The following is a 1,153,433-nucleotide window of genomic DNA, read 5'->3' on the forward strand; positions in this document are numbered from 1 at the left end:
AATTTCTCCCATTTTTTTCCCCTCGGCGTTCTTAAAAATCTGACTCTTTCTACCATCAAGAATGAGTTGAGAACTTGGTGTTTCAGTAGACAACAGTGTGTTAGGAGCTCCTGAGTTCTAACCATGAGTCCTTCTGTGACTTTGGGTGAGTCACAGCCTGTGCTCAGCTTTTCCAGCTGTAGCGTGGGGATAATACAGAGTCATTGTGGAGGCAAATTTGTATAAAAAGTATTTTAGATGCTAAATACTATTATCACTAATAATACCTTTTCCATGGAAAGTATGAGGACAACTGTGATATAGAAACTTTCTTTCAGCTGCGTAACTTGCACAGGCTGGAGAAGTAGTTTATCGCAACAGGAACAAAAGGCCTTGTAACCACAAGGCTCAGTTCCTCTAATTCTCTCTTCAGAGGCTTCTGGAAGCTTCTCCTTCATTTGAAGCTTGGGCAGAATGCAGCATCATGCATGCTCACTGGACTGAACAGCCCCGATCATGTTTCATCCTCCTTGATATTGAATTTAAGCTTACCCAGTACACATTTAAAGCTCTTACCATTGAGGCATCTGGCCCTACTGGAGACCTCCTCCTTCATGGACTTTGTGAAATGAATGGTTGTAATCTAGTTCCAAGCTGACAAGTTTCTGTATCATAAAAATTGCAGTCAGTGATCCCCTAGTTTGCAATCTCAGCAGAAAGGCCAAGCTTTCAATGGGCAACAGGTAGTGATCACTCCCAAGGGTTGTCTATTTACATTAAGGAAGCTCTCACTGTCACTGTCTGTGCTGTACATGTTCTGTGCCAAAACTGAGAACGTCAGTCTCAAAGGCCCACAGTCTGACTTTTCCTCAAACACAAAGTACATCCACAGACACGTCATTATTACTGGTGTCAAATCTACTTACAGAAGTTACATCTCCATGAGCATAAAATGAAAGTCCACAAATCTTGTGTTTTAATCTTCTACTTTGTTGATTTCAGACAACATCCTTTGAAACTATCAGCCCAATACACTGAGAACAGTAGTTCAAAACAAATACACGGATACCAGCTCAAGCTGCAAAGATGATATGCCTTGCAAGAAGAAGTACTTCTAAAGGCAAATAGCAATAAAATTAATCATTTAAATCTAAAGAGATGGTATTGTCTCTTTATAGTACCTGTATGCTACAGAAACAAATGTAGCATGATGTATACATGATGGTTACAACTACCTGTAACATTTTATTCTTCATAACATACCCATTTATAGCGTGGCAACATTATTATGAGTAAAATAATGAATTGTCTGGATAGTTTATCTAGGTTTTTTTATTAGTATTTTTAGCAGTGTGGTGAAAGAACATTAAAAAGGAGCAAACAGTTAATAATTCAAAGACCGACAGGTAAATGTTTGGTTTCAGAGTTTTGTAGCATACAGGTACTATAAAGAGACAATACCATCATTATGCAAGGCACTGCATTTAGCCGTATGGAATGGAAATCCATCAACCTCATGAAAAAACTCGTACAGATACAGACAGACATCATCTTCCTTTCCAAATGCAAGCAGATGGACATCATACCAAAAGGACTAAAGATAAAAAATCCATTACAATCTACATATCACACAGACTATGCTGAGAGACTGTGTCACACACTCTCAAAGAAACTACGAAACCACCTGATCAGCATCCTATACAGCAAACAGGGAAAGATTAAGAATGAGCTCTCAGAACTGGATACTCTCATAAGAAACCAACCTTCCACACAAACTTCCTCATGGATAGACTTTACAAAAACTAGACAAGCCATTTACAAGACAAACTTTGCCTCTCTACAAAGGAAAAAGGACACTAAACTATCTAAACTGCTACATGCCACAAGCAGCCACAACAGTAGTTCCCTTAACCCACCCAGCAATATTGTTAATCTTTCCAGCTATACTCTTAGCCCAGCAGAAGAGTCTGTCCTATCTCAGGGCCTCTCCTTTTGTCCCTCCAGACCCATGATTATTATACAGTTCTGCGGTGACCTAGAATCCTACTTTCGACGTCTCCGACTCAAAGAATATTTCCAACATACCTCTGAACAGCATACTAACCCACAGAATCCTCCCTACCAGCACTACAAAAAAAAGGATTCTGCATGGACTCCTCCGGACGGTCGAAACAACAGACTGGATTTCTACATAGATTGCTTCCATCGACGTGCAAAGGCTGAAATTGTGGAAAAGCAACATCACTTGCCACATAACCTCAGCCATGCTGACCACAACGCCATCTACAGCCTCAGAAACAACCCTGACATCATAATCAAAAAGGCTGACAAAGGAGGTGCTGTCGTCATCATGAATAAATTGGAATATGACCAGGAGGCTGCTAGACAGCTCTCTAACACCACATTCTACAGGCCATTATCCTCTGATCTCACTGAGGATTACCTAAAGAAACTACACCATCTGCTAAAAAAACTCCCTGACAAAGCACAGGAACAAATCCGTACAGACACATGCCTAGAACCCCGACCAGGGGTATTCTATTTGCTACCCAAGATCCATAAACCTGGATATCCTGGACGCCCCATCATCTCAGGCATTGGCACCCTAACATCAGACTTGTCTGGTTATGTAGACTCTCTCCTCAGACCCTACGCTACCAGCACTCCCAGCTATCTTCGAGACACCACTGACTTCCTGAGGAAACTACAATCCATCGGTGATCTTCCAGAAAACACCATCCTGGCCACTATGGACGTAGAAGCCCTCTACACCAATATTCCACACAAAGATGGACTACAAGCTATCAGGAACAGTATCCCTGATAATGTCACAGCTAACCTGGTGGCTGAACTTTGTGATTTTGTCCTCACCCACAACTATTTCACATTTGGGGACAATATATACCTTCAAGTCAGCGGCACTGCTATGGGTACCCGCATGGCCCCACAATATGCCAACATTTTTATGGCTGACTTAGAACAACGCTTCCTTAGCTCTCGTCCCCTAACGCCCCTACTCTACTTGCGCTACATTGATGACATCTTCATCATCTGGACCCATGGAAAAGAAGCCCTTGAGGAATTTCACCATGATTTCAATAATTTCCATCCCACCATCAACCTCAGCCTAGATCAATCCACACAAGCGGTCCATTTCCTGGACACTACTGTGCTAATAAACGATGGTCACATCAATACCACCCTATACCGGAAACCTACTGACCGCTACACTTACCTACATGCCTCCAGCTTCCATCCAGGACACACCACACGATCCATTGTCTACAGCCAAGCTCTAAGATATAACCGCATTTGCTCCAATCCCTCGGATAGAGACAAGCACCTACAAGATCTCTATCAAGCATTCTTAAAACTACAATTCCCACCTGCTGAAGTGAAAAAACAGATTGACAGAGCCAGACGAGTACCCAGAAGTCACCTCCTACAAGACAGGCCCAACAAAGAAAATAACAGAACACCACTAGCTGTCACCTTCAGCCCCCAACTAAAACCTCTCCAGCGCATCATCAGAGATCTACAACCTATCCTGAAAGATGATCCTTTACTCTCACAGATCTTGGGAGACAGACCTGTCCTCGCTTACAGACAACCCCCCAACCTAAAGCAAATACTCACCAGCAACCACACATCACTGAACAAAACCACTAACCCAGGAACCTATCCTTGTAACAAACCCCGATGCCAACTCTGTCCACATATCTATTCAAGTGACATCATCATAGGACCTAATCACATCAGCCATACCATCAGGGGCTCGTTCACCTGCACATCTACCAATGTGATATATGCCATCATGTGCCAGCAATGCCCCTCTGCCATGTACATTGGCCAAACCGGACAGTCTCTACGCAAAAGAATTAATGGACACAAATCTGACATCAGGAATCAAAATACTCAAAAACCAGTGGGAGAACACTTTAACCTGTCTGGTCATTCAGTGACAGACCTGCGGGTGGCTATATTACAACAGAAAAACTTCAAAAACAGACTCCAACGAGAGACTGCTGAGCTAGAACTGATATGCAAACTAGACACAATCAACTCCGGTTTGAATAAGGACTGGGAATGGCTGAGCCATTACAAACATTGACTCTATCTCCCCTTGTAAGTATTCTCACACTTATTGTCAAACTGTCTGTTTGGGCTAGCTTGATTATCACTTCAAAAGTTTTTTTTTTCTCTTAATTAATTGGCCTCTCAGAGTTGGTAAGACAACTCCCACCTGTTTATGCTCTCTGTATGTGTGTATATATATCTCCTCAATATATGTTCCATTCTATATGCATCCGAAGAAGTGGGCTGTAGTCCACGAAAGCTTATGCTCTAATAAATTTGTTAGTCTCTAAGGTGCCACAAGTACTCCTGTTCTTCTTTTTGAGGTAAATGTTTATAGACTGTAATATTGCTATATAATTCAGTAGCTCGGACTCATTTTAGAAGACCTAAATATGAGATGCATCTGACTCTGCTTTCATTTATGCCACTTTTACACTGATACTCCTGATGAACACTAGTCAGTAGAGAATCAGGTCCATTTGTTCTAGTCTCAACTGCAAGTTCTCTCTAGCAAAAAATTGTTTTGGGACTGCTGTCTACCAGGGAATTTAGTAGCAGCCTCCTTCCTGCAAGCTAGTAGCCTGTGTGAGTGCCTCAGAAAAGCCATAGGCCAATCTTGCAGTCCTTACCCAGACAAAATTGTCACTTCAGTCAATGGTATAAAGACTAAAGGATTGAGCCCATAATTTACTAACTAAATGCTCATGGAAAACCTAACACTATGACACATTGTTTAATTCATAACGTTGGTGGGTTATGGCTTGTGAATGTAATCAAGTAGCACCTGCTAAACCAGCTAAAAGCAGGCATAACATTTATACAAGTTTCCCTACCATACAAATGACATTGTTTATATAAATTTTTCTATTGGACATCATAGCTGAAAATATGAAACCAATAGCTAGCAAAAGTACAATAGCAAGCTCTAAATAACGGTTTCTGAAGATCCTAATTTGTTTGGGGACAGACTGTGGCCCCTTATGCCCCTACCCCAGGTATTCACTTGATGGCTAGAAGCACAGGAGGGGAAGCAGGCTCCACAGAGGCCACTATCTTCCCCCCATGCTCCCTTCTATAGATTGCCAGGATGGGAGTAGAATGAGCTAGAGACTTGTCTCCACCTCACCCCAACATGCCAGCCAGTGTATTTAAGCATAGATCCTATGCAGTTTACTACCTCCCCAGACCAGAGGGAGATTGTGAATGCGTCACCATCACCACCGTGTCTGAGATCAACAACACTAAAACAGGTACTTTATGGGCTCTCATTTTGACACAAGAAGTCACACTCTTCTTCCCAGGCTGCTCCAGGTGCAGTGCAACAACACATTGCCCCTTTCTTTGGGTTCTTGGCATATACAGGGCTCAGATATGGGTATCTTTTATGGGAAGGGACTATCAAATTCCTCCTACATAACGTTATATCACTATTTGTTTTTTAATATTGCCAACTGAATTGTTGAAATCATTTTAAAAAGTAATACTGGAAAACATTGCCACCTGGAAATGTGTAGAGCCAAATTCTCAGCTGGTGTAAATCAGCGTAGCTCCACTGAAATCAACAGAGCTATGACAATTTACAAGAGCTGAGGATCTAGCCCTTGTGTGCTTTCTGAATTCCCAAAGGCTTATAAAATTGTATTAAATTTGCATTTCATCCTGTTAACACACATGAAAACTAGATAGAATGGCAGAATGCAAGCCAGTTCCGTGGCATTTAGAAAAAAGTTTATTAATATTATGTCAGTTTGTTTCTAAAGTTTAAGTAGCAATAATAATTAAAGCACAAGGAAATCTTGCTGTTGAACAAAGGACACTCCATATTTTGGCTGCCTTTTCACGCTTTCCCCATTCTTCTAGCGAAAACTTAAGCCATGAAATTTCTTTTTTGTTAACGCAAAGACATGGTAATGTCAAGCATTCATGACCATAAGCATGGAAAATTGATGAAATTACAGTGTGTTCAGGGAAATAATATGGTGATGAGAGAAAGAATCTTTTCTTGTGTCAGCATCCTGGTGGCAGCTTTTTAAACAGGTGAACATTTTTCCCCCTCTGTGCAAAACATCTCTTGGTATGAATATGCCAAATAGATGCCTATCAAGAAAGGTCAAAAGGAAATAATCACCCAAATAATTAAGATATTTAGAAGCCATTTATTAAGTTCGTGTTTTTTTCATGTGTCCTGTCATTGAGTGGTATGATTGAGATATATCTTTAAACTTGACATATGATGAATATAACATTTTTTAAACCATTAATGTTCTTGGAACTGTGAAAATATAAAAGAAGATTCCATCTCTGCCCTCCATAAGTCAAAACTTCACCCTTATATATATATATACACACACATATACATACACACACACACATTTGTAAACTGTAATGTAGTAATATATGCATTTAGGCTGAAATTCACACCCATTCAGCAGGCCGGTTCAAGGTCTATGTGACATTTAGGATTCACCTAAGCACTAATTTTGAGGGTTATGTAGGCCTGCAGTTGTGCATAGGCCCTGTTTTGGCCTGCTGCACAGGGGTGAATTTCATCCATGTTTTGAACACCCTCCAGTGGTAGATCTAATGACTGTCCATTGTAGAACAAGAAATTGCCTAGAGTTCCCTATCCACAAGCCTTAATAGGAAACTAGATGTGTTTGTTGGCAGAGATGTAAAAAGATAATAAGACACATGGGATTGTCACCAGCACACTTTCATGTCGCTTTCTTTAAAAACAAAAACACTCCCATATGCACAATATAGCACACTGCCAGTGGATTTAGTTTAAAAAAATGTATTCAGTTGATAATTGCTAAATATCTCACAGAAGAGAGAGGGAGGGATTTGTATGAAGAACTAGAGGTTGCTTCATGCAGTAAAGACTTGATCCAAAGCCCACTGGATTTGTCCCATTGAAGGAAGGTTTTCCATGCAAAAGTGTGGTGTGCAACAAGATGAGAATACTAGAGGTTTCTGAGCAGCAGAGCCAGAAGGAGAAGGAGTTTTTAAAAACTACATTAATACAACACCAATTTTGGTTGGATGTATTCCTGGAGGTTTCATCTCATGACATCATCTTTAATTAAAGATTAATCTTTAATTTCTGGAGACTCCAGGATAATCCTGTAGGGTTTGTGCAAAAAATCCTGCAATCCCCACCATGACAAAACTCCCCTAGACTATAGTTTGCCTGGTATTGAGTAGTAAAAGACAATCTCTTCCCCAAAGAACTTACAATCTTGTGCAAAGAATAATGGTAACTTTTTTATGCTATAGGATCTGGAAATAAGACCTACCAAATTCATCTCATATAGGGTCCACCAAACATCAATCAAATGGGAATCGTTTTTACTCCCTGCTTAGCTGTGCAGGATTCACACTGTTCAGCCATAGGTGAAAGGTTCTATTGCTCCTTAGCAATTCCCTGAGACATCCGGTCCTCCAGAAGTGCCGTCAACAAAGACGCTTGCTTTCTGGAAAGAGGTGTTGATTACATTCAGTTCTCACCTTTGGGCAACCAGGGACTTCCATTCTGTGAACACAGGCAAAATTTCCTCCAGGTTACTCTCAGACTCACTCTCTGCAATAAAATGCCACATTTAAAGGGACAGCTCCCAGAAATCAATTATGGCTGTGAGATATGGACATTCAAACAATCAATAATAAATAAACAGCAATCCTTCAAGTTACAGTTTTATATAAGAATTCTGAAAATGTCATGGATAGACCATGTAACCAATGAAAAAGTATTGGAAATTATTGGAACTCAGTGAGCACTAGTCAGAGATCTTATAAAAAGAAAGATTCGATTTGCAGGGAACATTTTAAGAGGTTCAGCAGGTGATGCATGTTTATGGGCACTGGAAGGAAAAGCTGATGCAGAAGAACACAAAGCAGGAAAAGAAGATCTTGGATGGCTGATGTGGTATCCTGGGAGGATCAAAAGGACTATTAATCTATAAAGAGATTAACAGAGTATCATACAGAATGGGCTATCATGGTTGCAAACCTCCAGTAATGGAAATGCCACATAAGAAGGAGGACTGCCAAGCAAATATTTGCCTTTCAGTTTCAGTTTCCATCTGTTGTCTCATGCTTCTGTGGAAACTGCTTCCTATCAGTTCTCCAAACGGCTATTATATTCTTATTTAACATTTGTGTTGCAGTAGCACCTAAAACATCAGGTTGGACCTATTGTGCTAGGCACTGTACAAACATTCTTATTTCTTAGATTGCAAAGGTACCTTGGGACAGTAACTGCAACTTATGCAGTATACACCTCAAAAAATCATCTGTTGAATTAGCAGCAAATAGATAAAATACATTCTTTGTTTTAATTTTTCATAGAAGCAATTGCTGTAATTACCATGTGATATTACACTATCACAGTACTGGCAACCCAAGCATTCTAAAAATCATGAGGGAGGCTCCAAAATATCATGAGGCTGACTAAAAAATAATTCGTTTTTAAAAATAAGATATTTAAGTTGTTTTTATTTGCCTTCTAATTTCTAAGCTTTAAGGGTACACCTCAAGTCATATTGTCAAGCTTTTCTCTGCAATCATGAGGGCTAGAAACGTACTTCTTTTAAAAAATGAACATTAAACTTGTGTATTCACATGACACCAGGAGCTGGGTCTTTAAGAAAAACACACATATCATGAGACTTGGGATAAAATTGTGAGAGGTGGCAACGTCACACTTGCGAATGGGGCAGATGGTCTGGCCCATTGGGTCTGATTCTACACCAGCTTTACACTTGTGCAAAATGGGTGCATTCCCTTTAAAGAGCTACACAAGGTGCGAGACAGTGGAGACGTAGGCCAGATAGGAAGAATTTGATTTCTCCCTCCAAACATACAAGAAGCCAAACTAGATCTAGGCCAATAGTTCTTGCCAATGACAGTCATAATTTATGCTTTAGCCTGCCTCCTCCCTTTATAACATATTACAGGAGTTCTCAAACTGGGGGTTGGGACCCCTCAGGGGATCGTGAGATTATTATGTGGGGTGTCGCGAGCTGTCAGCTTCCACTCCAAGCCCCGCTTTGCCTCCAGCATTTATAATGGTGTTAAATATATTTAAAAGTATTTTTAATTCATAAGGGGGGGGTCGCACTCAGAGGCTTGCTATGTGAAAGGGGTCACCAGTACAAAAGTTTGAGACTCACTGACATATTGGCTTTGTGTGCAATCATGCTCATGTTGCCCTCTTGTGGCTGATCTATCAAAAGGATACAGGATGTACCACCAATTTAAGGAAGTCTCCTTCAGCTCAAGTGATTAAGAACTGTATTTTTTGGAACTAAAGGACCAGTGTTCTGGTTCTGAAACTGCTGATGTATGTGTGGTTTCTCTAGTAAGTTTATCTATTATCTGAAGAACATGGAGAGGACAGCTTCTATCAATATCTTTATTCACCTAACCTTTAAAGCCATAAGAGCATTAATAATTTAAAACCCCAAAGTATACACATTACCCCTTAAGCTCTCTAATCATGGGAGCTTACATTGTTTTAAACATCTTTGGGAGGATAACACATTTATTGTTATTACAGTAGCACCTAGAAGCCTCCACTGGGATTGAAGCTCCACTCTGCTGTTCATTATAAGGTCCCATACCTACACATAGTCAAGAGCAGTCGTTGCTCCACAAAGCTTACGCTCTAAATAGACAAAGCAAAGAAAGGGTGGGAGAGTGGAAGAAGCAATGGGCAGGAGAAAAAGTATTTAAAGTTTTAATCACAATTACGCAAAGATTATATGTATGAAATATTACACATATTTGTCAATAACCATGAATAAAAAATATACAACTCCTCCAAAAGATGATTAGTAATTTAAGGCACTGAGGGTTTGGTAAGGAACAAGATTTAAGGGGTTGTCAAGGGGTGAATTTGAGAAGCTGTGCATAGATGTGACTCAGCTGCCCCTCATTGCAAAGCCACATTTAACTCCATATCCCCATACCCTCTGGAGTCAGCTTTTTAAGATGAGAACTGTGGAACCATGAACCGAAGGTGTCAAAATAAATGTAGTAAGAAAATATATTTCATCCTCTCATCACTATATACAAATTGGTTGTTAACTAACTGCCTTTGTTAGATGAGGGTCAGGGAGCAGAATTCTTTTGACTTCCCAAACACAGACATCTATTGACTGTATTAAAGAGCAGCTCTGCTGAATCGTACTATGCATGAGGACGACTCTGACGTACATTCTATCTTACAGAGTAAAATGGCACATACATACATAAACCAATACAATACAGTGTGTCCCATATTTGCGGCCTGATCCAACACCCAATAACTCAATAGAAAAGCTACTATTGATTTTAATGGCAATTGGTTTGGGCCTAATGTCCTAAGCAGGTTGAGAAGTCTCATAGCTAGAGGATTCCTTGTGAACCCACCTTTAACCATTTTCTGGTATGCCTCGTGGGGATTTGGTATTTTCTAAGCGAGCCCATATCTCACCCACATTTTAATACACAGGCAGGGCTGACAAGAGGGGGAGGGGAAGCCAGTACAAATTACTGGGGCCCAGCCGTCCAGAAGGGGGCCTGGCTCCTCCTCCCTGCTCTTGTCGGCCCTGTTTAGCCAGTCCACCCTTGCTGGGGAGCCCAAAAAAATTCCAGGCGCCCGGCTTCCCCCTCCCTCTCGTCGGCCCTGTTTAGCCAGTCCGCTCTTGCTGGGAGCCCCGAAAAAAATCTTCACCGGGGCCCGAACCCGCTCTTGTAAACCTGACATTGTAAAATACTGTACATGAACACACTCAATATTTTGCTGTTTTATTCCCCTGCTATGTTTCAGTGGGAGGAATTAAGGGCTTCAGTGATATCAGACCCTAACCACCAAAATCCTAAACAATTATCAACCAGATCCTACTCTCAGCTATATCAGTATAAGCTCATAGAGTCAAATTTTTCTTTTATATACCAGTGAATGAAGTCAATGGAGTTACTCCATGTTTATCCTGGTGTAAATAAGAACAAAATCTGGCCTGTGGTTCTTTGTGGTGAGAGGAAGGATGGCCTATGGTAAAGCACTGATCTAGGACACAGGAGAGCTGGGTTCCATTCCTGGTTTTACCTGCATGACCTGGGACAAGTCACTTAGTCTCCCTGTGCCTCAGTCTTCCAGCTGTAAAATGGGGATAATTCCCTATCTTACAGGGATGTTGTGAGGGTGTACATTTTAATGTATGTGAAATATTCAGATACGACAATAATGAGTTCCACAGAACAGCCTATAAAAATCAATGAAATAAATGGAATTCCACTCACATAAGAAAGAGCAACAAGGAGTCTGGTGGCACCTTAAAGACTAACAGATTTATTTGGGCATAAGCTTTCGTGAGTAAAAACCTCACTTCTTCGGATGCATCCGAAGAAGTGAGGTTTTTACTCACGAAAGCTTATGCCCAAATAAATCTGTTAGTCTTTAAGGTGCCACCAGACTCCTTGTTGTTTTTGTAGATACAGACTAACACGGCTACCCCCTGATATAAGAAAGAGCGGAATTTGATGCCACATGTTTAACAAAAAAGACTTGTGGAATTTCATCTGAAGGGTTTTAGTTATTATTATTTAAAATTGCACAGGACAGTGACCTTGCATGTTAGTGTAACTCAGGAAGATGGGGGAAGTCCATAAGATTGTGGAATGATTGTTTAAAAAAACATTAGGCTCTGTGTTTGCCTCAGGGGTTAGTTATTATGGGGAAAGTAGTTTCTGATAATGTAATATTATTTTACTAAACAGAAAACTCCCCAATCCAGTCTTGTGACCCTGCGTATATTTTAAAAGACATTCTCCCTCCACGATCTCCCAAGCATCCATTCTTTAGCCTTTCCCCTGAGCACCTGTGTAAGGGGAGGAGAAAGATATGCTGGGATTAACACCTTGCTCACCAACAACCAGACAATGCTCCTGCACACTGTCACACCTACAAAGAGAAAATATCACTAAGAAAACTGAACTAAAACTGTGCACATGCTCATGTATATGAAGAACAAACATACATACACAGAACAAAGAGCGCCCTGAGATTATTGCTAAACCCAATACTGCAATTTATATCTATTAAACTACTAGGTAAAGAGCATTTATATTTTGCTTCCATCTATATGTAATACTGGGAAGAGAAAGGCAGGTTTGCTGGAACAGTTCCCTCTTCTAGAACCCCTTTTAACAGCTAAGCAGGCATAGCCCAATATTGTCCATAGGCTCCTATAAACACTACCTGTTTTGGAGAGGCCATCATCTTTCACAATTACGCTCACAAAAATGAACCAGCACAAATATAGCTAGAAGCCAGCTAACTAGAGAGAAGCTCCAATGCCTAAGAGGATTTGGTGTTTTCTGCAGGAGGGTAGAGGAAGGTTCAGAACCAGAACTGTGCAAACTCTTCCAAGTTTGTTTCAAAAGCAGTGAGAGAACTGGATCCCTCTGGTTTGCGGCCCTGACGTTCTAAAACATTAAATGCTTGAACAAACTCATGGTCCTTGTCAGGTCTGTTCCCCTTTACATGGGTTCACTGGAAATGGAAGTAGGATTGACCTCAGCTCTGATGCAACAACAGCACCCTGATCTCAGGGAAACAACTTTCCCCTTGTAATACTGAGCTATCATTATGTGAGTAAATGGGAGTTTTTCCCAGGAAAGGCTGAATAAAAGTTGAGTAAGGCTTTCAGGATTTGGCCTTCAAACAATTCAATATATTTTCATAGCATCCCTAATACAGTGGATCATCCAAAAACATCACAGAGATTGTCAATCAGTGGTTAGAGAGAAAATATGCATTTTAAGGGTAGGTTTAAAGGAAAGTAACCCTGGGACTAAGGTTCCAGATACACAAGTCAACAGAAGAAAGAAAACAACCCTAGACTGAGGAGATGTTGCTGGTCCAAGACGATAGTCCTACCATAAATAGTCATATAGACAAAGTAAGAGAAGCATGTTTTCCTTTTTTCCTCATTATGGGAAGAAAATGTTTAGTTGGGAGTGAGAATGTGTAGATCTTTAATATCATATATCATTGTTAGACCAGAATTGTTTTCTCCACTAGACACAAAACGTATGAAATTCTATATCACAAACTGAAACAGTCATTATCAAGGAAGCACTAGAGTAGTCAATGAAATGGTTAGCCTAGCTCTTAAACAACAGATTGTACTGAGTGAAACAAAATCCTGGTGTCAAGGTCTAAGAATGGACTTGGAAGGGAAGCTGGGAAGGGCGGAGGGGAGAGAGCGGGGAATGAATGGTGACAGGACCTTACACGGACCAAAGTGCGTGTTCTTTGCACAGCTTATTTTGATTTTGAATGAAAGCTGCCCTCAGAAACTGGTTTAAAATATGGTACAAACAACCCGCAAAATAGAGTAGTCTTACCCACACAACAGTATTTTAGCTGAACTTTGGGAAAGACAATTTGTCACAACAGCTGAATCAAGAGGCATCAGTAAGATTGATGTGACCTGTCGGTACCCACTGCAACCCAAATTGGAAATGAAGAACTCAGTCCTGCTTGCAGCATGTGTTTGGCGAAATGTAATACTAGCAATTTCACAGTGGTGAAGATGGACAATCTCCGATTCCTATCAGTTTATTTGAGTCAGTCCTTAGCTAAACAGTTCATGCCAATCTTGACAATGCTGTGCCAATATTTATAAAGGGTAAATGGAGTGAGTGATGGGTTCTCCTCCTCTCCGGGGTGCCACCTGATGTACTCAGGTCCCACTGAGCCCTCCCATTCCACCAGCCTGGGCTCCCTCACCCTGTCCTGCTGTGCCAGGCCCTCAAGCCTCCTCTAGAACACACACAGATAAGGACATACCCAGCTGTAAAGGCACACAGACACTGAGATCAGCCGTGTGGGAAGTCTCAGCTCGGGGATTGCCCAGCCCTCAAGTGCACACCCTCTCTGGAGTGTAAACCCAAAATTGTCTTGTCTTGCACTGCACAGATAACTGTATAGCGTAAGCTCATGAAATTCACTCCCTCCCTCAATGTGGAGAAAGATACACACAGCTTCCCCCCGTTATGAATTACATAAACTGATTATAGAATAAACAAAAAAGTTTATTAACTACAAAAGGTAGACTTTAAGTGATTATAAGAGATAGCAAACAAATCAAAGCAATTACTAGCAACTTAAACAATCACGCACACTAAGCTTAATACACTAAAGAAACGGGCTACAAATAGTAATTCCTCACCCTAAATGTTGTTCTAAGCAGGTTGCAGAATTTCTTTGTGGATATACAACTCTTGCTAGTAGCTTAAAACTCGAGGTATATCCTTCACAGGCCAGACACCATTCCCAGCCTGCATTCAGTACTCCCCCTCCCTTCCCCTTTGTCTTTGTTTCTTAGATGTTTCCAGTAGTCATCCTGGGTGGGAAATTCAGTGAAGAATGAACCTAGATTAACTCACTCCCCAGCCTTAAATAGGATTTGCATATGGCGGGAATCCTTTGTTTCCCAGTTTGATCCCCACCCCCTACTCGTGGAAAAATACTAGTAGTTCAAGATGGTGTTCAGAACCAGGTGACATGATCACATGACCTGCAGTGTCAAAGCAGCGACCCAGGAAACTTCTCAGGAAGGAGGGAACTTAGCATCTTCAAAGTCCTATTGTTCTCCCTAATGGCCCATCCAGGCTGATTGCATTGTGTCTGGTGGGTGTTCCAAAGGTCCAAACACAGTTGTAATTGTTACATAGTTCATAGTCCTAACTTTTGATACAATAAATGATACATGCATATAAATAGAATAATCCCATTCAGTAAATCATAACCTTTCCAATGATATCCCAAATGACCCATCTTGCACAAAACATATCTTAGTTATGCCATATTCATATGATAAGCATATCTCTCTGAAGAATATGGGGCATAGTGCCACAGCATGCCCCAGGTAATTATAAGTCTGTCAGTCTGACATCGATCCCGGGCAAGATAATGGAACAGCTGATACAGGACTCGATTAACAAAGAATTAAACAAGGGTAATGTAATTAATGCCAATCCACGTGGGTTTATGGAAAATAAATCCCGTCAGACTAATTTGATATAATTTTTTGAGGAGAGTACAAGTGTTGTTGATAAAGGTAATAGTGTTCATGTAGTAAACTTAGACTTCTGTAAAGTCTGACTTGGTGCTGAATGACATTTTGATTAAAAAACTACACCGATACAAAATTAACATGGCACACATTAAGTGGATTAAAAACTGGCTAACTGACAGATCTCAAAATTTAATTGTAAATGGGGAATCATCACTGAGCAGGTATGTTTCTACTGGGGTCTCTCAAGTACAGGTTCTTAGCTCTACACATTTATCAATGATCTGGAAGAAAACATAAAATCACTGATAAAAGTTTGAAGATGACAAAAAAATTCAGGGAATGGTAAATAATGAAGAGGACAATTCTGGTGCCCACAATTCAAAAAGGATGTTGATAAATTGGAGAAAGTTCAGAGAAGAGAATGATTAAAGGATTAGACAACATGCATTATGCTAATGACTTAAGGAGATCAATCGATTTAGCTTAACTAAGAGAAGGTTAATAAGTGACTTGATCACAGTCTATAAGTACCTACCTGGGGAACAAATATTTGATAATGGACTCTTCAGTCTAACAGACAAAGGTATAACATGATCCAATGACTGGAAGTTGAAGCTAGACAAATTCTGAATGGAAATAAGCCATAAGCTTTTAACAGTAAGGGCAATTTTAACCCTTGGGACAATTTACTGGGGGGTTGTGATGGATTCTTTATTATTGTCGTCAATTTTTAAATCAAGACTGGACCTTTTTCTAAGAGATATGCACTAGGAATTATTTTGGGGAAGATCTGTTTTATACAAGAGGTCAGATTAGATTATTACAATGGTCCCTTCTGAGCATGGAATTTGTGAATCTATGACATTACCCAATTCAAGCCTGTTTATTCAGATCATCATCAAATTCTATTTAAGGGAGTACTATCCAAACATCACAAAATCATTACCATCCCTGAATCTGCATTTGGAAGTTTCTGACCTGCCATCATAATTAATTAGAGGAATTTAACTCTGCATAAGGAGTTAAGAGGAAAGAGGGCTCTGCATAAATAGTATTTTGGGATTCCATATTTATCATTTGAACGATTTCATATCTAATGTGCCTTCTAACTTCTAGCCCTAGCCAGCCACATAAACTGAGCTTGGGCCTTGACAGCCAACTCGGTCCTTTTCATCTCATGTATCAACGTAAGTGGTTTTGCAGGTCAAATTTTTCCCTCATTGACACCGGTGCAGTCTCATTGGCTTCAGATTATGCCATCAATGAAACCTGTGCAAATTGGTTTGCTTCAGTGGGTTTGCACAGATGTAAATGAATGGACTATAGAGAACAATTCTGTTGATGCACAAAATAGTAGAACAAGAATCGTCAGCTCACTCTCTCTTAGCTATGTTGGCTCTGCAGAGCTAACAAGAGTAAGAAACAACAACACTTATTTTTGTTGCTAGAGCAGATAAAAGGGGGAAAAAAACAATACACTCAGGGAACATGCTCAAATCCCATTGATTCCATTTTACAGGAGCTGTGAGGTCTCAGCACCTCTGAAAATCAAGTCCAAATTCCCACTGGTGTTTCGGTGACTAATTCAATTGGGAAAACAACAAGGAGTCCTTGTGGCACCTTAGAGACTAACATGTCACAAGGACTCCTGGTTGTTTTTGCTGATACAGACTATCATGGCTACCACTCAAACTAATTCAATTGGGGCACACAAACCACAGAAAATAAGGCCCAAATCCTCAAAGGTACCAAAGGTATTTAGGCCCTGGGAATTAGGTGCCTAAATACTTTGAGGCTCTGGGCTTTAGGCCAACATTTTCAGATGTGATCAATTAATTTTCTGGGGTTTGTGATTTGTGTGCCTGTGACAATGTTGGGACTCACCACCGTGGCGCCTCCTACTGGTTGTCTCGGGGAATTGGTTCAATCCAGTAGAGCGCCCCCTTCTGGTGGTGTCCCATCTGTCGTCCTGCCTTTGGTTGGCGTGTGAACCCGCGTTGCTCCCGACACACGGTGTCCTCTTCTGGAACACTGCCCTCTGACAGTGTCCCTTTGTCCATTCACACCCCCTTCCGGGGGCTGGATGATCAACAGTCCTACACCTCCAAGTCCGATTCCTACAGCCCGGGATCTGGTGTAGTTTCTGCTGGCCGCTCCCTGCGGCCTATGGCTGGGTGTACTGCCAAGGGGAACAAGGGGTGGGGGGGGAACCCAGGGCTGCCCACTACTCTGAGTCCCGGTCCAGAGGCCCTCTAGCGACAGCCTTGCTGTCCTCCTTCTCCTTCCTCCTCTGTCTGTTCCTCTGGACCGCTTCCCCAATGGCCCTTCTTCCCGCTAGGCCCTTTCCTTCAAGGCCTGCCACCGGGCAGGCCATGGAGTAGGACCTTCTCCCGCTCTCCAAGGCTGGCCTGCACTGCACTGTCCGTGATGCTGGCCTCCCAGCTCTGGAGACAGACCTTCCCCTCTGAAGGCCTGGGACAGACTGACCGCTCTCTCCCTGAGCAGTCTTTTCTATGGCTGAGCTTGGCCCTGATTGGCTGTCCCCAATCTGGGCTCTGATTGGCTCGCAACAAGCCCTTCTCTTATTGACTGCCGGGATATGCAGGCACCCAGGCCTGCCGCAGCCCACACTCTCCAGGCGTGGGGCAGCCGCCCCACTACAGTGCCCCAACTGCATTAGGCACCTAAAAAACATTGGGAGTGAGAGACCTAAATTTTTTTGAGGAGCTGGACCTAAGTGACTATATCAGTATCACAGCAGAAGCCTGTGGAAGAGCTGGGAATTAAATTCAGATCTCCTAAGTTCCTGCTCCTGAGCTTTAACCACAGGACCACTCTCCCTCCTCTCATCACTTCTAAAATTCTGACGACCCACTAGAGCGGTGTGAAATTGGACCATTTTAATTTACAATGGATGGAACAAACTTCGTTGTTTTGAGGAAATTTTCTCTCTCACATGCACATGCCCCCCCTCCCCCTCGCCACACACACACACGCTTTTCTATGGACATTGAGTAAAACTCAGTTGAACCCACTTACATTTGCATGGCTTTGGCCCATGTTCACTCAAAATTAAACCCAATTTCACTGTATTTTTTTGAACCTGGTCCAAGAACTTGTAGCCTAATGTAAATGAAGGAAAGTTTTGCTGGTTTAAGATTTTCCTATGAAAATTTTGCACGTTTGTTCCAGGCCTTTAATTAGCTGATCTGCTATTCAGATTTTCTATTTCGACTCTGACCCCAACCTTTTCCCCTGATTTACAGGCTGAATATCAAATGAATTAGCAATATAAATATAGTCACATTTCACACTGCAACTGTGGCTACTGCTTTTCTCTTGCCCCCTTTGCCATACTCAGTCCTTAGCCTTACTTAGCACAAATGTTGGATCATAATTAACCTCAAGTTGCAACTTTCAGATCCACATTTTGAACCTTATAAAATTCAGGGCTGTCCGAGCTGGAGATTTGGTTGAGGCTTATCTTTAGTTAGAAGTAGTAACAGACAAAGCAGATAGCTGTCTGAAGTGACCTTAACCATGATCTGGTGTATTGGAGATACTAGTACCATTTCTTGTCCTGGGCTCCATGTGTAGGAGCAATGGAAGGAATGGGTGCGGGGGGGTTAGACCTGGTCTACACTTAAAAGTTATAGCAGCGTAGCTACATCAGTCAAGGGGGGGTGAGAAAAAAATACATCCCTGAGCACCATAGGTATGCTGGCCTAGCCCCCAGTATAGATGCAGTTATTTCAATTGAAGAATGCTTCTGTTGATGTAGCTACTCTCACTCAGGAAGGTGGTATTCCTTCATCAATGGAAAAACCTCTTCGGTCAGTGTAGGGGGCTTCCACACTACAGTGTTATGCCAGCAATTATACTGATTTAGCTATGCCAGTATAGTCTCCGTAGTGTAGGCATACCCTTAGTCTGTGTTAGGGTTCCTTTAAAAAAAAAAAACACCTCCAACTTTAACTGGTTCACTATGATTCTTCTCTCCCTCTTTTCCCAGTGTCCTTCCTCCTTTTCTTCACAGTCCTTCCTGTGTCTTTCTAATGTGCCAGTCAGTGATCACATGGCTGTCATTCAGCTGGAGACAACACAATTCAGGTAGCTTCACTGACCTTGGCTTATGTGTCCCAAAATTTACACTTACCACAAAAATAAAACAAGCAAATGTTATAGTTGTGTATTGCACAGTGTTGGCAAACCCCACCTTTTGTCAGTTTTGCAAACAAAGGCAAATATTCTTTACTTTTTGCATTTTTTTAAACTGACAAAGAGGTGGATTTTGCCAATATTGTGCAATATACAAATCTTTTCACATCACTCTAACTGACCAGCAGATTTGAGGCTTTTGCAATACTGCTTTTTGGCTTAAAAATCAAAGTCCCATCTGTTGTGTGTGCAATAAAGATCTCATAGGACTTTTGGTAAGAGTAGTGGTTTTCCCTACTTTGTTATCCTTGGTTACAATTTCCCCACGGTTGCGGACCGTGATGTGGGTGTGCTCCATCCTAGAGTAAGCTGCATTTCAGTGTTGTTATATGTATATATTTGAGGAAAGTGCTTTGGGATCAAAGGTGCTTTGCAAATTTTTAACTACATTAGCATTATTTTTATATAAATACTAAGAACTTTTCCAAATTGTATTTGTAAAATTTCCTTGAAATCTCGCACTTGTATGGGTTCTTTCAGCCCTAAACTTCCCAAACTCCTTTTTCAGAGACAAAATTGGTTTTATTACATAAGTGATGTAAAATATCTTCCCTGGTGCATTTAATTGAAATGGAATAGACAAATTCAACTTTTTGCCCTCTCTGACAGAAATCATTTCATTTTGACCACCTGATGGGCCCTTGGGGTTAATTAGAAAATCCCCATCAAGAGCTCAGAGGCCAATATCAGCTGTCAAAATCCCACATTCCCCCTCTTTCACCTCTTTCAAGTGCAAAACAACCTGTGTCTGAAGATGTGCCAGAGAATAAAAGGGCACACCACCACCACTGTGGGCTCTGACTTAGACCTATTCATGGCCTCGCTACTATGAATACAGCAAAATCTCAAATGAAAGTTTTAATCTCCCCACTGCATTCAGTCCAAAGAGAAAAGGGCTTCCCTTTTAACAATTTCCCCCTTAAATCTTTTGTGTTGCTATGCTCCTGAAAAAAGCAGAGATTTTGCTCTGACCCAGCAAGGGCTTTTTTGCCATAGAAAGCACGGCACCTAAACCCTTTGTGCTGAAATAAGAGTAAAGGTCTGCTCAGACCAAAAGTAACTAATGTGAAAGAGCTTTGGAGGGTCTAAATACAAACTGAACAAGATCAGAGTTAAAAACGCAGGCATCTGATCTCAGCAACTTTCCCTTTTTGCTCTCTGCTTCTGCCAACTGTCTCTGGAGGTGCCCACTAAATACTAAAGCGATGGGCACATTAGAAATGCTTAGAGTAATGCTAGAAGTTACAGATAGAAAGCATTCATTAGATCAAGTCCATATCCCTGCCAATACTTCACAGAGATCAAACAGCAGATATTTATCAGACATATATATGTAGATGCATGCTATTAAAATTGTTGCTGTGTTGCCTTTGCTACTAAGTATCTTTACTCTGGTATTTTCTGTACTTAGCAAAGGAACTTACTTAACTTAGCATAGGAAATTCTATACTACACAGACAAATGGTACATCCTGTGATCTCAGTAGTTAGGTGCATAGGCGTTTGTAAAGATGCTAATGAAGAAGGTAGGAACAGGCAGTTAGAGGGAGGGGTTTAGTATTAAAACATACACATCCACTACATGAATCTTTAGAAGTGCTGCTCAGTCTTTTTGATGGCTATTTCACTGAAAAACGCAGCTTCTCTCACAATCTCATTTAGAACAGCATGTCACTTTCCAAGTGCTCCCAACCCTCTGAAAGTACCATTCCAAGTCACCTTTTGTGCCCAGTCCCTCTTACTGATATGAAGGAGGCATGATTTTATGACTGAGAATGAGTCTTTCCCCTTGCCAGGATAGTGCTCTCCCCCCCTTCAAGTGATTATTGTTTTGTTTTTTTCCCTCAGAGCAGTAACACCTACATTGTCTGGGGAGAGACAGAGAGCATTCATACCCTTCAGAAAGCCATTCACTTAAAGGCAGCTGGAGAGGCTAAGTGTTCAGCTTGCCCTCTTCACTCTTGGATGAGTTTTGTGCAAAGCCAGGGCTTGGAGGCCTTTCCTTCACAGATCCAAGCAATTAATGAGAGAATGATGGAAAAAGGAAAGAAAAATGTTTCAGTGTTTTGTCTGCCTTCACAATGTGTCCATTTTTGTTTGTAATTAAATTATACCACTAAGTTCCCCCACGATAATGGGAAAACACCTATCTTTTGAGGATTTAAAAAAGGGCACAATGTTTATTTAAATTTAATATTTGTGTGAGCTTTATATTATATATGAAAGTGCTAGTAAGTTTTTGGAAGTAGCACCTACTATTAATCCAAAAGCAACTGGAATTAATACTGCTAGCAAGATGCTTAGTCAAACAAGACTTTATTAGCGTTTTAATTTAGTATTGCTCTAGTTCTGACAGGCCAGTCAATCGGTTCTTTTCAAAAGATGTTTTTGTAGAGTGGGCAGAGTTCAAAAGGTCCTAACGGAATGTTAACGACCTTTCTGCCCTAAGATTTGTGTGATACTGACCAGGATCAAATTCCAAAGAACCAGTGTGGCTGTTCACTTCTTAAAGTCTATGGAAAAAAAAAAGAGAAGAAGAGAGAGAGAGAGAGAGAGAGAGAGAGAGAGAGAGATGAACTAATCTCCCCCCCTCCCTCACAGCTTCACTCATCTTTCTGTCTCCTCTTCATTTTACTGGTTCTTTCTTGTGATACCATTAGACTATTCAGTATTGCATAAGCCACTTTTTATTAGCCAATTTTAATTTTATCTTCCTTTTTAGTTAACAGCATCATAGAGGAGTATGTATTTTATATTGTGGCATCAGTGTTGGATTACCAAAATTATTGATTTGCTAATGTTACTTTGTTTTTTAAAACTAACAAGCACACTGAAATTAATTTACTGAATACTGTCACCAACACTAACTTTAAGATAACACTGCATAACTGGTTTAGTGCTTTGTTTTAGAACAAGAGAAGGTGATTATGTTAGACACGGAGATACCTCCGTGATAAACCTGATAGAAATACTCTGATTAGATAAAATAGATGTTTGCACTAAATTATGATCATGCTCTAGTCATCTTCTGCTGGGGAGCAGGACATTTGCCTTTTGCTAGGAATAATCACTCTACATTAATTTTTCATGATTTAAGAAAATATAACCCAATGTTAGTTAACAGCAAAAATTGTAAGTTCTACAGTATATTAACTAAGGCCAAGGATTTTTATTTTTCCTTTTCGGAAAGTAAATGTTTACTGAGAAACTGTATCAGTGTTAAGCTCTAGTATTTTATTAGATTTATTACATTGATTTATTACAGACCATATTTTTGTCATGTGATTTTTTGTACAGTTATAACAATACAATATTTTATTATTTAACATTTAAATTTCAGTAGAGTCTAAAGGCCTCATCTGGGTCCTGGTGCTGTACAAACGTATAGTGAATGGCAGTTTCCGCCTCAAAGGTCTTAGAGTTTTAAAAATTGAGTGACCCAACTGCCAGTTAACTCAAGTTAGCTAACACATCTGTACATGGTAGACTGCATTTTCCACCAACATTTGTGGGGTGTCCAGACTACCTTGTACAAACAAGAAAGCTACTTCAAGTTAACTGGCAATCAATTAACCTGAGTTTGAAAAAGCCCTCTAGCGTATAGACAAATCCTTCAAGCCAAAGACATTTTGTGTATGGGGCAACCAGATTTTTATATGCTTTTCAATGTAAAGTGAGAAGGCTTAATCCCCCAAGCTCTAGTTCAAGCATAACAGCCCATATCCTCAAAGGTGTTTAGGCACCTAACTCACATTGAGTTCAATGGAAGTTAGAAGCCCAAATAACTTTGAAGATCTGGGCCAGGTGAATACTCCTACACTTCATCACACTGAAGTGACAGTATTATGTGCATGAGTAAGGATTACTGGACTGAATTCTAACACAATGGACCAAATTCTGTGCTGAAACATACCCTGTGAATACCAACTCTAGCCAAAGGAGATTCACAGGGTACATGTCAATGCAGCATTTGGCCATAAAATTTTAGTTATATGAGTAACTTTCACTTATGCAAGTAGTCCTATTGATTTCAGTGAGACTGCACAAATGCATAAGGATTTTGACATGAGAAGGCTTTAATGGATTAGGTATTCCAGTGCTTTGCTACACGGGGATGGACTTAAGCATGTGCTTAAAGTTAAGCACATGTTTAAGTCCTTGGCTGAATTATACCTGATCATTGTTTACACCAGTTAAGTTCTATCCTATTATCTACTCTTTTGTATTGTGTTATTTCATAAAATCATTTTTCAGTCATGGCTGAGTACATGTTATATTGTGATTTATTAGGGGTATTGGAATAGCAACTGAATTCTGCAATCAGAATCAGTGCTCCATTGTACTAGATGCTGTACAAACAGGCAGAAACCCTCCCAAATAACATTCATAGTGGGCCAGATTGTACTAGTAAAGTACAGGTTTGTGTTGGAGGCGTGTAGGGCAAATGCACCCACTACATTTGCCTTGATGGCCAGCCAAGTGTGGACAGGATCAACCTCCTCACTGCTCCCTGTGGAGTGGGTTTGTGCCCCAGAGGGCAGTAAGCAGAGACCAATCCCTGAGTTCAGGGAAGTGCAAGGGATATAATAGTGATTGTTTGACCCCTGCATGGGAAGTGCAAAGGAGGACAGGCTCTTTGTTTTCTCACCCCCAAACCTTTGTGCAACCTTTTTATTAGCATTTAATTTGGCAATATGATCGTATATCATATTTCCATCTTCTCTCTCTAGAATATCCTGAGATTATCAGTCAGCTAGAAAAAAGGAAAGGATATTCATTGGAATAGCTTCAATATACAATTATTTTTCAATATATTATTTTAAATAGAAAAAAATGTTTTGAAAGCTATGCAAGTATGTATTATGAATCCATTTGGCTCGGTCTCCTGTCCTACTTCAACCAGTTTCCTAGTCAAATAACATAGCTAAATTGTTAACTTAAAAAAAAAGACAAAACTGTAAAGTTTGTGCTTACTCTTTGGCCTTGGCTGGACTAGGACATAAAAGGTGCAAGGTTGGAACACATTAGTTAACACATTCTAACTAAGGTTTGAAAAAAGTCTAGCATCCCAAGGGCAGTTTCACATGTGCTAAAATGGTAAAATTAAAACCTAGTTAAAGGCTCCCACAATTCTCCCATTCTCATGACATTGCCACCTCCACCAGCTCCATCTAAATCCCAACCATCACCTGGGGACGTGGGATTTCATGGGTTCCCTCTGCCCGCCATGGGTCCTTTTCCTTCCCTACCTTATTTCTTCTTTCCTCTCTCTTGGCCCTGGTCTACACTATGAGTTTAGATAGACTTTAGTACCGTTAGATCGATTTAACCCTGCACCCGTCCACACGATGAAGCCATTTTTGTGGACTTAAAGGGCTCTTAAAATCGATTTCTGTACTCCTCCCTGACGAGGGGAGTAGCGCTGAAATCGACCCTGCTGGGTCGAATTTGGGGTAGTGTGGACGCAATTCGACGGTATTAGCCTCCGGGAGCTATCCCAGAGTGCTCCATTGTGACTGCTCTGGACAGCACTCTCAACTCAGATGCATTGGCCAGGTAGACGGGAAAAGCCCCGTGAACTTTTGAATTTCATTTCCTGTTTGGCCACCGTGGTGAGCTGATCAGCACAGGTGACCATGGAGTCCCAGAATCGCAAAAGAGCTCCAGCATGGACCGAACAGGAGGTACTGGATCTGATCGCTGTATGGGGAGATTGATCTGTGCTATCAGAACTCCGTTCTAAAAGATGAAATGATTAAGCGCAGCCAGACACCAGGGCGGTTAGAAGAGCAGAGCCGGGCACGCTGCACATCAGAGAAGCTTTGAAAACCAGTTTCATGACTGGCCAGGTTACGGTGTGAACATTCTGTTTCTTTCTCCTTGATGAAAACCTGCCCCCTTGGTTCACTCTACTTCCCTGTAAGCCAACTACCCTCCCCTCCCCTCTTTGATCTCCGCTTGCAGAGGCAATAAAGTCATTGTTTCAAATTCAAGCATTCTTTATTAATTCATCAACAAATGGGGGGATAACTGCCAAGGTAGCTTGGGAGGGGTAGGGAAGGAAGGAAGCACAGGGGTGGGGTAGTTGTAGGGCACCCCCTAGAATGGCATGCAGCTCATCATAGAAGTGGGATGTCTGGGGCTCTGACCCGGAGCGGCTGTTTGCCTCTCTGGTTCTTTAGTAGGCTTGCCGGATATTCCAGGCAGGACTGAATCTCCATTAGATGAAACTTAAAGAAGGGAATGACCTGGAGTCACTCCCATTTATGTCCAGGCGCCCCCGACCAACCTCACCGAGGCTGGCCAGGAGCACCCATGTCTGCCCAGTAGCCCCCAACCGACCTCATCTAGGCTAGCCAGGAGGAACCAGGAGACAGCAGCAGACGGTACAATACGGCTGCTAACTGTCTTTGCTAACTTGCAAAGGCGAGGAGCTGCTGCTGTGTGGCACTGCAGTATCGCGTCTGCCAGCAGCAGCCAGGAGACATACGGTGACAGTGAGCTGAGCAGGCTCCATGCTTGCCGTGGTATGTCTTCTGCACAGGTAACCCAGGAAAAAAGGTGAGAAATGATTTTTTGCCGTTGCTTTCATGGAGGGGGGGGCTGATGACATGTACCCAGAGCCACCCGCGACAATGTTTTTGCCCCATCAGGCATTGGGAGCTCAACCCAGAATTCCAATGGGCGGCGGAGACTGCGGGAACTGGGGATAGCTACCCATAGTGCAACACTCCAAAAGTCAACACTAGCCTCGGTACTGTGGACACACTCCACTGACTTAATGGTCTTAAGTGGGGACACACACAATCAACTGTATCAAATCTATTTCTAAAAAATCGACATATTACATCGACCTAATTTCATAGTGTAGACATACCCTTGCTATCCTTTTACCTTCTGTCTAATAAGAGTCCAGCTTAGCCACATGTCTACAATAGCACAAAAAGTGTATTTTAAAACTCATTAGTAACACATGTTAAAATCCTACTGTAGATGAGGTAGTTGTAGTTTTAACGCATGTTGATTTGAGGGTTTCGAGATAAACCCTTGAAGCAGTCTAGGCTTTACCTCACAGGCTAAAATTACAACTTGTCCTGTCTATACTGGGATTTTAACACATTAGCTAACATATGTTAAAACACACCTTTCTTTCTAGTGAGGATGTGTGTACACTAGAGCTTTTCACTCAAATTCATGGCTTGCCAAGGATTTTGCCTTCTCGGTTTAAAGGCACTAACAGTAACCCATTATAATTGCAGGTTTTGCCAGCTAGTTTGCACCTTTAGCGAATATGACGTAAGAAGCAACTCTGCTATGAGGATTAGAAGGTAAAGAGGTTCAAAAGAAGTGAACACCATTCTGTGCTATAGTTAGAAATGGTGATCCTCAGCTCTTATAGACCAGCTAACTGCATGGAACAAAGTGCCACCTGCTTATGTGGGACTCATCCCTGAATCCATAGCCCTAGCATCCACACATTAGGAAGCACTGCACCTAGCAGGGGCGGGGATTCCACAGGAACTTTATTACACCCTGAGGCTGTATTAACTCTACTGCAGAGCTCCCTCTGCACTGGCAATCTCCCTTCTTTAAAATGGGGCTTTGGAGGTGGCCAAAGGTTCAGGAAAGCTGAAAGGGCCCTGGAGCCAATTTAGAGAGCACAAGGCCTCTGAGCAGATAGCTCCATGCAGCTATCAGATCCAGAGTTCCAAGTGGATTTCAGGGGATTGCAGGGCGCGTGTAGACACCCCTCCTGCTTCTCTGCAAGGATGGGATGCCAGCTCCACCATACAGTGGAAGAACTTGGATGGACCTTTTTGAGGGGACCTTGCAATTTGCCTCAAGTCCTGTTCTCCTCTTATTATAACTGGGCCTACAAATTTACCATACTTGTGAGCTCCACTGTGCAAAGTGAGTGAAAGTTCATAAAATGTCACAATAACCTATAATTAAAAAAATGTTGAAGGGGAAAAACTGAATTAGTCAAAACAAAAAAAGTCTACCGCTATAATTTAAGGACTGTGTTGGGAATATGCCTGGTAAACAAGAGCAGTGAAAGACCAGAAATCAATTAATCAAAATGGATGTGTCGGAAATTAAGTCTAATTCAAAATAATTCCCCTTTTTGGGTCCTTAAAGAGAGAGTTTGATGGGGGAAAGCTGGCTATTGAAATGCTGGAGGACTGAAAGACAAGAGATGGGGAAGGAGACAGCTTCACCATCATGACTGTCACCTCCACTCTCTCCTGGGAACCCAGACCTACTTCTTCCTAATCCTGAGATGTGTCCTGACTGGACCAGGCCAGAAAGAAGAAGCCAGATGACACTGCCACCTCCACCAGCTCCAACTAAATCCCAAACACCACCTGTTTTGTGAGATTTCATGGGTCCCCGTCCCCCCCGATGTGTCCTTTTCCTTTTCTGTCTTTTATCTTCTGTTTCCTCTCACTCTCTTTTTTCCTTCTGGCTAATAAGAGTCTGGCTTAGCCAGCCAAGATTGTACATTTTGCAATGCTGCTATAAGCCTGTGACTAGAAAGAGGCAGATAAAAGTAATGTCCTAAACAGGCCAATGTTGGTACAAGTTTGCCAGCTATCGGAGCGGCTGATAAGACCATGTGCTGTGTTTTCTGCAGCAGTGAGGGTGCGAGTGAGAGTCAACACCCAAGACAGCAGCTGCATTTTGTGTCTTTTCTTTTCTCTCTTGTATGGTTTTGTTCAGTCTTTTAGGAAATGGGATTGGACTTTAACAACAGCAATGACAGCTCCAGCCCATTTCATCTAACGTCTTCTCTTTTTCCCAAATAAGACAGTTATTACCATCTAAGAGACTGTTAAACAAGGGGCTTTTTCCTTCTAAAAACTCTCCCCAGCTAAAGGGAAAGGGCATAAGGGACGCTGAAATGTTAATATTTTGTATTTAAAATACTTTAACTGCTTTCTCTTTTCTGCATCTTTAATAGGTTTCAAAGGATTTTTTTTAACCGTGCGTTTGCCATGGTACTAAGCAGGCTGAGGTCTCTGTACACCGAGCCCCAAACCTTGTTTAACCCTGTTTATTGATGGACAGTAAGTGGGTTGTGTTAATGCCTTTAGGCCCATACAGTCCATCTAAATTAATATAACATCTCTTATTCACCACCCAGATTTTCCTATGGAAGGGCAAAATCTGACCTAGAGTACGTTTTGTGCATTCCAAACACAGTACAATGAGTTTATTTATATATCCAGTTTGGGTTAGGAAAGACAGGAGAGAGCCAGAGAACCCTAACACCTTGTCTATCCTGGAGGGTTTGGCACCAGCATAGCTGCACCAATGCAAAGGCCTAGTGTAGGTGTGCTGCACTGGTGCAAACTACAACTGGCATCAGTGCCAATTCCTTTGCTTTGAAACTCAGTTGAATGATTGATAACACACCTCTACCTCGATATAACGCTGTCCTCGGGAGCCAAAAAATCTTACCGCATTATAGATGAAACTGCGTTATATCAAACTTGCTTTGATCCACCAGATCACTGTTTTACCACGTTGTATCTGAATTTGTGTTATATCAGGTCGCGTTATATCGGGGTAGAGGTGTACATGCTCATTGAAGTAAGCTGCACTGGTGAAGACACAGTTTACCAATGGTGCAGCTATGGTTGTGTGCGATGGAAAACAGAAAATAAGGTGATGAATTTGGAAAGCTTACTAACCACACAATAGCATGTTGTTTCTTGGATCACTAGATTGTCCCCTCAGCCATTCTTTCTGAAGGAAGGCAGGGAAAATGTGAGAACAACTGTGTCAGCTTTGTATCTTGGCCCCATCAGAGCCACACAAGACTGGGAAGAGAAGGCTATGGATCAGTCTCCATCCATGAGAAATAATGGGCTTAAATTGCAGAGATTTCGGTTAGACATTAGGAAAAACTTCCTGGCAAGCAGGGCCGGCTCCAGGCACCAGCCAACCAAGCACGTGCTTGGGGCGGCACCTTAGAAGGGGCGGCAAAGTTGCGGTGGCGGGGGGTGCTCATGGTGGGGGTTTTTTTGTTGTTGTTCGGCGGGGCGGCGCTCGAGGGGATTTTTTTTTTTGTTTCAGCTGGGCAGCGCGGGAGGTCTGGGGGTTTGGGCGGCCCGGCGCAGCGCTCGGGGGGTTGGGTGGTCCGGCCCGGCGCAGTGCTCGGGGGGTTGGGCAGTCCGGCCCAGCCCAGCGCAGCACCCCGGGGGTTTGGGCGGCCCGGCCCGGCGCTGTGGGGGGGCAGGGGGTTGGGCGGTCTGGCGCAGCGCTTGTGGGGTTGGGTGGTCCAGCCCGGCGCAGTGTTCGGGGTGTTGGCCAATCCGGCCCGGCCCAGCGCAGCGCCCCGAGGGTTTCGGCGGCCCGGCACGGCGCTGGGGATAGGGGGGTGTTACGGCGGGGCAGCGCTCTTCTTTTTTGCCTGGGGCGGCAAAAAAGTTAGAGCCGGCCCTGCTGGCAAGGTAGTTAAGCACTGGAATAAATTGCCTAGGGAGGTTGTGGTTTCATTGGAAGTTTTTAAGAACAGGATAGACAAACACCTGTCAGGGAGGATCTTGGTCCTGCTTCCATGCATGGGACTCGACTAGATGGCCTATCAAGGTCCCTCCCAGTCCTACATTTCTATGATTTGGAAAAGGCATGGAGAGGGGGTTACTGCAGTTTACAAGCAGTAACACTAATGATGCAAACAGGAGACGTTTTTATCCACTCAGAGCACTCATACTATATGTATCTTTGTGAACTCCAGCTTGAAATTACTGGCAAAATTCCCGTTTGGTGTGAATGAAGCAGAATGAGGCCCTTAAATTATGGGTTGTTTTTTTTTGTTTTTTTTTAACGTGTCTGTTTTTCTAGTTGCCACATTGTTAATGTTGAATGGTTCTTTTTCTAATTTGGACATTTTTGGTGCATGTGGAATATTTTACATCAAATTACATCAAGACAGTACAAACTCCAGCATCCTCCAAAAAGATTCTCTGCCAAAATGAAATACTTTCCAGGAAATTGTAAGCCTCTCATTTTGTCATTTGATACCATGGTGATGAGTACAATATAAAAATGATATATCTAAACACATAGTTTGACAGGCAGTGCTGGGGCACTTGCCTGTTTGTAAGATGGCTTATGTTTCCATGTGAACATTGCTGAGTGAGCAGGCACCCTGGCTTAGGAATGGTTTAATTTATACGCCCTGAGATTGAGGTCATATCGATATCATGCATGATCTCTATCAGCTTTACAGATTCCTTAACCTGAGAACGTTCAAGCTCATTGAGATCTATTCATACTTGGCAGATTGATATAGTAACTGACAATTCACTGCCATCCAAGTGTATCTGAGAGCACAAAGCTCACATAAATATTGTTGAGCATATCCCATTGTGGAATAGTTGGTTATTTACTTCTGCCATTCAACTTTCTACAGCTCTCTGTGGAAGATCATTTCTTTCAGTGTCATATATCTGACTTACCCAGCAGACATGGCAAGCTTCTTGTTCCCCTTTTACCAGTAATGAACTGCGCTGGAAATGTCAAACACAGATTTGTTCATCCCCAACCGACAAAAAAATGTGGAACCAAATAGAACATAAAAGAAGGGTTGATGGAGACCAGAGGCAGCCAGAGTGCAAACCCAGCTTTATAAATGGCATTGAAATAAATTGCAGCATAGTCAGTGAGGCTTCTGCATGTAAAAAAGAGTCCCAGGAAGGCATATGGAAGCCTACCTGATTCCTCTTCCTTTACTGCCTCAGAGAAAATGGGCTGCCTGCTTACCCAATCTAAGCCCTTCCTGAAGGTATCAGTGAATGAGCAGCTTATATGGAATGTAAATAGGATTTTCACGCAACTTTACTTCAAGGCCATTTTAGAATTGTCCAGCTGGCCTCCAGATTTGGGTTAACCACACTTCTCTTACTGTCATTCTCCATTGCTGGCAACTAGATGAACATCTGGGGCAGAAAAGTCACCAGAACCAAAAGGATTAGGGAGGTGAGGGCCAGTATGAAGAGTTACTCATCCCTCAAATCAAACCTGAGCCAAACATTTTTGAAAATTCAGAGTTTGCTTGAGGCACCCAAGTGACATCACTTCTTAATTATGGGGATCTTTTCCATGAAATCCATCTAGCCATGAGCCTCATTCAGAGGGCATCTGTGCACTTCCCCATACCTGCATCTGGCTGTTGGTTGCTTGCTTTTTGGCCTATTTTGCTGATGTGCCGATTAGAACAGACCTTATGATCTCCCAAAACTACTATTGTGCTGCCTTGCTACAGTCAGGAAAGGAAGTGCTTTCACACGTCTCACATTTGCTGGCCTTCGTCTGTCTGTGCAGCACAGATTTAGCTGAAGAAACCAGTTGGACTGGCTTTCCTTATAGTAACAATAAATATCAGGATAAACCTCAATTGCCTACCTTGCAATGGACTTCCAGAGTTAGGCTTAAAGTAAACAGACATTAAACAAACTTGCCACTTGAGCATCATTCATACACCAGTCCCTTACTAGCACTTACTATTTTGCTTCAAAGTATTACTACAATCTTGTGAGAGGTTGTGTGGAAGAGAAAGAGGCTTTTTCTTCTACCCTTCCCTTCTTTACCATGACGACATTAAAAGCAAAATATCAGATAACAGCTGATGAACACTGTAACAGAACCTAACCCTGAGGTTAACTCCAAGTAGTAAAACAGTGACTGATAGCTTCTTTAATTTTTATATAGCACAAAATGGAATCTGTGTTAGAAAATCAGATTGGTTGATGATTTGATCTTTGTTTACTGGTAAAGTGTAAAAGAAACAAAAGCATCCATTCAGACAGTGCTGGTTAAGAAAAATATTATAACAAGATTATTTTTTGTACATCAATGGTGCCTTCTGTATGAAGGCCTCAAAGCTCTTTTCAAACTTATTTAAGTCTCAGTACAGCCCCAGGGAGTTAATAAGTATATGAACATTATGACCGCATCTGATAGATGAGACAGCTGAGGGTCAGAGAAATGAAGCAACTTTTACATAAGTTCACTGAGCAAATCAGAGCCAGGAATAGAACCAGGAGTCCAGATGCCTTGTACTGTGTTTTGTCCACTAAGCAACACTTCTTTCTGCTGTGTTCTAGCAAAAAAGAACCAAAACCTTGTATTTGTACAGAAAAACTACTTGTGGCTAACACAAATAGGTCTGCTATCTAAGTCAATCAGACAAGCACTGAGCTCCTATTTCATGTGGCTCCAATCTCTATCAAACAAAACAACCACACCTACATCAATCATTTGGTGTAAAAGAGATGGAGTAATTTGACTATAATGTAGTCACAGAATTGAGGTCTTGTCTTCTGTTTGGAAAGCAGATGTCTTGGCTTTGCCTTGGTCTTGTTTATTCTTGATAAATACCAAAGCAAAGCAGCAGGGTCACTATTATCCTGTGACAACGTTCTGTTAATTAGGCATGTCATTTGCTTGTATGGCCTAACCTTCTGCAGGTCCCAAGCATTTCCCCCCTCCGCAAGAATTTAACTACACAAATATTGCAAATGTAGGTGGTTTGTGATCAGTACTCGGAACAGTTTGTTTTGTAGTTTCAAACATTGGGCTATCAACAGCCACCTTAAAAAAAAAAAACTGTTGGGCTGTCAATTGGGCATGAATGTAAAAGATACTACATCATTTTTCTATAAGAATAGGGGCTCTTGGCCAAGATTTTCCCTTCTCCAGCTGCTGCATGGTGATGTCATGATCCTCCCCGGAGCTGGCTGCATCCACAGGTGAAGCAGTGTGTATATTTTTGTACAGTGCTTTGGAAAAGGTGCTACCTCCAGGTAGCACCTTTAATTTTTGCATTAAAATTAATTGGGACAAAATCTGCTGTCAGTTACACACATGCAATCTCCCTGAAGTCAATTGTTATGAAAGTGGCCCATTAACTATGAAAGAGCAGAAGTTGGAAAGCAGGCACCAGGAGAAATAAGACTTCCTTCTGAGGAATAAGTCCTGTAGAACGAGATCCTCAACTACTGTACATTGGTAAAGTTTCACTGAAGACAACAGAGCTGTGCCTACCAACACCAGTAGAGGATCTGGCCCCCTCTTGCATACACAGGAAATACATGGAAGTACCCAGCAACAAATAGCGAGGTACAAGTCCCAGTGAAACTGGAGCTTAGAAACACTGAAATAGATGAGGAGGCAGAAAGCTCAACTTGGGGAAATATTACCTACAGGTGAATCTGCCAAGTGGGAAAAAAAAATGATTTTTGCCCTCTATGGGACAAAGAACGTCTGAAAGGTTCCTACAGTCTTTTTTTTTTAACCTTAAACATATCAGGAACATCACATTAGATCAGCTGTGGTATTGCTTGATGTCTCATTGGGAATCTCAGAGATGCCTATGCTTTCTCAGCCCTTAAATGATGGAAAGTGTTTGCAACAGCAACAACAACAAAGGTCAAAGAATTTTAAACAGTCTCTATAAAAATTACTTTCTCAGTCCATGGATGCTCTCTGCTGATGTAAAAGAGCCACAGAGCTGTCTGAAGTGCCCCCCGCAGGGAATTCCCACACACACCAATCTCCTTCAGTCCCACCACCTACCAGGGAAAGGGGAAACATGGCAGAGAGCCAGACTCCTCAATCCCTTCCGGCTTGATCACCTAATATGACTTCAATGCACAGTTAACTCAGATGTTCAGTGCCCCAGTGTTTGCAGCCACACTGCCATGCTCTACCAGAGTAACTGTGTCCCCTCTGGTGCTGCGCATCTTCATATGTGTTGCTAGAACTTCTGGGGGTATCTCCATGATTTTTTTATGCCGCTGCAAGTTGAGCTGCTCTCTGAGGCTTTCTCAGTGAATTGTGGGATAACTTGCCTATCCTTCTGAGCACATAAGGTGAATTGTGGAAAGTTACTGGAGGACTATCAGCATTCAAGTGATTGAACCTAAGTCATTATTGTAAAGCAGGTGGGTTACCAGCCAGAGTAATGCTTCACTGTTATGTCTTCACTACAGAGTTAACCTGGGCTCTTAAATTAAGTGTTTCCCTTAACCCCACTTGTGGCCACACAAAACCCTCTCATGCAAATTTGGTGGTGCTTTCAATCCTGGCCCATCCTGAGATGCAGGCTAGAGCAGTGATATTCAGACTGTGGGTCCTGAGCTCTTTGCAGCACATGATATTAAAACACTGTGTGATTTCATCATTAATCAATCTAAGTTATTAAACAATCAGGATACTTTTACTATGTTATTAACCAATTAAGATATCAATTTGCACTAAGTTATTAACTTATTTACTGTGAGAACAATATAGGCTCCTGAACCACAGAGATCTGAGTATCACAGGGCTTAAAGCCTGAGTGAGGCTTTCACTCAGACTGATAACCTACCTATTTACACTTGCATTCACCAGTGAAGTGCAGGCTAAATCCCATGGCAGTATAGCACCAGTAAAGATACAGTAACTTAGGTATGACTTTGCAGTGTGGCTGCTCACACCCTGACACCAGTCACACAGTCTAGCTCTATAGTGAGCACATACCCTGTGTGACTTATCCAAGTTCACACAAGATGTCTGTGGCTGAAAAGGGACTTGAGTCTGGGTATCCCAAGGCCCAGGTCTATGTTCTAACCACAAGACCGTCCATTTTCCCTCATCTTAGTGATGTACAAGGATTTCACAAACAAACTTCTGCCTATCTAGCGTGCCTCAATAGAGACGTGCTTGAGTCCACCCCCAAAATTTTTGAGGGAAGATCTGCATTTTGCTTTACTAGGGCCTCATCCTACTCCAACTGAAGTCACTAGCAAAATTCCCTTTGACTTCAGTGAGAACAGGATTTGGTTCTTAGTTTTCCAGAGGATATCTGGGTTGTCCCTAATGCTACCATTTCTTATGATTTTTATCTGATGGCTTTCATCTAAATGGATTCCAGTATACTTCATAAAATGTGCTAGGTGTACATATATGTATATTATTACTTTGCCCAACTGTGAAATGCAGCCACTTCTGGGGTAAAGCAGTAACTGCTTTAATAATGCACAGCTACACTATATAACACTTTAAGGCAGGAAGTGAAGAAGCACACTGTTTCCAATTAAAAATCACAGGGGGGATTTAGGTAGGGAGAATGTAATGTAAAGTTAACACCTTTACCCTTGTGAAATGTACCAGGGTTATTTTGGTTTCTTTTTGTTTAGTGATCTCCAGTGATAAAAATCATAGATTATCAGGGTTGGGAGGGACCTCAGGAGGTCATCCAGTCAAACCCCTTGCTCAAAGCCCAAAGGCCCAATAAGGGCCTCAGATTTATGTCTCATCTGAAAGATCAATGTGAGACTGGTGCTGCAGTTAGATTAGGACTTACATTTTCAGTCATCTTGACTTTGCTTGGCCATGTTTCATCTACATCCATTCTGGCCAGACAGGCTGTGAAAAAAAGCCCTCTCTCCTACAAGTTCCATTTCTCTATTGGAGGTGCTGCTACCCTCAGTGCACTTTCCAGTGTTTCTGGGAGATGCATGTGGCTAGCAGAGTCCTGCTCAGCAAGCAAGAGAAGACTGAGCATCCTCTTTTTCTTTATAACAAACTTCTCCATATAAATAAATGTGAATCATAATTAAGTTTGGCGCTCGCAGTTCATCATGTCACCAGAAAACCTAGATGGAATTCAATATTTATTCTGCATACTTGGGCATGCGTTATTCCTTAGACTGCATGTGAATTGAATGTTATAATAGCAACCATATCATACGCCACGTCCCTTACCATGAAAAGTAAAACTATTTAAACCAAATGCAGGCAAATAAATTTTTTTAAAAAGACAGATAGTACATAATGTTCCTTCAGGAAAGCATTAAACTCCTTATGTGAACAAATCCAACCCCCGAGTTTAGCACGTCAGGGTCTGGAAAAAAAATGGTTTCAGGAGCCCTATTGAGGTGCTTTTGCTTCCCTGACTTCTCACACACTGTTCTTTCAAATAAATTTAAAGCTTTTCTTGTCCAAATCCCTGCAAAAGTAACCACACTGCAGTGTTTCTACTATTATGCAAATAGATTAATCAGCCAATGCTCCAGTGAGAATTAATTTATATTTGAATCAAATGAGGCCTAGACTCTTTATAACTGAACCCCAGGCCAAGGCCTAGGCTAGGTAGCAACCTCATATTATTCATTTGACGAAATGTGAACTGACATAAATACCATGGCTAACTTTCAATCCGATTACTCCGTTACCTCACATCAATGCTCTCCCAGCCATCAGACTCTGGCGTCCCTCCTTTCACCAGCCCTGCTAACAACTGACAACTCCTCCCTGATAAACAAGCACCCACGCTGCCACCTCGTAGCCCCATCTTAACCCATCATCCCTGCTCAATGGGCCCTATTCGACAAGGTACTTTATTTTGTTTGTAGGAATCAAGAACTAAACAGTTCAAAAATACTGTTTTGCTGGGGCTGCAATTCAAAGCTGCCCTTTCAGAGCGACCGAGCACTTGAGTCATTAACAATAAATACCCCAAATATGTGAGTACGGATGTGTGTGTGTGTGTGTGTGTATATATCTGTATATAATTTATACACACACATATAATTTATATATATGTATATATCATATATAGAGAATTTAAAACAATCACCAAGGTCTATTTTCTTTTGTATGCTGATTAAAAAAAAAAAAAAGTAAAACAATGTTTTAGGCTACTATGACCAAAGGTCAATGTAAACTGAACCCACATTTTACACAGCACCCTCATACTAAACTCATGTTGACAACCACTAAATTCTTTCTATTGCACTTCACAGGAACTTGTTTTTTAAAAAGATCTCTTCTCCCCCCACCCCCTTTAAAACTGTAGGCATTTAAAAAGCTTGTCTAAACAATCCACCAGGTGTGAGGAAAGCTGTTTCTAAGCAGGCGGCTCTGTCAGGGAACCTACACTTTGTAATTAGATTAGCAGGAAAGAATTGAATAGCTCTGATCAAAACATTTTTCCCCTTCTATATTGTTTATTGTGCATAATTGATAACTAAGCTTCTCAAGTCATGGTTAAATTCTACTTAAAAATTTGAGTCCTGGGCACCGTGGAATGTAAATGAAGAAGGAAAATAAAACAAAGCTCCCATTACTTAGAAAGCTAGAATCACTTGGCTCTCATTTAGATAAGGCATTATTGGAAAATATGAATCATAACACAAGCTGTGTGATGTTATGGCAGCTCTTCAAGCTGGACCTGTTGGAAACATAAAAGAGTTACATATCTAGTGCTTATGTCTGCATTAAAATATACCTCACAATAGATTGGCACAGCACTTCTAAAACACAGTCCTTCCATTGTGACTAAGACCACCTGTAAGTATTATACAGTGTGTTAGAGATCAATGTAACCCAAGCTCCCCAATGTGCCTATTTCTCCCCATTTTTTCTGCTCCTGATATGGGAACCACTTCTGCTCTACATGAACGCAAACAAGGAGCTTAGAGTTGCTGAATGTTTCCATTGATTTTGGATCTGAGCACATACAGGAATGAGACACAAAAATTCCTAATTTAAAGTTTGGCTCATGGAATGCAGCATCTCTATTGCGGGGGGGAGGGTCTTTTGGAGGCAGCAGGTAAATATATATGCATGTTCAATACACATGCTGCTGAATTATGTGCTCTTTGGGGCAGTGACGGAGTCTTCTGCTGTGTGTGTGTGTGTGTGTGCGCGTGTGTGTGTGTGTGTGTGCGCGCACATGCACGGCTAATGCCTAGCACATTGTGAATGCTGCCAGAGTACAAGTGTATGATAACAAACAGTCTGCATAGTAGCAAAGGTGTGTTGTTTAGTGGCTGGAACAAAAGAATGGCTCTGCACTGATTCACTCTGACTTTGGACAAGTGGTTTGGGCCTGGTCTACACTACGACTTTAATTCGGATTTATCAGCTTTAATTCGAATTTACCCTGTAACCGTCCTCACAACGACACTATTTATTTCGATGTAAAGGGCCCTTTAAATCGATTTCTGTACTCCACCCCGACGAGCGGAGTAGCGCCAAAATCGATTTTAACATTTCGAATTAGGGATAGTGTGGCCGCAATTCGATGGTATTGGCCTCCGGGAGCTATCCCACAGTGCATCATTCTGACCGCTCTGGACAGCAATCTAAACTCGGATGCACTGGCCAGGTAGACAGGAAAAGCCCCGCGAACATTTGAATTTCATTTCCTGTTTGCCCAGCGTGGAGAGCACAGGTAACCACAGATAGCTCATCAGCACAGGTAACCATGCAGGCTGATAATCGAAAAAGAGCACCAGCATGGACCGTGAGGGAGGTACTGGATCTGATCGCTGTATGGGGAGAGGATTCAGTGCTTGCAGAACTTCGTTCTAAAAGACGAAATGCAAAAACTTTTGAAAAAATCTCCAAGGGCATGATGGAGAGAGGCCACAATAGGGACTCTGAGCAGTGCCGCGTGAAAGTCAAGGAGCTCAGACAAGCGTATCAAAAAACAAAGGAGGCAAACGGTCGCTCCGGGTCAGAGCCGCGGACATGCCGCTTCTACGCCGAGCTGCATGCAATTCTAGGGGGGGCTGCCACCACTACCCCACCTGTGATCGTGGATTCTGGGTCGGGGATAGTCTCATCAGCGACGCCTGAGGATTCTGCCGATGGGGGAGAGGAGGAGGAGGAGGATGAGGATGAGCTTGCAGAGAGCACACAGCACTCCGTTCTCCCCAACAGCCAGGATCTTTTTCTCACCCTGACTGAAGTACCCTCCCAAGCCTCCCAAGCCAGTACCCAAGACTCTGACCCCATGGAAGGGACCTCAGGTGAGTTTACCTTTTAAAATATAAAACTTGTTTTAAAAGCAAACGTTTTTTAATGATTACTTTGCCCTGAGGACTTGGGATGCATTCGCGGTCAGTTCAGCTACTGGAAAAGTCTGTTAACGTGTCTGGGGATGGAGCGGAAATCCTCCAGGGACATCTCCATGAAGCTCTCCTGGAGGTACTCCGAAAGCCTTGCCAGAAGGTTTCTGGGCAGTGCATCCTTATTCCCTCCTCCATGGTAGGACACTTGACCACGCCATGCTTGCAGCAAGTAATCTGGTATCATTGCCTGACAAAGCCTGGCAGCGTATGGTCCCGGTGTTTGCTGGCATTCAAGCAACATCCGTTCTTTATCTTGTTGTGTAATCCTCAGGAGAGTGATATCACTCCTGGTAACCTGGTTGAAATACGGGAACTTAATTAAGGGGACAGAGGTGGCCATTCCTACTGGGCTGTTTGCCTGTGGCGGAAAATAAATCCTTCCCTGCAGTTAGCCAAGCGCAGATGGGAAATTGGCCCTGAGTTTTTCGCGTTTGGCTAGCAGGGAACTTCCCTGTTACCAGCCACGCGGTGGGGGGAGGGATACCGTGATCATCCCAGAGAATTCATGGCGGGAGAGGGGCGGCGGGGGGGGTGGTTAGTTTGGTGCCTGCAGGGATCTTCCCTGATACCAGCCACGCGGTGGGGGGGAGGGGTACAGCGATCATCCCAGAGAATTCATGGCGAGAGGGGGGGTGGTTAGTTTGTTTTCTGCTGCTGCTGCTGAATGTTAACAGAAAAACCGCAGCACTCTACAGGCTATGCTTGGTATGTGGGAAAGGAGGGCGCAGAAGCTGTAAAACAATGGCTTACCATGGCCGCATGCAAGCCGAATTCTGTTGCCCAGACCTGTGATCTCTAGCAGCAAAGCCACAGGCACTCAGCATTAAGAGGCAAAATGCGACCTTGCACAGAAATCACATGTGCTATGTAATGTGAATAGTGTTGGTCACCATGAAAGAGTATAAGCATTGTTCTGCAAAATGTAGCTTTTTAAACAATTCTCTCTTTTTTCCCCTCCCTACAGCAGCTGCAAATTCCTCAAGCCTCCCTCCTCCATCCCGAAGGTTATCACAGATAAGGCGTCGTAAGAAGAGAACGCGAGACGAGATGTTTTCTGAAATTATGGAATCCAGCCGCAGTGACAGAGCTCATCTGAATGAGTGGAAGGAAACAGTTTCAAAGTATAGGAAAGAAGCCAGTGAACGTGAGGACAGGAGGGACCAACGTGAGGACATGAGGGACCAACGTGAGGCCAGGAGGGACCAACGTGAGGACAGGAGGGACCAACGTGAGGACAGGAGAGACGCTCGAGATGAGAGGTGGCGGCAGGAAGACCAGAGGAGCAAGGATGCAACGCTGGGGCTGCTGCGTGAGCAAACAGACATGCTCCGGCGTCTGGTGGAGCTTCAGGAACGGCTGCTGGAAAACAGACTGCCGCTTCAGCCCCTGTTCCACCCTCCCCCCTCCCCATGTTCCGTATCCTCCTCACCCAGACGTGTAAGAACACGGGGGGGGGAGGCTCCGTACACCTTCCCATTCCACCCCAGTAGACAGCCCAAGCAAAAGGCTGTCATTTTTTTAACCTTTTCTTTGTGGCTTTTTCCTTCCCAGCAATCCTCCTCCCAAATACCACCCGGGTTCCCTCCCTCTTTTTCTAATCTATTAATAAAGAATAAATGATTTTTAAATGATAGTGACTTTATTTGGTTTGAAAGAAAGCTGGGGGAAAGGGGAGGGTGGGTTCCTTACAGAAAATGAGTCAATAAAGGGGGCGGGTTTTCATGAAGGAGAAACAAACAGATATTTCACACTGTAGCCTGGCCAGTCATGAAACTGGTTTTTAAAGCTTCTCTGATGCACAGCGCTTCCTGGTGTGCTCTTCTAATCGCCCTGGTGTCTGGCTGCGCGTAATTATCAGCCAGGCGATTTGCCTCAGCCTCCCACCCCATCATAAAGGTCTCCCCCTTACTTTCACAGAGATTGTGGAGCACACAGCAAGCAGAAATAACAATGGGGAGATTTCTTTGGCTGAGGTCAGAGCGAGTCAATAATGATCGCCAGCGACCTTTTAAACGGCCAAATGCACATTCTACCACCATTCTGCACTTGCTTAGCCTGTAGTTAAACAGCTCCTGACTCCTGTCCAGGCTGCCTGTGTACGGCTTCATGAGCCATGGCATTAAGGGGTAGGCGGGGTCCCCAAGAATAACTATTGGCATTTCAACATCCCCAACAGTTATTTTCTGGTCCGGAAAGTAAGTCCCTTGCTGCAGCCCTTTAAACAGAGTAGTGTTCCTGAAAACGCGAGCGTCATGAACCCTTCCCGCCCAGCCCCCGTTGATGTTAGTGAAACGTCCCTTGTGATCCACAAGTGCTTGCAGCACCATTGAAAAGTACCCCTTCCGGTTTATGTACTCGGTGGCTTGGTGCTCCGGTGCCAAGATAGGGATATGGGTTCCGTCTATCGCCCCACCACAGTTAGGGAATCCCATTGCAGCAAAACCATCCACTATAGCCTGCACATTTCCCAGAGTCACTAACTTTCGTAGCAGCACCTGAGTGATTGCTTTGGCTACTTGCATCACAGCAGCCCCCACAGTAGATTTGCCCACTCCAAATTGATTCCTGACTGACCGGTAGCTGTCTGGCGTTGCAAGCTTCCACAGGGCTATCGCCACGCGCTTCTCAACTGTGAGGGCTGCTCTCATCTTGGTATTCTGGCGTTTCAGGGCAGGGGACAGCAAGTCACAAAGTTCCATGAAAGTGCCCTTACGCATGCGAAAGTTCCGCAGCCACTGGGAATCGTCCCAGACCTGCAACACTATGCGGTCCCACCAGTCTGTGCTTGTTTCCCTTGCCCAGAATCGGCGTTCCATGGATAGAATCTGCCCCATTAACAACATGATCTCCAAAGCACCGGGGCCTGTGGTTTCACAGAATTCTGTATCCGTGTCCGTGTCCATGTCCTCTTCATGCTTGTCGCTGCGCTGCCGCCGCCGCCGCCTCCTCGCCTCGTTTTTCTGGTCCTGGCTGAGCATAAACTCCACGAGAACGCGCGAGGTGTTTACAATGTTCATGACTGCTGTCTTGAGCTGAGCGGGCTCCATGCTTGCCGTGGTATGGAGTCTGCAGTGTTCACCCACCCAGGAAAAAAGGCGCGAAAATGGTTGTCTGCCGTCCGTTGCTTTCATGCAGGGAGGGAGGAGGGAGGGAGGAGGTGAGGCTGTACCCAGAACCACCTGCGACGATGTTTTTTGTCCCATCAGGCACTGGGACCTTAACCCACAATCCCAATGGGCGCGGGAGACTGCGGGAACTATGGGATAGCTATGGGATAGCTACCCACAGTGCAACGGTGCAGAAATCGATGCTAGCCCTGGTACTTGGACGCACACCACCGAATTAATGTGCTTAGTGTGGCCGCATACATTTCGACTTTATACAACCTGTTTTTCAAATCCGAATTATATAAATTCGGATTAATCCCGTAGTGTAGACATACCCTTAGTTTCCAAGCCTGCTGCCACTGAAATCAATGCCAAAACCTCTCATTAGCTTCAGTGGGGCAGGATTTGGCCCTTAACTGTAGCCCACATCATCCCCCAATAGAATCAGTGGAAGCCCTCCTTAAATTTCTACAGGAAAGGGGGCTGAGTTGCCAACACAAGAGTGTCCCCCTCACCCTGACTTATGACCTTTGCTGGTGCTAGGCCTGCCTGGAGCTTCTCAGGAGTCAGTGGGGCCAGGAGTAGTGGAAGTACCATTCTCCATAGCACCATCTCCTGCTCTGCACCTGCATTGTCTTCCACAAGTATCTCTAGGTGAGAGGTAATACATCTAGGAGCTGTATTATCTCACTCTGGATCCCTACCATGGCTGCTACTGAGCAGGGAAAACTCCCTACAAGGGGACCCTTGGTTTTCTTCCTTCACAGGTTTTTCCACAGGATGGAGCAATCTAGCTTTTAGCTTTCCCTCCCCTCCCCCCATAAATAGGATGTAATATTTTCATACCTCACACGGATGCTGTATAATCATTTTTTGGCCTGCAGAGGACATCCCACAGTTCCAAAAGTGACCACTCTGGCCAGCATCTCCACTGCTCTGACGCCAGGTAAAGGGACGTCTGCCCCTCCCTGTTTAAGCCCTGGGAAGTTTAAAACTCCGTTTCCTGTTGCGAGTGCTCATCTGCCCAGGTCACCATGGCTGCTCCACATAGCAAACGATCCCCCTGCTTGGAGCAATGCCGAGCTACTGGAGCTGATCAGTATTTCGGGAAAGCAGGCTGTGCAGTGCCGGCTGTGTTCCAGCTGTAGGAATTTCAACACCTACGAGCAGATTGCACACAGCTTGCAGGAGAAGGGGCATAACAGGGACACACTTCAGTGCAGAGTGAAGGTGAAGGAGTTGAGGAACGCATACCACGAGGCAAGGGAGGCAAACCATCAGTCTGGTGCTACACCCCAAAGCTGCCATTTTTACAGTGAGTTGGATGCAATCCTAAGTAGTGGCCCCACCTCCATTGCAAAGAGCCCAGTGGATACTTCTTCATGTCCGGAGGTAGTGGAAAGTGGCCCTAGCCAGGAGGAGGAGGTCATAGATGAAGAGGAGGAGGCTGAGGAAGCTGTGGAGCCCGTTGCTGTGTGCACTCAGGACCCCTTCTCCACTCTGGAGGTGGCTAGCCAGTGTGAGCGGCCACTGTCTGCTGAGGCAGAGGCAGGAGAGCAGAGCTCTGGTAAGTTGCTTTGCTTTGACAATGCATGAAGCAGGTTCAGGGCACAGAAAAGTACTAAGGTGGCTGTGTTTGTGTGCTGGGAGCCCTCCCCTCATGCTAGCCCTTTTCCGAATGGGTGTATGCAATAAACCCTCTAACCCTGCATTCCCTCACCATTGCTGGCTTCCTCTGCACCATGGATGCTTGACTTTTGTCACCAAGACAGTGATTTCTTACCACTGGTGTATTGCAATGTACACAGTGATTCCCTGTATGCATGTTTCACAGCAATGTGTTGCTTTTGTCTCCTCAGAAAAGACTGTGGAAGACCCACCCCCCACTATAGCAGACCGTCTGCGATGTATAAGAAAGCGGCCAAGATGCACTAGGACGGACATGTTCCTTGAGGTGATTCAGCACTCCCAAGCAGAGACGCATGATAAAAATAAATGGAGAGAAACCATGACAAAGTGGAAAGAGGGAGAGAACCAAGATCGAAAAGAAAATAATGCTTTCCATAGAGAAGCCACGGAGAGGCTAATCAACATTCTGGAGCGTCAGACAGAAACGTTGCATTCTCTCATTACACTGCAGAGTGACCTGATTCGTGCCCGCCCCTCATTGTAGCAAGTGCAGAATTCTTTCCCATGTACTCCCCAAACTCCCACTGCACATTCTTATAGGCTTGCTGCAAATGTTTTCATTCCTTGACAATCCACACTCACAGACAGCTTGTCAAATGACAACTGGAGTTATACACAGCTGTGAGGTATAGGGAGGTTTTGTCTGTTTTTAAAATAAAAGGACAAATTTTTCAAAAAGGTATACAGCCCCCCCACCCACACCTTGTTCCCCACCATCACTCTGGATTGATATATGTGCATGTGGTGTTTTCTCTGTTTTTAAAATAAAAGGACACATTTTTCAAAAAGAAGCAAGCTTTATTTATGTGTTCACATATCTGTACATGTCATCACAGCTACAAGTCAACTAGCACTTCATCTTCACTGAAATTACACACAGAACCGTCATGTAGCACAGCACATGCTGCTAACACTTCCTTTCCCAAACACAGCAGCAAAATTTAATGATTTTCATTTGCAAACTTTTCCCTCAAGGCATCCGGGATCCAAAGTGCCACATGTTGTGCCCCTCTAATAGCCCTGGTATCTGGCTGAAACTCAGCAGCCAGGTGTTCGGCCTCCACGCTCCACGTATGAATAAACCTTTCGTCCTTCCCCTCACAAATGTTATGTAAAGTACAGCACGCTGCAATAACCATTGGAATATTTTCCTCACTCATTTCCAGTCTACTGCACAAATATCTCCAGCACGCTTTCAAACGGCCAAATGCACATTCGAGAGCCATTCTGCACCTACTCAGCCTGTTGTTGAAATATTCCTTACTGACATCTAGGTTTTCAGTGTATGGCTTCATATGCCATGGCATCAATGGCTAAGCTGGGTCTCCCAGGATCACAGTGGGCATTTCCACTTCCCCAACGGTGATCCGCTGGTCTGGAAAGAAAGTCCCACTTGCAGCTTTCTGTACAGGCCAGTGTTTTTAAAGATACGTCCGTCATGCACCTTTCCAGACCATCCAGCATTAATATCAGTGAAACGCCCACGGTGATCCACCAGTGCCTGCAAAACCATGGAGAAGTACCCCTTACGGGGCAACAATAGGGATGTGCATACCATCTATCGCCCTACCACAGTTAGGGAAGCCCATTTCTGCAAAGCCATCCAAAATGTCACGCACATTACCAAGAGTCACGGTCTTGCGCAGTAAGACACGATTAATGGCCTTGCACACTTGAGTTACCACGGCACCAACGGTCGATTTCCCCACTCCAAACTGGTTCGCAACCGATCGATAGCTGTCTGGAGTCGCCAGCTTCCACAATGCGATTGCCACACGCGTCTCTACAGCGATTGCAGCTCTCAGTCTGGTGTCCTGGCGACGCAGGGCTGGGGAAAGCTCAGCACACAGTTCCATGAAGGTGGCTCTCTGCATCCAAAAGTTTTGAAGCCACTGGTCGTCATCCCAGACATGCATAACAATACGATCCCACCACTCTGAGCTAGTTTCCCTAGCCCAAAAATGCCATTCCACAGTGCACAGCTCCTCTGTTAATGCCAAAAGCAATCGCATGTTGCCTATTTCAATTTCAGGCAACTCATCAGGCATCTCTGTCTGCAGCTCTCTTTGCAAGTTTAAGAACAGCTGCACTGCCAAGCGTGATGTGCAAGTGACAGCTAGCAGAGTAGTGGACAGCAGTTTAGGATCCATTCCTGCTTGTAGATGTGGCGGGAAAGCAGCCAGACAGCGGAGGAGGGGGTTAAAAAAGCCGGGAAAGAAACAAGGAAGCAATGGGGATGCTGGGACATGAAGCAGTGCACCACGGGACACTGAGCAGGGACCCAAAATGCCTTCCGCTCACCCCCACCCTTCACAAGACCTATCGAGAGCGACACACTATAGGATAGCTGCCCTACAGCACTGCTCTCATTGGCCATGGAAGTGCTGCTAGTGTAAACACTCTATGACTCCTGAGGAATTGAGTGATACACAAACCAGTGCTTTAGGGTATGTCTACACTACGGGATTACTCCAAATTTACAGAATTTGATTTTTGGCAACTGATTGTATAAAGTCAAGTGCATGCGGCCACACTAAGCACATTAATTCGGCGGTGTGCGTCCATGTACTGAGGCTAGAGTCGACTTCCGGAGTGTTGCACTGTGGGTAGCTATCCCATAGTTCCCGCAGTCTCCCCCGCCCATTGGAATTCTGGGTTGAGATCCCAATGCCTGATGGGGCAAAAAACATTGTCGCTGGTGGTTCTGGATACAGCCTCACCCCTCCCTCCATGAAAGCAACGGCAGACAACCATTTCGCGCCTTTTTTCCTGGGTGAACACTGCAGACGCCATACCACGGTAAGCTTGGAGCCCGCTCAGCTCAAGACAGCAGTCATGAACATTGTAAACACCTCACGCATTATCGTGCAGTTTATGCTGAACTAGGACCTGAAAAACCAGGCGAGGAGAAGGCGGCGACGGCAGCGCGGCGATGAGAGTGATGAGGACATGGACACAGAATTCTCTCAAACTGCTGGCCCCAGCGGTTTGGAGATCATGCTGTTAATGGGGCAGGTTATAGCCGTGGAACGCCAATTCTGGGCCCAGGAAACAAGCACAGACTGGTGGGACCACATAGTGTTGCAGGTCTGGGATGATTCCCAGTGGCTGCGACACTTTTGCATGTGTAAGGGCACTTTCATGGAACTTTATGACTTGCTTTCCCCTGCCCTGAAGCGCCAGAATACCAAGATGAGTGCTGCCCTCACAGTTGAGAAGTGAGTGGCAATAGCCCTGTGGAAGTTTGCAGTGCCAGACAGCTACCAGTCAGTCAGGAATCAATTTGGAGTGGGCAAATCTATTGTGGGGGCTGCTGTGATGCAAGTAGCCAAAGCAATCACTGAGCTGCTGCTACCAAAGGTAGTGACTCTGGGAAATGTGCAGGTCATAGTGGATGGCTTTACTGCAATGGGATTCCTTAACTGTGCTGGGGCGATAGATGGAACCCATATCCCTATCTTGGCACCGGAGCACCAGGGCAGCCAGTACATAAACCTCAAGGGGTACTTTTCAATGGTGCTGCAAGCACAGGTGGCTCACAAGGGAAGTTTTACCAACATCAATGTGGGATGGCCGGGAAGGGTTCATGACGCTCACATCTTCAGGAACACTAATCTGTTTAAACGGCTGTAGCAAGGGATTTACTTCCCAGACCAGAAAATAACCGTTGGGGATGTTGAAATGCCTATCCTTGGGGACCCAGCTTACCCCTTAATTCCATGGCTCTTGAAGCCACACACAGGCAGCCTGGACAGTAGTCAGGAGCTGTTCAACTACAGGCTGAGCAAATGCAGAATGGTGGTAGAATGTGCATTTGGACGTTTAAAGGGTCGCTGGCGCACGTTACTGACTCGCTCAGACCTCAGCCAAACCAATATTCCCATTGTTATTGCTGCTTGCTGTGTGCTCCACAATCTCTGAGAGAGTAAGGGGGAGACCTTTATGGCGGGGTGGGAGGCTGAGGCAAATCGCCTGGCTGCTGATTACACGCAGCCAGACACCAGGGCGATTAGAAGAGCACACCAGGAAGCGCTGTGCATCAGAGAAGCTTTGAAAACCTGTTTCATGACTGGCCAGGCTACAGTGTGAAAGTTCTGTTTGTTTCTCCTTGATGAAAACCCGCCCCCTTGATTGACTCATTCTCTGTAAGCAACCCACCCTCCCCCTTCGATCACAGCTTGCGTTCAAAGGAAATAAAGTCACTATCATTTAAAAATCATGTATTCTTTATTAATTGATTATAAAAAGAGGGAGAGAACTGACAAGGTAGCCCGGGTGGGGTTTGGGAGGAGGATAGGAGGAAAGGAAAAGGCTACTAAAAAAAGTTCAAAATAATGACAGCCTTTTGCTTGGGCTGTCCACTGGGGTGGAGTGGGAGGGTGCATGGAGCCGCCTCCTCCCCTGCCCCCGCTTTCTTACATGTCTGGGTGAGGCAGCTATGGAACATGGTGAGGGGGGAGGGTGGTTATACAGGGGCTGCAGCGGCATTCTGTGATCCTGCTGCCATTCCTGAAGCTCCACCAGATGCCGGAACATGTCCGTTTGCTCACGCAGCAGCCCCAGCATTGCATCCTGCCTCCTCTGATCTTCCTGCCACCACCTCTCATCTCGAGCATCTGTCCTCTCCTCATGTTGGTCCCTCCTGTCCTCACGTTGGTCCCTCCTGTCCTCACGTTCACTGGCATCTTTCCTGTACTTTGATATCATGGCCTTCCACTCATTCAGATGAGCTCTTTCATTGCGGGTCGATTCCATGATTTCAGTGAAAATTTAGTCTCACGTCCATTTTTTTTGCCACCTTATCTGAGATAGCCTTCGGGACGGAGGAGGGAGGCTTGAAAAATTTGCAGCTGCGGGAGGGAGGGAAAAAAGGGAGAGAAGTATTTAAAAAGATACATTTAACAGAACAATGCTTATACTCTTTCACGGTGAACAACACTATTCAAATTACATAGCACGTGATTTCGGTACAAGGTCGCATTTTGCATCTTAATATTAAGTGCCTGCAGCTTTGGTGTTAGAGAGCACAGACACGGGGCTGTGCAACAGAATTCGGCTTGCATGCGGCCATGGTACCTGAGAGTACCCCCTCCTCAGAATCCACGGTCAGAGGTGGGGTAGTGGTGGCAGTCCCCTCCTAGAATTGCATGCAGCTCAGCATAGAAGCAGCATGTTGTGGCTCTGACATGGACCTCCTGTTTGCTTCTTTGGTTTTCTGGTAGGCTTGTCTGAGCTCCTTAACTTTCATGCGGCACTGTAGTGAGTCCCTATTGTGGCCTCTCTCCATCATGCCCTTGGAGATTTTTTTCAAATGTTTTGGCATTTCATCTTTTGGAATGTAGTTCTGCTAGCACGGAATCCTCTCCCCATATAGCGATCAGATCCAGTAACTCCTGTATGGTCCATGCTGGTGCTCTTTTTCGATTCTCAGACTGCATGGTTACCTGTGCTGATGAGCTCTGCATGGTCACCTGTGCTCTCCATACTGGGCAAACAGGAAATGAAATTGAAAAGTTCGTGGGGCTTTTCCTGTCTACCTGGCCAGATTGCTGTCCAGAGCAATCACAATAGTGCACTGTGGGATAGCTCCTGGAGGCCAATACTGTCGAATTGCGGCCACACTAACCCTAATTCGAAATGGCAATGTCGATTTTGGCGATACTCCCCTCGTCGGGGAGGAGTACAGAAATCGATTTTAAGAGCCCTTTATGTCGAAGTAAATGGCTTCGTTGTGTGGACGGGTGCAGCGGTAATTCGATTTAACGCTGCTAAATTCGACCTAAACTCATAGTGTAGACCAGGCCTTAGTTTCATTATCACCGGTGAAACTTACAACACAAAAACACTGCAAGTGTAGACATACCCCTAGTGTCTATCTTGCTTATGTCACATCCTGAAGATGCCAGAGCTTTTCTTATAACTGAGTTAAGGTGGCTAGTAGCTGCCAGTTACCCACGTGTATAAAGATAATTATGTTTGAGTTACCAACTTGAAACTGAACCATTGAACTTCGTATCAACTTATTCTGTTTCCTCATCTTAAATTGACGAGTGTAATGCCTCTAGCAGTGTAACCCTTGAACTCCAATTGATTTATTTTTCTCTTGGCTTATTAAGATACAAATAGAAGGGAGCTAAGAAGATTTCAGCATCTGAGAGGTAAAAAAGGTCAGTTTCTTGCAAGTGAAAAATTACTCTGCGGTTGAATTTCTTATTTTTCTCCCCTTGGAAGCCTTTGGTAGTTGCTGGGAAAGATGTAGTGGGTTAAAAGTGGTAATTGACTGTCTCCTGCCAATCAAGACTTTCATGAGATTCTTAATACTGTGCTTTTGGTGGGGAGAGGGTATGTTTTGAAGAAGATATCCCAATTCCCAGAACACCCGGTGCCACTCCACATTTATCCCAGCTGTACAATACCTCTGCTGAAATTAATGGTTGTACGCTGAGGATGATTTCATGCTAAACACTTCTCGGTGTGGAACAAAGCGGTGGTATCACTTGCTGGTTAAGAGCAGAGGATCTAACAAGCAGGTAAAGCCCGTTCATACATACCCTATGGGTACACTCTACCATCTGCACCCTGAAAGCCCCTAAATGAGAGCTGGTTTAACCACTGACTCACACAATGTATGTGTGTTTCCTACAGCTAAAGGAGCAAATAAAACCCCTCCTTTGGCTTCTCTTCAGCCACCTTCCTCATCACCAACTAGCCACAGCAGAATTACTTTCAGATGCCAAGGAAACCTTTCCTCTTTGGCTGAAGACAAGTGTTTCAAACAAATTAATGTTCTCAGCAATAGCTAGAGCTCTCTTCTGCAGAGCTCTGTGTTGCCCACACACACACACACCCCTACTGAATTTGCTAGTCCACTAACTAGCCATCCTTACTCGCCCTCTTCTGCTCACTGAGGTTTAAGTCCCAAAGAAGGGAAATACTGTCTGGTATTAGTTGTAAAGGTCAAAGTCAAGGCGTCTGGAAGGGCATGGTCTCACTTTTCTTTTTCCTTTGGCAAGATGGGGGATGGAGAGGCGTGGGAGGTGGGAAGCGAGGTCCTAGTTTTAACCCAGAGTGGGATTGTCTTTTTAAAAGTGGCTGTTTCTGCCCTCCTTCCCATTTGCCAGACTACACTTTCCATGTGCTCCTCCAGCAGCCCACAGGATTGAGATCAGCCTCTGGTCCCCTTACAGGAACCATCTAAAGGGGGTGAAGGGAGACAGAGACAATGAACAGACTTCATCCTATCATTCTCGGAACAAAAGTGGTCTATTTTCTAGACCGAAAGCAGTCTCTCCACCCCCGTCCCTTTACTACCGTCGGGTCAGTTGCTACCTCACCTTAGTCCACCTCTTTACCAAAGTCAATTAAGGACAGAATCAACAGCCCGGCTTTGAGGCCGGACGTGGCTTGAGGCTGGAATTGAACTGATGAAGGGGAGCAAGCGGGGCATCATCACTTCATATTTCTCACTTGATGACTGATCACATTTAGGAGTCCAAAGGAGGAGACACCCCAGGTTCAGGTGCCCTGGGTCGCTCACGGCCCCCTCAAATCCTGGTCATCTCAACCTTTGCACTAGCGCCAGAGTTGCTGCTTGCAAATAAATGCCTTAAACCAAGCTGAAAGTTCATTACCCTGAGTCCCCAGGGTCTTTGCAGAGGAACCGAGGGACACACTTATTCCCCAGTTCTGTGCCTCTGCAGTCATGACCAATACCCCCTCAATAATTCATCTGCAAAGGGACCTTTTTCTTTCGCGCTGTAATCTGGCGAGTGGGGACGAAATCCGTGGCTTTTAGGGACGAGACAGCCTGCTTGCTCAGGGAAAGTCCTGGTACAGTACTTTGCTGGCAAACCCTATCCCCCGTCCTAGAGATTGCAGCAGGCTACTGTGTGTCTGGAGAAGGGCTTTATAAGAAACTTGCCAGAAATGGGCTGTGGGTTTGTTTGGGGGAGTTTTACGGGGAAGGGGCGGGTGCGGGGAGCGGGGGAGGAATCCGATTTGTGAGAAAGGTTGGGGTCAAGTTTTTGTTTCTTGTTTGGTTTTAGAAACTCCCTTAGGAAGATAACATAAAATTTCACACACAAAAAATAAACCCAGCAACAAACCGCACCAAAACAAAAACAAAACAACAAAAAACAAAAAAAAAAGAGCGAGCATGAAGCTTTTTGCAGACCATCACTTCGCTCACTCTGATTTTATTCTATCCCTTTCGCCCACTCTTTGCGTGTATTGTCTATTTAGATTGTAAACTCTTGGGGCACAAACCCTGACTCTTGTAGAATGGCTAGCAAGTTTACAGCCTCCGGGATTACTGGAATACAAATAATAAGCAATTCCTAATTCCTGTGTCGTTTCAGCCGCAGATCTCACAATAAAATAAATGATAAAGCAATAATACGGCAAAGAGGAAAATCCCATACAGCAATTTGGAATCCTCCGAAATATTTCCCCTCTCTTTTATTGTTTTTTTTTTTAATAAATAAACAGAACGAAGGAGAAGAGAGTAGAAGACTGGAATACACTAGATTTAAAAAAAATCAAAGGGACAGGTGAGGAAAAGATAAACAGATGAAAACGACAAAATAATCAAAAGTTGAAAGAAAAGAAGCAAATTAAACAGGCTTGGAATGCATTAGTAAAGCGCAAGCAAGACACAAAGACAAAACTAAAGTTAATTACTTTTGACATGATCAGATCATATGGTTCCATTACAGATTGTGTGCACTCTGGGCTGGCTAGAATGAATGGTGGGGTAGAAGAAAGTAGCTCTCCCTTCTAGGTCTCTCTGCCAAGTCTGGGTTGTGCGCTCTATCCAAGATCCCCTCTTTCTTTACGCGGGAGGGGGGGGGGAGAAACACAGTTAACCACCTGTCAGGGCTGAGGACACAATAAGGCAGCCCCCAAAAGAGCTTTTCATGCATGCGTAATATATTTGTTCAGCTATTCACTTAATGAAGCTGATAAATGTGATGCAAAACAATAGTCAAGTTAATCTATTTAGTAAAATGTTTTGAGACTTTCAAGCGATGTTAAGGAGGGCAGTGTGTTCGGGGACATTTTCATTTCAATACGCTCCTCTCTCCCCTCTTGGGGGGGGGGGGGGTTTCAGGCAACCTATGTGAATATAATTTCTTATAAATGTGTCTTTAATGGGTTTAATTCACCCTTGCCAGCTGTTTTTTAGCTATTTTGTAAGAGCAAAACAAACGTGCCAGGCTTGGAAAGCTAATTAAAATTAGTTTCGGTCACTGGGGCCAAGCTATATTTCCTGCAAACCATCTGCTTGATTGGCACAATAGAAGGATTTTCAAGAAAAAGGGGGATCTAGAAAAGCTTTGAACGAACCAACAGTTACTGTTCCTTGTGTTGAATTCTAAAGGTGAACGCCTTAGGTGTCTTAATACAGCTTCGCACCAACAGCCTGCATTTAAGCTCTCAACGAGGTGGCTAAGCATCATTAAAGAGCTTGGAAACGCATTAAACTCGAGGGATAGAGCATCCACCTTCCCCTCCCCCAGGAAAAATAAAAGCCACGTATATCTTTACTCTATAGATTTTCAGAACAACAAGTCCAAGTGTCCATAGTATACAGAGCCCTTCCGCTCTCTGAATCAGCAACAGGGAGGCTCCAGCCAAACTGCTACCTGGCTCCCAGCTGCACTCGAGAGCGCTACAAAGAGCTCCAGGAGCTTGCAAAAAAGTGTTTAGCAAATAAAGACCAATAAATAGAATGGAGCAAACCGGTGACTACAAATCTGTCTCCTTTAATCGCTGCACATGTCAAATAGTGAATTAAAGTTGATGGTTTATAAAGACATTCCACGATCATTTTCCTTTGTGATAGTTTACAGCTGAATAGTACGTTAACGCGTTTGGGTTTGATTTGTTCTGCTTAATTAAAACAAATCAGAACTTTTCATTTGTTTATTATCTTGAAATTGCTCTGCAAGCCCAAGGCGGGTACAAGACACAATAACTGTGTGAGTGAGACACAGCCTCTGAAATACCGCTGAGCTCTCTATTTTCATAAAAAATACTTCCCCGCGATCCGTTCTGAAATTGATTCATGTTTCTGATTTGCAAGCTGGGCAGCTGTGCAAATATCTTGGCGGGCAATGCCAGTTGAGTAAAACGTTGCAGAGCTTTAAACAAAACCCTACCACATCTCTTTTACAGGGACCTACAAAAACAACCAATCGCTTATGAGGTGCTGTAGCATCAAATCCCCAGTCTCGGTCTTTAAAAGTTATTTCCTGCTTTTCGTTTCAGGCGTCGCATATCCTCCCTCCAAAATGATTGAGACCTTGTAAATATGACCGACACGGAGTGACATTGTACAAATGATACTGAACGGGAGGAGATGATCTAATTGACACAATCAGAATTCTGTATATTAGGTGAAGCAATCTGAGTGCCAATGCGAAGTTCTGGCTCTCTCGGACAAGTCCGCTCAGAATACCAGCAGCCTGGGAGTGTGACACACGCAGACTTCAAAAGTTTTTCTCCTCGATTTTTTTTTTAACTAAGAGGGGGCGACAAAGAACGCGAGTGACTTTTAAGAAATAAATTTGAAGATAACGACATTAAAATGAATGGCAGGAAGCACAAAACCACATGAGCATAGGTCAAACGGCATTAGTCACAGGTTTTATCTCCAGACATTAGAATTCCCTTCTCTTAAACGATCACTGCCTTTGAAAAGAAACTTCCAAAGGAGATCACTTAAAATAAGATCCTTTCGTCCGATTTCTTGGTTTCTTATGGTCTATCTTCCCTTTCAATAGATGTCTAGTCCCTTTTGCCTTGGTGCTTAAGGAATTCTTTATGAGTGTGCTAAGACATATCACAAGGAACTGGGTCCACGTGTGCCACAGCATGCGTTTGACCCAACCTTCCAGAAAATGTCAGCCCCTTTTTTAAAAACCAGAGAAATTAGCAGCAGTTGGTCTATAGTGAGGCAAAATGCCCCCGATGTATATGTAAAGAAAGGAGTAAATCATCTCAATGGAACATAATGACTGTAAAAACTATGTGTTCTCAGATCCGCCTGGGCTGCTCTTCTAGACACTCAAGTTCTGCTGGGAAATACCGCGTTTGGGGGTGGGAGTTGGGAAGAATTCATTATTTATTGTTTGCAACGTTCTATTCGATTGTTTTATTTGCTACTGTTCCACTTGCCTGAAAGTAACACCTTGAGAGCAGCCAGGCATACAGCATGGTCTCGCCCTATCCGTAGGGAAATGCTATGGTAAGAAAAGAAGTAAATGCAAAAAAACAGAGCAGGATATGGTACCGACAGACTAAGCCTCCCCACTGTGACTTGGAGTAGTGCATAAACTGTGCCAGCTTCCAAGTGCAGGTGTTTTGGAACTGGGCTTCATTTGATCTTAGTTAGTTCCTTCGTAGGTCTTGCTGGGGTTCTCTTTCTTCCTTCCTTCTGCAAAACGTTAACACTAATTTTAAAAATCGCAGAGTTCTTAAACTGATACCGAAGATCTTCTGAATCACCATATACTCTTACAAGCGATAGGTTGTTGGAGCCTTGGAATAGCGTTGGGGAAACTTGTCAGCATCATATAATTTCGATGGCCAGTTCCGTCCTCTCTAATAAATAACTGTTTGATTTGAATCAAGGGAGAGGTTTAACAGACTTTCTTTCTTCCCTAATGTGATATAAATCGCAGATGCACTTTTATTGAATGGTTAAAGCATCGACATGGAGATAATCAACACAAAACACCCGGACAAAAACCATCGAGAGAAATAAAGCTGGTTAATAAGATTTTTGAGAAAGCTTTGTGTTAAAAAGTAAAAAGAAAAAACAGCTGAAGGTGACAGTTAGTTCATGGTTAATAGGATAAAGGCTGCATGGCTGAGGCTGCACACTTCTGCTTGCAAAGGTTCCGCAACACCAAAGAACTGAATAGGGTGCTTTTAAAACATTTAACACATCTGTTATATTATTTAACAGAGAAATCAGGTAAAACCACTTTTCAATAGCCTCTTTCATCGACCTACCCCAACGAAAATTAACTACAATTTCATATATTTCCATATTTGCCATTAAAAGGGCTATCAGAAAATCACTTTTTAAACTATTCCCTTAAAATAGTACTTGTTCCCAGAGAAAAGTAGTGGGCTCTCTGTTTTGGGGGACATAATAAAATATACTTTCAGAGACTCAGATAAAAAAAGCCATTGAATATGCATTTGGGGGGATCTGAGAAGGATTCAAGCTATATTTTTAAAACTGCTGTTTACAAAAAATGGCACTTACTCAAAGAATACTTATGTTAGTAATATGGATCAAGACGTTGGAATGTTTCACTCGCCTTCACTTTCAAATAATATTTATTTCTACCATTTAAAAAAATAGATTAGATAAACCCTAACAGCCGACTTAAAATGTCAATTGTTTGTTGTGTTACTAAAAAGAGTTGTATTGGTCTTTTCTATTTTTAATGTTCATATTTCCTCATAGTTCCTTATGAACTAAAATAACTATTACATTTAAGTTTATTTGCAAACCTGTTGTTTGAACACATAAAATTACTTATTTGCTATCCAATCATCGGCCTAGTAACAAAACCAGATATAATCATTCAGATCGGTTTATATTATTCCAAATGATTGTAGGCTTGATTTTTTGGATAGAAAAGATTGTCTTACATACGTACAGTATACTTTCAAATTTCACTGCATACGATAGCACGGAAGACATTTTCAGAAAACAATCAGATCCAATATCAGGATCTTTTCATCAGCAGAGTTTAATTTTATGTTCACTAATTTGTATCTTCCATTATTCAAAAATGGTGCTTTTTTGACAGCCCGTAGATAAGTTTGTATGAATATTTATTGATTTATTTCCTAAACTCGGCAGGGGAGCAGCAAATAAATTTAGTGCTTTCTTTAAATAATTCTTTTTCTATGAGGCAAGATGTCATTTGAAACTTTTAAATAGGCATTTAATTAGCTTGTGTGTGTTGCTTCTGAACAAAACCCTGCTGGGAGCCTTTGGAGAAATGTATTCCAAAGAGGCGGTCAATATGCAAAATTGATGACTACACTTTCTTTGTTGCAAGGCCATTGTGCATTGCTTGTTTATGAAGTCTAATCCAATCATAAATTGCACCCCTGGACCAATCAGAAAGCCCAGAGCTCTCGATGAATGAAGCTCAAGTGGAGAACTTTGTTGAACCCCTTTGTTCGAGCTGTCACTTTTGAAAGAGCTTTAGCAGGGCTGACCACTATAAAACCCATCATCCAGGAGGAAGGGCAAAGAGAACCCTGCCAGACTTACTAGTTGGATCTTTACTAAAGAGGTTTGCAAAGCAGAAAAAAATACCAAGCCAGGTTCCTTGGACCCTGAAAAGTATTTGCTCAGCCTCTGCGATGATGTTCCCAAGTCTCATAGCTCCTCCGGCTGTGTACCCGAATCTCCTGCGGCCAACTCCTACTTTAACTTTGCCTCAGTCTCTGCAGTCAGCCTTTTCTAGCCATTCTAGCTTCTTGGTGGAAGATTTGATCAGGATCAGCAGGCCTGCCAGTTACCTGCCTCGGAACGGCCCTCCGCCTAGCATGTCCCCTCCAGCCTCCGGGACCAGCACAGCCAGGACAGACACTGTGACATCAGAGCTCGTCAGCTGCAACACCTCTAGCGCTAGGAGGGTCTGTTCCCCGCAGACTTCAGTCTCATCCAATAACGATTCCACTTTCCTGAAGTTTGGGGTCAACGCCATCCTCTCGTCCACTCCTAGAGCTGGTAAGCGACCAACTTTTAGCGCCTCAATTTAGTGTTTCAGGAGGACTAGCAGGAGCTTATTCCTGTGCAGTGTTTTCCAATCGGAAAACCATTAAGTACGTTAAGGGGGAGCGAGGGGTTCTTCCTATACATCACTGCCAATGTTGAAGAAATGATCATCATCTGAGTGTTTGAGGAAGGGGCGGGGGGAGGGAGGGAGAGACCTGCAATCGAGAATCAGAGACCTTCTGCAGAGCACTGGTTGAAGAGTAATGGGAGGCCCTGGCTCTCCGTTCGTTCTGCCGCATTGCCTCTTGAATCTTTGCAGAAATGATGAGGGTCCCTCTAAATTTCGGAGAGCAGAGCGGTTTGTTTGTTTGTCGGTTCTGATAAACGATGCCAAAGTGACTAATCTCTGCCTCGTTAGTATCAGTTCCCTGGCAAAAAGAAAACAAAACACTCCCAGGAAGGGGATTATTTTTTAAACTAGAACCAGGCAGATTAATTTGATCCGTCTGCATCTGCTTTAGGGAAGAAATGTTGTATTGAGCTGCTACTTTATCATCTCCACTGCTCTCTTCCTGCTACTGGTGGAATCCTATGGACGGTAAATATCTTTTTTTTTATTTGCTTTTATTTTTGCCAGAAACCTCCCCTGCGTTGCTTCCGAGTGTCCCTCCAAAGACATTCTCCTTTCCATACTTTGAAGGATCCTTCCAGCCTTTTATCAGATCTTCTTATTTCCCAGGTAGGTCTCAAGACCCCTCCGCCTTCCCTCTCCTGACTCCTATATCTCATCGCTCTCCTCCACTCCCACCCCCCTTAATTGTTCCGGGCATATCCCAGTCATATTTCTCCGTCCACCCTTGGGGGTTATGCTCTAGTTCAGAGGTTGGACGGAGAACAACATTCAAGAATCAGTCGCGCCAATTTGATGCCCTATTTAGCACAAGCAGTGACTGCTTGACATTTCGTACCAATTCCCCCCTGATCTACAAATTAGCCGGAATTGTCATGGTCCAAATTTGAGGCGGTTCCCTTCTCACAGAGAAGCTGCTGGCATCCTCTTCATGGCTGCGGTTTTCCCACAGAGTCAGTGCACTCTGCCGGTGATCCCCAACAAAAGTTTCAGCACCATGACCAATTTGGTCAGCTCCCTCTGGGCAGCCACACACAGACCTAGCGCTGACTTTACCATGCTGCTGATAGACATTTACCAGCCATGGGCTAATTTCCCATTAAGGGTCATTCAGTGTTCCAGTATTTTCACAAGACCACATGGAGCGTTCCCTTGTTTGGGTATTCGGTGTGGCAAAAAAGCCACATACATACCCCAAATCCCTGTCCATTAGAAAATTTACAAATACAATCTGGGCAGGTAAACAAAACAAATCAAGACTACGATGAAAAGTCCATTAACCTTTTCATTGCCTACTTTGTGTCTTCAGTGTCATATTATTACTAAGTATTATCCCCTTCTCCCAATAATAGTTACACTGAAATGCAAATCTTATCCCCATACAACCTGAGAGTATATTAATCATTTCGTTCTTGGGTCTCCAACTTCATATATTTATCTATATTAATTAATGGCTATTAAAATGTCATAAAATTTACACCGATTAAGAAAGATAAAAATCAAGAAGGCTCAGGGTATTGAGATCTGAGTCCTATAGTGTCAGGATTTGGGGCAACAATTAAAAAAAATCTAATTAGACAAACAAGCTATTAATATTTTTTTTTAAAAAGAGGAAGAAAATAATCCAAGCTCTTCCATTCATGCTCCTGATAATGGAATTTGCTTCTTTTCTCCAGCATGTGAATGGCCTAACAAAAACAACTTGAGCTTTATAAATAGCTTTTCATGTTCATTTAATGAAAATGATTTGGGGAAAGAGAAGACTGTGTCATCAGTATTCTCCCAAGGAGCTTGGCATGCAGTTGTGTTTAGTTTGAAAGTGTAAATCTCTTTTGTTCCAATAATATATGGCTTTAGCTGCTTGTCCTCAGTCTTTTTCTGTTAGTTCATTACTACACAATTACCATTCACGCTTCATTAGAATCTCTGTCTCTCTTCGGGATTTTTTTTAAGGCGAAACTGTGCCCTTTTTATCATACCAATACCATTGGGAACCAGTCAATGTGCTAATTAGCTGTTACTTTTCATGTCTTCGGATTGAATTCTTCAAGTTTTGTAAGGGGGGAGGGAAGATTAATATAAAAAAGATGAATACTGATTGATCAAAAACTGCATCTAAAGAGGACTTTTTTGTTCAAACCAGAAAAGTCCCTCATTTTCATCTCAAGAATAATAAAGTGTCTGAAATGATAAAAGCTTCTGAAAAAATCAAATACTTTGGAGAGAGAAAAAAGCTTTTTTATTATACCTCTATTTTAGTTGGTACGCCTAGCTTTGCCTTTTCAAGCTGCAAACCTTTGAAACACATAACAAAACAGCCCACTATTGATACATTTTACACGTTTCAGTTGATGTATCTAATCCTAGTTATTACTTGTTGAAAGGGACAGTTATTTAAGCGTAAAGTTCCTTTCATTGCTTCAGGTTTATAGGTGCTGGTCCATTCAGTGGGATGTGTGTACAGAGTGAAAGACGGGGGGGGGGGAGATGGCGAGAGAGAGTGAAAAAGAAAGAAAGAAAGAAAGAAAGAAAGAAAGAAAGAAAGAAAGAAAGAAAGAAAGAAAGAAAGAAAGAAAGAAAGAAAGAAAGAAAAAGCTGGAGAAAGTGCCAAGAAGTTAAAGGAAAGAAGGGGAGAGAAGCGGAGAAGTAGAAAGCGGGGGGAAAGCCTGTTTGCAGTTTCTTGGCTAGCTCAGCTTAGTCTCTGCTCTTGTCTCTTTCCCCAGCGTCCTCCTCGGTGGTGCCGATCCCCGGCACTTTCTCCTGGCCCCTGGCTGCTAGAGGGAAGCCCCGCAGAGGGATGCTTCGCAGAGCAGTCTTCTCGGACGTGCAACGCAAAGCTCTGGAGAAAATGTTTCAGAAGCAGAAGTACATCAGCAAACCAGACAGGAAAAAGCTGGCAGCCAAACTGGGGCTCAAAGACTCGCAGGTAACTAACAACCCCCGCGTGTGTGTGCATGGGGGGGGGGTGGCATTCATCCTGGGCGGGCTGGCATGGGAGCCCGAGGACCAGCCATGGGATCAGCATTACGCCATCCAAGGCGAGGGCCTTTCGCAGGCCACTGGCGGGGATGTCCGTCACTGGGCCATTGGGGCCAATCCTGCCAGCTGCTGGGCGCCACCTTAAGGGCACTTAGCACACTGCCCATCAGGATAAACAGCGTGTCCTTATGTACTCAGCAAATGCTGGTAGAGCCCCCAGAGACACACACGGGGGAGAAGAGATGTGGATTCCCTGGGTGGGGAGTTACAGCGTGTACACAACGAGGGATCGCCTCGCTTGCTGGGATGGGGTTTCCCTATCCTTCCTCCCCGTCTCACGTGTCACCGCTTCGCTACCTTTATCCTCTCACGCCTGGTGCACACCGATGGAGCCTGGACAAGAGCCTTACCCCAAAGATCTTACAATTTGGGATCCGATCTTGCCAGCTCCCGGGCGCTCTTCGCTCCCACAGACCTCAGTAGGGCTGGCTGGGACCCAGTGCCCTGCGGGGTGGTAATGCTTCCCGCCTCCAGCCTGCGCTCGGGCTAGCGCTGGACAGGGGAGAAGAGATCAAGGGCCAGGGCGGATGCAGTAACCTCTCGGGCTGGAGTGGGAGGAGGCGGCGACCTGGCAGGTGGAGCAGGGAGATCCGAAGGCTGTTCCAGATTGGGGAGGGGCGTTTCAAAGACCAGCAGAGAGCCCAGAGTGGGAGAAAGGGAGAGCACGCCAGGCATCGCTGTCAGGAGCCAGTAGAGCAGGGCTGCCCATCCACAGTCTGCTAGTGCCTACTGCGCGCTGGGCACCGACCACACCCTCCCCGAGGCCTCAGTGCCTGCCCCGGGGAGCTGACATGAATTGAGAGTCTATCAGACTCCCTCTGGGCCGAGGCAAGCTTTCAGCAGCGGCGCATTGAGGCGGTGGTAGTGGCAGCCAGGGGGGCTGTAAGTCACACGTGCCCAGCCGCGTACACTACAATTCTGTGTAACCGGAGCCCGGGGCTTTGTGAATCCCTTTCTATCTAGGTGAAGATCTGGTTCCAGAACAGAAGGATGAAGTGGAGGAACTCCAAAGAGAGAGAGCTTCTCTCCTCCGGGGGCTGCAGGGAACAAACCTTACCCACCAAGTTCAACCCTCACCCAGACCTCAGCGACGTAGGCAAGAAATGTTCAGAGGAGGAGGAGGAAGAGGAGGAAGTGTCCCCTCTGTGCCCAGCCAGCCCTCGGCACACCCTGACCTACCACCAGTCTCCAGAGCACCTGCACTTGAGGGACAGACTGGACTCCCAGATGCCCCCCTCTCCATCCCACTCCAGCAGCCCCAGCAAACCTTCAGACTTCTCAGACTCGGAGGAAGAGGATGATGAGGGGGAAGAGGAAGAGGAGGAGATCACAGTCTCTTAGATCTCCTGCCTGCCCCCACCACAACAGGAGACTTTGCAAAGATGTAACTTAATAAATAGAAGTATAGAAGTGCTATAAAATTGAAGAGGTGGTGTCCCTCCTGAATGTCTACATGGTTCTCACATGCAAGTTATTTATGGCATAGCCGGGTCTGCCTACACTTATACTCCTTTCCTTGTCTATTTGCTTTGCTTATGAGGCCTTGTATACATAGCATCCATTAGCCTCTCTCTTTGTATCTATGTTTAGCAACCAAACTTGTAGGATAGCTGCATTTTCCCCATGCAAGCCACAGACAAGATAATTGGAACACCCTGCTTTGGAAGGCATGCTTGGTATATAGCAAGGGGGAAGTAATTAAATGGAGTGGAGACTGTGGTTTGGAGACAAAATCATGGTAAATGCTGTAATCCTTTTATTAGATTTCAAGAGAACTCCCTGCTATTATTAAGTTATGGAAATGATGAAAGTTGTATGGTCTGATCCTGGAACCCTTGTTTACATGAGTAGTCCTTATACATGTGAGTAATCCCTGTGGAACTATTCATGGACCAGACCCTGCTCCTCTTAATCACATCCAGTAGCACCATACTCCATGTATGTCAGTAGGACACATTTGGAGTATGTGGTTACTTAATTGGGAGAACATAGACCCTCATAAGTAAGGACTAACTGGCATGAACAAGAGTTTCAAAACTGGGATCTATGTGTTTATATTTTAATTGGTGCAGCAATGCTATATATGAAGCACTCTCTAAACCACTTTTTGTCCACACATCTGATCAATTTCTACATTGCTTCTAGTATAGGTTTAATGTGGATGGAGGATAATGGATATGCCTCTTCGATTTTTGACTGAACTTTGCTGTCTTTGCACAGCTTTTATGAACTGTACACTATTTTGTACACTTACGCTGTATGGATGTTTTATACCAAGGTTATTGTGAATGAGTATAAAGATGGACTGATAAGATTTCTCTCTTGTTTTTTTAATGGTTTTTAAACTAAAAAAAGTAGCTGTTTAACTGTGTAACTTATAAAAAACACTTTTATTTTGTATTTTATGTGTACAGATTTTAAATATGTATATATAATAAATGGAATGAATGCCAAATAAAAAGTAGATTTCTGTGGTTGGTCATGTCAGTCTGTTTACAGGCCGCTGTAGGTTGTGTCTGGGAACAAAGGAATGTATGAACAACAACAGGAGAATATCAGGACTTTAATTTAAAACTGCTACATTTCAATTGTGTTACTAAATAGGTTTTTAAGGGTATGGGACTGTCCTGAAACCCTTATTCCTATGAGTAGCCCGTACTTTCACAAATAATCTCGCTAACTACAGTGCTATGCATGAGCAAGAGTTTGCATCTTCCTCAGTTATGATTCCGTTTTCCTCCAACTCCAACCCGCACCCAAACCAACATCAGAGGGCAAACCCTAGACCCCATAGGCCCAGTCCTACATGGTGCTGAGCAGCCTGAAGTCCTAGACTGGGTCCTATGTGGTCAGAATGTTTGCATGGGGAGGGAAGAATCAAAGAAAAAGGGAAACTCCGGGTACACAACAAGTTGTTACTCCAAATATGAGAACACCACATCAAGTCTGTGACCCTTTTAGTAACTCAGTTTGGAACAAGCAGACAATTTAGAAGCCCCATCCTGCCTACACAATTGCGTGGAGGGCTTACAAGACAATGTTACCAGGATCTCACTCCAAGCTAGTAATACCACACTATCCTCAGATCAGTAATGCCAGCAGAGTTGGGGTAGGGCCTGTGCCTTTTATATTTTATTTATAATTTTAACTGTTTCAACCTCATATTAGGGACTCAATGATGTTCCATTAAAGATGAGGACTAAGGTCTATGATAACCATTTACAAGTATTTAAAACACCAAGAGCACAATACTTCTTCCATTAAATCCAACAGCAAAACTCTCATTGACTCCAAAGGGAGCAGGATTGGGTTCTAAGAAAGGAGAATAATCTTTAGGATTTACAACTAGAAGTAATGCAATGAAATTAAGCAAAGGAACAATTAGGCTGAATATCAGGAATTATGGGGAAATCCCTGACAATTGTGGAATAATCTCTTCAAGGACATTACGGGAGCCCCATTGCTTGAGACATTTAAAATTGGAATGGGGATTATACTGCATGGAATAGTTCTGAACTGGCTGCAGGGATGGATTAGATGACCTAATAGGTCTTTTTCATCTCTAACTTCTATGATTCACTCACTGGGTAATTGTAAAGCTGATCTACAAAGAAAAAGGCATTGACAATTGCCAAAGCACTTATTTGGCGTTGAGTGAAGGTTCTTTATTGGTCTGTGCTTAAGTGCTAAAAACACAGTTACATCCCATACATTGTGCCCTTTTTATTCCAATATTATCATTTTGTCAACAACTAAATTTGGGTCAGGATTAATTGATGACCTGTCCACTGACAAGGAAAGACAAAGTCTCAGAGCATTTTCTCTCCTTAGTCTCATCCTTTGATATTTTATTTAAATTGATGTTTTGTGACCAAAACTCCACTTATGACATAAGATGACAATAATCATGGCCAAGAGTTTTAAGTAATTAGTGATTTTGGGTGTCCAACCAGAGATGCCTTACAGGAGCCTGATTTTCTTAAAGTGTTCCCATCCTCTGAAAATCAGTCCCCATGAAGGTGTCTAAAGCTGGGCAGCCAAAAATGGAGGCACCCAAAAACACTAATTACTTTTAAAACTCTTGACTCAAGGCCCCTCTGAACATGATGGTTGAAAATTAACAATTGTACATTAACAGGAGTTTTTGTCTCATTTGAGTGCAGTATAAGTTGGAGAGGATTTCTCCCTTTTTTGGGAGCAGCTGGAAGAGACAAATTAGTCCAGGGTTAGTATACAATATCCCCCTCCTCTTCTGCTCCCTCCCTATTATCTGTGGATACATTACATCACCTCCACTGAGCACAGTTGGACAGTTCAATTCATGTAACATAAAATGAGCTTTCGTCAAGATTTCATCATATAGCATTAATGACATTAATTTGGACAGAGTTTCAAAAAAACCCACACAAAATGCATAATTAACCTTTGGAACTGATTGCTACAAGATCATATTAAAGTCAAGAGCTCAGTAGGCTTCTAAAAAGGATTAGGGATGAAATTCTGGCCTTATTAAAGTCAATGGCAAACTCCCATGGACTTCAATGGGTATATGTATAATCAGACCATCTGCAGTTACTTTAGTTATCATATGAACATGTGTAAAAAAATAAGAGCTATAAACACTCATGGAGAAGCCAAACTGTAACTGACAGGGATTAAGAAAAGACTTGTTGTATGGGCAGATTATTCCATTATCGTGCATTAAGAGGTTTCTTGCACCACTTTCAAAGAAAGAATCCCAGGCTAGATGGACCATTAGTCTGATCCAGTTTGGCGATACCCACAATACCATGAAGGTGAAATACACCATGGTGCATTGGGCCAGCACATAAGATAACCAGATAACAAGTGTGAAAAATTGGGACAGGGGGTGGAGGTGAGGGTAATAGGTGCCTATTTAAGACAGAGCCCTGAATATTGGGACTGTCTCTATAAAATCAAGACATCTGGTCACCCTACCAGCACAGCACCTGTACAGTACTTCTGTCCTTGGCTTTCTGCAATGGGGTGAATTTCACCCAGATTCTTGTTTGCACAGACAAAGAGTGGGATTTTCAAAAGCACCTGACTTCAGAGCACAAGGCTCATTGAGTTTGCAGATTTCTGGATATTTTGTTTTGATGTTGCTCTGTACTCTTAAAAAAGTAAAAAAAGTAAAATGAACTTCAAATACAGATAGGGAGAGAAAGCAAAACTTAACACTCTTTCTACTGTCCCATCAGCCTATTCTTCTTCTTAGTTATTGTTGCTCAGCAGTATCTTACCACTAAACCAAGGCATTTTTCACTGCTTGAAATTAATTCAAACTTATAAGGTTTTGGTCTTTAAAAAGGTTAGACCAGCGGTGGGCAAACTTTTTGGCATGAGTGCTGCATCTGGGTATGGAAATTGTATGGCGGGCCATGTATGCCCAGTGGGGGAGAGGGGACTATGGGGTGTAGCATGGAGGAGGGCTCTATAAGGGATGTTACTGAGATGGGAGGGAGGGGGACTCATGGAGTGTGCCACAGGGTGGGGGCTCTACAGGGGCAGTACCAGGGACTTCTAAGTGTCTTGCTGGCAGTGACACCAAGGCAGTTGTACGAGGCACCGCCATGGCACCGTAGCTGGGATGGGTGCGGCCCCTGGGTGGTTTCAAGGCTCTCGAGGGTGGGGCCGTAGGAGACTGGAAGGGGATTGGGCATGCTGCTGCATGGGGGGGCGGGCGACTGCCACGTAGGGGTGGGGTTCCAATCCCAGAAACAGCACAGTGAAGTCACGCCTGTGCAGTGTGACTCTGCATGCCAGAAGATGGTGCTCATCAAGGGAATTGTGAGTCGGGGGCTGGGAAGTGCCAGGCGGGTGGAGTGGGGCAAGCTCCAAACCCCAATCCCCGGCAGGAGCTCGAGGGCCAGATAAAAACATCTGATGGGCCGGAAGCAGTCCACAGGCCATAGTTTGCCCACCCCTGGGTTAGACAGATATTAAGGGTGATTACAAACTAGCTGAACATTAATTCAGACTAAGGCCAGATGAATATTGCAGAAATTTTTCTGTGCATAGTTGCTTGCATTTTTAGATGAATTTCATAAGGATTTTAATAGGAATTGCTCATGGGGAGTGGACAACAATGCAGTTTCCTGGGGATGAGGGGAATGGTTTGATTTCCTCTTTCCCTATCCCAGCAGTCCTTGACAGAAATTAGCCATCCCACTTCACCCAGCTCCAATAATTGCCACTGTATCAGTCAAATAGGTGCATTGTTATAGTTTCTGCCAAACTATTTAGCAGTGAAGATGATACCATTAATACTTAAATGGGCATCAGACTTTTGGTAGCCTTTTGAGATTAATGGAAGTTTTGACATTGACCTCAGTGGAGCCGAGGTTTAACCTTTGCTTTGTAAGTCTCATCCAAATATATATGATATTGCACAAAGATATTATTATTCACTTGCTACTTTAACAGGAAGCTATGAAGGCAGATCAAAACTATGTAATATATTAACTATATTTTTTGTGAATAAATGTATAACCTGGATCTCTACTGCACTGCCATATAGTATATTGTTTTTAAAACCAACCCAACTCCTCTTGGTGTTAATCAGAAGTGCAGGTCATTTTTTCTGTCAGATTATACACAAAATGGGCAAATGATTTCACTCCACTGAGAATGTTCGTATGTAAAATTTCTCTTGCCTGTATTCTTTATTATTGTTCTTTGATCTTTTACCTCCTTTGTGCTAGAAGTGAGGCAACTCTCTGGTAACGACTCTATTGCATTCAAAAACCAAGGGGGAAACAGAAGAAACAATTACCTTTAATTAAAAGAAAACCACACCAGGGTACAGATCATATGTGAAAGTTCAATGTGTACCTAGTAGGAGAATTTGATTTTTTTTTTAAACAAGAAAAATGCATTCAAAAATTATTCCAAAGATGACTTTTTTGCTTGGATCAGGGTTTGCACTCTCTACTTAAATACCACCCCTTGGCATTGAGTCATGAATATTCATCTGAATCTGCTTTAAAAATGGACTTGAAAAAAATCAAACCAAATGCCAATGTATTGCAAAGAAAGAGTTCAGTCTAGATACTCAAAGAGTTAAATATCTTCACCTGAATGGGAGTTCAAGAGCTTTGAGGATTAATGTTCAAAGATGCTGATCCTATAGGACCTTAGTACCTCACTTAGCAAGACTGCTTCAGAAGACCAGGGATTATGACCCGGGATATACCACTACACCAAGTTCTCAGGCCTTGTAATTGAAAGCAAGGTCTCTTAATCTACCCTAAAATGATAAACATCCAATGTAACAAAATGTATTCATGAGGAGTCCGGACATGGAGAATGAAATAGCAGCCAAGAAGGCTGCCTGAAGAAGAGCTGTGTGTGGCTTGAAAGCTTTTCCCTCTCACTAAACAGAAGTTGGTCCAATAAAAGATATTACCTCACCCACCTTGTTTCACTTACTCTAGAGCAGTAGTTCTTAACCTTTACTGCAGCCTGTTGAAATAGGCCAGTTCTTTAAACCTAGATATAACTATAGAATGAAAGAGAGAATTATATATTTATTTTAATTTCGCAATTAAAATTTAATGCAGTAATCATTAAAAATGTATAATGTTAATAAATGCATATGTTTGATGAAACAAAGTAGTTATACTTACGTGCCTGTGCTTAATTTGTGTTTTCCATGATTTACCTTTTAAAAAAATCTGGCATGTCTCACACCCCCAGAAAGGGCATCTAACACCCCCAAGGGGGTGCATGCACCCCAGGTTAAGAACCACTGCTCTAGAGGTTATTCATATATGCAAGTAAAAGAATGGCATATTAGCATCAGTCTCTGAGCCAACACACTTAGCAGCAATTTTTGTTTGTTTCTAAAGATGAAGATGAAAATAGTAATCACCATAGCATGTCATTCATTTAGAAAGCTCTCTGTCCTTCTTTGTGACAGAAGAATGATTGTGAATGAAGCACAATCTAAGATGACTAGTAAAAGAGTAGATGACTCTTGGAAAAGTCACTTAATTTCTCTGTGCTTCAGTTTACGCATCTGCAAAATGTATCTAAAACTTACTTGCATTATCTCACAACAGTTTCAAAAGGTTTAACTAATATTTGTAAATGAATTTGAGATCTTTGTATTCCTTTGCATTTCTATAGAACCTTTCATCCAAAGATGCCATTTATTGAGAATCTTCCTATTCATTAAGTTTTTAACAACAACAAAAATTACAAAATATAAACTACTTGTCCTCATAAATGTAATTTCTATAAATGCTGTTTATTATGCTGGAACTGGTTGTGACAATATAGTTAGGTAGAAGTTTAACAGGAATTGTACACTTTTTATTTAATAAAAACGTAGTAAAAATGGCAAAAATGAAAGAGCATCTGAATTTTGACTAATATTTGAATTTTTCATGGTGGTTTGATGAAAAATGGGTCAATACAGAAAAAATAACATTTCCAAAATCATCACTTTCTGATATTTTTCACCAGATTGTCTCACCTTTTGTCAATGCTTTTGCAAGACAAGGAAACATGAAACATGCTGGGCTCTGGTCTTTGCTCCACACGTGCCAAGTAATTCAATATCAGTTACTTATAGGTAGTGTTTGTCTGTCTCAAAACTGGCCACTTTTTCTTCTTAACTAAAAAGAAATGTGGCAAGACAAATCCACTGTTTTCAGAAGTGATGATGTAATGTCTGCTGGGAAAACCTCTGGGAGAGAGGGGGTTTAAGAGAGATGTGTGTGTGCATGAAATAAGGGGGGAGGATGATAATTATGTAGCAATAGTATCTGAAACACCACAATCATTGGGGCTTAGAGATACAACCAACCAGTTCTGCTGGGGAGATGGTCCAGTTGATTCAAATCCACTAGTTAACCAAGCACATAACCCAATGAAGAAGCTTCCTGAATAATTTCCGAGACTGCAATTTGGGGAAATTTCCTCATGTCATTGTAGAGAAATACCTGGTCTGAACTTGGCTAGAATCACTGGCCTAAATTTTCAAACTTAGGTGCTTAATGCTAAAAGCCTAAATCTATCTTTTGGAATATAAATATTAGTGACCAGATTTTCAGAAGTGCTGACCACCCACAAACCTCAGTAAAATCAATGGAAGCAGCAGGTGTTCAGCAGCTGTGAAACTGTTGTTCTGTCTCAAACAGTGTTAAAATGAAAGAGAGGATTGTTGAGCATATCTCGAGAGCGTGTATCTTTCATTTCCACTAAGCAGCCTGCATTTTTCAGGGTACAAAATGGAAACTTGCCTATCGAGATCCTCATATGGAGAATTCAAAATGTCCATCTTTATCTGCTCTGCAGCTGTAATCAAGATGTAATCCCCATGTCTGGTTTTATTAGTAGGTCTCTCAGAAATACTATAGTGAAAAGTTGCTTCTCTGAACAATGATCACCCCAAAATGTGCTTGTCTGAAATGGGATGCTTTCTCCTGAATTATAATGAACACACCAAAAAGTTACCTCATTTAAATGAATTAATTCCAAAGAGAGGCAATGTGGTCCGTGGATTACCCACAATAGAAACATGAGGCTGGTAGAAGAAGTGAAAGGTTTGATTTCATTTGATTTTTTTTTTTTTTGCTAAGAAACATCTAGCTTTAAATATTGTACATTGACTTGTGCCAAAAGTAGAAGAAAGTCATTAGTCATGGATCCAGCCAATGTAATTAAGAATCCTGACTCCACTCCAAATCTGTATTTGCATTCACTAGTTCAAAATCCTAACTAGACAGAAGTGAAATAAGTAATAATTGATGGTCCCTGGAATTTGAAATCTAGATAAATCTAGATAAAGCTTATCAGGTAGGGTATACTGGTTATAGACTAAAAGACTTACAACATTTACTCTGACTGAACAACTTGATGCCTCCCTAAGAATTGATCCACTACAAAAAACTTTTCCTCTCCCCTTCATATGTAACTTTACTGATTCAGGTCACTGAGACTTCATTAGGAACTTCCATCAATTCTGAATTGAATCTTCTTAACATCTTCCTCATATGTTGCTGTGCCACCCATTCAATGCATCAAAGTGACCTTTCATCCTTCAGACTTTGAGCCTACAGTTTTAAAATGGCACTAGATCTTTCAGTTACCGTATCCCCCCTAAAGTAGATAGATGGAAGATTTTTTAGGAACCACTGGAACTCACTACATGTTCTACAAACTCACCTCTTTCCCTTACATGCATCTACTAAGGGCTTATCTAGGTCAGGGAAATTCACTTTGGTGTATGGCCCTAATGTAGACACACTGCCTTGATGCAAAACGAGGCCTACAATGATGTGACTTATCCAGTGCCATGGGTCTACTCTGGGGTTGCACCCACCTAACTCATCCCCTATAAAGGCTATCAAACATCCATTCAAATTTTAATTTCTACTGATCTGGATAGGATTCAAACCAGTGACCTGCAGATAACTGGTTCCATTGCTTACTACGGCTATGGTCACACTACAAGTGCTACAACTACAGAGCTGCAGCAGCAGAAAAGGGATGCAGTCATTCTCTGGGGCATCAGAGAGAAAAAGGAGGAAACCCAGGGGGAGTTTTAGAACCAAGATCTTTAGAACCAAGACATATACCCACCACCCTCAGGTGTCAGAGCCAACAGTCTAGACATGTAGTAAATGTTTGTAAAGGGAAAACGAGATGTGGTAAATGTGAAAGAGAGCATGCCTATGAAAATTGTATTGAAGGGGTGGAGTTCAAATGTCATAACTGCAATGGTAAATACAGTTCAGCATATGGAGGGTGTACAGTGACAAGCTAAGGAGATACAAAAGGCAAAAGTTGTTAATATATCTTATGCAGAAGATGCAAGGAGGCTGTCAAAATATCAAAAGGAGAAAATCAGCACAGGGAAAGGGGAACTGCAGACTTAGCCTTACTCTATTAAAAATATGATAAATACTGTGGAAGGAAAAGGCAATTATATACTAGTAGAGAAAAAGAAAGGTTTATTGCATTTATGACAGCAATGATAAATTGCATATTTCAAACAGTGAAAAAAACAGAAAAAAAATGAAAATTATAGCAAGCAGAAAAATAGTTGTATGTTAGCAATCTGTCAATAGACCATATTGAATGAGGTTAATAGTCAAATATGACTAGAATGGGTATATCAATCTCTTCTGGAATGTCCACAATCTGATAGCACATGGTTAAGATCTAAAAGAAAATATCCTGGAAATGAAAATTAAACCAGATAATATATGTATCAAGGAAACGTGGTTGATTAAAGAGCTTGCTTTTAAAATTTTTAAAAAGTGGTATACCACAAATCAGTGTTCTCAACCCAACCTTGTTTAATGTGATGAAAAATTTGTTTGGGGTGATCATAAGAGCTGCAGTAGATGTCACTCTATTCACAGATGATTGTGCTCTGTGGGTTAGGAGCAAAAATTTGAGGTGGCAGAAAAGAGAATCAACAAAGCATTACGAGACATGACTGGGGTGGGAAATGCATGGTGATTGAGGTTTTCCACTGCCAAAACCAAAGAACTGAAAAAAAAGTTACAAAGTAATGTAAACTGTATCTTTATGAGGAACAAATGGACATATTAAAAAGTTTCAAATTCCTAGGGGTAATACTTGATACTAAATTACTTTGGGAAGATCATAAACCATGTTAGAGATAAATATATAGGAAAGATTATCCTGTTTATGTCTTAGTGGGACTAATTGGGGGGTGAATAAGAAAATGCTAGTGGTGGTACACAGAGCCTTAATCAGACCAGTTGTTAACTGTGGCTGCCAAGTTTTTGGGTCGGCATCAAAATCAGAACTTAAAAAATTAGGTTTAATACAAGCCCAGGCACTATGAATTGCAGGCAGTGCCTGTATGTAAACTACAGATAGTTTCTGATTAAATGCCAGTTCCAATAGTTTCATTTGTAGTGTACCTAACTTTCTGGGCCAAAGTTAATGGGAACTATAAGGATGAACATACCAAACAAATACATGCAGATTGTTGGGAATTCGATAGGAGAACTATAGCACCCAATGTTAGAACTGTACATGCCATTTGAGTTAAAATGTGGCTGCAGAAGTAGAAACACAAGGAAAAGCAAAATGATGTCAAACTTTTAGTCATAGGAAAATTAATTATGAATGGAAAGTCACATGTTCAAACATGGATTTAGATTTATTTTATAAACTTTAGAGTAAAAAATAGACAGTGGGTATTAAAAATGAAGTGTGTCAGCACATAGATGAAAAGTGGAGGGTTTTTTGTTTTTATTTCCAAATATATACAGATGGGTCCAAAACAGAAAAATCAGGAAGAGTAGGGACAGCATATTATATACCAAAATTGGAATTAGTACATCTAAAAGAATATCCAATTGTGTAGCTATCATGACATCTGAACTAGTAGCAATTATGCTAGCATTAAATAGGATCTTGGATGTATGTTCAGCAATGGCTGTCATTTTTTTGGATTCAATCTCAGGCCATATGGCCATAAAAAGGGTGTCTTGGTATGTAGAAGTGATGTAATCAATGAAATTATATTTCTATTAACAGAGTTAATACTGCTAGGGATAAATGTAACAGTAGCTTGGACCCTAGCACATATTGGGATAACAGGGAACAAAATTGCAGACAAAGCAGCTGAAACCATTATAAGAAATGGAAAGATTGACATAGAAATACCCTTGAGTAAACAGAAATTCAAACGACTAATGCAGAAAAATTGGAGAGAAACGGAAAAAAAATTGGAATAATAAAAAAAAAAAAAGAGGAAGGAGACTTTGAATTTTGTCCTAGAGTTGAGGATAATGACACACTTAGGGGCAAGAAGAGGAAAAACCAAGTTATTTTGTTTAGCGTACTAACTGGCCGTTGTGGCTTAAACAAAAATCTTTTTCAAATAAATAGACAAAGATGAACTATGTGCACCTTGTGTGGTGAAAAACAACTGAGCACCTTTACGGGTATGTACAGACTTTGATAAAGAAGGGGGAAAGGTTTCTGAGGAATTCAAATGTCTTAAGGCAACAAAAGTTACATTATGTTATTCAGTAAAAATAGTGGGGGATATAGGGCAGTATTTAAAAAGTCTTGTTACTGTGCCTGAAGGACATAAAGCACTGAGTATTTAGAAAGTGTAGCTAGTGAAGACTATAGACTGTTTCACCATTTAAAAAGAAAAGAAAAGCGCTTTTGGGAATTGAAGGTCAGACATACACCTAGAGGTTATCAGACAGGGCAGAACCTCAACCTAGCAAGCTTTTTCTTCCCTTCTTGGTAATAGCAACTTCCTATGCCCCTGAGGAAAAGCCCAAAGTGACTGTAGCTGTTTTTTTCTCTTCTGAGTCTTCCCATTCCATTTAAGTTTGGAGAGATTTCAGGGTGAAAGGCAGTATACAACTGTAAGATGAGTCTCACTTGTAAAACTTTCTCCAGCAGGGCTACCATGCTGAAAGTCATTACAACTTATAAAATAATGAAAAATAAGGGGCTAATAATTTACACAGATCTTCAATGAATGAAGATCCTCAATGAAGATTTGTGTGTCACTCATGCCTTTTAACTATCTGCTTTAAGCATCGTTTTAATAGTGCTTTGGCACATGATATTCCAACACTGCATAGGAGGCCAACATGACATTATTGGATCATCACTCCAATTATAATCCTTAAACCTTAGATAGTGCTTTTCATCCCCAGATTTCAAGGTGCTTCAAAGAGAAAGGTATCATAATCCCCATTTTATAGAGGGGAAAACTGAGGCACGGGAAAAATGACCTGCTGAAGGTCACTCAAGTTAGTGGCTAAGCCAGAAATAGGACCAGACTCTTAATCGAGTGCCCTGTCCATTGGATTGTGTTGCCTCTATTGAGATAGAATGGCTGTATCTGTTGATTTCTCCCTTGTTATGAATTGCTACTATTGCTGTAATAGGAAATACTGTAACTGCTTATCTGACTGACCAAAATCAAGTCCTAACTAGCAGAGAATTGTAGAGGCTCTCTGTAAATAGAACAAATCGACTTGACAATGGGGTCACATGTGCCGTGGTCAAACAGGAGTAAGAGACAAAGCAGGAATTATCTCCACAAAGAGATTTAATCCTGGCATAGGCCTCCATCACTAGCATTTTATCTCTTTCTGATTCTAATGAATATTGATGAACCATCAATAGCTAAGAAAGAAAGAAATCCTCCTCAGCAGTTGTTGGTGTCTTCCCGGTTAACCTGTATCATTTACTTAGCGGTATGTGAACCCACCACTGGCAGCCATTCCAAATAAAGGCCCCTTGGAGGGGGAAGGATAATTAGAGACTGAAGGAAAGCGGTTTCACAAAATAACACCTTCAGCTGTACATCTCCATATCCCTTATGCTGAATCACGCACAAGAGTAGAGAACAGCCCTGAGGGGTTATTTACCCACAGTACACACAGCAGAAGCAATACTCATGCTTTCAATGCTAATGGCTATGCTAGGGTATGTCTAAACTGCAGATGGGAGTGTGCATCTCAGCCAGGACAGAGAGACATGCTCTAGTTCTCGTCAAACTAGCATGGCAAAAATAGCAATGTGGACATTGCAGCACGGGCAGCAGTATGGGCTAGCTGTCCGAGTACAAGCCTGCCCCATCCCCAGGGTCCAAACTCAGGTGGCTAACCCAAGCCATTGCTTGTGCTGCAACATCCACACTGCTATTTTTACTGTGCCAGCTCAAGCAGAGCAAGCGAGTGTCTGTCTACTCAGACTGGAAGGCAAGCTTCAAGCTCCAGTGTGTTATACCAATAGAATAAAAACCAGCAGGATCTTATTAAGAGGGATAAGGCAAAGATTCCACATTTATTGTAAATATAATGGTAAAGCAAAAAGATAAAAGTAAACAATGTTGTTTGACTACTTATTCCTTATACACACACACACACACACACACACATAGATATAGATATAGATTAATTCAAGTTCTGTATAGGTGTTATAGTTACCAGCCTAGAAGTTGCTCATGCCAAGTTACTGGCCAGGTATCTTGGTCATGAGGATGGAGCCGAGTCTGTGTCAGATGCACCTGATGCTCCTGGAGGTTGGCAGCAGAACCAGAGACTCAAAGTCATCAGTCTTTCCATTCTTATAGGATTTAATTCCTATGTTAGTCTATGGGAGCTGTTTCATTCTGCTGTTGCTGACTCAATCAGCAGATGGCACATTCCTGGTGGCTCCAAACTGTCCAAAGTTTGTGTTTCTCATCCTTCCAGGTGATGGGGTGAATCCCAGTTTACCCTCCGGGGGTTCTGGTCATCCACTTGACACATTCTTCGGCCGATGGACAGGGCCGGCTATAGCTTTTTTGCTGCCCCAAGCAGCAAAAAAAGCGCTGCCCCCCGAGGCCCCCTGCCGAGCGCCGCGCTGCCCCCGCTGAGCACCGCCGGAACCCCCCCCAGAGCGCCGCCCTCCCGCACCGCCCCCCTGCTGAGCGCCGCGCGCCGGAACCCCCCCCCCCAAGCGCCAAGCCCCGTGCTGCCCCCCCGCCAAGCTCCGCACCGCCGGAGCCCACCCCCGCCCCCCACCAAGCACTGCCGGAACCTCCCCCCGGAGCGCCGCCCCCACGCCGAGCGCCGGGCCCCCGGAGTCCGCCCCCGCCGCCGAGCGCCGTGCCGCTGGAGCGCCCCCCCCCGCAGAATGCCGTGCCGCGCTCCCCCCGCCGCCCCTTACCAGGTGCCGCCCCAAGCATGTGCTTGGGTGCCTGGAGCCGGCCCTGCCGATGGATACTCCCTTTCTAGGCTGGCACCTCCCTAACCATTAATGTACATCAAGCATTCATCAGCATACATTCCATATCTTAACCACATTTTAATTTGCTGTCTCCACCACTTTCGGGGTGTGTGCTAATTCATTTGAGACTCCCAGCCCTAAAATCACAGAGGGTGGGGGTCTGTTCCTAGGAGCCTAGTTGCTGTTACAATGAAGTGAAAGTCACTTAATGGCTTATAGCATTTGTTTACATTGTATCAATTACTTCAAGAACAAAGTCAATTAACTTGTTTGTAAGTTTTACATAGTAATAAAGTATCTTTCACAGGATAGATACAATCAATGGTTTTTACAGACAGTAGCTTACAAGTTTTAACAGAAGACCCAAGAGATTTTTGTACTTGGTGAAACTGTTGGATTTTAAAGTGTGGGGGACAAATTATGAGGGGGTCACTGTTACTTGGGGGAATCACTGTTAGAACCTTCTTTAATATCCCTACAAGTGTAGACATACCACCAGTAACAGGACTCAGCTTCACACTGGCCTGTGAAGCCTCATGGTTCTGCAGGACCGTGTCTAGTAAACTGGTTCTTTGGCTTTGTATAGTTTGAATAAAATAATCACTATCAGAGTATCAGTGGCAGACATCCTTGCTCAGCCTGTTAGTGTGGGAAAAGTGCCATTGTTATTAAAGTAATAAAGAACAGGAGACAGTAATGTAAAATGGGGAAGAGATGTTTGTCCCTACCTGATCCAGGCCTGCTATAGTCTAGGATTAGAATCACCTTGCAACCTGTGTCTAATCAAGTACACAATGTTCAGGGCAGGGCAAAATCCTCTCATCGGACAAAGTCACCCATCATGGCCTGTGACTCTCTGTGCACACACATATCAACAGGTATTTTGATTCTTTTTCTCCCTTTCCCTTGGATTTGGGTGTTAGAAATCTGGTGGTAACAAATAGCCCTTTCCTTTACTCTCTGCTTGCTATACTAGGACTACCACAGAGCTTTCCCCCCTTGCTATACCTGTGCCTCTCAAGGCCAACAGCAAAACACACTATGCAAAATGAATGTAGGTGATGGGACAATCCACATTCCAGTTGACTGTGGTAGACTAGCACCTTTTAGGAAACACATAACATGTCCCCACATGCTCCTTTAGCCTATAACACCTGGGATGAATCTTCCCATTAATTCTTTTGCATCACTAACAGCTGAGGATCATGTAAGTAAGTAATCACAAACTTCAGACAGGATAGAACGCCACACACACACACACACACACACACAAAACTGGACAAAGGCAGGGGGAAGACATGACCAAATTAGTATTGCCTAGCTCTACCACCTCCAAAAGAGAATCCCTCCCCCCATCACCCAAAAGATCATATCAATGTATATGAAACAGAGACTCACAGGATGGGCCTCAGCTCCAACTGGGCTTAAATAAAAGAACCCTTGGCCCCCATATAACAACACACATGTGGGGGAAAAAACATTGCCATTGGCATCACACACAGTTGTACATGACGCAGCACTGCATGACAGTCGTGCAGGACTCAGTAACCAGTAGCAGGGAACCATCACTATGCTAATTGTCTTAAATCAGATCAACCCTATAGCTATTACGGCCCCCTCACAGCTCCTTCAGAGGTCACAGATATAACTACAGTCACAAAATGTCATATTTAGGATGGGGAACTGTAATTTATATGTAGCTCCCTTAGACCTAGTGCTCAACGAAGAGTAACAGTCCGCCCTTGCCCTTGGGCTCCGTAGGGTGTGTTTACACAACTATTCTAGAATAATTATTCTGAGCCAGCTATTTTAGTACATTTCCAAGCATGCACAAGCCCTTCAAGGTGAGGAGTTTCAAGCGCCAATGTTTGTTTCTTCATGGTGAAAAGATACAAAAAGGCCCATCACTTACCTCAGACAAGAAGGAAATTCTGTGGCTGTACCAGAGCCTGATGCAAGCTGAGTTTGTGTTAGGGTATGGTGGTGCTGGGAATTCTGGTTAGACCTTCCCTTAGAAGAGAGGAAGGGCCTCTTGATTTGCTGTTTACATAGGGAGTGTCTGAGGCAGAGCTAGAGACATTAGCCATCCCATGATGCCCCTGGCCTGAAGCTTTCTAGTCCTGATGAGGAAATGTTAAAGTGCTGGTCCTTATAAATGCTTGGTTTTTTGCTACAGAGCTCAGAGTGCTAGTTACTGTCAATTCTGAGAGAGGAAGGGAGACAGTGGTTTCAGTGTCACACAATGTTTTGTTTTGATACCTAATGTCAATATTTGTATAAGCCTAAACACTGGCACGAAGCAATCCTTTGTCTAACACACTGGTGTAAACTAGGGCCCATGTTAAAACATTTAACCATTTGTCTAAGGAACACCACAGCTGGGATTGCTGTTATGTGTTAGTTATTCCGTATCAGCAGAAGGAATGGAGCTGACTTGAAACTCTTTGGGGGGGAGGTGTTGAACCTTCGGCAGCAGACTCCCTTTTCCCCCTTGCCATGAGGCAGGAGAGGAGAAGATCAGTCTGAAGGGGAGATATTTTTGTTAAATATTTCACTCTTGATCTTGTTACCAAAGTTAACGTGCACCACCATTGTTAGGCTTCAGAGTTAACATCCAGTCCACACAAATGAAGCAGCTCATACCTTTCTCAGAGCTATTATTTTGCGCTTTCTGTTGGCAGGCAGTATTACATCTGCTCACAGAAGGAGCTATTGACACTGACAGGGGCTGGAGTTGTACACATCTAAAATGAAACCATAAACTAATTGGAAGGGTGGAAAAAACAAAGCACTTTAAATCCTGGGAGATGAGATGGTTCCATTTCTGTGCCTGACTCAACCTTCATCTCATCCAGTGTTGGATGGTGGGTTTTAAAAGTTAAAAATAAAAGAAATCCCCTTTTGCGGGAAGGTCAAAATGACAGCCCCCTATCCAGATTCTATGGGGTATCAGGAATGTGGGGCCTTGCTGCTGTAAATCCCTCCTGTGAGCACAGGGGTGCTGGGAAGGATCATCTTATTGGCTACTGATCGATGGGTTACACTGACCCAGGGAAGTGGCTATTGCACTCCTGAACCCATTAGTTCTATAGGTCATGGAGTGTGGGCTACGCTGCCATGTGGATTGCTAGTGGTAGAGGGGAGTTTGAAAGTGCATCTGAGATGTGCAGGAGCTCTGCTGCTGGAGACTGCTTGGGGCTATGCTGAATTGGTTACCCTCCAGCCTCAGTGGTTTTGCCTCTGCAGATGAATAAACTGGAACTGGTGATTGCTCTTTGCGGGAATTTAAAGCTCATATGCTGCCTTTTTTCTGTGTACTGCACCTTTAATGTCTAATGTCTACACTGGCAAGTATCTGTGCAGTAAAGCAGATTTCTGCATTGTAACTCCCGAGGTGTGCACACTGCCAAGCCACTTAGTGCACAGAAACTGTGCAGTTGCAGCACTGTAAAAAAAACCCACCCTGATGAGAGGTGTACAGCTTTCTGCGCCGGGGCTACAGCGCTGCAGTGCCAGTGTAGATACCCTGGTTGATTACAGCTTTCTGATTGGCCTCCAGGAGGTGTCCCACAATGCCTCTTCTCGCCTCTCTGGTCATTGGTTTGAACTCTATTGCCCTGCCATCAGGTGACCAACCATTAGCCCCACCCCTTAAATTCCTTGGGAATTTTGAAAGTCCCCTTCCTGTTTGCTCAGTGACGCATGCAGTGGTCTCAGCACATCTTTCCAGGTGACCATGCCTGCTCCACGCATCAGGCGATCCCCCTGCTTGAAGCAATGCCGAGCTGCCGGACCTCATCAGCGTTTGGGGAGAGGAGGCTGTCCAGTCCCAGCTGTGCTCCAGCCATAGGAATTATGATACCTATGGACAGATTTCACGATGCATGACAGAAAAGGGCCATGACCAGGACACACTGCAGTGCAGGGTCAAAGTGAAGGAGCTGTGGCATGCCTACCACAAGGCATGGGAAGCAAACCGCTACTCCGGTGCTGCGCCCAAAAGCTGCCGGTTCTACAAAGAGTTGGACATGATGCTCAGTGGCGACCCCACATCCACTGTGAAGGCTCCTGTGGATACTTCAGTGGCTCACATGTCAGTCAAGAGTGGACCGACCCAGGAGGAGGAAATCTTGGATGAGGATGTGGAGGGGGAAAGGGACCCACAGGCAGAGGACGACTTGGAGGTCAGAGATGCATGCAGCCCGGAGATCTTCTCTACCCCTCAGGAGGCTAGCCAGTCACAGCTGACGGAGCTTGGCGAAGCGCAAACAGGAGAGGAGGCCCCTGGTAAGTGGCTTTGATTTTGGGAATCGCTGAAGCAAGTTGTTGGGGGCAGGAGGGTTGCAGAAAGCAGACTTGTGTCTGTATGATGTGTGTACCACCACATGCCTAGTCTGTGCGGTGGCACAGGGTGTTGACTGACTCCCTCACTTCATGGGAATCTACCTCAGAGATCTCCAGGAAACTCTCATGGAGATACTGGGCAACCCACTGCCACAGGTTCTTTGGCAGAGGTGCTTTGTTTCTTGTCCCATTAAGGGTAACTTTCCCGCACCACTCTGCTGTCACTGGGGGGTGGGGTGGGACCATTGCTGCACACAGGTGAGCCACATAAGGACCAGGCTGGAAGCTGCAGTCCTGGAGAAGACCCTCCCATGTTTCCCTGTTCACCCTCAGCAGCGAGATATCTTCCATAATGAACACAGCCTGTGGAAAATGTGAGGACAGTAATGATTATAAGGCCCCCCCAGCAGTGCTGGCTCTCCCCAAGAGCCAAGTGCCCAGTGTACAGTATGGTCCTGGAACACTGATTTTCCCTGTGGTTACTCACCATTCTGTGGGTCTTGTGGCTCATGTGTGCTTGCCTGGGGTCAGCCAGTTAGTGACAGGTATGTGAATAGTAGATGTTTTAAATCACTGAATCAGTGGTCTGTGTGTTGCAAACTATACTGCTTCTGTAAAATGTTGCATTTTGGCTTCACAGATATGACCTTGGGAGCCCAGCCTCCTTCTTTGTTATCGCTGCCTGAATGGCTGCGCAGAGTTAGAATGTGGCCATGAAGAACATGAGTGATGTCATGATGCATTCCGAAAAATAAGAATTGAAGGAGTGGCGGGACAGCGAGAAGAGGGACTGAAAGGAGAATGTGGCGCACCAGAATGAAGCCACAGAGCAGCTCTTAAACGCTATGGATCACTAAGCAGACACGCTCCAGGCGCTACTAGCACTGCAAACCAAGCAGCTCCACGCCCACCCTCCCCTGCAGCCGTTATCGCAAAACTCTTTCCCATGCGACCACCAGACACCGCCAACACACTCTTATCAACCTTCTGGCTTCCAGTCTGTACCCGTTGCATTCCACTCCTGCCCTGTCACAGTCCAGCCTTGCGGACTCCCAGTACCCACTGCACTCAACACCCGTCCCTCTGCAGTTTAGCCCTGCTGAAGTACAGTACCTGCTGCACCGTAATCCAAAGGAGAAGGTTGGATATGATACCTGGACATACACAAATCTTTAACCATCCCGGGATCCTAGCATTGGCCAGTTCCTGCTGCCGGCAATCTGGCAAGCATGAACTCTGCTCCTGTCCCACCCCCTCGCGGCTGTCCCCGGGAGAGATCCCTGAAAGCTGCCCCTCTCCCACCTCCACCGCGTGGCTGTAAACCGCCTGTTACAGTTCTGTAAAGGAACAGGCAAGCAGTCCCAATACTAACATTCCCCCAATTCAAAGCAGGTCACCATGAGCGACATCACTCTGATGAGGATTTCGGACACAGTCTCCTAGTGAAAAAGTTTTTCCTAATATCCAACCTAGACCTGCCCCACTGCAACTTGACACCATTACTCCTTGTTCTGTCATCAGGTACCACTGAGAACAGTCTAGATCCATCCTCTTTGGAAACCCCTTTCAGGTAGTTGAAAGCAGCTATCAAATCCCCCCTCATTCTTCTCTTCTGCAGACTAAACAATCCCAGTTCCCTCAGCCTCTCCTCATAAGTCATGTGCTCCAGCCCCCTAATCATTTTTGTTGCCCTCCGCTGGACCCTTTCCAATTTTTCCACATCCTTCTTGTAGCGTGGGACCCAAAACTGGACACAGTACTCCAGATGAGGCCTCACCAATGTCGAATAGAGGGGAATGATCACGTCCCTCGATCCGCTGGCAATGCCCCTACTTATACAGCCCCAAAATGCCATTAGCCTTCTTGGCAACAAGGGCACATTGCTGACTCATATCCAGCTTCTCATCCATTGTAACCCCCAGGTCCTTTTCTGCAGAACTGCTGCCTAACCACTTGGTCCCTAGTCTGTAACAGTGAATGGGATTCTTCCATCCTAAGTGCAGGACTCTGCAATTGTCCTTGTTAAACCTCAGCAGGTTTCTTTTGGCCCAATCCTCTAATTTATCTAGGTCCCTCTGTATCCTATCCCTATCCTTCAGCGTATCTACCACTCCTCCCAGTTTAGTGTCATCTGCAAACTTGCTGAGAGTGCAGTCCACACCATCCTCCAGATCATTAATGAAGATATTGAACAAAACCAGACCCAGGACCAACCCTTGGGGCACTCTGCTTGAAACCAGCTGTCAACTAGACATGGAGCCATTGATCACTACCCGTTGAGCCCGACAATCTAGCCAGCTTTCTTTCCACCTTATAGTCCATTCATCCAGCCCATACTTCTTTAACTTGCCGGCAAGAATACTGTGGGAGATCAATCAAAAGCTTTGCTAAAGTCAAGGAATAACACGTCCACTGCTTTCCCCTCATCTACAGACCCAGTTATCTCCTCATAGAAGGCAATTAGGTTAGTCAGGCATGATTTGCCCTTGGTGAATCCAGGCTGACTGTTCCGGATCACTTTCCTCTCCTCTAAGTGCTTCAGAATTGATTCCTTGAGGACCTGCTCCATGATTTTTCCAGGGACTGAGGTCAGGCTGACTGTCCTGTAGTTCCCCGGATCCTCCTTCTTCCCTTTTTTAAAGATGGGCACTACATTAGCCTTTTTCCAGTCATCCGGGACCTCCCCCGATCGCCATGATTTTGCAAAGATAATGGCCAATGGCTCTGCAATCACATCCGCCAACTCCTTTAGCACCCTCGGATGCAGAGCATCCGGCCCCATGGACTTGTGCTTGTCCAGTTTTTCTAAATAGTCCTGAACCACTTCTTTCTCCACAGATGGCAGGTCACCTCCTCCCCATACAGTGCTGCCCAGTCCAGCAGTCTGGGAGCTGACCTTGTTCGTGAAGAGAGGCAAAAAAAGCATTGAGTACATTAGCTTTTTTCCACATCCTCTGTCACTAGGTTGCCTCCCTCATTCAGTAAGGGGCGCACACTTTCCTTGACTTTCTTATTGTTGCTAACATACGTGAAGAAACCCTTCTTGTTACTCTTAACATCTCTTGCTAGCTGCAACTCCAAGTGTGATTTGGCCTTCCTGATTTCATTCCTGCATGACTGAGCAATATTTTTATACTCCTTCCTGGTCATTTGTCCAAGCTTCCACTTCTTGTAAGCTTCTTTTCTGCATTTAAGATCAGCAAGGATTTCACTGTTGAGCCAAGCTGGCCGCGTGCCATATTTACTATTCTTTCTACACATTGGGATGTTTTTTTCCTGCAACCTCAATAAGGATTCTTTAAAATACAGCCAGCTCTCCTGGACTCCATTCCACCTCATGTTATTCTCCCAGGGGATCCTGCCCATCAGTTCCCTGAGGGAGTCAAAGTCTGCTTTTCTGAAGTCCAGGGTCCATATTCTGCTGCTCTCCTTTCTTCCTTGTGTCAGGATCCTGAACTCGACCATCTCATGGTCACTGCCTCCCAGGTTCCCATCCACTTTTGTTTCCCATACTAATTCTTCCCGGTTTGTGAGCAGCAGGTCTAGAAGAGCTCTGCCCCAGTTGGTTCCTCCAGCACTTGCACCAGAAAATTGTCCCCTACACTTTCCAAAAACTTCCTGGATTGTCTGTGCACCGCTGTATTGCTCTCCCAGCAGATATCAGGGTGATTAAAGTCTCCCATGAGAAACAGGGCCCGCGATCTAGTAACTTCTGCTAGTTGCCGGAAGAAAGCCTCGTCCACCTCGTCCCCCTGGTCTGGTGGCCTATAGCAGACTCCAACCACGACATCACCCTTGTTGCTCACACTTCTAAACTTAATCCAGAGACTCTCAGGTTTTTCTGCAGTTTCATACCGGAGCTCTGAGCAGTTATACTCCTCTCTTACATACAATGCAACTCCCCCACCTTTTCTGCCCTGCCTGTCCTTCCTGAACAGTTTATATCCATCCGTGACAGTACTCCAGTCATGTGAGTTATCTCACCAAGTCTCTGTTATTCCAATCACATCACAGTTCCTTGACTGTGCCAGGACTTCCAGTTCTCCCTGCTTGTTTCCCAGGCTTCTTGCATTTGTGTATAGGCACTTAAGATAACTCGCTGATCATCCCACTTTCTCAGTCTGAGACAGGAGTCCTCCCCTCTTGCACTCTCCTGCTCGTGCTTCCTCCTGGTCTCCCATTTCCCCACTTACCTCAGCGCTTTGGTCTCCTTCCTCGGTGAACCTAGTTTAAAGCCCTCCTCACTAGGTTAGCCAGCCTGCTTGCGAAGATGCTCTTCCCTCTCTTCGTTAGATGGAGCCCGTCTCTGCCTAGCACTCCTCCTTCTTGGAACACCATCCCATGGTCGAAGAATCCCAGGCCTTCTTTCCAACACCACCTGCATAGCCATTCGTTGACTTCCACAATTCGACGGTCACTACCCCGGCCTTTTCCCTGCACAGAAAGGATGGACGAGAACACCACTTGCGCCTCAGAGTCCTTTATCCTTCTTCCCAGAGCCACGTAGTCTGCAGTGATCCGCTCAAGGTCATTCTTGGCAGTATCATTGGTGCCCACGTGGAGAAGCAGGAAGGGGTAACAATCCGAGGGCTTGATGAGTCTCGGCAGTCTCTCCGTCACATCGTGAATCCTAGCTCCTGGCAAGCAGCAGACCTCTTGGTTTTCCCGGTCGGAGCGGCAGATAGATGACTCAGTCCCCCTGAGGCGGGAGTCCCCGACCACCACCACCCACCTCCTTCTCTTAGGAGCGGTGGTCGTGGAACCCCCATCCCTAGGACAGTGCATCTCATGCCTTCCAATCAGTGGAGTCTCTTCTGCTCCCTTCCCGCAGATGTATCATCTACTTCACTCTCCGCATTAGTACCTGTGGAGAGAACATGAAAACGGTTGCTCACCTGTATCTCCATTGCTGGTACATGGACGCTCCTCTTTCTTCTTCTGGAGGACACATGCTGCCAAATTTCTTCACCCTCTGTCCCCTCTGCACAGCCTGCTCCAATTCTTCAGAACGTTGTGCCCGTAGAAGAATATCCTGATGTCTGTCCAAGAAATCTTCAATTTCTCTTATGCAATGCAGGGTTGATACTTGTTGCTCCAGACCTCAAACCTTCTTTTCCAATATGGAGACCAGCTTGCACTTTGTACAGACAAAGTCGCTTCTGTCCTGTGGAAGAAAGACAAACATGGCATAACCTGTGCAGGTTACAACAGCTGAACGCTCACCTTCCACAATTTCTTCCTTCCAAGAGCTTCAGGAAGTCAGGGGACCGACATTGCTTTACACCAGAGAGAGAATCTGGCCCAAAGTGTTTAGGAGAATATAAACACTTATAAAATCACAGTTAACCAGGTATAAAGGCTGAATTAACCATAAAGCTGTTGTAATGGATACTAGCACCTTGCATTTAATTAGTACAATGATCTCAGTAAAAAGAAGAACAGGAGTACTTGTGGCACCTTAGAGACTAACAAATTTATTAGAGCATAAGCTTTCGTGGACTACAGCCCACTTCTTCGGATGCATATAGAATGGAACATATATTGAGGAGATATATATACACACATACCGAGAGCATAAACAGGTGGGAGTTGTCTTACCAACTCTGAGAGGCCAATTAATTAAGAGAAAAAAAAACTTTTGAAGTGATAATCAAGCTAGCCCAGTACAGACAGTTTGACAATAAGTGTGAGAATACTTACAAGGGGAGATAGAGTCAATGTTTGTAATGGCTCAGCCATTCCCAGTCCTTATTCAAACCGGAGTTGATTGTGTCTAGTTTGCATATCAATTCTAGCTCAGCAGTCTCTCTTTGGAGTCTGTTTTTGAAGTTTTTCTATATATAGTGTATATATATCTCCTCAATATATGTTCCATTCTATATGCATCCGAAGAAGTGGGCTGTAGTCCACGAAAGCTTATGCTCTAATAAATTTGTTAGTCTCTAAGGTGCCACAAGTACTCCTGTTCTTCTTTTTGCAGATACAGACTAACACGGCTGTTACTCTAAAATGATCTCAGTGTGCTTTACAAATGATAGTCCTGACAACAGCATGTTGAGAGGTAGGTGGTAGTGTCCCCATTTTATAGGTGAGGCACAGAGCAATGAAGGGCGTAAAGTCACTTCCGCAGGTCAGAATTAATCAGTGGTAGAACTAAAATTCTTGACTCCCAAGTTCATGCACCCACAAAATATAAAATAATGGATACCTAATAGTTGCTATGGAGTTTGGCTTGTATTTCTTTGTTCTATCAAATTTTAATGAAAAAATATGCTCCTATAAATTGTTGCCAAAGCAAAACATTTTCTCCTTCACCAAACAGGAATAGTCAATTTGCACCATCTCTGCTTTGCATGTGAAACCATTTCATAATTCAGTGTCATTGGCAGATGTTAATGGCAATCTCAGAAATACATCCTCTTTTATAACTTTGTCTTGCTTACATTTGGAATTGAGTGCCTCAGGCAGAGATTTGGATTCATTGTTTTGTCTTTGCTGCCATCTGGTGGCAATGTTGTGGTAATTAACTGAAAGCACCCATCCCTCATACTGAACGAAAAAGGCATTATTTTGCAACAATGGTGGTTGTACCATTATTTGATTTCCCACCCACCTCTATGGCATGCAGGGCTCCTGGAATAGTATGCTTAGTACATGAAACAAAAAAAATAGCATTATTCTCACTGGTATTACAGTAGCTCCTACAAACCTGAACTAAGATTAGGGCCACATTATGCAAGGCACTGTACAGACACATGGGCTTGGTTTTAGGTACCTAAATACCTTTCAAGTTCTCAAACTAAGAGACAGTGCCTATCCCAAAGTGCTTATAAGCTAAGGCCCTTGTCCTGCAAAGAAGTATGTGTGTGGTAACCTTTACACACTCCAAGTAGTCCCATTCACCCCAGTGCATAAGTCTTTGCAGGATCAGAGTCCAAGTAGACAATACAATCAAAGGGAAGAAAGGAAGTAGTATTAGCCCCAATTTACAGACAGGGAACTGAGTGCAGAGAGATTGTGATTCTTCTATACTGGCAAAGATGTTGACGGGAAGGAGTGCAAGAGGGTTAATACTATATATTATACACATAGTATAAACATTAACACCATTAACTAAGGGTTATATGGGGAAAAAAGTGCTCAAATAGACATAACAATGGCAAGATTGCTGTCATATGAGCTAATTAATGTAACTTGGGCATTGGCTAAGGTCAGTGCTGGTAAATTCACTAAAGCCTGGTGTCTCCAGGAGGAGGTCTGAGTCAAGGGCCTTGTTTCACTTTCTGCTCCAAGGCCAGCCCTGCTCCACCTCTCTTTGCTGGGGCCACAGGCCAAAAGAGTTTCAATAACAGATACCAAGGTGTGAATGGTGTGAAGTCCTTGGGCCCAGGGCTGGCCTCAGCTACACAGGCACAACTGTCATTTATCTCAAAGTACTCTGGGCCTGACCCACCACTGTGTTACCCTGTGTAACACCAGTGTAAGTTCACTGAAGTCATGGAGCTGCAGTGGTTTATACCCCAACTGGAGAGTCAGAGCCATTGACCTCAATAGAAGCTACGCCTAACTGGCTAGTGCAAAACTGAGCCCTTTGTGTTAAAAACATTGAACATATGCCATTAAAGGCTCCATTTACAGAACTGCACCATGAGTACAATAAAACACACAGCACTGCATTAAGCATCAGACTGATGTCAATAATGCAATATGCTCAGTTAGCGGATGCATACATAAACACACAGGCTTCAGCTAATAAGCCACAGCTGTTAACACCACATGCACAAAAGCATGTTTGTCACACCAGCATGAAACAGTGGGGCTTTACTTATAGCAGTAAGAGGAACAGTGATGCCTGCTTTCACACCAGCCAGTCTGTTCCCCAGGCCTGTAGTTCTGTTGAACACACTTCAAAAACAACACACTTCATCTGAAAAAAAAAATTAGCCACTGTTGATTAACATCTCCTATCAGAAACATTTCTTTAGAATGTGTAATCTTAAAAAAGAATAGCCTCTGATGAGAGAAAGAGAGAGCTTCTCACTACCAATGCCAAAATTATCAGATGTGACTAGCAAATGTGTGTGTCTAACTTGAGACCCCGTTAAGGGCCCCGATCTTCTGAAAATGCTGAGCTCCCACCCTCTGAAAATCTGGCCCCTTTAAGAGATCTCATGATAGGTGCTCAAAATCATGAGTCACTTGTAAAAGGCTTGGCCAAGAATTGCAGGAGACCTATGTTTCATAGAACAGGTCAGGCTTTCAATACCCATTTAAAAAAAAAAGAGAGCATCTTCCTAATGCTGGGAAATGTATCTGTTCCTGCCCCTTCCCCCCTCCAATGACAGCCAGGGAGAACACTATCATTACGGTAAGAGCTCTGGTGGGTGAGCATGCACCTCCCCAGTGCAGTGTGTTTTCTGCAATCCCAGGTGCACTATCTGTGCTGTTCCTGCCTTGGTGGTTTCCTTCTTGACAGCAGGCAGGGTGTTCAAATATGCCAGAGACACAATGCCATAAAATGAAACTCAAGAGTGTGTGTGTGTGTGTGTGGGGGGGGGGTGCTAGCTGGGAGCTGAAAGCAGGGGAGTATCTTTGCCAGCAGCTTTGATTGGCATGGGACAAAAAGACCCTCAGAGAGCACTGCCACAGGCTTGTGAGACTGTCCGTCCAGAGTCCTTCCCTGAGCTTTTGTGTTCCAGTGATGCAGTGCAGCTCCCCCTGGAGCACCTTTAGCTCCCTTCCTCCTCATACCTGAAACAGCTTTGCTGAGAGGAGGAGGAGCTGGAACTGCAGGGGGAGGAGTTGAGCCTCTCTTCAGTGCAGTGCATTTGGCTGCCCTGCTTGGCTCCCTCTGATGGTGTGTGGGTTGGTGGGGGAAGGAAGGAGGCAGAGCGAGAGCTGAACTGGCTTCAGAAAGTAGTCTCCAGCCTGGCCAGCAAAGGGAAAGTATGGGCCTAGTGGCAGTAAGCTGCAACTGCTTCTTCCCTGCCCAATGGACCCACTGGGTGTATTGAGAGCTGATGCCTTAGTTCTCTTTTTTTGCTCCCCTCCAAGTAGAGGCTGAAAGTTGGGAGAGAAACACAGTGATACGCCCCCCATTGAAAGTTACGGGGCAGGAGGGATGTTTTCCTTCCACCCTTCATGCCCAGGTAAATAACACCCATGTAGAGAGGTAGATGTAGGAGTCAGAGGTGGTAATCAATGGTGGGTGAGGCTGTCTACAGAGAGTGAAGAGAATGGGACTAAGGTAGGAAACCTGGAAGCTACCAACAGGAAGGAGCTGGAGGAGAGAGGAAGTGTCGACTGTTGGAAGGAGGGAGACAGAGCAGCAATTAAAGAGAAAGTGGGCTGACAGGGGATGTTTTGAGGATGCTACATGTAGACCCAGCAAGGGTTCAAAAAAGAGTGGGGCCGAAGGTAAGAGTGAGAAAGAAAGAAGAGGTTCGTGGTGCTGAGCACTTTGGCCCCAATCCCTCAAAGCATTTTTGCAGGATTAGAGCCAGCGCGCTGAGCACCTTCCAGCACCAAGTCCCAAATTTGCATGTCCATAAATCAAAACAAAGTCTGCAGAACAGGAAAAACCAGCTGGCTAAAAAGAACCTTTTAGAAATAAAGTTGCTCCTGCCACAAACTGAAACGCTGTGTTACTGGCTGCTCAGTGCTAGATTATAGTTTGTACTCTGTTATACTATTAAGAGACAAGTGAGGGAAGGCCTGTAGCTGAGAAGTGAAAAGTGCAGGGAAATGACTAATGCCACAAAGATCTGACACTCAGCAAACCTTATTTCCATCCCCATTGTGCTCCAAGGGAGCAATGCTTACCAGCTAATACTTTCTTGTAATAGGCTGTAGTAATGCCCTGCAGCCAATACCTTTCCCTAGCTTACAACAAACAACAAAAAGCTGACAGGGCTTATTGTAGGTAGCTTTTCCTGTCTTGAGAGTCCCTTTAGAAAGCCAACAATAATGTTAATGAACCACTTTCTCTTCAGTGGGTGAAAATGCCCTTTTCAGGTAGACCTGGTGTACACAGGTGCAGATTATTAGCTATACATTGAATTACTTGTGACTCAGTGGGAATTTTCTGTAATATTTTTATGAAGCCTATGTGTGCCTCAGTTTCCTCCATGACAACCTGTGCAAAAGGGTTAAGTATGCTCTTGGGGAAATGAAGGAGACTTGAGGGGTGTGTGGGTATTGCCCAGCTGAGGCGGACTGACATAACAAACTGGCTGAGGTGAACCCATATCAGAGGAAATCTGAGAAGTCAATAGAAACCCCCCCATTGGCCAGGTTATTCACACCTAGCAATCAGGGACCAAGAAGAAGGTGCTTTCTCCCCACCTCTCAGCACAGAAGCAGAGCCTTAGCTTGAGCCCAAAGGTCTGGCCTCAGTTTTATACTGTTGGCTCAAATTATAGCAAAACTAGTACTCAGTGCTGGAACTGTATGGGAGAGATGAAGGCTCTGTCCTGGGGAAATGCTTTCTTAGTTTTGTGGATTCTTAATTTAGGGCCCTTTTCAAATGACCCACTCAGGAAAAAAGTCTTATAAGCCTTTTAGCTACTCCGTGTCTCAGTTTACTCATCTGAACAATGTGGAATTCACATTGGTGTCTGAATTTACACTGGGTTTTTGTCTGAATAAGGAGCCTTCTAAACAGTGCCCTAAAAAGAAGTCGATGGGACGGAGGAGAAAAGACACAGCCAAACTGGCAGCTGGCGTGCATTTGTGTGGGCGGGATCTGGTAAAACTGAGGCCAAGCCCCAGAGCAGGATACACCCTGGATGGCCCATGGGGGTTCTCCCTAAGGCCAGCATTGTGTGGCATCAGGATCAGAAATGGGTGAATAATGGATTTTTTTTTTTTTTTTGGTTTGCTGCCAATTCTGAAAATTCCAAAAAAAGTTTTGTTTCAGGTTGAGCTGAAACCAATTTTATTTTGATTTCCAGTGAATCAATACATTGAAAACATTCTGGGTTGTTTTGGCCAGACTCCACATTTTTTTTTATTGGATTTTGGGGTATTTTGACAAAAACAAAGCAGGAATGCAGTCACAAAATGGCAGGGAATTACTCCCTTAATCCCACTCGTTAGGGCACTCATGGGGATGTGGGAGACCCTGTTCAATTCTCCCCTCTGCTTGATGTGGGGAAGAGATTTGAACATATGTCTCCTACATTATAGAAGAGCCATTGCCACTAGGCTATGCGATAGTCTGCTACGGAGCTTTCCCAGGCCTGCTCTACACTAGAATGTTAAGTCGACTAGTTTTGCATGTGTCTGCGTCTAAACTTATCTGCTGCCAACGTAAGCACCACTTCATTGATGCAATTACAGCACATCCCCAAATGATACAAGCCAAAATTGTCCTACTTCCAGCATTGTAGTGTTAGTGTAGACAATGCATTACCTTTGTCAACCTTCCCAGGCATCCAGCAGCTAGCCCGCAACAGTGGTCACTCTGGTCACAATTTTTAACTTCACTATTTTGGGGTGGCACTGATAGTGGACACCTGACACACCGCCCCTCCCCATGCCTTAAAAAACACAGCATGATTTTGAAATGCCTTTTCCTGGTTGCCCACTTTGGTGAGCACATATATTAACCCACTTTTGTGCACTTCCATCCCTGCTGGCTCAGTGCGGACAGAGAGCTACACCTAATGTGCTCGTGCCTGGAGCAAAGGTCTGGAGCTCCTCGGCCTGGACAGGTGGGCGGGTGTGAGGAGGAGAGACGGACAAGCACAGCTAAGGAGCACCCAAAGGAATAGAGCCAGCTAAGTGCAGATTGTGCATGGGGATGGCCTGGGGCACAATAGGGGTGAGAATCAATGGCAAGTGAAAGTGAGGCAGATCATAAGGTGAGGAAGGGCAGTAACTAATCTGGGGCTGCCCAGCAGACCTGTTGCTTCTACAAGTGGGGTGGGCAAACCTTTAGGCCTGAGGGCCACACTGGGGAATAGAAATTGTATGGAGGGCCATGAATGCTCACAAAATTAGGGTTGGAGTGTGGGCTCTGGGGTGGGGCTGGGGATGAGGATTCTCGGGTGTAGGAGAGTGCGTTGAGCTAGGACCGAAGGGTTTGGAGGGCAGGAGTGGGATCAGGGCTGGGGCAGGGGTGCAGGTTCTGGCTGGGGGTGCGGGCACTGATGTCGGGTTGGTGATGAGTGGTTTGGGGTGCAGGAGGGTGCTCCGGTCTGGGCTCGAGGGGTTTAGAGAGCGGGAGGGGGAATCAGGGCTGGGGCGGGGGGGTTGGGGCATGGGTTCAAGGCTCAGGGATGTGGCCCTGACCCAGCAACCCTCCTTCCCCCCACCCCAGAACAGTGTCGAGACAAGTGGTGCAGACCCGACCCTGCGCCTGGGCCAGAGTGGGGCCGCACTACGTGGCTCAGCCCCTGACCCAGCGCTTGGTGCGGCTCAGGGGCCAGCTTAAAATGACCCATGGGCCATAGTTTGCCCACCCTTGTTCTACAATGACCTGCATGCCACACTTGGCAGGGACTCCACCAGCACCCTTGATGTGACTGGGGACACTTTGTGTGAGCTGGATGTGGAAACCCCTGCAGTGCACAGTAAGGAGTGGGGAGACATAAATCATAGGGCAAGCCAGGAGCTATTTCAAACTCTGCCAGAATCAAGCCAATTCCACCAGTTTCACACAGATGAGCCTGCTGACGAAGGAAAGGGTATGCAGGCAAGTGTATGGGTGCATTATTTCTTAGGAGCATGTTTGTTTCCCTTTTTAGTGCCCTGTGTCCCTTTTCCTGCCCTTCTTCCCTATTTAAAAATTGCCCCCCTCCCATCTGTACCAGTTAAGAGAATAAAGGCAGCAACTTTTGATTCTTCAATTTACTTTGTAAACCAGCTCTGGGCATACAATTCAACGCTTTGGAATGCATAGCAATCAACTACAACATGGGCAAAAATAAATTCAAACAGCTGAGTGTAGCAGTCCAAATTACACGGTCTACGTCAGCTCACTGCCCTGGGCTCCAACAGAAGTAGAAGAAAGAGGTAGAGGTGGCATTTGCTTTGCCTTCCTTTGGCTCGTTGGGTGGGGAGGCAGGGGACATAAATCTCCCTATGTGGTGTTTAGCTTCTTGACCACCCACAATGAGGCTTTCATGGAGATACTGTGCCATCCCCTCCTGAACGTTTCTAGGGATGGCACCATCATTTCTTTCCCCACCATGGGACCCATTCCCATACCACTCTTTGAAGGGTTTCGCTGGTACCAGTGCAGAAAGCAGGCTGGCAGCCCTAGGGTGGCTTCGGGATGCCAGTAGCAGCTGTGTTCTCTGGGCATTTGCCACCCTTAGACTTGAGATATCAGCCAAAACCACTGCTGGCTGTGAAAATATTGGCACCATGCACTGCACTTTCCCTGTACTCATACCCAGGGCTGCCCAGCATATAAAACTCCCATGCAATAGTCCTGACTCAGTGCATCTTGAGCTGCAGAGTGGTGCTGTAATGAGAGGCTAAAATGACAGCATTTTTTATTAAAGATCATGATGGGACTAATGTAAGGCAGGTTTGAGCCTTATCATCACTCCCTTTCTGTTGTGACTGTAAATCTAACACTAGCTGTTGCTCTGCTCAGCAGCCTCTGGCATGGTGGCCTTGAGCGGTGACCCCTTTGCATCTGCTGAATGCCTTACATGGACTAGATGAAGAAAGAAGCAGCCCAAGGAGGACATGTTCTGTGAGCTCCGCCAGTCTTCTACAGCTACTGACCACAAACACAGGGACTGGAGGTGCAGAAGGGTTAGAGCAGGGCGAAGGTCTAGGCATGGAGTGATTGGCTGCTGGAGAAGAGGCAAAGGGACAGCAAAGTGCATTATGGCTTTGCTCAGGCAACGAGCAAAAGGCCAAAGACCCTGTCCACAACAGCCTTCCCATTCCATGGAAAACTCCATGGTCACTGCTCCCTATACTCCCCAGCATAACAGGTGGCATCATGGCATGAATCCTACCACTCCACGCCAGGGGAGAACAAGAATGATGGTTACACCTACACCACTGACCTGTGATAGCTGCAGGCTCAGCCAGCTCGCACAGTGCACTAGTTTTTAAACATGGATGAACAGTTATAATGTGTTTTACTTTTTAATTTGTAAGCATGTATGTTTATTGTTGTAATTGGTTTGTGTAAGAATGGGGCACACTATTACAGTGCTGCTAAAAAAATTTGTAACTTGTTTATTTGCACGTTACCTTTGTTTCCTGTTTGTTTACAGACAAAGTTTTAGTTTTTGAAACTCAGTGTATATTCATTAGTTTGAACCAAGCAGCCAAGCCAAATTACAAAAGTCATATCAGGCCTCATCACCGACCCATATTTAAGGTCTATGCACATGAAGGCACACAAGTTCCCAGAAGTACTACACTACTCAAGCTTACAGTTAAAATGGTCTTTTAAGGCCTCCCTTACAGCTCCATGGTTGACTTTTCTAATAGCCTTTGTGTCTGACTGTTCAAAGTCAGCAGACAGCAGGCCCACCTCACCCCTCCACTCTGCTGGTAGCCTTTCCCCCTTCACCTCACAGGTATTCTGGAGTACACTACATGCAGCAATACTAATAGGAATGTTTGCCTTGTTGAGAGCCAAGTAGTAATTAAACATCACGGGTGAGCTCTGAGATTACCAATGGGACATTCATCAGGGATCTTGCACCTACTCAGCTGGGAATTGAATCTTTCCTGGGCTCTATCAGGATGGCCAGTACGGTTTCATGAGCTAGGGGAACAAAGTTCCTCCAGAATCACTATAATCATTTCAACATCACCAGTGTGAATGCCGTGGTCGGGGAAAGATGGGGTGGTGCCAGAGTAAGGATGTTTGCCCCATCTAGCCTCACCCCAGTTCAGGAACCTCATTGCTTCAAATCCAGCTACTACTTCCTGCAGAGCAGGATACACTTGATGGCCTTGCACACTTGGATGCCCATGGCCCCCACTGTGGATTTTTCCAATTCTGAACAGATTCCCCACTGGTCAATAGCAATGTACCTGTGCAAGATTCCATAGTATGCTCACCACTCGCTTTTACGCTGCCAATGCTGGTGTCTCTGCACTGGAGGGCTGGGGCGAGCTCGGCACACAGATGCAGGAATGTGGGCTTTTGCATCCAAAAGTTCTGCAACCAATGCTTGTCAACCCAAACCTGCATTACGATGCCACCCAACAATCTGCGCTCATTTCTCAGGCCCAGAAGCTCCTATTCACCATGTGGAGTTGCTGTGTGAAGACCAGCAACCACCTGAGACTTTTATTCACTGTGTCCATCATCCATTCATCATCCGCGAGAAGCTCATCTTCCTCCTTGCACACTTGATTGTAGTTGTACGTGCTGAAGTTTCAAAAAGTGGCATGTAGGAATTTTAAAAGTGGTGTGAAAATTATGGGACGGAAAAAGTGAGATTGTGGGATTTGATCCCTTTCCCAGCAATTTCTGGGTGACTTGCTGGTGTCCCTCAGTGCACTGTGAAAATGTCCCATGAAGCGTAGCGCTGGATGGTGATGTGAGGTACACTGGTATACCTACCGTATTTTCTATTGACACAACCAGCTGTGGTGAGGACATGCAGTGCTGACATAAGCACCCATGTGGCTGAGCAATATAAAAAAATTGGCAGCTCTAAGCTGAGTAACTTATGTTGACCAAACTATAACACAGACACAGCTTCAGTCTTTCCTGTTCAATTTTTTATAAATAAAATCAATGGAGCAGGGACTTGAACCCCTTACACCCTAGAGTGGCCTAACCACCATTCTATAGAGTTATTGTCTTGCTAGGTCCCTGGCACAGTGAATAGTCCTTGGGCCATGGTATAGTTCTCCTGGCAAATTTCCCCATGTAGACAAGCCCTTATGAAACTTGTCATGTTACTATACTCTGAGAAATGGACTAAAAACTTTATTTCCACTGCCTTGTTCTGTGGACACAGGGTCTTCAGTTTAGACGGCTGTCAAGCCAGCATTCTTTCACAAGCACTAAAAATAAATGTATTTTAAAGAACTAAAAAGCGCAAACACCAGTATACTAAACAGATACACTTGATCAACATGGCACAAAATTGCAGCAAAACCACAAATCTGAATAAATAAGTATCATTTTATTGAATCATGAATAATTTAAGACTGGTACAATCATCAGCTTTATTTTCCATGACACTGGGGGCGGAGGCCATGATCTCAAACAGACCATTTGCAAATTCCAATCCTAAATGACAACTGAAAATTAAATAGGGAGGGGAACAGATGGCAAACATCATACCGTACACAAAATACTCAATTCCTAGTTTTCTCTTTAAAAATGGCTAGAAAAAATTCATCAAAATGCAGCACTTTTAATCAAATATTTACATTTCTATGTTACAGTGAAAAAATGTACATCTTATAGAACATATTTCATAAACTGTTCCACTGGAAACAACTAGATCAAAACAGTAACCTTCCATTTAATATCCACAAAGACTTTTTTTTTTGTTTTTTGTTTTTCTTGAAAGAATTGCCACGTTTAGACAAGATTCAATACACATAATATCGAAGTTAAGCATCAACAATGAAATAGTTTTTTCTTCCAAAATGTACAAAAAAAAAAGCTAGCCAAACCCACCCTCAACTAAAACTGTCTCCATGTTTCAGTTATGGCCTGTACAATTCTTGGCAGTTCTGAAGGAAAAGAAATGGTTTAAGCTTCCAATTTATAACTCAACATAAATGTTGCATAGAATCTTGTTTGTTTTTTTTGTTTTTTAAAAAAACAAGCCAACTTTGTAGAAAAAAGGCAAAAAAATTGGAAGCATTTTGGACAAAGCCTTAAAATGAGAACAAATTCATTAAAAACAAAGTTTACTAAGCTATACTGAAATCAGGATGAAGATAAGAAATGTGCATAACAGATAACCCTGCTTCCCGAAGTTTCAGAAAGGACACTGAGTTTTGTGAAGATTAAAATGACTAACCTACTCAAAGTCGCCTCTTTTACAGTACCCCAAATTTTTGTCAATCAGAGAGGAGCAGATAGATAGAACCCCTTTCCTGCATCTGAACACAGGATTAAAAACAAACAATTATCTGACAATTTCAAATGTATTTGTAGGGTTCAGTTAAAAGTTTGCTGAGAAATGCTGTGATGTTAAGTTAGATTAGGCTCTATCCTGCAAACAGATCCACCCAGGCACAAGGATCTACTTGCATGGATTCAGTCTCAGGTTCAGGTATTCAGTTTCTACCCAGATTCACCGTAGTAGCAGGTAAAGTCAGTGCTAGGAAGCAGAATTGTCAGATTGCTGAGAAATGAATCACTCTAACTCATCAGCACGCGCTGCATATGATTCCATAGGAGTGTAGCCCATTTTACAGTAAGAAGATCTGGTTTAATAAGGTTGATTGAGTAACACTTTGCCTTCCATTTAAATGATATAATCTAAATTAGAGTTCAGCAAGGTTAAAGCAGTGACACCAGCTCAGGGGATTTTCCCCTCCCCATCATTAAAATATTTTACTTATTCTTTTACAATTTCTTTTTTTAAAAAGATCATCAAGACTTGAAAGCTGTAATGGGAGCCGATTCATGACCAGCTCTCATTGGATAAAGACAAAAAAGTAACTACAGTCAAATCACAGATAGTAGAAAGTCATAAGGGATAATAAAATTATCCATTCAAACTGAGTCACAGAAGCATGGACTTGTGTCTGTTACATTATTTTAAACCCAGAAGGATTAACAAGCTCTTAAAAAAAAGTGTCTGTAATAAGTTTTCTACCTGTACACTGAAAAAACAGCTATCGCTTTTTGTAGTTTAGCAGCGATAGCATTTTTCATCATAGAAAAGCTTTTTTTTTCTTGCATTGAATAAACAGTTATCCAATGATCTATTAGCTGCAGATTGATATGAACCTGAAAGGTTATCTCATTTCCCTCCTTTTGTTACCGTCACATTTAAACAAAATCTAATATTTCACACAAACAATATTCACAGCAATTTGTTATTATATTCCAAGAGATGACTTGTTTAGCCCTGTTTGTTTACTTACATAAAACCCCATAATATACAGCACTAATGTAATTAATACAATTAGTACAAAATAAGTAAGGCATCGCTTTAAAATTCAGCACCGAAATATAGCTGGAAAGGCTTGTACAGATCAATGTTGAGGACTGCGGCTCTTGCTGAGTTCAGCCTGAGACAGCTGATGTGTGGTGGCTTTATTGAAAGTATTTGCTCCCAAGGAAAGGAAAGTGCAATTCTTTGTGAGGTGTTCTTGCTCCCCAACAGAAGTACAAGCCTTAATACTGAAACTGTATTGTGTGCGTGTGGAGAGGAGGAGGAGAAACAGAGAATCAGGTTCACAGCTCAGCCATAACCCATGAGCAACTTTTAAACTTTAAAGAGATAGTACCCCCCTTTTTAAGACCTGGATAAGACAGCTTCGATGAACCGCCAAAATACTACTTTCTGCTATTTAAAAACCAAACAAGACTAAATGATGTTACCAGAGTAGCAGTGGCCTGCCTACAGAGCTGAGCTTTAATGAACCCCTTTTGCAGTTGTAATGGTCAGAGAGAGAAATCCCTGACAAAAAAAGTCTTAGAAAACAGCTATAAAATTCTAATACAAATGGTAAAAACTGAAGGCCTGACTATACCCTAATTGGGTGAAATTCACCCCCTATCCATAGGGCGAACAGAGAACCAATGCACCTATGAAGTTCCACTTAAGCTATGGCATTTAAATGGGGCATAGGCCCTTTGCAGAGGAGTGAATTTTGCTCACTTACACCAGTGTAAATCAGGAGTAGCTCTACTACAGTCAATGGAGTTTTACTGGTGTAAGTAAGAGGAGAATCAAGCCCTGAATATCAAAGGGGTACTTGGTCTTTAAAATTCTGTAGGATGGTTGGTTACACAGTGTTTGAAAAAAAACCTGATTTGTTTAGACTGTACATATATTTCTATTTATATATCTGTAAATCTCTATAAACACATGGTGAAATAGAGGAAAGCAAGCCAAGGTCTCAGACTGGCAAGGAGAGCAGCTTTTTTTTATTTTAATATTTATTTTAAATTTCCCTGTCTTGCAGCTTTGCCTTTTATGGACCATTATTATCAAGGCAAGCGACATATTATAGCACCAGAACTATCCGCAGCTGAGGTTAGTCTGCAAAACTGATTCGTAGAAATCCAGCCCTCACCCAAATGTGTTTGGTCAGAAGCAACATAGGCAATAAACATCCCTCCCCTCTCCTTCTGGACAGTACATGGCACAATGCTGTTTGTTTCATAGCTGTGAAGTGTTTTGTTTTTTTTAAATGTCTTCAGTATCTTAGGCATGAGGGCTTACAGTAACTAAACAGAACAAAACAAAGACATAGTGCAGTTCTTATAATTGTAAAAAGAAAAACAGTACAAAAGTTGTTTGGGTTACCTGCACCCACATTCAAGACTGACTCAAATAAAGTGTCTTGTTCTTGCAGCTCTAATACTGAGACATCTGCCCAGTCCAGTAACAAGTTATCTTCATTAGTTTGTGATAAAGATTCTTGTAAAGTAGGAGAGGGACAGTGGGAAACCGCCTGTTTTCTGTCTGCTGAAGATCACAACGTCGACTCCAAGGATGAGTCAAGGATGTCATCATGATGGCTGTTGCTGTTGGAGTCGCTGTCATAACTCTGGGGGCTCGAATAGTTGGCTGCCTCTTGCAGTCTCATTAGCATGTTCATCTAAGAAAGCGCGGAAAAGGGTTAAGGGTTATTCGTCTGCTGAGACGAAAGAATCTTAATACTATATAACAGTCATATTTGCACTCACATCACTCATGTGAAACCAGTGCAAGAGAGAGGGGAAAATTGGGATATTTCTTTCTGAGACTCTCAAACTGGATACCAAATGTAAAGCAATTCTCACAGCACTCCGTGAGATAGGCAGTTGTTATTACACCCCTCCTATGAGAGACTGAAACTGAAATGCAGAGCGGTTAAATGACTTGCTCTAGGTCACACACAGAGTCAGTGGAAGAGCTATAAAGATTCCACAGCTCCTTATTCCCAGCCACTTGCACTAACCAGTGTTAATATATATTAACTAGAATTCTGTATTTCTAGAAACAGGTCAGAAAAAGAGATCTATTAAATTACACAACAGATAATAACATCTCTGTGAATGTGTGCATAACATAGTGGAAATGTAAGGTGATTCTTCAATATACCCAACTTATTTTGGAGATGTACATGATTCCGAACAATAGTTTAAGAGTAACAAGCAATTATTGCAATAACTGTTTTCACCAGGAAGAAAGCTGCATGAACTAGTGTTACCATCAGGCTCATATTCAAATGTGCATTAGCAAGCAAATCCAAAGCTTAAACTATTGTATATATTGTGTACAATGTTTAAAATCTTGGTTTCCATACACTTGCATGCTACTTGCTGATTAATAAATTAGACACCAATTATGTAAGCCTGAACCAGAAAAATCGCTCAATATCATAGTGACACAGCTATCCTGTGATATTGGCCGGGCAGGTTAGGTCAAGAATTTTCACGACATTATACTAATGTGTTCTATTAAATCATGTATTTGCATACTTTATATATACACACACAAACACCAGAAATACGCAAAAGGCATCTAGTTTATTGTGCAAAGCTTTACACGAGGTGGACGAAGTTTCCTTCATATTCTTATAGTCATTTTAGCTACACTCTGACAACTAGGAGAACTGAGTATTCTCCTTCATTGTATCTGGCAGAATTACACCTGACACACTGGTCTCCTGTGGCAGTGCATTCCACAGGCTGACTGTACTCTGTGGCAAGAAATATTTCCTTGTAATTCTAAAACATTTAACACTCTTAGCTTGTCACTTACTCTTTCATTCCTATTTGTTTTTCCCCCTAGAAAGTACAGTATATCCTAATTAGCTCTGGAGCTTTCGATGAGAGAACTCACCAAAGGATCTCCTTCAGCGTCACTCGGGGGAACTTGTTTGCTAGTTGAACCTTCCCGTGGCATTGAGTACCCATCAAATCCAACATCTTCAGGCCGCAGTTGCAGCAACGGAGGCCACTCGTGGTGCTGTGGAGTGGCTGCCCAGGGATACGTGTCCATTACCCATTTGGCTGGATCCTCCCAGGGAGCTCTCCTTCCATACAACTAGAAAACAAGAGCAAATGCATCTCTTAACATAGGTCTGTAATATAATGGGAACTACTACTTTAGTCCATGCTTGTCTCATCAAAGTGAACTCTTGTGTCACGGTTCTCCCAGTGTGGAAAACACTCTGAATGAAAGGTTTCAGAGTAGCAGCCGTGTTAGTCTGTATCCGCAAAAAGAACAGGAGTACTTGTGGCACTTTAGAGACTAACAAATTTATTAGAGCATAAGCTTTCGTGGGCTACTGCCCACTTCAAGGCTGGTCAAACAGGGTGTGACTTTCATCCTTATTACTCTGACTGTGAAGTTCTAGCTATGTAATGGTAACTGACTCAGAGGAGGCTGAGCATTTCCTTTGAGACCACAAACCCTCTTAATCTGCCACCAACTGGGGAGAAAGAGAACCTGAGAACAAACAACATTGCTTCAGAAGTTGAGTGCACCACCTCTCTGTTCCTATTTCTTTTGGACTAAATAAACAAAATACAAGTCACTAGTGTACACATCCTGTCTGCAGTGGAATACCAAATATTTGCTTTCAAAGTCACCAAGAAGTTGCAGTAGGTTGCTAGAACATATAAGTGTAGCTGCTCGATGCTTTTAATCAGAAACTATGGGGATGAATGCCAAGGAAATACTTTTTGAAGTCATTGGACTTTTGGACTTTCTCTGTGCTCACACTAGTGAGAGTGCCAGCAGAATCTGGCTCCGTATGATCAGCCTCGAAACACACACACCTCCAGAAAGGTGTTTTGATTTGAACTTAATGGTCAGGAAAACACAGCCAGTGCTGCTGAGCTAGATCATTTGTTTTATTTTTAAATAAACGCTCTTTGATCTATTCAGATCACTTAGTTTTCATTAGATGAAAACTCACTATTGAGCCACATGGGTTGCCAAAGCAGACGCCAAATGAAAAGAGATCTTCAAGTTTTCACTTCTGCTATAGGGTGACTGCCCTTCAGGAACTGGATTTCAGTAGCTGCTCTTTGTTACTTGAGCTCAAAGGATTCAGACTCCCCTTTACGGTGTACAGTGATGAGTGAAGCAATAAGACACAGTAGGAGGTCATGGTTGTATTATGAGAACATCTGAATGCCTTTAATCCACGGGGTATAACTCAGTGCTAACCCTCACCCCAAATCCCTTTATTGACATTAAGAACACTTTTTATGATGAAGGCAAATGTGTTTCGACACACGGAAATGGTTGATGTTGGTATGTTAGAAAGCTGAAAAGCAACTGAGCTGTGAGATTCTCTCAGATTAATCCCAATGTTCTCATTTTAGATTATTCTCCAGACATCTGAACAAAGCCTCAACCCAAGAATGTTTACAATACAGAATGCAAAAGCCAGCCACAAAAAGGATATTTAGCCATGAACCCATCCTCCCTTACGCTCTTAGAAAGCTCAATTGAAGCCAAATTCCTGAAGTCCTGGCTCCTCACCCTCAGTCAGCATTCTGTCTCTCAGAATCTATCCCCACCCAACACTGAGTTTTTAGATGCATTTTTACAGAAAATAATTACAGTCTTGAACAGACTTCCTCACAACCAACCAAGACATAAATAAAATAAAATATCATTTTGAGATTAATTTGTTGATTTTCATATCATAGTCTGAAAAGTAGCAATGATTGACAACCCCATATATTAAGCACTAATAGGTGGAACTGGAGAGGAATAAATGAGGAAAGAGACAGAGAGATTAATACACCAGTTCCACACACTACCTTCAGTGCAGTTACTCCCAATTTATACTGGGATAAGTGAGGAGAAAAATCAAGACCACAGATTTTCCATTCATTTCTGGACAAACAGACTCTGACAATTTTGGAAACTAAAGATTTAAAAATATCTGAATGAGACAGCCACTTCATAACGGTCACGAAAGCTGTTCAGTGACTAAACAGCTCCTATAAAGAGGAAGTACTTTTCCTTTAGCAGAAGTGGTGGGGATAAAGGGATTTGCCAACTCTTTCAGAGCTCAAGAACAGCTCAGTTTCCTCCAACTTCCACTCATCTATCATTGAGGCTGCTATCCTTATTGGCCAAGCAGGGCTCGTCAGGGCAAACTCTGAAGCCTATCAGTGCTATTTCTTATATTGGCTATTACTGTCGATGGCACTGGGAGCAATAGACAACTACTCCCCTCCTAATCCAGCATGCTGTCTCCAGAACAATCCAAAAAGAATGGTCCCAACCAGTGGCCTCGTTAGAGAATCAAATCTAGTTCTCCTGGATGGTGATGGGGAGTGTCAGCACCAAATATGCACCAAGACAATAGTGTTTGAATGCTATTAGCTATGCGGAAGAAACAGCACGATTAAAATGATCTTCCAATGAAACAAATGTGCTACTGAGATTAATGTACTTAAAGGGAACATCATCATCTGAGAAATGTTTTCTCAAATTTTTGCTCATGTTTGTGATAGTGAATTAGATCAGGAAGATTAATAGCCAAAGGTCCAGTTCTGTTACTGATCCTGCAGACTGAAGACACATCACAAAAATGAAGTAAGGCACTACTCAGTCTGAGTAAGGGTGGCAGAATGGTGCCCTGAATACATACAGAAAGAAAAACTCCACGGCAACGTCATATAAGAGGAGACTTTGTTACAAAGATACATATATAGCAAACAGACTAATTCCTTCTTGGAAGATTCTGATCCCATCAAATTATATGAGCCAAGTGGCTTATTCCACTGGAGCCACCAAGGAGTTTAAAGTTTATGTGCAATGGTGGTGTATATAAATATAGATTTTTATATATATGGCAACAAAGTGCAGATTAAGAAATTATGCAATGATTAACTGCTTTAAATGTTAGCATTTATTCCATTCTGAAATTATGCCCAAGTGATCAAATGAGTTGGCACAGTTGTCCAGTAGGTGGGGCCAGACAGTCTTAAATCCATCTTTCCCTTCTCAAAAAGAAAATATTCTTCATAATCATTTAGTTAGGTTTCAATGTAAGTTGTGGTAAACTGGGTCTACTATTTAAATCTGTTTCCCCAACGTATGGAGCATTCATCACAGCTGCTAAGCTGCTAAGTGGTGGAGTGATTTGTAAACTCTACATAAGGCTCCTGGGTATTGAAAAAGACAAATGTTTCCATTAATTCCTGACTCCTGACTCCAAACCCCCTGCTCTAGCCAAAGATATGCTGGCTCCCATAAAAGGTAAAAGTGCCAGTACTATCCCAGCTTTCTAAAACTGTTGGAGAACCTGAATTTTTAATCAAATGCTAAGTGCAGGCAGTTCAATAACTCTGCTAAAATTTGAATTAATGAAGGTTTATTTACAGACCCCGGAGGCACTGCAAAGAAATTCAATCAATATTTCATCACCTGGACTGAGAAAAAAATAGACAAAGTGCCTGTGAGAACGATCCTAACACTCGTTCAATAAATCTCTCCCCATGCTGCTTAGTTTCTCTGCTGACAGATAGCTAAAGGTTGTGAGTTCATTGGCCATTGTAAACATACCGCAAATTCACATTTAGTTTTAAGAAGGAAAATTAGGGATAATACTGTAAATGGATGCTTTCAAGTATGGCATTTTTGATGTGGGGTAACATTTTCAAAAGAGCTTAAAAAACTTAAAAGCCTAAATTCCATTTTTAAAAATGGTTTAGGGCACTCAGAAGCCTAATTCTCGTTGAAACTCAAAAGGGATTTAGGCTCCTAATGCCTAAATCATTTTTGAAAATTTTACCCTAAATCTCAGGTAGCTTCTAGAGGAAAGTATTAATGTGGTTCTATTGCATCCAGTATCTCCTTGCTATTTAGACAGAAACCCTATTCAGGGTTCACATTTGACTTCCTCACCTGTAGTCCTTCTCTGACTGCCTCCAAAAGATATGGGATAATAGAGTAGTTCCACAAGTCAGTAAACCAGACCCTAGAACCATCCACGTCTATTGGACAAGAGAGAAAGAGTCGTGGACCTGGAAGGGGAAATTAAAGTCTCATCATTAACATGGTTTGCAGCAGTTAATTCAAAAGCAATATCAAACACCAACTCTAAGTTCTTTGGAGACTGTAACTTAAGTGGTGAGAAGAAATGTACAAATGTCAGCACCTGCTCTTTTTGAGATAATTTGAAAGTTCCTGAATTACCTCGATACTGTATTGCATTCAAGAAGGAACCAATTACAGAGTTCACAAACAGAATTTTAAAAACTCCTTTATGTCTACAATCTATTTATTATGAACCCTTGGTACAGTTTTGCTTGATAGCATGGTCAGTCTAAAAATGTGGCTTTTATAAATCATTTCCCCGCAATGGCTATTTAATTCCAGTGGAGTATGAGGAACTGGAATATATCCTCTCAGTAATGTCAGAGAATGCTTTGGTGCTAGAATGCGAATTCTCAGTTCTCACCAATAGTAACATCAGAGGAACTGTGAGCCTCCAAGAACTTGTTGAGATGCTGCCAGACCTTGGGAATCCAGTCAATGATTTTAACCAGTTCTGCATTTCTCATCCTACCACTGATTTCTGTTTCAATTAGTTTTCGTCTCAGGAAACGACCAAGAAAGCCCTTGACTGGCTCAGTGTGGTTAGCACATAGCACCCATCTAAAGCAGAAGAAGAGAAGTGTCAGAGATTTACCTGTTATTCTAGAGAGTAGTAAAATGACAGGTTAGGTCCTCAGTGGGTTTTGTTCATCCTATCTAGCTGATATTCTCTTTATATTCTCAGCTAAGCAGTAGAACCATAACCATCAGGTAATTTGGCAATTTACATACAGTACCTGAAATTGTGGTGTAGTTGAAGGTTAGGTGTTGAGGATGTGGCCTGGTTCATTGTGCCAATAATGTAAGGACTATGAGAAAACATTGAATAAATCAGTATTTGTAAACTCATTTCTAGGCAATAATTCAAACACATTTAATAAGTAACTTTCAAATTAAGACCTTTGCAACCTTAATATTCAGCTAGGTTTACTCCAGCCCCTAGTCTGCCAGTGCAGTTTATCTGCAGGTATAAATAATTACACTCACATTTTTGTGCCTGCAATGAATTGTGGGTGCAAAACTAACACCTCAAAATAGAGGCCGTCACTGAAACTGGGTTCTTAATATTCAAGGGTTATTGTGTGTGACGAATACAATTTACCCAAATACTTTACTACATTTTTATTACATAGATACACACACATATATAATTTTTTTAACAGTTCTATGCAACTAAACTCTGCTGACAGAATCAGTTCTAGCTGTCTCAGATCATAGTATCAAAAATAATCTGATACATGTTGTCTAGAATGTATTTTATTGACCGGGGTATAAGTCTGGCTATGTGGAAGGATCTGTTTTAGGGTTTGAAGTGTGGGTCTAATATCCCATTACCATTTATGGTACTTGCAGTTCAGAAGCCCATTGAAGATCTCTCCTAGGGAGCTAACATGATGCAAATTGTCCAGAATGATGACAAGAGGCATATCCACAGCATTATTTTCGCTATTACATTGGTCAGCAAGGTTGGACAAGTATTGACGCAGTTCCTGCAAAGTATATGTAGAAGAGAAAGCTGGTTTTCATCTTATTCCTTGGAAACCCAGTTAACAGAGAAAAACGATTTGCTATTTGACTGTTGGATTCAGTTCTAGAAATGCTCCTGATAAAGAATATAACATAGCCTGCTTTGCTTTAGTCACAAGAGGTCAGATTGTTCCAAGTGGAATAATCATATGACTTCTACTTTTAATTTTTGTTTTAATCCGAATACTTTCGGGTGTTACAGACTCAAAGATGTACCAGGAGTTCTGTTTGGGAAGCCTATTTGGGGATTCCCAGGGGCCGTCTGCCTTTTTGCTAAAGCAGCTTGCGCTACACTGTTCTGGCAACACTACACAGAGCGCTGAGATGTTTTAAGCACTTACTCATATCTCCGTATACTGGGTAAGCAGGTGAGAAAGTTACAGAAGGAGCAGTGCACCTCAGCTGCCCATGCTTGCCATGTTTGATCACATTCTTGCCATTGTGTTACTAACTACAGCACAGAGAATGAGCCCGGCCATGATGCTCATTTGCGGAGGCAGAAGTTAGATGGCTTGGACAATGCCATGAAAGAAGGATGAGTTCAGTGCCACCGCTGAACATTTGGGTGAGATTGCTCTCATCTTCTCTAAAGTGTGCATTAAACAGGATGGCCCAAATTATATCAGTTGCTAGTGACCACACTTTCCAGCACTTTGCTCCAAAGAACTCTCTATTCCACCTGAGGCCATCACATACATAGCTTGGCAGGACAGCATTGTTTTCTTACCTACAAACCTTACCAGAGATATACACAGAAAAATACTGCTGCTATTATTTGTAGGCACATAGCCACTCTAGCTTTTATGTTAATACAACGTAGAGGTGCATTATACTGTTACCTTTTTTTTTCTTCAAAGCACCCAATAGCTCTCTCAAAGGTTTTACATCACAGTAGCTTACTGATATTTACTTAAAATTTAACAGCTGAATTCCTCATTTCTGGCACATAGTAGCAGTGTTTCTATAAAGATACCTTCCATTTTCTCACCTTACTGGACTTATGATCCACATTGAAGGTTGCAATAACTCCATCAGCCAGCTCTCTGCCTTCTCTAAGTACCATAAACTCAGAAAGACGATTTGCTAGGTACGTTTTACCAGTGCCACTTGGCCCAGACAAGATAATCCGTCTATGTTCCATTAAGAGAGAGACATATCGCTGAAGTATAGGCTTTGGAATCAGTGACTCAAACACCAGACAGTCCAAACTGTTCTCACAGATACCTGCATTTAGAAAATCATCATCATTCAGGGGATCCATAACTTGCTAAAGTTGCTAAAAGTTTTGGGGTTTTTTTTAAAAAGGGTTTTTAAACTTTTCTCTGAGTAGCAAAAATATCAGTTCCCATTGAGAAAAATGTATGCATTTCCACTGCCAAGTTTAGACTAAATTAGAGCTAAAGGGTAAAAGAAAGCACTGATTTAAAATAGAAAATCTGATTGTGTGTGACCCTGTGGCCAGTTATACCAGGAAACAACCCAAAAGCTTCACTCAGAAGTTGCAGACTCCACCCACACCAATCATAAGCAGAACCTTCCCTACCCCAGATGAAGACTCCTTTCTACACTATAGCATTTCTCATGGTAGAGAAGAGTCATGAATCAGTTAGTTATATTGAATGCAAAGTGTCTTTACTGGGACCTCTCCTGGCTCTCTAGCTCCCAGACTAGCCAACACAGCCTACGCTTCCTAAGTCCTGCCCTGGACAAATGGTCATAGATATAATTTCTGGATAAACTATATGCCCATGAGCCATCATCATTCTTTAGATTTCCTCCACCATGGAGCAGTGAAAGTTTATTTTGTCTATCAAGAACTGCTGGGTATAGCCTGGCTTCCAGTTCTATTGTAGACAAATCTATTCACAGGCCATTTCATTGTCAAGTACAGTCACAGAAAGAGATACATTTACCCAGAATTTAGCCATTTATTTTTGCTCTGCAAAACAAACCTATCTATCATCAAGTCCCCCTGCCTTCACCAAACATCCAAACCATTTGAAATTAAACTCCTTCTGTGTATTATGATAGACACAGCTTCAGGCATAACAATTTCCATAGAAGAGCATTTGTGCAATGTCAGCAGTCACTTTAGGCAGAACTGGCTCAGGGCAAGCACACAAAGCTTAAAAATAAACTGAAGGAAGGGAATGTTAGCACATCAACGGCTGAGAGAATTGTTAGCACCTGACTGATTACTTACAAGATCAAACATTTGTATGCACAGCTCTATATCTGGAAGGTATAAATGAATTAGTGGCTTCCCACAAATTGATTAAAATAGAATTTTTAAAATAAAAATGTAAGTATATCATAAATGAGTCTACAAAGAACAAGTAAAGCTATTACAAGCTGAATATATAGCTTATTTAGTATGACAAGTTTTCAAGCAACATTTTCATTCAAATTGTACTGTGGGGCTTTTAGAAGAATGTCTTGGTTCTTGGATAAACCTGAATAAAATGAAATGTTTCAGTACTTTTGTGATTATGTTTTTCCTACTTTACAGCTAATATTAACACTAAGGGCTTGTCTATTCTGTGGGATGATATGCTTCACAGGCATGTGATTTCTCAAGTGCACTAATGTGTTGCATATTCATTGGCCCATGTAGACTCTGCTGGTGCACTTTAACAAAGTACTGTTTCAAACAGTACTATGTTCAAGCATACTTTGCACACCAGCACTAAATTACACAGGTGAGGCTGTGGTGGTAACTTAATGGTACTGCTGCTGTGTAGGGCCATGAAAGAGAAATTGATTCCATTCCTGGGTCCCTCTTTTTCATGACAGCAAGCCTGTTCAGTCCTTTATGTGGTAGGAAGAGAACATTTTCTGTTGCTTAACAGCACCTCTGGTTGATTAAATGAGCAGCACTGTCAGCCAATAAAGGGACTCCCATACGGTTCACCTCAGCTGGAAGGAAGTTGATTATGGCACAGATCTGAAGAGAGGGAGGGGACAGAATGAGTCACCAAAAGAAATATAGAAGATTCCCCCCCTCCCCCCCTCAGCCAATTAAAGAAAGAAGGAAGGAAAGAACAGACGCAGCAGAGTTCAAACCATGAATCCTAGGACCTTTTCTTGGTTCTACCTGTGACCTAATGAGGGGCCTTTACTGAAGTCGATGGGCCCTGGTGGAGAAAGGTGCTAATCAATAGGAGTAAGGGTATCAGAGTCTAGACCAAGGTGCATTCCGAATCCAGGATGAAATCTGCTGCAAGTGCAATTGTTATTACTACTATTACAGGACTAAGAAGATACAGTGATACTGAATTTGGGTACAGGCCCAATGTCCTAAAACTCTTCAGAGTCTAATGCTTAAATTAACAAATGTCACTGAAGAAGTAAGGTACAGGTGGGTTAAAGTGAGAGACAGGGAAAAAGAAATGTAATAAAACTTCTCCGATTCTCCGAGCTTCCTAAAACCATGGGCGTTATCAGATATAATTACTGAGATCTACAATGGATGGATCAAGTATAATTACCTTTGATAGTAACTGAGATGGTGTTGTTTTCGCCAACCAGATAGCCACAGGGCAGCAGTTCAGGAGTCTCGGCACTATTTGTGCGTTTGATTTCCCCAATGTTGTATCCCAAAACACTGTCTGAATTCAATCCTAGCTGACTCACTGGATCCACATGAATGATATATTCCTGGGGTGAAAAAATAAACTTCTAAAATCTACTTGCCCTGAAGGTTCTATGTCACAACACCACCACACAACACTTAGGTAGTGCTTTGCATTTTCAAAGTGCTATACAAACATTATCTAATTAGTCCTCACAGCATCCCTCTGAAGTAGGATGGTAACTGTTATCTCTACTTTACAAACAAGGAAGTTGAGGTAGAAAGAGGTTAATTGAATTGCCCAAAGTCACACAGCATGTCTGTCTGAGCCAAGATTAGAATTCAGTGCTCCCTGGCACCAAGCTTGCATTCAGACCAATATGCAAATCCAAGTCTCCATGGAGGGCCACAAGATATTGTAGTTAGATATACTGTTAACTATGAAAACATTTATTACTGAGTGGGAAGATTCAAATACACAGTAAATTGTCACTGTTTACCTTAAATAACCGTCTAACAACCCCATCCAGTACATCCCATTTTGTCTTGCCACTGACTCCAATGCAGCCAATGAGGAAGAGGCGGGGCCTGGAATCCTAATACATACAAACATATTAATTAAAATGAAAAGAAAGCTAATGATGTGAGACTGTCCAAAGTAAATGATTTGTTTAAAATCCTGGTTTGTCTCTACCACAGTTGGTCTCTACTTTATAACAACATAAGGTAAATTTTGAAAACCATACCAAAATCCTCCCTATTCTACTGAATAATCTTTGCAATGTTAAATGCACAATTAAAATAATGGTTATTAATATAAAAGGCACTTAAAATTCAATCCACCAGAAGTTTTAAATATCAGGAAGTAGAGCTTAGCAAGAAGAAGAAAATTATAGCCATTATAATCAGAAACTGAGCTTGTGGTACCATATTTATTTTCTCAATAACTTCCAGATCTAATATGCTCAATTTACAAGTAAAAAAAGTCTTCCCCTTCCCATTTCTGAAAACTCCACCAGGGATCTGAAAATCAAGTTAGATTCTTTGTATCTGTTGGCAATAAAGATTATACTATGAGAATTTAGCTGACAATTTTGTTCATGATTGTCTAAGGGAGAACAGAAAGAACAGAAATCAACTTGTTTTGCAACAACTGTATGGGATCTGCACTGCTAACAGAAGGAAAAATAGTTGTTGTCATTAAAAATAACAGATACGACTCCAAGATACATCAGTGTAATAAGATACCATTTTTATTTAAAAAGAAGAACAGGAGGACTTGTGGCACCTTAGAGACTAACAAATTTATTAGAGCATAAGCTTTCGTGGACTACAGCCCACTTCTTCGGATGCATATAGAATGGAACATATATACATATACATATATGTTCCATTCTATATGCATCCGAAGAAGTGGGCTGTAGTCCACGAAAGCTTATGCTCTAATAAATTTGTTAGTCTCTAAGGTGCCACAAGTCCTCCTGTTCTTCTTTTTGCGGATACAGACTAACACGGCTGCTACTCTGAAACCTTTCATTTTTATTTAATTACTTTTCTGATCATGAACACAGGTCTAGTCAAATAGAATTAAACAAATCATTTTTATAGTTAATTTGCTTATACATGGGTGCATCCTTGGTGAATTAATTTCCCCACAGAATTTATTCAAGTACATTTGGCATTTAATGGAAAGCAGATCTGTTGACTCAGTTGCATCTCCAATTATTTGATTTATCTTATGTCACCCTATTTAATACATGCATGTGTGAGTGACACAAACGATTGCTCAAATAGGTGTTTATTAAGGAACAGCTACTCAATGATTTGGTTTGATTGGTGCTCTGTAAATGCAATTTAGCAGATTTACACATGCACTACACGTTTATTAAGAGGACTGCAATGCACAAGACTTGAAACGTGTTTGTTGTTTAATCTGTTTAGAATTAACCAGGTGTGTTTGGAGGTCAGGGGATAGGGGTGTTTAAGCCTGGAACAGTTTCAAAATGTGACCCTGATTTAAATGTAGACAATTTGGGCTGGAATGACAAACTTTGGGTCTCCTCAGACTGGATCCATTAGTTTTGCTGTGAGGCAGGCCACTCTTCTTACTGCCTATCTCAACAGAATGATTTGAATGCTAAATTAGTATGAGAACTGGAGAACTGCTAAAAGAATTTTAAAATATTTGCAAAAAATAAATAAATGCAAAACAGCTTCCAAGCAGTAAAGAGAGGAGTTCAGGATCAAGCCCCGCCCAACCCACTTACATTTCAAAGCTGAGGAGAGGGTATAGAGGCCTAATATAGAACACAACTCACCTCCTTCCATTTAATTTCATCCTGAAAGTTAACAACTATTTTAACATGCCTGCCTCCTTCCTTCCGGGCACAGCCATCACCAGGGTCATCTAATAGCATGTCTGTGAATGGCAAACATCAGTCTCTTAGTTTTACAATGACAGCAATGAAGAGCATTACACCAATATTTTTGTTACACTGTGACAGAACACAACTTAGGCCTCACGTGCATAGAGGCATAACGTGAGAATATTGTTAGTGACATCCCTCCCAAATCTGCTTACGATTCTCAAAAAGGGAAAGTCACAGAATATTACCATCAGTTACCCCATATTTTCCTTCCTACAAAATATAATGTTCACAAATGAACGTTACACAATTAAATGTCTCTGAACATGATTCTGTGTAGCTGAGGTCATAATTGGAAAGCTAGGTTTTAGGGTGTAGCAGAATATGACAACGTTCTAATAGAAGGGTTTATCCCAGTGGCTGACACATATCCACACCAGAGCCATTAATAAACCTTATTCTTTTGTTTCTCATGGCTAACTAAAGTGAACATTCCAACTACAGGATAAAACTTGCCCATTGCCTTTCACAGTATGCTCACCGAGGCTGGTAGACTCTGTGAGGTTCAGGCTGTGCTGAGAGAGACCCATGGACTGTCTTGGCGAGGATGAAATGGAAACCTGAGACTGAGCCCTGCTACAGCTGCCATGGTTTTCAGACTTCAACCGGTCATTTTCTGCTTTTAACTTCTCAATCTCGCTCTTGAAAAGAAAAGTCAGCAGACAAGAGGCACATGTTACCTCAATTCATTTATGAGTGGCTGCAAGTATACATTTCAAGAAACTAACTAAAGTATCTAAAGAATAAACCCCAGATGTTTAATAAGATGCACTTTTCAAAATCCCTTTGAAAAACCTGTATACTAAGAAGTCTAAGGGGCATGCACTTTGTAGTGACCGTAGGCCAAGTGTACACACACGCACACATCAGGGGCTCCTTGTGTTCCTCCATTCCATCCCACAAGCTCCTTGTGTGCCATCCTCCTATCCCTGGGAGAAATATTCCTGGGATTCCCTGAAATCTCTCTCCCTGCCAGGGGTTATGTGCACCGCTCCACTTCCCCTCCTCTCCTTTCTGGGTTCCCCATTCTCTCTTTTCAAGGCAGAGGCTCAGCGTGTGTCCCAATTCCCCCTTACACCTGTACCATGGTTCTTCAATCTCCCCTTCCTGCCAGAGGTTCTTGTATCCCCTTTCGCTCTATTGACATTCTCCCACATGCTGGAGGCTTTGTGTGCATTCACCCCTCTACCATACCAGGATCCCACAGTCTCTCCCAGACCAGGGATTCTGTGTGTCTCCCATTTCCAATCTCCGATTTCAGGGTTCCCCAATCTCCCCTATACCGGGGCTGTGTGCCCTCCAGTTCTAGGAGTCCTCCCCCTACTCCTCCCTCCATTTCCAGGGGTCCCACATCCTCCTCACCATGTCAGGGTTGTGTACATGTTCCCATTTCCCCTTGTACCGACCATTTCTCCCTAGAGGTAACACCCTAGTTGGCCAAGCTTGCAAAGGCCTCATACTCAACTCAGAAATACTGTCCCTCATCTCCTCCTTTTGAATTTTCAATGTTCCCCCAAATCAACAGCATTCTGGCCACTGATGCCTAGAATATTCCCTGAAATGTCTGAATTGATTGGATGCAGCATTCAAACATTATTGTGTTACATACGGACTGAAAGAGAAATGCCGTTAAGTGTAAGGCTTTTGCAAGTTCATCTAATGAAAATCCTTTACATTCTGATAAAAGTTTCCCAAGGCACACTACACATCACTTCCCATTGACATGCAGTCACCCCTGGGTAGAGCATGGCAACTGGCTAAATGACCACTGGTGGTGGATTAAGTGATTTCTTTAAACAAGTAGCTTGTAAGATTGAAAGCGTAATACCAGAGGTGTGGGTTACCATGTCTACATTGGTGAGAAGAGCTGAGGGACCTTCAATGGCCATGAGGCCTCAGTGGACCTTGATTTTACACATCCTCTGAAATTATGTTGTGGTGGACTGTTCAGTCCTTAACAGATAAAAGCAAATTTTTTTTTTTTTTTGGTTTTTATTCCATTCCTACCTGCATCCTGTTCATGGCCTCCCGAAGCTGGTCTAGCTGGTGGGCAGAGCTAAGGGCCTCCAGACGAATATCAGTCAGCTTCATCTCTTTGTCTCTTAGCTCGTTGCGTAACTGCATGACTGTTTCAGCTTCACTGTCAGTACATTCAGAAATACTGGGAAAGGTTGTAAAACAGTCAGTTAACCAGAGAGTTTGGGAGCATTGCTTCCAAATGCTGTTTCAGAGTATTTCATTAATAAAGCAAAAACAATTTTCTCTGATTCAGCAAGATGTGCTTGATGGAGAAAAATCAGTTGCCGCTTACAGCACCAATGAGGACATAGATAAAGTTCTACATAGAAGTTTTTGCCCCACTTTCTCCTCAATTCTAAAATACTGATATAAAATTCCTGCAAAATTTTGCCCCATTGTCTCTCTGGTTATCTATGTCTGATTTGTTATTCCTTGAGATTTTCTCACCTAATTATCTGATATTAACATTAAAACGCCCTTTTCTCCAATTCTTGAATACTGATGAATATAAAATCCTTGCAAATTTTGCTAATTTTCTCTCTAATTATCATATACGGATATAAAATACACTCAAATTTTACCTTTTTATATGTGTCAACTATGGCTATAAAATCCCTCAACCTTTTCTACCTTCCTCTAATTTGTGACAATGGATCTCATATTCGTACCCTTTTCTTTTTAATCACTGAACACTGATATCAAATTTCAGTTTTTACCATTTCTCATGTAATTACCAAGTACTGATTTGAAAAAAATCCACTTAGGTTTGGAGGCGTTCCCCATATATTTTAAATGCTGCCCCCCCACTTCTTTTTTGGAGTGAACCTGTTGTCCTGAGTCATTCTCCACTGGAGGTACCGAGGGATTAAATTCCCTCCCCCAGCTTCCCCTGATCAGACCCATGGGCCCACCCAGCCCAGTATCTGCTGACCTTTATACTGATAAACTGGAGAGGGTTCACAAGAATGATTCAAGGATTAGAAAACATGCCTTATAGTGATAGACTCAAAAAGCTCAATCTATTTAGCTTAACAAAGAGGTTAACGGGGATGACTTGATTACAGTTTATAAGTATCTATACAGGAAACAAATATTTAATAATGGACCCTTCAGTCTAGCAGAGAAAGGTATAAACAACTAGGGTGACCAGACGTCCCGATTTTATCGGGACTGTCCCGATATTTCCTTCTTTGTCCCGAAGTTCGGTCGGGACACTGGACAAAAAAGCAATTTTGCCCTCCGCTCCGGCGCTCATGCCCCCCCCCCCGATTCTGCCCCCTCCTTCCCCCATTGGATCCCTCCATGGAGGGAGGAGGTTAGGAGGAGGGATGTGTGGAGGGGGGATGGAGGGAGGAGGGTCGGGCATCTACCAGGAGCGTGGGAGGGGAAGGGAAAGTTGCCGCGGCTGCCGGGGGCTAGCTGGGCATGGCCCGGGCTGCATGCAGGCAGCAGCCGGGGCTGGCTCTTGCCTGGGTGGGCAGCGCGGACCGGGGGCGTGGGCCGCTGGAGACACGCGGCAGAGAGGGGCTGCGGGGACGAGACTTGTCCCAGGCGGGGCGGCCAGCGGACAGGGGCGAGGGACCAGCCGGGGTCCCCATAACCCATAAACTTCCCCGCCGCTGCCAGGGAGCCCCGCGCCTCTCCTGCTCGGCTGTGCTCCAGTGGCTCGCCCTGCCGGGAAGGAGCCACTGGAGCGCAGCCGAGCGGGAGAGGCATGGGGCTCCCTGCCGGCGGCAGGACGCGCCACATGTGCCCACGGCGGGCTGGGGGGCGGGAGGCTCTGCGGGGCCGGGAAAAGCCCTGGCTCCCGCCCATTGCCCAGCCTGGAGCCCCGGGGAGCCCCTCGGGAGACCGGCCGCCGCTGTGGCTCGGCTGTGCCAGCCCCGGCTCCCTTCACGCCTGCGCCGCGCCGCCCCCGGGGTCCCCGGCTCACATGCACCGCCGCTGCCCCACGGCCAGCCCCGGGCTCGGGGGCTCCTGCAGCCACTTCCATGGGAGAGACAGCTTTGTGCCTGCCCGGTCCCGCTACAGGGCTCTGCCTCCTTGCACCCATCCAGCCTGTGCCCTGCCCGGGTCCCCACTGGAGCCATACACCCTCGCCCACCCGGACTTCTTTGTTTCCCAGCACTTCTTCTCAGTCCCCCCCCCCGATGCCCTCTTTATCCCCAGCCCCCTCTGCATCAGGGCCACCTTTTGCCCTGGGGTGGGCAGCGCGTGCGGCCGGCATGGCTGGGGCCTGCTAATGCCCCCTGCCCCTGCGAAACTGCTTTTTTTTTTTTTTTTTTTGCTCTGCCGCCATTTTTTTTTGCTCGGGCCCCCCGCGTCCCGATATTTCATCCCTGTGATCTGGTCACCCTATAAACAACCCAATGGCCGGAAGTGAAAGCTAGACAAATTCAGACTGAAAAAACATTTTTAGCAGTGAAAGTAATTAACCACTGGAACAATTTACCAAGTGTCATGGTGGATTCTGCATCACCGACAATTTTAAATTCAAGATAATTTTTTTTTTAAAGAGATGTGCTAGCAATTATTTTGGGCAAGTTCTATGGCCTGTGTTATACAGGAGGTCAGACTAGATGATCTAATGGTCCCTTCTGGTCTTGGGATCTATGACTCTATGAACCTATGACTCAAACATCAGAAACTGTCTCTACCAGCACAGGAATTATTCTTTGAGGGTAATAAGATTAGCACATGAAACTAAATTCTGGCCATTACCGATCCTTGGATAACATTAGTATTTATTTCAAAGTAGTCGTCATGCAGGAAATCTTTTAAATGCAAAAAATCCAAATAAATTAAGGAAGTACAGAGAGTAGCAGCAGTCACTTGGAGATTGATGAGTTTACAGAAAGATTTAAAGCTCAACAGGTGTGCACAGCTGGGCTTCCCTGAATGATTCTGGAGGGCTTCGGAACCCTACACCTATTCAGACATGATAAATTCCTGCTCGCTTTAAACCACTCACGCGTAAAAGTTTATTTTGATGGCATTTTTGTTGTTCTCCCCCAAGACACTGGGTGAACAGCCTTTCCGCACATACATTTTCTGGAAGATTGCCATGCTGCCTCTTCACTCTGCTAGCCCTTCTCTTTCACTCTGCCTGAGCCTTTTACTCAATGCAAAGCGATTAAGCAGATTGAAGCTGATGTTCAGGTGCACGAGTTTGTACATAGGAAGATCACCACCAGACCTGTATGCTTTCAGGGAGGTTTCAGTTTAAAATGTCTCTGCCTAAATTCCTAAGTAATGAGCAAAGGTTTCCCTCCCATCAGAAAACAAATAAACCAAAACATGTACACCTCACTCATACTGGTGCCCTCCCCACAGATGAAGTATTTGACCTTTTCTCAATTCATCTCTAGCCCATTGGCTCTCCAGATACTTGTCAAGACTAGCCATATTCACAGCGTATTTTGATTGACAGATATAATCAAAAAAAGATATGATAAATTTCAACATTAAAAGCTGGCTTTAAGCTTTGCCTATTCTATAGTATTATGGGCTGAGGTTGCTTGAAAGTGATGATGATGATGCAATTAAGAGGTAGAAGAACCGTGACCTTTAAATGTGGTGGGGGGGATTATTTCGTGCTAGCAACATCTTATTGCCATTGTTCTCTTGAATCATACCTCCTTACATGGAAACAAATGATGGGAAACTTCAAGTTTGGATACTATTCAAATGTATTTGATCTGAAATCAATCTGGAAGTCTCATGAGACAGGATCTTTTACAATATTTTCAATGCTTCCTGATTTCAGCTAGGTGGTATCTCTATTTCTACTGATCCAAATCAAAGTGAAGAAGTTAGTGATGCACTGTAATTATAAAACAGCTTTACAAGGTTCTCTCAGCACTTTATAAACATTAATTTATTCTCAAAACACCTCTCTGAAGGAGGGACCATTAACCTCATTTTACAAATTGTCAAACTGAAGCAGAGAGAGATTATGTGGTTTGCTCAAGGTCCTGTAGCGAGTCAAATGACAGAGTGGAGAATTGGGCTTTTGGCATAAATGTTTGAAACAATTCTTATCGTTACTTGAACTAGTTCAACCACTTTGAAATTAAACTCTTCTCTGAAGCTTATAGCAATGTGTGTTGTCTTTACTTAACAGAAAATATGAAATTCCAGATGCCAACCTGTGTTGGAACAGCTGATAGCACGAGGAGAAGTTTCAATTAGTTCTGCAGTCCAAGATCACTTTGGTTGCAATTACTTCCCTTACACGGTGAAAATATTGAATTGCTCTATAGAAGAGAGTTGATGTCTTTTGGCTTCATAGAGTATTATGGTTAAGATGCTGGATTGGGACTCAGGATATATGTTCCCAGCTCTGCCACAGACTTCCTGTGACTCCCCTGGCAAGTCATCTAATCTCTCTGTACTCCTGCTGTAAAATAGGGATAATACTACTACCACTTCCTTTCTTTCACCTTTGGTTTACCTTATCTACTTAGATTGTGAAATCTTCGGGGCAGACATTAGGTGAAATCCTGGCTTCAGAGAAGTCAGTGGGAAAACACTGAGTTCAGAATTTCACCCAGAACTGTGTGAATGTATGTGTATATATGTATGGCAAAATGGGGCTCCAATCTCATCTTGGGGTAATATCACTAAATAATATATGACACTCCTCATTCCATTAGCTCATCCAGTCCTATTTCTCTGTCAATGCAGGACTGCTTCTTACAGTACATTTCCTACTGTTGCATTTCCAAACCACTCATTTTAAGAAATTTTTAAAAATAAAAACGACACTTACAGAGAATTGGAATGAGAAGCTCTGAGCAACGGGGTAGAAACAGTTGAGCCATTGTGTGGTAGCTTTGGTGATGAAGGTAATGACGAATCAGTCATCTCCTCAATATCTGAATGAGAAGATGCTGACTTGGGGGATTTCTTTTTACCAAATGCTTGCTTGAAGGAGCTGCGTAACTGAAACAACAAAACCATAACAGTAGAGACATCATAAAGAATGCATCTAAGCAATAAATTAAGCCACAAAGTAAAAACTCTAGCATGCAAATCTTTCCAACAAAATGGCAACAAATACTTCACATTAATCTTAGCCATTTTATAAGATTAATAAGGGAATCTAGAATAAGCTCTTGAAAGGGCTAGATGTTGATGCCTCCTGTTTTTAGAGTGTCTCCCTCACAACAAATACTGAATTCCATTCAGCACAAGAAACTTTGTAACAATGTTATTGCAACTTGCAGTTATAAAGCAACATGGCTCAGACAAGGTTACTGATGCTGATAGGGTTAGTCATGTAAATGGATGGGTTAGCTTTGTATTTTATAGTTTAAAGTAGGTCTTCCTTACCTCATTGACCTGCCAGAGGAAGCGCAAGCAAAAGGGAAGGGGGAAGGAAAAAAGACAAGTTTTAACAGAGAAAGCCAGTGACGGGGAAAGCTTTGGATCTCAGACAAACATGACCAATAAACAACAAACACACCAGAAATAATTTTAAACAGGAATCAGAGTACATGGAACTATATTCTCTAAAAATTCGAACACATGGTCATTTCACATCACATGGGGGATGGCACACAGATCTGAATCTCGATACTGCCTAAATTTTATTTTCTCCTTGGCTAATAATCTCTTAACTGAGTTGGTGAGGCACCGGTATTATGTCTTCCTTCAAGGGATAAATATTTCATCAGATTAAAATATTCAGCTTCTCTACCTATCCGCAACTAGTAAGTCCTTTGAATGGGAATCCGATTTACAAAACAACTGAAAAATCAAGCATGATTATGGCTAAACTGGTGGGTCACTGAGATCTCAGTTCATTACAAAAGTGTAACTCACATGTTTTATAGGTGAATAAGATTTTTTTTAATTGCACTAAGTTTTCAGTGGCAATATGTCTCTGAAGTACCTTTATTTTAGCCTGAAGGTAATGTTTCACTATGTAATTAGACATTCTGAGTTTAGAAAAGCCCTCACAAATATTTGTGAAATAAGCATTCTACATTCACTGGGTGCAACTTATGTCCAGTTTATAAATAAAGAATTAATTTTATATCCATTCTTCATTCTGCTATAATGTGCTCCTTTGATGAAATCCAGACACTATTCCTCTGTTTACCACAACTTCACTAAGACCCTATATATTCATCTTTTACACTATAAATAAATGTCCCCTAACCCACACTAAGAGTAGTTGAATGACAAATGAGATATGTAGCTTGGTGCTAGGATGAAATCTTCTAGACCATGGAAACATAAAATAACTAATAAAGTAGGACTGAAAAGATATGATGAGGTATTGATCATGACTGAGGGATTACTGATCATATAGCGGATGTGAAAAAGACTCATTAACTGTTTACAAGGAGGAGAGAAATAAAGTCCACCTTGCCAGCACAGTGCCCCAACAAGTAACACACAAGACACCCTGTGAGGATTTGGAGAAGCCACTGTTTTCATTGAACCCAAGGTTTTGGACAATGGGGGGAGGGGAGAGAAAGTGTTATGATTAAAATATGGAAGTGAAACCATTGAGATAGAAAAGATACTTTAAAATGAGATTCTGTTCAAGTAAAATGTTGCAGTCTCATGGTACAAAGGGAGTTTCATACATAACCATAACAGGTATGATAATTTCAGAATAAACGTTCACAAGAGCAAACTATAACATTGTGTAGCAGCATATTTATAATTTCAGTGTGCTAAGGATCCAGGAACATTTACGTTGAGTGGGAAGGAGGGTGTGGACTGCTTTATTGACTACATTACGAGAACTAAGTATTTTAGTCCAAACAAAAACAAAGCTAATGTTACTACAGCAGCAATGGTCTAATTAAAAATGGAGTTTAATACTGTGTACCTTTCCTCCAGTGCATGGTACCTTGTATAGAACACATGATGAGCAAAGAAAGAGAAGTGGAAAGTGAAAGATGATTATTTTGAAACCTTTTGGAAGAAACTTCTATCACAAGAAAACTTGAAAAACTGATTTATTTGATTTAAAAATTTCATGGTAGCATTCAGAACACAGCCCAAGTTAAAATGGAATGAATGCACTCAGAAGAGGAAGGCAATATGAGCTAAGAGGCTTAATCTTCCTTCATTGTGAATTTGTTTCATTTAATGTATGTACTTGGAGTTTTCTCTAATGTTTTACACTAATAGACTAGACTATGTATGTCTCTTAGCCAGGACTAGTCTTTGAAAGATACAACAACTACAGGTTTTATGACTGGCTTTTTGGCTAGTGAAGATACCATTCTTTTCCATGCCGAGAGCCAGCACAAGCATAGGCATCACTTAAGATTCACGTATGTCTTCAAAATAGGGCTTAGGGTTGAGTTAAGTGGTGCATAGTCCTTGTGCTGACCTGATGCACAAGGGTGAATTTTAACCTGGATGTTCATAGGACAATTTTATATTCATTTCACACAATCTCCTGAAGTACACTCACCCAGTTCTTCCTCTTCTTTTTCTTTGAATCACTCTCGATGTTGCTTCCCACGCTGGAGTGACTAGTAGCACTGTTAATACTAGAGACACTATCTGAAGAGTGTTGCCTTCTGATTCGCAGGTCAGCAGGTTGGGCAGTCCCAGTACCTGAATGTTAACAGCAACATAGTCAAATTTACTGGAGACATTTCAGTATCTCCACTGGTCACTTATCCCGACAAAAATGTTTCAGGAATTAAGCGCATTTAGAATCACTTGCACAAAATGATGCATTGCATAGTTCACAGCAATATTCCTTGTTTCTCATGGTGCAATTAATATTTCACATATGAGCCTGCAAACCTTTCCTCATGCAAATAGTCCCAATTTAAGTCAGTGAGACAAGTAATGTGAGGGAAACTTTGCAGGATCAGGCCCTTGCTTTGCACTGGAAAAAAAAACATAAAAAAAAACAACAATCAGGTAATTACTTAGAGATTTCACAGTATCTGCAACTCTCAGAAGGGGGATTCTGTTCCTTTATTGTGCTGCTGTGCAGAGATGAGAATTATGAAATGCTTACAGTGAATTTGAGCCACATAGCAACTGCAGATAGCAAAGTTTTGTTAAACTGCTTATTAGACAGCACAGGAGAGTCTGATAACAGTTTATTTAAATAGAAGGGACCAATGAAAATCATAGGGCTCTACTGAGATACAAATGTATACATCTCCATGTTACATCGAATCAGGAGCAAATACAGTTGATGATATATACAAAGCCAGTCTCTGGCAAGGTAAATTGCATCAGATATTACCAAGAGGACTAATGTCTCAGGAGTGCTACACTGCTGTTAAAAGTAGAGTTTGTCTCTTTACCTTTGCAGGTGAGCTCAGGTGTGTTAATTACTCCATTAATGGCAGCTTGGGCAGCAGCATTCTGCTTTTTCAGGAGTTCAATGGTTCTCCTTAACTCATTCAGTTCTGAATCCTGAAATGAAAAAGAAACCAATGAGATGTCTATACATTTCGATTCCATGCAAGTATTCCCAGGCAGCCTCCTTTCAGTCTTGGTTTAGGTGCTTGGTGAATGGTCTGGGAGTGCATAAGAAATGTGCTGAGGCTTGGTGTATATTGTACGATTGACTGGAACTTGAAAGCATTACTTTCTAAGGGCTCAGATGGTGTCATTCCACAATGTGGAGAAATTATTGTGCATTAGAGTAGCACTAAAAATTGGTGACTGTACATAGCGCAGTAATTTCTAATAGTGTTTTTACTGGATATATGCATGTATGTGTTGGGAAGAAGATAAACTGTACAAAAAAGCAATAATTAGCGCTTCTTTTGTTCCAAGCAACTTACAGTCATTATCTAATCAGTCCTCACAACACCCCATGAGGTAAGCAAGCAATTTTACAGGTGCGGAAACCGAGGCAGAAAGGTTATGTGATTTGCCCAAAGCTACAAAGGAAGTCACAATGTCAGAAATGGAAATAGAACTTAGGAAAGATCCAAATTCCCATTCTTGTGCTGTGTCCCACCAATCACAAGCACAGTTTTATTTTAAAATACAAATAAAATGATTATCCTCTTTCAAAAGACCGTAAGAATGGCCATACTGGGTCAGACCAATGTCCATCTAGCCCAGTATCCTGTCTTTGGACAGTGGCCAGTTCCAGATGCTTCCAAGGAAATGAACAGAACAGGGCAACTTACCGAGTTTGTAAGACAGGTTTGATAAAAACATCGCTACTGTGAATTAATTTTTAAAAATCACTTGATCCTCCTCCCCATTGGGATGTGTACATCTACACATACGCATACTGAACAAATGTTTCTCAAACTTGCCTTTTGTTCTGCTGTCATAGTCAGACTCTGTAGTCTAATAGTCATGTTTCCAAGGCTCTGCTCAAACGCTGCCACAAGGTGAGCCTGAAAATTAAATGACAATGTAGAATGAATACTGTTCTCTCCCCCAAATAAAAGTATGTGTTTAAGTATTTAAGAAATGTTATATGGCATCTTCCAGTGTTTGTTAACTAGATACCACTTAGAGAAGTAGAGAGGTTAGAGTAGGCTTGGCAAAATAGGAACAACTCTTGCCAAAAACATTTACAAACAAAACTTCTAGCAGTGACTTATGTGTGGGAGTGTCAGCAATGCCAGAAGGTAACAGTTTTGAAAATCCTCGAGCTTTGAGGCATAAACCAACCTCTGATTATCGGAGGTTAGCAGGAACCCTTCCTGGGGTGCAGATTATCCCACAATTGCCAACTGCAGTGTTTCTTCCTCTGGAGCAGTTGATACTGGTCATTGCTGGAGACAGGATACTAAGCTAGAAGGATCATTAGTCTGATCTGGCATGGCAATACTTAGGTTTCCTAAAGACATATTGCTTATAGTAAAGATATTCTTTACAGTTCTCCCTGATTAATATTCTACAACAATTTTTCACTATGAGATCAGTGGACGGAACAGGAATCTCACAAACGTACAGATAGATCAGCAAATAATTGCAATCTGTTCTGGACTGGAGATTTTATTTATTCTGAAAAGAAAATACAATCCTCCATATAGAGGATAACAGAGTGAGAACTGTTCTAGAGAAACTAGGAATAAAATGCCTTTGAAAAACACTGAGCCTCATAATAGGTCCAGTCCATTTTATGTATTTTTCATAGTAGTTTAAAGTTGCCTGGATTTCATTCTAACTGGGCAACTTTTATTCTGCTGCTTTGTTCAGCTGGAAAGAACCATTAGACCCAGTGTTGGAAATGTGAGACAACATCATTTAATTTTTTTTGTAAAGAACATTTCAAGGACTAAATTTTGTCCTTTGAATATTAAGGAACAATACAAAAGCAGATTGCTACCACCACAATCTCTATATAGACTAATAGTTTTCAGTACCTTTGCACTTCCAAAGCACCTCTTACCAGAGAGCCTCAAAGCATTTTACAAACAGTAAGTTTACAAACAGGTAGTTAAGTATTACTATAGACATTTCTCAGATGAGGAAACCGAGGCATAAAGAGGTTAAATGGTTTGTTCCAAGCCACAAAGCAAGTTTGTGACAGAGTGGGGAAGAGAACCCAGAAACCTTGACCCCCACTATCCCATTAGATGACAACATCTTGCTTTATTCATGAATTCTTTTACAAAAAAGATATAAAGACTCCATGGTGGCCATGATATGGTGAATTATTTTTGTTTACGGGTGGAAAAGGGAGAGTGAAAGATTAAAATAGGAGGAATAGGAGGGGTGTGAATACATGCAGGGGGAAAGAATCTCCAGGGCTCTGTCAATGACATGGAGGTCCCCCCTATTATTTAAACAATAGAATTAAATAATAAAGAAGTGGCTATATAAAAACCATACATAACGGCAGTGATGGAACTCTAAAGGGCATACGATGATGCTCTGAAGATGTACACACCAATGTCGTCTCTATGAAATATCCCAAACAATATGTATGAATTCTATGTCAGGTAAAATCAGAAACAGTCGCATCTTCCCTTTACTGAATTGCCATTAAAAATCAGCTGGGAAATCAGCCAGTAGAATGATTAAAAAATACTCCACAAAACATTTTAAATACTTCAGTTTCAGGATTTTAAAATATGACCAAAATTTGCAGGTTTCACATATAGCAACAGTTTGCAAACATGATATAATTTGATTTTAGTACGGCTTTTGACATGATATTCTCGTAAGCAAACTAGGGAAAGGTGGTTTAGATTAAATTACTATAAAGAAAGAGAACGGGTTGACAAACCATATTCAAATATTCAAAGAGTTGTTATCAATGGTTTACTATCAAATTGGGAGGATGTATCTAGTAGGGTCCTGCAGGTATCTGTCCTGGGTCTGGTACAACTCAATATTTTCATTAGTGACTTGGATAATGCAGTGGAAGAGTCTGCATATAAAATGTGAAGATGACAGCAAGATGGGAGGGGTTGCTAGTACTTTAGAGCACAGGATTAGAATTCAAAATGACCATGAAAAATTGGAGAATTGGTCTGAAATAAATGAGATGAAATTCAATAAAGACAAGTTCAAAGTATCACACTTAGGAAGGTAAAATCAAATGTACAACTACACAATGGGGAATAACTGGCTAAGCAGAGTACTGCAGAAAAAGACTAATACCACTCTGAGGTATATTAACAGGAGGGTCATATGCAATACCCAGATGTGACAGTGTACCCTTGTGTTCATCCTTTTTACAAAACTATAATAGATTTGTATGAAGTATGCATTGCGAGGTATCATTTGAAAACTCAAATCTGCTGAACATTATTGCCCTGGTAAAATATGTGTGGCAACATTGTATGTAGAGTTATAAAATTCTACTCTATAAGACATGTTCCAAGTCTGCGGAAACAACTTCAAACCAGTTTCCCAGACACAAAAGACAAACTCATGTCTCAGCCAGGTCTCAACATAATCATATGGACTATCACCTGATTAAGCGATCATTCTTTGGTAGGAAGAAAGGTGTGAGCAAGAAATTTACATCTTGGCAATGGAACAGCTGGGGGTTCCCTTGTACACAGACTGGCTGTTGCCTGAACCCCAGCGGGAGATGATTCTCAAAGTGGAGGAAAAAGATATAAAAATGAGCAAACACCTCTCTCCCCTTATCTCTACTCACATCATCAACAACATTTGAAAGAGAATGAAAGCATGATTGAACTGGGGGAGGGGTCTTGACAGAGGAGGAATCCAGCCAGACTGCTATAAGCATATGGTGAGAGAAACCTTTTTGCTTTGAATTCACTTAGCTTGATAAATTAGATATTAGTTATTTCTTTGTAACTAATTCTGACTTTTATGCTTCATTGCTTGTAATCACTTAAAATCTATCTTTCTGTAGTTGTTAAACTTGTCTTATTGTTTTATCTATGCCAGTGTGTTGGGATTGAAATGTTTAGGAAGCTTCATTTGAGATAACAATTTTTGTGTATATCATTTTCTATTAATGAAGTGACGGACCTTATATAAGCTCGTATTGTCCAGGAAGGTACTGGGCAGTACAAAAAACACATTTCTAGGGAAAAGTCTGGGACTCGGAATTTGCTGGTGTCACTCTGCAATATAATTCAAGAGTGGTTAGCTCAGAGCACTCATATAACTCAGCTAGGAATCATTTACATGCTGGAGGGTGTGAGTGTGTGTGTAAAAAGCACCTTAAAGACTAACAGATGTATTGGAGCATAAGCTTTCAGGGGTGAATACCCACTTCGTCAGATGCGTGTGTGTGTGTGTGTGTGAGAGAGAGAGAGAGAGAGAGAGAGAGAGAGAGAGAGAGAGAGAGAGAGAGAGAGAAGGCCAGGAGTGGTTGTTCTCTCAGCAAAGCAGTGTAAAAGGCACCCCGGGTTGGAGAATTAAGGGGACACAGCTGTCCATTAATCCAGAATATACCTGGGAATGTCACATTGGGAGGTAATCGTCCCATGCTACTCAGCTCTGGTGAGACCTCAGCTAGAGTACTGTTTCTAGTTTTGGGCCCTACACTTTAAGAAAGATGTTGACAAACTGGTATGTGTCCAAAGGAGGGCAACAAAAATAAGATTGAGAAAACATGACATGGGGGGAGGGTTAAAAAAATTGGATATTTTTAGTCCTGAGAGAAGAAGACTGAGGGGGAACCTGATAATCTTCAAATATGTTAAAGGCTGTTATTAAGAGCAATGGTGAAGGTAGGACAAGAAATAATGAGCTTAAACGGCAGCAAGAGAGATTTACATTAGGTATTAGGAAAAACTTTCTAACTCTAAAACTAGTTAAATACTGGAATAGGCTTCCAAGGAAGGTAGCGGAATCCTCGTCAATGGAGGATTTTAAAAACAGGTTAGACAAATCCAGTCAGTGATGCGTTAGGTATACATGATCCTGCCTCAGCACAGGGTAGATGACCTGTCAAGGTCCCTTGCAGACCTACATTTCTATGATTCTATGCCACGTTTCTCATAAATATTAAGTGCACAGATACAACTGTGACAATAATATGCTTTTGAAGGGGGAAGGCAATGATTAAGTTTGCTGGCAAAAGCTAGTGACTGCACATATAGCTGCTGCTGGCTTCTGTTTGACCAGCCATTATCTTCAAAAATTGTTAAAATGTAGTTAGAGTATCAATTTCTAAGACAAAACTAAATTCCAAATGCATTTTTCACAGCTGCTTTTAAGTCAAGCTACAAAAGCGCTATCACACATTGATGTGTTAATCTTACCTTAAAAGAAATACTCACCAGAGAGAGAGTGAGAGCTTTTGTCAAATGAATTATTTATTAATCTATTTATAAACTAAAAGTGTAGGGGTTTAAAAAAAACTCTTATCCCAGATAGGCTTGTAGACACTCAGCAAAATAACAGGGCACTGTGGAATTTTACAAGCAAATAGTCTAAAGCAAAAGTCCATTACCAGGATTTTTCCATTTCTTACCAACCCTTCATTCTAACTATGTAGAATATTAAAATCAGAGCTGTACAGAGCTTAATATTTTAGATCTCTATTAATATTTTACTAGAAAATCTACAAAGTTAAATAAAAAACAATACACTGCTAAGTAACTAATTAACCAACTCACAGAAATGCTTAGAAACAAATATTAAACTTGAGTTGGATAATTATCCTTTCCTTAGATAGGATAGTCAATAATTCATCTGCAGTATTCATAATATAAGTGTCTTAAGAAAACAAGATTGAACCTTACTAGCCTGCAGCTTGATTTTGGTAACAGAGGCTGAGAATCTTTTCCTACTGCCGAATAGGGAGAATATTGCAAGTCAGTTTAGGTCCAACATGTCTTTTTTGCATAGAAGGATAATGGTTGAGGCCAGGCCAGTGTGAAGGAGTTGCCAATTTACTAGAGAATTGCAGAGCTCACATTTTGCATTCAGCTAAAGAGTTCTTCAGAAAAGTTTAAGGCTGATGGAGATGCCATCAAAAGGAGGGCCAGAAGAACCATTGACTAAATATCATTCCAGGAATTCCAGATGTTCAGACCAGTTTTTCTTCATGTTTTCCTATTTCCATGGAATGCAACATTATATTAAAAATATAGTTCAGGCTTGAAAATAAAATAACTGATGCTAATAGAAAATGATGCAACATCCTTCAAATTTCCTCATTTTCAGGTCTTCCATATGAAGTTCAACTGTTTTCCCCCTTCATTACTACTGACATCCACTATCACTTCAAAATGCGTATTTTCAGCTTCGAAAAGCAAGCAAGTAGAAGTGCAAAATCCTCCACTGTATAAATAAGGAATGAACTTTGAACTGTTTTCCTCAACTTTCCATTAGAGGTATTCATGTAGCTAAAATCATTTTACCACTAATGTTTAAAGTTGCTGTAAATTTGCCAAATTGACTTGGAAATGGTTGCTCTTCAATTAAATAATAATTCTGTAATATTCTCACTTTCTTGCACATCCACCAAGAAAACGAAAATATTGGAGCTCAGTTTGCCTTGAGATAAGAGAAGTGCTATGGTCCCTGAATTTAAATGGCTGCAGTGCAAATATGTGAATCTCCCTAAGGTTTTGTACTGAGAATATAGGGTTTGACAGTAGAGATAAGCCAGTATGAAGAGGACTGAACAGATACCAACATGTGGGCAATTGGAAGTTCTGTATTTCTGTAGAGTTTCTGCAGTTGTCTAGATGACACTTTTATAGACTCATAAATGCAAGTGCTGTTACAATGTATACAGAATACTCAGTGCACTATCAACACAGGAAATAATTATCTAGGATATTTTAAATGACTGGTGATCAGTGTGATAACCAACCGCCTCTAACAGCAAAGGAAATCCTGCTTCTCTAGAGTCATACATAATAATATTTGTCATTAGTACTCTGCAACATATTATAATGTTGACTGCAACATATTATAATACAATACTATATGCTGTATTGAGAAAAACACGAATTTTCTAAAGTTGTACAAGTCTAAACTATAGGGGCTGCGGGGGCGAGGAGGAGAAAAGTGCTAACAGTAAGTCTACAGCTGCTTTAAATTAGGAAAGGCATGAAGGTTATCAGCCATATATCTTCAACTTGTAAATTCAACATTCACTTCCTATCTACCCCAGTTTATTATGAAAGGAGGGTTTTGATCTCTTTGTCCAGATGATGTCTGGAATTGGCAGCTGTAACCACTGAAGACCTATTCTCTGAGAGGTACCTGTCCAGTCTCATTGCTTGAAGCTAAATAAAGAGAAATATTTCTGTTATACACTTCTACCTTGTCTTCACAATGGTACATAATCCACGTCGTTATAAATTGCAGGAGTTAGGTCTCACAGGATGGAGTTTCCATCTTAAATCAGTTTTAATTCTAACTTTGAACTGTGAGGGAGGCTTTTATTTTTAATAAATTGCCGTGTTTAGCCCAAGGAAAGCAAAATCCTCAAAATCTTAACACTTTGCTCATTGTCCATTTTTCAGGACCCATTTCCCTTAATAACCTGACATTTTCTTTTTAAATCTCTCCTTTCTTGCCATACCCTACCCTACCCTACTTCTATACTATATGTTATTTTTTGAGTTTATGATTAAAACTTCCCTGAAATTTGGTGGTGTTCAGATCTAAATTTTTTATTCAGGTCATTATAATGACAGGGGCCAGAGTAATGAAGTTTGGAATTTTAGACCTGTATCTGAATGGCCCCAAAATTCTGATTTGAGCCTTCCTCTGATCCTTTTCTTTAAAAAAACAAAACACCAGTGAGCAGTAGCAACAGAATACATGATCTATAAGACACTAAATATTCTCACAATCTGCAAAGAAAAAATAATCACATTTAATACATAGTCTCCGACCAGAAGAGAGAGATTGGAATAGTAAGAATTAACTTGATGAGACAGAAGAATCATTTCCCCAGTGCCATGCCAGAATACGCAGGCTGTGAATTTAAAGTGGATTAACAATTCCCAATATATTCCATCTGTGGATGTTCCTACTCTGGAATAAGAATGCTGTATTCCAAATTATCTTAATTTACCTAGATTAAGCTAATTTGGAATAAATCACTCTTATTCCAGAATAAGTGTATTCTCACAAAAAGTTAATCCTGAATATATCCCTGACAAACCGTTAATATACTTAATATTGAATACATACTTGCCCACCCTTTGCCACGACAACTGATGATAATCAAAATAAACTAATGATATTTTATTCTCAGATCAAAAATAATTACATACACTGAGCAAGTACAAATTGTGTGTGTATATATCTATATATATAGATAGATATTTTAAATCTGTCCACTCTCATCTATGTATATACAAAATGGTAAAACCTTTCATGTAGCCATTCCAGACTTGTACTTCATCAGCACATAGCTGATTTATCCCAAATAACTGTTCTCACACTCACAATGAAAACAAACATGAATAGTACAATAACATGAGGATATATGTGGCTGACATGCCCCTCAGACCCTATGAAAATAAACAGGGCTGAGACTGTGAGAAAAATGGCTGAAAATAAAACAAGTTAAATACCCACTACATGTGTTGGAAAACCAAAACGTTTATTTTAAAAACACTGGATTGAATAATTTCTTTTGGGTTATGGGGGGATGCTGTTCAGTAACAATGAGGAATATCATTTAAAATCTTTGAGAAAGTGAAAAAAATACGGTGAATGGGACTGCATGGATCAAGGGATAAGTAAACAGATACAGAGCCTTTCCATTTTCAGTTGCCCTTTTGAAACCATTTAAAGTGACCACAAGTTGTTACTATCTAGTAATTGTTCAGTGAGTAGGGTTGCCAACCCTCCAGGATTGTCCTGGAGTCTCCAGGAATTAAATGTTAATCTTTAATTAAAGATTATGTCATGTGATGAAACCTCCAGGAATATGTCCAACCCAAACTGGCAACCCTATCAGTGGGCTATAGGAAATAGGTTGGTGGGTCTTGGTTCACTTTTTAGTGAAAACGAGCCCTTTCCACAAAATTATCACCACAACAAACACCCGCGATGGTAGTCTCAGCAAAGTGGCCACAGGAAATAAAGTAACCTTTTGCAGAAAGGTGGTTCACCCCAGGTTCAGGCTGGGGCACACTGTCAGGACAGTCTGGGGAAGGCTGTACTGCCAGTGACTCAGCTGCACCTGTTTTGTGGATAAATAAGGGACTTCAGTACTCAGGGCTGTCAGGGCCTTAGCACATTACAGCAGTGCTGAATTCACTCTGGAGAAAATGAAATGGAAAAAAGAAAGTATAAATGTTGCTAATTTTACAAAAAGCAAATGGAGTGTCAACATGGAGGGCAATCTGTTCAGACAATGGCACCATAAGCACCAGGCAAAACTATTTTGAGACTAGAAGTTTCTGGAAAGAGCAGTTCCTCCTCCTTGAAGGAGGAATAACGGCAGGGATGCTGAATGGCCTCTTAATATAGACAAAGAAGGGAAGTAATTGCTGCCCTAGAGAGAACATTTCTTCTCTACAGTCTGAAGAGGTTACTCTTCCAAATCAGTAGGCAGAGCAGCCCCTTGAGTGCAAAATGGAGCCCAGCTTACATGAACAGTTGCATAATTTGTTGTAAGAAGCAGAAGTGGGAGTAATTCAAGAATAGTCTGTCAGCAAAAAAACAAACTTAAGAAAACTCTGTAAAAGAATTGGCCTACATTTAAGAAAGCAAAGCCCACTTTTCTGTAGACATTACATATTAAGATGAATTTAAAAAGATATTAGATACAAATGAGGTGGTTTGCATGAAATCATTTGATGTAGTCAGGTATTTTGCATCTGCAGGGCAAAGTTAACAACTTTCATTTTTGGGTTTGTTTTGTTTTTTGCTCCTGGAATGTGGCAAAGAACTAGATGTAGCCTTAATTTTCTTTCCTTAACCTATATGTTAACAATTCAGTTGGCTTCCCTTTTGTATTTTTCAAGTGTGTATGGCCAACACACTGATATACATTAGCTCTAGTTCTGATTTCCACTTTGTGAAGGATAGTATCACTCAGGTCAAACTCATTCTTCATGTTGATATATTTGCTATTACTACTCATTCAAGAGCTAATGGCCACGATTTCCGCTTTGGTAACTGAGTTCTCACATCTACCCATCCCATAATCCTAGAATGGTTTTTAAATGGTCACTATTCATTTTTGTCTTATTTACATTGGAATCACTTATTTCTCCAGTGAGCTTCTGGGTTTTTTTTAACCAGGATTTCAGCCACCTGTGATTACACAGTGTTGACTCAATGGGGATTAAAACCCCAATGTGTCCTTGGTTTTCAATCCTTTGTTCCAAACAGCATGCAAAGATAGTTATTTCATGGTAGTGAATATTCCTCAAGGCAAACAAGTGAAAACACAGCACACTCTGATTTGAATCAGATGCCTTATGCTTCGTAGACCCTGCCATAAACTGGTTCTCAGGGCCCCTTTTGTGAGTCAGTTTTGTCTACCCTTGCCATCAACCCACACTGTTGCATGGTTTGTATGCTATGGGAAAACATAATGCATTTAAATCAGGTTTCCCATTTTTCATGGGCACCCCCTGTAATTCTCATCTGTCTCTTATGACCCCTTTGACACCTATATGTGAATGAAAGACCCACTTTTATGATGAGAACTGAGTCTTCAAAGAATCTCTTTCAGCATTAACCAAACCTATGTACCTCCATGCTGTACATATACAAAAGGAATAGCCAAATCAGTATAACTGTATTTAATGTTTTTTTTTAAATAATCAGTTGAACACTAGAATAGACAGCTTTTTGTTTTCAGATTGACCCAAAATGGATATATTTATTTTTAACACAAATATGTGACCTGAATTGATTATTATAGACTAGTGATCTCTTTGCTAATTAGGAAAACTGGGATGGTGATTTGTGCACTACATAATTTATCTATCAGCCTCGATTTTTCTGAATTGTACTCACATTAGCAGTCAACTGAGTTGTTAGAGCTGACACCTTCTCCTGGGATGCATCCAACTCCCTTCGTAGCTTGCGAATCTAAATATTGTATTTAAAAGATTAGTTTATTGTACCGTAATCTACCGAATTAGAGGTGTAAGACACTCATGCAAAGTGTCTAGATTGAAAGTTTATGTTTACAAAACCCATATTGCTCCTTACCTCTGACTGGCATTTTTCTTCAGGCTGCAACAAAAAAAAATCAGGAAAAAACATATGAGGAACTTACAATAGTTCATTACTAGCATAGGTCAAATTTTTTTTACAAGTAAAACTCAAAATAGGAGTCCTTACTTATTACTTATTGATTCAGCATATATAGGTGTTTGCAGGCAACTTTATTCACATGAATAATTCCACTGAGTACCACCATGTTCACCATTAAAAACTTTGACATTATATCAATCTAAATCAATAATCTTAGTTCTGTATTTCTGAACATGTTTGGCTCTGTTTAGTTTGAAATTAAATTTACTAGCAGTAATCCTGATACTCTAAAACTTATATTCAGTGTTTAGAATAATATACTTTAAATACATCTTACATTTACATGCACCATTCATTGTGACCATAATTACTTTTGGAAGAGAAGGTGGAGGGCTTATTCACATAGTGAGCACTTACTTATGTAGTGTTCTTGTTTTCAATGGGATTAATTATATGAATAAATGTTCACCAATTTGAGTAGGGGCTCTACAATCTAGTCATTTTGAATTTTAATTTCATGTAATTGGATTACAGTCTAAGGTGATTTTTTTTTTAACCAAAGGTAACAGGTTCTCTGTTTTAGGGCCTGATCCTGCAACTCTTTCATGCAGTTAGTATCACTGACTTGAAAAGAACTACTTGCCTGAATAAAAATTGCAGGACCATGCCCTTAAAGATAACATTATTAAGTATAGCATTGTTTCAAATATGGATGCATGGTAGTTGTGTGGTTGTATCATACTTTCATACCAATTTGTAAGGTCATCCTCTATTAACACAATGCCCGGATTCCATTGTTGTCCATTGTTTTTAAAAGACCAGAGTGCCAGTTCAGATTTTCAGATATATTTTCCTTTAGTAAACCTTTAATGTTACATATTCTGAAGTAAGATGCTTTTGTGAAAGTATTAGAAGAGAATAATATAATACACTTTTTAAAAAACACTATAATTATATTATTTGTCCCACAATACCACTAAATCTTCTTGCAATGTCAGATTATTAAGAGACTATGCAATTAAGACTTTTAATACAAAAACTCTTGGCAAAATGAGAAGTAATGGCTCCTTTGCAATGATTAAATCCATTGCATTAAGACCTACTTAGAGAATTCTTAATTAGCAGATCACTAAACTATCAGACTGAAATGGCTTTATCTATTAAATGAACGTGGGTGGTGTTGGCACAAAAGACCAGGACTATCAATTATGGTCCTTTGTATCAAGACCTCCTTAGAACGGTTGTGGATCGCTGATTCAAGAGACTAACTCCTGCTTCTGGGTCATCAGGGTCTAACAGGCTAACATGAGTATTGTGATAAATATCCATTAACACCTTTTTGGGAACATAAAAAATACCTTACATAGGTAGCATACATTATTTATGTTTACATGCAAAGAGCCATCCTCTTTACATGGCAAAAACAATTAGCACACTTGGTCCAATCAATTAATTTGTTTTACTAAAAAAAGTTATACAACTGCAAAATAATATTTAATATTACGTTTCTCAGCAGGCTCCTGCTGAAGGTTTACATTGCACGATACTCACCGTTGAATAAATAGATGATGTACTGGACACCAAGGAGAGAGAGGATCCATGCACTAAAGGAAAGATAAAATAAACAAATTGCATATCTGTTTGCAATATAGTAAGCACATAATGGAATCATATACAGAGCATTCACTGCAGATTTTTCACCTACTGAGAGCAAATTTTCATAAGAATGTAAACAAAATTGCATCATCCATCATAAACTTTTTATTGTAAGACAAATCTTTGCAGAAGTATCCAGATGTAAGTTGAAATTGCTACAAGGGTAAGAGTTATATAAAATGTCTTCACACAGGAAAAAATAATTTGGCTCCTATACCTCAAATCATTTTTCATATAAAACAACAACATTAAATCCATTAGGCCTTCTGACTGAGTGACTTGAAGCCAGTGGGAGATTATCACCTGTATCTGAGGAGAGAATTTGACCCCAGGATGGCCTTACTAAAAAAAGAATTCCATTTCAAACAGGCATCAGTTATTCAGCACCTACAGAGATAACACATCTTAACATGCTGACTGAGAACATATGTGCACTGGCTGTTCGACTAAAGGTCTCACAGAAAGCTCAATTAGGCCCTTTGGAACCCCATGTAACAAACTCAACTTGGTTACATGGTTGTACTGTGGAATAATTAACCAAAGTCTATGGAGTAACCCCAGTATAAATCCAGAGTAGAATTTGATTCTAAGTAAAACCTACCAACCTACCAGTCTTTATCAACCCTTAAGAGTGAAATCCTGACCCCCCCTAAAAAAAACTCCCATTGACTTCAGTGGAGTCAGAATTTCACCATTAGGGATTGTGTGCGCCGCCTCAGTGACCTAGTGATGTTGTACTCTCCCACAGCAAAGCCTGTAGGCAGCCCAGGAAAGAATTGATTTTGTAAAGGTTTTCAGAGCCTGTTTCCTTCAAGAGGGAAGGGCTTTGGGGATGCAGAGATGGTAGGGGGCTGATACCAAAGGACCTTTGTGTGAACATAAACTCCATGCTACCTTATCCTCACAGTAGCAACATAATGTATCCTGAAAAATGAAATCTAACCATAGAAAATGCCTAGATTTTAATTGTAACCTCTTAAAAGATTAACATGCTTGCCTTTCAATAAATTGCAATACTAATAGTAAGTTTTTCTCTTCCAACCTGTATATTAAGTTCCACCACTTTTGGTCCAATATTAATCTTGTTATGGAAAAATATTTTGCATAGTTCAATCTATATGCATCAATTAGTTCTTATACTCCTAAAAATTTTACACTTATTGCATACTTGTCATAAATCTTCTGAATCATTGTTCTGAATGTTAATATGAAATAAAGTAAACACACTAACTAGTTGACACTGAAAGGTAGGTTTATGGAAAGGGGAGAAAAAAGAAAATCGTATTAGCCTATCTTTGATTTAACTGTTTAAGCTGAATCTCAAAATGCACCCAGAAGAAAAAAATCTTGTTTGAAATTCCTTCCATTAAAATATGCTATTCTTTTGCCTCCATCAATCCCTTTAGTTAAATTTCAGTCTTACACATGAGCTGGACAATATACTCGTGTCTACAGAAATCAGCAAAGTCCTTACTATCTGTTTGTCTTTCTCTTCTTGCATTTTATGAGCTTGATCCAAAACTCAGTGAAATCAATGGGAGTCTTTCCATTAATGGTAATGGACTTTTGATTCTGCCTTACATTCCTTTTCTCCTCCATTTTCAAAACTGATAGAACAAAATAACTTGACACTTAACAACATTCAATTTTAAATAATTTAATTGGTAGGATTATGGGTCTGATCCTATTCCTGTTTAAGTCAATGGAGCTTTTTTCCATTGATTTCAGTGTAAACGGTTTCCAGTCCATTAGCAGTGCCTTCACATGCTTGATTTACCTTCTTCAAAGCCATCACGGAATGACCCAGAACGGCTCATAGTTCTACTCTTCTCATCTAGTGACATTGAACTATTCCGGAAGCGTGTGTCACTGTAAGGATCATAAGGACCATCTGCATTGGAAAGGCTGTGCGTCCGTAGCATGGTTGGATTTGACAAGCTCATCTGGACCGCAGTAGTAGGGCTTGCTAAAAAGTAAGGAATATATTGTAGAACAGGAAATTCACATATCTATTTCTTGTGCAGCTACCAAAAAAAGATTGTTTTCTTATAATCATATATAAATTTCTGCCTGCATATCTTCTTGGCTTACTTTCCTTCCTACAATATAGTGGATTCATACAAGAGCTATATAAACTAAGTTAAAAATAAAAAGGTCAGCTTCGGCACAGTCTTTGAGTCTTTATGTTTACACTGGAAGCTCAGTCATGTCAATATCACCTCATAGGCAGGAACTAATTAATTCTAAACTCATTTGGAATAATTCTCTCTCCAACTGGAGTAAAGAGCCCAAACTAATTTAAATGATCTTTTGCAGTGGTTCTCTAAATGGGGTTGCCAGGGCTGGCTTAGACTTGCTGGGGCCCAAGGCTGAAGCCTGAGCCCTACTGCCCAGGGTTGAAGCCAAAGCCCTAGAGCTTCAACCCTGGGTGGCAGGACCAGGTTGCAGATCCCCTGCCTGGGGCTGAAGTGGTGGGGCTTGGGTCCCCTGACCCAGGGCAGTGGGGCTCAGGCAACCTCCGGCTTCGGACCCCCCTCCTGGGGTCATGAAATATTTTTTGTTGTCAGAAGAGGGTGCGGTGCAATGACGTTTAAGAACCCCGATCTTTTGCATACACAGCATAATTTGTGAAGTATTTGCTTCAAAGCTCTAAGAAAGACTGACATTTTCATATGGATATAAGAGTAGCTCCAAATTCAAAGAATTTTAGTTTCATAATAGTACTGCACTTCTCAATTGTTGTTTTCCAGAAAGGGATCTCAGTAAGTTACAACTGAGTGATGCACATACATACATGCATACAGAACACATAGATCAAGGGTTTTATACAAATATTACCCCTGCCTCAAATACCCCATGATGACCAATGTTGTTTAGAATATGTAAGTTCTACATCCAGGAACACCTTTTTTCTGGATTTTGTGTGTGTGCATGCGCTAAATTATGCCTGGTTTTTTTTATTATTATTCAATCACTTTGTGGAGAAAATTGATAACATCAGCCAAACTTGTCACCCAGAAGTCTGATGTTCCATTAGGTTTGTTACTATTCACTTGTTTCTCTGACTGAGAAACTGTTGGTTGGGAGTCAAGTTGAAGATTTGACTGCTGAGTCCTGTCTATTGATTTCATAATTTCATATCTGATATTATGTTCTCTTGGTATCTTGGGCTCATTTATCATCAGAGATATGGTTCCTATTTCTCTAACAAAAGGTCACTTTATTTTTTCTTTGAAAATAGCTATAATTATACCTGTGTCCAAAAGGGTTTGACCCTGCATGCCAGCACTTGCTACTGAAGTCAGTGGAAGTTTACTTCCATTGCAGGGCATCTCTTGAGCCCAAAATGTCCCGAGGATAAAACCCAAATCAATCACCTTTCTCTTCTATTGAGGATAAAGTTAACTATCACTTTGCTGGCTGAATTGCTGAAAAGCATCTCATAAACCACCACTGGGCTTGATTTGAAAACAATAATTTGCAGCTTTTATGGCTAGTGCACTAAACTAGGTGTATTCATTTTCACAATGCAGTTCCTGGAACCTTGAAGATTTATTTAAGAAAAAAATGATTTACAACATCATAATGAACTTCATTTCTGGTAGCTGCATTACTTACGAAATATGGTCATATAATTGATCTTCATGTAAATTCTAAAGTAGTTTAAAGCCCCAACATTTTAACTTTCTGAGCCTGCAAAGACTGTCATCTGGTTTGGCTTGACTAGTGATATAATTCCATGCTCCTGATGCAGCTTGTTTGCTGCTAACACTTTAGGAAGTTACCCCCTCTCTCTATTTATCTGGAATTTTGGTTTAGATGTTGATTTAACTAAAACTATTTTGGATTGGCTTATAGCTTGTTTCTTACAGTGCATTCAAATTGTTGCTAGGACATTTTTGTTTCAGCTCAAAATTGCACTGGAAATAAGTGACCACGCAAGTTTCTACAAATCACATAGTACACAAACTGTTCCATAAATACTAGGATGCAGATCGATCACATGCACAGGTTTAACTTTTTTTCATATTATTGCTTTATCTTTCTAGCATATAGATTTTTAAAAATTAATACAAAAATTAAAAACTTAACTATGGATGATCTGAGATACCACCTTTGTTTAGAGTACATTAAGTATATATATGTCACCTCGTAGGATTTATGTTTTTCACATCAAAATAAACTGCAAAGGTAACTAAGAAATATTTTAAACTGGTGCAGACGACAGATGTGTTTGTGATAACAGGATTTCTACAGACAACTGTCCATACAGCACACAGAAAGCTTAACTCACAAAATAAATGGATACTTACACAGAGAAATAAATGGTTTTAAATAGTGTCAGGCAAGAGTTCAAGCATATTGTATATCTCTCTTTAAAGACAATGAAAGTTTATAAATAATAATATATTTGTTTCTTATATAAAATATTTTGAAACCCCCCTGTTTCAGATGTTCCAACTTGTGTGCCTAAGTACTGATTTATGTATCTAAACTGGGCCCTAAATGAACAGGGAATTAGTGTGCAATTGCTTTTACGATGAAAGCAAGTCTATTACTGGATAGAATTTCAGGACTATGGGAACTTTAAATTACTTTGTTTCATATGCTAGTACATTTAATTAAAGCTAGCAGAATTTTATAGCTTCTTCTAAGCAACTTTAACATTTCTTCCATTTAAAAACGTGTTTATTTTAATCCAAGTTACCAAATGAAGGGATGGTAAACTTTCCAACTTAAAATTCCACTGGCTTGTCTGTGATTGTGATGGATAAAGCTTTGTCTGGTTTCATTATAAGCTTAGATGATCATGTTTTGTTAATATGCTTGGAGTTTAAAGATGAAGTAGATATGAGTACGTAGGAAAGTTTAGGTGCTTCCAAATTTAGTAGTAGTTTAGGCCTGTGAATAGCTTATGTAGGGCATTTGATTATACGCACAGCACCATTTTGAATAAGGTCAATTCAGATGTACCACTTTTGATCACACCACAGAACAGTGCTGACTGGTCAGCACCCAAAGGCCTATCTTATTACTTTCAAGATAAATACTTCCTGAATTGAAGCTAGATGGTAGCATGCTGTACCCAGAGCTAGGCAGGGCATTTGGGCCTGTGAGAAGAAAGGTACATTGTCTAATTCACTACTTTCAAAATAGATAACATGTGTAACTGGGGGCACTCACCTCTTAAGCACCTGCTGCTCCTGCTTCAGTGACTCAGCCCTTCAGCTGGCTCACAGTCAAAACGAAACCCTTCCAGGGTAGCAAAAAGTCCAACAAAACCTGTCTAGCTGCCCTCTTTGGTTCTGGGCAGCACCAGCTCTGGGCCCTTTAAATTCAGCCTTTCACCTGAGGTTCCCAATAAGCTTTGTCACCTTCTCGGGGTTTACACAATTTTAGTGGTGGTCGGTGGGGGAACCCAGACTGGCCCACTATTCTGGGTTCCAACCCAGGAACCTATAAACACAGCCACGTACCTGTTACTGCAATGCTGCGCTATTTTCCTGGGCCGCTTCCCACCTAGTTCCTTATCTTCACCCGATACCTCAGGGTTAAAGTTTTCACGTCCTCTCTTTCCCAGTTTAAGCAAATGTAGCCAGAACCACACACTGGTTTCCCTTGAGCTGCTTTGGCCAGAGAGGAGCATCCTTCCATGCCCCTCTGGTCCCACCCAGGAACTGATCGGCTAAGGCCCTGCAGCTCTTTTTATGTGAGTCTGCTGGGCTCTGACTTGCTGCTTCTGTGAGGCTTCTCTAGACAGCTTCACTGCTCCTTTCCTGAGGCAGGGTGAAGTAGGACTGCGGGGCCTACTGCAGGGAGCTGCAAAGGCCAGGTACACCCTGTCACATTATGTTACACTGATTATCATAACACTTAATTACTCACCAAGCTGGGAGAAATTAAATCTAGTTCCAGAGGGTGATGTTATACTGGAGCCAGATGAAAATGGAGAATTGACAGCAGTGTCCTGAAGGCCTCCTGCTGAATGTGAACGTAGCCATTCTTTTGCATCCTCTTGACTCCGAAGTTGGGATGAAGGGGTATACCTACAAAACCAGAAATTATTTCAAAACTTATCTTAAAATATACTGGAAAGAAATATTATTTGGGAAAACAATCTTCAGATAAAATTTAAGGACTAAGTGATATAAAAGATATATAATTCTGAATTAAGACTCTTGTCCCAACCCCAGCTCATTCCACTGGAGTTCAAAAAGTGCATCTTTTTACTATGGATTCTGCAATGGGTAAGTACAAGGGAAGGAGCCTTAAGATCTGATTTGGCAAACACATGTCAAGCACATAAGTCAGTATTTGCAGGATCAGCACCTTACTTTGGAATTTCTTTTCTTCTTTTAGTTTATACCACAATTTTATCATTATTTGAACATCTCAATTCATCTTTGAAGTACTTTAGCATGGCTCTTTGGCATACTATAATCAGATTCAGCTCAGTGGAGCCATTAAAAGGTAGGCCTTTAAACAAGGTGTATTGCAATGATTCATATTAGGGAGACATTAATACATAGGGTCCCTGGAAATATACCACATTTGTTCAAAATTCATAGTATTACATCATTATGAAGGAGACTATGTTTAACCTTCTAAAACTCCCAATGATATTAATCAGGGCAGGGTTTTCCCCCTGCTCTTATACCTGTGTGAGAAGTAACTAGTCCACTGTAGGTGCTACACAACTAATAACAATAAATAATAATAATAATAATAATAATAATAATAATGAGAGATGTGAAATGATACAGATGTCAGTTTGAAATACTGTAAGAGAAGTATTTGCTTATATATAGATAGTCATAAAATACGCCAAACAGGTACAGATGACAAATGACAAGATACTTTTAATGTTTTTTTAAAAGCTAAAATGACCAAACCTACATGAGGTCTAATAGCTTGTAAATAATAGCTATATTTGTTTTTACTCAAAGAGTATAACTTTTGTCCAAAAATAGCCCTAATGTTATTGCCCCTTTTATCTTAAAAATAGCACACAATTAAGCTCAATGGAATTTTACTTATGGGTTTCTGTATCTCTGCTAAGATATGTCATCTGGTCTTAGAAAGTACATATTTATGGGGAATTAATATCTTTATAAAGAGGTTTGGCTTCAAATTAAAAAACAATTAGTCAAACATAACCCATATTAATTTGGAGTTCTATTTAACATCTAATTTAGGCATAAAGGTGACCAGATTGCATTAAATATAGTAAAATATTGTTTGCCAATTAAGAACAACAATGAACCTTGTAAGAACTTGGCCAAGAGAGTTTTTTAAAAGTACATTATCTTCTTATGCCGTAGGCCTCAATCCTATAGTTATAGTCACTGATTTAGGACTACTCGCATCTTTAAAGTTATGCGCATGCATACATCTTTGTAGACTGGGGCCTTTAATAGTCAATTTTAACACCTATTTAAAATAAAAATAATACAAAATTAATACCTACCTCTTCAGCCCTCAAATGTTTCAATCTTAAAAGATAGCGTTTATTAACTAGATGCACATTTGACAGGCATAGAAACATTTTACGCAAAAATTTCATCATATGAAATGCTTTTAGCACCCAGCTCAATGTGATAAAGCCGACACAAAGAACAATGTGTTTATAGTGCAGAATAAAATGCAGCTGCAATTTGAAGCCATCGGTTCAGTGATCCTAAAAGCAGCATAAAGCAAGTCAAAGTTTAAATGTTTTAAACTGGCCAGATATTTTCCGTGAATTCTGTAACATCGACTTAAAGCATTTAATTTGTAGCCTTAAAGTAAATAATGTCACTAAAATTGCTTCCGTCTACTAAGGGAGAAAAAATGTTTCTCGGTGCTTTTTTTTCTAGATTTCAATACCCCCTACATATCAATGGTGTTTTAGAAACAGACATTTACCAAATGTTAGTCAGGTTGTATTTTTTTTTTATCAGCCCACAGATTGTCTCTCTAGAGATCCATTAAAAGTGTATTCTGAAGTGCAAACAATTTTAAAATGATTTTTTTTTCAATTTCATCCTAAGAAGTTCATTAAGTTGTTGTAAATCAATTTTTTCTTAAATAAATCTTCAGGGTTCCAGGAACTGTATTGTGAAAATGAATACACCTAGTTTAGTGCACTAGCCATAAAAGCTGCAAATTATTGCTTTCAAATCAAGCCCAATGATGGTTTATGAGACGCTTTTCAGCAATTCAGCCAGCAAAAGCCACAGTTCCTGCTCAAGCAGTGAAGCCACTAGATGAAGAAAAGAAACATGTTGGAAAAAGGCCTTCTTTGAGGACTTTAAAAAGAAAGAAAGAAAGAAAGAAAGAAAGAAAGAAAGAAAGAAAGAAAGAAAGAAAGAAAGAAAGAAAGAAAGAAAGAAAGAAAGAAAGATTGCTGCCACCCCCTGCAAAAGCAGAGACTACCACGAACAGCCACAACAGAAACACAAAGCAAAGCTCCAAAACCACAACAAAAGCTGTTATACTATGTGGAAACACCAATACCTGAATCCCTTCTTAGGCAAAGTGTTCCTATCAAGATGTGGGTCGCTGTAGAAAAGTTAAAAGAAAAGAACTTCAGAGAAGAACAAAAGGGGAGGATTAAAAATCAGGATGAGGAGAGAAGTATAAACATCTGCATCACATTTTCAGAGGAAAAAGTGATGCACCCTATCTAACATGCAACAACCAAAAAAAAAAAAAAAAAGCCTCCTAGGCATGTGTGGATTGTGTTATACATGCATTTGGTATCATGCTAATGAATTTCATCTGCTCACAATAGTGGCCTTGCTATTTCCCCTTTTCATACTGAACAAAAATGGCTCTTTAAAAAATAAAAGAACATGCTTTAAATGAATGCTTCAAAATATACATTTAAAGAGGCGTGCAGCCACCTACTTGTGAATACTGATAGTATCTCAAAGTCAAAAGATGCCCTCATACCATTTCCTTCTGCCTTCATCACAGAGCAAGTGCAATAATTTGCTATCACTTAGGTCATGTCAATATGAACAGCACTGCAGCGGCCCAGCAGTAGTGATACAGCTGCGCCACTGCAGCACATGTGGTGAAAACATTCTATGCAGACGGGAGAGGGCATAAAAAAACTAACTCTGCGAGCGGCAGAAGCTATGTCAGCGGAAGCAGCTCTTATGCCGGCGTAATTTACGTTGCTCAGGGGCGTGGTTTATATGTACCCCCGAGCGACATAAGTTATGTCAGCATAAGCTGTAGTGTAGACACAACCTTAGGGTACGTCTACACTTACCGGAGGGTCCAGCAGCAGGCAATCGATGTTCTGGGATCGATTTATCGCGTCCGGTTTAGACGCGATAAATCGATCCCGCATCGATCCCAGAAGTGCTCGCCGTCGACGCCGGTACTCCAGCTCAGTGAGAGGAGTATGCGGCATCGACGGGGGAGCCTCCCTGCCGCGTCTGGACCCGTGGTAAGTTCGGACTAAGGTACTTTGAATTCAGCTACGTTATTAATGTAGCTGAATTTGCGTACCTTAGTCCGAAGTGGGGGGTTAGTGGGGACCAGGCCTAAGTTGCAATGTAAATATAGTGGCAGCTTTTTCAAATGGGCCCAGAGTTTTCAGTGTTTCTGTATTTCAACTGAAATTCCATCTTCAGTGTGATATCAATCTATTAGTATTTGCAAAAATCAAATATTTAAAGAGTTGTGTTTTCACATAACTGGCAAATGAACAACTTGCTTTTCATTTTGTGAGGAGGGTTTGTTTTTAACTGAAATAAATATATCATGTTTAAATAAAATAATTTACTGTCAAGCCCTCTAGCTAATATCACTGTCAATTCCTAGATGTAGAAGTGGCAATATCATAGCGGATTGCAAAAGCAAGCTGGAACCATTAGCTTCATGTCCACTATCTCCCATCTTCCTGCATTCATTGTTACAAGAACAGACACACACAAAAGCCTGCAAGACACCTACGAACCAAACTGGAGTAAAGGACTTACAACACTGAGTGTACTGAACAACACTTGAACTTCATGACAAAGGTGAAAAGCCTGAAACGCAGTGAAGAAAGCTGCATGCCATAGGAATGCTGAAATGCTAGTGAGAGTTCATCATGGTAGATACAAATTGCAGGATTTTAAAATTGCCTTTGGCAAAGAAACAAACCAAACCAAACCAAACCAAACAACCCAACTAAAAACCCACAAACTACATCTGTCAACTATGCCGTATGCCATCCCCAGATTTAATTAAGTGGACTCTCACTGGCATGTCTATGTGTCACAATTTACATCTGAAAAACAAACACAACAGAGGTCTCAACTGAGCCCGTCTCTCACAAGACACTTTGCTTTATAAATGAGGGCAACAAAACCCAGAGCCTTTGTGCATTCTACTGCCTTGAGACAGCATTACCTGTCCTGTCTCCTGGGTAAAGTATTTCTGCAGAATTTGGGACTAGCACCAGGGGAAGAGAGAGGGCTAGAAGAACAAGTCCAATGAGACAGAAAACAAGAGAAGGAATATTAGCATGAAAAAAGGAGAGAAAGGGGAAGTAGTTAAAACAAAAAACTGTTAGAACATTTTTTTTAGTAGTTGTTTTCTGTTACAAAGATGCAACAAAGTTTTAGTAACAAAGTCATACAATAAGGTAAGGCTAAATTCCAAGGTTTCAAACTACACTGCCTTCTACAGACAGTGCACGCTTATTGTTTGCTCTGAAAGAAATTTTCTGTTCTACTTCGATTCATATACCAGACTAATCACCACAGTATCCAAGCACTTATTGTCCAGATCCTAATTGTGTGAAATATTATTAAAAAAAACTCATTAATTTTAATCAGAAATACTTGGCTTCTCAAGACAAGATTAAAATGCTGGTGGAGTGTATTGTGCACCACAACTAGATCAGCTGATACAGAAAGATAAGAAGATACGTGAAATTCAAATATGAGGTAGCATTGAGTAATTTAAAATGTCCCATAGCAGTGGCAATTGCAAATGAAAGACTCTTCTGAACCCATCCCCACGCTTAATGTAATTCAGAACTGAATTCCTTGCTTGAAATGGCCATTTTTTGTATGTTGTGGTAGTATCCTTCAATATTTACCTTGTAGGAATGGCAATCTGAATTGCAATCATGGAATGTTAGAGACTAACAAATTTATTAGAGCATAAGCTTTCGTGGACTACAGCCCACTTCTTCGGATGCATATAGAATGGAACATATATTGAGGAGATATATATACACACACATACAGAGAGCATAAACAGGTGGGAGTTGTCTTACCACCTCTGAGAGGCCAATTAATTAAGAGAAAAAAAACTTTTGAAGTGATAATCAAGCTAGCCCAGTACAGACAGACAGTTAGATAACAAGTGTGAGAATACTTACAAGGGGAGATAGATTCAATGTTTGTAATGGCTCAGCCATTCCCAGTCCTTATTCAAACCGGAGTTGATTGTGTCTAGTTTGCATATCAATTCTAGCTCAGCAGTTTCTCTTTGGAGTCTGTTTTTGAAGTTTTTCTGTTGTAATATAGCCACCCGAAGGTCTGTCACTGAATGACCAGACAGGTTAAAGTGTTCTCCCACTGGTTTTTGAGTATTTTGATTCCTGATGTCAGATTTGTGTCCATTAATTCTTTTGCGTAGAGACTGTCCGGTTTGGCCAATGTACACAAGCGGTCCATTTCCTGGACACAAATCTGACATCAGGAATCAAAATACTCAAAAACCAGTGGGAGAACACTTTAACCTGTCTGGTCATTCAGTGACAGACCTTCGGGTGGCTATATTACAACAGAAAAACTTCAAAAACAGACTCCAAAGAGAACCTGCTGAGCTAGAATTGATATGCAAACTAGACACAATCAACTCCGGTTTGAATAAGGACTGGGAATGGCTGAGCCATTACAAACATTGAATCTATCTCCCCTTGTAAGTATTCTCACACTTGTTATCTAACTGTCTGTCTGTACTGGGCTAGCTTGATTATCACTTCAAAAGTTTTTTTTCTCTTAATTAATTGGCCTCTCAGAGGTGGTAAGACAACTCCCACCTGTTTATGCTCTCTGTATGTGTGTGTATATATATCTCCTCAATATATGTTCCATTCTATATGCATCCGAAGAAGTGGGCTGTAGTCCACGAAAGCTTATGCTCTAATAAATTTGTTAGTCTCTAAGGTGCCACAAGTCCTCCTGTTCTTCTTTTTGCGGATACAGACTAACACGGCTGCTACTCTGAAACCTTTCATGGAATGTTAGTTACAGTTGTCACATCACTGATTTTTAAGATATGAGCATACAGTACATATTAATGGAGTCTAAATTTAAACCTACTCACCTTTCAGACAAAGTTGTCTTAACACTGTTGGTTCTGACAAAGGGAGTCAAAGAATCATCTTTAGAAGCTGCGATCAAGCCACTGGATGAGTTCTGGCTCACCCCACCTCCGCTGCTGAGAGAGATATCAATGGATTCACAGCTGGTGTGAAGACTGCTGACAGACTGATATCCAATGCCATCCTTGCTAACAGCGGAAGAGCTACTTGCGTTGGTACCCCAAGTTAAACTGTTGGAGGGAGCTGAATGGGCGGAACTGGGACTAGAGGCTAACGGAGACTGGTTCATATCTGTGTTTTTACTGTAAAGAGGACTGCTGCCCCCACTGCTCAGTATACCGCTGCCAGAAGGAGAATCAAGGTTACCCGGCTGGCTCAAGGTAGCATGAGGATTGGAGATCACCACTGAATTTTTCATATTGTCAGCTGTTGTGATGGGAACTTGCTTACTTGGTTTTCCACCAAAAAGTCTGTAAAAAAAGTTCAGAGAATGTAACAAAAACTTCATGAAATGGAATGTAAAATTACTAAGTACAAAAGATATTTTATACATATAATATTTGTCCTGAAAAGCTATCATTGGAAAATTACATATTCAATTATATGGAGACCCCAGATGTTACATCTATAGGAAATGATACAATGATAACTATGATAATAGACTGAAAACTGGTGCTTCAGAAAAATATTTTTTTGTTGCTAGCTAAATCGAAAAAAGAAAGAGAAAGATAGGCTTTGCCTTAAAGAAATGTCCTGCCTGTAAATGGTCTTTCTTAGATTCATATAGACAACCTTGAATTGATGGGTTTCCTTTTCCCTTCCTTGCCATTAATAAAACCCCGAGAAAATTATTATGCCAATTTCAGACACATCTTAACTTTTCCTTCTCTCAATCTTCAAATATAACTTTCACAGAACTAAAAAATATTAGCCATTTTATCTTCTGTTTCCTGAGGGAAATGGATTTTACCTGTGATAATACTGAACTGATTACTTTAAAGCATGGAATATTAGACTGGCTGTAGTTCAGATCTATAAATACAGATCACTCAAATCATATTTTGAAAGATAACATAGATCTCTGAGGAAAATAGTTTGACTTTTGTACTAATCACTGAGTGGACCATACAAAAAGTAAGTATCTGAAGAAATCTCCTACAAAAGCCAATGACACCTAGCAGGGAAAGTCTTACGATTTTCCGCTAAAAAACATTGCACTGTCTAAATCATGCAAATAGCCTTATCTTCATAAGAGCTATTGGGAGAAAGTTTCAAAAGCACCTAAGCTATTCAAGATATCCATTTTCAAAGGGCCGTAAGCACTTTGGAACCTAAGTCTCATTGAAAGTCAATGGCACTTAGACTCCTAAGTGCCTAAACCACTTTTGAAAATTGGACATATGCTCCTAAATCACTGAAGTGCTTTTGAAAATTTCACCTACTAGGAGCAGTGATTAGGACATTTCAGACAGCTCTCTCTAGAAACATAACAATATGCCATTTTCTATTATCCCTAAACAACTTCCTTAAGGGAGTCCTAGATTTCTTCTGCTTAGGACCAGATACGATCACTACATAGAGGTGATTTGACAGTGGAGATTCCTGCAATTTATATAGCAAGCCCTGCTTCTAGAATGTACTATGAGGGTGTTTAGCTTAATCTCGTCTTTGGTCTTAGTTTCCTGAGCGTACTTACAACAAGCATTTACTAGCTGCCATCAGACCAAGAAGGTGATGAACATCTTTGACTAATGGAGATTTCTGAGGCCAAACTAATGCTAACTTTTCTCGGAACTTGGAGTCAATACCTCAAAAGAAACTAATTATCCCCCAATGCATACTCAGAGACCAGACTGTAAAAGATTTCAGAGGGAGATAGGGATATTTTCATAGTGCTCTGTAGAAGAATGACAAATTCTTTCTTTAAAACAGATTGTCACCACCTAGAATATAGTCAATATGTCTATCCATACAAGATCATCCCAGTGGGGCTGGGAGTCAATGTCTCCTGGCATGCTGCTTCTCAAACCTAATTAAATGAGGCAATTAAATAAATAAGAAAGAGTCATGGAGCTGAACATCCAAGGAGGTTGGGGTCTGAAGAATGTACCTTTTGAATGCAGAACCAGCCCAACTCAGCAAGTTGGCAGTGTCAGAATAAAGGTTAACCTTGGAAGGAGAAATCCTACAGACAATAAGAATATTTTTGCTCCTCTCCTAGTTTTGATAAGAAACAGGCATAACTGAGCTGATTGTTGGGTTGTGTCCATAGGGATGCATCAGGAGAAGAGTGAACACTAAGGCTCACAAACAAGTGGCATAAAAACATGCATGGTCTTCTATGTAATATAAATTGTTTTCACATGACAGAAAGTGCTAGATGAGATATGCTGGAACAATTAAGACAGGGCTAGACTTTCATAAAATAATTGTAATTATGGAATTTTACTCTTCATAGAAGTGTAGAAAATATATTTGCTTTCAGATTTAAGGTTGATAGTATTTAACATATAGCAGTAGCAGTCTTTACTGCTGTCTTTTTATAGTTACAGATGCTTATTTTCTGTGTAAAATCAGCATGGAATATTAATTAAACACAAAGAGTACAACAAAATTCTCAATATTACACGACAGGGCTAGTGCCCAGCAATACACACACTGGGCAAATTCCACTAAAAACGATTTAGCTGTGCCAGGCATACATTTATGTACATAGTCTGGTGACAACTGAAGAATGAAATAGCTAACAAAGAAAATGAAGGTTTAGCTTAAACCTTGACCTCCTCCACAAAAAACTCTCCAAGACACCTGATATTCTCTCAGTGTCTATTCTAAAAAGTTGCATGTAGTTCAAATGTTATACCAATGAAGGATCTAGCAAAATGGTTTTCTGGTCATCAACAGAAATGTATGATTGAGTTTGATTATTAATATATTTGAGGCAAGCAATATGGACATTTTTCATTTATGATGTAATATCATAACAACAAACAATCTTTTAGTTTTTTTGTTTTAAAATAGTAATTGCTAGAAATTAAATTTTCAGCTAGACATAACTTTTCTAATGATGTCCAGAAATAGGAGAATCACTAAACTACCAGGTCATGCTGAATTATACTTGCACAGGCTTTTCAAAGATGGCCATTCACCTAAAAAGAAATGAAGTATTCCTTTTGTGCCTAGCTGGAACCCAAACTACCATTACAAGAGTTACGCTCAAGTTGGCAACTTGAATGGAACGTGACATCCTCACTTCATTTGAAGTAGGATAATGTCAGTGTAATTGTATGGAGATGAAATTATGATGTCAAGACAACAATGAAATCCAGAACACTGCAACTCAAAAGAGACTACGTTACTTACGATGTAAAATTAAAGTGGAAAATAATTTTAATGTATATATTTGCTACAGTCAAGACATTGATGCAAATGCTGCAGAAAAGCAAGGAAATTAACTCCCACTCACCCAAGTACTTGTGTTAAAAATAATGGGGAAGGGAGGAGAATATATACAGTCAGAAAGAGCTAGGAAATAGATCATTACATGTAAGAAGATTTTTGTAAAAAATAAGAAAATTCAATGCGGCTGACATAGTACCTTTAGTTAAGCTGCTCTGTACCTCCCTACTTGGGAACCTAAGGTAAAGAGTCTCACCACACAGGACAACGTTACATGCAACAGAGTGAGACACTGTATTGGGCCAAGTAAGTGAACAAATGTAAATATACTGGGTCAAATTATGTTCTCACACTAATGCAAATCTGGAGTAACTCCATTGACTTCCATGTGTAAATCTGGCTGAACTTTGGACAGTTTCCCTGTGTTGCTGCACGATGTGTAAGTACAATGGGGTGGAATCAATAGTTCTACAGGAGCCTGTAACCTTGTTGCTGTGGGTTTATATTACAGCCTTTATAATGTTTTCAAGTACTAACTTTATTCTGAATCAGCCACAACTGCGAGCATTTTGGGGAGGGTTTAACAATCAATTTCAAATGTTTAAATTTGCTGCTGTCTCGTAATGCAATAAATATTTACAATATTATTAGCGCCAGGGCTGGCTCCAGGGTTTTGGCCACCCCAAGCAGCCAAAAAAAAAAAAAGAAAAGCGGAGGCGGAGTGAGGGACCGTCCGCCAAATTGCCGCCGAATACCTGGACGTGACACCCCTCTCCGGAGCGGCCGCACCAAGCACCTGCTTGACAAGCTGGTGCCTGGAGCCGGCCCTGATTAGCACATGTATATACTAGCTGTGAAATTAAATTTCAGTACAAAGACCTCAACCTAGCACACGCATTAGTAAGTGCCCACAAAACTTAGCCAGTCCCTGGCCTAAACAGCCACAATTGTATAACTCCAGTTAATGTACTTCCACAATGAATAAATTTTGTGCCTACCTGCGCAAAGTGGGGGAGGCCACGTCAGGGTACTTGGCTCCTTGTTGGTGAGTGCTTTGAGCTCCACTAGAAGCAGTCTGTGATGCAGGGTTCACTTTAACAGAATTACATGAAGCCACACTTTCGTTGTCAGACGATATCCCTTTCTCTTTATCTGTTTGGTTGACTAGACCTGGCAGAGAGCTTCCGAGGGATACCTTAGCTGGCTCTCTCATTTTAGGGACAGGCAACCCAGCTGACTTGCTGCTTATGTTGGAGTCTATGCTACTGGTACTAGATCTATTACCAGCTCCACTTCTGCTACTGGATTTACTGGGTCTGGGTAAACTACGATACTGAAGATTAGTGCGGGCACTAAGTGCTAAGTAGCCATCGTCCTGGTTTTGTGAGCCATCAACACTAGTTTTCCGACCAGTGGACCGACCCATGAGTCCAGATGATTTGGGGATTTTGCCCAGTGTAGCTGATCTGCTGGTGATAGTCGCGCCACTGGCAGTAATCATAGTCATGCCGCCAGCTGACCCACTCGGTTTCTTAAATCCAAATGTATTTGTATTAGCAGCAGCTGTTCTAGAGTTACTTGTGGGAGGCTTTTTGGATTCATCACCACTGCTGCGTCCTGCATCTGATGGAGAACGTTTAACATGTCCAGCTTTAGGAGAAAGTCTACCTTTTTCTGATACCTTGGCATCATCAGTTTTCCCTAAAAAATAGAAAAAGAAGTCAAATGCTTAAATTGAAAATGCTAAGCAAATGGTAAGCATCAAAGCATCATGAAAAACAAAAGTATTCTAGCCACAGAAGTGTGGTTAAGAATTATGATCCAGTTTGTATTAAACTATAATGCACTACTGAGAGTTATATATGCAGACTTGCCAGGAGAGAGTATCTGGTGTGTTTACCTTGAGAATACAAAAAACAGTGAACAGATTGTTAAGTAAGAGTGACAGATAAATAAGAAGTGTTTTTCATTCATGACTACCATTGGTTGGATCCCTTTTTGTCAATAGTGAAGTGATATGATATGGCAACAATAAATAAGCTTTAGAAAAAATGTGTATATAACTGGTGAAGGCCACATTTTCAAACCAGACCTTGAAATTTCCATTCACAATAGGGTATACAACAAAGTGTGAGTGAAAGTGTAATTCATCTATTTGCATGCACAAATACTATTAATGCTCAAGCACAAATTTGCATGTGCTAAGAGCTCTGATGAAGTCCATCTGAAAATTGCTTTAATATAAATTAAGATGCAGTTGCTATTTTAGCAGTGAAAAAGCTTCTTTCACACAACTATCCTTAGCCACATGAAGTCTAGGTTCTGAGTTACTCTTAATCCAGGACTATGAAAATGGAGTTCCATTAATTACCATTACAAGAAACAAGAATATTGAACTGCAAACACTGTGTCCAACGAACAGTCTAATTTAAGGGACATTCAAAACAGGCAAACAATATTCAAAGCATTTTAGTATAAGTATCATTTAAAATTCACATACAGCCATAAAACAGAAACACAGAGATTTAGTATCTTGTATATATACACACACACACACACACACACACACACACACACACACAAAATCTACGAGTAAATATAGAATGAGTTGAAGTTCAGCTCCTGCCACAGGAAAGCAGTTAAGCACTTTATTTCTCCATTGTAAACTGTTGGCCTGCCTGTGTATTACATTTTTCCTCACCTGATCCAGGTGTCTTCAGTGAGCCTGAGGTAGTTGAAGGTTTAGTCCTCGGTGTAGTAATGCCAACCTGAGCTGACATGCCCCGCCTCCAGGAACCAGTCTGTGAAATGACAGTGTTCTTCCTACCAGAAGTGCTTTTATCAGATTCATCAGACACATCGGAAGGATTTCGCCTCCATTTAGATCCAGACTCCATCTTTATGCCACTATCTGATCCTCCATCAGATTTCTTGACTTCATCACTGGACCACAGGGAATTCCGCTCAACCTGCGAATGCTTTTCTGCATCAGTCTAAGGGAAACAATAAATCATAACAGAATCTCTACTGCAAATTCCTTTTTGAAATCCTTCCTTTTTTTAGGGTTCAAAATCTAGAACCACCAAGCTGATTTAAAAAAATCACTAATAATTTTTGATTACACTTAGACATTTTACTTTTGTTTGTTAAGCCTGCTTTTTGCCAGGCAAAAGCCAAGATAAATGAATTCTACTAACTGTGTTTGCTTTCTGATACACTGGGGAACAATCACTAAAAAGCCAAAACCAAAAACCACCAACTATCCAACACACACCAAACATCTGATTAATAAATAATAAGGAAAATACTCAGTTCATTGCCATTTACCTCCTCCTTGAATTTTATGTGAACCCTTTCAGTGCAATGCATAAAGATCATTTCAAACACGTGCAGCTAGGTTTTCTTTGTTCTTGCTGCTTTCCTACCTCTCGTCTGGCAATTTGATCTTAAGAGCACAATGAGGTCGCTTTTTGCATAGACTGAGAGATGTGGAATGCTGTTAGTTTTAATCTAACCCATTAAAAAGACACCCAAGATCTGGAGAGAAATAAAACCCCATTATACCACATTAAAATCCGACTTAAATCCCCAAAGCAAGTTAGTTCATAATTTGCACTGAAACTCCATCTCTTACTTTTTTATATTTTGCCAATCCTACTGCACATCCCATTTATAAAGTCAGATGCTTTATGGAGAATTCTGCACAACCACGCTCAAGGATGGAATAACCCCCTGAACAAACCATAGCCAAATTCCACACAACCCTATCAATATCCCATTATATTATCCTATATATTCCCAAACCCATTCTCCCTTTCCTTTCCTATTAAAAATGTTTATTAAAAGATACACCTATTAAAAATTCTTACTGAATTAGGTTTCCCCTGCCAAACTTATTTTGTGATAAACAATTGGAAGTCTGTAATATCACAACCAATTATAAAAGTTGACCACCACCCACATCTTGGAGAATGTGAACTCCAAGTGATAGCTAAGGTTATTCTCTAATCACAGCACCTTCATGGAAGCAACTGTCAATCCAAACTTGCTTGTGTCTCACTGAACTGAGTTGTGCAGAAGGAGGCTACCTAAGGCCTGTTTCTGCAACATGCTGAAAAGTGCTTTCATCCCACTGGCCCCAGGGGAGGTGAGGGTGGTGAGAACCTTGTATTAGGCTTTCAAGAACTTCAAAAGATCTGGTCTTAACTAACCAAGAGCTTTTTTAAAAAACACCCTCAGATACCTGGGTAATCAGCAAAATGGCAAAAGTAAATACAGAAAAAAGTGACTGACAATTTAATATGCTCTCTGCAAGATACTACATTTTATTTTGAAACCTCCCATCTCCCTGAATCTGTCTATAGTTTTATAATTTATTTTCTTTGATCACATCACATCCCTAATATTATATGAGTGAAGGGGATTTTTTGGTTTAATTTCTTTTGCCTTTTACTGTGATATTTAAAAGAGATCAAGAAAAAATAGCCTCTAAGTGTTCAGTATATGAAAGCCAACACCATAAACTGTAATGGTTTATTTCAGTTGTATGAAATAGTTGGGGCTATTTTATTTTTCTTGTTATTAGCTCATTAAATGATAAAACATAGTCCACTATTCAAAAAAAGTGGTCTCAGCATAATCCCCCAATTCTGAGAAACACGATATTGCTTTCTCCTTACACCCCTCTGATGGATACAAGATTTGGGGCTTAATGTTTGTGACTATAAACTTGTGAACAATATCAGCTTTGTCATAAAACAACAGAATCTGGCTACATCTCCCAGGTGTTCTTCACTACAATGTAGCTTCACTTAACTACTGCCTAAGTTTATCTACCTCTTACAAACAAAAAATGGAACCAATAAATCCAAGCCTATCATCACCATTCAGTCGTCTTCTTCCTGTGTATGCTACTCCCAGTCCATTGTCTAATCATCCTACAAACCCTCCAGAGTAGGACTTATGTCTACTTGTCACCGAAGTGCTTAACACACTTTTGGGTGCCTACTGACAAATGTTCCTTTACTTTACACTTCCCTAGTTTGCCTTTGGAAAACAAAAGAAAGATAGAATCTCACCACCAGAGAGTGCCTAAGAGCGAGTTCTCTGACAATGTAACATCTTTGTTCACTTCAACTTTATTTGATGCAATTATTGTACCACACCTTCCTTTATTTGATGCAACTATTGTACTAAGCATCACCTTCCCTGGTATTTGAAATTTTGCATGTCCACTCGTGAAACAAGTTGACCATAGCTGCTACGGTTTCATGCCAGACAATGAGAACAGAACAGAAACATGGCTGAGGCCCAGAACCCAAACACAAAGAAACTTGCCATTCCAACATTAGCTGAAACGCCACCCAGTTTGAGAGACCATTAAATTGGATGAACCTGGAAATCCTGAGACGGGGGTGCAGCTGTCTGCTGAAGGTCATCAGAAGGCGCACAGGACATAATAGGTGAACAAGGACTGACAACTGGCTGAGTCGGGAGCAACCTTAACCAGCTAATGAGACTCTTAGAACTTTATGACTACAATAGCAAACCCAGAGATTTGCTTGGTTTAAAAAGGTTCCATTACCTTCCTTTCCAAATAATGGGGTCTTGATTTTAGATAACTTGACTCATCTGATAATTTACTGCTGCTGTTACCTTTGTGAAGGAACTGCTTTTTCTTGTGAATTATTTTAGCATTTAATCTACTGCCAGCAAAACTTCCAAGCTATTTTATCTCATTCTCTCTCCCAATTCTTGTTGCAGTTTGAGTTCTTTTCAAATGTCTTCTAATTCTTACTTCCCATCAGAAGATGTGTATGATGGAATTTTAGGGGTTTTTTTGGTTGTTGTGGGAAGGAACAACCTCCATGAATTTTCTACATAGATTTAAACTTTTACCACATTTACAGTCAGTTTTTCAGAGGTGCTGAATTCTCACAGCTCCATTGGCTTCAGTTGAAGTTGTGGGTGCTCAGTACATCTAAATATCAGTTCCTTGGTCTTGTATTTAGCAGAATTAGATTTGTTTCTGTTTTGCCTTTCTTGTTTCTTTTGTTAAGATAATACTGTATATGTATTACTGATTACATCTACAGAGACTAACATGTGAGGGCCCTCCCCTTTTGATATGTTGTATTGTTGGTCTGGGCTCCCAGTTTCACATGCATGAGCTCCACAATCTCTCTTTAATTATCTGAAATCCAAACCCTGCACTCCCTTAAACAGATGTTGTAAGACCACAACTAAAAAGCTATGAACCTGTGACACGGGGACCAAAGCAGTAGGGACCCTTGAGAACGGATACACCACATCCCTGTGTGCTGTGAAGATCTCTGTGCCAGGTCTTTGCGGCTCACCACATAGAAGACGACAAATACGAATAGGCAAAGACCATAATACATGGGTCTAAGCAAAGAATACAAGAGAGGGAGGAGCGTGGTGGCCAATATATAACACTCCACTTTCATAAGCTGCGGCATTACTTCTGAGTCCACTCCCAAGCTAAGCAAGATTCCCACAGTCAAAGCCCATTAACTTGCTCTATGTTGGTGAGATTAGGATTTGGCTTTTAAGAGATGAAATAAAGTATTTTGTGAATAATAATTTGCAGTTAACAGCACCTTTCATTTAAGGACAGCAGAACACATCAGAAATTCTTTAAAGAATTTAAATATTTTTGTGAGATAGTCTCATAATTCTCTCACACAGGCATTATAAAATGGGTAAACTGAGCAATAGGTCACGGCAAGTAAATGGCAGAATTGCAAATATAACCCATTCATCCTGGTGTGACCCAAGAAGCCCTTAATGCCAAGAGGGAAGTGGGTTACAGGAACTCATTTTGGTTCACCAAAGAATGTCATGAGAGGTCTCAAATGAAAGCTGGTGTCACACTGATCATCAATATCACCACCAAAAGTATGTACAGATATACTGAAAATATGTTTTTAAGAGTCTGTACCAAGGTATAGCGACCATCTCTCTGTTGGGATGTATATTAAGCATTGTAAGCTAACACAGTGGAAACCCATTTACATACAAAGTCAAATGTTTATGAAGAGAGATGAAATCACCAGGAAAGAGCATGCAGGAAAAAACGAGCCATGGGAGGTTATCCTGTGTAAGAGTAAAGACGATGAATTTTGGGGGTATTTCTAGAAGACCCTGCACCTAGGGAAGTAAACGGACATCACATTTGCATTCATGAACACAGGCGCTTAGCCAGTGCCGTATTATTGCCTAGGCCAACAAGGCCTAGGCCGGCAAATTTGCAGGGGCGGAAGCTCCCCTCCGTGCCCCGCCCCCTTGCTCCAGCTCACCTCCGCCTCCTGTGCAAGCGTGCCGCCGTGTCCTATTTCTCTCCCCTCCCAGCGCTTGCGCTGCGAAACAGCTGTTTTGCGGGGCAGGGTGGGAGGGGGAACGCTGCGCGCGGGGGAAGAGGCGGGGCCGGGGGCAGGGATTTGGGGAAGGGATCCAATAGGGGAAGGGAGGGGGTGGAGTTGGGGTGGGGACTTTGGGGAGGGGGTTGGAATGGGGGCGGGAAAAGGGCGGGGTTGGGGCGGGACCAGGGCGGCAATTATTTCCTGGCCTAGGGGCGGCTAAATTATTAATCCGCCACTGCGCTTAGCCAACCTTGGTTGAAAACACCAAAGAGAACTTAGGGTGAGATAAACTTCTTTACTCAGTAACTTTACCTGTTACTTAAGTTTAGCCTCTAGAGAGCGTGTAATGAACTTGTTTAGATATAATCATTTCCAATATCCTTATTCACTATCTCCTGAATCTCTAGTATTTGATAATATTCTTGTTTTCAGTATAACTATATGTCAGTGCTCTAGTATTAAGCAAAGAGCTGGTCCTAAGTTGCATGTTCCTTTCGGAACAGCAGACCTGATATTTCTGTGAGTGTTCAGTAGATAAGGGACTGGACACTACAGGGAATGCTTGGAGATGGCTTGGGGATTTGTGTGTGCCATTCACTAATCTACAAAGAGGGAGCAAGGCCTGCAGAGGTCTAGAAGGTAGCACTTATGTTGCCAGAAGTGAGTGGCTTCAGGGAGTTGACTCACAGCAGGCACAGACCAGGCTGCCTGATGCTTAAGAACTGGTGCTGATGAGGTGCCTCACCACCGTGGGCATCCCGGGGGACCATCCCTCCGCCAATCACTAGATTGTACTACCTGTGCAAGTTTGGAACCCTATTGTTCTACCAAAAGCTTGCATTCCCTTGGATGCTAGAATGGTTGTGGGAGAAAGGGAAGTAAGTTTGGTGGTACTATTAGATTGTGATCTCTTAGAAATACTTCCTAGAATCTGACCCACTACAAGGCATGAGTCAAACTCAGTCACCTATTTCAGACTAATATTTAGTCACTTGCCTTTATTTTCCTCACTGTATTCTAATGTTCAGACACTTCTAATTTAACAATTCTGGGGAAAACTCACAGGTTGCCTGTGTAACTCCTTTTGTAACATGCTTGAAGAAGTACTTCAACGACTGTAACTCCTTTCTCCAATTTGGTGGAGGACTTGCATTAGCAATTTCAAACACACATGAAATCACTGACATAACCAGAGGCTAAATCTTTAATGTAGGCTCAAATATGAACCTCATGGCCAGGCAAAAAAGAGTCATACACTCTTGCAACACAGTACTTTAGGCAGTGCAACCCTTCACAGCAACCACATTTCTACATTAAAACAGCCATTAAAAAAAGATTCAGAACCCAGTCCAACCTGCCCCCTTCCCCCTTAAAAAAATTGTAACCATAGGGATCCCTTTGCAACGCCACATGTGATATCAAAATAAGACACCCTGTGTCCCATTTGTGATAACAGAAACACCTTGGCTTCATAAGCTGTTTTAGAAAGAACAAAAATGGGTTTTTCAGTCCTGCACTTTTCATGACAAAATTAGTATCAACATGAAAAGAAAACCACGTATGTTATTGCAACGTTTAGTGATGAACAATCTATTGTATGAAAATGAAATTACTGGACATCTGCTGCTGTATTTGGATATGTGGTTTCTGAGCACTAAGAGTTGTATGCATGATGCCTATGGATATGAAATTTACGGTCTACTGAAATACTGCCAAAAGTAAAAAGCCTGCAATAATGTGCAGCCCAGGAAGCTTAAGATAATACTATTCCTTAGCCAATGTGTGTTTACATTTCCGCTGAAAGTGTAATAATCTTTAAACTCTGGCATTCACTTAATTAAACTGTTCTTTAATAAATGGTACAGTATACTTTCTAGTGCGAAAGAAAAAATCACATCTGTTACTTATAATGTTGTATATACAGTGGGTCTATTAAAAAATTAACACTTAATTGTTAACACTGTGGTAGCAGAGATGTCACAAATTTCACATCCAGAGAAAGATGGTGGTATCTCCCATACACCACCAGGGTGGTAAGCACTAATGATAACCATTGTACTGGGATGTGTGCAGAGAGAATAATTACTAACTACCTATGGCCTGATTGACAAAGGTGCAGAACTCCTTCCATAGCTTGACCCTGGATGAAGTTGCTTAGGCTACTAGTGTTAATATTTTTCATTAAAATAAAGACTAAAAAGCACTTACAGTCCCATAGCACTTTACCAACTCTAAGCTTGTTCTCAATAGGTGCTGAGCACCTACAACCCTCAGTGAAATCAATGGGAGTTGTGGGTGCTCGCCTTTCTTAACATCAGCTCCATATACATATAGCATCACTTTTGGTGTGGAGGGCAGCAGCCAAACTAGCACTTAGCACAATTCAGAGCAGATGTGGGAAATAATGTATCTGCACCCTTTTAAGGCACAAACATATTACAATCGCTAAGCAAACTCCTCCTAAAGTGACCTTCTTATAAGCGAATATCAGAAATTCTTATTTGATCATTAGGTTTACACCAAGTACTTTCCAGAAAACATACTTGTTATGCACACATGGCACAATGTATTTTGACACAAGGGAGTATTAAGGGTACTGTTGAAAAGATATAAAGGAGTTAAAGAGAAAAGGAACACTGAAAGATCAGACTTGCCTTCCAAAGTAGCAAATCTGTAAAAAAAATAAATAAACTGGAAAGTAAAATATTTCGAGAATGTACAGAAAAAATGTACAGAAAAAAGTGATTAACTCTGCTCCCTTAATTTTTCTGGGTAGCAAGTCAGGGCCGGCTCCAGGCACCAGCCTACCAAGCATGTGCTTGGGGCGGCACCTGGAGGGGGGCGGCGCTCACCCGGGGAGAGCGGAGCCGCAGCGGGCTCGCCGCCCTCTTCCCGGCGCTCTGGCCGATCAGGGAGAGCGGGCCCACGGCCGGGCTCTCCGCCCTCCTCCTGGTGCTCCGGCCAGTCGGGGAGAGCGGGACCCCGGACGGGCTCGCCGCCCTCCCCTGCCACGCTCCCCACCAGGGGGCGGCGGGAGGGTTTTTTGCCTGGGGTGGCAAAAAAGCCAGAGCCGGCCCTGAGCAAGTAGCCCCACTGATTTCAGTGGGACCAGCTGTGCAGGTACTGCTCAACATCAGTAAAGGGGACGGAATTGAGCCCTTAAGGTTGAAAGTGCTGAGAGTAAAATATTAAACATTGATCAAAACAAATTCTGACAGCTGGAGTTTGTTATTTTATTTCTGGTCAGGTTTCCAACAATTTCAGCGTGAGTTGCTGAAAGGCTGTAAAGGAGCCAAATATCACAGTCTAGGGTTACTATTATAAGAAATATGCTGATGCATTTCATTCTTCATTTCAAGAAAACACTGAACTGTTGAAAGGATGAAGTAATAGACAGGCTCATTCACTTTAAGGGATTGTAGCTATTGCTTAGAGACAATAACTCCATCAATGCTGCTGTATGTCTCAAAGGAAACAGAAATTTTACCTGTGCATCTATGTTTTTACGGGAGGAGGCAGGTGTGTTGGCATAGGAGCTGATGGAGGAGCTGGTGTTAATGTCATCGGTGCTGAGGTTATCTATGGTGTCACTGATCCCACTGCTGACGGAGCTGCTGTCATCCCAGCTGCGGAAAGAAGCACATGCTTTATATCCAAGCAAGACAATACTATAGCTGTCGAGGAATCAAAAGACATACAAGTGATAAAACAGTCTCAAGATGAAAAATATTATTGATACAGATATATCCAAGTGCAACTTTTGACCGGTATAAGGCTTTACTTCTTGGAGACCTACTTTCTATTGGATATCATACTCAATACTATAGATCATCATTTTATGATCAACTATTCTGTATTAGCAATAACATCCTGCCACCAGGATACTGGCTTAGCCCCCAGTTTGTATAGCAAGACAAAGTTTAAACTAAACGTAAGGGGACTGTTGCCCCTTACTAACATTCAGTGGAGGTGTTTTGGTTGGCTAGTTCCCAGCACTAAAAGGGGAGGGGTCGATGGGAAATCAGGACCCTGAGGCTGACAGTCCCCAGGAACAATGGCGAGAGGCCAATGCTCCAGGTCAGCCTGATTGACAGGGCGGGCAGGCTAATCAGCATGACAGGAGGCCAAGGTGGGTGCCATCCTCCATGTGAGCTGGAATTGCCTGGGCCAGACTGAGTGGGGCCGAGCTAAGGAGAAAGCAGGGGCCCAAGCTGAGCAGGAGAGCAGAACCATGCCAGATCCAGAGGAGCCAGAGACGCAGCCACAGAGCCAGAGACACAGCCCAGGGAGAGCAGATCCGGTGCTGGGAGCAGAGCTGCAGCCACAGAGCCAAGTGTGGCGAGCAAGTGGGGCCAGCAAAGGGGGGACCTTGGGCAAAGGGCCCAGCACAGAAAGACACCTCCAGCCAAGGGCCCTTGCAGGCCAGACCGGGAGGGGGACCTTAACCGGACGGGGGGCTGACGCTGGGAAGAAGGGTCCCACCACTCAAAGCCCGGAGGTGTGTGGCCACCACCATTGCAAGTGTCCAATCCACAGCATACCTGCAGCACAGCCAGGGCCTGAGAAGGAAATCTGGGACCTACAAGGAACAGACTGCGAAGTGCTCTGATGTCCAGGGACACTGTTTGTGATGTTCCCTGCCACAGAGCGGGGTGATGTGTTTTCCTTTAACCTCTCCCATTTTTCCTTATTCTTTTCTTTAGATTAATTGTTAATTAAACAACTTGTATTTGCTTTAAATTGTATGGAATAATCAGTGGGTCAGAGAGGTGCCCAGTGCAGAGAGAGTACCCCGTAGTGGGGACACCCTAGCCCCTGTCCTAGGTGACCACAGCAGGGTTGGGGGTTGAGCCCCCCAGGAATCCTGGGCCAGCCTTGTTGGGGTTACAAGGACTCTGCCAGACAGGAGAGTGGGGCAGGGAGGCCTCTGGGTAAAGGGAGTGGGAGCGAGGACTCAGATCCTTTCGCTAGCCCACTTCACCGGGGTAGTGCAGAAGCCAGGAAAGTTCCCCACAATAGCGGGACCATTCCCCCACTTACATAAACATCACTCCCTACCTCCTCAGTCCCAGAGGAGAAGTGGTATGTTTAAGAAGATACTTCTTGACAGATGAAACAGGACTTTACTGACTCATCAGCATGGACAGGAACTTAAATTCAGTGGCAAAATTAATTTTTGAGCAAACTTCTGGACTCTGTCTTACTAATTGAACCTGGATAACAAACTATCATCTTCCATCACCAGCACCACCATCATCAGCACCTAGTTATATTGTGTGGTCGCCAAACAAGACAAAGGGACAGAAATTTATTTAGAAATAGCCAGCTGGTTGTAGTTTTTAAAGCTTTAATCAAAGAATGCATTTGTTGTTTAACTAATGCATAACCCTGCTAACCCTTACATTCATTCTCCTGCCAGCTAGGTAAGACAATATCTTATTATTTAGGACCAGCTTTTCCAGCACATGCTAGCTGCAGCTTTTCCCATCAAATATGAAAGACATAACTGGAAGTTTAGCACAAAAAATAACCACATATTTAAAGCAATTGGAAGGTCATAACAGACAAAAGAAAAAAAAATTCTAACATCAAGGCAGACACTCCACCCTTAATGTGCACTTAAAGTAAACTGCTCAAGTAAAGATTTACAAACTAGTATACAATGGCTTCTTTTCTAAGGATAATAAAACCCCATTTGAATAACTGTCCTACAGGCAACTCTCCAAAGATGCCTTTGGAGCCCTTGCAGCCTACTGGTAAATACACATTTCAGAAAAATGTATAAACAAATATTTCATGGACAAAGTGTTAGCTGTAAAGAAGCCCAAGTATCTATGGCAGTGCTTCTCCAGCGATATTAGAATACGGTCCGCAGATTTAGAGGAATCCAATCCCCTACTTTTCTTACAACATTTCCTGTCTGCTTTTATAGTCCTGTATTCCCTGAGACCAATAAGGGTCGCTGGACCATTGTTTAGAAATCACCGACAAACGGATACATAGGCTACGTAATGTAAATTTGTTTGTTTTTAATTGTATGATTATACATAAACCCAAAGACAAATGGGTTGTAGAGGTTAGAGTTGAGGAATGGGAGCCAGATTTTCCTGTATTATATTCTCAGGTCTGCCATGACATTCTGCATAACCTTTTGCAACCACTTCAATCATGTGCTTCACTTTCCCTATTTGCATTTACAAAGATACCTACTCTAATGTATTGCATGAAGTTTAAAATAAGTCTTTTTAAAGTGCTTTTTGCTCAGAGTATATAAAAGCAGCATTTAAAATTACAAGAAAAAAGATCTGCAAAATCAGGCTGGCTTGTCTACATGGGCACATTAAAAGTTTATCCAAATTAACTGAAGATATGCATTTAGAGTGAATTGGTTAAACCACAATACATCCCCGTGTGGCACCTCTCATTCGGCATTAAAGTGGCCTTACTTTTGGTTTAGTTTAATTGCTAAATTCACACTTCTTGTTAATTTAGATCAATTTTCCTGAGGGTCCCCATGCAGACAAGCCCTGAGTTTTGCAAACTCAACACATAATTTGAGAAGTGTGCAAGACCCTGAATCTTAAGTTCAAAAGGACAACAGAAGTTCACATATTTGGTGTAGGGTTACCATATTTAACCAATTAAAAAAGAGGACCCTCCACGGGGCCCTGGCCCCGCCCATTTCCCACCCCCAGCCAAGCCCAAACTCCACCCCTTCCCCGCCCCTTCCCCGCCCTAACTCCGCCCCCTCCTCCCTCCCACTCCCAGCCACGCGCAAAGGGCTGCCCGAGCGCTACTGGCTTCACGGTGTGCCGGGCAGCCCCCAGACCCTGGCCCCCGGCCGGCGCTTCCCCAGCGCAGCTGGAGCCCGGGAGCGGAAGCGCCCAGCCGAGAGCGCACGGTCTGGAGGCTGCCCGGCAAACCGTGAAGTCAGTAGCGCTTGGGCTTCGGGCAGCCCCTATGCCTCCAGACCCTGCGCCCCCGGCCAGGCACTTCCCCTCCCGGGCTCCCCCCGAACGGGGGTTTGATTGCCAAAAAGCCGGACATGTCCGGGAAAAAACAGACGTATGGTAACCCTAATTTGGTGTTACTATTGTTTAGAAGAAAAAGATTTTCCCCCCCTAGGGCTAGTTTAATTTGGTTATATTTTGAAAAAGAAGCACATAGTAAGAGAAAAACAAAGATATAAGCTTTTTTAAATTAAATCTAAGAATCCTTGGAATATAACTAAATAAGCAAAAAGACCCTACAACAACAGTTTTGTTGCAATTGCTGTTTCTAGTATTCCTTGTAACATACCACAGCCCATTATGTATGACCACACGGCATTCTCGAACTCCAATAGGCCCTGATTCAGCAAGACACTTAAGCATGTACTTAACATTAAGCACCTGAGTAGCCCTATTGACAGTTCCCTTGACTTCAATTAGCCTGTTTACATGCTTACAGTGAAGTATGTGATTGCTGAATTGGAGACATAATGCCTGTGAACAAAGTCAGAAACATGCATGTGACTGTACTAGTTGTTGTGGCTTTAAACAGAGACTGCAAAGTGTTTTAGTTTAAATATTTGATCTACCTTAAATTTGTTATACTCTGATGGAGAAGGTTAATACATTTAAATTTTATGTATTAAAAATATACTATTTCATTACCAAATAAAAAAAACACACAGAATTGCAACATATGTGGGGCCCAGAGCTAGAATATCTTGCATTTTGCCTGAATGCTAAATTACACTATTCTTGAAGCAATGCTGATGTCACCAGTAAATGATACTGATACACAAGCAAAACTGTTTTGACAGGATAAGATGGGACATAAGCTAAAATCAACCAGGTCAATTTCAGCTTTACTCCAAAGCATTCCAGAGTGGGGGGGAAATCAGTCTTTAACAAAAAGGGAAAGAATTAGATAGGCAGGAAAAAGAAACCTTGTGCTATTTAAAACAGAATTTAAAAAAAAGGCTATATTAGCAATTACTTCGCACCGTACTTTCAAGCAAGACAGATCCTTGACTTATATTAAAATAAACTGTTGTACTCTGCACTCTGTAGATAAGATCATCATGGAAGTAGTTTTATCTGTTACTTGGCTAAATCTTTAAAAAATAAAATCTGTACAACATACATCTCACTACAAACAGTAGGAGGATTAATTTGATCCAGTTAAAATACATGCATATTTTAACCTCTTTTTCTTCATTCCAGTGTATGTAAAGTTATTCGTCCAGTATTCTGAAGAAATAATAATATGGTGAGTAGTACACAGTACACTATATCCTATAATATACACAGGGTCATAAAAAATGTAGCGCTCTAAAAAATGTATAAATCGAATCACTGTGTACATCGCCCTGCAAAGGCAGGGTATAGTCTCCTCATAGAGGACCTAATCAGTTACCAAATTGATAAATGTCCATTTCACATTGTTTCTTTAAAAGATGCCCCAAAACCACATGAATTAGTTCACATTATTACCTTGCTTCCATGTCTTGATGGTTAAAGGCAAAAGAGAGGAAGCAGAAAGGGAACTCTAACAGCCCTCATAATTACAACATTCCTGGCTCTCTGAGCCATGATAACTTCTTTGTAATTTAGCTGGTGCAATTAATAATTTCTGATGTCAGCAAAAGTCAACTCAGCCATAACGCAAAGCTGGAGCCTTTGGGGTTTCCTTCATCCACTTGATCAATCAACTGAAACTCTACTTGGGTTACTCAAAATTACATAAATTCTTAGAAGTATATTTATTTCAACCTCTTGCCCCATGTGCATGGAAGTAGTACAACAACATTCTCAAAGGATATCAGCACAACTGAAAATATGTCAGATTGTAAATGGGGTCAAGGTATAGCCTGTGATTTCAGATATTGTAACATCTGAAGAGATAAGAGACATCCAAAGGGTGTAACAAGACCCTAGAGAGGCCTGGAGCTCTCAGAGCTCTCAGTCACAGTACCATCAAGTTTAAGGGACGACTAGATCATCTAGTCTGACCTCCTGTATATCACAGGCCACCAACACCACCCAACATACTTGTATTAATTAAGTCGGAGTAAATGGGCCAAAGATGTTAACATAACACCCATGCACTAAACCTAATAACTGAAATAAGAAAAAAAGCACTACAAATCACAGAAGACTAGATTAATATGTGCCACAGGCAGGGAATAGGAAGAACTGATTTGCACCAGTGCTCAAGTACCCTGTAATAGCAGGAAAATAATTAATGAGATATACCCAGATAATCCTGGCAAGTGATCCACACCCCACACGCTGCAGAGGAAGGCAAAATATGCCCACTGTCATTGCCAAACTGACCCGGGGGAAAATTCCTTCCCAACCCCATACATGGAGATCAGTTAGACTCTGAACCATTGAATCAATGGAAGTTTGGGTGCTAATTATCGGTCAGGATCAGGCCTACACCATGCACTGAGGAACAGACTCTATTATACCACTAATAATAATTTTTGGCCGATGTTATATTTGAATAGCATCTGTTTCCTGATGCTCTGAATTGAAAATAAAGTTTCACAATGAAAGCCGGGATATGTAAGAACCTGAATAGCCTAGTATCAACATATCAACTTCAATATTTTCATGTCTATTTCTGGAGTATGGGGGATGGCTCCTGTCAAGCATCCAACTGTCAGCCTAACTCTCTCATACCTTACCCTGTTCTACTGTGTGACTCACCATCTCATAGACAACAAGCTGATCAAAATAATGAATTAACTAAGGGTCCTTGGGTTTTCACCCCCACCCACCCAGTTACTGTTTCTCTGACCCACATACACTTCTCCTCCTATTCGAAAGCTGCCTTCATGCTCTCTGCTAGCACAGGAATACAATCTCTTCTATAGCAGCAGTTTCTCCTAAGAGGTGCTTTAGAGCAGTGGTTCTGAACCAGGGGTCCGAAGCTCCTGGGGTCTGTGAGCAGGTATCAGGGGGTCCGCCAAGCAGGGCCAGCATTAGACTCACTGGGGCCCAGGTCAGAAAGCCAAAGCCCCACCAAATGAGGCTGAACCCTGGGCCATGAGGAACTTAGCTTTGCGGGGGCCCCTGTGGTATGTGGCCCCAGGCAATTGCCCTGCTTTCTACTCCCTAACATCGGCCCTGGATTTTCTATGCAGAAAGCCAGTTGTTGTGGCAGAGGTGGGCTGTGGAGTTTTTATAGCGTGTTGGGGAGGGCCTCGGAAAGAAAAAAAGTTGACCAGTGGTTTTCAAACTTTTTTTCTGGCGACCTAGTTGAAGAAAATTGTTGATGCCCACGACCCCACGGAGCTGGGGATGAGGAGCTTGGGGTGTGGCCTGGCTGATTGCGCCACTCCCGAGGGGCCAGAGCAATTCCCTGCCCCGGGACCAGCCCTGGCTGCTCAGCCCAGCAGACACAGTCGCCTCCCAGCAGGGCTGGTGAGTGAGGCCAGGAGGCAGGGAGTGGGTCTCTGGAGGGCCTGGGGGAGTACTGCTGGACTGTGAGGGGATGGGGAAGATCTGTGTGGTGGGGCACCAGGGAATGGGGGGACTGTGGGCAGAGGGGTGTTGGGCAGGGGAGGTGTTGTGCAGGGTGCTGTGCATTTGTGGCAGGGTCGGGGGGGGGCGGGTGCTGAGCATAGTGGGTCCGGGGGCGGTGTCTCCGGCCATAGAGAATCGGGAGGGGGGGGGGGGTTCCGGTGTTGGGCGGGAGGAGGGGGAGAATGTGTGGTGCGGCATGGGCCCACCCCGAGGGGAAGGGGCATGCCGGCAGCACAGGGCTAGGCAGGCCATTGTGCGTTTTGCAACTGCTGTTTGTAAATAGTGCCCTTGCACTGGGCTGGGCGGAGCAGGGCCGCCTCTGCCATGCCATGCCCCTGGCTGACCCTCTAATCCAGGGACCGACCCCCCTGCACCATGCTCCATTGCCCCATGGGGGCCCACAAATATGTTTTGCGACAGGCCCACCAAAGGTTAATCCGGTCCTGCTTGTTGCTGTTGTGTGTGTGTTTTTTTAAAAAAAGAACAGGAGTACTTGTGGCACCTTAGAGACTAACAAATTTATTAGAGCATAAGCTTTCGTGGGCTACAGCCCACTTATCCGAAGAAGTGGGCTGTAGCCCACGAAAGCTTATGCTCTAATAAATTTGTTAGTCTCTAAGGTGCCACAAGTACTCCTGTTCTTTTTGCGGATACAGACTAACACGGCTGCTACTCTGAAACCTGTTTTTTTAAAACAATCTATCAGCATATTCCCATTTAATAATATTCTTGTCCATAGAGTTGCCTGCTTTTGTCTATTTGGAGGGTGCGTAAGTATCACCACACAATCCTCAGGACAGCCTATCACAGCAGTGATATCATTCATATTAGCATATATTAGCATATTCAATGCAAACTATCAATTAAATCATTACTAACTAGTGCCATTGTCGAAGTTTGAATTTTGCCCTTAAACTGATGTGTGTATTTTATAACTTCTCTCTGGAGCTACAAAATTACAATGAACAGCTCAAAAGGATCGTTTGTCAAAGAGGGGAAGCAGAGCCTTGGGGCATCTACAGCATTTCAACTGGAAACATGGCAATTACCCTTTTCCACCTAAAGCTTTAACTGTTTATTTGCTGATTGAGGAAGAAAAACTTCATAGTACAAAATTAAAAAACAAACACATAAAAACTTAAAAACTCATAAAATCTTCCAAGAAGAAAGTCTCACAATAAAGCTATACTTCAATTTCCATTGTTTCCTTTGGGATCCAGAATGATACTGACATGATTGTAACAGGAATTCAAGAAATCATATAGAATCACTTGCATGCTCCCCCGCCCCCCCCCAAATGTTATAATACTAAATGTCAAATAAATGTCTGCAAAAGAGTGGCTAAAGAGAGCATCTATTTGAAAGAGTAACTGTGAATTTAATGAAAATATTTCATATGCATATGAATCATCTACAATATTCTTCAGTAAGTCCCCTTTGTCACAATTCTATATGTTTACTTAAATTTTAAAATGAAACATTTCAGAGCCAACCAAATTTGGAGTTTAGAGGCACCAATGTTACATTTGAACAGCTCTGAAAAGTGATAATGCCAAAACATTTTAAAAAAGCAAACCATGAAGGATCTGACCATCATGTAGCAAGTTTCCAGCTGGTCTTGTTGAGACAGATCTAATCCTTTTAATGACATCCCATATCATGCTGCATTGTTAGACTTTCAGAAATCTTGCCAAAGCTGCTCAGACCATTTTAGTTTTTAGGGAATATTCAGTTTTTATTCAATAAAACATTCCGTTTCATTAAATTTTATTTTAACTAAGATATGATTTCAGGAATATTTTTGAAGATTATATTAGAAAAAGAATAGTAATCAGCAGACGATAATATTTAGTCTAGCAAAAGACATTTAAAAGATTTATAAAAGTTATAGGTGCCCTCTTCATATTTACTCTGCCCCCTTTCTTAGTCCCTAATCCAAATTTTTCTATCAGCAGTGACATAGTATTCTTTCCCCCTTTCCTGCTCTTTTAAAACAGGAACAAGACTAGCCACTGACAGACTTTCTGTGTGCACAATTAAGCGCACACCACCTAGGGGATTTTTATCCCATCTGAGCTTGTCCCATAGAATCTACCTTCAGAAACATTCTGAAGATCTCAGGAAAAAAAAAAACCCACCATGTCAGTTTCTATAGAAACTAGTAATCTCACATTGGAAAAGCAGAAATTTAAAGCGTGATATCATCATGCTTTACCTGATCGTATTTGGAGTCAAAGAATCATCAGCTAATCACTATATATAACCACTAAGCACTGCAGCCAGACTGCTGTATTAAGTTGCAAACATTTGACTGGTGGAACTTGTTTTTTGGCCATTGTTCAACACAATTGTTCCTGTGAAACTACACTGCCTCGAGGGGTTGCAGATAAATCAGTATGAGTTAGTGTGTCTGACCCAAATGTAGGATTAGCACTAACCCACAGCAAAGTGAAAGGAATCCTGTAAAACGTTTTTAGTCAGATATTAACTCTTGTTTGCTGGAGTTGCACTTCACTATTCATATTTTGTAGATCTTCTTATATAAGTACTTGCATAGTTCCCTTTACTGTAGTTTCTGAGTACCTATGAAGTGTATAAGTAAGGGACTAATCCTGAAATTAGTGCACAGGAAGGGGCCCCTGTGCCTCTGAGTCTGCCTGCATAGTCAATTGCAGGATCAGGGCCTAATTTAGCCACCAGTTGAATGCCTAGGCCTTGACCTGGATCTCACCCCATTTTCTTGCAGCTCCATTGACTCCCCTGGAGTTACTCCTGATTTACACTAGTGGAAGTTGGCAGGAGAATCAGAACTCTTGTACCATTGCTGAGATCAAGGTTAAGCTTTACTGTTAGTGATAATAATCCCTATAAAAATGTTGTACCATACTTTTGTTTTAGTAACAGATAAGTCCTTTGTTTCCCAAACAGTAAAAGCAACAAATCAAGGCTGGAAATCAATAGTACTTATTTACACCCCACCCAAACGCGCGCGCACACACACACACACGCACACACCAACCAAAGATATAAACTCTGATCCAGTGTACACTTTGTATAAATGGGTGGTGAAGTGAGAAGGCCCACAGAGCTGAAAGAGGTGGTTTTGAGGGCTGTAGTGGCCCCTGCAATTGTTGCGTTCCCTAAGCCACTGCACAAACTCTCTGCATTTTTCCCCTTTACAACTGATCTGTAGTATTTTTACTGTTTTCAGGCTCTTCCACATCCACAGAGAGAGTGCAGGATTTTCCTCATGGACATATATGGGAGTTCTGCATGTGGATCACAATTGGGATTTGCCTTTTCTTTTTTCATTAAATGTTCTCCTCCTCTCTCCAACTGGAGGAAATCAATAGTGTGAACACTCAGAGCTAAACATGCAGAGCACATCTACATTGACTGGAGCAGAGGGACTGGGCTAAGAAACATGCTCCGGGATGACTGATCAGAGCAATTTCCACAGTGTTGAGAATTACCTTGCAGAATTTCAGACTCTTTGGGTCTTTCTGTAGTTGCCCCTTGATTTTGCCCCTGCCAAAGATTTTACACTTCTCCTGATCCAAAAGCGGACACCTCCAGGATCACAGTACTAGGGCATTAGTTCAATAACGACTCAAAGAAGAGAGTGCTACCTATTGAAATACCAACAGCATTTCCTGACACAATGCCTTCTGAATTCCTAGATCTTCTTTGGAGGTCTCCCATCCAAGTACTAGCTCCGGACCTTATTTAGCTTGTGAGATCTTATAGGATCACATCAGAAGGAGATACAGTTGTGGAAATTCTGCTTCATAGATTAAGAAAAAATTGTACATTAGAGATCCACATTTCTGATACAATATAAAAATATTGTCCGTAATGCAAAGGCATTTGGAATAAGAGCTAGTGAGCTGGATTCTTATAGTTTTGATGTAAATCAACCATTAAAATGTGGGAGGAAAGGCGTGAACTACAGTAAAGAAACAAAAATATCCTGAAATGCAACAGGTATTCAGATTCCACGGTGATAACCTAGATGGATAGAATAGCCAGCATTAGAATAGCAAGCATAGTGGGGAAAGCTCTGACCATTATTATCCCACGCTGGTGTTTCTGCTCACACTCAAACAGGACAACCTATATGCACATGTGAGTGTCAAGTGCCATGAACTCACTGAGAAGGCCATCCCAAAAGATGGATGGACACTCCATACACTCACATAACTGAAACATACCTGTAAGTGGCATGGTAGAATGTGACCTCTTCTTTCCCTGTCATCCCGTTTTTCCTCTCCTGCCTTTATGCAGTATTGCAATGACAACATGGGGGGCATGGATCAGCATTCATGTTGCACTCCCTGTCAGTACCCAGACTGGGCCAGGGAAGCTAATGATCCAACCAATGGACCAAATTTGGTGATGAATCCTGGTCACATGCTACCTGAGTTACCTCTACCCCAATATAATGCGACCTGATAGAACATGAATTTAGATATAATGCGGTAAAGCAGCGCTCCGGGGGGGGGGGGGGGGTGCACACTCTGGTGGATCAAAGCAAGTTCGATATAACGCGGTTTCACCTATAACGCAGTAAGATTTTTTGGCTCCCGAGGACAGTGTTATATCGGGATAGAGGTGTAGTTGTGCATATGTTAAGAAGAATGACAGCATTATACAAAAGTTCTCCAATCTCTTCAGGTCTGCCCATTGCTATCCGCCTCAATCAGGATTCAGCACAGGAAACTGCAGAGAGAAAGCCAAGAACTGAAGTAACTGCCAGTCATTGAAGCTTTCCTTCATTATTTATAATGGACCATAAAAGTGCTTTATAAAATAATTAAGGTACAGCTCCTGCCCCAAACTGCATCCAATCAAACAGAGTTTTTTCACATTTGGAACATCTCTTACATCTTGTTTCATACAATACTGATGAAAGGCAGCTGAACACACACAGACACAAGGATAATGTACGCACACTTACACTGTGCTCCCACAGTAAAAAGAGGGCAGAGACTAAATTTGGTCTTGCTAAAACATTAGAATTTGCCAACATATGTTCTGAATAAAATCAAACTTGGCAATAAAAGTAGTTAATTTGATCACTGGGAGCAGGATTGACCCCAAAGAAGCCAAACCACTGAAGAAAGAATGACTTATCATGCCATGATTTAAAAGAACAAACACACACACACAATCAATCCATAGAATCCTTTTTACTACTTAATTATACAGACACATTGTGCTGAAGATGTCAGTATCAGCTCAGAAAGCAGTTGGTTTTCTGGGGGAATTGCAACATTTTAAGTAGCATCAATAAGTCTTAGGCTTGTTTCAAAGAAATTGCAAATGTAAAGGATCTTACTCCTTAACTCAGGCAAGTACTTCCATGGAAGCCAATGAAACTTTGCACATGAGTAAGAACTACATGCATGAAAAAAAGACTGCAGATCAAATCCTAAAATGTCAAAGAGCAGACCTCACTCACAATGGCGTGACAACAGCCCCAAAAGCTATTGTTACACAGTGCAGAGCGTGAGAACGCTCACTCTTGTAAAAGCAGGTTCTTAATTTTGCACAAAAAGCAAACTAACAGTGCAAGAATATTACAAAGCCCCTAACATAGCTTCCTGAGAGGGATGAAAGGTCTGTAATTCTAATGGGAAAGATACTGATTTCTAAACCAAGTTACTTATAATGAAATAATTTAAGAACAACTTCATGCTAACAGTTAGTCAATAGATATATTTGTAACTGGCTGAAGCATAGATGAAGTCAGTAGAAAAAAATATACTATCTGTCAATTCTTGCACATTAAATTCTCTATTTTATGAAAATATAACTAAAACAATAAAATCCTGATTTAATTTATTATTCTGCACTTAAAATGGAATACGGAGTGAAGTGAGAAAGAAGCAAAGTTCTAAGATTTACTGCATAATTCATCACATATTCTGCTTCCAATGTTGCTTCCGGTGTAAAAACTGACTATTTAAACAAAGCTCTTACACAGAGTTCGTGCTTTTGAAAGTATAGAAAACTTCCTACCTTGTAATATTCCTAGGCCAAAGCATTTCTCCACTTTTCTTCCCATGAAGAGTTCCAGAGAAAGGGCTTAGATTGATTTTACACGTTGATACCTTCATCAGGCTACCATTAAAAACTCTGCTAAAGAAACCAGCTTTTAATTTAAATATATTAAGAGATATTTTAAGAAGCAGAGCAAGGTTGTTTTTCAGCAGAGCACTCAACACTTAGCAGCTCTGAAAGACACTAAAAGTAAGAGCTAGCTAGAAGGTGATCATCAAACTCCCCTGGAAAGAAATCTGATCCCTCCACTGAATTAACCTCTGAAGTGCTGAAGGAGTGAGAGGTCAAGACTTTCTGCTGGTACTAGGTCATCTGTGAAAAGTTGTAATGTGGTGGCAGTGAAGCGGCCAGATTATGCAAACCTCTAGATCAGATATCATAAGGTACGGAGTAAAAGCCCAAGTGAGAATACCTGTAACTTTGTATTTTCTACTAGTTCAGCAGCATAGTTTGATCACAGCTGCAACCCCTTAATCTGAAAAACACATTTCCTAATCCATTTTGATTTAAACCATGATGAAAAATTAGAAACATTTTTCCTTTTTAACATTTTCACAGAAGACTCTCTGATAACACTGAATCAATACACTTGTTTGTTTACATTTATTGTATTTAAATGAGAATTTAGCAGTTTCAAAAGAGAATAATAGGCATTCCAATTATTTTACCATAACATATACAGAGCCTTAAATGGATAAAACATAAATCCATTTCTTAGTGACTCTTTCAATTTCACTGCTCTACAGCCAAAATGCATCTGAAATAAATGTAGTCCAACTTTACTAATTCTGGGTCACTGAGAAAGAAAATGATGCTTAAAATTGTTGATTGGCTCTAGTTTTCAAGATATGCTATTGGGTCAGTATATACGACCGTTGACTTGGGAATGGCGGAGGATAAGTGAGTTATAAAGGGAAGGGATCTCAATTTAAACCAGAAATGACTAAACTACATCTTTGACTGGATCTATGAATAAATCTATGACTGGGTTTGGACAGTACTTGCTTTTTAGGCAAAACAATGAATGATGCAATCTGAAGCTGGTATTGCATCATACATGATATGAATTGCATCATGTTATTCCTAGAAGTCATGGATGATGCAATCATAACGAAGCTTACATCACTCTGCCGAACAAATTGCCCTATATCAGCTCTAGAAATCATACAGTGTCATGCTCTCTTATTTGTCAGTGTTTGATTTTGCAAAGGGACACATTTCTGTTTAGCCAAAGTGAGCAGAGATGCCTCGTACTTGTGTGAACAGTGCAGATAACTTCTGCTATGTTTGTGATGAAGTGACTTTTGCATCACAAAAGCGCAGTATAACCACTATGGTTAAGAAAACCTATCACCTTTATTTTGGCTGCAAAATTGGAGATCAGGACAAGAGGTGGGCCCCACACATATGCTGCAACACTTGTGCAACAAATCTTCACCAGTGGTTGAACAGGAAAAGGAAATCTATGCCTTTTGCAGTGCCAATGATTTGGAGAGAGCCAAAAGATCATACCAGCAATTGTTACTTCTGCATGGTGCCTCCAGTTGGGAAAGGTGTGTCAAAGAAGAAAAAGTGGACTGTGCATTATCCAAAAATTCCATCAGCTATATGCCCAGTACCCCATGGAGAAGGACTGCCGGTTCCTGATGCACCAGAATCATTCTCACTTGAGTCAGACAAGGAAGAGGAAGAGGATGAAACTTCTGGTCCTGAACCATCAATGTCAGAGGACCCACATTTTCTCCCATCTTCCTCCTCTGAACCACACCTCATAACACAAGGTGAACTGAATGACCTTGTCAGGGATTTGGAACTACCCAAGAGTAAGGCAGAGCTGTTGGGCTCTAAATGGATTAGACTACAGCAGTGGAATCTCCTGGCAGGTGATGTTAGGGTTTCCATGTTCCGTGACCGTCAAAAGGATCTTGTCCCATCCTTCTTCACGGAAGGTGATCTTGTAGCCTGCAACAACATCGATGGTGTGATGGCAGCCCTCAACATCGTTCACGATCCAGATGAGTGGAGACTGTTCATTGATTCATCAAAGACGAAAGACTTAAAGCTGTTTTACTGCATAATGGCAATGTTTTCCCATCAATTCCAATTGGTCATGCAGTCCATATGAAGGAAACCTATGACAACATGAAACAACTTTTGAGGTGCATAAACTATGACCAACATCAGTGGCAGCTTTGTGGCGATTTGAAGGTTGTTGCTCTCTTGCTTGGTCTGCAGACTGGATACACAAAGTACTGCTGTTTTCTCTGCGAATGGGATAGTCGTGCAAGAGATTCCCACTACGTCAAGAAAGATTGGCCACTCCAACAGTCATTGGAGCCTGGGAGGAAAAGTGGTCAGCATCCACCACTTGTTGAATCAAGGAAAATTTTGTTACCACACTTACACATCAAGCTGGGTCTGATGAAGAACTTTGTCAAGGCCATTGACAAAACACAAGCAGCTTTCAAGTACCTCCGTGGAAAATTATCAAGGTTAAGTGAAGCTAAGATAAAGGAAGGTGTCTTTGTTGGTCCTCAGATTCGTGAACTTCTTCGAGATGATGCATTTGACCAAGCATTGCCTGGCAAGGAAAAGACGGCATGGAAAGCCTTCCAGTTAGTGGCAATAAATTTTCTCGGAAACAACAAGGCAGACAACTACAGGTTGTTGGTGGAAAACCTCCTCAAGGCATACAAAAGCCTTGGTTGCAACATGTCACTAAAGATACATTTTTTGCACTCTCATCTAGATTTTTTTCCACCAAACTGTGAAGCAGTGAGCGACGAGCACAGCGAGCGATTTCACCAGGACATTGCAACAATGGAGAAACGCTATCAGGGCAAATGGAGCCCATCAATGCTTGCAGATTATTGCTGGACAGTGACAAGAGATGCTCCATTTAATGAATACAACAGACAAGCCAAGTAGACACTGAATAGGACTAAACTATGACATAATAGTTTTTTGCCTTTTGTTTCATAATAAATTTTATTTATATAACCCTTTTGCTGATTTTTAAAAAGTGTTACATAAACAGGACAGGTGAAATATTATCATGTAAAGCAACCATAAACACATGAAAAGACCTAGGTTTACAATTTATGATTAAAACTCCACTATCTACACAATATACATAGACATAAAATGTAAAAACTTAAATATCTTAGAAACAGTAGCCAATCAGTTGTTTTAACTGTCATATTTGAATTCAGCACATCAAAATACATAATAAATAGCACATTTTATCTCTGAAGCAGACGACTTCTCAAAAATTGTAGACCAGTGTTTTCAATACAAAGCCTGTGGCATATGTGGCCTGAGGAATTATTATGGTACTGTGGCAAGGTATATAGATTTTGTCTGAGAAGGGTTTGAATTAACTAATTCATATTCATCACTGTAAAATAAGGAGTATATTACATCACTTCAAGTGAAACAGAAATGGCTAGTTATGTATACTGAATAGATGAAAAATTATTTTACAGTTAAGATTAAAAATAATTTTGAAGCCAACATGAAATAAATACAACTTGATAGAATTCTTCCAAAAAACTTTGCAATCTCTTATATGAAATCACTTTTGAAATTCTACTACGGGAAATGATGTTGTTATATTTATTATTTGTATTACACTAGATCCCAAAGGCCCCAGTCAAGATTGTGCTGGATGCTGTACAAACATAAACTGAAAGTCTGTGGGGCAGGAACTCTTATTTTAAAGGCCAGATTCCTGCAGTTGCATCTACGTGTGTAGAGCCTATGTGAAGTCTCAACGTGGATATGAGGCTCTACACAGATGGATCCAACCGTAGGATCAAGAAAACACCTATTCGTTCATGTAACTCAATACAGAGAGGAAGGAGAAAGACAAGAATGAGAATAATAGTAACACAAAGTTACATAGAACAGCTTGATCCAAAGCCCAATCAAGTAAGTGCAAAGATTCCCTTTGGCTGCACTGAGTGTTGGTTAGATCAGATCATAAGTGTTCCCAGTTTTTGTTGTTTTAAATAGCATTTATTAACATATGTCCATGGGAGTTATCTGTTCTGGATCTATGCAACATAGCAAGTTATGAGGAATGATTCATTTGGTAATTTTCCTAAGGGTAATCAATGCCTGTATAATTAATGTGGTTCAGGACATACAATATATAAAGTCCATTATGGTACAGCATATTTTCCAAGTAGTTCAAGCTCTAACCAGGAAAGAACACGACACATGTGAAGTGTATTCAGTTTCTGGGGAGAGAACTTCCCTTGAAAAATGGAGGGTCTGGGGGAAAATTATTGGTGGGGCTGGTAGCACTGCCTATTATTAAGGTTGCCTGACATTTCACATTAGAAGTTTCTGTTTTCAGTTGCTTATAACTTTGCCAAACTTTTAACTCTTTGGGCTGAAATTTTCTATGCTATATTTCTCCCTCAGATTGAATTTTTTGGGAAATTTCAGCAAAATGATGTAGTCATTTCAGAAAACAAGGCTAGGGGAAAAGACATTGTTTTGCCCATGTTAAAAAATGCTTGATACTGTGATGGAGGTGGACTGTGGCTGGGACTTGGAGGGATAAGACTGGAAATGTTTGGGCAAGGAGACTGGGACTGGATTAGGGTGACCAGACGTCCCAATTTTATCGGGACTGTCCCGATATTTCCTTGTTTGTCCCGCGTCCCGACCGACATGCGGTCGGGACACTGGACAAACAAGGAAATGCCCCGAGCCTAGAGCCCAGAAGTGCTCGCACCCCCCCCCGCCCCGACTCCGCCCCCTCCTCCCCCGATTGGCTCCCTCCCCGAATCCCCGCCTCTTCCCCGGGCTCACCATTCCCCCTCCCTCCACAAGTGCTGGAGGGAGGCCCGGGAGACTCAGGGGAAGCGTAACAGTAACAGTCCGGCCTGGCCGTAGGGCGAGGAGGGGGGCGGCCCGTGGGGCCAGGCGGCGGCTGCTCTCCCCCCCGGGCAGCGGGACTCGGGAGCAGCCGCTGCTGCAGCTCCCACTGCCGCAGGGGAGGAAGCGGCCATGGCGCTCCGCGGCTGCGGCGCCCCCGAACCCCCCGAGCCGGGGCCTGCTGCGGGGACCCAGCAGCGCGTACGCTGGGCCCAGCCCCTGGCTAGGCATGTCTGGGCTGCCCAGCTGGTGCTATCCCGCAGCAGCCCCGGGGCGGAGGCATCGGCAGCCCAGCCCCGTTCGTTCCCCTGCGGGACGGGGGGGCTGGGGCCTGCTGCCCCCACTCCGGGGCCGCCGCGGGATAGCACCAGCTGGGCAGCAGCCCTACCACCCAACTGAGTCCTGCCTGCAAGGGACCAGGCCAGACTCTTACTCACCCCGGCCCCGCGCTTCCCCTGAGTCTCCTGGGCCTCCCTCCAGCACTTGCGGAGGAAGTTTGTTTTGTTTTTTTTTTGCCCCCCCCCGCCACGCCCCCCCCCCGCGTTACCCCCCCCCCCCCCCCCGCATCCCGATATTTGTCACCCTAGACTGGATTAATAAGGAGACTGGGAAGCTGGGGTGAAGGCAAGCTAGGACTGGTTGGGTGAGGACACTGGGACTGGTAACTGATGGGGAGGGGAGCCTGGAAGTGGTTGGGCCAGGAGATTGGGGTTGGAGCTGGTGAGGGAAACACGAACAGACTGGGAGTAGGAATCAGTGGGCAGGGACAGGGAAATGGGGGCAGTGAGGCAGGAAAGAGATCTGACAAGGAGCTGATAGGCAGAGGGAGAACTGAGATCTGCTAGGCAAAAAGACTGGGACTATGAGCCAAGGAAGATTGAGATGGGATGAGGAACCTGAGCAGGGAGACTGGGACTAGGACCCGGGAGTCATAGAGTGAAGAGACAGAATGGATGAGAAACCAGGAGGGGGAAACTTGGACTGACTGAGCAAGTAGACTTGAGCTGGGGGCAACTAACTGTGAAAAAAATATTATGTGATTGAGCAATTAAATACTGAATCATAACACATAAAGGGGTGAATTAAGGTTGCAATCGCAATGATAAAGAGTCCTGTGGCACCTTATAGACTAACAGACGTATTGGAGCATAAGCTTTCGTGGGTGAATACCCGCTTCATCATTCCTTATAGACTAACAGACGTATTGGAGCATAAGCTTTCGTGGGTGAATACCCACTTCGTCAGATGAATGACGAAGTGGGTATTCACCCACGAAAGCTTATGCTCCAATACGTCTGTTAGTCTATAAGGTGCCACAGGACTCTGTCACTTTTTACAGATCCAGACTAACATGGCTACCCCTCTGATACTTAACCACAATGATGTTCTTTTAATATAGTTTTTGTGTTATATAAAAATGACATTTCCTATAGTTTACACTATTACTGCCCACCTTCTAGGGTGACCAGATGTCCCGATTTTGTAGGGACAGTCCCGATATTTGGGGCTCTCTCTTACATAGGCACCGATTACCCCTCACCCCCTGTCCCGATTGTTCACATTTGCCATCTGGTCACCCTACCACCTTCAAGCACACTGACTCCCAGCTTTACAGGAACAGACATACTCATTCATTTTTGCAAGACGATTTATTCATCAGGCTAAAAACTAGTGTTAGATTTCTAATCTATCTAGGTTAGATCTCAGTTATTCAGGTTACTGATGAGTGATTGTGTCATGGAAGCAAGATGGGCAGATTTTCACATGAAGGGGTCAGGGAGAGGCAATACTGTGCTGTATCCTTAGTTTCATCTCTAGAAAAACACCAGTCATTCATTTGAAAGTCAAAGAGAACAGAAGGAAAGAAGTCAGAAAAAGTCTACCATAGTGGAGTATTAACCCTTTTGAGACTAAATATTCTACAGCATATAAATATATATCTTTTTTGCATTATGACATCTTTTTGGTTGAAAGAGTTAAAATGCAAGTGTTCCTAAGATTCTAAAATACATGCTCTAGGAAATAAATTCTCCTGCCAAAACCTCCAAATAAGCGAGTCAAAGCCCAAACTTCCCTTTCTATTTTGGAGCCTATATTTTAGTGGGTACCATGTTACTATAGTAACACAGAAGACTGGTTATTTAGAGGATGGTGGATGTGACAATTTGCTATTTAGAACCAATATAAATAATCAAAGCAACTTGGAAAAGCATTTAACATAAACGTTTGTGTTTTAGCAAGAAAAGAGAGGCTGTTAATGTAATTCCTTTCTGCAGCTGGACCATTATCTGTATTAAACTAGATTAGTGATGAATAAAAGATAGGAGCACCACTCTTATGCTTTTTAATGTGTCTCCAACTTGGAGCACAGTCACCCACTCTTTCACTGCATATTTGTATAATGACAAGGCTAGAAGCCTCATTAGCTTATTGAGGATTACGTGGGAGAGATATTAAGGTAGTTACAGCATGCACTACTTTAAACAAAATATGCATTATCCATAACCCATAAAAAGAGAGTGAAAACACTGATGTGCTATTCATGCCCTACTCCTGCCTCCGATGATACCAATGGTAACAGTCTTTGATGAACAATTTGTGTGTCATCTATTAGTTTGATCATACAAAAGTTATTATGCTGGATAACCAAACTGAAATAGCTCATTTTTCTTTTATAAGCTATAATACAACAACATTCATTTCTAGTTACTTGCCTACATAGGAAAGCCCTATTGGATTTTATAGAAAATTAGAGCATTTCTTTAGGTTTTCAGATCCATCCCATACAATTTTGTATTAAATTTTATCCCGGTTACAGCATTTTACAGAGTAGATTTAAAAAAACCTATCTGTCTATTAAATTCAGTGGGCCTGATTCTCCACTCCGCAACACCAGTTTTACACCAACATGTCGTCACTGGAGCCACTCTGTCATAGAACTGGTATAACAGTGCAGAAAGAGTCCTTATACATTTTAAAAATAATTCCTATTGAATTTATATATAACACTTTGAAATTCTTTAGGACTTTTTTATTTAAATCAGAGTAGTAAAGGAAGGATTAGATTTCATTTTATTTTGAAAACCTATATACCAGGACTGAAATCAAACATGATTTTTCTAATAGTGATCAAAGCACTTAAAATGGGGATTTAGAACGGAAGTCCTGACACAACCTTTATCGGAGTGTTACAACTATATACTATGCTATGATGTATTCTTAGTGTAATTACCACAGGGAACAACAATGATGTAAGTCTGCAATTCAATATCCAGCCCTCATTTTAAAAAGTCTATGCTCAGGGGAAATAATGGGGTTCTGCATGACATATTCTAGTTCCTTTCAGTGTCAAATCAAATCTGAAACTTCAGCCTAGCAAATAGCAAAAAAAACCATAGCATCCAATCTGCTAATTCTCTAAATTCAAATAAAAACAAGATCATAGTCTTAAGGAATGATGCTATTCACCGTACCCAAAGCTACAGCCTCAGTCTTTATTTCCTTAACAATTCCTATTTTGTAACTATGAAGTGAGAGGGATTTTGCAGCATACGCCCATGGTACTGAAGATGCACAGAGGGACATTTCAAGACTGGTTTTACACTTAGTTATAATCATAGTTTAAAGTGTCAGGAAGTTTAGGAGATTAGCGTGTTATGGAAACAGTTTATGAAGGTGTTTTTGTTAGAATTTTCAAATAGCAATCTGGTGAGATAAGCTATGAGCAGCTTTACATTAAGCTCTGTTACAGTAGTTAAAGTTCAAGAGAGAAGTAAAGAGACCCCAGATATTAATTTACCTAAAGAGCAGCTGCTTAGAAAACACTGCAATGTGTCATACATACCTAGGGTAATAAAATCACAGAACGATAAGCCAAAGAGCAACCAGTTTCGGGGTACATTTTCCTCTTTATGTATGTGTGTAAATTCCATTAACATTAATTGGAGTTATGCCCATGCATTGAAAGGAGATAAAACAGTATGTGACTTAATACATGCATATAAAAAGTAAATCTTTGTTTTACGTCTCTTTTGAAAAGTGCCAGATTCTAAGACCACAATTATATGATCACATTCTATTCATGTGAGGTTAAAAATGCATAAGCCTATCCCATTTCAAACTCTGCCTTAGACAGCAATGTAATACTTGAACATTGATTTTTATTTTGTTATACCACTTCCCTCTACTTTTGTCTCCAATTATTCAAGTTGTACCACTTAGAGTAGGGTTTGAGGATTACAGTGGAAGTAAAAAGCATGGCGGGATCCCACACTGCATTTAATAGAGACTGTAAAGCAGGGGTCGGCAACCTTTCAGTCTTCATTTATTCACTCTAATTTAAGGTTTCGCGTGCCGGTAATACATTTTAGCGTTTTTAGAAGGTCTCTTTCTATAAGTCTATAATATATAACTGAACTATTGTTGTATGTAAAGTAAATAAGGTTTTTAAAATGTTGAAGAAGCTTCATTTAAAATTAAATTAAAATGCAGAGCCCCCCGGACTGGTGGCCAGGACCCGGGCAGTGTGAGTGCCACTGAAAATCAGCTCGCGTGCCGCCTTTGGCACGCGTGCCATAGGTTGCCTACCCCTGCTGTAAAGACACCATTGTTATGTAGTGTTGCTGTATGCCATTTAGTGTCTGCAGTGTAGTTTTAGCTGTGTCTGTTCCAGGATATTAGAGAGACAACGTGGGGGAGATAATATCTTTTGTTGGACCGACTCTCTTGGTGAAAGAGACAAGCTTTTGAGCTACACAGAGCTCTTCTTCAGGTCTGGGAAAGGTACTCCAAGAATCACAGCATCCTCTTCTTTGTCCTAGGACAAAAGTTTGTCTCACCAACAAAAGTCGGTTCAATAAAAGATACTACCTCACCCACCTTGTGTCTCTAATTTAGTGTCTGCAGTATTTCATCTCAGAAGAGGTGCATTTCAGAATTTGGTAAAGTGATCTCTTTTAATAATCCACATATCAATTTGTTAATTTTTTAAAAGGATGTTGACACTCCCTTCGGATGAGAGATGTTTTAAATATTTACAACACACAAAATATTCTGAGGAGTCTTGCATATACTCCTATTGCTTTTCTGTTCTTTCCCTCTGTTAATCTGGGAGCATTTAGAACAAAAATCAATTTTTAAAAGTAAAATAAAACAAATTATTAATAATTTTTCAGTGCTGTTACTGTGCTCGTATTTATTATACGAGAAAAATAAATGTAGCAAGGTTTCTGTACCTATTACAACTATCATTGATCAGATTAAAAATGGTACTTCTGCACTTATCAATAGGAAATAAATGATCAATTTAATTAATGTAATAAGCATATTTTAAATTTACTCTTTCCTAACCTCATTTACTATTTTAGAATGTGTGAAACTGAAACAAATTTCAAACAGGAAACTGAAATGGAAAATAAGACTGCCTGATCCTCTGCTCTTTACTGAAGTAAAGCAGGAGTCAAATCAGTGGAATCACACCACCAAAAAGTTGGTGTAAGTGATAGGAGAATCAGACCAGATATTTCTAATGAAATGCAGAGGTGCAGCAGAACCAGCATGGTTCCACTGTACAAGAATGGGGGAGAAGATATAGAGAGCACATTTCCTGTGGTCTCGCAGTGGCTGCCATGAGAGCTTCTTGCGTGTGTTCATGTAAAGGAGCTTGGGAGCCAGGTGGGGTACATCTAAGGCCTGGTCTATACTGCAGGGGGGATCGATCTAAGTTATGCAACTTCAGCTATGTGAATAACATAGCTAAAGTCAACGTACTTAGATCTACTCACCGCGGTGTCTTCACTGCGGTGAGTTGACTGCTGCCGCTCCCCCGTTGACTCCGCCTGCACCTCTCGTGCTGGTGGAGTACAGGAGTCGATGGGAGAGCACTCAGGGGTCGATTTATCATGTCTAGACTAGACGCGATATATCGACCTCTGCTGGATCGATCGCTGCCCGCCAATCTGGTGGGTAGTATAGCCATACCCTAAGCAATAATGATCCTCTGTTTCTTTCACACGCCACTGGATGGAAGGGGCACTACAGCCGCAGAACCTATTCAGGGTACAGGTTATAGATTGGTTCTACTTTCACTCTGTACCTTTGGGGGTAGGATTCTTCCTGCCTTGGCCCTGTAGAGTTCTCTGGCAACCAATCTATTGATTTAGGCTGAGTACTGGCTTGCTATGGGGATTTAATATAATTAAAGATTAACAAAATAATTTAGGGCTCTGTTCTGAATATTGGTAAACTTAAACATGCAGAAAATAAAAAAGAATCACTGATACATTCTAGTACGCTGGTGCACATATGACATGTAGGACAGGCCAGGCATGCCTTTAGGGAAAGATTTCAAATGTAGCAAGAAAGATTCAAAGCCTCCAACAATGTGATCTATTTCACAGTATGTCATGTAAGAACCACTCAAACTCTAAATCCCCTAGTCCTATTTTATCAGATTTCCTGGAGATGCTTCCACTTTTGATGCCCTAAAGCAGCAAACATATACCATTGTCAATGGTGCTATCCAACGCTTTCAAGCACGAAGCAGAGTATCTTCTCATAAAGGCATAATGAAAATCTATTGTAAATACTCAAAGACAGGATTTTTGGTGTGAAAGGGCTCTGAATGTTGGGATTTCTATAGCAAAGGAGTCCTGGAGTGAAACCTTGATCCTGTTTTAAGTCAAGACCAAAACTCCCATTGACTTCAAGGGACCAGGATTTCAGACAGACAAATCATGTATGTTTGGAATAAGATCAAGTGCTTTGACAAAGCCTTAGGGGGATACTGTAAGAGACATTCAGTCTCTAAATCCTGGGAATTTCCTTTTACTGACCAAACTGTTTGTTCAAGACAACAAATAACTCCAGCAATAGGACATATATACCTGATGGAAAAGAGAAGCCTGCTTGTGCAGAGTACATGGGAGAAATTGTTTAACGTCACTTTATCTTTGCTTAAAGATTGACCCTGCAATACTGCCGAGGTTGGTGTCACTTAAGTGCTGGGTACACATTCACCGATGCACTTTTCAAATGAACAAGGGTGGCAGAATCTGGCCTCATGTGTAAATGGTTACTTTCTGTAAGGAATGAGGAAAGGGGAAGGCAGGAAAGGTCTTATCCAAACTAAAGCAGTTGAGCAAACATGTAATTTTCACTTATTTCTGTAGTTTAACTTAAGTAAACCCCAGGTGACCACTGAATCCAATGATACTGCTTACATGAATCAAGGGAATAGGATTTGTCCTAAAGTCTTAAACATTGTCAAATGTCAAGCACCTGGAGGCAGGGACCTGGTCTGTTTATATCTACACAGCAAGACATTGTGTGTGTGTGTGTGTGCATGCAGGTGTATAATGTGTCTTGCATGTATATGGCATATAAATAAAAAATAATATTAAATGTCACCTAAATAAAACAATAAATAAGACGCCAACTTGTGAAAGACAAATTGTCCCTTAGCAAATAGAGTCTACATAAAAAGGCCAATTTTTTTTTACAATCCCTCAAATGTAAACAATCGATCCAAGAAAGGAGAAAAAGAATTAAATCAGTATCATTCACCTTGGTTTTTTAATACAGTTTTCTACTTTCCCTTTTCCAAATCATACAACTTAATTTGTCTTCCCAAAAGATACACTCATTTTTTTTACCAGTATCTCATAGCTGTAAAGAATATATCATTGTGAATGATAGATTTCAGTTTAAGCTTCGACTAAAGAGAAACATTCCATTCTTCTGGTTTAAGCTGCTGAACAGAACATTTTATTTCTCTAATGCTATGAGACATCCTTGTCTTCAGCAGCTTTTAAGATTTTAGCTTGATCCCCGAAATACAAAAGGGTTATAAAAACAGTGCAATTTGATGCGTTATTCTCTTATCAGCCGTCTGAAGAAAGAATTTGGGATGGATATGGTGGCTTATCTGCATATACGATTTATAAGTTTGTTTTCAGTTTCCAGGACTAGTAATATAATATATATATCAGTAAATGACAGAAGCTAAAAATACGAATAAGGTTATAAAAATTCAGAAGTCTAGTAGTGATGCTCTTCATTGCCAGGGAGGGGAAGATAAATTTGAATCCTTGTCTCTTGCTGCATAAACTGTTAGGAGCTTCAGGACAACGTCAAGAGGATGCATTCAGCCAATCTGACATACCTATCCTCTAGGGAATACTTAGGTGCTGCAGCTTTCAATACATAGCACTATCTGAGTCAGTGCTACACCAATGCCGTTTGAAGAGCACCGTGCTCCGAATATGCCATCTTTCACATGAGATACAAAAGGCCTTAACCATTAGAGGTCATTAAAAATGTCATGGCACTTTTTGTACGAGCAGAGGTGCTAACTACGTCCTGGTCAAATCCTAGCTCAGATATTGTCATAATTACAATCTGCCCATCTAAATTCCACCTGTCTTTTCAGTCAGACCCTTCTCTGCTTTTTATACTTGGGTAGCGTTCTTGTTAAAAAACTAATGCATTCCATCACAGAAGTAACCTCAGTTAATAAAGTATAAGTATTAAATCAAGCTAACATCAAATTAGACTGATATTTAATATTTTGGATTTTAACTGTTTAGCAAAGGGCTCAAGATCCCAGTGGAAATCCTCTGCATCAGGCAGTCTAGAAATCCCAAAACAAAAGTTTCCCCCCCAAAAAAATGTATTATGGTGAAAGAACAGACACACAAACTTTCATCCTTTAACACAATTGATCTCCTTATACAAATCCACAACCACATACATTTCAAAAACACATCTGTGTTCTGCAAATAAAATAAAGTGATCCATTTTACCTGCACAGGAGATGAACGAGCTGGAGTGTGCATCTGAGCCAAAAGCAGGTTTCTTGTTCAGATTATCTTGTAAAATCTTTTCATCGTGAGTTTTCGCATCCTTTCCCTTGTGAATTGTTTCTCTCTCTCACTGTTACCTGCCTGTCAAATCTACTCTCTTTCCATTTCCAAATTCTTGAGCAGAATATTAATGAAACTAAATCAAGATTTCAGATTCCTTTCTTTTTTTCACCCATACCATTTTCACTCATGTCTGGGCAAGAACAGCCCCGAGTTTCCTTTCAATCTACAATTTTCCACGATAAAAGGAATTTATTCAAAATCTGATATGTATTATCTGCCTACAAACACTGACTTTAACTGGTGAGTGCATTTTAACAAAAGCCTTTTCTAATTCTGCATTGTAATGTCTGACCTTCAGTAACTAACATGGAGTCTATGTTCCTGTCCTTTTGGAGTTATAAACTCTTAATGAAGCAATAAGAGAACTCTAAGCTCCCCAAATAAAGCTTAGAATTTAAAATAATATTTGAAAAGTGTGACTGATCAGACATATGCCATAAATGAAACTCCTTTATTATCCCATAAACATCTGGTGTAAATCGGCACTTCCACATATGAACTCCTGACTGTTACAAAGAGAACTAGTCTGTAATAATGCTCCCAGTCAAGGCCTTCAGATCATTTGAGAATATTAATGGCCCTTTCTCATCATAGTACTGCAGTGAAACCTTTTAGGTAGCTAACATATCAGCTTCAAGGAGTTTGACTGGAAGAAACCTCAGCCTGTAGAAGTATAATGATCAAAAGGCTAACATTTAAAACTTTTAATGGTCAGTAAGATGAAAACGTATCTTCCAGCACTTACTCATGACTATCCACGTAGGGGGCAAACTCACTCCCTTTCTCTGCAGGTGCAGATGGCCTCCAGGGGCAGAACTGGTTTTGTTTCATTCTGCAAAGGAGTTGGAGTGGGGGAGATTTTGCACTGATGTTGCACACCTCCTTTGCAGCATGGCATTTAGTTCTGTGGTGGCTTCCTGTACAGCATCACATGAGCTGGGTTCAAAGATCTACAGATATGTGAATCTTGCCAACTTCCCTCCCTTCACAGACAATAATTCACTAGGATCTGTGGGGTCTACTGCAGCCTGTGGATGCAATTGTGACCACCACTTCTTGGCCTGGGGGTGAGGAGTGAAGACACCTTCCCCAGGTTGTGCTACCCAGTACACAGTGGAGGACTGGGCAAATCCTGTTCACTCCTTTCAGTCATGGGTGAAGACTACCATACACACAGTGGACCAGTGCCATTCCACTGCAGAAGGGAGCAGGATTTGGGGAACTAAGGATCAGCAACAGGAACTGCAAAGTCTAATGGTGATGCGATTGGGCTGGCATAATAATGGTTTTCACTTCAGTTCCTACCCATGTATTGAGTGCTTAGCTACCATAGTGATGGGCACAATTTGAAAACCCATATACATCAAAATTGGGGTGTGTGGGCTGAAGCAAGGATAGATATTTTGCAGCTATTTGGATCATCCATGAGCTATTCCCTCCAGGCACTTCAATGAGGAAGAATAGCTCGAGATTGCATTTGTGGCTATGGAGTAGCTTCACTAGTGCTTCATAGCCTCAAAAGGGGAGACTGCCCACTTTCATTCTTCCTGAGGTTCTCCCCAGTACACAACCTCATTACAGTGGCTGTACACTTCCTCCTTAGCAATGATTAACAATCTGGACTTTTTTCCCCAGAAGAGAGCACTGTTTTAAAAAATGGAGATACCATCATGAAATCAACATGTTAAACAAACAACTCTTCAGTTATTTTATGGAGAACACATATTGCAAAGGTATGTGTAGACACAAAGGACAGTAATAGCCAAGGTAGCATCTGGCAAGCTATTGTATTTAACAACCTTATTTTCTCTGGTAACAGAATTACTTTGGGGATTCTGATTTTTTTTACAGAATTACTTACCCCAAATCTCTGTGCCCTGGAGGGCTATAATCGTTACCCGATACCTGAAAAGCTAAGCTGATAATGAGTTGTAAATTATATTCCTTCAGTTGCCTATAAAGTAAATATTTCCATTATATACCTTATGGACTATGTTAAATATTTAGTCTGGAGTGCCAGATGACAAATCTCAGATCTTTCCCCAAGATACTGTTTTTTTAAAATTCCTTATAATCATTCTTTCCTCTGTCTAATGAGCTGCAGAACTGAGGCTCAGAAAGCAGAGGTCAGTGGAGTCAAAATACTATCAGGATAACCTATACTCCCAAACGCTGATAAATATTTAGACACCCAAGCTGATGTGAAAGTCACCCACACTATGCTCAAACAGGGAAAGAACACTGGAGAGGAGATCTGTGTGCATGTTTCTGCTGATAACCTTTTCTTTTAAAATAATCAATTGCTTTCAAACCCCAATGTTGCAATTGCTTTACAAGTGAGGTTAGGCCAAGTTTTGCCCCAATATCTGCCCATACAGTAGTCACAAAAAGGGGTGCCGTTAATCCAGGAAGTTGTGCATCTCCAGAGATTGTTGATATACTACTTCTCTTCACACTAGCAGAGAAAACAGTGACTAAAGAAGGCAGAAAAGGAGATACGGCCTAAAGAGAAGTATGCAAGGTACATCTATAGCTAGCTCTGAGAAAAACGATACTCAACTTACAAATGAGACATTTTTTAAATTACCTGTCAAACCTACAAGCTCTACAAGGTGCAGGCAATGGGGACTCAAACCCTTACTGTCTAGTTAAAGTAAATGGGGTATAAGTGCTGTGTTTTGTTTTGATAAGGTCCTTCACGCTAGAGTGAATGTCATCCTTAAGAAGAGCAAGCTTAAAACAAAATGGCCATCAGTATGAATGGACAGACTTCATGTAGTCCCTTTTGTGATGTATACTGTATCTCACAATTCTTTGGTTTTATATCTATATAATGAAATTAATTAATTAATGGAGAACCAAAGCAGTTTTCAGGCAAGTAGGAAAACCAGGCCAGGCACTTTCAATCTATGGGCCAATTCCTAGATGGCTTACTCAGTGAAGTAAACGCTACTGCTTATGTGAGAAAGATGAGCAGGAATTGGCCTTCAATAAGATATGATAAAATGAGAAATGATAAAGTCCATAAGATGCAACAGAAGGCAGCGGGAGATAACAAAACAAGAAGAAAAGGAAGCTGCTCTTGGCAGACATCTATTACTAGGTATTAGATCAATTTATTATGTTTCAGATTCAGGCTTTCATGGCTGTTTTAACTATTTCTGGTTTTGTAGAATTCTTTAAATTGTTTTAGTTTCATTATAATCAGGTGCAACAGTGGAAGCAGTCAGTACCAAAGGTGAGATATGTCATGGTCTTGTTCTCTAAACTTTTGTGATGTACTTTTTTTTTTTTTTAAATCATCAATGAGCTCCTGTCTGAGAATGCCAGAATCCATACATTACCTGTGCTTTTACAAACTAAAAATATGCAATAATCCCTAATATCTGGCGCTGTTTTATAAATAAAAAAGCAAGAACATTAGGAAGGAGAAAAACTAGCAGCTATATTATTGGTTATGTGCACAGTCTAATTAATATACCTATAATCTGAAGGCAAACCACGTTACTGAACATACTGGCCATTAACATAACAAGTGCTTATTATTTACTGAGATGCAACTCAATCAGACATCCTGCAGAGGTCTAACCTCCTTTCCTTAAAAAGCTCCATCTCTTATTTCTTTTCCTACTCATTCTTTTCTTGATGATTAACTGCACAGAAACAGGGAGCCTCCCTTCAGTGCCTTGTTTAAAGTGAGAATCTTGTGTATTTAATTGCCCTCAGGCATCTGATCTGTTCAATGCACAGTGGAGTCACTCCCATGGTACAATATCCCACAACAGCATTGAACTGCAGACTGCTTAAAAGTAACTCATAGTAACGGATAGTACATGCACAATTGCCTAAATTATATTTCTCTCTTTACTTCCAAACTAATATAAAGTTACAAGCAGTTGAATTTCTTTTTTCTTTAACATAATACAATAACAATAATAATAATAATAAGAGCTCAGCTATGCAAGATCATAAACCCTTTTAAGTCCTGCTACCCTTTTCATCTAAGATTGAACCCCTGATAAATTTAACCATTTAATTACTCCAACAATGAATTGCTGCAGATAAATTCATTTTATTAACTAGTTTTGAACAAAGCTTTTTTATTGGCTCAGTTTTGTTAGCCATCTGCTTCCATAAATATCCCATATCACTGATTTCCTGGGTGATGTCTCATCCCCCCACTTCCCATTTTGCAGAAGATTGAGGTCCTGTCCGTTCTGCAAGATGCTTAAAGATTCTGTTACATTTTCATAAGAGTCGAGGTTTGCTCAGCTGTCTCTTATCCAATATTTCCCTCACCCCCATTGAGCTTTGGGCATGTTTGTTGTCTGTGGATATGTCTACACCGTTCACTCTAGAGATAGCTAGCTATAATGCAGTAGTGAAGAAATTGTTATATTATAGGCAAGGCTGGTAGCATTGTTATTAAGATTGACCAACACTACCCATTATAAGACCATGTCGTTAGTTACATATAAATTAGTCAAACTTTAACAGTTTGGCCTGAAATTTGCCATCCCAGATGTTTGCCTTAGGGGAGGGGAAGGGAAAGGAGGGAAATCAGACCCCAGAGTCTCAAGTTCAGCAAACAGAAAATGAGGAACACATAATTAGTGTCATCCTGTGAAAAGTCTGGACGAAGTGACTTGCCCAGCATCACACAGGAACTCTGTGGCAGAGGCAGGGATAGAATCCAATTCTCCAAAGCAGCATTCAACTTTCTTAACCATAAGACCCTCCTTTCTCTCCCTGCAATCCCCTGCCTTATTCACTATACATCTTCCAACTTCTGCAACAAATGAAGCAGGGGTCCAACAGACAATCTCCTTCACTACACAACCCTGATTCATCCCCTAAAGCAGGTCCATTCTGTGCAATGAATGAGGCAAGGGACCTGTGGAAAAGAATGCATGATCACATGATTAAAGACTGTATCATAATGCACACGTACAAGGGAGCCAAATTAAGGCTGTCTTGGGAGCCGAATTAAGGTTGACCTTAGTTCTGGCATCTCCTAACTTAGGAGTGCTCGACTTTGCAACCTTAGTGTTCTCTTAATGTAGTTTTTCTTGGATAATATGTATATAGGGCCAATTTCAGCCCTAAATGGGTATTTTTAAATAGGAGACTGGAAACTTTAGGAGCCTGTTTCCCAGTTACACTGAGGCCCCTTTACACTACTAGGACAACATAAAGGGGGCTTAATGTAATAATTTACCCCCACTTTAAGGTCCTCACACTGTCAAAGCCTTATGTCCCCTCTTGCCCTTCAAAGGAGTTTAGAAATAAAACCCCCAGAAAATGGAGGCCTAGGGTTGCCAGCCATCTGGTTTTTGACTGGAAGTCCGACTGTTAAAAGTCCGGTTGGCCGCCCGCAGTGGGGCAGGCAAGGTTAGGGTTGCCTGGCTCTGCATGGCTCCCGGGAAACTGCCGGCATCTCCCTCTGGCTCCTAGGCATAGGGGCAGCCACAGGGGCTCTCATTGACTGGAACTGTGGCCAATGGGAGCTGCGGGGGCGGTGCCTGCAGACAGTGGCAGCGCGCAGATCCACCTGGTCACGCCTCTGCCTAGGCACCAGAGGGAGATGTCACCACTTCTGGGAGCTGTCTGAGGTGAGTGCGGCCCAGATCCCATACACTCAACCCCCTCCCATGCCCCAATCCCGAGTCCCCTCACGCAGTCAAACTCCCTCCTGGAGCCTGTACCCCTTCTCACACCCCAATCACCTACCCCAGTTTACACTGAGTCCCCTCCTGCACTCTGAACCCCTCAGCCCCTGTCCAGAGCTTCCTCCTGCACCCCAAACCCCTCATCCCCAGCCCCACCCCCTTCTGCACCCCAACTTCCTGCCCCAGCCTGGAGTCCCCTCCCGCACTCCAAACCCCTCATCCCTGGCTCCACGCCAGAGCCTGCACCCCCTCTAGCACCCCAACCTCCTGCGCCAGGCCAGTGAAAATGAGTGAGTGAGCGACGGAGGGAGGGGGTATGGAATGGGCAGGCCTCAGAGAAGGCGTGGGGCAGGGGGTGGGGCAAGGGTGTTCAGTTTTCTGCAAATAGAAAGTTGGCAATGTAGAGATCCTGTATCTCCACAGTGCTTTCTCTTTTCTCTGCCCTGCCTGAGTAGTAGCAGAACACAGCCACACTACTGATACTAACTGCAATGGGCTAAGAAGTGAGGTTTCACGCTGTGGTTGGGGAACTGTCATAAATTAATGCTGACAAAGCCAAAATTAACTCAGTAAATCTCTGCAGGATTACAGTGGTCGGTCCATGTGTTGGAGAGTAAGCAAAAGTTCAGCCCTCTCCCCACTTTCTACCCATGGAGCCCCACCTTTGTGCTCAGTGGAAAAGGGGGAAGTGGTCTGAAATCCTTTTTGAGGATACAGACTAACACGGCTGCTACTCTGAAACCTGTCATTTAGAAGGAAAGGTGCTATATAAATGTTACTGCTTCAGAAATGAAACTGTTTCCTATGAAATTTAAAAACAATTTTCACAGACATTTCCATTGCTGTTAGGTCTTGTCAAGGGTATTATACAGCATACTGAGATCATTCCAGACACCAACACATGGGTGCAAGCTCTGATTTCTTGCAGCCTATTTTTAAACATCTTCTACATAAGATCACTAGACAGATGAATGTGTCAACAGATCTACGTTACTATAGTTGCAACTGATAGATAATATTTTACACTTCAACACTGCCAAGGGATTACACCAGCTATTGGAGAAATTCTGGCATGAGGTTAACTACAAAAGGACTACAAAATGATGTGCGTCATCTTCGGATCAATCAAAAATAATGGAAGATGGCTCCATATTAAATTATTTCAGGTAGTACCCATTTGTCTATTCCACTGGGTGTTTAATGGATAATTATCCATCTTGCATCGTACTCAAGAATTGTGCTCAGGACTAGCAAAATACTTTAACCTATCAAATAGAAAAGTAATGTGTTTTAATAATAGCTTCATATTAATATTAAATTCCCTGGGTTAGATCTGGAAAATATGTCCTAGATCATCCCGTCCACCTTCCTGTCAATGTGCAATTCTTCTGTAATGTTTTGCTCAGTTCAGATTTAAAAATTCCAAGGACTAGATCTGCCACCTCTCCCACTTTAAGAGACTATTTCACAGTTCATTACGTGTCAAGGAGTTTTTCCTTATGTTCAGTGTAAATGTTCCCTGTCTTAATCTGATTCCATTATTCCTATGTGAAACAACACTAAATTATGATGTGCTAGTATCCTTTAAATATCTGTCGACAGCTATGTCCTCTCTCCCACCTTCTCACCCATCCTTGCTTAGCCAAATAAGAAGTTATAAATTATGTTTGGCTCTCTTAATTTTTTCTTCCTCAGCAATCCTTCCTACCATGTGATCATTTCTGAAAATGCATACAATGCCACAAATGTTCTCTACTCTTTATAGCAGCAGGTCAATTTCCAGCATGAAGTGGTTCTCTATCCCAAAGGGCTAAAATCTATAGATCCAATCAGTGACTGATATTACTCCACAAGAGAACAACTTTTACAAAGTGGGGTATGACCATTAGATTCAAACATCTGTTTAACAGAAATGGTTTGAATAGCTTCATGAAAGTAGAGGCAGAGGGATCTTAGCAATTGCTAGTGGGGGCTAATGTTCAAATTAGGCTGCAGAGAAGACAGTGTGAGATGGAAGAAAAAAGGGACAGTGAAGCAGCCAGCTTGGGTAGAATGGAGGAAATAGCAGGTGACATGGGAGGGGATGAAAGAGTTGTTTTAAGCAACCAGGGAAGGGCCAGGGAGAGAGGATGGATGACACACAGTAAGATTCATGGGAAAGAAAAGTTTAGCAGCCTCATGTTGAACTGACTGTAAGCAATGTAGCATGGTAAAGAACAGAAATGGGGCGGGGAGTGGGAGAGAGAGAAAAATCAAGGAACAGTAAGCAGCCATTGCAGAAACTCAGCTAACAGAGCTCTGAGCCACAGAGAAGACATCTGAGGGTACACTGTCTAAATTTTGGGGCTATGGGCAAAACCCAACCCTCCTCCACAATAGTAAAGAATGCTGACTATTACAGTTTGCCACTAATCCCAAGGCACCACTATGTAACTAGTGATATTAAAAAAAAACAAAAAACAGCAAAACTTAGAGCTGGCACATTAGGTGTCATGAGATACCAGGTACGGATAAGCTACAAAACCAGCAATTGTATCCCTATTGTAGTCAGACAAGGAACAGTACGATGCTCACTCCTACTCCAATTTGAAGACAGGAGTGGTATCTGAACTTCACCCAGCATGAGGATGTTAATATCTATTGGTTTCGGATGCTTACTCATTTATGATTTTCCCTCCTCCTTTCCCTCTCCTTTTTCTATGTTTTCACCTCTGACTATTCCTGATCCCTCATTCCTTACACATCCAAAACAGCTTTTCAACTTCAGATGTGTGGGCACATGGAATGTAGTATCGAGTCTGCATTTTGTTCTCTCTGAAAATCAAAACACTTAACAAAAAACAAGTGAAACCCAGAACTGTTTACATACAAATCAGATAGCACCTACCAAGTATCAATAGTTTCAAACAAATGCAAAGCACAGCCAGGAATGTTACTATGAACATTCCTGGTTGCAAGTTTCATGACAAGAATAAATCATCTATGCTAGACCATGAATTGGGGGGGACAGGAGGAGATATCTATTTGAAAAATTCAAAGGAATATCTCATTTCCTCCAAAAACAAACTGATTAATTAGTTGATGCAAATTAAGAGTAACTCAAACTACAGAATAATTAGTGAAGATGCAATTTAAAGTTAAAATTAGATTAAGAAGATAAAAAATTACTTGAGGCAGATGAGAGCATGCAGCAGCACGGCAGTATCAGCTGAATTGAACCCGTGTCAGTTAAGGAGTGAAAAGTTAAGCAACTAAAATTCTTTAAACTCAGACCTGGGGCTTTGCTCAGATACTATTCAAAGGTTAGAGTTCCAGTGTCCAGTGTGACCCTCTGGCTACTTATTGACCATTCACATCCTGATATACTTGAGTGTGGCCTCCCACAATGAGAGAGTTCCCTGAAGCCCCCTTTGGGGTTTATACCCATTTTACAAAAATAAAACTCCATTTACTTCAAAGGAGTTATCCTCAAGTTACACAGCTGTAAGCTAAATCAGAATCAAGTGCTTTATTTTTTACTGAAAAACTGAATAGAATAAACTACTACTAATAAAAAATAAGTTACACTGTCTTACAGTAGCTGTCTTGACAGACAAAGATTTTCCAGTGTATTGTGTGTAATTGTCTAATGTAAACTTAGTATATATATATTTAAGCGATATACTTACAAATATCGGGTGGAATCTCAATGTGGTTGTAAAGAGTACCTAAACCCACAAGTTGTCTCAGCCTCAAGATCCTGTGGTTCAGGGCGGTAGGAGCAGGGGCAGAGGGGCTACTTGTTTTGTGGAGTCTGCACTCTTCTGTGGGCCCTTTTCAGCAGCTCAACTGCCAGAAGGGGGCCCCAAAGTTAGCTTAATTAGCCCCTGCAGAATGCTGAGTGGCTGAGGGCAGGATGGGATATCAGAATTGGGAACACTAGTGACCTGGGCTATGGAGCAATCCATTTGCAGCTATGGGCAGCAATCATAAATGCCAGGAGCTGCTCTAACTTAAACCAGGGGATCTCTTGGTTTGTACCCTCCCCTATATGGATCACACCTCCTTTGAGATATGGCACAGAATCGTGCCCAAGGTGCAGACCCATTCAAATGAGCCATTTATGATATGAAGTCTCCACCCCCAGAGCTCTGTAGTTCCATCTTCCCTCTTTTCCTCTTGCATAGCCTTCAGGAGTCACTCTGCAATGATGTAGCAGTAAGTGCCATTGAGTCAGACGGGGTGGGAGTGAGGAGAGGGAGTGAATCCTTTATGAAAATGCAGATACCAGGGTTGATTTGGTCAGTGGGACTCTTTCCTGATGGCCGCAAGAAGGAATCTTCACTTTGTCAGATCCCATCACCTCCCCGGATGGCAGCACTGTTAAGGTGTGTCAAGTCAGGGACACATGTTCTAGATTGTGTGGCCTATTCAGTTTTTCCTGACATTGCTCAGGCAGGAAGAACTCCATTTAGTTCCCTAGCAAAACAGGGAAACTCTCTCCTTTGAAGTCATTGTCCAGTAGACAAGCTGCCATATACAACATCTGAGAGAGGTGGTTGTTTATGAAATATGTAATCTTGTAAATATATTGACTTCATTGGTATATAACACTGCTCTACAGCCAAAATGCTTCTGAAATAAATGTAGTCAAACTTTACTAATTCTGGGTCACTGAGAATGAAAATGATGCTTAAAATTGTTAATTGGCTCTAGTTTTCAAGATATGCTATTGGGTCAGTATATACGACCCTTGACTTGGGAATGGCGGAGGATAAGTGAGTTATAAAGGGAAGGGATCTCAATTTAAACCAGAAATGACTAAAATACATCTTTGACTGGATCTATGAATAAATCTATGACTGGGTTTGGACAGTACTTGCTTTTTAGACAAAACAATGAATGATGCAATCTGAAGCTGGTATTGGTCATACATGATATGAATTGCATCATGTTATTCCTAGAAGTCATGGATGATGCAATCATAACGAAGCTTACATCACTCTGCTGAACAAATTGCCCTATATCAGCTCTAGAAATCATACAGTGTCGTGCTCTCTTATTTGTCAGTGTTTGATTTTGCAAAGGGACACGTTTCTGTTTAGCCAAAGTGAGCAGAGATGCCTCGTACTTGTGTGAACAGTGCAGATAACTTCTGCTATGTTTGTGGTGAAGTGACTTTTGCATCACAAAAGCGCAGCATAACCACTATGGTTAAGAAAGCCTATCACCTTTATTTTGGCTGCAAAATTGGAGATCAGGACAAGAGGTGGGCCCCACACATATGCTGCAACACTTGTGCAACAAATCTTCGCCAGTGGTTGAACAGGAAAAGGAAATCTATGCCTTTTGCAGTGCCAATGATTTGGAGAGAGCCAACAGATCATACCAGCCATTGTTACTTCTGCATGGTGCCTCCAGTTGGGAAAGGTGTGTCAAAGAAGAAAAAGTGGACTGTGAATTATTCAAACATTCCATCAGCTATACGCCCAGTACCCCACGGAGAAGGACTGTCGGTTCCTGATGCACCAGAATCCTTCTCACTTGAGTCAGACAAGGAAGAGGATGAAACTTCTGGTCCTGAACCATCAATGTCACAGGACCCACATTTTCTCCCATCCTCCTCCTCTGAACCACACCTCATAACACAAGGTGAACTGAATGACCTTGTCAGGGATTTGGAACTACCCAAGAGTAAGGCAGAGCTGTTGGGCTCCAGACCACAGCAGTGGAATCTCCTGGCAGGTGAGGTTAGGGTTTCCATGTTCCGTGACCGTCAAAAGGATCTTGTCCCATTCTTCTTCATGGAAGGTGATCTTGTAGCCTGCAACAACATTGATGGTGTGATGGCAGCCCTCAACATCGTTCATGATCCAGATGAGTGGAGACTGTTCACTGATTCATCGAAGACGAGTCTTACAGCTGTTTTACTGCATAATGGCAATGTTTTGCCATCAATTCCAGTTGGTCATGCAATCCATATGAAGGAAACCTATGACAACATGAAACAACTTTTGAGGTGCATAAACTATGACCAACATCAGTGACAGCTTTGTGGTGATTTGAAGGTTGTTGCTCTCTTGCTTGGTCTGTAGACTGGATACACAAAGTACTATCTGCGAATGGGATAGTCGTGCAGGAGATTCCCACTACATCAAGAAAGATTGGCCACTCCGACAGTCATTGGAGCCTGGGAGGAAAAATGTTCAGCATCCACGACTTGTTGAATCAAGGAAGATTTTGTTACCACACTTACACATCAAGCTGGGTCTGATGAAGAACTTTGTCAAGGCCATTGACAAAACTCAAGCAGCTTTCAAGTACCTCCGTGGAAAATTTCCAAGGTTAAGTGAAGCTAAGATAAAGGAAGGTGTCTTTGTCGGTCCTCAGATTCGTGAACTTCTTCGAGATGATGCATTTGACCAAGCATTGCCTGGCAAGGAAAAGACGGCATGGAAAGCCTTCCAGTTAGTGGCAATAAATTTTCTCGGAAACAACAAGGCAGACAACTACAGGTTGTTGGTGGAAAACCTCCTCAAGGCATACAAAAGCCTTGGTTGCAACATGTCACTAAAGATACATTTTTTGCACTCTCATCTAGATTTTTTTCCACCGAACTGCGGAGCAGTGAGCGACGAGCACGGCGAGCGATTTCACCAGGACATTGCAACAATGGAGAAACGCTATCAGGGCAAATGGAGCCCATCAATGCTTGCAGACTATTGCTGGACAGTGACAAGAGATGCTCCATTTAATGAATACAAGAGACAAGCCAAGAAGCGCCGAGTAGACACTGAACAGGACTAAACTATGTACATAATAGTTTTTTGCCTTTTGTTTCATAATAAATTTTATTTATATAACCCTTTTGCTGATTTTTAAAGTGTTACATAAACAGGACAGGTGAAATATTATCATGTAAAGCAACCATAAACACATGAAAAGACCTAGGTTTACAATTTATGATTAAAACTCTACTATCTACACAATATACATAGACCTAAAATGTAAAAACTTAAATAACAGTAGCCAATCAGTTGTTTTAACTGTCATATTTGAATTCAGCACATCAAAATACATAATAAATAGCACATTTTATCTCTGAAGCAGACGACTTCTCAAAAATTGTAGACCAGTGTAACCCTTATAGTTTCTTTTGGATATTTAGTGTCCTAATCACAAGGACAATTCTTATTCACTGAATTGAAGCAAGCAAGTTTTGGGGTAAATCTACTGAAAATTCAGCAAGTCTGCTGAAGACAACTCAAGATAAGGAGATAAAAGAGCCAAAAGAAGCACAGCAAGGAAGATGAGAGACAAGCTTATCATGGTTATGGACTGCCTGTTCTTTATATAACTGCCAAAGCAGTACAATTATTGCTGAAGTAAAGTCACTGTGTAAAATGCTAATCTCCTGGCTGTTAAGATGAAATTTGTTTATTAACAAATGACATGGAATCACATACCAACTGAAAAGATATCTGTGATATACAAGCAAATATAATTGTCATCCCACACTAGCGTTATATACAACTGTGAACAATTCCACTGAAAGGCCTAATGCACTGTCCAAGTGAGGTAAATTAGAAATCATAAAGGTACATTTTCCAAGTGCTGGATTGACTTTATGCCACGCCACTCCCATTGATTATCAACAGGAGACACATGGGTCATCATATCACAGTAAGTGAAATGAGCTGGCAGTCTTTATCCATTTTCTAATGGAAAGGTGTCCCCATTGCAAAAAAACCAACTAAATAGCTTTCTTGGTCACCTCAGCAGGGAAGCCAATCATTAAACAGGCATGGAAACGACATTATTTTCTCACCCCTAGACATTTTTCTAGGTCAGCAGTGGCACAGATTGGCAGAACAGTGTGGGAAAGCTTGCACCACTATCACCCAAGTTATACCTGACAATGGCTAACGACTTCAGTCTCCTGAGCCTTTCTTAAGCACTGAGGTTTTTTTTTTTTTTAATAAAAAGTCTTTTGCACTGAGTATCATCGAACTCCCAAAAATATAACACAGGCCATAGGAGTTGTGGTTGTGGTGTTCACCTTTTAAAAAAGGAGACATTTCAGACTGCACACAGAATGAAAAAGAACCTACCTTCAGCCCCAACTCTCTTTACATTTGCTTTACAGCCATATCAAAACCTTCAAGCTGGTCAAGTAGTACAAACATGTGAATCTGCTTTTGGAGTTTGAAAACTGTCATTAGTTTTATCTATCCAATCTCCAAATCCTAAACTCAGAGGTTACTAGAGTAGGTCAATCTTGAGACTATGTTGACATTGTTGCTATTAGACATGAAAAACTAAATAACAGGGTCTGCACTGTGTCAGCGAACATTGTACATTCTTTGGTTTGTCATGCAAAGCACAAAGTCCCTGATACAGTTTAAAATGGCCTTTGTATCAGCAAAACTTGTTTACTCGTGGAATACAAGCTTAATGCCCAAAGCATTTTTAAAAGAAATTGCACGTAACAGAGAATGCTAGTTCCAGGCAATGGCATTGGAAATACAAAATATCACTGGCTTCACATAGCCTCTGAATTGCATATACATCACTATATTTACATGCACACATATATGCTTACACACAAAGAAAAAACACTTTAGGAAAATTTAGGCCGATGTGTAGGAAAATAAGTTTAGTCATACTGGATCAGACTAGTGGTCAACATGGTTTTATAGTTGGAAGCAATACCCAATGCTTTGAAAAAGTCAGAAGTCCCTTCTAATGTACACAGGTAAGATCTGTCGTGTTTTACACCCACTTTCATAGGTGTAAAATGAAAACGCCAAGTATAAGGCAATGGAGAATCAGGCCCACAATGGCTATCTCTGGGGGTGGCCTAGACAGACCAGGAGTAAAGATAGGTATCATTCTCTGGGGTCCAGATCCATTCCATGTCTTTAGTATCTATCTCTGTGATGAAGCCAATTCAGGATGTGAGTTTTGAACTATGGAGACCAATCGAGCCTGGAAAGACTACACGAGGTGAGCTGCCAGCCCTGGAGCAGCTGGCAGGAGTGGCTTGTTAAACTGCTGGGTGGCAGTATGTAGCTCCGCAGTGGCAGAAGGTTCTTGAGAAAGGGGAGGAGTTGTTCTCTAGTAGCTTCTGTGCCCAGGAGACTCCTGAACCAGATACGGGTGAGGGAAGAAGAAGAACTTGATAATTATCTGCTTGTCTTGTTTGGATGAGGTCTATGCTTGTGCCCAGGACTTTAATCAGTATCTTTTTTTATTTGTTTTGTCATAGAATCATAGAATGGGAATCATTGTCCATTTGATCTAGGCACAAGGAAGCTGCCCTGTGTTTATTTTCTCATTTGGACCTATGGCCAAGGATGCCTGCCCTATGACTGTCCTATTTTCTTTGGACTGAGAGCAGAATGTCTTTTGATCTGTCAGGGCCTGTTACCCCAAAGCCCCCAGAACTGGCCTCTACACTTTTGCCCTCTGCTTTTATTTGTTGTTTAGTATAGTAATTGTATTATTTAGCCCTAAGAAGCATTTTTGGTTACAGCTTGTACAAAAGCTACTATACAAAATAAAGGTATATTGTATTGTTACTGCTGGAAATTTTAATTAGCTGCTCCTTGTTACAAAATCCCAAGGCCAAAAGCTTCAAAGAAACTTGTTTTTTTGTTGCTGTGGTATCTGATTTTTCAAGATAAACATGGTATCTTTCAAAGGCTGAGGGATGATTATCAACATGCACCAAAGTATATCTTACATCTTTGGAGTGGCGCTTCTTCTTGAGTTTACTGATAAAATCTAAGCAGACTATGCAGCTGAGTGGTAGATCTGGTGGGACTGAACATCTGAGTAATCCTTTGATTTTGCTATTAAGCAACTGTATATATATTTATATCATATGGTTTGCATGACTTAGTGCACAGATGTTGCACAGGTGTTAATATATATTTATGCTTTGATGGATTTGAAATCTACCAGATTTATGGCTTTTCCACTATTTTTTGTGAAATATATTTTACCTACTATATTTGATACCTGTCTGAAGGTATCCTGCTCCACATTGCTGTTCCACAACCACATGCACTTGCAATTTTTAAGGCTTTAGGCAGGTGAAGGGTTGGGGGTAGGAAAGTGAAATCCAGAAGGTAAATGACAGCATTTTAATGGCAACAACTGTAGCATCTTAACTCCTATGTTTGCTACAACTAGCTGGAAGAGCAACTGCACTTCTGTTGTGGGATGAAGGCTCTGGTTAACTCAGATCTCTCCAGTCTGACAAAAATTAGGAAATCCTGATGTGAACTACAAGACTTTGGATGCAATTTCACAATTTCAGATAAGAAAGGCACTGAAACAGCTGCCTCTGAGCATAAGGGATTAACATGTGAGCACATGGAGAAGCCATTGAAGGGGAGAGAGATTGTCACGAGTATTCTGGAGTTAAAAATATACTGAAATAGTTTTCTTACACATTAACCTTGAAAGCTGTTCTGTATCTGCTTGTGCACTCAGACTCTAAGCAATCAAGGCGCTGACAACCTAAAGGTTAAAATGTAACAAGTCATGCTTTAACATTTTAGGATAAAGCCTGTCTTAAATTCCAGACACGTTTTCAATGGGTTTTTTGCACTTCAGTAACAGACAGCAATATAATGCTGCCCTTCTTAAAGTAGCATAATTATATAAAACTGAATCCAAGATGAGAGGAGTATGACTGTTGTGGTGCATACCATTTTTGACGGGCTTTTTGGTTCACCATTGCTCTAGAAAGGATTCATCACCCTGTTTGCCAGGAACTACAGAGACACCTTACTGTAACAATAACTGTACTATTTCAGCTAATTATTGTATGCAGTGTAGCTGTAGCCAGGATATTACAGAGACAAGATGGATGAGGTAATATCTTTTATTGGAACAACTTCTGTTGGTGAGGAAGTCTAGTTTCTAGCCACACAGAGCTCTTTTGTGGCTCAAAAGCTTGTCTCTCTCACCAACAGAAGTTGTTCCAATAAAAGATATTACCTCACCCACCTTGTCTCTCTTATTTCAGCTAAGGAAGATACCACTACAGTTTCCACTAAAATGCTACTATTTACAAGTAATTAACTTTAGTATGGGACATGTGGTAGAATTGTGTTGATTGCAAATGGTAAATGGCAACATTTTCATGATGAACATCATAAAAAAAATAAGTCCATTCATCTTTTTATATTACTGCAGCATCTGTGATAGTATTCTTATCCTGCCAAAAGTGATCGCATTACTTGAGAGTATTACTTCCAAAATGATCACATCTACAACCTTTTTCTCAACTCTTTTGCAGTGCACTCCTAGTTCCCATGTCTACCCAGATAATATAACCACCTCTATCCCCCACTGAGCACTAACACAACTTACTACTAACCTTGTCATTTTAAAGCAACGTAATCCTGTTATACTTCACAACGTTAACTCACAACTAGTGATCCTATGCATCCTTCAACCTACAGTTTTTACACCATGAAAGTGTGGTCTATTGCTCAGAGTCAAAATATAGGAATGCAACCTACATTTAACTCTACCACTGGCTTGTACTATGACCTTAGGTAAGTCCCTTAACCGTTCTCTGTACTCCAGCTTTAAAACAGGGATAATATTATCCGCCTTTGTGAGCTGCATGAAGATGTTTGCATGAAAAGTGAAATAAGTCCAATGTATTACTGTTAATTATTATTGAAAGTCCCCATTTGTTATTACCATTTCTTTTGCACCTAACATTTGTTCAAGTTCCCTGCAAACATGAAATACAGATTTCTTCCCACTGCCTAAAAAGTAGCCATTCATCTCAGGTAAATTGCTGTAGATGCTGTCATTCTGAGAGTCAACTCTCTTCCAAAGGAATCGATCTTTGCTTTTTTGAAAGCCATTAAAATAAATATTTCATATTACTAATGAGTATTGCATTCTTTAAAGAGAAAAACATACAACACAACAGAATATGTATGTGTGATGTAAAAAAGAACCTCTTCCTACATTTGGCATAGACTCCCAGGCAAAGCATTAATATTTTTGTATTCTGTATAATCCTCTTTCAGGTTTATGGACCAATTTTTTTCTTCTGAAATTTGCTGTAGTTGTTTAAAGTCTTTGTACATAAAATGAATACAGACTTTAAAAGCAATTAATCTGCCCAGAATATTTTAATTAAATTAGAGGTAAACTGATATGTGAGAATTGCACAACACTGTCATATGAGGAAAATGAAGGATTTTCCAGTCAAGTCACAGGCTATTCAATAGTATAGTTTATAGCCAATTTAATAAAGGTCACAACCTACCATCAATTCACATGCAGTTCCATGGGATGAATGATGACAGGACATAGTGCCTTAGAGTCTAAACAGTACTAGGGCTACAGTAAGCTATTTGCTATCTATAACTTGCTGTCGGGGTCAGTGGGCTGACAATTATGTTATTTTCTTCCTCTGCACTCTTCAGTCATAGACATCTATTCCTTGGCTATGGCTGTCTGCTTTTCATTACTTGCTCTGTCCTCTGCCACTGTCTTTTGACATTGTCAAAAGGTCTCTAGTTTTTCATTCTGTTGTGTGCATCCATTAGCTCCGATCTTTATCTTGCAACAATTTTTATTAATCATTTGTGTTACCACAGCACCTAGGAGCCCTAGTTATAGACCATGGTCTATTGTGAAAGGAACTGTAAAAATCCACAACCAGTGACATCTACAGTTTTAATCACTGATACCTACAGGTGGTTGCAAGTTTGAAGTTTCTATTTCAGTTTTTACTATGGAGTTTGAGCAGATGGGGAAAAATCCCTAGGCTTAATTCCCCTCTTACACTGCTGTAAATTAGGATTAACTCCATGGAAGTAGATAATGTTACACTGGTGTAAGCGAGAGGAATTAAGATGGTATTAGTGAAACAAAAATAATGTTGCTGAGTTATACACATTTATCCAAAAGATTCCCTAGTGGTGACTGCATTAAAAATATTGGGTTTCTCTCCATTGACCAACTTTCATATTAACATCACTACATTTGTGTTTTATATTTCCCTGATTTTATTCTGCTCTGGTTCAGTTTCACTCTTAATTCCTGTATCTCACAGTGCATTGCCTCTCTTAGGTCCATACCCATGTCTATAATCATCATAAGATTAGTTGAGACTCTTGTCTATGCTGTGAAATGCTATTGGGTTGCAGGAAATAGTTACATCATGGCACACTCCTGTGACACAGTTAAACTCAATCTGCTCCCACAGTACCGCAGAAATGTACAGTTTCAATAATTGTGTTCCTGGACTGTGCTATAACCTTGGCCATTGCAAAGGTGAAGCATGATTTAAATCCTTTTAGCTGTTTTACTTTTCATATTAAAATATTCTAATTTTTTCAATCTCAAACTAAAGTAAAAAAATGAAATATTCCAACTTAATCATACTCAAAAGTAGTTTCATAAGCACTCATTCATTAAGGCTTAAAAACGACAGATGTACTGATATTTCCTTATCATATATTTAATAGTAGCTTTGAAGTTATTCTTGATAAAGTCATATTCACTAAAACAGTCTTCTGAGCTATTCGGGAAGATACAGTAATGTAGCTACATGTCAGTCTCAAATTATCTACACAGAAAGAAACAAGAAATGTTTGTACGCAGATATATTAAACTTTTTTCTCAACTCGGAGATCCATATTCTGCCCCTCTACTACGTGCACTCTAGTAATTGGGAGCTTTGAGCATGAATCTAATGTAGCTTTAGATAAAGCAGCCCTCTCTGACAATGTGAAACAAACTTAAGCAACCAGATGGTAAACACCAAACCATAAACATGGAAGAGATGAAACCATAGGTGGTTAATTTACAAACTTTAAAAAAAAACCACTCAATAAAAAGGCATTAAAAATGCTGTCTGTTACACACACACACACACACACACAAATTTTCTTCAAGTGAGTAAATAAACTCAGCTGTGTTGTGTGATGATTCCATTAACCTTGCAATCAAGCATTAAATTAAACTGCCTAATTCAGATTTCCTCTCCTGCTGCAGGGGGAAATGTACCTTGTGAGGGCTATGTTTTATGCTAATAGAGCTAATGTACAAAAGCTTCTCTACTAGCCATCTACAATTCATGAGATCACACTAGTAAGTAAAACAAGTAAGCAAATTGCAAAAACTCCTTTGGGAATTCTTTAACTAAATAACCATTTAGGTGTGATTTGCTATATTTTCACACTGGGTTTTCTCATGGTATTCAGTTTACAGCTATTTATGGTGAGCTAAATTTAATCTTCATACATATTTTCTAGGTAAACTACTTGAGCAGAACTGAACAATCGTTAACTCTGTTCATAGATGGAGTAGACTCTAACCCTTTGTTATATCATTTTATTAGATTACCCTTCATTAGAGTAAAAGTTCAGTTGAGAAATGAATTAAAATTTAGGATTTGTCTACACAAAACATTACTACATCACACATCAGGGCGTGAATCTATAGTGCTTTAGCTTGCCTCACAGTAACATCCCACGTGGTCACTGCTACAGCACGCTGAAAGTACAGTAATGTGCTTTGACAAACTCCCGTTTCAAACAGCAATATGTCAAAGTGCACTATGGACCTTCCAGTGTGCTGTGCAGTGTCCACATGGGACATTAATGAGCAGCAGGCTAGTGCACGGTCACATCCTGGTTGCCACGCAGCAAAGGCCCGTGTGACAAGCTCTTGGTTTTAATCTCATGTTTTAAATGCTCAATGACTGAATAGGAGCTATTTTCAAATCACAGACTCAAATTTTTCAAGTTATTTACGCGTTGCTGAGCTCAATGTTGAAACACGTAATTGATTTAGAAGCTTAATCTCATTTTTAGAAGGGATTTAGATATGTAGGATCCTAGCTCCCATCAACTGTCCATGGGATTCTGGCTCCTAAGTGCCTAAATCCCTTTTGATATTGAGATTTAGGCTCCTAGATATGTTAGACATTGCAATACTGAGCACAGCGATACCTAAATGCCTTTAAACTCTGGGCCTTAGCCTATAGCAGAATGCACCAAACTTCTGTTTAAGACAAATAGATAAATACAACTACTGTATTCTAATTAGAAAGGTTTTAACCAAACTATTAATAATAAAGCCACAGTATCTGGGACGAAGTGGAATCTATCTAGTGCTCATGATCCTGTTTTGCTCCTGAGTCAGCAACATGGACCCAGCCTTCAGTACTTGTATGGTTTCTTCTTCCAACTCGAGTTATAAGATTCATTTTCATAACCACCCTCCTTCTCTCTCCCATTCTCCTTAGTTTCTAATTATGAGGATGATGAAAGGTCTTTCACCAAATGTGTTCTTTGGTTTCTCTGTAACAAGTTGCTACTAGCAAGTAATTGCCTTTTCTTTTGCAATGTGACATGATTCCTCTAACTGGAATTTATTTAAAGCTGAAATAAAAAGCTCTTGTAAGAAATAAGAAAACCACACACAGGCAGGCTGGATTTCAGGCAAGTGACTTAGCACATAGAACTCAGGAAGATTTTCATACCAAATGAAAGTGTGACAGATGCTGTAAACATTAGAGGGGGAGGTAATCCAGATCTGATCTCCTCAAAAACCACACCTAGATTCTCCTATACTAGATTCTCCTTTACTCTATTATACCCTTATTAATCTAGTTGTCACCAACCAGAAGATCTCAACCACAGCAAATGAAGTCTATTACAAAATGTTCCAGGAAAGGTGAAAAAAACATTTGCTAACTTCAAAATCTGATTAAAAAGTGAAGCTCAAAATCTACTACTTAGGGGCACTTTATGGAAATGTAGAGGCCATGCATGGGCCCTTCTGCAAATGTTCTCAGTGCAAAGGCTAGGTTCAACCAATACATCAACTGCTTACGTTAAATTCATCAAGCACGATGGTTGGGAGGGGATAGGAAGTCCTAATCAAATCCGGTTACAAAGCAAAAGTACTCAGCTTTTTCTATTCATCACAACCCAGCTATGTACGTCACATATCTTCTGCAGAAGCTTCCTTTTGGATCAACCACCCTAAATTCTCTTCTCTCCAGTTAATCATGTTCCTTTTAATAACCTGAAAAAGCCCTCATACCAGTCTCTGGGCTTGATTCTCCTCATGGAAGTTAATGAAGTTACGTCAATGAAAGGGAGAAGAGAATTGTGCCTTTCTTTTTCAAGTCCAATGTATTAAAAGTAGAATTTTTAAAATATGCTTTTGTTCTTTCCAGCTCACAAAAACCCACTTGAGAAACCCACATTACAATCAGAGGACCATATTTTAAAGGATTTCTGCTGTGTCTGTGCCCTTTTCCTAACACATTAAGTGGTACACAGTATTAGAGTCCTTACAACCAGATAGTCAACTACTGATTCCACTACACAGCTGTTTACCTGAATTTCAACATGCATTAGCAGCTGCAAATTATGACACTGTAAAAAGGCACAATCTAAACATGCATTTGCTTGACACTAGCATACCTGTCAGCATCTCCTAGTCCCAGTGAGGTGTTACGCTGCAGTGTCTCCCGCACTGCAGCCATCCCATCTGGTAGCCGATTCAGTCTACGAGTGTACAGGCCCAAACCACCATCAGTCATGTACCTTTAAAAAACAAAACATGATATCAAATGTTCAGTAAAACAATTTGTAAGCACTTCCACACTTTTGGTGGTGTTCATATATCCATTTTATACCTAGTACTCAGAGACGGAGCAAGCTTTGCTCTCAGTTACTCCAGAGTCATTTTGCTGAGTTCTGGCCCTGAACTCAGTGCCCCCTCCCCCTTCTCTTTTTCACCCCCAGGCAAAATGAGACAAATATGAAGAAGGAGGAATACAATTTTCATTAAACACACACATGCATCATTCCTAAATGACTTGTGATTTCAGCTCTCTTCACTCATTCCCCAGCTATTTTGTGTTGTTTAAAACATTGGGGGTGAAATCCTGGAGACACTGAAGTTATTCACAAAACTCCCACTGATTTCAGTAGGATCGGGATTCCACCTAAGGTCCTATCTGCTGTACATTTATATTAAAGATCTCATAGCACTCTGTGTGAAAAAGGGGATTTGCACCACTGGCCAAAAGTGGCTGCTCTTCCACTTTTGTGCACTGTGCTGTCTGTCTGTAACTACCCTCCTCAACTGGAGAGGTGGCTACATTTCAGTGGTTTATTATTATTATTATTAAATATTTATGAATGACTGTGTGCACATATGGAGCTTTACAAATGAATAAGACAGGGGATGGGGGGATAGCTCAGTGGTTTGAGCATTGGCCTGCTAAACCCAGGGTTTGAGAGTTCAATCCTTGAGGGAGCCACCTAGGGATCTGGGGCAAAATCAGTACTTGGTCCTGCTAGTGAAGGCAGAGGGCTGGACTCAATGACCTTTCAGGGTCCCTTCCAGTTCTATGAGATAGGTATATCTCCATATATTATAACATCCTTGTCCTGAAGTGGGTCCAGTCCAATAAAACAAAACAGAGATCCATCTGAAATGTATTATGTTGGACCATTAAAGAACATGAAATAAGTCTGTATTTTGTGGACTTCTGCATGGCCAACAAGGCAAACAGAAATCCTTTTGCATCTAGTTTTGTCATAAGAATGACTATACTGGGTCAGACCAAAGGTCCATCTAGCCCAGTATCCTGTCTTCCAACAGTGGCCAATGCTAGGTTCCCCAGAGGGAATGAACAGAACATAGAAAGGATTTCAAGTGATCCATTCCCTGTTGTTTATTCCCAGCTTCTAGCAAACAGAGGCTAGGGACACCATCCCTGCTCATCCTGGCTAATAGCCATTGATGGACCTATTCTCCATGAATTTATCTAGTTGTTTTTTGAACCCTGTTATAGTCTTGGCCTTCACAACATCCTGTGGCAGAGTTCCACAGGTTGACTGTGCAATGTGTGAAGAAATACTTCCTTTTGTTTGTTTTAAACCTGCAGCCTATTAATTTCATTTGGTGATCCCTAGTTCTTGCGTTATAAGAAGGAGTAAATAATACTTCCTTATTTACTTTCTCCACCCTAGTCATGATGGGGGGGAAGGGGGCAGAAGCAATCCAATTTAGTTTTCATTTCCCAATTGTTTTCTAGATCACTGCAGAGAATCTAACATAGGAAACTTGCTGTGCAACTAGGAACAGGGTATGTATAGTACAAGTACTAAAAGCATCCCTTCTGCTTTATACTGGAGGTTTATAGGAACAGTCTAGAGATCCCTGATTCTGCGCAGGCATGAAAATACCAGCCTGACTTGTGATTTCATCCTAAAATGACAATCTGCTGTGGAAATGATGGCAGGGTGAGGATGAATCTCACCACCTCTTCTTTCAATAATCCAGCTATGGTCTTAATGGGATATGAGTGTTCTCACTGGAGTCAGCCCAGGACAGTATGAAGTCGAAGTAGGAAAAGAATACCTTCTCTTTTGGAACTCCTGCCCCCTGGAACAGCATTGCTGTTGACAGAACCCCCTAACTAATATGCCTTGTGTAGGTGCATTTTGTACACATACACCCTATACAGTTGTATATATATGCTGGTAAAGAATATAATCATATAGCAGGACAAATGAACAAAAACATCATATACTCTGTATTTGAATAGCATGAGAATATAAACCTTAAACATATTCACTGAGATTTTTATATACATGATCTCATTACTTTAATTGTGTTTTTTAACATTCTCAGCTATGCTATAATTGGGCAAAAAATTCATTTGTAAGTTATTGATCTGCAAAGCTAGTTTCTAGATAAACAATTCAAAGTATCTATATAGTTCTGGGGTGTAAAAGAACAACAGGACTTAAAACCTCAGGACATAGATACTCTGAATGTTTATCTAGAAACCAGCTTTACAGATCAATAACTTACAGAACAAATTTATTACCTCATTGTAACATAGTTAAAAGACATTTTCTGCCTTAAAAAAGGAGAGCATTTCTTCTTAATAGCTTTAAAAAAGTGACTGAATGGAGTTGCTGACTGTACGTGCAACACATCTTTATATAGGCAGTTTGAGAAATGAACAACTGAAACATCTCAGATGACACCTCATCCCAAATGTTCCGGTCTTTTAAAAAAATACCCTCAATATATTTTTCATTATTGATATTATGAATCATGATCTGAGACTTTTTAAAATTTAAGTCAAATATTTTTTAAACTTCTTACTGAATTAAATGAGTGTAACATTAATGCTCTAAAGCAAGTAAAGTATATCCTCAACAGACAAAAACTTTGTTAAAATATCTTGCATTTATTTAGTGCAAATAAATTGCAAATTGGTAAATTTAAAAAAATGCAATAATCTCATACCCAATCCTCTAAAAAAAATCCCCAACAATACCAAAACAACACTTTGCATGGCACATTACTACAAAGATTGAAGATAATACATAGATCAATTAATTTTCTTCTAGAACAACAACTAACTTATAAATAATGCATATACATTAAACATTCGAACTAGATTTTTTAAAACCGTTTGGAAAATAACATGCAAAGAAGTTCATAAAGTCCAAAGAAAACAGGATTTTTTGTTCTTGCTTTATATCTGTACGTATTTGTACAACTATTTAACAATACTATAATCAAATAAATATATGACAGCTACAGTGGTAGAGTTGATATCTTTGGCATGCAGTTCAACATACCTTAGTGACTCGTAAATTGAAATGCCTATATCCTCTCAATTCTTTTGTCACTCTTAAGGAAATAGTGGTACAACACCAAAATTATATCCAAACCCCTAGGATCTCTTTCTCTGTTTTAAAAGGACCAAAGCCAATTACTGATTTTTCTTACTGGGGCCTATTTTTGCTCACAAGAAGAAAGAACAGCCAATCTAGCCTTAAACTCATAATATATCCATGGATTAGAGGGAAAAAATCATGATGCAGACAGCACTGGCTCCATCTTTTCACTTTTGTATAATTTCTGTCACAATATCTCTGGTAACAAACCTAGCTGACTGTGCAGCCAGACTCAATTATTACAATTACATGAGACAGGAAGGTTAAAAAAAAATTAAAAACCCTGCACTACATGTGATTTAGCTATATAGGTCTGTACTGGGCCTTTTCAAGAACAACAGAAGAGTCCCTGTTGGGAGTTTTACAAAGAGGTTGCTAAGCTAGTAAATCTAGGGACAAGGCTATTCTCAGTTCTCCAGAGTCTACAGGGATAAGATACAATTCCTTTTCTCCAAATTTAATAAACAAGGAGGCTTAAAAGAATTATAACTGTTCCTCCGGAACTGCTAGAGCATAGCTTACATCAGGTCTTCCATTCTGTTTGTCAGAAACTCATAAAATCCTTAAAATGGAAGAGCAAATTTTATTCATAGCCAATCACAGAAGAAAAAAAAAAGATAGAAAAAAGTATACCACTCTAATTATGTAAGACCATATCATTAAATGTTCATACTACAGGCATGTTGCAAAAACTCACATCTGCATATGCAAATCAGCTAATTGCACTACTTGTTTGCACATGCAATGACCAATTTGCATCTCAAATGCAGAAACATTATTGTGATTGTACCTGTTACACACTTCGAAAATGTAGCTTTTAGGTCTGCGTTTGTCATCATCATCTGGCATATAACTAATCCTTTTAAATAAAATGAACTAATTTCCAAGATTTTTTTAAGCTAAAATAGATGTGATACTAGTTGAAAATTATGATATTGTGCATACACACTACATACACTAACTAATCTTAATATGCAGACTCTGGGTGAAATCCCGGTCAATGGAAAAACTCCTGTTGATTTCAATGAGGCCAGAAGTTCACCCTCTGTATATATGTGCAGCAATCAGATACAGTCAGATAATTCTGTACTTGTGCCATCTGGCACAAATAATAGCTTTTCATGGACAGACTTTCAGAAGCGCTGCGCATCCATAAACCCAATATAAGTCGATGGAGCTGCAGGTGCTCAACACCTTTGATAATGATGTGTGCAGGTTTTATTACTACTTTTTATTTTTTTTAAGGGAAACTAAAGTGTGGCGAAAAGAAAATATGTGAACTCTAATCTTATAACAGCTACAAATTATGTAGTCTCACCTCGCTCTATAAAAATAATGGCATAATGGGTTTGTTTTCTTAAATATTAGATAGACAGGAGTTTTATTTAACATTGTCAAATAAGTAGCACAGCTGGTAGAATTAAAAGTTTTACAGCTGGAATGCTATTATACATAAATTCTATTTAAGTATGTGGGTGCCCCTCCCCTAGTTAGGGAGAAATTTGGTTGGACTAAAAGGAGTGATGCCTTAACTCCAAACTGGGGCCAAATGGGGGAGCTGGAGAGGGCCCCATCTCCTATATTGTGCATGGAGGAATGGGGAAGTGGGTTTCTCTGTCTCCTATAGGTTGGCTGCGGGGGAGAGGAAACAGAGGAGCCAACTGGCTATAAGACCCCTTCCCCCCATATGTAAAGATATTAGGGAAATTAAGAAGGAAGGCAGGCCTACAGAAGTGTTCTTATGAAGCATAAATACCATTAAGAGCCTAACTCTGCAAACACTTACTACTGGCTGTAACTGCTTCCCATCATAATTTAGGGGCCAATCCTACACCTTATTATTAAGTACCTGTCTAGCTCTTTTAAGCATTTGTCATGCCTTCATTGGTTACTTACAACAGGTTGGACTGTACGTTGGGCTGTACAGATGAAAGGCTCTGAAACAAATTCACAACACTCTGTCCAAGGGAGTGGAATGAAGGCTCTCTCATACTCTTGCCTCAGCTGGGCAAGAAGAAACTGAATGCCTATGCTACCACTGACATTGATCTAGTCTTGTCCTGATACATCACAATTCACTACTTTTAAGCACCTGGTAATAGCAGCTCGGATTTGTGTCAGCCAGTGTCAAGGGGTTGTATTTAATAACATTATAATATATTGTGATATGAATATTTAGTGATGAGGAAGAGCATTAAGCCTCACCCACAGTGTTGACTAAGGGATCTAACAGATGTACCTCCGAAGCAGAAATGCAGGATGCTAGAATAGCCTAAGGAAGGATTTTCTCTCTCGCATGTATTTTGGTCTTCATGTTCCCCGTACAACTCCTGATAAGCAACTACATAAATATGTTCCTCTTCGATGCTGTGAAGGTTGACCTACCCTTTAGTTCAGTGCCATGGCTGCTGTTAGCGTGTTCCCAGTCATCACCTATTGGGTTCTTACACCTAAGATGATGTTCTTTCATCTTCAGCCAGCCTCAGACTAACCACAACTCATCCACAATACTCGCTGTGTCCATCAGCCCAGGGAAAGTTTCCTTACTCCCTTGTGATAGAGTGTCTCCAGTATGCTTGCACATAGTGCTTCTAATATTGTTTAATTTTTTTACTTGTCTTTACAAGACAATATATTAAATTGCCTTATTAGACTACTGCATCAGAAGTACCGTGCTAACACACTCAATGTCAAACACTCTTTAAATATCTAAATGAACAAAAGTTTAAATGACATAGTTCAGGAACTTTTCTGGCATTTCAGTAACAACAACCAGAGGCCCCCAAACACTGACTTTTTATGAAGATGTGTAAATTTTAGTTCCTCAGGAGAATTTAACAGCCAAGCTTTAACAAGGTTAACAACTAGACTGGACAATGAAGCACTGATAATAAGGAGCTTATCTGCCTTCTGTGGATTATCCCTCAGGACTCATCTCAGTATTTTTACTTTTTAACAACAAGGAAATACAATTAATTTTCCACACTTGTGCCTCTCGACTACACAGGTGTTGTTTACACAGGCATCCTTAATAGTGTATTAAAAGTACATGGCACAAATGGAAACAAAACAATACATGATACTTTCTAGGCAAAAGAAAAAAAGTGCCCTGCTCTCTTCTGTTTCAACTGTTTTTGAGTTCCCTTGGCAATTTAGATCTTTGAATTGCTCTCGTTTTGCCAACTACACCCCTGTAAGTGCCCCTGAAACTTTGTATGGTGTAGCGTATCCTTCCAAGTTCAATATTTTTAAGATGTTTCTGATGCCTAAGTGATTTTTCCCCCTTCCCTAAGTGCACATACAGAAAACAGAATCAAGTTATACCACAGATCAACCAAAGTCTTACTTAGCAGGCCAAGTCACTTGACTTTCGTATGCACTCTGTACTTGCCCATGTATACAGAGCACCAACAGCATGCTTATGGCTACACATCTGACAACTCTCATACTTATTCAACTTTGCTGCTAAATTTCAAAACAGATAGCCAGGAGCGCAGAATTCTCAAATTGTGAGTACAGTATATACAGCCTAAGGGATATTCTAGGCTTCAACATACAATCTGACATTCCAAGGACTTTTTTGCCTCAGTAATAAAATTAAATTCATCATCTCAAGTAAATCAAAGTCCAGACAGGATAGTGAATCCAAAAGATTGGTCATCTCAAGGTTTCCAATCAGGCAATACAAACATTTACTCTTCTAGGCTTCAGTTACAGTGTCATGGGTATTACTAATTGCTAAGTGTCAGTGCTGCAACAACCAGTCAATGTGGTTAGTTAGACAAGAACAAAGTACATTAAAGCTTTGATGTGTGTAAACAGCACATCTCTACTACTGCTCACAAAGTATGATAAATGTGATCAAAATATGCCTGTTGATAAAACCAGGAAATCGTCTTAAAATATGACTAAACTAAATATCATTATTGCTGCTCGACTGACTGAAGGACCACTGCTAACCAGAAACTTCTCAGTTTAGTATAATTTGGGTTTGCCTTTTTTGTTCTGACAATATTCTGGACCATAAGCTTGTCTCTCACTTTTTGCCAAATTCTTGTCACCCATCAATCTTGCCTGACCACCCATCATCCTGCCACTGCCAACCATCAGCTCAGCATTTTATCTTTCTAGCCGAAGGGTGGAACATGCACCCTGCCCACAAAGCCTGCCTTTAAATTAAAAAATAAAGAAATAAATAACCAGCCAAGCAAGGTCAGCTTGGGTTTTGTCTCTGGTTTAAATTCCAAGTTTTGATTCACATACATTTCAACAATTCAGCAAAGGCATTCAGGAATGTGCTCAGGTCCTGAGCTTTTTCAGTATGGTTCTGTTGTCACAAGGCCAAAATACTCAACATACAATCCAAATATTTCCTTTCAGGTTCTCATCAACTCATACCCAGTGTGCACTTCACTTTACATCTAATTAGATTGTGCAAAACAGATGGACTTTGGGTGTGTGTGTGGGGGGGGGGGGGGGGGAGGGGAGGAGGGAGACAAGCCCTAGTATAGAATAACCCCTCTGCCCCCAGCCATGCCTTGCATTCTCTGGAATAGCAATCATTGTTTGGGGTTGCGAAGAAGAAGATAGCCATCTAAGAGATAGGTGAGAAAGGCAATTTCTTTTAATAAAATCTCATGAGTAAATTTCACAGCTTAGTTTGAGAAACCAGGTAAATGCAATATACTTATATCAGTAGCAGTGGAAGCAGCAGCTCCCCCTGGAGGGCTCATTCTCCATGCCAATTTAATCTTGACCCTTTCCGCTGGGAAAGCCACTAACATGGGGAGATGGTTTCTGTGAAATGCATACTTCTCCAGGATACTTCTCCACTGGGACACATTTCTCATACGCCATGGAACAGCCGTCACATGGTAACAATTTTTGGTCACTTCAGCTGAGGACTAAGAATATTTCTGCTTGCCTGGTCTCCTGGGTCCACACTTTATTATAAAGTCCACAGCTGTGCTGGTGATATTCTACAGTAAAGAGATCTTTCCTTTGCTAGAAGAATGGGTATCAAGCACATCATCTCCTGTAAGAGATATGGTGCTTACTGTTGTACTAGATTAGATCTCAGATATGAGTGGTATGTTCTATATGCTTTATAGCCACAGTTGCTTATTTAAGGTCCAATCCTGCACAACCAAAGTTAGTGGGAGTTTTGATAATTGTCACACTAACAGTAGCACTGGGCCTTTACTAAAATGATTCCATTTGTCACTATTTCTGCAGGGCTCTCTTGGGGTCAGAGGATCTTAAAAAAAAATTTTTAAATGCACATGCTTGTCCTGGTTCAAAATCCTGGTTCCCATACTGGACATTAGGCAAACATTTCAGACACTGATACAGCCTCCCGTTGCCAATTCTGCTTTAGATTGTAAGCTGCGCAGGGAAGGAGTTTGCCCAGAATTCATCTTTGAAGCACTATTCAAACCTAAGCCACTATAATATAAAGGACAAGATTAAATACATTGACCCACTATCCAGCTCTCCCTTTTAATGGTATCAGGAAAAGCAACTACTTTTGAAGAAAAATATGTACGAAAAAAAAAATCAGGGCAGTGCTGTTTCTTCAAAAACAGGGAAAAGACAATTAGAAAGAAACAAGTAGTTGCATTTCAAATTGCATTAGTATCCAATTCTTCAATGCAAACAATCTAAACTGTAAATTATGGGGAGTTGTAATCCTCTGGTTTAGTGTATGTGATTGTATCGCCCTCTAGTGGCTGGTCCTACAGTTTACTCCTTTCTTACAGCTAAATGAGGTGTCCTTTAGCTCAAATGGTAAACCTATATTTTTGGTGCAGAAGGTCCTCAGTTCAATCCCTGCTCTGGTGTCTACATGTGTATGCAGACAGGGTTTTTTTTTTTACAGATTAAAAAAAAAGGGTAGGAAGGTAATTGCCTTTCATTTTCTTCTTGTACCAAGGAGCAGCCCACAATAGCAAATGTCATTTGATGTTATAGGTCTCAGTTGATGCAAGTGACCCAGAGGGCTGCCCCACCATGAATCACAATGGATCTCTTTTCTGTTCTTTTTGCCCATCCCGGTTTTTCCATTCTGCTGTTGCTTCATTCACATTTGCAGCTGATTATCACTTTCCACTTCCCTTCACCTTTTCAAAGCCTAAACACTACAGTGGATAGCCCTCTCAGTCCTTATAGGGTGCAGGAGAAGAAGGCCAGCTGTGGGGGAGCTGCAAGGGTGGGGTGAGCTGGATTTGGGAAGGTGATACAGGACACAGAAGTGTGAGAGGAAGGATTCCCCACTATTTACAATAGAGTGGATGATCTAAAAAATCTAAGAATCAGGGCTGTTATACACAGTCTAGAAAAAATGTACACAGTCCAGACAAAATATCACAATGAGATCCCAGCAGCCTCACCTCTTCCCTTCATTCTTCCACAACAGTGATGCGCCACCAAAATCCATACACAAAAATTCCACCTCAGTTGGTGATAAATGTGACACACCCTGGGTAAAATACTGTTCCTTATACATTCCACCCTGACCTTGGGAACAAAACAAACAACTATTCCATTCTCTCTCTCCTCCTTATATAAATCCATCAATACAACTCCTTCATTGACTGATGAGAATAATCATGGCATTTGTTGGAGGAGGGGGACTCCAGACTCTTCAACTCCCAACTGTGGCTAAGTAAGCAGGCATTGGCATGGAGAGCAGCTGTTCAGGGCTCCCATTCAGCACAGCAACACATTGGGTCTCTGTCTCTTATGGGCGCTGCTGGAGTAGCCTTCTGAGAATAGGAGCCTGGACATTAGATGATGTGCTCCCAGAAGTGCTGGTAGGAGACAGGAGAGGAGTTCCCCTGGCAGCCTCATTCAGGCAGCTGCCATGTCATAGCCACCTATGGCATGACAGGTGCCTGAGGCCTGGACTTCACTATAATTCTTCTGTCGACCTAGCTACTGCCTCTTGGGGAGGTGAATTACCTAAACAGATGGGAGAAACCCTCCCGTTGGCATAGATAGTGTCCACAGTGAAGCAGTACAGCTGCACTGCTGTAGCGTTTAAAGTGTAGAAATATCCTGCGTAAGTAGCAACCTGCTCAGTCCTAGCTGTAAAGAAGGCAAAGCAACCTTGTGGCATTCTTGGATAGGACTATGAACCCCCTCTCCGCTCCCCCCCCATGCCCTTCCAGAAGAATCATAGAATCATAGAATATTAGGGTTGGAAGGGACCTCAGGAGGTCATCTAGTCCAACCCCCTGCTCAAAGCAGGACCAATCCCCAGACAGATTTTTACCCCAGTTCCCTAAATGGCCCCCTCAAGAATTGAACTCACTACCCTGGGTTTAGCAGGCCAATGCTCAAACCACTGAGCTATCCCTCCCCCAGAGTAACCCATTCCCACCTGACAAATTTTGTGCAGCTCCATATGTGACTTTTCTTAATGCCGAGAACAAAGTAATTGATTTCCCCCTGCCCCCAGGAACCTGCTGGGCAGGTAGGAAACTATTTCCCAAACAGGTCAGAATCAAATGAGGCTTGGGGAAGGGAGTTGAAGGCCGTGGCTTATGGGCTTGCTAGCACAGCCAAAGGTCCTGGCAAAGCCATTGGGTATGGGCGAGTCTGAAAGAGGAATTGCTGAGGGGCTGGGGGTCCCTGGGAACGTTGGTGTGGGTGGGTGTTGGAGAAACCCGGAGACTCGGTTTTTATGGCATAGTGCCAATCTGAGGGTAACTGGGAAAGATCTGAGATATCCTCCCTCTTGCTCTCCCCACTCCTTCACTCTGACCAGGGACCAGAGAGAGAAGAAGCAGAAAGCCCATGTGGGCGTTGGAAGCCAGGTGCCACAGTTTTACCCAGTGGGCTTCTTCCCCCTCTCCCATAATAAGGGATTTTCTGGCTGTCACTGGCTAAGACATTCCTACTCCTGACTGTTGTGCAGTCATGTAACTCCAACTAAGTTATTTAAGGGCCTGGATCCTGCAAACATTTATGACTTGGTATAGTACTTCCTAAAATGTACTAAAATGTGTAGTCCCATTATTTTCTAAGGGTACATCTACACTACGAAAAAAAACCACCCAATACATCCCCACACTGAACCTTAGAGCCCAGGTCAATTGACTTGGGTCATGGGACTTGAGCTGCGGGGCTAATAATGGCAGTGCAGATATTTGGGCTTGGGCTGGAGCCTAGATTCTGAAACCCAGAAAGGAGGTCTCAGACCCCAGTCTGCAGCCCTAGCAGGAATATTTACACTGTCATTGTTATCCCCACAGCTCAAGTCCCATGAGACCAAGTCAAGCCTGTTTACATGCCGCAAGCCCAAGTCAATTGACCCAGGTTCTGAAACGCAGTGATGCAGGTTTTTCTTTGCAGTGTAGTCATATCTTAAGGATCTATTGTTGGTAAGCACTATGCCTTCAGGTCTCTGGGATGGAGCCCTAGAGTTGTAGAAAAAGCTCTATGATATCCAATTGTATTACATGTGAAGTAGTTAGTCATAACTTATTAAAAACTGTGTTGTTATTCACAAGAGACCCAGTTAATGTTGAGTGTGAAACATTAACTTTGACATTTGCTGACTTGCATGCTTAAATGGGTAATATTAACACTCAGAATAGCTTTTTTAATGTAATATTTTATTTTTCTTTTTAGGCATGGCTCTCAGGGCATGATTTACTTTATATTTGAATATTACCTTATTTTTGGTCTTTTCATTTTTACAACACAGGGATAGCCACAATTCCCTACATCCAAAGCTGGATATCACAACAGTTCTCTGAGGAGCCAGAAGTCAGAATTTCCTCATGCCATTTCATAAAGGTCACTGATAGCAGACTGAGTTGTTCTGAGTCTACTTAGAACTCCTGGGGCTAGCATAGGTAAAAATAAAGAAATCAAACAACTACCAACCCTCACAGTATTTACTGTGCTACAGTATTAAAAGGATCAAAATGTAAGAAGCCTGTTCCTACAAGACAGAAGAAAGTTCAAACAAATAGCACATTCAGAGAAAGAGAAAATATAACAAATTACATTCTAATGATTATTCATCATGGAGTATTGCAACCATATATGGTATCTGTAGTTTTCAACTTCATTCATTATTCATACTTAGATCAAGTCCTATCATGCATGCTAAACCATTTAATCTGCAGTGCCTAATGAAATGACCAAACCACTGAAATTAATTTGAATCAATCAAGGTACAGAGCATGGATATGAGAAAGGTTACAAAGTTTATCTTGTACTGAATGGGCCATAACATTGCAATTTGGCCCAGGCTTCAAAATTTGGGCCTTGATCCATATTTGTATTTTAAACACCCCAAAGATGAGGCGTGTTTGGATGCAGGATTTTGATGGCTAATACTCCATCTTCTTATCATCATTATTTATTAATTGTTGAGTGGCAGCAGTGGGCTCAGCTCTGTAAAAGATACAAAGAAAGACATGGTCCCATCCTTGAGTGGTTTCATAGTTTGCATAGATATGGCACAAACCAGAACCAAAATGTGTGGTGTGACCCAGAGGACAATTCCACCTTAGGGCCCCTGAAGTCAAAGGAAAGACTAATATTGATTTCAGGGGCATTTGGATTGGGCCTTTAGAGCACAGGCTTTTGGTTATTAAATTTACTGGAAGAGTGATGGCATTTTTGCTGCTGCCAATTCAACACTGATAGTTTTTTTCAGAAGAAGTGAATTTTAAGGCTTAGGGCTTGACATAGCACTGTCTATACCGAGGGCTAGGTCAGTATAACAGTGTTGCTCAGGGGTGTGGAAAATAGTAAGTAAGAAGTAACATGACATACATTTGTAATGTAGACCAGGGATTCAGGGAGTCAGTTTAACTAGCATGTACACATACTGAGATGTAGAAAGCAAAAGGTTCAGAATGGCAGAATGGATACACAACAAAAAGTTTGAATGTAGATCTTCTTAAATCATACAGTGCTGGAACAGGCTTCTCATGCTAAATGGCAGCACCTATGCTTCTAGTGCCATCAGAAACTGAAAATTACACAGCCACACAAACAGTGAAAAATACTGAGGAAAGAGAGACAACTTAACTTCAAATAATGTGCAAGTCAAATAGGTTCTTATTTTAATCTTCACCAGCTCACCTCTCCTTACTTCTCATTAGCGGCAATCTGTAGCAGCAATCATTTTTACGGAGAACAGGTAAGAAAGCAACCATTATTAGCAAGAACTTTGTTTCTTACTTCTTGTGAAATATATAAACCCTTCTTTTCCTTTTCCAATAAATGTGCTCACCTCGACCCTAATGAAGGACTGACAAGCCACGTGCAAATGGAAAATAACTTCAGAATCTAAGATGCCTTCCAGACAATAACTAGATAGGCAATGAGAGCATATTGCAATATCAATCAATAGAGGTGTCAGAGTCACATAAAAATCTTGTTCACGTTACTCAACACCTAAGCAAATCCATCCTCTCACTTCTCTAGTAAGGCACTCTTATCTGCTGTACTATAGCCACAGACTATTAAAATTCAGCTTGTGATAAAATTCAGCTTCAGTGATTGCTTTGGTCTATGTAGTTTATGTGGGTACATCTCTTCCAAGGATCCTGCACCAGATAGACAATCTGCCAGCTAAAATGCCATTCCCAATTCCCCATCTGTGGCCCTGTTTAATTCTGGTGACAGTAGGCCATGAGAAAGCCTGAATTCCCAAACTGCCCCAACCTGCTCTCCCTTTGAATCTCTCTCCACTTCAGCTCTACATCCTCACTTCACAATCCTTGTAGGAAGATCATTAGAAAGCACAAAGCCTCAAATAAGCAAAGAGGGATCACCTCCCAATATGTGTGTGCATGTGTACAACCACATAAATAAATTCATACATAAATATACAGAAGGAAAATGAGCATCCTAGCAAAAGGGAGATTAGAGTAAATTGCCCTTTCTTGACAAGTAAACCAAAATCAAGGGGAGGCTGGGGGTGTCACAACCAGGACTTGGGTGGTTAGAGTAGGAGTCAGAGTTAGGCCAAAGCTCAGAGCCAGAAGTTAAGTCAAGGATCAGGGCCAGAGTGAGAATCGGGAGTCGAGCCAAGGGTCAGAGCTGGAATTGGAGTCAGGAGTCAAGCCAAGGGTCAGAGCCGGAGACCAGGGCAGGGATCAGGAACAAGACAGGAAGGCAAGAAATGGCAACAGGTAGGGAATCAGGAATCAGGGACAAGTCAGGAAAGCAGAGCTCAGGAGTCAAGCAAGAAGGCAGGGTCCTATGTAGCAGCCAGATAGGAATTCACTCAGATGCACAGACAACTTCCTGTGTCGCCTTCTGGCTTAAATAGCGCAGCCGGACCAATTGGTAGGACCGGGCGCTTGTACAATCAGGATTCCCCTGGGCAGTGCCACATCGCTCACCAGTCACTAGCAAACTGCCAGATGGTGGTTGGGATGCCAAGACTGCTCGCGGACCTGGGTTCAAGACTTGTGGATCCTCACATCAGGTCACAAGCCCTTTTCAGTTAGCAGCACTCTTCAGATCTGGGGGAGGTTAAAAGTCTCCCTAAAACTACGGCTTTGGTTTTGAAGTAGATAGGTTACATGATTCCAAGCCCACCTAGGGGGAATGAATTATTTCACATCAAGGCCTGTAAAAGCCTGGAGCTATACAGCCAATAGGAGTTAATAAACCAGGGAGTGTGATACAGGATCTTGTTTGCTCGCTGCTCCAGGAAAATTCAAGTTATGCGCTGCTGCTTTGTTTGGTCAACTTTTTGGTTTCCAGAAGAAGTCAATTTCTCACCTGGATGGGTCAGCCTGCTACAGATCCAGCACCTGTGGTCTTCCTAGGTTAGCAAAGGTTTGGGAGACCACAGATGTTTTTCTGCTGGATCAGGCCATAAGGAATGGCACTCTTTCTAACCTTATGAAATCAATACTAATTTCTGCCAGAACCCTTCTTGAACAGAACTGGAAGGCAGGAAAAATGGAACTTCCCATGACCTGGTGCATTTAAAAGAAAACCTCAGGAACCAAGGGCTAAAATGATTTATTTTGGCTGTAACAAATATTTTGGCTTCCTTTCCTATCAGTTTGCCAATAAAAACACAGATCCAAGGTTTTTCAAACTACAGCATTGTAGCAATTTTGAAAATGACAAAGTGAAATGTATACCAACTAATAAAGGGCTATTCATGCTATAAATGCCTTTTTGTGCTGTTTTCTACATTCTGTAGCATAACTTAGGAAAATATTGGGCTCATTTGTCCTCCAGTTTATCTTAAAGCGCCATTGTGCAGCAAACCACATCAATGCTGTCTTTACAAGCAAGTTCTCTCACTTCTAGATCCTATATTACCCTTGTCCCACTGAGATACACTGCTATCCCATTTTCTGTTGTTGTGAATAACTCACATCAGGGAAGATGACTCATAACACTGAGGTTACAAAACAATCTTTTCTTACCAAAGACAGCAATCCAGCATTATTAGGTGTCAGTAGGGTTCACTGAAGGTAACACCCTCACCTTCAAGACAGAAGTTCAAGTCCCCCAGTTGGTACCGGGATAATATCCGGGGCTGTCATTTCAATGCAGTATTGGAGGATTGCCTCCCTTCTGATGAAACCTTCCCATGTGATTATATTCTGAAGAATGTCTCCAAAGTCAGGATTGTGTGGTACTGCATTGTCTCTGTGACTATGTGCATGCATTTATAAGTAAATATGGTAGGTTTTTGTCCCCCAACTGCTCAAACCTCAAACTCGATAAATTATCTCAAAGTGAATCTGGTCTTTCTGGCTCTGACATCACCAGTAATAAAGATTCTGTCATTGGAACTTAATTCACCATTAAAATAATGCTACGTGGGCCAGAAAAGAGTCCAGCTCACTTTCCCATACCTATATTGGTTCTGCAGTGCTCACATAAATGAAAACATTTTAGTCAGCGACGGCAGCAGACATGATTCACTACATTAAGGACACATATACGTTAGAAAGAAAAATGCCATTTATATACAGCCATGCTTCTGATCCTATGCTTGAAACTGAGGTCCTTTCTATCAGTCTTTGGTTGGCTGTCCAAGTAAAAGGCAATGATCCCAGAGTACTTTTGAAAAATTGTAGCAGATAAGAGTCCTGTCTCATATTCTGTCTCCCTCAATTAAATAGGCTCTAATATACAATACTACAGGTAAGCTCTTGCTGAGTACCTAATGGTTGCTCTACTGGCCTATGCAGTTATGCTACCACTGGTACTTATTATGTTGAGATACCTGAAATGAGAGAAATGTTTGGTAAAACCAAATTTTAATCTATTTTATTATTTCATGTGTATTGCATTGTGAGCTCCATTCTAGATTGTTATTCAATATTTTAAAGTGTTATATTTTTGAACTTCAGCAGGTTCACTGCTATATAGTGCAGGGTGACCAATTAGTACAAAGTAAAAAATGAAATGTGGAGATCTATACAGTCACTAGTGTCTCTGGAAATGTACATCCGGGACCTTAAACTCTTTTTTCTGTGCCTTTCATAATTACATCCTTGTTTGTAAGATGAACTTCTAGAATGTGAGGTATTGAAGCTGGAAATATCATCTTATGATTCTGCTGAGGACAATTTTCAGTTCAGATAAAGAAATGAACTTCCTGAGCAAAACATTAGATGGAGCCACACACAGTAGCCTTATACGCATGGTTCAGAACATACGACAGATCTCTGCAGACAGGCTTATTAATATTGTGAAAAAGGTGGTAAAGATAGAGAAAACTATAGTTCTACCAAGGTCATTCTTTTTCACTGGACAGGCCTACCCTCCTTTTCAGCAGGCATAATCTGAGAGAATAAATGTTTTTGCCTTAAACTTGTTACTGTCCACTCCTATCATAATCCATGACTGCTACAGATGAGATGTTCAGAGGGCCAGCACTAGACCCATACACCAATTAAATTCTCAAAATAGGGCCCAAGTGGGACTAAGGTGGTGAGTTGGTCTTCCCTCTATACCGGGGTATTTTACCATATGAGAACAAACTTCTCTCAGTTATATAGCTAAAACCAGCCCTTTCCTTCAAATTACATTCACTATCTAGAACCCACACAGATCTTGCACTACGTCTTTTATAATGACCACAGCAATAGTCAAAATCGTTTTCTTTCTCTTCCCGTCAATTTTACAAATCTGGTTTTGGGTGAAGGTCGTTTGTCTTGAAGAAAGAGTGATAACTTTTAGCACAATAAACATTGCAAAACAAAGGCATAAGCTGCTTTATTTTGTGTAAACATGGACGATCTTAGGAATGTGTGTCTTTGTACACTAGCAACTAGTAGTTCCTTATATAAAATAGAGAATTTACTACATCTCCTCCAAACAGCTTTCCCATTGGATTCTTTAGTATATGATCCCTAAAGGAAAAAAGAAAATATAAGCAAAACTTCCAAACTCTCTGGTAGAACAGAGTCAATTGGAGGTTTCCAGGGTCCTCTGTGGTTAAATTTGCTGAACCTTGTTTCATAATAATGGTTGCATATTGGCAAACAGCTGGATTCTAGCTTTCTGTTTCAGTAAGAGGCTCTAAATCTTCTGACAAAGCCATTGCTACTATAAACAATACTAAAATGTTAAAGATTAAAAAAAGGATGTAATGTTGCCAAAAAAAGAAAAAGACTAGTTATAAAAAAATTATCATTTTCAGATCAATGATTTTGAGTTTTGTAACATAAATCAAGTGCTGATGTATTTACATAAAAATGAGTTTCCCAGCCAAAGAAATGCTAAAATATTGACTTCGGATGCATCCGAAGAAGTGGGTATTCACCCACAAAAGCTCATGCTCCTATACATCTGTTAGTCTATAAGGTGCCACAGGACTCTTTGCTGCTGAAAACACACAGACTTTCTACTGCAAGTTCAGAGAAATCACTGGGACACGCAGCAAATACTTTCAGTTGCAATGTAAAAAATGCAACATTTTCACCATCTTGTGGGGACAATGAACATTGCAGCAAACATCTGACAACCACTGACCCTAATTCAGGAAAGCATTTAAGCACGTCCATGAGTATGTTCTTTTTCAGGAATACACTAAAACATGCCTTACTTTAATCATGTGATAAAATCCCACTGACTTCAAGAAGAATTAAGCATATGATTAAGTGATTTGCTGTATACAGATGCTTTCCTGAAAATGGCACCAGAGAGAAGAACCTATGTTACATACATACTTTTCAACATTTACTAGAAATATGTCTAATTCACTTAAAATACAAATCCTTTCTTTTTCTTCACCTGAAATTTTGATTACAACTCAACTATATAAAGATTAGACTAATTTTATATGTTTTTCCAAACTAAAATTTTTGAAAAAAGTTGGGATTTTACCCCCCACCATTTTCAAACACGTCTAACAATTTGAGGTTTCGTTTCTGTCTAGACCTTAGGTGCCAAAATTCCATGGAAAAGGCTCTTCCTATAAGAGTTCTAGGTCAGGCTGGTAGATTCAAGAGATTCAGCTATTCAGAACTAATCACAGAAACTTCTGATTTAAGTGTGAAAGGAAGAAAGAGACAACATGAGTAAGACTCTAGCCACCACTCATTCAAGTGTGGCTGGGAGCTTGTGCTCCAAATTCTCATTAACAATGGGCACAATCTCTTTGCTACCTTTAAGTAGCCATTTAAATTGACCCATTTAAAGCAACAGTATAAGACTGAAAAATGCACAGTTCCATTGTGCATGAAGATCCAAATGACTTTTACTTACCCACTCGTAATGTCATCAGTCCTTATATTCTTGCCCAGAACATCGCCATCGCTCATATAGCCAGTGGCATCCATGCTGATGGTTTCAAGATCTATCTCATCACCACCCTTCTCTGAGATGTCCATGTGACAAACGTTACTACCGCGGGATGCTAGCTGTCTCCTCAAAGGTGCTGAATACATATAACGCCCAGACTCAGCGTTGATGAAACGGCTGGCATTGGCTCTTGGAGGATACCCATTTCCCATTGATGGAGCATCACCTGCCTGAAGGCGGGGGCTGGACTGCCCAAGTCTCCACGATAAAGGCGTTGGTCTTCCAGTCAAGCTGAGAATACTGCGACCACTTATTTCAGTAGTGACATTGGTGTCAAACGTGGTCTCCAATGTGCTTAAAAAAAAACAATTGATTTAGTCTTCACTGACATGGTATAGAACCATTAGAGTTCAGGTGATGCCACTTCATACATCATAAAAGAATGTAACTTCCAAATAGTGGCAAAGGTATCAACTGCAGCTGACACACTTAACAGCATTTGCCTAAAACAAATCTCTTCATGTATTTTACACACCTTAACAACACTACTTTAAAAATAAAGGGTCTCCCTAGCCAGGCCATCAGTGTTGTGTTGGGGAAGGGAGTAGAAAGAAAGAGGGTTATTTATTTATTTGTTTATTCATTTTTGGCATGGATTCTTCCCAGTATCCAAGCACAACTTTTCCTCTTTCAGTCAAACCTAACCCATAATTGATGCTGTCACCATTCAATGCAGGAGGCTTAAGCTGATAAAAAGACCGCTTTACTTCCTAGCTGCATTCACAAAATACCCTATCAGTTTGGAGATGCTCAAGATAGCTAACAATCCTTCTGCCTCTCTCAATGAAGACTTAAAGGAAAAAATAGTTATATAAAAATTAGACTAATTTCATATGTTTTTCCAAACTTAAGAATTTTGTATCTATTTACACCAGGGGTCAGCAACCTCTGGCATGCGGCTCACCAGGGTAAGCACCTTGGCGCAGGCCGAGGGACGTGCTGGCCGTGGCTTCCCGCTGCCCCCATTGGCCTGGAGCGGCATACCGCGGCCAGTGGGAGCCGCGATCGGCCTAACCTGGCGACGCAGCAGGTAAACAAACTGGCCTGGCCCTCCAGAGTGCTTACCCTAGTGAGCCGCATGCCAGAGGTTGCCGACCCCTGATTTACACAGTACTTTGATTTTCAATTTCACCTCATGACCACTAAATACATTTTCTAAGGCTCAAATATACACTATATTCTTCATGCCTGTATAGACGAGTATATTGCTTCCCTTCAATGACAAATGCTAGTATAGGCTATTTTCTCCTCTTCAAGAGCTGCAGCTTCCCTCTCCCAAACCAAACCAACCAACCCTGATTTCCTTTCTGGCTGAATATACATACTGTTACTGGACTCTGGCTAAAATGGACTAAATGGGCTCAGGCTACTCGCAGCATGATAATTCCTGTGGAACCATGAGCAGGCTTAAGTATCCTGTGGCTACAGTAATTAAATCATAATGAGCTGTCACTTTAATCGAGACTTTAAAAGGAAAACAGATGCACTGGGAGTTCATCTGTGGAAGCACTGGCACAGGTTTAGCCAAAATACAAACCTTCATCTGCTGAGCTTATTTAGGGCTTCATCGTATGAAGGGTTCAGCATCATTAGTCAACTGAAATTGAGGAAGCTGAGCACCTCACAGGATCAGGCCCTTCATGCGGCCAAACATCATATTCTCCTAAGCCTCTTGTTGAGCACTTAAAACAACAGCTCATAGAATGTTCAAATGTAATCACAGCTTTTGCTTATCTTGAGCATATTTTAAATATTACTGGAGATTTCTAAATACTGCTTTACTAAAAAAATTGTACATTCGCATCACTAATAATATTATAAAGCTTTGTTTGTTCAAAGACCAGTTAGGAATTCAAGTTATGCACTTTATCAAGTAGGTCAAACACAGTTCACCTGCTTGTTTAAACAGCATATTATAGATCTGGGGAGGGAAATGCATTAAAGTCACTCATAAGTAAACCAAAGTAACATTTTAAATGGTAACCTTTGCACAATTCTATTCAACCACCACCTAATGCACTTAACAAGCATTGCTCTTTCTATGACTGTGTTTCTATATCCAACCGTCCTGTTCCCTGCACCACCACCGCTTACTCTTCATAAATCTTTATAAATACTAAACAAGGATCAGAATCTGTGCTTTCAATAAAAGAAAAAAGCACAGTAAATGCTTAGCCAACTTAATTTCCTCCATTGTCAGCGTTAATAATTTTTGCAAGGGCACAACCCAGCCAGAGTCGGGACAGGTACTATAAGAACACAGTTATTTCACTGTTCAATAAAGAAGCAATTCATGCCACTACCTGTGAGAGACCTGGGTTCCCCGTAAGCTGGACATGGTCTCCTCTAAGTTCTGTCGAAGATCAGCAATGTTCTTGACAGTTCGCAATCGTCGAGTTTCTGGATCCTCCCCTATGAAATAACAGACCTTTAGAAGGAAAGAACTAGCCCACATTAATTAGCAAGAGCCAAGACATGCACTATCATCTCTTCACGGCTCTGAGTCAAACACAAATCCCTGCCTTTACATTATTTAATATCCAATCCTACACTAAATATGATGTAGGATTTCATTCACTGCTGAAAGGAGCTTTCCATTGCCTTGGCCAGACTGAGGAATAGCGCTGCATTGTTAACTTCATTTCATGGGCTTTCTTAGAACCATAAAGTAATCAAATATTTTTGTATTGGACTTTACTCAAACCTCCCAGGTACACTTTCGCTTAATAGCCAGAATGGTTAGAGCATATGGCAGCCCACTCCATTCCCCATACTGGCATCAGGGCCGGCTCCAGGCACCAGCTTGGCAAGCAGGTGCTTGGGGCGGCCGCTCCGGAGAGGGGCGGCAGGTCCAGCTATTCGGCGGCAATTCGGCGGACGGTCCCTCACTCCCGCTCGGAGTGAAGGACCTTCCGCCGAATTGCCGCCGCAGATCGCGATTGCGACTTTTTTTTTTTTTTTTTTGGCTGCTTGGGGCGGCCAAAACCCTGGAGCCGGCCCTGACTGGCATGATGAACATGTACTTGATAAAGCCTGTTCTTTGCAAGGTTATAATCACAGTAGATATCCTTTTCTCATTTTAAATAAATCAAATTGATTATTAGAAAGCTGCTGTTTTGGGAACGAACTAAACCATGTCTATTAATTGCTCCACAGCTGAATGATGTACCAGGTATTCCAGCAAATGCAGTTGCCTGCCCAGCTTCATCCTGCTATTTCATTCATGTAAATGAGCTTTACAGAGCAGGTATGGTCACCAGAATGCATTATGATACAGAGAAAGTTTTGTTCTGTTTTTTTGGTAGGAACTCAAATTAATTTCCCTTGAAGGCTGTAACACATTCCGATCAGCATGATTCATGTTCCAGTAGCGAATTATTGTATAACAGTATAGAAACCTTCCAAATTAGACCAGCAATAGTCGAGAACACATTGATAGGTTACTTAAATCCTCAAGGCCATAACAACTAGTTTTTTTGCTTTGCATAAGGATTCTTTGCCATTTTTATTTCCCTAAAGAAATTCGTAAGGCATTCCCTAATATGGTCCATTTGAAACAGCATATTACCTGTTTTTGGACCAGAAAAGGAATCTACTTCCATTTTATAAAACCTCCTAGTGGCCTCTGTTGCTTACTTGTTCTCTGTAATTGATTAAAAACCACTTCACTGCTAGCTCAGCTATATTTTATCTACTTAAAAGCTCCTTGGGTGTTAAAAAGAAGTGACTTACGATTGTTAGTGATACCAAGGTGCTTGCTGTCAGCATGGAACATAACTGAACTAGAAAATCTCCACACAGGATGTAGAAGAAAAAAAAAACCCTGCTAACTAGCTAGGCCCACTTCACAGCAGGGAATGAGCTCATTCAAAAGGTTTACAGCTAAATAGCAAAATGCTTCATATCCGAAATTTAGCTATTTTTGATAATACTGTAGTCTTGATACTCTTGCATGTTCTTTAAGTGAAGCCTTCTTCCCTAAAAGCTCCCATGAAGTTGAACTAATCCACAAAATGGTTAGTTCAGATGAGAATCTACACATTAAAATTAAAATTTCTGATTTAAGTAAAGACTGAAAACAGTCTCCAAACAGTTGCTGCTTTTTAAGAAAGCTTCTCTCAACCCTTGAAGTAAATTTAGTGCTTGTGTAAGGTGCCAAATTGCTAGCCCTGGAGGATGAAGACCCCCAAGGCATCAGTGCAAATGTCCCATGATGCCCCATCAATGTGCCTCAGCTCTGACTTGTAGGTATCATTTCTAGGGAAAAGAAAGTAGTTTCATATTCATCCAGTCCTTGGCCTTTCTGAGATAGATAACAAGGGGCCAATTATCATCCATGTTAGTGATGTTTTTCCATGATGTGGACAGCTGTCTCTGGGATCCAGAGTGACACTAATAATGCATTTCACATAGGCCACCTAACCATCAGATAGTTATGGCTTCATCACTACTGACCTGACAAGATTGGAAATAGAAACCTAATAGAGCTCAATTCTCTCAGCCATAGAGTCTCTGGGATGTAAACATTTTTATACACTCATTAGTCTGCAAATTATTGCAACACTAAAGAACATTTAAAAATAATATTTCTAGGACTATGGCTGATAAAAGTGCTCTTTCCACAGATTATTTCTTCTGTAAATATGAAGGCAAGATCTAGATAAGCTATTAAGAGCACAAATAAGAGGCTTAGCTGAGGTAAAAGCTGTTAAAGTTGTTTGCTTGGAGACTCACAAAATTAAATTGTGATAATGTTTTTCAAAAGAGAAAGTCATATTCAGAGATCAGTTGTAAGCTCTTTAGAAGACATTATATTGACTTTCATTGAAAATATCCAATTAGACTACACTTAAGACATTAATCACCTTCTTTACAAGATTCTTCTCTTCATGGATATTCTGTATATAGTGTCTGTGAACTGTTTACTTCCATTTCTCCATATGCACATGTAACTCATTAGCAACAATGTTCATTGCATGCGTGAATGGACGAAACAAGAGACATTAAAGTCTGATTTATTTCTTAAAAGTGTCCTCTCTTTTGGGGTTGAGGAACTGTTTTGTTTGTTCTCCATTAATGCTCCTTGATTGAATACCACTATCTGTTGACTTTGGCTTTAAACAATTTCCTCTTTGGATCCACATTGTATGATATACAGATTGTGCTGCTGTTGTGTACTTTTGGATCTCAAACTAACATGCATATATAATAATAATACTTTGAACTTAAATAATATCTTCCATTAAGGGCTCTGAAAACCCTCTGTAAACTAGGTATTATTACCATTTTACAAATGGGTAAAATTAGATATATATTTCATTTTATCCATTTGTAAAATGGAAATAATATATATAGTTTGGGAGAATTGCCTAAGATAACACACTGATTAAGAGGCACTATTGAGAAAACTCAGGAAGCCCAATGTTTGTTCCCCCAATTCTAACCAACAATGCACTGCCTCCTCTATTTATGTATCACTGCAGGAATGTCCACAAGGACTGTAACCCTAATGCCATTTGTTTGTCTGCTTAATATTTCATGTATTTACATATAAATTATATATGCAGATATGTGCATATGGGCACTCCTGCTGCTCTCCTCTTCACCACTGACTCTTCCTCTTGGTTCTGCGGCCAGCATGCGTACATGCAGGTGTAACCGTGGCAAAGGCAGAATATATAATGAAATATGAAATTAATCCAATTGTGAAGCTTATAGCCACATGGCTTCCCAAGCAGAAGGATCAGTTCCAAAGCTCACATTAGTCTGGAGAATGCATAAACTAACTAGATAAAGAACTCTACAGTGATACCCCAATTATGAGACATGTTAAAGACATACTTCGTTTATAAACAAAAACACACAGTTCTCTAAAAACAGAAAGAGGGATGAAGGTTGGAGACACACCAAAGACTTACCAGCACAACTCACATTTGTACTGCAATGTTGTTGCTAAAAGTCACTTGGTGAACATGTATTGTTAATTATCAGCTATTCCTGGCAGTGGCAGGAATTTTAGAATACACACAACACAGGAAATTACTTTACAACCCAGAGCATCTTAATCCAAATCAATTTCAGCACACTTCTTATTCAATAGACACAGTAAGTTAAAATTAGTTTTATATTTCTCATTGCAGCAATGGGAGTGTCCCCATTAATTTAGTCATCAAATTGATGAATGCTGTAGAGAGCTACTCTCCTTTCTTGTACAGATGTAATGACTGATTTTATGATGAATGAGCAATTGTAAAAACTCCAAACTTTCAAAACAAGAAATAGCTTGTTAACCTATCATTTTAAATCTGGGAAATGCAAACATGAAGCTAAAGCACACTACTTCTCAAATTATTCAGACAGAATGTGACAATGTTGGGGTTTCCCCAAAGTTATAAACTAATGCAAAATGCCAAAGGAACTAGCTTTATCTAATCCACAATCTCTGAAGTCTGAAATATTAAAAAATGGAAACCATATCAGATACATAGTTCCTTAGGGGCTCTTGAGGAATATTTTAATCAAATCTGGCAAGATGTTGAATGTCTGCTGCAAGGTGCTAAAGCAAGATATTAACTACCCTCAATTCCCAAAGATTTCAATGCTCAGTATCTTGTAGAACTAAGCCCCTAGTGTCCAAAACTCTGATTTTTACCCAGTTTCTGAAGGACCAAATATTAGAACTCACCAAAAACAAGGCACTAGGAATAACCACATAAATTAAATTCCCCCTATTGAGGGGGAAACAAACTTCATTTAGCCCACTCTCGTTCATTATATACAATGCACAGAATTAGTTATCTAGACATCTTCCAGGACCTACCTGAAAGGTCTTCGAGACCAGGCTGTCCAGTTTTAGTGTAAAGAGCAGTATCCATGCTCACCCCTCCCGTGCCGGACTCAGCTGTTACATTCCCTTCATTGTCTGTCTGTGATCTTAAAGGCAACACAAATAGAGATATGCAGTCACTCACCACCAAAAATATATCAAGTGTAACATTGACAAAACTGCACCCGCCATCATCCACTGTGTCCTTTTCTCTAGAATACACTAGCAGACTGACTTTACATAATTCATTAGTCCCATGTTGAGCTATGTCCTAGAAACGGAAACAGGCACTGAACTGTAAAAAAAAAAATGAAATATTCATAGTCAAATTGTAGACTTCACAGACCCCCAGACACTAAGACATTTCAAATTTTCAGCAGCACACACTGGGCTGAAACCTTGATCTTCGTTAACAATGGAGTTTATATGTGACAGTTCTTCACACCTGTGCAGAATTCCCTTTGTTAACTAGCAATGTCACCAGTTCTTTTTTTAAAAGAAACAGCTAGGTAAAATAATAACAATTGACTGCAAGAAGAACTTTGGACATGGTATTATTCAGTGGAAGGTGTTTTTCTAAGAATCTGCTTTTCAATTATGTATTAGTATAAATCTGTGATCACTTCATTTTACTGGTTACACTATGTTTTGGATCTTAGGACCACAGCAGTTAGCAGTTAGAAGCTCAGCTTCCTTTAAGTGCACGAAAGAGTTCCTAGATAGGAGGATACAGAAGATATTTCACTGATACTACGCTTGATCTCAGCTAAAAGACCATGTGGAAACATACAGTAGGGTATAACAATTTCTCTGTTTGCAGTTTAAAAAAACCAGGAGGAGAAGTATATTTACAACTGATTATCTGCTTCTCAGCTCCTTGTGTAGGGGTTGTGGGCAGGGGAAGGGGATGGCAAGATTGGTCCCAGTGATTCCCAGATAGTGAACTGCCCCCTTAGAGCTATTGCCTACTGAGATAGTTTAGAGCAAATCTGAGGCTGCTCTTGTAACCTTTGAGGCTAGGTCTATACTACGGGGGGGAGGGGTGTTGATCTAAGATATGCTATTCGAGTAGCTGAAGTTGCGTATTTTAGGTCGACTTACCTGGCTGTGAGGATGGCGGCGAGTCGACCGCTGCCGCTCCCCTGCTGACTCCGCTTCCGCCTCTCTCTGCGGTGGAGTTCCGGAGTCGACAGCAGAGCGATCGGGGATCGATTTTATCGCGTCTACACTAGACGTGATAAATCGATCCCCGATAGATCGATTGCTACCCACCGATCCGGCGGGTAGTGAAGACATGCCCTCGATGTAGCAGTCTGTCCCCTTCTAGTGCTGGCTGGGCCATAGATACAGGTTGATGAGCCTAACATAGACTTGGACTAGGTCTACACTACCCGCCAGAATTGGCGGGTAGAAATCGATCTCTCGGGGATCGAATTATCGCGTCTCGTCGGGACGCGACAATCGATCCCCGAATCGACACATTTACTCCACCAGCGGAGGTAGGAGCTGTGGAGGTCGATTTTGCCGCCGCCCTCACAGAGAGTAAGTCGGCTCCGATACGTCAAATTCAGCTACGCTATTCGCGTATCTTAAATTGACCCCCCCCCTGTAGTGAAGACCTGCCCTTAGCTAATAGAGCTGGATCTTTGAATTCAGGCAGTAGAGGACCCATGCATTAACATCCTGATGTGCCAGATTCAAACCCTGCTGCTGCTGACATCCCACCCTAGGGGGCAGGACCCCAAAATCAAGAAGATACACTAGCTCCTTTGGGAGTCCCCTACAGCTGTGTCTAGCACATAATGGCTCTTTAGGGGAGAGACCATCATTTTGTTCTGCATCTGTACAGCTCCTAGCACAGTGAGGTCTGGGGCTCCTAGGCACTATGATAATACGAATAAACAACAATAGGCAGAGTTTAAAGTTTGGAACAAACTAATGCTACAAATTATATTCCTCAGGTCTTCCAAATAGGTGCACACTATTAGTGATTGGATCCCTTTTTATTAAGCATGGATTTACTTTTCCTCTTCATTTTTCAAAAAACCAAGATGATACATTTTGACCTTTCACTTTGACTTCTGGCTGGGCAAGTAAATATGATATTTTTTTCAAGTCTGCAGCAGTTTTTCTGGCAGAATTGTACAGTTTGTTTTGCATTCTTTTGAAAGGTCAAATAAATATTACCTTGAGACTACCAATCTGTTATTAGAGTTATAAAAATAGTATGGTTAGCAGCTCAGCTGCTTTCATGCTTCAGATAATACTAGTATTGAAAACACTGAATGGAGATCAGCTCCAAGTCAGTTACTACACTGGGTTTTATTTTGGCTTTTTCATCAGGACATTATAGTCATAAACAGACAACAATCCAATGCCTAACTCACCCTTGCATCTTCATGGGGGTAAGAAATGTAACAATTGAGATCTGATCATGAATACTGGGGGAGTATTTGAGAGGCCAGCTCAAAATGTTTTTTAATTTTATGTCCATTTTTTCAAAAGTGTGTGTGTGTGTATATGTACACATATGAGCACTACTTGTCCTTTTGGCTACTATGCAAATCAGTTTAACTTATGTTATGTCCCATGTTGGGGGACAGGCTCAAACACAGAGGTCTTTTCAATCTTTATCTACAGCATTATAATGCTAAGAAATGCACTGGCATTCTCCAGCTCAAAACAGAGAGCTGCACCTCTAATGGGTAGGTAAACAAACAGCAGGCTTGGTCCAGCTCGCCATCAGGCAAACATAAGATACTGCACTGGTGATGATTTGAAAATAGTGGGTTTTAGAGCAGGGTGAATCCAGAAATTTTAATATGTATTTTAATAGTGACACCAAGAAGAATGTAATATTAATATGTATCTTAATCAGGTTAATCATTCACAGGTGGCTCATTTTCATGCACTGGCACAGCAGGAAGTGTGCGCAGCTTTTTATAAATATCCTGTACAATGCAGAAAAACAGTATTGGCCTGATTATGTCCAGCAATGGGCAGGTGCCCAAGAGGAGGGGGCAGAAGGCACAAGGATCACACTTTATGTTCCATATGGGGGTCGAACATACTATCAATCTTTTTGCTTCCCTGAGGACAAGGATTGTTCCATGCACCTTTGCTACAGATCTGTGGAGGAGGCAGGGCTATGGCCCAGCTCCCCTGAGTCAACACCTACCAACAGAGTAAAACCCACTAATTGGGGAATGAATGCTTGACCCTAACCAAGGATCGAGCTGCAGCCATGCTCTTCCTTCAGTCCTAGGCCTCATCTCCACTAGTGACATTTTCTATACATATCTCAGCCTTAACACTGAGTTAGCTTCACCACTGTTAGCGACATCAGGAGCACTGATGTAGAGGGGCCACCAACTACTGCAACCATCTTTAACACTATGACATATAAAAGCCAGTCTGATCAACACAATATTAAAAATGACCAAATCAGCAGCTGGACTATCTACACTAGGGCGCCGAACAGGGCACACACTCCAATGGAACTGAACTGGTGTCTCCAACAGTGGGAAGTTTTGGACAGAGCTTTGCAGACATCATACCTGCCTAAGGCACAATGCCTACAGAAGCTCCCAGTGCTACACTGCAACTCCACTCAACCCACCACAGGCTAAGACTGCCACAGCTGAACCATATAAACATTACATCTAAAGCACACACACTGTATACATACTATTAATAAGCCAGTATTATAAAGTCAGCTTTAAGCGAACATAGTATCTGAGGCAGCAATAATTTACTTATTAACTGTTGGGAACAATAACTATCTCAGCTATGACTGTTGGTTTTTAACAGTAACTTGATCAATTATGTCACTTTTTTAAAAGAACTGTCAGCACCAATGCAACTGCTATACAATTTTTCTCCCCCTGCTTCCAAGTAACTATATCATAAATGGATAAAAATTTCAGGTTCAAAACACCCTACCTGTACATGAAAGGAGCTACTGTGGCAGTGTTCGGATGGTTGTATTGCTGTTGTGGATGAGGTAGCTGAACACTCACAGTATTGCTTCCGGTAGTCTGTGTGGTACTAACTGGCACATTGACAGCTTGGGTGCTGCTGCTACTGTTAAGAGCAGACACCCCTCCTATCCCTTTTCCTTCTGAGGAGGCTAAACTTGAAGTGGAACTGGAATTCCTGCTGTCTAGTTGGGTCTTCTGTTGAGAGAACCCTGAGCCAGGTTTTCCACTGCGGCTTCTCTCACCTTCCTTTGCAGAAGTTGGGGCACTTGAGGATTTCCCTGTGGTGTTTTTCATTCCTGGTTTTGGTATGCCACTGTGCGAAGGGGCAGAGGCCTCCTTCTTGGCACTATTCAGCTTTCCTCCTTTAGGGATAAAGCTTGCAATCTTGGAGGACTTTTTTGGCATCTCTGTTGTAGCTGGTGCTGTCTGTTCTTCTTTTGGCTCCTCTTTCATCTCCTGCTTCTCTGTTACGGATATCCTTTTTGCGATGTCTTTGCTTTTATCCTTTTCCTTCTCTTTCTGTTTCTCTTTCTCACTGCCCTTTGGGGAACTTTTCTTATTAGTCAGTGCCCGACTAAAAGTTCTTTGTGCAATGCCCTTCAGTGCAATTTTGGGGCTACTGGATGTTGGTCCTGGGTTGTTCATATTCCGATTTGCAGCATCTATCTCTTCACTTTCCTCAAAGCTGGGAAGTGCCTCTAGTCTTTCACAGCTAGTGTCCCGAGACCCTGAGCACTCAAGGGATGTTCCTCCTGCTTTGGAGCCTCCTTTGCTATTGAAGAGTTTTAATTTCTCAAGCATGGATTTTTGACCATTGGGAGTGGCTTTGACCATTTCTGAAGGTGGTTTTGGAGACTCTGGAATTGGCTGCTTTACAGATAACATGGAAGACGTGGCTGTGTGCTTCGCACTAAGGGACTTGCTGCGCCAGGGTTTAATGGCAGAGCTGGGCTGGGGTATGGCCGATGAGTTATTGCAACTAACAGCATTTGTACTGCTGCTGCTTTGAACTGAAGATGGTACATTTTCATTCATTCCTGTGGACTGGGAGGCTGTACTGTCTGCTGGCTCTGGGAAAAACAAACAAACAGTAGTACCTGGTATTAAAACAGCTCTGATTAATGCAATTCCTTTCCACCGTAAAAGGGCTGGTGCTTTAGACTACTACTACTAGGAGAGAAAGATTTCTCATTATTACAAACTACAGCAGTGTCACTAAACAAAGTAAGACTGCTACTTTATTGAGGGGAGGGGAAAAAATCAAAAAACTCTCACTATGGCAATTTACATGTATTCACAGTTTTACAAACACACCTAAATGAAGTTAAACATGCAAAAGCCAGATGTGTTTTAGAGAGTCCTGTAGATCTACACTGCATCTTCATTAGAAATGACATGTGCATTATTATCTGACCAAGGCTTTCCCTCTGCTTTTAAAAAAAATCCTTACTGTTCAAGTTCATTTCTTAGAAAAACCTCAAGTGTATTTAGAAAGAAAAACTGCATGGAGAAAAAGAAAAAAACAACAACACTGAAGTTATTTCCAGTTAATGGTGGTTTCAAATTCTGATATCCATTAAAAACAGAGGCAATCCCATTCTGCAAAAATAAAACCAATTGTACCCTTATTCATGGAGTGAACCTAAGTGATACATTTTTATCTAATAACTACATCCAGCTGCAAGAAGAGCTAATGTCAGTAACTGCAAACCCTTCTTCAGAGAGCATGAATCTCTTGTTTATTTAGTTTTTTTTTTAACGTTACTTGCTTTTCTTAAATAATAAATTCAGCACCTAAAGAGAGCTTGAAAATCACACTGGCTTACTCACCTATCAGTGGCCACTTCTCCTCTTCCGAAGTTTCTCTTTGCAAAGTTTCCCTTCTGGAGACGTTACTCTCTCAATTATCACAAATATGTTTTCTGTTAAACAGCTCATGTTTCCAATTAACTTTTGTCATCCCTAACTGTTCGGCTGCCCAGCAGCCTGCTGGGGATTAACGGCTTTTACCTATATTTCCCTGCCCTCTAGCAATAAAGTAAACTGAATATAGAGCTGCTTTTTTTAATTTAAAAATAAACAGCAGTTGAGAACGTACGTTTTCAGCAGCCGGAGCAGCACTGTGAATTCAGTTCTGTAAATCATGAACCGCTGCAACCACACAGGGGCTGTTTTACTTCACTTTCAGCTGCTCACTGAAGATATAGCTTTGTTAACCTCACTCGTATGATCCAAACCAGACCTCCCGAAGATTTAAAGCACATACATCTTTATGACTTAGTGTAGATCTGTGTTTTTAGGAGTGTTGGAGATCCCTTTATAATACACTCAGAGTCATTTCACATTGTTATGTACCAAATGGAATAACAGGAATTAATGGTAATTTTTTTAAAAGAGAAGTCATTACTTAAATGGGAAGATTTCCAGTGCTCTGTTATTAACTACCAACTACCAGAGTGGCTGGTCTTTCTAGCCCTTTCCTCTGGAAAGTTTTTCTCGGGTAGATGGAGAGAGGCAATGGTTACCTCAGTATACAGGGGCACCAAGGGCTTGATTCTGAACTCATTTACCACAGGTTTAACTAGAGCAACTCTATTGACTTCAATGCAGTTACTCCTGATTTACTCCAGTGTAGGAGCAGAATCAAGTCCCAAGTGTCCCACATCCTATTCTGCCAGGTGGTGCTTGAGTGCCACTCTCTCTGCCTGAGCTCAGCACTTCAACTCAATCATAAGGATTAGGGAGTGTGGAGCAAATGCACTGGATGGTATAGGAGTCACAGGGGGAGGGAAAAGAAGGATTCAGTGCCATCAACTCTGCCCCCAACTAGGAGGAAAAAGGGGATGAGAAAGACAGGAGCTGCTTGAAGAGCAGTCAGTGATATTGTCCCCTCCCAGTTTTCAAAATGCTGCAGCACCACTGCTTTTCACTCCAGGTTTCTGGCAGTAATTTGGTTCTCTTTGCTGCCACTTCCCCCATCCATAGCAAGGAGGAAGCAGGGTAAGAATTGTGCCTGAAACACAGTGCCTCTAAGGCTACATCTACACAACATACCACTGGCAGTGGTGCATAGCATACATGTAGCTACACTCCGCAATGAAAAGCATACCATGTCCACACTCGATGCGTAGCTACGCATGTCAGCGAAAAGCTGTCTGGGGGAAGCTTTAGCAGCTCCTTGGTGCCAGAGCCTTTCACTGCTGCCAGAGTTGCTCCAGCAGCAGAGAGCCTTTCCTGTAGCGGGTAAAGGCTCCAGCTGCAAGGAGGCAGCAGGACACTACAAATAGCAGTGTAGACAGGGAGACAGGACTTGGGCGAGTAGAGAGCCACATAGAGTAATGTATTCAGGTACATACACATACCCTTCATGTGTGTCTGTAATCTACTCACCTAAGCCATGCTTCACCATCTACACTATTTATACCCATACTAGGGCCCAGGGACAGATTAACCTTTTGTGGGCCCCCCATAGGGGTAATGGAGCATGACACGAGGGGGAAGGGGGTCGGTCTCCGGAGCAAAGGGCCAGCCAGGGGCAATGGGGCATGGCATGGGCAGCCCCGCTTTACCCAGCCCAGTGCGAGGGCACTATTTACAAACCGGCAGATACCAGACGCACAATGGCCCACCTTCCCCTATGCTGCCAGCACGCACCTTCCCCTCAGGGGTGGGCCCATGCCGTGTCCCACAGGCCCCCTGCCCAAGAACCAGAATAGCCCCCCCCAATTCCCTATGGCCAGAGGGCCCCCGCCCCCCCCAGACCAGGGGACTGGTGGGGTATCAGGGCATAGTGCAAGCAGAGCAGACTGGGGCCCCTTCTGAGCATGGGCCTGACTCCATGGTGCCACTGGCGCCATTGTAAACCCGGCACTGCTAGGGGGACCATATGTGTATGTACACTACACACTGCCGAAAGAAGGGTGCATTGTAGATGCGTCCTAAGGGTATGTCTACACTGCAATTAGACACCCATGGCTGGCCTGTCCCAGCTGCAGGGCCGGCTTTAGGCCAATTCAACCAATTCCCCTGAATCTGGCCCCGCCCCTAAGAGGGCCCCACGCCCAAGCCCCGGTACGGCATACCAGGAAGAGCTGGTATGCTGTACCCGGGTGGCCCGGCTTCCCCAGGGGGCAATTTAAAGGGCTCTTTAAATTGCCACCAGAGCCCCACTGCTGGGACCCTGGGTTAGGGATGCGGGGCTCTGGGGGCTATTTAAAAAGTCCAGGGCTCCCGTTGCTTCTACTGCCCCGGCCCTTTAAATAGCCGCTGGAGCCCCGCTGCTTCCCCAGGGCTCCTGAGGCTATTTAAAGGACCCGGGCGGTGGAAGCAGGGGAGCCCCGGGCCCTTTAAATAGCCCCCGAGCCCTGGACTGCTGCCCCGCAGTACCCCGCTGTACCCGCACCCTCTGCCCTCACCAGCCCCGCACGCCCTGCCCTGCCCGCAGCCAGCCCGTCTCCAGCCAGCCCCGCACCCCCTGCCCGCAGCCAGCCTGTCTCCAGCCAGCCCCGCACCCCCTGCCCACAGCCAGCCCCTGCCGCACACCCTGCCCTGTCTCCAGCTAACCCCTGCCACACCCCCCTGCAGACCTGCCCGAAGCCAGCCAGCCCCACACACCCCTGCACCCCCTGCCCTGCCCACACCAGCCCTGCACCCCCTCCTCTGTCTCCAGCCCTGCCAACCCCTGCCGCACCCCCCTGCGGCCCTGCCTGAAGCCAGCCAGCGCATCCCACACTTCCGTCTCCAGCCAGCCCGGCACCCCTGGCCCTGCCTGCAGCCAGACCCTACCTCCAGTCAGCCCCATGTCCAGTGGTGCCCTGCAGTTCCCAGGGCAGTAACCCTTCACACCTGCTTCAATGAGGGGGGCAGGGAGCAGCTGGGACCCACACATGTGCGCACACACACCCAGGCAGTGGTGGGGACCCACACATGTGAAATGGAGCTCATTTCTAGTTCAGGCCCATCTTTTTAAAAAAGAACTTTAGGTAGGGTTAACATACATCCGTATTTTCCCGGACATGTCAGGCTTTTTGGTTCTTAAATCGCCGCCCGGGAAGAATTTTTAAAATTTAAAAATTCCTCCTGGGAAAATACGGATGTATGGTAACCCTATTGGTACAATAAATACATACTGTGGCACATCCCTTAAATCAGAACTTTTTATAGGGAATCGGTTGCTAAGAAATGAAAGGGTTTTTTTTTTCCATTTTTTTTTTAAGTCATCCCTGCTGGGGCCCCACCGAAAATGTTCGAATTGGGCCCCGCACTTCCTAAAGCCGACCCTGCCCAGCTGACCTGGGTTCGGGCTAAAGGGCTGTTTAATTGCGGTGTAGATGTTCAGGCTGCGGCTGCAGCCTGAGCTCCGGGACCCCCTCCCCTCGCAGGATCCTTCAGCCCGGCTCCAGCCTGAGCTGGAACCTCTCCACCACAATTAAACAGCCCCCTAGCCCAAGCCCCGCAAGCCCAAGTCAACTGACATGGGCCAGCCATGCTCTTTTAAATGCAGTGTAGACATACCCTAAAGGTTACTCTTGCGGTGGTGTAGCTTCTGAACTATACCTTGCTGAGGGCTGTCCCTAAAGTAACAATCTAGTCCAATGGGACCATGGAGTAAGATGCAGCTCAGCATGTGTAAAGAACCTGGCTCTTTGAAAATATTGATGAAAAACACTCCAGCATTTTTTTTTCACAACTAAACCTGTGAACATTAGAAATTGTGTGTGTGTGTCTGGGGGGGCTGTTAAAAACTTATTTATGGCATAAAAGCTGCCATTTTTCTGTTATAAGGCAGAAAGTAAAAAGTTAGGGAAAGAACAAACTAATTCAGCATTCAAATAAAAGGGAAAGGTATTGGATTTAGACCACCAATTTTAGGTAAGTGTCAATAAATGATTTTTAAAGGTAGGTCAGTTAACTGTACATTTGTTTTAATATACTGTAGGTTTTAATCACTTTGTTAAGTGATTGCAAATGAGGATACTAAAAAATGGCATCTGAGAAATGGTCTGTCTCTAATCTATGTACATTTTCCCTGCTTCTTTAGCCAAGTACTGAGATTAGATTAGTCCACCAGACCATGTTTTATCTGACTCTTCTTGCAACCTTACCTCTGCACTCACCAATACTCTGGAGGAGTGGCCTTGTATAGTCAGGGACACGCCCCATTTAACAAAGGGAAAACTTTGTTACAGAAATTAAGTGACTTGGAAAAGGCTACAAAGGGAACAAGTATCTAGAGTAGCCGTGTTAGTCTGTATCCACAAAAACAACAGGGAGTCTGGTGGCACCTTAAAGACTAATGGATTTATTTGGGCATAAGCTTTCGTGGGTAAAAAACCCACTTCTTCAGATGCGTGGAGTGAAAATTACAGATGCAGGCATTATATAAAAACACATGAAGAGAAGGAAGTTACCTCACAAGTGGAGAACCAGTGTTGACAGGGCCAATTCGATCAGGATGGATGTCTACCCCCAATAATAGATGAGGAGGTGTCTATTCCAGGAGAGGCAAAACTGCTTTTGTAATGAGCGAGCCACTCTATTATTGGGAGTGGACTACATCCATCCTGATCGAATTGTGCCTGTCAACACTGGTTCTCCACTTGTGAGGTAACTCCCTTCTCTTCATATGTCACTATATAATGCCTGCATCTGTAATTTTCACTCCACGCATCTGAAGAAGTGGGTTTTTTACCCACAAAAGCTTATGCCCAAATACATCCACTAGTCTTTAAGGTGCCACCAGACTCCTTGTTGGTTTTACAAAGGGAAGTATCAGAGCTAGGGTTAGAACTCAGGAGTTCCTGGTTCCCAATTCCCCTCTTTCAATCTCTCTCTTTTCCTGTCTACTCAATCCCAACTCCCCCCCCCCTCCACCCCCCGCCAATCCCAACCTTCTCTCTCTCCCACACACATACAGTGGCCACTGGTCCCTCACCACACACACTTAAATGTGGGACCCAATTCTCCTCTTACTTATACACATGTAAAACTAGCGTAACTCCAGTAACTTTAGATGAGTTACTCCTGATTTATGCTGGTGTCAATGAAGTCAGAATTAGGTCGTTGTGAAACATTGGAGTATGGTACTAGATGGGGGGGGGGTGGAATAATCTATGAACCAGTATAATGCAATTATTAGTTTCTGTATCTAATACTTTCCAGGGAAAACCATTTGTTGTCCATGAATGTCTGACTTTGCATCTCTGCTTTTATTATAAGATGTGTAAAACCTCATGAAGCCAGATAGCCAAATTAAAACTGTTCTGTGGAGGGGCGGAAAATTGCTTCAATATAAGAAAATTCCAATCATCTAGGATTATCTGTTCCTTTGTTACAACCAGCTTGCCAAATGTTTTTATTCCTACTAAAACCAACCACTTATATTGGTAAAAGAATTGGGTTCTACTCCAAAAGCAGGGCCGGCTCCAGGCACCAGCTTGTCAAGCAGGTGCTTGGGGCGGCCGCTCTGGAGACGGGTGGCACATCCAGGTATTCGGCGGCAATTCGGCAGATGGTCCCTCACTCCACCTGGGAGCGAAGGACCTTCCGCCGAATTGCCGCCGCAGATCGTGATCGCAGCTTTTTTGTTTTTGTGGGGTTTTTTTTGTTTTGGCTGCTTGGGGCGGCCAAAACCCTGGAGCCGGCCCTGTCCAAAAGTGTGTATTAAAATGTTCTTTTTCCTAAAAAAAAAAAAAAAAAAAAAAAAAAAAAAAAAAAAAAAAAAAAAAAAAAAACAGAAATCCCAGCATAGAAGATATACTAGTATGAAGGGAAAGGTTCATTCAAAAGAGCATTGACCTGATGAAAAGCTGAGTGAGTTTTATGATAAGTTTATTAATTCCCTTGTGTTCCTTTGTGGTGGAGATGTTTTCTTTCCTCGGCAGCCTACATTAACTAAATTGACAACAAATGAAATGTGTTCAAAACCAAAAGACAGCCTAGGCTAAATAATCATTTCTCTCCTCATTTCAAAGACAAAATGTTGGCCTGAAGTCCATTTTATTCCCAATGTTTCTGTTAAAAAGATGTTGGTGGTCTAGTACCAATGCCAATATACACTGTAATATGGGTAAATCAGATTTCAGCTGCTCTTGTAAAACCTTAACTGCATCTGCAGACCTATCAATTTGTGATGAGAAAAGAAAATCTAGAGTCTTATGATTTAAATTACCCACTTAAATCTTTGAGAGCACATATTATAATAAGGGCTAGAGAAAATAGATGCTATTTCCTATGATTTGTCAAGCTAAGTCTAAACAAGTGCATTCTCATTTGTTTCAACTGAAAACCATCTGAAATGCAGTCACTAGAAGCAGCAAAAAGCAGCACTTACACAGATGATGTTCTCAACATTCTCAGTAAAAAGGTCAAGATCTTTACAGTATCTTTCCATTAAAGCATATAAAAGGTCCCTTGATTTCACAGCTATGGGGAACAAACAAAATGTTCTCATGAAAAGACAAATCCTTAGTCCAGTGCATAGCTTAAGTAACCAGGCTGCATTCTGTGTAATAGATGCAGAGAAGAGAGAAATCCACACTTGAAGTCCAGGTTAGGAAGTGGTAGAAGACCTGTTCTATGGCCATTATTCTAGTCTCACAACGGCAGAAGGCTGTTGTGTTGCTCCATTCCCAGGGTAGAGGAATGACTGGTGTATCTTGATTCCTCCCCTGTCCAGCCACCAAACCATCCTCTTTCCTGGCACTACTGAAGGAGTACAGCAAAGAAGGCTTCATACCAGATAGCCACCTTTGCCTCATTAGTAATTCATCATGCTTGGCAAACAATGTTTAGGGGTTATTGAGGCTTACATATTTCTATCAGGAGTCTACTGTAAAATTGGACTTTTTCCACAAGCTTAAATAATGAGCCCATGTACAGAAGAATCTGCTTAATGAGGTAGCTCTGCACATGGCCTTTGTCAAAATTAGCAAACTTTATGATTAACAAAAAAGGTACCATTTCAATAGTAATGCTGCTGCCTATGGAGCTGTAATGAGCATACTGCCTGACTGGGCAGGCCCTCTGGTATGGGAGGATGCACTATCTGCCGTGGAATAGTGACTGAGCCTATGCCAGCGGCAGGGGCAACCACATGAGGTGCACAATCATTTTTTTTTCTTTAAAAGCAGAGATTCCCAGAAAGGGAAATGCTCTGTGATCCCATAGTGAAGTGTACAACAAACATCTCATTTAACAGAAAAGAAATACACTTCACTGAACTGGATAGAATCGCTTGCTTCCACTTTTACTCATAGGATTTCTATCAAGATGTTTCCCCTTTAGAGGGGATTTAATTTTCTGTAATATGAAACAAAAGTCACATTTATTCCTTGAAATCTGGAGCATTATTTCCCCCCAACAGGAGGTAAGCTCTATATGGTAAACTTCAATTGCTGTTTTGGATACTCAGCACTTCTGAAAACCGGGTCCAAGATCTGTGGAAATGTCAGTCAGGAAACTTTCACATTTCTGCAAAGTCCTCTTTTGTTCACATTAAGCTGCAGTATTTGAAACAACAGTTCAGTTGTTTGTGGGTTTATTTCATTAAGACTCAGCAGTTTCTGAGAGTGGAGTGGGGGGGGAAAAAGCTGGAGCCCAGACAACACTTTTCGCTCATTGTCTTGACATAACTGACTAAGACACTTGAATTCCTTGTTGTTTTTGTTTAGTTACAGTAAAACTCAAAAGACTCTCCACATGACTGGCTAAGAACAAGGCCAGAGGGACCTCTATCGTCCGAATACAAGTTATGCCATTATGAAATAATGAGACAAGTGGACTGCCTTTCGAAACCAGTGAGTTTTTAATTTAAACCTAAACAAATACCACCCCTGTTCATTGTTCTTAAAGATTTCTCTCATTTGTAAAAATAAATCCCTGAAGGCTTGGGGTGACAGAGCCATCAAAAGGCATTAATGGGCTGCAGACAAGGGGCTGTAACTGCACCCCCTCACTTGGATGATATACGTAAGTTAATATTCAGTGTTCCAATCTGGGCACACTTTAACTACAGTCAGAACTCTGATATAGAAATGGCAAGCACTAGGAAAAATTTAGACTGATAATACTGAGCAGGCACTCAGACATCAAACCAGACAATATTTGTTACTGAATGACTTACTCTGCCAATCTGTAAAGTTGTGTAACATGCAACAGTAACAGTAAAGTAACATTGATAGGATTGCCAATTTTGGTTGGATGTATTTCTGGAAGTTTCATCACGTGCCATAATCTGTAATTAAAGATTAATCTTTAATTCCTAGAGACTCCAGAACAATTCTGGAGGGTTGACAACCCTAAATATTGGTACGCCTAGTCTCTCTCTCCTGTTCTCTGCCTGCGGAACACAAAGTATAGTCTCCTGAGATCAGACTAGATGATCTGATGGTCTCATGTGGCCTTAAACTCTCTCTAGATATGACATCAACACATTCTAAAAGACTGAATTTACATTTTGAGTGAGTCGATCTGAAATCTGTATCTGTACAAATACTTGGCTAATGTTTGTGTTCATACCAGTGCACACACACGAACACAAAATCTGTTAAACTTGGCTATCAAAATGGCCAATGCCCACAGGCGCGGTCTTTTCTGCTGCACCTGCTGTAGTTCTATGAGCAACTCCCTCTTATAGGCCAGGATTTCTTCCATCTCTGCTTTCTGACCAATGAGACTGCCTTTCCCGCTCTGACCTAGTTGGTTTATACAAGGTCTGGTAGCTGGAGTGGAGAAAAAAGTCTGCCAGCATAGAAGAGTTTCAGCATGGACGTCATTATGTACTTTCTAGTACTTCACCACATAAAGGTCCAGACGGTGCCTCAAAGCCACAGCCTGCGCTGGAGGGTAGGATGGGACATACTGTAAGCAACAGCCCTGAGGAGGAATTGTATTGAGTCAGCCAGATTTCCTGCTGGGGTGCGAATACAACAGTGGCAGATCTGCCACTCCAGGAGACAGTGCAGCATGCACTCTGCTCTACCCCTGCAACTTTATAAATTAATGTGAAGAAAGGGTGGGGCCATGGCTTTATTCTCCTTCTGGGGAGGTTATGATACTAGCACCAAGTATGCATTTTTCAGCTACACTATAGCTGGCCCCCACACAGGAACTGAATGTGGGGGAAGACAGTTATGCAGGCTCAACAAAGAGGCCGAAGACCGAATGGACCACGCAGACTGAACTACCCTCTTGCCTTAGAGATGTCCCTTCCAGGTGAGGGTAGAAAAACACTGGCATTTGTGCAGCATTGTTGGAAGCTAGTGTTGCTGCTGTGTCTGTCCTGTAGTTGAGTAGTGGACTTCAGTTTTTGTGGCTGCCCATCTGAATCAATTCACTCAGCAATAAATACATGCAAATTTATATTAAAAAAAAATAAAAACTGGAAATGTGTAATAATTGTTGCAGCAATGATCAAACAACCAGGAAATTCTGGGCCAGATCCTCAGCTGGTATAACTCATCATAGTTCCATTGTCATCAAGGTTCTCAAGTTTCGATTTAAGCTTCACTATTGGGTTTTGATTTTTTTTCCTGCTGAACTGTACAAATTAAGGACACCAATTAAGTTTCCTGGCTTTTGCCGGCTGTTTCAAAACGTTATTTAAATATAGTTTTATTTTGTTTTTAATATTCCTAAAGTTTATACCAACTATGGCAAAGTTTCTCAGTCTTGTATAAGTCTATTTCAGTTGTTATTGAAACTTCAGACTCTTTCTGTTTAGGTAAAAAGATCTGGGCATATTTTGAAATGCCAAATTTAGCCAGTTAAACTGTTGTAAGATTAAACACGGACATGATTTACTGCATACTTATATCTTGTCCCATAACTGTATTGTACTGCTGGATTTACTCTGCAATGTCTTTAAGCTACCCCATGGGGTACACAATGTAAACATACAGTCAAGATTAACTGAGATGGGCCAATTGTCCTCTAAAAATATGTTTAATGAATGAAAAATAAATAGTAGGATAGAGGCTAGTTAAAACTGTGCAATGTGGATTTATTAAAGTGCAACAAAAATCATAACACAAAATTAAAATTACACCAATAAATAAATAATTAAAATAAGAATTCACAATGAAACGTTGTAGAGTAAGATTCTAGGCTAACCAAGAAATTTGAAGCTTAACCGAGAATTAGAAATGTATATACACTGTAGTCAAAACTCCTTTCCAGGCTCCTTAAGATGCGTTTTAATGCTTCACCACTATTACATTAGATTTGCTCTAATGAGAAGCCTGAATGTAAGAAGTAGAATATAGAGATTTCCTAGTACACCATGTAAGATTTAACAGACAGAATTAAGAATGGTTTGAGGTGCATTTTCATTGCAAAAATACTGCTGCTTTGGCCATTTCTCCTGCTGCACCCAAAAGATAGAGACGCTCAGGTGAAGCTGCTGCCAGCTTGTCACCTACAGGTCACTACTTAACATTGTAAAGGCCCTTGTCAATTTCCATGTTACTTCTAGCTGCTGGAACTGAGCAGAGCAGCAAAACCATTGGCACCTGGTGAAACTGCTTGATGTCAAACTGCTTTCTGAAGTTTGGCAGGAGAATGCCAGGGACTAAATCAGGGCTTTTTAACAGATGAGGGGGTGCCATCTGTATAAATCAATGCCATTAGTATAGCACTAGTATAGGTATTTGCTGAGGCAACTAATCAGCCTTGGGAGATAACCTTATGACAGGATTCAGAGTGGTAGCCGTGTTAGTCTGTATCAGCAAAAAGAATGAGGAGTACTTGTGGTACCAAGTACTCCTCCTCCTCCTTATGACAGGAGTCAGTGAGAGCTCCTTACTGTTTTTAATCTGGGAATATATGCTGCAAAGTTGCAGTGATTTTATCAAAATCTTGCAACAAAGTTCTTACCATTTCCCGAGGAGAAATTTTACTCTTTGTGCAGACCAAAATGGCAGCACCACATGTGTCCTAGCCTGGTAGCAGATACAGAAGTGTACAGCAATTTGCTACATTTTGGGGGATCCATTATTGCTGTGAGACTCTTAAGTACATAAAGCTATTTCTAAACAACTGTCAAGCACTACTGAGTCAACTTTTACTAACCTCATCCAATCTATTCTGTTCCTTTTTGTAAAGGGAACGCAGGCTTATAAACAGAGACACAAGAATGTGAGCCATTGCTGCTATTAAAGATGCTGTGCACGTGGAAGGGTGATCCCATAGACACTAAGGAGTATGCGTCCCCAAGAGAAGCCTTGGTACTTCGCTGTTTGACTGTACTTAAAACCAGTGGAAATCAAACTACTAAATCTACCCTGACTACCCATGAAAAATACTATGAAATTTGTCCCTAAAATCACAGGAGTAAGTTGTATTTAAAAACGAACTCCTACAACATTCATTAGTAACTGTTTGTAACACACAAACCCATATGAGCCAAATCCTGTGGACCTTGTAATGCAGCCCTCACTCAGGCAAATTCAAAGTCAATGAGAGTTTTGCCTGAGGAATGACAAAGTAAAAACTGAGAGCTAGATCATGACCATTATCCATACAGGGGAATAATGGCTTTCCTTGTAACTCAGCTGCATAAGACCAACCTGGATCTTGGGTCAGGATACAGGGCGAAGGAAGGCAGGGGCTGTGGGAGTAGGATAGGGGGAGATGGATAGCAGATGAAGCCACACCCCCACTCCCATGCATTGGCTAGTGCAACTGGCTGGATGCAAGATGGAGAGAAAGTTGCAACTGGTAAAAGACTAACACAGCATGCCCCCTCTCCTCTGTGGAAAAGAGGCACTCTAGAGAAATTTTGATACAGAGGGGTGTTTCTGGGGCATAATTCCTTTCAATCTAGTCTTGGGTAATGGTCACAGAATATGGCCTATGCCTTTAAACAAATGCCAATAACTGCATGAACCCAAGCAAATTCTATGATATAAATGCAAAGGATCAACAAGTAACACCAGGAATAAATATGTTCTGAAGATTTTACACCTCTTTTAGATAAATTTAAAAAAAGCACAGGCTTCCCAGAAAAAATCTCCAGCATCAGACAAATAGATCATTCAAACCAGAACACATACACACACAAACATGTTTTCGATCAAGACAAGTCAGTCATATTGTACTGAGGATCAAATTGGACATAACGAACATTTATCAAATGCTTTCAACATAAATCATAGTATAGAAAATAGGTTAGGATTATAGTATTTCACCACTTCTGGTTTCAGTTAACACACACAGCACAACTGAAGAAAAATGCCAGTAATTTTGCATCTGTACCACTGAAATTATGGATTTGTCAAGATCAGTCACGTAAACTGCTTTGATCAGCAATTTGATTTGCAGAGGTAGGTCATCAGTCAGAAGTAACTTTAAAATCAAGTGTGAAAGAGTTACAAACAATTATTCTAAAATAGTTTTTTTTAAGAAAGAAGGTAGGAATTTTTTTGTTTTCTCTATGCACAATATATTGTTTATTTTAAAAAGCATTTTTGTATTAAACAGTATACCTGTAGCCTGAAATTTTTTGCATTAGAGCATTTTTTTAATTTTTAAACTATAATATCAGTTTCCAATATAAATGTAACCTCCACTGTTTAACCTGGGACACAACTTCTTTGTTAAGTTATTAACTACACGGAATTAAGCAGCACGCATTTGTGGATTGTGAGCACATGTGCTTTTGGCTGTACTCAGTCCAATACGTAAAAATAATGCAAATTGTTAATTGCCCTGCATTCAGCACCTCAAAAAAAAATTTAACACAGTGAAACTGCTAAAATTTGTGAAGTTCCAAGCATGGAGATATTCCCATTTTATTGCAGCTAAACATTTTCATTACAAAGCAAACTCAAAAGTATAGCCAATTTACAACTTAATTTTTAACCTCATGTACTTATGCTTTCCTTTTAAAATCTCTACCCACTATTGCAGTTGTTAGCATTAATTAGCACATGCAAAAGGGTGCTCCTTCAACCTCTGAACGTAAACATTAGATTCATATAAATTTTACAAAGACAGAAAAAGCTCAAAAACTTGTCAAAAATGTAAACAGCAAAGACTAATGAACATGGATGTTGGATTTGAGAAAAAATACTTTAACTTACTGCTATTTGTTGCATGAACCAAATGTTTCATTCTATAAAAGTTCTTTCCAGTTTTCTTCTTGCTCATGCTGTGTTGATTGATAACAAGGATGATCTTTTTTTCACCTCAAGATCCACTATTTAAATTTTCAGTCTCTAATGAACTGTTAATCTTTCTGATGTTCCCTAGGATAGAGAGACTTTCCTACTCCACCTCTCCCCCCACCCTCACTCCATTCCTCACAGAGTTGAACTGGATGCTACTGAATTTGGCACAGTTAAAAATCAATTTCAGTGATGATCTGGCAGTTTGTTAAAAAAGGGTCACTGACTTTTCAGGATCAATTAAAGTATATCAGAGTTCTCATTTAGAAATCACAGTAACATACTGTATGTAAGGGTCATTGGTTGAGATATCAGGCTTTTCAAATTCACATTTCTATATGAATTTAATAACATACCTATTTACAATAGTATGTTACGCTCATTGACTTAGCAGAAGAATATTTTGGGGATAGTGAATTGCAACAAATGTAAGTTAACTTGAACTACTTGTACAAACTAACTCTCCTAAAATTCATATTCTTGAAAATCTTCGACTATTCAGTACAGATGAGCCAAACAAGTTCATCAGGTTGGTAAATGCAATGATCCCAAAATGCAAACATCTGTTTAAGACCTATAAAATCAACCAACACTGGAATGATTTTTGTGACACAGAACAGGACATAGAATTTTAAGGGTGATTTTTTTTTTTTTTTTTTTTTAAAAGAAGAAGCTACATTGTGGTGCTGTGAATAGCTTCCCTTTGTTACACTAATTAGGAGATCAGAGTAACTGACAAACGATCCTGATGAGCCTCTAAAGAATTTGGTTTACTCAGGACAAAGGTAATGATAGTTTAAAGTAATGCAGAAAATATTTTAACAAAACAAAAACTCTAAAAATATATGTTCTGTATAGCATGCCACACTTAACGGACCAAATCCAGAGGTCCTGCTTTGATTTTAACTTTATCCAAACTCAGCCACACTACCACTATCAACTTCCTGGGAAATTATCAGAATTAGCAAAAAGAGTGAGCAGAACTTCCAGATTAGGCCTAAAGAGATTAATTTAGCAATATCTGCTTGTGATACATATTCTTTTTCTCTTCTTCTTTGTATGCTTGTTTCTTTAATATGGAACAGCCCTCAGCAACTTGGCAAGTTGATATTAAGAAAGATAAACTACATTTATTTAAACCTTTTTAAGCAGGAAAATAATAATCAATATATACAATTTTTTGGAAATGCTCTGAATGCTGGGCACATACAATACTGGTACATTCACCAACAGTGAAACTACAGTCTATAACCTGTATTTCATCTGATAACTACAGTCTATGACCTGTCATCTGTATGTCATCTGATAAAAAAGGCACAGGTGGGTTTGATTTTTTTTAAAGTCTGTCATATTATTTACGGTTTAATAGAGTTATATTCATTGATATAATGTAACCTCAACTATAAAGTTTAAAAGAAAACATTTTGGGGGGCGAGGGGCTGAATCCTTGAATAGGCTGACCATATATCCTATCTTCAGTAGCTCTGTCTTACTTTTTAGCCAGCTAGTGTACTTTTTTTTTTTTTTGCCTTGAGTCAAGTTGGCCAAATGTCACAAGATTTGAATCTGCCAGCCTAACTCTCTTATGCTGGGAAATTATGAGTGCTGCTACCCAGGCAGAAGAAAGAATCCTTCAGTGTCACAATCATAATCCTGAACAGAACGCTAATACATATAGGGAGAATAAATATGAGGACACACTTTTCACAACAGATTTTATTGCAATATTACTTGACTTACATGGTCAAGTCACATATACCACCGGGGGAAAATAGATATCTTGCTTTTTGGTTCTATTATTTATTATTATGAGTTTGCTGATTATGGAAAAAGTGCTTGAGGCAGTGCAGAACATGAAGTAGATAAGGTCCTTTCCACCATGAGCTTGCAATCTTAGGGTATGTCTTCACTACCCGCCGGATCACTACCCGGATCGGCGGGTAGTAATCGATCTATCGGAGATCGATTTATCGCATATCATCTAGACGTGATAAATCAATTCCCGAACACGCTCCCCGTCGACTCCAGAACTCCACGAGAGCGAGAGGCAGTAGTGCAGTTGACGGGGGAGCCGCGGCCGTCGATACCGCGCCATAAGGACCCAAGGTAAATCAATCTAAGATACTTAGACTTCAGCTACGCTATTCACATAGCTGAAGTTGCGTATCTTAGATTGATTCCCTCCCCCTCCCCCCACCCCCAGTGTAGACCAGCCCTTAGAAGACAAAGTATCTGGTGATTCTGCACTTGCTGATAAGGAGACCTTTGTGAATCCAAGTGTTTCTGTAAATATTTAACAAATATTTGATATTTATAATATGTGCAGCTATGGAAGAGGGCTTAGTCCTACATTTTCACAGCTTTTAAGGGCAGAAGAGACCATTATGATTATCTAGTGTGATCTCCTGCATAATACAAACCATAAAACCTTACCCAGTAATTTTTGCATCAAGCATCATTTGAACTATAGCATATCTTCTAGAAAGATACCCAGCCTTGATTTAGAGACCTGAATGAAGACCTCATTGTTAAAAATTTGCACCTTATTTCTATCTAAAATTTTCTAGTTTCCGCTTCCAAAACATTAGACATTGTTATGCCTTTTCTGATAGTTTAAATAGCCCTCTACTATCAAAAATCCCTTTACCACATAGGTATTTTAGATTGTGATCAAACCTCTTAACCTTCTCTTGGACAAATTACATAGTCTGAACTTCTTAAATCTCTCACTATAAAGGCACCTTTTCCAGACCATTAATCATTCTTATAGCTTTTTTCTGAAACCTTTTCCAATTTGTCAATCTCCCTCTCTCTCTCTCTCTCTCTTTTTTTTTTTAATTAGTATGGCTTCAAATTTAGAAATTTCTGTTGTTGAGACTACAGGCCATTTGGGTAAAAAAACAAAAAACAAAACACAAAAAATCCAGATTTGCCGTGCAAATCCCCCCCCCCCGCTTTTTGTCCCTACGTCATTATAATTTGGGGGCTACCTGGTAACTAAATTGTAGAAAACAAGAGCCTTTGGTACTTTGCCTGTTGCGGATGTCTAATTCAATTAAGCAGAATTATAGAAACACACTATTACAGTCATTCACTGGATTTATGGATTTCACACCCCCTGTATTCTCTGTCACACAATCTCTTGTTCTTAATAATAGAAGTATAAATAAAAATGTGTGTTTTCCATTTTGGAGGACCTTAGTTATTAAATCAAGAATGCATTTAGCCTCTGAAATTTGGCTCAATGGCAATACATCTCTGATCATTTACCTGTACCTGCTAATAATTAGGTATGTGCAAATAATGTGCTTGGCAAACAAACATACTATGGGAACTATCTGATTAGCAGACTGAAGGTCATTTTTCCTTAGTGTGTTTTTGCTAGATGACTATCAGGCCATTTTATACAACACAGACAAGGTTGATGCAATAGAGCAAAGAAAGCTGCATTTCTAAAGACCTAAAAATTGTAAAATGTCTTTTAAAATGTTCTATTATTCTCTTCATACTTTATCTTTTGTTTTCTTTTTTTAAGGGAGACACGGTTCAGAGGTTTTTAAAGTGTGGTAATTTCACATCTCTCAAAACCTATAGTTAAAAAGCAAAATTCTGATCCTCTTTACTGCAGAAGCAAAGGTGAATCTAGTCCCTTACTGCTGCAAATTCTCGCTCCACAGAAGTCTAATCTATCCTGAACACTCCTAGGTATGAAATCTCCCTCTCTCTCTCTCTGTGCGTCATCTACAGAGCAGCCAGATTTAGTCCGTTTCCTAAAAACTACTTTAGTTTATATAAATATATAGTAAATATGTGCCAAGAAACTGAGCATCTTTTTACAAAAATGTTTTTTTTCAAGTGATATACGCTGAATGGAAGCTTTGGAGATTAAAGTACTCTCTCCACAGAAGAGGTACAACACAAGCAGTAAGAGCAAGAGTTTTCCCCACAAATATGCCTTAGCAGTACTGGATTTACCATGGCACCACTGGTGCCAGGCCCATGCTCCAAAGGGGTCCAACCCCGGCCTGCTCTTCTCCACCCCCCGCCCACCGCTCTCTCCTGTGGGGGCAGCGGGCAGAAGCTTGGTTCTGACGGCTCCTGCTGCAGCGGGGCGGGCTCCGCCAGCAGCCAAGCTTCCCCCCCACCCCTCCGCCCAGTGGCGGATTAATGATTTCGCTGCCCCATGGCCCTGAAATAATTGCCGCCCCGCCCGCCCCTGGCCCCACCTCCACCCTTTCCCTGCCCCTATTCCAACCCCTTCCCCAAATCCCCGCCCCAATCCTGCCTCTACCCCAGCACACTGCGTTCCCCCTCCTCCCCCTCCCTCCCTGCCCCGCGAAACAGCTGTTTCGTGGCGCAAGCACTGGGAGGGAGGAGAGAGAAACAGGACATAGCAGCGCGCTCGCGGAGGCGGCGAGCTGGAGCAGGAGAGCTTCTCCATGGGTGCTCAAATTTGCCGCCCCTGCAAATTTGCCGCCCTAGGCCTAGGCAATAATACGCCGTTGCCCTCGCCTCTTCCCCCGAATGTGCCGCATTCCTGTCCCTCTCCCTCCCAGCACTTCCCCCGCCACCGAACAGCTGTTCGCCCACGTGAGGGAGGGGGAGGAGCAGAGCTGCAGCGCGCTCACCGCTTGGGGAAGGAGACGGAGAAGAGGCAGGGGCCTTGGGGAAGGGGGTGGAATCAGGGCATACCACCTCCAGCCCCCTGCCGTGAGTCGTTGGTGTGGGCTAGGAGCAACCCCCATGACCCCAGCCCTCTGCCATGACTCCTGCACACCCCCCCCCACACCCCTTCAGCACCCTGCCCTGACTTCTGCACCCCCCACACATACCCAGCCCCACCACACCCGATGCCCTGACTCCTGCACCCCCCTCACATCCCCACCCTGAGCACCAAATGGGAGGTCCTGCACACACACACACACCCACATTCCCACCTGCACCCTGAGCACCAAATGGGAGCTGCCCCAGGTAAGCGCTCCACACCCCAACCTCCTGCCCCACCCTGAGCTCCTGGCCAGAGCCTGCACCCCAACCCTCAGCCTGCTCCTGCACCCTAACTCCCTCTCAGACCCTGCACCCTCAACCCTGTGCTCAGTGTATCCCCACCCTCAGCTCAGTTCAGAGAGAGACGAAGAGAATGAGCTAGAACCAGGGAGAAGGTAAGTACCTGCTCTATGTGGGCAGGGGGGGATCTTGTTTATCCCCTCCTCAGCCCTGCTGCACTTGCAGTTTACCCCCAGCCTCTCCCTTGCTCCAGGGAGCAACCCTAGCTCCCGCCCCACTGTGCTGTGCTTTTGCCCTCGGCCCCTGCCTTGCTCCAGTCAGCAGGGACTAATCCTCACCCCATGCCCCACTGTGCTCTTGCCCCCTGGCTGCCTCGCTCCAGCTGGGGACCAATCCTTCCCCCCCAACCATGCCCTACTGTCAGGGTGGATAAAAATCAATGACTTCTTTTTAAAAAAATTAAAAAAATCTGATTTTTGAGGAAAAAACCTACCTAAAGATAGTTTTAATTAAGATACATCATATCTCATCATGGAATAGGAATTATAAATTCTAATTCTATAGTATGAGACAATATATTCTGGTAATGTTTAAGTAAAGTTTTGTAAATGAGTTCTAATAGTTCATGGATTAGGGACCCAATTTTATGAGGTTCCACGGGTTTCTGTATAGATTATTTAGGTTAATCTTTCTATCTACCCACTGGGACTCAGTGCTCAGTCTAGAAGATACCATCAGAGATACTTAGTTTTACAGTTCTCAAACTGTGGATTTGTGTCTCCAGAGGTAACATGCTTGTTAATAGCAAAAATGCTTTTAAATAAATAATATATAGAAGTGAGAAATAACAGACCTCAACTCTGTTGTCCCTCTGCAAATTTGTGTACACAGAGTCAATCCCTTACCTCTCTTTAAAAGTGAAAAGTTTCAAAAAGTTCAATGCATAGAAGATTGTTGGGGGCGGAATAGATCTGGACAAGGCGAAGAAGTCTGGAGATAAATGTGAGAAGCGAGGGACATATGCTTTTTTTGTTAAAATATTATGTTTGCTGTTGAAGAAAAAAAATCCAGAATACTTAACGTTGTTGTTTTAGTTAAATAACACAATTTAAATGTCTGTCTGGTGATGTTCTCCTCCTAATACAGCCTGGCAAGAAAATCCTCTAAATATTAATGATTAATCTGTTGAACTGGAGATAGTTCACCTCCCAGTGACTTCATAAATATCTACTTCAATTATCTTTGGTAAATGAAATAACCAAACAATCATTCATTTTCTGATATAGCTGTAAAACTCATCTGAAAAGTTTTCAAAATAAATAAAGTGTTTCAAAATGTATAGTGTGTACCTTCTAAAAATGAAATCTACATCTATCTCTGAATTATGAAGAATATGTATTAAGGATATAATCAAGAAGAACGCACTTTTATGTAGAAAACCATGATTAAATCGAGTCTTCCTGACTAGTGATTTAAATAATGATTAAATCAAATCCACCTTGCCCGCCGTTCTCTTGCCCCTGGACTCTTCATTCCCCAAGGGGGCCCCACAAATATGTTTGGTGCCGGGCCCACAAACAGTTAATCCGGCCCTGTTGCCTTAGTCACACCTGGGATAACTCCCACTTATGGAGCTGAAATGGTAGTTTAGTCACTGTAGTTATTCAGTCTTTGGGCCTCTTTCATGAGATTTCTACCAGGGGTGCCAGGATTAAGTGTAACAGAGGGTCCTGTGGCACCTTTAAGACTAACAGAAGTGTGACAGTGTTTGCAATTAAATGATTAATTCATTATGCTTTTAGAATACTTTGAAGATATGAAATAATAAGTATCATCATCATTTTCTGATTTGCACACCTGTCCACTAGGAACCGAACAGTAATTGAGTTTCCTTCTTTACAGTCTGAAAAATATAAATCTTTTTTGGCCTTGACAGTAGAGGGGTAAACTTCCTAGATTTTACTTTAACAGCATTTATTTTTTACTATCATTTTACCTTACATTTATATTGAAAGAAAATCTAGAGTACAGTTTTTTTCCCCATAGAGTTCTACTGCCCTCTGCAGGATTATTTTTTTAAAAAAGCAATATTTATAAAGAAAGCTGGAAAGGACTACCGGGCTCAAGCAATTAGGTACTGGGTCTTAAGCAATTTTTTTACATTCATAAATGATGCAGCAAGCCCAAAGGTGCTGGGGCTATGAAATGCCAAGCCTAGAGGCTCAGTCCTGGCAAGCACTGGCACAAATTAAGCATTGGGGTTAGTCCACTTACAGTATTACCTAGGACCCCATGGAAAATAGCTAGAACACAAAGACATTAGTGTTTACTACATCTTTACATTATGTTTAGTGCAATTTTCAGTTGTGGGGGGCAGGGGAACAGAGCAGTCACATACAGGATTGCTGTCATATGCTTTGAGGGCTTGATCCTGCAAGATTCAAAGCCCTCTTCTGAAGTGCTCAGTGTCCTTGAAGTGCAATGAAGAAAGTGGAAGAATGAGGACACTCAGCACCTAGTAAAAGTGCCCAGCATCTTGCAGGATTGAGCACCTGATGCATTGCTTTCAACATTCCAAATGCTGAATGGCTTTTTGAACCCCTAGGCTGTATGAAGGAGAGAACCTGACATAACAGGCCCATTACTCGATTCATATGTATTTGTAAATTTCAATAGCGTTTCTGCCCAGGGGCTAGTTCTGCTCCTCCAGTACAAAGGAGAAAGAAAATGTTTCTCCACTGCACATTGCATATGCAAATTAGATTTCAGATTAAGGTAATTGTTTATTTGTTTAGAGATTATGTCTGTGAAACAGCCACAGGGAACAGGACTATGAGGGATCTCCAAGATATCCACTCCCCAATGATTCACAGAGCAGGCATACGAATGCAAGACTCCTACATTTGTTTGGACTACTTAGAAGTGTCTTGGATAATTAAGATGAGTTCAGCAGTGACATTGTACAGCGGCAGATGTTATTTATGCTGTAGTTTACTCACAGTCTTACTTGTAAAAGGACATAAAAGTAAACCAGACAGGAGTATGTTTATATATACATGGACTAAATGACAATTGACAATTCAGATGTGAATTACAAGGCTTTAATTACATGAGGGGTTCTGGTGACATCAGAAATCACAAGCTTGAATAGTTCATCATTTCTTCAAAACCCCAAGTTGTAATTGGAGTCCTGTTCCTTTTTTTATTATTATTACAAGAGCCTTTAACAACCCTAAAAGAGTAATAATTTACATCAAACTGCACTGCCCAGAATGCTATTGCTATTATAAATGGCTAATCATCATGAAAATGAATGAAACATCTTAGCACAGAAGGTCATATTATCAAAGTGCTGCGGGGGGAAATTTGTGCATTGAATTTCCATTAATATGAATGGAGTTCTGAACATAAATCATCACATACAGACTGCAGAATTGGACCCCCCCCGCCAACTCCCTTCCAAGGCTTTTGATATGTATAATATGTACATACAGGGATAGGGGTAATAGGTGGGGAGGCTACAGTAAAGTTTTATTGCTGTAAATTTTGAGATGGTTCTAATAAAAACTTTGAAGGCCTGAACACCAGCCATCACACATTTTCTTATATTACAGATACTAAGGCCTATAATTTGCTTTATTCTGTTCCCTTCTTGTTTTCCTAGTCTCCTCCTGATTTTTCCCCATCTTTTACTTTAGTACATAAAGTTACTATGAAAAGAATGGATTTGTGTGGCTTAGTGACATCAGAGCTGTAGTACAGAGTCAACTAATTCAATAAAAACAACGAGGAGTCCGATGACACCTTAAAGACTAACAGATTTATTTGGGCATATGCTTTTGAGAGTAAAAAACCCACTTCTTCAGATGCATGGATCTGAAGAAGTGGGTTTTTTACTCACAAAAGCTTAAGCCCAAATAAATCTGTGAGTCTTTAAGGTGCCACCCGACTCCTCGTTGTTTTTGTGGATACAGACTAACACGGCTACCCCGCTGATAACTAATACAATGTACTGAAATGTGTTACCATGGTTTGTGAAGTATGGGAGATTACAAGCCTGATGATAGGAAGTTCTGATTCCACAATTCAGTAGGAGGTTAATAAAAGTTTCAGGTGCTCAACATGCTTGAAGTGATGCCTTTTATGACTCTGGCCAAATTTTCATTAGTAGCCACTCATTTTGGTTCCCTCCATTTTTGGATGTCCTACCCGAGACATGTTGGGTTCAATTTTCAAAAGTGCTGCGCATCCAAAAGTCCCAGCTGAAGTCAATAGGAGCCACAATAATCAAACGGAACAATGAATTATAAACAAAACCTCTAATTAAGTCTGCATTCTTTTAATTTCCTTTAAAAATGTAGGATTACTGTTTGCAAATATTAAATTGAATATTGTGGCTGCTGAAGAGGTTATATGGAAGGTCTGTCACTAGGGAAAAAATGAGTGCATCTCTTTTCTTTCTCATTTGTGTTTAACATGTTACACCAAATTGGCCAATCTTTGTACTGAACTGACCTATAAACTTCAGGAAGAGTCTGGCTTCACTTTTATATACTGTGAAGTACTGCCAAAGACTTAGCTTTCTTCTTGTGACAGCAGTGGTATTTGAAAATGAAGATTAAAAACGTAACTGTTGTTTCACACCCTATGGGACAGCTGGGTCACAAGGTATAACACCTATATTTAAGTCCTTATCACCGCCTTAGTTTCTTTTCTTGCAAGCTGTTCAGACTTTAAATGAAAGGAGACAGGAGCTAATGGATTATTTTTTATATGTTTTGCCAATGAAAGTCATATTCTCTTCCATGTCTTGCAAACTGTAGTTTATCAAGCCAAATGTTAAGAAGCAATCAGGGGCAATGTCAGGCTACACAATGGATAAATGAAGTGGAAATGATCACAGGCTAGTTCGTAGACCACAGCACAAGGTGTTGAGAAATTCTATTCCTGTTTTTGTCACAAATGTCTTGGGTTCACCTCTCTGCACTGCAGTTTTCTCACAGAAAAAGTAATGAGAATGACATTTACCTATTTTACAGAAGCTGTATGTGAATTATTTCATTAACGTCTGTAAAGGACAGAACAGGCTAGATTGTATCTTTAGACACAACCCTGAGCAAGGGGTGATACGTAAATTGCAACATCCCAAAATTAGCCCTGGTAGGCATTGTGCCTCCGAGATACCCTTCTGATGAACAGTTGCCTCCTTGTTCCTTCTTTGTTCCAAAGGAAGGATAGAAGTGATTTGCTCATGCTGGCTCAGTTGTACAGACAGTGCACTGTGTGTGTGGGTATGTGTATGGGACAGAAGCACACGGAGCCAAGGCTCTGATTATGCCCTACCCACTTTCTCCAGGATGGGAAGTAGCAGGTGCGCATTGACTGCTTCGTTTTGCATGTCCAGATTCAAGTCTGATCAACCTGCATAAGGATGCTGCAGAGTCCAAGTCACAATCTACTTCAGTGTTTGTAGAGATCCTCTGGTGAAATTAATGCAAGGAAGTCCTATGGTTTGTGTTATGTAGATGCATGTGTTATGCAAGAGGTCAGACAAGATGATCACAATGGTCCTGTCTGGCCCTATACTCTATGTAAGATTCTAACCAAGTACAAAGTACTGTCAATATTAATGGGGAAAACACACTGATGATATAGCCAGTCATTATATGTATTCCTTTGCTAAGGCTGGGTGGACAGACGATAGTGATATATGTGTAATTTAAGAATCTATCCTTTTTGTAACACAGTATAACAATATTGGATAAAGCCTTTCCCTAAGTCTTTAAAAAACCCATTTATATAATTTTATTGATTAATGGGATCTCTCCTCAAATGTAGGGTTATTTTTTTTCCTGTAGCCAGCTACTCCTCTATGCTCCATTTACTGTCCTTTTCATTTCAGATGTATTCTGCTTCAGTTAATTCATTTTCATCGCCACAAGACACAGACAATTGACTAACAAGACAATTTACATCTGGGGGGAAAAGACCATAGATTACTAAAAGGTACAATTTACAAACATACTTAATAATAAACAATATAAATGTATTACCCTGAGGCCTATTTATACCATCAAGTCATCACGTGTCCCAAAAGCCTGGGACCTCTTAAAGCACACTTCCCTTTCTCCCTTCCCCATTCCACAAACACGCAATGAAGTAGGGGGTGTATTATAAAATATTAGCAAGCCCTAATCTCCCACCCCTTATGTCCAAGAGAAATGTACCTGTTGTGCTCTTGAACTTGCCCAGTTTATTCATTATTTCAACAAAGGACAGTAGATAGAATAGCAGGTGTAGTTCAAGAGTTAAAACTTTATAAGCATTAGCTGAACTATAATTGTTAAATGACAAAAAGTGAATTGTTAGTCTAAAACTGAAAACCAAGAGTTCTTGCACTGTTGTCCAAAATATTACTTGTTACTATGATATATGATGATATATGCAGAGGTAATACAATTTATCTATCATACACCTTTATCATCAGTCACTTTTAGGTGTAGGGTGCTAGGAACACTTACTCCTCTTAACTTCCTTACCCCTTAAACAGATAATCTATCTAGTACAGTGGGATCTGCTTGGCATGAGATATTACAATGGATTGGAAGATAACTGACATTATTTCAGAACGACAGATAAATCCTGTTTTTCCAACCCCTATATACTGTATTAAATACTCAAATTCTTATCGAAACCAAAATTCTGTCATGAACCCCTGATTTTATTAAGACTTCAAATGTCTCCAGAACCACACTTGAGTTCAGTTTTACTATACTCTCCAATTGGGTCCACATGTGGAAAATATGAAACTATGAAACAAACTGGCTCCACCAAATTCTTGGATTAACTGCAGATAGTTATAAGATTACCAGACACGTTGCACTGTTCTGACATTAAAACAATTAAAACATCCTGATCCATACACTGTATATACAATTTTCTAGAAAGAAAATAGCCAAATGTTTGTAACTCAGATCGTCAGGGTTAATGTCACCACAGAAAAGACAGCTAAATCATTAAGTAATTTGCCCTCTAAAATACCTGAAAATTGATCTACCAAGATAAATTACTGTAAACTTTTTGACATATAAGCATTTTCTCTGGTAAATGCAAAGTCTTTTCTCATCTAGCTCCTGATATGAAGGTTCTGAGTGCCTCCTATACAGTGCTAAGCATACTCCCTTGATGCCATTGAGAGCTGAGATATGGGCCCTACTATAACTGCATTTGAGATAATATTGTTAAGATCAGTGAAGCTCGGCCAAAGGACTTGATGGTGGGTGGGAGTGGGGAAAAATACTATTTAATGAAAAGAAACAAGTCAGCATGAAGAACCACAGGCATGTTGGACCAGGGCTCTAGTCACCTCCTACCCAAAAGTATCACTAATGTCAATGGAAGTTATGCACACATAACCAAGAGGAGACTAGAACCCATGGGCGCAGGACTGCCATCTCCACTACAAGAGGGTAGAAATGTTTTGATAGTAAAATCATTCTGTTCTAAGTGTACTGGTGCAGTGACTTTATTAGGGACGCCAGTTTAGCTGTCCCGCTGAGCCACAGGCTTGATTGCATCAGACTAGAGTGACCTTGCAAATAAATCGCTCAATCCTCACAGGCTACATATGTCTTTAAAAGGCCATAGATGCAAATTCCATTATAGAGCTTTGAGATGCAAACTCAAGCTAATGAATACTGTCAAATTACTAACTTAGTGAGGGGACACAATTTCAGTAAATGTCATTCAACTGAGCATTGTCAGAGAGAGAACATTGAGCTTGGCATTTCTGAGGAGCCGCCACACATATAAGCAGTCTCTGCAACATCCATAAAGCTATCGTCTGTTCCATCTTAAAAATCTACACTAAATGATCCTTGAAATTAAATTTAAATCATGCACATTTGGCACCTTAGTTATAAAAGAGGTGAGGAAGCCAAATGGAGCTATTTATCACATGAACACACTAAGGAAGCCTCCACTGGCCATTTTCCATTCCTGTCACAGTACTCATCAAAAATACCTTACTTGCTGATTCGTTTTCTATTCCCCCTTGTCTGGGACTGATGCAGCCTTCCAAACAACAAAATGAAAAGGCATGTATCATAAGTGCCAGGGAAACAGTATTTATTGAACCTACTCTTTTTATGTGTGTGCTCAAGATGGCAGGTCACAAAACTACCTTTATTACAAGGGGATTTGCTTCAATTACATTGGAGCAGGAGTATACCTTTCTTGGGTAAAGCCAGCTATTTTTCAAATAGTAAATGTCATGCATTTACAACATTCAAGGTTTTAATTTATCTTCCCCTTGAAAGGCTCCTTCATGGTGCAGAGTGGGTCTTTCAGAGCCAGCAACACCAATGCCACTTAGATAGGGTTACCATATCTATTAAATAAAAAAAGAGGACCCTCCACAGGCCCTGGCCCCGCCCATTTCCCCACCCCATCCCCGCCCCAACTCCACCCCTTCCCCGCCCTAACTCCGCCCCCTCCTCCCTCCCAGCCACGGGGAAAGGGCTGCCCGAGCGTTACCGGCTTCACGGTTTGCCGGGCAGCCCCCAGACCCTGCGCCCCCGGCCGGCGCTTGCCCAGCGCAGCTGGAGCCCGGGAGGGGAAGCGCCCAGCAGGGGGTGCAGGGTCTGGAGGCTGCCCAGCAAACTGTGAAGCCAGTAGCGCTTGGGCTTCGGGCAGCCCCCGTGCCTCCGGACCCTGCGCCCCCAGCCGGGCACTTCCCCTCCCGGGCTCTGGCGGTGCAGGGTCCGGAGGTATGGGGGCTGCCCAAAGCCCATAGCGCTCGGCTCTTAAACAGAGCCGAAGAGTCAGGGAGGAGCAGAGCCGCCGCGGCTGGAGGCTCTGCTCCTCCCCCGACTCTTCGGCTCTGTTTAAGAGCCGAGCTGCCCCAGCGCTACCGGCTTCGGGCAGCCCCCGTGCCTCCGGACCCTGCGCCGCCGGAGCCCAGGAGGGGAAGTGCCCAGCCGGCGGCTGGGATCCGGAGGCAAGGGGGCTGCCTGAAGCCCATAGCGCTCGGGCAGCTCGGCTCTTAAACAGAGCCAAAGAGTCAGGGGAGGAGCAGAGCCGCCATTTTCCCGGACATGTTCGGCTTTTTGGCAATTCCCCCCGGACGGGGGTTTGAGTGCCGAAAAGCCGGACATGTCCGGGAAAAAGAGGACATATGGTAACCCTAACTTAGACCTGAATGCATGGTGAGAGCTCCTGCCCTAGAACTCAACTGCCACCCTAGCCTGAATGGTACTAGGGAGTATCAGCACAGTGAACAACTAAGGAGTTAAAAACAAAATTAAGGCTCTGTTTATAATGTACATGTTTTATTAACCTTTACATTTGGAATGTGGTTCGATTTTAACAGTTATGACATTGTATTCCATGCCAGTGCTACACTACTAATACTTTAGCAAGGGACTCTTACACAAATGTCCCCCAACCTTGATAGCTTGAGAAGGGTATGCATGTGTGTGCACAGTTACAAAGAGGAAGGGCAATTTGTTTTCTCAAAGAATGCTATCTCATAACCATAATCAAAAGAGAAAGGAGAGTCACTTGAGGTTTTATTCTCATTTACCCCATGACCCCTTTACACACTCAGAGCAGTGTAAAGAGGCCATAAAATGATGGCAAATTACATTTCTATTAACTTTAAGGCACTTTACAAGGCTAGAGCAGTAGACAGGGGCCTCAGTGTAAATTGGAATCGGGCCATTCAAAAGAAAACCAGTGGGGCAGATTCTGTGCAGTAGCTCCTGAGAAAGACAGAACCGAAGGTGTGGGTCTGGTGGACGGCAGGCAAAGGCAGCTTTATGCCATCTTTGTGTAGTCCATATGCTGCCTGCATTGGGACTGGAGCAGAGCCTAAAACATAGTAGTGCAGCCCTGGAGGTTTACCTGGGCTGCTATAGGTTGCTCTATACTACGAGCTTGCTCCCATCCCCATCTTCTCTGGAATGCCCAGTGTAACAGGGGGAGGAGCAGAACTGGGACCCTTATGTTGGCTCTATTCTTTTCGTGCAATTGGGAAATTCTCACCAACCCATATAGTCTCCCCATTTATGTTGCCAAAGCGAAGTATAGATTCAGAGTCGGGGGGGCAAGTATATGAAGTGAGTGTGAAAGGAAGGTTAATACTTCATTCCTTGTATTCCTTGTAGCTATACTGAATATCCCTTGCAGGGAACCCAGGGTATTATCCTAGGACACCAAGAAAATATATGGTTCTTGGTCCAATTCGGTTAATTCTAAAGGTAAAAATTTGTTCTTCAGAATTTATGAGTCCTAGGGAACCAGGGATATGTAATCTCTAGCAGAGCTGATTTAACAATATCCAAAGAGAGAATGGCTCAATGAGGGAAGGGTATCATCTAAATCTTCCCTTCAGAACCAAGAATGCTATCTCCAGGCCTCATGTCTCTGGGCTAGAAAAGGCAGACCTCTAGACCTGACCTTCGTTCATCCATCTGTTTTGTGAGCTCCTTGGGTGTCTCTTTCTTTTTATATATTATATATATATTGTGACAGACCCAGACCAGTGGGTTACAGGAGTCTGATAGAGGACAAATATACTGGTCACTGGATGAGTAGTTTTCTGTTCCCTGAGTGACCAGAGCAGGGGCTACACTAGAGTACTCAGGAACCTGCTAAAACCAGTTAAGGCAGGCAGGCTAATTAGGACACCTGGAGCCAATTAAGAAGAAGCTTCTAGAATCAATTAAGGCAGGCTAATCAGAGTACCTGGGTTTTAAAAAGGAGCTCACTTCAGTTTGTGGTGTGAGTGTGAGGAGCTGGGAGCAAGAGGCGCAAGGAACTGAGAGTGAGAGGGTGTGCTGCTGGAGGACTGAGGAGCACAAGCGTTATCAGACACTAGGAGGAAGGTTTTGTGGTGAGAATAAGAAAGGTGTTTGAAAGAGGCCATGGGGAAGTAGCCCAGGGAGTTGTAGCTGTCATGCAGCTGTTACAGGAGGCACTATAGATAGCTGCAGTCCAGAGGGCCCTGGGCTGGAACCTGGAGTAGCGGACAGGCCTGGGTTCCCCCCAAACCTCCCAATTGACCTGGACTGTGGGTTCTTCCAGAGGGGAAGGTCTCTGGGCTGTTCCCCAACCCACATGGTGAATCTCTGAGGCAAGAAAATCCGCCAATAAGCGCAGGACCCACAAAGATAGAGGAGGAACTTTATCACAATATATATATATATATACACACACACACACACGGCCTAGCACAATGGGGCCCAAATTTGATTGTGGCTTCTTGTGCTTTTTGCATTACAAATAAATTATGATAACAACAATAGTTAACTCATCAGCTAATAAAAAAGCTATGCAGAATAAGCTCACATATGGAGGACTCATTTGGAACAGTTCAACATTTTCCTTCTTCCACGATCAGAATTTAATAAATCATAAATGAATTATACGTCACAATGCCTTGTAGCTAAGGATTTCAACATCTATTAGGCAGTCTCTACCCTAAACAGCTTACAATCTAAATAGAAAAGACAGACACAGAGCAGGGGAAGGAGAAGAACACACAAGAAGCATGTACAGTGTGGTGGTGGCAAACATCATGTTAGTTCCATATTTTTTATTTTATTTTATTTTGGTGGGTTTAGTTAGGAGGGATAAGCTAAATGGGAAGAAAAGTGAACAGAAGGGACAGCGAAGGGGAGAGGCTAAGGGGACAGCTCGGGGAGAACAGGGCAAGAGTGTATGTGTGAAAGAAAGCTGAACTGAAGAAACTGAGGGAGGGAATGCATCCCTGTGAGGTAGTGAAGTATTATCATCCCCATTTTATGAATAGGGAAACTGAAACATAGGAAGATTAGAGAGACAAGGTGGGTGAGGTAATAGCTTTTATTGGACCAACACAGAGAGGTTAACAACCATATTCTGAAAAGCGGCCCTGAGTTTTGGATGCCCAACTTGAAATGCTGTGCAGAGTTGGCTCTAGGCTGTCTAAGGTAACAAAAGTCCAACTCCAGCTACTACATAAAATTGTCTATAAAAATCAGCAGAAGTTGGAGACAAATAGACTGGTACAAACTGGATTGTTTAAGTTAAAAAAAAACTGGTAAGGCATCTGCAAGGCTCCTGGTAAAGTCCAGGTTGTCATGACAACGAGATAAAAAATTTAGAAATGTGAGAAATGTTTATAGCTGAAAGTACCAAAATGTGTTTTGATTGGTTAATTTTAATATGATGAGGTTGCTACCACTTCTTGGGCACTGCTTATCATTGGGTCACCAATGGGAGCAGCGGGACACATGAACTGGAGGGAGCAAACTTTACAAGTATGGCTACCATCTCCTCCATCTCCTGGGACCTTTGTTGTCCTCATCCTGAAAGACACCTTAACCAGACCGAGCCAGAGAGTGCAAACCAAATGGCATTACCACCTCCACCAGCTGAGGCTAAATAATGAACAGAACCTGAAAATTGGGCTCCCTCCCTCATGTGTTATTCTCATTCCTCACCTTATTTCTTCTCCGTCCTATCTTTCTCTTGCTGCCTTCTGTATAATAAGAGTCTGACTAAGTCAGCCAAGACAACTCCACCTTAGCAAAACTGCTGTGAGCCTGGAACCAGAAAGGCAGCTAAAAGCAACATCATAAACAGCCTAATGCCAGGACTCAGAGCTGCTGATAAGTCCATGTGCTTGGCCTGTGTTTTTCCAGCAGCAAAGTTGCAAATGAAAATCAGCACCAAAGATCAGGAGCTGTATTTACTATCTTTCTTTTCTCTACCCTTTTGTGTGCGTTTTGTCTTAAAGTAAGCAGGATTGGACTCCAAGAAGAGCAGTAGCTCCAAACCATCTCAGCTAAACTTTGTTTTTCCTGCTCAAGAGGACATTTAATACCATCTAAAAGACTGTCAAACAGATTTCCCTATAAAAGAATTTATACAGCTAAAGGGAATAAGGAATACTATTAAAATGAAAGCCTCACTTAATACTTTACACTTCAAATGCTTTAACTGTTTGTTTTTCTTCTTCTGTGTCTTTAAGAAAAGGTTACAAAGATTTTTATTGGTGGTTGGTTCAATGTAAGCCAGCGATAAACTGATATGAAACTCTGGACCACATTTAACAGTTTAATGTTGTAACAGCAAACAAGACTTTTATTCCCTTGTTGGGCTTGAGACATCCCCTTATCATCACAAAGGCACCCCAAAATTGAGGCACCCAAAACAATTACCATTTAGAAAGTATGTCTTCTAATGACCAGCCCAAGGGCACAGAGAATCACTGGCACAGCTACAGATTGAAACTATGGTCCAAATTCTGCCCCTTCTGATTAATGGGGTCTAATTCCTATATAATGGTATGTCTACAGTATAGCAGAATAGCTATGGAGCTTCAGCTGTGCCACTGTATTGAAGATGCTTCCTACATAGATGGAAGGAGTTTTTCTGTCAATTTAATAATCCACCTATCCGAGAGGCAGTAGCTCGGTTGACAGAATTCTTCCATCAACCTAGCTGCATCTACAGTGGGGGTTAAGTCAACCAAACTATGTTGCATAGCTCTGAGCAATGTGGCTAGGTTCACCTAAGTTTTAGGTGTAGACCAAGCCTAAATGAGGTCAGAATTGTTGCCCATGAGTCCTTAGTCCAAGAGCTGTTAACTTGCTGTCTGCTCTTATTAGATGAACCTGAGCATGTAGGATCTTAGATGGCACAATTAGTAGCAGTAAGATGATGTCTTGATAGTATTGATATTGCAGTGGTCTGTAAGGAATTAGTTACAACATAGGAAATTGAGTTTTTTGTGACTGAACAATTGATAAATTATTTCAGTGAATGGAAAGAAAATAGTAAATCTAAAAATACCATAACTTCCCCCTCCCCAAGTTTATAAACATTCTAAATCAGTGAAGCTCATTCAGCTCCTTCTATAGGGAAATAGTTCGCGGGAGGAAGCAGAGCTGTAGATCGTATCAACATGAACCTCTGCTCTCCCTCTTGTAAAAGGCTGCAGGGATCGAGATGAAAATAAAACTGACACAGTGGGAAGATACACAGCAGGAAGACTAGTGAAGAACCAAATAGGAGAGGTGGAATTGCAGCAGCAGGAGAGGGGAAAAAAAATCAATACCTTCAAGAACAGGAAGGAACATATTTCTTTCCTACCTAAAACTAGTATTGATCTATAAAGCAAGAGCTGTATCATACAGTTGTTAAATAAAAAGGAACACTTATTTACAGTTCCTCAGTATGAGGAATATATTTAAATTCATGCTGAAACATAATGCCTGATGTGAATCACTACAGTCATATTTAGTACTAAACTGTTCTGTTATCTAGTTTAAGTTTAACACCACTGAGAGAGCCTCCTTGCATTATGTTTTTTCTCTATTATGTATACAGCAAGCTCAGAAGTAATACAATGGGATATCGAGCATGAGTGTTAAATGTTGGGATAGCTTAGAGATGCCTGTCAACAAGAAAAATAAAGGAGTGGTGGCTGGAATTATTTTGAAAGATAATTTATCCAGAAAAAAAAGATGACAAAGCACTGTAGGAGGCTAGGAACAATGAAGATGTACAGCAAAGTCAAAACATACTGCTAACAGAAATCCTCATCTATGCAGCATGCACTGAAGAATGCCTGATCCAGAGCTCACTCAAGTCAATATAAAGATTCCCATTGAATTCAATCAGTTTTATCTCAGGCCTGAAGACAAGTTTGCAAGCATGGAACCATAGAGGGCCATAGGAAAAAGAGCGGCACATCTCTAGCAGTGGGACTGTTTTAAAAGGAAAACAAACAAATTTTGGGGAGGGAAGGTCTCAAATGCAGGTACCTACGCTGACTCTTCCTAAACTTTTCCCCAGTCTTGTTTTAAAAATGCCTGTGCATACATGAGATTGCCACTTACTCATTCAAGTGTATTTCCTTCTGGCACATATTTTTTGTCACCTCTTTTTGTTAAATACCTATCAGCCACACCCCAGTGACTTTATCTATTTCCACTGAAGTTGACAGCAAAAGACCCTACCAACTTTAGTGGGAAAAGGATCTCAGACACAGTTTTTATTAAGTCCTTACTAGAAGAACTGCTGTTGGTTTCAGTGGAAGTGTGCTACAGAAGGATTGAGTGAAAGCTATGCACGGGCCCTAGGATCTGACCCTGTATTTGCAAAAGACCACATATCAGAGAGATGTTTCCATCTGTTCTGGAGCTCCAGTCGTACTCCATTTCCACTGAACAAAACCAAAGCAAAGCAGATCTGAGGAAGTACAAAAGATTCATGGCACCTACCTTTTTCATTGCTATTTGATGGAGGTGGTTGTGGATTAACAGGTTTGGATTTGTCGTAGTTGTTAAAGCTCTGGCTGCGCCGGTTGTTGGCACTGATAGACCCACGAGTTTTGGTTTCGCTGCCTGCAGCAGATACCCTCGTGGTGGGACCTGGAAGTCTGTTAAGAAAAATAAGAAAACAGGACAAAGTACTCATAAGAAAAACCACAACAATTTGGAAGAGGAAAAGACAACTGAAAACCATGCGTAATCCGAGAATAAAGGGAGCAAGGCAAGAGAATTTTGTGGGTTTTGTAAGGAATTTAACCAAGCCACCACAAAATATCCTGGATAAAAATATACATAACAGTGACTACAGTAGTAGTTTGAATTGCTTTACATCATGAAAACCCCTTGAACTGGATATTGTACTATTGTAAGATGCGATTTTCAGATTTAAAATATTCAGAACCCAGTTCTGACATCCTTATTTAAGTTGATTAGTACTGTACGTGGCAAGTAGTCTGGTTTCAATGGGACTACTAGAAGTACTACTCAATCTAAGTAAAGGTCGCAGAATCAGGTCCTCAATCATTTTTCTTCAGTGCTGTAGCCCTTGGTCTTATTCTCCTCTCCCTTATGCCAGTGTAAACAAGAAGCAACTCCAGTGAATTCAATGGATTTATGCTGCTGTAAAATTGGTGTCACAATTTGGCCCTATGTTCCTAAACTAGATTGCTGAAATTCATTCTACACAGGACTACAATCCAATTCAGAAACAGACAATGGGGCAAAATGTGGCTGTTGCTTAACAACTGGCATTTCTCTGTAGGGAGCACATTATATTTGTGCTCTTTGAACTGAACTGGCTACCAACTGATTTTCAATAGAAGGTTAATATTGTTTATTTTTGGATCTACAAAACCTTCTAAGGTTTGAGTTCTGGCTGCCTCGGAAACCACTACTCTCCCCATGTAGTAGCACAGCAATGGAATCAGCTGAGGAGCTTGAGGAACTGAGCAGCCCCCTGGGTTAAACTGTAGGATGCTGATAGTCATGTTTTGTCAATGAAGGGTCCTCATTGGAACGCATCTCCCTTTTGATCCAGCAGAGCCCAGGCTTGCAAGCTTTATCTGCTTTATCAGGCTTTTTCTGGGGAGAGGAAATTGGGGTTATAGAGTAGGATGATGACCAACTCCCAGTGAATTTGAATAAGATATGGGCTTCTCATTCCTTCAGATGAGGCACCCTTGAAAATCATAGTTTTAATATATGTACAGCACACTTTTATGAATCTAAATAAATGAAATACAACAAAATATGAAATAATGCCCTCAAAGTACATACCTGTAGAGAATTGTTGAGACTTTTGAGTACCTTGAAAAGTAGTGTGACATCTTCATTTTTGAGGCTAAAAGCCAGAATCTGCACACGTCATGTATGGTGGCAAGATTGAAAGACATGAGCTACTCAACCTTCATTGTTTTCAGCATAAGTAAAAAAAAAAAAATTGTCTATAAAATCACTGTGACCTAAATGAAGTGTACCACCAAAGAGCCTAATCCAGAAGCCCTTATTATCAGAGTGTAGTAAAACTTTACACAGGGAATACTGCCATGGGGGATGCAATGTGCAAAATCATTGTTACATCTATAGCACCATTAGCGCTGGAAAGTCGGGAGAGGGGCTTTAACACTGGTTTCAAAAATCAACCAACTCTTCAGAGATTAGTGAAAGGGAAATGAAAAAATAAAAAAGGGAAAAGCATAAATGTTAACACATGCATGCACATGCTTCCAAAGCTCAGAGGAGGACAAAATATATGGGCACCACTAAAAACAAAAATATTGTATTTATAAATTCACATTACCACAGCCTCTGGCACACAACATTATGGGTTTTGAGGTTTACTTTGTTGTATCCCAGACAACCGCCTTAAGTTCTCAACTGTATATGAAGAACCTCAGCCAGTTTCAACACTAAAGGATGCTAGAAAATTATATATGGAATTGATCAAAAACAAATTAAACTTAGAACACCCTGAAATACTTTATCTATTGAAAAGAAGGCTACAAATGAAGAGGCAGAAGGTGGTGGGGAGAAAAGATGGGAAACATGAACGCTTAGGGCTCTCGGTCCCATTTTTGATGTTTTCCTTGAAGTTGGCAGGGCAAGAGAGCTCATGCAGAGCCCATACTATTGAATAGATGTTGAATTCAGTCTTTTGCAGGCAGGAAGAGCCTTCAGGCCACATCACTTGACAGTCTGTTCTAAAGAAAGACTCCACTTTGTTACTTAGTATGTTTTAAGCCCCACAATAGAGCTACTGGACTATTTTAGAATTCGTTCCCTACTCTTTTTTTTTTTTTCTTCTGATAGGATTAGTGGATGAGAAAAAGTTATTCTTCCTAAACAGTCCTCAATAGTGCTGTAAAGATGTGGACCAAAATGGTTTGCTCAGAAAAGCCAGCAATGGTTTGCTCAGAAAAGTGAAGGGGACAGCCCAGACACACTGACCAGCAGGGGACAGCATAGGTTGTCAATTCAGTCATCATTGTAATTGCTAGTTATATAAATATGTATAAAATAGAAAATACATGTAAGAATAAAACACTTAGGAAGAAGATATATTGTTAAAGCACTTATCCTTCCATCAGATTCCTGATGTGTGTTTATCTGATTAATTTTGTTTTAAGCACATATCTTTTTACTTGCCCAGGACACTTTGGAAGTGTATGTAGCTACTTTGGCTAGGGCAACTCTACAGCTGTAAGCTCTGTAGCCATAACCTTGTAGGGAAAAATCTAGTTTCAGGATAGACCTGCTGGCTTCTTGTTAGCAGAGATCAGGTACAAAGTTAAGAGAACACTCTCGGTTATTTCTCTTCAGCCCCTTTAGCTAGCTAATATGTGACTGTAACCATGCCTGAGGGTGAACTTGATGCGTCTCAGGTGTCAAGTTAGTGTTAGGAGGGAAACAGAGTAGGGAGAATCAACAAGGCTTAAAAGGTTTCAGAGTAGCAGCCGTGTTAGTCTGTATCCGCAAAAAGAAGAACAGGAGTACTTGTGGCACCTTAGAGACTAACAAATTTATTAGAGCATAAGCTTTCGTGGACTACAGCCCACTTCGGATGCATTTGTTAGTCTCTAAGGTGCCACAAGTACTCCTGTTCTTCTTTTTAAGGCTTAAAAGGTGATTCAGAGTACGGGTTCTAGCACAAAGCATCTTTCTGATGCCTAGACCTTCCCTTCACCAAATAAAATACAAGATGTGGGGGAAGTGAATCCAAATTATAGGACAGGAGTAATGCGGTTACATTTCCACATTACAGAAAGGGATACAATTTACTGGTTAGTGCACAAGAGGAGTAAAAATGTCAAATAAACTACACTAGTTAATGCAGAACTACAGTGGAATTCCTAATTAAGTACATATGACAGCATAATAATATCAAGCGTAATACTAATCACAAGAAAATCCATGATTAATACCGAAGATATTAATAATGATTAGAGCAGACCTTTTAAGTGCTGCTGTGAGGTGCTCATAGGGGTTGGCATTCAAGTCAAGCTATGATTATGGCCAAAATGGACAGAAACACCTATTACTCATTTTCATGGAGATTAGCTGTTCTCTGCTATAGGCACTAGGGAGTCCAGGACCAGTGATGAGATATATATCTACTCTGTTGTTTTGTCTCATCTGACACACTTGACTAAGTTCCACTTTTTATTACCCAAGAGAAAACTAGTCCTGACATTAGTAATTTCAACAGTGTAGAAATGAAAAGAATAACTGGTTCAGAAATTGTGTGACTCTTCACTTTTCAAACCTTCCCTTTTCAAAATGAAAAGCTCACAAGAATGACCAAGGTCCATTATTTTCTTGCCAACATAGAATCATAAGACTGGAAGGGACCTGGAGAGGTCATCTAGTCCAGTCCCCTACACTCATGGCAGGACTAAGTATTATCTAGGCCATCCCTGACAGGTGTTTGTCTAACCTGTTCTTAAAAATCTCCAGTGATGGAGATTCCACAGCCTCCCTAGCAGGGCCAGCTCCAGCACCAGCTTACCAAGCAGGTGCTTGGGGCAGCCACACCGGAGAGGGGCGGCACATCCGGCTCTTCGGCAGCAATTCGGCAGTGGGTCCCTCACTCCTGCTCAGAGCGAAGGACCTCCCGCCGAAGATCACGATCGCGGCTTTTTGGGGAGAGGGGCTGCTTGGGGCGGCAAAAACCCTGGAGCCGGCCCTGCTCCCTAGGCAATTTATTCCAGAGCTCAACCACCCTGACAGTCAGGAAGTTTTTCCTAATGTCCAACCTAAACCTCCCTTGCTGCAATTTAAGCCCATTGCTTCTTGTCCCATCCTCAGAGGTTAAGAAAACAATTTTTCCCCTCCTCCTTGTAACAACCTTTTATGTACTTGAAAACTGTTATGTCCCCTCTCCGTCTTCTCTTTTCCAGACTAAACAAACCCAATTTTTTCAATCTTCCCTCATAGGTCATGTTTTCTAGACCTTCAATCATTTTTGTTGCTCTTCTCTGGACTCTCTCCAATTTGTCCACATCCTTCCTGAAATGTGGCACCCAGCACTGGACACAATACTCCAGTTGAGGCCTAATCAGCATGGAGTAGAGCGGAAGAATTACTTCTCGTATCTTGCTTACAACACCCCTGCTAATACATCCCAGAATTATGTTTGATCTTTTTGCAACAGCATTACACTGTTGACTCCGCAGCACTCCTTCCTAGGCAGTAATTTTCCATTTTGTATGTGTGCAACCGATTGTTCCTTCCTAAGTGGAGTACTTTGCATTTGTTCTTATTGAATTTCACCCTATTTACTTCAGACCATTCCTCCAGTTTGTCCAGATCATTTTGAATTTTAATCCTGTCCTCCAAATCATTTGCAAGCCCTCTCAGCTTGGTATCGTTCGCAAACTTATAAGTGTAGTCTCTATGCCATTATCTAAATCATTGATGGAGCTATTGAATAGAACCGGACCCAGAACCGATCCCTGTGGGACCTCACTCGTTATGTCCTTCCAGCATGATTGTGAACCTGAGTGACTCTACCCTCTCTCCTATTTAACAAAAGAAAAGTTGACCAAATATACACAGTATTAAAGAGAACACAAGGGGATGGTCTCTAATACTGCGTATATTTTAGCTATTCTAAAGCTTGGCTACAAATCATCAGACAAATAATGTAAAGATGAACCCTAAACATGCAGTTGGAAATCTTGCAAGGAGGGTTATCCATGCTTCACAGAAGAGGAAGAAGTGCTAACCTAGAAGTCTTTTTCTGACCGAGAGTGAATCGGATGATTTTGCTTTGAGATGAGTCCCTGGGTGATGCACTGTACGACAGGAAAGAAAAAGCGGAAGAAAAAGAGTGAGCAAAGAAGAAACATTCACAAAACACTACTGAGCTGAGCCAATGATTTTAGAACAGGGAGTTTTTCCCATATGTTTCACATGACAAAGAACTTCTCCCCCAGCATAACTCCTCAGACTTTATTCATTTTCTATAATGTGCATTAGGTTCAGATACAGAACTGAGGTGCAGCACTTGCCTAGACTGACCAGGTTTGTATGTTACTGCAAAGTCAAGTTTCATTATTCGTTTCTTTCTAACTTTTTATTATATACAATGGTCTGAAGAAACTGAATGAATTGGTAACATTAATGCATGCTACAGTTCATCACAACTCTCCCAATATACAAATCCTCAAGTTAGATGTTTGGTTTTGACTGATTTTTTTTAAATTACTTTGATTTTAATTCAATTCATAAAATACTTTGCAGGCACCAGACCAATGTTCAAGTGTTGGGAAAGGATCACTGAAACAAGTTCTTGTTGCTCAACTTCATTTTACAGTAATTATTCTGCACTGAAGCTTATGACGATTTCATATGGCTGTTAAGAAAAATGGCTATGTTCAATTACAGAAAAAAAAAATCCCTGCTTTGTTGAATAAAAAGAAAGCCAGTTTATGCTGAAAGGCCAAAAATGGAAGAAGCTTTGACAACTGTCCCACTTGGCCAGACTCATCTTAAGGATTTATACCTCTGGTGGTGTTTTTGGTATTTGGAAACTAGCCTTGCTGTAGCACTCAAATTTAAAATTACAAACTGATTTGCAGTGTTACACTGAAAACAAATCAGTGCCCATATATTTAGAACAGGAGATAAAAGAGGTGTACAAGTATGTCTTCAGTGGTGCTAAATCCTGCTCACTTTACTCCCGCCAGGAATCCCATTGCCCTCACAGGGGTATGTAGTCCAATAGACAGAAGTACACAGAATAGATACAGCATGGGCACTGTCTCCACTATTGTGCATGAAATCTAACTTGGAAGGACCATCTCTGAGTATCAGAGGATAGCTCAATCCTCACAGTACATTCAATGCCTGGTCTCTCTTCAGGGATTGCCAACAAGATGCCAGTTGTAATGTGAACATTTGTCTAATGACAACCAGAGTGAGACCATCAAACTCATTTCTTATAAGCCATGAAACAGCTATCAGATGGGTAATGACTTTTGGATAAACTTAGGCTGGATTTGAACCAACAGTAATGGTGAAGGTATTTCTTAATGGAGATTTCTTTCATTTTTAGCCGAACGCTTCAGCAAGGATCTTAAAATAAAAAAACTAAGACACAAATTACCACGCTTAGTGGAATCCCTGTAAAGATATATTTAATATAAAGTCCAGACTTAATCTTGTTAGTGTCCTCTAGGCCACCATCCTTGGTTTTGTGTAAATGACTGTGCTGTTGCCTGACAAGTACACCTAATTAAATGCTTTACTAGCATAAAGCAAAAAAAATAAAGCCACCACACTTTAATAAAAAAAATAATAATAATAAAAAAACCAAATCCTGCTTACTCATGTAGCAGGCATTTTAACCCTGTATAAATGAATATTGCTGCCACAGACAGAACTTAATTATTGCTTCTAGTTTGAATTCCAGGGGTGTGAAATTGATTGCTATGCAGCTTTCACCTTCTGATACGCTGAGATGCTAAATACCTTCTGTTCTAAGGAGAAACTACTATAGAGGCTGTTTTTGTTTCTGAAATGCTTTAAAACAGAAAAAATATATAGAAAACATCCCACCTTGACTGCATTTCTGGTTGTGCTTTTAATTGATGATGTGCAGCTTGCTGGGGCTGTTGGCACTGTGTTTGGGGCGAAGCCGGCATCTGTTGCTGTTGCACCCCGACCGGACACTGGGATGGAGGCCCTGGTTGCTGGGATACTGGTGGAGGTTGCTGAGATGGATGGTGCTGCGGATGTTGTTTCAGTGGCTGCTGCTGCTGCTGCTTATACCGAGACAAGCTGAAGAAAAGTCCTAGAATGGCCTTTAGATTCCCATTCCTGATTTCTGTAAGGCAATTTTTTAAAAGTCACTTGTCAACTACCAGTTTAGTTTTTTCTTACAGTACAATGGCTTATTTCAGCATTCACGCTGTTCCTAATACTGCCTGAATTTAATTCCTTTAGGATACGACAGACTCCCTGCAAAACTAATTGGTATCACAGTTGATTAACATTGGGCATCAACCACAAAGTAAATTAGTTATTTCTCCCCTACAGTGATTGCAGTGGATGTATTAGAAATGAAAGACATGTTGTGAGCTGGTGCATTTTAATAAAGAATTCCTTTAAGCCAAAATTAAGATGCAAAAATCAAATGCAATGTAGCAACATCATGCTGCAAATGATTTGCTGTAAGTTCTAGTCCTCAATGTGCATGATGGGGAGAAGCCACACAGTGATACAGAATTGCATTGTTTTCATTATATATGAAAACATATATTTCATTATATGTCAGTCTAATTTATTTCAATTATGAAAATCTAATATACTCAAATTAAGAAATAGAATTAGTGTGTATATTAGTGGCTATACTTAAACTAGATAATTACTAGTCTGGTCTTTTCACAAGGCAATAAGGACCTGGTATCCACAACATTTAAGTTTCTGATTGTCACATGTACTATCTTGCATATTATATCACACACACACACACTCTTAAAAGAACAAGGGTCCTGTGGGGGAAAAATAGTATGTGGTTATATACAGTAATGCATATGCACAAGGGGCTAAATTAAGGTTGCACAGACAACTTTAAAACTGGTATTTCCTAACTTTTGAGTGCTCCACTTTGCGGTCTTAAAGTGTTTTTAAATGAGGGGTTCAGAGTGCAGAAGGGGGCTCTGGGCTAGGGCAGGGGGATGGATTATAGTGGGGTGAGGGCTCTGGCTGGGGATGCAGGCTCTGGGGTGGGGCTGGGATGAGGGGCTTGGGGTGCAGGAGGGGGCTCCAGGCTGGGAGTGGGGCCAAAGGGTTCAGAATGTGTGTGTGGGGGGAGCGGGGGTTCCAGGCTGAGGCAGGGGGTTGGGGCATAGGAGCGGGTATGGGCTCTGGCCTGGCAGTGTGGGCTCTGGGATGGGTCCAGAAATGGGGGGTTCAGAGTGCGGGAGGGGGCTCTGTGGGCACAGGGGCCACACCTCACCCAAGCTGCAATTGCAGGGAAAGTCCTTCTTAGCCCAAGTGTAGACAGAATCTTGTGGAAATATAGCTGCTAAAATCTAAGAAGCCTCTACTGAGTATGTGCAAACAGCAATTTTTAAAGGCTTATAACTTGACCAAATTTGGACTGGTTTTCACAGGAACAGAAGACGACATACCTTACCAAATATCAAGTTCCTGTTTCACAGCATGGGGGCTCTAAAAGTTGCCAGAATTTTTTAACATCGATTCAACATTTTCCCCCCCTAACCCCTTGTTCTCAGATATAGCTGAACTGTTTTGGCAAAATATTTCAAAATAATTCAACCTGAGGCAGACGGACACTCAGGAAGGAAAAATTCAGCCCAAATGGTTAAAATTTAGCAAGTGATAAGCAACTGAAAACAGGACCTTATAATAGGAGATGTCAGGCGACCTTAATAATAAGTGGTGCTACCAACCCTACCTATAATGTATAATTTGATATATGTGAGTGCATGCCCATCTGCTGTGTTTATCAGAAGAGAAACCTGGTTTTAACATTGTCTTAGAAACACAGAAAATAAGAACCCACACAAAAATATACCCTTAAAACAATGAAAAGCAAAACAAGAAACAAAGAAAACCTCTTCTATACTTTGACAATATTTTCACATTGTCTGTAATCTGCCTAAGCAAAATGTATCTTCTAAACAGGATACAAGAAAAATTATACCCACAGACTTTGGACTCAATGCTGTTTCCACTGAAGTAAAAGAAAAAACTTCCATTAACTGCATAGGGAGCAGGTTATGGCCCTTTAAGAAGAAGCAAAATATTTCAAACAGGCCTTTTAGGAGTACTTCTGGTTCTCTTATCTCGAAAGATGGACTGAGGTAATTCACCTGGCAGTTTGCCACTGGACTTTGTACACAGAGAGTACTTCAGCCTCACTGTGTTTTGCCAGTGAGTACCATCTGAATTACTTCTAGTTCAAACTCTCCTTCTCTGTTTTGCGTCAGTTTAAACACGCATGCTGAGTTATGAGAGCATGAGCATGTAACCCAATCATTTTCATTTTGGCCACACACAAAAAAGAAGGGTTCTTTATTTATATTTTAAGTTTTAAACAAATATTGCCAGATGTTCTGGTTTCAGGGAAATGCAGGGTTTTAAAAAGAACCCTCCCAATCTGTTGATTGGACATTTCCATGCAGTGACGTCGTCTGCTGTTTGTTGCTCCTACTGCTTTGACTTCCAATTTTGAAAAGCTGCCCAAGCTACTCTCTTTCTTGATACAAAAGTATACAAGACTCAGTGGCAAGGCAACAGGGAAATCCACAGAAAACAAGGAAGTAAATTGATAGGATATGTATAATGTTAGTTTCTGGGACAATTAGAATGAAATGTCAGGACTATACTGCAGCTGTTAAAAGTTAAAAAGTTACTACATATGGAATCTAAAAGATTGAAGCCAAGAAGGAATGGAAGGAGAAAAAATACTGATTGAATAAAATGAACAGATTTACAATGATCAGAATAGGCTAGCCAGGTGGTTTAGCAGGAGCACTTTGTAGCACTAAACAATAGACCAGACTTCAGGTGCACAGATTGGTTCTGAACGCAAGGGCTGACAGAGAGTGGGCCTCCTGCAGAGGCAACACATGCAGCTCCTTGGGATGGGAGAGCGATGCTCACATCACTTTTAGGAAGCTTTCTCTGGCCAACACCAAGAGTCTTTGAAGGCAGCTACATCCCTTCTCAGCCGGAACAAGAAGTGAGGCTGAGATAGGCTATTAAAGAAAACAAAAGGGAACCCTGCCAAAAAAAGGGTCAATATAACTGCATATAATATAGGTCTGGATGACCAAACATTTCATGGGTAGACACTCTTCAGAGCCTATCCAGAAAGCCAGCTGCTACCACTTTCCTTTTAATGGTGCGGTGTGTGTTCTAGAAAAGATTAATCCCACCCAGGGAATAACATTAGAAAGTAGCCAAGAGTGATGTGGCATCCCTATATGCAGAAAGTCCTCTTGGATTAAGAGATTTAGCCATAGGGAAAGGAGGAAAATTGTTTAATTTACCAAGAAGAGGTGGGAAACAGCACTGACAGATTTCCAATAAATTCAAACCAACTCGGCAAAAACACAGACTCTGCTTAGGACTCTGTCAATGAAAGAGAGAGAAAAAATTGCTTGCAAAGTACAAGCTGCAGTTGAGCTGAAAATAATTTAGCTACAGGAGCATGAATTTCAGTACGGGGGAAAAAAATATAGACATGGCCAAAATTAGATAGTGGTTGTTCTGAAGACTAGTAAAATGTTTCCTTTGATCACTTTATGGCTTCACAATTTGCTCAGCTGATCTCTATCCAGCTAATCTATTAATGCACAGGTGGTGCAACTGCTATCTTCAAAGAAAGTATTAGTTCCTACTGCACATACACAGCATCTGTAATCTGCAAAACCTTGGCAATTAGAAACACTATTTGGAAAGTGGTGAGAATAAGTAGAGAGCTGGAATTCCAACAGGCCAGAAAGTGGGTCTGCATCAGTCCAGGGAACAGCAGGGGCATGCATACAAAGCTCAAACTGATGAGTAACTAGAAGGAAAATGGCAGTGGAAAGAGGAGACAAGAGCTCCTCCACATCTCCACAGAAACTTCCCCTTGTTAACAGCTGAGGTCTTAGTTTGTAAGCTCTTTGGTGCAGGGACTGTCTCTTTGTCCTATATTTGTACGTTCCTTCCACAACAGGGTCCTGGTCCATGGCTGGGGCTCCTAGGGTAATAGAAATAATAAAAGTGTGCATACATTGGAGCCCACTTATTTAAGTGTAGCTTTACTTTACTGAGGAGTACAAATTATACTTCCAGTCATAATGAACTTCCTCCTTATAGTAAAAGTGTAGAAAAAAAATGTAGAGGGGGCTTCAGTTTATATTTCCATTCTGAACTGATTATAAACTCCTACTTCCTCCTGGCTGAAAATTTGCAAAGGGAGTAAATACAATTATTTGCATTTGACCCACTGGATCTTAGCAACCTGTGCCCAACACTTTACTGGCTTGTTTGGTTATGGCATTGTTTAACCGGATTCAATGTTTTTATTTGTTTTTTATGAGATGCCTGCTTCCCGTCATGGTTAACATGCATCTCCCAGAGTAAGGTTTAAATTAAATGTTGCTTTCAAGCCCAAAAATTTCAATCTTCAATACATTCTTTTTAGTAGTAGTATACATGGAACAGTAAGACAGGTAATTTATTCCACTACTATTGTGGTAGCCATTAGTGGCATCCCCCTGGCTGCCATCAAGTTTGCACTGTTGTATCCTTTGGAGACTGACTTGTGCCACTGTGAAAGGTACCGTATATAAATACTGAATTAGTAGATGTCATGAGAATGGGATACCCTGGGCTCTGCTGAGAGTGGTTTGTGATCTGGTGGGAGAGCTTATGGACCTCTAAGGTTAGCAGAGTAAAGAATTTTACTCAAGACAGTTTTCTCATCACCTCAGCTGGTTTGTCTGGGATTTTGTAACACATTGACAAAGTTCCACGAGGTGAAACGTGCATGGGAATGTCTCTCTCTCATCTGGGTTGAAAACAGGAGTTTATTGTGCAGAAGCAGCCAGGTTCGCCTTTTCTGTTTTATCATCATATACTGACATGCAGGGCTTCTACTTTTAGAGGCTTTAGGCTGAATCCCACTCACTTCACTCAATTGAGTAGCCCCATTGATTACAAGGGCACTATTTGGGTGAAAATGGGAGACCCATTATCTTAAAGCTTCTCCTAAGAGGGGAAGACGACTTCTGTTCCCTATGTCTGAATCCAATTTAGGGCACTCGGTAGGAAAGTATTATTTACATTGAGCCAACTGTTCTCATATCATCAGAATACTACTGCATGTATTAATGGTCTGCTGCCCTACTTTCAGCACATTATCATTATCAAGATGAATAAAATTATTATTTTTTTAAACCCACAACATTTTAAAGTGGAAGTTAAATCCTTATGTATTGCAATGAGGGAGAGCCTCAGACAATAAGTCCTGGGTGCAAATGAAATGAAGGTGACTGGGAGGGAGAAAGGGGGCCTTTAAGATCTTTTCCGAATCTCAAAAGAGCATCTTTAGTTTGAAGCAGGAATTGCACTAGCTCTCTACTCCCTACAATATGGCATATTTGAATATGCTGTAGTAGGGCAAAGTGCATTTGGTGGACGTTGCAAATGTTGCTGGCCACTTATGCCTAGCACCTGGGTGATGCTATATCTTTATTAAATTATTTGAATGTACTTTACATTCAGAAAACCTATGTACACAACAGTTTCCCCATATATTTCATCCCCTGTGGATTATTTGGGGTATATTTTAATAACATCACTTATTTTCAATAGGAGATGGTTTGTTTCATTTAAGACTTGAAGCTACAGGGGTCACCATCCAACCACATCAAAAAAGAGTCTTAAGCTCACAGCCAGAGTCTAGTAAGATGTGAAGTGCTCTGAAAAGAAACTTCCGTGGAAAACCCTGAAACTGAAACAAATGACATTAAATATGACTTTATGCTTAGAGGAAGCAATTATTTCAGGTAATTATCACCCCACTGAAAATCCACTTGGGGGGGGAGGTGGGGGACAAATGTGGAACTAGTAGTTTGTGAATACCAAACTCACCACAACAATACTTCTAGTTAAACCACATTTATGTTAAAGATCTTCCTTCTAAACACTGGCTGTCCTCTTACACCCTTAGGCTGCAGGAAGGCATCTGTGTTTTGCAGATAATAATCTACTTCTCCTAAAGGGGAATTCTTTCTCACACACATTTAATTCAAAGTATGTGTCTCATATTATCAATGTACGTAACAACACAGTATAACCCCAAAAGGGAGGAATGCTAATGTCCCAATTGTTTAGAAATTAAAAGAAATGCATCTTGTTTCTAAACATTCTCACTCAGGTTCTGTTGGTAGCAGGACGCCGGGAATTTTGTAGTCACTGCTCGTCCATTGAGTACTGTACTTCAAGCATAAATATAATTAGTTAGTCTTTCACTAAGACCGTGAGACAGCTAGAAACCGAATACAATTATCCTTTTGGCATGAAGAGTTGGGAATCCCCCCAGTGCTATGCACACAAATGCTTACAGCCAGGAGATTTTGGTTGTTGGCAACCAGGCAGTCAAAGCCAAGAGAGAAAAGCTTTTCTATTCCAGCTGAGAGGGCCGGCAGCAATTCTCTTTAAGAATTGTCAATCACATGATCAGACAGGCTATCAAATTCACCTTGCTTTTTAGGCAGCAACATGAGCGGAGAGGGAGAAATCACAGCTTTAAGTACATAGGTAACTAAGTTATGCATACTCATGCAAAAACTTTGCAAAGTAACCAGCTCCCCAAACTCAAGCTTGCAAGGAAACTTATTTGAGAAGTTAAACCCAGAAAGTCGTCTCACCTGAACTTGCAAATCCGATTACTTGTTCTGGGAAATACTGAGGTAGGTGTAACCTAATACATTCAGAGTCCGACTTAATTGTTGCTTACTCTGGTTGTTGGCACCTGCTTGCTTTTTCAAACATACTTAAGTGAAAGTAAGGTGAAACCTGATGTACGACATGCTGGCACTACAGTCTGTGCAGTAGGTGGTTATTAATATAATGTGACTGGGGACGAATGGTTTTGATGGATGGACTGACAGCATCTAATTTTTTTATTTTTGTTTCGTTTTGTAACATTTGAATTTATTTCATTGTTACATGCACTTACAGAGGCAAATGTAAAAATTTACATACTACAGAAAAATAAAGAGAACAGCAAAACAGAAGTTTCTTTTAAAAAATGTAACTTGACACCTTTCAATAGACATCCAACAAAAAACAACAAAACATTTTGTTTCAGTACATAGCTACTAAAACTTTTGTTTAAGAAAACTGGATAAAGCATTTCTAGTTTCGTAAAGTGTCAAGTCATGAAGTGTTAATAGTCCAGTTTTCACTTTAAAATTAAACTTTGATTCTTTAGCAATGATGCAATTAATCATTAATATGGTAAAAAATATAGGCCCCGATCCTACACGCATTTACACATATGCATAACTTTATTTTTCAACCACAACGGGACTACTGCACTTGTAAAATTATGCATGTGAGCAAACGTTTGCATCACAGGACTACAGATGTATTTTTCTGTAGTTATTTAATTCTATACTTTTTTCACATGCTGCTATTTCAGAAACAGTCTGCTTTTGTCACAACCATAAATACACAGGCTTTGGTTTTTCAGTGTGTCATTTCTAGAACTCAGCTGCAAGGTTAGTTTGTTTGGTGTGTGTGTTTTGTTTTAAAAAGTGAATGAATCTAATTCCCTCCCATGGTTTATTTTTACAGTAAAAGAGTTAACAGAATTGAGTCCAGCATGTATTTTACGTACCTTTCACACAGTGGATGCGGAAAAGAGAGGAAAACACAACAGCACAAGTCTTATTAAATCTCCAGTGATCCTGGATGTATATATTTTTTTAAATGGAGGAAAAAAACCTAAATTGAATGTCCCTCATTACAAGATAAATTTTGGAATGACAGATTGACTCACCCTCTGCTGATAGACCCTGTATGTTTATTCCCTTGGCAGCCAAGAAACTCAGACATGCATCTATGTTTTCAATCTAAACAAGAAACAAGGAGACAAAAGAATACGGGTTGTAGTAAATGTTTACTTAATCTACAGTCACATTTTATTGCCTACAACCTTTGTATCACAGAAAAAGCCCCTTTGTTCATTGCAGTGGAAAAAGGGTTCTTAATATTGGAACCATAACAACATGAAAACTCCTAAGTTATTAGACAATCAACACTGTGTTGATTAGGGCTCCTCTTAGTTTGTATTTGTACGGAGCAAGTTATTTAATACTCTACCCACGCAGATCCAAGAAAGATGATCGTTGCATCTCAGTAGACGGCCAAATATAACATGCTAGGATTTTTGTCCTATGATAAACATGATACTGAAAATAAATATGGTGCCAAATTTGCCTGAGGAGAAGAGAGATTACCACTTGCTCTTAAGCAGACAGCTGGCAGAAATTTCCAGTCATGGAGGCAGTAAAATGTAAGAATGGTAACTAGAAACCTCAGTTGGAATCCAGAAAATGTTTACTCACAAAATTCCCTGGATGTTAGAAATTACATACTGAAACAGGCTGCAGTTAGTCACAGTGGACCAAATTTTGCCTCTTCAGGGGGTGCAGGGAGCTGGTGCAATTATGCTGAGTTGGAGGGGGCAGGATTTCAGTTGGCCTGACAGGGTATGCACATCCAGCTCTCTAGGGATCCCCGGCAAGTTGTTTGGGAGCCACTATTATTTGCTAGGGTTACCAATTTTGGTTGGACCTATTCCTGGAGGTTTCATCACATGACATAATCTATAATTAAAGATTAACCTTTGATTCACGGAGACTCGACAACCCTATTTTGCCTGTATTCACTACCCCTCAGTGGAGTGCTACAACTGCAAAAGTTACTTCACTAGATTGAAGTAGCCTCAGTGAAGCAGCCCCATATCCATCCCATGGCCTGAGGGAACAGGATTCATCCTTCTCTTCCTTCCATGGAAATCACCACCTTCCAGTCATATTACTGAAGTGGGGCACCAGGGAGAAAGTGTGCATCAGAACATTTGCAGAGTTGATATATGGTGCGATTTTCAAAGGTGCTGAGTTGTCCTGACTCCACTCTCATTACTCAAGGATGAAATTTACATTGACTGCAGTGGGAACAGAGTTATGCCAATGACCAGTGCTTTTGAAAATCTCACTGTGTGGGTATGTCTACACAGTAGCCGAGAAGCCACAGTTGGTCAATTTTCAGAAGGATCCCTTGCTCCCCAGGAATAAGGATCAACAGAATCCTTCTCAGAGCCCTGGAGGAGCCCTCATTTTTTCACCTTTGTCGTTCCTCTTTTTTATTTATTTATTTTTTGGAAGCCCCAAGCTGCAATGACCCATCCTCTCTTCATAAGGTGAGGCCTGATGTGGTTTGCCTGGGAGCTGATACATTGTTCTTTGTGTTACTAAAAGAAGAGAGAGACACATGTAATGTGCTCCCCTTCTTGGAAGCTCTGAGCAACATACCCTACCTATATGCAAAAGGTCAAGCTTGAGTAACTAAATTCTAATCCATCAGGGCTCCTTGCAGACCTCTGTATAAACAACCAAAGAAGTCACTGGGCATTCCATGCGCAGATAAGTTGTAGGATCAGACTCCCAAATATGTTTCCAGATCATAAAAGCCCTCTATTACTATTATGGTTATTATTAGGAGTACGGTAGCATGTGTGGGCCCAATTAAAGTGCTGTACAAACAGTAATAAGATAGTCCCTACCCCAGAAAGCTCACAACATAGGTTTACAATAAGATGCATAAGGCAGATGAAATGGACAAATAGGGGTGGGAAGACAAATCAGTAGTAAAATGAGAATGTTTCCTATCTAGCAATTGACAGGAATTACAGCAAAGACAAGTCATCCAGAGGGATCTGTAGAACCCTTTTACACACAGAAGACCTTGGAATAGAATACTGGGCTTTTTTCTTTTTTTTGCATTTGGCAAGCTGTGGAAAATCAGTAACAGAGACGGAACTGGACTCCTTCAATTTAGAGCCAGTACAAGAAATCAAGAGGCAATCAATAACCCAGTAAACAATAAAACAGTTAATAATATGTAGCACATCTAGGGCTATCCATGTTCAAAGCAAATTCCAAACATTAATTAATCCTTACAATACCCCAGGGAAGTATTATTACCTCCACTTTACAGGTAAGCAAAGTGAGACAGAGGCCTCTCTCTGCAATATTAACTACCCTTCCATGCCTGATACCACACAGTTATCCCTTCTTGCTCCTTTAGGAGCTGTGCAGGCAAGGATGGGTCAGAGAACAACATGGAGGTCCTGTTCTCTGGCACCTTCAGCTTCTGGTTGCCTGGGAAACTGCAGAAATGAAGCTCACAGATCCTAGGGACTCTGTGGGATTCCAAGACCTCACTCCCTCAATCTGGCCTATATCCCCTGTTCTTTCAGGTAACAAGGAAGACTACACTGTGAAGTTAGTGTCACAGAATTTCCAGTGTAGAGTTCCCCCTAACTGTAATTTTTTCCAATGACTTTTTTTTTTTAAATGATTTCCCTTAATCAGGACAACCACATAAGGCACAGTGAAGGCTTCACTAATTATCATCATTGTGATGTATGCCACATCTTACTAATCTTACTATGTGTTAATGGAAGAATAGATGCTCCATAGCTCTCCAACCTTAATGCCTGTAGTAGAGTGCAGTCCCAGATCAGGGCCCCGATGGCATGGTGCGGCACTGCATCAACCTGCCTCTTGGTCCCTCCTGGGTTTTCAATGACTCTCTTTGACTCCAACACAGTTCATTTGCTGAGGTGAGTTGACCCTCCAGCCTCAAAAGTCCACCCTTTCTGGGGTAATCAAAATCAAAAGGAAACGACTAATCTGCCATACCAGACCTGTGCCAGGCATGCAACAATCTTTGACCTCTCTTTTTCCAGCTCCAGAGCTCTGGTGAGTTCCTTCTTCCTCCTCTTAATAACAGTGGTGATTGCATCTTTTGCCTCGGTGGTAGCATAGCAGAAAACATATGCACCCCCTCTACCAAGGGTTCCCAGCCCTGTCAACCCTAAATAACAGGACTTTCTGACCCCCCACCCCCCACCCCGATAGCCCCAAGATGCCCTGCTTCTCCTTTCCAGAGACTCATTCTATACTTGCTGACTTTCTTCTGAGCTCAAACGCCTTCTCTTTTGGGACAAGGTGATCACAGCCCTCCTTCCTGGGACTGTGTTTTACTATGGCAGGCGTCACCCAACCCCCAGCTTCTCCTTGAAACTCAGTATCCACTGCCCTCTTTTCTGGGGCTGCGCTGTAATCCTCTTCTTCCCCTGGGACAGCCCTCCTTCTTCTAGCTAGGCTAGAGTCCTCACTGACCTCCCCAGTTCACCGTCACCAGGGATCTGGAACTGCTCCAGGGAGTCTCCTTCCAAGTCTCTCAAGACTCCAGGCTTCCCCCCCTCCCTCCCTGTGACTGAGCTCCACACAGTGCTTTTACCTGGTGAGCATTATACTCACTTGACAAACACCCATTCCCGGTTTAACTCCGGATGCTCCCTTGGAAGGAGTTGGAAAATACAACAGAGGCAAGCCCGAGTGCTGGCTAGGGGAAGGACTGACACCCCAGGACGACATTCCATCCCAGCGAGGAGGCAGGGAAAGGTATCACCCTTTGCTTGGGTCTATGGGACTATTTCCCGTTTTGAGTGGGGAAGGAGCACCCCTTAGGCTTACCCTCAGGCCTGCCCTGAAGACACAACCAAGGGAGCACCAAAGGGGGAAGGCAAACCCTACCTGAGTGGGACTGAGTACCCCAGGCCCACCATCACCAGAGGGGAGAAACACTAAGGCTGGCAAGAGAAAAGAGGTGCCTTGACACACAGTATAAACAATTCATGAATTTTGGCTATAAAAAGTATTAAAGACAAGACTCTGAAAATCTCAACAAACTAATATTAACACATTGTAAAAAAATAATTATTAAATGTTTATATATCATTTTTTCCCAATAAAATAGTTTGGGTTCACAATATTTGAGCATAGCATCAAAACATTGTAATAATGACAAAAGTACTGGATATTAAGGAAGATTTGTTCTGTATCTAAGGCTACATCTACACTAGAGAGCTTACAGAGGCACAGCTGTACCGATGCAGCTGCGCTGCTGTAAGATCTCTCATGTATCCATCCAATGCCAATGGGAGAGAACTTTCCTGTCAACATAAATAATCCACCCCTAATGAGCAGTGGTAGCTATGTTGGGCGGGAGAAGCTCTGCCACTGACATAGTGCTGCAGACACTAGTGCTTATGCCGGACTAATTTATTTCACTCTGGGGGGTGGAATATTCACATCCCTGAGCGACATAAGTTTTGCGAACATAAGTGGTAGAGTAGACATAGCCATAGAGGCAGAGCAAATACAGTCTTTTGTGGCAATTGTCATGGGATTTTTCTAAGAATACTAATGTAGCTAGGACTATGAACTCCATGCAAACTATCTATGCAAAACAGTTGTTGCTTCATGTATATATTACCTGCAGTAATGGACGTGCAATGGATTCTGAAGTGGCATGGGGAGGGATAGCTCAGTGGTTTGAGCATTGGCCTGCTAAACACAGGGTTGTGAGTTCAGTCTTTGAGGGGGCCACTTAGGGATCTGGGGCAAAATCAGTACTTGGTCCTGCTAGCGAAGGCAGGGGGCTGGACTCAATGACCTATCAAGGTCCCTTCCAGTTAATGGAGATGGGATATCTCCATTATTTTTATTCATTTATTTATTTTAATTTATGGTAACAAGACCACATAGGTGTAAAATGTCAAGGGTGGAACTAAATTTCCTGAGTAGATCACAACTGAGCACCAGCTTATACAGATAGAACTCTAATGACACTGCATTGCACTAACTCTCAGCATAGCATGCGTAGCTGTCCCCTTAAAATTATACTTTTTCAATGACCGCTTGTTGTTGAACTCGGAGAGACCCTTCTGGGCCAAGCCCATATATTGTTTAAGCCCTTAAAGCTGATGTGAGGTTGTTGATTTGCCAAAAGGGAGTGTGTATTTTCTTTTTCGCTGTGAGCCATGACTGGCTTTTGGCAGGCAGCTCTGATTTCTCAGTTGCTCTGCCTCCTGCCGCAGGCAACATCTAACACAGCAGAGGAAAAGGAGAAATTGGATGTTTCTGAAGCTGGGTAGGCATAGAGGGGAGGGACTGGTGGTAAATGGGAGTACAGTCATCCACTGCAATGATCGACATGTGATTTGAATTACTTGCTATTTGAAAAGAACAGCTACAGTCAGATCAAATGTCCAAAAAAAGAAAAAAGTGACCCCCCCCAATCACTCTCACTCCCCAAAGAAGCCATAAGTGTTGCTCTTTAGAACACTATACACAAATCCGTTTTTACGAGGAGATGTAGCATATTAAATGTCCATGGCATGGTCAGCTGTACAATACCAGTTCCACAACATGCAGGACACTTATTTGTTCTGACATTTCGTAAAGCTAAACACAAATTAAAGGACAGTTGATTCTAACCCTGAAAGGTCCTGCTCCTATATGGGAAGTCTTGATTCTAAAACTCCACTGGTAACAGGCAGTGTAATAAAGAAACTCAACAGTCATCAGATAACACATTGTCATAAAGAGTTATAAATAGGAACTTGGGAAAATGCAGGGAGCTCAGGCAAACTATACAGGGTTGGGGGTAGGGGGAGTAGGATGGAGAGCTGGGTTGGCAGTTCTACTTCCCCATATTTAATTAAGGTTTTTCTTTATAAAAACTGATTAATCCTTGTTGCTTAGTTGTTCCAATTGCTGCACATGGTAATTTACTTAACATGTGAACTCCTTTCTGCATGAAGTAATTTTACTTTAATTGCTCTAGTGATCATCTTTTCCCAAATTCAAGCTAAGCTTCTTCTGTCACTTGAGAGGGAAAATAAATATTCCTTGTCAGATTTCCCCTTTCTTCTAAATTAAGTGAGGAGAGAAATCTCTCTTTATTGACAATAATGTAAAAGCCAGAGATTCTGTTCAGAATAACTTTGGAGAATAACCCTGAACCACACATTCTGCTATTTGCACTGCAAAGCAGTTGGAAAGCCGGTTTAACCAGCTACCTGAGTACTCCCTATACTCAACGGACTCACTAGGTGATGTAGGGGGCATGACTGCATGAGAAGGGGAAGAGGTCGGAGAATCTTGTGTCCTATTGATCAGTAGCTACCAGAATGGACCCACGGGGCAGTGGACAGCCAGGAGCAACTTAGATCAGCCATCCAGCTGCTTTAGGCACTGGACAGGTGCCAAGCTCGGGGGGAGGGAGGGAGGCAAAACTGACACAAAGTTATCTCTGCACCACAGATGACTCTGACATGTCCCAGGATGTGGACTGTGGCCTTGTATGTTTGGCACTACCCTAATTTTGCATTTCCATACAATTTGTATTGTAAATATTTTTCCCGTCACAGTGGGAGCTAATTCACATATCACTCATTTTTGGGTCAGACTTGTAGAATTTCTTTTTCAGGGTCCTTATCCTCTGTACCATTTATCCTCCTAGTCTTAGGAGTCAATTCTAAATTGAAATCTTAATTTGTGAAGCCTGCTCTCGCAAAGAGGAACTAGCTGTGCATTTGAGGGGCTACCATCAGTCTCTCCTCCACAATATTAATAAGTATTACTATACAAATGTATAGCTCTTTTCATCCACTGATCTTACAGTGCTTTACACATGTAGGCAAGCATCATCCTCCCCCCCTGCTTTTTACAGAGACAGTAACTGAGCTACGGAGAACTTCCTTGAATTTCTGTATAAGGTACAGGAATAATAAGGTTTTCCGATTCCCATTTGTGCTCATACCACTACTGCTTTCCCAGGTATATGGCTCAGGACTATTCTTGTATGCTGAAAGGTACTTTAGAATAGCTCTGCACTTCTAACAAAGTATGAACACAATTATCCACAGAAGATTTTGTGCTTGTAACATAATGGCATGGAAACTCCACCCACAGCTTTGCCCAGTAAGAAGTAACAGGGTAATTTGTAAATTGTGCTGCCCTTGTGACATGCTGAGATATAGCACTTTTTCCCTAAATAAAGGTCAGTCTCAGGCTCTTACTATAGGTTTTCTCCCTCAGAAACTCTAGAAAATGTTTATATATCATAATGTAAGCCTCAATTTTGTACAGTGCTAGGAATTTGGCTTTTATGGAATGCCTCTCCACAAGAAATATTCTTTATTTCAAACTAAGTTATATTGCCTTCAATCTCACTTCAATCTCAGTATTTGGGACAGTAAAAAGTTTTCAATCTTGACTGTAAAACTTTCAACAGAAGAAAAATGAAGGTTAATTTCTGAAGCATTTTTAAAAAGCTCAGTGCCCTCTCCTGGTACACAATGACAGAACACAGAATGAAGACCCCAATCCGCACGCTGAACTATATCCGCAAACCTGTTTGTTCTGGTAAAAAACACTTCAAGGCCATGGTGTTATGCTTAACAGTTTACTTCATTACATAAAAAAGCAATTAAAAGACAAAACAAACAAAAAAGTTTCATTACACTGGCAATTCTTAAAATCCTGTCAGTTTCAGACAAAGTTACCTCCATATTTGCATTATTCCTTAAAAATTTTCCTATACACTGTATAGGAAATGGCAAGGAAAAACTGAAAATACGGCTTGCTCTCAAAGGATATAAATGATATAAATAATATTACCTTGCTCAAAATGCACCTCTTATCTGTATAAATACTAATATATGCTCATTTTTGCAACCTAATGTAAGGTTGCTATCAGTCCAAATTTAGACAGACCAATGAATATTTTGATGGGGATGTCCCAAAAACCTAAGTTTACAGGATGTTAACAGCAAACGAGCTTGGAGCTGATAGAACATTTTCACAGTGTAAAGCAGGATGATTGATGCCGGGTCTGTATTTAGAAGGTACAGAGCCTGAAGACACAAATCGTGTGCTGCTCACGTGGTTCTTATGTAAACCACAACATACATGGCTGGCACCAAATCCCCATCAATATTTGATTTTTTTCTTTCCACAAACATATCTGCAGCTGCCAAACAGCACTAGAAATGTATTCACTAAGAACCACGGAGAAAGCTCTGATTCATGATATCTAAGGCCTGGTCTACACTACGAGGGTATGTCTACACTACGAAATTAGGTCGAATTTATAGAAGCCGGTTTTATACAGTCGATTGTGTGTGTCCCCGCATAAAATGCTCTAAGTGCATTAAGTTGGCGAACCACGTCCACAGTACCGAGGCTAGCGTCGACTTCCGGAGCGTTGCACTGTGGGTAGCTATCCCACAGTTCCCGCAGTCTCCGCCACCCATTGGAATTCTGGGTTGGGATCCCAATGCCTGATGATGCAAAAACAGTGTCGCGGGGGGTTCTGGGTACATGTCGTCAGGCCCCTCCCCCTCCGTCAGAGCAACGGCAGACAATCGATTCGCACCTTTTTACCTGGGTTACCTGTGCAGACAACATATCATGGCAAGCACAGAGCCCGCTCAGCTCAGCTCATCGTCACCATATGTCATCTGGGTGCCGGCAGACGTGGTACTGCATTGCTACATAGCAGCAGCTAATTGCCTTTTGGCAGTAGACGGTGTATTACGACTGGTATCCATCGTCATCGTATTCCTCAGTGAGTTCGATCAGAGGCACCTGAACAGACATGTTTTGTCTCCTGGAGACTCAGTCTTGCCAGCAGTCCTATTGAACCGTCTTGACGATGATGGCTAGCAGTCGTAGTACAGCATCTTCTGCCAAGCACCCAGAAGATGCCGAGGGCTATCAGTCATGCTGCACCGTCTGCTGCTAGCTTAAGATGTAAAAAATAGATGGATCAGATTTGTTCTGTATTCATTTGCTTCCCCCTCCCTCCGTGAAATCAACGGCCTGCTAAACCCAGGGTTTTGAGTTCAATCTTTGGGGGGGCCATTCTGTGTGACAGTTGTTTGTGTTTCTCCCTGATGCACAGCCACCTTTGTTGATTTTAATTCCCTGTACCTGTAAGCCATGTCATCACTCGCCCCTCCTTCCCTCCATCACACAATAGTTTTGCGCCTTTTTTCAGCCCAGACGCCATAACACTGGGATCATGGAGCCCGCTCAGATCAACGCGGCAATTATGAGCACTATGAACACCACGCGCATTGTCCTGGAGTATATGCAGAGCCAGAACATGCCAAAGCAAAACCAGGCGAGGAGGAGATTGCAGCCATTGCAGCGCGGCGACAAGAGTGATGAGGAAATTGACATGGACATAGACCTCTCACAAAGTATAGGCCCCAGCAATGTGCAAATCATGGTGTTACGGGGCAGGTTCATGCCGTTGAACGCCGATTCTGGGCCCGGGAAACAAGCACAAACTGGTGGGACCGCATCGTGTTGCAGGTGTGGGACGATTCCCAGTGGCTGCAAAACTTTCGCATGCGTAAGGGCACTTTCATGGAACTTTGTGACTTGCTTTCCCCTGACCTGAAGCGCCAGAATACCAGGATGAGAGCAGCCCTCACAGTTGAGAAGCGAGTGGCAATAGCCCTGTGGAAGCTTGCAACACCAGACAGCTACCGGTCAGTCGGGAATCAATTTGGAGTGGGCAAATCTACTGTGGGGACTGCTGTGATCCAAGTTGCCAGGGCAATAAAAGACCTGCTGATATCAAGGGTAGTGACTCTGGTTATAGTGGATGGCTTTGCTGCAATGGGATTCCCAAACTGTGGAGGGGCGATAGACGGAACCCATATCCCTATCTTGTCACTGGAGCACCAAGCCACTGAGTACATAAACCGCAAGGGGTACTTTTCAATGTTGCTGCAAGCCCTGGTGGATCATAAGGGACGTTTCACTAACATCGACGTGGGATGGCCAGGAAAGGTACATGATGCTCACGTCTTCAGGAACTCTGGTCTGTTTCAAAAGCTGGAGGAAGGGACTTTCTTCCTGGACCAGAAAATAACCGGCATGTTGAAATGCCTATTGTTATCCTTGGGGACCCAGCCTACCCCTGGGTGAGGAGGCTATGGAACTTGGGGAGGAGGGCTGTTGGTTACACAAGGGCTGTAGTGGCGGTCTCTGCTCCTGCTGCCTTTCCTGCAGCTCAACCATACGCTGGAGCATATCAGTTTGATGCTCCAACAGCTGGAGCATCGACTCTTGCCTTCTGTCAGCAAGCTGATGCCACCTATCCTCTTCAGCCCGCCACCTCTCCTCTCGTTCATATTGTGCTTTTTTGCACTCTGACATTGACTGCCTCCATGCATTCTGCTGTGCTCTGTCAGCGTGGTAGGACATCTGGAGCTCCGAGAACATATCATCCCGAGTCCGCCGTTTTCTCCTTCTAATCTTCACTAGCCTCTGTGAAGGAGAAACATTTGCAGCTGGTGGTGGAGAAGGGACAGGTAGTTAAAAAAGACATTTTAGAGAATAATGGGTATGCTCTTTCACATTAAATTTTGCTGTTCACATTACACAGCACATGTGCTTTCGTTACAAGGTCGCATTTTTCCTCTTATATTGAGGGCCTGCCGGTTTGGTGTGAGAGATCACTCACACAGTGCCAGGCAACAGATTTCAGCTTGCAGGCAGCCATGGTAAGCCACAGTCTTTTGGCTTTTTTAACCTTCTTAACATGTGGGAATGGTTTCAAACAGTAGCGCCCTCATTTCCCATACCAAGCACCCATTGGGTTGGCCATTTAAAATGGGTTTGCAATGTAAAAGGAGGGGCTGCAGTTTCTGGGTTAACATGCAGCACAAACCCAACTACCCCCCCACACACACCCAATTCTCTGGGATGATCACTTCACCCCTCCCCCCTACCACGTGGCTAACAGCGGGGAACATTTCTGTTCAGCCGAGCAGGAACGGGCACCTCTGAATGTCCCCATAATAAAATCACCCCATTTCAACCAGGTGACCGTGAATGATATCACTCTCCTGAGGATAACAAAGAGAGATAAGGAATGGATGTTGTCTGCATGCCAGCAAACACCGGGACCATACGCTGCCATGCTTTGTTATGCAAGGATTCCAGACTACGTTCTACTGGCCTGGCGTGATAAAGTGTCCTACCATGGTGGACGGGATAAGGCAGCCCTCCCCAGAAACCTTTTGCATCAAGGAGAGCTTTCTGGAGATGTCCCTGGAGGATTTCCGCTCCATCCCCATACACGTTAACAGACTTTTCCAGTAGCTGTACTGGCCGTGAGTGCCAGGGCAAATTAATCATTAATCACGCTTGCTTTTAAACCATGTGTAATATTTACAAAGGTACACTCACCAGAGGTCCCTTGTGTGCCCTCAGGGTCTGGGAGCACGCCTTGGGTGAGTTCAGGGGTTACTGGTTCCAGATTCAGGGTGATAAACATATCCTGGCTGTTGGGGAAACCGGTTTCTCTGCTTCCTTGCTGTGAGCTATCTTCATCATCATCTTCCTCGTACCCCGAACCCGCTTCCCTGTTGCGTGATTCTCCATTGATGGAGTCAAAGCACACGGTTGGGGTAGTGGTGGCTGCACCCCCTAGCATGGCATGCAGCTTCACGTAGAAGCGGCATGTTTGCGGCTCTGCCCCGGACCTTCCGTTTGCCTCTCTGGCTTTGTGGTAGGCTTGCCTTAGCTCCTTAATTTTCACGCGGCACTGCTGTGCGTCCCTGTTATGGCCTCTATCCTTCATGGCCTTTGAGACTTTTTCTAATATTTTGTCATTTCGTTTACTGCTACGGAGTTCAGCTAGCACTGATTCATCTCCCCATATGGTGAGCAGATCCTGTACCTCCCGTTCTGTCCATGCTGGAGCTCTTTTGCGATCCTGGGACTCCATCATGGTTACCTGTGCTGATGAGCTCTGCGTGGTCACCTGTGCTCTCCACGCTGGGCAAACAGGAAATTAAATTCAAAAGTTCGCAGGGCTTTTCCTGTCTACCTGGTCAGTGCATCTGATTTGAGAGTGCTGTCCAGAGCGGTCACAATGAAGCACTGTGGGATAGCTCCTGGAGGCCAATAACGTCGAATTCCGAACACAATACCCCAAATCCGACCCGCAAAGGCCGATTTTAGCACTAATCCCCTCGTCGGAGGTGGAGTAAAGAAACCGGTTTAAAGGGCCCTTTAAGTCGAAAAAAGGGCTTCGTCGTGTGGACGTGTCCAGGCTTAATTCGATTTAACGCTGCTAAATTCAACCTAAACTCGTAGTGTAGACCAGGCTCGAGTTTAGGTTTCCATTCCCTTCAAAGGGCATTCTTTTATTCAGAATGGTTTGGGGCAACCCAAGCCAGGATGTCTTTTCTGTTTAAAATTTCTAAAATATGATTCTGTATGTGTGTGGGGGGGGGGGGGGGAAGAGTAAGGGTAGGGGGGGAAGTCCTTTTCTTTCATCTCTACATTCAGCTCTCAGAGGTCTCCAGCCCAAGCCTGAACGACTAGACCGGAATTAAACAGCCTTTTAGCGCAAGCCCTGCAAGCCTGATTAAACTGATGCGGGCCAGCTGTGGGAGTTTAACTGTAGTGTACACATATGCTAAAGGCCTAATCCTGCAACAAAAAGCTGATGAGTATCCTCAACATTGAGTAGGTCTGATCATGAGAAGTGCTACATACTCACAGCTTCAATGTTTGAGAAGTCATAGTAGTACACTAGGTTATTATGCTTATCCTTTGAACTCTTGACTCGGATAAAATGATAAGGATGATTTGTTAAACACAGACAACGTGCTCAACAAGTACAAGAACCGTATCAACAAAGTTCCTGCCCGGAGCTGGTCTCAACCTAGTACATAGTGGATGTTTGCTCATAACACAAACTTTGCACCAATGGCAGAGAGGCTCTGCTTAGGCGTGACTCAGGACAGGAATAGCGAGCTGGAGGTCAGTACTGAGATGCCATAACAAAGTTGCATGGCTCTAGCTAGTCCTATCAATGTCTCATTTTTGAGCATTAAATATTCAACCCCAAAATAGGAGAAATGTCTCAGGAAATACCCAAAGCATGAGAATCATCTGTTCTCAATCTCCATCAGACATTGCAGCAAAGCATGATTTCTAGCCAATCAGAGGAAAGTGGCCCTTTCTTAAACAAAGAATGGCTACTTCTCTCCAGTAATTGTGGTTCTTTGAGATGTGTAGTCCATATGTATTCCGCTTCTGGTGAGTATGTGTCCTGTGCAAATGAGATCAGATATTTTTTGGCTAGCTATGTCCATTGGATCCCCGCACCTTCCCACACAAGGGCATAAAGGGCAGAGTGGACCCAACCATCCCTCAATTTTTTTTTGCCAGTACTGAATCCTGTATCTATAGGACTTTGTAGAAGCAGAAAAAAGAACGGATTTTGGAATCCACATGGACAACACATCTTGAAGAACCATGGTTACTGTCAGATAAGTAACCATTCTTTCTTCTTCAAGTGATTGGCCTCATGGATCCCAGTTCTGGTGACTAGCAAGCAGTGACCTCATAGGTAGAAAGTGGATGATAGGAGCCCTATGTAAACAAGGACCGTAGGACAGCTGTAACAAAGTGGGCATCTGATCCTGAAGCCACAATTTAGTAGTAGTGCTGGGTGACAATATGGACTGATCCCTGTGAAGCTGTCCAGCAAATTTCTGAAAAAGGCATACTTCTTAAAATAGCCACAGAAACTGCCTGAACCATGTCAGGATGGTTGCTAACCTACATAGATAGATCTAACCTGGCTATTTCATAACAGGATCTAATACAGTTAGATACCCATTTAGACAACATTTGGGTGGAAGTAGCTTGAGCCTTAATCCTATCTGCAAAGGCTACAAACAGTCTGGAGGAGCTCCTGAGGGGTCTTGACCTGTCCAGCTAGTATGAAATAGCCCTGCCCACGTTAAAGGACTACAATTTGGCTTTCGTCTGGTTTGAGTGGTTTGGGGAACAAACTGGGAGATGAACCAAAAAATTTAAATGCAATTCAGAAACAAATCATAGACAGGAACTTGAGGTGCGGCCTAAGAGTCACATTATCTCTATGGAACTATGTGTTAGGGGAACCAGCCACAAGGGCTTGAATTCCCCAAACTGATATCATGGCTACTACAAAGCTTGTCTTCATAGGTAAAAAGAGCAGGTTGCAAGGTGCTCAAAGGAAAGTTCCATTAAGCCAGATAACACCGTGGAGGTCCCAGGAAGGGGGTGGCTCCCAGAATAAGGAAACACATGCATGAGAACTTTTAGGAATCTAGCAACTGTAGGATGGGAAAATATGATACAGCCCTGAATAGGAGGAGGATGTGCTGCTATTGCTGCTAAATGTATTCTTAGGGAGCTGATGGATAGTTCTTAATATTTTGGGGTTAGCAGATAGTTCAGAATAGCAGAAACAGGTGCTTCCAAGGGAGACAGGGGACGCTGTACTTCCCAAATAGAAAATCTCTTGCATTTTGCTGCACAACAGCACAAGACAGTCTAGCAGAGGCTTTGCCGCTATGCACCGAGATGTCTGGATATCAGCTGAACAACTTCTTTCGTGGCAGCTATCTAGCCTGCATCCAGACTGTCAGATGTAATGATACTGGATCCAGGTGTATGTGCGAACATCCATTTTACTAAACGATATACAGTAGACCAGGTAGTGTGAGCAGAGTTTGTGAGGAGGCAGGTTCACCTACTCTGAGTACCAGAACTGTCTGGGGCTGCCATGATCACTGCAACTGAATCTTGTCTGAGTTTCCTCAAGATTCTCAATATTAACAGGATTGGTGGGTAGGCCTACATGAGCCACGGAGCCCATGAGATGACAAAGGCATGTGACCGCGAACCTGGAATCAACCCCCCGGCCCTTGAGTGTTCCAGCAGAAAGACCCTGAAGTAGGCCTTCCTCACTTTCTGTGTTTTATTGGAGAAGGAACAACAATTGAACACATCAGGAATGTGCCCCTTTACCCAGACTAAAGAGGCACGTAAAGTGCCCATCATTCATCTGATAGCAGCCTTCAAGAAGGGCAAATTTTAAATCCTGGAGACTATTGTGACAACTGGTCTATAACTTTTGCCTGCTTGGAAATTAACCATGAAAATAGGTCACGCTATTTTAATAAAAGAATGTTATAAACAGGTGCAAGAAAACCAGACAGAGGCTGAATTAGTCCAAACAAAAAGGGCCTACTGACAGGGGTCAAAGACTATGTAGAGATTGGACTTAACGTTACCTATACCAAGTTTGGCCTTACAGAAACGGATTTAATTGAATAAAATAACAAGGGGATGAACTACGCCACCCATTCCCCTCTCCTGCCTTTTGGGGTCCTTAAAAGGAGATTTTGAAAAAAGCAGCATGGCTTTCCAGCTCAGCTTATCGCATCTCGTCTCAACGTCCTCGATCCCAAGCAGACACAGCAGACCAGACCGCAGGGTTTTCTTCCCGAGAGGACGGTCAGCAGGCCTTGCTCTTGTTTAAGGAACTTTATTTTCACCTGAGAGTCCTGAAAGTCATCATATCCTCATGACATCCAGTCCTCAGCCCATAAGTGGTGACACTCAATTGTCAGCACTGCAGAGGCACATAAGATCCTGTTCTGTCATCCTCCCCCCTTGTGTTACTTTCAGCGCCACTATTTTTCTTCCTCCTAACCCCTCTCCCACTCAACTTTTAAACAGATTCTGAAATCAACTGCACTACACGTATTACCACATCCAACCCTGCCTTGTCTGAGAAGAAAGGACCCAAATCAGATGATGTCCTTGACTGTAATGTGAGCCAAGCAACAGTACCGTGCCCGACTTGCAAGCCTAAAGTATCCATTCATTACTGACCAGCCATCCAGTGTTCCAAGAACATCAACAAAAGTCATATTTCCCCCACCAGTTCTATCACGTATTTCCTTCACCTTGTGCCTGTCTGTTAAAAACAGGAGACGTGAATGTACTTCAGACAGCAAGACAGAGTGAAATTAACCATTTCCTTTTCATCAAAGAAAAGTGTGTTAGTGAAAAAAAGAGAGTGACAGTTTGCCTCCAAAAGAAGAGAGATTTTAATAGGCTTTTATTAAGTTTGTTTTGCATAACTATTTTAGTTTCAATATAAATGCTTGTTTTGATTTCTTGTTCTTTCTTGCATTTGATCAATGAATGAATGCTTTTGGATGTATTCCAAGCAGCCATATAAGCCACGGTCTCTGTAGAAAAAAACCCACACATTTCTATCACTGTTTTCATGTTGAATAATGCAAGTGTTTATAATATCGGTCACTCTTCTGACCCTTCAGATCAATATAGCAGGACTCAGCCATAGCAGCTTGGGTCCCAGTATCAGGGATATCTTCAAATCTATTATAATAAGTTTTGCCTTTTTTTTTTTTTTTTTTTTTTGCACTACTGGGCATGATACAAACAATTAAAATGATACTAACTACACTAACTATAGAAACCACGAGTTAGAGACAGCTAACTAGCCTAACAAGAGATTGCACGGTGAGCCGAGTAAGGGGACACTGCATAGGTTCCATCATGCTGCCATGGATGGTAAGAAGGAACTGAGGGTCCATTGGGCTGGCTCTGCCCTTTATGTACTTAGGGGATGGTGAAGGGGGGCGCCAAGATTTCCGGGGCGCAGGTGTGGCCAAAAAGAATCTGTTCTATGGTGCCTGTGCATCAGAAAAAGAATACATAGGAACAATCACTATAAGAACCACCAACCTTTAAGTTACATATAAAAAAAAATTCAAACTGGAATTAAGAGGTTAGACGCCTGCAGAAGGCATGGAAATATGTGGTACTGGTTACTGGATGCTGTGTTTTTCATCCCCATCCAGGAACTCAAGTACTGAAGGATTCGATATCTCAATCTGTAACCTGAATGTGTAAAATTAATTCTGAAATCAATCAAACCCTGAAACAAAGAACTATAATAATCACATGAAACATTTAGAATATGGCTTTAGAATTCTTTCCTCTAAATAAAACATTTTCTGTCTGTATGTTGATTTGGGCCACTTTCTTTATATAAATAAATAGTTTATTTCATTTTCAAAATTAAAATAGCATGTATGGATTAATTTCAAACAAGGAAAGAACATCATGGGCCAAATCCTTAATTGGGATAAAATGATGTAGTTCCATCCATCTGCTGATCTAGCACCATGTTCTTCAATATTAATGGGCTAGATCAAGCATTTAGGCTCAAGCTAGTGTAGGGGATAGTTCATAGCTACCCACTCCAGCAACAGCTCTGGTAAGAATACACCTCTCTAAAGAACACAGCTCCTCTCTTCCATGGTGGCAAGAAAGAAGGAGTGACAGCCCATTACCAGACACAGCATAGCCTCGCCATCATGGCTGGCCAACATGTGTGTTTGGGAGTGGTAAGGAGGGTGGAGTCCATGGCTCCACCTACTCTGTGCCCACTTACTTGCTGGGGTGGCAGAAGAGCGAATGTTTTGGGTATACAGTCCCTGCTCTCCTTCCTGTGCCTGGACCCAGCAACCAGGTCCTACACACAGTCTCACTGGGGAGTGTTTCAGAGTGGTAGCTGTGTTAGTCTGTATCAGCAAAAACAATGAGGAGTCCTTGTGGCACCTTAGAGACTAACAAATTTATTTGGGCATAAGCTTCCATGGGCTAGAACCCACTTCATCAGACGCATGAAGTGAAAAATACAGGAGCAGGTATAAATACATGAAAGGATGGGGGTTGCTTTACCAAGTGTGAGGTAAGTCTAATGAGATAAATCAATTAACAGCAAGATACCAAGGGAGGAAAAATAACTTTTGAAGTGGTAAGAGAGTGGCCCATTACAGACAGTTGACAAGAAAGTGTGAGTAACAGTAGGGAGAAATTAGTATTGGGGAAATTAAGATCTTACTCCTCCTCACTCTTCACTATAGCTGCATAAGCCAGGACAAAGGCACAGTTTAGCCCAAAATAAGCAAGTTAGATTAGGGATTTATAAAAATAAATCCAGCCAAAAACCAGAGAATAAACTGTCCTGGACATACATCACAGCAGCTTTAGAGTAAGACTATTTAATTACTTAAAATAACCAAATTAAACATACTTACACAGAGACAGTGCATCAGCAGAAGCCTGAAATCAAAGATCTACAAACAGACACTCTAACAGAGGTGAAAGCTAATTTCTCTGGACTGGATAATCCTTTGTCAAAAGTATGACCTGCTTTGGATATTTGAGTGTGAAGAGCTTTGTACTAGGTATTCTATAAATAGAGACATATTCAAATAGAGACAGAAGCCTAGGTGGCAAAAGAAACAGTTGTATAAACAGCTTCAGCTACTAAATCACAAACCTGACACAGAATCTTTGTCACATTCTGGGTTAGTATGAAGAGTTTCATGACGTATCTCACTGCACATTTTTTTTTTATGGATAGAGAAAATAGGGTTTCTGTTCAGAAAATAAAGCCACTATGTGGAATTCAGAAAGCAGGACCTGAACTATGTAAACATGAGCAGGTATCTCTTGCTGTCAACGTATGCTTTAAACTTACATTACTCAGATCCATCCCATTTAGAAAATCTACAAAGATTTCCCCATAGCTGGGGCTCAGAAAGGGAATGAATTAATTAATCCTATAAGGGGAGATAAATTTATAGCTACAGTTTATTTCCTGTCTGATTAATTCCCTAACCCCTTGCTTTTAATCTTTTTTCCCTGCAAGGAAGCTTTAAAAAGGCCTTTACCATAAAGGTCAAGTGAAAATAATGTTGAGGACCAAAGACAAGTACTGTATCATTAAGGATCTGTCCTTAATTCACTCTGCACATTTCAGCCTGAGCACAATTTCCACTCTTGAGACCAAATTCAACCTTGGTGCAAGCAAGTGAAACCACACTGAACTGAATAGTGTCTGTTGTTCCTACAAGGGTCTCAGTAATGGGCAATTTTACATAACAGATGTGCTATAATATGTAGGCACAATAAGATGAGTGAAGGACGGCCTCATCTCTGATGTCCTTTCTGGTTTTCTGGTTTATGTCAAAATCCTAGTGTGATGAAGTGGGACTGGTTTTAATGTTTCCTCTGAATACTGTGTGGGTGCCTCAGTTTCTGACCAACCCTCTGTCGCCTAGCAACTAATGGCCAGGCCCTTCCCCCCTGCAAGGGGATGCTAAAAGTGTAGGAGAACAAAGAGGTCAGGTGACCTCCTGGCCCGGGAAAGGAACTCAGCAGAGAAGGAGAGGCTGGAGGGGGTTTCAGTTTGGAGCTGGCTGGGGACGTGGAGTGAGTGCAGACATGGGTGTCTGGCTCGCTGGGCCCCAGAATGGACCCAGCGGAGGGGTCCTGTTCGCTGTACCGACAAGCTCTGTTTTAGACCGTGTTCCTGTCATCTAATAAGCCTCTGTTTTACTGGCTGGCTAAGAGTCACATCTGACTGCGAAGTGGGGGTGCGTGCAGGACCTCTGGCTTCCCCAGGACCCCACCTGGGCAGAGTCGCTGTGGGAAGCGCACGGAGGGGCATATGCAGAATGCTCCAAGGTCAGACCCAGGAGGTGAAGACGTGTGAGCTTCTTGCCCTGAAGACAGTCTGCTCCAAGGGAGAGGAGGCCCCCCCCAAAGTCCTGACTGGTTTTGTGGGGAGCAGTTCCAGAGCATTGCCCGGGCACTCCGTGACACCTAGTATGACATTAAACCTTGAATTGTTACAATAAATTAATTTTCTCTTTTTTACTTTTCTGGTTGCATTAAGTAATCAATTTTTAAAATAAACTAAGCAGCCCCAGAATAAAATCATAGCCATCAAAATGTGAGTCACTTTTACTGGGGAAAAAAAAATCTCATCTACAGCACATCAAAGCTATCACTTACTAACATGAGTGTGACACATGTAAAGCACATATTTGCTTATTCCTGGGTGGAAGACCAGTCCAAAAAGATCCCCTTTCAATATATAGCAAGATGCAGAAGCTCATGCACACTGCAGCAATGCTTTTTTTCTTTTCTTTCTTTAAAGGACAAAAGGCAAGAGAAAGCATCCTGTGCCCTTTCCGACTGAGGACTGAGGGGGCTCTGTTCTTATTTAGGCCCCTACTGTGATCGAGTGAGACTGAGACTACCTTAAAAAAATGCAGTGTTAGACATTCCCATACTCAATATTTAGCCAAGTGTCTCAGCATGCAGTCAAGGAGTTAAGCCAGTGGCTGCCATAGTAAGTCTGGCATTGATCCGGGTAATGCTTTTTCCTTCAGACTAACATACAGCTGTGCTGAAAAATACCAGGCTAAAGCCAAAAGATGTCCATTTGTTACTATAGGAACACCAAACAGATGTAACATTTAAACACAAACTCTGGGTAACAAAGTCAAGGTAATAATAAGGCCTAACAAAAACCAAGACACAAAAGTTCCCTGCATCAGATTTCTCAGGATAACTTTAAAGAAGAATTATTTGAAAATACACATCTTTATTTAACCATCGAACTATGATTCCAAGAAATCCTGTGCCTGGAAGTTATGGAGAAAAAAATGTTTGTCATGCTTTTCATCTCTTCTGCACTGCTGTGTCTCTGAATTAACAGCACATTTCTAGGCAGCAGAACTCTGCATTGGGAAGGGGATGCTCTAGTGTCTAGACCCCCCCAAAGTGAGAGGTTCTTGGGAGGGGCCCCCCCAAAGATTTATTGCAACTAGTCACACTCATCTAGACAACAATGGCATAAAAGCGTTTGGAGGATCAGGCTCCAGTGACTGCTGATTATCCAAAAATAAAGACAGTGTGAGGGACAACTAGGCAGCTTTGTGGAATTTCTCTGTAGGGTGTTAGAGCTCGAGTGCAATTTCCACTCCTGAAACCAGATTCAACCTTGGTGCAACCAAGTGCAACTACTCTGAAGACAATGGAATTACACCAGGGCTGAATTTGGCTTTGAGTAACATGGGGCAGCATCCTCAGCTCAGCATCAGATAGGAAATGCCGAACAGCATTTAAAAGTGATCCCTGCAGTTAACTGACAAATTCCAAGGTGTGTCCTCTGCAATCTCCCTATGCTGGGTGGATAGTAACTGTAGTGCTAACGGTGAGAAACTGCAGAGGTGAAATTTTCAGGTCTCTAACTGTAACAAAAATGACTTTTAAGAGACAAATTGGAAGGCATGGCCCTAAAGTCTCTGTTTTTGATATCTATAAAGCTGCAATTAAATATCTGGTGGTTAGTGCAGAAGGCAGCTGCCCACTTAGTGATGTTACACACATAAGGTCAGATCCTCATCGGATGTAAATGGCTGCAGATCCAATTATTTCAATAATGTACATTTATATTCACCATACATACATCTGACATATGAATCATATTACACCTGTTCCAAGATTCCACTGGATTCCAATTTGTTTTGGGGTGCAAATGAAGATCAGTTCTTTTAATTGTTAAATTTCTTTATGGTTTGTGTCCTGGTGACAAACCCCATTTTGTTATTGATCCTGGCAGCTGAGGATCATTGACTCTTGAATTTACTTTCTCCCTTAAATTTACTGACCCTCAGGGCACTTTGTAAAGTATCTTTATTTTATTTCTTAGGGGAGAGGAAGGTTTCCCTTGTGACAAGGCATCCCTGCCTGGGGCACCCACGTGCAACAGGCCTCACCATGACAGGTATGCCTGCCTCCATTTCCCCTTTCTTCCTCCCATGAAAGGAACAGTCTTTCTCAATGTCCAGTTCAAAAGTCTGCCGGGGGAAAACGTATTTATTCTTGTACATGTCCAACAGCCCACAGCACCCTCATGATAAAACCATTCTCCCAAAATATAACAGGTTCACAAAAATTTTCACACCCACTCCTGGGATATCATTTCCAGCTCACCCACTGGAGAGTCATTAACCATCTGCCCCCTTACACTTTCTCCCCTTGTCCAAGGCCCCAGTATCCAGACCAGGCACCTGAGAGCTCCCAGTTTCACTTTTGTCCCCCATGACTTGTCTCCCAGAGCCCCAAGTCAGGTCTCCTGAGAGAGAATCCCTGCAGTGTTCCACTCAGCCAAGCCTCCCTGTCTGAGGCCTGGTCTACACTACAAAGTTAGGTCGACATATGCCACGTTAGGTCGAGTTAATAATGTAGGTGTCTACACTACCAAGTCCCTTCCGCCAACCTAAAGGGTTTGTAAAGTCGACTTCTGTACTCCACCTCCATGAGAGGCATAGCGCTTCGGTCGACATCCATGCGACGACAATGGGATAGCGTAAACACTGCACTGTGTAATTCAAATGAATTGGCCTCCAGGATGTGTCTCACAATTCTCCGCTGCGACTGCTCTGGACAGCACTTTCAACTCCACTGCACTTCAGCCAGATACACACGAAACAATCGCCCCGTTAAAGCCCCGGGAACTTTTGAATTTTCATTTCCTGTTTGATCAGCATGGAGAGCTCCTCAGCACAGCTGACAATGGATGCTCAAGGCTGCAAACATGCTCCAGCATGGAGCACACAGGAGATGGTGAATCTTATTGCTGGGAGGGGAGAAGAGTCTGTGCAGGCAGAGCTCCGAACCAGCAGAAGAAATGCTGACATCTATGCCAAAATCACACAGGGCATGGGGGAGAAGGGCTACACCAGGGGCACCCAGCAGTGCCGCATGAAAATAAAGGAGCTTCAGCAAGCATACCAGAAGACAAGGGAGGCGAACAGTCATTCTGGTTCTGCCCCACAGACATGCCGCTTCTATGAGGAGCTGCATGTGATTCTACGTGGCAACCCCACCACTACCCCCAAATGCTCTGTGGATACCTCCCAGGGTGACCTCGGGCAACAACAAGTAGAACACTGTTGTTGAGGAAGGGAGGAGGAGAATCCATTCTCCCCGACAGCATAACTATGTGGTCCCACCTCTCAGTGCTTATTTCTCGGGCCCAGAAGCTGCGCACCACCATGTCAAGGTGATGTGCAACTGTCACCAGCATCTGCATATTGCTCCGCTCCATGGCTTCCAGCATGTCTGCTTGCGTGGCATCATATTGTTCTGTGCGGTAGTTCCTGCTTCAGCTGAGCAAATACTGCAGGATAAGGCATGAGGTGTTTGCAATACTCACAACAACAGTGTACAGCTGAGCAGGGTCCATGCTTGCCATGCTATGACGTCTGTGCAGGTAACCCAGGCTTGGGAAAAAAGACGCGAAAAAGGCTTGATTTGTTTGACGTTCATTTCAGGGAGAGAGGAAGGGAGGTAAGTGCATCACGGGAAGTTAATACCATGTTCTCATAACCACCCGCACAAATGTTTTGGTCCTATGAGGCACTGCAAGCCCAATACAACATTCCACTCTGCTCCGTGCAGCACTCTGAGAGTCAATGCCAGCCCTGCTAGTGAGGATGCGCTCCGCCGACACAATGTGCATAGTGGGGACATGCAGAATCAACTTGCTTAAATCGGAGGCTCAATGTTGACTTAAATAAAATCAACCTAATTCTGTAGTGTAGACATACCCTGAGTGTCCTCTCAGCTCAGATAACATCCCTCACGGCCTGATCCTTTGTTCTGGGCTCAGCTTCCCACAGCCCTCCACTCAGGCTTACTGCAAGGGCCATCTCACACATTACTTACCAGTTCACTTCAAAAGTACAAATCAGACATCTCATCTACATGTAACGCTATATCGTTCAGAGCTGTTATGCTGCTGAATCACATCTGTGCTGCACTAAAACCAAGATGTTATCATTTTACAACAAACCTTTGTAGTCACCTCTATAGTTATGGGCTATTTTAACCAATTACCCACCCAAGTGAGGGTTTATACCTACTTTAATCTGTGAGAGTTCAGCCCCCAAGATCAACTACAGTAGAGAGAAGTTTTTAATAGAACGGAGACCACATAGTGCACAATAGAGTCTACACAGTGCTCTTTTTACAATCATTACTTTTAGTAGCCAACCAAACAATACACACACTGCAATCTGGTAAAGTGAGATCATTACAAAATTAATAATATTTGCATTACTCATACAAGGCCTTACAGAAACACCCGAAGTGTTAGTCCTCATCATCACCCTCACCATCACCACCACCAGTGGTCATCATCCTGGTATCTCCCACACACCCAGGCACACGAGCCACAACACATTTTATAATGTGTTATGCTGATGCCCATACATATCTCTGAAGGTTTTAACTCCTTTTCCTTATTTGAACTTCCATGCCCCTCTACTTTTGGAGTGCCCCATTTTTCATAGGCTAACTCATTAGTTCCCCTTATACTTATTAACATTTCCACCACCGTATCACCATATTAATAGGCAGTTACCTTAAGAAAGTCTCCAACATCTCACCTTGGCTACCAATGGTCATCTACTAATCTTTCTCTCAGATGTTATCCAAACTCAGCAATTATTTCAGAAAATCAGCATATCACAAACATAGACCCAAGCTAGGCAGGTTTATTATTAACTTGCTTATGTTAACTTATCCTAAGTCCGATGGTCTAATTTTGCTAAGCTAAATATTTTACAGGACTGAGTCTTGTACACCCTGTATTATAACATTAATTAATATTTATGTTTCACCTCTATATTCTAAATATACCTGATATCTTTTATCTTTGGCTACATCTTCCTTTTCCCTTTGCTGAAGCAGGTTTTCCTTTCAAGTTAAAGTCAACATATTGATAATATGGGCCTGATCATTACTCAATGAGTCATGCCAATGATGTTAATAAGAAGTATTGCAGGCTCTGGCCCATACTGGACTAAAAATAGACTAACTGCACAATCTCTAGCCAAATGAACAGTAACAGAAAGACTGAACTCCCTCTTTTTATCCATGCAACATGATAGGATATCTGCATCATAGATGATATTTCAGAGCATTACAGGCCAAAGTATGACAGGTGTTGTCATGATCTCTTTTTCATAGACAGATATACAAGAGTGGTCACCATTGAAATGATGAATTGACATATGACCACAGATACCTCATGGTTACCACAGCTATTTCCTATTCTAAGTATATGGGGAAATTGTGGTCTCTCTGCCCAGGCTACTTTGCTTCCTGTGTCTCCAATATCTCCTCTGGGATGTCCCTCTGCTTCCTCAGACTTAGCATGGATAAATCAAACCCTCTCATCGTTCTGTCTACAGATTCCCCTTCCTCGCTATTAACAGCTCCTCTCTCCTCCCACTCCTTCAAACTCATATGACACTGGGGTTGTCTTTGGTTATCCATGCTCTTGCCAAATATTGTCACTATACTACTTCCTCTTTAACATTTCTAACATCTGTCCCTTCCTGTCCATCCACACTGCCAAAATCTTGGCTCACACTCCCATTCTCTCTGATCTCAACCTCTGTAAACACCCCTTCTCAGGCCTCTCGGTCTCTTACTTTGTGCCTCTTTATTTTACCTGTTGGATAAATGATCTTCCTTTCCCACTTCTCTGACCATATCAGCCTCCTTCTTAAATCTCTTTAAAACTCCTCATCCTGATGTTGAAGGCACAGCACAGCTCTGTCCCAGCCTACATATTGACACCTTTTTTCTACCTACTTCCTACCCCGATGCTCCACTTATCTCCTCCTACTTCCACCTTCAGGCTTTTTATCATCTGCAACATCCTTATTCTCCCACTACATCAAACATCCTCTCCCATCTACCTTCAAATCCCTATTTTAAAAAAATCTCTTCCTTTACATAGCTCTCCACCACTGACCTCTATTCCTGTGCTATTATGCTTTTCTTTTCTCCGTCTTATTCTCCAGTTTAATACTCTCATCTTTCAAGCTTCAGACAAAATATACACTTTGCATGTTCTTTATGTCTTGTAACCATCATCTCCATCTTCACTCTTTCTTATGTGTTGTCATAATTTCCTATGTTTATGTAACAGAGGACCCCATCCACCAATCTGATCAGGGTGGGTGGATGCCTGTGCCCACATGGAGCCCCACAAGCCCTATGCACGGACTTCACTGAGGTTTGGGACTAGTGTTAGTGTCCACAGAGACCAGATAGCAGGATCAAGGCCTCAGCTATTCAGGGTAAGGAGCTTTATCTCTGTTTTCTCTTTAGTACCATGGATGGAAGGCCCTAGGTAAATATGAAACAGAAGAAGATAATTTCAGATATCGCTGTGTACTGAAGTTTACAAATGCTGATTTTTTTAAAAAATGGAGACCACTGTACATGAGATATGCTCACATATATAGAATAGAATCTGCATAATGACATCACTGTGTCACAGAAGAACTTCATTCTATCAGCAGTCATTAAAACCAGAACTGCTATTTATACATCAGAATTTACTGAAATACGCAGTGCCTTTCTTTCTACTTTACTCTAAAGGAAGTTTCACTATGTCTATATTTACAAGACTGTAAGCACCATTAAATACTCAGCATCTGTTCCCTAAGGAACCAGCATTAACTACAGTAACTTCCTATAAGTACAACAGATGGTACTATGGTATTGCAAACTCTGCAGAATGGCAGATATTGAGTCTTTAATATCAGCCGTTGGACAGTGAAAAAATAGATCAATATAAGATAAGAAAACAGTTGCCTAGCTTCTGTAATGCAATAATATTAAGAGAAGGACATCCCTTGCTGTGCTTCATTGGCCCATGTTTGTCTGCAATAGTTTTTTCTACAACATGCACACAAACAGGAAATGGATTTTTTTTCTTTTGTTCTTCAAGAATGAAGCTATTTTCTGACATGTCTCAATCTATGCAGAAAAACTACAATTGTAGGGATGGTCTCTGAATTTTTCTGGACCACTCTATACCGCTATATGCTTAGTTTACCATACATTGTCTTCATGTCAACTGGAACTAATCACTATCAATTATAGGCCTTTGTTGTTCTATTTAAACAAATATATATTACATAAATACATATGATCCAGAAAAATTAGTTCTTATATAGTGGACAGTTATGAAAAGGCATTTAATAGTATGTATAAAGTAGTACAGTTTCATAGTAAGCTGTGCTGTATTTCTATTTGAGAGGCAAAGATGTCATGTGCCTTTTCCATCTATTGAACTTTAACATCCAATTGTTAGAAGCTGTAATGTAGTTATACACAGCTGTGACTGAACAATTAGGTAAAAAACTAGGGCGAGACTGTGTGTCCTGGTGTGAGTGTGAGGGCTGGAAGGACACAAGGAATTTTCTCCACAAGGGCCAGGCATAATAACAGTCCCTGTGCTTTGGGGAGGGCAGGGACTGATCCCTTTTAGTGTCATCAGAGGTGGAAATTACCCAAATGGGATGAGTTGAGATGAAGCCATGGCCTCCCGCGATCAAGTGCATCAAGGGATGCAGACTGCACCATCCAAATTAACAGTGTCGATCTTAGAGAAAAGTTGTGCCCACTGACCCAATGCAAATGATTGCAAACATTACCCCCTCTGGTTTACATTGTATTATATTCTTAGAGCACAGACACTGATAAACATTGGCCTTTAGTGTTCAGTCATGGATAACCACGTGGATATGCACATCAGTGCATGGAACAGCCATGATGATCTTGTGTTTCCATTGGTAAAGAATCGGAGTGTCCAGCACTGACTACAGTGCTAAGCATCCTAAACTGAGTGGGATAGGGTAGACAGCCCTGCCCCAATCCATCCTTCTGCACACACCAGGAGTGCAGGGTCAGTACCTTGGAGCAGGAAGTGAAGGGAGAATACCCTCTTTTAGCATGTTACACAGCTCCTGCTCTAGCACACATGCTGACAGCCATTATGCCCAAACCTGGCTTCTGCAACAACCCTTGGTGTCGGCTCTGGCTGCAAACACCAGAAGAGATACTTTAGTTCTTAGAGAAAAAGTGAGTTAATCTAACTTTCAGTTACAATGTAATAGATATTTTTAATGTATTTTGATATTGCCTGTAGCTCATGAATGAAATTCAGTTCTTACAATACACTTGTAAAACATTAAATTACAGTGATCTTGAAAGTTTCCTCAATTATTTATAATCTAGACAGCTGCTGTGGCTACAGCAAGAATAGCAGCCAATCTCTACCAAGGAGTAAAAGTAGCAAAGATAAATCTGTAAAGATGTTTTTCTTTTTAAGGAGTGGTTCTCTGTGGATATAAAGAGGATAACCTCAAAGACGGGGGGAAATGGAATAGTAAAACACAAAATAGTTTCAGGCTCTGGGATGGAAAACTGCTGCCAAACCTTTAACCCTTCAACTGGTTCCATCATCAGATATATACAAACTGAACACACAGTGAAAAAATTTAAGAATTAAAACCACACATAAAATATGGTATAGAAGTTATACTAAAATAATCCTAAATTCAGTATCCAGCTGTAATTTGTACATATTTTAGATTTAATGTCATCACATGGATTCTGTAAAAAAATACTGAAGAACAAAGGCCTCTATTTAAAATATATTAAATAATTTCCTTCTTACGTACATTTTAAATAATCTTATTACTGCTAATATTCTCAAATATCTTGTCTAAATATTAATTGCACTAATAGCAAACATACTCTTCATGTACTGTATACTTTGAGTTCTCCTACTGTATCTTTTGGTGCTTGGTTTCACAGATTAAATACAAACCAGATAAGTATGAACGTTTTACAGATAAAAACTCATCACTGAATCAAAAAAGACAATGCACATTTTAAATTTTTCATTAGAACTTCCAAAGACACATTTGCAAATTCCTTTCTATTTTGGCATAACCATCGTTAATGTATGAAAAAATTCTGTCTTTTGGAAGGACCTAAAATATTGAGATGATCTTAATAGAGCCTAAGAGATCATAGTCTGTTAGCCTTAAAATTCTTCATTTTATTTGCAGCAACCTTGACAAAAAGCCAGTTGCACATCTATTTTCCTGCTTCTGCAAAAACTGTTATGAAATAAAAGCACAGTATTTACTTTTTGTATATTCTTATTTAAACAGACTATCACAAAAACATTAAAATATCACAGAAAGAAAAGTTATGTACCTTGTACTAATAGATTCAGATCCAATCCTTCTCCTTTTGACTTCAATAGGATGAGAAATGGATCATCAGTTCTACTAACAGTCCAGATTTCCCCTTCTATATTGGTGCAAGCATTTCACAATACTCAGTTAAATTAACTGTCACACTTTACTAGGAATCGAGTAACACACATATGCACTGCTGCTTTGCCACTTACCATTTGAGATCTGTTCTTTGGACAGCCATTGATGTCTTCAATCTTTTCATTCGCTGAAAAACAAATATAAAAGGTAATGCAAAAAGTGTAGTAAGGACACAAGTACCAGTTATTTCCAGAGCTCTTGTTGCTAGCTAAATCAAGTGGCCTAAGATTGTAGTTGTCCAATCAAAGCAAATGTGTGAAACATTGAGACCCATGCAGTGGCTGGATTTTTCTCATGGGTCATTCCTCCAGAGACAGCTGGAGCAAGGTCATCATCATTTCACAAGGAGACAACTGGGCTGACATTTCTTAAAGTGAGAGGTAACTCCTTATACAACCAAATGCTTAAAAACTGGATACTGCACTGCATCACTGGTGCGCGCGTGAGTGCACACACACAACATGTGTGCAGATGGATGTGCGCAGGGATCATTAATTTCATAAAGTGTATGCGTATATCATAGATTTGATGACTAGAAGGGACCACTGTGGTCATCTAATCTGATGTGATGACATCTACCTAATACAGACTTCCCTGAATTAACTGTTGCTTTAAGTTCAACAGCTGTGGCTGAATTAGAGTATATATTTTAGAAAAACATTTAATATTGATTTTAAATTTCCATTAATAGGGAATCCACCACAACACCTGGTATGTTGTTCCAGTGGTTAATTACCTTCACTGTTAAAAAATTACACCTTTCTTCTAGTCTGAAGTTGTCTAGCTTCATGTTCTAGCCATTGGATCTTGTTATACCTTTGCCTGCTTTACCTTTGCATCAAAATTCTATTCCCCACGTAGGTGCTGACTGTGATCAAGTCACCCCTTAACCTTCTCGTTGATAAACTATTAGATTGAGCTCCTGGCATCTACCACTATAAGGCACATTCTCCAACCCTTTAATCATTCTCATGGCACTTTTCTGACCCTCTCCAATTTAGGAATAGCCCTTTTGAAGTGTGGACACCAGAAATGGACACAGTATTCCTGTAGCAGTTCCACCAATGCCAAATACAAAGATAATATATATCCCCTTTGCTCCTATTCCATATTCTTCTTTTTATACATCCAAGGAGCACATTAGCTCTTTAGGCCTCTGTCACCCTGCAAGCTCATGTTCAGCTAATTATCCACCATGACCCCACCCCGCACAAGACTTTTTCAAAATCAGTGCTTCCCAGGATATAATCCCCCATCCTTTAAGTATCGCTGCATTCTTTTCTCCTAGATTTACATCTTTACTGTATTGAAATGCAAGTTGTTTCCTTGTGCCCAGTTTACTTAGTGATTCAGATCGCTATGTATCCGGGACCTCTCCTCTTTATTGACCACTCCCCCACTCTTTTGGTCATCTGCAAATTTTGTCAGTGATGATTTTATGATTTCTTCCAAGACAAGTGTTAAACAGCATAGGGCCAAGAATCAATCTGTGCCAAAATCCCACTTGATGATGATTCCCCATTTCTAATTATATTTTGAGACTTGTCAGTTTTTAATCCATTTAACATGTGCCATATGGATTTTGTATCTAGTTTCTTAATCAAAATGTTATGTGGTACCAAGTCAAATGCCTTACCAAAGTCTATTGTATCAACACTATTACCTTTATCAACCAAATTTATAATGTCACAAAAATGATATTGAGTTAGTTCAATGAGATCTATTTTCCATAAACCCAAGTTATTAGCATTAATTATATTACTCTTTTAAAATTCTTTAATAATAGAGTCCGGTATCAGCTGTTCCATTATTTTGTTTGGTATTGATGTCTGGCTGACAGGCCAATAATTACCCGGGTAATCCTGTTTATATTTTTGCAAATTTTGTACATTAGCATTCTCATGGTCCTCTGGAACTTCCCCAGTGTTCCAAGATTTATTGATAAAGTAATATAAGCAGTCCTCAGCCAGCTCTTTTAAAACTCTTGGATGCAAATTATTCAGATTCACAGATTTGATGATGTCTAACTTTAGTAGCTACAGTTTAATATCCTCCTGAATTACTGTTGGAATGGAAAGTATTTCATCATCATCTATCCATATATCAACTGTAGTGTTTTTGTTTTTTGGGGTGGCTGTTTTTTGTTTTTTGTTTTGTTTTGTTTTTTGTTTCCTCCAAACACAGAATGGAAATATTTACTGATGACTGTAGTAGGAAGAGAGCCTGAGACATAAGCCCTGTATCAGAGATCTGGTATGAGGCAGAGCCTGCTCACAGAATATGGCAAGAACAGGTCTTGTATTGCAGAAATACACATTCCTAAAAAAGTGCTTTTTTGTTTCCTCCAAACACAGAATGGAAATATTTACTGATGACTGTAGTAGGAAGAGAGCCTGAGACATAAGCCCTGTATCAGAGATCTGGTATGAGGCAGAGCCTGCTCACAGAATATGGCAAGAACAGGTCTTATATTGCAGAAATACACATTCCTAAAAAAGTGCTAAGCACAGAGTACTCACGCAAACACATCCTCATATCAAGTGGTACCAGAACATCCTGATATCAAGGATGGTACAAAAACATTCCCCAAGGATAACAGAAACACACTGACCCCCCCTAAAAGATAAGGTCAGGATGACAGTACGTAACTTGTTTATATCAGGGTATAAAAATGTATCTCAGAGGGAGTATCTTTGGCTAGCCTAGGGGGCAGTGGAAAGTCCCGCCATTGACTGAGCTGCATCCATTGTCATGGGTATACATGTCTCAATAGCTCATGGAATCTGCCAGGTGCTATTACCGTGCTTCCTCAACAATAAACCTGGCTGGATGCCTTCGTACCTTAATGGATCTTGTGATCATTGGGTGGTTCGCTCAAGGTCTGCTCTGCCAACTGTCTGTGTAGAGCTGGGACAGCACACAGGGAAAACATACACATGCAGCCAAACATCTGACCACAGTGACTTCAGCATTTTTGCATTATTATTGACAATTCTACCATTTGGACCAATACCATTGCTAGAACTCCTTTTGTTCCCAGTATGCTTAAAATACTCCTTCTTATTGTCCTTTACTCTGCTGGCCATTGACATCTTCTAGTGTCCTTTTGCTTCCCTTATCAATTTTCTATAATTTCTAGTTTCTAATTTATATTCATTGCTATCAATGCCCCTTTTTCCAATTTGTTATAGATTGTTGTGTTTTTAAAAATATTTTTATAGCTTTGTTCACTTCTCCTCTAAGCCAGGCAGGTTTTTTAACCAGTGTAGCTTTCTCCCAATTGTGACCCTGTGCTTTCTTTGGGCATCTAAGAAAACATTCTTAAATAGTTCTTAATTTTATTCACATGTTTCTGTTTAAATTCTCTCTCAGCTAATTTGTCTCATAATTCTCTTCTGCTTTGTAAATTTGGCACCTTTAAAGCATAGGGGTATATATTGCTGATTTGGTATCATGGACAGGTATCAATACATTATAAACTAGAAGAAAGAATTGGAGTTGGGGTCACATATCTTCTGTGAGGAAATCTTTGGGTTACAGAAAAAAAGAACTAGATTAGGCTCAGGGCTCTCCCATAAACAGGATTCTGTGTACTCTGTAGCAGAATGGGACCAAATGCACTACCAACCCCTAAACTCTGTGGCAGCAACTTCTATAATCCACAGCAACGTTAATGTATTCCATTCCATTCCCCTCTAGCCACAAGCACACACAACTGTAGAGCATAGCTGGAAATACTCACTGCCCCAAAATTTGTCAATGGTTATTTTCAAGGATAGTTTTTCCACCACCACCACCATTCTCTCCTGCTCCACTCCCTGGCCTCAACTCCCATAGCATGGTCCACACCACCCAGTGGTTCCAGGTGGCTAGGGATAGCAGATGGAAGAGAGAGCTGCTAGAAGAAATGGCAAAGGGTCATATTTGCAGCTTGCTCAGCAATAGTTGTAGTGGTCTTTGACTGCAGCCTGGCTGAACTTCAACCCCTATCTTTCTGTTTGCCTAGAGAACAGTTGAATATGGCTCTCTGCAGACTCATGCAGATGACACTGCATCACTTACACAATTCACAATTTTGAGTTTCTCTCTGCAACCATAAGAGCTTGAAACAATCAGATTCTGGAGCACAGTTCTCAGCAGGAAGTAAACTCCATTGCAAATTCTGCAACCTCAGAATCCGGACTACATGGGTCTTTCCCGTTAACCCTTATTTACTGCAGCCCCATCAAGCTTTGATTATCTTAATAGGCTCTTCCCTGCACAGAATGGATTTCTGTATCATTAGCCTGGCCTAAAATTATTCTAAAACCAACATTGTACACTATGGGGTAATAGCAGTACAGCTCCAAGGCTGGAGAGATATTTCACCATTTCCCCCATGGCACTTTACTCTGGTTTTATGTGAGTGAAATGAATTTCACCCTGAGATTTTTAAACGTTTCTAAACTTTTGCCACTTTTGATGTATACACTGAGGATGTCTGATGACTTCTCTCTTCCCCTTTATTAAGCTAGACATAGCAAAAGCAGCTTAACTCAGTGATAAAAGTAGTATGAACAGAAATAACCATTTTTTCATAGATAGAATCTGAATCAAAGGAGAGAGAAGGGAACCTAAAGGAAGGTTTGGTTTTATTTCTTCTGTGGCACGTGCATTATAATACTGTGAGACAGGTTATTAGAGTCAAAAGTATATGGAAACATGAGGGGGAAAGAGGGTCTCTACCACAACGTACTGTAAAGTGTTCTTTAAATCTCTTGGTCAGGCAGCTGCTGGTGTCCCAGATATAGATATGCATTCCCCACAAAAATAAAAATCCTCAACAAATGGCACTTGATACACTACATGAAAAGTTATAATAGGAATGATTCTAAACTGCCTTGGATAAGGACCATGCAGAGCAGAACATGGGTGGATATATAGAACTTTTTATACAAAAAGTAGCTCAACACACTGTACAATGAGTTAAGTTCTTTGTTACAAACAGCTTTGTTACAAACCTCAGCCACATCTTTGGACCTTACAATAATTTTTCCCGAGTAAAAGGATGTTGGCTAATACTGTTCATAAAGTGCTAAAACTTTTACTTGGACAGCTATCCAGACCCAAGCAGAAGAAATCTTTGCTTAATGGCTCATCCACAGGATAAATTGCGATTCTGGCATGTCCTGACTGTATATGAGTCCGGATGCAGATTTGGAACATAAACCCACAACCTTCTGGCCCAAAGGTGAGAGTAATAAAGGCTTTTCTACACATGAAAGTTATTCTGAAATAAAAGAGGTTGTGTATTTAAAGCGGACAACCATTCCAGATTAACTCCATGTTTGGACACTCTTATTCTGGAATAAGAGAGTTTTTTTCTAGTTTAATTTGACATACTTCCAGGTGAAAATTCCTGAATAGTCATTCCTAAATAATTCCAGGAACAGACAAGCCATTAGTAAGCAACAATGTTAACTGAGAGATCAGTAATGTGACAGAGGCAGCAGTTTGACAAAATAGGACATTACTGTCCATTATTTATGAAGATTACCAGGCTTGGAAAATTGTACTGCAATTGCGTTCAATCAAGAAAACTAAGACACTAGGAACTCTGTGCTATTAAATAAATGGCTTTCTAAAAGTAGACTGAGTGTCTGATGCTGCTCCCATTAAAGTCAATGACAAAGTTCCCATTGACTTCAATGGGAGCAGACCCCGAATACTTAGATCTCTATAGAAGATCGAGAGAGTGTACTACAAAATGTACAAAGTGAAAGTATATTATAGAAAATGCTGATACAAAGCCAACAAGGGTAAGTGACCCATCTTTGTAAGTGTAGAGCATACTTTTGTCAACTGAAGTGCTCCACTTACTGAGTATGGTAGTAGAAATCTGTCATCTTAACAGAGACTTTCAATCATGGAAACAAAAGAGATTTATAAGTAGTGCAGTGTAGTGCGAGGATATAACACAGAATCTTTCAAGCTAGCTACAGTTTAGCAAACAACTTAATCCTTTCCAGTACCCAAATTAAAGGACTTTAATTTCTGTTCCATCAGTCCCTACATTTGTAACTTTTGGAACATCATATTACATTCTTCTTAAAAAATGCTGGATTCGATAAACAGAAGAAATTGGCAGTCCCCCCAATACAGCCTCAGATGAAAATCCACAGGAAAACTCTCTCTTTTCCCCTTGGAACTTTTCCCAGGTATGTAGTGTTAAGAGTCTCTTGAAGCTCCTCCCCTGAATCATAATTACCCTGAAACACCTAAATTGATCCATTTTTAAATAGTTCAATGGTTGTTGTATCTAATTTTTTAAAAATGGTTGGCCAAGAGTTGAGGAGGAGAAAGCTCATTTTGGTTATGTTGGCAGCTCCACTGATCTCTCAGTAAAAACTTCAGTCAAAACAAAAGCCAAAAGTTTGATTGACAGTTCGGTTTTTTAAGTTCAGTGTCTCAGGTGTGACATTTGCCATTTAGATTTTATATCACTTTGTATTTGTGTGTGTACAGACATGCATTCAGTGTGTTGGTTTATTCACAATGTCAAAATCATCTGTGCCAATGTACATCTTAACTCTGTGCTCCCATACCAGTGTAACACCACAGTATATATTCCACCTTTCAGAGTACCAGTACCCTTAGTTGGCCAAGTGAAGAAAGGCTTAGCACGCTATGCAATGGCATTTCACTGTTTGTAAGTCCTGCCCCCTTAAGACACATTCCCTGACCCAAAAAGTTTACAATCTGACATCCAGGTTCTGCAAGCAGTAACACATGGGAGCAGTCCCATTGACTGCAGTGGGATTATGCATATACATGAAGTTACACAGATGTGTAAATCTTTGCAAGCTTTGAACCAAAATAACCTAGCATTTTGTCAATAAAGTTCCCCATTGACTTGAGAATATTATGACAAATTGTCACTGTACAACACACAAAATAATTCAAGTACAATATTGCTAGTAGTTAAATCTGAAGATTATATCTCTGTGCTCTTCGGTGTCAAATTTATCCCTACCAGGTTTCAAATATTTTTAGAATTGCCCATTGTTTCAAAATATGGATGCCAAGTTATAATAAAAAGTGAATGAAAGTTACCAAGTTATAAATTCCTAAATCAGATTTCTTTTCTTTCCAGAAATATACATCTGGTTTTGAGTGACAGGAATGTACACAGAACGAGGGAGTGCTGGACCTTGTAAACCTCGATAATAATTCACTCTGATGGCCCTGATGTGTGGTGACAGTTGACTGTCTCCAGGGTGTTCACCATGCAAAAAGATAATCTCACTAATAGGATGTTTCTTGGAATGTAGTGGGGACAACTTCTTGTTTCAGATGGTGGAGGAAGTAACTGGGGGGCAAATATTTTAGTCTTGATTCTGACTAATGGAGGGAGAGAAGGGAGAATTGGTAGTGAATCTGAAGGTTGAAGGCTATTTGGATGAAAGTGATCATGAAATGATAGATTTCACAACTCTAAGGAAAGGAAGGTGTGAGAGGAGCAGAAAAAGGATAGTAGACTTCAAAAAAGAAGATTTTAACCAACTGGGAGAACTGTAGGAAAAGGTGCCACAGGAAGAAAATCTACACCTGTTAAGGAGAGCTGATAGTTTGGCAAACTATCTCAATAAGAAGAATACACAGTTCAGATTTTATAAGGTCTTAAAAGGCACTTCTGCACTTTTCCCTTCCTTATGAAGTTTAACAAAGGCTTCAAATATTTGTTTAGGATTTGTTCTGCTTGTTTTTCCTTAGAAATATCAGACGTGTCAAGCTTGTTTTTTCTCTAATTTTGCTGGAGGATTCATTATAGATCATGAGCTTTCTGAGCCCTTACCCAAAAGGGCAGAGGTGTTATATCCTTAACAATGGCCGCTTCTCTCAGCTGTGCTATTTAGGCATTTGAGCTAAACTGATGTTAACAAAAAACTAAGAGTTTGAAGCAGAATAAAAATTACATCCCTTCTTAATTAATCAGGTTTAACTGCATGGCATCTCTGATGGCATAATCCTACCAGTTCTCTAATCATCTACAGGATCTCCTAGGGGAAAAAAGGGAAGACAAGGCCTGCATCTCTAATATTTAAAACAAAAAGGCAGAAAAGAGAATTCAGAAGAGAACAGAAAACCTTTCAAAAGCTCTTCTTCGTTCTTCATAAAAAGGCGCAAACATATTTCCCTTTGCAGATCACTGTTAGCACTGAAGTCTTGAATACAAAACTCATGCAGTGACCAAAAGGAATGTTCATAATCAACAAATTCACTTGAAAAGGTTTTGTTAACCTGGGATAATCTCTAAATACACCACCAATGCCCATGAAAGAACAGGGATGTCTCTATGTTACTGCTGCTTTCTCGTACCCTCCCGCTCCCGCCCCCCCCTCTCCCCCCCCCCACACACACACACACACCAGAGAGCACTGCATGCAGAAGGGGAAAAGAAATTACCATTCAGAAGCTTTCATAGTACAAATCCTTATTTATGAGGATAGGTCATGGTTTTATAGCTGCAGTTGAAGCTGTTTCCATGTGTGGAAGTTACCACTTCTAATGTGACAATGAGATGCAGCTTGCCTAAGGCCAGTGCATAAGGGATGCAAATGAATATTTCCCTTTCAGTGCCAATTTGGGGGATTAAAGTGGAATTTGTGTGTTTAAACATGGATTTTCTTTTGTTTGGAAAAAATTATGAAAAAGAAAATCCTTCACCTTAGGTATTAACCTTTCACAGCTGTGTCTTAAAATGCTAAATCCAAACACTAAAACAGCAATGAGAAAAAGCAGAAAAAATGCAAAGATGAATTAAATCAAACATTTTAGTAAACAATAATTCTTCTGAATATTTTTCACAGGACATATTTTTAAACATATGGGAGCATTCACAAGTAGGTGCACATGGAAATATGCATACAAGTATTTGACACAGTTAGGTACACTGTTTTTGGTAGTGTTCTTATATGCATGTTTCTACTCAAGGAATTTGTGCAGCAATGTTACATATATGTAACTGTATGTATGTAGGGATAGATTTTAAAAAAAGCACAAAAGGCAGCTAGGTGCCCAACTCCCATTGAAAGTCAACTGGAGATGGGTGTCTTCCTCCACTTTATGCCTCTGAAAATTTCCCCATTAAAATATTTGTGTTGGTATACACAGTTACATAGATATTGGATGGAGTTTTGTTATACACAGATACACAAGTAATTCATGTGAAATTTTTATACCCATGTAGTTACATGGATAGTTTTCGGAGTGCTATATTCAGACAGCAATGAATATGTTGTTTGTTCAGTATGTACGGGCCAGATCTTCATCTGGTAAAAATCAATTTAGCTCAGTTGGAGTCAATAGAAACTATGGCAATTTATGTCAGCTGAATATCTGACCCATACATTCATAAACTTAACTCAGGGCTCTAATTCTTTTGCACAGCATTTGTAACAGAAATAACTATACAAGCTTTGGTGTCTAGTTACTTCACTACAGTCTTCTTCATTTGCATCTCAAGTCTGTCAGTCTTGTTGTCAATAACAGTCATTCTAATTCCTATTAATGGGCTTCCTGATTCTGTCATTCTCCATAGCTCCATCCATGTGTTTTGTGATAACCTAAATACCAGATGGATGAGTCTCTAAAGGAAGTAATGAAGAACCTGGAACTGGGGGAATGTGGAGCCCTGCACAGGGCCCAACCTGAACCTTCAACTCCCATTGGCATCAGCCCCTTTAGCGCCTGGGGCCATCCTGACAACAAATGAGCTTCCTTATTTTAAAACAGATTGTTAAGGGTTTCTTTTCTTCCATATACTAATCATGTTCTTCCCTAATCCTAACTGCACACTGGAATTTTTCAGAAGTGGCAGATTTAATATAACACACCATTGTCTTGGTGAATTATTTCCAGACCAGTCTAAAAAAGGTAACAGGAACAAAGATAACAAAAAGATAACAAGCAAGGTCACAAGTCACCCAACAGAAAAAAAGCTCATCAGCTGCTTTTTCCCTTCAGCTGTCCTGGGTGATAATGCTGTGTCAGGAGATCTTATCAAGATCAAATATTTTTCCACAATCCCCGAACATAAAGCTTTATCAAACTAACTATCAAAGCCTGTGAGGCAGAATTATCATCTTAATTCCATATGGTTTCTATTTCTTTTTCCCATATTTATGTGAAAAAACAAGCTCTAGCTCTGACAAAATAGGTGTATACATGGCACAAAAAGAGAAACTCACTCACCTACAACCTGTATGATTTCAGCCAGTAAGACTCCATCAGTCACATCTTGCTGTAGGTCCTTGATCAATCGTTTGTGACCAGATTTTGCGAGATAGTGATTAGCCCAATCCGTGTAAATCTATTAGGAGGAAAAGAAATACATAAAAACTAAATTTTAGGTATTTGATCAAACTTAAAAATGAGAATCCCATCTCTTAGTCCATGCACAACCACCTCTCACATTTTCAGATCTTGGACAGAAGATCCCTGCTTGTGAGCTGTATGAAACAATTTAGCACCATTACAATTCAAGGTATTGTGCAGATCAAGTATTCTGCATACTATGGGGTATGGCTTTTTTCTATTGAGAAATCTAACATTAGAGCTCAGGAAAAAACTACAGCAGTGGTTCTCAAGCTTTTGTACTGGTGACCCCTTTTACATAACAAGCCTCTGAGTGCGACCCCCCTTATGAATTAAAAAAAAATTAAATAGATTTAATACCATTATAAATGCTGGAGGCAAAGCGGGGTTTGGGGGGGAAGCTGACAGCTCATGACCCCCTAGTTTGAGAACCCCTGAACTATAGCATGCTTCTAAACATGCTATGGCATGAATGGAGTATCAGACATGGAACTAAATGTTTTGCAGCACTGACAAGGTTATGGAATTGGTTTCTATTTTCAAACTCAGTATTTTGTGTTTTCCCTGTGCCATTCCTTTTCTGTTATTGAGAAACCTTAAAGACTCATTTCTAAGGAAAATTTCTATGGCGTGGTTTTCAGGATGAAGTTCCGTTTAAATGTTAACTAATAAGCTCTGATGCATGAGATCTAACTGCTCTAAAGTCCTAGTGCATGGGATCTACTATGTCCATTAGACTGATTTTAAATTCCCTTACAGATTTGTAATTACAGTTACTTCCTTTAAAATAAATCTCTATGTGAAATCCAAGCAAATATTAATCAAGCAATTAAACCACAAGATTTTAAATATATTTTTATTTATGGGCCACGTTTTACTCATCACAGACTATATTGCTTTTAACAATAGTAAATACAGTATTCAGGATACATAACTTATTTGTCAAACACATAACCTTTTCAGAGTGCATTATCAAAAAGAAGAAAAACCTATTAAGGAACTTCCATTGATGAGCCCAATATTGTTCCCTGTTCCCAGACAGGACAAAATTAAAGAGAAACGCACCGTCTATGATCTATCTCAACTCAAAACGAATAAAGCCAAAAAATCTAGACATCTGAACTTTGTCCTTTGTTTTTTTCTTTTTCAAGTCAACCTTAAATTCCAACTTTACTCTCAAGGGTATCCAGCCTATTAAAAGACACAGTCATCCTATTTCAGTGAATGTGTATAGTGTCAAACACGAAGGAGTTCCAATACTGCTAGTTTAACACATCCCTGCCTTACATATATTCTGAGAGAGATTTTATCTCCTGCTTTATTCCCTCAGCAGTAGTCAAAGAATTCAGCCCAATGCCTAGAGTTTTGTAAAGGAGGCCCATGATTCTTTTACAGTTCTTTGGAGCAGGAGAAGTCCAGACACTTGTCGAACCAACTCCTGTACCAGATGAGGAGTAGCCACCATCTTTCTCTTTTGAACCTGTTGATTTTGAAGTCCCTGAAAATGCTAGGATGAAACTTTGATATCTCAAAATGAACCCTGAGGACTCCTGGGTAAAGTAAATGAATTTATGAACTCACAAAGACTACAGTCAGGTAACATCTGAAAAAGTAAACCCAAGAGGACCAAAAACCGTGAGCCGAATCTTATATAAACTAGGACATGTGCCTGACCACCAAAACCAAATGACTCTCAGGGCATATCTACACTACCATATGTCGCAAAAATTTATGTTGCTCAGGGATCTGGAAAAAACACACCCAAGCGACATAAGTTTCACTGGCTGTGTGCACAACGCTATGTCAGCTGGAGAGCTTCTCCTTCCGACATAGCTACAGCGGCTATGAGCGGCTACACGAAAGATAGAGCGGCTACACGAAAGATAGAGCGGCTACACGAAAGATCTTACAGCAGCACAGCTGAATCGGTACAGCTGTACTGCAGTAAACTCACTAGTGTAAAACATGGCCTAAATGACAGTAATGCTAAACAATGGCAGAGCTTTTAGAGATTTGTGTGGAGCCAGAATCTCCTCACTTATGCCAGTTTTACACAAATATAAGTGAGAATCAGGACAATTACTTCCATATTTGGAGATTGGCAAGGTAGAAATGCTGATTTCTACCTTGCCTTTAAAACAAAGACTGTCTTTCATATAAATTTAAGGATGATCAAAGACACAAACAAACAGATAATATCAAGCTAGCAGATAGAGTACTCCATATACATAACTGCTAGACTCACGGCCAGGTAATCTGGGACATCTGTATTAATGTTGCACAGTTGGTTATCTATTTACGGTAGAATTCAATTTAATTTCAGAATCTTCATAAACAAACCCCACAGTTTACAATGTTCATCCCCACTATTAATTTGGTTCCTTCTTCCTGAAACACTGTAGTAATGATTGGCATTGGTAGCTCAGGAAGTATTCATTCACGGAGAGAGAACCGTACCAGCTGTTACTATACTAAATTAAAACAGGGTCAAAAGGGAACCAGACCTCTGTAAAGTCTGTTTGTTCTCATTCCAAACAAGGAAACATGAGAGACTCTTTAAAAAAAAGAAGAAAAAAGAGTCATGTTAAAAAATATCTGTAAAGGCCCCATTTCTATATTAAGATCAGTTCTTTCTTTAGAATAACAGCACTCAAACACTTTTTGGGACAGATTCTGGCCCTTACATGCTAATGCCAATGGTGTATGGGTTCGGGCCCCGTGACAATCACAAGTTCACTGAGTGCATGGAAATCAGGAAAATATCTCCAAATCATGATTTTTTTTCAAATTTCTTATAAAAAAGTAAAATGTGTATAATAAAGTATTTCATACAAAATAATCACCTTAGCAAACTGTACAGCTCAGCTGCTTCATACCTGTGTGCACTAGCCTCCTGCACGTGCAGCATAAGAGTGCTGTGTGCATGCAGAAGAAGAGAGTGCTGTGTGAACATGCAGCATAGAGTGCTGTTGATCCCTAAACACAATCTAGGTTGGAAACAGAATGCAATAGTGTTGCCAACTTTCTACTCGCACAAAACTGAACACCCTCGCCCTGACCCTGACCCTCCTCTGAAGCTCCGCCCCCGCTCTCTCCATCCCCACCCCTGTCGCTCGCTCGCTCATTTTCACCAGGCTGACTCAAGTAGTTGGGGTATGGAAGGGGGTGAGGGTTCCAGGATGGGGCCAGAAATGAGGCGTTCAGGGTGTGGGAGGTGGCTCCAGGCTGAGGCAGTGGGTTGGGATGCAGGAGGGGATGAAGGCTCTGGCTGGAGGTGCAGGCTCTGGGGGGTTTGGGGTGCAGGAGGTGGCTCTGGACTGGGGGGTGGAGTCGAGGGGTTCGGAGTATCGGAGGGGGCTCCGGGTTGAGGCGGGGGTGGGGTGCGAGGTGTGTGTGAAGGCTCTGGCGGGGAGGTGCGGGCTCTGGGGGTGAGGCTGGGGATGAGGGTTTGGGGTGTAGGAGGGAGCTCCAGGCTAGGGATGAGGGGTTCGGTGGGCAGTAGGGGGATCAGGGTGGTTGTGGCGTGGTGGAGGTAAGGCTCTGGGGTGCAGGAGGGGGTTTTGGGGTGGGAACAAGGGGCTCAGGGGTTGGGGCAGGAGTGCAGGCTCCGGGCAGCGCTTACCTTAAGAAGCTCCCGGAAGCAGTGGCATTTCCCCCCCGCTCCAGCTCCTACGCAGAGGTGTGGCCAAGTGGCTCTGCACGCTGCTCCGTCTGCAGGAGCTGCCACCGCAGCTCCCATTGGCCACAGTTCCCGGCCAATGGGAGCTTGGGTGGTGGTGCTTGCAGGCAAGAGCAGCGCACGCCACAGAGCCCCCTTCCCTCCCAGGAGGTGAACTTGCTGGCCACTTCCAGGGTGCAGCACAGAGCCAGGATAGACAGGCAGCCTGCCTTAGCCCCACAGACCGAGAGCCGCCAGAGGTAATCTCACATCCCAACTCCAGCCCTGAGCCCCGCACCCAAAACTGGAGTCCTCTCCTGCACCCCAAACCCATCATCCCTGGCCCCAGCCCAGAGCCTGCACCCCCAGCCTAGAGCCTGTACCCCACGCTGCACCCCAACCACCAGCCCTGAGCCCTCCCAAACCCAGAGCCCCCTCCTGCATCCCAGAGCCTGCACCCCCAGCCCTCACTCCCCCTGCACTCCAACCCTTGCCCCAGCCCAGGCCGCCTCCCACACCCTGAACCCCTCACCTCCTCCTACACCCCAACACCCTGCCTCAACCAGCAGCCCCCTCCCACATTCTGAATCCCTCAGCCTCACCCTGCAGCCCCCTCCTGCACCCCAAACCTCTCATCCCCAGCCCCACTCCAGAGCCTGCACCCCAGCCGGAACCCTCACCTCCTCTTGCACTCTGAACCCCCCCATTTCTGGTCCCACACTGGAGCCCGCACCTCCAATTAGAGCCCTCATTCCCTCCAACCCCATGCCCCCGCCCAGTGAAAGTGAGTGAGAGTGGGGGAGAGCAAGTCACCGAGGGAGAGGGAATTTAGTGAGCGGGGGGGGGTGTCTCGGGAAAGGGGCGGGGCTAGGGTGTTCAGTTTTGTGCGATTAGAAAGTTGGCAACCCTAAATCAGCTGAAACGTGAACAGTTACCTAAAGCTGCTGCATGGACAAGCAGCAGATTGTGTAGTTGGTGAAGCAGTCAGGTTACTCCTCTTTGGTCACTGACAAATTGACTGATGCCACAATCAGTATGTTTAACAGATTTTATTTGTTTAGAAAGACTTAAATGGTGACAATGCATCTGACTTGGAAATGAAAGCTGTCCTTCCTGATACAATTTACTTACAGGCTGTTAATTACAACACTACTGCACAGTGCACTATTGTAAAGTGTTTGAATACTTATGGGGGGGAGGGATAGCTCAGTGGTTTGAGCATTGGCCTGCTAAACCCAGGGTTGTGAGCTCAATCCTTGAGGGGGCCACTTGGGGATCTGGGGCAAAATCAGTACTTGGTCACCGCTAGTGAAGGCAGGGGGCTGGACTCAATGACCTTTCAAGGTCCCTTCCAGTTCTAGGAGATGGGATATCTCCATTAATTATTATTATTTATTATTATAATACCTTTAGGGTGGATATTGATAATATCAATGCATTTATTTTTTACCTCAAAAGCTTACAATCAAGTGTTTAAGAGATTACTGGCTAACAGTTCAGTTCACCTGCAGTTCTCACATAGTTTTGCTACTGACATCTGGAGGACCAACTGGTGAGGCAAACCCACAGCCAAACCAGGGACTGCTCACTCAATAGAATCTCCTCCAACAGAGCTGTGCAGAGTCACCAAATAAACCACTAACTTACTCTTCCCACAGAGCCTGCAGTGACTCACCTTCAAGCATAAGGCAGCCCCCTATCCAGGAGCAGAGGTTAGGTCAGATGACCCTCCAGCTCAGGTATTTCCTCAACCCTGCAGGGCTGCAGCTCAGTCTGTGCAACAGCACTATCCATCATGGAACCTTTCTGCTGCCTCACAGTATCAAATTCTCAAACCCCCAGCCTACTCTTGACCCTGTTCCTGCCCCGCCTTACCAGAGACTGTTCCAGTCTTGTCCTTGCCCTACCCTGTTACTGACCCGCTCCAGGTTGCCTCCACTTCCTGACCCTCTCTGGACCCTCGGACTCTGACCACGTGGCTTTGACCCCTGGTATGCATCTGGACTCTGGCTACAGTACTGACTTGGCTTGTCCTTGGGCTCTGACCACTCAGCTTTGACCTCTGCTCCAACCACTAGGCCTGACTACCAGGAGGCAACGCCTGACAATTTCCCAGACATTAACAAGCTAACAGCAACAGTCAAAACGTTTTTTTAAACATCGTGCAAGCTGAAAATAGCATTTTAAAGAGTATCACCAAATCATAGTCCAGGCGGTGGGATCAAATCTTTATGTGAAATTGCCCTCTTAGGTGAGATGGAGAAGCTGGTATGCTGCTATTGAATACCATGCATACTACATTACTTTTTACTCAAGTTTTGTGGAGGAGGAAAGGAAAATTACACCAAACACAGAAGCTGAAGGAGTTGAAACATCTGTTGGACAATTCAGAAATTTTACAGCTCAACTTAATCGCGAGGTATGACAAAGAGTTTGTTAATTTAATCAAATTGTTTGAAAGACATGAGATTCGTGTTCATCAAGCTTAAAATAAAAAACAAAGTTGACTTAATTAACATTTATCAAGCATATAAATGTGAGTAACACAGCAGGGATTCAAAACCAATCTATTAAAACTTTTATTGAAATTGCAGATAAGTTTTCAAACTATTATCTCTCTGATACGAGTGAAAGAAAACCCTGTTTCACTGAGCCAGCACTTTGGTTCCTTGAAGCGGTACAGTATTTGATCCCATTCAAGCATGTACATTAAACTTGGATGCCTTCCCATTGGATTCCATACCTTGTTTCAACAGGAGCTGGAAAACTGAATTAGAAGGCAACTGGTTTTGTGCAAAGGAATGCAGCAGTGACCTTTCACTAACTGCTTTACGAAAGTTTTCAGAACCATGCTTCCCCAACATTGTGAAACTGGCCAAGGGATATTTCTCTGTTGTCCCTGACTCTACGGATGCCAAGCGGCGTGTTTTGGCATATGGGCGATTCTTACTGCGCAGAGACAACCCATGAAAGAGGAACAAGTAAACCAACTAATGATACTTAAACTTTAATTAAAAACTATAAACAGAAAGAGATCAACATTTAGTGGACTACGTATGTTTGTGTTTACTAACGATTTTAGTTGTAAAACTGATTAAATTTAATTGTGAAATTAATTCTTTGCATATTCCTTGAAAATGATTTAGTTCTAAAATTAATTTCATGCATAGTCTATGAAACTGAATACTCATTTTACCCTATTGAGAATTTTCTTTTTAAAAAATTGTGATTTACACAGAGCCCTATGTATAGGGGCTCCCAGGAGAAAATTCCTATGTGCAGGAGGAGCTGCATAGGTCCAGCCCTATACTGCCCTCCCTCACAGCCTCTGGTGTAAGGGGGTATCGGGGGATGGAGGGGTGACCACCATATTGTTCATGTCTATGATTATGGGCTATGGAGCATCCCATTGACAGCAACAGGGAAGCTGCTGTAAGTTAGAGCTAGTATAATAGGATTCTCCCAGACCCCAGTGTAGGCAAAACGTGGTCATGTGCAAAAGGGGTTCATAGCCACCTTTACTTCCCCTCCTACTGGGTAATGGCTCTCAGGAGGTGAAGGGTAGAATCTACATATAGTGGATTGGATTCTCATCTTTTATCAGTGTAAATTACTGAAGTCACTAGAATTATATGGGTATAAAACCAGTGTAAAAATGAGAGCAGAATCAGGCCTACTAACTTCAGAAGTACCTTCAGAATCAAACAGCAGGTACAAGGGCTTATGTCTTCCTTCTCCATGAGAATCCAAAATCAACCCCCAAGCCTAACACTAAATGTTCCTTCTTTCCTGCCTTATGAATCCTGAAAAGAGAGTAAGGACAACCTAGACTCCCTGTTGCTGTTGCCAATCTGATGTCAATGCAGAAGGGTAAGGTGCAGCTATTTTGATTAGAACTGGCACTGCCTGAAGGGTAACTACCAGTCTCATTAAAAATATTTACACTTTAGTATTTTTCTCTTGGAATAAAACATCACTTGCTTATTTTTATTTTCAGGTGTCAAGTTCTGCAAAACAATGTTGATTGTGTTGACCATAACACTCATGAACTGAAATATATTTCATGGCTTTCCCTCATTTGTCCTCCACTTCCACCTTTACAAGTTACATTAAATGGGATGTGCATTTCCTATTAGGCCAGCGTTATTGTGAACTTTGAAAGAAAAACAGGTTGAAACATCTCAGTGAAAAACATCTGAGTGAAACAAATGCTGCCTACTGACTGTATGAGTGACACTGCTGTTGGGAAAAAAATAACCAAAAAAACAAAAACAACAAACCAGAAATTGTATTTCCTAGATGCCTACAGAGGAAAACATTTTAACAACAGTTGATGGGGTCTGTATTCGACACAGGCCCTGAGCAGGGTAATAGGGGTCAGAAGGTGCCAATTCACCTGGAAGGGAATTAAGGTTGGATAAGACCTAATGGCAGATGAAGCCCAACTGGGGAAGGAGCTGGGATAGGATTTTACTCCTTCTCATAACTCAAGAACTAGGGGTCACCAAATGAAATTAATAGGCAGCAGGTTTAAAACAAACATAAGGAAGTATTTTTTTCACACAACGCACAGTCCACCTGTGGAACTCCTTGCCAGAGGATGTTGTAAAGGCCAAGGCTATAACAGGGTTCAAAAAAGAACTAGATAAATTCATGGAGGATAGGTCCATCAATGGCTATTAGCCAGGACAGACAGGGATGGTGTCCCTAGCCTCTGTTTGCCAGAAGCTGGGAATGTGTGACAGGAGATGGATCACTTGATGATTACCTGTTCTGTTCATTCCCTCTGGGGCACCTGGCACTGGCCACTGTCAGAAGACAGGATACTGGGATAGATGGACCTTTGGTCTGACCCAGTATGGCCGTTCTTATGTTCTTATAAACCAGGAAGTGAGAGCCGGAAAAGGCTGCAGGAAGGAGGTCTGCAGTTACTCCTCAGAGAGAAAGGGAGTTGAATAGGGAAAAGGAGGAGATCCTGGGGAACAGTAAGTCACAGGCTCCTGCCCTGAACTGGGCAGTCTTGCAAGAGGCCGAGAAGGGTGAAGTAGCCATGGGGAGCAGAGGAATCTCTGGTGGTAATCCCAGAGATAGGCAAGGAGCTTGAGTTATGGGGTAGGAAGAAGCCCAGGGAAACAGCAACAGGGTCTGAGACTGAGCAGACCTAAATAACTAGCCATAGGGTCCCTGGGCTAGAACCCCAGAGTTCCCCTACCAGCCACTGGAAAAATGGCACAAGGACCTAGAGTCTTGGATCAGGAGACCATCTGAGACAGTGTCCAGACAGCTTTTCTGGTGGGCCTTGTTACCCAAGAAGGTGGGGACTGTACAGTGGCCTGGCTGGAGGCCCGAGTCACACACAGGGAGCATCCCAAGTCACAGAGAGAGGGGGGCCACAGTCCGTGCAATTTACAGAAGGGAGCATGAGACAGGGAAAGAACTAATACCCTGACCCAGCCACAATGAAGGACCCCTTCACAAACAAAAAGACATTTTTAAATGTGTAAGGACTTTAAAGAACTAAGATTGAGTCTACCATTAAATTCTACTGCTGCTGTGAAGTAAGAATTGCACAGCACAAAAATATACCTAGTTGTAAAGAATCAATTGAAATTTGCATTACAAACTAAGGAGACTATGGCTTGAAATGTATTAAATAAAGCATCCTTATATTATGAGTAAAATCCTAAACCTCAAGTTTGCACTGACCTCTTTTTAGTTTACAAAACACTGGAAGGTTTTAGCTAGAATTCCAGATATTTACACCTGGTACCTGTGTTAGTATTTTCTGCATTAACAATATAATCTTCATCTCAGCACCTCTGGGATTTGTATTTAAAAGAAAGACTAGTAGAGGTGGCAACAAATAATGTACCCTTTTTGATCTGTGTTCTGGACAGAGCTATTTCCATCCTGGTGGAAATTCCACATTTCTGGGAGGGAGAAAAAAAAAATCTGGCAGGGAGCCTGGGAGGTGAGATGGCAGGAAGCCAAGCATTTTTCTATCCAAAGTTCATCAAAATGGCCAAGTACCCACAGAACACTGAGAGTTCTATGGATCAGCATTTTCTGACCAGCTCTAATTCTGTGGTCTATTCTCCCCTGGATGTCTGCTGGGAGGGAGTGGGTGAGCATTGAAATGTGAGTGACGAGAGAATAGTATCTTTACCTGCTACTTCACGCTATGCACAAATCAGGAATGGAACATACATAGGCAACTCATTAGCTTATGCTTACTGCATCCCATGTTTTCATTGAACTTGGTGGGCCTGATTCACCATGCCAGTGTGTGAGAAAAATCAGAAAACTGAAAGAAAATGGAGGAGCAGGTTCTATTAATACCGTTTTCACATAGTTTCCACTTGCTGGTACAAGACACTGGCTAGTATAAATGCACAGTTGTGTCAAACACCACATGATGCTTTATCAACTCTGAAGACAATTCATTAAACATTCACCTGTAAAATCACATCATCATATGCAGTTAGGATCCCACATGTTCAACATTCCCTTCCAGTGATGGGCAAACCAGGGAAACACACCCAATACCATATGCATCAGTCAACAGAGCACTTTTCCTTAACCGGCCTTTCTACTTTCTTGTAATCTACATATTTGATTCATTTACTGTATGTTAAACTAGCTCATTCAGCAAGAGTATTCCAGAGAAAAGAAGGTGACAAGATATACAAGAGAGGAGAGGGAAACATTGCAGATTAGAAAGGATAAAACATTGTGTGAAAAGAATGGATATAAATACTCTTGCTTTGGGTTATAAACCAACCACCAAGTGATGGAAGTTATTGTTACGATGGAGTTGGATGAAACCTCGCTGATAGCCCCCCCTTCCTTCAGGATAAATTTAAGAAGCAATTAAGCTCCATTTTGGAGTAAAAAAGCTGAAACAACAAGCCCCATCACTCAAAACTCAGATCATTTGCAAGCCAGTCAGAAGCTGAGCTATGTGGGTGAATTTGGTTTCACTAGGGGGTTGAATACCCCTACTAGGTATTGTTTGGTGGAGGGGGGGGGGGGGGAAATGTTTGTGAGCAGAAGTAGCCAGACAGAGCAAGAAGCAGCCAGAAACAAAAAAGAGAAGACAGCAGGAAAGCCAAGGAGATGGAAGAGAAGTACTGCCAATGTGACCCTGAGGAAAAGCTTTTGGGCAAAGTACTGGTTGGAAACTGAGCCGGTGCTAGCCCATTGGGGGCCCTAAGCAGAAATACTTTGGTGCCTCCCCTCCCCCGATACTAAAACAGGCAAGTTCTTATAATCAAAAGAGAAGGGGGAGCACCTTGAACTGCTCTGTGCCCTAAGCAATTGCTTAGGCTGCTATACCTAGCACCAGTGCTGGTTGGAAAGGCAAGCTGGGAACTCTGAAATAAGGAAACTGCTTCCTGTTCGATTCCTACTGTGTTCATGAAAACATTTTGTGTACATGGGATTGCATCAAAGAAGTACCTGACTCCATCATTAATACCTCTTCCTAACATATATAATCTGCAAGACCCCAAATATTGTTTAGCTGCTCAGGTCAAAAGGGGAAATGTGATACCTATCCCTTATGGGCAGGTTATTCCCTAACTGTCCACTGAAGTTTCTTGTACCATTATCATAAATATCTGGTGCTTGCCACTGTCAGAGACATGATGCTGGACTAGATGGGCTATCAGTCTGATTTAGTATGAATATTCCTGTATAATCCCCCCCATCCATTCCTTACCCTCATATCTTTAAAAAAATCCTTAAAGACTTGCTCTTATAAACTTATTTTCCCTCTCACACTTAGTATGCCAATAAATCTTCACTACTATTCTGCTCCAAAAGAATCTCTGATACCTAAACTTCTTTACAAAACAACACTGCACAACAAAGCTGAATAACTATATAGCAAACAAAGCAAAGCAAACAGATTAAACAAAGCAATTCATGCAGATACATAATGCGAATGCATACCTGAATAGGTGAATAATCAGGAGATTAAAATAGGCACAGTGTAGAGAATTCACATGCATAACTGTATGAGAACACTGATACGCAACACAATGGAACCTGATTGTTAACATTCCCACTGTCTGGCATACACAGAATATTCTGTTCTGTTTTATTATTAAAAATGGAAAAATAATAGTACAAAATCAAACCTATGGTGTTTTTGGACCGTCATTTGAGATTCAGCAAAAACTAGACTGGACAAAGCATTAAATAATACTCGAACAGTAACAATCCTATATCAATAAATGGTTTAACAGGCCATTTTCATCTCTCCCCACTATGATTTTCATATCTTTAATCGCACCCCACAATGAGATACACAAAACTGGCCTCCTGTCATGTCATGTTTACATCACTTTGGGGCTTTCGTTTTTTCATGCCCGGGAGAGAAGCATATTATGCAAAAGAAGTAAACAACGGCTATTCTGTACACTGAAATCCATTTTTATGATTGCTGGTAGAATTACAAATAATGCTGCTTTACCCTTTATTTAAAATTTCATTTCAAAGAAATACAAACCATCAATAATGCATGCCAGTGGGGCAAGAATGCTTGGAAGGGGCATTTAAATGAGAGGGGTATTGGTTTAGTCAACCAGCTGAATTAATAAAGCTTCTTGTGAAAAATACAGATCTACTTTTTTTAAAAAAATCTAACTGAACCACCCATTTGCTACAACAAAAGGTATTCCATTATATGCAGACCTCCTGCAATTTTTTTTTTTTTTTATTTTATTTTTTTAACTGGAAGGAGTATAGAGTTCTGTGCTTTTTAGGACTCTTGTGAATGCAACACTACCAAGGTCATGGATCATTTTTAACAATTCCTCAATCTACATTCACTGCTTGCTCTCTTAACATACATTAGGTTCATTGAGTAAACCTCCCAGAGTACATTTAAAAGCTGCTTGTTGCCAGTCTTTGTACCCTATTATGCAAACATGATTCCTAATGCTTCTTTTCCTTTTCCCGTAAACAAGCAGAAAACCTGTACAATGGTTGCTAATTTTGAGATGCATGAAAAATATTTTAAACCACACAATGGTTTCAAACGTTCAAAAATAGTCAAATAATTGGGAAAAACAGCAATAAAAGAGCTAGGAATACACTGCTAAGAAAATGTACATAAACATATGCTCAGATTTGTAAGTGAATTAATTGTTCATATACATTTGTTAATTCAGTTGTTCTGGCATAAATGTTTGCAGAAAGCAAATTTGATGTGTGAATATTTGCAGTGGAACTACTTGCACACTCATTCAATTAGAAAACAGAAATGCCATATGACTCATCCATCCAGTTACAACTAATGAACAAAGCATAAAAGGCAAATATTAAATATCTGCAGAGATCTAGTCAGGAACACTATATAGAAGCTTTTTTTAATTGCAAACTAATTAACTTACTACTTCAAAACCAAATACATCTGAGAAAACCACAATCTGACCAGGGCTATTCAGCAAGGAATTAAAATGATAAAAAAGGTTAAATTAATCAGATAAGTGATTTGTTGTGAATTGTACATTCAATTCTAATCAGGCAATTAGTTTCCCTTTCAGTCCCCCCAATAAATCAAAAAGTAAGTTACTGGATAATGACCCACTGCTTTTTTATATAAATCAGCATGTTCTTGTAGTGTGCATACTATAAACAACATTGTGGACAGTTTCCTTATTTTATTCAAAAACATTCAGCAGTGAGCAAGCACTGCAGCCCGGGCATGCCTTTGTGCCTGAGATCAGTCAGGTGCAGCAACAGTTTAATCTCAGAACCTGCTCTTGCAGGGGGATGGATTCAGAGGCATAGTAGTTCCCTCCGCCCCACTAATCTCTTACTTCTATGATCCTAGGACTCCACTTATATGGAAACAAAGCAAAGACAACTGTGAATGGCATCTTTTCTTTTCTTTCAGTCCACTGGCTTTGAATTAGGGGTGTGTCAGATAAACATTGACTTTGGAAATATTGAACCTGTTGCAGTTCATAGCCAAAATACCATGCACAAGATGAACAAGGTTTTGAGAAATAACCTTCTAAAGTCAACAAATACATGACATTGTCTGTCAAGAGACAGGATCAAAGAATTAATAAGTAATTGTACTTTTTAAAATTGGAAGTTTTTCTTCTTCTTTTCTTTAATGAATTGTGTGGAAAATATGCCAGGAACTTCTAGGCTTCACAATGCTTTCCAAAATGACCGTTCTTGTGAAACTCTTTGACTATCATACCCATAAACACTAGTTTACTTCCTTTTGGCAAACCTGTAATAATTAATTGACTGTATGTCACTGTTTGACTGAACGTCTCCTTTGCTTTCTATGCAATATGGGGAAGATTATGTAAACTGCAAGTTCCCCAGCACCATAACAAACTTACCCCCATCATTTCATGATTTTCTCTCTTGTGTTTTATCACCCTAAGATAAACACATTCATAAGAACTTGCTCTAGCATTAGTTTAAACAAGCTGCAGAGAATCTCTACGGATAAAAAAGGACTCCTCAAAGAACAAGAAATCTTTATGTCTAGCTAGGAGACCTATTGGGCTGTTCTGTTTCATGAGGTCAGAAGATAACTTCATACATGTAGATACAAATGACACCTCTTTCTACCCTTGGAGAATGTGGGTATCACTTCTGAGGTGTTACTCAAAACACTTACACCATGTCCACATGTTGAATCCTGTCACAAGGTGGCTGGTCCTTTCAAGCAGTGTTGAGGCCAGGGATCAGGTGATAGTCTGAAGGTGACCTGGTCCTCAGAAAAATGGCCAGCAAGCAGTTTGGTGAGAAAGAGACCTACAGGCAGGTTTTTACCTTACCCTCGGTCAGGGGAGAGGACCTGGTTTATCTGTTTTCTTTGTGATGGATTGTTTTGGCTTTGATAAATGAACCCATCCCTGAAGAACGGGACTGAAATTCTGCTGCTATTGAGAGCTTTCTTTGGTGAACTGGCCAGTGAGTTGGCACACTGGTTGACAGTTCCACTAACTAGTAAAAATACATGTTTGTTTATAGGCCTTATCCTGGTAAAGATCTAGGAGAGAGAGAATTTCAAAAAACGGTATATTTTGAAAATAGCAGGATGGGCCTTCTCTATATTGCCATCACATTGATGCCATCTATAACTGCAGCATGTCATTCCTAGCCTGGCAAGAATCAAGTGCTTTGGAAGCAATATAATCAACTCTTGGGGAAAGGATTCACATTGCTCTCAGCTGATTCCTTCTGGATGCTACTTAGAACCGCAATGTTAAACTCCATAAAGAGATGTGTTTCACTTTTCTTGGGAGCCAGGAGGGCAGCAATGATGCATTGCCAGAGCAGTTGCACACATGTGGCATGGAGAGGAGCAAATGGGTCAGAAAATGGGTATATCCTGGAAGATGCAGTCTCACCTCTTTTAATGATGGAAGAACCAACAGTATGAGTTTGGTTTGGAATGTTTTGCTTAGATTTTCCACTTGGGACAGATACATTTGACGTGACCTTTTTTAGTTAGCTTTAAAACCACTTAATTTGAATACAATAGGCCAAAGCCAGTGTCCCACTTTCACTTTGTTGGAGTGCCCTTTGAGAAGCTGTCATCTATAACTCTACACCGATATCAGAATTCTCCCTTGTGCCAAAGGGCAGGGGCTGTTTGCACTACCAGTGGAAATGTTCCAATAAAGCAATCTGGAGGGTTACACTTTCCCACCACCACAAGCAGTCAAAAATAGGGAGCAGAAAGTTGCTTTGCCAAAGAGTCATTGGGACATTTATTCCATTTCATCAAATGGATCAGGGGATAGGCAGACAGGAAATAGTAAATGGGGGGAGAATTTCTACCCATGTATCTCCTCCTAGACCTTGGTACTATAGCATAGCATTTACAACAGATGTCTCCCTTAATTGAGACAATAGCCCAGAATAGGAAAATGGAGTTTTATTAACTAGCTACAGGTTCATAACTGCTTGCAGGTATTTTTAAAATGTGTGAATAATTAGGGCGATGGGATTTACATTTATTCTCTGACTTATTTATTGCAGAAGAAAAGGCTTTCCTCAGATCATTTTAACTTTCACTAACAATTTCTAGTTAAAATAAATGTTCAATTTCCTATTTGAACTTCTCCCACCCAGTCCTTGTCAGTTACTAACTAATCAGACATTTGCTGCCTCTGAATGTTTCCTTTGGAGAGATTACTATGAATCAAGCTCTCATGAGTATGACTCAAGGAGACACCACAGTAACAGCTGAACACTTTCTTTTTTTTTAAAGAGCAAATACCATAATTAGAATTGAGCAACGGGTTTTTCATTATTGGCTGACAGGGTTAGTCACACCAAACATCCCCACAAAAACATGCATTACAATGCCATGCCTATCTCACTGCTAAACAAACCATAAAGGGCTATTGAGATTCACAATATTCCTAAAATTAGACACAGTGTGTTGAGTTGATCCTCATGGGAATATTTGTATTTATTGTGTGTTATGTGTAAAGCAAAATCCCATCAAATGCTCATTGAATATGCTACATACACACGGGCACACATAGCCGTAGATTATGTATTTCTGACTCGGATAACATTAACAGCAGTCTCCCACCAAACCTCACTACGATACAGTAAAATGATCAAATCTTATGTTCAAAGAATTTTAACATTAAAAAGTCTAGGAATAAACATGTTAACTCCAAAGGTTTAGCCAAAAGAACCACCCCAAGAAAGTGTCATCTAGTTTCAAAGCATTTTAAAGACAAGGGCCAAAGTTATCAAGCGCTGGTGCTGTTTCGATGTAGCACAGGGCTAGATCCACAAAGGGGATTAACAGAATATGGGATGCACATTCCTGCCTATTAAAGAACTAGCCCTCTCTGGTCCTTTTTTGTGAAAGACATGTGGAAGGTAGGGTTTTAAGTGGAAATAAAATAAGGCATCACTGGGGTTTAGTACAAGTCCAGTGTAATTAGTGAGGTCTCACACTGCTGACAGAGGCAAGGAACAGGGGCAGATGGTGAGTGATTAAGTCAGCACAGATCCAGGGAGCCCCAAGTGGCTGCTTTTGCCAAAGGCTAGATCTATCTTGCTATTGTTCAGGAGAAGTTGGAAACCTCATGAACTGAAGATCTCAGTCACTCCAGGGACAGACCATCCTTACAGTATCCTGCTAGTAACTACTATGAAAAGGGAGGGAATCAGTAGTCTAACATGAGAAAAATAGCTGGAGCCTTCAAATAAGAGTAGATGACCAGTCCAACTCAGTGGGAGAGGAGACACCCCTTTTGCATATGGGAGGGATGGAAGGAAGTGAATGCGAGTTTTGGAAAATGTATTTCCACAATCCACTGAAAATATTGGTGTAATAGGTGCTGAAATAGCAAATAAAACACAAAATTTAACTATTCAAAAATTCATGACTTTCCAAACAACATCATGTAATGGGGTTAGCACTGTAGCAGACTAATGGCCTGATCCTGCATACTCACATGTACAGAAGTAATTTTACCTATTGAATTCAGTGGCACTAACTCATGTGATTTAACTTACTCACATGTGCAAGTGTTTCAGGTTCCAGATCATTAAAAATTAGGTTAAATATTCCAATGGGTGCTACATTCTATTAGGTATTCATGTGTGTCACATACATGCAGCATTCTTTGAAAGTTAGATGTACACTGGGTAATTTAAACAAACATCACCACAGCTATTTATTTATATCCCAACTGGGAGAGCCATTCTCATGCATGTGAGTCGCATTTGAACTCAGTGGGATGACACACAGTGCATACAAGTGAAGCATGTGTGTAAAATTTAGCATGTTTGCAGGCCTTTCCAGGATTGGAGCATTAGGCTGTCAACACTTCAGGGGAGGGACTGCTTTCATCTTTGTTTTGTACAGGCTCCCCTATTCATTAGTGACTGCTTCCATAGCGATGAATATTTAACTATACACAATATAATCAAGAGGTACAGGGGGAAAGAGACATTTTTTACTTCTACCCCGTATCACTAGCTTTCTGAATTCCTGTTATTGATAGAAACTGGCTATATACAGTAGCCTACATGTTACATCTACAAAGTGACATTGTCCGAAACAGCAGCCCACCTATTATGTGAAATGACACTAACAATTGCATTGGTATTTGCAAAACCCTGTTCTCAATACCTCCGCTTTATTCGTATTTTCCACATACAAATCCCTTTCAAGCTGTAGCCACATGTCACACCAAGGCAAGCAGGTGGCCCCTTTTCCTTATGCTCACTCTTACACAACATTACTAACCATGAATTGAAGTGAGACAACATTAAAGCATACAGGAATTCCCTTCTGCATTCAAAAGAAAAGGGGAACAGATTTAGATAGTTGCATTGATCAAAGTAACTTCTCCCTTGAAATCTTAGGATCTTCCTTGGCCACAAAGAAGAAACTGATCTGATGAACTTTCTGTCCACAAAATGTAATTGTCCTTAAAACAAGAACAGCAACAAGCTTACTGAAGAACTTTCAACTGTCTCGAACAAGCCATCAATAACATTATACCACAATGTTTTCTAATGCCACAACTTTCATATAGATATAAATGGGGCTTTAATCCCTAAAACCATACATGTTTAGCAAATAGATAAAGGGCCTATATAAAAAGTTTAAAATTCTTACTAAAAAACCCCAACAACCATATCATCACAGAAAACCTTAGGAAATCTCTAACAACAGAACAGAGGGAGAAAAGATTTCTGAAGCCCTTTACAGCACCATTGTCATTGACAAGGAGCCAAGATCTGCTTACTGTTTTATAATGATCACAGGAAAATTTACTTCTCCCACGAGCAGGGACACGAAAGTTCATATTGGTGTATTTCACATGAATGCAGAAATGCCACAATCCAACTTGTTCTTCCTTCTCAGGGGGGTCTACAGTTAAATGATGACATCCACTGGCATGTGAAGATTGGATGGTTAATTTTAGCTGAAGTCATGCACACACTGTGGTCAGATTTTCTTACACAGTTAATGTCTTACTACTGTGTTAGCAATTCCCGCCCCTGCTGCAGCTCTTCCACTCCCACTCCTCCCCAAATCCCAGCAAATTTGCTTCTCTTTGTCACCTCCTCTTCCTGTTCAATGTATCTCATCCTAAAGTTCAAACAGTGCATATATATTTGTGTTTACACTGGACACCTTCTTTAACGATCTCACATCTACAGCTTAACATAAGCTATTTGCAACCAAAGAGAAGACGTTTGGTTACTGAAAAATTTCCCTTTTGAGTTCAACCAAGCAGGCATAAAGAAAAGATTATTCGAAAGGGCATATGGGGTTGCATAACCATTACATAATTACAGAAAACTTTTACTAATGATAGATCCTCACCAAAATCCCTGATTAAATCCCCGCCCCCACCACCACCCTTTTCATAGAGTCATAGAATATCAGGGTTGGAAGGGACCTCAGGAGGTCATCTAGTCCAACCCCCTGCTCAAAGCAGGACCAATTCCCAACTAAATCATCCCAGCCAGGGCTTTGTCAAGCCGGGCCTTAAAAACCTCCAAGGAGGAGATTCCACCACCTCCCTAGGTAACGCATTCCAGTGCTTCACCACCCTCCTAGTGAAATAGTGTTTCCTAATATCCAACCTAGACCTCCCCCACTGCAACTTGAGACCATTGCTCGTTGTTCTGTCATCTGCCACCACTGAGAACAGCCGAGCTTCATCCTTTTTGGAACCCCGCTTCAGGTAGTTGAAAGCGGCTATCAAATCCCCCCTTATTCTTCTCTTCTGGAGACTAAACAATCCCAGTTCCCTCAGCCTCTCCTCATAAGTCATGTGCTCCAGACCCCTAATAATTTTTGTTGCTCTCCGCTGGAATCTTTCCAATATTTCCACATCCTTCTTGTAGTGTGGGGCCCAAAACTGGACACAGTACTCCAGATGAGGCCTCACCAATGTCAAATAAAAGGGAATGATCATGTTCCTCGATCTGCTGGCAATGCCCCTACTTATTCAGCCCAAAATGCCGTTAGCCTTCTTGGCCACAAGAGCACACTGTTGTCTCATATCTAGCTTCTCGTCCACTGTGACCCCTAGGTCCTTTTCTGCAGAACTGCTACCTAGCCATTCGGTCCCTAGTCTGTAGCAGTGCATAGGATTCTTCCATCCTAAGTGCAGGACTCTGCACTTGTCCTTGTTGAACCTCATCAGGATTTTTCTGGCCCAATCCTCTAATTTGTTTAGGTCCCTCTGTATCTGATCCCTACCCTCCAGCGTATCTACCACGCCTCCCAGTGTAGTGTCATCTGCAAACTTGCTGAGCGTGCAGTCCACACCATCCTCCAGATCATTAATAAAGATATTAAACAAAACTGGCCTTGGCGGCGAACAGCAGAGGCTAACAGAGGGAGTTTGCCTGGGATCTGTCCGAGAGGAGGTACGCTAAGTGCTGCATTAGGGGGGCTGTGTTGGTGAGTATCTGAGTGTCTGTTGCTGGGACAGTTTGTCAGTCTGACCATGTGCTTGATTGCTTGCTTGTTTGTTTGAAAAGTGTGAATTGGAGTGCTTTGTTCCAGGTGGGCCTTGAGTGGACCTGACTGGTATATAAGGGCAGTCAGCAGCGAACCAGCTGAGCAGCGAACAGCAGAGGCTAACAGAGGGAGTTTGCCTGGGGAGAGCTCTCTAAGGCTTTCATCTGCAGGTTTCTCTTAGTAGTTACTGCAACAGCTGAGGAAGCTCTTAAGAGGAAGGTGATATGGAAGGTGAGCGATCAGCTGTTGTAACCTGCACAGGTTGTGCCATGTTTGTCTTTCTTCCACAGGACAGAAGCGACTTTGTCTGTACAAAGTGCAAGCTGGTCTCCATATTGGAAGAGAAGGTTCGAGGTCTGGAGAAACAAGTATCGACTCTGCGTTGCATAAGGGAAAATGAAGATTTCCTGGACAGACGTCAGGAGATGCTTCTACGGCCACAATGTTCTGAAGATTCAGAACAGCGCAGCAGGGACAGAAGGATGGTGAAGAAGTTTGGCAGCATGTGACCTCCAGAAGGAGAAAGAGGAGCGTCCATGTACCAGCAATGGAGATACAGATGAGCAATCGTTTCCATGTTCTCTCTACAGGTACTAATGCGGAGAGTGGACTAGATGTCCCATCTGAAGGAAGGGAGCAGAAGGAGACTCCACCGATTGGAAGGCAAAAGATGCACTGTCCTAGAGATGAGGGTTCCACAACCACCACTCCCAAGAGGAGGAGGAGGAGGGTGGTGGTGGTCGGGGACTCCCTCCTCAGGGATATCTTTTGTGGATATTCACAGTCTGAATGCAGATCCAGATTCAAACTTTGCAAATGGTTTATAATAGGCCAAGTAAAAACCCAGATCTATCCACCCTAAACTGTTGGTGCATTCACATTCTAGATCTGGATCTGAGAGTTCATCTCTAGGGCAAGATAAATATTTAGGGCCAGACTGGGCTTGGCCCATGTGCAGATGCCTGAGGACTCTTCTGCTCTCCTTTCACACCAGGTGCCAGGTACATACAGCAGGAACTGCTCCCTCATAAGTACCCCTTAGAGATCCAGGTCTACCCTAATGGGGAGGGGTGGTGGCAATATTATGCCCCAATCCATGGTCAGCAGAACTTGTCAGATGCACAGAGGAGAACATACATAGAGTGACCAGATAACAAGTGTAAAAAAACGGGGGTGGGAGGTAGTAGGTGCCTATATAAGAAAAAGCCCCCAAAATCTGGACTGTCCCAATAAAATTGGGACATCTGGTCACCCTAAACATACAGTACCCTATGAAAGGATGTTTCAGTCTGTCAACTTTCCCTTTGTGCAAGATTGCAGCTGGAGACATCTGAGAAAGAGGCCTCTTTGAGCTCTGAACTGGGGTGGGGTAGTTTTGCAGTGTCCGTATCAAAGGCCTTCAATTTAAAGGTGCAATCTGTCCTTTCATATGCCTGTGCCTTCTGCTACTGACTTCAGATCACATTATTAAATATTTGTATTGCAGTAACTCAGAAGTCACATCTGGGGATTAGAGTCCAATTCTGCTAGGCACTGTACACACCACAGAAAAGAGTCTCTGTCCCTACAGTCTTAGCTGGAATAGCTCCCTGCTAGCTTTACCTGTCATGTGTGGTACAATATTTAGGTCATCTTTCAACAGATTCATTTAATCATTTAACACTTAATTAAGTTAAATTAATTAACAACTGGGCACTAAATTTTTGCTCTGGCTGAAATGCAGATCAGAGAAGTCCTATGATCCTCAGACTGGCTCTCATTCTCCATTAATGCCCTGATTGGGCCATATCTCGAGTATATATTTTAATTGCCCTCTTATAAACTGTTTTGCTTGAATTTTGTATTTTAAATAATGCTGCAGCAGTTGATGGGGGAGAGAACCAGGAACAGTTTCACCTCTGCTTCCCTTGCCAAGCCTAAGGACAGCAGCCTGACAGTTTAACTGTTTATTTTTCAAAAGAACACTTTTTCCAATATGAAATCTCAATGTCTCTTAACTGCTTCATGAAACAAAAATAACTTTGTAGCAACAGTGTCTCCAAAGCAACTCCCCCTTCCAGTACGGCCCACTCATAGCTAACGGTTTTTAAGTGAATAGAGATTTCTTGCACTTTGAAGAGGACCTATTGTACTGCAACTGTCAAAGAACTGAATTAGCTGCCTTACTCACATAGTGCTAGGTGCCATGCCTCTGCGGTGACTGGAGAACAACTTGACTAAGCAATGAGCAATAGTTCCAGTATTCCACTGATACATATCAGGATATGAGAGAGAGAGAGAGAGAGAGAGAGAGAGAGAGAGAGAGAGGGTGGAGGGGGTTTAGTGAGAGTTTCTGAAAAATAACCCTTTAAAGAGGACAGAGGAAAGATCAGCTTTACAAGTTAAAGTCAACTACAGGTGTTTTTTTAAATGTCTGGGGTCAAAATACTTGAGTTGGCAGGAAGTCAAAACATAATGAAACTTGTCATGGTCTGGTCACTGTCAGCACTTAAATCTCCTGACCATTTCTAAATCTGATGGCCTTCTGCTTCCTGCTTCAGAAACTCAGTAAGGAAAGCACCAGCGAATGTTACAGGCAGCGGGCACAATCATTTAATTGATCTTTCCCACCTATGGCACCTCATGCTTACAGATCCACATGATTTCAATGTTACTGTCATTGGGGGGGGACACCGAACCATAAAGACAAATAGGAGATGAGTGAGATCCTTCCCAAGTGATAGTGCTTCATTCTCTCCTTAAACCATAAAGACGAATTTAGATTTTTAATAGGTAAAGTTGCCCATTGGACTCAGGAGACCTAGGTTCTATTTCAGCTCTGCCGCTAGCCTGTTGGGTGACCTTAGCCAAGTCACTTCACCTCTTGGTGCCTCAGTTTCCCAATCTGTAAAATGGTGATAATGATACTTATCTCTTTTGAGATCTACTGATGAAGAGCTAGTGATATAAATAATAATACCTATGTTCTGCTTGTAAAACTAGGAGATATGCTCCCCATTACCATAGCATCCATTCTCCCAGTGCCCCTGTGAGATAAGTATTATTCCCATTTTACACATGGGAAACTGAGGCACAGATTAAATTACTTGAGCACAAGGTCACATGGGAAGTCTAAGGCAGGGCTGGGAACCAAACCTAGATTTTCTGAATTGCAGTGCTGGGCCTTAAGCACAAAGCCATTCTTCCTATCCCCTTCCCTTGCACTGCTGGTTTAAATTCTTAAAGGATTGTTCCAAGAATTTTACAAGAACATAAAGGAACAAAGGAAAAACTAACTCAAAATGCCGATTAATGTGTCCATGTCTCAGAGGTAAATTATCTCATTCCACTTCACCTCCCAGTGGTGCATAGAACGAGGGCAGCGTAACTAAGCTCATCCAAAATGTAATGACAGAACCAGTACACAAGCCTTTCATAATCACTACCATGAGGAATAGTGCAGGGGGGGAAAGGAAAATACTGCACGTTGACTATTTCTGGTAATTTCCTTGAGGAGGAGGAGGAATCTCTATGAATCCCCTCTCCAATACATTCCCGGCTTTTACACCCACCATTTTGGAGACCCAATCCACATACCTCTTCTGCCAAGAATGACAGGCTAGGAGTCCCTTCCGAGTCCAGAAATGATGCTCTTTAAACCAGAGGAGTGACAATGGTAGACCTATGTTTGCATTCACAATTCCAAACAACCAGCCAGAGAGTGTTCTTCAATTCCCTATCAACAGGATGTCTGATTCTTAAGCCAACAGACAATGAACACTGCCTCATCTCCCTCACTCTGTACACTGCATTTTGGCTCAGCCTTTGTACGGGAGGCCGTCGCCGGTGACCATACAGATGAGCAGAAAGGTCTCCACAGCTTGAGAAGGGATCAGGCAGGATGCAACCAAAAGGGAACTGTCATGGATAAAAAGCAAGTGGGGGCTATAGTCAGCTAACCCTCAATCTGGGCTTGGCCATAGTCTCTGAGTTTCTTGCCCCGGAAGTGCTCTGCAGGTCTCATCACAGGTCACTAGCTGGGAGCAGCTCTCCAGGGCCCCTGACTCACATCAGGTTTGTAGTGTCAGTCTGTCCCCAAACAAAACAACAGGGTTCTTACCCACGAAAGCTTATGCTCCCAATACTTCTGTTAGTCTTAAAGGTGCCACAGGACCCTCTGTCTCAGGCTGGGCTCCTCCTGGGCAAACTCTCCCTGCACCTCACATCCCACCACTGAGTTTCACCTTTTTAAACTCCCCTTCTCCAGGTAGCGAATGTTCTGCAGCTGTGTCTAACTGGCACTGCCTGAGTGCAGGAATGCCTGATTGCCAATCAGTGGGAGACAGGCATATCCCATCACACACACACCCCCACCTCTCAAAACCAGAAAGATTTCTTGCTCAAGCATTTCCCCAATCCCAATGTCTGGGGGGAGAGGGAGGATTTGCATTTGCTCTTTCCCTGCTCAGCTTTGCTCCTGGAAACTATAGAGCTGGAGTGTTATATACCAGCACAAAGCAACAGAGGGTCCTGTGGCACCTTTGAGACTAACCAGCACATAATCTCCTGGTTTTGAGTCTTCACAGAATGTGGCCACTGCAAGGGTCATGGTCTGTGACTAGGAAAAAGGGACTACAGTAGAACCTCAGAGTTACAAACACCTTGGGAATGGAGATTGTTCATAACTCTGAAATGTTCGCAACTCTGAATAAAACGCTACAGTTCTTTCAAACGTTTACAACTGAACATTGACTTAATACAGCTTTGAAACTTTACTATGCAGAAAAAAGGCTGCTTTCCCTTTATTTTTTAGTAGTTGACGTTTAACACAGTACTGTACTATATTTCCTTTTGGGGGGGGGGGGGTGTCTCTGCTGCTACCTGATTGTGTACTTCTGGTTCCAAATGAGGTGTGTGGTTGACTGGTCAGTTCATAACTCTGAGGTTCTACTGTATCCAGCAGGTTATACATGAGGGAGTCCACAACCCACTGGATAGCCAGAGCTTCCTTCTCAATAATAGAATGCGTCCTCTCCCTGGGAAACAACTTTCTGCTAAAATATAGGATTAGGTGCTCTTTGACCTCAAAGTCCTGGAAGAGCACCATTCTCAGGCCTATGTCAGAAGCGCCCATATAGAGAATTAACTGAGAGAAGTCCAGGTGGGTTAAGACAGGCACCTGGCCCAGCTGCACCTTTAGGGTATTAAAAGCTTCATTGCACTGGTTGTCCCATGAGACGTTTTTGGTGTCTGCCTTTTAGTAGATCAGTCTGAGGAGCTTAGATCAATGTGAAGTTGGGGATGAACCAGAGATAACAGTCTGCCAAACCTAAGAGCATCATATCTGTCTTCTCATCTGAGGTGTGGGGCAGGATCAAGGATTTTGATTAGGAACTATCATTAGTAAAAGCATCGGTTTCACAAGGCCTGCTCCTACCTGATACCCTAAATAAGTCATTTCAGTCATACCCAACTTACACTTGTCAGGGTTAGCTGTGAGGCCAGCCTCCTGTAGGGATCTCAATACCACTCTTAAGCAATATAAGTGGTCTTCCCACATATGGCGATAGACTGCAATGTCAAGGTGAGCCACAGCATATTGCTAGTGGGATCACACAATTCAATTAATAAGGCATTAGAATGCTGCTGTCATCCCTTGCAGGCCGAAAGGCATGGTTTTAAAATGGAAATGGTCAAAGGGGGTCGAAAATGTGGTCTTCTCCTGGAGGATGGAGACGGGGGCGGGGGGAAATCTGCCAATAGCCTTTAGTAAGGTCAAATGTGCTGAGATGTCACACCAGGCCCAATCACTCTAACAGCTCATCCGCCCTCGGCATTGGGTAAATGTCAAATTTTGTGATAGAACTATCATTAGTAAAAGCACCCTGTAGGCAGATGATGTATTGGGTCATACCCTCGAGCATGTTTGCATCTTACTCCTCCCAACCTTCAACACATCCAAGTTTCCCCTGGGCTGGCATCTGTAGAGCAGTTCAAAGGGTGGGAACCTTGGGGAGGCTTGGGGTAGTCCAGACTACCCGCCGTATCGGCAGGTAGCGATCGATTTATCGGGGATCGATATATCGCGTCTCGTTAAGACGTGATATATAAATCCCCGAACACGCTCCCCGTCGATTCCGGAACCACACCGGAGCGAGCGGCGGTAGCGGAGTCGACGGGGGAGCCGCGGCCGTCGATCCCGCGCTGTGTGGACCCCAGGTAAATCGATCTTAAGATACGCTATTCACGTAGCTGAAGTTGCGTATCTCAGATCCATCCCCCAGTGTAGACCAGCCCTTAGAGTACCTCTCACATGGAAACAGCAGCAGGAGTTGGTGCCAATGCCCAGGCTCAGTCCCAACAAACCACATCTCTTTCAATGGCTTGTTAAATCTTTCCACATGGCCGTCTGTTTGCGGATGGTACACTGATGGTCTCAGGGCCTTGATTTTGAGGACAGAGCATAGCTCATGCATTACCCAAGAGGTGAAGTTGGCTTGGATGTTTTTCTAAAACATATATACTAGGAATTTTTGGGAGGAAATTCTATGGCCTGTGTTATACAGGAGGTCAGACTAGATGATCATAATGGTCCCTTCTGGCCTTAGAATCTATAAATCGGATCTTAAATGTTTTGTTAATGAGATCTTTCTTATATGAAGTCCTAAAGATTGAAAATGCTATCAGCTATGTATCAATAGGTGGCAGCATTTCTACTCTATAATGCCATTTACTACATCATGGTATGCACTAGAAATTAGGCCGCAGCTAGATACTTTCTGCATATCTAATGTTCCCTGGGACTTGCCACTTTTTACATTAAAGAACAAGGTTGTCGCCATAAATCACTTCTGTTAGACAGTTAACAAAATCATATAGGTTAAAAAAAAACAAAAAATAAAGTGACAAATTAATTTCCACAAACATAATAAACCTAATCTAATCAGCTTGTGGTTGGCCATCTGTTGTAAATCTAACTGAATCTTCTATTGACTGATAACTTTCTAAATTAAATTGTCTATTGTGACACTGCTTTTAGCACAGTTTTGCTTCCTTTCACTTAGAGTTTTTGAATATGTTGTCTGGATAATGGTGTACTTGCTAAATATATTATGTGGTTAGGATACAATCAGTAAGTGTTAACACTGCACACTTGGCATGAGATCAGTAGAAAATGTACACAGAGGACAGTGAAGATGATTAGAAATACAGTGGGACATAGAAAATGTAAGAACTTGGATCATTACAAGGACTTTGAAATTATGAAGGGCATAGTGAAACAGATCAATTTTCCTTCCCACCATGGTCCATAGTGCAAAAACAGAGAGTCAATTAGGTTAAATGTATTTGTAAATTTAGGACAAATTAAAGGAAATACCACTTCACACATGGCACAGTTAGCCTCCATAATTAACCAGGGGCTGGATTTTGTAAAGAGATGGATAATTTATATTCTTAATTTATATTTGTAGATACAAAAGCTAAAATCTAGGTTATCAACTCTCAGTCTTCAGCATGAAGAATGAGTCTCTACTGGGTATAAGGAAAAATTCTGCCCTCCACTCTGTAATCTGTATAGTGCCTTATTGAAGAGGGGTTTTACTTTCCTCAGAAGCATCAGACTTTGGGCACCGCTGGAGGCAGAATATTAGACTCAGAGGTCCATTGGTCTAATCTAGTATGGAAAATCTTATGTTCTTAATTAGAAAGAGTTGCTAGAGTGACACTAGACTACGCTTTCATTGATCTGGTGATTAAAATTGATGATATTGGGGTTTAGCTCAAAAATCTGACACAGACCATCTATTGGCCTAAAAAAAGAAAAAAAAATCCATCCAAATAAAATTTTCTGCAAGTCATAGATTTGCAGAAACAATATCAATATGCTGATAAAGAGAATAAGTACAGCTAAAATCCCCAGAAGTGCTGGGGGCCCAAGAATGGCACACTGGGCCCTTGAGAGCTGCCACTGATGGCACTATAAGGGCCTTCTGCAAGCCTTTTGGACTTGAATGAAATTGACCCTAAGTGAGCAAGACCATTTTTGCATTCACAATTGGCTTGCTATTACGATTTCATTCATAAATATATATGGCATGGTCTGGAACAAAGGTCATGAGGAAAATCAGTTGTATTTTTTTCTCAGCGCATAGAATTTTACAAGTCCCATAAAAAAAACACACTATGCAAATTTTAAAACAATATGGTTAGTTAAGACCCGACTTAATATCTTAGTTCTGTATGATTTCTGCTATTGGATAGATTACTTTTAAGACACAGAATACTGCATCTAAAATCTATTTTTTTTACTCTTCTTCAGCTAACAGTGTATTTTATTCCACAGAAAACTAGCACACGTAATCTACAGAAAATGAGTCCCTTTAACTCCAGATCACGAGGCTCTTTAATGAGGAGGTCCCAACGTTAGTAAATCAGGATAGCATGCATTTGCAACAATTCTGTCTTAGAGTTTGTTTTTCTCCATATAGGACTTATGCAAGCACTACACAATTCTCCACAGGGACCCTCGTTTAGATACCAAATGGTAATATTCCATTCAATCATGTGCTTAATTATGCACACATGATGTAGGTGAAAGCACATGTGGACATGAAAATGAATGTGTACATGGGGAAACACGGAAATGGGAGCCCTGTCTTACTTGCAGAAACAATCAGGGCAATTTACCAGTAATCACTCAAAATGGCAAAGAGGAAGGACTGATTTGTGCATGTTGACGCAATGCTAAAGGACATCAGCTATTGTTTGAGCCTGGAGCAGGGATTGGAGGAGAGAGAGAAAGGCAGACCAAAGGGGATATTTCTAAGAAATCCCCTGAAAAGGAAATACAAAGTTCCACTTACAATTTAAAAGAATATACTGAGAGCAGTCATATACAGGATCAAATTATTCCCTGCTTGTACCATGCAACTCCATTGGTTTCAATTGGATATAAGAATTTGGCCCGGTCGTCATGATTTTGCTCTAATTTTTGTTCAAAAATTAGCTACAAAATTGCAGAACTTAGAGATGAAAAAGAGCTATCAGATCATCTAGTCTATTTCCCTACCAATGTAGGACTGTACCGTATCACATTATTCTCTCCAATGGTTTGTCCCGTGTAATCTTACCTGCTCAATTTAAAAGCTTTGGGAAAAGGCCAACAAGGAAAAGTTACTATAGACACTCTAGTAATATTATCAAGGCTCTAAATTGCTAGAGATTTTGAAGGAAAAGGAATAGGGGTGGGGGAAATGGCTGGTTTAGGGGTCGGTTTTTCAACTGGGAGCTAAGAGTGATACTGGGAACCTTAGTGGAATTGTATCGAAAAGATTCAATCAGAGGGAAATGGTAACAGAAGAGGACCTCTCATTTCTGTAAATGCTTGGGAAATTCTATTGTAGAACACACAGTTTTGCAGGGCTGTGTTTGAGCACTGAACACCAGTAGCTGGATGACCTCTCAGGGATTTGTTCCAATAAAGGTTTAATCTTTGCAGTCTCTTAATACCCTGAAAATTGATTGATGCTCCATTCTTAATTCAACAAACAATTTCCCCTGCCAAGGCAATGTGCTTCCTGCAGGTTATTCTAGGAGCTGTAGTTGTTGGATTCCGAAGAAGAGGAATAGTATTGTAGTAGGATACCTGTATATATACACAAGCATAATATTTTCAATAATGTGAAAAAGCGTGAGTTCCTACACTCCATTAAACACAACAAATATATTTGAATGTGTATAAGCAGGCATATGTGCTGTGGGGAACCACAGGGGAGGTTCAGGGAATCAGTAATCAGACTAAACTGTTGCCTTCTGATGGTCAGTTCAAGTCTAGCTCAGGTCAGCTAAGTCCAAAAACCTTGACTAACTATACCTTCTAGTCAGCAGCCTATACGGAATGAGTTGGGGGCCTTGCTTCCATCCTAGTGATGGGTCCAATTCACATTCATCACCATGACAATCACCACCACAACTGACACCACTGTTAGTTATCTCAGTAGAGAAGCCAAACAGCTAATTGGACATGGGACCTGTACTATTCCTCTTTTCTTCAGTAGTCATTTCTCCAGCATACCAATGAGATTCTTTGGGAATAAAAGGGGTTCGGAAAGCTGGCCAAACAGAGAGGGATTGGGGAGGGTGCTGGAGCAGAGAGGGAAAACAAATCAAAACACCTGGTATGTGGTCCAAAAAGTATTGCATCAATCTTCTTCCCAGCTTTCCTAAACAGGCTATGCTTCCATGATGACTATCTGAAAGTACCCGATCCCATTCTGCCTATGCTGTACCTGTTATTTACTTAAACTGAGGACTTCAGTTTCCAGCACTCAGATACCTCAGTGGGCACAATACAAGGACCTACAATGCCTAGCACAATGTGTTCTTGGTCCATGACTGGGGCTTCAAGGCCTGATAGTAATACAAATAAATAATAATAATAGCAATTAGTGTTCTCAATCCAGCAACTTTCATCTGTATTAAATATAAAATAGGAACTTCAGATTTAAACTCAGAGTCAGTCCTTCATCATGTGATTAATAATTGCAAGGTGTCTTTAAACAGAGGATGACTTCAGACTCAGGCCCACCCAATTTACCCTGACACTTTTAGAAATTACGAAGAGCGTCTTGGCCATTTCATATTAATGGGAGTTACATGCATGCATTAAGGAGAGCATATACCCCATTAGCGTTGCTGTAACACCTTGGCCAATGAAAATCAAGACGAAGAAAAAACTTCTCTCAATGAACTGCATGAGAGCTGTTCCAATTGTTAGCTGTTCTGCTCCGCAGGATAAATTTGTATGTAGAGCGTGAGCTGTGGAAAAAATAAATACTAATGGAAATTAGTTTCAGATCATCAACTGTAGCCACAGTATCAGGTAAGAAACTGAATGGTTCTTTTCAAAGAGAGACTGGAAGTAACTAGAGCACAATGCGAATCACTTCCAAATTTTAGTTTTTAAAGTAAGGAGTTGGGTAGGGTAGGATGGAAGCATCTGAACTCAACCTACTTTTATTGATTTTCTTTTATATGACAACATTTCAAAAAAGACTGCTGAGGGTTTTATTTTATAAATTACAACACAAAGACACTTGTGTGCCAGATTTTAGCCCATGGCAAACTTTTATGACCATGAAAAAAAACAGGCTTAATAATGGAAATGCTGCCACAACCCAAAGTCTTAAGAGCTCTGCCTCAATATCATCTCTGCTTGAAACCCAAAGCAGCAAAAGTGGCTTGTATAGTTTCTGCCCTACATGTGTTGAAACGATTTAGAAAAGGACCTGCTTTTGCAATTAAATACAGCAACTCTGGAAGCTACTGAAGTGTAACTGTAACGTTATTAGTCATAAATGAAGATGCAGGGCTGGTGCAACCACTAGGCAAACTAGACAGCCGCCTAGGGCACCAAGATTTGAGGGCGCCAAAAAGCGGGGCCCAAAATGTCTGGGATGCTCACCCGGTGCCGGCTAAACATGTAACCCTCTTCCTGCCGCTGTGCGAGGGGGCGCTGCGGCTTTGATCAGCTCCAGCCGGCTGGGAAGTGATGTAATTCCTCCTCCAGCCACCGGGGGCGCTGCACTGCTCTCTGCTGCTCTGGCTCTTCTCCAGGGCCCCCACCCCTGCTCAGCCCCGCCTGGCCCCACCCCCACTCCACTGAGCTCTGCAGCAGGGCCAGACCTGCACTCATCGGCGGCAGGAAGTACAGAGACCCGGCCCCAGCCGTGCCACCAGTGAGGGCTGGGGAGTGGTTCCCCCCTGAACTCCAATCCAGCCCCGCCCCCCCCTGGAGGCCTGGGGCACCACACACCCCCACCGGGGGGGGGCCTGCGTAGGGCCCCAGAATATTTAGGGACGGCCCTGGTACCCGCCACCCTGCCCGCAGCCAGCCCCTGCTGCACCCCCCAGCCCACAGAAAGCCCCGCACCCCCTGCCCTGCCTGCAGCCAGCCCCGCACCCCGTCTCCAGCCAGCCCTGCTGCACCCCCTGCCCTACCCGCAGCCAGCCCCGCACTTCCTGTCTCTAGCCAGCCCCTGCTGCACCCCCTGCCCTACCCGCAGCCAGCCCCGCACTTCCTGTCTCTAGCCAGCCCCTGCTGCACCCCCTGCCCTACACACAGCCAGCCCCGCACTTCCTTTCTCCAGCCAGCCCCTGCTGCACCCCCCGCCCTCCCCGCAGCCAGCCCCACACCGCCGCCCTGCCCACAGCCAGCCCTACATCCCCCATCTCCAGACAGCCCCTGCTGCACCCCTGCCCTGCCTGCAGCCAGCCCCGCACCCCGTCTCCAGCCAGCCCCAGCTGCACCCTGTGCTCTGCCCGCAGCCAGCCCCAACCCCCCTGCTCTGCCCGCAGCAGACCCACACCCCCATCTCCAGCCAGCCCCTGTTGCACCCCCGTGCCCGAAGCCAGCCAGCCCCACACCCTGTCAGGTTATTCATTTATTTTCATTAAATATGTAGACTAAATAATGAAATTAATAAATGTTCAAGCCAAATGTGTATTAATTCTAATGAACAATGCCACATTATGCAGTATTCATTTTTTAAAGTTTATAATAAGCGATGCTCGGGGGAGGGGGGGGCACAAGGTGGAAGTTTCGCCTAGGGCGCAAAATATCCTTGCACCGGCCCTGTGAAGATGAAAGAGTGACCTCCTCCTCACCTGCGGAAACTTTCCTATCCCCGAGAAGAAATGGGGAACTGTCTCGACATGATTTTCTTTCTGACCCTGAATTACAATGCACATAATAGAACTCCAGCTTCTAACTGTGACAAACTGTGCCATGCAAAACAATATCACCTGGAGGGCTCCTATTGTGTCAAAAGTGAGCATAAGCACATGCGTGCCTAAAAAAATAACCTTGGCAGTACATGGGAACAATCATAGTTCTGAAGAGGTTGTCACAAATGCTTTTAAGTTCCGGGGGAGGCGGGGGGGAAGAGTTTGTACAAGTACCACACTATGCTTTTTGTAGGGAAATCCTGCTCCCTATGCCTATTAATGTTCATAAAAGGAACCGTTCCTTTTACTACAGCACTATGGCTGAGAACAACCAAAGTATTGTTGCCCCAAAATCTTCAAATATAATGCATTAGTAATTTTCTTGGGTTTGGCTAAAGGAACCTTAAATGACGCTCATGTTCTAAATGAAATTAATACATAAATAGAGTGGTTGTGTATGGCACGGCTATTTCATGGTGTCTCCGAAGTAACACTTTATTTCAAACTCTTACACATGTGCCAGGTAGTACCATTTTAGTTACACTCCATTACAGTGTCCATACCTGTTTGGGGAAGTATACAGCTGAGCTCATCATCTAGTGGAAAATTCTATCATACTAAGGATCTTAAGTGCAAGCAAATGCAATGTCTAAATGTGATGGAGTAAGCTAAGGGCACTTATGCTCAGCCAAATATGTCATGTCTTGATTTTATTACCAGAGAGTGCCTTGAACAATTTGCTTGTGTAGAAAGTGAGTTAATCATTTTACATGATGCAAGGCACAATCAAATCCTGTTATAACATAGTTGGGGCACTATCATATTAGAACACAATACCTCCAACACACTAATTTTGGTTTTGTAAATGAATGCTTAAATGGTTGTTGTATTGCAGCCGATTTAACGGAGTTTTGCTGCTATGAAACAAACTCTTTAAGGTCTCCTGTTCTCCTAAAATCTGCAGTTGCTAATAGAAATTATACACACTTAAGAGCAGAAACAGTTGTGTTGTAAAAACAAGAGCATGTAGGACCCTGTGTTACTTTAACATAGTTATTTGTGTGTCCGTACAGATTACAGAATTGCAGCTGTGCTCATACATGAATCTGGAAGAACTGTCAAGGTCAGCTACTTAAACGATCCAATGTATGCTATTTAATAAGACTTCTGGCAATGCTGAAATTAGTATTAGTTTAATAACTGTTCTATTCTTTATTGAGTGGAGTAAATGCACTTGGAGGGGTAATAAAATTGAGGATCAAGTGGATCTTTTTCATTTCTAACTACCAGGACCTCATTATCTGCAACTTTACAAATAAAAACATGAAATCACATTTTAAGACAGATAAGGCCTACTGTGATAAGATGTTCACCCCACTCCAACCTATAAGGGGTTAATGAGGTTGAGGAAAGGCCAATTGACCTGATAGGCCACAGCTGAGGGGAATTAGCTGGCCTAAGTAACACCTGAATAATGATAGAACCCAGCTGGGAAGGAACAGTTGGGGCTAGGATAAAGCCAGGAAGCTGGCAGTAGAATGGGGTTGCAGTAAGGGAGCATGTAGCCACACTCTGGACAGTAGAAAAAGAAAGAAGGGAAACTTGGTGGAGAGGGTATAGGAAGGGGCTCAGGAAAAAAGACACCAAGGTTTAAGATGATGCAGACCTTGGCTGCTGCTAAGAGGGTCTCTAAGCTGAAACCTGGAGTAGAGAGCAGGCCCGGGTGTCCCTACTACCCCCTGTGGAGGTGGCACAGTTTGGGCCTGGAAGGAGCTAATGCTCAGAGCAGCTAGGAGGTGGTGCCCTAGTGGTGAGTGGACTCTGTGACACACATTTAGATATTTAGTCATGTAAAAATGCCCCAAAATTGGTCACCTGAAGGGATCAAACCCAGTACCCCTACTTTTAACAGCATAAGATTCTACAGTTGGAGTTATAAGGACATGGTCTCTTAGCTTGAAGGCAGGAGCAGACACATAAACCTCTTTATGTGGACTAGCCATTAGAAGGAGACAGCCACACTATTGGTTTGAGTTACACAATCCCCCTGGGCAAAGAAAAATTAGAGTAATATGAGCACCTTAGTTCTGTTCATATTAGATCAGTCTCATTGCAGTATCAATCAGTACTGGAGAGGCACAACATAACTGTAAGAAAGAATAATACTATTGCAAAATTGGCTAGCCTGAGGTACAGTTAGTAAAACTGAGTTGTCTTAGGTAAACATATCACTGATCAAAGATGGAATTATTTCAAAACCAGGCTGTCTTCAATGTTAAAATTATGATCAGAGAAAAAAAAAACTTATTGTGCAAAAATGGACAGAAAATAAAGTTTATCTTAGCGTGCACTAAGCTTTCATCTCTAATGTCATTAAATGGTTGGCTTACTCATTTTAATTGCAATAGTTTGGAATTCTGTTTCAAACAAGTTATTAATCATAGCAACCACAACTAGAGAAAATACAAAGGGAAGCTGCTAGTTTCTGCTCTTTGGGTCCAACTGAGGTGCAATCCTACAAGCTCCACTATGGCCAATTTCATTCAGATTTGGACCCAAAACAAAATCCAGAATCTAGATCCAGTTCAGATAAAAGCCTGCTACTCAGAATAGATGGGACAAACCCAAACATCCTGAAATTTGAGAAAGTTCAGATTTTGATTCCTACTAAGGAAAACAGGAAGGAGCATAAACTTGGCAAGTCTTAAGTGTAAAAATATAATTAGGCAGGCCAAAAAATTTTTTTTCAAGAGTAACTAGTCAAAGACTCAAACACACACAATAAAATTTTTTTTAAGTGTATCAGAAGCAGGAAGCTTGTCAAACAATCAGTGAGGCCACTGGACGATCGAGGTGCTAAAGGAGCACTCGAGGAAGATAAGGCCATTACAGAGAAGATAAATGAATTCTTTGCATCAGTCTTCACTGCAGAGGATATAAGGGAGAATCCCACACCAGAGCCATTCTTTTTTGGTGACAGATCTGAGGAACTCCCCCAGATTGAGGTGTCAATAGAAATTTTGGAACAAACTGATAAATTAAACAGTAATAAGTCCCCAGGACCAAATGGTATTCACCCAAGAGTTCTGAAGGAACTTAAATATGAAACTGCAGAACTACTAAATGTGGTATGCAACCTATCATATAAATCAGTTTCTGTACCAGATGACTGGAGGCTAGGTAATCTGACACAAATTTTTTTAAAAAGGCTCTAGAGGCAATTACAGGCCGGTAACCATAACTTCAGTACCAAGCAAATTGGTTGAAACTACAGTAATGGAACAGAATTATCAGACAAATAGATGAACATGATATTTGTTGGAGAAGAGTGGACATGGCTTTTGTAAAGGAAATCATGCTTCAGTAGAATTCTTTGAGGGGGTCAACAAACATGTGGACGAGGGTGATCCAGTAGATATAGCATACTTGAACTAGGCAGTCAAGGGATATAAAGGATGGTCCTCTCATGGATCAGTAATTGTTAAAAGACAGAAAACAAAGGGTAGGAATAAATGGACAGTTTTCAGAATGGAGAGAGGTATATAGTGGTGTCCCCCAGGGATCTGTACTGGGACCAGCACTGTTCAACATATTCATAAATGATCTGGAAAAAGTGGTCAACATTTACAGGTGATATAAAATTACTCAAGATAATAGTCATCTTTGGACTTAACTAAGAGTTGCAAAGGGGTCTCACAAAACTGTGTGAGACTGGCAGATGAAATTCAATATTGATAAATGCAAAGTAATGCCCATTGGAAAACATAATCCCAACTAGACATACAAAGTGATGGAGTCTAAATTAGCTTTTACCACTCAGGAGAGAGACCTTGGAGTCATCGTGGTTAGTTCTCTGAAAACATCTGCTCAATGTGCAGTAGCTGTCAAAAAAAGCTAACAGAACGTTAGGTACAATTAGAAAAGGGATCGATAACAAGACAGTAAATATCATAATGCCACCATTTAAATCCATGGTACGCCCATACCTTGAATAGTGTGTGCAGTTCTGGTCATCCCATCTCAAACAAGATAAATTAGAATCAGAAAAGGTACAGAGAAGGTCAACAAAAACGATTAAGGGTTTGAAACAACTTTCCATATGAGGAAAGATTAAAAAGACACTGACTTTTCAGCTTGGAAGAGAGATGACTAAGAGGGGATATAAAATTGTGACTGGTATGGAGAAAGTGAATAAGGAAGTGCTATTTACTCCTTCACATAAGGAAGTGCTATTTACTCCTTCCTTTTGGCCTTCACAACATCCCCGACAACGAGGGGTGACCCAATGAAATTAATAGGCAGCAGGTTTAAAACAAACAAAAATAAGTACTTCTTCACACAACACACAGTTAACCTGTGGAACTCATTGCCAGGGGATGTTGTGAAGGCCAAAAGAATAACAGGGTTCAAAAAAGAACTAGATAAGTTCATGGAGGATAGGTCCATCAATGGCTATTAGCCATGATGGTCAGGGATGCAACCGCATGCTCTGGCTGTCCTTAGCCTCTGACTGTCAGAAGCTGGGAGTGGACAACAGAGGATGGATCACTCAATGATTGCTTGCTCTGCTCATTTCCTCTGAAGCACATGGCATTTGCCTTTGCCAGGATACGGAGCTAGATGGACCATTGGTCTGACCCTTTATGGCCATTCTTATGGTGATTTTACAATCTCAAATTCAGAAGAGTTTGGATCACCTCATATAAAGTGATAAGTAGTTTAGGTATTGATCCAGAATTTTGGATCTGGCTTGACTGACCATATTTAATAATAATAAAAACAGTGGTTTAAAGGAGACTTTTATGAAGATGACAAAGGTTCCAATGGAAAGCCCCTAATTCTGCAATGCTTTTTCAACTTGATTAGTATTCAGTGGGCCTACTTGCATGAATCAGGACCATCTATGTGGCTTAGAGGTAAGTGATTTGGAGACAGAAATCCCCTCGGCTCTATTCCTCGTTCTCCTACTGACTCGCTGTGTGACCTTGAGCAAGTCACTGGAACCGAGACCTGCAGCGTGCTGAGTGCTCTCTGGAAAATTCTCTGCATCCTTAACAGAAATTAAAGGGGCTTAGTGCCTTCCAGGGCCACTCAGAACCTTTGGAATTAAGCCTTTAACCACTGCAGGCCAAACCATGATCAGTGGCATGTGCCTGCACAAGGGAGCAAGGAGGTATAAAGTCTTCTTTTGCAGGTCCCAGTGTGCGGGGAGGCTGTTATACTCACTCCCATGCATGTGGGCAAGGAGAGGGCTGAGCCTGGACTCCACCCTACCAATGCACACATAGGTGAGCTAGAAATAAGCTTTGATGGGTAAAGGTCAGGTAAATCTTATTGCCTTGGAATAAGGGAAATCCACAAACCAGTCTGTAATTCTCTGAGTCATAATCTGGTCCCTCTTCTACTTTTGGGGCAACAAAACTGTGCAGTGCCTCTCACTCATAGCTCATGGTAACTCCACAATTAAACCTTCTGTGTCTCATTTTACTCATGTATAAAGTTTGTATAACCAGTGCTTGCCTGTCTCACAAGGAGTCTATGAAGCTTAATACATTTATGTTTGTAAAATGCTTTGCAAACCTCTGATGAAAGATGCGAGATTATAATGAGTACAGTAATTTTCAGAATGAAACAGATTTTTACAAGGTGATATAATTTTATTCAGCACAGGTGCTTTGCTTCTGTATTGTTATATTGTTGAATTCTCTTACTTCAATATAATTACTAGTTAGAAAATAATCAAGTAAAGTACTCTGAACATTTTTAAACAGATAAATGATCTTTTCTGTGTAGGATTTTTAACACTTGAATCTACGTACACCAAGCAGGTGCCTTTAAATTTTATCTTTATAAACACGGATGTGATAATGCTCAAATAAAGAAAGAGGCTTGGGAATACTCCAGGGACACCTGCTTCTGTCTTTGGCAGCTGACGTTTTATTCTCCCAACTCTTTGCAGATGCTTGTCTCACAAAACAAACAAATGGAGGCTCAGATTATCAGAATCTGATATTGCTGTGAGCCCAGCCAAGACTGACAGACCTCATCAAAAGTGCTTATTGGCAAAAGGACCTGCCTCCTCCTTATGAGAGGATTAAACACAATTAGCATCAGTTGTGTCGAAGTCAATAAGACTGCTATCTTGAAAACAGTAAACCTGTAATTTTTACATTCATGAAAAATAACCCTCTTCTTCCTCTATTTAGCAAAGAATCCCTGAGCCCCCAAAATGTATTGCTCATTGCTTCTTGCTCATCTTGAGACTCACTTGCTTTCCTATCAGTCAATTCATTGGAGAGCACTTGCCAGCAAAAAAAGCTTGTCGAGCAAATGTCAGCAAACATTAAATTAACCAGTTTAAAATCGGCAGTGGACAGCTGGCACCCAATAGAACCCCACACATGGCCTCATTCACATCGCTCCTAAATGTAAGTAGTCAATCCCCACTAGCTCCACCTCCAAAATGAACCAATTTATTCTCTAAAGAAGCTTAAAGTGATGCCAAGGAAATATCTGCTGCTACTATTCAGTTTTAATGATATCAAAAGATTAGCTTCAAGAAGTGAAAGTCAGCTTAGTATTTAAAACTATTTTAAGGGCTACTTCAGAACGGCTTTTTTTTTTTTTTTTTTGCAATAGCAATTTAAGGTGCTATTTCTGCTGTTCATTTTGCAGTAGATTTATGTCAAGTTATTTTCCCTTCTACTGAAACGGACTGTAAATACATTTTCAGTACACACACATCTATACTGTGTGAGTGTGTACCTGCGTTCTAGAAATATATTCATTCTCTCTCTCTCTCTCTCACACACACACACACACACAGGCCCCCCTCCAGCTCCCACACACATCACTGGGATTGGATGAGGCCCCGTGAGGAAATAAGTGACACTTACAGCCCATGTCACAGCGTATTAGCCTCCATTATCCTCATTCTCAATCTCTCTGCAGTAGTTTGTTCACAGCATGAAAGAAAACAATTACATAGAAACACCTAAAACAGATCAGCTGGTATATCCAGTGTAGCAAGGAATGCCTCGCTCACTCATGCTGCCATTAAGCCAATGGGAGCATTGCAAGGGACGGGACTTCAATCGAAACAGGATTGGGTCCTGCACGTGGGGATTCCAAGGCATGAAAATACTGTAGTGCAGCAGATGCTTTTGAGAATGTAAAAAGTTCGATATCGGCTTTTCTCTACAGCTCACCACAGGCACTTCAGTGCAGTAGCTGTTAAGCAGTTAACTGCAGGTTATCTGGGGATGACTGAGGCAGAGGTGTGGGGGCAGGGCTCCAAGATACACACTAACTCTCTCCCAACAAAATAAAAAGAAAAGCAGGAAATGTCTTGACGAATCTTACGAAACAGGGTGTTGATGTGGCACTTTTAGAGAAAGCTGCATCTAAATAAGAGAGCACCATAAACTATGAAGGGTGGCAGATGTATCTACTCTTCCATAAGGTCTATTTTGAGAACAGCAGCTACTTTCAGCATCAAAATAGAATATACATGCTTAGGCATTGCACACTGTATGGGTCAAAGAAGTTAGTCATTGTGAACATGTGAAGGCTTTTAAATAACTAACCAGCCATTATTGGGCCAGTTTCATTATACAACTCTATTGACTTTTCCTGAATTATTCTTAATTTGCACTGGTAAGAGAGGCCAATGAGGCCCAATGTATTTCTATTAGGATTTGTTCATCAATGTTATCCATCCATCCAATAACATGCATCAGACATTCCATGACAGCTTTTTTATTTTCTCTCTTCACATTTTAGATCAAACCCTCAATTTGTGCTTTTATAGTTAAGTATCAGGGACCATAACTGACCACAACAGCTTCAGTGATATCTCCGGAGCAGTCATATTTCCATTAAAGGATTTTTATTAAAAACACAGGCCAACATTTTGGGAGGCAGCATGGTCAAGTGTAGAGAGAACTGGCCTTGGAGTGTGGAGATCTGAGGTCTATTCCCATCTCTGCCACTGATCTACTAGGCTTAGGTAAAACACTTCACTCCTCTGGGCCACTTTGGGACAGAGGCGGTCATTTACTACATGTTTGTACAACACCAAGCACAATGGGACTGTGATCTCAGCAAGGCCATTAGATGATAGATACTGTAATATAAATAACAACAAATTTCAAACGTTGGTGACTAAAGTTAGACTCCAAAATTCATACATAGGCACCTAATAAAAAAGTACCACAATGGCCTCTAGAGCTCCCACTGAAGTGCATTTAGAAACCTAAATTTAGGTACTGAGGTTTGAAAATTTTGACCATCAGCCTTCTCCAGCATTGACTCCAGTGAGAGTCCTTTCTTTAGCCTAGACTGTTTCTGAACGTTTTGGTCTATAAATAAGGATTTATTTTTCAAGATCCTGAAAAGAAAATGAAATGAAGTAATGGTGCCTATCAAATGCCAATTGTTCAAAATGTGCAACACAGGAGATGAAATTAACTCACCCCTTTATGACTATGTATTATATGGCAAATAGGCAGGGATTCTGCATACTACAACATGTGCAGAATGACAGGGTGCAGGAAGGATGGGGAAACCCATTGGTCAGTTTAAACCAGATCCTTTGTGTTATTTTAACATAGCTTTCTACAGTTGAAAAATACTACCGTAAATATGTACGTGATGCACAGCAGCTGCTTAGTTAGAAGTCTTTCCTTTTTCTGGTAGGACATGCACTTCCTCTATCAAAACCACTTTTCTCACCTTTGTACTAATTACTCTGAATGATTATTTACAAAAAGTTATTTAGTCATTACCCTTTGGTAATAAGATTAGGATCGTTCTAATAAACCGTAAAAATTGTATAGAGGGAGTTGTAGGTCTACAGTACATTTGTCATGTATTCTGAGTAAAAGAGTGTAGCATTACAGAAACAAAAGACATTACAGAAATGAACATGCCAGTATCCTCATCAGACAGGAGCTCTCAGCACTCCAAATATAACTGAAGCATAGGGGAAAATCTTAATGGGTAGACTCTCATCTTAATAATCATAACCACTACCAAGGGTTACATATCAGTAAATCTTTAGCATCTATATCTGCTGCCATTCAAACAGATTGAGAGTGATTACTGATTCATTAAATACCCAGCAGCACTATGCCAGTGCTCTCCACAATGTAGAATTCTTAACACACATGGTGACAGCTCTAATCAGGCAATTTACAAGAAAAACATGGTCTTTTTTCAACAATTTATGTAATTCTTTCCCACAGCCTCATCCTCCTAGGAAAACTTCTAGTTTGATTTATTTCTTCACCACCTCTCTCTGTACATTTACTTCCAATTGTACTTCCAAAAAGCACCTCCACAGATGTACATCTCATCATGTAATTGATATTTTTCTCAATAAGTAACTTTCTTCAATTCCCTTTCAAGCCTCTGTTCACCACCACACCCTATTTACAAAGTAGGATTAACTGAGGCTCATATATTGCATACTTAAATCTCAAATTATGCTAGATTACGGATTAGCCTGGGATTTTCAAAGGAACCTAAGAGAATTAGGTATCCAATTCCAATCAAAATTCAATGGGATCTGGGGAATTATCATAGATCCCTTTGAAAATCCAACTTTTAAGAATTCCCATTCAGTGTGACATTTACACTGAAAAATGGACAGATTCCTGTAATATCTTTGGTGCCTTTTATACCAAGACGGGCTTCTCTTGTTCAAATTGCATCTTCCAGATGTTCTCTCTAATTTGTGTGTCATGGCATCAAACCCTGGATCAAAAAAACCATGAACCATGGCCAAATATATACAAACGTAGCAGTCATCAGCTGTTCAGCCTCCAGCTGGAACTCAGGGCTCTGAAGCCCACCTCCCCTTCCCAGGATTCAGAACCTGAGCTCCAGCCTGAACCCACACATCAGCTGTTTTTAGCACTGTAGCACCAGCCCAAGTCTGTAGACCGGGGATCTGAGAATTGCTGTTAAAACACAGTGTAGACGTACCCAGTGAACTCTGAACCCTGGAACTTAAGCACAGAAATCACAGGCCTCGGAGTCAAAAGGAGAACTCCTTTACCTATGAGTAAGGAAAGGCTGTTATAATTGTTGAGGCCAGCCAATAGATGGAGACATGATCATATGCACTAACAAGTATATTACACAAACATCCCTGAACTTCAGACAAGTAGGGAACTGCATTTTGCTGGTGAAACTTATCTCTGTAGAGGGCTAGAACCAAAGCCGAATATAAATTCTCCACAGATTTGAAAGAGTTTGGCTTAGAATCCAAATTTTTCAGCTTAGGAATAGCTCTATAACTTCAGTTGTGGTCCAATTTCAATGTTGAGTAAATTATTAATTTTTGATATTAGGATATGATCCAAAAAAAATCTTATATGTCACTAATATAGAAGGGAAAAAGCTTTGAAAACAACAAAATTACTTTCCCTTTCCTTAATAAAAAGTACTAGCTAAGTCAGTTGGCAAAAATAGATCTATCAAGCCATAACTCTCCAAACTGCATAACCCCTTATCCTCCGAGTCAATTCTTCTGTTGCAATTTTAGAGTTAAGCACTTAAAATCTCTTCCAGAACTAAATGTTACTTCCAAATAAGCATATTTTCTTTGCGGTATGCTCCACATTAGCCCAGAAGGCACATTGAGATAAGAGAATTAAAGGGAAATATTTAATAGAAGGGGAAGTCTTGTGTAAACCAGAACAGATATCCTATACATAGTGATAAACCTTCTGACACTGTCTTCACAGGGAGAATTCTTAATTACCTCACAATTTCACATGAACACAACTGTAATTTTTTAAAACCAATATTCCATCCAACTTTACAGCTAGTGAAATTCTGCAGAACTGAGACTCCAGGCCAGGTTGTGTAACTTATGGCTTGTCTACACAAACACTTAGTTCATAGCATACTGAGGTGTAAATCTACCCTGCTGTAGCATGCTGTAAATTCCCTAGTGCACCTAGATCTATCTCCCACCCCCGAAAGGGAAGTAGATTAAAGTGCACTAGAGAATTTTAGTGCATAACACCAACGTCCACACAGACACTTAGCACACAGTAGGCTACTGCGGGGTAGATTTACACTTGAGCTTTACACATTTGTACAGACAGACACAATCTGGCTCGTATTGGGGGCGGTGCAGCACAAGCAGGAGGCTCCTCTCTACCAACCAGCAGGAAGGAATGTGGAAGTTGCACTGTCCCTTTGGCTGACGCAGCATTCTCCCCTCAAAAAGCCTGTCTAGCTCCAGTGTCAACGTGGAGGTGAGATGAAGGCAGGGTCCAGCTCCTCTCTGTACCTTCTGACCCTAGGAGGCGATTTGGACTCTCGGGGGAACTAGGAAGGGGCAAGTCTTGCACCTCTTTCAGTTCAGGGTCTTTTATTGCAGAGGGTGAGCAAGGACAGAAAGAAAGGTTCCTTGAGTCTTCCTCCCCCTGAACACCCATGCAGAGCCACACACAAACAGGCATGTCTTTGATTTTCATTGTTCTCCCAATCAGTATCCTTAAAGTAAAGGCCAGAGTCTGATCTCATTTTCACTAGTGTAAATCCAGATTAGACTGAAGTCAATAGAATTACTCTGCATTTACACTGGTGCTACTGAAATTAGAGTCTGGCCGTAGGTCTTTGACTAAAACTGCATCTCTTTCTATATGGAAATGAACTTTAAGCAAGGGCAAATACACTTCTGCATCATTTGCACAATGTGCTGCTAAGCATATTACCTACAATGCAAGAGGATTATGAGGGGAAAAAATTTCCATGCCCTGAATGAGAAGCACCTAGACAATTCCTGGGGTCACAGGATGACGGTACAGAGAACAGAGGTGAACAAAGCTAAATCCCCTCCCTTCAATTCTGCCTAGCCACACAAGAGTCTCACATAACCTTATCCAATTTGAGGGGAGCACTAAGAAGGAGGTACTCCTCACTTAGCTATAAGTGAAATACTTAGCTCAAAATAAACTATTTAAGGAGAAGTATGACCAGGGTGCAACTGTTTACATCTGATGGCTGTTAACAAAATAAAAGTAAAATGCCATTGTCTATAATGCTTTTGTCAAGAATCGCTGCTGCCACTAAAATACCTCTTTAAACAAATTTACATTAGCCCTTTGGTAAATATCAAACTTTTAACAGGGTCAGATCCAGGCTCTTTCGCTACTTACTTGCTGAAACGTAGCCACTTTTTTTACTTCATCAGTTGCTTGCAGACTCAAACAGATTAGACAACCAAAGCAGGAAAGGTTATCTGATGCTGGTTATATCCAATTACATTTGTCATTATTCTTTTACTGATGTAATGGTAAAGATTAACCTATAAAGGAGCAGGATCCTTCTCAGATTTCACAGTTGTATATGCATACACTACAAGGCTGGCCACTGCTCCAAAAACAGGATCATTAAACCTTGTATCAAGAGAAAGGATCACGTGTTATTTACAACCACCTTTAACAATCGGCATAAAAACAATACGTCATCTCTTGCTAATACACAAAGCACACAGCAGTGAAGGGAACAGATCCTTGTTTTGGTCACGTTAAAAAGAAGGAGTTGGCAAGAGGAATGTAGTCTGCTAATTTTTTTTCATTTAAAAATTCTGAAGTAGCAGGTTTTAGATTATATGTCAATTTTATTTTCCTATGTTGATTACAATACAGTAACAAAATCAGCATGATTTGAATGGTTCTTTCAGTGTTTAGTGGCTCAAGAACTGGGGAATCACCACTCTTTAACTAAGGTGGGCTATAATGCACAGCTAGGGATCAGCCCAGTGGTCTGGCATCTGCACAAATGGGCTACCATACTGAGTGAGAAACTCAAATTCAATCTTTTCTCTTGGACTGGCAGTACTCCAGAGAGTGAGCACATAGTCCACCAGGTAGAAAGATACCTCCTGTTGCTCTCTAGCTGCTCCTCTGGTTGTTTCAAGAATAGCACAGATGTGCTCTAGAGTCTAGAAGGACTGGGATGCACCCCCCATGGTCAGTTGGGGGACTGTTACCATGGCATGATGGCCTTAAAGGCAGGACCACCTTGCCAAAAATGGCAACATTTCTGAGAACACAATTAAGATTTAGCAATTTGCCTAGCAACGAAAGCAAGTCCTTGAGTCATGTAGCAAATCCTAGGGTTCAGGATGACAAGAAGATTTGAACAGATATTCTTCTCCAGATCACTGTCCTCTTTCTCCCCGCACACCACCACGGTTTTTGTTGGCCACATCAGAAGATTTCTAAAAGAAGTAAAACTAGGAATTTTTAAGATGCCCAGAAAAAAGTTTGGAACATCTAAGAAATCAATGTGCCTCTGCCTCATGCTTCTATGAGCTGGGAACCAATCCAAAAAAAAAAAACCCGCATTGAATCCATTTAAAAAAATCAAGATATTCAAAGTGAGTCTGGAGGACTTTGTGTCTGATCTTCATAAACACCTCCAAGTCTTTGTTCCCCTTACTTGTTTAACATTAAAAATAATGTATTTGCTTTGTGTGCTTGCCTTTCTGTGAAAGGCATCTGCTTGGATTCTTGTGTTAAATGAATAAACATGGTACCTAAAATTAAAGGTTGGCTATCAAAAAAGCTATGATTCAAACATGGCACTATGTGTGGTTTGTGTTATCTTCAACTAAATAATTATCTGTTGTCATATAGCATAAGTTTTTGAAAGTTCCAGAAACAACTGGACACTTGAAACACTCTAGTTCCTCAATAGATCAAAATAGATCAAACTATAAGGTTTTAGAAAAAAGTCCAAATTGCTCAAAAAAAATATGAGCTGTATAGTATTGATTGAACACAAAGTTACAGTAATTTATAATATACTGTAGAATATTGTATTCCAGGAATACACTGGTTAGGAATTATACTGTACCCTGTGGAAGGTGGAAAGTGCTAATCTGAGCATAACATGCTTCCACTTTCTCAAATAGAGTATTCTACTCAAGCTACTGTGGGATTTAAAGACATCTTCCTGTTACAGAAAGAAAGAAGGACATGGTCTCGATTTCATGCTACCTCGTTTTAGGGTATGTCTTCACTAACAACGTTAAAGCGCTGCCACGGGAGTGCTTTAATGTGGCTGTGTAGTCTCAGCACTGTAAAAAACCCACCCCCACGATGGGAGTAGCTCCCAGCACTGGTGCACTGTTTACACTGGCACTTTACAGCACTGAAACTTGCAGTGCTCAGAGGGGTCAGAGAAAGTTGCAGCACTGTAAAATGGCAGTGTAGACAAGACCTTACTAAATAAAGGTTTCTTTTGAAGGCTTTGGGACAGATCCTGGAGCTATATCAAGTTACATCAGCTGAGTTACATCACATGTGTCATCTCTCTCATATGCTGTGAGGTTATTGGTAGAGCTGGTTGAAATATTCCAAACAAAAACCTTTGCACTGAAAATTGGTCTTTTTTAGGAAAACAAATTTTTTTCACAAAAAAAGTACATTTTTGTTTAAATTTTTCATTTTCAGGACTTTTAAAAATCAAAAATGTTAATGAAAACATTACTGAAATAGTCTATCAACAACCTGGTTTCAATAATTTTTTAAATAACTACTTTGATAAACACTTCACAGTTTTTTAATATAAAAAATGGGCTTGTTTCAAAATTTTGATTTTTTTTGTGTGTGATTCTCTCTTTCCCCCCTTTTTTCAACTACCTCCAGTCATTGGAAGGAGAAGTGGCTGACTGATGGAGGATTACCAAGAAAACTTTTTTTTAATTCATCCCCATTTTAAAATCCTATTTCTAACACACCTTTGACATATTCCTAGCTGGTTTGCATTTGTCTTTGAAATGTTGTTTGGAGAGTACTGAAGGGCAAACTCTGCACTGACTTACATGCATGTGTTATAATAAGGTACTTAATTAACCCACAGAAAAACAAAGCTGGAAAATAAAATGTTATGTCAGTAGCATGACAATGTCTCTTTGCAGCTGTCTATAGCGTATTTTGCAGAACTTGTGTATACTCTCCTCTGTCTCTCTTTGTTTTTCTGTTACTAATTAAAACCTTAAGAATCCTTTTCTACTCCCAAAGAAATAGCAAGACAAATATTTAAATAAGATAATCAGAGATGCACCTTTATAAGCCCTACCAGCCCCCTTAAAACATCACAAAATTCTCTTTAAACCAAGTTATCTTTACCTGAGTAAGTAACAGATATGCACTCTCAGTGACATATTTCCTTTTGTTTTTTGACAAAAATAATAAGAGATTACACACATAAAGTAATCTTAAGCAGGTTGCTTATGTATTCTATAGTTGTATATAACAGGTCCTATACTACTAATAATAAAAATGTTTCAGGGGAGATTTTCAAAAGCACAGGGAGAAGTCAGGAACTCAATTACCACGGACTTTCAATGGGAGCTAGGTGCTTAATTGCCCTTTGAGCTCCTACAGCAATTTCCATCCAACGATCTATACAAACAATAATTGAATGAGCCTCACAACATCTTCTATTATTATTGCCCTTTTATGTGTGGGGACACTAATAGACACCTCAAGTGGATTTGCCCAATGTCGCACAGGAAGTCTGTGGCAGAACTGGGAATAGAATCCAGACCTCCTGATTCTCAGATCTTTGCTTTCAGTTTCAAGATGATCCTTCTTCTCGTGCTTACATATGCTTCGGTTATTTTACACTGGACCTTAGTATCACATCTGAACTACCACTGTAACCCTGTGCCACTTATTCTGAATACTAGGAAAGACAACACATTATTTCCCAAACACATTTTGATAATTATTTATTCTCTACACCACTACAGAAGTGCAACAAAACAAAATGTAAGGAAATCTGCCACAAGGACAATTATCAGCACTGGATATCGAACAGCTGAAAAGAAAGATTTGAAACAATATTTTTGTAGTAGCAGCAGCTTAAGGGAAGCCACCTGTCCAATCCTTTTGGTCTTGTCTCTCAACCCCCAAACAGCAGACCTATAGAAGTCTATGTTTCGTGGCAGTGTTGGATAAGGGGATTCTAGACATCAAGTGGGAAGCTTGGTATATTCATTTGCATGTCAATACCAAGAGCGCATTTCCAGTTCACAGCTAGCTGAGAGTCCTGGGAACAAACAGAAAGGTTTGGTCATGCTTGTGTGGGCACTGACTTCCACACTAGAAGCGCAGTTTGCATGGGAAAATGGTGGCTGAACTGCCTTATTTCTGCCATACCTTTATCTATATGACACACTATTAATACTCCCTCCACGCATATTCATGATCAATTGAAGCAGTAATTCCATTTCATATGAAAACATCCACACACACTGCTGGTTATCATTGAGATAAAAGGCTAGACCTTTTTTTTTTTTTTTTTTTTTTTTTTTTTTTACAAGGCATGGAAAGAAATTTAGTCTTTGTGCCTTTTTAAGTCTAGAATTTCACCTAAACATTTTTTCCTAAAAGGATTACTGTATCTGCATATATGTAAGCTGATAGCTGATGATTACATGTTCTTACGGCATTTCCAAAGAAACATGGCTTTTCTAGGCAGGCATTAAATTAATACTAGTTACTGCTTCAGACACTTACTGTTAGTATTTTCTTGAAATACAGTTTATTTTAATTACAAATTACAGTTAATTATTCATATGCAAGTAAACCTTGGAAAGACACTGCTGATGATAGTACCACACAGCACAACACAATCATTCCTCATACACTAAGTAGGCTTCAGATAATAAAGTATTGGCTCCAACCAAGAGGAAAAGAGAAAAAAGAACCACACCCCTGAACAATCTTTCCAACAGAAAGAAAATAAATTCAGCAAAGAGAAATTATGGGTGGGCTGATTTAAATCACAGCTATTAAAATCACTGATTTTAATAATTTAAAACAGCAAGCAGAAAACCTTGATTTAAATAATCAGTTAAAATCTTCTTTTGCTTTTTTACTTTTTAGTTATTTTCGTAAAGAAAAGTTGATTCTCATTGGTTGGTAACCAGTAAAATAATGTTGATTTCCAACTAAATTTAATTATTACACCAAATTTGGCACTTCTTTTGCTAACTAGACAGATAAATAAATATGTATAGAATAAAGTATAAGTCATCATATAGCTAACTTATATTTATTTAGATTCTTAATTTTCACATTTTATTTATGATGCATTTTTTATTTACGACATTTTTTACTTGTGATTTGTGTCAAGTTCTACTTGGATGGAAACAAATTTAATTACTGCACAAAAGAACATTTTATTTATTTATTATGATTAATTAAATAATGCTACCTTAAATTTGCTGGATATATAAGAAAAAAATGTATCAAAACATGTTTTGCTTTTAAAACTGATTTATTAAACAAAGGAAGTATTATCTGTAATTAGTTAATGCAGTTTTTGGTCACCATGTCATTCAAGGTTTTAGAATTAGTAGATCTGATCCACTTACATCTAGTTCTTATCATAGACTGGAAGAGGAAAACCCGCTTTCCTGCCTTTTTTTTTTCCCCCAACTCCTATTTCATTTCTTAACTATGAATGAACTAGTTATTAAACTGAACTAGCTGAATAAACTGAACAGAAGAAAATATTCTCTATGCAACTGCAGAAGAGCCTACTGCGGTCAAAACCTGGTTTAGCACTTCAGCAAATTGGTTCCAGATGCTTAGCCATTGACTTCCACAGTTCAGTGGCTTGAGTTTCTTTAAAAGTTAGCAACAAACATTTGCTGCTTAATATTTTTAAAATTAATTTAAATGATTTTAATGGATTATAGTAAGTTTAGGCCTTAACACAGATTGTCATAATTTCATTTTTTTTTTAATAAACCAGTATTTAATTTAAATGAAAAACAGATTTAAATAAAAAAAATTTTTTTTAAATCCATTGTTTTTAATTATTGATTTTTATCCACCTCAGTTGTGTCCTTCTCATTTTTTTATTATGTATAAAGAAGTTTGTTCCTTTCTAAAAATATTTATGTCTCGGTTAGGGTTGCCAGGTGTCCGATTTTTCACCAGAACACCTGGTCGAAAAGGGATCCTGGTGGCTCCAGTCAGCACTGTTGACCGGGCCGTTAAAAGTCTGTTGGTGGCGCAGCGAGGCTAAGGCAGGCTCCCTGACTGCCCTGGCTCTGCGCAGCTCCCGAAAGTGACCGGCATGTCCCTGCATCTCCGATCTAGGCACTGGTACGGTCAGGGCAGCGCCGTGCGCTGCCCCCCACCCCGAGCACCGCCTCTGCAGCTCCCATTGACCAGGAACCGTGGCTGCGCCTCCCACTAGGAACCGGATATGACAGACTCTTCCGGGAGCAGTGCGGAGCCAGAGCAGGCAGGGAGCCTGTGTAAGCCCCACTGAACCACCTGCAGTGAGTGCTGCCCAGCCAAAGCCTGCACCCCAACCCCCTGCTCCAGGTCAGAATCCTCTCCTGCACCAAATTCCCTCCTAGAGCCCAAACCTCCTGCCTCAGGTCAGAACCCCCTCCCGCATCCTAACCCCCTCCCAGAGCCTGCACCCCCCCCGCACCCCAACCCCCTAAGCCCCCTCCTGGAACCCACACCCTGTACCCCAGCCTGAACCCCTCATTTCTGACCCCACCCCAGAGCCCACACCCCCTCCTGCATCCCAACCTTCTGCCCCAGCCCAGTGAAAGTGAGAGGGTGGGGGAGAGCGAACGACGGAGGAAGGGTGCTGGAATGAGTGGGGGAGCAGGGTCTCGGGGAAGGGGGCAGGGCAAGAGTGATCAATTCTGTGTAATTAGAAATTGGCAACCCTAGTCCTAGTTATTTTTATATTAGAAATTCCGGTCTTATCTATCCTGTTTTTCCTGGAAGACCATATGGACAACTGGAAAACTAGTATAATTATGACATCACATAAGGCAAGGAAGTGAAACATGGTAGAGAAAGTGATTGTTATTCACATTGCTTATAACTCATTGGGCCTATCCTTCACTGCTTTGCACCTTGTGAAGTAGTCATCTCTCCTTGTGCATCACAGGACCACTTCTCAGTTATGATACAACTTCTCTGCACCACTCAATGGCACAAAGGGGTCTGAAAGCCAATGAATCTAGCCATCTGGAAGCAGCTCCTGCAAAGATAGAATCTGTGGGTGGCAAAGTACTGTTGTAATGGTTCCTTCGTCACCCCTTGCAGTCCTTGGGGTAACACAATAATCAGGGAAAACAGAGGAAGTTGTAATGCCACTGTCCTCCAGCTGTTCCTAGCTCCCTCCTGGAGCTGTAAGTAGATGGGTTTAAGAGCAGCCCCCAAACTGCTCTCATTTATGCTAGGTGCTGAAGGCACATTCGGGCCCCAAATCAAGCTGACACAACGGCAATGTTTTGGTCCCTCCCTCATAGTTAATGAGTTCAAGGTGGCAGTGTAGAATGCTGTTATGGTAGCAAACCAATGGAGAATGAATCCTGATCTTTCTTTTTTTCCTTTAATCTTAGAAATATAAGGAAGAACCATCCCCTCCTCACTTAAGAAACAACACAAACCAAAGCACCATCAGGCCTTATTTATACATCACAAATATGTTTCTTAAAAGGACATAAAGCCATTCTTTTCTTTGCAGGCCACCTTCAACTTGAGAGACACAGAGATGAATTACGCCAAAAATGTGGAATGCAAAAATGACATGCTGTACAAACACCTACACTTAAACTACTTAAAATAACTAGAGAATGGTGGTACACCATTACAAGAACAATGAGTTTTTTTCCCCATGTCCCCATCACTACCATTCCACTAGCCAATAAACCTACAACAAAATCAGTACTGAGTAAACTCATTGAGGATTCCTGCCAAGGACAAATAAATTATAAAATACTAAACCACGCAGTAAATCATCCAACTGCAAAACCTGCATATACACCAGGTATAACACAGTGGAGGATCCATTTCCATACACTTCCAGTTCTGTGCTCTGCCTAATACATTGTAAGAAAGGTGATAACAGCATATGGAACCCTGACAGGGCGGGAGAGGGGTAGGAAACAAGAAAGAATCCTCACAGTCCCCATAAAAACATGATAAACACAAGCAGTTAGGAACAGCTGTCATAAAAGCTGCAGTTTTACATGGAAATTTTAAAGCCACTCAGCAACATGTGAACAAAACAAGATCCATGAGCCAATCCATAAAAATGGGAGGACTAACCTTGCCAGGGTGATGCTGCTGGCAGCCAGATGATTGATAATTAGAAAGTGAGACTATTTGCATCCTCCACTCATGCTTCAGCTGGAGGGAGCCAAACCTGGGGCCAGGGGCGGCTCCAGGCACTAGCACACCAAGCGCGTGCCTGGAGCGGCAAGCCGCGGGGGGCTGCCTGCCGGTTGCCGTGGGGGGGGGGGGGCAGTCAGGATGCCTTCGGTGGCATGCCTGTGGGAAGTCCGCCGGTCCCGCAGTTTCGGCGGCAGTTCGGCGGCAGGTACGCCGAAGGCGCGGGACCAGTGGACCTCCTGCAAGCATGCTGCCGAATCCACCTTACCAGCGGACCTCCCGCAGGGATGCCGCCGAAGGCTGCCTGACTGCCATGCTTGGGGCGGCAAAATATATAGAGCCGCCCCTGCCTGGGGCTCAATTCTGTGAGGTGCTGAACACCCTCAGCTCTCAGTGAAGTCAAGGGGCATGGGTGGATTGGTGAACAGCTGAAATGTATATGCCAATCAATGTGACTGAGAACAAACACTCTCTGCTGTGTGGCACTCTTACTGTAATTAGCCTTTGAAAAGATTTGAGTAAAAAGAACCACTTTTTGATATAACGTAATAGTGAAGCTACTATTCATTTGAGAAATTGCTACACTATTGGTTTGTTTTCAGCGTTAATTCTTTCCTGTACCTTTTCTATTTCTGGCTCTGCCACTTATCAGCTGTCCAACCTTAGGCAAGTTACTTCACCTCTATTTCCTGCTTTGTCTGACTGATCCATTTGGAACTTCATCTGGCATCACTGAAATCATGGGACCTTTGCCGTTGGCTTCAGTGGGGGCAGGCCCTTCATTTGCGAGCTCTCACCGGGTGTATGTACAGCACCTAGTTCAACAGGACTCTGATTTCAGTCAAGGCCTCTAGCCACTACTGTGATACAAATAATAAACAATGAAAAATCATCATTTAGTTCTATTGGTTTTAAAGATATATTAAAATGTAATTATTATTAAGTAGGCTGTATAAAAAATTAACTTAATTATTGAAGTCCCATTACTGACTACGTATTTGCTTATTTTCAGTAGGATAACCAGAATTAGCTCATCCTGAAGAGTGCTCACCCTCTTTTTACACAATCCTCACTGAGATAAACAAAAAGCAAAGTGATAGGGAAAAGGAAAGAGAAAATAGTGACAGTCATATTATACAGGGTTTCCCTAGGTGCACCCTCTGCCACTGATAATGACAATAAAGATTTTAAAATATTCTGTCTATGGTTTCAACTAGGAATATTGCTGTGGGCTGTCAGATGTTGCTACAATCTACCCCAGCACTGCCAGCATTCCAGCAGCAAATTAAGGAATCACTATGTCTTTTTCATCTACACAGAAGTAGTAAGGCTTCTAAAGTGCTCAAAGATCCTTGGATGAAAGATGCTCAAGAATCACAGAATACTGCAACAAATCTGTATCAAACTATGATGTTATACATGTCACTGTGCTACTCTTCATGGCCATAGAATGAACAGAAAAAGCACAGCCCCTACCACTTGAACAAAGGGAGACTCTCCATTAGTGGATAGCACTATAGGGCCTATGGCATGCCCCTGAGCCGTTCTCACTTGGTCCAGTAACAGGCACGTTATACATGCATACTCATTACAATATTATTTCCTATTACATACGGTTGTAAGTTTTCATTCTGTTCTATGACTATACAGTATTTTAACATTTTTATCTATGAAAGCAATTCCTCTTTGTATTTTAAGTTTATTGTTCTGTTTGAATTGGGTGTTTTTTTGACACTCTACATGTGTATTTGTTTGGGTTTGGTTTTTGTTTACAAATCTGCCTTTTGATCCAGTTTATCACTAAAGACCATATTGGGTCTATTAGGCTCAGTAGAGCCACACAAAGCCCAAAGGTTGCTCAGGAACAATCTCTTCCAGACCCTAAGGCACAATCCCTCCCAGAATTCCCTGGCAATTGGGGGAATAATGTGAATACTGCACTATCTAACCCTGCCTCCTTCCAACCCTCTCCCAGGTTTGCATCACCCACCCACTCACCTTCCCCTCCTCACCACACTAGGAAGGAACAATCTCTGCATTCCCCTGAGCACAGGGGTGCAACTGTGTCTGGCGTATGTGCGAGGGAGGAGAAACATTGTAACACCATCTAAAGTAGCACATGAGGTCAAATCAATATTTTTTCAGACTGTTGTTCAACCTTCTTATTTTTCATGATCTGTTTGAGATAGTTTGTAGTGAAAGCAGAGAGCTTGCTTTCATAACATTTCTCCAGTTAACATATTCCTATTTTCCCTTCTCGGTTTAAGTCTGATTTTCCCTAGTTGATTTCAACTGCTCCATTCTCCCCAGGCTGAGATATGTAGGTGCTGACCAAAACTCATCCTGTTTGTCAAGCCCATTCAAAAAGTGGCTTAGAAGTCTGTGTGTGTGCAAATAATGGCCTTTTATATACCTGTGTATCTAATTCACTCTACCTCCTGAAGACAACTTTCTCTGTCCCACGGAGTTCAGCAAAGGTTTTCCATGTATAAAGACTAAAGGATCAGGCCCATCACAAATCCTTGGTACTGATTATAAATGTCTAAGGAAAAAAACTTTAAAATAAAATCTGCATAGAACTGTAATTTTCATTGTTTAAAGTAATAAGCTAGTCGATTGGACTCGCACTAGCCTCTCTTCTGAGCATACCTGGCAGCAGTTTGAGCCAGGCTTGGGCAACCCCCACAATCAAGCTGCACATTTTCCTTACCAGCTCAAAAATTCAATATTCTAGGAGGTACTCATGCATGCAGCATCTGACACTATCTGATCCCATGCACGCAGCCGTTTCTCTATCAAGAACAATCTTCCTTAGGTGACATCTCTTCATCAAACAGGAAAACATTTTAGACAAGAGTTTTAAACTACAGCTAGATACATTATACATTTCTGTCAACACAAGGCCAGATGCTGTAAGATGCTGAGCACCCTCAATCCCACGGAGTTCAGCAAAGGTTTTCCATGTATAAAGACTAAAGCATTAGTCCCATCACAAATCCTTGATACTGATTATAAACTTCTAAGGAAAAATCTTTAAAATAAAATCTGTTTTTGTTGCTTAAAGTAATAAGCTAGTAGTTTAAAATGCTGTTCTCTGTTCTATCTCACAGAGTCACTGCCTCAATATTCTATTAATAAATAGCTTTAAAAAATGTGCTAATGTGCAATTCCACTAAGTTTTGACCACAGTTTAAGTCCTGGTATGGACAGTCATTTGAAAAGACAGGCAGATGCGTGGGTTTCCTGATCTTATTTATGCTGTAGGAAGGATGAATCCACACGCTTTCTGGTTACAAGGAACTGTGGTTTATTTTACTGTTCTGGGAAGAATAATGAGGAGATAAGAACAAACTGATCAACAAACCCAGAACCCAAAATTGCTCCTCTCTGGAAAATTACTCCCAAAAGACTGAAAAAGAAAGAAAATTCTCCCCCCCCCACAAAAGGAAGAGAAAAGAACCATATACTCAGTCTACATTTCTATTTTTACTTTTAAATAAACTTAAACATACACAGCAATCTACAGCAGTACAAAAAGATGAACTAATAACTAACAGATCCATCTGGAACTGGTCCTTCCCGCAATACACCAGACTACGTGGAAGAAGCCTCACTTCAGCATCAGCTGTTGTAAAACAATCTATTTCACCTTACTAAGATTGCTACACCACTTGGACCAAAACTCCTGTTCACTTCCAGTGATCAACACACAGGAAATAATACCATTCAAATATGTTACAGAACAACTCTCCACATAAACTGAAATTTTACTTCTTAATCAATCCACGTTTGTGCACTCTGAAATTCTTACCAGCTTCATAGTCATGTTATTCTGTTCCCAGCGCCACAGCATCACACTCATTTTCCTTACAGAGAACCAACCAAGCACCTGCCAGAGGAGCCTCGACCAGGGAATGCTACAAATCCATCTCATGCGTGTCTCCAGTTCCTTATAATCCAGGTGTTACAGTAAGCTTTTCTCCCCTCTTGCTTAAGGCAAGTCATTTTCATGTTGTTCTGGAGAGTTAGATTTCTTGTGGATAGAGGAAAACCAGAAACATTATGCACAGGCTACTCTCTCTGCCTTTCTCCCCACCCCCCTCTCAGCCAAATCAAACAACTCCTGAAAGGAGCTCTGAGAAGGCAGCTGGAGCTGCAGGAGTGAAAGCAGGACAAGGAAGTCTCCCCTCCCCCGGCAACCACAAGCACTTCACAGATTGGGCATTCCTGGTTCAATGGGCCGTTCATCATTTCAGAAAAGAATTGCATTTAACCCCTTCAGGGAGGGGTTTTGTTTTGGCCCTGCAAACTGGCTGAGGAATTCAAATTAGGTTATTTAAAAGAAGAGGGGCAGGGCGATAAATATGGACCATTTCTTTCCCCTTTGATTAACTTTAATAACTCCTTAAAGAAACATTTCTGGAACAAAAGCAGTTTCAGGTGATATGCATTAGAAAACATAAAAAGGAATGGAGCAATCTATGGAGAAACCCACTCTCTTCATTAGGTCCTGAGGAACTGAGTTACAAAGTGCTTCTCCATTTACCTGGCCTGATGAAGAGAGTGATTCCTGAAGCTGGATCATTTTATTTCTAGTTAGTGCAACTAGAGAATCTTATACAGCTTCTACTTGGATTTTCTTTTTTCCCAGTCTGCTAGATTACATGGGGCCAGATTGTCCCCTCCCTCAGTAAAAGCCACAGAAAATCGGGATTTTTTTGGTAATAACATGTGGTTAAACTGTGGAACTCATTGACCCAGGAGTCATTGAGGCTAAGAACCTGATATTCATACGAATATTAAGAATATCCAGAGTTGTTATAATCAACAATAATAATTTTGGAAGCAAAATTAAACCCCATGCTCAGGTCCTTAAACCAATCTCTATTAGATATCAGGAGAAACCTATGTGGGAGACAGATTATCCCATCTGGCTATTGTGAGGTTTTTAAACCCTCCTCTGAAGCATCTCTATGAGCCAGTGTCAGAGACAGGATATTGGACTAGATGGACCTTGAATCTGATCCAATATCATTCCTGTGAAATCTCTTCAAAGGATTTCCCTCTCCCTTCCTCTTCCCCCCCCCCCCACCCCTGCCATCTCGACTGGGCAGCTGACTTTGCCCCCTAAATGGAAAAGAATGTGTTACTTGCACCCAAATATGGAGGATCCCAATGGATCTATAGAAGATGAGGGCAACTCAAGCAAAGACCCTACACCAACTGTAACCCCAGGTGCATCCTCACCTGCCTCCTTGGCATCACGGCTCTTTTGCTCTCAGCAGCCCCCAGGAGCACTGCAGGGTGTACCAAGAAAAGGTAACAGCATGGAAATGCCTTACCTTTACATGAAACTGGAGGGTGAACAATAGATACCTCCTAGGCCCTGCCCTGAGCCATCCAATTCCCTCCCTCTCTCTCAATACAGGCCTTGCTCATGTAATAGGGATTCTGCAGGGTCGGCGTGGAAGAAACAGTGTTACAAGGACAGCTGAGACCCTTTTCATATGGATAAGGGGGGTACAAACAGGTCCATGTTTCCCATGTCCTATTGTACACCTTGACCCAGGAACCTTCCTTAGCACTATAAGAGTTACTCTGAACATAATCCTACAGATAACTTCCCAGGAAAAAGGTTCAATCTTTAGATAGAAAGTATGCTTTCTAGAGCTCAAGAACTGCCCGCTTTAGCATTAAACAGAGTGGGATATCATTTCAGCAAGAGGAAGTCCTGCCTCATTTTCAGAGCACAATTTACACCCACAAAACTTATGTCTCTCTGTTTGCTCCTGCAAAACTCAACTGCAGGCACAAATTGGACTACTTGTGCCTCTATCAGCCAAAACTGGTGCTTACTCCAGGTGGCCAAAGGAGTACATGGTCCAATCTGAGCCCTCTATTCAATTGCAGATATACAAATAGGGGTGCAAATTTTATCCACCCAAGTGAGGCTGCTTAGTTGAAAACCAATTTGTGACTTTGCATGCAAAATTTGAGGAAAACAGTAACCATCAACAGGATGCTGCTGCTGCTAAAATATTTTCAAAATCAATAAAGGAACATTTACAATATAATTTTGTATGTGCACCTACATTTTTGATAGGAAAAGAATCATTTCTCACCTAACTGACCAAGTCTTCTCTTCAGTGACTATGCCTCCACATGTTTCTCTGCCTTTACCTTCATTCTTTAACTCTGAACTGTATTATTTTACTCTGAAAAACATTTTTTGATTGACTGTGTATGAAAAACTGTGCAAAAAAAGGGCCCAATCATTTCTCATCCCTTAAACAAAAAAAGTTTACCTGTACTTTTTTTTTGCAGACTTAATAGCTACACATAGAGAAAGAGATGCACAGATGTACAGAGTCTTACATTCTTTCAGGAAGTTATATTTGAACATTAGAAGTAAAATTTTAGTCCTGTCTTGAGAATAGAGGCCTCTTTTCCCTTCGCTTTGTGACAACATGGACCAAAGCACTTGCAGCACAGCAAATCTTCCTAGTCGGCCTTCTACTTAAGTGAGTATTCGGCTGAGAGGTCACTCACACAACAGTCAAAATCAGAGAGGGGGGTCACAGCCTATTGGAGGGTTTGAAAATAAGATGTATGGTTTTAAGGAGGGTCAAGGGCAGATACAATAACCTGCTGACAAGCCCATGAATGAATGAATACACTCCTAGAAAGAAGCTTGGCTGTGAAGCCAAAGGGACTTATAAACGAATTATGTAAAAGCATCTCACCAGTTCTCACATGAACAGCCAGTGCCTTTCATTCATTCTCTTAACAGAGTTTAATTTGTCCCTTCCATGCTGCTGACACAAGGAAAACACCAAAAGGTCTTCCTGTCAGCATACTAGCTACTGGCTAGATCTCATGGCTAGAGATTCTATATTGTGCTTCCAGGAAGCACAAAAGGTTCAGCACAGGAAAAGCGAGGGGGCAAAAAAGTGACTTTCAGACACCTTTGTGCTCTGAGGATTCTGGGCTATTTTGAGGGCCAAATCAACCCACAGCATAAATTAGAGCTGCCCAGAGATCAGGGCCAGCTCCAGCTTTTTTGCCGCCCAAGCGGCGAAGGGTGGGGGGGGGGGGAGGGGAAACAATTGAGCTGCCGCGGAAGTGCCGCCGAAGACCCAGACATGCCACCCCAATAACAGACGGCGTGTCGCCCCTTTGTATTGGCCGCCCAAGGCACCTGCTTCTTTCGCTGGTGCCTGGAGCTGGCCCTGCCAGAGGTACTCTCATTCAGAGCATCCTCCTAAGAGCTACTCTGCATTTGGAGCAGCTCAGACTCTCTCTTCCCACTCCCAACTTGCCCCCTGTGCTGGAGATTGGGGAAGGGGGAGGGGTGCAATGCAGACCTCAATAAGAGGCTCTACACTGGGCCTTCACTGGAGAATTTTTCCCTCAGCCCCTGGCAGCACAGTTGTAGTCCCATATATATGCTGCAGCAGTGACTAGGAGCCAGGAAGGGGCCAGAATCTGTCCTATGGTCAGAAGATAGATGGATAGGAATTTAAGTGGCAGACTTTCAGCACATGTAACTACAAGATGTATGTAACAGTCAACTATGCTGAATGAGGGCTGGGGAAGTTCCCAGTTTGTCTGAAATGTTATTCAGATGGTGTGATGCTCCCAAGGCTGGAGTGCAAATTCTATCTGTACCATCCCCATTCCCTTTTAATAACCAACAAATGAATCTAATATCCTGCATACAAATGCATTTTGCTGTCAGACATTTATTTAACAAACTGGTGTGAACAAACCATGATTTGGGCTGAAGAGTTCTTACCCACAGGATCCTGATAGGGTTGCTAGGTGTAACAGGTATTTATTTGTTCTATCAAAAAGTATGACTAGGGAGCTACCTTTCATCCTCCCGCTTCTCCATCAGGTTCTCCTGACAAAGTGAAAGAGATTCAATTTGAGCTGAAGTTGGTAAAATCCCTGGGGGAGCACTGGCAGCACTGACCTCAAAGGGGCCTTTTACATACAGCTCTCAATGTAAAAGGGAAAGACGACAGGATACATGCTTGCATCTGATTTCTCTAAAAATAATGCACAAGAGGGTCCCCAAAAGCTTTATTATGAACTTTGACTGTTTGCAAATGATGATGCAGCACAATATTAGCTCCTTCCACTCCCCACAATGCAATCTTCCTACAAGGACATTGTTTACACCTCTAATGGGCATCTAAACATCCTTATTAATGTGCTAAACAATACTGTTGTTATTCGCTTGTGGGTCTGCAGTGGCATGAAGTATGTATGACTCCAGCATACAAAGCACCCAAATGAGATATAATTCTAGCTTCCACTGCTCTTTGAATAAAATTGTAGGGAAAACAGGAGGAAACAGATGTTGGAAACATTATGAATGAATTCAGTGCATACAATCATTGCCAGTACAGCAGTTACTACAAGGAAAGCTCAGGGAAATCCGTTAACTAATAATCCATTGTTCGGCCAAGGAAAAATATGTATGATAACTGATTGTTCTTTGACCACTGCATATAATTCTCCAGTACTGAATGTGTCATAATTACTTTTGCTTTTAATCACATATCACTATCTCATTTATGATTACTGCTTGACAATCAGGGGGTGGGATAGCTCAGTGGTTTGAGCATTGGCCTGCTAAACCCAGGGTTGTGAGTTCAATCCTTGAGGGGGCCACTTAGTGATCTGGGGCAAAATCAGTACTTGGTCCTGCTAGTGAAGGCAGGGGGCTGGACTCGATGACCTTTCAAGGTCCCTTCCAGTTCTAGGAGATAGGTATATCTCCATTATAAAAAAAAATTAGAACATTTAGTTACTGCTCTTTGTTGCTAGCCTTTATGTAAATTTTAGAGCTGATCAATATTTGTTTTAATTAAAAGGGGGCCTGGGTCCAAAAAAATATTTTTTCCCCTAAATTGAGAGGAGAATTGGGGGGGGGGGGGGGCAAAATATTGTCAACATTATAAAAAGAAAGCCATTGTTTTCGCAGAAAACGTTGTGGTTTTTTCAATTTTTATTTAAATATTTTGGTCAACATTTGTATCAAAATTACTGAAAACATACCAGAGTGAGGATCTAAATTTTTTACTTCAACTGGGGATGGGGGTGGTAAATTAAAGTTGTTAATAACTATTCAGATAACTTTTTGATAAAAATCTCCCTACCCAAAAAATCCAGTTTTTTAAAAAGTGGTTCTGATTTGAATAATGTGAAATGAAATCAGTTCAAATTTTAATTTTTTGTACAAAAATCCTGGAATGTAACCCTTCAAAGATGCTGTACTCAGTTTGTTATCTGATTGTAAACTAAGAAAACAAATCCAGTTCTGATTTTAGAATGACACTCCATTAGTTAACTATGGGCTTGTCTACACTACTGTTTAAGTCAATGTAATTACATCGCTCAGGAGTGTGAAAAAGCCACCCCCCTGAGCGACGCAAGTTACATCGACCTAAGTGCTGTCCATACCACCACCAAGTCGGTGGGAGATACGCTTCCGCCTCTCATTGAGATGTAGTAGTTATGTCAATGGAAGAACGCTCTCCCGTCGGCATGGCGTGTCTTCACCAGACACACTACAGCAGTGCAGTTGCGCTAGGGTGACCAGACAGCAAGTGTGAAAAATTGGGACAAGGGTGGGAGGGTAATAGGAGTCTATGTAAGAAAAAGCTCCAAAAATCAGGACTGTCCCTATAAAATCGGGACATCTGGTCACCCTGCTGCACCAATGTAGTGCTGTAGTGTAGACTAGCTCTATGGAACTGTTCCTTGCAAACCCTTGCACATGTTCATAGTTCCATCAATTTCAGAAAGGTGAAAAGGCGTGCAAGATTTCCTCAGGCTAATAAAAAAAGTGCAGAAGCAAGCCCTGTGTAGATCACCCTCTGTACAATGAGGCCCTATAGACTAGTTAAGCCTGAGCTTCTTGCTTTTGCAAGATGACAGGAGACTGTAACCTTCCTTGTACAAGTGGTTTTAGCTAGGAGAATAGGTATACGTGCAATTAGAATCACTTGAAGCTTACAGCAGAAAAGCATTTCTACAACTGTGGCTCTACCAGAGAGAGGAGGTTTGGGGAGAATAGCTGTGCTTTACCCTAATCGAACAGCAAAAAAAAGGCATCATTGATGTAATTACCTTTTGGTCTTAGCCTAAAGGTGCTAGGACTATTAGGGCTAGATCCTTGATCCTTGTCAGGGCTGGGAGGGAATGAGGCCAGAGTGCACTATCTGCCAGCACAAGGCAGAGCAGCCTTAGGGCTGCAAAAGTGTCTAAGGTTTCTCTAACACTGCCAGGAGCCAATTTGACTGCCTGCAGTCCCCAATATTGGCGAGGATGTAAATGTAGTGTAAAGCCATTTATGCTCCCAACCACAAATGCTAGTCCTGAATGTCTCCCTCAATACATCAGCATGCTAATAAGCAAGCATTTCTTTACATTTCCAGTGACATTGTAAACTACATCAATCAAGTAATGTCACTGAAAGACAAAATAAATAAATGAAACCGTGTATATCCATTCATTAGATAGAGCTGCCATATTTAACAAGGATTACCCGTCTTGGAAAGCGGAGAACTTCTATGAACCCCAAGTGAGAGTTGTGGGGAGATTGGCAGTAGGAAGGAGCCCTTTCAAATGTTCTTTCCCTTCAGGACCCCTTCCTTCCCAACCCCTTCCACTCTTCTGTGTACCACACAAGGCCATTGATGAAGACAAGGTCTGAGACAGCATTGGTCTGACCTCCAGGATTTTCCCATCAGGATTTTTCACATAGGGTATATGAACCATCTTATCTACAGAATTAAGCATGAGAGACTCTTTTTGTCTGTGCTATCACTAATGTAAATAAGCCTCAGTAGTGATGCCACACACCACAAGTGGCAAGATAGATGTGCAATTCCATTCCCGCCCCCCACTACTTATATGTTTTAATATTGAAGGGAAAGCTGAATCCTCAGATGCAACTTGTTCCTAAGCAGGCACAATTTAAAGAAATTGTCAAAGTCATTCCTTAATTACAGTAATATGTTATCCCTTAAAGTCAAGCCACGTTCTACTACAGCCAAAGAAAAACTGGAAGAAATGTAAAACTGTGTAAATGTTTTTACTCAGTTTCAGACAGGTTACACCATAACATGACACAGCTAAAGAAACTTGTATTCAGTGCAAATATTAACAATGCAATCTACTCTAATAATAAAGTAGAAATTATGTTAAAGTTGCACTGAATTAAATGACAGCTGAGGAATCTGACTTGTGGAGAAAACATTCTGGAGCTCTGCTGCCAAATTGCTATATATAGGAATGAACGGTATCTAGTAGATAGAGAGCAGAGGATCTTTGAATCAGGACTCCTGGGTTCTATTCCCAGCCCTTCCACTGTCATGCTGTGTAATCTGGAGTAAGTCACTTAAACACTCTGTTCCTTGGTTTTCCAACCTTTAAAATAGATATAATAAATACCTGCCTCACAGGGATTTTGTGAGCCTTAATGAATTTCTGTTAGCTGTAAATCACTTCCTGTATTGAAGTGGTGGGAAGTTGAGGAGCAGCTGTGAATTGCAAAGGCATTGTGCCTGCCGAGTGCACAACCCTTCTGTGAGAGATGCAGTAGTCTGTGCTCCATAGCTCCTCCAAACCAGTTTCCAATGTGCACACTCCATCTTCACCCAGCAGCCCTGCTATAGTGGCCAGTGTGGAGAAAAAAAAAGACAAGGTCATGGTTCATTTCTCCCCCTTTGGGGATTCCAGTTCCAAGTCAGCATTAAACTCCCTAGTCCCTTTGTGCCAGAGACCTGATCCTGAAAGGTCCTGAGCACCCTCAGCTCTCACAGAGTTCAACAAGACTTGGGGGCAGTGCCGCCGCCAAAGCGAAAAAGAACCCCCAAAAGGCTGGAGTGCTGCCGCCGAAGCAGAGGTGCCGCCCCAAGCACATGCTTGGGACGCTGGTGCCTAGAGCCAGCCCTGCCTGGGGGCATGCAGCACATTGCAGAATCCAGTCCCTAAAGCAACCAATGGTTTGTCCCTGGGTCCTCTGCTGAATCACCTTGAGCATTTGCTCAGGATCAGGCTCAATCTTGGCCTCTAGTAAAACCCCTTTCGTCTAAATGGCATTAATCACAGAATTGTGTTTACTGAGAAAATATGAAAACAATAACTATATAGTTCTGTGCTCAACTTGTATTTAGTGGAAAGGAAAGGGAACCTATTTAATGGGGAATCTAACTGCTATTGAAGCATGACTTGCTTCATTTTTTCTGTCGTGGATGAAGAAAACAGAAGCCAGTCGTTTAGTGATTGTAATGAAATCTCTTCTTTCTCTCCCAGATCAATAGGGCCAGAGGCACAGATTAAGGAGCTATCCTTGAGCATATTGACAGCATTTATAGAGAGGACCCTTGCCCAGACACACAGAGACCTACCATCTGTTTTACCCATTTCATAATGTGGAACTCTATATACCGTAAACTATAAAGTGCTGTGGTGCACAAAAGGTTACTCAGTAATTGATGCCTTTCTTTCAGCCTTATGTTTTCTCCAAAAGATAAAACACAGTGATGATATGCTGAAGAAAATTTTACTTTCCAAAAATTAGAAACTATGCTTGGCACTGGGATATTCTGTACTGATGAACCACACATTCAAAGAAAATGGACAAATACTCTTACTACATTTGAAACCAAGCTATGGATTCACAAAGTTTTAACATCTCCCGGGCAGTATTGTTTATGTGCTATGTCACCCAGAGCTATGAGCACTTGACAAAAAATAACAAACAATAATTTAAAACGAACTGATCAACACTCCTTAAGGATGTGCACAACATTTCTGAAAAGTAAATAAACCACAAACCATTAACAAAACCGCTCTGTAATAACAAAAGAACTCCCTCAGCTATGCCTCCAGAATCCCACTCAGACCAACTCCCTGTCCCAGAAAAGCTCGGAACAAAACATGGACCTTGTAATACATGTAGAAACTAGAGTTGGTTGAAAACCAGAATGACATTTTTTTAAAAAAAAATCAAAATTTGAAAAACTTTGACAAAATATATAATTGGAATTTCAAATATTGAAATTTTTGACCAGCTCTACATGGAGCTCTTCATACCGGGTCTCTGCCAGAGCAGAGAGAGGATACTGCATGCTCAAAACATCCTCTCTGCACGGCCCTATAATTTAAATCTGGGGGCAACTAAATAAAGTGCATCTGTCAATTGCAACCACTGCGAAATCACTGGAAGCAATAGGCAGGCAGGGGCATAACCGTCTTCTAGAACTTTACATTCTGATTTTTTTAATATGTGAAAATAATCAGTCTATAAATATATACAGAAAGGCCAATTTCTGCCCTGACTTACATCCCCTTGTTAACTACAGGGGAGCAGTGGGAGTTAAGTCCAGGCAGAAATGTTTTAGTCATTTCAGTAGTGGTTTAGGGTGCCAGAATTACAGCCGTGAAGCTCTCTGTCTGGGCCTGATCAATCCCCATTGAAGTTAATGGAATTATTCCCACTGATTGCAACGGAGCTGGATTGGTTTATGCACAGAATATGCACTTTAAGTGTCCGGGTACCATCAATTTCTCCTGAGACTGGAACTCTGATATTAAACAGGAAAAGATTTCCACAATGTCCTAACCATGCTTGCTCCTTGGCTTGATAATGACCAAAGCAGTATCTGTTGCTTTAATGGATTTACGGGCGTATCCATTTATTTTTGGTTGTTTATTAGAGCATTATCTTTGAAAGATTTCAGTGTTCCCTTGCCCTCCTCATTATGCAGCACTGAGTCATCAGCTTTACTCATGCTTATCTCTCAATGATCCCTGGGATGACATCAGCAGTCTGAGAGTTGGACAGTTCCATGCACTTCAAAGATCTGTTTTGCTGCCTACTCCTCCCATGTTCAAATATAGATTAGTCAGAGCTGCTGATAACCTGACAGCATTGCATTGTATTCACAGTTTCCCCAGCCTGTAAAGCACAGATGAGATCTCTGCAGAGATGCATCATCTCCATTTCAGACATCAGCCACAATCAGCTCACATATGGGACTAATTGCTGAGATTTAAGCAGGCAGTCAATATCTGACTGTAATTCATCTAATGAAAACACACTTTACTGCTTACTCTAGATATTCTTCTCTCTTATTTGTGGCCTTTAAAAGGACATAGATTATGTAGCATACCAGAAAGTATTTGAAAATAAAATGTACATGGGCATTCTGTACCTAAGTGAGGTTTTCATCTGATTTGAAGAAACCAGATTACAGTCAGAAACTGGGAAGGATTCCTTCCAGAGTATTATTTTTATTGTAACTTGAAACAAGACAGTAAGTGAGAGATAAAGTCTACAGTCTATGGAAATTATTTGGTATGCTCAGATAAAATAGAAATGAAAGGCTATAATGTGCATATATTGGTGCTTTGAAAGATGAATGCACTAATTCTCTATCTTTATATTCATCTTTGTATATAAAAATAACACTCTGTCATGAATTGTTAACAGCATGAAATGAAGTGAGTCCAATATTAGTTTCAAGGAATGCTGTGTATAGCTCAGCTTGCCACATTTTTCCATAGAGCAAACACACACCTGCAATCAGAAGCACCTTTTATTTTACATTAAAAGAACAAGCAAGAAGAAAAGCAGAGTCTTTCTGAGAGAGCACAGTGTGTGTGTGTCTCCTTTGATGGTCTGCCATGACCTGAGAACAAAATAGCTGCTGAAATCTGAAAACAGTGACAATGCTTTGAAATTTAAAGGTACAGTGCACAGAAAGAAAAAGGTCCTATTGTTCCATAGTTGCATACATAATACAGTGCATTTTTACAGGACGATTCTGCTAGATGCTACTTTCAATCATGTGTTTGAAACTGGTGTGGTGTAGGATCTATTCTTAGCGATAGGTTATTCCAAATTCCCATCACCTGCCTTGGCATGGAAAATCCAGGCATAACTTTCAGTACTGCTAACACAAAGCATCCAAAAATCATTAGCCAGGACCCCAGAATCAGGATATTTAAGAAAAATACATTCGGGTTGGGGTTTTTTTTCCTTCTAATTTTCAACTTCAAGGTGTACATGTGTTATGATTTCAATTTTTATCTCTACAACCATGAGAGCTAAGAAGATACTTTTATTGTAAATGAAAGTTGGAATTCTCATTTATTCACATGACTCCAGGATCAGGGGCTTTAAGAAAAGAACCAAATATTGTAAAACTCATGATAAAATTGAGAGTTGGCAAAACTACAATTTTTGGGGAGCCAGGAAGTCAGTCAAGCATCATTGCAACACCTTTAACAGAATGAACAAAAGAACTACATTGACATTAAACGGAAGGGTTACTTGGAGTATAATAAAACAAATTCAAGATGTCTAACAAAGGAGCTCCCACTCCATCAATAACAAACTATTCACAACAGCCTCTCCAACCTTGGCCCTTCACCTCAGATTTAGGCATCTCCTTACCTTTGGGCAGTGACCAGTTCTTGAATGCAATGCAGTCCAAGCCCCCAGTAGCTGCATACACATACTGCTCCCTCGCCCGGTCTCCCAACCTAAGAATTCAGGCTCCGGGCTGTCCATATCCCTGCATCCGCAACACATGTCTCCACCATACTGTCTCTTCTAGAGCAGCATTCCCATCCTCCAATAGAAGGAAAGCTAGAAGTAGGAATAGGATTTCCTGCCTGCTCTCTAGCTGACAAGGGCTCTGGTGAGGTGGAGAAGCTAGCTCCTCCTCTTACTCAGCCCTTAATCGTCAGTACTCCAGGGCTGGGACTGATTTTCACAGTGTTGTCAATGACCCATGGAAAACTACACTGGCTTCAGTTGTATGCAACACTTTGCATCTCTCAGATAAACCCAAACAGAAAGATTTTCAGTGCTCACTACTGGCAAACTTAGATTTATAGAGTACCTACTGTGATGGTTTGGGAAGTATGTAACATTTATGAAAGGTTTTTTTCTCTCTCCTGCTGATGATAGCTCATCTCAATTGATTGGCCTCTTACAGTTGGTATGGCTACTTCCACCTTTTCATGTTCTCAGTATGTATAAATATCTTCTTTCTGTGTGTCCCATTCTATGCATCCGATGATGTGGGCTGCAGCCCACGAAAGCTTATGCACAAATAAATTTGTTAGTCTCTAAGGTGCCACAAGTACTCCTGTTCTTTTTTGGGAATATGTAACATTTCTGAATCCAGGTTAATGCTATGAAATTGTTCTTATGAAACTGCTGTATTTTATTACCTCTACCTGTATGTCAATTGCACCCTTGCTGACAAGAGCTGTGTCACCTTCCTCCCAGACTAGCTACAATTGAGTACAATTTGGGGGGTGGGGGGAGTTGTTAGAACTCAGCAACCAACTATTCAGGTGGAAGCACCTTGAGACAATGAGTTAACTGAAGCCTTGACCTCTTTATATTGGGTTGACGAAGGAGAGAGAATGGAAAATTCCCAAATATAGAATAAAGACTCCAAGTTGTTGATGCTAAAAAACCACAGTCTGGGTGGGATGGGGAAGCAAGTCTTGGGCAGGAGAGGAGACGAGAAGAGATGCTTTCATAGCAGGGGAGGCCTGGTTTACATGCAGGACCAAACAAGGTCAAAGCAAATTGACCTGGAGGGAGAAACAGAGAGAGGCTCCATGTTTGAGAAGACAAGAAATGCACTGTAGAAGGACAACACTGGATGCCCCCTAAGGACTCTGACTCTAGCCCAAAGAAAGCTCTTGCATGGTGAGGAAAACAGGCAGGGAAACGTGTGTAGGGCTCATTATTTTTGCATAGAACTTTGTATTTCTCATGTGACTAAGTATAGAGCAATGGTGTGGTTTAGAATCCTATGCAAAGTGTGTGTTATGTGTTACACCTACCATGTGCCCTTGAAGAATTAATCTGTCACCCCAGAGTACCCTCACAGTTGGAGTTCTGGGAGGGGTGTGTTTAAGCTACTGGGAGAGTCTGAAGGATCAACTCTAGTCGCTAGGGCTAAGGTAGCTGGTTAAGGTTAGAGGATCTTCATCTTCAGAGTGTGCAGAGTCTCGAAACCGGAGACCCTGTTCAGATTCAAGAGGCTTAAAGTACATGGGATCCAGCGGTTGATTCCCTCACAGCAGCCTGGTGAGCACCCAAGAAGTGGGGTGGGGAGGAGCTCAACAAGATCTGTGCCACCTTCTATGTAAGACTTTCAATTTCTTACAGGTAAAGAGAATAAGAAGCCCTGGATAAGTTAAAACAATTTGAACATAAACTTTCAACAACCATAAAGAAAAATATTCCAGACAGCTTGGAACAGAAATGAAAAGTACATCATCAAAAGATACCACACTAAAAGAAGTAGCCTGAGGAGTCTCTCCTCACAGAGCACGGATTGCTAGATGATGCATACACTTTATAAAACAACTGAACAAAATGCCAGTAATAAAACTGAGGAAACACTGTGGTACAAAATTAAGATAAATGGCTTTCAAAATGTATGTGTCGCAGCATGTGCAGCAGTATTGCTTAAATCTCAGAGAGGACGGGGAGCCTAGAATCTTTTTTCACTAGCGCTGGAGAGACAGGGAGTGAGATTATGCTTCAGATAGCTTGGAGGAGATCGACTGATGCATGATATAGGAAGAACATCCCAGATTATTCTAAAGCTCATGTTTTTGTTCCTTGTTAATAAATCTGACTGCAAAATACAGTTAACCCAATTCAGCCTATTTCAATTCAGTGTCTCCATGTTTTGCTAAACATGATAGTTATTTTTTCCATTTCCTCCTTACTCTTTTCCACTCATTACTGCCTGTATTATTTTCCCCTTTACCTTTTTTCCTTCCAGATCTTTTCTCTCACGAGCTGACAGTCTCACTTTTCTTCATTGCATTTTTACAGCCAAAATATGAGCGCGAGAGAGAGAGAGAGAAGAGGGGGACCGGGGTTGGTACATGTTTTTCCTCAGTACCCTAAATCCATCAACTTGGATTCTTTTCTTCAGGTGCAGCTCAGTTGGGGTGCGTTTTGTTTTTTTTAAACCACCACAGTGTGCATTTCATCTGGACTCTAAACAAAATGGAACTAAATTAATTTACTTTGGTGTTTATGCATGGAATCTCTCTCTTTACTTGCTGCCTTCCACATCTTTCTCTCTCAGGATTATTGAGAGTCATTCCATGCCCTCTGCTTTCAATTTTTGTCTCTAATCTTGCCCTGTGTACACACTGCTGTACCCTCAAACACACCAAATAAAACAGTGTGATAGCTGAAGGCTTAAGCAGAGTTTTAGCAGATTAGACTCAACCAAAGATACTCTTTGACTATTCCCTCTTTGAGGTGGTGGAGTGTGTGTATGTGGAGAGTTGGGGCGGAGACATGGAAGTGGATCAGCTACACCGGCAAACACAGAAATGAGGGTGATCAAATTCATCACCAAAGTGCGTTGGGATTCATCAAGTACAAAAAGTTCTATATAAATCCAAATTCTGTTCTATGACGCAGGATATGCATATCTGCATCCCAATATAATAATATTGCTCTAAAGGAGTGAGTGAATAATTAGCTGCCATAGTAGGGAGCCCCAGAATGCCTGTTATTAGAACAGAGCTCTGAGTCACTAGAGTTGAGATTGAGCCAATGTTTCCAATCTTTTAAAAAGATTATAACTAGGATGAAAAGAAACACATTCTGGGCAGAAATTCCATTTTACCAGATTATCTGCTTGGTTTGTTTGTTGGAAGCATTCTCTCTCTCTCTATACACATACATACATACATACATACACACACACACACAATCTAGAGAGAGAGAGCACGCTCTTTTTAAAGGAATACAGTCAAGACAGATCAAAAAAATAATCTAATTTGCCATTTCTTCCGTACAGAAAATCTTTACTTTAAGGATTCCATGCAGGGCTTGCTTGCTTTCTGTACCAATTTTTGCTGTTAAAGGGAAACAAGGTGCAGAGGCTATAGCATGTCCCACCATAAACAAACAACGGGATGCATGCTTTCTGCTATCAATATTGCACCACTGAGCGGAACATTTCCTGCTTCCATGAGAGTTTGACCACTGATAAATAAATAAACTTCAGATCTCATCTGAAGGAGTTTGCCTGCATTAGCTGGTTGCAAACAAAGGGTTATATTATGGTTTTAAGCCTGCCCACATTGGCTGTGTCTAGATTAAAGTTTGTGGTCCTAGTGTAACTTGAGTTAACTAATTGCCATTTTACTTGAGCTATCCAATACATTTGTAAATGCTAATCTAGACACCCCACAAATGTTTCCTCCAACACAAACATTTGTGGTTTGCCCTGGAGCTTAGCTGGTCACATATAACTTACTTTCCTTCCTGCTCTCATCTGCTAAATCACATTAAGAGATGGCAAAATATATGTTAAACACTTCCTTAACGTTAGATTTTGTAGTACGCAGTTGCAGTAGTTGCTACAGTGATTTTTGTGATTGCCAAGTGAAGAAGAAGTGGGTGTCACCATCATGAATGGGAGGGGAAGTAGTTCATGTGATTGCAAATGGCAGGGGAAATGTCCAGGAAACAATCTATTAAGTTCTAGTCAGTACTAGGTAATAGTTCGAAAATTCCCTGATCCACTTCGATAATAGTTTGACCAAACCAGAGACAAACATAAATTCAGGTTTAAACTTGGATGCTATGCATGTGTATAACATTTTTCCTTAATTATTACAATTATATATAACCAGGAGTTTACTCACTGGGTAATTTCAAGGACTCCCCAAAGGGAGTACCTGGAGTGAATGATGCTTTGGGTTTGGTTTAATTTTGTATTCACTTAAATCAGGTAAATAGTGCTAGTAATATTTTTCCTAATTGTGCCCTTCATGTTTCTTGGGTAAGTATTGCTAATGTCTTCTTTGCCTAATTAGCTATTTACCCAGGATATCATAAAGGCTCCCAATCTCCCCAGCTCTTACCTTAAAATAAGCATTAAAAATAACAGTTGACAAAGAAATATACTTAAAACATATTGAGTCTGACCCTCCCTTGCCTTGCACTTTCTACAAAGTGAGTGCAAATGTATACACCATTTGGACTGGATAGATATTTTTACACCCACTTTGCACAGCAAATGACTCCAAAGGTGCAAGACAGCAGAGAATCAGATCCGTATAATTGTATAAATTTAAGGTTTTGAATAAAAAGTCCATTCACTATTATGTGCAGACACACTGATGAGCATGGTATAAGAATCAGATAGATAAGAACAGAATAGGTACTGCAGCAGTTATATAGATCTTGGATATGAAAGAAGTCCCAGTTCCTCCCCTAAGAAACAAGCCCTAGTAATACTCACCTGCAATTCAGCAGGTATAAGGACAGAGTGTTAAACCATGCTTTGAGTGTCCTGCATTGTATTGCTCTGTAACCGTGGTACTAATTTTATATTTTTGTATGTCAAAAGTTAGATAAATAAGAAAACCTCAGAATTTTGTCTAAAACAAGTCTCGTCTGTTACTAAGATATTCATTTGAAAACAACAGACAGAAAAGACAAACCTCTGAAAGTTTATACAGGCCAAATTTGTCTATGCACAACATGCTCCCTTTTGGGTCAATCAAGGGTTTGGCAAAGCAACAAAGGCAAAGCCCATGGCTCCAACCACCAAAGATGACCTATGGTTTTAGTGTTCTTCAAAACAGAGATGTCTGTCCGACTGATGGACTGAAGCAATACATTGAATTTTTTTTTCAAAGTTTTCCAGCTGGCAGGGATTCATGTGCCTTATGATTGGACTCTTTTGCCTTTTCAAAAGAGTAAACACAGATACACAAAATCCCTATGGAAACCACAACAAGATAAGCTGATGGTTCCTTACTTCTCAAGGTGCCTGGTTTTTCTGCTTGAGGTGAAATTGTATGCAATGAGCCCAGTAAGAGGAACTTACAGAAAACAAAAAACAACCCCACATAATGAGTATTTTAAATTCACATCAGGAGCTGGATTTGTTGTGATTAATAGGTCAATCTTTCAATAGGTTAGCTCAGCATATTAATCAGGTAAAAGGAAAATAAAATTAAATCCATGGCTCTGAAACTGAAAATATCACTAATACAAAATTCTTTGATAGGGGGTTCTCATCCATTTTTAGACCTGCAACCCTAAACTTCTTTCTCCTCTGACCCCCATATCCCAGTATGCCTTGTGTGGCATATATCAGAATTTTATAAGCGGTTTTAACACACTAACTAAATTTTTAAAACACTGTAATACATAGAGCAAAATCCTGATTGTCTTACTCACATGAGTTGTCCCTCTGAAGTTAGTGACCTAATTCTGATATCAGTTTTACATCAGTGTAACTCCATTGACTTTAGTGGAGTTACTCATCATATACCCTTCTTTAGGCAAGATCAGAACAACAGTATTGTCAACCCAAATGTTCAAAAATCATGAGTCAGGCTCACAAAAAATTATGAGATTGTGTAAAAATAATAGATTTGTTCTAGGACTGTCAATTAATCACAGTTAACTCATGCAATTAACTAAAAAAAGTAATCGCAATTAATTGCAGTTTTAATCACACTGTTGAACAATAGACTAACAATTCAAATGTATTAAATATGTGTGGATGTTTTTCTGACCCCAACAGCAGCCATTCAGTTTTCTAGGTTTTCTTCTTCTGTTTCCTCTAACTTATCCACTCATTTTATACTGGAGAAAAGGTCCTGAAACACACACATGGCTGCAGTGTAATTAAGGGGCAAATCCTTCCTGTTCCACTGTAATATCGAGGTCCCTACATACAGCAAAACTGATAGAGTTCTGTTGCATGGGTGGCTGTGCAGGGGGTGCAAACTATGAATCTGACTTCATTAAAGCATCCTGTTTGGCCATATGCAAAGAATTAGGGCACGGTGACTGTGCTGAGCTAGGTACATGCCCTGGCCTTCACCCCCAAAGAGTAGGGATGTAGATAGCGGCGAGGTGGGATAGCAGCGTCATCACTCTATAGCAGCCACAGTGTGATATGAAGATGTTCAGCAGCCTGAAGGAAAGATTTCTGCATGTCAGCTGCATGTGCAGCCCACTAGAATACTGACCAACATTTTCAAATTAATTTCAGGGAGATTTGGGGTGGAAGGCCCCGCATGCCTATATTCACCCCTCAGTGGCAACTCCTGTTCTGTGGGGCTAGCCTGGCTCCCCACTCCACTTGCTCTTACCACTACATGCACTACTGAAAAACAGGCCACTGTAGGCTTTTTTATTAAGCACATGAACCTTCAGAAACTTTACTGCCAATGTACAAGGTGGGATCTTTAATCTGAATATGGCTGTTATAGTAAATCTGTACTTTGTAAAAATAATTATACCCTAGATGCAATTCTTCCCACCCACACAGAACTAAAGTTTTAACAAATGAAATCTATATATTTTGATTTTTTTAATCCTTCACTATTACACTAATTCTACTTTTACAAAAATGTAAGGTGGAAAGCAGTGTCTATATTAACTATCATTGCAAAGTGCACAGCTTTTGGGGTGTGGATGGGGAGGACTACAAAAACTGGCTCTTTTCTAAATGTGTCATTGCGTTGTTGGAAAGCTTAGAGGGGGAAGTTCAAGAGGGGGGAAATCCCCCAAACCGGTTATAACAACTGTGGCACACAATAGCCTCGTCTCCTGTGGGCTGCAATACTTTGGTCAAATTTCAGCTGATGGGTTTAGTGTGTGGGGGCAGGACGGTGTTGACAGCTTGTGATGACTAGACGATCTGGTGGTCCCTTCTAGTCAAAGTCTTTGACTCTGACGCTATAAGGGTCAGTATAAATCTCTGGAATCTACTGGCTAGAGGCTTTTCACAGGATTCTGCTATATTCCATAAACTATGTGAGAAGAGGCTGTCTTCCTGTCACTATTAGATTGCCTTCCTTGTGGAAAGGATTGCAGTTTTACTCAGTTTGTCAGGAAAGCTTTGTCAAAGGGCAAACACAACAGTAATCATCTAAGTGTTACCAAGATCCCCATCTTCAAAATAGCCACACAGTCTGAAATGGTCATTAACTTCAAAGTATGCGTGTTCAAACGCTAAGTCTATAGACAAAGGAAGTATTAAGCTTAATTCTCAAACCCAGAAGGAGGAACTGAAATGCACCCAGTTCACTCTAAAACTTCAAGGACAGGCTGTTTTATATTTTATAACAGATTCTCTGTTCAATCTCCTTTGATTTTTCCATTTGCTTTCTAAATACCGAGTAGTAAGGTGCTACCACTTTGGGCTAAGTTTTGTGCGCTAGAACTCTGCTAAATATTAGAGATGGAGGGACTTATACATTATTATTTGGAGCTTTCCAAAGTATAGAATTATTGGGATGTTGAAGATGATGGGCAGGTGAAGAGGTAAAAGGACATTGAAAAAATGAATATGGGAAATATGCATTGTTCTCCAAAAACAAGGATCTGCAAAACCTGCAGAAGTTCTCCACAGAGGATTCAGTCAAATAAAAAAGTTGTCTCCAAACCTCACTAAATGCAACACCTCTGCAATTTCCAAGTGGTCTGTGGAAAAATATATTAGACTCAAGAACAATCAAGGTACCTCACTTTATTTTCATTTACTTGCTATTACTTATAGGAGGAGGAGGAACAAAAAAAGAATGAAAAACGGGGGCAGGGTGAGATAAGAGAGAATGTTCTTTTTCTTGGCTGGGTCCCAAGGAGAGGCCCCAAAAATGAAGCTGAGCACAGCCGGGAGGCCCCCACTAACTCTAAATCCATCACTGGCTGTCACGTCACCTGGGCTGGGGATACTGTGTTAGCTGATCCCCACAGTCTCCAACCTACCTGGGCAGTACAGCAGACATGGCCCTACCCACTAGCTCCTCTCCACTCCCTAACCCACCCACCACTTGCTTAAAAATGATTGCTTGCCCCTCCCCGCCTTAGGCTTTTCTGGAATGGGTGACAACCTTAGATGAATAATTCTAAACTAGACAGAGGCAACTTCAGTCCAGCTCAAATGAGAAAAAGGTGTTAGCAACACATATGGAAGGCAGAATTGTAATTCACCTATCTGCATTGCAGAGATACCGCTCCTCACTTCCAGCAGGTGAAGAAATAACTAGTTTCCAAAATTATCCTGCTTGTGAGAAGTGAGAGTTAAAACCACTGTGGACTGGATTGACACAGGAAGGATCCAGAATCATCATGATTATTGCACTTCAGTAAAGAATTAGTAAAAATTGAACACTATACATGTGTACATAAGATTATCCCATTAATATCTGTCCTCTGAGGCAGTCTAGCATTTTTTTATTTATCCTATGAATCACAGATGCCAATTTTTATTTTTTCCCCTGGATGCTCCGCCCCCACTTTGCCCTCTCCCCACTCCACCTCTTCCTGCCCGACTCCATCCACTCCCCCAAGACTCCACCCTTGCTCTACCTCTTCCCACTCCGCCCCCTCCCCAAAGGCCCTCAGCCCACCCGCTGCTCTCCACCCTCCCCCAAGTACCTCTTGCCAGCTGCCTAACAGCTGATTGGTTGCCCCAAACAGTTGTGGCTGGTAGGTGCTGAGCACCCCCTATTTTTTTTCTGTGGGTGCTTGAGCCCCAGAGCACCCATGGAGTTGCTTCCTATGCTATGAATATCTAATCCAGGAGCAGGAGTTTTCCCACAAACTCTCATTCCCATATCTGATCCACCAACACAGAGAAAATTTCTGACAGGACATAGCATGATTCCCTTAAACCCACAGATATGTGGAAAACATTCTTCAAAATTACACTTGAAAGGTTTTTGTGAACCTTGTGTTTCGATTCATAAAAGTCACAGAGCTGGGGGGGGGGGGGAGATGAGGGAGGAGGGCTAGGAAAAGAATAACATCTGCCTAAGGACTGCTTCCAAAAATATATATTCCAGGAACTACTTTGGAAGTGCACCACCACACTTTCCTTACAGATGCAGGGTTTTCCTGTACAATACAAAGTTAAGGGTCTCTTTGGTTAAGTTGAAACATACAGATAAGATTACACGAGCTGGGGATCGAAGCTTTGCCATCATGCTAACCGCAGTCTACATCTGAAACATTTAGGTCAGATATTGTTCCCTTAAGAAGATTACATTGGGTAGTTTGAAACTTAAGAAGCAAGTACAATGAAAAGGATGATTATGTAAGTTTATTCCAATTTACTTTTACTTATGACTGACAACTCAGTTAAATACCTCATCCCAGGCTTTTGGTATTCGTAATGCACAGAATAAGATCATCAGGACAGTTCTTATTTTGTTTCATCAGTGCCCCTATTCCACTGCCTGCTATTTAGCTTTAACAATAGTCCATCTGAGAAGCCACATCCTCTCATACAGCCTAAAATTGGAAGCTAAAAATGCACATTGCATTGCTAGCTCAATGGGATATATCCATTCCCCCACCTTTTGACTGTTATAGTCAGAGGGAGCAGAACACATGGAATGAATGAGAGAACAGAGTATGTGAGCAGAGCTTGCATTTAATATTACCGTTTGTTGAGGCTCCTGGATAATAGAACAAAGGCAGTTGTTACTGCAAGCATTTCACAGAGCTTGGATAGTCTTTGGGCCACAATCCTGCAAACATTTTATTCACACAAATAGCTTCTAGTCATGAGAGTAGCCATTTGCAGGATCAGATCCCATGTCTTCTGGAACATTTGTTTGGCTAGAGAAAGTTTACACAGCTTGTGTAGAGAATTACTCCATGGGAAATAAAACCTATTCAGCCCCTTCCACTCACTTGCCAACTCTCTCCATTGCTTCTACCCTCACTTCCCTCAGGTGCACTAGCAATGTCCCATAAAACACCAGAAAGTGTTCATTACAAGCAACATTTCTGCTGAGAGAGAATTTTGTATCAAATTTAATATGTTTGCTTTGGTCCATTATAATTGCATGTTACAATCTGAGCCCATTGTAGGCAGCATGCATTATATTACCACTACCCAATTAATTTTTAAGTACTGCAGGGAACAGGTAAACCTGGGCTGGAAGAAGAGACCATAGATGAGAATTACTGTTGGCTTCCATTACAGGAAATGTTACTAATTCAAGTAGTACGTACACACACCTGGACAGAGTAGCTGCTCTGTTTCCTGATGCAGTGATTGTTTTTTGTTGAAACTGTGACTACTGCTTAACTACAAAGGGCAGAAAATTAAGGAGTAACTATGCTTTCTAATCAAAACAGCCTCTTATACTGAATAATAGATTGTGAACCTTCTTCAGAACAACAGAATAAAAATAACATTTAACTTTTGTGAAGGAAGTGAATTCTAACACGAAGCATTCTATGCAGAAACATTTCAGGTCCTACAAAATCCGGTGTTTAGCATGTTAAGGAACAAGGAAGGGGGAAAATGGAGAAAGAATAACTAACAAAAATAAGGAAGAAGTTTAAACAAAGGGAGATGACTGCCATAAGTGGTCCCAAGCAATTGTCTCAGGGTAGTCATATCTTGACTCCCACTGTGTAGCTCTGCTCTTCTGTTGACTCAGATTTTGCTCAGCCACTAGAAACCAGTGTCCTGCTCAGGTGCCAAAAATGTCTCAAACTGTCATGCTTGTTCCCCTGACACCATCCTCAAGGCATCATAAGATCTGTCACCTCCGGGCCACCGTTGAGGACGATTTTGATGGACTGAATGTGGGTAGTGGTATAACAATAAAGGCAATATTATTTTCCATTAAAATGGGGCACCTTCATTCTCAAGGATCAAAAAATGCTGTACAAACTCTGGGTTAAATTTCTGGAAAAACCCCATTGACTTCAATGGAATTACTATACCAACATACACTTGACCATATATACCTCACTATTGAATCAGAGGGTACACTAGAGAGTGGCGGCTAACTAGATCACAGTGTAACAGAAGGAAGGGGAAATTTTGACCAAACCCCTACAAAAATTGCACAATACAGAACAAAGAGCACCTTAGTGTTTAAGGTGCTGACTAGAAGCCACACACACAGTAACCTACATTGTACTTCACTGAAAAAGTTACACCAGAACATGCATGCGGTTTGTAGGACCTGACAACCTGTAGGTTAGACTGCAGAGTAGATTTTTATAACTTTACAGTTTATCTACATTCTTTTACTAAATATACTGCAATATTTTTGTCTAAATTAAAAGGATAATTAAGAGACAATTACTCATAAGTACAAAAACTCATAATTTGATAATCATCCACTAACTTAATTAAGATCAGACACTAATCACTTATGAAAATCAAATTTGCTCTGCTATTAGTACTGAACCACACTACTCTGAAGTGAGTCAGGAGATATACGTTAACTGTGCTTCCACATGCCACCAAAATATGGTTTGTTGTCAGCTTCCAAGGCTGGCTGACAAGTTATAATACTTTACATCATGTTACAGTTCTTTCATGCATTACATTAGAAAGTGCACCTTTTGATCTCAGACATCAGGTATTCATTTTTCTGTTTTCAAACAAAACAGCAAGTACTTGTGGTCTAATGGTATTTTGCAATTAGATGATTAGGTATTTGATGAAGCAAATAATTACCAGTATTAAAGCAGATAAAACAACAATCAATTAACAGCAGAATTTTCAAAAGCACTCCGTGTTGTCCTCACTTTGCTCCCACTGACTTCAAGGGGGAACTGAGCGCTTTTGAAACTCCCACCCTCAATGTAAACAAGCAGACAACTCCAGCCTGTGCCCATTGTATAGCAATGTCTCAAGTTATGGGACAGCACTGAGATCTACCTCAGAGTTCACATGCTATGTAACTGAGTCCTCTGGGGATATTTTTTCCACTTTACATTTGCAATTATAATATCGACAGCTGTGAAATAACTGATTGGAATGAGTGCAGGTTATTTTCTCAAGCTAGGAATCACGGAGCTGCACTCCATAGCCTCCAATTTCAGGAGAAAACCTCCCTCCAGTTTCATACAGGAGCAAGACAAGAGCACTCCCACTTCACACAGGGGTACTGGATCATATGCAGAAAGAAAAGAGTGTCTGATATTTAGATCGCCTGCTGTGAAACTTTTGAGAAACAATGCTTAATATGCAAAATTTTCCCCAAAAAGTCTTCTTGAGCAACATCCAAAAGGTAAGAAGGCAATCCACAGATGCATTTTGCAAACACTAACTGACGGGTGATAGAAGACTTTCAGGTCACACGTGTTATCCTGGGATCTAAAGGGCAAAAAGTAACAGCTTGGCAGCCCTGCTCAGTTCTTTATCTGGAACTGAACAAATGTACCTGAGGTACATCCTGAGAACATAGAAGTTGCCATACTATACACCAATGGTCCATCTAGACTCATGTCCTGTCTCCAGCAGTGACCAGTACCAGTTTCTCCACAGGAACCACCATAATGGGAAATTTTGCAATAATAAACACCAAGGGGATTTTTTCCCCCTAACCTCAGAGTGGTGTGGATATGTCCTAAAGCAACCATTGGTAGAGGTGCGTCTTAGGGGCAAACTATATACAGTCTTAACCTAGAACTGAAATTCAGCTGCTAAAAATCTTCATTCAGTCTTGCTGCCCATTATAAGAGGACTCCTTGAATTACCAGGATCAACTGGCATAATTCCAACACTAGTTACCCTAGGTGAGGTGCTTCTCCCAAATTCACAAGAAATCGGAATGGACTGCTCCCCATCCAGCCTGGTAAAATCTCATTCAGCTTCAAAGGACATTAGTAATTTGAGCCTGGAGTGGAGGGGGGAAACAGAGGCCCTTGGAGGGTTCACTAATTCTTGGAGATTGTCAGTGCTGTCCCCACAAGACAGGAAGCCCAGTCAGATCATTATGTATCAGCTTTCCAGCCGCAATGGCAAAGTGACAAGGATCTCTTGGCTTAAACTTTGTAATTAGAATTTAGTCACTAGACAGGTCAGAAATGGGTATAGCACCAAGGATCTTTTCCTTTCATGTACAGTTCCTTTCTTGTGCAAAAGTGTTACAACAGCTGCAGTTGCCAAAGAGGGAAATGGCCAGTATCAAAAGGGGAAAGAGCAGATCTCTGCCAAGAAGACTGTTAAAACAGGGGGGAAATGTTTGTTTGCTGATAGATAGTATCTAGAACTAAGGACACTGCCATAGGTGTGCGCACGGAGTGTGCCGGGTGTGCCCAGGCACACCCTAATGCAGGGGTGGGCAAATGGCCCCACTCTCCCGGCGCGGCAAGCCGCGGGGTCCACACTCCCGGGCCAGAGCACCCGGCCAAGCGCAGCAAACCGCCAGCCCCTCCCCCGCCTTCCCCCCTCCTCTGGAGCCATGCCACCATGCACGCAGCGCTCTGGGGGCTGGGGCTGCCCGCTCCCGCAGGGCAGTGTTTGGCTGCGCGGGGAGGCAGACACGCTCCCCTCTCATCCGGAGCCATGCCGCCACGTGCGCAGCATTCTGAGGGGCGGAGCTGCCCGCTCCCACGGGGCAGCGTGTCTGGCTCTGCGCGGAGCAAAACATGCTGCTAGGAGCCTCATGGTAAGGGGTCTGGGGCCAGGGGGGTTGGATAAGGGGTGGGGGCAGTCAGGAGACAGGGAGCAGGGTGGGTTGGATAGAGAGTGGGATCCCGGGGGGGTGGTTAGAGGTGAGGGGGGGTCTCTGGAGGGGGCAGTCAGGGAGCTGGGGGGGTTGGATGGGGCATGGGAGTCCCGGGGTCTGGCAGGGGTGGATAGGGGTCAGAGCAGACAGGGGACAGGGAGCAAGGAGGGTCCTGGGGGGGCAGTTAGGGTGGGGGTCTCTGGAGGGGGTGGTCAGGGGACAAGGAGCTGTGGGGGTTGGATGAGTTGGGAGTTCTGGGGGGGAGCTGTCAGGAGGCAGGGGTGTGAAGAGAGGTTGGGGCAGGCAGGGAGCAGGGGGAGGAGTTCTGTATGGGTCGGGAGTTCTGGCGGTCCTGTCAGGGGGCAGGGAGCAGTTGGATAGGCGTGGGAGTCCCGGGGGTCTGTCTGGGGGCGGGGGTGTAAATAAGGGTTGGGGCAGTCAGGAGACAGGTAGGGTCCTAGGGGGGCAGTCAGGGGACAAGGAGCAGGGAGGCTTAGATAGGGGGTGGGGTCCTGGGGGGCAGTTGTCCCAGGAGGGGGTAGTCAGGGGACAAGGAGCAGGGAGGCTTAGATACGGGGTGGGGTCCTGGGGGGGCAGTTAGAGGCAGGGGTCCCAGGAGGGGGTAGTCAGGGGAGAAGGAGCGGGGGGGGGGGAGGTTCTGAGTGAGGCAGTGAGGGGGCGGGAAGTAGGAGGGAACGGATGGGGGCGGGACCTCCTGGGTGCACACCCTAATGAAATGTGCTGCGCACGCCTATGGACACTGCCCTGGGGTAGAGACGAAGTTTACTTCTACTGGAAAAAAAAAATTAAACCAGTCTGTTTGTCCAGGTATGTGCCAGATCTCTATCAAGTTCATGCTCGTTCCTTTCAATACTTTAAAAGGCTAAAAACCAGCTGATTACACATTAACACACGTGAGTCAGTTCTTCCACATCCCAGCCAGTTTTCCCAGACTTGCTGTTCCTTTGAATCTGAAACTACTTTTAAAAAGATTGACAGGCTTGACTGTAGATATTATCAGCACCCAGCCTAAACCCACAGGATTAAATATAATGGAAGTGTTTGCCTATTAAAGGAATACATTTATATACCCCCAAACTGATGCTTGTAATTGGTGTCAAGTATCTATCCACTCTGGTGCAACTAAACGGTGAACATTAAAGTAAAACTGATCAATCATAATGGCTCATGTGGTTTTCCTTAAAGCCACCAGGTGGCAATAGCAGCCCAGTTAACCAGTGCAGAAGCTGTGAACTCTAGAAAGTATTTATTCTTATCCCATATCCTTCTAAAATAAGGCTCAGTTCAATTTGCTACCAGTTAAACTCTATGTCAGTCTAATAAAAAAAAAAAGGGGGAAGCCATATGACCACACTTACTGTCCTTGGGATTCCAAAGATCTGACCACTCCTGGGCAATATTGAGAATCTTTGAATATAAAGTCAAATTTGGCCAATATCACCGTATCCTGGACTATGTTCACAATGCCTCTCTGAGCTCCCTAATGTACAGTAATAGTGTGCACATTGCACCAGCCCATTATCAGATGCAGCTCACTCTTCTTCCAAACAGATCCCTCTGTCTGGGCACCAGTGCAGGGATGGGGGAACATGGCCTGCAACATCCCACTCTCTTTTGGGGCACCAGCTGATGATCTGATGGTATCAGCCGTACACAGGAAGCCATTAGCTCTGCATAACAACATCATCAAACCCACTAATTTATAGACAATGCCACAACATTTTATATGCCCCTAGATGGTGCTCTATGAGCTCACTATACACACCCCTATTGTATATAGCGTTCTGCTAACACCTGGGAAGGTAGAGGGAACAGTCCAAGAGCTACCCTCACATGGGCTGTGCAGGGGTGATTAAAAAGGCAAATTGGAATGCTTTTAAAAGGTATCAGATTGACAGTAACAATGAATCTTACCAGCACAGGGACTAACAATGAATACTCTACCCATAATGCCCTCACCCTGGCCTGGTTGAGCCAACTCATCATGTTGGTCCAGACACATTCAGTTGAATTCCAAGATGGATGCCAGTTAGTGCTAGTTGTGGTGGTGTTTCTTTAATAAGACATTAGTTCCCTGGACTGAGACCACAATCACATTTCACACATGCCACTAAACAGATGGCGCAAATCACACAGGCCACCACCAGAGCAGAAAGTTTCCGGTCCCTACTGATCTGAAATAGGGACAGTGATGTAATCACTTGTCATTTCACATTTTACTACAATTTTTTTTTTTTTAAAAAGGTTTAAAAAACTCAAAAATTGAATATTTCATTTTGGGTCAAACAAAATGTTTTGTTTGACTCCAAACAATTTCTTTGTTCAATTTTTTGGTACAACCAGTGAATCAAAAAACTCAGTGATCCGCACAGCTCTGACCACCAGGACTAGGCACCTTTCTGCAGCATGGGGCAGCCTCTAGAGGCACTATGCTGGAAGGGAAAGAGGAGCTAGGGCTAAGTACTGGGCAGAGCTAGTCTCCACCTGCCTGAAACCTCCCTCCTTCCTCCATCACATATCCCTGCTATGCCCTGAAAACTGGCTGCTGCTGAGTCCCACTGGGAAGCATCAGGGGGCAAAGAGCTCCCATATATTAGATAGTTGTTGAGGTTGATCAGACCCGCAGAGATCCAAAAAATGGCTTAATGCTGAAGAACTAGCTGGGAAGAAGGGAGGAAGAAATTAGGCAGATGCAGAGCAGGAGACTTTGGGGGCAATTTTCATGCTTTTGGAAAGGGCACATTGAAATGGAGGGGAGGCAGAGACTGAGGAAGGAAGCATTACTGTGGGGAGAAAAAAGTAAGGGGGTGGTGGTGGAGGAGGAGGAGATGTGAACCAAGTTTTCTTGGCTCCTGTCCCTCATCAGAATCCCAAGACTAAGTACATTCATCCTTGGAAGTCTACACTACAACGCATGTGGGTACAACTTATGTCATTCAGGGATATGCATAAGCCATCCCCCTGAGCGAGAGTTACACTGGATGATTTAGTTGGAGATTGGTCCTGCTTTGAGCAGGGGGTTGGACTAGATGACCTCCTGAGGTCCCTTCCAACCCTGATATTCTATGATTAAGCGCCAGTGTGGACAGCGCTATGTTGGTGGGAGAGCTTCTCCCACTGACATAGCTACCACCACTCACTGGGGCTGGAGTAATTAAGTCGATGGGAGAGCTCTCTCACAATGGCTTCTTAGAGCATCTGTACTAGCCATGTTACAGCTGCACTGCTGTAAGCTCTGTAGTGCAGCCATAGTCCCTGGTGCTAAGGATGCAGGCAAAACCCATCGTGATCTTTTGTTGAAGGAACAGCTCTGTGGCTGAAAGTTACATGCCACGACTATTTGACCCCACTTGGTTGGGTTTTTAATACCAATTCCAGTATTGTGTGTAATTTTGTTTATAAAGCTACATTATGATCTAGACTGCAAGATGCATGTCAGCTGAGGTTTTTTATTTGCTATACAAATATTTACTTTACTATCAGCTATGTGGCTGCATAATTAATACACTGTCCTTGTTAAACCCACTGGCATAAGAGGAGAAGTAATATCTTCAAAGCTTGCATTAACCTGTAGCTGTGTAGGTTTGAGCTCCAAGTTGTACCCACTTGCCTATGACCTCAAAGGACAATGTCTACACTATGAAATTACTCCGATTTTACAGAAGTCAATTTTTGGGAACAGATTGTATAAAGTCGAGTGCACGCGTGAACACTAAGCACAAATTCGGTGGTGTGCGTCCATAGAACTGTGGCAAGCGTCGACTTTCGGAGTGGTGCACTGTGGTAGCTATCCCACAGTTCCCGCAGTCCCCGCTGCCCATTGGAATTCTGGGTTGAGCTCCTAATGCCTGATGGGGCCCAACATTTGTCGCGTGTGGTTATGTGTAAATGTCGTCAGTCAACCCCCATTCCGTGAAAGCAACGGCAGACAATCATTTTGTGCCCTTTTCCCTGGATTGCCCGAGCAGATGCCAGAGCACGGCAAGCATGGAGCCCGTTCAGCCTTTTTTCACTGTCACCTTATGTCTACTGGATGCTGCTGACAGATGCAGTACTACAGTGCTACACTGCAGCAGCTGCAGCTCCTTGCCTTTGCAAGTTAGCAAAGATGGTTACCAGTCATACTGTACCGTCTGCTGCTTTGCAAGCTGGCAAAGACCGTTACCAGTCATATTGTACCGTCTGCTGCTGTCATGGGTGCTCCTGACCGGCCTCCGTGAGGTCGGTCAGGGGTGCCTAGACAAAAATGGGAATGACTCCCCAGGTCATTCTCTTCTTTAAGTTTTGTCTAATAGAGATTCAGTGCTGCCTAGAATATCAGACAAGCCTACTAAAGAACCAGAGATGCAAGCGGCCACTCCGTGTCAGAGCCCTAGACATCCCGCAGAAATGATGAGCTACATACCATTCTAGGGGGTGCCCATACAACAACCCCACCCGTTGCTTCCCTCGCTCCCCACCCCTCCCTGGCAGTTATCCCCCCATATGTGTGATAAAGTAATAAAGAATGCATGAATTTGAAACAACACTGACTTTATTGCCTCTGCAAGCAGAGATGAAAGGGGGGAGGGGAGGGCGGTTGGCTTACAGGGAAGTAGAGTGAACCACCATTCTGCACTTGCTCAGCCTATAGTCTGTCCATCATGGCCTTGAAGATTTTTTTAAATGTTTTGGCATTCCGTCTTTTGGAACCGAGCTCTGATAGCACCTATTCGTCTCCCTATACAGCGATCAGATCCAGTACCTCCCGTACAGTCCATGCTGGAGCTCTTTTTTGATTCTGGGACTGCATGGGACTCTTTTTCGATTCTGGGACTGTGCTGATGAGCTCTGTATGGTTACCTATGCTGATCGGCACAGGGGGTCGCAGTTGGACCTTGTCCTTAAAGAACACCATGTAAGGTGGTTCTGACGCAAGGGCCTTGATTTCCAAGACCCTTCTGCCAGAGGTGATCACCACCAGGAGGTGACGTTCCAAGAGAGAAGTAGCAGAGGGCATGATGGTAATAGCTCAAAGGGGGGACCCATGAGTCTTGACAGAACCAGATTTAAGACCTGAGGATAGAGCCTATCCATCCCCTTGAAAAATCGTACTATCATCTTGTGGGAGAACACTTGACCTGCCATTCACTGGAGGGTGGAAGGCTGAGATGTCTATTAAAATGCATTTAGTGGCCAAGACAACCAGGCCCTACTGCTTAAAGTGGAGCAAATAGTCCAAGCTAGAATGAAGGGATGATGGAGATGGAGAGAGAACATGTTTGGAAGCCCTAAAAGATAAATGTTTCTACTTGGCCAAGTCAGCAGCCCTGGTGGAAGGCTTTCTACTGTCTAGCATGATCTGCTGAACCTGTTCCGAGCAGGCCTGTTCTTCAGGGTTCAGCCATGCAGTTAGATGCAGGGAGGTGAGATTCAGGTGAAGCAACTGGCCGTGGTCTTGTGAAATCAGATGCAGACAGAGTGGGAGTGGGGTTGTCACAGAGAGATCCAGGAGAATGCCAAACCAATGCTGGCATGGTCCCTCTGGAGCTATCAGAATAACTTTCACCTTTTCCCATTTGATTTTTAGGAGGCCCCTGTAAACCAAGGGGATCGGGGGAAAGCTATAAAAGAAGGAGGTCCATCCATAGGATCAGGAAAGCATCGGAGATGGAGCCCGGGTTGTGTCCGTGCAGCGAACAAAACTGATGACATTTTCTGTTCTGCCTCAAAGTGAACAGGTCCACTTTAGGAGGCCCCCACCTTTGGGGGATGAATCTGGTGACCTCTGGCCGGCGAGAGACCACTCCCGGCGAGAGAAAAAGGATTTGTTGAGGTGATCCTCCAGTATGTTCCAAGCTCACGAGAGATGTGATGCCTCAAGATAAATGCAATACTTCGCGCAGAAGTCCCACAGATGGGTGGCCTCCTGACACAATGTCAAAGATCGAGCTCCTCCTTGCTTATTGATGTAAAACATGGATGCAGCATTGTCTGAAATCTGGGGAAGGAACACTTGACGTGGTAAGCATACCACCCTGAGCTCCCTGAAGTTTATGTGCAGGGAGAGTTCTTCTTGGGGCCAGAGGCCCTGAGTCCTGAGGTTGTTGAGGTGGACACCCCACCCTAGATCTGACGTATCTGAGACTAAGGCTACTGACGGTTGAGGGGTAACAAAGGAAACCTCCATCATTAACGATCTCGGGTCTTTCCACCAGTCCAGGGAGGCAAGGACCAGTGGAAGGACCATGAGCACTGAGTCCAAGTGGTGTCTGCTCAGAGATTAAACTGATGCTCACCATATCTGGAGAGGCCTGAGGTGCAGCCTTGTGTGCTGACTGAACCACATAAGTAGATGCTGCCATGTGCCCCAGTGTCTTGAGGCAAACCTGAGCTGTTGTGATTGGTTGAGCCATGATCTTGGGTATCAGGTCTGACATGATCTGGAACTGGGCTTCTGGCAAGAAGGTCCTGGTTTGAGTTGAGCATTGCCCCAATAAATTCTATTCTCTGAACTGGGACAAGAGTTGACTTCAGCTCATTTATCAGCAAGCCCAGCACTCGGACTGTGCTGATGATATTCTGTACTAGAGCCTGTGACTGACCTTTGATCAGCCAGTCATCAAGATACGGGTAAACTTCTACGCCTCGCCATCTGAAGAAGTCTGCTATGACTGCCATACATTTAACAAAAACTGAAGGGGCTCCAATAGGCAAGAGGGAAGCATGGTGAACTGGTAAAGGCATTGACCCACTATAAACCTGAGAAATCTTCTGTGGCCATGGAAGATAGAAATGTGAAAGTATGCATCCTTTAAGTCCACGGCAGCATACCAGTCTCCTGGATCCAGGGAGGGAATGATGGAGGTGCAGAACCTCAGCTTTTTGAGATATCTGTTGATGTGATGCAGATCCAAAATGGACTGGAGGCCCCCCCCTTTGGTCTCTGGGAATAAGAAATACTGGAAGTAAAACCCCTTCCATCCCAAGTCTTAAGGAACCTCCTCCACAGCCCCCATATGTAGGAGGGATTGCACCTTCTGGATAAGGAGTTGCTCATGAGAAGGGTCCCTGAAGAGGGACAGGGATGCGAGGGAGGGGTGGATAAAAACCGAACGGTATATCCGACTGTCACTGTACTCAGGACCCAATGGTCCGATGTACTGAACGGTCATGCTGGGCTGAAGAACGATAGATGGTCCAAAAATAAAAGGGGCAGCGGATCTGAAACGGTGACTGGTATAGTGCCCTCAGGTGCACTTTCAAAAGGCCTGCTTGGGCCCACCAGAGTATCTCTGAGATGCCGACTGGGAAACTGAGGTGAACGGGAGTCGTTGGCACCATTTATAACTTCTCCCTTTCCTTTTGTAGGGCTTAAGCACGCAGCTCCAGAGGGTGCTAGAGCCAGCCCAATGGATACCACTAAGGGAAAAATCTCCGGCAACGGTGCACATCACGCGCACACCTAACATGGAATGGTCATGAGCAAGCTCTGGAAGAACAACAACAGGAATAGTTACTGCTAGACATTTTGTAGGCAGACCCTGCACAAGTCTATCACAGAATGCTGAAAATGGTCTTCAGCCATGATCTAGAATACTTGATAAATGGACTAGTTCGCCATCACTACTGCCAGTCCCGGCCCTTTTCTGAAAAGAGCCCGCCATTTGTGTCTGTACGGGTTTTTGTAAGCAACTAAACTATAACATAATATTTATTAATAAAGCAGTAATATTTCACATTTACTGTATACAGCATTCTTCATTCATGAGGTTCCCTAAGCAAGTCTCCTGGAATGCACCTCTCTTTGATATGGAGGGCATCAGCCAACTGGCACACACAAGGCTGCAGAAGAGTGGGGCGAAAATAATGTTTGGCCAAATATGATGAGCCAAACTCCTAATCTTACCAGAAGTGCCACGGTTCTTAGCATCCATGGCAAGCAGACAGGACCCTACTTTTTGAGCTGTATTTTGAAAAACCCACATGCAGCAGATGGCACAAGAATTCAATACATCTGTTTAGGTGGAAGAAGGATTGAACATGTGGTAATCTAGAATCTAAGTTACTCTAACCTGTTTAGACCCTTAGCCATTCTGTCCATGACAAGAATAATCATTTTAATGGAACTTACCACATCCAGTCAGGATGTATTATTTGCATATGTTATCTGATTGGTTAATATTTATTTAGACCTTAGTATTACTGATTGAGAAGGTAAACAGCCTACTAATGACTAGTCACACGGTTGCTTTTAGCCAATCACAAACCATGATTTTCTTCTTGTACCTATTTTGTAACACCAGCTACCTACATTACCTTTCATTAATGAACCTTTGTGAACACCTGGAGATCATCAAATGCAAGGTGCCGAAGAAATGTATAGCATTGTTAAAGGAATACTAGGATGATTCTACTAAAATTCTTCATTTTTACTATGCTTTGCAGTTATATTTTTTGTAATCATTCAAAATATGCTGTACCAATGTTTTTTGACAGTCCTTCATTTATCATGATCACTGTGCTTCCCACATAACAGTTTATTAGAATAACACTTTCACCCACTGACTCCAATTGAGATACATATGTTATTCAACTTAAGATTTACATCCATAAACATTGGAAATTCAGCTTAGATCTGACAGACAAGCTGAAAATTGATTTTGATCACAAGACTAACCGAGGTATTATTTTTTCTCTTCTTGTTCCTACCTCCATAAATGCAGAAAATGACTGAACTGTAGCAGAACAAGTCAAATACCCCACCGAGGGTATATGCTCCAGAGGACTATTCATTCGAGTGGTGGGTGTCAAGTTCTGCAAAACTAAACCTGACCCGAAAAAACCTGATTGTTAAAGTTTAAAAAAAAATCAATTTCTCTGGTATTCAGCCTCAAGCACAGCATTGCAGGCTACTCACAGCAGCCACTAATTTGTTTGTGTTCTTACTCAACTGTCAGCCTTTTCAATGGAAATCATACGTGGCAGAATACCTCTTGGACCCGTACACAAAAAAAGCTCATATAATTGGGGTTTCACTCAGCGTTCAATTGATTAAAATTGGCAAAAGCTAAACACAAAGTCAACCTGCAGCATACAGACAGATATACAGTAGCACCAGTTTTCTAGAAATGAAGCTATTTTTAAACCACTGTAGCAGTGGGAGCTGCATAAATTAACATAATTTCAGCCTTCACAAATGGTTTCCAGTATTTGCTGTTACTTGGTATAAATTAATCGTCTACTTATACAATGTTTCCCTTAATGTGATCAACCAAAGAATTCATGTGGCAATTTTTGAGCCTTTCCAACCCGCTCCACAGGCCTCCCCAACCCCCTCCACAAGCCTCCCCATCTTCCAAAATTTCAAAGATCTGCTTTTTTCATCCCAGCCCTTCTCTCTGTTTCAGAGCGATGTTATCAAAGGTTTGGATTTCATTACCAATCTCAGAAGGTCTTCATGTGTAACTGGTGGTTGTGTGGGTTGATAACTGCAGGACATCCTGCTATTTTCCCCTATGGTGATATTCTCCTTGTAGGCAGATGGCATCAAAGTGGAGTGCAGATGGTAACCCCCAGCCCACAAGCTTCTCATTACTGTTTGAAATTGCATGTCCGGGTCCTTTGATTCTTATCTTTTCTTCAAATTATTTTTAGCATTAGAGGATGCATTGTTGTTCTCAGGAGATAAGGCCAAAAATAATAGTATCTGTTCTGTTTACAGCAGGGAACCTTTTCCCCCATACAGCAGAGAAGTGATTATATACCTTGTATCTCCATGCACTTTATTAAAAATCCATAAATACGGTAGTTGGTGGAACAGGATTTTAAAACAAAACCCCTTTGTTTTGATTCAAATATTACCTTAAGGCAAAACGGATGCTATGGAGAGAGCATACCACACTGGGGAATGAAGCCTTGAGAGACATGCATCCATCCATCATACTTATATAGCCCCCATTACCATAGTATCTGAGCACCTCACACGCTTTAATGTATTTACCCTCAACACCCCTGCAAGGTAGGGAAGTTACAGGTGGGGAACTGTGGCACTGAGAGATCAAGTGATTTGCCCAAGGTCCGTGGTGGAGGAGGGGATTCAACCAGGGTCTCCTGAGTCTCAGGCTAGTGCCCTAACCCATTGGATCATCCCTCCTCTCTAAACCTCAGGAACCTGATGTTCGTAAAAACACAAGAAGAGCGTGTCATCAGCACGACTCTTAGTACACTCATTGTGAAGGAGCTTGGAGGGCAGGCATGGTCGGATTGGTTTGTCTGACCTCCGAGACAAAAAACAGAAGCCAAGGTGTAATTGGTTCCTAAAAATGGTGAGTTATAAATTTCTGGTGGGCAATAGAAATAAAAAGCTAAGAGCTGGAGATCAAAAAGCGAAGACTGGATCCCTGGAAATTTTAGATTTATGAGGAAAGGGTCTTTCACAAAATAAAATTAAACTTTTTTTCCTCAACATAAAAGAATGTTATTGACAGAACATAAGCATCCCAGTAGTATGGTGAGTTAATGCACTTACTAGCCTATCACATCTCTCAGACTTTATAGATGGAAAGGACCTATCTCCTTTCTAGAAACCTAGGGTCAAATCTGCCATAGCACAAAAGTGTAATGCATTTTCAGTGGCCTAACAGATTTATTCAAATAATAAAACCACCAAACAATTCCACCTGATCTATAGAATTACCTACTATAATGTTTCATCAAATAGTTTTTATCTGTTTAAAGGACAGGTAAATTCTGCTTACATGTGCTTACTGCCTCTGGGAATAATTTAGTGATTTCCTTTCTAAATCTCCAAAATCTTTTTGTTTTCTACATCAGAAAATTTGCAAGGTTTTAAGTGAGCTGCATTGGAAATGCACTGCCCGTGACACTAAATAATCTGACAGTACAGAAAAAGGACATAATTTCATTAAATCAGCCTCCCATCTTCCACAGCATGCATGCACATTAATGACCATCAGGTAATTTACTCGTGCATGCACAAGGTAAGACTAAATGACAGACTGTCTCATCCACAAAGGGCAACTTATCTTGCCTTCATTCATGAAGGAAGATCATAGCAAGTCATCTTCCTAGACGTTTCATTCTCAGGACAAAAAACGACAATCAGTCTTCATGCGGAAGCATTCTCCTTTCTGTTGCTGAGACACGTCTTTCACAATGATGCACTAAAATCAGCATTGACATAATGATGCAGATCTTCTAACACAAAGGTTTAAGTGGGTAATAAAAATGCCTACAATTCAGATCCAATATAGGAAGGCTTGCTTACTTAAAAAGAACACAAATACTGCTGTTTCTTCCCTAGCTTGAATGAAGTTTATTTGGATTTAATGAGGCTCTTTTAACTGAAAACTTAAAATCTTGTTCCATGAAGGAACTCAGCTGCATGCCTCATTCATTGTGCAACATAATAAAAGACTTCACTAGGAAGAGAAAGCTTCACTGTAGCTGCCTTGGCTAAGCTTTGGCCTCAGTAAAGGTCAATCTTCATTGCAGAAAAATCTTAAGAAGATGTGTTCAAGGGATATCCTGAATTCTGTGGCACACATATGGGCCAACTGCTGAAAGAAAGATGAGAGAATTCTGAAATAAAAGATAACTAGTCCTAAGGGGCTTCACATATCATGAGAATATGTTTGTCACAGTCATCTCCTCCCAAGCAGAATCTGTCTGTGACTAAATCTGTTTCAAAGAGGTTGGTTATTAAAAGATTATGTTGCCACCATACTCTCATTGAGTTCTTGTTAATTATTCAGGGCAGAGTAGAAATTCCTTCAGCTCTTCAAGCCATCATAATGTTCCATTACTGGCTGCAGAATGCCAAGAGACATGGAATTACTAACCATCAGCCTTGAAATTTAACTGTTGGATCCACAGTATATACAGTAATCCATGTAATCCAGGACTGTACACCTGTCCTCCCTCCCACTAATCTGACCGTCCTTCATTATTTAGGGTCTGAACCTGCAAGGTCAGTAGGAATTGAATGATGCTCAGGACCTCACAGCTGATATTCACCATTTTGCAGTATCAACCCTTTAGACTAAGATTTTTGAAGCAGGGACATCACCAGAGCCGGTGGAAGGATGTTTCGCACTCTAGGCAAAACTTCCACCTTGCGCACCCCCCCATCCCCAAGCCCCCACCATGAGGCACCCCCCCACACCCCAGCTCACCCCTACCCCGCCTCCTCTCCGAGCATGCCGTGGCTGCTTCACGTCTCCTGCCTCCCAGGCTTGCAGCACCAATCAGCTTAGGAGCCGCAAGCTTGGGAGGCGAGAGACGTGATGCAGCCACGGCATGCTTGGGGAGGAGGCGGGGCAGGGGTGAGCTGGGGCAGGGAGTTCCCCTGCGTGCCGCCCCCCCCCCCCCTTGCTGCAGGCGGCCCTCCCCGTGCTCCACTGCCCCAGCTCCCTCCGCCTAAATGCTGGCGACGACCAGGGCGTCCGAAAATCCAGCCACCGCGGTCAATGCCGAAGAAAATGGCACCCCCCAAATCCTAGTGCCCTAGGCAACCGCCTAGGTTGCCTAAATGGTTGCACCAGCCCTGGACATCGCTGTAAAGCACAATGCACAACTGTGGCATGGTATAAATAATAATTTCTTCAAATTCTCTAGGCAACTGTGGAGAGAGTGGACAAATAGTTAAAAAAAAATGCAGAGTGCCACTCCAGGGAATACAATCTTGCTGAGTATTGTGAAGTATTCTCCTGAAGGAGTTAAGTGTACACCTGCAGCTCTAAATTAAACAGGTGAGTTAGCCTAGTTACCATCCATTTCAGGCTAGCATTTAACAGCACTCTTACAATGATGTGAGGCACCGACCAAACCACATCTGCCACCTCAGCCACTGTTGAAAAAGGAGGCAGGAGGACAACTGCAGTTGGGGAGAAGTATTGAAACAACATTTACACTTCTGATTTAAAGGGCACTTCCTTCACACACACACACCCCTCCCCACTACTGCTCTTTTTTGGCTGAAATCTGGCAGGAGACAGGGTTGCTTTTGAAAATACATTTATGTAAGTTGCTAAGAACCAGGGCAAAATTATTTAAAATCAAATTATTACTGATGGGGACACTGGACTTTCAAACTTGTCCCTCCTTAGCACTTTGGAATAAATATAAATTGGATCGGTCACTCAGCCAGCTCTTAAATGACGACACAGCAACACTGAGCTGGCAGAAGTTGGTGTTGTCACAATTAGGATGCCCAATACCAACGGGTATTTCTCTGCAGCCTTTTGTGTTTCATCTGAAAATTACAGTGATTTTCCCCCGTTTCATTCCACAGTTCAGTGTAAATTCTTCCTCCGTGGAATCCCACAGAATCCAGAAGGCAGGAGTGAGGGTTAAATCTTATATGTTCTGGCCAAAAGATAAAGCTTCATCCCAAACCTCAAACTATACGATAGAGCGGCTGATTTGCCAAAATATATTTTGGGCCTTTGTAGATTTGCTTTTTTTTATTTCAGATTCTTTTGAACCTGGTTTAAGACAGCCACAAACTTGCTTCACCAAGTGAATTTGAGAGCACTTATGTTAAAAACAAAAAACAGCTGATCTAGCTAACTTGACTGATTGAAAAACCAAGCAACAGGCACCACAAACTGGGGCTCTCAGAGGTCATGTATATGGGTAGAATAACATTCACTGATCGTTATAGTAAGTACAATGCAACCTTCCACTGACTAACTAGAGGGAAAGGAACTCTCTTGGTACTTACTCCATCACTTTAGTATCTGAAAGTCTGACAGACATTAATGATTTAACCTCAAACACTCCTGTGAGATAATTCTTCCCTATTATCTGCATTTTCCAGATGTGGAAACAGACACAAAGTAGGTGACTTCTCCAAGGTCACATGGGAAGTCTGTGTGAGAGCAGGAAAATGAACCCAGATCTCCACTGCCCCAGTCCAATGTCAATGACAGGATCACCCGATCTCCTAAGAGAACACAGCAAATCTAGCCATTCAAAATAGAATCAGTGAAGAAACAGAACGGAGAGCGAGTAACAGTCATTGTGCTGAGTGGCCTTCGTTCTCCCTACCCACTACCAACTTTTCTTCAGTCTAAAGGAAGTCTCATTCACTATTCCCCACTTTTTCACTCCAGTGGTCAATTAGGAAAAGCTGCTATTGCTCAAACACTTCATTCAGGTTTTCTTCCTCTGAACCTCTTATATAACCTTAGCTGTAAGAGTGAGATAAGAACAGGAAGACCCAGATTCCAGCCCCCTGGGGCAAGTTGGATCATTCTCTCTCGTTTTCCTACTATTAACTTTGAAGAAGGGAGACCCTCTTCCTTCTCCAGTTTGGAAACTTCTGAGACATTCCTAGTTTTAGAAAGAACAGGAGTACTTGTGGCACCTTAGAGACTAACATGTCACTGCCTTCTTGGGAGAGACACTGGGGTTGCACTACTGAAAATCTGTAGACAGGCCAGCAGATGGTGCTGACAAGTAATGCAGCTGGCCATTCTTCCTTTGCACACCTCCACTGGAATGACTAAGCACATGATGATGTGCCAAGTTCTCCTGGTCACAGATCAGAAAGAATTCAAGCTGCTACAGCAGCAGCAGCAACGATCTGTGGCTATAGCCACAGTGCAGTGTAACGCTCCGTCTATAGCAAGTATTCTTGCATTGACAGACAATTTGTCTAGACTCGGTGCGAGGGGATGTGCTCAAAAGGTGCACTTCCACAAAATGGAATGTCTGTCTTTTTACACAAAGATACTGTAGGCATGGGTCAAACTAATGAGCTTGTTCCCATTTCCTTTCAATTTTGCATTTCCTTCCTATCACTGAGCTATTCAGAAAAGCAGTCACAGGGAGAGTCTGTCTCTTCTCCTGAGTGCAAGAAAGGTTCCTGTCTGCAGGAAGATTGTAAAAAGGTCTGCTCTATGGCAAACAAGAGCAGAGTCTCACAGTACTACTGGTCTCATTGGTTTGGGGTCAAATGGTTGAATCCCCAAAGATCACTATGCCATGAGGTTAAAAGCCATACAGTCGAAGGGCCAAAAAGCTATCACCTCTTAGAAAGCCAACAGAACATAAAGTCTGCCCTGTTTTAAAGAAGAGAGAGGAGAGTTTGTATCGGCTTGCTTGGAAATGAAATCCTAGGCAACAGCTCCTTTTCCCTCTTAAAAAAGCAAAAAATGGTTTGATTTTGGAAATTAAAGCAAGTTCATTAGAATTCCCCTGCTAGCCCGTTGCTTAGCAATAGGATGCTAACTCTCCACTCTGTTCTCTGAACTAGAGGAAACATACCTTTTTGCCAGATTTTTAACAGTCAGTTTTTGGCAGGGTTTGTTTTTTTTAGACTGGACAGTATGTCCAAGACCCTGGAGCTGGTGCATTCCAAAGCAGTTTGGAGAGGAGTAAAGTGGCAAAGCTGAAAATATGAGGATAAATACATCTTCACTTTTGTTCAAAGTAATCAATCCCAACAAAGTCACAAAAAAGACCAGTATGTGTAAACTCATCCTGAAAACCTGACTAATTCTTGATTAGTCCTCGAGCAAAACAAACAAACCCACCACTACAATATTCCCTCAACTGGCCTCAAATGGTGAAGTGGTTGTTTGATTTCATCACAAGTGTGTTGTCTTTAAAACTAGTTTTGAAATCAGACTAAGATGTTTACATGATCTTCTTGAATAAGGAGGACTTTGTGCCTTGATCAAATTTGCCTCAATGGACTGCTCCACTGACAATTAAGTTAGCCAGCCGCAATGAAAATTGTGCACTGATCTTTTTCAATTTGTAAATGTGTTCCCTAAGCCTATTCTGAACTTCTTCACTTTGGGGACACACATTTAGAGCACCATTTGTAATGAAGTTTCTGTAAGAAAATGTAACTTTGCATTTCATTACAGCTCTAATAGTAATTTCTAGTAATACACATGGCTATGAAGTCTCGATACCAATGAACAGGCCATCAATTTCCAAATGTCCTTTGCTTTGGGGGTAAACAAGGGAAATTTGGCTTAGAAGTCTACTTTTGCCATCATATGCTATTAATCAGTCTAGTTCAGCGGTTCTCAAACTGTGGGTCAAGGCTCCAAAATGGGTTGCGACCCCATTTTAATGGGGTTACCATGGCTGGTGTTAGACTTGCTGGGGCCTGGGTCAAAGCCTGAGTTGCACCACCCTGGATGATGGGGCTCAGGCTACAGACCCCCTGCCCAGGGCTGAAACCCTTGGGCTTTGGCTTTGGCTCCCCACCCAGGGTGGCAGGGCTCAGGTTTCGGTCCTCCTTCCTGGGGTTGTGTAGTAATGTGATGTCGTCAGAAGGGGGTTGTGGTGCAATAAAGTTTGAGAATCCCTGATCTAGTTCAACAACATGGATCCCAAAGTTAATCAGTGCTGTTTTATCAACAAGTTCATTATAATCAATGGGAACTAGTAGATGGTGTATAGAATAAAACACAAGGCAATTTCTGACCACTGCTTTATTTAAGTGGAAAACTAGATGTCTCCATTGAAGACTCCCCTCTTCTCTTGTAGAGTAAAAAAAAGTATTTTCAGTTGAGATACCACTGTCATCCTTTTCACTGCCCCCAAATACCTCTCAGTCTGAGGGAAAGTACATAAAGAAGAAGAATCAAAGACATGAAGATTATATGCTACATGGATTCTGAAGAAACTGAACACCACAAGCTTATCTTCTCCCACTTCCTCTTGCCCCCAAAACAGGGAAATTATGTCCTCAACTGTTCATGATGGGAGATTTTCTTCTTACCCAATTCTGAAAATGTAATTACTGCCAAGTTACAACACTTGGCCATCTATTAGGAGAAAAAGAGGGTGGATATGGGAAGACCAAGAGGGTTCCCCTTGTACCCTTCCCTCCTCCAAACACAATGTAACCCACAAAGTCCAAGCAAAGTGAACAACTGCGTCCAAAGCCATGCAGCGGTTTTAGGTACCTCCCTGACTGTTTATACCCACTGCCATAGAGATACTTTCTGTCTGAATATGCCTGGCCAGACTCCTGTAGTGAAGAAAAGTGAGCCACACTGTTCTGGACTTGTCTGTGTTGATTGCCATTGAATCTACACTTTAGGGCCCAATTCTCTTGCGCCTCCAAGGTACGGCTCACTGTCAAAATTGCATCTGCAGTATCACTATCCAGTGTGTGGGTTGGGGGTGTCAAGTGAAACATCTCTAACACCATTCCCTCCTTGTTTCCGAAGGAAGGACTAATTGGATTGAGTAGTCTTGGGACTGGAAGGACTACTGATTCCAAATTAAGGACGGAGGGATTTATGAACCCATTGCACTAAGTCTCATGATTCACAGCACTGGCTATATTTCCTCCCAAGCATTATTACCAAATTAAGACTCACTAGGTTCTTAATAAAGCTGAAATGTAGTCCCCAATATTAGTCTTTTTAATCTGACAGTTACCCTGCCTATTTGAATGTTAAAGTAAACTCAAAAGCAAACCAACTCCTGGGAAGGAGTCAATGAGTTCTCTTTTCTAGCTGATAGCTTATCCATGCGCCTTCTGCCATGCCTTGACTCTATCTACTGCCAAACTGCTATTCAATACTTACACAGTACCACATGTGTGTATGGCACTTGTCAAAACGCATAACCAAACAAAGTCCCTGATGTGTGCTGCCTAAAGTATAAAAGGATGGATGTGATACAAAGTACAAGACAGGAAGATAGGAGCAGATGGAATCATAGCAGTGGAGGACTAATGAAAAGAAGGGGACATAAGGACAGATTTGAAGCGGGGGAGAGAGAGGTTGCTTGACACTCAGGAATAAGGAGGCTACTCTAGCTAGTGTAGGATATAAGAGAAGGTCTAGGAGGAAACGAAGACTTATGAGATCACAATCCAAAATGGTACCAACACAGAGACAAAACTAGTAAAGGCAGTTTAACAAGGTATCAATATTTTTGAGATCTGAAAACTAGATATTTTTCTTCTCATTTATTGTTTTCCCACATGCTGCTTCCAGTTCTAAAATAAGCCAAGTATAGGATGAAAAATAATCCATGGTCAACACCTAAAAATACTTTCAAGGGGAAAAAATAAGATGGTGTAACCATTGCAAGAACTGGGATCTGAGGCTGATTTAAATATAAAGCAGTCTGTTGTATCAATTTGTTTAAATGTTTTATTTACTATGTTTTAGTAATTATTTCCATGCCCATTCTTTGCATAACTATAGAAACTTCAAATGTTTCTACAAACTATTTCACAAAGAACAATTTTCAGATAAAATTAGAGGCTTGCAAATAAGTGACAAGTGTTTGACTGAATGCCAGTACTTGGTGAATGGAAAACCAGCAGCTCCCTGTTACAAAATGTACCAACAGTTCATGACTAATAATACACATGGAGCCTGGCAATTTATATGCTTCAAATATAAAATTTTCTAAAAATAATATTTTACCAGTGTATTTTTAGCCAGGTAAAAATCTCTTGGGAACAAATCCGAGTCACACTGTGTTTCTGCAGTTCGCCCCAATGAAAGAAACTCAATTTAAAGACCAAATTCTACTCTCACTTACCAGAGTATAAATCCAGAGTACCTCCACTAAAGTCACTGATATAACTGAAAGCAGAGCAAGGCCTTCAGGACTTTGACTTCAATAGGAGTGTCCCTTGATTTACACCACTGTTATAGTCCAGAATTTGGCCCAAAATCTGGAATAGGCAGAAACTGAAATGATGAATGGAAAAAGTCATGTATAATTCAAGGCCCATCAGTCAGACTATTCAAAACTGGATCTTCTTAAGGCCTCTCAAAGTACTGATTTTGTGTTACAGGTTCAGGAAAATTAATAAGAAATTAATTATTGATATCAATTATTGTCTCCTTTGATAGGAAAAGGTGAAAAGGATCTATAGGCAAAGACCATTACAAATCTATAGTGACAAAAATGAGACATCATCTCACCTCTGAATTAACAATCTTGGAACCAAGATTATGGATAGGTCTACACTTACTTCCTGGTTCGGCGGCAGGCAATTGATCTGGGATCGATTTATCGCGTCTTGTCTAGACGCGGTAAATCGATCCCGGATCGATCCTGGAAGTGCTCACCGTCGACGCCGGTACTCCAGCTCGGTGAGAGGAGTATAGGGTGACCAGATGTCCTGATTTTATAGGGACAGTCCTGATTTTGGGGTCTTTTTCTTATACAGGCTCCTATTACCCCCCACCCCCGTCCTGATTTTTCACATTTGCTGTCTGGTCACCCTAGAGGAGTACGCGGCATCGACGGGGGAGCCTGCCTGCCGCGTCTGGACCCGCGGTAAGTTCGGACTAAGGTACTTCGAATTCAGCTACATTATTAACGTAGCTGAATTTGCGTACCTTAGTCCGAAGTGGGGGGTTAGTGTGGACCAGGCCTTAGGCATGGACAATGATTCTCAAAGCACTGATCAATGGAAAGCAGATATCAGTAAAAGCAACCCCAGTTTTGCAAAAAACATCCTCACTCAGGATTCGGTTTTCCAAAGCAAAAAACAGGTGTGGTTTGGATTTGGGTCCCATTTAACTAAATCCTTCCTCGCCCCCTCAACAAAACTGGGGGGAGGTAATAAATGTTTGTACTTTTGTCCCTCTGTATACCGAGATCACCAAAAATGGACTGGTTGGGGTTTTGTAAACTTCTATTGGAAAGAATGTTTTGGGGCTCACTCCATCTCTTTTAGGTGCCTGTTACCTTGGTGTCCAGGGAAAAATAGACAAAGGTCCAGGCCCTATTTATCCAACCCCCCTCTCCCCCCGCCCAATTTGATGACAGTAAGGTTTCAGGTAAATAGTTCCAATTTTCCAGAAAATGCATCTGGAGGTAATAGTCTTTAATATTTGCAGGTGCAGTCTTAGAGGTTTCTGACAGTGGAAATGAACAGAAATCCGGCTATCCCTTCTTCTCCTACAGCCTCCTTTTCCCTCCCTGCAACTACAGCGGGGTGGGGAAACTTTTTGACCCAAGGGCCACATCTGGGTATGGAAATTGTATGGTGGGCCATGAATGCTCACGAAATTGGAGGTTGGGGTGCAGGAGGGGGTGATGGCTCTGGCTGGGGGTGTGGGCTGGGACCGAAGGGTTCAGAGGGTGGGAGGGGGATCAGGACTCGGACAGAAGGTTGGGGCACGGGAGGGGGTGAGAGGTGCAGGCTCTGGGTGGCACTTACCTCAAGCAGCTCCTGGAAGCAGCGGCATGTCCCCCTTCTGGCTTCTACGCAGAGGCGCGGCCAGGTGGCTCTGCACACTGCCCCGTCCGCAGGCGCTGCCCCCGCTGCTCCCATTGGCCATGGTTCACGGCCAACGGGAGCTGCGGGGGCAGCACTTGGGGTGGGGGCAGCGTGCAGAGCCCCGTCTGCCCCTAAGCATAGGAGCCAGAGGGAAGATATGCTGCTGCTTCTGGGAGCTGCGTGGAACCACGGCACATGGGGAGCGGGGCAAGCCCCCGACCCCGCTCCATGGTGGGAGCACGAGGGCTGGATTAAAATGTCTGAAGGGCCAGATGCGGCCCCTGCGCCATAGTTTGCCCACCCCGATCTACAGTGTCCACCATTGTGATATATTTTACATTTCATATTGTTAATTTTTTCACAACAGCATTTTGAATCGGTGCAGAGAAAATTACTTTATGACAGTCTCCATCATCTGGGCTGGCATGGTTTTATGTTGCTAAGAATACTCATGGAGAGTGAAGTGCTAGTCAGGCCAATCTCCTGGCACACGCAGAATGCTCGTTCTCTCTGAATTTCACTACCTCTGCATGGTCACGCTGTATATACATATATACATCTCTCTGAGTACTACCAGACTAGATGTGGAATCTCTCTCGGAGTACGAGCAGCTAATAGTGGAATGGAATTAAACCCATAAAGAGTCAGAAAGGTTTGAGGCATATGTGGAGAAATAGCTGATGTTTTTCAGTGCATGTGAGCCTAAATCAGAAAGTCTGGAGTCTAAAAGAATTAAAGAAAACAAAAAACATACATTAAAAGGGAGATGTGCAGGCGTGCTAGAAAGGAAATCCCTAAAGCTGTCAGAGAAATATCCCACTGCAGCTTGAAAGGAAAACAGAATACTAAGATGTAAAAACTAGGGTGACCAGACAGCAAGTGTGAAAAATCGTGACAGAGGGTGGGGGGGTAATAGGCTTCTATATAAGAAAAAGTCTCAAATATCGGGACTGTCCCTATAAAATCGGGTCACCCTTTTTATAAAAACAGAGGAACAGAGTAACAAGAAAGAAGAAATTATTCTCCACAATGAACTCATTACTGGTTAGAGCACAGATGGACTGTGGTGTCCAGTTTAAACACGGTTATACAAAAAAAAAAAACAAGAGGGTTAAAGTGGTGGGCCATAACAATTATTTAAAAAATTAGGGGCAACAAAAGTGGGGCTGTACTCATTGGAGAAATTTTGTTTCATGGGAAAACAGAAGTTTCAAGGGCTGAAGCCTGAAGGGCATAGTCAGAATACACAGGGAGAATATGATAAGCAAATACCAGAAAGGAAAATAATAGTCCAGTGGTCAGGGTGCTATACAGAGACTCTAAAGGGCTGGATTCAATTATCTGGTCTGCCACAGCCTTCCTGTGTGACCTTGAGCGAGTCATTCGGTCTCTCTTTGCCTCAGTTCCCCATCTGTACAATGGGAATAATAGTACTACACTACCTGACAGGAATGTTGTGAGGATAAATACATTAAAGATTGCAAGGTGCTCAGATATTCCAGTAATGGAGGACACAGAAGTACCATACACAGCTAGAAAATGGAAAATAGGAAGAATATTCAGCTTAAAGGAAGGATTTTCAAAAACGGTCACCATAGGTCTAACTCTTCTCTCAGTACAGTCAAGGGTAAAATTCCCATTGACTTCAATGGGAGCAGAGTCAGGCCAACATTGACGACTTCTGAAAATCCTACCCTGGATGTTTTCGCAAGGAGGGCAGTGAACTTCTGAAAGCCTGTATTTATGGTGACCAGGTGCTAATTTACTGGCATCGTGAAGGAGTGCCCCAATTATCCTGTAATCAGAAGGATAGTCATGATGAGTGCCTGCTTGTTCATCATCTAACCTATAATGGACTAGAAAGAGAACTAACAGTGAGTGAAAACTGAATTGGACACTGAGAACAAGTTGTGCTTCATGGTCTTTAAAAAATAAACAACCCCCCCAAAAAAACTGCATGAGTTTTCATTGTAAATCTTTTGTCTTCAGTACAAATGCTTGAGGAATATGACAGCCCTTTATATTCTCTTTAATGATCACTATAAAACAAAGCATGAATACTTTTTTTTCCCCATTTCTATGTGGTAACAATTCCTGAGGAATCTCATCGTAATTTGGCACTCATTAATATGCAGCTATTAAAGTGCTATCAAAACTGTTATCAAACACAATTATAGGGCACAGTTTGGCTACAGCATAGCTGACGACTTCTGTTTGAATTTCCTCATGACAGGTGTTAGTGGGAATCCCTCAAAAAGAAAGTTATAATTATAATGTTGATAGGTACAGGCATTGTCTATGATTCAGGAAAGTACTTAAGCACATGCTTAATTTTAATCATATGAGGAGTCCCACCAAAATCTATTTTCCTCCAAGTTAAGCATGGGCTTAAGTATTTGGCTGGATTGGGGCCACTGTTATTTCTTGTATCAGAGGGGTAGCCGTGTTAGTCTGAATCTGTAAAAAGCAACAGAGGGTCCTGTGGCACCTTTGAGACTAACAGAAGTATTGGGAGCATAAGCTTTCGTGGGTAAGAACCTCACTTCTTCAGATGCAAGATGTTATTTCTTGGGTTTTTTTCCTCCACTGATAGTTGCAACTTCCCTAATAAAAGTTTGAAAATATTATTTCTTTCCTACCATTTTTTCTCCATTTTATACATGATAAAAACTTTCTTACTTTTGCTTCTTACAAATCAAAAGCCATTATAAGTTTGCCTCCTTTATGTTTGTGTTACCAGTAGGGTTACCATATTTTGAGTGTCCAAAAAGAGGACACTCCACGGGGCCCCGGCCCCGCCCCCAGCCCCACCCATGCCCCCGCCCCAACTCCACCCCTTCCCCAAAGTCCCCGCCCCAACTCCGCCCCCTCCCCTGCTTCCCGCGAACATTTGATTCGCGGGAAGCCTGAAGCAGGCAGCAGGTAAGCTGGGGGGCGGGGGGGTGGGGAGAGGAGGCGCGACCCAGTCTGGCCCCCCCAACCAAGCGGCTCCCTCCGGCGGCCGGCCCCGGCCCCAGCGTCTCCATCCTGGCTCGGCTCCTGGGGAGCCGGCCCCGGGCCAGCCCCCGGCCAAGCACCCCCTGGCCCCGGCCCGGCCCCCGGCCGAGCACCCCCGGCCCAGCACCGCTGGCCCAGCACCCAGCGGCGCCTGCCCCTCCCTATTTTCCCAGACATGTTCGGCTTTTTGGGATTTCCCCCCGGACGGGGATTTGAGGCCCAAAAAGCCGGACATGTCCGGGAAAATCCGGACGTATGGTAACCCTAGTTACTCAGCATAGCTCTGGCGATATCTGAGGCCCAATTCTAGCCCCAGATACCCCCAGGCAACTTTAGCTGGTGTCAGTGGGACCTGTATGTGTATATCTGAGGTCACAATTGGGACTAGGCTCTGCTTAACTTCTCCCCCTCCTACAAGATGGCTCTGCAGTGCCCCACTGAAAACAGGCCAACGTTAACCCGAACTAGGTACCATTTAGCTTGCGCTCCCAGGGACTACACAGAGCCGTTACGGTGCAGCACGCCAGTGCACACTATATTTTACATGCCCATAGTCCAGGCGCAGTGTAGATATGCTCTGTATTTCCACTGTGTCACTACAGAGCCATCCTGTAGAAAGAGCAAATGCTAGAGCTATGATAGCTGCTGCTCTTGTGCATGTAAGGGAGTTTAATTTCTCAGCAATGTGCTTTTTCATCTTTTCCCCCTATCAAGTTTTACAATCAGTGAGAAAGTGATCTGGCGCTATAAAGTGTCTTTGATAAAATTAATAAAAACATAATAATAAACAATGTCTGAACTATGAATGTTCTCAGATACTAGCAGATAACCACTCTCTGTGTTCTCCCCACGGAGTTAAGAGCAAGAAGCTAGAGACAATTACACAATAGCAAAAAAAAAAAAATGCACTAATTAAATCCATAATCGTCTTTTATGGTTAAGGCAAGATTTATAATTTTAACATAATAGAGCAGGGTTGCAACTGGTTGTATTCTTGAGGCAATATTATCTTCTTGATGGTTTCATTATTGAATCCCTAAAACACTCTCCTCCCCAGAAGAATTGTAGTCAACAGTGATTTTTGTCTTAAGAAATGAGTACAAATTTAATAATTCTTCAAAATGAAAATGACTTTTTACAAAATAACTAGTGAATCCCATTTAGTAAAGGACAGATCCCTATCTTGTTATCTGTTATATGGAAGTTTCTGTGGAAACAAAGTTAAATATTTCCAAAACTGCTCTCTAAATATGGGTATAATTTATTGGTAGATATTTACAAATCAGACAATGTAAGTATTACTTCACAAGGAGGTAGCCACTGTTCACCATACACAGGGCCGGCTCTAGGCACCAGCAAAACAAGCTGGTGCTTGGGGCGGCACATTTTTAGGGCGGCATGGCCGGCGCCAGAATGCCGCCCCTAAAAATGTGCCCCGGCTGCCCTAGCTCACCTCCGCTGCTGCTGCCACGGCGCGTGAAACAGCTGATTCGCGCGCCGCTGCTCCCCCTCCGTCCCAGGCTTGAGAGCCTGGGAGGGAGGGGGAGAAGTGGCGCCCGCGCCGCGGCCACTCGGAGTCTCCCCCTCCCTCCCAGGCTCTCAAACCTGGGAGGGAGGGGGAGATCCCGAGCGGCCGCAGCGCGGGCGCCGCTTCTCCCCCTCCCTCCCTCCCTCCTAGGCTTGAGAGCCTGGGGGGAGGAGGCAAGGCTGGGGATTTGGTGAAGGGGCGGAGTTGAGGCGGGGCCAGGGGTGGGGTAATTAAAGAACGGGGGGGAGGGGCGGCCAAAATTGTTTTTGCTTTGGGTGGCAAAAATCCTAGAGCTGGCCCTGACCATACAGGGGAATTAAACACAAAAGAATGACCAGGAGTGCTTGTGGCACCTTAGAGACTAACAAATTTATTTGAGCATAAGCTTCCGTGGACTACAGCCCAGTTCATCGGATGCATAGAATGGAACATATAGTAAGGAGATAAATATACACATACAGAGAAAATGAAAAGGTGGGAGTTGCTCTACCAACTCTAAAAGGCTAAATAATTAAGATGAGCAATTATCAGCAGGAGAAAAAAAAACTTTTGTAGTGATAATCAAGATGACCCATTTCAGACAGTTTGACAAGAAGGTGTGAGGATACGTAACATGGGGAAATAGATTCAATGTGTGTAATGGCTGTAGCCCACGAAAGCTTATGCTCAAATAAATTTGTTAGTCTCTAAGGTGCCACAAGTACTCCTGTTCTTTTTGTGGATACAGACTAACACGGCTGCTACTCTGAAAAGAATGAATGGAATGCACAAATCAGTGAAAATACAACAGCAATGACATTATAGTGATTCATTAATTTAAGGTTTCAGTCTAGCACTGGAACTTGAAGCTAAGAGTTTTGGATCTTTCTTTAGCAAGTGCCTCTAAAATGCACTAAAATTGCTTTTATAAAAATTACACAGATTTTAACTACTTCTTGGCCTAACTACTACATTCTAACTACTACATTTCACTTATATGGTACTAATTAAGGCATAAAACATGCCTGGAATATAGGTGTTATCCCCATTTTACAGATTACGGAGAAAGACAAAGTCAAAATAATCAGACGTGGCCATTGATTTTCAGTGTTCCCATCTTGATGACGACTTGGGATTGATTTTCAGAATTTTTGTGACCCCCAAACTCCACTTAATGTCAGTGGGAGCAATAGACTGCACAGGTCCTCTGAAAATCAAGTTCAAAATATCTAAGGTTACACACTCAAAAATGGAAGCATCCAATATTATTAATGTGCAAGTGACTTGACACACATGGAAACCAGCCTGGACTAGAACCCAGTTGTTCTGACTCCTAATTTCCTGCTCTAAACAATAAACAGAGCTCCTTCCCCACAATAAATCACAGAGCCAAGTGCAGGGAAAGAGGCATAACCATCCTCCAAATAGGAGCTCAGATACCACGATAAAAGCATAAATTCCTAGACAGAGAGAAACTGGTGAGAATTTATGCATCGAAAGCCGCATTAATTTGCACCTGTTTCCTTACTGTAGGAAGGCTGGGCATAGCAGCCATTAATACCTGTACCTCACTCCAGACCCCTTGACCACATCCCAATATGCCCTGTGCTGGCTCCTCCAGTGCAGCACCTGTAGAGCAGCAACTGTGTTTCAAAGGTGCCAGAAGTTGGGTACTCAGTTTCCTCCCAACGCTTCCTCTGCCTGCTGGGAGTTTGTTAAGTGCATATTTACACAGCCAGCCAAAATTCTGCCCAATGAAAATAGCAACAACACAGTAGAAACATTTACAAAACAGGACATGATGAAAGACCCAGCAGACAGGGTCAACCAGCTCACTTTTCTGCCATGTTTGAGACACGATCTAAGAACGCAGTCATGGCTGCCACTCCCTGGGCTACTTCACACTACAGGTTGCCACAGGGTGACAATGAGAAGAGTCTGATTTTTGCAGCCCTTCAGAGCTACCTTCTGGCCGGATTGAAGAGCAGGCTTGGTTAGGAGGAGAGGGAAGCTGCCCATCCCAGACCACAAGAAAGGTGTCATCATGGCAGTCAAGGAGGGTAGCAAATTGTAGGGTGAACAGGATGTCACATGGCACCCAGGCCTAGGGCTTGTGACTGCGGAAACTATCATCAAATTAAAAACAAAGAGTATTTCAGCTAGGCCAGAGGCTCAGCAGCCATCTTCCAAAGTACCATACAGGCCCTAAGATGTCAAGTTAGGGGAGCCCAACACTAAAACAGCCATGGACAGTGGCTTGGGATTGAGGTGCACTGGCAAAGCCCCTGACTAGAGGTCGCTGACCAAATTTGCTAGAAAAGAGTGCCAGCCTAGAACTCCAGACCTGGGTTCAATTCCCTGCTCTGCCATGTACTACCCCTGTGACCTTGGGCACATCACTTAGTCTCTCTCTCGGTCTCAGCTCCCCATCTGTAACACTTCCCTACCTCACAGGTATGTTGTGAGGATAACTACATCAAAGATGATGAGGTGCTCAGATATTCTGGTAGTGGGGGCTATATGAGTACCTAAGATAGAAGTATTGCTGTGGACATGGCTATTCACTCCTTAGAAGTAGGCTCTGGGAACCTTCTAGAGATATTTAGTCCTGGGTGAACCGTTCTAGAATCAATTTGTGTAGGACTATTAGGCTCGGCATCCTCTCTAGTACTTAGTTCTGCCATGAGTGCAGGGGACTGGACTAGACAACCTCTCGAGGTCCCTTCCGTCCTATGTCTCCTATACCTTGATGCAGCTGCAGGCTTTTTAGGAGGAAAATACCATTGTCATCTGACAGGAGAAACCCTCATAGTGGGGTAGGGGGAAGAGAACAGTAGCTCTGATAGAATTGGTCTGGAAAAAACTCATTAGGTGTAGATCAATGTCCCGAGTCAGTATCTTGGGTGGGAACAGCTGTGCATAATGTCCACATGGGCATGGAGGTAATTAGGGTGGGAACAATAAACAGAGCATAAAAGAAATGTGATTACCAGAGTTTTAACCCAGTTAACATAACACCAAAAATACGTAATCATATACGGTCCGGACCAATCCTAAGGGGTGCTAGTCACCTGCTGAGATCTGGACCCAAATAAGTCAATGGGCATTGCTAATAAATTAGGATTTCTCCCACAGATTGTGGCAAGAAATTATCCCAAACTCAATAAGTAACTCTTTCATTTTTTTGCCAAATTCTTGCCTTGCTAAAACACACAATTCCATATCATGATATACAAACGTGATTCACAACTATATATGGGTTAAAATACATCCTCCCAAAACTCCACAACTCTAGTAGTCTCTTTATAACTAAATTACTATTTAAAATGAGACAATACCAATGAATAATAAACATTTATGCAGCAATGAAAACTTAAATACAGAACCAAGGCATGTCTCAGCAAGATAGCAAGCAGTGTATGCAGAGATTTTGCTGACATTTTGGAATTAGAAGGGAAAACTCAAGGATTAGAAGGAATAGCATTTGTTCCTCTCTTAAGAACATGATGTGATGCAAAGGTCAGTCTGTCTGCTGCCACCTCCCTGACACCACTAGCATGTCTCCCTTTTCTGCTTTTATCCCTCAGGAACTGGTACAGTCACATTAGTCTGGCCTGACTAGCCTGATACGTCACCCTGTCTGCCAGAAAAATGCAGCATATCCTAAAATGCAGAGCAGGAGGCCAAATGCACCAAATCAGCAGTCATGCTATTGCTAAGAGAAGAGGTTATGAGGCCACAGTGTGCACCTAGACAGCACGGATGACCCAGTATTCTGGGGGAAAGAGGGGAAAGCTAGGATTCATTCAAAAAGACCGCTTTCCAGTGCATCACCCACCTTCTCCCAGGTTCAAATGCCTGCAGAGGAGGTTCATGATATGTAGGGCTATTTTCAAAATACACCACACGCCTACACAGCAACCTCTATATAATGTTAATCAGTTCAGTTTGCTGCTGCTGCAGCAGACCGTCTGCTTTGCTCACACCATAGTACTCTAACATACTATCTGCTTACACTGCTGTCAAGCACATTGGGGCATCAACAGGAGAGAGGCAATCTGATCCATGCCAAAAACGTTAGTTCACTAGCAAAAATAAAACAAGTGGAGGAACTTACATTTCTCCTCTCACAGTGGAAAGCAACATATTTAAAGAACCATACAGATGCACATTCAAGTGAAATCTAAATACCGCATATTAAAAATGAAGTGCTGTCTCTGATGACATGTATTTGCAGCCTAAAGACAAAAAATTCCATTTAGAATGAATTTCCTAGGTAGCCAGTTGCCTTCAAGGGTACAATCTAACTGATAATATATTCTCTGTACATTGCAGTTGAATATAGAACATGTCAACCTGCCCATCATCACACACAATCCCAACTACAACACACACACACACACACACACACACACACAAACTAACCACTTCCCCCATATACAAAATACACTCATCACAACTAGCAGCCCTTCCACCACCAGAGACAAGCACAGAACACACCCACCCAGTCAACACCCCTATAAATACAAATCACATACCCCAAATACACAGCACACCTGACAACCAACACCCCGCCACCACACCAACTAAAAAACCAAGATCACCTCCTGCCACTACCAAAAATAGCAACACCCCCACCAAACACCACCTCCCTACACATACACACACACCCCTCCCAAAACACCACACTTTTCTAACCTGTGTGTCAAATCCATTTTCTAGAGAGTTACTCTTCCTGGGGGGGAACCCATCCCCTGCATTCTCATGTCCATGAGGTGATTTGAGGGGGATCTGGCTGGAATACGATGGCTTGGTCACCTCCACCTTGTTCCCAAACTTCAGGTAACAGGGTTGCGGGATGGTCCTGGCCGTCGGGACATGCAGGATGGGAGCAGCGCTGTGTACGGGTTTAGGTAGTCCCGATTTCATTTTGGAGGCCACTAGGATGGCTGGCATTTTCTCTTTCTGCTTTCCTAACACGTTTCTGTCAGCAGCAGCAACAGTAGTAGCAGCAGCAGCCAGGGAGAGTGAAAAGGCAGGTTTGGGAAGCTGCTATGGTAAAACAGCACTGCTTAGGAATCTCCAAAAACTGCTTAGAAAATAACAGAATGAATGAAACAGACACTTAAGCCTAAATTATCTCAGTGTCTTGTGAGCCTTCCACCTGTTTCCTCTATTTTTATTTTAATTCTGAACCACTGTCCTCCTTCCACTCCTCTTCTGTTGCTACTGCTATTTAACTTGTTCTTCCCTTTTGATTGCTGACTCCTATAATTTTCTTTCTTGGAAATGGGAGACTTTTACTTCATTATCTTGTCACTGCATCTCCAAAGTGAGGCAGCCTTTTGGAATAAAAAAAGAACCTGCTGCAGCATATGCAGTGTGTGTGATAGAGAGAGAGAGCGAGCGGCGAGCAAGCAGGATTTCCAGCTTAAGATGTCTTTCTTCAGTCTTAGCCAAGAAGCAGATGTAGCTCAGTGTGTTAATGACTGATGCCCTTGGATACAAGCCTTAGAGAATCAAGCTTCTTAGTCTTAATATCTGTGAGCAGGACAATGATGCTAGAGCAGAAGGAGAAACGCCCATTGATGACATTTAAATAAAAAAAATGCCAGTGGCAACAAAATTTCCTAGCTCTTCCAGTGATGATCGTGAAACACGGAGTAAAAATTCAGCTGTCAAATAGGAGGGACAGCAGCCACCACCTCATTTTAAACATCGGCACTGACACAGGCTTCAGCACTACTGCTAATATATTGTGTGTGTTAGAGGCAGCCTGCTGTGCCTACACCAAAGAAGGCTACAGAGATTAGCTGGAGTAGGGGAAGGTTGCAATCTGACAGTACAGTGAAACAGTGCAGCCCTCTGATTGGTCCTCCCAACTCAAATCAGAAACAAAATATCTCTGCAAAAGAGGCGTGGCTTCAACTCCTGTGACTGGCAGGGAACCGTGTGACTGTGCTCAAGTACAAAGCAGGATCTGTAACAGCTCTGCAGCAGCACTCACAGCTGAGCTGTGCTAATGTTAAAGATGCACTAGAGTTTCCTACCCATATTTTTTTTAAAAAGCATTTTCAAATAAAAACACCTGCGACTGAATCATCAGTCAATTTTTACTCACGCCTCATTCAGGAAAAAAAACCCTGAAAAGGGTAAAGGAGTTTCTCTGAATAAGGGCTTACTAATTTAACCTGTCAGCAGTACTTTGCACATGTAGAGCACCTTGCATTTAAGGATCTCCAAGTGTAATGCTCTACCCTGATACATAGAGTACATGAGCTATTACAGCCCCAAACTGGGGAGCCTGGGCTCTCTAGCTCAAGTTGTATCATCTTATGCTTTATCTTTGGAGGTCTCCAGATCAATTCCTAGCAAGTTAGGCCAAGTTGATGGCCATCGGGCCAACAGTTGACAAAGGTTGTAAGGGATAATTAGTCCCATTTTACAGCAAGATACTGGAAGAGCTAAGCAACTTGCTCCAGGTCACATATGGGTAACTGGCATCATTAAAAATAAAACCCACCTCCTGTTCTAACCCCTATCCACAACACTTCCCACCTAACATTTGTATGTAAAACAATCCCTACAGACTGTCTCTTTGAACAGATAGCCTAAGCTCAGATCATATTAAACTGTGAAGTATTTTTGCAAGAGGTTTCATATCTAGTACCCAGTAGGTTATTTATAGACAAATACAAAGCCTTGACATGCTATCCTTGCAAACTCCTGTCTCTCCTGCTTAGCACTTGCTACTGACTCCATAATTAAAGTGAGTTATGTGATGCTTCTGTAATTTTGCACAAAGTCAACATGTTAAATATTTATTTTGATTTTGACACCCTGACCCTCAAATACACTGGCTCTGTGGGATGCTTTGCATTAACTCTAAGTGGGTAATTTTTTATCAGTAAATGTATTTTCCCTCTAGTCTCTTTATCCACTAATCTCAGATTACAAACTGCTCATCTTTATTCTTCCATCTCACTGAGATAGGCCTTCCAATGTTTTCTCTCCTGCCACAGCATGAAGCACAGCTTCTGGCTAGAAATTACTGTGAAGAAAAATTTAAGCATAAAACTTGACAACCAACGTCAGATTTATCACACTAAAGGAATGGCAATTGTGGGAACTAAAACTTATTTAATGCTACTAATTTTAGTTTTGTTGCAATATTCATAAGCTATTGAAGAAGCAGAAAAGGTAACATATCTTTATTTTTCGTCTTTTGCTTATGAGTTTGATTAGGTTCAGTGCATCTTCCCCCTATTTCATAGGATTCTGCCAATTTTCGGGGATCTGTCTGCATCCTGAAAAGCTAACTACCTACCTTGCAGATACAAAGAAATATACAAAATTAATTTGAGTAAAGAAAAATAAATACTTTCAGTGCTACTTTTTTAATGGCTATTGAATGTCATGTTTGTCGAAGATGGTAGATTGAATTCCCTAGTGAAGGAATCTTATATTTATTCCCAAGAATGGCCATGCTCATGGACAACAACAGGTCAAGTTTCCACAGAATACGCCCTATTGTCTCTATCTTTACCTACTGGAATAACTCTAGAATCCAATCCAGGTCTTCTGCTGAATGCCAGTTGTTTTGATGGTTTAATGATGTGGACACCTATCCACCAGGATCTAACCTGAATTCCATATAGGCAACTTAACAGCCAACAAATGGAAATACCTTACAGTCTCTGCTTCTGTTATGGGTCACATACGGACTAGGGACCTAAAAGTAGAAACGTCTATTATTAATCCCTTGTAATCTAGGCACCCTTTGTGTGTGTGTCTGTTGTTACTATTTTACCAGATCCAAATGATGCAACCCAATGTCACTGAGATACAGTGTCCTGCTGGCAAGACACAATGTCATCACGTCACAAAATGATGTCATAACATTTTAACACGTCACATTACAGGCTACATTTGCAAAGGTGGAGAATCTGAAGTTTTATCCCTCTGCCTTGAACCATCTTTGGAGATTATTAGTTATTTTCAGTTGTTCCTTAAGGCTTGGATTTTCAAATGTGCCTATTTACAACAGAAAGTCAATGGGAGTTGGGCATCTAACTCACTTAGCCTCCTTAGAAAAACAATTTAGGCTGGGATTTTCAATCACCCAATTTCAATACCTTGGTTAATTTCCAATACTAAAGAAAGAATAAACTATGATTAAAAGGCGATATTTCAGTAAAAATCATCCAAATCAAAAACCATGAACCTTATCTTCCCTGGAGATTGCCACATGTGTCAGACTGGCCCCTACCCATGCACACAAAGGGAAAAGGTGAAAGTGCAAGAAACCTTTTAACTCAATTCTCTTGTGCAGGGCCCATTCCAGCGTCCGTTCCATGTTTGTCTAGGCCCTCCTTCCCCTGCACAACACCCTTCTTAGTCCCCTCTTTCATTCCTACAGTCGTGATCATGGTCATCACCTGTTTGTGAAGATCCTTTGGGTGAATCTCCTACATGAGCCGAAAAACTAGGCAGTAAGTCAAAGGGCAGCTTCTCAAGGAGGGGAGTTAGGGAATGGAATGTCTGCCATTAACAGAGAATCATGGATGCCCCCTGGCTGCTGTGTGGTGTACTGAAGCAGTCTTCTAGGCAGCACTAGCCAAGAAGGGGATGATCAGGGCTTCTGGGAGCCCAAGAAGGTCTGCCACAAACTTAAATACCTTCCCTTCATAGCAAGAAGCCCCAGAGAGGGTGACAGGTAGAATTAACACTCCTGTGCTAGCTTCAGAGAATCTGTTCCTGAACACATGTAGTGTTTGTTTAATCTCTCTCACCCCAATGAGGTATGTACTGAATTTGGAGAAGCACCTAGACTCTGAGGCCACAGTCTTTAACTTGGAATTGCCAGACTTTCTAACTTTTGTAGTTTTGGACAAACCTACAGTATTCTAATAAGGGCTTCCCTTCTTTTTGCCCCTCTATTTGGAATTTGGAAAGAGCATGGTTTGGTGTCCAAAATCTCTGTGGGAACTATATCAGTTCCTGTACTTTGTGTATGCCTCCTGTGTGCTTCCTTTTATAGAATATGAGACGATTACATTCCTTTTAAAAAAACAACAAGCATAGCAATTCTCCTATAGTTTAAGCTTTAATAATTAACTTCACCTCCAGTGGCAACAACGGTGCTAGGATGACCTTACAATAAGTTACAGTAATTCATGTTATGACCAAGCTGCCTCTTCTGTGTATTTAAGGTGCAGGAGTGTTTTCTGTAGTAAGGAAAAATGGGTTATAATGGTTAAAACCTAACTCCCATATCATGAGGGGTCACACTGTGCAGATCCTCCACCACCTGAGGGCATGAGGACTATGTTTTACCATATGACTCATGACAGTAACAAAAATAATCTGTGGGGGGGACTCTGTATGAGGCCATAAATTAGACTGAAGATGGGCTATGGGTCAAACAATGCTGCTTTTCCAGTATAAATGTATGCTTCCCGTGTCAAAATTAATTGTCCTGACTTTGGCTTTTATTCATGCATTTCTAATGTTATGAAAAATGCTCTTAATTAAAGCTGGTTGACAAATTAGGGGGGTAATTTTCAGAAGAAATTCAAATATTGAAAATATTTGGCTGAAAAATGCAATATTTTAATTTGGAAATGTCACAATGGTTGATGGGAGTTGTCATTTGGGTGCCTCATGCTCTCATTCTTCTCTAGAGACGGAGTTCTCTGATTGGACTACATCTCCCATGATGCATGATGGTCTTCTCTCTTGCAGAGGGGAGCTGTCTTTGGCTATGGTATCTCCATAGAGGACAATGAGGACACAAGGCAACTGAGCTACAAATCCCATGAGGCACCGCAGCTGCATTTCCAAATCAAAATAGTGTAGCTTTTGGCTGAAGTATTTTGCTTTTCAGGCATCTGATTATTTGACATAAATAAATACATTTTCTGTGGGGGGAAAAAAAGACATTTTTAGTGAAAAATTTCACTTATCTGAAAACCCAATCTTCCAGTGAAAAATTTTTTGACTAGCCCTACTCTTAACATATAATGTTTGCAAAAATAAATCAGTGAACAGAAAAAAAAAAATCAAGTTTCCTACAGTGGATCCAACTGGACCCTAAGAAACCGAAAGAGACGTTATTTCTGTCAGACCTATGTAAAATTAATGTTTTGGGGCTCCCTCTGCTGCTGGTGCAGCATAGATTAACCAAGAAGCACCGTCCTCAGACTTGAGATGAAAGCAAACGCTGATGCTGGTGCACCAGGATGTTTCAGGCATAACAAGAAGCTTTATGATATGCAGTTGTTAAACACAAACAGCTGTGTTGATTTCAGCTCCATCCAAAAACACAAGGGTCACGGGTGTGGAGGGAATGACAATCAAAATCTGACATACATAAATGGACACAATGTGCAGGGATTTTATGTTCCTTTTTCATTCTCCTTATAGGACATTTTACAAACAGTGGGTCTGATTCTTCTCTCACCAGTGAAAATCGTCTTATTCAATGAAGGCAACAGATTTGCACCAGTGTAAGTGAAAGGGGAATCAGAAAAAGTAAAAATAAATAATAATAATAATAATTAATAATATTGCCTTGGCTAAGTGTGCTGATAATTCAGCAATGATGATTGAGCTTAACTCATTCACCAGGTTAAAGATACCATCATCAATATTTTCTTTTTCCTTGAGTCATTTATGGAACTCTCTCAAATCTCAGCCTAATCACTTAAGTCTGTGTAAAACTACCTAAAATGTCATCATCTGCCACCAAAATTGTTCCCGCAAAAGCTCTCTTTTCAAAATTTACAGTTGCCAGAAGACTAGTTTTCCTATGGACTGTAGGCAAAGTCATCCCTGGCATAATTCCATTAACTTCAGTGGAATTCTGCCAAGGCCTATTTTTGGCATGCAGGCATTTTTAATAGTTAAATCAATCTTTTGTCATATTATTTAAAAACCAAGGGCCTAATACCGCAAGTCATACTCATGAAAGAAGTCCCTTTGAAGTCCAGACTCATGTGAATAAGAATTGCTTCTATGAATAAGGGTTGCGGATCAAGCTCCAATTTTTTGCTATGATACTGAGGGAGGGAGCATGGCCCAGTTGTTAGAAAACAGGCATGTACATGAATTATCTGATCTGGCATCCTTATGTCTTGCACCAGGGAAATCAATCTTTGCATGGGAGTTCTCTGTATAGTGCTCAGAGGAAATTAGAAGACTGTGGATCTATTCCCAGCTCTGCCATTGAAGCTGCCTACACTACAGAATTTTGATCCTACCATCACCTTTGCAAACCCTTGGAATATTTTTGACACCTACCAGGCTGATTCTCCACCGCCTTGCACTTTGTGCAGTCATTCACACCTGTGCAAAATGACTGCTAAGTGGGTATGAACAAATAAATCATAATGGTGGCATTTTACATCATCTTTGCACAAGTGTAAATCGCTACACAAGATGCAAAGCAGGCCTATCATGTCTGCACACAAAACTTCTTGCAACAGCAAAAGCAGCACTGTAAAGGTATTGGCACCACCACTGCTCCGAGCAATACTCCTGACCATTGGATCCTATATGAGGCCATTCTCCACCTGGTAGTGCCTGTGAGGACAGTAACAGCAGGTATTGCAGTTGCATCCAAGCAACTGGTCCACCCAACACCATTCAACAATACCCTGAAATTTCCCTAAGCAATTTATCTGGTCATTTTTGATCTCTGTAGTCAGTGGAAATCCTGGAAATACTTTACTTGTACATGATGAGCGGCACAAATATTAGCTACCATGCCAAGCACCTTTTGACCAACAGCCACTTCTGTGATTTCACTGTTTTCCAGTCATTTTTGGACCCGTGATCATGTCTTCTCAGAAGATATCCCCAAATCATATTCCTAACAGGCTCCAGACAGACACCCAGGCACTTAACCAGACTCCGTGTTTGACCTTAAGGAAGTCAATTTCCCCATATGTAAAATAAGGTAACAGCACTTACCTCACAGGGGAGCTGTGAAGCTTTGTCCATTATTGCTTATACAGTACTTTGCGATCTGCAACGTCACAGAGATGTGAAGCATTTTTATAGCGACTCCATATTCTAACGGTATCCGGAATGACTATTTCAATACACCACTTTAGAATGATCCTTGCAAATCTCATCTTCCCAAAAGATACACATCTGGGTATTCTTGTCCTATGCACAGATGTGCCCTTCTTTCCTCTCCATTCACAGCACTAGTTTAAATGTTATTTTATGTCTGACATGACTTTGCCTCTAGCCTCCTCTGCTTGGGAAAGCTAAGAAAACATTGGTGACTAGGCTCACACTAACACACACACCACAGAAAGAAAGTGACAATGAGCCAAATATTAAACTACCTTTAACCCTAAGAACCCTCAGGATCAAGTCAAATCTGAGAGACAGGAACTGAAAAACTTGGATGCTCTCTCTTATCCTCCCTGTACTCCCTTTGCTGTTCTTCTTACCTCCACAGCTCTCCCTGAGAAATGTTGGAAGAGAACCCCATCCTCACGGGTTGATAATCTTGTTTCCCTGACAGTTTCTCTCAAACCTTGCCTTCCTCTGCTTATGTGCACCAAATCCAGCTGCTTTGTTGCCTGAGAGAGCAGTCAGGGCCTAGTGCTGGGAACATCTGGAAGACAGGCTAGGAAAAGGGGATCAACCTGGCAGAGAGAGGCAGCACTCATTTATACCAATCTAGCCCTAGAGCCAGAAACCCTCCCACATTAGCAACCCTAGAAGTATCAAATAAATCCCATCAAAATGGCCAGTCCTTAAAGTATAAGGATGCAGACATACCCTGTTTCCTAAAGATCAAAGCATCACCGACACCGTACAAGGAAAAAAATGAAGAGAAAAATTCTCAGCTGGCATAAATCAGCATAGCTCCACTGATGCCAATTTGATAAATTATAACATTTTTAGGGCCAGATTCTCAAAATCCCATTAAACTCTCAAGCACTGATTCTCTATTTCCTTTCCCAGAACTGCTGATTAGCAAGGAATTTTTGCTAAATAGAAGCTCTCTTGTCCATTCAGACAGTTCCTGCCCAGTTCATTCAATGATGCACAGCCCAGTGCTTGAGCCATCACAAATGCTTCCTGTTATACTTGCCAACTGGCGGCCAGATACTCGAGCACAATTAGCGGAGTCCCCCACATCCTGGACTTGCCAAGTGTACATCCTTCATGTTCCATAGCCAAGACTCAAACCCTGGACCTTCTTGATCAGTAGGTAACAGCTCTTCCGTAGGAGCCCCAAAAAAGGAACGCCTCCCCTAGCACAGCCACTGGGAGTTATGCTCAGCTGGAAGTTGCTTGCTGCACATCATACCGTTCCATGGTGATGAACTGCGATTTTACAAACATTGGATCGGTGAATGCTGAATGAAGCAGGAAAGTGGAGCAGGCTATTTAGAGAGAAATGTGTAGAAAGTCTCTCTCGAATACCTGGATAATCAACAATGATGGAAAAGGAAACAGAGAGCTTTATGGGCTTTATGCAAAAGATGTTGTTAGGACACTTGCCTGAGTGTCTCCAGAGCTCCTTTAAATAACACTGGATGATGCTGTAACTTTTACAGAAAATGAAAATGCAACTTCAAAAGACACTGGCCATGTAATTCCTGGACCCATTGAAGTAAATGAGAGTTTTGCCATTGATTTCAATGGGGCCAGGATTTCACTTAGAAACTTCAGTGGATTTACTCTGAATTTACATGCATGACATGAGCCTCTAGCTCACTGTCTCGGATGAATGTGATGGCACAGCCGGCCTGTAAAACAATTTTTGCCACCCTCTCTCCAAATGTAACCAACCCCTATCCATCATAATTATACTACCACGCCTGGTAGGGATTTCGGAGAGGGATGCACCCTAATGTATCTGACTCATTTTACTTGAAAATGCTTTGCTTGTACCTTTCAACATTTGTAATCAATTTACATTGGTTGAAGTTTTCAAGATCTCCTTGCAAAGAAAAGGGTTAGAAATTGTTTTTCAATGAAAGCTGGGTTGCATTCTTTTCTTTTTCTTTTTTCCAGTTCCACTTCCCCCAAATCAGGATGTTCACAGCTGTGGGCACTGCAGGGCCCAATGACCAGTTGCTTTCTGGATCTGAAGAATTGCCTTTTGTGCTCACTTATCTTTTACCTTTCCTGTTTCCCACTTGTGAATTGACAACTGATACCTCCACCCCCGCCCATTAAATAATGAAATAAAAAATGTGAAAACTAAGCACTCACAACCAAAGGCAATGTTATTGAGTAGTGTCTGTACAAATATTTTGCTGCATCTCAAACCAAAGGATGATATGATGATGGTTGACTGGTTTCCTCAACAGCTATGATTTTTAAACATTTAATCACAGTTTTGAAGGAGGGTGGCATATTATTCTACTCTGAGCCTTTTTGTCAATCTACATTTTGCCCATGATGCTGTGCTGAATTCATGGTGCTCAACATTTGGCTGCACAGACCTAGTGGATTACATTTGATCTTAAGCATCCCATCACATGACTTTTAACAATGGCAAAATGCCAACCGTAGCATTTAGAATCATAAAACCCACTCCTGTGATATGTCTGAGATGGAATATCCACAAGAGCTATCAATGCCAAAACATCCCACAAGTTTTGTATATTGTAATTTCCCCAAAGCAGATCTGACTAAAACATAATGCGTGTAAACAAACAGTTAAATGACACACACAGCACTGAAAGATCCAATTTTCTGTATTTACATTTCCTCCTGCAGTATTTGTAGGTGCACATTAGTTGTAGAAGACATACTTGCACTTGCACTGGACACCAACTCCTCTTATACAGAAAAGAGGGATCCTAATTTGATTGGGGGGGTGGGCGGTGGGAAGAGTCCTGCATCCTAGTGGCAAAAGTCCCAGCATTTTTTAGATTGATTTGGAGTTAGAAAAAAGTTTTTTTCAGTCCATTGAGCATCTAAATTAAGCTGCCTGGTCATGCTGGTCCACAATGAAAAGTACAGACCATGCATTACTGACTGGAACGGAATACTAAATCAATCATTCTGAAATAAATGTGAAACGTACGCAAGACGGCTTGTTAGAGGTCAAGACTAATTGTAGACTCTGCTCCACTCATGTCCAGGTTAGTACGCTGTGTTGGAATACACCCATGTCCACACCCTACACACAATTGTAATAAACTTTGTACAAGGTATGCCTTGTGAGCTATCATTTGAAAACTCATAACTTGCTGGTCAGTAATACAATAAAGTGCATATAGCAACATTATAGGTAAAGTTATGAACATAAACTAAAATCATGACTGAAGTACATTTTCCAGATAAGTCTAGAAGTGGTTAAACCAGTTTCTCAAAGACAAAGGGCAAGCTGATGCTCCAGCCCATTGTTAACCAAGCTAATGGGCCATTACCTATCCAGTGGCCAGTCTCTGGCAGTGAAAGGGGGTACGGACCTGCATCTTAGCAAAGCAGCAGCGTGGCATTTCCTTCTTCCAGCAGACTGCACGTCTCCTGGGTCTCAGCTGGAAATGCTTTTCAAAGAGTGACTAAAAACTATAGAAAGGAAAGGCAAACACCCCAAGACACCTCCTCTTTCTCCCTGCCCATCTCATTCTCGGCACCTGAAAAGACAAAGGGGACTCCGGGGGTGGAGTCCTGACCTGAAGAGTTTGGTCAGTAATGCTGCTGGAAGCATGTGGTGAGAAACTTTGCTTGAATCTAATACAGTTTGGTAAGTTAGGCACTAGAAGACATTTGATCTTTATTTTTCTTGTAACCATTTTTTGACTTATGCCTTATTGCTTGTACTCACTTAAAATCTGTCTCTTTGTAGTTTAATACATTTGTTTCATTGTTTTATCTGATCCATTGTATTTAAGTTAAAGTGTCTGGGTAGTTCTAAGATAATAAGCTGTTGTGTATATCCTTAAAGGACTAATGGATGACTATCCAGGAGAAGGCTGGGCAGTACAGGACATACATTTCTGGGGAGAAATCCAGGAATGGGAGTATATTTGGCTCACCCTGCTGTATAATCAAGGCTGGTGAGAGCCAAGGTGTGACTAGCAAGCTGCAGTGACACAAACAGATCTGGAAAGGACCTGTGTGTTGGAGGCTGTTTCTGAGCAGTCTAGGTTGGAGGCAGGCTACAGGAGCAAGACACTGCAAGGCACCCCAGGTTACAGGACACAGGTGACACAGTCCACCCCCCACTAGTCTGGATTGTACCCCAATAAGTCACCTAAAAAGGGACGTACTATTGATGCTACAAGAGCTGAATTTCAAAATTTCTTTTATCTTCTAAGAATTACTTTGAAGTAGATTCCTCCCCTCTCAAAAACAGATGGGTATTTAACTCAGTCTGAAATCTAATTGGCAAAACACAAAACCTACTGTTAACAATGTTCCACAATGATGTTTCTATCTATCTAGCAATCATACCAAATTCATCACTGAAGTATCTTTGCTATCTGATTGGATCACTAATACTGCTTTGAATCCCTTGCTTCCAGAGGAGCTTGATCCATACCAGAACCATCCATATCTCTCTTTTTTAGCAACAGAAAAGGGTTACGTAGTTGGAATCCACTGAAAAAGCAGTCAGTGAGAAACATATTAATAACCAGATGGAAGGGTGCAAGAGACGCTCTGTGAGAATGCACCAGTGTTATGGATCTAAAATATGCTATTCTAGTGGCATCAATAAATTAGGGTGTGAAATATATATAGGACATGTAAAAAATAATCTTTAAAGATATGTTATCTTGCATCAGTAATAGCACTCCTATAGGATTTGGACCAGAGGCTAAATTCTCCTCTTAGTATGTGACTTGGGTAATATTAATGGAAATTTCCCTCACTGTAACTAAAACGAGAGTCGGTCCTAGTAATTTTTTTGAGCTAACTGCAGTCACAGCCATACCTTACATGGCCACACACAGAGAAGCAAGGCCAGGATAAGAGAAGAATGGAAGAACTGTTGTGATCGGCGCAATCTATATGAGGGCTGAAGGACCAATCGATCAAGGTGGTGAACTGCAATTACAAAATGTTTATGTGAACAGGCATGATCTAGTGGTCTGAGCACAGGACAGAGAGACAGAAACTCCTGACTTCGAATCCTAGATCTGAAATGGACTCCAGCAATCACCTCGCTCAAGTTACTTAACCTTTCTCTGCCTGAGTTTCCCCATCTGTAGAGCTTGTATACATGGCACACTAACCTATCTCATGGTCTTGTTGTAAGGATTAATGTTTGTACAGCAATTTAAAGATGAAGTATTAAGAAGTATTATTATTAAAACTGAAATAATAATATTTACTGGGGAATAGCAGAGTTTTCTACCTTACATGCAACATTCCCCACAGACTGGCCTGCCAACCATTTGCCTTAGGATTCCCAACCAGAACAGAACCATTGTACATTGGGGTGTCATCATGCATAAATCCTTCCAAATATTTAGGCTTTGGGTCTGCAGTAAAATCTAATGCCCAGCTCAATCCAATTCAGTTGTGTTTGCTTAAAAAAAATAAAGTTGGGAATTAAGTGCTAAACATTCTGCATTTCTGTTTGGTGCTTTCTTTTCATCTTCAGACAGCTGCATCCACTTCCAAATTTTCCCTCCTAATTCCAATACTGTGTTATGAAAAAAACCACCTCTTTTGGACAGCGTCCTTGCTGGTACAATGAGAAAATAAGTATGGTGGAGCATGTGTGCGCGCTGTAAACTTAATAAAAATGTGATTGATGTTCAATTAGGCCTAAGAAAACTAGACCAGGATTTCTATGTAAACTGGAAAAGATTGGAGGCTATTCACAATACAGCATCACAATGTCATTTTAGATTTCTTTTACATTGTGCTGAACAAGCATTTTGAATTCAAAAGAGTAATTAGCATGCTGTATAAAAATTAGAGCATGGCAAATACCCAAGCTTTAACCTTGCATTAGAAAAATCAATAAGAATTCAGCACTATAAGCTCACTAGCACTGGCTACTCAAACATGGGAGTTCAGGGAGGTGATGTGGTGTGGTGTCTATATCACTGAAGTGTTACTGATAGGAAACTTGCAGCCCAGCTGGTAATATTTAGTTAAAGGAGTTCCAGGTTATTATTAGTATAGTGCTGGTAGAACTGCCCAACGCTTCCATTATAAGACCCATTATAAAGCTGGCCAACGCTTCCCATTATAAGACCCTGTCTTCAGCAGTTTATAACTCTGCCAAACTTTAATGGTGTTTTGCCATTAAAAAAAATGTGGTTACCTCTTCCTTGCAAAGTTCTAACATCTCTCATACTTGGGAGCAGGGAAGTGAAACTTGGCAGGCTGGTGGCCTTTGTGGAAGGGATGTGCTTTTCGCCATTCCTGTGAATAGCTGCCCAAATTTGGCCAAGTTATAACCAGATGGAGGTGTCTTTGAAAAAATCTGATTTCACACACACTCAGTAAAGACTTCTTAGTCTAGCAGCCAAAATAGTCAAAGATTCCATCCTCACTGAGCATGCTCCACCCCTCACGGCTCCTACGCATGAGCCAACCTCACAGAACTAAGCATGTTCCAGCCCAGTGCTACAGAGGAGAAGCTGGACTTTCCCTGCAATTGCTCCTCCTCGTGGCTCTGGGTGGGCTGGGGTCTGGACACTCGAGCTGAGAGCAGGGAGTTTGTCTCTTGTGCACTCTCAATGACCTCCCCTGCTGTCGCCTGACTCAAATTCCAAAAGGAAAAGACCCGGACCAGGGAGGAAGGAAAGAAGTAGATGGGACAAAGAACCAGGGGAGACTGGGAATGGAGGTGGGAGTGGGAAAAGAGAAACTGTGACTGGGAATTGGTGGCTATGGACTGTACTGCGAGTCGGGAGAGGGACATTAGGACTGGCTGGGCAAAGAGATTGTGACTGGGATATGAAGCCTGAGGAGCGGAGACTGGGAGTGGGCAGACATGGGGAAATAACATTGGGACAAGACCCCAGATGTGTGAAGAGTCTGGATTGTGACAGGGATAGGCTGGAAGGGACAGGGGAGAAGAGATCAAGCTTTGGGGAAACAGATAGAAGAGTTTGTGCTCCCTAGATCACACTTCCTTCTAGAGCCTGGGATGGAACCTAAGATTTCTAGTCTCACCATTCCTCTGCTGTCGGCAAATATCTGTGAAAACCACTGGCAAAGGGTGTGTCTCATCCCCCTCTAGTGCAGGTCCACATAGAGGATGACAATCTACTACTGTTATCAATTAGCTCAAGGGGCAGAGGACTGTGTACTCTACAGGTTCCAATCCTGATGATGAATCAGGCAAGTGTAACTATGATGCCACATAATGGAACTTCGGTTTTTCATTAAAAAAAACTAGGCAATTACACACACACAAATATATGTACCAGTATATGTGTTCAAATAACGTTAAAGATTCCAAAGTCAAGCACTCAAAAGTTAGGAAATGCCAGAACTAATTCAGCCCCCTTTACTGTATGACACAGTCTTTAATGACATGAACACATGCTGTTTTCCATGGGACCAGTGCCTCATTCAGTGTCCAGAATGGACGATGCTCAGTTAATAAATAGCTACTCATTATTTTGTTTTATTCTCATCGTTCAATGTGTGGCCTGATGCCCTATTTTACTGCATGTTATTCAAACTCTGCTCTGAATACAGAATTATTCATTTCCTCATAGGCTTTTCTATGGCATACATCACTATCAGTGCTTGACAATCATTCATTAATTTTCCTTCACAACTCTGTGAAGTATTATCCCCATTTTACAGATGATAATCTGAGGCAGAGAGAGATTAAGCTAAAAGGTCTCCATTAATTTTGAGCATCCTATTTGAGACACCTATGACCTGATTTTTCAGAGTACTTAGCTCTATATGGATTTCATATGTTCAAAACACAGCTCCCATTGACTTCACTTGAAGCTGTGAGAAGCCAGCATTTCTGCAAATCAGACCTCAGGGTCTCAAACTGAGAACCCAGAAACTGAGGTACTCTCTGAACACCTGTGAAAAGTCGGAACTCTGTGGCAGAAGCAGGGATAAACTCGTTCTTCAGGGAACCACTGACTTGCTTTAACCATGAGATCCTCCTCCTCTTCCTGCATTCCCCACTTGCCTCATTAACTAAACACCTTTCGACATTTGCAATAAATGTGGCAGGATCTTACAGACAACAGCTTCCTTTGATTCACAATCCTGATTCATCCTCAGAGCAGGTCCATCCTGTGCTCTTAATCAGGCAGGCGTCCTGTGGAAAAATTAGTATGTGATCATATAATTAAAGACTGCATCATAATACATACTCACAAGGGAGCTGAACAAAGGTAGCACTGGCAACCTTAATTCTGGCATTGCTTAACTTTTGAGTGTTGAGTTTGCAACTTATCTTTCTACATCTGTCTCCCTCCCCATTGTTTTCTTGTTCTCTGGTTTTGTCTGTATAAATGGGATGGCCTAGATCCTCAGCTGCTGTAAATCCGTGTACTTCCATTGATTTCAATTAAAACTGAGCATCTGGCCCTACTTTGGGGCAAGGTCTGTCTTTCTCTTTGTACAGTGAGACACCTAGCATGCTTTGGAGCACCGTATTAAATTATATACCAAAGCTAGATTAGCAGAACGTTAAGGATCTCATGCACTTTTTGAAAGTTTTGCTGGGTGCATGACAATCTATTATATACAAACACTAACAAAGACATGGCTGCCCTTTAGACTAGTCTGTCTAAAAATGCCAGTATGTAGCTGGAGTTCCCACCCTGCTCTAAAAAAAGTACACACATGCTATAGAGTCCAAACTTTCTACTTCCTGGGGCTGGGATTTATTATTAACTTCAGTAACAAAATAAAAATATAAAACTTAGTTTAAGTTTTCTCCACAAGCTTGGCTGTATTTAGGGTTTTCTCTGCAGATCCTGTTTGTCTCAGGGTTTTTCCTCCTCCTACCTGAAGCCAAGGAAGGGGGTGGGCTTCAGAGCCTGAATGTCTACACAGCTATTTTTAGCGCGGTAGCAGGAGCTCCGCAAGACCCCAGCTCTGAGACTCACTGCCGTGGGCTGCTGCTTGCAGTGTAGATGTACCGTATACGTCACGATAGCATGGGGAAGCTCTGCTGCTATTGATTCTGTTCAGTGCTTAAGTAAGAGGCCTTATTCTCTGGGGTTGGTCAATCTGGCAATTTTCAACAGCCTAAATTCACTGCAGTAAAAAAGAATGTTTTAAAAAAAAATCACCTCTCCATTAGCAAGATTTTTTTTAAACAGCTACTATTTTTAACGTGGTTCACAAAAAATAGCGTATTAGTAACTTCCTGATCTATACAGCAGACATCGACCCTCCAGGCTGGCCCATAAACAAAGGTGTTTTGACATACCAGGGAGAACTATGCAAACTGATGATGTGGTAGCTAAACAAAACAACCATGTTAATTTAATCTCTGTACAAAGCACAGCAGGGGAGAGGTTGGAAGTGGGGCAGGGAATTAAAGTTTGCCAAGTGGAAAAAGACAAAATCATTAGGGAAAAAATATTGTCAGGCTTCTGGGAGGGAATTGTAGCCATTGAAGAATAAAAACAAAAATATAAAGTTATAAAAACAAACGTTAACAGCTGTCTCTTTTCATGTGGAAATCTGCGTTGATTGGATGCGTTCTGTTTAAAGCACAGCTGAAGCACAGACAAATAAGGTGAAAATTAGGGAGGATCATGGAGGTAATTCTGATGAGGGCAGGAAAAAACATGACAATTTATGGTTTATTTTTCTTTTAACCCTTGGTGTTTTGAGTTCCTGCCCCAAATTTAGGACAGTGGAAAAGTTCAAGTTTCAAATGTCACTAGATAACCCTCCCAGCTGCCTGATCTGAAACAGCATAATAAATATATCCTCTTTCCCCTATTTCAACAGGTATAAATCAAAAGCAAAAAGGGCAGAAGTTTCAAATAAAGTCTGAAGCTGTGAATGTGCTAGGAGCTGTGCTAGAAGCAGATAACTGAGGCAAAGAAAATTAATCTCTCTCTCTAATGATGTGGAAGCAAATCCAGTAGCTAAGGACATTGGTTGATTGGTGAAAACAGCCCTGAGAAACAAAGAGCCAGGATATTAAAACAATCTTTCATCCCCATACAAAATAACTAATGGAGTCACATACAAAAAGAATCACCATAAAGCAAGGTTGGAAACTGTCCCAGAAGTCTTACATTTCAGCTCCATCACGGTTTAGAGTTCATGATACGCAGGGGTCTGAACATAGCACCAAGCAATTTTATTAGAATATAATCAAGACAATTAGAGCTCTCAGGTCTGACCTGAAAACTCATTCAATGAAATCTAGTAAGGCTGCAGTAACAGCCCCTGTACTAAGGGTGATAAGAGTATTGCTCCATAATATGTCAATATGAAAGGATCCCTTTGTGCCAAGAGGCCAACAAGAGAGCCCACTTGAGGACAAACATTACCTTACACACTATAAATACATGAAAATAAGATTATAGACAACTGTTGTGACAGCAGTTAGCTTTCCCTGTCAATCCTGCCCTAGTACCATGGCTAGATTATTAGCACAGTACAGACTAAGAAGGAAGAATGATCACTTCTAAACTTCCTCTACCAATAGGTGTTCCTTTGCACATCTCACCTCCAAGTATTTCCCTCACCTTGACCTGGTTTAGTTTTTGAAATCTGACGCAAAGTAACGTATTTCTGTCTACCCAAGCTGTTTGTGAGTTGACGCAGTGCAATTCGGATATCATTTAATACATATTCTTGAAACTTAAATCATAAATCATAAAAAATATTATCAGTGGTAAAATTAATTCAAAGCCATATTTCCAGTGTCTCCTCTAGTAATGGTGACTGGTCCATGCATTTGAGCAATTCTTTCCTGTAACACATACTACTCATCCTTTACTTTTCTCCATATACTAAGCACTTCATAGCAGAATTATATATCTGCCTTTACCACTCCCATTTATTTTAATGGGAGCTACACAAACTCTAGGAGGGGAAAACTGACCCCTTTATATTTTTGGAGGATTTTACAATATTATTCTTACCTTGATATGTCCAATTGTAATTTTTCTTTTCATTTTATACAACAAACTCTTATCTCAGTCATGAGTGGAGGTGGAAGACTTCTGTCAGCTAAATAGTAATGGTCATATCGTATGGGAGGTGCTCTCTGATCACAAAACAACATACAAGCAAAAGGTCCAGTTACTTCAGTGTACCAGAAAATAAGTTTGTTGAACAGCCTAAAATACACTGTGTGCACCTTTGAGACAGGGAAAAAGTCATAAAGGGAAAGAAGGAGCAAATATTCTCATCAGAATGAGCTATACCAGCTTCTGAGAGTCACAGATGAGCTCAGCTAAGTAGAATTCTTTTTTAAAAGAGCGGGAGAAGCAGGGAAAGAGAGCAGTATGAATGGCCCCCAGATTTATACTATGGGGTCTACAGAAAATCTGTTGTACAGTTTTGCATTGCTATCTATCCTTTTACACAAGGTACTCAAAATACTCTACATATTTTGAGTATCCTCTGCAATAATGATTAGTACTTTTATACCCATTCTGAAAGATGTATTAAATGGAGGTACAGAGAAGGGTTACATTGTGGGATGCTGCTGCGGTGACAAGACGACTTTCACATTTTGCCCCAGCTATGAAAAGACAGGCCTCAGTTGCAGTCTTTGTACTACTCAGGAGATCACAAAGTGATGTGAAGTTTGAGGAGCAGGCACAGCCACCGGCACAGAGCATTGTTCTGCAGAGCTAGCTGTGTGTACCAAAGGAAGAAGGCTGTCCATCATGTGAAGCCATATGGATTAATGCACTACTGGAAGGTGCATAGACGCTATGATGATGAACACGGTATAAGATCCTATGTAGGATAGAACAGGATAGAATCCTAAGGGACGTGCTCCCTGTCAGGGAGATAAGGGAGAGAGACTGCACTGCCCTGAAGCACAACCCCCTTGGGAACTCTCTTTGCCTCAGCTCAGTGCTATAACTTTCAGGATGTGTGCTAATCACACTCTAGCCCCAAATGACTTGGCCAAATTCATCCAGTGAGCCAGTAGAATATCAGAAACAGAACCCAGGATTCCTGCCATCCAGTCACCTTCTCTAACTGCCAAATTACACTCCTGATAATATATTTTACTGGACCAACTGCAGCTAGGGGAAAGGACAAGCTTTCAAGCTCAACAGAGCTCTTCTTCAGGTCTGGAGAAGGAAACTAGAGTGTCCAAGCTAAATACAAAATGGGACAAATTGTTAAGCATAAGGGGTTCACACAGGATGCGGGAGACCACACGATGTGGATAAATTGGGCAATGAGTTGGAGGGGATTTCTGAGTGTTGTCCTTTGTCTTGTAGATATTCAGGGAGGCCATTGTCTACAAGATGATAACAATGCTCAGAAATCCACCCCAAATGCATCGCCAAACTCATCCATAACAACTTTACATTTAACACAAACACTTTGCCCAAATTGTGGGAACAGGCATGGGTACATGGATGGCTCCCCAATATGCCAATCTCTTCATGGGCCACCTAGAGGAAGAATTTCTGGGAAAATATACCATAAAATCAGTGATGCTTGAGATACACTGATGGTATTTTCATCCTCTGGACAGACAACCTAAACTCCTTCAGATTTCCACCACAACTTCAACCACCATCACCCATGCATCAAACTCTCTAGTATACTCCCACACCAGTATCAAGTTCCACAATGAGCTTCAACAATGGAACCCTAAACACAACTACATACAAGAAACCCACCCAATCACCACATTTACCTCTACAGATCCAGTAACTACACCAAAGACACAAAAATATCTATTGTTTATAGCCAGACACTCAGATACCACAGAATATGCTTCAAATAGAAAGTCTAGGAAATGAACCTTAACACAATTAACCAAAAAAGGACACACTTCACCAAAAAAAGGACACTACACCAAAGAAACAGATCACATCATGGAACGGGACACCCAAATACCCCAGAAGAACCGGATTCAACACAGAAAAAAGAAAAACGGCCACGGTCCGCAAATCTTTACTTCTCATGTACTACCCCACACGGGGTATCACCAACAATACAACCCGTACTTGATGGGGACCACATCCTGAGACAAATCTTTCCTGAACCCACTCTTCTGGCCTCACCAAGCTCATCATCAGAAGCAAGTTCCCTGTAGGCCAGGACACACCAACTCAAAAGTGACACCAAACCCTGCCAGATCAACAGATGCAAAACCTGCAAACTTGTCTCCACCGCTATGACGATCAATACCCCCCCCAAACACAACTTTCAAGATCCATGGGTACGACACATGCCTATCACAACATGTTCATCAAATGCCCCAACATCATCTACGTGGGTGAAAATAGACAGTTACTACACTCTCATGAACTCACACAGAAAAATGATAAAAGACAAAAACCACCACCTCACTTTTGGGTAGACACTTTTCGAAAAGCTATCATCTATATCTGACCTCTCAGTCTTCATCCTCAAAGGAAACCTGCACAAAAACTTTAAAAGATTAGCTTAATTACTGCCTCCTGGAGCAGCTAATCCTAGAACCCACATGAGGAGAGGCAATTTTTGATTTAGTCCTAGGTGAAGCACAGGATCTGGTCCAAGAGGTGAGTATAGCTGAACTGCTCTGTAATAGGAACCAAAATATATTTAAATTTAACATTCTTGGGGTGGGGGCAGGGAAAAGATACCAAAGAAACCCATCACAGTAGCATTTAACTTCAAAAAAGGAAACTACAACAAAAGGAGGAAGCTAGTTAGACAGACATTAAAAGGAATAGTTACAAGAGCAAAATGCCTGCAAACTGCATGGAAATTATTTAAAAACACTATAATAAAGGCTCAAACTAAATGTATACTCCCAAATTAAAAAAACAGTAAGAAGACCAAAAAAATAATCCCTTCATGATTAAACAGCAAAGAGGCACTAGAACCAAACAGGCATCCTTTAAAAAATGGAAGTTAAATCCTACTGAGGAAAATAGAAAGGAACATTAACTCTGGCAAATCAAATGTAAAAGTATAATTAGGCAGGTCAAAAAAGAATTTCAGGAGCAACTAGCAAAAGACAAAAACTAACAACAATTTTTTTAAAGAACATTAGAAGCAGGAATCCTGCCAAACAATCACTAGACGATCAAGGTGCTAAAAGGAGCACTCAAAGCTGACAAGCTTTGCATCAGTCTTCACTGCAGAGGATGTGAGGGAAATTCCCTCACCTGAGCCATTCTTTTTTTGTGACAAATCTGAGGAACTATCCTAGATTGAAGCATCAATAAAGGAGGTTTTGGAACAAATTAATAATTGAAACACCCAAGAGTTCTGAGGAAACTCAAATATTAAACTACACAACTGTTAACTGTGGTATGTAACCTATCACTTACATCAGCCTCTGTACCAGATAGCTGGAGAATAGCTAATGTGACACCGAAAAAAGCCTCCAGAGGCAATCCTGGCAAATACAGGCAAGTAAGCCTAATGTCACTAACAGGCAAATTGGTTGAAACTATAGTAAAAAACAAAATGATCAGAACCCTAGATGAACACAATATGTTGGGGGAAGAGTCAACGGCATTTGTAAAAGGAAATCTTGCCTCGCCACCCTATTAGACTTCTTTGAGGGTATCAACAATCATCTAGACAAGGGTGATCTCATTGATATAATGCACTTGGACTTTCAGAAAGCCTTTGACAAGGTCCCTCTCCAAAGGTTCTTAAACAAAGTAGGTAGTGATGGGATAAGATGAAAGGTCCTCTCGTGATCAGTAACTGGTTAAAAGATAAGAAACAAAGGATAGAAATAAATTTCATGTTCCACAGTGGAGAGAGATAAATAGCAGGATCTGTCCTGGGACCTGTGCTGTTCCACATATTCATAAAATGAGCTGAAACAGGGGTAAACAGTGAAGTGGCAAAGTTTGCAGATGACACAAAATTACTCTAGATAGTTAAGTCCAAAACTGACTGAAGAGTTAGTAACAAAGGGATCTTACTAAACTGGGAGACTGGGCAACAAAACAGCAGATGAAATGCAATGTTGATAAGTGCAAAGTAATGCACATGGGAAAAGATAATCCCAACTATACATACAAAATGAGGAGGTCCAATTAGCTGCTGTTACCGCTCAAGAAAGAGATCTTAGAATCATCATGAATAGTTTTCTGAGAACATCTGCTCAATGTGCAGCAGCAGTCAAAAAAGCTAACAATGTTAGAAACCATTATTAAAGAGAACAGATAAAAAGGACAGAAAATATCATAATTACATCATAAAAATCCATATGCCCACACCTTGAACACTGTGTGCAGTTCTGGTCACCCCTTCTCAAAAAAGATGTATTAGAATTGAAGGACAAACAAAGAAAATTATAAGAGGTATGGAACAGCTTCCATAAGAGGAGAGATTAAAAAGACTGTTCAGTTTAGAAAAGAGATGATTAAGGGGGGATATGATAGAAGTCTATAAAATCATGAGTGGTGTGGAGAAAGTGAATGAGGAAGTGTTATTTACCGCTTCACGTAACACAAGAACTAGGAGTCATCAGATGAAATGAATAGGCAGCAGGTTTAAAACAAACAAAAGGAAGTACTTCTTCATACAACATGCACTCCACCTATGGAACTTATTGCCGGGGATATTATGAAGGCCAAAAGAACAACTGGTTAAAAAATGAAATAGACATGTTAATGGAGGACAGATCCATCAATGGCTATTAGCCAAGGTGGTCAGGGACACAACCCCATGATCTGGGTGTCCCTAAACCTTTGACTGCCAGAAACTGGAACTGGATGACAGGGGAATGGATCACTCAAATGCCCTGTTCTGTTCACTGCCTCTGAAGCATCTGGCTCTGGCCACTGTCAGAAGACATTATAATGGACAAGTTGGACCATTGGTCTGAACCATTATGGCCATTCTTATGTTCTTATGACTGGAAAGTAATAATTCTGCGGGACATTACAAAATATGAACTTAACAGAGACACTGGTTATGGCCCCTTAAAATAACTAGTAATACACCTTGCTGCCTACTACTACCCACCTCCATTATCCTATGAATGCAGATTGCCCACTTCATTTCAAGTGGGCTCCTATAACATGTGTGAACTGCTTATATTTTACAATCTGTCCCATCTTGTCTTTAGCTTGGACACTAGTTTTCTTCTCCAGACTTGAAGAAGAGCTCTCTGAAGCTCAAAAGCTTGTCCCTTCCACCAACAGAAGTTGGTTCAATAAAAGGTATTACCTCACCCACCTTGTCTCTCATATATCCTGGGACCAATATAGCTAGAACAACACTGCAAACAAGATTACACTCCTGACCCCCGTTACTGGGGAAGAAAATCTGGGTGCGCCTCCCAAAAAGACTGCAACACTGAGAAAAATTCCCGTTCTTGAACTGGGTCACCTGACAATGCAAAAATGTCGACCCTCGGTTTGTTCTGACAGCTGTGTATTTGTACATGGTGCTTTTCCTCGCTCCTGTGAGCTTGGCAGGGAGCTGAAACAGAAATGGAAACAATCCATGAATTGCAATTGCCTGCCTGCTCACATGAAAGAGGAGGAGAAGGAGAGGGGCATGACAGAGCCATGGAAAAGCACGGGGAATACTCACAGGCAAACCAATACTCAGAGTTTGCTGCTGGCAGGTCATCCAGCTCCAATGCTGGGATTTTCACAGAGTTGCTGCCCACAATTTCGGGAGTTTCTTTGAAGTTCCAGTAATTCAGGGCAGGGAAGGTGACAGCGGACTAATTGTAAACCAAATTAATTTTGATACCAATTAAATTTTGGGACCTGTCAACCATGATAGTTTCTTATCAAGACCAACCCCCAAGTTATGAGAGACCTATCTTGGGGTTTTCTACCCCAGTTCTGCTGCAGGGTGGAAAGCATTTGGGGTCTGGCAGCACAGCATTCTCTCCCTTTCTGCTCGTGCTGAGGGAGGAGAACAGATAAGGAGATTGAAGAAGCGCACAGAGCTGATCTATGAGCTGCAGTGCTTGTGCTATAGACAGTGGCCAAAACAGTGAGGCTTTAAATAGCTACTTGATTTGGAAGCCTGCATTAAATGCCTATAATGACTGTACTGGTGGCTGAACAGCAGCTCAGTAAACGCCAAGCAGCAGCTGGGTGCCACAGACATGAAAGCGCAGTGCTGTTTATTCAGTTGCAAGTGCTGTAGGTGAAAGGAAGGAAACAAAAAGATACCAACACAGCCATTTCCCAGCTATCATTGGGCTGGGGGGTGGGCAGAACATTTTTGAAGAATAAATCAACATATTTAGCAACTATATAGCATTTTTCTTTCAAAGCCCTTAGCAAAAGCTAGCCTCATCACACCCTGTGAGACATACTAGGTCAGTGGTATTATCCCCATTTTACAAGGGAAATAGAGTCTAAGAGTTTAAGTGACTTTTCCAAGGTCACAGAATGTGTCCATATTAGAGCTGGGATTAGAGACTAGCTATTGCTGAATCCAGCCCTGTGCTCAGAACGTGACTTTCTTATACACACCTATAGCTCAGGCTTCTTCTGTTTACTATAAGTGATAGGTTCAATGGACTCAGTATTTCAGTTTTAAGTATTAGTTTGTGTTACCGAAAGGTCAAATTTTCCCATAACAAAAATGAAAACAACAAACCTTCTGAAAGTTCTTCCAACTAACCCTTTTGGGGCTATTGGAAAGATGTTCCCCATCTGTCTCTGAAGGGCCCCAGCAGTCTCCTCATTGTTACTTCCCACTCAAAGTTCTACCTATCTAAGGGCTCCCATTCAGAGACCATCAGCACCATTCCTACTTCAGTTAGATGGTACAAGTAATTCTCTCCCCTAGTACTGGGGAATGCTCCCTTAAGAGCACTTCCAAGCCCTGCCTGTGTACCAAGGGACCCCATTTTGGACCAAAATCCCAGTCTCCTGTGGTTACACAGACCATTGACCATAGGGTTAACCAGGCTGGACCCAATATAGAATCTTTACACATCTCACTAATGTCTCTTTGAATTTGTTTTCCCCATAGAGCTATACTGACCAGGCTAAAAGAAGACAGTTATTTATTGGTAGGGGAGAACCAGGTACAAAATGTTGGAAAAGATTGGATTCGGACACACATTTTGCAGCTCAGGCTCCTCTTAAAACCTGAAGAAAATTGAGCTGTAGTTTTATGGAGCTCTCAGCTCACTGAGATGGGTCATTCAAATAGCTCAATCACTAGCTAAATTACCAGAACGCTTGGTGGAGTCACTGTCCCAGGACCCTGAAAATGTCCTGGTCTCCAAGATGCTTCATTTTCAGTGGCAAGGCTATGCTTGTGCAGAGCTATCATTAAAGCTTTTGGCATCCAAGAGAGACTAGATTATAGGTTGCGTGAGCTCAGAGAGTTTTAAGAGTTTTGTGGGTGGAGAGAATCATCAAACAAAATAATAGGTTTAATCAGACATCAAAGAAGAGAGATCAATGGAAACTCACCCTTTTTCTTCCTTATGGTAACTGTAAGCATCAAAAATTAGGGGCTTGAATAGCTGTCATTACATAGTTAAAAGCATAGGCAATGTTAATAGTTGTATTAAATTTGAAAGTAACAAGGCCTGACTTTGGGTAAGGGCAAGGGTAGAGGAGCAAATCTTTAACACATATTCCTCATCCCCTTTGGTACCTTATATTTTGGTCTTGTGCTCATGCTTATCTGATGCTACAGATAGGTATTAGTGACAGAGTCAGGGATTGATTTATTTTTGCTCTATATCTTATTTGTGCACAGCATTCCTAACAATCTGTTGTATTCTTAAAAGCACTGGCACCATGGCTACAAAACCACTGGAGCTGCAATTCTAGATGAGAATCTTGTCTCCAAAAAAGAAATGACCAGCTCCACTGGTCAACATCCCTCCACCTGAATGCAGTGTTGCCAACTAACCATTTTATCACAAGTCTCATGATATGGAAACTTCTCTTAAGGCCACAGCTTGTGGAATCCTGTGATTAGGTGAGAATCTCAGCTTTCTTTGGGGGTGGGAGAGAGGGTGAGGGGTAGAATAAATTTCTAGTTCTCATGAACATAGAAAAACCTGAAAATGTGACCTGAGTGCATGCTAAAGACTCCAAAACAAAAGGGCAAATAAAAAGAACCCCAAAAAATCAATCATTTTCTAAAATCTCATGATTTGGGGAGAATGACTCATCATTGTTGAACAGTACTGCAGATCTGTGACACACCTGTCAGCCTTTTCTACCACAGTTACAGATCTACCCCACCCCCAGTCCCTCGGCTTTTCTCATTTAATCCCCCGCTAAATCTCTCATCCTGATCCCATACTACCACTGTAGGTTCCCACCTGATGCATATTCTTTTACTTTAATATTGAAGTAGGGAGCGGCTGTAGCTCTTTTTTAAAACTATATGATCACTAAGAAATAGACTTGAAAATACAGGCTAATATTTGTCACCAAAACCATGATAGTCTTTAAAAAATTGGCAAAAGGCACCAGACACACTGAACGAGGCAGAGATGCTATGGCACCCCTGGTTGCACAGTCAGCCTCATCTTTCCTTTACTTTGTTTCTTGCTACTAAAAAAATTGGATGATGTTAGGTCAGAAATTCTATTTTAAAAATTTAATAGGAATACAAATGACACCTATTTAAAATCTACCACCTTTTATGCAGTTTGTTTACTTTCTGCATTTCACCCAACTTGGCCCAAAGGAAAGACTCATAAGTTTCACTTCCTGGTTCTTGTGCAGGAGTAAAGCGATTCATTTAAGTTGCAAATGCTGCAAGGAAATGTCTAAATACAAAGAATGTTCGAACTGAAGTTTAAGAAAACTAAAGAAAACATTTTTATTACTGGGTTTTGAAGACAAGAAAAATGTTTGTTGGGGGGGGGGGTTGTTTGTTTTTACTCGACCCCTATATTTTGGTCCCAAACAAAAAATGTTTTCTGCATTGTAATCCAACTTGTACTAAGGATTGAGTTGATTTTATGTCTTATTAAGGCAGCTGCTATCCCACTAGGATGCTCTGATCCCTAATGCATACCCTGGCTGAATTATTGTGACTTTTTTGCAGGATTCCCCAACCCTGCTACCTGACTGCAATGCAATAAATGTATCACCAGAGTACTTGCCAGAATTGGGAGCTCAGAGCACATTATTCCAGTACTAAGAGAAGCTGTCTGGCTTCCAGCAGAGCAGCAAAGGATTGTTTTTAAACAAAATGAAGGGAGTTACTATACCACCATAATAGGCCATGTTTGAGGCCCTAGCTGGATTCCTGAGTCCAGTTTTCTACAAGTTCTGGAGAAAGATCCATAAAGAAGCTACAGAACTGACCAAAGTATGGAAGGTCTTAGCTATGATGACTGGATGAAGAGCTTAAGTGTATACAGTTTGAAGATGAGAAGGCTACAGGGGGGATCTTCTTGTACTATATAAGTACCTTAAGGGAGATCACAAGGATTTGGGGGATGGATAAATTTGAACTAAGCAGCAACACAAAACATGTGGACACTTCTAGACATTAAAATTAAAGTACTTTGTTTTAATCTAAAAATAGGGGCTATTTTCCCCTGAGAAGCTAATCAATGCACCACATGGAATTCTTGGCCTGAGGAAACCATGGCAGAATCCAAATTACCAAGATTCAAATAAAAATGGATGCTTACTTGTATACCAGTGATATCTCATGGGATAAATTGGATTAGATGCTTAACCATGGTGATTCTTGCTTGTATGCACAGAGTTGAACTGATCACTGCATTTAAAGAGAGTCAGGAAGGAATTTCTTCCCTCCCAACATATTACAGGGATTGGGGGTGCGGGGAAGGTGGAGAATGAAGCGGGTGCATCCCACCTGATCCATTAATCCAGATTCCTGTCTTGTGTTTCTGAGGCCATGTCTACACTACGAACTTAGATCAATGCCAGTAAAAAAGCCACCGCAGGTAGTGTAATTCTTGTGTGCATGTATACATAGCTCCTTGTGTTGGTGCTGTGCATACTCACCAGGAGGGCTTGTGTTGATGCACAATGCAGTGAATCATGGGTAGGTATCCCAGTTTGCAACCCATCACCATCCAGCGCACTTTTGGGAAGTTTTGGAAATACATAGTGGGGTAGAAAAGTCACACAGGGGTGGACTGGAAACAAGGGGCAACTTCCCAGCATGCAACTGTCTCCACCCATAATTTTTGTGCCTTTAATAAAATTTCCACAAACCCACATGGACTTCCTTGCTGTCTGCCATCTGACAGAAGCATGGCGCCTGCGCCGCTCTGCACATATTGTCATAAGCATTGCAAGCATAGGACACATGATCCTCCAGGATTTTCAGACTAAGAACCAACGAATCAGTGGGGAACATGACTATTTCTTAGAGGACAGATTGCTGTGAGAACCAATTCAAGGTTGCTGATGGCATTCAAGAAGCAGCTGTAGATGGTGGAGTGCCACTTCTGAGCCCCAAAAATGAGCACTGACTGGTGGGCCTGGAATGAAAGGTTGGGATGATGAGCAGCGGGTGCAGACCTTTCGGATGTACAAAGCCAGATTCCTGGATCTGTGTGCTGAGCTCACCCAAGCTCAGAATGAGAGCTGCACTGACAGTGAAGAAGCAAGTGGCGATAGTACTATGAAAACTTGCAATGCCAGATTGCTATTGGTCAGTGGGAAATCACTTTGGAGCTGGAAAATCCATTGTGGGGGTCATTGTCATGTAAGTATGCAAGACCATTAATCATCTCCTACTAAGCAGGACTGAGACTCTTGGAAATGTGCAGGACACAGTGGATAGATTTGCAGCAATGGGGTTCCCGAACTGCGGTGGAGCAAAAGACAGCAGGCATATCCCTATTTTGGCACCAGACCACTTTGGCACAGAGTACATCAACAGAGTACATCTACTTTTCTATGGTTAGCAAGAATTGGTGGATCATCAGGGAGGCTTCACCAACATCAACGTTGGCTGGTCAGGGAAGATGTATGATGCTCGCATCTTTAAGAACACAGGCCTGCTCAGAAAGCCACAAGCAGGGACTTTCTTTCCCAAGAGACAGACTACCATTAGCAACGTTGAAATGTCAATAGTGATCCTGGCAGACCCAGCATATCTCTTACTTCCATGGCTCATGCAGCCATACACCAGCCACCTCGACAACACCAAGGAAAGATTCAGCTATTGGCTCAGCAGGTGTAGAATGACAGCTGAATGTGCTTTTTGTAGACTGAAAGGACGCCGGCGTTGTTTACTCATAAGATTGTATCTCAGTGAAAAAACATCCCAATGGTCGTAGCTGCCTGCTGTGTCCTGCATAATATTTGTGAAGCGAAGGGGAAAAGCTTGCTATTGGGGTGTGAGGTTGAGTAGCTGTCCTCTGAGTTTGAACAGCCAAACACAAGGGCTATTAGAAGAACTCAATGCAGAGCTATATGGATCGGGGAGAAGTTGAAAGAGTCTTTAACAGTGATCCACAATAATGTGTTGGGGTGTACTGTGCTCTACATGGCCCTGATGTTTTGGGGACTGTTAGGAATTGTGTGATGTTTGGTATACATCTAGGAATATAACACTGTCAATGCACCTATTAATTTTGCGCCGCTTGCTGTACATTTATAATGATTACACTGTCACTGATCCTATGAGTTGTGTCACACTGTACAGTAACAAGTACCTGGGTGCTTTCAGCGCTGCTAGGCATTCTGCAGCATATGTTGTGACTAATAAAGATGAATTATTTTCCAAATAGTATAATTTTATTTAGTAACAATATCAGTGGAAATAAAATTGTTCACTTTAAAAGTAAATACATTAAAAATTTAATAAATTAACTTAACAAGGGGAATGAACATTCATGTCCATTTCACCTATACATACAATAACTGCGGCTTTAATAGATCAGTGTATATGAAGTTGTGGTTGTTCTTAATGTTCCCTGGGGTGGAATGGCAGGGAGAGGGATGCAATCCTCCTCTTTCTCCTCCTTATCTGACTCAGGCATTCCACGGGTATGGAGAGGGACATTCCTCCCCCAGGCCGCAACAGCAGCAGCTGCAGATAAACACAGAGGTACCACTGTCAGTAAGGTCACAACGGAAAGTGAACTTAAGATTCAACACTACCTTCCCTAGTTCCCCTAAAGTTTTAAACAAGACTTGCTTATTAGGGTTGCCAACTTTGGTGAGACATATTCCTGGAGGTTTCATCAGATGACAATCTTCAATTAAAGATGAATCTTTCATTCCTGGCGACTCCAGGACAATCCTGGAGTGTTGGCAACCCTAATGCTTATTGACACTTCTGCTTCGGAGTGCTTATGCACAGCTATGGCCCAGCAGGGGTGAGGGAAATGAGGAAGAAATTGCTCAGTTGCATAAAACTATGAGTACAAGGCAATGGCACTGAATAATGGCTCCATTTTCCACAGGCAGTGGTGAGTTTAGCTGATATCTCAATCCTGAGGGTAACAGAGGCAGAGAGAGCACAGCTGCTGCTGGCATCCCAAAGCTATCCAGGCCTGCGTGCTGTTAGCCTGTCTACTGCAGTGTTGCCTGCTGAAGTTATCGCTGAGTGGTGTGGGAAAGTGTCCTACTGCGGAGTAAGAAATAATGCTGCCATCCCCAGAAACCTTTGGAAAAGGGTTGCAAAGTAGCTCCATGGAAGTTTCATCAACATCTCTCAGGAGAATTCAAGGGACACCCCTGTGTTCCTTAACTGCTCTGCATGACCCTCTCCCACCTAACTCTACAGGGGAATAAAAAGCAGATAACACTCCCTCTCTTTGTTGTAACTCCTACCTCTTCTGATATGAGTAAATTAATGAAAAGGCAATTGCTTTGTCCTGTTAAGTTGGGGGCACCATCAATAGATCATTGTAATGAGAAATACAATTATACACTTACCTGAGGTTCCGTTCCCTGCATCAGGCTCACCCATGCTCAACTGCCAGGACTGACTGAATTGCGGTGGAGTCTCAAACTGGTCCTGGCTTGGCAGCATAGCTGGACCTCCTGGTCACGTCTCCCATCCTCCTCCACCTCCTTGTCCCATGTCAGGGATCTCTGGCTTGGGCTCCTTGATGGTGTGTGTATAGGGGAGGGGGATGTCTCTGCCAAATATGGCATACAGCTTTTTGTAAAAGCTGCAGGTTTGTGGCTCAGCATCTGATTGACTGGCCACCTCCCTGGCACTGCTGCTGGTCTCTGTCGTAACCCTTTCTCCTGCATCTCCCTGAGCAATCTGCTCATAGATGTTGACATTTCTATGCTTGGTTCAGAGCTGTGCCTGCACAGCCTCTTCTCTCCACAGGTCAAGGAGATCCAATATCTCCTGTCTATATCTGTCTACGGGTCTGGGGTGTGGAGCCAGCCTGGTCATCTGGGCAGTTGCACAGAACAATGGAGAGCTGCTAGGTTTGTTCGCCAAGCTGGACAATCAAGAAAAGGCATTTCAAAAAATCATAGGTCTTTAAAGGTGGGGGTGAGGGCACCTTCAGGTCTCCATGACCCCTGGGCAGTGGAGTTCACAATTGTGACCAAAGCAATCAGTGTCAGGCATTGTGAGACAGCTGCTGGAAGATTGTTAGGGTTAACATAAGTAACAGAGTGTATATACTCATTCTGCATTGACCTCAGTACATTGACCATGGCTCAACATCGGTTGGGAAAGTGGTGTACTGGGGTGCTTACATCGGTGGGAGACAAACTGAAGTGTAGACACTTGCACAACTAGGTTGTTTCAAGGCGGCTTACATCAACCTAACTTAGTAGTATAGAACATGCTTCAGGCAAAGATCATGGCTCCAATGACCAAAGGAACTTTTGGGGGTGGGGAGGGGAGAGGAGGAGAACACAGAATTTGTTTTAAACACTTTCACGCTATGGTTATTTCAAACATTTTCCAAAGCAGCAAGCTAAGCAGTGGTTAGGCTGCAGACTTTGTAGGCAAACGGGGCTGCCTCCGTAGAAAAATTGTTGTTAATATATGAGGGACATGATACATTAAAGCTTGGGCCACACTAAAAAGTTATATCAGCATACCATACAAACAGACTAACAGCCCACTCCCCTGAAAAATGATAGAACCATTAAACTACTGAATGATCACAGAATTTTTATGCTCCAAACTGATGGGTTTGTCTTCAACTCACTGCCCTAGTATTTTTCTCATTTGATCCATTTATGTAGCAATCAGCTAATGTACATGATCTCATACCTCAGACTCATCAGGCTGCTATGATGTTTGTAAAGTGCTTTGAGCACTGAAAATGCCATATAAATGCCAAATACAAATATTAGTATCAGATAGCAGTGAAAATCATTTTTTTAATTCAAAAAGGGAGAAAAAATACCGTAGGGATGCAATTATGGTCCTTCCATTGGGATAATCCAACTCTCCCTAAGTGTCCCTGCTATGCACATGAATCTTTCATCTTTGCCAAACACCAAAAAACATATGTTGCCTAAAAGAAGGTTGTTATGAAGGGAGTCTGGAATGATTTAGAAAACACCTCTAAAAACCTGCAAGGAAACATTCTTGATTAGCCAGGAGATCCCAGAGCGTGTCTGCTGATATGCAACAATATAATGATAAGTGCTATGCAAAGGACTCCATTTTGAAAGAACTTCCCTTTTGGGAATGTGAAGATTTTGCACTGGCATCCATATGGACATACAATTATCACAATCACATATGCAAAAAGTCAATTGGATGCCATTTCCTAATTTGATTGTGCAAGAGCTGTAACTGCTTAAACCAATGGGTGCAACCAAAGATGTGAGGTTCTTTAACACATGGTCCAGAAAGTCATGACAAAAATTAACCTTTAACTCTGTTTATTGCAGCGTAGTCACTGTTCTATCCTTACCAGATTATTGCAAATCTGCACACATTTTTCAGTTCCCATTGAAATGTAGAATTCCGTACCCTTAAGATAAAAGAGCAATATGAAAACGAACTTTCTGTTCCAGCTTCTATTTAGAATTGCAAAAAAAAAATCTAAATCACAACACAGATAATATATGAATGGCATATAAATGAGAAGATTAGGCAGCAAAGAAGAAATCTGTAAATTGCTAACCTAAGAAGAAAACTTTCTGCCTTTTATTTTTTAATACAGCTCCCTGAATATACAGCAGCTACAGCTGCTGCAAAGGATCCTACACTAAAAGTACCATTACTTTTCACATTAGGGCATCCAGCTGGAAGCTGTGTATAAAACCTTTTAAAATGAGGCTGAAAATTCAAATTCAGAGGGGTCAGCATCAATGAGAGTTGGGCGCCTAACTGCCCTGTGTGCCTTTGAAAACTCAGCTTACTATTCCTTTTGAATGGTTCTATCAACGCCTTTGTGTTTGCTACTGGTGAACTCAAAGAACAAGCAATTTCTATTAATCTACCAAGGAAGATAGAAGTGCACAAAAAGATTGTGTTTGTGAAGGGGCATTTTTTTAAAAGTATGTACAGATTTATTTGAAAATTAGGATGCAAACCCTAATGGCAAGCTCCAGCTCAAAGTTTCTCTCATCCTTTCCCTCTGCCTATGTGTAATCCATATATCACTATGGTAAAGCAACGCCCTAGGTGGCACTCCATAAGCTCATGCCAACATGCCCTTGTGCCCCTTAACCTTATCTTACTGTTTATATCTTTCTTGGAGGCCCCTCTCAAGTCCCTCTGCTCTTTCTGCTTTGAACTTTGTAGTCTGGGACATGGAAGAGTAGTCCTCTGTAATGAATTGGTAAAGGCCCCCATGCTTTCAGTTTTACCAACTTTTACTCAAAAATTCTCGGGTTTTACAAATGCTATCATTCGTTTTTTGGTGTGGTGTGGTTTTTTTTAAACCAATTTTCACCCAAATTTTGGAACTCCCCAGAACCATCTCGCCACTCTGGAGGGAGAGAGGCCCAGGTTACCAAGCTGCCATGCCATGCCCCAATATTTATCCTGAAAACTGTTCAGTTAATTTTTTGTACCAATTTTTATCCATTTTTAATGTTTTGTACTAAACATGGATAAATTCCTGGGAAATTTTAAACAAAACAAAACCTGAAAACAAAAAGCCTTGCATATTGGCTGAGATCAGTGACTGCCAGTACATTACACCTTATACTCAATTCTGATGATGTGCTATGCTGGTAATTGAATAGCTATGATAAGCTGATACAGGGTCAAACATTATTTAGGGCCAAATGCTGTAGGCCTGCACTGGTGTGGTGCAGACCAGCACTGCCTCAGAGAGAGCTCCAGGAGGGATTCTGCCACTCAGAACCCCTGGAACAAACACACCCATCCTCTAGCCTTGACTCTGCCACCTCCTCCACTTCTTTTGAGATGGCCTGAACCCTTGAGGACACTAGGAAGGACCAATCTATGTGCTTCCCTGAGCACAAGGACTCTGACTGTACTTAATGCTTGTGGAGGAAATGGAGAGGCCGTATCTGGTACAATCTACTCCTTACTGTGGTGTTATTGTCTCATCTTACTGCATGGGATCAGTGCCTGAAAGCCACTACTGTATAGAAGCTTGGCTCGAACGGATGTCCCTTGGGTGAACAACATGGCACTTGTTGTCACAAAGTCAAGGTGTTCCTGTTTTAGTAAGCCCATCACCCTTGTACTGAGGTGAGACTAGTTTGGCCTGATACGTTGCTATATTGTAACATGGGGTCAGGACTTTCTACAGGACATCAAAAATAGTAAAAAGGAAGCATACAGGGGTTAAAAAAAAAACCTTGAACAACAGTGATCCAAGGGAAAGAGCCTGTGCCAAGTCTACCTGAATTTCAAGCTACCCCTAGAAACTAGACCTGCTATTCCAAAAGGACATTTAGTAATGACCTTCAGGATCTCTGTTTAATTGGCAGCCCTGTAAATATTCTTAATACAGATTTTTTGAACACTAGAGCTCCAGCCTGCATTGTTAAATAAATCTTCGAACCAATAATTTTTCCTCCCAAAACTCTAATAGGCTCGAAATATTGCACAACGTCTAAAGGAGAAACTTACTGGATATCTTCCTAAAGAGAAACTTTTGCCAGTGGCCAGCAAGTCTGCCTCTGATATATATATATATATATTTATTTTTTGGTGCTTTCCACCAGCTTCCTCCATCCTTTGATATTAATGTTCTTCCCAGAACCAGCCCAGCTCAACTGTGGGGATTTACGAGCCCATTACCATAAGTGCAACCACATAAAAAAAGGTGTAGAGGTGGATCAGTGGAAAATTTTAAACCTCCAGCCATCCCTAAGAGTCCTCAATAAAATAAATTAATGTAAATATCCCCATTCATCCCCTTTCATGGTTATTGGAATGGCATAGAATCATAGGACTGGAAGGGACCTCAAGAGGTCATCTAGTCCAATCCCCTGCACTCATGGTAGGACTAAGTATTATCTAGACCAGCTGTGGCCAATCTGTGGCTCCGGAGCCACATGCGGCTCTTCAGAAGTTAATATGCGGCTCCTTGTATAGGCACTGACTCAGGGGCTGGAGCTACAGGAGCCAACTTTCCAATGTGTCGGGGAGTGCTCACTGCTCAACCCCTGGCTCTGCCCCCACTTCACCCCTTCTTGCCCCCTCCCCTGAGCCTGCTATGCCCTCACTCCTCCTCCTCCCCTCCAGAGCCTCCTGTACACCACGAAACAGCTGATCAAGAGGTACAGGGAAGAAGTGGGAGGCGCTGATCGGCGGGGCTGCTGGTGGGCAGGAGGCGCTGGGAGCGGGGGGAGCTGATGGGAGGGGCTGCTCACATATTACTGTGGCTCTTTAGCAATGTACATTGGTAAATTCTGGCTCCTTCTCAGGGTCAGGTTGGCCACCCCAATCTAGACCATCCCTGACAGGTGTTTGTCCAAACTGCTCTTAAAAATCTCCAACGATGGAGATTATTCAACCTCCGTATGCAATTTAGTCCAGTGCTTAACCACCCTGATAGTTAGGAAGTTTTTCCTAATGTCCAACCTAAACCTCCCTTACTGCAATTTAAGCCCATTGCTTCTTGTCCTATCCTCACAGGTTAAGAAAAACAATTTTTCTTCCTCCTCCTTGTAACAACGTTTTACGTACTTGAAAACTGTTATGTCCCCTCTCAGTCTTCTCTTTTCCAGACTAAACAAACCCAATTTTTTCCATCTTCCCTCATAGGTCATGTTTTCTAGACCTTTAATCATTTTTGTTGCTCTTCTCTGGACTTTCTCCAATGTATCCTTCCTGAAATGTGGCACCCAGAAGTGGACACAATACTCCAGTTGAGGACTAATCAGCGTGAAGTAGAGCGGAAGAATTACTTCTTGTGTCTTGCTTACAACATACCTGCTAATACATCTGAGAAGGATGTTCACCGTTTTTGCAACAAAATTACACCGTTGACTCATATTTAGCTTGTGGTCCACTATGACCCCCAGATCCCTTTCCACAGTACTCCTTCCTAGGCAGTCATTTCCCATTTTGTATGTGTGCAACTACTGTTCCTTCCTAAGTGGAGTACTTTGCATTTGTCCTTATTTAATTTCCTCTTATTTACTTCAGACCATTTCTCCAGTTTGTCCAGAGCAGTTTGAATTTTAATCCTATCCTCCAAAGCGCTTGCAACCGCTCCCAGCTTGGTATCGTCTGCAAGCATTATAAATGTACTCTCTATGCCATTATCTAAATCACTGATGAAGATATTAACAGAACAGAACCCAGAACCGATCCTTGCGGGACCCCACTTGTTATGGACTTCCAGGATGACTGTGAACCACTGATAACTCTCTGGGAATGGTTTTCCAACCAGTTTTGCAACCACCTTATAGTAGCTCCATCTAGGTTGCATTTCCCTAGTTTGTTTATGAAACAGTCATGTGAGACAGTATCAAAAGCTTTACTAAAGTTTTCCTGTGACCCTGTGAGATCCTGAATCCCCTAGTATGATTTAATCTCTGGTTTCTAAAGACTCTCAGAGGATGGAAGCTTTTTCTCAACACTGTTACTTAAAGGCACCAATCTAACTTGCTTATATGGTCACATAATGCAGATTGTTCCCCTTATTCATTGCCCACAATATCCACAGTTACTAAACTAGGGTTTTATTCTAAGCTGTTATATTAAGCCAATAGCATGGTGGTGTTATTTTTTAAACAAAGGGAGGGAGGAAAAACAGAAGCCCAGAAAAGTGAAGTGAGTTGTCCAACATTAGTGGCAGAGCCAGGAATAGAAACCAAGTCTTTTGAGTCCCACTCCAGTGTATTCAGTAGAGTACACTGACTCTCCAATAGCGCACATATTTTCTGAGGTGGGGTAGGACTTTTGAAAATGCATAGCATTGGTCTAACTCTGCTCCCAACGAAACTAAAGGGAGCTTTTCCCTTGATTTGAATGAGAGCCGAGTTAGACCAATACTAAGTGCTTTTGAAAATCCCATCCTTAATGTGTGAGAATCAAGGTCAGTATACACAAATAAGCTGCTAAGGGCCAAAATCCTGATGTCCTTACTGAAGTAAAACTACCATTGACTTCAGAGGATTTCCACTCCTGAATAGCTGCCAGGCACGCAGGGAGATTAGGCTGCACCATGTTAAATAATGTACAGTCTCCTGTTCTTGTCAGGTCTCTCAGTAGGTGAGGCACAATCTCTTCCTGTACTCCCCTGGGACAGAGCGGTTCCACCTCTCCTTACCTGGGCCAACTGCCCAATACAAAAATTTGAATCCTTATTCAGCTTCAGGATTTGGCCCAAAGGACTTACTTCCTTGGTCATTCAGTGACTTCAGTGAACATTAGGGCTGAGTTATTTGATCATCCACAACTAAATCAAGGCTTCCCTTTCCAGTAAATCAGCCTTCTATGGGAACACTTTATCAGATTTATATCATCAGGGAAATTACACAGCGCTGTCTTTCCGCTATATCGCTCATAAAAAGAGAGATAATAATGTCTGCTGTGTTTGAAGGAATGCCAGGAAAGGCCTTTTAGAACAAAACCTTTGTTTACAGAGTTCCAGATGATGAAGAATGGCAGAGAAAGGCAAGTTCAGTGGTTCTCAACCAGTTGTCAGCCTGGGTATGAAGAGGACAAATCAAAATACAAGGGGGTGTTCAAAATGAAATATTTAAACAAATGCTTTCTCATGTGACTTGGTGCAAATAAGACTTTTCATCATCATCCCCATTTTATGATATTGCCATGTAGGTATATAGATGATTAAAGCTAAGACAAATATTTATTTGTTCTTAATCCACATACCTCTTTGCTGGGCACAGTTGATAGCCTACAGTCACACACCTTCTAACTGCAATATTATCAGCTCTCACAAAGTAAGAAGCATACGGCTAAATCAGTACTTTGATGGGAAACTTACAATGAAACCTGAATGCTGCAGAAGAAATTATTTAGAATAACTAGTACATAAGGAGGTCCTGAGGAGATGGTTGAGATGGTAAAAGTCCTACTATAGGTAGGAATTTATCAGGACTGGGACAGAAAAGGACCAGGCAAAATATCAACACAACAATTCAATAGGCCCTACGTAAAAACCACACATTCTATTTTCATTCCATATTGTGTGTGTAATATTACTGCATATTAGAATGATTCCATTGTTTTTCTTATACTGTTTTGTACCTGTAAAGCCAGAAGGGTAGAAAATAGGAATTTACAAAATTTGTGTAATCAAGAGAGCAAGGCCCTAAGACAGGTCGGCAACCTTTCAGAAGTGGTGTGCCAAGTCTTCATTTATTCACTCTAATTTAAGGTTTTGCGTGCTAGTAATACATTTTTATAGAAAGAGACCTTCTAAAAACATTAGTCTATAATATATAACTAAACTATTGTTGTATGTAAAGTAAATAAGTTTTTTAAAATGTTTAAGAAGCTTCATTTAAAATTAAATTAAAATGAAGAGCCCCCCGGACCAGTGGCCAGGACATGGGCAGTGTGAGTGCCACTGAAAATCAGCTCGCGTGCCGCAGGTTGCCTCCCCCTGCCCTAAGATGTTTGAAAGGGAAGTCAGCTCTCCCACTGGTTCTAATGCCTGAGAGGGAGACAAGGCCAACCTGCAAATTTTAGAGCTTGCATGAGATGTGCAGCCCACAAAGGAGCAGCATTTCACATGTCTGCTTGCTTTGGCTGTGTTTAAGGTCAACCTTGACCACATATCATGGACACAGTTTCTGGTCAAGATGTTCTCCATGGAATCAGGGTGAAGACCATTATACTCTATAGGAATTGGCTGGTGAGCGATAGGAGGCACTTTCTCCTTGCTGAGGGTGAGCACTGGACTCAAGCCTGGTGGCAATACCACTAGGCCTCCAGTCCACCGATATATTTACAGGTTTTCTTGGTTACACTGTTAGTGTATACAGTGCAATATCCCATGTCTGAAAAACCAGATGGCTTGGGACTGGTAATGGGAAACTTTCACAATCAGGTGACCATTTCAATCCCAGTCTAGACTGGTCGTGAAAGAAAGTCATCATCTAATAACGGTTACTGAGTGGCCCCTATGAAATGACTTAGTGGAGCCCAGTTCCTAGTGGACATAGAGCCCAGTTCCTAGTGGACGAGTGTCCCATCTCACAAAGCTACCACCATGAATGGCACTATTTGTTGGCAGTCTCATCAGAATGGTCAAGAGTTGAAGGGCTCCGGAGCTTGAACTACCCTCTGGGTCCCCTCTAAGTTAGGGATGAGGATGATTAGCAAGGTAGTGTTGCTAACCAGGCTATATACAAGACCCCAGTCCCCAGGTCTTTCAAGTCTGGTAATTTTCACAAGCATTAAACGTGGTAATTAAATAATAAATAAGAAGAAAACAACTTCACAGATCTGACTGCAAAATGTAATTATACTCCAGATGCATCCACCTTCAATTACTTTTTTCGATACTGCAGTATACTCCTGACATTCTAGAATTCAAATAAAAACAGTTATTCAGGAAGGCTGCTCAGACTCTAACATCTGAGAAAACAGGCACTCTATTAGTCAGTTAAACTGTAAATCCTCTGACTCATCTGAGGAGTAACCACACCACTGGGCACAGAGCCCTTTAATTTTTATAAAATGCAAAGAACTTGTAATGCTGCATTATGGACAAGCATCTGGCATTTGATGATCAAAGGCATTAGTGTTTAAATGACTAACAGCCAGCCAGTCTTCTGACAAGTAAGTAATAAAAGAGACATCATGTCGGGCTCTGTAATACTCAGTGGGCTTCTGGGAATCTCACCAAGTCTCAGCTCTGAGCAGCACCTTTCCCCTGTTAGGGATCTGTCTCAACTTAAGCAGTTTGCTTTCAGCTTCTTTTCATTTAGGGCCTGATTCTACTCCCGAAGGTCAACACATTAAAGACTGCGAATGCTCAGACACTGTGGTAATGGTTACCATATATTAAGTACCATAGGCAGGCTGATGATAAGATTAGGCCACAAGAAGGCATGTGGCAAATCCTGGTCCCTCCTTTGCATTCCCATAGGACCTCCACCTGCAACAGAATCAGCGCAGTTCCACTGAGTTTGGGGCAGTCAGGATTCAAGGAGCCTACACAGAGTCCACTCCCCTAATTAGGAGTCCACCTCCCTAGGGGCTCTGTGTGTGTCTGCACAGCCAGGTTGGGGGGTGGGGCAGAGGTAGGCTGGGCAAAAGTATATTCACTGATACGTGAATCCACCAGCCCTTGCCCCCCTGTTGAGCAAGGGCTAAAGAACTACAAGCTTCTTTCACTCCCATGTGGGATTCCTCTGTGTGTCCAGCTACCCAGGCCCAACACAGAAAAGTGGGGAGGATTTGGTCAGTAATATCTCTATGTTGTAGTGATTTCTGCAAATTTCTTTTTTATAAGTCAAAGCCTTTTCTGTGAAACTGCATTGTAACTAGAGATGGTTTCAGAGGGAGAGGGGACAGAGGTGACATATTCTAAAAAATGGACCAACAAGGAAGGGCCTAAGAGACATACATTATTAGTGAAAATGCAAAAAGTACTGGACAATGCCCAACAATTAGTGGTGAATCAGTGCTCTGGACATGTGCATTTTTACTATAGCTAATCTCCCATTTTAAATGAGTTGCTATAGTCTTCTGCGAACTAAGGTTGGACAGTGATTCAGCACATTTTGGTAGCACTAGGCTGTCTGCTGCTACCAGCCATACTGGAAATCAATGTGATGAGCAGCAACTTTGCAGGACTAATCATGTCAGGCAGACAGGGGCAGGCTCTTCTTTCAAACATCTGGCACATGAATGGATGAGAAAAATCAGGAGTTCTACTGGAGATCCTGCAACCCAAATGACACCAGTCTGCTTTGTTCAAAGCAGATGATCTAGGACATGGTAGTACAGTAGCTTAACTGTTTCCAAGTGGAGAAAATACAATTTCCCAGCCTTTGTCTGGGGAACTATCAGGATTTGGGTAGCCAATGCAAACATCCCTTCCCTAGACCCTTTGATTCGTGGATATCACCTTCATTTTCGTTCTGAAAAGGGGTAGGGGTGGGGAGAGACAGAGCTAGGAACAGTCACATTATTCTGATTGACTGTCCTTCTAATCACACGACCACACTGGAAGGATCTGTGTTAGAATTTTCACCATCACAGTTTCAAGCGATTTTCCATTCCCATTGGTTAGCCCAAAGCAATCCCTACTACCTTATCACTAGCAGATTTACTATTTGTATTGGGATCGCACCTAGGGACCCCTATTCTGGATCAGGGCCCCACTATGCTAGGCAGTTTACTAACAGAACAAAAAAGACCATCCTGGCCCCACAGAGATTACAATCTAAGCACAAGACAAGTGACCATAGGTAGAAACAGACAGGCAGTGGGCCAATACTGGCAGCAAAATGATGCTTCGAAGTCAATAGCTCACATGCGAAGCAGGAAAACAACTAGTATGTTCTTTTCATGGGATGGATAACTCCCACTGTAGGCACAAACATTGTCTAATAATTTGGGGTTATCAAACAGCTCTAATTTAACCAGAGATGAGCAGTAGTAACTTCAACACAATTCCAGGGCAACAGAGAAAATAAAGCAAAAAGTATCATTGCCACTTAAATGTAAAACCAGACTCCACTAAACTTAAAACCAGACTCCACTGGTCCCTACTTCACAATCATCTCTGTGCTGGGTTCATATAAAGTCCAACTATTGACTATATTAATTGGCACACAGCTGCTCTAATCACTATCAGTAATAAGGAAAGAATGGCATGTGAACTGTGCATCTGATGATGGATTGCAATGAACACTAACTGAAAGGGAAGGAAAGAAATGCTTATGCATTCCTTCCCTACAAAAGGACTCTATAGGCAACTTTTTATGTAAAATGAATGGCATATATAGGTATTTAAAGCAGCAAAACCATACACGTGATTCTGGAGGCAAATCTATTCCTTGCTAAAAGTAGCCCATTTAAAAATGGCCCTATACTGCATTTGCCTGATTAGCTCTGTATGCATAAAAGGATGGATGAAGCTATCCCTGGAGAATCAATGACATGAAAATCAATAAAATAGAACATGTTAAAATTATTGCCATGAACTCTCAATCTTTGCTATATATTTTTACAATGGTGTTTGCCTATGTCTGACCCCAATACATCATTTTAAAAGTACCACTGTCAAGGGATGAAACTATCTCCTTTCACAAGTCAATATGTAAGTTATTCCTCCACTCATCACTCATTTTCAGGAATATAATGTCAAACAAAGAACTTGAACCACAACCTTGCAAGTATATGGAAGGAAGATTTTTATTTTAGTTGTATTTATTTGTTTAGTACTTGTCCTATGGGAACACTTGTCTGTCCTCAGACATACACCTAAAATTATCTGAGTCTGTACTTCCCTAAGCTATCGCTTAGTTTCAAAGAAGCTGGCATGCTAACTTCAAGCACTAACTGACCCCTTCCATGTTTCTGTCATGGGTTTGAAGCCAGGCTCTGATGGGTATAGCTAGAGATCGGATGATGATGTGCTGAGTTTCTTGTTCTCAGTGGAGGGCAGTAGAAATTGCCTCGAGTCTAGGCACAAATCATTTTATACCAGTTTGTCTCACCACTTAAAATGAAATCACTAAATTGCTTTGGAATCAACTTCATTTTTTTTTCCCAGTGGGAGTTATACAGGTGCAGGGTCCAGATGGATGCTTCAACTTTCTGATAATACTACCCCACACGTCATGTAGTCCTCCAACTACTACCCCAAACTGCATCAGTTCACACCTGAAGTGGTCTTCTCTCAGGTTTCCTGTGTGCACCCTACTGCTATGAAATTTTGAAGTCATCTGGACCAGATGTCCCCGCTCTCTTTAAATTTTGCTGGCACACACCCACAAGCACCTATGTATGACCAGAGCTCATTACAAGTACAAATTATGAACGCTAACATGTTCCTGAAAATCACCCAGAATGCACAGACTCTTGTCGCAGTACTTGGCACCCTGGGATACCCACCCAGAATATAATGCACCTATACCAAAACAGTGCTGTGCAGTCACGGTGCTTCACATGAGTTATCTTAAACAAGTGCATGCACTGCAGTGTGGACTCTCACTATCAGTTTAGCTATATTGATGTTATTCAATTACTGTAAAATTTTAAAGCTGACTGGTTTCACCCCTCAAGGGGACTAGTTCACTGTTAACTCCTTTTGCAAACTGCATATGTAAAATGAAGCCATTTCTGAAGTGAATTCAGTAGCTGTGTAACAGTTTTCAGCAACAACATTCTGCAGTTCAGAACACTAAGGGAAAAGAAATGCCATAACCAGTGGAAACTGCAGAAGATTTTTAGATAAGCAAAATGTAATTATCCACACTGAAATCTAGCCAGGATAGCATTAGTTCCCTGTTCTTATATATAAAGTGCCATAATCTTTAATGATCACGAACCATCACCAGTTTCATTTTATCTAACAGATGGCACCTCTAGCAACAGGGACCTTTACTACTAAGTTGGGACACTGGTTCCATTCCCATTCAAGGGAAAAGGGGTATTTGTTAAAATCACCTACATTACTAGCTGTAGCAGCTGGATATTCCTTGGTGGTCTCCATCCATATACAAAGCAGTTCTGAGTCTGTTCAGCTTGCTAAATCTGACAAGATCAAAGCCCAGAGTGGCATGGCTGCAGGCATCATTTCAAGTTCGGCTATTAAAAATTGAAACCTTCTACTCTGTTTATTCACAGTGGCACATTTCAACTTTAAAATGGATACACTGTTCTGAGTGTGCTGTGTTATTCCATGAAATCCTCACTGACTTAGGTCAAGAACCACATACTTTCTGTTTTATAAAAAGTAGTGGATTTGTATGGTGATAGCTGACTCTACATAATGATCATCCTAACATTCAGCTGAGATATCCTGGGAAGATATACAATAGGTGGAAATCACAGGCTTCACTGAATTTTTCTCACACATACTAAAGTAGAATGGATAAATACATGATGAGAACTGAATCCGAGATTTGTTTTGTTGTATGTATTCTACTAGAAGATATATTCAATATCCCAGGAGTAAAAGAAAGAGGATAAGAACTGCAATCAAGCTTCACTCATTATCCTTGCTCTGCATGATGGGCTGGCAGCAGAGTGAATCTTAGGCTGTGTCTACACTGCCACTTTCAGCGCTAAAATTTTAGCTGTTTAGGGGTGTGAAAAAACATCCCAAGCGACAAAAGTTTTAGATCTGAAAAGCACCAGTATAGACAGCGCTTTATCACCGGGAGTTGTGCTCCCAGCAATAAAGCTACCACCCCTCATTCGGGGTGGGTTTTTTTTTTAAATCACTGGGAGAGCTCTCCCCGGCGATAAAGCACAACTATACTGCCCATGTCACACGCTGCCGCGCGGTAACCTAAGCAGTGTAGACATACCATTAGAATCCTGATCTCTGAAGCATGGTGGAGAGATCTTCTACAAAGTTTCTCTTTTCTGTCAGCCCACCAGTACTGTACAATGAAAAAATAATTTGTTAGCGTATTATAGTCTCTCACATTTAACTACTTCAAGGAGTAAGGCAGGTCACCTAAGTAGCTGAGGATGCATGTATACACATAAAAACAATTAAATATTATAGGTAGAAGAGAGGGAGAATGTGTATCTTGTTTAAAGTATCAGCCTTGCTAATAACAGATTGCTCTGACTACAGGTTTTTGTCCCTTAGTTCAGTCTCCAAAATGTCACCTGGCACACTCCAATGACTATGAGAGATTGGTCCTGGTATTTAGGAGCTAATTGGCATTATTTGGGTACAGATATCCTATTAGCCATTTTAAAGTTAAGAGAGGTAACTCAGATGGGCAAGAAATTGTGGGCAGCAAAGGAGAAAAGGGAACAGAGGGCCTTCCTCAATTTATTTCTACTAGGCCTGTCACATAGGTCACATGATTCAAGCACCAATTGACTGGAATGTGCTTGTGAAACTTGGAAATCTCACTCTAACCAATAACCCTGTAAACACCTAACCCACATCTTTTCTATATCTATCTATTCCATACCCAATCTGGCACCTATGTTCCTCAATATATAGGTGTCAAATATTTTCTGACTATTCTTAAGAAACAGTTGAATTCCTGAAGAAGGTTAATATTCAGGACAATCAGGACATTTCTTTTTACTTGGCTCACACACCACTTATTTCTATATGTAGAGGTATCCACTTTGACCAGCATATAAACTTAAGAATGGTTAAATGAGAAGTAGAAAGATTCAGTGAAATTGCAGCAGATTTAGATCTCTAATCCACACACAGTGGAGTAGGAATGCTTTGAAAAGTATGTTAAGAAATATATGTACATTTTTCACTCCAACTTCCACTTAAAGTGGATGACAAGTTTAGCAAATGAGTAAAAGAATAATGCCCTTCAAAAGAGTTGCTGATTCCAGAGGCAAGGACATTTGCTCATTTTACCAGTGGCACTATTCTCTGCTTGGTGGGAGTTTATATCCTGCTGGGACCTTACAATAAGAGTTACACTTGTGATGCTCATGATGTTGGAGCATTTTTCTTAATAATGATGAGAAAGAAGATTTTCTGAAACTACTTCAGCAAAGGAGAAAAGTAAAGTCGATTCATTCATTTCACTGTGGAATCAGCCTCACTGGTGTAGGCAAAAACTGACTGACACCTGATATACTGAAGTTTGAATATCTTTAACATTCAGGAATCATTCCCTAATTTAAAAAAGGAATCTCCAAACATTCTGTACTATAAAGAGATATTTTTAGAGTGTAAAGAAAGAAAAGTCTGAGGTCTGTTGTCCTCCTATTGTGTCTGTTTCTCAGTCTGTACACTGCAAACAGTATTACATTTTCTGAAAGTCCACTGGCAATTCAGGGGTACATCATACATCCAATGGTAAAAGCACAGCATTCTCCCTTATGCCTTTTGCTTCTGAGCCACTGTACCACACAGAGATACTACAATGTGCTGACCTGCTACCATGTCAAAGGTGAACCTACATCGGTAGCAGAAGGTTTTAAACCAATGGTGCATATAGACAACTGGTATAAAAGTCAGTTGTGGCACCCTGACAGATATGGTCAAACGTCCGCTTTACAATCCTGCAGCGAGATTACAGTATGGGAAGCCCCAGCCTTAAGAAAAGGTTAACAGATTTTTCTTTTCAAGGAACTTGTTAGGATTGACATGTTTGACTGTATTATTTAAAGCTCAATTATACCTTGATCGCTGAGCCATGAAGGATACATTTTAAATGTGACCTATCAAAACCTTCTCTGAAACAAATAATCAACTACATCATCATTGGCTGCCAGAGAAATGAGAAACCTGATTTGTTTAACAAGGTCAAGAAACAAAGAGTGATTTTGTTAATTCAATTAAATTAAAAACAACTCTAATGTTACATAAGAATACATTATTTTACCTTGTTATTTATATTAATATTTTATTATTCTATATTAGCTTCCGTAACCAGCAGATTTTTGTTTCAGCTAAAACAATTGTAAGCTAATAATTTCTGCTGTATAATCAATATGTTCTGTGCAATACTGCATTTTCCAATATAGTTAATGCATGTCTACAACATGACTGTACTACTGAGTAGGAAAAGCACGCAAGGCAAAGAATAGAATTTTGCCTTCAAGTTATCACAGAAATCCAGCAACATATTGTCTTCAGCATTAAAGTCTTTAGCTGCAATACAGAAACTCTAGAAAACAGACAGCAGCAGCAGTTATTCTCTAGATAGTTGGGCCTAGATTTTTCAAGGTATTTAGGCACCTAAAATATAGTCATATGCCTACTGGGATTTTCCAAAGGTGACTAACTCCAACTGATTTAACTGAAAATTTTTTTGAAAATCCTACTTGATGCCTATCTGCATCTTTAGGCATCTAAATATCTTTAAAAAACTGGCCCTTAATGCCCAAGTGGAGGTCAAGAACTGTGGCTTAAGCACCAACCTTTAGCAACAATCATGGTCAATTTTGAAGGGATTATCCCCAGTGCATGATGAATGAAGCAGATGTGTTTAATATTTGGCATTTCAGTTTACTCACTATTACTGGAAATACAATCAATAGAGCACGGTCATCCCTAATGGTTACAGAAGGGGTGCATCCTGTCCAATAGGAATTTACAGTAACTGCTCTATAATCGGAACTCTCCACTGTATCACATTAGGTAGCATATCCTGTATCACAGAGGATTCTGGCTCCCTATTGCGCCTTTCACTGCATAGTCAGCCGACAGTTCACAGGACAGAAAGTAGCTGGGAGGTGAGGGAAGGAGGAGACCTTCCTCCAACAGCTCAGCGCACTTTGCTCCCTTTCCTTCCAAGGCGCAGAGAGAGGCCTCTGAGAAGGAGACAATAGTCGATTTTCAATAGGAAGGGAGCAGGCAGGGCTCTCACATTTTTCACAGGAGAAAAGGGGGAAGAAGGGTGCAAAAAGAGCCCAACAAATGAGGCCTGCCTTTCCTCCTGCTTCTGTTATAGTCCCCCCCTCCCCGTCCCGTGAAAATAGTATGGACCCAGCTGCACTGTCCCTCTCTCGTAAATGGCTTCCCCTTTTCTTCTGCATCACATTCAAGTGTCTCATTCTCACAGTGATGAACAGAGCTGCTCTATAATAATTTGTTAATATTGTGTGTTGGCCTGGTGTTTTCTGAATGAACATTTTGGTTTAAATGCTTCTAGATGAGGGTCTGTCTGATGGGGCAGGCAGAAAAGAGGAGGAGATGGATCAAGCTGCTCACCTATCATATTCCACTTAAGAGATATTAAGAGTCAATGCCACAAATATTTATTCTGACAATTCTAGCTCAGTCTCCTGCCAGCCTGTCAAACTGGTTTTACCAGGAAAGGCATAAAATCCACCAATGCAGTAATAAGTATTCTCTCAGAAACCTCTCAGATGATGAGGTGGACGAGGCTTTCTTCTGGCAACTAGCAGAAGTTGCTAGATCGCAGGCCCTGGTTCTCATGGGAGACTTTAATCACCCTGATATCTGCTGGGAGAGCAATACAGCGGTGCACAGGCAATCCAGGAAATTTTTGGATAGTGTAGGGGACAATTTCCTGGTGCAAGTGCTGGAGGAACCAACTAGGGGCAAAGCTTTTCTTGACCTGCTGCTCACAAACAGGGAAGAACTAGTAGGGGAAGCAAAAGTGGATGGGAACCTGGGAGGCAGTGACCATGAGATGGTCGAGTTCAGGATCCTGACACAAGGAAGAAAGGAGAGCAGCAGAATACGGACCCTGGACTTCAGAAAAGCAGACTTTGACTCCCTCAGGGAACAGATGGGCAGGATCCCCTGGGAGAATAACATGAAGGGCAAAGGGGTCCAGGAGAGCTGGCTGTATTTTAAAGAATCCTTATTGAGGTTGCAGGAACAAACCATCCCGATGTGTAGAAAGAATAGTAAATATGGCAGGCGACCAGCTTGGCTAAACAGTGAAATCCTTGCTGATCTTAAACACAAAAAAGAAGCTTACAAGAAGTGGAAGTTTGGACAAATGACCAGGGAGGAGTATAAAAATATTGCTCATGCGTGCAGGAGTGAAATCAGGAAGGCCAAATCACACTTGGAGTTGCAGTTAGCAAGAGATGTTAAGAGTAACAAGAAGGGTTTCTTCAGGTATGTTAGCAACAAGAAAAAAATCAAGGAAAGTGTGGGCCCCTTACTGAATGAGGGAGGCAACCTAGTGACCGAGGATGTGGAAAAAGCTAATGTACTCAATGATTTTTTTGCCTCTGTCTTCACGCACAAGGTCAGCTCCCAGATTGCTGCACTGGGCAGTACAGCATGGGGAGAAGGTGACCAACCCTCTGTGGAGAAAGAAGTGGTTCGGGACTATTTAGAAAAACTGGACGTGCACAAGTCCATGGGGCCGGATGCGCTGCATCCGAGGGTGCTAAAGGAGTTGGCGGGTGAGATTGCAGAGCCATTAGCCATTATTTTTGAAAACTCATGGCGATCGGGGGAGGTCCCAGATGACTGGAAAAAGGCTAATGTAGTGCCCATCTTTAAAAAAGGGAAGAAGGAGGATCCGGGGAACTACAGGCCAGTCAGCCTCACCTCAGTCCCTGGAAAAATCATGGAGCAGGTCCTCAAGGAAACAATTATGAAACATTTAGAGGAGAGGAAAGTGATCAGGAACAGTCAGCATGGATTCACGAAGGGGAAGTCGTGCCTGACTAACCTAATTGCCTTCTATGATGAGATAACTGGCTCTGTGGATGAGGGGAAAGCAGTGGATGTGTTATTCCTTGACTTTAGCAAAGCTTTTGATACGGTCTCCCACAGTATTCTTGCCGCCAAGTTAAAGAAGTATGGGCTGGATGAATGGACTGTAAGGTGGATAGAAAGCTGGCTATATCGTCGGGCTCAAAGGGTAGTGATCAATGGCTCCATGTCTAGTTGGCAGCCGGTTTCAAGCGGAGTGCCCCAAGGGTCGGTCCTGGGGCCGGTTTTGTTTAATATCTTTATTAATGATCTGGAAGATGGTGTGGACTGCACTCTCAGCAAGTTTGCAGATGACACTAAACTAGGAGGCGTGGTAGATACACTAGAGGGTAGGGATCGGATACAGAGGGACCTAGACAAATTAGAGGATTGGGCCGAAAAAAACCTGATGAGGTTCAACAAGGACAAGTGCAGAGTCCTGCACTTGGGACGGAAGAATCCCATTCACTGCTACAGACTAGGGACCGAATGGCTAGGTAGCAGTTCTGCAGAAAAGGACCTAGGGGTCACAGTGGACGAGAAGCTGGATATGAGTCAACAGTGTGCTCTTGTTGCCAAGAAGGCTAACGGCATTTTGGGCTGTATAAGTAGGGGCATTGCCAGCAGATCGAGGGACGTGATCGTTCCCCTTTATTCGACATTGGTGAGGCCTCATCTGGAATACTGTGTCCAGTTTTGGGCCCCACACTACAAGAAGGATGTGGAAAAATTGGAAAGAGTCCAGCGGAGGGCAACAAAAATGATTAGGGGTCTGGAGCACATGACTTATGAGGAGAGGCTGAGGGAACTGGGATTGTTTAGTCTCCAGAAGAGAAGAATGAGGGGGGATTTGATAGCAGCCTTCAACTACCTGAAGGGGGGTTCCAAAGAGGATGGAGCTCGGCTGTTCTCAGTGGTGGCAGATGACAGAACAAGGAGCAATGGTCTCAAGTTGCAGTGGGGGAGGTCCAGGTTGGATATCAGGAAAAACTATTTCACTAGGAGGGTGGTGAAACACTGGAATGCGTTACCTAGGGAGGTGGAGGAGTCTCCTTCCTTGGAGGTTTTTAAGGCCCGGCTTGACAAAGCCCTGGCTGGGATGATTTAGCTGGGAATTGGTCCTGCTTTGAGCAGGGGGTTGGACTAGATGACCTCTTGAGGTCCCTTCCAACTCTGATATTCTATGATTCTATGATTCTAAAACTTGTAGCATTTAGAAGCACACTCTCTTGGAGGTGTAAGGGGAGAACCAGATGAAAGACACTCAGACACATGAATCCATGGGGTGACTGAAGAAGATAGCTTACTTAGGTTGCCATTATGGGGTGTCAGGCACATATGTGGAGTACTTCTTGTCTTAAAATTCTTTTTTTCTTGAATGCTTTGTTCCAATTGCTAATAAATATACTTGGGCTTGAAGAAGGCTGCTGGTCACTGTATTAGTGGTCACAGGGTCCCAAAGGGAAGAAAAACGGATGCTGAGACCACATAGGGCCTTCAGGATAATAGTGGTTGGTATAAAAGGGGTAGTGCTACCAGGTTCACTCAGAGAAACCAGAAATGGGACAAAGTTGCTGCTAGCCCTGTAGCTGTAACATTCATCATCAGGTTTCCGCATAACTCCTTCACTGCCAACTGGCAGTGACATCTCTGCTATCATGTCTCTCCTCATCCTCTTTCATCTTCCTCCAGTCCACACTCATTTCAAAACACCCTCCTGAAGAACCTTGCTGTTAGAGCTGGTCAGAAAACAATTTCCATTCTGCAGGAATTCCAGCATTTTGAAATTTGTTTGTCCTGAATTGGAATAGTTGAAAATTTTAAATTTATCATAGAATGGAAATTCCAAAGTATCTGATCTATAAACATTTCAATAATACTGAAACATTATAATATATTTTAAAGGCTATAAAATATTAAATATTTGAACTGATATTTTAATACAATATAAAACTTAGGAAAAATAAATGGAATGATATAATCAAAATAGTTTTCAGCATTATTGAAACAATGTTCTGACACTGAATCTGTTTTGAGCCCAACCAAAGCAACAGTAACAAAAGTGGCAAAGAACTCTGAAAAATATCTATTTGAAAACCAAATTTTACATCTAAAAACAGTTTTGACCAGCCCTTTCATTAGTATTACTTTAGCATGTAAAGGCCCCAACGAAGATTGGAGCCCCATTGTGCTAGTTGTTGTATATACATAGAGTAAGAGACGTTCCCTGCCTCAAAGATCTTACAGTTTAAACAGACAGATAAAGGATAGGAAAAAGGAAGTATCCTCTCCATTTCACCAATGGGGAATTGAAGCATAGACAGATTAAGAGATTCACCCAAAGTCTGTGGCAGAGCCATTTGTAGAGTTCAGCAAACATTCTTGTGAACAAAAGCCACTCATACCAATGTTTGCAGAAAACAAATTAACCCCCACTCCCACCTCCCCTCAAATACCATCAAAGGGAATTTGTAGTTTTATTTGGCCAGTACCTTTTAGACATATTCACAGGCTCTTCTTCAGGGTCCATCTACATTGCAATCAGAGGTATGACTGCAGCTTGGGCAGGCATACCTGTTTTAGCTGTAATCTAGCTAGCATGGGTGAAAACAGCAGTGAAGATGCAATGGAACAGGTTTCAGCATTAGCTGTACAAGTCTGCCCAGAACCCTGGTACCTACTTGTGTTGCTTGTCCACGGCAAGCTCTACACCGCCACATCTTCCTCCTATTTTTAGCTGTGCAAACTAGATTAAAGTTAGCACAGGTACGCCTACCTGAGCTTCAATCACACTTGCAACTGCAGTGTCAAGACTCTCTAACTTCATTGATAGTGAGACCATACTTAGAGAGACTCCCCTAATTCAATGGTTGGCACCAACCCACATTGCGTGCTGAGAAAAAGCTTTTCTATACAAAGCATATTTTTCAAAACAGTCATGAACACCCAGACTGATTTAAAGTGAGCCCCCTGGCTTTCAGACATTCTGATCTTTACTAGATGAATATAGAAATATACTATGAATGATAAACTAAAGCTGACAGTCAGTTAGGCTCCTCCTGTACTCAGCTGCATAAGCTTTCAGATTCAATATTAGTCCTAGTGCACAAATTTATCTACAGGGCTCATCACGCTGTTTGAAAATAAAGCTGTAGCATTGTGCTCTTTGCTTTGAGGTTTGCTTTGTATTGTTTGTTACAGTGGGACTCTCAACCTTAGTAAAAAGAATGAGGAGTATTTGTGGCACCTTAGGCTAGTTCTACACTACCCGCCTGAATCGGCGGGTAGAAATCAACCTCTCGGGGATCGATTTATCGCGTCCCATCGGGACGCGACAATCGATCCCCGAATCGGCGCTCTTACTCCACCAGCGGAGGTGGGAGTAAGCGCCGCCGACAGAAAGCCGCAGAAGTCGATTTTGCCGCCGTCCTCACAGCGGGGTAAGTCGGCTGCGATACGTCGAATTCAGCTACGCTATTCACGTAGCTGAATTTGCGTATCTTAAATCGACTCCCCCATGTAGTGTAGATGTACCTTTAGAGACTAACATTTATTTGGGCATAAGCTTTTGTGGGCTAACACCCACTTCATCGGATGCATGCATGCATCCTCGTTCTTTTTGCTGATACAGACAAACATGGCTACCACTCTGAAACTTTAGCAAAGTATTCCTGAAATCTGTTAAAGACACTACAGCACCGACTGGACAAGTGGGCTAGTGGCAGTAAAACACCGCCATTCCAGGGATCTGATACATCATTTCCTTGGTTCTGTGGGAATAACACTATGGAGTCAGCATATTCCACCCCTGGTGGGAATGCTTCATTTTGTTCAAGTGCCATCACCCTACCACCAACCTTATGCCCCACTGCCAGCTGACGCAGTCTGCAATGAGTTGTGCCCTACCCTCCTCTGGCCGAAAGTGATAGGTGAAGATTGTGAGGTGGGAGGACAGTGGGCTGTACTGTGTGACGTTGCACCCCATAATGCTTTATGGGAATATGCTTATGAATGTACATAAGACATAACTGGAATATGTTTTATGATACATATGCCATGTAACAATCTATGTAAAGGTTATGAGCTACTGAATATATTCATCCTATTTGTAGGCATGTGTCATTGTTGTATTTGAAGTTATGAATATTGGCTGTATACTTTTTTGATTTTAAGTAACCTTAGTAAGGCATTTGGTCAGCTTCTTTAGAAGGGAATGTGCAAGTTAAGTGCCCAATCAAGAAACACTTAACGGACAATGAATCTTGGAAGGCTCCAATCCACATAAGAAGTCTGCCTGAGGACGTTCAAGGTAGCATGTGAACAATGGCTGCTACCTGTAAATTCTGAGTCATCCATGGACATGTGACTTGGCCATGTGACTCCAAAACTCCATCTTGTAGCTGGGATTCTACACAGGTGGAGGGGGGTGTCCACCAACAAGAGAAAGTCTATTTAAACCCCTGGGAGACCCCTTCATTTTGGTCTTCAGCTGGCTCAAGAGATAGCCTCTCCACCCCCCAAAGGATACCTGAAGGAAATTGGAACAAAGAACAGTAACCACAGGGGGTGTGAGTGATTGCTGGACCCAGACTAGGAGGAGACTAGTCTGTAAAAGGAAACTTACTGGAACCCCGCTGAGGGTGAGGTTTTATCTTTATTCAGTCTTCTTACTGTATTAGGCATAGGCTTGTGTGTTTTATTTTATTTTGCTTGTAATTCACTTTGTTCTGGCTGTTATCACTTGGAACCACTTAAATCCTATTTTTTGTATTTAATAAAATCACTTTTTACTTATTAACTCAGAGTATGTATTAATACTTGGGGAGGGGTGCAAACTGCTGTGCATCTCTCTCTATTAGTGTTATAGAGAGTGAACAATTTATGAGTTTACCCTGTATAAGCTTTATACAGGGTACAACGGATTTATTTGGGGTTTGGACCCCATTGGAAGTTGGGCATCTGAGTGTTAAAGACAGGAACACCACTTAGGTGGCTTTTAGTTAAACTTGCAATTTGTGGGACGTGGTTCAGACCTGGGTCTATGTTTGTGGCCAGCAAGTGTGTCTGCGACAACCAGGCAGGGTTCTGGAGTCCCAAGCTGGCAGGGAAGGCAGGGGCAGAAGTAGTCTTGGCACATCAGTTAACAGCCCCAAGTGGGTTTTTGTGATCCAACCCGTCACAGTTCAACTGATCAGCATATATGCTGTTAATGGCAGCTATGGCATGTATCAAGACAAAGAGAACATCCATGTCATTCTGGTTTCCTTACTTGCTGTAGAAACACTCAGTTATTCTGAAGAATATTCAGACAAAAGAAATCCATAAACATCTAAGAGGTTTAATACAAACAATGTAATGACTCCTTGAATAAGCCACCCTGCTGAGATGCCAATGACATAAATCCAGCTGCTAGGAAACAAGTTATACTTGCCATACTTAAACGGAAGAAGCAGGAGGCAGAAACACACACTTCAAATACAGCCTCACAGTGGGACTCAGAAGTAACCATATGATAATTCTTAATTATCCCTTTCACAGAGAACAACAATTATTTATTTTTAAATATAAAATGCATGATTTTTCTAACATTAAGTGACATAAAGCAGCAATCTCTAGCTCAAGGTCCTTTGTCCATAGGCCTTCTCCTGGAATCTAGCCCTAACAACATTAGCATCAATAATATTTAACGTAGCCTATGTTGGCTTGTTGAACTGTTCTATGTAAAGAAAACAGATTCCATTTTCCTGTGCTGCAGCAGAGATTATATAAAAAAAGTGTACTCTTTCTATTATTTGCTCATCTCTATATACGTTAACCATTTGGTACTTAATGTTTGCAACCTGAAGGCTGAATCTTTATTAATCTTTCCTCATTGGTTATCTTATTTTTCCCTTCCACTAACATATTCTGTGAAAAAAGCTTATAATAATACCATTAAGACAATTTTATTTGGAATTTGCAAGATTGTGTGAAAATAAGTCATCATCAAATTATACCTATTTATTGAGCTATGAAGCACCTTTAAGAGCTTCATCACATTCTATCAATACCTACAGGGACATATTTGTTTTATAAATGTAACTGGACTGATCAATGCCAACTTCTCTTATTAAACTGTTTAAATTCTATTCTGTTTAAGAAATTTCTGCATACAGCAGATTCTGAAATGTGTTAATCAATACACAGAAGCTTAAAGTAGACATCACCATAAATTATACAAAGCCATTTATTTATATAACTTTATACTGTGTAGATGATGCAAGTAACTATAATAATTCTAGTGGCTATTGTATTTTTAGATCTCTTCTTCCTAGTACAGCTGGGTTGATACATTTTAATTCTTCATCCTGGTGGTTGGCAAACTGCGATTAGTTTGAGAGACTGGCAAATCATCTTTGTTAAAGGCAAACTTGGCTTATGTGGATTTGTTTTCCATGTCACTTAACAGCATAAATACTGTATGAATGTGCAGACCTACGTCTTGCTGGTTGACCATCTTTATTTGCTGAGCTAATGCTTTCATACATACAAGCTGCAGGCTGACCTACTGTGGAAATCAGCATGGGTCTATTTAGCATACTTTGAAAGAGCAAACTACTCACACAGCAAAACTGCTGGCTTGAAATATACAGATGGGCAGCTGGACACATGCTAAACCAACATTTCTGATGTGATAAGGATATGTTAACATTTGCAGATGTAAAGCCAAACAAAGACATCATTTTTAAGGTGCTAGCAGAAATTAAAGGGCGGAGATGGGGAAGAGATGATCTAAAAGAACTGAACAGCAACAAACATTACAATGTTACAAAAACACAAGGGTAGAAGACAGATTCCGTGGATAGGAGCCTAAGAAACACAAAGAAAATAAAGTTATCTGAAAAAAAATATTAGTTTTGTGTTTCAAAGTCACTGCTCTGAGCGCTTTGCTCTAGCACCGTATCTCACAAGCGGCATAAGGAGTTAATGCTGCTCAGCACTCATCTTACCTCCCAAAGCATAACACAAAACACTTACTCTGGGCACACAGCACGTGCAGGAGAGCTGCAATACAGCAAGGCCGATATGCAGTATATAAAGCTTTGCAAAGACAAGACATCAAATACACCCACGTTCCTCTCTCTGCTCTACTACCTGAGCTTCCGACTTGATCACTCTCCCTTACAAAGAGCCAAATTCCTCTGCTACTTCTTTATATTGCCCAAATGCTCCACTCAAAGATGCCTGCATATTTTAAAATAATGGAGTGTAACTATCTTGAATAACGCATTGACAAAAATGTTGGTGCTATAAACCTGGAGCAAAATCTTAGCTCCATTGAAGACATTGCTACAGACAGGTGGTGATGAGGTGCCTCACAACCCAGGGTACCCCTAGGGAGTGTCACTGCATTACACCCTGGTTAATTTATCTTGTGTGTTAACTACGAACTCTTGGACAGCTCTACAGTTCACTAATTAAACAGCAACTTCTCCTGCAAACCATACTATGTCAGGCTATGATTCTGTCAGAGCTTAAAAGAAGCAGTGCCAAGCTGAAATGTTACTTGGCTGGGAGAGCTCTGTGGGATGCCTACGTGCTGCAGGAAGTGATGGTGGTGGCTTAGTGAGTGAGTTGGCACTAATCCACTGTCTTCACACTTAGACCTTTGAAGAGGATGCAAAACTGATAGCCTGACCATTAGGCACTTCTGATTTGCCATTTTCTGTGAAAGCATAAGAAAACTCCAAGTCAGGCAATGTACTTATGCCAAAATACTGGGGGCAGTTTGAATTTGTTCTTCACATCCTCTCACATCATGTAGCATTGCTTTATGCCTTGAAGACAGCTGCTAGATTCTACCACAGAGGTGGCTGCATTTCAGCGATGGGTGAAAAGATTCCCTCTTACCTACCTCACAGTGGATGTTGTGAAGACTTTCCTTTGGCCCTGTAGAAGCACAGTGTATTATTATTTGCATCACTATTAAACTGGCTCATGGCATTGCAGTCTCAACCTGCCTGCAGTTTTACAGAGTGACTGGCAAGGCAAGGTAGGGGATATGGGGAAACACTTTACTTTATGTGCTTGGGATGACATCAATTCTTTCACAGAAAATGCACATGTAACTCATACTAGAAGTAAGTGCGTCTTTATTCTCCTCTAGTGCTGGCCCACGTAAGATGTGAATGATTCTGCTACACCTGCCAACTAGGTGCTTTGGAAAACCCCATCTTTTGTTCCTTCATTCAAGTGGTAGAAGCTCATGCTTTTAGCTCTCCAGGTTCCATGTTCAAACCTGGATGGCAGCTAAAATGGGGTCTGTTAGACACAGACGTGTACGTTTTCAAATATTAGCTCTAAAATGTCATTATCTATAACTTTTCAAGCTGGATATAAGGTATATTATATTCTATAGGGGATTGGGTGGTTTAAGGGTTATAGCAGAATGTGTCAAATAACAAATACTCAGCTCTGCTACAGATTTCCTGTATTTCCTTGGACAAGTCACTTAACACTTCTTTGCCCCCGTTTCCCCATCTGTAAATTGAACAGAATAATAATTATTTATTATTTGTATTATCATAGCATCTGGGAGCCCCAATCACAGACCAGGACCCAATTTTACTAGGTGCGGCACAAACACAGAACGAAAATATAGTTCCTGCTCCAAAGAGCTTCCAATCTAAGTATGCTTACCTCCCTCACAGGGGAGTAGTGAGGATTCATGTTCCAGGAGTACTCCCCCATACTACCCCCAATCTGTTCTGTAAAGTGGAAAAGTAACTATGACAAAAGACAAGATGCTATGGAAAAAGATATGAGAAGATGATCCTCAATTGGGACACATGTCACACTGGTCATGACAAAACATGAGTAGTTCAGGCCTCCAAAGGTCTCTGTGAAAATGGTATGACTTCTAAATGCACCTCCCGCATTACATGTTCCATGTAAGTTATGGACTAATCTCAACACATTTAGCTAATAGGACATCTGGGGCAAAAACCTGACCCCAATTAAGTCAATAAAAGGTTTGGCAGTGACTTCAATGGCGTCAAGATTTCACCCCTGAACCTCTGCAAAACTTTACTGGGTTGCATATGTGATGTGTATCAGAGGCTATGTTTTGTCTAAGAGAGGATTTACCTACCACTGACATTCTGCCAAACAACATTAATGAAGTAGTTGTGTTTCTGGAAGTGTTGAAGGAAATGTTAGATAAACTGCAGGAGTAAGGACTATAGGGTCCTTCCTGCTAGATTCGGGGGGGCTGGATTCAACAATCCAAGAGGTGCATTCCATATGACTAACACAAGTACAGCCACTTTAATTAAGGAGCTAGAACTCTGCATCTTAGAAGACCATAAAACACCAAAGGCCATATCCTGGCTGTTGTGATTTTTCAAGAGGTGGGCTAGAAAGTCCTGGGTATCTTTCCTCCTCTTTGGTGCATTTGTTTATTGGGAACCAAGCTCCCTCTGCCTGCTCCTTGAGTGCAAGATGTGGGGACGGGGGGATACAAGAAGTGCTACACATCTTTGAGGTACAGCCGGGGCATGGCCAAAGCCTTTCCCTCCTGTGCATCAGTGGGCATTCTAGGGAAGTGCATACTGAATCTCCAGACAGACAGGACCTGTAAGAGTCTCTTAAGCAGGGTCCCTAGAATTGTCTGCCTGGAGCAGTCCACAAGCCAAATGCAGCTGCCAATCAGGTCCGGCACCTCTCTGGCAACACTTTGCTTACTTTAAAAGCCACAACAGAGTCTTAAGCAATACTAAAACGATACCACTGGTTTAGTATAGTTATGACAGCTGGTTTAGTATAGTTATGACATGCTATACCCTTACCAGACCTCAATGTTTAAGGCATTTGTGTAACCCAAAACCACTGTAGGCCATTTAGCACTGCTTATCATGAACTTAGATTAGTCAATTATTCTCAGCTATGTGAAAGATATAAAGCTGAATTTTCAAAGTGGTGCACGGTGATTTAGCCATGTGAATGTAAATAACAGCTATACAAGCTGGGCAACTCAAATTCTCTCAGCGATTTGTGTGGGCAAAACTGAAGATATTCTAGAATTCATAATTGAGTCCCCAGACTGAGTCACTGTTCGTCAGCTCTCTCACTCATAAAAATTATACGGCAACATGGAACAAAGAGCCATACTATTTTATATATCAATTTTAAAGAAAATACAAAATTAAAACAGACTTCTAAAATTCCTCAGTCCCTGTTTACTTGTGATCAGGAAGGCCATTTGTTAAGCATTAACATTGCTGCGTAAATCAATATTCTCTGGAGTTTATAATGTGTATTTTCTTTAAATACCACAGTTCCACAGACACAGTATGCTGGGTAAACAAACAAAAATACCATGCAAGAGGAAAGCATGTGGTCCACTTTGGAACATTTTCTTTCTAAACACTGTTTGTTTACGTTAAAAGAACTCAATCATATAAACTAAACATAGCGAAGAACAACCATAAATATACAAGGGACTGGGCAGAAATAAAACATGTAACATGTCCACCCAACAGCTCTGATGGTAAGAATATTTTGATTTTAGACTCATAAGATTGCCATGTTCATAAAAGTTACCATGTAGGACTTATAGTTCAATAGCTACGGGGCTTGGAGAATTTGAATTAAGCCTATGCAAACTTTCCTTAGAATCAGAGAGAAGCAGACTCAGCAGGGTTGAACTGGGGAGAGGCTGTGAAGTACTAAGTAGTATTGGAGATGGAGAATACTCTAATTTTCCAGTAGCAAGAAATCTTTTGAAGCTCTTCACAGGTCTTGGACACAAAGCAGCTCATAGTGAAACCTCAAAAAAGAGAAATAAAAGTTAAAAGTAATCTGGAGAATTTGGAACAGCATTCAACTCCCAGTGAAGCAGTTGTATAGGCTTAATGTTCCTCTTAATTTGTCGAGTTAAGTGATTAGAATCTAAGTACAGTGAAATATTATATCAAACCTCATGCTATGAGAACTGATAAAGGAATCTATGACTTAAAACACAGGGTGAAGGTGACTATATACATATAAAGCAGATGCTATTTGTTAATCAGTAAGGCTATGAACATTTGGGTAGACATTTTGGTATCTAAGACATAGCATGCCAACTAGAATGGCTGTGCTTTACAAAAGTACAGTATAGACATCAGCTGGTATGCTAGTGCACGCATAAAGCTGTTTAGTCGTAAAGCAAAAAACAGCTTAAAGCTCCATTCAAAACATACAGAAAATAAAGTGTTTCCCACAAGGGGAAAGGAGACAGTCCATGGGAAAAATTATTTTCAAACAGACATTATGAATTAAAAGCAAATGAAACAAACGCATGTAACTAGAAAAATTTAACACTCCCATAACTAATACAAATGATCAAGCTTTGGGAATGCCTTACTGACTGAGGGGATTGTATTATTACTAATAACCTGAACTACAGACTTCTCTCTAGAAGCACTAAAGTATCACTGAATGAGACCCTAATTTGGGAATGCACTTCAGCACATGCTTGCTGCCCATTGACTTCAAGTGACCTAAGTTAAGTATGTACTTGCCTGAATAGGGATGCTATGCAGACCGGGATGTAAACAAATATGCTCAAGCAGTTTGATACAAGTACTTCAGTGTCACTTTTGGTGTACTTTTCCTAATGTAGAGTGTCTAACATTATCACAATGGAAAAGAAGCTCTCAATGGATGTGCTTCCCTCTCTCTGTCAGGAGAAGCACCAGGCACAGTCTTGAGGTGTGAAACTTGATAAACTGTGGGTGCAAGATGTACCGCTCCTGACAAGAGACACAGAAGTGCATCCATTTAAAATTATACTATGGGGTTTATATTGATAGGGAGAGAACATTCTCTCATTGTTACAGAAAAGACTGGAATTCTAGACTCCTAGGTTATACATGTGTCTTTGCCATTGGTTTGCTGTGCTATATAACAAAAGTCAAGGTACACAGCTCTACAGCACCACCCAGGCAATGATCTCAAAACATTAATTAAACATTACAACACCCTTCTGCTATTGGATAGGGCTCACTTCACCCACCACTAATGTGACCATATTTCCAAAAGTGGAAACGAGACACCATGCAGGGCTGGGCCCAAGGAATTCCCCTTCCCAGCCCTCCCGACCCTCTCCTGAGTGGGTCTGGCCTGAGGGTCACCCCATCCACTCTCCCCCCTGAGCTGGGCTGGCCCGAGGGATCCCCACCACGGCGCCACTGCTCACCCAAGCCCCCCCCCATCACACACCCCTAGGGGGGCACGCCCAACTTTTTTTTTTTTTTGGAAACAGCATTTGTCCCATTTGCTCTTGCCAACTGATGATTAACGCCCAGTTTTGCCCCCCAAAAAGGTGGACTGTCTTGGCCAAAATGGGACATATGGTCACCCTACCTACCACACAAATATAGCCACCTGTAAGATGAAGCTCTGAGTGGTTGTTTAACAACACACAGCAACACAATGCAACAGCTGAAGACAGAATATGACAGGGGAGCTAGAACCTCAACCCAAACTGGATTTTGCTCAGACTCTCAAAATCGCAATGAGACATGTATTAACAACAAACGGTCAAGACCAAGATTTTACATCCCATCCAAAAGATGGCAACTGCAGCAGTACTGTCTCCCATTAACCAACACTCAAGGAATATCACTTATCGTACCATCCACAGTAATAAGGTGCTCCTTGGAGGTCTCCCCTTTAAAAACTGATGTTAATTAGCATGTGAGATTTGATATGGTCATAGCAAAAGGCGCTGTGACTACAGGACACTTAATTGCACCTCAATTAATTCTCACAATTTGCTCACAGATTCCAATGCCAGAAGGCACCATTGTGATCATTTAGTGTGACTTGTATAACACAGGCCAGAGAACTTCCCAAAAATAATTCCTAAAGCATATCTTTTAGAATAACATCCAATCTTAATTTAAAAATTGCTAGCGATAGAGAATCCACCATGACCCTGAATACATTGTTCTAATAAGCTTGTCATCAATATTGATACTTTCCATAATAACTCAAGGAGATTCACTTGTCTGAGGCCAGGAAGAGAAAAACAATACCTTTGGAAAAGCATCTACAAGCAGAGGACAGCAATGAAACTACACAACCTCTCATGTAGATCTATGCTGTCATTTGTTCATGCAACGTCAGCAGCATGACTGTAAAAACAAGCAAAGTGAAAATCAACAATGAACTATTGGGACTTGCTAGAAATCGCCAGTCTGCTGTGATTACTGTTGTTATTGCTAGGAAGATGGGGCAGACCTAGGGCAAAACACTATACACACAGCTTTGCATATCTTCATCTGCCTGGTAGAGAAGATCTGAATAGAGAGAATTTACTAGATTCACAACTCCAATCTGCATCTTCCCAGCTATCATCCCAAACTAGACATGTCTTACAGTTTCTGCAATTGAAAATGAACATATTTTGGTCCAAATGTTCCATGCAACTTACTTTCTTGGTTCACTTGGAGAACTTTTGACCCTCACGGATGAACATCAAAGTCATCTTTTCTTCTACACCTCTTTTTACCCACTACTTAATGAAGCATGCATAGGCACACGCATGCTTATTCACATACACTGAATGGCTGCTTTGAGACTTTTTGGGGTAGTATTCTGTAAGTGTGTGACTGACTTAATCCAGCAGCATATTGGTATGCAAAGGATACAGCTGTGGCACTTACAACAGAGATGAATAAGAGCTCAAGTCTCTTAAAATGTATCTTCACAATACCCTTGACAAATTAAACCTCTCTTTTATAGGATTAATTGCAGAGAGGACATCTCCTTCCAGTAATGACCCATACTCTTGTACATATACACACAGATTAAAGTACAGAGTGGTGATCATATTTAAGTAACCAATTTATTGCAAAGCAAAATAATTTCAGGAGAAGTTTAAATGATGCTCATAAATCACCATACCTGCTTAGAGGAAACACATCGATAACTGCAGTATTAGCCATCTGGATCAGACACTAGGTTGTTTTTTTGTATTATTTTTAAATGTCTACTACAGGACAAGAATTGATTAAACAAGAGGTTACAGCAGAGTAGTACTTATTAAGAATTATACCATCCACACAGCCTTCATCATATGGTGTTTGAAAGCAGTCCAAAGGAGAACACCTCCTGGACAAATTATTAACAATCCCCAATTCCCAGAGGCCTTAATGGGCAACCCTTTGTTAGCTGTGAGACCAACTTGGCATTATGATTCTCCAGGATATTCCTGCCAAGGAAATGCCCTTTGAGACACTAACAAGTATTTACCAGATACCAAAAGAAGACAAAGGCCCTGATCCTGCAATGAATTCCACACAGGCACAGCCCCATTGACTTCAGAATGCGTTGGTGTAAACCACTGGTGTGGGCATTTAGCCTTTTCCGTGTGCTTTGACATTAACAAACCGAAAAAGAAAATCTTTGTCTTTGATCCTCTGGTTCTTAGAATGGAGCATGATTTGCAGCCTGGGCACAGGAGCCCAATGGTTATTGGAGGATTGGGATCTTAGATATTTTAAAATAATGCATTATCTGTGGGAAGGAACTAACTTGAAAAATTCTAGCACCAGGTCCCAGACTGATGGTAATGGAGGGGGGAAATCCCTATCCACAGCACAGACGGATGTAACCCCCCCCGCGGTAGTTGTCATATCTAATGATAAGAGGGGAATCTCCATGCCCATTTTCGACCCTCTGCAGAGACTGTTTAATGCTAATGTCATTGCTGTGTGTGCAGTGTCAACACTCTGCCACTAGAAACCAGACAGAAACTGCCAACTCATTTTATAGAGGCCACTGAAGAGCCATTACACTATAAAAAAAAAACCCTTTTAATTACTACTGACCCAGACTGGGCTTGAACCAGTGACCTAGAAGTATAAAGCTCCAGATCCCATTACCAATTCCCTGATCCATTCAGCTCCACCCAGCACCTGCCTTTTGCAGCTTTTCTCGTGAGTGCTTAGAATGTACATACATATCCTAGGAGAAAAATTTGCTCTATTTATGCCACATTCAAACTTAAAAGTTGTATTGTCACAAACTGCTTGAGGCATGTTAGACCCTGAACCAATTCGTTTATCTTTAGTTTCTCCACTGTTTTCCATGCTTAAGACAAAACAAGATTTAGGTACATCTGAGCATACATTTGTTTAAACAAATGAAGCTAGAACCTAGCGCACACACCAGGAGATCAACTTCTCTCATCTTTCTCTACAGCTCACTAAACCACAGAAGTTCTGTAGCTACAGATAACTGAAAATCAAACCACATTCTTATAAAGTAGCATTTAAAGACACAGAGTGTGCATTTGCTGGTATGTAACTAGCAGGTGATCACAGTAACAAACACACATAGATCACTTTCAGAGATCATAATAACAAACACACAAAATGAGGAGCCTTTGCTGTGACCTTTGGATAATTCCAGTGTTCTAATAGAAGTAGATGATGCACTGAAACGCCAGCGCTATGGGGAATCCTCAAGTTACGTTAAGCAGCACATACATTTTTCAGATAGGAGCCAATTCTTCAGCCTCCGTCAGGCACAAGATCAAGCTCTCATCATAGTAAGTGTTGGCTACCTTACAAAACACTCACTAAGGCTGTTGGAGGTTGAACACATGTTCTGTAGTAACTGTGATAGAAGGAAGGATTAAAAATAAGAATTCTTAGTCTGATTTATGACTCATTTTGTACATCATTTTAAAGCACTGAAAAGCTTCAGTCATCGTTCCTTACCAAGGAATTTGAGATTTGACGCATAAATGAATATTCACATATTGAAAGTCCTCCAAGTGAACAAATGCATCTTAGAGAAGCACAAGGCTGCAAATCATGAATCAGAGGGTCAAAAATAAAGACATTTTTCAGTTTGTTAATGCCGAAGCTCACAGAAAAGGCTAAACATGACAGAACACCCACACAAGTAGTTTACACCAATGCAAAAATAATGAACTACAGTTCAAAATGACGTTACATTCGGTTCTAGTCTCTTGACCACAGATAATAGAGCTAACCACACACCCACCTCCTTCTGGATTTCTTAATGAAAAGAAGCAAAGGAATTAAAATTTAAACACAAATGGTTTAATTTTTTTTTATTTAATGTTACACAGTGACCCAACAAAACTACCTTTGCATTTTCCCCTGCTGTTATCTCACAGTAGGCAGCAAACATTAATAACTAGTTTATGTGCACTGATAGTGCTCAAAATGATTACAGTGCTATCTCCTGTACCAGCATTTCCAAATCGGTCTGCATGCAGCTGTCTTCTCTCTTAAATACGTCATGTAAATACTTTGCAATTAGTTGTGACACTTGGATGCACGTAACTGTTTTATTTTTAAATAAGGGTCTGAAGAAAGACAATGAAATTCTGCCCGGATATGCAGTTAAGAACAATATTCACATTTGGAAACTGAGAACATAAACATACAGTGCAGGTAACAAAGAAAAGCAGAAAGTGATCATTTATTAATAAGCCCAAGACAAAGTGATTCTAGCTGCTTTTTCTTTTATCAAATTGCACTGGATTAAGTGTTTTAAAGTAACATGGACCTTGTTGGTGCAATTATGTTTCCATTGCACAACATATACAAAGGATTTGGCCATGACAGCTCCATTTAATCAGAACCCTTGAGTGGATTCAGTTAAAAAAAAAAACTTGAGAAATCATCATTTTGAGTCAATCACTTTATACCTGTCTTTTGTTCTCAGGGATCCCAGAGTACTTTACAAACTGATATACAAACTACATGCAGGGATCACTTCATTACAATGAAGTGCAGCAGCCTGTGGGGTAAAATGTGTATTATCATGCACTTTAAGATGTATTGGTTTTAGTGACGAATGATTTTGGGTGCTTCAATTTTGTGGAGGCCCAACCTGAAACATCTTAAAGGAGCTTGATTTTCAGAAGGTGAGTACTCAGCACTAGTCACTATCAGAAATTTGACTCACGTGCACATGTGCAATTATTTTTTAAATACTTGACAGGTATTGTCTAGGGATTGTGTGTTAGGTGCATTTAGAAGCCAAAAATTAAATGGGGGTATGGGGTGGAGTTTAAAATAAGCATTTTAAACCAAAGCTGGAATTTGCCCAGGACAACCAGACCTGTTATTCACAGTCTCGCAGAAAGTGCCCTGGGTATCTTTAACAGTTACAAGTGATCAGGAAATTGGTATTGGGTAAAATTTTCAAAATCACCCAAGTAATTTGGAAGCCTAAAGTTCCATTTTCAAAAGCTACTTAGGTGCCTAAGACCTACTGGATTTCATTGAGATTTAGGTTCCTAAGTCTCTTTTGAAAATGGGACTCAGACTTCTAAGTCACTTAGGGTATGTCTACATGGCAATAGAAGGTTAATTTATTTTTAATCTAGCTAGTTCAGGTACCCATAGCAGTGAAGCTGTGGCAACATGAGCAAGCAGCCTGAGTATGTACCCAGGGTCCCAGGCAGGCTTGCACAGCCTGCACTGAAGCTCATGCTGCAGCAGTTTCACTGTTACTGGCACCCATGCTAGTCAGATTAGAGTTAGCTCAAGTCTGACACTTGAAAACTTTACATCCTGTGTGCCTTACCACCAAAGCAGCATGCCCCCCAACAGAGCACCAACCCCAAACATCAATGGAATAATTCTGACTTGGAGGGAGGGACATGATCTAGTAAATTGCCAGCACAATTTTCTGCAGCATCTAGTCCTCCCGCTCAAAGCCTAAACTAGCCCAACCCTGATCTGCATGAGATCTGGCAGAAGAGTAACACAACGTGATGGCACATAAAATTACACCAATTAGTCTGTGTAAGTTACTCCATGAGGGAAGGGCAAAAGGTAAGAGGAACAGAAATGCAGATGAGACACTGAAGCTTGGCAAAGAATATTTCATCAGTATTATTACCTTGCTTTTAGTACCTTGAGGTTATCTGAAGACTGAGATAAATAACCCCACAACAGCATATTTAATTAACTATGTATCTAAAATGCATAAACCTACTCATTTCCCCTACAGCAAAAATAAATACGGTCTTCCACGCCAATTAAAGAGCTAACCAAACCCATTTCAGATAAATCGATTTTTTTAAAAGTGGATTCTAGTTTAACCTTAACAAATAAATACCCTTTAGTAAGGAAGATTTGCAAGACAGGTTTTAAACACTGCCAAAGGTCACATCTGGCAGCCAAGCCAAAGGCCAGTCTGCTGGCCAATCTTTTCACAGAGTCCCAGAATCATTAAAGGCAAAATACCATGGCTGCATCCATAACATCAAAACATTCTAAATGTTCCAGCCCTTACACTGTGCTACACAAATCTGCCTATCCAAGGTATTTTTATGGCGTCTATCACCTTAGTACCTATGGTCCAAACAACTATCTAAAATTTTCTAGATTATTGCAGGTCAAAGTAAGTTAACCTCCCCCCCACCTTTCTTTCCCTCCTTTCCCCTGCCTGCTTGATCTTTTCATCTGCTGGGCCCGTAAGCTCCAGCATCCTTAGCTTAAAGAGACAAGTGTGCTCAGAGAGAAACATCTGAATGGAAGATAATTTCCCCTCATTAATTTAAGGTCACAGTCTGCACATTTGTTATCGTAGGCAACCGTCGATCCGCTGGATCATACGTGTAAGAGGTCTAGTCACGTACCCGATGAATCAGCTTATGGCTGACAAGCCCAATTTGAGAGTGACACAGCTAGTTACAAGTTTCACAGATCCATGTGTTGTCTGAGTTGGAATCCAAGATTACAGCACGCTGTTTCTTCTTTCTCACTTTGCTTACATCCTCTGGATCAAAGCCACTTAATGTTCAGCTGCACCCAGTACCAGATATTTCCTCCAGATTGGACGGGATTCTGCACACTCCTCCCAGCTTTCTACATTGATGTTGAATGACTTTGTATCATTTTTACACACATCATGGTACCGCCTAAAAAGTGACGCCACTTTCTATAGCCATCACGAATCTCGCTGTCCAAAATATTCTTGGTAATACGGTCTCCTCCCATTCTTCTGACATGACCAAGCCATTGCAACCTCCTCCTCTTAATAGTGGTTTTTAAATGTGCCAGTCCTGCACACTCCAGCACCTCTGTATTTGGTACTTTGTCTTCCCACTTAATGTTCAGGATCTTGCGCAGGCATTTCACATGGAAGTTGTTCAGTCTTCTGATATGCCTAGCATGTGTCGTCCACGTTTCGGAACCCTGATGACAGCACACAAGCCTTGTAGATTTACATCTTCGCCTTAGTCAATAGTGTGCTGTTATTCCATGTACATTTCTGTAACAGCCCAAAATTCTGTTAGTCAGTTCAATCTGAAGGTCAAGATTCCTGCTGATCATAAAACCCCAACTAGCAAAAGCTGTTAATGACGCCAAGCAGTTTACCCTCCAGAATGTCAGGCATTGGTTCTTCCATGATCAGAGTCTTCTGGAAACTAACTGTCAACACAAAGCTCTTGCGTGATGCAGAAAATCTACCCACGAGATTTTGCAGAGAAGATTCACTGTGGGCAACTAAGACCACATGATCTGCAATCTGGAAATGTCTCAGAACTAGCCTTCACCTTGCTTTTCACGCACAACTTTGTGATGTTGCACAAGCCTCCATCTAGTCTGGTTTGAAGTTAAATGCTATCACTGCTGTCCATAAATGTGTGAAGAAGCAGGAATGAAAAGTAGATGTTAAAAAGCACAGGGGCTATGACACTCCCCTCTTTCACCCTAGTGTTGATATCAAAGGCATTTGATTCTTTGTTTTCAGACACTACAGTTGCCTTCATACCTTGATGTAATTAGCAAATGATGTTCATTTAGAATCCAATCATATTCTTGCTGTTTTTAAAGTAAAGGAAGACTGTAGTCCATGACAACCTTTGTCTTCAATATGCCATGCTGAAAAACTCTATCTATATCCAAGTGGTTTTAATGACAAATCACATTGTAATGGTCTGATGAATTTTCAGACCAACCATCTGGGTAGTTCTAGGAAAAAATGCCACCTAGTGGTTAGAATAGGGATCCAGGACTCCTGGGTTCCATGACAGCTCACCTGCTGTACATTGAGAAAATCTTTTTTCCTTTCTGTATCTCAGTTTGCCTTCTATATAATGGGGATAATAATATTTACATATCTCATAGGAATAATGAATGGCTTAATCCATTAACATATGTGAAGTGCTGTACTACTATAGAACTGCAGGCAGCTCCAAGACAAAATGCTATAGAAATGCAAAATATTACAGTGTGTCCGCTGGGCAGGCTGGAGTTCCTTTTAAAAAGGAAGGGGACACTCCAGGATCTGGTAAAATGTCTCTTCCTCCTGCATTCTTTTGTCAAATGCTACCTCTGCTAGAGAGGATGTGCAAAGGTCCATTTCATAGCAGGGTAACTGAGGAACACAGTTTAAATGGTTTACCAATGGTTAAACTTGTGGCTGAGATGACCACAGATCCCGCTTATCATTGTTTATCTACAATGCCCCTTATACAAGCTGGCTCAAATCTCTGTGCTTAGGACACCTGTAACATGGGGATAATACTGCTAACCTATCTTGGTAAAGTGCCCAGCCAGAAAGCTACCAGGCAAGTGCAAAAGTATTAGCTACACATTTTTAGATGAGCTAACTAAGGCACAAAATAATTGAGTGCCATGGAAGTGAGATACAACAACCTAATAGTTTCAATACTGGCTATAGAATGAAGTAAGTTGTGTTCTGAGGTTGGGTCTAACACTTACCTGCCATATTCTGTAAGGTGTGCATTAACTGAAGAGGGCCCCAGAGGAGCCTTTACTAGCCTTTCTTTATATGAGATAAGAATATTTCATTTATCATGTTGGCAAAGTAGAACTTATATTGTCCTTATCTACTGCTTTCCTGACCTTTAAGTGCTTTGGTTTTGTAAATGATGTGCTAAGGAATTATATTGTCGTCACTTAGCAACTCAACTATTTTTTTTAAACCATGTTTTTATTTTTGGCTTTATCGTCATCCTCATCAATCACAGCTCTAGGGAAAGTGAAGAAGATGGCCTTCCCATCTGCAGATCAGTTTGGATTCTTCTCTGAATCCTGAATTGAAGCGAATACTTTGCAACGGTTGGTAATGAACAGTCCCCATAGTACTTGAGTTACACAAATCCTGGGTTCAGGATACAGACCACCTCCTTTCTCTGACTTGGAAAACATAACCCATCACCCCAGAGAATTAGCCCCCAGAATTATTCAGGCCACCCGTCATTGCAAAAATAAGGATATAATTTAAAGACTCGGGACCATGTTTCAAGTCAGAATATGGGATGCCAACCCTTTTGGCTTTGCTGGCTTTGTTTGTGGAAACTGCATCTGCTTCCTAACACCAAAAAAGCTCCTACCCTATCTGTTAGGTCATAATAGCTTTTAAGCAGCAACTGTTAGAAGTCTCCAAAACCTATCCCTACAACTAGGCGGCAGCAAAGAGCATTGTACCTACGCTCAGTTCGAATGAAGAATCTATTTGAACCAGAAACTATTAACAGGGGCAATAGGTTTCTTTTGAATAGATGGGTCTAAGGACCATGTGGATTAGCAGAGAGAGTTCAATTTCTGTTTTTATTTTATTAGGCATATTTTTGTTTGCAATTACATCTTCAGTTATCTGTCACTGATTGGTACAATGAATATTATGCTGTCTTGGCCTCAAATGAGATCTCATTTCTTGTGTTGCTGACTATATTTAAAATTCAACAAATTATCAATTAAAAGAAAAACGAAGTTCTGGAAAGAGCAGCATCACCCATTTGGCCTACATAGCATCTCACTATAAACAAACAAGGAAATGTATGAGGTGTTAAGTTGTCCTGCCTATCCTGGAAGGCACGGCTGTATTATTGAAATTGTCATGGAAGGAGAAGACAGTACAAGTAATCCAATAGGTTCCTGGCCAGCTAACCAATCACTGTCACTGATTTTAAAGTCAAGCCACTTGGTTTCCTTATTACTTATCCTGAAGGGCAACAGCAATTGATCAGCTGGCTGACTCAGAGACAGCTTCTGTACATGAGTAGAGCTGCCAAACACCAAGCCATTTTCCTTTATCCCACCTTTGAGCAAGCTTGCCTACCCTAGAGTGGAGTAGTGTTAGTTAGAAATACAGAAGTTTATTTATTCATGTCTGAATACTGGTGACATCACAGCAGAATATTCTGAAGCCTTCTTGATCCATCCTTACCCTTTAGGCACTCAGCAGATGACCTCCGAACTGATCTGTCATACACCATGTATCTATTTCCTTGCTGATCACACCATACTACAATGACCTGCCCCCCATTCCTTACATGATAACTTTGTCAAGGTTATTTCCATCTCTACGCCGATGTACCCAAACTATTTGCACTTGTTATATTTCCAAAAGCAGTCCGCTTCTCTCTAATAATATTTCTAATAGGAGCATTCATCTTCTTTTACACCCAGGAGATACATGAGAATCTTCATCAGCACCACATCTGAAAGTCTTCAATTTTCCTCTTGATAGCAGCATTAGTTTCCCAGGATTCATATCCACAAATTGCTATGGAAATGGACAAAATTAAGCTTTCCACAAGTCAAACTTTTGTACATTTCAAGATGCTATGTTTTGTCTACATTTTCGTAAGGTAGGTCATGGCTGATCAAGCCATCCCTAGTCATCCTCTGATTTCTCTGGAGCAGCCTCCTTGATTGGGTTGGGTTGCATGATCCCCAATAACTAAATGCATCTACTACCTCTACACCTTGAACATTGTTCATGATGTTGGATTGTATCCTGTTGTGACGGGGTGTACCAACCCCACACAGGGCCAAGAGGGACGAACCAATCACTTGTGGCCCAGGAGGCCATGCCCCCTTTCCCCTGCTGTGCATACTCCAGATGTAAGAGCCAGATAAAAATAAGCAGCCCAGCTCAGTTGGGGCTGGCTGAGGAGGAGTGCAGGGGACATGTACTGTAGGCTTCTGCAGAGACACTCCAGGCAGTAGAGCCCGTGGACCCAGACTACGCTGCGGACAACTCTCCAACTGTGGAGACAGATGGGGATGCCAAGCTGCCGCCAGCAAGCAAATGCCTGGGATGCAACTTGTGACCCAGGGGATGTAGTAAAAGCCGATGCCTAAACCTTTAATGGGGAAGTTCCTGACTTCATAGGGCCCTGTGGAGCTGGCAGGGCCGGATTACCCTACCACACCCCATAGGCCTAGCTGTTGCTTGCTCTTGGCCCCAGCCTGGAGGCTCAGGGGCCATAGACTGTTTGCTTGCTCAGCCTCACCTAGGGGGTCTGGAGTCCACTTTGCTGCAATTACCTGATCTAACAGGGAATCCCGACGCCTGCGTGACAGAGTATACCAACTTCACGCTGGGCCAATGGAGGCGGCCCGGCTCGACAAACAGGGCCCCCCGTCACACCTGTTATTATTGATCATGTCAACATACATCCATTTGGTTTTCACCACATTCAGGTATAGTCCAAATCCCTCATTAACTGTTTTTACAGATGCCAATATTCATTGCATGGCATCGATGGTTGCAGCAAAAAGAATCATATCAACATATCTCAGATCCTTTAGGAGGTGCCCACCAATGGAAATCCCAGCTTCTTCCACTTCATTAAAACCTTCCCAAGCTTGTCTCACAATAAATTGTGTTCACATTGAAAAGAACTGGGGACATAATGCACCCTTGTCTCACACCCTGCCCAGTGGAAAAAAACACTCACTGGCACCCCTGCTATTTGTACCGTGATCTGTTGTTGACAGCAGAGGCTTGTTATGAGTTCAGTGAGATACGCTGGAATCCCCACACATGCCAATATAAATGTGGTCATGTAGGATGCTTTGGAGAAGTCAATGGAACACCTAATCTATATGTACGGTATGTTTGTATTATTTACCATGTTTGCACTATATTACTGTGTCACATTGTATTTAATTTATTATTTGTTGTACTAAACCACAGTATTTTTTGTTTGTTTATCAGGAATGTGAATTCACTGTGTGGGTGTCAGTAGTTCTCTTCTTTGGTTCTACCTATTGGTCTGAAACTTTTTTGCAACTTGTGTTATTTGGAAAAAGGCAGGTAGCCATGCAGGAGAGTTAAATTATTAACTATAGTTTAACTTGACATTGGAGAGGTGCCTCCCAACCTGGTGCCGGATCTCAAACCTCAAGGGTTTGAAAAAATCTTCAGTTAACTTAGTAGCTACTCCAATACTTTCCACAAGAGTACACACTTATCTAGTTTAAATGGCCAGATTCAGGGAGGATGAGAGCCAAATAGTCCTGGGGCCATATTAGTGGTCTTGGGACCATCCGGTTTTTGCAACTGTGATGCTCCATTACCATAAGATCTACTGGCTTTTGTTTATTTTGTAACCCAGTCTGTTTCTATAAATGTGCAGCCTGTTCATTATTTCCTTCTAATTGTGCCCTGTGTGTAGGCCTGAGATTTAACTCACCTCATACTAAACCAGCCTTGGGTGAAACTCAGGGATTTCAACACTAAAATTAAGGGGGAAAAATGCTCCACTATTGCTAAGGTGCCCCCACCTCAGGAACGCCCCTAACAAGAGTTATAACACCAACGGTTGTAAAGTAGACACACCCAGATGCTGAGAAGTTTAGGGAGGAAACAGAAAGACCCACAATTTGGTAAAATAGATAGGAGAAGCTCTGATCAGTGAATTTATGCTGACCATCTGCACAAAGAAGGACATAAATAAGTTGCAATTTAGGCATCAGAGATAAAACATAAAAAGAGTTGAGCAGGAAGGAGAAAAACATAGGTGCCAGTGTGTGATTGGTTAAATTTTACCAATATTACCTAGGGGTACTGAATCATGTGATAGGTTTAGAGAAGTTAAAGGAGGTAGCTAGTTTTACCTATATAATGTAACAAAAAAACCCTCATGCTCTTTGGGAACCATCTCTGGACTGGAATTTAACATCAAGCTGATAGAACTCTGACCCTTCTGCACGACCGTGACGTGCAGAGACATCGCTGGAACCACCAGACGAGAGGATCCTGACTGGCCATCGCGTGAATTTTGTCTGTATGTTGGGAGTGGTGAGCATAAGAGATTTGCTTGGTATATATATTCTGTGTGTGTTGCTAATAAATAGATGTTTAGCGCACAGCTTTGTAAGGCTCTCTCACTGGGAAAAGGTTCCACAGACCTGTAAAGCCCTGAGGGAAAGGGTGAGTACTTAAATTGACCGGGTTTCTTCCTGAGCCCCGTGGGCCTTACACCCTGAGCCCTCAGAAGGGAAAGGGTGGGGATGCCTAAATTGATTTGGTCACACCTTGAGTCCTTGGTAGGGTATAGGCGGGGTGCCCTAGATTTTTTGTGGGGGGAGAGAGATAATGTCTTCCTTTACATGTACTTGTAGTAAAAGATTATAGGTGTGCACTGGCAACATTTAATTTAGTAAAACAATAAGCCAAAGGCAAGATTGCTGTGCAGCTTATTTGCAGATGGATACAGCATAAATAATGTAAACATTTTTCAACATTGTGCATTGAGAAGATTCTGTTTCATTAGATGTCTTGAAGCACATATGGACTTCTATGTTTGGGTGAGCCCACTGTAACACATGTATTCTAAAACCTAGGTACAACCAGAAAATAAAAAATGCAATGGCTGCCTTAATCAAATACGTTTTGCTACCAGTCTAAATATTTGGCAATTGGGGACTATTTTTCTTCAGGTTTAACTGTGTACATGAGTGCCAAAATGGGTAATTACTTGTACTTTCTGAATTCCATCTGGACTGCCTGCAAAATTTGGAGGCCAACTGAAAATTGGAACCTACATACTTATTTTTTTCTTTATAAGAAAGTCTTTCAAGATTCATCCTCTCTCCTAGCCAAGAGAGCTGAATATTACTCATGATGGAGTTAGTCAAACGAATTCTTTGATGATCAGAGGGCACTCCTAACAGGAAAACCACTATTTTCCCCTCCTACTACAAGCCTGATTCATGATTCAACAAACCACTTAAGCATGTGCTTATCTTTAAACAGGTGCATAAATCAGATTGAAATCAATGGGACTTAAAGCCCAGGTTTAAGTGCTGTGGTGAAGCAAGACCCAAGCATGCTGACTTCATATCATTCGCAGATGCTGCTGACCTGGCAATCAGAGGACTGGGCTTGGCTATACCTTGCTTTTCCATTATACCATTAGGTCAATATTTCAGCAGTAGCATGCAATATTGTCTTAAACTGGACCAGAATAATCCAAATAGAAATGTAACACAGAGTACTTGTAAACTACTGGAAGATGTCACCATTGGTGTAAATCATTCTAAAGAACAATATATTCCAGGGTGGTTAAGACCTGCAAATGGCTTATTAGGAACCTTAGTCATGGACCAGGACCACATTACGCTAGGTACCATACAAACATAAAACAAAAAGATGGCCCCTGCTCCAAAGAGCTTATAATTAAGGGCTCTCTGTGTCTGACTCTAGGTGGTTAATCTTCCTTATTTCAAGATTCCCTAAAAGATTTCTATATGCAGAAGTGGGCAACAGCCCATTAGTTGCCAATGTAAAAACATAAATCCTACAACATGCCTGGAATTCAGCCTTCAAAATAACAGCAATGCTTGTGAATTTAAAAATATATATTATTGTAACTATTCCAAGCTTTCCTAATATTACTTCCCATTCTTATGACGCTTCCCTTATTTTGCATTTATTTTGGAATTAAATCACAGCCTTCCTGGTAAAGCTAAAGAGAAGCAAGGTGACTTGGGTTACTGCAGTATGACAATAAAGAAGGATGTATTTACATGCTGATACATTTATTGCTTTACCGCTGATGGATTCAAATGAGCTTGGGGGCAATCTTGTGCCAAGAAAGTTGGCTTAGCATCTCCACTTCTGCATTCATTGCCATTTGACATATGGGATCCTGAACAACTGCCAGTTATAGTTCTCAAAAAAGGAACATACTGTTCATTGGCACTTGACTAGATGAGTAAAATCCCAGGGGTTCTTAAAAAGGTACTCCAGGTACAGAACAGTTTCCCACACTAAATCCCAGGGAGGGGCTCAAATCAGAACATTTAGCTCAGGATCTGGACATCTAAATTCAAGCAGTTTTGGATACAAGTTGTTGTGTTCAGTCCATTACAAAAATAAGCCTAGCTGCAAAAGTCAGATCCGAATCTGGAATGGACCTTCTGCAAAATTTTTGCTTTTCCAGATATACAGTTTTGATTTAAACCTATCTCTGATTATCTTTTTAAAGAGAATCTGATCATCTACCACAAAACCAAAGGGATTCTGTCTAATTTGAGCCAATACCTTAATTGCAAGTTTTTAAAAATTCCACATAACACACACAATAAAATCAAATTTCAAACCATTAAAATTACTCTGACCTCATAAAACCCAAACAGTGTCATTTTCCCCTTGTGGAGGGTAGAGTGTTGCTTTTTATAGTAATTACATCCATTCCCCATGCTGGCACAAGGCCTCCAGTCTCTCCTGCTCCAAAGAGTCTAAAAGTGCAAGAGCTTTTAATGCAGCAAATATTGAACTTCAGGAAAGTCTTGTCTCTTCAGCAAAAGTTCTGATTCACCGAAGCAATAGAAAACAATCTCATTAAGAGATTGAATAGGCTGAGTGCTCAGTCAGCACCTTAAACCTGGAGCAGCCAATCACTTTAACAGATTATTATATAGCAAGGACAATCCAGCAACGCAGGACCAGGTCACACTGCAAATTCTCTCCTTGTCAACATACAGCAATCCGGTGCTTAAGGATTCTAGTATTGCTTTGAGAGACACGAAGTTTTGAACTAGTCATTTTATTTCCCAGAGGAACCTGCTGTCACTTGACCTGCAGAATGACAGTTCCCCAATGGACACATGAAAAGAAACTCTTAACAAGTTAACAAATAAGAAACCCTAACGAACAGCTCTGAACATCTACAATTGAGTATATACACGCAGTGTATATGTGTCTTGGAACTGATTTGTAAATGTTTCCACTGTGTATTGCTTGTAAAATTTCATAGCCTGGAAAGGTGCCCTGGATGCTACGTCATTGAGTGTGCTGCCAGAAAAAGAAGGGGGTTAATAAAACAAACATTAGCAGGGGAACACAATGTGAGAAGCAAGGTTTGAGCAAGGAGGCCTTTTTCAGACTAGGAGAGGAAGAGGGGAGTTATATTCTTAAATGTCATGCTCAAAAGAAAAAAAAGATATAAAGGGAGGCAGGCAGCTTTCCAAGCCATTTAATGCATTCACCGGAACTCTGAAATCACCTTATGACTGTCATTGAGGGAAAGCCAACAATGAAAGACACTGGCAGCACCACACTAATTCAAATGCTGAAAGCACAGCTTGTGTTTCAGTGAAATGCCCCAGCCCTGCACTCAAAGGAGATGCTCACAATGCACTTAGGATCTATTTTTAAAAGTTATAAGTCCATTTAATTAAAATAATTAACATAAAAGGACTGAAGCCTCCATGGTTCTGAAATCATAGACTAAGGCTAACTCTGCTAATCACGCTGTCACAAATCACTATTTTTTTTTCATTCTTGTCCTTTTAAGCATTTTGAAAATTTATTGAGAATGCAGACAGTACTGCATGTGTCTGTTGGGAGAGGTAGTTCATTGTAATTTATCTTCATTCTGGACAGGCTAACAACTCGAAGGAGGCTAGGGGACATCTCATTAGACTCTCATTAGTTGGGGGACCTCCAAAATCACAATGTAGGACATGGGAGTGGCAGGGTCTCCTCTCCAGATAAATTTTAAAACAATTTTCTTCTGGCTGTGCATTTTGCACGGTTTCTCCAGCAAAAGGGGAGGGACACTCACAGAGGAAATAAAGCAATATTTTCCATTCATCACAAATCTGACAAAACACATATTTTCCCCCTCAGTTCAGCTATTCATGATAATTTTGGCAAACAGCTCCATTATGCTTACCCTTATACCTATGGATCAAGTAGTTACTAATGTAAGGGATGATTATTTCAGATGGATTGTAGGTACAGGAATGGCACTGTTCCCTAAACTATCGACATACTCCTGTCTATTACAATGCACAGCAAGTCTGTCCATAGTGAATGGATTTATCCTTTCTCCCCCACTGACTCATAGAACCCTTCTGTTAAAAGTCTATTTTTGTGCTCTGTTAGATACGGATACTTTTACAATTCATAAATCTGTTCATGGACAATAAACACAGTTACACAAGTTCATCTTGTGATAACCATACTGGGCCAAATCCCTTCAACACAGTGGAGTTACACCAGGAACCAGTGTGGCCCCTTGTACTCAACCCTATCAAAACATCTCTCCCTATTTACACCCATTCATGTGCTGTACATCTATGACTTACCACTAATGCTTTTTATTGCACTGAGGGACTCTCAGCTTCAGAGCTAACCTTGTACCTTTGCTCCATCAGGCTCTTTAGGTAGCTTGAGTGTGTTCTTACCATTACAGGTAGCATATTTCACCCCACTTTTGTCTTGCATTGAATGCAAACACCTAAACAGAGAATTACACATAAATAATGAAATACAAATAGAGACACGTCATAACCAGTTGTAAAAACAAAATTCTTTAAGACAGTGAATCTTCATAATGTTTACAGGCCAACATGTGCCCAGTAAACCAGCTCATTCTAAGGTCAGCAATGGGCTTCAGGGCTATTTGATACCATGGGAATTTACAGCATTTAGCGTAAAGTCACTGAGAACTGATGCTTCAAATCAGGGCCAGCTCCTGGCACCAGCAAACCAAGCAGGTGCTTGGGGCGGCACATTCCAGCCACCCTCTTTTTTTTTTTTTTTTTGGCGCTTGGGCGGCAAAAGCCTGGAGCCGGCCCTGGCAGCAGCAGCGCGTCCTGCACCAGGGGCGCCCTGGGGTCGCTGCGGTTCGCATCAGGGAGCAGTGCCCGCACCTTATGGCCGGGCGGGCTCCGAGTGCAGGACACTCAGTCTGGGGGCCGCCCCTCGGGGCACACGGAGCCGCCTGCAGGTGCCGCAGGGCGGCTGCCCCCCAGCGCTGCAGCCAGAGCTGGGCGAAGTGTCCAGAGACTGCAGCAGGGCGGCCAGGAGCAGCAGGAGGAGCGGGGCCATAGAGGGCGGGGCGCTGCCATGCGGGGCCCGCATCCCGCTCTCCGGGGCTCCTCTCCCTCTGGGGCTGCCCTGCCCCAGCTCCTCAGCTCCCTGCTGGGCGGTCCCCCGGCTCTGTCCTCCCTGGTCCCAGCTGGTCCTGGAGACAGGAACCCCGGCTGGAGGGACCCTGGGCTGAGGCACGGCCTGGGAGCCCCGCTGCTTACCTTGACCCTGCCAGCGCTGGACCGGCTGGAGACGAGGGGGGAACTGGCGGAGTCAGCGCTGGTGGTGGGAAGCCCAGGGTTGGGGCAGCAGGGGGCACGGGTGGGGTGGTGGGGAGAGCCCAGAGTTGGGGCAGCAGGGAGTGCGGGTGGAGTGAGGTGGGAGGGAGAGCCCAGGGTTGGGGCGACAGGGGGTGCGGGTGGGGGGGAGAGCCCAAGGCTGGGGTGGGGGGCAGTCAAAAAAATTTTTGCTTGGGGCAGCAAAAAACCTAGAGCCCGCCCTGCTTCAAATACATTAAGAACACCACCTTCTCAATGACCTTCAAATGCAGCAGCTCAGGCTGTTATTACAAAACATAAAGGGAGGGACAGTGGCTCATTCAAGACCTGCTCCCTTAACCAGTAGAGGGCTAAATTCTCCTCTCAGTTAAACTGATGCAACAGTGTGACTACAAGGAGAACTTAATATTGTAAGTTTTGTTCTTTAAGGTGTGTTTCTTTTCTTGCGTGTTATTGTTCTGGACATAGGATCTAAACACCAAGTTTAAAAAGCCTAGATTTTTTCTCTTTAGTCATTCAAAGTTGGGAGGGTCCACTCTACCCACATCATTCAATCATGTTCCATACAATTTCTGTAGTGGGGTATCTTTCAGATGAGCCCTTAAAAACCAAGGGCCTGTGCACTCTGCATGAACGGCAAGGATCCGACAGCTCCTTACACAATTGCATGCGTTTCCCCAAATGGTCTTGTCTGCCTTGTCTCCCCACTGTTACAGGGTGTGATGCGCTCTCACTCCCATCCAGACCAGAGAAAATTCCCATATGCATTCAGAGCAAAAGCCTGAGATTCTCACTCAGTCCTTATTCAGGGAAACAGCCACTGACATCAGAGGGAGTTGCCTGAGTAAGGACCAAATAAGATTCAGATCTCCAGATCAGGCCCATAGTTTGCATGGTGCTTTTGAGAACTTTTACAGCGAAAGGCCTTAATATACATGCCAGACTATTTTTAAGCATGGGAGGAGGGCTCAGTAGTTTCTATCTGCCAACATGATATTTAGGCTTATCGCAGAAATGTAGGTAAGTGAACAATGGGTATTTTGAGAGCTCTTAGTCCAAGATATGCTCAATCCAAGGAGCATTTTTGCATTTGCCTTTATTCATACCATTTTTGTGCTTGTAATTGAAAAGTCATGCAAACAGACAAACATGCTCCCAAGCCACAAAGGACTATAGTGTAGGAAAATAAGCGTGGGGCCAAATACTATGAGTTGGCATGACATGGGAGGAAAGCTTGGTTCACACTAAATGGTAATAAGCCTTGTGGAGGGCCAGGTAGAACGGAGCCTGCCAAGCACACACTTTCAAGTTAGATTATTTATCAGTTCTTGTCCCCCTTTCGTGTAAGCAGTCTGTATCTACCCCTAAATAGAGGTACCTCCCTCATGAGTAAACAACTCTTACAGCTCTCTTAAGAGACACGTTTTGCTTTAAAGCTCCACAGAGTCATTTTTTAAGAAAACGTGTCAGTTCAAATAAAGCTTCACTCAGCTTTCTGACACTTACGTCCCCCACACAGAGATGTATGTAAGAACCAGCCCTTCTGGCAATGCAGGCACAGTGACCTAAGTTTGTTGCGATCTGACTAGATGCCATCAGAAAAGGGTATGCTTGCAGAATGCCATAGCACTGAACGTAAACGCTGGCCTTTGTGCTGCAGTAAGAAACAAAGCATCACATTTTATAAATGTTTTCTAGGCTTTTCAGAGGAAGATGCCAATGGCAGAGAGGCAAGGCCATGTTCTATTCACAGTTACTATCTAAATGACACCACTGAAAGTAGAATCCCTCCCAATTTCCATGACACGAAAGAGCAGAATTTATATTCTTCGTCCAATTCCTGCTTTTACTGATGTTGTCAGCTTGAGGGTTTTAAGTTCTTAGAGGCTGAAGTTCAGTGTGGAAAACTGACATTTATTAGCATGTGCCATCAAAATTCCCCCTGCCAACCTACCCCTTTCCAGAATAACATTTCTCCTGGGATTTTGGAAGTGACAGTCCGTTAGGGCTGTATGTTGCTAGAGAGGCAGGCCCCAATTGTGAATATGAGGGCCTGGAAGGCTGGGGGAGAAAAGCCAGGACATTATATAATAGGGAGGTGGGAAAAAAGCAGCAAGTGACAACCTACATGTACACCTATCTGTACATTAGTTCATGAGGAGTAAACCCTCACACCAGCAACCAGCCTGAGAGGGTGGGCAAAAGCAGAAGTAGGAAATCGGTCTCTCTAGGATATTTATATCCCCCCCACCCATACCTGCATACCTGAACACCACACAATCTTTAAAGCATTTATCCTCAACAACCCTGTGAGGTAGGGAAGTTATCTTCATTTTACAGATGGGGAACTGAGAAAGAGAGATAAATGAAGAACAGGAGGACTTGTGGCACCTTAGAGATAAATGACTTATCTAGGGTTACATAGGAAGACTGAAGCAGAGCGTCAGAATTAAACCTAGGTCTCGCAAGTCCCAGGCTAAAATCCTAACCAACAGACAATCTTTCCTATCTTCCAGCACCACTGTTCCCCTAACCTAGTCCTTCCCTGCTCTCCACCCATGGCCTCCTCAGACCCTATCTCACAGAGAAGCAAGACTTCTCACCTCAGTGCTGTGCAATGTTTTCATGCTGGCCTGGTCCAAAGCCCATGGCAGCTAATGGGTTTTTCTACAGACTTCAATGGGTTTTGGATCAGGCCTGGAATTTGCAATATATGTGGATGTGCCTGCAACTTGGAAGGTCAGACAGTGACTGCAATGACTGCATTATGCTGTGTTTTGGTTGGGGTGAGGGAAATGGAATTTTTTCAATTAAGGTAATTACAGATTCCATGTTTTTGCTTTCATTTTTAAGCACCTTTGTCATCCAAGCTATGTTTTGCTAAAATATTGATTTATCCAAACAAATTTCAGGAATTTTGACATGGTTGGTTGAATAAAATTTATTTATTTATTACTCCCCTCCCCCTTTCAATTATACTGGTAAATTTGTAAAATAAAACTTCCACGTTGGTAGTACTACAAGTACCTAGGTACAATAGTGATTTGCACCTTACAAACCAATAGAAACTTTGCATATTTGATGAAGGTGAACAAAGGGCTTTGCTACATAAAATTTACATACAGTTATTGCACTGGCTGAAGCAGGTACCTGGATGCAGAGATGGGAGCTAAGAATGTCAGAGTCATGGAGTGTAAGGCCAGAAGAGACCACCAGGTCATCTAGTCTGACCTCCTATATAGCACAGGCCACCAGCACCACTCAGCACCCACACACTAAACCCAAGAAACTAAAGTAGACCAGAGTATTACAGCCAATAGGTGACTAGGGTTACATAGGAAGGGTGACAGGCAGAGAACAGGAGGGACTGTGATGCACTAGTGCCAGAGGCCCCTGCAATGGCAGAGAAATGTTAAGTGAGATATACCCAGATAATTCTGATAAGTGTTGTGCACCCACACATTGCAGAGGAAGGCAAAAAAAAAAAAAGAACCCCAAGGTCACTGCCAATCTGACTTAGGGGAAATTATTTCCCAGCGCCATAGATGGCAATCAATCAGATGCTAAGCATGTTAGCAAGAACCAGCTACCCAGTCACCTGCGAGAGAGAATGCTTGGTACCACCTCAGAGTCCAGGCCCTACCCATCCAATGTCCCATGTCCAGATATGCCCATCCCTAATGCTTCAGAGGAAGGAATTTAACAAAAAAAAAACCCTTCCAGAATACATGGAGAAGAGGAGGAAGAAATTCCTTCCTAACTCCTGCCAGTGGCCAGCTGAAGCCCTGAAGCATGAGCTTTTAGGAACATAAGACAACTAGAAGTGAGCTGGAGGGCAGTGGAGCCCTGCTGCCTACCATCACAAGTAACCCCATCATACAATCACACTCATAAATGTGTCCAACTCACTCCTAAAACTAATGCACTTGCTTGTCCCTTTTGATTTTGTGTTAAAGTGATCTGCAAATTTTAAATATAAAGGGAGGAGGGCTGTGCGATTTTTATTTTATGTTTATTTTATTTCTTTGTGATGTATAAAGAAAAGGGCCTGAAATGGTTTTTGGTCGGTTGGTTGGCTGGTTTTTAAAAGATGTCTCCCCCCATTTCTTGTTTACTTTATAAATATGAGGCATATCAAGTCAAATGTGTTTTTTTCTAGGGCACATGCTGGAGATCTTAGATGTGGATTATGAGTGAGCCTCCTCAGTATCTCATTGAAGAACTAGGACAGGGTTGAATGTTTAGCAAAGAGTTTTTCCCCAACTGCTGATGCAGCCGTTTGTGGTTAAATGATGGTTAGCAAAAACAGCCAAAGACCCAGAAGTGTTTGAGAGAGACAAGGGAAGGTGAGGTAATATCTTTTATTGGACCAATTTCTGTTGATGAGAGAGACCTGGAACTGACAGGGCTACAACGCCACTGCATACAAAAGTGTTTTAAACAGTCTGATTTAAAAAAATCACAACTCCTCTCAATTCATCAAATTTCGATCACTTAACACACACCTCGCATATACTCTGTATGCTGTACCATGAAATCAGTCAACATTACAATGGTATTTTAGAAGCAGCAGCTGTGTAATTAATGTAAAATGACACCTGTCTGCATGATTCATATCAGAGCACATTACATGGTGTAAAACAACACAGTGAAAAATACAGCTTTTGACAACACTTAGCAGATTTGGCTGTTAGTCTGATATCCTATTTCTTTGGATAAAAGATTTAATGTCATGAGTCTAACCCGAGCATTCAGCTATTGGCAAACACAGGATCCTGCTAAACCAACATTTGAATGATGACTAGGCTGAGTCCCAGTAATTTAAGGAGCCCAGCTTTCCCCCTAAACACCCTGCCTGTGCTAAGAGATCAGGCTCAGTGAAAATGGCCCATTCCAGCTGCTGAATTCTAATACTGAAAAATGTACCATTTCTAAAAGATGGTTGGGGAAAAAATGTACTCCGTAGTTTCAATGCTTAATTTGTAATCAAAGAGATGCTGGAAGCAATTATGTGCCGGGGCTCAAGCAATTTTTTTACTTTGATGCGGCAAGCCCAGAGGTGTCGGGGCTATGAGCTGCCAAGCCTGCAGGTACCAGGGCTCAGCCCTGGTAACTCCTGGCACATATTAGGCACCGAGTAGTTTTCAATGGTTTGTTGTCAAAACAGGAGAACATATCTCCTCAGGGCTGACAGGGGTGTGTCCTGGGTTCGGCATTATTCAATATTTGCATAATGCCTTGGATATTGGGGTGGAAAGTATGCTTCTAAAATTTGTGAATACCAGCAAGCTGGGAGGGGTTGCAATCACTTTGGAGGACAGGATTAGAATTAGAAAGAACCATGACAAATTGGAGAATTAGTCTGAAATCAACAAGATGAAATTCAGCAAAGTGTACAGTACTGTTCTTAGGAAAAAATCAAATGCACATCTACAAATGGGAAATAACTGGCTAGATAATACTGCAGAATAGTATCTGGGAGTTACAGTGGATCAAAATTGAATATGAGCCAACAATATAATTCAGTTGCTATAAAGGCAAACATTATTCTGGGATATATTAACAGGAGTGTGGTATGAGGATACAGAAGATAATTGTCCTGCTCTACTCAGCATTAGTGAGGCCTCAACTGGGGTACTGAGTCCAGATTTGGGTCCCACACTTCAGGAAAGACGTAGACAAATTAGAGAGAGTCCAAAGGAGAGCAACAAAAATGATAGTGGTATAGAAAACCTGACTAGTCGGGAAAGTTTAAAAAAATACCTAGCTGTTTAGTCAGGAAACAGAAAACTGAGGAGGGACCTGATAACAGTCTTCAGCTATAGTAAGGGCTGTTCTAAATAGGACAGCGATCTATTGTCCACTGAAGGTAAAACAAGAACTAATGAGCTTAATCTGCAGCAAGGAAGATTTAGGTTACATATTAGGAAAAACTTTCTAACTTAAGGATAGTTAAGCTCTGGAATAGGCTTCCAAGGGAGGCTGTGAAATCCCTGCCATTGGAGGTTTTTATGAACAGGTTGGACAAACACCTGTCAGGGATGGCCTAAGTATACTTGACCCTACCTCAGCACAGGGTGATGGACTAGAGGACCTCTCGAGGTCCCTTCCAGCCCTACATTTGTGTGATTTCTATGACTATAGTGACTGGAATAAGGATATGTTTAAATTACTCACTTGTGCCTTTTCTATTGTATGAAAAACACATACCTGCCAAGATCTGTAAGATGTACAACTGGGATATGCACCCATGCAGCATCCTGTATCACATCATCAGCTCCATTAGGGAGAGGGTGAATAAAAGTCTGTCAACCTGTTAGTAAAACTGCAATTTTTGAAGAAGGGAATGCGAACAATCAGGTAACAGACTGGAGCGCCACAAGAAAATTAGGAGTCTCACACCTGGATCAGGAAGATTAGTAAAAAATCAGTCCAATTTGCCCTGATTGAACAGAGTGGATTAACTAGGAACATTACATTGGACAATAGTTTTCTTATCCAGAAAAATAAATTCCCCTGCCAAGAAAGCGATATAAAAGGTTTAGGTAATTGTTGGTCAATCTGTGGCCTGAGAACCACTTCCAGACCTTTACATTGTCACCCCTGAGGAGTGACTATGTTAAGCAAAATTGATTTTGATTCATTGAAAATGTGTTCCCTGCTCCACCTGTGATTTTAAAAAGGGAAGCGCTTGAATCAGCCCCATTTTTATGGGGAGGAGTTAGGAGCTGGGAGCTACCGAGCAGCTACAACTGAGAAGGGACAGCAACTACTCACAGTGTAGAAACCTCAAAGAGAAGAGGACAGAAGCTCAAGTGATTCTGCCTGAGCCTAGGGTAGTATCTAGAAAAGGATGATTCCTTCTCTCTTATACAGCTACTGAAGGCAGCCAAGGACAACAGAAAAGAGGAAAAGCAGCCAGAGATGGCTCTCTGATTCGCTGCCTCAGGCTCCCAGCTGCAGAGCAGGTGAGTATCTCTGGAGTTGTTGGTACTTGCATATACTGGCAGAATTCCCAGCAGATGGCAAGTGTTCCCCTTACATAGATGAAGACAAGGGGTAGGCAGGCCAAACCTGAGCAACTCTGTGACCCTGTGCACCTGGTCCACTTGGTTTGGGGGCCTCTTGAAATTTTGCCACCCAACCCTCAGCCCTGAATGAGGGAAATGTTCTGTTTCAACTGGAACAGGGTTTTTTGGAAGTAAAAGCATATCAGTGCCAGAAAATCTTCCTCACCCTGGGCCTGAACTGTTCCCACTGAAGTCAAAGACATGATGAATAAAGCAGGATCAGACACCAGAATCCTGATCAAACAGCTGGGTGGAAATGGTGAATCATGTTTGTTGTAGTTTGAGTGGATATTTGTTTTCTTTTTATAAAATGATGTAGTGATTTAAATTATGCTCAAGACTAAGCTTTTCCAGATAGAGAAAAAAATTCCCAGGTTTTTTTCATTTACTTCTTTCTTCCCTTTTATATATAAAAATAAATACATAAATAAAATGTACTGCAGATTTCTTTTTACTGTCTTGTTTTTAGATTTTGGAGTGGTGCAAAACGAAACCTGCTGCTGTGAAAACCTATGATTACGAAAGCTGTAATCATTTTTCACTATCTGGTTTCTTTTCAAAGTCTACTTCATTCTTTTGTTCCCCAGGCACTATATTCACATTAGAGCAACCACCCTCATTCCATGAATTAATTACTGATTACGAGAATGGAACTAGGGGCGGGAGAGCACAACAAAAGTGAGGAGAGCAAAGAAACCAACAATATACCAGCCCACTCTGCACCTTAATGTGATTTTTGAAAAAGCAGCTTACAAATATCTATCCCATAGAGTGCAGGTCAAAGTATTTACCAGGTCCTTTAAAGGACCAAACCTTGTAAAGAATTGCTCAGTTTGAGGTAAGTATTGACATAAAAATCTATTTTTAGTTAAGCATAAGTGGGAGGAAAATCGCAACAGAGAGAAAACTATAGCAACTGCTTATCAAGGATGTATTGGAATATATCCCAGAAAGGCATATATTATTTAGTAATGGTGAAATGTATCACTGCACAGTGGACCGAGGGTCCAGCACAAGGCCTCTTCATGAATTAAGTTCTGTTTAGTTCCTAAGGTGCCAGTGAAGGCCATTAGGCATCAAACTTCCTAAATGTGCTCAAATAGTAGGTAGGTAGATATGTACATACCAACATTTGAACCTGTGATTGTGACCATAGTTATTTGTGGGTTGAAAATGCGAGGCTGGTTTTTAAAGTCAAATTCAATATCTCAACTATAAATATAACCTAATAAAATGACATTTGACAAGGTGTCTTTTGATATCTCAGCTAGGTAACTGAATATCTATTACCCACATGGATTTTACATTATAGTCTGTTTGAACACTCATGTCCATACCCCAACCCACTGCATGGTGGGGAGGGTCCATCTGGAGGGAGAAGAGATTATAAGCAAGATGCTCTGAATCTGAGAGTAGTGGGTGCCACCTCGCCCCACTGTGTGAACCTGGTGTCAGGGAGGTACATTATGTTCCCTTCAGCCCCCAGCTGAGGCTAGTCATAGAAAAGCTCATGTAGCACTAATGCTGCCTGTACAAAATAGGCTTATCAGGCCAGAATCCTACAATGAGGCTTGCAAAGCAACCACAAACTATACATCAAACACTCCCTTATATGATAATTTCTTGACTGAGGATAAAGGTGGATGTCTGATTTGGTATAAAACAAAAGCCCATAAAAAAGAATTGTACCACTCTCGTGGTTTTTGTATACTAGTCCAGACAGAGTCAAGACAAGGTGGGTGAAGTAATATCTTCTATTGGAACAACTTCCGTTGGTGTGAAAGACCAGCTTTCGAGCCACACAGAGCTCTTCTTCAGGTTTGGGAAAGGATCTCCCAGTATCACAGCAAACTGCAAGGTGGAACAGCTGGTCAAGCATAGGTAGTGAGCACATATTGTAAGGAACCATTCAAGGTAGAGTGGCCATAGGACAAAAAGAGAGGGTTAGTGGGACACAGCAACTCAAAGCGGCACCAGACCCTGCCAGAACAACAGATGCAAAACCTGAAGACACATCTCTGCTGCTACAACACCCCTCACAACACACCTTTCAAGATGCATGGATCCTACACATTTCATATCACAACATTTGGGTCTGGTCTATACTACCCGCCTGAATCGGCGGGTAGAAATCGACCTCTCGGGGATCGATTTATCGCGTCCCGTCGGGACGCGACAATCGATCCCCGAATCGGCGCTCTAACTCCACCAGCGGAGGTGGTAGTAAGCGCCGCCGACAAAAAGCGGCAGAAGTCGATTTTGCCGCCGTCCTCACAACGGGGTAAGTCGGCTGCAATATGTCGAATTCAGCTACGCTATTCACGTAGCTGAATTTGCGTATCTTAAATCGACTCCCCGCTGTAGTGTAGATGTACCCTGGGTGTACCTCATCCAGTGCACTAACTGTCCCAACAACAACTGTGTGGGTGAAACCAGACAATCACTACACTCTCAAATAAGCTCACACATGGAAATGATAAAAGACAAAAGCATCCTATCTCCTGTGGGTGAACACTTCACAAAGCGATCACTCTATACATGACCTATCAGTCCTCTCCTCAAAGGAAACATGCACAACACTTTCAAAAGACAAAGCCTGGGAACATAAATTCGTTACTCTACTAGACACTAAAAGCCACGGACTGAACACAGACTCTGGGTTTGGGGCTTATTACAACAATCCATTACCCACTCCCCCGCTTTTTTGTCCTATGACTCCAGAGTTGTTACTGGGCCACTCTTCCTTGAACAGTCCCTTACAATATGTGCTAACTATTTATGCTTAACAATGTGTTCCACCTTGCATTTTGCTACAACACCGGCAGTTCCTTTTCCCAGACCTGAAGAAAAGCTCTGTGTGGCTCAAAAGCTTGTCTCTCTTGCCAATGGGAGTTGGTCCAATAAAAGATATCACTTTACCCACCTTGTCTCTTTAGTACTCTGGGACCGCACAACCATGCTATATATAACCTAGTTCAGACACTTGGCATTTCCCAAAATAGTACAGAATTATCAGAGGAAAAATTGTGCAACTTTCCTACCAAAGGCTGCATCAGACAGAGTTCCCATGCCCAACACATAGTTTTTGTCAAACGTGTCTAGATGTCCTAGTGATTTTCATATAGCTGTTTAGCAGTGAAGATCTGAGAACTCTTACCCAGAAAAATGCTAGACTTCTAGATAAATGTGTGAAGGGACAGGATATTTTCAATGAAAGTTCTTTGATTCTGGAACTTACTCTCCAATGTAGTACAAAGGAGCCTTAATTTGTTGGCCTTCAGCACATAGTGCAAACCCTGTGTTAAAGGGGAAGGAAGAGTTTGGGAAAGCCCTAGATTTTAGGGACTTAGTGTTTCACATTGTGTCAACTTTGTCTTTTCTGCATGTGTGCCTGTTTACATATATGCTGAGGAGTTGATGACAGTTGTGTAGTAATAAGAAATAAATATCAGTGACAGAAGAAACTAGGGACTCTGAACTATGAAGACAAAATTATACAGGGAAATTATGTCCCTTGCAATGTCCCCGTTTGCTGGCAAGAAGAAGCTATATTCAAACATCAGGATTAGAATAGAAATATGCACATTTGATATTGTATGTATATAATGCCTGAGAATTTGGTCCTGTGTGTAGCGTATACGTAGAATATCCATACACAGGACCAAATTCTCAGACAAGGCACGCGCACACACACACACAGGAACATCACAGATGGTCTTTGTATCATAATAGCTTAATTGGGGATAAACACTTGCTGTTTAGTAATTCCTGAAACTGGAATTTACTCACAATCCTGAGTTTCAGCCATGAATATTTTACAACAGTAAAATGTGAGGACAAACAAACAATCAGTGTCTATTGTTCAAGTCACTAGTAATGTCTCTGTAGTTTGTTTTAAGTGTCAACATTACTACATGTCCTGGGTTACTGTAATGCCTCAGAGCAATTCCTCTGACAGGAAAGGTTATATGAGCTGAATACTATGATGAGTCAACGGATAGGCTTCTTACTGAATTGAGAGAGTCCTCATGGAATTGCCAAGCATGCCATGCAGAGTCCTCAGTTTCTCCATCATTACATCCAATAATTTATATGAGTAACCCTTGTGACACTGCACCCTATATTCTTCACAGTGAAAAAGTCTGATTTGCTAAATATGATTATCCTATTTGTATGCATGTATCATTTTTGTATGTGCAGTTATAAATACTGACTCTGTATCTGTACTTGAAATGTAGTTACACCTGGGTAACACCCACTAGAGAAGATGCTTTCAGTCTAGATAGCTGGTTGGGAAGGGCGTATTCAGGGCAGTGAGCCACTAGAAAGAACAGGCCTTGGGAGAAGCTTATCTCCCATTTGGTGAGTCTTCCTGAGAACGCTCCAAACAGCCTGTAAGTAATGGTTGCTATGACTCTATAAGGACACGTGACCAGGCCACATGATTCTGGACTCCAATTTGGGATGTCAGTATTTTCCACAGGCTGGTCTGGGAACCAAGCTTTGGAACAAAGGGTTCCCGCCATATGCAAAAGCTAAATAAGGCAGGGCGTGACATCATCTGGCTTCTTCACTCCCCTCCCAAGAAGACTCCTGGAAACACCTGAGGAACAAAGACTGAACTGGGAGAAGTGCTGGACCCAGGCTAAAGGGATTTCTAGCCTGTGAATGAAACACCTGGGGATTCCAAGCTATAAATGCTTGCCCCTTAAGAATCTGCTAATTCATTTCCAATTAATTTAATATATTAAGCTTAGTTTGCATTTTTGTTTATTTGCTAGGTAATCTGCTTTGATCTGTTTGCTATCACGCAGAATCACTTAAAAATCTATCTTTTGTAGTTAATAAACTTGTTTTTGCTTTATCTAAACTAGTGAGTTGGAGTGAAGTGTATGGGCATCATAGCTCATGGGGCATATTCCTCTTCACATTGAGGGAGGGGACGAACTTTATGAGCTTATGTTGCGGTGCAGCGCAAGATGGTATAATTTTGCGTTTATACTCCAGAGGGTGTGCGTGCCTGGGAAGCTGGCAGTTGCCTTGGCTGTAGCCTTCCTATGCAGGAGCTGGTCAGAGAGCCTACATGTAACTGCAGCTGTGTGTGTCCCTACCTGTATGAATGCTGGTGAAAGTGCAGGCTGGAGGGCTTTGCAGATTGTCACCGCAGTACACTGTAAGAGGGAGCCCAGGCTGGTGGGTCGGGGGCTCAGCAGTACCCCAGTTCCAGGTGGCACCCCACAGGGAACCTATCACAACCCTCATGTAACAAAGCTTATAAGAGAATGGCTTGTAAATTTTTGTGTCAAATCCCGGGGCGGGAGAGGTTGTGGAGGGGGAGTTGCACTCTGATGCTTTTAAAATTTATTTGTAAAAAAAATACAGCCTAAAATGAAGCTCTTACAAGCTGATGTATTACTGTGACATGACATATCAAGGAGACAGACATGCTTAATGGGACGAAATCAGGGGGCTCAGATAATCTTCATCCAAGAATATTAAAGGAACTGGCACATAAATTGCAAGCCCATTAGCAAGAATTTGTAATGAATCTGTAAACTCAGGGGTTGTACCGTATGACTGGAGAATTGCTAACATAGTTCCTATCTTTAAGAAAGGAAAAAAAGGTGATCCGAGAAACTACAGGCCTGTCAATTTGACTTCTGTAGTATGCAAGGTCTTGGGAAAATTTTTGAAGGAAAAAGTAGTCAAGGACATTGAGGTCAATGGTAATTGGGACAAAATACAACATGGTTTTACAAAAGGTAGATCGTGCCAAACCAACCTGGTCTTCTTTGAGAAGGTAACAGATTTTTTAGACAAAGGAAATGCAGTGGATCTAATTTACCTCGATTTCAGTAAGGCATTTGATACGGTTCCACATGGGGAATTATTAGTTAAATTGGAAAAGACGGGGATCAATATGAAAATTGAAAGGTGGATAAGGAACTGGTTAAAGGGGAGACTACAATGGGTCGTCCTGAAAGGTGAACTGTCAGGCTGGAGGGAGGTTACTAGTGGAATTCCTCAGGGATCAGTTTTGGGAGCAATCTTATTTAATCTTTTTATTACTGACCTTGGCACAAACAGTGGGACTGTGCTAATAAAGTTTGCTGATGACACAAAGCTGGGAGGTATTGCCAATACAGAGAAGGACCGGGATATCCTACAGGAAGATCTGGATGATCTTGTAAACTGGAGTAATAGTAATAGGATGAAATTTAATAGTGAAAAGTGCAAGGTCATGCATTTAGGGATTAACAACAAGAACTATTGTTATAAGCTGGGGAGGCATCAGTTGGAAGTAACAGAGGCGGAGAAGGACCTCGGAGTATTGGTTGATCACAGGACGACTATGAGCCGCCAATGTGATATGGCCGGTAAAAAAGCTAAGCTATTTCCAGTAGAGATAAGGAGGTGTTAGTACTGTTATACAAGGCACTGGTGAGACCTCATCTGGAATACTGTGTGCAGTTCTGGTCTCCCATATTTAAGAAGGATGAATTCAAACTGGAACAGGTTCAGAGAAGGGCTACTAGGATGATCCGAGGAATGGAAAACCTGTCTTATGAAAGGAGACTCAAAGAGCTTGGCTTGTTTAGCCTAACCAAAAGAAGGCTGAGGGGAGATATGATTGCTCTCTATAAATATATCAGAGGAATAAATACCAGGGAGGGAGAGGAATTATTTAAGCTCAGTACCAATGTGGACACAAGAACAAATGGATATAAACTGGCAATCGGGAAGTTTAGACTTGAAATTAGACAAAGGTTTCTAACCATCAGAGGAGTGAAGTTCTGGAACAGCCTTCCAAGGGGAGCAGTGGGGGCAAAAGACATATCTGGCTTCAAAACTAAGCTTGATAAGTTTATGAAGGGGATGGCATAATGGGCTAGACTAATTTTGGCAATTAATTCGTCTTTGACTTCTAGCGGTAAACACGTCCAATGGCTTGTGATGGGATGTTAGATGGGGTGGGATCTGAGTTACTACAGAGAATTCCTTCCTGGGTGTCTGGCTGGTGAGTCTTGCCCACATGCTTCAAGTTTAGCTGATCACCATATTTGGGGTCAGGAAGGAATTTTCCTCCAGGGCAGACTGGCAAAAGCCCTGGGGGGTTTTCGCCTTCCTCTGCAGCGTGGGGCACGGGTCACTTGCTGGAAGATTCTCTGCACTTTGAAGTCTTTAAACCATGATTTGAGGACTTCAATGGCTCAGACACAGGTTTGATACAGGAGTGGGTGGGTGAGATTCTGTGGCCTGCATTGTGCAGGAGGACAGACTAGATGATCATAATTGTCCCTTCTGACCTTAAAGTCTATAAAATTTCCAAAATTCAATTCAACATACAGTTAACGCAAACATAAATTGTAAAAATAGTATGCCACTAACTATTCTCATCTATTGTGCTGTTCTAAAAGCGGTAACTGTAAAATACAAACACTGCACAAGGATGCTAAACACACAGACTGATAAAAGCATTTTTTTTTAATTGGCTCCCTTTTAACAGCAGTTTCAATTAATCTAGTTATTTTCTGCCAGATTTCCATTACACATCAAGCAGCTGACACAAACTTAATTAAACAATTGTGGTGTGAATGAAAATGCTATTATGCTGTGCTTGTAGATAGCTTATAAGTAACAAGTCTAAGTGAAGGAGAAGACAGCTTCCTTGGAGATGGTCACTCAGGGTGGCGGCTTATTCACACCCCTACGCGACATAAGTTATACCGACATAAGTGATAGTGTAGACATAGCCATAGTCGCATTCAGATGTTCACAACATTCACCTTAGGTCCCCACTACCTCTGATAATAAACCTTTCCCTTTCATCTGTCAGTGGCACCCAGCCAACTGGTGGGCATTACGACTGTGTGGAAGATGTAGGAGCAGATGCAGGGAGTCTTAACTTGCTGATTGGAATCCATAGTCATTCTGGCAGACAGAGGTGATGGAATACAGCGTAAAACTGTTTTCAGAACCTGTGTGGTTACTAGTGTTGAGAAACACTTGCTATTCACATTATAAAAACTAACTTACTCAGTGTCTTAATCACCAAGCCTGTGACAGAATGGAGAAGCCAGAAAAAGCACAACCAGCCTCTTTCAGGGTAGAGAGCAGTCTGAACCTGCTCTCCTGCCAGATTTTAGTCCCATGAGTAAAAACTGCATCTCCATTTCTTGTAACAGTTGCTGTTATTACTGGAACTGATAATCATAAACATGGAAATTACTCTGACTCTCCTCTATCCCGCCCATTGAACTTCCCTGAACTTGATCTGATAGACACTAGACTAAGGCTTCAGACTAAAAATACTGACAGAAAAGGATGAATGGGTCTAAACAAGGAGTGAAAAGGATTATCATGGAAGAACACCCTTTTCTTTTGAGGTGACACTTACTTGAGGTGCTCACATATTATGGTGACAAATACAGTATAAAAAACTAGAGATAGCTAACTGGTGCATGAACAGTATTAAGCAGTGTACATTTGTTTGTTCTTTTTTCTTTCCTTTCATTATATCCTGGGTTGTTCTTGTACACTATAGTTTAATGCAATACTTTATCATATTTTAGCAATGTGCTTAGTTAAAAAACAAAGAACATAAATCAGCAATTGTAGGACGTTGATGCTTTGTGTGTTTGTTTCCTTACTGTAATAAGTCGAGGACTGAGATCATTCCTTCAGGAGACTGGAAATCCTTAACAAGACTAATAAACAAATAGCAAAATAATCCTTCTCTGGGCGAGTACAAACAAGCAAGCAAGAATGAGAGCTTCCTCAAAAAGCTCTGTGAGCAGTACATAATATCTTGATAGTGCTACTCTAGTCAACATTTCCTAGTGTAGTATTTGGAAAGAGAAATATATCACAGCTATTTTTAACTGCACCTGGCCAAAATACTTAAAAAGAGAGAGAAGTTGCTCCCATTGCTAAGTGGCCATTTCATTATTTCCATGAGAATTTAATTTGCTCATAAGCCCTCATCAGCACAAACCCTCTATAATAGATTTCAAACCTTTATCAGCACAGCCACCCCTTGACCACAGAGAAATTGAATCAAAGGGATGTGAATGCATTACATGTGGGTGCCGCATCAGTGCATCAGGAAAACAACTTCCCCATTAGGTGAGTCAGCATGATGATTTAACAAGATGAGGTCTAGAATATATCAATAGATTGGAAGCAGCATCCAACCCATTAGGTAACTGAAAACAATAAAACCTCCAGGTTAGAACATTTCCCTGGTTTGTGTGTGGTTCTTTTTAAATAATTGAAGGTTGCCATAATGAAAACTCAATCTTTGGTTTATAGCTTGGAAAAATCATACTGTTAAATTGAATGTTATTCCCCCAGGTCAGTTCCTTCATTTTTTTTTTTATTAAAAAAAAAAAAGAATCAGTTGAATATTATTTATGGCTTGGAAACATTCACATCCTGAAATAATATATAACATGTATATGCCTGATATGCTGGGGCTCCAATCCCTTTTTAAGGCTTGTAGGCATTGCCACAATACTAATATTTAATAATCATAAACTAAAAATAAAAACTTCCATTGAGATCAGCCATTTGTTAAGTACTTCTCAGAATTAGGTCTCCAAACCCACAATTATTTTATGCATTCTCCTATTAACTGCTCAGTTCTCTAATTAGAAAGCAGAAACGGACTGTTTTTAATATAATCAGAGACAACTGTATTTAACAGGTGAAATGAAGCTTGAAGTACTTTGGGATCACAAAAATTCAACATTTCTGTTCCTCCAATGTTACAGTATAGTATTTGGAAATAACTAAATGGAATTAAGATGTCCTTCACAGATGGTTTAAACATTACTATTCTTTTGCAGTGATTCCTGTATTATCTTATTGTTCCATGAAGCTGTAATCCATAAAATATATGCAATGTTCCTATGCTCTCACGCAACAAATTGCATTTAAAAAAAAACTGAAGGGAGAAGAGAAACTATTCTACAAATTTGAGCACGAGCTGTTTTCACAACCAATGCCACATCTATCAAATTAGATGGTAAGATTTCCAAAGTGTATTTTTTGCAGTAATCAATGAAAAAAGGGTAATGAAATTTTGATGGCAGTTTCCATTGTTTTCTACACCAATGCAAACTCTCAATTCTTCTCCTTCTCATGCTGTCTCTCTCTCTCTCTCTTTTTCCTCTTCTTCTCTGTTTAGTGGCATAAAGGGAAGGATATTTCCCTTATAAATTCTAGGGCATCACAAGGAACATTGCCAGGTTTATGGAAGCTGAGGAATCAACATACTTCCAAAGTTGAACAAAACTAGAGGAAAAAGGGAAGAACTAATCCAAAGATGTGACTAACATTTGTAACAAGGGCTCTTGACCAGTGAGTCAGTGCTCTGAGGAGGCATCAGGTATTCTCTCTCTCAGGGACTTGCCTGGCTCATTCTTGCGCACATGCTTAGAATGTGATTGCCATATGTGGGTCAGGAAGGAATTTTCCTCAAGATCAGATTGAAAGCGACCTTGGGGGTTTCTGCCTTCTGCTGCAGAGCGTGGGTGCCAGGGTTAGCTGGGTATATCTCACTTAGTCATTTTCCTGCTATTGCGGGGGTCTCAGGCACTGGTGCACCTCAGTCCCTCCTATTCTCTGCCTGTGACACAACAGTCTAGTCGCTTGTGGGCTATAATATTATGGTCTAATTTTTGTTGTTGTTGTTAGAGTTAGAGTGTCGGAACTGGGGGGTGTTGGTGGCCCATGATATACAGGAGGTCAGATTAGATGATCTGGTGGCCCCTTCTGGAGCAGGGATTGGACCCTGGGTCTCCCAGATGAGGTCCTAAGAATATGGGTTAGTGTATAAAATGCCCATGAGAGCCCACAAAATACCCTGGCAATTTCAATAACACTTTAAAGTCAAAAGTGTAATGGAGTGGTATGTTTATGAAAGATTGTGATTTGGAGATGCTCCCTCATAAGAGAGTTGTGAGTGTCGGAATTTGATGTGCCCTAGAGCGGGGGGGAGAAGGGGAATAAGGGGGACACCGCATGGCTGTGTGCAGCAGTTCACCACAGTAGCTTTTCAGTTTGTTTTATTAAAGATTTATTCCTCTCTCATTCACTGCTTTGTTATTTAACAAACCCCAAGAGCCTTACAGGTAGAGCTAGACAGGAAGCAGATTTTCCATTTAGAGGAAAATTCTGTGAGTTTGAAATTCCTTTCTATTCCAAAATGGACCAAAAACCAAAATTTCCCACAGAATGAATTGAAAAATTGAAAAAAAAATTCATTTCATTTTGATAAATTTGACGGACATTTTAAACTTTTAAAATATAAAGTGACTTTTCATTTTCAAATTTCTTTTGAAATGAAAAATCAAAACATTATGTTCCAAAAATTTCAAAACAGATTAAAATTATTAAAACAAGTCATCTCAATTTTTTTCTAAATTGAATTTTCATTGAAATTGACACATTTCTGCAAAATCTTTCACTTTTGACAAATCAGCATTTTCCAACAGAAATATGTTCCATTAGAAAATTGGTAACCAGCTCTACAAAAGAGCAGCATCTGTAATTTTTTCTGAACCAAAAAGAAACAAATTTGAAGTTATCAGAAGCCTCTACTGCAGGGAGTAACTAAAGGATAGCTGGCACCACTGTCAACCTTAGCCTGCAATCAGTGACTGCTTGTATATCCCATTCTAAGATTTTGCTTTCTGAGATTATACAGGGCTTCTTTATAGTTCCTTCAACAGATATTTGTCATGCTTGAGATTCCATTTAAGTCACTCATGCATAATTCAAGACAGTGTAGAACTAAAACTATAGAAGTGAGACAATGCACTAGTGTTTCCTTACTATAAAAAATGACTCAAAATTCAAATGCTATTTCAACTTAGCAGGAGTTAAAATGATCTTCACAGGAAATTCCTCTCTATCCTGAGTGCAGAGTTATTAAGTTACACAACTAAGGAAAGACTGCAATTCACCTGGTCAACTGAATTAATTCATAAAATTCCACTTTGGAAAGAAATAATAAGTTAATAAAATTATGCCCAATGTCATCTTTATTATTTTTATTGGAAAACAAATAGTTTCTAAAAATAAATTTGCTGTAAGTCATCTACTAGAAAATGATAAAAATCAAAAGATGTGCTCCAATCCTTTCAATTTCTTTCCAGAGACAAAATATGGTATATTGAAAAGAAGTTGCTCAAACTCAGAAAAACAACATTTAGTACACATGGAATTCATTTTCTGGGAATAGATTAGTTTTAAATTTAAGAACAGCAACAAAAATCTCAGCCTCGGAAAAAAGTCCTTCACCTCCAAGTTTATTATATTATAAAAAAATTCTGTCACAAAGTGAAACACTTACAGCTACAAACAAAACTATATAGATTTGCTTGGATGCCATGATAACTACTGCAAAAATAAAGCCATCGCTGTTTGAATATTGATTCTTTTTTCATTTGGCTGCTTACAATTATAGCTTCATCAACTCATAATTAACTATGGGCTTGAGTCAGCTTTGGTGTAGAAGGTACAGCTCCACTGACTTTGCTGAAAAATTGAATACATAACATGTACTTGTACATATATACACACACTGATATTTTCTAAGAAATTTCAATTCATGAATCCCGACTAAAGAAACTGTGCCATGATGGGCCAAACTCAGAGGTGAATCCCTGGGCATCTACAGTAACAATGCAACTTGTTCCTTCTTCAAACCCTAAGCATATAAGTGACATCAAATTAGACAACCTTAGACTTACACCCACTTGCTAATATGTAACTTTTTGCTTTTTACATATAAAATCTGAAATTGGCTCACTGAGTCAAACTGAATCTGAGGAAAGCTAAACTGATGCATTATGCACACAGACAGTCTGCAAAGAGACTATGGCAGGATAACAGCTAACAAGGTGCATAAAGGAACAAGCTAAGTCAGCCAACTCCTTACTGACTTGAATCTCCTGTCACCTACATCAGTGTGCTAGCTCTATTGAAATCAATGGAGTTACACCAGGGTAAAGCTGGTGTGAGTGACAAGAATCAAGCCACTCCTCTAGCATGCTGACACTTAAATCACACCAACTTACACCCCCTTACTCTCCATTAGATGTCCTCACTCTCATATACTGATGTCATTTATATCTCCTTGCAAATCACTCCTGAATGTGACCATGTATGTCATTGTATGTTCTTGGCCACATCTGTCTCAGGCCTGCTATTTTCTGCCTGGCACACTACAATGTCAGGCCATGTACTGACTATATACACTTCCCCATACCTTTAATTTTTATCTTACACTTTTTTTTTTTTGCCAAACAAATTCTAATTCATTACTATTTCTTTTTGCTGAAACCAACACCTGCTACTGAACAAAGCAAAGCAGAGGTTCACAACTTGTACAACCTCTGTGCCACAACGTAGCTGCCAAAGAGGCTGTGGCAAATGTCAGTGTCTACTGCAGCGCTGAACACTGCCACAGTGCTGGGGTCATATGTGACCATGCTTTATGCTCACCGCATGCTCCTTGAATTCGTTAATGGTGATGTATTTCTAAGCTAAGACAGAGCAAGTGAGTTAAAGCCTCCTTAGCTTTTTCCTCTATAGTGATCAGTGATCACAGTGAATTCCACTTGACCTCAGAGGATCATTTATGGGCATTTCATTGGGACCTGTAGCTAAGTGTTTCAGGTCCTCCTAGTGAAGGTACACAAAGAATAAGAATACTACTACTACTACCACCCACTAATGTAGCGCTCTCCTTATCTGAAGGTGTGGAAAGTCTTATGCTTCGGCGGTGAAGGTCTCTGGTTCTATCCCCCAAACAATATAAATTATCAAATATCTCAGAACACCTTCAGGTGGAATATTCTGGAAATGTGCCTATATATGGTACAGCTGGTGACTACATAGATGTGCTCTGTACAAATGGAGGCCTTTTTAAAAACAAACTTGCACTGCAGGTCAAGAAAGGAAGGGAAAGTGTGTATTATACTTCTTTTAAAATAAGACATTCTTTCCCTCCCCACTCCCCAACGTAATTTTCACTGATTCTTTTAAAGCTTGTTCTGTTTCCATTTCCTGGTATGCACAGCACAGCACTGACAGCAACACTCCACTCACCAGCAGCTCTAAATCTGTCAGTCTTTCCCTAAGCTCAGCCATGCCACAGGGCCGTGAAAAATGTCTAGGATACAGACAAGCACACCAAGCATCCCACTTTACTTCTTCAATTCTCATATTCTGTATGCTGTCACGACATATGCAGCTTCATCCTCCTCTCTATGCATGCACATTACTTCCATTAATGGTCAAAGCGTATTTTATTAAGTGTTGATTGATTAACTTTAAAAAGAGTAACTTGTACTCATCATGGGAAGGACAGAACCCAAAGCTTTTAAAAACTAGAGCAAGGTCTTCTTAGGCCATTGTAAAGAGATACTGCTAGATCAATAGAGATTTAAGCACCTAATTGCTACTTTAAGTGCCTAGGTCCAAACTTTACATACTAAACCCGCTTCCCCCTCCCCCCCCCCGTTCAGCTGCTGCCTAACCCTATAGGTGCCTACATTTCTGCCAGTGGGCACGTGCAAAGCCATCTAAGTCCTGACTGCACTGAGCAATACAGCCCCGTGTGGATGCACAATTTATATCTAGGGATGCGGATATCCACCGATATAAAACAGATATCTGCAGATTTGCAGGGCTCTGGTGACAACAAGTGTGACCAGCAGGGACATGGCCAGCGACCAGGCCAGAAACAGTAGCAGCAAAAGCAGCAGCAGCATGTCAGACGGCCGCTCGCAGGAGTTAACATCCAGTCTGGGCAGCTCTTCCGGTATGGCTGTTCTGCCCCTAGCCCTGCCCACTGGGGCAGGCATCAGGGTCACCAGCAGCTGTCCCTGATCACGCTAGTATGTGCAAGCAGCTCGCATGCTCCCAGACAGGACACACACACTGCCTGATTTGGAGCAGTGATCTCAGGTCTCCCAGCTCCCAGGTGAGTGGCATGACCAATGGGCTATAGCAGCGGTTCTCAACCTATTTACCACTGTGGGCTGCATATGCAGCTATGTGTTATGCGGGCCACATCCACACAATATATATACTACCTGTCTGGCCCTGAGGATGTCACATGGGCCATAGCTGTGTGCTGATTGGGCCGCAAATGGCCCGTGGGCCACAGGTTGAGAACCACCGGGCTATAAGGTATTCTAGGGTGAGTCTCTCTCAATATTGTCTGCTGAAGCTGTTCCACTTCGTATGAAATACTTAAATATCCATTGGGCTGGACAGAGTGTGGGTGACTCTGTAAGCTAGTAATTAGTACCTTCACCTGGGTGACCCAGGTTCCAGTCCCTGCTCCAATGAATGTTTAAATATTTTATACAAAATGCAACAACTTCAACAGAAGACACCCACCCCATAGCCCAGTGGTTATGGCCAACCTGGGAGATGGGAGACCCGGATTCAGGCAGAATGGGAATTTGAAACTGGCTTTCCCAGATCCTCAGCTCACTTGCTATTGGGTTTAAAGAGGGGGGAAGCATCACAACCTCTTTCTTGTTCTTTGTGAGAAAGGGCTGTCCTGGCTTAGCTGCCCAACTCTTGGAGAGGATACCTAGCGGTTAATCCCAAATGGAGCTAGGAGTGTCCCTCCAGCCTAGCATTACACTGGTAGTCAGAAGCAAACAAAGAAGCAGACCCGAGAACTGAAGGCCCAATCTGTTCAATTGTGAAATCTTATCAGTGACATTTCCTGACATTTGAGAGATTAACCTTGTTATTACCTTAATGCTCCCTTAATTTAGCATTTTGTATGACTTTAAAAAAAAAAGTGTCAGGATTTTTTTAAAACCATTCAGTCACATCCGGAACAACCTAAATTTGTTTTACCTTCTGCCAGACCACTTAGGTGCTAATGAGTTTCACAGTTCACTTTAAAAACAGAATCAAAATTATTGTGAGTTTGGCTTTTCATTACACCCTGATTCATTACACTACACTGAGGCAAAAGATACTCAAAGAAAGTATCACAGCTTAAGAACTACAGAAATCAATTTACTAAATCTACAACCAATAGAATTTAAAGCTAGCAGGGTGTGAAAGTTGATAGCCTCTAATAGACAAAATGACCTTGGTTTTTACATATCTTTGGCTATTACTAATGTTAAATAGCATATATAAGCTTAGAGAGTGGCATAAACCACTTCCTCTGTGGTGGCATTTCTTTGAGTTTCTGTTACAAGAAGTGGTCTTGATCCACAAAAATGTTCCAAGAGCATCCACTTCCCCACTGGTAATGGGATTTCATGTTATTTACAAATGAACTGAAGAGTTCTGTTAAAACCTCAGCCTTTAAGTGGAAGTTGAGAAACCAGTCCTGCCACCATTAGTCATGCCAGTAGTCCCATTAAAACCCATTGGCACCCTTCACATGAGTAATGATTGCAAGTCTGTGTGCTAGAACTAATGACTATATTGTACAAAGCTGTCCTTTGTTGACAGAGCAATTCTTACACATTCTGAATTCAGAGAAGTCACAAACATTCAGAATGATTTTTAGACATGAAATTATATAAAGTTGATGTTTTAATCAATTGCTGTTCTTTCACATTTTGTGATAATACTCAGCAAATTGTCTGACAATGAGAAAAAAGGAATTGCACATAGTAGCACTGGAAAAGACCAGCTAGATCACCTCTGCATTTTTACCCTATCACTTGGCTGAAAGAGTAATCAAGCAGTAGCTATGAAGAGTTCCCTGTCAAACTGTCAGGATGTGGCTAAGGGGGTCTTGGAGGATCAGTCCTAGATTCAATATTTTCACTAATGACTTGGATAATGGAACTGAGATTATGCTTATAAAATCTGTGGATGACACCAAGCTGGGAGGGGTTGGAATTCAAAATGACTTTCACAAATTGGAAATTTGGTCTGAAATCAACAAGATGAAATTCTGTAAAGACAAGTGTAAAGTACTACACTTAGGCAGGCAAAAATCAAATGCACAACTACAAAATGGGGAATAACTGGCTGGATGGTAGATTTGCTGAAAAGGGTCTGACAGTTATAGTGGATCACAAATTGAATATGAGCCAACAGTGTGATGAAGCTGCTAAAAATGTTAATATCATTCTGGGGTGTAACAACAGGAGCATCAAATGTAAGACATAGGAGATAACTGTCCTTTTGGGGGGGAGGGGGAATCCAGAAGTGGGAGGGTGTTGGGGTCGCCCTGCCAGTAGTAACCTAGGCTGCTTGCAGCCAGAGTGCTGACAGGCTGCTGGGGTCAGCTGCTGAATCACCATTGTGGCTATACACAGACACTCAGGGTATGACCTGCCCGCTGTTTGTGAGGAGCACAGGTTGGAAGCTATAGCAGCAAAGCATTGTGAGGCACTCCAGGGAGCAGGGCAGGGATGACAGCCCTTGACTGGTCTGGATTGCACCCCATAATGTCATAATGGAAGAATAGCCTCCTCCCCCCCCACCCCGGAGCCCAACTCTCTTTACATTAACTAGGTAAGTAATCTCTTACATTAACCAGGGCAACCTAGTTCCAGTAAGTGTCAATTTAAACAAACTCAAAATCTAATAATGAAGTGAATGACCACAATGAACATTTCTGGTGCTAATGTATTTCAAGAACATCTAGGGTCAAACTCAGAAATGCAAGTGCAAATGGGTGCAGCTCAAACTGAGACACTGTCAAGGGTGAACATCAAAATTAGGATTCAGTGAGGCAAAATAAGGTCTTGATCCTGCATAAATTAGGGCCTAAAATAGGCGTTCATGAAAGTGGGACTGGAATTTGACTACAACCTAGGGATGCTTTATAACGGAGCTTACACAGCTAAACATGAAAACAGTTTGCTGATATAGCAGATGGCAATTCTGACAGGCTGGCAGCTAAACCCAAAGAATCCCAAAGAGACAAGGAAAAGCAACCTTTGCAGCTGTTCAGGCCACCACACGAAGAAAGGTAACATGAAGAGACTTGTTTAGGGCCCTGCTGAAAGCCTCCTGTTAGTCAGAGTGTGCTGCCAGGAGCAGTGAGGATGTCATTGTCTGCAGTGTTATGGGTGTGAATTAAAGTAACCATGTAGCTGCTTTGGCAACAATACTTATATACAGGGCTGCCCAGAGGATTAAGGGGGCCTGGGGTCTTCGGCGGTGGGTCCCGGGGCAGAAGGACCCCCCGCCGCCAAATTGCCACGGAAGACCCGGAGCGGAAGAAGCTCTGGGGGCCCAGGCCCCACGAGTGTTTTCTGGGGCCCCCAGAGCGAGTGAAGGACCAAACTCTCGTGGGGGCCCCTGCGGGGCCCAGGGCATATTGCCCCACTTGGCTGCCACCCCCCCGCCGGGCAGCCCTGCTTATATAGTCACTTTCAGCAGCTAATTGCCAGTGGAACTTTGGCCTCTGAAACGCACTCTGACTGACCATGCTCCCTATTACAGTAAGACTCATACTTTCCAGCCACTAGTTAACTGAGGCTAGGTCTACACTATGGTGTATGTCGGCATAAAACGTATGTCACTCAAGGGTTTGACTTCACTGGAAGTTGGAGCGGGCCTTAGTGAAGATAGACTCCTTTTGCACAGTAGATCAGCTCCAAATTGGTGCAACTTGAGTGCACTGTAGAAGTACCTTCACAGGCAGAAAATACTGCATACTAAAAGGCTCTTTCTTCTAGCAAGAATAAGAACTTCAATGGCTGGAAGTTGAAGCCAGACAAATTCAAATGAGAAATAAGGCACATTTTTTAATAATGAGGGTGATTAACCTTTGGAACAAACTACCAAGGGAAATGGTGGATTCTCCAACTCTTGAAATCTTGAAGACTGGATGCCATTCTCGAAGATATGTTTTAGTCAAACACAAGTTATTGGGCTCAATACAAAAGTAATGGAGTTAAATCAAGTGGCCTGTATCATACAGGAGGTCAGACTCGATGATCCAGTGGTTACTTCTGGCCTCAAAATCTATTACTCTGACACTTTTAAAAAGTAACTTACATCCCAATATGTAACTTCCAATCAAATAAGTTTATCTCAGAACATGTAAGATCACCAAACTGTTGCAAAATGAAAAAACTGGTATATTGCAGCTAGAGAAGATGGCAAAGGTTTTACTGTACAATCTCACTGATGAATATAATTTTAAAATATCATTTCAAACAACGTGATCACAATTCTTTATGATACAACTAATATCAACTTCTTTTTGAATAAGTGTCATTTGCATATCATAGCAAAGATAAGAGAACTGTGTTAGTGCACAACAATGAAAAAGTCTGTAATTGTTAGGCCCCACAAGCTACAACCATTTGAGCAATTAGAGTTTAAAAGTGGGATTAATTATGAAACTAAAATGAAAGAAACAAATATGCAGATTCACTGTAGTTTTGCTAAATAATTAGACTCTTAGAGCTGGTTAGCTTGGTCTTTTCATTATGTGGAAATGAGTGGCCATACTTTGGAGCAGAATGCATTTCTGGTTGGAGTTTTACAAAAGTAACAACTCAGTATAGTAACATTTAACGCCCAATCTCAGATACAAAAATTGTGTGTGTTGTACAGCATATGCACCAGCCTACATCACAAGATACCTAGATATTTGAGATTATAAACAGATGATTCTTTGGAAGTGAATACTGCTAATCAGTCACCTGAAATAAATCCCACTGAGATCTGAGATTGGAAAAATTAAAGATTATGGGGCAGTTCCGCAGATGTGGCTAAGAGCACTCAATGCGGCTGGGTGTGGGGGAAGATTAAAGATCCACAAAAAGGTGGCTCAAAACCACCCATATGTTCCTCCAATCTTGGGGATGTTCAAGCACCAGTCTGATCTACAGCGTGAATTACAGGCTCTGTGATATCCATGGAGGCCCCTATGGAGGGAAAATCATTCAGTGGCCAGTTCAACTGGGTTTAAAGCTGCTTTGCACTGCTGAAGAGGTGTAAGAGGCCCTAAGGTATCAGTGAGTATACCAGGCCTAAGAGTCTTTCCCCATTTTTATCTCTGAACTACCTTTCTGCAACACCTTCTCTTATCAGACTGATTCACCTACTATATGATGAAGTCAGCTTCCTACTTACCCAGACTTTTAAAACAGTCCTTTTATCCCCCTCTAAAGCAATCTCTATGATTGCAGCACCTTATCTTTTGGTCAGGAGGTCACTGCAGTGACAAGCCTTGGAGAAATGCCAAGTACTATCTAGCAGGCATTGCTTTATTTGATTTCAGCCTTTCCACTACTGCTGATTCATTTTCACAACATGGTCGATGATTGTTTCTGGACTCAGTAATTATCATAGCAATAGAGTACAATTAAATGCTAACAAAAGCTCATTAAAAATGAGACATTCTAGATGGTCCTGGGGTTAAGAATTATCTATATGGCTATAGTTTTTAAATTAGGATCAGCTGGAAGCAGATTAAAGAATTGGGAAGTAAGCAAGAGTTATAACGTTCAATCTGAATTTACAGGCTTAAATCAAGCCCATGCTTCATACTATGAAGGTATCCTTTGGAAAGCATCAAGAAGTTCAAGGATCACATAATTTATGTACATTTTTAACAAAACGAAATTCACCACAATCATCGCAATTGCTTGAACTTGTAGTTTCTTTCAGACATGAAATAAAACAGATTGCTGTGTAATTCTATCAACAACAAACATCTGCAGGCTAGCAGCATTCTCTTCCTCAGGAGACTTCAAGCAAAAGTCATGGTGCACCACATTTTAGAGCTCCATAGGTTGCATTTGGCCTTCAGGTTGCATTCTGGGCAGTTTATTCTGCTGAAAACCCACAAGGGAAAGACAATCCAGCTAATTCCAGGTATTTGGATAGACTAGATCATCAAAATGGTCCCTTCTTACCTTGAAACTTACCGGTCTATTTGGCACTCTTAAATATGTCACTTTTTTCAGAGCTGAACTCTTCTCTCAAGTCAGTTCCTCACACCCATTCTTAAACATCAGCCATTGTATCATTGTACAAACCAGCACGTTTGGCAATTTCCAAATATTTTAGCAACAGTGTAATGGAAGTAACAAAGACCAAGCCTTACTATCTAGGCCACAGATTAATCTTCTGATCCTCTGCACTTTACAAGCACTAATATATTCAAATTCAGGTAGTATTTTTCTTTTGGGACAGTGAAATGGATTAAGTAAATTTCTTTGTTTCTTTTAGTTCTCCAGCATGAGAATAAGGGATTTGAATTACAAAAAGTAGTTACAAGTATACTGATTTCCCTGCTGTTTGGATGGGCTAGAGGAGGATGTCTGAATGTAAAAATTGCTCAAACTGTTTGACACTGAATTCAGTTGTATGCTCATATGATATGTTATCTAGGATGCTTTGGTCCCTCTTTATAGTAGCCCATCATGAAAGAAGATCTTCACACTCCCTGTTATACTGAAGATGCTCACGTGGGCCCACGGACATTCATGCGACCTGCTTGAAGTCTAAAGAGGATCCCTGAACTCCTTGCTTCTTTTCTTTGGGAAAGGAAACGAATCTGTTGAGGCCAGTTTCTCTTGCCCAGAAGGTATAACTTGACATGCCTAATGCCTTACACCTTTCTCTGAAGATCTGGTATTGGCTACTGCTAGAGACAAAATACTGGACTAGAAGGGCTATCAGCTTGATACATTAGCCTATTCTGATCCCACAATGGATTTTCTTTAAAATCTTTTATTTGCCCTTTGCTGTAACATTTATTTAAGGCTAGATTCTGCCACCCTTACTCACCATGACCAATACTTTATTTTTAAATCAATTGGACTATTGAAGAAATATGGTAATACTGACAGTGAGTGATGATGGCAGAATTTGGTCCACAATCCACATAACAGAATTCAATAATGCAGAGCATCACTGTTCCACACATTAAAAGCCCACTGAAACACAGCAAAAAGCTACAACCATACATTGAGAGGAAAGGTCCTCAATTTGGATTTTAAAATGATGATTGAGTCTGGCAGGCAGATCTCTTTGGGAAGAGATTTCCATTAGAGGGCAGCTAAATATGCCAACGTTCTCTAATTTAAATTTGCAAATGAAAGGGATGCTGCTTAGGGGTGGGCAGCATATTTAAAGTATAGTTTCCAAAATGCTTTTGCAAATAGTTTTCAAAACACCATTAGATCTGCAATATCTGTGGCAAAACAACATATTTAGTTAGATTAGTTTAATTATCGTTACATCTAACTCCAGTGTTTTTGAAAAAGGGTGTGCTCCACTAGGGCACTGCATGAAAACAAGTACAACATGTGCTGCCTGAGTTTTCCAAAGCTGCTGCTGGGGTTTTTTTGTTTTATTTTTAAAAAACATATTCCGCCCCCCCACCCCGCAGACACCACACAGAACCAAACTCTCATCGGCCTCATTGTATACAGATATCAATGGAAGCTTTGTCTCCATCACAACTAGCAAGTTCAAGCTCTCGGTTTCATCTGGAAAGATGAGCCCAAGTCATGAAGTTCAGATGCAGAATCGGATCTGGATCAGAACTTTGCCAAAGATCCAGGAGGTTCAGGTCCAGGGAGCTCGGGATAACGTCGTTATACAGAGAGGCCCAAGCTTTGGTGTTCAGCTCTCCCTCTGACAGCAAACTTCAGCTAAGTTCTATAGACCTCAGAGCCAACGTTCCAGCCCATCCCCAGTTCAGCCCCTCTCTCCTTTCATACAAAGCTCAGGAATCAAAATTCCAGACTCCTATGTGTTGGTGACGTTTGTGTGTACTAAAAATTGATATTTTGCAAAAGACTAATCATTTTTCCATTAACAGGCCAATTGTTTTCAATATCAATGATATCAACAGCACATCTATAAGTAGTGTTAACCTTATGAATTGTATTTTTGTTTGGGGATTTTTTTGTGCACTTTTGGGTCCATTTATTTCATGAGAATTCAAAGGAGTTTGAATATCAGTTATGGGCCATATCAAATCCTAATGGCATCATACACTTCTTCATAGATCTATAATACTCTGCACATGTGATTAATAAATTATACTGAGTTGCTATTGGAGCTAGAGTCTATATTTTAAGTTCCAAAAGCAGGAGCCACAAGAGGGAAACTAAAGCCGAAGGGGCAACTTCACTAACACAAGCCAGCTGAGTCTTTGTTTTACTTAAGCTGTACTTGCTTACATAAGAGAAAGATCAATAGAAAAGGACAGGGACTTGACCCTAGCCCACCTGCTAAGATTTTCTGAATAGCACACGATGGGATAAAATGTCTCTTTCCCTCCTCCCCCACCTTAGTACCCATACTCACAATTATCTGTTAGAAACTGCCAATTATAATAGAGCAGTATTTTGTAAAACATGATCCATCAAAGCCGCTACTGTGTTGTAAGTGAAAATGTCAGGACGATATTAAGGCTTGTATATTTAACATATTAATGCATTGCAAGCAGTGGAATTCTAAAAACTAAAGAGAAAGGTAATGAGGCAAATGGCAGTAAAGCTGGATTCCAGACCGTTCCATTGAAGTATCATCTTGAATTCACCATCATCCTCTTTTTTTTTAAACCAGGATTAGTAACACATGCATTTACACTTAGAGGAATTTAACACATAGTTTCAACACCAAAAACCAAGTTTAAAAATCAAGCAGAGGTAAAAATGAAGAAACAGAATAGTATGGGCCCCAGAATCTGATCTGATCAGACAAAAATAAGATTTTTAAGCCTTAACCTTTTATGCCAGGAGAGAGAGAGAGACACAACGCAATAAGGTATGAATAGAGAGGAAGCATAAATAATAGAGACGCAAAATGAAAAAAGAGTATCACTGAAGTTCACGGAGCAGTGCAAGTTGGCACTGGGATAATAGCAAAGGCTGAGCTCCAAAGCAGCAGAGACAGAGTGCATCAGCAACACTACACAGCTTCCTACTGACATTTGGATAGGTGGAAGACACGGCATCTATCAAGACAGAAGCATGTCGTATGTCAGGACAAGAAATGGGCTGAAGGGTTCAGAAAAATTCAGAGAACACTGAACACTAACTAGGATGAGCAGTGCATTTTGCTTCACATACAGTGCTTTCTAAAATGCGAGTGCCACTATGTTTTGCTACTGAACCAAGAAATTCCCCTGGGAGCAATATCCTTTTGGGGATATATACACACACATACACACACAGACTTTTTTTTAAAAAGGGCTTTCCAAATCCTATATTAAGTGTGGTAGATCTTTCAATTGAATCAAAAAGAAGTCATTCTGAATCATTTTCGTCCCATTTGCAATGGGCTCTGTATGTTTGACTGGAAATGGAAACAACCCCACATGTTCAAATGTACGAGTCCAGCCCCAAAATACGATGAGATTATTTTAATACAATACAAGTTGGGCTCTTTTATTAGCCTTAAGCTTTTGGGTCAAAACTCCCTTCTTCCTGTCAAACTTTTCTCTGCAACCATGAGGGTTAGAAATTTACTTTTTTCTTTAAATGAAAGCTGAGATTCTGATGCAATAAGCAAGGCTTTAAGAAAATGGCAAGAGAGGTTGATATTGTAAAACAGAACTTTTCCCTCAGTAGGTTTTTCTTAGTTTGAATATGGCCCAGTTTTATAGAATGAGTTAGTAGACTCATTCCATCTCCTAGTGGATAGAGTTATTTAACAATAAAAAAAATCAGACTCAGAGACCAAGCATTGAATGGGCATAGCAAATGAGCTACTGTACACTAATGTACTATCTAGAGAGGGTCCCTCCATAACAAGGCTGAGGTACATTAGCAGAGCATTGGAGGGGAAGCTGACAAGAGCCACCGCTCTTACGTACCTATTGTGTGGACAGATCTTCAGTCCCTAGTGCTACAAATCTGGCATTATTCATCAGCACTGAACTCAATTTAAATTAAAAAAAGACTTACCAGCTCATTAACTAGCACCAATTTGGGGTCTAAAATGAAATCCTTGTTCACGCTCTGGGCCAGAAATCGGGGGGGGGGGGGGAATTAAAAAAAAGAATATTTCAAAGTCAACACTAATTTTATATTTTAAGATCAGCTGCATAAAAATTGTTGAGGCGCAGTAGTGGCTGGCAGAACGTAATATAGTACTAAGTAACAGTGATTATAGCAACATCCTGAGTCAGAAAGTCACATAAGTTAATAAGTATTCTTAAAATTTACCTTCTAATAATCTAAGTGCGCTTCTTTGAAGTCATCAATTTAGAAACTGCTCCTACACCCTCCTCCCCCACAAATGAGTGTTATATATAATAAACGTTCATTAAATCAATATTTGCTCTGTTAAAAAATAATTTATTAGCTAGTCTATAGCCCAGGACAAGGGTCACACATATTTTATAGAACAATCTTGCTAAACAAGACTAGGGGGATCAATAATTCCAGTGATGTGTAAGAGTTATCGAGGTAACTCCCTCCCCACACACTCCCATTAATGGCAATGGGAGTTGTGCTCATAAATCCGCTATGTCTAAGTGAGAAAGCAGAACTGTTTCTTCCCTGAACTCCCTGGAATAATCTCAACAAGGGGACATGTGAAAATTACCATTTTTCTCATGCATGGGATGGTGTAAAGAAACACTGATCTGGTTCCACGGAAAAGACTAAGTTAAACTGTACATTTAATATAACAAATAGTGCATGGTTAAACTGGCATATAAAGTCTCGCTTGCTGCAGGAGCGCAAGTTCTATAACCACTATAGTTTTCATATTCATTCCCCATCTTCTTTCTCTGCTTTTTTGTGACTGGACTCCCCATATTGGTTTTATTTGTTAAATCATCATATTTACAGACTTGATATTTATCATGGTTCCATGTTGTGTAGTCCCCACTACCAAGTGATTGGGAGTGGGACACTCTCCATGAAAGAAGCTCCTGAAAAATAAAACAAAGGATGATTTCAAAGCTATTTTGGCACCCTGGAATGATTGGCGTTTGTCATCTTTGACTTTATAAATATCTTTTGATTTCTTAAAGGTTGTAATTTTAAAATTAAAATTAGCATCATCATGCAGATGTGGGAGCTGTTCTATACAAAGCAGCCAAAAAGAAATGCACTGCTATTGCTCTGGCTCACACCTCCCACACACGCAGCACCTATTGTACCCTAATGTGCATTCCAGCTCCCAGCGGTACGCTCCAGCAGCCATGCCAGGAAACGATTTACTGAAGGAAATAACTATGATAACAGGATAAAAATAGTCTGAAACGATGGAAAGCATTTTGTTCGTAGATATGCTGAAAAGAAAGGAAATGAAACTGTTAAAAAGATAGAACATGGAGCAACACAGAGAGGAGGGAAAATATTCATTTGGTTACAGCAGGAAATCTGGCAAAGAAAATGCATTTTTTCTTTCTGTGCTACACAGGCATTGCCATATACTTTCAAGGCTGGTAGAGCTCCAAAGGAAGCTGGTCTCCACTTGGCAGTGGGCCCATTGCTATGAGCTGCCCTTAAGTAGTTTGCCTATTTGCTTCTCTTCCAGTGCCAGTAAGGTCAAAATAAACAAGACATGCAGCTTTCTTTGAGATGCACAGTAAAAGAAACCATTCACACACCAGGGTCTCTCCCCACTACTCATGAGCTTCGATTTCTTTACTAAATCTCATGCATTGAATAAGTCAACAGTTTAATGACAAGAATATTAAGAGCCTGTAGGTTATTTTTGTTGGAACCCTATTGTGATGCTGGCAGACCAGGTGCCGCTCATGCCAAGACCCCAGGCCACACTGAACACTTACAGATGCACAGCTGGAAACCAGTCTGGCTTACCTGTGTGTTAGCATCATCAAAATAGATATTAGATGTTAAGTTGGTAAGAATGTGTTTAGACTTTATAAAATGCTGCATGAATTAATCTCACTTATAACCTCTATAGCCCATGGTATAAAGTTATAGTGCAAATACTCAATATAAACCTCTGTAATTGTGTAACTCAACAAACAGGAAAAAGAAACATTGATTGAGGTCAAGTTCTCACACTGCATACAAGACTGGCCCATTGTCGTTAACTGAGGTATTGTGTAGCATCAAAGGAGAGAGTGTTAATTGCATTTCTAACTCCCTCCAGGAATGAGGAACTTATGCATGACCTCATCCCACCAATTTTGGACTCTGGGGTGGAGGGGATAAAAATCTCTGATGGAGAAACTGGGGTCTTTTATCCTGACTGCATTCCAAGGGAAAGGATTCCTAAATGTAAGCGTAGAGATCCCCATACTGCTTGGCATGGGTTAGCCCTGAAAAGACATTCAATGCTAACAGATTACATTTGTCACCTATTGAAACCAGAGACTGAACTCACTTGTATGTATTTGCTGCCTGCTTCAACCTGTAAATAACTCATTTCTTTTTCCTAATTAATAAACCTTTAGTTTATTACAGGATTGGTTACCAGCGTTATTCTGGTGAGATCTAAGGTACAAATTAATCTGGGATAAGCAACTAGTCTCTTGAGAATGGAAGCAAACTGATTATTTTGTGATCTTTGGTGTAAGTGACCATTTATCAATATGTACAGCTTGCCTGAGCGTCCAGATGTCTAAGGTGACTGTCTGTGACTCCATTATAAGACTAATGTAGCATTCTGGAAGTTCACCTTTGTTACTGGTTTAGTACAATTTCATTATAGAACCTACCAGCAGTTTCCGGTTGGCACTCTTGATCATGAACCACTCCAGATAGTGTGATACCTACATTTACATCATCCCTCCTTAAAAGAAAGCAAGGGGAGCAACAGATGTTCAACCCCTTTGAAAACCAAGCCACTTATTTTGGTGACTAAACAAGGATTTAGGCATCTAACTTTTAGGCACCCAAATTGGCCTAAGTACCTGCACAGATCATCTGCCATCTGAAAATCTCATATGAAATCTGAATTTTCTATCATCCTTCCTGACAAGGGCCTGATCTTTCTAGGTCAACAGGAGTTGAGCATATTTAGCATCCTCCATGAACAGGCCAAGTCCCGTCCAATGACGCAGGAGAGAAAGATCTGTGGATGGTGGAGTACTTTCAATTTAGCACTGTTTAACAGCATGGTGGTTTTCATGCTTGCCTAGTTGTAATGATTTAAAACTCAAGAGTATTGGAAGACAAGCTAGTCCTGTTGAGATTACTTCTTTGTTTGCCAAATACTGTGCATTTATAGATGTAATATAGAGTGTCTTACAAACAGGACGACAACTAATTTGTTGCTGCAGCTGAACTTGGAAATGGGAGTTGCACAAAAAAAAGTAGTGCAAACTGGAATACTTATATTGTGTACTTTCCATTTTCCACCTACTGGGTTGTTTGGCCATCTTTCTGCCATTGTTCTGGATTGAACATGATAAGCAACAACCACCTATTGTTTTCCATCTGACTTCAAAAATGTTTAGTAGTTCATCAATGTCAAATCTAATCTTCAACAAACAACAACGTGCATTTAAACTAAGATCTGCAAAGGAGTCCTTTTTCGGCACTGCTGCAAGCAGGAACAGAGAGGCAATTAACCTCCACCACTTACAGAGAATTACATAGAAAAATGACACTAAAACAACATGACTAATCTGAAAGATGAAAGGAAATACATACTAAAGGATGCAACTCTGTCCATCACTCAGCCCTTTATCTTTAGCTCCGGGAGGAACCTCACACAATTAGGTGTTCTTCTGTACTAAAGGTGCAGCAGTAGAGAGGAAGGATTGAAAAGGAAGTCACCACCTTGAATTAGAGTTTTCTTGGTTGTACCCACTTAAGTTAGCATTCAAATAATTTTAAGGTCTGTGTTTCATATTTGTTTAATTCCCAAAGTTCTAACAACATTGGTATCAAGACACTTGCCGATGAATGCATTAGAACTGTACAAAAGTGCTTCATTATGGGTGGGGCAGGAAGGGAAAACTGAGTCCCCTTCCTGTGAAACTTCATCAGTACCACTCTTCTCTGTAGTGATAAGATATCTAAGAGGCTATCATGAAGCATGATCAGTGTTGCTCATGAAAGTAATACAATATGGCCCCAATTTTCACCTTCTTTCTGTCAATCCCTCATTTTCCCCATTGGCTCCCTCCTGTCACCCTGTAACTCAGAAAACCTCTCTCTGTTATGTGGTCACAATTTCATCTACAGCATGTTAATGGCGCATTTAAAAAAAAATTAAATAATGGAGATATCCTATCTCCTAGAACTGGAAGGACCAAGTACTGATTTTGCCCCAGAACCCTAAGTGGCCCCCTCAAGGATTGAACTCACAACCCTGGGTTTAGCAGGCCAATGCTCAAACCAATGAGCTATCCCTCCCCCCTAATTTAGCATTAAAACTTGTTGTACTGAATTGGCCAGTCAGGAACCATTCTGGAGATTTGCTCCTAATCCCTTAACTGGGCTTCCTGGAATTCATGAACATTCAACATTTTTTTCTTCACTTCATTCCAAGCTGACACTGCCTCCATCAATGAAGTGGTGAGAAATATTGTAAATTTTACCCTTTGTGTGGGGCCAAACCTAGAAAGTCACCCAGAGGAGACTTTGCAATGGGCCTATTTAGGCTAGATGTTGGAACTGAAGCTTTTTATCTGTGGGGAGGAGCCCATTGGGAATTGAGTGGATAATAATTACAAGTAGCAAATCTTTCCAGCATGTAGGTACACAGATATACTGTGACCCCCTGGGTGCCAACTGGCAGATGGCGTAAACCACATAGTGGTTTACAGGGATCCCCAGGATCTGATGTCTACATAAGAGCATGCCAAAGAGTGGCAGCCAGTAACACACTGGTTATCCTAATCATAGCAAGATCTATGTACAGATAATATTTAAGGAGTTATGAATCCATACTGAAAACTATATTCTTAAAATATGGGAGTTATCACTTTCGGGTAACCTGTTTTAAACAGGTTTTGTTCAGAAAGGGGGTAGTAGACACATCTCTGGCTGGTCATTTTATATTGTAAGACACACAAAACACCTATTTGCATTCCTGAGCCTGATGCTAATAAAGAAATTGTGAATTCATGAGAAAAGATCTGCAGTTAAAAACAAAAAACAAACAAACAAAAAAGCCAGCAAGGGACCATCCTATTTATGAATAAAGAATGGATTTGGAGGGTATATCTGGAGGTCCTGGAGTACCCCCAGGATCGTTCACTGAGAAGATTAACTGTCAGCATGTTCTGTCTTATAAAAGGAGGGTCACAGACAACCTGGCTAGAAAATGCAAAAATTTTGGGTGAGCTAAATTCATTAGAAGACAGCATCTTGTTAATTAAGTCTAGGATCTAGAAGGTGTGTTATGATTTTATTTTACATATAATCGTTTGTTTCCAATAGTTCAGCTTGCTAATTCTTGATTCTCTATACTTTGTAAAATAAACTTTTACTTGTTTTCACTAAAATATAGTTAAGTACTGCGTGTTTAGCAGAGCACTGATCTGAAGAAAAAAAAAACCACCACAGGTGCGTACTGTTCCATTGGAAGCAGTGAATCTATGAATTCTGTGAGTGTCTCCTGCACCAAGGGCTGATCATCCAGGGACATGCTCAAAGGCTCAATGGTTTGAGTGTATGTATCACTAACCTGTAGAGAGAACAGGGCCTGCTTAGGCCTGGAGGGCAGTGCATATGTTGCCAATGGCCAGTAGAGTTGGTGAGTTGACCCATCAGGTATAGACAAGGCTTCCTCATGCTAACGGCAGGTAGTAGCAAGGTGCCTTGCAACCATAGGTACCCCCAGGAAGCATGATGTACATCAAATGTCACACCAGGGCTTATTTCTGTATCTGCATACATACCAGCTGCAGAACCGGAGAAGTCAAAACGTTAACAAGCCAACCTGAGTACATTGGCATAATGTAGGGGTCATTTTGATTCTCCAGTCTGCAACGAATGTGGTGATGCCTTTATATGTACCACAATAGTGGCGTCTGATAAATAGGCTTGTGATTAAAGCCCTTCAACTTTAAATGCCCTTTTGTACAAATTCACTTAGTGAGCTAAGCCTCTATGTTTGTCCAAAACATTTCCTGGGCAGATTTAAATGTGCAAAAATGTATCATCTACTGACTCTGCATTTTATCCGCCAAGGAACTCTAAGATCAGCACCACTATGATCACTCAAGCTATGTAACATAGGTTCACTGGTCATGTGGATGGTCACTTAGGTCCTGATTCAGGAAAGTATCCCTATTCAGGAAAGCACTTACACACATGTCTAAGTTGTGCCATTGAAGTCAAACATTTGGGTTTGGGTGGGCTCCCAGGCTCTGGTATCCTACCCCCTCACAGGGTCCCAAAGCCCAGGTTTCAGCCCAACCAGAACATCCACATGGCAATTTTATAGCCCGGCAGCCAGTGTCAGCTGCCACAGCCCAGCTGAGGGAGTTCTATTGTAGTGTAGACATACCCATAGACACTATGGTGACATAAGTCTTTCAAAAATACCATAGATAGCTGTTCCATAGCATGCAATATTGGTAGGCGGATTTTTTTTTTATTAAGGATAATACTGAATTTTCATTATAAGACAACAGGAGCTAAGGGCATGTAATACTTTGCAAGACAGATCTCATAGTTGTTTGTGCCATCAACTTCCCCATCAGGGAAGTCCATGCTTAACTGCACAGATCACACACCCTGAAACCTATGCTTAAGCACACATACCATGTCCAGAGTCCTAAGCCCTGCGCTACAATGCAACGGAGAGAACAGCTTTGACAAGTTTACCCTGCAGGTTTTGAGGAAGCCAGAAGCAGGGCACAAATAATTGTTGTTTGTGATTCCCAACCTGGTCTTCGATTTTCACATGAATGCAGATCTTGGCCTTTTAGATGTAGTACCGAAAGCATTCGACATAAAAATGTAGCAGAGAATGAACCATCCCAGATACCCTTAAGCCTCCAGCTCAAGAAGGTGAGAGCCTCCTGAGGATACACAGCATTGCCTTGGAACAACATGTAATGGGAATAGAGAGGAGTCCACAGTCAGATACTGTGTTTGGAGGGGATGATATTTCCCTTTTTATTTTAAAGTATGAATATGCTGAGAAGGAAATATTGGAATATAATCTAGACAGAAATATTTATACAGCAATTATAAATATTACAGAAACAGCATTCCATTGTGCTGTCTTCAGCCTCCCCTTCAAACCAAAAGCACTCCAAGTTTGTATAGATTGAGTGATCAGAACTCTGTAAGCACAGATAGCAGTACTATTTATAATTTTTTTTTTTGAACCCTTGAAAAAAAACATTAAGCTAATTTTAGGAAACAAATTGCTGCTGCTACATGGAGGCTCAATGGAATTTTATACAACGGATTAGCATCACCTTCAGGATGCCTTTATTAGTGTTATTATTTTAATTTAAATAATGACTTAAGATAAAGATACTATCAGCAGTGATTTCCTGATACCGTCAGCTGTAGCTGACAAGACCAATAACTCCTAATTATAAATGACAAGGAATAAATGGATTGCTCCACCATAACCTGCAAACTGTATTTACCACCCATTGTTTGTCCATTTGGCAAGAATGAGATACGATGCATTTATAAGTAGGAGTTAAACACTGCAGTTGGTGCTAAGTGTGTGATAATATCTCCTGTAGCAGGAGGGAAATGAAGCTGTGTTCCATTTATCTACTGCTGCCACCACTAAAACACTTTGTCTATTGTCTGGTATGATGTACTGTATAGAGAGACTATCCAGATGAAAAAAAGCTGCTTTACTAAGCAAACGTTTATATTGTATAAACATTTCCATATAAAGAAAATTTTATGTTATATAATTTTCAATGTCTTACTCTAAATGAAGATAATCCTTAACCACTAAGAATGTCACTGTAATGACACAGCTCAGTTCAGCACAAAACAATATGACCCCAGTACAGAAACCAGGTAATGCAAATAACTTACTTGCTAAACAGCCATTAAAAAAAAAATCAGAAAATTCACGCCTATATATGTGGGATTATTTGTAGGCTATTAATGACAGTTTTGACACTTAACATAAAAGGAGCCTGCTCCTGAAAATGCTTATTTGGGGATATAGTCTTTACTCATGTGAGTAAAGAGGCCTCGGGTCAATAAAAGCATCAGGCCAGTAGTGCCTTATGAGCCCTGAGCTGATGGATTGTTTTAGAAAAGAACCAAATAAAATGCAAATGAAGATTTGCCTTTCCCAACAGTGATGTGGTATCTACTCAGATAAATGTGAAGATGGTCTGAAAATCATTACGGCTTTCCCTCCTTTGTCCCCCCGATCCCAATGATGACTTAGATTTTAAAAATATAAAACATTGACACTTGGAAGACTGTCGGTGATATTTTTATGCTTTTCTTTGTGTTCAGTAGGGGCTGGGGACCATTTCTTCTTTAATATCAGAAGATAAATTAGATCAAGGCTCGTGGAGGTAATAATGGAAGCAACAGATTCCCTTCCTACTCCTTTCATGGTTAAGTAAAGTTTGTTCCTTTTTTTATTTTCTAAGTATGGTTCGGCGCCTCAAGCATGCTTGTTAGGATGGAAAAAGCGTGCAAATCCCAGACCTAGGACCCTGCCAAAAGTCTCTTTAGACAGTCAAGGCAGCCAGAAGTATGCTGAGAGCTTGCCAGAGCCATATTGGGTGACTAAAATTAAATAAACAGTTAATAAAAAGACTGAGTCAACCACAATGAATACAAACTTATTGACTAACTGCTTTATCTGCTTTATAAAAGCCCATCTGAGATAGGAATTGAGGCCCTGCAATGATTAGAGCACCACAAGTTATACTAAACATAGGAGATGTATACAGAAAAGTATTTGCTATTATCTCTCTCAATGAGAGGAGGCTTTCATTTGAATAGATCATTGACTCATCTCAGACAGTCAGCCTCCCCCTTTGAAACATAAACTTGTTCTGCCCCCTGTTGTCAGAAAATTACAAATGATACCCTGCAGCAACAGGCAAACGGCAGGATCAGAGTAACTGAAATATCAATATATATTTATAACAGAGTTCGCACAGAGGTGTTTCAGGATGTTTATTTACATGTTAAAGAATGTTCCTGCATTATTATTTGCAGGTAGAGAGACATGCCGAAACAGTTTGTTTTCCCTATGCAGTATCTCTGATTCCATGAAAATAGAAAGGATATGACACCATATTTATATATTCATATACAACAGCTTTTAAAAGTTCTCAGTGATGTAGGTATTAAAATCAATTGCTGCAGAAAACCAACACATCAGCTGTGTGCATGAATAAAAGGAAAATGTAATAAAAGTTCAGAAGTCTCTGAATTTATAAACTCAACTGGGTAACAGAGAAGGTTAGCAGCACAGCGTGTTCACCCATTAGCCTCCTACCTACAGAGTCAGAGTTTCAATGCCAGTTTTGTTCAGTTGCAAGTGACATGAGCATAACGATCTCAGTCTGGTTTGTGGTAGGTTTTTGTCCATATCACAAAATCATCCATTTGGCACAACTAGCCTCTGATGAAGAGATGAGAACAGATCAGGACTGAGAAGCTGATAGCATGCTTCTTGGGGGAAATATTTCCCTTCCTTTGGAGGATACAGGTGAAATCCTGGCTTTATTGAAGTCAATGGGAGTTTTGCCATTGGCTTTAATGGAGTCAGAATTTCATCTATAGACTCTTAAAGCTGCAAAAACAGAAGTATTCCCCTCATCATACAGTGGAAAGATGAGAAGAGCCCACACAGGGAGCCACACCACATCCATAAGTAACATTCTGTAGCAGTTCCTTTGCATCACAGGAGTAGAAGGAAGTAGCGGTGAAGCCAACAAAAGCCTCACATTGAAGGTGGCGGGGGGCACGGCCTAGCAGTCACCTAGCCTGGGCCTTAGTAGTGGTCACAGAGTGAGAAGCAGGGATTTTTGTGGGAAGTAGAGAGGTCTTCAGAAGGAAACCCCACTTCTGCATATCTCCAATGGTTGCCAGGTGGGGAGCGTCATTCTTATACCTTAGGAGGTTCTGGGTGGGGAGATGGAAGCTAGCACAGCAGTATGGCATTTCTCTGCCTCTGCACAAGACCCTACACATGAAGACTATTTCTCTTGCTCACCCCAGTTGCTTCCACTTGCTGCCAGAGTCCAAAGCAATAAAGAATCCACTTCCCCAAGCCACCTTTCTCTATTCTGTAGACTGGTTCCAGAGCTGCAGGTGAATTGGGTTGCCAGACCTGACATGCCTTTCTGGAGAACCTATTTAAAATCATGTTTAGCCCCTTGACTGACTAAACTTTGAGTGCACAGGAGCAAACTGCACTAGATGAGTCCATGACAATTCACAGATAAGTCTCATCCTTTCTAATGTCCTGCTAAAGAGGAGCATAAACTATTAGGACAGATTGCCAGCATTTTTTGTTAAAAACCATTTGACCAAATAAATAAATAAATAAATAAATAAAACAGCCACCTCACCACTCCCCAACAAAAATGTTTTGACCCCCCCTCCCCTTTCTCTCCCTATTTCTCCTTTTTAGTTCATCTTTCTTGTTTCGAAAGAGAGGGGAAGGAGGATAAAATAGTGGGGAAATTGTTTTAATTTAACACGAACAGTTCGTGGAAACTTCTGAAAAAAATTCAAAGCTATTTGTGAAAAAGTAACATTTTTCAACCAGGTGTAAGTAGGAGACTTTTTGGGCTCTGGTGGAGATGAGTATTTTTAGTGTGTTCTAATTCACTTGAATTTTGGTAGAATAAGATAAATCAACCTAAGCCCCAAACCATCTTCAATGTGGAAAGCTGATATTCCTTAAAGGGAGCCAAACATCAGAATTCTCATGGAAACTCGGTTGCAATATAATTATAGAGTAGTAGCCACTGTTCTATAATAGTAACATGACTATTGTTATTTTACGTTGATACTGAACAATTATGTAATTGTAGGGCCTCATTGTTGTCCCACAAATAACTTCAACAGAACCTAATTCAGCCTTTTCATTATGGATTGCATTGTAATCCTAAATTTTAACAATTTATTGTTTCTTTCTGAATCCAAATGGCCTATTTATCAGCTTGAATCCTTCAAATTTGCTAGCATGCTACCGTTTGAACTAAGCCCTGCCAGAGAATAGTCACAGTTCTGGTTTGTTATAGACACGTTTAAATTTAACAGATGTGGCTCCGTAACTGCCCTTACATCTCCATTACAATTTCTAATTGGAGAACAGAACTGTTTAAGGGCATCTACACAGACATCTGTTTAACTGACAGCTGGCTACGCTGGGCTGTGTTACCATTCTGAAATAATTAGTGGCAATTATTGTGAATCTCTGCAATTAAAAAAGTTCACATTTTAAAAGTGACTATGACAAATTACTACATTTTAGTTTCCAAAATGATGCAATGAGGAAAGCAGCCTTACTCTATACAACAATGAAACTTGACCTGTCAGATCCTGTCTTTTTGGGGAAGGTTGCAAGGGTAAGATCCATGGAACATCTAGTTTGGTGACATAATGGATTAACACATCTATGTATTCATTTGGCTTGTGGCCTAACTAAGTTTATGAAGTCCCCCACTTGCCCTATGTGCACTGGAATCATTTTTTATAAAAAGCAAAACCCACAAATCAAGTTAATTGGCAATATCTATTGAAACAAGGCCCAAGGCTGCATGAGGAATGAGAGTGAATTAGCATTTTAGCTAGGCACAGCAATTAAAAGCAGCTTAAGCCAATGGATAATTAGAGAGTCACAGTTTGGAAAGTCACCAAATTCAAATCTGATGGAGATCAAATTTAATAGAAAGGGAACCTGACCTTTGTTAGTGAAAATAATGTACAATACACAGAGGGACTGATTTCTTGATACACAATGCTGTATTTTAATCATCCAACACGATTCAAAGTTCTTAGGCTAAAATGGCAATTTTCTGGAAATCTCATAGACCAATAAAATAAGTTTATAAATCGATAGAAACAGCCCCCATACTTAGCAAATTACATAGTGCTTTATTTTAGGTTCAAAGTGCTGTACATTAACAAACATTTCTCTGTATATTTCTTTGCTATTTGTGCCAGGCGCAAAATTTAATTTCACAGGTCACCACGTCTACTCACAACAATAGCATTGCAAATGCCAAACAGAAATCTAAATGGTTTTTCAGGAAGGAGAGGCAGTTGGTGGACTGGGGAGAAGGGCTAAAGGAGGCAGTTGGAGCTCAGCTTTTCTGAAAATCAGTTCACATATTAAGGTGCCTAAAATATCAACATTGTTCTCTAACTTTAGGCACTCAAGTTTGAAAATATACCCTAAATGCCTCTCCCAAGTGTCCGAGATGAGAATTCACAGAACCCAGGAATCCTATCTTCCTGTTGCCTTCTCCAAATACTAAGTGACACTACATCATGAGCATAGTTTGTTTTAGCTCCTGTTTCTGTGGAAGAATGGCCAAAAGGCACTCATACAAATGTGGGCTCTCCTTACCTTACTCTCATACTCCTCTTACCTGTAGCCAATTTCCGTGAGGATGTGAAATTCCATTCCCTCATGGGCCGGCATTTAATGCCAGTTTGTTTAGCCATCCACTGATGTACAGGTAGAGTAAAATCCTGGCCCCACTAAAGTCAATGGCAAAACTTCCATGAACTTTAATGGAGTGAGGATTTCACCCATAATAGGCAAAATTCTGCTCTTGGATTTATTCCCAGTATAGATCTCTTCCATATAGCCTGCACTTGACTGTAACACAAAACTCAGTCATGTCTGGGACACTAGTATGCAATACCAAACTGCTCTGCAGATGCAGCCAAAAGCTCAAAGCTGTCTTCACACTTCATGTTAAAGGCTTCATTTATTCTGCAGTCCAAAGGGCAAACAGTTTCTTCAAAAACAAAGCTACTAATGCAAGTCAGAATCCATGGCAGCCACTGGAGGAGCTTCTCCATAATGATACGAGCTTCCCCTTTCCTGAAGAAACCAAGAGCTCTACCTTCTCTCCACATCTCAAATTGCTGCCTCTCTCTCCTCTCCCCAAAGTCCTGATCAGTCCACATATTAGTTAAATTCTGACCTTATCTTCGACATGAGTGTCCCACAATTCACTGCCATCCAAGCCACTGGGGCTGCAGATATGCTCAGTTTAGAGCCAGCGAAGCCACAACAGAGATAACAATGATATAGAAGTATGATTTTCCTAAGAGCTTAGTAAAAATCTCAGCCTTCTGCAAAGCCTGTTTAAAGAGTTAACACATATAGGGCTAATGAACCCAAATCATCTCTTCCAAAGTATTAATACAAAAGCTGCAGTAATGGCTAAGCTTTATGGATAATGAAACATGCATGGGGATATACAAAAAATTTCATCTTCAAGCATCTGTAGTACTTTAATTCATGAACACTAAAGGGGTCTCTGATCTCCTCAATACACACAACCCGCATTTGCAACGGTGGGAGATTTCCACACATATGGAAGAGAAACTATGCTTCCAAGGATAATATAGAGTAGTAAGGCAAAAATAATGTAGAATCATTGAAAAACCTGTGTCATTTTTTCCCATTGCTTTGGAAATGCACAGCAAAATGGTCACCTGACTTTTGTGCATCTTCAGGGAAAGTACACTGTAGCATCACAAATTAATTCAGAAACAAAAACTGTCTAAACTATAGTTATACTTCAAGTGTAAGGCAGGGTTCTCTCTAAGCACCCGTCCCCCAAGCTCTTGAGAATGCAATAGCTTACCAAATATATTCGCTTGCGCAGTGATGAAAATAAGTGATTCCTATATACCATGTCCAGTAATAAAACATTTACACTAGCAGATCCTTCCCGGGATAAGATTGTTTAGCCAGAACAGAGGGCTTAGTGGGTAGTCATTTAGAATAAAATACTTCCTGGATCTACAGGTTTAAATCTCAGCATGGTCAACTTGCTCTTCATCTTTCCAACTCAGATACATTGAACTCCACAAGTAGTTTACTCTGTGTGTGTGTGTGGTGTTGGGGGGTGGGGGGTGCGGAGGAGGTGGTATCTTTCAGAAGGGACCCTTAGAAAAGGGAGCCTTGCCTGTTCTCTTTGGACATTCTTCATAGGAGTAGGGGGTTGCCCTGCTGCCCTAGGCCATAGATTCATTTCTTCCTTTGGCTGCCACTCTTCTATCCCAGAGGTGATTGTATACCAGTGTTCTCTGTGTACACCAGGGGTCGGCAACGTTCGGCACGCGGCTCGCCAGGGTAAGCACCCTAGCGGGCCGGGCTAGTTTATTTACCTGCTGACATGGCAGGTTCGGCCGATCGCGGCCCCCACTGGCTGCGGTTCGCCGTCCCGGGCCAATGGGGGCGGCGGGAAGCCGCGGCCAGCACATCCCTCGGCCCGTGCCGCTTCCCGCCGCCCCCATTGGCCCGGATGGCGAACCGCGGTGAGTGGGGGCTGCGATCGGCCAAACCTGCCGCGTCAGCAGGTAAATAAACTGGCCCGGCCCACTAGGGTGCTTACCCTGGCGAGCCGCGTGCCGAACGTTGCCGACCCCTGGTGTACACTATGGCTCCAGTCCTGAAAATGCTTAAGCATGTGCATAACTATTCAGACAGATGTCCCATGAAACGCAACAGGATTACTTATATCTGCAAAGTTATGTATGTGCTTAAGTTTTTGCAGGATGTTATATATATTTACATAGACCGGACTTCCATTACGGGAAGAGATTCGTGCATTGGCTGTGGCCTGTATCAAGTTGTATGCTCAGAATGTTTCTCCTTTGCTAGAATCTGTAAGACAACAAATAATGACAGTTGCCTTCTGATGACAAGAATATAGATAACAAGGAAAGATAAAAGAAAAATATGACCACATCAGGGAAATTCTCAATGCTTTCTTCCTCCGTTCATCCTCTCCCCTCCACCAAACTGATGGGTTTTTTAAAAATGGGGGCCTGATCCGGTATTTGGATGTATTCAATTCTCTTGTGTGTATTGATTTTTTGCTGCTGTAATCTGAAGTTGACTGAGCACATACCTCGTTTATATCTATTGTGTTAGCAGAAAACATCTGTACAAAATAAAAAATACATACATAAAAATTGCTTTTCTAACCCCCACCAAATTTCCTTCAGGAGAGGAAACTGACAACGTATGAATATAATTCAGTAGTGTTTGATGTTGTGTCCCATTAATTCTCCTCCCAGTAAACCAACACCAGAGGGCTGATATCCCTCAGTTCATTTGCCAGTAAAATGGGATATAGAAGGATGAGTGGAAATTCTGATCATAACTTTTGCCTACTATTTGCATCAGAAAAGTTAAACTTTTTTTCATCCATACTTTTTTTTTAATATGCTGTAATTTTTCAGTGCCGATTCATATAAAAAATTTAAGTCTCCAATAGTTCTTTCCCTTGCTTTCTTGTACAGTTGACTCTTCCCAGATAAAATGAAAAGTTAGCCAACTGTGGCTGATATCCTTAATATACATTAGTATTCCCTTATAAACTGGTTTTAAGGAGCCTCTTCAGAGCATCACGGGAGAGAGGGAAGTGTTATGAAGGAGGGGGATTTAGAGGATATCCCAGATTACATGCAATCCTTACCTTTACTTGCAAAGCATTTAAATTGCCATAAAGTCTGCATTATGAATTGCCCCCCTGGGAATGGCATCTGGCAGTAAAACATTCACAAAATTCCCTGCCTGGATTATCTCTTTCAGACATATGGATACAGGATGTAAATGAGAACACGTAAAGAAAACCAGAGAGAGACAGAGCACGTTTTGCTGCTATTATTACTGAATCCCATTAGGTGGCAACATGCCTTCATACATAGTTGGTAGGGAGAGGGAGTTTAGAGGAAAAAGCAGGTTTTTTGATTATTTAAATGTCTGTCATAACATATACTAGCCCTATGATTGGTTGACTACATATGGATTATGTATCACACACATCCCAAATACTACTATTCTTGAGACTTGCATTAACATGTTGTTACAGCTAACCCTGGAACAAAAAGAAATGTAATTTCAAAGCTAAGGGGGTTTGTACATGAGTTTATTCCAACAGCCATTTTGGTTTCCCTCCTCTTACTGGAACTAGTCATTTAGGTCTTGATCCTCTTAATGCTTTAGGCACATGCTTAACTGCCATGAGTAGTTTCACTGATTTCAGTGAGACTCGTAGTAGTAAAGTTAAGCAGGTGCATAAGTGTTTACAGGATTAGGGCCTTAAAGCATGGAAGAGGATCCAAGAAGCAGGCTCTGGCTTCAATCTAGACTGGCTTCTTACACAGGGCCTCATGTTTAACTGGGAAACGCTGTTCCAGCTGAGCTGTTATTGAATGAAACTGTAGGCTGTTTAGCTAAGAGTCTAAAAACTAGAGCAGCTTAACATGTTTTGAACAAAGATTTTCTCCAACAAAAAATGGCACTCTTCTTAATTAAAATTTGCACAAAAGAACTTGACTGTTTTAAAATTTTGTAGTTTTAAGAAATTTTTGCAACATTTTTCATCAAAATACGAATCAAATATATGGTCAAAAACATTACTGAATACCAGCATTTTGGCATAGGAAAATGTTGATAATTTTGGTAGCATTTTCAAAAGCAGTTTAAAAGGCAGGAGATGTAGCAAGGAGTAAAATGTATGTCAGAAAAATATTCTCATTAGTTTAGATCAGCAATCACACAAACAAGTGTGTGTAAGGAAACAAGGAAGTAATCAAAGGATGGCTAAGAGCTCTCCCATACAGGCAATTAGAAGCCAGGAGTGAGATAAGGCAGCATGCTCACTGAAGGAAGAGTGCCTGATGACAGTTCTCTAGCAACCCTTCAGGCCGAGTGTCAATTGTAGTGAACTGTTTCAATAACTTGGCCAGGAGGCCACAGAAGAAAATGCTGCTGACATCCACACACGTTTCCAAAGGAGCGATGATACCCTGCTATCTCCCTGTAGCAGGGCAGTCACCCCGCTCCGACCCTGAAGGGGTTAAAACAGCCCTGTGAAAGGGCTGCCCCGGGGATCCAATCACAGGCAGGCTTGAGGCAGCCAATCAGGGCCCGGCTGGGCCAGTATAAGAAGGGCTCCTGGGGAGACGGGAGGCAGACACACAACTCTCTGGAGAGAGAAGGACCTAGCTGCCTGAAGGAGTCTCACTCTAGCCCTGGAGTGAAAAGGGCTAGCTGCCTGAGAGGAAGATAGCTGAATGGGAGCAGTGCTGGGGAATAGCGCTGGGGAGCTCCAGACTGGTAAAACTTCATGCTGCGGGCCTTGTCGAAGGCCTACAGAGGTACTGAGGCTGCAGAGATACAGCCTGGGAATAGGCAAAGGCAGCAGATCCTAACCCCTTGCCAATGATGAATGGCCATTACAGACTGCAGTCTGCCCCAGTGAGCGGGGGCTAGATGATGACTGATAGTAGCCACTGAGGCAAGGTGGGTTTAGAAGGTTGGGGGTTCCCCAGGGAGGGGAGACCCAGAGCGTGGGGGTACTGCTGGGGCAGAACCCCGAGGTAAAGGGGCACCGGGGTCCAGGAGGCACACAGGGGCCCTAAGGGAGGTGAGACACTGGCCTGCAGAGGGCGCTCTGGGCTGGACAAGAGCTAATTTCCAAGACAACCAGCAGGAGGCGCCATGCCAGTGAGTCTTTGCTTCGCTACATCTCCTGTATGGCAGTGGAACCCTGACTGGGTAGAAAGTCTTCTGTGGGAACGTGGGTGGGGGATAGATTGTGTCATGGAACTAATCTTCCTTCCTTTCCATGCCCTCCTTTACCTCAGAAGATTCAACTACTGGGGTGAAATCCTGGCTGCACTGAAGTCAATGCAGCTTTACCACTGAATTCAATGGAGCCACTATTTTACTCTTAGTACTTGTCTAGAACCCTACTGCTATTGCAAGCACCAGGTAGAATGGCTTGACAGTTCCAGGAGATGTGAGCATTCACCTACTACTTCTCAAACCTTGTAAAGTTCAAGAAAACAAAAGTCAAATATACCTGGAAATAATTTAACCTTACGGTTCTTATTCCTGTTAAGCAGGGCCGGCTCCAGGCACCAGCTGACCAAGCACATGCTTGGGGCGGCACCTTGGAAGGGGCGGCCAATCTTGGGGTGGTGGGGGACACTTGGGGTTTTTTTGTTTTTTTTGGTTCAGTGGGGCGGTGCTCGAGGTTTTTTGTTTGTTTATGTTTCAGCAGCACTGGGCGGGAGCTTTGGGGGCACGGGGGTTGGCGCGGTGCTCGGGGGGGGGGCAGGGGTTTGGGCGGCCCGGCGCTTGGCGGGGGTTTGGGCGGCCTGGCGCGGTGCTCGGCGGGGGCCGGGGGTTTGGGCAGCGCGGCGCTCGGCGGGGGTTTGGGCGGCCCGGTGTGGCACTCGGGGAAGGGCGGGGGTTTCGGCAGCGCGGCGCTGGGGGGGGGGGGGTGGCAGGGATTTCGGTGGCGCGGCGCTCGGGGCGGGGGTGTTACGGCGGGGCGGCGCTCTTTTTTTTTTTTTTGCCTGGGGTGGCAAAAAAGTTAGAGCCGGCCCTGCTGTTAAGTCAGGAACAGACTCGTACAGACACTGTCAACTTAAATGTTCCTCTTTTTAAAGGAACCCAAAATCTGAAATCTTGCCTTAAAAACAGAGGCAATGATCCAAGATGTCAGGATCCAGATGAAAAGACTGCCAGGACAGTGTCAAATTTCAAGTGACAAGCTCAATTAACTATAGGAAGGAAAAATAAACAAACAGGATAGACAACGCTCTCCAGATGGAACTTTTAACAGGGTGATGCAACTCCCAATTCACAGATCATCTGAGATCACCTGGAAAGACCAATCCGAGAAAAGCTTTTGAAACAGCAGCTTGAAATCCAAGAAGCTGGCAGGTACCCTTTTGAAGCCTCTCACTTTGTGCACGGTTCTAAAACATCTCAAGCTGTCTGGATCAAGTTGCAAAGAAACTGAAAAATGACAAGAAAACTCTGTCCATCCAGGCTTCTTACAGCTGGGTGAAAGGACTGGGAGTGTATCTTGCACTTGTGAGTCACAGTAATCGTTCTTGTTGACCTGTGACCACTGACCTAATCCTGGAACAGTTGTTAGGCTAGCTTAATTCATATACTGCAATTTTTTTTTTAGTAGTTATGAGTAAAGCCAATACAACTGAAATTCAAGTAGGAGAACATACATAAAAGTATATTAACATTAAGATAGGCTTGGCAATAAACTAAGGCCTAATAAGGCCTGTCTTGTAGCTATAAATTGTTAGTATGAGTATTTGACCTATTGTAATAAGATTTAGCAATAAGTTCTTTGTACTAGACAAGTTAAATGCAAAAGAACAAACCTAATGGAATTTTGGGGTGGGGGATTGGATACATGTTCCATTGAGGTTAACCCCACTGAGGTGTTGGAAATATTGACAAATATATCAATGCAAATAGCTATCTCAACAATCTGAACCCCAATTATGGTTCCTCAGAAAGCCACATATGGACAGTGGGCTAAAACCTAATGAAATTCAGACATGGATATATAGGTGTTTGAAAAGAAGGGGTATAAAAACTGATGCATGAATATTCATGAGGGGGATCATAGGAATGATGGTGGCAGCTCAAATGTCATTTCCATTTCTGATGGTCTCCACTGACTGTTTACTTCTGTCATTGTTTCATCAACCTTCATAATGTTGTATGTCAACTCTGGGGATTGCTTTATTCTTTGCATCATTTACTGTGCATTATTGTTTGCATTTGGATTGGCTTAGATCTTAAGTAAACGTTTCACATTTCTATGCATGTGTATGTTCCAATCTCAAACAATAATGTTTCTTACGTAGCCGCTTGAGTAAAAACTTGTGCGATCGGCACTCTAATTTGATCAAAAGCTACATCCTCAATATAAAATAAAACCACTACCCATAGCAGCCAAATTTGGGAAGCACAGAGCAATGGCAGCCCACAATGCTTGGAAGAATGCAGGATATGAATTCAAATCTCATTCTTTGCAATACAAAGAACTAGTCTAATTCCAAGTAATCAGCCCTAGGAAAGTACCTAGTCAAGGCTTAAGGGAAAATAGTGAAGGTGACAGTTCTATATACAGGAATACAAGGCTCTAGGCATCCTAACACAATCAGTACAGGACCCGCCAGCAGCATTAATAAAACCATTCCAAAAGGAACTTTGCCAGTCTGCCACCTACAAAAAGGCTCCTTTCCAGCCTTTCATTGTCCGGGGAAGCATACCCAAAAACCCTATCAAAATGGGGTCTGAAGGAAATGTACTATAAATCCAAGGACTCAGGGTTCTGCCTGCAATTTTATTGTTCTCTACATTATAATATACACTGGAAAAATATAAAGAGGCATTTTAAACTGCTGAAAAGGCCCTTGGTGATGAGCCTCTAAAGTGAGACTACAAACTTAGGTGCTCGAAAATTAACTAGCAAAGACAGAATCTTTATCTTTAAAAAACTAGCCCCAACCCAGCTAAGTCCTCATCTGAAACTCTCTCTTTTACATAATGTACTAGTACTCTCCTGCCCACTGTCCCAAATTTGACCTTCTCATTAAAAGAGACCAAGCAGGATTGTATTTTCTTTCTTTTCTTGGTGGTATACCCATGCAGGTCTAATACAACAGGAAATCATCTCCAAATTTAAGGCCTTGCCTGAGACATTTAAGCCTGTTGTTCCCTAGACCAGTGGTTCTCAAAGCCGGTCCGCCACTTGTTCAGGGAAAGCCCCTGGTGGGTGGACCGGTTTGTTCACCTGCCACGTTCACAGGTTCGGCCGATTGCGGCTCCGACTGGCTGCGGTTCGCCGCTCCAGGCCAATGGGGGCTGCAGGAAGCAGGGCGGGACGAGGGATGTTTCCCTGAACAAGTGGCGGACCGACTTTGAGAACCACTGCCCTAGACATCTATTGTGACTTGGTTCATTGCCAGTAAACCTCAAACTAGGAATAGGAAAGTGGAGCACGTTATTGTTGCTGTGATGGTGATAGTAACTAAGAGCCTAACTGTGGCTACTTTGTGTCACACCCAACGAGAGGCTGATTCGTGTCCTGAACAGGAGATGCAGGTAGATCCCACAACAGTAGCACAAACAGCTGCACCTGATTAGCAATATGCCTGGGTCAAGAGATTTTCCCCTCCCTTCTTTGAATTTTCTGCCACAGTTCAGGCTCAAACTTTGCATTCTCCCACAGTCAGATGAAAGAGAACAGACAGCTGAACCACCATTCAGATATAGGGTGACCAGACAGCAAATGTGAAAAATCAGGACGGGGGTGGAGGGTAATACGAGCCTATATAAGAAAAAGACTCAAACATCAGGACTGTCCCTATAAAATCTGGTCACCCTATTCAAATATGCGAGAGAGATGTAACAAGGAACTAACACATAACGTGCTTGATTAAACAACTTCAAAAGAGCAGAGCAGATGTAACCCCTTTGTTGAGTGTACTGGATGGGGTCCTGATCAGGGTTGGAATTATTGCAGGGTTGATCATTCAAGAAGGAGCCCCCCACTACAACTCATCACAGAGGTCACACTATGAAAGCAGGGCCTCCTTTTGTCCTGGAAGCTGAATTCTAATGCTGGCATCCAATTAATGTTGATAAGAAGGCTGAGATTCTGGAAATAAATCTTACGGGGGGAAGTAGCACTCACTACACAATAGTAACATGCACTTCTGTAGTGAGCAGAGAAAGCACAGGAAATATCCTTTTGGCAATCTCATAGCTTTGCAGAGTGTTCTCCACTGCCACCTCCTGGTTCCATAAGGCTTACCTTTATTGACTGGACAGGTAAAAGAAACTACATTAGATTATGGAGATGTATCTGCTACTAATGTAACTATAGTGTGTTTGCTTGGCAGGGTCCTTCAGTCTTGTCTCTACCTCTGAAACAAACTATAATTAGAATAAATTGAAGGAAAAGTGACATACATCTTTGTCTATTGGGGCCAGGACACTGATATTTTCCACTGTGTCCACCAGAGAAGGGGACAAAGAATAACAATGTGGTGGGGGTAGGAGGGGAGGGAGAAGGGTTATACTGCCCTTTTTTTTTTTTAAATAATAAAAAGACAGTAAAAAAATTTCTTTCCTCCACACCCCCTTTTCTGGTCTAAAGCACCTGTCAGTCTTAACCCTGTAGATTGGGCTTGTACAGGATTCTAGGCAGACACCTGCACTTCTGACGTGTTCCACTCAGACTTTTCCATGTAAAAGCACGATTTACAGCCAGTTAATTTTTTTCTTCAGAGAGTAGCACAGAACTGGTGGAAGGAACCCCTGGGCTCACTAATACATTCTCTTTAAAAGGTACACACAGGAAAAACTTGCATTGCCACTGCCCAATACTGTATCTATTCTGTGGAGCTTCAAGCTATAAGGTCCCAATCTTACAACTTAATGGGGGTGTCTATATATAGGCAAAAGGATTCAACTTTGCAGATGCAAGTGCAGAGTTAGGATCTGTATTTGCATATAAAGTGTGCATACACTTTTTCCTAAATGGAAGGTGGAGGGTGGCAGGAATCACTAGTTTTGAATGCTCGAACCGGAAGCATTAAATACTAGAGAATACTATTCAGAAAGGAAATGAGAGGAAGTGATTATCCATGAAGTAAAGCTCTTATTCCTGCTTGTCTTTGGTCACAGTCTTATATACAGTAACATAAATCATAAGAACTTAAGAACATAAGAACGGCCATATTGGGTCAGAACAATGGTTCATCTAGCCCAGAATCCGGTCTCTGACAGTGGCTAGTGTAATATGCTTCAGAGGGACTGAACAGAAGGGATCCATCACCTGTCATCCAGTTTAAGCTTCTGGTAGTTGGAAGTTTAGTGACACCCAGAGCATGGGATTGTGCCCCCTGACCATTTGACTAATAGTCACTAATGGACCTATCCTCCATGAACTTATCTAATTTTTTTTTAACCCAGTGATACTTCTGGCCCTCATAACATCCCAGGGCAGTGAATTCAACAGGTTGATTTTGTGAAGTAGTACTACCTATGTTTGTTTTCAACCTACTGCCTATTAATTTCATTGGGTAAGCCTTAGGTCTTGTGTTATGAGAAGAGGTAAATAACACTTCCTCCATGCCATTCATGATTTAATACAGGGGTAGGCAACCTATGGCATGTGTGCCGCCTTTGGCACGCAAGTTGATTTTCAGTGGCACTCACACTGCCCGGGTTCTGGCCTCCGGTCCGAGGGGCTCTGCATTTTAATTTAATTTTAAATCATAGAATATCAGGGTTAGAAGGGACCACAGGAGGTCATCTAATCCAACCCCCTGCTCAAAGCAGGACCAATGAAGAAATGAAGCTTCTTAAACATTTTAAAAACCTTCTTTACTTTACATACAACAATAGTTTAGTTATATATTATAGACTTATACAAAGAGACCTTCTAAAAATGTTAAAATGTATTACTGGCACGTGAATCCTTAAATTAGAGTGAATAAACGAAGACTCGGCACACCAGTTCTGAAAGGTTGCCAACCTCTGATTTAATAGATCTCTGTCATAGTCTCACCTTAGCTGTATCTTTTCTAAGCTAAGCAGTCTCAGTCTTTTAATCTCGCCTCATACAGAACCTGTTACTTACCCTTAACCATTTCTGTTGCCCTTCTTTTTACTTTTTCCAATCCTAATATATCTTTTGTGAGGGGAGGTGACCAAAACTGCATGGCATATTCAAGCTGTGGGTGTACCATGGATTTATATTGCGGCATTAAAATATTTTCTGTTTTATTATCTATCCTTTTCCTAATGGTTCCTGAGAAGAGGTTATTCAGCTTGTGCAGTAACTGCAGTTATTTGAGATGTGTCCATCCCTCTATAAGTTCTCCAATTCAGGTGTGCAGGTGCCTCAAGTCCTTGATCTGAGATTTTTCTGCTAACAGTGCCTGTATGGCCCGCGCATATGCCCTGTGCCTCCACATGCCAGACACCAAGGCTATATAGGGATGTGCGGGCAAACCGCTCTCCATTCCTTCTCTACCCAAACACCTCTACAGAGAACAGTCTGAAGCGAAGGGAAAAGGAAGGAGAGGTAGTGGAGCACCAATAGAGGGACACATCTTGAAGAACTGCAGTTAGTGCACAGGCTGAGTAACCTCTTCTTCAAGTAGCATCTCAATGGGTGCTCCACTTCGGTTGACTTCTAAGCAGTTTCCACAGAGGGAAGAGGGAGCTTCAGAACTGAAGATAACACTGCAGTACCCAGAGCCACATTGTATCAGACAGCATAGATTAAAGCATAGTGCTTCAAAAAAATGTATGTACTGAAATCCACGTAGCAGTCCTACATCTCTGAAACCGGTGCATTCTTAAGCAATGCTGTGGATGTTGCTTGTGAGCTGGTATGATGTGCTATCACCCTTTGAGGAGGATGAATGCCTGCAATCTCATAAGTGACAATATACCCAGATATCTTTCTCAATAGTCTGAACAGAAATTATGGCTCCCTTGGATTTGCCCATGAAGGAGACGAATGGCCTGGATGACTTTCGAAATTGCTTGGTCTTATTCAAGTAGAAGGCCAGAGCCCTTCTAACGTCCAGAATAGGAAAACAGGACTCCTCCAGAGAGTTATGTGGCTTCAGGAAAAATAATGGTAGATGAATGGAATGGTTAAGGTGGAACTCAGAGAACCTTAGATAAGAATTTAGGATTTCGGCATAAAGAAATCTTATCCTTGAAGGATATCATAAAGGGTGAATCTGCCATCAAGGCACCAATCTCCCCAACTCTATGGGCTGATGTGACGACGACTAAAAAGGCTGCCTTCATAGATAAATGGAGTAGAGAACAGGCTGCCATAGGTTTAAATGGATGTTTCATAAGGTAATTGAGTACTAGGTTCAGGTCCCGGATCAGAGCGGAATCTCTAGTCCGGGAACAGGAATTCTCCAATAGACAATACAGGATGAGAAAATATGAAAAAACCCTTTGTTGTCAGATGAAAGGCTGATACTGTGGCCAAATGGATCTTAATTGAGCTAACTGATAATCCCGATTTCTTCAGATCCAGCAGATAAACCAGGCTGATTGAAAGAGGCACAGATCCAGACAGGAAGTGGCAACGACAGCATCAATGGGAGAATTTCTTCCATTTCTGCAGGTAAGTAGTATGGGTTGACTCTACTACTCAGTAACACCTGTTGCACTTCCTCAGAGCAGGAAGAGTCTAACACTGAGAACCACTAAGGAATCACACCCAAAGGTAGAAAAACCCCTAGACTGGGGCGAAGCATGCAACTTGCATCTTATGAGAGGAGATAAGGAGTAGTCAGGAGCTCGAGTGGTAGATGGATGTATAAATAAAGCAAATAAGGGTACACAGCTTGTCCTCCCTGTTTGACACACAACATGCAAGACATGTTGTCCATCATGACTGATTAATTTGCCCCAATGGAAGCAGGCATTCCTGACAGCCCTGAGCTCCAATAGATTGTAAGGAAATCCCTGTAAAGAAGATACAATTTATAAGGGCTTCTTTTGGACTCATCGACAGCCAGAGCCTAATTTCCCTTAGACAGGTTTGTAACTGCCAGTACCAGAGGAGGAATCCTTTGACTCAAAAGTACCATGCTGAGAGGTCAAGGCTTTGGAGATGGTAAGGGACTTGGGCTTTTTCGGAGCAGTCGCCTTCAGATGAGAGTCCATACTCCTCTTTTTGAGAGCCCTCTCAAAAGACCTCCTCTTCTTACAGGAAGCCTGAGTCAAGGTGGAAAGGTGCTGGATCTGCCCAGAGACAGATGTATAGGAGGGGTCTCCTGACCGCACTCAAATGTTGGTCAAAATGAGCACTCCTTCATTAACTGTCTGAGTTTATACCCTGTTCTTCCTTATCCTCAATTTGAGGGCGAGGCAAAAATTGCACTTCTGACAGACATGGGACTCCCCCAAACAACAGACACACAGAATGGCTGGCTCACAGATAGAGCCTCTCATCAGGAGAAGCAGTGTTTGAAGCCTGGTGAGCTAGGCATGCCCTGCCAAGAAGAAAAGGCTCCCCAACAAAAAAGAGGAATAAAAAAACCCTATTCACTCACTAACACTTACTAATCATAACTAATAACTAATTATACTAACAAAACCTAAACAACTAGAAGGCCACAAAATAGCCAAGGCACACTAGAGTGCCATCTCAGGCTGAAGGAAATGAGGACTGTTCACCTGCACATCCCTATATAGCCTTGGGTCTGGCACAAGGCAACACAGCATGCGTGCATGGGCCAAACAAGCACTGCTAACAGAAAAAAAAGTCTGATCAAGGGCTCAAGAGACACATGTGCACTTCAAGTGGAGCATCCCTAGGGACACTACTCGAAGAATGATATTAGCTTTTTTGATAGCTGCAGCACATTGAGCAGATGTTTTCAGAGAACTATCCACAATAGTTGGGATTTCGCCCCTCCCCTCAAATCAGACAGCTGGCCATGGATACAAGTCAGATGCAATATTTTTGACTTTTGTTTTTAGTTCCAAAAGAGCAATATGGGACAGCAACAAAAAAATGTTTAGTAGCAGCCACTGGGATTTCATAGAAGTGTCATTTAAAAGATCTATTGCAACTCATTTTTGTGAGATATACTGTAGGCTCTAAGATTCAACTGAACAATAACATCACAAACGGAGACCTGTTATATACTGACTTCAATGAGAAGCAGGTGGCTACTGCTCATGGACCTTCAATCACTCAAAACCTGCTCGGATTCCTATATAGCTCAAGTTTCTGATATTTCACAGTTAGGGCTCCGTTCTGCAAGACACTGAGGCACTTCGGCCCCAACTTACCAAAGCATTTAAGCACATGCTTAGCTTTCAACGTGAGTAGTACCATATTTTGCTGGACTGGGGCCAGAGTAGTCAGAACCTTGCAGGATTGAGCCCTGGGTTAATTTCTGGGGTTTATATTATTTTACAGGTTTAGATTGTTTATCAATGTTAAATTAACACCAAAAGGCTGAGGAGTACAATAAATGGATGTGGATGTTTTTAATTATTTCATTGTAAAGTTAAATAGGGCAGGCATTAGTAAACGAACAGTCAACACAGTTTGTCCCTGCTGCCACAGAGGCTAACATGGCAGACACTTAGCCTCTGTTTATGAGCTATTGTACTTGATGGAGAATATATGGGCTATGCTATCATAAATGGGACAGGTTTCATTGAACTTGATTTATTCTTCTGTTGCTAGGCCATATTTTAAGATTATAGGATAAAGCAGGCATAGTCCTACTTCACATTGGTACAAATATTGATTAGTACTCCCACTAGCAGCCCCAGCTTCTCTCTTTAGACTAGGAGCGATCATCCCCTTCCTAGATTTTCAAATCATTTAATTTTAAATTATCATTGCTGGTCATATTTGTCTGTCTTATCCTAAAGGATAGTAGTCAATTTCCCTATCACAGGACTGTCCTGCTGCTGAATCCAAAGATCATTATTTGTTTTAGGATTCCACAATGGAGGTCGTGTGTTTAGCTGTATGAATCATCTATTGAGCTATTTCTTGGTTCTGACATTAAAAGCTGGCTTCCAGATGCTGGTTCATTAATGAACTCTGATAAGTGGCACAGATCAGCCAGAAAATGAAAGTTATACCTATTTTCAAAAGCCCCGAGGTACCATCAACTGCCACCACACATGCAGGGAATCCAGTCTCTCACAAACACTAGCACTGAGATGGGTGTTATAGATTACAATATCTATAGGAAAGGGGAAGTCTAAAAGCACAGTGGTGTAACCTACACGTGGTTCTTTTTCTGAAAATGAGTATTTTTTACCCAAATCTTGGACCAGGCTTCCTCTTTTAGCTACTTCCTAAATTTCTCTATTTAGATGCAATGTCTCTAGGCAGATCTGCATACAAAATTGAATACAAACGACTTCCCAAGCAAACAACTCTCTGAGAACAGAAGGGCTGAGTAGTGGCTATCCATTCTTTGAGGCTAAAAGGAGAAATAGTGTTATTGAATGTTTTTGGACTGTATAAATTTGTGTAGATTTTTCACTATTTTCAGTGTATCATCATCATCTACGACCTTTCATTTTAAAGAATTCCGGAGCACTTTACAAACTCACCACTCAATGCTACTTTCACTGACATTTTCAACTCATGTACAATGACAATTTAACCCATATTTTTGAGGAGAGAATCAGTAACAGAAGAAATAGAAAAAGATGGACAATGAAAAACAACATGGAGGCATTGCAGAAGAAAGAATTATTAGGCTACTGACAGGATACGATGATGCAGATTCGGCATTTAGAACCTTTGTAACAAAGAATAAAATGGTGAGGTGGGGCTTAAACACTTGAGATAATATTAAAGAACAGAAAAAATAAATCAATTATTTTGGATCCTTAATTTGTCTTACCCTAAAACCCTGTACTCAAAAATGAAATCATCTGAAGCCATTTGAATGGGTTTCAAACAACTTTGCAAAATTCTGATTGAACACTGCCCAGAGTGAATAGTTTTGTTTGCTTGTTTTAGCAGAGTCTGTAAAATAGAAGTTTTTAAATGTAATTATCATGGTAAAGCACAGAAGAGCAGACTTGAGCCTAGGCTGGTAGATTTTCAGGGAAGCTTTGCAACATTGGTTTAAAGTTGGGTATGCAATTCACTCCTAAGTCATTATCTGAGCTTTCCCATTAGCAATTTCCTTACACCCGTGGGCATTTCCTGCAAAACCCAGTAGAGGGCAGTTTATGCTTTTCTAAGCCATTCATGAGCAAATGAGTGAGAGGAACAACTAACCACCTTTTAACAGTACTGTTCTCTGTGATTCACATAGAAAATGCCCCTGCGAAACAGATAACTGGAATACACACCTAGACATTTCTAAGCTATAATTAATTTCTCTACCCAGAGTTTTGTTGCTTTGGAACTAAGCTAATGATTGTATCTTCCTTTCTATGGACAAATACCCATTTAGTAATACATTTTAGTTAGTTGCACAAGGTAAATTGGTGGTACTCATGAGCCCATCATGTGGCCTGAGATTAACCAGAAGACCAGGGTTACACCTGCTGTTACTCACATGATTTAGCGCTCGTTTCTTCACTTGCATAAGCAGACAAAATGTATACAAAGATCATCAAGTCTTTTTTTTCAGTAAGATTAGGAGGAGGAGGGGAAAAAAACGATCCAAAACAAAACCATCACAATCCCCTAAAAATCACCATAATGAAGGCCCACCAAGGCTTGGCATTAATACAAAAATGTCATTTTTTTTGTCCCAGAACCAGTCCTAAAAAAAAAGAAAAAAAAAAGATATTCCATGAAAAGGCTCCTTCAACAAATGGCAGTTTTGATTGCATGTTTTATTGGGAAAGACATATTCCAGTTAGAGACATGAAGAAAGTACGTAGAGTAGGCGAGATGAGAATCAAAACTGAAAAAGAGTGAGATGTGTTGCTCCTCTCTCAGCTGTTCTGTTGAGTTAAACATGCCTGTCCAGGGAGGCATCCACAGACCTCTACAATTCATGCTGAGAAGACATGAGAAAACCAAACACTCCAGTCCCTCAACAATATGGGCCTCTTCATCCAATTTATTAGGTTTGGCTGAACTATATTTTCCTCTCTGTTCTGGATGGTACCCTCCTCAAGCTAGTGGGCATTGACCTCACTGTGTTTACACAGCCCTAAACATGCTGACAACAATAACCATAATTGAAATAATTGTCAATGAGTATACAATAGAGAACATGAGAGAGTTTTGTTAATCAATTTGTTCTACAAAGATCTTTTGATTTGAGATTCCATTCCAGATCTCCTTCAGGAGCCATTCTCCCAGAAGGACAGAAAATGTTACAGGGAGACAACCCCTTCCTTGAATTAGTACTTCCTTGGGGTTTGTAGGGTGAATCCCAGCTCTACTCTGACCTCCTCCCCTAAAAGGAAGCATTTGTATAAAACTCCACAAGATTCAGCTCACAGAATTCCCAGTCTCCTTTTCATGACTTTTACTACAAATGGGTAAAATAGAGCCCTAAATGTGGCATCATTGAAATGCAGCCACCGCTGGGATGGAGAGAGGCTCTCAGCCCAACAGACATGTATCTGGAAAAAATGTTCTAATGTTTCCAGTGTATACTCCTGTTCTTGCAAAACATGCCAGGAGATCTTTAGTATCCATGGAGATGTTAAAAATAAGGTTCTGTTTGTTCACCGAGAACCCCTTCGAATAATCTGCTGTAAGGATCTATGGTACTCAAATACACCTTCTAAGGCTGAAGGGCTAAGTCGACCCTCCTGGCATTTGAAGATGCTGTTTCAGGGAGTATAAATAATTCAAACCTGAAGTTTAATAGCCTCTTAGCCACAACTTACCCCTGGCTATTTTGCTCCTTCTCATACACTATAGCCAAATAAGCATGAGACTAGTGATTCTACGTTATCTCCTACAAGAATGGTTAGAAAGGAAATTCCTCCATTTATATTATTGTTGCCCCAGGGAATCGCACATTGAACCATGCTGCTTTGGGACTGACAATCCTCTAACATTCTGACAGTTTATGCACTTCAGTTGTTACAGCTCACCAAAAAGAAAAAAAATTATAATCTCGTAAAATCTGTAACACTGAATAATTCAATAAGCACGTTCATCCATACTCTCAAAAAATCTAGAGAGTGAGTGTTAGTTTGTTGCAGCTGCATTTGATGCATATACAGGATTCCTCAAGAGTTTTGTAGCAAGTGAGGAAGCTGAGAATTTTGCCAACGGTTGTGTATATGTCTTTCGGGTGGAAAGAGATCCATCTCCCGATTACCTCACCAGTACTCATGAACCCTGTATATGATGTTATATACCAACAAAATAAATTACACAGCCAGTTGAACAGTATACAAACATAATTAAGTGTGCTGTGCATTTTCCTACTCCCTTCCAATTTGCTAACCCAGTAAACAGGCATTCCAAATAATACCTTGATCAATTTTCTGGGAACTAAATCAGAGAAGGTAAAAGAAAAACCCTGACTTTTCAATGACTATCAACTGTGAAAACTCAGTGCCACACACTCCTCAGTCCAAAATTCAGTCCATTTTATTTCTTGTTTCGCTGGTGGAAAGCACCCTTTCATCCTGCCCTCAGGCAAAAAAATCAACCTGCGCAAATCCTGAGATCACTTAGCTGTGCATCCCTACCATCTGTACTCTTTGCATCAACTGCCTAAGGCTCCCCAACTTCCCCTGTGTGCATCATCCTCTAAAGCTAACTTCACCCACCCAGTCTGACCATGTGAGTTCCATTTAACAGCTTCATTAATAATTTACCAGATGAATACAAGAGACAAACCCTCTCCCCACTTGCTTTTTCAGACAAAGAAAAGGGTCTAATAATACTACATTGAGTCTAACCAGATTTTGCTGGGGTTGTGAGATGAGAAAAACACTGAGATTTTGAATGCAGGGAAGCTGCAGTGTGAATCTAAGTAGCAAAGGGTATGAATAATCAAATACAAAATTAGTGGAAGATAGAACTGTTTAATTGGTACTAAACATCACGGAAATCAAGCCTAGCAATCAAATATGGATCAGACATATTTAGGAGTATAGCTTGTCAGTGTAAACTAAATTTAAAATGTATATTTTGGTGAAGCAGATTACTGTAATATAATTTACTGCTCTGAATGCCTTAACGCTTGGAATTTGAAATGTGAAGGATTCTCACACAGCCTATTGCTTTTGTGATTGCTATTTTAACAAGATGTCTGCTTATCTTATTTTTTTGGTATGAATTCCTATTTTCACTGATTTCTAATTTTTGGAAAATAACAAACAAAGAATAAATGGACTGAACGACACATCTCTGGAGGAAATCAGCAATTATTTTTTTATTTTATTAGGTTAGTTAGGAAACAGTATTGTTATAGTTCACTGTCAGTGTTGATAGACCAAAGGGAGAGGGAAAGAGTCCCCATCAGAAATTAAGCAGACAATATGAATGTTGTAGTTCTTGATAACATGGTTTGGGGCTTGCTACTGGCTATGACCTCCAGTTATCATCAGGTCTAGGAGTAGGTTAGGTCAGTATTTGGATGTGACCTGGAATGACCTGAAGGTATTGTTTCTGATAAAGCAGATGGAATACTTCCCACTAAGCCAGTAGCAAACCAATATCCTAGAATAGTGATAGAAAGCACTGTGTTGCTGGAGGTCCCATCTTTTGTAAAATATGCAATTGATAATTATACATCCATTTTAAGCCACTCTTTGCCATAGTATCTGGTGTTCATTACATAAATTTAGAAACAATAACTGATTCCTCAAATGAGAAAACTCTCTGACCTCCTAATCCATACAGATTTAAACCTCTGATTAAGAGGAGTCAACTCTAGGTTGCATATCTCCTAGATCATGCTCTTGGGTATGACTACCAAACTGGCACTTCCATAAGAAAAGGTTTGGGTGAAAGATGAGTCTTGCATAGCACTTCTACCACCCCAAGACAGATGCTCAACCTGCAGGGCCAGTTCCAGGGCTTTGGCCGCCCCAAGCAGCAGCAGCAAAAAAAAGCCACCATCACGATCTGCGGCGGCAATTCGGCAGAAGGTCCTTCGCTCCGAGCGGGAGTGAGGGACCGTCCGCCGAATTGCCGCCGAATAGCTGGACCTGCTGCCCCTCTAAGGAGTGGCCGCCACAAGCACCTGCTTGCCAAGCTGGTGCCTGGAGCCGGCCCTGTCAACCTGATTTTCAGTGTTAGTGCAAGCCAGTGTCAAGGGCACTTCACTGAGAAAGACCTGTTCTCAGCAAGTTGGAATTTAGCATCCCTTTTGAATACAGCTGCTCTGGTGGGATAGCAGGAAGAGGTGGTCTTTCAGGTCCTTGGCTATTTAGGGCTGTAAAGAGATTAATCAGATTAATCGAAAATAGAGCTTGATACTAGATAAGAAGCTAGCTTGTGTGGAATCAGGATGTTGTGCTCCTAACAATGTGCTCCAATTAGTGGAACAGCCACTGTATGTTGAACCAGTTTCCACATGGCCTTCAAGGTCAGCCTGAGGAAGAGTGTGTTGGAATAATCCAGACTCAATGTGATCAAAGCATGGAACTTGGTCTCAATCAGTTGAGATCACTGCCATGCAACTATTTTTCTACTTTTTGTTAACTCTGCTATCTTGTCTAATCCAGGTAATTTGGGTAATTGCATATAGCCTACATTAATCCATATTTCAGTTTCAATTGATATGCCTGTTCACTTCCTGTCATAAAAGAGTTGTACAGCACTGTGTGTATTGCCTAACAGCTGATGTGTACCACCAGAAGGGCAAACAGTAACCAGATAGACCACTGTAAATTAGACAGTGGCTGTTATTCCATAACTGTTACTCCCAGTATATGCAGTATTGTTGTAACCACATCAGTTCCAGGATATTACAGACACAAGATGGGTGAGAATAAAAAATCATGGTCTTAATAAAGACACTGAATTTATGGCTTATTACAACAATCTGTAACTCACTAACCCCCCTTTTTGTCCTATGGCCACACAGGGATGTTAATGGGCCACTTCACCTTGAATGGTCCCTTACAATATGTGCTAACCACTTATGCTAAATTATCTGTTCAATCTTGTTTTTCCCTGTGACATTCAGTATCTTTCCCAATCCTGAAGAAGAGTTCTGTGTAGCTCAAAAGTGTGACTCTCCCACCCACAGAAGTTGGTCCGATAAAAGATATTACACCTCTACCCCGATATAATGTGACCCCATATAACACAAATTAGGTTATAATGCGGTAAAGCAGTGTTCGGGGATGGGGGGGGGAACGGGACTACGCGCTCCAGTGGATCAAAGCAAGTTTGATATAACGCAGTTTCACCTATAACTCGCAAAGATTTTTTGGCTCTTGAGGACAGCATTATATCGAGGTGGAGGTGTACCTCACCCACCTTGTCTCTAATTCCTAGAATATGTTGATTTTGCAATAAAGTGCCTCAGGAAACCCAAAACTGGATGGGAATTGAACGGGGAAACAAACTGGCAATATACAAGAATGTAAAAAAAATAATAAATTATATGCGTTTTCAAATCCCATTACCTCCAAATGAATTAAATAACCTTGAATGCAAGGGACATGGGGGGTTGTGATATTATGTAAATTATTATGTATGCACTTCTCTGCACAGGGAAATGTCCAGACCCTCTTAATATAGGTATTTCTTCACATCTAACATAAGAGTTTCTTCCAAAGTTGTTGTCCAAGCCAGGCTTCATGCCATACAAAAAATGTAAATGAAATAAAATTATTATGAAAGTACAACTGTGAATATTGCCTTTTTTAAATTATTTGCTCTATTTCCTGGTATTAATATATGAGAAGCAAGGTTGAGGCAAGAGTCTAGAAGCAAAATAATTCTCTTAACTGTCAGGAGGTTCATGCTGTCTATTCTCACCTCCATCTTTTATGTCCTCCTTTATTAAAGTGTTTCCATTATAAATGAAACTAGGGTCTTGTCGCAAGCTCTAAAAAGCAGTCAAATGCTTGATTAGCCTCATTTCTAGAAGTGCATTTCACAGTCAAATCCTATTTTTATTAATTTTTGTTGAACTATTTTTAAACGGGTGTTTAGCTTAGCATAAAGCTGGTGACTTGTCATCGGTAGCTCTGTAACTACACAATTGTAAGGGGCCCGGGTAGTTTCCTATGTAGTTTGTGCCAATGAATCTTTAAAATCAAGCTTTTAATTGATAAACATTTTCTAAAATGTGTAAAGTGGTTTAGTATGATGTCTCATTTAATCTCTCATCTCAGCCAACAGAAACCAATGTCTCTGTATGAAATAGATTTGATTTTCTTTCTTTTATGTTCAGCATTCTGAATTCTCATATTGTCCATTTGTTTAGGAAGTTTGGCATTAATACAGAGCACCCAATAGCAAACTATGATGCAATATTGCCATTTTGGATACCGCTAATTTAAATGTACACAACACATGAATGATAAAATTACCACCAATTTCTTTGTAAACACCTACTTACTGCATTCTTTTGAGTACTGGACTTTCGTAAACTTGGCCTCTTCCATACTATGTACTACGTGGAAACTAATACATAGTCCTTCTTCTAGGACATGATAATGGATCCAGGAAGGTTGTTCTTTTATGTATTTAAGAAAGATCTTTTAGAACAGTAGAAGCAAGGCAATTTTATTCCTGGGAATCTGGTTCTTATTAATTACATTAAATCCTTCCATGTCTGTCATTGTAGCCCAAGCAGAATGCACTACATATTACCTTGGGCCAGATCACTCCTTCCCATAGAAAAACACAGGCCAGAGAGAGAACTGAAAATTCCACAATGTTTGCCTTGCTGTGGTTTCAGCACAATATATATGGGTTTGAGGTGAGGGGGCAGGTTGACTAGCAGTGGAAGGAGCATTCCAACACTACCTATCCAGGAGCTGATCAGGTAAGGGATTAATCAGCTCTGCAGAAGCAGGAGCCATCTGAGTGAGCTCTTTTGTGCTTCTGCTCTGACTCTTTTCTGTCAGCAGGGTTGCAAGACATTGCCATTGCTGTCATTGAGCCTCCCCGAGATTGCTCAGTAGATCCAGTGGAGGTGCCATGCAGAAGGTAGTGATGCTTGAAAATTTCAGTGCTGAGCAAGGGCTGGTGCTACACAATAGGATATAAAACAGATTATCTATTCCCTCACAATCCATACGTCACAGAGGTATTCCCAGCAGGATTCATTGGATTCCAAGGCCCATGGTTTCCTGTCCCTGTCGCTCAGGAGAGATCTACTGGATCTTAGTCCCTTCTGCTCATGGAAGTTGTGGGAATCATGTTGGGCCCTGACTTCATAGATTCATAGAAATGTAGGGCTGGAAGGGACCTCGGGAGACATCTAATCCAGCCCCCTGAGCTGACTCAGGACCAAGGCTAGGTTACTTTTACTCTCCAGATTCATATAATTTCTTCCTTTTTTTAAAAAAGACATCATCAAGAAGATCTTAGTGAATTGGCTGATACCCCTTTATGGAATTAGGCCCTAAGAAAATAAAACTATGAATGAGAGATCCACTTGGATGGATGAGCACCTTGCTACTGTGATCATTAACTTTGTCATCACAAGACTTAACTAAGGTAGTGTGCTCCACGTGAGGCTGCAGCACTTCTCTCAACATACAATACTACTGCAGTTGGGATCAGTGAAGGTGCTCAAATTAGATTCACCTCAGTTTAAAAGAGAGGGGATTACTCACAGGGCACTCTCCAGGAGGCCTCTAGAACTTGCCTTCTATCCTGGTCTGAAAACTAACCTGCAGGGTATGCTGAAAAGCCCTTCTATTTGCTAAGCCACTTGGGGAGGGCTTGTACAGATGGCACAAGGGTCTTTAGGCAGCTGGCTGTACTTTTAATTTTGAATTATTGGATGGCTGATTCCTTTGACGTGGGAGGTTTTGATAAGTCACTGAGCAGTTATTCTTCCAAATGGATTGTCATTTTAAATAACTGGCAGAGTGCCTAATTCTAGCCATAGCTGTCTGGTTTTGTATTTAACAAAAAATAAATTAAGTAATAAACAGACTGTAGGTCTTAAACAAAGAAAATCCAGTAATTATGACATTTTCCTTCTACTTATTATTTCACTTTTGTCAATTTCCCACAAAAGTGTGCTTACTAAAGGGATATAGAATAATAGGCTAAGACCATAAGAAAGCTTTCCAGCCAACCTGCACTGTGCTGTAAGAATTTAATCCAATGTGTATTAGGCAAATTGACCAGAACTTTAGAATACTGATGATCCCCAATGTGAGATTAAATTGACTAAATCCTTTGTTTAAAAAAAGAAAGCAGGAGTCAGTACAGGTGCTGAAGTTAATCACAAAAGCGTCACTGAGAATAAATTGAAATTAAGAAAATAGGGCCTGATCCAAAACAACAAGGTTTAAATGGGATTCAAATCCTCATTCTTAAGGGGTTTAAACAAATCTCTAATTATTAGGATTTAGGGGAAAGGAGGCAGGCTTCCATGGAGGCAGATCATCCCAAATCTGCCTAGTGCAGAATTTTTTGCACCTTCCTCTGAAGTAGCTGGTGTTGGCCAGGGCCGGCTCCAGGGTTTTTGCCGCCCCAAGCGCCCGGGGGGGAGGGGGCAGGGAAGAGCCACGATCAGCAGCACTTCGACGGCAGCTCCACCACGCCGCTTTCTTCTTTCTTCTCCGAGAGGGACCTGCCGCCCCTTCCCCTTGGCCGCCCCAAGCACCTGCTTGCTGCGCTGGTGCCTGGAGCCAGCCCTGGTGTTGGTCAGTATTGGGGATAGGATCCTGGTCTAAATGAACAATGGGTCTGATTCAGTAGGACAATGCCTATCCCATTGACGTCAATGGGTGTTGAATCAGGCCCGTAATCTTCATCCCTATTCTTTCTTGAAGAGGAGGGGATTCATTGGGGGAAATAAAGAAAGATAACAGGCTGGATGTGTGTACAAAAATTAAATGGATTACTTCACATAGATTCTACCTTAATTAAAATGGGCAAGTTGTTTGTTGCAGGGGGAGGGGGGGATTTACATTACCTAAAATTGATTGCTTCTCAAAGAAAAGAAATTTGTGTACATCCTGCTTTCCCCGGTATAATTTCACAAGATCTTTCTCAAGACTCTATCCTGCAAGTCCTTCCATGGGTGTACAGGATTTGGGGGGTTTGCAGGGTTGACCCAGTAGCCCTGTCAGTCCAAAGGACAAAGGATGTTCTGAGGAGTCTCCCTCATTGAGGGAGAGAGGGGACGTAAGGAGCCAAAGAGGGGATGATAAAAGGAAATAATTAAATAGTTAAGAGAAAAGGCTGAAGAATCCGACCAACCCCAGATTCATGATAAATGAGGACAGCTCAATTCATCACAACACTCCAAGTGGAAATAAGCTTGGAATTAAGAAACTGCATCTTGATCAGAACAATGGAGACAGAGTCAATGTGCCTGTGTCCTGAATGTCTTAGTTGTCTCCCCACATAGTCCTCAACAGGTCAGTTACAAAGCAGCAGTATTTATAGCAACAATAGCAGCATCCTTTTATAGCTAGAGCTCCTTTAACGCCTTCCACATTCACAATCCTTACTCACAGTTGGGTGGCTTTTACTTATATGAGTAGTTCCACTGATTTTGGGACTACTTATGTGAGTAAGTATTACTCAACATGAGTACGGGTAGCAGCATCTGCCCCTTAATGAACTTAATCAGGTATGATAATTGCAATTTTTCATAGGTCAGAAACACCTAATTTATTTTCAAAATCCAATAGCAGTCACATAAAATACATTCCAGATACCAAGTATTAAGCCACACAATTACCATGGGAATTTAACTGAATGTGATCCAATGTTAAGGCACTAGCTCAGGAATTAGGAGACCCACTTTCATTTCCCTGTTTTGCCACACACTTCCTCCGTGACTTGAGAAAATCACTTAGCCTCTCTGTGCCTCACTTCTCAATCTCTAAAATGGGAATACTTCTTCCCTGCCTCCAAAGGTGTTGTGAGGACAGATATGTTAAAGATTGGTAGATCTCAAAGTGCTTCACAGTGAAAAGTGCTATATAAAAATAGGTATTATTGTTATTATCCTACGTACACTGTATAGCCTTGTGGCAAGTAAATCCAGATATGGAAAAACAGAAATAGATCCAACACTATTTTGGAAGAGCTCTAATAACTGGCTTCATGCATTAGTTTATGAGCTACTTACTGATCCTACCAACAGCATTACAGTTTTGAAATTACACCTGTATTGTAGCTTTTAAGAGACTCACCATCACATATATAAGTTTGATCCCTCTCTTTATAAAAAGTGATATACTGGCAAAGCATTCTCTGAAAGGGCCCCTTGCCTTTGGAATACTTACCTTACTTAATCCCAACAAGAGCTGAAATAGCCCAATGAGTTGACCTCCTGGGGACCCTTTAAAGCACAAATGTTTGAGGCTGTGGCAGTTGAGAATGGAATTTCTGTGTGATGGGGTTTTAAACTGCACAGATCACATGACTGGTGATTAAGCATATGTGGTGAGATGTGAGGAAGGAGAAATGCTGCTGCTTTAGACTATTTATATTCTGTAACCCCTTTGCTGTTGTGTTTCTGCATATAAATCAAGGACACCTGGAGATTTAGATGAATGCTCTTCGGTATGAAGTTTCTTTTAAATTTAAATCTAAATAAATACAAAAATTTAAATTTATTATCCTTGAGGGACAACATATTACTCCTGGGGGGATTCTGCGCCACTGCGCCTGCACGGAATTTATCCACAGATTTCTTTGCTTCCCACAGAAAAATGACTTTCTGATGGGGAAGCAAAGGGAAGCCATAAGAGCGATCATATGATCATACTCTCCAGCAGTATGTTTTGGATGCCCAGGGCAGCGACGGAAATCACTGTTGGGCAGGGCGCAGGACTGAGAAAGACCCAGCAGGTGGCTCCTATCCCGTGCTGGGATCAGCTGCTAGTCCTGGCTGGGGAGGATGGGACTTCCTCTTCCTCTGTACGGCATCCAGGGCCGGGGTCAGACTCACCCCTAGATTTCTCCCCCAACTGCAGGAAGCTCTGCAAACTGCTCCCCTCCCCCTCCCCCGCCAGCACTTCCTACATCCATCACTCCTCAGCTGCAGGGGGATGGATCTCTTTATAGGGAGCTGCTCCCATCCGCCCAACCCCCATGCATTCAGACCCCCTCATACCCAGACCTTCCCGCCGAGCCTCACCCCCACCCAGAACCCCTCAAGTCCCTTTCCCCCTGCACCTGGACTCCCACAATGAGCCACCCGCACCTGTATCCCCACCCTACCGAGCCCTAAGCAGCTGCACCTGCATCCCCACTCCAGTGAGCCGCATTCCCCCAGATCGGGACCCCCACACACACACCAAACCCCTCCCCCCACCGAGCTCTATCCCCCACCACACCCTGGTGAGCCCCAACCACCTTCACCTGGACCTCCCTGAAGAGTCCTATTACTATTGCATCCAGAACCCCCCAACAAGCCCCTGTGCATCCAGATCCCCTCACCCCCAACACCCAGATCCCACACTGAGCTGCCCACAGCCAGACTGCCCCACACAGATCCCTCTCAACCCACATCTGCATTCCTCCACACTTGGATCCTGCCTTGCTAAGCCTGCCTGCCCACACCTGGTGCCCTGGCATGAAGGGGCAAGGCCCTGGGGTGTTTCTGGGGCAGGCCGGGTCCTTGCACTGTGTCAGAGTTGGGTGCAGCTTCACCACTGAGTCTGTCTCCCACCTCTGTGCAGTCAGTGGCCTGTGCTCTCCAATGCCGTGCTGGAACCTCCACATTTATTTGACAAATAAAATCTGCAGAACTTTGAAGAATTTTAAAATACTGTGTGCACAATTTTTTTTTTTTTGGCACAGAATGCCCTCAGTAGTAACATATTAAACCTCTGTCTGATGAAGTGGGTATTCACCCATGAAAGCTTATGCTCCAATATGTCTTTTAGTATAAGGTGCCACAGGACTCTGTCACTTTTTACAGAACCAAACTAACGCGGCTACCCCTCTGATATTAAACTAGAACGCCTTGAAATCTGTCTCATATCTCTCTATTTCTACTTGCTTTCTAGACAGCCTATGAGATACAAAAAAAGCATACTTCAGGAGTTAATCCATACCAGAATTAACCAGTCCTTCCTGTCTGGAATTTGAGATTGACCTCTCTGATGAAAAGGACCATATTGGGGCCATAGTCATCTATAGTCACTAAAGCTCAAGTGAGCTTATTAGTTTTCTGCCTCATCCAAAGTATGGCACCTTCAGGAGCATAGCAACATCTAGCACCAAGCTGTATCATTGCTTCAGTGCTAATTCACAGGAAAATACACCATCTATACTACTTTCTGCAATACCTTCAGAAGGTTTTTGTTGGTGGCCTCGCATCTAAATTATTGGTTTTACACCTCTTTAAATGATTTCAGAGATAGGTGGGATAGTGCTTTGAGCAAAGGATAGCAGCCAGGAACTCCTGAATTCTAATCCCAGACCTGATATTCTCTGTTGACTTAGACAGCCATCTAACATGTTGTCCTCTGGTCCCTGCCTTCTGTAGCCATACATCTCACAGGAGTGATGAGAACTAATTAATGAATGCTTGGAAAGGGTTTTGAAGATAAAAACACTATATAAAAATGCTAGGCAGAGAATGAGCAATAAAATTTTGATCTAGATTCAAACTTCTGTGGAGTTTATATGCAGGATTTTCATTTGGGCATGCCTTCAATGCCAACTATTATTACTCTATATAGTCATAGTGTTGCTGAATCAAAATTGTAAGATGAAATGTAATTCATTTTATTTAGGTACAAAATATGTTCCATCTAACCATTGCCTGAACACTAAAAGGACTAATCATACTTTTGAACTAAAATACAGTACCTCTCTTAGCAGGGAGCTGAATCTGCACACTTTTACATGAGTAGTGCTCACTCAGATAAGACTTTTCAAGCAAGTAAGGTTTTGTGGAATCAGGCCATAGTACAAGACACCAGGTGGCATGCAGTTCAGATCAATAACTTCTAACTGTAACAAAATAAAATGACCCACTGAGGAAATAGTTCCTGTGGGCCCTACAAATCCCAGGGACATATATCTTTTCTTCTGGCATGTTCTGCATTCTAAGTCCTTCTGATTGTTAAGGCAGCTACAGACCTGTCATCTTATTCCTGAATTAGAACAAATTATAATTTTCTGCTCTAAGCACCTACCGTCTCATGTGTAAGGACATGCTGCATATACTACATGCTCCCTCTTTTCCATCTTCGGTAGTTTACTAGCCAGATTACATGCTCAATAGGTTATTTTTTGTTATTATTGGAGCATGTCTGCTTTACAGTTCCACTTACAGAAGTGAAAGAAGTCCCTCCCCCCCTCAAAACCCCACTCCATTCTGTTATCTTCTGTTCTAGGGGGAGATTCTTAAAGACACAAAGGGCATTTAGGTGCTTAATTCCCTTTGAAATCCCATTGTGCCTTTAATCCCATTGTGCCTTTAAGAATCTCTACCATATTGTACTCCAGGAAAGACTGTAATCAATCAATGATATGCCATAATGAAAATAATGGTTCTCTCCTGCTCCCCGTTGCAAAGAAGCTTATCATTACTTCACTATAGGAATATCTGATATTGAATAGTACAGTGTTACATATACCAGTTTCAACAGGAATACTGGGAGCGTGTCCTGGCAATCACTGAATATCCTGTTGAAAATTCATCTTTAACTTCAGGTTGTAGAGTGAGACAGGAGATTTTGTGCATATATAGTGCACATGTCTAGTCAGAGTGTATCGAGATACAATTTGTAACCAAATATTACAAATTGTTGGATATTAAATTACCAGATAATCCTTTGGTAATCTTCTTGGGGCTTCCTAGTGGAAATGGTCACCCAAAAGGAAATGAAGAATTCATCTCATCTGCTAGTAGCTGCTCGGCTACTGATAGCACAGCTCTAGAGGAATGGCTCCAAAAATATGGGAGGTTGCTGTTATGGGAAGAATTAACCAACCAATTACCTACCCAGCAAAATAGACAGAGGACAAATAGATACTTAGATATTTGGTTACCATTTATTCAATACTCAGCCAAAATATACATCTGCAAAAAAACAATACACCTACCCAATTTTTAATATTCATATTTGATAGACATGTCTGGCTTGTTAAATGTGTGAAATGAGAGATTTCACTCAACTTAATATTATCAGCAGAAACAGCACATCATGGATAGAGTAAAGATGCTCACTCTAATATGGAAAAACACCCTGTTCAATAAAGAGCTGATGGTTGTATTACTGTATAATGTTTCTCTAAACAAAAGCTCAGTTGTAATGATTACTGTTTTATCTCTGATATTTACATGGCCAAGATCTGCAAACCTATTAAAGCTTCCTAAATATATAAATAGTTAGCAGTTCTCATGGACTTTAATGGAAGGTGCATGGATCAAATTCTACGCACCAACTTGAAAATTAAGCGAGAAACGTCGATTTAAGGAAAGTCTAGATCTGGTGCAATTGTATTTCAGTGTCGTTTGGAAATAAATTTATCATTCAAATAGCTAATGTTTCCCCTAATAATGTCCAACTAACATTCTAGTATTCAAAGATGATACCTGTTTTGAGGATCAAGCTATGAAACACCACAGGCACCTCTTGATCTCCGTACCATCTAAAGTCAGATCTGATGCAGGATTAGTTGTGCTAGGACACTACCACTGGGGTAATCGGGCTCAACACAATGACTCAATTCTTCTCTCTGATACATGCACATAAATGACCATTGACACTAATGGGATTATTCTCCGAAAGAAATATAGACCTAGGATTTGAATTATGGTGGGGAAGGAAAACAGTCCCCTTTCCCATTTTAAATATTTAAATAAAGAAATTAAATAAATCTAGTAAGGGGAAAGAAAGGCAGGGGAGCTCCCCTAGCTGCATGACTAGGCCACAGGGCATCACCGAGATACTGAAACCTGCTTCAATTGTCTCATCAAGTGACACACACTAGGACACTTTCTTGCTGCAAGCCAGACTGTGTCATTCTTAATCACATTGAGTAGCACCTTACTCCAACAGTAGTCCTATTGAATTCCCATTGAAGTGCATCTGACCCTACTACTATAAAAATCATCACACAGAGATGATGTATATTGATGAATTCTTCCTTAATTTTATATCCCAAAATCAAAACATACCATTGAAATTTGTTTCACTGTTTGAAAAGAATATTCCAATTACATGCAACGTTCTCAATGCACACAGTTGAACAAGCTTCCTTGACTTCTGGGACAGAATATTTCTTACTACATTTTCTGGAAATAGCCACCAAGAATTCAATGGCAGTTCTACGAATACGTGTTTATTTCAAAAGTGCTGCACCGGTACAGGTAATGTGTTTAAGGGCAAGAATGAATTGATCATTTCAGTGATTTAAATTTAAGGTTTGGGTTGCTCTGCTATTGCTCATTTTGGCTTTGACATACAGTATGAAGCTGTTCAAACTTAAAATGTAGGCAAAACTGAAGCAACTAGATCAGAGGTTCTCAAACTGTGGTCTCATTCACTGTCCGTGGATAGTTCCCTCTAAGGTGCACGTCTGGGTGACCACACACAAGAGAATGAAAGGCCACCCACCTAATTAGTGGAGCCGCACAGGCGTGGCTCCACTAATTAGGTGCCTGGACCCTGGAGAAGATGCACATGTAAAGTGAGGTGGTGGCCTTGGGAAGACTAGGGGGTAGATGGCAGGGGGCAGTGGGGTGAGAAGAGGAGGTGGGGGGGAATTTGGGACGTGCAGGGCTGTGGCAGCCAGAGAAAGAGGTGACATTCCCCAGCTCCAGGGCTGCGGCTGCCGGGGAGATACGACCCTCCTTCCCACCCTCAGCTCTGTGGCTGGGGAGAGAGGGCACATCCATCGCATTAGAAAGGTAAGATTACCGATAAAATACAAGTTGTGTGCTTTTATTTGTAGAACAAAAAACTAGAGTTTTTTTTATATATATCTATACACACACACACACACACACACACAGAGCGCTTATCCAAGGCGCTTTACAATAGTTAGCTAACGGTATAAACAACATTTGGGAAGATCATTAAGTGGTCTGCTGAGACACTCAGCAATATTCAAGTGGTCCGTGAAAAAAAAAAAAAGTTTGAGAACCACTGAACTTAATTAAACTAAGCTATGGTATTTCTTTTCTTCCTACCCACCTATGAAAAAGAGAAAGTCATTTGCATTTGCACGTATGCAATACCGGTCATCCAATGATGTCAAGATATGTAAACATTTCAGCTAATGAAGCCTCACAATTCCTGTGTGGAGTTATTATGATAACCATTTTACAAGTAGGCAAACTGAAGACCAGGAAAGGTTATCTGACTCACCCAAGAGCACTCAGTGGCAGAACCAGGAAGAGATCCCTGGAGTGTCATCTCCTAAGTCTTTTGCTTCAATCACTTGACAGCACTTTCTTCCAGTTATATGCCACATTATATATGAACAAATCCAAACAGGAAAATTTGAAAACATTGAAATGCTGCCTCTGCATGCGGGAAACATTTTTATTCTGAGCTTTTCAAGCCATTGGATAACATTAAGGTTTGGGTAATTGTGGGAGACAACTTTTGCATGAATCATTAAAAATGAGCTATGTTGTGCACACACTCACAACTTGTCTCAAGCTATTGTTGAGCAAAATGTAATCTTTCAACAAAATGCATACTGTTGGCCTCTCTTTATACTACTGAGCAATGATGAGCTTAAATACTTTTGCTCTTATTTCAATTCAGTGCATTTTTCAGAATGTTTAACATACGAATAAAGAACTTTTTTTTTTTTTTACATTAAGGTCTTCACCTTCATGCAAGTAATGCAGTAGTAAATAAACAACAAGCAGAGATTTATACTTCTGTAATACTATGAGTTCCCTGGATGGAAAGTATGTTACAAATATTCACGAATTTAGTGTCACAGCACTCCTGAGAACGAGGCACGATAAGTATTTATTTATTTTACTGCCAAGGAAGAGAGATTAAGCAATATTCCCAAGAGCATACAGCAAGTCAGTGACGTAGTTGGGAATAGGACACAGCATCCCTGACCCTTCACCTTGTGCCATGGAGCCACAATAACGTGTGTGTCTGAACCAGAAAAGCATGCTTATTACCTACCAAGTATGGAATATATTCCAATAAGTGAAAGAGCAAGATCCTCTAAAGTATTTCCAAGCCTTATCTACTATAAGCAGGTTGGTATAAATATCTCAAATAGAGATGCTATTTCTTGATCCCAAGGGGGGGAAAAAAATCAATCTATACCTGCTAGCAGCAGACCCTTCACTGAAAATACTCACTGGTGCTCACTAGTTCTGCTGAGGCAGCAGCATGCTTCAGCCAGGACCATTGGCATCTCTGTCAGGAAATGGACAGGACTGCAGCCTTGAGTATATAGTCATCTGAGGGCAGCTCTTCAGCTGCTGTAAACTGTCATAGCTCCAACAAAGTCAATTGACTCCAGCCAAGGATCTGGCCCTAGGTAATGGGGGGATAAGAAGTACTACATTAGCACCCAGAAACTCATTAGCATTAAGGTAAGCAAACAAGCCCAAGCCAGCTGTATTAGCTCAGTGGTTTGAGCATTGGCCTGCTAAACCCAGGGTTGCAAATTCAATCCTTGAGGGGGCTATTTAGGGATCTGGGGCAAAAATCTGTCTGTGGATTGGTCCTGCCTTGATCAGGGGGTTGGACTAGATGACCTCCTGAGGTCCCTTCCAACCCTGATATTGTGTGATTTTAATTCACATGCTGAATCTACCTACAAGCAATCAACCAAGGGAGAATAAGTGTTCAGTGCAGTTCAAAGTATTTAACAGTGATCAAAAGCTTCTTCCTAAGAGTGTTTGGGCTCTTAAAAGTTTCGTTGTATATTATCTGTTTTCCTCTTCACCCTTCTTTTCCTCATTAGAGGACTGTTGGTCAATATTTAGTTTGCCAGAAGCAGATAACTGAAGTGTTTTTTTCTCTTCCTTGGTTATGTCTCTTTTCTTTGGTTTAAAACTAATGGGTAACAGAAGCTATAGCAGTTATATCCATTCTCAAAGGTCCACCTTGAGGTCAGGTCACAAAAGAGTTATGAAGGACAGCCCTCACCTAACACTGTGTGCAGGGATGAAGCTCCGCATGTGAGCAAACGAGAGCAATACATAGCTATATTACAATAAGCAGAATTACTAATTCTTCAAACCATAGTGAACTATGCTTGTCTGCATCCCTGCATTTTAAATGTCAGTGGGGAATGAAACTCAGTTTGTAAATTACCAAGACACAGTGATCAAAGGAGATGGCTGAAACTGCTGAAATATGATTTATTATTAAGAGATAAAGAGAATGCAAATAAACTAATTATAAAATGGGGTTTGCAAGAAGGAAATTCCCAAAGTAAAATTTTAAGCGATGTTCAAATGATTATAATTATTAAGAACATATATCCAAATACAGATGACATGATAACTAACCTCAATATAGCGAACGTGAAGTACAGAACCGTCCATACCTTTGATTTACCTGCACCCGAGTCAGGTGCTAAGTGCTAAAGCTAAGAATACAGCAATAACTATGGCTGATTAGACATTTCTGAAGATTGAGGTTCAACTGAGGATCATGCACGAAGAATACTAATTGAACCTCAGTTTGACACAGTTAATCTGATCAGATTCCATTCTACAAAAGCCCCCCACCCCTGAATGGATTATTCAGAGATTCTTTATCCTAGTGAGAAGTTGCTGTATCTTTTCTCTTTGCATCAAGCCCATACTTTTCAATATAAGAGCTAGTGGGTTACTCCACATACACAGGCTTTTTCTATTTAGATGTATGCTGTGCACAATTCACCAAATAAAACACCTGATCTTCTGAGGTACTCGGTATCCACCCCCAACTGTAACTGACTTCAATGGATATAGAGAGTAGTCAGTACCACATAGGATCAGGTCAAAGACTGAGAAGCTGGAAGAGAGTTATATTCTGCTCTTAAAAATAGAAGCTCAAAAAGAGTATTTCTATTTAATTTAAAGGTTTCAGAGTAACAGCCTGTTCTTCTTTTATTTAATTTAAAAAATCCTTCCCTTTTTGGATTGTGATTCCTTCAATAAAAACCTGAAGTCTTAGTAAGCCAAGTTCTCAACAATTTGTGAAGCTATACATCTGTGTCAAAGTTCAGCCTGTGTGCACAGCCATATGGCACTGCTGTTATCTATCGTATCTATCTATGGTCACACATCTTGCAATTTTTTTAAAAAAGTAACAATGTTTAGCTCTAACAATGGCAAAGTACGAGAGATTTATCTTAGACAGCAGGTGCTATAGAAAACTAAGTGGTAAAATATTCTCTACAGACAGAACCAGATCCTCAGCTGGTGTAAATCAGCATAACTCCATTTAAGTCTTTTTGTACCTCTGTAGTGGCTTGAGCCCCTATTCAACAAGGTTCTTACGCATGTACTTAACTTTAAGAAGCTGAGTAGTCCCACTGGCTTCAATGGGACTTCAAGTGGTTAAAATTAGGCAACATCAATAGAGCTACACCAATTTACAGCAACGGACGATATGGTTCAATGAATGTTCCAATAGAAGATATGGAACAGCTACAGAGCTTCCTTTTTAGCCTAGTGCACACCAGATGTGCTTATCCTAAGATCCTTTAATGCACTTCTAGGTCTGGCTAAGGTTAGCTTAAATAAGGTATTTTACCCATACACTGGTTGAACGGTATGACACAGTTTAGCATTCTATTACAGTTATTACAGCATATTATTTTATTTGAAGAAAGCAAACTTTCAAAAAATGTGCTAATGTGTATGCTGCTCACGTATTTATTTATTTTTACAAAATCTGTTCAAAAACTAAGGTCTCAATTCAGCAAGGTAGAGAGAGGCACATGCCTAATTTGAAACACTTGAGTAGTTTCACTGAAATCCATGGGATTACTCATGTGCTTAAAGCCTAAGAAACCTACTGAACTGGAACCTAAACCACAGAAAGGTAGGTGGTGAGTATTTCAATCATACAGCAGTTTCACATTTCTTTCACTAAGAGGTGCTATCATGAAGGCAATAGAGTGTCTCTGTACTCAACAGGAACAGAAAGGTTTAAAAAAAAAGCCACCAAACAATTCAAATAGGTCTCAAATATAATCAGCCCCAGGGCTTTTGCAAAAAATACATGGTAAAAGAACTGAAATGCCTGCAATCACCACAACCCTTTTATTAAGTTGCATCCTCAACAATGCATCGAAGTAATCCAAAATTGACAAATACTCAAAGCCATTCTTGCCCAAGTCAGAATCCCATTGAGAAAGATTACAAATACATCTAACAGAAAATGGCAGTAAATCAACTTTCCTAAAGTAAATCAAGCCTTTCTGCCCTCTGAACTTATGCAGGCATTGAATAAAATGTGCATAATCTCTGGGGCAATGAATTTAAGCACATTGCTGTTTAGGTTAGTGTTAATTTATTATGGAAATAATAAATTAAAAACAATGTCCCATGCATGTTGCGTGAAACCCTGGCCCCACTGTAGTCAATGGAAGTTTGCCATTGACTTCAAAGGGGCCAGGATTTCACCCACTAAGGGCAAGTCTACACTACCAATGCAGCTGTGCTGCTGTAGCCTGTCTGGTGAAGACGGGAGAGTGCTCTCCCATCAGCATAATTACTCCACCTCAACAAGAGGCGGAAGCTATGTCAGAGTACAATGTCTCCTGCTGACGTAAAGCAGTGTGGACACTGTTTTAAGTCAATGTAACTTACGTCGCTCGGGGCGGGGTCTTTTTCACACCCATGAACAATGTAAGTTACATCGACTTAAGTGGTAGTGTAGGCAAGCCCTAAGTCTTCTAAACATTATCAGTCGTCTTTACTGTAGTGAAGATCTGGAAATATTCTTAAGATTTTTGTTTCTTCAAGGTCTATTGACCTAGATATATCTGTTGCCAGATTTATTTTGCTATGTCCCTTCCATTGCTGGTACAGGAGGGAGACAAGGGTTTCAAGTCAGCCAGAAAACAGCTCATTACAGATGGAACTCATAAGAACGGCCATACTGGGTCAGACCAAAGGTTCATCTAGCTCAGTATCCTGTCTTCCGACAGTGGCTAATGCCAGGTGCCCCAGAGGGAATGAACAGAACAGGTAATCATCCAATGATCCATCCCCTGTCACCCATTTCCAGCTTCTGGCAAACAGAGGCTAGGGACACCATCCCTGCCCATCCTGGCTAATAGCCATTGATGGACCTATCCTCCATGAATTTATCTAGTTCTTTTTTGAACCCTCTTATAGTCTTAGCCTGCACAACATCCTCTGGCAAGTGAAGTGAAAAAAATACTTCCTTTTGTTTGTTTTAAACCTGTTGCCTATTAATTTAATTTGGTGACCCATAGTTCGTGTGTTATGAGGAGTAAATAACACTTCCTTATTCACATTCTCCACACCACTCATGATTTTATAGACCTCTGTTATATCCCCCCCCGATTAGTCATCTTTTCCAAGCTGAAAAGTCCCAGTCTTATTAATCACTCCTCATACGGCAGCCATTCCATACCCCTAATCAATTTTGTTGCCCCTTTCTGAAACTTTTCCAATTTCAATACATCTTTTTTGAGATGGAGCGACCACATCTGCATGCAGTGTTCAAGATTTGGAGGTACCATGGATTTATATAGAGGCAATATGATTTTCTGTCTTATTATCCATCCCTTTCTTAATGATTCCCAACATTCTGTTTGCTTTTTTAACTGCCGCTGCACACTGAATGGATGTTTTCAGAGAACTATCCACAAGGACCTCCGAGATCTCTTTCTTGAGTGGCAACAGCAAATTTAGACCACATCATTTTATATGTATAGTTGGGATTATGCTTTCCAATGACCATTACATTTTATTTATCAGAGGGGTAGCCGTGTTAGTCTGAATCTGTAAAAAGCAACAGAGGGTCCTGTGGCACCTTTAAGACTAACAGAAGTATTGGGAGCATAAGCTTTCGTGGGTAAGAACCTCACTTCTTCAGATGCATCTGAAAAAGTGAGGTTCTTACCCACGAAGGCTTATGCTCCCAATACTTCTGTTAGTCTTAAAGGTGCCACAGGACCCTCTGTTGCTTTTTACTTTGTATTTATCAACATTGAATTTCGTCTGCCATTTTGTTAGCCAGTCACCCAATTCTGAGAGATTCTTTTGTAGCTCTTCGCAGTCTGCCTGGGACTTAACTATCTTGAGTAGTTTTGAATCATCTGCAAATTTTGCCACCTCAATGTTTACCCCTTTTTCCAGATCATTTATAAATATGTTGAATAGGACTAATCCCAGTAGAGACCCTTGGGGGACACCACTATTTACCTCTCTCCATTCTGAAAACTTACCATTTATTCCTATCCTTTGTTTCCTATCCTTTAACCAGTTACGAATCCATGAGAGGACCTTCCCTCTTATCCCATGACAGCTTACTTTGCTTAAGAGCTTTGGTGAGGGACCTTGTCAAAGGCTTTCTGAAAATCTAAATACACTATATCCACTGGATCCCCCTTGTCCACATGCTTGTTGACCCCCTCAAAGAATTTTAGTACATTGGTGAGGCGTGATTTCCCTTTACAAACATCATCATCTGGAAGGAGGGTCCCCAACTATGGAATCATTTCCCTCTGCTCCAGTTGGATGTTCTCCTTCCCTGAGACTTTCATCCGCCTCAACAGCACAGAGATTGTCAGACCTGGTGTGGGACCGGTCTACTGTGTCCCGGAAGTCTCATCTATGTACCTCTGTCTCTCTTAGCTCCTCCAGTTCAGTCACTCTGGTCTCCAAAGCCTGTAGACTGTCTCTGAGGACCAGGAGCTACTTGCACCGAATGCATACATACGCCACCTGCCCATAGGGCAGGTAATCATACATGTTCCACTGGGTGCAATAAACTGGATAGCCCCCACTCTGTTGCTGGACTTTGGCCTGCAGTCTCTTTTTCCTCCTGCAGCTCATTCCTTTGTTGATGTTTTGTGTTTACCAGTGGGTATTTTCAGCTTTAAGTTTAAAGAATGTTAAGTGTATCTAGCCCGCCCCCACACACTCCCCCTTTAGCTACTCCTGTTCACTAGCTCCTCTGGTCGTTTAGGAGCGGGCTTTTTAAAGCCCTGGTCTTCCTGAGTAGCCCCGCCTCCTGGTTAAGGGTTGATGGGTGCTAAAGGGCTTAGGAATCAAAGCCTCATTGCCTAGCAAGCTGGACTTGTGTGTCTCCAGACTCGTGTGTTTTCTCAGCAAAGTGCTGGCTCCCTCCAACATCATAAAGCACGTTTTATTAAATCAGAGGAGGAAAAGTTAACAACTGGATTTGCCACTACTGTGTTGCTTTTTATTGCACTGAAATCACCTCAGTTTATACAGCAAATGCTCTGTTAATCAGGAGGCATTGGATCATTTGCCAAACTGTCTGGAAACGTGAGACCAATTTCAAAAGGATACACTTAAATCTTTAACTGGAACATGTCTTGATCTAGTGGGAACAACAGTAGTTGCTTTTATTTTAATTTTTTTTAATTGAATTCTTACTTTAAAAAGAGGATGATTGGGATCACGAAGGTTACAAACTGCAATAGGTGTTTCTATAAAAGTGCTGGCCTTGAAGTTAACAAGATGACACATGAGTTTGAGTGCTACTGAAGTTATGCAGGATTAGATCAGGATTCAAACATGCAATTATCTTACTGCTCAGTAAAAAGGAAAAAAAACAACTCTCTGAACTATAGATAATTAATTCTATATTAAAAGGAAGCATATAATGTTACAAACCTATTTCACACAGGTGACATATTGAACCAGTCCAGTTACTGAGATTATTTCTGAAGTTTAATTTCAAGGAAAGAACTTTATGACTTATTTCAATTTTATTCATATGGAGAGAGTTGGAGTGCAGCGCACTTAGAATGCTCCTGCTCAGATATATAGACAAGGGAGAGGAGAATAGAACTAACAGACCTAGGACAGTCCAGAGTTACCATCCTTGTTCCAGATCCCTTATTAGTGTAAGCAGAGTCAGGATGAGCTCTACCCTGACATCTGGTGGTGAATTATGGCGAGTGTGGAAAAGAACTCCAGGGGCTGATCTTGTTTGCATAGGCACACCCACTCGCCTGCCATGAAACAACAGCAACCCAAAGTGGTTACTTTGGCTGGTGTGGGATCCCCAGTTTTCTCTGTTATTGGGGCAGGAAGAATAAAGTTTTGTTACCCTGATTCTGTGAATCAAGGCCAGTGGAACTGTTGTATGACAGAAGGACTGAGTGAGTCCTTCACCATTACCTAAGTAGCACTTGCTTGACAAGGGGCATGGGTTACAAAACCCAATGAATGGAGAGAGGATGGGGATGGGTATTTGTACCTGATAGTATGGCCCCCCCGCCCCCCGAGAGTTTGAAACATCAATTGCACTACTTCCTCTCTCCACGGTTGAATGTCAGAGTTAACTTTGATTCCATTAGGAGTCTAGTTACAGGCTGCTGAGCTGAATTCACTTTGGTCCAATGGTTCACTAGCACTGGGGCTCCCCTACTATGAGCTGAAATTGCTAAGAGCTGAAATCACAAAAGAGCTAAAGTTATTAAGAGCTGAGATCACTGAGTGCTGTGTTAACTAGTGGGGGAGCCTGAAGCTATATTGCTAAGCAGCTGGCGGAACAATTTGTGGGGACGACTGGAGGAGCAGCGAGCAGTGCGGAGCCTTGCGGGGCCAGTTGGAGCGGCCCAAGGAACGGCGAGCGGAGCTGTTTGCGGGGACGGCTGGAGCGGCTCACAGGTCGGTGAGCGGAGTGGAGCAGCTTGTAGAGCGGAGCAGTTTGTGGGACGGCAGGAAGTGGACTGGCTCGTGGTGATGGCTGTGGCGGAACCCCACGGAGAGACGGCCGGCCGGCCTCAGATCACGTAAGGTGCCCCTTAACACCCTGTGTGCCCCCCCCCTTTTACTCTGGGGCTGCACTGACCAGGGACAGAGACTTTGGGGTCTGTTGGACTTTTGGGACTTTGGGTGGTTGCGGGACCCAAGAGGGACTTTGGGGGTGTTGGACTTTGGAGACTGGGTGATTTTTGGGTTGCTGGATTCAAGAACCAAAGGGAAAGGACACAGCCCAATTTGCTGGGGTGGGGTTTTTGCTCATGGTTTGTGTTATGAATCCTGTTTGTGGTGTTTTTCCAATTTAATGCTGATGTCGTTTACCTCATGTTATTAAACATTTTCTGCTACACTCACACTCCGTGCTTGCGAGAGGGGAAGTATTGCCTCTTAGAGGCACCCAGGGGGTGGTATGTAATTGTCCTAGGTCACTGGGTGGGGGCTCGAGCCGGTTTTGCATTGCGTTATTGAAACGGAACCCCTAGATACAGAACCCGGCCCTTGTTGCTGCCACCTTAGATGGGCAGAAGGGTTACATTAGTAAAACAAAGAACAAAAAGTCCAGAGTTGGATTTTTGGGTGAGGGTGAGAAACACATTGTTACTGAAATGTATGCAGGAGCCATTTTGTTTCAAAGAGTATATCGGAAGGGGTTGATAGTCCCCTTTACCACATCTGCAGGGACTACAGCTGGAGAGAGAGAGAGAGAGAGAGAGAGAAAATTTACCATGCAATTGTAGCTCACAATTGGGAAAAAAACTGAACTGCAACCAAAACTAATCAATCGCATCTAGTGTCAATACAAAATCCAGGAGTAAGAGGGCTCAAGAAATGTTTTCCAAATAGAGGGAGAAATTGAGAATGGAACTGAAGTGGCTAACTAGTTCTAACAACTGCAACAATAATGACAGGTGTGGGATTGTCTGTGTCTTGAGGATTTTCCTCACAGAACAAAAATTATGTTAAAGTAAAACAAGCTCAGTGAAGCTCTAGCATGCATACTGAAAATGATCAGACTGATTTTCTCAAGGGTTAGGCTCCCATTGACTTCAGCTGAAGTTGCAGGTGCTGTGCACTTCTGAAAATGAGAACCTTAAAACAAGGGGCTTACTAAAGTATGCCTCCATTACCTAATTTTAACTAAAGTTTTGCAAAAGAAGGAAACTAATTGAATGGTCAGGGAAATGGACTTACAGGTGCTGTGAAATCTTGGCATATTCAAGGAACTGATGAAATCTCATTTCATATGTATGAACATCAGATCCCATGCTTCCATATTTATTTCCTTTACTTGAATTTTCTTGGATCAAGTTTGGTCTAGAGACAGACCAGAACCAAACCTTCATATCCGAACTTGATGAACTGTTGTGGGTTGGAGATGAAGAATCCGAATCCAAATTTTTAAAATTCTGGTTTATATCTATAATGTGCTGAATAACAAGCCCAAATCTGAATCAGCCCCAAATCTGTGGGAAATTCAGAGTCACATTTGGATTGTTGGGCTTTAGGCCCATATCTAGGATGGGTACAGAGGCACTCTTGTTGTTCGAGTGAGTGCTCTACCTGAGTAAGACAGAAGTGATGCTGTAAGGATGGGGGAGGCAGCCAGAGAAAATAGCAAGAATTATATCTCCCCTTCACATGTATCTGTCATATGTTATTAGAGTTCTCAACCTGTTATATTCCCAGATTCTATTAAACAGTCATACAGCAACAGTGATCAACATGGACTTTTTCCATCTATGTCTGCTCAGAGGAATGCAATGGTTTCTTTAATGTTCAGGCCTTGCTACTATGATCCAAACCTTTGTCACCTCAAAAATCAGACTCCTATAATATGCAAGTGTGAGGCTACACCTTAAGTCAACTCAGAAACTGAACATGGTGTAGAATGTTGTGGCCCGCTTATCAGGTGGAGGGCACTGCCATGATCACAGAACACCAGTTCTCCATGATCTTCACTGGCTTATTATTGGCTTCCAGATACAGTTTAAGATGTTGGACCTATAAAGCCATAAATGCCTTGGGATGGGGCCTATTTGAAAGATTGGTATTCAACCCAGGCTATAATGCTGTAGCTGTGGGCAGTAAAAGCACTGAAGCTGGAGCCCCCTTGCATTAAAAGGGAGGGTGCAGCTGGCCAGTTACTGTCCACTAGAATACTGAATAATGGAATTAATTCCTGTCTTGGTCCAAAGGAGCCTAAATCTTCAGGGCTTCCTGCTTTACCCAGGCTGGAAAAGAGAGGTGAGTTGAGGATTAGGATACATGCACTGAAGGCTGGGAGGTATAACAGAAGTGAGGCGATTTTGTGGGGTGGGGGGAGGGGCAGGGGGGATGACACTCTACTGGTTTTGAAGAGGTTGCTGCATTGACTTTTGTCATATTAATTTGGCTGCATTTTGAATACAGAGCAAGGGTCCTTACGACCCTGGATCAGCACATTTTACATTTTGTGCAAATCTAAGTAAAACAAACAAACACACATCACTGAAGAGCACGGTGCATTGTACAGTCACCAAAGCTAGAACAAGGAGTCTCAAGTTTTAGTGGGGGAGGTTTAGGTTGGACATTAGGAAAAAAACTTTTTCACAAGGAGGGTGGTAAAGCACTGGAATGGGTTACCTAGGGAGGTGGTGGAATCTCCTTCCTTAGAGGTTTTTATGGTCAGGCTTGACAAAGCCCTGGCTGGGATGATTTAGTTGGTTGGTCCTGCTTTGAGCTGGGGGTTGGACTAGGTGACCTCCTGAAGTCCCTTCCAAACCTGATATTCTATGATTCTATACAAGCATCCTTTCTGCACTGTGCAATATAAACTCTGCTCTTTCATAATTTAATTAACAGAAGCCAACTTTATTTATCCAAGTTACACAGACAGATAATAAATGTACACTTGCTTGTTAAATACATAAATACCATTATAGATGTAGGTGTCACTACACTGGGTATTGTCATTACACTCACACTTACAGAGTTTTCTGCAGTATTTCCCATTCTGCAGTAGAAGGACGAACAGCTGTTGTACACTTCTATTTCTTAATGGCACAACATATAAAAATAGTAAAGAATAGCAACATTCCGTCTCTCTATCCATGCAGGCAGTGTTTGTAATCCTATTGGTTCCAGTGAAAAATATGGGCCAAGGGGGATAATACACGACCTTTTTCTTAAATTAGAATACAGAAGCTTTTGGCCCAAAAGCTTGTATATTGGAACTTCTGTTTATTAGACCCAAATATCATTTTATCCATCTTGTCCATTTTTAGTTATGTGCACAAATATATCAGTTATATAATAAAATTCCAATTCCAGCGTACACATATATGTATAACACAAAATAACAAAGCAGTTTCCAAAGCTTAACTAAATGTTCAGCCTTAGGAGTAATGGCAGTATGAAAAACATTTGCATAAGCTTGTAACTTACACAAGCATAATATGGATGATGCGCAAGAACACAAAGCGACTTTTCAGCTAGAACTACTGCTTGTAATTTTCAGAACTAGATAATAATAATAATAATACAAAGATAAAATGTAACTAATGGGAAGGCATCTGTGAATATATAATTAGCATGAATGCCTGCTAACCACTTTAAAATAACTACACTTACCTTCTAAAAGCAACACCACCATAAAGAAATCCTAGTGCAGTTGAAGTGCTGAGAATGGAATGCTAATCCAGGGAGCACAGTGTCTGCATATGAATGAGACTCTCTTTAGGTCTCTAACATTTAACAATCTTTTGTAAATGTGATGAGTGAGAGGATTTTAACCACATTTCAGCAATGACTCCAGCTTTTGGGATGTTTCAGGTGGTGCCTCAAAAATTCCCTTTGTAACACTCAGTTTTACTATTGTCCTTCATTAAGGGTTTAAAAACATATTATAAACTAATGGCTGGGCCTTCTTAAAATACTTTCCTTACTCAAAAATCCATTAATTTTGCAGTTCTCACTGTCACTAATTTGTAGGAGAACGGTCTTGGATTTTTCTGTTATGTAGTGAAGTGACATTAATCGCAGTTACAGTGATGCAGTCACTATGTGTTTTAGAACAACCAAAATACACAGCCACATCTCTCACTATGTTCTACTGAGATAAATTCCATGTTACCATCTAAACCTCTGGTATCGAGTAATCAGTTCCTTAAAACTGTAGCTGCACAGTGGGAAACTCAATAAACTGTCTATCTGATCTGAAAGCCACTGGTAAGTGCCTAAATGTAACAGATCTTGTTGTGTAGAGATATAAGATGGTGTCAGACATGCTCTATCATTAGCCACTGCAATAACAGATTCATTCATTTTATTTACCCCTAGAGATGACAGGGGTGGGGTACGTTAGGCTTTTCTCCTTCATTTAAAAATCAGAAAATTGTTATGCAATTTGTTCCCTGAGTTGGGTCACTCCTAAGGCCTTGCTGGCATCTCCATGCTTTAGGAGGAAAAGATACATACAGATGGTTCTCTACTTCCCTTCCAGCAGCCAAAGCTCAGAGTGCTACTACCACTCAAGTTGGTATTTGCCCTTTATGCTACACGCTGTACAGCAGCTAACTGCAGAAAAGAGCAGGAGAAAGGGGTGGAGTAGTTCAGTATGCTGAGTGGGCAAGTGCCCTCCTGGCAAAGGTGCCCTGAGGTGAAATGGTTGGCAAAGCATAAACTAGGGTTACCATACGTCCGGTTTTTCCCGGACATGTCCGGCTTTTCGGCAATCAAACCCCTGTCCGGGGGGAATTGCCAAAAAGCCGAACATGTCAGGGAAAATGCCGGCCGGGCACTTCCCCTCCCGCGGCTGCTCTGCTCCTCCCCTGACTCTTCGGCTCTGTTTAAGAGCTGAGCTGCCCGAGCACTATGGGCTTCAGGCAGCCCCCTTGCCTCCGGACCCCAGCCGCCGGCCGGGCACTTCCCCTCCCGGGCTCCGGCGGCGCAGGGTCCGGAGGCACGGGGGCTGCCCGAAGCCGGTAGCGCTCAGGCAGCTCGGCTCTTAAACAGAGCTGAAGAGTCAGGGGAGGAGCAGAGCCTCTGGCTGCGGTGGCTGTGCTCCTCCCCTGACTCTTCAGCTCTGTTTAAGAGCCAAGCGCTACGGGCTTTGGGCAGCCCCCATGCCTCTGGACCCTGCGGCGCCGGAGCCCGGGAGGGGAAGTGCCCGGCCAGGGGCGCAGGGTCCGGAGGCATAGGGGCTGCCCGAAGCCCAAGCGCTACCGGCTTCACGGTTTGCCGGGCAGCCTCCAGACCCTGCGCCCCTGGCTGGGCACTTCCCCTCCCGGGCTCCAGCTGCGCTGGGGAAGCGCCAGCCGGGGACGCAGGGTCTGGGGGCTGCCCGGCAAACCGTGAAGCCGGTAGCGCTTGGGCAGCCCTTTTCGCGTGGCTGGGAGTGGGAGGGGCGGAGTTAGGGTGGGGTTGGGGGCGGGGAAGGGGTGGAGTTGGGGCGGGGCTAGGGTGGGAAATGGGCGGGGCCAGGGCCCATGGAGGGTCCTCTTTTTTTATTTGTTAAATATGGTAACCCTACATAAACTAAGCCCCGATACTGAAAGGCCACACACACACACACACACACACACACACACACACACACCTCCTGGGAAGAACTAGGTCTTCTTAGCCAATGGTTAAGTTCCAGTGAAGAACACAGAAATTTTAGAAATACCTGAGCAAGAAGGCAATCAACATCAACAATTCATTTTGTCACTGTAAAAAGTCCATGTAGGAATTGTTTAATATTTCGTCTGCCTTATTTTGGAAGATCAAAACTGCAGAAAATACACTGGCAGATCAATAAGGGAGGACATAATATCACTACCATCAAGTGAATCTTAACCGGCTTCTGAATAATTCAGTCTCATTAGACTTCCAAGCTGTCAACCCAAAGGTTATATGAAACATGCATCAATCTGTCAAAAAGGTGGCAAATGTCTCCTCATTGTCTACCCACACATCAGGTATTAGTACCAAGACAAAATGTATTTCAAAGTTTTTAGCTAAATCATAACAAAATTGTGATCCTGAAAGCATTTAATTCATCAGGAACAGAAAAGGGATTTTTAAGAAAACACATGACACCAAAAAAGAACTAAGTGTCATTTTGTACTATGCTGCAAATGCTAAAGTTTAAAAGCTTATTATAAAACCAAGGTGAAACAAAACCGTAAACCACCACGGGACCACTAAAAGACAAGGAAACACTGGCCAAAGAGTGTTTGATTTATGGCATAATTGAGCATGTACCTTTTGGGGTTATTTTAAACAATTTGGATTTAGAGTTTTTTTATTTTATTTTAAGGCTGTACTATTTTTTTCCACATGATCTTACCGGTGTTAGCAAAGTTACTGCACAAAAAGCACGGATCATTTTTTATTTTTTCAGCAGATGGTTCCTCAACCTGATGGTTGCAACACATAGAGTGTCACAAGCAGATCGGGTGGAGAGGGGAAACAAACTATTGTCCCTTTTTTATTAAACATTTAGATGGATGTGGAGTCCCAAAATGAAGGGAGAGCAGTCCTGAAACTTTTTTCTATTATACCATGAGCTCATGGTATAAAACAGGTTGCGAATGGAACTGAACATTTTCATTTTTGGAAATTTCATTTTGCAAGAAGGAGAGGGAGTGGAAGCGTCCAAAGAATGATAACGGGTTTAGACATCCTGACCTATGAGGAAAGATTAAAAACTGGGTATGTTTAGTCTTGGGAACAGAAGTCTGATGTGGGACCTGATAGCAGACTTCAAATAGGTCAATAGCTGGTTTAAAGAGGACAGCGATCTGGTAGGACAAGAAATAATGAGCTTAATCTGCAGCAAGGGAGATTTAGGTGCGATACTAGGGGAAAATCCCCTAACCTTTAAGGATAGTTAAGTACTGGAACAGGTTATCTAGGGAAGCTATGGAATTCCCATCACTGGAAGTTTTTAAAGACAAGTTAGACAAACACTGGTCAGGGATGGCCTAGGTATATTTAGCCCTGCCTCGGCACTGGGGCTGGACTACATGACCTCTTGAGGTCCCTTCCAGCCCTACATTTCTATGATTCTATATTTCTCACACTATAGCCTAACGGCTAGGGTACTGGTCTGGGGATGCGGGATATCAAGGTTCAAGTCTCTCCTCTGCCTGATTCAGAGTGATCAGATATGAAAAACTCTGCTCTGAATCAGACAGAGCACAGACTTGAACCTTGATGTCCTGCATCCCAGGCCAGTTCCCCCAATCAGGCTACATCCACCCCTTTTCCAATGGAAAAAATTAGAGTCTGATCTAAAAAACAGACATTTCAACACAATTCCATTTTCCTGAAGATATTCAAAAAAAGATTTGTTTGCATTCAAACAAATTTCAAAACAATGAAAGTTGTTGTGAAACACAATTATCCTCTGGTCAGCTCTAGTTGCAAATAACTGCTTTTGTAAAAAATACTATTTAACCCTGTGGTCCCAGCAGGTGAAGAAATCATCCATTGCCTAAGAGGTTTTCTACTTTCACACCTCATTGACACACCTTACCGCCCTGATTAGGCTAAATATTCCTGCAAGAATAGAACTGAATACATTAAAGAGGAAATGAACAAAAAGGGACATGATAAAGACATACAAAATAATGAATGGGTACAGAAGGTAGATTGGGCACTGCTATTCGCTTTCTCTCATATTATAAAAATTGTATGAAATTGACAGCGAATTTAAAACAGCTACATTTTCATAAAATGCACATTAGCCTGTGGAACTCATTGTCACAAGATACCACTTAGTCAAGAGCTTAGCAAGATTCAAAGTGGATCTTTAGATGGATCATAATATGCAGTTACAATACTGAAAATTAGGGGGGAAAGTTTGGGGAGGTATAAAACCTACATGTTTCAGAGCATAAGCCAACATGCAACTAATGGGCGGAGGAGGAGAAGAGGTAGAAAGAAATTTCCCCTAAAGTAGGTTATCCCATAACTTATTCCTTCCTCTCAGCCAGATGGTATACTGGTTCAGATGGACCACAGGTCTGATCCAGTATGGTAATTCTTATGTTCCTACATTAATGCTTTAAGTCACAATTGAATATTGGTTAACAGAAAAAAAATGTTTGTGGTCTCCACAGAGCTAGAGATTAATATAAGATGTTCATTTTACTCTCATCTAAGACTCCAAGATCTCTTATATTAACTGGAAGAACTGCAATAATTTCAATTATTTGCCTTTCTGAAGAGCAGATACTCATACAAGGGAAATGATCCATGAATCAGTTCAAACCAGTAGAATTAATGTGGTGACCAAATTCCTTAAACTGTTTGGCAGAAGATCATCTTATTAAAAACGATGTTATGTTTGTCAAGTTTCTTGGGCTGTAAAGTTCTAGTAACAGAGCAATAGGGAATATATACTATAGAACTTCAGAGTTATGAACACCTTGTGAATGGATGTTGTTCGTAACTCTGAAATGTTCGTAATTCTGAACAAAATGTTATGGTTGTTCTTTGAAAAGTTTACAACTGAACACTGACTTACTATGCAGAAGAAATATGAGAAAAACGCTGCTTTTAACCATCTTAATTTAAATCGAAGTACAGAATCCGTTTCCTTACCATTCAATTTTTTTTTTAAGTAATTTACATTTAACACAGTACTGTACTTGGTTTTTCGGGGGAAAGGGGGGTCTCTCTGCTGCTGCCTGGTTGCATACTTCCAGTTCCAAATGAGGTGTGTGGTTTACTGGTCAGTTCATAACTCTGAGATTCTACTGTAAGCAATTGAACCATGGAGCGAGGGGAGGAGGTTGCAGTTCTATTATACAGTGAACTGGAGGCCCAGACAGCAGAATTTTTCTAGGTAGTGGGCAACTTTGATTAATGCAGACTGTCTCCAACCAAAATGTGAGGTGGGTCTGCCATTGTGAGGAGCTCTTATTATACTTCATATAGAAAATAAATTAAATTTGAAGCAATTTCATTGGAGCTGCAGAAGAAGAAGAAACACTTGAAGGAAGTGGTTCCGTGTCTTCAATGACTGAATTTCATCTAAAAAGAACAGGAGTACTTGTGCCACCTTAGAGACTATCAAATTTATTTGCGTATAAGCTTTCGTGGGCTACAGCCCACTTCATCGGATGCATGTAGTGGAAAATACAGTAGGAAGATATATATATATATATACACACACACACACACACACACACACACACACACACAGAACATGATACAATGGGTGTTACCATACATACTAGAAGGAGAGTGATCAGTTAAGGTGTGTCATTATCAACAGGAGAGAAAAAGAACTGTTTGTAGTGGTAATGAAAATGGCCCATTTCCAGCCATTGACAAGGAGATGTGAGGAACTGTAGGGGGGGAAAATAAGCATGGGGAAATAGTTTTACTTTCTGTAATGGCCCATCCACTCCCAGTCTTTATTCAAGCCTAATTTAATGGTCTCCAATTTGCAAATTAATTCCAATTCAGCAGTCTCTCGTTAGAGTCTGTTTTTGAAGTTTTGTCGTAATATTGCGACTTTTAGGTCTGTAATCGAGTGGCCAGGGAGATTGAAGTGTTCTCCAATTGGTTTTTGGATGTTATAGTTCTCAACGTCTGATTTGTGTCCATTTATTCTTTTATGTAGAGACTGTCTGGTTTGGCCAATGTACACGGCAGAGGGGCACTGCTGGCACATGATGGCATATATCACATTGGTAGATGTGTAGGTGAATGAACCTCTGATAGTGCGGCTGATGTGATTAGGTCCTATGATGGTATCCCCTGAATAGATATGTGGACAGAGTTGGCAACGGGTTTTGTTGCAAGGATAGGTTCCTGGGTTAGTGTTTTTGTTGTGTGGTTGCTGGTGAGTATTTGCTTCAGGTTTGGGGGCTGTCTGTAAGCAAGGACTGGCCTGTCTCCCAAGATTTGTGAGAGTGATGGATCGTTCTTCAGGTTGTAGATCCTTGATGATAGTTTTAGTTGGGGGCTGAAGGTGATGGCTAGTGGCGTTCTGTTACTTTCTTTGTTGGGCCTGTCCTATAGTAGGTGACTTCTGGGTAGTCTTCTGGCTCTGTCAATCTGTTTCTTCACTTCAGCAGGTGGGTACTGTAGTTGTAAGAATGCTTGATAGAGATCTTGTATGTGTTTGTCTCTGTATGAGTGGTTGGAGCAAATGCGATTGTATTGTAGAACTTGGTTGTAGACAATGGATCGAGTGGTGTGGTCTGGATGAAAGCTGGAGGCATGTAGGTAAGTATAGCGGTCAGTAGGTTTCCTGTACAGGGTGGCCATCATTTATTAGTACTGTAGTGTCCAGGAAGTGGATCTCTTGTGTGGACTGGGCCAGGCTGAGGTTGATGGTGGGGTGGAAATTGTTGAAATCATGATGGAATTCCTCAAGGGCTTCTTTTCCATGGGTCCAGATGATGAAGAGGTCATCAATGTAGCACAAGTAGAGTAGGGGCGTCAGGGGTCGAGAGCTGAGGAAGCGTTGTTCTAAGTCAGCCGTAAAAATGTTGGCATACTGTGGGGCCATGCGGGTACCCATAGCAGTGCCGCTGATTTGAAGGTACACATTGTCCCCAAATGTGAAATAGTTATGGGTGAGGACAAAGTTACAAAGTTCAGCCATCAGGTTTGCCGTGACATTATCGGGTATACTGTTCCTGACAGCTTGTAATCCATCTTTGTGTGGAATGTTGGTATAGAGGGCTTCTACATCCATAGTGGCTAGGATGGTGTTTTCAGGAAGATCACTAATGGATTGTAGTTCCCTCAGGAAGTCAATGGTGTCTCAAAAGATAGCTAGGAGTGCTGGTAGAGTAGGGCCTGAGGAGGGAGTCTACATAGCCAGACAATCCTGCCTGAGATGATGGGGCATCCAGCATTTCCAGGTTTATAGATCTTCGGCAGCAGATAGAATACCCCTGCTCAGGGTTCTAGGAGTGTGTCTGTGAGGATTTGCTCTTGTACTTTTTCAGGGAGTTCTTGAGTGGATGGTGTAGTTTCTTTTGGTAACCCTCAGTGGGATCAGAGGGTAATGGCTTGTAGAATGTGGTGTTGGAGAGCTGCCTAGCAGCCTCTTGTTCATATTCTGACCTATTCATGATGACAACAGCACCTCCTTTGTAAGCCTTTTTGATTATATCAGAGTTGTTTCTGAGGCTCTGGATGGCACTGTGTTCTGCACGGCTGAGGTTATGGGGCAGGTGATGCTGTTTTTCCACAATTTCAGCCCGACAGAAGCACTCTATGTAGAAGTCCAGTCTGTTGTTTCGACTTTCAGGAGGAGTCCACCCAGAATCCTTCTTTTTGTAGTGTTGGTAGGAAGGTTTCTGTGGGTTAGTATGTTGTTCAGAGGTGTTTCTGGCAACAGTCATTCAGAAAGCGTTCATGTGATAACCTTATGGAAGTTGTGAAGAGAAACAGACTACAGTGTCATCAACATGTTGTCATCACTTAGCTCTTAATCTCCTTTCCTACAGCTCCTGACCTAAACGTATTCCTGCTCATCCAGTGCTTGACAGAGGAAAGGACCCACACAAGAGCCATCTGGTTCAGACTCAATCCATACAAGATAGCAGTGATTCTGGTCAGAAGAAGAAAGTACTTTGAAGAACTGTCAAAAACAACGGCTCCCTCAGCTGAGGGCATATGCCCACCAATTGTCAAAGTGGTTCATGTTCTCCAGTTGTTATTGGATGCCTCATTGTGCTCCTGGATGGCCATGCAGCAGAAAGGTTTAGAAATGCCTTCTTTTATCTCCAGCTGGCTGGATCCTATTCCTCCAAGATGCACACCTCACCATCAAAGGCCACCGGGAAGCTGCAGCAGCCTGCCCTTTTGGTGGGATAAACCTGTGAGAGTATATCATACATATGAGCTGCAAACTCTATCACCCACCAATTCACTTCTGGATGAAATTCAAGGGTTGTTCATGATCTATGAATCCCCTTAATTGCCTGTAGCTCACCAGTCTAACAGACTGCCTCTATGTCCCATAACACAAATGGGTTCAGAAGGAATGTTTTGGCTCGATACAGAAGGGATGCTTTGACTATTATACAGCTCAAGGGTGCTACGTATAGAGCATTTACAGTGGCAGGCCCTTGCTTTTCGAAATAATCCCCCCTTTAGAGAAACGTATTGATTGGCTACAGAGAGTTGCAGAGTATGTGCTCCCATTTTTTTTTTAAGCTGGGGTAAATTGGATCTAGACATATCATAGTAATGGGCACTTACAATGATAAAATACATTATAAAGTATTTATAAAGAATGAACTCACTAACACCAGTAAGAATACTAGTATGCACATACTTTAGAATGTGCTACTATACAGTCTCTAATAATCTTTACCTTCGTTAAAGGCAATCATTTGTGTAGGCTTACTTTTCGTAGCATGTAGAGTACATGACAATATGCCTATTAAGATAATTATACAACCCATCATGTAGTCTTCAGATGTGACTTTAACTTGTGTATTCTGTTTCTCACTCTCAAAGCTCTGAGTGTTTTGCTGGGCACAGCCATACCTCCCTGAAGTCAACTGATTAGGGACAAGACTACGACCACGTCACTGAACTTGTTCGACCCTATAAACCTTGCTTTCAAAATCCTCTACAGATGCTTTTTCATTCAAGGAGTATCTTCCTATCCCTTTATTATTTAATCCTTTTATAATCCAATCAACCTCTGTAGTATCATATCAGCTCTCTGTCAACACTATAACCTTGTAATATTTCATTCTAGTAAAAGAGCACCACCACTTTCCACTTCTAGAGAAGCAGTAATTCCTACCCTTGACCCAGCTTTGTTCAGGATTCATCTTCAGTTGGCATAACCACCTTAGAAAGACAGATCCCATTTTCTACACATCTTTATTTCACTGAGGTTCAGAGGAAAAATTAAATGGCTTTAACTGGATTATACTAGGGCTTAAAATGAAATATATATACAGTATAATTTGTTTTTAGCGTACACCACATTTCAGTAACTTAACAAGTAATCAGATTCAGTGTACTAAACCGGAACCCAAACCCGCAGTTGAGTAAAATTATCAGTGGCGTCAACTGTAAAGATCCTTTACTAAAAGTCAAATTTATGTAATAAGGTTTCTTTTTGTAATGAATTAAGCTCTTTCAACTGCTATTTTCATAAACTACAGAAATAAAATACTATATGCCAGTGGCTCTCAACCTTTCCAGACTACTGTACCCCTTTCAGGAGTCAGATTTATCGTGCGTATCCCCAAGTTACATTTCACTTAAAAACTACTTGCTTACAAAATTAGACATAAAAATACTAAAAAGTGTCACAGCATACTATTACTGAAAAATTGCTTGCTTTCTCATTTTTACCATGTAATTATAAAATAAATCAATTGGAATATAAATATTATACTTACATATCAGTGTATAGTATATAGAGCAGTATTAATAAATCATTGTCTGTATGAAATTTTAGTTTGTACTGACTTTGCTAGTGCTTTTTAATGTAGCCTGCTGTAAAACTAGGCAACTATCTAGATGAGTTGATGTACCCGCTGGAAGACCTCTGCGTACCCCTGATTGAAAACCACCGCTATATGCAACAATCACAACCCAAAGAGTCTAGTGGTTTCCCTCTTGCTAAGCAATTAAGTTGACTGCAAGAAATATTCATATTTTTATGATATGGGCAGTGTTTAGTGACTTATTTTGAATGGTTTCCTCTAATGTGGGGAAACAACAGAATGGCTTGAATAAGGTATTTTATGGCCATTTGCTGAGAATGCATCCTCTCCGCACATTTCTACTGATGTACCTCCTCAATCCTGTCCTGAAAAACACACTACTAACTAGAACCCTTCTGAGCACTGATGTTAAACTGCACTGTGGTTTTTGGATTATAGACCCAAGTCCTCTCAGACTAGCCTCTACCATACTAAAATTTTCATGGGCTAATCAATACAGTGTAATCTCCCAAGTTATCTTTACACAGACCCTTCCAAGGTCAAGTATGTTTGTATGTAAAACTAATGCGTTCAGAGGTCCAGATCCTCAGCTGGTGTAAATCAACAATGCTCCACTCTGATGTTAATGAAGCTACACTGATTTAAACCAGCTGAGGATCTGAGGCATAGTATGCAAATATCTAACACTAGCCCCGTCGTTATTTCAAGCCAAATGGAAAGGAATATATTCAAGCAGTGACCTCTACACTCTGCAACAACATGGTTGCATTAATTGCAAGTCTAATGAATAAAATTTGAATTTCAGGCATAAAAGTGAACTGTAATATTTTATGCAGCGTTAATTAGTAGAGTCATACATTAGTATAAGACGCATTCAGTCACTGAACACAAGCCAAACATCCTTTACAACTGCACACTTTGTTACCATTATACTTGATAAAGTCATTAATTAGACTGTAACCAATGCATTAGTGTTTGGAGGGTTACAGAAGCATTATGAACAACTGAAATAGGAGTGAAATTGCAGTAGGAGTCATACACAGAATATTTTCAGATTAATTTTGACTGAATTTTTCTTTATTTTTTTTGGTGATTTTTTTTTCATTTCAGATACAAAAACCAGAGCTGAAACAAAGTGACAATCACAAAATAGTATTTCACCAGAGCTTCTATTAATTCAGAACGGGGAACTTTTCATTTCTAATCTAATTACCTAAAATGTGACATTTTGGAAAAGGACACATTAGCAGCTTTTTATATTTACTTGCAATTTTTTCTAGTCATTAAAATTTATTAAAACAAACTCATATTATACTATAGTTGAGTAACAAAAGAGTTATAAATATTCTCCTTAGAAGGCAATAAACTAGACGGGTTTCTTCAGCACATGAAAATATTCATGTTTTTGTAAGCATTTGAGGTGTAGTACAGGACCATCTTATCCATTTATCACCAGTGTTACAGTCCATGAGAGGACACAATCCTGTAACCATAGAAACAGGGTTCCTGTGGACATTTTCTCGTTATTAAAGAATTACGCATTGTTCCCACTCCCCACAATATGTATCTCAAATGCTGCTTGAAAATAACTCCGTTATTTTAAAACCAATCCCCTAGCTTGCATCCCCCATCATTTCTCTTTGTATTAGAGCAACATAATCCAGCCCAGTTCTGTTCAGCATTCCATCCTATTTTTTGTGCCATTTGCCACCTGCCTGGTCAAAGAGCACACAACAATTGCTGATCATGGAGCAAGGTGCTGAAAACCACTAACAACAGAATTTAGGACTTATTTAAACCAAACAAGGAAAGGACTTTTTAACAAACTTGAATTGCACCTATTTCTCTGTTCAAAATAGGAGGTATTAAAAATCAGCACCTTCCATTTTTCCTCCAAGTGTAGGCATTACATAGAATGAGCACTGTGGGATCTATAAAATTGCTATTTGCCACAATTAGCAGATGAGTAATGAAACACCAGTGACACACTGCTGTCAGCTCCACTCTACAGCAAGTCAACACTCTTGGTTACCAGCTTTATATGGATCATTAATTAATTCATGCACTCCATCCTCATCCTTTGTCCGTTTCCTAGTCTGTTGGGTGATTTCTTTAAAAAAAAGAAAAAATGGGGGAAGGGCCTTAAGAACGCACAAAAAACCTAACAATGTTAGAGACTGATCCTGCAGGTGTAGGAGCTTCTACTACACTCCCTAATAAGCTGTTTGCAAGATCGGACCCTTTGTTATTAAATATATTTACCAGAAATTTGCTAGCAATAGATTTTAGTACTGTATCTATAGCACAGCAGTAAGAGGGTCAAAAAGATTTAGGCTGGACTCCAAGCATTACTAAGAGAGGCAGGCACTAAACTCCTATTGAAAGTGAGGGGGTATTAGGCATCTTATTGTAACAGCCAGTCAGTGTATTCCCAACAAACACTCTTACTCATTTTCTGAAAGCAACAAAAACATCCTTTACAACTGCACAACACCCTTAGGGCCCTTTGAAAATCCTAGTCATAATTTTCTGAGCAGCTGGTGAAGCATTCAGTTCCAAACGGAGCTCTTACCACATATCAGTAAATGGGGTAGGAATCCAAGTTTATTTTCTCCCAGCAATGGATTTTTAATAATTTAAAAACCAATAAAATATAATCAACAAAATTCAGCCTTTAATACATGGACTTTAACGGGCACATTTTAAAATAGATATAGACACACACACACCTCTACCTATCTATGCAGGTATAGCAACTGATATATTAAAAAAATACTCATTTAATAGTAAGGATATGAAATTAGGCACACAAAAAAGTGAAGACATGGAAATATAAGTTTCTGCAGCAACTGTAATTCAATCATGTTGCACATACTTTGTATTTCATGCGATACATTCAAAAAGAAAACAGGAATAGAAAGCACTACACAGTGTATGTGCAACATTGCCAAGTTAATGTTGGTGCTGGAATCTTAACTTTCAGATTTCCTCTCATTTATGCACTATTTTTATTTAATTTCCCTATTTGTTATTCTTTAAAAATAAGTACACAATCATTTAGCACTGAAGAGGTTCCTTAATCTAAAATGATTCAACGTGAGCCAGAATTTTAAAGTTCTGCAATTAGGGTGCCTTAAAGAAAACTGATTTCTTTTTCTATATACACTCAAGCCTGTAATATTTAATCATTCATAACTTTAAAAACACAATGCTGTTTTTCTTCAAATATGGCTTGAAGCCAAATATGGCCCTCTTCAGTGAAGAAAATGGTCATGTCAAGTTCATATCTTAGATGTTTTAGAGTTATAGGAATGGACTCCTGCATATTTCTAAAATAGATTTAATTTAAGTCAGTTTCCACACCAAAAAAAAAAAACTACTGTGGAAAGTTTCTGCTCAAAAGGATTTTTTCCCCACCAAGGAAGATATGAGCACATGAAACTTTTCAAGCTTAACGGGGGTGACATTGGGTACTAGGTAATTTCACATACATGTATGTGTTAAAGTTAAAACTACAAACAGGATCAACCTCTCAACGAAGAGCCATAAGGTTTAACTATGCAGTTCCCACTCAGAGGTGAAAGTAAGCCCGTCCGGTCCGGTCCGACGTACCAGTAAGAAAGTGGCCGCCGGCACACAGCCGACTGTGCCGGCAGGGCCGCTGATGGTAGGGCAAAAAGGGCAGCTTCCCTTGGGGCTCGGCAGTTTAAAAGGGCCCAGAGCTCCCAGCAGCGGCCGGAGCCCTGGGCCCTTTAAATCACTGCTGGAGCCCTGGGCAGCACGGGCTGGGCAGCGCTGAAGGGCTGGCTGGGGGAGTCTGGCCCCAGCCCCGCCCCTCCTGCCCAAGCCCCCACTCCCCCACCTTGCCCAGGACCCCGGCCTCCCTGCATACTGGTAAGTCCTTTAAGTTACTTTCACCCCTGCCCCCACTTACGTAATAGCCATATAAATCCTATGTACCACTTTGCAAATGCACAAGTAAAAGAAAGATTCTAATTTCAGTCCAAATACACCAGCCCACAAAAACAGAAGCCCATTGACATTAGAGGTGGAAAAGATCTATTAGATCACCTTGTCCATCCCACTGCCAATGCGAGATTAAAGATAAAAATCAGGATTTCAACTCTCTATCTCTGAAATAAAGCATGTTCCTTTTGACCAGATTCACTCATGCTAAGGCAAGGAAATGTGACTGACACCTCATTGTGTCATCCTGCCACCACTGCACTTCAGCAGAGGTTCAGATCTTGGGAAAGCAGGCACTATTTCTACAAAATATCTTTCAGTTTCGCTTGGGGAGAGATTGCTTTAACTTCTGCCAAGAGTTTCCAAGGAGTGCAGCCCTCAGACTACCAAGAGGCCATGCTGAATCAGTCTGTCTAACCCAGGCATCTATACCATGCTCAACACAACAAATCAACACATCACTCAACCGAGTTGCTTTACGAAACAGCATTGGCTACTTTTTGGCTGTGCTAACCCTTCGGGCTCACCACTTCCCTTCACAGACAGCTGCTTCCTGCCAACTTAATCCCTCTACCTTCTGAATGGATTTCTACCTTAAGAACAATGTGCCTAGATTTCCATTGAATTGGGCCATTTATCCACTGAACTGGGCTGTCTTTGGTACCTTAAATTATCAGCATGTGAAACAGATTTCAAGTATTTTTTAGGGAAAATAATACAAGAGTTTTAAAGAGCACACTGGTATGTAGTTAAAGTACAACATTTAGGTTCACGTCTCCCCTATCACCCTCTAATTTGGAAGCGAAACAAGTTGAACGTACAGCCTGGGGAGAGCTTTCACTGCCACAGCCCATGCTGAACCTTTTCTGGAGATTGGAACAGGCCCTAAGCCCAGTGAAGTGCACTGAAAGACTCCCATTATTTTCAATGAACTTTGGATCAGGCCCTAACGGTCCTACAGCAGTGTTTTTCTCCTTAAACTCCGAGGATAAGAAGCAAAGAGCTTAAATTGCAGCAAGGGCTGTTTAGGTTGCACATAAGGAAAAATTTCCCAACTGTCAGGGTGGTTAAGCACTGGAATAAAGTGCCTAGAGAGGTTGTGGAATCTCCATCGTTGGAGATCTTTAAGAGCAGATTAGATAAACACCTGTCAGGGATGGTCTAGAGAATACTTAGTCCTGCCATGAGTGCAGGGGACTGGACTAGATGACTCTCAAGGTCCCTTCCAGTCCTACGATTCTGTAGTTGAAAGTTTGTGTCTAATTTCTAGTCAAAATTAGTCTGGCTTCATCGTCCAGCAATAGGCTCTTGTTATGCCTTTCTCCATTAAAGAGCCCTTTAAACCTGGTATGTTCTTCCCATGAAGGTACTTATACACTAATGTCATCTCAGTCATCTTTTTAAAAAGCTAAACATGAAAACCTAGAGATAAGATAGACAAATCCATGACCAACTAAGCCTTCACATTGTCATGACGCTGCATACACCATGGCTTTAGAAACTTTATATAAACAGTGGGTCTTCCTCTTTCCCCTCGCACCATGTGATAGACTCCTACTAAAAGAATTTCCATTGGCTGTTATCCAGTTAGGGCCAGATAGGTGAGTATTTTTATTTCATCCAGGTGAAGGGAGTGGTACACACAGTAGCTGGGTCATTACAACTGTTTATAATAGTGAGAATGAGAATCTCCATGCTTTATGGGATCGTGGTACAACAAACCTTATCAGTAATCAATCCACAAAGAAACGTAAGTATATGAGAGCAGCTAGTTTTAGATAACCAAACAGAGAAAGGCTGAAGCAAAGGTCAAACACACACACAAGACTCCATTGTCTCAATAATCTGGAGTATATAAAATGATATATCTCACTGCACTAGATAAGCAATGAATTGCATAGAACAGGGGTTCTCAAACTTTTTTGCTGGGCCCCCCTTTGAAAATATTTCAGGCTGCAATGACCCCCCACCACACACACACACACACACACAGAGCGATAGCAAATTACTCTGTACATATTCATAGGTATTGCCACCCTTACTTCTGTGCTGCTGCTGGCAGCACTGCTGCCTTCAGAACTGGGTGGCCAGAGAGAGGCAGCTGCTGTATCTCCCCTCCCACTCTTCCACCCAGAAATTTTTTTTTTTGATTTCTCAACCCCCTACAGTAGCCTTGCAACCCCCTTTTGGATAGAAACCCCATTTGAGAAATGCTGGCATAGAACATGACTGCTTTTCAGAACTATTTCCCCATAAAACTGAACACCCAAGATATGAACACCCTGAAATCTGGATTTGAGTTCTCGCTTGAGCCCATCTTTATTACATAAATCATAGAATCAGAGAAGTCACCTCAAGAAGTCATCTAGTCCATCCTCCTGCCTTGAGGCAGGACCAAGTATACCTAGACCAGGGGTGGCCAACCTGTGGCTCCGGAGCCTCATGCGGCTCTTCAGGAGTTAATATGCAGCTCCTTGTATAGGCACCGACTCCAGGGCTGGAGCTACATGTGCCAACTTTCTAATGTGCTGTGGGGTACTCACTGCTCAACCCCTGGCTCTGCCACAGGCTCTGCCCCCACTCCACCTCTTCCCACCCCCTCCCCCCCAACCTGCCATGCCCTCACTCGTCCCCCTTCCCTCCCGGAGCCTCCTGCATGCCATGAAACAGGAGGTGCTGATCGGGAAGTGCGAGGAGGGATGGGGAGGCACTGATTGGCGGGGCTGCTGGTGGGCAGGAGGGGGCTGATGACTTATTTCTGTGACTCTTTGACAATGTACATTGGTAAATTCTGGCTCCTTCTCAGGCTCAGGTTGGCCACCCCTGACCTAGACTATCCCTGACAAGTGTTTGTCCAACCTGTTGGTAAAAACCTCCAATGACAGGGATTCCACAACCTCCCTTGGAAGCCTATTCCAGAGCTTCACTGTCCTTATAGTTAGAAAGTTTTTCCTAATATATAACCTAAATCTCACATGCTGTAGCGTAATCTTATTACTTCTTGTTCTGCCTTTAGTGGACATGGAGAACGACTGATCACTCTCCTCTTTATAACAACTATTGACATATTTGAAACCTATCAGGTTGCCCCTACCTCAGGCTTCTTTTCTAAAAAATTAAAAACACTATCTTTCCTCCTAGATCACATTTCTAAACCTTTCATCATTTTTGTTGTTCTCCTCTGGACTCTCTCCAATTTGAGGCTTCACTAGTGATGAGTAGAGTGGAACAATTACCTCATGTATTTTAGATACAACACTTGTTAGGCACAAACCAGAATGATGATAGTCTCTTTTTGCAACTGCATCATGTGGTTGACTCATTCAATTTGTGATCCACTATAACCCTAAGGTCCTTTTATGCAGTACTACTGCCTAGCCAGTTATTCCCCCTTTTGTACCTGTGCATTTGATGTTTTCTTCCTAAGTGCATTACTTTGCACTCATCTTTATTGAATTTCATTGTTTATTTTGTTCCAAATCTCCAATTTATCAAGGTCTTTTGAATTCCAATCCTCTCCTCCAAAGTGTCTGCAACCCCTCCCAGCTTGTCATCCGCAAATTTTATAAGCATGCTCTCCACCCCATTATCCAAGTCATTAATGAAAATATTAAATAATAATGGACAGACCCCTGCAGGTCACCAATAGATGAGTCCTCCCAGAGTTTGACAGCAAACCATTGATAACTACTCCGAGTATGATCTTTCAACCAGCTGTGCACCCACTTTATAGTGATTTCATCTAAACCATATTTCCCTAGTTTGCTTATGAGATTGTCACATGGGACTGTCACAGACTGTACTAAAATCAAAATAAATCACTGTCCTGTTTTCCCCTTATCCATTAGGCCAGTAACCCTGACAAAGAAGGAAATTAGATCGGTTTGGCATGGATTTTAGTTCTTGATAAATCCATGCTGGCTAGTTCCTTAAGTAACCTAAGGTAAATCTTGTCAGTCTCTGCCAATCTGAATACATCGAACTTACCTAAAATGTTCTTCCACCTGTTCTTTCCCTATTCTAGCTTCTGCCTTGCCCTATGTCATCAATATTGTGTAAAGCATCTGGTCACAAACTATTTAATGAAGACTGAAGCAAAATAAGCATTAAACATCTCACCTTCTTGGTGTTGCCCATTATTAGCTTTCCTTCTCCACTAAGTACTGGGCCTATACTTTCCCTACTCATGGTCTTGTTCCTAATGTATTTATATAACTTCTTACTGCCTTTTATGTCTCTTGATATAGATGTAACTCATTTTGTACCCTAGCCTTTATAAATTTGTCCCTATGTTTTTGCTATTCTTGTTTGTTTTCCTCATTAGCAATTTGTCCATGTTTCCACTTTTTATAGGATTCCTTTTTGATTTTCAGATCATTAAAGAGCCCTGATGCAGCCAAATTGGCCACAGGCTCTCTTTTCTTCACACTGGATCACTTGCTGTTGTGCCTTAAATATCATGTCTCTGAGAAAATGACAGTTCTGCTGAACTCCTTTTTCCCTTAGATTTTTCTACTACACAGAAAATTGGATTTGGCATACCAATTCCTGTTCAGATTTAAATCTCTAATCCTGCTTTCTACATCATAAAGTCCCTGGAAGCCATCATGAAACTAGTTATGGGTGGTGTGGTTTTGATCAAATAAACCTTCACTCATCCCTTGAGCTGAACTAAACCTAAATCCTGAGGTTCAAAGAGAGCTCATTAAATTATTTATTTTAATTTCAAGTTCCACCAACCTTTCTGGTTCCAGTTAGCACAGGAAGCATAATATTAAAATACAAGGGTTACGATTATCACCCCCCTTCCATCCCATTTACACCATGTTAAAGGGCAGCAGTGGGAATAAGGGGCTCTGATTCCCTGAGCAAAATTGGGATTTTCATTCTCCTGGAGCAGGAACAGAGAAAGACAGCCATAAGGCTGTCTTTGAGGACCCCACCTTCAAACCCAGGAACAGGGGCAAGCCAGGAGCAGAGTTGGAGTCTCTGCAGCCCATAGAGCAGCCTGAGGAGGCTGCCATAATTTACCTCCCCAGTGCTGTCTAAATTACACCAGGGATCACTTCAGTCCCTGAAGCAGCCCAGGATCAGGATTGTGCAAAGGTGGCTTAGAGCCACCTTAATCCCTCCTCCCGCTGAGCTAAAAGTTCTGTGCTGTGCCTTTTAGAGACTCAATGCACAATCTCACCCAAAGAATATAGACAATTCTCAGAGAGCCAGACTGTGAACCCCTTACTCAGATGTGTGAGTAGCTGCTCATACATGGAATCTCAGAAGAGATCCCATTACTTCCCTCCCCCTTTCAACAACCACATCATCAACTAAGATGAAACAAACTTTTATTGTGTTAATCTTTTAGTTGTATTGTATTGTGATTGTTTTTGCCGAACCCTAGGAGATTTTGCAGGGGAGCGTGGACTTTATAAAAAACCCTGATTTTAAATGTTAAAAACAGAATGGACGTCAAGACTGAACTATCCCTCTCACCCATGTGGGGATCCCATGTGGTCAGGGTTAAAGCACATCGACAGGATAGGGGTAAGGAACTTGCAGTATCACATCTTGGACTTTAGGGACCAGAACTTCAGCTGATGTAAATCACTGTAGTTCCATTGAAATAACATGATTTACATATGCTGATTTACACCAACTGAGTTTCTAGCCCCAGAGCATTAGACAAAGCTATCCATTGTATACCATTCATCTGCAGTAAGTATACAAGTTTTCATTCTCAAAAGACCCAAGTTTTAATGGCAAATTTCACTTCTAATAACCAAAGCACAGCAGCTGCCACTTTAACATCAGCTTTGGTTTATATCTGATAAGAAGCTATGTCTCCTTTACAGGAGAGTATCCTGTCTGCACAGAGATGCCATTTGAGAGAGGCACCACAAAGCAGACAAAATACTTCAATTGTCTAAACATTATGAAGAATGAGAATTGTGACAGCTTTTAGCTGAGCTGTAAAATCCCTGAACAAAATCACTAAGAGGTTAACAAATGGCTCAGAGATTCTGTTCAGTTTACCATAATCTAATAATGCCCCCAGTTCTCCTAAGGGCCAGCACTTTCTTAGGCATAAACTACAGCTGCCACAAAGTGGAGAATCCTAAGAAGGCTAGAAGCTGTAGGTTTGCAGTCACAGCAAAAAATGTATTTTAATTTTTTGGGATCTTCTATAATTGATCTCAAACATTCTCGCAACAGTAATAGGAAAAAATATGCTTTGACAGCAACTTAAGACCGATGGTTCATTATTTAGCTACCTAGACTTTAATTTGGTGTATCATTCGGTGTTTAGAATATTAGTTTAACTGTTGCCAAGGTGAAGCATTATCCCTCCAGTGCTATCCTCAATGATCACATCCTTTGATTATTTTTACCTATGATTATTGTTCAGTTTGCACCTACTTACAGCAGTTCCCTCTTGGTTTCAAATGTTTCCCCAGAGCTCTTGGTTATATGCTTTCAACAGATAATTAAATCATAGCCACATTTGCTTGTCAGCTTTTTAAATGAGAGAATTCACAGTGCAGGTTTCAGTTACATCTAATGAAAAATGATGTCCTCTACTGCAGCAAAATGAAAAAGGTACAAATGGCCCAGAGACTGGAAAGCTTCAAGATCTAAACAAAGGAAAAGAGAGACAAACCCACAGAACAGTTACCTGAGATTTCATATCAGATATTCAGAAAGATGAGGAAATTAGGGAAACAGTTACAGTAAACTAGATCAATCACAAATGTAAAGGAGATGTAGTGAAGTGATTAAAACAAGGGATTAGGAGAGAGGACTCCAGAACTCTATTCCCAAAACTATCCCACTGTTTAGTTGTGTGACCTTAGGCAAGTCACTTAACATCCCTATTACTCAATTAACTCTTCTATAGGAATCAAAGTCTCAGAGAGGAAAAAGGATACTTTGAACTTTTATATCACCTTGCAGTCTTTAATGGCAAAGGCCTAACAAATATTAAGCAAGCCCCACAACAGCCCCGTAAGAGACAGCTGAAAGAGACTGCACACACAAGTGTGCAGAAGACAGATACATACAGTAACTGAGGTTAGCCATTATTGTTCCTTCACTGCCGACTATCAATTTGACTGAAGAAGTTAAAGGATCAGTATTATGGTCCTGATCCTTCAAAAATGTATACACAAGTATCTTTACTCATTGTAGTCACACAAGTCAATGCAGCAAGCATTTGCAGGATCAGGTCTCCTATTTGCAATTTGAAGATTTAAATCTTAATCTATTTACCAACCTAGATTTAATATTGTAATTAAGTTGGCTTGCTTATTACTAAGTAGTCCGCTCTCCTCCCTAGAATCAGGGCCGGCTCCAGCATTTCTGCCGCCCCAAGCAAAAAAAAAAAAGCCACGATCGGCGGCGGCAGTTCAGCAGCAGGTCCTTCGCTCCTAGAGGGAGTGAGGGACCTGCCACCCCCGAATTGCTGCAGGTGCCGCCCCTCTCCCTTGGCTGCCCCAAGCACCTGCTTGTTAAGCTGGTGCCTGGAGCCGGCCCTGCCTAGAATGATCTGGATGGAAATAGAGAGCACTGTGTTACCCATTTCAGTAGCTAGCCAGTAGCGGGCTCCATTCTGCCTAATGGAAAAGGAAGTGGCATGCTGAAGACAGAAGGGATACATCCAACTCGAAGAGAGCTGGAGGATAAGGGTGGAAGAGAAGGCTGGAAGCAGCCACCTGGGATCTGGCATGAGAGGTTAGGCCTACACAGGGCAGGAGCCAATCTGGGAAGCAGTCTTGGACTGCCTGGAGTCCAGAAGTAGCAGTAGGACAGAAGGAAGATAGCCTGCAAGTAAGCAGAAAGCAAGGGGTGACTACTGTCTGGAGAACCAGAGGGGCACCCAAAGACACCACAGAATGTGGAGCTGAGCTCTGAATGAGGGGACTTACAGACCAACAATTAAGTATCCCTTTCAGAGAATGAACAGCAAGGGGAACTCAAGCACTAGCTGTGAAGAGTCCAAAGAGAAGTGGTTACTTTTGGACAATCCCCAGGGGCTGAATTAACTATTTTATTTTTGTTTTGATGGTTCAAGTCACTGTGCCTACAGTATCTGCAGACTGTATTATCTGCCAGCCTTACTAAACGAATTCAGTTACTGATTCAAAGCGCAGGAGTGTTTAATAGGAACCAGCTAAAGACTAGATTCTCTGAAGCCTAGTACTTGGAATGCCAACAGACCTTGCCTTGGAATTCATGGTAGACAGAGCACACAACCAGGTACCTAAAAAGCCACTGTTGTCAGATCTTCTGATTTTATTGCAAGTCTTGTGATATTTCTTGCTTTCTTTAAGCCCCAGCTGCCGGAATCAAGAGATTGGGTTAGAATCTCAGCTTTTGTTTTTGTTGCTAAGTTTCTAGCGCTCCTGTTTTGAAGAAAAGCTTGAACACACAAGTGTACCCTAAAGGTTCAGAAAAGAGAAGACAATTGTATTAAAAACTATAATTTCGGGGACCCTGACTGGATTTTTAAATGCTTAAGGTTGGCAATACCGACAAGGTACTGGTATACAATAACTCCTCACTTAAGGTCGTCCCGGTTAACATTGTTTCATTGTTACACTGCTGATCAATTAGAGAACATGCTCGTTTAAAGTTGCACAATGCTCCCTTATAACACTGTTTGGCAGCCGCCTGCTTTGTCCACTGCTTGCAGAAAGAGCTGCCCACTGGAGCTAGCTGGTGGGGGCTTGTAACCAGGTGGACCGGCAGCCCCCCATCAGCTCCCCGCTCCCCTAAGTTCCCTGTGCAGCAGCCACCCAGCAGGCTATCAATTGCCGACAGTTCAGCTGTCTCTCCCCCACACTGCCATGTGCTGCTCCTGCCCTCTGCGCTGTGCAGGGGGTCGGGGGAAGTGAGGGCTAATGTCAGGGTGTCGCCCTCCCCCCTGCTCCTGCCCCCAGTAATCCCCATCTCCATAGAGCAGGGGGGACACAACAGGGCTCGGGATGGAGGGAGCTTGCTGGCTGCAGCTGCTGTCTCAACTTGCTGATCTACTTAAAAAGGCAGTGTACTTAGAGTGGGGTCAGAGTACTTAAAGGGGCAATGCGCATATCTCTCTCTCTCTCTCTCTCTCACACACACACACACACACACACACACACACACACACACAGGGTGTCTCTCTCTGGCTGCCATGATGTCTCCCCTCCCTCCATTTGTGCTGCCTTGTAGAGTGAGAGACTACATTAACAACGTGTTAACCCTTGAGGGCTCAGCCAAGTGCTAGTTCATCATTTAGCAGTAAGGCATTCCCTGGGAAATATCCCACCCTCTTCCACCCTCTGACTTCACCACCACAACCAAACTTCATAGATTCATAGATTCTAGGACAGGAAGGGACCTCGAGAGGTCATCGAGTCCAGTCCCCTGCTCTCATGGCAGGACCAAATACTGTCCAGACCATCCCTGATAGACATTTATCTAACCTACTCTTAAATATCTCCAGAGATGGAGATTCCACAACCTCCCTAGGCAGTTTATTCCAGTGTTTAATCACACTGACAGTTAGGAACTTTTTCCTAATGTCCAACCTAAATCTTCCTTGCTGCAGTTTAAGCCCATTGCTTCTTGTTCTATCCTTAGAGGCTAAGGTGAACAAGTTTTCTCCCTCCTCCTTATGAAACCCTTTTGATACCTGAAAACTGCTATCATGTCCCCTCTCAGTCTTCTCTTTTCCAAACTAAACAAACCCAATTCTTTCAGCCTTCCTTCATAGATCATGTTCTCAAGACCTTTAATCATTCTTGTTGCTCTTCTCTGGACCCTCTCCAATTTCTCCACATCTTTCTTGAAATGCGGTGCCCAGAACTGGACACAATACTCCAGTTGAGGCCTAACCAGCGTAGAGTAGAGCGGAGGAATGACTTCTCGAGTCTTGCTCACAACACACCTGTTAATGTATCCCAGAATCATGTTTGCTTTTTTTGCAACAGCCTCACACAGTTGACTCTTGTTTAGCTTGTGGTCCACTATAACCCCTAGATCCCTTTCTGCCGTACTCCTTCCTAGACAGTCTCTTCCCATTCTGTATGTGTGAAACTGATTGTTCCTTCCTAAGTGGAGCACTTTGCATGTCTTTGTTAAACTTCATCCTGTTTACCTCAGACCATTTCTCCAATTTGTCCAGATCATTTTGAATTATGACCCTATCCTCGAAAGCAGTTGCAATCCCTCCCAGTTTGGTATCATCTGCAAACTTAATAAGTGTACTTTCTATGCCAATAGCTATTGGTGAAGATATTGAACAGAGCTGGACCCAAAACAGACCCCTGCGGAACCCCACTTGTTATACCTTTCCAGCAGGCTTGGGAACCGTTAATAACTACTCTCTGAGTACGGTTATCCAGCCAGTTATGCACCCACCTTATAGTAGCCCCATCTAAGTTGTATTTGCCTAGTTTATCGATAAGAATATCATGCGAGACCGTATCAAATGCCTTACTAAAGTCTAGGCAGACCACATCCACCGCTTCCTCCTTATCCACAAGACTCGTTATCCTATCAAAGAAAGCTATCATCATTGCTGTGTACAGTACTAAATGGTTTGTTTAAAACTTATACTGTGTGTGTGTCACAATTTTAATTAATGTTTTTTTTTTAAATGAGCATCATCAGCATGGAAGCATATCCTCTGGAATGATGGCCAAAGCATGAAGGGGCATATGAATGTTTAGCATAACTGGCATGTAAATACCTTATAATTCCGGCTACAAAAGTGCCAGGCAAACGCCTGTTTTCTGGTGACACTGTAAATAAAAAGCAGGCAGCATTATCTAATTATATATATATATATATATATATATATATATATATATATATATATATATATATATATAGTCTTGTCTGGTGAAAATTTTTTCCCTGGAACCTAACCCCGCCTATTTACATTAATTCTTATGGGGAAATTGGATTCGCTTAACATCGTTTCGCTTAAAGTCACTTTTTCAGGAACATAACTACAACATTAAGCGAGGAGTTACTGTACTACAATGCTTTCAATGATACCCCCCGCATCCCTGCATAAGGGTTGGGTACTCCAGATTAATCAGAGAATTAGCACAGTGAAATTTAAAGGTTTTGCTTTTTACCTATAACAAATATAATCATTTAAACCCACTGTGTACAAGGATATATTTTCATACAAAATTGATTATTTCCTATTAAAATTCTATAAGACCTAGTGAATTACTGCTAATCAGAATGGACTTTTACATACTACCTGTTCATCCATTTTCAGGTTTTTAATACCAGCCCATCCCTCAAGGGGAATGACTATCATTACCATACAGTCCCTCTGGGGAACACGAGACAACAGCTGTCACTTTCAGTCACCATAGCAACACTACTGTAACTACACTGTATCCAGTCAACAACAACATTTTGTACACACACACAGGTATTGATAACATTGCTTGTAACACCGTTTAAGGAATTTTTATTCCAATTAGAATACGCTTTCTCCCCTCTCCTACTTTTGCCAGACTAACTCTAGTATATCTAGGAATTGTGGTGAATGATGTTGATATGGAAAAAAAAAAATCAAATAATCTCCCCTGTATTCTAGACCACTGTGCAATTTGCACTACATTGGCAAAAAGTAAAGATCTGTGGCATAGTGATCCTAGATTCTCTCCCATGTTCTCAGATATTGCAGGGTTTTTTCCCCCCGTTCCTCTTCCTCCTCCTCCTCCTCTAGATTTGTCAAAGTTGCCTCAAGGCACTGCCAGTCAGATAATGCCATCACTGCTCACTGTGCAATATAATCATGCTTCCAGTCCAGCTATTAATCCACTAAGGACCAAAAATGCAAGTTTTACTTGTATCTGCTTTCTCCTATGCCCCCAAACTAGAAACCCCTCAAGGGGCAATGCAGTCATTGTTTGGTGCATCAATGTGCATAGACTGTGAAATACCATAGGCATTTGTAGCTAATGATAAATGGCAGAAACCCCATCATATCACAGACTAGTGACGAGGGGATCTAGCCTTACGCTGTAGCCTCACATTGAATCAGAGAGAAATTTACCCACGTAAATCCCATTAACGCTAATGGGAGCTACATTCGGAACACCATGGTATCTGAATGGGAGAATAATCCCCTAGAAATAAGCCTACCAAAGGTTTTCCAAGCAAAAACTGGAGTTTTGCCATTGACTTAAACGAGGCAGGATAGGACCCAGATTCAGTTAAGACAATTTACATATTTTTTAATAAAATGATCATAAAGGAGAGTTTTGGGAGCGGAATATTTCGGCACATATTTTGGGAGCTGAATATTTTGGCATTTCTCATCAGGATGCCAGCAAAGGCCTTTCCATATTATCTGTGGATCTGAACAGAACATTTGCCTTCTGCACACAATATACACAATTTGCTTTTACAGAGCACCTTTCATCTCAATATATCAGAGTAATTCATAAACATTTATTCATTCATCCTCACAACACCCCTTTGAGGAGGTATTGTAGCACAATTGTTACTCACTATACTGCACCCCATGGGCATGTGGCTCTTAATGACAAAAGCATGGATAGACCTCAGATCCTTCTCTCTTGAAGCTCAGCCCTCTACTAGTTGTGTGAAAAGGAGAATCTCCAGTAGTAGTATAGGAGGATGGCACATATTTTCATTCTGGTTTATGATATACACTATTTCTGATTCAATCCAACAGAGGTATGTGAATACACTAGTCATTTCATTTAAAATATCACTCATATCATGGTAACATGACATATATGAAGATTAGATATGTTGAACGGGCATCTATAATTGTAATAAATACATAGATAAATATGCCCATTTTCACAGATGGGTAAACTGAGTCACAGAAGTTAAATGACTTGTGCAAATTCTATAGCAGAACCAAGAACAGAAACCACAAGTCCTGACTCTTGCCCACTCTTAACACTAGACACACTCCCTCTAATGACACTACAAGCACCAACTGTTATAATACTGTGCATTCCATATTGTCTTTTAAATTCTTTGCTGCTGCTAGGCCGGTAATCCTAAACATTGTGACTGTGCTTCTTTAGAATACAGTATCTTTGCAAGTAATTCTGACTCTTCATTTTAAACATACACCCAAAATAAAATTGAAACATGTTTCCCCTTTCCCCTCATCACCCCATTTAGGCTAGGGGAAAGTTTTATATTTATGCATGATGTTCCTGACAAAGGAGTACTTGTGTTGCTGTGAATAGTGCAATTAATTTCAAAGTGCGTGATACTGCCTATGGGAAGTTAAAGCTTCTGCTTATTTCTTATTCATGAAGTCACATTTTCTGGTTTCATTTGCATTAAGTAATTTTTTTCTACTTCTTTTTGAGCTGTCAAGTAAATCTATTTTTCCTGCAGTATTTTGCTCTTAAAGAGAGAGATGAGTGAGCAATTTGTATATAGGTAATGCCCTGAACTCATTTGTTGCAGCCAGTTTTAATCATGAAATTCATACACTCATCAATGTACCTATTCTGTTCTAATTTGGGTATACAAGAATTGCCATAGTGGGAGATCCATCCATTCTTGCTGCCTTTTTCTGAACCCCCTCTAGGTCAGCAATATCCTTTTTGAGATGGGGTGATTGTGAGCCAGGAACTTCTTGGTGCCAACTGGCAGAGGGCACAGAGAGTACATAGAATTTTACAGGGATCCTCAGGGTCAGATATATCCATAATAATTCACCAAAGGGTTACATGTGTGGTCTCTAACTATAGCCAGTTGCCCCACTGGTCATCATAATCATTGCAAAATGTATGTACTGATGATATTTAAGAAGTTGTGTGTCTATACTGAAAATTATAGTCTTAAGGCAGGCTACCAGGAGGTGACCTGTCTCAGGTTCCTTTTGGGCAGGGGATAACAGATGCTTATCTCATTGTGTACTGTCCACTCCACAGTGATGGTCTATTTACATATTGATGCTAATCAAAAGATTGCAAAATGAACAAGAGAGGAAAGCCACAGGAAAAAAAAACAATCAGCAGGGGGTGTCCTGGTTATGAAAAGGAACAAAGGCCTATCCTGATCAATCTAATGATACCAAGAGACAACTGGCATCTTTCACCAAGGAGGCAAGCTGACAGTGTGGCTTGCCTCATGACTGGAAGATCAGTGTCAAGCCTGACAAACTCTGGAAGGACTTTGGGTGAGCATTCTTCTAAGGCACAAAAGATCTAGTTAAGTAAGCCTAGGTTCTAGAATAGGGGTGGGCAAACTTTTTGGCCCGAGGACCACATCGGGGTTGCGCAACTGTATGGAGGGCTGGGTAGGGAAGGCTGTGCCTCCCCAAACTGCCTGGCCCCCGCCCCCTCCCACTTCCCAGCCCCCAACCTATCTAACCCCCTCTGCTCCTTGCCCCCTGACTGCCCCCTCCCGGGACCCCCGTCCCCTATCCAACCCCCCTGCTCCCTGTCCCAACTGCCCTGACCCCTATCCACACCCCCATCCCCTAAAAGTCCCCCCGGGACTCCCATCCCCTATCCAACCACCCTCTGCTCCTCGTCCTGGGACCCCGCCCCTAACTGCCCCCCAGGATCCCACCCCCTTATCCAACTCTCCCTACTCTTGTCCCGACTGCCCTCCCGACCCCTATCCACATCCCCACCCCCGACAGGCTGTCTAGGACTCCCACTCCCAACCCTCCCTGTTCCCCATCCCCTGACTACCCCCCCCCAGAACCTCCGCCCCCTCCACCCTGACCGCACCCCAGGAACCCCCGCTCCTTTACCCAACCTCCCCGCTCTACACCCCCTTACTAGCAGCAGAAGCTTGCAGCCGTGACACCCAGCCAGAGCCAGCTGCGCTCCCCACGCTGCCAACCGGGAGCAGCAGGCCAAAGTGCGGCCCGCACAGGGGCGTGGCTGCGGGAAAGGAGGGACAGCGGAGGAGGGGCTAGGGACTAGGCTCCCCAGCCAGGAGCTCAGGGACCGGGCAGGATGGTCCCGTGGCCCGGATGTGGCCCGCAGGCCATAGTTTGCCCACATCTGTTCTAGAATGTGTGTTATGATTTTGTTTTATGTATAACCATTTGTTTCCAATACTTCTACTTGCTATCCCTTGAATTTCTATACTTTGTTTAATAAACTTGTACTTGTTTTCCAAAAATCACCACTGGGTGTCAAGCAGATTGGTGATTTGAGGTGTGACTGGTAAGATGGGGTGTACTGTTTGTTTGGAAGCTGCACATCTGTGAATGCTGCTAGTGTCCACAGAACAGGGGCCAAACACACCAGGGAGACTCTCAGAGGGCTTGAGGGTTAAAGTGTCCCTATCACTAACTTAGAGAGAGAGTGGGGCCAGCATAGGCCTAGAGGGGAATGCTTGTGTTAACCATGGCCAGAGGAGTTGGGGAGTGGTCTGTGCCTACCATGAGTCAAGGTTTTCTGACACTAAGGGCAGATAGAAGAGAGGTGTCAACACTGGGTATCCCCAGGAAGCATCACAGTGATCAGTAATGCACATTGTTTTTCAGATGAGGCCATTGCACCACTGATTTATATAAAGCCATTATAATATTCACCATACAGTATTAGTCACCATGCCACTCCTTATGCATCCTAGCATCTCGTTTATGGTTTTCACACAGCTGCTCATTGAGCAGAGGAATTCATGGAGCTGTCTACAATGATTCCTAGGTCCCTTTCCTGAGTTGGTATTCTGCTGTAATATCACTCTGCTGTAGAAATGGTTTTAAATTGTTTGGGCAAAATAGCTAGCACCAGCATTTGATTTTTTTTTTTCAGATCAGATGCGTTAAGGAACTGACTGAGAACCACAGCTAGGTAACTTAACCTCGAATTTCAAGGCAATCTGCGTAACCATGTGGATTTTAGAGCACTTAGAGTCAAGCTTTAAACAGAAACGTGATCTATACCTTAACTATAGCAGGCCTGGCTGTCTGCTGTAATACAAATAAATTGCAATGGCTTACAGAACATCTAGGACCTTACACTATCAGGCTATTTTACACCATTATCGTTCATGGTTGCAAACAGACTTCTAACAAACCTTGAGGAGATGTAATTAATCATAATTAACATAACCTCAGATACATTTCAAGCTTTTGGTCCTCAGCTCTTTATTTATGGGCCTTTCAAAGTTGTTCCAGTACATTAATTTTTCAATTTTTAAGCAAATTACAACCAGAGCCTAGCAATTACTAAAAGAATCTACATTTCCCAGTTTATAAATACAAGCAAGGCTAATGCATGATGTTAGTTTTCTAGACTTTTTAAAAATATATTGTATTATATTCAAGCCAGATTTTCAAAAGTGACTAGTTATAAACCAATGTATCCACAATAGATAACCCCACTTGAGATGCCTTAAAAGGAGTCTGATTTGCAGGAAGTGCAGAGTCCACGAAATGAGACTCAAAAATCAGTCACTTTTGAAAATCTGCATTTCACTCTTAGTTATTATTAGTGGTATTGTAAAGCACAGGTGCTATAGATCTACATTTACTCTGGACCTGCTTCAACTGAAACATTTATTTTTACATTATTCATGCTAGAAAATAACTAAAGCACAGTAAACATTGGGAAGTATGCTTACACAAGTAGTAAAAACTGGTACAGAAATATATGAAGGAACACAGGGGCATTTCATGTCCAAATGAGAGTGCCAGGATGCTAATGGCACAGGGATTTGTTAATAGGTTAGGGAACCTTTCATATCTGGCTTGTCAATATGAAACTATACTACGGTCTAAAAGTTGGAGCCAGGGAATGGCTATTTGGGAGTTTACCTGAATTGATCTCAATACATTTCTAAATGAACAGATGTCTGCACACAAAAGCCACCATCTCAACTAACAGTTCAGCCACTTAGAAATTTAAACAAAAAATACTCCAGCTAGTAGAAACAACCATAGCATGGACTGTTTTGCTGGGGAGAAAGATAAAATACAGCCCCACCAGGGCCACTCCTCTCCTTCAGCACCCTGGAGATCCAAAACTGTCTAGGGGAGACCTCCTGCCATAGGGACAGCAGCACCCAGAAGCACTTCTTCCTTCCACCTGCTCCATGACTTTAGGGGAAAACTGCAGGGAGAAGGAGCCAGACAGACGCCAAATATGGGAGCAAACACAGAAGCTGCCAAAACAGGGATCTTTCGACACTGGTGGCGTCAGAGAGCTTTCTAGTGTTTAGACTGGACTGTCTCTGCCTTGCCTTGATTGGCGGTTTGCTTCAATCTCTTCACCTCAGCTTCATTCAACACATGCCTCTTACCCTCCTCCTGCTCTAACCGATCCCCCTGAGCTCTTCCCTTCAGCATCCCCTCTTTTCCCTGTTCATTTTGTTTAGTTAATCTCCTAACTAAACTCCCTCACATTCTCCTCCAAAAGAGGAAAAAGCATAGAACTAACATGATGATTGCCACCATTCTGTTGTTCACTCTGCTTCCCTCGCCCTGTGTCTGACTCATCTATTTAGATTGTAAGCTCTTCAGGCAAAGACTACCTATACCTTGGGTTTGTGAATAGAACAAGGGGGTCCCATTCTCAGTCGGCCCCTGGGAACTGCCATGTAAAATATGATGATCAATTTAAAAATTGAGTGAAAATTTTCAAAAATGTTCCTGTTTACCAACCAACTCTAACTGGCATCCATGTTAGCAATGTCAGGAGAGAGGTGAGGGATTGGAATGGTACAATTCCTGACTTTTAATTTGGTTTTGCCAGCATCCTTGTAACCTTGACAACCTTCCTCACCAGCCTGGGGAATTATCATCCACACCCAAATTAGTCTTTAACCCTTGCATTGGGGCGGTTTATTGTCCAAATAACCAGTACTCCCACAAAAGAAAAGCAAAACTTCCAGCTGGGGCTTTCTGCCTAGCCACAACTCCCAGGGCTTCCCACGTGGAGACTTCCTTCCTCAGAGATACTGTACAGTAGACTGTCCCATCCAGCAGCATCTCTCTTTACAGTTCCAGTCCTCCTTAGCCTCCTTCTTGCAGCTCTTTATAGGGAACACCTGTTGCTTTCTCAGCTGGATCGGATTAGTTAATAGTGATGGCTGGTCCCAGGCCCTTAAGTGGACAGGCCACCTATAGTGTTGCAGTCCTCCTCTAGCAGCTCTGACATCCTCTCTTCCAGCTGGTAGAACAGAGTACTGTGACTGTCTATTAGGAGTTTGCTGGCTATCACTCTTGGGTTGGTTATTTAACAAGTCACAGTATATTAAAAATACATGGTAATGATGAACATTGCAGATTCTTTATGACTAATTTCAGGACCCAAGAGCATTTTATAGGCACCTCACAGTATAAACAGTACATGGTCCATGTCCCAAAGACCTTACAATATAATGGCCAGATACTGTCAAGCCCTTGCACAGTAGAGTGCAGATCATAAACCTCCCCCCACACACACACTTCCTCGTATAGACTATGTAATAATCACACAGTTCTACCCATGCACAGCATCACAAAGTGAGCACCGGCTGGTGGAGCTGGCTAACTGCTCAGAAACACCACGTGAAATGCTGTAGCAGCAGCAGCAGCAGCAGCAGCAGCATTTCCCACCAAAGACTGTCAGTCAGTGGGACTGGGCAGCTCTGTGCCATCACTTACGTTGGGATTTGCCTGAATAGCACACACTAGTCCCAAATGGCACGCAGCAATGGAAGGTTGTATCAGCTGCTAAGAAAGGTCATAGAGAAAACAAATTAGCAGATAGGAAATGATCTTCTCCCCAAATCCTCATGCACCAGCCCAGATAAAAAGAACTTCCACAACAGTGCCCAAACAAGTAGCTGGGTTGGACTATCTGAATAGGGCAGCCTAAATCACCCAGTTTCCAAATGCAGCCTCAAAGGATGAAGCTACACCCTACTGGTAATTTCAGACCAAGTCTCAATGGAAGTTAGGTTGCTACCCTACATAACTAGTGGAGATTTCTCTCCTTTCTCTAGCCAAAAAGGTGTGCCATTGATCATATGGAATGAGCCTTCAATCCAAACAGAGCTCCCCAGCCCCCCAAATATGGTTGTGTATCCACTACAGACAAGTTGCTGTGGAAAGTGCAACACCCTTATTAAGTAAAAGCAAATAAAAAGTCACTCTCCAGCCACTGAAGCCCATCCTTCGATTAAATCCATAAATTCTGAACCTCCTCTTTGCCTGTAAGTGTTTAACTCTTTTTTTTCTTGCTTGTTAGAGTCTGGCCACAAAATCAGTAGAAATCCTGTGATCAATATGAAGGTGAGGAGTAACCACTGGCCAAAAATGCAGGGCAGTTATTCATAACCTTATCTTTGTGGAACAGTAAGTAGAGGTCTTGACCCAGCAGGGCCTCTAATACCACCTATCCAAGGAGCCAAACAAATGCCCATTAGAGACAGAGTTGATAGGAATTGATAAAACATGCAGTACAGCTCAGCACACAATAAAAAATACAATTAAGCCAACTCCTGGTTTTACCAAGACTACAAAGTATAGTACTGTCCTGGGAAATAGAAACCCTTAATATACTCTCTAAAACAGATAGTCAGTGGAATTGTAGATTATCTGGTGTGGAAGCTACATATTCCTATTTTCTGCTGTTTTTCTTTCAAGTAGACTCATTTTCCTGAGCGTGAAGGTTAATTTCAATTCTTAGGTATCTCTTTGAGGGTCATGTAAGGAGATGGTATTTCCAGCCCTAACTTACTAAACTATGTTGCAGAATTCTTTCCAAACCCAATTGTTTCTTATTGGCCACAGAGACAAAGACATTATAGCCCATTAATGCAGTAGTTAGTCCAGCCTTGTGACAAGAGGAGAAAGAGTTATGAATTATTATTGCTACCAAAAAAACCCCAACAGAAGAAACTTGGAGAAAATGCAAACATCAATGGCCAAATTCAGCCCATGCTGATACAACTTAACTGGAAGTTGTACACATCCATCTACATATGGAATAATCAGGATGCTTGTGATCCTAGCATTATGGGGGGAGCCCAATGCAACAGTAAGAAACAGACTAAAATTTTCAAATGTAGGTGCCTAAAGTTCAACACATAAATCTATATTTAGACACCTAAACAAAAGTGGCCTGATTTTCAGAGATCCTGAGCATCCACAACTCCTACTAACTTCAGTAGAAACTTCAGGTGTCCATCTCTGAAAATTGCACCTATTTGGTGTCTAACCAAGTTTGGCCAACGAGCCCAACCTTGCAAAGCACTATTTGTTTTCACTTACTTCAGTTGCAAAGATCAAAGTCAGGAGATGTGGAAAGAAAAATACATAAGGGACCCAGAGTTTAGAGGAATCCAGGTTTTAGTTTATTCCACCGGAAGGCAGAACGTGGCTCTATGCTCTTAAAGTAGAACACTCTACCACATTCATGATCATTTGGTACTTCCACCAAAGAAAAGGGAAAGTTTCTTTGTGCAGCTGGGTGAGATTCCGAATAAGAAAATACAAAGGAAAACTGAAATTTTAAAATACTACCTGCCATTTAATTTCACCTGCTGAATTATTGACAAAATATCATCCAATTCTTGCATTATTTAACCTGTTTAGTGGGATCAAGCAGCATATCAGTTTATCCTTATCACTGCTGATCTAGCTAACCTCTCACACTCGCTTGTGCTTGTCCCTAAGGCATGTGGGTACAAATGCTGCAGAAGGGTCAGACTATCATAAAGAAAGCTATATTTTTTTTATCTGGTACAAATTTCTGCACATGGGCTTATTATTTTTCTACTACGACAAATTTTGCCTGCATCAGGGACATGTTGCCAACCTGCCACGATCACGAGGGTTGTGCCTGATCAGCATGAAAGAGCAAATTACAATAGTCCTCATCTTGAATAGGGAGGTGTGCCATGCAAGAATTTTACGTAAAGCTGGGGAGTGTTTTCATAGAGAATTTAGATATTTTGAAGTCTGGTTTTGTACCAAACTTGGAATGAAAACCAAAGTTTGAAATTCTCTTTGAAAGGGAATCGAGCCCTTGCTGCAGGGCAGTCTACCTGGCAGGCTGCCCCAGTGTCATGGATTCTGATCGCCTGGGCTGGCAAGGAGCATGAGCCTGGGAGCTGGGACTCCCAAGCCTCCTGGCTTCCTATCAACCTACCAGGCAGGCTGCCGAGAATCCAAGAGCCTGAAAGCCACAGGAGCCCAGGCTGCCAAGGAGCAGCCAGTGAGGCATCGAGGCTCTTGGCTCCTTGCCAGCCCACCAGACAGACTGCAGAGAAGCCTAGCAGGTAATTTGGCATGTTTTGTTGCAACTTCCTCTCTGCAAAACATGTAGACTGATGAATCAGCAAATTCTGACCAAATTGTTTAGTCAAAAATTTTCTCTAATTACGTTCTTGTTTCCAGCACGCTACCTTTATCTGACTGGTCTGGGCTTGGTACAAGAGGGAGCACTACATACTGGAAAAGGTAGTCTGCAATCAGCAGCTCTATATTTAAGGACTGGGGGGCCATGAATTGCATTTTGGCACTTGAAAAGTCACATTTGGGGCATTCCTACTATAGAGGTTAGTAAAATAGCAATAGGAAGCACTGAATTCATTCAACATTAGCAGCCCTATACACACTGGAGACATAAGCGTAAGCGGGATACAGCCCTCACTAAACTGAAATAAAACTAGTTAAATGTTTCTAGATAATTCGATTCTTGATAGTGATGATCCTTTGGGCACTTAAATGAGAATACTGTTAGGATATTTACCAACAACATTTTACTCCTCAAAACTTTAATATTCCTACAGAACATTATTCCCTATTCATGACTTTCTATTTTACTTTTTTTTTTTTTTTTTTTTTTGAAAAACTGATCAGGTCAGATGTTATGAATTTAAGATATTATTGAGCTACCACAATGCTGATGGCCACTGCATTTCTTTTTTCTGTTTTTGAACTGAATAAAATATGAGCTTGTCAGAGAACCACATAACAACCAATTCCCACATGTATAGTGTCTAACTGCCCAATTTTGACTACCTCTTCCTTCTGTGCAACCCATTTTCTAACCCCCTGCTGTGGTAATTTAAAGAGAGTCTAGATTCCCCAACTCTGCTAACAGAAAGGCTTCATTTCAATACAATTCCTGTATCAAGCACACTGCTTTGCACTTCGTTATTCAGTGTGATCCTTGAAAAGCCAAAATTACCCAGGAGGTAATTTTCAAATTTCATAAAAAAAGGGGGAAAAAAGGAGGAGACTGAGACCAATATCAGGAATGAAGAAAACTCTGTCAATATCATATTTGATGAGCAAAGGAAGGATGCTCTGATTAGCAGATATAAGTTTTGTATCACTCGGACTTGAAATATAGTTCAAATTGGAGTCATAGTAAAATGTGAGTAGTTGGTTCACCACCATTAAGCTCATATCACAAGAATGGCACACATGTTTCTGGGCACATTTTGCCAAATGCCCTGGCAGAAATGCTGTTTACAGATCATCAACAGACAATTAGCCTGTTCTCTTGGCTCTACTTAGAAAAGTACAAAGGATAGCATGTGGGTGAGTGCATACCTTGAGCCTGATTCTACATGTTCCCTGCAATACTAAAGTCAATATGCATTCAGGTTCACAAGATTACCTGACTAGATCCCTTTGAGTGCAGATCTGAAGGAGGCTGTAATGCCTGAGCCTTATGAACACCACACATCAATGACAACTGCAGCATAATGTCAGATTCCACTCCCAGCTACATTTTCTTCTTCATTTGCTTTCAAAACAGAAACCATATATTTGGAAAATCACCCGAAGTACAGTTTTCAAATGAAGGGAAATAAACAAAAGGATTTTTGATTAGAAGTGATTCAGAGGAATAAAAAAAGCATATACGTCTCTGAAGGGTGATGAATACTGGAACACAGCTACAACTTGTGATAACATTTAACCCCTTGCCCTCAATTTAGAGCCTGTAAGACAGTAAATGAATACCAATATGTCAATAAACGAGGACAAACACAAGCCCAGATATAATGACAAAAACCTTTCCCCCCTAACAATACTGCTCTTTGTCTCTCAGATTGCAGAAGTGCATGGAATTGAAATTCTTTCATCTGCAGGCTTAAGTAGCCTGTAAAGAGTTAAATCAGCAAAAACACTTGAGCACCTGCGGCACCCAGCTCATCTGCTCTCCCAACATAGTGGCCCTGCAGGTCATTGCTCTTTAAAATCTGTCTGCTAGCACCAAGCCAATATCTGTCATCACTGCAGCTGTATTACACAGCAGTTGGCACAGATAAAATAATTCTCTGTTAAGAGGATTTATAAAATATGCAGAACATTAACTAAATAAATGCAGCTACGGGTTTTAGTTCATTTAGCAAGAGGCTATTGCTCTGTAAGAAGCGGGGCTCTGGTAAACAGGTTTTCCTTCATTTGGTCAAGTGTAGATCAGGCAAAATAATCAAAGGACAAATACAGAATGAGAAGTTTTAATAGTCCTTTCCTGACTTCTCAGTTTTCAAACATAAAAAGCTCACTGATGGTGCTCAGCACTGGGCAGAGAATATGGACAAACTAATTATTATTCATCAAATTAACCATTACTCCAGTGCCCTTCCCTGCCCACTAAAATAAAATTGGCAACTATTCCAGGATCCATTCATTATCATTTTGCCTGTAAATCAGTGGAATCACTCTAATAAAGGGAAACTGTTGAGACTGGTGGTCCAAATAGTAAACCTACCAGCTGCTTGGACCACTTTTCACATCATGGCATGGTTCTCCAATTAAAGCTGCCACTTCCCAGGTTCCCTTCCCTAGCATCACCTCCCTCTGTCTCTAGTCTATGAACAGGCCACTTTTCCCTGATGCCCCCACAGATATAGGCGCATTTATATCCACCTTTTATTCACTCTGCAATGTTGTAATGGTGACGGGTCTTCTTGGCATTCCCCTTTGGCACCGGTATCTGCAGTTTTCACTTGGCATGGAGTGGCTTGAGCTGCAGGGGAGCTTTTGGGAGCCCTGCGGTAGTCAGAGCATTTCAGAGGGAAAAAAAGCCAGTCTAGAATGATATACACCTCTACCTCGATATAATGCTGTCCTCGGGAGCCAAAAAAATCTTACCGTGTTATAGGTGAAACCACATTATATCAAGCTTGCTTTGATCCACCGGAGTGCGCAGCCCCACTTCCCCCAGAGCGCTGCTTTACCGCGTTATAGCCGAATTCGTGTTATATCGGGTCACGTTATATCGGGGTAGAGGTGTATATATAAAAATTGGGAGGGTATTTCCCCTTTCAGTTTGCCTTTGATATCTGCAGTAAGACATAACAGAGCATGCAGCAAGGCTGATGAACACTGGCACATGCTTTTCTGTGCACCTGAGATGGGCATCAGTCATCACAGATCCTTCGTGTCTCTGCTTAATTAGCAGGAGCAATTTGCTTCTGAACACTCCCAACGCTATGTGTTTAAGCAGACTTGGCCTTCCAGTCAGTGGCTAAGTTTCATTTTCAGCTCAAATTAGAGGCTGCTGAAATCCATCATCATCATCTCACCTCCCTGCACAAGGAGTCAGCTCTTCTCTCTCAATAGGGTGAAATGAAAACGGGCTCGGTTGCCTAGAAACCTGAGTGATCATCTTCTAGGGCAAAGCAACTTCTGGCCTGTTGATTCAATGAGAGTGAGCTGAGACTAGGCTACCAGGACACCACCAGCCGCTCCACCTCTGTCACCAGCCCTGGGGCATAGGGGTGTTTGCTTGCCCCCAGGAGACTGCCACTTACAGCAAAACCAATGTAATTTAAAGCCAAAATGTGAAAAAGCTCAGAGCACATTTCTTAACATTAAATAAAGTGACTACATATGCTGCTGTAGAACACTGAGTTAGGAAAGGACCTCTTCCTACTGTGTCACAAGAATTAATCTGTACACTCCAAGCCCCTGATCCTGCTAAGATTTACTCACCCATTTGACCTTGCACACTATGAATGGTACCATTGATTTCAATGGGACTACTCATACCATGCAAAGTTAAGCACAGTTGTCAATCTTTGCAGAATTGGGGCCCAAGAACACAGTATTTCCTGCCCAACTTCAAGATCCAAGAGACAGTTTCAACAAGATCATTTAAATATTGTAATTACATTATTACTATGACTACTTCTAAGAACACTGGATGCAGCTGCACAACTAAGGTTTGCCCTTAAACCAGGGATATCATCTCTTTGTTATACATAATAAATATACAGTAGAACCTCAGAGCTACGAACATCAGAGTTACAAACTGACCAGTCAAACACATACCTCATTTAGAACCAGAAATACACAATCAGGCAGCAGCAGAGACAAGAAAAAAAAAACCCACAAATACAGTACAGTATTGTGTTAAATGTCAACTACTAAAAAATAAGGGAATGTTTAAAAAAAGATTTGATAAGGTAAGGAAACTGTTTCTGTGCGTATTTCATTTACATTAAGATGATTAAAAGCAGCATTTTTCTTCTGCATAGTAAAATTTCAAAGCTGTATCAAGCCAATGTTCAGTTGTAAACTTTTGAAAGAACAACCATAATGTTTTGTTCAGAGTTACAAACATCCTCCATTCCCGAGGTGTTCATAACTGAGGTTCTGCTGTACTCTTTCCTTCCCAAATTTATAGCATTTATTCTGAGTTCAACATGAATTTTCTGATAATTACAAGAAAATCCATGATTAAGCTTATGAGTTAAAGTTTTTTTTTTTTTTAAATCAATCATTTATAAATTTAGCATCAGGTATCAGACTTTCCTCCTCTCTCTTTCTCATAAAAGATCTCAGTAATGTAATAAAATGGAAGTCTTCAAGATTCCCATATAGCTACAACTCACTGAAATCATGTGTATTGGCTACATTTGTAGTGACCCCATGATGGGAAAAATATGGAAAAAAAAATCTAATGTCTTTATGGTACAGCATAACTAACAGGCAGAGTTAAGATTGTCTGGGTGCCCTAACTATTTTTACAAATTAAACTTTAAAGAAATCCACACATAAGTTTGAAATTCCGGGGTTTAACAACACTTTGTTTGGAGGTAATTACAAGATTCCTGTAATGTGTTTTTTCCCCCCTCCAAATTACCAATATGTTCTGAATCTTAACTTCATCTCAACATACCGGTAGTTTTCTCTGGGAATTGATTCAGAACCCAGTGTAGTAGGGTAGAAGAAGAAGAGCAAGAAGAAAAGCTGCCTTGCACTACGTACAGTCAATTACATTTGTGCGAAGCAGGGGTAAACTGCTACCAAATAGAACTGTAGCCTTCTACCTTCACTTTGCACTTGAGAATTAAGCCAAAGGAGCCTGATTCTCCAAAAGGTATAAATTTGATAGTGAGGGTAATTAACCACTTGAACTAGTTACCACAAGCAATTCTTATGTCAAAATAGAAAAACATCCAAACAGATCTGCTCTAGGAATTATTTTGGGTAAGTTCCAGGGTCTGTGTTATACAGGAGGTCAGACTAGATGATCTGTGGGTCCCTTCTGGCCTTGGAATCCATGAACCTATTGTCTTATACCTTGCTTTATCATGTATTCCTCTGCAAAATGGAATATAAATGCTGTCAAGTCAGGTGGATAGTATTTTTGAATCACTTTACTCTCACATTTTACAGTGGCAAATGGTTACACAACATGCAACGGAGTGGAGAATTAAGCCCCAGATCCATTCCCACAAGAGCTTGCAATTTAAGGGTCTGATCCTGCCATTTTTATTTTCACAAATAGTCCAGTTGTGTTCAATGTAAGTTTTTCGGATCAGAAACTTCAGACCTATGAAAGCTGATTTGAGCCACTCTGGTGTTCCCAAGTGGCTTCACAAACCAACTTAGCAGGCAGGTGGGAGATTCAGCGATATAGCCAAGCAAAAGCAATGTGGTCAGGATGACAGATCTGTCTGATCCCTAGCTGCTGCGTTCAACATAGATGTTCTGCACATAAAGAGCTCCTTGGATGGGTGGTCCAGTGGTTGGGAGGTTGCCAGAGACTCAGAAGACGTAGGTTCAATTCCTTGCTCCACCACAAACTTCCTGTGTGATCTTGGGCAAGTCACTTAATCTGTGTCTTCACTGGCAAAAAAAATATATGTTTGTAGAGCAAGAGAGCTACCCCAAGTTAACTATATTACCATAAAATCCTACTATTAGGGTGACCAGATCACCCAAGACAAATATCGGGACGCGGGGGGAGGAGGGGGGGGGTGACGCGGGGGGGGGGGCGTGGCGGGGGGGGGCAAAAAAAAAAAAAAAAAAAAAACGTCCTCCGCAAGCGCTGGAGGGAGGCCCGGGAGACTCAGGGGAAGCGCGGGGCCGGGGTGAGTGAGAGTCCGGCCTGGTCCCGAGCAGGCAGGACTCAGTTGGGTGGTAAGGAGAGGAGGGGGGCGGCCCGCGGGGCCAGGCGGCGGCTGTTCTCCCCCCTGGGCAGTGGGACTCGGGAGCAGCCGCTGCTGCAGCTCCCACTGCCGCGGGGGCAGGAAGCGGCCATGGCGCTCCGCGGCTGCAGCTCTGGCGCCCCCGAACCCCCGGAGCCGGGGCCTGCTGCGGGGACCCAGCAGCGCGCACGCTGGGCCCAGCCCCTGGCCAGCGTCTGGGCTGCTGCCCACCTGGTGCTATCCCGCGGCGGCCCCGGAGTGGGGGAAGCAGGCCCCAGCCCCCCCGTCCCGCAGGGGAACGAACGGGGCTGGGCTGCCGATGCCTCTGACCCGGGGCCGCCGCGGGATAGCACCAGCTGGGCAGCAGCCCAGACGCGACTGGCCAGGGGCTGGGCCCAGCGTACGCGCTGCTGGGTCCCCGCAGCAGGCCCCGGCTCGGGGGGTTCGGAGGCGCCGCAGCCGCGGAGCACCATGGCCGCTTCCTCCCCCGCGGCAGTGGGAGCTGCAGCAGCGGCTGCTCCCGAGTCCCGCTGCCCGGGGAGACAACAACAGCCGCCGCCTGGCCCCGCGGGCCGCCCCCCTCCTCTCCCAACCGCCCGACTGAGTCCTGCCTGCAAGGGAACAAGCCGGACTGTTACTCACCCCGGCCCCGCGCTTCCCCTGCGTCTCCCGGGCCTCCCTCCAGTGCTTGCGGAGGGAGGGGGAATGGTGAGCCCGGGGAAGAGGCGGGGATTCGGGGAGGGAGCCAATCGGGGGAGGAGGGGGTGGAGTCGGGGCGGGGGGGGGGGTGCGAGCACTTCCGGGCTCCAGGCTCCGGGGCATTTCCTTGTTTGTCCAGTGTCCCGACCGCACGTCGGTTGGGACGCGGGACAAACAAGGAAATATCGGGACAGTCCCGATAAAATCGGGACGTCTGGTCACCCTACCTACTATACACAAGACACAAATAGTTTTTACATCAGTGTAGCCAGTCAAGATCAACACCAGGGGTCGGCAACGTTCGGCACACAGCTCACCAGGGTAAGCACCCTGGCAGGCTGGGCCAGTTTATTTAACTGCTGACGCGGCAGGTTCGGCCGATCACGGCCCCCACTCACCGCGGTTCACTGTCCTGGGCCAATGGAGGTGGCGGGAAGCGGTGCGGGCCAAGGGATGTGCTGGCTGCGGCTTCCCGCCGCCCCCATCGGCCCGGGACGGCGAACCGTGGCTGGGGGGCCCGCGATCGGCCGAACCTGCCACATCAGCAGGTAAATAAACTGGCCTGGCCCGCTCGGGTGCTTACCCTGGCAAGCTGCGTACCGAACGTTGCCAACCCCTGATCAACACTATACCCTCCACGTGGGGTTGTTCTGGACTACACGGAGGTAAAAAACTATCTGTGCCTTGTCTTTGCTAAGATTTTACAGCATGATGAGTGTGCTTTTTACAGCAAAATTCTATTTTTGGCAATAAAGACAGTCTCAGTTCCTCATCTCTCAAATGGGGATAAAAGCATTCCCCTGCCACACAGGGGTATTGTGAGAATAAATATACCTCTACCCCGATATAACGCGACCCGATATAACACGAATTCGGATATAACACAGTAAAGCGGTGCTCCCGGGGGGGGGGGGGGGGGGCTGCGCACTCCGGTGGATCAAAGCAAGTTTGATATAACGCGGTAAGATTTTTTGGCTCCCGAGGACAGCGTTATATCGAGGTAGAGCTGTACATTAAAAATTGTTCAGACACTTCAGTAGTGGGAACCATAAGTACCTAAGATGGACAAATGGAAGAAGGCACAAAAGGGAGTGTGGGAAAAATACAAGACTGGGTAACATGAAGGGGTGAGGTAGAAAGAGAAGGGTAGATAGGTGGGAAGGTACTAAGTAGTGCTAGCCTTTACGAGCCAAGGAAAAGGAGCTACAATTTGTAATCAGCTACCAAATTCAATATAACAGGGCAGGATATTACAGCAAAGTTAAATTTAATTCACTCTAGGCATTCCCAATGAAAGACTGAGGTAGGAAAAAAAGGCATTTTGTTTTACTCTTAATTTTTTCCTCTCTTTCTTAAAATACACCTCTACCTCGATATAACGCGACTCAATATAACATGAATTAGGATATAACGCAGTAAAGCAGTGCTCCGGGGAGGCGGGGCTGCGCACTCCAGTGGATCAAAGCAAGTTCAATACAACGTGGTTTCACCTATAACGCGGTAAGATTTTTTGGCTCCCCAAGGACAGCGTTATGTAGAGGTGTATTTTATTCCTCTGCTTCTGTACATTTAGCAGCTCCATAACAAGAATCTTGCAGGGGAAACCTGACTGGTTCTCCCATCCCTGCCTTGAAACTAAATCACACAGTATGGGTCAGAAGGAGGACACTAAGTAACTGATCCCCTTTCTTCAGCGGGAGCAATATCAGTCTGGTGAACTGAGCTGGTTACTGTAGGAAACCCGGTATGTGTAAAGAGTGGCAATTGGACCAAGGTTCCACTTACCAGCTATCCTACACAAACAACTGTTGTGTTCAGAAGCATGTTCCCATATTACTGCTAATAGATTTCTGAGGAAAATATTCTGAATAGTAAGTGCTCTGATTGCATCAGCGACAGACCCATCCTGAAGCCCTGCTTTGGTCTGAGCTGCCGCTAGGCTCTCTCCCTCCTCTAGAATCATGCAGGTCAAAGAGAACAATCTCCACCCAGCCCCATGTCTCCCTTTTTGGACAAGGAGAGAAAATAATCCCCATGGCCTGCCCTCCTTCCTGCATATCCTATGTGCTCTATTAAAATACAAACAAAGAACGGCTTCTAAATTCACCCTCCTGCTCCACAAACTTCTAGGGATCATTGGCAAGAGCTACCCTGAGAAATACTTCTCATGTGGTGTATCTTGATGCACTAACGGCACATAAATATCCACACAGCCAGACACACACACTCACTCTCTCTGCCTCCGGCCACAGCTGCACAAACGATTCCCAACAGCTTCCTGCCCCCCAGTCTCTAGAGACAGCATTATCAGCACATTACCAGCCAAGAAGGTGAAAACAAGAGAATGGAACCAGTAAGTGGTGGTGGGGGGAATAAAATGAAAGATGCACAGCAGCTGGTTAGTGAGACTTGATTTTCAACTCTAATCTCAGTTTGTGCAGAAGTCTATGGGGGAGAAATGCCACAATTTGCATGACAAGAGCCAAGTGAACTGAATGGTGGCAAATCAATTCTGCAGAAGGAGATAAGGCAGAATATACCTAATGTATTAGCAGAAAGGTAGACATTCAATTCCCATAATGTCAGATGATATTGATTAAAACTGACACTTTTTTTATTCCTCCTCCACTTAGGCCTCAGAAACAACAAAGCCTTATAAAGACACATTTGTCCTACACCAATGTAAATATACTTCAGTGTTAAAGAGGATGATGTAAACTCCACCTCCATTAAAAGTGCAGTCCTAGGAACTTGGAAAGGCAGAACTGTCTAGTGTGTTATAAAGAAGCAAGGATATTGAGCTCACTAATGAGTTCAGTGACTAACTTATATCCATCAATGAAGGAACTGCAAAAAATACAGCTGCAAAGACGTACTGGAATTTTTTAATGAATGTGATCACAAATGTTTGGAATTTTTTAATCTTTGAACAACTTGGACAAATAAAGTTCCATAATCTTCTCTTTGTAATAACCACACAATCCTCCTTTGGCTCACCGAGTAGCCAGGGGATGGGGGCACAAGAATTGCCTAGCAGGTATTTTTTAAGCACATTGATTATTAAAGAGCTTTTTTTACATTCAGTTAAACAAAAGCCCCCTTCTTCCTTTTCACCATTCACACATGGTTCCCTAAACTTGGACAGGCTTGGACTTTATCTTTAATATTGCTGTTGAATTTAATAACTTTCACTGTAACTGCTGAATTTAATAAACTAGGAGATATTCTAAAAATGTGCACCTGTCTTCTGTAATTAAAAGCAATTCTCTTCATCTCTAGCAAGCACCCCAATTTAATTATCTCATTAAACAGTCTATTTTTTAAAGCAGACATTACATATGTATCTGATTTAGTGATCTGACAAGGTAAGTGTATTGCAGAAGAAAAAAGTGAGTGTCCACCAATAACACTGTGATCAGTTTATAAGGAAAAGATGTTGGGGTAAATGGAGACCAAAGAAATAGGAAATTCATGAAGAATGCTTGAAAAAAAAATCTATAGCAGTTTTAATAAAAATCAATCCCATCTATTTTATATTGCAATATTTCTTTGACAAAGAAGTTTAATTATTAAGCTTAATCATATTATTTACAGTGTTACATGACACCAAAGATATATTATGAATAATGACCCATCCAAAGGTCAGAGACAGGACTTGGGCGGTTTTACCTCTGTATAGGGTTATAAAAAGAGACCTAGCCCTGTCTGAACTATAGTTTCCACCCCTGCTACCTCCAGTGGAGACTCATTCCAGGTCTCACTTTTGCCAGCATAGATGTAGCCAAGGAGCATTTTTCCTCCGCAAACACATCCAAGCAAGAAGCAGCCAAAATTCAGCTAGTGCCTCCTTGAGCACCAAGCTGTTTAGCTGGCAAACATGCCTATTGGTGTTCTTGGACTCCAACCCCATGCCCCAGCCCTCTTCGTGCTCTGGCTAGAGTGACACGTCAGGTACTGGAGGCTCACTGGCTCCTTTTAAAGGGCCTACTCCTGAGAGCATCCACAACAGCCACTGAAGTTTGAGAGTTGAGAGTGCTCAGCTCCTCTCAGGATCCCTCTGGCTGTAAAGGAATAGCAGAACCTCTCTTCTCCCAAGTAGTACTGGGAAGTGATGAGTATCAATCTGCCCCCAGCACCCACAGAGGCATTCTGCAAGCCTCTGACCTGCAGAGGCAGAATGCCTCAGAATGTCACTGCTTAAGCACTACATTAAGCACAACCCTAGCCATGCTAGGTTGAAAGCACCCAACTGATGCTTAATAATAGCACTCCTTTCACAAAGGGTGTCAGGCTGATCAGATTTTGTAACTAACCTGAGCACAGGCAGAGTGCCATTCAGTCCCCTAAAGTAAAAACATTATGAGACATTACACTTTGCCATGCAGTCTTTGCAGTGGTTCAGCTGTCAATCTCTTTCACTCTAGCATGAAAGGAAACAAAATCTTTTGGGTTTAAACAGCAAGGAGATAAGAAATCCAAGGACACAAAGTGTCACGGGAGATGGGAACTGAGCAATTTATATATGTTGCATGGAACAAAAAGAAGGTTTTGCTTTACCAGTTTGTTCTGGACAGTTCCCTGGAGAAACAAGCCTTTTCAAAAATCCTCCACAAATAATAGTTTTCTTAACAAATATTGCAAGGTTTGAGCTAATGTGATTTCTGAATGGGCTATGAATGTAGACAAAAATATACTACTGCTGAGTGACTGTTTTTCAGTAGACAAAATTTTCAACCTTTTGCTTCCAAATTTTAAGCTTAATATTTACAGAACATGTTAATTTATTGTAGCAGCCTAGCCTTTAACTAGATTCAAAAGCATCTCAGTGTTTATATTTCAGATTTCAAAATCTTTCTGACCTGCTGATGTAGAGTTTACCACCTTCAGAATGTGGTGTTGGAGTTTTTTTTTTTTAAAGATAATCCTTAACATAATCTAGAAGCTCAAAATGTTGGGCTTTATAGCACAGGAAAAGCAACATCCCACCATGACCATCAATATCTTGACAAAACCTTTGTAAGTTTTTAGAGGGGAAATATGCAACTGTACCGCTTCCAGCAAGGACCAGGTTAGCATGAGAGACAAGGAACAACTCTAGCAAATGACATATTCCTGGGAGGTGGGGGAAATACAGTCCAAAATTCATTAAAGGATGCCGAGTAAACGAGTATGAACAAAAGGAATTACATGCTAGGATGTTTTCTGACAAGAACTGGTTGAATAATTTGTGATAAATATTTATGACAAATTTCTCCTCTTTTTCTATTAATAAATTGCTGAGAGCAGGCAATGCTTTATTCACAGTTATTAGCCACACCACCACTGTGGGTAATGTTTGGTCTGTAGATTGTTCATGAGCAGCTCCTTTGGAGCATTGGAAATTCAGCAGGATTTGTTAGTTTTGATTGGACATGCATTGCATGATATTTTTCTTCTTCCTGATGGTTTGAATGTAACTCTTGGCATCAAGTTTCTAGTATGATGCTCATATACATATTCAGCTTTCATTTTCTGCTGCTAGTCCCTCAAGGGATCATCTTTTTGTTCTGTGTTTGTACAGTGGAGTCCTGATCGATGACTGGGCCTCCTAGGCACTACTACAATAATAATATTTTTGATTAAATTTCATTCTTTCTGTAAACATTCCTGCCAGTGAGCTCCTCTGCTAGATTAGAAGCCCAGGCCTTTCACAGCATAAATATGTTTGTGGACTTGTGTGGACAATTAAGCATGGGTGCAAACATTTGCGAGACCGGACCCTTAGCAAACAGCAAGCAGATAAACAAAACATAAGAAGGAGCCTTGCTTCTTGGCAGGGGAGTGATGCCGACTGGTGGGTGGGGCTTCGCGGTCGGGTCAGTGCGCCGGTGCTGGGGCCAGAGCAGACTCCATAAGCAGGGCCCAGAGTCGGATCTGACATTCACATTTGGTCTAGGGCTTGAAGGACTTACAGATTTTACAGCGCTCACTTATGTGAGCCTCGCCCAGACAGCAAAGACACTCGGAGTGTGGATTGCTTCTGGGCATGGAATTGCGACAGGAGTCACACGACTTGAAGCCTGGCGCTTGGGGCATGCCCCGAGCCAGGCTACTAACTGGAGAAACTAGTAACGGTCGAAGATCGTACTACTAAGGAAGATGTGCTCCAGCATTGCTGGAGCACAAGTTCCAACTACCTTCACTGGCGGCAAGAAGAAACTGAGGGTGGGAGGAATGCGCAGCGCCCCTTATAGCGCAATATAGAGGCGCCACTCCAGGGGTCGCAGCGGGGCTCCCCCACTACGGGTACTGCTAAGAGAAAAACGGCACCGGTGCACGCACACCTACTGTGGAATACACATGAGCAATGACTCAAAGAAGAACTGATTCTTCTTTCCTAAGTGGAGTACTTTGCATTTGTCCTTACTTAATTTCATCCTATTTACTTCAGACCATTTCTCCAGATCATTTTGAATTTTAATCCTATCCTCCAAAGCACTTGTAACCCCTCCCAGTTTGGTATCGTCCACAAACTTTATAAGTGTACTCTCTATGCCATTATCTTAATCATGGATGAAGATATTGAACAGAACCAGATCCAGAACTGATCCCTGTGGGACCCCACTCGATATACCTTTACAGCTTGACTGTGAACCACTGATAACTTTTTGGAAAAAACTGTTCCCAAAGAGTAGTTATGCACACACCTTATAGTAGCTCCATCTAGGTTGTATTTCCCTACTTATTGTATGAGAAGGTCACGCGAGACAGTATCAAAAGACTTTCTAAAGTCAAGATATACAATATCTACTGCTTTCTCCCTATCCACCACTCTTGTTACCCTGTCAAAGAAAGGCATTAGGTTCGTTTGACACGATTTGTTCTTAACAAATTCATGCAGACTGTACTTATCACTTTATTATCTTCTAGGTGTTTGCAAATTGATTGCTTAATTATTTGCTCCATTATCTTTTCGGGTACTGAAGTTAAGCTGACTGGTCTGTAATTCCCTGGGTTGTCCTTATTCCCCTTTTTATAGGCTGGCACTATATTTGCCCTTTTCCAGTCCTCTGGAAGCTTTCCCATCTTCTATGACTTTTCAAAGATAATTGATAATGGCTCAGATATCTCCTCAGTCAGCTCCTTAAGTATTCTAGGATGTATTTCATCAGGCCCTGGTGACTTTACTTAGACAAGTTAGAGGTCTTCGTTTTTAACTTGGTCTCTCCTTATTTTAGCCTCTAATCCCAATTCATTTTCAGTGGCATTCACTATGTTACACATCCAATCATTACTAACCTTTTTGGTGAATACAAACTAAAGAGTCATTTAGCACTTCTGCCATTTCCACATTTTGTGTTACTCTTTTTCCTTCTTCATTGAGTAATGGTTTTGCAAGATGTGTCCTGGAATGATACTACTTCTACCCATCCTCCTGGAATTATCAGGTTTATTAGCTCACAGTAAGTTAAATCACTTGAGTCCTGGGTATACAATACACTAGCAGAGAAACTGCAGTAGAAATCATAATGCCTGCAGGACATTCAGCCTTCATGATTCTCAGTTTATTGCTCATCTATTATAATGGAGTTGTGCTCCTCCAAGGAATTGTGTTCTTCTAAAAACTGCAAACTGATCTCTTGTATTATTACTGCATACAGCTTTAAAAACCAAATTCAACAGAGTTGAGTTTCTTTATTTGGCATAGTCAACTGTAATACTAACAGCAAGAATTCTAGGAGAAAAATATGATTTTCCCCCTTTTTGCAATTCCTTCCTTTTTAAAATGTTTTTAAATAAAGATAAGGTGGCATATTTGAGTAAAGATTTACACGTAACTAGAGCTCAACAGAAAGCAGCAGAACTTTGTGAAAATTTTTGTCCAGCAATAGCAACCTCTCTGATAAAAATTCCAATCCCCTCTACATATGAGCCTTACAATTAACGATAACTGTTTTCTAAAACTATTAAAGAAATTTGGTGTGTATTATAGTTAGGGCCCGACCAAATTCACGGCCATGAAAAAACATGTCACGGACCGTGAAATCTGGTGTCCCCCCCATGAAATCTGATCTTTTGTGTGCTTTTAATCCTATACTATACAAATTTCATAGGGGAGACCACTGTTTCTCAAATTGGGGGTCCTGCAGGGAGGGTCACAAGGTTATCTTAAGGGGGTCACAGTATTGCCACCCTTACTTCTGTACTACCTTCAGAGCTGGACGGCCAGAGAGCCATGGCCAGATGCCCAGCTCTGAAGGCAGTACCCCTCCAGCAGCCGTGCACAGAAGGGTGGCAATACCATACCAGGCCACCCTTACTTCCGTGCAGGGCCGGATTAACTTTTTGTGGGCCTGTTGCCAAACATATTTCTGGGCCACCACTGGGGAAATATGACATGTGATGGGGGACAGTCCACAGAGAGAGGGGCTGGTTGGGAGCAATGAGGCGCACGCAGTAGGAGTGGCCCCACTCAGCCCAGCACAAGGGCACAGTTTACAAACCCATAACCGCTAGATGCACACTGGCCCGCCCAGCCCTGCACTGCCAGCATGCCCCTTCCACACTGCCCCCCTACCCAATGCCCTGCCCTTATGCCCAGCGCCCCCTCACCCAGGGACTTCCCCCACAGATCCCTATGCCCAGTGTTACAACCCAATGGCCCCTCCCTCAAGGGGTCCCCTGGGGAGGCAGATCAGCACTGTATGTTGCTAATGCTGTTACAAGCATCGCAAGGCATTTTGGGAAGGGTTAAAGGTATGAATGCAGAACGAAAGGTTTCTTTACAGGCGGCGAAAGGCTGGAGGGGGAGGAAAGGAGAAAAGAACTCGTTAACTTGATGTTCCAGCTAAACCCGAAGATAAGGAGCTGACTCCAGCCCAGGGCCATTGCACACACACACACACACACACTGCTACCTGCCAAGAAAGGGTGAGGGAGGGAGTCCACCACTCCCGACCAGCCGTAAGAAAGGAGAGTTGCTCAACAAAATTGCAGGGGCCGCGAAAAGGAGCAAGACAAGAAGGTCAACGAGGGAAAAATAACCGTCTCACGGCCCTGAAGCCAGCGTGTTTTGGGGAAGCTGAGGAAGCCACGGAAGGCCAGCTTGAACTGGTAGACAGAACCTGGGGAACAAAGGTCCCGGAAGGAGACACCCCCAAGACTTAACCCCCCCCACCCACCCAGGAGCTGAGGCAAATCGGAGATCAAAGCGGACCCTGGATGACCTATGCACGGGACAAGAACTCCCGTCCATACCTCCCCCTCTTCCTCTTACATTACACCCAGGCCTGACCAGCCTTATGTAATGCGGGTGTGAATATGAAAGTGGGTTAGGGCTTGGGGCACTAATGCTTTCTTCCTTCCTTCCTCTGAGTGACGTGGGGAGCCCCCAGCACTCTCCGCTGTTATTTTATTTTTTTTTAATCAATAAATCTTTAAAACTCAGTTACTTGGTGTGCTCCATCATCTCCTCCCCTAACAGTCCTGTGGCCTCAGCCTGATCACCTGATGTCTCAGGCAGATTGGTAACAGAAATCTGTCACACAAGCACCCCCTCACCCAGAGACTTCCCCCACAGATCCCTATGCCCAATGCCCCCAGGCCCGCTATGCCCAGAGACCCCTCCCGCTGACTTCCCACCACAACTGCACAGCATCCTGCACACCATACCCCCTGCCCAGCTCCCCCACCCACAGATCCCCTACTGTCCAGCACCCCCTTCACAGTCTCACCATCACAGAGCCCCATATTCCTGAGGAAATTATGTATCAAATTCTGTGCATAATATATTTAAATTCTGCATTTTTTTTTAAACACAATAAATAAATGTGGAAGTTCCACCATGGCAGGGGGAGCACAGGCCAGTGGCTGCATGGAGATGGGAGAATACCCTGCAGCCTCCTCCGCCCCCCTGGGACAGGGACTTGGCAGTGAGGCTGAACCTGACCCTGACACAGCACAAGGGCCAGGCCTGCCACAGAAACACCCTGAGGCCCTGCCCCTTTTGCGCCAGGCACACCAGATGTGGGCAGGGAGGCTCAGCCTGGCAGCAGGATCCAAGTGCAGAGGGACTTAGTGTGGGGGGATCCAGATGCGGGTAAGAGTTCTGTGTGGGGCAGTTTGGGTGCAGGCAGCTCAGTGGGGGATCTGGATGCACAGGGAAGTTCCAGGTGCAGGGGCAATGGGAGTCTGCAGGGGGGACCAAGTGAAAGTGGTTGGAGCTCAGCGGGGGAGGGGTCTGGGTGTAGGGGAGGTAGGGTTCATTTGGGTGGAGGTCTAGGTGCAGGTGGTGGGGCTCAGTGGGGTGGTAGAGATACAGGGGAGGTGGGACTTGTCAGAGTAAGGGTTTGATAGGCCTGCTTAACAGGGGAGCCCCAGCTGCTGCCAAGGGGTTCCACATGCTGGGCCCCCGCATCCTCTATCCCCTTCTCTTCCCCATCCCATGCCTGTTCCCCACCGCTCCATCTCCTCTCCATCCCACCCCCTTCCTTCCCCAATGCCTCTTTCCCGCTGCCCTGCCCTACTGTGGGCACTCACTGTTGTGCAAAATGAAGGATGGCTCCCAGCACACACAAGGGAGCTCAACCAGCACTAGGGCCCAGAAGGTGGTGTCCAGCTGCAGAGTCCAGGGAGCTGAGCAGCACCTTCTTTTTTCAGATGGGCTGGGCAGCTCTGCGTTCACAGAAATGGTGGGGGGCAATGGCATGTGACCTTGCACCCCATGTGGCCCCCATCCCTTGCCTCTACTTGGGGGGCAATGCCAACAAACTATGCCATGGAGATTCCCAATCACACACCCCTGTTCCTCCTCCACTTTCTGCAGGGAAGCAAAAAATGCTGCAGGAGGGAGACCTGGGCTGTTTTCATTCCCCCTGGGGCCCAGGAGTACCCCACAAAGACCACCCACTGCCATCCCCAGAGACACACTCTCCCCGCCCTGCCTACCCCCCAGCCACACTCACCAGCCCGCTAGGTGGGGGCTATTTGCCTTGCTGGGCTGCCATCGCAGCTGGGGCTGGTGAGGGATCAGAGTGGGAGGGCCTGCCCAGGCCGGGCTCCCTCAAAACCCTCTTGCCTGGGGCCCAGATGAGCCCCCCCGCCCATACTGGCTGAGAATGACCCAGCCCTTGCACTGGTCTCAGGCGACTCAGTCCCAGGAGGTGGCAGGCAGAGCAAGACCGCCGAGAGCCGGAGTCGCACTGGGAAGCGGGGCAGGCAGACCCCTGTGGGATGTGACCCGAGAGCCCCTCAGCCAGCCAGCAGAGGAGCAAGTGGGCGGAGGGGACGGGGATACCTGGGCTGGCCGGACAGCCGAGAGGAGCATGGGGGAGGGGCTGGGGAGGAGAGGAGCCAGCCTGCAGTGGCCCCTCGTCTGGCAGCACAAGTGAAGTGCAGCTCCCGGCCAGCTGACAGGTCCCTGTTGAGCACGAGCTTGGTGCCATTGTAAACCCAGTACTGCTTCCGTGCTACTGCCTTCTGAGCTGGGCGGCCAGAGTGCGCCTGATGACTAAGGGCCCAGCTCTGCAGGCAGCAGCACAGAAGTAAGGGTGGAAATACCATACCATGCCATCCTTACTTCTGTGCTGCTGCTGGCGGCGGCTGTGCCTTCAGAGCTGGGCTCCTGGCCAGCAGCATCCCCTCTGCGGCCACCCACCTCTGACGGCAGCACCGCCACCATCAACAGCGGAGAAGTAACGGTAGCATTACCGCCAACACCCCCTACAATAACCTTGAGACCACTCTCCCCTTCCTCCCCCCGCCCTAACCTCCTTTTTGTGTCAGGACCCCTACAATTACAACACCGTGAACTTTCAGATTTAAATAGCTAAAATCATGAAGTTTACATTTTTTAAAGTGCTATGACCATGAAATTGACCAAAATGGACTGAATTTGTTAGGGCCCCAATCAATCTTCAAATTACATTAATATAAAATTTTATAAGTCTTGGGGTGATTATATATAGATCTATATCCCAAAACTTAGCAACCCCATGAGCAGAGGAACAAAATGTTACAGCCTTGCCAACCCATTAACAGTATTGGGCCTGATTCTTCTCACACTCTAGTGAGAATCAGAGGTAACTCCACTGAAGTTGATGGAATTAAACAGGTGTAAATTAAAGAGCATAATCAGGCTCATAGCTGGTAGCTCAAGATATCGGACGATTTTGGCTATTTTATGTAGAACTTGTATCACTCCAACAGCTGAGCAAATACCCACCCTTTATCTAATGTACTGGAAAGTTGAGAGGGGTGGGTTGGCAAGAGGATCTCTTTCTTACAAAAGCAGCACCCAGAAAGAAAAGCTAGAGAACCTCTGATCAAATGGAGCACTGCGGATAATCTGGGATTGACCAGTGTTATTGCTGGATGTAAATGATATCAGGCTTCAACTTGCCTTTCCATGCTTTGTTAGGATTTTAAAAGTGATCCCATTAGTTCTTGTTATGCTGGTGCGATGACATTTTGCTAGCTCCTACTGGCCTAGCCATTGGGTGTGGAAGTCAGTTATTGCAGCTCAAACTCATTATTTTCTTTGATCATGAAAAGAATATGATTTGGATGCAGGTATAGCACAATTGGGAAGAACAGCTGTTTCACTCACTTTTATGCCACCCTTCCTGCCCTCTCTGCTGCAGAACTGTTCAATAGCAGGTGTCAATCTGATCAGTGAAGGGCAGCGTTAATCAAATAATTAAAGATGTAAAATTACATAACCCCCTTTTCTCCACTGTCCATGCGACTTCACCAATAACAGTAAATGCCTTGCTTCGGAATTACATCATGATTCTTGCCCTTTTAGGCCAGTGGAAGTTCAATCTGTTCTGGAGGAATTATTCCTTCTGGCTGAGAATGACCCTGTTTATATGGCTCTGTTACACCTCGAGCAGCTAACAAAAGGAGCCTATTAGCTTTGAGGGAGAGATTAGGGAAGTTGCAGGCACCCAGCTGCAGGGTGAGTGCTGCATATGTAGCTGTTCACATAGAAGGGAATACTGAGAACAAAGTGGCAGGTCAGAGGGATGGAAGGAAGAAAAATACTTGAAAAATCAGCCCCTTAGCTCTGGACTACTGCCAATCTCATTTGTATGATGCCTTGAGCTCTGAACTTCCAAAATAATAAGTTCACTTTATGCATTTAAAAAGAAATCAATTGACAAAAAAATTCTCAACCACACATGGAGTTCTCTCTCTCTGAAAATTGTGCGTGGTGCATAAAATCAATTACACAGTGTCCTTGTATCAATGCAGTTTTATAATGGGTCATATGGAAGTGTAAAATAATGCACACAGAGTAAATGATCCAGTCTGTAGATTTAAGAAATTGAAATATCAGCTATACAGTAACTGATCCTACTTACAGAAGTAGCAAAGAAATCCATTATATTGCGGGCTTAGAGCAGACATTCTTAAATCTTTGTCCTTATCCAAAAATCACATTCTCACGGGTAATTCCCTAATGGAAAATTTAATGTACTGCACTACCAACAATAAGAGCATCTTGAATCTTTTCCCCCATCCTCCCTCCCACACACACACACTTTAGATGCATTCTAATAGTTTCACTTGTCAATGATAAATATCTTTCCAGCTTTGTCTGAACATGTATTATTCTACTGAAGGTTTCTTGAGCAGCACCAAGCACAGTTTTTTTGTTTGTTTTTTTTATTTATTTATTTTTTTTAATCAAAGCACTAAAAAGTCAAAGAGTGGTCACAGTGAATCTGCAATTTTCTGGTGCATCATTCTGCATCAGAGGAGTAATCCATTGTTTGGGACCATCTCCAAGAAAGGGCCATCTGCTCTCAACATGACTCTGTTCATGGCACCTGCACAGAAATTTACCTTTTCTGTAAGACCTTAGGGAAAAAACAAATAAAAGTCTCTAAAAATGGCAAAGCCAGTAAATAGCATAAACTGCTAAACTTGGAATGATTGCTAAGATAAACCGTTTGCACTGCTTCCGAATGTTTAACTTGCCTTAGCTGGTTTCTGACATGCATGTCAGTGCCATTTGGCATGGAAAAAAACAAGAAATTATCAACAGAGACTGGATTTTTGCAATGAGATCAAAACATGGAAAATATCCTCCCCCCCCCCCCCCACAGAGCGTGCACCAACTTTGCTGTTATCCAAAACAGTGATAGGGTACAAAGACTGTCCAATCACTTATTTGGCACATAGCTATAATTTAATTATAGATTTAATTTAAAAAAACAAATACATCATTCACTCATGGAAACAAGGGACTATATTCTCCTCTTACTTAAAGTAGTTTTATACTAATGCAACCCCACTGATTTCAAAGTCATTATTCCTTGTTTACACCACAGTAAATGCAAAACAAAGCACGCCCAAGGAATTCAGCTCTGTAAATCACATCTGCATGTTCTGGCAATATCCAGAGTGCTATATCCCCCAAAGCCCTATCCATTTGAAAGGTAATGCAACTTAATCTATGTGAAAAGTTTCCCATTTACTTTTTTAAAACATCTATTCTATTAATTATCCTTTGCCCCATCTCCAAAGGCATATTATGATATCATCTTGCTACTTACAATAATAATGGCTTCATGAAACTCAGAAAACAAGTTTAGCAGAAACTGAGTGTTCACTCTGCTTCTACAGGGTAGAATTCAGGACTTCATCCAAAAACCATAAGAACCATTTTCTGGCCCCATGATTCCCAGAAAGCTCCTCACACCTTTAACTTAGTGGAACAGAACATACACCAAAAAACTTCAGCAAAAATTGCTCCCATGTGAAATTTCTCCATTAATTTCAGCAGTGTTACACCTGGGAGGAACTTTATTGATCAGTACTTTGTGGCCAAGATTTTCAAGTGACTAGTAATTTTGGGGTGCTTACAGGAGCCTAATCTTCAGAAAGTGCTGACACCCATGGAGCCCCTCAATGCCAACTGGCAGAGAGCGCATCATACCATAAGTCACATGAGGCCTGATACTCTCACTGCCTCAACACAATGTTGTCAATCTGTATCTGAAAATTTTCATGTAAGGTATCGTATGCCAATTGGTAACATGCTGGTCATTAATATTATTGCATCATGTGTGTACGGGAGGTGCATGAAGAATTATGGATGTGTGCTGGAAACATGGTCTTAAAGCATGCATAATCCTAGCCCGCCATAAACAAATGAATGCTGTTTTGCCTGCTTGTCTGGGTCTCCAGTTTAAATTGAGCAAGGTGAGGCCAGAAACAATGGAAATATATTTACATATACAAAGCCATCAAACTAGCAAATAGGAGAGATGACCACCTAATGATCATGATGGGGGATAGAGGCTGTACCCCCAGGAATCCTTCCTAACTCTTGAAACAGACAATGGACTTTGGGAAATACAAGCCATTTTGGCATCCATCAGCTAAGGGACATAAAAGGCCAGAGCTCTTGAAATCTGGAAAGATGGGTCCTTCATGCAAGGGGGTTGAAGTCTCTGGGAACTGACTATAGGTAAGAAACCATATTAGACAAAGATTGCAACTTGCTGAGGGTTAAGTTTTTGGCATTATGAAGCATGTTTGGTTTGTAACCTTTCATATGTTCAACATTTACTGGAAATCACAAAGGTTATGTTCTTTGGTAATACACTTCTTCTATTACAAAACCATCTCAGTGCTATTATATTGAAGTGAAGTGTGGGTCTTCAGCCACCCTACCAGGCTGATGTGTGTGCTTTGTCTCTGGAGGCAGCTAACTTCAATGAGTGTCCAGTGAGAGGGGACTAGATGCTGCAGAGACATCTCAGGGGAACTCAGGAATTGGAGTTCACTGGCTGTTACCTGCAAGGCAAGGTTTGGACTGGCAGAGTCCTGTAGAGCTTGCTGGGAAGGCAGATAGGCTTGTGTGTCTGGGAGCAGACACATTGCTTAGCAGCAGCAGCAGCAAAGCTCTCACCCTTGGTAAGGCAGAAGGGTAACAGTGTCACTCAATCCTGGGTTACACAAGAAGTAACAAGTGCTTTAAAAAAACAAAAATCAGGCTTCTTTAAGATACTGTAGCTCCAAGTAGGAACCAAAAATTGTGGCACCCAAAATCATTTGTTTCTTCTCCAGGCCTGTCTTGTTAAATATAATGATGATATTGCATGGCTCACCTAACTCCCTTCCCAAAGTCTTTTAGGAAATCCTAGATTTTCTGAAATAGAAACACCCCAGTTCATAACTGAATCCTATATCAGACATCCCATCCTATCTCAGTGCCACAACATGCTTCAGTTCAGCACTGAATGTGGGCTCAGCCTTGCCATTCCTGGCTCTAGACTCAGCGCTAGACCAGATGAAAACCAGAGATCTTCCCTTCATTAAGAAGCTACTCCATACACCTTAATTTACTCCACACTTGGGGTAGGAGTCTGCCACATTTTTTCATATTAGTACCTTATCACCTTAGCTCTTACTTAGGAACACCTTACTCTGCAAATAAGGATGGTAGAACCTTGTAATCACTGAGCATTTTTACCTCCAGCCCGGTAAGACTGGAACTGAACAATTTAAAACCTTACATTGTAAAAACCTGCAATATAACAAAGATAACAGTAGCAACGTATGGCTTTTCCTTGACAATAATCTGGCCTTGTAATTTATCTTGAGGGATCTGGATTACTGCCTTGTAAAAACAGCACAAGGTTAGCGTTCTCTTAAATCTTCACAATGGCTCCAAGGTATCAAAGATTAAATATCACTGGTGAGGATTTTTGTTAGGGCATGGCAGGGTGCCAACAACTTGTAAACAAGAGAAATTTTCTAGAAATAAATACTTTCAAAACAGGAAATAGTGTGCAACTTGTTTAGTCAAAGGCTTTGCTGAACAGCTATAGCAAGTTCTAGTGCGAACAATCCCACTGCTACATCCTCAGTGTGATGCTACAAATTGCTCACCTTGACTTTCAATAATAAAAATCAAGGGAAAAAATGGCCTTCCAAATGCACTTAATTTTAGGATAATTCCTAAAATTATCCCAATATGTCATGATTGAAACATCCCTATGGTGCAATATTAGCATATGGGAAAGTGGAATATCAAGACTGAAAATTAGAAAAGGAGAAAATATACACAACTTTACTGCTGGCATGGTTGAAGACTGAGCCCAGACGAGGGCTGCAGAAAGGACACGAACTGAGGGTACCAAAATGGACCCCTGTTGGGCTGTTAAAGAAGGCAGTGCCTCCAGGGAGGAAGCCTTGGTGCTACCGCCCCATACCAGGGCCACGAGAAAGAACTAGAGACTGTATACCCTGGAAGGAGGGACTCTGCATGACTCGGCCAGAGGGCTGAATCACTGCAGACCTGTCGAAAGAACCATTGGCTGGGAGGGGGCACTCGCGAGAGGCAGGTGCCACCCCATTGTAAGAACTGAAAGAAAAGCAGGCTCACACACAGCCAGAAAGGAGGCGTCTGCGAGAGGTGAGTGTCGACCCATTCAAAGCTGAGTCATTGCAGGCACGTATTGGCCAGAGAGGGGGCACTCACAAGAGGCGGGTGCTGACACTGGACTACAAAAGAGCTCTCTCTCCTTCAGCTATGACAAAGAAATCAGCCCTTTGACTTTGGGGGGAGATCTTGACCTGAGAATTTGGTCAGCCATGTCGCTGGGATCCTGTGGTAAGGATTTTACCATGAACCAAACCTTGCTTGTTAAATTTTAGCTACTAGAAGCTTTTTATCTTTATTCTTCTTGTAACCAGTTCTGACTTTAATACCTTATACTTACAGTCACTTAAAACCTCTCTCTATAGTTAAATAAACTTGTTTTATTGTTAATATAAATTAATCCAGTGTTGTGTTTAAACTGAACTGTTTGGTAACTCCAGTTGAAACAGCAAACCGTGGAATATTGAACCTTTACAGGGGCAACAGACCTTTACTATCTGAACTGTCCAAGGGAGGGCAGGACAGTGCAGAGCACACATTCTGGGGAAAAAGTTGGGACTAGGAGTGTTTTTGGGGTCACCCTGAAAGTAGTAACCAAGTCTGGTGGAAACCAGCGTGTAACAGGAGTGTTAATGACATGCTGCTGGGGTCAGAATTGCTGGACCAGGACTGCAGCTATACACAGGGACTCAGGGTGTGACCTGCATGCTGTTTGTGAGCAGCTCTGGGTGGGAGCTACAATAGCAAAGTATTGTGAGGCACACAAAGTTGCAAGGCAGGTGGTGACAAACCCTACTGCTCTGGATTGCATCCGGTGCAAAACTTGCTTGTCAATGTATGCATCATACTGGGTTCTATTTTTTTTAAGGCACTAAACATTAATAATGAAGTTTTGGTAAATATTAAAAAAGGATTGTCTCCTAAAGATGCATGCTGACCGATAGGATTGTTCTCAAAAAACATTTTTTTAAAAGCTCTCTAGAACCTTGAGTGTCATTTCAAAGCACCGACCAATCGAAATGTCCAGTACACACTATGGAAAAAACAACCCATTGTAAACAAACTTGCATTCCCTTTCAGGTTAATTTTCCTCTCTCAGTACCAAATATCATAAGTAATTCTCCCCCCACACACACACACAGCATTTCACAAACTGCACAGTTTTTAAACCAACAATGGAAGGTAAAAGGACAGATGTAATGAATGTGCAGAAATACGTTAACAGCTAAGAGAAGCATTAACCTTACTTGTCTTTGTTTTCATAACAAATTTTCCCAGTATGTTAATAGTTCACATAGATCCTTTATGTTCTTTTATATTGTCTGTCTTCATAGATGGTTCCAATAAATATTTGTTTAGCAGCTTCATTTTTTAACCTTAACTGAAAACGTCTATCACAAGAGAAAATGTTCCAATTTTACTATGGAATATTTTAATTATTAACCTCAGGCTAGAAAGCCTTTGGATTGCTGGAGGACCCAGGCCTATTTCATTTATGCAACTATTATCTACTGGCAGTTAGCAACCCTCTCCCCTCCAAGGCAGCCTTTAAAAAATAAAAAATGACAATGAGCAACAATAATGGCTAATAATGATATAGCACCCCTGTTGCAGTGTTGTGGAGCATTACTTTGGAATACTATAGGGTTTTTAAGAAGTAAATATTTCCCTTTTTTCTTTATACATGGGGCATTACAAAGTAATAAGGTCAATTTTAGCTGCATGACATCCAATGACCCCTTCAGTCATCAGACAAGGATTTTTCCCCTATATGAATTTTAAATTTTAGTATTTAGAATGCTATTTCCATGATTTAATGACTGACACTTTTGGGTCTGAGGAACAGGGGTTAAGGGGGGGGGGGGGCACAAAATTTGAAGGGTTTTATTTCCCTTTGAGATCTTGGAGGAAGCTAATTCATATGAATGATTGTTAATAATACTGTCAGCCTTTCTATTGTGCCATTCATGTAAGAATCACAATGTGTCTTACAAACGTCAATCTCTCAACTCACCGGTTTCTTTCCCCGTGCTGCGGAGGCAGAGAGATGTTAAAGCCAGATTAGGGCCTTTAAACCCGGACTTGCATTTGAGAGGGTGCAGTGCGACTTCTACCACCTTTTTAAAAGGATGCAACATCCACAGCCCTTCCCCCATCAGGTAACCAACATGAGCTCTGGTGCTAGAACAAGGAAGTAGTCTTTGCAATCTCTAATGGTATTGAACACACTCACCTGCACAGGGTTAAGCAGAATCAAGTCCTGATTCTGATTGCCCAAGAGTATGGAATGAATTAGTGGCAGAGGAAGGACTAGAACCCAGATTTCCTGCCATCAAGTCCTGTGCTCTACCCACCTCAGAACACTTCCTCAAATAATATTTAATACACTGGAAGAAATTCTTCTCCGTTATATTGGTTCAATACTATTGAGTTCTATGGGGTTGCCAACAGTGTCACCTGAAAGGAAAATTTGGCTTACCTACTTGGATTATTTTTCTTTCGCAACTAATACTAATATGCCTGTATGAATAAGGATTCAAATATATCCTGTTCTACTTTAGAATATTCCTTCCCTTACACTTGAAGATCAGCATATGGTATATTTGGATACTGATGCCCTGCCTCCAATTTCCCCCCCAACTATTCCAGCCTCTGCAGCTGCCCTCAACTGGTAAACTAGCCTCTACCAGCCACACTGCTGCTGCTCTGTTGGCACTATTCCTCAAGACCATAGGGAAAATATGTTCCTGTTCCATGTGTTCCCATATAATGATGCCAACCTTTGGACACCAGCCCTGGGCAGCAAGCCAGCTGAATAACTTCTTACTCCCCTGCTGTATGTACTTGACTAATGAGAGAGAGATAGTGTGTGGAAGTCTCTGTAGTGTAAAAGATCAGTGTTGTGCCTGATTGAAGAAATAAGCATCAGACAGAAGTGCACCAGGCTTGCATTAGCCATCTAGGAGGGGTTCAGAGCAAGAAGAATGTGAGAGCCATCAAAGGGAAATTGAAGACTAAGCAAACTTGATGAATTTACAAAACCCACAAACCTGGCGCCTGATAGCAATGCTTGGGATTTATGAAGAGGAACGTGTCATCGTACCTGCTCGGGGACTGTAATGGTTACTTATGTGTCACATTTGCTGAGAGGAATAACCAGGCTGACTATTTTGCAGCTCAGCATCTGTGCTAGTATGTGGAGTGTTCCTATTCAAGACTTCAGATAAACCTGGGCCAATTGCACAGTCAATGAATCCAAACGTGGTCCATATAAGGTGGTTGGTATTTTCTCAACAGAAAAACATTCCCCTCTTCCTTCTGCTACCCCAGTATATTTATATGTATACTATGTTTCGTTCCAAATTCAAGCTGTTTCCCTGGGTCTATTTCAACTGCCAGATGAAGGGCTACTGTTTGCTGCTTGACTTTGGGAATATTAACTTAAGGCAAAACAAAGAATTCAAGTTGGATTAATTATGCTTCATAGGGTAGCGAGGCACAGAAAAGCCAAACAAAACAAAGGGAACAGTAACCTTTTTGGACAAGTAACAGATCACCTGTCATGCAGCCTTCTAGGCTGCTAATATTATCTGCATGCAAATAATAAACAGTCTGTGCTTGTCTGGCACATTGATCAAGAGAAATCTGGCATGTGTTTTATTGTGAATAATTAGGACAAACACTCAAAGCTGTGTTATTTCAAGGTAGCTTTTTATTAGGGCTGAATTGCTCTAGACCTTTAAAACTAGAACGAGTGGACAAAGCACTGCAACAGTATATTGTAAAAAAAACAACAACCCAGTAGAGACAGCAGCTGAATTAGGTGATCTAATAGGATTTAGACACAGTTTCCAGACAAGCAAAGATACAGGATACTAAACTATACTTTGAAAATCCAGACCTATATGAAAGGGCAGCCCCGTGTGATGGATTTTCCTCTCCTTCACTGTACAGTGGTTTAAAATGTAAAGCCTTTTAATTGCCATCAGAATGGACTACATGATTGTGTGTATGGAAGCACAAGCATGCACATGTGCACTCACATTTCGAGATAGGGGATTTGTTCCAACAATGGGTTTATAATTATGGGCGGAAGAAATAGGAGTTGGAGATGAGCAAGAAGGCCCAGAGAAAATCCTGTGAATGCGTTTTGTTCCTATCAGAAGGACTGAAGCAAACAGCAGCACTGCCAACTCTCGTGATTTTATCATGAGTCTTGCAATATCTGGTGGTTTAATAAAATCCCAGCCTTGGGAGTCCTGTGAATACATAGGAACCTTTTAAAAAGGAGGGAAAGCGGTAAGTTTCTGGAGGGGGAGGGGGTTGTTTTTATTTTGCAAAAATGAGGCCACGAAAGTCACCAGACTGCACTTTAGAGGTTCAAAAGGCAGAAGGCAAATAAAAAAACCCAACTTTTTAAAAATAAAATCTCATTATTTTGAAGCTAGCTGAATGATTTCAGGGGCCTGACTCATGCTTTTTGAATGCTTGGGGTTGACAATACTGCTGCTTTAGGGAAGACCCACAAAGGATTCAAGGGCATAGGAAAACTACAGGAGCAAGAAAACAAGGGAGAAATTTGAGAAATCAGGGCCCAGTTTTCAAAAGGGGCCTCAACTTGGCCTCCATCTCTACAATCTTAAAGTTGTGTGAGAGAAAATGTTTCTGTAAATGAGCAGGAGCACACAAATCCCATTTGTCCAAGTGGGTTTTGCAGCATCATGAGCAGGAGACACTGCTCAAGAACACATGCACAAATGGAGGCCATGTTTGAAAAGTGGATCAAAGCCACCTTGCTGTCAGAGATGGACCCACTGAATGGCTTTTGGGACAACTCAGCTTAGAAGCCTTTTGGTGTTATTTACCTCCCCATTCACTGATTTCCCTCTGACCATAACAGGGATTATACTTCTGTTTAGGACAGATGATCACCCACAAAGATGACTGCAACTATCTGGGAGAAAGCTTAGTCAGATCACTAGCTTCATGGTGAAATATGGTCAGACAATTGGGCAGAGGAAGGGGAATTGAAAATATTTATGCAATAAACACTTTTGTTCAGATTTCTATTTTCATCAAAAATGTCCAACTAGCTATAGCTTTGATTAGTCATGTAATGCTTGAATTTAGAGATCACTGCACAGGAATTAGGAGATGCATTTATTACCTTGTTCCAGACTACTATGATGAGAGTGATGAGTCAAATGAGTCAGGCTTGGTGTCTGATCAGCATAATTCATTTAATCCTGTGGTTATCCTGAGGGGGAAGTATTCCTTCAGACAGGTGAAATATGATGAATGAATCACTGGTTAACAAAGGTGGGGTGGTGATTATTTTGCAATGCAAGTTAGTTTGCTGGAAGACTTGAGCTACAGTGCAAAGCAGGAGTCTGAAGAGAAGGAAATGTGTGGGTTGCTTGGTGACAAGATGCAGACTGAAGGACTATTGGGGTAACCCTTTACTGCTTATAAATACCCCACTCGCATAATAAATATAGACAATCACAACTAATGAGCTATTAGTCAAAGCCACTAGCTAAGATTTGGTGCCACAGGGGTGCTTAGGGAACAGCTTTACAACTCAATATGCCTCTAAATCTTGTATAGATAAATACTGTGAGCAGTGACGGTGAAGACTGTTATAATAAATCAACAATTCTTGTGGTTTACGCTGTATTTCAAGCCCCTTGCTTTTACTGCGATTCCAATCTCTACTTCTGTTTTATACTAACATCCGTGTGAAAGACTGCCTCCCAAAATGACCCACTGCAGTTACCTTACAAAGCCTAAGGTGGTAACATTTTCTAATCCCTTGTGATGTAGTCCCTTAATATCAAAGGTTACATGGGCTGTCTGATCCTTTCAGGTCATAAAATATGGCTATAGTTTTCTAGACCTTAGATCAAAAGCTTACCTTAGTGACAAGGCTCCTTTCAGGAAAGCAAGAAACTGATGGGTGGAGAAATTAGAGGATGTTGCACAACTGACAGTGTTCTTCAGTGCTGATTGTGAGTGATTCTGCTATGTAAGCTAATCATTGTGGCATAGTAGACTTATATTAGCTAGTAAAGTGTTCCTAGCAGTCCTTGGAAATAATCGGTTACCGCATATATGCATTTTGCAGCCTGCCTTTACACTTCAATAACTGTTGTGTGAGAAAGGGTTCATTTCCTCTGGGTCTGATTCAAAGCCTATTGAAGCCAATGGAAAGATTTCACTGGACTCTGGATCAGACTCTGCCTAGTTACAATATGTTAGTATAGTCTAGCCAATATCAGGTTTGGGCTATGCACATTTAGGCAGCTAAAATACAGTAGGTTTTTTACACTGGTCCCAAAAGGGCAGACACAAATTATGAAATTCTTAGATCAATTTACCATAAAATGCATTACTAAAAAGATTCACTCACAAGATAAAAATATGCATGTTACTCCTATAAATCACAGCCTACATTTTTGTAAAATATTAATCTAGGATCCTGTTTACCAAACATCTAAAGGCTTATCTTTGCAGAAGAAAAAGATTCCCTCAACTCACAGCAGAGTTGAGATGAGGAAGGAACAGAACTAGGAAACAGCTATGGGGACAGAGGACAAAATCTGCTCTCAGTGCGCTGGTGTGAATCCAGAATAGCTACAGTACATTCAGAGTGGCCAGTAACTTCAGTGAAGCTATTCTGGATTTACAGTGGCTATTAACAAAAATCATAGCTATTTCAGAGACATCCTTCATCAGTACCCCTGTGATTGGTTTTACTGACAGGAGGAGCCCTGATTAAGTCAATAAATCATTAGCAACAGGCAAGTTGGATTTGGTGGTTGCTAATAGTATAGAATGAGATAGCTCAAAGGACAACTGAATTGAGATAAAAAGCCTTTTACTTAGGCTAAACATTCAATCCTGGCCAATGACCAACAGTCAATACTACCAAAAAGCCCTTCAATGAACTATGTGAAATGAATCAACGCTCAGTCCAATTGTTACTGGACAGGTATAATTTGTCAGCTTCATATTAGACACTTCTTGGCATTCTTGCCTGGAGCCTCATTGTAGTGGGCTAGGACTAAACAACCCTGGAGAACTTATTGCTTTCTACCCCTTTGAGGTGGAGGTCTCACCGGGTTGTGACTGAGGCACAGCAGTATGGATGTATAGAGAAGCTTGTGTTGCCACTCTCCATGCTGTGCTGATGTGACGAAGTGAGGATTTTCCCTTGTTATGTTGTATGTGAGTCTTACTGTTGAGCCTATGAGAGTTTTACTGTTTTGCATGAATACTGTGTGCGCCTCAGTTTCCGTGTGCTGCACCAATACCTCGGTGGTGGGAATAGGGCTGTGTGACTTGGGCTGACACCTCTGGGGCAGATGGGATTGCTCCAGCTGCCTGCACATATGGTATGACCTGTGCCCTTCGTAACCTGAGACGGGTTCAGGAGGGGGATGAAACCAACCAGTGACAACCAGGTGACTCTTTGCTGGGAAGCGAGACAAAGACCAGGAGGAGGAGCAATGGAGGTGTCTGAGGTTGGGTCACTGGAAGCTGGCAGTCTGCTTGGGGGGACTGGAAGAGGGGGAATCCAGGGCTTCCAGCCCAGGAATCCCCAAGATGGACTTGGCTGAAAGTCACTGATTTCTGTGCTAACAAGTTCTGTTCTATGCTGTTACTATCGAATAATAAAACTTCTGTTTTACTGGCTGGCTGAGAGTCACATCTGACTGTGGAGTTGGGGTTCAGGGCCCTCTGGCTTCCCCAGGAGCCCCACCCAGGCAGACTCACTGCGGGAAGCGCATGGTGTGGAAGGGGATGCTGAATGCTCTGAAGTCAGATCCAGGAAGGTCGAAGCTGTGTAAGCTTCTTGCCCTGGAGACAGTATGCTCAGAGAGAGGAGGCATGCTCCCCCGGAGTCCTGACTTGCTTCATATAGAGAAGTTCCAGAGCATCACCAGGTGACTCCGTAACAGCTTACTCTTTGGAAAAAGAGAGGGCCTAGTCTCTTGAGTGTTATTAGCAGCTTGAAGAGACATACCTGTATTAGCTGTGACTGAGGCAGCACACTAAAAACAGAGTGTAGCCATACCAGCTTGAGTGGCAGGAGGGGCTAGGTGCCCATAGTACAATCCCCTCCAATTTCAGGTATGTACTCTGGCAGCTAGCTCCTCCCGCTGCTGCTGCTCACCCTGCCAGAGCTACCCTCTACTTTTAGCACACTAGCACTGATTGAGCTAGCACACGTATGTCTCCTCAAGATGGGAATTACACTCCCATCTCAAAGTGAAGACATAAATACACTCTGTCAATACAACACTGTTCTCACAGCCCTGGATTACATTCAATTTTTGAATAAATATCTACAAGATACAGATGTACATTTGGAAAAGTACTTTCATATACCTGCTATTGTCAGATAAAACTCATAAGCTTTATTAGCTTGTCTTCTAGAACAAGTGTTTCCTAGATCCTGGGGGAAAACATCTCGATTGCAAACATCAGCTGAAGATACTTTACTGAGGGACAGTACACAGAAAACCATTACAATGGCTTTCCAAATAAAGACTGCTCCACTGCACAGTAATGTATATAAAGAACTAAGCACATTCTTCACAGAAGGATCTTTAGAACCCATCTCTGTTTTAAGAGGGTTTACAAAGAGATGATTTTCAGCAGAGATTCTTTTATAAAAAACGTGGCTGATTATCTACAAATGCAACTACCAGAATACTGGATTGTGATTCTCTCAGAATGCCCATAGCATAAATAGACCACCACTCACTCCAACAAGCTAGCCTGAGCCAGGCTTACATGCCACTCTTTGGAGACTTGTTAAACAAGTAATTTAGGGTTTAATTAATAAAAATGCCATTATTAGGGACAGATTGTGACTGCCCCTCTCTGCATTCTTTTAGCACCTGTGCATGGCCAGAGACAAGCACCTACCGAGTATTTCAGCTGCCACCTGTGCCAGACAACCTGAAGGGCACATGGCAAGGCAACGCCAAGGTCCGACCCCCACAGTTTGCACCAGCTGGCAGATTTGGAGGGGACAGGGAAGAGGGACACACGCTGCTCCTCCAGAAGGTGATGCAAAAGCCATCCTAAGCATGCTCCTCCAGCTGCCTGGACATCTGACTGTATTCCATACAGGCAGAATGACACTCTGGTGCAATGCCTTCCCCAAACTCCCTGACTGTTCCAGTAACTCTCAAGGCCACAATCAAATCCTCCTTTATAGACAGATTTTTCCCCCCACTCCAATCTCAATTTTAAAAAAAATGCAAATACTTCTGGCTTCTATAAATTCTCCTCTTTTTGCATTCATAAAATATCAAAGAGTAGAGAAGAATACAACCCCTCTCCCCCAGCTTCATAATGTTGGAAACCCTCTGTTCCAGATCCAAAATCAGTGGTTATGGCCATCCATTTCTAACAGACACACAATACAGAACTTAATATTGGGGAGACAGAAACAACAGAGTACAAGGAATCTCTTCCTCTGGATTTCAACATCATGTGTCTCTTCACCCCTAGAGAGGGAGGGCAGGGACAGAGGAGGAACCAATACTTAAACCTCTAAACCAATCTCCTCTGCCAGTATCAGGGGATGTTGGCTACAGTGGATAATATAAGCACTCTGCTAATTATACCCCACTATTGAGAGGATTTGGGCTTCAAGGAGGATACACACACACACACACACACACACACACGCTACTGATTAGCCAGAGAGTCTTGAAACAAAAACAAATTTTAAAATATTAATCAAAGGCCTAAACTGAGAATGGCAGCAGAACTCTAGCACCCAGACTGTGTGAAGCAGCTTTGCAAAAAGGTGGTTATTTCATCTTGAAGCCAGATTAACAGTCAAAAAAGAGTATGTGGGGAGTGGGGGAGGGGGACAAACAGTTTTTACAGAGGACAAAAATTTGGCAGCGGTAAATCGAGCAGACCTTTGTTGGATTTCAGATACTCATTTAAATAAATTTGCAGCTTCAACTGACTCCACACAGGAGGGAAAGGTGGATCCTAGCCAAAACAGCTCTGTCCAGCCAACCCCAACTGTTGAATAACTGATGGGGGGGTGGGGGGGTGGAAGCCAGACTGACAGCCTCAGTTCACTTAACGTTCTTGCAGAATAAAGACTCTGATTACTGTAGCACAAGGCACAAATCAAGCCCAACTTGACGACTTTTCCTTTGATACAATTACAAAAAAAAAAAGTTGATGAAGGGAGCGAAGCTGATGTAATATATCTGAATTTAGTAAAGCATCTAATGCAGTGTGTTATGGAAGCCTGCAAAATTAATTCAAATGGCTTGGATGTGAACACTTGCACTTTGATTGCAAACTGGCTGATGGGCTACAAACAATGAGTAATCACGGTAACACAGCAGTTCATGAACAGCAATCTGTGGTTGCCAGAAGAACCGGGGTTAGGTCTTGTCATATCTTGCATCTGTATTAATTATGTGGACTAAACTTTTTGGGGTAGGACCCCAGGTTCAATCCCCTAGGCCAGCTGAATTCCATTCACCACAGAACCAGAGAGTCTTTAACTTGTGGTGACAAACAACAAATGAAAAGAAGTTCTAAAAATAGGAGGAGGAGATAATCTCATACAAAAAAATCTTGCAGATTTACAACACACACATTAGCTATTGGGATTGATTTTTATACAAGGAAAAAATGTCTGTGTAATTATTGAGGTAAGACAAAATATGCCTGTTGGGTGATTTTTTCCTAAAGATTTCTTATAAATGTCACAGTGGTACATGACCACAGGAATATCAGCACCATATTGATCTAGTCTGCATAACATTTGTGTTGTAATTTATGCCATTCATCTTGTGGGCAATAGCTAATAAACTATTCTGTCAGCACGGTCCAGCTTTGTAGCAGATATTACCTGTAAGAAGATTGAACTAGTTTCTGTGACTGTAAGGGTAGATGGGCTAGTTCTTTAAACTTGATTTACTGTATCTGTGCATGCTACTGTGCATTTCAGACATTAAAATAAGAGAAAAATGTGAAAATTATTTCCTCATACTTATGTGCAACCATGTGTCATGACTGGGAGGCCAGGATACCTAGGTTCTATTCCAGGTTGTCACTGAGTCACTTCATGATTTTTGGATAAGTCATATAGCCCCTTTGTTGCCTTTGTCTCTTTGTCTCTAAAACGAGTGCAGTAATACTTACCCACTTCACAGGAGTATTGTGAGGCATAACTAACTGGTGTTTGTAATATTCTGTTATATCATTAAAAGACAAAACAAAGTATTATTACACCCATTAATGCTTCTTCCTTCCTAATGTTGAGACTAAATTAACTGAGCCACTCCGTATTGGATGAAAAGTACAAAGGAAATACAAAATGACAAATGAAGTGGTGGTAGTTTAAAATAATTTATTGTCAGTGCTCCCTCCAATGGTGGACATCCCACTGAAATTAATGGTATGTGAAGATGTATCTGGAATGTTACATAGCCTAACTGGTGTGCTATGTCTGGACTAACAGAGCAGATGCATAACATTTCTCAGTAGTCAAGTGAATAAAAGACGAGTAGACTTTACTTGTGTGAAACAGGTCATGGTCAACATGGGAAGGAATCAGAAGTTCAGTTGTAAACATGAAAAAAGTTGCTAAAGGCTCCGTCTTGCAAAGTGCTGAGCACTCTGATATGATCAAACAAAGCACTAAAGCACGTGCTTGAACTTTAAGCATGTGAGTAATGTCATTAAAGTAAATGGAACATAAGGCATCTTTAGATCCAGGATTAGTGCACATGGACTGTACATATGTAGCTACACATGGATAACATGCACTGTTACCCAGAGTTCAGCGCTTTCTGTTTTATGAAAGACATTTGAATCTTGTAGTACATCTTTTAACCTTAACTACTTGCTGCTAAAACAATTACCACCTTTGAAAAGTGAACAGAATGACACATACAAAAAACCCCAAAACATTCACTTGCCTTCAAGTCACTAGCCTAAGCTTGATACACCTATTTAAAGTTAAAGCAATTTTGTCATATGCCTTCAAATTGCAATATTTACAAGTCTGTAGATAGTTATTCTTCAGAAACATGTAGATCCTTTATAAAATCTGTGATTAAAAACTCAAGCAATTTAGCCATTTCATATTAAAATATCCCAACTTACATTTGCATTGGGAAAATGTCATTTGTTCAGCCGTTCAACTGGTTTCTCTAATGTCTACTGGATTTGAAGACACACACACACACGCACAGTTTTAGGTAGAATACTCCTCTTATTATTTAATCCCCTGAAGCTATAACTGTTAATATTACCTTGCAATGCTTGAAGCAGCTTGTGAAGACAGACAATTTTCTCATGTGTCAAAAGTTTCCAATCCCTGGAGATATTCCAGTTAATTCATGGAGTAATTTAATCATAATTAAAGCAAAATTGCATCTTGCCAAACTATCATGTCTTGCGAGATGGGATTTAGCTAAGAAAAAAAACAAAACAATGTTGCTAACAGGTAAATAAAATCATGAGGGGGGGTAAGTAATTGGAGGCAATGGAAAGCCACACAGAGGCATGATCCTTCTCAGAGTACCACATTGTGAGTAAACCTTCACAGGCCATACTATTGTACAATACAGCTTATTCTCTCGTATGCATCCAAATCCATATGCGACCAAGTGAAAAACGACAACTCACACAGCACAGCCTTCTCTATTGCCATTAGGGTGTACTGGGGGCCACTCCTACACTTCCCAGAGCTCAAGGCCTGCAAATGTCTTTGTTGAATACATGAGTTAGGTATGAAAGGAGAAAGTTCCTTTTCCCCACTCTAACCCCACACCACACAAGAGCTACCCTCAATCTGGCCCTAATGATGATTATATACACAATGCAAAGCTGCCTCCCACTGTCTCAGAAATTCTGCAGGCTTCCCTGACTACACAAGAGGGAATACTTTCTATTCTGAGGGGTTAACTTTCACTATGGTAGCAGGCACATATTGCCTAGTAGGATATTGCATAGCCATCTAAACTCTCTTAAATCAAGAGCCTATTGGCCTGCATGGAACTGGGCTTCTTCAACTAACCTGGTCAGTGAAATGGGACATCTTTCCCTGGATAGGCTTAACTGGCACAAAGCCACCAGGCACCTGCCTGGAATCAGATATTTTCTTGTAGATTGGGCCATAGAATTCCAACACACAATCCTTCTGGGAAAGAAAAATAACAAAGATGTCATGCGCGCACACAAAACTCCTACACCCTACTTCTGTAGAAATTGGTAAGAGTCCAACGTGCCATGTAAAAAACATTACGAAACCCACACAGTGCTTGTTTCCCATTAAAATCCACAGAAGAACTAGATGCATCAAGACTACATCAAGAGTCCAATGAGAGCAGGTTCAGATTGGTAATTCACAGAAAGGAACTGACATAAGAAAAATTTCTCCAGCTGCCACTTGGCTCACACACAGCTCCAGGTCAGAAGGACCTGGAAGTGCTGCCCTAGTCAAGGGAATTATGGCTGCCTGCAAGACCTTCCTATTGAAAACTGCACACACTGAACTACCTATCAACAGATTAATAATGTGGGAACATGAATGCAACAAAGGTAATCAAATAACTGACTGGTGAGGGTGAACACGTATCAAGAGTGAAATATGTATGGACAATCACTTGAAGATCACCATATTGATTATGTTTGTGCAGCGCTGTGAAGTACAAGCAGAGTAAGTAGTTAGTCTGCATTAGAGACTTTTTATCCTACCCAGAACGCACAAAGTAACATGTAACAAGAGTTAAGGGTGATATCACTTGGCAGAGGGGCCCCCGATAAACAGTGCTAACGACTAGGCTATTACTGCTATGCCAAAGACACAGGCTCAAGTACAACTTTGAGGATGGCACGCTTCCAGCTAGTGAGAGTTAGGAGCACCACAGCTAGAGCTGGTCAACGTTTCTCGAGTTTAAAATTTTCAACAAAACTACAGGGTTTGAAATTTCAAAAAAATTGAGAAATTAGAAGTCATTTCAGTGATTCATTCCTTTAAAAAAAAAAATAACCACAGAGCTACCAGAAATACAGTATTTCAAATTTAAAACAAAAACGGGGGAATTTTCACCGTCTCCCTCCATGAAAGCTTCCTCTTTTTTCGACCATCTTGAATCATAGTCTTGAGAGAGTGGAGGGCTGTGCTGTCACAGCCCTAAGCAGCTAGGCTAAGAACATCCTTACGGACTTGGAAGAAATTGTCCACTCAGCTTCAGCAGGGCTAGTACTGAGATCAAGACGACAGCTGAAGCATTGGAAGAGGTCAGGTGGGAAAGACAGGCAGGCAATGAGTCCTTCTTTCCTTTACCATTGAACTGAGGAGATAGGGCTTTGTTAGCACATAAAAACACCATGAACGGAATCAACAGGGGGAAAAGGGGTGGGGAGAGAAAAATTACACATTTAAATGTTTGTGGCTCCTCGAAAAGGACTTTGGCAGGTCTTCAACTATGGTTTGTCCTGATGCTGTAATTGAAAGGTTTGAAACATTCCTGCTTCGAGAGTTTTAAAGAATTAAAATAGCCAAGCCAACATTTTGTACAGAAAATTCTCTTCCATCTGCCAAGTCATTTGGAGCATATTAAGGTTATCAAGACTATTACCATCAAACGGTGTGCTGATATAACTCAGAATGGAATTCATTTAACCCAGGTCATTTAATAATACATGAGGTAAGAACACAATTCAGTGGTGTTTTATTTTATTTTTACTGCATTGAGATAAATAAAAGGAGTAACAGCTACATGCAACTCAGAGTACCTAAATATTGAATCTGATTACAAAAGTATAAGGAAAACATTGCAAGGTACATTGGTTTTGTTTTTTTGTTTTTTTGTTTTGTTTTACAAATTAACATATTAAGCATCCTAAACAATAAGCTCTCTGTCATACCTATCTTCTCTTCCTAGGAAATCTAAATATCAAATACTACTATGTCTTGCAACAAATCAATTGAATGTAGTTTGGGCAGAGTTTAAAATGGGAGTCAAATGATTATATGTTAAATCGAGTCCCAGAATACTTACATCTACACCCCATAGTTTCTAGAAAGTGTTGTCTGGATGTGGTGTTTTCAGTAAGGATATATGCTAGATTCAGACTTCATATTGCCACATGTATAACAAGGGCTCTACTGGTATAGTCAGAGTAAGGATAACAGACATGGGTCTCTGGCATTGACTTAGAATACAATACACATCACTATAGACTCCCCCAAAGGGAACCAAAGATTTTTTGGGTGCCCAACTTGAGACATTGTAAAGGAACCTGATTTGCAGAGGGTGAGTGCTGAGCATAATCATTAGTTACTTTTTAAAATTTAGACCATATTTTTCTACTCAAACTTTCACTGCCACAGAGTTGGTTCCTAAAACTCGTAATAAAGGGTTAAAAACCACGGAACCCTTGTCTACACTAGAAAAACTACCCTTTGCTGTCAAATTGTGTCAGCAGGTGCAGCTGAATCAGTGCAGAACCTAATTTAGCCAAGGACAAATCATGTTCAGCCCTATTTAGGAAACCAAGGTTAAAACTTGCTTAGATCCTTCTGATTCAAACATACAGGCTTTTAAGAAAACTATTGCTGTAATAGTATTACAGATGATCATAAATTGAAAGTTCCCAGTCCCATTCAGTAGAGGGCAGTATTACACATGCACTTGCTAGTGCTTTACAAAGCCCTACTGATGACCAACACTTCTGTGGTTTGGAGAATAACCTTGGTTTCTTTCGGGATGTGACTTTTTTTACCCATTAAAAAAAAATTTGAGTCTACCACCTCACTCTAGCCATATGAGCCCCAGGACACTGAAGCCAACACAACTAGTTGTATGAATAGGGCAAGAAGAATTTAACCTCCAGGGAAAAGTAACTTGCAGAACATACTCGTGTCCCTACATTCAAACTTTCATGTTTGCCAGTCTGCTATGAAGAACACTCTCACATTTTAGGTCTTCAATCATAATCATAAAACAGCATTTACAAAATAAAATAGTGTTCCCAGCTGTCAACTACCTAACGTACAATTCAGGAACATCGCTATAATCTATAACCCAATTCAAGGAGTCGTTTTTTCCTGCAATAATCTTTCTTAAAATATAGAGAATAAAATCAAATGTATGTTTTAAGTTAGTTCAGATGAACAGTGTGCCGAAGAGAAATACCAGTAAAGTAAATGCAATGTTTAAATACAAAAATTATTCAAACTGTAGGTTTCCTTTATTATATGTAGTGTTGTAGCTGTGTTGGTCCCAGGATCTGAGACACACAAGGTGGATGAGGTCATATTTTATAATGGACCAACTTCTGTTGGTGAGAGACCTCACTCACCTTCTCTCTCCGTCTCCTTTATTGTAAGGTGTGAAGAGGGATATGATGTTTTGCCATCCTTTTGATCACATGTACAAAGGAATAAAGTGCAATGGTTAACATCTGCACCATGTGCAATGCTATTTCAGTCTGATAGTTTAATATTATTTATTAATGGGTTTTATTTCCTAAATGCTGTTACTCAATGCCAAGATATACACAATTATGGAATCACAGAAAGGACCAACAGAAGAGACACGAGGTCTCCTCTCTTTTGCTGGTGCTTTCTCCAGTCCAGCTGTAAACATTCTAAGCCACACACTCACTCACTCGCTCTCAAATCCTCCAGTAGGAGATTAAGAGTCAATTAGACTTGAGCGTCTAATAAATCGTTCTGTCTGCATGTTCTTATAAATATTCAGCTTTAAATTTATTTCATCTCATTACTTATAACCCGCCCCTTGAACCACCTGAAACTGGTCCTTTTCTCTTTGATTTTACACCTTTCCAATATCTGAAAGTAGAGCTGTGTGAATAATTGATTTCAGTTCACCGGCAATTCCAAAAAAATGTTTAAAAATTAGTTTCAGGTTGACCAAAATGTGGTTTGTTTTTTTTTAATTTTTGGAAAAAGAAAAAATTGGTTTCATGGTTGAGCACCACATTTTGCTTACTCAACCTACAATTTTAGTTTAATTTTCTTAAATTGTTTAATAAAGTCTGAAACAAGTTGTTCCAAACTTAAAAATGGAAACATTGTTTTGAAAGTAATGGAAAAAAATGGAATTTTTCCAATTTTTTCTAACCTAAAACTGGTACAACCAAAACAAATTTTTTAAATATTTTATAGTGTCATCACATCTGCATTTTGTGCTTAAAAAAAGTTTTGGCCAAAAATTTTCACCCAGGCTGCTATCATATTCCCTCCCTACCCCACCTAGTCATCTCTTAGCCAAACTACATATTCAGTATTACTGAGCACACTTGCAAGGAAAAAAGAACAAAATTTATATTCAAGTGATTTGTCTACGGAAAACCTGGATCTCAATTTGGAAATCAAAAAAGAAAATATGCAGTGGCTTATTTATAGACAACATACATACATACATTTATTTAAAGTTAAATGCTGTGTTGCATGTTCCTCCCATAAGCACAAGTTGTTGATCTGAAGTTAAAAATCCTGAATGAATTGACTGACTGATGGAATTGACCTGAGGTTGAAAATTAAAACAAATCTTTGACCTCAGGATTCTTGTAAAGAGCACCGAGTGCTAGTTGCACCCCATACTGCACTGTAGGGGGAACACAGACATTACATCCACAAACATTTATGAACCACATCTGGCTGAGTGGAGCCTGAGGAAAAATTTAATGAAGAGGTAGAAGGATTAAATCTATTTCTCTCTCTCATCAGGGTGATCCATAGCATTCACAAGGCAAGGCAAGCAAGGGGCCAGTTTCATTTTTGGCATCAGGTTGGACAAGTTGTTCAGTTAATGCAAACAGGATTTTAAAGTTTGGATCATCAGTTTCTGGGGCAAAACAATGATTAAGTTTTACCTGTTTGGACTTGAGTTTGGGTTATCATGGGCTGACATTAGGATAGCTTCTGGCCTTTTCTTTGAGGGAGAAAAATGTAGGTTTAATTATGCCTAGGTAACACCATGTTAAACACAATATAAACATTATGAGTTACAATTTTAGTGGTTGAAGCCCCAAGAAACATCACATTAGCAGTCTAAAAAGATCATGATTCCTGCAAAGATTCAAGTGATTGTTTCTGAATGGTGGAATCGTAGAATATCAGGGTTGGAAGGGACCTCAGGAGGTCATCAAGTCCAACTGCCTGCTCAAAGCAGGACCAATCCCCAAATGGCCCCCTTCCCTGGGTTTAGCAGGCCAATGCTCAAACCACTGAGCTATCCCTCCCCCCCCCCCCCCCCAATTTTTAAGAACCTTAAAAATTAAAAGGAAAACAGTTTTCTGTTTTATAAACACAAAGTAATGCACATTGAAAAACATAATCCCAACTAAAAAGAAGAACAGGAGTACTTGTGGCACCTTAGAGACTAACAAATTTATTAGAGCATAAGCTTTCGTGGACTACAGCCCACTTCTTTGTAGTCCACGAAAGCTTATGCTCTAATAAATTTGTTAGTCTCTAAGGTGCCACAAGTACTCCTGTTGTTCTTTTTGCGGATACAGACTAACACGGCTGCTACTCTGAAACCTGTCAATCCCAACTATACATACAAAATGATGGGGTCTAAATGAGCTGTTACCACTTAAAGAAATCTTGGAGTCATCATGGATAGTTCCCTGAAAACATCTACTCAATGTGAAGTGGCAGTTAAAAAGGCCAATAGAATGTTAGGAAAGGGACAAATAACAAGACGGAAGATATTCTAATGCCACTATATAAATCCATGGTATGCCCAAACAGTGAATAGTACATGCAGTTCTGTAAGGTCACCCCATCTCAAAATATACTAGAATTGGAAAAGCTACAGAAAAGAGCAACAAAAATCATGAGTGGTACGGAAGCTATTCCATATGAGGAGAGATTAAAAAGACCGGGACTGTTCATCTTAAAAAAAGAGATGACAAGGGGGATATGATAGAGGTCTATAAAAAAAAAAATCAAGAATGTTGTAGAGAAACTGAATAAGGAAGTGTTATTTACCCCTTCACATAACACAAACCAGGGGTCACCCAATGAAATTAATAGGCAGCAGTTTAAAAGAAACATAAGGAAGTCAACCTCTGGAACTCATTGCCAGGGAATATTGTGAAGGCTAAAAGTATAACTGGGATCAAGAAAGGTTTCAGAGTAGCAGCCGTGTTAGTCTGTATCCGCAAAAAGAAGAACAGGAGGACTTGTGGCACCTTAGAGACTAACAAATTTATTAGAGCATAAGCTTTCGTGGATTACAGCCCACTTCTTCGGATGCATCCGAAGAAGTGGGCTGTAGTCCACGAAAGCTTATGCTCTAATAAATTTGTTAGTCTCTAAGGTGCCACAAGTCCTCCTGTTCTTCTTTTTTTGGGATCAAGAAAGATTTCGATAAGCTCATGGAGGACAGGTCCATGATCAGGAATGCAACCCCATGCTCCGAATATCCCTAAATCTTTGACTGCCAGAAGCTGGGACTGGACAACAGGGGATAAGTTTCCCTGTTCTGTTCATTCCCTCTGAAGCATCTGGCACTGTCGGAAGACAGGACAATGGGCCAGATGGACCACTGGTCTGACACAGTATGGCCACTCTTCTGTTCACATGGTTGCTTTGTGTAAATGCCACTAGTAACCCACTAAAAAAAACAACAATTAGGGACAATCCTGGGACATACTGAACACCTTGCTTATATTACAGTACTGGCTAGAGGCCTCAACTGAGATTGGTGCTGCATTGTGTTAGGCACTGCAAACTGTAGAGTAAGAGACAGGCCCTACCCCAAAGATCTTACAATCTAAATAGACAAGATAGACAAAGGGTGAGGGAAAGCAAGTATTATCCCCATTTTACATATGGAAAACTGAAGCACTGAGCAATTAAGTGATTTTCCCAAAGTCTCACAAGAAATCTGTAATAGAAATGGGAACTGAACTCTGATCTTCTCGGTCCATTGACTTAACTGCAAAACAAAAGGGCATTTGTAGAGGTCCTTAGAGCCAACTGGCTGCTTATATCTAACTGGAAACCAGGGCCATAAAATCTGGAAAAGAAACTGCTAATTACTAATTGAGAGAGAAATTTCTTTCTAATTTAGATATCCCTTCCAGCCAGCAGAAGTGGTAGCTACTGAATGAAGTGAAGAGGTCAAATGCTTAATACAACTACTCAGCTTTTATAATTGGTCTGTACAATAAATACCTTTTATTTTTAGGTAGTCTCATCAAGATAGCTGTCAAATGCATGTTCTGATATCAGGCAGTGTTCCCAAGACAAGCAAAAAATAATTGTGTACTTAAGCCCAATACTGTAACAAAATGATGCAGTAACAAACCCATGGCCACCTATCACTTCACAGTTGTCACTATTCTGCACACCAGGACCACTTGGAAATTCAAAGCAAAAACAGGATATAACTCAAATCATCATACTTCAAAATTCCGAGTTCCCTAATTTTGAGCTAAAGGAGCTAGGCTCTAAACAATTCTGATTCCACCCGGTGAGGATGAGGATAAGGGAATGGATGGACGGACAGACACACATGCGCACACCCCAGTTCATTATAATAATCTAAGACCTAGAGATTTCTTGCCAATTTAAAATCCTTTAAAGTTCACCTACGGCAGCGGGGGGAGAGGGTGAGGGGAGAAATCACCTATCTAGAGGGAGGGGCATTGGCTAACCTTCTAGTCCTTTTATATATTAAAAAAAAAAAAAAAAAAAAAAAAGACGATCCTAAAACTATACCACATTCTGGAGTAATTCAGTGGATTTCTTTGGAATTACCCCAGATTGACATCACTGTAAGTGAGAGCAGAATGTGGTATAGCTTTAGGATCGTCTTTTATATATATATATAAAAAACGGACTAGAAGGTTAGTCTTAGGCGACATTGAGTAATCTTTGTTCCTGAGTTACTGCTGATCCAAGGAGCTCTCCCACTGGACAACGCGAAGCTAGTTAGGTGACCCCCCCGCTGCTGTAGGGTGGCATCTGGCACTGATTTTGGAGGTCTGAGCAAGCTTTTGGTATATGGAAGCCAGATGAAGCCAAATACTTGAGTTTATTCTTCACACAGCAAGAGCAAGATCTTTCCCTTTCCCAAATACGGTAAATGGAACCAGCAAATTCACATCTGTGAGAGACTAAACTAACAACTACATCTAGCATTGCCATAGTGCTTTCAATCTCCAAAGCTCTTTAACATTCATTCATCCATATAACCACCTGTGAGGCATCTCCACTTTAGAAACAGAGAAAGTGAGGAGTCGGACCCCACATAGAGGTTAGGACCCAGTTCTGTAAGGTGCCGAGAACCTTCTTCTCCCACTTGATTTTCATGATAATTGAGGCTACTCAGCACCTCACAGGATCATGCGCTAACCTTACCCAAGGCAGCAGATGGAATCAGTGTTCAAACCAGGATCAAATCTCCAAACCACACGACTTAAAATCAGTAGCTAATGCCCCTCCCTCTAGATAACATAATTGTTCTAGTATAATCCCAAATAGTTAAATCATGTCAAACAAAAGGACAAAGTAACAGCTGTCATCTTGAGAGATGATTCCACACTCTAATAGACCTTGTTAGAATATTCGTTACTAGCCTAATTTTTCCTATATTTGTATCCTATTACATACATCTACCATAAACATTTCCTTCTGCGCCTTAATATTTCTATCCTTTAAATAGTTGTGGATAATTACATCTCCCTTAGTCTTCATTCAGACAAGCTATACATATAAGTTAATAAAAGTTCTAATAATATGCCTTGCACTTATTCCTGGACATAGCCAACTTCTAATTCGTTACTGGGTGCTGTGAAATGTTTTCGAGACCAATCTATAATTAGCATTTCCTGGGTTCTAACAAAACAGAAATAGGGTTATTAGGTGACCTTCCAGAGCAGGATGTCCAGGATGTATGCATAGGCAGGCTAGCTCCAAGCACTATCTTTGGCTGCTGCAGAACATAAAAATCCCTCTTATAAGGACCAAAAAAAGTCTTAAAAACAGAAATAAATAGCAATCTAATCATTCTCTCTTTTAATTCTATACTGTATATGTATTTTAGAGGCTATTCCAGTTGGGTTTGATAGCTCATCGACAATCCACCCCTGGACACAGACATTACACTGTCCAAGATATAGGTGAGATACAGAATTATACTCATATCATGCCTTGTTTAACAGCATAAGTGTACTGTTGAACAGCAGAGCTGAACAATGGGTTCTAATTCGCTGTTTATTAATTGAGAGACTAAACTGATTGCTGATCCTCAGGAAGGGTAGAAGATACAAGATTACAGCTTGTGCAAGAGTGATGTTTTGCCCGAGCTGATTTATGCCTTAGCAATATTCCTCTATCTAGAGAGAATGTTAAAGGCACTTACTTTCCATTTAGCAATACATCTAGCAGGTGCATGTTCTTTTGGATACTAACAAACTCAATTACATTGAGCAAGAGCTTCTGTTTTATCTGGGGCTTTTTGAAATTAATTTTGTGCTGGTGAAAGGTCTTTCAATTATCCCTTCACTGAGCCTTGTGTAACCCCATTTTCCTTTAGTAGGTTTGCGTGAATGTCAATGAGACAATTTGAAGACGATGGGGTTGCAAAGTAGAATTGAGAACCTAATTTGGCCCGAAACACCTCAGTTACTGGTGATAATGTGCAAGATGAAAGACCCCAGCTCAACTCTTGGAGCCCAGTGCAAGTTTGCTGGGTTGGCAGTTAGTAAAATATCCATTAATTGTAAACAACCTGAAAAAGACAATGAGATACAATGAACGTCGAACTCCATTAGAAACTGCAAGCTTCCAGTATTACTTTTGATTAACATAAGATTTAATTTTTTATTTACTCTGAAGAAATTTTTCCAGAAGTCATGTAGTAACCAGTCCTTTCCTGGCTTCTATGCAACATGTACAGGACAGAGATCAGACTGCTACAACTACAACCTGAAACCTAGAATTACTGCAAAGTAAGAAACTGTTGCAAGATCCCTGGACAACTGGGGGAAAAAAAAGATGGAGCATGGCAAATTAGATGCCTGAAGTGGTGGATACAACAATTATAATACTTTGCATTTATCTTTTAATCCAAATATATCAAGGCACTTCACAAAACATGAATTAAGCAGATGTCATTACACCCAATATACAGATGGGGAAAAAAGGTGCACAGAAATTAAGCAGCTAAGGGCAGGCAATGAATTAGTAACACATCCAGGAACAGACCCCAGGATTCATGTCTCCCTACCCCTGCTCAAGTCAGGAGACAACACTTCCTCCACAGCAAAGAAATTATTATGCTGATAACTGGGGAGTTTCAAATAATATCTCAAGGTTAAAAACATATTCGCGCAGACCTTTCTATTTTGAAAACTTTCCCTGGGTATTTGGATGAAACGTGCTTTTAAATGGTAGGTGCCGAAACAATCCTTTTTAGTATGCTGCTGAGTATTTTATTATGGATCACACCATCTGTCCAAGCTGGAGAATGCAAATTAATCCATCAATTTTTAAAATATAGTCTTAACAATATTCATGCAATATCATTTATTTTTAAAGAAAACACCTTCCGTTGCTATATTAAAGTTTGAGATCTGCTGGGAAAATGTAATTTCTCTCCTACATGCATGCTCCCAGTTACTAGAAAATACTATTTTAAGCTCCACTGGTCTTTGTATAAAAACAATGCTTGTGGCTTTTTCATCTGAATATTACAGACACAGTACAAAGTATTTTGTTGATATTAATGTGCTTACAGCTTATTACACAAAGTTAATTAAAATTTGAATAAGGCAAAATCTGAAAATTCTGCATGTCTAATTTGTCTACCAAAGCAGCTTGTATAATGAATAGCTTTATAAGAGCATTATGTTATCACAATGCAGCATATGACTCCATTCCAGTTCTATTCATTTCAAAGAGAAATAAGGAAAGCTGTGGCTTTATGGACAAACCATTAGCTTGTCATCTCTAGGGAAATGGTTCAAATCTGGCTGAAGTAAAAATGCCTTGATGATTTCAACCCGTTCTTTGCTGAACAGTATCTCGTGGCATGTAACAAAACCACATCTGGCACATCACACATGGGACTGCTCAAGACCTGAAGCCTCCCATACTAAGTGGACTTCTGAGGCCAAACCTATTAGCAGTTTACTAGTACATAGACCTATCTCTGGGCTAGATAAACAAGGGAATTCAGTGCCTACGACCACCAGCCTGAGCTTTAGAAAGTGTTCAAGTTATTTTGAACCTTTCAAAAACATTAAAGGCTATATTGTCCCTTTAAGGCACAGCTCCACAGTAGGGGAGCACAGATGGGCACCATCCAGACACAAGCCCCAGGAAAACGCATGCAATACCCTTTAACAGCATGCAGAACATGGTCTTCTCCCCACATCTCACTACAAAAAGCTCTTTGTACCCTTCCCCTTCTCTCTTTCCATTAGGGTTGCCAATTCTGGTTGGACGTATTCCTGGAGGTTTCATTACATGACATAATATTGAATTAAAGATTAATCTTTAATTCCTGGAGACACCAGGACAAACCTGGAGGGTTGGCAACCCTAGTTTCTATCCTTGCATGGTTGTGCAATCTGGCTCAAATGTTTAATACAATATTATGTACCCACACATTTAAAAATGACCCAGATTCTGTGCTGCACCTCTTATACTTATGGGGGCAGATCCTTAGCTGCTGTGGCCTGTAATCACACCATTGGCTTCAGAGGAGCAATGGCAATTTACATCAGCTGAGGATTGAACCCCTGGGATTCTGAACTGGCATAAGGTAGAACTGCTCTAAATTATGGCAGTTACACAGAGCCACCAAGAAGCTGTTCTGTGTGTTATGGCTACTCTCACTCCTCGCCCTGAGACATCCCCCAGCTACAAAGGGGCTGCAGTAGAGCCTGGAATTGTGCCCACTATAAGAGTAACTTAAAAACAAAGGGCCAAATAAGCATCAAAATTACCTTCAAAATTACCTGTGGGTGAGAGTCAGGGGTCTATGTACTAAAAATATGCAAAATATACTCTGACCCCCTAAATTCAGCTCCACAACATTCCTCCCCAGTCTATATTCCAGAATAACCACAGTGCTCACATGCTATGGGTTTTGGAGGAAGCCAGGATCAGAAAGCAATAGTGACACCCTGCAATTGCACACATAGTTACAGTTGGGGGGGGGAAGAGAGAGGAGATGTGGGTAGCCTGAAGCCAGGATGTATCTAATGCAACAGTTCTATTTCTGATATAAAAAAAATTAATGATTTTAAACTAGACCTGACCTCCATGCAGCCTGTTGACCACCACTTCATGTCAAAGCAGACTTCAATCTCCACTGGAGGCTGCAGCAGTGTGCAATTGAGCCCCCCCCCCCCCCCCCCATCCAACCCTCTAATTAAATGCCAACACTCAATGAAGACTAGTGAAGAATTCCAGTTGACTCTATCCCCAAATTAGAATGAGCAGCCACAAAAGCAACCAAAAGAGGCAGCCCACTCAGCATCTTGTTTCTGAACCTTTCTAGTTCTATAGTTAGTGAACTCAACAGTACAAAACATCCAAGTTCCAAAGAGCTATTTCATTTCTGTACAGACTATTTGTTTTGTCATTTGCTTTTAACACATTCCACTAAACTGAAAAAGTGATCGATTGTGCCAACACACACACACGCAACACTGGCTTCTAGTCAATTTGTGTATCATGTTGATGCAGAACTTTAGATTTCACTCCTTAGTAAAGCTGCCTTTGGGTTTTTAAAATACCAGCCAGCTCATAACCTCAAACCTCATTCTGGAGTGCATGACATACATTCTGTTTAGGTTTCCATTACATTTACAATTATTTCACCTCTTAGTAGCTCTAATAGACCACTAAGTATCATCTTTCCTTAAAATTCCTTTACTTTAAAGCCAAGCAAATTAGTATAATTAAGCATACAGACATTATTTAGGAATTAATTTTAAAACCCTAAGTTCAAGGTTGGTATCAAAAACATTTCAAAGTATCCAATAAAAAATATTAAGTCATGTCCACCAATAAGTGCTCAACATCCTTACAACAATTTTTATTGTGAGAGCACTGCAGGTGAGCAAGTTTGGCTGAATAACGACTAATGGAGATCATAATAGTGGTCTGTAGCCATTTGACTGGCAAAAATATTAGAGCAGGAACAGAATTGTCTTGGTTAGCGTAAGGTGGTATAAATACGGCCAGAGTATCATCATGTCAATGATAAGCACAGTAAAATTTAGGCCTGTTATCTGGGGAAATATCCTGATAAGGTCCAGGAACGTATGGAATAGTGTCTCAAGGAAGCAGCTACGTCGCTTGATTCCCTTCAACCAATACTAGACAAAAAAAATAGAATATACTATAGACAATATTCCTGTGCCAGGAGGAGGGTGAACAGAATCACCTAAATGGGTCCTTTCCATCTCCAATGTCTAGGATTCATTCTCCATACATGAGCCACAGTGAGAAATATCCACAGACTTCAAATAAACCAAATATAGATAGAAACATAGGAATGACTTGTTCATTACCAATTTGTTCCCAGAGCAGCTCAGCTGCCTGAGTGTGCATGTAAAATTTCAGCTTTTGTGCAAGGTGTTAAGAACTCTTAACATGCTGATAATCCGTCCATAACTCTGTTCTTTATCAGAGAAAATGGGAGCCTGTCCAAACAGAAATAACGAGAGACTGATACAGTGAGGTGCCAAGGTCTTTATGGGGGGGGGGGCTCTGACAGCCTTCCGCTCTCACTGCAAACAATTGGAATTGAGGGCTTCAGGAGCTTTCAGATACAGACCCAAAAAGAGTAACTTTGGGATTCTTAGGCCTTGGCTACACTTACCCGCTAGTTCGGCGGCTGGCAATCGAACTTCCGGGTTCGACTTATCGCGTCTAGTCTGGACGCGATAAGTCGAACCCGGAAGTGCTCGCCGTCGACTGCGGTACTCCAGCTCGGCGAGAGGAGTACCGCGGAGTCGACGGGGGAGCCTGCCTGCCGAGTGTGGACCAAGGTAAGTTCGAACTAAGGTACTTCGACTTCAGCTACGTTATTCACGTAGCTGAAGTTGCGTACCTTCGTTCGAATTAGGGGGGTAGTGTAGACCAAGCCTTAGATTACTTTCTATTTCAATAGATCATTGAAAGGCAAGTGATAATTTTCTCAGAAGACTATTTCTGGCAGTTCAGGTCATTCCAGTTCCCTGTCCCAAGATGCTGGCAAGTAAATCTTAGTAAAGGGCTCTTCTCTCTACAGGAGATTCATTCCTTTCAGCATGCACCAACCAGGGCCGGCTCCAGGGTTTTGGCCGCCCGAAGCAGCAAAAAAAAAAAGCAGCGGCGATCGTGATCTGCGGCGGCAATTCGGCGGGAGGTCCTTCGCTCCGAGCCAGAGTGAGGGACCGTCCGCCGAATTGCCACCGAATAGCTGGACGTGCCGCCCCTCTCCGGAGTGGCCGCCCCAAGCACCTGCTTGACAAGCTGGTACCTGGAGCCAGCCCTGGCACCAACTTAAATTCATCAGCAGTATGTTTGATCTAATTTCTGATACAATATCACTAATATTTTCCACTCTTATCCATCATCTCTTAGCATACTCTCTAGTCACTTCCTCAGAAACAGAGGCTTGAAGTGCTGTGGAAGCAAATGCCTCACCTTACTCAATAGCTACCTCTCTGGCCGGTTAAGGACTGCTGTTAACAGACTTTACAGGGACCACTAGGTAAGGCCTAGAGAGTGGGAGTGTGAAAGCAAGTGAAATAGAGGGTATTGAGTGGAACTGGGTGAAAATAGGTTTAATTTTGTTCAGTTTGCAGCCAAAAAATTTGACCAAAAATATATTAAAAAAAAATTTCTGCAGAAAAAAAAATCTCAAAAATTTCAGTTAGCTAAAAACCAATTTTTCACTAAAAACAGTTTTTATGGAAAATTGTCAACCAACCTTGGTATGGAGACCGCCTCCCCTCGCAATACATTCACCTAGGATGCAAACTGAAAGATTAGGGTATTCAGCTGGAGTTTTATGTTCTCATTATCCACAACACAAAGAATTAGTTAAATGCACTATAAATTCTGTATGACCCTCAGCACACCCAGGCTGAAAGGAAGGATGTGTGAAGCAGAATCTCAGCTGAGTAAATGGTGAATAAAGGCTCTCCGGCCTCTACTCCGGAAAGAAAAACAAAAAATTGAAGATGCTGCTTTCAGTTTGCAAGGTCAGTCCAGTTTGCTGCACTCAAAATCAGTCTATTACATCTCCAACTGCCAGCAAATCTACTGCACCTATAAAGTAGATAAGTAAATGAACGAGGATAACTTGTTAACATTCAAGAGAGTTATATGCACACATGTCAGAGGGACTGGTTACTTCAGACTTGTTACGAAAGATCTACAATTCAGCAGTTAGAACATATAATCAAACAAGTTAGAGATGCTCTAGATTTTTAACTCAGCCAGATATTGGACTCAGTTTTTACCATTATCCTCATTCTCTGATCATCCTAGTTCTTCCCCCCGCACCATACATCCTGTATGATGCTATAAATCTAACAAGCTATGCAAAGGAAACAGAAATGGTCCAGTGAAAGGAACTAAGTGGGGAGAGGGAGGGAATCACTGAACAGAGATGCTAACTGCTGTTCCCAAAGCACATTCTTTCCCACTTTCTTTCTAGCAATCTTGAATATTTATGCTATTTTGCTGGTGAAATTCAGGCTCTAACCAGTTCCTCTGCAAATGGAGATAAATTATAGGCTAGTGGGCAAGCCTGGAAAGATTTTCATACCCTCTCAGGGGATTACCCAGCTGTGTTATGGAAACTGCCCTTGAGAAAGGAAATGGGATTCTCAGCACAAAAAAACACAACACTGCGACCTCTGTCCTAGGGAGGACGATCAGTGACAACATGGAGCTCAAACTGAGTGGCATGAGTAATGTAATTTAAAATTAGATTAATATTGTACATTTTTGTTAGCTGGCTGGTATATGTGGTTTAGCACAATAGGGCTCTATCCACCTCCACTGGTGCAGAGAGGTGCAAATTTCTCTCTCTCTCTCTCACACACACACACACACACACACACACACACACACACACACACACACACACGTGGAGATTCACCCATAAGGAAGATTGCTGGAGGTCTACCAGGAGAATGTCACTTAGATGTATGTCCAAGGCTCCACGGGAGCTGGCAGAAGCTGCCCAAGGGACATGGAGAATCAAAGCATCTCCTGGAGTCATATCCCTCTTCTGCTACTGTTGCCCATTTTGAGGCCTGTGATGGCCAATTGCAATCTACCCATCACAGCAGCTGTGGAGGGTGTCTCATGCTCCATATGGATTTGCAACTGCCCCAGACTCTAGTTTGCAGTCACTGAATGCAGTGAAACCAAGAACTGACTGAAGCCTCCATTTTCCATGTGGTCTTTGAGGAAAAAAGACAACGAGGATTTGATGGTTAAAATACAATAATAGGGTTCTAGAGTATTGGCTCTATTTCCATTTCTAAGAGAGACTTCCTCTGCAATGTGGGCAAAGCATTCTATTACTCATCTCCCCATCTATCCAAGTTCAGGCACCATACTTAAAGATGGACAAGTTGGAAAGAGTCCAGAAGACCAACAACAGATGAGAGTTTTATAAAAAGAAAGGTGGGAAAAATTAGGCATGTTTAGTCTAGAGAAGAGAAGGTTGAGGAGGGGCATGTTAGCAATCTTCAAATATGTAAAAGGTTGTTATAAAGAGGATGGTGATAAGTTGTGCTCTCCTCAGTGGACATGGAGACTCAAGTCATAATTGGCTTAGCAAGGGAGATTCAGTTTGGATATTAGCAAAATATATATATATATATATCTTTCCAACTGTAAGGGTAGTTAGGCATGGGAACAGGTTACCTAGGGAAGTTGAGGAATCCTCACCCTTGGACGGTTTTAAGAACAGGTTAAATAGATACCTGCTTTAACACGGGGCAGATGGACTACATGACCTCTTGAGGTCCCTTCCTGCCCTACATTTCATGGGTGCATCTATGCTGCACCTAGACCTACGTGTGCTAGCTTTGACTGACCCAGAGCAATAAAAATAGCAATGTAGCTGCTTATCCAGGGTCTTGGATGGGATTGTACTCCGGTGGCTAGCCTGAGCCACTGCCCGTGCCACCATGGCTACACTGTAGCTCAGGTCAAGGCTAGTGCACGTATGTCTATTCAAACAGGAAATTATGCCTCCAGCTGCAGTAGACCTAACCTATGATTCTATCTAAAGAACAGGCATAGTAAAAATTATCTACCTCACAGAAGTGTGGTGAGGCTTAGCTCATTAATGTTTTGGATGGAAAGCACTGCAGAAACACAGTATACGTGTTTTCCTACTTGAATTGTGCCCATTCCTAACTTTAACCTCTCTAATTGACTTCTGATATTTAAGAACATTATTTCTCTTGACCATCAAATAATTCCAAAGAATAAATTCAGATACTGAAGAGTCATGAAAACATGCATGTATAAACTAAAATGCACAAACCTAGTTTTTTTTAAATGCGATTTCCACTGATGTAGAGGATTTATACCCTTTATATATTGTAGGGTAATTTGACAAATATGATTTTAACTTTAGCATACTTCTTTCTGGTGGCTTGATGCTCAAATTGTATCTAAGGCGTTAATGTTTTCCTATTTTAATTCAAACTAAACTGATGTAAGGAAAGAACCGACTCTGGCAGTGTGAAAGCACTAAGGATTACTGACAGCCCGGTTGAAAGAAATTGAACTTTTGTATCACTTTATGCAAAATAAAATGCCCCCCCCCTTATTTTTCATTAGTTTACTATAACATGATTTACATCAGACCTTATTCAGAAAAGCTTATCTTGATCCTGAAAGAAGACTCCATAGTCTCTCTGGCTGATGAGAAAATACCTGACAGCAGAGACTAAACCAACTGCGTCTGTCAAGGAAAAAAAAAAAAGCTGAAAAATGTGGAATATACACACACAGTTGTAGAGAAGAGCATGTGAATAGAAGGTTTAAACATAGGATGCTATTAGAACAAGGCAGAATTTCTCAAGCTAAAGATGGGGCACTGTGAAATACCTTGGTTAATACACTTTCACTTGCAAGGGAAGGAACCTAGCCCTTTTATACTGGAGCTCCTAAAAAAAGCCAGGCAGAATTTCCTATGTAGAAAGAGCTGGGAGGTCATGAGTTCCCATGAAACAGCTAGTAAAACCTCTCTCTCTACAATTAGAGATGAGTCAACTCAGCTATGCTAAGCAGCAACAAGAGCAAATAAGAAAAAATGGGACACCAAAAAAAAAAAAAAAAGAGCTTTGATAAAGGAGAAATTATTCAACAAAACAAGACTAGACACTAAAGGGAAATTTTAGAACTGATTTATGCTGAAGTATTGCTCTTTACACCAAATATATTTAGAATGCTTACTATCTGATGAAGTGGGTTTTAGCCCACAAAAGCTTAGGCCCAAATAAATTTGTTAGTCTCTAAGGTGCCACAAGGACTCCTCGTTGTTTATGCCCCTAAAGTGATATTTTCTTAGCATGACAATTGCAGAGAAAAAGCTGATACCCAAGAAGAGTAACTTGTGATTATATGATTTAATACCCTTATTATAGGTTTAATTGGAGTCACTGCCTCTGAACCATGTATAGGCAAGGATTATTTACTTTTATTTAATTAACAGAGCAGACTTTAATTTAAAAATAAGCAGAATAAAGAAAGCTAAACGTTAAGTAGATAAGTGAGAGATTCCGTTAACCTCTGTCCTCCTCAATATTCCATGGTTCATAGTTTACAGCCATAATAGGATTCCAAATTTCCACAAGCACCAGTATCTCGCCTGAAGTAGTATTAACGACTTGATAATGGTATTGCAAGCTGGAGGAAGATAAATAGAATCCTGGTGTTTAGAACACTGAGAATGGTGGAAGAAACATTATTGAAGAAAATTTAAACTTGGAGACTAATTGCTTTTTTACCTTAATGAGGGGTGAAGCAGATTACACTAAATTGAACAGTCCCATTAAATATTTTTATGAATAATTGTTAAAAAAGTGACTGAACATTATTACTGCTGCTTAAGCAAGCACTGATATTTTCAGGCAACTGTTCAATATCTTGATGGAATGGATGGGACATTCTGTCATCGCCCCACCCCACATGATTGGAACCCAGATTATACATAACTAATGCTATCCAATTAGCAAAGACAAAAAATAAAACTTAAGGAACCTATTGGATTTTAGTCCAAATCTACCATTAGGAAAAAAATAATCATTTATCTTGTATGAAGGTGTCCACATGCATAATGACATTTATGATATGGAAACTCAGTAGGTATCCAAATTAGTTAAAGCACTCTTCATTAAAATGCCATTTTGGCAGATGTTGACTGATGGTGCTATGCTGTTTTTAGTAGCTGAATCTGAAGAGTCTCCTAGGTCAGCAATGTAATAAATGCATTTTCATACATTTTGCTCCGACATGTCTGGTGCAAGCTACACAAATTTTCTTTATCAGTTCCACACAGATAATAGATACATATTTAAACAATGAAAAAAAAGAATTACAATAATTTTAATTTACTGTACATAGCATGGAGATTGGAAAGCCATTAAACAAAAACGGCTCATTTGACCAAAATAGCTGTTATTAGTAATTAGACAGAAACAATTTTTACTGCCATGATCAATAGCCATTTTCCCTTAAACATTCTTAAAAAACAATTTATAGATGTTTTGTTATCTACATTGGAGATAAAATGGATTTTAAAGATTGCTCTGTAACAGTAGGCTGGAGAGTCTTAGTTTTGGGGTGACAGAAGGAGTTTGATAACATTTGCTTTCATAACAGCATGGTCTTCTAACAAGTCCAATTACTTAGGCCCCAGGCCTGCAAAGGCCTTAACATGTGCTTCATGTTGTGCACTGTGGATCAGGATCATAGACCCCTACCTGATCTAAATTAAGAGCAGATCTTCATGGAACTGAAACTAAGAGAACCCTACAAAGTTATAAAATATACTGCCCCAATAAATGTCTGTATCTTCGAGACTCTTTGTTCCAGTGGATTTTTACCCATTCACAAAATAATTGTGATTACACCTTTGTTTACCTACTCAGTGGCTTTATGCATTGAAAAGAAGTTTCAGCAATACATCAGGCTCTGATCCTTCAAGATGGCCAATGGAGGAAGGGCGGGGGGGGGGGGCATTCGTTTCCACATCATGCCCCACTGAAGTCAACCAAGCTCCACACAGAATAAGAGGTCCAACCACAATGAATACATTTCAGATTTGGGTCAAATTTGTCATCTCACACCTTTTTTGGGTATAAAGATGTATAGATCTTAACTAAAACTAGGAAGTCTTCCAAATAGCTGCAGGACATCATGCCAAACCACATACAAAAAACAAGCCATTCCCAAATATGCATTTGGAACCACCCATCAAAACAAATGCCATCCCACAAAATAGCAAGAGCCTCTTCCTTTATCTATCTAGATTAGAACAAAACAAAAATGAGTTAGAATCACAGAAAAAGTCTAGGTTCTTAATAGTATGTCCTTTTTAATTTTAAAAATAAATCTTTAGAGGCGATTTGTAGCAAAGAAATATTTTAAAAATTCTGATTAAAACCATACCTAAACCGTGCCAGTGATTTTTCTTTTAAGCTCAATTAACTTCTTTGGAAAGGAGGGTCAATGACAGGATTTGACCTTAGATAATTAAGTCAAAAGTAAATGTTAAATTATTATTTTAGACCACTGCTTATCATCCCTTAGTTTCTCACTGTATTCTCTAATTATATGCAATTGAACTTTGCTTTTGAAAAAGAGGAACTCTTCCTCAAATGTGCATTTTCTTTAACAAGTCTAATAGCTTCCCTATATATACACTCCAGTTTAGTTCTTGTTTATGATTTCCTAGGTTTAATACCTCTCTCAGACAGGCATTTACAGGAATGAGGGCACTGAGTCTGTCTGCATTGTGAACTTGTCTATCTCCTTATTCTGTTTTTATTTGCAAATTTACTTATGTTAGGGTTACCATATTTTGTGCCTCCAAATGGAGGACACTCCACGGGGCCCCGCCCCCCGCCCACGCCCCCACCCCAACTCCGCCCCTTCCCCAAAGTCTCCGCCCCCTCCCCTGCTTCCCGCGAACATTTGATTCGCGGGAAGCCTGAAGCAGGTAAGGAGGGTGTGGGGGGAGGAGGCGCAGCCCAGGCTGGCCCCCCCGGCGGCTCCAGCCTGGGTCGGCTCGGGCCCTGGGGTGCCGGCCCCGGCCGACCACCCCCGGCCCGCCCAGCACTGCCGGCCCCTGGGCCCCCGGCCGAGCACCCCCGGCCCGCCCAGCACCCCCAGCGGCCCGGCGCACCCCCCGGCCGCCCAGCACCGCCGGCCCCCAGGGGCCCGGCGCACCCCCCCAGCCGCCCAGCACCGCCGGCCCCGGGCCAGACCACGGCACCCCCCGGCCGCCCGGCGCACCCCCCGGCCGCCCAGCACCGCCGGCCCCGGGCCAGCCCCCGGCCCAGCGGCGCCGGATTTTCCTGGACATGTTCGGCTTTTTGGGATTTCCCCCCGGTCGGGGATTTGAGTCCCAAAAAGCCAGACATGTCCGGGAAAATCCGGACGTATGGTAACCCTAACTTATGTGGCAAAGATTTATGTGTATCAAATAAAAACCAATGCCTAAGCCCCTTTAGCATTAGGTCAAAAGCAATCCAAATTAAACTCAGGTTGAAAGCACAGGACTCTTCCAGCTAGAATTAGAGAAAAACAAAGGCATACTGCACAGTATATTGAAACAGCAAATTCAGCAAAATATGGGAAATTATGTGAAAAACTGCAACAGCAGAACACTGAAAGATAAGAATCAAGGTCCCAATCTAGGTTTAAAATTGAAAGTGAACACTTTCCACTAATGAGCAATCACAATAATTCAAGAACTGCTAACAGATTTAAAAGTGATTAAAGTCTATCAATTTTTCAAGAAAATTTAGAATAGAAACTGCACCACTTCCTTACCGGACTATCTGCATCACATATATAATTTGTAACTAGGTCCCCTACCTCACAGTTATCCGATGACCAGGTTACAACATGGACATATTCAAGGTATTAGTCAGAAAATGGTTAAAACAGAGCTAAGTCCTGTCCATGCTGAAACTTCCATTCCAACTCAGGTTTAAGCAGCTACTAAAGTTAGACATTTTTAAATCAGCAGGTTCAAATAACTTGCAACCCAGAGTTTTAGAAGAGTTGGCTAATGGTGATTTTTAATAAGTTTCAAAGAACTGTGAGAAAGCTAATGTTGTGCCAATATTTAAAAAGGGTAAAACAGAATTACTCAAGTAATTATAGGCCTGTCACAGCCAGATATCAATCACAGGGCAAAATAATGGAATGGCTGATACAGGACTAGATTAATGAAGAACTAAATAGAGTGTAATGTAATTAATGCTCATCAACATGGGTTTATGGAAAACAAATCTTGTCATCCAACTTAATATTTATTTATAAGATTACAAGTTTCGTCGGTAAAGGTAAGTGTAGATTTAATATACTTACACTTCTGTAAGGCATTTGACTTGGTACTGCATGACATTTTGATTTATAAAACTGAGTACAAAAATAAACATAGCATACATTAAATGGATTCAAACAGAATACATTTCAAAATGCAAATGGACAATCATCAGTGAATAGGTGCATTTCTAATGGGGTCCTGTGGGGACTAGTTGTTGTCCCTATGCTATTTAATATTTTTAATCAGTGACCTGGAAGAAAATATTAAGTTATCACTGATAATGATTGGGAGAAATGATGAATAATGATTAGGACCAATCATTGATACAGAGCAATCTGGCTTGCTTGCACCAAACAATGTGTATTTCAATATAGCCAAGTATAAGGTTATACAATTAGGAACAAAGTACGTAGGCCATACTTAAAGGATGGGGGACTCTATCCTGAGAAGCAGTGACTCTGAAAAGACTTGGGGATCATGATGGATAATCAGTTGGACATGAGCTGATCAGTTAGTATGATTGCTACTGGAATACCATGTCCAATTCTCCTGCCCATAACTCAAGAAGGATGTTTAAAAAAAGTGGAGCCACAAGAATGATGGAAGGATTAGAAGACAGGCCTTTATAGTGATAAACTAAATATATTGAGCTCCTGGAGTCCAACAAAGAAAAGGTTAAGGTGTGACTTGATCACAATACATCAGTACCTATGCAGGGAACAGAAATTTGATAATAGCTCTTCAATCTAGCAGACAAAGATATAACAAGATCCAATGACTGGAAGTTGAAATTAGACAAATTCAGACTAAACATAAGCTGCACAGAGTGAGGATAATTCGTTATCGGAATAAACTTCCAAAGTATTGTGGTGGGATTCTCCACCAGTGGAAATTTTTAAATCAAGATCCCATATGCTCTAGTTTAATCATAGCTATTGGACTTGAAACAAGAATTAATTCACGGACATCCTATGGCCTGTATTATGCATACATAATCACAATGGTCCCTTCTGGTTTATATAAAAAAAAAAATCTAAGAATCGACTGTGCCAATTATAGCAATGTTGAAACCAGGTCTGCTGACTTGGGTAGTTGGACCAGGAGACCACTGCACCATGCAGAGTCCCACTTTCTCTCACTGATATTGAGGCTAGATATCGTGTCGTACTTGCAGATCTGGAACCTAAATGTGTATTCCATTGAGAAGGATGAAGATAAAGAATGGACTCAGGCAGGTGACAGTACAAGAACCCCTAATTGCCCCACCGCCTTCATGTGCACACACAAAATACATTTCTACTGTATGTAAAACAGCACCAGCTGCTCTGACCCTGACCACAGATTTCAGAAGTCAGTTCTGCCAGATGCCCTCAAATTCTCTTTTCAATGTGGAGAAATTTATTGAGAAAATAACATTCTGTTCCAGCCATGTGAAAAAATGGTTACTGGAAATGCATTAGGTGAGCATACACTGGGTACTATATAATAAATATTGAACTTAATCTAGTTTTATTGTATTTTGGAATGATAATACTAGTAATGGCATCTTTTTAATGTAATTCTTCTTCTAATCATCATCCATGGTGAATGCCAAACAAATACAAATACTGCTCTTGGGAGAGCAACATTTTCATGGTGTTCTTTAACAAAGATAAGTCAGCATTTTCAGTCAAGGGCCTAAAGCTCGGACCCTAAATCAATGGCTTGATTTTCTATGGTGCGAGACCCTGTGCTTACTTGAGTGCCATTACATCAGTACAACTGAGAACAGAATTTGCCCCAAAGCAGATAGCACTGAAAACTCTTTTGAAACAAAAAATCTTTAAAATTAGAAGATTTTAACTGAAGGGATAAAAAATATTGATAAAAAATCTGACAACTGAATTGGAAATTCTTAAATGTAATGGAAAGCAAAATCTACCATTACAGAAACAAAGGCAGTATTTTTAGATTTCCTCTGCTCTGTCACAAGCAAGACTTGTTGAATATACATCAGGATTGCTATAGTTAAACGTCACACCCTCTAGCACCAAAATCACCATGGACTCACTGATTATATACAATATCCTGCCCCCCTCCAGCTCCCTGGTGAGAAGGGTTGCCAAACCTCCAGGATTGTCCTGGAGTCTCCAGAAATTAAAGAATAATCTTTAAAGATTATGTTATGTGATGAAACCTCCAGGAATATGGCCAACCAAAATTGGCAACCCTGTTGGTGAGCCCTGATGCACTTTTAAAACTTTGCTTTCAATTTCCATTTCTGTGGTGCAATAAGGTGTGAATTCCAAGATGCTACATGACTTTGCAAGTGCATCCAACTCTTCAGACCCCACTACAGGTCACAATCTTCCTTCTACCCAGTTTGTAATGCCTTGAACAGCTGCCCAGCTACCAACAAAACCCTATGCATTACTGTGCCTTTTAACTAAAATAAAACTTAGTCGTACAAAGATTATTCCATAAACATGTCCAGTAAATGGAGCAATGAAACATTTTATTAGGTGGGGAATGTTATACAATGGTCATAAGTACACAGCTACAAGAAAAATGGCTTTGTTCTTTACATGTACATTCCAGTCTTACAGAAAAATATCAGCATGTCAGTAGCATAAAGGTTAATGGGTAAAGTTATCTCTCAGGCAACTTCACTTACTTCCATGGAGTATAGGAGAATTTGTACCAATGAATTTATTTACATCAATATACAAAAGTAAAATAAAGACCATCCCATATTTGTTGCAAGCATCTTGAGTCATTTAATATGATGAGAAGCTTTCAATAATGCACTAACAATATGAAATACATTCTTAAAAGACAAAGAGTATTAATATTTGATGTGTTATGCTCTACAAGAGTCTTTAGGACTATTGATTACTTCCTAAATCCATTAGGTGCTATTTTGAGCAAAAATAGCTGGAGACAGTCTTCAAGGAAATCCAGGCAAAGTGGTATTAGTTATTTTGGTAGCAGAATTTTAGATTACAACATTTCTGTAATGGAAAATAACATTTCTGAAATAACTGATTAGTACACAGTGACTATACTGGTCTCTGAGGATTGAAAAGACCAACCTGGAATTGGGTGTCTGTTCTGATTTAACATGAATGAATTCATCCTCCCTTCAATTCCTGTCAGGAAAATGGGTTAACTGAAGATTAAAACAAACATTTCCAAGGGTTCTCACATTGGAGACTGACAATAGCTGAAATCAACTATGAAAAAGTGTCACGTAAAGACTGGAAATGAGCTCATTTCCAGCAGCAAGTACACATCTACGGTAACTGACTCAAACGAGTAGAGTGTGCTGCACCTGCTTATTCCAATTTTCTCTTCCATGTAACCATTCCTAGAAATTCATCATCTTTAACAAAACTTGTGACACACACACCCCTCCGATGAATTAAGTACTATAAGCAGGTTCTCTTTTAAGCTATAGAACTCTGTAACTTAAGTGAAGGTACAGCGGTGATCTAACTTTCCATTCCATGATCAGCAAGAAATCTCAGTGAGTGCTGTCAGTGTTCTAGAAACTCAGCATATAGTCCTTAAAACGGCATTACAAGTTTCACTAAATAAAGCAGTCTCTTTCTTTCTGCCCTAACGTAAGCCCTAGTTTAAATGTGGGCAAGATACTGCAACAGAGTTACAGATACCTATGCTAGGAATGAATTTAGTACAACGGGTTCACTGCCTTAAATAATGATTTTTGTATTCCCATATTAACTGAGTCAGAAAACTATAAGCTTTTAGATTTTCATAAGCGCATCCGCATACACAGAGTACAGATCCAGTTCCCACAGACTTTAATGGGAACTGGATCAATCTCCAGATGTGCAGTTCCCATTGACTTTCAATGAGAGTTGGGCGCATCACTGCCTTTTGCTCCTTAAGCCCTTACTCAGCACATCGAAATTAATCAACTTCTCTAAGATGCTAGAGCATATTAGGTGGGAGAAAGTTCTTGATTTAAAACTACATTTTCTTCAAGAGTCATGGCACTATTCTAAGGACAATGATTACATAAGAGCAACTCAGGACATCACATTATCTAAACTCTGGAGATAGAGCTTTGCATATCTATTACAGGATACCTGAGCTGATCACTGTTCATTAACAAAGAACTTCAATCTCATGGAATCTTTTCGCAAGGAGATAAAAAAGAATAAGCAAATCAGGAGTGTGTTAAATCATTAATTGAAGAGGGGAGTAATGTTTTAAGCAAGATCAGGAGAACTGTGGCCTGAAAAGTTCTCATATATGATTAGTCCATTTGGCTGGTTGAAAGGGAGGGAGCGAAAGAACACGTCTAAAATCACAGAACACAGCCAAAGAAAGTAACATCTCTCCAAATCATGTTGGAGGTATGGACAGAACTTAACGACAACTAACAAATGGAGTGAGAAAGTAAAATGAAGACGCATGAATTCCCTCGCTCAAAACTATTTACAAAAACTCATTTTATGCAACAGTGAATTAGAATAATGAACACAGTGTACCCTGATGAAAGCAGGAGGCACAGAGCTCTAACAAAAGATCAGTAACATGATCCTGAACTCATCATCATTGCATAAGAGATAGAGATACATAGGATGTGCAAGTTCTTGTAGCCATATAAACATATGGAGAGAAATGTATGTGAATATTTGGACTTCTTCAAACTGAATGGTTATTCTATCCACTCCCTCACCAATTCCACAAGACAGAAACCAGGTTACAGAACTGCCTTGATCTTCTGTCCCTCTAGAACAGTATCATTTACCACAGCACAATACGTATTCCAAACACATTTAGATAGTGATTGATTATATGAACTTCAAAACCTTATATCCAGAAAGAGGATGGAATGTTTACTATCCAACAAGACTGCAGGATTAACAATGGCCTTTAAATGATCACAGAGCTAACTCCATTTTTTTAAAAGGAATTATCCAGCTCAAAACTGGCTTGTGGTCAGATCACATCTGGGAGCACCCCCACACTAAATTTGTCACAGCAGATGTATCCCATTTTTGCTCGTAATTTACCCTCCTAAAACAGCCAATTGAACATGCTTACCGCCTCTTAATATCAAAGATCATGTTTCACTAGTGACCTTCAATATGTGATTCAAGGTCTCTTTTTGCAATATTACAACATTTTAATTGGCTGGAGGGACTTCCTCTGGTGCTGATCCATTACAAACTACAGCTATCAAAAATGTAAGCCAAGAAATCCTGAAATCCTGGAGAGAAAAAAAATCAGTTTGCAGGATACAAGTTAAAATGAGAACAAAACACAACTTTAGTTCTCAACAAAACCTTCTACCAACATGTTTAAGATGACAGAAAACTACGAGTTGACAACAAATTGTATTAATACAGATTGTAAACTTGCAACGTAGCACCTTTTGAAAGATACTGACTGTCGCATCTTAACTGCAGCTATTTAATGAAGAACAATATTTTTATATAATACTCTTCACAGATATATTGCTGACATGCTAAATAATATCAATTTACATAGTAATTTTAATGATGGACAAAGTACAGGAGTTTGGAGTTCTAACAAGCTAAGATTAAATTTAAATGCTTTATCTAAAGCACAAGACTTATAGTGCCTTTGCAAGTAGGCATAGTTGCTGTCAGACTTGGAGAGGCACGTCTAGAACTTTTAACTTGTAATTCAGTAGGTCTCAACTCTCAAAATCTTGGCTTCTGCAACTCCTACCTTAAGATAAGCAGGAGAAAATGCTCTCTGCCACCAGTAACTGGCAACTTTAGCTTCCCATAAAGTGCTGACACAACCTCTCCATTCTCTACATAAAGTATCTGTAGAGGACTGGATAGCTCACAGAACAGAAATATGAAGCCTTTTACATCTAACACACTGGCTTGAATGTACCCCAAGTCTTTAGTCACCAAAAGATGTTAACATCTCACACCACAGGTGCTGGAATTAGGGTTGCAGGGGTGAGGCAGCACCCCCTGACTTGAAGTGATTTCCATCACATACAGGGTTTACAGTTTGGTTCAATGGCTCTCAGCACCCCCACTACACAAGTTATTCCAGCACCCGTCTCACACCTGTTTGGTGGCTTATGAGAAATGAGTTTGGTATTCGTTCACTTCATAATGACCAAATGCCATCATTATACTGCAACTGACTGGCACCCTTGTTGGATTTTCTCAGTATAGACCAAGGAGCGAAGGGTAGCGAAGAATCAACTAGCCGCTCGCCTCTAGAGTAGGCTCTTAAAAGGCAACAAAGATGAGCTTATACTGTTGCGGGCTGTGCTTTGTCCATTTTAAAAAAAACAGATTGTGCTGTGTCTGTTAGAGGACTTCAGTCTACAGGGCTGTCAATCTGGAACTTTAATGAGCATTACACTCATTTCTTAGTTTATTTTTTTAAGTCTATGTAAAAATGCACTAAAGTAGTCTGTATTGAGAAATGACATAGAAACCACCATATAGCAGTAACATTGCTTTCTTTCACTTTCATTGACTGTATTCATTTACTATTGCTGAGATGCAGAATCCTGGGGGAAACCAGAGTTGTGCACAATACAGACAAAGAGAAAGCGGTCTTAACTGCTGATGAGATGCTATACTATGTTTTCACATTCCCTGCTCTACAAAGCTTCACATGATTTCCAGGTGGCTGCCTCATGATTGAATTTGCTGGGAAAAGAGGGAGAGAAATACTAATAATGGAAGATACGACACCTTATTTACAATAACATAGTAATGAGGGCTCAGTGGGTAACCGAATTCTAAGCGTCTGTCGGAAAATGTCCTCTTGAACCTTACTGTTCATAGGTCCTGATTCAGGAAAGCATTCCGATTTTGAAAGGGCACTTAAACATCTGCTTAAAGTTCAACATAGGCTTAAGTCCCACTGAAGTCAACTTAAGCACATAATTAAGTGCCCTTCCTGAATTGATACCATAAATTACTCCTGAATCCTTTAGTGGTCTAGGGGAAATCGGGTGTAGGGATGACTAGGCTAGACTTAACTACTGTTAGATTTACAGTTTAGGCATCTGTTAGAGGGGAAGGCTAGATACATTTCAGTTGATGGTGATTCATGGTCCCAAGAACCACTGATCATTTGCCCAGACTTTTCTGCTGTCTTTATTTGCAATCCCCTTGTACCATCAGTCTCTCTCTATTTTTCAAGATACCACACTGGCTATCTGTTAGGTAGGTCAGTACCATTATTCCCATTTTACAGATGAGGAAACAAAGGCACAGACTAAGCAACTTACTCAACTTCCCACAAAGGAAACTAAAAACTGAACACAGTTCTCCTGCTTCCCCATCCTGTGCCTTAACTGCAAAACCAACTGTCCTGTGCCATCAGTCTCAGGCTTCTCTCTTAATTAGGATATCACAGGACTTATTTGTCTTGAGCTTTAGAACTGTGGGTACCTTGCTTCTTCTAAGATGGTGCCATTTCTACAGAGACTTTGATACAGCATATAATATTTTCCCTCTACAGATAGTGATTATTTCCCATGAAGGAAGGCAGAGATCCAGCCATAACAGCCAGACTAGTACTGGACTGTGGCTTTAACAGTGCGAGGGGTTGCCATGTCTAGCAACCTTTGCAATTCAAAATGAGAGGTTTCTATTTGGCCTCCTGAGAAGCATATTGAGTTATTTAATCTGGCAGTACAATGAAGAACGAAAGAATAAATGGGAGTCGGCTGCTCCAAAACCACTGCGGGGCTGCTGTAATGGGACTTGTTCCCTAGGAGAGGAAGAATAGTGTGACAGAGCAGAGATTGCATGCAATACAGGGAAAGGTCAAATATGGAATGTTCTGCATCTGATAGAAGGCTACAGAGGCTGCAGGCGGTCTTTCTTTTGAGGAGAACAGAAATCCTCAAAAAGTAGCACCTGAGAAAGGAAAAACAAGAAGAGCTTTGAAAGCTTAAGAAAAAAAAAAAAGAAGTTGTTCCCAAATTATTATTTTTATTACTCTCATACCGGGTGTAAACAGAGGATTAGAAACCAAAAAACAAACAACTGGAGCAATTTTAACCCCCGTATAACTCCACGAGAGTTAGTACCAATACATTCAGGATGGATTTGACCTGCTCTCTAATTTTATCTTCATTCAAGGGGATGAAACGGTTTTGTTTTTGCTATGTACACAGCTAGGGAATACTCAGTAGCCCTGAGCATCCAAAGTACTTAGCGCTCCCATCAGCTCTGGGTAAAACTCTAAGGATTGCAGTTTCGTAAGATCTGCTAATTCAGAGAGCTTCCTACTCTGAAAAACAGATGAAACACTGGGAAAGAGGTGTTCTAAAGAAGAGAGAAGGGAAAGCATGTGGGCCACTAATCAGTTGGCATCTGAGGAGAAATGAAAAAAAAGATTGGGGGAGCACATGTACTACATCAGATAAGTAACAAATAGCTAGGAGCTGGGCTTAGAGGTTTTATTTGACCCACAGGAGGTGGTACCGGAAGGGACGCTTAAGGAGTCAATGAGAGAATTAGGAAATGAGATTTCTGAGAAGCCAGAAAGACTTGCTCTTTTTTCTAGTTCTAGCAATATAATGGATGTAAATTTGAGACATTGAGTGAATCATTCTAATTCTTTAAGCGTGAGGAGAGAGGAGCCTATTGCTCAGACCAGGAGTGATTCCCCAGAACTCCTGCCAAGCTGTTAAAGAGCAGCCAATTTAAGTGCTTTATAAGCATTTCTGTGGGACAGTAAATATGTTCAGTGGGGAGCACCAGTGCACGCTGCTGGAATACAGAACCAAAATCAGCAATAAGTAGGGCAAACAGCTACTTTTGTCCACATGCCTCTACTTCTCAAATTCTAAAGTAAGTTCCCTCCTCCAACATGCAGCGGAATTATCCGCACTCACTCTCATCCAACACCGTGGATTTTCTAGTGGTAATGGAATTGCTTCAGCAAAATACAGGCCACTTTGACCTCCATGGAAGGAAATCTTACACTCTTCTCAAAGATGGATACGTCTGATGGCTGTGTGATAGAAAAGCTATCTGGAATGGGACACAAAAATCTCAGAACTGTGGTGAATGACTAGCCTAAACAAAGCCTGTCCCTAAAGAAATCCTCAACAGCTGTGATGCCATGGAAAGGAAATCACAGATAGTGGATTGGAAAATTGTGGGATTGCCAATAAGCTACCATATGTACAAGTGAAGAATATAAAGGATGTAGCCAAACAGCAGCAGAACAGAAAAGCCAAATAAAGACAGCTGGACTCCAACTTCCTGTGGCTCCAGTGACTCCTGTAGCCCTATTGAGCTGCTAAAGTCTCCATACACCCCCAGCTCAGAATGCCTGCAAAACGTCTCCTGGGTCTGGCCAACATTAACTTAGTTTTGAATTTCCTGTATTTTTGGTGGCTCTTTCTTTAGGATTACAACATTCTAGCAAAGTTTTTACCCTTAAGCTACTGTTATGCACCTTCAACATTATCCCCAGCTTAAAAATATTTTTCCTGGGAATTTTATATTTCAAATATGACATTGTATTTAAGCAAAAACAAAAAAAAGTCATTGCTCCAGTAAAAGATATTGCAAATGAAATTATGTGGGCCTCTAAAAATTATTTGTCTCACACTTAAGATCCCAAATACAGAAAAACTATTGCTGCACAGTTACATCTAGGAAAAGTTAAATAAAAAGTCTTGAGAATATAATTATATTACTTTCATTCACAGTCTTTCACCTGCAAAAGCCATTAACTCCTGGAAGGGAAATAATTATTTAAATCTGACAAATTGCAAAAATTTAAGTGAGCTTGTTTCTGAAGTTTATAAATTTGATGCACGTAGCTATGCCAAACAGAAATAAAAATTATTATAAACAACCATGAATAGACAAATGGTACAGCTCCTTTAAATTGCTGAAATGAGGATTGAAGGTGTTTTAGATTCATGATTGAGCCCATTTCAGTAATGGCAAACAAGAAAACAGTCATTCCAGCTTTTGATGCAGATTCATTCTTGGGGAGGGAAGTATGACTTAGTGGATAAAACACACAGGTCTTCCACCTTTGCTCAAGGCCATCCCAATGTCTTGAGTAAAATTAGATTGATGACCTTTATTTATCAATAGAGTGGCGGTTTCAGCTAAGGAGAGATCCAGGAAGGAATGTACAGACACAATATTTTCCCAAGCAGCAGCAAAAGCTTTATGAAAGGGGAGTGCTTATATTGCATTCTAGATATTTAATCACTTGACAAGATACGAGATAAGTAAGATGAATTTTTGTTTCTGGGTTTTTTGTTTAAAAAAAAAAAGGCCAGCCATAGAAGCAGGACCACCCGGGGGGGGGGGGGGGCGGCGAAGGGAAAGGGGGGGGAAGGAGATGGATCACAATCTGAAAGAAAACTTTTTTTTTCTTTAGCAATAAAAAATTATAATGTGTATCTGCATTAGTACATGTTCTAATATAGACGCACAGGATGACACATACAGATCCTTAATTCAGGAAAAACACTGGTAATATAGAATAATTTTGTACAGGAAGGGAATAATATATTATAATTGGAGATACATTTCCATTGTTTTCTCAAGAGAAAACCTCTTTACCATTAATAGAGAATGGCTTTGTCATTAAGGCCCTACACTTGTACTCAAAGTCTGGGTTAAATTCCTGGCTCTGCTACAGGTCTCCACAGGTAAATCACAATCTCTCTGGGTCTTAGTTCCCCATGTGTAAAATGAGAGGTAATACAACTTCTTTTCCTGGTCACCTTTCCCTGTCTTGTCAATTAAACTCTAAACTCCTTAGGGCATGGACTGTCTCTTACTAGGTGTATGTAAAGTGCCTAGCACAATGGGACCTCAGTCTCTGAGTCCTCTAAATACTATCATAACACATAAATAATAGTAAAAAAAAATCCAGCCACTATCTGTGTCCCTTAGTAATTAAATGTCCCAAATTACACGATGTAATATTTCAACATTATAGTACAAGGGAATCAATGTAAAAAAACACAAGGCAAACACACACAAGGTTTTCTTTCTACAACAACTTTGTTGTTCAAGTTGCCTAGTGAATTTTCCCATTTCTTCAAATGCACAACCACATCTTTTTCTAACTATGTAAAGAGCATTTACTACACAATGAAACTCTGTCAAACTGTATCAAGAATTACACAGGCAGGACACTGGCACATGTACATTATGCAGTTTGTGTTCCTGCTCTCTGCTGTGATACTGTGTGAAATGTGACCTTAAATGAACATCCAAGAGTAAGGGAACAACAGGTTTTGACACTTAGTTTGCTATTGTTTTCCTTTGCAACCCTTCACAGTATAATATGAAAACACTGGACGTATTTAACATTTACTAATATTCTTATTTTTTTCCCTATCGATATTGGATAATGAGCTCTTGAAATTTAAAGTAAAAACTTGGGAATAACATGCATCACAAAACCAACCATTATAATTAGCATCTGAGTTAGCAGTCAGAGACTAAAAACTGAAGGAGTATGCATGAACTATGCTCTCTGCTCCAAAGATGCTACCACTGAGTCAAATTCAAGAGCAGCATGGAGAAGTTTACACTGTCTGATGTACTGGTTCTGTACAATTCAGTCTCTAGGGCTCCAGTACCACAAATATTTATGAACATGCTTAACTTACGCACATGTTTAAAGTCAACTGCATGTTCGTGTGTTTGTAGGATGAGGGCCTTTAGCAGAGCTGTCAGTTTAGAACAGGGCAAGGGAAATTGATCCTGCCAGGCAACAGACAGAGCAAGTGTCTCAGAACACAGAATAATCCTGCATTATTATACCTTTGTTAGTGTACCTAGCCAGAAGCTCCAAAACACCACAACCAAAAAAAAAATTTTTTTTGATAAAGAGCACTCCTGAAAACACCAGAATGCCTCAGAACAAGCGCCAAACCACTCAGAGACAGAGCGGCATCAGCAGGACCAGGGGGAAACTTGGCCCTGACCACTTGAAAAGAAAACAAAACAAAACTGAAATAACATTCTGTCTTGAACTGTGTATATTGAGAATTTCCAGTTTCACACAATTCCCAAAGAGAGATGGTTAACCTACATTTTTAAAAGCATGGCCAATTTAAACGTAATTCTTTTGACAAGCCTACATGATCCAGCATACAAACTTTTATGTATGAAGTAAGGACTACTCACACAAGTAAGGAGTGCTCACAAGAGGTTGCAGGATCAGGCTCTTCACCCCTGAAAACCTCTCAACCACTCACTGGGACCAAGCTTAGATACAGTGGAATGTAGTATCAACTTTGTTACCATGTTTAATTTTAGAATGGTTGTATGTACTGTTTTAGGGCTAATCCCACTGTTTGAAGTCAGTGGCAAAACTCTAATCAATTATCCTACAAGGTGTTCAGTACTCAGCTCCTGTTGAAGTCGGGGAAATTGAGAGTATATCTGCAATGTAAGCTCTGGGTCAGAAGAACTCAAGTTGGCAGTCCCTGAACTTGTTAACCTAGGGCTTGAGCATCTACTCTCATTTGTAACCCTAAATTAGGAACTGCTAAACCCTTGTTCCCACTGGTGCTCCAGTGTCTACACTGCATTGTGGAACTGAGTCCAACCACCCATATCCCAGACTTCCTAGCACCCTCCCAAAATGTGTCCACTCTAGCTCTTTGCTTGTGATGCAGTGTGGCAAAACCTCAATGTCTATTAAGCTTGTCTGTCCAGAGGATAAATCAGCTCATGGGATACTTCTGGCACACTCCCAGAGCATAAATCCAGTGGGGCTGTGTGTACATTGCTAGACAACAGGGCTTGAACCCTGGGTCCTGGCTTGACTCAGGCTCAGACCTCCTCCCTGTGGGATCCTGTCAGTGCAATTTGTGTGTAGATGGAAGGGGAGGAGGTTAAGTTTGAGCCTGAGTTCAACCCCAAAACTTACACTGCACCCTAGACATTTGAGAGTCTGCAAATCCTTATTTCTCTATTACGTGTGGTTTTTAAGGGACTCAGCAGTAGATACTAAAGAATTTTTAGGGAGAGAGAGGTAATTGGGGGTGTTTGAGGTTGGGTTTTCTCATTTAAAATGAAAGAAAATTCAGTCCTTCTGCTTAGATTTATGTGGGGTTTACATGACTGGAAAGAATATTAGCTTATTTCACAAAAAAACAAAGACATTTTTGGACTGAGTAGATATTGTATGGATACAAGTATTTCATTCTCTTTGCAATTACAACTTTTAAAATAAGTAGGCAACTAACTAGAAAGAAATATTCAGATCCTTCAGAGACACTTGCACAGGGAAGTAGAAAGCTATAGTTCTTAAATTTAAAGCTCATGGATTCCCCCCCCCCCATATTGGGAACAGCTGGTGAAAATAATAGTTTGGCAAGGTCTGCCAAGGGCTAGAAACATATTTGCTATGGTAGATTACATACTTTAAACCAAATTGATAAGTGAAACAGACAAATGTTTAGATGAGTAGGTTTTATAGCATTAGGAAGTATATATCAATAAATACTAACACACACATACACTCTTCAACCTTTTCAAGGAAACACAATTTACACTTCATTTTTTCATCTTTTCCTCACAGATTCACCTACTTGCATGAAGCATGTGTATTCCAGTTTGTAATTAAATGAGTTTATTTCAATGTACAGCTAACCAGTCATATGTTGTGTGTGTGTGTGTATGTATATATATATATATATAAAAATAACTTCACTTGCAGCCCAGTTCTGCCTCCACTCTGCACACAATCTTCCTGTTAAAGTTTAATGGAAGTTCTAAAGGTGCAGAAGATCTAGAGGTAGGCCCTTACCATGACCTTAAAATGGATAAGGACAATGATGTTCTACAGCTCCATGCAATGTACTATTTCAACTTATTTATTAAGTTGATTTCTCAACCAATATGTTTTTAACTCAGCAAAACCCCATTCCTCATTCACAGCTTGTATAATGTAATGTACTGGCTTTGTGTGTTTCCATGAGGGAGTGAGGTCATTGTTCAATGGTTGATCTACACAGAGCACATGAGACTTGCCTACAAATCTAGGTTCCTACACTGTGTTTAGGTGTATCAAAGTGACTATGTAGAACCATTTTCAACATGAAGTAATTTTTTTATTCAAGTGAAAAAGTTCCAGATGTTTTTTGAAGTATTCACCCAGCTCTTGTTATAGCCACAAATTTAACTGTACCTGGAAACGAATTGGAAGCCACGCTGCTTATGCAGCATAGCTGCAATATATTATCCCTGTAATGAGTGGTCAGCTGAAATTTACCAGTGGTCTTTAACAGTAAAACCCCATATACAACACACTATAATTCAATCTGGAGGTGACATGGATGTCCAAGTCCACATCTAGAAGAAATGGTTTCAACTTCCTGGCCAGATACATGTAGAAAAAATCAGTACACTTGATCACTACTTCTGTCTGGACGCTCAGAAGCGGACATGTGGTGAACCATGATCACAAAAAGGCAGACAAGCTCACACCTAGAAGGGAAAAATCTCTCTGCCATTTCCTTTGTTTCCCCCAATCCAGAAACTTCCTCTGACCTGCCCAAACTGATCATCAGCTACTGTAGTTCTCATCCAAACCCCGAACTTAGCCATCCACTGAGAAAGTCAAGCAACACCACCATTGGGCACAGATGAAATGGAAACCTAGAACCAAAAGGTCATGAGCATACTGACACTGTACTTCATACTCTCTCATTAACTCCCCCAGCAACTCAGATGCTCTTTGAACAAGAGATGAGACAACACAAAACCCTGCAGCATCCCACAGAAAGAGACCCTTGAAAAAAAATAACCCTTGCCTAATATCAGAGCGGTAGTCACGTTAGTCTGTATCCACAAAAACGAGGAGTCTGGTGGCACCATAAAGACTAACAGATTTATTTGGGCATAAGCTTTCGTGGGTAAAAACCCCACTTCAGATGCATGGAATGAAAATTATAGATGCAGGCATAAACTGTGTATACTTATGCCTGCATCTGTAATTTTCATTCCATGCATCTGAAGAAGTGATGTTTTTACCCACAAAAGCTTATGCCCAAATAAATCTGTTAGTCTTTATGGTGCCACCGGACTCCTCGTTGTCACTGCCTAATACTATCCTCTGAGTATTCTCAGAGAGGCAAAATAGAGCCACTCAGGTGCTACTCCAACTAACTCTGCCTCCGATTACAGCTGTGTCAGCCCCACCAAAGAATGAGAAATTTCAGCCCAAAGGAAACTACCAAGAAAAATTAACGAATACCGGAACAGCCCAGTCTGAGAATGCTTTGTCAATCTTAGAGCATTGCTACCACAATGCTGTAAAATTCAAACTGGAACTTTTGCTCTTGACCTTGCAGCTACATTAGTTGGGCCCTACATTAGCTCTCAAAGCAGAGTCAGACTTCACAACTCTGTATTCTGCACTACAGACCCTAGATCCAAACACCTCTGACCTTGAAGTTTTGAAATCTGAACTCTCCCAAATCCTGAGTATTCCAATTCCGGTTTTGTATTTACCCTAAAAATGGGAAGCGTTTGAGCTGTGAACAGAGACCCAGTCCAGAGCTATGGTTTGGCCCATCTCAATTTACAGAACTTACATTTAGAGAAGTTTAAGATTTTCCTTTTCCACCCTCTATTATCAACCTATAAGCTTTTTAAAAATGCACTTTTAGACATTATAAATTTATTACGGTAAATATTTTTTGATGCTTTTCTACATTCAAATATATTTTCTATTACAACACAGAATAGAAAGTGTACAGTGCTCACTTTATATTTTTATTACAAATATTTGCACTGTAAAAGTGATATAGAAATAGTATTTTTCAATTCACCTCATACAAGTACTGTAGTGAAATCTTTATCCTAAAAGTGCAATTTACAAATGTAGTTTGTTACATAAGTGTACTTAAACAAAACAATGTAAAACTTCAGAGCCTACAAGTCCACTCAGTCCAACTTCTTGTTCAGCCAATTGCTAAGAGAAACAAGTTTGTTCACATTTATGGGAGATACTGCTGCCTGCTTCTTATTTACAATGTCACCCGAAAGTGATAACAGGCTTTTGCATGGCACTTTTATAGTCAGCGTTGCAAGGTATTTATGTGCCAGATATGCTAAACATTTGTATGCCCCTTCATGCTTTGGCCATCATTCCAGAAGACATGCTTCCATGCTGATAAGACTTGTTAAAAAAAGTGCGTTAACTAAATTTATGACTGAACTCCTTGAGGGAGAATCGTGTCTCCCGTTCTGTTCTACCCGCTTTCTCCATATATTTAATGTTATAGCAGTCTCGGATGTTGACCCAGCAAGTCGTTCCTTTTAAGAACACTTCCATTGCAGATTTGACAAAACGCAAAAAAGGTACTAATGTGAGATTTCTAAAAATAGCTACAGCTCTCGACTCAAGGTGTAAGAATCAGAAGTGCGTTCCAAAATCTGAGAGGGACAAGGAGTGGAGAATGCTTTCAGAAGTCTTAAAAGAGCAACACACTGATGCAGAAACCACAGAACCCGAACCACCAAAGAAGAGATTCAGATGATGAAAATGAATGTGTGTTGGCCCACTCTGCTTTATATCATTATCAAGCAGAATGCATCATCAGCATGGACGCATGCCTTCTGGAATGGTGATTGAAGCATGAAGGGACCTAAGAATCTTTAGTGCATCTGACACGTAAATACCTTGCGACACTGGCTATAACAGTGCCCTGTGAAAACCTGTTCTCACTTTCTGGTGACATTGTAAATAAGAAGCAGGCAGCAGTATCTCCCATAAATGTAAACAAACTTGTTTCTCTTAGCAATTGGCTGAACAAGAAGTAGGACTGAGTGGACTTGTAGGCGCTAAAGTTTTACATTACATTCAAAAGTAAAACAATTTTTGTACGTAATTCTATATTTTTAAGTTCAACTTTCAAGATAAAGCGATTGCATTACAGTACTTCTGTTAGGTGAATTGAAAAATACAATTTCTTTTGTTTTTACAGTAAAATATTTGTAATCAAAAATAAATATAAAGTGAGCACTATACACTTTGTATTCTGTATTGTAATTGAAATTTATGTTTGAAAATGTAGAAAACATCCAAAAATATTTAAATAAATGGTATTCTATTACTAACAGCATGATTGATTGAGATTATATATTAGGGCTGTCAAGCAATTAAAAAAATTTTAAGACATCATCAACTTGACAACATGCAGTTTTGCAGTGCCTTATGTTGCAGTTAAAGGTCACAAATGACAATACAAAGACTTTCCTACTTCTAAAATCAGAGACAAGCATTTCCAGGGTTAGTTACCAGTCACACAGAGAAAACACTCACTTTAGGAACTCTCAATTTTTCTCTTATTCATGCAATTTGTGTATTACAAGGCTGAAATTACCTAACTGTCTTAATGAACCATTTTAGTCTTTTTTACTATAGTTTGACATCAGTATCCCTGGTGGAAAAAGATAAGCTCATGTTTGAAAGTATTTTGGTCTAGAGCTGGATGAAAAATGATTATGTCAAATGTATTTGTGAAAACTTTAACAACGGTATTCATTGTATAGGTTTTGAAACAATTTTTTATTCAAAAAATTTGAGGGATTTTTTCCCCCCTCAAGTTAGAGGTTTTAGTTATTCCTCCCACCCTCTCATTCCCTTTTTTCTTGTTTTCCACTTTAAAAAGGTGAAAAGGAAAAAAAAGTGGGAAGAAAATGAGGAAAACCCCCAAAAATGAAAAACAAAAGAAAATTTTTGCTTTTGGATTTTAGTAGAAAAATCCAAATTTTCCGAAGATTTTAAGGGGGTGGGGGAAAAAAGCAAAATTTTCCAAAAAAGGTTAAAAAAATTGGCCTGCCTTAATTTGCTCACATTTTTAAAGCAACCACACTCAAAGTTATCAAAGCTCCTATCTCCTACAGAAAAAACACACAAACTGCATGCGTCTCATATCAAGACCCTGTCAGATAGAGACCTAAGACCTTAAAATTACACTAATTTTAAAGACCCAGGACCCCAGCTCTGTCACCTTCACATTTCTACCTTAACAGTTCAGGCAGGGATTCCACATATCTTTTTCTGGGTTTATTTTTTAGCATCAGGATGTTTTATCAGTTAAAACCAAACATCAGAATCCCTACCATTATACCACTTGTTCTCCAAAGCTATACAGGCATCCTTGAGTATCTAACCCTTGATAAAACACTGCAGCCTAACTTTTTTTAAAAATGGACTATGTCCACTTATGAGTACATCGAACCCTTATGTATGTGTAATTGTAGCAAGTGTCTGACAAGCTCACATGCAATAGCTAAAGTCACTTCAAAATTATAGGTTGTATAGGTCCTAACCAGGGCTGGATTAAGCAAAACTACAGCCCAAGGCACACCACAACATGGGAGATTCCAAATAGGGTCTGGGCCATGGGATGGCAGATACCCATTAAGATGCCTGCGTCAGTTCTTGTCAGAACTTGTTTCAGGCTGTCTGAAAACTCATTACTACAATGGTTACACTCAGGTCACATTTTCAAGTTTTTCTCCACCACAAGGGCTAGAGACTTAGCCGCATTAAAAAAAATTAAAAGTGAAACTCCGATGTAATCACATGACTCCAAGAGAGGAGAGACATAGTGCCTGTGCTTTAATCTGACCCTGGGTCCTACCATTTGGTTCTTCAAAAAGCCTAGTCCAAAGTGTTACTGTTTGAATATAGGAAAAGATTTACATAATTTAGAGTCCTAATACAGAACCTTGAAAGACAACATAGAATACTTAAATCTGTGCTCGGACACTAAGATGATTAGACTCATACAAGAACATGAGTTAGATGGATACTCATTTAAAAGTTTTTCAGAGCCTTATGTTAAGTAACATGAAGTGCCCATAATCTCCTCACAGAATACCTCTCCTTGACTGCCCACAACTCCAGCTCTTGTCTGGCTCTAAGGGTCAGAACTAAACATTGCTACTCCACCAAAACAGTAGAAGAGGCCCATGCACAGTGTAAAGGAGGGTGGCATCAGAGGTACATGAAGGAATTTGACCGGGGGTCCACTGTGAAAGTGGAATCCTCCAAGATATGGGGGCAGGGGCAGTCACCCATGTTATATCTGTTTAGGACTGGCATTTTATCTAATCAAGAGCACCCACCAGGCAAGCATGAAATCTGTAACTGAAAATTGTTCCCTATGTATTGTAAACTGGCATGATGCCTTTTCATAGTACTCTCACTAATGTATTTTTTAAATTAAACATAGTACTGTGCAGATTGCTCAAAAGGAATCCTCTAAGGGCTTGTCTACACTTAGCGGGGGACTGACGAGCGGCAATCGATGCATCGGCAGTCAATTTAGCGGGTCACCCACTAAACTGACCACAGATCGCTCTCCCATCGACTCCTGTACTCCACCAGATTGAGAAGAGTAAGGGGGGGGGGTCGTCGATGGGAGAACATCTCCCGTCGACATCACATAGCATGGACCCCGCGGTAAGTCGATCTAAGCTACGTTGATTTGTGTCACGCGATTCACGTAGCTCAAATTGCCTAGCTTAGATCAAATTTCCCTTTTAGTGTAGACAAGGCCTAAGAGGACAGTGCAAAAGAAGTTTCCCCTACTAGTATGAACTGTCTCTGCTGAACAGTAACCTGAATTCTCAAAGTAGTATTAAACAGCAGTCTGTGGATTGTTCTTTCCCCACCACAATATCAGCATCCCTTCTCCTCCAATCCTCTCTCTTTCCAAGCAATCGAAAATGACCGAAAAATACTTATTGTAACCCATTTCTCTAATGGGAGACCCACTCTTCCACATTAGTAGCTCTTTCAGATTAGCTATCTTTACAGTATATTAGGATTTCAGATTGCATTAATATTCATTTGAATGGCACGAAGGATGCGTTATATTCAAAGCAATGCAAAACATTGGCGCAAAACGCTTGTATAATATAATATTCAGAGCCATTCTGGTTTCCAGCTCACTTTCAGTTCAGCTTCTGTGCCTAACAGCATTCATTTCTAAGCAATGTAATGACTATCTGAACACATTCCTTATGGAAACATGTGCATCGTCATCTCATGATTGATAATCATAGGAGTTTTCATGTTATTCTGCACTTGGATCCTTGCCCCTCTAAGCTCCAATTGTACAACAGTGTACAGTCATTTGCAAAATGGTCTTGGAAATGCAATATAGAAAAATACTTTCTGGCTAATGCTGGTGTTTTTTCAATTATCTGCATACAAGCTTGTTTTCAGCAAGCAGGGTTGGGCCAATAAAAACATGCTCAAGAAGGTGAAGCCAGGTTACTGCAAGTCAGAATCCAAAAATGGGTGTTAATATGTTTAGAAAACTCAAATTGAGAGGATACTTCCAATGTAACGTGGAGGGGCTAAAGAGAAATACTACAGTGCTCAAAAAAACCCCAAACCCTTTATTAACAGTTATCATTACAATGGTATCACAGCAAACAGCAGTGCTGAAATTTCTATTAACTTTCTACACATATTTTGCTTGCAATGCACATCAAAGATTCATGGCTTTCATACCTTGTCGTCATGTGTCTGTGACTGAACTGATAAGACATATACAGCCATATTTTGAGAAGCAAGAAAACAGGAGAAATAACAAGGCAGTTGTTCTCTGGAGTAATGTATTGTGCAGGAAATAATAAAAAGATTTTAGGGCAGAAACAAAAACAAAACCAAAAAAAAGATTTTAATTGCACCAAAAGCTGTCTTGTGTGCATACATTATTAACAGACCCCCAAAATACCCTATGCTAAAACAGTTATTTTCCAAGTGCATGCATCTAAAAGCCATAATTAACAACTACTATAGGAAAAAGGTCAAGTACAAGGAGGACCAGATTGTGACAATACAGGCAGAAAAATGTGTGATGTATGTAACACTTCATTGTGCCATGGAACTATTTTAAATAGAAAGCAAATACATGATGGAATAATATGATTTAAAAGTGTCGGCTAGGTTGGAAGCACGATCTTGTGATTAAAGCCTTGGACTGGCATTTAGAGGACCTGGTTTCAGTTCCTAGCGATGTCATAGACTTCTTGTGTGAACTCAGGCAAGTCACTTAATCTTTCTGTGCCATGGGGAAGATGGCAATAACATTTCCCTTCCTCACAGAGAATAAATTTATAAATGTTTGTGAGGCACTCAGATATTACAAAGATGGGGGCTGTAAGTTCCAATAAAACATTTATTTCTCTGCCTTGGATTCTGTATATATGCACAGAAATAAACCTTCTCACATACTTCTAAAATTAAGACAGGGTTTCTCAAACTTTTGTACTGGTGACCCCTTTCACATAGCAAGCCTCTGAATGCGACCCCCCCTTATCAATTAAAAACACTTTTTAATGTATTTAACATCATTATAAATGCTGGAGACAAAGCAGGGTTTGGGGTGGAGGCTGACAGCTCGCGACCCCTGAGGGGTCACAACCCCCAGTTTGAAAACCCCTGGTTTAAGAGATTACTAGTATTCTTTACAATATCCTTATAAAACCAAGCTCTTTATAAGGAGCCTAACTGCACAAGACTCGAGAGAAGCAAAAGATTTTTTTTTTCATTTTGACAGACCTACTTCAGATCAAGATGTTTTGTTTTGTTTTAATTTAAATAGATGGAACAGAAACTTGCATATATTGGATGATGGGTCAAGAAGCAAATATTTCTCAATTTGTTTTGTAATTAGCTGCGGTTTGAATTGTCTCATAAATTAGCAATGTTCAAATAAACCCTTGAACAGAGAGATCAGAGAGTGAAATGCAACTGCCCAAGGTGCATGATAAATACAGTTGATATATGGTTATCACCACCTCATAGGTGATATATTTTTCTAAATACTTATTGCTATTATAGATATTATATTACATACTGTATCATATGCACGATGTTAAAACAATACACTTCACATTAAATATAGCACCTTTGATCTTCAAAAGAGATTTACTAAGAAGGAGCAATTCATGCTGACTCCTGTAATCTCCAGAAGCTGCAGATCTCTAGAGAGACAAAAGGAGCCAAAATGTACTCCACTTTATGCAAATTAAATGTGCCCATTGGAATCCCAGAAAGCTGCTGATGCAGAAATTATCTGGGCAAAGTTTGGGCCTCCAATGTAAGGGGTAGAAACATATGGAAAATGCACAATTGAAAAGCTTCCCATCCCTGGAAGTGTAAAACTTTCTCAAACTTGTTCTCTCCACCTGTCATCACCTATCACCAACTACTACTCTCTATTCAAAATTCCTCAGTTCTGCTCCCCACACTGTCAATGGGAGTATTGCAATTGACATCAATAGAAGCGGAAACAGGCACACAGAGTGGACACTGAAGTGGGATATTTCATAGTTGACCTTACTATGCTAATGCAGTAAGTGAAGTTGTAGTTAGGGGATGAGGGCGAGGAAGGGTTGATCAATAACTCTTAAAAACAGTTTTCCTTGTGTAGCAGATACAGTTTTGGTAGGTAGAGATGGAGGTGTAACCCACAGATGAGTGCGTGTTACAGGACCTCTTGTATCCTCTGCAGATTAGCTATAGAAGTCTGTTACTGCCCCAGCTAGAGAGCTTTAGATCAAGCTGTAGCAGTTCATGGTTTTAGCTCTGGAGGTCATTAGTTCAGTCCCCAGTATGTTGACCAAGTAGGGTTGTCAACTTTCTAATTGCACAAAACAGAACATTCCTGCCCCAAAGCCCTGCCCCCCCACTAGCTCCATCCCCCCACCTCCCTCCGTAGCTCACTCTCCCGCACCCTCACTCACTTTCACCAGGCTGGGGCAGGGGATTAGGGTGCGGGGGGGGGGGGGGTGAGAGCTCCAGCTGGGGGCATGGGCTCTGGGGACGAGAGGTTTGGGGTGCAGGAGGGGGCTCTGTGCTAGGACAAGGGGGTGGGATGTGTGTGGGGGGGGGGTGTTCAGGCTCCAGGAAGGAGTTTGGGTGCGGGAAAGGACTCGAGGCTGGGGTAGGGGGTTGGCATGCGGGGAGGGTGAGGGCTCCAGCTAGGGGTGTGGGCTCTGGGTTAGGGCCAGGGATGAAGGGTTTGGGGTGCAGGAGGGGCCTCAGGGCTGGGTGGGGTGCAGACTCTGGGAAGGAGTTTGAGCACTGGAGGGGACGCTGGGCTGGGGCAGAGGGTTGGGGTGCGGGAGGAGGTTCAAGGTCCTGGAGGCGCTTGCCACGGCTTCCAGGAAGCTGACACCACATCCCTGTGGTCTCTAGGCGCATGGGCAGCCAGGGAGGCTCCACGTGCTGCCCTCGCACCCACAGGCGCCATCCCCGCAGCTCCCGTTGGCTGCGGTTACCAGCCAATGGGAGCTGTAGAGCTGGTGGCCCAGATGGGGACAGTGGCAGAACTTCCCTGGCCACCTATGCACCTAGGGGCTTCAGGGACCTAGCATCAGCTCTGTGCAGCTCCCAGAAGCAAGGGCAGGTAGGGAGCCTGCCTTCGCCCCACACTCCCGCTGTGCCGCCAACCAGACTTTTAACAGCCCAGGCAGCAGTGCCAACCGGAGCCACCATGGTCCCTTTTTGACCGAGCATTCCGGCTGAAAACCAGACACCTGGCAATTCCATGACCAAGATGGAGGCTGTCAGGTAGAGCCAAAGCTCTCTATCTGGGGCTGTAAAAAATAATATGTTCTGCAGAGCAGATACAGAGATGGATCTGGAATACACGCTCAGCAGTGGGTTACACAGACATGCAGGAAGCAGAACCAATTTCTGGAGGAAGCAACAAAGCTGAATAGGGAACAACAGAAATGCTTCTAACTGCTTAGTAGCTCTTTGTGCTAGACAAGGACAGTAGCTCTAGTGCTAAGAACATTAACACAATATGCACAGACAATAATGAATGTAAATATTATTCCAATATGCCCAAGAAGCTGACGGATATTTGCAATAACCAATTTAATGGAAAGAGGCAAGGGAACTGTAAATTCAGACAGATGTGGAGTGTGGGGAAGATTAGACACATACTATTAAAGGGAGAGACATCCCCTCTCAGTGAACTGGAAAGCTATAGGAGAGCCTTCTGCTTGGAACGGGAAGAGTGTAAATATGCTAATTAAACTAACTCCTATTTTCTAGCACAATGAGGTTTAAAGCACACTGATTCTTCATTCTGTTTTACAGTTTCTCTGAGAAAACTAGAATGAAAGAGGACACAAGACAGATTCATTGTACGTAGTAAAGGTCCCAAGCGGAAATGTCTAAACACTGAGGCCTAGAGCCTCAAAAGGAATGTAGGCACTGGAATGTCCACCAATTTCAATCTAACATTTAAATACCTTTGAAAATCTGGGCTGAATGAGTTTCATGCTTGTGCAACACTTATTCCCATTTGTATTCCCATTTGTACCCTACAGCCAGATTTACAGCACAATAAACTAGAATCATGGGTGCCCAACACCACTTAAAATTAAGCCCTAGCCTAGCCTTGGTGGTGCACAGGCCTTGTGTTGGGTCTCTGTACAAGGGTGAATTTCACCCAAAGTGAACATATCCCTAATCAGAGAATGCTTCATGCTAGCAAACCTTAGGAAATACCCTCCTGGGGTTTCACCAACAATAAATACTTAGAACTCACATTGCTCTTTTCATTTGTGGATCCCTGCAGGCTTCTAGAGATTCTTATGGATTGCACTGAATAATAAGAGCTGATAAAAAAATATTTAAAATTTGCAAATTTCAATGCAATTCCTCAATTTCTGATAAGAAAAGGGCTCATCATTTTCAAACATTACCTCATTTTTCAATCAGTCACAGAGTTGCTTGGAAAAATTCAATATTCAACAGAAGTAGATGAACTTCTTGGGAAAATTGTACCATTTTTCAACCAGCTCCACTGACAAACCCAGGAACAAATTAAGAGCTCTCTCTTATGCCAAGACTCAAATGAGGACACCCATCTTTTTTTGCAATATATTAACATACAAGGGTTTGCTTTTGTTAGCCTGCAAATGCCTTGATTTATCATGTAGTAATACCCACTAAGAAGGAGTACGATTTAGAAACAGTGGTGACAGGAAGAAGAAAGGCTTCAGAAGACTTCCGGCTAGTATGGTGTTTATTTCCATCATTGGCAGAATGTAAAAATCCAATGGGGTGATATAAACAGAAAATTGCAGTCCCAGTTTGATTAATATCCACTGGGATTATACTGGAATCCCCAGGCCTAGGACGGCACAGATGCAATGCAGTGTAGTACAGCTGATTTACTACATCCATCATCTTTTCCATCTCATCTTTTACTGGAAATCCTAAACATGCATCCTACAGCTGGAGTGAAGAGAATTTTCCCCAGCCCTAGAAGGTGTTAAAATCTTTTAGAATATTTCAATTTGAGTAAGTCTTCAAAAGGGCTCAAAGAGGAAGCAATGAGGTGACCTCCCCCACCAATTTTATTCATCTGTTGTCCAGTTCACCCCATTTACACTTACAATTCAGTACTTAGCAACAGAGGGTCCTGTGGCACCTTTGAGACTAACAGAAGTACTGGGAGCATAAGCTTTCGTGGGTAAGAACCTCACTTCTTCAGTCTTGCATCTGAAGAAGTGAGGTTCTTACCCACGAAAGCTTATGCTCCCAATACTTCTATTAGTCTTAAAGGTGCCACAGGACCCTCTGTTGCTTTTTACAGATTCAGACTAACACGGCTACCCCTCTAATTCAGTACTTTTAACTCGAGTGTTTTTTCACGGAAAAATGCCAATTAATCAAAGCCAAAACTGGTTGACAAAATACCCAATTAAAATATTTCAGTTAAAAAAAGTTCAGATTGTCAAAATATTAAACATTTTGACATTAAAAAAAACAACTTTCTGATTCAACAAACTGAAACAACAACTTTCTGGTTAGAAATTTTAGCAAATTTAAACTAAAAGGTTAAAAAGGAAAAGAGGTTTAAAAAAAAAAATCAAAGCAATGTTTTGACTGGCCCCCCCAAAAAATTCAGATTTTTGATTCACAAAGAATTTCAAGATTGATTTCTCATTCCAATTTGAGATGAGATAAATTTTCAAGAGACAGAACAACAATTTCCCACCCAGCCTTTTAAACCCTCTTTCCAATTCCATCTTTACAGTTTGCAAACAAAATTCTTCTGTTTTCTTTTTTGCCCTGCTAAGTAAAGAACATAACTGTGCACATGCACGTACACCCAATAGTGTACCTTAGGTATTCGCACACATAATTTAGGTGCAAGTAAATATACGTACACTACTATGTACATGCCTAACTTCGAAATTCTGACCCTGTATTTTTAACCTAAAAATGATTTGAATAAAAGGCACCATGGGACAAATCCAAATCCTCCTGAAATCAATTAATTTGGATCAAGGCCTATATTCGTAGTTATTTTACATTTGTCATTTAAATTTTATATCCAAATGACAGAAGACACTGCTTCGGCATACAAAACTTAATTTCAATGGGCAGGATTGGGCCCTTGCGTATATTTGTAATAGCTCAATATGGTTTATGGAGTAACCATCCCATAAACCAGAATAAAAAAAAATATCCTACCAGTTAAAGATGTAGGGCATTATGTGTTTATGTGTATAAACAAACGGCTAATATACAAACACCGCTGTTAACTAAATCACAAAACAACTACAGACTCGGCATTAGTAAACGGCACAGATGTATCAGCACTAAAAACCTTTGGATCCTAGAGGGCAGAGAGATTTAAAGGAAGTTATTGTGCAAAGTAGCATATGAGCAAATGTTAATTTGTTTTCAGTAGCATGCAGGATATGAAAATCCATCACATATCAGGGTTCACCCACAATTTGATGCTGGAAGATTCTCTTGCATTCTGGATACCAAATCTCAGGACAGTAAATACATCCGCTCAAATTAACTAGCCTCCTTCATTACTCAAAGAGCAAAGTTTGCTTTGTTTGGAAAGGCTAGAGATTTGGGGCCAGAGTCTGTTCTCAGTAACACCAACATAAAATTGAGCAATCAATCAACTGAAGTAAGTGGAATTACATTGAATTTACACCAATGTAACAGTAGAATCTGGCTGTTAAATCAACATCTGGCCTGTAATCAGCTGTCTAGATAGAGTCTGGAAGGGAGAAAAAAAAAAAAAAAAAAAAAAAAAGCAGCACTCAGAACTGCGTGCTTATGTGTGTGTTTGGGAGGGGGAGCTACATTAGTAATTATGGACAATTTTGCACACAGTGGTCAAATTTTTCTGCACAATACCCATTTTTCGTTTTTAAAGCATACTGCTAGTTTTGTGGTTCCTGAATACAAAAAAGATAACGGACTGGATATCTATTGTACAAAGAGAGGAATCATTACCATTTTTTCCCCTGCAGTAAACATCTTTTGTTTTGAAAACCATTTAAACTATTTTCTACTTTATGGGACAGATCCTCAGCTGGTGCAAATTGTCATAGTTCCATGGAAGTCGATGGGATGATACCTAGTAACCAGCTGAGGATCTGCCCCTTTAAACTATTTAGAATATTATTGTACAAGGTTATTCACAATATTGTGTTTGTATGGGCCAATCTGCAGACTAATTAATTTCTGTCCCAAATTAGACATTTTTCTCCATAACCTTGAAATTGGTATTTGATGCAACATGAGAATGTGCACAATAAATTATCATAGTCAACAACGTTAAAGGTTGTAAAGACAACTACTCACCATTACAGAAACTGGGCAGTTGGCCAGCAAGAGAAGAGAACAAAAAAAAAAATCAATAGGTATTAAATTATCACCAAAAGTTATGAATAGTTGGCGCTACTAAAGGTCAGTGACCAAACATCTGACATACTATATAATTCTGCCACATAAACCCTTCTGAAATCAAGGGCTTTCATAACTGCAATTGGTTCTCAATTACTGTGACATTTGTTGTGAGGTGCCGTTGACCTTGTGCTGATACTGTAGCCACATAATAGTTAAGACATTAGACTCTTAGAAAGTTATACAAATGTGATTCTATCCCTATGTATTTAAGATTTATCCCCCAGGCAGCAAGGGATGACTAACCCACCGAGCCCAATCACTAAGGTATTTGCATGCAATCTGCAGAACAGAAATACCTACACTTGGTGCAAGAAAGTTAAACTGGTCTTCATCCAGTCATTAAATAGCCACAAGTAATTCTGTATTGATCTAGGAGTAGAGATAAGTATGGTCAGTGATCTACATTTAGGCTTTGGAATCAAACTAATTTCTACCCCTAACAAAATTTCAGAACTATCTGTGGCCTTGTCCATGTTATTTTACATCAGTCCCTTGGTTTTCTACCTGTAAAATGGGGATAAAACTTTTCTACTTTACAGAGGCATTGTGAGGCTTCAATACTTAAAAGCTTGCAAAGCGCTTAAGAACATAAAATGGCCATACTGGGTCAGACCTAGCCAGCATCCTGCCTTCTGACAATGGCCAGTACCAGGTGCTTCAGAGAGAATGAACAGAACAGATAATCATCAAGTGATCTATCAGCTGTCATTCACTCCCTGCTTCTGGCAATCAGTGGCTAGGGACACCCAGAGCATGGGGTTGCATCCCTGACCATCTTGATTAATAGCCATGATGAACCTGTCCTCCATTAACTTATCTATTTTTTTCTAATTTGAGCCCTGTTATAGTTTTGGCCTTCACAACCCCTGGCAACGAGTTCCACAGATTGACAGTGCAAAGAAATACTTTCTTTTGTTTCATTGGGTGACCCCTGGTTTTTATGTTATGTGAAGGAGTAAACACTTCCTTATTCACTTTCTCCACACCCTTCACAATTTTATAAACCTGCATCATATCTCCTGTTAGTCGTCTCTTTTCCAAGCTGAAAAGTCCCAGTCTTTTTAATCTCTCCTTATACGGAAGCTATTCCATGGCCCTAATAATTTCTGTTGCCCTTCTCTGTAGCTCTTCCAATGCGAATGTATCATTTTTGAGATGGGGTAACCAGCACTGCATGAAGTATTCAAGATGTGGGTGTACCATGGATTTATAGTGGCACTGTGATATTTACTAGCTTATCTATCCTTTTCCTAATGGTTCCTAACGTTAGCTTTTTTGACTGCCGCTGCACCTTGAATAGATATTTTCAGAGAACTGCCCACGATGATTCCAAGCACTTTTTCTTGAATGGTAACAACTAATTTAGACCCCATTATTTTGTATATATAGTTGGGGATCATGTTTTCCAATGTGCATTACTTTGCATTTATCAACAATGAATTTCAATTGCCATTTTGTTGCCCAGTCACAAAGAGTTCTCACAAAACTGGATAACTCTTCAGTCTGCTTTGGACTTATCTGGAATAATTTTGCATTGTCATCAAATTTTGCCATCTCACTGTTGACCCCTTTTCCCAGATCATTTATGAATATGTTAAACACTGCTCCCAGTACAGATCCCTGGGGCACACTGCTACTTACCTTTGTCCATTCTGAGAACTAACCATTTCTTCTTACCCTTTGTCTTTTAACCATTTACTGATCTATGAGAGAACCTTCCCTCTTATTCCATCACAGCTTACTTTGCTTAAGAACCTTTGGTGAGGGACCTTGTTAAAGGCTTTCTGAAAGTCCAAGTATGCTATATCCACTGGATCACTTCTGTCCACATGCTTGTTGATGCCCTCAAAGAATTCTAAAAGATTGATGAGGAATGATTTTCCTTTACAAAAGTTGGTGTTGACTCTTCCCCCACAAATCACGTTCACCTGAGTGTCTGATAATTCTAGTCTTTACTATAGTTTCAACCAATTTGTCTGGTACTGAAGTTAGGCTTACTGGCCTGTAATTGCCAGGATTGCCTCTGGATCCTTAAAAACAAAACAAATCACTTTAGCTATCCTCCAATCATCTGATACAGAAGCCGATTTAAATGATGGTTACATACCTCAGTTAATAGTTGTGCAATTTCATATCTGAGATCCTTCAGAACTCTTGGGTGAATATCATCTGGTCCTTACTTATTACTGTTTGATGTATCAATAAGAAGAGGTTTTGGAATAAATTGATACATCAATCTGGGAGAGTTCTTCAGATTTGTCACCTAAATAGAATGGCTCTTGTATTGGAATCTCCTTGAAATCCTCTGCAGTCGAGACTGACACAAAGCATTCATTTTACTTCTCTGCAATGGCCTTGTCTTTCTTGAATGCTCCTTTAGCACCTCGATAATTCACTGGCCCTACTGATTCCTTGGCAGGCTTCCTGCTTCTGATATACTTAATTCTTTTGCTATTAGTTTTTGAGTCTTTAGCTAGTTGCTCTTCATATTTGGGGGGGGGGGGGAAGAGGGGGACTAATATGATTGCACTTGACTTGCCAGAGTTTATACTCTTATCTGTTTTCCTCAGTAGGATTTAAATTCCAATTTAAAACTGATGCCTTTTTGCCTCTAACCATTTCTTTAGTTTATTTGTTTAGCCATGATGGCACTTCTATGATCCTCTTACTATGTTTTTTTGTTTTGGGCTATATATTTAATTTGAGCTTCTATTATGGCCTTTTTAAAGATTTCAAAATAAACCTTTTGGACAAAGACAGACAGTATTGTTAAACATGGCTTTTTTATTATTATTAATTATTATTATTATTAGGAGTACCTTATCGATAATGAATTCAATGAAAGCAACCCAAACTATGATGGATTGTTGATAGTGCAGGAGAAAATGTTAAGCAACAATGCAAAAATATTGTAACAGATCTTCACCTAACAATGTAAATCAGCAGAGTTGTATTGAGTTCAGTAGACTAAAACAACTTGCACAAGATGAGGATCTGACCCACATATAAATGCTTTGTTAAACAAGCAACACTAGTGGGTAACCCAACATAAGATTAACTACAATTAACACAAGGCATCCCAAATTGGAACACACATCCCTTTTTACTAAATGCATAAAATGACCAGAAATTGTGATAATGTAAAAAGCATTTCTAGATTACTAATCTTAATTGTCGACAAAAGGTTTCATTAAATTGTACTGTAGGAATTGATTTGCAATGGGTAATTTTAATGTACGCTAATCTTACAGAAGAAAAATTAGTCATTCCAGACTCCCAAAAGAATATAGACACGACATCCGGGCATATGTTAAGTTTGCTAAAAAACATACGCAAGCTTTTTTAAAGAAACATAATTACATCCTGTTGTAACCTCCAAGGACCACACTAACAGCCTTTGTATTACCCCATTTAAATAGGCATATCTATGCTGGCCAACTACAGTAGTAGTTTAGTACATTCAGATGTACTTTTTACAGGATGGGGTTGTCCTTAGGATATATACAATGAGTTAAAAAAGGAAAACAAGTGATTTCCTTGAATCAGGCAACTCCCCTCTGTGTAGAAGAATGGTCATATTTTCTTTGCACTTCATCTCAGAAAATTGCTGGCTCTAAGATCAAGTTTCCCAGGATTCCACAGATGCACTGTGACTCTGATTAATTACTATAGCAGGCTTTCATAGCTTAACCTGACTTCATTTACCTCTGGGGCTAACACTATTATTATACTTCATGGTATTTGCAAGTTTTGAGACAAAAGGTTATGTCTATTTTTAACCAGCCAAACAGCCCAGAATCCCCCCACCTAAACAGGGTCAGTTGAAACATTATAAATACGGAGGCAAATCCTTTAATGTCTTAGCTATCTGAAATAAGTCTTCTATGAATGACCTTTTCCCACAATGTCTCAATCCTACTCCCACCAAAGTCCATGGCAGGACTTCCACTGAATTCCATGGAAGCGGGATTGTAACTGAAAGGTCTACAGAAATTGTTACAAACCATTATGAAAATGTTAAATTATATATACACATATACATATATAAATAAAAGAAAGAACAGTAGTTGTTTTGAAGGTACCTGTTAAAATGTGCACTCTCCTCTAGTTGGTGTCAGTAACAGTTAAAATACCTAGGACCAGATACTGAGGTATTGAGCACCCATTTTATACTGCATAGTTAGAGGATTTTTTTGTAAAGCAAACTTAACTAGCCACTGTACATCCCCTCAGTACACAGGAAAGGGGGGCATGGGCAAGATAGCCCTTACTGTTGCCATTCCATCCCCTCAGAGCGGTTAACAACTGGTGCAAGATTAGGGCAATCCTCAAACTCTCCTAACTTACATCCCAGGACTGGCCCTCCCCACAGCTCTAGGACACCAGGGGAATGCAAAGGTGAGCACTACTCCACTTCTGCACACACTGCAGACTTACGCTGTGCTGCCCCTCAGATTTTCAGATTTGATATTTTTAACACTTAATTTTTGAAACAATGATTTGAAATATTTACCAAGAAGAAATTCTTATTTGGACAAAAAAAATGGAAAGTTGTACCAAACTTGTAGCCATATGTGCCTTCCCGTTGATGTAGTGGCAGAGCCAAAAGGATTATTTACTAAATTCTCAGAGTGGCAGGACGCTGATTTTTATTTCCTTTTCAGATGGTTATTTTCTGGTTTGAGGACAGCTACTGGTTTGTTCTAATACATGTCAAAGGTGCTTAGAGCAACTATACACTGCTATCACTTTTCCCTGCTGTTGGTATGGTGAGAGCAAGATCTTGGAGATGGTGCAATAGGAGTACTCCCTTGAGAAACTATTTACTGATTACGCTACAAGAGCTGTGTTAAGAGCACTGTGTTCCACCTGCAACAGCTGCTGGCATCACACACACACACACACGCCCCTTAAACAGGGGAGGTCAGGTAGGGAAATGCTCCTAGCATTCTTTAAGACATTTCTAATGCCACCAATGCATTTCTGGTGTGCACCTTGTACTCTTGGCAGGAGGAACTGACTTCCAAGTATTTGTAAAGCTCCTCCAGTCCAGCCAAGCTGTATTTGGTGCAATAGTGGGAGGAGGGGGGGGGGAAGTGGCGGGAAGGCACAAAGATGGCTTTGTCACCTTCATATTGACCCGGAGTCTGGGCCCTCTGCCTTGCTTTACATTATGGCCTTAACAGCCAGGCACAAGGAACTTTGCCAACAACCTGGGATCATGGTGGCACAGGAATGTCCCAAGAGTATTACGCTAGAAACTGGCATGAAATTGGTACACTGGCTTTAAGCCACTCGGGGACCCCTGCCTATACAGGAAAAATTCCCAAATGGTTGTGTAAACTGGCTTTTGTGCTACTGGAATGGCCCAGAGGGCTGTAGTGGGGATGAAGTTATGCCCCAGTATTGTGTAGAACTGGAACCTTAAATAGTAGGTTTTTTGTTTTTACATTTTAGCAAAGCTCTGACCTGATATTGTCAACTTTAATTAAACATGTTCATATGGACAGAAAAGTCTGGTAGCTGTACAACCATTTACTGTGATAATTCTAATCTTCATACGCTATGTAGAGTCAGGTGAATCCAAAATTGGATATGAGACTACCAACAAGCAAGTGGGTACTGCAAGAACCAACATTCCATCCTACGAATCTGTACTGTTGCAATGACTTGGTGAGGCTTTTGAGGGCCCTGTGCTTCCACAGGTGCCATCTTTGGCTAACATATAAACCAAAGGTACAGACCACTTTGCTAACAACAAATACCTAGTTCTTATATAGCACTTTCCCATCAGCAGATCTCAAATTGCCTTACAAAGGAGGTCAGTATTACTCCCTCTTTTTACAGATGGTGAAACTGATGTGTGGAGATGAAGTGACTTATCCAAGGTCACCCAGCAGACCAGAGCCATTGTCAGTAATGAAGCCCAGGTCTCAAGTCCCAGTCCACTAGGCCCCATCGCCTCTAGCATTTAAACATACTGTATTGCATTCAAAGTTCATCTCATCTGACTTTGAGGAGTGTGAAAATACATGGTCTACGAACCTAAATCCCCATCCCCTACTAGCTGATATACTCATGACATAGGAGTTTAAATGAGAAGGCATCTGTGTGCTTTTTTCCAGTTGATAAATATTTATGAGGAGGCTTTATTCCAATACATATATACTACAGCTAATCTTCCTTTTCTTTACTCAAGCATCTTTAAAAAGTATTTTGAGAACAGAATACTGCTGCTACGGACTTTCAGCTCTAGAAATCAGCACACTGTTTGAAATGATGCTTATCAAGTTTTGGCAGGCTTAGACTCAAATTCCTTCAAATAGGAGTTTTAATCCAACCAACCAGAAACCACAGGCTTGCAAATGCTTCAGCCATGTTACAGAGAGGCCTAACGTGACACATGTGACAATCAGGGCCGACGAGAGGTGGGGGAAGCCGGTACAAATTACTGGGGCCCGGCAGTCTGGAAGGGGGTCCGGCTTCCCCACCCACTCCTCGGCCCTGTTTAGCCAGTTCGCCCTTGCTGAGGGGCCCGAAAAAAAAATTTCACCGGGCCCGAACCCGCTCTCCGCAGCCCTGGTGACAATACAGTACACGTGATATTAATGCAGGTGCTGCAATAAATAGTCAGAACCTGAAAAAATGTGGGGTTTTTAATTGAACACCAGTAGAGGTATTTACGATACATTTTGCATTTACTGGCACATGAGCAGGCAGCCAAATTCACATTAAGCACCATTTCACGTAACTAACAAATGTCACTCCTTTCTAATGTTTCTCTTTAATGGCTCTTGTACCAGGTCTGTAACACCAGCGGATGGATAAGGACCAAATATTGAGTGTACAAAACAACATCCCTTGTTTTTTCCAACCTTCGTGCAGCTAGATGACAGGTGTGCATGTGCATATGGTCACGCACACCCCTTCCTAGGGACTCCAGTTGTGACTTACTTTTTCTTATTTGAAGGCTACTTTTTAGTCTGTTATCCAACGTGTCCACAGGATTCATATGGGGGTGGCGGGAGGGGGAGAAAGAATTAAGGACACTGCTACTCCGACCACTTGTCAAGCTCTTTGTTTAACAAATGCAGCTAATTTTTCCAGCTGACACTGTCCAGTTTTGTAGACTGCAAGCTACAGGGCAGGGACTGTCTTAGTATTTGAGTCCTGTCCAATGCTGACCACATTTTTAGTTCTAAAAAAAAAAAAAAAAAAAAAAAAAAGTAGTAAAGAGTTTAATTCAGCCCCCAGAAAAAGTGGCACACCTCTACCCCGATATAATGCAACCTGACATAACACGAATTTGGATATAACACAGTAAAGCAGCGCTCCGGAGGAGGAGGGGGCGCGCTGCGCACTCCGGCAGATCAAACCAAGTTCAATAGAATGTGGTTTCACCTATAACGCAGTAAGATTTTTTGGCTCCCGAGGACAGCGTTCTATCGAGGTAGAGGTGTACTTAGACACTGATTAACACCATGTAAGAGCCTGTTCTAAAGACTATTGAAGTCAATGGGAGTCTAACTTCATGCATATTCACACTCCCATTGATTTCAGTGGGACTACTTAAGTACTCTTCTGAATCAGGCCCCAAATTCCTATATAGATTAGAACAGCGGTTCTCAAACTGTGGGTCAGGACCCTAAAGTGGGTCGTAATGCCGTTTTAAATAGATCATCAGGGCTGGCTTAGACTTGCTGGAGCCCAGGGCTGAAGCTGAAGCCCAAGCCCCGCTGCCTGAGGCTCGAGCCCTTGAGCTTCAGCCCTGGGTGGTGGGGTTCAGGTTACAGATTTCAGAAGTAGAATCTTCCTAATCCATAAGGAAGAGGATTATCACAATACTGAATATGATGCAGTGTTCACAAATGTGGTAGCGTCAAATATATATACTGTGTTTGAGAGGGAATGCAGTGAAGGAACAGGAGACATTCGCATGGCAGATTAAGATGTAGATACATCAAGATAACAGAGGCAACTCTAGCCATCTGTTTAAGTCTTCAGAGGTACATTGTTTACCCCAAACATACCCTCCATTTTAGTGAAAATCTGAGAGTCCTTGCTGTCATCACAATCAAGAATTGTGAAACCCTTAAAAGCAGATTTATTTAAATAAATAATTAAGCCTAGAGCTAGCTGAATGCTTACAGCACTTTGATTTCTACCCATGTCTACCTGTGAATGAGACACAAAATAAATTCTTTGCTAAAACCCATCATGGATTAGGCAACTTAGTACAGTAGGATATCGTGGAAACACTTTTTCCTTAATGCAATTCCTCTTTTAGTGGCAAGGTCTGGAAAAAAAAGCTGCCCACACCAGAGCATGCCATTATCAGCATTGATATACAATAGCATCAAGAGATATCTAAGCATCGCATCCTGTCAGCAATCCGTGGGAGTCACAACTTAAGAAAATGGCATAGTACTGAATGCCACAAGCACAGGGCCAATTTCATCTCTTCCCTCAGAAATAATGGTAAAAGGGATCTCTGAAGGAAATTTAAGTGAAGATCCCCCTTACTGAGTTCCCTCATCATTGGAGAGTAGGGGTTTCCCCTACGGAAAATATATTGTAAGCCCCACCCATACAAACCTGTTGATTCCCAGAGACCTGAGGAGCTCTGGGGGGGAAAAAAATCACAAGAGGTCCCAAGTGTCTATGGTGGCTTGGTGCTGGTGGTTCTCTCATCAGGTTCATTGGCTCTCAGCAGAGAAAGACTACCTGTGACCTACTTTGGGAGACTTGGCTTGAGGGAAAAGTGCTGCAGAAAAAAAGGTAATACAGCCTTAGGTTGCATTATCCTTCCTGACCAAATTCTGCAAGGGCCAGGGAGAGGATGGTGGAGATGGTGCTGCTCTGCATATAAGTCTTGGGGGTGGGGGTGGGGAAAGGGATAAGGCAGGCCTCTGTTTTCCCTTACTCCAGTGTAAATCTGCAGCCTCTCCAGTGAGTTACTTCAAAGTTAAACCAGTGAAACCTTGAGCAGCCTTTGGTGGATAAAAGAAGTACCACATATCTGTAATAACCTTGGTTTAATCACAGATTTCTGCAACATCCCATATATGCTTCTAGCCATTATGATATCCCTTTGTAAGAAGCTAGAACGCAAATTATATTTATATCTCCCTATTGTATATATAGTTTCTCTTCTCACAGCCCTTGCTGTATATTTTCATCTGCATACAGCAACCTACTCTATGTTTTACAGTGTAACAAGATGCATGTTACAACAAGGATGTTTATAAATACCAAAGACACATTATTACCGGTTTTACAGAGACTCAAAGGTTTAATGTACAACTGTAGTTTGTTTGAATTTATAGGCTACATTAGGAAGCGCCGATCCAGTACTCTAGGTGACTTGAGCATAGGATAAAAATGCAATCATAATAAACCCAGCCTCCCCCAAACTAGAAGATAGCCTGCCAAAGAGAAAAAAGTTAGCCACCCAGGCCCTAAAAATACTCCCCCCGCCCCCCAAATGTTCCCATTGTGGCCCTTCCTTCCCAAAAAGGCCTTGAAAAATGGGCTGTGCAGCATGCCCTGAAAATAATCATTATCTCAGAGGCTCTCTTCCCCACCCTTCCCTCCTTTGCAGGAATATCAAACCACGTGAGGGACATCAGGGATATCAAACAGATTTCAAGGCAGAGACACAGACAGTTGGTGTCTAGCTGCCCAATATGAATTGCACTAGCGATCTAAATCTTGAGGAATTTAATATTATGGTCTATATGTTATAGTATAGGACTATTCGCTTGCAGCCAGAGGCTATCCATTTGCATGATAATCGCAGTACTCTTCCAAAGAGGTGCAAAGGAAATCAACACAGTAATGGAGTTACATGTAACATCTGAGAGTCACACTTGGAGATTTTTTTCATTTAACAAAAAGATTTTTCTTTCTACTGTCTATTTAGGTCAACATTGGAATAGAAAAGGAAACAAAAAGCTGGCAGACAATAGGAAACAATAATTAGGGTTCAGTTCTGTAATCCTTACTTACACAAGGAGTCCCATTGGACTTAAGTTGGACTGCTTGCATGAGTAAGGGCTGCAGGACAGGATCAGGCTCTTAAATTGTGCATCAGGGAGCATATTTTTTTAAATGGCACAGCAAACATTTTACTGCACACCAAACAAGGGTGCACTGAACTGGGAAAATATTTTGTATTTCTCTTCAAAAGGTGGCTATAATCAACACAAGCTTCACTGACATGAGAGGAAGGATGGGAGAGATGTTTCATTACTGGGAAGTGACACGCTCACATGACACACACACATGCATCCAATAATATTGCAAACTGATAAGTGGGGAGAAACCTTTACGGCTTTTAGGCCAAGAACAAATAATTTGTTATGAGGGTAATATTCCATACTTTATAACACAAACTTTGTACTCAACTAGCCGTGCTTTCTTTAATCACTAGATGTGTTTATATACATAATTCTTATTTCGTAGTTTCTCTCTTTTTCCTAGCCTATGCTTTTGTTCCCAATACCTGGAAGTGGCAGGTTGCTAGGGCCTGATCCAGGAAACCCTTATTTACACAAGTGACTAACCACAGGATGTGCCAGATTAGACCCTTAATGGGGGACAATCATGGTCAGTACCTCAGAAAGAAGTGAAGTGAACCGAACTCTAACCTTATAGCAGTCTGAAGCAGGAGTGAGGTAGTAAGTTTAAACACTCAGTTAAAGTGTATAATCCTCTGCAGTGAGGAAACCGTCTGCAGTCTGCAAAGGCACAACGCAAGATGAACAACCTGAAGGGTGCCAGGGTGGATTACACACAGCATCTTGTTGTTCATAGGAAGCGGGGTGGGGGGAGGGAAATCAAGATATAGGAGCCTTAAAAAAAAAATAGAAACCACACACCACCACCACCTCTGGAGAAACAAACAATGAATGTTATGTCTCAGTTCTAATTAAAAGCACATTAAAAATCAGAAACAGCTGCACCTCTGATTCCAATCATAGACCTTTCATTTCACTATTTAGCCCTAGTCTACCTAAAATTTAGATCACTCAGGAGTGTGAATTTTTCATACCCATGAGTGATGATGTTAAACCAACCTAGCCTCTAGATACTCCCAGGAGAATTCCGTGCCACTGCACGTTCAGAATTCATGCGCCTCCCCCCGCCCGGTTCCCCCCACCCCCCCAAGAGAAAATACATTCTGCTGGGGAGACACTGCACTTACACCCACCAGGGGCTACTGAGGCACCAAAACAGAAGGCAAGTGGGGTAGGATAGGAGCAGGAAGCTGAGGAGAGGGGAAAGGGAGGAGGAGAGGGTGCATTCCTCACAGCATGCTGCCTGTGGGGCCAGGTCAAGAGGCACAGGATGCGGCGGGGGGGGGGGTGGACAGAGCAGGGCAACGGGGGCTACTGAGGGGTCACAGACGAGGATTCAGAAGGGCTAGTGGGGTGATAGACTGGGGGACTGGAGTGGGGGTTGAATGGGACCAGGGGTATAGGGCCACATGGGGGTGGGATGGAGATTTGCTTGACTGAATGGGAAGCTAGGGGTCAACCAAGGTCTGCATAGGAGAGACTCCCCCAACTCCCTAACAATCCATCCCCATCCCAAAATAACCTGTGCCATACTTCTCCCACCCACGCAACAACCCTCCAGGTTCCCTCCCAGCAATTACTTCCCTCTTCCTCAGCTCCTCCATTACCCTTGACTCCCCCAAAGCTTTGCACTGCTTCTGAGGGGTGCAGGAAATCCATTTCTGTATTGTAGTTTAAATGAATTACTCAAAAGTTCTGTATTAATATGCCTAGTAAAGAATTGATTTGTCCAGAAACAAACCCCACACCATTTCCTGAATCTTTTTTTGTTGGCCATATTGTTACAGACAGACATACTGGCCAACAGGTATTCTGAAATAAATTCAAATCAATTGAAGTAATTTTGTTAGTTTGACAAATAAAATATGCAGAATTTTAAAATATTATGCACAGAATTTTTAACTTTTTTGGTGCACAATTCCCCCAGGAGTATCCAGCACAGAAAAGGCTAGGTCAATGGGCCTATCAACCACATGCAGAGGTGGGCTACCTACAGGAATGTAAAACCCCCTTCTCTGTTGATATAGGAAGCTACATCTGTGCTGCTGTAGCACCCATAGCATAGACATGCCCTGAAAAACTCACTTTCAATCATAGAATATCAGGGTTGGAATGGACCTCAGGAGGTCATCTAGTCCAACCCCCTGCTCAAAGCAGGAGCAATCCCCAGATTTTTACCCCAGTTCCCTAAATGGCCCCCTCAAGGATTGAACTCACAACCTTGGGTTTAGCAGGCCAATGCTCAAACCATTGAGCTATCCCTCCCCTCAAAGGCAAGCAAAGGAAATGGTATTTTACACAAAGTATCGCTTGCCACAGGCTGAATCTCACAGAATCAGATAGCCTGGCTGGATTTTGAGATGGGCTAGATAACGGTGTGACTATTAATATTCATAAATGTGCAAGATAAAATAAGGATATTCTTCCCCACATACAACACAACTGGCTGGATACATTATGTTGTTGGCTGTTTTTTCTGCCCACCACCATCACCATCTTCCTCTGAAGTATCAGATATTGATCAAGGCCACAGGCAGTATACCAGACCAGAGGACCATCAGTCAGATCTGCTATAGCAAATCTACAATACAGTCTTAATCTTCCAAAAGGAGAGAAGGAAATCCAGCTGCTTACACATTATACAGACAAACATTCATGAGCAGAAGAGTTCTCATGGTAGAAACTGATTTAGAGGCTGATCGCATGAGATGCTTAACAACCTCAGTTCCATGACATCATAGTGCTAACGCATCCTCAGGACCAGTACCATTCATGCCTAAATTATTTCTTTCATTTTGTACAGTTTCACTTAAAGCTGCATTTGTATCTCTGCACTGTGTCAGTTTCTTCCCAAGAGATACATTTCCAGTGGCATGCTAAGGTTTTTGGAATCAAACCACTGGGAGAATTCCCGCCCCCCCGTTTCTTCTGATTAAAATCAGTCTAGTCTGAGAGCATATCACAATTTCTCCCCTGTGCCCTGGACTTCAGTAAAGATAAAAGATCCACAACTGGACACTCTGCTAAAATTGTGCATTAAGTCACATTAAATAAAAGATACTACAGATACTTACATGAAGCTATTTAGAGTACTACAGCATGTAATGTCATGTTTCATGCTTGTTTTATTATTTCTTTAGTACTTAACTACAGTAATTAGCCTTTGTTTATTAATTCCTCTCTTTCTCTGCAAAACTCTTTAGTGTCTTCTGATGTAGGCTTTGAACCACCAGCATATGCAGATTACTGTTGACCTGGCTATTAATCTTACCCTTATTCTTTTGACTTTTCAAAAGTGACTTAGGAGCACACATCTCACTGTAATCAGTGGGAGGTCACTTGGGTGCTTTTGAAAATCCTAACCTAAAACTCTAGATCATCTCCTTGGTAAGGGAAAGAATTTCTGGATATTGAACCCCTTTTCTGATATCCTGAGAGGTAGAAGTAAGCTGCTCATAAAAGTTTGAATATTAAGCTTCCACTTTGATGCAGGAGCATCAAAGTAATCTTAAGAGACACTGTTATACATGCCTTATTCACTTAAAAGCAACAGAATGTATAAGTAACAATCAAGCTGACCAAGTCTGAATTTGAGAAAGAAAAAGAAAGCAGAACACAAAAAGCTCCTTTTACTTTATAGGTAATTATTGTAATAAAAAAATATTGAACTGAGAGCATTCCATTCTGACTTCAGCATAGACAAGATTGAACAATGTACTTCTCAAGTGCATCAAATCCTACTTTAACTGCTTTTAACATGCAAGGCCTGATCCTCTATTGGTATAAACTGGCATAGTCAGTATCCATTAAAGATATGAGATTATATACCAGGTGAGGATCCAGCCTATTCTTTTCTAAAGCAAAAACACAAAATGTTGAAATTGGTCAACTGCTATAACAGAAACATGGCATCTTATCATTCACAATACATAAGTGTTATATTTGCAAATATAACATTGTATATGAGATTTAAACATGGATTTTTGCATCCAAGAAAAATTATACAAGGTTAAAGCCTGACCCTAACTCATCATAGTTGTCTTCTCTCACCCAATCAAAGGTTGCATGACTGGATCCTTAATAAAACAGAAACCCTGTTTTACAGGCTACTGAGATTACTTTCCAAAATTGCCAGAACAGATTTCTAAACATACACTTCTGCACCACTGAGTGAATGTGTTTTGCTACTTATTTTACTAGGACAGAAACAGGCCAAAGCAGAGGATAAATGTGCATATCTTGATTAAACAGCCTCTAGAACCCAGGTTGTGTATGCGTGCTCATAGGTTATTAGAAAGCCAACCTGTATCTTGCTGGATTGATTTCTATCTGGTTCATTTTCCAGTAGAACCACAATAAGACAGTGTCCTTACACTAGCACACCACACGACAGCTTTCTACTTTTGCATAAAAGCAACTCTTGTTGCACTCTAGAAGTGGCTACACTTCAGTGCTTGCACACTGGCTCAGCTTTGCAGTATTTGCAAAGTAATTTAAGATCTCAGAATAAAAAAAAATCCATTGTGTAAACCTGACATTCAGCCATCCACCCAACAGATCTAACCACACCTTAAAGCACTCAAGCTATAAATTAATACTTGTGGGAGTATTTATGCTCATGAAACTAGCTTTAATTGATGGTAAGGTAGTGGTCATGTACCACAGATTTGCTTGATAATACAGACGTAACAACCCAGGGTGTGAAAAAAATGCATAAAAACCCCATACCATATGAAACCAGCCATGCATATCACGAAGAATGTTTAAGAAGAAGAACTGGGAGGAAAGCTATGCATCAAATCCATCACATTATAATGAAATATTTCAAGCCTGCTTTTAATGTAGACTTAAACTGATTAAGGGCTTGTTTACCCCTGCAGTTCTTACATATTCATTCAGTCAAAAGTAAGGATGAGAAGGAAAATTTTCTTGTAAGTAAAATAACTAAATGAGTCTGGGTTTTTATCAGACAATGTGCTTTAGCAAAGTAAGCAACTGATTTCTGAGTCAAATTGGAGCATACATACAAGTAGGGAAAAATCTTCAATTTATTTTTCAAGTCTGAATTAAATTGATGATTGGCGATAAAGTTAAATCAGTTTTAATCATTGAATCAAAGTCCATTTATTCAAAGATAGGAGAATGGTAAAAGTTTCAGAGAAACCACTCCTTTGTCACCACTGCCAGGTATACTGAAAACCCAGACTTGTTTACAATATTCCATATCTGTCAGAACAAAAAGCTACTAAATCTGAATGAGAACTCGGGAAAGGGAGAAAATCAATCCAAGAGACATTCCCCTTCACTGGTCAATAGTTGTGTGTCACGGAAAATTTACGCCTTCCATCTGTACAGGTTAAAATGGATAATTATTGAACTGAACAATATTTACCTAACTAGATTAAAAATTGCTCCGGAGCACTTGCTCTCTAGTGATTTCTCCACAGCACCTTCTTCAGAAAAAATCAACTCTGAATTTACTAATGATAGCTAAATGGACATCTGTAACTGGTATCAAACCAATAACCTGAAAACAAACTTCAAAACAGGGCCCAGTGTAAAGCATTTGTTTTGGTCATAAAGAGGACCAAATCCTGCTCACTACTCACACAAATAGTTCCACTGGCTCATGAGTAAATATAGGTTTTTAAAGCTGATCCACTTTTACCCTTAATTTAAGAGTTAGATTGCTAAATCCCATGTAATTCTCACTAAAGCCAATGAAACTGTTGTGGCTAAATCCAGTGTGACTCTGAACGTTATTAGCGTCAATCCCATTGTAATTTTGTCTGGGAAGCTAGTAAATTGACAACTGAAAAGAACCTGCTCCCATCAAATTGAATGGGGACTAGGACAGCACCTGGATTTTTATCACTTTTGGAAGATTAATTCAAAACAAAAAACAAACAGAAGACGGGAAACTGAGAATTGGAGTAAGCACTCTAATAAAATTAGATGCCCAGTAATTTGGCTACAAAAAAAGAAAGCAGAAAGGAAATAAATTCAAGCCTAGTCTTCAGTGTTCCTTATTTTGCTTGTGCAATATAGGTCATCCAAAAGAACTTATAAACACATACACATTGATATGTTTCCCATTGTTGTCTGAAGAATGCTAAAAAGGATGTCATCCTTTAGTGCTGATAAAAATTCAGAGTTTCAAAGACAGGAGAGTATTCGATTTTCCTGATTTAAAATGAGTTTGGCTTTATTTTTTCCTATTCCTGCCTGATTTTAATGATCAAATCTGTACTGTACAAGTCTAATTTTCAATGCTCCTTGATCATATGCACAATATTCTAAGCCTCATTTTCAAGGATTCTGGATTTACCATACATGAGAAATTGCATGGGAGAATATTTTTATTCACATCCACAACAGAAAGATTCCAGATTCTCTCTCAGTAAACATAAATCTGAGCAAAGTTTTTGCAAGTAACCTTTCCCTAGAAAATTCAATAGGAAATGAAATTTAATACTCTATTAAGACTTGTTTTGCAAACAGAAGTGAGAGAGAGAGAGAGAGAGAGAGATCACCCAAGCGTGAAGAGTCATTAAAATGGATCTTACATATATCATTATAAATTTAATAATCTCCATGAAGGCTAGCGTTCAAGTTAAAATGGATGTCAGCTAAGCATGACCAATTGATGTTATCCCAGCTGCCACTGAGCCTCACTTGGGGTTACATTATATTTTCAGAAGCCCCATATTACATGTGCACCAAACACCCAGCACCAAGAACAGATGGGAGATGTAGGCTTCTATACCTATCAGCGAAGATAGACAATCATAACTGCTTATTAATTTTGATGTAACAGAACAATTAGAATATACCTTTGTGTCATAGGTCCCAAATGTTTCCCCATTAGGGCTTGTATATAGCACTGATGTACATTTCAAAAAATATTAACAGCCTCCTAGAAACGAAGTCAAGAGAGGGATTTTCTTTCAACCCTTATTGATTTATCTCAGTCCCAGAATGCTTCCTTGAAAATAGGAGAGGGAGGATCTTGTCAGCTTTACAGTTAATAGATCGAACTGAGTGCATTAAAATGCATTCAGGGCTTCTTCTGGGTTCCTTAAATGTGTTATTTCTGGCTAACAAAAGAGATGCATTTTTATCTAGTTTCTGAATGCTCCTTGGCCTGGCTTGTTTTCTAAAAACAAATCACTTTTATTCTTTGACAGACCCAGTAAAATAATATACCGGCTCCTCCCCAAATCAGTTGGCCTTGCTGAAATGGTAAAAAAGTTGGTCAGTTTTCAGCTCTCATATTTCAGCATAAATAAAAAAAAAAAAAAAGTCATGTTAAAGCAATGCTGAAAGAGCTCCCCACAGAAACCAGAATACGTAATATTTTCTTTCACCAACCAAATCCTCATTAGAAAATATAAAATGATTTATACAGCAGACTTGTCAAGTTTAACAATTTGTTTAACTTCTTGTTGTCTTCACACAACAACTTGAAACCCCCAGTTGCTCCCAGACTATCAGTTTGCCAGAGATGGTGGTTGTGTTTAGGTGTATTTAATATGCAGTAGCTATTCAAATTATTAAATAATGCCATGCTACCTTAACACACATTTCAAGAAACACTGTAGTATGAGCTAGAGAACTGCTGGTCAACATTAGTTACATATTGTTGTGGTGTTTTTCATCAAAATGATGTCTGTTGACTGAAATCTATTGTGCATTATAAAATGCATGTTGGTCTCAGAATGACAGGCAGGGAACAGTATAATAATCTTCAGAATCTTTTAGTTCAGTGGCCAAAATCACAAGAAAGCCTGAAGAGTTATAGCCATTTAAAAGGTAAATTGTAAAAGTAAAAAAAAAAAAACAAATACAATAAATCAGCCTGACTTTATAAAGCAGGTGTCACCATATCTCATTTATACTATCAACCACTCCAGGATAGCAGTCTCTTAATAAAAAGCTCCCCCAACTCCTTTATCCATGAATAAGGGAAGATGGGATACAATGAATGAAATAAAGACCTGAGGATCTTTTTCAGCCCTTTACTCCCCATGCAGCAACAAGTCCAGAAAAGCCAGAACTATTTTATACTCTGAGCTTGCCCACAGCTGGCTAAACAATGGAAAACAGTAACAATGGATACAAAAATTATAAATTGCACTTGAGCTCCCTGAATCATGCCCAGCAATTTAAGCACAAAATGCCACTGGTGAAGTCTTGTCACCTACCCTTTTTTGATCTTCCAGTCCATGCGTCACAGGTTTTCTTTTCTGATGTTGACTAGATTCAGATCCAGGTTCCATTTCCCAGTTAGAAATATTCCTTGAGTCTCCTTAAGTGTTCCCTCAAAATCCACAGTATGAACAAATACCAATGAAAAAACAAGAGAATTCCTTCAAATCTCTTCCCCGTTTCTTATCCTTTCAAAAATTTTGTTAGCCATCACTGCTTATTATCTTAACAAGCAGGCATTCTGAGAACCTAAACATCCTATTTTAGCTCAGATGTAGAATTCCATTTATGTGCCTCATAGAGGGATGGCAGAGCTGAATCCATATCCAGTAGTTTGTGCCACATTATTGCTTCATCAGCACCCTTTTCATTGCATTTTTAGCATGGATAATTCATATGTCAATAAAGGTATAAATGTGCATTTAATCCACTGTGTTGATATCATCAGCATCCCTCTCTTGGACCACCTTCCTCCCATAAATCACTGTAAACGCTTCACAATGATAATTGCCTTTTGCAAATCTTGCAGGTGTTAATTACGTCAAATCATCCATGCACAGTTGTCATCTTCTTCCACATAGTCAAACAAATGCCTAAAAGAAGAAATCATATTTTACCCATGCGATAAACATATAGCTCCTGATGTTCTTCAGTCACACCAGGAGCTGCAAAGTCAAAATTGAGGTGTAATCATAGTATTTTGTACATACGTAACCACTTCATCTGAGCATCTCAAAGTTCTTTACAAACATTAATGGCTATTTAATGCCTTTGGGGCTTGTTGTATTAAGAACCACTAGGTGTCTACAGTATTCCTAAGGTGCCTGTCATAGTAGGTACTTGACCTACTGAGGACTAGAAAAACTAACTCTAGGCCAAATCCTTCATACTCTTACTACTGGACCTAAAGCCAGATTCATTAGTGGCCTATGGTTCTTTGCACAGAGAGCCTCTTCACCAGGTTCAACAACAATTTTGTGACATCCCCACAAAAGCTCATGAGTAAGAATATATGGGAGGAGGGGGAGGGGGGAGGGAGAGAGGACAGGTGAGAGGAAGAAACAGGCGGATCAAAAGTAGAAAGGAGTGTGGCAGGGGTGATTCTGTGGGAGTGGGGAAGGATGAAGGCACAAGACAATGACAGTAGGGTAGTGTAAGTTACAGGGGACTGAATGCTCACCTCTGAAAACAGAAAGCCTCATTTCTGTCCCTGTACCATTAGGATCGGTGCATGCATGAAGTGTCCAGCTAAATCAGTAGGCCACTCATACCAGTGAGAACTATATTTGGTAATAAGTGTTTGTAGGCTCATGCCCTATCTCACAAAAATATATCTGTGTGGCTCACTGACATCACCAGTTTGTATCCATCCCAAGAAAATCTTGAGTGAGAGCAATAACCAGCTAATAGCTGTTCAGTGGTCTGAATATGAACTTGAAATGAATTTGGTGCTGTCAATCCAGTTCCAAGTGGAAGAGCATCCACATCATACAGACCTACACCGCAAACAGAACTCCTTGGCAGTCTCAATACATATATCAAGGACCGAACCTAGATTGGTGAACTGCCCTTAGAGCCCTAGAGGTGATCCCTGCCCATAAAGCACAAAAGGCATTCTGGTGAAGCTAACACTGCTGCTGTCCATTCCATACCTTCCTGGGAATAACAGAGGATTTGGTTCTCCTTCACATAAACCATTACAAAAATATCCCTGCCCCAAATGTGGTAAGCCACAGACTAGTGATTAAAGGGAATTTTATAAAACACAGAATGGAAGGAATTTTCAGTAGCTAATAGGTGATGCCAATCACTAGACTAGCAATTGAGCCACCAAAAAACACAAATGGACTCAAACTTACAGTAATTTCAGGAGAAAGGCCAGTCTCAGGAAGAAATGCTTTGTTCATATACTACTTCTACAACCTCAAGGTGGCACTAGCATGAACTCCAGTCATTATAATTGCTGTGATGAAGAAAGAGGAAGAGTCTCCCTTTGCCTTGGAAAAAGAACAGGAGTACTTGTGGCACCTTAGAGACTAACAAATTTATTAGAGCATAAGCTTTTGTGGACTACAGCCCACTTCTTCGGGAATGGCTGAGCCATTACAAACATTGAATCTATCTCCCCTTGTAAGTATTCTCACACTTCTTATCAAACTGTCTGTACTGGGCTAGCTTGATTATCATTTCAAAAGTTTTTTTTCCTCTTACTTAATTGGCCTCTCAGAGTTGGTAAGACAACTCCCACCTGTTTATGCTCTCTGTATGTGTGTATATATATCTCCTCAATATTTATTCCACTCTAGATGCATCCGAAGAAGTGGGCTGTAGTCCACGAAAGCTTATGCTCTAATAAATTTGTTAGTCTCTAAGGTGCCACAAGTACTCCTGTTCCTTTTGCGGATACAGACTAACACGGCTGCTACTCTGAAACCTTTGCCTTGGAGAAACCATAATATTAAGTCCTAGGAAAATGTTTGTTAATAAATGTACAAGGTACCGGTATGATTTTTATTTTTAAAATTTCAAACTAGAAGCCTGCTGGGATATTATGGTCCAATAGACCATAACTCTCTGGACTCTGTGGTATAGTATCTGACCCTGAGTGGTGCTGATCACCCATAACTTCCTTATACTTCAGTGGAAGTTTTAGTACTGACCACCTCTCAGGATGAGGCCTCTATTTAAGCACATAAAAGAACAGCCTATATAATTACTTTGAGAGAGAAACTATTCACAGTCTGAAGTCTCTTAATAGTTTAGCACCTCAGCTAATTTTAAAGTATTTTTTGTACAGTAAAATCAAGTGATAGTAACAGACATATCACTTCCCAGGTTAAATTTTTAAGTAGGGCCAGGATCTGCTGAGGTTTCCATAAGGTGGGAACTAGAGGGAGTGCATTTATTAAATCTGGTCTATAATATGACAAAAGGCTGAACCCTGCTTCCATTTAAGTCAATGGGAGTTTTACTATTCACTTCAGCTAAGGAGGAGATGATATTTATTCGTGTTGGTTGGGAGCCCCAGTCATTGTGTTAGGCACTGTACAAATTCATAACAAGCGATAAAATCCTAAGTTATTGAGGAGCAAGGATTCCCGAAAAAAATCAATAATTCTCGATTTTGTGTACTACAAAATCATATTAAATAGACTTGTCTTTCTCAAATTTGGTAAGAATTTGACTTCTGGGTTGAAACCGCAGCCTACTGCAAAGTTTCATCCCTAAATGTATTTGAACATCTGCGTTGTAAAGCCTCTGGATTCAGGTAATGGTGTTTTGTCGGTTGGCTGGTTTTTCTAACTGAATTAGTACTCACAAAAGGTGCAAAATTGTCTTCCTAGAGAGTAAAGGCCCCCTGCCCCATTGATCCAAAGAAAAACCAATAGCACAAGCAATGCAAGTGAAACCTCAGATACTCACTGCACTAATGTTCCTCCACACTATTTTGAAGGAACCACCTCTAGGCATGAGTGATTAGCTCACTTTCTATAGCCCATTCAGCCATTGCCCTCTGTTGAGATTGCACACAGAAGAGTGCCTATTAATGCACTTGTGTTGATGCCTTTATACTCAATCACAAGGAAATCATCTGAGATCACCACTCATTTCATATAGAGGTAGTGAGGGGTTTCTAACTTCAGCTCTGAGCTGCAGATTCTTCCTGATCTGTGGCAGCACTCCTATTGTTATCAATGGGAATTGTGCATGTAATTAAAAGCCTGTACATCACCTTTAATCTCAACAATAGCAGCACACATGAGAAATACTTTTACAAATATCCTTAAATAACAGCGCTGGAAACTTTTCTTCCTCCAAAGATTTCACTGTGATGTGGCACATGAGACTGCATCAGTCACATCATATTATGCCATGCTGCGAGAGCATGACATAACCAGTGCAAGTAAGGACAATGTCTCTGTGCATGAAAGGTCCTCTGAACCATAAAAAGCACAGTCTCTCAAAAATTCTTTGTACTCCAATTTTTAGTTTTTAACCATCTCAGCACCAGCTCAGGAGGAATCCACGGGACCACATTCCAATTTCATTGCCATTCATATTTCCTGTGGACATATAGTGAACGCCCCCTTAAGGTCATGTTTCCAACCCTTTGTGCTGATGTTAATTTGCATCCAGCTGCACTAAAAAAAAAAAAAGCTTGTTACGACTGTTTTCCTTTAAAACAATTTTAATGCAAGAGAATAGAAATCCTGGTGCTTGAAGATTTGAACAAGAGGGTTCACTAGCCAAAACATTTCAAGTAATTGGTGGTTCAGTTTCACTTCCCCCTTCCCTCCCAACAAAAACTAAGGAGGTTTCCTCTCTCCTTTCACAACCCAAAGGCTAATCCCGAAGCTGTAAAATGTTAATTTAGCTGGTAGTGTAAAAACAGAACAAATAAATATATTTTAAACCAGAGTCTATTATGATGAAGTGGAGTTAATTTTTGGTTACTGAAAAAACATGAATGTGAGACATAACAGAACAGTCAATAATTTTAAAGCTAATATAGTGCCACATCGCTGAAGATCACTATTAAATAACACTCAGAAGCCTCAGTTAGCATTGGGGCCCCATTGTGCTATGTGCTGTAAACAGATACAGAGACATGACCGCTACTTTTAAGAGTTTACAACCTAAACCCCCAGTCCTGCAAAGATTTACCCATAAGCTTAATTTTAAGCATTTTGATGAGCCCCCAAATGAACTTCAGTGAGACTAAATCTTTGCAAGATTGGAATCTAGAGGCCCCAGTCCTGCAACTGGATCTGTGCAGGTGGGCCACTGTGCTCCTGCACAGCCTACTGACTTCAGTGGGGCTGCACACAGGCACAGGAGGTCATACCTGAGGATACAGTTGCAAATTCAGGGCCTACAAACAAATAATAGCCAAACAATAGGTTAATAATTGTTTCACCTAAGCAAAACACAAACATTCCCCTTTACTTAAAAACAAATAACCTTACAAGTTACAGAACCTTACAATGCCCAAACAAACCCCAATTCCTTTGTAAAAAGAAAAATATAGCCATGGGCTGCCATCCTAAAGTAGCTTTCCAGAAAAAGAAAAAAGTAGGAAATTGCTCTTGGTCATTCATATACCATAAAATAAAGGGGGAAATCTTTTGTTTGTATTGGGATGCTTCTCTCCAGCAGGTATTGTTTTCTGATGGCACAGACATCAACACTGCATAATCTTAACAAAACAAAAATATAATTCTTGAGTGCAAAACCATTCTAAATAGGAAAAGAGAACCTCTCTCTTTGTCAATTAGTGAATTGCTATCCTAGCAAGACTATCCAAGCCATATGTTCCTTTGAACACTCTCTTTACAAAATAAATACTCAACAGCAACTGAACCCTCCTCCCCAAGGAAAAAAAAAAATCTAGATTTTTTAACTGCTTTCTTTTAAGGTGCTGTCTTTGCAAATGTGCAACTAGTAAAGAAAATAACAGCAACAACAGCACAGGAATGGCTACAAATCAGAAATTAAAAAGTCAGACCTGTTTAATCTTCCAGCAGAAGTTAAAGCTTCAGAAGCATTAATACATCCAGCCTTTCAAATGATCTAATTAACTCATTACTAATATAGCATTTGTAATTAGTCTTCTTGCGCCAACAGAGGAAAGCAAAGAGGAGCTGCTCACCCCACCTTTGGCTTTGAGCAAAAGGAAGGAAAGGCAAGGGGAATCCAAGAAATGACTGATCTGCCAAGTGCCTGAGATGAAGATGCAGCCAGGCTGCTACTGTTCTGCTCTCAGTTCAGCAGCTCCTGATCTACAGCGCATAAGACCCTCTCCTCACCCGCTGCACCGGCTGGCTGGGGAATCAGCTGCAGCCACCTGCTCTCCGCGGAGCCTCTGTCCGTGCACTCAGGCTGAGTGGCTGCTGTTGCCCTTTTCATTCAGGGATCAGCCCCAGCTGCTGGCAGCGAGGGGCGGTGTCTTCCCCCTTCCGAGTCGGTCATTTGGACCTACCTAGACCCCTTCGCGTAGTAGGTCCCCCTAGTTCCTCCTATGCAAGGGGCCGGGAGGAACACACCCTATTCATGGAGTGAAGAAGGGGGGCTCTCCCTATAACCTTTTCCTCTGCAAGGGGCAGATTTCCCACTGCACCTCCTTACAGCAGGCCTGGGGGGTCCCCTCTGATCTGTGTGGGAGGGGTATCAGGGAATCTGTCGGGGCAGATTTCCCCTTTGCACCTTCTAGTGGGGGGCAGCTGGTGGAAGAAGTAATTTCCCCTGTGATCTTTATGAGAGGGACAGCTGGGGGGTCCCTTTGATTCACCTTTGGTCCCTTTCGCGGGGTACTAAGAGAAGGGCAGGGATTTCCTCCCTGCTCCTTTTCTTGGAGAAAGCGTAGGGGGGGGGGGGAGGGGGGGGCGACAGGCGGGTTAGATTTCCCCTGAGCTGTGCATCTTCTGGCAAGAGAAACACCTCCCCTCTCCCGCCCGGGGCTCTCCCCAGCCCTCCCCAAAAAACTTTCGCATCCTTCTCCAAGGCAGGGAGACGCCCCGCGTGCCTCGGGAGGGGGGGGCGATACCTGTCCCAATGGGTACCTGCTCCTCCGGAGAAGCCGCCCACACCGCTTTCTGCTCCTCGCGGGGGGACGTAGCCCCCGGCGGGGACGGGCAAGGGAGAGATGGGGGCTGCTGCGGCGGGAGCCCGGCTCGGGGGCTGCTCGCCACTCGCTGGTGCTGCTACTCACTCGCGTTGCCTTAGCAACCGCCTCCCTCCCTTGCCAGCCAACCCCAGGGTGTTCACGTGGGGCGCAGCGCCCAATGGACGGGGGGCTTTCCGCACCCCACTGCCTCGCGAGGCACTTTCAAGTCGGGACCGCAGAGGGGCAGCGGGAGAGGAAGGGATGGGGCGGGCTGGGATCGGTGCAGCCGAAGCGTGGGGAAGGGGCTGCTGGGAGGAGGGTCCCGCGCGACGCGGAGAAGCTGCAGCTGAGACTTTCCCTAAGTGGAAAAACCTCCCCCCGCCCCGCCACAGGGCTCCGCAGCCCGCTCCTAAGTTACTGCTGGCCGCGCCGCCGCCCCCAGACCACGCGGGGCCTCCCGATTGCAGGGCAGCAGGAGTGCCTCTCTGTAGGACATGTAAAGAAAGTCAGCACTCTCCCGCAGCATGGGTCTCCCTGTGAGATGAGGGATTTGGAGGGTGGGGGGCGCTCAGTTCAGTTCCTCACCACGAAAATCCACCATCTCCATTAGCCCCTTTGTTAATACCCTCACAGAGAGCCCCCGTGTTAAACAGGCATTAGGACAACTTCCCTCGGACTCCTAGAAAGGCATGTTGGCAATCAGCAGAGAGAAGCTTGCCACCATCCTGCTCATGCCCGGCCTGTTATGTCGATAAACTGAAGCGGACAAATCTCAGGGCTGTCAGTGCAACAGCTTTTGCTAGCACCAGATGGAATTTGGAAAGGGGGCGGGGTGAGGGAGGAGAGAGCCTAAGAGCCTGAAGCTGTTGGTTCAATACCCAAATCTATCACCCACTCACCAACGCTTTAAACTTCATGCCTCACTTTCCCATCTGATCACCTCTCCACATGCTGTTGTAGGACTTTGATTAACCTAAGTGTTACTAAAATGCTGTAGACAGGTGTTGGTCCAGAGCACTCCCTCAAGGGCTGGACTGGTCCTGGAGGGCCACCCAGTCTTCTTTAGTTCTTTGCACTGATTTATAGTCAGGCCAGAATACTCAAAATAAGATATTCTTTTTGTGAGATCTTATTAGTCTTTTCCACATACTGACCTTTAGCCTGGCAGGGTTAACTTTTTTTTTGGTTCAGGAATCCCATACTCCCCTTTGCTGGGTTCTGCTTGTTCAGATAGCTTTCAGTTCCTTAGCACACAGGGTGCTAATTCACAGTAGCTGTAGCCTTAAACTACCTTCTCCCAGGGGGCCCTTTTTTTGGTTTATTATTACACTTACCACTAAATTGGTGTGGGCCTTCTAATAAGGGCTCTCTCACACATTGCAGAGCCAAGACCCTTACATCTTTCTCTCAGGGTTTTTAAAAACAAACAAACAAACAAACAAACAAAAAAACACACCACACACACACCCCAACTTATCCCTTATACTCCTGGTTGAGAACCATTGCTCTATCAACTCCTCTACATATTTACCTAGTTCTACAACATGCTATATAAAAAGCACTAGCAAAGCCAGCACAAACTAAAATTTCATACAATGAAGTGTTTCTACTGCTCTGAATACTATACACTGAAATGCAAGTACAATATTTATATTGCAATTTGTTTTATTATATGGCAAAAATGAGAAAGCAATTTTTCAGTAATAGTGTGCTGAGATACTTTTGTATTTTTAATATCTGCTTTTATAAGTAGTTTTTAAGTGAGGGGAAACTTGGGGTTACACAAGACAAGACATACAGTAGTCTAGAAAGGTTGAGAGCCACTGCCTTCTAAGCAAGGAGAGGGATCATATTCTCAGCAGCCAGTATGGAAACCCAGGCCCAATCTAATCTCTACACTGGTTTCCAGTCCAGCAAGCAACCTTAAGTCAAGTAGCCAAGGTGTACTCAGTCAAAGTGTCTTATTACTACCTCCCTGGACTCCTTCCTATCATAACCTGTCCTCAAACCTTTTACCCAGCCCCTTCCTAAGCTCTTTGTAACAAGCAATATCTTTCAAGCACTCTGGTTCCTACCTCTGTATCAAAGTCAGCCCAAGGAGCTTACTTCAGTCCTAGATCTTCCAGATCTCTTCCTTTCCTGAACTTCCTCTTCCCCCTACAGGAACCTTCCTACCCATCTCAGTGACTAGAGAGTTCTTACCATTCTTTCTGTAGCCCCTTGCTGTGCCAAACTTCCTCTCTTCATAGCCACTACCTACTTCCTCCCCAGCTGGGCTTCATCTTTAATTAGGGTTGGCCCACCTCCAGGTGCAGCCAGGTGGGTTAATTGGCCTCTCAGGCCCACATTAACCTATTCATCACCTGTATGGGGGTAAGCAACCTAGCACTCAGTTATTTCAGACCATAGAAGTGTCTAGCGGTGTTTTTTTTAATTATCAGAAAAAATATCATCCTTTTGCCAAAAAAGCATATGTCCCCACCTCTACATGGTAAGTGCTCTTGGAGCCTAGAATGAAACCTCCAGCCAAGGATCAACAGTCATTCTCCTTTATGAAACTTTGTAGGTCTTCTCAGTAACCATTAGTTGTGGGATAGAATATGTCTACATTGCACTAAAACAGTAGTTCTCAACCTTTTTTTTTTTCTCTTCATTTGTGGACCCCTAAAAACTTTCAAATAGAGGTATGGCCCCTTTGGAAATTTGAATGGAGATGTGAACCCCTTTGGAAATCTATTGTCTGTGTATATAGTTGAATTCTATTCTGTCTGTTTTGAGTCTAGTCCACAGACCACAGGTTGAGAACCACTGTACTAAAATACCCACAGCTGTTCCATGTTAGATGACTCAGGCTAGGCCTCAGGGTGTTTGACTTTGGACTAGAGCCTGGGCTGTGGGATTCTCCCCACTTGAGGGGAGCTAGAGCCAGAGTTTCTAGACTGCAATTTTATTGTCCCACGGTAGCCAAGTCAGCTGAAGTAGGGTAGCCATGGGTGTTTCATATCCATACTGTCACTGGTGGAAGCTGACATTTCTGTAATTTCATATTTGATTCATCATGTTCAAGTGGTGTCTCAGGTGCAGTTCAGGCAAGACGACTCAGCTGAGTGTTTTTTTTCCTGCCTGAACTGTGAATAAGAAGCCATCTTCATAAAGAAAGAGATAGAGTCCTATATTATCCAATAACAACATTTCCTCTGATGTTTTAGTTTGTAGAAAATAAATCTCTCAAAATATATGAAGGAAAAAATAAAAACAGTTTCTAATATTGTCCAGTCCCTGATAAAGGAAAATTCCAATACAACAAGACTACTCCAAAGGTCCTTCTTATTTATTTTTCTGAGCAGCTGTATTTTGCCTACTGCTTGTTCCTCTGGAGCACTGGTTTCTGGGGAATTTTTCCTGTAATTCTTCAAAGTGATGGATTTTCTCTTTGAAACAATGCATGACTGTAGAGAACGGCAAAAGTGTAATGTATTTTATTTGTGTGTGTGTGTGATGTTTTGTGCTTTGAAAAGATCGGTGTACTGCCACCTTCTTTGTTAATTTGCATGGCAAGAGCCTGAAAATTTGCATTTCTGGATTCATGTTCCTCACTTGAAAAAAGAACCAAAGTGATCTTCTCATATTTCCAGTTAAACATGGCTTGCAGCTGTGTGCACTGTTTCTCACTAACCGGGCTAAGTGGACATTCAGTACATTAGTAAATAAGAACATGCCTTTTTTTCCTTTTGGTTCAGTAAATGTTTTAGTAGTTCCAAAAGCCCAAATATACAGGGGCCACATAGTCCCTGTGCTGAAGGACTTACAGTCTACATAGAAGATGACCAAAAAAATGGAGCTTATAGTTTCTATTTTACACATGGGAAACTGTGGCACAGAGAGACTAAGAGGCTGCAGCAGAATCAGGAGTTGAACCCAGATCTCCTAAGTCTTATGCCATAACCACAGGCCCATCCTCTTGTTGGTTCCTATTCTGCTAGCATGCTCCAGTCTGCAGGAGAGGAAAATCATATATGTCATGGGGGAGGGATTCTCAGAAGCAGAAAGATGATGATCAGAGAGCAGATTCTCATCTCATTGCTATTAGCTTAAAGCTGGAGTAACTCCATTAACTTCATTGGCCATCAACACAATATGGTAAGTAGCTTTGCTGGTGTAGATAGGCCCAAGGTTAATATTCTATAATGATTGTTTTGGGAAGAGAACAATATAACCCCCTATAAATCAGTAATAAAAATCATCAACACTTTTAGATAAACACCTGTCAGGAATGACTAGATAGTTAGTCCTGCCACAAGTGCAGGAGCCTGAACTAGATGATCTCTCAAGGTCCCTTCCAGTTCTATGATTCATGCATTAAAAACACTTTGCACACATTTATCAAAGCATTCTCATTGTCAACAGTGACAATTCACATTAAAAAGCCACTGTGAAGGCCTATTCAAATGTCTCAATCAACTATAAAACTCAAATATTTGGTTCAAGATATAGGAGTTTAACCTTCTCCTAAAACAGACTAGTAACAGGGATGATAAATGATAATAACTAGAAAGTTACAAGATCCCAAAATGATTTTCAGTAGTAATAATGAGCCAAATCTTGCAGACCTTATTAAGAGCCTGAACATAGGAGATGCTGTCTCCCACTGATTTCAGTGGGTATTGAGAATTGTGCAGTGCCTTCAGTCCCTGTGCAGGCAAAATTCCAATTAAAGTCAATGGGGCAAACCTGCAGTGGTACTAAGCAGCTGCAATTCCCACTTCAACTGGGATTGCAGATACTCAGCGTGGTGTATTGAGACTGTTTTATAATTTTAAGCTCTCACTCTAAATTGTAAAGGGGTTTCTGGTTCTGTTTGCAGACTAAGGGGCTCTAAGAAAAGATTTGTGATCAGGGTCCTGTTTGGGTAATCTGCAAAGAGCCACCTTGGAGCAAGGTGGGTTGAGTTGTGTTTCTATTTTAGGAAGCAGCCTGCTTTGCCCTTCTCTGTTTTGGTTGTTGGGTTAGGATTCCGGATTGTAAGAAATAAAGCAGTGTTACACTGCAAACTTCCAGAACAAGTATTTTTGTATCTTTTTCTTAACTTTTCTGCCATGAGCCTTACACTCAGTACTATGAGATAGCCCAATCATTTGCCTGACTACAGGCATGTGTACAGTTCCCTCATCTATTAGTGAAGAAGAATGGCACATGGTTGAGACACTGGAGATGAAGTTTCAGATTCTGAGTCTGTCACAGTCTTTCTGTGTGATCTTGGGTAAATCACTTAATGTTTCTGCTGATATACATCCATTCCCTATCTGTCAAATGGGGATAATAATACAGTACTTCCTATGCCTGTCTTGTCTATTTTGACTGTAAGTTCCTCTTTGAAGCAAGGACAGTCTCTTACTATGTGTTTGTGGAGTCCTCCAGCCACTAATGGAATACAAATAATACTCTGCACTTATCCATATCATGCCCTTAGTAACAACTGCAGGATCTGGCCCACTGCATTTTAGTTACCACAGCCATGCAACGTGGTATAAATTCAGAATTAACTGCATTCTCTGTAGCAAATTTATTCAAATATTGTTTCCTGCATGTGTGCATTGTTTTACGCTCTTGCAAAATCCTTCAGTGTCCACAGTAAAATCCCAGTTTTTAATGAAATGTAAAACATCCCTGAGGTTTCACAATTTCAAAATATTATTCACATAAACATAATCCAGAAAAGAAACATTTGAATACCCTTATGGTAAATATAACAGGGTTACATTTTTAATTTGCTGGTGCTATCTGTGTGCAGCACCAGGGTCAAAGACTAATCATCCCTCCCGGGAAGGTGGTATAAAGATTAGACAGTCTCATGGTGTCTTTGAATGACTGAAACCCACAAGAAATGTCCTTTGCATTTTACAAAATACACACATAGCAATGATTTAGCAAGGGCACAAAGACTAACCCAAACATTACCATGCCAAATTCTGCTCTAGTTAGATCAGCATAAATCCAGAGTAATCCAATGGATAACCACTACTATGATTAGGAGGGTATAGGTACCTACATTTAACAGATCAGATTTTGGAGAGGAGGATTGCTCTTGTTATTAAGACATTGGACTGAGGAGCTCTAAGTTAAATTCCTGGTTCTGCCAGAGAGTCTTTGAGTCATTAACCTCTCTGTAAAACGAGGATAATACTTCCTTTCTCTCCACCTTTTGCCTACTTTAATTACAAGCTCTTCAGGGCAGGAACTGTATTTTACTATGGGTCTGTATAGCACCTAGCACAACAGGCCCTCTGGGTGCTACTGAAATGCAAATAATAAGGCAATGTAATTACTCTGGATTGACACTCGCCTAATTAAAGGCAGAATCTGACCTGTCATTTCAAAATAAAATCGGATATGCTGGGGTGGGTTTAATGGAAATAAAATGAACATATAAATCAAAACTTAATTAATGCCGACTAACTGTGTCTGCATGGTTAGCATTCAGTATTTTAATTTGAGACCTAACAAAATAAATGCCATAGTTAGAAAACAAAATCATTAGCAGCTATATGCAATCCACCATGTAAAGAAATTTAGTCATTTAACTTTGGACACTTCAGCTTTTATCTCCATATTTTGCAAGTCAACATTTCATGAGAGATTTTATAGACTTTCGGGGCTATCTCACAACTCATTTGCCTGCTCCAGGGCCTGGGTAAAATGTCCTGTTACAAGACTGTTATAGCTGCAATGTTAGGGATGTTAAGAGAGCAGGAAACAGGAACGTCAAACTACAGTAGCAGGGCATTCATTAATTTTCCTGGCTGTAACCCATCAAGCTGTATTTTCATATCAGCTATGACATAAAGCAATGAATCCCTGAAAACTTCTTCGTTCATATTCCTGCTATATTTTTCTGTGAGACATGTACATTAAAAGAAATTGCTGTGCTTTGAATGCAATGTATTCTTAGCAATCTATTGACTCTGAAATCATCATAATTTTAGCATTATTTCCTTTGAAGGATTAACTCTTTACGCTACTAGCAGGTCTAGGTCTCTTCATTCATCAGACACTACCATTTATTGTACTTTTCTGGTTTTAATCTTTTTTTGTATTTTTTCCTTAATTTTTTGCCTGAGTTTAGTGTTGGGAAATTCTGTCAGATGATTTGACTTGCCTGAAGAATGAAATCCACTGTTATTCACCAAACAGAAACAATGCAGAGAGCTAAAGTACAAGATGCTCCACCAATCTGCCATGACCTGGCGGGACCATCTCCAAGAATAAGAAAGTTCAAACTCCAGTGCAAATCTAAATGATGGTTTTATGATGGAAGAGAGTTGTCCTCCAGAACTGAGCTCACCAAGCTCCCATGAGAAGGTAGCAACCTTTGGATCTCCTCTAAGAGGTGCCTATTGGTGGGGCAGATCCTCAACTGCTGTAAATTGTCACAGAAACCAATGCACCTATGACAATTTACGTCTGCTGAGGATCTGCCTCTTGGTGCCTTATCCGAAGTGTGTAAATATTCAGAGGCAACCCACTTGAAGATCTGCAGTTATTGATAAATAATCTCTCTTTCTTCTTCAGGGTGATATCTGCATATTCCCATATTTGGAATAAATCCCCCTCAGTGCTGCCAGCTTTATCCATAGCTTGTATCTATCTGGGCAAACATCTCAGAGAAGCACTATTACTATAGTGAGTCACCTTTTGTCAGTGCTAACTAGGTGTGGCAGAAACAGAAAGGGGTTGAGGGGTGAGTGCCCCCACACTGGAAATATTGTGGGGGTTCTTCCCCCATATAAACTCAAGCATTCCTGGGGAGGGGGTAGATGAGAACAGGACCCAGAAGGGCTGGAGATGCCACTCCAGGCCCAGGATCAGGCTGGGGATCAGGGAGCAGGTCCCAGAGGAGCTGGAATGGGCCCAGGAGCAGGTAGGAACCCACAGGACCCTCCTTTCCAGCCTAGAAGCTCACCTCCAAGTCACAGAACCTACTCTTACTCCCCTCCTATCCCTCTGCCCCCCATTCGCAGGAAGCTTCCGCCATACCTCCCCATGTTAACCAGTGCTTAATGTGGTCTGCAAAAAGCAGGCTGTCTATCCTTTTTCTACAGAAATGAAAGCAACATTACATCTGCCTGCCCAGTTCTGCCCCTGCCCAGCTTCACTTCTGCTCCTCCTCCTGCTCTTGGAGTTCGTCAGCCCTCTGTCCCAGGCCTAGGGGGGATGCAACAGGGTTCCCTCTGTTCCCCCTTCCCAGGGCAGGTGTTTCAGGGATAGAGAGGGGAGGAGCAGAGGAGAAGTCCCATTGCTCACAGGTGGTGACAGAACCTGGACTCTTTCTGTTCCCTCCTCTCCTCCTGCGAGACTGGTGTGGGCTCCTGAGGGGAGGGAGGAGAGCTCTGCCTGCTTCTTGCAGAAGCCCTAGTTGGCTGCTTACAACCCAGGAAATGGGGCAATGGGGAAAGTAGTCAATCACAGGGTGTTTTCCACATGTACACACCTTAACTACCTGGCTTGAGCTGTAGATTTATTTGCCAGGTCTGCAACCCCTTTTGGTCTACAATGCGTTAAGCACTAGTGCCATCTCACACCGAATTTGAATGACTGACTATACAAAAGATTTAATAAATCGTTGCCTGAGCCATCCTGCTATCCCTTTTTAATTGCTGCCAATACTCTTAGGGTATCAGAATCTGGCCTTGTATCACAGTAAGTAACACCTTCCTCCACAAATAGCCTCGTTGACTTCATTGGGATTATTCTCAGAGTAAGAGGGTACTCAGTGTGAATAATGGTGTCAGAATCTGGCCCTTAGTCTAGATCAGGGGTAGGCAACCTATGGCACGTGTGCCAAAGGTGACACGCGAACTGATTTTCAGTGGCACTCACACTGCCCGGGTCCTGGCCACAGGTCTGGGGGGGCTCTGCATTTTAATTTAATTTTAAATTCTTAAACATTTTAAAAACCTTATTTACTTTACATACAACAACAGTTTAGTTATATATTAGACTTATAGAAAGAGACCTTCTAAAAACGTTAAAATGTATTACTGGCATGCAAAACCTTAAATTAGAGTGAATAAATGAAGACTTGGCACACTACTTCTGAAAGGTTGCCGACCCCGGTCTAGATCCTTGAAAATAAAATCACTTTCCCTACCTTTACCATGTTGATTCCATCATGTGAGGGGCACTAGAAAACATTGACTGTTCACCTATACTCCCAAGCTCTTCTCTATATTCCTTTTAGTGCCCCCAAGTACTTACATTAGCCCCTGAGTTACAACACTTGGCCTCTGAATACCTATCTTACAGCTATCTAATTGAAAACAAGATCCCTTCAAAGTCTATCAAAGGGAATGGGACATACCAGACCCCACCCTGGGCTAACTCCAGGGTTAGATTGGGACTGGTAGTCTTGTGCTTGGTAATGCAAATCGCTGTCTGTCAGTAGATGATTTAAGTAGAATTAAATACTATAAAATAAATATTCTTTATTATTCTAGTAACGGAAAACTGATTGACTTGAATTAATGAAAGCCAGACTCTGATTTGTTGTCTATCTAATGGCATTCAAGAATTCTAAGGAGTCTTCTAAGGCCAGAGGTAGACTATTACAAAGGCAGAATATTACAAGATCCATATTTTAACCAGTATCTCCAAGACACATTTTTCTAAGTCTCCTCTTTTAACCAAATCTGTCTCACAAGTTAGTCATTCAGCCTGTAGCATCATAACAGAGTCTGGGATAAACACAATGATGCTTAATGAAGCCAAATACTGCAAGAATAAGCAGTAATAAATAATTTTGTTTATTTAACATTTGAATACAATCCAGTAACACCTTATTAAGTTTGTTTGGTTGGCTAAGCTTGTTTTCAAGGGGCCCTACGAGACTCAAAATCAACATATGCAATTATACATTACAACACAACACTCATTCATATTAACATTTCTAGTTAATCGATGATTAAATCTCCTTTGAGAGAAAAATGGTGTTCTAATAAAGTCTTGGTCTAACTATCTAGTAGCAACCAATTCAAGAATTCCAGCGCTCTAACGGTACATTAGCATATGCACCCTTGCTTTGTCTCCTAAGAGAAACTTTCAGCGCTCAATCTTCAGGATTTGGGCACCTATCTTAGGTGTCAACATTTATATTTGGGCATCTGATAGTGGCATTCAGGTGCCTAAAACAGATATGTGTGTGATTAAGTGAGTATTCAAATACAGTATTCAGGTGGCTAATTTCCACAAATATTGATGGACTGGGCTCTAGACTTTTGTTCCCTCTGCATCAAATGGACAGGATTCTCCACTGACTTGTGTCAGATGAAGTAGAAAAGTAGGATAACTGGCCCATCAATGACACAAAGGACCAGTTTTGAAACCAATCTAATGTGGCCTTATACAGTGGTGGTGAGGAAGACTATGGAATCTTTCTCTGCCACTGTGGCCTCTGTAAAGACATGGCCTCTATAAAGCATTGTCCTGGATGGCAAGTAATCCAGTCAACATGGACTACTTTTACCTGGCTCCCTACTGAAGTATTTCCCACTGGGAGGCACTCTCATCCTGTCTACTAGAAAAAAATCAATCTAATGCAGGGCACTTGCCCAGTTTGCAGACATAAGACCAGAACCAGAGGGAAAATAGCTGCATGCTCCCTGAATGAGGTCAGACTTTTCATGCTGGTTCAGAAGTCAACGTGAAATGGACCCTTTCCTTTTGCAGCCAATGAAAGCTAAGGTGGCAATATCTGGGCCTACTGCTGAAGGGAAATCATTAATGCCTCACTGAGAATAACAAGGTTCCATATCCCTTGAATGGTGGTTAAAATAGATTGAAACAGAAATGAGACCTCTTACCTCAACAGTCAAGGAGAAGGGGGAGTTGTGGAGGAGCACTGTTTACCTGAGACAGGGAAATGTGGGGGAGCTACACTGCCCCCCACTCCCTCTTAGTGTAACTCCTGCAATAACTTAAATGCAATAATTCATTTTCTTGAACAAAGGCTGTCACATGACATCAACAGTCTTATTTTTCAATACTGTCATCTCTCTAATTTTTGTGATGTGGAAAAGGTTACTGGGAAGATGCTGGTGATGAACTCCTGCCCTAACAGGTACCATAGGGAACAGTTGGCGCTTGTTTTGGCAGAGAGTGAGGCCTAGACTGTGAGGACACCAGGGCATAGTAAATCTCTCTTACACAAAGGAGTTGCTCTGGGTTAAAATTCAAAAGAAACTGACCAATAGTTTTAAACCCTTCATAAATCTGCAGTTGTATTTAAAGCATATTACAAACATTATTCAATCAGCCCAGCTTGACATAGGAAGATTTTCAAAGATGCTGTAGTCATTAATCATGAAAACCTCCCTTTGACTCCAAATGAAATTAAAAGATTTTCCCCCTGAGTAAGGACTGCAGGATCTGACCTATCATTTTAGTTATGACGTTAGTGCACCTGTATATATATATATATATATATATATATATATAATTTTAACATGCCAGCATCAAGATATATTCAGGGAGAGAGAGAGAGAGAGAGAGAGAGTACCCCTCTTCTTTTGAAACCATTAGCTGTCCTCATTTCAACATCTGTAGTTCATATATTGCTCAGTGTCTAGACACAAGGCTCCCTGGCAAACACCACATACATTTTAAAAAGATTATTCATACACATTGGGCAATTCGGCATAATACAGTTCATAACCTGGATGTAACCTAATTTAGGAACCACTGTTTCCCTTTATAGGCATATAGAAAGATCAGTTCAAGTCTTTCAACATTTGAAGCAGTACAGCAAGTCTACCCTACGTTATGAAAACTCAAGTAGATTTAGCCAAAAATATCATTTTGATTGAAGAAACAGAAATAATGCAGAGAAGCCTAAGAAGATGCTGGACAATTATTTACAAAAAGAGACTATTTAAAATAGATTCTAGCAAGATGTTGCAATCTATACATTGGGAAAAAATGGTTGTCTTTCAAGTCTAAGGCATGTTGGTGGGGGTGGTTGTGGATTCACGTTTTTGCTTTAGTAATTAATACGTTGCACTTCTATAATCCCTTTTATCTGAGGATTTCAAAGCAATTTGCAGATATTAATAAATGTAGCCTCACAGCACTTGTAAGAGATGAAGTAATGATTTGGAGATTGAAATTCAAATAGATGAATGAATAAAAGTGTGGAATAGCAGTCCTAAAATTTCATATAGCACTTAAATAGGGTGACCAGACAGCAAGTGTGAAAAATCAGGACAGGGGGAGGGGGGGGGTAGTAGGAGCCTATATAAGATAAAGACCCAAAAATCGGGACTGTCCCTATAAAATCAGGACATCTGGTAACCCTACACTTAAAACATATGCAAAATGCACTATTTGCCCCTTAAACTAAAGGCTTGGGGAAAGCCGAGGGATATGGAGGAGCACAATGTTCAGACTGACACATTCTTTAGGGAAGGATTTATTAAAGGGGATACTCTATATTCTAGTAAAGAGGAGAGGATAGAAGTTGATAAAGTACAGAGAGGAGTTTGAGAGAAAGAAGCAAAAGAAAAAGAGTCCCATTGAATTACCCTCACATGAAGGCAGACAACTAGATATTGGCAAATTTTATAAGTAATTGTATACAAATGCGAGAAGTCTAAATACTAAGATGGGTGAACTTGATTGCCTAATATTAAATGGGGGTATTGATATAATAGGCATCACAGAAACTTGATGGAATGATGATAATTAATGGGACATGGTAATATTACGGTACAAAAATACGTCAGAATAACAGGGTAGATCATGCTGGTGGGGAAGAGGCATTATATGTGAAAGAAAGCAGAGTGAAATATACACCTCTAACTCGATATAACACGACCCGATATAACACGAATTCGGATATAACGCGGTAAAGCAGTACTCCGGGGGGGGCGGGGCAGCACACTTCGGTGGATCAGCAAGTTCAATATAACGCGGTTTCACCTATAAAGCAGTAAGATTTTTTGGCTCCCGAGGACAGCGTTATATCGAGCTAGAGGTGTAGTAAAATTCTTAAATGACTCAAACAGTACCATAAAATCTCTATCTAAGATTTAGTCCTAAGTAGACCATAGAATCTGGTCCAGGAGGTGAATATAACTTAACCACTCAGTAATAGCATCATGTAATTAAATTTAACATCCTTATAGGGGGCAAAAAAAATCCACTGTAGCATTTAACTTCAGAAAGGGGAACTACACAAAAATGAGGAGGCTAGTTAAGCAGAAATTAAAAGAAACAGTCACAGGAGTGAAATGCCTGCAAGCTGCATGGAAATTTTTAAAAACACCACAATAGAGACTCAAAATATATGTATACCCTAAATAAAAATACAGTAAGAGCACCAAAAAAATGCCACCATGCCTAAAAAACAGAGTAAAAGAAGTGTTTAAAGACAAAAAAGACATCCTTTAAAAATTGGAAGTGAAATCCCACTGAGAAAATAGAAAGGTATATAAACTATGACAACGAGTGTATAATTAGGCAGGCCAAAAAAGAATTGAAGGAGCATATAGCAAAAGACACAAAAAGTAAGAGCAAAAAAAAAAAAAAAATTAAGTACATCAGAAGCAGGAAGCCTGCCACATAATCAGTGGGACCACTGGACAATTGAGGTGCTAAAAGAGCACTCCAGGAAGACAAGACCATTGCAGCAAAGCTAAATGAATTCTTTGTGTTGTTTTATTCCCTGCAGAGGATGTGAGGGAGATTCCACACCTGAGGCATTCTTTTTAGGTGACCGATTTGAGCAACTATTCCAGATTGAGGTGTCAGTGGAGGAGGTTGAGGCAGAGGTGAAAGTAAGCCGGTACGGTACTGCTCTTGCCAGTACACAGCTGACCATACCAGCAGGGGGCAGCTTCCCCAGGCCGGCGATTTAAAGGGCCTGGGGCTCCTGGCAGCGGTTGGAGCCCCGGGCCCTTTAAATTGCTGCCAGAGCCCCGGGGTAGTGGAGGCGGCCGGGAGCCCCAGGGCTTCGGCGGCGATTTAAAGGGCCCGGGGCTCTGCTGCGGTAGCGCTGGCCAGAGCCCTGGGCTCTTTAAATCGCTGCCAGAGCCCCGCTGCCAGAGCATCAAGACTCTAGCGGCAATTTAAAGGGCCTGGGGCTCCCAGCAGCGGCCAGAGCCCCTGGCCCTTTAAATCGCTGCCTGAGCACCAGGGCTCCTGGCCCCCGGCTAGTTACTGCTACCATGGGGCTTCAGCGGGGATTTAAAGGGCCCCGGGGATTTAAAGGCCTGCCTTTTCCAGCTGAGGCCCTGCCCCCCTGCCCAGGACTCCAGCATACCGGTAAGTTCTTTAAATTAGTTTCACACCTGGGTTTAGGAATAAGTTGATAAAATAAACAGTAATAAGTCAACAGGATGAGTTGATATTCACCTAAGAGTTCTGAAGGGACTCAAATATGAAAATGCAGAACTACTAACTGTTATATGTAACCTATCACTTAAATCAACCTCTATACCAGATGACTGGTGGATAGCTAATATGACATCTATTTTTTAAAAAGGCTTCAGAGGATATCCTGGCAAGTAGAGGCCGGTAAGCCTCACTTCAGTACCAGGCAAATTGGCTGAAACTATATTAAAGACTAGAATTATCGGAAACACAGATGATCATTATTTGTTGAAGAGCCAACACGCCTTTTGTAAGAGAAAATCATGCCTCACCAATCTATTAGAAGTCTTTGAGAGTGTCAACAAACATGAGACAAGGGTGATATGATGGATATAGTGTTCTTGAACTCTCAAAAAGCCTTTGACAATGTCCCTCACCAAAGGCTTTTAAGCAAAGTAAGCTCTCATGGGATAAGAGGGAAGGTTCTCTCATGGACTGGTTAACTGGTAACTGATTAAAAGATAGGAAACAAAGGGTAGGAATAAATGGTCAGTTTTCACAATGGATAGAGGTAAATAGTGGGAGCGCCCAAAGATCTGTACCGGGACCTATGCTGTTCAACATATTAAAAAATGTTCTGGAAAAAGGGGTAAACAGTGAGGTGGCAAAGTTTGCAAATGAGACAAAATTACTCAAGATAGTTAAGTCCAAAGCAAACTATTGAATTACAAAGGGATCTCGCAAAACTGGGTGGCTGGGCAACAAAATGGCAGATGAAATTCATTGTTGATAAATACAAAGTAATGCACATTGGAAAACAAACTCAACTATGCATACTAAATGATGTATGGGGTCTAAATTAGCTCTTACCACTCAAGATAGAGATCTTGGAGTCATCATGGATGGGGGGAGGGTCCTAGACCCCAGGCTCTGGCCTGACATGGGCCAGCTGCAGGTGTTTAATTGCAGTGTAGACATACACAAAGGGAGCACCAGAGACATTCTGCCTCCTCAATGTACACAGTATGATGCCTTCACCCACACAGGGCCAGTCAGCTGGCCATAGGGTGACCAGACGTCCCGATTTTATCGGGACTGTCCCGATATTTCCTTCTTTGTCCCGCGTCCCGACCGATGTTCGGTCAGGACACTGGACAAAAAAGCAATTTTGCCCTCCGCTCCGGCGCTCAGGCCCCCCCCACCCCGACTCCGCCCCCACCTTCCCCCATTGGATCCCTCCATGGAGGGAGGAGGTTAGGAGGAGGGATGTGTGGAGGGGTGATGGAGTGAGGAGGGTCGGGCAACTACCAGGAGCGTGGGAGGGGAAGGGAAAATTGCCGCGGCTGCCGGGGGCTAGCTGAGCATGGCCCGGGCTGCGTGCAGGCAGCAGCCGGGGCTGGCTCTGGCCCGGGTGGGCAGCGCGGACCGGGGGTGTGGGCCACCGGAGACACGCGGCGAAGAGGGGCTGCGGGGGCGGGACTTGTCCCAGGCGGGGAGGCCGGCGGACAGGGGCGAGGGGCCAGCTGGGGTCCCCATAAACTTCCCCGCCACTGCCAGGGAGCCCCCCGCCTCTCCTGCTCGGCTGCGCTCCAGCGGCTCGCCCCGCCGGGAAGGAGCCACTGGAGCGCAGCCGAGCGGGAGAGGCGCGGGGCTCCCTGCCGGCGGCGGGACGCGCCGCATGTGCCCACGGCGGGCTGGGAAAAGCCCTGGCTCCTGCCCGTTGCCCAGCCTGGAGCCCCGGCGAGCCCCTCAGGAGACCAGCCGCTGCTGTGGCTCGGCTGTGCCAGCCCCAGCCCCCTGCACGCCCGCACCGCGCTGCCCCCGGGGTCCCCGGCTCACATGCACCGCCGCTGCCCCGCAGCCAGCCCCGGACTTCTTTGCTTCCCAGCGCTTCTTATCGGTGTCCCCCCCGCCCCATGCCTTCTTTATCCCCAGCCCCCTCTGCATCGGGGCCAGCTTTTGCCCTGGGGTGGGCAGCACGTGCGGCCGGCACGGCTGGGGCCTGCTAATGCCCCCCGCCCCTGCGAAACTGCTTTTTTTTTTTTTGCTCCGCCGCCATTTTTTTTTGCTCCGCCCTCCCCTCCGCCCCCCCCCGTCCCAATATTTCATCCCTGTGATTTTAGGATTACCATACGTCCGGCTTTTCCCGGACATGTCCGGCTTTTCGGCAATCAAACACCCGTCCGGGGGGAATTGCCAAAAAGCCGAACATGTCCGGGAAAAATACCGGCCGGGCACTCTCTCTCCCGCGGCTGCTCTGCTCCTCCCCTGACTCAGACTTCGGCTCTATTTAAGAGCCAAGCTGCCCAAGCCAGCGCTACCGGCTTCGGGCGGCCCCCATGCCTCCGGACCACCAGCCGCCGGCTGGGCACTTCCCTTCCCGGGCTCCAGCTGCTCTGCTCCGGCGGCTGGGGTCCGAAGGCAAGGGGGCTGCCGAAGCCGGAGCGCTCGGGCAGCTCGGCTCTTAAACAGAGCCGAAGAGAGTCAGGGGAGGAGCAGAGCAGCTGGAGCCGGGGAGGGGAAGTGCCCGGCCGGAGGCGCAGGGTCCAGAGGCAAGGGGGCTGCCCAAAGCCCGAGCGCTACTGGCTTCACGGGTTTGCCGGGCAGCCTCCAGACCCTGTGCCCCGGCTGGGCGCTTCCCCTCCTGGTCTCCAGCTGTGCTGGGGAAGCGCCGGCCGGGGGCGCAGGGTCTGGGAGCTGCCCGGCAAACCGTGAAGCCGGTAGCGCTCGGGCAGCCCTTTTCGCGTGGCTGGGAGGGAGGAGGGGGAGTTAGGGCGGGGACTTTGGGGAATGGGCGGAGTTGAGGTGGGGCCGGGGTTGGGAAAGGGGCGGGGCCAGGTCCCCGTGGAGTGTCCTCTTTTTTTATTTTTGAAATATGGTAACCCTATGTGATCTGGTCACCCTAGCTGGCCAGAACACTGAGCCGGTGGGGATAGAGAAATCTCTGCCTACTCTCCATCCCGCCTCACAATGAAAACAAATTAGATGGTACAGGTAACTGGCCCAGCAAGCCAGTGAGAAGTAAATCAAAGGTTTAAAAGAAAGGGCCTGATCTGGCTATGATTTACATTAATGCAAATATGAACTAATTCTATTGAAGTCAGTAGACTTGTAGTATTGTTAGAAGAGAATTAAATGCAAAGTTTCTGTGCAGCAATTATTACAGCAAAAGGAAGGGGTCTTGGCACACAGTGAAATACAGCTTATGGAAGAACAGCAATTTTACAGAAAATTACAATTAGAAAAATGCGTAGTTCACATGTCAAATTCAAGTGTGTGTGTGTGTTTCTTTAATCACTTTGTACATGTAGGGCCAAATTCTGATCACTTTACATAACTAAATAGTTACATAAATGAGGAAGCCCACTGAAACCTGAATAAAGTGAGTAGGATTTTGCCCAAAAAGTGCAGAGATAGGTATTTGGGATGTAGAAGTGTATGCAATGTTTTCCCAATGATAAAAATGGTAGTATCTTTTAGAAGGCATGCACGGTTTTTGATGCATGTGCTCAGGAATTCAGTGAGTTGAGCAGGTCTTCTGTGAAGCCTCAGAGCTTGTCTTTCTACTTTGTGCTTCCATTAGTCACAGATGCACTGTACTCTCTATGCACATTTGTACTTCTCTAAGCTGTATAAAATTCACAAACAGAACCCAAAAAGAAGGTGCTTCATATCTCCGAAGTAGCATATGTGCTGTAACCATGTAATGAGAGATCCCTCTTGATGTGCAGTTTTCATTCCATAGAAGAGTCTATCGTCACATAAAGTGCATGCAATTTCTTGGCTCAGAAGTTCCTGTTGTCCTGGGGCATCAGGAAACCAAGCTCTCTGCAATTCAATTTTTTTTTCATATTTTTAATTGATTATTCATAGTTTAAACAGAGCTAGAAACTGAGAGCTATCTGCTTACACAGTGAGACTAGGTTCACTTCAATCATAAAAATGTGTACTTTATAAATAGAACGTCATTTCACACTCTCTCTATATAGCAAATACGAAGAGTGAATTACTATGAATGCATATCACTCCTTATTTACAATTATGCTAATCAAGTTTCAAGATATACAGATAAAAAGAATTCTCTGTAAGAAGGCACTGCCCCAAACATTCAAGTATAGAACCTCCTGGAGAGCTGTGGCCAATGACTGGTTCAAATGAGCTCTATTGAACTTCCTCTACTTTCCTCACTTCCTGCCGCATGCCTCTTATTCTTCAGTCAGAAGGGTGAGCAGACATATGGGAAGCAGTGGTGTAGCAAAACAAGCAGCATTCTCACCCTGAAACCATAGTAGGTCCCAAGGTCTCAGTGCAAAACCTTCAAATATAGGCAACTAGAGTTGGGCACCTTAATCCCTATTGAATGATGCTGATGAGAGCTGAAGGTGCTTGGCACCTCTGGAAATCAGACCACTTATTTCATTGTCTACATGTGGATTTAGGAATCTAATTTGAAAATGGAGGCCTAATTTCTTCAGACTTTAAAAATAATTAAATATAACAGAGAAAATCATGATGGTTTAATTTCTATCATCTAATTTTCATTTTGTTTCTTCTGTAAATTAACATCAGTGGAAAAATCTTTTGGCTACCATAATCACACCAGATTACAGCTCCAGTTTATAGAGCTCCATCAGGCACATGCATGCCCCGTGCTAATGAACGCGTGTCCATATGTAGACCTTCGTTGGAAGAAAAAGCTGAGTTCCCACCACTCCCATTGACCTAACTGGGAGTTGTAAGTGTTCAGCACTCTTAGGATCAGGCTCTATAAAGCAGAGAAGAAAACAAAGCAGGTGCTTGATTTATAGCATTGTTTCTTCTAACAAGAGAAAATGAGGCTCTGCCCTGCTGCCATTTAAGTCAGTGGCAAAATTACCATTAACAGTATCAATCCGAATGAAAATTCAGTCATTATTATGCTGCAAAAATCTGCCATGACCACGACCACAACTCATCAGAAGGGTGTGATCTTCGGCTGCAAAGGACAGGTGACCAGTTGAGCTAAAGTACTGGTTACACTGCTCTACAGTCAAAATGCTTCTGAAATAAATGTAGTCAAACTTTACTAATACTGGGTCACTGAGAACGAAAATGATGCTTAAAATTGTTGATTGGCTCTAGTTTTCAAGATATGCTATTGGGTCAGTATATACGACCCTTGACTTGGGAATGGCGGAGGATAAGTGTGTTATAAAGGGAAGGGATCTCCATTTAAAACAGAAATGACTAAAATACATCTTTGACTGGATCTATGAATAAATCTATGACTGGGTTTGGACAGTATTTGCTTTTTAGGCAAAACAATGAACGATGCAATCTGAAGCTGGTATTGCGTCATACATGATATGAATTGCATCATGTTATTCCTAGAAGTCATGGATGATGCAATCATAACGAAGCTTACATCACTCTGCAGAACAAATTACCCTATATCAGCTCTAGAAATCATACAGTGTCGTGCTCTCTTATTTGTCAGTGTTTGATTTTGCAAAGGGACACATTTTGGTTTAGCCAAAGTGAGCAGAGATGCCTCGTACTTGTGTGAACAGTGCAGATAACTTCTGCTATGTTTGTGGTGAAGTGACTTTTGCATCACAAAAGCGCAGTATAACCACTATGGTTAAGAAAGCCTATCACCTTTATTTTGGCTACAAAATTGGAGATCAGGACAAGAGGCGGGCCCCACACATATGCTGCAACACTTGTGCAACAAATCTTCGCCAGTGGTTGAACAGGAAAAGGAAATCTATGCCTTTTGCAGTGCCAATGATTTGGAGAGAGCCAACAGATCATACCAGCAATTGTTACTTCTGCATGGTGCCTCCAATTGGGAAAGGTGTGTCAAAGAAGAAAAAGTGGACTGTGCATTATCCAAACATTCCATCAGCTATACGCCCAGTACCCCACGGAGAAGGACTGCCCGTTCCTGATGCACCAGAATCATTCTCACTTGAGTCAGACGAGGAAGAGGAAGAGGATGAAACTTCTGGTCCTGAACCATCAATGTCACAGGACCCACATTTTCTCCCATCCTCCTCCTCTGAACCACACCTCATAACACAAGGTGAACTGAATGACCTTGTCAGGGATTTGGAACTACCCAAGAGTAAGGCAGAGCTGTTGGGCTCCAGACTACAGCAGTGGAATCTCCTGGCAGGTGATGTTAGGGTTTCCATGTTCCGTGACCGTCAAAAGGATCTTGTCCCATTCTTCTTCATGGAGGGTGATCTTGTAGCCTGCAACAACATCGGTGGTGTGATGGCAGCCCTCCACATCGTTCACGATCCAGATGAGTGGAGACTGTTCATTGATTCATCAAAGACGAGTCTTAAAGCTGTTTTACTGCATAATGGCAATGTTTTGCCATCAATTCCAGTTGGTCATGCAGTCCATATGAAGGAAACCTATGACAACATGAAACAACTTTTGAGGTGCATAAACTATGACCAACATCAGTGGCAGCTTTGTGGTGATTTAAAGGTTGTTGCTCTCTTTTGCTTGGTCTGCAGACTGGATACACAAAAGTACTGCTGTTTTCTCTGCGAATGGGATAGTCATGCAAGAGATTCCCACTACATCAAGAAAGATTGGCCACTCTGACAGTCATTGGAGCCTGGGAGGAAAAGTGTTCAGCATCCACCACTTGTTGAATCAAGGAAGATTTTGTTACCACCCTTACACATCAAGCTGGGTCTGATGAAGAACTTTGTCAAGGCCATTGACAAAACACAAGCAGCTTTCAAGTACTTCCGTGGAAAATTTCCAAGGTTAAGTGAAGCTAAGATAAAGGAAGGTGTCTTTGTTGGTCCTCAGATTCGTGAGGTTCGAGATGATGCATTTGACCATTCCTGCGTAGCAAGGAAAAGACCGCATGGAAAGCCTTCCAGTTAGTGGCAATAAATTTTCTCGAAACAACAAGGCAGACAACTACAGGTTGTTGATGGAAAACCTCCTCAAGGCATACAAAAGCCTTGGTTGCAACATGTCACTAAAGATACATTTTTTGCACTCTCATCTAGATTTTTTTCCACCGAACTGCGGAGCAGTGAGCGACGAGCACGGCGAGCGATTTCACCAGGACATTGCAACAATGGAAAAACGCTATCAGGGCAAATGGAGCCCATCAATGCTTGCAGACTATTGCTGGACAGTGACAAGAGATGCTCCATTTAATGAATACAAGAGACAAGCCAAGAAGCGCCGAGTAGACACTGAATAGGACTAAACTATGTACATAGTAGTTTTTTGCCTTTTGTTTCATAATCAATTTTATTTATATAACCCTTTTGCTGATTTTTAAAGTGTTACATAAACAGGACAAGTGAAATATTATCATGTAAAGCAACCATAAACACATGAAAAGACCTAGGTTTACAATTTATGATTACTACTATCTACACAATATACATAGACATAAAATGTAAAAACTTAAATATCTTAGAAACAGTAGCCAGTTGTTTTAATTGTCATATTTGAATTCAGCACATCAAAATACATAATAAATAGCACATTTTATCTCTGAAGCAGGCGACTTCTCAAAAATTGTAGACCAGTGTTATTAGCAGTTAGAAAAATCCAACCCAAAATGACTCCTCTTGTATTCTATGTAGTCTAGCCACTAAAGGGTAACATCACACATGCAGCCAATATGTTATACACTCCCTGTAGGAGGAAGTACATCTTATGCATTTGAGTTCCCAAAAATTCAAATCCCCAGATAAGCCACCACTTTCTAACAATCCCCACAAATCATTAATAAGAATAGAACCCAGCCCCTTAAATTCCAGAGCCCAGGCTTCTAGTCAGTTGAGTTAAAGGGCTAACTCCATTACCATGTGGTAGAGTAGGCTCTTATCTTCTGTGTGGTTCAGGCCTAGTACCTGACATCTATTCTATGTATTATATATGCATCTGGATAAACAGGGGAAATTATATTTTCTAATCCAAAACTGTATTTTGATGCACACCAATAATTGGATTTTTTCCATTGATTTTGAAGTGCAGAAGCAGCAGACTTCATAAATCCCCACTGAAGTTAAATTGGCATGACTTTCTCTATCAAATGTAATCATTTTTACGATTTGAAGAAAGTAAGTAACAAGTTTGGTGGTGTCCCTTTTAGTTTTAAGCATATTAATTTCTGAGTTCTGATTAGATTTGAAGTCCTTCATGGACTTGCTCCCAGTCATTTTACTGATCTATTGATTGTCACATGTTCTATTCTGCTCTAGCAAATTTTTGTCAACACCTCCGGTATCAACCAAATGCTTTGCTAACAGGATTTTTGGCTTTCTATGCCCCAGATTTATGGAAACTCTGACACTTCAGATTAGGCTTGCCTCATACATTTACAGTAAGTTAAAGCTGTAGACTTTTCCTTAAGGCCCTGTATAGCACAGGCGCTGACTCCGTGGGCACTCCGGGGCTGGAGCACCCCCAGTGAAAAATTAGTGGGTGCTCTGCACCCACTGGCAGCCAAGCTCCCCACACCTCCCACCCCACCTCCTCCTCCCCTGAGTGTGCTGCGTCCCCACTCCTCCACCTACTTCCCAGCGCTTCCCGCCCGGCCACTGCCAAACAGCTGTTTGGTAGCGTTAGCATGCTGCAGGAGGGCAGAGGAGGAGTGGGAATGTGGTGCACTCAGGGGAGGAGGCGGGGCCAGGGCAGGGATTTGGGGAAGGAGTTGGAATAGGGGCAGGACAGGGGCAGAGTTGGGGTGGGGACTTTGGGGAAGGGGTTGGAATGGAGGTGGGGCATAGGCGGCACCTCGTGGAAGGGGTGGAGTGGGGGCGGGGCCGGGGGCAGTGTCAAACACCCACGGGAAAGAGGGGAAGTTGGCACCGATGCTGAATAGTATTGCTTTTCTTTTTGGTGAAGTCACTGCTTGCCCACTGCTGAGAAAAGGAAGTGCTTGGATAGGTCCTGCAATTGTTTAAGGCACAAACTGATTAATTTGTACTCTTTAATCCAGTTTTTGGAAGTTCTATGTTATTTTAACCTATTTTTCTGAAATGATATGCTGTACCTGAAGGCTGCAGGGGGGGTTGGTTATCATCTTATTCACAATAGCTTGCTTGGTTCAGGAATTTGGAAACAGTTTAGGTGGGTAATTTTCTGAAGGCACAAAGGACAGTTGGGAGTTAGGCATCCAACCCACATTGACTTTCAAATGGAAGTGGGACACTGAACTGACCTTTGTGCCTTTGTAAATCTCCTCCTAATGCATGATACCAAGGATGCCCAGATGATGCACCTAAATTACATATCAGAGGGGTAGCCGTGTTAATCTGAATTTGTAAAAAGCAACAGAGGGCCCTGTGGCACCTTTGAGACTAACAGAAGTATTGGGAGCATAAGCTTTCGTGGGTAAGAACCTCACTTCTTCAGATGCAACAAGGGAGGTTCTTACCCACGAAAGCTTATGCTCCCAATACTTCTGTTAGTCTCAAAGGTGCCACAGGACCCTCTGTTGCTTTTTACTAAATTACATAGTGTATAAAGGAATTGTCTAATCAATAAATGTAGAGAAGCCTAATCATTGCTAGTACTTGCATCTTCCTTCATAGAGCCCACTAATGCCCGAGGGATGTCAAGATTAGATAGAAATGGACGGTTGTTTGAATATTTTAGAGATGAGGCTAAACAAACTTCTGGATCGGAGCTAAAATTAGAACTCAGGAGTTCTTGGCCCCAAGTCTTGTGCTCAGGCCACCCATCCTTCTATCTCCAGGTTCATGGATAGAGTAGCAATGTACAGGTAGTGGCAACTAAACTTCTTCAAACCACTAGTCTATTCTGGCATGAGACTTCCTACATTCTGAGTCTAAGACACATATCAGTCTATTTTGATCTGCTTTATAACAACATCATGGTAAGCATGGGAAAATGCTTGTTTTCAAAGCCCAGACATACATGATCTGACAGAGACTGCATTTGCCCAGAAGCTCCCATCCGCTTGTGCTGTTGTCAATTCAACCTCTATGACCCCCCCTCTCCATTGTGTATACTGTAAAACTACAAATTTTTATGGTAATCATATCTTTGCCCTATTCAAGCATTACACAAATTGCACACATATATTTACACTGCAGTCTGCAGAAACTATTTTACCCCCATCCGTGAATTTCTGCATTGTGGGCTAACCTAAGTGCTTGAGCTGACAAGGAAAAATTTTAGCTTGGGCTAATATCAGTCCAAGACAAGTGGAGTGCAAAAATAATTGATGCATTAATTTCAGGTTGACAATTGAATTCTATCATAACCCCATACGTTTTCACACAGTAAATATTTTCAAACATTGGGGAATCACTTTGCAATTAAACTACCCACCCCTAATAAAAATTGAAGTTCACTCGTACTAAATCCATTAGAGAATCTCCAGTAGTTATCAAAACACTCTGAGAATGAGATTCTCAGTTGGTGTAAACTGGTATAGTTATGCCAAGTTAGGGCTAGATCCTCAGCTGATGTGAGTTCCTATGGTGGTGATCTGCTAATCTGCAATAAGACAATGGACATAATTCAGCAGAAATAGACACCTGAGTGGAAAGAGAAAACCAGTAGGGATCAAATGATCTGTCTGCTTTAAAAACTGTTAAAAAAGTAAAGGAGGTAGGAACTAGATCCCAGGATTAAAAAAAAAAAGACTGATAAAAAAAAGTCATCCAGAGCTGGGAATTTAAGATGGCCCACACACTTGTAAAGCAGAAGATACAGGATCAATAATCCTGCGATTAGATTATCTTTTTTTAACTGAAGAATTAAGTGGTCATTTCATGACCTGTGGTCTTCTCTGGAGAAGTGCAAAAATAAAATAAATACCAACACCAGTACCCCCCGCTCTCTGTGATCTCACCTGAAACCGGTCTACTCTTGCCCACTTCCTATAAAAACATCTTCCCCCTAGGAGCTGTGTGCAGAGGGAAAGTGAATGTAAAGGAATGAGGACAATTCCTACTGAAATGCCTCTAGTTTGGTTATTTAAATAAAGTAAGTGTGTGTGTGTGTGTGTGTGTGTGTGTGTGTGTGTGTGTGTGTGTGTGTGTGTGTGTGTGTGTGTGTGTGTGTGTGTGTGTGAGAGAGAGTTGAGCAAGAATGTTATGACTATTGACCTGAGACAGTCTCCTGGAAATAATCTAACAACAGGGAGCAGTGAGTCCTTTTTAAAATCAGTGAAGCAAGAAAATGCTGTTGACCATGCTATTGGGAGAGTTTTTTGTTTTTTTGTTTTTTAAAAAGGACAAAGCTATCCCTTAGCACCAGAGCTAATATTCCTTTTGATTTTTTTCCTCAAACATATTTTCTAGGCCATCGCTTTTATGTCTTCTCTATTGTAACTGACCTTATCTCCAAAACAGATGTGGAGTTGTTTTTTTTGTGGCAGCTGGCTGGCATTCTTCAGCATATTAGCATGGGCTTTTGTTCACAATGTACTGTGCTAGGCTGCCTTGGATTGTCCCTCCTCCATCAACTTCATAATGCCTTACAGTAGTCTTTAGAACCAGACATGGTGACTTCTCTGATCACAGTTGTAATGCTGTACTTTGGATAGGTGACCCCCTTACCTGTGCATCTGGCACTTATTGGTCTTAGATGGGAATTCTAAGATCTTAATTTATTATTTATTGTGTAAAGCATAGAAGAAAACACAGTCTCTTCCCCAAGGATGTCACAATCCAAGGGCCAACCCCCTCTTGTCTTACTCATGTAAGTAGCCCCAGGAAGCCAGGATCAGGCCCTTATACCCAGACAGTACAATCTATACATAGGCTCCCAACTCCCATCTAATGCAAATCCCGAATATCCAGCAGTGTACTAGGTATCTCTGAAGGGGGGCACAGAGATGTAAGTCCTTTCCCCAAGGCCATAGACTGACTATGGAGCTGCTTCACAGGAACTACTGGAGTCCTGAGGCTTCAGTAGCCTCTGTGACCCTAATGTGCCCTCTCTGCGAGAGCAAAGGACTTGAAGATCTGTGCAGCAGTGAATCCTCTAGCCCCATCCCTCCTCTGACTGCCTCTGCATGCCTGTTGTGTACAGTCTGGAGATGAACCCTCTGCAAGTGTACTCATCCCCTGTGGAGTTACCTCAGATCCCCAATACCAGTTCCACTCCTGTGGAGGAGGCAGCAGAGATGTGCACAAGTCAAACACTGAATCTTCCTGCATTCTGAGGATGCCTTCTCCCTTCAAAACGTGAATCTCTCGTGACCAGGAACAACATTGCTACATTGTTGGGCCTGCACCCAACACAGCCATACTTTTACTAATTCCATATGTGATTTTTTTTAATTTCACTGCTGCTTAGTCCTTCAGGTAACTTCAGAGAGAGCAAAAAGAATCGGGCCCAGTGTTCCTACTGGAATTTGCCACTTCCAGGGTTGCTATTTTCTTCTGTTCTCTTTGCTAATCTTCCATTCTCTTTCTGCACACACACACAATTTTCTAAATGAAATGCAGAAAAATCTTTATGATATGCAATGCTCGGGGATGACATTTTTATACACAAAGTCGGCACGCTGAAAGTTGTGATTCTCACAGCCCAGTGCCATAAGGTCATGGAGCACTTTGTATTTGATGGTGGGCCTGAGACTGCAAGTCCTCCACACGTGGAACTCCCTTGGACCTCACTGAGAGTTCTCGGGAGGAAGGTTTGCTGGATCAGGCCTTATATGCTGTTAGTGCCTTAATGAAGGGAGCAATAATACTTTGGTATTCTATAGCTCTTTTCTTTGGAGGATTTAAACTGCGTCACAAACATTAATTGGTTATCCTCACAACAACCCTGTGTAAATATCATCACCCCCATTTTATAGATGAGTAAACTGAGGGGGAAAGAGATTATGTCACTCATCCAACATCACCATTTCTCAGTAATAAACCTAGAAGTCCTAGCACCTGGTCCTGTGCTCTAACTACTAGACATCCATTTCGTCCACGTCACATGAAAATTTTCTGATGATATGGAGCCTGGAGCAAGGCCCTTCTCATCACTTAAGCCCTTCGCTAGAACCACATAGTGGCTACAAGAAGGCCTGGAGGTTCTTTTGCAGTGCTGTATACCACGGAAGGGTCTTTGCATTAGCCCTGCATAGGATGCTGCAGAGAACAGCACTGTGGGCAGATCAGTGAAGGGGCCAAAAAAATCAGTGTTTATAAGGGACCAGAACAGAGGTGACTGGCCTAGCAGTCACAGATGGATGGTAGTTGGTGAGCCAGGACCACAGGAATTGCTAGAGACAGGTTCAGTAAGCAAGAGTCAGGCCAGGCTTAGAGGTAGTACCAAGCTGGAGGCAAGAGTCAGAGATCAGATATCAGAAGCCAAAGTGACAGCTGGAGTCGCAGCAAGCCAGAAGCCCATACAGTTGCCAAGACAACTTCCTGAGACACAAGCCAGGGTTAAATAGTGAGCTTGGCCAATCAGAGGGCTGCAGGATACTGCCACTCTGGGTCCTTTGGGTGGTACTTCCTGCAGCACCTACTCTCCACAGTGATCCCTGGATACAGTTCTCTGTCCCCTCCTGATGGCTCTGTGGGAGCATCAGCCATTCAACAGACCTAGATACTACTCCACAGCTCTTTGCACAATGGTCCTAACATCATTGCATGAAAACAGCACCAGGGGGACTGCAAATGCTAATCCAGATCTTAGGATAGAGCAGTAGCCACGGAAGTGGCAAGGATGCAATGCAGTGCATGGGTTTTTCCTCCCCAACTCAAATAGCTCTCACATGGAGTCCAACTACTCACACTTTATATGAGCAAAGTGGATTGCATTGTATAGGTGCAACAGGGAAGAGCAAACTGCCGTTATGTGTGAACTCTAACCTTTAGTTACTTGACTGTTATATGTTTAAATTTTTAACAACATTGTTGCAATACTGGAATTTTTGCATTTCATTTTCATCATTTATTTATTTCAAAAAGTAAATAAACAACATACAACGGGTTAGTTTTCAGGGCTTATAATGGTTATTTACAAATGAAATTTCTCCCAGCTTTTGTGGGGCTAACTGAAGATTAGTCCATAGCCTGTCATTTGTGAGCTATCCAAGTGCAAACAACAAAACAAAACAAAAAAAATCCCCTACACATCTGAAAAGTTTGTGAAATAAGGAAGAAATACACTTCCCTCCACCCCATATTTAGAGACCTGAAGAAATAGCCAAAGAAAATATTATAAAAGTTAATCATAAACCACCACAACACACCTTTGAGATGAAAACAGGCATGAGAAGTGGGAACTCAAAGAGTAATATATTCAGAAAGCTATAAGTGCTTGAAAATAAGGGCTTAGAAAGAAAGTGCCTCCTCAACCATAACTATAGTGTCACTAACGTAAAGCTATAATCCTTTTTTTCCCTGTGTTCTGACTATTATCTGAGCACCAAGTGTCAGCTGGGAAGATGTAAGAGAGCAGGAATTTTCAATGAGCTGGAAATCAGTTTAATCATTCTGGTTTCTTATATGTAGAAATGTTGAAAACAAAATTCTATTTTTGTCACTGACTTTAACTGATCCTCAGCTTATTGCTGCTGTGACAGCCTTTTAAGGAGATGGACTGTGAAATGGAATGGTGCTTTGACACTATGACTAATAGACTGAAAGTGTCCTTTCCATCAGAAATGACAGTTTCAGTGCTAGCACTGGAGAGGTTAGAACCTTCCCAGATTTAGGTTACAAGAAAGAAGATTAGTCAGAAAGCAGAAACTAATACCAGTTGATGTTTCAGCTACTTTTTTGTGATTTTAGTTAATGTGCTGGGATATAAAATGTAACTTTCTGGAGCTGAGGAGCTTTCTTGATTACCAATATCGATTTTAGAAAATCATAACTATATTGTGCTTTTTATCTGGGGATTTCAAAGTGCTTTACATATGATGGTGTCTATTTTAACCGATGAAGAAACTCAAGCACCGGGAAGTAACTCACCCAGGAGGTCCCTTTCAACCAGATTCTGCCAGCCTGTTATTGTGCCAGAGAGTCACAATGATATTAGCAGGAATGGTCAAAGAATAACATACTACTCAAATATCAGAGGGGTAGCCGTGTTAGTCTGAATCTGTAAAAAGCAACAGAGGGTCCTGTGGCACCTTTGAGACTAACAGAAGTATTGGGAGCATGAGCTTTCGTGGGTAAGAACCTCACTTCTTGCATCTGAAGAAGTGAGGTTCTTACCCACGAAAGCTCATGCTCCCAATACTTCTGTTAGTCTCAAAAGTGCCACAGGACCCTCTGTTGCTTTATACTACTCAAAGTAAATAAGAATGGGTAGAATAGTCCATAGTAAATTGGCAGCTGAGCATGAGCCCTGAATTCTTAGCCATTGACCACTTGATTCACATCTGGATATGTGTAAGAATTTGACACATAACATTTGACTATGGATCTGAGTAATGATTTTGAAAATTATAAAGTTCAGGGGCATTTGGATCGAGTTTTGGTGTGGTCCATTATTAAGAAAAAAGTCATGTGTGTGTTTGTTATGGATTCTGATTTTTGAAATTCCTCCTTTAAGTGCAGGAACTATTGGTTCTAACTAAGGAATACCTCTAGTTTTCATACATTTTTCTTTATATAACCCTTACATCTTATTTAAATAAATAAATAAATACATAAATAAATAAAAAGGAGGAAGATGTATTGAATTGAAGCTACAAATACCAACTTGGTTTAGCCACCATTGCCAAATAGTGTAAACAGTTTTACCAAGCAGAACAAATAAGATACTCAAGCCTAGCCTAGCAATACACAAAGTGGTGTTTATATGACAATTTGTAGATCAAGCAGACTACAGCATGTTGTATTCAAATTGGTAAGTCATAAATTTAATTTGTTTGTGTCTTTTTATGTTGATTTATATCCAAGGTCCTGCATTCATGGACTAAGATGTTCTGTAAATAGATTTTATACACATTAGTGTACCTGCACATTTCTGATATATTTCTTTTGATTATAAACGTTTAATGGCTGATTATAAGTAATTGATCATCTGTAGTTCCAGCAAAGGTGAAAGCTGAAAAGTACTCACTCCACTGTCTGTCTCAAACAAATAACCCCAATCAGGAAATGTCTCAAAGAAGTTATCCTTTTCCTGATGCAGGGCAAATAAATTATTATTAGCCCATTTCCATATTATGGGTGAATCCATGCTCCTGTAGACCTACATCTGAATAGGTATTGCTAACAGGATTCTAGCATGGTTGCCTTGATACCATGGACTATGATTTTTATTAGCCAGAATCATGTTAAAAACTATACTTCAGGCTCAATCCTGTGCACAGTGAAGTCAATGGCTAAACACCCATTGCCCTAGTTGTCTACTATGTGCACTCTGCTTGGACATAGTGGAGAGGTGCAGCTGCAAGGAGCTGGCAGCTGTTCCCTGGTTCAGAGCCATCCAGCCTTGCTACAAGTTAAGGCTGCCCTGGAGCAGCCCTTACAATAGTTGAGGATCAGATGTAGCTGAGCTCTACCATCCTCCCCCCCACCACCCATTTCCCCAATGCTGTGGATGGGGAGCTGGCTGCTATAGAAAGCATCTCTACCCCTCTGTCAGCTTTACACCAGCAGAGAGTTCCCCTGGAAAGGGGGAATTCTCCAATGACCTTCTCTAATCACCATGCAAAGTAGCCTGGAGAATCCACACCTGGTAAATGCCAGAATGTGACACACTCACATACTGTGGTGATAGGGGCCATATAAATACCTTGGGGTATGCCTACACTATGAGATGAAGGTGTAAATTCCAGCTTGAGCAGACACACCTGTGCTAGCTCTGTTCAAGCTATTGTGCTAAAAATAGAGTGTAGCTGCAGTAACATCAGCTGTGGGAGGGGCTAGCCACCCTGAGTACATACCTGTTTGAGACAGAAGGCATGTTCTTGGGCAGATGTGCCTGTTGCTTCTTGCACCGCTATGGCTATACTCTATTTTTGATGTACTAGCTCCATCAGAGCTAGCACTGGTATATCTGATTGAGCTGGAGATGCAAATTTCAGCTTGAAGTGTAGGCATCCTGAAGATAGATAGATTTGTCCATAGGAATATCTTCCAAGCAGCATCCTATCTGTTCTGTTTTGGTTCTTATACTCTGCCCATCACCATGGTATTTGAGAGTCTGGAAAATCATGCTAGACCTCTGCTAGAAACAGCCATTTAAACAGGTGTGGCTAGCACAGTTTCAGCTGCAGTGTGGATAGGGCCAGACTTATTCATTGCACTGATTGACATTCTTACACAGCATTTTTTTGCAGATAAAATAAAAAAGGAAGCCTGATTCCTTACCAAAACTTTTGTACCCTCCATTTCCAGGGCTTCTTGGGCAAACATAAAAATTCCAGAGCAACAGCACAAAAGTTGTGATACAAGACAGCTGTGCTTCCAGACAAACTGTGGAAGCAGTGGATGACTTCATCTATCTAGGCAATAAACGGTAATCAAACTAGCACAGAGAATTGGTTTAGCAGCCTCAACCATGAAGGAGCTGCACAGGGTCTGGAGCCAAAAGCAATTGAAACTATATACAAAAGTACAGATGTATCAAATCTACGTACTTCCAATCCTCTTATATGGACCAGAAACATGATGCTGCCTAAACAAGACATCAGGAGGCTGAAGGCATTTTGTATGCCTTGCCAGCGGGGACTACAGTGTATAAGATGGCTTGATTTTATCAGTAATAGGGATGTATCATTGAGAATTGGCCTTGAGAGGACTGAAGTCATTATTAGCCACTGCTGGCTGGCCTTTTTTGGTCATGTTGCCCACCTCAGAGACAAAGGTCCCTTACATTGAGCCCTGAGAATCAGACTTCAGGTCAGGAGAGGACACTACTTGATTGGCAGCAGTCACATGGCAGCCTGATTAACCTGGCTACACCAGATCAGTAATAACCCTGTGGAGCTCTTAGACACCTGCAATAAAGCCATACAGCATGGTCATGGACACTTGGCTGTACGGACCTTTGGTGTCTAAGCGTATCATTGTTGATGTTATTCCCAGTGTTAACTAAGCAATAAAATGCTTCACTTGCCTACAAGTACTCAAACTGCAGTCATGCATCTGTGCATTATGGTATTGTCTTCAGGCTACTCAATTTCACACTTCGTTAAAAGTATGTGATTTTAGCAGGTGCATTGAACTAACACCTGAAATATTTACCAACAAAATGAGCCTAAGGCACAGCATTCGGATCCCAGCCTGTGCCACACAGTCACTATCCTTCACAATTTTCCAAAGCTGTGTTTGCCTTGGACACAGTCTGACTCTATAGAAATTCTAAAAGATAATAATGCATTTTATTTATATAGCATTTTATACATTCCAAGAAGTGTCACAAATCTCTATATAGAGGAGCCATTACATCATTTATTCTGAAGCTCACAGGTAATATAAGCATTTCACAGAGAATAAAAAAACACAACAAACAAACCAAAAGGTCCCTACCCCAGGAAGCTTACAATCAATCAATGAAATGCAGCCACTACTAGTGTAGCAAGTCACAACAACATTGCACAACAATTTAAAACACCATCCAAGTATATCTGTATTACTCATACACATAGGTTAGATATTAGTTTACAATGCATACACACACACACAGACAGATTCAGTTCTCCTTTACATCTGTGTGAATCCCGAGTAACTTCATAACTACAATGGTGTTATTAATTCACTTTTCAGACCATCAATTCAATGATCATCATCTTCGTTCCCTTAGGTATTAAGGAGGTGGGAGTCAACCCAAAGGATCATCTAAGTAGTTCTGTACACTTGTGCTGCAGTGACCCATCAGTCTTACAGCAGCAGCTAATTGGTATGGACTTCAGCCCTGTAGCCAGTTCTGACTTGAACACAGGCCGTTACAATCTGAGATGAACCACTTCTCCATTTCACCCAAGAGGGACACAGTCTTTGACCAGAAGGTCTCAGACCCAGTGCTTACTTTCTGTTTGGTTAATGCTCAGGCTAAAAATCCATCTCTGAATTATTTTTCCTCCCACCTCTTAGTCCAAGAAAACAATCTAATGTTGAAAAACGTTGTCTACCACTGGAGTTCACTCCACATTTTCTATAATTATCCCTGCTGAGAAACTCATTTTAGAGGAAGATTTTTTTTCCAATAGAGAAGGGAAAACAGATTAAATCCTTGGCAACAAAATTCTAATTAATCAAAAAAGTGGCCTTATTCATTCGTAGCTTCCTCATCACAATAAAACATCAGATGTTTACTGCTGAAATTATAGGATTGATTCAGTGTAAAATCAGGTGGCTCTTAAAATTTAATTATAAAAATTAGAATTAGGTTTATTAACTCTGAACAAATGTTTATCTTGCTTTGTGATTCACTGATTACTGGAATAAATGGTTTAAAAAGAGAGGCAGGACTTTCTGTAAACACTGTAGAAACATGGTTATCTCCAAACTGATAGGCTGCCAATCATCCCACTAAACAATTCCTATTTTAGCAATGGATATTTGCCTTCGCTTTGTTCGTCCTCAGCCTCATTAAAGCAAGACTTCCATTGTGAGAGGAAATAAAACTTTCTAATTTATCAGATTTACATATAAATCCATTCAGAGCCCCAATCCCGCTCCCACTAAAGTCAATGTCAAGACTCCCAATGACTTCTACAGGAGCAAGCTCTCATTGTGTAGGTCTGATAATTACCACAGGTGTCTGAGCTAAATGTAGTTCTTTTGTGAGACTTCATTAACTCCAGGGACGAAACCTCCCTCCTACTGAAGTCAATGGCAAAATTCCCAGGATTGGGTGTATAGTGTTTAAACAAGCACATGCTCCTTCCTAATTAAATGGGTCTGATCCTGAATTCCTAAAACATCCAAATCTCCCATTAAAATTCAAACTAAACTCTGTTTTCAATTAATTTACTTTTAAAAATTGCCTAAAACATGCCTATTGATATTAGATATTTTATACTTTTTTTTAAAGAAAACCTATATATTGGACCTAGCCTAGCTGGCAGTATCTCTTTAATCCAGTTTGCATGTGAAACCTGTCTTTAAGGAGTCTGAAATTAGAAACACAAGTAGTGCATGCTTTTTCCCCTCTCCTCACCCTCTCAAATTTGGAGGGTTGGGTGAAATAGGAGATTAGTCCAAACTCAGTCTGGTTTTTGGTTTTGCAAGACAAAAACTACCCTCCGTTTTGCCTCATTTCAAGTTTAAGATAATAATTTGAATAGACTCAGAAAGTGATGGCTATGCTGACTAAATGCATTAGTGGGACATGTTCCTGGATTTCCCTGGGGTTTATGAGACAGCGGGAAGCTCAGCGATTAACATGTTATTTCAAGTTATTTCATGCTCATGCAATTTGTTGGGCAATTTTTGTAAAATGTAATGAGTTATTCATAGAGATGGGTCTGAGCCAAAATCTAGCTCCTAACATCTCAGGAAACTTGTATCTAAATTCAGATCCAGAATCTCAAAGGGTTTAACCTGGAATTGTGCTCCACAGGTGGGATCCACAAAGGTACCTAAGTCTCGTATTTAGGCACCTAAGTTCCACTTTTAGCTTCATTGTGATCTACAAAATTCCCACCAAACTTGTAGGCATCTAATCTCATTTGGTACCTAAGTTTTCAATGGGAAAGTTCCCTTGGCATCTATATTTCTGTTTCTGCAGAGGCAGTGCTAGCCCACTGGAGGCCCTATGCAGGAATATTTCCACTTCTCCCCCACAACACATACTAATTAATAGGGGGCCCCCCTTGAGCTGCTCAGGGCCCTAAGCAATTGCTTAATCTGCTTATGCCTAGCGCTGGCGCTGCCTCACTGTTGGTGTTCAGGTGCCTCTCTTCTGCCTAAGCCCCAGAGCCAATCATGTTTGGCCACTTATCTCCCATCCAGCATGCCCACCAGATCTGGCTGCAGAAGAAGCCAGTGGCATCCAGCTTATAAGTTTTAGCCCGTGGTTACCAAACTCACCTGGGATGTGGGAGACTCAGGTTCTCTTGATTCCCCCTTTACAGTCAGGGAAGAAAGAAATTGAACAAGGGCCTCCTACCTTTCAGGAATGTGCTCTAACCACTGAGCTATGAGATATTCTGAGGTAGGGCTCCCTCGGTCTCTCCTGTTGAAGCTGTTTCACTGTGACTAACTAATGAAAGACTGATTGGAGCAGGGAAACTGGACTGGGGGTCTCCCAGGTGAGTGCTCTAACCACTGGGCTACAGAGTCAGTCCCACTCCTTTTCCCATTCTCTCTCTAGCCTAAGTATTTAATGATTTATCCATACCACCAGAAGAGACTGAGGGAGCCCCACATCAGAATATCCTAAAGCTCAGGCTATAGAACTCTTCTGAAAGATGGGAAAGCCTGTTCAAATCTGTGCTCTCCCTCGGGGTAGAGATAGAAGAATTGAACCTGGGTCTCCCACGCCCCCTGCAAGTGCTCTAACCCAGTGCTTCTCAAAGGTGGTCCGCTGCTTGTTCAAGGAAAGCCCCTGGCGGGCCGGGCTGGTTTGTTTACCTGCCATGTCCGCAGGTTTGGCCGATCGCGGCTCCCACTGGCCGCGGTTTGCCGCTCCAGGCCAATGGGGGCTGCGGGAAGGGCAGCCAGCATATGCCTCGGCCCGCGCCGCTTTCCCTGAACAAGCGGCGACCCGACTTTGAGAAGCACTGCTCTAACCACTGAGCTAAAAGTTATAAAGTGGGTGTGGGTGGCAACAACTCCTCCTCCTTCAACTGAGTTTTGTGGAGTGAGGCAGACACCTAATTCTTTCCTGCAAGAAATTACTTAGGTACCTGAGCCACCTGACACTATGTGGTTGGTTCCCACTCGTGGGGCAGGACTTAGCACACACCCTTCTAGCTTAGGAAACTCCCTGCCTAGTGTCCTGGCTTTTGTGGATCACATTCTTAGGTGCTTGTCTCTTCCCACTCATTGTATAGGCAGCATAGGCACTCCAATCAACTTAGTGGATCACAGTGTTCATCCTGTGATTTTCTAGGCACCTAAAAATTAGGTTCCATGACACTCCGCATTCCAACACTTAAATCCCTTCATGCCTGCACTTAGCACCAAATCCTGTGGGTGTTGCGCAACCTCAACTTTGTTAACATTAGTGGAAGGTCAGGGGGCCCAGGATATTCCAACACTTGCTCACCACCTATCACAGGACAGATCCTGAAAAAGTACCTTGTGAGTTATTTAGGAAAGTTCGCTGTGCAGCGTCTGCTTGGTGAATCCTGGTGTGAGAGGGAAGTTTTTTTTCAAATGAAAATACTCTTATGCTGAAAACCTGATCCACAGAAAGAAAAACACAAACATTGCTGGAAAAGGAGGAGAGGGTACAACTTAATATTCCTGTAGACAGCCATAAGAGTATCTTTTAACATTTTAAACCTGAATAACTGTTTTCCTCTCACTTCTTCTGCTCCCTCCAACATTAATGTACTAAAATGCATTTCAAAGTGACATGTATATTGTCAATGAAGATCATATCCACGATCCTTAGTCACATTGATTGACAGCCCTATTAATCATGAACAAGGGCTAAAATGAACAACTTGCAGGAGTGTGTATAGCCTGGTAACTATTCTCTCCTGCTACAGCTGTTAATTGTGGTTGGTATCCTCATTAAATGTGGTGGAAATCAGATAAATGACTCAGTCTCTGTGTGGTAAAAAAATTAGCTAGTGGCATGTAGCCAAAACGTATAAGCCCATCTTTAATCAGTTTATTTTACCATGGACAGAAAGCCTGTGTTATATTTTCTCCATGCCTGAGAAATGCATTATATTTGGTTTTAGCTAGCAGAAAGCAGACTTCACTGTATGTGGATAATTTATTTGATTAAATAATTAATCCATGTAATGGCTGGAAGCTGCTTCTGTATAAGCAAGTGCAATTTTCTACACAATTTAGGTATGTATGCTTTCGGATTAATATTGATGATGCACAAATAGCGTTAAGAGACTTTTTAATTGCATGGCTCCAGATAAGGATTCTAGGTTTTTATAGGGCTTGAACCGGTCACATTTCCTCTCAATGTGAGACAAAATACACAGATTCAACTGGCAATCAGTTTGAAAGTAGCCCTTCTCTACACTAGGACTTTTTGCACTCTTTAACTACCATAGGAACAGTTACATCAGAGTTACCAAAAGCAGAAGAGCTTGTGTACACTGTAGGGAACTGTTTTTACCCCTCTGTCATGTTACCCTCAGAGAAGGATTGGATGACAAGTGGTGCAAACAGCTATAATACCACTTCCACCATTGGAGCAGTACACAATAACGTGGGAGATCTGGGTTCTATGCCTAGCACTGCCCCTGATGTTACTTCACCATGCCTCTATTTCCCTTTGTCTATTTAGATTGTAAGCTTAGTGGGTCAAAGACTTGCTAACTATCTTATGTACTGGTATGGTCCACCTTAGTAATTGAGCATCTCATAATCTTTAATGTATTTAGCCTCACAACACCCTGGGAGGGAGGGTTATCCCATTTTACAGATAGGGAACAGAAGCACAGAGAGACTAAGGCTCAGATCCTCAAAGTATTTAGGCTCCAAACTTCACCTGATATTTTCAGGATCTGGGCCTAAGTGACTTGGCCACAGTTACACAAAAAATGTGTGGCCAAGCAGGGGATTAAATTAGACTCTCACAAGTACCAGCTAAGAATCATAACCACTGGACCATCCTTCTTTGTGCTTCTCTTACTATGCACCTGGCACAATGGGGCTTTGGCTTCAGCTGGGGACTCTAGGTATTACAGTTTTATTACTGCTACTACCACCTAGTAGAAAGTAGTAGTAATAATAATAATAATAGACAAATAGGTGCAAAAAGGCAAGGTTTATGGGTGAAATTCTGCCCCTTTCTGCAGCCATTGAAGTCCTTAAATGCAGCAGAATTGCTAGATCTGAGGCAGGCTGCAGAGCAGCCTTGCGGGGTTGCTGCACATCCCCTGCACTCCATGTACCAGAGCCCTGCAGCAGCTTTCTGTGTACAACATGGAAGGGACTTAGAGGTGGGCCTGAGGTGTGGCCAGTGGATCCAGAGGTACATTCAGCTCCCACTGATAATGAGATAATGCATCTAATGTCCTGAGACTGTAGCAGTAAGCATCAAGCAGTTCCAATGGTGTTTTGTGGCTGTGCAGGGGAAAGAACACTGTCTTTCCATCCTATTGGTGAACCCCCGCACATAGCTTGACTACTTTGGCTTTGTGCAGTGGTCCAGAATGTGGCCTTGTCATTTAGACATACAACTGATCATTCATATTAATAGGGAGGATTTTCCTTTATTTAAAACAATGAAAAGGTGTTTCTTACTTGGAAGGACATAGTGAGCTCCCTTCAATACAAATGGAGCTTGAAAAAGGTGAAGGCATAGTTGTTAACAGTCTATTATACTTCATATCGTGAGTGCAGCATGCTGTGTCTCTTCCCAGCCCCCTCTGTCATTTTAATGGACAACTCTCCATTGTGACTAAATACTGTGTTGGTCCCTTTAGAGTGAAATGGAGCAGACTCTACAGAATTGTGCGTACCTGACTGACAGGCTGGGATCTGGAGGAAAGCCAGAGAGGCATTCACAGTGAAAACCTAGAGTTAATCATAATCTTCAATGGATGCAAAATTTCACTGTGGCAGGATTATTCAGGAAAAAATAAGGTTCTTTGTTAGAAGGCTTTGCTTTTCCTTGCATTTTCCCAAGGGCAGGTGGGGGGGGGGGGGAGAGAAACAAGAAAAATGGCACAAAAATGACTATTCAAAAACATTTTAGTTTTTTTTTCTTCTTTCAATCTGAGCCTGACATTTTCCTTAGAGATCTATTGTTTCTATGAAAAACTGATGAGGTTACCAAACAAAACACACTGGGTTTTATTCTGAGAGACACATGTTCTTGTGAGTATTATCATCCTTTGTGCCTTTTTTGGTGCATGGACTATCACAGCGTTTTGTGTATATAAGAATCTTGTAAGCTGTAGATCATCTTGCTTAAGGTACTTGTAATGCAGAGATAGGGTCCTAAATGGATGTGCCTAATTACTAGTCTTTCATTAAATATTCTCTATGAACAGGAAATTGGGGAAAGGTCACCATTTGGGGGGTGGGGAAGCATTTTATTTAAACACTAAAGAAATTCAAATTTGCTTACTATATTATGCTGATTGTAAGATTTTTTTTTTTTCCCCCCTTGAGGGTTCCAGGTTTATTCACATTTGACCAAATTAAACAGCTCAGCATTAGAGCTGGTCAAATTTTTTCCCAAGGATTTTTTTTGAAGAATGTTTAAAAAGGCCAAACAAAAAAAGTTGCTTTTGAAAAAATTAAAATATCAACAATTTTCATTTCTTTCTGAATTTTATTGTATATTTTTAATTGAAATCTAACATTAAATGATTCAGTAAATGAAACATGTCATTGTTTTAGTTCTGATTTAAATGAAATCTTGATAGATAACATGAAACAAAACCAAATTTAAATAAAAATAAATTGCAACCATATTTTTAAAGCTGTTTTTGACTAGCTGCGCCTCCTATTTTTGCCTGCAACTTACTCTGCAATTGTAGTCTAGAAACTGAAACGTACAGGGTTCAGTAGGCCACTGCAATGGATATGTGTGGGGTGGTAGTAGATCTCTTTGAACAGCAGATTGTGTTTATAACAAGAGTGATCTTGGTCATCTCTCTCTCTTTGCTGGTTTAGGGTCCCACCCTGTCTTCTGTGGGAGTTGGGAGCGCTGTGTGTCTCCTAGGATATACTTATCTTGCAAGATCGGGCTTTTAGTAGGTTGGAAGAACTGCCTTTTGATGGTTCCAAGATAGCAAACAGTATTAAGTTTATGAGATTCCAAATGGGAAATATGCTTAGATAGCATCTTAGTTAGGAGACAGTGGAATAACATTCAAGATTGAAAACTATGGACCATTTTCTGTGGGTAAGAGTGGACACATTTATCTGCATCTGTCGTGCTTGCAAATAATACCTTGATAGATTTATTCAGCAAGAGATTTAGTGAGAAAGTTAAAATGAACCTTAGAGCATATTTCAGATAGAACAACTGTCAGAGAATGAGGGAAAGATAATTACTGTTGACATGTTTAATCCCTTTGTGGCAGATAAAGATAATTCATTCTGGTTAAGGAAATATATACAGTATATAGAAAAGTGTTTCAATAGAAATGGTATTTGGAATAGACTATGACAGGTACAAGTAAAGTTTTTCAGATCTTGTTGGCTTTGTGGGTGATTTGCTATACTCTAGGAACCTTGTCTTAGGGGAAAAGAAAAAGTTTATTCAGTATCACATAGATAACTCCTCTTATGTACAGAAGATGTGGGGAAACTAGCTAATAGAAAGAAAAGTCTGGTTTGAAATAATCAGAACAGTATTTTATATTTACCTCTACATCGTACCTTTCATGTAAGGATATCAAAATATTTTATTACTGTTATGTGATAATTCACATCACCTCAAAAAGGGACAGATTAAGTATTATTAGTCCTATTTTGCTATATGCAGCTGTCAAGGCTGCTTCCCCACTCTGAACTTTAGGGTACAAATGTGGGGGCCTGCATGAAAACTGCTAAGCTTAACTACCAGCTTAGATCTGGTCCACTGCCACCATTCCCAAGTGGATTCCCTTCCCTGGGAAGCCTTGAGAAACTCTTCACCAATTCCCTGGTGAATACAGATCCAAACCCCTTGGATCTTAAAACAAGGAGAAATCAATCAGGTTCTTAAAAAGAAGGCTTTTAATTAAAGAAAAAAGGTCAAAATCATCTCTGTAAAATCAGTATGGAAAATAACTTTACAGGGTAATCAAACTTAAAGAGCTCAGAGGACCCCCCTCTAGCCTCAGGTTCAAAGTACAGCAAACAGAGATAAACACTCTAGTAAAAGGCACATTTACAAGTTGAGAAAACAAAGTAAAACTAATACGCCTTGCCTGGCTGTTTACTTACAAGTTTGAAATATGAGAGACTTGTTTAGAAAGATGTGGAGAACCTGGATTGATGTCTGGTCCCTCTCAGTCCCAAGAGCAAACAACCACCAAAACAAAAAGAGCACAAACAAAAGCCTTTCTCCCCCCCCCTCCAGATTTGAAAGTATCTTGTCCCCTTATTGGTCCTTTGGGTCAGGTGTCAGCCAGGTTACCCGAGCTTCTTAACCCTTTACAGGGAAAAGGGTTTTGGAGTCTCTGGCCAGGAGGGATTTTATGGCACTGTACACAGGAGAACTGTTACCCTTCCCTTTATAGTTATGACAGCAGCATAGAAAAATTAATGGCTTGTGGTATTGAGAACACCCATGGCAAAGTTTAATTTCAGTAGGAACTGATATTCAGCACCTCTGAAAGTCAAGCTATCCATGACTTGCACAAATTTATACAGCAGGCAATCATTAAAATGGGGAATAGAACCCAGAAATCCTGGTACCCACTCTAGTACACTTGAGATCATGAACCTAGAGCTGAGTATTATGCATATTCTAGCCAGGTTTTTATTCTGTGCCCATAACTATGGTCTCAGAGCCTGTAAGAAGGAAAGCATTTTCCTATGGACTTGATCTAAGAACAAGCTTAAAAGAAGAATCAGTGTGAAACAATTGTCAAAAAGTTAGAGGAACAGAACCTATAGGGGAAATCAGATTCTGAAGATGAAAGGATGGTTGAAGCTATAAAGGAAAATACATCCAAAAAAATTAAGAGATGTGAAGAACAAAGTCTAAAATTTGAAGAAGGCAGCTTTCAAAATTAATGCAGTAAGAAAGCAAGAGTCCAGAGAAAAGAAGAACTAGGAAGAATTTTAATATTGTCCACAAAGAAAGGAGAAAGCATTTCAAGCTGAAGGCATTTGGGTATTGACAATAAAAATGTGAACATTTCGTGGGCTAAATTCATTCCTGATGTAACTCCACTGAAGTTATCCCAGAGGAGATTTTGGTCTTCTATATGGAAAAAACTAGAGGACATTACTGTAAGAATGGGAATGAATCCAGACTGGAATCTAGTCACGTATGTTGTTAAGTTTATTTGAACCAGAAGAATAAAGGGTGTCTGTGCTTTGTCACTACGGATACTTGTTTTTATTAATCCTACCATATGAAATGTGCTACATTTATTTATAGCACCACAAAAACGTAGGGCTGGACAGGACCTTGAGAAGTCAAGTCCAGCCCCTTGCACTGAGGCAGGACCAAGTAAACCTAGGCCATCAGTGACAGGTGTTTGTCCAGCCTGTTCTGAAAAACCTCCAATGATGGTGATTCCACATCCTCCTTTGGAAGCCTGTTCCAGAGCTTAACTACCCTTCTAGTTAGAAAGTTTTTCCTAATGGCTAACCTAAAAGCTCCCTTACTGCAGATTAAGCCCACTACTTCTTGTCCTACCTTCAGTGGACATGGAGAACAATTGATCACAGTCCTCATTAGACCAGCCCTTAATATTTTTGAAGACTGTTACCAGGTCCCCTCTCAGGCTTCTTTTCTCAAGAGAAAAAAATTGGCCATGTTTAAAAACTCTCCTCATAGGTCAGGTTTTCTAAACCTTTTATCATTTTTGTTGCTCTCCTTTCAACTCTCTCCAATTTGTCCACATCTTTCCTAAAGTGTGGCCCCCAGAATTTGACACACAACTCCTGCTGAGGCCACAGTGGTGCTGAATAGAACAGGACAATTACCTCTCATGTCTTGCATATGACACTTCTGTTAATATACCACAGAATATTAGCCTTTTTTGCAGCTGCATTACATTGTTGACTCATTCATTGTGATCTACTTTAACCCCCAGATCCTTTTCAGCAGTAATGCTGCTTAGCCAGTTACTTCCCATTTTGTAGTTGTGCATCTAATCTTTCCTTCCTAAGTGAAGTACTTTGCATTTGTCTTTATTGAATTTCATCTTGTTGATTTTAGACCAATTCTCCAATTTGTAAAGGTTTTGAATTCTAATCCTGTTCCACAAAGTGCTTGCAGCCTCTCCAAGCTTGATATCATCTGCAAATTTTATAAGCACACTCTCCACTCTATTATCCACATCTTTATGAAAACATTGAATAATACCGGACCCAGAACTGATCCCTGCAGGAACCCACTAGAGACACTCTCCCAGTTTGACAGTGAGCCATTGATAACTATTCTTTGAGTATAGTCTTACAACAAGTTGTGCATGCACCTTATAGTAATTTCATCTAGACCACATTTCCCTAGTTTGCTTAAGAGAATGTCATGTGGGACTGTATCAAACCCCTGGCTATTCCTCATAACCTTATTATCCTCCAGGTGCATACAAATTAATTGTTCCAGTATCTTTCAAGGTACCAAACTTATACTCCAGTCAGTCTAATTCCCCAGGTCCTCTTTGTTTCCCTTTTAAAAGAAAGGTACTATGCTCTTCTCCAGTCTTCCGGGACATCACCTGTCCTCTATCTGTTCTCAAAGGTGTACCTCATTTTGTCCCAACATACTTGTGCTATTCTTTTGTATTCCTCCTTAGCAAATTTGTCCATTTTTCCACTTTTTGTAGGATTCCTTTTTGATTTTCAGGGTCATTAAAGAATTTCTGGACATTAGTGTGCTGTATAATGTTAAATGTGTCACTGCTCAGACCAAAACATTAGACCAAGATGGAGGGGTCTATGAAAAATTCTTTTGTATTTGGAGTTATTATTAACATTTGGATAGAGACATGTGTCTTATCCTGTGGAAAGAGGGCCCAGACACTCCTTGCTGCAAGGCTTCATTCTTGATTAGGTCCTAGACAAGCTGTTTGATAGCCTACTTGTAAGACACCAGACTAAATTTCATTTCAGACTTGTGGCAGAGGAAGTACAAGGTTTATGTATAGCCACTTTTGTTAGACCTATCACTCAGGACCCAAAAGGTCATCCAAATAACAGAATAGCCCCCTAGCAAGGAACAGTCAAGCAGATGCTTACTCAAAAGCGCATACTGTATTTGGTGGATAAATGCCTTTTACTATATTTAATGACACTGGAAGCAACTCCCAATCTTTTTTTTGTTGGAGCAGCAATGTTTTGGCACCTTGTCTACAGATCATACCCATGCACTGACATGACAGCAACCAAACCCAAGAATAATTCTTAGAGAGAGATGTAGGCAGATAGAGTCGGGCAAGAAACCAGAATGTTATTGGTTATAAGCTCAACTTCTAAAAAAAAAAAAAAGTGCATCACCATTCTTCCAAGAGCTACTGCTTAAACATTCATTTAAACAGAACCTTATGACATTACCTAAAAAAATGCTGTCTGGTGGCTCCCAATATTACAGGAGCCACCCTTTTTGCAATAGACTGCAGCCACATGCACCCCTTTCCCACAACCCCTTGCTCCATACCCTTGCACAATTGTCACTCTCTTTTGGCTATTTTTTCCTCTCTCCTGTTCTTTTCTGTTTCTCTTCTCTCTTTCCATTCTAACCTTGTTCTGTTTTTCCCCCCTCTAGCCCTCCATTTTTTTCCTCCTTCTGTTCCCCTCCATCATCAGTAACTACAAGCTGCTCAGCAGGATGGCAGTACTATGAGAACAGAGAAAATTAAAGCAGCTTTGGCCAGTGGACTATGCAGCTTGCATCTGCACCCCTTTAACCCTGGTGGGCCAGTAGGCCTTCTCTGTATAAGTGACAGGCTGTGGTTTGTGTCACAGCTGCAGTCATTTCTTCTCAGAATAGCTTGAAATGATTTGTGGCCTTTGGTCTCTTATCTAGCTTGAAGATCAACTTTCTTAAATCTATTGCCCTCTAGATCCATACTCTTATTCCATCCTTACCTGATCCCTGAACTTTTCTGTTTTCATTTAGTCTAGGGGAGGCTGTAGAGTATACTGCTCTCCCTCAACATAATGTGTGTACTCACAGTACACATGTTAAACAGGCCCTTGTCCCACACACTTTTCATTGTAAATAATAAATTACACCTAACTGGGATTGATTTTCAGACTGCTGTTAGTTTCTCTCTCGTGTGATGAAAGATTTTGCTGCATGCTTCATTGTGGCCTGTAAGAATCTCCATCATTTTTTCAAAACCTCATTCCTTCAAATGGCCATAAACCATACAACCTTGACTTTTGGGGAAGATGACAACTTTAGTCTCCCGGGTTGCCACTAAAACACTTCACACAAAATGCATTGAAATAATTTAGATCCTTCTAAAACAAAATCCATGAAATCCATGAAACAAACCACCAGCAACAGAAATGGAAAACACTTGAAGGAGAAACATACCATATGCCCTGTGGTGTTGAGGAACAATAAGACACACTAAGAAAGCAGTTAAGAACGTGCCCTTTCGTGCCTTGATGCTAGAGGGAAAATGGTACATTTTCTCCTTAAACCCATTTGGTGATGGGCATACATGCACGTTCCTGTGCTATTGCTTTAATTCCCTGTCCACTCAAAGCAACAGACCCCCAGAATATACCTGCAGCAGTGAAGCTGTAAATGCTGCATTTCCTTGTTTGTGCCACCTCCTTAGCATTCTTCCAGCATAGTTTCTGGTGTATGAATTAAGTTTTAATTAACATTTCCTGAGAGAAGCAAGGATCCTATTAACCACCGGAGGTGTTAATTTATATAGGAATCTGAATTTCTATAAGGTATTTCCCTCTCTGACCCCTGCATCAGGAGGCTGACACAAATTAGTTTAATTTGATCACTTTTGAAAGATCATGTAACAATTAAAAACAAATAAATGAAATTAAAATAAAATTGAATCCACCCTTTCAGTAATAGGACTTCTGATTTAATTTCACCCAGTTTAATGAATAAAAAATGAGGTGACCCCCCTGCCCCATGCTTGTGTGAAACATGAGTGTGTGGATTTAACAGTGCCACCTGCTGGCTAATGGCAGCCACTAGCTTCATCTGCTTTTGAATTCCTACTTTGGGGATTTTAATAATTATGTATACTATTATTAAACTGCTCAAAAATGTGCAAGTGCTGGATATGTAAAAAACACATGGGGTAAAGTCTTCAAAAGCATCTAAATGACATAGGAGCCTAAGTCCCATTTTCAAAAGCAGGCTAAGCCCCTTGGAGTCTAAGTATCACTGGAAATCAAGTTTCTTGACTCTTAAGTACCTAAACCACTCTTGAAAATGGGATTAGTCTCCTAAATCATGTAGATGCTTTTGAAAATGTTAACTATGGCCCCTGCAATGAAGAGTTTATAATCTGATTTTAGGTCCAACATAATGAATGGACGCAAACAGAGAAAGGATGGGGCAAAGAAAGGATAAGGGTTATAGCAGTATCAGAATATCAGGGTTGGAAGGGACCTCAGGAGGTCATGCTCAAAGCAGGACCAATTCCAAACTAAAACATCCCAGCCAGGGCTTTGTCAAGTCTGACCTTAAAAACCTCTAAGGAAGGAGATTCCACCACCTCCCTAGGTAACCCATTCCAGTGCTTCACCATCCTCCTAGTGAAAAAGTCTCCCGCCCCATATCCAACCTAAACCTCTCCGGCTGTAACTTGAGACCATTACTCCTTGTTCTGTCATCTGGTACCACTGAGAACAGTCTAGATCCATCCTCTTTGGAACCCCCTTTCAGGTAGTTAAAAGCAGCTATCAAATCCCCCCTCATTCTTCTCTTCTGCAGACTAAACAATCCCAGTTCCTTTAGCCTCTCCTCATAAGTCATGTGCTCCATCCCCCTAATCATTTTTGTTGCCCTCCACTGGACTCTTTCCAATATTTCCACATCCTTCTTGTAGTGTGGGGCCCAAAACTGGACACAGTACTCCAGATGAGGGGAATGATCACGTCCCTCAATCTGCTGGCAATGTCCCTACTTATACAGCCCCAAAATGCCGTTAGCCTTCTTGGCAATAAGGGCACACTGTTGATCCATATCCAGCTTCTCGTCCACTGTAACCCCCAGGTCCTTTTCTGCAGAACTGCTGCCTAGCCATTTGGTCCCTAGTCTGTAGCAGTGCATGGGATTCTTCCATCTTAAGTGTAGGACTCTGCACTTGTCCTTGTTGAACCTCATCAGGTTTTTTTGGCCCAATCCTCTAATTTGTCTAGGTCCCTCTGTACCCTCCAGCATATCTACCACTCTTCCCAGTTTAGTGTCATCTGCAAGCTTGCCGAGAGTGCAGTCCACGCCATCCTCCAGATCATTAATGAAGATATTGAACAAAACCGGCCCCAGGACCGACCCTTGGGGCACTCCGCTTGATACCGGCTGCCAACTAGACATGGAGCCATTGATCACTACCCGTTAAGCCCGACGATGTAGCCAGCTGTCTATCCACCTTATAGTTCATTCATCCAGCCCATACTTCTTTAACTTGCCGGCAAGACTACTGTGGGATTAGCCTTTCCAGTCATCTGGGACCTCCCCCAATCGCCATGATTTTTCAAAGCTAATGGCCATTGGCTCTGCAATCACATCTGCCAACTCTTTTAGCACCCTCGGATGCAGAGCATCTGGCCCCATGGCCTTGTGCTCGTCCAGCTTTTCTAAATAGTCCTAAACCACTTCTTTCTCCACAGAGAGCTGGTCACCTCCTCCCCATGCTGTGCTGCCCAGTGCAGCAGTCTGGGAGCTGACCTTGTTACCTTCTTGTTATTCAGTTTAGGCATGTGCACATGCTGGTTGCTCAAGAGGTAAGTCTTAAGGAAGGATTTGAAAGAGGTAGAAACTTAGGTAAATTTTGATGATTTAATTTTATTTATTTAGGATCCAATTCTGCAACCTGTACTCATGTTGAATAGTACAGTCTTATGTGTAAGACTACCGAAATCAGCAGGATGACTAGCATAAATAAGCACTGCTTACTGTGAATAAAAGTGGCAAATCCATGACCTTGTTTGTGTTTTGATTTATAAAGCACCTGATACAAAGATTAAAGCATATGCCCTGGTGCTCGTATAATGTGCTTCCAGAGATCCACCACTTAACAAGCAAGCATCCACAGACTATGCTATCTTATGTTTCTGAATGGTCTTAAAGTGCTGCCCTATTGGCTCCAGTCACACTCATATAGTGAGGAACCCAGGTTTAAAAAAGGGCAAAGCTGCGAGAACAGCAGATACTTCAACAGCACCTCATATTAACCCATGTTGGAGACTATTGTCTTTTCTTTCACTTTTTTCCTCATAGTGACAGTGTACTAAGCACTTAGCTGCCATAATTGCCACAACCAGCGGGTGTGATCTTAAATTGGTAGGGTGAGTTTCAAAGTGCCTACAGAAAGGCTAGGCATCCTACGTTTCAGTGAGACAGTTCCCGTTTTCCAGATTTAATGCCATTTCTTTAAAGGTAGCCTAAAAAAAAAAGTTTAAAACATTGGTCTAGTTCCCATTCTCCATGCCCCCTTATGATGTATAGAGGAAATGAGATTTTTTTTCCCCTCTGTAAATTGTCGTTTGTCTTAGAATGATCAGGAACGTCAAGTCTGATATTCCCTAGTTTTGCTGAAGGACCTTCTGGGTGGTTTTGAGCACATTTACCATGAGCTCTCACACTGTAATTGGGTCAGGTAGTGAATCTTTAACAAAAACTCCCTTGCTCCAATATATCCATTAGGCATTAGAATTAAAATGGGACAGAAGTTAAAAAGAGGAAAACTCAGCAGTAGCAGCCAGTTGCAAAGTGCCTGCAGGTGAATGTCTCCGCCAGATTTAAAGTGCCAGCCCCAGAAAGATATGTTGGAAAAAAGTTGCTAAAAAACTGTAGAAACCATAAATTATTTTTCTTTAGTGTAGACAAGACCAGAATTCCAATGTAAAAAACAAGAGGCCCAGGGAAGGGTGGAAGAGACAAACCTTTTGAGGTCCTTGATTTCCCCTTTTTACATCAATGAGGGAACAAGCCCAATTCCCTTTCACTTTTTGTTTCTTCTTTGAAGGTTACATTTAACTGCTATTTCATCTTGTTTTCAAAGTGAAAAGATTATGGGCATCATTTGATTTGTTGTATTTTTCCTGACAATGATGGATTTATAGTAACTGCATCTAATGTATGGAATTTCCTGATTAGAATGATCTTGGAGAAATTCCTTAAACATATTGTGTTCATTTATCTTTATGGGAGCCATTAATTACAACCTAGTTTGACAAGTGCAGCATCATAATCATAAGCAAAATCCTTACACAAAAATTTAATCTAATGATTAAACTAAAAATAATTATATAGTTGAGAACATATGTTGATCCGAAAAGTATGTCTTAGAGGAGAACATGCAAAAGTTGACCAAATTAGATAAATGAAGGTTAATATTATGCTGGGATGTAATTGTCTCGCTCCACTTATTATGAGTGAGGCCTCAACTGGAGTACTGCATCCAATTCTGGGCATCACACTTTAAGAAAGATGTAGACTGGGGTACTGGACCAGGAGGGACCAAGGCCCCATCACTTTTTAAAGGGAGGGCTATGCCCTCCCTCTTTTTACTAGCCCTAAGGGTGAACAACAAAGGGGCAGGGGGGAGAGGAATGAGCGGGGGGCACTGTCTTGGGGGGGGTGGAGAGAAAAGGAAGCACAGGAGTAGGCCTCGGGGTAAGAGGCAGCATGGGGGGAGGGGTCTTGGGGAGAAGGAGCAGCACAGGGCAGGACCTCAGGGGGAACGGGTGGCAGGACCACGGTTCAGGCACCAGTGCCCTTCCCCTTCCCCCCCCCCCCCACATTTAGGGAGCTTCCATTGCTCCTGATGTAGACAAATTGGAGAGAGTTGAAAGGAGAGCAACAAAAATGATAAACCTGAGCTGTGAGGAAGGGTTAAAAAACAGGTATGTTTAGTCTTGAGAAAAGAAGCCTGGGGGGACCTGGCAATAGTCTTCAAATACATTAAGGGCTGTTCTAAAGAGGACTGTGATCAATTGTTCTCCATGTCCACTGAAGGTAGGGCAAGGAATAATGGGCTTAATCTGCAGCAAGGGAGCTTTTAGGTTAGACATTAGGAAAAGCTTTCTAACTAGAAGGGTAGTTAAGCTCTGGAATAGGCTTCCAAAGGAGGATGTGGAATCACCATCATTGGAGGTTTTTCAGAACAGGCTGGACAAACCTGTCACCGATGGCCTAGGTTTACTTGGTCCTGCCTCAGTGTAGGGGGCTGGACTTGACTTCTTGAGGTCCCTTCCAGCCCTACATTTCTGTGGTTCTAAAAGGCTATGCAAGTCAAGAAAAGAGGAGAGGTGGTACATGCAAAGAAAATACAGTAACAAAGCAGTTGAAAATATCTTAGTCTGCTAAATATACTAATTAAAATATTATATTGGAGAAATCTGTACTTGTCTCTGATTGCTCATTCACTTGTACACTGAATATTTATGATTGCTAAATCCCAAATATGGGATGCAATATGTAACAAGGACCTAAAAAGAGGTATATCCAAAAATTATTTGAGCAGGAAACTTGGAATGCTGTGAGAGTCATTCCTTTAAAATTAAACAATTCTTCCTGTAATCTCAGTGTCATGAGACATTTCTGACAATTTTCTGCAGTTAAAGTGAGGGGATGCCAAGCATACGTGAAACACAGGTGACTTTGTGATTAAAATGAATGATATCCCTCAGAATGAAGGACACGTGAGAGGTATGGTTGTATATATATGTTTGTGTAGGGATCATGGTGTTACATAGAGAATAGGATCCAAAGCTCAGTGTAAATGAAAACAGCTCAGGATTAGCTTTAATTTGAAAGCCTGAATTGTTTCAGCTTTGTTTGATTTCTGAACACAAGAGTGTGCTGGCTATGAATTTAGATTACTTTGGATAATTCCATCACTCCTGGCATTATTCTCAGTCATAATAACCTTGTTAAAAAGCCCAACATTTCTTAAATGATAGAATACTATTTATGTATGTTACACATCACATCACTCATACAGTAACCTTCACTAGTAAAGCATGTAGGAACTGTGTCTTACAGATCATCTTTTACCTCAAAAGCAAATATCAGAATTCTAGTCCTCTATTTGTTGACTAGGGACAAATCAAATTAATCCTACTTCAGGGATGGGGGAAGGGGAGATTCTCTGAGCCCAACTGTTCCCAATGTATATCACTTCAGCTTTCAGTCACTGATGTGAAGATACACATTGAATGAGGATAGGATTGTCTCTTGATTTGGGTTATGTGGATAATAATACCTAGCAGTTAGTTGTTTGCGTGATCTTCACTTTAAATTTCTAGGCTTTCAAGTGATTACATTGTTTTTTGTTTCGTTAGAGCAAACATTAAAAAAATTAGCTTTAAATAATTAATGTTCACAACCCTAGCTCCAGTTTAATGAAGCATTTTGTCTGGGATGTAACAGAAATATCAAGCCGTACAGCTTGCAAACTGAAAATAATGCTGTAAGGCCCGCATTCTCAATAGTACATAATATAGCCAATCTGGATAGCAGACAACTCTTGCATCCTTATCTCAAGGAGCTTGTAAGAAGCCCCTTTCCCACAAAGTAAATAATTAATTAGTTATTCATTTCCACAATAAATGGCACAATTAGTGAGTTATTAAATTCTTTCTGTAAATGCTTTTGCTGGCAGTGACAGCTAGAGAACAGGCTAAATAGGCACATGAAGGGAAAATATCCCCCTTGTCTGAAACCATTTTCAAAAACAGGTTCAGCTAATACCAGTTAATCAGGTTTCTCTTGGGCAATGTTTTCAGCCCTTTTTTTTTTGGCTTGGGTGTGATGGATCACAAAAAGCATGTCTAGCCCATATAAGCTAGGTTTGGAGAAGATTTAAATTTCTCTAACTTTTTTCCTAATGTAAAGTTGGTGCCTAGAGACTGCAAGAGATCAAGGCCCTGCAAATAGATTTAGATGTTAGGATTTATAGTGCAAAGAGAATAGGAAAGAAGATAAATGTCATTAAAAACATAGTTTAAAAGCTTAATCTTGCAAGCCCTGTTCACAAGGAATTTAAATCAATGCAAAATCTGCATGTGGAAGAATTAAAGGAGTCAGAAGTAGGCCCTGAAATAGGAAAAAATAGTCACTCAGATGCAACCATAAACAGTGTGGAACAATGCAATTATTGGCAGGTAACTTAAAAACAAACCAACAAACCCACCAGAGTATACAGGAACTCATACAAATGGATATAACAGACCCCAACATACAGGTGCTACAGAATGTTACTGTCACTCAGAAAAGAAAGGTTTCAGAGTAGCAGCCGTGTTAGTCTGTATCCGCAAAAAGAAGAACAGGAGGACTTGTGGCACCTTAGAGACTAACAAATTTATTAGAGCATAAGCTTTCGTGGACTACAGCCCACAATATATGTTCCATTCTATATGCATCCGAAGAAGTGGGCTGTAGTCCACGAAAGCTTATGCTCTAATAAATTTGTTAGTCAGAAAAGAAAAACTCCACTAAAGCAAGTGCTGAACCCTTTGCAGGTTTACCACTCAAATACTCTTTTGTAGTATTCAAATCTTTGTATCCTTTTGCATGTTTAGATGTTATTCTTCTGAAAGGAAGAAAAGTAGATTATGGAGTAGGATTAGACAAATTGAAAATATATTATTTTGCAAAACACTATCTTATGAATGAACCCGGTGCCCACAAATCCAAGGGGACCCAGGTAATAAGCACAATTCGCACACACACGAGGACTTCCATTTAGACACTCATTTGAACTGCTCAATTTACACACGCGCGGGGAGATTTGCTTCATTAGTACACCCCTTCCGTGTGCATATACAGCTGGCGAAAGGGAAGACTCCCCTATATTTACACGGATATCCAGATTGGGGGAAAAGACTCCAATATTTGCACTAGCATCTAAGAAGAGGGTCCCACCAACTTGCACACACAGTGACGGTGTGGAAAAGAAACAGGTGCTCCCCGTGATTTTTAGCACACACGCACCCCCATTCGTTGCCCACCCACCCAGTTCCCGCGCCCCGCACCCGCCAAACTTCAGGCTAAGAAACTTTCCAAACTTGCCGCAGTTCAGCGGTCAGGCGTGGGCGTGGCAGAGAGGGCTGCGGGTTGTGATTGGCTGGGCGGGCAGGGCGCCGGGTTGTGATTGGCTGGGCTCTGTCCCCTCCCCACCTCAGGAGGGTGGGAAGCGTTCGCTGAGTAAGCAAGCGGCGAAGCGTCTCTCTTACAGCGGGTTAAATTCAAATCGGCAGCGAGCGGCACCAGCAGCTAGAGCGAGGCCCGCCCTGCAGTCTCCCCACAGGTAGGTGGGGGCCTCGCCTCCGGTTAGGCGGCCCCTGCGAGATCCCCGCGGGGCCTCGCTCCGGAGCAGGTGAGGTGCAGCCTATGTAGACCTAACGGGGATGGCTACGGAGCGCGCGGAGCTAGTGGCGCCAAACGTTTAAACCGGATCCCGGAAGAGCCTCGCCCATTCCCAACCAGCCAATCAGCGCGGCGCCCCGCTGGCTGCTGCTGTGTGATTGGTGCGTGTGCGGCCGGGGGCCCGAGGTGGGGCCGGGGAGCAGTTGGGGCTCGCAGGGCGCGGGTTAGTGGGGCGGCGGCGGGCCGAGCTGTGTGAGGCGATCCCGGAGCCCGTCCCACCCCCGCGCGGGGCTCGCTGTGCCGGTGACGCGGGCTCTTCCGGGGGGGGGCGTTGGCAGGTGCCGGGCGCCCTGCGCCGACGGGCACGTCCCGGATCTCCTGTCGGGCCGGGCTCGGTGCTTCCCGGCTGCGGGTCTCTGCCCAGCTGCGTGCCCTCGCCTGCCTGCCTGCCTCACCCGCTGGTGCGTTCCCCTCCCCAGGGCTCGTCAGTGCTGCAATGCCAGCGCCGCTGCCCACAGCCCCGCGCCTTCGATGACCTTGCGCAGCCCGACTGGCCCAGGAGCGGTGAGCGGACCCGGAGAGCCCGGGGGTGAAATGGGGACCGAAGAGAAGGTACTTCGTGAGCCTGGCGCCGCGCTGGCATAGCTACCCTGCAAAATTAGGTTGACCTCCGTTACGTGGGCATCCAGCTGCCATAGTCATTACATCACTTGTATGTGTCCTCGCAAAGCTCCTGGTGCTGGCGGTGTGTGTCCCCACCAGGAGTGCTTGTACTGTCAGTGTGGGGCTGGTGGGACAGCTTCTGAAAGCCAGTAACAGGTGATGTAAGTAACGTAGCCTAACAACATTGACTCTAGGGGCTTGTCTACACTACCAGCCGGATTGGCGGGCAGTGATCGATCCAGCTGGGGGGGGGGGTCAATTTATTGCGTGTGGTGTAGAGCGCTCTCCCGTCAACTCCGGTACTCCACCAGAACGAGGAATGCAAGCGGAGTCAACGGGAGAGCGCCCGCTGTTGACTTACCACAGTGAAGACACCGCGGTAGGTAGATCTAAGTATGTTGACTTCTGCTATGCTATTCACGTAGCTGAAGTTACATATCTTAGATCGACTCCATGCGGTAGTGTAGACAAGCCCTATGCTTTTGGAGGTGGAATTATTAAATCGGGGTAGTTACATTGGCAGGAGTGAAATTTAAGTGTTACATACTTAGGTTGATGTAAGCTGCCTTGCTTTGACTAACTCTATAGCATAGATCAGGCCTTAATCATGTGTTAACCCTGCCCGATGTGACTGTTTAACTCTGTTGTAAAACCCACTTCACTTGGCATTGCCGTATAACTGTCCTGCCCCGCCATAGTGAGTCAGGCTGACAGTGAGCCTTGATGGGGAAAGCAAACGTGACTGTTCTGCTTGTGGTGGTTTTGCCTGGTTTGATTCTACAGGCGACAAGAAAAACCCTGCAATTGTGAATAAAACCTTTTTTAAAAAATCACAGATTCCAGCAAACTGCAATAGCTGCATTTTTTTTTTTTTTTTTTGCCTGATGCAACCATTCCATCCTGCAGCAAGAGTCAGCTCACAGTGGTGCAACAGATTTGAAATTTGCCATATGTCTCATTTCTCTTAGCAAGAGATTGGCCCTGTGCTGGAAACGCTCTAGCTTTATTTATCAAAAAAGTAGGCAGCTTTTTCTTATAAAATGTTGAATATATAAACAAGCATACCCATTCCTTAGCATGGCCTGATATAAGCAAAAGCAATATAAGTCACTAATTCATGGCCCTTAATTTTTGTCTTTTCCTTTTACTGGTAGTTACCCCCACTCTACCCCTCTTCAGTGAAAGGGATTACGGGCAGCTTGGTGGGGGGCCTCATATATTGTTCATCAACAGTAGTTTTTAACATTTATCTGACAATCCTTGGCATTATTCCCCCCAAAATGGGTAAACTAGCATTTTTGCATTGGATTAACAGTCAATCTGAGTTTTATTTTAAGTTCTTTTATTTTTTTGTTTTTTACTTATTGCATGCTATAAACCCCGGGGTCAACGTAACAGACTTTATTCAGCCAAGACTTTATTGGCTTAATAGAAGTCTTAACTCGAGTAAAGACTTCAAAATTTGCCCGTCGGCTACCCAAGAGAATAAACTGATTGGTAGTTGACTAGAATAAAGAACAGAATTGGAATGTAGTCTTATATATGACATTACTCTGATTTTATGAGATGAATTTTTTTATTTTTATTTTTTGGGCAGGAAAATCACTGTTCTGAGCCACAAAGAAGGATATTGAAAACTCCTCTGAAACAGTCAGCTACCTCATATTCAGTATTAACGGAAATCCAGCCTGATTCTGGACCTCTGACAACACCCCCTAAGTCTCAGGAAGTTCCTCCTGGAGATCCATGGACACCCACTGCTAACCTTAAAATACTGATCAGCGCGGCTAGTCCTGAGATTCGAAACAGAGAACAAAAAAAGGGACTTTTCGACAGAAGTGAAATCGTAGAGACAAAACATTGTTTACATGTATGTTGTAAAGATTTTTGTAAATTAAACTGGGGGTTGCCTATTGTCTTGATGCAAGTCTAGATACTAGATTTTTTTTCTTTTTTTAAAGATATACTTTAATTCAAAAGGAATTATTTTGGGGAAGTTCTATGTTATACTGGAAGTCAGACTAGATGATTACAATGGTATCTTCTGGCCTAGGAATCTGTATTTGTTCAGTATTGAAAACTAACTAGGCAAGTGAACTTTAACATATACCACCTTCTTTGTTTAGATTTTAATTCTGGAATATTAGCTATTTGTGATACCATTTTAATTGTTAGACATAGCAAACAGTGTTTGCTAGTTTTATTATTTTGAGGCTTACCAGCTGTTGAGGATAAGGCACTTGGTATTGTTCATCAATCCCAGAGGCTGGCAGTAAATCTGCCAAACTTAACATTTTTACGTAAAACATTGAATTCCTGTTTCCTTGTTTCTGTGCAGGAGCATTTATCAGGAGATGAATATGAGAAATCTCAACCAAGCCGTAAAGAGAAAAGTCTAGGATTATTGTGTCACAAATTTTTAGCTCGATATCCTAATTACCCGAGCACTGCAGAGAATAGTGATATTTGCCTTGATGAAGTAGCGGAAGAGCTTAGTAAGTCTGTGCGTGTACTACAGTGTTTATGATTGGGAATATGTACTGACCTGTTCCTATGAATATGCTGGTAAAGCCAGCATCTCATTTTTGGTATGTATTTTCACAGTTAAATTATGAAAACTTTTCAGAATGCACACTCAATCTAATTTTAGTTCATTCCTTTTTTTTTTTCCTTAAGAAAAGAAAGAAATCCTCCATTTTTATAACAATCCTTTTCTGAGTTTGAAATGGAAATCTATTTAACAAAAAAATGTTATTTCTCTGTACATACTGGCTTATTTCAGAACATTTTAAGAAAAAGAACTTTTTAAATTATATATTATATAAAACATATAAATATTTACAACAACTACTGGAAATAATTTGAGTCCAGTGTTTGGTTCTTAAAATTATGGGTATGATCAGTGATTGGATGGGTGGGAAATGGGGTGGTTCTCTAGCTGCACTCACAATTTAAGCCTTGCCCAAGTGTGACATCAAAATAAGATGTGATTTGTTGTAGACTATGTATATTAACAGAAGTGATAGTTCCTTAAATCACCATGCTGGGTAAACAAACTTCAAAGAAACATATGCTAAGAACAATACTACCTGATCCAAATTTTAAGATGAATGTATTAATAGTCTTCCTCCTTATAGATGTTGAACGTAGACGCATATATGATATTGTGAATGTGCTAGAGAGCCTGCATATGGTGAGCCGCCTTGCCAAAAATAGATATGCTTGGTACGGGCGTCATAATCTCAACAGAACACTGCAGACTTTGAAAAAAGTTGGCGAAGAGAACAAGTACACACAACAAATTGAGATGATCAAGAAGAGGGAGTATGAGTTTGAGTTAGATGGTGACAGAAATGAAGAGATGACGACAAAACCTGTTGGCCCAAATGAGCATTCAGAAATGTGTTTTGTTGAACTCCCAGGGATGGAATTTCGAGCAGGTAATGATTTTCTATTAATGCCAAGAAGAGTATACATCTGTAATTAAAAATATCCAAACACAGGGAAACAAATCTCTTAAATCCTAGAGCCTGAAATGCAGCAAAAATGTTATGCAAAAGTGTCATTCTTTTTCAGCTGGTTTAATTAAGACCAAGATTCTTGTTGACAAACATTTGTGTTACTTAATTTCTGAAATATTTTTCAGAACTTTCATTTCAGATGTCATGTCACTTGATACATTTTAATCCTTTCTCCTTTCCGTACAGCTTCAGTAAACAGCAGGAAAGACAAGTCTTTACGAGTGATGAGTCAGAAATTTGTGATGCTGTTTCTTGTATCAACTCCTCAAATAGTGAGCCTTGAAATTGCTGCAAAAATTTTGATTGGAGAGGACCATGTAGAAGATTTAGATAAAAGCAAGTTTAAAAGTAAGTAAAATGCTTCTGGAGCTGTCTCGGTTGAGTCTGTATTTACGTAAGTTTTGTCTCTGATAATCTGTTTTTGATTTTTCTTAAATGGAATATTTCATTTGATTTACTATTACAGCTGTTGTTTCTAGCAATTCTTGCAAACTGTAATCCCTGTACACAATGTTGCATATTGTGAAATGTAAGGGGAATCTCTCTCTTCCAATAATATATTTCTAATTAAGTTATACAGGAACTAATTATACCTTTAAAACTAGGTGTCCCCAGGATCTATTTGTAGAGAGGCAACCAAAAGATTATATAAGGAAGATTTGAACAAAGCTATTTTATAGGGCCCTACCAAATTTACGGTCCATAGTGGTCAGTTTCACAGCCAGGGGGTTTTTAATTAGTCATGTTCAGATGTTTACATCTGAAATTTCATGATGTATCATGGGAGTCCTGACCCAAAAGGTGGTCGGGGGGGGGGGGGGGGAATCACAAGGCTATTGTAGGGGGACATAGCATTGCCACCCTTACTTCTGCCCTGCTGTGCAGCCAGAGGGGAAGGCAGCTGGCTGGGTCCTCAGTTGTAAAACCACCACCAACCGCAGCACAGAAGTGAGGGTGTAGGGTATAGGTTACCATATGTCCGGTTTCCCAGCAACCTCCCGCTGGAGTGGGGGGGGGGGGAGAGAGAGGGGAGAGCGTGTGAGACAGCTGGAGCCTGCAGGGGAAGTGGAAGTCTCATCCCTCGCCATCCCCAGCTTGGCACCAGATTTCATGGGGGAGATTAGATGACCATGAAGGTCCATGATGCGTTTTTTCACATCTGTGAATTTGGTAGGGCCCTAATTATGAAGTGACATCATCATGTTGCTTCTTGGTAACTGTCTTTTTCATAATGAAACTTTTTTTTTTATTTTTTGTTTTCCCCACCATCTGTCACAAAGATTTGAGTGTCCCTGCAGTAGACAGGTCTTCATTTTGGTTAAGTAGCTCTGTTGGTTGAAATCTAGAGAGATTTCTAGAAGTCCAGGCAGTAGTTAATCTCATTGGAGGAAGTAGAATTTAAAATTTTGTCTCTGTCAACTCTAATTCTGTGTCATATCTCCTTAATTGGTATTTTATTTATAAACCCTCAATCCTGCCATTGATTCACAGACAAAACTCCCATTGGCTTTTGTGCGAATTGTGCATGTGGAGTAATGATAGGATCAGGTCTCAGTAGTTTCAGTTAGTAGTTTCCTTTCCACTGCATCATGTTAAAATTAGTAGGATGTGTGTGTTTTTTCTTTCTCCGCCAGGAACTGGTATGTCTGACAAAAAGCATTTCAAGGCCATTGCTTATATTCAGGGAGATGCTATCTTTTTGTAAACGTAACTAATGTATTGCCACACTCTTGGTTAACAAGGATAGCCCTGAATTTTGTGGACAATTTGTCAGGTTTTGTATTTTTTCAATGGGAGAAACTCAGCCTGAACATGTTCTGGTTGAAGTCAGGCTCTTTGGTGGTAGTTCAATTGGTTTTTAAAACCATGGTGGTGGTATCTGAAATTATTAATTAGGATAGTGTGGTGTATAGAAAGATTCTGCAGGTGAATGATGATTCCAGTGTATTTTAGGATATTTCTGTTCCTCCTCCCACCTATTTCTAGCTGCTGGCTTTCAGTGTAAGGTTTCTCCACGTTTGCACAATATAGAGGCCCAGATATTAAAAAAATCTTGGTTGAAGACTAAATTGTTCTTAAAGGATCCAAAATAGAGTTCCTCGTATGAGTTGCAAAATGAGTAACCTCAGTTGTTGCTTTTGATTTTGTGTAACATAAATACAACAGCATGCTGGGGGATGGGGAAGCATCTTTAGCCTAAAGTGAAATAAGTATGGCTTAAAGTGTGCTTCTAATGAACCCAGAACTGTTATACAGAATTCATTAATATATTTGTTTTATTTCAGCCAAAATTCGGAGATTGTATGACATAGCTAATGTTCTCAGTAGTCTTGAGCTTATCAAGAAGGTTCATGTTACAGAGGAGAGAGGCAGAAAGCCGGCATTCAAATGGACAGGACCAGAGGTTTTACCAGGCATTCAGGGTAGGTGTACTACTTTGCTTTCTTTCTGCTGTCTTGATTGGCATGAATTGCAGTTTTTCCCCCGTGAAAAGCTTAGACCGAAGTTGAATTTTTCTCTAAAAGTTTTTTTTTCCAGTTTGTCAAATAATCCCTGCAGTCTAATCACCAAACAAATATTAAAAGAACTGTTTTATTATTCAGGTTATATGTGATATTATTTTACATTTTCTGTTTTAGATACAAAACCTGTAACTACTACCACTTCCTTGATTCCATCTAATTCTGCAAAATCTAAATATCCCAAAGAGCAGTGTTCAAAAAATCTCTTCCCTTCAAGAGGCAAGCAAAGCTTCACTCGGCATCCATCTCTAATGAAGCTAGTAAAGACCATAGAAAGTGACCGGAGGAAGATCCATTCTGCCCCAAGCAGCCCCAGCAAGACAAGCACAAGTATGTAGTTGAAAAGCAAACTGCAGTATCTTACTCTGGATAGGCTGGTAGAGAGACAAGGTGGGTGAGAGAGAGAGTTCAGATAGTTCAATCTTAGTCCTGCCATGAGTGTAGGGGACTAGACTAGATGATCTCTTGAGGTTCCTTCCAGTCCTATGATCTTGTATTTAGCTGTGCCTCTCTGAGTACCTTCTTCTTGTCTGGGAAAGAGCTCTGTGTAGCTCGAAAGATTGTCTCTCCTACCAACAGAAGTTGGTCCAATAGAAGATGTTACCTCACCTACCTTGTTTTTCTAATATCCTGGGATTACACAGCTACAACAACAGTGCATACAACAATGGATATGCTATTAACAAATTGTATGGGATCTCTTGTTAAATAGACATTGATGTTTAACCTCTTCAGGTAGAAGAAAGGGTGCGTGCATGCTTGAAATGCAAACACTGATTGACCGATACTGTCAAAAACAGGCATAATGGGAGCCAACAGAGAAGTTTAGCACTTAGTAATATATGTACAGTGCTTTACATCTGAGGCCTGAGAAGATTGATAATGAGGACAGATTCCAAGTGCTTTGTCTTCTGACACTAATCCATATAACAAAAATATAGGAAGCTGTTCCCTCTTTGATGGACCAAATCTAGACCTGGTGTCAGTAGGTGCAACAATAGAGTTGCAACCATTTTACAACTCTTTACCTCAGGTCCAAATTTGGCTCACTATTTGTAATTGCCTGCTCCTGTTATATAGCTTGTGCGCTTTCACAAGTATTTTTTTATTAAAGAAGAAAAATTAATTAATTTTTACATAATTTCATTTTGACTTTTTTATAGTGCTGCGTTTAATAGTCTTAAGTAGTCTGTTAGGAATATGTTCTATGGATATGAATACTGTACCTTTCTCTGCACTATGGCTAGGTTTGAACTGAACTGAAGCCTCCAAATTAGGCCACTATCCAACTGACTTATCCAGCCTGAACTGAATGGCAACATGGAGATGAAAGGCTTTATACCCTGTTACTAAACACTTAAACCATGCAAACTATATAAATAGGTATTCTTAAAAGTGAATCCAACTTCTATTTATGGCTTTTTTTCCCCCCCGAAGCAGATAATGATCAAAATTCATCATCCTTGCCAAGTAAAATGGCCCAGCTTGCAGCAATTTGTAAACAGCAGTTAGAAGGACAATCAAGGTATGTTTACACTAGTATTATAGTGGGAAGCTTATTTCACCATTGGGCCAACAAACTTGAGGTGTATTTAGTCAGCTATTGTGAACTAGAGTTAGCCAACCAGTAACTGTTAAACTAAATAATTTTCAGTAGCATCGTTTTCACTTTATTTAATGGATGGGGTAGTGAAAATTCTATTTTTTTGTCATGACATAAAATGACCAGTGCACTTCTGAATGTATTTAAGTGTGTATTTCTTGTTTTTTTTCCTTTTAGAGAATTAAAGATGAAATTGACAAGATCTACGTTAGAATGTAAATTGACCTCTAGTGATGAATCTCTTCTGAAATGTGAACCTAATACTACATCATCCTGTCAAACTCCATCTCTTGTTCAGCCACTGGGGGTCCTACCTCTTATCCACAATTCAGTTTCTCCAGTAATGCTACCTCAAACCCATTCTGCTATTTCATATGCAATATATTTGCATCCTTCCCAAGCCCAGACTGTGACTACGTTACCGTCTGTGCCCTGTCCCAATGTGACTGGAACAAAAAGTGTTTTCAATGCTAATTCACAAATACCATTTAATCAAATGACCACTGAAGAGAGGGACAGTAATACAGGTGAAGGTGATGCTGGGAACTTGGTGGCTAAAGAGAGACAAGTTACAAAAATTGAGTTTACACCAGAGAGGTGCCTTAAAAGATCTCAAGCATTACAGGAGAACAGTTCAATTAAAAAATGTAGAAGAGATGAGAAAAGTCTTGAAGATGTTTATACAGTAAGTAATATAAGAAAAGGTATAGTTTTTTACTTTAATATTGTAGTGTGATGACCTACTGTTACAAAGTGCTTGGGATCCTAATAGAAGCCATAAATAAATGCATTGTATAGAACATGGTTTCAGGAGCAATCATGGAAACAATCCTTTGGTTGAGTTTTGTACAAATGTTCTTAAACCTTGATGGAAGTACATTGTTCTACAGACCCACCAGTGGTTGGCTGCACAAAGGGATATCATACCAGTCTTACAGCGTGAGTGCTTCTTATTGTTTGAAGGTGGTGGGGAGAGACTTAGGTGGAAAGATTGTACTGAGTTAAGGGGCTGCTCAAATTCCTGTAATTCCAATTTATGCAAAAGTTCAGTTTTTATAATAATTGTGAATAGACTTACACTTAAGGGTGAATCTTGAACTTGCCTTTTGTGAGAGTGAATGTCCATCAATCCTTTGCTCATAGTTTGCCTAGAGCTTGGAAAACATTCAGATACAATATATAGTTCTGTCAATCAAAGCATATCTTTGCAAGGCTGAACCTTGAATCAGGTTGTCTCTTTAAAAACTAAAGTTTTTGATTCAGAAAAATAACCCCACCTAGAAGTGTTTACAGAGCATTTTAGAAGTATAATCAAAAACCAAATCTGGTAACTTGATTTGCTGTCTGCCAGGCGATGTGATTCAGTCTTTCTGGAGTAGTTCAGGCACTTCTCAGCTCATATAGTGACGCATTCATTGTTGGCTTTATGGATGAAAGGGAAAGTGGGGATATAAAATTTAAGTATTTCAAGCACTTGTATCTAGTGCAGGGGTGGGCAAACTACAGCGCATGGGCCACATCTGCCTTGAGCTCCCGCCGGAAAGCAGGGTCGGGGGCTTGCCCTGCTCTGTGCATGCTGTGGCACCGCACGGCTCCCTGGAAGCAGCTGACATGTTCTGCCCCCCCACGCGTTGGGACAGTCAGGCACGCTGTCCCAAGCCCCATCTCTGCAGCTCCCATTGGCCAGGAACTGCAGCCAATGGGAGCTGTGGGGGTGGCTCCTGCAGATGAGGCAGCACCCAGAACTGCCTGGCTGCGCCTCCGCATAGGAGCTGAAGAGGGGAGGTGGCGCTGCTTCCAGTAATTGCTGGAGGTAAGTGCCACTCGGAGCCTGTACCCTTGAGCCCCCACGCACTCCAACCCCCTGCCCCAGCCCTGATTCCCCGCCTGCCCTCTGAACCCCTTGATCCCAGCCCAGAGCCCCCTCCTGTACCCCAAACCCCTAATCCACGGCCCCACACCAGAGCTCGTACTGTCAGCCGGAGGGGTGCCCCCCCGCACCCCAACCCACTGCCCCTGCCTGGAGCCCCCTCCCACACTCTGAACTCCTCATTTCTGGCCCCATCCCAGAGCCCGCAACCCCAGCCGGAGCCCCCTACTCCCAATTTTGTGATCATTCATGACCCGCCATACAATTTCCATACCCTAATGTGGCCCTCAGGCCAAAACGTTTACCCACCCCTGATCTAGTGTTATTAATTCCTGACATCTTATATAATGGGCTATATACCATGAACCAAACTATTAAGAGAATAAAAAGCTGAAACTTCCTGTTCCAGATCTCTAGGTATATGTGAGCTGCGCTGGTACACTTGGGGAATGGGGACATGGATGTCTTTCTGACCCTTGTTTCTCAATCCTGGGGACAGTTGATGACCTTTGGCCTCCTAGTGCACATTAGCAGTCCTTAGGCTGTTCTCTAAGTTGTGCTTGCTAGAACAGCTCTAGATCATCAGTGCAGTGTGTTCTGACCATGCCCCTTCCCAACCATGGAACATCTAGTATGCTGGTGGGGGCACAAGTGGGTAATGTAGAGCCTGCTGTGCTGGTACTTTAGGCTCCTACAGCGCAGAGTGATAGAGTGGAGCTTGATGCTACTGCTCCTTAAGAGCGGGCTTTTTCCAGTAATATCCACAAAAGATTAATGAATGAAATCAGTTTTTGAGACATAAAATTAAAATATCTAATAATGAAAGCAAATACATTATTAAAAATATATACTTCTTAATTACACCTACTGTAGATATCTAAAACCCATCTTTCAATGTCTTTGTTTTTTTGTTTGTATGTACTACATAATTTTTCAGGGAGATTCTCTTAAGGGTGAAAGACCATCTTCTAGAGCTGTGCATTTAGAGCCTGAAATCAATCATTTCCAAGAGGGAAGCCAGAACAAATCTGAGAAACTAGATCAAAATATGGAATTTTGCTTTGATCATGAAAGGAGAGAAGGTCTTTCAGAAGATAAAAGCAGAGCCAGTAATACACAAGAGATGCCTGTTGCATTTGCTGTTCCTGCTCATGAGGTATACTTTCCACTAATTGGAAAAGTACAACTTCCCAAAGATTTATTACTTTCAGAAGCAGAAATTTAACAGTCAAAGCATACATACAGGAAACCTGTGGTGCATTTGGTCTACAGTCTACTCTTAAGCTTTTGTTTCTCATAGGACTCTACTGTATTAGGCACACAAACAGGGGAGGTAGAAGAGACTTCAGCAATATTTGTCATGGAGAGGTGGCTTATCTGATAAGTTGACTTCATTAGAAATTCTGCTGGAGAGTCTTTAATTTTCCTCTTATGCTTAATTTCAAAGGTTTTTTTGGCTTACAGTAAAAGCATGTGAATTCTCACATGACTAATCCAAAAACTTCTTATAGTTCTAACTTCTAAAATTTTTGATTGAACAGCATAGGACAATGCTCAAATTTAATGGCACTGACATATAGTGAGATCTTGTAATTCTAAAATCTGGTTCCTTTTTTTTAAAAAAAAAATATAGTATATTTCTTAATAGAACATGAAATATTTATAAACCCCTTGCTAGAATAAATGAGCAATCTACTTTTGTTTGTTTGCTTTCTTGCTCATTTGCAAAACTCAGCGCTCCACAGTGGGTCTCATTATTAATGTGTCTATCTGTGTCTGGGATAAGATGCGAGTTTTCTTGGCACAAACAGACTTTTATATCAAAAAAGTATTTTACTCATGTTGGATTCTTGCATCAAAAGTCTCATCTGACTTGAGAATGGAATGATGTTGCCATCTGAGTCCGGACTCTGGTTTGTCTAATTGTGCATTCAAAAAAGCTGTCAAAATTTGCTTTAAAAACATGTCTGGCCTAATTGGAGGTTAACAGAAATGCAGCACACTCTTACTTCTTGAGGAAAGGAAGGCTTTGAGTTACATAATGGAGATTGCCACCAACTAAAGATCTGTGTTGGGGGGGGGCGTGTCTTGTCCAAGCCTTTGGCAGACATCAATCAACAGAAACAGATGCAGCATAGGACCTAGAGGGTGGGGAAAGTGAAAAATAAGGGCTTTCTTGTGGAATAAAAATTATCCCTGCAGAAACACATCATGAATATGTTTTTTATTGCACCTGTACAAAAAGATTATCCTTTCTTTTTCAGACCTTGTTTCCTTCAGGGTATATTATTCCTCTTGCTCAGTGCACGCAACATGGCAACGAGGCCATATTTTCTAACAAGGAAAAGTCTGGGATATGTTCGCTACCACACATGACCTACGGTTCACCCATTGCAGGTGTGTATATATACACACACACACACAATATATATAAGTATTTATATATGTACAAGGGTTTGCCTGGGCTCAACCCTCTCCGGGGTGGTGGAGAGCCACACCGGCTCACTACACCCCGTTGAGTTTGGGGGGGGATTCGTCTGGCTGTGGGGTCTTCCTTGGCAGCCCTTGCTGTAATTGGAAGCAACACGGTAAACCCGGCCCTAGGTCAGGGCGGGGCAACAAACGCTGAGTCAGGGCTCGGGCCCTCAGTCAGGGCTGAGTAACAAGTACAAAAGGATTAAGCCCAGGCCCTAGGTCAGGGCAGGGCAACAAACGCTGAGTCAGGAGCTCAGGCCCTCAGTCAGGGCTGAGCAGTAACAACAGGTCACAGCCTCCTCAGGCTAGAGAGAGGGAGAGTCTGCCACCCACGAGTTGGGTGGCAGGGGGGACGCAGGCCCTCCCACTCCACTGCGTCCCAGCCTGGGGCCCTAGCAGTGACAGAAGACCTGCTGCTGTCAATGGGGATCCTGGCCGCAACACACCAACATAGGCTCTGACTGGGGTCGGCTGCCCCCGGGCTACTTCCACACTCCCTCTCGGGGCCTACCTGGGTCCTGGTGTCGGCCTCTGGGGGATCCAGGACCATGGGTTCTTCAGGGCAGGGATTGATCAGCAGACCCGGCAGCTCCTCCGGATAGCAGGCGCAGGGCAGGCCTGGCTGCTCCTGGCAGCTGCCTTGGGCCGCAGAGTTTTCCCAGCCACGAGCTAGGCTGGAGACGTCTGGTCCCTCCGGCAGCTGGGCCTTTGCTGAGCTCTGAGGGAGAGTCTTTATACTTCCGGGCCGCCGCCTGACCCTCCTCCCACTCCGGCCTCTGGATGGGCTCTTCCCTCTCTGGGGAAGGGGGGAAGAGCCACACCGCCTCGCTACAATATACATTTAAGTTCTCTGGTTTTGAGCATTGTGGACCAATTTCACCCAACAGAAGTCAGTGAACCTATACCAGTGATGGATTTCACCAGTAGGAGTCCCAGGGTGTATCTACAGTGCAATAAAAAACCCACAGCAGGGAGTCTCAAAGCCCAGGTCAACTGATCCAGTCTTGCGGGGGCCAGGCTGCAAGGCAAAAAAAACTAGCAGTGTGGACAGTTGGGCTCAGGCTGGAGCCTGGCCTCTGAAACCCTCCCTCCTCATGGGTTTTGGAGCCTGGGCTACAGCTCAAGCTGGGATGTCTACACTGCTATTTTTAGCCCCCCAGCCTGAGCCCGAGTCAATTGACCTGGACTCTGAGACTCGTTGCCATGGGTCTTTTACTGCAGTGTAGACAAACCCCTCATCTGTTAAAAAGGTTGATTTTTAATTTCCACCTCATTTTTCTTTTACAGGTGTCGTTCCAGTGACAGCTTCCGAATTTACAGCAGTTAATATTCCAGCTTTTCATGTCACACCCTTGAAGTTAATGGTATCACCATCTTCTATAGCTGCTGCACCTGTAGTAAACAGCTCGTGTCTTAATTCAAGCCATAGTAATCCTGTCCAAAACCCAAGCTCTTCAATTCTGAACTTTACACTACAACACTTAGGACTCATACCTGCTGGTGTGCAAGTTTCTCCAAATCCTGTGCTTCAGCCAGTGCCAATCTCTCCAAAACCAGAGCATGTTAGTCCTGTTTCAGAGAATGTGAGCTTGCAACAAGGAAGAGTGTTTAAAAATGAATCCCAGATAACTGAGTGTGACTTAAACGGAAAATCAGGTGCAGTAATTCCTTTACAGCAGGTAAGATAACTGTCAACTAAAAGTTTTCCATCTTATTTTAAGTGTTAGATATTATTTATAGAATAGTAGTGCCCAAAGGCCACAATCAAGGAAAATTTGAGTAATGCACAATAAAGATTGGTATTATTGCTAGCAGGGTGGATTGATTTAAATCAAAGCAATTTAAATCACCAGTTTAAATCATGGTTTAAATCATCAATCAGGAAAACTTTATTTAAATAATAGATTTTAATCTTATTTTGCATTTGTTGCAAGATTGATTCTCATGAGTTAAAACTTGTTGATTTGCAACTAAATATAGCCTTTCCATGGGGTTTGGTGTTTGTCTGTTTTTCTTTCTTTGTTTGTTTGCTACCCAGCAGGATACACTATATCTATACATATTAACGCTATATTGTATAGCTTAACTTACCTTTATTCAGACTCTTAATTTTTACATTTTATTTGTTAAGAAATGGGGAATGAGGTATTTCTTATTTACTAGGTGATTAATTTTTGTAAACGCGATTAGTGTCAAACTTGGAAATTTAAAAGTAAATTAAAAAGCACAAAAGAGCACTTTAATTTGTTTTAAGGTAGTTTTATTTAACTAACAACAATGTGTTGGAAACATAAGTAAAAAAGTTTATCAAAATTTATTAAAACATGTTTTGCCATTTAAAACTAACTGATCCATTAAACAAAGTATCTGTAATTAGAGAATTGAACTGATGGTTACCAGAAACAATGTCCCTCAAGATTTTCTAATTAGTAGATCTCATCCTCTTATATCTAATATGTATTCATAGATTGATGAAACAGGCTTTTCTGCTTTTTCAACTCCTAATTGGTTTCTTAAGTTTGAATGAACCAATCATTGAACTAATTTAGTTCAATAAACTGATATGAAGAAAATGTTCTCTCTGCACCTACAGCTGTCAAAAGCTGGCGTACCATTTCAATAAACTGAGTCCAGGTGCTATGGGGTGACTTCCAGCAGTTCGGTGGTTTGACTTTCTTTAAAACTTGGTAGCGTACATTACTTTTAAAATTAATTTAAATGATTTTAATATATGATTTATTTTTAAAAATTAAATTTGTATTATAACTTTATTTAAATAGGATTATTTTTATTAAACTGTTTTTAACTTTTAATAAACTTTTATCCACCCTGATTGCTAGAATAGATGGAGGAGTTAACTCGATACCTTGGTAGGTAGGGTGGGACTAAGCCATGAGGAGTCTTTAAGGGACAGACAAAGAACTCATTTGTTGTAAAGAACAGGGAGCCAGTTGAGGGAATGTAAAGAGTGAGGTTTAGCAAGGACTTAAGACATCTTAGCAATAGCATTTTTGAATTAACTTGAGACGACAAGATGTCATTTATCAAGGGCAAAAGAAGGAAATTTTTTATTTTACTTTCTCTTTCTTCTTGAACTCTTATTCCCCTCATTGTTTATGTACTTAATGTTAAGTTTTAACTCCTGGTTCTACCTCAGATATGCACTAATTCATGGAGTAGGATAATATGCATAGTTAATCTGAGGGCAGAATTAGTCTGCATGTTTTGCAGGACATCGTGTTGCCTGAGGGGGTGTTCATAAATCTTTGCTCTGTAAATAATACATGGCATTAGAAGGGACAAATGACACTCTCATAAAACAGGTATAAATACACTCTTTCAAATATACTGAGAGTGTCAGAATAGACTAGTCAGATTGTTTTGATAAAGTCTTACAAGGTTTTTGAAAATTCTAGCTTTAAGTTTCTATCTAGTTTTATGTGCCTCAAATGAAACAAATGTTCTTTTCCCTTCCAATCAGACTACTGTGCCAGTGAAACCCGAAGAGCCACAGGCAGTGACTGAAAACTTTTTCCGTACGCCTGGAGGGCCGAATGCAATTTCTAGTTTTGCTTCGTCTCCTGCAGATTCAGACGGTGCAGATGGAATTTTACGAGGAAACCTGTTTGCCCCACAAAGAAAACTTGACGTGTCAGAGGACCAACTTTGACTGGGATGTCTGGCTGTTAAACTTGTTTCGTGGCATATTTGCCAGTACAACATGTTGCATGCATCTTAGCATTGTGATTTGGAAGATTTATCCCCTGGAAACGAATTGTAAATGCATTAAGTCCTCAATACTGGAAAAGCCTTATTTAGTTCTTAGGATTAAAATTGGCTCTTTTTTATAAAAGCAAACTAATGTCCATTAATTTCTGCAAATGACTTGTTTAAAGCATTACATCCAACTAGGTACCTATTGTCTTACTCTTCATAACAGTACAGAGCAAAGTAAGCTCTTGGTCATAATTTGTGGTGTACAGAAACTGAGTAAATACAAAACCACACAGTATCAGTACATGTTTTGCACAATGAAAGTACTGTGAGCATGTAATGTATTGTATTTTTAAATAGAAAAGGCTATGGTTAAATATTTTCTACTTTCTTTTTACTCCTACGTTCTTTCAATAATGATCTTGTAAAGTTAGTAAAAAAAACAAAAAAGTAATCAAGTATGTAAATTAAGAATTATTTATAATGTATTTTTAATCAATTCGTTCACATTAAATTTAAGGCTAAACTTTCCAAGTTTAAGTGGTAAGGGTATTGTTTAATCAAATGAAGTAACCACAGTAACTTACACATAGTATGTCAAGATTTTTTTATATTCTGTGGTAAGAGCATCTCGCTATTGATTTGCATTATAGGAAGAGGAAAGGCAGAGATCTTATAGATATGAGACAGACTTTCTGAAACTGCCCTCATAGTTTTGTATCTGCAAATAACTGGGTGTAAATATTGGTGCCCTTTATGTTTTGAATTCACATTAACTATTGAACTCAAAGGAAAACAGTCAAAACTGTAGAGTTTTGTATGGTTTCAGGCTCAAGCTAGGTAAACTCCTCACTAGAGCTGGTTGAAAATTTGTCATTGGAATGATTTTTTCCAACAAAACATGGCCTTTTTGCAAAACTGAAATTTTATGTGAGAATTTTGGTTTTGCTGATGATTTTTTTTATTTGAATTTTCCAGATGGTAGGGGGAGAAAAAAGACAGTTCCCTGGCTCTTAGAGCTGGAATGGGTTAGTGGAGAGGCAGAACTCCTGGGCTCTCTGCCTCTCTAGCAGTATGGGGCTCTTGTCATTGAAATTTCACAAGTGGAAAAGAAACTGGGAAGCCAAAAACAAAACAAAACATCTTTTATTTAATACCCTTTTGGGGGGCAGTGGGAATAAATACAAATTTGAGTTTTTGACACCTCATCCTGCTTCAGGATAGAACCCTCTTCCCTATTAACCTGAAGAACTTTTTGTAGACCAAACTGAAACACTACGGCCAACAATCTACTTTCTTCCTCTACTAACCTCTGAGAAGTTTGCAACTAGACCCACACTACAAACTGGGGCAATCTCCAAATTTCATAATCCACTATAAATCAGCGTAGCTTCTCTTGCTACTGTACAAGTTTGAGAACCTTGGCACAACTTTCACATAATCTGGCCTGAGTTTTGTGTGCGTAACAGAATCCAAAATTTATTTTTTGTAATATGGTGCTGTATCTATAGCCATTGTAGCTTCTTTCACCGTAGCAAATGTTTTCTTAAACACTGGGTTATAGAAACATTGAGAGTCAAATTCTGCCTTGATTTACAGCCCATAGAGTTTCCGTTGACCTCTGTGTAAAGGAAGAATGTGGCCCTAAATAAATGATGAACGAGAACCAAAATTCAGATCCAAATCTCTATATAAGGATGTTTGCATCAGTTTTCTGTTTTTACCCATCAGACAGCTGGATAAGAAAGTAGATGGCATTTGGGCCCATCTCTCTCAAAAATAATGTTAAGCTGTAATGATGTGAAAGGAAAAATCTTACACTATCAAGATTTACTGGAGGTGTGGACCCATTTGAAAGTTTCCTCTTGTAACATATTTGCATGGTAAAGGAACTGCCCCCAGTTCAAAAATATACCTTGCTCAAATTCCCTTAGGATTCCATTCACTGATACCAAAATTATTTCCCCTCTCTCACTGTGACATAGAATTCCTAGGAGAAGACTTTATGGTCAAAAAATTCCTAACTCAATTTTCTGTTTTCAGCATCTTTTGAATTAATATTTAGAATTTTAATTTTAAGCAAATCTACTACTCCCTCTATGTGCAGGCCCCCCACATACCACCTGTTTATATTATTTATCCATATCTGTCAGAGCACTTGACCTTTCTCCATAATAAAGAACCTACTAAGGCAGGAAATAAAGAGCTTAAGCTGACTCCTCTGGTTTGGTGGGGTGGGGGAGGAGGGTGGTCCCCACTTCTCACTTCTGCTTTAAGAATTATAAAGAAGGAAAGGATTCTTTTCTGCCTGTTTTTTTATATGAGGAATTCAGGTCTGGTCTAACTTGGAAGAACAGGATAATGAGAATACTGAAATGGTAACATCACAAGATGCAAGAGAGTGAAAGCTGAGTGTAGGAATGTAAATAGTGTTTTTAAAAAGTAAATGTTTAAACTATTAAAATTGTATTGGTTAAATGTTTAACCATTTGGCTATGCTGCCGCCCCATGCGCCCAGGATCCTGGCTGCTGGCCCCATGCCTGGGTACTTCACTACCTTCCTGCCCTGCACCAGGGCTCCTGGCTGTCAGCCCTGTACCCAGGGCCCTGCTGCTGGCAGCCGGGACCCCGTAGTGTGGGGCTGGCCGCAGAGTCCTGCAGAACACCTTACCAGTAAGATTCATGCTTATTGGTTAACCGGTTAACATTTTACATCCCTAGCTGAGCAGGAAAAGCAAAGCATTTAAACTTTAAAAATAAATTTAACATTTATGCCTAACACTTTAGAGAAAGGATGTCTTTGTCAAAGATTCAACACCATCAAACTCCTCCCCACTCCCTATCCTTTCCTTCTGCTAGGAAAAAAGCAGAAATGACTCATATCTGTAAGGTTAAAAAAAATCAGGTTTATATTACAAAGGGGAAAACATTAATCAAATCAATTTAAACTTTTTTGTATATGTTGTCAGAGTGGGTAGGAGTGTATCATAAACCACATGAATGGTCAATACCTATTAGGGTATTGCCTTTAAGTTCTGCCTATCCAAACTATGAAAGTTTGTATATGTTTTCTGACTTCAAGTCACTCTTGTGACTCTTGGCTGTTGTCAAAATTCAGTCAGTCAGTTTTGTGTGTTCCAGCACTTTGCTTTGTTCATTTTGCAGACTGAAGACTAGAGTTCTATGCAAAGGGAGACATTCCTGCATTCCCCTGAAGATCTGAATTTCACTTGCTGCTCAGCTGAGCTCACTGTTCCTTCCACCTGTGTAATCTATTCATAGACATGACCTGATTACCTGATTCATTCTCCTGCAACTACTAGCAAACTTCCTTTGATCTCTAGGCTGCCATCACTTTCTTTGATATGCTGCTTTCAAGCATGAGAAGTGCTTTTAGTCCCTGCACTTTTGATTTGTCGCATTCTTCCCCAAAGCATTGCATCTCACATCACCACTGAAATAGAAAAATTAATGCGCTTGCTCACTGATTGTACACTCCAAGTCTCCATTTCCAAATCAGTGTTCTGGCCAGAGATTGTATCCGCTGTGAACATAAAAAGGCCCAATTCTTCTTTTTGCCCATATGGCACAGAGCAATAACACTGAGCTGGGATAGTGAAGGAATAGTGCACGGCTCCTAAGGCTGAGAAGCACTCATACCTGCACTCCGAAGGAATTAGAAGCAGCATCCCTTGCTTCATTGAGAAAATTGCTGGACCCATCCTCTCAGAGGGAGGACTAGTCAGTACCTCTGAAGTTTATTGGGCTTTCTGTACCTATGTCAATTTTCCTATGATTGGTTATGAATACTGTGGAAAATGACATCCCATTTAAGCCATTCCTCCCTTGTGAGGCCCCTGCAACTCCAGGCTGAAATTTACATATCCCTGGCCTGGCTAATGACAAGAGTGATGATCAGCTGATTTGTTCATGTTTCTAAATTCCAAGGTAGAGCCATACCATTAATTGACCAATAATAAGAATATAAGTGCCTGGTGGTCATAAGCCTAGTAGACACCTAATCATGAACTCAGCAGTGCCTTTAATTCCCCTGCTCCATAATCTTAGAAGAAATGTTCAAACCAGATAAAATTGCTGCAGCTGCCTCTGCACTTTGCCTCAGTGTCTCTTTTCAGAAACTTTAATGCAATACATCACAAACTCAGTCCAGCTTCTTCCTTTAAATCCCTTCAGCCTGGTAGCTGACAGTAGTTCTGCCCTAAAATAGAGACACAGGGGGACCTTTGGTGCCTAGCTGCCACTTTAGGCACCTATGTACAACATTTAGATGCTGCTGGCATTCACAAAACCCCAGCTCAGCTACTGCCTAACCCTGTAGACAGGGCCGGCGCTTCCACTAGGCGACCCTAAGTGGTCGCCTAGGGCGGCAGGATGTGGGGGGCGGCATTTCGCTGCCCTCGGTGAAATTTCAGCTTCGATTCCTCTGGGCAGGAAGAAAAGCGGCCGCGGAAACGCCGTCGAGAACCAGGGCCGCCCAGAGGGGTTTCTTCCGCTCTGGGTCTTCGGCGGAAATTCGGCAGTGGATCCTTCACTCAATGTACCCAAGGTGCCTTTATTTTGGCAGCAGGGCATAGAATCATAGAACTGGAAGGGAACTTGAGAGGTCATCTAGTCCAGTCCCCTGCACTCATGGCAGGACTAATTATCTAGACCATCCCTGACAGGTGTTTGTCTAACCTCTTAAAAATCTCCAATAATTGAGATTCCACAATCTCCCTAGGCAATTTATTCCAGTGCTTAACCACCCTGACAGTTAGGAAGTTTTTCCTCATGTTCAACCTAAATCTCCCTTGCTGCAATTTAAATCCATTGCTTCTTGTCCTATCCTCAGAGGTTAAGAAAAACATTTTTTCTTCCTTCTCCTTGTAACCTTTTACATGCTTGAAAATTGTTATCATGTCCCCTCTCAGTCTTCTCTTTTCCAAAATAAACAAACCCAATTTTTTCAATCTTCCCTATAGATCATGTTTTCTAGACCTTTAATCATTTTTGTTGCTATTCTCTGGACTTTCTCCAATTTGTCCACATCCTTCCTGAAATGTAGTGCCCAGAACTGGACACAATACTCCAGTTGAGGCCAAATCAGCACAGAATGGAGCGAAAGAATTACTTCTTGTGTCTTGCTTACAGTACTCCTGCTAATACATCCCAGAATGATGTTTGCTATTTTTGCAACAGCGTTACACTGTTGACTCATATTTAGCTTGTGGTCCACTATGACCCCCAGATCCCTTTCCGCAGTACTCCTTCCTAGGCAGTCATTTGCCATTTTGTATGTGTGCAATTGATTGTTCCTTGCTAAGTGGAGTACTTTGCATTTGTCCTTATTGAATTTCATCCTAGTTACTTCAGACCATTTCTCCAGTTTGTCCAGATCATTTTGAATTTTAATCCTATCCTTCACAGCACTTGCAACCCCTCTTATCTTGGTTTCGTCCGCAAACTTTATAAGTGTACTCTGTAAGCCATTATCTAAATCATTGATGACGATATTGAATAGAACCGGACCGAGAACTGATCCCTGTGGGACCCCACTTGTTATGCCCTTCCAGCATGATTGTGAACCACTGATAATTACTTTCTGGGGATGATTTTCCAACCAGTTTTGCATATGCATTTCCCTAGTTTGTTTATGAGAAGGGCATGCAAGACAGTATTAAAAGCTTTATTAAAGTCAAGATATACCACATCTACTGCTTCCCCCCTATCCACAAGGCTTGTTACCCTGTCAAAGAAAGCTATCAGATTGGTTTGACATGATTTGTTTTTGACAAATCCATGCTGACTGTTACTTATCACCTTATTATCTTCTCGGTGTCTGCAAATTGATTGTCTAATTATTTGCACCATTATCTTTCCGGGTACAGAAGTTAAGCTGACTGGTCTGTAATTTCCTGGATTGTCCTTATTTCCCTTTTTATAGATGGGCACTATATTTGCCATTTTCCAGTCTTCTGGAATCTCTCCCATCATCCATGACTTCTCAAAGATAATTGCTGATGGCTCAGATATCTCCTCAGTCAGCTCCTTGAGTATTCTAGGATGCATTTCATCAGGCCCTAGTAACTTGAAGACATCTAATTTGTCCAAGTAATATTTAACTTGTTCTTTCCCTATTTTAGCCTCTTCTGTTCCTACCTCATTTTCCCTGGCATTCACGACATTAGACGTCCAATCACCATCAACGTTCTTGGTGAAAACTTAAGCAAAGAAGTCATTAAGCACCTCTGTCATTTCCACATTTTCTGTTATTATTTTTCCCCCATCATTGAGTAATGTGCCTACCCTGTCCTTGGTCTTCCTCTTGCTTCTAATATATTTATAGAATGTTTTCTTGTTACCCTTTATGTCTCTGGCTAGTTTGATCTCATTTTGTGCCTTGGCTTTTCTAATTTTATCCCTACATACCTGTGTTATCTGTTTATATTCATCCTTTGTAATTTGACCTAGTTTCCACTTTTTGTAGGACTCTTTTTTGATATTTAGATCATTGAAGATCTCCTGGTTAAGCCAGGATGGTCTCTTGCCATACTTCCTATCTTTCCTACGCAGTGGGATAATTTCCTCTTGTGCCCTTAATAATGTCTCTTTGAAAAACTGCCAACCATCTTCTATTGTTTTTACCCTTAGACTTGCTTTCCATGGGATCTTACCTACCAACTCCCTGAGTTTAAAGTCTGCCTTCTTGAAATCCATTGTCTTTATTTTGCTGTTCTCCCTCCTACCATTCCTTAGAATCATGAACTCTACCATTTCATGTTTATTTCACCCAAGCTGCCTTCCACTTTCAAATTTTCAACCAGTTCCTCTCTATTTGACAAAATCAAATCTAGAACAGCCTCTTCCATGGTAGCTGTCTCCACCTTCTGAAATAAAAAAAATTCTCAAATACATTCCAAGAACTTATTGGATGATCTGTGCCCTGCTATGTTATTTTCCCAACAGATGTCTCGGTAGTTGAAGTCTCCCAACACCACCAAGTCCTGTGCTTTGGATGATTTTGTTAGCTGTTTAAAAAAAGCCTCATCCACCTCTTGTTCCTGGTTAGGTGGTCTGTAGAAGACCCCTACCATGACATCACCCTTGCTTTTTACCCCTTTTATCCTTACCCAGAGACTTTCAACAAGTCTGTCTCCTATTTCCATCTCAGTCTCAGTCCAAGTGTACACATTTTTAATACATAAGGCAACACCTCCTCCCTTTTTTCCTTGCTGGTCCTTCTATACCAATATTCTAGTCATGTGTATTATCCCACCAGGTCTCTGTGATGCCAACTATGCCATAGTTGTGTTTATTTACTAGCATGTGCGCAGCTGCCTAACTCCTGACACTGCCCAGCTGCTCAATATGTAATTCATACTTAAACCTCAGTGGGATTCATACACTAGATGATCCACCACATCTTTTGCCTGTGGGTCCTTATCTCATAGATGTGCTCTGAACACATCTAAACCCACACAAAACAGCCAGAGGAGGAAGATATGGTGCCCTACTTACAATCTTTAGCTCCAAGGTAAGAACATTTCCCCACGCTGTGAAAGATCTGTGTTCCTAGCCGAGTGTTCTGGGGTGGATGGCTCAGTCTCCTTATACATGTTCCACTATTTATAAATATTAATCATTGGAACACTGACTTGAACTTGGATTTCCCACTTCTCGGGGGGTGGGGGCCCTGACCACTGGGCTAGACCAGTGGCTTTCAACTTTTTGAGACTACTGTCCCCTGATTTGTCTTGCGTACCCCCAAGTTTCACCTCACTTAAAAACTATTTGCTTACAAAATCAGACATAAAAATACAATAGTGGCACAGCACACTATTACTGAAAAATTGTTTACTTTCTTATTTCTGCCATATAATGATAAAATAAATCAATTGGAATATAATCTTGGGCTTACATTTCAGTGTATAGAGCAGTATAAGCAAGACATTGTATGAAATTTTAGTTTGCACTGACTTTGTCAGTGCTTTTTCTGTAGCCTGTTGTAAAACTAGGCAAATATTTAGATGAGCTGATGGACCCCCCCGGAAGACCTCTGAGTACCCCAGGGGTACATGTACCCCTGGTTGAGAACAACTGGTCTAGACAGTCAGTCTCTCTTTTTCTGGTCCCATGACTATATATACAAAGTGGTATAGCCTGTAACAGTTGTAAGGGGAAGGGTTTTTCTTGAAAAAAGACTCACCAGAATTAGCCACATAACTGCAGGAGAGGAAGGTTCATGGCTGTGAATCTCAAGTGGAGCTAGGCAGTGGGGGGGATAGCTCAATGGTTTGAGCCTTGGCCTGCTAAACACAGCATTGTGAGCTCAATCCTTGAGGGGACCACTTAGGGATCTGGGGCAAAATCAGTACTTGGTCCTGCTAGTGAAGGCAGGGGGCTGGACTCAATGACCTTTCAGGGTCCCTTCCAGTTCTATGAGATAGGTATATCTTCTTTAGCCTCAAGCCAAAATGCCTAATGCTCCTCAGCATGGCTAGCTTAGGCAGCTCTTAGCTCAGCATGCTGATTTTTGCGAACCCCATTCTGAGACACCTCCCCAGGCACTATACATGGAGCCTGGTTGCCTAACTCATGCATTGTAGGATTTACAAAAGCACAGAAGGCAGTTCAGTACCTACCTCTCACTGAAAGCCAAGCAGGTTAGGTGCCTAACTCCCATTATGTCCCACTAGTGCTCTACCTACCTCTTTAGGCACCTAAATACCTAAAGATGGAAATCTGGCCCTCAGGCAAAGTATTCAAAAGTGGCCATTAACTATGTGTACCTCCATTTTTGGGCACGCAGCCAGACATGCCAAAGGGCTCATAACTTGGGTTGCCAACTTTCCAATAGCAGAAAACCAAACACCCTTCCCCCGCCCCATCCCCATGGCTCAGCTACTGCCACGCCCCTTCTCCAAGGGCCGATACCCCATTCACTCCATTCCCCTTCCCTCCATCACTTGCTTTCCCCCACCCTGGCTCATCGGGCTGGGCAGGGGGTGGGGGTGCAGGCTCCAGCTGGGGGTGCGGGCTCCAGGGTGGGGCCAGAAATGTGTGGTTCAGACTGCAGGAGGGGGCTCTGTGCTAGGGCAGGGGGTGGGGGTGAGGGCTCTGGCTGCGAGTGTGGGCTCTGGGGTGGGGTCGGGGATGAGGGGTTTGGGGTGTAGGAGGAGGCTCCGGGCTGGAGCCTAGAGGTTTGGAGTGTGGGGGGCTGAGGGCTCCGGCTGCAGTTCCTGATCAATGGGAGCTGTGGAGCCAGCGTTCAAGGCGGGGGCAGCGCGCACAGCCCCCATGATTGCGCCTAGGAGCTGGAGGGACATGTCACTGCTTCCTGGGAGCCACGCAGAGCTGGGTAGGGAACCTGCCAACCCCACTGCACCGCCAACCAGACTTTTAACAGCCCAGTCAGCGGTGCTGACCAGAGCCTCCAGGGTCCCTTTTCGACCAGGTGTTCTGACTGAAAACCGGACACTTGGCAACCCTACTCATAACTTTCCAGAGTGCTGAGGACATACAGTTCCCATTTATATAATGGTAAGTGGGTCAATCAAGGCAGAGCGAGATGTAGGGCAAAATTTTCAGACGTACTGAAGAAGACTAAATCTCATTTTAAAAAGTGACTTAGGCACTCAAGTCTGCAATTATCAAAGGAATTAGGCACCCAAATCCTACTGAATTTCAATGAGATTTAGACACCTAACTCACTTGGGCTGCTTTGAAAATTCCAAGTTAGAAGCTTAAGTCCCAGAGACTTTCAATAAGACATTGGCTTCTAAGTGCCCAACTCCCTTTTGAAAATGGGACTTAGCTTTTAAATCACTTCCCCATGTTCAAAAGTTTTATCCTTAATCTCTTTGTGCTTCAGTTTACTCATTTGTAAAAAGGCTACAATAATACATATCACAGGGTTGTTGTAAGGCTTAGCAAATGTTTGTAAAAGCATTTGGGGATTCTTAGACTAAAAGGTGTGCACTAGAAAATAAAAATGAGTGAAAAGAACGGATTCCTGATCTTTTAAAAACTTTTATCAGGGACTAAAGGTTGTCTAGCTACTAGATTACTGAAATTCCATTTGGCTTAATGCTGTAACAGTAGAGTTTCAACCCACAGCTGTTCATTGTCCTCATGTTTAGTTCTAGTTATTTGGATAGATTCTTTTCACCAGTATGAATAGGTGTCTGACCATTCCTCCACCATTTCAGTGGCCTTTGCTTTATGACCTATATTTAAGGAGTTTGCTGATTTCAGTTTTATTTTTAAAGCCTGAATCATACTTCACTTTACTCCAGTTTCAGCTCAAGTGTCCCCTCAATGAATTTATTTGTGATCTATAAAACTGCATTTAGAAATGTTTTCTGGGTGTAATCTGAAGAGATGCATTGTTCTCCACCTTACTCACAACTGGTGTTAGGGGAAAAAAATCCAAGGCTTTTGTCAGAAGTTATTTTCAGCCTACTGATAGCAGTAGCATTGCTCCCTTCCCTTCCCCCTCTGTCCGTTTCCCTCCCCTCTCTTCTTATAGAGCCAACACTGGTGACCACTTAAGCATATTTAAAGAGTGCAGGAGCCCTCCAGTTCAGATTCTTCATCAAGCCAAAGAAGACAAGATAACCTAGTCCGGTAGGTATTGTCACAAAGGGTTCTGGTGGGTCTATTTGCTGATAGGGACCTACGGAATACATTTTTCTCTGCTGGGGATTATTTGTGGCCTACTGCTTTACTGAAAGGAATTTATAGGTATAGTGCAGAAGTGTGAGCTCTGTGGGGCTGACAGCTGTACTGGAGTCCATAGGAGTTTATTGACATAGTGGCGTTTAGTAGTTTAATAGAACTGAAGATACAGGGTGTCACATTAAAAAGCAATGGAATCATATTTTCCACCAGGCACACTCAACATTTTAATATACAGGCTTAATAAGATAGCAGGACAAAAATGAATGGACTTTACTGGAAATTTCAAAAGACTCCAAACTCAGTTCAGCTGGTAATATTTACTGATTTTACACAATTTTTTAGATAAAAGGATTTTAAATAAAAAAAATCAGTCAGAACAAATATTTTTAATCTCTGGCAACAGCTGTTTATGTGTTGATTTGGAATCAAATTCAACACGTGCCCCCTTGATAAAACACTAAATAACACAGCATAGGTAGAAGATGAAGCAATTCACAGGATGCAGATGTGTCATTCTCTTCTGGAGTTGCTTTAAACATGCACATACAGGCTGTTTGATTAAACCAGCCTGTGGGGAACTCCAAACAGTAGGGGGGAAATAATTCTAGAAATGTGTGTGCATGTTTAAAAATTCAAGTGTAGAATTAAAATAATTTTAGTGAAGCCTGGCTCGTCCTGGAAAACAATAATTCTGTGTCCATATGTTGGTAAAACTCTACAATGAGAATTTTGCATAAGGCGTGAAGGACCAGGAACGGCTCCATTATTATGACAAAGATTTATAAGTAGACACTTGTGAACATAAAAGCAACAGCTGATATTGTGGCATTAGTGCTAGAGGAACATACTGCGTAAACCTGATTCATACAAACCTGATTTGTAATGTAGGGCACTGCTGCCAAGATGCAAGTGAATCAGATGGCTCTGATTTTCTAAAACCAGTTCAAAGTATTTGGTTCTAGTGTCAGTGGCAGGGGAGTTTGTTGGTGTTTTTAAAATATATGTAATGCAATAAAGGGGGTTTTGACAAAACTGTAATATTAGCATGCTAGAAAATGTCAGATCAGTAGGGAGGGGGTCTAATCAAGACTCCTGAGTAATTTTGCCAGCTTTAACTCTGGCTAACTCTTCAACAAGTCATTTAGGTGATTTTGAAAGAAAAGGCCTAAATGACTGAAAGCCAATGTAACTTGTGCTCTTGCATCTCTTAGGCCATTTTGAAAATCCTACCCTTAGGCGATATGCTTCAGTTTACCATTCTGGAAAATAAGAGATAATAATATTTGCCTATTGCAAAGATGTTGGGAGGCTAAATTAGTTACATTAATTAGTCAATCCTATGTAAGTGCAAAATATTATTCATATTCCATTTGAATGTGTGTGAATATAAAAGTCATTATGAAAGTGACACAATTCTGCCACACTCACAGCTATGTGATTTCACTCTGCAAATACGAGTGTTTATTGTGTTGCAGTCTCATTTTGCCGACTAAATTTGGTTTCTGTGAAGGACTTGTTTTAGATTTTGATCAAAATACCTGCACACTTTTTGACATAAAACAGTGTCAATGTGGGACACTGCAGATCCTTAAATGTTCAACACAATTTACTCTAACAGTTGTGGCAGGAGAGAAATAAAATAAAGTGTTTTTTTTAACTTTCAGGTTTTAGTACAGTATTAATATGTTTAAAAATATTTTTATTAAATAAACAAATGTTGAGAGGCGCTAGGTTTTTATAACAAGAAATACCATATTATAACTGATAGTTTAAAATATTAAATAAATTAGAAATTGCTACAGAACTAATATTTTGAAGAACAGTAGAGTTCCTAGTAATAATACCTAGCTCTTCTATAGCACACTTCATCTGAAGCTCTTGAAAGTTAGTCATAAAGGAACAAAAGTATCATTATCCCAATTTTACTGAGGAGAAACTGAGGCACAGGAAGGTTAAGGCCTGGATCCACAAAGGGATTTACGTACTGTGATGCTGAGCATCACAACACCTAACTTAGGCACCTGGGAGATCACAGGAACAACACTGTGATCTACAAAGCCTGAGTTAGGCAGCTAAACTCCCTATACAAAGAATGGTGAGAAATAGGAGTCTGAGGCCTGATCTACATTGAAAATTTACGTTGGTATAGCTACACTTCCCAGATGTGTGGGGAAAAAACCCACACCCTTGAGAGACATAGCTATGCTGATCCAACACACGGAGTAGACAGTGCTAGGTCAATGGAAGAACCCCTTCTGTCAGTGTATGTAGTGTCTACACTGAAGCACTACAGCAGCGCAGCTGTGCCGCTGTAGCATTTTAAGTGTAGACATACCATTAGACTGTGATCCACAAAAGCCAGCACTCTAGGTGGCTCGATTTCACTAGATATGCCGATGAGAGGGGTGTGTCCTAAGTCCCACCCCACTCTCAGAGATAAGCGCCTAAGTGCAGCCTGCAGGGAGGTACCTATCTCCATGAACTGGAAGGGTGGGGAGGGGGAAGATAGCCTCTGAGCAAACCTACCAGATTGGACCCCTCAGGTAAGATATGTGGCCTAACTTCACACAGAACAGCTGGGTGCAGGGGGCGGCCTGGTTTACTTATAACTTTTAGCCCACTGGCTTTGGTACTCACCTGGGATGTAGAAGACCCAGGGTTCAAATTCCCCCTCCGCCTGAGGAGGAGAAGGGGTTTGAACAGGGAACTGCCACCTGTCAGGTCAGTATATACAACGCTACAGAGTGATTCTCTCTAGCCCAATTAATATTTAATCAATGTGGAACAACTTCAATCAGAGAGATTGAGGGAGCCCCACATCAGAATATCCCATAGCCTAGTGCAAAGGTTTCTAAAGTTTTTTTGCTGAGCCCCCCCTTTGGAGATTCATGTCCCATGTGCACCCCCCTTTGTAAGGGGGCAGGAGATAGATACTCATCATGTGGCAGCAGAGGAAGACTTTGCTCCCCGCAGCAGTTGGGCAATCTCAGCTGCCGAGATCAGGCTTATTCCCGCCCTCCTCTCCCTCCCCGCATAGGGGAAGCAAACAGGGCCCATGCTGAAGGGCTGGGGTCAGGAGGGGAGTGGAAGGCTGCACCCTGTGAGTAGTGCCCCCCTTGGCTGACAGAGCCCCCTCCTGACTCTTCAGTGTGGCCCTATCTGCTTCCCCTGCACAGGCTCTGTCTGGCAGGGGAAACTGATGGGCCTCTGCGCCCTGGGGCTGCGCTGAAGGGCTGGAGTCAGGAGGGGGTACCTGCATGGTAAAGGGGTGAGTTACTACTTCTGGTTTGCTGCCTTCCACTCCCTGCTCACAGCCTCCCCAGCAGAGGAGGGTAACTGCTGCTTGATGGTGACTGCAGCTGTAGCAGTTGGGAAGCAAGAGAGGCAGAGAGCCTGGTCCTCGCCCAAACAGAGCCACATCCGCTTCCCCTGCCCGACAAAGTCCACTCCTAAACCCCGCCGCTCAGTGCGGTCCTGTCAGGACTTCGCAAGCCCCTAATAATCTTGTCATGCATTCCTCACAGTTTGGAACTTCCAGCCTAGTGGTTCATGGCTCACACTGGGGAGTAAGCAGGAGATAGGCATCTGGACTCCTAGTGGGAGGCAGCAGTGTGCATGCCCACAGGCAGAACCTAGGGAACTTTTACTGCAAAAACAGGCACCTATAGAGTTAGGCAGCAACTGAGCGGGAGTTTTGTGGATTGTAGTGGCACCCACAAATGGGACTTAAGTGCCTAAATCTGGGGAACAGTGAACTGCGGCCACTGGGAGCTGCGCGGGGCCGTGCCTGCCAACGGTCAATATGAACAAAATGTCTTGCGGCCTGCCTTTGGATTACCCCGATGGGCTGTGTATCGAAGGTTACCGACCCCGATCTAGACATTTCTACTGTGCCTATCACTGTACTATCCAGTCACCATAATACCTTACATTTCCTGCTCTGCTTATTCACTTCAAAGCTAATGTGCAACAACCCTGGTATTCTGATAGTAGACTTCCATAGTTGGACATCTTATGAGTTAGAGTAAAGTGGTATTTGCACTTCAGACAGATATGATCAGGTCTAGACCATCAAATTCATATAGTGGTTACCCTAACCCATTGTGAATCCTGGTCTTAGAGGTGAAATGCTAAAGCCTTAAGTTTCTGGTAGCCCTGTCCAGGGCAGAGATGATATTCTTAGGGCCATATCATGTCATCAATTTTTAATACTGCTCCTTTATGAAATTGCATTGAGCAAGAAGGGAATCCTGACTATGGGTCTGATCCCATGCCCATGGAATTCAACAGAATGACTCCTGATTTCAATAGGTTTTGGATCCTGCCCTAAATCCTCGGGTCCAGCTGCCCTGACATTCTGAGAAGCCCTAAATAAAATGAATCATGTGTTTATGGCTGCATGCCTGACACGTGAAAGTTGTACTTCATATGATAGCAGAGCTCTGATATGGAACAAGGTGGGACACTGAGTGCTAGTTGGCATGTCCAGAACAAGAATGCTACTCCAGCTCAGTGATACTGTACAGAAATGCTCAGGTCTAATGCTGTTGCTGTCCAATGGCAGTTCAGTGGCTCATGTGAAACAAGTATGGTGGTCGCATTACATTCCCTATGGGCACAGAAATCTCTACAAATCACAGAAATCACCACCATGATTGGCAGTCACAGTTGGCTGACCACAGATTTAGTGGACCATAGAGACTAAGTCTGGGCTTTTCAATGGAGTTTAAAAGACTTAGTCATTTAAATATCACCGGAATTTGGGTGCTGGGCTCTAAATCCCTTGGGATCCTTGGAAAATCCCAGCCTAAGAGTTCAATTTTCAAAATCAATTTAGGAGACAAAGTCCTATTTTCAAATGTGCCTAAAACACTTGGGAACTCCTAACGCTTTTGAAAATGGGATGTAGGCTCCTAAGGCACTGAGTCATTTTTGAAAATTGTATCCCAAATTACTAATGCACATTACATGTTTTGATTTCAACTCAGGTTTGAGGCCCATTGGTTGTACAGTAGCACTGAGCTGGAATAGCATTGCCCTGTCATGGCCCATGTCATGGACCTGTTCTGTGAATACACAGACCATGTAAGGGGGAAACATAGCCAGGGTTTAACCTCCTTGAATAAGCAGAACTGAAGGTTTGGAGGCACGCAGGAGTGCACTGTTTGCCAACAAGAGTTGTCTAAGGCTTATGTGGTTTCAGCTTCCATATCTGCACTGGATACCATGTTTAGGAATGGACTCAAACCTGAGGATGTACAAATCAAGATACAAAATTCACCCAGATAACTGTGGTGAACATTCTTAAAGAGCATTCTGGGAGCCTTAGCAAGAGAGATTCCGCCTTTTGAAGATATCATGGTTTGAAATGTGTGGACTCCCTGCATCTCCTGGTTTGAATCCTAGAAAAGTCAACTCTGTCTTCATGGGAATAATACTACTTTGCATCTGTATAGTGTCTTTAATACAATGACCTCAGTGTGCTTTACAGACACTGACATAGAGGGTTCACTTCCCCCACTGGTGAAACACGTCTTCTTCTGGGGTGTAATGCAGCAGCTGTTTATTGCCTTAGAGCAACGTGACACAATGGTGTAGGACAAGAATATTGCAGTAAAATTTACTGTGTGATATCCATTTGGATTAAACCTGTAAACTGAGTCCTTCTCTGATCTGCCTGGACATGAAAGAGCTTGAGCTAACTTCTGCTACATGGTGCAACTCAACTTTCATGACTTGACTTCAGCAGGGAGAAAGAGCATTGCATTGCATTCATGTAACTGAGAGCAGAATTTGCTTCTCACACCTACGGCACTCTTGCCAGGATTCAAGATTAAGATAAGATATTTGTTTTAAGATTAAGTTAAAATATTTAAGATTCAGATAATAGCCATCCTACAAAACTAAAGGGTCAGATTTCCCATGGCCCTTCCATTGCACAGAGGTACATGTAGGAAGGGGATACCACAAGGCATAGTTAATGTACTTGGAGACAGGAAGGGGCTAGGGACCTGCCTCCTTACCCCACTTCTGCACCTGCCTGCAGAGCTGGCCAGGCCAGAGATCAGAGCATGTGGCACCATCACAAGATTCAGTGTTCTTTCGGAGATATTTTCTACCTTGACTCTTTTCCCCTCCATCAGGTGATGATGAAAAGCATGGAAAATGTGTAAGCTCATGCAGTAATGTACTAATGTTGCTATAATTAACATCAGTGTCAAGGGTTCCTTTCAGAGCTGTAACCACTGCCTGTAACAGTGAGAGGTTCATTATTGAATTTTATCAGACCTTCTCTGGGATGTTTGCTCCTTCACTCAGCTGATGATGTAATTTCAATCTGTTCCAACCAACTGCCCTCTTGACAGTTTGTCAGGGCCTGGGACCTGATCCTGCAATGTGCTTTGTGCTTTCAATTACCATTGGGCTTCCACTGAATTCCTTAACTTCAACTGGTGCAGATTTGAGCCCCTTGATTCCAAAGGGAATTGAAGAATATCAGGAGTCACTCAGCACATTGCAGGATCAAGCACTGATAGCATTGTCATTGGATATTGCTCTGAATTCCGGCTTTTTCATTTCCACACTTGAAAAGAGTGGAGATAATTGGACTGGTGTAAGAGGGTGTGAGATTCCATTCAGTTCAATGGAGTTGCAACCCCATTATGTGTTAAATGCCCCATTCTATTTCCATCTATACTAATTAGAAATGTATCACTAATGGTAATGGGAGCATGATAGAAGCATAGATCATTTATTAATTTCTCAATTGTGTCATAATACATTTCTCTTTGTTTTCCATTATCTTAAAACCCAGGTTTGAAATATTATTTATTTTTTATTCCTGTTATAAGAACAATCTATCATATTTTCATTGTGCAGGGCTGAGTCATCTGATATATAAGTGACAGGGGAACAGAATATTACAAATTAAATTAGAATATCAGGGTTGGAAGGGACCTCAGGAGGTCATCTAGTCCAACCCCCTGCTCAAAGCAGGACCAATCCCTAGACAGATTTTTGCCCCAGATCCCTAAATGCCCCCCTCAAGGATTGAATTCACAACCCTGGGTTTAGCAGGCCAGTGCGCAAATCACTGAGCTATCCTTCCCCCCCCTTGATTTCTGTTCACGCAAAGACAAAACAACAAATCTAAATGAATGAGTTTGATACAAAGTACTTTTTAAAAAAAATCAAAGAAAGTGTTGCGGACAGGAAAAAGTTTTCAAGTAGCGAACATGATGATTTTTGTTAAGTAAAAGAGTTACCAAACAAGGAAAATAATGGATTTTAAAGTCCAGTTCTACTCTGTAAAATATGGCCCTTTTTCCTCAATAGATCTGTTCTTACAATGTACTCATTAAAACAATAAGGAGTACGGTGGCACCTTAAAGACTAACAGATTTATTTGGGCATAAGCTTTCGTGTGTAAAAAACTTCACTTCTTCAGATGCATAGAGTGAAAGTTACAGATACAGGCATTATACAATGAGACATGAAGAGAAGGAAATTACCTCACAAGTGGAGAACCAGTGTTGACAGGGCCAATTCAATCAGGGTGGATGTAGTCCACTCCCAATAATAGATGAGGAGGTGTCAATTCCAGGAGAGGCAAAGCTGCTTCTGTAATGGGCCAGCCACTCCGAGTCCCTATTCAAGCCCAAATTAATGCTGTTAAATTTGCAAATGAATTTTAGTTCTGCTGTTTCTCTTTGAAGTCTGTTTCTGAATTTTTTTTGTTCAAGAATAGTGACTTTTAAATCTGGTATAGAATGTTCAGGGAGATTGAAATGTTCATCTACTGGCTTTTGTACGTTACCGTTCCTGATGTCTGATTTGTGTCCATTTATTCTTTTAAGTAGGGACTGTCTGGTTTGGCCAATGTACATGGCAGAGGGGCATTGCTGCCACATGATGGTATATATAACATTAGTAGATGTGCAGGTGAATGAGCCCTTGATGGTGTGGCTGATGTGATTGGGTCCTCTGATGGTGTCGCTAGAGTAGATATGGGGGTCAGAGTAGGCAACAAGGTTTGCTACAGGGATTGGTTCCTGGGTTGGTGTTTCTGTGGTGTGGTGTGTAGCTGCTGGAGAGTATTTGCTTCAGGGTGGGGGGTTGTCTGTAAGCGAGGACTGGCCTGCCTCCGAAGGTCTGTGAGAGTGAGGGATAGTTTCCCAGGATAGGTGGTAGATCGTTGATAATGAGTTGGAGAGGTTTTAGCTGGGGGCTGTTCGTGATGGTCAGTGGTGTTCTTTATTTTCCTTGTTGGGCCTGTCCTGTAGTAGGTGATTTCTAGGTAGCCATCTGGCTCTGTCAATCTGTTTCCTCACTTCCTCAGATAGGTATTGTAATTTTAATTTTGTGGATATAGACTAACATGGCTACCCCCTGATACAATGTACTCATTATCACTTCTGCTTACTTCACCAACTAAATCATGTTTTTACTACTTTTTAATCTTGTTAACACCACAAAGCTAAAATAGGTATGGGAAATTGAGCAAGATTTTATTCCATCTCTTACATACATTCTTAACTATGTTTCAGTTGCAGAATCTTTAATATTAGTGATGTTCAAACCAGAAAGAGCCAGCTTGACTTTCAGGTTGAGTTTGCAGAGCTGGAAGTTATAGACAGCTTATTTTCACTCAGATACTTGAACTAGACATCACTGAGATTATAAACACGAAACTTCACAATGTCGTTTTTATAGTTGCTTTTCAAGGTGAAACTACACTTCAAAATGTGAACCAAACGATTATCAGCTGTTTGTGCTACACTGTTCTGAGAAATTCTCCTCTATCTCTTGTTCAACAGCTGAAGAGGAATTTTGGCATAGTAGATTTGATGAATCATTCAATGTTCAACATCTTTTCCTTAGCTAAGTACCCGGTATATATCTCAGCTGTGAATTTATCAGAGCCAAATTGGAACAAGCTGACCCAAAGCTGCCTTTGAAAGAACAGTTAACTATAATAAGAAAGTGACTGGCTTTCCAAGAAGGATAAGAAAGGCCTGAGCCAGGAGCTCCAAACAGTCTGATAATGTGACGTGCAAATGACAAGATGTCATTCCAGTCTTCCTAAAAACTATGACTCAGAAACATCAAGAAAGCCCCAGGGAAAACCAGATTTGCTCTAGTTGTTTTAGAATCTGATGTACAACATGGTCAGCAGAGAGGACACTGGGGTTGGAGTCAGGTGACCTGGGTTCTATTTCTGGCTCCGACACTGACCTCATGTGACCTGGGCAAGTCACTTCACTTCTCTGTATCCCCATCTGTACAAAGGGAATAAGAAGTTCACATTCCTTTGCAAACCCTGAGATCCCTGAGTGAAGTACCTCAGAAAAACTAAATATTATTATTCATTGTTGACTGGTTAGTAGGGCTGTTGCATCTGTTGTGTTTGCATAATTCAGAAGGATGAACAACCTGTATCCATGAAAAAGCCACCAAAAATAATGTAAAATGTAAGACTAAATTCTGTAGGTATTAATTCCTTAATCTAACTTCACAATCGATCATATAGTAAGTTTAAAGAAATATGGGTACAGGAGATTTCCTTTATACGTCTGTCAGTGAACACATGGTAGCCTTGAATAAAACAACAGTTGCTTTGGAGAGAAGTAATAAAACAGTAAAATATGGTATCCCTTGACAGATAAGCTTGGAATATTGATCCCTAGAAAATTTATAAGGCCAAATTCTGTCCTCGGATTCACTTGTAAAACTCCACTAAAGCTTTGAATTCTGTATAGGATCCAGATCCTCCATACTCTTTGCCACACAAAAGTTATATGAAAGTTAGTGACCAAGGAAAAGGCCAACGCTGCAGAAAAGCAGCAATGAAAGGAAAAGGTAATCTTTGGAAAATGCAGCCCTCAGATATCCTGGATATTTATATATGGCCCCCTACTACCATAGAATCTGAGCATACACAATCTTCAGAGTATCCCTGTGAGATAGGCATAGTACTGTAGTATTTTCCTGTTTTACAAATGGAGTGACTTGCCCAGGATCACACAGGAAGTCTGTGGAAGAAAAGGGAATTGAATGCAGGTGTCTAAGGCCCCAGCTAGAGCCTAACCACTGGAATATCCTTCCTCTTGATCATGGTCTATTGGACCATCACTCATCAGCTATTGACTAAAGGTTGACCACCAAGGGTCCCCAAGGGCCATGATAGTAGCCAAAGTTCTCAGGGGCATATGGAAGTCCTGGCAATGCCTCTTCCCCCACCTCCCTCAGTGATGCCCATATGCCAGCCTCAGGGAGACAGAGTGGTATAGGAGTTAGTTCGCTGGTTCTTTGCCACCAGAGAATCTGCAAATATTGGGGTGGTACTCATGTGGGCAGCTATGCTGGCTTTGGGACCAAGAGAACAAAAAGGGGGAATCCAAGTTGCTCTAGTTAAGTCTGGGCAATTTCTGCTGACAGTTCTTTTATTTGTTTGCTTTTTTTAGGTAACACTTCAAACCTAAGGATGCCGAACTGGGGAGGTGGCGCCAAATGTGGTGCTTGTGACAAGTCAGTGTATCATGCTGAGGAAATCCAGTGCAATGGCAGGAGTTTTCACAAGACATGCTTCCACTGCAGTAAGCTGAGCTACATTGTTGTAACTTTGCAATATCTCCATGGCTCAGTATAACTCCCATTTTAACATGATTCATTCCAATAACTTAGTGCTGCAGCAACAAGCTCCTTGAGTGTCAAATCTGCTCAGAACCAGAGAAGAGACTTGCTCTAATTTACTTTATTCATTTAGAATTTTTGTTTAGTGGGTGTGAAACATAGCCCTAGACAGAGGCCCTTAACACCACTGAGGACTTAAATGGTATGGAGTAGACTAGAGGGCTGTAGCGATCCCCTGGCAGCAGGATAAATTTCACCCTGAGCCAGCTTAATCAGAAATACACACCTCATTTCAGGGAGAACCTCAAGGGGGCAGCAGGCACAAGTTACCTGGTCACTCTACTTCCCTATACACTGCTCCAGCACTGTACAGAGGGCCTACCTGAGCCACAAGAAGCCTGGGGAGAACCTAGGGTGACCAGATGTCCCAATTTTATAGGGACAGTCCCGATTTTGGGGTCTTTTTCTTATATAGGGTCCTATTACCCACTACCCCCGTTCCGATTTTTCACACTTGCTATCTGGTCACCCTAGGAGAACCCCCACCGTCACTGCAGGAGCAGCATAAGGTAGGGTGACCAGATGTCCCATTTTTAAAGGGACAGTCCCATTATTTGGGACTTTTTCTTATATGGGCATCTATTACCCCCCACCCCCTGCCCTGTTTTTTCACAGTTGCTATCTGGTCACCCTACATAAGGCCACCATGAACAGCTCTAGACTGTCCCACATACTACTTCCAGTATAGGGAGCATCCCACATATGGGACTGAAGGGGGAATCCCCATTGCACTGAACGCTACAGAGGTTCTGGCTTTCTCCAGACTGCAGAACAAGACACAGGTAGCTCAGGTAAAGCTGCTGTAAATCAGAGCTGTTTGGTCAGTCTGAGGGCGAGTGGGAAGGGCCCTCCTTTGGAGAAGCAGTCAGTCTAGTCTCAGAGCCAACACCCAGTAAGGGTCTCTTCAGCAGGGTGCCCATGTGGGTGCTTACTCTAAAGGCAAGGCTCCTAACAGAAAACAAATCACAACCAAACTTCTTACAGTTAGAAAGCCTTTGCATCAGGGAATGAAGGGCTGTGTCAGTTTACCTCTTAATAGCAGCTCCTAGTCATTGGGTCCAGCTGCTCCAGCTTCCTACCTCTTCAGCCAGTGCTTAATTAGTAACGAGAGAGCTGCTGGGGCTCAAGCAATTGTTTTACTTTCATAACTGACATGGCAACCCAGAGGTGCCAGGGCTAGGAACTGTCAAGCCTAGAGGTGCTGGGGCTCAGCCCTGGCAAGCTAATTAAGTAATTAAGTACCACAAATTAAGTACTGCCTTCAGCCCAGGAGGGCAATACCCCGTAGGCTGTAGAGTCCCCCTTTCCACACAGGCATTGCATGTTTTTATAGGAAACCTGGGATGTGGGAGAACCGTGACCCTGGGTGTCCCCAAGGGTCTTTACCACTCATCACAGACTACAATATAACTACAATATACAAAGGAGTAAGTTTCAAATGGAAAAATTGCAAACACCAATTCTTTGCAATAACAACTGCAAACACCAATTCTTTTAAACTCACCCAGTCACACAAGAAGGCATTGCTTAATGGGAGATTGCAGGGGATGGCTGCCGTGAGAGTCCAGCGATTCCAACAGGAATTGGACCCCTTCTGTATAGACATCTTCAAAGTGTCTCCTCCATTGCCATGTCCTCCTTCCTCCTGCTCCTTTCCCTATGCAATGCTCATCCCTATGCAATGCCTTTTCACTCCCTACAGCCAACTCTGTGAAATTGACTCTTCCTCTCCATGGACCTACCAATCTAAGAGCTGCAGGGGGAAAGTGGAGGAGCTGAGAATGCAGGGAGAGAAAACATCAGCTCAGCAGTAGCTGCCCCTACAGGAGGAAGGCAGTAGTGCCATAGCATTTACCTTGCAGTCAGGCTTTTTTCTTGACATGGGAGTGAAGAATAGGTTGGCCAGAAAATATCTGGCCTGATCTCCACCCACCAACTGTGTCAGCAGACAATTTTAGATTGGTAGTGGTTTGCACAAGTGTAAATGACAACACAAAGTGCATAGTAGTGGAGGATCAGGCACGAAGTGTATATTTGTGAGTCACATTTTTTTAATGCATAGACTTGGAATTTGGCCCACACTGAGGTAGCTAATTTAAATATTAATAAGTTAGATACCGCAGTAAACATCTGAGACAGAAGCAAAAAATCTGAATAAAAAAAAAGTATCAAAATCAGAGACAGTCCTTATAACAATTGGCAGCTGAGAGGTATGCTAACTGGTGATTCTTTTTCCATGACAGTTAGTTCCAGGTAATACTGATCAGTCCTGGAGTAGGTGAGTCAGTATCATGTTTGTGCGCTATCATGCAATATTCTATGGCTGTACTGGGTGCTAGGACACACCTCATCGCTCAGGACAGGCATGGCAGGCTTTCCAAATAAAATAAGAGATTGCCCAGCCATGAAGAAAAGCAGTCTAGGTGTCTGAGCAGGAGATTTGGAGTCATGCACACGTGAGTTCTAATCCTGCCTCCAACAATGATTCCTTCTGAAGCTTTGGCCAAATCACTTAGGCCTAATTTTTCAAAAATGGCTGTTTGTGTGTGCCTCAGTTTTTGGGTGTCCAGCTTGAAACATCTCAAGGTTGATATTCAGAGGTCCTGAGCACTTGTAATTCTGATTGACTGCATCTGGAATTGTGGCTGCTGAGCAGACTCAAATTGGACAACCAAAATTATAAGGTACTTTTGAAAAAACTGACCTTAACTTCCCTGCTTGTATTTCTCCACATCTAATTCCAATGCTTACTTCCAGGCTAGGGTGAATAGTTTGTTTATAAAGTCCTTTGAAGATGATAAGTACCAAGTATAGAAAATGTAACCCAATCATGTTAAAGCTGGTACATTGTATTCTTCATACATGGTTAGTTGAAAAGAATAGAAGATATCCCTTATAGCAAATCTTTTCCCCTTTAAAACTTAAATCTCATTACTAAACCAATTTAAATGCTAGAAATGGAAGCAGACGTTGTGTACATATCAGTATTATAAACAAGTCATTATAGCAGGCAGTAGTAGCAACCAGTATAATTAAGGCTGCAAAGTAGTTTCCATTATAGCCCTGTTTTTAGAGGCCCATGACAATCTCCTTTGGAGTTGAAATTCTCCTGGCTTCGTCTCTGCACAACAGTAAATTTTTGGTTTTGCATTAGTCATAATAGTTTACCTCATCACACCAAGAGTGGTCTTTCTTAGTTTTGATGTAGCACCCAGATTGTAGTACATAAACATTGACAGGAACACTGATAACATGGCATTTTTTTCTTGACTGGAGATGTACAAGTATAGGGAAATAGTTCAACCAATATATTACATCGTACATCCAAACAAAACCAATTATGTTAAATGAACACTGCGGTTGCAAAATCAAGCATTCAAGAATTCAGCAATGCCAGAATTAAGGTGTCCTGTGGAACCTTCATTTAGCCTCCTTTTGAATATGTGTTATGATACAGTCTTTAATTACATGATCACATCCTGTTTTTTCCACAGAACCAGACCCAGTGGAAGCACTGAGAGCACAGGAGAAACTGCCTCTCTGCTCTCAGTTCTGATGCCCAGTCCCATAGCAGTCCTTCAGTAGCTGGAAGGAGCAACTTCAGAGAAAATCCTGCTCCATCCCTGCAGCCCTGGGCTGAAACACACTCAGTTGTTCTATAGGGATGGTGCATGTTCAGTCCACAGGGAATCGTCAGAGAATTTAGCTGTCAAACTAACAAATCTCTACTGGGCATGCGCAAATGGAGTTTTCTCAGAGGCTTATAACTTGGCCAGGTTTGGGCACATTTTCACCAGGATGGCAAAAGGCACTCCCTTCCCCCATACCCATGTCAAATTTTAAGTCCCTGCTTCAAAACAGGGAGGCACAAGACCATCTCAATAAAATAACTGTAAAAAAAAAAGAACTGAATATGGGAAAGACACTATTTCTCCCTAATTCATTATTGGAAACAGATGAACCGTTTTTGCTAAAACTGTAAACAATAAATAAATAAAGCTGACGCAGAAACCCAGCATGGAAAATTTTAGCCCAAACTGTTAAAGTTTGGCAGCAACTGAAAATAAGGTCTTATAATGGGAAGTGTCCTGCAATCTTAATTATAGGTGGCACTTACCTGCACTGAGTATAATTTGTCCTATGAAGAATGTGAAATAACACTCCCTTGTGCAGACTGCTGTTTACCTACTTTGTTTCCCTCTTGGATTTTACTTAAAACACAGCTGTGGTGGATATTTGGCAGGATCTCGCTTTATAAACCTGAAACTACTTAGTGATGGTTTATGAACGGTCTCTGAGCAGATGACAGGTCTCAGAGCTATTTCAACAATAGCACTTCAAGGGCTTTTGCTCCATCTGTTGTGGTACATAGATACTCTATCCGTATGGTGCCAAAAATAGAACCATTTTATCTGTTGCTGGAGTTTCCATCATCCCTCAACTCCCACAGTAAACATAATTATCATTGCAGAACAGATGAGAATGCAGCAAAGAGTGATCAGGTTCACAAATTAACAGAAGCTTCTAGTTTTACTGGCATTAATTAAAAAAAATAATTGCAAATATGTTTCTTTTTCCTGGATAGCTTTGTCTATTTTTATCACTGTACTGCCTATTAGCAACTAGTGCCTGATCCAAAAGCCACTGAAGTTACAGGAAAGACTCCCACTGACTTCAATGAGTTTTAGATCAGGTCCCTAGTGACACAGTTTGATCCATAACTTTTTCTTTTCATGAAAAAAAGTGTTTGAAAATAACCAACTAACCTTTCTGGAGTTTGAACTCCCAGCCCTTCTTTACTCACTACGCACTTTATTTTTGTGTGCTAGTCATGTGAGCTAATCTGCCTTTTTCTTCAAGTCGCATAGTCAGTGTGTAAATTAGATGCTAGTCTTGACAAACCTGCAGGCATATTAAGGTGGGGGAGGAGGTGAAGTCCAAAGGGTATCCGAGAAAGGGCTTTGCACATAATGGCAGAGATTTTTCAAAAGTGGATGCCTCAATTTGCACATGCCACATTTGAGACATGAGGCGGGTTCTCGGTACTTTCTGAAAATCATGCCTTTCCAAGTATCAACTTGGGTTCCACTTCCCATTCACCCCCCAAGAAAAAAGTCTGATGCACCTAAAATTACAAATCCCGTCTGAAAAAACATGACCACTATTTGCTAAACTGTATTGCTTCTTGATTTTTATAGTATTAATGCTATTGAAAGGTTCTGGATTGACAGTGGAATTCAGTTTCCAGAACTATTTATCCATAGAACAGGGACAGCATAAGCAATTGCAGTGTAGCATTGCTCAAACTGTCTCACCAAAGTGCCTCACCTGGGGAGGTAACTTCTAGGATGAGAGAATAGTCTACTCTCAATGCCCATTCACTTTTTGGCTACTCTGCTGACACTGAGTGGTGCTAATTAGTGGTAGTTGTGCTGTGGGCTTTTTATAACATAGACGCCTATTCACTGGGAACTGAACTGAGACCACTAACAGCTGTCAGCTCTGATTAACTTTTAGTCTCTTTCAGTCTGGGCTACATTTAAACTGGTGACCTAGAGGATAAAACTTTGTATCCTATTACCAATGTCTGACATTTCTATGACACTTTCCATTCAAAGATCTCCAAGAGATCTAGCAGTGAGTTAAACCTTATAATATCCTTGCATAGAGAACAGAGCTGGTACCTAGCTCTCTTTGGTGCTTGGTTGTAGAACCTTATCTAAACCAACCCGAAGAAACTCTAGAATAGTTGAGATCACCAGATATTTGAGATTCTTGTTGTTTCTCTCACACCAGAGGTGAAATATGGCAAGATAAAGGAACAAAATTCCTGGTTGAGTTCTATCTGGGTGCTTTAAGCATATCAATGACTCTAGTGTTGCTCAAGTTATTGTGATGGGGAGACTGCATAATTTCCATCCTAGAATACTGAAAGAATTGGCATATGAAATTGCAAGTCCAGTAACAAGGATTTTTAATAAATCTATTAAAATTGGCAGTTGTACCATACGACTGGAGAATAGCAAACATGGTACCTATATTTAAGAAAGGAAGAAAAAGTGATCTGGACAAACTATAGACCCATTATTTCAGGGGTGGGCAAACTTTCTGGCCCAAGAACCACATCTGGGTGGGGAAATTGCATGCAGGGCCATGAATGTACGGCTGGGGTAGGAGGGGGTGCGGTGTGCAGGAAGGGGCTTAGAGCAAGGGGTTGGGGCAGAGGAGGGGGGCAGGGTGTACAAGGGGGCTCAGGGAAGGGGGTTGGGGGTGCAGGAGGGGGAGCACAGTGTGGGAGGGGGCTCAGGGCTGTGGTGCAGGGAGGGGTGTGGGGTGTGTCAGGGGGCTCAGGGCAAGGGGGGTGGGGTGCAGGAGGGGTGTGGCAGTGGGCTCAGGGCAGGGTTTTGGGGTGCAGGAGGGGTGCGAGGTGCAGCAGGGGGCTCAGGGCAGGGGGTTGGAGTGAGGGATGCAGTAGGGGGTTGGGGTGCAGCTTACCTGGAGCCGCTCTGGGATTACAGGGACGTGGTGCTGGCCACTTCCTGGAGTGGCACAGGGCCCGCGGCACCATGGGGGTGGCAATCCTGGGGGCTGTAGTTTCTCCACCCCTGCATTAGTTAGACCTCAATAGAATACAAGACTGCAGAACAAATTTTGAAGGAAAGAATAATTAAAGATGTGGAGGTAAATGGAAAATGGGATAAAATGCAACATGGGTTTATCAAATGTAGATCATACCTAACTAACCTCATATCTTTCTTTGACAAGATAACTGATGTTTTAGACAAGGGACATGCAGTAGATCTGGTTTTCAGTAATACATTTGACATGGTATCACCTGCAAAATTCTTAGTTAACCTGAAGAAGATGGGGATTTGTACAAGAACTGTAAGCTAGATAAGGAACTGGCTAGAGGGGAGATGACAACAAATTGTGTTGAAAGGAGAACTGTTGGGCTAGGCAGCTTGGTCTGGGGACCAATCTTTAGTTAATATTTTCATTAAGAACAAGGCACAAAAGTAGGAGTGTGCTAATGAAATTTACTGATGACACAACGTTGGAAGGCACTGTCAATACAGAGGGGGATAGGGATATTATACAGGAAAAACTGGATAACCTTGAGGACTGGAGAAACAAAAATGGGAATACATTTAATACAAGAAAGTCATATATGTAGGGACCAATGAGAATCTCTGCTGCATGCTGGGGGCTCATAAGTTGGAAATTATTGAGGAAGAGAAAGACCAAAGTGTAGTAGTTGATCACAGTGTATTAATCAATGTGATGCAGCTGTGAAATAGGCAAATGTGATCCTTGGCTATATCAGGCAATGCATTTCCAGTAAAGGTAGGCAAGTCTTAAGGTAAGTACCTGAGGTAAAGCCTCATCTGGAATACTGTGTACAGTTCTGGTTGGCCATGTTCAAAAAAGATACATTCCAACTGGAACAGGTGCACAAAAGAGCTTCTAGGATGAACAGGGGAATGGAGAGCCTATCTTACGAGAGGAGACTAAAATAGCTTGTCTTGCTTAGCCTAGCAAAAAGAAAGCTGAGAGGAGATATGATTGCTCTCTATAAATACATCAGGGGAGTAAACTCCAGAAGGGATCAGAGCTATTTAAGATAAAGGACAATGGTGTCACAAGAACAAATTGACCATGAACAAATTTAGGCTGGAAATTAGAAGAAGGTTTCTAATCATCAGAGGAGTGAGGTTCTGGAATAGCCTTCCAAATAGGCATAGAGGGGTCAAACTACCTAACTAGTTTTAAAATGGAACTTGATAAATTTATGAATGGGATTATACAATGGGTTGCCTGCATGCAGGGGATTGGACTTGATGACCCAGAAGCAGTGCTTAATTTGTAATGAAAGAGGTGTCTGGGCTCAAGCAATTAGCCAGTGCAATTTTTTAAATTTTCATAACTGACGTGGCAAGCCCAGAGGTGCTGGGGCTATGAACTGCCAAGCCCTGGCACAAATGAAGTACTGCTCAGGAGCTCCCCTCCAGTCCTTATATCCCTGCTGAACTACACTTCATGAGAAAGGGACCCCTTATTCATGAGGTCTGGTGTTCTCTAATGGTGCATTAGAGGTTCAATGGCTAGCTCTATTAAGCCCCAGAACCAAGCCTCCTGGGCTGGTGGGAATCAGGAGGATGACCTCAGGTCTTATTTTCTGTTTCAGTGTACCCCTTATGTGACTTGCCTTGAAAGGCACCAGATTCTTCTCTGCCTAGAATATTACTTACACTGCTTCTGAGAGGAGCTTTCAATTTCTGGTTACTCATAGAATCATAGACTCATAGACTTTAAGGTCAGAAGGGACCATTATGATCATCTGGTCTGACCCCCTGCATGCTGCAGGCCATAAAACCGTCCCTATCCCTTCCCTGGACTCTGCTGTTGAAGTCCCCAATCCTGTTTTTAGTGACTTCAATCGGCAGAGACCCTCCTGCTAGTGATCCCTGCCCCATGCTGCGGAGGAAGGCGAAAAACCTCCAGAGGCTCAGCCAATCTGCCCTGGAGGAAAATTCCTTCCCGACCCCAAATATGGCGATCAGTAAGACCCCGAGCATATAGGCAAGAGTCTCCAGCCTGACCCCTGTTAGCCATTATACTATTTACCTACCATTGCTTGGTTTTCCTTGACTACTATGTTTTACCATTAAACCATTCCCTCCATAAACTTATCTAACTTAATCTTAAAACCAGACAGGTCCGTCGCCCCCACCATTTCCCTCGGAAGGCCGTTCCAATATTTCACCCCTTTGACGGTCAGAAACCTTCGTCTAATTTCAAGCCTGAACTTCCCCACGGCCAGTTTATATCCATTCGTTCTCGTATCCACATTAGTACTAAGCTGGAATAATTCTTCTCCCTCCCTTGTATTAATCCCTCTAATATATTTAAAGATAGCAATCATATCCCCCCTCAGCCTTCGCTTTGTCAGACTAAACAACCCAAGCTCCTCTAGTCTCTTTTCATACGACAGGTTTTCCATTCCTCTGATCATCCTAGTGGCCCTTCTCTGCACCCGTTCCAGTTTGAGTTAATCTTTTTTAAACATGGGAGACCAGAACTGCACACAGTACTCCAAATGAGGTCTCACCAGCGCCTTGTACAACGGAAGCAGGACCTCCTTATCCCTACTAGATATACCTCGCCTAATGCATCCCAAGACAGCATTGGCTTTTTTCACCGCCACGTCACATTGTCGACTCATAGTCATCCTGCGGTCTACAAGGACCCCTAGGTCCTTCTCCTCTTCCGTTACTTCTAACCAATGCGTCCCCATCTTGTAACTAAAATTGTTATTAGTCATCCCCAAATGCATCACCTTACACTTTTCACTATTAAATTTCATCCTATTTCTGATACTCCAATTCACAAGCTCATTGAAGTCTCCCTGCAGGATATCCCTATCCTCCTCCGAATTTACAACGCCTCCCACCTTCGTATCATCCGCAAACTTTATCAGCCCACTCCTGCAATCGGTTCCGAGGTCAGTTATAAATAGATTAAATAAAATGGGTCCCAAAACCGAACCTTGAGGCACTCCACTAGTAACCTCCTTCCAACCTGACAGTTCACCCTTTAATACGACCCGCTGCATTCTCCCCATTAACCAATTCCTTATCCACCTCTGGATTTTCATATCGATCCCCATGTTTTTCAGTTTAACCAATAATTCCTCATGGGGTACAGTATCAAACGCTTTACTGAAATCCAGGTATATTAGGTCCACCGCATTTCCCTTATCTAATAAGTCTGTTACTTTCTCAAAGAAGGAGATCAGATTCGTTTGGCACGATCTGCCCTTCGTAAAACCATGTTGTAATTTATCGCAATTGCCATTAACCTCCAGGTCCTCAACCAGTTTCTCTTTCAGAATTTTCTCTAATACCTTGCACACTACAGATGTTAAACTAACAGGCCTGTAGTTACCCGGATCACTTTTTTTCCCTTTCTTGAAAATAGGAACCACATTAGCTATTCTCCAGTCTAACGGGACCACCCCCGAGTTTACAGATTCATTAAATATTATCGCTAATGGGCCTGCTATTTCCCGTGCCAATTCCTTCAATATTCTCGGATGAAGATCGTCCGGTCCTCCCGACTTAGCCCCATTAAGGTGTTCAAGTTTTGTTTCTACCTCGGATACGGTAATCCCCCATCCTGAATGCCCCTCTGTAGTGGTGCTAGTATCCCTAATACCTTCATTGGCCTCATTAAACACTGATGCAAAATATTCATTGAGATATTGCGCCATGCCTAGATTGTCTTTAATCTCCTCTCCGGCAATAGTCTTCAGCGGTCCCACTTCTTCTTTCTTTGCTTTCTTTCTATTTATGTGGCTGTAAAACCTCTTACTATTGCTTTTAATTCCCCTCGCTAGGTCCAACTCTACACGGCCTTTGGCCTTTCTCACTCTATCTCTACTCTTTTCTTTCTATTCAGAAATGCCACTAGTGATGCAGTCAAAGTAAATCAGAAGGTGACAGCTGAGGAACTTTTAGAAAACTAAACAGCACAAGCTGTACACTCAAGAAGTCTGATACTTTCTTTTTTCTCAGCGTGGCCCATGGCCATCTTGTCTTCCAGATACAATGAAAATAAGCCTACGGGGTGGGAAGTGAGAGTATGTAAGGGTCATTCAGAGATGATTCATGTCTGATACTTTGCACTGAATCTGGTGAATGGTTCCTGGTCATCAGAAGGATTTTCCGGAGATACCTTGTGTGGAATCCCACCCAACACATGATACCAATGCATAGCACCAGCAATTCTAACTATCGCCAGGAAACCACAAATGTAATGAAGTTTTAGATCTTTGCAAATATTTTCTGTGGCGATACAATTTTGGCCAAAGCCATGCCTATTTCAACCACCAGGCAAGCAGTCTTCTGGGTTGGGCCCAGAAGCTCTTCTTGAAAGTTAATACCAACAAATGGGTTTGAAACATTTGGCAAAATCAGAGTGGGACTATTTCTCTGGACAGCACTTTGATTGGAATATGATTCATGGGTGGTTATAAATATATAGCTTGCCAGCTCACTGCGATCAGCTCCCTTTTTGCATTACACAAGGGATCACCCAAATGTTTAGAGCCAGGGAGTAGATAGTTTAGAGGGGGTAATTTCTCTATCTTACTGCTCTATTTATCTATAGGACAGGTACACCAAATGTAGTGCATACTGCTCCAGCGATAATGACATAAGAATGGCCATACTGGGTCAGACCAGAGCTCCATCTAGCTCAGTATCCTGTCTTCTGACAATGGATGGTGCCAGATGCTTCAGAGGGTGTGAACAGAACAGGGCAATTTATCAGCCAGTTCCAGCTTCTTGCAATCAGAGATTTAGGAACACTCAGAGCACAGAGTTGCATCCCTGACCATCTTGGCTAATAGCCATTGATGGACCTATCATCCATGAACTTATCTAATTCTTTTTAAAACCCAGTTACACTTTTGCCCTTCACAACATTCCTCTCACCATGAGTTCCACAGGTTGACTACGCATTGTATGAAGAAGCACTTCCTTATGTTTGTTTTAAACCTGCTGCCTATTAATTTAATTGGGTGATCCCACGTTTGTGCATTATGCGAGGAGTAAATACTTCCTTCTTCACTTTCTCCTCACCATTCATTTTATAGACCTCGATCATATCAGTCATCTCTTTTCCAAGCTGAACAGTCCCAGTCTTTTTAATCTCTCCTCATATGGAAGCTGCTGAATACCCCTAATCATTTTTGTTGCCCTTCTCTGTACTTTTTCCAATTCTAAGGGCTTGTCTACACTTACCAGAGGATCGACACTGCGACGATCAATGAATCGGCAGTCGATTTAGCGGGTCTAATGAAGACCCCGCCAAGTCCTGTACTCCACCTGATCGCGAAGAGTAAGGGGAGTCAATGGGAGAGTGTCTTGTCAACGTCACGTAGTGTGGACCCCGCGGTAAGTAGATCTAAGCTATGTCTATTTGAGTTACATTATTCACATAACTCAAATTGCATAGATTAGATCGACTTTTCCCTTTAGTGTAGACAAAGCCTAGGATATATTTTTTGAGATGGGGCAACCAGAACTTCACATAGTATTCAAGCTGTGGGCATAGCATGGATTTATTTAAAGGCATAATATTTTCTGTCTTATTATCTACTTCTTTCCTAATGGGTCCTAACATTCTGTTGGGTTTTTTGACTGCTGCTGCACCTTGATCTTGGCATTGGATAACTATCCATAACCATGGCAAGATCACTTTCTTGAATGGTAATAGCTAAATTACACCCCAACATTGAGCATTTATCAACTTTGGTCAAGAAAATAGCAGATGAAATTCACCCAGTTTTGTGAGATCTCTTTGTAACTCTTTGCAGTCAGCTTTGCACTTAACTATCTTGAGTAATTTTGTATCATCTGCAAACTTTGCCACCTCACTACCCCTTTTTCCAGATAATTTATGAATATGATGGATGGTACTAGTCTCAGACAGATCCTTGGGGGACCCTGCTATTCAACTCTCTTCACTGTGAAAACTGACCATTTCTTTCTAACCCATTTAACCAGTTATTGATACATGAGAGAACCTTCCCTCTTATCCCATGACCCTTACTTTGCTTAAGAGCCTTTGGTGAGGGACCTTGCCAAAGGCTTTTTGAAAGTCCAAGAACACTATAGCTATTGGATTACCCTTGTCCACATATTTGTTGACATCTTCAAAGAATTCCAATGGATTGATGATGCATGATTTCCCTTTACAAAAGCCGTGTTGACTCTTCTCCAACATATGTTCATCTATGTGTCCGATAATTCTGTTCTTTACTATAGTTTCCACCAATTTGCCTGGTACTGAAGTGAGGCTTACTGGCCTGTAATTGCCAGGATCACTTCTGGAGCCTTTTCTAAAAACCAGCATCACATTAGCTATCCATCAATCATCTGGTACAGGGGTTATTTAAGCAATAGGTTACATGCCACAGTTAGTAGTTCTGCAATTTCATATCTGAGTTCCTTCAGAACTCTTGGGTGAATACCACTTGGTCATGGTGACCTATTACTGTTTAATGTATCAACTTGTTCAAAACCTCCTCTATCGACACCTCAATCTGGGACAGTTCCTCAGGATTTATCATCTAAAAAGAATGACTCTGCGAGAATCTCCCTCCCACCCTCTGCAGTAAAGGCCAATGCAAAGAATTCATTTAACCTTCTCTGTGCTGGCCTTGACTTCCTGGAGGGACTCTTCCAGTGTTAAGAGGGAGATCCATTCAATCTTTGGCCTCCATGCTCAGGCCTGGCAGGCCGGCTACTACTACAGTCGCTACTATACCAGTAACAAGGCTTAGGTCAACTCCTTTTTATAGAGCAATCAACAGACACTTCTGGTTAGTACCAAACTGGATTAGATTTACAGTGGTGACTAAGCTGGCTCTTTACTCCCTTTCATGACGCATTCTGTTCATCTTGGATATTTCAACAATAAATTAGATATACTTGGGAAATGATTTTTACTTATCAGGGACTCAAACATGACTTGAGTGGCATTTTTGCATCACAAACAAGAGCAGAGTCTCAGAATATTGGTAAATGCTGAATTTAAAATATATTAATATTTGTGCTTATAACAATGACAGCTAATTAACTTTTCTACAGTTTTAAAGGATGAGAAACTGGGGTGGGGGGAAGGAGGGGGCATGTACATTAGTAACCCATATCTGCGTCCCATCTAACAAAGGGAAATCAGGTTTCTCCAAAACTGAGATTTCACTTGAGCGGAATTCCCATATTTCAGTTCAATCATGAGCAATTAAGGGCTTCCAAGCAGATGTATGTGTTATAGGCTATCTGCCTTTTATGCGGGGAACTCCCATTAATGCTAAAGAGGTTTATGCACAAAAATCAAGGGTTAAATATAACCCTTAATCTTCTGCTTCATGTCTTTCCAGGATGCAATGGCAAGCATATTAAGAAGGTTATAACCTTCCTTATTTATTTTTTTGCAGATACATGCTAATTACTTCAGTGAGAGACCACAGGGTAACTTTATCCTAGATCCAAATTTGTAAACATTTATTTACCCTACACTAGCTATACATCAGAACTCCTTTCTTCCTATTTCTGCTATATTCTTTTTTCAACAGGGTTATCAGAAATAAACTCAATGTTCCAGATGAGGGCATAATATTGAGTTATATCAACCATTTTCAAGAACAAAATAACTGGTATTACAATAATTCTGAGGTATGTTAATACTCAGATTTGTAAATACAAATTTTTATATGCACTTTTGTTCTCTATTTTTAGTGGCTTGCAGAAAAGCTCTGGACAGTACTACAGTAGCAGCTCATGAATCTGAAATCTATTGCAAAACCTGTTATGGAAGAAAATATGGTCCCAAAGGTATTGGGTTTGGACAAGGGGCAGGGTGTCTCAGCACTGATACTGGCGAACATCTAGGCTTGGATCTGCAACAGTGAGTTAAATCCCATTGATTATACCTTTTTTTTAAAAATGTATATTCTCCATTTATTGGACACTTCATTAGGTTTCCATAACAACATCTAGCATAAGGGGCACAATAAATGCAATCATAGGTTTTTCTTCCATGAGTCTTGTCATTTCTGCCAATTTTTAGTAACATTCAGTCTCTTGAAAGCCTTTTAAAATGTTTTCCCTATTCCAATAGGTAATTACGGTACAGGAAACCTTGCTTTACATATCACCACAGACCTAGATAGTCACTGCAGCTGTAATTTGCTAGTAGTTGCACAATCCCACAATCATGTTCACCATAGAACAATAGAATCAAATATCTTTCCCTCTGAGTGGCTGCACTGTACTTATATTTTACTAATATAGTAATAGTTACAGTACCCCATGCTGTTAACTTTTTTCTCTCTACAGGAAAATATCCATTATAAAACCTCTCTCATGGGTCACATACCATTTGGAGGATATAGGACTCAACAGAGGGATAGAATCCTGGCTGCAGATAACTGCCTATGTCACTATGCTTTTATAATAGTTTGTGATTTTCAAAGCTGCACATTTCTAAATGACTCCAACATTTTCCTCTGTAATGAAGCTAATATATCCATACTGAAGGTACAAGCTTAGAGAGCGTATTTATCAGTAATCCTTTGTCACAGGCACATTCATTATTATGTGTGTCATACCAGGAATTTTTAACTTTCTGTAGGCTTAATGACATGTTGCAGTCTGACAATCCAGGAATTCAAAGGTCACTCCATGAATGACTAAGAGCTGACACTGGGTTGGGCTGATAGTTCAGAAATATAGGTTGAAACCATTTTTCTGCATCTGACCTTGACATAGTATAGGCCTTTTGAAGGCAACAAACAAAAACTACCTGCTGATGCTTTACAATGAACGAAGAGGACAGCATTTCAGATTCCTGTCTCTCTTTATTAACCTCTCACTAACAAGTCCCAGCAGCTAGTTGATTAGAGAGAGAACACTTAAGTATTGCTGCTTTGTATTTTTCAGGGTATCTTTAATACAGATATTTTTTCTTAGACTCCCCACTTGCCTCTCCCTTTCTGTTAAATACAGTCTTTTTTGTGCATATGGCCATGGCCATGTGCACAGCCAATGTTATGGCTGGCTGTAACGTTAAGACCAGCAGCTATTCACTAAAACCAAGGCAATGTCATCTGCTACCTTAGTCATAGCAATAGCTCCTTAGCACTATAAAATGCACTTACTTCTATAGAATTTTTTTTATTTTCCTGTATTATAAATCAAGCTTCACGTCCTGTGAACCAATACTGTAATGTTGACTAACCCTTCCGAAAAAATACATTGAATTGGAAAGAAGATTTCGAGAATGGAAATATGATTTTTCAAGCGATGTTTAAATGTACTGAAAATCTCTGTTTCCATCAGCTCACCAAAGCCTGCTCGCCCTTCTACGCCTACCAACCCTTCAAAGTTCACCAAAAAGTTTGGAGATGTGGATAAGTGTCCCCGCTGTGGCAAATCAGTGTATGCTGCAGAGAAAATAATGGGAGGAGGAAAAGTAAGGGATTGTTACATGATTTTTATTCTAGTATTTTAAAAGATCTTTTAAAACTGGTTTTAAATTTTGCTGAATTAAACCAAATTGAGAGAGCTTCTCCCCCCCGACATTCGCGGAGGTGGTTTTATTATGCTGACGGGAGAGCTCTCTCTCATTGGCATAGAGCGTCTACACCAGACACGCTGCAGCAGTGCAGCTGCATCGGTACAGCTGTGCCGACTGCAGCGCTGTACATGTAGACATGCCCTAAGACACCATTCCCGCCACCGCCGCAGCTGCTCCCCTTGAAGAAAGGGACTCTGAAGAAATCTCTTCACAATCTTCAGGTTGCAAACTCATTCTTTGGGATAAGTGTTAAACTTTTTCACTGTATGAACCATATCTTAATTGGGTTTGGTGGCCCCTCGTTACTGTTCACTATTGCAGGGGCCACCTCCTCTCCCTAACATCCCTGTGCCAGCCAGAGTAAATGCTTGTTTATCTTGTAAGCTTTTAATGATTGTGTAGCTGGAAAAAAAAAAAAGCCAGTGTCATGTAACCTGCTACCACTTTGCTGTTCTAGGATCATTCACTGAAAATTCTCTGCAATCTAAAAGTTTGAAGCAATGGCTAACACGCAATTGCTGTATAGCCGACGGGATCTGATTCAAGTTCTGACCACCATTTGAGACATCTCAGCTAGTAAGAAGGTCATTAGGAGTCATATATTAGGATAGGGTGCAATCACAAAAAAATCAGCATAGTGACCTATAGTGACTAAAATGGAACATATTACTGAGATGAAATGAAAATTAATGAAACAATTTCAGTCTTTTCATCCGAAGAAAATATAAAACTATAACCCTTTATATGTTGCTTGTCAAAGTTTCATACTAGCTACTTGATATAATCTTTTTGTAATGTATAATGTGATGTCTCTGCCTTCTCTCTCAGCCTTGGCATAAGACTTGCTTCCGTTGTGCTATTTGTGGAAAGAGCCTAGAATCTACAAATGTTACAGACAAGGATGGAGAAATCTACTGTAAAGGTAAGTGCAATCTATTTATGAGATATTTCTGCTATATGGCTGAAGATATTCTTCTAAGTCTGCTCTACTCGGACAAAGTGTAGGCATCGCCACCTATCTTTGTTAGATACCTGAACTTGGGAAAGTATATTTAGTTCACCCCCTTTCTTTGCTTTAAAGAAAGATCTATAATTTGTACAAACCCATAGCAACACCACAGTCTCACCACTTATTGGGAGTGAATTTAAAAAGCAAATTAATCTGTATCTTCTATCATCAATATTAAGTCTTCTCAAGTTGGGATCTCTCTCCACTAAGAATCACATTGATCCTGCAAAATGATTTGTGTGGGGAAACCCCTGCATCTGAACTGGTCTTCACTCACTTCAGTAGGTTTCCACAAGGACACAGGTGTCTGCCCACAAGCTTCTCATTATAAGACCATGGTCTTAGTTGAGATTCTTTCCAAGGAATGTTACACTGGGAATCAAAGAGCTTCACAAATATGCTAACAGCATTGAAGATAAAGGATTTACTTTGGATTTCTCTCTCTCAGAGACAGAGTCAATTCACCTTTAAATAGTCTGAAAAGGGTATGAAGAATTGTATGTCAATGTTCTAGGCTGGGATTGTCAAAGACGCCTAAGGGAGAATTCAATAGGAATTCCCTTTGGCCCTTTTTAAAAATCCCAGCCCATATATTTATTCCACATGCTCTGCAAACAAAAAGCATTCACATGAGTTAGAATTGCCTCTAATACCTATAAGCTAGATTTTTTCTGAGTATTTTACAGTACTGAAAGTTGTTCTTAGAGGAGCTTGACTTGACTTCAGACAAAGCTAACAAGTTTGTCTATCTCAAAAGCAACAAGAGTGAACGAGGTTGCATTGTCGGAATAGTAGATGTGCCTGAGAAAGAGAATCCATGTTTATTTTATTCTTACAGCCTTCCTAGCCATTGTATTTTATTTACTGTGATTTCCAATTATAAATGAGTTTTTTTAGTATTACTTACTACATAAAAATACTCAAAATATTAATTACTAACTTCTTTCTCCCTTTCTTTTGCAGTTTGCTATGCAAAGAATTTTGGTCCTAAAGGAATTGGGTTTGGTGGCCTCACTCAAGTGGAAAAGAAAGAGTGAAACTTTCTATATCAGACACATTTCACACTTCTGTTGATGCCACAGATTGATTGTTTGCTAAGTAAAACAATGATTCATTGAAAAGAACCTAGGGCATTTAAAAAAAACTTCTGCTTCTCCAATCTCACTGGAGAGATTTGTAAGCTTATTTCTTAAGAAATTATTGCAGTAGCTAGAAAATACATTTTGACAAATGGATTTAAGTTTATTCTACACTGAAAAAGAGCCTAATATTTTGCTATATTCTAACTTGTTTGTGAACAATAGTATTTCTTACACTACTACTTATCTTGTTAAAAAATGAGGTTATAATAGCTCTGCAGACTTTGCCCCGAAGAGGTTATTATCCTAGGTAAAGGGGCATAGGAAGGTGTTTTGGATTTATTCCACTCCAACAGAGCAGAATCTTGCCCATTCCTTAGTGAAATACGTTCTGATGTTATGGTGGTGCTATGGTATAGGAGGAAAGTTTTTTTTTTGAAAGGCACATTCTAATCTGTCATAATAGCTAACAATTTCAGCTCCATCCTCTTGAGTAAAAGAGAAGGAGTAAAAAGACTTCTTGAACTGGAAGTCAAATTTTCATAGAACATGGTAAAATCAAAGTGGATGTTAAATCTAGTTTTGTCATTGTAGATTTCTCTAGATACAATAAACTGTAGATACTGCTTTTATGCTATGACTGGTTACGTTATTTTGCTCCTGTTTTGTACTCTAACACTCAATGTGCTCACCTAGTTCACCAGGCTAAACAAACTATACCTATATTGAAACTGAGAATTCTCTGGTTTTATTTCATTCTATTTTACTACTAATCTACTAGTAATAGATCATATTTTGAATTTCCTCAGTTTATTGCTCTCAATCTGGGCTTTTTTCCCCGTCTCCATAAATGTCACTTTTGTTCTTCTCTACTGCAACATAAACCTCCCAGGAGGACACAGTGGGCTCATGCTGTGTGAAGAACATTTGACATCTCTGAAAAGTGACTCACATTAGACTATATATTCTCCAAATATAGTATTAATCCCTTTAAATTTATCAAGGGCACAAGTATATTACTTGGGTCTATGGCAGCCCTATGCTTGTAGTCTGAAATAATGTGAAACAATCTTATGCCTGTACCATTAGGTTTTGGTCACATCCCTACTAGTGGTTGAGCTATCCATTTCCAAGTGACACTGGTATAAATGAGTGCAAGATTTAGTCTTCTGATCAATTCTTGTTAGATGTTTAAAGTAGCAAGATAAGTCTTTGCTGCTGTTACTTTTAATGGATTTGTAAATATGTAAGTTTCATACTTTCCCTTGAATATTTAAAAAAAAATCAGTAAATATGAGCATGAAAGCTAATTTATTTAATGTGAAGGCAAGCAGTAAGTCTAAACAGTGATTCTGTACAGATTTACACAGTATAAAGACAAATAAGTTATCAAAAATACAAACTAGTGTTAAAAACTTTTTGAAATAGCCAATTCAAAGATGTTAAAAATATTTTATTTCCCTTAACAAATGTGTTCTTTGTAGACACATGAATCTGAAAAATTAATCAAAAGGTATTAAATAAAAATTCTGGAGTGCTGTATAAAAATCTCTCATAAAAATATATGTTGAGTGACACCTCATAGTTATATGAAATTTCAAGTTGTTTCAGTTGAAAGTACATACAAACCACCACAGCAATTATTTCACATCTGTTTTGCTGTAATTTATGATCACTTAACTTTACTATTTAAACAATAGTAACAATATAAAAAATTAAGGCAAGAGAGTTTCAAAATAACTTGCAAACAATATAAACAATATCCAGTTTTATTTAGCTTTCAGCTCAGCTCTAAGAATTCGATGTTGCTTTTCTTCATACACAGTGAACGTTTTTACCTTTTGCTGGATGAAATGTTAGAGTATATTGTTTAGTCCAGTCGACTATGTTGGGCTTGAACATACCAAAGCAACTGCACTGAAAAAAGTCTGCAAGGTTCTGGAAACATCCGTGACTGGAAGTCAGAGAAATATCTATTAATAAACTTAACAAAAGAAGAGGGCCGACACAGCAAATATGGTATACTAAAGAGCATTTCAAGCACAAAACTGACAAGGAGAGCTCTTGCAGAAGAAATAGAAAAACAAACACATTTTCTTCCTAAATAGCCTTATCTATTATATTTTCATAGAGCCTTTCCAGTCCATATTACACTTAAATGTAACAAAAAAACAAACAAACAAAAAACAAAACAAAACAGGAGAATTCAGTAAGTGCTATCACAGCGACCAGCACAAAGATAGTGAGAAAGTAAAGATTTCTACTTCAACAGAAATCCTTGAGGGCCAGATTCTCTGTTATGCCAAGTTTTACAGTAGATGGTTATGTCACCCTGATTCTCTGCTTGGCCATGGGGTAAGTTAGAGCCCCCATGGGATTTCTCTAACCTATAAACAGTAGGCAACAATCCCCAAAGAGTGTCTGTCAACTGAGGAGAATCAGATACTTTGGCTATATCTCCTCCCTGCAGCCCTGTACAGAAGGGTTCCACAGTAGCTGATTATCCTGGCTCTTCACCCACTGGAATCACTCATCTCCCTTGCTGGAGAGTCCCATGGTGTGGATCAGATTCCATCCTCTTTGCATAACTCAGAAGAAGAGGCATATTCAGCAAACACCTAGTAAACTAACTTTTCTTTGGCACATACCAAGTAGTTAAACATATTATTATTAAAATGATAAATTCCATTTCCTTATGAATAATTCTCTTACCAAAAATACTTACTTATATGGAGTTTTCCTGAGAGAAGCAGCATGCTTAGAACACTTGCTCTGTATCATGAGGTTTAGTCTCTCATGTGAGGTCAAGCCCAGAAATGCAATCTTCAAGGTGGGTGTGGTGGAGGGAAGGAGACAGTTGAAATGTGGATATGTTAAAGCAGTTAAAATAATGGAGACACCAAAGAATTTAATTAATTTTTTCTGCATATTTAACACAAAGAAACTACGGTATAAGTTATTTACAAACATGCCACTAAGGCAGTGATAGAAACCAAGAAGTTGGGAGTGTCAATGCCAAAACTGAGAACTCATCCTTAATTGGTTCATTGTGCCTAGATATTTGCAGAGGTGAAAATGCATGACGTTACCACTCAGAATACAGAGATGGGAAAAGACCTATTACATCACTGAAGCCATCTCCTTGCAAGAACAATGTGCAGTAATACTTTGGCACAAGAGAGCAAGAAGAGGACAGAGTTTGAGCCTTAGTTTTCAAATTTTCTCAACTGCATTTTCACATTTAAGTATTTTTGCCTATGATTTCCCATTGCCTTTTCTGTTGTGTAACATTATATGTTAGGTCACAGAGATATTTACGAATTATTGTCTGGCTGCTGGGCAACCTCAACGAATAGCTTGTTAGAAGTCATTAAGTAATATAGGTTGACAAGCTACTGTGTATACAGCAGAGAAGTTGACTGTAAATATTCTGGCTGTTTCCAAATATTTTTCCACAGTGTCAAAAATTTTTAATATCCTTTAAAAATAGATTAGACTATATTAAACACACACAGATCAGTGGTTTCTGAAGAAACCTAGGAAGCTAATTAAAAATAATTTTAGCTCAATACATTTCTTTAACATATGCAGATGTATATACAGCAGACCCTAGTTTTCTGAACACTGGTAAAGAAATCAGTTTTTTGGATAAAACTACCAGCCTGGAACAATTCTGTATAGGAAGCCAAGTTATGAATCTTTGAAAAGCAAAGTTTTTTTTTTAAATTGCTTGATACTGCTAATCAGGGTAGAGCCAGGGTCATATATTTTTATCTTAATTGGACTTTAAATGGATTAATGAAGCATTGCTGAGCTAAAACACACATTTCTCAGTTCAGCACTAATTACACTACTAGGCAAAATGATCAACCATATAATATTTTTAGAAATTGACACCAGTTCTATAGGTCACCTAGATTCTTTTCCTCTAAAAACTAATTTCTTAACAATTTCCCTAAATATTTTTGATTTGCATAAAAAAAAAAGAGAGAGAGAGAGAGAGAGAGACACTATGAACAGCAGACTTCTGTTACAAGGTTTGATTTTGAGAATCTCTTCAGACTGAATATCTGAAATGATCTCTGCACAAATAGCCATGGAACCAAAGGCTCAGCACTGGGGGTTGAAGATGTGGGTCATCATTGCACATCACTGAAGCTTGATACTGATGGGCCAAGGAAGGCTGACTATGCACTCTCTCCTGCCATCTGGCAGCACTTTGTGTAAGAACATAAGGACATAAGAATGGCCGTACTGGGTCAGACCAAAGGTCCATCCAGCCCAGTATCCTGTCTGCTGACAGTGGCCAATGCCAGGTGCCCCAGAGGGAGTGAACCTAACAGGTAATAATCAAGCAATCTCTCTCCTGGTGCAACATAAGACCTTTGATAAGACAAGTCTGCCAAGGAAATTTTTAAAATGTCAAAGTCCTCAAGAAAAGCATATAAATGAAGCAAAAAAGTACCTGATAAAGCTGAATAATTAGCATCAACGAAGACCACGAAGTATGAAAAGACACTAGTGTAAAGATGTACAAAACCCATGGAGAACAAGACACTATCTGTGTGAAGTAAGTCCACGCTCCATCTTGCAGGTAAGTTGTTGCACAATGTTCTGACCAATCTGAGAATGAGTAAAGTTAACCTTTACTAAAAAAATTAATAAACTACCTAAGAACAGATTAAGACATTCTAGCATGGAACCAGACATTACAAACTCTAGAAACAAGATTTCTAGTGTTACCACTTACAAAAACAATACAGATGCAGTTACTGAATGCATACTGCATGCAGCATACACATTTAACAAATTACAGTTGGTATCAGAAATCACAGCAAGTTAATTTATTACACACTATGCAATATACTACAGTAGTATGGTTCACTTATTCAGGATGCCTCCCAGTGAGCCAATTTAAAATAAAGATAAATGTGAATTGAAGCTCCTGTCCTACAAAGTCATCATAACGACCTGTGAAGATTAGTCTGCCAAGATGGGATAAACAGACCTTTATTGTATTATTATTAATGTGCATTTTTATTTCATGGAATGGGTACCCAGTGCACTGGATGGACTTAAGAGAGTTTTTATAAAATTGAATGATGATACTTAGGGTTACCATTCGTCCGGATTCCCCCGGACATGTCCGGCTTTTTGAGCTAAACATAGCGTCCGGGGGAATTTGTAAGTGTCCGGACTCTCCCCCCCCCCCCATGCAGAGCGCGCGCTGCTGACAGGGCAGCCGGCCGGCCGGATGGTGCCACTTACATGGGGCTCCGACAGCCAGAGAGAGCCCCTCCTCTGCTTCCCCTGCAGCAGAGATCACTCCCTCCCTCCCTGCATTCGCAGATCGCCTCCGGCAGTCTGGAGCTCCTCCCCCGCTTCCCCTCCACTGTTGCCCAGCGTGCCGGGACGAACGGCTCAGGCAGTTGCTGAGCAAGCTCACAGAGACATTAGGCGAAGGCCAACAACAAGGGGGCCAGGGGGTCGGAGAAGGGGCAGGAAGGTTTTGGAGGGGGCAGTCAAGAGATGGGGGGGGATGGATAAGGTTTTGGTCACTCAGGGTACAGGTAGGGTCCGGGGGGGGCAGTTAGGGTGGGGGGGGTCTTAGGAGGGGGCAGTTAGGGGACAAGGAACAGGGAGGCTTAGGTAGGGGGTGGGGTTCTGGAGGGCAGTTAGGAGCAGGGGTCCCAGGAGGGGTAGTCAGGGGACAAGGAGCGGGGGGGGGGTTGGGAGTTCGGGGGGGGGCTGTCAGGGGGCACGGGTGGGGAGAGGGATCGGAGCACTCAGGGGACAGGGAGCAGAGGGGTTTAGATGGGTCGGGAGTTCTGGGGGGGGCTGTCAGGGGGTGGAGAGTGGTTGGATGGGGCGTGGGAGTCCCAGGGGTCTGTCTGGGGGTTGGGGTGTGGATAAGGGTTGGAGCAGTCAGGGTACAGGTAGGGGGTAAGGTCCTAGGGGGCCAATTAGGATGGGGGGAGGGTCTCAGGAGGGGGCAGTCAGGGGACAAGAGGCAGGGAGGCTTAGGTAGGGGGTGGAGTCCTGGGGGGCAGTTAGGGGCCGGGGTCCCAGGAGGGGGCAGTCAGGGGACAAAGAGCGGGGGGCAGGGTTGGCGGTTCTGAAGGGGGCGGGAAGTGGGAGGGGCAGGGGCGGGGCTAGGGCAGGATGGGGCTCCTCCCGTCCTCTTTTTTGCTTGCTGAAATATGGTAACCCTAATGATACTGCAAGGCAATGATTATTACTTCACTGGGTTTAAATAATAATTAAAAGCATCTACAGTTTGTGACAGTCACCTTTTTGTTTGCATTTATAAATCCAAGGAAATAAAAATGAAGTTAATGGAAAAATTATTCAATCAATGCCAAGGGGCTAAGCAGTGCTTCACCCAAAGTTAGAGAGATATGAAGTGGATTTTTTTTTAATTTTTTTTTTTTAAGTCTTTGAGACATCTACAGCCTGGGTTACATGCTATTACGTATAAAAATCTAACAAACTAGGCAAGTTCGTTTTTTAGGCTCCAATTCAGCAAAACAATTATGTACTTAACTTTAAGAACATGCTTAAATCTCACTGAAATCTTAGATTTAAGTTAGTTTTAGGATTTAGACAGCTAAGAGCCTTCCCAGGTTTTGGATCAAATGCAATGTTTACTTTAGGAGAACCCTACGTTCTTGCACACTCAAGGCTCTCATTGAGGTGCACGATAAGAATTCAAGATCAGGCCTCATTTCTTACACTGTCATATACCCACTTTACTTCCCTATATGTTAGTACTCCTCTCATTTTCATATAACATTACACAGAACACAAAGGCCAACTCCTTGTTTGGATTTTTCTTTGATGTTAAATATCACAATTCACACTCAGGAGGTCACACCATAAGGGCTTTTAGTTCATTAAAAAATTTCTGAATCCTCCAATCAGAGAAGAACTTGCGAGCTCCAAGGAGATGAAACATGTTTCATAATTTTCCAGCTTTATTTTTTTTAACCAAAGATGCAAATACACCTCTACCCCAATATAACGCTGTCCTCAGGAGCCAAAAAAATCTTACCGCGTTATATCGAGCTTGCTTTGATCCGCCGGAGTGGGCAGCCCCGTCCCCCCGGAGCGCTGCTTTACCGCATTATATCCGAATTTGTGTTATATCAGGTCGCATTATATCGGGGTAGAGGTGTACTATAAATTGAACCCACAAATCACATCTCTCAGGAAAGTGGCTGCGTATGAAATGGATGCAGGATGCTTCCTGGGAGCAACAGCTGTGGGAAAATAATTTGCTCTTTCTTTGAAACTATCACTACATTTTTAAAGATACTCTTGGCACTAATCTTTACTACAGACTTGTCCCCAATAACCACAAGATCAATAAGTGTCTGTGATAATATATTCAGGACCACATTTTCTACTGCAGGTAGAAGAGTACAAGACCACTAGCGTACACACACACTTTTATTCCTTACGGCTCTTGAATTTTGTTTCTAGTATAACCTCCACTTCTCTTATGATGTCACATTTCCTAAAATTGTGAAACTCTATAGCAATACCTTTTAAAAATATATAATTTTTGAACTGTTATTAATATTAGACAAAAATTTAACCAAAAGCTTGATCATGAGTTCAGATATGCTGATTGTTCCTGCTCAACCAAGATCAGGATTGAGCCACAAAATGACAATATATGAAATGCTAGAAAATGAAGAAAGTATGCAATAGCTCCTTGAAAATGAAATGTATGAATACGTACAGAGAAGAGTTCCATATACCATCCAGACTCCAACCATAGTTAGGAAGAGCAGAAACAAGATGAAATAATAATGGTTGCCAACACCTGTATTTGGGACAATGAAGAAAATACTTTTTATTGTGTATTTTAACACCATTTGTATTTTCCCAAAGTTCACAGAAGTAGAAAGATATTCAACATCATTCAAAGAAAGTTCTGACTATCCCTTCCACCATGCTCAGTAAATTACACCACAGTTTGACCTAATTCCTTCCCAACTTTCTCATGCTAGTAATCCCAGTTACATCAATGGAACTAATGAGAAAGGTGACAAGTATTTAGTCTGTATTTGGAGCTAGCCTTAACTAGCAACCCCAGCTCTGTTCTAGCTCAAGATAATCACCTCATTATAAAACAGTAAAACTGTACTACTGCTATTTAATTTAGCTATCTGAGCTCTGTATTCTTCAGCATTACGAACTCACATGTAAAAGACAAAATAGACTGTCTTGGGTATCGTATTACACAAACTATAATCTCTCTTTAAATCTTGATTATAAATATGTTCAAAGCTTTACATCAGAATTACTTCAGTCTAACAAATAACTTTGTATACCTCACACAGTGCAGTGGAAATTCTAAATATTTACCTTTCCAATTTACAAGTAAAGTTACAATAACCTAAACATATGCTTTAAAAAGACAGTCCTGCAGCTTTAAGGTCCATAACAATCCAAGCCTATCTATCTTTTTCTCCATTTCCTCTCTAATGATAGTGCTCAGAGCCCCAAGGAACCATTTTAGCTCCCTCACCTTAATGGCTTCATTTCAGAAACCACACAACAAAGGAGAAGGGCTGGATACAGATCTCACTGGCTGTCAATGTCCATACCCATTCATTTATCAATCGCAAAAGTTAACTAGATTGTGATATTAGGTGCTGTCCTTCAGGAGATTAGCACAAGGTGTCTCCAAGTATGCTAAAATAAACAAACTCACCTATGCATTGTCCAGTCCACAAACAATGTTGGTCATATCTAGCAGTACATGAGTTGCAAGCAATGCAATGCATGGATCTCAAAGGCTTTTTTACCTAGTTGAAAGTGGAAGGGGAAAATGCAGTAATTCGTTACATAAATCATGCATAAATCATGTAAGCCACTTATTTTTGCTCTACATTAAAAAAAAAAGCAGTTCCCATTATAGACCAAACTTTTCAACATAATTTAAAATGACACAATTATGCATTTTTCCTTTTATAGGCCAACTAAAACTATCTATAGTTGTTTAAAGGATTATTTGAAATTAAGGTTAAAGGTACAGAGCCTGCAGTCCTCACTCATGTGACAAGTAATACTGAAGTCAGACCCAAAGAATAAGAACAAAAATATAGTCCTCTTATTCAGAGAACTATGCACATAACACCCAGTGCATCAAAAAGGAGTAATATACATGAAACATGCAATAAAAACCTCACTTACAAGACATGATGTGCAAAATGTTCTGAAATCCAAGTGGCCAGCTTCTGCAAGAGTAACAATACTCTGAAAGACACAAGTTATTTTACAATTCTATTTATCTAATTTTTCCAGGGATGTCAGGAAGATCAGGGGCTTCTTAAATACTATCAAGATGACGAGTCCTCTTCAAGTGTCAAGTATTATTATTAAAGATATGCAATCAAAATATTTACACTGAGATGAAGCTAAATGATTTCCTGGAGTAGACAAAGAAAGGTGCACAGATTCAAGGAAATGCAAGATGGAAGAGACCTATCTGGTTTAGTCCTCTAGTACCCCAACCATGCAAGACGTTGTTTTTTATTTTCTTTTTTTTTGTGTGAAGTAGTGCTTGTCCAGAATAGTTAAAACAATTCATATAATATATATATTAGAACCAGTCTCAATTTTTAAAAAGTACCTCTCATGCAGTTGGTAGTACTTCTGACAGACAACAAGGGCAGAGGCTGCCACATGTGGTGTCCCCCGCACAATCCCAAGTGACCATGAAGCAGAGCATAGTAAGCTACCTGTTAATTGCATGGCAACTTCTTGCCCCTGCATCCTAAATGCAATTGGGTAACAGTTGCCCAGGTTACTTTTCCCAGGTTTCCATAATGTTTAACAAGAAGATCATGAAAATGCTCTTAACAAAACTTATAGCACCCCTAGCGCTGAGCATCAATATAACTTAGAAACACAAACATGCATAACGCATTATAAACATATGGAAACCACATGAGACAGTCACAGTTTGTGGGCCAAGTTTTCTATTAATTTTAATTACAGACAACACCAATGGCATTTTATTGGGTAAAACCAGTGTAGAATTCAGCTGCATCTCAAACTTCAACAGACAAAGACATCTATGTGAGATGATATAGAGAGGAAGTTATTTTTTTAAGAAAGCAGTGATAAGAGAAATAATTTACAATATATAAAAATAGGTAAGTATTAGCTGCCACTTACAGTACTAAGTGTTAAAATAAATCTATTTGAAGACTAAAGGAAATATTACTGTTTAAATATAAAATCACAGAAAAAAAATGAACAAACATATTATACTGTGGTATATTTTAAGTTGTTTTGTTGAGATAAAATACCTTTCTTCTTTCTTCTTCAGAGACCTTAATGTATCCAGGATCCGTTCTCCATGTTTTGTAGAAATAGTAGAGAAGACCCATCACGCTGAGGATGAAGGGGATCTGGAAAATTGTGTCTGCTAAATGTAGCATTCAAGTTAAGGAATATTGTTTTACATAAATTTATCAATATTTTGCCCTTACAATGATTATACTTTAAAATTAACTTGCACTGCATCATTGTAATTTTACAAGTATTTCACTAATAACGAAAAAGGATGGACTTCACTTTTGTACAATCTTTGTACTCCATAGGCTCTCACACAGCAAGGGCTTTATTGTTTTGTTCAATGTAGTTCTAGAGATTTACTATCACAGTTTATAACTTACAAGCCAAATTCAAGACCAAAGATCTCTTTTTCCCTCTCCTACAGAGTTCAGATTCCTGCCTTTGACTACACCCTGGAACACACATCCCTTCTCCACCAGTAAGGAATACTGCATATAAGGAATGACAGTAAGAAGGAACATATGCTAAGATGACATCCACTAGTGGAGGATCTCACAGGCCAACTGACAATAATTCTACTACCAATCACCCTCAAAAGGAAAGACATTTATAGGATGGAAAAAGAAAATCCTATCAGCATTCTGTTACAACTCAAGATCCTGGACTAGATGAACTCCTGATTTGATCTGGTATTTGATCTTTTTCTATTTCTACCCCATGACTGACCAATTTAATAATATTTATATGTAAATATATACTGTACAAAATATACAGATAGGTACACACATTTTAGGCATAGTATGGTTATGTATATAGATATTTGCTGCACTGTTACACTAAGTGTAAAGCTTTTATATAAATGAAGATACATGTGTATTATAAACAGAATTTTTACACCCCTCTATTATAAGCATTTATACACAGGTTCGGGTGGGGGTGCTGAGAAGGGCACTTAAACAAATCACACCAAGTTAAGACTGGTATCTTCCTAGGTACAGCACTGTGCACTTTAACTCAAAGTTGTTCTCTCTTGCATATTACAAATACAATGAAGTAACTCAGTGGCTAAAACCAAAAATGTTACTCTAACAAATATTGATATTTTGTGTTTTGAGATGTAATCTCTTCCATAGCTCGTATCATGTTTAGTCATGACGCAATTGCAGGACATTCTCTTGTGAGCCCATATGGTGCTGTATTTCCTTGTGGATATTGTTAATACTCTGCATCTGTTTCTGTTTTGTAGATCCGGGGGAGCAAATTCAGGACATACTAGCTGGGAGTTTAGCAAAGCATATGGGAAAGGTTCAACAAACATGTATAAGTATGTCCAAAGAGTTTGGCTCTACCAATCAAAACATTTACACTACATTATGAATCTGTGGGTACTCCCAGAAAAGAAATATGTACACACGTAGGAGGATTGGGGAAAACAAAAGGAATGGGACCTACTTGCCCACCACTTCTCAAGTACTGGTCAGGGCTTTCTGTGTTCATTTTGTTCACTATTTCTAATGCATGACCAGTTAAAGGTTTTAATTTTTACGTCCAGAAACAAAGGATTGAACTGACATAAATCATTTAAACTTACAGCCAGAAACTCAAATTCCACATTTACACACAGCAGTAACAACAAATAACTTACTTACAAGTGAGACAAATATATACATGGTTCCCAGCTGGAATATACCCACCACAGAAATTAATCCTAATAATCATATTAAGGAGATCTCATTAGAAATAGTGCTAAAGAAAATGCCACTTAAGGGATGAAGTAATTAAAAATGTAATGCTACTTAATGTAGGAATATATTACTGCTGGTTTAATACAGAAATTATTTTCAGTTACAAATATCTCCCTAAAGGCCTTCTGATCCAATGGAAATGTTTTACAAAACTAAAAGATAAAGCCCCCCGTGCAACAACAAAGCAGAATACAGGATAGTGAGTGCAACAACACTTGTACATCGCTTTACACATACTATCAATCCATAGCCTGTTATAAGAACTGAAGTGTGTTAAAGAAAAGCCATATACCATACACAGAGAATGCAGCTCAACCCCTGAATGTATCTGAAGGCAGTACACTTTTGAAGTTCTATTTAAAAAAAAAAAAATGATAAAGCAGCAGCAAAAGGAGTTCTGAATCACTGTCCTTTTAGAATGTGGAGATGTCATTTACTTTTTACTTATCTGGGCCCCAATCCAGAAGGCATTTAAGCATGTGTCTGAACACTGTGCTTGATCAGAGCCTTGATGAGCGAGGTAGGTGGCCACATGAGGAACTAACCTGGAGGGAAAATTGGGTTTAAAAATGGCACACACTAATTTGTATTCAACAAAACATTAAAAAAAAAAAAAATCTACTGTTGTGCCTTCACATTTAAACCAACTTGTTATCTGATGGCACTGCTTAAGTTTAATCACAGGAAAGCAGAATTCCATCTCCTGGTGCCCCATGTAACATCCAAAGGGTAAGAAGGCAAATCTTATAAACAAATACACCTCTACCCCGATATAACGTTGTCCTCGGGAGCCAAAAAATCTTACCGCGTTATAGGTGAAACCGTGTTATATTGAACTTGCTTTGATCAGCCGGAGCGCGCGGCCCCGCTCCCCCGGAGCGCTGCTTTACCGCATAATATCTGAATTAGTTATATATGAGGTCGCATTATATTGGGGTAGAGGTGTATATGTTCTTTGTTATTGGATCCCCTCTAACAACCTCAAAAATAAATGCATAAGTGAAATTGAAGCTTACTAAAGATAAATGTTCTTCAAAAGACATTTTACCATGAAGGCAAAATGTAATTTTAAAGTAATAATGAACAAAAGCTTTTTATACATTTTTACTCAACTAATAACTTTATTTAAAGGAATATTTGAATATAATGGATAACGCTTGAAAAGCCCAATCTCAATACTATCAACTATTGCCCCAAAAGTAAAACTGTATTATACTTAGCAATTATTCTCTAATCATGTAAACCTCAATTTCTGTCCACTGATAGCCTTCAGATAAAGTAGTTCAAAATTACATCATCCCTTCCTAATGGAAGCAAAACACCAACCCTATGTACACTTACAAGTTAGTAGCAAAAGCATACATATTTGCAGAACTGGGGCCCAAATTTATTTGGCATTTCACTCCTTGAGTATAAAGGATATCAGGCAGGAACCAGACAAACCAGGTCATAGACAGCCAAAAAATGGAACTTAGCATGAAAATTGCTGGTAAATATTTTAGGTTCTTGAGCTCCACAAATTGCCTGAAAGACATTATTAAAAAACATCTATTTCCAAGCCATATCAATTCGCAGTCAAATATTTTAAATGTATTATAAAGACTTTACTCATGTTCATTTTAAGTCATCATTTAAACTGAATTATAAACTATTGCTCAAAAAGCTTTTGTGGCCGCTATGGCATGCCACCTACAGTGCTGCTCTGTAAAGGAAATGTCCTGAAGAACACTGTGTTCCAATATAATACAATGGCAACAGAATCAGCTTCTTTATTGATGAATACTCTAACATGCGAAGTGTACAGTCTATGTTAACTCCTACACAAGGGCAGTACCAGTATCATTTCAACAGACGCTAGTTGCAAGGTGTTGCAGTAGATTAGAGGTTGGGGGTGATGCTAGGGGGGAGGAAGATTTCTCAAACACAATCCAGGATCTTATCCCCAAGGGGAAAAAAGGTTTCGCTAACATACATTTTTGTAATTACTGTTAGAGGGTAAGCTCAGCATGTAGCAATATCAGACCCTCAACAATATTTATGTTTAATTTATTTTTGTGTGCGTCATTCATTTAAAATGGAACAGTATGTCTGAACAATTCTTATCTACCACTTAGGTTTACTGTTACTGGGAGATTAAACAGTTTTTGCATTTGTAACTTTGTTACCTTCTGTAATTGTTTTGATAAACATTTAACCATAGGAGTCTTTAAAAACAAAACAAAAACTTAGTGGGAAATAATTATTTTAACCAGTTAATTTACTTATAGCTAAAGTGAACTTATAAGACACTCTGAAGGGAATACTGTACGAGAGACATACAAATATAATTCTTATATAAATACATGCACAGAAAATCTAAGTGCACAAACCTTGTAAGCAGACTTATCCCGAAAAATATGAAGAGAAGCAGGCTTCCTTTCAAAAGCCAAGAATCGGAATTTAAGTCCATTATGTATCCTATCGCCCACATCAGTGTCAAGGAAGACAGCAACAGCAGGAAAAACTATCAAAATGATTAATGTTACAACACTATATCTAAATATTACACTAAGTACAAAACAGCACATGACACGGCAAATGCAAGATGCAAAAATTAATGGGAGTTCAAAGGCAAAGAAAGAATTCCCCGAGGACAAACAAAACAAGCGGGAAAGCAATATCACTATATTTTGCATTAAAGTTTTTCTCTACAACCCATCTCTTCTTCAATCTGTTTTCTAACTTTGTTCCAAAAGACTATTTTAACTTCTTAAACCAAATGCTTCAACTGCTGTAAAATATTACTAGTTTCAGAAGTTTCTCTTAAAAAAAATTGTGCCATAGGAACTGTAAGTGTACTATTTTTCTAATAAATAGCAAACTACAAATTAAATTAAAACCATTCTTCAATTATAAAAACCTCCAGCTCTTTATTAACCACATTAGTTGAGAAAAGGTCTAACATCAGACCCAATGAAAAGTATTAGAATTTAAACAAATATTAATGTCCTATTGTACATATTAAAAAATTCTCATGCTACATTTTGAAACCAGGTGTTTTTTTCTTATAGAAATTAAATCTGTGTGCAGGAAGAGGCTCAGGGCAAGGGATTGGGGCAGAGGAGGGGTGCGGAGTGTATGAGGGGGCTCAGAGAAGGGGGTTGGGGTGCAGGAGGGGTGTGGAGTACAGGAGGGGGCTCAGGGCAGGGGTTGGAGTGCAGGAGGGGTGCGGCAGGGGGCGCAGGGTGCAGCAGGGAGCTCAGGGCGGGGGTTGGGGTGCAGGCAGTGGGCTTAGGGCAGGGAGTTGGGGGGCGGGGTGCAGGAGGGTTTTGAGCTCTGGCCCGGCGCCGCTTACCTAAAGTGGCTCCGGGGTGGCAGTAGCGCACACCGGGGCCAGGGCAGGCTCCCTGCTTGATTGCCCTGTCCCCGGCCCCACGCCGCTCCAGGAAGCGCTGCGGCCCCTGGGGGAGGGGGGACAGGAGGGCTCTGTGTGCGTTGCCCCGAAGGTACCTCCCCCGAAGTTCCCATTGGCCGCGGTTCCCCATTCCCGGCCAATAGGAGCTGCAGGGGGCAATGCCTGGAGGCAAGGGCAACGCACACGGAGCCCTCTGCCCCCCCACCCAGGAGCCGCTTCTGAGAGCGGCGCCGGGTCCATGGGGGACAATCCCGCGGGCCGGATCCATAGCCCTGAGGGGCTGGATATGGCCTGCGGACCGTAGTTTGCCCACTCCAGGCTTAAACGGAGGCAAGATTAGACTACATAAGTCATATACATTAATATATATGTAAAAATGTCTACTGCTGTAGTCCATGAATTGTTTCTATATGAAAGAAAATACCTCATATTTCGCTAACATCCTGAGTAACCTGGAGTTTTTTCTGATTCTCATTTTTTCTTCTTGAGTTAGCATATGAATAAGCAAGCGATTTTGAATTTGGTGAGCAAGGTCAAGTGGTGTGTCTCCCTTTAAAAATAGAAATTAAAGTTTACTTTTCTAAATGTATGTTACATTTAAATAACTACTGAGAAGTAACAGAAAAATGGAATTATTTGGTGGATGTTTATTTTTCAAACTAATTTAAGTTACCAATAGCAGATTTACTGCAGAGATACAATAAAATTAAGTTAACCAAGTAGACTGTTCTGGCTGCAAATGTTTTCAGTGCTAACAAATCTGAATTATCAGCTGTACGGTCTATATGAGGAGATGCAATAATCTGAAGTTCTAGCAAAGTCAAGGTCAAGAAATTTTGCATTCCAACCACAAGGGGAAGGCAAGAAAAGTATAAATAAGGATGGTATTCTAGGATTCTCACATGAAAATGAAAGAAGATATCATATGCTTCCCAGTGTGGGTAGGCAGACATGCATTAGTTCTGCTCAAGCTAGCATGTGAAAAAGAGCAGTGAAGCCATCTTAAAAGGTTTGTGTTTTCAGAGGGAAGATGTCCAGCACTTATGAAAGTCAGGTCCCTTTAAGGGTCTCAGAGCAGACACCCAAAAATCACTAGCCACCTTTGAAAAATCTCTGCCTTAGTACCTATTCCTCACAATTGCCCTCTGAGGTAGGAATTATTATCCACATTTTATAGCTCGGGAAAATGAGGCAGAAATGTCAAGTGGCTTGCCTAAGATAAAAGGATATGGGTGTTTGTTGAAGTAACATAGCCATGAATGTGTGTATTCAACCTCTGCAACACACAAAAACAAATCCCCATCTACATTTTAGAAAAAATGAATAAGAATGCCAACCGGTATGGTCGTATTCAGATGTCCATTATAATGGACATCAAGGTCCCAATTACCTGAAACAGGATTAGACAGAGCCTTCAGATTGTTTTCTGAAGTAATTTCACATTGTTGTACTACACAGAATGAAATGAAATTTAAAAAATTGTACCTTGACATTTTTTATGTCCAAATTAGATCCAGCATCCAGCAGTAGCTCTACAGCATTAACATTTCCTGCTGTAACTGCCCAATGCAATGCAGTATTCTTTTGAATTTTGTCTACAGCACTGAGAGAAGGATTAAACTTTAAAAGAAATCCAGTGGGTTCTGGTCTAGATGAAAATAAACAGGATATACAGACCAGTTAGCAAACAGAAGACAACTTAGATTAGAGATAAACACATTTTTAAAACACTTTATAAACTAAATTAATCTTCACACCATCATGTGACTATCCTCATTTTAGGGTGGCAGGGCTGGCTCCAGGCACCAGCTTAACAAGCAGGTGTTTGGGGCGGCCAAGGGAGAGGGGCGGCACCTGCGGCAATTCTGGGGTGGCAGGTCCCTCATTCCCTCTATGAGGGAAGGACCTGCCACTGAACTGCCGCCGCCGATCGCAGCTTTTTTTTTTTTTTTTTGCTTGGGGCGGCAGAAATGCTGGAGCCGGCCCTGTAGGGTGGGAACAAAGACGGACACAGCTGTCAGTGATTTGCCCAGGATTACGAAGCTAGTCAGTATCAGAGTCAGGATTAGAATTCATGACTTCCGAGTAGTTATTTCTCTAAAATACACTTCCCCATACTTCTCTCGTATGCAAACGTCAAAGCTTCATGTCCAGATTCCACAACCAGAGGATAGCCTCTGTATCGGGGAGGCTAGAAATTGTAAACCACTCTTGAGATGTCAGGTTGAGTATTCTTCCACCACGAGTTGTTGTCTGCAATGCTGCCCCACAATCACAGCATGGGGATGAAATCAAGTTAAGCCAGTGAACAGGTACGGCAAGTCTGGACAAGCCATAGCGTAGTCTTATTGAGTCTGGTCCCGAATCTGCGGTCAAGTGGACAAGGAGGCAGATGCAGCAATGGACTCCCAAATTTATTTAGTGTTTAAGTAAATTTCCCACCAATGCTTCCACTCTGTGAGAACATAGTTTTCAGCTCCTTGGTGGCATCGTCTGTGTATGGAAAAAGGCCAGTCATGCTCTTGTCCAGAAGCAGGCGAGATGCTGTAGCAAAGGGGTGTTGAGTGTGACACCATGGATGATCTTTCCAGTCCACAGGAGTGGGATTTCTGCCCTGAATATGAGCAGGCCTTTGAGTTGGCATTGTGTGTCGTTTCCTAACTGAGAATAGGGCAATCAATCAGCTGGAGACATATTAAGTTGGTTTCATCTGTCACAGCTCTCCAGGCAGAGCTAACAGTAATGGCATCTTGTCGAAGGTCGGGTGGAGCTATGTGCACTAGCACATACAGGCTGGAGGTCAGTGTGTAGTTCAAACAGCTAACAGCAGGAGTATCAACAAGTTGAGTGTGGTGACTGCATGTTTAGTCGAGTATTCAGCTGGAGCAAACACCAGATAAAGATATACAAAGGACTGAAGGATCTGCTCCCTAGGAATTTTTCCGATAGCTTTCGTATCAAGGAGGTAGGGGAAGAGATCTTCATTTTTAGGTGTTGCAGGTGAGGCTGATATATCAGACCACTGTCAAGTTTTACTCCCAAGTATGTGACAAATGTCTCGAATGCCTCACTGTTTGAATACTAGTAAGTATGAGGTATATGTGTAGCTTTTCCAGAGTATCAAATTGACTTTGTACTAGCCTAGGGCTCTGCCTTTTTCCTACTGTGATCCTACTTCCACCTATTTTTCTGGATTGTGGGAGATGGTTTATAGGTGCTGGCATTTGAAGACCACCAGTACTAGTGCAGAAAGTAGGAGTCTTCATAAATAAAATATGAATACAGATTCATAGAGGTGCTCACAAATTGTATTTACAGACACACTACTTCCATGATACCTCCCTCCCCCCCCCCTTTTTTTTTTTAAGGATCTATCAATCAGCTGAAATAATTTGTTCTGGGGTGAAATTTTTGGCATTTGTAACCTCTGATTAAAAGTGATGTATTTCATTATTCTAAAAAGCCTATGAGTTATCTGGGTGCAAGAGGATTGGTAACTTTTTAGTTGTCCATTACTTACCCAATTACTTTCTGTGCTGACAGCATAAGAGGCGTTTGTCCGCTGAAATCTGTTGTGTCTACACTCTGAGTATGAAAAGATATTGAGATTATTAGATATAAATTATTCATAGATTTCAGAAAATAAAAGTTACTCTGCCAGATACTCAGCTGGTGCAAGCTGACATAATTCTACTAACGTTAGTGAAGCTAGGCCAATTTACACCAGCTGAGAACCTGGAACTCATTTTAGAAGGAATTCCTTTACTCTTCCATTCTCTCAATTCTTGTATGTAGTTTCTTTTAGTACAGGTAGGTAGATTCCAACAAGAATAATTCAAGAGAAAATTTTCACTAGTTTTCTGCCTATGTCCATCTAATTCTATAAGTTAAAATAGCTTTACCACATCAGTATATTTTGGAAGGGAAAAAGAGAGATTCTTTTTTCTCCTTGTGTAAGGAGAGGTTGAGGGTGGGGGAGAAGGTGAACTAGTAATCAGTATGCAGTATAGAAAAGGAAGTCAGCTATAGCAAATAAGGAAATAACCAATTTTCTACCACTTGTTAACTGATCTCTTTCCCTCTGTTATTTTCTCCCTTCTTGAATTACACATTCACATTTTGAAAGCAAGAATTAAGGTTCATGTACAAAAATGAAGTATAATATAGATTGAATTAAAGGGATTTTTTTTAAATTTCTAGAAGAAGAGTCTATTTCTCACAGCAACTGAGGTAGAAGAAGAGTCTTCTTAAGCATGTTTGTGGCATATACCATCTATACCTAGACTCCACAGGTTACAATTATTTTACTACAATGGGCCCTAGGATAGAGAGAAAATGTGTTTATCAGATTGTATAATCTTATTGCAAAATATTATCTGAGCAAAGGGTCCAATACTGCAAGCACTTACACACGTGCCTAATTTTACTCACAAGATTAAATGTATTAACTTCAGTGTGACTACTCACACGAGCTAAGTTGCACATATTTAAGGGCTTGCAGGATTGGGACCAAAGTTTTCTAGGCAGTCCTGCGTGACACTGCTGGTCTGATCACAATGTTAACCAGCAAAAAAAAAATTCTCTCTGACACATACATCACACGGTCTCATTTCTACCTTTAAATTTAGCTTGCCACAGGTGCATAGTGGTGAAGTTTTAAAAAGAGTTGAGAGATGACGAGAAAATATTGAAAAATACAGTGTCAGGTTGATCATGTGTTTTGTGAGCTTCAAATAACAGGCTGTTACAGAGTTCCAGTTATTAACTGAATAATGAAATACTGTCTTCTAGGATGTGTTTCAAGGATATATTGTCAGATATTGGACTTAAATGCCAGTTATATTGCACTATAGGTTTGCATGATGCTGGACAGGATTGCTTATGTATTTTAGATAAAATATAGATAAAATGTATTAGCAAGAGAGACAACTAGGTAGGAAACAACATTTGGGATATCTGCTGCATAACTAAAACATACCTGGCCTTTTGATATGAGATAAGCTATTATAGGCATATGTTGAAAGACCACTGCTAAGTGAATGCTGCTGTATCCTTCACCGTCAATAAGGGTAGGATCTGCTCCACATTTTAACAACAATATTACCATAGATAAATGCCCTTGCCTGAAAATAAATATGAAATCTTTTTCAGAAATCTTTAACATGTAGATACAACAAGTTATGAAAGAGCACTCTTCAAATTCATACTAAAGGAATCTTTCAGACTGACTGACTATCCAATAACGTGGAAAACCACAGGGAAAACTTTAAAGAAACTTGTTAAGTTTAACTTAGACTATGTTCTAAAAGTATATTTAACCAATGATTAAAATTAACCTTTGGAACAGTGCTGAATATTTACTAAGAATTTACTTTGCTGTCTGTGTGGAAAATCCTAGCATTTAAATTAATATTGTTAATAAACGTGAATTAAAACATCCCTTGTATATGAATACAATGTATCAGTCACTCCAAGAAGTCTATATCTTTTGCTTACAGGATCATTAATACTTTATTCTCATTTGTACTTAATGCATCTAGGAACATTTCAATTTGGTTATTTAAACCAGAATCATATCTCTGGATATGGGAAATCTAACTTTTGACCACAAGTTTGAGCTACTAAAAATTGTACTAAGGGCTAGTCTAACACTTGAAAGTTACTTCAGGGTAAGGTAGGATATGAATTTAAAGTGAAACAGTTATTCAGGAATAGTTCCCGGTGTGCACACATTTATTTCAAAATGGATTAAGCTAAACCCAGCAAAAGATACTCATTCTGGAATAAGAGTATCCACACACAGAGCTATTTCAGTTAATTTTCCTGTGTAGACAAGCACTCCATTTCCTTTCCTGACCAGCTTACTGAAGTCCTATCTTGATGGGCAAAAAGGGTATGTTCCTAAATTATGTTAAACCCAGCTGATTTAGCTAACATGCTAACTCACACATTTTTAGAAGTCTAGTATAGACACAGCACAGTGCCTTTAATACATGCTAAATTGGTCAAGTTGAAGCCTGGGATCCTCCCTTAAATCCAGCTAACACATTTGAAACAGTGTTAGTTGGCCATGTTGCATCCTGCGTGGTCTTGGCTATAACGTGGCCAGCTAACTTGTCTTCAGAAGCATTGGCCTGTATCTTAACAGGCATTAAGAGGAATTTTCAATCATATTACTATGGTAATACAAATTAAAAAATCCTTTTTGCCCGTTAGACCTCAGACACAAGTTCTGAATATTAAGTATTGCTCCATCCACAGCATACGGGGCCAGCTCCAGGCATCAGCTCAGCAAGCAGGTGCTTGGGGCGGCCAAGGGGAAGGGGCGGCACGTCGGACTCTTCGACAGCAATTCAGTGGCGGGTCACTTGGTCCCTCTGGGAGGGAAGGACCTGCCGCTGAATTGCCGCCGAAGAAGGAAGAGGCGCGGTGGAGCTGCTGCCGCCGATCGTGATCGCGGCTTTTTTTTTTTTCCTCCCCGCCGCTTGGGGCAGCAAAAACCCTGGAGCCAGCCCTAATAGCATAGGCCCAAAACATGGATGTACATGATTATAATACATAACTAAATAGTAACTTATTTTTCAAGCTCCACAACGGTATGCACCTGGGTATCTGAGGACAGGTTTGGGTGCTAATATACACATACAAGCTATTGTTCCTAAATAAAAGAAATGCAGAACTAACTAGGATGAAGATACTAACTAATAAACGAACAGCAGATGTATTGTATTATTTAATATTGACAGAAGTATAACTGGCATCTATAAGTACCATACCTAATGGCCCAGTGAAGTGGAGTTGAATTTAAATCTCCACCTAGTTGATCCACTACTGCACCTTTGGAAATATAAAACCTGTATAACAGCAATAAAATAAAATGGTTGAGTAAATAACAGATAGATGAAAAACTAATACTCAGAGAACAGACTGCCCTACTAATGATTATTGTTGTAATAATGACACTTTCACTGGACAGGCAAACACACAGATACTTTTACTGTAACAACTGCTGTTTGAAAAAGATGCTGCATTTAAAGAAATACAGTAATTAGCAATGCATTTATGACATCAAGCTGAAATTTGTATGCTATGCAATTTATTAGTTCCACACTAACTAGACCTCCTTCTCCCAATTAAAATTTGCCCTGTGCGTTCTTGATAGTGAAATCAAGCAAATGCTTAAGTATTTGCTGGTTGGATCCTTAGGTTTCAGTCCTTCAAGCTGCTTCATGTGAGTGGACTCCCACATTTGTGCTGAGCCCAACTGACGTCAACAGCTGTTCGTCTACATGGATCTCATCTTTTAGGGCTTTTTGTCTACATGGTGTGTTAGTGCACACCAGAGATGTGTAAATTCTAACGTTCACCAGCGTGTCATGCATTAATTGGCTCAGGTTGACACTGCTAGTGTGCACTAAAAGTTCCCTAGTGTGCACTGATGTAGTCCTGATTCAAACAGGACTACGTTAACATGCGGAACGGAACTTTTAGTGCACACCAGCAGGGTTTACATTGGTGAGTTGGTGCACAATATGCTGGTGTGCACTAGAATTTACACCCTAGCTGGTGCGTCCTAATGCACCGCGTAGCCAAGCCTTTAGAGATAGCAAAAGGACAGATATATACTATATTTAATGTATTTAAAATTTCATATCACAGGTTAAATCCTGCAAGGCACTGAGCACCCTCCATTTCTATGTACTTCAGCAGGATTGGACTCCAAGATGTGAAATCTGTGTTGAAAGTTGAGCGTTAATTCTCTATTTTACTATTTAGAAAGAATTGGTTTCAACTGCCCTCTCTTTCTCGGCTACTCCAGGGAAGCACCTCGAAGTTCCAGAAAGTAAGAACTCCCATCTGAAATATCTATTAAGGTATTGACCAATAAAAATTTGGAGATGTTCATTTCAAATGAAGATTTTAAAATTTTATTTTGTACCTGAAACCTGGGTGTTCAGTAACATACTGGATTTCATGTATTGCACAAATTCACATTAAAAGAAAGTGAATAGTAATACTATACCATTTCAGTGGCATATCCTATGCAGACTGGATATAGGTAAGTATATTAACACAGTATATGCTATTGGTTTCACTTGGTTATGAAATAACAGAAGTGAACATGTAAGACAAGAAAAATATTCTGCCTAAATTATTTATTTACAACTATATGGTCATACGGACACAGATACTACATCTTACTTTACGAGATCCAGTCTGTTGTTTATTGCTGCCCAATGAAGAAGTGTCACATTTTCTTTGTCTGGTTGTCTGACATCATATCCTGCTTCCACCAATTCCTTGCACCGCTCCAATATGCCATATCTCAGGTAAGAAAAATATTCAGTTTTAGTTGTGATTCTTTAGTATTTTCTAATTTAGAGGTTTTCACATATTCAAAATAATAATAATAATCTCCCATTAAAGGCCTGATCCAGCAGTTCCTACTCAGGCAAAATTTCCTGTAGTGTTCAGTGGAAATCTTTCCTGAGCAAGGATAGGTGCGGGACTGAGCCCTAAATTAGTTGACACATACAACCTTATACCAACTGACACTAATCTGGTTTAGCCACAGCTATTTTTATATTGCTTATGATTAAAAAACATTGTAGAGCATGGTTTTACAGTTCTTTTTCTGATATTATTTAACGGAGGGTGAGGGGAATCGCATAGTCTGCTCTGTTAAGAAATAAATATTACAAATGGCTTTAAATTTAAACAACCTTCACAAATTTCCTTATTTAATACAAAATAGAATACACAACTGGCTTACTGTGTAGCTTTGACAATATCGCAGCTACTGTAGTCCTCCACAAGTGGAAATGCTGCTTGTATTTTTGATTGATCTTTATGGATGCTATGCCCGTTCCGTGCTTGAGGTTGATGGGGGCCATGGCTGTGATGTTTACACTGTGGGTTAACAATGAAAATATTTACCAACTATTTAAATTAGACACTCTTTTGGGAAGGATTTGTGTCTTCCCTATGTAGAAAGCACCCAACATACCTGGGGGTGAGGGGAACACTACAGCAATATAAACAAATAAATAAATTTAAAGACATCATTAACATTAATCAATTAAGACATTGATTCTGCATTTCTTAGGTGTCCAAAGCTCTCAATGAAGCCAATAACATTTTGGGGGCGAGTAGCACAACACAAAGAATACAGTTTCAGGTACTCTGGGCTCAAACCTGTAGGGCACTCAGCACCTTGCAGGATTATGTCTAAGCAAAAAAAGGGATTTGTTTACAATAAAGCTACTCTATAACAATGGTTTCAAAGTTTATACAAACAGGGTGTAACTTTGTGTTGTCATGCACAAGAACCAACCAACAAACAAGCAAAAACACAGTTATAAAAATATTATAATATATTGTACTGATTTGTATTCATTTATTCACTTCCCTTCCTAAAACCTTCTGTGAAAATCAGTTGCTGTTTTTTCTTCCAGAGAAGATTGCATTTCAATAATTGGAGAATATTCCTGCACAAACAGGCCAAGATTTTGAAACTTAGGTGCCTACACTTAGGCAGTTAAATACATATTTAGGCACCTAAATAACAGTGAACTGATTTCCACAGCTGCTGAGACCTGCAGGACCCTCAAAACTGGATCACTTTAATTTAGATGTATAAACATTTAGTTGTTTGAAAATATAGTTAAATCTGCTTCGAGAAGGAAAACTTTATTATTCACAGCATGATCTGTTTGTCAGTCCTAAGGGAGTAAGGGGTTGCTAACCCACAATACTTTTCATTACAAGTATCCATCTTTGGGATTAGCTGGGATATTTTTCATTAGCTGTATAATATTTTGTTTCCAGATGCATCCCTACTCTAATCCATCTTCACTCTGGTCCAAGATAACACACACATTCCAAACTTCTGTGAACTTCCCTGCAAGGGCTGAGGCCGTGTGTTGGTTCTCTCATCCATTTACCTGAACTACTGAATGAAATTGGTGTGGTGAGGGGGTGAGAAGAGGCTGGGACGGAATACAAAAAAACTACAGAAAGGTAAGGGGTGGGGAGCAACGTGGAACACCCCATTGCTACCTCCTCTCCAACGGACCACCAGCGCCGGAGGCGGACATCAACAATAGCGCTAGGGCAGGCACACAGTGAATGTATACGGAGGTGGGCACAAAGCTGTACCGGTGCATTTGCTTTCCCACGTGGAACAGGCAGACAGGTGCCTGTCTCTAATGAAACCTCATTCCGGCTGGGAAAGGGACAGCAGAGCAGCCTGACCCCTCACCCACTGCTGATATGAGCCCCCAGCACTGTCCATACCGAGGGGAACCAAAGCCTCGGGGGGGGGAAAGCCAGGTCAGCATCTCCCCCCCGTGGGGCGGGGCCTCCCCTCCCCAGCTGCACCGCGCGCCCATCTCGCTGACCCCAGGCCCCTCCAAGGCCTCGCCTCCATCCCCGGCCACCCCTTCGCTCCACAGCCGAGCCAGTGAGGAGACCCCGCCCCTCTTCCCTGCGTCCCCCCCCCTCACCGCAGGGCCGGCCCCGCCGCCCCCCTCCATGCCGGCTGCTCAGGACACGGCCCAGGACTCTCACTTCCTCCGGCCGACTCCGGCTTCCTGCCCCGCTTCCTGGTTACCGCCCCGTCCCGGGGCGCGGCCAATCACGGGAGGAGTTTCCCAGGGGTGGGCGGGGCTGGGAGCTGCCCCTGTGTGGGCGGGGCCTGAAGCGGGGTAACCCTCCCCCCTCGCACAAGGTGGAGTCGCTCAAGGCCTAGGACAGCCCCTCGGGCAGGGCCGGGGCCTCGGTTCCCTCCCCCCAATTCGTGGAAGCCAGGTGTCACACCATTCACATGCATGGCACCCACAAGTCAAAACCGACGGCAAGCTCAGGGCCCACCCAAACATAACCCCAGCCCCACATCTGGCATTCACATCGTGGGGTGCCCACATGTCACCTTCCCAGGACAACCATGGCACCCAGATGTATCTTCTCCAAGGTGTGGCTCCCACACATCGTCCCTGTCATGTGGTTCTCCGATGTCACCCACATAGCAGAATGTCTATCGTGCCAAATATGACCTGCTTCATGATGTCAGCACAACCTCATTAAAGTGTCATGTCTTGTTTACAACATCATCTCATCACCTAAATATTTCCCAGCCATTGTATTGGTACACCATCATGATGCTGCAGAGCATAATGAAAAGTTTTATCCAGGCATCACATTGCACTGGAATATTACACAGTTTCATCAAAAGATTGTTATGGTCCTGATCCATATAAAAAAATTAACAAACTGTCACAGAGTTATGTTACTTTGAAACATCATCATGCCACAACATGCCACAGTGTTCTCAAGTTGCATGAAAATGGCATCATGCTGCAGAGGAAGACATCATGATGAAGCCACATCAACATATTGTCTGAGGTCAGTATACCCTTAAAATATGTAATTACACTGCATTGTCATAGTGTATCACCCATACAAGGGCTGTTGCATGATGAAGGTGCATCAAAATATGATCATGTCACATCTATACATCACAGCACAGCAGCTCAAAGTTGAAAGGTGGTGTCATTTGATGACTCCAGAATTATTCTGGGATTATGTTTGCGGCTCATAGGATTCCCCATATAAAATCAGGACAATCTCTCTAAAGCGAGGCTCAGTGAATGTGCATTATGTTTTAAATTAATTGCATTTACTGAATTTTATCATTATTATTAACATATTGTACTTTGATATCATCTTTTATCCAAAGATCTGAAATTGCATTATAAATAATTAATTGTGCTTCACAATTCTCCTGTTTATTATACTCTTTTCAAATGAGGAAACAGGCACAGGGCATTAAATAGCTTTCCCAAAGCCACGTAGTGCGTTAGTGACAGCGCTAGGATCAGAACCCAGGAGTCCTGGCTTTCCTTCTACTGAAGAAAACACCAGACCAAGTAGCATAAGAAATATAAGTGACAAGGTTCAACGAAACATATAGTATATTGGCAAATGTAGGGTCAAAATGACAACACAAGCTATTGATAATATTTCAACAGAGAAAAGGAAAAAAGATGTCAGAGTCTAAGTTAAACACTTACCAGAATATCACCACTATGAAATATCTTAGATGTACACGTGTCTGGTTCTACAACAGTTTATGTTATGCAGTGTTACACTCACCAGTCACTGCTGCCAGAATGTTCTTCTATATGCTAATTATGTTAGTAAAGGGAATTAATTTGATTTATTTGTGAAATTCATAGAGGTGAAAAGCCACATAAAATTTTTGAATCTGACTTGCAGATGGAGCTAAATGGCACATTGTAATGCATCTAGCAAACAACATTGCAAACCACAGAAAAAGTAGTAAAAGGGAGAATAAATCCATTCCTGGGTTGGGATACTGTTGTAATGTTTAGGACCAGAGAACGTGTTTAGAAGCAGGGTAGGAAATTTCCCTGGTTTTCCCACTTTAAATAAACCCCTGCCTCAGATCCCACTTAATTTGAGTGAGCTCTAGCTCACCAATTTTAATCTGCCCCCAGTTGTGATTGGAAGTCCATTTTTCTTTTCTTGGGCAGTAGTCTTATCTACCTAACATAATATCTGCTGTGTATATTAATATTACATAGGGCCCTATCCTGCTCTCATTGAAGTCAGTGTCAGGGAGCAAATTCAGACTGACTTCACTGCTACATTCATTGGTCCCAGAGAACTTTAAATGGCACGGGGTGGCTGACTGTGAACAAGTTCAGTTAATAATAATCCTAGGTACCAAAGTAGTACCACACCTTGGTTAAAACATTAAATCAGCATTAAAAAAATCTGGTCCTTCCACCTTTCTCTTTGCAGATGATAGGGCCAAAGGAAGAGACGGTGTGTGGAAGCAATGCTGTTTTCAAAAGCAGACAATGCCTTTAATGTTCTCCAGCTGCACTCCACGGTTACAACCAAGCAGTAGTTTGTTTACTGCTGGACACTAATAGAAATTATTTCCTTCACAAGTCATTTGGAGTTAGTCCAGAACAAAGTGTTTTTGAACCTGGTTCAAACAACATTGACGGCAGATCACTGTACATGACTCAAGGTACTTACTATATTCCTAGGATTCTGCTACTTGTTTTGCCACGTTTCTATGGAGAGAAGCCAGTGTGGCTAGTGTTAGCCTACAAGAGGTAATAACTGTTTGGCCAGTGATCAAGATGTTACAGAATGAAAGCAAATACAAACTCTAGTTGACAAGTTAATACACATAGCGTAGCTTTTCTTCTGCATAATTTCTATATAATATCTTTGTGAGATATGAGGAGCAACTCTGCTCAATAAAAGGTTCAGAAGTTTGGTTTGGATGAACACCTCTGGAGTATCTGACTCTTGGGTACAAAAAATCATATTGGAAGCTCTCGAGAACAAGCTTTTGTGTGATAATTCCTGCTTCTGGTCATGTCAGAAATACCACAGAAACAACCTTTTTTCCACAGTATTCTGGTATTTCAGTGTCAGAGGACACCCACAAATGCAGTTGTACAGAAATAAAGGTGAAGGAGAAATTAGATTTTTATAATCTCAAAATAAGGTTTGGTTTGGGTTGTAGTGGATGTTGGGGTGAAAGTTAAATGGAAGTGGGGGTTTCTCTGTCATTTTATCTAAATCTATGCACAAATCCTTGATCTTGTGATGACCTTGCAAAACAGATAGAATCAGCAATGGATTGTTATAGCAATGTTGGCTATTTTTACATTTAAAATCAACAAAATGTTTACATCCTACTTACCAATCAGTATCTCATAGTTTTTAGCATCTATGAGAAACCTCAAAGATATTATCAGGACAAAAATGGCTTTTCCCAATTTCTACAGGCTAGCTTTTCATTTAAGGCCAAATTCTGATCCTGTTTAAGTCAATGCAGAGTTCTCTGAGGAAGAAATTAGCAAATTTTGTCTTCAGGCAGCTGCTGCATTTGGACATTTCCTCTTAAACCTAAGTTTTACATTGGTGATTTTTAGCCAGCACAGCGCATACTGATTTCCCTAGGATTCTTTGATCAACAAGCATTACCTAACAGCATCACAGTGAGCCAAGTAACCTCAGACAGGACTTTAATAAAATCCTTAGGACAATAGCCAAGGCTGAATTGGGCAGTATTGTCATCTTTTTATTGCACAGTTAGAACTGAAAACAAGAAAGTAAAACATTTCTTGTCCCTGAATTTATCTATGTTATTTTTGTTTTCCTTTACATTGAAGATGACTGATTTGGCAAGACTTTTTGTGGCCTTGTCTTTAATTTGGGTAACAATGTCTTGGTTAATGAAGGCAATAAACTTTCATTTTTATAGATTCATAGATTCCAAGTCCAGAGGGGAACATTGTGATCATCTAGTCCCGAGGTTCTCAAACTGTGGTCCGTGGACCACCAGTGGTCCGCGAGCTCCATTCAGGTGGTCCGTGGACAGTTCCCTCTAAGGTGCATGCCTGGGTGGCAGACACAAGAGAATGAAGGGCCACCCACCTAATTAGTGGAGCCGCGCAGGCGTGGATCAACTAATTAGGTGCCTGGACCCTGGAGAAGATGCACATGTAAGGTGAAGTGGTGGCCTTGGGGGGTAGATGGGAGGGGGTAGATGGGAGGGGGCAGTGGGGTAAGAAGAGGGGGTGGGACATGCAGGGCTGCGGCAGCCCGAAAAAGAGGTGACTTTCCCCAGCTCCAGGGCTGCAGTTGCCGGGGAGAGATGGCCCTCCATCCCAGCCTCAGCTCTGTGGCTGCTGTGGTGGAGGAGAGAGGGCACATCCATCGCATTAGAAAGGTAAGATTACCGATATTAAAATATGAGTTGTGTGTTTTTATTTGTAGAACAAAAAAAGTTAATTATTAATAATTTTTTTTATATAGCACTTTTATCCAAAGCGCTTTACAATAATTAGCTAATGGTACAAACAACATTTGGAAAGATCATTAAGTGGTCCACCGAGACCCACAGCAATTTTCAAGTGGTCCACACAAAAAAAAGTCTAAGAACCACTGGTTTAGTCTGACCTCCTATATAACACAAACACAGACCATAGAACAGTGGTCCCCAAACTGTAGGGTGTGCTTGGTTCGGGGTGTGTGCAGTGGGGCCCAGGCTAGCCCACACTGGGGTGCAGAGAGGGAGCGCCACCCAGCCCTACTCTGCCTCCAGCCCAGCTCCGGCCCCAGACGCAGCTCCGCTCCACCCTCAGCCCAGCTCTGCCCTCATTCCCTTTCTGCCCCCAGGTCAACTCTGCTCTAACCTCAGCTCCTCCCACATCCCCACTTCCGCCCCCAACTCTGCCTTCAGCCCAAGCTCCTCTGCTGAGCCATCTGTGCTGTAATGAAGGGGGGGAGGGAGAGATTCCATTACCGGTAAGGGAGAGCATGACAGGAAAAGTTTGGGCACCACTGCCATAGAACTTCTCCAAAATAATTCCTAGAGAAAAATATCCATTTTTGTCAGTGATGAGGAGTCCACCATGATCCTTTGTAAATTGTTCCAATTGTTAATTACCCTCACTGTCAAAAATTTACACCTTATTTCCAGTCTTTTGGATCAAGTTATACCTTTCTCTGCTTGATTGAAGAGCCCATTATCAAATGTATGTTCCACATGTAGATACTTATAGACTGTAACCAAATCACCCCGTAACCTTCTCTTTGTTAAGCTAATTAGTTTGAGGCTAGCACTATACAACATGTTTTCTTATTCTTTAATCATTCTTTGAACCCTTTCCAATTTGTCAACATCCTTTTTGAATTATGGGTCCCAGACAGGTGTGGCTCCAGGCACCAGCCCTCCAAGCGCGTGCCTGGGCGTCAAGCTGCAAGGGGCGGCCTGCCGATCGCCATGAGGGCTGCAGTCAGGCTGCCTTCGGCGGCCTGCCCGCGGGAGATCCTCCGGTCCTGCGGTTTTGGCGGCAATTCGGTGGTAGGTACGCCGAAGGCGTGGGACCGTGGGACCTCCCGCAGGCATGTCGCTGAATCCGCGTTACCAGCAGACCTCCCGCAGGCACGCCGTCGAAAGCTGCCTGACTGCCATGCTTGGGGCGGCAAAATACATAGAGCCGCCCCTGGTCCCAGAACTGGACACATTATTGCAGGAGTAGTTGCACCAGTGCTAAATATAGAGGCAAAATAACCTCTCTTCTCCTACTTGAAATTCCCCTGTTTATTCATCCCAAGATTGAATTAATTCTTTTGGCTATAGTGTAATATTGGGAGCTCATGTTCAGCTGATTATCCACCGACCCCCAAGCCTTTTTCAAAGTCACTGCTTCCCAGGATAGAGCCCCCAGTCCTGTTTGCTTGCACCCAGTTTACCAAGCGATCCAGTTCACTCTGAATCAGTGACCTGTCCTCTTCATTATTTACCATGCCCTTAGTTTTTGTGTCATCTGGAAATTTTATCAGTGATTACCGGGTATGTTATATTTTCTTCCATGCCATTGATAAAAATGTTAAATAGAGTAGGGCCAAGATCTGATCCCTTCCCCACTCCACTGGAAACACATCCACTTAGTGCTGAATTTACAATTACATCTTGAGACCTATCAGTTAGCCATTTATTAATCCATTTAATGTATCCCATGTTAATTTTGCATCATTCTAGTTTTTTTAACCAAAATGTTGTGCAATACCATGTCAAATGCCTTAGAGAAGTCTAAGTAGGTTACATCAACATTATTACCATTATCAACCAAACTTGCAATCTCATCAAAAAAGATAGCAAGTAATTACAGATCTAATTTAATTATAGTGTTCTCCTTTAATTCTTTATTAGTTGAGTCCGGTATGAGATGCTCCATTATCTTACCTGTAATCAGTGTCAGGCTGACAGGCTTGTAATTACGCAGGTCATCCCAATTCTTTTTTTAAAAATTATCACAATTTTAGCTTTCTTCCTGTCTTCTGGAACTTTTGTTCCAGGACATTGAAAATCGCAATGTTTCAGGACACTGAAAATCAGCATTAACGGTACAGCAAGCTCCTCAGACAATGCTTTTAAAACTCTCGGATGCAAGTTATCTGGATCTGCTGATTTATAAAGTTTGCATGTGCATAATTAAAAATATAATTTTCTTTTGTCATAAAGTTATTGTCAGTGTTAATCTCAGAGCAAATTTTTATCACTGAAGTCTAAATCACTGAAAATAATATTTTAGCATAGAAACACAATCTTAGCCTCTTAATGTGCACAAAGATACTCCATCTCTTGTCATCCCCTTTCTTTCATCCTCTGATAGCAAAGTACCTTAGATTTAGTCATAAATGTCCAGTTATACCGTTGTACAGTTTCAGGTGTATCTTACATTTGACACTAGATACTACAAATACAAAGCCCTGCTATCTTGTAATCACATTATGTTATTCAATACAGTTTGTCCAGAGCTCATTTAGATCACTAGCAACCTATTTCTATTTTAGGTTGTAAAGTAGTATAGTAATTCCTGCTGCATGTCACCATATCTTTTTAAAGGACACCCACTCCTAAAAAAAAAGCATAATGTTCCTGTCTACCATAGCCATATATATTATTGCATTTATTCTTATGCTTTTCTTAATCCTTCCTAAATCCCAATACGCAGCTGGGTGAAGGGATCATGTTTTAGTGTGAATTCAAAACACCCTTGAAGTATTTTGCAATATGCACACCCTGAAACTATCTGTTGTGAAACAAGCTCTTGCCAAGTCATCTCACATCCAAGAGACAGTTTCACAAAAGGAACTCATTGACCTGGGTGAGGAAATGCAGTTCAGAAATTGTTTGCTACTGATCTGGTCCTGCAACTACTTAAGCATGTGATTTCAATAGGACGACATGTGTGAGTACATTTACTCAAAGTGCTTAAGTGTTTGCAAGAGTGAACTCAACTCTCAGAATGAGAAGCCCACAATCACAGTGAAATCCTCAAGAGAAATAGCCTGAAGAGAATAGCATTTAAAAATTAAAAATCGACTTCCCCCTAATTTTTTTTGTAAGTGTCAATGCCTGTGACTCTATTCATTTTGCTTAGAAAAAGGTAAGGCACATATTCAGGTCTTAAGCAGCTTTGAAGTAGCATTTTGCATACACTTCACTGAGTAAATGAGAAGTAGAAAGTGTAGGAAAAAAACATTAAATCACATATGAAAATTATAATGTAAAAAGTAATAAAAAGTATTTTACTATAGAGACACACTGTATAATGTGCTTTCCATTTTCCTTTAATGGCTTTAATGTCTGCTTTATGGGGCATGATATGTAATAATACTTTACACTTATAATGTGTCTTTCCCTGAAGAGCTCAAAATGTACTGCTAGAGCTCATTTTATTTGGATAAGCTTTTGTCCTTCCAGCTCCTTTGCCCAAAACCTCTTTGCAACTCTGAGTTTCTCAAGGAGCTTTCGGTAGTTGATGGAACATTGCCAGTGTCAAAACATATTAGTTTAAGGATTGATGATTTTTTTCCCCGTGAAAATAAAATGTGGATTGCATGAATGTTCATGAAAGCAAATAAAGAGGGTTGTACATGCACTCTCAAAGTGACTCGTGACCAAAGAATGTTTAAATACTTTCTTTACATTCTTTGCCCATCTCTGCTTACATCTTTGTGACAGGTAATGTGCAGCTGGAGGAAACTGAGGTATGGATACATTAGATGACTATCTCCAGATCATAAGTGGGAGTCAGTGGGAAAAATTCAAATAATATAAACCAAGAATCCGAACTCTGTCTCCCATTATAACCACTGTACTACCAGCCACTTAAGAGAACTACCCAGTACAGATTGACTGTACCTATGACCTACAGCCAGATTTTCCAACTGTCTTAAAGAAGACTACAACAAACAAACAAACCCTGAGAAAAATGTGTAATTTAAAGATGTTCATTCATCCCACGTAAGTCTACTGATACATGAAATACTATGCAAATGCAGTCTCAGAATGTTTGCTCTCCCCAGTTTCCTTTTCCTTATATTAGGACAGCATGAAAAACAAATTATTTCTCATGATCTTGTCTGGTGGTTAGTAGATAGAGCTTGCTGCTGAAACAACTCATAGTACAAAAACAGGTGTGTGTTCATGGACCCTAGACAAGCAGGGCAGCGCACAGTTATTAAATAGCTCAGCTAATGTGCTGTGGAAAGGAAGGCACATTGCCAACTGGCTTGTCCAGGGGAGTTGGCCAGAATCTCCTGAATGAAGCAGTGCACCTGTTGTCTCAGTGCAGAATGATGATGTTGTCTACCAGAGGGAAGGATGAAACTATTAAAGAATGGCAAAGAAATTAGGGAGTTACTTCACTGTAGCTGAGTTACTCAGGCTGTAAAACTTGGAAATGTGTTATTCTAACAAAAGGATAAGATACAGGAATGAGGCACTGGGGTAAAGAAACATTGAGTGAATATAGAATTAAATAATGAAATTTTAAATAATAACACCACATATCTCAGAAGAACTGACATGTTTGTGGTGAGGAAAGTGTTCCTAAGCCTGTGGACATTTTTTTTTGCTGCAATGCAAGTGAACTCACTGGGGAAAAGAGCCATGTTTCCAAGGCAGTTAGCATTAGTGGCAACAGCCTTACCCAGGCAGTCCTGGAGAATCTCAGAACCAACAGACCCGTTTTCACACTCAAAGGTAAATTGCATAGATTTGGAACAAAGCAGCAATAAACTCCTCATTTTAAAATTAGTTTTTAGATGTTGAACATTATGGATTGCATAACAACTTTATTCTGAAGGTATTTTATTTTGCTCAACACAAAAATGCTGACATAGGGCATTACTGGGAGGGAGGGATAGCTCAGTGGTTTGAGCATTGGCCTGCTAACTCCAGGGTTTGTGAGTTTCCTCCTTATGGGGTCCACTTAGGGATTTAGGGCAAAATCAGTACTTGGTTCTCCTAGTGAAGGCAGGGGACTGGACTCAATGACCTTCAATGTCCCTTCCAGTTCTAGGAGATAGGATATCCCCATTAATTTATTTTATTTATATTTACAGGAATTTCACAATGTAAATATTCTTTTGGCAGGAACACACTCCCATGCAGCCAAGCATTTTGGTTCATACAAAGCAAAAGACATCATTAATGAGGATGTATACAATCAGTATGTCTTTGATAGCCATTGCTTGTATTAGAGACAATGGGCCTTTTATGAGGTACAACTCCATTGATGTTATTGGTTACACAGACATAACATTAGTGTTATGGAGAATCTGGCCCAATAGGTAAACTTCAGCTCTGGTATAACTCCACTGAGGTTACAAAAAGGATAAATTAGAGAAGAATTTGGCCTGTTGTGTGTTTTTAATATCTGGGCAACCTTGTTCAGTTCAAAGGAACTGAACAATGTAATTGAAGGAGGAAGTTGGCTCAGTGTATTTGAGGAAATGTATCTTTTTTTGGATCAAGATATGCATGCAAAAAGCCTACCCTCCAATTTAGGCTCCTGGGACGTTGTTAGGAATATTGAGGAAAGAGACTGAACAATTCAGAAAGAGTTCTGAAATCAAGCAACTCAAACTCCAGTAGAACATGTCAAATATAAACTAAATCATTGCAATAAACAGCAAAAGCGACATCCTGTCCTCATATCCATACATGTTACCCTACTGTGGTGTGAAAGGCAGAATTTGGACCTGGAAGTACAGAATGTTGATGCTCTGCTACCTTTGGATTCTACAAATTGGAATGTGATCCTGCAATCTCTCAGCATATTAAACTCCCAGTGATTTCAACAGGTATTCCATCTATAAAGTGTATATTGGCCATAGCCATTAATTTGTTTGTACCTTTACTGTATGCAGTGTTGTTGTAGCTGTATCAGTCCCAGGATATTAGAGAGACAAAGTAGGTGAGGTACTATCTTTTTGTCTGTCACCAACAGAAGTTAGTCCAAGAAAAAATATTACTTCACCCATCTTGTCTCTCTGTACCTTTACTGGCATTTAATTAACCCAAGCTTGGATTTTTGCACCCTTTAAAAAGAATGCCAATTTCTAGCTGTTCTATTATTAAGCTCCAGACACTTGTTTTAATTAATTAATTAATTTTTGGCTTTGATTTACTGTATACTGCTATTTTATATATTGGGTTAAACACATTTACTGTAACCATGTGCATGTAGGCAAAGTTGATGCTAGATCTATTCACCATGGCCATTTCAGCTGCTTAGATCATTTGATCACCATAATATAATAAATGGAGATATATCTATCTCACAGAACTGGAAGGGACCCTGAAAGGTCATTGAGTCCAGTCCCCTGCCTTCACTAGCAGAACCAAGTACTGATTTTGTTCTAGATCCCTAAGTGGCTCCCTCAAGAATTGAACTTACAACCCTGGGTTTAACAGGCTAATGTTCAAACCACTGAGCTATCCCTCCCCCTTCAATGTCATCTGCCATTAGTGCTTTGATCACTAATGGCACACAAGGTAATGGGACTTGTCAATTTTTTTGACAAGCAAACAACAAAGCAACTGTGACATACTTTTAAGTTTGATTTTCCTCAGCTACCATAAGTTGTTTTTTTTCTCTTTGGCTAGATTCATCTTATTGGTTTTGATGTTATTACTATTCTTCATTTGATAGCAGTAACTGACAAATTTGTGCTACAGCCTACTGTTTTGACAATTATTTATGACATCACTTACCTGGAAGGAATTAACCCTTTACTCTCAGGAGCCAAGATTTCTGCCTGCTGATTGAGTTAATACAAACCGTCCAATTAGAGCTGTGCAAGAGTTATTAAATTGTACACATTTTTGTTATTAATGTTGTTAATAACACATGTTATTAAATTGTACACAGTGTACATACATTAAATTGTACACATTTTTTCCATTTTAATTTGGCTGATTTCGTACTCCTGTTTTATTTTTCTGTGAATTGGCTACTTTCACATTGAAACATTTTAAAAAAATCTAATGCACACTCAGTCAAAAACATGAATGGAAAAATATTTCATCAGAATAATCAAGTGATGGTCCAGATACACTTCAGCAAATCACTAAAGAAAGGATGTGCCATTCCAATAAAAAAAAAAAAATATCTAGTAATTAATGTAGTAGGTAACTAGACCAGGGGTGGGCAAACTACACCAGCCGTTTTAATCCATTCCTTGATCTCCTGCTGGGGAGCAGCGACTGGGGCTTGCCCTGATCTGGCACTCCAGCTGGGGAGCAGGGTCGGGGGCCTCTACGTGCGGCTCCCGGAAACAGCAGCATGTCCCCCCTCCGGCTCCTATGCATGGGGGCAGCTAGGGGGCTCCACTCCGCAGGCTGCTTCTGCCCCAAGCACCACCCCTGCAGTTCCTATTGGCCGGGAACTGCGGCCAATGGGAGCTGCAGGGGCGGCGCCTACGGACGGGGCAGCGTGTAGCAGAGCCACCTGGCCACGCCTCTGCATAGGAGCCAGAGGGGGGACATGCCGCTGCTTTTGGGAGCTGCTTGAGGTAAGCGCTGCCCAGAGCCTGCACCCCTGAGCCACCCCCCCACACCGCAACCCCCCTGCTCCAGTCCTGATCCCCCTCCCACCCTCCAAACTCCTCAGTCCCAGCCCAGAGCACCCTCCTGCACCCGAAACCCCTCATCCTCAGCCCCACCCCAGAGCCTGCACCCCCTGCAAAAGCCCTCACCCTCACCCCCACACCCCACCCCTCTGCCCTGGCTCGGAGCCCCCTCCCGCACCCTGAACTCCTCATTTGTGGTCCCACCCTGGAGCCCACACCCCCAGCCAGAGGCCTCACCCCCTCCCAACCCCAATTTCGTGAGCATTTCTATACCCAGATGTGGCCCTCAGGCCAAAAAGGTTTGTCCACACCTGAACTAGACAGTAGGATTCTAAACAAAACAGATGTAAGTTACATTTCAATATCAGAACATCTTCCTCAGAACTAAAATAATCTATTACCTTGAAGAGGAAAAGCCTTTTTTATACAGGACTTGAAGCAGAAAAGGCTCATTTGTACATGACCTGCATGCAGCTTTTGAAAAGGAAATAAACCACCACACATCAAATGTTATTTGGAATTAGCATATGAACATATTTTCCAGAAACCAAGACAGTTACTTCTCATTGCTTTGTTGAAAAAGGACAGTCACATTTCAAGATGCTTTGTGTCATTCTGACAACCTTCCACCTAATAAGGTTATGTTATTTGCTATGGGTGAAATGCTGACCCCACTAAGTTAATGGCAAAGCTTCCATTGACTTCAATGGGGGCAGCATTTCACCACATGTTGCATTTTCCTTATTGCACCTGCATTTTCCTTATAAATGATTCAACTTGTTGCGTAACATATATTAACCTGTTGCAGATTTTGAACAGATAAATACGTTTCCCTAACCCAATGCATTAGCTTCTCTCTCAGGCCCAGATTCACAAGTCCATCCTTGGTCAGCAAATTATGTAAGTAGGTGCTTTAGCTTTAAGCATGTTCTGATGTTCCATTGGAGTCAGTGTGGACTTCAGCACATGTTTAAATGGTTAATGGCCGGATCCAAAGCACATTGAAGTAAATGGAAGTCTTCCCATTAGCTTGAATGAGCTTTGACCTCCCAATGAATGAGTTTTGATGAATAAGAGTCAACTTAAGCATATGTTTACCTGCTCTGCTGAACTGGGGATCCAATACCACTAACAATCAAATGCTATCTCCACCATGAAAACCTGAAATCCACCATTATTTCATTTTTACATTTGAGTTAGTTTCCATTTTGTGAGATCAATACTGCATTTCCCCCCAAGTATCTGTGTGCTGTGAAGAAGACTTGCTCATCCTGGTCTAATCTGGTTAGGTCATACCTCCTGGTATGCAAGTCTGACAGAACCTACAAAAGAAAAAAAAAAGGCAAGTTTATTAACTAAAACTGGTATAAAGCTCAGACATATGAACACCACCTATAAAATGGTTGCCAGCCCTTCAGGACTTACATTCAGTAGGAATTTTCCTGTCTTTGCAGTCTTCAAAACTCCACATTTCAGGATCTTGTGAGATTATACTAAAAACCCTGGGCCAAATTCTGTGCTCAGTAAAACCTCTGTAAAAATGGGAGTTTTTGAGCATTCCATATTGGCGAATGACACAATAAATACTCCAAAACAGAGAACTGGTAGCGTTTCTTAACAGATAGTGTTATTTGCTTTTGGGGAGGGCAGGAGCTTTAAAAGGTCACTGGGCTGATAAATGAGAGAACAAATAATGTAGATTTTCCTCAGTATTTTCAAATTCCTTATTATCATTCACAAGGCTTCAATACACATAAGAAGCATTGAATAAAAAAGTAAAGAAATGTATGTGATCAAACACCTTTTTATTAAACGGAGGGAAACAAAATCAAAGACCCTGTCCACATTAGAGAAATGCTGGATAGTGGATAAAGCTCAACTGCTGTAAGCTCTACTTTACATCAATGAAGCTTATGTATATCAGGATTTTGAACTGCATCTGTGTCAATTACACCAGTGCCAATTTCTCTAATGTAGACAGGCACTTCATTGCATTTACACTCAATGAGTGATGCTTCAAAAGGGGAGAGTTGGGGTGCAGAGAGAAAAACAGAGGGTAACGGCCTTACATTTGTCCTGGAAGTACACAACTTGTTCCACTGTAACGAAGAAGAAAAAACAACAAAACAAACAAAAAATTCTCCCTCTGATGGCGTGAGCAACCATATGGCATTTAATACTGGGAGTAGGACTGCAGTATCTGGTACAATCCACAAGGGCACTGAGCCCTAATAAAAAGATCCATCTTTAAAATGCTGTTTAGACATTAACATAAAAATCTTTCATATTTCCAGTCATACATACATGTGCAATATTCAGAAAGGAGGGCCCTGGCTGCCAGGAAAGAGAATAAAAGAATAATTCCATTTTCTAACAAAAATAGGTAATATTGGCTATTACTGCTGCTTGACTCATGTCCAAAAGATGTCTTGCAAAGAATTCTTTTTTTAAAAAAGCATAGGAACATAGGAATTGACATACTGGGTCTGACAGAAGTCCATCTAGTCCAGTGTCTTGTTTCCAACAGTGGCCAGTACAGGTGCTTCAGAACAAGGCATAAGAATCCTGCAGTAGCAGATGTGGGATAATCTGCCCCGAACCATAGGTCACATCCTGAGCTCTGATAGTTAGAGATTGTTTTTTAAACTGTAAAGCACAAGTTACAGTATCTCTTCCAACATTTTTGTTATCATTAATTATTACTTTGGGTGTTCTTGATATCCATATAAATGTCTACTCCCTTTTTGAATCTTGCTGAATTCTTGGCCTCAACAACTTCTTGTGCAATGAGTTCCACAGTTTAATCACATGCTATGTGGAAACGTATTTCCTTTGATCAGTTTTCAATTCTCACCTTTTAATTTCATTGCATACTTTCCGGTTCTTGTGTTATGAAACAGGGAGAGTGGAAGTTCCTCATTTATCTTCTCACAACCATGTTATCATGGCCCTTCTTACGTGTCTCCTTTCTGAGCTAAGCACTTCCAGTCTTTTCACTCTCTCTCCATATGACTTTGATCATTCTTTTCACCCATCTCTGAACCCCCCTCTAGTTCTGCAACACCTTTTTAGAGATGGGGTGACCAGTACTGTACATTTATTTTAGACTAAGCTTGGGTTGTATTTTTTTATTTATTTGGGGTTTATGGTGTAAAAATAAGACCTGAAAGGTTTAGGAAAAATTAGATTTTTTAAAACCTTAAATCTCAGATGGTAAGTATTGTAAACTCTCATGCTTTTTAAAAACAAAAAACAAAAAAAAATAGAAAGAAAAAAACACTCAAGCTAAATATGCCTTCATAATTTAATTGGTTCTCCAGTTGCAATAGAATAGGGAAGACCTGCATTTGTTATGTGAAAAACAAGCAGCATTTTTTGTTTTGTTTTGACAAACACCGTTCAGGCCTTCCCTGTAGAAAAAGAAGTAGAAAAATAAAAAGCACTGTGATACAGCATGGCCAGAGGGCAGCAGGAGAGGGTTAGAAGGGAGCCTTATCCCCTATAGAGGGAAGAAAGTTTGCCATAGATTAATTAGAGCACCTGAAGCCAATTAGAGTACCTGAAGTCTGTCACCTGATAAAAAACCCCTGCTTCAATCAGACAGGGGAAGGAGTTGGAGCAGAGAGGATTGGTGTTGGAGCAGAGAACAGTTTGAAGGAGTAGAAACAGTGGATTGGTGTTGGAGCAAAGAGCAGTTTGGAGGGAAACAGAGAAAAGTTTGGAGAAGTGCTGTGGTGGGCTAAGAAGACCAAGACCCTAGGTAAAGGGACACCTGGCTTGTGCAGAGGGAGGGCAGGAAGCCCCCACAAGCTGAAGGGCAGGAGAGGGAAGTAGCCCATGGGAAGGAACTGCTAGTTCAAGTGGTTTACCGCTATCCTTAGGGCCCCTGGGTTGGGACCCGGAGTAGAGGGTGTGCCTGGGTCCCTCCCTCTCCATTCCCCTCCTCTAGGACACTAGTGGGGCAGTTAATATCCCAGTTCAAGGGCAAGAAATGGTGCCCTGAACCCCCTCCCTCTGCCCCAAGAAGAAAGCATGAGACCCATCATAGTAGTGCTGGCAATTTGCCACAAGCACCAACTCAATTTTATTTTCCTGTACAGGTCACCTATCACTCACTCTGATGTATTTTTTCTGGCATCCCTGTTTATGAGTTAAATGGTAGCAGCACATGATCACAACTGTGCACTGCTAACTTATAGCAGAAAATGTTTTTGGCTGCCACCAAGTGACAAGAGTGTGTAATGGCATGTTGTAATTTGGACTAGGCTTTACAAATGAATTGAATCAAACCAGTGGACTAGACTGGATAAATAGAATGTGTTAAAATAATCAGTCACATTATATTCCAAGCACAATGTTTCACACTAGTCTCTACACTGCTTTGAGATACAGATTTTATTATATAATTGTACATTTTTATAACATTTAAAACCTACACTATGTACAGAATACCCCAATCTTGAGTTCAAGTCAGCAAAGTCTGATCTAAAGAAATCATATTGATTTATAATTATTCTCTAAGGGCTACAATGTGATACCCTTTCTCATGCTGAATAGTATCTGATACTTCAAATGGCTCCTTTGAAATCAATGGACCTACTTACAGAGTAAGGTAACACTCAGTGTGAGAATTTTGAATTAAAGCTGCTTCTCCTGCTTTAGAAGTCTGCTGTTGGCAGATGGGTACTTTTTCTTCCTCTAATCTCTTAATCTGTGGTCCAGGAGAAGACCTCCCTTCCCCTGCCCTACCTATAAAATGGATATTGATGAACTGCAAAAAGTACATTCAATTGTTCTATTAATATTATTTGGAAAAAATAGTTGACCTCCTTGGATAAGATTGTTTCAGACTATGTTAGCCAGCTATGCCCTGATTCTGCACAGGCGCTTGTCTTTACGCACAGTGAATAGTCCCATAGAAGTCAGTATATTAAAATGATGTGCTAGTCACTTAATATTTTGGTAAACATCAAGATTCTTTTCACTCCAGGTAATTATCAGAAGCATCGTCACTGTAGTTTGATTTTCATCTTAGCATAAATCAACACCATTTTATGCGTATACTGATCCAGTTCCTGATTTCTCTTTGGAATACTACAGGGGTATATTTTTCCAAATGAAATGGGGACATGGCCTGCTCGCCATTAACAAAAAACAATCTTGGGGCCAACATTTTTTTATTTTACAGAGGCTTAAACCAAAACCTATGTTTGTTTGTGTCCACTGGAATACGTCTCACACATTCCCCTGCAGTGACTGCTACCCACCAACACTGACATTGCTCAGTCCGAGAGAAATGCCAAAAAATCATTAACTTTTTAAAAGTTTAAAAGCTTTAAACACTGATTTGTTAGTCAAATAACTTTTGCTTACAGCATCCCTTATGACTATGTATTTTAAGACATTTCTTTCATACTTCTCCAAGAGTCATATACTCTTGAGAAATATCAACCACACTGGAATTAGTTAGGTTAGCTAAATGTAGATATACAGATCCATGGGTACAGATAAGTAGGTATCCAAGCTCTTATCTGTGTACCATAAGCAGTGTTTAATTTGTGCCAGAGCTTGCCAGGGATGAGCCCGGCACCTCTAAACTTGGCAGTTCATAGCCTTAGCACCTCTGGGTTTGCTGTGTCAGGTATGAAAGTTTAAAAAAAAAATTGCTTGAGCCCCAGCAGCCTTTCATTACAAATTAAGCACTGACCATAAAGTGGAAGGTAAACAAAATCCATCAGGAAAACTGATGGGGAGGGAAGAAAGAACCAGAATCTAACAGTTCTATAATAAGTACCACCTTACTGTGGGACAGGTTGTGAAACCCTTAATCACATAAATGATCCTATTCACTACAGTGGAAATACTCATGTGAGTAACTGCCCATGTAATATTGCTGCTGGGGCAATGGGACTGTCTACAGAGTTAAGTATTGGTCAGCAAGACTAATGGTGACAGAACGTGGATCAAAAGACAAGAGGCAGATGACAAGTGTTAGACACTGTGGTGAGAGATGCTATAGAAAACCCTTAGATGGGCAAAACTTGATTGATTAATGAGTATTCAGAAAGGACTCAACAAATTGGAGCTTAAATAGTTTTGCTGAAAATATCTTCGCTTCCCCTGATTGGCCCCAGTGCTCAAATTATGGGGAAGCTTTTGCCCCTTCACTACTTCTAGGGGCTTCCTCACTTCTTACTTATACAAAGGTGCCAGGGGGGCTGTGTTTTGGCCCTCTTACTTCTCCCTGCACGGCTAGCTGCAGAGCTAGGAGCTACAGGGAGAACAGCAGCAAGTGTTGCCACCTATGGCATGTGGGGGAGTGACGGGGTGGAGCTGTCTAGTTGTGAAGGGATGGTCTCTGGTGAGAGCAAGGGGGAAGCTGCAAGAGTGATCAAGGGCCCAGGCACTGCTGGGGGGGGAAAGGGGGGCGGGGAGAAGAGGAGTGGCCATGTGTCTCCCGATCACAGCAGATGCCGCTGTCCAGCTTGTAAAAAGCAACAGAGGGTCTTGTGGCACCTTTAAGACTAACAGAAGTATTGGAGCATAAGCTTTCGTGGGTGAATGCTCACTTCATCAGACGTAATGGAAATTTCCAGAGGCAGGTATAAATCAGTATGGAGATAATGAGGTTAGTTCAATAAGGGAGGGTGAGGTGCTCTGCTAGCAGTTGAGGTGTGAACACCAAGGGAGGAGAAACTGCTTCTGTAGTTGGAGTTGCATTCACAGTCTTTGTTTAATCCTGATCTGATGGTGTCAAATTTGCAAATGAACTGGAGCTCAGCAGTTTCTCTTTGGAGTCTGGTCCTGAAGTTTTTTTGCTGTAAGATGGCTACCTTTACATCTGCTATTGTGTGGCCAGGGAGGTTGAAATGTTCTCCTACAGGTTTTTGTATATTGCCATTCCTGATATCTGACTTGTGTCCATTTATCCTCTTGTGTAGTGACTGTCCAGTTTGGCCAATCTACCTAGTAGAGGGGCATTGCTGGCACATGATGGCATATATAACATTGGTGGACGTGCAGGTGAATGAGCCGGTGATGTTGTAGCTGATCTGGTTAGGTCCTGTGATGGTGTTGCTGGTGTAGATATGTGGGCAGAGTTGGCATCGAGGTTTGTTGCATGGGTTGGTTCCTGAGTTAGAGTTGTTATGGTGCGGTGCGTGGTTGCTGGTGAGAATATGCCTTAAGGTTGTCGGGTTGTCTGTGGGCGAGGACTGGTCTGCCTCCCAAGGTCTGTGAAAGTGAGGGATCATTGTCCAGGATGGGTTGTAGATCACTGATGATGCATTGGAGAGGTTTAAGCTGAGGACTATAGGTGATGGCCAGTGGAGTTCTGTTGGTTTCTTTTTTGGGCCTGTCTTGTAGCAGGAGGCTTCTGGGTACACGTCTGGCTCTGTTGATTTGTTTCTCTATTTCCTTGTGTGGGTATCATAGTTTTGAGAATGCTTGGTGAAGATCTTGTAGGTTTTGGTCTCTGTCTGAGGGGTTGGAGCAGATGCGGTTGTACCTCAGCACTTGGCTGTAGACGATGGATCGTGTGGTGTGTCTGGGGTGGAAGCTGGAGGCATGAAGGTAGGCGTAGCGGTCGGTGAGTTTTCGGTATAGGGTGATGTTAACGTGGTAATCGCTTATTTGTACTGTGGTGTCTAGGAAGTGGACCTCCCGTGTAGATTGGTCCAGGCTGAGGTGGATGGTGGGGTGGAAGCTGTTGAAATCATGGTGGAATTCTTCCAGGGTCTCCTTCCCATGGGTCCAGATGATGATGTCACCAATGTAGCATAGGTAGAGAAGGGGCATGAGTGGACGAGAGCTGAGGAAGCGTTGTTCCAGGTCAGCCATAAAAATGTTGGCATATTGTGGGGCCATGTGGGTGCCCATGGCGGTGCCACTGGTCTGGAGGTATATATTGTCACCAAATTTGAAATAATTGTGCGTGAGGATAAAGTCACAGAGCTCAGCAACAAGTTGTGCTGTGTCATCATCAGGGATACTGTTCCTGACAGCTTGTATTCCATCTGTGTGTGGGATGTTTGTGTAGAGAGCCTCTACATCCCTGGTGGCTAGGATGTTGTTTTCTGGGAGGTCACCAATGCATTGTAGTTATGCTCCAATACTTCTGTTAGTCTTAAAGGTGCCACAGGACCCTCTGTTGCTTTTTACAGATTCAGACTAACACGGCTACCCCTCTGATACTGTCCAGCTTGGACACTGTGCTAGTGGTTCTCAGACTCCTACACTGCCCGGCTCTGAAAAAGCCCCTTTATCCCAACAGGAGTGGGAGGTTGCCTGGGACGCTGGTCTGCTGCTCAGCAGAATTGGTTCAGAGTGGAAGGGGAGACAGAAAGGGGGCAGGACGAGGCAGGAGTAGAGCTGGGCAGATGCAGAAGGTTGGGAGATGGGGGTGGGGGCAGGTTAGAGGAAAGGCAGAGGCAAAAGGCAGACCGGTTGTAAGGGATAGTGGCCGGTGGAAGGGGTGATGTGGGTGCAGAAGGGGAAGTTATGAGTGGGGGCAGAGAAAGGGGAAAAGGGGGGAGATAATGGGTAGGGAAGGAGGTATAGGCAAAGGCAGGGAAGTCTTGCTGCAGCTGGCCTCTGCCCTGCTCCACAGCCCAAAGGTTGCCAGCACAGGAGACGTCCAAGGCATATCTTGGCACCTGGCTCTGTGCTTCCTTCAAGCCTGTCCCCATGCATTAAGCCCCCCTCTACTATTTCCTCCCCCACAACTCTAGCATTGGTGATCATTGCAGAGTTTTATACTTTTATTCCTATTTCCATGAATGTATAGGAAAATATCCTCTTTCAGGCTTGTTTATCATAGAATCATAGACTCATACGACTAGAAGGGACCTCAAGAGGTCATCTAGTCTAGTCCCCTGCACTCATGGCAGGAGTAAGTGTTATCTAGACCAGGGGTTGGCAACCTCTGGCATGCAGCTTGCCAGGGTAAGCACCCTGGCGGGCCAGGCCAGTTTGTTTACCTGCCATGTTGGCAGGTTCAGCCGATCGCGGCTCCAGGCCAATGGGGGCTGCGTGAAGCCGCGGCCAGCACATCCCTCGGCCCGCGCTGCTTCCCGCAGCCCCCATTGGCCTGGAGCGGTGAACTGTGGCCAGTGGGAGCCATGATCGGCCAAACCTGCCGACGCAGCAGGTAAACAAACTGGCCCAGTCCGACAGGGTGCTTACCCTGGCGAACCGCGTGCCAGAGGTTGCCGAGCCCTGATCTAGACAATACCTGACAGGTGTTTGTCTAACCTGCTCTTAACAATCTCCAATGATGGAGATTCCACAACCTCCCTAAGCAATTTATTCCAGTGCTTAACCACCCAGCGAGTAAGGAAGTTTTTCCTAATGTTCAACCTAAACCTCCCTTGCTGCAATTTAAGCCTATTGATTCTTGTCCTATTCTCAAAGGTTAAGGAGAACAATTTTTCTTCCTCCTCCCTTTAACAACCTTTTATGTACCTGAAAACTGTTATCATATCCCCTCTTAGTCTTCTCTTCTCCAGACTAAACAAACCCATTTTTTTCAATCTTCCCTCATAGGTCATATTTTCTAGCCCTTTAATCATTTTTGTTGCTCTTCTCTGACTTTCTCCAATTTATCTACATCTTTCCTGAAATGTGGCCCCCAGAAGTGGACACAATAATCCAGTTGTCAAGTATCAGGGGGTAGCCGTGTTAGTCTCTATCTACAAAAACAACAAGGAGTCTGGTGGCCCCTTAAAGACTAACAGATTTATTTGGGCATAAGCTTTCATGGGTAAAAACCTCACTTCTTCAGATGCATAGAGTGAAAGTTACAGATGCAGGCATTATATACTGACACATGGAGAGCAGGGAGTTACTTCGCAAGTGGAGAACCAGTGTTGACAGGGCCAATTCAATCAGGGTGGATGTAGTCCACTCCCAATAATAGATGAGGAGGTGTCAATTCCAGGAGAGGAAAAGCTGCTTCTGTAATGAGCCAGCCATTCCCAGTCCCTATTCAAGCCCAGATTAATGGTGTTAAATTTGCAAATGAATTTTAGTTCTGCTGTTTCTCTTTGAAGTCTGTTTCTGAAGTTTTTTTGTTCAATGATAGTGACTTTTAAATCTGTAATAAAATGACCAGGGAGATTGAAGTGTTCGCTTACTGGCTTATGTATGTTACCATTCCTGATCAGCACGAAGTAGAGCAGAAGAATTACTTCTCATGTCTTGCTTACAACACTCTTGCTAATACATCCCAGAATGATGTTTGCTTTTTTTTTTGCAACAGTGTTACACTGTTGACTCATATTTAGCTTGTGATCCCTTATGACCCCCAGATCCCTTTCTGCAGTACTCCTTCCTAGGCAGTCATTTCCCATTTTGTATGTGTGGCAACTGATTGTTCCTTCCTAAGTGGAGTACTTTGCATTTGTCCTTATTGAATTTTATCACATTTACTTCAGACCATTTCTTCAGATCATTCTGAATTTTAATCCTATCCTCCAAAGCACTTGAAACCCCTCCCAGCTTCATATCATCTGCAAACTTTATAAGTATAGTATCAGAGGGGTAGCCGTGTTAGTCTGAATCTGTAAAAAGCAACAGAGGGTCCTGTGGCACCTTTGAGACCAACAGAAGTACTGGGAGCATAAGCTTTCGTGGGTAAGAACCTCACTTCTTCAGATGCATCTTTGTTGCATCTGAAGAAGTGAGGTTCTTACCCACGAAAGCTTATGCTCCCAGTACTTCTGTTAGTCTCAAAGGTGCCACAGGACCCTCTGTTGCTTTTTATAAGTATATTCTCTATGCTATTATCTAAATAATTGATGAAGATATTGAACAGAATCGGACCCAGAACAGATCCCTGCAGGACCCCACTCAGTATGCCCTTCCAGTTTGACTGTGAACCATTGATAACTGCTCTCTGGGAATGTTTTCCAACCAAGTTATGTATCCGTCTTATAGCAGCTCCATCTAGGCTGTATTTCCCTAGTTTGTTTGAGAATGTCATGCAAGACTGTACCAAAGCTTTACTAAAGTCAAAACATACCACACCTACTGCTTCCCCTCTATCCATACGGCTTGTTACCCGGTCAAAGAAAGCTATTAGGCTGGTTTGACATGATTTGTTCTTGACAAATCCATGCTGACTGTTACTTATCACCTTATCTTCTAGGTGTTGGCAAATTGATTGCTTAATTATTTGCTCCATTATCTTCCCAGGTACTTTGAAGTTAAGATGACTGGTCTGTAATTCCCCTTTGTTTCCTTTTTTATAGATGGACACTATATTTGTCCTTTTCTGGTCCTCTGGAATCTTTCCTGTCTTCATGACTTTTCAAAGAGAATCGCTAATGGCTCAGATATCTCCTCAGTCAGCTCCTTGAGTATTCTAGGATGTATTTTATCAGGTCCTAGTGACTTACAGACATCTAAGTTTTCTAAGTAATTTTTAACTGTTCTTTTCCTATTTTAGCTTCTGATACTATCTCATTTTCACTGGCATTCAGTATGTTAGACTCCAATTGCTACTAACCTTTTTGGTGAAAACTGATTAAAAGTTGGGTGGGGTATCACTCTTTCACTGGTTCCACGGCTTCATGGGTTGTCCTTAGAATGGCCTTTCTCTTATGAATATGTAGTTTGGTAATGTATAGCTTTTCTGAATTAGTATAAACACTTAGGGTAAACAACATCCTTAGCCATAAAACCATGTTTTTCTTCCTGATATTTGTTTGTCCTTAGGAGATAAGGTAGAAGCCTCCTAAAATTCCTTTGGTTAGCTTGGATATTCCATATAATTAAATAAATATATATGCATGTGAGGTAACTTTCTCCAAGTACTATATGTACTTGATAAATATATCCTAAGTGTAACAAGGTCTATCAGGCCTTCTCTGCCCCTTGCTGAAGGCATCGGTGCCCTGACACCCCTCCTCAAGGAAAATCCCTCAGACCTGCATACCAACAATAATCTTCCAGAGGCCTAGAAGGGCCTGAAGAAAATAATGACCAATCAAGAGCCAGCAGGCCAGTTAAGAAGGCTTGCTGTCCTCTCAATGGCAGAGCTGGGTGAGACTGGGACAGAAGATGAGCTCGTCAATGCTAGCCCAGAACCCCATGCCAACAAGAGCTGCCACTAAGCACTTGCCTTTGAGTTTTGTTTCTTTATTTAAAGGCACAAATAGCAACATTTTAAAATGATTTTGTTACTTAACTGTTTAGAGACTGACACTGAGCTACAGCACGGGCCACCATGCACCAGGCACATGGCCAAAACGTACAGGTTAAGGCAGGGAACACCTGCAGTTGTACCATTATTGGCCCTGAAGGTGGCACAATGGAGCAGCACCAACTGCCACAACTTGGTAGGAGAAATGGGATTGACTCCCCTATTTCTCTGGGGAAGAGATTGTATAGACTGACCAGATAGCAAGGGTGAAAAATCGGGACAGGGCATGGGGGGGGGGGGTAATAGGTATAAGAAAAAGCCCCAAATATCGGGACTGTCCCTATAAAATTGGGACATCTGGTCACCCTAAGATTGTACGACTCCTAGCTTAGCAGCAGTGAGCCCAGACCAAGCAGCTTTTTCTGGAAGGGCAGCAGGAGACCCGGTGGGCCACCCAGCAGCAGCAAGCTGTGCTCCTCAAGCTTCCAGGAGGCAATGCTTGAGCGGATCACTGGCTGCTCCCACTTCGAAATGACCTCATCAGCACCAGGTATAGCCCTTTCCAAATTGGGGACCCCTGGCTTACCCCGAGGCATATCATTACATTTGACAAATAGCCCTTGCTGCTCACTGAGAAAAAAAGACTACTTGGGCTATGCGACTAGCCCTTTTCTGTCTGGGAAGCGAATGTGGCTTACTGGGCCTTAGATGATGAAGCTGCAAAGGACTATGACACCTTGAAAACGGCCATCAATCCCAGTTTGTTGAGATCACCAGAGATTTACTGTCTCTGGTTCTGGACAGAAACTTTCCCACCAAGGGCATGACCTCAGGCTGTGCAGTGACTAAAGGATTGGGCCACCCACTGGCTTCAGCCAGTGTCCCACTCTCCAGATGAGGTTGTAGAGTCTGTGTTACTCAAACAGAGCTAGAGGTTTTGCCGACTGCCATTCAAACCTTGGTGCACCAAAGCAACCCAGCGTACTGAGAGCTGCCGTCCACCTCACCAAGGATTTTATGTCAGCAGATTAGCCCGGCCCTAACCTTCTGAGGATCAACCTGAGGTGCCAGAAAAGGGCCAGGGAGTTCCTGGAGAGGGTCTGCTATAATGGGTGCCCTCATGGTAGACCCCAGAAAGCATCCTACAACACCACTGAAAGAGCCACAACAAAGCAAGCGTACGCAGTTGTGCCTGGGAACAGGTCAAGGAGCTTCCCTGCTAATCGGACAGTCATCTTTTTTGCACTGTGGGAAGCTGGGGCAAGTCAGCTGCTTGTGCCATCTCATGGAGTGTGATATGAAATGTGCCTTCATGGAATACTGGAGCCTCTTACATGAGACACATGAGAACTGTTGCTGGGCAATTGTAGCTCCAGTAGAGCTAATAGACTCAGGATGTTCCCAAACCCTAGTCTGGGAGACCCTACTGGATCTAGGAGAGCTATGGGAGGAGACCCAGTGCAGGTGACTTGTGCCCACAGGGATACACATACCTACCCCATAGCCTGGGTACATTTGAACATAGGGGATCAACCCAGAATGCTTCGGGTTGGTGTAACCCCTGACTTGCCATGGGAAATAATAATTGGGAGAGACTGGCCACACTTTTCCTCACTACTACTGTGCTACTTGGAGAGCCCAGACATCACACCGGATTGATTGTTCAGCATTTTCCTGATTGCAGTATGCCACCCTCGTTTGTCTGATGGCCCCTTGTAACCCAAGAAGACCCGGAAACAGCCATGACTGGTAGGAAAGTTTGGTTGCAAACAGTCTTGAAGGCTGATGAGCCAGCTGGCAGCTCAATAGGACCAGTTCGGGACAACCCTCTTCCCAACATTGACCCAATACTACTAGCCAGATCCTTTGATTTGGTCCAGTAATGCGGCGATGACATCCTTCAAGGAGTGTAAACCAGACTCGTGCTGGTTAATGGAACCAATGCTCAGGAGTCTCACGCCTCCCACTTCGAGCTGCAAAATGACTTACCTTATTAAGTGGAGAACACCACCTAGACAGGTCAGGTACGCCAAGCACTCCTGGTGTTCCGAAGCATTCAGAACGAGGTGCTATGACTGGCATGCTCCATTCCCTTCGCCAGTCACTTGGGCAGAGACAAAACCCTAGAGAGGATGCTGGCTAGATTCTTTTGGCCTAGGGTCCTGTTACCAGATTTGCCTGTTACTTTGGGGTACACTCAGTTATTAGGGTTACTCTTCTGGGGGCAGGGGTCTAATTCTATCAATTTACTGCTTGTGTCACTTGTGTTTTCATATGGAGCTCTACTCCCTTATGCAAGTCTCCTCCCAATGGAGCTATCCTGCAGGACCTCGGTTCCCCAGGCTGGTTTCCTCCAGCCCCAGAATCAGATGAGAACACACGTACGTATGTACGTCTGAGTGGACTGGGTCCATCAGCACTTTCAAGCTGACCCCTTATATGCCACAGGTACCTCACCGGAATAGAGTAAGCCTGAGCAGGCTGGGTCGAACAGCACTTCCAGGCTGCCACTCTCGTATGTCACAGGTTCAGCACGTCCCTATCCCCACTTCCACTTACAATTGTTCTGGTAGTAACACACTTGATGAGCAAACACCATAGTATTTTTGGGCACTACAGGAATCTTTAGCATAGGCAAGAGAAGTGTTGCTGCAGAGTAAATGGGGAAGCTAAAAACACAAAAGAGTAAAGTTCAGAGAGAGAGGGCGGGCTGCAAACAGCTTAACCATAAAAGTTATTTATTGAATAATAGTAATAACCACACAAGAAGAGCCTAAACAAACATAAGTTACATTATAAAAGATTACAAAAGTCATATATAGAAAACTATACCTGTTCAAACGAGTCAGGGTTAAAAAGTTATACCTGACATAGAAAAGAAAACAGAGAGAGAGCTGGGGGTCTCACCACTCCATGAAGTTTGAACTGGTCAGGGTTCCCAGGTGATAGTGGTAGCTCAGGGTCCTGAGTGCTGGACAGAGCCCCCAGCACAATCAGTCAGGAGAAGATGAAATCCCAGTGGAACTGATCCAGAGTTTGGATCCATACATCAGAACACTTACTTGAGCATGGGTAGGATTTTTTGTAGGGAAACAACTATGGGTCAAGGGAGAACCCTAGATTTGTTTATGGGTAAACTGATGATTCAAGGGTTTTCTTTAGGCTAGACAATAGGAGTTGATCACTCCTAGCTATGGGTGATGTTCCCTCCAGGGAGCTCACAATGCAATTAGGCAGCTTCAGTATTTTGGATATCAATCAAGGATTCATTACTAGAACTGGTCTGATAACTGCTGAGCTGGGTGTGTGCAGGCGTGGGTTCATTAACATCTGGAGCAGAGATCCCCCATCATGCAGTGCTTCCCTTTTTTCTGGTCCCAGAGTTCAGTGCAGTTCTTGCCTTGGAATCTCTGTTCTCCATTCTGTATGTTAATGGAGATGCCTCCCTGTCCCATCTTTGATGCACCTGAGGCTAGGGGAGTTGTTGTAATCCTATCACCCTTGTCAGGAGGCGTTTAGGTGTGTCTCCCACTGCCTTTTCATTGCTTTCTGTAAGTCTTTCCTCTGATCGGTTTTGGTTCAAGCAGAGGCTAAAAAGGGAGTGGGTCCTTCATGAGTCAGACAGTCTGGATACTGCGCCCTGGTTCCCCAAGAACACAGAGCTGACTGGTATCAGTCCACAAGGAAGGGCAAACTTTTGTGGATCCTGTCTTGAGGGCCAATAAGGAGCACCTAAAGGACACCTTCAGGCTCCCTTCATCCCTTACCCCTTATAAATACACCATTTGAACACATAGGGCTAGAGATAGTGGAGACATAGGGGGGAAAGTGCAAAGGGGCATTAATACTTCTTGGTTGTAGAGGATTATGCAACCTGCTATGCTGAGGCTGTTCCCCTCCACTCAATAAATTGTTAAAGGCCATGGTCAGGTTCCTAGTCCTGCTTTTCTCATGGGTGGACTTACCTACTGAAGTCCTCATAGATCAGGGGACTAACTTCACTTCCCTCCTACTGCAGAAGGCATAGCAGCTCCTTAAAATTATATCCCTCTGAACTTCAGTATACCATCCCCAAACTGATGGGTTTAGCTGGATTTTTAAGCAAATGCAGAAGAAATTTGTGAAGATGGACACCAATGATTGGAATAAACTACTCTCTCCTCTGCCATATGATAGGTGCCCCAGGCCTCAACAGGCTTCTTGCCCTTCGAGCTGTTATATTGCCAACAATCTTGTGGAACCCTGGACCTCCTTACAGAGGTCTGGGAAGAGCAGCACTCACACTCTCAAAATGTGTTACAAGTGTCTCAAGTGAGTAGGACAGTTTGCAAAGAAGACTCACTTGTAGGCCCAACAAACCCAGGACCAACACTATAATAAAGGTACCTGGGAGAGGGATTTCAGCCAGGGGACCACATGCTGTTGCTTCTCCCCAGCTTGGAGATCAAACTCCTGGCCAAATAAATTAAGATATCCCATCTCCTAGAACTGGAAGGGACCTTGAAAGGTCATCGAATCCAGCACCCTGCCTTCACTAGCAGGACCAAGTACTGATTTTGCCCCAGATCCCTAAGTGGCCCCCTCAAAGACTGAACTCACAACCCTGGGTTTAGCAGGCCAATGCTCAAACCACTGAGCTATCCCTCCCTCCCATTGGTTGTGAACAGCGAACCGCGGCCACTGGGAGCTGCGAGCGACTGTACCTGCGGAAGCTCAGGTAAACAAAGTGTCTCACGGCCCGCCAGGGGCTTACCCCGAACAAGCTGCGAACCAAGTTTGGGAACTCCTGATCTAGAGAGTGCCTAGCTATCGAATAGGCTGTGGGAGTATTATGTAACTATCATTTAGAGGCTCCCTTTGACCTAATAACAGACAATATACCCGTTAAATGGTTGCAAGTGATGAAGGACACAAATTCTCACATTATTCAGTGGTATTTGGCACTGCAACTATGTGCCTTTCCTGTGAGACACTGACAGGGTTCTCCGTACCTGAATGCAGACTTCTTTTCCAGGATAGGGGCTGAGATTGGGCCCTTGGGGTCATTCTGTGGGTAGGAGGGTGTGATGGGGGTCTCTCAAGTTGTCTTTCCCCGCTTCTAGAGACATCAGTGCCCTAATACTCCCTCATCAAGGAAAATCTAATCAGGCTACCACCAAGATAGTCCTCCATAGGCCTAGAGGAAATACTGACAGCTCAAGAGCTAGCGGGGCAGTTAAGAACACTTGCCTGCCTCTTCTCAGTAGTGGAGTTGGGTGACAGAGGAGGAGAGTCTCAGTGCTAGCCTAGAAGCAGGCCAGGGCCTTGCCTTCAAGTGCTGAAACTAAGCACTTTCCTTTGATTGTTTTCTTCATTTAAAGGCATTGACAACCAGTTCTGAGTTTTGTTACTCAACTGTTTGTTTAGAGACTGATGCCAAGCTTACGGCACAGACCACCCTATGCCCAGCAGATGGTCTAAAATGTATGGACTAAGGCAGGGCGTGCCTGTAATACCAAGCTTGGCCCTACGATGGGTGCTATGGAGCAGCCCCACCTCCACTGTAAATGTCAGTAAAGGCATCAGCAAGTTTAATGACTTAACATTTCACAATTTGTATTATCACTTTTGCATTGCTACTGCAGTCTCTCCTCTACACCAGATTGCAAAGCCATCATCTCCTCATTTAAATCCCTCACCAAGATTAATTTATTTTGTGGTGCCTTCAAGAACCCAGTTGACCAAGTCATATATTTGCTTATTGTAGGAGTTAACTATTCACGTAAGTGGAGAACTTAGTATTTAATGTACATGCAACCATCACAGTTTTATTTGACAAGACATATGCTTATTGGCTTGATCACTTTTGCTTGCATACTGTATCTGTCTTTGCCTTTTTTAGGGTGTATACTGGTTAGGGCAAGGACTAACTCACTCTCTTTGAACAGCTCTATCCCATAGTGGGGGATATTGTTCATGCAGTAATAGGTGGTCCAATGGAGGAGAGGATGCTCAAAGTTGGGGGGGAAGGGGAAACATATCCATTGTTTTAAAAATGTATTTAATAGCATTGCTTCTCCCCCCCACCCCTCATCCTGAAACTAGGGGTTTAGGCTCTTTGGTTCTGTCCACTTACAGATATGATTTTGGTCACAAGTGATAAAGATTCAAGTCTCTCACCTGCAGTGGAAAAAACTGTTTCCCATTATCAAATATTTGTTTAGAAACTAATTCACATTGCAAGCAAACTGTGCCAGACTAAAATCAGAACATCTGGGCTACATCCTCCACAGCTGCATATTGGCATCTCTATTGGCCTAATTCCAGTGATGTCTGTCTATACCTGCTGAGGATCTTGCCCAATATTCCTCCCCCCCACACACACCTTCATCTTTTTCATATAAAGCAACACAATGTGGGAAAGAACACTTAAGGAGCTAGATTATAACAAAAGTTCTTCAGTCTTTAATTTCGGTTTTATGGAGAGCTGGCCATTTTAGTGCTGCAATGTGCTAAATAGCTACTGGGAATGTGTTACATTAGAAGGTGAAGAGTTATTATTCAAACCATGCTTTCTCCCCCACAAGATGTTCTACAGAAAACGGGAAATAATTTTTGCTGGTGTCAAGCAAAGTGTGTGAACACCGCTGTCCTCAAAAAGGGGTATGTTTTGTCTGGAACTCTCAGTCTTAAAATACTCCTGGTATTAGTCGGTAAGGAACTGCAGTAGTGTAGCGCTTCCAGTCCTTGCCGTATTTGCTGGAGCAACGGTGTTCATCCCTGATGCAGCGGTGGGTCAGCAAAATGGTCATGTAAATGATGTAGAAATAAGGCAGGATGTGCCCAAAGCCACAAGTCAGGCAGTATGCCAGGGAGCCCATCAGGTCACCTGTGTAGTTAAAATGGCGCGCCACTCCCCAGAATCCTGAAATCATCAGCTTGCTGTAGTATTTGGTCCCATCCACTGACGTGTAGGAGCATTCAATATATTCTGGCTTCTTACCCCAGATTTTGCAGTTCCCATCTGTGCGACGGAAGAGATCTTTTTGGTGGTTGGTCATCCTGAAGATATAATAGCCAACCAGCCCCAACAGCAGGATCCCAACTGCATTAGCTGTTGAGAGCTGTACAGGATGGTAAACTAAATATAAACCCTGCAGAGTGAGGAAGAGTTAGAGGTTTCAGTGAATTTAGTAAACAAATGTTTCCTCCAAACTGAGTGGCACCCCCTTTGTCTGGAGGATGCTAGACTACTTCTCTAAGCAAGTGGGGACCCAGGGTAGAGGAGAGGATCAGTGTAAGTAGGGAAACTTGCAAGACTACAGACCCACACTACAAATTTATGGCCATCTCTCCAAGTAAAGCCACAGGTGGTTCTTGGAAAACCACCCATTTCTCTCACTGTGATGGCATTGTAGGTGACTGTAGGAACAACTCATACAGCATTAAAAGCTCAGGCAGCAAGTAGCTTGTGTGCTGTACTCTGCTACCATGGCATTTAGCTCAATCTTGGATAGCACCAGTGATCTTCACACCCCAGAAATAATAAGCTTTCTGGTGAAGCTTCCTGGGGACCAGGACAAGCGAGAGGCTAGAAGGGTGGGGGGTGTGCACTGGGGAACAAGAAATAATTAGAAACAAAAAACAGAGAGAAGAACTAAAAAAAACCTGAAAAAAATACACAAAAGGAAGACAGTGAAAAACAAGAAAGATGATGGGGGTTGGAGGGGAGAGGGGAAGGAAGAGGACAGAAAATGAACAGAAAAAATAAGGAAGATGGCAGGTAGGACAAGACAAATAGTAGGACATGGTGCTTGGAGACACAGCGGGGCCCCTATCCACTAAATCATCCCAATGTGGGGGTGTGACAGAATGCATCCCTGTATTCACACCCTACACACTCTTGTAATCACCTTTGTACAAAGTGTGCCTTGTAAGGTATCATGTGAAAACTCATAATTTGCTGGTCAGCACTGCCCTGTTAAAATGTGTGGCAACATTGAATGTGAAGTTATAAGATTCCCCTTATGTTTCAAACTCCACAGCCGAGCCCTAGCAAAAGTTGGCAAACAGGTCTGTCCTAAACAAATAAATGTGTGTGCTGCTTAATTTGCATTTAAGCAGTAAATAGAGTCATCAAGCAGGAAGGGAAGACAAAGGAAATTCAAATAGCTGAAAAAACCAGCAGGGAACATCCACAAAGACTCTTTGGCTCCTGGGTCTCAGCTGGAAATGTTTTTCCACATGGGTAACTGTAACTATAAAAAGGAGGAACAAATATTCAAGGCACCCCTCTCTCTACCTCTGCTTATCACATTCACTGCATCTGAAGAGACAAGGGAAACAGGCACTGGACTCTGGGGGAAGGGTCCTGACCTAAAGGGGTTGGTCAGTTTAGACTGCTGAAAGCATTACTGAGAAAACAAACTACATTAGATTCAAAGCACAGTTAAGTAAGGCACCAGGAGGCATTATATCTTTATTTTTCCTGTAACCATTTCTGACTTTTATGCCTCATTATTTGTACATAAAATCTCTCTCTCTCTGTAGTAATACACTTATTTTATCTAACCCAGTGTGTTCAAGTTGAAGTGTCTGGGAAATGCCATTTGGTAACAATTTATGTGCATGCATATTGTTCCCTTAAGGGAATAACAGGCTCAATATATCTGCACTGTCCAGGAGAGGGCTGGGCAGTACAGGACATACATTTCTGGGGGAAGATCTGGGACTGGGAATGTGTTGGGGTTACCTTGTGGTAATTTTTAAGCCTGGTAAGACCCAAGGTGTGTCTGTCTGTCTGCAGCACACACAGAGACATAGCTGGGAGTAAATTACCGGTACATGCTGGAGGCTGTTTGTGAGCAGCAAGGCATTGTAAAGGGCACCCCATGTCACAGGGTGCCTAAGAAAGGAATGATAGCTAACAGTAGTGGTTCGAATCTATTCCATTACTCAACTAAGTTTGCCTAGAAGCCATTTACACCTCTACCCCGCTATAACACGACTCTATATAACACGAATTCGAATACAACGTGGTAAAGCAGTGCTCGGGGAGGAAGGGGGAGAGAGCGGGGCTGCGCACTCCGGTGGATCAAAACAAGTTCAATATAACGTGGTTTCACCTATAACACAGTAAGATTTTTTGGCTCCCGAGGACAGCGTTATATCAGGGGAGAGGTGTATTTCGGATGCTAGTCATGCTGCCAGGGAACACATTTTTAGGATTACTTTTAACGTCTTCTGCTTCCAGGAAAATGCTATTAACAATACAATTGTATTTTTACCTGCAGAGTGTAGAGGTAAGGCAGCCAAACGCAGTCTCCCCAGCCCAGGTACCATCCAAAATGATCATGGCAGATATCAATAGTTTTCAAATACCAAGCTTCATTCCAGAAGAAGTCCAATACATAAATACCCTGGAAATAAATGTCTTGTGCTTAGAACAATGCTCTGTTGCTATTAAAACGTCTGTCATAGTCACCCAGTCTCATTGTACTAGAATCAGGCTGCTGGTTTTATCTTGTGGCAACAGCCTGATAATCTTTCTGCATTTTTACAATGGCAAAACAGTATTTTTTAAAATATTACCACAATTGTACTAATGTGCACATGTATAATTGGAATTCAGTACTTTTAAGGTGACTGCTAAATCAATGCTAATGTTCCTAACTTATTACTTATTAGGGCTAACCCATTCTAGGCAGACAATAGTAACAGCACAGCCCTGCTGTGGAATGGAATGTGATGTTTGCAGGCAAACAAAACCAACTTAAAGCCACAGCCACTCTTTAGGCATCTCACTGTACCTAGATAATGTTGATCATCTGATCATGAGATCCAGTGCTAACGTAATGTACACAAAGGCACAGTGGTGCACTTCAAGACACATTTGAGTGTTAGTCTTTGACTTTGTGTTGGTTTAAGTTAGATCCTTAATCTATGTAGTTTGTCAGCTTTTACCCAACAGAGATTTCAACATATCCTGGTCACAGCAGGACTGCCAACAGCCACAGGAGGAGATGGAGTGACTTCCTGGTCTTTCAGCCCATCTCCTTATTCCCCAAAATGGACCAGAATAAACTGCTCTGGTCCAGTGGTCTTGATTCATATGCCCAGGACCAACAGCTTTCAAAGCCTCATGGCTTGTCTACACTCCTGCTTAAGTTTATGTAAGTTACGTCGCTCAGGGGTCTGAATAAGCCCCCGAGCGACGTAACTTACATAGACTTAAAGCGATGTCCACACTAGCGTTATGTCGGAGGGAGATGCTCTCCCATTGGCATAGCATGTTTTCACCAGACACGCTACAGTGGCACAGCTGCATTGGTGCAGCTGCGCCGATGTAGTGTGCGGTAGTGTAGACTAGCCCTTAGTCTCTTGGCTGTTCTCTTTTGCTACACACTCATCTGCTCTCTCCTTTATTTTGGTCAATCTCATGCCTTTGTCTCCTCTCTGTTCCAGTTCCTGCCTACTCCTTTCCAAAACCAACCACCTCTAGAAACATCTATTTTATCATTAGCTATCTCACTCAAAAAGCCATGTGATGATTTTAGGCTCCCAAAGCCATTCTAACATCTTTGGTGCCACATGGCTGAAAATGATAGCAAGTTTTGCTAAGTTCTGTGCCTGCACAAGGCTGGGATTCTAGCTGTTATCAGCCAATATCAGTCCTCAGTCAATGAATTCAAATTATTAACTTTTTTTTTAAAGCGTGCTTTTTTTGATTACACAAAAAATATATTATAAATCTGGAAGTCTTGAGATTTTTTTTTGAGCATACGTTATAAACAAAGCAGAGAATATTTAAAAAAAAAAATGAGTTAAACATTTGGATACCAGGAGTCACGTCAAAGGGATTTTGCAGTTCCACAGGTGTAAACATCTACATAGAAATATTTAACTAACATTTTTTTTAGCAGCCGCTAGCACTATTTTAGGCTCCATGCTGGGAAGGTGCAGTGTCTTCCCCTACAGGGTGCTGAATGTCTTTTGGCAGTGAAGGCAACAGAAGTTCTGTGCACTGAGAATCTCAAAGGAGGGAGCTCTGAATATGGTTGAGGAGGGAAAAAAGAAAAAAAAAAAAAAAAAGAAAGGGACATGTGGCCTCAATCTTGATCCCATTGAAGTCAATTGGAATTTTGTCAGAGTCCAAAGGAAACAGTATCAGGCCTGTTTCTAGAATATAGACTGAAAGACAAATGTATTTCTTAGATTAAATAGGTCCCTGATCCTGCATCAAGCTCTGCAGATGTGGACATGACTGTGCCACTGACTTCTGTGGGACTCTGCATGCGTGTAAGGGCTCACACTAGCAGGTCCCGATGCATGATCATGGCTGAGATTATTCTATGTCAACAAGAAGTAAATTCAATTTTATCATGAGGATTTAGTCTGTTTTAATATCCACAGTTTCCAACCAGGTTTAATTTCACCATTCCAGACTTACCTGTAGGACATTGACAAGGATCATCGAGTTGGTCACCTGACCATACAGTTCCTGTTGCTTGGCAGCATAGGAGAGGTTAATTAGAGTCCAGGCTACAATACCAGGCCGGCCATTGAAGAACAGCTTGAAATCAAACCACTTCCCTATTCGAGGGTTAAATTCAATCCCCATCATATAGTCATAAAATAAATTGCCGGTGAATTTGCTAAAAGTATAAAAAAATTGTAAAGGTAATAATGTGATACAGCTGCATGTGAATGTAAGTTTGAATATAGGTTTCAGTTCATTTTCCAATACATGAACTATTGTCATTTTGTGAACTGAAGTTGTGTTAATACATAAAACCAAGTAATTATTAAGATGATACAGGTTGATCCAATGATATAATAAGTACATTATAAAGGTAAGTTCCGACTCTAAGATCTTCCTAGTTTAGTTTTGATATGATTTTTGACCAGTCATAGCATTTTCTAGCCAGATTAAGATTAGTCAAAATGCATTTTTAATCACTGTACTGAAGAAGATTCAATGTTCACATGTCAAAGTTCCCCATAACACTGCACTATATGAGTATTAACAACAACATACCAATCTTTGGGGTTACTGGGGAAAAGGTAGCTTTTAATCATGGCAAATGTGGAAACTGAGTATCCCAGAATATTAGCACACCACAGGAGAGGAATCCAGTTGTCAAAAATGATGGTGGGTGAGAACCAGTGGAAGTAGTAAGCATTTGCAAACCAGAGAGCATGGGTAATGATCCAGGCTTGAAGTCCATTGATTTCATATTTATTTACTGTGCCTAAAGAGGAAGAGGTAAATTGTTCAACATTCTGTGATACTGCATGAATTAGGTATAAAAGAAGCATGCCTTTTATTAGCTCTGGGCATAGACACTATCCAGGAGTGCAGATCCACTGTCCATTATGAAAATGAGTCTTTACATTATCCTCTTTGATCCTCCTGAAGCACTTAAAGATCTCCTTCTCCCAAACACTTAAGTCTTATTGTGGCTTCCATCCTTCAAACCAATGAAGACCTGATGACACTCTAGTGTAGTCATCAACATAGCTGCCTAGGCCTGGTCTTGACTTCAGAGAGGGGATTGGAGGTGAGCAGGGAAACATGTTTCTTAATTGAAGTTAAATAGCTCAAGGTAAAATCCCAGTGAACACAAGGAAATGTGTAGTTTTCACACAACCTAATTCTCTAAAGTACATTAGAAGAGTGTTTGTCTACATTTCCCACTTCCAAATATGTATCTGGATTATTATAGAAGTTCAATTAACTATAGCGGGTAAGAGATCTAATGGAAGTATTCTTATTTAGAAGGAAATACAGATTGTATGTGCTAAGGGAAAAAACAAAACCCTTACCAGCAGGAGTCAGAGCACCTTCTTGTACTCCTCCTACATATCCAGGTAGAAACTTGTGGCAGAAATCAGGAACTAATATATATAACATCACCTACATTGCAAAGAATGTAAGAACAATAAGTAATTGGCAGGGCATAAAACATTGAACACCTATATACACATACACGCACACACACAAGCTATGCATAAATATTAACTTGTAAAAGACCTCAGTATTGAGAATGCACATATGCAGACCCACCAAAAGGTCAATTCACTTTAAATGTCATAAACCAGCATTCCTTGCAGAACTGAATTTTTGTATACAATTAAAAGTATATCAAATTTATCCCAAATAATATTTTATAAAAGCTAATACAATAGAAACGTTTCCATGAAATAGAGGAAAAAATTGGAAGAATATTTTTAAATAAATGTTTTTCTTCAGTATTTGCAATCATGCGTTAATGGATAAGAATCTGAGGTTGATTAGGAGCGGACTATAAGCAAAGTTGAAACTAACCTACTGAATAAGATTAGAAAATAAAGTTCAATAAGAGAGAGAGACAGAACTGCATACAATATTGCAAGTATATTAGATGTAAAAGTAGCTCAATTTTAGTAATCTAAGCATAGTAATAGTCTATGACCACAACAGCCAAATCCTGAAATATTTACTTAGCCTTTACTTAAACAGCTATAGAAGCTACTGGGATTATGCCCAAGTGAGAACTCCGGGTAACGCACAAAATTATGAAGCTTGATTTTTAACCTGTCTATGACCCTTTAAGCTCACTTCACCTGGCCTAGTGGATAAAAATTGATATTTTATTTAAAATCAGATTTTTGGTTTTGTTATTTAAATGACAATAAGTTTTTCTTTTCTAAAATAGACCTGTTGTATTAAATTCAGATTTTATTTTAACATGTTACCTTACTATACTGTAGTTGTAAAATGTGAAACATGTTTTGATAAGAGAAGTTAATGTATCCAAAAGATTTAAGGTTGTTTTGTTTAATAAAAATAAAATGTATATGCTATTTTGTGTGCTTAATTAAATTCCAATTACCATCCTAATGCAGCTTGACACAAATCATGAGCAAATAATGAATTGGCTAGTAAATAACCAATATATCATTCACCATTAGCTAACATAGTAAAAATGTACAATTAACAATCTGAAACTATAAAGCTATATAATTAAGTAAATGTATGTTACAATGTACTGTCCTAAGTAGCAAAAAAGTATACCAAATCTAATGAAAAGTTCTATTTAGTTGTAAATCAACATGTTTTAATGGTTTCATCAAGAGAATGCACCTTTCTTTACAAAATAAAAGAAGTACAAATGGAGCAGTTCAATGCTTTAGACTGATTCCATTTGGTGATTTAAATCACCTTGATTTAAATCCACCTGCCATCACCCAGTTATCTTGTGTAACCCCCATCAGAGCGCATTACATTGCAGTGCAGTCATATCACCTCAAGCTGTGATCTTGTCTGTTCTTGACAGAGGGGCTGAGTCTGAACTTGGATGAGATATTCTTTTTTTAAAAATGCACATTCTGCAGGAAGTGATGTTGGTGATTCACTTGATGACATCCTTCCCCCTGAGTCAGTCAGTACTGACCCCAGTGTTCCACAGGGTGTGGAATGAGATTGGGGAGGAATGCTGCCTTATTCTAGAAGGCTTCCATCACATGAGGCATAAGTGATATCCAAACTACAGTGACGGTGAAGCAAACCAGAGCGCGTTACACTCAGTTTGCCAAGTACTTAAGATCTATTCGGATGTCAGAAACTATATTCATTTAAGATTGTTAATTTATTTCTTCTATCCTTTTCACATAATAGGGTTCACTAGAAAAGTAGTCATGAAAGGAGATACTGTAAGCAACGTATGTCTAGGTCAAAGATGTGGAGTAATTATCTGACTTCAGTCTGTAATACAGAAATGGAAAGATTTACCTGGAAAGTGACCCAACATATATAGATGTTAGCAGCTTTCCAGCTCAGGGAAGGTGTCTTGTTCCAGATGTCGGAGAGATAGGAATTACCCATGAGCACATCAACGACGGGGTCCGTCAGAGAGCAATGGTACTGATCACATGACATTATAAAGTAATATACGATGAGTGGAGAAAATGTAAGCAGGAAGAGGATGCTGGCCAAGGAAAACCAGTCTACTTCCCTGTAACAGAGACACAGGTTATCTTCTGAAAGGAATTTTGCACTGAAACAATGGGTCTGTCCCCATCAAGTTTTAGAGTTTGTCAGTTACACTAAAATGTGCTGCTTTGTAAAGCATAAATTCATTTGCACATTAGCAAAAGTATAGAGCACAGAAACTACTATGGTAAAAACAAAAGTCTGAAGAAAGCGAGCAGGGAGAAGTTGTATAGTTTGTGGAGTGCTCTCTAGGAAGTAGGTTTCAGAGTAGCAGCCGTGTTAGTCTGTATCCGCAGAAAGAACAGGAGTACTTGTGGCACCTTAGAGACTAACAAATTTATTAGAGCATAAGCTTTCGTGGACTACAGCCCACTTCTTCGGATGCATATAGAGTGGAATAAATATTGAGGAGATACATCTCCTTGTATACTTTATATACATTTATACTTTAATGTATCTCCTCAATATTTATTCCACTCTATATGCATCCGAAGAAGTGGGCTGTAGTCCACGAAAGCTTATGCTCTAATAAATTTGTTAGTCTCTAAGGTGCCACAAGTACTCCTGTTCTTTCTCTAGGAAGTAGCTATTTGTTGCCAAGCTGAGGAGGTGAAGGCTAGGCTTGTGTTTAAGGCACGGGGTTGAAACATAGGCGACTTAGGTTCAAATTTCTGATTCTACCACAGACTCTGTGTGACCTTGGGCAAGTCATTTTTTGTCTCTGTGCCCAGTTCACAACTTTCCATCCCAAAAAGGTGGTTTGAGGTCTAATTATTTAATCCACAGTGGAACAGCTTTAATGGGAGAAACCTACATCAGCACATTCCATAGCTCAGTGATCAGAGCACTCAGTGAGGATTTGAACAGGGGTCACTCGCTTCTCCCTCTCTGGCAGGAGGGGGGGATGGAAATTGAACTTGGGGCTCCCACATCCCACGGTGAGAGTGGGAACCACTAGGCTAAAAGTTCTAAGGTGGGCACTATGCCAGACTGACAATAGCCTGAATGAATTTATCGAATTAAGTTAAACCTTACTGAATTAGAGTTAATAGCTCTAGGGTACCTTTATAGTAGAAATACAAATTTTTATGTACTATTGTGAGATTGTATGGAACTTCTTTAGTGGGAACACAAGATTAATGCAGTCTCCAGGAGGGAGGAGGAAGTTCAATAGTCTTTTTTGGAACAATATGTGTGAAATGGATTTCCTAGGAAGTACCTCAAAGTGAGGGGAATGCAAATTCTCCCCTCCAAAGCCAACTTTTTGAAGCTACACCTTTGGGAGAGAGACCCACTGTATATTACATTACCTTCTTCTGGAAACTCCAGATCAAAGACCCCTGATCTGGACTAAATTTGTTAAGAGTTTGGTAGGGTAACCCACAAAGACTCCCTTAGGGCGGGTGGGCTGAAGGATATAAACCATCTAATAGCCCCCAATAACAAGTTTGTGCTACAGCTGTACTTCAGATATGTTGTGTTTAGATCATTCATACTGTAATTCTGAATTGAAGGCTAGTGCAGCCTTTGTTTATTGACTGGCCCTAGTCTTTTGAATATTGGGGTCAAGTTTGTAAGGAGCGTGGTAGTAGCAGTAGTGGATAGCATCACATTTGGAGTCTGTTCAGTCAGAGTGACAAGCCTTTCTCACCAGGCTCTTCCCCATTGGCCTTGAGATGCTCCAGAACCATTTGGGATGCTCTTATGTTTCCTTTCTTCAGATTTTCCTTCGGGAAAGGCCGCCATTGGATCCTACATGAAAGAGGATTACATTGTGTTATACCATCTGGTCCCTCCAACAATTAGTTGTGCATTATCCTTTATAAATGAAATTTCTGATAATCTTTAATTGAATCAGGCAGCTAGACTCTGATTAAAAACAAACAAAAAACCTTACATTTGCCTGCATATAAGACTGTAACCTAAGATGCCAAGGGGTCTTGTAAAACTTATTGCCCAATCCAAGTTTTTTATTAACACTGTACAATACCTGGGAATATTGTTAAAGATGACCTGCAAAGGAAAAATAAGATTGGGATTGTACCTTAACTGCCCACCACTTCCCACACACACACTTGGTTTTTTTTAGCACCTTGCAGAGATTGCCTGAAAGGGTTCTGCCTCCCTCCACCTGTCCAACTAAAGAGGTTTATGCTGCTTGGTTTTCTTTACCTTGATTTCTAATCTCTTTGAGAGTTCAACCCCCATCTCCCCTCTAGGCTTTCAATCGAGCTGCTAGCCTTTGTTAAAAGCAGAGCAATGTCTTCACTGCTATTTTAACCTGAGTTAAACAACACACCCTGAAGGGGTGAGACTGAGTCATTATTTAAAACAAAAATAAACAAATAAACCACACCATCTTTAGGGTGACCAGATGTCCTGATTTTATAGGGACAGTCCTGATATTTGGGGCTTTGTCTTATATAGGCACCTATTACCCTCCACCCCCTGTCCCGATTTTTCACACGTGCTGTCTGGTCACCCTAACCATCTTACAAGTATGTCAGGCATTTGACAAAAGTTAAATAATTATTTGAAGTTTTATAGTCACACCTAAGGGCTTGTCTACACTGACAATTTACAGTGCTGCAACTTTCTCGCTCAGGGGTGTGAAAAATCACCCCCCTGAGAGCAGCATGTTTCAGCGCTGTAAAGTTCCAGTGTAGACAGTGCACCAGCGGTGGGAGCTGCACTCCCAGCTCCTCATGGAGGTGTTTTTTTTAAGCGCACTGGGAGAGAGCTCTCCCAGCATTGCACCGTGACCACACAAGGCATGTTAAAGCGCTGCTACGGCAGCGCTTTAGCGTTGCCAGTGTAGACTAGCCCTAACACAATGCCAGAGTTTCAAGCACTATGGCTGGTCTACACCTACAATTTAGACTGTCCTAGCTACATCACTCAGGGGTTTGAAAAATTCACACCTGTGAGAGATCTAATTAAACTAATCTATGCCCCAGCGTAGACAGTGCTAGGTTGATGGAAGAATTTTCTGTTGACCTAGCTACTGCCTCCTGGATAAATAGATTTATTTCAGTGATTACCCCATTCCATCACTATAGTGTCTACACCACAGTACTACAGTGACTCCATGGTAACATTTTTAGTGTGGCCATACCCCAAAGATCCCTTACCTTCTCAAGTGCTCATGTTTCATTTCCTTTGTACTAGCAGACCATTATAATAGTCCTCCAGTCAACCACAGAGTTGTCCTTGGAAGACAATTACATGTAGTAGTTACCCTTCCCCCCCCCTGCTTACCCCAGCCTCAAAAAACATGCTTTCAGACCTTTGGTCATCAAAAAGAGCAGTCACCTCTAATGTATTCAAACACCATTTTTCAAAGTAATGGCACATACTCCTTGCCCAACTGAGGGCCCAACCCTGGGACCTTGCTAGGAACCAGTGGGCTACACCAGCTTTCCAGCAAACCTCCTCTTTAATTGAGTCTCCCCATCTTCAGTGTCATCTCTATTCATCCAGAAACATAGAAAAGGTCCCAACTAATCAAGCTGTAATCTATTACCAAGCAGAATTAAAAATAATAATAAAAAAAAATCACATTTACTTCTCCAGAGTAACTGCCTGGATAGCACAGTCTCCCTCTCCATACAGGCCCAGCTTGCAACACAACCGGGGGGGGGGGGTAGAAACAATCACAGCAATATGAACCATCTCATTAGGACTCCTGTTAGCACTAGCTAAATGTCAGGTTGATAAGGTTGATATTCTTTCCCCTCATTTCTAGTTGTATGTGCCACAGGGTGGTTCTCCAGCTATCCTAGTGAGCAGCACTGCTTAGCCTGTTTTCATGGTCTCCCAGGCTGTTTCCTTTCTAGCACCCATGTATTTAACCTTCAGTTTCAACACATACAGCATATGAAAAATATACAGCTAGAGGAGACTTCCACACAGCTTCCCTCTTCTCCCCAGCTCACCCTCTGAACTCTCCATGACTTTCTCTCCCTCAAATTTGTATCCACCCTGTTACTGAGTGAACTATCTTGTTATTAGCCCAGCAATTACCACCCAGTAATCTCCCCTCTTCTCCCCCCACCCTGAAAATGGTTAATTGCTTTCAAATAAGCCTGGAGGCCTCTCTGTGCTGCAGAAACCCAGTGACCAGGCTGCTACTACAGCTAGCACTGTCACAAGATGTCAGTTCATAAATACCTTTGCCCGGAGGAGTTAGCTGTCTGGGTGTTGCTTACCTAAACTTTCTTCTATATATGTAAAGGGGTAATTGTTGATTTAACACTCCCAATGGACCCCATACACCTTACTTACACCTTCATCAGCAAAACTGCCATAGACTTCAATAAAAGTTTTGCCCAGCTAAGGAATGCAAATTAGGTCTCTACTGATAGCAACATTTCTGACCTGATCACAAGAGATGCCAAGTACTAGAAATCAGCGGAGTTACACTGGTGTAAATGACAGGATTATCCAATCCCTGATCTAGAGTTAAATTCAACAGACTCCTTGGTGTAGGGGAACAGTTTTTATGCATAGACTCCCAGGACTAAATGGTACTTGGGTTGTTTGCTTGCTTGTTTGTTTGTTTGTAAGGGAATAGGAAGTGCTTATAAAATTTTATTGCTAAACATTTTCTCTTCAAACATGTTCAAAGCCACTAGGTTCTCACTGCATAGGAAGCCTAGGGAAAGTCTTTTTTTGTTGTTGTCAGAGTTAAACTGTGCCTCCCCCCCAAAAGGCACATGATTCAAACAGCCAAATAGAATGTTACCATATTTGCCCAAAGTTATAAGTCTCTGAAAATAAGCATTTGTAATGAAATGCCTTCTTAAGCAAAATCGTTGCTAGTACACTGATGGTACCGTATGGCTTGTAATGTATGCTTCAAATTTGCTTTCTGAATGGTATGCTGAAGGGTGTTTAGTCTGCTCAATGCAGGCCAGCTACCCACATTCTGGTTCAGTGTGTGTTGAGAACAGTGAAAACTGGAAAGTGGGGGTAGAGAGCAAGAAGACAAAGGAGAGGTAAAGCAAATTAAGTATCGTAAAAATAATCAGAAGTGTCAAATTCAGCCAGACCTGGAATTAACTTTTTTTTTCCATCTCATGCTTTCTTCCAAACTGTATTTCCTTCAACCTATTCCAAGGTTTGCTTCTTTTTCTTGTTCATGTAAACCAGTACAAAAAACTTTTAAGCACCACTTCTCCTTTCACGTGGTGGCAAATGCATCAGTGGCCCATGTACTCTAAAGTTTCCTCCATTGTCAGCACTGGCAGAGCTGCACCTTTGCTAGAGCAACGAGGGGAAGGGAGGGGAAGGGCTACTGTAGACGAGGCGCTGGCTACATCAGAATCATACAAATTACAGATGAGACTTACTAGGACACATCTAACTACCTACAAGGACCACACACTATAGTTTTTCTTCTGCTTTGTCCTGAATTTCCCTTTCCTTAGAGGTCACGATCTGGTAACCTGAAACTTCCCTCAATTACTTTTGCACCTGAACTGCTCTTCCTTCTCCTTAACTCTGCATTTTCTCTCTCTTGACAACACAAGAGATAAGCAGATTTCCTCCCCAGGCAAGTCTAGATATTTGGAATCTGCTTGTTTATCGCTCAGACAGGAATGCGCTGGTTGCTACTAATGATGTAAGTTTTAGATATCTGAAGTTTAATTTAAATATATCCCTAAATATATCCCCATTGTCAGCACTGGTAGAGCTGCACCTTTGCTAGAGCAATGAGGGGAAGGGCTACTCTATGGTCTGGTCTATACTACCCGCCTGAATCGGCGGGTAGAAATCGACCTCTCGGGGATCGATTTATCGCGTCCCGTCGGGACGCGACAATCGATCCCCGAATCGGCGCTCTAACTCCACCAGCGGAGGTGGGAGTAAGCGCCGCCGACAAAAAGCCACAGAAGTCAATTTTGCCGCCGTCCTCACAACGGGGTAAGTCGGCTGCAATACGTCGAATTCAGCTACGCTATTCACATAGCTGAATTTGCGTATCTTAAATCGACTCCCCGCTGTAGTGTAGATGTACCCTATTATTCCTCCATGGAAACAAAGACCACCATATGTATGTATTTGATATAAAGGGAATTATATCTGGTTAGAAGGTGAAGAGATCTTAAATACCATCAGTAGGACCACAGGAATGATACACTTGTTGTACAATCAAAACATAGGGAACAAAATTTCTACCCCATAAATTTGAATGAAAGTGTACTTCCAGAAATAATTAAAGATGCATTATGTGTAATCTCCCTTGCTGCAGATTATGGCGATTACTTCTTGTCCGACCTTCAATGGACATTGAGAACAATTGATCACCGCCCTCTATCTAATTAACATATGTGAAGACTGTTATCAGGCCCCCCTTCTTTTCTCATGACTAAACATGCTCAGTTTTTTTAACTTCTCATAGGTCAGGTTTTCTAAACCTTTCATCATTTTTATTACTTGCGTCTGGACTCTCGCCAATTTGTCCACATCTTTCTTAAAATGTGCTACCCAGAACTGGACATATAATCCAGCTGAGGCCTCACTAGTGTTAGAGCAGAACAATTACCTCTTGTGTTTTAGCCATGACGCTCCCGTTAACACCAACCAGAATGTTAGCCTTTTTTTTCTACTGCATCACGTTGTTGACTCATATTCAATTTGTGATCCGCTATACCTCCCAGATCTGTAGTACTGCTGCCAACCCAGTTATTCTCCATTCTGTAGTTGTGCATTTATTTTTTTCCTTTTTAAGTGTAGTACTTTGCACTTGTCTTTACTTAATTTCATTTTGCTAATTTCAGACCAATTCTCCAATGTGCAAGGTCAGTTTGAGTTCTGACCTTGTCCACCAGAGTTTTTGCAACCCCTCCCAGCTTGGTGTTATCCACAAATTTTATAAGCATACTCTGCACCCCATTACTCAAGTCATGAATGAAGTGGACAAGCAAGTGCACATGAGCTCCCAGGGTGATGCTGTGGCAAAAGAGGCTAATGGGTCTTTGGATGGTTTTCTGGAATCAGATTATGGACTTTAAAAAACTCCTTATGGAAAGGCAGACTGCACCAAATTATGCAACAATTTTATGCAGAAATTCATGAAAAAACTTCTCTTCTGTGCAAAATGAGGTCTTACACAAATCTTAAATGCTTAAGGAATGCTTAAAATATAGGGGTCACTAGTGATCAACACTAACCACAAGAGCAACTATTGCTCAGTTAATTACAGTATTTTTATTATAATAATTAGCAACTTCTTTACTTATTTTACAATTTTAGCGTCAAAGTAAACAAGTGCAATGGGTTATATCAATTGAGTACACATCAATACTTAATTAATGGAGAAGTATGCATCTTACTCATTTCACTTGCAGTTAAATCTGTTCACAGAACAATTCTAAAATTTGACCCTGGGCTATTTCCATCAGAGATTTCTGGTCATGAAAGTAAGTAAGTTGAAAGAAAACAAGAAGTAATTTTGGTGAATCATAGACTTTAGACAATCATAATGGTCCCTTCTGACCTTAGTCTGACCTCCTGCACAATGCAGGCCACAGAATCTCACCTACCCACTCCTGTATCAAACCCCTAACCTATGTCTGAGCTATTGAAGTCCTCAAATCATGGTTTAAAGACTTCACGGTGCAGGGAATGCATCTCAAGGTAGCAACCTCCATCTTTTAGCATACCATCCTCTGATTGTTCAGACAAAAATGAAATGTCCCTACTCCATAAAAATCCTTTATTTGCCCTCTGTGTAGCACTTTGCCATGCCACTTAAATATTGCATTAATATTTAAAATAATGTTTCAAATATTGATTAGTTCAATAAGTCATCCAAATTATTTACAAACCAGTAGAACTTATTAAAGCAAAGTTGTTTTCATTATAGGTAAAAAGTTATTGGGATAAGATACAAACACTGGGAACCATTTTGTACGTTTCCACAAACTTGGTCAGACTGAGGGCTGGCATTTCTATGATGGAATGTTGGAACTGAAAGGAGGTGGAGATATACTAGCCACAGACAGAATTCTCCAAAATTCTATGAAAGAGCACCAAGCCACATTGCTGCTGTATGTGTCTCACAGCAAATATTAAAGACTCTAGTTGGTTCAACTAATTGTAGTACAGTATATAGTAATAAGATACTATTTGTTTAAGCTGTTTGTAAGCACACTAGTGGTGTTCACTGTTTTCTATATTTTAGAAACTATCACAAATCACTCAGAGCAGCAGTAGGCATTAAGCAAGCCTTGTATTTTTACTTATAGTTGATAAACATGATATTAGGGAACAGGGTTGTCAACCCTCTGTGACAGATTCAGACCAGTGGGGTACAGGAGTCTGGTAGAGGGCAAATATACTGGTCATTGGATGAGTAGTTTTCTGTTCCCTGAGTGACCAGAGCAGAGGCTGCAGTAGAGTAATCAGGAACCTGCTAGAACCAGTTAAGGCAGGCAGGCTAATTAGGACACCTGGAGCCAATTAAGAAGAAGCTTCTAGAATCAATTAAGGCAGGCTAATCAGGGCACCTGGGTTTTAAAAAGGAGTTCAGCTCAGTTTGTGGTGTGAGTGTGAGGAGCTGGGAGGGTGTGCTGCTGGAGGACTGAGGAGCACAAGTATTATCAGACACCAGGAGGAAGGTCTTGTGGTGAGAATAAGGAAGGTGTTTGGAGGAGGCCGCCCATGAGCCTAAAGCTGGCAATGCTGGCTGCCCGAGGTAAGCATCGCCTGGCGGGAGCCTGCACATATCCCAACCTCCTGCCCCAGCCCTGAGCACCCTCCTGCACCCAAACTCCCTCCTAGAGTCCACACCTCCTCCTGCAACCCAACCCATAGGTGCTGACTTCCCCTCTTTCCTGAGGGTGCTTGACCTTCCCCTGGCCCTGCCCCCACTCCACCCCTTCCATGAGGCCCTGCCCCTTCCCACATCTGCCCCTCCCCCATTCCAACCCTTCTCCAAAGTACCCACCCCAACTCCATCCCCTCCCTGCCCCTGTTCCAACCTCTTCCCCAAATCCCTGGCCCCTCCTCCTCCCCTGAGCACGCCATGTTCCTGCTCCTCTTTCTCCCCCTCCTGGAGTGTGCTAATGCTGCCAAACAGCTGTCTGGTGGTGGCTGGGGTGGGGGAAAGCACTGGGAGGTAGGCAGAGGAGTGGGGATGCGGTGTGCTCAGGGGGTGAGGAGGAGGGGGGTGGGGAGAGCTTGGCTGCCAGTGGGTGCAGAGCACCCACTAATTTTTCCCCATGGGTGCGCCAGCCCTAGAGCACCCATGGAGTCGGCGCATATGGCCCAACCCTCTGCCCCAGGTTCAGCCTGGCGCTGCCTCCCACACTCTGAGCCCCTAGGCCCCACCCCCCAGTCCAGAGCCCACATCCCCTCACGCACCCAATGCCTTGGAGAAGGGGCGGGGCCTCAGGAAGAGGCAGGGCAAGGGTGTTTGGGTTTGTGGGATTAGACAGTTGGCAACACTATTAGGGAACCAAGAGTGCCCAAGAAGTGTTTTCATATAATTGTAGTTGTATAATGAGCAAAAAACACACAACCCTAACAAAATAAAAGTTTTTATATCCACAGACTGGCTAACATAGTGAGGAGAGCTTTAAACTAGGTTGGATGGGGACAGGTGAGCAAAGCCCACAGGTAAGTGGAGAACATGGAGACCTAGGAGATGGATCGGAAACAAGAGGGAGCGTGGGCTATAATGGCAGAGAGAAAGGAAGGTCAGGGCAAAACTGGGAGGCAAGATCAAACCAGTATCTTAGATGCCTATATACAAATGCAAGCAGTATGGGTAATAAGCAGGAAGAACTGGAAGTGCTAATAAATAAATACAACTATGACATTGTTGGCATCACTGAAACTTGGTGGGGATAATACACATGATTGGAATGTTGGTGTGGATGGGTACAGCTTGCTCAGGAAGGATAGACAGGGGAAAAAGGGAGGAGGTGTTGCCTTATATATTAAAAATGTACACACTTGGACATAGGAGACGGAAGTGTTGAGAGTCTCTGGGTTAGGCTAAAAGGGGTAAAAAAAAAAAAAAAAAAAGGATGATGTCATGCTAGGAGTCTACTACAGGCCACCTAACCAGATGGAAGAGGTGGACAAGGCTTTTTTAAACAACTAACAAAATCATCCAAAGCCCAAGATTTGGTGGTGATGGGGGACTTCAACTATCCAAATATATGTTGGGAAAATAACACAGCAGGGCACAGACTATACAACAAATTCTTGGACTGCATTGCAGACAACTTTTTATTTCAGAAGGTTGCAAAAGCTACTGGGGGGAGGCTGTTCTAGACTTGATTTTAACAAATAGGGAGGAACTCATTGAGAATTTGAAAGTAGAAGGCAGCTTGGGTGAAAGTGATCATGAAGTCAGAGTTTGCAATTCTAAGGAAGGGTAGAAGGGAGTACAGCAAAATAGAGACAATGGATTTCAGGAAGGCGGATTTTGGTAAGCTCAGAGAGCTGATAGGTAAGGTCCCATGGGAATCAAGACTGAGGGGAAAAATAACTGAGGAGAGTTGGCAGTTTTTCGAAGGGACACTATTAAGGGCCCAAAGGCAAGTTATTCCGCTGGTTAGGAAAGATAGAAAATGTGGCAAAAGACCACCTTGGCTTAACTATGAGATCTTGCATGATCTAAAATAAAAAGGAGTCATATAAAAAATGGAAACTAGGATCAATTACAAAGGATGAATATAGGCAAACACAGGAATGCAGGGGCAAGATTAGAAAGGCAAAGGCACAAAATGAGCTCAAACTCCCTACAGGAATAAAGGGAAATAAGACTACTTTTTTATCAATACATTAGAAGCAAGAGGAAGACCAAAGACAGGGTAGGCTCACTACTCAGTGAAGAGGGAGAAACAGTAATAGGAAACCTGGAAATGGCAGAGATGCTTAATGACTTCTTTGTTTCTGTCTTCACCAAGAAGTCTGAAGGAATGCTTAACATAGTGAATGCTAATGGGAAGGGGGTAGGTTTAGCAGATAAAATAAAAAACAAGTTAAAAATCACTTAGAAAAATTAAATGCCTACAAGTCACCAGGGCTCGGTGACATGCATCCTAGAATACTCAAGGAGCTAATAGAGGAGGTATCTGAGCCTCTAGCTATTACCTTTGGAAAATCATGGGAGACGGGAGAGACTTCAGAAGACTGGAAAAGAGGCGAATATAGTGCCCATCTAGAAAAATGGAAATAAAAACAACCCAGGAAACTACAGACCAGTTAGTTTAACTTCTGTGCCAGGGAAGATAATGGAGCAAGTAATTAAGGAAATCATCTGCAAACACTTGGAAGGTGGTATGGTGATAGGGAATAGCCAGCATGGATTTGTAAAGAACAAATCATGTCAAACCAATCTGATAGCTTTCTTTGATAGGATAATGAGTCTTGTGGATAAGGGAGAAGCTGTGGATGTGTTTCAGAGTAGCAGCCGTGTTAGTCTGTATCTGCAAAAAGAACAGGAGTACTTGTGGCACCTTAGACTAACAAATTAGCTTATGCTCTAATAAATTTACTTGCTGTGGATGTGGTATACCTAGACTTTAGTAAGGCACTTGATACTGTCTCGCATGATATTCTTATTGATAAACTAGGCAAATACAACTTAGATGGGGCTACTATAAGGTGGGTGCATAACTGGCTGGATAACCATACTCACAGTTGTTGTTAATGGTTCCCAATCCTGCTGGAAAGGCATAACAAGTGGGGTTCCACAGGGGTCTGTTTTGGGTCCAGCTCTGGTCATTATCTTCATTAATGACTTAGATATTGGCATAGAAAGTACACTTATTAAGTTTGCGGATAATACCAAATTGGGAGGGATTGCAACTGCTTTGCAGGACAGGGTCATAATTCAAAATGATCTGGACAAATTGGAGAAATGGTCTGAGGTAAATAGGATGAAGTTTAACAAAGACAAATGCAAAGTGCTCCACTTAGGAAGGAACAATCAGTTTCACACATACAGAATGGGAAGAGACTGTCTAGGAAGGAGTACGGCAGAAAGGGATCTAGGGGTTATAGTGGACCACAAGCTAAATGAGTCAACAGTGTGATGCTGTTGCAAAAAAAGCAAACGTGATTCTGGGATGTATTAACAGGTGTGTTGTGAGCAAGACACGATAAGTCATTCTTCTGCTCTACTCTGCGCTGGTTAGGCCTCAACTGGATTATTGTGTCCAGTTCTGGGCACTGCATTTCAAGAAAGATGTGGAGAAATTGGAGAGGGTCCAGAGAAGAGCAACAAGAATGATTAAAGGTCTTGAGAACATGACCTATGAAGGAAGGCTGAAAGAATTGGGTTTCTTTAGTTTGGAAAAGAGAAGACTGAGAGGGGACATGATGGCAGTTTTCAGGTATCTAAAAGGGTGTCATAAGGAGGAGGTAGAAAATTTGTTCACCTTAGTCTCTAAGGATAGAACAAGAAGCAATGGGCTTAAACTGCAGCAAGGGAGGTTTAAGTTGAATATTAGGAAAAAGTTCCTAACTGTCAGGGTGGTTAAACACTGGAATAAATTGACTAGGGAGGTTGTGGAATCTCCATCTCTGGAGATATTTAAGAGTAGGTTAGATAAATGTCTATCAGGGATGGTCTGGACAGTATTTGGTCCTGCCATGAGAGCAGGGGACTGGACTCTATGACCTCTCGAGGTCCCTTCCAGTCCTAGAATCTATGAATCATAACACAAAGTTAAATCCAAATTATATCCATAATACAAAGTTTTGTATCTGTACCTGCAGATTCCTGGGCAGTATACAACTAGGAATCTGCAGGTGTATATTGCCCACCAAAGTCACAGTATGTAAATATCCTTGCCTGAGTGGGTAGAAAAATGGTTTCCTGACCCCACCAAGTGGGGCTGAAGAGGAAGTAGAGAAGTTCACTAGCTAGCAGGGTCTAGCCCCTGGGTATCAGACAACTTAATAGTAACCAATTCAGCCCCTGAAGAAAAATACTTTCCTATTTTAGTGATCTTTGAAGTACCTATGACCGCAAAGATTCAAAACTCATGAGTCAGGCCCCCACATAATCACGATATTTTAAGTCATGAGATTTTAAAAATAAGCTTTGGGTTATTTTTATTTGCCTTTTGGTGTTTGAGATTGTAGGAGTCATGCTTTCAAACTTTTCCACACAATTATTTTTAATGAAAGTTTCTAGTTTTCATAGTTATCAGGTAACATGACTCTAGAAGCTGAGGCTTGAAGAAAAACACTAAATATTGAGATGTGATAAAACTGAACAACTTAGCAGCATTGTATTTGCAGCAGTAGAACAATAGAGGTACATCAGCACAAACGTCTCATGTAGACATCCTACACCAAGCTTACTGCGGTGCTTACTCCAGTAACATGTGTAAAGCTAGCTTTACATTACTGCAGCATGTTTACACTTGAGGGAAATTACTGCACTGGTGAAAATTTCTCCAATGGCAGAAAGATCCTTATTCAGGAAGGTGACCAATGCTTTCAGTCAGTGTTCCTCAATAAGAACAAGAGGCAGAAACAGAAACTCAAACTAGCTATAAGGGGGTAGGTGGCTGGATCCACAGCACTTAAACCTGTTCACCAAGATCAGAATTTTCATAAGGGCTCAGTTTCCATTTAGTACTAAACTCTTTGTGGCACTTATGACCAGATTTTTCTAATAGGAATGAAGCACTTCTGAAAATCGGACCCCAGTTGTGAGTGCCAAGCCCTTTCAAATCTAACCCTAGGTTCTCCTCCCCAAAACAAAAGAGGTCTGGGGTGTTTGCTGATGCTCCTGCCCAGCTGGTCTATCATTAATAACACCATAATCCACAGATATGTGACTAATTGACCTACCACCAAAGCACAAAAAATAGTTTGAAAACCAGATAGAAAGGGGAGAGAGACACATCCAGAGCAGTCATGCCGCCTCATTGGCCTTCAGCCCTCTACCTGCTAACTCATCTCAGCAACTGTCTACATAGGAAAGTTTTGCCAGTTTTTCTGACCTAGTTATTCTGGTATAATGGAGATGGACAGTCTAATTTCATATGAGTGGCTTATTATGGTATGGCTTAAACCCCTTTCCTGACAATATAAGATAAACAGAAAAAACAAAACCCCCAACACTTATACTTAGGCTTGGAAGGCCTAGATTTTTATTGGTATATATCAGTAAACAGGATTTCACCATATACACACAATTGGTTGAAAAAAAAATTCCATTGATAATAATTACTTTATCAGTAAGAAAAAAATGTTTAAAAACCTATTAGTTTGATTTAAGGATATTTACTTTCAATATTTTGACAAGTGATATTGACAATTTGGTTTTAGTTGATTTAAACCTTTAAATTTCAACATTTATTGCCATTAAATAATTGTCTAACTTCCCCATTGTTTGACCTACCCCCATAATTTCCCACAAATTAGAAAATTTAAATAGATAAAAATGCTTTAAAATAAACACCTATATTAACCATTTAAATTATAAAACAATTTAAAATCTAATTCTGCTAAGCCTACTTATGCTGGAATAAGTGTGTATGTGGGTGGGGTTTACAGATATAACAATATGGGGTTAAATTCACTTTCCCATGTAGACAAGTCCCACTTAAATAAATATTGCATTAATATTTAAAATATCATCAGAGTGCTTTATAAAAAATGTACAGCACCACTGAAATGCAACCACCTCTGGAATGGCCGGAAGCATTCAACAACTGGCAAAAAAAAATGCTATAAAACTGAGAGAGGTGGAGAAATTTTGACAAAGGACATTTGCATGAAGTGTGGTGAGATTTTTAAGTCACAAAAATAAGACAGGACCTTGGTTATTTATTGATTTGTTTTTAGATGAACCCTAACTCAAATCGTCTCTCCTTTAGGATACTGTAAACTATTTTGCAGGTTGAAAGAAAATAGCAGCTGTATGCAAAAGACTCATTCAGTAAAAATTAATGGATCATGGATGGTTAACTAAAAACCATGATAAGTTACAACGGTTTCACTAGCCTTGTATGTATTAAACAGGAATTTTTTAGCACGTCATACAACCTCCCCCCCCCCCCCCCCAAAAAAAAAAAAACCCTACATAAAGCTTCTCTATTTATTACACAACAGTTTAATCTTCCAGTTTCTTTCACTCGGTATGGCTTCGAACATAATATTTAACAACAAAAACCATACAGTGTATGTGCAGATAAGTCTTTAACAAATCAAGAATCAGCTAGTTCCTGCAAGCATGAAGCTTGTTTTACACAGTGGTCAGTTTGTGTGTAACAGAAAGTTGCATAAACATATGTTCTTAGATTTCTACAGGGAAATTGGATCAGGTAGCACATCTTTTCCAACACCAGTCTCTTATTCCCTTGCTGTGTTGCGCAAATTGCTTTATTTAACTTTGCAAACAAATGCTGCTTTACCAAAAAAAGCTGTAATTCTCTATCAGAATTGGAAGATGCTGGCAAAAGGCAAGGCAGAGAAACGAGGCTGCAAAAACAGCCTCACAATATGGAGCAGACTGCCACCAAATCAGAAATAAACTGCAATGCAAAATGGTCACATTATAAAGGACCACAGCTACCCCCATTTCTAGCGCAGGTCAGAAAACAGGATCTGAGACAGAAGTTGAGGAAATCAAAACAAAAATCCTTTTTTGGTGGTTAAATTTTCATTTTTGTCTGTTTTCTATCCATTACTGCCATGAACCTGTTGTAATACATTTTGTAACATGTATATGCATACTGTTGCTTATTAAGACAGGATTTATACAACTGATTATCAGAGTAAATCTGATACTGTTTCAAATATGTTTCTATTCCAATTAGAAACCTAATTATAATATAAATACTCCTTACCCCTTCTTTGCTTGTGCTTCCACCCAGCTGAACTCTTACAAGTACCAAAAAAACAGGCTACTACAGGCTGGTTAAAGCTCTTTAGTCTTTGCCACTCCCTCAGGAGTTACATACTAAACCTACTGTCCAATCACCTGCATGTTCTCTTAAACATCACATGGTGCTACACAGCTGGATTGGTGCAACTGTTTCAAACCACCAGCCAGCTCATGAAATAACCATGACAACCACCACCCTATGAATATTTTATAGAAAAAAATCTAGCGAGACAGGGGTGCTGGAACAATTTGTGTGGGGGTGGGGAAGATGGGAGGGAAGGCTGAGGGCCATTGAACCAAACTGTAAACCCTATCCCAGCAGCACCTCCAGCACTCCTAGTTCCAGCATGTATGTAGACAGATAAAAAGTGAACTATTTATCTTTTAATCTGAGCACTCGATGCACTTGCAGTCTTAAGGTTAGTTCAAAGTACTGCATTTGTCTGTGCCATTTATGACTGCACCTGTGCTTTGTGGTGCAAAACTTTAAGTTAATGATTACAGGAATAATCCATTTAATTTTTGAAGTCCTCATACTTTGTACATCTATAGCACCTTCCATCTGAGAATCTCACTGAGATTCACAAACATTTTAAAAGTCTCACAAGATACTTAACTATGGATCAAAAAAGTAACATAAAAACATGTTGGTATTATTAACCAGTTGAGTCACAGAGAGACTAAGGCCTACATTTTATGATGTTTAGGGTGACCAGATGTCCAGATTTTATAGGGACACTCCTGATATTTGAGGCTTTTTCTTATATAGAAGCCTATTACCCCCCCCCTCCATCCTGATTTTTCACACTTGCAGTCTGGTCACCCTAGAAGTGTTCATTAAATTTGGGCACCCAACATTAATGGACATTTTGAAAATGCTGATTTTTCACATATAAGAGAGTGGTGACTAGGGAAGCTGCTGTTTTCCGTGTTAGTCCATGACCTTTTATGCTTCACTGAGTCCCTTGCAAGCTGCTATGTTCTTTCAGCCTGCAATGTATTTTTACTGTATTCTATTGGATAGCAGATTTGATTCAGAATTATTTAAACAAACCCTCAAAATCCAAGGACCTGTCTGCTCTGTGTGGATTAAAAATCCCATAGCACTAAATCCCAGTTTACCTGGCCAAAATTTCCACTGCCCATAATCACTCAGTTGTACAGCATGCTGTGTGCTAGTTGGTTGTTGCCCTCCACCCCAGAACTGGCTGCATTTCAGTGGTGCAGTTTCAGTGTTGCTACTTTTGCAATTGTATTATGAGCCCTGTGATATCTGGTGTTTTTCTTAAAGTCACAACTTCTGGATTAACATGATTGCATGAGATTTTCAGCTTTCATTAAAAACCCTAGTAAGTTTCTAGCCTTCACGGTTGCAGAGAAAAGTCTGAAAATGTGACCTGAGGAGTTTTCAGCCTCAGAAGACAAATATGAAGATCTCCAAATTATTAATTTTAAAAATCTTATGATTTTTACAGCAATCTGATGATTTGGGGGGCACAATTCATGATTTTTGAGTTTGGCAACACTGTATGTAATTTATAAAGTGCCTTAGGATTCTTTGGGAATGGATACCATCATATAAATGTAAAATATTTTTAAAATAATGTTCACATTGCTATTATTGCTGTTATTATTACAGTAACATGTTATTACATTAACATGTATAGGTTCCCTCTGAGATTGGGGCCCCACTGTGCTATGGGCTGTACAAAGACATAGAGAATGTCCCTGCCTCAAAGAGTTTAGATCAGAATCTAAATTGACAAAAGAGAGAGAGGAAACAAAAGTGAAGTCACTTTTCAAAATTCACATAATAAGTGAGAGGCAGAGTCAATTAGAACTCAGTTCCCTGACTCCCTCTTTATGTAAATTACTACAGCACACTGCCTCACTACAATATATTTTCCACTGCAAACCCAGTTGTGTTCAGTAGTTCACTCAGCTGGGGATCCAGGAGAGATTACTTCCATATCAAATGAGGGATGAGATGAAAACATAAACCATACCAAACTATACCATTTTTTCACTGGACTGTAACTAGGAAACTAATCTAACTTTATAATCAGTCCGTACATAGAAAAATCATAGTTTATGCTTTTGAAATAAATAATGATGCTTCCGGATTTGATGGCTGAGCTGATGGCCACTACAATCCTACCATCCACAGAGTTGGCACATTACATACAATGGCCGCCTTAAGGGCTTGATTCAATGTAATCAGTGGTGAGAGGAAAAAGCACTAAAAGGCACAAAGGTTTTAAGAGAAGGAGAGATGTGATAGATGAGACAGCACAATGTAGGGCTTATCTACATGGTGGGGGCAATGCACTCTACAGGGGTGTGATTTCTTAAGCACTAATGAGTTGCACATTAATTAAGCTGTGCAGACCCTGCTGATGCACACAAAAAGTTCCCTAGTGCACTTTTCCATACTATGGAACCTTCAGTACACACCAGCAGGGTCTACACAGATCAATTAATGCACAACACGTTAGTGCATTTTAGAAACCACTGTCCTGTACAGTGCATTACCCTACCATGTGGACAAACGTTCAACATGAACCCCAACTGTGGAAGAGTGGATGCTAATGAGATTTGTGGGGGCTTTGAAAACCTAAAGGGTAACTGGACTGAGAGACTGATTAGAAGCAACAAAATTAGTTTGAGCCCAAGCCCTAAAATTTGGGAATCTTGAATTGCCCCTGGAGTCTTTGGATCTTAGGTTTTGCTTTGGGTCCATCTCTATTAAAGAAGATAAAGGACAAGACAATGGAGTAGTGTTGGCAGTGTTCTGGGCTCAGTGGATTCAGGGAGACCATATGTGAGGGAATCACAATATCTGAGAAATAGTTAATACGTGAACAAAGATTCTAGCAGGAGAAGTCATGCTCAGGATTTTGGCTGCATTCTTCAGTAAGCTGCTATTGCACAAACCACTTTAATACCTAATTAGTCATGTAAACTGTCTGGGTGGGGAAACTTCATAGATCAGGGTGTGGGATGGGAGTACAATTAAGTTTCATAATACAGAACCTTATTCTATGATCTTCTGAACACCCATATCAACTGCCACTTAACTGAGTATGAATTGGGCATGTTCAGCACCAATCAGAGGGCACTCAGCCATTGGGTCCTAAATGAAGAAATGGACCCAATCCTGTTCCCACTGAAGTAAAAGGGCATTTCTGTCTTTGATTACAATGGGAGCAGGATTAGACCTACTATTTACAATCTTTCACCTTCATTTTATTTGTTAGAAATGTATATGTCAGTTGCCACCACTAAAGCATTTAGGGGGCCTTACACCTTGTATTTTAAACAACAAAACATAAGCTTTTTAAGTTGAAAAGCTCTATACCAGAACCCTGTATACACTGAATGAATGGCACAATCCAAATGTTACATGCTGGTCAAGCAAAAGCTTGCTTGTTTTAAAGGGCCCCCCTAAGATAGTTTAGACCCAAAGCTGTTTTTAAAATGTTTGACTAAAACCTCTACTATTAATACATATGTTTTCATGAACATTCCCTCCTCTTCCCATACAATTTGCTTGGATTCCCTTGCGGAGTTTAGGTCCTTCTCCAAACATTGCAACCTGCTGCTAGGGCCTGAGAGCTGGAAACTGACGCGAGCAGCTGGGGAACAAGCCTGCCAGGGCCCCTTGGAGGCTGTGCTGAAGGTTCTCGCCTCAGCGCCTGGCACCCAGCCCGAGCTCGGATCTGGGGGAGGAGGGAGGGCAGGAAGTAAAACAATGTCAGCCCCGCCGGAAGCGCTTAGTAGTGCAGTTTGTTGCTGCTGGCCGGGCGGCGGCTGCTTTGCGTGCAACCAACTGCAGGGGCGGAGCGGCGCCCCGGGCGGAGCAGCAGCCATGGGCAGGACCGTGACTGTGGCTACCTGTGCCCTCAACCAGTGGGCTCTAGATTTTGATGGCAATTTGGCACGGATTTTAAAAAGCAAGTGGGGGCAGGTTAGGGGCAAGGCTTCAGCCGTCACCTAGCGCGGAAGCGGTGACGCCTCGGGGGAGGGAGATTTCTCTCAACATCTTGGGACTGCAGCTGCAGTGGGGGGTGACTAGAGAACTGAGCCCCAGGCAGGCGGTCCATGAACTCCTGAGCCCCACTGGTGTCTAGCTAAACTCAGCGCAGGGGGTGATGTTGTTGCCCTGATTGAATTAAAATGGGATTTTTTTTTTGAGCCAGAGTGGGTCAGCTGACAGGACAGTTTTAGGCTTTTCAGGTTCCCAGTGTAGCTGCCTGTGTCTCTTCCCTGCCATGGGAAAGTGATACCAGGAGCTACTCTGGGGACCTGGAAAGCCTAAGTTTGTCCTGCCAGCTGACCCGCTCTGTATGAAAGGAAGGGAAAAGGAAGAATGGGAAGAAAGGAGGGAGGTGCTGCTTGGAAGGAGAAGAGTGAAGATTAAGGCCCAATCCCTTCCTGACCAGAGCAGAAAGGACCCTTTCTGAGCAGCTCAGAAATTACCTCTATGATGCCCTCCTTTGTGGCAGGGCACAGAGAGGCAGCTGAAGCTCTCAGTGGTCAAGCCAGCATCAGTGTTTGCGCAGTAGATTTTTAGCCCCTCTTTTCCAGGAGGTGATCTGTTGTGCAAGGCCTGTTTTCTGGTTCTTGCACCTGTGGAGCTCTCGCAGTATGTTATAATTGTGTGGAGGAGCTGCTGCAGCCTCAAGTGTGTAGCAAGCACTGCACCGAACCACTGCTTTAGTTTGTACAGCCCCTTCTGACCCATTTCCTTATATATTAGCTTCCCTCTGTCATGATAAGGCTCTAATGGCTAAGGCTCACAGTTAGGTATGTAAATGAAGAGGTTATTGCTAAGCACTTTGGAAAATCTGGCCATTTTGTTAAGGTGCTAAATGGAAACTGAGCTCTTCTGAAAAATCTGCCTCTAAATAAACTTGAGACAAAAAGGATAGTGACACTTCAAATGGACTAAAAGATTACAGGATGACACTGTTATATGGATGGAGACCATTAAAAGAAACCTGGGACTATATGTCCAATGCTGGGATCCCCTCTGCACACTGACAGGTTAGATTACCATTTAATGTTTTCTGGCTTTTATCTCTTTCCCCCCCACCCCCCGCCATTTTATAGGTATTGAAATAGCAAAATACAAAGGAGCAAGATACAGACTTGGACCAGAGCTTGAAATTTGGTGAGACCATCTTAATTACTGTATATTTGGTATCTTTTCAAGGGGGAGAAGTATATATTGCTCATCAACAGAATAACTAACAATAACAACGAATGGTCAAGGACAAATTGTAATGCAGAATACTCTGTGTAATAGTATGCAAATTGCAGTTTAAACCCCAGGATTGGCTATATGAGCAAAAATGTGTTAATGGTAGCGAAGGGTGCAGGATTGAGTTCTTTGTTTTACAACTCCCAGTGGCATCAATTATTAAGTTTATTGTAATGAAAATTCCAGATGGTAAATATAATGTTCAATTCTGTCCTTTAAACCATGTTATTTTTTGTGAAAAAGAATACTTCAACAACAATACTGTAGAATTTTAAATGCTGTCAATGTAAATGATAAACTATATAGTTTCTTTGTGTTCTGTGCCCATATGTTTGGGAGGTAGTTTTTATCTTAAGTGGTTGTGGCTTCTTGTGTCTAATTCTGATCTCATCTGAATTTTTTGCCTCGTATCTTTTTCTACACAGTGGCTATGGCTGTTCAGATCACTATTATGAGTCCGATACACTCTTACATTCATTTGAAGTTCTGGCAAAGCTTTTGGAATCTCCTGCCACTCAAGACATTATCTGTGACGTGGGAATGTAAGTGTTGTGTAATTATTACGAAGGGGTAGCTGCCTTGGAAAAAGATGACCCGGCTGTCTGAGCAGACACTACTGGATAGCGAGGACTCTAGAGCAGATGTGGGCAAACTACAAAAAACCGAGTGCTGCCTGCTGCTGGCGGAGCAAAAAAAGAAAAAAAAAAAACCGCCGGCGGAGCGAAATATCAGGACAAATTGCATCCCGACCAGAGATCAGTCGGGACGCGGGACAAACAGCTAAAAATCGGAACAGTCCCGATTTTATCGGGATGTCTGGTCACCCTAGCCGCGTGGGCCATGCTCTGGCCCACCGCTCCCGTTTGGCAGCGCAGCTGGCTCTGGCCAGGTGTCATGGCTGCGAGCTCCTGCTGCTGGTAAGGGGGCAGGGAGCGGGGGGTTGGGTAAGGGTCCTGGGTAAGGGTCCTGGGGGGGCAGTCAGAGAGGAGGGGGCGGTTGGATGGGGTTGACGTTCTGGTGGGGTGGTCAGGGGATGGGGAACAGGGAGAGTTGGGAGTGGGAGTCCCGGGGGGCCTGTCAGGGGGCGGGGATGTGGATAGGGGTCAGGAGGGCAGTCAGGGGACAGGGAGCAGGGCGGGTTGGATAAGGGGGTAGGATCCCGGGGAGCAGTTAGGGGCGGTGGGTCCCGGGAGAGGGTGGTCCGGGGACGAGGAGCAGAGGGCGGTTGGATAGGGGGTGGGGTCCTGGGGCGGCTGTCAGGGGGCAGGGGTGTGGATAGGGGTTGGGGCAGTCAGGGGACAGGGAGGTTGGATGGGGGCAGGGGTGCCAGGAGGGGGTGGTCAGGGGACAAGGAGCAGGGGGGTTGGATGGGTTGGAGGTTTTGAGGGGGGCAGTCAGGAGGCGGGAAGTGGGAGGGGGTAGATAGGGGGTGGGGGCCAGACTGTTTGGGGAGGCACAGCCTTCTCTACCCAGTCCTCCATACAGTTGCGATGTGGCCCTTGGGCCAAAAAGTTTGCCCACCCCTGCTTTAGAGCTACAGTGGCCCAGCTGTAGCATTGCAGCTGCATTGCTGAGCACTGTAGCATAGACAATACAGCAACAGAAAGGGTTTTTCCGTTGCTTTAGTAAATCCATCCCATCAAGAGGTGGTAGCTTGGTCGATGGAAGGGTATACAGTGCAGGTTAGGTTGACCTAACTACATTGAATGGGAGGTGAAATTTTTCGTAACCCTGAATGATGTAGCTAGTTGACCTTACTTGTAGGTGTAGATAGGAAAATTTTTCAATAGTGCCTTAGTGACTTAGACTCCTAAGCCCCACTTTGAAAAGTGATTTAGGCTTCCAAGTGCCTAAGTTGTTTTAAAAATGGGGCTTGGGCTCCTGAGTCATAAAGGCACTTTTTTGAAAACTTATCCTCTGTATTTAATGTTGTTGTCCAGTACCAGGAGCTTTGCTAGTGTGCATGAAGTTTTTACATGGGAAGAGCTGCAGTATGAAAGTGAAAAAAGAACCATTAGAAATCTCTCTTTTTCTTCTGGATACAAACTAGGTAGTTTCACTATTTTTAAGTTTGAAAAATAAAAAGCCCAGTTTTTTCTTTTTTAAAGAGATTTGAATGGAAGGATCACTAGGATTTAGAGCATACTCTTGGGAAAAGTCTGGGTTCTATTTCTAGGTGATCATGAACTTGTGTGATTATATGCAATTCTTTCAACCTTTCTGTACCTCAGTTTACCCATCTGTCCAGTGGGATTAATACTTGCATATATCCCAGGAATGATGAGGCTCTATTTATAAATATGTGTCAAGGGCTTTATGATCCTAACTAGCTATCACAGAGAAACTACCTTCATGAGTAGAAGCAACCTTACATTGACATTAGGGAAAATGTTTTCAATTATGTGCTGATCCCTAGTCAGATTTCCTGAATTAAGTGAAGTGTTTCTGAATTGCATCCTTTAAAAATTAAATATATAAGGTCAGCTTTTCTACTCTGCTGACTCAGCTAGAGATACCACACAAGTCAAATGTGGCAAAGGATGCTAAAAAATATATCACATTTACAGCAGATCTCCTGTAATGTAGTAGATATTTTTAATTGGAGTGTTTTTCAATAATCAGCTTGTTTTATTAAATTAACTTAGCTTCAGGTAACACTGATTTTTTTTTTTTTTCTTCTTTGAACAGGCCTGTTATGTGCAGAAATGTTCGCTACAACTGTAGAGTCATCTTTTTAAACAAGTATGTATTTCTTATCTAGATAATACCTTTTGTAGTCACAGGTTAGGTTAACTTCTTGATATATAGTTATCAATAGAAAACAAATCATATGGCAACACATTTATATTTAAAGGGACAACACCAGCTTCATGTCTGTTAATTTCAAAGAGATTAGCAATTTTTGTGAACTTTCTATTTACAATGACATCTTACTTTTTAATGTAAACATCAAAAATTCCCCACTGCTGCATGACAGACCCACAAAACCAAGAGAGGAAGCTGAAACAGATAGACTATGCAAGGGAAAACAGTGAAAATGGCTATATACAAATTGCTTTCAAATATGCAAAGTAAACATACTGAAAAAATAAATAGAAACTTGGCATTTGTTAATACTTTGCCCTTGCTGCAGTGTAAGTACTTAAACTCCCTCTCCATTTTTTTTTTTTTTTTTTTTTTTTTTTTTTATAAAGGAAAATTCTTCTGATCAGACCAAAGATGATACTGGCAAATGCAGGAAATTACAGGGAACTTCGATGGTTTACTCCGTGGAGCAGAGCACGGTGGGTTGTCTACAGCGTACTTCTAAGGCTGCTAAAAAGCATGGATTTGCCATTGTGGTCACAACAAAGGGATTGAAATGCCCATTCCAATGCATTATTTCTGTTGCAGGTTCAGCAGCAAGGGAAATCCATTTAAGCCACCTAATGGTAGCTTAAGGAGGGGGGAGGGATAGCTCAGTGGTTTGAGCATTGGCCTGCTAAACCCAGAGTTGTGAGCTCAATCCTTGAGGGGGGCAGTTAGGGATCTGGGGCAAAAATCAGTACTTGGTCCTGCTAGTGAAGGCCGGGGGCTGGACTCAATGACCTTTCAAGGTCCCTTCCAGTTCTAGGAGATGGGATATCTCTATTTTTAAAAAAAAAAAAAAGGTATTTCATTTAGAAAGCTCTTTAAATAGGACTAAACTTATATCCCGTACTGCCATGCATGGAGGGGAGGCTCTTTAAGGATGAGAGTCTGCTGTCAATGTGGCAGTGTTCTTCCCCCCATACCGCTTCCCCTGACTGCCTTCAGACCAAGCAGAAGCCTTTCCATGGAGTCTAGGGTTGGAAGGATCCCAGCCTGTTTACGGATCTAAACCCACCTCCAGCTGGGTATCTTCTCTAGATGTTTACAGAAGATTCTACCTCAAGAATGGAGCATGGATTTCTGTCCACCTTGTGGCACGATCCACGTGTATTGATATAATGGTCCCTTCTGACCTTGAACTCTCTGAAACATCAGGTTAGCATGGACTATAGCATTGAGTTAAAGCAGAACATTTATTTCTGAGAATTGCTGATTTGTATAATTTGTTTTAGGTTTGTGGAGGAATATTTTCTCCCCAGGATGATACAGGAGGTGACAGGACAGGTGAGTTTAAGGAATGTATTTTCTGATCTTGTTTTAGTATCAACTAGACATAACTGAATCAAAAAGAACTTAATGACAGTATAAAACTGTTAGGCCAAATTCGGCTGTCAGTCACAACAATGCAAATTCAATGGTTTCAGTGAAGTTTGAGTTACTTGTGAGAATGAGTGAATAATTTAGCCTTATTTACTTAAATGTTAATGTTCTGCAGCAAGGCAAGAGGGTCCAAAGTTTGCCCAACAGAGGATCACATTGGCTGCTTACCAGGAGCTTGAGGATCAGACCTGAATTTCCCAAAATAGAACAGGATTTTCTCCTTGCTTCATGCACAAGTGCAACCTGCAACAGTTGCATGTTACAGCACAAAGTGCTCCATCTTGATCTCTAAGGCCTTGGCTACACTGGCGCTGTACAGCGCTGCAACTTGTTGCGCTCGGGGTGTGAAAACGCCCCCTCCCGAGCGCAGCGCTGTAAAGTGCCAGTGTAATCCGAGCCTGCAGCGTTGCACGCTCGCTCGCAGCACTGCAGGCTACACCCCTCGGAGAGGTGGAGTACATACAGTGCTGCGAGAGCTCTCTCGCAGCGCTGGCAGCGCGATTACACTCGCGCTTCACAGCGCTGCCGCGGCAGCCCTGTGAATTCCCGAGTGTAGCCAAGGCCTAAGTAGACAGCTCTGACTTATGGGCACACCTTTTTGTTAAATCTGAGGGTGGCTTCTAGAACTGCATGAGCTACCCCTGTTCTCCAGAATCTTTAATTAAAAAGAGATGGGCCTGAACCAAAACCCTAGCTCCTAACACCACTGGAACTCTGGGAGAGGTAAGAATCTGATCTGGATTTTTCAGTTTGGCCCTATCTCTAAGTAAAATCAGTTTGAGATTAGACAATGTGCATTGTGCTTTTGCTTTGATACTAATTTTATGTAGTTCAGTATTTTTCTTTTTTGGGGATTACTTTTTTAACTCCTATTAGACAAGGCCCCCTGTTTAAACATGCATGTCTGTGTTCTCTGTTTTCCTTAGGAAACTGTTCCTTTTGGTGATGCAGTGCTAGCAACCAAAGATACATGCCTAGGGAGTGAAATCTGTGAAGAGCTGTGGGCACCAAATAGGTAAGGCAGAGAGATGAATGAAAAATAGGACGAAACATGTTCTGAAGCTGCCAAAAGGAGAGGTGCCTCTGCAAAGCCAGTTAATGTTCCTCTATGGAAAAAATCTTTCAGAAAATGTCAGCATAACTTGGATTATCAAAACATAATAAGGAGCAAGAAATGCATGCGGGGTGTGTGGGGGAGTGTCTAAGTAAATGGGACAAAGAATTTTGTTGTCTTTATGTATTACAGTTTCAGTGTTGACAACTCTGTGTGCCCGATGGGATGACAGATGAACTTGAGAGTTTTAATTAACCAGTTCGTAAACCAGGAGTTTCATTGTACTACAGTGTCTCAAAGGATAATACATAAGGAACCAAACCTTTCCACTATGGTTTTGTGTGTCTTGTGAAGAATTAGGAAAGATACTCCCAATCATTGTTCCATATTCAGAGAACCTTACTAATTCCACACTGCAGAATTCTACCTCCCTCATTATATCACTTGCACACTCATCTACAGGTGTATTATTCACTCTTTAATTTAGGTTTTATTCATTTTTAATTATCAGCTTTATTTTTTTTTAAAACTTAATAGTGCAGGCAGTGCATAGCGAGATAGCTTAAGCTAACTCAGGACATGCAAAATTCAAGACATACTATTTAAAGGGTATTCAGCTGAGGTTCTGGAAATTTCTTTCCTGCTTATGGGGAAAGTAAATTCCAGTGCCCAAATTAAGTGCCCTTTAAATAGAGTGTCCTGAATTTCGTTGTTTTAATTTTTAAATTCCTTAGACTTTTTTATAAGAGTTTTTCTGTTCTCCTGTAGAGGTTTAAAATTCTTTACAAGGGAGAAACTACCTAGGGTCCCGGTCTTTTCAGATTAGCAGGCAGGATTGGGGAACTAATTGACATGCAGGGGAAACAGTGAAACTGACTATAATACAAAATGCTGTCAGATGCATAAATTAAACAAATACGAAAAAAAAAAAAATGTTTCTCTAAACTCTTTCAGTTCTAGTCATCCTTTGTTCCTTGTAGCTATAGAAAGTGCAAAATTTTCAATGATGTGAATGATTGTCCTTTTAATAACGGTATATTTTCAACCGATTTCCCATAAAAAATAATTAAAAATAAAAATGCAGCATGCTCATTTTCTCATCTCCATGTCATGTGACTGTAGTCGATCTATTTGTTTGTGCTGTGGGGTTTGCTGAGAAGAAGAGAGTAGAGCTACAGACCTTGGAGGAATGCTTTCATTTCCTCAGTGTTAGAAATAATCTTTCTTCTCAAAGAAGGATCATCTGATCTTTTTGCTTCGCTGGGATCAATATATTCAAATATATGAACAGGTGACTTCCTTTGAATTAGAAGGATGGCATTTGATAACCTAAAGGAGGATGATGAAAGCCCCTCCTTTTCTCTGGAAACAATCCATCCATGACAAAGGAACAGAGCAATGCAGGGAAATAAATATGATGCTTTAGCAAATATTTTCATTATTTGAACTAACCAAGACACGTATTAAACTGGCAGTGGACTACTCTAGACATGGCAAAGAGACAAAATTAGTGGCAACTAATGACAAATGACACAAAGGAAATGCCAGCTGAGTATTGTACTGTCTCTTATTTTTACAGCCCTCATATTGAAATGGGGCTTGATGGGGTAGAGATCTTCACTAATTCGTCAGGGAGTCACCATGTGCTGCGGAAAGCTCACACCCGTGTGAATGTGGTAAATTCCGCAACCGCAAAGGTAGGTCTTTTTAAAGACCAACTCATCTCTTCATTACTTACCCCAGTTTTTCAGGGTAGTCTCCTCTACTCTGAAAGGGCATAGTGTTGCCTGCTTGTGCTAGTAATTAGGCTTGATGGCATTGGAAAGCTAAATCTGTAATCTTCTTTTCATATATATATATATATATATATATATATATATAAAAAGGAGAGTCAGCAAAATCTTAAACCAGGGTGTATTTAATTCAACCAAGCCCCAGGGAGGTGAGATCCAAAGAATGGGCACCTTTGATTCTTCTCTATCTTGGTTCCTTTTAAAAAAACGGAAACAAAAACAAACAAAACTATAACAATAAAGAGACAAAACCACCATTCAGAGTGACTAATTATTTTATTGTTGAAAGCATGAAATGTTGTATCCACTTTATGCAGAAAAAAATTGTAATCAATTGTAAACCGATATAGTTCTAAACAAAATATGCATGCATACTGTATGGTGCAAATTTACCAGGATTGACAGCTCATTACTTGGCTATAATCCACTCAGTGAAGGGGAGAGATTTCCTAGCATGGGCACAAGTTCTGTGGTTCCCTTAAAGCCACAGGCTCCTTTCTGATCTTAATTAAAATGTTCATATTGACATGAGAGCTGAAGAAATATCAGTAATTATACCATTAAGGGAAAATAAAGATCTGGCTTTACATTGAAATCTTGAGGCTTTTCCCTGTCACCTCAACTTATCCTTTTGCCTTCAGAGGTTTATAACTGCAGAGGAGATTAGCAAGATGATAATTTTTTCTAAAGCAAATTATTTTTAAAAAATTAAGATGTTAGGATGTTTTGCATTTTTTAGATCTAAAAAAATATATATTCAGTGATTATAAAACTGTATCTGCTTTTAATAGAGATGGGGTGGAGGGGAACAAGCCAGTGAATGGCAAGCTAAGCCATGAAAAGTGATTAGTATGTCTATGATTGTCTCTTCATAGTAATTTAACATGCTTTGGTTGCTTAACAGTATCTGCTGTGCCCCCAAGACATCCAAATATAATTTCTTCCTCACTTTGCCAAGCTCTCTATTATAAAGAATTATCGTTATTTTTGCAACACCTGCTATCTTGAACTTTGAATTTCAGTTCTAAAGTAGAGGCCTCTACTACTTGAACTAAAGAGGCAACTCCATCTGCCAGTAGCAGCCATCTGAGGGAGATGTAACACACTTAGCCAGTGTGTTATATTATTTGTTTTCACAAGGCCCACAAAGTGCTGAGCACTTTTTTCAAATGAAAAGGAAGGAATGGTCCCTAAATTAGTCACAATGTAAAGATGGAGAGTGGACTTGGGAGGGGGCAAAAGAAACCAGTAGTTTACCTTTTAACAATCCATAGTTTTCAAACTGTTATATTTTGAAAAAATATATATATATTTTTTTCTTCTTAGAGTGGTGGGATTTACGTCTTAGCCAATCAGAAAGGCTGTGATGGTGATCGTCTGTACTATGATGGTTGTGCCATGATTTCTATGAACGGAGACACTATTGCTCAAGGATCCCAGTTTTCACTGGATGATGTGGTAATAAACTCAGGCTGACTGACACTGCGAGATTCATTTCACTCCTTGGTCTCCCTCAGCATGGCATTGCTATCCTTCTTTCAGACCTTGTTGCAAGGTGAAGTCAGTGGGACTGCTTCTACACTGAGGATTTTCAGAAATTCTCCTGCCATTGGTCTAGCACAGGTTCAATTCCATTGGTGCTAGGAAGGCTGGATGTCCTATTATAGACCAGGCAAGTGCCTTTTTACTAAGTTATCCAACCCTGCTCCAAGGGGGTCTAGATGTCACAATGGCACAATTGGGGGCAAGCAAAATAATCACTTGCCCCCAATCCACACTACCACTTCTTGTTTTGCCTGCAGTGATGGAACTGCAGAAGGGGAAGAATTTCTGAAAATCCTCATGTAGACCAGGCCTGGAGGTTTGGATATCACTGTGGTGAGGAGCAGGCCTTGTTGGTTTATATGTGCTTATTTAAGCAATTGGACACAAAGGTGTCAATTAGAGTGTAATAATTATAGGCTCAGTTTTGCAAACCCTTATGCAAACAAGAAACTTGTTAAGTCAGTATGAACTTTCTCGTGCAGGGATTGTGGGATAGTCTATTGTCCAGTGCATTCAGTATAAATTGTTCTTATTTAATTAATGTGAGGAATCCTATTGAAGTCACTGGTTTTATGCTCATAAGTAGATTGAGCAGGAAATATCTACAGTGTAAATGACTGAATCCCTTTTTAAACAATTCTTTGTACCGTACATTTGGGTTTGGAAAGCCATTCTGTACCTGTGTTGGATGTCTAATTTTAAATGCCTTTCGCCAGGAAGTCTTGGTTGCTACACTGGATTTAGAAGATGTTCGAAGTTATAGGGCAGAAATTTCATGTCGTAACCTAGAGGTAAGAATTCTTCAAAAGTGTTGAACTTGTGCTCTTTGATGAATTTCAATAAGTCATTGAGGCAACAGATCTTCAATTATTGAAAGAGAGACTGTTGAAATACTTAATGCTTTTATAGATAAATGCTACAGTAAAACTGATGACTTCCCAAATTTTCTATTCTATTAATTAGGCAAGCAAAGTGAATTCCTATCCCAGAATAAAAGTGAATTTTGCTCTGTCATGTTCTGATGATATATATGTACCTATCTGTGAGCCAATCCAGTGGAGATATCATAGTCCTCAGGAAGAAATCTGGTAGGCATAAATGAGGTGGGGAAATGAATTTACTCAAAATAAAAATATAGTCTGTTGCATAGTTTATTGGTAAGGTTAAAAAAATTTGGACACTAAAATTATTTCTTGATGGTATGCAAAGTCCTAACGGGAAAGTGTCTAAACAAAGGAGATCAATAAAGATGGATTTTTCAATATGAAATAGTTCTTATCTTATAACTGTTCTGGAGTATTTATTAGGGCTGTCGATTAATCGCAGTTAACTCACACGATTAACTCGAATTAATCGTGATTAAAAAAGTTAATTGCGATTAATTGCACTGTTAAACAATAGAATACCAATTGAAATTTATTAAATATTTGTGGATGTTTTTCTACGTTTTCAAATATATTTATTTCAATTACAACATAATACAATGTGTACAGTGCTCACTGTATTTTATTTTTATTACAAATATTTGCACTCTAAAAATGATAAAATATTATTTTTCAACTCACCTCATACAAGTACTGTAGTGCAATCTCTTTATTGTGAAAGTGCAACTTACAAATGTAGATTTTTTTTTCTTTTTACATAACTGCATTCAAAAACAAAACAATGTAAAACTTTAGCGCCTATAAGTCCACTCAGTCCTATTTCATGTTCAGCCAATGGCTAAGACAAAAACGTTTTTTTTTTTTTTACATTTACATGAAATAATGCTGCCCGCTTTTTATTTACAATGTCACCTGAAATTGAGAACAGGCGTTCGCATGGCACTTTTGTAGCTGGCATTGCAAAGTATTTACATGTCAGATATGCTAAACATTCATATGCCCCTTCGGCCACCATTTCAAAGGACATGCTTCCATGCTGACGACGCTCGTTAAAAAAATAATGCGTTAATTAAATTTGTGACTGAACTCCTTGGGGGAGAACTGTATGTCTCCTGCTGTTTTTCCCACTTTTTGCCATATATTTCATGTTGTAGTAGTCTCGGATGATGACCCAGCATGTTGTTCATTTTAAGAACACTTTCACTGCAAATTTGACAAAATGCAAAGAAGGTACCAATGTGAGATTTACCCAAAGACGGTACGAATGTAAAGATAGTTACAGCACTCGACCCAAGGTTTAAGAATCTGAAGTGCCTTTCAAAATCTGAAAGGGATGAGGTGTGGAGCATGCTTTCAGAAGTCTTAAAAGAGCAACATGCCGATGCGGAAACTACAGAATCTGAACCACCAAAAAAGAAAATCAACCTTCTGCTGGTGGCTGGTGGCATCTGACTCAGACGATGAAAATGAACATGCGTCGGTCCATATTGCTTTGGACTGGAATGGTGGTTGAAGCATGAAGGGACATATGAATCTTTAGCGCATTTGGCACGTAAATATTTTGTGACGCCGGCTACAACAGAGCCATGCGAATGGCTGTTCTCACTTTCAGGTGACATTGTAAACAAGAAGCAAGCAGCATTATCTTCTGCAAATGTAAACAGACTTGTTTGTCTGAGCGATTGGCTAAACGTGAAGTAGGACGGAGTGGACTTGTAGGCTCTAAAGTTTTACATTATTTTGTTTTTGAATGCAGTTTTTTTGTACATAATTCTACATTTGTAAGTTCAACTACAATACTTATAAGGGGGGAATTGAAAAATACTATTTTGTTTTTTACAGTGCAAATATTTGTAATAAAAAATAGCTAGAAAGTGAGCACTGTACACTTTGTATTCTGTATTGTAATTGAAATCAATATATTTGAAAATGTAGAAGACATCCGAAATATTTAAATAAATAGTATTCTATTATTGTTTAAGTGTGCGATTAATCATGGTAAATTTTTTAAATCTCTTGACAGCCCTAATATTTATACTTTATAACTTTCAGCCTTGGCCCTGCATGCTGGCTTTGGGACTACTTAAGACGCAGTAATCAGGTAAGAACTCTCTTTTCAACATTGTCTTCTTATGTTTTAACCATAAGAATGGTATAGGTAGCTTGCCTCTACATAGATTTCTTTAGAGCAAGATTATTCTGGGAGACTTTTCACTAGTATCTTCGGTTCAAGCTTAAAGCACTTATTCAAGGTGTGTCTAACTGTTCTCTTCAAATCTGTTAGTGCCCAGTCCTGCTTTCTTTAAATTCAATACAAAACCCCCATTGACAAAGGGATTTTTTTTTGTTTTTGTTTTTTTGGTAACCTAAGTTGGTGCTCCAGTTTCCTGCAAGCAACATATTTTTAATGGCATGATAAAAACATCCTTTCTACCCTGTACCCAGAAACAATACACCAGATTCATTGCTGACTTGCAATCTGATTAAAGTCAGTGGAATTGTGTAGGGTGTAAATCAGCACTGAATCTGGCCAGATTGTTTAGGATCCCTCAAGAGAAATTCCTTCTAAGAGCTTCATTCATGAATCTGTTTCCTTTGTGCATTCATGTTGCTGTTGACTTTTTTTTTTTCTTCTGCTTGGTTTTGGGCCCTCTTTTCATCATGCACATCTCTATGCTGTACATCACACAAGTGCTGAATTGTGACTTGTATTCTTGCCAGTTCTGGGCTTGCTCCTGCACCCATTGAAGTCCAGTAAAAAACTGATATTGACTTCTATGGGAGTAAGACTGGGCCCATTATGGCTGTTATTGGGAGAGGCATATTACTCATTCTTTCCCTGTAACATGAAAATGGAGGGTGACTATCATGTAAACTACTGATGAATAGGACAGTGAATTTAAGATTTAACCCACAACAGTTTATTGCATCTGCAACATATTCAACTATTTGTTAACATGCACACAGATGAAATCTTAGTAGTAGTTGAGTGACTACAGAGACACATGAAAAAGTACTAGTCAGTTACAGCTCTCTAAAAATAGGTGGTCCCTAACTATAAAGAAAACATACTGCATCCATTGCAAGGTAACTGCTTTTACCATTCCTTGCCAAAATAATGCTGCTGATCACCTTCCATCTTCTCAAAAGCCATTTTAAGTAGATGAACAAAAAAAAGTGACAAACACACATACTAGTGGTTTGATTCCAAAGATCGTGTTTTGAAATAAGCAGAAGATCACATTAAGCAATGATCCAAATTAAACAGCGTGGGTTGGATACTAAGAATGCCATCCTTCTTAATTGGCTTTCCTTAACCACGCTAGAGGGTGAGGACCTGTTGAGCAGCTTTTTCTAGCCATCAAAGTAAAAGGTTTAACCTGAGACTTGGCTTGGTTAGCCAATGAAAAGTGATAAGGGTGTGAAATGCTTTGCTAGATCTGTTTTCCAACTAACTTTCCAACTGTTTTCCAACGAACTACCAGACTTGACTGGCCCTGCTGGCTGGAGCATGCATAACTCACCTGAGGGAGGGACACAGGAATGGGCTCAACATATTGTTTCTGAAGGGTAAAATACATTTTTACAATGGCACTTCTTACAGCTTTTTCCATTGTTTGCTGTTTAAGGCAGGATTTCTCCTACCGCTTAGTGGTGGAATTGACAGCTCTGCTACAGCTTGCATTGTGTATTCCATGTGTCGCCAGGTTTGCCTTGCAGTCAAGAATGGAAGTAAGTTCGTGTGTATGCGTGTCCTTGTCAAAGTAACCAATCTTGCTAATGGTTAGAGGTAGATGAATATTAGCCATTAGTATAGTACATAAGGTGCAACATACTGGTCATGTGCTTAATTAGAGATCAGGCCCAAGCGCTACATTTCAGTGGAGTGTGGTAGCTAATTGCCTTAGATGCCTTTTGAGAAACCCAGCCAAAATGTGGATCCAGATTTCAAAGATCCTCCAAATTGTATGTATGGGTTTTGGTCAGCTATGAAACTCAGGCTATGTCCACACTTATGGCGTGTGGAGTACACGTGCAGCATGCTTGCTAGTGGGGGTATAAATAGCAGTGTAAATAGTGAGGCATGGCTTAGGTGAATAGAATAGAGTGCCCTACATGCCTGACCCTTGAGGGTGTACTCTACATGGCTCTCTATATGCCCAAGTAGTGCCTTCTACGTTGACACTGCTGTTTTCAGCAGTGTAGTGTCTCTCTACCTCCCTGCTGCCAGAGCCTTTCCCTGCCACAATGTAAAGCTGCAGTGGGGGGAGGAAGGGGAAGAGCAGCAGGGAAAGGCTTCAGCAGGAGACGACAGCAGGGAAGGGCTCTGGCAGAAGGGAGCTGCCAGAGCCTTGCCCTGCCAAGATCCCACTGCCAGAGCCTTTCACTGCCGTGTGTAGCTGCATGTGTAGTGTATATCTTCACTTATGGGCAAGGCATAGAATACATTGCCATGGATCTGGATTATTCTTTGGATTTATCATCCACATTTTGGGATGTTTGGGTCTGGTGTTCCAGTTTATTGTGGGAGAGTTTGTTCATTTTGGGTGAAATTCAACTGTGTACGTCGGCCAGCTCAGTTCTTAAGCCGTGTTTAAGTCTCACACACATGCTTAAGGAAAGTTAAGCCCTGAAATTGGGTTGAAGTAGTCCATAAGCTTTGTACTGGATTAGCATTTCATCCTTATGAAGCCTCTTTGTAATACATGGGACAAAACTTTTTTATATTTATAGATGCAAAACCAGCAGCAAACTCAATAATTCTCTTTGATGGAATTGAGAACATTTGAAATGCCAACAAATGAAGTGTTACCTTATTTTGTGAAGGGTTGTTGGGAGGCTTAGTTCCTTTATGATTGTAAAGTGCTTTGAGATCCTCTAATAATTGGTGCTATGGAAGAGCGAAGTATTATTAGCAGTAGTACAAGGTATCTGTGATGGTTCATCTGATTTCTCATTTTACTTTTACTGCATTGTCTGCAGATCAAGGTGTGCTGGCCGATGTACGTAGGATAGTGAATGATGAGACCTATACTCCTGAGGATTCTCAGGAATTCTGTGGACATATCTTCACCACTTGTTACATGGCTAGCGAGAACTCCTCCCAGGATACATACAACAGGGCCAAATTGTTGGCTGAACAAATAGGCAGGTATAGAATAAGAAATACTTGGATTAAATAATGTTGCAGTTAAGATTTCATATACAGTTTCAGGTTTTCTAAAAGACCAGTATGAGAGTAATAAAGGTGGTAAGTAGAATATTACAGCCCTTAATACCTGAGTGTATGTGTGGGGGAAGGCATTGGGGGAAGAATAAGGAAACCAGTCAACTGAACTTCAGAAGTCTGCACTCCAGGCTCCCCAAGTCTAGAAGCCAGATATAAGGTGGTGGTAGGCTTTAGTGCCTTAGTCCTGTATCCTTGATTTACATGCTAGAGAATTGAGGGTTTGATTATTTTCTTCACATAAGGAAGACAAAATTAAAACCATTTGTTTTATACTGTTTTACCTAGTCACACGCATGCAAACTGATTTACTTGTGCTTGTAATCTTCTCAGCTATCATATAAATCTAAACATAGATGTGGCAGTGAAAGCCATTGTGGGGATTTTCAGTATGGTGATGGGCAGATCTCCCCTGTTTCGTGTCTATGGAGGGAGCAGCAGGGAAAATCTGGCACTACAGAATGTGCAGGTATGCTTTTGTTGCCCCAAAGGAACCACCCCACATAACCCTTCTGATACTAACATTTGGGGATTAAGTGACACTGGGTTGCGGTGTTCACTAGTCAGCTGTAGAGACCGGAGTTCTAAATGTGGCTTAGTTCTGAAGTATGCTGGGCTCATTGTAGTTCCTAGTGGACATTCGAATTTGACTTTGAATTCTGTTTTATGAAGTTTGCTTTGTAAATCTGCTTTATTTCTCAATTTGATTTGTAGGCTAGAATAAGAATGGTCCTTGCCTACTTGTTTGCACAGCTGAGTCATTGGGCTCGCGGGATGCCTGGCGGGCTTCTGGTGCTCGGATCAGCCAATGTGGATGAAAGGTGGGTGAATATTAGAAATCTATTAACAAGTCATTGGGAGTCAAATTCACTGCAGTCTTTTGTAACTCCACTGGATGACAGTATATACCAATGCCCCAGAAAATATAATTAATTTAAGAGTGAAATGAGTGTACTGGAATCAATGAAAACATGAACTGAACCAAATCACTAAACATTTTTCAGATGCCCATTAGAGAATTGGTGCAGTAATTTGATAAAAAGAACAGTTGTTCCTTTCTCCGCAATCTTCAGTAGCGAAGGTGACCCATATAGTAAATAGAAAACGAACGTGAAGCTAATATTTTGTCTTTTTAATGCCTTTATTATTGGAGATTAAAAAAAAAAAAAAAACCAACTTTGGAAGCCATGCAATATATTTAAAACTATCAGGACCAAGCTTAGTAGCTTGGTCACAGTGTGGTGGGGCATCACAAAGGACCAGGTGACCTGTGACTGTGGGAGCCTGGAAAGGTGGGATTTTAGTTGCTATTGAGGTAAGTAAGGAAGTATTTTAGTTGTTTTTGTGTGAAATGCCCTGCTTCATTGGTTGGTGGAGGCATCAGAATTAGATTTACAGTTTGCAGATCCTCACATTGTAAATGGGGGAGTTGGGCGACAATACATTGCAATGTAATACAAAACAACAGTCAGACATACTTAAGTAAGCCCAGGGTTAGTGGGACTCACGTTAGCTGACTTGTGTTACAGAACCCTGGGCTTAAGTGTCTACATTGTATTTAAACCCTACATTGAGACTTGTCTAACCTAGGGCTCAGGCATCCACACTGCAGTGCGCAGACTTGAGTCAAAGTTACCATATCCCAAAGTCTCCTGTAATGTGACCACTCTAGCCTTAGGACTGTGATGCACTGTGGGAAAACTTTACTGCCTGCTTTACATGCTGGAGAATTGAGGGGTTGTTGTTACAGGAAGTTTGAATAACCCACCAAACCCAGGATGCTCTCTGACAGTGTGCTTGCAGATGGGTGATCAGAAGAGAATGGGTTAATGCTGACCTGAGCTGCTACTGTTAGCTAAGGGTATGGGGGAATGGCTTCCCTTTTCAGTAGAGTGGACTGCAGATTGTTGGGATAGAGAGGACTAAGGAAGTTGTCCCATGGAATTGTGGGATACTTTTGGATGAGTCCCAGGACTCAAGTCAAGCAGCGCTGCATTTACACTGCAAAGCAATAGGGCTTGGACCCTGGGTCCCGGTTTCACCTGAGCTTTGACCCTAGAGCTCTGCAGAGTCCTGGGACCCTGGGTCAGTGTAATTGGAGTGTAGACCCAAGTGGGGGTTGGCGTAAGCCTGGGCTAAAGCATAGTCTTATGTTGGAGTGTAAACATTAGAGGCCCCAATCAAGATCAGGGCCCCTTTAGTCCAGGCTCTGTACAAACACACACTGCATTAAAGCTGTCCCTGCAGAGAGAGCTTACAGTCCAAATAGAGGCATAGAGACTTTCCCAAAGTCATGCTGAAGCTCAGAGGCAGAGCCCACAGCTCCCAAGTCCTAGTTCAGTGTCCTATTCACTGGACTATTTTGCCTCTCCACAGAGTATCCTGTAAATTACTTACTCCTCTGATTTCCCAAGAAGGTGAGATCAGGTGGTCTCTGAGTGGTTGGATTATCCAGGAAAGTTGAGACCTCAAGAGGGAAGGGCTCTAAGAAGTGGCTTATGCCAGTCCTGGGAGGCAGTCAGCCTACATTGCTTCAGGAAATAGAGTCTTCGTTTTGTTTTTATTTGCAATTCACTTGTAATACATACAATGCTAACTGCAGTTGCAGTAGGTATTAAAATATTATCACCTCCCTGCCAGAGACATAATGGTCATTAGAGTAGCACTACCACATCCGAACAATAATCTGTTTAGCCCTTAATGTCCCAGTGACTTTAAAAAAATTATAGCCTTATAAATACACATGAAAACATAAAAGGCCCTATTTTTATAATCTTGGTTGTTATATAAAGTTCCTTATTCTCTTTTAGTCTTTACGGATACTTGACTAAGTACGATTGCTCCAGTGCCGATATCAATCCTGTTGGTGGAATCAGCAAGACTGACTTGAGAAGTTTCATACAGTATTGTATGGAAAACTTCCAGCTTACAGCACTCAGAAGGTCAGTGGTCAAGTAATGATTCTTAGGCCCTGTTTTAGCATCCAGACTCCTCTTCCTCTCCGGCAGTGTGTGCACATTTGTAACATAATGGAACTCCAGTTCTGAACCTCTTACGCCACTGTAATATATGTGATAAATAATAATAACTTCTGTATTTAAATGTAGCTGCAGCTAGTATATTTTTCCTGATCAGTGTGGACAGAGATTTTTCTCTGAAAACCAGGCAGCCTAATAACACTATTAATATTGGCCCTCTATACCTACCAAAACTCTGTAGTCTTTAGCATAGTTTTAAAACAAGGATATATTTTGGTTCTTGCAAAATAAATCCAAGTGAATATTTGTCAAGGAAGTTATGCCATAACTGTGCTAGCAACTATGTTTAAACATGATTGCTACTAGGGCTGTATCTACACTAGGGTTTATTTTTTGGCAACTTTTTTCTATCATTGCTAACACCAGCTGGTTGAGGGTGCTAGTGGAGACAATGCTGCTGTGACTGCCTATGTTTTTACACTATATTACCCCTCTACCCCGATATAACGCTGTCCTCGGGAGCCAAAAAATCTTACTACGTTATAGGTGAAACCGTGTTATATCGAACTTGCTTTGATCCTCCGGAGTGCGCAGCCCTGCCCCTCCGGAGCGCTGCTTTACCGCGTTATATCCGAATTTGTGTTATATCGGGTCGCGTTATATTGGGATAGAGGTGTATTTAAAAGGGACAGTGTTAATGCGCTCAGCTTCAGGAGCTGTTCTATACTAGCTTTCCCAATGTTGTTACCATCAGGGGACCTTCAACAGTGAGAGACTTTTGGCAAAAACTCATTGTAGGCAAGGCTATGCTCTTTTTCAGGCTTAGCCTGGACAGGGATTTAGATGGATGCAAGACTGTTTATTTGCTGTTTCTGTGAATGTAGCACAAACTATCGAAAACTTTCAGTTGCAGAACTGATTGTTGCTGTGTTTGAATCCTGAGGTCCTTATTCCATTTATACTCAGACTTGACTCAGGAAAATATATTATAACTATGATTTTACAATAAGCGTCACTCTGTGCATCTGGGAGAGCTTTTGGCACAAATAGCAGTAGTCTAGTAGATGTCCCATTTTCTTTTCGCGATCATTTTGCAGATTGTGCTCCCCAAATGAACTTAAATAAAGCACTTGATATTTAGCAGGCCAGTCAGCTAACGGGATTGGTTTGAATGAATGCTTTTTCCTACACAGTATTATATCAGCTCCACCAACTGCAGAGTTAGAGCCCCTGGCGGATGGACAAGTGTCTCAAACTGATGAGGTAATGGGCAATGACTTTAAAAAATGCTCTGGTAAGCCTTATTCACAACTTGTTTTTTGTTCAGTAGTGGCGTTGCTGTCCCTCTTCAAACTATGACTAAGATAAGTTTATCTCCTTTTTGAATGGTCTCATAACCCATTCCACAAAACAGGTCTGTAAACATTAATATCTGGCACCAGGCTTGTTTATACAGGCCAAGAGTTTCAAAAGTAATGCGTTTTTGGATGCCTTGAGTTTTGGGTGCTCCACTCAAGATATCTCTAAGGGGTCTGTATTTCAGAGGGTGAAGGCACAGCCCTTTCTGAAAATCAATCCCCTTCAAGGCCTCTCAAGTTGGGCCTCCCAAAATGGGAGTCATTCAGAATCACAAGTCCCTTTCGGAAATATTGGCCCCAGAACTTTGTTTCTTCATTTTCTTTATTTAGTTGGATATGAGATCAGTGTTCAAACTTACAGAACTCCCCTGAAATCAAGGATGGTCTAAATTCTAGGGAACTGTAGAGTGTTTCTAGGAAAGTGGAGGGTAAGTCAGGGCAGAAGTTCGCTTCTTGTCTTCAAGCAGAAGGCCAACATCTAAGTTTATCTTGCAGACTTGAAGCCTGTGTTCAAGTACCACAGAAGGAAAAATCCTTTTTATTCAAGAAGTGTTCTTGCTAGCTAGACGCAATATATTCCCATAAAAAAATTCTGAAATTCCACTGCAGTCCTTATTTTAAATGGAGATGGATTTTCTAATTAGTATTTCTCTGATTAACTGAATTTATTACAGTCTCCTATAAAATAATGCAATCTGACTCATGTTATACATTTTCAGTGCCCTTTTTGTGTGTGATATTTCAGGAAGATATGGGGATGACATACACAGAGCTCTCAGTCTATGGCAAACTAAGGAAGATGGCCAAAGCTGGACCTTACAGCATGTTTTGTAAGCTGATCAATATGTGGAAGGAGATCTGTACCCCAAGAGAGGTAACAATTTAAAAAAAATCTTGTGTTTAAAATCCTCCATTAACAGAATTTGCTCTTGGAAAAAGATCACGTGTAGTTTTCATAACTTAAGAGGAACTGCTTATCAGTCTCTTGTATTTAGAAATACCCTAGAAAGGTTAAAGGAGAAAAGACTAAATTTCAAGAGAAATCTCTCTGTGGAAACCTGCCCACTGATACTGATCACACAGTAGTCACTGTCTGTGTTGTGTTTTGCTGTTTTCTGCTTTTACAAGCTGGCACAGATCCTAGAGTGATTCCAGCCTTTTGTCTATACTGCAAACTGTTAGATCAACAGGTAGGTATTCTGAAGGGAACTGTTTATTTTTAGATCTATACATGCATGGCCAAATTCTGCCTTCACTTATATGCGCCCAATCCCCATGAAGTTAATGGGTGTACCATGAATATATTGCAGGAGAGAAGGTGGCTCTTGATTTTCAAAACACCTAAAAGAAATCCACGTCCACATATCCTATGACAGAGTTGGTTGGAGGGGTGTCATTTCCATGACATTTCAATGGGCACTTGCTTTTATCCCAGCAGTGCCCTTTTTGGGCCCTCTGTGAGGTAGGGAAGTTCTATTATTCCCATTTTACAGATGGGAAGCTGAGGCACAGAGAAGCTAAGTGACTTGCCCAAGGTCACACAGGAAGTCCATGGCAGAGCAGGATATAAAATTTGGGTCTCCCACCCAGGCCAGTGCCCCAACCCCTGGGATATCCATCATCTCCCTTTATAAGAAACATTTACAGCAAAATAGTACAGATGTGTGTTTCATTGTGACACTTTTGTGCATTCTGATACTTTAAATGCATATTACATAGCTAGCTTCCTCTGTGGTAAGATACATTAGTAGTGGTAACTAATATATATATATATATATATAAATTTGGATTTGTGAATTAGCTCTCTCCAGAGTAACTTACTCATCTAGAATTGTGTTTAAGTTCTGAGAAATTTCAGTTGACCTGAAACTGTGTTTTGTACACCAGGTGGCATCCAAGGTGAAGCATTTTTTCAGGATGTACTCAATTAACAGACATAAAATGACCACCCTCACACCTGCCTATCATGCTGAAAACTACAGTCCTGACGACAACCGATTTGACCTGAGACCTTTCCTTTACAACTCCACCTGGTCCTGGCAGTTCAGGTCTATAGATAAACAAGTAAGCATAGTTCACTTCTTCTCTAGGTTTATTTTAAATCATTTGTGATGCAATAAGCTCAGTTCCAGTATGTCTACATAGACAAGTTTCCTATGATCTAATTCTTAGGAGAGCATAGTAACTTTAACTGTTACTTTAACAGGGGCATGGAGGAATGTTTGGGGGAGCCTCCACGGAAGGGCGGGGAGGGAGTGCCACCCAGCCCTGCTCCTCACCCAGCTCTGCTCCAGCCCGGCCCCGGCCCTAGCCCTAGCCCCCAATGCGGCCCGGCCGGGGCTCCTTTTACCTCTGTCCGGGTGTCCCCACCCTGACCCCAGAGCCACGTCCCTTGCCACAGCTCCCTGGGGTGGGGAAGACAGGGTTAAGGGGGGACACAACCTTGAAAAGTTTGGGGACCACTGAGCTATGCTTATGAACTCCTGCCCATTCAGAGCAACGGGCCAGCTCACAGTAACAGAAGTCGATCTACACGGACCTGATTGCAGGATTGGGACCTAAAATGGTGTGACAAATTCAGTAAGAGCTGGGAAATTGAGTGAAGGTGTCTGCCCATCTGCCTTTACAGCAATCCCCTCTTTGAACCTTGAAGTCAGTGGAGTTACACCGAGGATTAATTTGACCTTGTATGCCTGGATATAGCAACTGTTTTTAGACTGACACTGTGAGGTGTGTAGAGGATTGAGTGGTAGCTGTAACTACGACTTGCTTGGCTTTCTGTGGGCTTCAGTCACAACCTTAACATTATTTCAATACATTTTCTTTTACCATAAAAGTGCTTGGCTGAGGAATTTTAACACATCGGCGTTTTCACTGCCAAAGATTTTACATTTCAGTTGCTTTTAAGAATATGTTTACATATGGAACAAAATATTAATTCCCACCTCTCTAAAATGTCAGGCATGCTGTACTAGTAGCTGACTCCCTGGAAACCTAGGATAAAAGGTACCATATGCTGCATTCCTTTTTTAGCCCCACCCCACAACTCATAATTTTGGGCCTTTTCCCATTAAAGCATAGGGCAAAACTCCTTTTGGCTTCAGTGGGAGCTGGATTGGATATTTTTGTAGGATCAGACTGTAAAAATCTGGCCTCTCTTTTTGTGCCTGTAAATATTATGGGCACAGTGAATATCACTTAGACTTGTAATGACCCAGTGTATTGGCATATGCTTCCCTGTGAGATCACTTGATCATTGCCTGTTAGGTTCACTCCCTCTGGGGCACCTGGCATTGGCCACTGTCGGTAGACAGGATACTGGGCTAGATGGACCTTTGGTCTGACCCGGTACGGCCTTTATGTTCTTATGTACTTGGGCCTACAGGTATTTGCCATTGCAAACTGTGTGCAAAGAGGTGGGCCAGTTTAAAAAAAAAAAAAAAAAATCCATTCCTTAAGTTTTTCTTATCCAGTAGATTACAGCAGCAGCCTGTGCTGGTAACTGTTTCAGAAAGTTTTTCACAAGACTCAAAAATAAGGGCATGTTACAGGGTTCACTCTGCACTGTGGTGCCTCCTGCTGGCTGTTGTGGGGATTAGCTCTGTTCAGTGCGCCCTCCTTTGGTGGTGCCTCGCTGCCGTCACTCCTATTCTAGGACCCACGTCTCTCCAAGGACCGTGGCATCCTCTTCAGCGACACAGCCCTCTGGCTATGCTGCACTCTGTGCTCCCCCCTTCCGAGGGACCTGCAGTCTGCTGTTCAGACACTTCCCTTAGTGGCTACTGCAGTATATTGTCTGGCCACTTCCTCGTGGCCACAGCATCCTCTTTATCCTTGCCTTAGAGATCCACCTGCAAACCCCAGCAGCCAGCCAGGAGCTATCTCTCGCTCCCCCAGCCGCTGCTAGCAGCACTGCTCTGTCTAGGGTGCTGGCAGTTCTCTCAGCCCTCCAGAGACACAGTCCTTCCTCCCTGGGCTCCCTGCAGAGAACTGCCTTTCTGTGCCCTGCAGTTCCCTTTTTATATGAGCCTGCTTGGCTGCTCCCTTCACCCCTTCTCTGATTGGCTGCCTCCGGTGCAGCCTCCCTAGGGCTCTATTAACCCCTTAGAGCCAAGTGTGGAGCAGATGCCCCATCACAGGGCCTCTTATAATACTGCAAGGCAAGGCTGGTCTATTTTGGTAAGTGAGTGCACTAAGGGTTTCCCTTGGCCTGGAAATTCTGCACTTGCAGGCCACTCACTTGTAATTCCTAAGAGAATCATCCTCGAGGACAATGTCATGTGTTGTTTGTAGCACAAAGCCCAGAGATAAGATGTTAATTGGAGAGAGCTTGAGACAATGGTTTTATTTAGATTCGCCAGACCTGCAGTTATGGCTCATTTCATCCTCCAGCACAAAGGGGCTGTCGCCCTGGTAGATTTACCAGTGTGAGGGAATTCCTAGGTGGTGCAGCTCTGATGCCACCCTCCATGGCCAGAGCTCTTCTGCACTCTACTACTACCTGGCTTCCAAAATGGCCCCTGGGGCCTTGAGCAGCTGGCATAATTTAGAGCACTTGTGAGGTGATTGGGGCATGGGCTGACACAGAACCTGTCGGAAGGATCAGGGACTGAGGGTGGATGCAAATCTTTTGCATGCACCTTTCTCTGCTGTTTCCCGTGCTTATTGGGCACAGCTGAGAATCTGGCCTATGGCTTATTGTTCCTTTGTTCATTGTTCATGCGGAGGTATAAGAAGAAGGGGATACACATCAGGGCCCAAATGGGGCTCTGGGTGATCACTGCTTCCCACCACCCAACACAGATGTAATGAGGTTAAGTGGTGTCCGTATAAAGAAATGAAAACTACTGACTATTCCTCAGGATAGGCTTTTAATGATTTACAGCTATAAATGCAACATAGAAGACAAGCACAAGCACAAGTAAACTTTTACGACTATTTTTAATACTGCAGCATTAATATAATCTGAGATCAAATTATTCCGACACTTATTTTTTTAATACTATAGTGTTAGTGCAACTTGAGATCAAAACAGCTCGAGCAACCCAGACTTCTTTACTCTGTTACCTTATTTTACATGCAACCAGACTATTTTACTTTAAAACCTTACCCTGCCGAGAATACGTTACCCTTTAGTCGACTGCTCTGCATTGGCCAGGTGCAGATAGTCGGTGCAGTTCAGGTTTCCTTGGTTCAGGGGGTGCGGGTCAGACTGATCAAAGAGAATAACTTCTTAGACCAAGACACACCCCCACCCCCACCTGAGGTTCTACACATTTAATCTCATCTGCCCGCCGTGCTTTGAAGCAGGTCAACCAATCCGGTTAGGCCAAATTTAGTGTTGTCGCTTTGGCTGTATAATTCATGCTTACTTATTTTCTTGTAGCCAATTATTGTTTTAGTTTATAAGTTATGCTCAAGGAGATAGCTTATTTCTGTGTAGCCCACTGTCTCGACTGTGGTTTCCCTTAGTTTTCTAGGTAACTTACCTCTAAATGGGCTATTAGCTTGATTGTGGGTGAGGTTATTTTGATGACCTATGCCTAAAGGCCTAGCGCATCAAATCCACATAGGAATCAGTTTTTTGGCTGCAGCATCTCTTAACCACAAGTTCCAAAGGTGGTTTCAATAAGCCATACCTGGGGGCATGACCTATTATACCATATAAGAGTCAGCATAAAATGTTGTCTGGTTGTAGGTGTCTTTTGACCACAAGTTGTAGCTTCATTTTGCAAAGCTTGCTTTTTAAAGATAATTTTGCAAAAATTCTATAAAGCTTCCAGAAGTTTTAGGCCTAATACTGGTGTTCATCTTAAACTTGACAACAATCTTGCTCAAATTAATCACAGTTCACTACCCCAATTCCTTGTGTGAATCTAAAATTCATAGCAGAAATTAAATGCAAATTTGTTTTTACTTCTGTACCTTGTTTACTTACAGGTTTCCAATCTAGAAAGTAAGGAAGGGAAACCTGTACTTGAAGATGTGGACTGACTACTCTCCACTCCTATACTACTGACTTAATAGTGGGTCTACAAACACAACATTCAAGGATAGAGTATATTCTGAAGATCAGCATGGTTCCAGTGACTGAACAGACTATAGAGCTGGTCTATCTTTTTGTTACCAGTTATATTTGTAATTAATCAAACCCAAATTAGTTTGGACAAATAAGTTTCAAGCTGTATTATTCATGATTCTGAATGGTTTGCTTCAGCTATTCACTATTTGTTATTCATGGTGTGTGATTGGTCACATATTTCACATGGTCATGGCTGAAACTTTTAAAATGTAAAAATAAAGATTGGACTTTTGGGTTTTCATTTTTGGATAATTAATCATTCATGATTCATTAATATTTTCACATATACCCAAAGATTGTCTGAATACTTGGAAATAACAAGTGATATGATCCCTCCAATCATAGAAACCCAGGTCAGTACTTTTGTGTGAAAATGTGTGTGCCCATATAAAATTTGACTGGGCCTAATGAATGGTCTGCATGTGATTTTTATATAACATGTTGAACTGAAAGCAAAAATCTTTATAGTCTCTGGCACATGCTGCTGTAAAAAAAAACCTAAATTTTTATTGTGGAATAAATTCACATTTTTATAATGCTAATTGGCTCTGTTCTTAACATTTTTTAGTTACATAGAATTAACTAACTCATCTGGTTTAGTGATTGGAACAGCAGAGGAGGTTCCTAATTTAACAAAGGTATTTGAGCATGGGCCAAATTTTACATATATGAGTAGTTTCTAATGTGGCCCAGATCAGCACTCCTAAGGTCCATTTCTGGCTCTGCCATCTACTTGCTGTGTAACCTTTGAAATTCGCTTTAATCTCTGAGTTTCAGTTTCCTCATTCCTAAAATAGGGATACTGCCTAGTTGATATAATGCTGAATGCGCTCTGAGATCCTCAGATAAAAGGTACTCTACTATTATCTGTAAAACATTATTTAAAGGTGAGCTGTAAATAAAATTGGGCATGTGCCCTTTTTTCCTGCTTTATGATTTATAAAGAAAACTTTGGTATACATGACATGTAAAATGTTCCATCAGTGCCTGGCACTTTTTGAAAAGAGATGGGGATAAGGCTGGTATTCTGGCTAACATTTCTGTTCCCACTTAACCTGGTGCTACTTTCCAAGGCTGAGCATGCACTGTCATCAGTGAGTGAATAATGGCTGCTTTTACTTGCCTGTGTAGTCACTATGTTAATGAAACTGAGCTCGCTACTCTGTAAAACACTTGGGCACAGAGTGAGCGAGCATAGGAGAGATGGTTATAAAACCAGCTTTCCCTTAGCATGCAGTAAGGCTGCCTTACCCACCCTCCTCTTGCTCTTTGCTTATTTTAAGCTTCACCATCTCGTAAATGTGTCCTAAATTGTAGACAGATACAAAGGGAATGAAGGCAAGAGTGTTAGTCATATGTTTCCCTTTTCACCTGTTGCCTTAACATTTAGCCATTTCTTACTTGCATTCACTGAAGTTACGTATGATGCCCTTTGATTAGGGCCTTTGTCCAGCTCTGAGCATAACAATGTTGTGATGTTACAGTAGGGAATTCTAGGCCTAAATCATGCCTGGATTTCTGCTGTTGAAATAGACTGCAGGCAAGGTGGTGGATGGACACAGGGCAAGTTTCCCACCATTCCCTGCTTCCTGCAGCCCCAGAAGAGAGTGGAGCCATTCATGGAGACAGCAGGCTGGTCCCATAAAGTCCTGGTTGGAGTCTAAAGCTGACTTCCCCCTTCAGCGTCAGGTGGCCTTATTGGAATCCTGGGAGGTGGGTGGGCACAAGCCCGCCCACATCTAAAGGCTCCTTCCCCAGCCTTGCAGGAGGGACCACTGGACCTGGGAACCAACTGAATACAGGGGACAACGAATGAATAACAGGGTCAGGAATGAAGGTCACAGGTTCACAACCAGGGATCCAGAGGAGGACACCGAGCAGACAACCCTAGTCAGCGCCCACTGCTCCTCGAAGCTGTCTAGGGAGCCAGTGGATGCTATTCAGAGGAACTCTGCCTGGATGCATGAGACCAAGGAGGAGCAGAAATAGGCCCCACAGTCGCAGAGCACCCAGTCATCTTGCATCCTCTTCCTGGTGTTGAAGAGAGCCACTTTAGCCAGTTCCAGGAGGAGGTTGACGAGGAGGTCCCATGATTTTGTGGGGCCACAGACAGAGCGTGCAAATATAAACAGGAGTGGGGAAAAGTGCAGCCAAAACCTCAACAGGAGGTTCTGGAGGAGCCAGAATAGGGGCTGCAACCTGGTGCATTCAAGATAAGTGAGCGCCAGATTCTCCCTCACATCGCAAAAGGGGCAGGTGTCAAGGATGGGGGTGAACCATGCCAGGTACGTGCCCCTGCTCATGGTTCCATGGAGGAGCCACCAACCAATATCCCCGGCGGGCCGTGGAACCAGGGTGGAATAGATGCTGGCCCACCGGGGGTTCCTATTCCTCCACAGGTGGTAGATAGTCCCGCCATTTGGTATCAGGGCAGGACGTGAGGATGACCACTACTGCCACCTACTCTCCCAGTAGGGGAGAAACCTGCCTTGGATGCAGCTGCCTCTGCAGGTACAACAACTGATGCTCTGTGAACCAAAAGCGGCAGAATTTAAAAACAAAGGTTCTGATCTAACTTTTCATTTTCATATGGCCTGGAATCTCAGAAATGAGAGCTCTTTCTTTTGCCAAAGTTATTGCTTCCTGCCTCTTTTGACAATCATAGGAGAAAAGGAACAATGAAGGGCTGTTCGCTGCAGGGGTCCTCAGTGTGTTTCCAACTTGCAAAGGAGAGAGCGAGAACAGCCAGAATCACATAACTATATCTTGTCAGGCAGACTTCCTGCTGCTACTCCTATACTATTAAGTATTTTAAACACTTAATTGTTAAGATGAATCTGTCAGACTGTTCTTGTGTTTCCATTGTGGCACTAACACTGCACCTGACCATTCTCTACCACACCACTGTCAGATGCTGGTTGAACCAATCAAATGTATCATTTTAACATTTGTTTTTGAAGTTCTCTCAGTGTTGCCCTTACAGCAGATGACACCCTTCATTCAGCATTTACTAACAGTTAGCCCACAGTGCTATTAGCCATACCACCATTTCCCCCTCTGTTGTAAAGGGAAATAACTGTGGTCAGCTGTTGGCAAATGCCAAGTTAATCATGATCACTCTATCAGTAACTCACCAAAGGGAATGTCACGTAGTTATTTCCAGTGTTTAAGAAACAGGTGGAGAAAAGTGTTAGGCCTGCTGCTGCTCCCTTGGAAGTCAATGGAAAAACCTAATGAGAGCCAGTTCTGACCCATAATAAATAGGAGCTAATGCTGTGTTTCTATTGCCAAAATATACCAACTCATTTTCCCCCTGTTGAAATGTCAAATTAAACAGAACAAGATAACACCTTCAACATTCCACTAGGTGTCTCTTAGTGCTAATTTTTTTTTATTATTAAATAAATGGCACGTTAGCACTATGTCATCATTTCTAATAGTTGAGTTCAAGTTCTGGCTGGTCTGGACTTGTTCTGAGCTGACTGTGGTGGAGAGAAAAGAGAAAGAAAAGGGGGAGAGTTGGCAACTCCCTCAGATGTCACAATCCTATTATCACCATTGAATGTTTAGAATTGAGTGTTCAGACTAATTGGTTCTGTCTGCAGTTTTATCTTCCCTGCCTATTTGCTCTTGCAGACCATCTCCTTTGATAAGTCCTTCTCTCTCTAGTGTCCTATAAAAACAACCATGTCTCCTCTTGGACTCATAAGTGATCACTGCTGAGGCTGGGTACACAGAACAAACCTGGTAGAATGCCTGGAGAAGGGGTGTGGTTACCTATTGAAGTTAATGAGACTCTGAACCAGAGTAATGACTGCAGCATCAAACCAATGGCTGTTAGAAACCAGCACACTGGGTGGGATATTGAGGCACACAGGACTACTTTAATTTTTGAGTTTGGGACTGCATCCAGGATTTTGGCTGTCCCATTATAAAAACAGGTGATGTGAAAAATTGACATACGAGTTCAGATCCTAAGCACACACCAAGGTTTGGTTCAGGCCCAGCTTTCATTAAAATGGATAATACACTTCTGAAAAGTTAGTGTTTCTAACTATAAATATTTCGCAGTTGGAACACTGACTTGTACAATAGAAAAGATCTTTGTTGCCCAACATACCCTATAGTTGAACTGTTATTCAGTAATACATCATTTAATTTATTGCTTAATCTTAAAAAGAAAATTGCCTAAATGATTATTACACAAATCTCAGTTAGTTTTGGAAAGTGGTTTTTTTTTCATAAGGCAGTAACTTACATTTTAAAAACAAAATCAGGGAAACAATTACATCTCAAAAATGTATTGACAGTTCAATGACGCTCCCACACAAATAGCCATATTGGTACCATTGGGTATGAAAAAGCTACTTCTCACAGTAGGATTTTGGCTTCATTTTTGAGGCTGTCCTACATATCAAAGTAGGCTTTAGAAATTGAAAAAAGTCATTTAAACAGTGGAAAAGTTTCTTTGTTAAAACAAATAAGCCATCCCAAACAATTTTAAGTGAACATTTGAGATGATGACAAATAGGGGCAAGATGATGCAAGAGACTGAAGTTGTTCTACTGAATAAATACAGCACATCGTGACATTGCAACCTTTCCCTTACTGCTCTGCAACCTCAATTCTGTCCTTATGGAACTGCTTCCAAGGGTAGGGAGATAGCAAGGACTACATGGGCATTGAGACTGAGCTGAAACTGCCAGCCCCAGTACCAATTACAATAGTAGTACCTGTCCACTAAGGATGATCTCAGACCATAGTTCATTTCAGTGGAAGAATATTTTTAACACTGCATTTTTCAAAAGCCAATTAGGAGGAGCTAAGCACTCTGGGTATGTCTTCACTGCAATAAAACACCCATGCCTGACTCATGTCAGCTGATTCAGGTTGCAGATCTATAAAATTGTAGCATAGCTGTCTAGGCTCAGACGGGAGCCACGAGGGTCTCAAAGTCTGGGCTCCAGCCCAAGGCCTACACTGAAATTTTATAGGCCCACAGCCTGAGTCAGCTGACATGGACCAGACACAGGTGTTTAATTGCAGTGTAGACATACCTGGAGTGTCACAGCTAAATACAAGGTGGAACAGATTGTTAAGCATAAGAGAATAGACCATTCAAGGTGAAGTAGGACTACTATTGCAGGGGTGTTAAATGTCCACTTCATTTATTTAGCTGTGACACTCTGAGTACTTTTCCCAGATCTGAAGAGCTCTGTATAAGCTTTGCTCTTTCACGATGAGAAGTTGGTTCAATTAAAGATATTACCTCACTCACCTTGTTGCTCTATTATCCTGGGACCAACATGACTACAACAGTGCAAACATTAATAATTATCAAACCAATTCAAATCACAGTTTGAAGATATTGAACCACGAAAAGTATACAAGAATTCCCCCTAAATCTATCAGAAGAGCATTCCTCTAGGTGATGCTTCTGTCATCTTTGCTTACCATAGTAGACATCTGAATATGAATCAAGTGACAAAAGGAAAAATATCACCTACTACAGGCCTTGTGAAAAACCCTCTTCTTCCCCCATCACTAAAGAGAGGAGGGCATATAGATTTAGAAAAATGGGCAGGTTGTAAAATAAATTGACCATCAGCTGTGACTACATAGATTTATACTAACATTCCATCTTAAAAATATCATGGCCAGAATGGCTGTATGTAGTAATTTCCCCCAACATTCTCATGTAGCTGGCAGATTTCTCTTAAATACCATATTTTGTTTATGTAAAATCAGTTCTTTGCTGATCTCTCAATTCTTTTATATTTCAAAATTACCTATATTTCTACAAATTAAAGTCTCTCAATCTGTTTTAAATCTTGGAGATACATTGTAAAGTCCATAAGAACTAGAGACGCATAGAACCTTGTTCAGATGAGACATACTGTTAATTTAATTACACTGGACATATTGCCCATTAATAATTTTACTATAGTTCACACTATATTTTACCCTTTCCAAACTGCACCTGTAGTTGAAACTGCATAGTAAAGAATTACAACAAAAAACTGTGTAATCCTACAAAGTCACCTAGAACTTTAAAGTATCAGAGGGGTAGCCGTGTTAGTCCGAATCTGTAAAAAGCAACAGAGGGTCCTGTGGCACCTTTAAGACTAACAGAAGTATTGGAGCATAAGCTTTCATGGGTGATGAAGTGGGCATTCACCCACGAAAGTTTATGCTCCAATACTTCTGTTAGTCTTAAAGGTGCCTCTAGAACTTTAAAGGCATACAATAGAAGGGAAATCTGATGCAACCTGTGGATGAGGTGTGAGAATGGAAGGTTTAATTATTCTGAATCACACAGCCTGGTGGAAAATACACTGCTTCTGTGAAAACAAAGAGAGGTTTTGATGGAAAGTGTAATTTCCAGTGAACTCCTTGGCTTCCATAAATTGTTTTTTTTGTTTCTAAAAACAATGTTGCAGGTAAGTTCAGTACATGCTTCAAAACATTTTATTATAATAATGAGCATACATTCTTCAGGGCGGGGACTGTGTCATCCTAAGTGTTTGTACAGTACTCTATGGTCCTGATCCTGATTGGGAATTGTGAGTGATACTTTAATACAAATAATAATCTATATTGTGCTTTACATGTTCAAAGCACTGCACACAATCAACTTTCACTAATTCTCAGAACACCCCTGTGAAGTGAGTGCATAAGTAGTCATATCTTCATTTTAGACAGTACAAATTGAGACAGAAGGTGAAATGACTTGGCCGAGGCTATACAGTGAGTAGGTGGCAGAGACAGGACTTTCCAACTCCCAATCCAGTGCTCAGTCCTCTGGAAAAAATGTTATGGATGATATGACAGTTAATAAATGAGGTTCTTAATTCCATCTGTGGTCACTCAGTGTATAGTAAGCCCATTTTTACCTCATGTTATTGGATTCTACTCTAAAGAAGTTGGCCTAATGCCATGTATCAAATATTAGTGAAAGGCGTTCACATAGGTCCAGATGCTCAAATATTTAGGCACCTAACTCTCCAAAGGTGCCAAAATACCTTTAAGAACCCGGGCCAGGGTTAGGCAATCTATGGCACGTGTGCCAAAGGCAGCACACAAGCTGATTTTCAGTGGCACTCACACTGCCCGGGACCTGGCCACCGGTCTGGGGAGCTCTGCATTTTAATTTAATTTTAAATGAAGCTTCTTAAACATTTTAAAAACCTTATTTACTTTACATACACCAATTGTTTAGTTATATATTATAGAAAGAGACCTTAAAACGTTAAAATGTATTACTGGCACCTGAGTTAAATTAGAGTGAATAAATTAAAGGTTGCCAACCCCTGATCTGGGCCATATTTACTGCAAATGAAGTACTGTGCTGTCTAGCTATACAGTGGTTTGGAGAGACAAATGGCAGCAGAACTACTCCAGGATCAGGCCAGGTAATTGATCTGTACTGTCCAGTTAAGCAGATTTTTTAAAAATTGGATCCTGATTTGCTGTCTTGTGCAGCTGTGACAATAGTGCTTTACAAACAACAATCATGATGATGTGTTAGCAATGTAGGCTCCAGCCCTTTAGGAGATTTATAGTTCTGCTCAGCGTGAACCAAGGCAGCAGGAGTGACTGTGGGATACTCTCCTGTGGAGAGATGAAAATGTTTATCACCTATGTCCTGACTCCCCTGCACCAGCTGAAGGAGAGAGCCTGGTACAGCAGCGATCACGCTGATATATCTACAAAAACAACAAGGAGTCTGGTGGCACCTTAAAGACTAACAGATACATCTGTGAGTCACCCCGTCAGGAAGAGGGGCTCCAGGGCGTCACAGCAGCCACGAGACCCAGCCCCCCTACTATCTCCCGCTTCCACTGGCAGATACTGCACCCAGGACCCGTCGGAGCTCCAGCCCGTCGCACACTGGAGCCCTTGGCTACCCCTGCTCCTGGTCCCCGCGAGTCCCCCTCGAGCGACCGCCGGTGGCGCAGGCTGGGGCGCTGCACTGCGGTCCCCCAAGAGGCGGCCAGGCTGGGGTCAGGCGGCTCCTCCTCTCGCTGGCTGCCGGGTCACGTGTGGCGGGCGGAGCCGGCTCTCCCAGGGCAGAGCCCCAGGCGGAGTGCGCGCTGCTACCTTCCTTCTCCCTATGAGCCGGGCGGCCGCGGCTGGGAACTGCTGCAGGGGAGCGCCTGGCGCAGCCGCCGCTGTCCATGGAGGAGGAAGCCGGCACCGAGAAGGAACCCCTGCTGCCTGCCCGGACAGCGGGCCGCGGCCACCCGCCCAGGGGAACCTTCGGGGCCGGCGACTGCCCCGATCCCGCGGCCTTCTGCACCGTCCAGGACGGTGAGTATGGCTGGGGGAGCCTCGGGCATGGTGCCACGGGCTGGTGCGTCGCAGAGGGGTCCCGCTGGGGCACGGAGATGCTGGGGCGCTCCGCGGCCTGCCCCAGGGACTGGGCTCTGTAAAGTGGTACCTATATAAGCGCCTGCCCCTCTGGGGGAGACCATAGTAGCTAGATTTTGCCCCGTAGAGGATAGGCACTGCAGCCCATGCGGGGGAGCGAGAGCACCTAGAGCGTGGTGCTTAAAAGACCCCTTAGATCAGCGATCTCAGTGCCCGGGGGTATTGCCTAGACAAGCCCACAGAACAGGGACTTCAGCGCCTGGCGGTGCCTATAGCATATGGACTAGTGCCTGCAGAACCTAGGCCTTGGTGACTCTAGGGTGGGTGGCAGCTGCAGAACAGAGATTCAGGGCCAATGGAATGATGCCCGTAATCATTCTAGACTGAGGGCTTGTCAGCAGGGGGAAAATAGGATGACCAGATGTCCCGATTTTATAGGGACAGTCCCGATTTTGGGGGCTTTTTCTTATATAGGCTCCTATTATTCCCCACCCCTTGTCCTGATTTTTTACACTTGCTATCTGGTCACACTAGGGGAAACTGATGAAGTAGTTGATGGTGGAATAAAGTGCACTGGTGTAGCTCCCCATCTGGACACTCTGTTCTGGGATAAAGGTGATTTTATTCTGGAACAGTTTGTTCTGCTTTGGAAGTGCACTGTTTATTCCAGAATAAAGTGATTGTTTATTCCTAAATAGGATGTCCACACAGGCAGCTCAGCTATTCCAAATTAGCTGTGGTGGAATAAGATAGTTCTGTCAATTTCCCAGTGTAGACAAGCCCTGGTGTATTGGGTTTAATGCCCATAGACTGATAGTGTATATACATAGCTGGCATGTGGATTTCAATTTAATTTGTCACATTGCATTACTTACTGTCACTATGCCACTGATTTATTTACTGACTTGTTTTGGATGAGCCTAGCTGACTGGGGATAATGAGTGAACAAAAGCAAGAAGACTTGAGGTTTAACCTATTTTCAATCCCCCATTCCTGCGTCATGCTGTTTTCTTTCAGATGTTTTTTATGTTAAGAGTTAAATGCTTCCCCCCCCTCTCTCTTACAAGAGATGTAGATGTCTTAAGTGGGCGCTTAAGATGGTCTTTATGATGAAGGGCAGGTGTCATGTGGAAAATTGTATAAACTAAACTTCACACTGTCTTTAGGCTGGGATTTTCAAAGGAGCTAAAGGGAGGTAGGTGCTTAATTCCTATTTGAAATTCAACAAGAGTTGGGTGACTAACTCTATAACTCTTATCAAATTTCAGTAGGAATCGAGCACCTAACTCCCTTAGGCTTCTTTTGAAAATCCCAGCCAAAGGCCTGGTCCACACTAACCCCCCCACTTCGAACTAAGGTACGCAAATTCAGCTACGTTAATAACGTAGCTGAATTTGAAGTACCTTAGTTCGAACTTACCGTGGGTCCAGACGCGGCAGGCAGGCTCCCCCGTTGATGCCGCGTACTCCTCTCGCCGAGCTGGAGTACCGGCGTTGACGGCGACCACTTCCGGGATCGATCCGGGATCGATTTATCGCGTCTAGACAAGATGCGCTAAATCAATCCCAGAAGATCGATTGCTTACCTCCGAGTCCGGCGGTAAGCAAAGTGTAGACCTACCCTTAGATCACAAGCTTTTTGTAGCAGGCACTTTACATAATTGTTTCAAAGCGGCCCAGTTTTTTGTTGAACTCAGTAGCACTCATGAACTGAATGCCACTTACTCGCCATTGTGTGCCTTAGACCTTAGGCCATCCCGTGCTTTGATGCACATTGGGCTACCCACATTTGCCATTCTTGCCTGTCAACTGCCCTTCTCTCCAGATCTTCCCATTTCATGTTGAGGTGCTTGATGTCGTGCAGAACTGTTCGTTTCCATGTTATTCATGGTCTTCCTCTCTTTCTCCTTGCGTTATCTGGCTTCCATTCAAGGGCGGTATTTTTGTTACGCGTTCTCTTTCCTTTCTCAGCACATGTCCCAGCCACTGATGTTTTCTTTTGTAGATTATTTGTGGGAGGGTGCCTTGTCCAGTAACTTTTCTGACTTCTTCCATTGTGTGACTTCTCGTGTTAAATATTTCTCAGTATAAGGGTAGAAGAATTGGGCCCAATCATGTTTACGCTACGGCTGCTATAGCTGCGTTGCTACAGCTATGGCTCTGTAGCACCGTTGTGTAGATGCTTCCTACATCAACAAAAGAGTTTTTTTTTCTGTCACTGTAGGTAATCCATCTCTCTGAATGGCTGTAACTAGATTGATAGAAGAATGCTTCCATTGACCTAGCTGTGCCTACGCTGGGTGTTACGTTGGCTTAGCTATGGTGCTATGACGTGTGATTTTTTTCACACCCCAGAGTGCTGTAGCTATGTCTACCTGACTTTGAGTGTAGACTAGGTCTTTGAGTAGCGCATTCTTGGTAGTGCATAAATCACTCACAAACTATCTTTACTAGAACTGCAAACACATTTATTTTAATATAAAACCTAAGGGTGGGATTTTCCAAAGTGCTCAGCATTGCCTTAACACTACTCTTACTGAAATCCGTGGGAGCAGAATTAAGTCAATACTTGGTGCTTTTAAAAATCCCATCCTAACCGTTCCCCTTCCCTTTTTCCCCAGTTTCTGACAATATTCCTGTAATCAACTTTGCCCTTATTGTTCTATGGTCACACAAATGGGGAATCCAAGATTTAAAAAAATAAGACTAATAAAGGCCTTTTCTGCTGTTTGGACACAGCCTCTGTATTTTTTTCAAAGCAATTTAATCCCTGTTGCATTTGTCTTCATGGTTGATGTCAGGGTCTGTTTAAAAAATATGTAGTTGTTACGCACAAATATGCAGTGAAATATGCAGTTTGCTGACCTCTTAGGAATCAAGGGAGATTATGCCAGGCTGGGGAAGACGCTTAAGGAAATCGAGGCTCAGACCATCTTCAGTGGGATTCTGCCTGTTCCTAGAGAAGGGCAGCAAAGGGGTGACAGGATTGTGATGATAAATAGTTGGCTAAGGGAGTGGTGCTATAAAGAGGGCTTTGGGATGTATGGCCACTGGGAGGCTTTCGGGGACAGAAAACTGTTCTCATGGGACGGACTTCACCTAAGTAGGGAAGGAAATAGACTTCTGGGAGGGAGGCTGGCACATCTCATCAAAAGAGCTTTAAACTAGGAATTTGGGGGAGACGGTTGGGAGATGTCCAGTTAATCTCCACACCAGATTATAACACTGAGAGGGAGGACGATGAGATAAGAACGGATATAGCTGGGGAGAAGAGGTTGGACCTGAGGAGGGGGAGGATGGATACTAGACTAATAGGTCATACTAGCGGTACGGTGTCCGTACCAAATTGGACAAGGAATGTGAGAGAGGCCAAACGGCATAAATTAAGATGTTTATACACCAATGCGAGAAGCCTAGGTAACAAAATGGAGGAATTGGAGCTCCTGGTCTGAGAAATGAAACCGGATATTGTAGGAATAACCGAAACGTGGTGGAACGGTAGTCATGACTGGAGTACAGGTATTGAAGGGTATGTTCTGTTTAGGAAGGACCGGAACAAAGGCAAAGGTGGGGGTGTAGCATTGTATGTCAATAATGAGGTAAACTGTAAAGAAATAATAAGTGATGGAATGGATAAGACGGAGTCTGTCTGGGCAATACTCACACTGGGTAAAAGAACTACTAGAGCCTCCCCTGGGATAGTGCTTGGGGTGTGCTATAGATCGCCGGGATCTAGCCTGGATATGGACAGAGAACTCTTTAATGTTTTTAGGGAAGTAAATACTAATAGGAACTGTGTAATCATGGGAGACTTTAACTTCCCGGATATAGATTGGGGAACAAATGCTAGTAATAATAATAGGGCTCAGATTTTCCTAGACGTGATAGCTGATGAATTCCTTCATCAAGTAGTTGCTGAACTGCCGAGGGGGGATGCCATTTTAGATTTGGTTTTGGTGAGTAGTGAGGACCTCGTTGAGGAAATGGTTGTAGGAGACAACCTTGGCTTGAGTGATCATGAGCTAATTCGGTTTAAACTAAATGGAAGGATTAACAGAATTAAATCGGAGACTAAGGTTTACGATTTCAAAAGGGCTAACTTTAATAAATTAAGGCGATTCGTTAGGGAAGTGGATTGGACTAACATTTATGGATCTAAAGGTGGAAGGCGCCTGGGATTATTTCAAGTTGAAGTTGTAGGAGCTGTCGGAGGCCTGTATCCCGAGAAAGGGAAAACGGTTCGTGGGCAGGAGATTTAGACCAAGCTGGATGAGCGAGCATCTCAGAGGGGTGATTAGGGAAAAACAGAAAGCGTACAAGGAGTGGAAGATGGGAGGGATCAGCAAAGAAACCTACCTTATTGAGGTCAGAGCATGTAGAGATGGAGTGAGAAAGGCCAAAAGCCGTGTAGAGTTGGACCTTGCGAGGGGAATCAAAACCAATAGTAAGAGGTTTTATAGCCATATAAATAGGAAGAAAACAAAGAAAGAAGAAGTGGGACCACTTAAGACTGTAGATGGAGTGGAGATTAAGGATAATCTAGGCATGGCACAATGTCTAAACGAATATTTTGCATTGGTCTTTAATGAGGCTAATGAAGGGTTTAGGAATAGTGGCAGCGTGACGGATGGGAATAAAGGAGGGGGGGTTGACATTACCGTATCCGAGGTAGAAGCCAAACTCGAACAGCTTAATGGGACTAAATCGGGTGGACCGGATGATCTTCATCCTAGAATATTAAAGGAACTGGTGCGAGAAATTGCAAGCCCGTTAGCGATAATTTTTAATGAATCGGTAAACTCGGGGGTGGTACCGTTTGACTGGAGAATAGCTAATGTGGTTCCTATTTTCAAGAAGGGGAAAAAAAGTGACCCTGGTAACTACAGGCCTGTTAGTTTAACATCTGTAATATGCAAGGTCTTGGAAAAATTTTTGAAGGAGAAAGTAGTTAAGGACCTTGAGGTCAATGGCAATTGGGACAAATTACAACACGGTTTTACGAAAGGTAGATTGTGCCAAACCAACCTGATCTCCTCCTTTGAGAAAGTAACAGATTTTTTAGATAAAGGAAATGCGGTGGATCTAATATACCTCGATTTCAGCAAAGCGTTTGATACGGTACCGCATGAGGAATTATTGGTTAAATTGGAAAAGATGGGGATCAATATGAAAATCCAGAGGTGGATAAAGAACTGGTTAAAGGGGAGACTGCATCGGGTCGTACTGAAAGGTGAACTGTCAGGTTGGAGGGAGGTTACCAGTGGAGTTCCTCAAGGTTCGGTTTTGGGTCCAATTTTATTTAATTTATTTGTTACTGACCTCGGAACCGAATGTAGGAGTGTGCTGATAAAGTTTGCGGATGACACAAAGTTGGGAGGTATTGCCAATTCGGAGAAGGATCGGGATATCCTGCAGGGAGATTTGGATGACCTTGTAAACTGGAGTAATAGTGATAGGATGAAATTTAATAATGAGAAGTATAAGGTTATGCATTTAGGGATGACTAACAAGAATTTCAGTTATAAGCTGGGGACGCATCGGTTGGAAGTAACGGAAGAGGAGAAGGACCTCGGAGTCCTGGTTGATCGCAGGATGACTATGAGTCGGCAATGTGACGTGGCCGTGAAAAAAGCTAATGCGGTCTTGGGATGCATTAGGCGAGGTATTTCTAGTAGGGATAAGGAAGTGCTGGTTCCGTTATACAAGGCACTAGTGAGACCCCATTTGGAGTACTGTGTGCAGTTCTGGTCTCCCATGTTTAAAAAGGATGAATTCAAACTGGAACGGGTACAGAGAAGGGCCACTAGGATGATCCGAGGAATGGAAAATCTGTCGTATGAAAGGAGACTCGAGGAGCTCGGTCTGTTTACCTTAACCAAAAGAAGGCTGAGGGGGGATATGATTGCTCTCTTTAAATATATCAGAGGGATAAATACCAGAGAGGGAGAGGAATTGTTTCAGCTCAGTACTAATGTGGACACGAGAACAAATGGATATAAACTGGCCGTCGGGAAGTTTAGGCTTGAAATTAGATGAAGGTTTCTGACCATCAGAGGGATGAAGTTCTGGAACAGCCTTCCGAGGGAAACAGTGGGGGCGAAAGACCTCTCTGGCTTTAAGATTAAGCTTGATAAGTTTATGGAGGGGGTGGTTTGATGGGATAACTTGATTTTAGTCAATAGGTCAATAACGTGCCATCGCTAGTAATTAGTAATGGTCAATGATGGGATATTAAAAGTTACTACAGAGAACTTTTTCCGGAGGGTCTGGCTGGAGAATCTTGCCCGCATGCTCGGGGTTCAGCTGATCGCCATATTTGGGGTCGGGAAGGAATTTTCCTCCAGGGTAGATTGGCAGAGGCCCTGGAGGTTTTTCACCTTCCTCCGCAGCGTGGGGCAGGGGTCGCTTGCTGGGCAGGGGTCGCTTGCTGGAGGATTCTCTGCGAATTGAAGTCTTTAAATCATGATTTGGGGACTTCAACAGCTGAGTCAAGGGAGAGAATTATTCCAGGAGTGGGTGGGTCAGCTTTTGTGGCCTGCATCATGCGGGAGGTCAGACTAGATGATCATAATGGTCCCTTCTGACCTTAAAGTCTATGAGTCTATGAGTTTATGAAATTGAATGCTGTTCAAATCAGTCATCGGGGAATTCTATTCAGTGGTGCATATTGCTTAGTAATGCGTTATGCTTTTGAACCAGGGATGTGGGCAAAGCTATACTAGCTATGGGATCAAATTTTTTCTCATAATGTCCCAGTCATTGGGACATTGACTCCTTGACTGCCATGTCCTGCAGGGATAGTTTGTTGGTGCTATTACTGAACTTCTGTCAGCTATAGGAACATCATGGGGAGTTGGCATTTTCTCTTTTAAAATTCAGGCACTCTAGAGCCTGTCATTGGCATGTATTATGTGTGTGTCTGAGCCCTGTCATCATTTGTTCTCTGAGGGAGACTCTTCTCCTCTTCCTCCCCTACAAGCATGGACTGTCTCTGGTTCCCTTCACTGGATTAATTACTGGGGCAATCAAAGATTCCTTGATGCCAAAGGCATATAATCAAAATAAAGGTGGAAGTGCTCACTCTTCAGTCTTGCTGTGTATATAATTTACTACAGACTTTGTTAATGAATTTTGGATTGATAGTTCCATAATGGGCTTAAATTGCAGCAAGGGAGATTTAGGTTAGACATTAGGAAAAACCTCCTAACTGTCAGGGTAGTTAAGCATTAGAATAAATTACCTAGGATGGTTGTGGAATCTCTGTCATTGGAAGTTTTTAAGAACAAACCCTGACAAGCATTTGTCTGACCTGTCTAGATAATACTTAGTCCTGCCTCGGTGAAGGGTACTGGACAAGATGACCTATCAAGGTCTCTTGCAGTCCTACATTGCTATGATAATATAACTGTTACGTGGTGATGCTTTATTTTACTTCATTACGTGCTGTCAGCTTTTCCCTTGTTTTGGATCCTGCCCTGGTGGATGTAGTAGTAATAGCTGCAGGTAGAAAAAGAGAGGACCCAGTCCTCCTCCCATTTCAATCTGTGGCACCACTCCACCATGTTCAGTGGGATCAAGATCAGGTGCAGAATTTTGAAGCTACATATCTTTTTTAAAAAGGTAAATCTGGATAACAGACTGAAGTTGTGTTGAACTATAGATGCTACCAAAAAGGAATTTGGCTGAGACTCTATTAAAGAGAAATTGTTCTGATTTTCTTTATCTCTGACTTTTGCTGACTGGAGATGCAGCCCTTTGTGCCTGTAATAACAACTGGGTAAGAGTCAGTCACTTAGAAATCATTCCAACAGGATTTATTTCACTTTTCCTTTTCTCTGATTAACCTCTCTATGAGTCCTCGTAGTGGAAGGGATGTTTTTGTCAGCAAAGCAGTAGGCTTCTGGGAATCAAATACTCAAATCCTGACAAAGAAATCCTGACGCTGAGTGCTATGTAAGTTACTCAGAGCTTAATGTCTACATGGGGCAACTTACTGGCATGATACAATTATCAACATAATTTAGCAACATTGGGTAAACTGAAAAAAGGCTACTATTACTCTGAATAAGAGTGTCCATGTGGGGAATTATAACTATAGCAATAAAGTTATACCAGTATGTTCTGTGTTTGTACAGTGCCTAGCACAATGGGGTCCTGGTCCAGACACTCTGGTAATAAAAATAATTGACAATAGTAATGCCAGTAAATTTCCCTTTGTAGAGAAGCCTTCAATGTGTGGATGTGTGTGTTTTTTTAATAGACCTTGCAGCTAGAAGTCCTGTCTGCTTGCATAGACATGAAAGTTCTTTTTAGAAGAGGGGTTATCCTTGTGTTCTTGTCCATAATGTCCTCTCCCACTCCCCATACTGTTGTGCACCATGTGAGTTCAGCTGATGGTGACCTTCATTGCCAACACATGGTTGTTTTTCAGTGAAGCTCTGTGTGTAGTTTGTGATAGACATTGGTGTCTGTCCTTTGTTATGAAAGGTGCTGTGTAAATGTAAGAATCTCATTCTTATGCCACATGTGTGGGGGAGTATGTAATATTAATAGGGACTGAGATTATTCCTGCAGAGTAAGTGAGGGTTCAAATAGCAAGTGTACTATAAACAATTTATCTCCCGGATTCTATTTTTAAAGCCACAGCTACCTATTTTTTATGGTTTCCTGGTTTTATGGTTCTTAACTATGTAAGATATGGGAGGTCACTGTCCTGCTCTACTCAGCATCTGGTGAGGCCTCAGCTAGAGTACTGTGCCCAGTTCTAGGTGGTTCACTTTAGGAAAGATGTGGACAAATTGGAGAGTCCAGAGGAGAGCAACAAAAATAATTAAGAGGTTTAGAAAACCTGACCTAGGAGGAAAGGTTAAAAAAATTGGGTATGTTTGTCTTGAGAAAAGAAGACTGATGGAGGCGACCTGATAAGTCTTCAGATACATTGAGTGTTACAAGGAGGACGGGGATCAGTTGTTCCCCATGTCCACTAAAGGTTGGACAAGAAGTACTGTAATTGGCTTAATCTGGAGCAAGGGAGATTTTTGTTAGATATTAGGAAAAACTTTCCAACTATAAGGGTAGTTAAGTGCCAAGGGAGGTTATGGAATCCCCATCAGAACAGATTAGATAAACACTTGTCAGGGTTGGTGTTGGTATACTTGGTCCTGCCTCAACTTAGGGGGCTGAACTTAAATGTTGTCCCTTCCAGCCCTACATATCTCTGATTTTGATACTACATTTTGAACAATATTGTTCATTTTGGCCTCAGGGTTACCAATGGTCCACACAAAGTTTATGCCTCCTTGTTGAAAATGTTTACATCAGAAATAATGAAAAGGTTATAGAAAGAGCTATTTACTCTAAAGAACTGTTATACTGACAAAGCATTTTAAGTTTCCTGAATTAATAATTGTTTTTGTATCCCTCACTTTGGCACACTGCCACACATTGCATGCCACATTTATGCCTTGTTAAGTTGAGAGGCATGGTTCTTTGCAGGACCAGGGCCAGTTAGGGACACAGTTTGGGCAAATTTTGTTCCAAATTTAAGTTTTGGAAAGCTTTCTATTGGCCTTTGGTTTTGTAAAAGATTATTTTTATATGATATCTTTTGACATTTTGATGGGGAAAGGTTGCTCTTCTCCCTGCCCTGAAACAAATGTCCTGTATATCTTGTAACCCAAACACTTTACTTTAGAAAGGGGCTACAGGAGGACCTGAAAATGAAATTAATTATATATAGACTAGTCTATATTCACTGCAGAATCTGAGTAAACCCAGAGTAAATGGTGAAAAGAAAAGTAGATTTCTTTATTTCGTATTCACTCAGTTAAGGTAGTGTTTATAAGATAGGAAAGGAAGCTTCATCTCTTCATAATCCATTCAAAAACATGATAAAATTTGACCACGGTAAGCAAGTTGGTGTGCTGAGACCTCTGCATATTGTGCTGACTTTTATTATCTGGTTGTTTTTGTGCTCCCCTTTCTGTTATTGTCTCTTGTCTTATACCTATATTGTAAACTCTTTGTGGCACAGATTATCTTTTTGTTTTGTGTTTTGTACAGCACCTAACACGCTGGGGTCTTGGACCATAATGGGGATGCCTACTTGCTACCATAAATAATAATTAATCATTGGTGCGTCAGGCTTTGCCCAGGTAACATAAATGACCACTGTTTCTTTTAACCTCACAGCTGCTGGAGCTGACCATGATCTTTACATAAACCAAGCTGTAGTATTTATTGAAGATGCAATACAGGTAAATGGAATTTGTTTCTTTCTTACTGTGCCTACAGTGGTGTGTATTTGTTACATGTTATAATTAAGGCTACGATTTAGTCATGGAGGTCGCGGAAGTCACAGCTCTCAGGCTAGCTCTTATTTTCAGAATCACTTTATTCAACATTTACTTTACTTAAGGTATTTTGAACAAACTTAGACTGAAGGAAAGCTAAAAAAGTGAGGGTAATAATTAGACTTGGTGAGAGTTTAGTGGATAGAGCAGGAGGCTACTGTCAGAACTCCTGAATTTTATTTCCTGCCCAGTTACTGGCTAATGGCACGGGTTTAGGCAAGTTAGCTAGCCTCTCTGTACCTCAGTTAACTGAGCTATATATGGCAATAATGATGCCTACCTCCTATAGGTGTTGAGGTATAATTTATATGAGTAGCCTGTTTTTAGGTCCTTGGATGAAGAGGTCTTTATAAAAGCAGTTTCTTTCCCATATCACTTTTTCTTCACATGTGTGCAAAGTCGTTGGTGGACTTCCCTTTACGCAAACAGTAATTTTTCTTTTTTAGTAGCCTCTCTGTCTTAGTATAAAGCTGAAAGTGTCTCAAATTAGGTTTTAAATAGCTTGATCTCCCTCTTTGAGTGTCTGAATTACTTTTTTGTGCTTTGCCTCCTGCCTCCAGTATCGTTCCATAAACCACCGAGTGGACTCCAAATCCCTGTGGCTTTATCGATGGTATTATTCAAAAATTTGCCAGTGGTGAGAACTTGGTATTCTGCTCTTTTTGTCTTTCTAATTTAGCAGTGGGTATTGAAATGACTTCTTGTCTCTGTATTTTGTTAGTTTGAGTAGCTAATATAATAATTGTTGTTTTATTGCAAAACAAACTTTTCTAGCAAATCAAAATGAATAAATGTGAAAGTGACGAGAATGGACAGTACCAAGTATTGTAAGCTCTTTCTCATGGAGATAGCTCTGTAGAATTCCATGGGGCTAGTCACATGAGTAAAGACTGTTTGCGGGAATTAAGGATTTGCAGGATCATACATTACAGTTATTCGAACTTGTATTTTGTTACTAGCATTTAATTAAGCAGCAGCAACTGTGTGTCTTCTAGTTCATCTATTTTTGGGTGCCATTAAAGGAGCAACATTTTCCAAGCTGTAGTATTTGGTTTGAGGCTGGCCTTTTTATTCTAAATGCAGACAAAAAGTCCTGTACTGCATAGGCATGTGATATAGTGCTTTCAGGTGGTTTCCACTATATGCATTAAGCTTAATACCATTATGAAATTTAATATCCTTCTGATATCTCACTTAATTTTGTGACCAGTGTCTGCTTCCTTTTATTCCTGTCTTTATGTTCCCCACCCTTCCAGGGTTTTGAGTTTCACCATTACTCTAATCCTGGCTCTGGCTTTCATTGAAACGCCTTCTTCGCTCACTGTCACGTCCGATGTACGATATCGCGGCACAGCCTGGGAGCCTCCTTGTGGCCTGACTGAAAGTATAGAGCTGTTTTGTTTCCTCATCTTTATAGCTGACGTCTCTGTGAAGGTGAGCAAAGTCATGGTCTCTACAGTATGTAAGAAGCATGTGTGCTTGTTCAGCATATTAATGGTAGACACGGTCAAAGTGATCTGTCTGTCCTTTATATTTTGGGAGATGGTGTGATTTGAACGCATATTCAGGTTTGCAGGTTTTGAATTTGTGGTGTTTGATTATATCTTAAATTTTGGAAAAAATGCAACTTCACGTTAATGTATAAAAACAGTGCAAAAACACTTCAAAATTAGGGAGATACTAGTCATGCATTTCCAAGAAATACAACCATATTTCCTTAAATTCAGACTGCTGTTCGCTGACAGTAAATAAAATGATAATTGTGTTGCTAAGGGCCAGATCTGGCTGACCTTATTTGGCCAGGTATTCTTACTAGTTTTGTTAGGGTTGTAGAATTGGGCCCTAAATGATCCAGCTTGCTCAGATTCAGACTAATTTCTGAAATTTGAACCCTTAAATGCTTCCTGTTTTTGAAGGATCAGCATTTTGATCCCTACACAGATATTTACCATGTGTTTGTGTGTGCGTGTGTGTGGTGAGGTGAGGAACATCTGCAACTTCTGTTGACTCTTACTTAGCTCTGCTAGTAGAAGAATTCTAGGAGTCAGCGTTAGGGGTTTTTTCCACATTCTATGGGAAATATTTGCAAACAAAGACTGAGGCCTTCTCTACACTGGCAAGTTTCTGTGCAGTAAAGCAGATTTCTGGTTTTAACTCCCAAGGTGTACACACTGCCAAGCCACTTAGCAAGCAGAAACTGCGCAGTTGCATCACTGTAACAAAACCACCCCGACGAGAGGTGTACATCTTTCTGCGCAGGAGGTAGAGCGCTGCAGTGCCAGTGTAGACACCCTGGTCGATTACAGCGCAGCGATTGGCCTCCGGGAGGCATCCCACAATGCCTGTTTTTGCCTCTCTGGTCAACGGTTTGAACTCTACTGCCCTGCCCTCAGGTGACCAACTGTCATCCCCACCTCTTAAATTCCTTGGGAATTTTAAAAGTCCCCTTCCTGTTTGCTCGGTGACGCGTGCAGTGGTCTCAGCACATCTTTCCAGGTGACCTTGCCTGCTCCTCGCACCAGGTGATCCCCCGCTTGGAGCAATGCCGAGCTGCCGGACCTCATCAGCATTTGGGGAGAGCAGGCTGTCCAGTCCCAGCTGTGCTCCAGCTGTAGGAATTATGATACCTACGGACAGATTTCATGATGCATGACAGAAAGGGGCCATGACCAGGACACACTGCAGTGCAGGGTCAAAGTGAAGGAGCTGTGGAACGCTACTCCGGTGCTGCGCCCACGAGCTGCCGGTTCTACAAAGAGCTGGACACGATACTCGGTGGCGACCCCACCTCCACTGCGAAGGCCACAGTGGATACTTCGGTGTCTTGTGTGCCAGTCGAGAGTGGACCGAGCCAGGAGGAGGAAATCTTGGATGAGGATGTGGAGGGGGAGGGGGACCCAGAGGCAAAGGACGACTTGGAGGTCAGAGATGCATGCAGCCCGGAGATCTTCTCTACCCCGCAGGAGGCTAGCCAGTCACAGCTGTTAGATCTTGGCGAAGCGCAAACAGGAGAGGACGCCCCGGTATGTGGCTTTGATTTTTGGAATCGCTCAAGTGCAAACAGGAGGGTTGCAGAAAGCAGGCTTGTGTCTGTATGATGTGTGTACCACCACATGCCTAGTCTGAGCGGTGGAACAGGGTGTTGATTGACTCCCTCACTTCATGGGAATCTGCCTCAGAGATCTCCAGGAAACTCTCATGGAGATAGTGGGCAACCCACTGCCGCAGGTTATTTAGCAGAGCTGCTTTGTTTCTTGCCCCATTAAGGGTAACTTTCCCACACCACTCTGCTGTCACTGTGCGGACCACTGCTGCACAAAGGCGAACCACATAAAGGCCAGGGCGGAAGCCGCACTCTTGGAGAAAACTCTCCCTTGATTCCCTGCTCACGAGTTATTCCTTAAACTATAAAGGCAAGAGGAATGCGACATTGATCTCGCCACGCATAGTAGCTATGACACGAGATTGCTTGTGGCATTCATGGAGGTGCTGACTACAGTGGAACGCTGCTCTTGGGCTTGGGAAACAAGCACTGAGGGATGGGATCACACGTCTGCGATGACGAGCAGTGGCTGCCGAACTTTCGGATGAGGAAAGCTGAATGTGGCTTCATAGGACTGTGTGATGAGCTCACTTCAGCCCTGTGGCGCAAGGACACGAGAATGGGAATTGCCCTGTCATTGGAGAAGCGCGTGGTGATTGCACTGTGAAAACTGGCTACTCCAGACTGCTACCGACCAGTTCGGAGTAGGGAAGTCGACCATTGGACTCGTGTTGACGGAAGTATGCAGGATCATTAATCACATCCTGCTCCGAAAGACCGTGACTCTCGGCAACATGCGTGACATTGTGGATGGCTTTGCGCAAAAGGGCTTCCCTGAATGTGGAGGGGCGATAGATGGCACGCATATTCCAGGTTTGGCAATAGCCCACTTAGCCACCGAGTACATTAATCAGAAGGGGTATTTCTCAATGGTTCTCCAGTTGCTTGTAGATCACTATGGGCGTTTCACAGAAATTAACACAGTCCGGGAAGGTGCATGAAGAAGGCATCTTTCAAAACACTGGCCAGTTCAGGAAGCTGCAAGCAGGGACTTTCTTCCCGGACCAGAAGATCATCGTAGGGGACGTCAAAATGCCCATTGTGATCCTGGGAGACCCCGCCTACTGCTTAATGCTGTGGCTTATGAAGCCGTACACAGGGCAACTTGACAGAAGCAAGGAGTGATTCAACCGGCTGAGCAAGTGCAGAATGGCTATTGAGTGTGCTTTTGACTGTTTAAAGACCCCCTGGTGCTGCCTATATGGGAGGCTTGGCCTGGCCAATGACAATATTCCTATGCTTATAGCCACCACATGCTATACGCTCCATAATATTTTTGAAGGGAAGGGTGAAAGCTTCACTCAGGGTTGGACTGCTGAGGCTCAGCGCCTGGAGACTGAATTTGAACATCCAGAGACCAGGGCTATTAGAGGGGCGCAGTGTGGGGCCATAAGGATCAGGGATGCCTTGAGGCAGCAATTTGAAGCTGAAAGCCACTAATATTTGTTGCTATGCTCGGGAGTGCAGTGCTTGTAATGCTAGGAGGTGATTGAGATTGGTGTAGATGATGCACTATGAAGGTTTAAGAAAATTGCCTGTTGCTTTACAGGGCTCTGTTTGTTTTCAATTAATGGAATAAAGATTGCTTTCAAACTGAAACAATTCTTTTATTAAAAAACAACCAGAGGAGAGAGGGAAACAAAAATACACATCAGCACTGAGAGGGATGGGGGAAGGGAGGGTCCCATGAGTAGGTGGGGTCCCGGGACGGTTAAAGATTTGTGTATGTCCAGGTATCCTATCCAACCTTCTCCTTTGGATTACAGTGCAGCAGGTACTGTACTTCAGCAGGGCTAAACTGCAGAGTGATGGGTGTTGAGTGCAGTGGGAGTCCGCAGGGCTGGACTGTGATGGGGGAGGAGTGGAATGCAGCGGGTACAGACTGGAGCCAGGAGGTTGATAAGAGTGTGTTGGCAGTGTCTGGGGGGCACATGGGAAAAAATTTTGTGACAATGGCTGCAGGGGAGGGCGGGCGCGGAGCTGCTCGGTTTGCAGTGCTAGTAGCGCCTGGAGCATGTCTGCTTGGTGCTCCATAACATTTAAGAGCCACTCCATGGCTTCGTTCTGGTGCGCCACGTTCTCCTTTTGGTCCCTCTTCTTGCTGTCCTGCCACTTCTTCAATTCTTGTTTTTCGGCTGCGGAGTGCATCATAACATCACGCAGCAAGTTCTCCTTAGTTCTTTGTGGCGGGTTTCTAATTCTGCGCAGCCATTCAGCCGCTGATAACAAAGAGGGAGGTTGGGCTCCCAAGGTCATATCTGTGAAGCCAAAATGCAACATTTTACAGAAACAGTATTATTTGCAACACACAGACCGCTGATTTAAAACACAGCCACTGTTCACATACCTGTCACTAACTGGTTGACCCTAGGCAAGCACATGAGCCACAAGACCCCCAAAATGGTGAGTAGCCTCAGGGGCAGGGGAAATCAGTGTTCCAGGACCATACTGTACACGGGGCATGTGGCTCTTGGGGAGAGCCAGCACTGTAGCGGGGGGCCTTATCATTATTGGCCCCACATTTTCCACAGGTTGTGTTCATTATTATCTTGCTGCTGTTAGTGAGAGCGAGCAGCATATTGGTCAACAGTGCGGGATCCATTCCTCCAGACTGAAGAGGTAGGGCGCGCAGTACACAAACTGTTGAAAGATGGCGCCAAATGCGGACGGAAGCACAGGAATTGCTGGGATGCGAAGCAATGCATCACGGGGCATTGGGACAGGACCCAGGATGCCCCACGACACCCTCCGCCTTCCCACAATTCTTAGTGGCAGAAGAAGAGATGCTCGGTGGGATAGCTGCCCAGAGTGCACCACTCCCAATACTGCTGCAAGTGCCGCAAATGTGAACACGCTATTGCGCAGGCAGCTGACAGTGTGAACACACAACAGCGGTTTCCCTTCAGTGCTCTCTGAGCGGCGCTGTAACTGCCAGTGCTGTAACTCTGCCAGACATACCCTTAAAAATAACACATCTTTTACAGTGTATTTAGATCAGTTTCCTTTTCAGTTTAGTGCCCACTCAACATGTTATGGTTTAACAGTTGTTTAAATTTTGTTTGCCTTCCAGAGTTATTTAATTGGTTGGGAAGAATTTCAGAAAACGAAATGGCTGCTGGCTTATATCCTGACACTGGTTGTTTCCCTTATCGACTGGACTGTGTCACTGAGCTTTTCTTGTACAGAGGTAATAACTGTTATTCCCTCCATCCCTCCCCAAACTATCAGGAGGCTTGTGGCAGGGAGGGAATTACTGCAGAGAAGGCCTTTAGGAGGGCCTTTACTGTGTGGTGCCTAAAAATTACAGTGCTGGGTGGGGTGTCTTGTCTTGTGTTTGCTGCTAGAGTGAGCATAATGAGACATTAGGAAACACCTGCTGTAGCAAAGCTAGTCTTTTGCGACACTTAATTTGAGTTTCTCAATAAAGGATGTAATGGTCTCTGTAAAATTGAATACAGCTTTGCCAGTATAAGTAGTCTTTGTGATAATTTGAATGGAATAGAAAAGAATCTGACCATTAGCAGAAATTTCATTGTGCAGGAGGAAGAGGACAGAATTTTCCATTGGATTTAACTTTGTAGGATTTACTGAAGGTAGCTGCCCATGGCCAACCCTCCCTCTCAAAATGTCAAGATAAATTAAGGTGTCCTGATTTTATAGGGACAGTCCCGATTTTTGGGTCTTTTTCTGATATAGGTTCTATTACCCCCCCATCCCTGTCCTGATTTTTCACACTTTGCTGTCTGGTCACCCTAAGATAAATACAGTGCCAAATCTTGCTTTTTCAGAGGGAGTTGCAGTCATTTTAACCATGTGACTTTACAAGAGTAATATGACCAAAAATCTTGTGACATGCTTCTAAACACACATATCCTAATCATAGTAACCTAGCTTTTCTCTCCTCTTCCTCCACTGTGCAACAGCTCCCCTGTCTGTAAGTGACTCACACTGAATCATCATCATCATCAATCAGTGATTACAAAATATTCAAATGATCCAAATGTACAGGAAGAGAATGAGGCTGGAGTTTTGCATTTTGTGTTAATGCAGATTCCTGTGCCAAAGCCATTGTCAAACACCACTCACCCGCCCCCGGCAAAGCATGTAAACCTTGCTTCAGATCATTTGCAGGAGTAGCCAGGGGTTTTACACAGTGCTGTTAGTGTTAAACTGTTAGACTCAAAATTTGTAATGCATATTTTAGTGACCAGGATACTAGTGCAGTGGCAAAGAAAGAATTGTTAATGTTGAATGGACATAACAGCTGAACTTGCATATGAAGCAGTAGTGTTCTGCTGTCCCAGCTAGCTTCTTTTTTATATTTTACCTGAGAGACAAGGTGGGTGAAGTAATATCTTTTATTGGACCAATTTCTCTTAGTTAAAGAGATACCCTTTTGAGCTACACAGAGCTCTTCTTCAGGTATAGAAAAGGTACCGTATATACTCGTTCATAAGCTGAATTTTTTTAGTAAAAAAGGGAAGCACCAGAGATGGGGATTGGCTTATGAACGGGTATAGCGAGGGAGAGGTGGGATATTGCTCCCTCTGTTGGGGGGAGGGGCTAGGAGAGGCAGCACAGCCAGCAGAGACAGAAGAGAAGAGGCGGGGAAGAAGCAGCTGCAGCTCCGGGGCTGCAGCCACGCCACCTGGCCCAGCCCGCTGGAACATGCTGCGGCCGCGCCGCCCTGTCTGGCCCGCCGGAGCAGGCTGCAGCTGTGCTGCCCAGCCTGCCGGAGCAGCTCCAGCCAGGTCAGTGATATCCTCCCCTGGCCCTCCCCAGATAAGATGGGATGGGGAGAGTGTGGGGGTCCCAGGTTAGGGGTGGGGTCATGTGGGGAGTAGTCACAGGGGTTACTCCCCTGACTCCCAGCTTCTCCCCCCCCCCCCCAAATTTCCCCACCAGTTGCTGTCCTGGCCCATCAGGGTAAGCCGTTGGCGTGCCAGGACACTTTGTTTACTTAGGTTTACCTCTGTGCCTGCGGATGCTCGAGGTAAACAAACCATCTCGGCCCACCAGCGGCTTATCCTGATGGCCTGGGAACCAAAGTTTGCTGACCCCTGAATTATAGGGTTGGCTTATGAACGGGTTATAAAAATTTTCCATTTTTACTTATCCATCTTGGGGGGGGGGGGTCGGCTTATAAACGAACCGGCTTATGATCGAGTATATACGGTAATCAGAATGTCACAGCTAAATACAAGGTGGAATAGATTGTTTAGCATAAATAGTTTACCCATATTGTAAGAGACCAAGGTGAAGAGATAGCTCAGTGGTTTGAGCATTGGTCTGCTAAACCCAGGGTTGTGAGTTCAATCCTTGAGGGGATCACTTAGGGACCTGGGGCAAAAATCAGTATTTGGTCCTCCTAATGAAGGAGGGGGCTGGACTCGATGAGCTTTCGGGGTCTCTTCCAGTTCTGTGTGGATTTATAGTTTACTGTAACAATGTCTTTATTAAGTTTGTGATTTCTAGTGTCTAGCAAAGTTATGAATGAAAGCTCTTCTTTTGAAGATGTTGTGCAAGTTTCCTTTGAGGATGAGGCTTGAGAGGTCAGATACGGAGTAATTGTTTTGTGAAGAGTGTTCACCCATCGGTGATAGTGTTCTTTGTTCTTTATCATTTTTGTGTGGGAGTTCTATATCTGACTCATCAGACCTCATCTTCAGAGGAAACTTGCACAACACTTTCAAAAGACAAGCCTGGGAGCTTAAATTCATAACTTTGCTAGACACTAGAAATCATGGACTTAATAAAGACAATGGATTTATGGTTTATTACAACAATCTGTAACCCACTAACAGCCCTGTGCCCTCTCCCGTGACAGGAGTGGTGTTAACAGGCCATTTCATCTTGAATGGATGCTTGAAATATGTGTTAACTACTTATGCTAAGCAATCTGTTCCACCTTGTATTTCGCTGTGACACTCGGCTTTCTATACACTGGCAAGTGAAAGACAAAACTTTTGTCATTCAGAGGTATTAAAAAAACACGCATCCCACCCCCAAAAGACAAAATTTTTGTTGATGACAAGCGCTGGGGTGAACAGCGCTTTGTCGGCAGGAGAGCGCTCTCCCACTGACAAACAGCGGCTACACTGTGCACCTTTTAGCGGGTGTGTGTCGCTAAAATCTGTGTAGTGTAGACATAGCCTCCCAGAGTATGTTTCCCAAACCTGAAGAAGAGTTCTGTGTAAGCTTAAAACCTTTTGTGTCTCCAGGGCCGGCATTTCCATTTAGGTGACCTAGGTGGTTGCCTAGGGCACCAGGATTTGGGGGGGGCGGCAATTCGTTGGTGGTGGGGGGTCCTTCCGCGTTCCGGGTCTTTGGTGGCAATTCTGCGGCGGGTCCTTTACTTGCTCCAGGACCCGCTGCCAAAGTGCCCGGAAGATCGGGAGCGCGGAAGGACCCCCCCCCACCGCAGAATTGCCGCCGCCGACCGGGAGCACAGAAGGACCCCTGCCTAGGGTGCCAAAAACCCTGGTGCTGCTCCTGTGTGTCTCACCAATAGAAATTGGTCCAATAAAAGATATTATCTCACCCACCTTGTCTTGCTAATATCCTGGGACCAATGCTGCCTACTTTTGTGGTAGATTTATATACAATCATAATAACAACAATAAAAAGGGCATCAGACCAAAACCCTGGTTGACGGAATGAGGTAAATGTCTTGTTTTGTTGCTGCATCAAGTTAAGTAGTCTCTATATTGGCTAGCAACTGCTTCTGTATCTAGACCGGTGTTAATATTTAGGCCTGGTCTGTACATAGTTTTTGTACATTTTTGCTATTTCAGGGAGGGGTGTGATTTTTCTACTGAAAATTGTATTATAACCTATTCTCCTTCTTTTATGGGAATGAGCTATACTGGGATAAACTCCTTTATAGCAGTATAGCTGCATCCAAACTTGGGTGGTGGTGGTGGGCTTGTACTTCTTTCACTATACAGGTATAGTTAAAATGGTATAGTTTTGTGTATAGAAAAGCTTTTTGGGAAAACCCTATGCACCCTAATGTACAAACCCTGGACCCATCTGTCTATAAACTAAATAAAACCTTTTGTGTCTAAAATGCTAGATTTACCTCCGTTCCTCATCCTTGTAGTGATCCTGATAATTTTTCAGTGTCCTAAGGAGTCCTTCAGCAAAACCAGAGAAGTAAAGACTTAATATTTCTAATGTAAAAAAGGTCTGTAAGGGAGAGGGAAAGCAGAAGTAAAAGATAAATACAACATGAAAAGTTTTGGACTATGTTCAAATATAATAAAAAAAATCAGATGACAAAACTATTTTCCCCTTTGAAGATCACTTTTAAAAAAGTAAAGAATTTGTTTTTAAAAATATTTACATAAAGGCTGATTTAAAAAAATTTCCCCTGTGCGCAATACAGTTTACCTTTTGTTTGCAGAATAAAACTTTGTAAAATCATATAGTTGGCAAGGGATTGACAACTAATGGTTAGAACAAGGGGCTGAGTTAAGAATCCAGGGTTATGGCATGCTCAGCCACTGATTCACTCTGTGTCCTGGAGCAGGTTATGTATTAGGTGCTTTTGAAAATTCTACCCTTAACCATTGTGTGCCTCAGTTTACCTGACTGTAAAATGAAACAAATGATGATTAGGTGCCTTGCAGGTGATTGAAAACTAATTCACAAGTGTTTGTAAAGCACAATGAGATCCTTGTGTACAAGGGGCTTTAGAAGTACAAAGTGTTCTAATCGCCTTCAGTTATTGTCTGACCTTTGGACTGGGTTTAGCTATTGCATAATAAAAAATTCCTTTTATGAATTGTCATTATTTCTGGGAATCCATCATTTTCTTAATCTTTTCTAACAAAAATGCCAAAAAAATTAGTGGTGTCTGCTGTGTGAAACTTTGTAGGGCTCAAATACCAAACCCACTATTTTATTTTCACAGACTGTGAGAATAAGACGAATTCTCCGGCCTTTCTTTCTCCTTCAGAACTCCTCTATGATGAAAAAGACATTAAAATGCATCAACAGCACTCTGCCAGAAATGGCAAGGTAGGTAACAGCACAGTAATTTCCCTCAGATCTGTTGCAGCCTGGTACCTGAACATGCCTTTTAGGTAGTCTCGTTATTCTGGGAGTGTGGAATCTGGACAGGTTCTATGTTGAGAGAGACCAGCTAGGTAAATGATTAGCGGATGAAAGAAAGTCCCTTACAGGAGCAGGCTATGGCCTACCTATAGCTGGGAAAATTATCTATGCAGTAACTTGAATGTTACCCCAGTGGTGAGGTGAGCTAATTCTGTTCTGTATAGTTTCTCATACTGCACTCATCCCCATAGTAGCTGAGTGCTTTGCAGTAGTGCATTAAACTATGTGACTAAGGGTTGGTCTACACTACAGAGTTAGGTCGACCTAACTCTGTAAGTGTCTACACTACAATGTTGCTCCCGCTGATGTAAGTCACCCACTACACCGACCTAATAACTCTACCTCCGCGAGAGGTGTAGTGCTTAGGTTGATGTAGTCAGGCTGATGCGGTGTCTGTGTAGACACTGTGTTACTTACGTTGCCTGTTGGCTGTCAGCTCCTCACGGGGCTCACAGCTGGATCCCCCCCTGCCCCAGGGTCGACAGTCCCAGATATCAGCCCTGCATGGGGCTCATAGTTGGAACCTTCTACCCAGCGAGGATGTATGTGCGCTCTAGCTTTCAGTGCCCCACACAGTTAAGTCGATGGAAGCGCTCCTGGTGAGGACATGCACCACCAACAGAGGGGGTGTAGTGTGGACATGAACCACCACAGTAATTACTGCGGTGGCTGTACATCAACCCATCTTAGGTCGACTTAATTTTGCAGTGTAGATAAGGCCTAAATCTGCACCTGTCATGTGGTGTTTGTTCTCTCATCCTCTTCCTCAGGGAGAGGTGAGTGCTGTGGAGTGTTTTGTTTTGGTAGGATTTTAGGGTTCTTTAGGTTGGTTGCTTGTTTTAAATATGCATGTTACTATGCTTCCCATCACAATGGCCTAAGGTTCTCAAAGTTTCACTTCCTTTCTGGGAGCTTGAGGCCTAGTGATTGTGTACCTTATCCTGAGAATTGTGGATATGATCACTCCTCAGTATGAGACCACTTGTCTATTTTAAGTCTTGCCAGAAAGCATGTGGTGCCTCTAAAATGAGTAGCAGTACTGATGATTTGTGCATGTGAACGTGTTTGTGTCTCACACTTGTATATAATACTTGGCACTTATCATTTTATATTGAAAGTACTATTGTGACCGGGGTCCTAGTGGGGAGCCAGCTGTAGACACTCTAATTGAGTAAACTGCAAAGAATGGGGCAGACAATTCCCATAAAGCTGGTGGATATTCCAATACTTAGCATAAAACAGTTTTTTTATTACCTTACTGGTTACTCAGAAGTCCAAACAACACAGTTCCCTTAAAATGATCCAACCTCAGGCCTCCCTCCAGGTACCCACGTCAGATATGATGAAAATTTCGGTAAATCTTATTTCATCATATAAAAGAAAAGGTTCTGCCAATCCCAAAGGACCAGACACGTTACCTCCCAGGTTAATGAATGTTTCAGATCTTACCCAAATACACGCTACAGCCAATTCTTATTAAATAAACTAAAATTTATTAAAAAACAAAAGAGAGAGAGAGAGTATGGTTAAAAGATCAATCTACATCCAGACATGAGTTCAGTTCATTGAGGTTCAGATTCCAGCAGAGATGGTGAGCTTTGTAGTTGCAAAGAGTTCCTTTAGAATTCAGTTCATAGGTCATAGTCCAATGTCCAAATCTCCTATTCAGGGCGTACCAGCATAACTGCGACTGCAGTCTTGCAACTCAAACTTCCCCTGCAGAAGCTTAAGCAGATCTGAGATGACAGAATGAGACCCAAGGATCTTTTATGTAATTTCATGTCCTGTTTGACAAGTTGGGAGTTCCTTGGGGAACAAAAGGTAATTAGGATGACTTTGAAGGAGGTCCATCACCATACTTAGCTATATGAATTAACATAAGGCCATTTGCTTGTTCCTCCACCATTCACAGTACATTTCACAGAGAGATGAATACCGAGAGATCCCGTGTTTACAATTCATTTAAATGATATCAGAATACAGCATAGACAGGGACTGTTGATTACATTATTAACCCTTCTCATACATATGTAAATACACAAAAACACAGATATTATCTCCCTACATGTCTTTTCAGGGTTATTTATTTTTCAGGATGTTTAACCCTTTCTAGCCATGCATCACACCCCCAACGTGAGACTGGTGTGAAATGGCGAAATTAGAGCTCCGGAAAACTGAACACAGGCTGTGGGAGGGGTCGCTGAAGGCAGAGTTTCAGGAGCTGGCTGGTAATGTGGCTGGGAGGCAGACAGGGCTCTGACCTTCCAAAGGGGCTGGGGCGCCCTGGGACCCCAAGATGGACCTAAGCTCCTGGATACACCTTAAGGACCTTCCAACATTATAATGAGCTGTGTTTACATTGAATTCTTTATAAGGCCAAATTATTAATGCATGCTTTGGCACTAGCCAAAAACTTAGTCCATACTTTGTGAAACACTTTAGTGAATCCAGGGTTTGCTCTATGTGTTAACTTAACATAGCCCTTAATGTTTTTCAAAGAGCATTTACTCTGGCATTCAGCCATGAAGGCTGTGAGGTGTTGTAACTCAGTTTCCCTTTGTGCACAGCAGTTCAAGCTTGTAGTGGTTTTTCTGCTGTATACAGTTTCAAGATTAGATACAGGCACTAACTGTGAAATATCAGTATCACCAGGCCTTTTAACATGGTGTGTCTTGTCATGTAATGAAACAGTATAACCATGAAGGCTTTTACAACATAATGAGTTCTTATGTATTACCCCCAACATGGTCAAGGGTTTTTCCAAAAGACCAGGCACATTGTACATTTTTACAGTTCTTGGTATCAGCAACAAGTTAGTTACAATCATTAGTAGTAGCATCAGTTGTATCACAAGTGTACATTTAGTTATTTTTGTCATGCCAAGTCTTTGATTTAGACAAATCATTCTTTAGGTCAGCTTGTTCAATATCCCTTTTGAGCCTTTGTAGCTTTTTCTTGACCTCCGGGTCTTCCTTAACATAGGCTTTCAGTTTAACCACTTCCTTGGGGTTTTGGTATTTTAGGTTAACCTGTGGCTTTTATTTGCAAGGTTTAATCTTTCCCTTCCTCCCTATCCAGTAGGGTCAAAATCTGAACTCTCTTTGTAACATTGGCTGGCTGGGTGTGTCCTCTTTGCTACCAACTATGTGCAAGTCTTTCTCTCCCGAGTCAGTCAGGTAATTTGCATCAACATAGACACTGGCTTGTTTACTAATTTTCAGATCCTTAACTGTTACCAATTCCAAGGCTGGACTCTGTCTTAAAGAGGTATCTTCCCTTTTCACTAGCATGTCTCAAGGTTCTTTTGTCCTTCCATGACCAACCTCTGCTTTCACATGGAATCAGATATCAAGTCCACTAAGAGACCACAAGACAAGTCCAAACTTCCTAGAGATGAGAGTTTACCTGCCATTTTCACTCCATCTGAAACCTTCTCAAAGCTATACACACTGGGTCTTTCTAAAGCAAAGTCGGTGGATCTATACACCTCAGAAAGACTCTGGCAGCTGGGAACTGAAACAAGTCTCCCAAACAAACTGTTGCTTTCTCTATAAGTGATTCACCGTGAGTTAACTCAATCAAATCACTTCCATACCCATCAGTTGCAGCAAACTGCTTGCAAAAACTACCCTGAAGATTTTTCTCTTCAGGAATCTTTCTAAGCAACAACCCATTTTTTAACAGAAATTCTGCCCTTACCCTTTTCATCTACGGCTTGCTCTAAAGGAACCTTTTTCTGAGCAACAACAGACTCTTTCTGGGTTTCATTTAAATTCAGAATCACCACTGTCCCATCAGGAGCATTTTCACAAAACCCCCTTTTAGATAAACTGCTAGACTTCATAGTCACAAGATTAGAAGTATTCTCTTCCTTGTTACAAGTTTCCACACTGTCAGTGGGTAACATAGTCAAATCACCTTCATGCTTTCCTTATGCCCTGGCTATGATATCACCCTAATCAGACAAGATTGTCATATCTTTACCCAGCAACACACTAGCAACAGGCAAAATAGAAGCACCAGAATCGTTTGGTTTCTGGGAGCTATTTATGACATCAACTGGATGCAACCTAGTTACAATGTCACCATCCCTAGCAGACACAAACTTAGGAACATTCCCTTCCTGGGCTTTAGTTAAATCCAGATCCAACTCTAGGACAACTGATAAATTTTCAACTAGCATAAACCGAGAAGCACATTCTGTCTGCTCTACAGACAAAGGACTGGAGAAACATTCCCCTTTAACAGACAAACAGCTTGGGATATCATTTCGCTTGTCCCAGCACACATGGCTGTTCATGGACAATTGCTTGGAGATTGGGGTAGCTCCCTTCATAGGCAAGTCATTACCCCAAACAGACACAGGAACATTTCCTTCACTGTCACAATTCTCCACCCTGATAACAGGTAAAGGATAGGGATACTCATGTTCCCCTAACCTTGCCTTCCCAAACTGCTGATTAGACAAAGCCATCAGCTCAGAAGTCTGCCTATGCTTATCTAAACTTCCTTTGCCTTCCCCTACCTTAACAGATAAAGTGCTGTTTTCCACAAGTAAAAATGCATATATGCATATATGCATCCAAAGAAGTGGGCTGTAGCCCACAAAAGCTTATGCTCTAATAAATTTGTTAGTCTCTAAGGTGCCACAAGTACTCCTGTTCTTTTTGCGGATACAGACTAACACGGCTGCTACTCTGAAACCTGTCATTCCACAAGTAGTGTCTTATTACACTGAGCTACTTTAAGCACATTACTTTTACCTGGGTCAGGCTTACTTTCCCAAGCTTTACTAGTCAACAATTTATCGCTTACCAAGAACGTATCCCTTCCTTTCTCAGGGCTTTAACCTGATCACCAATTTTAATTTGCTCTAGAGAAACATCTTCCTCCGCCTTATCTAATGCCAGATTCACTTCTGAGATACCAGACAGACACTCAGAAATTCTTTTCCATGTATGCACTGCTTCTTCGCACAGACAAACAGCCATCTTCCTCGGACAAACATTTGGAGAAACTCTCCATAGGCAAATCCTTGCCCCTAATAGACACAGGCTCAGGATTATTTCTTTCCTGTGACTGGTTTATGTCATCAGCTTGACTGAACAAAGTTTTAATATCATCCCCAATCAAACGATCCTTAGGAAATAATTTAATTACACCAGATATAACTTCATGTTTAACACCATTCCATTCAAGATGGATTCTGGCTAAAGGCACACTTACAGTAAACTCATAGAGGATTACAATATTCACACTCTGATTTGGTAAATAATCTTCCTCTTTGACAAGATCTGCTTTAACAAGAGTGATGTTAGAAGCTGTAATTTGCCCTAAACAGCTTTTACCATTGACTTTTACATTCTGTGCACAAGTTACGGGGTTACCTTGACCCAAGCTCACAGTAAAAGCATTTATATAAAAGGTGGCAATGTTGGGGTAAATTTGATTACACACGTCTGCTTAGAGTCAAACAACATACCAACTTTGTTACAAACTGGATAGATTCTATCCCCATCTTTGCTGTTGAGAAGAGCTAGCATTTCAGGATGATACAGTTCCTGCTGTTCCTTTATTTTTCTGAGTTGGAGCTTAAGTCTGTCCACTTCTGCCTTAACTTCTAGTTCCTGGAATTGAATATATGCCATTCTTTGTTCATGATCAAAACACAGGCATTTTCTTTCTTTCTCCTTCCATATCAGCTATTTTTTGTTTTTGTTCAAGTTCTAGCTGCTGGTTTCTCCCGGCAAGCACTTTCACTGGGTCTGCTTCCTTATCACTGGCAATTAACAGATTTTTCAGTTCCTGCTCTGGAGCCTTTTGCTTAAAATCCAACCTACTCTGTAAGCACAATTCTTCTGTGCTTTTTCTGTCAGAATCTTGATCCTGGGTCTCTCACTGTAACTAATTTTTAACTCTTACACTCTCTAATATCTAAATTAAATTTTGACAAGCGTGTGGTTCTGATCCAAAAACCCAGTTAATCTGTGGTAATGTGTATCCAAGCACGACTGTGCCACTGTGCGCAGGGCCCTAGTGGGGAGCCAGCTGTAGTTACTCAATTAGGGTGAACTGCAAAGAATGGGGCAGACAATCCCCATAAAGCTGGTGGATATTTCAATACTTAGATTTACCAAGACAGCATAAAACAGCTTCTTTATTACCTTACTGGTTCTCAGAAGTCCAAACAACACAGTTCCCTTAAAAAGAACAGGAGTACTTGTGGCACCTTAGAGACTATCAAATTTCAGCATAAGCTTTCGTGGGCTACAGCTCACTTCTTCAGATGCATAGGAAGTTGATGGATTTCTGTAGCTGTAGCCCACGAAAGCTTATGCTGAAATAAATTTGTTAGTCTCTAAGGTGCCACAAGTACTCCTGTTCTTTTTGCGGATACAGACTAACACGGCTGCTACTTTGAAACCTGTCATTATGCAAGGCACTGCATTTAGCCGTATGGAGTGGAAATCCATCAACTTCCTATGTATCTGATGAAGTGGGCTGTAGCCCACGAAAGCTTATGCTGAAATAAATTTGATAGTCTCTAAGGTGCCACAAGTACTCCTGTTCTATTTAGTTCCCTTAAAGTGATCCAACCTCAGGCCTCCATCCAGGTACCCACGTCAGATATGACGAAAATTTCTGTAAATCTTATTTCATCACGTAAAAGAAAAGGTTCTGCCAATCCCAAAGAACCAGGCACATTACCTCCCAGGTTAATGAATGTTTCAGATCTTACCCAAATACACGCTACAGCCAATTCTTATTAAATAAACTAAAATTTATTAAAAAACAAAAGAGAGTATGGTTAAAAGATCAATCTACATCCAGACATGAGTTCAATTCATTGAGGTTCAGATTCACAGCAGGATGGTGAGCTTTGTAGTTGCAAAGAGTTCCTTTAGAATTCAGTTCATAGGTCATAGTCCAATGTCCAAATCTCCTATTCAGGCCATACCAGCATAACTGTGACCTCAGTCTTGCAATTCAAGCTTCCCCTGCAGAAGCTTAAACAGATCTGAGATGACAGAATGAGACCCAAGGATCTTTTATACAATTTCATGTCCTGTTTGACAAGTTGGGAGTTCCTTGGGGAACAAAAGGTAATTAGGATGACTTTGAAGGAGGTCCATCACCATACTTAGCTATACGAATTAACATAAGGCCATTTGCTTGTTCCTCCACCATTCACAGTACATTTCACAGAGAGATGAATACCGAGAGATCCCGTGTTTACAATTCATTTAAATGATATCAGAGTACAGCATAGACAGGGACTGTTGATTACATTATCGACCATTCTCATACATATGTAAATACACAAACATTATCATTATCCCTACATGTCTTTTCAGGGTTATTTATTTTTCAGGATGTTTAACCCTTTCTAGCCATGCGTCATGACCATGTACATTAATCCTCATAACCCCCTTGCATGAGGAGAAACAGGCATCAATTGGTTAAGTGATTTGTCCAGGACCTCTGAGAGAATCTGTTTCAGAGCTGTGAGTAGAACATAGGGAATTCTTGGCTCCCAGTTATGAACTCCAACCGTTAGGCTACCTTCTCCCATGATGCATTTATTGCAGGGTGCTTTACTTCAGTATTTTCATTCTGGGGGAAGCGTTAGCAGTACAGATATTGCATTGTATTTTCTTATTAGAAGCCTTTAACTAGAAATCAAAGTAAGGAGTGCAATCACACAGCATGATGCTTTTTTAAAGAGACCTGTTCCTGCGCATGCATGTGTATGGTATATCCCCTTTGCTATATCCCCTCACATCTCTTTGATTGACACAGGGTATATTAATCTTAGAATCAAAGATATATACACAAACCCACTAAGACCATATATTTTTGCCAAAGAAGGTCATAAGGCCTAATGCTATAGAAACAGTTCTTATAATAAGTAACAGAAGACTATGACCCTGATTTAGATGCATGCTTAAGTCCCATTGACTTCAGTCCTGCAGTCAATTTTGATTGAAGTCAATGACACGTGCTTATGGGTCCTGAATTGGGATGCTTTGATTTGTTTGTTACTTTGCTCTAGCTTTTTTTAAAAACATTGATTTTGTTTAGGACTGTGTCCTCTTGTGTTTTAGCAAAAGAACTAGTGTTGACATATATATTTTCTCTCTGATAGTGTTGTTCTGCTGCTAGCTGTTCATTTGTGTCTCTTCACCATGTTTGGCATGCTGCTGTTTGCTCGATCAAAGGTAACTAATAACTAACATTTATGCTGTGACAAATCCCAGTGTTGTTTTTTCTCGCCTGAGTGGCTTTTGTATATGTTGGTTGTCTGATTAAGCCAGAGAAACCCATTCCCCAAGAACAGATAGGTTCCCCAACCTTCTTTGTCAGAACTCTTGGGATGGATTCATAATCTCTTACAGGAGGGTTGTTTTTAGAAACTGAATTACAAAACATACACATTCTGATGATTGCTGTACTATATATTTAAGAATGCATTGGAAGGTCACTTCCAAACCAGTTTTACGGTCTCTTCTTTCTCAATCTCAAAATGCTATATCTCCAAAACTGAACTTCGTCTTCATTTCTGAGCTGTGACTACACTAACTTCCCTACTGCATTTTTTTTATCCCTTTGCCTAGTTCTGTTCATTAGCAATCCTGGCTGACATGGTGGTAAAAATGCCAGCAGCCTTATCCATGCAGGAGCTTCCAGTGCTGTTACAGTTGCATTGGTATTAGCACAGGTGAGAATTTTAAAGTGGGAACAGAAAGGCTAGTGTAGTAAAGGCCCTAAAATTGCATTATGTAAACAGGGCATTGTATGTTTGTGTGTGTATGTGTATGTAAATAAATATAAATATATATATATATAGAGAGAGAGAACGAGAACACCCACGTGTCCTGGGTAAATTTGTTCTTGAGCTTACTTGAGTTCATTTAGAAATGAAGTACCCAAGTTCCAGGTGAGAGAGTGCAAGCAGGCCTATCTCTAGCAATGGGAGAAGCTATTTGGCAGAAGACCTGGGAGATGTCAGAGGGTCTCTGTGCAAGAAGGTGGGGGCTTCCTCCCGTATGAAGACTGCGCAAGTGACAACTGTGTTTGAGAATCGTTCTCAGGGTGTGGTTTCAGGGCCTTTTTTAAACACAACTGTCACTAACATGGCTTGTTCTTCAGTGCGGTTAGGGCCCGAGGACCTGTGCATGCTGAAAAACGGAGTGTCGGCTGTTGGAAACTAATAAGACCTGTTTCTGCATTGTATTATAGACGTGATCTGTTTTAATTGTATCCAAATTGTTCTACAGCTTTGCCTATAGAGTGCTAAGTTACTTGTTAATCATTTTACCACACCTTGACAGAGGAACCTTAGAATAAGAATTTGGAAAAGCTATCGTAATTTAGGCCTTGGCTACACTTGTAAGTTACAGTGCTGTAAAGCCTCCCCCAGCGCTGTAACTCACTCTCCGTCCACACTGGCAGGGCACTTACAGCGCTGTATCTCCCTGGGTACACCGCTGCAGGTACTCCACCTCTCCGAGAGGAATAACAGCTGCAGCGGAGTGGCTACGGCTCACGGGGTGTGAGTGTAAACGCTTGCAGCGCTGTACTAATCACCTTGTCAAGTTGCCAATCCTCTCCATTGTTGTGACCGGCTGCAGGAATGCGGAAGTGCCGGTTTCAAAGCTCATACCACAGAGAAAAGCAAACAGTTTGCAGCTGGCTTTGAGTGAGTAAATGAAAGAGCAGGGGGCCAGGAGTTCGGAACTTGCAAAATAGAGTGCTGACATGCTCCAAAAAGCACTCCCCCTCCCCCCCCGTCACAATCCACCCCCCCCTTTTTGAAAAGCACGTTGCAGCCACATGAATGCTGGGATAGCTGCCAATAATGCACAGCTCCCAACACAGCTGCAAATGTTGCAAGTGTGGCCACACCACTGCTCTGGCAGCTGTCAGTGTGGACAGACTGCAGCGCTTTTCCCTACTCAGCTGTACGAAGACAGGTTTACCTCACAGCGCTGTACAGCTGCAAGTGTAGCCAAGGCCTTAGTTTGGAATCATGATTGGTTTCCCATCTGCAATGTAAGATAGAACTGTTAGGCCTTGTCTACACTGCCACTTTACAGTGCTGTAACTTTCTCTCTCTGGCCTTGGCTACACTGGCGCTGTACAGCGCTGCAACTTGCTGTGCTCAGGGGTGTGAAAACACCCCCCCCCGAGCGCAGCGAGTGCAGCGCTGTAAAGCGCAAGTGTAATCAGGGCCTGCAGCGCTGCATGCTCGCTTGCAGCGCTGCAAGCTATTCCCCTCGGAGAGGTGGAGTACATACAGCGCTGCGAGAGAGCTCTCGCAGCGCTGGCGGCGCGACTACACTTGTGCAGCAGCGCTGTGAATTCTTAAGTGTAGCCAAGGCCTTAGGGATGTGAAAAAACAGCCCCCTGAGTGCTGCAAGTTTCAGCGCTGTAAAGTGGCAGTGTAGACAGTGCACCAGCGCCGGGAGCTACGTCTCTCGTGGGGGTGGTTTTTTTTACAGTGCTGGGAGAGCTCTCTTCCAGCGCTGGTGCCGCGACTACACAGCCACGTTAAAGCGCTGCTGTGGCAACGTTTTAACATTGGTAGTGAAGACATACCCTTAGTGTCTGCAGACTGTACAGCTTCCCATACAGGCTTGACTTTTGCAGTGTAGATAGGGGCATAAGACGCTACTGTCTGAATTAAGGTTTCTTATGTTGGTGATTTTATCATACTCAGAAGCCCATTCTTTCCGATGCACCGAGCTGCCCTCTCAGCGTGGAGGGGATGCTCTTTTCATCTTTGTGCCATTATCAGAATTGCTACACTCCCTCTTTCTGGCATTATCTTCCCTCCGATGTCCATAGACTTTAGGCAGACTTAAGTCCTGTATTAACACTTCTACATCTTGCCGTTTTTAACTATGTTCTTTCTTACGTTTTAATGATGTCTGCCTGAAGGCGCTACAGCAGCATAACTGATTGATTGATTGTATCAGAACCTTGCATGTAAGTTGCCTACATCTTCTACACTACTCTCACAGCTCTCTTCCACCTTGCTTGGTAGACTTGGCTGTCTGTATTGTATCAAGCAGTGAAAAGGGCTCTTGGGTGATTCTTAACTGATTTTCCCTGGCAAGACACAGGCTTGTTGACACCTCAGTGTTGCTTTGGTAATAATATGGGTCTCTGTGTCTAGGATAAGCAGCAAGACAAGGAATGGGTGGGATATTTTCACAATTTGCCAGATTCACTGACTTCACTGCTGGTGCTGCTGACTACTGCAAATAACCCTGATGGTGAGCAATCCATTCCAAAGTCATTCTCATATCCTCTCTCCTATTAACAATATAAAATAGTTGATGGAATGGATTCCATTGCTCCCCTTAATTTACAGTCTGACCCAGGGGTCGGCAACGTTCGGCATGTGGCTCGCCAGGGTAAGCACCCTGGTGGGCCGGGCCAGTTTTATTTACCTGCTGATGTGGCAGGTTTGGCCGATCGCAGCCCCCACTGGCCGCGGTTCGCCGTCCCGGGCCAATGGGGGCAGCGAGAAGCCGCGGCGAGCACATCCCTCGCCCGCGCCGCTTCTCGCCGCCCCCATTGGCCCAGGACGGCAAACCGCGGCCAGTGGGGGCCGCGATCGGCCGAACCTGCCGCGTCAGCAGGTAAATAAAACTGGCCTGGCCTGTCAGGGTGCTTACCCTGGCGATCCGCTTGCCGAATGTTGCCGACCCCTGGTCTGACCACTATCAAGTGATCCTAAATATTCTTACTATTCTTCCATATAATGGTTCCTTCTGCAATTAGTGAGAAAACTGCAAGGGCTACTCCAAATTTGTGTCCTTTTTAACTCTTTAAAGCCTTTAAAGATTTCTCCAACTTCTGCCCCATTGAAACAATTTAAACTGTCATAGTTTCATTGACTTAAGCTATTACAATTACCCCAGCTAATTTGCCCCATGGTCTCCACCTATACCAGATCAGGATTTTAAGTGTTTGTTTCTTTCAGGCACAACATTCCTAATTCCCATTTGTTTTAAAACTTTTATACAGTGATGATTCCTGCATATTCTAAGAATCGAGCCTATTCTATCTTCTTCATACTCTTCACTGTGTTGGGTAAGTCACCTGTTCTCTTCAGTAACTTCGATTTGTACACACTACCACTTATGTCAGCATAACTTATGTTGCTCAAGGGTGTGAATAAGCCACCCCCCCCCCGGAGTGACATAAGTTACATCGACCTAAGTGCTGGTGTGGACAGTGCTATATCGGTGTGAGAACTTCTCCCACTGACATAGCTAACGCTTCTCGTGGAGGTGGTTTTATTATGCTGACGGGCAAGCTCTCTCCCATCGGCCAAGAGCATCTTCACCAGACATGCTACAGCAGCACAGCTGCAGCACTTCTAGGGTAGACTAGCCTGTAGAGTGCTAAGTTACTTGTTAATCATTTTACCACACCCTGACAGAGGAACCTTAGAATTGGAGTTTGGAAAAGCTGTTGTTTTAATTTTTTTCTGGGATGTATAACCACAATAGTAGTCTTTCCTTGTGTTTCTTTTACTTAAACTTTGCAGTTTTATTTAACTCTGTGAAGTATCTTGAAGTATAGTTTTCATGAAAGATGCTTACAGCAATTTTTCTCATTTTTAGATAGGTTAGTCCATGACCTGTTGTTAGCTCAAACTTTTGTAGAGCCATACATGCAAACTATTGGCAAATTTTATTAGTTGGGCTGGCGGCGAGGGCAAGAATCAGATATTTGTTGTGAGGAAACTAATTGTGTTGAATTTTAAAGTCACTTTACCAGCTTACTGTGCAACATATGCAAACATTGTTGTAATTTAATTCTTATTTTTTTTCTATCAAAGTTTTAAGATGTAAAGTTCTAGTCAGTTGAAAAGTCTTCATTAGTTTCTGCATTTACAAATACTTCTGTCTTAAAACCTGACTTCTTGTTATAGCTCTGCTTATTGTTTAAGTGAGCAACAGAAATGTTGAGTTTGATTTCTCTCTTGGTGGCTATTGTAAAAATGTTGTATTGGCTCCTGTTTTATGAGCTAGCAATATTCAAATCCTATAGGTCTGTTGTTTCACCAAAAAATGACTGTGTGTTTAGGTCCAGATTATTCATTGTGTGGCTTAGACTCAGGCAAACACGATATGATTCAAAGAAACTGAACTAAATGTCCAGTGGATCTCACTATATGTATTTCTTTTCTTAAAGGAAACCTGTTTCTGATGAACTTGCTGACAGCAATAATATACAATCAGTTTCGAGGATACCTTCTGGTGAGTAAAACATGCCTTTTTTGTGTGCTTCTATGTGCTAATCACACTATTGCTGAGCCATAAGATAGCTCTAAGTCTGAAATGCACGGGAGTGGAGTTTGAAATTAGCTGGTGTAGTCAAAGTCACCTCTTTGATTGGGGACACAGTTACAATACTACAAAGGCGTGTATCCTAATGTAGTATAAAGGTGTGTATACTAGTGTAGCTTCTTCCTGTAAGGAAAGAGGAGTAAGCTATACCCCAGTGTAACTGTGTTCTCGCACTAGAATTTGTACAGATTTAACTATTGTAAAAAATCTCCACCCCTCACCAAAATAGCTGTATCAGAACTCTGTGGCTCAGGCCTAGGTGTATTACTGTTTACGGTACCTAGCACAATAGGTCCCCTTTCTCGGTTGGGGCCTTTAGGTGCTATTTTAATAGATAAAAATAACAATAATAAAAAAATCACTGTTTTATATTTCTCCTGCATGATTCAGCATGTGAAATCAAGTCAGAAGTGGTGACTGGTCCTCACTACAAATCGTGTTACTATAACTTCTGCCTGTAAAGAGAACCTTTTCTCTCCATTTTATTTGTATTTTATGCTTAGACTGTATTGTGGCACATGCTGTAATTTAAAGTGCAAACCACTGAACTTGCTGCAGAACTTGAGTTCCATGGAAGTGACTAGCCAGTCAATTACAAGGAGACATTAATCTGGCTTGTTGCTGAATCTTCATTCCCCCTTTGCCACCATTTATTCATTGGGTGTGGGGGGGGGAGAGTTACTGCCTGAGATACAGGTATATCCATGGATACTTAAATTCAAATAAAAGGAGTCTATGATGTATAAAGAATCAGTTGTACACTATAAACTCCTCTGCACCTTTCAGTAGTGCATTAAGCAATGTGGGGATTGTTCTCTCTTATCCTCTCCTCTAGGGGAGAGTTGTGTGTTCAGTGTAGTGCTTTGTTTTGGTTTGCTTTAAAATGTACATGCTGCTAAGTGTTTATATTGGAGAAGGCAGGTCAAAGAAACATGCCTTGCCCCTGGAGCAGGAGATAGTGAGACTTGTCATGGTCCTTAGCTCCTGGGGGAGTTTGTTGCACAGTCTTGGATGGACCACTGAGCATGCTCCGTCTCCTGCACAGACGAGCTTTACCTTATGTGTGTCAGTGTTGCCCTCCAGGTGAGGTGAAGCTTGGATCGCTTCAGGAGGAAGGGCAGTGAGTGCTAACTCAGAAATGAAAAATCATGAAACGGTGAATACAGGAAGAGGTATTAACACGATAAAGGAATAATGAATCCCACAGCATTTGACATGTTAGTGTCCCTCATTTTTGAGTCTCTTGCACGTTGTACCCACATGTGGTCCTTGGCAGGCTGAGAGAGAGCTATGGGTAAGAGTGAGTCAGTGAGAGGAATAGGGAAAGGCTGTCTCTCCCTCAAACAGGATTGGATATCAGGTTTTACACTCACTGCCTTTCCAGGTGAATGACTTTCAACAGTAAGTGAGGATGCTTGATTTGCAATGTAGGTAGTCTTGGGACTGTTCAAGATTGGTGACATTGAAGAGATAAGCTCTTATCTTACCTTAAAACTAGGGCTGTCAAGAGATTAAAAAAATTAATCATGATTAATCGCACTGTTAAACAAGAATGGAATACCATTTATTTAAATATTTTTGGATGTTTTCCTACATTTTCAAATATATTGATTTCAATTACAACACAATACAAAGTGTACGGTGCTCACTTTATATTTATTTTTTATTACAAGTATTTGCACTGTAAAAAATAGTATTTTTCGATTCACCTCATACAAGTACTGTAGTGCAATCTCTTTATCATGAAAGTTGAACTTACAAATGTAGAATTATGTACAAAAAAAGCTGCATTCAAAAACAAAACAATGTAAAACTTCAGAGCCTACAAGTTCACTAAGTCCTACTTCTTATTCAGCCAATTGCTATGAAAAACAAGTTTGTTTACATTTGCAGGAGATGATGCTGCCCGCTTCTTGTTTACAATGTCACCTGAAAGTGAGAACAGGTGTTCTCATGGCACTGTTGTAGCTGGCGTCGCAAGATATTTACGTGTCAGATGCACTAAAGATTCATATGTCCCTTCATGCTTCAACCATCATTCCAGGGGACATGCGTCCATGCTGATGACGGGTTCTGCTTGATAACAATCCAAAGCAGTGTGGACCGACGCATGTTCATTTTCATTATCTGAGTCAGATGCCACCAGCAGAAGGTTGATTTTCTTTGTTGGTGGTTCGGGTTCTGTAGTTTCCGCATTGAAATGTTGCTCTTTAAAGACTTCTGAAAGCATTCTCCATACCTTATCCTTCTCAGATTTTAGAAGGCACTTCAGATTCTTAAACCTTGGGTCAATTGCTGTAGCTATTTTTAGAAATCTCCCATTGGTACGTTCTTTGCATTTTGTGAAATCTGCAGTGAAAGTGTTCTTAAAATGAAGATCATTTGTTGGGTTATCATCCGAGACTGCTATAACATGAACTATATGGCAGAATGTGGGTAAAACAGAGCAGGGGGACATACAATTCTCCCCCAAGGATTCAGTCACAAATTTAATAAATGCATAATTTTTTTAAACGAGCATCATCAGCATGGAAACATGTCCTCTGGAATGGTGCTTGAAGCATGAAGGGGCATACGAATGTTTAGCACATCTGGCATGTAAATACCTTGCAATGCCAGCTACAGAAGTGCCATGCAAATGCCTGTTTTCACTTTCTGGTGACATTGTAAATAAGAAGAGGGCAGCATTATCTCCTGTAAATGTAAACAAACTTGTTTGTCTTAGGGATTGGCTTAATAAGAAGTAGGACTTAGTGGACTTGTAGGACTTGAAGCTTTACATTGTTTTGTTTTTGAGTGCAGTTATGTAGCAAAAAAAAACTACATTTGTAAATTGCACTTTCATGACAAAAAGATTGCACTACAGTACTTGTATGAGGTGAAATGAAAAAGACTATTTCTTTTGTTTATCATTTTTACAGTGCAAATATTTGTAATAAAAAATAATATGCACTTTGATTTCAGTTACAACACAGAATACAATATATATGAAAATGTAGAAAAACATCCAAAATATTTAATAAATTTCAATTGGTATTGGTGCAATTAAAACTGCAATGAATTGCGATTAATTTTTTTGAGTTAATCGCGTGAGTTAACTGCGATTTATCGACAGCCCTACTTAAAACTGCTGCCACCACCTTCTTGAGCATAGATCTTGGAAGATGGCTTTTCGATTGTCTCTGAATTAACCTGGGTCCTTGCTTTTATTATCATAGAAGAGCTTTTCCTGGGACTGATTTATTGTATTTTGATGTATACTACGCTTTTAGGGGGAAAGAGGCTGCCAATCCTAGGCCATTAATTAAGAATATGTCAAGTGAGCACTGTGGGGTTGAGGAGAAGGAAGAATGAATAAGAAATCACAGTCTGGCAATGATTAAGATCAGTTCTTGGTATCTCCCACAGCATTCACTCTGCTTCCTCTTTCCCCTACTCACCCTCTTAATTATTTTTCTTTAGAACTGCAGGAGGAGTTCCCACGTAAGTGCCTCTTTATACGAGGTGGTTGAGCGGGCCTTTGTACTGCCCATGCTTCCTTGATATTCCTTCTTCAGATCATGATCTCTCCTCCCATAGGGAACAATCCTACCATTTAGATATAGCCCTGCCGAATTCCTCCTGGTGCTCAGAAGTGCACAGAGGGAATGTTTCTGCTGCTGTGCCCCTCGTGGAGTGCAGCATACTCCCTGCGATACCCAACTCACTCCAGGAACCTGTGCAAAGGGGATGTTGCTCCCAGGCTCTCTCACCCCTTTGGAGGCAATGTGCGCTCTATGGGGAGCAGTCTTGGGCTTTCCTTGGGGGGAGGGGTCTGTGAATGTGACAAATACAAAAAGTGGGGAAATGCCGTGCATATTCCTTTCCTGCTCACCACTCCCCACCTGTCTCAGTTTCCACTACAGAAAGATAGTGGAGAGACGCACATACTGACCACGACGGTTGCTAGTGTGAAAAAGTCTTATATAAAAAAAGTACAGATAAGACAAAAATGGCTAGGGGCCTGCTTTTGGTGGGATCTTAACTGACACTGTTCTTCTATATGGATGGTGGTGCACATTTATGCTTTTGGATACTCTAATACCACTCATCACCTGCACATTCTGGAGTTAGTTCCCCCAAAAGTGTGCTCACACCAATGGATGCCAGGGCTTGAAAATCTGGCCCTGGATGTTTATGTGAACTCAGATGGTCCCCCATTTTCTTTCCTTTTTACTGTCCAATCTCAAGGAAGAGGGGGTAGGAAATCTCCAAAACCAGCCATGATTCCAGGGGATGCCAGAAGGCCAGTGTGTTCTCTGGCTAGAAGTCTTGGTCCTGGGGGGGGGGGGGTGTTGGGTGGCATTCTTCTCCTCTGTACCCTGTCTCCTTGCTCATGCCTAGCAATTGCAGGACTCTTATGTCTTCTTGCTCTCTCTGAGCAATATGTCTTCTCTTGGACTCCACTGATCTCAGCCTTGAAACTTTTTAAAGTTACTCTTTAAACTGCAGAGCAAATATACAATTGGACTCTGTAGATGGACTGTGGGTGGCTAGTGGTGGGGGAATTGGCAGAGAGTGGGTGACCTGCCCTTCCTGAAACCCACTCTTAACTGAACTGAAATGGCTCCTTTTGAGGCTTGCAGTTTGCTTTGGTTTGAGAGATGGGCAATGACTCAGGGCACTCTTCATTTCAGCTACGCGAGTTGCCTCTGTAATAGCTACTGAAAGGTAACTTCGCTCCTCTGTATTGTTTTCACTGTATAGAAATCGGTTCAGTCCTCGCTCTTGAGGAGACGTTTAGGAATCCGGGCTGCATTCGAAGTGCTGTGCTCCCTGAAGGAGAGTCCTGTCAGTACAAATGAGTAAGTGAAGAATGCCACAGTGTATGTTGCTGTGGGGGAAGAGAGCAATATTTTCCCTCCAGTTGTGTCTGTTACTTCTCCTGAGATTCCCTTTTTTTGGGGGGAAGACCGATTATCACCCATCTGTTTATTTAATGGTCTGTTTTTCTGGCTGCCTCTCTCCTGCACCCTGTTATATTATATCCTTATCATTTAAACACAGTTCTGAGGCTCTCATTTGTGTCTGTCTTATAGGTGGGGGAAAATGGAAGCCGGTTTTTGCTTTCACACCTAATCTTCCATGTCTGTTGTAATTGCGTTAACAAATAAGCACAGGGCTGGAGTTAAGAGCAGCACTTTGATGGTGCCTTCATGAGAGGCAGGAGAGACAGATTATATTTCAAGATGTCCGTCAGAGTTAATTGTCTCCTCTTTTTTTTTTTCTTTAATTTTATTTTTAAACAGATTGTGTGTCAGTGCTAATACCTTACTACAAGTGCTTCAAAAAGTTGAAATGGATTCTTGCTGCAAGCAAGCCATCTTGAGGGTAGGAATCTGATTTTGTTTGATTAGGTTTATATCAGTTCTTGTTAAAGGTTCTGGCCTGGTAGCCCTGGAGACTGAAGTCTTCTGTTTAACCACAGAGCAGGTCTGAGAGTGGTCACATCAGCAGAAGCTTCTTCCCACTGCCCTGCCAATATCGGAATCCCCTCTGAGTGTGAGAGCAGAGGTCAGGTCGGGCTGCAAAACCATTTATTTCTTGGCCTTCTTGCTGAGACTCTGAATGGTGGTGTGGAAACGGTGTGTGTCCAGTCTGCTCTCAGCTGGTCTTTGACCACCAAACTCATTTCTCTTATGAGTTAGTGAGCAGCTGTCTGATGAAAACAATTTTTGGTCACTACTGGCAAACTCAGTTTGAACCAGTGACTGAGGGCAGAAGGCTTTATTTCTTATTACAACCCCCCAGAGCCATTCAGCCACTTCTTAGTGTTGTTCTAGTTTGTTTTCATTAAACATTTTTGTTGCAAATTCTTTTTTAAAACACTATCTTAGAATATCAGTTTTTTAGGATTTTATAATGGAAAAGGGGCAGCTGTGTAAAAATGGTAACTAGATCAGTTGAGCAGACTATTCTCAGTATAGTGTGGCTCTCAAATCTTCTCTGAAGCCATTGACCAGATGTTAGGGTTACTCACTCTTCAGGGTAGTGGGCAGGGAGGGAGGAGTTAGTGTTGTCTCTCCCATGTGAAGGGACAGAGAAAGCAAAGGTTAGTGAAAGATAATGAGACTGTCCCAGTGTCAGACTTGCTCATTTGAATGCTTCAAAGCACATTTTAGAGCTAGAAGGAGAGCAGACCTAGATGTGCTAGATTGGAACATGGCTTTCTACAGTGTTTTCTTCTAGCATTTGAAATGCCCATTTCTAAGGAAAACCAGGACTAAACTATGGGTGATAGCATGCCCATGGTTAGCTCCTTTTTGGCATTCGTGGGAGGCTTTAGTTAAGCAATGTGGTTGAAAATCTACTCCCTAAAGGCCTGACTTCTGTCACAGTTCAAACTCCAATTTTTAATAGTGGAAGACGTAAACTCTGATCCAGGGATGAACTTAACAAACCAGCAGTGCATGTGTTCTGTCACAGACATTGTCACAACATCTTTAACAGTGTGACCTGGTAATGCCTTTGTGACCAGGTGCCTGGATGGGCCATGCTAAGAATGGGCAGACTGCAAGGAATAGGGCAGACAATCCCCCAAACTGGTGGTCTATTCTATAATTAGATTCATAGACTCATAGAATACCACGGTTGGAAAGGACCTCAGGAGGTCATCTAGCCCAACCCCCTCCTCAAAGCAGGATCCCCAACTAAATCATCCCAGCCAGGGATGACCTTAAAAACCTCTAAAGAAGGAGATTCCAACACCTCCCTAGGTAACCCATTCTAGTGCTTCACCACCCTCCTAGTGAAAAAGTTTTTCCTAATCTCCAACCTAAACCACTCCCACTGTAACTTGAGACCATTACTCCTTGTTCTGTCATCTGCTACCACTGAAAACAGTCTAGATCCATCCTCTTTGGAACCCCCTTTCAGGTAGTTGAAAGCAGCTATTAAATCCCCCCTCATTCTTCTCTTCTGCAGACTAAACAATCCCAGTTCCTTCAGCCTCTCCTCATAAGTCATGTGTTCCAGACCCCTAATAATTTTTGTTGCCCTCCTCTGGACTCTTTCCAATTTTTCCACATCCTTCTTGTAGTGTGGGGCCCAAAACTGGACACAGTACTCCAGATGAGGCCTCACCAATGTCGAATAGAGGGGAATGATCACGTCCCTCAATCTGCTGGCAATGCCCCTACTTATACAGCCCAAAATGCTGTTAGCCTTCTTGGCAACAAGGGCACACCGTTGACTCGTATCTAGCTTCTCGTCCACCGTAACCCCTAGGTCCTTTTCTGCAGAACTGCTGCCTAGCCATTTGGTCCCTAGTCTGTAGCAGTGCATGGGATTCTTCCGTCCTAAGTGCAGGACTCTGCACTTGTCCTTGTTGAACCTCATCAGATTTCTTTTGGCCCAATCCAAGGAACAAAACAGCTTCTGTAACACCACATTGGTTAACAAGAAGCTATATACAGTCCCCTTTAAGCAGTCCAGCCCTTGGTCTCCATTTAGATAGGCAAGTCTAATATAGTGAGTGTTTACTGAAAGCCTGATTCGCCATATGTGATGTTCACCAATCCCAAAAGGACCGGACACTTATCCCCAGGACAGTATGAGTCTCAGATCTTACCCAATATTCACACAGATGCCAATCCTTTAATGACTAGAAAACTAAAGGTTTAAAAATAAAAGGAAAAAGAAAGAAGAGAGTTGCAGTGGTTAAAAGATCAATATACATACAGATATGTGTAAAGTCCTTAGGTCAGTTTTATAGCAGAGATGGTGAGGCTTCTGATTAGTAAAAGTTTTTCTGGAATCAATTTAAAAGGTTATAGTCCAATAGGCAGTCCAGGAATAGTCTGTTCAAGTTCTTCCATGAGAATTCCAGGGTAAACCTGGAGACCTCAGTCTTATGGCTTAGATCTTCCATGTTAAAGTTTTAAGCAGACCTGAGATGTCAGGGTCAGGTCTGGGGCTTTCCTTTATAGCTCCCTAGCAAGCTGACAAACCTCTTGTCACAGCAAGACCTCCCTTGAGATAGAATAGGCAGTGGAGATTATTGCTTTGTAGCTAATCTTCTATTTCCTGTGCATACAGAGGTAAACTAGTTGCATTCATTCAATAAAGGCAGTTAGCTGGTACTTCATCATAGCATAGATAATGAAGTTGAAGACAATATAGATAATATTATTAGTTTCTTACCCTATAGTAAAACCTCAGAACACCAGAGTTATGAACTGACAGGTCAGCCACAGACCTCATTTGGAACTGGAAGTATGCAATCAGGCAGCAGCAGAGACCAAAAAGAAAAGTAAATACAGTACAGTACTGTGTTAAACGTAAACTACTAAACAAATAAAGGGAAAGTTTAAAAAAAAGATTTGATAAGGTAAGGAAACTATTTCTGTGCTTGTTTCATTTAAATTAGGATAGTTAAAAGCAGCATTTTTCTTTTGCATAGTTAAGTTTCAAAGCTGTATTAAGTCAATGTTCAGTTGTAAACTTTTAAAAGAACAACCGTAACGGTTTGTTCAGAGTTACAAATGTTTCAGAGTTACAACCCATCTCCATTCCTGATGGTTCATAACTCTGAGTTTCTGCTATATCTTACATTTTTGATCTTAAGGTTAAATGAACCATCTGCATTCATAATATAAAGCAATTAAGACACCAAAGGGAATTAGCCTCTACAAGCTAATCTGGTGATTTTGTTAAACTTCTAACAATATATAGATAAACACAGATAAATACACTTAGCATCTACCCTTGATTTCTGTTACTATAGATAAATGGGTTAATGACTGCTGGTCTTTGAAATTCACATACAAGTAGATTGTCTTGATTACATTTCAACACCTTTTGTTAAATTGTTATGGGTCATACCAAGTTGGCTTTTCTGTCCATGTCTCAGCCTTTTCTAGGGACACGCTCTTGCAACACATATTGCATATGACAGCTTAGGAAAGTACATTGTATATGAACATATGTCTGTGAAACTCTGCATAAAGCAAAATTAAAGACTCTTGAAGTAGGTTTAGTTAAAGCGCAGCAGGAGCCAGATGGCACAAATATGCTTGAAATGAAATGGAGGTTGGGGGGTGGGGGGAGGAAGTATATATATTTTGTTTCCCTTGGTTGTCAGTTCTAGGCTCAGTTACTCAGAGCAGGATGTATGTGGGGGAATATAGAACAGAAGGTAGACAGCTAAATCCATAGTTAGCCAACTCATTCCAATGGGAGATCAGCATCAAAGTCAATCACACTATTGGTTAAGTGTTTTAGGTACCTATGTTTTGAAAGTTTAGAGTCGAAGGCAGTGGTTCTCAACCTGTTTATCATTGAGGGCTGCATATGCAGCTCTGTGTGTGTTATGTGGGCTGCACCCAAACAATATATACACTACCTGTATGGCCCTGAGGATGTCACATGGACTGCACAGCTGTGTGCTGGTTGGGCCGCAAGCAGGCTGCAGGTTGAGAACTATTGGTCGAAGGCTATGTCTATACTAGAGAGCTTACAGTGGTACCAATGCAGCTGCACCAATGTAAGATCTCTAGTGTAGCCGCTCTGTGCCAAAGGGAGAGAGCTCTCCCGTTGTCATAAGTAATCCACCTCCCAATGGGGGTCCCTTTCCCACCCCTGTTCCGCCCCTTCTGCCTGTGGCCCCGCCCACCCCTGTTCCACCCAGGGTCCCCCCATCCTTCCGCCCTCCCCACTGCAGTCCCGCAACCCCTTTATCTCCTTCTCTCCCCCCCACCCCCACTGTGGCCCCAAGACCAGAGAAGCTCTATTCCCGCACCACGGCCCTGGGACTGCAGTGGGGAGTGAGAGCTCCTCCTGTCTCAGGGCCGCAGCAGGGGTCCGGGTGCAGGGGCTTCCCCTGCCATTCCCTCCTTCCCCCCGCCCCGTGCTTCTGCAGGGGACCAGGGTCGGGGTGCTGGGGCTTCTCCTGTCCTGCCTGCCTGGCGCTACTGCTGGAGAGCAGGTCGGGCACGGGGGGCTTCCCAGGGTGGGGAGCTTCCAACATCCTGCGGCTGCTGCCAGGGACCGGCTTGGAGGACGATGGGGGCAGGGGGTGGCTTCCCCCATCCCGTGGCTGCTGCTGTGTAGTGGGGTTGGGGCGTGGGGGCTTCCCATGCTGCCTGGTGGCCAGAGCCCCTGGGCACAGGCCCCATTGGCCCAGTGGCTAATCCACCACTGGTCCTAATCCAGTGCCTTGCCTACTGGAGCCTGCTGCCTCCCTGAGTACTGATATAGTCTTCAGGCATCTGCCCTCCCTACAGATATATTAAACACAGATGTTGATTTGTGTTTCTCTTGTATGTAAAGACAGTTCGGTCATGCCCTCATGGCATACTGTCAGCTGCCCTGTTTCAGAAACTCTTTGATGAACTTGACAAAGATCCTGTTAAACAGGTATGTGCATGACAATTATTTATATAGTACTGTTAATAATCTGTGCAGTTCTGTACAACAGTAAATAGTAAGCTTTGGCTGTGAAGACATGAAATTGAGCAGACAGTACATATATATATGGAGCGGTGAAGAGTCATCGATTACACGGTGTGTTCACTGTATTATTCCTAAATGGTTTTTATAGTGGCAAATTCCATTGATTTTCAGTCAGATGGCCACTTTTAAAGTGTTGAGCCTTAAAACATTAAATGCATCTCCCGAAAAACTTATCCAAACAGAAGCCAAACAAAAATGTTTGTAATGCTTCTTATCTTGGGAATTCTTAAGTGATTTGACTAAGCAAAATGGGTGTAAATGTTCCTATCTTAGAAGATACGATTAGTAATAAGCAAGTGGAAGATGAGTTGTAGAGAGACTTCACATTTCCCCAAAAGTTCGTTTGTAAGTTAGCTGTTCTCTCTTATAAGTGCAGGAAACTCAAACTACCATGTATAAACTTTATGTGTAAGTGTCTGGGCTGTGCTAGATGAATTAAACCATTTCACATTTAAAAAAAAAAATCTGTCAATAGCATTACATCGAAGAGCATTTATTCAGTCTCCTCATCAGTTGGTCTCTAGACCAATAAATACACTAGAAAGGATCAATACTGCAAATTTATAAGTATTGTTTCCATGGAGGAATAACAAGAAGATGAGCATATGGTGCATTATTATTTAAACACCATTTTTGATCATTAGAAGTGCGTAGGGGAATTAACTAAAAACACACATGGTAAATAGGTTTGTGATGAAATTTGTGAGGCATTTTAAAAGTTTTACCATCATGAGACAGTCCCATTTTAAGGTAATTCATTGTCCTCACATGTTTATTTTTTGGAGGACGATGTCAAAGCCTTCCTCAATAGAAGTCTTGCCTCACAGTCCTTGAATGAAGTCAGTTTTGCTTCTTGGCTGCCAGTGAAACATATAATCTTAAAGCTTGTCTGCACACAGCTGCATTGATTTTTAACTTAAACTGGTTTTAAAAATTTCTGATAAACTGGTGCAGACCCTTGTCTGGACACTCATATTTTGGTTTAAGGTGGGCTTACTTTGGTTTAGCTTAAACTGACTCCTAATCAACATAAGCTAGATCAAAATAAACTTGTCCTAAACCAAAATAACAGCATTCACGTGGTTTTTGGCACCAATATCACTGAATTGGTTTAAAAATCACACCTTTAGTTAAACTGATACAACTTTATGTGTAGATCAGGCTTTAGGAACAAATTCAGTCCTGCCATAAATGTATGCAATGTTTCTGAAATTTGAGCTCTGTGGAATTTTGCTCCCTGCTTGCATTGGGGCTGAGTTTATCCTTTATTCTTCTCTTAAATTGGGCCTTTCTCCCTATTCCTTCTAACAAAGGTTTTAGACTCTGAATCTCAAAAATGACTGTTCTTTTCTTTTCAGCATCCTCCCAAACCAGAGTACCAGTCTCCTTTTCTGCAGAAAGTGCAGTTTGCTTTTGGCCATCACTTCTTTGGCTACTTAGGGAATGTAGTAGCACTAGCAAACATCATTTCTATATGTGTAAGTATTGATTTTTGCATCAGAAACAGAACAGGATTTAGTTTTGTACATTACTCTGCATTCCTACCACCACCTGGTGTAGAGGTCTCTATTATGCATTGTTTAATCTTGCACAGAATATTTAAAACTAAGGAATAATTTCTCTGTTTGGAAAGGAGTCTGCAGAGTATAATAATAACTAGCTCTTGCATAGTACTTCTAATTAGTAGATCTCAAAGTGCTTTACAAAGGAGATCAATATCATTGCCCCCATTTTACAGATGGAGAAGCTGAGGCACAGAGAGGTGAATAAGCAATCGTATTTTTTTTCTTAGTTTTTAAAGTGCCCTACTATCTCGGAGCTGGGGGGTGGGGGTCGGGAGGAGCCCATCTTGATTTTATGAGGTGCATTTTTGCTCTCTAGGGTACAGCAGCCAACTGTTGATTCACCAGAGGTTTTTTGTTTTTCCAGGTCATCTTGGTAATGGATGCAGATAAGCAGCTTTCTGAACGGGATGACTACTTCTTGGGGGTAAGAAGTATGAACGTCTTATGTGGTTGCTGTTGCTCCTCAAAGCTTAATTCTAAGGATGTTCCTCATTTTACACCTTCTAGGCTATAAATTGTTTTTTTATCCTGTACTATCTGCTGGAAATGCTGCTGAAAATACTGGCAATGGGATTTAAAAGATACTTATCGTACCCAAGCAATAGATTTGATGGACTTCTGACTGTAATTCTGCTGGTAAGTTCATGGGTAACTTCCGCTAAGTTCTTGAAAGTGAGTTTCTAGGATGACCCAGTTCTAATGTCAACATTATTTGGTTGAGTCAGAGATATAACGATTTATACAGTCTTGGCACATGTGAGAAACTGATCAATATATTTTCATATTGAAATTAAATTTTGTCTCGATCCTTGTATCTCAGAACAATGCAGAACCTTTAGCGGACAACATTATGGAAGCATTTTTCACTATTACTTGTTGGCATGTAGCTTTCACTTGGTCAAAAATTTAGCCTTCCGTGATGAGATCTATTTGTTTATATACACTCAAACTGTATTGATATTCCAGAATATCAATAGATATATTTTACCCCTCATTTTGGAGATAGACATTTGGAGTTGTGAGCGTCTCCATACACAGCCTCCTCAGTGTTAAATCTGAAGAGCTCAAATCTCTCAAACAAAAATAACAATAAGAGGAGCTATTGCATTTTAGGGTACATCTACACTACCCGTCGGATCGGCGGGTAGTGATCGATCTATCGGGGATCAATTTATCACATCTAGTGTAGATGTGATAAATTGATCCCCGATCGCTCTGCCGTCGACTCCTGTACTCCACCGCGGCGGAAGCGGAATTGACAGGGGAGCGGCGGCAGTTGACCCCGTGCCATGAGGACGCGAGGTAAGTTGACCTAAGATACGTTGACTTCAGCTACGCTATTCTCGTAGCTGAAGTTGCGTATCTTAGGTCTATCCCTTCCTCCCCCCCTGCAATGTAGACCAGGCCTTACATAATCTGTAATAACCTTACCATTTGGGTGGAGAGTAGCAGACTAATCATTCATGTAGTTATTTGATGAAAGAAGGGAATTCACTGGACAGCTGAGACCAGATTCAAGCCTGGTGTAATGGATTTACACTTCCTTAGACCAGATCTAAATTTGGTATTCTGTGCCCACATAAGAGCTACCATTTGATTTTTTGCTTTTTGCCCAACTATGTTTGTTTAGATAGTTTTTGCCCAAGAGGTCAACAGGTTGGTGTTTAAACTTCTGGCTTTAAAACAAGAAGCCTTTTCCAGTTTAATGTGGGGGGAGGAGAATTAATTGTTCATGCACGCTGGATTTAAATGGAGAACATTCTTCAGTTGCCCTTTGTAATCACCCAGACGTGGGAGCTGAAGGAAGTTAGGGCTTAAATCCCATTTAAATACAACAGAATCTGGGCACCTTTCTTAGGCTGCTCTGAAAACTTCCAATTCTTAATACCCTGTAAGATCTCTTAGTAGAACAGTAGTAAAAGCTTTGTTTTGTTTATATTTTCAAAGTTGTTTCACTAATGGTATTCTCGAAGACTAGGTGAAAAATTCTAACTTATTCTAAATTCTAAAACTTGCCATTTTCAACATGGATTCCATAGAATGAGTTTCTCTGAAACTATTATTGCAGTTCTGAAACTGCTAATCTGCCTGCTGCTAGGTCCTATACCTAAACAAAATCCTGCGTGCACTTTAACTTATTTCTGTACAAGAGGTAAGTTTTACTTCCCACCACTGGATTTGGGTGGGGAGGCAGGAGTAATTTTGTGATCTGGTAGCTGAAATTGACAATTACCTAGTTTTATAGCAAGTCAAATTAGTGACTAAAACTCTTGTCGCTGTCTGTTTGGAAGAAGTTTGAGGTCAAGTTCTTGAGACTTTAATTCACAAAACAAACATCAGAGCTGCTGCAGTTTTGCCTCTTTTCTTTTGTAATAAAAGGTTTTGGAGGTCTCAACTTTTGCTGTGTATGGATTTCCTCATCCAGGCTGGTATGTATTCTTTGTAAGCATTTCTAGCTCTTTTGAAAATTATAGTATAAGGAAACTAACTGGTGTTGGGACTTAAAAGATCCTGGTCAAAAATTGCATGGCTCACATGTACTCTCTTTGGTTCAGTGTCCAGGGACAACTATTTATAAACATTGGTTGTTCTTATTTTTCAAACATGATACACATTAGGTATTTGTCTACATATGCCTGCTGTAACTTGCCAGACCTACTAAAAAAAAAAAAATCTGCCTACCATAACTTGCCAAACCTGTTAAAAGCTACTTCAGTAATTCACCCCTGCAGTCACTAGAGGTCAGGCAATACAGAGAATTGGGAGAATACTGTTCTGTTAGATCTCTGACAGAATTCGAAAAAGCTATTCTGCTGTTCTGAGAGAAGGATGAGTATATGTACCGTGAGGGCTGGCTTAGAATGAAAGCAGAGCAGACTTAGAGAAATAGCTTGTGTCCCTATAGCGCTTTTCTAAAAGTATATGAAATGTAATGTAATGTAGTGCAAACATTAACTGGTGCTAACCTTGTTCTGTTTCTGTAACAGGTTACAGTTAAACCTAACTGTATAGACTCTTATCACAACTTTCACTGTAGCTTTAAGTTTGAGTTTTGTTGTAGAAATAAGTTGATGTAGATACAGAATTTCTCACATCTCTCTCTGTGTATTGGAGTAAAAGATTTTTAAAATATATGCACACAGTAAGCAAGCAGTGGTTTAATTAATGCTCTTTGCTTCTCATGGCTCTTGAGTTAAGACTGTTCAGTGGCTCTTTTCCCTTAAGTAGAAGAAAAAGAATCATAGATGCGCCTTTAAAAATGGCCTGCTGCTGCAGCTGACTCTTGCTTTAAACAGTCATACAAGTAACCTGCTTCCACTTACTTTTGGAAAAAGAGTCTGTCCTCCATTTTCCTGTGACAGTCATTTGTAATGGACGCCGGCACTTACTTTCTTCCTTCTGTGTTGAAGGGCCAACTTTTAAAAGAAATTTTCATTTGAATTTCCCCCCACTTTAATGTAGGTATTTTCTGAGTCTTATTTCATATAGCAGTCTTTGAGTGGCACAAAGTAACTGGTCATTAGCTGTTATAGCTAGAAAAACTGTTTCGTTTGGAATGCAATTCGAATGACATATCAGAGTTAAATGTGATGGTTGGATAAGCTCTGTCAGAAGGATCTTAATAGCTGTGAACAAGCTATTTACAGTGGTTTCTCTGAATTTAATTAATTTCTCCACATCTTTTTTAAAATGCGGTGCCCAGAACTGGACACAATACTCCAGCTGAGGCCTAACCAGAGCAGAGTAGAGCAGAAGAATGACTTCTTGTGTCTTGCTCACAACACACCTGTTAATACATCCCAGAATCATGTTTGCTTTTTTTGCAACAGCATCACACTGTTGACTCATATTTAGCTTGTGGTCCACTATAACCCCTAGATCCCTTTCTGCCGTACTCCTTCCCAGACAGTCTCTTCCCATTCTGTATGTGTGAAACTGATTTTTTCTTCCTAAGTGGAGCACTTTGCATTTGTCTTTGTTAAACTTCATCCTGTTTAACTCAGACCATTTCTCCAATTTGTCCAGATCAGACTTGGTGCTGTGGGTTTTTTATCACAGTGTGGACATAACTGGCAGAGTATTAAAATATTTCCAGAGTATGCCTTCTGTGCTGGGATTTCTTAGTTCTTGTTTTAGGATTTGGATTGAGTATCTTTGTTACCTGAATCATGGCTTTGGAATTTTCACTTATTTGTTGGAGAGTTTCCCATTTTCTAGTAGCCTTTTTCCCCCCCAGCAACAGAAGCACACAATGTTCCAATGTAAAAGCCGACTATTATTAGCACTGAGTTTTCAAATGTTTCCCTGTAATGTGCAGAATGCTGTTTTAGTTTAGCAATAAGGCATGGCAGGATGTATGATAATTTGTGTGAATTCAGTGTGTAGTTTGAAGCCTGAGTCCAGCAAAACCAATTCTATTAGTGTATTAGTAGCTAATAATGCACATCCCTTTTGTAACTGCACTACTCTGGGATCTCTTATATGCACTGCACTCTTTGTATTTTTCATTGCTATTCATCGACTGTGAAAGTTACTACTTGGAAGGATAAAAACAAATCCTTATGAGTAAGGAATTATCACTGAAAATAGTAGAAGAGTTTGAACGTGATCGATGCTTTTCTTTTTCTTGGAATATTTTAATTAAAATATCCTATAAGATCATGAGGTCTGCCTGCTAACTACACACATTTTTAACATGGACTTTAGAAAAGGAATCTAAATGGGTAGAGCATTCTGCCAGTCTATCAGTAATGAAGTGCACTGCCATGATCTCGCTTCTCTCCTCCCTCACGAATTAGTAGTAGCTGGGCTCAGCATGGATGCAGCGTACCTAGACAGGTTCAGGTGTCCAAAGGGACTTACATCTAACCTATTCCTTTCACTTCCATCCAGAGAATTCAAACTACACAAAGTCAATCTCCTTTGAGGAGATAGGAGAAGGGCTGTCTGGTAGAAACAAAATCAGTTGACCAGGCATTTCAATACACATTTAAACAGCTAGAGATGCTGGTATGTCATGTCCGCATTTAAAATTGTAGCTTAAGTGATGGCAGCTATCTGTGAATCCCTTCCTTTTCTGTCATTAATGTTTCCTGTGGCCGAGACTCCGGTCAGGTAAATTCTCAGCTCTGTAACTGTCAGCATTAGGTTTATAGAGAGATTATACATGATGAAATAGAACTTCCTTTTTCTAAAAATTATTAACCCACAAATGCTGAGAAAATTTGTGAAGAACAAATAAAAAATTATCATCAGTTGCTTCTCTGCTGATTTTTTTTTTGTCACTAGCTATTTCTCTAATTTGTTCCATTATTCATGTGTCTTTTGTAGGAGACCCGAAATGATGGGGTTGCTGTCTCTGTGGGATATGGTGCGCCTGGTGAATATGCTAATTGTATTCAGATTTCTGCGGATTATCCCTAATATGAAGGTGCGTGTGCCTTGCTTTTTCTCACTTCCTGAATTCTTGACTAGTCCAATGATAAAACTTCCTAGAACCGTCTCAGAATAATAACCCTTTTCATCGCAGATGGGTTTGAATTGCATTGAAGAGGCATCGGAGTTGGGTTTACAACTTGGAAACTCCTCGCTCTCAGTCCCCCTCCAGCATGTGGAGTGATGTGGGGGTGGGCTATATACAATGATCTGCTTGTTTGGATGTGGCCCCGCAGTCACCAGTTGCCCATCGGGGGCCCTGCCTAAGATGGGGCCCTGTGCAAGTGCACTGAGTTGCCCATTGGTTAATCTGGACCTGAGTGTAGCTGTGGCAGCATAGGCTAGCTACTCAAGTAAAGTCCGTGAGAGAGCCTAGGTACGTACTCAGGCAGCTGCCCGAGCTGCAACCAAGTCGCGGTGGCCACGCTGCTATTTTTAGCACACTAGTTGGATGAAAGCTAGCGCACACATGTCTACCCGAGGTGGAAATTCCAGCTGCAGTGTATACGTACCCTATAAGTGACCTTTTGTCTTATGTTTCCCCTCTTGAACACCTGAGTGGGTTCAACTAAAATGAGGAATTTACAATAGTTTCTAGGTGTTACGCTGGCTCCCCCACCTAATTTCGTTAACAAACCCTGTGTTTGAGGGCCTTGTATTGGGATTTTGTCCTTCATGTAAACAGCAACCTAGGATGAGACAACCACTTTTTCACTTGCAGTCTAGGTAAGGATTTGAACCAAGATTCACAAAGGTGAAATGCCCGTGCACTTATCCTTGTAACTGAAATTGCTTCCCGCATCCTCATACCCAATCCTACCCACCTACAACCCACGCCCAATTTCACCTCAGATTCAAAGAGCTGATTCAGTATATGGAAATTTTCCCCTTAAAAGTGCAAATCTTACTTATTTCTGGCTTGCAGTGTATCTGTAGCTGTATCGGTCCCAGGTTATTAGAGAGACAAGGTGGGTGAGGTAATTTCTTTTGTTGAACCAACTTCTGTCAGTGACCGAGACTAGCTTTTGAGCCACACAGTGCTCTTCAGGTCTGGGAAAGGTACTCCGAGCTGAAGAAGAGCTCTGTGTGGCTCAAAAGCTTGTCTCTCTAACAGAAGTTGGGCCCATAAAAGATAATACCTCACCCACCTTGTCTCTCTTATTTCAGATTTGTATCAAGTGATGCCAGTATTAACCATTAATGATAATACAGTGTTGCTCTAAGACTGAGTCCTTCTAATTCTCTTAGCACTCTGGTCAGTTGAAAGCTTTGGTCCTGGACAACAGAGGCTAGTGTATAGCAAGTGACCCTGCTGTAGCAAGGCAAAAACAGCCAACATTTGGAGCTGTACACCTGGAAATAGGGAAGCTGCTTAGAGCAGTGGTGAGCTCATATGAGGGACAGATCAGCCAAGGAACAATCTGGCTCAGCCTTGTTGCGTGTCATATCCATATGGTATGCGCAGCTAGTACCAGACTGTAGGTTGCACCTGGGAAGAAAGCAGGCTTGGGTAGTTCCAAGAGAGACATTACCCTATTCAGAATTGGGTGAGGTCGCTCTGGCTGCCTAGGCTGGGAGATCCCTGGAGCCTTTGCATCCCAGTTCAGTAAAACAAACGTTTAGCTAATGTCAGGGTGAAGTGCAAACTGGAAAGTGAGGAAGTGTGGTCTAATGGTTCAGACATGGGATCAAGAGTCAGGAGTTGTGGACTCCATCCTGGCTCACCTGTGGTCACCATCTGACTCTGGGCAAGTCACTTAAGGTATTTGCCTCAGTTTCCCAGTCTGTAATTATGACAGAAACGACAATTTCCTGCAGTATCCTTGACTATTAAATTTATGTATTTTTCTGGGCTGGGATTGTATATAACTCTTTGGGCGGGGGGAGAGGTAACCTATGTAACTACTTGGGAGTACAAAAGACTATTGAAAATGTGCCAGACAAGTGTGGACTTTTGGGACAATAAGTGTTAAGTGGATTTTCTGGGGATTCGCTAGGGTGAGGTTAATGCAAATTCCCCAACTCTGGGCATGCAAAACCCCAGCCTTTTGAAGTTTTGCCCCGAATGGGTGTTTGTCTGCTGATTTACCTGTTATTGAAGGCCAAGGTCAAATGTCCAAGCCAGTTAAAGAAACGGCTGTTCTGCCCAGTCCGAGGGGATGGGGAGTGGGGGACCCAGTTGTGGCTGCCCTTGGCTGGAGCTGGGGTGACCTATGGTAAGCTTTTCAGCATTTGTGTAGGTTCTTTTGTTGATTCAATATGTTTTCTCTGTAGTCTGTTTACCTTAAGAATAGATGTGTTTACTTAGATGGAGCTGTGTGGTAACATAACTGGCAGTACACTTCAGAGAAAAAGCAAAGTGCAGATATTGGCCTGTTAAGGCAATCTGGTTTGCTGGGGATATCACAGTGTAACCCAAGAAGCTGTGAAACCCCCATCAGGAGGGAGAAAGACAAGGGTCTTAGCTGAAGACAGGTGTTGGCTGGGAGCCTGAAAGTTTTAAATGGATGCCCTGAAAGGACCACAGAGAGGGAATACATGTGCAGTTACTGCGAAACTGTGACAGTACTATTGTAATAGCATCCACCTCAGAAGAGTATACGGCTTTATTCATTAGCTGTACTCAGTATGTGGAGATCCGTGGATGAAAATCACTGCTATTATTTATATTATCATAGCAGCTAGGAGTCCCAGGCATGAGTCAGGACCTCACTGTGCTAGATGCTGTATTAGACATGCAAAGTATTTAGCTGCACTTCATTTTCCCAGCCTGCCATCATTTTGTATCATTTTAGTTACAATAGATTAGTGGGGCTTAAAAATGTATAATAAAATATAAGAATTCTGTGTTTTGTTTTAGTTCATGGCTTTGGTTGCCAGTACATTGCTGGATCTGGTGAAAAACTTAAGAGCCTTTGCAGGGCTGCTGGTGGTGAGTTATAATTCGAGATTGTCAGTCTGTCTATAATATGCTGCAATATAGAGTATGCTTTCAACAAAGTAAACCAGGGAGAGGTACATACATTGTCCCCAGTAACAATAGCAGAAGCTACATGACTGAGTGCCATCAAACAGCACATCAGATATTTGCTTCCAAGTGTTCATCTTGCCCTCTCGCAGTGCAACCCTTCCTAAGGGGTCAACAAACTGGTTGATTATTAAATGTGGAACTGGTAGCAACTTTCCATCGAAGACCCTCCGTTCAGTTACTTATAACTTTACAAAACTTTAAGCATTCAGGCTGAAATTTCTGGTTTCTGCCTCAGGTCTTTTTTTTTAAGTTTCAGCTGAAACAGTTCAGCCATGTCCAAGAAGAAGATTAAGGAAATATACGTTGCCCACATTAAAAACCACCCCAAACAACTAGAGCCTTGCACAGATACAGAATTTATATCTGCGGATATAAAGTGGATATCCGCGGAGCTGCAGAGCTCTACCAGGAACTGCAGCGGTGAAAGCAGCAGCATGTCGGGCTTCGGCTCACAGGAGCCAGCGTCCAGGCCGGGCAGCTTCTCCAGTGTGGCTGTAGCGTCCCCAGCCCTGCCCATGGGGGCAGGCACCGGGTTCACCAGCAGCTGTCCCTGGTTGTGCTATTGTGTGCAAGCGGCTTGCATGCTCCCGGACAGGAGACGCACGCAGTCTCTGCCCCAAGGAGCTTACAGTCTGAGACGGATCTTGCGATAGGCTGAGCACCCTCAACTATCATTAATTTCAAATATTTTTGTTGAAGTTGGAGTTGAGGATGCTCAGTTGATTTTCTTGCATGATGGGGCCTTATTACATTTGTTGTTGATTTGAGACTTATTTTTTCCAACGTTAGTCTGCAACGTATACTGTTAGTATCATGTTCATTATTTATTGGCCAGTTTCTCTTTTGACTGTTTATTGTGTATATTAGCTGGTGTTACAGGGAATAAAACTGGTTTATCATTGCTAAGCCAGATGCCCCACCTACTGGCAGACTATGGAGGTGTAGCATCAACTGGATCCAACATGTTTAAAATCCTGTTGTATGTAGCTCAGAGCATAATACTCTTTTCCTTCTTTGGACTTTTTTAATAACAATATAGAAACATGAGAACTGAAGTCATCCTAGTATTTTCACTAGAAAGCTCATGTTGTCTCAAGCCAGCCTAGTAGCAAGTGATGCTTTCTTCAGTAAGAGTTGTGAAGCATTGACAACTCTCTGAAGGTTATTTCTAAGGCAACTCCTGACATAAGGTAAAATTTTCAAAAGTACCTGAGTAATTTAAAAACATAAGTCCCATTTTCAAAAGGCACTTAGTGATCATTGATAATCAATGGGAGTTGGTCCTTTTTCAAAATGGGAATTATCAGGGCCGGCTCCAGGCACCAGCTTAACAAGCAGGTGCTTGGGGCGGCCAAGGGAGAGGGGCGGCACCTGTGGCAATTCTGGGGCGGCAGGTGCCTCACTCCCTGTAGGAGCGAAGCACCTGCCGCTGAACTGCTGCCGCCGATCGTGGCTTTTTTTTTTTTTCCCCCAATTGCCGCCACCGATCACGATTGCGGTTTTTTTTTTGCTTGGGGCAACAGAAATGCTAGAGCCGGCCCTGGGAATTATGCTCTGAAGTCACTGAAGTACTTTTGAAAATTTAACTTTAGCACGATTACAGCTGTGCTTTTACAAAGGTTTCTGATTAAATATAAATAGCTGATTTAAATTTGGCCACAGCTTAGGTTTGGTAGAAGCTTGCTTTTAGGAAACCTAAGTCCAACAGCAATCTTCCCATAACTTTTTAAAAATCCCAATAGAAATTGTTTTTAACAGCCACTCCTCTGCAGTGTTTTCAGTTCAGCCATCACAGCACTGAGAACCAAAAGGTGAAACTTATCATAAAGAAAAGTGACTTCATCAGTTTTTTTAACAATTCCCCACTGAATGGACTATAGAAAGAAAGCATACAGCATAGAGTGAAAAATAAGTGGGCTTTAAAAAGTTCTTTCACTTTTAATAACCCTTGGCATTGTTTTAAACAAATTCCCTTACCTCTGTTACTCCATGAGTTTTAAGTTGATTGTGTTCCTTTTTAACATTGAATGGTCTTTGAGGAGCTTACCTTACAACACTCTAATTTAGTTTTTGAGTATTTTAGTGACTAATGCTAATGTGTATTCCTTTCCAGGTGGTTTTCTATGCGTTTGCTATAACTGGCATAGTGCTATTTAAAGGTGCTGTTGTTCCTATGGGAAATACTAGGTAAGGCTTTATTCTAAATGTCCAGTATTTGGAAAGATACTCTTGGTTTTTGAATCCCCACTTTATACCTCTGTTCTTATCTCCCTGGACTCTTTGATAAGTACCTCCATCCACAGTCTCCTCTTCTGAACACTCCTCACTATTATAGTATACTTTTTAATTTGTGGTGGGCCAAGAATCTTGGACTCGCTTACTCTGAGCCCCTTGGTTTTCCCTCCTTATCTTTCTCTTCCTTTCTCTCCAGTCTGTCACTAATCTCTTAAATCTTGCAGGTTTTCCTCCCCTGCTCACTATTCTATCCTTCCAACTTCCCTTCACTGTTTGAGTCTCCAGGAATGCTCATCCCCATCTTGGAAATTTCAGACCTCTTTTCTGCTTTCTCTCTAACTAGTGCTCCCTTTCTGTCTGTGTGAAGGTACTCAACTCAATGGAAGCATTCTACCTATAGAACAGTGTATAGCATATTATAATAACATTACACTCTAATTTCATTGTAGTGTTGTCAATACAACATCTGGTAACACCACCTTGCAGTGTGGCACCTACGAGCAGTTGGAGTATTGGCCAAACAACTTTGATGACTTTGCTGTGAGTCTGGTTGCTAGTGGATTATGTTCTGTGTTTTCTGAAGGTGTCTAAGTAGTGACAGTTAGTGCAATAACCACTCAACCTCTGTTTCATCTTGTTCCTTAGGCTGCGGTAGTAACTCTCTGGGATGTCATGGTGGTGAACAATTGGCAAGTTTTCCTGGATGCATTTTCAAGATATTCAAGTCCGTAAGTAATAAAACTGGTACCTAAGAAGGCCCTCCATTGGGGTATAATCCTGTGTTCTATTCAACATAGTTCTTCAAAGTAAATGGGCAGAAACTATAGACAGACCTCACATTATGATCGGGGAACAGGAATTGTGTATGAAACTGCCTGCCTGCTGCTATGGAACTGCCACTCTTCAAATCCACCTAAGTATCTAGTAACCAAAACTTGCCACTTAATGGACAGCTGTTTATTTGTCTATGTAAATTGGTAGTCTCAGTCCAGCGCCCAGTGGGCATCACATTTAGCAATAATTTGGAATCTTTGGCAGTTGACTTGACCCAGAATTGAATTGACCCTGGAGATTGGACTCCATATGAGTTTGCTTCACCTGCCTGTGCGCCTTCAAGGCCAACCTTGAGATGTGTTGGTAGATCACTATAGGGAAGCTTGTGTTGCCGCTGTATCAGTTCTGTGGATAAACGGAGGTGTTCAGTCTCCTGTGTTGTCAGTCTAGCATCTTTCATTCGCATTAAATAAACATAGGTAAAGTTTAAGAATCTTGATTTTCTTTAAGTTAATTTTTCCTTCCTTTGGTGTCTCAGTTGGTTAAAGCACAATGCACTATACCGTGGCAGTTTTGCCATTGACTTTGGTGGAGCCAAGATTTCACTTCATATTTCTTTTTCAGAATTCCGACTCGGAAATTGATGTGATATGAGTGTGTGTTTGTGAGAGGGGTGGTTGGGGGCGGATTCTGATGGGGGACAGTACATTTATCTCTCAACTGATTGAGATCCAAACTTAACAAATGGTTTCTCCCAGACTACTGTTTTTATTTATGAAAATGTTGAAGCTTTTCACAGGGAAAAATGTAAGTCCATAGCTATGAACTTTCATGGCTTTTTAAGGGATGGAGACAGGGGATAATCATTTTCATTATAAGGTGGAATTGTTAGTCTCATAATATTGTACACATCTTTATTTTTTTGTCTTTAATATCCTCCTTCTCCAGGTGGTCAAAGGTCTATTTTGTAGCCTGGTGGCTAATTTCCTCTGTCATCTGGGTCAATTTGTTCGTAGCCTTACTTCTGGAGGTAAGGGAATGAGTTTTAGCTGTAGATTCTTGAAGGGTGTGAGAATTTGTATGCAGATCTATTGGAAGTAGAGTTTTGCCATTATGTGAAGTTGAACACTCAGTGATGGAATAAATCCAAAGCTTGTCCAAGCTTAAGAGGACATCTAGTGATAAGAGTAATTATGGACATAATAATTAAATTAACTTTAGAGAATATTGTCCATCCAATATCCTCTAATGGGAATGAAAAGAGAACAGTTATTATTAGCATGAACTGTCCCAACTATTCTTGTGATGTCTGGTCACGCCTTAGCACACGAGAACTATTAAGCTGGAGGGTGTATTTTCTGGATGAGGTCATACAAACCAAGGTCCTGCTTGCTTTGTGTAGATGTTAAAGACTCCAGAGCACTCATTGCAAGAGTAAGTATTTTTCCTAGGGTCTTTTGGACTGCATTTTTCCTGCTCCCTTGTTGTGTGTTATACTATTTGCTGGTTGGCCATCACGATCTGCCCCAGAGCTGGTTTGCATTTTATTGGTGCTGAATGATTATAGTTTGTAAACAGCTTTGAAAGGTATAAATGTAAGGTGTTCTTATTTGCTATAAATACCACAGACTTGCCTGTGCGCTGTACTTACCTGTGTATCTCCAGTACTAGTCACCTAGGCTGCAGGTTTGTGGTGGCCATGCCCATTGCAGAGAGACCTGGCTCTATAGGATTCCAGAAAAAGCCATTCCACGTTTGCAGAGGCGGAGCCATGACTTTCCACTCCTGCAAAGGCACTGAGGCCAAGTCCAGAGAGGCTGGCCTGATTTAAAGAGGTTGCTTTCTAGAGCATGGTGATGATGAAGCAGGTTTTAAAGATGGTGCTGAAATTAGTATATAAAAATATTGTCATGACAAGCCTGCAGCTTTACCAGTCACTTGCCTCAGCATCCTTTCTGGAAGTCTAAATAGCTACAAAATAGACTCTGGACTGCCAACATCAAGTCCAAGCCTTATCTGTGAGCATATTAGAAGATATTCTACCCTTGGGAACAGCCCTGCAGAGAGATCCATTGACTTTTTCGGCAGATATGGGGCATAGACCTGGTGTAGTGGCTTGTATGTGGCACTGTGTGGCAGGAAACTTGTCCATCTGCCTCTTGTCATTGTGTAAATCAAAGCAAGCAAAGAGACAAGCCAGAAAATGTATTCCTTCTTTGATAAAGCTGTGACATTTTAACTTGAAGTATGTCAAAGAAATTGCTCTTCATCCAGGGGGAACTTAAGCAGGTGAATGCTAGCAGGGACATTTTAAAAATGTGACATTTAAATCAGGGAATGCAGTTTGTACACGGTATAGGACCCAGGAGGCCTTCAGTCCCTTTCCTCTATTTTTACCTCCACCATCTCACTGTGTGACCATGAGCAAGGTACTCATCCCTGTCTGAGGCACAGAAACGTAAACAGTGATTTACCTCAAAGTGGTGTGTTGAAGTGTTAAGTTAATTCAGTGAAGTGCAAAAGTAATATTTTTATTATTTGGTATTTTGGTTCATTATTATGCACCTCATATACATGTATAACTGGCTCTAAGAACATTTCTGTTCTGGGCTTTAGGGGGATTTATATAAACTAAACCATGGGGAAAATATAAAACCTTATGTCTAAAGATGCTAACACTAGCCTTTTATTTTCTTTCACCTTCCAATTCCAGAACTTTATTCACAAGTGGGACCGTCACTCCCATCGGCAGTCTCTCTCAGAAATTGAATACCAGACAACAGTGGAATTAATGTTCAGGTGAGTCACATTAGGACTAGGTGGATAACAGCCTATTTTTAAGGATGCTAATCTCCTTTTCAAAGACAGTGTTCCAGGTGGGAACAGGGTTTGCTTCAAGCCTGGTGAGTAAGAGTACAAATCTTTTAGCTATTAGCCTGGAGCAGTCCTGAAAGTGCTTTACCTATGCCTGCCCTGCCCTGGCTTAATACCTAACCTTTAGGAACATTCCACTCAGATGATGCTGGGAAAAGAGGTGCTAATAATGAAGGACTGCTCTGGGTGGGAAGGGTAAAACAGTCCACATTCTTGGCTTTGTGTTAGACTGTGGGTGGAGAGTTGACCGTGTTGCATAAGTAGAACGTGTGGTACAGATTTAATGTGCAATGGCTGCACTGGGAGCATGTTCTCATTTGACAAGTTTTTTCAGGAAAACACATCCATTAACCTCAGTTATGTTGTACTGTGTGCAGGAAATTGCTTCCCTTCTCCTTATGGGAAAACAGCTGCTGGTTTCGATGACACATCTGTAGTGTAGAAGGATGGATCGCTCACAACTGGATGCATCATTAGGAAGCATCAGCCTGTTGTAATTGTAATTATTTGCTTCAGTCTTGAAATAAGGATGTTATATCTCAGTATGTACGTTGCAAAAAAATGTTGAAAAATCTCCTTTGCTGCCCTATGCAACTTACGCTTTTTTCTTTGTAGGGATGTTTTGGAAGAACCTACAGAGGAAGAGCTGATGCAAAAACTGCACCAGCATCCACACCTGCAACTGTGTAGATGACAGATTGGTGGGAGGACCAATTTATTCACGCCTTTTTTGCAATAAGATTGTCAGCTGGAGGACTGATATTGCAGTGAAACGGAATGGATTTTCTGTAAAGTGCTATTAACCTGAAAGCGTACAGAAAAGCATGTAACATTGTAGTTGGCATTTTGATTTGACTCTTGAACACCACCTACAATGCAGAGCACTCTGCAGGGAGAACTTTTTTTTTATTTTATTTTTAATCGGCTCCTTTTTAAAAGAAATATTTAAATTCTTCTAATTTGACTTGATTTTAGAGTCATTTTATGGGAATATGCAGCTGTTATTTTTATTAAGTGTCAGGACAAGGAGTTGTAGACCATTTTATTTGATTTTTTTTTTTTTAAGAAGGAAGACAGTATTAAAATGACAGTGCACTTTAATGCAAACACTTATAACCACTATGCCTGCTGCTTTTTTGCACCATAAATAATGGAACTGCCTATTTTGGCATTCAGTGTGTGCCAAGGACAGTGCCTTGAAATTCTTGAATGAATTAGGCAGTTATGCTCTAGATTCTCAGCCTTTTTGTAATAAGGGAAATTGAAACACTGTTTGTATTGAAATATGATGCCAGCATTCTTTTGTTTACTAAATGTTCATAATTATACAATCCTGTTCAAAAGTTCAGGTTGAAGGTGGAGATAGTCTGTATCAGTTTCCTTTTTTTGGCCAGTGTTAAGGGCTGTGCTCATGTTGTGGTTGCATTATATTGATAACATTATCAAGATCAGTATAATTTTGGATGGAACAATCATGCCCTTGGTTTACAATCTGGAATAATTAAGCTCTACTTTGGAGAAAATATCCTCATGTTGCTTTGAAAATGAGCTCTTCCTTTTTGCATTCTGACAATTCTTGTTTTCCCTGCGTTCATACTGAGCCAGAGTTTGTTTACCTTTGCAATAATTTTAGTGGAAACCCTGTGTAAAATAGAGTCATGTATCCATCTTGGGTGGATGGGGAGCAGGCAATCATGTTCAGGCTTCCCCTTATAAACTATACCTGTATATAATAAATTGATTTTTAATTCAGGGGAGTGGATTTAGGACAATATGTGGCACCAAAATCATTGGGGGTCATCTTACTTTTTTTTTTAGCTGGATAGGACCAATCCTGCAAGGTGCTGGGCTCCCTCAGTTCTCACTAGTCCACGGAAGCTTGTGAGTGCTTAGTATCATGCAAGATCATATCCTTTGTGCTCTTTCCATTTGTTGTGGTCACATACAATGCCACTAGCTTTGGTCACCCATGTAGCCTTTGGTGACCCATCTAGCTGTTGGGTAAATAACTTTTTGATAATACATACAGACATCCTAAAATATGTCGTAAGTGGTAACTATATGTCCCATTTATACCCTAGTATCACTCCTAACAAGGCATTTCACCTTGACTCTTCAGGTCAGGTAACCATTAAATTACCTAATGTATTTGTGATTGATCCTATATATAATGTTTGTTAACAGTTCTCAAGTCCCTTACTTGAGATATTTACAACTAGAATAGACAAATCAACTTCAAATACATGGTTGGGACCAGTCCTGCAGTGACAAGGGCATGGATCAGATGACTAGATACAGTAAGTCGCTTCTGTTTCTAATTTCTCTGATCCATTTAGTCACCAAAGGATTTTAAGTAGCTCTGCAGTTGTCATCCCCGTTTCTTTTCCTTTCCCAGCCATTCCCTTTCCCAAATTAGTCGTCTTTCTTTCCTATTTTCTCTCTAATGCTGGCAGCTGAAGCAAATTTTGGCTGTGGTTCTGGGGCATTTGATCTCAATAGCACATTTCTGCACCATCCATTTTCCAGCAGTGTCTAGAACATGCTTTGGGAACATAGGGTTTCCTCACCCACTGTGTAGTTGTACTTATGAAACAAATATGAGTTGAACTTTAAGTCACTCAGGAAATCATTATTTGCCTGTGTGGTCACCTGTTAAGCCATCCTCCTATGCAGTCACCCCTGCGTTTTCTACTAGACCACTTCTTAATTCACTTACTCTGCACTCTGCGGCATCAGAAGCTTTCTTTTATTTTCACGCAGTCTCAACCTACTGTCTGTCCCCATTTCTATCCTTTCTTTCTTTCTATTTCCAGCTCCATCCTACCATGGGATGTCCTCTTTGTGGTGTACTAGCTGTTTTCCCCAGTTCTGGTTAAATGTTTATTGTATCATAGATGTCAGAGATCGGGGAAAAAAGGCCTTTTAGGTCATCTAGTCCATCGCCTTGGAATCAACACAGGATTGTTCCCTATTTTCTATCTTTTTCCCCCAATACAGTTCCACAGCAAGACACTCGCACAGTTGAATAGGTTCCACTATCTGATGCATCTCATCAGTAGGAAGTTAGCCTAATTTTTTCTTAGTTTAATGTAAGCCAATTATTCCTGGTTATTACTCTTTAACCACATCAAACGGTTCCTTGCTTTCCTTGTTGTTTCTATCCTCTATATACTTGGTGAATTAGGTACGTCCACCCTGACAAGTGGGGCTGTCAGTTTCTGTATGCCTGGGATGCTCACGTTTCTATTTTGGCTTTTCTTCTTTTATTTGGCCATTATGTTCCATTGTTTACCAAAGTAGCATAACTTGGTGCGATATTCATATAATCTTCATAAATCATGTCTCCTGTATGCAATCCTTGCACGTGGACAGATGTGCAGAGAATAATCTATTTTAGTGCTTGTTTGTTTGTTGTTTATATATTGGACTGGGAATGTAATGCAGAACTACATACAGGAAATAGCATGTCTAATATAAATTGTACTGTAAGAGGTAAATGACTGTGTGATATAACTCATGCTTTAAATGCACAAAGACACAAACAGGAGTATATGTAACTATGAATAGGAGTAAAACAGAAGGCTTACTTGATAAAAATGTCCTTTTTATTCCTTTCTTCCATTTACGTGTTCTAAATGTTGAAGGACATCATATGTAGTTTGATCATCTGAAGTGCCGTGCTCTTCCCATGACATGTGGAGCACCTTCCACTCCCATTGATTTCAGTAAGAGTTGCGTGCTCGGCACTTCTTTGGCTCAAACCTACATAGAATTACCATGTATGCTGTGTTGCATAATCTGGACATAGGTGGTTACTTGGCTTGTTGAGGGTGGGTAGATGAGAGACAGACAGACACACACCTGGAAGAAATGACCATTTGAAAGCTTTGGAAAAATGTATTCAAACCATAGTTTGGATTCTCATATGTAGATAGAAAACCAAATTTGTTGCTGTATCTTCACAGGATCTTTTTTCTTCTGGTTTGCTTTCTAGTAAGTACAAAGCAGTGGAAATGGCAAAAAAAAAAAAAAAATCATCAACTCCATTTTAACAAATCCATGACCCAGGGAGAACTTTTCAGTGTGATTACTTTGCTTACTGTTGCCATCCAAAACTTTTTAGTGACAACAGGATTGTACCCTAGATCTTCCTGTTTCCAAATCACTAGCCTCCTCCTCCCCCTCTCCCCCACTTCAGCTAAAGGAGAAACGTCTATACAGCTATTGCAGTATCAGAGTTTACGGAACAAAGCTGAGGAGTTCTGATTCTATTCAGTAGGAGACAGTACAAGCACACTGCTCTATGAAGAAATGTATAAAAGAGATTCTGTTCAGAGCTGCAAATGAGACAGGTGGTATAATTCCCGTGACTATGCACATGTTACAATACATAGAGAAAAGCCTACCATTAGCAGGTAAAGTCATAAGCGATTGAGAATGGGGGAAACAGACTATATTTCTCTAAATTTTTATTAATATCTGTATTGTGTTGCAGTGTGTAAATCTTTTCAGCTGCACAGTTTGCTGCTTTTGGCGAGCATATATTTTCTAGGTTTTTGGAGCAATAGAAAAAATGATTCCCAGTATTCATTAGTTATCCCCAAACGGCAAGATCAGGTTGGCTTAAACACTTAAGTATGTGCTATCTTTTATCCTGTGTAAGGTACAGGGTTTATCTTTTCACTTGCTGGTAGACCACATGTGCTGGCAGCTGTGCATACTGTTATGGTCTTAGAAGCTGATACCACTGCTTATTGTTCCTTTATCCAAATAGAGCAGAGGTTTTCAAACTGTGGAGCATACCTCGTGGGGGTGTGTGGAAGAATGGGGGGGCGAGCCGGGCGGGACCTGGGCCAGGCCCTGCAGGGGAGGGAGTGCCACCTCCACCCCGACTCACCTCAGCAGGTTGCTCAGCCTGTGGGTCAGTGGCAACATCCGCTACAGCCGCTGATTTCGGTAAATACATATGAAAAAAGATACATAAATCATTAACAGTAATGTAACGTGGTGTTTTGGATCATTACTGTAGAATATTATAGTATTTTTTTAATAAGAGTTTAAATAAAACACTTTCCACCTGCTGATCTCTTCAGCCAAGATTTTTAAGAGTGACTAACAATTTTGGAGGCCCAGCTTGAGATACCTTAGACTGGGGACCTGATTTTCAGTAACTGCTGTGCATGCAGCCTCTGAAAATTACTCCCCTTTTATAAAAATAACAAGGAGTCCGGTGGCACCTTAAAGACTTATTTGGGCATAAGCTTAGAAGTGGGTTTTTTATCCACGAAAGCTTATGCCCAAATAAATCTGTTAGTCTTTAAGGTGCCACCGGACTCCTTGTTGTTTTTGTGGATACAGACTAACATGGCTACCCCCTTTTACTTGTCCCCTTTTATAGTCTCTCAAGTTGAGCACCCAAAAGTTGAGGCACTCAAAATCATTAGTCATTTGTGAATATCTAGACTAACAAGTTTCACAATAATTAGCTGAGCGTCACAACATCCCTGTAAGCTATTTTCCCCATGCTACAGATAAAGTGAGGCATGAGAGCTTAAGGGCTTGTCTCCACTGTCACTTTACAGCGCTGCAACTTTCTCACCTGGGTGTGAAACCCCCCCCTGCCTGAGCGCAGCAAGTTTCAGCGCTGTAAAGCACCAATGTAGACAGTGCACCAGCGCTGGTAGCCACACTCCCAGCGCTGGTAGCTATGCCCCTCGTAGAAGTGGGTTTTTTTAGAGTGCGGGGAGAGCTCTCTCCCAGCGCTCTGCCACAACTACATAAGCCACGTTAAAGCACTGCCACGGCAGCACTTTAACGTTGCCAGTGTAGACAAGCCCTAAGTAATTAGCCCAAGGTCACATGAGAAGTCTGTGGCTGAGGTGGGAATAGATCCCAGATCTCCTGACATCCTTAACCACAAACGTAGCCTTTCTCCCTGTAGATTGGAGTGTATGTGCCAGTATTATTCTCTCTGTCTGCAGAGCTGTTGTTTTCCCAACATGAAACTAGGGGAAATGTTCAGAAAACACAAGTCTAAGAGACTTTATTTGTTTTTAAGACTAAATACATAGTGATGTATGTAGCAAACTGTTTAAATGGCCACCTATAATTATCTCCTTTGCAGAGTATGTGAAGAATTTCAAGACTGAGTATAAAATGTAGTTGTTAGGTATAAGAAGTGCGTGGGTTTTTTAAAAAGTGCATTAGAGGGCTAACAAACTATTGCATTCCTGGGGAAAAATGATGGTGTGCAGTTGCCACCACTGGGCATGCATGTGGCTGCCAAAGATGGAACTTATGCTATGTCATGAATTACCCATGTTACTTATTATGGGGGAAAACCAAAGAGTCTGCTATTGCTCACAATTATGATTCCAACCAACAAAAATATTGACTTGAAAGTACAAATGAAACACACAGGCTCTAAAACATTCCAGAGCCATTTAGATTTCAGTTCTGTGGTTTCAGTGAGACAGACAATACAGTAATCCTAAAGTCACATTATTGCAAATGCTAGAATAAACAAGCTGGCAAGAAATCAGGATTGTCAATGGTTTTATTAAATTGGACTTGTCAGAATCTCAGGTTTTCATGAAATTTATTAGCACGGACTCTTATATCCAATTTTAAACTTTGAAATGTTCATACTGAGCATATTAAAAAGTTTGCTCTGAATTCAAGATATGAATTTTTGTAACTTAAAACAGCGATTGCACAAAGACAGATCCCAGACTGTCCTGTTACTTTTTTTTTTTTTTTAAAACTCAATATTAAACATTTTCTTAAAAAATACGGAGTCATCTATATTGCAGTAAGCTAGCAGAGCAGGTGTCTTGGCTTTGTTCTGTGTGAATACTTGGTTGCCCCCCTTCACAGTAATATCGAAGCACCTCGCAGCTACTTATGGATTTTCATCAAAACATCCCAGTGAGGTAGGAATCTATTACTATCCCTCTTTTGCAGAGGATCATCCAAGATATTTGGTGGCCTGCCCAGGGTAACGTTGGAAATCCATGGGAGAACTAGGAATCGAACCCAAATTCCCAGTTCACAGCCTTAACCACGAGAGAGGCTTCGTTCTTTCTTTACAATAGCTGTGAATTTCAGGTGTATGTTATAAAAAGATGTTGACACTTCCATCTTAACTGGTTCGTAATTTTGCCACTATGCATCCTTAAGTCTTCCGTGTTACTCTTGTTTGTTTTTGTGTAGTATTTTGTTATTCTATTTTAAGTCCTTCCCAAGATGAAGCTCAGTTTTTAGACAATAGAAGGAAATCTGGCAGAAATATCTTGGAACCTACAAACTTGAAGAACTAATTGTGTCTGTTCTACCAAAGGGAGAATTTTAAAGATTTACCATCTGATTTACAAGCATTTAGGCTTTTGACTGCATTTAGGCTTTTGACCAGATCCCCATCCCCATCTCCTAGAACAGGGGTCGGCAACGTTCGGCACCCTAGCGGGCCGGGCCAGTTTATTTACCTGCTGACGCGGCAGGTTCGGCCGATCGTGGCCCCCACTGGCCGCAGTTCGCCGTCCCGGTCCAATGGGGGTGGCGGGAAGCTGCGGCCAGCACATCCCTCGGCCCGCGCCGCTTCCTGCTGCCCCCATTGGACCGGGATGGCGAACCGTGGCGAGTGGGGGCCGCGATTGGCCGAACCTGCTGGAAGATGAAATCAGCAAAGTTCAAACTAGAAATAAGATGCATGTTAACAGTGAGGGCAATACACCAGATTGGATATCTTTCTAAAATATATGCTCTAATTCAACTGTATTTATGTTGGGCTGGATGCAGGAACTACTGAGTGAAATTCTAAGGCCTGTGTAATGCAGAATGTCACACTACATGATCATAATAATCACTTCTGGTCTTACCACAGGCTTATGGTCAACAGAGTGGGTTCTGTTACCCTCCTGAAGAGGAGTCTGATTTTGTTCTATCGAGAATTGTGATGCAAATCTGTAATGCTCTGGCATTGAACTGCGGCAGAGTTGGGCCATGTCAGTATGGCAGGGTTCTCTATAATAAAGATTCTATTGAGGTGAGCAGGAAAGCCAGTCTAACCTGTATTATTTTGCTTAAGTTTCTTTTCTGCATTTTGGGTTGAATTGGTTCCAAATCTAACGTGCTGAGCTGTTGCCAGTGCTCATTTTATTAAGTAATGGTCTTAGAAAGTAAAACCTGAGTCTTTAATGTGGCCTCTCCTACCTGTTTTAATACCGGTGAGAATAATCTTATATTTCACCAAAACTACATGTATTTAGTTTCCAGCATCCTGGATAATTGATGGTTCCTATTAAAAGACTTGAACAATCGGCTGCTATAGAAAAACAACTCTAAAGAACTTCAACTTTAATTTTACAGAGAAGGTGTTAAACCCAGACAATAAAACTCAGATCAAAGTAGCCAACAGAAGGGGCCATAAGAAGAGCAGATTGTCCTTTAAACTTCACCATGTTGTGCAAGGTGCCACCTCTCTCTCTTTCTTTAATCAAATTTCATGAAAACGCAAAGCTATTCTTTCCTAATGTAATTCAATCAACGCCCCTGGCTGGATCAGCAGAAAAAGCACCTGCCTTGCTTGCTTTAGGTTTGGATGACAGACCCTGGTTGTCTGATAGCAGTTGGTTAATCCATAACGCAGGCATGTGGCCCCAACAACACCTGTCATCCAGGTGAGTGTTTAACCGTATTAATACCAAATATAATACATCTTCTTGACTTTTTTATATTAAACACACACGTGCGCCCAATGATGATTGTCATGAGTAGGAGTATTTAATAAAATGAGATCATAAATGTCTAATGTGCTTTTTGTTGAGCAATAAAATTGCTCACAGGCTGTAACTGAGGTTTGAAGGTAACTTGCTCTCCGGGGCTTCTCTTAGGTAGATTACATAGGCTAACAGAGAACACTTAAAAAAAATTTCAAAGGCTTTTCCCCCTGTGTTTATCCTTCCTTTGTCCACTGGCCCTTCCTCCTGCCTCCATTCTTGTTGTAATATCTACTGCCATCAAGCACTGCAGTGGGTTGTTGTAATATCTACTGCCATCAAGCACTGCACTGTTAACTTAGGCTCACATTTGAAACAGCTGCATGTTTGAGACCCTCCATGGTGCCTGTTAAACCTTTGAGACATTTTCCAAAATCCCTGCTTCTTGTCTAGTCTCTTGAGTGACTTTAATATAGTCCTCCTGGGACCTGTAAAATAGGCTCCTGTACTACCTAACTGTGTAGTGAGGTTGGAAAGTAAAGTGTAGCTGAGAGTTTAGATCCAGAATCAAATTTTCTAAAGCTTTCAGCATGATTTGGTTGGCCTCGTATCATAGTAGGACACTGCTGTGAAATTAAGCTTTGAACTTCTCCAAAGTTTAGAGTTCTTCAGTGTCAGGAACTCAGTGGCTGTGGGCACAGTCGCCTGGCAACCCAGTGCTGGGCCCAATGAGCGCTCACTAAGTGGCTGTGCTTCCTGATTGGACAGAAGAGCCAGCAGATCATCATTTAAGCCTCATAGCAACAGCAGCATAGCAGCTGCTCAAGGCATTCTATGCCGGCAGCTGCACCAGACCTGCTTCCTGCACCGGTTCTTGCGCCAACCCCCACCTGTTCCTGCTCCAGCCCTAGTCTCTACGTTCCTCTAAACGCCCGACTCCTGGCTTCAACCACTGGCTTGCTCCTGACCATGACTCCAGTTCTGGTCTGACTCCTGAATCTGAACATTGGCTTGTCTCCTGACCACAACCCCAGTTCCTCCGTCTGGCTCTGCTCTGACCTCTAGGCCTGACTCCTGTTCCAAACCCTAGATTGCACTGCCTAAAACCTGGTGTGTGACAATTTGAGCAGCCCACTAAAAGATAAGAAGGGATATCACCTTGTGGCATGGAAATCCCCTCTGGAAGGGTCCTGGTAGGAACCCAACTCACCCTCTTGGGAGTTGTTGGGATCATGCAGGAATCGCGGGCTCAGGTTGCCATGCTGTGTGACCAGAATGCAGTCCTTCCCATGCAGGTACAAACCCAGGCAGCAGTTCCTGTTCCCCCAATTCTTGCATCCACATCCTGTGAGCCCAATGTGCCCTTACCTGATAAGTTCAGTGGGGACCGTGTCGAGTGTCATGGGTTCCTTAATCAGTTCTGTTTCCTGTTTTATGTTGTGGCCACAGGTGTACCACATGGATCAGTCCTGAGTGGGATTAATAATGAGTCTGCTCAGTGGAGAGACCCTGAAATGGGTGTCCCTGCTGCTGGAGATGTCCAATCCTTTCCTTGAACATTTTGAGAACTTTGTACAGGCAATGGCGGGTATCTGTCTTGACCCTCATTGGGAATGTACTGCAGAAGCTGTTCTCCATGCCCTCTGTTAGGGTCCCCAGTCCGTTGCTAAGTATGCAGCTGAATTTCCATATCTGGCTGCAGACAGTTACTGGATTGAGCTATACAGTGACACCACTTTGGGCAGGGGCTCCATGACTCAAAAATGAACTAGAACAGGTGGGACATCTGCCTAACCTGGAGCGTTAATTAATCTTTGCACTAGGATTGATGTCTGGCTAACAAAGTGGACCCAAAAAAAGGTGTGTTCCCTGGCTTCTGTCAGTCGGAACTTCATCTCCCAGAGCCCCAGCTGCCTTACCAGATCCTGAACTGATGCCAGTCGACGGAGTCTGGCCCCATCTCTCCAAAGAAAAGAGTCATTGCCAGACGTTAGGGTTGTGCCTGTATTTTGGAATGCCCAGGCATGTTGCAGCAGGATGCCCGGCCCAGACCTGGCCAATCCCTGGGTTGGGAAATGCCAGGAGGGTTGGGTTGGGCCAACTCCCCACTCCTCCCCATAGTGAAGCATTCTACTGCCTATCCAGCAGAATCTTGGCAATATCTTTTCTGAACACTGCCACTCTTCGTCTCCTTCATCTCTGGCATTCTATCCTATCTGATATTCACTTAGAAGCCTTGCTCAATTCGAGTGCCTCCAGCAATGTCATTGACCAGAACTTTAAGAGGCATCAGATCCTAATCCTCTGCAAGAACTTTCCTTAGCTCATTGGGGCTATTGACAGTCCTTTCTCCAGGTCCCATCACACATCAGACAGGACACTTGGCGATCATAACCCTTTGTGGTTGTCAAGAGATCATGGGGTTATCCATGCTCCGCATTTGCAGGTTGTCTTTGGTGTCCCCTGGCTTATCACATGACCCCTGAATCCACTGACAATCATGGTCTATGCTCTTCTGTTCCCTGTAGTGCCCACGAGCATGGCTTGCCAGCCAAGACTGATCAAGCTTTGTGAGGCGCTCACTCCAGCCTCTGAGGGGTACAGAGCTGCAAAGCGTGGGTTCATCAGCAGTGCCCAAAATTCTTGCCAAATACAGGGAATATCTCAAGGTATTTGACAAACAGAAAGTGGACATTCTACTACCTCACCGTTATGATTACCCCATTGATCTCCAACCAGGAATGGAGGTTTCTTTTGGACACACATCCTATCTGAACCAAAGTGCAAGTCCTCTGGGAATATCTGGTGGAAAATCTGCAGAAGGGGTTCATCCACTCTTCGACTTTCCCAGTGGGGGCACCTATCTTCTTCATGGCTAAGAAAGAGGCTCCCTCTGACCTTGTGTCTATTATTAAGCCCCCAACAAGATCACTGTCCACAGTCAATACCCCTTCCACTCATAAACAAACTCATGGAAAGACTCTGTTCGGTTAGGTCTTCACAAAGGTAGACCTGCATCAAGTATACAATCTGGTCAGAATCCAGCAGGGGGAAGAATGGAAGACAGCATTTTAAACCAGATATGGCCATTTCAAATACCTGTTCATGCTCTTTGGCCTGTGTAACTCCCCTGCTACCCTCCAGCATTTTATGAATGTTGTCTTCAGAGATATCCTCAACCAATTTGTGATCTTCTACTTGGATGATATTCTCATTTTTTCCAAGGATCAAGAGCTCCATGACCATATGTTCGTATAGTTTTGATTGGCTTCACCAAAATAAACTTTATGCGAAACGCAAATTTTAGCAAGGAAACAGTGGAGTTTCTGGGCCACATTATCTCTCTGGCAGGATTTGCCATGGCAATAACCTTGTTGGGGGTCCATCACTGAGTGGTAGGTGCCCTTGAATGTAGGTGGGGTGCAGTGGTTCCTCGGTTTGCAAATTTTTACTGGTGATTCATCAAAGGCTTTGTCAGCTTTGTCACTCCTCATGTTCCTACTCAAAAAGGGGGCTAAGGTCACCTGGTCCACGGACATGCAAGCGGCTTTTGGCTGCTTGGAAAAAGTGAATCGTCAGCCCCATTTTGACTCAGCTGGACCCCACAAAGGTCTTCATAGTTGAGTTTGATCCCTTGGACTTTACTGTAGGCATTGTCCTTTCACAATTCACAGGTCCTTACCAGCTGCTCTATCCCTGTGCTGCCTTCTCTTGGAAACTGACTCATGCAGAGGAAAATTATGACTTATGGGACAGGGAGCTCCTGGCTATCAGGGCTGCCTTTTGAGGAATGGCATCATCTCCCTGAAGGGGCCAAAGCCGCTGTCTAAGTTTGGACACATCACAAAAATTTGGAACATCTATAGACAATATGACCAAACCAATGTCAGATTCAATGAGCCTTTTTCCTCTTTCAGTTTGACTTCACAGTTATGTCCAGGGACTAAGAATGGGAAAGCAGATGCCTTGTCCTGCAAAGACGAGTACACCTCTACCCCAATATAACGCTCTCCTTGGGAGCCAAAAAATCTTACCGCGTTATAGGTGAAACCGCGTTATATCGAACTTGCTTAGATCCGCTGGAGTGCCCCTTACGTAACCCCCCGGAGCACTGCTTTACCGTGTTATATCTGAATTCGTGTTATATCGGGTCGCGTTATATCTGGGTAGAGGTGTACTTTGAAGTGGGGCAGGAAAACTGCCATGTTTAAACCCTCCCACTTTGTCTGTGGGATCATCAGTGGTCATCTGACAACTACTATCCATTCTCTTCTCCCAGGTGGTCCATTTGCAGCCCCAATCTCATGGGCTGTGAGAACCACCGATGTTTCTCCAGATGCAAGGTTCTGCCTGCAACAAGATTTCCTCTATTGTGGGGATCACCTCTACATTCTAGAGGGCAGCTCTGGGCTCCAGGTGCTAAGGTAGTGCCATGACTCCCTCATGGTGGGACATTTTGGCCAATTTAAAAACTGGAATCTGATTACTAAGTACTTTTGGTGGCCAACCCTACGAATTGTTCTTAAAGGTGTTAGGTTGTGCATCCTCAGCGCCTGCATGAAGAAACCATGATCAAGGACAGTGGGCCTCCTTCAGCACCTCCATACCCATGGTTCACCTTCTCTATGGACTTCATTTGGGAGTTATTCTGCACCCAAAGGTACTCAGTTATCCTGACTCTGGTGGACCTCCTGACACAGACGGCCCATATTATTCTCTACTGTGTCATTCTGTCTGCCCATAAAACTGAGCATGTCTTCCTGGTGCCATCTTCCGGTATCACGGCATGCACACATGCATAATTTCGGATTGAGGGCCCCAATTCATTTCTCAGTTCTGGCGGGAATTCCTCTATATTCTTTGTACCAAGCGCCTCATCTCAACAGCCTACCATCTGCAGACAGATGGCCAACCTGAAAGAGTCAGTCAGACCTTGGAGCAGTACCTCTGCCGTTTTCTGAATTTTCATCAGGATGATTGGCTTCCATTGCTATGTTTGATTGAGTTTTCATATAACAATTCACCCCAAGCTTCAACTCAACAGATTCCATTCTTTGCAAATTTTGGTTTTCACCCCTGGTTTTATCTGCACCTACCAGAAGGCTTCTACCATCTTGGCAGCCATGGACTTGGTCCTCCACCTTCAATAAATACATCAGGTGCTCAAAGAGCATTTGCTTATAAGACTCTCTAACAGTAAATATTACATGGATCAAAAGCTACAATCTGCCCATAGCCTTGCCCTAGGGGATAAAGTTTGGCTCTCGACTCAGAACTTGAGAACGGACCACCCTTCTGCCAAGGTCGATCATCAATATGTGGGTTCTTTTGGATCATGGAGCAAGTAAACCCAGTGGCCTTCAAACTTCAACTTCCAGAATCCCTCAAGATTCACCCTGTCTTTCATGTTTCCTTCCTCAAGCCGTTCAGAGACAATCCTTTCCCTGACTGGGTACACACAGCTCCACCCCCAGTAATAGTCCAGGGGTATGAGAAATATGAAGTCCATCAGGTCTTTGATTCCTGATAGGTCAGGGGAAAATATCTCATAGACTAAGGGGCACAGGCCAGAAGAACGATCATGGTCTTGACCTCCTATGGGAATTTCACCACAGATATCCCGAGAAGCCAGGGCCCCTAGGAGCAGTCCTTGGGATGGGCGCAAAGAAGCGGTACTGTCAGGAATTCAGCTGGCTCCGGAGTCTGGGTGCTGTCACCTGGAATCCCGATGATTTTGGCTAGGTCCAGTGAGCTCTCACTAAATGACTGTGCTCCCTGACTGGACAGAAGAGCCAGCAGATCATCATTTAAGCCTAATTGCAACAGCAGCACAGTAGCTGCTTGATGCATTCTATGCCCGCAGCTGCGCCAGACCTGCTTCCTGTTTCCTGTATCAGTCCTTGCTCAATCCTGCATCTGTTCCTGCTCCAGCTATAGTCTCTATCGCCCTCTGACTCCTGGCTTTGACTGCTGGCTTGTCTCCCAACCACAACTCTTTCTGCTTTCTGGTTCTTTTCTGACCACTATGTCATACCGTCTACCTTGGTGTGTGACATTCAGTTCTGTCGATTTGTTCAGTTCCATCTATTTCATACATGGGATTTCTGCTTTATGCACTATGGTGTTTTACATGGGTTCTCACCTTGGAGTTGTGAACAGATGTTGGGGTGGAGTTCGGAGGGCTATCAGCAACCTGCTAAATGAGAGGGAGGTCCTGGTTAAGTCCTGGCTAGACAGGGTGGTGTGTCCTGCTACATGGAAAAGGTTAAGAACCACTGATGTATGTATGAGGGGGACTTTTGCATACTTCCCCCCTAGTTATATAACATTATAGGGGTAGGCAATCTATGGCACGTGACCGAAGCAACCGAAGGCGGCACATGAACTGATTTTCAGTGGCACTCACACTGCCTGGGTCCTGGCCACCGGTCCGGGGGGCTCTGCATTTTAATTTAATTTTAAATGAAGCTTCTTAAACATTTTAAAATCCTTATTTACTTTACATACAACAATAGTTTAGTGTTATATTATAGACTTATAGAAAGAGACCTTCTAAAAACATTAAAATGTATCACTGGCACGTGAAACCTTAAATTAGAGTGAATAAATGAAGACTTGGCACACCGCTTCTGAAAGGTTGCTGACCCCTGTAATATTACATCTTAGCTCTGTTTTGAGAGGTTACTGTAATGTTAGTAAAAATACAGTTGTCAGGAAAGAGCCCATTTTATAGAAGAAATTCTTGATCTAGTACTGGCAGCGTTGTACACTGTATCACCTAGTTCATGCCAATTATCTCCAACTTTATGGCTGCAGTGGGTATCTCCTTCATCATTGTGAAGTTGTCCCCAGAACTGGTACCATCATGTAAGTGTCAGAAAGGGTGTGATCGTGTCCTGTGAGGATGGAAAGTGTGCAGTGGCAACATGAAGAGGCCATTTACTCCAATAAGAGCACCTGTTCTCGGTGTGTCTTAATCTCACTGTTCTAATTTCCTTATTTAGAGTCGACTGCTTCTTTTAAGAGCTCAAAAGTGGGAGTCATGCACTCAAGCGTTTCAACCCCGCTCTGCCACTGATTTTCTATGGCCTTTGGCAAATCAATTCCACAATGTCCCTTCCTGTAAAATAGGGATAAATGGCTGCCCTCGTTAGGGATACTGTGAGGATTATTTTGTTTCTGGGCCCGATTCTCATCTGCTTTGCACCATGGGGGGAGGGATAGCTCAGTGGTTTGAGCATTGGCCTGCTAAACCCAGGGTTGTGAGTTCAATCCTTGAGGGGGCCACTTGGGGATCTGGGGCAAAATCAGTACTTGGTCCTGCTAGTGAAGGCAGGGGACTGGACTCGATGACCTTTCAAGGTCCCTTCCAGTTCTAGGAGATGGGATATCTCCATTAATTATAATTATTATAATTATGTGTTGTCACTTACGCCTGTGCCAGGTATGTGTAAAATGATGCTGGTCTAAATAGACCAAAGGTGGTAGAAAGGGAAGGATTATTATTCCCATTTTATAGATAGGGAATTGAAGCACAGGGAAACTAGTTGGTTTACCCAAGGTCACACAGGAAGTCGGTGGCTGAACTGGGTATTGAACCCAGATAGCCTGAGTCTCATAAAACTCCTTGAGAAGAGATCAGTCCAAGCTTGTAATGTGAGGTCCCCACCAAACATGTCCTAATTTTCTGTCAGTTCTATGCTGGTGTATTTATTTCCGACATCACTCACGCTTCTTCCCTTAAAGGTGTGCTCAATGCATGACTGACAGTCTGGCCAAGGAGAGCTAGGCATGCTGATCTTTGGGGCCCATCAGTGAATGGGTGGCGGAAGCTGCTCATGAGGGACTGACCCATTTCCAATGCTGAGCAATTTCAGGCCTTTTTAGAGAGCATGGGAGATTTTTGCAAGAATTCAGGAGGCTCAGGAATGTTTTCCTTTTTGGCCACTAGAGGATGCTGTGTTGCAGACAGATGAAGCTGCTGGGAGGGCCTGCCAGAGGAGTAGGTGGATGCAGCAGATTGCTGGGGGAAACAGGGTTGTGTGAGCCAGGATCAGCATTTGTGTGTGAACATATTTGTGTGCATTTCAAGGCTGAATTTGCAACCCTAGCTGTCCCACACATGCTGGAGATAGGTAAGGAGAAATGAGAAATTGGAAGACAAAGCAAAAAAATAAATAAAAAATTATTCTTTGGCCAAAAAATCATGATTTTTTTTTTTAATCTTAGGATTTTTTGGATTTTGGCTCATGATTTTATACTCTTAGGGTAGTCAAGACTTCACTTCCCTGTGCATATTGTCAGCAGAGGGAGTTCCGCACCCCAGCTTAGACCCTCTGCAAGATGTATTAGGCTGTTTGATCAGTCCATATGAATACGCTTAACGGAATGCTGTCAACACTGTTAAGTGCTGAGGTCCGAAACTGAAGTTCACTGTAACACGAGATTTAAAGTTTTACAAAGCCAAATCTTAATAGAAATGTTTTCACACAGTTCAAAAAATATCAGTACAAAGTGTCTGTTTCTGCTGAAGCATTTCTAGCCCAAATACTGCATTTGTGCTTGCAGCATAAAAAACAAAAAAAGGAACCGCACAATCAACAGCCCAGTATAGTTTCACTATCCTAGGGGCCTGGTTACACTAGAAAGCGTTCAGCAACGCAGCTGCACTGACACAGTCGCGCCGCAGCGAGCTCTCTAATGTAGCCGCTCTCCCGCCAACATAGTGCTGTCCACACCGGCGCTTGTGTTGGTGTAACTTACTTGTGGGGTGATCTATTCACCTCCCCTGAGCGACATAAATTATGCTGACATAAGCTGTAGTCCAGACATAGCCCTAGCTGAGTAAAATGTAAACAAACAGTATAAACTGTGAAAAGTAAATGAGACTTTAAAACAATCTTCACTTTCAAGAATCTAAGGTATTATCATCACAGATAAGAGTCAACATTCTTCACACCTTTTGTGGATAGTTTTAGAGAAATGAGAATTTTATTTTATTTGTTTCTTATGGGTATAGATTTTAATTCGCACTTTTGGGAAAAACACAGCGAGCACTCTAGGGAACCGTGCTCTCTTTTACATTGGGAAATTGCCAGCATATTTTAGGTGCTACTGAAAACAATAGTAATGAAAAATCTGCTTAAAGAGGAACTAAGCACTTTTAAGCTCTATTTAAATTTACTGGCCTAAACTTTCCAAAATGACATATTTTTGTTGCCTCCGTTTTTGTATACTTAGTTTAAGTCTGTTGGATACTCAACTTGAGTCTATTTAACTGTTGAGCACTGACCCTATGAAAATCAAGCCCCTTTAAAGTGTCTCAAGCTGAGCAGCCGAAAACTGAGACCCTGAAAATCACAATTGACTTTTGAAAATTGACTGTTTTCTAAGAATTCAGTATATAATCTTGTACCTTTTAAAGTCCACTAATTTGAGCAGATACATGTCAGCATTATACAAACATGCCACAAACCTTGTAAAAAGAAAATGACTTCAAATTGGAATAACTTGTTGGTTCACTTTCTCTATGCGTATTCCTATGTATTACGATAGCATTTCTTTGCCATTTACTTAGCTTCCTTTAACATATATTTTTCATCAATACTCTAATTTTCTATGTGATTTTTATTATTAACAAAGCTGAACTGTTAAACTGTTTCACAACAACTTTTGAAGACTGCCCTTAAAAATGATTGGAGGTGGGGTTAATCCCAAGATTCAACCAGGGGTGGTTTCCTTTTGTCCCTTAGATCTGATAGGATACTACTTGTATTCATATAACATTGCCAACTTAATTTAGGTGCAGTAATAAGGACTCAAACAAGTTATGCTTTGTAAAGAAACCAAAGAAAGAAACTGAACAGGGCCTAAGTGAAAACAGTGAGGGAATCAGTGTGTCTGGCATTGACATAATACTGCGAAATCAATGCTTTGATCAACTATAAAGCATAACAGCTGTGTGCAAGGTTTGCTGTGGTTAGCTGGCATTATCTCTTGTGTAAAGTAAGTACATTGTAAACCAGTAAAAATTAACTGCCAGAGTACAATGCTGTTTTTGTGATGGGGAATTGAGATGAAGTTTTGCTTCTGTTGGCAGATTGATAGAAAGAACAGAGGTATTTGCATACAGGTGAAGAGAGGTTGCAATGTGCCATGCAGTCCAAGTCACTGCAAGTATTCAAAGTGCCTCCAGCTAACAGTGAGCACTGTCTTTTAATTAACTTGAGAGAACGTCTTACCTGGCCAGTTACGGAAGTGGGGGAGGCTTAAGAAATGGGCAATACCAAGAAAAGTCATTGGATGGCAGCAAAGCATTTATCAGTTGGTGTTGCGAGTATTAAAGCTCCTACAGGGTTAAGCCAAAAGGATTGTAGCTTGGCATAATTTTAATGCAGGTAGCTGGGAACAGTGTTGTATTCTAGGACAAGATTTCAGCATGGCCTATGTGCTGAGAGAAGCCTGAGGGAGAGTAAGAACCTCTCCTTCCCCCCACTCCCATATGTGCACACACCTTGTTCCTACGTGGCCTCAGCGCTTTAGGTTCCCGGGGCAGTGGGGTAAGCAGGTGCTGTGTCCCCACTGTGGCTCCCACTCCTGAGCAAGCAGGCAGGGAGAGGGGAAGGGAGTCAGCCAATCAGGGATTTGATTTGCATAAACTTTTATTGCATAATTTCAAATGGGCAAGTTATTAAAAGGGAAAGGACTACTAAAGCCTTGTCTACACAGGGAAATTGTCTGGCATAGCTGTTGCGGAATCAGCTTCGGGAGTGGAGTAATAATTCTGGAATAAAGTGACTTTTATTCCGGAATAGGGTCTGTATGTGAAGCTAATCTGGAATAGCTATTGTGGAATAGTCTATAGTTTCGTCTTCACACATGAAGAGCTCTGTGTAAGTTCGAAAGCTTGTTTTTCTCACTGACAAATTTGGTCCAATAAAAGACATGACCTCTCCCACCTTGTCTCTAATGTCCTGGGACTGACATGGTGACAACTACATTGATTATTACAGAATAAGATATTCCAGATAATTTTCCTCTGGTAGATTAGGCTTTAGAGGGAGGTCTAGGCAAAGCATATGTAACTAGCGTTAGTTGAACTTATAAAAATTTCCCTAGCTACTGAGCTAGCTTGCCAGTGCACTTAATCCTGTTTGTTGCCCCAGGTGTTACAGTCCTGGATTGCGTCTCCATTAGAGAGAACCAAGTTTTGAGGTGGATTTGTGATTTTGACCATCATTTGCTAGTTTCAGTTCCCAATTCCTCCTAATATTTTGAACTGAGTCCAGTGTGAAGTTTTCTACTTTATAGAGCTGAGTCTTTTGAGAAGCAAGAACATTTGTGTCCTTTGCTCCGTTAGGAAGTAGAAAGACAACATCCGCACTTGCTATGCATTATAAATATCAGGTCTCTCTTTTTGCTGGAGGACTTTGCCAATGTTTGGAGGTCTTGGATAATGAGATTCTCCATCTTGTAGCTGGAGGTTAGGAGCTTATACTTCTAACTTGCGTGTTTACTGGATTTATTTTTAAAAGCAAATAAAACGTTTAGTTCGCATTTATATACGATACCAAAAAAAAAAAAGGGGGGGGGGCAGGAAAGACTCTCCCTTTCCCCTTTTTTTCTTTGTGTTCACCTTTAAAACCTTTCTATTTGTACATACTGAAGAGTGCAGATGTTGTACCCATCAGTGTAGCTCATAGAAAGGTAATGTATTACAGGATTAAGGAGAACACAAAAATCTAGCTCTACAGTGTATAAGATACAGAAGTGCATTTCTTTTTTATCACATCACAAAGATGTGGCTGCCCAGGTTGTCTACCCACCATTTTTACTCTGAGGAAATGTTATTAGCTGAGTACTTTATATGCACTACCACTGTAGGTGTTGTAGCTGCCTTTTTAATGGCTGGAAACTCAGTGATTGAATGGATTTAATTTAGCTTCTCTCTCTGCTGTCTTACTGGCCCAAAAGCTACAGCAATGCGACAGAGGAGATGCAGCTTGCTAGAGGGTTTTGGATTTTGCTGTAGTTGGGAGGCCTAACTTAACATTCATACATTAAGAAAAACAGTTCTCTCTGGAAACTATTTTAAAAAGGTGTCTATAAAATGATACCATTGTGTTATCTCCATGTGTTATTGTAGAAGATTATTATAATAATGCTGTAAACGAACACCACAATTTATAAACAAGCAGTAAGACATTCCCTGCCCTGAAGAGCTTACAAACTAAGTCAGACAAGACAGGACACAGCAGAATACTTCAGATAAGGCATGGTATGGTATTATTTTGTTTTCTTAGATGTATGCACTCAACCCAAACAAGTATGAGCTCATCCTGTATAAATACCTCAATTAAAACAACTATTCAATAAAACTCTATGAACAATAGTAAGCTCTTCATATTCCACAAATTCTCAGCACCCCACCTAATCTTTCCTTCTCATCCAGAAAAAGCCCTGGAGAACAAACGGGGCCTTGCAGTGTGAACTGAAGGTCAACAGATTCAGACTCTAGAAAACCTAGGCAGGAAGGAAATTCCCTCCACCAACTACACTTGCCCTGCTCCTTTGTGATTTAAATTGTGTGGAGGAGGTGTTAGCTCAAGTGTCTCAGAGGATTGCAACTGTCATGGTAATACATGGAAAAAGGCAATCTCTGAGGCATCAAGGACCCAAGCTATTTAAGGTGTTAATGATCAAAGCCAGTGCAGCTCTTGGAGCAATGGTGTAATATGCTTCCTGCATGAAACATCGGCTGTCACACTGAGAGTGAAGTTAGGAGGTGGAGGGGATGCGAGTTGGATGTTCCAGTCAAAGGGGCTGCAGGATAGAAGGCACAAAGCAGAGAGTGGGAGAAGGAGACAAAGGCAGAATAAAAGCAGCCATAAATTTATCATGTCACTTGTATTACTCAGTGCACTTATGCACAATGTACAGAGCTGGTGCATCTGACAACTTTGGATTTCTTAGGGTATATCTACACTGCAAAGAAAAACCATGGAGCTGAGTCTCAGAGCTAGGTCAGTTGACTTGGGCTTGCAAGGTTGGATTGCAGGGCTAAACATAGCAGTGTAGACATTCCTGCTCAGGCTCTGAAACCAAGCAAGTGGGGAGGGTCTTGAAACCCAGGCTCCAGCCCGAACAGGAACGTCTACACTGCGATTTTGAGCCCAGCAGCCCGAGCCCTGCGAGCCCGAGTCAATTGACCTGGGCTCTGAGACTTGCTGCTGGGGGCTTTTAGTTAATTCTACAGATCATGGAAAGATTTTGTCCCTGATCGTAAGTCCATTAAGGCCAATAGAAAGACTCCCTCTGACTTCAGCGGGCTTTAGATCAGACCATTGATGAAACGTGAAAATAGTAGTGGACTTCACGGGTTCAAACTTCATGGAAGAATAAAACAAGTTGGCAATGTACCCATCAGATAGCTGTTTACAATCACAAATTACTGTGCAAACAAAATTAATGTTAATAGTAAAAATGATTTAAAGATTTTAAAAATTATACAAAACTTTTAAAATTGGATTTTAAAATTTGTCTTCCCGTCATCCTAAAAACAGCTAGTTTGGCTGACTCTTTTGCATTCGTGGAATTCTATTATGTCCAAATATGACAGTTTACATTAGGAACTAGCAATTTTGGAGGAGTGGAATGCTTTCCCACTTTAAAACCCTTCTTCATTTTGAAGTTTATCCAGACATTTCTATGTGGCGAATGGGTGAATGTTGGAAGGTGTAAATCAGTGTTCAATGGAACTACATTGATGTATAGTCGTTGACCCAATACCTATGGTTCCTGAGCTGATAAAAATGAGCAAGGCTTTAATAAAAACACATATGCCACCAAGACTTGATATTTCAACTGTATAATTAATGAAAATATAAATATATTGACTAGTTTTCCTTAGAAAAGCATCTATCCTTTTTTTATAATAAACATTTTCAAAGGTAGTGGTAGTATATTTCATATTATATTGTGCATGTATATAATGCATTTATTTTAAGGATTTCATTGGCAAAGTGGTTAAGTTGGTTCAAAGTAGGATTATCCCTATTTTAGAGAGAGTTTAACTGCAGCAAAGGTAGCTTAATTAATTCTTCACGTCTCGTGAATTGTATGTTACTATTTTCCTGATTTCTAGGTGAACATGTCTGTGAAGCTCTGTACCTTGGGGGAACACCCTACACCCCAGTGTTCATCTTTATAAAATGATTATGTGATATCTAATGCAAAGTTTGTCATGTTGGGTGTCTTCAGAAGGCTCATGATGCATTGAGCATGGTTGTTATAGTGATGTTATAGTAATTGTTACAGTAATGTTATAGTAAGGTTATAGGTTATAATTTCATGTATATAGTTATGAGGCTGAAAATGTATCCTCATGGCTTAAAGCAAGCCCATGCAATACTCTCCAAGAACAGAGAGGCAGTTCACACCTCATCAGGGCATGGATGGGACAAACCCAGCCCAGCCTCACAGGAACAATGGACGCTGGCTTAGGCAGCAACAAAAGAATCTGTTAGGCCCTCGAGGGAGTCACGCCCCTTCCTTTGGTCAGTTTGGAACTGTGATGAAGTAATGCTCACCTGACTCTGACGGGGTGGGAGCAAACCCCTGAGTAAAGAAAAGACATGATAAAAGGGAGAGACATTTGCTATGCTCTCTCTCCTCCATCTCCATCTACAGACATCACCACCAAGTGACTGAAGTGCTGATCAAAGGGGAGAGCCTGGCTGAAGGGCAACCAGCCAGCCTGTGATGAGAAGCATCTATGTTTGTAAGGACATTGAAAGTGTTAAGATCAGCCTAAAATGTGTTTTGCTTTTATTTCATGTGACCAAATCTGACTTGTTCTGCTTTGACTTGTAATCACTTAAAATCTGTCTTTATAGTTAATAAATCTGTTTGTTTATTCTACCTGAAGCAGGGTGTTTGGTTTAAAGTGTGTCAGAGACTCCCCTTGGGAGAACAAGCCTGGTACATATCAATTTCTTTGTTAAATTGATGAACTTATATAAGCTTGCAGCATCCAGCGGGCATAACTGGACACTGCAAGGCAGAGGTTTCTAGGGTTGTGTTTGGGACTGGAGATATTGGCTAGTATCATTCACTTGCAAGTAGCTGAGAGAAGCTTACATGCCAGAGGCTGTGCGTGAATGGCCCAGGAGTCGGGGTTCTCACAGCAGAGCAGGGTAAGGCTGGCTCCCAGAGTCAAGGATTGGGGCGACCTAGCAGATCACCAGTCCAGATACCACCAGAGAGGAACATCACAACGTCATCTTTCTAGCTGTTGAATGTGCCATGCATCATTGTAGCATGGGTATTAAATCTTTAATATCTTCACCCTGTAAAACTGGCAAAGACAGAATAAATAATATCTGAGAGGTCCAACACATTTAATCATAGTTGTCAAAAGTGCACCCCTTCCTCAGCACTCTCATTCCCTGCTGGTCAAGGTGAAATTTTGGCCCAGCGAAATCAATGGCAAAAGTCCCTACAGTCAAGATGTCAATGGCAAAACACCCCATAGTCTTGGGGTGAAATCCTGGTTTTATTGAAGCCAATGGGAGTTTTGCTAGTGACTTCAGTGGGGCAAGGATTTCACCCTAAGAATATTAAACTAACCCAGATTTCCTGAGTTTAGCAGCAACTTGAGCCCAAAAAACTTGTTAATTTTTGTGTGTGTTATCATATGATGTCCACCTATAACTGTTAATTTCCTGGATATTTTTCTCCATTCAGGAACAGTTTGAAGATGTACAAGGTTAATGCTTTCAATATCTCATCAGTGTTATCGTCTGTGCACAACTGTTTTTAATTGCTTTTTCCTTCATTTGAAAGAAAACCCAGGTAATTCAGGAATTTTCTTGAGTTTCAAAAACCAAAACTCACAAGGGCCTATTCTCCTCTCAGTAAATATCTCCTATCCAGCACTCAGATAAAACACGAAGGCATGAATTACTGGATTTGTTCTGCAGATTGGGGATGGGGAGATGAGTTTGGCATTTTTTTCATCCAGCCAGCAAAGTTGATTATCTTTAATAATGCAACCTCTAATGTTTCATTGTAATCTCATTTTAAGGAAATGTTTGAGCATTAAGCATTTTCCCACAGCACTGAAACAATGTGCCTTTCCCTGCCAAAGATCACATTCATGTATATCCTCCTCATTCCTGTAGCTTGAAGGTAAAGTTTGAAATTTTTCCAGAAGACTAGCTGCCAACTTACCATCATTGATTATTATCAGTATTCATTTGACTGAATTATCTGATGTATAGCAAGGCATGTTCTTGGCTGTATGTAATATTTTAGCTGTTGTACAGTTTGGGACCAAATTCTGCTTTTGTGTATTTTGTTTCCCTTAAGGCTTTTCTTCATGATATATTTTTCCAAGAGAGAATAACTCCTATAATGCAATTAGAGTACAGCATTGTGATCAGTAGAGGGGTAAGTTTCTGCACCCATACTATAAAGAAAAGACTTATCCTGTTTCTTGGAATTAAATGAGCCTTCAATGGGAGCAAGAGAATGCCTAAGTACTCTTGTGCCTTCTTATAATTCATTGATTTTTTTTTAACTCTGCAGATATTTTGGACACACATTTTGTTACATTGACTTCTTGATCACTTGACTGGAAGATACTGTCAAAAGCAAAGCCAACCTCCTTGCCAACCAGAATCCCCTAAGATTAGTGTTATTTGAGGAAAAACAATCATTATAATATAATGATGTCTCAGAGCACTGAGGAATCCACACAGTAGATAGGCTGGTGAAGGGAGATCATAACTTATCATATAGTGTTAATGAAGAAGGTGCTGCAAAGGTTCTGAAGATTAATCTGGATCAATTAATAAAATACAAAAACTAGGATTAGCAATAATTATTCCATAGCAATTTAGCAATCAAAATTAAAAGGTCACTGTCATCTTAAATCATGTGTTTTAAAAATACTTTGTTTTACCTAGTTACTAATAATACTATAGGGTATTAAACAGAAAGAAATGTAAAAATATAATTTACTTTATGCTCTCTATTATTTATTTATTTTTATTTTTCTCTGCTTGGATGGTAAAACTTAGTGATGTCCGTTTCATTGTGGGGTTCTCAGTTCTGCAAACACTGTAGGGAAACTTTTTAAACAGTTTTGGTTGGAATTAAGAAAAAAACACACAGAGAAATATTTGTTATTCTTAGGTTTTACAAAAAACTTGATTTTCCAAAATCTAAATTTGAGGCCAAATACGAGTTGTCCTTTAAAGCCATAATGACTTCTGGGGAGTTTGCTAACTGTTAATGAATGGCTGGAGGAGTTGTCAGCCCTCAGACAAGTGGGCTTGAAAATACTTGATTTGCCCTTCATGATCTTACCACCCATGGGATTATGGGTCTAGAATTTTAGGTCTTACATCCAACCTAATAGATGTTTTAATAGGTTAATCAATTGTTAGTATAACAAGTCGATAGATTGCTAATAATCATGGCTTATATCCACCCATAACCAATACTATTAATGTATTTCAGCATCTATTAATCATTGATTAACCCTTTATAAACCATTTATAAATGTACCCTTAATAAAAAAAAAAAAGTGACCATTTAATTTTTCCTTCAAGGTTAATATTAAAGACAAGTCCAAGGTCAAGATGGGCACAGGCAGGCTTTAGAAGTTGTAGTAGCTTATATTTTGGCAAGTCAGCTGAAGAACCACGTGGAACTAAAATTAGTAAAGTGAATGCAGTGAAGAAAGTTCACACGGTGTAATGTCCTGTGGGCAGTATTAACGTTGATTTACCCAATCTGTTAATGGTGTGGTCCATCTAGACCTTTGGAACATTCCTTAGCTCCTTATTTAATGTAGGAAGACTCATTTCTGAAATTAGCATATAAATTGGCCAGAGTCAGCAGCCCTTTTAAACAGTATTTTACCCTTGCGTCATGGCACGATAACTATTGCTGTTTAAAAAACAGCAAACAAACCCCAAAACAATCAAAATATAACGAGGGGGTAATCAACTTTCACAGTCACTTACCCTTTAAATAATTATTGAAATGAGAACATAAAATCAGTGAAATTCATTAACTTTAAGAGTTGGGATCTTAATAAGGAGTTTGGGTAAATTTCATGTATTTAGTAATGAGAAATGCATTATTATAAGCTAACAGCTGGCAGGGCTGTATTAGGATTCAAAGATTTGTGTATGCAAAATTATAAGTGGAGGTTTTTCTGTTTCACACCTACAATTTCTCTTTCTCTATTCGGTGATCTTACACACAATTCAGACCATATCACTTTCCCTGTCCATTACATTCCTTCAGGGAGCCAGTCGGACTGAGACTTTTATGGGAGTTGGGCCTGATTGTAGGAGGTGCTGAGTATCAAATCCTTGAGGAAAGAAGGAGCCAGGCACCCTTCAGAAGCAGGTCCTTAGTCCAGCCATTAATTTTTGTCAGTCTGAAATTCAGTACTTGATTGTTCTGAATTTATTTGCCCAGAGTAGCATCCAATGCCCTGTTCTCAGGATATCTTGTTAAAGGAAAACTAATTTAACAGATTCAGCTCATGCATTTGTTAAATAATTAGGAATTTGCCTGTGTGTGTGTGTGTGTGTGTGTGTGTGTGTGTGTGTGTGTGTACAATGAGAGAAAATAAATAATGGTATGGTGTGGTAAAAAGGTTTTCTTGGCATGAGTCTGAGATGACCCCATTATGTGTAGTGAAGCCACAGTAAGTTATATGTGCCAATAAAATCCTTATGCCAAGCCCTCGTGTTCTGTCCATGCGACATATCCTACAGAAATACTGTATTAGGAATGCTGCTGGAGAGTGTTATAAATTTGCATGGGACTGTTTTCCATCTCCCTTCAAAAGGCAGGTGCTTCAGTAGCAATAAGTCCTACTGTCCAAAGTCATGATTGTAAGGTTGGATACCTTTCAAGGCTTAGATGCTATGTGACCTACTAAAAGATTGGGAATATCTCCTTCCAGTGCTATAAAGCTCCAATTTCTAGCCGTGATGGGTTACGAGATATTGGACCTTAAACATGTCATGATCCATTTCCCTGTCCTGTACTTCAGACCAGTGTAATTTTGGGGGTTGAAGAGGAAAGGAAGTCCTTCTTTAGTAGTTTGCTTGAAAACAAGTCTCTTTGTGACATTAGAATAAGTCTCTGGGAGGAGCAATTTCAACCCTCCTCACTAGCCCCTGTACAATTGACTTTAAAATTCCTTTTAACTTGGACAGTCAGTGTCCCCAGGCAAATTCTCATAGTTGTAATTTTTGCACTTATATCACCTGACATCTGAAGATCTCAAAGCACTTTTACAAACCTTCATTAAAGACTCCCAACCCAGATGGGGAAACTGAGGAATAGGCACTTCTTCAAGGTCAATGTGAAGGGACCCTATTTGTGATATCTTTGTATAGCTTCTGGCACAATGGGGCCTGGATCCATGGTTGGATCATGACAAGAGGGCAGTACTGCTGGGACTCAGAAATCCTGGCTCTCGCTCGTATAATCTGCAATGGGCCAGGTGGGTATGCTAGTCCTTCCTATTTGAACAAACAATAGCAGTTCTTTTGTGATTCTGAACTTGTGCTGGTAACTGAACTGCATTCATTTCACAGGCTTTAAAGATTATCTGATCCAAAGATAATTTTTGACACTTTGAGACTAGTCACCGGATGAATCAGTGGATGTTGTTGTTTATGCAAGTGAAAGACTGATTATATTGCTTTTGGACAGGCACAGTTTCAGATAGATGCTATGCTATGCAAGTTTCCCAGAACACCTCAACCCAGACCCACCGTATTTCTACTATTGCAGTTCTTGGCCTTTGTTTAGAACACAGTGCTGTCTCTGCCAGATTTGCAGTGGTAGTTGTGATTTGGACAAGTACCTTTTAGGGACCAGATTGAGATTTTTGTTCATTGCATTCATGGCCCAAGTCTAATTTGAGCCTATGACATGAAAAGCTAATGCATTTACAGAGGGGGTGCATAGTGTGAAGAGGGTGAAGTGTGGTTATGTATTCATAGTCTGCATCTCCGCATAATAACTGGAGTTTAAACCTGCTCCCAGAGGAGAAAGGCCTTTCAATTTTCTTATCTACCTATTTTGGTGATGTTTTGTGCCATATGGTAAGTGACGTATGTTTGATTTTATTTTTTCTTTTGAAACTTTTCTTGCTTGAATGGCATCTTAAATGTTTGGGTTTTTTGTCCCTTATTCCTCAGTTTAATTGGAATTATGGTGCCCATCAAAAAGCATTACTGCAGGGTGACCTGGAAAATAATCATTTTCTTTCATCTGTACCAAACATTTGTAAGTAGTTAAAATGTCACAAACCAGAAAGGCCTGAGTCACAAAGAAATGGCTTTATGTGAGCATAGTAAAATATGAGATTTCATTAGGCAAAAAAAAGGCTACGGATTTTATTCCTGGTCCACAAAGCAAACATCCAACACATGTGGAATGTATAGCAGGATGTGGGTCCCTTTAAGGGTTGTATACAGATCTGTGAAGAAAAGCATTTGTGGGTCTGAGGGAATAACCTCTTTCAGTAACAAATGGAGCATTTGCTCTGGGCCTCTGGAAGGATTTGTGTTGAGATCTTACTCTCCGAGTGCACACATTCCTCTGAGTCAGACAGGTGTTAAAGTGAAATGGTGCCCAGAGGATGAAGGCTCCTGATATGCTATCAGCAGCCTAACCACATGACGGATGCAAAAGCTGCCAGCACAACTGCTGAGGAGTTTGCCAGGAGTTTAGATGCCAAATGCTGGGAGAAGATCTTTGCCAGCTTGGTACCTCTAGAACATGTGACTGCTGCCTGGGAAGGTGTTGTCTTTATAATATGCTAGGGAGAATGGAACCATAAGCTCCTTAATAGTTCATCTTGAACAGGATGTCTTGATATTGCAAATATAAAATAGTAAGCATTTTACAAGTATATGTGTTTGGCACGTGTGCTGGATTTACAGAAGCAGTGCCATGGCATTACATTCCTGGTAATGGAATTAGTTGGCACCATCACATTACACTCCTGGTAGTGGATAAAGGGGTCTGATTCAAGTCCACTGAATGGAGACTTCCATTGAGTGCAGTGGCGGGGTTTGGATCAGACCCTTAGCTGTGGTTATGGAATTGCACTCCTGGCAGTGGATTTAGCTGGTGCCATAACCTTTTGACGCCGCTGCATTTTTTGGCAGTGGCACAGAGATGCATTGATTGCATTATGACCGAAGCAGACAACATAAGGCTAGTGGCCATCCCCATAGACAACAAAGCATCCCATATTCCTGTTCTGTTGACTTTTTTCCCACTTTCTCTCCTTCCTTCCTCTTACTCAATGGTTGTTGTTATATGTGAACATTAACCAACATCTCCAATGTAAACAAATGAAGAGGCAAGGCACAAAGAGAGAAGGGAACAGATTGCCAGATTTTAACTAATTTTTGTAATTGATCACAAGTTATTCATCTCACGTTGAATTCTAAGAATTGCAGTAAACTAAGGGCTGCTGGCAAAATTATACACATGCAGGCATATGAGTGGCAATCAGAGGAGGATATTTGTATTTCATTTTGGAATGACCTTTTAAAAATCAATTTTCAAGCAAGGAACTCAGTGTGACCATTACTGAAAAGATCTGCCTCTATGTTCCTTTACTGGTTGTATCCCTGGGTTATATCCCCAATCTGGCAAAGCACTTAAGCATTGTAAGCCTGTGAGTAATTGCACAATGGTGATATTCACATGTATAAAGTTAAGCACGTGCTTACATGCTTTGCTGGTTAGGGTCTAAATGGCTAGTTTCATTTCCACTTGTGTTCACTGTTCCAGCTGAGGGGATCACAGAGCACAGCCAGTCCACCAAAATCATTTTGTTCCTGATCTGCCGATGGAATTGGGGCTGGCTGGAAGCACCCCCAATACCCTTCTCCATTCCTCTTGAATTTTGAAGGACAGTTCCAGTTCTCATGGATCCAAGCCACGCCCAGCAAGGCAATTATAGTCCTGAATTAATTGCAGATGCTGCACTGCAGCAAAACAATGTCATATCTTTGCATCATGATATGTCAAAATGGAATGATGGACATTATTAATAAGGGGGCGAGAGGCTTAGATTTTAGGTGGGGAGGTGGGTACAGCAGCCTTGATGGCGTTTCCTGAAACCCTAACATACTCCTTGAGATTCCACATTCCCCTGATGTTAGAGCTTTCTTATGCAACCTGTGTTCATGTCATATGAGTAATCTGCATACCAACATGAGCAATGGCTGCCCAGTTGAGCCTTTACAGTGCAATTATTAGAGCTCTTTGATGTTGGACGTAGAGGATCTACCAAATTGTGAATATGATCCCATGGTCATAGTGAAACAGATCAAATCTGACACTAAGTAACTTCAATGTCTGACAACAGCATACCACGCAAAAGGAGAATACAGAGGGATGGGAAAAATTCCATCAGTAACAAACAAATGTATTCACAGGTAAAGTCCAAGTGAATGAGCCCTGCAAGATATTCTAGCATGTGCTGTTCAGAGTCCACAGAGATATTTTCAAGACTACCATCCGCATCGGAAAGCTCCTGGTCAAATGACTCTGATTCTCTCCAGTAGTTTCCTGGTATGCCTGGGGTGGGGTTCCAAAAAAGGAGTGACTGGCTGTTGTTTTCTTTGTAAAAGCCTGTTTGTCTGATTAGGATCAGAATGCATCCCTGGGCTTGGGTACTTTTATTTGTTTATTTTTGTAAAAAAAGTCATCTCTTGACTAGTCAGAGCACAAAAGGTATAGGTGGGGAAAAATCCTTCTCTGAAAAAACTCTCATCTTCCACATTTAAATACTTTTAAAATGGCTTATGAAACAGACCAAAGAAATACACTTGTTGACTGAGATAATTTGGCCCCAAAGGCCATTTAAAAAAAAAAAAGTTAAATATCAGAAAATGTAAGTTTAGAAATAAAGAAAGATAGTTTAAATATATCTACAGGAAGAGAGAGAAATGGAAAGTACCACACGTGACAGATAGTCATCATGATGTTTAATGCATTACTGCAAGATGCTCAGATACCATGGTGATAGTATAAGAGTTGTTTAAACATGAAAATTAATCCAGAATAAGGTAGTGTGTGAATTTGAAAGATTAACTATTCCTGATTAGCTCCATGTCTGGATGTTTTTATTCCAGAATAAGAGTGCATTATTCGGAATATCATCATCCAGAGGTGATTAAACTAAATTGGAATAAGGCACTCTTATTCCAGAATAAGAGCATCCACACATGAAATTAATCAAGAATATTTATTCCAGAATAAATCCCTGTGTAGACAAGATCCTGAACAGAATAGATCTACTGCAACCTTCGCTATAACCTTGCTACTTTCATACTATGTAATGAGTTTGTAGAAGGGTCAGCAAATTGCTCCCCTACACTCTGAGCATTTGGGGCTAACTTCCCTGGTTCTTTGAATACTGCAATTCCTTATAGCTACCACAGGATCATAATTGCAGGGGAGTAGAGAGAGAGGCAATATACACTCACATCACTTTGAAACCAAATTAAACCTTTGACTACCCACTTCTATACCAGCTCCACACAAGCATTTCTATAGGCTCAGTTAAAGCCAAACTAGAGGCCATGGAAAAGGTCTTACAAAAGACTAGCCAGGAAGCCAGTCGCAGACCCAGATCCTGCTGCTACAAAATACAATCTGCCTCTTGGCATCTAGGTCTTGCAGCTGCCAGGCACTCTCCTTATGTGGTCACTGGTATTGGCTCTGGGGCTGGAGCAGATAGAGGAGGAGGGCTAAGGGGAACACATTCATCATTGCCAGCAGCGAGTGGAGGCAGTGCCAAGTCACTATGTAACTAGGCACTTTGTGCCAATTTGCTCAGTAATTGGATTGCTATTTGAAAAATTGAAGTGGTGTCTAGAAAATTCTAACCTTTGCATTAATGTATGAAGTTTGCAGTTGAGTAGGCTGAGCATGCAGAATGTAGGTGACCAATCAGGCTGTTTGCACAGAAGTTTGGAACAGTGACTTTAGGAAGTAATTTGATTCCTTTCAAGAAGATTACATTGGTTTCAGAACCGGCTGGAGAAGGAAGAGACAAAGAACAAGATACAGTACGATGGAAAGCTGAAATGTCATAGGCAAAATGTAACCCACTGCTCACTCAAGGAAATTAATGCAAAGTTGCCATCCAAGAGTGAATTTTTTAATTGAAAATAAATATTAGAGAAAAAGCTAGATATGTTTGTTGTCATTGTATTGTCTCCCCCCCAAAAAATACAAATTAACATAATTGCATAATATCAATATTCTGCACTGTCAAACATTGTTCTTCCGTATCAGTATATGCATATTGCACTCAAATGCATTGGACACTGCTAGTATTTATTGAATAAAGTATATATGCTAATACTAAATAGGAATATTGCATTATGTCGGACTATCCAAGTCCACAAAGCCATTCCTATCCAAAAATATGCCTAGGCCATGAATCCAATACTGTTCCCTTTGAAGTCCGATTCAAACCACCTTTTGACTGCAGCAGCAGCAGGGTTGCGCCCAGTAATGTTGTTACCTAAATTGTCCATCATGCTTGTTATTATTCTTTGCGGTTGAACTAGCCCCTATACATATACACAAGGTGGATTATTAATCTCCAAGGATAATTTTTGTAGTTTAAAATACAGTCCATTTGTTGGCACAGAGAAAAGTGTTATCTGCCATCTTCCTAAATTAGAGGACACCCTCTATGGCTTTCTTTGTGCCTAAACTGAGAACGGCGCATTTAAAAAAAACAAACAAAATGCTACTATGGGCTTGTACTGAAGAAGAAGTTTTTGGAACCTCTGTGAAATGTCTGATTATTTCTCATGCACTCAGTCCTGCTAGAATGAGGTTAACACATGTCAAAGCAAAGGCTAAGGAAACTTTGGATGAAATTTCTGCCCCTAGATGGAGTATTCTGCACACTGGTATTTTTGACATTTTGAGAGAATGGAGCTGTGTGTTAGAAGCCTTGAAATGTCTCTTGTTCTGAATTTCCCTTACTGTTTACCAAGTACTGTCTGTTGGGGCTGGAATAACTGGCTCCCTCAAACCTTTGAGAAGAGGAAATCCAGAATAGGGCTTGTATGTACAATAAATTTGGGGACTGTGAACTAAAGGGCATTGCAGTCTTAGTGACTCTTATTATTTGGTATGTAATATTGTTAAATACTGTATGCAAAAAATACAGAAGCCTATAACTTAGTAAATGTATTGGTGATTGCCATGAAAAAGCTGACATTTACTACTTGCATATATTTAATGTTGCTGTGGTATTTATGGTATTCTCAGTGCACTGTGAATATTGTGGCAACATTAACTATTTGCAAAACATTTTAATAGCGACCACTGTAATATAGGTTTCAGAGTAGCAGCCGTGTTAGTCTGTATCGGCAAAAAGAACAGGAGTACTTGTGGCACCTTAGAGACTAACACATTTATTAGAGCATAAGCTTTCGTGGACTACAGCCCACTTCTTCGGATGCATATGTTCCACTCTATATGCATCTGAAGAAGTGGGCTGTAGTCCACGGAAGTTTATGCTCCAATAAATTTGTTAGTCTCTAAGGTGCCACAAGTACTGCTGTTCTTTTCACTGTAATATAGTGGGTGGGTGCTGACAGCTGCACCATTGGCTCAGCAGTTTGTGTTGCTTTTCGTCTTCAGAGTGATCAGAATAAAACGTCAGTTTTCAAGAATCCAGCTGTAAACGTCTCACATATGAGGCAGAAAGAAGGTTTTGCCATCTTACAGTTCCTGTGCTTTACAACCTCTAGCATTTTCACCTCTCGTGTCAATAGAAGCTCTATGTCAGAGAGAGGTGCCTATACTGCACTCACAAATTAGGTGGACAAGAGCTCCAGGAAGCAGAGAGTTGCACAGGCAACATGGGTGCTTTAGAAAATCTGGTCTTCGTCTGTTGTGCTTTGATGGATGAATAATACAGAATTCAGCTCTGAACTTTCTCAAAGCCCAGGATATTCACATTATAACAGGAGGGACCAGCTGCAAAGCTTTTATCAGGAGTAGGAGCCAAATGCCCCAGAATCTAGGGTTTTGGTTTGGGCCCATCTTTTATATGATGTAAACACCAGCAGGGTTTAGGGTAGGAATCAGACCAAACCATTGTGTCTTGGGAGCAGTTGCACAAGCTTTTTTCTTAGGATGGAAGAAAAAAAAGAAGGGGAAAAAAAGAGCACTAAACCATCTGACTAGAGTCCTGGAAAATACTTTCCAACTTTCAAAGAAAGAAAAGGGGGTCTTAATTCAGATTTGCCGGAATTGTCTAATTAGTCTCTTTAGTGCCGTGCACCTTATAGTCTGTGCCACCGGATTCGTCCTATAAATGAGACGATGGGCTAATTTATCTTGGCAGCGGTAAACAGGCCTTGTGATTGCCCTCCTTACAAATACCGGCCTGATTTTAGGAAAACACTTTGACCAAGTCTGTTCTCCCCCCCCCCTTTTTCTGAGCACGGCCTGTGCTTCTTGCCCTACTTCCTTGCCACCAACCCAACCCACCCCGTCTCGCACACAGTGACATACCTCACACATTTGCCACTGCTAACAACAACCTGTCAACTCTTTCTTTGCACCGTGCTAGGCGCCCTTTGTTTTTGCAGCCCAGCAAGCCTTGCAGCTGTTGTCCGGGGCCTGCTCCGACAGCCTGTGATCAGTCAGCTGCAAAATCCTCCCTGAACAACTCTGTATTCACAGCTCTAATCGGGCCAGCGGACTGTTTCCTCCTCTCTTGCAGTAAATCTTTATCACTTGCGCTCTGCTCGTCAGTTAGTGGCGCCAGCTCTTTGGGCTGCTCTATCCCTTTCCCATACTCTGCTGCACTGTGTGCTCTGAATGCTAACTCCAGCCTTGTTTAGACTCTCGGCTGTCTCAGTGCTGAAATCCACATCTTGGGAAGGTCCAAATTTCTGCTCCCTCCCTCCCCATCCTTAGAGCTGCATGTATAGCAAATTTATCTCTCTCCCAACTTAAGGGCTCCTTCTGCCTATTTCATATTTTACCCATATAAGTTAATTACTTGATTATCTTTCCATTTCTCCCAGGCAGTCTGTCATGCTTCTATTGCATAGCTGTCTTTGGTAAAAGGATGAGGATGAGCCATCCAGTTCAGGGTGACAGCAAAGCAACCCCTGGGGGGAACTGGCACAAAACTGAATTTGAGTGCATGCCCAAAGCGATTAACCTACCTCTCAACAGTTACTTGTGGAGGGAAGGAAATTTCCCTCCATCTCCCCATGACTTGTTGCCATCCCATTCCTTTAAACAATGTACATCAAAAATGTTGAATCATGAAACAGATTCTTAGATAAAGGATCAAAATTCTGCTCTCTCAGGGCCCCCACTGAAGGCTGTGGGAGTTGGTGGTGCCCAGTTACTTATTGGTTGGGATTTGTGTAAAATTGGAGTGGCTCCATTGAAGACATTGGAGTCACACAGCATTCGCGACAGTGTAACTCAGAGCACAGTTTGGCCTGTTGCTGTTTACACTACAGAATAAAAACCTCTTCTGCCCCCTTTACCTTTACCACTCATTGTGCGTCTTTGTCCCCTCACGTATTGAGGCTGTTTCAGGATTCTGGAAATGGGACCTTTTCTGGAGAAGGAGAATGATTAATACTATTAAACAGCAAGTTTCTTACCATGGACTGAACTAGCTTTGGGTTAGAGCTCATGTGGGATTAATTTTAGAAACAAGCGATTGTGAAATGTAGATGAATGGCTTCAGTTCATAAATAAATTGCAAGAGGACTGGACTGAGCATTAGATTGGGAGCCAGGAACTACTGAGTTATAATCCTGGCTCTGATGTGGACTCCCTCTTTGGCCTTGGAAAGTTCACTTAACCTCTTTTCCTCAGGCCTGCGTTCCCCACCCCTCAAATTAGGGATGATAGTACCTCAGAAGGGCAGGGTTGTGAAGATTAGCCTGTTAATATTTGTATAGTGCTTTGGTGAGAAAATGCTAATTATTATTAAGGAGTTGTTTGTAATTGGTCATTGTTAGAGGCAGTTGTAAAATATAGGCAAAGGTTATGTGGGGAAGGATGGTCTTGTGGTTAAGACACTGGACTGGGAATCAGCCAATCTGGGTTTAATTCACATGTCTGCTACAGACTTCCTGTCTCATCTTTGGTAAGTCATTTAAACCCCTATGCTTCAGTTCTCCATTTGTAAAGTGGGGACTACGTGTACCTATCCCCCAGGAGTGTTGTGAGGATAAATTCATTAATATATGAGAGAAGTGAAGATACTGTGGTCATGGGGATCATATAAGAACTGAGAGAGAGAGATACGTCATGGTAAACATAATGACTGTATCAGTCAATTTGAGAGACAGAGTAAAAATATAGTCGAATGTAGCACACAGAGTTGCTCTGCAGTGCTGCCAGTGCTCATTAATTTAGCTCATAACGCAATGCTGACAGCTTTAGGAATATACCTACATATATTCCCTGTGTGATTCCATTTGGATGCAGTCAGCTCCTTCACTTCCTATCCTTAACTGTCATGTGTAGTATTGGAGTGCCTTATTAAACAGCTATTGGATGCTTCCCCAGATGGGATGCATTCCACTGGTGTGTCATAGGATCTATATATACATTTTGGGCTTGATTTAAGAAGCTACATCACACCCTCCTGATTTTTGCCATAGAGGCATCTAACTGTGGACTTTTGTGGAGTTGTGCCTGCATACAAGATTTGAATTTGGGCCTTTATTTTCTGTAGGCCAACCACAAGGGAGGCAGTGGTATATATGAGCCAGGACAATACACGTTTCCCACAAACTGGCTGATTATGTTTTGGAGAAAAGTTTACTCCAGAGGCTGCCATGGTGATCATGAGAGTTGTTCCAGTCTGGAATTCCAGCAACATAAGAAAAAGGGGTAGGATAATATGTCAATAAGTTCCCAAGCATACATCTTAGAAGTAACTCTTTCCCTTCAGCTGATCTACCATCATTTGATTTCCTTTAGTAGATGCCCTCCTTCCCTCAAAATCTGTTTTAACTACAGAGGAGCACAGGTTGGGCAGCTTTGAAGAGGCTGTGTTCTGCTGGTGAGACTCTCCCAGAGCCATCTATGAAGTCCCACCAGCCACCCTGGGAATGGTGGGGTCGGTAGACATGGGAGGCACTGTTGGCTGTTTTCCCTTGTCCCTAACAGCAGTGGATGTGAAAGCAGATTCTGGCCCATTGCTTTCAATTAAAGTGTATGATGTTGTACCCAGATATTTTGGAAAATATGTATGCTAAAAACAGTATGCTTAAAAAAAAGTCATCCAACTTTCTCACTACAAAAATCAGCTGCTCTTAAAGACCTCAGCAAAAAACTGGATGTCTTATGAAGATGAAGACTCTCTATATTTGTATTATATAATGGTTGTTTATAGGAAACTTATGGGGAAAAAGAGTTTACCTGTAGCTCAAGATATTGTAAGTGACTGTCCCAGCTTTTACATTTGTGGGTGAGTAGATGAGAGATGGTCATTTCTGACTACTTTTTTGCTAAAGTATGCATAAGGACAGCTAGTGCCTATAGTGCTCAAAGGAAGGCAGGATGCTTCTCAGGAGTTCAGGTGTTGACGAAAACAAACAAAAATCCAAAGAATTTTATACCAGTTAATAAAAATCACGCCCCCCCTCAGTTGCTCAGTTTGCAGTATCTTGGTACTGGGAACTCAGTCCTATTGGTTCTGCAGACTTCTATAATGTTTTCCAGGACGGATCAGGTCTGCATTAGTAATGGCTAAAAAAAAAAAGCAGACCTCTTCCCCTAAAAAAAAATCTTCGCTTTAAAACAACCCAAATCACAGCACAATATTCTGGCCTCCCTAATGCATCAGAAAGAAACAAAATAGGACCGAACCCAATTTATTCTTCCCTTTGTAGGTTACAAGTAACCACAAGATCATCCTCTTCCTTCTCTGTGTCTAGTCATTGGTGTTGCTGCCTTCTGAATGGAGTGAATATTGGAGGTTAGACTCTGAAAGAGTAGGTGGCATAGATGTAAGAGGTGGGTGCTGCATACATATGTATGATGAGTATGGGACAGTGTTAGGGAGTGTTATGGCTCATTTTGTCAATGTTGCATAATGTTTCAGTGCATCTCCTTAGCAACACGGAGCACATCAGACTTGTCTTCCACTTGCCACACTGGATTCCCAGAGAATGTTGAGTCAAGTCCAAGGTCTCAGTCCTTATCTTCATGGTGGTCCAATTGTCAGAGTCTGCTGGAAGGCACTCAGGTGCTATAGTGAGGAGGATGGTTAAGAACTTGAGTAGAATAGGCTGGTGAACGTAGTCGGTGTGGGTAGACATGTGGGGAAGACAATGTTGTTTTATGTATTTTACCTTTGCATTTCTATTTTATTTAAAGGCTAACCTTAAAATAATTCTTCCTAGTTTTCAACCATCTGTTTTTTTTGAAACAACATTCCATTAAGTTCTTTCCCTCCTTCGTTATTGATAATGTATTTACAATCGTAATTTCACCTTAATGGAGTCTTTAGCCTAGGAATTTCCATGTCAAATTTGCCTCAAACTTTCCAGAAAAATTCCACCGTGGCATAAGTTCACACCTATACTAAATGAGGTGGGATGTTGCCAGAATCAGGCTTAAAATGGAAAGTTAGTTTGAATATAGGGAGACTCTAGTTTCTCCATAATTATTACATAATATTAACTTATAATCAGACCCAGAAAGAACTTTTACAAGTAGATTGATTTTGTTTTGCTCATGAAACTGCATTCATCTTGCTTCTTTTCTGACTATCCAAGGGGGAACACTTGATATTAGCTCTCCTCATGTAGTTTAGCGAGGCACTTTATTTGCAAATTTCCTGTTCATCTTTAACAAAAACATGTAAAAGATTAATAAAGAATGAAGGGAAAAAATTATAAATGGATCCATGTGACCGCATCTTTTCCAGACATGAATTTTTTTTTCTCACTGAAGAAGTTGAGAGGGAATGCAGGCCATGCAGTGCTTGTTAAAACTGATGCAATATCTTTCCCCCTGAGGGTATTTCTTTAATCAATGTTTCTTTATACCATTAGGTCATCTCCTCTTTTTTTTTTCCAGAAGAATCCTTGTTTTGTATATTTCTTGAGCATCCTGACATTTATTCTCAGAATTATGGCCTGATCACTTCCTTTCCTTCCCTCTCAACATTCCTGTTGTTTTATCTATTTCAAATGCCTCAACACAAAGATAACTCCATCCTATTCCCCACCACCACCACAGCAATCCTCCCCCCTCATTGAAATATAAAAGGTCCCATGGTCTTACAGATTTTCTTTATGCTTATTTTGGCCTATTTGCAACCCAAATACATCATCATGCTATAAGACGCCTCTCTAAGGCTCTTGGATCAATTAAAGGTAGCCCTATTCATTGCCAGTACAAATCTTTGCCTATTAACTCTTTCAAAGGGCATTTGTCACAGCAGAAAGCTGTGAATGCCGTCTGGGTTCATTGATTAAAAAAAAAGGTATTGTTTTTAGGCCACTGAGTATCTTAATTAGTTGTAATCAGAGGGTAGCTTGTGCCTGTAAAGTGATACAGTTACCTTTCACCTACTTGTATTTTGTGTTTTCTTTTTTTAAAAAACAAAAACAATTGAAAAGTAATTCAAGTATATTCTTTTTTCAGAGACCTAACAGAAGAGCCTTGCTGGTCAAAGTATGATTTATGACACCATTTCATAAGGGGGGATGTTTCTTATTTAACCTAGCACATGACTTGAGTCTTGTCTTATGCTGTATGCAGTTTTTTCCACAACTATAAGAAGTAGAGTGGAGTGGTGCTCCTAACTGCTAGCATCATCAGCCTTCATTCATTCAGAACGAATATGAAAATACAGAAAGCCAAGGTCCCAATCCTGCTAACACTTACACACATGCAGTACATTACACATTACAGTACAGCAAGTATATAAGTATTTGCAGGTTTGAGACCTTAGCGTATAAGAAGTTCCCTTCCAGTGATGTGTTTCTAATATTTTAATGAGAGGGTCTCACAAAATTCTTCTCCCTTAGCCTCCGTGTAGGGGAGGCACATACTTACAGAGAAGAGAGGTTAGGGACCAAAGACCATCTTCATTTGTTCTCCCATTTATACAAACATTTTCTCATAGGGAGGCAAAAGTACTTGGCAAAGAATCTTAGATCAAGGTGCAGTTTGCTGGAAACGTTTAAACTTTGTTCCTGAGGAATATACTGATATATTGATTGGACAGCATTTAATGTGTTGGGTTTTAGAACAGAGAGGAAAGGGAGTACTGGGAGTGAATTCTAGGACAAAACTCGGATGCTCTGAACATGACAAAGGTAAGAAAAGGTATGAAAAAGTTGATCATAAGAAATAAGCCATCTTGGGCAGTGTCCACAGAATGAATGAGTCCAGAAGAGGCAGGAAAATCACCCCAGTGCTCCTTTCAGTTTGGTGATTGAATGTTCTCAAGGGGAGCTTTCTACAGCACATGGTTTTCAGGTCCTATTGAACAGACATATAAATGCCTGCAGTATTGCTTTCAGTTTAAGTTCCAGTGGATTTTAGATAGTAAACTTTGTATGTGCTCTCTCAGGGTTATGGAGGGACACTTTTGGAAACACATCAAAATAAATAAGTAAAATGAGCTGGAGTTATAGTATCTTTGTGAATACAGAGGAATATTCCATAGTCAAGTCAGCTTTTGTCTTTCGTTGTGCACGGATAGATTCTGGTTAACGTGACCTTCTGAATACTTATATAGCCTCCATTACTGTAGTATCAGAGCACCTCGCAAATACTGATCATTTGCTCTTTAACACCTTGTTAGGTAGGATGGTATTATGATCTCCATTTTACAAATGGGAAACTGAGTCACAGAGAGATTAAGGTCACAGAGAGATTAAGGGACTGGTCATGTGCTAAAATTTAAGCACACGTGCAAGTGTTTCCATGATTATGGCACAAGTGACTTGTCCAAGGTCACACTGGAAGACTGTGTCAGAGTTGAGACTAGAACAGAGATAATTTGAGTCCTAATCCAATGGTTCAACCACAAATTTGTTCTCATTTAATTTGTGTGTGGAGATGCATGGATTTTCTCCTCTTCACTATATGTGGGAAATATGGGGTGGTGAGATATAAGACTTATTTTAACAATATGATTGTTTAACTGGGTGATATATATTCTGCTGTTTGGGCTTGGTTTGGATGGGCAAGTCGTTGTAGTTTGTCTTTTTCCTTTAGGTTTGTAAATTTTTGTCAAAGTGCCTTGTGCTTTGGCATGTGCTTTTGAAATAAATTGGAAGAAATAAAATAAATATACAAAGCTCCACAGTAGCTGGATTCACTAATAACTGTCTAATGTGTATGTGTACATGTTTGTTTATGTATGTACGCATATAACCATTGTGTGTGTGTATGTGTAGCTCTCTATAGTAGTTTTAAAAGACAAATATGATTTATGAAGTGTGACCCATTTTTTTCTTTCTCCAAACTATTCCAATGGAAGATCTCTGACTGAGATGAGAAAACGTAATAGACATTATTAAGAATTCTGATAAAGTAGGCTGAATAAATTTGTTTTCTTTGTAAGCCTTAATCCTGTGTTGTATTGGCTTCTTGGACATGGCTAATTTATTTGGAATTCCATTCTGTTCCTGACAGCATTCCTGATTAGCAGTTTGATCACCCGGAGCAAAGTTACATACCAGCTTTCAACTCTTGTAATCCAGCAGTGTAATTTTTTCAAATAGCTTCTTTCTTTCTTTCTTTCTTTCTTTCTTTCTTTCTTTCTTTCTTTCTTTCTTTCATGTGCAGAGAGACGTTAAAAATAATCAGGATTGTCTGTTAGTAGAATGAAAAATCTATTCAAAGAAAACCATATCGTATGTTGAATTTTCCTTACCAAAACCTTTTTGTTCTATTGGGTGTTGTCTTCCTTTGTAATAAGGAAATGAATTAAATTCATCTTGATTTGGGTGGCTGGGGTACAGTGAAGTGAACTGTAGATTATAATACAGTATTAGTAAAGATATAATGAATCATAATAACCATGCAATTCTTTCTCCAAGAGTGTGTTGTCTGAAACGGATGATAAGATTTTTGGCAAATCCCAGTGTAAATCAACGTGCCACGAAAGCCATTGTGTACAATCCCAAGGAAAGGGAGATGGATATATAGAACAAAAATTAGAAATATAGTCAAGCTTCAAAATTTCAGAACTGTTCATTAATCTATGATTGTCTGAATCTGTAAGTCTTCTTCAGCCTCTCAGAGAAATGGGCCTTGTTCAAAATTTGGGTCCAAAACATGGAGCACCCCAAAGTTCATGGATGTTCAGATCAGATCTGTATATAAATATTTTTGTTTGCCAATCTGTTAAAAAAATAGTAATAAGAAATATTCCTATAAGTATTGAGGGTGAGATTTTCAGAAACACCTAAGGGACTTAGGTACAAAAGTTCCCTTGAAATGAGAATGAGACTTGTGCCCCTAAGTCACTTAGCTGCTTTTGAGGATCCCACCTCCAGTCTAAATTTGCTTGTAATTCACTGTAGTTATGATAAATTTGATAATTTATTTATCATTCATGTGGGTATTATGTCCTATTGACATCAGTGGGGTTACGCATATAGTTAACATTGCTTGAAATGATTAATAAGCACTTTGATGAACTGGGCCACATTTTTGATCCTCCACCTTTAAAGTTTCAGAGACCCTTACAAAATTTCCAAGTAAAGTTTATGGAAGAAATCTTTTAATTATACCTTGAAACCAATGACATATTTTATTTTGAAATATGGAAACAAAATTGGGAGCTGTTCCATTGCACTGTGGAAAATTTCACAGTCCTTTCCCCACTCTAACAGAATATAGCCAACTTGCTCAGTGATGACATTTTACCGTGTGTGTGTGTGTGTGTGTGTGTGTGTGTTTGTGTGTGAGAAAGAGAAATTGGATCCCATTTTCCCCAAACATTCTGGTTTACTGTGAACATTTTGGCAAAGCAAAATTCAGTATTTTTGCTCACAACATGTTTTATGACCTTTCCTTACCACATGCAAACTTTATAACAGCAATTTTTGCAGCACTCTAGAAACACTGTGGAATCTGCAGTTGTTCCATGCTTATCTCCTTCTGGTAGACGTAACTTCAGACTTATGCTGTCAAAGCTTTCTAGTGTGGGATAAAGACAAAGTGATAAATTGGAAATTGAAATTTAATGGTGAACCAGAGTTAGATTTTGACCAGATACCATTTTGAAGAAAAAAAAGGCATTCTTTAGGATTAGACTAGATGAAATGTAGCATGTAGTAGCCCATTCCTTACATGTTCTAATCTCCCAAGGGTGTGCAACACAATGAATTCACTAGGGAAAAAGTGTTGTCTAGTGATGAAAGCACAGGACTGGGAAATGACAGACTTAGGGCCTCATCCAAAGCCACTTGAGGTTATTGGACTGTCTCCTATCCACTTTAATGGGCTTTGTCTCAGACCCTTAAAGCCTGAGTCTTACACTTACATTGGTGTAAATCCTGAGTAACTATTAAAGCCAATAGAATTACACAAGCGTAAAACTGGTGTAAGTGAGAAAAAGATGCATACTTGGTTTATAATTAAATTACTGTCTAAACTTGGGCAAGTTACTTAACCTCTTTGACTGGACATAATAATACCTTCCTCATGGGACGTTATACTGCTTAATAAATTGCTTGTACAGTACTGTATGATCATTACAGTAGAGCTGCTATATAGGTCCAACTCTATTAGTATTTACCTGAGGCTTGTTTTCCTCAAGTTGCCTAAGTATTTTTGTATTTTCATCTCATTCATCACTAGAGCTTCTTTGTATAGACTCTGCTGTCCTTTTCATTTATTAATGTTATTAAATATCATTGCACATGCCTTATATGTTCTGATTCTGGCTTAGAAATCCAAGTGGTTGCTTATGGATTGCATTTCAGCCACACTTAGAAAAAAGCAAATTCTACAAACTCCAAGGAATAATAGACAGCATAATACCATGTGTAAGAGGCAGATGTGAAAATACAATCCAAGTTTCTAAGGTATCCCCAAATCCTTGTTAAACTGCCAATTGCTTCAGAAAATATCTTTTTAAAGTAGATTTCTCAGTTTAATCCCTTCAGTTCCTCCTAGTCCCTTCTCCCTATTTTGTTTGCTATTGTTCTTTCTACACTGCCCATGTCTGTTGTTCTTTCCTTGTATCTTTGATTTACCTTAAAACAGGGACCTCGTTTTTAAATTCACCAGTAAATTCCAAGAATACTGGTGGCACCGTCAAAATAATAAATAATATACTAATGTAAGGACCGTAACCCTTTCCCCACTCTTCCCTCTAATCATCTGATTTAGAGATGGGAAAAATTAATGCACCTAATTTGGCTCCTGACGATGTTGATATATTGTTCCTTACCATGTATTTTCTAGGAGATTCATTACAGTGGAAAAGCAATAGGAAAGGTGTTGTGACCCTGTGCAACACTGAAAGAACTTGGTATGTACATATAATCACAAGATTTTGAACTAGTTGACTTTGCATGTCAGATTTTGTCCTCTAAAGATAAATACCTTGAGCTAGTCTTTAATGTTGCTTTTTTAAAAGGTCACATTCTTTTCAATCTGATGTAGAGGACTTTGTGCAAGAGACTTTACGTAAGTAAACTGAAATGAGATGCCTTTACCTTTCCACTGTGATAACTACAGCAGACGTGCCATGCTAAGTAATAAGTGTTGGTCCTGGGGCTTTTTCTTACAATGAAATGTGTTAGCCATGCTGAATCGTGCAGGTCTCCCTTTGCAATATCACCATTCTCGAATGTGTGATATATCAAGTAAGTCAAATATCCTATTTTCTAATCATAATTCATTTTCTGTCTCTGTATATTTCATAGAAATGACTACAGAAGCCACCAGCTGTTATACCAGTTATTACCTGATGTAATACCTCCTTATTGCTTATGTAATATCACTGAGTATTTTAAATAGTTCTATCATTTTTAGCAGTGTAGTGATACTCTGCTTAGGAAGTAGTAGTGTAGTTGGATTCAGAAAAGTAATACAGGAAATATGCATTTTTACCATTGCATTTTGAAGGTCACTCATGATGCATAATTCAATGGTTTGGAACTTTATTGCTTCCACAGGTACCATCAATTATCAAGACGCTCAGTTACTGTATGATAGTTTTAAGCTAAATGCTGTCTGAAATAGTCAATGCTGAATTTATCTTGGGAAATAGTTTGGAGTTAGAAGATTTGCACTAAATATCGGTGGCAAGAAAATGGTGGTGATGTCAGTCACGTGAAGATGGACAAATAAATATTACCCATCTATTTAGGGGCATTATTTTTTTGTGATATTTATTCTCTGTAGAGATGATCAGCTGAAGAATGATTTAACAAATCAGCAACGGCCAGAGAGAATGACTGAATACATTTTCATGTATGATACAGAGCAGACTGTTTGAAGAGGTAAGTTATTGAAACTGATGCCAGCACTAGGAAAAAATTGTCCTATTGGAGATTCATGGAAAATTTCAAATAATACCTAGCACTTATCTAGTGCTTTTCATTAGTACATCTCAAAGCACTTTACAAAGGAAGAGGAATCATCATCCATGTTAAATTGTATTTTATGCAGTTTGCTCACATAAAGTTTTCATTTGGAATATGGAATTATCTTGCTTATGCTATACCATTAATCTTCTTGTTGTGTAACCTTACTCTGAAGGCCTATATGACTTCAGGAAAGCCTTTTTCTTTTCCTCTTCAGCAATTAAAACGTAGAATTCCTTTGTGTGAATAAACATAGAATGAATGAAAGTACCAACAGCTCTGGTATACAGTTATGTGCAGAACAGGTATTGACCAGGCAGCAATAGTGCACACTTACCCAGCACCATGCCTCAGCCTCTCCTGAAGGGACCCCCCCCTGCTCCAGGCAGAAGTAGTTGTGCAGTCTCTCTGTCTGTTCTGTTTTTGACATCTCTGCTGAGGAGCCAGCAAGGCATAGATTAGAACCAATTGTGTTTGTGTGCGTGTTGGGGGGACACCTGTTCACTAGGGGCTGGAATGAGATCAACAATTCATTTTGCATAACTCTTAAGTGGTCATTAGAAGAGAATGATTCTTGGTCATTGGCAACTTGAAATGGGTCTGATGACCTAGAAATGGAAAATGCAGTCCCATGAGCTATTCAGGCTCGAACTCTGTGAATAAAATCCTGCAGCCCATTCTCAAGAATTCTGCCTGAGTAAGGACTTCAGGATTAGCTCACAGTTAGCAAAAAGTAATTGACACAAAGGATGGATTTATGCGGATTGCTGGGAATTGCATCCAAAGAAAGCAGAGGTGCAGATTTACACCTTTCTAAAGGAGGGTAAGTATCATTAGCCTCATTTTGCAGGTAGGGTGAGTGAGGCCCGGGCCAGCGTTACTTGTCTAAGGTCATAGAATGAGGCAGTGGCACAGCTGGGGTTAGACCCGAGGTCTTCTGACACCGAGGGCTGTATTGTAGCAGATACAGTTACAAACAACTATTTTTCAGCTATTTTTTACTCATCAATCTACAATGATAAATTGTAAATAAATAAAATATCACCTCTGTGGAAGTGAGTTATGCACCACTAGCCAAAATATTTTTGTTCTCTGCAGTTCCTTGCATTTTTTAAAGAAAAATCTACCTTGTGTCATATGAACTACCTGCAAGAACAAGCCCCTTTAAAGTCATCTCCCTTTGAAGTTTGTATATATAAGAAGATACGTCTTATTCTATACATTTCTACAAATATTCCTTCTTAATCCTGATTATTCTTTTTCATCTTTAATTGAGAATTTCCATGCATAGGAATTTTGATTGGCTCACATTCCTATATAAATGCACCCAAGAGTAATTCATCAGGGTTTCTTTGTTTTAAGCAATCTGATCAGTTCCTATACCTTCTCACTCCCTTTAAAAATCCCCCAGGGTAGGTAAGGGAACATTTTTCTAATCCCCCGCTACTGAGAATGAACTCCTGGACCCTTTTAGAGCACTAATGTCACTGAGCCAAAACAAAACACATTTACAGAGCCTGAAGCTTTGCTCTTGCTGTGCAGTAGGTATAACAGTGACTAGACTGAGATTTCTCTCTGCAAAATGATGGCATGTCTATGTGTGCGTACAGTTATGCCATGTCTGTGGTTACCTGCTGCTGTTCACTGTCCTTGTGGAAACATAATGTGCTGGATCTCACAAGGTTCTCTCAGTCAGAACAATTTTGAACCACATTTGGACTGGTAATTTTGGGGTGCAACATTGTTTAATGCATGGCGTACTGGGCTGGGAGTCGGCACACGTGCATGTTGTTCTTAACCTGCCATTGCACTGCTGTGTGACCTTGGCCAAGTCACTTCACTTGTCTTTGCCTTTTTTTTCCTCCTTGCCACCATTTGTCTGTTTTGCCTATTGGCCTCGCCTCAATTCAGGAAAGCACTTAAGTGCAGTTGCTTAAGTTCATCCCTATTCAGGACAGCACTTAAGCACATGCTCAAGTACTCTTTCTGAACAGAGATACTTTCCTGAATTGGGCCTTAGATGGTAAACTCTTGAGGGCAGGCACTGGCTCTCACTATGTGTTTGCACACTGCCTAGTCAAACGGGGTCCTGGTCTCAGTCAGGACCTCTACACACTATTGTAATATAAATAATACATAATAATAAGGTTCTGGTTCAGGCCTGTTCTCTAATTTAAAAGAAAAAGAACTGAAGTTCTAAGTTTCGCACAACTTTAAGGCTCTGAATCAAACCTTAATCTCCCTTTTACATGGAAAGCACAACTTCTGGGGAAAGAATCCTGCTAATTGTGCCTGGTTCAAACAAGATTCTAGCAGTTCCAGTAATTACACATTTTGTCAATCCATCTATGTTTAAAGTGAGCAAAACCAAGTTCCTTCCTGTCACGTCGGCTGCAAATAATGTTGCTTTCCATTTGGAGAGCTGAATAGGGAGACATAGCATAATCTTCCAGGAGTTTCTTTCCCTTTTAGTTCTTAGAACTCAGAGACTTACTATAACAAGAGCCCTTTCTGTGAAACCTGCTTAACATACTGGACTAAGCAAACTATCTCCTAAAGAGAGTGTGAGCATTTTTTGTGTGTGTGCACGCCTTGCTCTGGGCTTGGTCTTGAGGACGCTTTTGCATTTGTCGATGTACTAATTGAGCAATGCATTTTGGACAGCTTCTATGCTCTGATTTGTTGTGGTTTTTTTTCTCATTCTCCCTTCTTCCCCTTTTAATTTGTCTAGGCAAAAAATCCCTTCCAGTGTTGTTTCCTGCAAAGACCATTCTTAAGAGCCTGTTGGACAGCGCGGGGCTCTTGACGTGATAGCTAATTGGTGAAAGAAAGGCCCTGATTGTCTTGAGGGAACTGGAAAGTGCTGCGTGTGCTGCTGAAAGAGCCTAGGGAGAAGGTGCCCGGTTTCGCTGAGCAGCTGCTGCTGGAGATGTTTGGAGATTACATCAGCATTGGAAAAAAGGGGCAAAAAAAAAAAAAAAGTCCAACTTCACAGAGATGGAGTTTATGGAGATTTTTTTCCTTCCAAAGGTCTTCTGACAATACTGTCATTGTCAATATAAGAGTTGTTAATTCTTTATGAATAGCACATGGGGCCTCTTGACTAAATAGTACGTTACATGTCCCAAATCTGTCAGCTGGACTCTTCTCTCACATGCTAGTGAGATCACTTTGATTGGAATGTAACAGGAATTGCTGGGCTAGCCACACAGCACTGAATACTGCATTATATAATTAGATCTCCCAGAGTATTTTTTTCACATTACTTCATTATTTTAATTTAAATATGGAATCCAGCCTTTTGCTGATTTTAGTGGTTATAATTATATTAATACGATTCATTTTATGGTCCTGTCTCAGTGCTTATTTAGATTATAAACTGTCCCGAAGATTTCCTGACAAGACAGAAAAGGAATAGGGCTCTCAAAAGGGCTTGAATACATTTGAATTGACAATGGAGAGGACTGGACAGTTTAACAAAACGGAACTAGATTTTACCTTTAGGATCAAAGGTGGCTCTTTCCCTGGCTGGAATGACCTTGTCTAGACAAGAGTTCAGTGAGGATTTTTCAGGAGATCTCACACTTACAGAGGGAAAAACTAACTCAACTGACTTCTTATCAAAGTAGGTCATGAAGTTGCATCTGGAACAGGCTTGTGGACGTTTGCCAATTAAATGATCTGGATGGGCTGAAAGAAATCCTATTGTTGAGCAGCCCAAGGCAACCAATGCCGTATATTAATAAGTGAAATGTAATGGCTTGCTGCCTGCTGGCTGAGCTGCTGATCTGCTCTTAAAAATGCCAGCTGCAATGATAGCCTGCATGCAACAACTGACCAGTGTCTGGATGAATATGAAGACTAGCCTCCCACCTCAGCATCCATGCGTATGTGACTGAACAGCAGAAGTAACAGGTTTACCTGCCTCGTTCACTCATTGCTGAGTTCCTTTTCTAGCTCCTCCGATTCAACTGTGCCCAGAGCTGGTTGAATGAAAATGTTATTTGATGAATGTTGCCATTAGTCATCAAATGACTTATCTGAATAATAAAGCAAGCTGAATACCACCACCAAGTTAGTAACTTGAATAACCTATCCAGTGGAAATCATCACTACACATCCAACAGGTGTAGGCCAACTCCAGCAAGCACAGCCAGGCAGGCAACTGGGCATTTAAAATATGCGACACTTCATATCTTCAAAGCACTGTGCACAGAGTTTATTAATCTCCATGACACCTCCATGAAGTAGGTTAGTTTTCCAATATTTAAAATGCAGATAATGGACACAACAGAATTAAATTACTTGACTAAGATCACTTGGTAAATCAGTGGCCCAGTCAGGACTGAAACCCCAGATTTTCCTGCTTAAGCTTGACTCAATATGAAAAGTGAGATGGGAGACTGGATTTTATTTTCAACCTCCAATTGGATTTTGCACTTAGTCAGGACATCTAGGATTTTGAAAGAGACAAGGTGGATGGACAAACATCTGGACCAACTTCTGTTGGTGAGAAAGAGAAACTTTTGAGCCACACAGAGTTCTTCTTCAAGTCTGGGCTTCTCAGTTTCTCTGAAGTCCATCTGCAGAGTGGTTTAGCATACTTGGAATTATATGGAGTGGTCAGAGGCTTCTAGATGGTGAGACCTCTGGGGATGATGATTTATTTATTGCATTTGCTCCAGAAGTAGATGTTGCTGTTAAGTTTTGCTTCCTTTTTCTTCATGTTGTGGAGTTTCCATTTCAGATGGCAAAATTTGATCTCATCCATTGTAGTATGCAGTGTTGTTGAAGCTGTGTTGATCCCAGGATATTAGTAAATCAGTGGCCCAGCCAGGACTGAAACCCCAGATTTTCCTGGTTATTATTGTTAAAGGCAGTTTAGTCTTTCTTTGGGAAAGAGTGTATCACAACTTAATCCAAATCAACATATCTATATTTTTCTACAGTAAAATTAGGAAAACAGTATTTTCCCATGTGAGAACCTAAAATGCAGATTGTCCTTGGCAAGGTCACCTTAATAAAAAATAATAATCCTGGGTTGGTTCATTATGGTAAATAAAAGTGGATGCTGCCACTTCACAGACTGACTTCCATATCTCTTGATGGCTCTTATGATGATATCAGAGTTCAGCCTAGGTAAAACCATAGTACACCCATAAAGAATATCTTTCACCCTCGTATAACTTACATTACCATCACAGGCTGTGTCATCAGTAACCACTAATCAGCAACTTTCATTTGTTGTCTTTTGAGACCTCCTATAATGCAGACCCAGGAGACAGTCCTTCCCCTACAATGTGATGGAAAAAGGAAATGCCAAGTCAATTGGCTTCATAGTTCATGCTCACATTCTGTTCTATTGCTGGTGGGTGACCAATCTGAGAAATAGAGTCCCTGCTATTTAAAGACACATTGTCAACCTGAAATCTAGTCAGTGAAAAACAAATTAAAAGTAGTTTCTACACCTACCCAAGTACCCCTGCCCATTTTTGTGGTTCCTATTTTTTGCAATATTTCTCTCCTTTCTTGTTGTGTGAAGAAACTACACTAGCAACTAGTGAAACCTACTGACTGACCATAGAGAGAAACAGTGAAACTGACTATACACAATGTGCTGACGTACAGACAAAGAAAGTTAACGGAAGAAAATACATAAGTCCATATTATTATTTTTATTTCAGCTACAGTGATCTCAGGTGTTATCTATAACAAAAGGAGGTTAAAAAATGTTTCGATAGAAGTGACTTTTTTTTTAAGTGAGGATATCTGTTTTAAAAATGAGGCTTCATCTAATTTAATGTCCTATACTTTTTCAATTATTTTAACTACTGTATTTTCTGGCGTATAAGACTACCTTGTAACCCAGGAAAATCTTCTCAAAAGTCGGGGGTCGTCTTATACGCCGGGTGTCGTCTTATAGGGCGGGTGCTGAAACTTCCAAGCCGGACTGGAGAATCTGCGGTCACCGCATATGGTGGGGGGAGCTCAAAAACGGCCGCGGCCGCATCCCCGCCGTATGCGGCGACCGTATGAAAGCAGCAAGGGCGGAGCAAGCTGCAGGCGTCCGGGACGCCCGGGGTATGGAAAAAAGAGAGAGAGCGGCGCTGTGCCCAGAAAAACACGCGGTAGCGCAAACACGCCTCTTTCACCCGTCGCCCTTGTATCCTATTACCTCCTTCTCTGCCTCTCAGATCTCGCTCCTGAGGACTGCAGTGAAGCAGCACAGGCACGCATGTGCGAGATCTGAGAGGCAGAGAAGGAGGTAATAGGATACAAGGGCGGGCCAGACGGGTGAAAGAGGCGTGTTTGCGCTACCGCTCTGATAGTCTTGGAGACAGGGAGGGCTGGGCAGGCAGGGAGAGCTGACCAATCCAAGCAGGCTTTGTATACAACAACCAGCCAATCGCCGGTAAGGTACATCGCTGTTGTATACTGGGTACCACATACAGTACAGCACCAGTATCTGTACCTGTTCATACAGTATAGCACCAGTACATACAGTACAGTATACAAATTTCCAACAGTCAAAACCCCATCATGGCTCCACCAGCAAGAAGAAAGAAATATGAAGCCCGTTTCAAACTTAAAGTTGTAAACTTTGCCATGGAACATAATAACTGCGCTGCTGCAAGACAATATGGAGTAACAGAAAAGATGGTTCGGGACTGGAAAGCAAATGAAAAAGCATTAAAGAGTATGCCAAGGGGTAAGTGTGCATTAAGAAGAGGCACCCCACATTGGCCAGAACTCGAAAAACATGTAGCAGACATGGTGAATGAGCATCACCAAAACGGTTATGTAGTGACACGAAATAAAATACGTTTGTTTGCACTTCAGTGGGCCAAATCTAACCCAGATCACAGCAACAGATTTAAGGCCACCGTATCCTGGTGTACTAGATTCATGGGAAGGCATAATATGGTACTGAGGCAAAAGACGAAAATTGCCCCCAAATTACCTGCAGATCTTGATAGCAAAGTAAATAGTTTCCATCGATACATAATACAACAGCGCACTAAACATGGCTATGTGTTAAGTAGTGTTGGAAATATGGATGAAACTCCAGTTAATTTTGATATGGTTGGAAATAAAACTGTCCATCAAAAAGGTGAAAAAACAATTTTAATTAAAACAACAGGACATGAGAAGTCCAGTTTTACAGTGGTACTAGGATGCACAGCTGATGGCGCCAAACTGAGACCAATGATTATTTTTAAAAGAAAAACAATGCCAAAACTCAAGTTCCCTGTTGGTTGTTTTGTACATGTGAATGAAAAAGGCTGGATGGATGAAGAAGGGGTAAAGCTATGGCTTGATAATGTATGGAGCAGGCGACCAGGTGGACTTATTCAAAAATGTAGTCTACTGGTGTGGGATATGTTCAGGGCTCATTTAACTCCCAGCACCAAGCAAAGGCTTGCAAGACTAAACACAGATGTGGCAGTTATTCCTGCAGGATTGACATCGTTGGTACAGCCACTGGATGTGTGCCTAAACAAGCCATTTAAAGATCGCATTCGAGAACAGTGGAATGAATGGATGGTTAGCGGCGAAAAGTCATTCACAAAAGGAGGAAACATGCGTGCTCCACAGTTGGATGTTTTGTGCAAGTTTGTCATAAAAGCCTGGAATGATATTGATGCAGAAACAGTAATCAAGTCTTTCAAGAAGTGTGGCATATCAAATTCATTAGATGGTATGGAGGACGACTACTTGTGGCAAGATGAAGAGGAAGCCGAAGCTGAGACCACACCATCTGATACGGAATTCGATCCATACGATGACTGCCTTACAAATGTATCACAAGATGTCATTGATGTACTTATGATATCAGATGACGAACAGGAGGATTTTGAAGGCTTTTAAAGGGAAACTGTCATGCCAGCAAAACCTGTAAAAATACCATAGCTTGCAGTTATGATGGGCGTTGCTAACTCGCCAGGGACTTGCCCGGCACTTGCTCTCTCTCTATTGTTTGTTATCTTCCTCCTATCATCATCAGTTCCAGTTTGGTTGACAGCTTAGAAAACAAACAGCATGGCAGCTCCCATGGGTTTATTGTCTTATCCTTCCTTTCAGCTTTAGAGTGAATTAGGAAAAGTTTAATCCACTTGCACTGTTTTATGTTTACATGTTTGATGACAAACAGCCTTATGTTTATAAGTGACAGTTTTCCTGCTAAGTACCTGCATGTCATAAGCATTTGAATTAAAATTACCATATTGAAATCAAATCTGATGTTTTTTTAATTTTTATTTGGTGTGCGTTGGAAGAGGGGTAGTCTTATACGGCGAGTATATCCCAAACTCTATATTTTAACTGGAAAAGTTGGGGGTCGTCTTATACGCCAGAAAATACAGTATTTAATTGATCTTTTAGGACTGTGGTTACATATCTTTTAAAATTAATCACTTAAACTATCAATTTAATGGAAGGTTTTGTGATGGAGCTTTTAGATTAATGCCTGTGATATTTGTTAATATGGGAAAAAAGTCAGCTTGTGGGATTGACATGATGGGGCCAGATTCTGATATCTTTACTGCCATTGGATAGCACCTTACTCCACAAATAATCAATTGACTTCAGTGAGTCTAGTTTTGATGTATGGGACTATATCACATGAATAGGACTATCCGTCTGGTTATGGACTTTATGCCAACACAGGCAAAACTCTCACTGACTTCTGTGGACCGGTGTAAATACATAGGGTCACCAGGATGTTGTTAGATTAGAATGTTATAATGCATAATCATTCTCTTCAATGACCTTTGACGAAAGAGTTGTGGGTGAATTTATTGATTGGCAGAAGGTGTGGATGGCGGGTTTCCACATTCTACAGGACTACTGTCCCCAAATTGTTCAGCTCAGTGGAATGTAGCCCATAGCCTGAGGCAGTGATGGTGGCCTGGCTGCAGAGGTGCTCCTCTGCTAAATCCTTTTATTTGGGCTTTGCATGGGTGACGTGAATTTTACTCCCATTAAAAACATGCTGCAGTCAGTGTTTGGCACTATCCTGCTCTGCATCCTTCTATGCTGAATCTGCCCATTGACTTTATGCAACATTGCTACAGAGCTTAGTAGAGACTGATCACCTTGTTATAGTTTTTGGGCCTCCTAAAGAATTGGATAAAGAATTATACACAACTACAGAATTCTACAAGCTGTTTCAAAAATACTATAGAAAGGGTCTTATTCTCTATTAAATTCTCTAGGTGTTTAGAGTAATTTAAATAGAATCCTATTCAGTTTCTATGGAACCTTATTGGTTTCATCCCCGGAGAATTCTATAGGACCTTTCTATAGGGACAGACATCTCATTTATACAGTCACTGTGAAACTGTGACTACAATCACACTATGGGTGTTCAAAGTGATCAGGGAACCATGATCTCCCCCACATTCTCCTTCCCAGCATAGGGTGACCAGATGTCCTGATTTTATAGGGATAATCCCGATTTTTGAGTCTTTTTCTTAGATGGGCTCCTGTTACCCCCCACCCCCATCCCGATTTTTCACATTTGCTGTCTGGTCACCCTATCCCAGCAACACACTCACTCACTCTCTTTGTGCACCAAGATAAGCAGTAACCACAGTCTAGGCCTTTGGACTTCTGTTTTGGTAGGACTGAAGTTGTCCAGTGCTGACAGTCATGCTGACCAACCCAAAGGAGGTGAGATGTGTCAGGGCAATGGTCTTGACTGCTGTACCACCTTGGTCAAGGGAGCAGAGCTGGTCCATTTGGGAGCACTCTTTTTAAAAGGCAATTTCATCTCTCATTCTGGTATATGCTCCCCTGATTGGCTCATTCAGGGTGCCTCATGGAACTTGCACTAGTACACAGCCCCTCTGCATCTGCCTATTCTCAAAAGTGGGCTCTGCTGTAGAAGCCAGAATAAATTGTTCAATTAATTTTGGAGGGGCTTTTTCTATGTATTGTTAAGTGTTACTCTTTTAAGGGCCAGATTCTGACGCCCATACTCATGTTTGGTAGCATCTTCCTCTCAAGTAGTCCTATTGAAGTCAACAAGACTATTCAAGGCAGAAGCTAACACCAGTGTGTAGCAGCATCTGGCCTTATATTAATTTTTGCTCCCTTTGAGATATGGAGAAAGGACCTAATCCTTTGAACTGCTGAGTGGCCTCAGGTGCTGTTAAAGTTGGTGGGAACTTAGGATGCTCAACACCTTGCAGAATTATGCCAAAAAGTATCTGAAATTCTGATTTACTCAATGAGAAGAATTATAAAAAGCTTAAGTGATTCATCTTATTGCCCTCTTATTCCTTTTATTTTATTGTATATTTGTTTTTCTGATGGAAAATATTCAATAAACATAATATTTTAAAAACATACCTAGTAAATGGCTGTGCCTGGCAAGTTATTTTCTGATTACCAGCATATTTAATGATATTGGCTTGAAAGATGCGAGAATACTTGAAACCTGGCAGTTAGTGGTACTCTGTTTAAAACCCATCCCTGTAGTCCTTATTTCAATTAGAATATAATAGCCTTGATTGGAAAGCACTTCAGAACATATTCAAGTTAATCCCTATTCAGCACAGCATTTAAGAAGGTGCTTAAATCCAATTGATTTCAGTGGGATTTAAGCATGTGCTTAAAGTTAATCATTGGGTCCACAGTACTTAGTCGTCAAGATAAGAAAACAGAAATGGATGGAAAGAAACAAAAATACCAATAAAGTATCATGAGTATATTTGCTAACATTTTGTATTACAGAGTGACAACTGTGATAACCATATACTAAGCCATGCCTGAAATTACAGTAAAACCAGTATAAGAAACCAGCAAAGATATTTCACTGTGTGATGTAGTTTCTTCAACCTCAATAATGCTACATATTCAGACTATAATAGTCCCATATTATGCATGGATGTAGAATTACTCCTACACTTTCCATCACATAGCTTTCTATTTTGTTTCAATTATAAGGTTATCCTTTGTTGTTTTAATCAGTGATTGGAGCAAGGAATGGGAGTCAGTGTGCCTAGGTTCTTTTTCTTATGCCAGGTCTCCTAAATCAGTAACAGAGTAAATCATTGTACCTTTCCCTGGTCTACACTGGGGGGTGGGGCATCGATCTAAGATGCGCAACTTCAGCTACGAGAATAGCGTAGCTGAAGTCGACGTATCTTAGATCGACTTAGAATCACTTACTTCGTGACCTCTCGGCGCGGGATCGACGGCCACTGCTCCCCTGTCGACTCCGCTTCCGCCTTTCGCCATGGTGGAGTTCCGGAATCAACGGCAGAGCGATCAGGGATTGATCACTACTCGCCGATCCGGCGGGTAGTGTAGATGTACCCCATCATGCCTGAGTTTCCCCAGCTGTAAAGGGGGTATAATCCTGTCTCATGGCAGGGAGAGGGGCATTAGGGCAATTAGTGAGAGTTTATAAAGTGTTTTGAGATCCTTGGTTAAGAGTTCACATTTAAATACAAAGTACGTTAATATTTTTACACCTTAAGGCAACCAATCCTGCCTCTCTGTTGCACTATAATGCCACACATAGTTCTGCAAAAAAATTTACTAGGATTTGTTCAGGTGGTGGACATTACAGATGAGGGGCCAAGTTCTGCTTTCAGTTATGTTGATGTAAATCAGGAGTAAGTTAATTTATATCGAAGAACTTTTTTTCTCTGGATTTGCAGTTGTGTAATTTCAAACAAATTTGGTCTAACTTGGGCAGCTGCTTTAAACTTCCATTACAAATATTGTGGAATATTTTTCCTGGGCTCTAAAAGTTTCTGAACTGTAAAACTGAATTCATTGTAAGTATTCAGTCTGCTGCAAATATAATTTCTGTCCAACATTCTGCAATGTGCACAAAGTTGGCATTATGGGCTAAATTATGGTATGGAAAACTAATTACAGATAAGCTCATACTCATGCTCTGATGAGCATGTAATTATATTTATTGATTAAAATAAATCTACAGTTTAATTTTGCAATGTCATTACAATGGCATCCACTTACACAATTACTGTCAAACCATGTAAACCAAACTGCAGCAGGGGCTCCCTTAAATGAATCTGGCGATGCAACAGGTGGTCTAATTACTTTAGGTAGGTCCATTACAACAAACAACAGAGAGGAGAAGCTGAAGACACAAGCAGGGATACAATTCTGTTGACTCTCACGAAGGAATCTGAACAGCTGGGGGTCCAGTGGCCTGTTCGCCAACTGCTTACAATGAACTGCCACATCATGAACTATGGCTCAGGAGAAACTGGGCAACCGAGTAGGGCTGTCACCCTAGTTCATATATTAAGGCACATTACTAGGGAACTGGAAAATATCACTAGGATCTATCTGGGTTCCCTTAGTCATCAAGCTGTGGAACAATTAAAGGGCCAAATTCTGGTCTTGGTTATGCTGGTGGAAACCTGGAATAACTCCATAGACTTCAATTGTTATTCTAGATTTACACCAAAGTAAACTGAGATCAGAATATGGCCTTTTGTCTCTAATTACAGATGGTACTAGCAGCACCATCTCTTATTAAGGTTGTCCGACAGAACCCATTAAGAGACTATGCTTTCCGTTGCTTATAGGTTTGGCAAACGTTAACTGGGTTGAAATTTTCTATTATAGGCGTCTGCCTTTTATGAAAATTTCAGCCAGAATGGGTCATAGAAAAAACCCGGGGAAAAATACATTGTTATGTCCATGCAAAAATAAAAGCTGGCAAACTTTATGTTAAAAGTTTTAGTGATCCAAAGCTTTGCAGCAGGGAATTAAAATTTGGTAGGGGAGTGGCCTGTGTGTCAGTGATGTGCCTTTTGCTGTTTCGGTGAAAATCTGCCCAAATTTGGCTGGAGCAGGGCTTGAATAGAATACAGCAAATAAGACCTAGGGCTGCACATTGAATGAGAGGAGGAAACAAACTTTTGAATAGCTGCTCACTAAGTGAGCACCATCTATCCTGTGTACTGAATGACGTAGAAGAAGAAGAATCATAGAAGAAGATTATGGTTGGAAGAGATCTCAGGAGATCATCTAGTCCAACCCCCTGCTCAAAGCAGGACCAACCCCAATTAAATCATTCCAGCCAGGGCTTTGTCAAGCTGGGCCTTAAAAACCTCTAAGGATGGAGATTCCAACACCTCCCTAGGTAACCCATTCCAGTGCTTCACCACCCTCCTACTGAAATAGTGTTTCCTAATATCCAACCTAGACCTCCCCTACTGCAACTTGAGAGCACTGCCCCTTGTTCTGTCATCTGCCGCCACTAAGAACAGCCGAGCTCCATTCTCTTTGGAATCCCCTTTCGGGTAATTGAAAGGAGCTATCAAATCCCCCCTCAACTCTTCTCTTCTGCAGACTAAATAAGCCCAGTTCCCTCAGCTGCTCCTCATAAGTCATATGCTCCAGCCCCTAATCATTTTTGTTGCCCTCCGCTGGACTCTCTCCAATTTGTCCACATACTTTCTGTAGTGGGAGTCCCAAAACTGGACTCAATAGTCCAGATGTGGCCTCACCAGTGCCCAATAGAGGGGAATAATCACTTCCCCTGATCTGCGGCCAATGCTCCAACTAATCAGCCCAATATGCCGTTACCCTTCTTGGCAACAAGGGCACACTGTTGAATCATATCCAGCTTCTCATCTACTGTAAATCCCAGGTCCTTTTCTGCAGAACTGCCACTTAGCCAGTCGGTCCCCAGCCTGTAGCTGTGCATGGGATTCTTCCATCCTAAGAGCAGCAATCTGCACTTGTCCTTGTTGAACCTCATCAGATTTCTTTTGGCCCAATTTGTCTCGGTCACTCTGGACTCTATCCCTATCCTCCAGCGTATCTACCTCTCCCCCCAGCTTAGTGTAATCTGTGAACTTGCTGAGGGTGCAATCCATCCCATCATCCAGATCATTAATGAAGATGTTGAACAAAAACGGCTCCAGGACCGATCCCTGGGGCACTCCGCTTGATACCAGCTGCCAACTAGACATTGAGCCGTTGATCACTACCCATTGAGCCCGACAATCTAGCCATTCATCCAATCCGTACTTCTTTAACTTGCTGGCAAGAATACTGTGTGAGACCGTATCAAAAGCTTTGCTAAAGTCAAGGTATATCACGTCCACCGCTTTCCCCATATCCACAGAGCCAGTTATCTCATCACAGAAGGCAATCAGGTTGGTCAGGCATAACTTGCCCTTGGTGAATCCATGTTGACTGTTCCTGATCACCTTCCTCTCCTCCAAGTGCTTCAAAATGGGGTCCTTGAGGACCTGCTCCATGATTTTTTCCGGGGACAGAGGTGAGGCTGACTGGTCTGTAGTTCTCCGGATTCTCCTTCTTCCCTTTTTTTAAAGATGGGCACTATATTTGCATTTTCCCAAACATCTGGGACCTCCCCTAATCGCCATGAGTTTTCAAAGATAATAGCCAATGGCTCTGAAATCTGCAATCAGCCAACTCCCTCAGCACCTTCAGGCGCATTGCATCCGGCCCCATGGATTAGTGCATGTCCAGCTTTTCTAAATAGTCCTTAACCTGTTCTTTCACCACCGAGGGCTGCTCACCTCCGCCCGATAGTGTGCTGCCCAGTGCAGCAGTCTGGGAGCTGACCTTGTTGTGAAGACAGAGGCAAAAAAAGCATTGAGTACTTCAGCTTTTTCTACATCATCTGTCACTAGGTTGCCTCCCCCATTCAGTAAGGGTCCCACACTTTCCCTGACCACCTTCTTGTTGCTAACATACCTGTAGAAACCCTTCTTATTACCCTTCACATCCCTTGCTAGCTGCAACTCCAATTTGCTTTGGCCTTCCTGATTACACTGCTGCATGCTCGAGCAATATTCTTATCCTCCTCCCTAGTCATCTGTCCAAGTTTCCACTTCTTGTAAGCTTCCTTTTTGTGTTTAAGCTCACAGAAGATTTCACTGTTAAGCCAAGCTGGTCACCTGCCATATTGGCTATTCTTTCTGCACATCAGGATGGTTTGTTCCTGTGCCCTCAATAAGGCTTCTTTATTATTCTGCTGCTCTCCTTTCTTCCTTTTGTCAGGATCCTGAACGCGACCATCTCATGGTCATTGCTGCCCAGGTTGCCACCCACTTCTACTTCCCCTACCAATTCTTCCCTGTTTGTGAGCAGCAGGTCAAGAAAAGCTCTGCCCCTAGTTGGTTCCTCCAGCACTTGCACCAGGAAGTTGTCCCCAACACTCCCCAAAAACTTCCTGGATTGTCTGTGCACTGCTGTATTGCTCTCCCAGCAGATGTCAGCATGATTGAAGTCCCCCGTGAGAACCAGGGCCTGTGATCTGGAAACTTCTGTTAGTTGTCTGAAGAAAGCCTCGTCTACCTCAGCTTTCTGGTCTGGTGGTCTATAGCAGACACCCACCACGACACCACTTTTGTTGCTTTCACCTCTAAACTTAACCCAAAGACTCTCAACAGGCTTTTCTCCAGTTTCATACTGGAGCTCTGAGCAATCATACTGCTCTCTTACATACAGTGCAACTCCTCCACCTTTTCTCCCCTGCCTGTCCTTCCTGAACAGTTTATACCCATCCATGACAGTGCTGCAGTCATGTGAGTTACCTCACCACGTCTCTATTATTTCAATCATGTCATAGTTCCTTGACTGTGCCAGGACTTCCAATTCTTGCTGCCTGTTTCCCTGGCTTCTTGTGTTCATGTTCAGGCACCTAAGATAACTAGCCAATTGCTCTACATTCTCAGTATGAATCAGAGGCCTCCCTTGTTGCACCATCCTCCTTATATTTCCTCCTGGTATCCCACTTTCCCACTTACTTCAGGGCTTAGGTCTCCATCCCCTGGAGAACCTAGTTTAAAGCCCTCCTAACTAGGTTAACAAACCTGCCTGCGAAGATGCTCTTCCCTCTCTTTGTTAGGTGTATCCCATCTCTTCCTAGTAATTCTTCTTCCTGGAACAACATCCCATGGTCGAAGAATCCAAAGTTCTCTCTCTGACACCACCTGTGTAACCATGCATTTACTTCCACAATTCGATGGTCTCTACCTGGGCCTTTTCCTTCAATATGGAGACCAGCTTGCACTTCGTACAAACAAAGTCGCTTCTATCCTCTGGGAGAAAGACAAACATGGCACATCCTCTGCAGGTCACAACAGCTGCACAGATAGAGGTCCGGTGGAAAAATTAATATGTGAACATGTAATTAAAGACTGTACAATAACAGATAAGCACAAGAGGGGTGAATTAAAGTTCTATAGATTACCTTAATTTTCACATTTCCTAAATTTGGAGTGCTTGACTTTACACTCTTAATAGTGTTCTTTGAGCATTGTGTGCGTGTGTGTGTGTGTGTGTGTGTGTGTGCGCGCGCGCGCGCGCATATGCCTATATATATTTGTCTAGATAAGGGTAATTTTTATCAGCTATGAAAAGGGGGAATTATCTTTCAGGAAATAGTGGCATCCCCGATTAGTCTTTTTGACCCATGGACAAATGAGGCCCATAGCCAGTGAAGAATACAAAAATCTGCCTTTATTTCATCGGCCCCTTCAAACCCTTTTGCTGTCTGACTGATGGAGAGGCAATGGCTCTTTCCCAGTGGAAAAAAGCTGCTTCAGAGGTAGTTGAGAAATGCTTGATTTAGGGTGGTCATTCTTTTTTCTCCTCCTTTCCACATCTTACTGCTGCCCATTGAAAAAAATTGTGCACACTTGACATAAACAATCATCATCCATTCTCTTCCCATTTTGAGCACTGTGAATGTGTCCTGGAAATGGTGGCTGAAGGGAGCTAGTATGGTGTATCTGGGAAGATGCCAAATATATTGTAAATTCTCTGAGGCAGGATACTGTCACTGGGGTTCCCCCATTGTACAGGTTCTTGTATATTTGTGACAATATGAAAATAAAAGTAGCTAAAGAGTAGTGAGTAAAGACTCAACACATTCAGCCGGCAGATTGGACTGAAAATCAACCGCAATAAGACAGATATCATGACCTTTAAAATTGCATCACCATCACCAGTACAGATAGAGGATTATGTTCTCACCAGTGTAGAAACATTCACATACTTGGGCAGCACCATCAGCCAGGACGGTGGAACAAGCCAGGACATTCGGAACAAAATCAATAAAGCCAGGAACACCTTCAGGAGCTTAAATACAGTCTGGAAATCATCAAAATACAACACCAAAACCAAACTCAAGATTTATCAGAGCTGCGTACTTTCAACACTACTTTATAGTGCAGAAGGCTGGGGAATGAGAAAGTATGACAAGTCCAAACTGTCTTCATTCCATACAACCTGCCTCAGAAAAATCCTCCGTATCTTTTGGCCCAGAACAATCTCAAACCAAGATCTATTGACACAGTGCAGCCAAGAGGATCTGAGCACCATCATTGACAGGAGATGTTGGAGATGGATTGGTCATGTGCTTCGGATGGAACCTGATTCCATCACCAGAGTAGCAATAAGATGGACACCTGAAGGCAAGCGAAAACAAGGCGGCCCGAAAACAACATGGCGAAGAGCTGTGGAAGCTGAACTGAAAAACCTGGGGTACAGCTGGGGAACCATTGAAAGACTTGCCAGAAACAGACAGGCGTGGAGGAGCTTCGTCACTGCCCTAAATGCCAGAGGCATAATAGGAACATGATGCTGCTGATGAAAAAGTAGTGTGGTCTGCTGGAAGGGAATGATACAAAAAAGGGCAAGAGTAAAATTTTCAAAAGTGCTTTAGTGACTTAGGAGTCTAAGTTCCACTTTCAAATGTGACTTAGGCACTTAGGCTCTTAAATCCTATTGATGCTCAATGAGTCTTTTGAAAATAAGTCTTAAGCACTTTTGCAAATCCTACCCAGCATCTCAAATTAGTCATAATACATGAAACCCTATCTCTTTCTTCTGTTAACTCCAAGAACCCCTGAATAATTGACATTTTTTTCTAATAAAAAATAAATAAGTAGATCATTATTTGGTGGGTAATATAAATTCCTCTTTCTTGTAATCATTCCACAACTTACTCAGATTTCCCCCCATCTCTTACTAATGGGTGTTGCTCGTTCTTTGCTTTTTTTCTTATGAATAATCTCCCCAAATCAACAATTAGCAAAATGCAGGGATTGATATCTCCAGCTAGGACCCTTTGTATGGCTCTGGCAACTAAACATCTCTCCAGCAAAATGTTCCCATGTTATTTTAGCAGCAATTATTTAGTGTATAGCCTATGAGAATGATGCTTTCAAAGGGTGGAAAGAACTGGATTCTATCTTCTGTTTTTTTTCACTAAAATGTTGTCTTCGCTGAAGTGAAAGAAGAAAGCACGGTGGTAATTAGAATAATGAGAATTTATGGGTTGATACCTTTTCCCCTGATATGGCTGTAAATGAATGTTTTATATACCAAAGCCAGATCCAGGAATCCCCATTTTCCAATGGCATCCCTTTCTGGCTCTGGTGGTTCATGAGATATCTGATCTTATGCCTATGCTCACTTGTTCTCTCTCTCTAGAAGTGCTTTTTTTGGCACCCATACAGGATTGAATATAGCAAGTTCCAGATTTTCTGGGCCTGCAAAATGCCTCCTACCACGCCTACGTTTAAAAAGGCAATGGATCCAGTTAGCTAATTCATTCCTAGCCAGTTAAACTACTTTATACATTCTCCAGATCACAAAGTACATTTAACACATTATTTTAAGGACATGAAAACTGCATAGGGGGACATATTTGTCTCTGCCTCAGGGTGATTATCCCCCTTTAACTGGAAGTCATCTTTGTGCAACCCTTCTAACATTTTAGGTTATTTTGGGAAACCCTGTGGCCCAAGTACTATGGAATGTAGTCAGGAAAAACTGTTTTTTCTCAAATATTTCAGATGTGGAATATTTATTCTGTAGCCAGAGAAACTTGTTTTGTTGCCAAGCAACTGACCATGAGAAGGATCAACTGCCAACTGTGCTTGAAAAGAGGGGAAAAAACCCTGGAGTTACCTCTCATCAGTCTGTATGTGCCCAGACTTGAAGAAGAGCTCTGTGTAGCTCAAAAGCTTGTCTCTCTCACCAACAGAAGTTGGTCCAATAAAAGATGTTACCTTGCCCACCTTTGCTCATACAGGCATTGACAATGCTGTGAACAGTGACTTTTAAAATAAAATCTATGCTACAGATATAGTTTTTTAGTGGCTGGGGGCCTCTGGCACCAGAATCATAGAACTGGAAGGGCCCTCGAGAGGTCATCTAGTCCAGTCCCCGGAACTCGTGGCAGGACTAAGTATTATCTAGACCATTCCTGATAGGTGTTTGTCTAATGTGCTCTTAAAAATCTCCAATGATGGAGATTCCACAACCTCCCAAGGCAATTTATTCCAGTGCTTAATCATCCTGACAGGAAGTTTTTCTTAATGTCCAACCTAAACCTCCCTTGCTGCAATTTAAGCCCATTGCTTCTTGTCCTATCCTCAGAGATTAAGAAAAATAATTTTTCTTCCTCCTCCTTGTAACAACCTTTCATGTACTTGAAAACTGTTTTCATGTCCCCTCTGTCTTCTCTTTTCCAGACTAAACAAATCTAATTTTTTCAATCTTCCCTCATGGGTCATGTTTTCTAGACCTTTAATCATTTTTGTTGCTCTTCTCTGGACTTTCTCCAATTTGTCCACATCTTTCCTGAAATGTAGCCTCCAGAAGTGGACACAATAATCCAGTTGAGGCCTAATCAGCACGGACTAGCGCAGAAGAATTACTTTTCATGTCTTGCTTACAACACTCTTGCTAATACATCCCAGAATGATGATTTTTTTTTTTGCAACAGTGTTACACTGTTGACTCATATTTAGCTTGTGATCCATTATGACCCCCAGATCCCTTTCCGCAGTACTCCTTCCTAGGCAGTCATTTCCCATTTTGTATGTGTGCAACTGATTGTTCCTTCCTTCCTAAATGGAGTACTTTGCATTTGTCCTTATTGAATTTCATCCTATTTACTTCCTCTTTCCCATCTTTCCATTCACTTCTCCAGTCAGAGTTGGGAACCACCATTGAGTCTCCTTGGGCAGGAGATCACACCAATGTTTTGCAATTTTTGAGCTATGATTCAAGTATCAGAGGGGTAGCCGTGTTAGTCTGGATCTGTAAAAAGCAACAGAGAGTCCTGTGGCACCTTTAAGACTAACAGATGTATTGGAGCATAAGCTTTCGTGGGTGAATGCCCACTTCGTCGGATGCATCATAGGACTCTCTGAGCTATGATTGTCTCTTTAGACAACACTTGGTGAGGTAATGTAGTCTTTGGTTTGAGCTAGGCTTCTTGGCTTCAAGATACTGTGTTACTGATTACAGTCAGGTGCTTAGCTGAAGTCAGGATTCCTTGATTCTGTTTCATGCTATGCTGTTGACATGCTATGTGAACTGGACCAAGTCATGTGGGTCCAAATTTCCAAAGGTCTTTCCCTCAGATTTTGTGTGTCCAGGCTAATGCCTGGGTTTTCAGGGGTGCTGAGTACCTCCGCTCACTCATGAAAAGAAAGCCAAAAGCAAGCAATGAATCATTTACAGGGAAGCTTGAAGGGATATAAGTTGAATTACTTCAACATACACAACATTTTTAATAATCTCCACTACACAATTCAGCATTTCCATTCTAAATAATTCACAAGGCTCCCTCCCCCAGCCTCCATCAAATGTAGGAAAACAGATGGTCAGCATGAAGCATGTGGACTTCAGGTAAATTGAAGCATATAGGGCCTGATCCAAAGCCAACTGAAGTAAATGGGAATCTTTCCATTGACTTCATTGAGCTTTGGATCAGGCCTTAATGAAGGACAGTCAAGAGATGTTTGTGTCTACTACACTCTTGAACCAACTGAGAAGTGCTGCTTTAAGAGGGAGCTGGCAGTCTGAACAGTATGGGCCAAATTTTTCTCTCTTATACCTGGAGTAATTTTGCTGAAGTCAATGGAGTTACTCTGGACTAACCCTGGTGTTACGGAGGTCTGAATTTGGCCTTGAAGTTGTTAGACCTGTAATGAGTACTTCCATCCTCTGCTGAGCCAAAGTGTGAGGAACTCTTAGCTTGCGCCTGAACATGGGTCTTTACCAACTGAAACAATGGCTTAGACAGCATCTCTTTGGGAAGAGGGTCAATTAGCTTTTATTTAAAAAATAATAAATAGCAGCATTTAAAATGCCTGCATGGCCACAGGTCAGCACTATAGAAAACCCAGAGACACCTGGGCAAACAAAGAAAGAGGAAAAATAACATTGTTAAATAATATCTGGCTTGCTCTTGAAGGAGGAATGACTGTAGTTAGAGGAGAGGGCCAAGAAGCTGCAAAAGATAGTAAGAGGGAGCTGTGAGGAAGACCTATGGGAATGAAGTTCCATTTCTCCTGGTTTTGATTATAGTTCCATAGTGAAAGCTAAGATCTCCTGGAAAGATGTACCGATATTGCCTCATGCAATGCTAAAATAAAGTGACAGTTCTCTTTCTGTATTGCCTTTTGGTTTCTTGCAACTCCATGGGACACCTTTCACCTGACTTTGCAGTGCTACTCTCTGTTAGTTTATTTGTTCCTCTGTCTTGAGTATGACACCAACCAGACACACACTGCATTTAGCCATTAGCTATATTTAAGGCATAATAATCATGCCACAAGACTATTTGAGGCATTTAAATGTCTCTTGCTGAGGATTAAATTCCAAGGCAAATTTGAGGCATCTGATTACTGCAAAAGCCACCTATTGTGAGTGTGTTTCAGTACTACAAATATTAATGCTATTCTCCAAAAAGAAAAATGCGCATGCACACACAAAACCCCACAATCAAGATATAGAAACAGAGCCAAACTAATAGTGTTACCTGATAGGAATCATAGCCAGAGGTGAATTTTCCCCACGATGTGTTTCTTCAATTATGAGAATTTAAAAGTTCTGTGCTGTTGCCTTCTGAGACTTACTGTTGATGTCATTTGGTAGAGGGAAGCTTTAGGTTTGAGGCTGAGTTCAAAAAGTGAATAATTGTTCAAGGGACAGACCTCCATGGACAAAACAGAGGAAAATTTACTACTGTGTAAGCCAGTCCAACTGTATTGAAGTCTGTGGGGCATGTACTATCATGTGCCAGTAGTGAAGTCTAGGTGTTATCTATTGTGGTATTATCTGCAAGATGATAAAATATGATTATCATTCCATACAGGTCCTTTTAAGATCTATATCAGCTGTCTTTGATACCATTGGTTAGCAGACTCTGGCGGGTATGAGCAGGACTATAGTCCTATCACATTTTTCATCTTGGAGAATTCCCAGAATACTGTTGGGCAATTGTCCATCCTCCCAAGATCTCCCATATAGGAGCCTATATTCTTGATAATAATTTTTTGTATTACAGCAGCCCCAAAAGGCCTCAATCAAGATTGGGGCCTGTTGTCCTGGATACTATATATGCATGCAGTGAGATATATATGTGGAGTCTCTCTATTACGGAGACTACAGCTCCAAGAACAGTGGACCCTCATGTATGAGGTAATGGAGAATCTTTATTACCTGTAGTAATATTAGAGTATAGTGGGGTGGACACCTGCTCCTGCCTGAAAAGGCCTGAAACAGCCCTGGGAGAAGGCTGGTGGTTGGGAGCTGCTAAACTGGGCTGATTGGGGAAGCAGTTGCAGCTGGGCCATGCCCCAATCAGGCCTCAGCTGGCTCTATATAAGAGGCTGGTAGCCAGGCGCTTAAGAGTCTCTCTCTGTGTTCAGAGAGAGAAGGGCCTGGCTGCAGGGAGCGAGACAGGGTACCTGTAGTGGAGCAGGGCTGGAGAACGACTGGGGAGCTCCAGCCTGGATAGCCCCAGGCTGCAGCCTGGTAAAAGGCCAAGGGGTACTGGGGGTTGCAGAGGGCAGCCCAGGACTAGGCCAAGGCAGCAGGTCCAAACCCACCCTTGCCATGATGAGTGGCCTATACTGCAGTCTGCCCCAGAGAGTGGGGGCTAGATGGGGATTGGCAGTGGCCTTATCCTGAGGTGAGGTGGGGTTAGTGGGTGGGGGTTCCCCTGGGAGGGGAGACCTCGCGTGTGTGGGTATTGCCAGGGGGCAGCACCCAGAGCAAGGGGCACCGAGGTCCTAGGAGGGACACGGGAGCCGAGAAGGAGAGGACAGGTGGATCACCAGCCTGCAGAGGGCGCTCCAGAGGCTGGTGAGCTAATTCCCTGGACAACCAGCAGGAGGCGCCGCAGGGGTGAGTCCGGACCCTCTTACATAGAGCTTATAGCCTCTGTTAGTCTACTATTAGAATATAAGAGAGCTAGTCTAAAATTCTGGCAGAAGATGGTGACACACTCACTCTCCCTGAGCTAGATTATGACTAGCTCTGGTGGGTGTACACAGGAAGTAGAGAAAGCACAAGGAGATACCTCACCTTTTTTTGTTCCTCTGTGGAGGGACAAGGCAAAAGTTCAGTGTCAGCAGTTCTAAAAGCCTTAGAGGAGGTGGGATGAGTCAAGTCAAATTGATAAGTGGGTGAAGGAGATAAGTAAGTTGCTGGCTCTAATGGGGTAAAAATATGTTGACTGTGCATGTACTACTATCTATACTCCCAAAGTCATGGTGCTCCTACAAGCTGCCACTGAGGAAGAGTTCTAGAGCTGGGCAACATTTTTCAGATGAAACATTTTTCACCAAAAGTTAGATTTGCATCAAAATTTTGTAAATTTGGGTTAAATTTGTTGAATTCTTTCAAGAAACCACCTTTCAAACCTCAAAATCAAAACAAGCAAAAACAAAAACAACAAAACCCTGACAAAAATTTCCGAAAAGTTAAAATGTTTCATGTTGACATTTTTTGAAACAATTTTTTTATTTATTTGAAATAACTTTTTGGTTAGAAATTTACTTCAATTTTATTTTTTAAAAATTAAATGAGTGTACGAAAATCTCAGAAATGAAACAAAACAATTCATTTTGGGTTGAACAAAATAATATTGTTCAACCTGAAATGATTTCTTTTTTGCTTTTTTGATTTGCTGAAAAATTCAAAAGAATTTTCATTTTGGGTCAATCTGAAACAATATTTTTTGACTGGCAAGTGAAGCCAAAAAAAAAAAATCAATTTTTTGCTCAGCTCTAAAGAACATCTCCATCATAAGAACTTGAGAACATAAGAATAGCCTTATTGGGTCAGAACAATGGTCCATCTAGCCCAATATCCTGTCTTCCAACAGTGGCCAGTGCCAGATGCTTCATAGGTATGGCCCTACCAAATTCACGGCCATGAAAGACGCATCACAGACTGTGAAATCTGGTGAAATCTGGTCTTTTGTGTGCTTTTTGCCTATACTATACAGATGTCACAGGGGAGACCCACATTTCTCAAATTGGGGATCCTGACCCAAAAGAGAGTTGCAGGGGTATTGCATTATTTTAGGGGGGTCATGGTATTGCCACCCTTACTACTGCGCTGCCTTTAGAACTAGTAGCTGGAGAGCGGTGGCTGTTGGCCGGGCGCCCAGCTCAGAAGGCAGTGCCCCACCAGCAGCAGAGCAGAAGGGTGGCAATATCATACCATGGCACCCTTAATTCTGTGCTTCTGCCTTCAGAGCTGGGCAGCCGGAGAGTGGTGGCTGCTGATGAGGGCCCAGCTCTGCAGGTAGCAGTGCAGAAATAAGGGTGGCAATATCATACCATGTCAACCTTCTGGGCTGCCGCTGGTGGTGGCTCTGCCTTCAGAGCTGGACTCCTGGCCAGTAGCCACTGCTTTCCAGATGCCCACCTCTGAAGTAAGGGTAGCAGCACTGCAACCCCCCCTAAAATTACCTTATGACTCCCCCCCTCCCCCCGCAACAACTCTTTTTTGGGTCAGGGCCCCTACCATTACACCACCATGAAACTTCAGATTTAAATAGCTGAAATAATGAAATTTATTATTTTAATAAATCCTATGACTGCGAAATTGACCAAAAGGACTGTGAATTTGGTAGTGCCCTATTCATAGGGAATGAAGAGAACAGGGAATCATTCCATAGGCTGTATAGCATGAGGCATCCATGAGCCTCATCATCTATAGACACAATCTAGCCTAATGTGTGGGAAGGTAGAATGATCTCTAATTTTCTTTTGCTTGATTAACTCAAAGGCGAGTGCTTGCATTCAAACTCCACAGTTCTACAGGTGGTGTTATTTATAGCATAGTAGGAACTCCAAGTAAGTTCTTGCAGAAACTGTAGCAGGTTAATTCTCCTTACCTGAGTGGCACCACTGACATGGAAGATCTTGTCTCTTACTTCTTGATATTTAATTCCATCAGCAGCAATATAATGTACCGCAGACTGCATTTTATGCCATCACACACACAAGGTCTAATTCTCCTCTTGTTTACACTGACTTCAACAGAATTACTCCTGATCCAGAAGAAAGCCTCTAAAAGTATTTCTCATTCCTTCCATTTTGTTATATATGGAGTGTGGTTTAAAAAATGAAATTGGCATGTATTTGTGTCTGTGGTGTCTGCTCTATGCCAAAATTCTGTGCTAGCCTACTCTGTGTCCCACCTCATTGGCTTCAGTGGGATGGCACATGGTGTAGTTATGTGAAGAATTTTGGCTTATACTTATTTGCCATACACTGACAACTTATTTTTAAGCACATCAAGTTAAAAAGATGCCACAATCTGTCTTGATTATTAACAGTTGCTGTTGTTCTCATTGAGTCAAATTCTGCCCTCAAATAAGTGTGCACTGTGCCAACTGGTTTCAATGGGAATTGTCTGAACATATCTGACAGTAAATCTGAGGTGAAACCTCACATCATGTAATGTGTCACTTCTACTGTATGCCTGTGGGGTGTATGTGGGTGTGTGTAAGAGAGAGCAGAATGAATACTGGGGAAAATGTGACTATTTCTCTAGCTGACATTGACTTTTTATCCATTTCCTGCAAACATTTGCAACAGTGTTGTTTGGTTGCAAAAATATACATTGCCGGTCTCATGAATACGCATGCGAATACGAGTTTCTACAAAGGTTCATGCTGGAAATGTCTGCAGAGCCATTTTAAAATCTCTGGTTTCTTTCCTCTTGTTTATACAATGTAGTTGTATGTTTGGGGAGCAGAAACAATGGAGTATGACCTAGCTAACCAGTCATACAGCAGTTATATGTATAGGTAAAGGCACAGTTTAATTGCTTAGTTTGTAAAAATCCCATGGGCTGAAATATGATTGCACAAAATGTTTGTCAAATAATTCTGCATGATGGACACATTTAATTTTGAAAAATGGACACTAGATCAAAGTTTATGAATGAATCAGTTGAGAACAGAAAAAAAAAAGGCAACGTTAATCAAGTAACTTATTCATTACAAATTGTTTCCCTGGCTCTAATATGTATATAACAGAATTACAAGGTTATGTATAACACAACCTTGCCATGTGCAGTATATTGTGCACATTTTTTTCTCTTTTTTTTTCAGATTTGTATTTTATTTTCACATGCTGCTGAGAAGGTCAGCATTAGTCACCATGGCCCTGGTTCTTGGCTGTGCTGAAGCTGCTGTGCACTGGTTTGTTGGATCCAGCCAGTGAAAGATTCTTGATGCTCAGGGAAATCCTTTGGTGTCACGTGGCTGCCATTACAGTTCTGATGCCACATGGACAACATGGCTGGAGATAAGGGCATATGGTCAGGGCATCCCCAGCAATTCCTGGATGCTGCAATGGCCCTGGGTGGCTATTGGTAGCTGATATAAAGTAGAACAACTCCAAAGCTGCTCCACTTTATGTGGTGGTCTGGCCAGTCCCAAGATCCAGGGGAGTAAATGTGGTGTACACCTAAATTGGCTGAGCTGTTTGTGTGAAGCTTGGAAACAGTCCAGAATATGGCTCTATGAGCACATGCTGGCTTTTCATAGATTCACAGATTATAAAGCCAGAAGGGACCACTGTCATCATCAAGTATAACACAGGCTGTCAGACTTCCGTGAATTAATTCCTGTTTGAACTAAAGCATATCTTTATTTTAAAATTCCAGTGATGGAGAATCCACCATGAGCCTTGATAAATTGTTCCAATGGTTAATTACCATCACCATAAAAATTTGTGCCTTATTTCTAGTTTGAATTTGTCTAGCTTGAAGTTCCAACCATTGGATCTTGAATATCATTGTCTGCTAGCTTAAAGAATCATCCATTATCAACTTTCAGTTCCCCTTGTAGAGACTGATAGATTATTATCAAATCACTCCGTGTCTTCTCTTTGATAAACTAAATAGATTGAGCTCCTTGAGAATATCACTATAAGGCAGGTTTTCCAAACCCTAATTCATTCTCATGTTTTTTTTCCTGAACCCTCTTCAATTTATCAACATCCTTCTTGAATTGGGGACATCAGAACTGGACATAATATTCCAGCAGTGGTTGCACCAGTGTCAAATACAGGTGTAAAATAACCTCTCTACCCCTGCTTGATATTCCCCTGCTACTGGAAGGCTTTGGATTTTGGGGCACTCATATTCACACTGTTTGCAGCTTGGAACTCTGCAAAGTACTATGAGCCATATTCCGTAAGTGCACACATCAAAGAAATCCAAATGAATCAACAAGCATAAATATCTTTACACTCTTCCTGGATTGCATTCAGTACTAACTGCATGTTTTACAGTGAAATTTACTGGTGTGTCTAAAGCAAAAACAATGAAAACAAACTTGTGCATGACTAATCTAAAAGCTTAGCTCCTCTTCCATTTTTCTCATGGGCTAGAAAGTAGCACAAATATTTTTACTTTCTTTAAAAGATGGTATTCAAGGGTAGCGACGGCCCATTAAAGAGGATATATTGTTACTACTTGTTTTGTATGACGCTTATATTTTCTGCCTTTCCTCTGCAGAGTAGAGAAAATGGGCTATGCAGCCTTAACAATCACCTGTGGAATAGTTTGGGCTAGTGTAACATTCTGACCCTCTGCTTTCTCAACGTTTCCTGAAGGAGTCTCTGTTTATCATTCAGCCTGCAATGCCTGTATTGGGTTACGGCAGGAATGTGGAAAGCTAAATGGTAAAATATGTCAGGCTGTGAAAAGGTCTTAGGCTTTGAAATTTTATGGACCACATTTGCTAATGCACATTCCATATTTCAAGGAGTTCGGCTATCCCCTCATACATACGTGTGTGTGTGTTTGTGTGTGTGTGAGATAAATGCTACTCAGCCAATAAACAAGAGCATATCCATGGGGAGTCACAGGCACAGGGAGGAAATCCCAACAATGGGATAAATTATAGTGATACCTACTAGTGTTGTTATAGTTAAGGGTCAGTTGCCACTTACAAACCATGATCTCTGATCCTGCAAAGATCAGGAATATAGCTCCTTCTCCACAATGGAGTCCTACTGAAGTCCCTTTGTAGGAATGGGTTCCATTTAAATAATAGTCAGTATGTAGATATTACAGGTTAGATGCTCAGCTGGGGTAAATCAGTGTAGTTTAATTGACTAGAGATTTGCACCATCAGAGAATATTGCTCAACTTGTATAGAGAGATAACTATCCTGATTATGCATTTATTTAACATTAATGGCCATATTTCCAATGGCATCTCAACCTGGCCGCCAAATTTGCATGCACAATTTTGTGTGCATAGTCATTTCAGTGCACAAATGGATTCGGAGCACACATGGTTAGGTATTCTTGCATCTGCAATGCATATTTAGGGTGTTATGTAAATAAAAACAATGAGAAATTCCATTTGCACATGCAAATGATTTTACGTACTTATTCAGAAGACATTAAAAATGGCCCCAAATCCTTTGGGAGATATTCAGTTTGTAATGGATTGTGCAGCCGAAGATTTTTGTATAGATTTCATTTTGATTTTCCATATAGAGATGCCTAACCTAGATGCCCTGATAAGACATTGCAAATACAGGTCAATACAATATAGTAAAAAGCTTAGGAAAAGGGTGGAAGATCCCAACAAAAGGAGCCACCAAAAAAATAACAAATACCCCCAAAATATCCCCTGCACACACCCCTGTCCACCAAAAACATCAGCCCTCCTGAACCTTCCTTCCCCTCCCCCAAAAAAGTGCTTTGTGGTGTGCATTGAAGGTCAACACATTTGGGTTATTTCAATCCATGAGCATGTCGGAGGTGATGATGAGTTAATTCCGAAATTGAGGGGATTTCTGGAGAAAGCCCTGTCAGTAATTCCCTCTCTCATAAACTCCAGGGAGTTCCATTGCCTCCATTAATTGCAGCTGTGGGCAGTATGGCACAACAGGGAGAAAAGGCAGTCTCTCAAGTAGGGAAGTTCCAAACCATCTGGGTCTTTATAGATCAAAATCAGCATTTTAAACTCCATCTGGAAACCAACAGGCAGCTAATCTAGATCAGATCTGAGTGAGAAACTTTTCCTGTGCTTTCAATATTTTTGAGAGTTTGACATTTTATCCTATCTTGAATTGGGACAAAAAATCAATCTCAAAAATATTTGCAAATTGACAAAACAATTCTTTTTTGGTTTGGGTCAACTGAAACATTTTATTTCAATAATTTCAAAATGTTTTACTTAGATTCCAACCTTTCTTCTTTAGCCTTTTTCCAGTCCAATTAGTTTAAATTTCAAAAAGAAAAGAAATTTTGAACATGGAAAATCAGAATTTGTCATTTTCAAAATCAAAACATAATGTTTTGATAACTTCAAAACTTTTTCTCTTGACGTTTTGTCGAGTTGGGAAATTTGTCAATCCTGACCCTGTTTCACGAGCAGTTTTGGTTTCAACTAATCAGCATGTTTTGATGAAAAATAATTTGTTGAAGGATTCCTGACTAGCTCTAATCCAGAGTCTGAAGCACCGCTGTTGTGCTTCCAGTGCTCCTCTTATAAACAGTCCACTGCTGTAGATATATAGGAATATAGAAAAATAGTTTCCTACCCTGCAGGGTGTGTTGGATAAAATTCTGTGACTTTTATTATGCAGATCAGACTATATGAGCATAATGGTTCCTTCTGTCCTTAAAAATCTATGTATAGATCTCAAATCTTCTGTGTATTCCTCTGTTCAAACAATTTATTTCAAACAATAACAAATTATAAAATACAAATAAAACAGTTTAAAATAATATGATGGAAGGATATTTAGCCCCAAGGCTACTACTCCCCCATTGTCTTGTGACATGGCGTAAATTCTGGTCCCACTGAAGCCAATGACGAAACTCCCATTGACGTTAATGGAGCCAGGAATTCAATCATCATGCTATGTATTGTATATGATGGGCATGTCCCTATAATACCTAGGCAGAAGTGTGTGGATTATTGGGGTGTATTAAGGGGTGATGGGAAATAGCTTCCTTTGCTTTAATTTTCTTGGCTTTGTTGGACTTAAGTCTGTCTCTTAGTATTATTTAAACATATTTTTTGCTTAATATATGAAGCAAGCACATTGTCAAAATGATATATTTCTGAATAATTTTGTCATCAGGCAATTAAAATATCTACTACAAACATCTCTAAGACGTTATGGGTGGGAGAGCTGCCAGTTTCACGGGTCACATTGCATTCAGAATTACAATGAATGTACAGTACTCAGACCAGACTGGAAATAAAAATCATTTTCCAGCTCTTAAAATTCTTTTTAGCTTTCTCAGTGCTCTAATGTCTGATTATGATTATTTTAGAGGCAGAACCATTAAGTAGCAGTGATTGGTCAGTACTGGCACATTTGAATACCAAGGGATGTGGCTAGACCCATGTTTAATACTTCAAGCATACATAAGACATCCTTTAAAAAATGCTAACCAGAGTTCTTTATAAAAAAATATTAATGCTTGTTATGATTTTGGGGAGTGTTTTCTAGTCAGTTATCCCTTCCAACTCCTATGTTGTTGTTTTTCTGTGACTTTGATCAAGTCATGTAGACCAAGATGTTAAAAACTGGGTATTTAACGTTTGGCTCTTAAATCCAAATTTTAGGCACCTAAATGTGTGCCTTGATTTTCAAAAGTGCTGAGCAATCAGCAGCTCTAATTGACGTGAACAAGTTGGTTTAATCTTATAAATCATTAGAAAACACTCCCAGAAATCCCAATCCGTGTTTTCTGTGGGGGCTGCTAGGTAGTCAGTGCTTTTGAAAATTAAGTCTCTCATTTAGATGTTCAAATGTGGGTTTCAGAACCTAACTTTAGGCATTATTTTTTCGCTTTGTACCTCAGTTTATCCATTTGTAAAATGGGGATATTTCTGTGCCATGCAGAATATTGTAAGACTCACTAATACTTATATGGTAGAGGAGGAAGGGTGGTAGCCTGGAACTAGTGAGACCCAGGTTCACTTCCCTATCTGTGTGACCTTTGGCAAATCACTTTTGTTTCTCTGTGCACCAGCTCATCATCCATAAAATAGGGGATAATAGCTAGGGTCCTACCAAATTCATGGTCCATTTTGGTGAATTTCATAGTCATAGGATTTTAAAAACCATAAATTTCATAATTTTCAGATATTTAAATCTGAAATTTCACAGTGTTGTACCTGTAGGGGTCCTGATCCAAAGGTGGGTTGTGTGGTGGTGGGGTCACAAAGTTGTTGTGGGGGGTTGTGGTATTGCCACCTTTACTTTGGCCTGCTGCTGGTAGCGGCACTGCCTTGAGATCTGGGAGGCTGGGGAGCAGCGGCTGCTGGCTGGGAGCCCAGCTTTGCAGGCAGCACTGCTGCCGGCAGCAGTAAGGATGGCATGGTATGGTATTGCTACCATTACTTCTGTGCTGCTACCTTCAGAGCTGGGTCCTCGGCCAGCAGCCATCACTCTCCGGACACCCAGCTCTGAAGGTAGTGCAGAAGTAAGAGTGGCAATACTGTGACCCCCATCCCCCCAATAACATTGTGACACCCTTTTGGGTTGGGACCCTCCGTTTAAAAAACCCTGGTTCCCACCCCCATGAAATCTGTATAGTATAGTGTAAAAGTACACAAAAGAAGATTTCATGGTCCATGATGCATTTTTTATGGCCATGAATTTGGTAGGGTCCTAATAATAATACTTCCCTTCCTCACAGGGGATTTGTGTTGATTAAAGAATGTGAAGCATTCAGATGCTACAGTAATAAGAACCACAGAAGGGTGGGATTTTTCAGAAGTGCCTAAGAGACTGAGGCGCACAGGTCTCATTGACTGACTGCTCCTAAATCACACGGGTGCTTCTGAGAAGTCTGCTTTTAATGCACATTAAGATGCTAAGAAGAAAGGCATAATATACATTTTGTTATTAGCCTTACCAGCTCAGCAGGAGAATTCTTCACCAGAGCACACTAAATGAGAGCTTTGGATAAATTACAAACCACTTTGACAGTGTGAAAGAGTCCTGAAAGTGGGTGTAAACGTAGAGCCACTCCAATTGCACTGCCAGAACAGTGTAAAGGGGCCTTAGTGTCAATGAGAATCAAGCCCAGAGTGATTGTGCTTGCACGGCATTTAATTATGAGCTGCAATTCTTTGTAAATTCGCATTTGAAGTCATTCTGTAGGCATTCACATTAGGAGAAAAAAAGCAGTGAGCACTTCCTTCTGACATTGAGTAACAGGGCATATAAATATGACTGAACAAATGAGCATGGGATTTCATTGCAGGCACTGTGGGAATAATAGATGGGAATTAGCAAAGGAAAAGAGGGAATGAATGAAAAGATCTAATGAATGTTTTTCTCTTTGAAAGATGATCTCTTTAGCTGAGTTACGACACAGCTAATAGCTGATACAAATGGTTGTAGATAGGATGGATAGATAGCCTAAAGATTGATGGCTTACTGTTGTTATTCTAGCTCTTTAATCCAGGCTCCTGCTGGAATGCAAAGTTCCCAGCTCAAGACCAATTATATGAGGACATCAAGAAGAAAAAAGTTAGCCATGTCATTTGTCTGCTTCTCAAACTTCCCAAGATGTGAAACTGTTTTTGCTTGCAATGACATGCCTATTTATGCTTTGCTTGCATTTAAAGGTACTGAACTTTTCTCTAGCAGTATATGTTCCTTGCTACCTTGACCTTTGTAAAGAATTATGGGTATGCTGTCCACTCTTATGGATCTTGGAGAACTGAGATGTCATAGGAATAACAAAAAAGGTGTCCAAAAAATCTGAGTCTGTGGCGGGTAGACTACATGATAATATCAATACCATAAATCAAGACTCGTTTACAACTTTTTGCAGAAATACAAGGGTATAAAAACTGACACAACCGAGGGGAGTGATGAGAACAGTAAGAAGCAGAGGTGGGTTTGAACCAAACCCTGGATATGAACTTTGGAGATATTTGAATCTAAGTCCATATCTGAATGGTGCAATTTGGTTCTATCTCTAATGCTAAGCAGCTTTCATTGGTGTAAGGAGCTAAGTGCAAGCTTTGTGAGAAATCTAAACTTTCAAATGCAGTACCAGGAGCAATGAGAACTACTTGGATAATGCCCCACAAGGCTGCCCTTGTAGGCCTCTGGCTTTAAGAAATGGCAAATGTGGAGGGTTCTTTTCAACACCACCTGCTGAGCTTTATTCATTTTCTGTTACATGAATGCCAATAGACAGGAACATTAGTGAGAGGCGGAGGAGAGAGAGAGAGGTTTGTTTCTTTATCTTCAGACGTATTTTAAAGACAAAATTTAAAATGGTAACTAGAAACTGAACTAGTGGTGGTATTTTTTGGTGGTTTTTGTCATGTTTTCAAAATTAGATGCATGCAATTGCATTCATGAACTTGCCTACTTTACCAAACCTTTATTACACCAGAATTCAAGGTGGAAATTTTCATACAGTTGTCTTGAAAGCTATTAGTCCATTTGGCAGTCAACAAAAGGAGAGTGAACAATACCACGTCTTAGATGACCAATCATACATCAGATTCCAAACAGTGAGGTGACATAGTAGGCCATCAATTCATAAACTGTAGTATGTTTACATAAAACATTCAGTTAATTACTTATAATAAATTAATAAAAATGGATGTCTGATGTCACAACAAGAAAAGGAAACTAAATTATTTGAAATTGCTATGAATAACTCAGTCAATTCTAGATACACTTAGATCTGGTTCAAATTTTGATTCTTTTTGAATGAACTTTTTCATCAAAATTTCAAATTTTGATGAAAAGTGGGGATAATATTTTGCTGATTTTTTTTTTTTTTTGATTCTCCCACCATTTTTTGACGGGCTCTAGTCACAATTCTGTATAAGCTGAGCACTTTATTTTCAAAGATGAAATAAAAGATAAGTTTTAAATATTTCTCTTTTTTTCTCTTAGCTTATGTTCAGTATGGTAACAATTTCCAATTGACCAACAGCACACTCTTATTTCAAAATGAATAGTCTCTCCTACTCAGAATTTCTCTCTTGTTCTAAAGGAAAGAAATAAAAAAAATCTCAAAACTAAGGTAGCAAAATGACTGCATTTTACAATACATTTGTTTGGCATGGTTTTTGGAGTTCAGATAGCACAATCAGAAATCCATGCAAGACTCATAGGCAAAGAGCAGCATCTCACAAGAGTCAATGCAACATTTCTTTCTGATTCCCTGGTAGAATGATCTCAAAAGATCACCTAAGAAAAGCAGCCAGAGTTTATCCATTTTTTCCCCCTCCTAATGGGCAGATCCTAAGTTATATGTGTGGTCTGGTGTAGAGAATCTTCTGATTGCACCTGCATGGAGTGTGTACATGGCCCTCCTCCTGGAAGGAAAGCAATTGATTTGAAGACACAATCTACTCCCCCCCCCTTTCCCCCGATCCTTAATTCATAAGGTTTAACTCTGAGACAAGACATCCTGTGTGATTTCAGCAAGCCCATATGGCTCTTGAATGCTTTTCCCAAGGTGAGGATTAGAGAACATCAAATGCTGTTTGAGGGAGAGAGGAAATCTCATGTAATGCTTTTGTTCTGCTAACATCTATGTAAAGAGCTGCCTGGGAGTTTTGGAATGGAATCTGTCATCACTATAATCCGGTTCTGGAAAATCGTGATGGAGACAGCAAAGAGTGATATCATTTAAGTCTGACACTAGAATTTCCCCCAGCAAACTCATCCCCTAACCAATCTTCCCCTCTTCCTTGATATTTAAGTGCCCAATTGGCAAGATTATTGGCATCTTGTTTTTTCCACAGCTGTGTTAAAATTTGAAACACAGATATGCGAGAAATAAGCTAATACAGAGGATGGTCTGTTCAATGCTCTCCACAGACTTAAGAGGAATTTTTGTGCACTTTTGGCGTCATGTGCAGGAAATTCCTCCTTGGTCTGTACAATACAATAAACAAGCCTCTTGTGTATTAACTTAAGCTTTTAGCACTTCCATCTCAGTCTATGATGAGCAGCAAAACTGTAAGGAAAAGGCATTTGCTTTGTAAGGGTTATGATCTACCCTTGTTCTTATATGTACATACAGTATTTGCTTGACACCTGTTCCCACTCAGGGCCCTCATGCTGCTATTCCAGTATACCCAAATGCTATTGATTCTCTGTGTACAAGCAGATAAGTGCATCTATCCAACATAATTATTCAACTTCTTCCCCTTTAATGGCCTGTAAATTGATTGATCACATAGGTGAAGCACCGTAATCGAGATAACTGAGCGGGAGACTGGGAGCCAGGCACTCCTAAATTCTAATCTGGGGTTGAACGTGGACTTACTGGACTTATTGGATGTCTGTTCACCTATCTGTAAAATGGGGGTGGTTCTCCACAGTGGCGTTGTGAGGATTTATTAACGTTTGTACAGCACTCATATAGTACTCGGCCATTTTCACACTGCTCTCCAGACTGTAACTTATTACGTCTCACAACACCCCTGTAAGACAGATATGTATTTTGCTAAGCAGGAACGCAGTTGGGGGTCTTCTATAATGTATAGACCCTGATGTTCAGAGGTGGTGGTCACCCTGAACCCCACATCACTTTAATTAACACTGTGGATACTCAGCACCTTGAAATCAAGGCCATAGAGGCTACTATAAGGACAAGAATACAGCTTCTTCATGTAACAAGAATCCTTTGCACTCTTTAGCCTCTTCCATATGAGGATCCCAAATGTGGTGTTACCACAAATTAACAAGTTTAGACTCCCCTCAGCCCCTGGAGGTTGGTAGGTATAATTTTTATCCCAATTTTACGGAATGGGAAGTTGAGTCACAGAGGGGTTAAAGTGTATTGATTCAGTGAGTGTCAGAGCCCATAATGTGGGAGGTCCAACCTAGTGGCTGGGGCCCAGAGTAGAGGCAGGGTCAGGCATCACACCAAGGGTCACAGCCAGAGTGAGAAGTCGCACCAAAGCCATAGCCAGGAGTAATGCCAAGGGTCAAGCTGGAGTCAGTAACTGGAGTTAGGGCAAGGAGGCAGCAACAAGACATGGTAACAGGAACAAGGAACGGGAGCCAGGAAAGAAGACAGGAACTTCCTCTCAGGGGTCTCATCATCAGCAGGCCTACAAACCAGTTGTTCAGGTAAGGGGGCGTGGCAGGAACAGGAAGCTTTATGCTAAGAGATGTCCAATCAGCAGTCTGCTGCTAGTCTGCTGAGTCAAGGGCTGCAGCCCCTGTTTGTGGGGTATTAGCTGCAGTTTTCCTAGCTGGCCTTGCAATGTAATCCTGTGGGCTGAGGTTAAAGAGTCATGGTGCCCCTTATTTCTCCCATCTTCATAAAAAAAATTGATGTATGTATATCTTCATTTAATGTTGTGCCTTCTAATGTGTCTAATTTCTTCCCTTTTCAGGTTTAAACTGAGAGCAGCGTAAACTGTATCTTGTTACTTTCCTCAGTGGCTTCCATAGCAAAGGAGCAGAGGTACCGGGGCAGCTACTAAAAGAGGGTGGTTAGTAGTGAAACATGCCTTGGAGAATATGGCATTTCATTACTGTATCACAACAGTAACATGCAGAATGCTGTGGAAAAACTGAATGCTGATGGCACAATGGTCACCATTGCATAGTCTGTATTTCCCACAAATAATATGATACAGTTAGCATAATTATTTCCGATTCTAAAAACATGGAGAAACTGTGGAATCTCAGCCTCTATTGTGATGACTCTTCAACTATAAAATGGGCGTAACAATACTCACCTATGAGTTCAGTGGATGAAAAGAGCTGAATCAGTGCTTCACTGTGAGCCAGACTTGGTCCTCTTGAGATCAATAGCAAAACATCCTTTCACTTTGGCAGAATCAAGATTTGCCCTTTAAGCAGAGTTTCTATTCACTATAGTTGGAATGAAAATCCACTGAAGCAATTTGGGACTTCACTGTAAACAGGGGTTCTCCATTAGCAGGATCCACTGGATTTTTTTAAATGTACGGTGCAGTAAGCAATAATTATCAAGGCTCACTATTGCAAGTATTAGACAAGAATTAAAGTATTTAGCTTTATAGCCCTTGAATAACCCTGAAGGACAGTTATGGTGCCACTAATTATTTCCTGAAAATGTCTGTGAGTGACCGATATTTGTCATAAATAGCATTGAATCCCCCTTTGACACTTATAGTATATTTTCCTGCTTTGGTTTTGACGCTCCCAGAGCAATGCTGCATTAGGAGGGCTGAGCCGCCAACTGGGAATTTTCAACAGAAAAACTATTAAAGGGTGATAAATCATTGGCGGCCCAGCATGTGATTAAAAGCTGCGGCCACCAGCAGTGACCCATGGGGATGCAGGTATCAGTGACAGCGAGCAGGAGGAGGTGTTTGGCATTCCTGTTCAGAGGCCTAACTAGGGCACAGAGGTTTGTTTATGTTTCTGTTCCACTGACTCCTGTGAAATGCCCTCTGTCTGAACAAGGAACACACATTGAGTCAGGGAAAGTATCTCTGGTATTTCTTGAAACTTCAGGACACCGATACTTCAAGGTAATTTGTGTAGAGAATTACGTGGGTTTAAAAAGTAGGCAGCACATGTTTGGGCAGTTCGGGGCTCTAGGCATCATTCAACGGCATTACATAACTTGAAGTGTGTTTAGCACAAATGGATAGAAACACTGCAGATCAGCCCCAAAATATCCCAAATATTCACCACATAGGTACTGTTAATTCTGGTTGGGCTGAATATGGAGATTCTTTCTGGGATTCTACTCAGTCCTTGGTATTAATGGGAGTTTGCCTGAGCAAGAACTGAGGAAAATCTGAGTAAGGTCTCTAGGAGTTGGCTCACCATGATTTATTATGGAGTGAGTCCCCGCGGCATGCTTGGTGGCTGTACAGAACACGGAGGAAGATATAGTTTCTATGGTTATCATTTTATTTGTTAGTTATTTGTACAGCCAAAACAATGTGTTTGTAATTGTCTGTCAGTTGCATAAAATATAGTCCCTGGGGTGAGGTCTTGCAAGCTAAATAGACAACATAAAAAAGGGGATAGGGTTAGAAGGCAACAAGAATCAGGGTGAGTAAGATTTAATCTTATCTAGGTACTTAAGTGGTCCTCATTGCTGTAGTATCTGAGAGCCTATGCTTGGTGGGAGATGTGTTTTGTAAGAAGGGACGGACTTGGAGGTAGGGAATGTCCAGAGGATGTGGAGGACCAGAGGAATGTATTTCAGTGGTAAGGCCATGATAACATTTCTTATTGTATGTCAGATTGTTTTATGAAACTCTATTACAGTATAGACATACCCGCCTTTCTCTTGAGCACTTAGTCCAGGGATGAATAATGCTCCTTCTCTTGCTCCAGAATAACTCTGGAATTGCCATAGAGGATCAGACCTGAGGTCCATCTGATCCAGCATCCTGTCTCCAACAGTGGCCAGCACAAGATGCTGCAAAGGAACATGCAAGAAACCTCATACATGTGAATGTGGAGTAATCACCCCCTACCACTAATTGTTAGAGATTGCCTTATGCCCTGAATCATGGGGATTTATCTTCCTTCCAATACTCTTTTTTTCATTAGTATGAGCTATTATAACTGGATATCCCCATTCACCATATACATCTGAACTACTGGGAAGGATAATGTATCCTGCTTTACTGAACACAGTTTTCACTAGCAATAGGCATATCCTCCAGAAAGTGTCACTGTGCAAAGCTGTCAGGGTGACCGTTATAATTCATGTGGCTGAAGGGTATAAACAGGGGAGAGATGGACACACCTTGAAAAGATAAAACATAAAATGAGGAAGTTGAGAAGAATTTGGTGTAAAAGGCTGATATGAACCCTTGTCTAACTTGCAAACATTATGGATACCAGATGTGCTTTTTCAGATGTTAGGATTTCCTATTACATGCTGCTTCCAGTTGGGGCAAGAGGATTGGAGAGGAGGTTTCCATGATAACATTTACCTGGTCTGGCTTTGTACTCTGCTGCTGCATTAATTTCCCCTTCTTGGGATTCTTAAAAACTGCACCCAGCTGCTTGCAAGTCAAATAACACCCCTTTCCTGGGGTTCAGTATATTAAAACATCACAGTTCAAATGTCATCTTAAATCAAAATAAGTCTCTCCCCCTACTCCCTAGTTTCTTCACTCTTTGCTGGGCTCTGCAGTGCTTTCTAAAACCCAGGTCCTGCTGCCTGGAGTTTCCTCAAGCCTCTTCCCTCTTAAGACTGTTGCTCCTGTCCCTTACTGCAGGTAGCTACAGCCAGATTCTCTCTCTGGCAGGTATGGAGAGCTTCTGCTCCTGCCCCTGCTCATCACTGAAGTTTGCTCCAGTTAGACCTTTATATCTGGGTGGTGTGGAGAGAGCTCCTTGCCCAGTCCTCTTTCTGATCCTGGGCCCTTCTGCAGGAGCCTCCCTGCAGGTCTGTCTCTTTCCCAGTTACCCATGCATAAGTGCATCACGTTCCAGGTCTCAGCTCTCCATATCCCTCTGTTAGAGGAGATCTGCAGGCCCTATTCCAGACTCTGGGCTTCTCTGGAGAGACCTCCCCTAGGTTCCTCCTAGGCCTGATCTTCCACAGAAGCCTCCCTTCTCTGAACTCTGTAATAAGAAGCCCTGCCCCCAGACTACCATCATGTAATGCCTGATTCAACCACCATCCTAAGCCTAAACCCATATTCTGGGACCACTTGACAAATCATAGCTGGGGCTGTGCCCAAATCCCTTAAAGGGCTAGCTCACCTTGTGGCACTCACAAACATTAAAGGCCTTGTTCAACATTTCCCGGCAGCCCTTTTGTGCCAACTAAGCTCATGCAAAGGAGCTATAGGTCGGGCATAAACCTTGTTTCCCCATGGGAGTGCCTCTGGCACAGGGTTGACAGAGCTGGTTCTTCCAGTTTTTTTGCTGGCTATTCATCAGCTCCCATTGCTACAGGCCCCTGGCTGTCTTTTAATTGGGGAAGCACAAGTTGCCTCTCTCTCACTGATGATGCAGGGATGAACCTGCCCCAATGGGTTCTTCTGCACAACACCTCTGTAAGGTAGGAAACTTGTTCTCCACATTTGTAAAAATGGGAAACTCTGTCACAGACAAATCAGATGACTTGATTGTAGAGCCAGGGAGACAGATCTCCTGAGTCCCAGTCTAGTGTCCAAACCATGTGGTACATGTGCAATATTTATACAGCATGTATATTATTTTACACACTTCATCAAGAGCTTATGATTATAAGTGGGCAAATAATTCTTAGCAAAGAGTTTATTCAATTAATCTATCTTTTGTGGGGGGGGGGGGTTGACTTGTCTTCCAACAGCTTGGGATTTTTCTCAAATGTATTCACTATTCAGAAGTATTTGTTGAACGTCTGAAGAGTTCATGATTTATAGTTATCTATCCCAAAGTAGGGGACATTCCTCCTGGGGGAGGGAGGGTAAGAAGGATTATATGGGGGAGTCACAGGCAGACTTCTCAAGCCTCCCAGCTTTCATTTAAAAAAATTGTCTCTAGATATTATGGTTGAAGAGATAATTTTCAGAACATGAAGTGAATGGAACCAATGTCGAAATGTCTGCCTGAGTTTGCAAAGAGCCTGAAACAATAACTTTGAGTTAAAATTACCTGAATTATTTCAAGTGGTATTAATTCATATGCCAGTGATGATGGTTGAATGTCAATATTATCTATTTAACTGCTCATCAAAGAATGTAAGCAAGGAGAAGTATCATATTATGAAGATCTACACCTACATTTCCTGATGGGGTGTGAAGGACAAGCAGTGGGGTGTGAATGAAGGATGTATAAATTAGGAGGGTAGGCCTTTAACCACTCCTGGAAAGTGTAAAGGGTTAGCTGTGCTTTGCAGGCCGAGGAAGCCCCACCCCTCCGACTCTTCTATGCATGCTCAGCCTGGAGGGAGAGTATAAAAGGAAGCAGCCCAATTCAGTCTGGGCAGGCTGCTGAAGGGGAGGATGCAGACTGCAGATTCTCTCCAGGGAGTCAGCTTAGACTGCAAACTCTTTGAGGCAGGGACAGTGTCTGCCTGGTGCTGTGCAAACCCAATAACAATCCTGACTGAGACCTAGCAGTACTATTGCTACTAATATATAATAACATCTGGCATTATCTTTAATAAGAATTGGATATTTTTGTTTTCCTTTTAGTTTTATGTGGTTGGAAGGGATTTGTGTGTGTGTATTGTAGGTCCTGATATGGTTAGTTACATATCCATTATGTGCTCCCTGTGTACTTAGTGTTTCCTTTTGGCACTGGTTTTCATTTACCTGCTCATGTGGCCTGTGATTTTGCTTGAAGAGCTGTTATGTTTTTTTAATCATGGGATCCATGAGTCAGACCCTCCAAAATCAGGAGTTTACCTTGAAAATGAAAAATAATACATTTGGGGTTCTTTTCATTTCCCTTCTGGTTTTTGATCCTTTAGGCTTCATCTTTTCAAGTTTTCTCTGCAAATATGAGGACTAGGACTATGCCTTCTGGGTATTTCAAAAAAAAAAAGGGAAATTTAGATTCTTAATTATGCACTTGACTTCAGGAGCTGGAGCTTTAAGGAAAAATAACTAATGTCAATGAAACTTGTGTTAAAATCATGAGACTTGGTAAAACGACAGTCTGATCCGTGTGGGCCGCTCTTCAGCCTATGCAAAGCCCCCGTGAGGTCAGTGGGATTCTGCACGCGTAAAGCAGTCAATTGCCATGGCTCAGAGTGACAGGTGTGAGGCTAATTCTGTAATCCTTACTCCAATGAGTAGTACTTTCTCACTTGAGTAGTCCCGTTGATTTTTAAAAGATTTACTCAGATGAGTAAGAACTGCTCACATGAGCAAGGGTTTGTTGGATTGCGGCTATGTTAAGAAAATTATTGTTTGAATGTTATTGCAGTGCTTTGCATTTGATGCACATTACAGCCCAGGATGCTGCTGGGAAATACAGGGCTATCTCTTTGTAGTTAGCTAGATGTACTGGCCCCCTCAAAGTGTCTTTTTTACCTTGTCTGTTTAAGGTACAGCCATGCAGTTTGTTGTAGAGTAAGGCATCCTTTTGGTTTTCTGCACAGCTTCTAGAAATGCAAGACACCCCACTGTGTACAAACTATGAAAGCCACCTTATTGCAGAGACAAAAGGTCAAAGCAGTAGCTTGGAAGTGCATTGGGGTCACTGTGTGGGCAGGAGAGACCTTTTAAAATTACATTTAATTTGACTTGCAATCAAACAGAAGTAGAAGGCAAAACAGGAAATGGTATCTTTAGGCATGACATGAAATAGTATTGCTGTCACCTTGAATAAGAAAATCTGACATTTTTTAAAGTGACTGCATATTTAAATAGCCTGTAGGGTCAAACTCTGCTTCCTACAGCCCTTTGATAACTGTGCTGATAACAGCACATGCACTATAAATATCCTAAATCCATAACCCTGTATCGCTGCTGAAGGCAGGCGTGTTCACATATCACAGCAGATGGGAAGAAAGCAAATAATATTTGTCTTGTCTTTCAAATTGATTTCCTGTTTTTAGTGAGGCAGAGTGTGTCCATATGTTAATCAGATTGCTAAGAAAGATAGCAGAGTTCAGGTCAACAGCCCTCCACTTGACATGTTGTTAAAAAAACCCAAAACCCTAGGTAGCCATAAAGTATCTATGGTAGAAGCAGTTTTACAAATGGCAGCAATAATGCAAGGGCTGAGGGTCCTTAGCTCTTAATGGCCACCATCCTGGAAGGAGCTCAGTGCCCCTAGATCCTACTGAACCAATAAGAACATTGTCCCGGGGACACTCAGCAACTTGCAGGATTACGTCTGACATGTCCTGTTCAGTTGCAGCTATTTCGAAGTGATGGCTTCTTTAATCAGTCTTTTTTCCCTGGGAAATATTTGCTATGCTAAAGCATTCAGGTATCACGATGCTGGACCTAGTATAAGAACCTGAATAGAAGAGAATAGCCCCAAATGCAGTTTAGAGCTGTATGTTCTTCTCTCCAGGCAGAAGATCTTACTTAATTTTAACTGCAGGAATACTCTGGAGACTACTCATCCTTCAGAATGTGTGCATGCAACACCTACGGATGTTCAGAGGCATTCAGGGGCGGCTCCAGCCGCCCCAGCGGCATTACACAAGTGTATTGAGAGGAGGACATTGTATACATGCCCCTGGTTTTAGTTACTGTAATGCAAAGGGTATTTTGAGTAGAGCTGGGCAAAATTTTTCAAACAAAACTTTTTTTGGATGAAAAAAGCAGATTCAATGACATTTTGCCAATTTGTGCTGATTTTGCTGAATTTGTTTGTCAACGCAGCAACCCCCCCCCCAAAAAAACCAAAATAACCTCAATAACTGTTCAAATATTCTAAAAAATTGAAATGTTTTGTTTTGACATTTTCAGAAAGAAACATTTTTATTATTTCATTAAAAAATTAAAAAAAACATGAAAAATGATCAAAATAAAAAAGAATTGTTTTGTTTCATGTCGAACAAAATGTTTTGTTTCAAGTTTAAATGATTTTTTTTTCAATTTGCTGAATTTTTTTTTTAAATTTGTTTTTGGTTTGCCCCAAAGCAATTTATTTTTCAATTTTTCAGAATGCCCTAAATTTTTGGACCTCCTGCCTGACATGAAAACCTCTTCTGCTTTTCCTAACATCAATGTAGAACTTGATAGATTGCTTAATTATCAAAGAAACTCATATTTACATTTCTCCATGGAAAGAGAAATGTTGCTTTAAAGGAAACTGCCAATGACTGGAGACTTTTGGCTTCTTTACAGGACAGAGTCAGATCCTAAAATAATCTATGGCTTGAATGGAGACTGAGAGATCCATTTTTCTTAGCTTATTGTGTGGCAGTTTATTCTAGCTGCACTTCAAAGGTGAATTGCAAAAGTCCAGAGAGTAGAAACTGAGCAATGGAGGGTGCAAAAGATTTTTAGTCAGGCTGTTATAAACTCAGTGGTTTATTTTTATTTAAAGGTTCTCAGCACTCTTCCCCATCAACTCAAGGGTGAGAGTGCACAGTAAAAGAGAAAGATGCCCTGAGAGAAAGATGTCCAAAACCAGGGAAGACCAGAGCTGACATTCCTAATATTTCTAAAGTAAAACAAGCAGAACCCCTTCCTACCACTCTTTTCATTTAAAATAAATAAAAACAACTGTTTGAAAGGAAGGATGAGCTTATGGTTACGGCTTTGAACTGGAATCAAGGAGATCTCCATTCTAATCCTGCTGCTGACACAGACTTTCCTGTGTGACCTTGGACAAGACTCTTATTGTGTCTCCGTTTCCCATGGGTAAAATGCCACAATAATGCTTCCTTGCCGCATAGGAGCATTGTGAGGATAAACTCCTTAATGTTAGGCACTCTGGGCCGCATTTTCAAAGGTTTTAAGTCATCTAAAAATGTAGTTAGTCACTAAGTGGGAATTTTAAAAACAATGATGTTGGTTTAGGTATCTAACACCCATTGATTTCAATGAGAGATAGGCACCTAACCTCCTTAGGCACCTGTGGCCACATGTGCTCATGTATCTTTAGGTGCAAAAATACCTTTGAAAATCTGGCCCTCAGATACTGTAGTGATGGGCAGCATGGAAAAGCCCTATGAATAAAAAATACTTCATAACAAAAAATGGGTTCAAGCAATCAGATTAAACCCATTAAAAATCCTTTGCGGATCACTTTTGTTGTTTTATTTATTATTTAAAGCAACTGAGAAAAGCACTGTAATCACAAAATGATTCTTCCTACCTACAGCCTAAATAGTTTATAATCCAAATAAAGGTCCTTTAAAGGGCAAATGCTGAGCATCGGCCCAGCTCCTGGCACACTGTTGGGGTTGAGTACTGAGCTCAGGGGTCACATCTAAGTGCTCACTGCACCCTGTATCCGATGGAGTAGTTGGGCTCAATATTTCCCAGTCTGACAAGTATTCTTCATCTTTATAATACCAGCCATTTGAAATTCTGAAATGCAAAAGAAAGATGGATCTCAACCAACACCTCTGCGTTGAACACTTTATTATTTGTATTACAGTAGTGCCTAGAGGACTGATGAAAGGTTGGAGTCCCATTGCTAAGCACTGCACTAACACATGGTAAGAAACAGTCCTGGAGCTTACCATTGAAACATACATGACAGACAAAGGGTAGGAGGGGAAATAAAGGCAAAGAGCAGTGAAGTGACTTGCTCAAGGTCACTCAGCAAGTCAATGATCAAACCAGCAATAGAATGCAGAGCTCCTGATTCCCAGTCCAGTGCGCTATCCATTAGGTGATGTTGCTTCCCAGATTTTGGCCAGGTTCAGAATCTAGATTCTCATTTTGTGGATTTGTCTTGCTTCGCTTTCAAATGACTGGCATTCACAACACAATGCCAAAACTTTTTTGCTCCTTTTGCAAATTGTTTAATTTGACTGTGTTTGGCTGCACATCTGATTCTTGGTGGACACAGATACTGTACTCTATATGCTGTTATCTGATCTATTTTCTAGAGTGCATGCGGCTGTTTTTGAAAGCAAATAAAAAGTAATCCAGTTAGACTTCGTTTAAATCCATTCAGTAAAAACAATTATCTGAAATGCCCGAGCTTCTAACATTTATCAAGCCAGAAAAAGACACAAAGATGTGTATAAATATGTCAGTAGTGGTCAGGGAACATAAGAATAGAATTGTGCTGTCGTTTTCATTGATTTTGTGTGACTAAAATAAAATACTTTATTTTCATTATACACAAATGTTGATTGTAATAAAATAATCTTTGAAAAGTTTGCAATTTGCATGGAGCTGCTTTGCTGTTTCCAAATCAGCAAATCTTACAATGTGAGGGGGCGAAAAAGTGTTGGCTTTAACCTTGGGTGAATGTAATACACTAAATTATGTAATGTGACAATGAATTTGTAACTGCTCTGCCTTGGGTTAGCATTTAAGCCTTCCCCCTTCCGTTTTATAACCGTTAAGTGGCTGCTGAGAAACTGGAACCTTGTCAAACAAACTTGACGTTACGTTTCAAATTATTTTTAATCAATATGTGAAGGGGCCAAGCGCTGCCATATGTTAGCCACCAGCCATTAGTTGGTAGCTGGTCATTAAACTCTCACTAAGATTTTCTAACTGTGACTATTGTGGTGGGGTTTTTTTATTCTTCTTTGTAGAGTATGGGCAAAGGGGAACATTTGTGGCAGATTGCCTTGAGGACAATAAAAACTCTCATGTAGTATGGTTGTTTGTTCAGACACAAACAATAGAGACATTTTGCTATTACCATTTGCCAGCTATCAAGGGGTTTTGAATCCCCTCCCCCCCTTTTTTTCCCCTCCCCCCCTGGTGCCTACAACTCAAAACAGATGCAAAATCTTTCTTTTCAGTCCCCTTGAAATGACCTGTGGTGTTGCAGTGTCATTTAGAGGAGAAATTATTGGAGTGAGAGTGGATCGTAACAATAGGGGCCTTGTGCCAGGCACATGACAGAACAGTGAGGGGGCTGTTGGTAACTTTATTGGGGAGGAGAACGGGGATCTGGCAGGTGCTGCCATTGTTAAAGGTCTCAGCTTCTAGACAGTGGTCACAGATGAGTTCATGTCACTTTGTTCAGACTCTTTACATGGAGTTCAGTGATGTGACACTGGTCAAGTAGCCAACCTAGCCTTTCTGATCTCCTCTACACAGTCCTTCTGTAATATAACCCTTTATTGCTGAGATATATCAACATGTCTCCAGGCCATATGGCTTCAAGTTAAAGTAACTTTTGTACTTTCTGAAAGGAACATAAGAACTTAATGTTTACTCCGCTAATACAGGCTGGACAGCAGCTATTGATCCTGGCATTATTGTGTTAAAATGTCATTCAGGAAACCAATTAAAGTTTGATACAAAATATATCAGTTAGTTTTAGTGCTGAATTTTACATCGTAAGAGTTTACTGCATCTGAGTTAAAAGCTGCTGTCAGCTATGTTTGGAAATATGTAACATCAGCTTAATTATTTTTATAGCGGTGGGAATGCAGAGTTTTTGATGGTATGATCACTGCTTAGCAAGTTTGATGTTATAAAGTTTGAATTTTATTTTTACTCTCAAAAAATAACACAAGTGATGCTAAAAAAATAAGTCAAGCATGTTCAAATTAATTTATTAATGTATTAATTTTATCCATGTTGTCTCCAGTCTAGATCTTGGGTAATACTATAATAGGTACATCTGCTTCTGTTATACACATTGTTTAGTTCTACTTTTTCGCTCATAGAATTTGTTCTTGTAAATTTCAAATTATTTATTCACAAAAATGGCAATATTGGCAGATTGACCAGATCAGCCAGATGGAAATTGGCAAATTTCATGTGATGATTGGAAGTGGATGAGAAACAAGTTTATTTGCTATAGCTGCTTTCATGCAAACTATTCCAAAATAGTCTAGAGCGTTAAGTAGTGCTATTACAGAAAGGAAGAATGGAAGCAAACAGAAAGAAAGAGAAAATTGAGAGGTGTTGCCCTGGGAGAAAAAGATTTGTATTCAAATTAGATTTTAATTGATTAAAAACAGGAGACTGATTTTCAAAGTCACCTAAAGGACTTGGATGCCCCGTTATCATTAAAATGGGAATTGGACCTCGTAAGTAGCTTTGATAATCCTACTCAAGGACTTTTCCAAACAGCATGAGCTGCATAGAAGAAGGCTCTTTGGCCAACAATTGTGTGAAGAAGAAGAGAGGACTCCTGAGCAAGATGGGTAAAGGGATTATAAATGTTAATAAAGCCAATTGCATTGCAGAAATGTTTTTTGGGGTAGAAATTCCTGCCTATATTTTCATTGTAGATACAAATGAAAAATAAGACTGTACACGAACAGCTCTTGGAAATTTCAAATTGATATACATTTAAAAATTAGGTTAGTTACACCAAATAGAACTCAAGCTATAAAATCAACAAAAAAGGCAAAATTACAGATCTTGCTGCTGTTTAAACCCAAAGACTTGGGTGAAACATGTGTTTGCATTAAGTGCAGTATTTCCTCACTAGTGTCCAATATGCTCTTTATGGAGGGGAATATGGTGGGAGTAGTAGTCCATACACACGTCTGGCTACTCTGCAGAAGCCACTGCAGTTACTGTAGCCTTAAGGCTGCTGTGCTTAGTCCTACATTATGGGGGGACTGGCTGGTGGATCTATGTTGTTGTATATCCAACAGCGCCATACTCCTAATTTGCTACCTCCCTCATACCATATGCTGTGCTAGTGCAGACTGAGCCTTGTGTTCTGCAGACAGTACAGAAAACCAGCAGGGCCAGGTGGATTCTTGCATGTTAATACCAAATGGTGCCAACGTTTCTTGTGGAAATAAGCCACGAGAAAACCCAAACAAAAAGTTTTCTGGTTAGAATGGGTAGGTGGGGTAGAGGAAACATAATTCATTCACCATTCTGCAGTCTGGGAATATAATGGGAGTCACCTCTATGCTTTACAATGTTTAAAGATCCATTAAAAAAGGTACTTAAATATTTAAAATCAGCAACTAAAAGAACATGAATTCCTATAATTTCAAGGACACGTCATCGTTAGTGGTTAGAACAGGGCCTGAGAATCACAAGTCCTGATGTCTACTCCGATTGGGTATGTCTGCACTGCAGCTGGGAGGTGTGATTCCCAACGTGGGTAGACAGATTCATGCTACCTTAGCTTGAGCTAATGCACTAAAAATAGCAGCGTGGGTGTTGCTGCTGCTCCGCCTCAATATCCGCAGTGCTATGCTATCATGAGTCTGTCTATCTGTGCTTGGAATCACACCTCCCAGCTGCAGTGTAGACCTAGCCGGTGACCTTGGCAAATGACTTGACCATTCTGTACCTCAGTTTCCCTACCTGTATAGTGGGGGTAAGCTGGTGTGTGTAGCAAAGCTTAATTAATTTTTGTAAAGCACCTTGACGTCCTTGGATGACACAACTAAAGACCTCTGGGGAGTTGAGCCACACAATTCTTGTGAAAGTTATTGGGTCAAATATTCCTTCTTGCCCACAGCCTGAATAGCTGAGCTTTGTAATGGAGAATTCTGTGGCAGTGTCAGGGGAAGGAACAACCAAGACTGTGATCATGACTAGAGCTGTGCAAATAACTGATTTTTTTGGTTTGGTTGCTGAACGAAAATTGAAGAAAACATTGTTTCAGTTTAACCCAAAATACATTTCTTTTGAATTTTGTTGGTGAATTGGAAAAAAAATTGTTTTGATTCAAACAAAACCTTTCATTTAATTCTTTAAAAACCTTTTTTCAATTTTCAATACATTTGAGGTAAAATTTGAAATGAAAAGTAATTTTGAATTGAAATGTTTTGTTTTTAATATGTCAAACCAAAACTTTTGATTTTTTTTTCTGAAAAAAATCCTGGCATTTCCTAACTTTTGAGTGCTTGACTTTTCAACCTGAATGTACTATTAATGTAGGGTTTTGTGTGTAATTTCCTACTTTGTTTAAAAAACAAACTGACTGAACAGAAATTCCACCATGATCTCTGCTACTTGCGCTACGGGAGTAACTGATAGCAATAGTAGGTTGTCATCCTCTATGTGAGCTAGCACTAGAAGGGGATGAGACACACACTTTGCCACTGGGTTTCACAGATATTTGCTAATAGCAGAGTTAGTGGCGAGACTTATAAGTCTCGGGTTATATTCTTGGCTCTGGAGGGGAGAGTGCTCCTTTTCTGCCTGTTCCTCATCAGGCTTGAGCCCTTCTTTCCCATTCCCTCCAATCTGTCTTTGTAGTCCTGTCTCTTCCTCACCCTGGTTTCTCATCCCATTCTCATTCTCCTTGCACAACTTGTCCTACTCTGCTCCTCGGCACCCCCTATCCAAGTCCCAGACTCAGCTCCAAGTCTTTCCCCCCATCCTTCCCATCTTTTTGTTTAGCTAGTCCCAGTTCCTCCCTGCCCCAACTTTTCATCCCGTCTCCTTGCCTATCCAATCCCAGTTTTAACCTTGCAGGTCCTCATCTGATCTCTCTCTCTCCACTCCCACTGGCTCCCAGTCCTAGCCTTCTTGTCAACCAGTTTCAGCCTCCCCTCCACCCACCTCAGATCCCAGTCCCAGTCTCCTTGTCCATCCAGTCACAGCCTCCCCTTGGTCCATCCTGGCTCCCAGTCTCCATGCCCTTGCTTTACCTTCCAGGTCACCCACTTATGCTCTCAGTCCCAGTCTCCTTGCTCAAACAGTCTCAGTTTGCTCCCTTGGCTCCCAGTCTCCCCTGCCAACTCCCAGTCACAATATCTCCCTTCCTGCTTCTTCCTCCCAGTCTCATTCTTACCAGGAGTCTTGTCCCAAACTCCTCCCTGCACCACCCTATGGTTGGGCTCTTGTCTCCTCTACATTTGAGTTGGGAGGCTTCCTCTTCCAAGTTGCCTGGGCCTAGCAGGTTGGGGGTGAAGTAGGGTCATTGAGAGCAGAGGAGAGACAGGCTCCTTGCTGTCAGTCCTGGCACCTGGGACCATCCCTGTAAGGAGTTGACATTACAGGGGAAGTTTGGCTTGGCTCCTCTAGTCCTGGGCTGGAGCATGCTCAGTCATTCTTTAGTGATGGAGCATGCACAATCTGGTCAGCACTAGGAACTGTAAGAAGCTCAGTGAGGATGAAATCTTCAGCGATTTTTTAGCTGTCAAAATCTAAGAAGTCTCTATTGAGCACGTGCAAACTGGTGTTTTTTTTTCAAAGGCTCTCAGTCTTGAAACTTGGCCAAATTTGGGCACATTTCCACAGGAACAGAAAAGGCACATCCTTGATAGTAAGGCTAGCCCCCTGCCAAATATCATGCCCTACTCAAAAACATGGAGATGCTAGAGTTTTTCAAAGAAAAAGTCACCAGAATTGTTTTAACATGGGTAAAACTATGTATTTTCCCCTAGCCTCATTCTTAGACTGGGCTAAACAGCTTTGGTGCAAACCTTCCAAATAAACAGCCCGAGGTAAACACTTGGCATAGAAAATTTCAGCCCAAATGGTTAAAACTTGGCAAAATTATAAGCCACTGTGGTCTTATAATGGGAAGTGTCAAGCAACCTTAATGGGTGGTGCACAAGTCCTGCCTATAACAATGTTTTAGAAACAAGTGTTTGGCAATTGGTCCATTAACATCTTCTAATACACTCCTTGTCTACTTATAGGGATACTACCAGGCTTCTCGGAGATGAAGGCAAAAGGTGAAGGGCCAATTCACTGCTCTTTGCCTGTATACATTGAAATTATCCCAACACATGTGAAGCTGAGCTGTCAGACTTCATTGCAATGGGCCTCAAAGAGGCAACAGGTGTGAAAGCCAAAAAAAACCCAAAAACAAAAAACACATTCCACATTGCCTGGCATAGGAATTTACACTTGCAAATATGTATTTTCAGTAATTGATTGTTAATTATTTTGCCAAAATGTTCCTAAAAGTTCAGATTGTCTGATTGGAGAGCTAACCTGTTCTTTTCTTATCCTTCATTGGATACCATGTATAGCAAGATGACGCATGTTGCCAAAGAGATTACACGAATTGGCTTGTGGAGAATATCTTGCCAGATACATGTGGCAATGTCACCATACGAATGTTGTAGAAAGGGTGCATTGCTGAATTTGATGAAGCTGAGGAGCATAGATGAGATACTTTTGCTTGTGAAATCAATGCATGTGATATGCCTACATCTATTCCCAATGAGTCCAGTTTAAGTTAGTGACAAAGCTTCTGTTCAAGCAGAAACTCTATTTGTGTTTTTCAAAACATCAGCTAAATTGAAACATAGTGTAAGCAGGTGCAACCTCTGAATTTGGCTTTTTGAATTCATATGGAGTATCCCTTCTTGTAATTCATATGGAGTATCCCTTCTCGTGTTGTTCAGTGAGCTCCAGTTGAGTATTCTTTTCTGAGGTATGAGAGATTTAATTGTCTCCAGACATAGTAAGATTATTAGCTTCTGGCCATGCCTCTTGTTGTTCAGACCTCCCTGTTTAATTTCATTTATGTGTATATGAAATTCTCTTGTAATTCTTATGCTAGATAAAATCACTCTGTGGCAATGATAGTTTCAGTCATATTCATAGAGCTTGTCTTCACTGAAAAGTTAATTCACATCATAACTAAGGTGTTGCTCCTAACTTGAGTTCTGTCCACACACAAAACCCCTTAATTCAAGTATGGTAGTGCTTTTAACTTGAATTAGTTGGCTTGAGAGGAAGTATAGGTTAAAACTCAAGTGAGCATAACTCATCAGCTGAAAATATGACCACTCTGAAGTGTGGATGTAAGTTAGTGTCATTTGAGTACTGCTAGTCCTCCAATAGCTTCCCACTTATCCCCTGTGAGCCCAGAAAAGAAGAAAAAAGTTCTCCCACAATTCACTGGGAAAGGATTAATAGAATTCAGCTTACTGCATCATTTAGAACCATGGGATGAGTTCTTAGAAGTTTTCGCATCACACACCAGTGAGTGCAGCGCCAATGTGAACTCAGCAGCAAGTGTTAAGTTGCAGTCTGGTTGCTCTTACCCCTATTAGGCTAATTCCAGAGGAGTAATTCGAATACAGGTAACTTGTATTAACTCTGCAGTGAAGACATACCCTTAGGTTCATTAACCTGAATTTTGGCCTCACACAACTGCTACTGAAATCAGTGAGAATTGCACATGTACAAGAGAGGGCATATTTTGTCCCTCTTTGATTATGTTATTGTGATGCATTACCAGAAAGGGTTATGCTTCCTGTGGGATGAATGACTCAAATTCAACCCTTAAACACATATGGGGAGATAATGTTTTTGTGTATTTACATATATATTGGTAGTGGTCAACAATATAATCAACAGTCCCTGTCTATGCTGTATTCTGTTAATTTGGAAATCAAAAGAATCTCTTAGCATTTAAATTAACTGTAAACACGGAATATCACTGTATTCATCTCTCTTTGAAATGTATAGCCAATCATCCATGAATGGTGGAAAACAGGCAATTGCCTTATGTTAATTCGTGTAGCTAAGTACCAGTGATGGACCTACTTGCCTATTATAAGCCAAAGGACTCTGACTTGTCAAAGAAGGCCAGAAACTGTGTAAAAGAATCTTGGGTCCTGATCTTGGGTCATCGCAGGTCTGCTTGAGGTTTCATGCAGGGGAAGACTAAGACATCTGATGATGTGGGTTTTAGCTCACGAAAGCTTATGCCCAAATAAATTTGTTAGTCTCTAAGGTGCCACAAGGACTCCTTGTTGTTTCATCTCTGCTATGAATCTGAATCTCAAGATTGACTCGTGTCTGTATGTATACTGACCTTTTTAACCTATACTCTTTCCTTTTAAAATAAATTTTAGTTTAGTTAATAAGAATTGGCTGTAAGCATGAATTTGGGTAAGATCTAGAATATTCATTAACCTGGGAGATAATGTGTCCGATCCTTTGGGATTGGTAGAACTTTTTTATATGATGAAATAAGATTTTCAGAAATCCTCATCATATTTGACTTGGGTACCTGGATGGAGGCCTAAGGCTGGATTACTTTAAGGGAATTATATTGTTGGCTTCTGGGCAACCAGTGAGGTAATAAAGAAGTTGTTTTGCGCTGGCTTGGTAAATCTAAGTATTGGAATATCCACCAGCTTTGGGGATTGTCTGTCCCATTCCTTGCAGTTCACCCTAATTGAGTGACCTCTCTTGGCTCCCTCTGGGATCCTGGTCACAATTATAGATGAATGTTAGTGCAATACAATTTAGACCACACACTATGGTTTATACATTTTAGGTTCCAATACAATAAAATTAACAGAATGATAAATTAAAAGAAAATCTTTAATTATCATGCTGGGAAAAATTGTGGTAAAAATTAAAGGGCCACCTTTAGGTAGGTTTTTTTTTTAAATTTCACAAAACCTAATATTAATGGACATGTTTCCATGAATTTTTGTCTATAAATGATGACGATAGATGATACAATTATTTTCATGGTAATAACGAAATGATGTAACCTTACTGGATTTTCACATTCCCCCGCCCTTGTCTCATTGTGCTAGTGCATGAAAACTAGAAAATGAACCTAAGTAGAAACTGGCTATGGACTAATTCCATTTCATGGCCAAAGTAGAGTGAAAAACATAAAGTGAATGAAATCTAGTTGTTAAAAAGTAAAACAGATGTTTAAAATTCTTTGCGTGTAATATCTTAAAGTAACATTATGAAAAACTGCTACATAATTAGTATTAAATAGTTTTTCTCTCTTTCCTACATCAGGCTTGCAGTCCTGGAAATATTTTTTTTCTGCTTGTGCTTGACAGAGTACATTTCAAGAGATGATAACAGCAAAGCACATATAGTTTTTTTATCACTCAGAGGAAAGTTTCAAAAAATGTTTACATACAGTGTCAGTGCACTTGCCAGCGTTGAGGATTTTATGGAAGGAAAGGACCACAGGCTGGACAGGGTTGAAAGGTTGACCATAACCAGACTTTTTGTTCTTGGGATTGCTGAGGCCATTACTGAACAACAGACAAAAGTGAATAAATTATGGGCATCTTGGCTTTGCCGCTTGCTCCTGGTTTAAGGATACACTTGTCCTCCTTCTGCCCCTTATATATTTGACAAGTTTGCTTTCAGCAGATATGACAGGCACTGGTAGGGGTCACTGGCCCAATTCCACATTTCCACACTCGACTTGCTCCAAGTTCACTGGCCTGAACTAATGTCTCCAATGGAGGTCGTACTACTGAACATTATGAGTTTTTATACATTAAACATGCATTAGTGATTTTACCCTGCTTATCTGACAGCTGTAGAAAAATAAAGAAAATTCA

At 41.6% G+C, this 1,153,433-nt stretch overlaps 10 protein-coding genes and 1 long non-coding RNA gene across 60 annotated transcripts; 7 read left to right on the forward strand and 4 right to left on the reverse strand.

Annotated features, from left to right (window-relative positions):
* The first annotated feature begins 38,305 nt into the window (after positions 1 to 38,305).
* On the forward strand, positions 38,306 to 41,680 carry LOC135983090 (SRRM2 protein homolog rsr-2-like). The gene is made up of 2 exons (XM_065592579.1): positions 38,306 to 39,153; positions 40,220 to 41,680. The coding sequence occupies exons 1-2, from the start codon at positions 38,607 to 38,609 to the stop codon at positions 40,873 to 40,875; spliced, it is 1,203 nt and encodes a 400-aa protein (XP_065448651.1). The 5' UTR covers positions 38,306 to 38,606; the 3' UTR covers positions 40,876 to 41,680.
* A 15,569-nt stretch (positions 41,681 to 57,249) lies between these two features.
* DBX1 (developing brain homeobox 1) lies at positions 57,250 to 63,444 on the forward strand. Its single transcript, XM_005305337.4, has 4 exons — positions 57,250 to 57,816; positions 58,442 to 58,543; positions 60,658 to 60,860; positions 61,937 to 63,444. The coding sequence occupies exons 1-4, from the start codon at positions 57,447 to 57,449 to the stop codon at positions 62,312 to 62,314; spliced, it is 1,053 nt and encodes a 350-aa protein (XP_005305394.1). The 5' UTR covers positions 57,250 to 57,446; the 3' UTR covers positions 62,315 to 63,444.
* A 33,732-nt stretch (positions 63,445 to 97,176) lies between these two features.
* NAV2 (neuron navigator 2) lies at positions 97,177 to 761,570 on the reverse strand. Of its 21 annotated transcripts, XM_065592584.1 has the most exons (41): positions 761,397 to 761,570; positions 758,570 to 758,978; positions 754,833 to 755,429; positions 332,411 to 332,528; positions 322,252 to 322,304; positions 293,111 to 293,183; positions 285,139 to 285,406; positions 283,305 to 283,373; positions 278,032 to 278,189; positions 242,551 to 243,658; positions 238,603 to 238,715; positions 234,086 to 234,194; positions 231,687 to 232,076; positions 212,682 to 212,804; positions 163,643 to 163,781; positions 155,475 to 155,766; positions 153,772 to 154,474; positions 149,377 to 149,844; positions 147,445 to 147,510; positions 145,552 to 145,596; positions 142,942 to 143,102; positions 138,833 to 139,021; positions 136,951 to 137,003; positions 135,355 to 135,378; positions 135,157 to 135,231; positions 125,079 to 125,162; positions 124,107 to 124,218; positions 123,251 to 123,396; positions 120,581 to 120,753; positions 115,798 to 115,951; positions 114,272 to 114,431; positions 113,683 to 113,783; positions 111,865 to 111,960; positions 111,282 to 111,450; positions 108,782 to 109,017; positions 107,602 to 107,756; positions 107,004 to 107,075; positions 106,631 to 106,827; positions 106,075 to 106,193; positions 102,040 to 102,243; positions 97,177 to 100,810 (listed from the first exon to the last, which is right to left on the reverse strand). In XM_065592584.1, exons 3-41 carry the CDS (start codon positions 754,905 to 754,907, stop codon positions 100,685 to 100,687), a joined length of 7,176 nt encoding a protein of 2,391 aa, XP_065448656.1. In that variant the 5' UTR covers positions 754,908 to 755,429; positions 758,570 to 758,978; positions 761,397 to 761,570; the 3' UTR covers positions 97,177 to 100,684. The 21 variants fall into 21 exon arrangements, 20 of the variants coding, with proteins under 20 accessions (XP_065448656.1, XP_065448655.1, XP_065448658.1 ...); XR_010600575.1 differs by lacking the exons at positions 754,833 to 755,429; positions 758,570 to 758,978; positions 761,397 to 761,570 and adding exons at positions 110,646 to 110,737; positions 444,587 to 445,702; XM_065592583.1 differs by lacking the exon at positions 758,570 to 758,978.
* Positions 300,728 to 305,384, reverse strand: LOC135983091 (mediator of RNA polymerase II transcription subunit 15-like). The gene is made up of 2 exons (XM_065592580.1): positions 304,461 to 305,384; positions 300,728 to 303,559 (listed from the first exon to the last, which is right to left on the reverse strand). Exons 1-2 carry the CDS (start codon positions 305,002 to 305,004, stop codon positions 303,162 to 303,164), a joined length of 942 nt encoding a protein of 313 aa, XP_065448652.1. The 5' UTR covers positions 305,005 to 305,384; the 3' UTR covers positions 300,728 to 303,161.
* A 53,222-nt stretch (positions 761,571 to 814,792) lies between the features above and the next one.
* E2F8 (E2F transcription factor 8) lies at positions 814,793 to 831,901 on the forward strand. 18 transcript variants are annotated; one of them, XM_065592609.1, is made up of 14 exons: positions 814,793 to 814,943; positions 815,482 to 815,614; positions 817,263 to 817,535; positions 818,004 to 818,160; positions 818,788 to 819,105; positions 819,373 to 819,534; positions 821,472 to 821,609; positions 821,826 to 822,038; positions 823,146 to 823,233; positions 823,489 to 823,996; positions 826,119 to 826,337; positions 827,446 to 827,578; positions 828,944 to 829,335; positions 831,138 to 831,901. In XM_065592609.1, the coding sequence occupies exons 2-14, from the start codon at positions 815,534 to 815,536 to the stop codon at positions 831,324 to 831,326; spliced, it is 2,871 nt and encodes a 956-aa protein (XP_065448681.1). In that variant the 5' UTR covers positions 814,793 to 814,943; positions 815,482 to 815,533; the 3' UTR covers positions 831,327 to 831,901. The 18 variants fall into 18 exon arrangements, with proteins under 18 accessions (XP_065448681.1, XP_065448671.1, XP_065448672.1 ...); XM_065592599.1 differs by having other exon boundaries at positions 814,816 to 814,943; positions 823,149 to 823,233; XM_065592600.1 differs by having other exon boundaries at positions 814,816 to 814,943; positions 818,803 to 819,105.
* A 9,957-nt stretch (positions 831,902 to 841,858) lies between these two features.
* Positions 841,859 to 871,608, forward strand: CSRP3 (cysteine and glycine rich protein 3). Its single transcript, XM_005305354.4, has 6 exons — positions 841,859 to 841,996; positions 852,514 to 852,645; positions 867,049 to 867,217; positions 868,651 to 868,783; positions 869,717 to 869,810; positions 870,861 to 871,608. Exons 2-6 carry the CDS (start codon positions 852,534 to 852,536, stop codon positions 870,932 to 870,934), a joined length of 582 nt encoding a protein of 193 aa, XP_005305411.1. The 5' UTR covers positions 841,859 to 841,996; positions 852,514 to 852,533; the 3' UTR covers positions 870,935 to 871,608.
* A 662-nt stretch (positions 871,609 to 872,270) lies between these two features.
* On the reverse strand, positions 872,271 to 897,116 carry ZDHHC13 (zinc finger DHHC-type palmitoyltransferase 13). 2 transcript variants are annotated; one of them, XM_065592616.1, is made up of 17 exons: positions 896,999 to 897,116; positions 895,203 to 895,339; positions 894,632 to 894,754; positions 893,206 to 893,283; positions 891,408 to 891,552; positions 889,950 to 890,014; positions 887,915 to 888,077; positions 886,854 to 886,979; positions 885,405 to 885,538; positions 884,459 to 884,559; positions 881,302 to 881,426; positions 880,181 to 880,243; positions 879,699 to 879,792; positions 878,721 to 878,804; positions 875,442 to 875,599; positions 873,702 to 873,799; positions 872,271 to 872,930 (listed from the first exon to the last, which is right to left on the reverse strand). In XM_065592616.1, the coding sequence occupies exons 5-17, from the start codon at positions 891,534 to 891,536 to the stop codon at positions 872,792 to 872,794; spliced, it is 1,479 nt and encodes a 492-aa protein (XP_065448688.1). In that variant the 5' UTR covers positions 891,537 to 891,552; positions 893,206 to 893,283; positions 894,632 to 894,754; positions 895,203 to 895,339; positions 896,999 to 897,116; the 3' UTR covers positions 872,271 to 872,791. The 2 variants fall into 2 exon arrangements, with proteins under 2 accessions (XP_065448688.1, XP_005305410.1); XM_005305353.4 differs by having other exon boundaries at positions 896,935 to 897,078.
* A 26,658-nt stretch (positions 897,117 to 923,774) lies between these two features.
* On the reverse strand, positions 923,775 to 951,969 carry DHCR7 (7-dehydrocholesterol reductase). Of its 2 annotated transcripts, XM_005305355.3 has the most exons (8): positions 951,837 to 951,969; positions 937,658 to 937,758; positions 935,806 to 936,028; positions 933,858 to 933,948; positions 933,070 to 933,283; positions 932,482 to 932,686; positions 930,320 to 930,451; positions 923,775 to 928,186 (listed from the first exon to the last, which is right to left on the reverse strand). In XM_005305355.3, the coding sequence occupies exons 2-8, from the start codon at positions 937,750 to 937,752 to the stop codon at positions 927,722 to 927,724; spliced, it is 1,425 nt and encodes a 474-aa protein (XP_005305412.2). In that variant the 5' UTR covers positions 937,753 to 937,758; positions 951,837 to 951,969; the 3' UTR covers positions 923,775 to 927,721. The 2 variants fall into 2 exon arrangements, with proteins under 2 accessions (XP_005305412.2, XP_042705060.2); XM_042849126.2 differs by lacking the exon at positions 935,806 to 936,028.
* Positions 944,582 to 982,830, forward strand: NADSYN1 (NAD synthetase 1). 3 transcript variants are annotated; one of them, XM_065592617.1, is made up of 21 exons: positions 944,582 to 944,707; positions 956,987 to 957,047; positions 957,563 to 957,679; positions 959,826 to 959,879; positions 960,332 to 960,421; positions 961,220 to 961,271; positions 962,294 to 962,382; positions 964,001 to 964,118; positions 965,541 to 965,672; positions 966,476 to 966,550; positions 966,723 to 966,847; positions 968,696 to 968,744; positions 970,273 to 970,375; positions 971,627 to 971,795; positions 972,204 to 972,339; positions 972,585 to 972,691; positions 974,681 to 974,812; positions 976,042 to 976,111; positions 976,952 to 977,080; positions 978,094 to 978,270; positions 982,147 to 982,830. In XM_065592617.1, exons 1-21 carry the CDS (start codon positions 944,674 to 944,676, stop codon positions 982,198 to 982,200), a joined length of 2,073 nt encoding a protein of 690 aa, XP_065448689.1. In that variant the 5' UTR covers positions 944,582 to 944,673; the 3' UTR covers positions 982,201 to 982,830. The 3 variants fall into 3 exon arrangements, with proteins under 3 accessions (XP_065448689.1, XP_005305413.1, XP_005305414.1); XM_005305356.5 differs by lacking the exon at positions 944,582 to 944,707 and adding an exon at positions 955,637 to 955,827; XM_005305357.5 differs by lacking the exons at positions 944,582 to 944,707; positions 956,987 to 957,047 and adding an exon at positions 956,391 to 956,920.
* A 7,505-nt stretch (positions 982,831 to 990,335) lies between these two features.
* On the forward strand, positions 990,336 to 1,055,600 carry TPCN2 (two pore segment channel 2). 9 transcript variants are annotated; one of them, XM_065592619.1, is made up of 25 exons: positions 990,338 to 990,598; positions 1,000,849 to 1,000,913; positions 1,001,570 to 1,001,646; positions 1,002,266 to 1,002,443; positions 1,007,183 to 1,007,299; positions 1,012,028 to 1,012,134; positions 1,020,377 to 1,020,449; positions 1,023,410 to 1,023,509; positions 1,024,267 to 1,024,332; positions 1,025,443 to 1,025,507; positions 1,030,344 to 1,030,441; positions 1,030,886 to 1,030,967; positions 1,035,906 to 1,035,992; positions 1,037,447 to 1,037,566; positions 1,038,018 to 1,038,077; positions 1,038,161 to 1,038,289; positions 1,040,033 to 1,040,082; positions 1,042,985 to 1,043,084; positions 1,045,950 to 1,046,021; positions 1,048,234 to 1,048,307; positions 1,048,805 to 1,048,895; positions 1,049,001 to 1,049,083; positions 1,050,078 to 1,050,159; positions 1,051,843 to 1,051,928; positions 1,052,619 to 1,055,600. In XM_065592619.1, exons 1-25 carry the CDS (start codon positions 990,466 to 990,468, stop codon positions 1,052,695 to 1,052,697), a joined length of 2,274 nt encoding a protein of 757 aa, XP_065448691.1. In that variant the 5' UTR covers positions 990,338 to 990,465; the 3' UTR covers positions 1,052,698 to 1,055,600. The 9 variants fall into 9 exon arrangements, with proteins under 9 accessions (XP_065448692.1, XP_065448691.1, XP_065448695.1 ...); XM_065592621.1 differs by having other exon boundaries at positions 990,452 to 990,598; positions 1,001,570 to 1,001,657; XM_065592620.1 differs by lacking the exon at positions 1,050,078 to 1,050,159 and having other exon boundaries at positions 990,336 to 990,598.
* A 41,883-nt stretch (positions 1,055,601 to 1,097,483) lies between these two features.
* Positions 1,097,484 to 1,102,873, forward strand: LOC122173616 (uncharacterized). Its single transcript, XR_006174211.2, has 3 exons — positions 1,097,484 to 1,097,646; positions 1,098,188 to 1,098,285; positions 1,101,101 to 1,102,873. It is a non-coding gene; the product is annotated as an uncharacterized LOC122173616 (long non-coding RNA).
* The last annotated feature ends 50,560 nt before the right edge of the window (positions 1,102,874 to 1,153,433 follow it).

This window comes from Chrysemys picta, chromosome 4, assembly GCF_011386835.1.
Source record: "Chrysemys picta bellii isolate R12L10 chromosome 4, ASM1138683v2, whole genome shotgun sequence".
In the NCBI taxonomy this organism is placed as follows: Eukaryota; Metazoa; Chordata; order Testudines; family Emydidae; genus Chrysemys; species Chrysemys picta.

Bases quoted from the DNA above. Each gene is read 5' to 3' on its own strand.
- LOC135983090 (XM_065592579.1), top strand. From the start codon at position 38,607: ATGCAGGCTGATAATCGAAAAAGAGCACCAGCATGGACCGTGAGGGAG. The intron at 39,154-40,219 runs GTGAGTTTACCT...CCCTCCCTACAG, and splicing joins CCCCATGGAAGGGACCTCAG to CAGCTGCAAATTCCTCAAGC.
- DBX1 (XM_005305337.4), top strand. From the start codon at position 57,447: ATGATGTTCCCAAGTCTCATAGCTCCTCCGGCTGTGTACCCGAATCTC. The intron at 57,817-58,441 runs GTAAGCGACCAA...TATTTTTGCCAG, and splicing joins CTCGTCCACTCCTAGAGCTG to AAACCTCCCCTGCGTTGCTT. The intron at 58,544-60,657 runs GTAGGTCTCAAG...CTCTTTCCCCAG, and splicing joins CAGATCTTCTTATTTCCCAG to CGTCCTCCTCGGTGGTGCCG.
- LOC135983091 (XM_065592580.1), bottom strand. From the start codon at position 305,004: ATGATGGAGTCCCAGGATCGCAAAAGAGCTCCAGCATGGACAGAACGG. The intron at 303,560-304,460 runs GTGAGTGTACCT...CTCCACCACCAG, and splicing joins GGGCACACAAGGGACCTCTG to CTGCAAATGTTTCTCCTTCA.
- NAV2 (XM_005305339.4), bottom strand. From the start codon at position 444,844: ATGCCAGCCATCCTAGTGGCCTCCAAAATGAAATCGGGACTACCTAAA. The intron at 238,716-242,550 runs GTAGGGTGTTTT...GTTGCCTTTAAG, and splicing joins GTAGCTCCTTTCATGTACAG to ATCACAGACAGACAATGAAG. The intron at 124,219-125,078 runs GCAAGTTTGAGA...TTTTCATTTCAG, and splicing joins CTATGACAGCAGAACAAAAG to GATTCAGAACTGAATGAGTT.
- E2F8 (XM_065592609.1), top strand. From the start codon at position 815,534: ATGACCTTGCGCAGCCCGACTGGCCCAGGAGCGGTGAGCGGACCCGGA. The intron at 818,161-818,787 runs GTAAGTCTGTGC...ATGTATTAATAG, and splicing joins TGAAGTAGCGGAAGAGCTTA to TCTTCCTCCTTATAGATGTT. The intron at 823,997-826,118 runs GTAAGTAATATA...ATAATTTTTCAG, and splicing joins GTCTTGAAGATGTTTATACA to GGAGATTCTCTTAAGGGTGA.
- CSRP3 (XM_005305354.4), top strand. From the start codon at position 852,534: ATGCCGAACTGGGGAGGTGGCGCCAAATGTGGTGCTTGTGACAAGTCA. The intron at 852,646-867,048 runs GTAAGCTGAGCT...CTCTATTTTTAG, and splicing joins CAAGACATGCTTCCACTGCA to TGGCTTGCAGAAAAGCTCTG. The intron at 867,218-868,650 runs GTGAGTTAAATC...TGTTTCCATCAG, and splicing joins CTAGGCTTGGATCTGCAACA to CTCACCAAAGCCTGCTCGCC.
- ZDHHC13 (XM_005305353.4), bottom strand. From the start codon at position 896,964: ATGGAGGGGGGCGGCGGGGCCGGCCCTGCG. The intron at 894,755-895,202 runs GTAAGCCAGTTG...TTCTTACCTGAG, and splicing joins GATATTGTCAAAGCTACACA to ATATGGCATATTGGAGCGGT. The intron at 881,427-884,458 runs ATATCCTTTATA...CTTGAATGCTAC, and splicing joins GTTTGTCTGGTTCCTGCCTG to ATTTAGCAGACACAATTTTC.
- DHCR7 (XM_005305355.3), bottom strand. From the start codon at position 937,752: ATGGCGGCCTTTCCCGAAGGAAAATCTGAAGAAAGGAAACATAAGAGC. The intron at 933,284-933,857 runs GTAAGGGTTTTG...CTTCCTCTTTAG, and splicing joins AGGTGCTCTGACTCCTGCTG to GCACAGTAAATAAATATGAA. The intron at 928,187-930,319 runs GTAAAAATACAA...CTCACTCTGCAG, and splicing joins CTTACCTCTACACTCTGCAG to GGTTTATATTTAGTTTACCA.
- NADSYN1 (XM_005305356.5), top strand. From the start codon at position 955,743: ATGGGCAGGACCGTGACTGTGGCTACCTGTGCCCTCAACCAGTGGGCT. The intron at 960,422-961,219 runs GTGGGTTGTCTA...AATTTGTTTTAG, and splicing joins ACTCCGTGGAGCAGAGCACG to GTTTGTGGAGGAATATTTTC. The intron at 966,848-968,695 runs GTAGGCATAAAT...TATAACTTTCAG, and splicing joins AGTCCTCAGGAAGAAATCTG to CCTTGGCCCTGCATGCTGGC.
- TPCN2 (XM_065592619.1), top strand. From the start codon at position 990,466: ATGGAGGAGGAAGCCGGCACCGAGAAGGAACCCCTGCTGCCTGCCCGG. The intron at 1,012,135-1,020,376 runs GTAGGTAACAGC...TCTCTCTGATAG, and splicing joins ACTCTGCCAGAAATGGCAAG to TGTTGTTCTGCTGCTAGCTG. The intron at 1,040,083-1,042,984 runs GTATGTATTCTT...TGTCTTTTGTAG, and splicing joins GGATTTCCTCATCCAGGCTG to GAGACCCGAAATGATGGGGT.